Source organism: Panthera tigris, chromosome C1 (genome assembly GCF_018350195.1).
Source record: "Panthera tigris isolate Pti1 chromosome C1, P.tigris_Pti1_mat1.1, whole genome shotgun sequence".
Lineage (NCBI taxonomy): Eukaryota > Metazoa > Chordata > Mammalia > Carnivora > Felidae > Panthera > Panthera tigris.
Window position 1 is genome coordinate 95,801,496 of NC_056667.1, and position 1,087,679 is coordinate 96,889,174.

General features: G+C 42.3%; 10 protein-coding genes, 4 long non-coding RNA genes and 2 pseudogenes across 48 annotated transcripts; 5 read left to right on the forward strand and 11 right to left on the reverse strand.

Annotated features, from left to right (window-relative positions):
• Positions 1-189,492: 189,492 nt before the first annotated feature.
• LOC122241428 lies at positions 189,493-200,371 on the reverse strand. 2 transcript variants are annotated; one of them, XR_006221567.1, is made up of 4 exons: positions 200,079-200,371; positions 192,844-192,979; positions 191,830-192,085; positions 189,493-189,710 (listed from the first exon to the last, which is right to left on the reverse strand). It is a non-coding gene; the product is annotated as an uncharacterized LOC122241428 (long non-coding RNA). The 2 variants fall into 2 exon arrangements; XR_006221566.1 differs by having other exon boundaries at positions 192,844-193,019.
• Positions 200,372-218,944: 18,573 nt separating this feature from the next.
• MAGI3 (membrane associated guanylate kinase, WW and PDZ domain containing 3) lies at positions 218,945-464,289 on the forward strand. Of its 3 annotated transcripts, XM_042998224.1 has the most exons (22): positions 218,945-219,343; positions 364,933-365,049; positions 379,379-379,498; positions 386,319-386,528; positions 393,021-393,195; positions 396,566-396,645; positions 415,079-415,136; positions 419,264-419,358; positions 424,898-425,086; positions 427,352-427,957; positions 429,186-429,217; positions 431,282-431,438; positions 433,546-433,637; positions 435,547-435,739; positions 438,296-438,484; positions 443,485-443,670; positions 453,844-453,946; positions 454,705-454,831; positions 455,670-455,813; positions 461,324-461,462; positions 462,288-462,378; positions 462,997-463,082. In XM_042998224.1, the coding sequence occupies exons 1-21, from the start codon at positions 219,028-219,030 to the stop codon at positions 462,335-462,337; spliced, it is 3,378 nt and encodes a 1,125-aa protein (XP_042854158.1). In that variant the 5' UTR covers positions 218,945-219,027; the 3' UTR covers positions 462,338-462,378; positions 462,997-463,082. The 3 variants fall into 3 exon arrangements, with proteins under 3 accessions (XP_042854158.1, XP_042854156.1, XP_042854157.1); XM_042998222.1 differs by lacking the exon at positions 462,288-462,378 and having other exon boundaries at positions 462,997-464,289; XM_042998223.1 differs by lacking the exon at positions 462,997-463,082 and having other exon boundaries at positions 462,288-462,914.
• Positions 226,514-234,505, reverse strand: LOC122241562. Its single transcript, XR_006221827.1, has 3 exons — positions 234,463-234,505; positions 231,381-232,075; positions 226,514-227,239 (listed from the first exon to the last, which is right to left on the reverse strand). It is a non-coding gene; the product is annotated as an uncharacterized LOC122241562 (long non-coding RNA).
• Positions 281,125-318,999, reverse strand: LOC122241561 (annotated as a pseudogene).
• A 4-nt stretch (positions 464,290-464,293) lies between the features above and the next one.
• Positions 464,294-554,373, reverse strand: PHTF1 (putative homeodomain transcription factor 1). Of its 9 annotated transcripts, none has more exons than XR_006221825.1 (21): positions 553,989-554,373; positions 553,600-553,674; positions 552,884-552,940; positions 525,551-525,620; positions 524,661-524,819; positions 512,827-512,983; positions 511,456-511,590; positions 509,128-509,287; positions 508,088-508,261; positions 507,891-507,980; positions 506,666-506,887; positions 504,030-504,158; positions 503,353-503,625; positions 502,457-502,588; positions 501,857-501,943; positions 498,306-498,461; positions 496,983-497,078; positions 496,418-496,543; positions 495,748-495,878; positions 467,031-467,129; positions 464,294-464,663 (listed from the first exon to the last, which is right to left on the reverse strand). XR_006221825.1 is itself a non-coding variant. In XM_042998229.1 (19 exons), exons 2-19 carry the CDS (start codon positions 553,642-553,644, stop codon positions 495,858-495,860), a joined length of 2,289 nt encoding a protein of 762 aa, XP_042854163.1. In that variant the 5' UTR covers positions 553,645-553,674; positions 553,989-554,373; the 3' UTR covers positions 495,355-495,857. The 9 variants fall into 9 exon arrangements, 2 of the variants coding, with proteins under 2 accessions (XP_042854163.1, XP_042854165.1); XR_006221823.1 differs by having other exon boundaries at positions 464,294-464,666; XR_006221822.1 differs by having other exon boundaries at positions 467,019-467,129.
• On the reverse strand, positions 517,646-518,649 carry LOC102960772 (annotated as a pseudogene).
• A 926-nt stretch (positions 554,374-555,299) lies between the features above and the next one.
• Positions 555,300-603,514, reverse strand: RSBN1 (round spermatid basic protein 1). Its single transcript, XM_007076356.3, has 7 exons — positions 602,720-603,514; positions 591,383-592,056; positions 570,441-570,578; positions 569,982-570,124; positions 563,083-563,250; positions 561,739-561,847; positions 555,300-561,104 (listed from the first exon to the last, which is right to left on the reverse strand). Exons 1-7 carry the CDS (start codon positions 603,423-603,425, stop codon positions 560,634-560,636), a joined length of 2,409 nt encoding a protein of 802 aa, XP_007076418.2. The 5' UTR covers positions 603,426-603,514; the 3' UTR covers positions 555,300-560,633.
• A 1,392-nt stretch (positions 603,515-604,906) lies between these two features.
• On the reverse strand, positions 604,907-664,376 carry PTPN22 (protein tyrosine phosphatase non-receptor type 22). 4 transcript variants are annotated; one of them, XM_042998226.1, is made up of 21 exons: positions 663,821-664,376; positions 651,550-651,658; positions 651,208-651,284; positions 650,954-651,049; positions 650,484-650,522; positions 648,616-648,687; positions 648,440-648,499; positions 647,242-647,384; positions 646,666-646,732; positions 645,557-645,634; positions 642,892-642,978; positions 627,457-627,530; positions 626,513-627,318; positions 624,259-624,342; positions 623,978-624,108; positions 621,725-621,752; positions 618,030-618,113; positions 617,665-617,780; positions 616,416-616,446; positions 611,491-611,568; positions 604,907-605,756 (listed from the first exon to the last, which is right to left on the reverse strand). In XM_042998226.1, the coding sequence occupies exons 1-21, from the start codon at positions 663,905-663,907 to the stop codon at positions 605,692-605,694; spliced, it is 2,412 nt and encodes an 803-aa protein (XP_042854160.1). In that variant the 5' UTR covers positions 663,908-664,376; the 3' UTR covers positions 604,907-605,691. The 4 variants fall into 4 exon arrangements, with proteins under 4 accessions (XP_042854160.1, XP_007076417.2, XP_042854161.1 ...); XM_007076355.3 differs by having other exon boundaries at positions 624,062-624,108; positions 663,821-664,375; XM_042998227.1 differs by lacking the exon at positions 650,484-650,522.
• A 1,831-nt stretch (positions 664,377-666,207) lies between these two features.
• BCL2L15 (BCL2 like 15) lies at positions 666,208-677,949 on the reverse strand. 3 transcript variants are annotated; one of them, XR_006221828.1, is made up of 5 exons: positions 677,297-677,949; positions 676,854-676,975; positions 673,808-674,032; positions 673,130-673,203; positions 666,208-666,898 (listed from the first exon to the last, which is right to left on the reverse strand). XR_006221828.1 is itself a non-coding variant. In XM_007076352.3 (4 exons), the coding sequence occupies exons 1-4, from the start codon at positions 677,421-677,423 to the stop codon at positions 673,186-673,188; spliced, it is 492 nt and encodes a 163-aa protein (XP_007076414.1). In that variant the 5' UTR covers positions 677,424-677,949; the 3' UTR covers positions 671,353-673,185. The 3 variants fall into 3 exon arrangements, 2 of the variants coding, with proteins under 2 accessions (XP_007076414.1, XP_042854166.1); XM_007076352.3 differs by lacking the exon at positions 666,208-666,898 and having other exon boundaries at positions 671,353-673,203; XM_042998232.1 differs by lacking the exons at positions 666,208-666,898; positions 673,130-673,203 and having other exon boundaries at positions 673,231-674,032.
• Positions 677,950-681,629: 3,680 nt separating this feature from the next.
• On the reverse strand, positions 681,630-692,353 carry AP4B1 (adaptor related protein complex 4 subunit beta 1). Of its 5 annotated transcripts, none has more exons than XM_007076354.3 (11): positions 692,325-692,353; positions 691,756-691,942; positions 689,806-690,030; positions 689,210-689,340; positions 688,482-688,629; positions 687,463-687,959; positions 686,130-686,213; positions 685,267-685,370; positions 684,373-684,580; positions 683,869-684,150; positions 681,630-683,608 (listed from the first exon to the last, which is right to left on the reverse strand). In XM_007076354.3, the coding sequence occupies exons 2-11, from the start codon at positions 691,866-691,868 to the stop codon at positions 683,181-683,183; spliced, it is 2,220 nt and encodes a 739-aa protein (XP_007076416.1). In that variant the 5' UTR covers positions 691,869-691,942; positions 692,325-692,353; the 3' UTR covers positions 681,630-683,180. The 5 variants fall into 5 exon arrangements, with proteins under 5 accessions (XP_007076416.1, XP_042854168.1, XP_007076415.1 ...); XM_042998234.1 differs by lacking the exon at positions 692,325-692,353 and adding an exon at positions 692,149-692,297; XM_007076353.3 differs by lacking the exon at positions 692,325-692,353 and adding an exon at positions 692,050-692,297.
• A 180-nt stretch (positions 692,354-692,533) lies between these two features.
• On the forward strand, positions 692,534-697,373 carry DCLRE1B (DNA cross-link repair 1B). Its single transcript, XM_007076351.3, has 4 exons — positions 692,534-692,960; positions 693,651-693,816; positions 694,384-694,566; positions 696,159-697,373. The coding sequence occupies exons 1-4, from the start codon at positions 692,772-692,774 to the stop codon at positions 697,244-697,246; spliced, it is 1,626 nt and encodes a 541-aa protein (XP_007076413.1). The 5' UTR covers positions 692,534-692,771; the 3' UTR covers positions 697,247-697,373.
• Positions 697,374-697,789: 416 nt separating this feature from the next.
• Positions 697,790-711,919, forward strand: LOC122241564. The gene is made up of 4 exons (XR_006221833.1): positions 697,790-699,104; positions 702,980-703,048; positions 710,037-710,156; positions 711,881-711,919. It is a non-coding gene; the product is annotated as an uncharacterized LOC122241564 (long non-coding RNA).
• On the reverse strand, positions 709,235-709,977 carry LOC122241565. Its single transcript, XR_006221834.1, has 2 exons — positions 709,639-709,977; positions 709,235-709,511 (listed from the first exon to the last, which is right to left on the reverse strand). It is a non-coding gene; the product is annotated as an uncharacterized LOC122241565 (long non-coding RNA).
• Positions 711,920-714,621: 2,702 nt separating the features above from the next.
• HIPK1 (homeodomain interacting protein kinase 1) lies at positions 714,622-765,895 on the forward strand. Of its 11 annotated transcripts, XR_006221831.1 has the most exons (18): positions 715,011-715,138; positions 724,744-725,821; positions 734,260-734,383; positions 743,507-743,626; positions 744,432-744,518; positions 745,213-745,397; positions 745,715-745,877; positions 746,784-747,009; positions 751,114-751,235; positions 752,153-752,287; positions 754,920-755,062; positions 755,461-755,643; positions 756,129-756,335; positions 757,884-758,125; positions 759,744-759,874; positions 760,549-760,617; positions 760,758-760,879; positions 760,966-761,050. XR_006221831.1 is itself a non-coding variant. In XM_042998239.1 (17 exons), the coding sequence occupies exons 2-17, from the start codon at positions 724,746-724,748 to the stop codon at positions 761,772-761,774; spliced, it is 3,501 nt and encodes a 1,166-aa protein (XP_042854173.1). In that variant the 5' UTR covers positions 715,011-715,138; positions 724,744-724,745; the 3' UTR covers positions 761,775-765,895. The 11 variants fall into 11 exon arrangements, 9 of the variants coding, with proteins under 9 accessions (XP_015390430.2, XP_042854173.1, XP_042854175.1 ...); XM_042998239.1 differs by lacking the exons at positions 760,549-760,617; positions 760,758-760,879 and adding an exon at positions 761,693-765,895 and having other exon boundaries at positions 760,966-761,240; XM_042998241.1 differs by lacking the exon at positions 760,966-761,050 and having other exon boundaries at positions 760,753-760,797.
• Positions 765,896-767,081: 1,186 nt separating this feature from the next.
• OLFML3 (olfactomedin like 3) lies at positions 767,082-770,478 on the forward strand. Of its 2 annotated transcripts, none has more exons than XM_007076348.3 (3): positions 767,082-767,937; positions 768,676-768,961; positions 769,286-770,478. In XM_007076348.3, exons 1-3 carry the CDS (start codon positions 767,824-767,826, stop codon positions 770,104-770,106), a joined length of 1,221 nt encoding a protein of 406 aa, XP_007076410.2. In that variant the 5' UTR covers positions 767,082-767,823; the 3' UTR covers positions 770,107-770,478. The 2 variants fall into 2 exon arrangements, with proteins under 2 accessions (XP_007076410.2, XP_042854179.1); XM_042998245.1 differs by lacking the exon at positions 767,082-767,937 and adding an exon at positions 767,944-768,476.
• An 80,129-nt stretch (positions 770,479-850,607) lies between these two features.
• SYT6 (synaptotagmin 6) lies at positions 850,608-910,230 on the reverse strand. 4 transcript variants are annotated; one of them, XM_015534941.2, is made up of 7 exons: positions 910,068-910,230; positions 898,449-898,797; positions 896,364-896,922; positions 863,535-863,655; positions 858,738-858,909; positions 857,369-857,519; positions 850,608-851,357 (listed from the first exon to the last, which is right to left on the reverse strand). In XM_015534941.2, the coding sequence occupies exons 1-7, from the start codon at positions 910,228-910,230 to the stop codon at positions 851,286-851,288; spliced, it is 1,587 nt and encodes a 528-aa protein (XP_015390427.2). In that variant the 3' UTR covers positions 850,608-851,285. The 4 variants fall into 4 exon arrangements, with proteins under 4 accessions (XP_015390427.2, XP_015390428.2, XP_042849706.1 ...); XM_042993772.1 differs by lacking the exon at positions 850,608-851,357 and adding an exon at positions 853,009-853,026 and having other exon boundaries at positions 857,390-857,519; XM_015534943.2 differs by lacking the exon at positions 850,608-851,357 and adding an exon at positions 853,009-853,026.
• Positions 910,231-1,087,679: the final 177,449 nt, after the last annotated feature.

The window sequence follows — 1,087,679 nt, forward strand, 5'->3', positions numbered from 1 at the left end:
TAGGATACCTTTGCTTGAGAAAACAAACCTGTCTGTTTTCTTTCTGTCTCTACTAAAACCTCCAGTTCTGAATGCTTCCTCCCTTATTTCTGGTCTTACCCTTCCCCCACTCCCAGTGAGAGAGTCTGGGCAGAAGAAGCTAGAAACTGAAGTCTGGAAGCTGCCACTGTGGGGGAAATCCCCTCTTTTAGCTAGGCAGGGGCTGCAGTTTTCTGCTGGGACAGCTGGCCAGGGCATGAGGATTCCCTGTGGTCAGCCAAAATTTAGTTTGAGTTTCCCTGGGCGCTCCTGCATTTACCATATGGTTTTAGAAGTCAGTGGTTAGGAGCACTGGCTTTGATGTAGAACAGAGTTGGACTACAATCCTCCAATCCCTACCACTCTGACCACTTGTGGGAGCTTAAGTGAGTTCCTTAGGTTGTTTGTGAAACCAGTTTCTCCTTATCTGTAAAGTAGAAATAATCACGCCTACCTGATACCATTGTTGAGAGGATTAGATGAGTTAATACATATAAAGTACTAAGCACAGTGCCCAGCACTGCACTCAGTAAGTTTTGGCGGCTGTTAGCTATTGTTATGGGGACTTGGGATGGAGAGCTCCATTTTCCCTTCCTTCCTTTCCCTATCCAGAACAGCACAACAGTTTCCTCAAAGAGTCATGTCAGGGGTAGCCCTGGAGATGTGGATTGCTAGCTGGATTTTATTTAGAAACCAGACACAGTCTCCTCAAACGATGATCAAGTGAAAAGTGCCCTGAGCCAGGAGTCCATTGGACCGGGATTCTGACTGGCTCTGCCACTCGCTGATCACATGATCTTGGGAAGTCACTTGACTGCTGGGTCTTAATGTCATCCACCAAAACAGAATTTGGACTGTTACCAGGTGCTCTCAAGAGGCCCCGGCCTTTTGGCTAAGATCAAGTGAGGAGGCCCCTTCCAGCTCTTGAGTTTTACTGTAGTTTTTCCAGGTGCATAAACCCACCCTCACCACTGTCCCCATTGTGTATTTGTTTCTTCCAATTGTTAGTGGTTCTTCTTAACTCTTCCAAGAGGGAACTTACTTTATCTGAAGAATAATAATCACAAACACTTGCATGGGACTTTATAGGGGACAAAGTGCCTGTGTGGTTTAAATGAAGGAAGTGGGAAACAAATGAGAAATCTTTTTGTTTAATCGAGAAGTTTTGAGCCTCCCAGAAAGTATATTGTGTGAACTGATCTCCAATGAGTATTATTCCTCAATCAGGGTCTTCCTCGGGCCACAGATTCCACCCTGTAACGTAATTCTAATGATTATTTAAGAATTCTCTCCCAACAATCTGTGGCAAACTGAATTGCTTTTCAGAATATTCTCTTCGCTACTTAATATGTTGGCCTCATGCCAAGGTAGATGATGCCATTGGGAAAACTAGAAGCAGAACCCTTGGTTCAAATCTTGGCTACTTTGCTTACAGGAAAATCACTCAATTTCTTTAGGTCTCCGCTTCCTTCTCTGCAAGACAGCAGTGATAATAATACTCACCTCAAGATCTCACATCAAGACTGTTGTGAGCACCAAGTGGAATCGTTTCTACTGGGGAGAAGCAAACACTTCATTTTCAGTCAGTCTGACTTATTTTGGAGTATGGCTTCTTCTGAGCCCTTTGGCCAGTCAGTGGACTGCACTTGTTCCATGAGGGACAGATGTAGCTTTTTTAATAGATTCAAACACCATTCTAGTTTACCCAAGGCTCCTCAGGGTTGACTCTAAAGGGTGCCCCTTGTTTGAATGGTCTTTGGTCTGAAGAGGGCCCAGCAACAGCTTGTAGGCAAAGATTTGTTGTCCTCTGAGGGCCCTCCCTGGATACTGCACGCAGCTATTGCCCCCAGTAGCATGAACTGTGGCTTTGTCGACAATGAGAGCTTGAAAACTTTATGTATCTTGTTTTCCAGTGATACTCAAGAATTCAACAAACCCAGTTGGTAGGAAGCTAAGTTACTGGTCTGGCAAAGGATTGAGCAGAAAAACCTAAAGTAAGAGGATTTTAAAAAAAACAAAAAACTCCTTGCTCAGTTTGGGAGCTTGGCTTACTTTTCCTGATACTCTGCTACCATCTGGCTTGGATTTTCTTCAGGCAAAAATAACTCCATGCTGATTTTGAACTATTGGTTTATTATTGATGTCTTTATAGACTCATCCAGCTACTACTGAATAAGTATTTTTTTTAATGTTTATTTTTGAGAGAGAGAGAGCATTAGCCAAGGCGGGGGCGGGGGGGGGGGTTGGTGGCGCAGAGGGAGAGGAGGACAGAGGATCTGAAGTGGGCTCTGTGCTGATAGCAGAGATCCTGACATAGGGCTCAAACCCATGAACCATGAGATCATGGTTCATGACCTGAGCCAAAGTCAGAGGCTTAACTGGCTGAGTCACCCAGGCACCCCAGCTATGACTGAATAAATGGCTCACAATGAAATGTGTGTCCTTGCTTGGTGTAGGGCAGCTCATTTCAGAAATGTAAGGAGAATCAGCAAACTCTCCCCAGAAGGAGGCTTTATCCACCGAAAATCCCCTTTCCCAAGCTAGCCAGAGAGTCTGAGGTTTGGGATAGGAGAAGAGGATCAAATGGGTTGGGGGCTGGCTGCAGGGAAAACTGGAGGGGTTTCTTGCATGTTTGCTCTTGAGATCCAGATTTGAGAATATGTCAGGAACAGCGGCGTCACACGGGTCCCTGGCCACAGAGGAAATCCCCTCCTAGTGACAAGCCAAGACATCTCAGCCCTTGACTGTCTCATCAGTAAACCATGGGAGGCTGGTAAAGGGACTGATGGGGTCCTCTCCAGGGTCCGCTGCCATTTCTTGCCTTTTAATCCTTTGAGCATCTTTTTTTCCCTTTATCCTGCTGAGGCAGATTGTGAAACACCTACACATTCGTTTGAACCAGAACTGGCCTCCAGGGGGCGCTTCAGTACAGCGAACGGCAGTACGGCTGCTGGCAGCACCTCCGGCGATATCCTTATATAAGGGGGATTCACGGAAATCAGGCTTCTCTAGCTGCACGATACAGGGAAGATCTGGCCTTTGTCACTGTTCAAGCTAGGACCCTGAAGAGGTCAGGGGGCGCAGGGAGCTGCAAAAGCTCCTGGCTCCAAGCAAAGGAACATACATAGGTTTAGGCTCCGGCCGGGACGGATCCCGGAGCAGCTTGGCCAGGGCAGCAAGGTTTGGGCTTGGCCTGCTGGGACAACGAGCCCAGAGCTTCAGGCTGCGTCTTCTTACATCCGGGAGGCCTTGCCCAGGCTCACAGCCCCAGACGAGGCGCTTGGATTGGCCGGCAGCCTGCCCAAGATCTGCAGACATGGTAGATAGCACCTGGGTTTAAATCCTCTCCCTCTGCTCCCCCACACACCTCATTCTCGCCCTCTCCTATTTACAAAGCACTTTTTCTTGTGTGATCTCATTTGCTGCTCACAAATTCCCCCGGGAGGAGGGACAGGGTGGGGCCCTCCCTTGCTCTCAGGAGCCCTGAGAGGACACAGTGCATCATGAAGATCCCCTTCCTGGTCTGTCTCTCCCAGCAAATCTCAAGTTCCCTGGGGGCAACTACTGAATTCAATGTGGTGGTTTCAGGGCTTAGTGCTAGGTTCTTGGCACGCTGGAGGTGTTCAAAATTGTTTACTGAATGAATAAATATATATTTTTAATTTTTTTAATGTTTGTTTATTTCTGAGAGAGAGACAGAGTGTGAGCAGGGGAGGGGCAGAGAGAGAGGGAGACAGAATCTGAAGCAGGCTCCGGACTCCAAGCTGTCAGCACAGAGCCCGATGCGGGGCTTGAACCCACAAACTGTGAGATCGTGACCTGAGCCAAAGTCAGACGCTTAACCAACTGAGCCACTCAGGCGCCCCTGAATGAATAAATATTTGCGGATGAAAAAAACCTAATCCAGGGACAGTACGTGGTAGAGTCCAGTGTAGAAGTCAGAGCTTCAGGCTTCTGGGACCAGAGACACGGTTGTACTCGGTGCTAATGACATTGTGTGGTTTTTCAGTCAGCCGTAGAGTTTGCTAGTACATAAAGGGACCCATGCAGACCTGTCTTCATGTCCGGCACTCAAGAACATGAGAGCTGTACTCTGGGTCAGGCGCCAGGGCTCCAGTTTGCTGTCCGTCAGATGGACTTGGGATGTGAGCGGGTCTGGGGGCGGGGCCAGCCTTTAAGAAGCCTTCCTCAAAAGTATGGGGGAGGGATGTAGGTACCCCGTGCTCCCAGCTATCAAAACCTTGCTGTCTTTAACTGCTAGACAGTCTGGGGGGTAAAAAGCTCATCCAGATGTCCACTCTACCTGACTCCAACCCATGAATTAGCACTCTGTTATTTATTTAAATGTACATATTTCAGGTAGCTTAGGACTCTGCAAGGAGACTACATAGATTTAAATTCTAGCTCCCCCCACTTTTTAGCTGTTGGCCTGGGGCAAGACAGTAACCTCTTTGTCCCTCGATTTCTCATCTTTTAAGTGATGATAGTAAGAGTATTTTTTTTAACCTTTTAAAAGATGTTTATTTATTTTTGAGAGAGAGAGAGAGAGAGAGCAGGTAAGGGGCAGAGAAAGAGGGAGACACAGAATCTGAAGCAGGATCCAGGCTCTGAGCTATCAGCACAGAGCCCGATGCGGGGCTCAAACCCACGAACTACAAGATCATGACCTGAGCCTAAGTCGGGCATTAAACCGACTCAGCCACTCAGGCGCCCCTAAGAGTATTTGATTCATACAGCTACTTTAGGGATTTAGGGAATTGATATGTATTATAACAATTAAAACAGTACCTGGCAATAATTAAAGGCTCTAGGAAGTGTTCCACTGATCTCTCTATAGCATCCTGGATTTGAGAACTGGCTTGTGTTCACCCTCTGGGAGCTCTTCATGATTTTGTAGCATTCCTTGGAATTCCTGCTTTTTAGCTTCCAGGCTCTCAATTTTCCCCCACACAGTTACAGCTCTTTGGAGGTCTAAAGAAGAGAGGAAACAACTTGAAATGCATTTTTCTGCTGATCGGAGCAGTGGCATTATCTTTGTTTAATGTACAGCCTCTCCTGGTGGCTCCAGTCAGAGTTCAAGTGCTTTCTTTTCTACAGCAGTGCTCACCACATAGCACATAGTAGGTGTTTCATAAATGCTTATGGCAGGAAGGAAGGAAGGAAGAAAAGGAAGGAAGGAAGAAAAGGAAGGAAGGAAGGAAGGAAGGAAGGAAGGAAGGAAGGAAGATACAGAGAATAATACTCGCACAGAGTGCTTTATACAGACAAGGTCCCTATGGAATTCACACTTGTCCCCTAAGACCTACTGACTAAGCATGAAAATCACCAAAGAAATGTGATCAGCTTGGCAGAGAAGGAGGGCGGGGGACAAGAGAGGAGAAACTGGAGCGGCCTGTTATCTGACCGAAGATACCAGTATTTCCACTGTACATGGTTCCATTGCTGATGGTTGCATGAGCTGAGGCCAAGATGAAACCCTTTCTGCCGCTCTGGGACATGGAGGGCATCTCCAATTGCTGTCTGCCCCAGAGAGTTGTTTTTCTAGGGGTAGTTTGTCCTTTGTCTTGTAGCCTAGCCTCTCTGGTGCCCTTCTTTATGTCTAGAGACCAGCCAGCTCACCAGACACCTCTGTGGGGTTTGGCAAGAGAAAGAGATGGGAGGTGGACAATGCTTCAGGACAATTCTTCAGTGGAAGGCTTTCTGACCTTGGCAATCTTATTCCAATTCTTAGGCCAAATTAGACTCCTAATAGATCCTCACCCACAACACAGATCCTCTAGCCTGAAAGGCTTAGAGTAGGTGGAGTGTAACTAGAGACTACTCTAGTTTGAGGTTCCGTGAGGGACTTGAAATTGAAACTCAACAGAGCTTTTCTAGTAAACACCCTCACTATTTAATCAGCTAGGTCATTGATGTTAAGTAGGACTGTCTCAACTGGCATGCCAACTCTGATTGATGGATGATATCTGCCTGGGGAATTGCGTTGGAGAGGGATTCTGAATCTACACCATCACACCTGGGGCTTAGGACCAAGTGCTGTGATCAATCAACAATGTCTGTCAGAGATGCAGGAAAGGGAGTGGCCCCAGGAGAGGTAGATATTTACCTGCTTGGGTTGCTAATGAGAAGCGGAGGCTGTTTATTTGGAAGTTGGGAAAACAAAGATGGTTGAATGGTCAAATATGCTCATTTAAGTAAATCAAGACAGACGTCGAGCAATTCAACTTTTGGGGGAAAATGTGGTACCATCTCAGGAAGGAAGGCAAAGAAGGAATAAGGGTGGGGACAGACTAGTGTTCTGGTTTCCCTGCCTCTGTAGAACCCTGACAGTATTCAAAAACGGTCAGGTGGAGAGATAACTGGCATGACAACATTAGATGGTTGTTCTGAGTTGGAGTTCAAGACCTGAGCAGATTCTAGACTAGAGAGTCAAGTCATTGACAAGCAGATGGAAAAGCATAGAGAGTGTCTCTCAAATGGAGGACCATGAATCACTTACTGTCCATGAGCTGTTATGGGTCTTTTGCCTTGAAAAATAAGCAGGGGTACAGAGAGAGAGTTCCACAGTATACAAGTTTGGGAAACCCCTATCAAGAAAATTTTAAGGAGTTAACTGTAGCCCAAGGTGGCTCTTGGCCAGAGGAGGTTATAGAAGAGAAATGTAATAAGCTATGAAAGCAAAAATGTCTGTTGGTTTCGGCTCTGAAAGGCCTTGAGACAGTCTGAGGTGTTAGGTTGTGGTTGGAGATGTGGACGGTTGTGTGCTAGAGACATAATGCAATCAAAGTTGGGGTTAGGAAATAACTGCTGATACTGTGAAGAAAAGATTGAAGAAAGGAGAGCTAAGAAACTGTTACATGGTCCAAACAAGAGGTTTTAACACGCTGACCGAGGGCAGTAGCGATGGGAATGGAAAGGGAGGGCCAGAGTCAAGAGCCATCTCACCGGTGGTATTGGCAGGACCAGGCTGACTTCAAGTAGCCCTCAAGTTCATGAGGCGTTGTGCTCAAAGACACCGACCAGAACTTTCCTATAATCGTGAGAGTGAACCCCACAGAGTGGGAGGTAGAATGCTGACATGGAGTGTTTGATTAGGCAGAAAGTAAAACTTCTTGCTGCTAGAGCCGGTTAAACCCTGGAAGAGCCCCAAGGGCACTAGCTTGACTCTTGTGGAGCTCTCTCACCGGCCCCATCCTGCTCCAGGAGAGTCTGTAATTACTATTAGCACGTGAATGTCTGAGGGGCCTTAGAGCTCAGCTAGTCAGAGGCTTTCAAATCTGACTGAACCTCAAGATCCTCCAAAGAGGGGCGCCTCGGGGGCTCAGTGAGTTGAGCGTCTGACTCTTGGTTTCGGCTCAGGTCATGATCTGTTTGTGGGTTTGAGACTCATGTGGGGCTCTGAGCTGATGGTGCAGAGCCTGCTTGGGATTCTCTCTCCCTCTCTCTCTCTCTCAGAATAAGTAAATAAACTTGAAAAAAAATTTAAAAAAAGATCCTCCAAAGAACTTATTGAAATTCAGATTCTCATTCACCATTTCTAGAGACTTGGATTCAATTGGTAGAGCCCGGGAATCTGCATTTTACGATGTCCTGAAGTGGTTCTGATATCAAATTTAGGAAATATTTAGTCCCGTCCCTCCATTTGACAGGTGAGTGAACTGAGGCCCACATTGGAGCCAGGGTTTGCCCAAGGCCCTTGCACAAGGGCACCAGTTAGTGGCAGGGCTGGGACTAGTCCCCAGGCTCAGGCCTCCTCTGGCACATCATGGACCAGTACTTGGTCCCATTGCTTGGCTCTAGGCTGAGAGCTATACAGCGATTAAAAGGTTCACACGGTTCTCCTATCGCCCACACTGTGCGGTCCTCCAGGAGACATGTTGCTTAGGTCTAGGACATACACAGAAGCATGTTGAGGGTAATAACCATAATAATGATAATAGCAGCTAACATTTACTGTGTGCCAGGCATTGCTCCAAGCACTTTACATGTCGAACTCTTTTAATCCTCACATTAACCCATGAGGTGAATATTTTCCCTATTTTAGAGAAGAGGAAACCAAGGCACAGGGAGGCTAAGAGGGCAAGGAGCTACTTTGACCATGTCACGTTCAGGTGATTGTTTTCCTTCCTTGGGCCACTCTGAGCCTCTACTTCCTTTATTCCACACATTTAGAGCTGGTTCCTTCCCCTCCACACCGCCCTCATCGTCAGCCCAGGGAGCCACTCAGAACTGAGCCGGGGGAGGTGGGTGATTTGGCCACAGCGTCTCCCCCGGTGCCAAGCTCCACTATAGACCTCCCTTTACTGAGGCCAGTGAGCCTGGAGGGGCCTGCAGCTCAGCCAGGCAGGTAGGAGAGAGAGGCCGCTTCTGCCGGGCCCCCCCTTGCTGCCACATTCCCTTGTCAGGGAATCCATTCTTCGGTGGGGAGTGGCTGGGTAGGGGCACATTCTTGGCCAGAGCAGAGGGGAGTTGTGTGTGGCGCTTTAGATAAGCTTTATTACAGCTGAGGCACATGTTATATCACTGTTGAGACCTTGTCTAATTCTGTGAGTCATGTCCCTGTGTTAGAACTCACATGTTTCCTTTTGGGCCTAGTGAACACAATTTCTCTCTCCTGGAGGTGCCGGTGGTGAGTTCTCTTAGCTGTGTTCTTATTTTTGCAGTGGCTGCTAGGAAGTTCAGGATTCTCTTTGTTGCTTAAGTGAACGCTCCATCTGATTTTGAGTTGGTGACAAAATTAGCTTCCTCCCTATAGTTTTTCCTCCAGTTTTAATGGTTATTTAACCTCTGAACTAATTTTAATTTGCCATGTTTCTTTTTCTTTCAATTTTACTTATTTATTTTGATGGAGAGAAAGTGTGCACACATGCATGCAAGTGGGCTAAGGGCAGAAGGAGAGAGAGAGAATCCCAAGCAATCTCCATGATCAGCCCGACATGGGCCCAGTCCCACGACTGTGAGATCATGGCCTGAGCCAATATCAAGAGTCAGTCATTCAACCGAGTGAGCCACACAAGTCACCCAGATGCCCCTAATTTGCCATGTTTCTAACTGTAACATATGAGAGCGTCTGTTTCATTGCCCTCTTATCTGCTAATCTGACATTTTTAATAGGTTGTTTTTGGTGGCTATTTAAATTCTTACGTCTTTGTTGGGCATTTTTCCATGTTAAGCTATTTTCTCCTATAAACTTTTGTGTTTATCTCCTGTCTTTCTAATCTAGGTGAAATTAGTGGTTCACTAATGTGTATGAATTCTTCAAGTATTAAAATCATTTACCTTTGTGTTGTAAATTTTTTTTTAAAAATTTCCCATTAGTGTATGTGCTTATATTTTAAGTTGCCTCAAATAGTTTACCAGAAATAAGCAGGGCAGAAAACAACACAACAATCTTATGAGGTGATTATTATTATCATCCCCACTTTACAGATAGGAAAACTGAGGCACAGATTAAATAACTTGCTGTGCTCACATAGCTAACAAATGGTAGAGCCAGGATGCAAACTCAAAGACAGTACACCAGTGTTCCTTTTTTTTTTTAAGTTTATTTATATATTTTGAGAGAGAGAGTGAGAGTGGGAGGGGCAAAGAGAGAGGGAGAGAGAGAACCCCAAGCAGGCTCCACACTGCAAAGAGCCTGATGTAGAACTTGGACTCAAAACTGTGAGATCGTGACCTGAACCGAAATCAAGAGTTGGACACTTAACCGACTGAACCAGCCAGGTGCCCCACTACTCCAGTGGTTCTTAACAAGGGATAACTTTTACCTCCAGGGAACATAGGAAATGTCTGGAGACATTTAAAAACAATTTTTTTTAATGTTTATTTATTTTTGAGAGAGAGAGCATGAGAGGAGGAAGGGCAGAGAGAGAGGGAGACACAGAAGCTGAAGCAGGCTCCAGGCTCTGAGCTGTCAGCACAGAGCCCGACGCGGGGCTCGAACTCACAGATGGCGAGATCATGACCTGAGCCAAAGTGGGACGCTTAACCAACTGAGCCACTCAGGTGCCCCTGGAGACATTTTTGATTGTCACAACTGGAGAGTGGCTTATATTATGTAGTGAGTAGAGCCCGGGGACCCTGTGAAACATCCTCCAGTGCACAGGCCAGCCCCCACAACAAAGAATGGTCTGGTGCAAAAGTTAATAGTGCTGAGGCTGAGAAACCCTGTGTAGAGCAACCATTAGTGTATATCATCTCCTTGGGCTTCTGCAAAGCGCTTTAGCCTTGTTCTCTGTCCTTGATCTGGCTGTTTAACTGAAAATGCCTCAGGATAGGGTGGGCGAATGTAGCCAGAGCAACACATGCTGACAGGTCAGGGAGTGCAGGCATTCCAGGGGAGGCATGCTGGTGTTCACGTAGCCCAAAGAGCGCAGACCTCACAGGAAACGATTTCTGAAGGCAGGAAGCGAAACCCGGAAAGCCTTCATGTCCATTGTTATTGCGGGTCCAAAGAGGGGCAGGGGCTGCAGAAGGAGCTGCTGGGCTTGTTACATGGGGAGCAGCGCCCCATCCCATGACAAGGGCCGGCCAGAGAACCCCAGGTTACTGATGCCCCACACAGAGTGCTCTGTGTGCCCCTGCACACCTGGTCTTCGCCCCTGCGCTCTGCCTGTGGCTTCCTTTCTCCCAGCATTCCAGGTACTGAACCCCACATCTGCCTGGCAGGTCTCCGGGAGCAGATCCCTCTTACCCCCGCATCTCATCTAGATACTGAAGCTCCCTGAAGCAGGAGGAGTCCTGTTTCTTTTGTGCGCATACGGAAATCTCCCTTGCAGCCTCCTGCTAGGAGAGCACACTGCTAGAAGAAAGCTCCTAATTCTGGCAGCTAGGGCATCTCTTTTGGAAGGCGGTGCTCTTGTGGAAAGAACACTGCACAAGGAATTGGCAGGCCGAGGCTGCTGGTTTGTGTACTCAGAAGCCCTGCGTGGGGCTCACTGCAGGCCTGAGTTACATTTGTCTCCTCTGTGGTGCCTGGCACGGGGCTTTGCACGGGGCTGGTTGTCAATAGTTACTTGTTGGATGGAATAAATGCATCACTGCTCTCCGCTCTGCTCCCCTGTCTGGACAGATCGAAGCCATCTCCACAGATGGACTCAGGTGGTGGCAGCAGCCTGCTCCAGGCCAGAGGATGCGGGATACATGTTGATTGTATGGGGTACGTGGCTGACGGCTTACCAGTGTCTTCCTGCCTGCTGTGCGGGCAGCTGGACACAGTGCCGAGTCCTGCCCCTCAAGTCTGCGGGCTTGAGTCCGCCTACCCCATTCCACCTCCCTGGGCTAGAGGATCTTGGAGGCCAGGGGCTATTAGTGAATTACACTCAGAGTTATTAGGGACCTGCTCTGTGCCAAATACTGGGCTGAGTGTTGCAGACACAGCAATTAATGAGAAAGACATGGTCCCTGACTAGCGGGAGTAGAGATTTTGCACTAGCAACTACAAGGGGGATGCGTGTAATGAAAGAAGTACAGGGGAGATTGTCACTGTTTGCTGCTGATACATAGAAATACTAGAAATTCAATGGATACATTTTTTTTAAATGCTTATTTATTTTATTTTTGAGAAAGAGAGAGAGAGGCAGAGAGGGAAAGAGAAAGAGAATCCCAAGCAGGCTCCACACCATGATGTGGGGCTTGAACTCACACGCTGTGAGATCATGACCTGAGGTGAAATCAAGAGTCAGACGCTTAATCTACTGAGACCCAGTCGCCCCCAATGGATACAATTTTTATCTTAGAAGCCACACTTGTGTCCCATTCCTCAATGCTGAGGTCGCCCATAGGCAAAGGTGGGAGTTAATGTGCATGGCCTGATTTCATGGAGACTACAAATGCATCCACCCCAAAACTTCCAGGTCCAGGGCCTAGTAGGATACAGTTACAAAACTACGGGAATTTAGAAAAGATCTGGTTTTGAATTCTGCCTCTTCCTCTTCCGGTATGTTAATGTCTCTGAGAGAAACTTCCCCGTCTGTAAAATTTGAATAACAATAACCATCCCCAGCAAGGTCGACTCTGTTTAGTGACTCAGCTGGTACCTCTTGGGACTGGAAGTTGAGTTACTAAACAGAGTCAGCCTTGGGACAGCCCTCCTCTTCTATGAGACCAGAAAGCCCCACAGCCAGAGAAAGGTTAGGCCACAGACAAGGCTGTGTCCTAAGAAGCAATGATTAAATGTCCATGTTGGTTGAGGGACAAGCAAAGGCAGAAGCTTGTCCTCTCCCTGATGGGCTAGTTTGTAGACAAGCCTTAGCGACCCTAGGTCAGTGTTCCCATATGGTAGGGGTAACAATGGGGAGTGGATGAACATTTCTGATTTTGCAATCTATCAGTGATTTTGATGTGTTTTGGGAAAATACAAGTAGCATAGCAAACTCAAGATTGTATGAACATTTTTGTTTAGAATGATGTTAGGATTTTAAAAAGAATTTTGTTGTTTTTAATTTTTATTTTAAAAATTTTGCTACTGTTTATTTATTTTTGAGAGAGAGAGAGGGAGAGCATGAGCGGGGGAGAGGCGGGGAGAGAGGGAGACACAGAATCCAAAGCAGGCTCCAGGCTCTGAGCCATCAGCACAGAGCCCGACGCGGGGCTTGAGCCCACAAACCGTGACATCATGACCTGAACCAAAATCGGATGCTCAACCGACTGAGCCACCCAGGTGCCCCAAAAGGTGAGTTAATTTTAAAAAATAGGTAAATGCTTGTTCATCTGGCACAGTGATAGAAGAAAAATCATAAAGGGGGTTCACAAATGACTAAAATTTGAGGAACATTGATCTAATAAGCCTCTTTATATTAGTAGCGAAGAAACTGAGGTCAAGAAACAGACCTGGGACTTGAACCAGATCCTCGGAGCTCCAGGGGGTGCTCCTCTGAGCAGCCAGGGCTCTCTCCCTTCGTTGGGCAACCTACACTAGAAGGTACTTTGCTTAGGGTTCTTTTTTTTTTGTTATTATTAAAAGTTTTATTGAGATGGAACTCACATACCATAAAATGCAACCTTTTAAAAGTGGGTTTTAGGAAGTTCACAGGGTTGTGCAACCAACAGCGCAATCCAATTTTAGAACTTTCCATTGTCACCTTGAGAATCTGGGTAGCTGCTGAGTAGCCACCAGTCCAAGAAAAATGAGGAGGTTCATGGAGTCAACCCAAACCCAACCTGTACCTGAAGCCCAACCCGAAAGAGCCACAGATGATCCACAGAACTGTGAGGCAGAAACATCAGTGTATAAACGTGTAAGTGACTTTGGAGTCAAACATGCCTCGTTTGAATTCCAGCTTTTTAATTCTATCATCTTGTTACTTAATGTCTCGGGTCTGTTTCCACATCTTTAAGGTGGGATAGAGTTGCTTGAGGGTGAACATGGTTAGGCGCAGAGCCTCTCACACAGCAGGGCTTGGTAACATTGTTGGCTGCCCACAAAGCATCGATTCTCCCGTTTATTACACCAGTTTTTATTTAGGTTTCCCATATGTCCTCCTGTGCTCCCTGGGAAGCTGACCGCACCCTGAACTTCAGAGCCAGTCGTGACTGGCGTAAGGGAAATCCCAAGTCTCTTGCCACCCATTGGCTCAGGAACTCAGGTGTAAGCCGGTCAGCAGAGGGCACAGGGCTGGCCCCAGCCATGTGCTCAGGAACGGGTATGTGCATCAATCAGGTTCTTAGCTGCAATAACAGAAGCCCATCTGGGTGATTCAGCACTTGGAAAGTTTATAGAAAGGACAGTGGGTGGCTCACAAGATCATAGGGAGAGCTGGAAAGCCAGGCTGCTGGGAAAACTGGCCCAAACCATTCCACAGGTCACAGCTGACAGGTGCCACCAACACCAAGCTCTGTCTGGATGAAGGCGCTACAGACTATTCTAGATGCTTCTGTGCCAGGAGCTTGACTTTACTCTGCAGCCACAAATGCCTCTGCTGTGTGTGTGTGTGTGTGTGTGTGTGTGTGTGTGTGTGTGGCAGGCTGTAGCGGGAGAGCAGAATCATCTAGTTTCTACTTTGGGGAGGTGGGACTTATAATTTCAAACTTGTCCTAACAAAGGGAGAACAAAATCTGGCTTCTACCTTGGAGAGGTGGAACTTATAATTTTGAACTTGTCGTAACAAAGGATGAGTGTTCAAAAGAGCCAGGGTGACCGCAAGCATGACAGATGCCTACCACAAGATTTGTTCCAGTTTGAGAAAATGAGGCACAAGGGGGTTGTTTGTTGGGACTTCTTATAAAGGATCCTCTTTATTCATAAAAGGGACACAAGAGGAGACTCTTTTCTCCGGACATTGTGATGTGTTGATGTGGAGTCTGGAGAGCAATAAATCATTTTGGCATGAGGGAAGCCAGCCTGAAAATGAAGCCAATACACAGAGGACGGGGTGGGGGGGGGGGAAGCAAGAGGGGAGCAGAGAAAGAGTGCCAAGCCACTGTCCTAAGCTGATTCTGAAGCTATCCATGTGCCTGATTTCCAGGTACATGAGCGAGAGTTACTTGGATGGTCTGTTGCTGGCAGCCAAAGGCACCCTAACTGAGGCAGAAACAATTACATATGGAGACAGTGAAAGGTGAGGAAATCAGAGGGAAGACCTGGGTTCTAGCCCCGTTTCTGCCTTGTGCCTCCTACCGAAGCATTAACCTCTGAACCACAGTTTGGCTTTTTCTCACAAGAACTGTTGTGGAGTGAAACGAAGGGTGTACGAGTACCGCGTAGACGAAAGTGCAAAGGATTCTTCTTCCCCACAGGCCCTTGTAATCAAACAAGACAGGGCCAAAAACAGGGCAATAAATGAACAAACAAACAGCTGTTTTCTCAAAGGCTTTAACATTCCAGGTTCCCATTTGGCCTAAGTTTTCATGTGTTCTCTATACTTGGCAGCTGGGTGGGAGGTAGTGGGAGGTAGGAAGGAGACGGAAACGCTTTGAAGTAGAATTAGGTCAAAGCTGATCATTAAACAGTGTGTAGATTTGGGGAGTTTGCTTTTTCCTTGTCTCTGTGTTCTTAAAGAAGCCCAGGGAAATGGTAGGCTCTCCTTCAGGAGGAGAAGGAAGGAGGGCGCCAGAGGCGCCAGATGTTTTACTCTCTCCTCTTCGATTGTCCTCACAGCAGGTAGGTAGGGAGGTTTGCCTCCATTTCTCAGATGCAGAAATGGTTCCAAGAGGTGAAGTCACCTCTGGGTATGAACTTGAACTTAGTGCCATGAGATTCCAGACCCCATGCTCTTTTCAGTACACCCCCAACCCCTGCCAGCTCCCAGAAAAACATAAAAAGATATTTACTCCAGGGGCGCTGGGTGGCTCAGTTGGTTAAGCGTCCGACTTCAGCTCAGGTCACGATCTCACAGTCTGTGAGTTCGAGCCCCGCGTCGGGCTCTGTGCTGACAGCTCAGAGCCTGGAGCCTGCTTCGGACTGTGACTCCTTCTCTCTCTGCCCCTCCGCCTCTCACACTCTGTCTCTCTCTGTCTCTCTCAAAAATAAATAAACATTAAAAAAAGAGGATATTTACTCCTTCGGTATTTCAGCTCTAAAAGTTTAAACAGAAGCTTACCAGGAAGGCTGAGGGAAGGCACTGTCTCCTCAGGTTAACTTCAAATGTTCTTTTTCCCCGAGGGAGGCAACTGTGGTGCCAGAGGAACATGGTCATATTTGTAAATACCAAGTATATCTTTGAAGGACACTGGTCATAGACGGTGATCTGAGGGTGCCAGGGAAGGGAGGCTGGCCACTGAGGGAGAGGAAGAAACAGACACTTTTCACTGCTGGCTCTTTCCTTGCTAAACATCGTAGTATGTGTGTGTATTACCTACTCAGAAAGTAAATAAACTAAATGATTGTTGGCATTTAGGTCATGCGTCTGCTGCTTCCCAACAGTGACCTGGGCTAGCCACTCTTTAATGTTTCCTCATTTGTAAAATGAGGATAAAAATGTCTGCCTCTCAGCCTACTCAGAAGATTAGATCACATCATGCACATGAAAAGAGCTTGGCATTTATTAAATGCTCAGTAAACAGAAGGCAGTTTTCCAGACTGCAAAGCTCTAGCCATATGAAAACTACAATCAGTAAGTTATTATTGCTTTTTGGCCATGGCATTTATACAAATAATTTTTCAATCTGGACTACCTCCTAGGCCTGAAATAGTTTGGTAAGTCCACCATGAGAATAAGCCATATGTTAGAGGGAGGAACATAGGTGTGGAGTCAGACAGATCTGACTTCAGAACCTAAGGCTGTGTAACCCTGAGCAGGGCACTCGAAGTTTCTGAGCTTCAGCTCCTAATCAGCCTTGGGATGATTGGATCCTCGTGAGTGGTCTTTGTTTCTTATCTGATGCCCATCTCCCAAACCGGATCCAATTCCATAATGTATTAACCAGAAATCTTTTTGGGCAGATACAGGGGAGAAGATACAGATCATACCACACAATAAAAATTAAGTCAAATTCTCCATCAGATTTCCCAAATTCCTCTTCCCTACCAGTGGTTTTCTCTTTCCTTCCCTTCACCTCTATGACTTCTTTAAACTCCTTCTGTCATCCAGAGCAGTTCATCTCTACCCTCAGCTGGTGTGCCCCACTCAGCAAAACAAAGACTGAGCAGAAGTTCCTCTCCTTGACTATGTCTCTCCACAGGTGGGATGAGGTGATCTCTGTCCAACCTGCCACACGTAAATGGGGGATGATAATACTTACTGTGCAAATGGATTGTGAGGATGGGTAGAGCTGGAATTCAGGTCCAAGCTTTCTGACCTCAAGTGCAACATGCCTGCCCACGGGTATTTCAAGACAACAGAATATTGTAGAATCTTGATTCCTAGTTCTGTTGTTACATTCAATTTTTAGAAGAGACAAAGACAGTCTTCAGAGTATATGCTGGGGTCAGTACAAATTCACACCAAAGTCTTGCTCTCTGTGTATCTGTGATGCCAGCCAGGGAGACCTGAATTTAGAGTGATGACCCCTGAGGCAGAGTGACATCCTCCATCATCAAAGAGCCATCTTATTATGTACGCTGACTTCTGCTCAGGCAAGAACGTAGACTGAGATGTTTCAAAACTCATCTGCAAGATGTGGGACGTGATAAGGTTTTCTTCTTGGCCTGATGTCCCACTTCCTAAGCCTCCCAGCAAGTTGGGACTTCATTGTAGATAAAGGGAAGGGAAGGGAATCAGAATGAGCAAGCCTATCCATGGGGTTGGCAGAGAGGCAAGCCAGGGAAGATGGTCAACAGTAGGACCCGGAGGAGAGTGTATATTAGTTTCCTAGATCTGCTGCAGCAAAGTACCACGGATGTGGTGCCTTAAAGCAACACACGTTCCTCTTCGCGTTTCTAGAGGCTGGAAGTAAAAAAAAACCAAGGCACTGCCAGGGCCGTGCTCTCTCTGAAGGTGCTGGGGGAGGATCCTTCCTTGCCTCTTCCTAGTTTCCGGTGTTGCCAGGAATCCTTGGCATCCCTCGTCTGGTAGACACATCGCTTCAACCTCTGCCTCTAATGTCACATGGTGGTCTCCCTGTGTGTCTCTGTATCTCTGTTATCTCTTCTTATAAGGACACCGATCATTGGATCAGGCCCACCAAGCTAGGATGACCTCACCTTAAGTAATCACACCTGCAAAGATTCTATTTTCTTTCTTCTTCTTCTTCTTCTTCTTCTTCTTCTTCTTCTTTTCTTCTTCTTCTTCTTCTTCTTCTTCTTCTTCTTCTTCTTCTTAATGTTTATTCATTTTTGAGAGAGAAAGAAAGCGCGTGTGCACACGTGCATGTGAGCGGGAGAGGAGCAGAGAGAGAGGGAGGCAGAGGATCTGAAGCAGGCTCTACGCTGTCAGCTTAGAGTCTGACTCAGGGCTCGAACTCATGAAACTTGAGATCATGACCCGAGCCAAAGTCAGACTCTTGACTGACTGAGCCCCAAAGGTCACATTCACAGGTCTTGGGGATTAGGACTTCAACTTACTGTTTCGAGAGACACAATTGAACCCACAACAGAGTGCTCTTCCTTATTTAATTTTTTTTAATGCTTATTTATTTTTGAGAGAGAGAAAGACAGAGAGTGAGTGGGGGAAAGGTAGAGAGAGGGAGACACAGAATCTGAAGCAGGCTCCAGGCTCCGAGCTGTCGGCACAGAGCCCAATGCGGGGCTCGAACCCACGAACCGTGAGATCGTGACCCGAGCCGAAGTCAGACTCTTAACGTACTGAGCTACCCAGGTGCCCCAGCAGGGTGCTGTTCCAAGTTTCCTGGCAAAGGTGTTTGCTGAAGTGATTCAGTAGGTAGTACCTAGCTAACAGTGATGGAAGGAAGGGATGGGGGTGGGAAGGTGAACTTGTGGGGAGCAGCTTCTGCATTTTCAAAAATAGGGCAATGGAAGGTTGAGTGCCAGCTCAGTCTTTCCTATCCTCCCCTCTTCCTGGCAAAGGCAGATTTTCAAAACTAACATCTGAAGTGCTAGTCTTAACCTGACCTGTAACTTCAAAATTCATCTGGCAAATTGACCTGTTCATCATTTATAAGGCACAGTTTCGCAGGATGGCTAACATCCCCTTCAAAGGTGGATGTGCGTGTAATTCATTCCAGTTTTTAAGAGAGATCTCCCAGAATTCTGCTCAGATTTATTGTCGAATAACAGTTCTGAAAAATTGCATCTGATGCTGACTCAGGCCTGGCAGGGAGAGTTGTCACAGGCACTGGGTTTTGGCATCGATCTGTGCCTTCCCAGTGAGAGAACCTCAGGGGTGGAAGCCCACAGGCCCGATTGCCCTTTCAGATTAATATTTAATAGGATGACCGCCCCCCTCCCAGCTTGCCAGCCCAGATCGGTGCCACAAGCCAAGATTCAGCCTTGCTGTGCACAGGGGCTGCGAGGAAGACTTGGCAAAATTTTAATTAACTGAAGATAAACATACAGAGGGATCGTGAGTCCATTAGCCGGCACCACCACCCAGCAAGAAAAGGCCTTGCTAATCACACGCCACAGCAGGTGAAATGACCTGCAGACCAGCAGCGTCCATTTGCTTTCAAATTAAAAAAACGTATTTTCAAAATAAATACGTGTGGGGTCTCCGTTTGTCGTGTGGTTTCTCCCGAAAAGCGGGAAAGCTGGGATGTTAATGAACAACCATTTTCAATATTTTTCTTGCCCAGGAAAGCCGAACCCCCGAGTGCCAGTGCAGCAAAACAAGGCTGGAGTTGCCCTTCCCCTGGAGGAGAGGGACGCTTTTGGGAAGCCAAACAAAGGCAGTGAGGGACTGAGGACCGTCCCAGAGGAGAAGTACAAATAACACGGTTAGCCTGGGCCGGATCCGCTGAAACCAAAAGTGGGGGAAAAGGCAGGTGTGGCATATGCTGTTTGCTCACCACCACGGAGACAATTGACCGACCTTGGTTTGGATTACGAGATGGCCAAGTGACAGGGCTGGAGCTTAAGCTTTCGATATCCTAAAGAGAGGATTTTATATGGTTTTAGAACATGGTCCGAAAGGGGGTACTTTATTCACTCACTGTAGTATATATTCATCACTTATTATGGAATGAGTGCCGGCCAGGTGTATCTGGAGACACAGCAGTGAGGGAGGTTTCACAGTCTCTGTTCTCATGCATTCTAGTTGGGGGAGGTGGAGGACAAGATCAGGTGGCAACTAAACGCAGAGACCTGGGTGGTGAGAAAGAGCTGGTTGTGCAAAGACCTGGAGGACAGTCGGGGTTGGTGGGGTCGGGGGTGGGGGGCGGGAGGGGGACAGCAAGTGCAAAGTCCCGAGGGAGGGAGGAGCTTAATCTGTTGGAGGAATGGAGAACAGGTTAAGTGGTTGGAGCTCAGTGAAAAAGGAGATGAGTAGTAGAAGAAAAGAATGGAGAAAGGTAAGGTTAAGGAGATAGGATTTTATTCCAAGTGCAATTCTGCATGTGAAACCTGTCATTCCCAGTAGATTCCAAGCGTCCAGAGGGCAGAGTCTGTATCGATCTTGCTCACTCAATACCTAGGTTGCATTCCAGGACGTGTGCTGTCTGCCTTGTCATTATTACTCTTCTTTTCTTCTTCTTTTCTTTAATCCCTTTAGTATTATAGGTATAAGTATGTAAGTTTTCTCCCCGCAAATAAGTTGCAAACTACTTAATGGCCCAAACAGGGATCCCTCTTCTTCTGACCCTTCTGTCGTGTGGTGGGACAGCCTCCAAAGACCCTTGCCTTCTTGTGTCGTGTCCTTTCACATCGAGTCAGGGCTTGCCCTGTGTGACCAGTAAAATGAAGTAGAAGGCGTAATGTATGAGCCTCAAGATAGGCCCTAAAGTCATCACAGCACCTGGCTTGGCCTCTTGGCTTCCAAGAGAAGCCAGCTGCCATGCCACGGGGACTCTCAAGCAGCGATGTGGCGAGGCCCACGTGGACAGGATCTCAGGTCCCCCAACAAGAGCCAGTGACAATTTGCCAGTCCTGTCAGTGAGCCACCTTGGAAGTAGATCCTCCTGTCCCTGCTAACACATGACTGCAAACTGACCCTGGGCTGGAATTACCCAGCTGAGTCCTTCCCAGTTTCCTAACCAACAGGAACCATGTGAGATAATAGAGGCTGGTTTTTTTGAGCCATTGAGTGTTGGGTGATCTGTTAGGCGGTGACAGATAACCAGAACGCCTCGCAGAAGGTCAGGCACGCGGTAGCTACTGCGGGTGGGAGCACAGCCATGAGGAAGTGCTCAACTGTGTCCCTGCCATGTGGAACGGAGGGCGAGGGACACCTGAGGTAAGGGGAGGGCAAATGCTCTGCCCTGCGGGCATCTAGGAGCAGGTCGGTAAGAAGAGACAGTTAATGAGATTATTTAAGAATAAATGTGGAGGGCAGAATTTATCAGTTATTGTCTCCTGTGAAGGAGCCAGGAGCCAGGGGATTCAACCAAAATATATCTATCTGTAAGAATCTAGAACCTGTGTAACTTCTCCAAGTTGGCGGCTTTTGTTTTCTCCTGGTTCAGTTTTATGGGGTGAGATGCTGTTGAATATCTGTTTAGGATGACAAACAACAAAGATTCGGGGAGAGATTCTGTCCCACCCAATGGTGGGGCCCACCAGGAGGGGAACCGAGTAGGGGTGGGGGTGGGGAGACCCTGCTGAGGGAATTAAGTCAGGACTACCCAGAGGCAGGCCTGCAGGGCCTCACAGCTGAAAGCCCATTGCATCTGGGTGATGCCCAGAACGAGACCATTTCAGTAACTTCCTGGGGCCAGGGCACAGCCGTCCTCCGAATCTGCCCTCTTCCTGAGACTCCCCGCCTTTGTCGGAGCTGGCATCTCACTGGTGCAAATGTGCAATCATCTCAAGTAACAGTGCAAGGCTCATGCCCAGCAAATTCTCCTCAAACAGCCCCCACATTTATTTGGCTACTTATTTCTGTAATGAGTTGATACAGTTCAGTTGAGGTCTGTTGAATTCTTGCTTGAAAATAAATTTGATCTGGAGCTCCCAGGTATCAATCCAATACAAGTTGTGCTGGTGAGGTCAAGGCCAGGATGAGAGAGGGTGCTGGGCCCGGCCTTCCCTCTGCTTGCCCTCGCCCCCCCCCCCTTACTGTCCCTAAGGCCCTTCCCAGGAACCCTAACGTTCCGAAGATCATAGCTGGGGAACCACAGATTGAGGATGTTCCAGAGTCTGCCACACTGTTTTAATAATCTGTCATTTGTGAACGTTTGCACTGCCGTTTTCCTCCATGACTGCAAATAACTAGATGAATCTTTCTCAGACACCGTCTCGTCTACGGTTCCCATGCTTAATGTTCCTCACGGGAGGCTGCCTCTCTCTCAGAAGCTAAAGTCAAAGTGTCTTTCTCAGTGTCATCTCCGCTGCCTGAACACGGACCCCCCTCTCCAGTCACTTTCTCCTTACTGTCCCCATGGGTCCCCCTGCCTCCAGGCCCTGTGTTTGCATTTCTTCCACCTGGAACCCTATCTCCTCCCCCCATCCACCAGGCACACTTAGACCCCACTTCCTACGAGGCGACACCCTGTCCAAGGCGACTTCTCCTCCTCAGTGTTCCTTTAGCACACACTCCCTGGACCAGCCATTGACCCTCAAAATTCCGACGGATCAAAAGTCACAGAAACATGAGGGGTGCCAGGAACCTGAGAGATGGTCTAGTTCAAGCCCTGATTTCATAGATGAGGAGGTGGAAGCTTGAGGGCTGGTGTAACTTGCTCATGGTCCCACGGATAATTAATGCCCAAGTCACATCTACGGGCCAGATCTCCAGGCTGGGTTTAATACTCTGGTTGCTTATTGAAGGCAGAGACTGTGTTTTACAGCTCTTGGAATCCCCTCCACATAGTAGGTGTTCAATTAATAGCTGTGGAGTCATTGATTAGTTGGTGGTTGAAGCTGGCTCTTTGCTTGTGAAGTTAATCAGAAGCCATCGTTGAGAGGAAGGCTGAGGGGGAGCAGCCATGAACGAGACTGTCTGCTACCCAAAGTACAAATGCCAGATCCCACCTCTGGAGGGCACTTGTGAAAGAAGAAACATCCCTCCATCCTGAGGCTGTGTTTCTCTGAATGTCAACCTGCTGGTCTGCAAAATCAAGCCCATATGGGGATTGGGGAAATGTACCTACGGCACTTGGTACACCTAGGTACTCATAGATGTTTGTTTTCTTTTCTTATCTTTTATCGCAGCATCCTTATTTCTTCCATTTCGTTGTGAGAAATTTCAAACACGCAACCAAGTAGAAAGAACTGTACAACGAACAGCTGTCTACTAACCACGTAGATCCCACCATTAACATCTAAAACTGCTTCTTCACATATCAGTCCCTCTCTCTATCCCTCTATCCAGCCATGAATCTATTTTATTTTAGTGATGCATTTCACAGGAAATTGCAGACATCAGGACACTTCCCCCTAAATACTTCAGCATGCATATCATTAAGTAGGGTTCGAGATTTGTTTAGTTTTTCATTTGCTGTAGAATTTAATTGTAATGAAATGCATGAATCTTAGTTGTACACTTACTGAGTTTTTACAAATGCAAACACCTGTGTAATCCAGCCCGCTCCCCCCCACCCCCCACCCCCGTCGACATATACAGAACTTTTCCATCCCTACAAAAGTTCCCTCAAACCCTTTTCCAGTTCATCCCTCACCCACTGATAGAAGGAACCATTGTTTGGATTTTTTTTTTTTTTTCTCGGCCCTGATCACCCGTTACAGAAAGTCATACACATGGAATCATATAGTCTGTACTCTATGTAAGCTCATCCATGCTGTTGTGTGATTAGTGGTTTATCTTTTTTATTGCTGGATGGGATTCCATTGGATGAATACACCCCCATTTGTTTATCCATTATCCTCCTATTAATTTTTAATAAATGCTAGTTATCTCCCTTCTTTCCTTACGGTCAGCTCGTCATCAGCAACATTAACCACCACAAAACTCGACCTGAAGGGGTTTGGCACCTCTGGGACAGGAAGGCCCTGGGCAGGCAGGAGAAGGCACCCCTCACAACAGCCGGTTCTTTCCTGGCTGAAGTCAGTGCACAGATAGAGAGCATCATGTTGATGGAAGAATCGATTTTAGTTTCCTCCTGGGAGATCTCTCACCCTGTCTTATTCTTATTCAGTGCATTCTTCCTAGCTTCCTCCACCATGAAATGAGTTGAAGCCAATTAAGAGCCTTCTGCTTTCTCGTCAGCGATATTTATGACTATGGAAATATTTATGATGCATGGAGAGGACCTGGGTCAGAGAGGAGACTGGGCTTTTGCTGTCCTTGTAAATGGGATTTGTCTCCTGCTTGTTTTTGCCAAGGTCGTAAAAAGGCAGAGTGCATGTCATATAGTTTAGGGTTGCCTCGCACCACCCGCCCCCCCCCCCCCCCGCCGCCTGCTCCCCCAACAAACCTTTGCATTCAGGCTGTGGATTAATCTATGATAAGCGCTTTTTTATTACTGACCTCCGTGCTTGGAATGAAGGAAGCATTTTCGTTTTCTGGACACTTTGGTAATGTTACCTCCTTTTTCTGAGCTTGCCCTCACATGACCTATCCAAGCTAGAGCTATGATGTACTAAGAAAAAGCATTTTAAATCCAATGACAGAAATTCTGCATTCTGTAAGGCTTAGGGGCTGCTGCGATTCACCAAAAGGTCTCTGCATAAATAAGAAAGGGTCAGTTACTTCATGTTTTTGGTAAAATTACCAGGAAAACAACCCATTCACTTCAAAATACCCATTAAAAATGTTTATTTATTTTTGAGAAAGAGAGAGATGGGGAGAGAGAGATCGGGGGAGGGGCAGAGAGAGAGATGGGGGGGGACAGAGGATCTGAAACAGGCTCTAGGCTCTGAGCTGTCAGCACAGAGCCTGACACGGGGCTTGAACTCACAAACTGTGAGATCATGACCTGAGCTGAAGTCGGAAGCTCAACCGACTGAGCCACCCAGGCGCCCCTAAAGTACCCACTTTTAAAATAAACTTCCCTGTGTGTCGTCATCCCTGTTTCCCAGGAATGTCCTTTTCCTTCCCAAGGCTGAGGCCCCCATGCTGTCTGGACCCCATGCTCTCCCTCCCAGAGCTGGCTCAATCTGCATAGCCTCCACTGCAAATGGTTCTTCCAACTCCGCTCACAAACACTGTTTCTATCTTTCCTATAATATTCAGACCCAGTTATAAAAATAAACGCACAGATCGATTACACATTTATATAAATGGACACGTTTATGGAATGTGCCAAGTTGTCCTTTCGTGTGGTTGCCCTCCCTTCCCTTCATTTCCAGAAGCCTGCCATCTCTGCCTTAGTTTCCTCACTTGCTGGGCCCTTACAGCGTGGCCCACCCTCCCCACTGCACTGTGAGGGGCCAGAAGGCCACCGTGAACTTCGTAGCTTTCCTCCTGCCTCCTCTGGTACTGATGACCAGTCCCTTCTCTGGTGACTTTTGTGACTTTGCAACATTCCTGTCACCTCCCACAACGCTTTTCCTTTTATGGGCTTTATTTTTCCTCCCATACCTTGAAGGTGGTCATTCCTCCAAGCGGTGTCTTTGGGCCAATGACATGCCTTCTTCTACCACATTGTGTTATCCCTGTGGGCACCCTAAACTCCCTGTTGTCCTCAGCCTGCAGTCCTGCAGTCCAAGTAGCTTGCCAGATGCTTCCGCCTGGGTCACCTTCCACCTAAACCCTCCTCCCGCAAGGAAAGAGGCATGAAACGTGGGCTCTACCCTCTGGGAGCTTATAATTTGGTCAGAGAGATACATGCGCCGGTTCCGAAATATTCTTTTTTTTTTTTTAATTCTTTTTAAGTTTATTCATTTTTGAGGGAGAGAGAGACAGAGGGAAAGAGGGAGAATGTGAGCAGGGCAGGGGCAGAGAGAGAGAGGGAGACACAGAATCCGAAGGAGGCTCCAGGCTCCGAGCTGTCAGCACAGAGCCCGACGCAGGGCTCGAACTCACAAACCCGTGAGATCGTGACCTGAGCTGAAGTTGGATGCTTAACCAACTGAGCCACCCAGGCGCCCCTGAAACGTTCTGTAACAAACCCTGAGACTTAATTAAAATTAAAGGTGCTGATATAACAAGAGTCACACCACACGACAGAATGGTAAATGAGTGGTATTGCCAATACCATTGCTAATGGGGAGGGGACTGGGGGGAGAAGCGGGGGGTGGGGGGGGGCGAAGCTGGCACGCTCTTGCTCAGGAAGGTCCTGCAGAACGTGGGTCAGCAAGTTCAGTAGGGAGGGGCAGAAAAGGGTGTTCATTTCAGACAAGAATAGGGGAAGACAAGACCATTCAGAGAACATTCTTTCCACCTGTATTCAACCACATAGGTCACAGCACTTCTTCACGTTTTTTTACCTTGCTCCCCTAGGGAGATTGTGGAGGGTTTTTTTGGTGAGCTGTCACAATGACTGAGGAGTGCTATTAGCATTTAGTGCCTGGAAATCAGAAATGATAAATATCTTACAGTGACGAGGTTAGTCTCATGCAAAGAATCGTCCTGACAGTAGCACCAAGGTTGAAAAACACATGTGATAATTGACTCCTCCTTGCCACCTCCATCCTCCCAAGAAATTGAAAAACGGGATCCTCCTCCCCCCAACCCCACCTTGGCTTGACTTTGCCAAGTCACACTAGTAAAACCCACACAGAGTGAATGGAATCACCCTTGTATCATGGTAACCAGGGCCCAATGGACAGACTCAAACACATGGCATGGGGCCCCAGCCAGAAAGAAGGGTCAGTTCAGCTGCATTGAGCTTACTCACAATTTTGCAGGCATGATTTTGCAAATTCTAGAAAGTTGTTGTTTTTTAAATTTTAACACAAATTAATGTTTATTGTTAGATCAAAAAAATAAAATTTTATTTTGAATTTCATGTGACAGGAGTCCCTGTGAACTTATCAGGGATTAGGGCTGATAAAGCCATTAATTGGGCCCTGGGAGTGTCCCAGAAGAATCCTATACATGTATGACTGAGCAGTTGCTAGAAATAGTCGCCATTGCCAAAGAGGTTGGTCTTAGGGAGGCAAGACTGGAAAAAACTAGTTAGGAAACCTAAAGCCTAATTAATGGTGCTCTATCTTGTTTGGGGGAAGACTGTAACAGACGATGGGAAGCCAGTTGGTCAGTCTGTTAGTTGACAAATAGTTAATTACTATGTTCCAGGCACTGGGCTGGGCACTGGGATACAGCATGAGCAAAGCGGTGTCCCTGCTCTCAGGGGCGGGAGGAGGAAACAGGAAAAAATGCTACAGTCATAGGTCACACATGTGTGTATCCAGACAGGCATCAAGAAGATGGTTACAGGTCAGGGAGGGAGCCTAGAGAGACCGTGAGTCTGAGAACAGTTCGGCAGGTTTATCCAGCTCTCTGAGGAGGGACAGGCGGGATCTTGATCACTGGGCACTTGATGACTGGCTTCCTAGGTCTCACCAGGGCTGGAGGAAAGCCCCGAGGGGCTGACCAAGGGTGAAGCTAAACACTAGGGAAAACCCAAGTGTCAGAGCCAGAGAAGTGGAGCCAAACTCCAGTCTAGGGGTGGAGTGGGCGGGACCCGAGAGGAGGGGCACAGGAAAATCCTGGTTGGCTACTAGGAGAGGGCTGATGGGCGTGGTCTTTGCCTCATTGGCTGCCAGGCATGTGGGGGCGTGGCCTGGTTTAAAAGAACAAGGTGGTGTTATGGAGAAGGGCGGGGACATGCGTGACTGGGTTAGGGCCCCAACAGAAAACAGATGACATCTTCATTGGAATAACTGAAGAAGGGGAATTGTCACAGGCGTGGGTAAGGCGTGGGGGAACCTCAGGGATGTTGGGATGATCCCACTCCTGTGTCAGCCAGAGTGAAGGGTGGGGAGGTAGATAGGAAACCAGGAAGAAGAATCAGACAGAGAAAGGTAGAGGTGAGAAGGTTGTCTTGAGAGATACTGGGGCATCCTCACAGGGATGCAATGGAGAATACTGTGACCTTACTTCCTTGCTCTCCAGTCTTCTGTCAGCTCCCCCTTGGTCAAACCCAGTGAAAAGGGAGAGGACAGGTAACAAATAATCCAGAAATGAGCAAAAGACATGAATAGACACTTCTCCAAAGAAGACATCCAGATGGCCAACCAACACATGAAAAAATGCTCAACATCACTCATCATCAGGGAAATACAAATCAAAACCACAATGAGATACCACCTCACACTTGTCAGAATGGCTACCATTAACAACTCAGGCAACAGATGTTGGCGAGGATGTGGAGAAAGAGATCTCTTTTGCATTGTTGGTGGGAATGCAAGCTGGTGCAGCCACTCTGGAAAACAGTACAGAGGTTCCTCAAAAAACTAAAAATAGAACTACGCTACAACCCAAAAATTGCACTACTAGGTATTTACCCAAGGGATACAGGTGTGCTGTTTCGAACGGACACATGCACCTCCATGTTTATAGCAGTGCTATCAACAATAGCCAAAGTATGGAAAGAGCCCAGATGTCCATTGATGGATGAATAGATAAAAAAGATGTGTTGGGGCGCCTGGGTGGCACAGTCGGTTAAGCGTCCGACTTCAGCCAGGTCACAATCTCGCGGTCTGTGAGTTCGAGCCCCGCGTCAGGCTCTGGGCTGATGGCTCGGAGCCTGGAGCCTGTTTCCGATTCTGTGTCTCCCTCTCTCTCTGCCCCTCCCCCGTTCATGCTCTGTCTCTCTCTGTCCCAAAAATAAATAAAAAATGTTGAAAAAAAATTAAAAAAAAAAAAAAGATGTGGTATATAGATACAATGGAGTATTACTCGGCAATCAAAAAGAATGAAATCTTGCCATTTGCAACTACGTGGATGGAACTGGAGGGTATTATGCTAAGTGAAGTTAGAGAAAGAAAAAAATCATATGACTTCACTCCTATGAGGACTTTAAGAGACAAAACAGAGGAACATAAGGGAAGGGAAACAAAAACTATATAAAAACAGGGAGGGGGACAAAACAGAAGAGACTCATAAATATGGAGGACAAACAGGGTTACTGGAGGGGGGATGGGCTAAATGGGTAAGGGGCATTAAGGAATTTACTCCTGAAATCATCGTTGCACTATATGCTAACTTAGATGTAAATTAAAAAATAAAATAAAATTAAGAAGAGAACAACAAAAAAAAGGGTGCTAGGCAGCTAATCCTATCTGTGTCCATTATAGTGAAGTTTGGGACTCTGAGTTTGTTTCTAAGATGATATGCTATTACTAAAATTTATGTCTGCTGTGAATGTTCCTTTTATTGCAATATAAAATATGCAAGTTATAAATTCAAAAAAAAAAAGCAAGAAAAGGGAGAAGACAGAGCAGGGTCAAGGGGTCCAGAAGGTAAACAGCACACGGTGACCCATGGCCAAAGGCGCAGGCAGTCCTATTCCTGGAAAGAAACCGTCCGTTGTAAACAAGAACGCTGCCTCCCTTGAGACCAGCTGGGTTCATGACGGAAGAGGAACTACAAATCAGCCTGGTACCAGCCCCTGAGTGATTCTTTCATCTTGCCTGGCTAATGGTACCACAATTTTCTTCTCTGGATCTGTTTCTTCCCATCCCCACTGCCTCTACCCCTGGCCACCACCTTCTCACGACTGCATTTCTCTTAACAGCTTCCTGACTGGTCTTCCTGCCTTGACCCCTCATCCAGTCTGTTCTCTATCCTGCAACCAGATCCTTTCAACATGCTGATCTGAGCCTGTCATTTCCTTTCCTAAGACTATGTCACCATAGCAGCCAACATGAAGTCCAAGCATCTTACCATGGCTTATTCAGATTTTCATGGTCTGGCCTCATTTCTTGCCAATTCTACCCAGTTCTCCTCCCTTTCTATTTTCAACCTCCCCCCAGCCAAACCTTTCTCCCCAAATCCAGCCCACTGTGATACAGAGCTACTCTTTGATCTCTCTCTGACCCCCAGGCCGTTGCACCTGCTGTTTCGTCTCCTGAAAGTCAGGAAGTCAATTCTAACCTTTTTCTTCTTCCTCATTCCTTCATTCCTGGTTACCCTTGGCAAGGCTTCAGTGCCTCTCCTATATGTTCCCATAACACCCTGGCCCTGCCCAAACCATAATATTTACTTTTAAAATCCAACAGATATTTATTGAATACCTGTAATGCCTCACGCTCTTACCACCTCAGGGCCTTCACTTATGCTGTTCTTTCTGCTTGATGTATTTTTTAATTCTTCATCTGACTGACTCTTAGCCTTTGGGTCTCAGCTGAAATGTTATTTCCTACAAGGGGTTCTCCCCTCTTATTCTGCCAAACAGCATCCTGTCTGATTTGTTTTATCTGATATCTGTGTCCCCCTCTTCACGTGGGAAGGTGCCAGATCTGCTTCATCCACCACAGTGTGCCCATCTCTAGCTTACAGCCCGGCAGGCAGTGGGCACTGATCACATATGTGGTGAGGGGAGAGGAGCAATAAGGTTCTCCCATTAGACCATGACAAGGAATAAGGACTGGAAAGTAAATTTTACTAGTTAAGTAAAATACGAAAAAAAATTAGGCCTGAAAGTGGACCTTTATTGGATGGGGAAAAGAAAGGACAATTAAATCATAAGGCTTTCAAAGCTGACAATACTGAAAAGATCACAAAATACAGAAAAATAACACAATGCTTTTATTTTTCTTGTTATTTTTAAAGATTTTACGTTTTTAGGTATTCTCTGTACCCAGCATGGGGCTCGAACTCACAACCCCAAGATCAAGAGTTGCACCCTCCACCAACTGAGCCATCCGGGCACTCCAACAATGTTTTTATTAATTAACTGCCTAGCACACTGCTGTAAGACTTTCTTCCTCGCTGGCTACCCTTTTATCTGGGTTCTCTTCATATGACAACAATTTTGTAATGATTTGTATACAGAGATAGGAAAGAAAATGAAGTCTTTCCCTTGAAATAGCCAAAAATGGTATTTATTATTAATAGTTGGGATGCATAAAACATGTGATTTCACAACCAGACATACTTGCTGCTTGCAGGACTGCGATCGTTTGTACTCTACGAACGAGAAATCTTATTTGACATAATTCCCACGGAGAAAGAAAAAGGTATAGCATGGAGTTGTATCACTGTATTACTGAATATTCCTAGTATATATGACTAGGTAGCTGTGAGAACGAAATCTTGCACATCTGATGATTGGGAGAAATTCCCCTAGACTAGCGTTTGGTGCTATACAATGCAAACTGTGTTTCTCCCCACTACCCACATGCTTCCTGGTGGCCAGGTTCCATAGGACACTCTTCAGTCTGCTACGATCTTTGGCCCTGCTCCTTGTGCCACAGCGCCCAGTGAGGCAGCACCATGAGCAGTAGGAAGATTCCTGGCAGCCGTTACCACCCTGAGAGGGCCAGCATAAATGATTATACGCAAAAGTGACTGCCCACCACCTAAATACAGCCCGCGAAACACAAACCCACTTACATGCCCGACTTCACTTCCCCTGTGCCAAATCCCACAAGTGCCCCTGGTCACTTCAGGGCCACCCTACACCAGGGAAACGTGACAGAGGGAAAAGTGGAGTGGGAGGAGACAGCATTCTTAACCAAGTGGGCGACAATAGCTTGCTTTTTTTTTTAATTTTATTTTTTTAATATGAAATTTATTGTCAAATTGGTTTGCATACAACACCCAGTGCTCATCCCAACAGGTGCCCTCCTCAATGCCCATCACCCCCCCCCCCCATCAACCCTCAGTTTATTCTCAGTTTTTAAGAGTCTCTTATGGTTTGGCTCCCTCCCTCTCTAACCCTTTTTTTTTTTTCCTTCCCCTCCCCCATGGTCTTCTGGTAAGTTTCTCAGGATCCCCAAAGAGTGAAAACATATGGTATCTGTCTTTCTCTGTATGACTTATTTCACTTAGCATAACACTCTCCAGTTCCATCCACGTTGCTACAAAAGGCCCTATTTCATTCTTTCTCATTGCCAAGTAGTATTCCATTGTATATATAAACTGCAATTTCTTTATCCATTCATCAGTTGATGGACATTTAGGCTCTTTCCATAATTTGGCTATTGTTGAGAGTGCTGCTATAAACATTGGGGTACAAGGGCCCCTATGCATCAACACTCCTGTGTCCCTTGGGTAAATTCCTAGCAGCGCTATTGCTGGGTCATAGGGTACATCTATTTTTAATTTTTTGAGGAACCTCCACACTGTTTTCCAGAGCGGCTGCATCAGTTTGCATTCCCACCAACAGTGCAAGAGGGTTTCTGTTTCTCTACATCCTCTCCAGCATCTATAGTCTCCTGATTTGTTCATATTAGCCATTCTGACTGGCGGGAGGTGGTATCTCAGTGTGGTTTTGATTTGTATTTCCCTGATGAGGAGTGACGTTGAGCATCTTTTCATGTGCCTGTTGTCCATCTGGATGTCTTCTTTAAAGAAGTGTCTATTCATGTTTTCTGCCCATTTCTTCACTGAATTATTTGTTTTTCGGGTGTGGAGTTTGGTGAGTTCTTTGTAGATTTTGGATACTAGCCCTTTGTGTGATATGTCATTTGCAAATATCTTTTCCCATTCTGTTAGTTGCCTTTTAGTTTTGTTAATTGTTTCCTTTGCAGTGCAGAAGCTTTTTATCTTCATGAGGTTCCAATAGTTCATTTTTGCTTTTAATTCCCTTGCCTTTGGAGATGTGTCGAGTAAGAAATTGCTGCGGCTAAGGTCAGAGAGGTTTTTTCCTGCTTTCTCCTCTAGGGTTTTGATGGTTTCCTGTCTCACATTCAGGTCCTTCATCCATTTTGAGTTTATTTTTGTGAATGGTGTAAGAAAGTGGTCTAGTTTCATTCTTCTGCATGTTGCTGTCCAGTTCTCCCAGCACCATTTGTTAGACTGTCTTTTTTCCATTGGCTATTCTTTCCTGCTTTGTCAAAGATTAGTTGGCCATACTTTTGTGGGTCCAATTCTGGACTCTATTCTATTCCATTGGTCTATGTGTCTGTTTTTGTGTCAATGCCATGCTGTCTTGATGATTACAGCTTTGTAGTAGACGCTAAAGTCTGGGATTGTGCTGCCTCCTGCTTTGGTCTTCTTCTTCAATATTACTTTGGCTCTTTTGTGGTTCCATACAAATTTTAGGATTGCTTATTCTAGCTTCAAGAAGAATGCCAGTGCAATTTTGATTGGGATTGTATTGAAGGTGTAGATTGCTTTGGGTAGTATTGACATTTTAACAATATTTATTCTTCCAATCCAATAGCTTGCGTTTGCAAAGTTTACAAAAACATGTTGCCATGGGAACACACCGCTAGGGCCCCTCTCAGAACTTGTGCCAATGGGAGGCCCTAAAACCTGAGCATCTTTAACTTCGTGGTGAGTTTGTCTCTGTCTGTATCTTATTCGCTGTTATGTGCTCCCCCTCGCACCACCCCTGGCACATAGTAGTTGCTTTACTAAATACATGCTGAATGAGGGAAAAGTGTTGCTTGGCCTTATTATTCAGGGGATATTCTTCTCCCCCAGTAGATCTCATTGCCTTAATTTTTTTAATTTGTTTTTATATTTTATTTATTTTTGAGAGAGAGAGAGAGACAGAGTGCGAATGGGGGAGGAGCAGAGAGAGAGGGAGACACAGAATTCAAAGCAGGCTCCAGGCTCAGAGCCATCAGCACAGAGCCTGATGTGGGGATCGAACTCACGAACCGTGAGATCATGACCTGAGCCGAAGTCGGACGCTTAACCAACTGAGCCACCCAGATGCCCCTCATTGCTTTAATTTAAAGCTGGTGCTCATGGAGTAGTTGAGAATTATTGGATGCAGGGGGGTGGAGGGAGGGAGAAGAGGACCATTTGGTGGGGTAAGCTTTCCATCCCCTCGTTGCCGGGCAAATAAACCAACGCCAGCACCTCAGCTGCCCTCATTAGCCATCAGCTGCCCTGACTGCCCTCTCTAGGTAATTCTAATTGGCTCCAATCAGGGACAGCCAGGCCTGGGCTTTATTAACAGTGACAGCAGCCCCACCGTTAGAATTGCAGGTAGAAAGGTCACGTTGGAAACACTGTTTTCAAGCACGGGGTAATTACAGACAGAACTCATTCTGGCTTCTGCAGCTCTGCTGAAGGATCTTTATTTATCCAGCCCTGCCACTGGGGCCTTCCGGTTTCCCGCTTCCATTTTCTTCCGCGTTGTGAGGCTGCTGGCCTTAAGGATCCACATTCTTTTTTCTTCATGACCTTGGGTGCAGGAGCAGAAGCAGTCTGGATTCCCAAAGCGCTAGAGGGGTGTTCGGTGCTGAAGAACTCGTGGAAAATTCCAGGTAAGGAGGGTTGGGCTGCGTTTCTAGACCGAAGGTGGTCACCACAGGCCAGTGGTTTCAGCGATACTGGTGTATGAGAACCAAGCACGCTTCATACTTTCTTGCAGCCACTTGTCATGCCCAGCTCCTCTGCTGCGCTCTGCTGAAGCCTTCTTGACCCTCAGGCAGTGAGTTACACCTCTGTGTGCTCCACGGCTCTTGGCGCATGCCCCTATTACAGGACTCACTGCACTGTGTTTTATTTATTTGCCTAGCCATCTGTCTTTCGAGATGGACCGCCAACTCCTCGAGGGCACTGACCAAATCTTATCCTTATTTATATTATTGGCTTATTCACTAGCACAGAGCCTGGCACTTGGCAATTATCTATCGAGTGACTCTCCAGATGAAGGGGATGGAAGATGTTGGGAATAATAAGATGAACCAATGTGGGCATAAAGTATTACAGTAGAAATAGCATGCCAAGTGGTGAAGTGTGTGGCCTTTGGAGTCAAACTGGTTTAAATTCCAGCTCTACTACGATGTCAATTAAGATCAGGTTTCGCTGTAAAGGACAGAAAACCCAAAGCAGTGGTGGCTCAAACAGGTTAGGTGTTCATTTCTCTTATTTCTCTTTCATGTCAAAAGTCTTGGGGTGGTCACCTCAAGATGGCTGAGTTGACTCAGTTCTGCGGAGTCTCTGGGGACCCAGGCTCCTTCTACCTTGTGGCTCTGCTGTGTACCCTTTGTCATGTCATGGCTCAAGCTGGTACCCCTCCAGCTCTGGCTCTCATAACTACATTCCACCAGCAGGAAGGAGGAAAGGGGAGAAGGCTCACGAGGCCAGGAAGTCGCCTTTGTTTAGATCCTGTTACCCACGAGTTAGTCACATGGACACGCTTCGTTTCAACAGAGTCTGGAAAATGTCTTAATTCCAGAAGGCCGTGTGCTCAGCTTGTAATGGGAATCTATGATTCTGGAAGAAGGAGAAACTAGATTTTAGAGAAAAACAGTCTCTGCTATACTCACTTACTGTGTGACTTTGGGGAAGTGAATTAACCTCTCTGATTCTCAGTTTCCCCCTTCAAGAGTTAAGGGAATGCAAGCAAATACCTTAGCAAAGTGCCCGGCATTTACTAAGTGTTCAGCTATGACTGCTAGGACTTGGTATGGCGAGGCTGGCTGGAGGAGTTGTTCCCAGCAGGGAGCCTGTGCACTCAAGTCAGCCTGCCTGAACCTGAGTCGTAATCAGTACTGTTCACCTGCTCTGTGACCTGGGGTTACTTCACTTTTCTGAGCCTTGGTCTTCTCATCTATAGGATGGGGGTAATAATAACTCTTTCTTCATAGGGTCGTTGTGAGGATTGACATATTTTATGTAAGGTAGTTAGCATAGCACCTAGCAATAAATATTCTGTCAGTGTTGGGGTGCCTAGGTAGCTCAGTTGGTTGAGTGTCCGACTTCGGCTCAGGTCACGATCTCATGGTTCGTGAGTTCGAGCCCCGCGTCAGGCTCTGTGCCGACAGCTCGAAGCCTGGAGCCTACTTAGGATTCTGTGTTTCCCTCTCTCTCTCTGCCCTTCCCTGCTTTCTCTCTCTGCCCTTCCCTGCGCGCGCGCGCTCTCTCTCTCTCTCTCTCTCTCTCTCTCTCTCTCTCTCTCTGTCTCTCATAAATAAACATTAAAAAAATATTCTGTCAGTGTTGTCTCCTATTATTACTAGTCACAGCAAGCCCTGAGATTGGCCATGAGGAGGATAATGAAGAAGATTTTTAGGATTCTGCCCAAAATGCGACTCATCCCAAGGGGGCGGGACCAATTTTGTAACCAGGAGGCAATAATTAATTTGGCCTACAGTAACTGCATTAGTACGTTTGCATTTTGAATCCTCTCCAAATGGAGCTGACTTTAAATGCAACGGGAAGGTTCTCTGCCTTCCTGCTTATTTTCATCTTCCAGAGCGGTCAGTGATTCTCTCATCTACGGCGGGGGGGGGGGGGGGGGGGGGGGGTGGTTCCCAAAGGGGTCAGGCAAGAAGCTCCAGGATGAGGAATCCCAAGAAAAAATTGCTGGCTCCAGCAGGACTGGGGGGCTGTGCTCAGGCTGCATTTGGGCTGGGACTCCTATCCCCTCAGGCAGAAGTTGCAGGGGAGCAGAAAATATGCCAGGATCAGGTCAGACAGACTGCAGCTTGATAAAATGAGCAAAACATGCCATTTTTCTTCTGCTTGGGCTCCTAGGATTAACGGTTAGGTCCCTCAAGGCTCCTGTGTGTTTAGTCTCAGAAGACCCAGCACTCGGAGGAGTGGGAAGAATCAAAGGCACAGAGACTCCCAGGAAGCTTGTTGACGGCTCTGTTTCTTGCAAGAGCCGAATTGGGACCCTCTGTGTTCACAGGCTGCTTCCTACCTCAGTGCTAGCTGAAGTAGCTGCCAGGGGTCCCTGCGAGGCCAGAAAGCCTGGAGGTGGGGGTGAGGAAATGGATGATCATGGCCCTGCTCTCACCTGGCAGCTCCCAGGGTGCCCTTCGCACTCAGCCTTCGCTCCAGGGTGACCCCTCCAACGGTTACCGCGGCTGCGGGGCTCCTCCTGTGTCCCCACCTGTAAATGAAGCCACTGCTTGATACCAGAAAACTCCCAGCTAGGTGAAGATCTGCTGTTTTTCTGCAGTCTATAAGGGAGCATATCGCTTGAAACAAAAAATTGGAAACCACCTAAATGGCTAAGGGAAGAATGTGCAGATCATGGTTCTGTCCCTTCGAGTAGTGATAACAGGCAGCCTTTTTTTTTTTTTTTTTAACAGCGAGCCATTTAATATAATCATGAAAATTACGTGGCGACTTGGAAAATTCCTTACGTTGTAAGGTTAAATGAAAATATGAATTCTTGTCTTTGCCATGAGTGTAATGTAAAAATTATCTGTGCATCTGGGCAAGGGCAGGTGGGAACACCAAAAGAGAAAAAAAATGGGCTGATAAGATCGTGGGTACAATTTCCCCTTTTTAAAATGTATTCTGATAACGATTCCTGCTGTTTGTGCACTATCAAATACAAAAATAGTTTAAAAATCTCGCTTACTGCCCTAATCATATACTCTCATCCCACCCCAAAAAAGGAAAAAGAACCTGAAGCACTGGAATTTGTTAGTCTGGCTCCTTTGCTTATTTTGATATCAACTTTTCAATCAATATTCTCAGGAAAAGACATGACTATTTTAGGTTGAAAGCAAACCCCAGATGAACCGGGTTGCCTATTCAATTCTCCTCTCAGTGGGTGGTGACTGATGAAAGCAGCTCCTCAAGGGCCAAATCAATCCCACCCTTTGCAATGCAGCTGGAAACACAGGAACTTCTGAAGTCCAGGATCACCCACAGCACGCTCATCTGATGCAGGCATGAGAGGTGGGGCCCATTACTGTCCCGCACTGGAACAGAGCTGCTGGCTGGAAAGCTCTTGACACTTTGGATTTGATGAGTAAACAGGAGAGATAAGAAATCATCACTTAACAGTGACCCAGAATTTCAGGAGCCACTTTAATACCATTTCTGCCACCAACCCATTGTGTAAAGCAGAGGGAATCACTCAGCCACTCTTCAGATTAAGGGGAACCATTGTATCTGGCCTCTAAATACTGATGGGCAGAGAAATGAATGACAACAAGGGCACTGAGTGCTTTGCAAATAGGAAGCAAGTCTGTTGGAAAGAACATAGGACCTGGAGAAAGGAAGTTTGGGTTCAGGCCAAGGCTCTGCCACTCATTAACACTTCAAGCTAAAAGGATTTTTTAGTTTCCTCATCAATAAAATGAGAATACTCTCTGCTCAATCGGATTGTTGTGAAAATTAAGTGAGCTCAGGTATGAAAAATAGGTTTGTAAATTGTAAAGCATATGCATTACTTTACTAGGGCTGCCAAAACAAGATACAAGAGACTGGGTGGTTTAAACAACAGAAATTTATTTTCTCATAATTCTGGAAGCTGAAAATCTGAGGTTAAGGGGTCAGATTAAGCACTGATTTCTTCCGAGACCCCTTCTTGGTTTATAGACAGCCACCTTCTGTGTCTTCAAGTGGTTTTTCCATTGTCTGTGTCCTAATCTCCTCCTCTTGTAGGGACAGCAGTCCTATTTGGATTAGGACCCATCTTAATGACCTCATTTTAAACCCCATCTTCAAATAGTCGTATTCTGAAGTCCTGGGTTTAGGACTTCACCATATGAATTTTGGGTAGATTCAACCCATAGCAGCACATATATTTTTCTGGACTTACTCAGCATTTGGTGCCTTGCTGTTTTCCATTATAGCATCAAGATACAGACAAGATACCTGCCAGAAACTCTGAGCTTATTCCCTGCTGCTGAAGGGCTGGAATCTTCCGAGGCTATTCTGCCTCCAGTCTTGTTAGCAAATAAATGACCCGTCTTCCTTTTGGCTTGGAATGCTTTTGTACAGCAAAGGAACTGTCAACAGTTCCTTTAGTTAACTAGTAGTTAAGTTAGTAGTAGTTTAGTTAAGTTAGTAGTTAACAGCTACTAACTTGGGAAACAGGTGTGGATGTTTGTATCTGTTTACACGTGTGAGTGTCTTCTGGAACACCCCATCCACATCCTATAAGAAGCTCTCATCAGCTGAAGGATAAACTACCAATAGGGAGGCCCAGTCACCTTTCCTCCAAATTCTTCCCAAAGTATTTACTTTAACTGCTAGGAAAGGGCCTCAACAAACATCTATCAAGGACATCCTTGGTGCCTGGGCCTGTGCTGGGGAGTGGAATGAATCCAAGTCCTATTTAGTAAACACAGACATTGCCTGACCCACAGGTAGGGCACAGAGCCTGCAGCATCAGGAGCTGAGAATTCAGGCACTGCAAGCAAAATGGAGAAGGGCGGTTGTCAGTAAGTCAGGCTGTCTGGGCCTGCTACTCTGTTTTGGTTCTTTCGGGATGTGGATGTGCCCAGGCTACCTGCAAGCCAACTCCGGGCGGGGTGGGGTGGGGGGGAGCGAAACCCATCCCAACAGTGCAATCACAGCACTCCGGGTCCTAGTGCTTCCAAGGTGCGGGGGAAGTGGCGTGGGGGTGGAGAGAGGGTTCAGTACTCTTCCTGGAAACCTGGATTCCAAACGGAGCCCTCCTATTGACCTGAAGTGGAGAACTTTTGTTGTCTTTGCCTGCCCAGCTTACCTCTCGCTTCTCCCGGAAATATAACCACACTTTCTCTTCGAGGAACCTATTCCACGTGGTCAGGTGGCGCTCACCTCCCCTTCCTGTACCAGCCTTCAGCCTGGCCCATGAGAATAGCCCTCTTGTGTTTGACACGGTGATTGGTACAGAGTTAGGCTCGTGACTCAAGCACAGCCAATCAGAGTCTGCTTCAGGCATTGATACAGAAGCCAGGAGAGAGTTGCTCCGCCTTCCTTCTGGCTACCGAACGGCGTGGATAATTTTGGAGTTGGGTGTAGTCCTCTCCTCCAGGGTACAGAGTCACGGAGGAAGTCGTATCTCTGGAGTAAATGAAGCCAATGTGCAAGGAGAAACAGAGCTGAGAGATGGAATGCTAAAGCAGACCTTAAAGACAACTGTTTGTATCCAATGTTTGTATCTCCTATTCTGCTCACACTTTTTAGAGCTGGGTTTCTGTTACTTGTGAAGGGGAGACTCCTGACTGGTGGGGCAGGGTTTGTACCAAGCCTCCTCGGAGACATCAGCCTTTCTCATGCTCAGCCCACCGTGTTTCCCCTTGGCTGCAGCCCCGATTTTTATAAAACTTAACTAGGGGCCGAATATGGAGACCAGGTTCACTCCAGGATTATCTCCCCCAGTGACAGTAACAGTTTACATTTGGGTTTGGTTTGTGACTGGGGCTCGAGATCCACTGAGGGGAATGGCTTCTCCTCCAATTTTCACTTTCATTTAGGTTTGCAAAATGAGAGCCGGTTCTGACTCCAAGGCCTTAATGAAGCTTTTCTAACTCAATTTTCAGAGGTAATAAGCAGAGGCACCCTTGAACATTTGATCTGCAGGATCCTCTGTTTCCTTTTGCACAAGGTACTTGAATTGTTTCCCCTCTGCTATGTAAGCCCGACAGCTTGGGTTTCTCTCCCTGCTGTGAGATGCATCATGAGGGTTTGGACAAGAGCCTGACGGTTATTCTTCCCTTAATGTTTTTGTTTGTGTTATTGTCAGATTGCACTTCCTTAAAGGTTGCTTCTTGTCCTTTCTTTGGAGCAGATAAAAAAAAAAAAACAAAAAAAAAAACGTGGTTATGTATCTTTTGCCCTATCTGTATAAAAAGCCTTTTATTATTGATGAAGATATACTATTCCAGGAGACTCACCTGCTTCTGCAGGTCAAGAGCTGGCACCTTTCTCCAGGCTGTGTTCAGCCTCCAGTCCCACAATGCTGTGAATACAAAGGAATCTTCATTGCAAGTGTTCAGTACGCAGGCCTTTACCCACATGCAGCCTCTGGTATGCAGCAAGAAGAGGCCCCCTTTCTGCTTTAGCTTCTAGGATTCTAGCAAGCCCAGAGGAGGAATACCAATGAAAGTGTGTTACTAGATTTCGACTAGTAACCTGTACATCCCGCCCTTCTGTTTCTCTTAGATTATGATTTACTGAGGATCTGTTAATGTGCCAGTTACTTTAAGTGCTTGGTATATGTTATCTCAAAAAAAACTCAAAAGAATTGTACGGGGTGGGGAGTATTATTCTTATTTTATAAATTAATGGACTCAGATGCTGAGGGAATACCTAAAACAGAGTAAAAGGCTCTTGGGAAAGGGCACCTGGGTGGCTCAGTTGGTTAAATGTCTGACTCTTTGTTTCAGCTCAGGTCATGATATCACGGTTTGAGAGTTCGAGCCCTGTGTCGGGCTCTGTGCTGGCAGTGTGGAGCCTGCTTGGGATTCTCTCTCTCCCTCTCTCTCTCTCTCTGCCCCTCCTGGGCGCTCTGTCTCTCTCTCTCTCTCTCTCAAATAAATTTAAAAAAGAAAGGATCTGGTGAAGCCAGAGGTGGCTCTGGGCTTTTGAGAGTTGGCAGGTGGCCAGCAGGTAGGTGGGAGCTGCTGGGTGGCCTGCAGACCCATAGAAGGAAGAGATCCAGGAAGGTGGCCTGTGTGGGAACCTCCCTGATCCCCAGCTTTCCCTGGAGTGGCAGCTCACCCACAAAGCCAGATGCACTCCCCAGTGGGGTGGCAGTTGAGGGGCTATATCACCTTCCTGAAACACCTGCTTAGTTAATGTTAGATTTTGTAGTTTTTGTTGATTGCATTTGTTAATATAATTTTGTGCCCATGTGTCTTATGAGATGTGGGCCTGAGGTAAAAAGCTATCATCCAGTCTATTGTAGTAGTTATTCTCAGGCATGACATCACACGAACCAAGATACTTATAAAATTCTTAATCAGAGCTCCTTGGGCCAGTAAACAGAGGTTACCCTCCTTTCTCAGTCCCATCCATGAGTTAAATTCCTGAGTAGCTCTGAGTTATCAGCATAGCAGTAAAATGTCAGTCAGCCAGAGTGAGATATTATTGCAGTCCCGACTCTTAGATCCTCAAGCAAAAGCCCTTTTTAATTGTTTTGCCAAGTAGAGGGAAGCCAGTATGTAGGGCCCAGGCATGGGAGGGCTAGGGAGTGCCACTGATTCTAATTTTTCACCTTTGAGAGTCTTGTAGCCTTACAGAATCTATTGCCTGCTCTCTGCACCTACAGAATTCGTATCAGAGTTAGAAGCAGGAATGGGCAAAGGGAAATATCCAGGATAACACCGTAATCTTGAGCTCACCGGGGAGGTATGCTGGAGGGTGTGGCCAGGGCCCAGGCACAAGCATTTGCCAGTGTAAATATATGTGAGTCAACTCGCCATGATGACTTTTACACGTGGGAGGAAGAGGCACTGCCTTTGCATCCATAAGGATTTGCTTTACCTGATTTAGACTCTCCAGTTACACTGTGGCAGGAAGAGGGCCAAAGGCAGCCAGAATGCAAAGGACTGTGGCATGCGTTCTTGAAAATCCTGCTTGTCTTTTCCTATAGAGTGACAATGTTAGCCTTTCTTTTTGCTTAAGCCCATGGATGTGTCTTGGGAGTCACTTATGGCTCTCTTTTTCCTACATGACACACTTGGGCAGGGATTTGGACACATATCTACCCTGGGGCGTTTTCTCATCTTGAGCACCTGGCTGCTGTTTGTCCTCAGTCTTATTTCTTTCTTCTTTTGTTCTACTTTTAGTTCTCGCCCCGGGGGCCCATGGAAGATGGTGGGCAGGCTAGGAAAAGAAGCCCCCTCTGGGCCAGTGTCACCTGTGCTGGGCTGCATGATTTGGTGAACGGATGAGGCCTGTATCTGGGCCCCCATTTTCCCTCTCAGCGGGTGTTCTTGTGCAGTGAACACCCTGCACAGCTGAAAGTGGTGGCCTGTTAAGGCTTTCCATTTTCTTCCATCTCCTTAAGTTGCAGAAACCCTTTGCAGAGCAAGGAGAGGTGCAGAATGAATGCATGCGTGCAGGTAACATATCTGAATAGGCTGCTGAGTTGAGGTGAGCAGGTAGCCCTGGAGTGAGAGTGTCCTGTACACCTGGTGGGGGAGGGGAGCAGTCATGGAAGAGGCTGCTTGAGAAGTAAGGGTATGTTTGGCAGGGTGGGCTCCTGGAGCGAGGGTGAGCCCGGGCCTTGGCAGGAATTCAGCATGGGTTTTGAGAGGTCTGGGTGTGATGATTTGGGAATACGGAGGGTGAAGTGATCGGAGGCTACCAATCTGGTCATGAACTGACCAGAGCCAGCGCCTTCGGAGCGGCAGGAGGGAGAGGACAGAAGGGAGAGGAGGGGAGCAGGATCATAACCGGGCATTTCCCAAGGTCTGTGCCAACTTTATTACAAGTCCTTCCTTCCTGTATTGGGTAAGCCTTTACTGAGCTGCTTCTAAATGCCAGGTGCCACGATACAGGGATCATGGAGGAGAACACAACAGTTAGCATTTGACTCACAAATGGGGTTGTGGCAGCACAGAGTAGGCTAGGGAGTTCATAGGAGAAGTGAGGGATGGCTCCATGTTCGTGTTTTAAGCGCCCGCACGTAGAAGAAGATTCTTTGCTGAAACATGGAACGCAGGTGCCCCAAACCAAGATGGAAAATACCAAAGAAGCCAGTTTGGTGGCGGTAAGGATGGGAGTTGGATGTTGGACACATTGCATTTGAGGTGGGACCCCAAGGGGATGGCCAGTGGATAGAAATGCCACGAGAAGGGATGCTTTATTCTTCCCAAAGGACTTTCTGCCTACCATGTCCAGTTGTGCCTCCCTGGCACCTACAAGAGCGCCTAGCACACACGAACTGCTTGATGACTATTTGGGCAATGGGTGCATCACTCAGTTGTGGGGTGGCCCCATGGAAGACCTTGACTGTGGCCCCACCCCCACCTCCGACCAGAGCCAGCTCCACCGCACGTTAATAAACCGCACCTGTCACATGGTAGGTACTCAATAGATATTTATATATTTATTATATGTTAAATTATTTATATTTTTAACAATTATTATTTATATTTTAATAAATTAATGATTTATATTAAATATATAAATATATAATTTATCATATATTAATGATAAACAGTAAACATATTGTTACTAACATTAATATACACTAGATATTATATTAATAATAAGTATCCTATATAAATAGATGATATGCCAAAGATTTCCAGGGGAATCAGGGAATAATCATGACATTGCCAACCAGAGAGTGGAAACAAATGTCTCTTCACTCCTGCCTCCTCTTTCCTTTTCCCTGTGAGAACCCTGACCTCTCCCATGAGCTGGGCTTCTCATCATTGGCCCTTAGCCTGGGCGTCCCAGGGAGCAGGACAGAAGCCCAATGGCGCACCCAGCAGGGGGTCCTCCAGGTTTTTCTCCACGGCACTCAGTTCATCCAGAGACCAGAGGTGCACTCAAGCCCAGGCAGCGTCCGGGCCAGAAATAAAGGTCTGGAAACCAAGGGAGTGAGTGAGGAGGCCGAGTGAGATGAGGGGCAGAGGCGCACAGTCTGTGAAGCCGAAGGAGAAGGGGAAAGAGAGGAGGCTGTGAAGACGGAGAGCTTGTGTGGCCAGCCTCCCGGGCCATGTGCGTCTGCTCATCACTGCCATCTCAGCTAGTACCCTAGTATCAGGAACAAAATTGGCAATAAATAGTTTCCGAATGCAGAAAGTTCCTGCAGTCCCCCATCAAAATAGACCCCCTGCTCTAGTAAATTCAAAATAATTTCAGTTCCTAGAACATGCCACATTCTTTTTGTACCTGTTTTCATCCATCCATCCATGTGCGCATTTATTTCCTCACCGGACCCGGTTCCAAAGCCATTCTCACGTTTTTGTTGGGGCAGCGTACCACCTCCACGAACCCAAGGTATGTGGATGTGTTTTCAAGTCCCCGCGTGCCCCAGCCAGACTGAAAGCTCCTTGAGGTGGGGACTGAGTTTTGGCCTTGTCTTGCCCTGAAGTCGCCAGCCTGACTCGAAGCTGATCCTGCCGGAGACATAACGGTTATAGGCCTGCACCAGCTCCTCAGGCGTTCCCTTTCGTCCTAGGATCCTGATACGTTTGCAGACCACTTACCAGCCAGGTGGGCGGGTACAGAAGAGACGCCATGGCACAGAGGCAAAGATCAGGAACAAAGGGCAAAGTAATGGCTCCATGCAAACCCTACAGGGAATTTAAAAGGATACAAGAAAAGGGTTCAGGGAAGACTGGTCTAATGGTTATGCAACCGAGCCCAGGATTCCCATTTGGATGCTGCCTTTTAAAGGACTAACTTTACTATTGGCAACTTCCCAACAAATACAATTTCAGGGGCTTCACAAAGAAGTTCCTTCCCTCCCCTGTCCCTATCCCTTCTCTCAGGTTTTGTAACCCATTGCCTCCAAAGACTTCACAGTTATAAATTCATTTCTTATGCATAAGGCTTTTTGGCTCTTGGAAAATATGACTATCTCTAGGAGGGATACACTCTAGGCCTTATCTTCTGTTAGCTAGGGCAGCTTTACAAGAAGAAAAAAAGAGCAAGCCACTGGCAAGATGTTGAGAGAAGAGAAAAGATGGGGGCTGGAAGGGACAGAAGTCCCAAAGGGCAAAGATAGCCAGGAATTTGGGGATTTCAGAAAAGCCAATGTTCTGTCCATGATTCTGGGGGAGGCTGGCTGAGAGCTGCTGCCACGTGCTCTGGGGGCTTTTTGGCATTTACTTTGCCTGTTGGTCAGTCTACCATCCGTAAAGCCATGGATGTTTTACCCAGTCAGAAAGGACTGGGTCAGACAGCCCCAGGGGCCGTGGACAATTAGATGGACCCAGATGAAAGATGATCTTCTCAGAATGATATTTTCAAGTGTCTAAAATGAAATAAGATAACCAAGGGAACCAATTAGATCAAAACCAAACACCTGTCACTCCAGAGATGTAGGTCAAGCTCAGAGCTGTGCTCACCCTAGGCCATTGGGCAGATAGGAAAGTGCACAGGCTTTAGGATAAGGTGAAGTCAGACCTGGCCCTGCTCCTCACTCCTGTGTGGCCTCAGACGTTTATTGTACTCTCTGAACCATAGCTTGCCCACTTGTAAAGTGAGGATCATCATACTGAGCCCAGAGGGTGGCTAAGAGAATGTAACAAGCCTAATGCAGGCTCTGGGGTGCAATAAATGCTCAAAGACAGCTGTCCCCTCCGCCTTCCCTCTTGGCTCCAACTTCTTGTATTTCATTAGTCAGATTTTCCTAGAACATTTCTGAATCTGAACCATTCAGTACTGAAAATCCTCAAGGAGGGGTAAAATGTGTAATGAGGAATTTCTAGGGACATAAAAGTTATATCAGTTTTGTATGTTCATGTAACTATCAATCAGTTTTAGTGAAAAGCAGGCTTGCATGACGGAGCAGATACCCAGCTTTCTTCTGCTTCTCCAGATTGAATTTGATTAAGAGCAGAACAATGAGTCTGATTTTCCTCCTTGGACACTAAAGAAGACAAACTAGCCAAAAGGAAATTCTGCTGAAACTGAGCTCCTGAGACCTAAGATGGAGTCTTCTGTGTGACCTTGAGAAGCCACGTCCATGCTCACAGCTGGATCCCTGCCCGATGTGGTCATAGCTGGGTCAGCAGCGCGGGAGCCCCAAAGGCCAGTCTGGGGCCTGGTCACCAGAGCGGCCGAGCAGCACATGTAAAATTAGAGTGACCCCGGACTTTGATACCAGACACGTGCATGATGCTTGGGGACTCACTGGCACAACTGTTTGTTGTGTGCTGTCGCTGACATTGACCCGGTTCAAGTCAACAAATAGGCACTGAGAGCTCACTTTGTGCTGGGTAGTATTAGACACAGAAGGCAAAGAGGACTACCACATAGTCTCCACCCTACTGAGTCATTAAACACGATCTAGATCAGGGATTCTTTTTTTTTTTTTAAGTTTATTTATTTATTTTGAGAGAGAATGCATGCACGTGTGCTCACGCACAAATGCAGGGAAGGGGTGGGGAGAGAGGGAGAGAGAATCCCAAGCAGCCTCCACACTGTTAGCATGGAGCCTGACATGGCTCAATCTCACAAACTCATGAGATCGTGACCTGAGCCAAAATCAAGAGTTGGATGCTTAACTGACTGAGCCCCCCTAGGCACCCACCCCTAGATCAAGGATTTTTGACCTTTTTGGTGTCTTTGGAAATCAGAGAAAGTATGGACCTCTTCTCAGAATGATGTTTTCAAGTGTATAAAATGAAATAACCAAGGGAACCAATTAGATCAAAATATATGGGGTCTCATGCACACATCGAGGAATGTATTGCTAATGTAGGGGGGCAAGAAGGTCATAATGGTGGTGGGTGTCTGGAAACTTTGTGGAGATGTTGAGGGCTTCCAAGGACAGAGGTAGGAGGAGAGCATTCCATGCAGAGGGAACGGCATGAGCAAACACTTGGAAACAAAGGAATGCAGATAGGTTAAGGTAACAATCAAGTGAGGCTGGGAAACACTGAACAACTTACGACTGGCTCCTCTCTCTGCCTCTTAGAGTCTTGGCCCATAGTGGACCACATTCGCAGTGAATTACCTGTCCTTCTCTCAGTCAGTCCACTGGTAATGGGAAAGTGAGCCTTTAGCGACTATCACTCATCAGTTATCTGCTAAGGAAGTTCAGAAAAGTGAATGGCATTAAGGATGGCAAGAAAGACCTGGGAGGAGGGTATCTCACAGCAGCTCCGTTTTGCTCCGGGACAGCCATGCTGGGAGCTCTGATGTGCAGAGATAGAGGCAGCTCACCATCGGTAGCTGACTGCTCCCCCAGATGAAGCTCATTCACCAGCTAGCCATCATTAACTCTGGTTGAAACAAGTGTCAGGAGGAACTGTCAGAAGGGAACGGTTTAATTCATTGTTGATTCCATGATACATCAGCCCTGTGTTAGTTATCTTATGTTCTAGGGGAGACCAGAGTCTATCCCCAGATTAGGCTTGTGCCTGGATTGGGGCCATCCCAGAAGCCAGGTGAGCCTGGAATGGCCACAGCCTGGGTGAGAGGGCGGGCCTGCCTGGGCTTATGGAGCTCCCTGGCACAAGATATGTCCTCAAGGCAGAAGTCAAGTTTGGTTCAGGCACAATGGCCTGAACAGCAGGAAAGAATGATTTTTTTTTTAAGTTTTTTATGTGTGCTTATTTCTGAGAGAGAGAGCGATGGAGCATGAGCAGGGGAGGAGCCGAGAGAGAGAGGGAGACACAGAATCCGAAGCAGGCTCCAGGCTCTGAGCTGTCAGCATGGAGCCCAACTCGGGGCTCAGAGTCATGAACCAAGAGATCATGACCTGAGCCAAAGTCGGACGCTTAACCGACTGAGCCGCCCAGGTGCCCCAGGAAAGGGTGATTTTGAGGTCTGCCAACCGCCGGGCCTTAGACATCAGGCTGATGGGCTGCAACAGATCATGTTGATGAAGCATGTAGGTGGCACCAGGCACTGTGATAAATACTTTCCTTGTGTTCTGTCATTAAGGCCACAATAGCATCAGGCATGTACAGGTGATACCTCCCTTTTCCAGGTAAGGAAACAGCCTTAGAGAGCTCATGTCAGTGCTCAGGGGCACACAGCTAGTAACTGGTAGAGCCAGCCCGGTGACTGGGCCTCTCTGCCAGTCTTCTGTGGACATGAGACATAAGCACTGACAAATATGACATAAGGAACCAAAACACAAAATCTGAGTGTCATTGAAGTTAGCAGCTGCTGGTGGTCAGATTCTGTGGTGAGGGAAGCCAGGGCTCCAGTGGCCTCGGCTGAGACAAAAGATGCACCCTCCCCCCCCCCCCCACCTCCAAGCCTGGACACGCCCCACAGTGAGCTGAGCATAGGAAGGGGATATGGATCCTCAGAGCAGCTGGAAGAATGCGTCTGTAGTCTGCAGAACATTCGAGACACCTCCAGGACCACATAGGGAACTTAAATTGTATAAGTTCTCTTTTATAATAGAAGATATATATGCTGGAGAAAGTTCAGGGGCGTAGGGAAAAGGTCATGCGTGGGTGCTTGAGTCACATGGGTGTGATTTCCAGCAAATCTTTTAATTTCTCAGAGCCTGTTGTCTAACCTATATAATGAGGATGATAATGCTGATTTCACCTCTTGGCTCTAAGGATTAGATCAGGTGACATGAATAAAGCAGTCCAAGAGAGGGCTTGACAAACTGTAGGTGCTCAATAAATACACATTTTTCTCTCTTTTCTCCTTCCGAAGAATTTCTAGAGGCAGTGTAGATTTTTGCAGCTTTATGTAAATTTATGTGAAGTGATATTCAATGAAATCGCTCATCTGTATGATCGCTTTAATGCTACCTGCAGCTTCAGTAGAATTGAAATTTAAATCATACATTTCATTTAATGGTACAACTTAGATGGTCGGGAGGGAAAAAAGGGGGAAAAAAAACACCCTGCATTAAGAAGAGAAGATCTTAGCGCCAAAAATAACTATTCGAGGGGTAAAAGAGCTTTTGTTCAATGGACTCTTGTCCTTACAAAAAGAAAGGCCAAATTTTAATCCAAAGATTTAGATTCAAATCAGGTTTTGAAAGAACACCTAACTTCAATGTGGGGTCTGCCCTTTCATTTTAAAATTCTTTTGTCTTATGAGTTTTTCTTACTATTTCTCATGTATCTTATTTTTTTTAGTTGGTCTTATTATGTGAGAATATTGAAGGTTAAGTGTAATGACTAATATTATAAAGCAGAACCATTGGACAATTCTGGAAAAGTTATTTTGGTCTTTAGATTCAAGTATTTTTTAAAAAGATGCCAATTCGCATGTTTTTAAGTATTTTTTTTCAAACTGATAATGAATTTGATGTATTAAAAATACTAACTTAAAAAAAATCAAAAGTATAGCTATAGAACTATAAAGAAGAAAGTAAAAATTATCCCAAGTCCTACTACTGTGATGGAAGGATAGATGACTAAATTTTATTGATTTATAAAAACATTTTTCATATTGATATTAACCTTATGCGGGTCACATATATTTTCCTAGTTTGTCCTCTTATCATTCAACTTTTTAAGAGTACATTTCTTTTTGGTGAGGAGATTTAATTTTTATATTGCAAAATCTACCAGTACTTTCTAATCTTAATTTTTTAATGTCATAAAGTTCTTTCCACTCCCGAATTTCAAAGTGCTCACTTATTTTGTACTATTTTCACGGTTTCACTTTTTACGTGAACTTTTAAAATGATATTTCTGGATTTTATTTTGACATAAAAAATGAGGTTTGGAATTGGGTTTACTTTTTCCAAATGGCTAGCCAGTGTTTTTGATCACCATTTATTGAATAATCCATCTTTTCTCTATTGATTCAAAAAAGTGTGAATATTAGAAATGTACTTTATTTCCATATATACTTGCAACTATGTATGATTTTTATGCTCTTGATCTGTCCATGATCAGACCCATCTAATCTCATTGCTTTAATGACTGGGACCTTTTAAATATCTGGTTAAGTCAGTCTTGTGTACTATTTTTGAAAAAATATGTAAAACCAATGTCTTCTATGAACAAGGCACTTTATAAAACAATGTCTTTTAAAATGTTATATATAGAAAGGAAGAGCATGAAGGAAGGGATGGGAGACGGAGAATGGAAAGGGAGTTAAGAAAAAGGTAGGGAGAAGAGAGAAGAAAAAGAACAGAGAGGGGGAAAAAGATTTGTTTTTCTGTGATTAAAGCCATGAGTGTTGAAAGGGCTGCCTTTATTGATTATGTACCAGAATTACCAACTGAAACTGGCTTAATGTAAAATCAAAACAAGGGAAGAAAGACAAATATCCTTTGAGTTGCAACATTATTGTGGAAGAATTGGCACAGTTTCTCCCTGAAAAAAATTGTCCCCTCTGAAAATAAAGGAGGTAAGTTCTATGCAAGAGTGGCAGGGGGGTGGGAAAAAAAGGATTATACCACAAGAGAGAGTCATTTGGGAGGTCAGTCTCTTCCCAGGAGCCGCATGCCTGAGAATTTCTGGACCAATTCCAGTTTCAATTACTCCTTGGCCAGCCTTGAGGGTTTGGACAGAAAAATCATTCTGCAGTCAACTGGCATGTGGAGGCTCCCTGCACCGCAGGGCACACGTGTAGAGCCTCACCCGCAGCAGGACACCACGGAGACCCAAGCTTGCCTAAGTCCTGGAGCTAATTGTGTGTGGCCGGGAGCCCAGGGGTATGGGAACGTCAGCTAAGAGATGCCCATAGTTCTGTCAGCGTGGCCAAACGGAACCGAACCCCGTGTCAGGTCACTCCCTGAACACTGGTTTATCTTCCAGAGTGATGAAGGCTGATCTTTCCTTTCTAACTTATCTCCTTCTAGCTCAAAACTGTGAAAACTGGATGCATTTCCCCACCCTGTGAAATGGAGACTTTGGGGGATAGGTTGGACACAGTTCAGCCTCTGGCTGGGGACATGGTCACGATTTTCTGGCAGTTATTAAGGGGAAGCTGTACTTTGATGGGAAGAACTCTGTGATTTGGACTCAGAAGACCTGGGTTTGAGGCTCAGCTCCACCATTGGATAGCTGTGACGGTGGACAAGTCATGAAACATTTCTGTTTCTTTACCAGAGAAAAGGCATTATAGAACCTGTTCTGGGGCGCCTGGGTGGCTCAGTCGGTTAAGCATCTGACTCTTGATTTTGGCTCAGGTCATGATCTCACAGTAGTGAGATTGAGCCCCGCATCTGGCTCCATGCTGAGTGTGGAGCCTGCTGGAGATTCTCTCTCTCCCCTCTGCTCCTCTACCACTCGCACACGCATGTACACATGCTCTCTCTTTCTCTCAAAAAATTAAAAAAAAAATTAAAAAAGAACCTGTTCCACCTACTTCACATGCCAGAGAGAGAACCATTCATTCAACTAGTTTATACTGAGTGCTAATTGTGTGCCAAGCACAGTGGTAGACCCTGGGGGCGGGGGGAGGGGGTGCAACCACTAAATGAGATAGGCAGGGTCTCCATCCTGTTGGAGATTATAGTGAAACAGGAAAGATATGTTAAATGAGTGAGCAGAGGTGAATGGGAGAGTAATGACTATGGAAAGTACATTCCACAATGTACTAAGAAAGTGCTAGAAACTATATAGAGCTTTACATAAATGAAAAGTGTAATGAGCACTTGGGTGGCTCAGTCAGTTGAACATCCAACTTTAGCTCAGGTCATGATCTCGTGGTCTGTGAGTTCGAGGCCCATGTCCGGCTCTGTGCTGACAGCTCGGAGCCTGGAGCCTGCTTCGGATTCTGTGTCTCCCTCTCTTTTTGCCCCTCCCCCGCTTGCACTCTGTCTCTCAAAAATAAACATTAAAACAAATTTTTTTTAAAAGAAACGTGTGCGGGTGGCAAAAAAGTCTGGAAAAATACACAGCACACTGTTAATTAACAATGATCTATGAAGTGGGATAACAAAGGTCCTCCACTTTCTAAGTTACACGTTTATATATTATTTAACCATTTTACAACCAGCCTATATTTGTGCTCATAAAAAATAGAGGCATTAAAAGTTGGGGAAAAATGAATAGTGTTCAAATGTGCTCAAGAATGTGGAAATAATGATTTTGGACTTGAGCTTTCATGCTGCAATTTATTTTTTGTTGTGGTGAGTCAAGGAAGGTAGAGAAGGAAGTATGTTAGCAGCCACCAGGAGCGGACGGCCCCGTAGCTTCAGATCTGCTGGTCTGGAGCAGCACACGAGTGTTCCCCCGGGCAGCGAGGGTGGTCCCATGGATCAGATGACGTGTCCTCTGAGGACCTCATGGCATTTTCCTGTGGTAGTCCTGAACCAAGACCGGCCAGGTCTGACACCACAGGACTAACAGTGAGCTAATTACAACCAGTAGAGGGGCTGGAAAGGATTGTAGGGGCAAAACACAAATCCAATGGCCATTTCCCCTGGAGAACTGGCATGAACTCAGAGGGCTGGACACAGAGCCTTCTTCCTATTCATTAAGCGTCTTTTCTTCACGGGTAGCAAAGTTCTGCAAGGTCGCCGTGAACAATGCAGGACTCCTTACACCCTGTGTTCCCAGTCAGTGCACGCTGTCCCGTGGTCAGCCTCTGTCAAAGGCATGGAGTTCACAAGCCACAGCTCTTTGTTGCAAAACGAGCGAGCCTGGGCTTACCCCTCCTTCGTTTTCTTTTTCTGGCTCTGAATAGGTCTGTGCGTACATAGCAGATGGCTTTCTGACGAGGCTCGAATTCATCCCGTCTTTGGGGAAAAAACTACAGCAAGAAGGACTGTTATTCCAATCTGATAAGGCTTTCTATTTCCAGCTAGAAAATTGAGTGTCTGTAAGTAGAAGGGGGAAAAAAAATAATAGGAAAGTGTAAGGAACAAAAGCAGTCCATACTTTACTTGAGAGATGGTTTTGGGGAGTTTTCAATTATGTAAATCCTCTGCCTCCACACCCCTGATCTCCTCGTGGCTCAGAAGCCACTGGGAAGGCAGTTCCAAACAGTCAGATATACACCTAAAATATACAACTTCAGGACAGTGTTTACCTCTGAGGAAGGCTACAGTGGGTCAGAACTGGGAAGGCTTCAACAGTTTCTATAACTTTTTTCCCTTAAATTTTTTTTTCTTTAAAAAATTGCATATGGGGCGCCTGGGTGGCTCAGTGGGGTTAAGTGTTAGATTTCGGCTCAGGTCATGATCTCACCGTTCCCTAGTTCGAGCCCCGCGTCGGGCTCTGTATGACAGCTCAGAGCCTGGAGCCTGCTTCGGATTCTGTGTCTCCCTGTCTCTCTGCCCCTCCCTAGCTCACTCTCTGTCTCTCTGTCTCTGTCTCTCAAAAATAAATAAACATTAAAAAAAAAAAAGGGGTGCCTGGGTGGCTCAGTCAGTTAAGTGACCAACTTCAGCTCAGGTCATGATCTCCCAGTTCATGAGTTCGAGCCCCGTATCAGGCTCTGTGCTGACAGCTTAGAGCTCAGAACTTGGAGACTGCTTTGGATTCTGTGTCTCCCTCTCTCTTTTCCCCTCTTCCACTCATGCTCAGTCTCTCTTTGTCTCTCAAAAATAAGTGTTAAAAAAAGTTAAAAAAAATTTTTTTTAATAATTAAAAAAAAAAAAAAAAGGAGGACTATGGAACCAGTCTGCTGGGCTTAGGATACCAGCTCTTTCCCTTACAAGTTAGTAACCTTAGCAAGTTACTTAACTATTCTGTGCCTCGGTTTTCCCATCTTCAAAATGGGGATAATAATAGCAGATATCTTATGAGGTGGTAGTGAAGATTAAATGAGTTCATTCATTCATTCATTCATTCAACAAGTATTTATTGAGAGCCCATCATGTGCCAGGTACTGTTCTAGGTGCTGGAGTATCTATTAATGATCAGAGCACTTGAAAATCTATGTCCTCGGGGGCCATATATTCCAGAGAATAAGAAATAAGAAACAAATAATGAAAAATATAGTATGTGAGGAATGAACACTAAGGAGAAAAAAGCAAAATAGATAGTAATGGTCAGCATTGACATTTTTATTTATTTTATTTTATTTTATTTTTTTTAATGTTTATTTTTGAAACAGGGAGAGACAGAGCATGAACAGGGAAGGGTCAGAGAGAGAGGGAGACACAGAATCTGAAACAGGCTCCAGGCTCTGAGCTGTCATCACAGAGCCCGACGCAGGGCTTGAACTCACGGACCGTGAGATCATGACCTGAGCTGAAGTCAGACGCTTAACCGACTGAGCCACCCAGGCGCCCCAGCAGTGACATTTTTAGATACAGTAGCTGAAGAGGGTCTCACTGAGAAGGGAACATCTGAGTAAAGCTCAAAGTTGGAGATTACCACCAAGTCTCAGAAGAACACCTGATAAATGTTAGCTGTTGTTTTTATTATCTGTATTTGAAATATATCTCACTTGTTATGTTAATAATAAAACTCTCTAAATCACCAAGAGGAAGGATATATGGACATATAAAAATGACTGGAGTAAATACCAGAACCTTCACAGCATTTTGGAAATGCTTTGTCGTATTAAGAAACCTTACTACCAGGTGATACTGACCCACAAAGGGGGAAAAAAAAATCAGCCCCAAACCAAATGACTCAAAGATAATTTATATTTTAAAGAGAGACATAAAAAGAATTCAGTCATCTTCCTTCAAAATTGGGAACAGAAAACTATTGAATATTTAGGACTAGAAATGGACCGCCATTCAATATACAGAACAAAATTGTAAATGGGAGAAGAATTCCATATTATAACCTGGTAGAGAAGAGGGAAAGAACGGTAGAAAAGCTAATGAGGGGGAAAAATGAAAAGGACAATGAAATAGGTATAGAGAGTGAGCAGCAGATATGGACAAGCTGACACATATCCAAAAATAGGCAGAGAAAGAAGATACAAAATGACAGACTCACAAAAAGAGCAAGAAAAAGGCATAGAGCGAATTTCATGGAGTCTAACCTCTATCTTTTTCTTTCTGGTGATGTTATCATTAAAAATTAAAATTAGTGCTGTGTTTCTGTGACTTCACATATTAATGGGCACAGTATTGGTGGTGCCTTTTTTTAAGGGAAGGATACATGGAATTAAGGGCACAGGAGCCCCTGTCCCTGAGGAAGACTCTCAAGCTTGTTTACTGTTGGGCTTTAAATTATGCTAGAATGTCCTTGGGGACTCCGTGTGTGTCTGAAATTAGGAGACGGTGAGCCCAACAGGGACTGTGCTCCACCCATGGGCCTCCTCCGCCGAACCCAAAATATGCTCAGGTCAACAGACAATAAAAAGTGGAGAAGCTCGAGCAGATCACCCTGTGAAGTTTTAGCACGAGATGTTTTATCTATACACAGCACTCGCCCCATTTTTAAGCAAGCTCTCTCTTTTTCCTGCGAGGAGACCAACAAAATCACAGGCACATTTAGTCATGCGATTGCCTTAGAGATAGTAAAATACGGACTGTTACCACCAAGGCCCAGATATCCGTCCCACCAACAAGTAAAAGAGCAGCGAGAATGTCACGACAGAAACCGGAAAGCAAAAGATCTGCATTCTGATGAACCGTCTTATACAGAAGAGCCAAAATGGAAATTCAGGCTAGATGAAAAATGCAAAACATTATTGGAAGAGCGCCCTGTGGAGTGTCTCAGGAGGACATCCTGACCCTGGTTAGGTGAGCTCAGAGCAAGAAGCCGGTTCCCTGAGGCCCAGAGAAGCTGTGTGGAGGGATTAGCAGCCAAACAGGAGTAAAGTCAAACAGAATTGAGGCCCACTCTTCAAGGAGAGACGATGCAGGAGACAGCAGAGCACCAAGAGAGGTGGCAGGCTCTGGGGGGCAGAGAAGGGAACAGCTCCAGAAAGTTCTAGTGGAATAGAAAATGGACAACCGTCCCAGGCACCTGGGTGGCTCAGTCGGTTGAGCGTCTGACTTCGGCTCAGGTCATGGTCTTGCAGTTCGTGAGTTTGGGCCCCACATCGGGCTCCCTGCTCTCAGCCTGTCAGCGTGGAGCCCGCTTCGGATCCTCTTTCCCCCGTCTCTGCCCCTCCCCAGCTTGCACTCTCTCAAAAATAAATACTTTTTTTTTTTTTTTTTTTTTTTTAAAGGACAACCATCCACTATGAGGGATTCTTAGGGCCAACAGGTCCACATTTTGCATTTTATCTTAATAAATAACATAGGCCAAAAGGTACCTGTAAGATAAGGTTAAGCAAATTATAGCACATCCATATGCAAGAGTTATTATGTGATCATTAAAAATATAAAATATTTCAGGGGCGCCTGGGTGGCTCAGTCGGTTAAGCGACCGACTTTGGCTCAGGTCATGATCTCACAGTCCGTGAGTTCGAACCCCGCGTTGGGCTCTGTGCTGATAGCTCAGAGCCTGGAGCCTGCTTCAGATTCTGTGTCTCCCTCTCTCTCTGACCCTCCCTCGTTCATGCTCTCTCTCTGTCTCAAAAATAAATAAACATTAAAAAAAATATATATATATATATAATATTTCAAACAGTATATATGGGCACTCCTAGTTAAAGATACAAGTTGAATGTGTACATTTACATCTACTCCCTTGGGAAACTCTGTAAGATTACATTAAAGGATCAAAAAGGCAAAAGCCGAGAAAGGAGAGGAGATCACAGCACATAAGAGATGTCATGCAATTTTAGAAGCTTGAAGACGAACAGATGAGCATTCCTGACTGGACGTACCAAAAACATGACCACTAAGGGCCTGGGGGCAGGAGCCAGAGGGGAGCTAGAAGCAAGCCAATTGGGTCCTCAGAACCCCAGAAAGGCTCGGGAAGGTGGAGCTTGGTATGGGTGAAGCTGAAAAAAGTGGAGTGGTTGAGAGATTATAAAAATGATCTCAGGGCACCTGGGTGGCTCAGTAGGTTGAGTGTCCGACTCTTGATTTCAGCTCAGGTCATGATCCCAGGGTCATGGGTTTGAGCTCCGAGTCAGGCTCTGCATTGAGTGTGGAGCCTGCTTAAGATGTTTTCTCTCTCTCTCTCTCTCTCTCTGTCCTTCTCCCCTGCTCGTGTGTGTTCTCTCTCTAAAATAAATCTAAAAATTAAAAATTATCTAGATAACTTATCTAGATAATTTAACTATTAACTAATTAATTAAATATCTAGATAATCATCTAATTAATTTAATTATCTAGATAATTAAAAAATTATCAAGATAACCTTTTCCCAGCCATGGGTCTGTTCCTTTCCTCTCCTCCCGTCCCACGGAAGCCCAGAGGGTCCCTGATGGGAGGGGCTAAGTGGCATCCACTCTGCGGACAAGGCTCACCAGGCACAGCCCAAGGCAGGAATAGTTTTTGAGTTTTCCCTTTTTCACTATTCTACAAATTATCTACAATGAACTACTTGTAATCACTACACTACTTATAATCAGGAAAAAAATATTTTAAAATGGTAGAAGCAGCACAGTAAAACGAAATTTTAACAGGGCTGAAGGGACCAAAGTTAAAAGTCCCCTCTTGCCCACCCTACTTCCACAGGGACAACCCTGATTTATAGTTGTTTTGTATATCCTTACAGAAGAAAAAGTTTTAAAAAATAAAATGAAAGCAAAACAGAAAAAAACAAGGCGGGATGAAGATCGGGAGATTTCAGTTTTGTTAAAACTCAGGGAAAGGAGCAGAGATTAAGGCTTCCCTCCGAGATTCCAAGAGATTCTAGAGCATGAAGGAAAGGAAGTGGTGGGGGGAGGAGAGAGGAAATGAATCTGTCTTATCTTCAGAGTTGTTGGCCAAGGTATGGGGGCCTAAGGTCTCTTAATTTAACAGTGTTATTCCATCACTAAAAAAAAATTTTTTTAACATTTATTCATTTTTGAGAGAGAGCACGAGTGGGGAAGGGCAGAGAGAGAGAGACACAGAATCCAAAGCAGGCTCCAGGCTCTGAGTTGTCAGCACAGAGCCAGATGCAGGGCTCAAACTCATCACGAGATCACGACCTGAGCTGAAGTCTGACACTTAACTGAGCCACCCAGGCATCCCAGGGTTGTTCCATCATTAAAGAAACAACCTGTGGCACAAGAATAAATAAGGAATAAGCTCATCTCTTCCCTGTGATTCCTACATTTGCCCATAAGGCTCTGACTTCCTGGGATTTTTAATAAAAACTCTGAATGTTTCAGCAGAACCATCTTTTGTTGTTAGCAAATTGTCTGCACAAGTGGTGAAATACCATAGCAGAGAGGTAGACAGAGAATATCCTAATACAGAGATGTTTTGCAAATTTTAAATTTATGGTGGGAAAGATTTGCTCTGTGTCTCTCCTTCTAATGATTAGATTTGGGGGTTGTACCCTGCCCGTATTCTGCCTCCACAGTAAAATCACAGATCTTCCTGGGGCACCTGGGTGGCTCAGTCGGTTAAACATCTGACTCAAGTCAAAATCTCAGGGTCGTGAGTTCAAGCCCCGCACTGGGCTCCACACACACAAAAATCATGGCTCTTTTTGCCTTATGCAAATACACAGATTTGCTTTTCTGTGCCCCTGCTGGCTGTCTGCACAGGGGTACCTTGCCAAGGTGAAGAATCTTGATTACATTAAGGATTTCCAAGGTCTTCTATGCACTTAAGGAAATACACCACATATGAAGTGAAGGTTTGATAGGTCTTCTAAGTAGGTTAGCCAGGCTCTTTCTTAAATCAAATTAGCAAATTCAAAATGCCTTAATGTGCCAAGGGATTCCCTAGGCCTTCTGTACTTGAATCATGACATTTTGTTAAAAGGAACTATGGAACGGACGTAGAAAAAAAATCCTATTATATGGTGAGCTGCACTTTAGAAGATCGTTTTTCTTATAATGTTCCTGGGAAGTGTTTCTAATATACTCAAGAACCTTGAGAGATTATAGAAGAGAGAGAATTTGAGACTTACCCGAAATATTGTTAATGACTTTGCTCTTGAACGTAAAAACAAATGCAGCCGGGGGATGTGGGGGCCTGTTAAACATGTTTTTGTCTTACCAGAAGCCAGCAGATCCACTCACAGAAAATCTGTGGCAGACAATCACTGAGGTTGCTCCCTGGCATGTTTGGTGGGTTTTGCCTCAGAATTTCTGAGTTGATAAGGCTTATTTCCACCTGACACGCAGTATTTAAAGCTCTTTTCTTTACAATGTGTTGCACTTACACATGCTTCGGCAGTTCCACACGCCCCCACGTGAGCTTGTTAAGGAGTGAGCGAGAATCTTCGATATGAGAGCATGGTGGCAGTGAGCACAGCAATCCCCCCACCCCGCCCCCGGCTCCTCTGGGCCCCAGAAGGGCACCTGCAGAGCCACACTTCATTTTGAGAGAAAGTGTGCCCTGCTCAGCTCGCCCCTCCGCATACATGAGAGGCCTCCTTCCTTCCACTCCAAACATTTCTTTTTTTACTTCCTTTTCCCCCAGTTTAATGGAATGCCCACCCCACCTCTTTTTGTGGTCCTTAAGAGAAGGTCACTTTTTGTAAAATAATCCAAGTGTAGAAAGGAGAGAAGAAACTCTTTGGTCTAATAAAGTGTGAGAGAATCAGAACGAGGTTAAATTTAGCAGGAGAAAAGTCTGCTGGTCTCTTCAGTACTCCGTTCTGAGGCCAGACCTCTGCACGGGCTTCTATCCTGCCTTCCTCCAGCTTCAGGATCTGAAGCTCCTTTTCGTGCCTCTTCCCCATCCAGCTGCGGGAGTAAGATTTGCTGCAGTGACTAATCACTGGGGCTGGAGCCTGGGTCAGGGTGGGAGGCAGAGACTAAATATGTATAAGGGATTCAGTGGAGAGAAATGAGAGCAGGTAGGAATTGGGGGTGTTGTCAGGGGGATCGCTATGAGCGAGGGGTGACCTGTGGGACCTGCCCAGCATCTAGCTGATTAAATATTCCCCAGGATTCTCTGCCTATGCTCATGTGGCTAAAAGTTAGACCTTTTATTACTTTTGTCTGGACTGTATGCCCTCCTCCCTCTTTCCATGATAAGGGGTATAATGATGGTGTAACATAAGTAATACAAATTATAGCAAAATCAGAAAATGTAAGTAAGCAAATAATAATAATTACACATTTTGAAAACCCAGCACCCTGTAAAATCTAGAATTTAAGATTTTGGTGTGCAGACTACCAGACACGTTCCTAAGCAAATGGGTACAGAATCAGCCTAGAGCCCATCGAATCCATATTGGACCTGGGTGGGAGCTGGCAGAGAGTTCCAGGGGGCAGCTCACCAAGAAAAAAAATGGAACTAATGGTGTCCTGATATATGTGAACGCCTTGAGGGGGATTTCACAGCCCTGACAGAGTTTGGGAAGCATTGGTACCAAGTAAATAACAAATCAAATGAGATATGAGGCGATCTTTAAATCTAGAGGGAAAAAATGTCACACAAGAAAGGAAATGCAAACGGAAAAGGAAAGGACATGTACACTATGTGGCTCAGCTGTGAACTGTATTTAGACTTTATAATATAAACACTACATACTGTTTTCAAAAAATGTTTCTTTTACAACAATTACAGATGCACAAGAAGTTGCAAAGATCATGCAGAGAGGTCCCACCAGTAACCTTCACCCAGTTTTCTGCACCCAGTTTCACTCAATGGTTATGTTTATGCCACCATGCTACAGTATCAGTCAGGAAACTGACATTGATATAATGTGTGTGTGTTTCTTTGCCATTTAATCATGTGTGCAGACTCATGTGACCACCACTGCCGCCCAGGTACACAAAACCATCACCCCACAGAGCTAGAACAAACAATCCTAAAATTTGTAGGAACCACAAAAGACCCCAAATATCCAAAAAAATCCTGAAAAAGAAAAACAAAACTGGAGGCATTCTGATTCTGGATTTCAAGCTATATTACAAAGCTGTAATCATCAAGGCTATATGGTCCTGGCACAAAAACAGACACATGGTTCAATGGAACAGAATAGAAAACCCAGAAATGGACCCACAACTATATGGTTAACTAATCTTCAACAAAGCAAGAAAGAGTCTCCATGGAAAAAAGACACTCTCTTCAACAAATGGTGTTGGGAAAACTGGACAGTGATACACAAAAGAATGACTGGACCCCTTTCTTACACCACACGCAAAAATAAATTTAAAATGGGTGAGAGACGTAACTGTGAGACAGGAAACCAACAAAATCCTAAAGCAGAACACAGCAGCAACCTCTTTGACATCAGCCAGAGCAACTTCTTACTAGACACTTCACAAAGGCAAGGGAAACAAAAGCAAACATGAACTACTGGGACTTCATCAAAATAAAAAGCTTCTACCCAGTGAAGGAAACAATCAACAAAACTAAAAGGCAGCCTATAGAATGGGAGGATATATATGATGAAGGATTAGCATCCAAAATCTGTAAAGAGCTCCTAAAACTCAATACCCAAAAAACAATAACCCAATTAAGAAATGGACAGACGACGTGAATAGACACTTTTCCAAAGAAAGCGTCCAGAGGGCCAACAGACACATGAAAGGATGCTCAACATCACTCATTAGGGAAATACGAATCAAAACCACAATGAGGTACCACCTCACACCTGTCAGAATGGCTAAAATTAATAACACAAGAAACAACAGGTGTTGGTGAGGATGTAGAGAAAGGGGAACCCTCTTGAACTCTTGGTGGGAATGAAAACTGTGCAGCTACTCTGGAAAAGAGTATGGAGGTTCTTCAAGAAACTAAAAATAGAACTACCCTACCATCCAGCAACTGCACTATTAGGTATTTACCCAAAGGATACAAAAATACAGATCTGAAGGGGTGTATGCAACCCAGTGTTTATAGCAGCATTATCAACGGTAACAAAACTACGGAGAGACCCCAAATGTCCACTGACTGATGAATGGATAAAGAAGATGTGGTTATATACACAACAGACTATTACTCAGCCATCAAAAAGAATGGAATCTTGCCCTTTGCAACTGTGGATGGAGCTAGAATATATCGTACTAAGCAGAATTAGCCAGAGAAAGACAAATATCATATTATTTCACTCACTCACGTGGAATTTCATTCAGATGAACATATGAGAAAAGTGGGGGAGAGAAGAGAGGGAAACAAACCACAAGAGACTCTTAACAATAGAGAACAAATGGAGGGAGGTAGGTGGGAGATGTGCTAGACGGATGATGGGTATTAAGGAGGGCATTTGTTGTGATGAGCACTGGGTGTTGTATGTAAGTGATGAATCACTGCTTTCTGCTCCTGAAACCAATATTGCACTATGTTAACCAACTAAAATTAGAACATTTTTAAATGTTTTTATTTATTTTTGAGAGAGAGACAGAGAGACAAAGTGCAAACTGGGGAAGACAGAGAGAGAGAGGGAGACACAGAATCCGAAGCAGGCTCCAGGCTCTGAGGTGTCAGCACAGAGCCCAACGCAGGGCTTGAACTCATGAACTATAAAATCATGACCTGAGCCAAAGTTGGCCACTTAACCAACTGAGCCACCCAGATGCCCCCAACTAAAATTTAAATTAAAAAAAATAGGAAAAAAATGAAAACCGTCACCCTAAATTGTCCTTCATGTTGCTCCTTTATAGCTGTGCACCTGCCTACTGCCACTCTAATGTTACCCTGGCAATTCCGAATCTGTTCTCTCTATATAATTTTATGATTTCAAGAATATTACAGAAACAGAATCCCACAGTATGTGGCCCTTTCAGATGGGCTTTTTTTCCCACACTCAGCATAACGCCCCCAACTGAGATCCATTTAAGTTGTGTGTATCATTAGTTTTTTCCTTTTTATTGTCGACTAATATTTCAACTATTGTTGTAAACAAAAGTCATGATTGTAAACAAAATGCCTGGCCAGCCAGGACCAGAGTCTGGTAGTAACTATAATAATGATAAATAGCTGAGAATTATTATTTTCCAGACATGTCAGATAAAGTGTTATAGTATCCAAAATCTATAAAGAACTTACCAAACTCAACACCTGAAAAACAAATAATCCAGTGAAGAAACGGGCAGAAGACATGAATAGACACTTTTACAAAGAAGACATCCAGATGGCCAACAGGCACATGAAAAGATGCTCAACGTCACTCATCGTCAGGGAAATTCAAATCAAAACCACACTGAGATACCACCTCATACCAGTCAGAGTGGATAAAATTAACAACTCAGGAAACAACAGACGCTGGTGAGGATGTGGAGAAACAGGAACCTTCTTGCACTGTTGGTGGGAATGCAAACTGGTGCAGCTTCTCTGGAAAACAGTGTGGAGGTTCCTTAAAAAATAAAAACAGAACTACTCTATGACCCAACAATAGCACTACTAGGAATTTATCCAAAGGATACAGGAGTGCTGATTCACAGGGGGACATGTACCCTAATGTTTATAGTAGCACTTTCAACAATAGCCAAATTATGGAAAGAGCCTAAATGCCCATCAGCTGGCGAATGGATAAAGAAGATGTGGTTTATATATACAATGGAATACTACTTGGCGATGAGAAAGAATGAAATCCTGCCATTTGCAAAACGTGGATGGAACTGGAGGGTGTTATGCTAAGTGAAATAAGTCAATCAGAGAAAGACAGATATTACATGTTTTCATTCGTATGTGGAACTTGAGAAACTTAACAGAAGACCATGGGGGAAGGATGGGGGAAAAATAGTTTCAAGCAAAGAGGGAGGCGAACCATAAGAGACTCTTAAGTACAGAGGACAAACTGAGGGTTGATGGTGGGGGGACAGGGGAGAGGGGAAAATGGGAGATGGGCATTGAGGAGGGCACGTGTTGGGATGAGCGCTGGGTGTTGTCTGTAAGTGATGAACCACGGGAATCTATGCCCAAAACCAAGAGCACACTGTATACACTGTATGTTAGCTAACTTGACAATAAATTATATTAAAACAAAGTTATTATCTGCCAGATACCGCGCTCAGTGCTTCACCTGCATTATCTCATGTAGTCTGTCATGACAACAACACTTTGATTCTCTCGTTTTACAGACAAGGAAATGGAGGCTGAGGGAGGTTAAGCAGCTTTCTCAGGGCCAAGCAGCTAATCATTTGGCTTGGACCCCAAGTGCAAGCTCTTGACACAAGCATATACTGAGGAAACAGCATTTTATTCCTAGGCCTCAAAAGAAGCCAAGCCACGGGCTGTGCCCCTCGCGAATGCGATCACCCTTCAGGCCCCAGCAGCTACCCCAGCTCTTTCCTGAATGCACAGACGCTTTCTAAAAACCCAGAAATTCAACTTCTGGCTTAAGTCCCTAAAATTAGATTTACCTTTACAACAGAAGTAGATTGACTTACAAATGGCTTCTTAGTTTTATAACTTCGACCAAAGACTCCAGGATCCTCCACTAAGTGGAGACCATTAAGCGGATGTAAGTGGCAGCAGAAAGATTTAATATGCGCAGAAATACAGAAATCAAACCCAGAGCCAGTTTCGAGACCAATGCCTTTAGGTCCTAAATGTGCCTGAGTGGTTTTTACAAAGCCTATAAAATTCTTCTTGTTATAAATGAGCAGCCAACTGTTCTGACAATAGGGCTAAATTAATTCACGGACTTGCGAAAGCTAGAGGAAGAGTAAGTATGTTCCTAATAGGAGTTGCCGAAGAAAGGGCATCTAAGCCTGGGGATCTTGCTGAAAGGGTACTATTTAATCCTTTCCGCCTTCTAGGGCTTTTCCCTGGGAGAGGCGGGGCTGCCCAGGACTGAGGATGACCCCAGCACTTGCCTTGCTCTGATTCTGCCACGGGTTCTTGGGGTCTCTGGCCAGCCCTGTCTAAAGAGCAGATTGCTGGTGACTGTCGTAGCCTCAGGAAGAAGCGCCAGGCAGAGGGATGGCTGTCTTTCTTGTGAACAACTGACTCTATTAGTGGCTGCGATAAGCCTATGGCAATGACCTGGGATAAAAAGCCAAACCTGCTCAGCCTCCTTGTGCTGTGTTCTCTGGGTGCTGGTTGGGAAATCTGCATCCTAACAATGAAAATAAGGACAGCAGGTCACATCCGTGAAATGCTTGCCAATCAGGAACTTTATGTGTATTATTCCTTTCACCTTTACAACAATTCCATGAGTTGGTCAAGGTGATCATTCTCATTTTGTAAGTGGAAAACCAGTTCAGAGAGATGAGATGGCCCATGGTCACTCAGCTAGCCGCAGTGGTGCTGGGTGAACCAAGGGGGCTGAATTTCTTATATGAGCTGTGCCTAAGAGTCACCTCATAGCTGATGCGGGAAGTTGCAGCTGAGGGAAACTTCTGAGTGTTACAGCTAGTAAAGGAAGGAAGAATGAGAGAGAAATGGTACCACCACTGTGCAGCTCCTTACTGAATTAATGGAACCAACATTAGGCAATGAAAATCAGTGGTTTCTGACATCATAAAAAGAATCAGGTGTGGCTGGGTGGCTCAGGTGGTTAAGCATCTGACTTTTTTTTTTTTAATGTTTATTTATTTTTGAGACAGAGAGAGACAGAGCATGAACGGGGGAGGGTCAGAGAGAGAGAGGGAGACACAGAATCTGAAACAGGCTCCAGGTTCTGAGCTGTCAGCACAGAGCCCGACGCGGAGCTTGAACTCACGAACCACGAGATCGTGACCTGAGCTGAAGTCAGACGCTTAACCGACTGAGCCACCCAGGGGCCCCACCATCTGACTTTTGATATCGGCTCAGGTCATGATCTCATGGTTCGTGGGATCAAACCCCACATTGGGCTCTGCACTGACAGTGTGGAACCTGCTTGGGATTCTCGCTCTCTCCCTCTCTTTGCTCCTCCCCTGCTTGTTCATGTGCATGCTCATTCTCTCTCTCTCAAAATAAATAAACTTTAAAGAAAAATAAATTTAAAAAAAAAAATCAAAAAGACTCAGTCATATACTATGTACCTCCAACACCACCTATGAAATGTTGCCAACACGTAGAACTTGAATCTGATTAATCCTCTACATCTAATTGCCAATTTATAGGAAATACAAGGGGCAGCAATATGTTGAAGACTCTATGGGATGTAATCAGCCAAATCCAGATTGTGGAAAATTCTATTGGATAAACTAGCTTCTTTAACAGAAAATTTTTAAGAAAAGAAGGGAAAGACTTGGAGGGAGACTATAAATTAAAAGACACTTCAGACACAAGCAACACCAATGCTCGAACCTCATTTGGATGTCCATTCAAACAAACAGTAGGGGAAAAAAAACGACTAATGGACAATTGGGTAAATGTGAACACTAGGTATTTGGCGCTATTGAGGAGTGATTGTTGATTTTGGGAGAGTGCGTCTGATAGAATTGAGGTTATGATTTTCAAAAGATGCACTCAGAAACACTTGATGTGATGACTTGGGTTTACTTCAAAATAATCTGCAGGAAAGGAAAGTGGGTGGGGTCTAGGAAAAATGGGAAAGACCGCAAGCCGATCGTGGTTGGGAACATGATCATGAAGGCATGAGGCTTCACTGCACTCTTTTTTCTTTTATACATGTTTAAAGTTTTCTATAATAAGAGTTAAAAAAAAAATAGGTGAAGAGATACAAACTTCTAGTTAAAAAATAAATAAGTAGGGCACCTGTGCGTCTCAGCCGGTTGAGCATTGGTCTCAGATCAGGTCATGATCTCCTGGTTCACGAGTTCGAGCTCCAGGTCGGGCTCTGCGCTGACAGCTCAGAGCCTGGAGCCTGCTCCTGTCTCTCCCTCTCTCTCTCTGTCAAAAATAAATAAAACATTAAAAAAATAAGTTATGGAGATGAAAAGTCACCCGAGACTAATATAACATTGTATATTATAATAATAAATACAATAAAATAAATAATATTTATTATACTAACCACAGTCATAGTATCAATAATAAATAATTAATAAAATAAATAATAATACATTTTTTAAAAATTAAAAAAAATTGCCCAAAAAGGGTAACCATGAATGAAAGAAGATGAGATAGCATGAGGGGAAGGGTAACGTCCCAGGATTCAAGGAAAGATTTGCTTAGGAAGTGGTCAGGAAGAGGGAGTGGTCACGGGGGTCAGATGCCGCTGCTGGTCAGGTAGCTGAGTCCTGAGGATGATGCCAGGTGTCCCGGGGAAGGAGTCCACACACAGCCCTCACTTGGGGGTGAGTTTCCTCCCACCCAGGACAGTGTCCCGGGGTGTGGGTTGCCCTAGCCTCCTCATTTCCTGGCCTCATCCTTGTTTATCCCAGAATACTTAGCGCTGTTAAGGCCAGAGTCCCTGAAGTATGTGGGTTACACAGCCCCTCTCTCCAACTGATGCCCTGCCAGAGTTCAAATTTAAAAGATCTATTGACACGGCGTTCAAGGGGAAATTAGTGAAGCCACCATGAACAATGCAACTTTAGTTTCCAGAATCTAGCCCAAAGATTATGGACTTGTTTATTATGATCTTATGAAGCCCTCTTATCTGTTTCAGGAGGACTACCTCAATCATTTCTTAGGTTTGGGTCATGATTTTGTTTTGTTATCTGAAGGAAGGACATTTCCTGGAGAAAACGTTAACCGCTTGGGCTACATTTTTGCCAACTCGAGTTGTCTTTTCTTAAATAGTCTCCCACCACCCCCATTCTCTGCCCCTCTCTGCGTCATCTTTGTGTCCCTCACTCCGCACCCCCTTCTCTTTCTCCTTCCCCTTTTATCCCTCTCCCTCAATTTTCTGCAGTGGGCAGAGAATATGGTGTCTGGAAGTTTCTGGTTTTCAGATGCAGACCTGAGTAACTGGGCCCCAGATACCTAGGACTGTGGTGTGCTGTTGTTCTTACCTTTCCTGACTGTCCATCTGGTTGCCCCTTTTTGCTTGTCATATTCTCCAGCCCTTCTGATCCGATCCATTCTCTTGCATTCCCAGTGACAAGCCTGGCTTCCTGGCCTCTGACTCTCTGTTCCAGAAAGACATCCTTGAAACACTGGCCATCATGTGGGTGGATAGCGCCCCCCCCCCTCCCGCCTCCCCGGTCTAGTGTGTGAAGCCAGGACAACTGCAGAGAAATCCCTGGAGGTCAGTGTTTTTCAGTAATGTATGATGTGCAAGGAGGATGTGTGTCCACTGTTTTCTGATCTTAGATCAACTGCCTTATGGTGTAAGAACAGAGTTCAGAGAACCTCCAGTGGGCCTCACTAACCTCTGTGGTGGGGCCTCGCTAACCTCTGTGGAGGTAACAAGGCATCATTGAGCCACATGCTCCAGAGTCGCTAAGAATGGATTAGAGAATGAGCGGGGGCCTCTCTGGTTTGGCTATTTCTGTAACTGTCTGCCTCTGGTTTGCTTTTCTTCCCCAGGGGGCTCTCGTGGGAGCACCCATCTGGCTGTGCCTCCTGACATGGGCTGTTGTAGGGCCTCACGGGGATGCTCACCTCCCTCCCCAGCCCCTGTGTGGAACTCACGCATACTCACGTGCTACACGCGTGTAGCCAGGAGTCGTATGCAGGTTATAGTCACTTAATTAAAAAAGAACCTTCGCAGGACTCAAGGGCCTTGTGATTGTTCTACATTTCATCTTTGCTTCTGTGTTGATGGGTTGACTATTCAAGCTGCAATAGGGTGCTGGTCGTGTCTTTTAGCATAATTATTAGCTTTAGCAGCTATTATCTTTTTCTTCATACATATTTGTCTTTTGTGTTAATTCTGACCTTAAGTGTCTCCATTTCAAATTCTGTACTTTTTCCTCTATAGTTAAGTTGTTTGTGTTTTTCCACTAGCACAGAGTCCAGAGAATACAATAAGGTATACTAACAGCTCAGCTCTCAGAAATTGACTTTTTTAATGTTTATTTATTTATTTTTGAGAGAGAGAGAGAGAGAGAGAGAGAGAGAGAGAGAGAGATTGAGAGATTGAGAATCCCAAGCAAGCTCCTAGCTGTCAGCGCAGAGCTGGATGCGGGACTTGACCTCACAAACCGTGGGATCATGACTTGAGCCAAAATCAAGTTGGGACACTTAACCAACTGAGCCACCGAGGTACCCCAGAAAGTGATTTTTATACTTAGCTTCTTTTGGGTGGGAGACAAAGAGACTCAGTCAAGTTACCTCAAGAAAACTTGTGTTTGGAGCAAAGAGGCACATAGAACAAATCTCACCATTCTCTCTCTCTCTCTCTCTCTCTCTCTCTCTCTCTCTCTCTCTCTCTCTCTCTCCCTCTCTCTGCCTGCAGTGTATCTCTGTCTCTCTCCTTCCATTTGCTTCCTTCTCTTTCTCTTAACCAGCTTTCTTAGAGCTCTACATGTTATCACTTCAGATGGCTTATGATATAGTGTGGCCTCATGGGCCACAACTCTACTTCATGAACTTTCTGGTTCAAATGCCACCTCTAACCAATTTGCCTTAATGTCTTCCCCAATTAAAATGCCCCAGAGTTGGGATGGGCTAAGTGCAGCTTATCTTTTTCTCATGGTCATTGGCCAGTCTGTGGTCTGGTTGCCCTTGGGTCAGGCACTCCCATCCAATTCATGCAGTGTGTGTAATGGGGGTGGGGAAGTCATGATTAAAAAGGGCAAAGTATGGTCACCCAAGAAGCTGGGACTCTGGTAAATAGACAACTTCCCTTAAAGGGGGGTTGTGGACAGGCCAGTACCAGTGGATGTTGCTATATATTGGTTAACTGACAATCTCATCAATTACTGACCCAGAGAACCAGGAAGCTAAAATTGGTGTTATACGTTCCACTCACTAAAATTCACATTCCCTACTTACAAGAAATCCCCTCGGCCATTCAATAGGTAGTTACTTTTTTTTTTTTTAAGACAAAATATGCCCAAATATATTGGTTTCACATCCACCAGAGATTGTAAGTAGCAAATCTAAGAGGGCAAAGAAGGACTAATATAGGCAGATACTAATAGCATCGAGAGTCAATACCCAAGAGGCTGACAGCATGACAGAAAATCTATGAAAAGCAGACACAAGAACTCACGTAGCACAGTAGACTGGGACCACTTAAAATGTAGGTTAAAAACAGCCCTATGTACTTCAACAGTCCCGAGGGCATTGCTGTCTTGGAGCCTCGTTAACTGTAGCTAATGCTCACGTTGCTGCACCTCGAGTATATAAGGAAAGGCTAAGGGCTAAATTATGTTTAGAATATCCAACTTAAGAAGGCGAGAAATTACATAATATACTTAAGAAAAATTTCCATGCACATTTAAAAATTGGTGTTTAAATTAGTAAGCTCTTGGCTATCCAAAGCAAGTCATTTGCTAAGTGTCCCAGCATATAGCTGCAGCCATAGACGTGTGCTGTTTTTAATGTTGGCTGTGAGGAAGGAACCAGGATGGTAAAATGCCCTTGCTCATTCAAGCTGCCTGGAAAAGATTATCCCACTAAATCTCTCAAAGCCAAGATACATAACAGGAGGCAGTGAGGCATGGTGATCAAGAACAAGTGCTTCACAGTGCAGTCAGTCTGGGTTTGAATCCTGGGACCTTGGACAATCTCTTGATATGCCTAAGCCTCCATTTCCATATCAGAAAAATGGGCACAATGGTATCTATCTTAACGGAGTGTGAGTGTCTAATGTCCGTGGGCATTTTTGCCTTGTTTAGAATTTTAACTTTTTATGCGGTCTTCCAAGTAAACAAAACAATGAAATTCATTTTTTTAATTTAGATGGTTCTCTATATTTTTCCTATAGGGCAGTGACTCTTAATAGAAAAAAAGCCTACGGTAACACCTCAGTTTGAATCAGTCCATCAGATTAACCAAAGGGTCATACTGTTTTTTTCTCGAGGAGGAGGACAGAACTGGGAATCCCTCAAGGGGACGGGGGAGGACAGGAGTAACTCCAGTGTCCAAGTGGAAACATTGAAGGCACAGAGCTTGTTGGTGGTTTGAAAAAGGGTGGAGGGAGAGTGGGTGTGTTTGAAAGTGAGAAAGGGACCCAGGAGAGCTGACAGAGAGGCACAGAAAGGCAAGGCTTAAATATTCCTAGGATCATTGCCTTGGTTAAGTTATGATTTTTAAAACATATTCCAGGGGCACCTGGGTGGCTTAATTGGTTAAGTGTCCAACTTTGGCTCAGGCCATGATCCCATGGTTTGTGGGTTCGAACCCTGTGTCGGGCTCTGTGCTTACCGCTCGGAGCCTGAAGTCAGCTTCGGATTCTGTGTCTCCTTCTCTCTCTGCCCGGCCCCCATTCATGCTCTGTCTCTTTCCTTCTATCAAAAATAACAAATATTTCAAAAAGAAATTTAAGGTTAAAACATACTCCAAGGGACAATTAGAGAATTTCAGTCAGTATGACTTTTCCTTCCGGCCCTGATGCCTACCCCCTTTTACAAGTGACTTTATTTATAGCCCAACAAGCCACCATGTGAGAAGAGGACTGTGAGGTCTCCAGAATCCTTGAAATCTTGGGTTAAAATGTCCTTCTGACATGTGGTTTGTCTGCCTGCCCAGGAATTCAATCACCTGAGTCATTTTCTTCAGATAACCATTATTATATTCCTTTTAAAAATAAACAACTTTGGCTTCCCAGAATCCCTGATAGATGAGAGAGAGAAATTTCGTTGTCAGTCATAAGGTGAAGACATCAAATTCACAAACAGAAAATTGAAAAAGAGAGGGCCTAGTCACTTCATGCTCTCCCCTGAACCTGGTATAATAATGTGCATTGAACAAAGCTCAAAATAATACAGGTACCAATGTCCCCTTTCACCATGTGCTTATCTCTTCAAACTTAAATTTCTTCAAAATTAAAGGTTCTACGTCTGAACTATTGCATAAAGTTGACAACCTTCATTCACAGACTAGATATATGGGCCTATCTCATTATGTTAGGTTTTTTTTTTCTTTTTTCAGGGATTCTGCCACTTTTTTAAAAAGCGGTTTAAACATTTTTCTGGTGTACTAGGGATTTGAGTTTGTTTGTTTTTAATAAAAGCGGCTCTTGACATAAATAGGTTGCTATCGTTGTTTGATAGTCAAATTCTCAGAAAGTATGATAAAAAGACTCCCCTCATATTCATCTACCAAGCTAATATGACAGCATTTTTGCAAACAGGTGCTGCAAAGCCACACATCCTTTTCTGGGCACCTGACTAAACAACAGATAAATCCTTCTGTCTGGGAGTAAGCCAGGGGAAACCAGCCTCAACTCTTATAAAAAACATCGGGCATAGCAAAGAGGTTTCAAACCGTTATGTCAATTCCAATAACTTGGTTGCTGATGTGTTTTGCTGAGAGTTTTAAGGCTGGATCCCTGCTCATCAAGAAAGAGTTCTGCAATTAATTAGTGATGTCTGATTTAGGTGCAGGATAGGACAACTATAGTATGTTTGCCATTTACTCACCATTTTGGCAGAAGATCAATGTATAGCAATTTGGCAATTTTATTACAGGAAATAGTTTATATATATTTGGGGGAGAATTACTGTTCCATTTACATCTTACTATGTAACAATTACTCTGAAACTCTGTGGCTTCCATCAATACTTTTGTTATACTTATGGATTCTGTGGGTCAGAAACTTGGAAAGGACACAACGGGGACAGCTTGTCTCTGTTCTACAAAGTCTGAGGCCTTACTTGGGAACACTCAAAGGCTGAGGGTGGTTCAACGGCTGAGGGCAGAAAGCATCTAAAGGCTCACTCACTCTCACATCAGTGACGAATGCTGGCCGTCAACTGGGACCTCCACTCCTCGCCTGGGGCTGTTGGCCAGAACTTACATATGTGGCCACTTTGGTTTCCTCCGCATGGTGGCTGGGTTCCAACAGGATTAAGAGGAAGCTGTTTTCCTTTTATGACCTGGCCTCAGAAGTCACATCTTGGAACTTACACCCATCGACTTAAACCCTCCCAGATTCAGCTGCAGGGAACGTAGGCCCTACTGCGCCATGGGATGAATGCCAAGTTACATACTAAGGAGAGTGTATAAGAGAGTGTATGCGAGATACTTATGCGGCCATCTTCAGACAATGCAATCTGCCATAATCCCAGAGTTGGAGGATGTGCTAGCTACTGTGTCTCAATACATTTTGTAGTTTTTCTTCTGTTCTCTTGAAAATTACTTGCTCTGAGTAGTAACAACTTGATTGATTTGTGAAAAATGGTTAGCAGGGAGTGATGAAACTTTAGGGAAACTTAAAAAATTCTTTAATATATTAAAAAAAATTTTTTTTAGTGTTTATTTTTCATAGAGAGAGAGTGTGTGTGTGAGAGTGGGGGAGGAGCAGAGAGAGAGGGAGTCACAGAATCTGAAGCAGCTCCAGGCTCTGAGCTGTCAGCACAGAGCCCAACATGGGGCTCGAATTCACAAACCGTGAGATCATGAGCTGAGCCGCAGTCGGATGCTTAACTGACTGAGTCACCCAGGTTCCCCAAAACTTAAAAATTCTTAAATCACGGTTTAAAACCTGTCCAGTAAACCAATGATAAGGGAATAGAATTCAGAAGAATGTAATTTGTCTTTATATACATTTTAGTCTTTGCAAAGGTGAAGTTTGCTAATGGTCTCTGGATGTTTCCCTAGGTAATATCATAGTGTTGACAGACCACATATATCTGTCTGACTTAGAGTTTCTTAGTCTCGACACCATTGACATTTTTGGCCAGGTAACTCTTTGCTGGTCGGGGAAGAAGACTGTCCTTTGCATTGTGAAATTGATTTAGCAGCATCTCTGGCCTTAACCTCTCCCACCAATCATGAAAACCAAAAATGTCTCAAACATTGCCGCATGTCCCCTGGGGAGCAAAATTGTTCCCAGCTGAGAGCCACCGATCTAACTCAGATCTATGTGCTATAAAAATATTCTCCAGAACCCATTTCCCAGGCTACTCTAAAAAGCGTGCATAGGTTTATGGTAGAGGAACTGTTACAGTTCACATTCATTTAGTATGTTCCATTCATTCAAGGCATTAAGTCTCTCGTAAACCACATCTTTTCCTTATAAAGAACATTCATCCTGAAGAGCAGAAACCCCTCCTCTACTGTTAACACTGCCTGATTAAGTCAGGCAGGCTGATTTCAGTGAAAGGAAGCAAGAAGGTATTAATGTACTGGCTCACCCTACTTGGGAATGAGTGGGTGTGCATGGGGGGTGCTGTGAGTGCCGCTGTGCAAACTCTTCCCCATCACTCACCCTTCACAACCTACCCCTCCTGCTTTCCAGGGAGAAGGTGTGAATGGAAAATGAGTCTCTCCTAAGAAGCGGTATGGTGATTACTCTGTTTCTCGCATTCACAATTTACTGGGTGGCGAGAATGTACGGTGAGAAGGAGTGAAAGCAAGGAACATTTTCTGCCCTGGGGTGTTACGGCATCTATGCCACAAGGCGCAGGATGGAATGTAGAATCACCGTGTGCACCCCGAGTGGAGGAAGCCAATGGAATAGGTGAAGCTGAAAGCTTTCCTAGATACTCACCAGTATATAGACACGTTTGAATTTTGAGATTGGCTGGCATTGGGGGCGGGGGATATGGATAGGCAGCTCTCAACTTATAAGTAAATGGATTCTGAAAGTAAATTTGTTAGAATTTATACCTCATATCCCATAGAGAATGGGGTCATATATGCTAGTTACGTCCCCAGATCGGTTACCAAAAGCCTACGTAAGTCCATCAGTGTTGTGCCACGGTACTAAAATGTGTCATCACTGCTTCCAGGGAGAGCTGCATTCAGGTATCCAACATGAGATGTCAGCCACAAATCTCTGGCTGCAGTGGCCTGCAGTGGTCAGCATCCTCTCCCTCCAACTCCGCTTCCTTTCAGCAAACTTACCCTGAACACCTACAATGAGCCAGGCAGGATGTAGGTGCTGGAGGCTCAAAGAAAAATGAGTTCCTGCTTATAAGGTGCTTAACTGCCAACCCAGGCCACTCCTGGCTTCTGCACACACCGACACACGTCAGGAGACCAAAGTCTCCCTTCCCACATTGGAGGTGGTGACCTCTGTTATGGCAGAGATTGGGGCTCCCGGAGGAGGAGGAAGGGAAGGGTTGGATCTGGGGACTTCTGCTTGTGTTTTTCCATTTTTCATCAGAGCCTCTGACTTGTGTTCCCGTCCTTCTTAATAACCAACCACTGCGGACAGCAGGCAATTTTAGTTTCTCCCCAGCCCTATAGTCCCTGAAAAACACAGTCAAATAGTTATGGAAGGTTTGTAAGTAGAAGAATGGAACCCCTTAGGGACACCTGGGTGGCTCAGTCAGTTAAGCATCCAACTTCGGCTCAGGTCATGATCTCGTGGTTCGTGAGTTTGAGCCCCACATTGGGCTCTGAGCTGATGGCTCGGAGCCTGGATCCTGCTTCGAATTCTGTGTGTGTGTCTCTCTCTCTGCCCCTCCCCTGCTTATGCTCTGTCTCTCTCTCTCTCTCAAAAATAAACATTAAAAGAAAATTTAAGAATGGAACCCATGAAGCCAGTGATGGGGTGGAGAGTTCTGATCCTTATTACCCTCATTTCCATCCCCACTGTCCACAGACAATGAGAGTAGAGGTAGCCTAAGGTGCAGAAAGGTGTCATTGCAAAGCGGATATCAGGTCTTTGGGCATTGTAGTGAAAGAAATTACCTTATGAGATAGTACCCTCCAAGTCTACCACCAGGTAAGCTATTCCAGAGGACATGCAACAGAAAAGTTCACAGATAAAATTAAGATGTCCAACAACACGGTTTATTAGATGCATTTAAAACGTAAAACAAGAAGCAAAAGGAAAGATACAAGGCAGGGTAACACACTTAGGGTAGCATACAAGTTGGGTGGAAGGACCTCACTATCTGATTCGAGGGTTGTACAAGCTCATACTTCTTTCTTTTTTTCAGTGACATCAGCTTTGCCCAACAATGGGGAAGTTATGGGAACCAGAGCTGAGATTTGTAATACTTAATTGTATACGTCAACTTGGCAAGGCTATGATACCCAGAAATTTGGTCAAACACTATTGTAAGATATTTCTGTGAGGGTGTATTTTGGATGGGGTTAACATCTAAATCAGTAGAGTAAGTAAAGCAGATTGAACTCTATATTGGGGGTGGGCCTCACCCAATCAGTTGGAGGGCTTAAGAAAAAGACTGACTTCCCCAGAGACAAGAGAGGGAATTCTGCCTTTGGGCTCAAACTACAGCTTTTTTCCTGGGTCTCCAGCCTGCTGGTCTACTCTGCAGAGTTTGGACCTGGCAGCCTCCATAATCACATGCATCAATTTTCTATTCTACACACACACATATTTTGTTTGTTCTGTTTCTCTGGAGAACACTGCCTAGTACAAGGTTGAACGTGGGGCCTCAGCCCAAAACCAACACACATTTGCCCTATCAGACATAGTAGCAAGGACATTAGATGCATCTCGCTGATCAGTGAGCTCCATGGCCATGGGCTTGACCTTCATTTCTAGGGCAGAGCACATATGAGGCTGAAGGGGCACCAATATGCAGTATGGGGGGCTTCAAACTGGCCAATGTAGGGATGACTTAGCTATCATCCTGACATGCTTCATGCCTTATGACTTGGTCTCGCCATTCCTTTTTATCTACAAGGAACACTCTTCTTCATTCCATGCAGTCCATGTTTATAGGTTCCTTACTATCTACTTTAACCCATGAGTCTTGCTCATAGTTCACAAGCTATTTGCTTTCTCTCTCTACTTAAGACTTCTTTATCTTTTAAAGATTTTATTTTTTTTAAAGTCATCTCTACGCTCAACGTGGGGCTCACACTTACAACCCCAGGACCAAGAGTCGCGCACTCTATCGACTAAACCAGCCAGGTGCCCCTCTACTTAAGGCTTCTTATGAGTGGCATCCATCCCATTTGTTTTCCTTACCTTCTATGTAGCAGAACTGAAGGTTATTGCATAATATGGCAAAGTGTGTTTTGATTTCTGGAGGCCCAGAGGCATTGCCTAGAAGCCAGGGTGCAGGCAAGGGGGCAGCACAAGGGACAAACACAGCACAATAATTGCTGTATCCATTGTGAGCAGGGACCTGTGCAGCTGATGTTGTACTGAGAGCAAAGATGGCCTCCCTTCATGTGTACCATTTCTGGGAATTAAAGTTTGTCTTCAGGAGATGTATTTGTATGCGAATGATGGCTCCCCAACAGATGAACAGGAAGAATCCTCATTCTATAATGGCCACTGGACAGGAGTTCTCAGACCCAGCAGATGGGTGAGATCCAAACCCTCTCCCCCAGAGCTCCCCTCCCCCAGTTCTGGTAGTAGGAGTGGAGGGGCTAAGTACATCAGACTTGGGGGAAATTGTCACCAGAAATTACCATGTCCATCTAGGGAGAAGAGGATGATGTGTTGTGGGGTGAAGCCAGCCCTGTGGATAGGGAAGGGGACTCCCTAAAGGGGAGGGTGGATATTTGCACTGTAGGCCTAGAAGAGGGAAGAACAGAGGATAAGAGAACAAGATGAGATTCCAGAGGGGCTTCCTTGTGTAGAGTCGAACATCTCTGATGCCTAACTCCTGGAGTCAGGAGGAGAATCATATGAAATGGACAGTTATAATTTTTTTTCCCTCTGATATGACAGTGCCCCCTATTTTATCCCCAACTGTTCAGAGAAGTCTGACACATCGAGTACCGTTGGTGCGGTCATGGTGGGACAGGACAGAAAAGGGACGGGCGGCTTGTGTCACCACAACCCCCTGGGACTGCCTCCGGGGACGGAGGAGTATCCCATCAGAGGACCTCTGAGTCAAAGGGAGTCAAAGCCAGCTGTGGGGTAGGGAACAAAGGAAAGAATATCCCTGCTGGAGGCAGCTGAGAGCACAGAGCTGGACAGCTAGGCCCCTGTGAATGTAACAGGCATGTATATTACGTCGGAGGCTAGCTCTATTAGAAAATAAAAATTCTAGCTCTTATGTGGAGAGGCAGGCAGTCTTATTAAACAACCAAATGTCAGATCTCAAATATTTACACATTATCTTGCCATGGCACATGTTCTTCCACCAGGGAAACTAGTGAAACTGTTGTACCACGTACACCGTTGCCAGAGTGAGATTCCCGAAACCTGCTCAAAAGCCTCGAACACAGTGTTTATTTACTGTTTGTGGTCACAATATTTTTGTGAAGCTGATGAAAGCTATGGTCTTCTTCCTAAAAAAATATATCCAAATTCGCATGTAACCATAGGGGGTGGGGCTGTAGCCCCTCCCCCCTCCCTTCCACCACCACCTCCCCCACCCCCACCTTGATGGTCTCCTGGTGCCTTGGATAAAATCTATCCCCCAAGCTGGCCTTCCAGGCCACCCTCCACACCTGCCCCAGCCCCCTGCTCTTTCCCATGCCGCCACAAACCTACCTTGTACTTTCCCACCTTTGAACCTGGAGTCAGAGGTCCTGAAGTTCTTTTAAGGTGCCTCAGGGACAGGAGCTGGGCTCCCACGGCCCACGCAAAGCCAGAGCAATAAAAGGCAAAGGAACAGCCACAACCTGTTCTGGAGCACCATCCCGGTCCCACCCACCTGTCTACGCATCGCCAACTTCTGACTTAGTGTTGTTTTTTGGCCTCTCTGATTCACATCTGTCCTTGGGCTTGCATTTCCTGCTGCTCTCAGACCTCCTCATGGCTCAGATTCCTGGAAATTTGGGACATAGAGCCCGATAGAGCAAACAGGATTTGACCTCAGGAGAGGGCTCACCCTTTTCTTCTCTACCTACTCAATAAAAAACGAACCAGGCGTCACTCAGTGTCCACGGTGCTCAGGTAGGCAGTGGGCACACAGTGAACTAGACCCGGGTCCTGTCTGGGAGCTCAGTCTCAGAGGGGTGGCAGGCAGCCACTCAGAAATGTGCTTCCTGGGAGCCACAGAGAGACAGCAGGACCTGGTATCTGCAGGAGGCAGGTGCCTTCTAAGGTGAGGCCCGCAGATGTCCCAGGGAGAAGGTCTGTGTAAAACATTTGAGGGGCACCTGCGTGGCTCAGTCAGCTGAGTGTCCGACTTTGGCTCAGGTCATGATCTCGTGGCTCGTGGTTCTGCGCTGACAGCTCAGAGCCTGGAGCCTGCTTTGAATTCTGTGTCTCCCTCTCTCTCTGCCCCTCCCCCACTCGTTCTTTTTTTTCTCTTTCTCTCTCTCTCTCTCTCTCTCTCTCAAAAATAAGTCAACATTAAAAAAATTTTTTTAAACATTCTAGACCAGAAGAGGAAGAGGGCAGCGTGATGGTCTGGGCATATGGGTCCGAGTGCCTGGAGGGAGTGCCCAGAACAGGAGAGAGACTGAGGGAGAGATACTGAAGGTACCAGAGTTCTCGCTCTACCCTGAAGGCGGGAGAAGCGGTGAAGGTTAGGAGCAGGCCAGACCAGATGGCCTCCTCTGAGGCCACTGGTGTCCCGTTGTAGTTGTTTGCTCCTGTTAATGCTGCCACCTCCCACTCTGTCTCCTGAGGCTTTGGGCCACACAGCACGGGTTATAGGACACAGTCCTTCCAGCCCCTTACGGCTCCTGCACACAAACACACAAGTCCTTATTGTTTATGACGTTGGTGCTTATGGTTTGTTTTGTAGCTGCTAATCCCCAAGAGGAGCCAGGAAAGGATAATACAATATCCTGAGGTGTGCGTACGTCCCGTGGTGGAGTGGGAAGGTTCCCAAACGTTCCACTCAGTCCCTACCCCTAGAACTGACTCTTGGTCCTAAACGCTCTCTTTTCTCTTTCGTTCCTTGTGGTGGGCTTCATAAACACCCCCCAGACCTCACTCTTGCACGCACTTTAGAGTTGTGGCTCAGCAAGTTTGTTGACCATTGACCATAGAAAGACATTTTACAACACGACCCAGTAGACACACACAGGCACACATGCATGCACTCAAACAAAATCAATTTCCTGAAAAAAAAATTATACTGTCTACAAAGGATACCCTCTGACATTTTCTAGTGTAGTCTATTTTTCTTTCTTTCTTTCTTTCTTTCTTTCTTTCTTTCTTTCTTTCTTTCTTTCTTTTCTTTCTTTCTTTCTTTCTTTCTTTCTTTCTTTCTTTCTTTCTTTCTTTCTTTCTTTCGGTGGGGGGAAAGGGGGCTGGGCACAACCCACAGAATTGATTTTCAGACCCACCAATGGGCTGCAACTTGCAGTTTGGAAAACACTGCTTAGTGGGAGGACATGCTGAGACCTTCCCTGAGAGCATCTCTCCCAATCGAGACATTCCAGATGGAGGCCAAAGTCCCCATTGGCTGAAGGGGTTATTTTGAGTTTTGAGCTGCTTCCTGGGCCTCCCTTGGCCAGCTTAGAAATGTTCCCCTTTGGTCATTGCCACGAATAGCACAGTTCCTAGAGGAGCCTTAGATCCGGGTGTTGTTCCAGCCCTGGTGCACTGGTGAGAGAATGGCACAGGACACAAGGGGCACACGGTGTTGTCTGTGCCTGAGAACAACAACAGAAGCAGTGGCGGCAACAATGATGATAAGGCCAACATCTACTGAGTTTGACCAGATGCTCACTGTGCTGGGCTTTGTCTCACTCAGTCTTCACCACAACCTTTGAGTTTACAGAGTGTGAAAGGGAGCACAGAGGACCCACCTAGGGGACAGCCCTACAAAGGGGCCAAGCCAGGATTAGCCTAGGTCTGCCAGACACCAGAGCCTAGGTCTTGATAAACCTGAGTTTATTTGGGGTATGGCCACTCACCTAAAACCACTTGAGAGACCCATCACCAGTACCATAGGCTGGGTGGCTTATAAATAGTAGGAATTTATTTCTACAGCTCTGGAAGCTGGGAGTCCAAGATTAGGGCACCAGCATGGTTGGGTTCTGGTGAGGTCCCGGGGGTTTCTTCCAGGTTGTATCCTCACATGGTGGAAAGAGGGCTATGGAGCTCTGGGGTCTCTTATAAAAGGACACTAAGCCCATTCCTGAGGGCTTCACCCTCATGACCTAATCACCTCCAAGGCCCACTTCGTAAAACCATCACATGCAGGATTAGGATTTCTAGTGTGAATTGAGGGGGTGGGGAGATGGGCACAACATTCAGTTCCTAGTAAGTGTGTGTATTTCACAAGCCGCCCTGCCTCAGGGATGCCTCACTGGGGTCCATGTTTCATTAGCAGGGTCCATGAGCCCTTGAAATAAGCGATGGAATCAAACTTTAAACATATGCTTTTGCGGCTAACTTTTCACAGTGGTCCTTGATCCACTGACCCATCTGGCTGAGCCGAAGGATCTAAAGGATCATTTGCTCGGCAATGATAAATTCAAGTGTGTGCGTGTTGGGGGGCGGTTCTGAACAATCAGGGAGACTGTCTGTCGGTCCCCATGAGACAGGAAATGTACCTGGGAAGGAGATGCTCGCATCTGAAGTGAGTGGGTGATGGCAGCATGGGAGAGCTGCTTCCTGGTCCACAAATGAGGGATTGTTCTAGAATGGGTTTCTCAGAGCCCTGCCGAGTTTCACAGACATGCCCTGAGGCTCTCCTTCCACCACATAGGGCTTCAAGCCAGCAGCTGTTCCCTGCTTTTGTTTGGGGGGAAAGGAAACAAGTAAAAAAAGTAGGCGGGTGAGGGAAGACATTAGGCCAATCCCAAATGAGGTACATTCTACAAAATACCTGACCAGCGCTCCTCAAACTCTTTATGGTCTGAAAAACTATCACAGTCGGGAGAACACTAAGGAGACAGGATGATGTCTCCTAAATGTAACGAGATATCACTGATAAGATCCTGGAACAGAAAAAAGACAATAGGTAAAAACTAAGGAATAAACTGTGGACGTTAGTTAATAATCATCGTCAATACTGGTTCATCAATTGTGACGAATATACGAATGTAAGATGTTAATACTAGGGGAGGCTGGGTGTGGGGAAAATGGGAACTCTGTACTATCTTTGCAACTTTTCTGTAATCTAAATCTATTCTAGAATGTAAACCTTTATTAAAAAGAAGGAGGCTGCTGCTGCTGACCGATCTCAAAGCTAGCATTCCCAACCAACGCTAGCATTCCCTGAGCAGTGCATGAAGTTGGCCTGGGCAGGGGGCTGGGTGAGAGAGGCAGCTTCCAGAGTTTCCGAGCACAGAATCCAGGCGTGTGAGCAGTGCCTGAGTGCCAAGGATCTGCAGCAGAATATGATTTCAACTTGATCTTGGGTCCCCGTCCTTGGTGTCTAAGCAGAAAAGAGGCCACCCTCAAGAATCAAGTCTGAGCGTTCTAGAATCAGAGATGCGACGCACCCTTTCATCTCCTTCCTCTTTTCCTGCCATCGAACACCAACTAGCGCCTCAAAAACAACTTGTCAACCCTGCACTCAGGGTCCCACCCCCCAGCCCCCATACCCGCTCCTCATCCTGTGTCCTGGCAGTGACACTCCTTTCTCCACTGTCCTGTGCGATAGCCGGCATGTCACCCCGGACACTTTTCTCTTTCTCACCTCCCACGTGCGGTCATAATATCCTGAGCCACCTGTGCCTAGTGTGACTGGTGTGACCCACACACCCTCTTCACCCTCACTCCACTGTCTCAGCTCAGCCTTGCCGTGGCCCTCCTGTCACAACCACCAGCCAGTATCCAGGTGCCAACCTTTCCAAGCCAACCTTTCCAAAAAATGAAATCTCACAGGCAGACCAAAAGGTGCAGATAACAATGTAATGATCCCACCACCAAGCACAAGAAACAAAACCTTACCGACAAAGCTGAAGCTGTCTATGTACCACGTCTGACTCATTCCCCACCGTCCATTCCTGTTCTCATACATCTTATCTTTTTCCTTCTCTGTGTGGCCTCCTCTGACCACCCAGTTTAACACTCCAGTCCACACTTCGCCTCCCCACTGCCCTTGATCTCTTTTACGTATGCCTTTTAAAAATACTGGCTTGTCATTTTCTGATATACTATATAGTTATTTATGTAAACTAATATCTGTATTCGTCTGAGTGGGCTGCCATAACATGATGCCACAGACTGGTGGTTTAAACAACACAAGTTTATTTTCTCATGGTTCTGGCAGCTAGGGGTTCAAGATGAAGGTGTCAGTAGGCTTGGTTTCTCCTGAGGCCTCTGCCCTTGGCTTGCAGATAGTGCCTCTCTCTGTGTCATCACCTGGTCTGTCCTCTGTGCCCGCTCATCATGTGTCTCTTGGGTGTCCAGAATTCCTCTTCTGGTAAGGATAGCAATCAGACTGGATGAGGGCCCACCCTATCCCTTATTTTACCATAATCATCTGTCTAAAGTCCTTATTGCCAAATACAGCCCCATCCTAAGACACTGGAGTTTAGGATTTTCCCATGTGAATTTCGGGAGGAACACAGGTCAGCACATAACAATGTCTATTGTTTGTTCCTGCCTTTCTTCACTACGGTGTTTGCCCAATGTTGTTTTTGTCTGTTTTATTCACTGGTAAGTCTTTTTCTTTTTTATATTTATTTATTTGGAGAGAGAAAGAGCACGAGCAGGGTAGGGGCAGAGAGCGGGAGAGAGATTATCCCAAGCAGGCTCCGCACTGTCAGCTCAGAGCCCAATGTGGGGCTTGATCTCACGAAACAAGATCATGACTTGATCTGAAATCAAGAGTCAGACGCTTAACCGACTGAGCCACCCAGGCGCCCCTATTCATTGGTGAATCTTAAGGGCCTTGAACTGCCCCTAGCACATAGTAGGCATTTGATAAACATTTGTTGAATTGCATTTTCACCTTGTCTAGGACTTCCAGGACAATGCTTTCTCGAAGCAATGATGGCATTACCTTTCTTTTTGACTCCAGTGGAAAAGGTTTTAGAGTTTGACTGTTAAATATGATTATGTTTGCTTCAACATTTCAACAGGTACACCTTCTATCAGTTTAAGGAAGTTCTCTTCCACTTCCAGTTTGCCAAGAGTTTCTGTCATGAAAAAAATTGTGCGTTTCATCAAACACTTTCTGTGAGTCAGCGGAGTGGATCATGCAGCTGCCCTCCTTTAGTCTGTTAATATGGTGTTTTACACAACCAGATATCCTTGCATTCCCGGGATAACACTGCAGGGGTTTAACCAGACGATTAGCATGATCTGATTTACATTTTGAAAAGTTCTCTCTGGATGCTGAGTGGAGAGTGCCGTGTCAGGGAGCAAGAGGGAGAGCAGGATGATCAGCCAGGAGGCTATTAGAGTAATCTGGGTGAGAGATGATGGTCAAAGTAGAAATGGAAATAAGTGGGAGGATTTGGAATGTATTTTGGAGATAAAACCAACAGAACTCGCTGGTGGCTTTGATGTGGTGGGGGGAGGGGAGAATTGAGAGTGACTGCTAGGTGTTAGTGGGAGCTGCTAGGTGGTTCCATTTTACTTAATGGAGAACATAGGGAGGGCAGGAATCAAGGGTTCAGGTGCCTGTTGGACACCGAAGGTAAGATACCGAGCAGGCTGTTAGGTGTGTGGCTCAGGGGCAAGTCTGAGCTGAGGATATAGATGAGGGACACATCAGCAAAGAGGCACTATTTAAAGTTTATTTTTATTTATTTAGAGAGTGAGATAGAGAACAAGTGGGGGAGGGGCAGGGAAAGAGGGAGACAGAATCCCAAGCAGGCTGCACGCTGTCAGCATCAGAGTCTGATGAGGGGGCTCGGTCTCATGAACCACAAGATCAAGACCTGAGCCAAAACCAAGAGTGGGCTGCTTGACTGACTGAGCCACCCAGGCGCCCCAGAGAGGCACTGTTTAAAGCCATGGCCGTGGATGCAGTCACCAATAGGGAAGGGTGACATAGAGAAGACGAGGACCAGGACCAAGTTCAGGGCTTCCAGCCTTAGTCAGGCAGCCAGCCAAGGGCCAGCAAAGGGGACTGGGAAAAAGGCAGGCTGCGAGGTGAGAAAAGAAGCCCAGAGAGGAGATGGTTAAGGCAGCACTGGCTGATTGCAAATGCTTTTGAAAGGAGAGGGAACATGAAGACACAAGTATCCAGGGGTTACCAATAGATTTTATTAAATATTTCCAAATTTTGTGCTTAATTAGGTGAGGGGAAAACCAAGGACCATTCGCACATAGTACTGAATAACCCAAACACGTTTGGCCCTCTATAAGATTTTCTGGGGGCAGGAAGGGCGATTTTTCTAAATACCTCCTTCTCAAAAGAGCATCTCCAGATTCACCTCTAGGTCAATGGCTCCCAGTGTTTGTGTAGCCATGACCCGCCACATGTAGTTTGATTTTGCTTGACTCACAGAGCTATAAATGCAACAGTTTCTACACACACGGAACTCATCCTGTGAGTGAAGTACCCTAAAGGGCTATGGAGTTCACAGGGAGGAAAAAGCACTTCACCTTTGCCCTGAAGGTTCATCTTAAAAGTGAAACTGAGTTTCAATTACCTTCACTGAGACAGTTGCATGCCACACCCTTTGACATAACATTTTCAAATAACACTGGGGATCCTGGCCATAAGATGTCAAGACAATCGTTGGCACAAGCTTGAGGTATGCACGCAGGTTACCAGAGACCGGCAGACAGCCTTACCTCAAGTTGGCGGCATTCAAGTTTCTAGAGTCTCTGCCTTTGGGATTCGTGTTTGGCCAAGAAAAGAGCGAGGGCCTCCTCTCCTCCCAGCCATGCACACGTAATTGTTCCAATTTCCACCAGCCCTCCCTTTCTTAACCAAGATGATTCCCCACAAAGGTAATTTTCTGCTTCTTTGGCTCAATTCAATTTATCTTTTTAAAAGCAATTAGTATCCCTTTAGAGTTCTTTTATGCCTGACTAATTGTGCCTTAGTTCAAGAGTTAAAGCTTCTCTCTATCCATTTAGGCTACTACAGTAATATCTAATTAAAGTCCAGGCCAGACAAAAATGCATATTTTGGATTAGAGTCTCCTTAGCTTCCTAAGTATTTAAATTTCCACCAGTGGAGAGGACTGGGTGGGGGAGGAGGGGAGTCCATTTTTATTCTAAGGCGTTCTTGAGGAGGATGTATTTCCAATTAACTGAATATTGGAGGAATTGGGAATTAGCACAGCTACAGGACTTAAATATGCATTAAGAAAAATTCCACTACTCATTTGAAACTAGTTGATAGGCCCATAAGTATCAGAAACACCATGTAGCTTGTATTTTTCCTTTGTAAACCACACTACTTGTTTACTTAAGTCCGGTAAGGCAATCTGGACTCACCAACACACTGACCCGATTAGACAGATCTTTTTACGCTGTAGACGGCTTTAGAGACATTCCAGGTGTTATGGAAAAACAGCTGGCCCTGGGATGCTCTTGGTTTCCAGGACAGAGACCAGTTGAAAGAGAATCAGAGAATTTTAGAGTTCAAATAATCTTAGAAGAGAGTCGCCTATAATTTTATAGGTTGACACGTTCAGTGGCAAAGGGCAGGGTTTGAAAAGTGGCTCATTTTATTCCCAGCCCATTGGTCTTTCTGCTAGAGCCTTGGTTCTTTGTAGTATGCTGGAATCACCTGGGAGTTAAAGCAAAAACAAAACAAAACAAAAGCAAAAACAAAACCTTCCCCCAGAGATAGCGATTTAATTGGTCTGGGGAGCCATCTGGGCACTAGAAGTTGTAAACATGCCTTTTCCCCACTCTGAGTGGTAGAGGGAAGGAAACGGGCAACTGAGTTAGTTGCAAGGCCTGTACTACATATTTGTAAGATACTTACCCTAATCCACCGTATGTGCAAGATATCCACTCTAATCCATTGGACCTCACCTTTCACAGGGATGAATTCTTGAATTAAAGAGGCTCTTCTTGAAATTCAACCTCCCGTCCTTTTTGATTTACAGCATATAGTGTTCTTTCCTTCTTTAAGTAGAGAGGGCCTGGAACAGATTTCCACTTGGCTCCTGGACTGGTGTATTCATTTGGTAAACAGAGAATGCTTTACAGAAATCTAGAGGTTGTGAGAGCCAGAAGAATCATCTCATCTCCTGGGAACCACTTAGGGTTCCTGAACGGCAAAACTCCTGGGTTTTTTTGTTTTTGTTTTTGTTTTAATAAAAATCACAAAGCACTCTGAAGGGGCACACTCAGAATGACTCTGGAACTTTCCACTGAAGAGGCAAGAGAGGGAGGCTCTGGGCCAGTTTGGCAGAAGGTCGGGCAGCAGTTAGACTCTAAGCAATGAGGAGAGGAGATGGGGTGACCACCAAAAATCCAATACCATGATGTAACCCGTGGCAGGCACACACATACAAACATGATGTATTGATTTTGGCAGTGGCTCCCCATTATTTTTTATATCAGAAGCCAGCCAAGTTGAAAAGCTATTGGCAACCTAGGTCTAGAGCTGGGCTGAGAGCTGGTGGGTCCCACATCTTGCTCACTTCTATTGCCTTGTACCTATCTTGGGGGGCGTAGCACCTAGCAGAAAGGGATGACAGAGCCGTGAAACCCAAGCCCCAGCTTGCAAACCTTTCTCGACATTCCAAGTGAACCATTTACTTGAAGCTGAAAGTTTCCTCTGCTCAACTGAGTGGTGAGAAATTAAAAAAAAAAAAAAAAAAAAAGACACACACACACACACACACACACACACACACACAAAGCTCCCTCAACCTGCCCAACTGGTTCTGAGACTGGAAACTTGTCCAGCTCCTTTATGTAATATATAACCCGGATGTTAGTCCTGGCTCCACTCAGCTCTTGGTTCACAGCAACACCCCAAATCCCACAACACACACCATGTTCCCAGATAGAGTCCACCTCCCCCCACCTTTTTAACAAATCCTAAAGAATTTTAGCCTGGCACAGTCTTCGTCAGGGTCCACAGGAAAGCAAATACTTTTAAAAGCAGCATTCTGTAGCAACAAAGAATCGGGAAGAGTGCCAAAGTGAATGACAATCATAGAAACAGTCAATTAACTGGTAACTCCCTGTTGTCTGCAGGCTGAACTAGGAATGAGTGTGCGGAAGGAGGAAAAGCAGCTGCATCCCAATTAAACTCAGTAGCTCAGGTGCCCGAGAGGATTCTCGCTTCTGGTTTACCTAAACAGATCTGCTTTCTTGGAGATCTTAGGGGACCTCTGTACAGAAGCATGGGCTCTGCTGATTTTCTTCTTCATTGCTCTAGGTAACCGAGCTAAAATATACATATAAGCAAACTGAGAGGGTGGATGGGTCACGAGCCTCAGAAAACATGCTTTTCTTGGCTTCTGGGTAGAGGACAAGGAAGACTGCAGGACCCTGCAATAAGCCAGCCTGAAGACACTGAATGCATGCACAGCCCAACAGCTGGAGGAAAGACCGTTACAGCACCCACTGGAAAGTCTGTGGGCATCCAACTGATCCTTCAGTTAACGAATTTGGAGAATCCAGAATACCCTGTCAAGAAATGGGCTCTGAAGTAAAGATATTATGTAATCCTAATAGTTGGGCACTCTGGTCAGGGCCATGAAATACTTCTGTGTACGTGTTGTTCACTACCTAAAGCAGAGCCATACTAGAGTTGATTCTCTCAGTCTGGTCCTGGACAGCTGTGACAGAATCACCTAAGCTGCTTATTTAAAAGACACCCCAATCTAGAATCAAAATTTCCTTGGTTCCCCCAAACTGGCACCATTTTTAAAAATTAAAAGTTGTTTTCTATTTACCCCGAACATGTTTAAACATACACGACACTAGAGAGAATTGTCTGATGGACCTCATGGTACCCGTCATTCAGCTTCAACCATTTATCATCAGCCTGTTACTCTTGTTTCAGTTCTGTCTATACCAACTTTTTGGGAGGAGGTGAGGCTGAAATATTTAAAAGTGAATCCCAGACATCTTACTCTTTTGTCCATCGTTCTTTAGTATGTTTCTGTAACAGATAAGGACTTTTTTTTTTTTTTAAACATAATCAGATGCCATCATCACAGTCAACAACATCAACTTCTTGGTGTCGTATTCCCTAGTCCATGCTCCATTTTCCATAGTAGGCTCAAAAATATCTTTTTGCATTTGATGTGTTCAAATTAGGATCCAAAAAGATACACATGCTGTGTCTGGTTGGTATGTCTCTTTCAACTTATAATAGCCCCTTTCCATTATTTGCGGAGGAAACTGTTTCATTTGTTCTGTAGAATTTCCCACATTCTAGATTTGGCTCATGGTACTGCTTGTAACAGGTTCCTCTCTCTCTCTTATTTTCTATAAACTGATGGGTAGAGGCTTGATTAGATTCAGTATTTCAGGGAGAAGAACATTATATTCAGCTATTCCACTTTTAGTTAAGATTGATCAGCTGGTTCAAGTGTTGTTGTCCTGATCTATCCATTATAAAATTCTCCATCAGCATTTTATTTAAAGGCTTTAGCAGCCCATTTGAGCCTTGCCTGGTTCTACTATTTCATTAGGGGTTACAAAATGGTGATTTGGGTCTCAGTTCTATTTTTCTTCCTGCATTTATTAGCTGTAATTCTTCTATATAGAAGAAATTTCCTTCATAGGCTATTTGGTCATCAGGAAATACAGTCTGTAGAGAAAAAGCAAGATAAAACCTTTATTCTTTCCCTTTATCATATTTATATGTATCAGAATGATTGATATCCTAGTACTCTCAGAAAGTAACCATGAAGTTTTCTTTCTTGGCTGGGGAAGAAAGAGATACATACAATGGGTTCATAAACTTTTATATATTTGATGGGTTTTAATTCATTGCAGTTGTTACTCTTTTACTTTTTCTCTTATTTATTTGTTTCTCGTCAGTCTCTTCATGTTCAAACGTTCCATCTTTGGCCAATGGGGGCCATTTCAAGTTGGCTCCTGTGCTGTTTGTTTGTTTTTGTTTTTTTAATGTTATTATTTATTTCTGAGGGGGGAAGAGGAGCAGAGAGAGGGAGATAGAGAATCCAAAGTGGGCTCTGTGCTGACAGAGGACAGCTGGATGCGGAGCACAAACTCATGACCTAGGCCGAAGTCGGACGCTTAACCGACTGAGCCACCCAGGAGCCCCTCCTGTGTTTGTTTGTTTGTTTGTTTGCTTACTTGCTCTCATATGACCCTATAGTCTCTGTAATTTCCTTACTTTCAGGCACAAGATGCCCCAGGCTCATCTACCTCAGATCTATAATTAGTCATTTCTCCAAGGAGTCCTCATTCCTTTGCAGGGAAGGGTATTTAGAGATTACAGTCTGGGCTTTCAGGGTGTTCATTGCTCATCAATCCTGGCATTTTTTGTGGACAGAGCTAGGAAATATGCATTCTTTAGAAAAAAGTCAATTATGAGTTAATACTTATATTTCTAATTCAAATGAAGGTAAGTTTTTACATATTTCCTTTGGTTTTATATTATCTGTTATCTCTTTTATACTAAAAAGTTTGGCTTCTAATGATACTAAAATAATCATGTATTTGCTCTTTCTCTTTATATATATTAGTATCTAATATACATTATTAAAGTATATTATATATATTGGTATTTTATTCTGATATATTAATATATATTTCAATATATCATATCTCAAACACAGCACAGTAAGTTGCTTCCATAATTTGGCTATTGCAAATAGGCAATCTAAGATATCTTTGTGTGTAAGTTTGTCCTCAGGATACTGTGTTTTAAAATTACTTAAAACAGGGGCGCCTGGGTGGCTCGATCGGTTAAGCGTCTGACTTCGGCTCAGGTCATGATCTCACAGTTTGTGGGCCCGAGCCCCGTGTCCGGCTGTGTGCTGACAGCTCAGAGCCTGGAGCCTGCTTTGGATTCCGTGTCTCCCTCTCTCTCTGCTCTTCTCCCACTCACACTCTGTCTCTCTCAATAAATAAACATTTAAAAAAATTTTAAGTTACTTAAAATAATTCTTCTCTTTATGTTTCTAGAATCAACTTGATCTATAGCTAGGTTTATTTGCTTTGTATTTTTTAATAAGCTTTGAATTTGAAAACAGTCTTAGAGAAGGTAGTACAGAATTCCCAAATATCTCACACCCAGCTTCCTCTATTACTAACATCTTATATAAATGTGATGCATTTGTCACAATAAATGAACCCATAGTGATCCATTTCTAAAGTCCACAGTTTATTGAAACCTCTTTAGTTTTCCCCTAATGTCCTATTTCTCTTGCAGGATCCCATCCAGGATACCACATTACTTTTGGACATCACGTCTCCTTAGGTTTCTCTTGGCTGTGACAGTTTCTCAGACTTCCCTTTTATAATATTGTAATTGTTTTTTCTCTATGAAAAATACGGTGTTGGGCTTTAAAAAAAATTTGTTTTAATTTTAAGTGCAATGCAGTTAACCTACAGTTTTATATTCTTTTCAGGAGTATGATATAGTGATTTAACATTTCCATATATTACCCACTGCTCATCAAGATAAGCACTCTTAATTTCCATTACCTATTTCACCCATTTTCTCCACCCACCTCCCTTCTGGTAACCATCTGTTTGTTCTTTATAGTTAAGTGTCTGTTTTTTGGTTTGTCTCCTTTTTTTCCCCTTTGTTCATTTGTTTTATTTCTTAAATTCCACATAAGGGTGAAATAATATGGTATTTGTCTTTCTCTGACTGGCTTATTTTGCTTTGCATTATACTCTAGTTCTATCCATGTTGTAGCAAATGGAAAGTTTGCATTCTTTTTTATGGCTGAATAATATTTCCTTGTCTATATATGACACATTTTTTGTATCCATTCATCTATTGATGGACATTTAAGTTGCTTCCATAATTTGGCTATTGCAAATAATGCCTCTATAAACATAGGGGTGCATGTATCCCTTTGATTTAGTGTTTTGGTTTACTTTGGGTAAATACTTAGTAGTGCCAAGTCTGGATCATAGGGTAGTTCTGGGTTGTTTTGTTTTGTTTTGTTTTGTTTTTAATGTTTATTTTGAGAGAGAGAAAGAGTGTGAGTGGAAGAGGGACAAAGAGAGGGGGAGAGAGAATCCCAAAAAGGTTCTGCCTCTGCCAGCATGGAGCCCAATGCAGGGCTCGATCACACTAACTAAACCATTGATCATGACCTGAGCCAAAATCAGGAGTTAGATGCTTCAGATGCTTAACTGACTGAGCCACCCAGGCATTCCAGAGTAGTTCTATCTTTAATTTTTTGAGGAACTTTCATACTGTCTTCTACAGTGGCTACCCCAGTTTGTATTCCCACCAACAGTGCACAAGGGTTCCATTTCTCCACATCTTCACCAACACTTGTTGTTTCTTGTATCTTTGATTATAGCCATTCTGACAGGTCTGAGGTGATATCTCATTGTGGTTTTGATTTGCATTTCCCTGATGATGACTGCTGTTGAGCAACTTTTCATGTGTTGGTCATCTGTCTCCTTTGGAGAAACGTCTATTCATATCTTCTGTCCATTTTTCAATGGGATGTGTGTGTGTGTGTGTGTGTGTGTGTGTGTGTGTGTGTGTGTTGAGTTGTATAAGTCTTTATATATTTTTGGATGCTAACTGTTTATCAGATATGTCATTTGCAAACATCTTCTTCCACTTAGTAGATTATCTTTTGGTTTTGTTGATGATTTCCTTTGCTGTACAGAAGCTTTTTATTTTGATGTAATCCAAATCATTTCTTTTTGCTTTTGTTTCTCTTGCCTCAGGAGACTTACATAGAAAAATGTCGTTATGGATGATGTCAGAGAAGTTACTGCCTATGCTCTCTTCTAGTGCTTTTATGGTTTTGGGTCTCACATTTAGGTCCTTAATCCATTTTGGGTTTATTTTTGTGCATGGTGTAAGAAAGTGGTCCGGTTTCATTCTTTTGTATGTACTATCCAGTTTTCCCAACACAATTTGTTGAAGAGACTGTCTTTTCCCCATTGTATATTCTTGCCTCCTTTATTGAAGATTAATTGATCGTATAATTGTGGGTTTATTTCTAGGCTCTCTGTTCTGTTCCATTGATCTAGGTGTTTGTTTTTGTACCAGTATCATACTGTTTTGATTACTACAGCTTTGTAATATAACTTGAAATCTGAGATTGTGATACTTCCAGTTTTGTTTTTCTTTTTCAAGCTTGCTTTGGCTATTTGAAGTTTTATGGTTCCATACAAATTTTAGGATTATTTGTCCTAGCTCTGTGAAAATGCTGTTGGTATTTTGATAGGGATTGTATTAAATGTGTTGATTACTTTAGGTAATATAGACATTTTAACAATATTTGTTCCTTCAATCCATAAGCATAGAATGTCTTTGCATCATCTTCAGCTTCTTTTATCAGTGTTTTATACTTTTCAGAGTACAGCTCTTTTGGCTTTTTGGCTAAGTTTATTCTAGGTATTTTATTATTTTGGTGCAATTATAAATTGAATTGTTTTCTTGATTTCTCTTTCTGCTGCTTTGTTATTAGTGTATAGAAATTCAATGGATTTATGTATATTGATTTTGTATCCTGCAATGTTACTGAATTCATTCATCATTTCCAGTAGTTTTTTCTATATAGAGAATAGAGTTTTCTATATAGAGTATCATGTCATCTGCAAGTAGTGAAAGTTTTACTTCTTCCTTACCAAATTTGGATGCCTTTTATTCCTTTCTCTTGTCTGATTGCTGTGGCTTAGACTTCCAGTATTCTGTTGAATAAAAGTGGTGAGAGTGGACATCCTTGGATGACCTTAGAGGAAAAGCTTATAGTTTTTCACCACTGTATGTGATGTTAGTTGTGGGTTTTTCATAGATGGCCTTTATCATGTTGAGGTATGTTTCCTATAAACCTAGTTTGTTGAGGATTTTATCATGGATGTTGTACTTTGTCAAATGCCTTTTCTGCATCTATTGAAATGATCGTATGTTTTTTATCCTTTCTCTTATTGATGTGATGTATCATGTCGATTAATTTGTAAATGTTGAACCATACTTGCATACTGGGAATAAATTCCACCTTATCATGGTGAATGATTTTTCTCAATGTATTGTTGGATTCGGTTTGCTAATATTTTGTTGAGGATTTTTGCATCTATCAGAAATTTTGGCCTATAATTCTCTTTTCTGTTGTTGTTGTCTTTATCTGGTTTTGGTACCAGGGTAATGCTGGACTCATAGAATGAATTTGGAAGTTTTCCTTCCTCTTCTATTTTCTGGAAAACTTTGAGAAGAATAGGTATAACTCTTCTTTAAATGTTTGGTAGAATTCACCTGTGAAGCATCTGATCTTGGGCTTTTGTTTGCTGGCTGTTTTTTTTTTTTTTTTTAATGTTTATTATGTATTTTTAAGAGAGAGAGAGTAAGAGAGTTAAGAGAGAGTGCAAGCAGGGGAGGGGCAGAGAGAGAGGGAGACGCAGAATTTGAAGCAGGCTCTAGGCTCCAAGCTGTCAGCACAGAGCCTGATGCAGGGCTCAAACTCATGAACCATAAGATCATGACTTGAACCAAAGTTGGACACTTAACCAGCTGAGCTACCCAGGGGCTCATGCTGAGAGTTTTTTGATTACTGACTTAATTTCATTGCTGGTAATTGGTCTGTTCAAATTTTCTTTCTGATTCAATTTTTGTAGGTTATATGTTTCTAGGAATTTATCCATTTCTTCCAGGTTGCCCAATTTGTTGGCATGTAATTTTTCATAATATTATCTTTTAGTCCTTTGTAATTCTGTGTTGTCAGTTGTTATTTCTCCTTTCTCATTTCTGATTTTGTTTATTTGAGTTCTTTCTCTCTCAGTGAATCTGGCTAGAAGTTTATCAATTTTGTTGATCTTTTCAAAGAACAAGTTCCTGATTTCACTGACTGTTCTATTGTTTGTTATTTGTTTTGTTTTGTTTTTTAGTTTCTACGTCATTTATTCCTGCTCTAATCTTTATTATTTTCTTCCTTCTGTTGAATTGGAGTTTTGTTTGTTCTTCTTTTTCTAACTCCTTCAAGTGTAAGGTTAGGTTATTAATCTGAGATATTTCTTGCTTCTTGAGGTAGGCCTGTATTGTTATAAGCTTCCCTCTTAGAAGAGCGTTTGCTGCATTCCAAAGATTTTGGATCATTGTGTTTTCATTTTCATTTGTCTCCACGTATTTTTTTTTATTTCCTCTTTGATTTCTTGGTTGACCCATTTATTGTTTAGTAGCATGTTATTTAACATCCGTGTATTTGTGCTTTTTCCAGATTTTTCTTGTGATTGATTTCTAGTCTCATTGCATTGTGGTCAGAAAAGATACATGATTTTGATATTTTTGAAATTGTTGAGACTAGTTTTGTGAGATAATGTGTGATCTGTTCTGGAGAATGTTCTGTGTGTACTCGAAAAGAATGTGTTTTCTGCTGTTATAGGATGAAATGTTCTGAATATAGCTATTAAATCTATCTGGTCCAGTGTGTCATTCAAAGGCACTGTTTCCTTGTTGATTTTCTGTTTGGATGATCTGTCCATTGATATAAGTGGAGCATTAAAGTCCCCTCCTACTATTGTATTACTATCAGTTAGTTCCTTTATATTTGTTATGAACTGTCTTATGTAGTTAGGTGCTCCTATGTTGGATACATGATATTTACAATTTTAGTCTTCTCATTGGATTGTCTCCTTAATGATTATATAGTGTCCTTCTTTGTCTCTTGTTGAAATCTTTGTTTTAAAGTCAATTTTGTCTGATGTAAGTACTGCTACTGTCTTTTTTCGATATCCATTTGCATGGTTAATATTTCTCCATCCCCTCACTCTCAATCTGCATGTGTCTTTAGGTCTGAAGTAAGTCTTTTGTGTGCAGCATATGGGTCTTGTTTTTATCCACTTCATTACCCTGTGTGTTTTGATTGGAGCATTTATTCCATTTGCATTCAAAGTAATTATTGTTAGGTATGTATTTATTGCCATTTTGTTATTTGTTTAATGTTTGTTTTTGTGGATCTTCTCTGTTCCTTACTTCCCTTGCTCTCTACTCTCACCGTAAGTTAGCTTTCTTTAGTGATATACTTTCTATTTATTTATTTATTTATTTATTTATTTATTTTTTGCATATCTGTTGCTGGTTTTTGATTTGTGGTTACCATTAGGTTTGTACATAACATCTTTTGCATATAGCAGTTTATCTTTAGTTGATGGTTGCATGAGTTTGAATCCATTCTTTACTCCTCACCCCACATTTTAGCTATTTGGTATCATACTTTACTTTCTTTTGTTTTTTGAGTCCCTTGAATGACTTTTACTGCTTTTGTGCTTCCTACTTTCTTACTCTTACTTATGGTCTTTCCTTTCCATTCACAGAGCCCCCTTTAACACTTCTCGTAGGACTGATTTAGTGGTCATGAACTCCTTTTTTTCCTGAAAAACTCTTTCTCTCCTATTCTGAATGATAGCCTTGCTGCATAGAGATCCTTGGCTGCAGACTTTTTCCTTTTAGCACTGAATATATCCTGCCACTCCCTTCAGGCCTGCAAAGTTTCTGTTGAAAAGTTCACTGATATATTTATTGGGTTTCCCTTGTATGTAACTGTTTTCTTTTCTCTTGCTGCTTTTAAAATTCTTTCATTATTACCACTTTTTGCCATTTTAATTACTATGTGTCTTGGTATGTACCTCCTTGGGTTGATTTTGTTGCGGTATCTCTATGCCTCTTGGACCTGAATTTGTTTCCTTCCCCAAATTTGGGAAGTTTTCAGCTATTATTTCTTCAAATAAAACCTCTGTCCCCTTTTCTTTCTCATCTTTTTCTGAAGTCCCTATAATGTGAATGTTATTACTCTTGATAGAGTCACTGAGTTCTCTGAGTCTATTCTCATTTTGCATAATTTTTTCCCTCTTACCTGCTCAGCTTGATTACTTTCTATTTCTCTGTCAGGTTGCTGATTCATTCTTCTGCTTCTTCTAGCCTGCTATTTATTCCATCTAATGTATTTTTTATTTTAATTATTGTGTTCTTCATCTCTGATTGGTTCTGTTTTATCTCTGTGTTAGGGTCTTACTGATGTCCTCCACTCTTTTCTCAAGTCCAGGAAGGATATTCATGATCATTACTTTAAATTGTCTACTGCATATTACTTATCTCCATTTTGCTTAGGTCTCTTGCTGTGGTTTGGTCCTATTCTTTCATTTGGGACATATTCCTCCATCTCCTCATTTTGCCTAACTCTGTGTCTGTTTCTATGTGTTCGGAACATCAGCTACCTCTCTTGTTCTTGAAAGTAGTGTGAGGGGGTGCAATTTTAACAAGGTGGTGCTGATCCTCTTCAACAGGGAACATGCAGCCACTGCCAAGACCACGGCTGGGTTGGCTACTCCTCAAAGTGCAGTTTTAAAATGGTGTACATGTCCTCCCCAGGAGGTGAACAGTCACTGCAACTGAGACCAAGGTCCTGCAAAATGTAGGGGTTGAGAATTGTGTTGTTGGTGAGGTTTATGCCAGTCTTCTGGGGGAGGGGACGTGCAGCACCAGAACTGAGGCTTTAGCACTCAGTGTGACTGGAAAGGGCAGATCCACTGAAGTACAGGGGATGGGGGTGGGAAGGTTGGTGTAAGCAAGTTAGGCAGCAAGTGTGAGCTGCTCAGGCTCCTGCAGGTGGTTGTGCATTTATGCTGGGGGGCAGGGAAGGGAAATGGTGCCTGCCAGCTCCTTTGTTACTGAAGAAGTCCTTCAGTGAACTCAGATTAGTAAATAACTCTTTCTTGTATGCTTCTGGCATTTTTTTCAAACTGCTGCTTCTAGACTGTGGACGGTTTGTCTGCTGTCTCTTTAAGGGTGAGGACTCAGCTTCCTATCACCCTTTAGGCTCTCCTGGAACCAAGCCCCCTGATTTTTTAAAGTTTCAGGCTTTATGTCCTGCTGATTGTAAGAACTCATGATATTCAGCCCCTCTAATTTTCAAAGCCAAACTCTACAGGGATTCATCTTCCCTGTGCAGTGTCCCTGGTAGGGTTGTCTGTTTCTTGTTCTCTGCACCTGCAGCTTCTTCCCTCCAGCAGCCAGACCACAGGGTTTAGCTCCCCACAGCATCTTTGCCTTTCCTGCCCCTTTCGATGCAGCCTCTTCTCTACATTTAGTTGTGGAGTTTGTTCTGCCAGTGTTTGGGTCGTTTTCTGGGTTATTTACACTGATGTGAGTGTTATATAATTGTATTCTTAGGATGAGGTGAGTTTAAGGTCCTCCTACTCTGCCATCTTCCCAGACTTTACTTGTTTTTGATAACCTTTGATAGTTTTAAGGAGTACTGGCCAGATATTTTGTAGAATATCCCTCAACAGGGACTTGTCTGATATTTTTTCTAATGATGAGACTGGGATTATATGTTTTGGGGAAGAAGACAGCAGAAGTAAAGTGCTATTCTCATCAAATCATATCAAGGGCACCTACTATCAACATGACTTAATCACTATCAATGTTAACCTTGATCATCTGGCTGAGGTAATATGTGTCAGGTTTCTCCACTGTAAAATTATTCTTTTTTCCCCTCTTTTCATACTATACTGCTTGGAAGGAAATCAGTGCCAGTATGTGAAGTCTACACATAAGGAGTGGGAAGTTATCTTTCATGACTTGAGGGTGGATATTTACATAAATTACTTGGAATTCTTTTGCATGGGTGATTTGTCTCTTCTCTTCTGATTGATTGATTGATTCAATCATCTATTTATATCAATATGAATGCATAGATATTTATTTTATACTTTGAAATTTTATTTTCAGTTCTACTTTATTATTTTCTTTCCCTGAAATTGGTTCAGTTTTTATCATTGGGAGCTCTTGAGTTGGCTTTTGTGTCCTTTTGACATGACCCCACAATTTTTTAAAGCACTTCCTTACTTTCTGGTACTACAAGATGCCCCAAACTCATCTTATATATTTCCTGCCCCAATTCTAGTATTGGACATTTCTCCCAGGAGCCATGGTTCCTTCTGTTAAAGAGTGGTTTTAGAAACCAATATCTTGGTGTTCAGTGTGCTTGTTGCTGTTGGGGTGTCATTGCTTCCAGGCCCTCAGCTGACAGACCAGGAAATAATGCATGTATACTAACCTCTGTATGTACACATGTCTATAAATATTTCTATGTGTCACCCTTTATATCTGAATTGTTCAATACATTATAGCTAATAGTAAGTTAAACATTAGTTCATGCTAATGTCTCTAATTCTATTTCATTATCACATGGATCATTCTGGCTTCCTCCTCTTACTTGTCTGTAATATCCCACTCCAACAGAGAGAAATCTGGCTCCCATCCATTCACTTAATTGTTCAATTCTAGCATATATGTATAACTATTTCAGTTTTTTTCTAATATTTTCTTTTGGTTTAACTTTGTTTTTGAATTATATGGAAAAATACTTGGTTCCAAAGTCAAAACTATAAAGCTAAGTACATTCAGGGATATCTGTCTTCATCCCAGTTTCTTCCCCACTGGTTTCTCCCCTTCACAGATAATTTTAATTAGTTTTAAGTTTATTCATCCATTGTTTGCTTTTGAAAAAATAAGCACATATAGAAATTCATATTCCTATCTTTCTTACACAAACCATAGCATAAGGTACACATTTTTCTTCTCTTTGCTTTGTTCACTTAACAATAGATCCTGGAGATGATCCAAAGCAGTCTGTAGCAATCTTCCTTCTTCCTTCTCAGTACTCTTTTATATAAAGGTACCATAATTATTCAACTAGGCCTCTATTGATTGACACTATTCCCCTCCCCACCCCCCGTCTTTTGCTTTTACAAAGAGCACTACAAAGAATAGCTTTGAACATACAGCATTTCAGATTTTTGCCAGTGTATCTTTACAATAGATTCCCAAAAGTGGGATTATCGGGTCAAAAGGAATGCACGTGTAATCCTGCTAGATCTGCCAAATTCCTGTCTATGAGAGTTCTATCATTTCACATTCGCAGTAACAATGTATGAGAGATTCTATTTCCCTACAGCCTTGTCATCAGAATATGTTGTTCTCCTTTTGGATTTTTGTCTATCTGAGAGGTGATAAATAGTAACTCAGTGAGACTTTGCATGTCTCTTATTATAATGAGGTCCAGCATCTTTTCAGACATTTAAGCGTCATTTACATTTCTTATTCTGTGAACTGTCTGTTGATATCTTTCCGTACTAAAGTTGGAGATCCACTGCCCTGGTAAATGTACATACAGCATGGAACACAGACAGACCTCATCCTTGAAGGAACTTCTAGGGGCTTACCCAAATGGTATGCCCAAAATGACAATAGGGAAACAAACAATATGATTCAAATTTTAAAGTCTTTGGCATGGAATAAATGTTTGGGGAGTTCAGAGAATAGAGATAACTGTGAGGTAATTAGGGAAGGCTTCACAGAGGAAGAGGAGTTTGAACTGGTATTTGAAAGATATCTGGGGTGGCATAAGCAGCGGAGAGGAGGGTAGGAGGATATGCCAAAAGTAGATTGAGAACAAAGAACATATGTATACAGAGAGAGGACACAATATGCTTAGCTGTTTGGATTGTGGGCTCTGGAGTCAGACTACTTGGGTTCTAATCACAGCCTCATTTATTAGTGGTTTCAGATTATTCATCTGTAAAATGGACTAATAGTAATAATACTACTACTTTGAGAGGTTATGAGGCTTAAATGATATAATGTTTAGCACAAAAAATGTGCAATAAATATTAGTTGTTATTACAAAGCACAAAGGACCACCTGACTGAAGTCAAGTGTTCTGTTTGGAATTGTGAGACATTTAGTTGAAAAATATATATGAGATAGGTAATAGAGGACATCAAACTCTATGTTTAGGAGTTTGCATTTATCTAAAAGGCAAGAGAGAGGTATCGAAGGGACCTCTTAAAGCAAGAGAACAAGGCAAAAACTTTCATCTGCATATAACCATAGTGTTGAACAGGGGGGACTCTTGACGTGTTATCAGAAAGAGACTATTTTGAACTTCTGCTGTGTCTTAAAAATAGGGCAAGTTCTTCCCTTGCTCACCCTTAGAATCTCTTTCAATAATAATTACAGTTTTTTGATTGATGGGGGGGTGGGAGGGAGGGGAAAGTGGGTGATGGGCACTGAGGAGGGCACCTGTTAGGATGAGCACTGGGTGTTGTATGGAAACCAGTTTGCCAATAAATTTCATATTAAAATAATAATAATCACAGTTTTAATTCAATAATGAATAGTGTGAAAGACCATGTAATCAAAATTTCGAAGCTGATCCTACTCCTATTTTCCAGTTACATCCCTCTGTGGGAAGGATAAGGAGGGGGGTGGTCTCTTTCTCTCTCTCTCTCTCTCTCTCTCTCTCTCTCTCTCTCTCCTACTACTACTACTACTACTTCCACCTCTCTTCACCCTTTTCACTAAGTGTGATTTCTGGCCTCTCAACAGTTGAAAGGGGAACAGGACGTGACAGATAGACAAAGCAGGAAAGTTCTTACTCAATTAGAACTATCCTAACAGGGCTTCACTATTTGGGGACCCATTTTAAAGCTCTTTACTGGGCCTTTTTGTGGATCTGTGAAAGCCTTCATTGGAAAGATTCAATAGCATTTCCTGTGACACAGGTGGTGCATTTTCCTCTGAATGATACCTTCAGCCCCAGTTTCCTGGCAGCCCTCTCTCCACAGACCTCCAGGTGGTCCTCTTGGGCAGAATTCAAAATGGCTCCAAGCCAGCTCTCATCCCTACACGAGCCACGTGAGTTCCATGAGAAATATCCCCACGTTCATTACACCCCCACACTCTGCGTGAGCAGGCTGCCAGTGCAGCCACTGCTTCTCCACCTGGGCCATCAGAACAACTAGCCAGCCCATCTTTACCTTTTAGATTTTCCAGGCAGGGGTCAGACGCTGGTCTACAAAGCCCCCCTAACTCTGGTGTCACATATCAAGCTCACCAAATGATCTCCTGAAGCCCTTTTCCCCTGATCTGTGGACAAAGGGGAGCAGCCCTCCCCCAACCCTTTGGAGGAATGGGATTCACAGCCACGTCACACATTGTCCTTTGCACAAATCTCCTGATCTCCATTCTCAACTCATATATTAGAGGTGCGGACAAAAGGGCTTAAGGTTCGTCTTGGCTGCTAACTTTGAAATTTTTGCATGGTAGTGTTTCTAAGAGATAGCACCTATTATCTTTTTGCCCTAGCAAAACTGAGATAGAAGAATCTCATTTTAGCACCTATTACATATATTTTCCCAGGACAGCGACTACACCTTGGTGGTTGATAATAGTTGCATAGGAAGACGGCTCCAGCTGAAGTTTGCATGATAGGCTGGCATAAGGTAGAAGGAAGACTAGTTTGAGTCTGCGGTGATCCAGGAGTAAGGAAACAAATGTTAGTAAATTAGAGACATTTAGCTCAGAGAAGAGAAAACTTAGAAGGGTATGGTAATTCTCCTCAACATAAGGTAAAGAAAAGGGCTGTCATATAGGAAAGAGGAAAGACTCAATTCATTTTGTTCAAGGAGAAGAATTAGGATAAAAGTATCAATTTATAGGGACACAGATTTGGACTCTGTATATGATTTTTCAAATTATTAGTGGCTTTGCAGTGAGTGTCCCACATTAGGAGTATACAAGCGGATATGTGATTCTGTCCACCCACAAACTTACCCCACCCTACAGTTTCCCACCTCATGAAATGACATCACTGTCCCCTCATTGTTTGAGCCAAAACCTAGGAGTCATCCTGATTCTTCCCTTCCCTTTATCCCCACACCCCTCAACCCATTCTCCATACAGTAAGTAAAGTAGCTAGAGTGATGCTCTAGAGAAGCAAAACAGGTCACATCACTGCCTTGCTTAAAACCCTACTATGGTTTCACCTTGAACTTAGGATGAAACTCTAACTCCTCAGCCTAGCCTAAAAAGCCCCAAATGGGCTTACCATGATCGCTTCTCCACTCATATGGCTCTCCTCTTAGGTCACTGCACTAAGCCACACCAGCCTTTTCGTGGTTTCCCAAACAAGCCAGTCTTACTCCCAAGGGCCTTCACACTGGATATGCCCTGCCTGGTATCCTGGAATTCAAAATGATTGTCTCCTTCTGTTCATCAGGGTCTGAAATGAAACATCGCTATTTCAGAAAAGATTTCCTAATCACAGAAGAATTCTGGCCTACCTCCACTGTCGCTTTCTACTATGTTACAGCATGTTTTGTTTTCTCTCTACCAGTTATCACTGTCTGAAATCATTACTTGTTTTTCGTTTATCTGCCTGACTACAGTATGAACTTTACGAGAGCAGGGGCCTTGCCTTCTTTGTCCAGTGCTGTATTCCCAATATACATAATAGGTACCCAATAAATCCTTGTTGCCTGAATGAATTGTCTTGGCCAGGGACATTAGAAAAGCCTGCCATTACTAAGAGGAGGGGGAAGCTAAACCTCTGGGGTCACTTCAGTCTGTGTCTTAGGTGGTGGGTTGGATGGGAATGAAGAAGAAGGAATACATCCTTGAAAAACAAAACTGATGTGTGTGGAGGATGAAGGTAGGGAACAGTGCACATTAGCTGCGTAGTCGGGGGCATGGTGGACTCAAGAATACTCTGATAGAAGCTTGGAAACTGGAAAAAGCAATTAAAAACAATTACAATGGGGCGCTTGGGTGGCTCAGTCTGTTGAGTGTCTGACTTTGGCTCAGGTTGTGATATCGCAGTTCATGAGTTCAAGCCCCACACTGGGCTCTCTGCTGTCAGTGCAGAGCCCACTTTGAATCTTCTGTCCCCCTCTCTCTCTGCCCCCTCCCTCTTGTGCGCACGCAGGCTCACTCTCTCTCAAAAAATAAATAAATAAAAATTGGTTTCTTTTTTAAAAACTACCATAAGCTACACATGCCATTACATTTTTACGTTTGGACTCTTGTAAGGTGTGTAGTTCAGGGGATTAAATGTCTTCACATTGTTGTGTACCATCACCACCGTCCTTCCACAGAGCCCCCTTCACCTTGCAAAACTCTGTACCTATTAAACGCTAATTTTCAGTTGCCTCCTTCCCCCAGCCGCTGAGAAGCTGCATGCTACTTTCTGTCTCTATGATTTTGACTACTAGGTACCTCCTATCGGTGGAATCACAGTATTTGTCCTTTTAGGACAGGCTTATTTCACTCAGGTTAATATCCTCAAGGTTCATCCACGCTGTAGCATGTATCATAATTTCCTTCCATTTTAGGGCCAAATGATATTCCATTGTATGCATACATCACGGTTTATTTGTCTATTCATCCATCAAGTTGCTTCTATCTTTTGGCTATTGTGAACAACATTGCGATAAACATGGGTGTACAAGTATTCTTTTGAGGCCCTGCTTTCAATTCTTTGGGGTATGTACCCAGAAGTGGGATTGCTGGGTCATATGGTAATTCTACTTTCAATGTTTTTAAGGAACCTAAAAAAGAGTTTTCGCAGGAAGTTTTGAGCTTGTTTTGGACGTGTTGATTTTAGGTTGGAAATAACAACAGAGTCTGGGGGTAAGAGGTTTGGGCTAAAGGCGTGTTTGGGAATCATATACCAAGAGTTGATCATTAGGCTGGCTGGCCAGCCTATTTGGGGTAGCTGACGTTGGGAAAGCAGAGGAACTTCCTGAGGAGGAGACTGGGGCAAGCAGTGAGCCAGAACTGAGTGTCAGGCAGTGCCCGCGATGAGGGACCGAGAGATGGAAAAAGAGCCACAGGGAAGGTAAAGATTAGGGTGAATAGAGAGATAGGAGGAGAGTCATGGGAGATCAGTGTCCAGCAAATTAAGAACGAGAGTTTTAAGTGAGAGGTGGAGGCAGAAGACAGAAGCATTGTTTATATGTTAAGCACGCGCGCGCATACACACAATCTATGACAACAAGAATGCGATGAGAATCATAGGCGATGTTTAAGGGAAGTTGTGATAACCTGATGGCATAGCTTCCTATAGCAAGAGACTGAGGAATGAGCCGTGGTGAGTGTCGGCGAGCAGATGGAGAAAGTGCTGTGTGTTAAAGGATGCGGATAGAAGAGGCAGTACAGTGGACGGAACAGCTGTGGCACAAGGCATCTTGTAGTTCAGAAATCGGAAATCTGCATTTTAAGGGGAGCAAGGAAGGAGGGCAGGCTTCAGCGGGAGATCCTTTAGGAATGGTAAGGAATGGGGTCCAGCACTTAGGTGCGGAGGCTGCTTTCTAAGAGAAGGGTTTCCTGCCAGAGCTGGGCCATCTGTGCCGCCATAGTTCTTGTTCCTGTCCCAAGGCGGGGTTGTCCTGTCCTTCTCAGATGTTCCAAACCTTCTTTTCTCTCTTCAGATCCCCTTTCCCAGCCACGCCTCAGTCGTGGCACGTGACTGGCCTTCTCGCTTTGCCGAGGAGAATGAAAGCCCCAGACCCTTCCCCTCAACTCATTCTCTCTGCTTCCACACAGCCAGCTTCACCCACGGCCTCAGTGGATGGAGGCCCTGTCACCCATCTCTTCCCTTTTCACAGCACTGCTATTCTCATCTCTGTCATTGTCTTCTTCGTCCAAGGCCACCAACTCCTTCAATGACAAGGTGGAATAGGAATCAGTTGGTACATTAACTAAAGATAAATCTCACCATCTCCCTCAAACCCAGCCTTTAAAAACTTAAATCAGACCGTACAGTTTTCCTAAAACACCCCCACAACTTCCATCTAGACTGCGGGGCGGGGGGGGGCGGGAAGTACCCTCCTTATCATACCTGTAAAGCCCCCCATGCGCGGGCCCCTGGCTGCATCTCTGGCCTCACCACCCACCCCCACTTGCTGGGAGTACTCCGGCCACTCCAGCCTTCCTGCCCCTCCTCCAGTTCATCAGGCTTTTACCAGCCCAAGGCCTCGACACTTAAAAGTTTCCTCTGCGTGGGGTGCTGACACCCACATCTCTCCTCCTTTCATATCTCTGTTCAAATGTCCCCTCTGAGGGGACCATTTGAGGACCCCCTCTGAGGAGGCCCCTGAGGCCCCCTCTGAGGAGGGGCCATTACATAATGGGCCAGGTAGATCATTTACAGGGCCCAGTACACCGTGAAAATGCAGGGCAGGGCCCCTTATTCAAAAGGCAGGAAGAAAAGCATTTTCCTTTCTTTTCTGGTCTTTCTCAATCTGTCAAGGTGTGTTTTCTTTGCCGTATATCCTTTGGGTGCAAGGATACTCATGGGCTAAGTGCAGACCTTCATAGGTGCCCCCACCTTGTGCCTACCCTGACCCTCCCTGTGCCCGAGCCCAGGCTCTCACTAGGATAGAAGGTGGCTGTCATCACTCTGAGTCTTGGGGACAGGTGGCTGAGAACCCAATGGAGGTGGCAGGAGGTGGGAGTTAAGGCTTCCAGCTCCAGACGCATGCTCCGTTGCCCCATCAGATTTCATTTACTAATCAGAAACACAAAACTAACATTATTAAACAACTCAAGATGGCAACTGTGGAGGATTAGACCCCAAGCACAGAGTCCCCTCTGAGCGTGCTGGCCTGTGCAAGTGCACCAGTTACCTCGTGAAGCCGGCCGTGCAAAGGGGACTTTCTTGACCACCGTGTCCTGGTAGGCTCTCTTTGTTCCCCTTCCTGTCTTTCTCCATCACTTGAGTGCACTCCAGTTTTTTCTAGCTCTTCTATCTACCTACAGTTATATTTGTTTATCATCTCTCCTACTAGATGCAAAGCTCCAGGAGGTCAAGGACCTTGTCTGCCAGGCTGGAGTAGATGTTCATTAAATAGTTACTGCACGAACGAATGACAAGTTCACAGCATCGACGCGCGCACATGTGTGGCCCGCTTTCAGCCACAGGTGGCGTCACCTCAACCGTAATGCCTTTTTCATAACATTCTCCATGGCACCTTTCGCTGTACTTGAGCTGCAGGAGGACGAGTTTTAATTTTTCAGATCTCAAACGTGCCGCATCTTTGCCAAGTCTTCATTTTCATCTTTCAGAAGACTGAAGTACTTCTCTGGATGAGGAAATAATAACAAAGCTGACCATCTGATATTCCGTTTATCAAAGCCTCAGCAGTGCCTCCGTCTCTTGCTGTTGTCCCATGGCACCCACTGTTCATTTTGCTCTCTCTCACACTGAGTCAGGGGTTTGGGGGCAAGTTCAGGAAGCCTCAACCCACAGGAATCCATCCACGGCCTCACAGCACATTACGTCTATACAGTCCTGTACAGGACCAGAACTACTCATTCATGCTTCGGGCTCCCTGCTCTATCAGGAGCTTTTGGAGAAGAAGGCCTTCCTACCTCCCCCTTCCTGACATGCCTCCTTCCTCCCTTAACTGACTCCTTTGGTTCTTTTTTTTTATTTTTATTTTTAATGTTTATTTTATCTTTTGAGAGAGAGAGAGAGCCGGGAAGGGGCAGAGTGAGAGGGAAAGAGAGAATCCCAAGCAGGCCCCATGCTGTCAGTGCAGAGTCTGATGTGGGGCTCGATCTCACAAACTGTGAGATCATGACCTGAGCCGAAATCAAGAGTCGGATAGATGCTTAACTGACTGAACCACCCAGGTGCCCCTAACTCCTTTGGTTCTCACTGTAAACAGCACTTATTTAGGGAAAGCTTCCTCAAGCACTCAGGCCAGACCCTCCTCCTACTCGTTCACATTACCTGTACACTTCCATCAACTTCTACAATTTCAATGAATCCGCTAATTGTGTGATGATTTGTTTAATGACTGTTTCCCTTACCAGGCTATAAGCTCTATGTGAGAGAATGGTACAGACTGAATGCTGTGTGTCCTCAAAATCCATTTGTTGAAATTCTAACCCCTGATGTGATGGCGAAGGTGGTACAAGGCCTTTGAAAAGGATTAGGTCATGAGGGTGGAACCCTCATACCCTTACAAAAGAGACCCCATCCCTCATCCCGTTAGCCATGTGAGGATACAAAGAGAACACAGATATCTCTGAACCAGGAAGCTGGCTCTCACCAGGCACCAAATCCTCAACCTCCAGAACTGTGAGAAATAAATTTCTGTTGATTATAAGCCCCCCAATCTATGGTAGTTTTGTTAGAGCAGCCTGAATGGACTAAGACAGAAGAGATTATCCTACTCATCGCTGTGTCCCCAGCACCTACTGCCTGACAAAGAGCAAGCACTCAGTAAATATTTGATAAATGACCATGGATCCCCCAGTGCCTAGTGATGGTGTTTGACAGCAGCTGTATAGGTGTTCATAAATTATATTGGGAAAATATATTTTCTCACCAATTATGACTTGCTTAGAACTAGCCACTTTCCCTTATTAGGAAAATAAAATTCAGAGGGGATCATTGAGCCATCTCCCAAAGAATGGTCTTTCCTAACTGGAAGACCAGTGGGGAGAATACACATGCAACTCCTTGGAAACACACAAGCTCAAGGGTTGACTCAGGTGAGGGCATTTTTGCCTTCTCTTATTCTTCACGTCACGAACTCTCCCTTTTCTGCTTCTAGGCACAGCCGCCTGTGTCCTGTGTTTAAACCTATTATCTAAGGCCCAGCTTTGTGTCCCTCAAAATCATTATGTTCCAGCTTTGGGAACCATTTGATACTAAAAGTAATTATTGGCTGACTTCTGAGACAAAAACCTAATTCCTTCATGGTTTTTCCTATCAGAATAAAGACTCTAGAGGTAAGGATTCAAATGAGACCTAAGGTTGCAAATTGTTTTCTGACGGAGGATAAATCATTCCCTGTCAGGGCAGTGGCACACTTCCTCTCTCTCACAGGCAGAATCAATAGTGACAAATGGCGGGGCCAGAAACACATGCTTTGCGCCAGTGGCCAGGCTGCGTGGTAAGTCCCAGAAGAAGATTTACCTTTATTTGGCGATTGTTATTTCTACCGGTCTTTTACGTTCCAGTGTATTGATTCTCTATTTAGTAACAATGGAACACGGCACTGATAAATAATGTATGTCTACAGCAATATCCAGGACAGAGGTTAATGCTTTTCTGAAGTGTTGGGGACTTTTGTTTGTCTTTAAAGCATTCTTTAAAATGTTTATTTATTTTTGAGAGACAGTGCAAGCAGGGGTGGGGCAGAGAGAGAGGGAGACACAGGATCTGAAGCAGAATCTGTCAGAACAGAGCCCGACGCGGGGCTCGAACCCATGAACCGTGAGATCCTGAGTTGAAGTCAGATGTTTAACTGACTGGACCACCCAGGCGCCCCTGTTGTTTTTAGAAGCCAAGCAGGTGTCGTGTGCCAGTCACGATCTGAGGGTACTGGCCCCTCCAGTAAAGTGCTGAAGAGGCTCCCGTCACCATCGTCCCTGGGTCGCATTTGCTGCCACCCCTCCTTTCGTTGCCTTTACCTGCATCACACGTTCCCTAGTGTGACATTAATCACAGTGTGCCTTGCCAAAGTGGCTTTGTGGAGAAACCACACTCTATGAAATGTAATTTATGGCCTTAATACTGTTAACCACACGGCATCCTTTACGTTATTACGACTGATTAGGCTGCAGCCCTAATGTGATTACAGATGTATATTTATATTGTGTGTGTATGTGTGTATATGCGTGAATATAACAACTCATTCTCGAGTTCCCATTTGTATCAAGGTGAAACGAATCACTCCTCTTCAAATGCAATTATGTCCTGTTTTTTTTTTTTTTTCTCCCCTAAGACATATGACAAAGTTCCCTTCCCTCTAAAAGGCTCATTTAACACTTTTCCTCTGACTCAATGTCCTGATAATGGAGCCACAATGGAAAGGTTCAAGGACCTTGGAGGCGGTGGTTGGTGGTGAGAGGGATTGAACCTGAGCTCCGATCATCCTGTTCCAAGAACTGAAAGACTTCAGTAAACATCGTTAGCCCCATTTCAGCTCCTTCTGGAAGGTGACAGCAGAGTTAGTTGACAATAAGAATGTAATACGGTCTGGGTTGGAACAGGATCTGAGATGAAAAGCACCGATGTGAAAACAGGTGGTGTTAAATCCTATTTAGGAATCAAGAGTCCTCGTTTAAAGGACTCTCTACCCCAGTGTAGCCGACTCTGCCTGCAGCGTGTCCTTGAAGACTCGGCCGGAGACTTCACTGGTGCAAAGAACGGCCAGCTCCTGCACGGTTGTACAGCCCTTATTAGCACTTACCATCTAGAAGTGTACCTATTTGTTTTTACAATCTCTGTCTCTGTTCTACCAGCCTTGGAGCTCTGGGAGGGAACAGCCTCGTTATGGCCATATCTTTACAGCCTAACACAGTGGCTACGACACAAGGTATTCAGATAAAGCTGCCTGCTCTTCGGATGGGCAGATAAGTACCTTGGAAGGGTTTCCTTGGAGATTCGGTCTTTTTAAAATTTTTTCCTCATTAAAAAAAGTTTTATTATGGGGGATTGTGAAAATAGACAGACCATTAGACAAAAATAGATAGACCCTTATAATTACACCAGTTCACACCTTCACCTGTGGCTGAGTCCAGCCAATTGCCCCCTGACTCCCTTCCCTAGTCACACTGTTCTGAAGTACACCCAGATATAATATGACTTCATCTCTAAACATTTTGTCTGACTCTCTAAAAGGAAGGACTCATTTGTTGAAACATCACCGCAAATCCCATCCCTGCAAAACCCCTGTAGTTCTTAAGGGCATCAGCTATGTGGCCAATGTTCACGTTTGTAGTATTTCACGAATGTCACATGTTTTTATAGTTTGAATCAGGATCCAAATAAGAAGCACATGTTGCAATTGGATACTATGTCTCTTTCTTTTTAAAGATTTTATTATTGATTAAAAAAATTTTTTTTAATCTTTATTTTTGAGAGAGAGAGAGACAGAGTACAAGTAGGAGAGGAACAGAGAGAGAGGGAGACACAGAATCCAAAGCAGGATCCAGGCTCTGAGCTGTCACCACGGAGCCCGACACAGGGCTCGAACTCACAAACTATGAGATCATGACCTGAGCTGAAGTTGGATGCTTAACCAACTGAGCCACCCAGGCGCCCCAATTTAAAAAAAAATTAATGTTTATATTTGAAAAAAAGGGGGAGAGACAGAACGTAAGTGGAGGAAGGGCAGAGAGAGAGGGAGACAGAATCTGAAGCAGGCTCCAGGCTCCAAGCTGTCAGCACAGAGCCTGACACGGGGATCGAACTCACAAGCTGTGAGATCATGACCTGAGCTGGAGATGGACGCTTAACTGACTGAACCACGCCCCCTTAAGATTTTATTTTTAAGTGATCTCTATCTCACAACCCAGAGGTCAAGAGTCCCATGCTCTGAGATGCCTGGATGGCTCAATCATTTAAGCATCTGCCTCTTGATTTCAGCTCAGGTCAGGATCCCAGGGTCGTGGCATGGAGCCCGTGTCAGGCTTTGCACTGACAGTGCAGAACCTGCTTGGGATTCTCTTTCTCTCTCTCCCTCTCCCTCTCCCTCCCTCTCTCTCTCTCTCTCTCTCTCTCTCTCTCTCTCTGCCCCTCCCTTGTTCTCTCTCTCAAAATAAATAAATAAACATTAAAAAAAAGAAGTCACACACTACACTGACTGAGCCACCCAGGCACCCCAGATGATGTCTCTTAAATCTCATTTAATTTATAGGTTCCTGCCTATTTTATTTTTTTGACTCTTAATTTTGAGATAATTGGAGATTCACATGCGGTTGTGAAAAGTAATGCAGAGAGATTCCTATACCCTTCACCCCCTTTCTCTCAATGTCAATATCTAACAACAGTATCACAACCCGGAAGTTGACACTGATAATTGTCAGTCTACCAGCCTTACTCAGATTTCACCAGTTTTATACACACTCATTTGTGTGGTTGAGTATATCTGTGTATGTATTTGGTTCTATGCGTTTTTATCACGTGTAGATTTGTGTATCCACCACTATAGTCAAGATACAGGACAGTTCTATCACAAAGATTGCTTGTGCTACCCTTTCTGAGGCATGGCCAACCCCCTTTCCCCCTCTCCCTAACCTATGGCAACAATTCATCTCTTCCCCATCTTCGTAGTTTTGTCATTTCAAGAATGCCATGTAAATGGAATCATACAGTAGGTAACCTTTTGAGGTTGTCTGTTTTCCTGCTCAGCATAATTCCCTTGAAATACAGCCAGGTTGTTGTGTACATCCACAGTTTTTTCCTTTTGATTGCTGAGTAGTGGTCTATGGAATGGACGTACCACTGTTTACTTAACCATCCACTCACTGAAGGATTTCTGGGTTATCTCCAGTTTTTGTTGATTACAAGTAAAGGAATACTTGTATATAAGTTTTTGTGCGAAGCTATTACTTCTCTAGGATAAATGCCCACACGTGCAGTTGCCGGGGTTTTTGGTAAGCACGTGTTTTGTAAGCAACTCTTTTGCAGATGGGTGTACCATTTTACAATCCCCCCAGTAATGTATGAGTGATCCAGGTCCTCTGTATCCTCACCAGCATTTGGTGTTATCATTATTTCTAAAGGCCAGTTGCTATTTGTGTAGTGATGTTTCGTAGTTCTTCTTACATTTTTAATCTCGATAAGAAAGCTCATCTTGTCATTGTATAAAAGCTTATTATGAAAAAAGCAGAAAACAAGACAATTGTAAAACTATAAAAAGGGAAAAAGAGATCACCCATAATCTATCCATCCAGATAGAACTGCGGTTAACATTGGTATGTGTCCTTCTGGGTTTTTTTCTTCATAAATCTCTATAGACAGCTCTCTATATTTTACAAAAACAATTCAGTGCTCGTCATGATAAGTTTACTCTTAATCCCTTTCACCACCTCCCCTCTGGTAGCCATCTGTTTGTTCTCTATAGTTAAGACTCTGTTTTGTTTGTTTGTTTGTCTTTTTTATTCTTTGCTCATTTGTTTTGTTTCTTCACTTACTGGCTGAGTAATAATTCATTGTGTGTATATATATACATATACATACACACATATATATATATACATATATATATGTGTGTATGTATATGTATATATATACACATATATATCACCTCTTCTTTTTTAAAATAAGTTTTTATTTTAATTCCAGTATAGTGAACATACAGTGTTTTATTAGTTTCAGGTGTACAATATAGTGACTCAACAATTCCATACATTGCCCAGTGCTCATCATGACAAGTGTACTACTTAATCCCCATCACCTATTTCACCCATCCCCTCACCCACCTCCCTTTTTGTCACCATCAGATGAGTCTCTATAGTTGAGTGTCTGTTTCTTGATTTGTCTCTCCCTCTCTCTCTTTTTCCTTTGCTCATTTGCTTTATTTCTTAAATTCCACATATGTGTGAAACCGTATGGTGTTTGTCTTTCTCTGACTAACTTACTTCTCCTAACATTATACTCTCTAGCTCCATCCCTGTCATTGAAAATGATATAGTTCATTCTTTTTTATGGCTGAGTAATATTCCATTGTATACATATACCACTTCTTCTTTATCTATTCATCTATCGATGGACACTGATTGCCTCCATAATTTGGCTATTGTAAATAATGCTACAATAAACAGGGGTGCATATATCTTTTCAAATTAGTGTTCACATATTCTTTGGGTGAATACCTACTAGTGGAATTATGGGGTCATATCATAATTTTATTTTTAATTTTTTGAGGAACCTCCATACTGTTTTCCACAGTGGCTATACCAGGTTGCATTCCCACTAACAGTGCACAGGGGTTCCATTTCTCCACATCCTCAGCAACACTTGTTGTTTCTTGTGGTTTTGATTATAGCCGTTGTAACAGGCATCAAATGATATCTCATTGTTGTTTTGATTTGCATTTCTTTGATGATGAGTGCTGTTGAGCAACTTTTCATGTGTCTGTTGGCCATCTGTCTGTCTCCTTTGGAACAATGTCTATTCATGTCTTCTGCCCATTTTAAAATTGGGTTATTTGAGTTTTTTGGTGTTGAGTTGTATGAGTTTTTTATATATTTTGGATACTAACCCCTTATCAGTTATGTCATTTGCAAATATCTTCTCCCATTTAGTAGCTTGTCCTTTTGTTTTATTAATAGTTTCCTTTGCTGTGCAGACACTTTTGATTTTGATGTAGTCCTATAGTTTATTTTTGCTTTACCTCAGGAGACACACGTGGAAAAATGTTTCTACAGCCAATGTCAGAGAAATTATCCCTGTGCTCCCTTCTGGGATGTTTATGGTTTCGGGTCTCACATGTAGATCCTTAATCCATTTTGAGTTTATTTTTGGGTAGAGTGTAAGAAAGTGGTCCAGGTTCATTCTTTTGCATGTAGCTGTCCAGTTTGCTCAACACCATTTGTTGAAGAGATTGTCTTTTTTCCCATTGCATATTCTTGCTTCCTATGTCAAAGATTAATTGACCATAAAATCGTGGGTTTATTTCTGGGCTCTCTATTTTCTATTGGTCTATTTTTCTAATTTTGTGATAGTACCATGATATTTTGATGAATATGACTTTGTAGTACATTTTGACATCTGGGATTGTGATACCTCCAGCTTTGTTCTTCTTTCTCAAGATTGGCTAATCAGGTCTTTTGTGGTTCCATCCAAATTTTAGGATTATTTGTCCTAGTTCTGTGAAAAATGCTGTTGGTGTTTTGATAGGGATTGCATTAAATCTGTAGATTGCTTTGGGTAGTATGGACATTTTAACAATGTCTGTTCTCCCAATCCATGAGCCTGGAATATCTTTCCATTTGTTTGTGTCATCTTCAGTTTCTTTCATGTATATGGTTTTCAGAGTACACATATTTCACCTCCATGGTTATGTTTATTCCTAGGTATTTTATTATTTTTGGTGTAATTGTAAATGAGATGTTTCTTGATTTTTCTCTCTGCTACTTCATTATTAGTGTATAGAGGTACAATGGACTTCTGTATGTTGATTTTGAATCCTGAGACCTTACTGAACTCATTTATCAATTCTAGTAGGTTTTTGGTGGAGTCTTTAGGATTTTCTATATAGAGTATCATGTCAATTGCAAATAGTGAAAGTTTTACTTCTTCCTTATCAGTTTGGATGCCTTTTATTTCTTCTTCTTGTCTGATTGCTAAGGCTAGGACTTCCAGTACTATGGTGAATAGAAGTGATGAGAGGGGGCTTCCTTGGCTTGTTCTTGATCTTAGGGAAAAAAGCTCTCAGGTTTTTACCACTGAGTATGATGTTAGTTGAGGCTTTTCATATATGGCCTTTAGCATATTGAGGTATGTTCCCTCTAAACCTACTTTGAGAGTTTTTATCATGAATGAATGTTGTACTTTGTCAAATGCTTTTTCTGTATCTATTGAGATGATCATGCAGTTTTTATCCTTTCTCCTGTTGATGTGATGTGTCACATTATTTGACTTGCAAATATTGAACTACCCTGGCATCCAAGAATAAATCCCATTTGATCGTGGTGAATGATTTTCTTAGTGTATTATTGGATTCAGTTTGCTAATATTTTGTTGAGGATTTTTGCATCTATGTTCATCAGAGGTATTGGCCTGTGGTTCTCTTTTTAATAGTGTCTCTGTCTGGTTTTCGTATCAGGGTAATGCTGGCCCCATAGAATGAATTTGGAAGCTCTCCCTCCTCTTCTATTTTTTGGAATAGTTTGAGAAGAATAGGCATTCATTTATTCTTTAAATGAAGAATTTAAAGTTTGGCAGAATTCCCCTTGAAGTCATCTAGTCCTGGACTTTTGTTTGCTGGGAGAGTTTGGATTACTGATTCAATTTCATTGCTGGTAATTAATCTGTTCAAATTTTCTTCCTGATTCAGTTTTGGTAGGTTATATATTTCTAGGAATTTATCCATTTCTTCTAGGTTATCCAATTTGTTGGTATATTTTCATAACATTCTCTTATTGTCCTTTGTATTTCTGTGGTGTCAGTTGTCATATTTCCTCTTCATTTCTGATTTTGTTTATATGAGGTTTTGTGTATTTTGTATGTCTGTCTGTTTTTCATGAGTCTAACTAAAGGTTTATCAATTTTGTTGATCTTTTCAAAGAATCAGCTCCTGGTTTCATTGATCTCTTCTTTTGTTTGTTTGTTTCTATTTTGTCTATTTCTGCTCTAATCTTTAATTACTTCCTTCTTTCTACTGGTTTGGGGTTTTGTTCGTACTTTTTAATTTTTTTTAGCTTCTTTTAGGGGTAAGGTTAGGTTGTTTATTATGGTGACAATTTTTGAACTCTTATTTTTGGACATTTATGTAATTTTTGAATTTTTGATATTATAAACATCTCTTTGTCATCCTTATACATAGATTCTTATTAAATTTGTAGTTATTTATTTATAATAGATGCCTAAAACTGGGATTGCTGGGACAAACTATATAAAACATTTTTAAGACCTTTGGTTTACACATATGTATATCCAAAGTGCTTTCCAGAAAGATTGTATTTCATACTCACCAGAGTGCCTATCTCACTAGACCCTCAACTACACTGAAACTTTATGTTTTTATCTTTGCCAAGTTAATAGAGGAAAAAATTATCTCATTGTTTTGATTTGCATCTCCTTGATAATAATGAAGATGAAATATGTTCATAAGCTCTATTTGCTATCTGTATTTTATCTTCAATTAATTGTCATTGCTTGTCCTTTGACTATTTTTCCCTTATGCTCATATTTGTCTTATTATCTGAAAAAAAAATATATATATGTTATATATATTAATTAATATATATTATAATATATAATATATATTAATTAATATATATTATAATATATAATATATATTATGGATAATAATCATTTCTTTCTAGTACTTGTTGAAAATATTTTTCCCTGTTAGTTCCCTTTTACTTTTGGCTGTGGGTTTTTTTAGTCATTTCTTCATTCTGTAAACCTATATCGGACATATTTTATATGCCAAAGAGTGTGCTAGTAATGGGATGTTTTTTAGAAATTGAATATCAGATTCCATGTCCTCAAGGAGTTGAGTGTATAGTGAAAAAGATACACATATAAATAAGTGTTTGCCCTACACCAATTTGATAAGGATAGTGTTAAGGAAAATCCATGGAACTCTGGCTTCGTAGAGGAGGCAGTATTTGAGTTGCACCTGCAAGAATGAGTAAGAACTGGCTAGGTGCAGAGATGGGAGAGGTGATGCCAGGCAGAATGAGTGTGGGCACAAAGGCACACACAGTCATGAAGGTACACGGTGTTTGCAGAATGGCATGGTGGGACAGTGTCCCTGGAGCACAGATGAAAGTGAGATGATGAAAACTCATCCTGTTTCTGAAAACACAGAAACTAAAGAAAGTGGGCAACACAGTAAGTGATTCTACATCAAGGATATATTCAGAGTCTGTTTTTCATCTGCGGTGTAACAACTCTAAGGGAGACCACTACCCAAGACTAACACCACCCTGGTGCTCACCCCCTTCCCCTCCTTGGCCAAGGAGGACAAAGGCTGTGGAACCCCCAAGAGATCATGCTAAAATCACGGCTACAGGCTCTGCTGCAGACCTTCTGTTTCTCGCACATAGTTAAAGATTTGGGACAGACCGGAAGGAGGAGAATGAGAAGGTGAAATGGTCTGATTGTGGCTTGTTTCTCTCCTCTTGTCCTTACTCTTGACCTTGCGCCTCATTTAACTCAGGCTGAAGAACCCAAGAGGTTGCTGATCTTCATAGGTACAGTGAATGGCAGGCATACTCTCCCCATGGTGACAGCCAAGGACTTTAGGAGCTGAGCTGTCTCAATCCTCACTCTGTGCTGAAGTACCCTGGAGATGGGTAGGACATCCGAGGTGTGTGGCATCACATTGCATAGCCTCCCTCGCTTGCTTGTTCTCTCCTTCCTGCTTATATCCTGTAACTCAAACAGGTGGCGTGATACCAGAGAAGTCAGCACACTTCGTCTTCCCTCTAAAATTAATTCCTTTATAAATCAAGCTGCAGCAGGTTCACATTTGGCAAAATTGGTGCCTGGCCAAACACTGAGGGTATGTTAAAAGTATAAAATGTACATCTATCTTTGCGCTTCATTTCATCTCTCTGTCCTCTGTACCAAAAGATGCTGATGCTGATGGTGTCCATGATAGTGTTGAAGAGAATCGGGAGAGGAGAGGCGAGACTGGCGATTCCAGCTGCTTTCCCTTGAGTAATCCCTACAATTCAGGTGCTACAATCTACCGTCCCTCCTGACACGTGTCCCATTGTCCTTTACCACTTCCAGGACTCACCCAACTCATTATCTCCAACTTGAAGTGTCTGATTTTTTTAAGTTTAATTTTTTAAGCTGTAAGCTGTTCTTTTGTGCTTTTTAGACATCCAGGGAGCTGTAACTATAAACCCCGGTGACTATTTCCTGCAGCAGCGGTCAGGCGTTGATAGATCGGCCCATGAACGGGTGGAGAGCTGAGTGACATTTAGCTGCCTGGTGAATGATTCTGACCTATTTTGTGTGCGCCTCTCTTGGGAGCCGGGAACCCAGCGTCCCTGTCAGTGAAATAGGGGCATGGAGACAACTTCGCAATCTCCAAACTCCCCTGCCCTGCACCACCATTTCTGACCATTCTAGGTACCTGTAGATCTTAGTGAGGACTTTTGGTTGGGATTTGTTGGGAGGACAACTACCTCACAAAAGCCCTGCAGGAATGCCTACCTGGGCTTGGTCACTTGGAAGTGAAGTCAAGTGAAGAGGGCTTCAGTCATTTTTTTTTTCAACGTTTTTTATTTATTTTTGGGACAGAGAGAGACAGAGCATGAACGGGAGGGCTTCAGTCATTTTGATGAGAGACACAATCTAAAGAGCTCATACCTAGCAGTCCCAGGCCTTTCCCCTTCACTGTGGGTTATGTTTTCAGAGACCCTTCATTGTCAGGAATTTAATATCAGGATGTCAGTTGCAAGACAGTGGAATAGAAAGACAGCTGCATTGGGCACCTGGGTGGCTCAGTTGGCTGCACATCCGGCTTTGGCTCAGGCCATGATCTCACGGTTTGTGAGTTCAAGCCCCGTGTAGGGATCTGTGCTGACAGCTCGGAGCCTGGGGCCTGCTTCAGATTCTGTGTCTCCCTCTCTCTCTGCCCCTCCCCCCACTCACACTCTGTCTCTCTCTCTCTTTCAAAAATAAACATTAAAAAATTAAAAAAAAAAAAAAGAAAAGCTGCGTTGAGAAGTGGGATTTAAAAAACTAATCTAGGGCAGGCACGTGTGCGCATGTGTGTGTGTGTGTGTGTGTGTGTGTGTGTGTGTGTTTTACTTGAGTTTCCCCCTTGAAACAACCTTGGCTGAAACAGTCTCCTTCCTAGAATGCTGTTTCAGAGTAGGAATGAGCTCTTCGATTCTCCAGCGAAAACATGGAAAGCAGCCCCAACAGTTCTGAATTGAAAACAATAATCTGGCACCTGCTTATTTCAGAAGCTTCTGAGAAAGGCAGTCTGGGCTGAAGAAGAGAAATCAGGTGAAAAGAATTGTAAAAAGTCAGAGAGGAACTGTTGGCCAGCTATTTCATACAAATTATGAAATAATTTTCATAATTATTTCCCGGGAGGAAGGAACGATCCCCATGTCACAGAGGATGAAACCGAGGTTCCAAAGAAGTAAAGGAACTTGCTCAGCATCCCAGCCCTAGGCAGTTGAGGCAAACCGGAGACGAGGCCTACCCAACGTCACAGCCTCTTTCCACTCACTACTCTCCATTACCTGTTTAACGGCACCACACACAGGACTCTGATCTGAGGGAAGCTGGTTTGCATGTGTGTGGCTGTGAAGGCCGAGCTCCCGGCTCCAGGCTCACTTTGAATTCGGGGCCAGATTATCCTGCAGGGTGTGGGGTCAGCGAAGTGGAGACTCACTACGAACACTGGCATGCCTTTTTATTTTTCTTTAGCTTTCCTCATTTTCTTATCCTGATGGAGACCAATTATTTCCTCTCAGTTTCTCTCAACAAAATTCTGAAAACCTCAGGAACGGGGTGGCATCGTTTGTCTTTCTCCAGCCGCGATGGCTGAGGAACTTCAGGGAAAGTTACCTCTCAAAGCTAAACCACCTTCATTTGCCCCCAAGCTATTTTGGGACATATGATTTGTTACATCTTAACTTCAACCCCTATTTCTTGAAAGAGAACTTAACTGTGAGTATTTATAATCTTCTTTTTATCTTCAAAGCACTCTACAGTATTAACTAATTAAACCTCAGCAACACCCTTGATTAACTCCTTTTTATAGATGTGGGAAAAGAGGCATGGAAATAATAAAAAGCGCCCTTGGCCATGATGGAATCAGCATTCCAAGGTAGGATTAGAGTTTGAAATGTCCCATCTCTACCTCTCGTAATACCAACGGCCCCGTCTCCTACCTTGATGCCTCGGTGGGAGGATATGATCTAGCTATCTCGTTCCTTCTATTCCTTCAACACCAGAGCTTCTCAAGACGGTCTGTCCCTCCTCCAGCACTCTTTACTATTCATTGTGTGTGGTTCGTGCCATGACTTTCTTCTTAAAGCAGAGGAGTTATTGAAAAAAGTGAACAAAATGTCCAGTTCTTATGGTTCCACTCAGCTCTCCTGCATCTCCCCTTGGAATCTATTCTTAGACATACCATCCGTTCAGGAATCCAAGGTAAGCCAGCTTTATCTGGCAGTGTTCCCCAAAGATTTCTTCTTTCCATATGTCCAGACAGAAAGCTAAGCAGTAATTCAAAGACAGAAAGGGGTCAGCACTAACCACTTTCACAGCTACCAGGCAGAAACTCATTGTCAATTTCATCTTCAACACGCTTTCCCAATCTTTGTAATGTTGGAGGAATCACTTGAAATGTGAGATTTACGGGCAGCTGTTCCAGCCAGGTGAGATTCTTGCTGACAGGTATCAGACTGTTATTAGCATTCTGTGTTATAAATTAAAGGAGACCTGGCTCTGAATATGTACCAGAGCCGTGTAAGGTTGGCAGGGGAAGGTGGGCATTAGAATCCCTAAGCCAAACAAACTCTTGGCAGAGACTAAATCCCCTTTAAGGACCCCTTTTCCAAGATTGCATTATTCCTTGCTGGATTTGATAGCTTTGGTACAGTTCACACAGGATCGTCATTGAGACAATAAGGACCTTACATTAAAACCCAGTCCCGATATTTGGTGGTGCTTGGAGATTGTACGACTGGCCCCCTGTGGCTCTTGCCCACCGCTGTCCCCCAACCCATCCAAATCAGAGTCAGCAGGTTCAATAGAATAGCACAGGATTTGGCACGGAAAATCCAGGTTTGAGTTTTGGCTGTGCTACCTACTAGTTATGTGATCAATTAACCTTGCTGACTTATGGTTTTTTCACACTAAAATGGGATAATAGGGGCGCCTGGGTGGCTCAGTCAGTTAGCATCCAAGTTTTGATTTTGGCTCAGGTGATGAAATCATGGTTCATGAGATTGAGCCCCTGAGCTAATAAGCATGGACCCTACTTGGGGTTCTCTCCTTCTCTCTGCCCCTCCCCTGCTATCTCTCTGTCTCTGTCTCTCTCAAAATAAATAAACATTTTTTTAAATTCTGTAAAATAAAAAATGGGATAATATTTACCTCGCATAATTAATAAATAAAACAAATGTATTTTCTGCACTCTAAAGAATTTTTTAATCAATTTTAGTTATTAATGATAATGGCCAGTATTTATTGAGCCCTTACCATGTGCCAGACACAGTGTTTAGGGGACTTTTATGTATAATTATTTCATTTATCTTCCCAAGAACCCCATGAGGTAAGTGCTATAATTATATGCTTCTTACAGATGGGGAAACTGAGACCTCAAATCACCTGCCTAATAGATGACTCAAACCCGGTCCAGCTAGACCTGTGCTCTTGGCCACCACACAATAATTATTTTTAATCTCCACCTCCTTGCTGGACATTTCTTTTCAGATATTCTGCAGGTCTCTGGAATGTGACCAGTTGCAAACAAAATCCACTATCTCCTCTCAAATTACAGTCTTCACTCTCACATTCTCATTTGTCAAAGTTACTGTTTCTATCTCCCCAGCTTGAAATCTCAGGGTCATCCCTGCCTCTTCCTTTCCAGTGAGGAGTCACCCTAGCCATTCAATGCCCTTCTCAAGATGGCTCTTGCCTCTCTCCTCCTAATTCCTTTCGTCACTACCATGGGCGAGGCCTCATTCCCTTAGACCTGTGTTGTGTAACAGCCTCTGAACTTGTTTTTCTAACTCAAGTCCATGTGGCATGCCACCAGCTAATTGATCCTAACATATTTTCAACACTTACTCCCTTGGCTAAAAACTTTCGGTTGCCTGCTGGACAAAGTCCATGCCCTTGAGCCCCACATTCCTGGGCCTTCAGAGCCTGGTCCCACCCCTTCAAGCCACAGCCCCTTCCAGCCCTGTGCATGCCCCGTGCTTTCTTGCCTTTGTACATTAGCTCGTGTTTCTCTTTTCCTTTCTGTCTCTGCTCTTCTCACTCCCTACCTACTGAATGGCAACTCTCCAGGATCCAGATCAAGTCCTTCCTTGATTTCCATTCCCAAGCCATACTTCTCCTTTCCCAAGTCAGTAAGACCACGCCATTCAGCAGCCTGTTTATTATCACACGCTGCTAATTAACTTTTTACAAAGAACGTGTATATCATATCGCACCTTTCTGATGGGAGAGGGATGGATAGAGAACACGCTTTATACTTCTCTGCCTCTCACACGGCACCACATGAGCACCCACTGTGAGCCGAGCACTATGCTACATGCTGGGAATCCCGAGAGGAACAAGTTACATTAGAGAGTTCACAGGCTTACAGCGTAGATCAACATGTAAACAAACATCACCACTGGCTATGAAATGGGCGTGGTGAAGGTATGCCTCAAGGATTCTGGGAGCACGAAGAGTAGCACTGACTCCCTGAAGAAACCAGAGCAGGCCTCACCAAGTGACCCTTGAGTTGACTCTTGAAGGACGAGTAGAAAATAAAAGCCCTCCAAGCAGAGAAGGGCCTTTGAGGAACAGAGAACACCACGTTCAAAGACCCAGAGGCATATGGTGTATGTGTCAGGCCAGGTGAGGTGAGAGAGCGGACGTATGGGAAAGAACACCGGGGGAGGACGCTGGAAAACAGGAAGCATCCAGGTGAGAAGACCTGGTCATGCGAAGAAGATGGGAATTGATCCTACAAGGTAGGTAGGAAGCCAGGGAGGCTTGTAAGTGAGAAGTGACTTGATCAGATTTGTATTTTAGAAAATTAACTCTGGCAGCAGCACGCGAATAAATTCTAGTTGGAGACACCTGAGGGAGAGATGCCAAGAGATTTTGAGGGCCTCGGCAAAGGCCAGGAGAATCAGTTGATGTGAGGCATGTCAAGAAGGAGAACGAATAATGGGATGTGATAGACCATTGATTCTGGTGAGTGAGGAATTGAGAATAATGACTGAGGTGTTCACCTTGGGAAGCTAGAGGAAGGTAGGGAGACAGAGGTGAAAAAGCCAGTCGCTGTGGCTCTTGCTATTGCTGTTGTCATCCCTGGCTGTTGGGGTGCGGTAGGTAAAAGATAACTGGCAGATATTTTAAGTGAGAGGCACTTGGAGGGCATTGATAAGGAGAGGTTTGGTAGGAGTTAAATATTTCTAGTGCCTCTCTCAGTGCCTGGCACCTAGTGAGTACTTAATGGATGTTTGTGGAGAAGTGAAATGACCATGCAGAGTAGGCATGAAACAATACATGGATGAATAAATCCCCTTGGAAGACCATGCCCTTATTTTCAGCAACAAAGAATATAACACATACTGGTGTTTCTAGTGACACAGGACTGTACAAAGGACATGGCAAGGGTCCTTGAGTAGGTCAATGTGTGGCCTGGTTGACATCCACACTCTGCCTCCTCTGACAGACATCAACGAGGGACGGGATGGCGGTGGTGGGGAGGGGGCTCAGACTGCGGTTCTCGAATGTGACATTGATGTACGACCATGAGGACATTGCACGAGGCCTGTAAGGTTTCCCTCAAAGACAATGAAAACTATGGATTTCCAGGCCAATAAATGTAGACTTCACATGACTATTTTAAGCGAGACATGGATATTTAGTACAATTTGTTGTTTTTAACTTAAGAAATATGAAATATATCCTGACAAACCATAACCTGCCCCATATGTATAACCCTCTTCTGATCTCTTATGAACAACATTCTCAATTAATCCCAAGAAACTGGGGGTGAGGCAGGAGAAAGGGCGGAGAGAGGGAGAAAAGCAGAAGGGAGCAACAAAAGTCTAATGGAGAGAGACTTGAGAAACGGTCTGATCCACCCAGCAGATCCAGGCCTTACAGCTTAGGTCAGCAGATGTGAGTGATGTCCCGCAACGCGGAATTTTAAATATTAGCGGACATGTTTCAGTAGAACAGCACAAAGCCATTAATTTCTCTGGCACTTTCCGTACTTCATCGCTGCTAAGCATTCCCAGTATGTTCACGTTAATAGAAAATTGGCAAGACAACAATATTTTATGCCTGCATAACTCTAGTTAAAGACACAGCATCGGGAAATATTTTGCAAGGCACAGACTACATTCGCACAGGTCCAACACATGCTATTTAAGAGATGAGAAGGTGGTTTTCTACTTGAATTGCTTTCTCGGCTACTAGATTCTAATCACCGTGGCAATATCATGCTCAAGGGCACGCTTCAACCCATGACGTAAACGGCATTCAACGTGATTTATGCATTTACCTTCCATGGAGAGGCGGAAGGGAAGAAATAACACATACTTAAAGTATAGTGGGCACTCTATAAATGTTATTGAATTGATTACAAGCATGTGATGCAGTTTATCTGGAAATAGCTGTAGTGCTTCAGAATATTATAAGGTTCCTCCTCTCCCATTTTTCTCTTAAAATCAGAATTCTAGGCTGCAGATAGATATTATCTGCTAAGATAATTCCTCTATTTTGTGGATGAAAAATCTGATAAGGGATGCCTAGTTAGTACTTTCTTGGTTGCGAGTGACAGAAAATCTAATATAAAGTGACGTCAGCAAAAATGGGATTTCTCAGCTTCTATAAATGAAACATCCACAGGGTAAGCACAGTTTCCGATGTGTCTGGATTCAGATCTCAAGCGATGGTCTACCTTACCTGGCTGTCTGCCACCAGTGCATGCCGGGTAGAAAATGGTAGTGCATGCCCCAATCCCAAAAGTCTTATGGCATTTCCCCGGCTCTAGTGGGGTCATGTGACCAGCCTTGCAGCTAGAATGTACCTGTTGCTTAACCTAGCTCAGGTGCCTGACCTGGGGAGCCAGCGTGGGAGCCCCGTGTCTCACTCCAGGCACATGGGCAGTGTAGAGAGGAGAGGTAGCCGCCTCAATGCAGAAGCGAGGTACAATGTGCCTCAAAGGGAGAGTGAGTCCTGGGTGGCGGGTGTGCGAGGGGGGGAGGAACGATAAGTGTCCTCTCTACCATTTGTAGTATTTCAATTAACATTTTAAAACAGGGCCACGTGGGTGGCTCAGTCGGTTAAGCGTCCGACTCTTGATTTCAGCTCAGGTCAGGATCCCAGGGTCATGGGATCGAGCCCCGCTTTGGGCTCCATGCTGACAGCACAGAGCCTGCTTGGGATTCTCTCTCCCTCTCTCTCTCTGCCCTTCCCCTTCTCATGCTCACACATGCTCCCTCTCTCTCTCAAAATAAATGAGCGTTTAAAAATTTAAAACAACTTTTGCATACCCCCCACCAAGGTAAAATCTTCCTTCACTTCAAGGAGGAGCCCCCACTAGAATAAACGTAATTATAGTTTGCAATTGTATGAAGAAAGCTGAATGAAGCCACGTGTTTCCCCATCTGTGTCCCTCTTTCTGCCCTCCCATTCTCTTTCTTAACCACCAGCCTTAAATGCAGATCCTCACAGTGTCTCCTTCAGAACAAAGTATTTAGCAAATGTTTCTTTCTGGTTCCTGTGAGGATGTTAATGGAGTCTTGGCTTCCCCCACTGAATCCTGAAAAGTTTTATTGACTTCCCCACCTCCCCCACCTACGATGCTGACAGTTTCGGTGCTACCTTAATCTGAGAACACAGCTCCTTTCCCACATGGCTTGTGTTTTTTGTTTGGGAAACTTGCCAAGTATTGACAGTTCTTTATTTTCGATCTGGATGTTGGGCCAGAACCACATGTGAGTCGGAGGTTTTACAGTCTCTCTGTTCTGGATGCATTCATTTCATTTGTTTCTCCTCGTTATTTTGAGTCCTTCATACCCTTTTAGTGTTAATTCTCCATTCGCTTCTTTGTCATAGATACAGATAATGCAGCCATACCCCTCAGCGGGGTCTCCAGATTTTACTTGATCACTTGGTTACGTCCATTTGTCAGATCAAAAATCAATGTTCTTCAAAAACCGCTGAAAACACCTGTGTAATCATGCATATTAACTGTCAAGGGGAAGAACCGGTACTGTGACACAATGGGATGTCAGGGAGTTATTCCCAGGAGCGTGGCATGTCCTTGCTGCCAGAAAATCTCTCTGCTGCTGTTTGAGAATTCTCGCTTTGTTCAGGTGAAGGTTCTGTCGCCATACTTTTTGAAAATTATGTGGGCCCCACTTCTATTATTTGTCCAGAATCAATTCAAACGAATAAGTAGGCTCTCTGGATTTGCCATAAATGAATCACATTCTTTTATCACCTAGTAAGATGCTACATTCCATCTTGCCTTTGCTAGACGCACAGAAAAGAGGACAAAAATGTCTGCCACCGCGTTTCTAACTTTAATTTGTTAGCTCCGTTATCTCTTGTGTTAACAAAGCACCTCAGCTCTTGGTGGCTTAAACCAACAACCATTTTATTTGTTCATTGTTCTGTAGGTCAGCAATTAGGGCCGGACTCAGCTGGTCTCTGCTGGTCTCTTCTGGGACTTCTTGTGCCTGGGGCCATTCATGGGCTGCAATCATCTGGCCCCTGAGGTGCCCTACTCATATGTGTGGAGGTTGTGGCTAGCTGTTGGCCAAGTCACTGTCTCTAGCAGTCTAGCCTGGGTTTTTTCACATGGTGCAGGAAGAGTTCCCAGCAACAAGGGAGAGTCAAGCCTAATGTGAAAGCTTGTTTCAGTCATCTGCTTGTATCAAACTTGTTAATATTCCATTGGCCAAACAAGCCGGGGGACTGGATTTCCAGAGTCAGTGTGGGAGGGCACCACCCAAAGGCATGAGCTCAGGTAGGTAGGATCCATTGAGCGCCCTTACTGTAAAAATGTATCACATAAGGTAAACATCTATATCATATCTTTAACTGAAAAATGAGATTTACCTGGGAAAGTGTCAAGACAAACCCCTTACCAGGAACAAAATCTGTCAGAGATTTATAGACATAGAGCAGAGATGCAAACCTCTTAGAGACCCATTAGCACCAAAGGAGCATGGTCTGTGCATTGAAGCATTACCCCAGTTGTAAAACCAAGCACACTTCAAAAATGAGCATAGGCCTGTACATAAGATCTGCCCAGATATTTGATATGCAACTGCATTTCAGGCCCTTTCAGAGAACCTGGAGAATAGGCAGGGCAGCCAGGTGGCTCAGTCGATTGAGCATCTGGCTCTTGATTTTAGCTCAGGTCATGATCCCTGGGTGATGGGATTGAGCACCGTACTGGGCTCGGTGCTGAGCATGGAGCCTGCTTGGGATTCTCTTTCTCTGCCCCTCTCCTCAGCAAACGAACGAACGAACGAATGAACATCAAAGAACTTGCATGTAGTATAGGAGAAGGTTAGATAACTTACTGGTTAGATAAATCAGGTTGGTCATCCTGGTCCTGATAAGTAGGGAGAGAATAACTGACAGTTAAGAGTAACTAGGGGCTCCTGGGTGGCTCAGTTGGTTGGGCATCCAACTTCGACTTGGGTCATGATCTCCCAGTTCGTGAGTTTGAGCCCCGCGTCAGGCTCTGTGCTGACAGTTCAGAGCCTGGAGCCTGTTTCAGGTTCTGTGTCTCCCTCCCTCTCTGCCACTCCCCCACGCACCCTCTGTCTCTGTCTCTCTCAAAAATAAATAAACATTAAAAACAATTAAAAAAAATAAAAGCACTTCCCGAGCACTTCACTATGAGTTGTTGATTTTCCATAAACTTTGAACAATTCTGTGAGGTGGGTAGCAATCTTATCTCCATTTATCAAAAGAGAACCATGAGATTTAGAAAGCTTTCCTTACCCAAGCTCACTAGGCTAACATACAAGCGTTGGGTCTTGAACTGTCTGTCTATAGAGCCTCCGTTATTTACACTAAGTCCTGCTACTTATTCCATCACATGGCACAAATGGGTGGGGGTCCATGAAATGATGTCTCTCCCAGGCCCAGCCATCCAAACACGAAGACTTGTTGCAGACTACTCCTTCTTGGATCCGTTTTCTTTCCCTGGACGTCAAAGCCATGAATGGGGAATCCAGAAGGGCCTGTGGGATGGCAATGGCTTCCACAGTTCTTACAATGTAAGAATTGTAGATGATGGGGTGGATTGCTTCCTAATTGAGCTCCGGGACCCTTTCCCAGTTAAATTACTCCTGCAGAGAGCACTTTCAGATCGCTACAGCTATTGCTCGAGAAAAGTCAAGCCTATCTCTCACTTTACCCAGCTCTAAGGCGATATCCCTTCTGTTCCTCAGCAAAATGGCTGCTGAGCCCAGCATATCTGGTCTTAAGGGTATAAATAATCCTCTGTTTATACCAGTGCCTTCCCATCAAGCAGAATAATTGATGCTCAGAGATTTAGAATGACTGCCCTCTGATGCATTTTAATAATGGAGTTGTCCCAATAATACCGATAGGTAGTGATGATGATTATAGTGGGATGAAGAATGAGACGTGCTATTCTGGAATCGGGTTAACTTCTCCCACAAACGTTAAAAAAAAAAAAAAAAGTCATACATATAAGTGAATTCAGTCCCCATGTGTCGGCGTTCCCTTCTCTGCCTCCACCTCCAGGACACTTGGCCTCCAGTCCCTCATCTGTCCTCTGACACACCTTGAGCATTGTCTAGATGTTAAATTAGGTTTTGACAAAATGATGCCCCACAGATATTTTGCCATCATCCAGTCATATATGTTTTAGCAAAGAGGAGCAAAGAAGCAACAGGGACGTGACAGACAAGTACTCTTACATCTGTCTTTGCAGAGGGATTGAGTTAGTGGAAAAGAAGACAGCGTTTAGCCAATTTTGAAGAAGAATAAATGTGTTAGATGGTAGTCAGTGAAGCATGATCTGCATAGCATGTAAATTGCATAGAATTGTAATGCAGAAAATCCAGAACTTTCCTATGACGAATGGGTCTAATTTACAGTATTCCAGGAGACTAAAACATTCTGTAGCAATAACTGGAAGTTTTACGTTCCATTTGCTAATTTATAGAAAATACAAAACAGATTAGGATCTTTCTTTTAAAAAAAAGAAAAGTAAACCTCTTGACTAACAGATTGTGGTTTAAAAAACCATTATAATGTGTTCATATTTTTCTAATTCTGCACTGAAGATGTCCACATATCATCCAGCTCCGTTTCCAAGATCTCAGTACATATTTCTGTATTTATAAAATTTACTATTCTCCAAAGTGGAAGGCCTCCTAGAAAAATTAATTATTTAATGAGCTTTAATATTCAGATTTGTGGTAGTTCGCTTAGAAACAGCATATAAATTTGGAGGCACATTGAAAATTTTACCATAGCTTGGATGCAAATTAATATCCACATGGGCAATGTGCAGCCGGATAAAAAGGGGATGAAAAGAATGTAAGGACAGAGAGTCTGTTTCACCATGAAGCTTGTTGTTTTGATTCAATGGCATAATGAAGGTACATGGCAGGAAGAAGGCCTAGATTCTGATGCCAAATCCATCTTTTAAAGGTTGCTCAGGAGATGCCTGGGTGGCTTAGCTGGCTAAGCATCTGCCTTCAACTCGGGTCATGACCTCACCGTTCGTGGGTTCAAACCCCTGCGTTGTCAGCACAAAGCCCGCTTCAGATCCTCTGTCTCCTCCTCTCTCTGCCCCTCCCCCATGCTCGCTCTCTCGAAAATGAAAATAAACATTAAAAAATTGCTTTTAAAATAAATAAAGTGTTGCTCAGAAGCAGAAATGGGGAAGAGGGTACCTGGAATCCCATTCAAGTAAGATACGCAGGGCAGGGAATGTTTGCAACGTGTTCTCGGACTGTGTACATGATGCAGGCTCATACCGTGGCCTCCAGAAATGAAGTGTCCGGTGTGGCGGGTAAACATTTACCAAATACAAGGCAAGATACGCTATAAGGTTGGAACTTGATAGAGGTGGTCGTTGTGCAGCATTGAGAATGTACTAAATGCCACTGAATTGCACACTTTAAAGTGGTTAATTTTATGTGCATTTTGCCTCAATTTTTAAAAACTATGCTGGGAAGAGGCACTGGAGACCTTTGCCCACCATCTCTGGAGACAAGAAAGCTGATGCTGAGAAAGGAAGGGGCTTTGGGGGCCCAAGATACCTGTGTGAGCGTCTCAGCTGTCTTTTGTTTGACTGGTGAGTGTGTGGTATTTTGAAGGCTCCACCATTCTCTGGCCATTCCGGGTTAGGACACAAGTCCTGTGAGGATTGGAAAGGTGTTTGCCTACCTGGTGAGAGCTGGGAGCCAAAATACCCGCGTGCTGGGGAAGGACGGTGGATTTAAGTCAACTTGGCCCCCAAATAACCGCGTGGCCTTGGGCAAGTTAATTAACCTCTCTGAAATTCTGTTTCCTAACTAGCAAATTGGGGATCATAAAAACTACCTCACGTGGTTTTGGAAAGGATTACTACCACATGCATACTACCATATGCAAAGTGTCTGGCACAAAGAAGACACTAATAAATTATAATAGCCTCCCCATCCTGGCCCATCTCCCAGTCCCCTCACCTTGCCCCCGCTCCCCCCGACTTGGCTTGAACTCCTCATCAAAGAAGTCATTTCCTACGATGTAGCAACAGCATCGGGCTCATTAGGTCATGGTTACACTGGTATATAACCTTGGAGTGAGCGCCTCAAAAGGAACGGGGCCTGGGGCCAGAAATCAAGGAAGAAAGATCCTCCTTTTCTAGACCCCCCTCCTTAGCACAGTGAGAAACGTCCAGAGCATTATCATAGAACCAACAAATGTTAGAATTGGCTCTTGAAGATTATTTCACCTTCTCATTTTGTAGGTGAGGAGCTGAGGCCCTTGAGAGGAAGGGATAGTTCTATTAGCCGTACTTCCCTACCATCCCTTTAGTTGGTTCCTGTTTGGGAACATGCTGAACGTTCTCCATTTGCCCCTTCAGATCAACTCTCCACCCTTCTCCACCCTCCTCCCTGGCCTGGAGGCTCACCTCCAGGCGTATGGATTATATGAACCTGCTCCCTTGCCCTCTGGTTTCCAGTTAACATCTGGCTAATGGGAAGCATCAGAGGTGGATCAAAGTGCAGGAGTCTGAAGTCAGAACATTTGTAACCTGAGATCGCCGCAGGTTATACGTGACCCTCCACCAAATGGCCATGGCTTCTGCCCAGCAGCCCTCTCCAGTATAGCTCTTCTCTCTGGGTCTGCTGTGTACTGTCTCCTTTGCCAATACATGACTCAGGCTGGAAAAAAGTAGCAGTTCCCAACGTTGCCTCCCCTGGGGGGTCTCTTGTTAATTTCCCTAAACCCTGAGCACACCTTAGTAAATAATCTCTTTCTTAAATTCTCCTCAGGTACACAGTTTAAATATGTCACTTGCAGAGGCCCTGACTAATATAAGAAGGAACTCCTTTCTCCTGACATCATTCATATTTTCTTGCAGAAGGACCTCCTCTAGAGTAGGGGTTGACAAGCCAAATCCAGCCCACGAGCTAAGAATGGTTTTTAACGTTTTTTTTTAAATGGTTGAAAATAAATCAAAAGAAGAATATTTTGTGACACATGAAAATTCAAAATTCAGAGTCCATAAAAAAGTTTTATTGGAATGCAGCCATATTCATTTGTTTATGTATTGCCTATGGCTGCTTTCCTACTCTCTTGGCAGAATTGAGTAATTGCAACAGAGACCAAATGTCCCGCAAAGTGTAAAATATTTACCCTCCAGACCTTCACCGAAAAAATTTGTGACCCCTGTGCTAGATATTATTCCTGGCCTTTCCCTCCAACTCCTGGTTGACAGCTGAATCTCTTGGTTGGGTAGAGCCAATCTATGAAAGACTATAAGATTTCATCCCCTTTTCTTCTCTGTCCCAAGGTCTAAGGCCCAGGCTGGGAGAGGGAGAATAACAGAGTTCAGAGAGTTTGAGAAAGCTTTTTTGGTAGCAGATTTAAAACCACATTCTCTGATGGGCTCTCTTTTGTTTGACCCACATGTCCATCTCTCAATTGGTTCTGAGCTCAGGAGGGAAGATGGCTTGATTTCTTGACTCCCTAGAATTCCAGCAATACCTTTCTCCCCAACCTTATTGCCTTTGTTTGAATACCCATCATCTCTCATCGGGATCACTAAAACATCCTGCTATCTGTCCTCCGTGCATTAACTTCCTCTAATCGAGACAGCCAAAGTGATCTTCCTAAAACATAAACCTGACCTCATACCTTCTCTACTGTGCAGGCTGATTTCATGCCTCTCTGTACCCACACCCCAGACAGTGCCTTCCCACACTGACTCTAGGCTTCAGCATGTGACTTGCTCTGGCCAAGAGGATAATAACAAACCTGATGCAAACAGAGACTTGAAAAAGCACTTCAGTGTCTCCTTCTCTCTTGGACCCCTGCTAGTGCCACAAGAGCATTCCCACACTAGCCTGCTGAGGGACGTGGGAGACACGTGTAGAAAAGCCTAGTTGTCCTGAGCAAGGCCATCCTTAGATGAGACGGGCCCCAGCTAACCTACCGGCTGCCTACGAGTGCATAGTGAGCCCAGTACAGAGCAGCAGAACTGCCTTACCAGTGAATAGAGTTGTGAAAAATGATCAGGAGTTGTTTTAAGTCTCTAAGCTTTGGGGTGCTTTGTTAGTCGGAAGTAACTAACTGATACAACTATTTAAAACTCTCCATTGCCTTGAGGCAACTCTGCAACAAAGCCAGAATTCCTTAACTTAATAACATATAAGGCTTTTCACCATCTTTCTGAGCTCCATCTAGGCTACCCAGCCCACTTGCATGTTGTGCAGCCATCACCGTAAAAACTGGTTCCCAACACCCTTGTTGGCCTTACCACCTGTATCCTGAACTTTGTGCCTTGCTTTCTCTTTCCTGATTAAGTTCCTGGTTTTCTCTGTTCTGGTTGCTTCCCCAACTGAGCTGACCCTGGCTTCCCTCTTTGACTGTAAACTATACTTGCCCTTTAGGTCATACGTTTAGAGAGCCATGACTAGCATTTTTAGAGATGGAGTAGGAAACAAATCCGGACAGGATAAATTGTGCATAATGAGAGTACATTTTCAGTGTGCATGTATTGGTTTGCTATGTATTTTTTTTTTTTTTTGGTCTGTGAGACATAGTCAAAAAAAGTTTGAACGCACATTGCTTTAAAACATGTCTGCTGCTCTGAGTAAACACTGGTCCCCACTGGGGGGGGGGGTCCCCACCTGGTCCCCACACTTTATCCTAGGACTTGCATCTTTCCCCGAGGACCTGCCCACTCTCACTTGACCTCATCCACCTCTCCATGTACGTTGCCCTCCACTCTTCAGTACACCCCCCGTCGCCCTGAAGGTCAAGCTGGGCCTTTGCAATTTGGTTTTTCCTCCACCAATAGCAATCTTCCCTTCCTTAGTTTTCTGGAAAGTTCTTCTTTTTTTAGGGGGTGCTGTAAGTGCATCCTCCATTATTTAATGTTTAGTGTGTGCATGATTCAAGGTGCTCCAATAGCACATCCTCCAGGAGGCCTCTCCTTCCCCTCCTCCCCTCCTCCCAATTCCATTTCCACTTACACACCAGAATTTATGACATGTCAAAGCTTAAGAGCATTCTTTCTAAAACCTAACTTCTCTTCCCCGTGTTTTCACTGGAAAATCACCTGTGCTTCTACCTGTTCCCAGAGCCCCGGCGCATGTAGCTGTCATAGCCCTTAGCAATCACCAAATTATAATTGTTGAGTCTGTGTATATGTTCTCCACACAAGGTAGGAGCTCCTTAAGGTTAAGGCCTGAGCCCTGTTGATCTTTGGACCACCAGCGCCTAGAGCAGGGCCTGGCATCAGTACGAGTTGGCACTCAACTCGAATTGAAATTGTCCCCTAGTGTGGTTTGGAGTGCACAGGTGACCAGTGGGAATGAGATAGAGGGCCACTTGGTCTCTGGAGGAAGGTGGTGGCCCAAGGAAATAGTTTGGAGGGGCAAAGTCCAGTGCTGGGGCTCCAGCAGAGGAGATGGGCGAACCACTAACCACGTCCGCTTAGGAATTCAAGCGGCCATGTTCCCAGCACTTGGAAAACCAAGGGAAACCAAAAAGTCCAAACCCACACGACGTGAGAAAGCAGGAAAACACCACACAGTCTCTTCTGGAGGGTGTGGTGCCACACGGAAAATGAATAAAGGAGCGCACAAAATAATCAGAGGTAAGAAAAATCCCATGGAAGGCACAAAACCCTCAGGGCCAGGGGAGGACCGGGCCCTTCACAGACTGCGAAGGCGGATAAAGGACACAAGAGTGGAAGCTGGTACTGGCACAAAGATGGGAGGCCCAGGAGCCAGGACAATTCAGAAGCACATTCCTCATGGACTCTCTGAATGAACAGAAGTGAACGGAAGAGTCAAGCTTCAGAGAGGCCAGGGGGAGTCGTTTGATTACATAGAAAGCACACTCTGTAGGAAATGCCAATGCACTCTGCTCCATGCTGCGTTCACACAGGTACTATCATGGGATTTTCCCACCTACCTCTTGTCCCAGATACCAGGTTTCCAATAAAGGGCTCTGTTGTGGCCATCGTTAATTAACTACCGGCACAATGAATGGCTGCTGAGTACCAAGTGGAGAAAGTTAGCACAGGAGGCTTGGGAAATTTCACCTAAGTTATACAAGTCCTAACAGAGGGACTCGTTTATTCTGGTGGTGGTGGTGGGAGGGGGTTATGCACAAGGCCAGCAGCTAGCACAGGGCCTGGCACTTTCTGAGGAAGGAATAGCTGGGGAGGAGTCAATGAATCATGGTGCTCTCGCTCTCTCTCTCTCTCTCTCTCTCTCTCCCTTTCTAAAGCAACTAAATCATTTTGGTTTATAAGAATAGCACTTCCTGAAATAGCCAGGATGTCTTTAGAAGACTGTACTGACCTGGTGCTGGGAGGCAGAGAGTGGAAAGTGAGGAGGGGGCGGAGGGGAGGAGGGAGAGAAGGAGAAAAAACGCATCCCCCTTTCAGGCCACATTCAAGCCGATGTCAAGGAGAAAAATTTCTATGTGAATATAGAATGCAACCAACTCATTCAGTCAGATTCAAAGGAAAATAAACGAGGCAGGTGAAACCCAGAGCCAGGAAGAGTGGAAGCGATTTTTGGACTCAGAATTCACAATGAGGTAAGTCGAAAAGAACATGAAATTGCTGTCAGTTTCTTGTAGCAGAGCCAACTTCCTGCTTTTCTAATGGCTTGTATCATCAACTCGGGAAATGCGGGGATTTGAACCAGATGATGAATCAATTACCTCAATGAGATGAAATACCCAAACTCCACGAATGCATCGGGAAGCAGCAAGAATAAAAAGCCACCTCCGTCGGGTGTCTTCTGAAGAGCAGGTTAAGCAAAGGTGCTGACATTAGTCTCCTCAACAGAGCTCAGGGTTACAAGCTGTTCCCTCCCACTCCCAGCTCCCAGCAGGGCACCCCCGCCCCCCAAGGCTGTTGCATAACCCACGGGCAGGTACCCAACTGCCCTTGGGTGCATTAATAAAATTAAAAGAGATATTGGGGAGAAATGGAGAGAGGGAAAGGGGTCACTCAGGTAACCAAGGGCTAGACAGAACAACCTAGGGCAGAAAAGAGAGGAAGGAACAGAGACACAAAGTAAGAAGACATTTGAGTGCAGAGAATTGGGGCTTCCGCTAGATGGGCTGCTGAAAGAAAAATCTTCATCCTTGTTGACTACTGCCTTTAAAGGTGGTCCGTAATATCCCAGCCAGCCCCTAGGGGAAAAGCTCTCAAGCAATTCAGGGAGCTGAAAAAAGAACACCACTATTACAGGACAATAATTTCAGAAGAAGACAGCATCTACAGAAAGACAAGAGATCTTTAGATTCTGACTCATAATGTTTGCGCCTTTAACACAGTTGGGTATATAAAACCAAATATGAGTTATATTACTACATCTATGAGCTGTATTGCTATATTAAGCATGTATACACAGGTACTGGTGTATGCAAGGCCATCTGCACGCTGTGTTTGGTTCCTAACTCTCCTGTTGGCTCCTATCCAGAGAGTTAGCCATTTAGATCCCTACCTACAAGCTAAGCCCTTACTTTTGTTAATATGACCCATCATCGGGCGCCTGGGTGGCTCAGTCGGTTAAGCGTCCGACTTCGGCTCAGGTCATGATCTCGCGGTCCGTGCGTTCGAGCCCCACGTCGGGCTCTGTGCTGACAGCTCAGGGCCTGGAGCCTGCTTCGAATTCTGTGTTTCCCTCTCTCTGCCCCTCCCCTGTTCGCCCTCGCGCGCTCTCTCTCTATCGAAAATAAATAAACATTTTTAAAAAGTTAAAAAAATATATGATCAGTCCTAACTCCGACAGTAGGTATTTCTGGAGCTGCAATCTAGCTTTATGGAGTCAACCACCAAGTCATCTGACTATAAGACCACTTGGATAACTAGCATTTCGTATTATTTAAAACACCCATCATCTCCTTGTGCCCCAAGATTGCTAGTGGGTTGCTACCTCAGGAACTCCCTGCCAGAGCTATTCTTTAGATAACCTGCCTGCCACTCTAGCTTTTCTAGGACTTGAGTCCAAGAAGTCCCACTCACCGCATTCTGTCCCAGCCCCAAACAGGCAAGGCATGCAAGGCATCATGGTCCTCAGGAACCAGGAACAAAACCAGGAACCAAAACAAAAAGCGGGGAGGCAGCACCAAGCAACAGCTTCCAGGCACTCTGGGGAAAGAAGGCGCCGGACCGAGGAAGCAGGGGGTGAGTATTTAGAAGGAAGCTGGTGGCCCCGTCAGTGTCTTCAGGCCTTGAAGTCCCAGGGAATGCGGTGGGAATGGCATGTAGAAGAGGTAGAGAGGGAGGTGGTCGTTCTCACTCACATGCAACCCGTGCCCCAGACAGCAGGCTGGAATCTCCGAGACGAGACCTAGTGCTAGAGAGGGGGTCTGGCAAGAGCCATACAAAGTCTCGGTCACTGGGGTTCTTGTCCTGGGAAGAAAAGCTAAACAACAAGCAAACAAACAAGCCCTAAAAATAAGCTAAAGACAACCTAGGCTGTGCACTTGAACACCAAGACCTGTAGATCAAGACCCGTAAGGGTAAGTCCGGTGCAGTTGCCTTGCAGACTCTCCCCTGCCCCCCCGTCTTGCCCTTTTCTAGTTGGCCTCGTCTTCACATTCACACCCGATTTGCTAAGACACAGCTTTTGTCAGGTCAGTCTCTGTTCAGGCTCTTGGTCAAATGCTCGGTTATTATGAGGCATTTGTACCTTCAGCTGTCCAATCTAGCAGCTGTCACAGACTCCAGGACAGGGCAGTGTGGTGCCGCCAAAGCCAAGGTCAGGAGTATACCGCAGAGAGGTTTCTGAAGTGAAAATTGAAAATAAATACTTTTATTTTGTGCCTGGAAGTAGGAGACTTTTAAAAGTTGGAGACTTTGAAGTGAAGCATCTTTATTGTAGTTTTGAGAACGGGTGACAGATTGTGAGACACTGAGAGAAGATAGTAGGGGCAGGGTTTTGAATAGCTGAAGAGAAAAAAATCAATGCTTAGCGTTTGATGAAGTTACATGTGACCAATATTTCTTTTCACACCCTAATTTGTCTACTCAATATTTATTCACTTTCTCTACACATGTTCGTTGAGTACCTACTACGTGTCAGGCCCTGTAGGGGTCGAGAGGACATGGTGGTGAACAAGATAAACACAGTTCTGCCTTTAGTTCTTTACAAAGAACTGATAACTGGGGTGTCCGGGTGGCTCAGTCGGTTAAGAATCCGACTTTCGCTCAAGTCATGATCTCTCGGTTCGTGGGTTCGAGCCCTGCATTGGACTCTGCACCGACAGTGTAGAGCCTGCTTGGGATTCTCTCTCTCCCCCTCTCTCTTTCCCTCTGCCCCTCCCCTGCTTGTGTGAGCTCTCTCTCTCTCTCTCAAAAAAAAAAAAAAAAAAAAGGACTGATAAGTGTAACATACAGCTTGTTACAGGAGCACATGCAAAGGACATGTAACCTCGGCTCTGGGATCCCCTAGGTCTCAACTGCTATTGGTCTCCCTGGCCAGATTGGTTTCCTCCCATTTCCCTACATGTGTTCTACATATTCCTGACTTCAGGTCTGGGGTTATATTTGCACTGAGTCTCCACAGGTTCTGTGAATTCTTTAAGGTCTATCTTGTGTCTCAAATCCCATCAGAAGGGATTTCTAGTGAAGATGGCATGTAAGTCAACACTTGTAGGTCCACCTCCTGTCCCAGGGCTCCAAACACATCACAGCAGGAGACAAGCCTCCTTGAAAAGAAACCCAAACACAAATGGCCATGCTCAAAAACAAAATTTAAAAAAAAAAATTTTTTTTACAAAATAAAAAAAATTAAGTGTTGTTTTTATCATTTTGCATTTTTAAAAATTTATCTGAGAGAGAGAGAGAGAGAGCACGTGAGCCGGGGAGAGGGGCAGAGGGAAAGAGAGAGAGAATCGTAAGCAGGCTCCACGTTCAGTGTGGAGCCTGACTCAGGGCTCTATCCCACGACCCTGGGAACACGACTAGAGCGAAATCAAGAACCAGACGCTCAATGGACCGAGCCGCACAGGTGCCCCTCATTCTGATTTTTATTTCAATGATTGCATTTATCAGGTCCAGGATTTTCAACTAGTTATGCTTTTATGTCCAACTGTTCTTTTTCGTCTGGCTATCTTGTTTCAGCTTTTCTTGTTCTTTATGAGACCTAGTCTCCCCTTAATCTCTTTAAGGATCTTAAACATACCTTTAAAAAGACTTTTTCATACCAATCTCTTACTTCCATTCCATTTCATCTGGATGAAATTTTATCTTCTATTTATATTTTTGTCTGTTTTCTCCATGTGTTTTGGAATTTTGGTTTGAAGGCTCATGGTGGTTAGGAGGTTTTATTGTTTCTCTTTGTTCCCCCAGGCTCTGACAGTGTTGTGGTTACTTTATGCCAGCCTCCCAAGCCCCAGTGTAGATCTCTTTTTTCCCCTTCCTTCCTTCCTTCCTTCCCTCCTTCCTTCCTTCCTTCCTTCCACCTTCCCTCCCTCCCTCCCTTCTTTTCTTTCCTCCCTTCCTTCCTTCTTCCGTCCCTTCTTTTCTTTCCTCCCTTCCTTCCTTCCTCCTGCCCTTCCTTCCTTCCTTCCTAGCAGTTCAGAAGTGCCTATCCTATTGAAATTGAAAAAGATTCTGTTGCCAGGACAGGGGGCTACGTGACTCATGTCCTTGCCTCAAAATAGGATTCATTATTTCCTACCTTTCAAGACACTCAAGTTCAGAGCCTCCACTGCTCCAGGTGGGGGTTAAATGAATCCTTTCTATCATTTTCCTTTCATGGGTGGGGAAGGCCACAAAAGCACTGAATTCACTCAGTAAAACCAGCTCTGTCTCCGCCCCCCCGCTCCATTGCAGGGCACATCTGATCCCCTTTACCACAGCAGATATTGACATCTCATAGCCTGTGCCTACGTTCACACCTGGGAGAAATGGCTTCAGCTTTGCTTACAGTATTGTGTTTGGACAAAAACAAAAAAAACAAAAACAAACACAAAACCCTCTTGATTTCAGCTCAGGTGATGACCTCACGGTTCATGGGTTTGAGCCCCTGTGTCAGGATTCACACTGACAGTGTGGAGCCTGCTTGGGATTCTCTCTCTCCTTCTCTCTCTGCCCCTCCTCCCCAACTCTCTCTCTCTTTCTCTCAAAATAAAGAAATCAACTTTAAAAAAGAAATCAGAATGAATAGGTATGTCCCAACCTGGTCATATTTGAACAGATAATTGAAGAACTAGAAAATACCATTAGGACACTCATGTAGGACACAGCACAGAATGGTAGAGATTGAAACCATGAAATGCCAAGGTCAACCAAGAAAAGACTCAAATTCGGAGAACAAACTGGTGGTTGCCCGGGGAGGGGGGAGGGGATGGGTTACACAGGTGGTGGGGATTAAGGAGTGTGCTCACCATGATGAGCACCAAGTCTTGCGTGGAAGCATCGAATCACTATATTGTACACCAGAAACTAATATTACACTGTATGTTAACTAATTGGAATCTAAGTAAAAACTTAGAAAAAACTAGGAGATGCCAGTTAGAAAACCCAGAAAGTAGATGGAAAAACTCCGGCATGGCCCTAATAGAAATTCCCGCAAAAGAAACTATAGAGGGTGGCAGATAAGAGATATTGGTGGAGACTGGCTGGTAATTTTCTGGACTTGAAGACGGATAACAGTGTACAACTACTGCTAAACAAGATTGGTTTTCTTGAAATGCCTTACATGACCTGGCTCCTTACTGGCTCTACAGACTTTGCCTCTTCCTGCTTTCTTCCTCGCTCACTTTGCTTTCGCCATCCTGGCCTCCTTGCTAATCCTTGAACAAAAACAAGCCCATTCCTACCTTAGAGCCTCTGCACTTGCTCTTTCTCTGTTTGAAATGCTTTTCCCCAAGATAATCTGTATGGCTCATTCTCTCATTCTCTTTAGATTTCTCTTCAAATATTACTGTATCACAGAGAACTTCCCTGATGGAAGCAAGTAAATATTTGCTTAGGGAATGAATGACCAAATGGGTAGATGGATGAATACTATCCTTTCTCCATTAAGGAGAAAGGCCACATTAAGGTGTGGCCACCTTACCCGCCCACATGTACATGGTACTTGGTACAGTGCTTTAGGGGCACCTGGGTGGCTCAGTGGGTTAAACGTCTGACTCTTGATTTTGGCTCAGGTCATGATATCACAAAGCTGAAATTGAGCCTCGCATTAGGCTTGGGATTCTCTTGAGAATCTGCTTGAGAATCTCTCTCTCCCTCTCTCTCTGCCCCTCCCCAGCTCTCTCTCTCTCTCAAAATAAATAAACATTTTTTTAAAAATCCATGTAAAGCCCCATCTATGTCCTAAAAGCTGACATCACTGTGTGCACATGTGAATTAATATTTAGTGACAGATATGTTTACTCTATTTGCCCTAAAAGTTTCACTCTTTATGATAGAGCAATTAAATCATAGAATTATAAAGTTAGAGCTCCTTAGCTAAGACTTCCATGTTTTTACATGTGAAAAAATGGTGGCCAAGAGAGGTAAAATGGACACACCCCCAAGCAGTTTACCAGAACCAGAACTAGAAATCAGCCTCTTGACTCTAAGCCCCATGTCCTTTTTACCACACTTCATGTCTGCTTTATCCTCCTTGCATTCAGAGAAATTGGGTCACAAATAATCCCATTCCCCTAACGAACATCTTCTTAACCTCTGTGAACACATGCGCTGTTTCCAGGTAACAAGAGATTAGCCCTACTTGCTTTGGAGGAGTTGGGGCTTCCGGGTGCCAGTTCGTTAAAAATGTAATTTTAACGTGTTTTTATTTCTATGGCTCCTTGTCATTAAGAGTCTATAATTAAAATAATTAGAAGAAGAATCTTGCCTGTTAATCAGTCTACATTTCAATAAAACATTTTAAAATTCACAGTCCAAAGCTGTTACCTTATTATTTAAGCATGAGTTCTATTATATAAATTGTCACCACAGCACAGCCAACCAGTTATTTATAGAAAAAAATCTGTTAGCTTTTCCTTGGTAAACCAATGTCACTCTACGCTGAAGTTATTGAAGAAATTATAGGGAGACGGAAGATGGGTGGGTTGGCATCCCCCCAGTGTAACTGGGCTCTGGAAGATTTCCAAAGCCTCTTTTGGATGCAGTGTACGTCAAGAGGGTTGAGAAGAAACACAGTTTCGCAGCAGCAGTGAGAATTCATGGTGCTAAATTTTGGGTGTCATGCATACATATATATATATATACACACAGACATATGTATGTGGTGATAGTGATGAAGAGGTTTTTTTAAGCTGCTATAATTCAGGAAGGCTATATTCCAATGGTACAACCGGGTTTGAGACACTAAAAAGCAATGATGATTACAATCGCCATGACCGATTGCACATTGTATATATTCTGTTCTCTATTTACTGTAAGCCTGCACCCTTAGTCCTCCAGAAGCCTTGTGCTAGAGCGTGTCTGTAGGACTTCTCTGTTTGCATTGCCCACAGAGGCAACCTTTGCGTGACCTAGGAGGGTCTGGGCTGGAAGCCTGCCAGAGCTCACACACAGGGTTTAGAACTGATGCCGTATATTTATTTCCATGACCCTGCTGATCCCACTAAATGCACGCTTCCCTGGGGTCTCATCTTGCTTCTTAGAAGCAAGGTGATAATGCAACTAATTAGAATTAAGGTCCATGTCTTAAGAAATAAATAATAACATATTTAACAACCAGCGTGAAATGAACATCGCAGGTGGGATTTTAAAATATTTTTTAAAAATTATAAACCTTTCTGTGGTTCTGGATAAGGAGCTTTATGACAAGTTTGTGGAGTCAGTGGAGATAGAAAGGAAACCATGGGAGATCTGACACCTTTCTGTGGCTGATAGACTCTAAGATGTACCCCTCCTCCATACCTCCTATTCTCCACATCCCTGTGTAACCCCCTCCCCTTGAGTGTGGGCAGGACCTGTGACTTGCTTCTAAGCAACAGAATATGGCAAAGGTGCTAAAATGTCACCATTGTGATTATGTTATATAAGACTGTAACTTCCATCTTGCTAGCAGACTCTCTCTCTCAGTGGCTTTGATCAAGTATGCGGCCACAGGAGAGGCCCATGTAGTAAGAAACTAAGGGCAGCCTCTGGTTGATAGAGACCCTCAGGAGTTCAGACCTTCGGTCCAACAACCTGCAAGTAACTGAGTCCTGCCAACACCTATGTGAGCTTAGACGCAGACCCTTCCCCAGTTGAGCCCCAGCTGAGACCCCAACCCTGGCTGAGACCCTGGTTGCAATCTTGCTGGAAACTTTGAAGCGGAGGGTCCAGCTAAGTCATGCCCAGGTTCCTGACTCACAGATAATGTGCATGTTGTCTTCAGCCACTGCAATGCTTCTAGTAATTTGTTATGTAGCAAAACATAACTATTAATGCTTCTCAGTGATAAAAGGTGGGGGATGGTGTTTTACATTCCAAAAGAGTCGTAGAAAGGAGACGTCGAAAATTGAAGAGAGTCTAGGCATAGACAGAGGACCCTGGGTTTGAGTCCCTACCGTGCCATTTAGTGTCTGTGTGACCTGAAGTTATTTCTGTGCCTTCTTCAAACCTCAGTTTCTGTATCTCTAATATGAGGATGATATTTTCTACCTCATGGTCCTGTTTGCAGGAGTAAACCAGATATAGTGTTTAGATAGATATAGCAAAAGCAATATATGATATATATGACAGATACGAAATGTTTAATAAATGCTACTTGTCACCATACCCTTCCCCTCTTGGAACAATTATGAACTTGTACCCAGGGGCCCTTTAGCATGATATAGCAAAGCCAGGTTGGTTTTGCTAGCTTTTTTGGTTCCCTCCAGTTCCGGCTTCATGTTTCAGAGAGACTGAGTGGCCTTCCATTCGGTTCTGAAAAGGTTTTACTCTCATGGGTATTATAAATGTTCTCAGTGTGCGACATGATTATCTAATTCCTTTTGGTCTGAGGCAAAACTAGGGAGATATGGGAATGATGGGGTATTAAGAATCCTTTTTCAAATAAGGAAATAGATGACATTCCCTCAGTGCCACGAATATCTGACCTCAGCCTTGGTACACGAGATGGCTTTGCATGCAGGAGAGCCTTCATTAGCTCGCTAAGAGCTTTGAGCTGTCAGTCACACATTTCCAGCCGTCTTTTGCTTTCTTTGTTGGCATTAACATATTAGACATTGCGAAATTTTTATCCTCTGCTTAAATGGTGTGAGTAAATGTAATAGTATAATACCTCAGCCTGTAATGCAAAGATTTCTTAGACTCTGCTCAGGCTACACCTATCCGGTAAAAAGAAGCTGTAATTTTGTTTGAGCGCCCTGCCTTTGTGACTCACAATCAGTGGAGCTCTATACTTAAAAGAAGTTTGGGAAACCCAGGAAAAAAGAGATCTGCTCTGCAACCACGTGATGGATATTTGGACCACAGGAGGGCTGGGATGACCCTTTTTCGAGGAGAACCCATCCTTCACCTTCACTGAGAATTATACAAAGGTGCTCTTTTCTGGTCCTCCCCTCCCCCACCCCGGAACTTGTCTTCCCTTTTCTTACAACAAAACAAAACAAAACTGTATCCCTGCTGTCACTCTGTGTATAAATTGATTGAAAGACCTGGGTTCAAATCTTGGCTCTGTTGCCTAGTTAGTTTTGGGCTCTTGGGCAAATCATTTTGTCTTTCAAGGGTGTGGCTTCCTCATATTTATACTAAAATGGAGGGAATAGGGGCTCCTGGGTGACTCAGTTGGTTAAGCAACCAAGTTTGGCTCAGGTCATTATCTCACGGTTCATGGGTTCGAGTCCCGTGTCAGGCTCTGTGCTGACAGCTCAGAGCCTGGAGGCTGCTTTCGAATCTGTGTCTCCCTCTCTCCCTCTTCCCTTTCCCCGCTCACACTCTGTCTCTGTCTCTCAAAAATAAATGTTAAAAAAATTAAATAGAATAACTAGAACCTTGAATGATGGATATAAAGATGCAATGAGATATGTGAAAAGGTCAAACTCAATCATTTTCTTCTGCATACACATACTAGGGTACAGAATCAGTTTCAGGAAGAACATTTTAACACTCCTCTTTTTCTTTATATGTTACATTTTCCTCCTATCTGAGCAATAAGCTATCTAGTACAGCGTTCAGAGATGTCTTCTCTGTTCTTAGGTATTATTGTAATTCAAAAGGTTTGCTTCTGATTCCTATTGACGGAGATAATAAACCTGACATTTAACGGAGCACTTGCCATCAGTAAGTGCTTCGCATATATTTCTTCATTCAATCTTCACGGTAACTCCACGGAGAAACTGAAGCCCGGAGAGGAGAGGTCGTATAACTGGCTAAGGGCCATGAAGCTCTATGGACTCAGGAACCAGATCCGGTTATCTGAATTCAGAGTCCACACCACAGCTTCCCGCGAAGCATGGCTATGCACCTTCTGTAAATGCTTATTCTCGGATACTAACTGTCTAGAGCAGTAGAACTACGGAAACAGGGAGCAAAAAGTTCTGCAAGTGGGTCATTAGATGCAGCTGCTGCCGATGGCGTAGATTTCACACCTTGGTTCGCTGAGACACGTATCCCGACTTTGGGGGAAAGAGCCCCAGGAATCGGTCCCTGGCTGGCACACACTTGCAGTCAACATAACGCTGAGTCTTTGTTCTCGCGGTGTAACCAGAACCTTCAAAGGTGAGTGTGTTCTTGGTAGAAAGTGATAACTTTAACCCCCACTTATTATAAATATATTCTTATGAGACATAAATTATCAAGATAAAGGAAACCATTTAAATGGCATTGCTGCTGAATAGCTGTGCCTCCACCAGCTTCTGAAAAATTGCATAACCCATGTGAGCGGCATCGTCAATAAACAGCTTTAATATAGTTTTTATTTTCTTATTTTCCTTTAGAATCACTGTGATCCACGAGCCTTCCAAAGCCTAATCTATCCAAAGCATCAGTAATAAATCATAAATATTTATAGCGTTTAATCATGAGGCAGCCAAAGAACTAAAGAAGTGTTATATTATTCAGCAGTTCATTAAGCACCCAGCATGCTTATAATCCAATGGCGAGGTCTGTGAGTGGTGTCTTCCCTCTCTTCCATAGGAAAAGAAATCATTAATGTTCACATTCACTTTAAGTTGTAGCAGGTGTGGACCGAAGTCAATTAGACAACACCATCCCTGATGCCCTGGAAATGTATAATTTAACAGAACAACAAAACGTATTGTCTTACCCATCCCATTATAGAGGGAAGAAGGGAATGGTGGAGTGGGGTAGGGGTTGGGGGTGGGGAGACAATTACTGAGCCCTCCTGTGAGCTAGGCAATAATAGTTGGAACATCACATTTGCATTATTAATGACTCTATTTCACTTCCATTCCCATATTCCCTTTGTTTTATTCTTCCTGAAAAGAAAATATCAGATATGTTATTCAGTACATAAGCAGGGCTAATAATAAGATCCATTCAAATGTGGAGTGGGGACTCCCTTTGGAGATAAGAGTCATCACCAGCAGTGCCCAAGCAGAGGCGGGATGCCCCTCTGTTGGGGATTTTGAAAAGGGGATTTCCTATCAGAAAAGATGACCGGGACCACTTCCAAAGCAGACAGATGAAAACTTCCTTTTCCTTCTCTACAGTGGAGGCTGGAATGCCTGATTCCCCACACTCAGTTGAAGATAGGCAGAGCCACATGACCCAGTTCTGGTCAGTGAGACATTTGCAGAAAGGGGGTGTGAGGGAGGCTTTTGAGACAGGTTTTAAAAGAGAAAGACTCGAGAAACCTGAGTGGCTCAGTCAGTTAAGTGTCTCACTTTGGCTCAGGTCATGATCTTGCAGTTCGTGGGTTCGAGCCCCGCATCAGGCTCTGTGCTGACAGCTCAGAGCCTGGAGCCTGCTTCAGATTCTGTGTCTCCCTCTCTCTCTGCTCTTCCCCTGCTCACACTCTGTCTCTCCCTCTCAAAAATAAATAAAAAACGTTAAGAAAAATAAAAATAAAAGAGAAAGACTCATTGGAACCCTTGTACGCTGCTGCTGGGAATGTAAAATGGTGCAGCCACTTTGGAAAACAGTTCGGCAAGTCTTCAAAAAGCTAAAACGCAGAGTTACCATGAGTTGACATAAAAACTTGTACACAAAATATTCATAGCAGCATTATTCATAATAGCTCACAATGGAAACAACCCAAATGTCCACATATCACTCTGTTATATCCATACAGTAGAATATTATTCGATCATAAGTGAGAATGGAGTCCTGATACTTCCCTTCAGTGGATGAACCTTGAAAATATGATGCTAAGCATAATTCGCAAAAGGCCACATACCGTACGGTTCCATTTATATGAAATGTCCAGAAGAGGCAGAGAGAAAGAAAGGGGATAGTGGTTGCCAGGGGCGTGGGGAAGGGGTGGGGAGTGGGTACTGGCTGCTAATGGGTACAGGTTTCTTCTGGAAATGATGGAAACATTCTAGAATTAGATCATGGTAATGATTGCACAACCTTCTGAATATACTAAAAGCTACTGATTTATACACTTTAAAGGGATGAATTTTATGGAATGTGAATTAAAGCTCTACAAAAAAAGAAAAAAGAGTCAGCTGGCCTACCAGTAAGGCCTCTCACCTGTTGTCCTTCAATCATCCCTTCTTTCCCATCATGCAACGAAAATGGGAAGCCCGACGGGCAGCAATGATAACGAAAACAAAGGCCATTTGCTAAAGAGGATGGACAGAAGGTGTCAGGGCCCAGTAAATGCCCTCTTTGTTGAAGCCACCGTTGGTCAAATTTTCTGCGGCTGGTTTAGCTGAACGCAACCCTTCCAACTAACAGACTTCCCAACTTTTAAGGTTTTATGAAAAGCCAAATTACTGTTAAAATGAAAAAGAATTGAGTTATGCAAGGTGGTATGTAGAGAGACGTAGGAAAATAGTTCTTCGCAAAGTGTAATTTAAAGAAGACTTCCCATTTTATGGAGATATTTAGCGCTCGTGCTATATAATAAGTGTTTCCGTTTATGATGCTACGCTGTGACGTGGAGTAATGAAATGTGAAATATGTATTGAAAGCACTTTCAGGAAAATACAATAAATAAAAATAATTACCACTATAACCATTCCATGAAGACATTCTATGCGGTCAAAGATGAAGACTCTATTTTGGGCTTGTTTCCTAAATGCCTGCAAGGAAACTCATAATGGTAGATCCTAGTTATATCGCTAGATAAGACCGAAGACATTTCAAAACTACAAGTTGTTAAGCATTAAATAGCCATAATTTGAGTATAAGGGGAGCTATTATGAGTGAAGACAGTGTAAAATATGTTGACATTTAAGTCGTCTCTGAGATATTAGTGGGTTCCTGTGCCATTTTAAGCCAAACTTTCTGAAATCTGTGCTCATAAATTCTCTGTCTAGTTTCACACATTTTTATTGAATAGGCAGATAGCTTAACATCCTCCAGTTACTGATTTTCCACTCTGTCCCAACATTACAAAATTCTGGAGTTCTGAATTTTGAAATTGTTGCCCAAATGAACGCATTGTGTTTAGATGTACTTACATTGGCTCTGGCAAACCAAGTATGGTTCCGGTGCATGATTATTCTCCGAAATAATTCACGTGAAAAGAGAGGTGGTCCCCCAAATCTTTCACTCATTAGGCATTTTAAACTGCCAAAGATTTTGTTCAAAGCCTGAAAAATAAAATTAATCACATATTTGCTTGAGTGAATAACAGACAATAATACCATGAGTTCAAACAACGTGGATGAATTCCACAACATGAGCTCAAACAACACAGACAGGCCAAGACAGTTGTTTGCTTTGTTTTTTTCTTCTTCTTCTTAATTAAAATTTGGGGAAGAAATAGAAAGAGACAGAATCTGCCAATCTGGTTGATATGCCCCTGATCTCTTCTTTTTTTTTTTTTTTCTTCTTTTAATTTTATTTTAACATTTATTTATTTTTGAGAGACAGAGAGAGACAGAGCACGAGCAGGGGAGGCACAGAGAGAGAGGAAGACACAGAATCCGAAACAGGCTCCAGGCTCTGAGCTGTCAGCACAGAGACCGACACGGGGCTCAATCTCATGAACTGCGAGATCATGACCTGAGCCGAAGTTGGAAGCTCAACTGACTGAGCCACCCAGCAGCCCCCACACACCCCATCTTTTCTTTATTTTGCTCCCGAAGGCTCAATCTTCGTGTGTGTCTTTGTGGTAATGCAGATGGCTCACAATTTGGAAAACTACACCGTTCTTCAGGGGTCATGTCTTGAGTAGTATGTTTTCCAGCTATCCTCATTTGGTTTCAAATTCAATAGGTGCATCACCTCCAGGTAGACAAAGAGCAGACACGAGTATGTGTGGAGCCCCACTGAAAAGTCTAAGAAATTATAGGAATTTAAGCAATTATTTTGGTGATGGGGTAACGAGTGATATTTTATATCTAATGATTCTATGAGTCTCTCATTCTTCCTATCCCTACACCCTGGGGGTGTGTCAGCTCCCAAACCACTCTCTTCTGCAAGTTCTTTTGATAAATGCTCATTTGATGTAAGACTATGAAACTGCGGACAATAATTTCTCAGGGACTAAACATAATTTCGAAAAAACCCTCCTATTTCCACACTTACCACTTCTTTCTATTGAAATGATGTCAGCTCATTACACTAAATGCTAGCTGACTGGCCAAGGCCGTGTGCACAGTTATTTGACAGGAGTCCTCGAAGGGTGGGTGAGGATATTGTCAAGTCAAGTGCTGACTGTTTTCATTAAGCTCCAGTTGGCTTTTTAGAGCAGGTACAAAGAAGAGAGAAATACTTTGTCACAGACAGAAGAGTGGGGGGGAGGAAAGGTATCTCGCCATTTGTGGAGGCATCCAAGAGCATGCTTCCTAAGTATAGGTAGAATTCCTCCAAGGCTTGAAATACTTTTTAGGGATGAAAAGAGAAAATGAATATGTTTGGCTCTAAAGGAGCCTTGGCTGATGAAAATAATCACAATAATTAGTCATTGCATCAAAAATACATTGTGGAGAGTTGCTCAGCTGGAACAATTACTATTCTCCACCCCACTGACCTTTTAAGAAGCTTCATCTTGTAGTTGAAGTTCATGTTCATCCCCCACACCATAACCTCGACTCCTTTCCAGGGATCAGTAGTGACGCATGTTTCTGTGCTGAGATGGGCTTATAAATACACACAGATGTGCTAACACGAAAAGTCATTAGATTCGCAACCAAATGCCACAGCTACCTTAAAATAGCAGCGCATTTCTATTACATACTCTTTAATGAGTCTGATGCATTTTTACTTTATTTATTTATTTTTGCATGATTTGTTTTTAGCTTTTCTAAGAAGCACTGATGTGGTAAAGAAGGCTTCTCGAGGAACTCAGTATGGGTTCCACATTCATGCCTGTGGAAAGCTGGTGACTCCCATTTGGTGGTAGGAGTCAGGATCTGATCCCTGAGAGACTTGGGCACAGAACACTGTTCCTTCACCTTTGTGTCCTCCAGGCCTCACACAGTCCAGTCCTCAAGTCAACCTGGGTGATCTTGAGATGAAGCAGAAGACTAATTCTTCTTACTGAAGACTTCCTATCTCTCAGACAGAAAGGTCACCAAAGTGATATTAGCAAAATCCAGGATGATAACCGCTACTTTAATGACAAGTCAAATTTTAATATTTTACAGAATTACCCTAATATTAAGACTATTAAGATATAGAGCCACATTAAGGGAACAGAACTATTATGGACTTCTGAAAGGAATGAATCTTTAGAAGAAAAATAAAACAACTTTGGCCAATCCATGTGACTTCCATACTGTTTTTTTCATTAGTTATGGAAAGTTACTATTTTTGTGTTTGTCATGAAAAAAAAAAAAGATTTTTTTTCTCCTCCTTTTAAAATATTACTGAATTAGTCAACTTTATTTCCAGAGCTTTTAGGGAACATCTAAAGCTTACAGTGGTGTAATTTGGAAAGTGATTTCCTAATATGCTAACTTCAAAGGAACTTTGAAATCTCAGAATGTAAGAGCCAGCCCAACATCAGTCTACCAAAGCACCATTCAGTGGCCTGTTGGGGCTTTGTTTGGATAGGTCTTTAATAAGCAGTCAAGCACTGAAGGTAGCATTCTGAGAAGCACATTCCTCTATGCCATCACCCTAATCTTTCTCTCTGTGAAGGTGTCATGCTTTAATAACACCCAGAGCCCACTGAACCTACTACTTTCGTCTATAGCTGCCAGCATATCTCATGTTTAGTTCACTCTTCTGCTCCCTTACGATCACAGCATGGAGATCCAGACCTTTCCTTCAGGTCAAGGACTCCAGCCACAAACCATGCTGGGTAGAAGTAATGATACGAGCACCTTTCTTCCCGAGCTTTTATTTTTATTTATTTATTTGTTAACTTCCCAATAGAAGGAAGAGTGGCAGAACAGACAGCAGAACAAAACAGCTGCTACAAATCCCACTTCCGAGATGCAGGCTGCTGGCACAGCACGATCACCTCGCTGGAGAGCCATGAGTGATGATGCAGTTGTGATTTCTTTGCGGCCATGCCCATGTGGGCCACATACTCTTTGAAGGCATGTGTGCGTGGACGAGGCTGGAGGTGTCTGCTCATGGGGGGTTGGTGTGAGAGAGAGATAAAAGTTCTGTCTTTCCTATCCGGCACGAAAGAGCATTTCTCTAACAGCTCAACTCTCATACATATGTAAAATCTCCTAACTGGAAAATATCATCCATTAAATTGTTCAAGGTCCTTTATACAAAAACCTCTGTGACAAATTATTTTCAGAGCTCGGTGTCAGAAAAGGTTTGTCTCTCCTGAATAATTGGCCTGTTTGCTTCTACTAGAAAAAAAGAGGTTGCATAACTCATCATATTTTCCTCTTTGCCTTGGTTACTTGGAAACTAAATTTTGCATGCAAACACTGTAGCTTTTTCCTTCCATGTGTTTGCTAAAATATAATTTTCACCTCTTTCCCCTCCCCACCTTGACCCCTCCTAAATCCGATAGGCCCGAATGCTATTCGAAACCAAACTTTGCAAAGTTTATGACAAACTGAGGAAAGCAGTAATGCCACTCATTACATGTTCTAGAATATTCGGTAGATGTAGTTTGCCAACCAAGCTTCTTACTTTTTCAAATTCCTTCCCTGTGCCCTCTCCACCTCCCACCCCAGACCCCCTTGTTCCAGAAACTGCAGCGAATCAGAAAGGAAAGTGATGCCTTTGCTGGGTCACAGGATTCAGAAGGGTTACTTTGAAGGAAATTCTGAGAGAACCGTTTGATGGTAAAGGGAGTGTTTGTTTGCTTTACTGCCTTTTTTTTTTTTTTTTTTTTTTTTTTGCAATTTAATTTGCTAGCTAGAAAGCACATCTGTCTCATTGAAATTAGTATTAACCTAGATACAGCTGATTTTTCTGTATTTAAAATTGAACCCTAGAGCCTGGGTGTCTCAGTCGGTTAAGCGTCCGACTTCGGCTCAGGTCTGATCTCACCGTTCGTAGGTTCAAACCCCGCATTGTGCTCTGTGCTGACAGATGGGAGCCTGGAGCCTGCTTCAGATTCTGTGTCTCCCTCTCTCTCTGCCCCTCCCCTGCTCTGTGCTCTGTGTGTCTCTTTCTCAAATATAAATAAACATTAAAAAAATAAAAAATAAAAATAACGTTGAACCCTACCTCTCAAAATTGGGCATTTGTGGACTGTTTCTGAGTATCATGTCCATAAATCCTTGATTATCAGGGACTTTCTAGATTTAAAATATTCTGATTCTATCCCATGGAAGAAAAAAAAGTCCCAGAAATTCCAGTAAATTTGGTGCCCAAAATGTATCTCACACAATGTCTCTTACACTTGGTCACAGGACAAAAATCCTAGGTCAAATTATATATCCTGACTTGGAATTTAGAGAATGTGGCCACTAGAACCCCAAATTTTAAAAGAGGTATAATTAGAGGAGTTTGCTATTATAGTTTTCTATAAGAGAATGGTTCTGACCTGTTGCAGTCTCTTATATTAGTAATGAAATCTTGCCATTCATAATTACTGACGCTTAATATTTTCTTACCAAGATCATAACTGATAATGACCACATTCTTCCCCAGACATAGAATCATTCCAAGGAAGTCTGGGATCTGATCTCAGACATGGTATTTTATGATAATAATCTTCTCTGAGCCATCCATTCATAACTAGTCCATTCACAATTGTGATATTGAAATAATTTGTTCTAGTGATGTACCTGTGTATATTAGTATTTCCATTTTATAGATGGAAAAAACAGAAGCTCTGCGATGTCCAGAGGCTTGTCCCAAGCTGCCTGGTGAAGTTGTACAACTCCTTCACCAGCGCTCTGCCTCTCCTACGTACAAAGGCATAAGGTGGCATTGGTATTATCCCTTGCTATGCAGCCTGTAGAGGTTAGCGAGATTAATCTGCCTCAAGCGATACATGAGCACTGAGTAAACATGGGTGTGTATACATAAATGGTCACATGCAAATAGCTATGAGCCTAGATATGTTTGAAGAAGGGCGCTCTAGGAAGAATTTATAAGGCCAGTCTCCAGAAGTAAGTTTTTATGCAATAGTCCTATTAACACTCTACAAAACTGTTTAAAATCAAGGAGGTCACTATAATGTATCACTAAACATACAAGGCAAAGTGATAATTTTGCAGTGATTGCTACTGCCCAAATGAAGGGCCCAGGCAATTGCAGAGGCACACGATTGCTTTAGGGTTTTCGTATAATCATTAATATATCTACACAAAGAATGGAAAACAGCAGGTTTTGGAATTTTTGTTGTTTGAATTGTCTGAATAATTACCTCTAAGTTAATTTTTTGGTATGTCTATTAGATGGAGAACTGAAAATGATTTAAAGCACTTAAATTAAAAAAAAAATCTATTCCTGGGGTGCCTGGGTGGCTCAGTCAGTTAAGCATCTGACTTGATTTCAGCCCAGGTCATGATCATGGTTTGTGAATTCGAGCCCCGCGTCAGGCTCCGCGCCGACAGAGGAGAGCCTGCCTGGGATTCTCTCTGTCTCCCTCTCTCTCTGCCCCTCCCCAGCTTGTTCTCTCTGTTTCTGTCTCTCAAAATAAATAAAATAATTTTTTAAAAATGTATTCCTCAAATTGGTCCTAATGATGCATTAAAAAAAAATTTAGGGGCACCTGGGTGGCTCAATCGGTTAAGTGTTGGACTTTGGCTCAGGCCATGATCTCACGGTCTGTGAGTTTGAGCCCCGCGTCAGGTTCTGTGCTGACAGCTCAGAGCCTGGATCCTGCTTTGGATCCTGTGTCTCCCTCTCTCTCTGCACCTCCTCCACTTGCACTCTGTCTTTCTCTCTCCCTCTCTCAAAAATAAATAAACATTAAAAATTTGTTTTTTAAATTTTCCGTATAGTTGACACCCAACATTGCATTAGTTTCAGGTGTAGAACTTGGCGATTCAACTTCCCTGTATCTTCTGCTAAGTGTAGCTACCATCTGTCACCATACAACGCTATTACAATATCACTATGTTCCTTGTGCCACGCCTTTTATCTCCGTGACTTATTCGTTCCATAACTGGAAAGCTGTATCGCCCTCTCCCCTTCACCCATTTTGCCCGTTCCCCACCCTTCTTAATAGAAGTCCATCTGACGTTTCTGTTGGTGGAGGCAAAGAAGAGAGGCAAGCCTGCCTTCTGGAGAGCCAGCAGCATTGACTTTGTCCATAAGTACCAATAAGTATCAACACTGCTCATCCCTTTGTCCCCCTGTTCTCTCATCCTTTTCAAGATCTTGAACCTATTGTTAAGGTTCCTTTGAAGAATTTCTGCTTTTGTTCAGACCTGTTGTTCTTTCAAAGCCCTATTCCTTGTGTGAGAAAATAAAGATTGGTTTGCGTTTCAAATTCCAGAGGTTTGCGTGGTAGAGATGAAACTCATGCTGGGGTGTTTTTCTTTGTTTGTTTTTGTTTTTGTTTTCTTGATAATTAAGATTGTTCTTGGGGGCGTCTGGGTGGCCCAGTCTGTTGAGCGTTCGACTCTTGATTTCGGCTCAGGTCATGATCTCACGGTGCTGAGATCGAGCCCTGTGTCCGGCCCCCCCGCTGGGCATGGGGCCTGCTTGTGATCCTCTCTTTCTTTTTCCCTCTGCTCCTACCCTGCTCCCACGTTCGTTTTCTCTAAATAAATAAATAAATAAATACTTTTAAAAAAAGAAAGGTTGGTTTGTATCTTGTGCAAACATTCTTCTCATTCATTAAAAGAAATGTATTCGACTACTCAGGCATGGCATTCCTTCAGTTCTCCAAACGCAAGGCCTGTTTACATCTTCAGAAGCCCTAGAACTGGATCACCCTCTCTGGCTGGTGAGTTACTCGTTTCCATTACTCTTGACCTAGATGTATTATCAGGGGAAGGTTCAGACCTCGAACATTTGGTCCTTAATCCCAAGTATCATTTCTTAAAATTAACAAGATGACTTTATTAAGCAACTACTGAGCTACCTCATGGATATTGCCAATGGCATAGACTTTTTCTCTAGAGGGAAAACGTAGTTTTACCCTTCGGAGGTTGGAACATTTTTTTGTTCTTGCACAAAGGTAGGATGGTTTTATACTTGACCTCCCAAGCAAGACCATATTTTAAGGAAACTGTTGAGTGTTTATACTTAGGTAATAGAAAGAAATATTTGAGAAGTAGAAAATATTTTTCATACCCATGCAGAGTTTATTAACTAGATGAGACAAAGACAACATAAAAGTGTTAAGTGAATGGGGCTCCTGGGTGGCTCAGTTGGTTAAGCATCTGACCCACAGTTCATGAGTTCAAGCCCCACATTGAGCCCTGCATTGGGCTCCACACTGATGGTGCAGAACCTGCTTATGATTCTCTCTCTCATTCCCTCCCTCTCCGCGCCTTCAGCTCTTTCTCTCTCTCTCTCAAAGTAAATAAATAAACAAAAAAAAGTGTTAAGCAAACAATTACATATAGAATCATAGAAACTCTGGAAGGGATTAAGCACCTGAGGAGTTCCTGTAGACCAAGGAGCAGCAAACTTTTTCTGTAAAGGGTTAGACAGTAAATACTGTAGGTTTTGCAGGCCATGTGGTTTTTGTTGCAGCTATTCAGCTCTGCTATTATAGTGGCAAAGCAGCCATTGACAATAATGAGTGTGAATGTGTTCCAATAAAACTTTATTCATAAAAACAGGCCCTGGACCAGATTTGGCCAGATTTGCTGACCCCTGCTTTAGACCAAACTCCTCCTAATGCAGAAGCCTCTTTTGTAGCACCCAGAGCATTCTATATTTGGATAGTTATAATACCAGGAGGTTTTCTTTATACAGAGCTACGCTGTATCTCTCTGAAACTCCCACCCACTGTCACCACCACCGTCTCTGTCCTGGACCACAGCAGTAGCCTCCTGATTGGTCTCTGGGGTTCTATACTTGTCCTTCCTATAATCTATTCTCCACCCAGAAGCTGTTTGAATGATCCCTATCAAATGTAAGTCAAATCATGTCATTCTCCAGCCCAAAGAGTTCTGATGTTTTCCCATAACATTTGGAACAAGATGTTGGGGCTTCTGGGTGGCTCAGTCAGTTAAGCATCCGACTTCAGCTCAGGTCACAATCTCACAGTCTGTGAGTTCAAACCCCCCATCGAGCTCTGTGCCGACAACTCAGAGCCTGGAGCCTGCTTCGGATTCTGTGTCTCCCTCTCTCTCTGCCCCTCCCCCACTCAAACTTTCTCTCTCTCTCTCTCTCTCAAAATAACAAATAAACATTTAAAAAAATGTTTTTAAAACAAGATGCATTACCTTGGCCTATGAGGCTCTAAATACCTGGTTGACGATGGTGTCTCCAACCTCATTTCCTACTACTCATTGACTTCTGACTCCACTAGTCTCTCAGTATCTTTCATATATGCTCTATGCATTCCCAGCCTAGGGCCTTTGCATTTGTTTTTATTACTGCCTGGAATTTCTTCTCCCAGACATCTGTTGTCTTGCTCCCTCCCTTCATTCAAGTCTCTGCTCAAATGTCACCATCTCAGAGAGGCCTTCTCCCACTGTTTTATCCATTGTACTGTTTTTTTTCCTTCCTTTTTTTCCCCTTTTCTTTTTTTTTTAACTCTGTTATTTTATTTCAGAGCAACTAGCACTATCTGACATTATCTTATAAATACGTGTGTCTGGTTCTTTTTATCATTTCCTTCCCCAGTGCATGTCAGTTTTAAATTAGTAGGAATTTATGAACTTTGTTCACTATTCTATCCCCAGTGCTTAGACCAGTGACTGGTATATATAAGGCTCTCACTAAATATTTTTTGAATACATGATGAATGTAGCTTTGCCCCCTGCAGTTTCCAAAAATACATATGACCCACATACACTCACTCTTCCATATGACAACCCTTCTACACATGAAGGTCAGCTCTGCATTTCCCCTAAATTTCCTAATGTCCAGGGCTATGTAGCTTTCACATCTGTGACATTTTGCATTATTCCCTTAGGCCCAATGACAGACCATGCTCCTTAAGTTTTGACCTTGGCTTTTGCCTGCACCTGCCCATCCGATTACATAAATCTGCCTCTGGCCACTCTCGGTACCTACTTGCCCAGGTCCAGTTTGATTTGGGGGGACTTTATTCCCTGAGGTTTGCCCAGGTTACTTGTGAAGGGGAATCAAGCACCTAGCATGTGGACATATGTCCTTCCTTTAGGCTGCTCAGCTTCTGTGTTTGAGGAATCCCCCACCTTATGAGACAGAGCTCGCTATTCATCCCAGAATCTGCAATTTCCATATGCTCACTTTCCCAGACGTCCTTACAGCAAGATGCTGTCACGTGATCTAGGCTTTGCCAATCAGATACTTGAGTGCCAAGCTTACAGCCAAAACCAGGGAGCCTACAAAGCAGTGGCTGCCCAAAACCCATTCTGGTGACCCTGTGACAAAGGCAGCCATGACAACCCATTTCAAAGGCAGAGATGCTGGAGCACCCAACACCTTCTAACTCACTGGATCATTTGCTTGTGCATTCTGCTTATTATGTATGGTACTCCACAGGGTCAGGGATCTTCGTTTTGTTCATTTATACATCCCAAGCATCTAAAACAGGACCTGGCACATAGTAGGAACTCAATAAATATTTATGAGTGAATGCTCACTGAAATGACATTCGTTAATCTATCAAATCAACAGAAACTATGTCTGATAATTCAAGGTTTATCAGTGCAAGTATGGGAAATAGACATTTGCATATTGTTGGTGAGATCCTAAATGACCTTAAACATCTTTTAGATCTAAAATTTTCTACAGTTCCACATCTACAAATTTATTCTACGAAAGCTTATCAAGATCTTAATTCAAAGATGTTCATTGCAGCATTATTTGCAACAGCGGACTATTGAAAACACCTTAAATGTCAATCAATAGGGTACTGGTTAAATACATTATCATATATTCATGGAGTAGAGCTATGTGCATTGGCAAGGTTTTCAAGATCCAGAACAGTCTGGTATAAATAGTCCCTAGTACTAGTTTGCAGAGATGAATTTTTAAAAAATTCAGAAGGGGATAGACGATAAAGCTTTTACAGTGGTTGCTCTGGGGAAGCAGGGATGTTTGGGACTGGCAGAAAGAGGGAGATTTTTGCTTTCTTATTTTACGCTCTTCTGTACCATTTGGCTTCTTTGTATGCATGTATTATTCATGTTTTTAAGAACAAAGAAAAGTAAGATGTCATTTTTACTAATTGTATTAGCAAAGTGTTTGGGTTTTGTTTATTTTATTTTTGTAATGATAACACTCTATGCAGGAAAAGATGTGAAATGGATTCCCTACATGACCAGAGGCATTGTAAATTGCTACAGTGCTTTTGGAAAGTGTTTGATAACATGCAACAAAAGCCTTAATCATACCTTTTAATGCTGTACAATTTCTTAGAAATATAACTAAAGGGAATCTGTCCTACATGTGCAAGGTGCTTTATATATAAAGGTATCAATCAAACTGTTATTTTAAATATTTCCAAATTAGAAATGATTTAAATATCCAATAATATATTAATTAAAGAACATTGATAGAAAGTTAATATCTAATTATTTAAAGTGATATTTACAGACAAAATAAACATGTTTAAGGTATGTGAAAAGAAAAATATCTATCTATATCTATATCTATCTATCTATATATATATATCTAGTTTGATATATATTGATATATATCAACTGTTTGATACAATGTATAGAATTATTACAACCACATTAAAAAATAGAAAAAAATAGAAAAAAATACTAACAATAAAATGTTACTAGTTGGGGACAGAACTTTTTCCTACCCTGGTATTCTATATTTTCCAGGTCTTCTGTAACAAGCATTTCTTATAATAGAAAAAATAACTGTTCTATAAAGAAGGAGGTGATATACCTTCGATATGATTTATTCATAGTCGATCAGTTTGTTAAATTGATCTACTAGTTTAATTTCTAATTTAAATACCATTGGCCTTTTCTAAAATTTGACTATAGCATTTTTCCAAGAACCAATCATCAAACCTGTCAATTTTTGTTATCCAAGGATACTAATTACTTATTACCAAGTGCCACCAAAGTTTTGTCTTCTAAATGTTTACTGACATCACCCCTCCCTTTCTTACCTTCTCCCCTGCACTGCTGGCCCTGGCTGAAACCTTTATCCTGACCACTCTCTCAGATTTATTCTTGTTTTCTCCCATTTTATCCTGTACTCTGCCATGAAAGTAATCTTCTTACAACATTGCCCTACCACATGGTTCATTTGCTTAAGCCCCTCCAGGGCTCTTACAGCTCAAGAGCCATATGAGTTCAAGTTCCTTGGTAACCTTACAAGGTCCCCCTGACTTGACCCTTGTCTATATGTCCCCATGTCACTTCCAGCTCTAAGAATACATAAGTCCTCAAAATTCTCTAAGGTCACACTGCCCTTTCACACCTCTTTGACTTTGTTCATACCATTACTTCAGTCCGGAACCCTCTTCACCTGCTAATACTCCACTTTCCTCAAGTGTCAGTTCTGACATCATCTCCTCCAAGAAGACTTCTCTGACCCACCAGGCTGGGTAGCCTCCTTCCCGCTATGCGTGCGCGCACACACACACACACACACGTGAGTGCAATAGCTTCCTAAGAGTAAACAGGTTAATAACACTTGTATGTTTCTAAAGGGCTTTCATATGTAATAACACACGTAACCATCATAATAACCCTGTGAAATAGGCAAGAAATACCTAATCCCCATTTTATGGACAAAAAATGCAAGAATCAAAGAAAATATACTTGGCTGTGTTGACACAGTGCATAGGGTGGAACCAAGACTGGTACCTAGGTGTTCAGACCCCAAATGCCATATTCTCTTTTCTTTCAACCTTGCCTCCTGGGCTGCTAAGATTAGAGAGGTGTACATGGAGAGGCTGAGCAGTTAGCAGGAGGAAGGAGGATCTACTGATGGAGAATCTGGAAAACTGGTCTATGGAGGTATTTTGGCTAGTTAACCACCACTTATTGAGTACTTACTCCATTCCAGACTTGGTGCTAGGCATTTAATGCCAGTTGCCTTGCAGAGGGGTTAAGAGACAGACTCCAGAGTTCAATGCCTGGTTTGAAACCCAGCTCTGCTACATCATCCAATTCTCAAAACGCTCACATTTTGGGGCACCTGGGTGGCTCAGTCGGTTAAGCGGCCAACTTCGGCTCAGGTCACGATCTTACGGTCCGTGAGTTCGAGCCCCGCGTCGGGCTCTGTGCTGACAGCTCAGAGCCTGGAGCCTGTTTCAGATTCTGTGTCTCCCTCTCTCTGACCCTCCCCCATTCATGCTCTGTCTCCCTCTGTCTCAAAAATAAATAAACGTTAAAAAAAATTAAAAAAAAAAAACGCTCACATTTTATATGTGAAAAAAAAACTGAGGTCTACATAGGCTGAGTTGCCCAACGCCACCTAAGCTAGTAGATGGTAGAGATAGTGCAAGGTCAAGCCTGTCTGATGCCCCTTCTGCTACACAGAAGGCCCAAGTGGTAAAGAGAAAAGCTTAAACTTTGTGGTCAGAAAGTCACTGGTCCACACTTTCTGGTGATGAGATCTTGAGCCGGTTGCTTAACCCTCTCAGTAGCACTTCCTATATCTCAAAAAGGTCGAGCCAATCTGCTAGCCCCACGTGCTTGTACAGCAGCGCAGTACCAGGCATGTGCGTAGTGATCCCATATGTTGATTCTGTTTATTAGGCCACCGCCTTGCTGAGGCCTTGAAGAGCATAATGGAAAGGATGTTTGCAGAAACGCTTCTTGGCAGCTGTGCAGAAGGGCTGGGGTAAAGGAGGCAAGGGAGTGTCGCAGCAACCTAGGTGTGAAGTTGTGGGAACTTGGCCGAGGATGCTGGCTTTGGCAGGAGTACAGGGGAAGAAAGCGAACGCTGAGCTCACAGGTGCAAGAATAGGAATTGTAAGTGTGGCAGCTAGAAGCTTTGGAGTCCTACACATACTATGTCTTACATTCTATTTTAGTTGATTCTATTTGATTCTATAAATGATATGTGTTTTTAGAGAAATATATGTTCCATCAAGCATTTTAACACCATATTTTTAAATGCTATCAATAAATCTCGGTAACGACAATGATTTCTACTAACTTTATTTCATGATCCAGGTCTTGAACTTTTAATCTATGTTATTGATGAAGTTAATATGAATTATGGATATTTTTTAACCTGATCGAAGAAGGGGCGATCTCTACTAATTCAGCTAAGATTTAAAAACCCATCAAATACCATTATAACCACCTTCAACCAGAAATCCACATCTGTCAAGTGGAATCATGGTGTAACAAAAACTCTGTCAGACATATTCTTAGTCTACAAGGTCCAAACGGGGGAAGTAATGCCCAGTTACTGTTAAGGATTGGTAGCTAAAAGCATTATATCCCAAACATATGCTGGACTTGCCCCTTTTCCTCTTTTAAGGTTGGGAATCATTTCATGGAGGCTTAGATAAGGTGGCAGTTTAGAAAAAAATTAAGGGGTACATATTATTTTCACTTAAGCAGAACAAAAGAATCGTTAAATGAAGTTGGTTTCTTCTAACGTGTAAACTCTCCAAATGAATCAACTAATAAGGTCTGTTCAGTAAGACTACATAAACAATACTCTACCTGGCACATTTATTATGAAAAGTGATTGTTACCTAGACTAGCAGGGAAGAAAACATGTTATGAAGGGATCATCTGACATAGAGAATTGGTTGTAATCAGACGAATAAAGCCCTGTTATTAAGGGGTATCTTGTGACAGACTGAACATACGGAAGGACAAGGGCCAGACCATATACAAAGATAGAGCTCTGACCCACAGGATACCAGCTCCTTATCTACAATAAACCACCCAAGAATCCAGCCTGTTGTAAGTCATACCCACAGGACGCCAGATTGCTATCTCTAGTAACAATCCAGGATGCCAAATAATAACTTCTGTAACAACTGGCTCCAAATGGTCAGGACATGATTAATGACTGGCAGCTTCCCTACGTTTTGTTTCTACTTCTAATATAGGACTCTATCAAGAGAAAGCCAAATAAGTACCCCAAACCAATAGATGTCCCCTTTCTAGTTAGCCTGCCTACAGCTTCCCTAAGCCAACAGCCTCTGGTCAGAGCATACCGGAAGCCTTCTTTTTCTCCGCTCTAAAGCCTTCCCACCCCACCACCTGCCTTTGCGTTTCTGCCAACATGCAAGTGACAGTGGCTGACTCCCTGGCTCTAGAAAGCTCAGAATAAAAAGCTTTTGCTTTTTTTATTTAGTTAATCTTCATTTATTTTCACACTTGAGAACATAGAAATAATGGTAAAACTCTTGGTTTTAATAGTGCTAAAAACCAAAATTCAACAGAGTAAAGTTTAAAGACCTTCTTGGCTCTATTCAGCAATTTGTGACTTGAGCAGCGTTCCATCTAGCAGATAGAAAGGAGGTCCAAAGACCTGTACAAAATGGAAGAGTTTGCTAGGCAGAAGGAGGTGGGACAAGCAAGTCCCTGATTGTTTCAGGAAAGATGACTTTCCCTTGGGGAATGGCAGGGGTCTATCAGGTGGATTACTTCACTGGTGCTGACCAGGCCATTCCAGACTGAGCGGTGAAGATTACATTCCTGGGAGAGGCTGAAACTGCAATTAGATTAAGTATTAAGTCTCGGTTTTGTGACAAGGGCTTAGCACAAGTGACTGTATTTGGAGTCTCTTTTTTAACAATAGGATCAACATAAGATACTTTGCCTTTGACATCAGTAGCAACTGTGGATTGCACAAAGCTACAGACATGTCCAAATGACCGTTAGCACAGAGCAGGGTAGGTACAGAGAGGATATAAACAAGGAGTATAGAATTTGGATAAAAAGTAGCCACGTGGGAAGAGGTATCAAATACACATTTTCTCTTTCCAACCACATTTCTCTTTTTCCCTTCAGGACAAGCTGCGTGTGTATCCCTGTTAGTCATGAACAGGCACACTATCATTGTGGCTTTCGTTTGTTGGCTTCTCCCTCTACTTCTTTTGGTTCCTAGTGTTGCCTTTTTTCCCCGATAGCCGGCTTGATATTAAGCCTTCTGCTTTGAGCAAAATGAGCATCTTTTTCATCATCTACTTCACTAGGCTTCAGGACCAGCTACATAACTTGCAGGGCCTAATGCACAGTGAAAATGTGAGGCCAGGCCCCTAGTTCAAAAATTATTAGGGGGCGCTTGGGTGCCCCAGTCGGTTAAGCATACGACTTCGGCTCAGGTCATGATCTCGCAGTTCATGAGTTCAAGCCCCACGTGGGGCTCTGTGCTGACAGCTCAGATCCTGGAGCCTGCTTCAGATTCTGTGTCTCCCTTTCTCTCTGTGCCCCTCCGCTGCTGGTGCTCTGTCTCTCAAAAATGAATAAATGTGACAAAAAAAATGTTTTAATTATTAAGAATTTCTAAACAGTGACAGCAGAGCATTCAACCAACTTGAGGCCCTTCTGAATGCAGGACGTTGCATGACCACACAGGTCGCACACCTGGGAATCCAACCCTGCCGGGCCCAAAGGTAAACACATTTTTAGGAAACATTTTCCCCCCTTTCTCTTCTTCATTTTCTCTTTCCTTTGCCAAGAGAATAACTTCTGAAAAATGCCATCCTTTTCATAACAGTAAGACAGAAGTTGAGTAGAACTTTCCCCCTGACTCTCTATTCCAGTTAACCCCAGTTTGGATTTTGGAGGGACTATCTTCCTGGGGGGTGGGGGGAGACTGTCTCTACACTCTCCCTGGTCTGCATTAACTGCACTTTGCCAACTGTGAGACCTGCATCCTAAAACCCAGGCACCTGGGGCCAGCAAATGGGCTTTTCTAGGAGGCCGGAAGGCCACAGAAAGGCCAGGCTAATGTGTTCTTTTTCAGAAAAAGCAGAAATCTGCTGGTGAGAGATAAAAATTAGATACTTGGAGTTTGTAAACCGGGCTAAATTCATCATTAGACAGTGTGTTATTTGCTGAAAATAATAAAAACACACAATGAATGGCACGTGGCCACAAGTATTTAAGTGCCACATTCCTTATTTACGTGCAATGTGTTGCAGCTGTTCTAACGTACAATGACGGAGTAATGGGAAAGCGGTGCAGACAAAAAGGGGAGTTTTGTTTCCCTTGTTACGGTAGAGTCAGGTTTTGTTTTTAATTAGAAAAAAGTGAACTTGCGTCGTCCCCTGGTTTCAAAATACCAGTCTTCAGTAACTGAGATCAGGCGATACCTGTAATTATCAGACCAAAGCAATAAAAATCCATTATCCACCCTCTTCTGGAAAACTTACCGGCATAAAGTTTAGGGCGGACAGTTCCGTTGAAGACCTGAAAGTTTTTCAGATCAATATTTAACTAGGACTACATTCCAAAAAACTAAACTAAAATGTTACGTTAAGTTATGTAACATGTAAAACCCAGGCACCCTTGAACTCCAGCCTGACTTTTCTATTGTCATAAACTGGAAATTCATGACTTTTGTGACTTAAGGGAGTTAGGGCATGTTTGTACTTACTTTATCTATGTTTAGGATGTCAGGCCACTAGAGGCTAAGGCACTCACAGGAACACTCACCATGTCTGGTGACATCTTCCTTGTCACCTGCACATATTCACATAAAACCAAGTGCAAGTCCCCCTGTAAGAAATTTAAAGGAACTAGTATAGAGGAAGGAGTGCACAGACTTGGGTTTGAATCCTGGTGCTGTCACCAACTACTCTTATGACCTTGAAAAAAATCACATCATCCACCTGAGCCTGGTTTCTCCTCTATGAAGCCGGGAAGTAATAGAGTTTTGAAAAAAATCCAAGAAGATACATGCAGGGCCTGGCACATAAGAGGAAAGCAGTAAGAGTCAGTCCCCTTCCCTGTGCCTTCCCACCCCCCAAATCTGTTCCAGTCTAATTTTCCATGGCATGGCCCTCCACTTCAGCCAAGCTATTTCCACCCTTTGTACCTTGTTATGCAATCCTACCTTTTCTTAAGTGGTCTCCTCAGCCTAGAGGACCCTCCCAGGCAGTCTGCATCTAGCAAAATCCTAGACGATCCTACTCTAGCAAAAGACGTTCCCAACGCACTTGTGAAGCACTATCGTCTACGTGACAGGGTCAGCACTGTTACTAAGCTCGCCGGTGCTGCCTTATCTTCCCAAAGGTGAGGTAAGGTGCTTGAGGGCAAAAATAGGCCCTTAGTTTTCCTTTGTATCTCCCACAGAGATGATTCCAGTGTGACACCCACAACAAGTGGTCAATAATTACACGCCGAGCGTATGAATGAGTGCCGCGTCATGTTGAGTTTCGTTAAATTATGCGTATGTGCCTGAGGGTTGAAATGTGAGCAAATGACATGTCTATTCCTCTTCCTCCTGATGTAGATTGCTTTTTAAAATATTATCTGTCCAACTTTTTTTTTTACATATGGTATTTCTTCTCCAATTATTTCAATATACCACTTAAAATCCGACCTGGAAAAAAAAAAACATATTAAAGTGTGTGTTTTCAGTGGGAAAAAAACGCGCCAGCTGTGACTAATGTCTTCAATTTATAGTATGTCCAATTTGGAGAAGACCATGCTTTTTCATAAGGCTGCGTAACTGCTAACAGAACATTTTCAGTCACGGGATGTGTTTTGGAAGAATTTAGCCCTTTATTAGACCAGGAAAAATGTAAAAAACCAGGGGGCACAGCTTTCCTTGATACACATCTTACCCTATGTGGAGAAGACACTCAAATATTTGTCAGATTGAATGGTCCGTCCTCATAGAATTTTGGTGGCAGGCAGAAAGTAGATGGGAGCATTCTCAATAAAAATGATTCATCCTAAGTCTGGGTATTGCATCCTTGTTAACTACTTAGATTTGGCCGGCTACTGAGTATCACCACCCTGCTTAAAGGGAATGAGTGAGAAATGACATGTATTTCTACTTCCACTATCCTGGATTAAATAATCAAAACAAAGAGGCCTGTAAATCACCCACTTCCTAACACTTGTTATAGAGGTGGAATAATGGTGACGAGTCCTCTAAATGAATCCTGAGCACTAGAACTCCAGGTAATTTGATGACAGGCGAAGAAGAAAGACGCAAAGGTGGATAATAGGTTACCGCAGTGAATGTCTCAAATTTACAACTGTGGGCCAGCAGCCTTTTCTACTCTTGAATATGACAATGTAAAACCTGGCCCAGGTCAAGATGTTGTGTGAGTCTAAGTTAAAAATGAAATGAATACGTTATCTTTATACAAAAATTACACTTTAAAATTTAAGAACTGTAGGGGCACCTGAGTGGCTCAGTCGGTTGAGTATCTAACTGCGGCTCAAGTCATGATCTCACAGTTTGTGAGTTCAATCCCCACATCGGGCTCTCTGCTGTTAGTATAGAGTCCACTTTGGATCCTCTGTCCCCTTCTCACTCTGCCTCTCCCCCACTCATGTTCTCTCTCTCCCTCCCTCCTCCCCCCTCTCAAAAATAAATAAACATTTAAAAATAAAATAGGGGCACCTGGGTGGCTCAGTCAGTTAATCGTCTGACTTCAGCTCAGGTCATGATCCCATGGTTTGTGGGTTCGAGACCTGTGGTAGGCTCTGTGCTGACAGCTCAGAGCCTGGAGCCTGTTTCAGATTCTGTGTCTCCGTCTCTCTCTGCCCTTACCCTGCTCATGCTCTGTCTCTGTCAAAAATAAACATTAAAAAAATTTTATATAAAATAAAATAAAATTTAGAATCTATAACTTATCAAATAGTTCAATAGAAAAATTTAAACTCCAGGTTACACAACATTTCAAATTTTTATTTTTAAATGGGGTGGGGGGGGGGCGGGGAGAGGCTCCTGGGTGGCTCAGTCAGTTAAGCCACTCTGACTCTTGGTTTCAGTTCAAGTCATGATCTCGCAGTTAGTGAGCTTGGGATTCTCTCTCTCCTTCTCTTTCTGCCCCTCCCCTGCTCATTCTCTGTCTTTCTCAAAACAAATAAACATTAAAAAAATTTTTAAATAATAAAAAAGTAATAAATGGGGGGGGTTGAGAGAAGCTAAAAAGACAGCTTTGTTTTCTATGTCAACCTAACAAGAACAGATTTTAAATTCTAAACTATTATTTTGTACCTTACCTTGAACATTCATTTTGCAGCTAAATAGACGACGTGAGAATTAAGATCTATAAAACAAAGTTTTGAGTCAGTCATCAGAAGCAAACCATTGTTTTCAAGGACAGGAATGAATTCTGACATTTTAATTACAAGCTCAGGGGAAAGTTGGGAGGTAGAATGTGAGCTCCAAAAATTATTACTATGTTGTCATTAGGAATTAATAACTATGAAAGATGTCAGTTTTGAGTGGTAACGGTAAATTACAAGGAAAAACTCACGGAACTCCTTTTTATTTCCTGATGTACCAAGAGTACTCATCATAATTTACTTGACTAAAAATATCCAAACAGTGGAAAAATACAGAGACATAGATTTTTTTAAAGGATTATGTAAACATAAGGCAGCTTTTTCTTAGCAATTCAGAAGATGCTTATCATGACACCATTTGTAGTATCAAAAAACTGGAAGCAAACTAAACATTTAACAATATGAGAATGAGTAAGGAAATTACAGCACATTCGAGTAGTGGACTATGCAATTATTAAAAGTTATACATACATGAAGATTATCTCACAAATTTAAAAATACAAATGATGTAAGGTTTTTAGTTTTATGTATGCAAACATTGATGTATGCTAGGACTACAATCATGTAAGCATGCACAAGAGAAAATAATGGAAGGAAAGGTACAGGAATGATTATAGAGTTTATAGTCAGGTGGTGAAATTATGGATTTTTCTTTATTTTTCTAAATCTTGGGTAATGTTTTAAATTCTATTTATGATTTTTTAATTAATTTCTATTTAAAAAAATTTTTTTAATGTTTATTTTTGAGAGAGAGAGACAGAGTGTGAGCAGGGGAGGGACAGAGAGAGAGGGAGACACAGAATCCGAAACAGACCTCAGGTTCTGAGCTGTCAGCAGAGAGCCCGACGCAGGGTTCAAACTCACAGACCGTGAGATCATGACCTGAGCCGAAGTTGGACACTCAACTGACTGAGTCACTCAGGCGCCCCATTAAAATTAATTTCTATTTTTAAAGACCAATCATCTACTGTGATAAATTCTTTAAACTGTATGAAATTGCCAATTTTCAATCACTTTTTTACTTACAAAAATAGCAATATATAGTTCAACCTAATACTGTGTTGTCATTTTCCAACTAAGAAAACAAATCCTTTTTTGAAATAAAAGCTGCTAATTTCTATATTAAACTGCTCCTTAAGCTTCGAAACGGAGTCTAACTTTTTGAAAATTTTTTGTAAAATAAATGACTTGAAAATCATGTTTGAAACTGCAACTCCAAAATAACAAGTTTTTTATTTTTGAGAAAATGAACTCAGTTCAGGTTGTTCTGAGTTGATGCACAGCTATTGCCATTATTTCTATTTTTTCATCTCTGAAATAAGTGTCATGTTCATTTTTAAATTATTCAGTGGCCAGTATAAAGTAAAACATTCATAATTTAATAAGTAAATTTGCTTCTAACCTGTGCTGGGAATGACATTTAAATTGCTTAATACTCTGATTACTCAGAGATAATTAGTCCTCTAAATATTACTATAATGAAAACCATGGGTTTAATGAACCATACATATTCAAGCCAAACAAAATCTTTAATTCTTTACTGAATATATAAGTTCAGCATAAAAATTGTTTAACGATCGGTTAGAATTTTAAAAATAGGTTGGGGCAAGCCAGGCCGTAAAAATGTGAGGCAAAATTAAATGTATTCAGAGGAATTTGTAATAGCAGTCATCGAAAAAAGTTGCTTAGCCTAGATTTGAGGAGAAGACAGATTTCGCCTTTGTTATAACAGTTCCCATTGTAAATGTTTAATATTAGGGGTCACTGTTTCTGAACTTCAGAGAAGCATTTTATAGTCTTTTATGGTATATTTGTTAATAAAGTACAGAAATATGGACTCCTTGAATGAAGAAACAGTAGAGTCTGTGTGTGTGTGTGTGTGTGTGTGTGTGTGTGTGTGTGTGTGGTATTCATATGTATATCACCAGCACCAAGCACAATGCCTGACACATGGTAGTTAACCAATAATTGTTTGATGAATAAATACCTGGTTGGTTAAATAGGTATATTAAAATGAAAAAGCACAGATAAAGTGCTTGAAGAGAGGTGACTTGTGGACCTTCACCTTGGCTGTTAGGTCCTGTCTTCAGTGACTTGGACAGAGATATATGGGGCATATTAAACAAAAGCTTCAAGTAACACATGTTGGTGGGACTAGGCAATGATATCAAGATACTAAGTTATCTTACACTTGGAACGATGACTTAAAGCCTGTATGATGAAAGTCTGAAGCAATAATTGCAAAGTCCTCTGTGTAAGTGTTTTGGAAAAAAAAAAAAAATCAATTTCACAGGGATAGGATGACAGAGACTGAATGTAATGGTGACTAGTGTATTAAGAGCTGGGGAATCCACGTGACCATAAGCTTAACCTGAGCCAACAGTACTTTTTTTAAAATTGTAAACAACACATAAAATTATCATCTTATCCATTTTTAAGTGGACAATACAGTAGTGTTAGCTATACGTACATTGCTGTGAGACAGATCCCTAGAACTTTTTCATGTTTCAAAAACCAAAATTCTGTACCCATTGAACAACAACTCCTCACTTCCCCCTCTTTCTTCAGCACCTGGCAACCACCATTTTGCCTCCTGTTTCCAAGAGCGTGACTACTTTAGATACCTCACATAAGCGGAATCACATAGCCTTTGTCTTTTTTTGTGTGACTGGCTTACTGTCCTCAAGGTCCATCCATGTTGTAGCGTGTGACGGGATTTGCTTCTTTTTTAATGCTGAATAATATTCCACCGTAAGTATCTAGCACATTTTGTTGAGCTAGTTACCAAGCGATGGACACCTGGGTTGCTTCTGCCTCTTGGCTGTTGTGAATAATGCTGCAATAAACCTGGCTGTACAGATATCTCTTCAAGATTCTGTTTTCAGTTCTTTTGGATATATGCCCAGAACTAGCGTTGCTGTATCTTATGATAACTCTGCGTTTAGTTTTTTGAGGAATCACCATACTGTCTTTTTCCACCGTGGCTGTATCATTTTACGTTCTCCACAACAGTGCGTACAAATTCCAATTTCTCCACATCCTTGTCAGCAGTTGTTATTTTCCAGTTTTTTGGTGGTGGCCATCCTAACAAATGTGAAGTGGCATTGCATTGTGGTTTTGCTTTGCCTTTCCCTAATGATTAGTGACATTGAGCATCTTTTCATTTGTTTGTTGACCATCTGTGTATCTTCTTTGGAGAAATGTCTATTCAAGTCCTTTGACTATTTTTTAATCAAGTTACTTATTTTTTGTTGTTGTTAAGTTGTAGGAGTTCTTTATAAATTCTGGATATAGACCCCTGGTCAGATATATGATTTGTAAATATTTTCTCCTTTTTCGGAGAAATAATGGTTTTTGATTGTTTCCTTGGATGCACAGAAGTTTCTAAGTTTGATTTGGTTCCATTTGTCGATTTTTGCCTGAAGTTTGGTGTCATAGCTAAGAAATCCTTGCCAAATCCAATGTCACGAAACTTTCCCCCTGTTTTCCATTAAGACTATTATAGTTTTAGTTCTTACACTTAGGTCTTTAATCCATTTTGACTTAATTTTTGTATGTAGTGTAAGGCAAGAGTCCTAAGATTAATTTTTGTTGAGAATTTTTTAGTTTAGATGTCTTTTATAGCCTTAACAATATTACCACTAAAATAGAAATAGGCCGACTTAAATTAACTTGAACTTTAGAACAACACCCAAACTAACAAAAGAACATATAATTAATTTTTCTGTAGCAAAGATGTTAGGAGGTTTCAGTGCCTATTTGTTACAAACATCGCCTTCGGAGTCATACCAGCCTGGGTTTGAATCGGTAGCATTACGTACAGTGGGCGTTTTGAGAAGTTTCCTGACTACTCCAAACCTTACACTTTCCCTTTTGTAAGAGAAACTGGAGTTTCTACCTCGGAGGAACGTAGAGCGGCCTCACCAATTCTTTACACGTTTAAGTGAAATAATGTCATTCATAGTGTCTGGAGCACAACGGGTGCATCAGAAAGAGTAGTCGTCCAGCTGCTAATTATTATCATCAAATACTGATTTATTTAAGAATTTCTGTTCCTTCTGACTTACCCTGAGATTGAGAATTTATTTAAGAAGACAAAAGTTAAGCTTCAAGAAGCTGATCATTCCAATTTTGCTTTTGTTCAGATGTGATGGGAAGGATTTTACAGAACCTCCCCGCCCCCAGCGGAAGTCTCTGTTGAGATGTTACTTGCTCCAGAAACTTAAGTGAAACCCTCCATAAGTTGGTTAGGGCTAGGCTGTCATGATCCTGGCTTGGTGGGTCTTCTAGCACCTCTCATGGGGATGTCCGTAGTTTGCGCCTGCCCTTAGTCCAGAACCAAAACTTCATTTTCCTTCTGGGGAATTGTCCATCCTTGCTGCATGCAGTCTTGGTGGGACGGTCAGTGAAGCTGTCGGGCATTCCCTGGCCAAGGGATGGGCACGTGATCCACCTGGAGCAATCAGACTCTTCTGGAACCTGCATTGCATGAGAGTGACTGATACACTGTTGGGAAACGATGGAGCTGATTTGTTTCGACTATGGAGCCTTGAATAGGCTCTCAATTCTTTCCTGTCCTCTAGATCCTTGGTGCTATTCAAGCTTCTGTTGTTTGGAGGACCTGGTTCTTCATCTTTTTCTTAAGCTTTATGAGCTGTCTCAAATCCTCCCATAAGACTTTTTTTTTTTTTTTTTTTTTTTTGCCTGAGACCGCAGATTAGCCTAAATTACTTGCACCCTGAGGATCTGAATGGATTCAGCACTTGTCACTCTGTGCTATAAGCAACAGTTTCCTTGTCCATTCTCCCCTAACTTCATTGGGAACAGAAACTGTGACCTCTGCAACATTGCATTGCCAGTGCAGTGACCAACAAATTGTTTTGTTAGGAGCAGAAATCAATCAGAATCTTATATTTGTAATAGGAAGTTCTGTGTTCAGCTTTTTTTTTTTTTTTTTTTTTTTTTTTTTGGTCATTTTCACGATACTTATCATTGTTGGGACAACTGAAAAGCATTTAAAAGTATGTGACTTCTGCCCAACTGCAGATAGATTCTCCCCCACCCCCACATTCATGTTCCACTCCCTAGTACATATTCAGAAAGATATCAAAAGTAAGGAACCAAATAGTTGCAAAGCCTCCGAAGTTCTTACATTAGCTGTCCCGAGTCTATAGCTTTTTCAAGCTCCTGTTGTCTTAAAGGAGAGCATCACCAGAGTTCTCTCCTTCTTTCCCTACAGTTGGCCAAAGCCAAGTAGGTTTTTTTCCTCTGTAATGGCCCCTTTTTGCAATCTAAAGAAGCTATTCTTATTTTTAAATCCAATAAAGTATTCGGTTTCACCTTGCTACAAGTGGATAATGTGTCTTTGTCAAAGGAAGGTTCCTCTTGAGGCATTACTTCACAAAGATTATGGGGAATGTTTGGGCTTCAGGTCCTTCTGTTTATGTATCTGTTCATTAATTCAACAAATATTTATTGAGAGCCCCCATCACTTCTGCACGCTGTGCTAGGAACAAGGGATGAAATGGTGAGCAAAAGCAAAGGAGAATTGGCCTCTCATGGAGTTGTCTGCTTGTCAAAGGACAATGATAATCTGTACTAAAGACCATAAGGGAAACGTACACAGTGCTGTGGGATCATCTTAAAAGGTGACCCTCCTAGTCTGGGTGGTCAAGGAATGTATACCTAAGGAAAAAAACTTGATGAGTATGCTAACCTCCAGATGCCTGGGTTCTAGAGTCTACTAGGATAATAGCTGCCTTTAGGACCACAGGGATATCACTGACCCCATCTTGACCTCATTTAGGTCATCTATAACATGAGAAGGTTAGACGAGGTGATCTCTAAGATCCTTTCCATTTCTAACAGCTTTTTAAAATTATTATTTTGGGGAACAGATTTTTTTTTTTTTAGCTTTTTACATACTGTAAAATCCATCCATTTAAATGTATGATTAAATGACTTTTAGTATATCACCACAATCAGATTTTAGAATATTTCCATCACTATAAAAAGAATCTCATGGCCATTTAGTCACTTCTCATTCCTACCTCCAGCTGTGGGCAATCACTAATGTACTTTCTGTCTCTATTGATTTGCCTTTTGGGACATTCTATATAAATGGAATCTCATAATATGTGTTCTTTTGTGTCTGATGTCTTTTACTGAACAAGAGATTTTTGAGATTCGCTCATGTTATAAAGATTATTCATGTTCAAGTGTGTATCCGTACTTTGTTCCTTTTTATTGGTGAATTATATTCTATAATTCCATTTTTTAATTCATTCACCCTTGATGGAGATATGTGTTATTTCCACCTTTTGACTCTTGTGAATAATGCTGCTATGAACATTTGCACACAAGTCTTTGTGAGGACATTTGTTTTCAGTTTTCCTTGGTAGATAACCTAGCAATGGAATGGTTATATGGTAACATTATGTTTAACATTTTGAGAAACTGCCAAATTGTCTCCCAAAGTGCCTAAGCTATTTTATATTCACACCACAACATATTAGGGGCATAATTTCTCCAGTCCTCACCAACCCTTGTCATTGTCTGTCTTATTGATTATAGTATTTCTGCTGAATGTGAAGTATCTCACTGTGGTTTTGATTCGCATTTCCTCAATGAATAATGATATTGATCACCTTTTCATGTGCTTAGTAGTCACTTGTATATCTTCTTTAGAAAAGTGCCTATTCAAATCCTTTGCTCACTTCTAAATTTGGGTATTATTATTATTGAGTTGTAAGAGCTCTATATATATTATAGATGCATATTCTTTACTGGATATGATTTGCAAATACTTTGTCCAACTCCATAGGTTATCTTTTCACTTTCTTGATAGTGTGTTTTAAAGTTGTTTATTTTGATTAAATCTGATTTATCAATTTTTTCTTTTATTATTTGCCTAACCCAAGCTCACAAAGATTTTCTTGTTTTCTTCCTAAAGATTTTATATTTTTATCTCTTACATTTAGATTTTTTGTGCATTTTGAGCTAAATTTTGTGTATGGTATGAGGAAGAGGTTCACGTTTATATTTTTCCTTGTGCATACCCATTGTCCCAGTACATTTTGTTGAAAAGACCATTCTTTTCCTATTTTTTGACACAGTGGTCAAAACCCAATTGGCCATAAATGTAAGGGCTTATTTACGGGGTGTCAATTTTATGCCATTGATCTTTATATTTATCTTTATGGAAGTACCACACAATCTTGATTACTGTAGCTTTGTAATATGTTTTAAGTTGGGATGTGTAAATTCTCCAGCTTAGTTCTTCTTTGTCAAGATTATCTTGGCTATTCTGAGTCATTGCATTTCCATATAAATTTGGGGTCAGTTTGTCAATTTCTGCAAAAAAAAAAAAAAATCCAGAGATCTTTTTTTAATCCAAATATATTTTTGTCAACATTGTTTAGGCATGTTTTTGCATATTATAAAATTCACCCTTTTCAAATGTCCCATTTGATGATTTTTAAAGTTGTGCAACCATCACTATGAGTCAATTTTAGAACACTATCACCCCAATGAGATCTCGTATGCAAACTTACTGTTAATCTGGTTCCTCCTCACTCCTGCTCCAAGTAATCACTAATCTACTTTTTGTCTGTATAGCTTTGTCCTTTCTGAATATTTCATATAGATGGAATAATACAGTGTATAGTCTTTGTGCCTGGCTTTTTCTTTTTTTCTTTTTTCTTTTTTCTTTTTTTTTTTTTTTTTTTGGTGAGAATAGCATTTTCGAGGTGCATCCATGTGGAAGCATATGTCTGTAGTTCGTTCCTTTTTTTATTGCTGACTACTATTCTCTTTTGTGGATATACCACAATTTATACATCCATTCACCAATTGATGGGCATTTAGATTTTTTCCAATTTTTGACTCTTTTGAATAATGCTGCTGAGAACATAATCATAGACCAGTCTGTGTGTAGATATATGGTTTCATCTCTCTTGGGTAGATGCCTAAGAATGTAATTGTTAATCCATATAGTAAATTTATGTTTAGATTTTTAAGATATTGCCACACTACTTTGTAAAGTGGCTGTACCATTTTATATTCCTGTTAGCAGTGTATGAAGATTTCTGTCTTTCCAACATTAGTTGTTGTCTTTCTTATATATTATATATGTATATTTATTTATTATAAATATATATTCATCTACCTATATGTTTATCTCTCTCTCTCTCTCTATATATATATATATATGTGTGTGTGTGTGTGTGTGTGTGTGTGTGTATACAGTACATATCTTTTTTGTTATAGCCATTACAGTTGATATAAAATACTATCTCATTGTGATTTTAATTTGCTTTTCCCTAATGACAAATGATGTTAAACATCTTTTCATGTGCTTATTAACTATTCATATATCTTCTGTGCTGAATTTCTTTTAAAGAAAACACATTTTATTATAAGTCCTTATGAAGTTAAAAACAGGCAGATCCTTCTAAGGGATCATAAAACAACAAAAGGCCATTCCATTAAAAATCATGTCCTCTAAAACATTTAAAAATGTAAGATAACACACAAGATCCTCAGATAGTATTCCAGCTGCTACTATGCTATTCCCACATCACAGCTATAGGGATTTATATCCACTTCCCACTTCTCAGATGGGACAACTTGAATAGTTGCTCTTGACCAATTTTTGGTGGGTTGTTTGTCTTTTTATTATTGAGTTGTAAACATTCTTTGTATATCCTGGATACAAGTCCTTTATCGGATATGAGTTTTGCAAACATTTTGTCCAAATCTGTGGCTTGTCTTTCCTTGTCTTAATGGTGTCTTTTGAAACCTAGCAAGGGTTTTGATATGGGTTGTGTTGCATCTGTAGACCAATACATTGCTTAATTTTTAGGCTAAGCCAAGACAAAAGCATTAATGTGGCATTTTTAATTGCAGGATAAGATCCACTCATAAGCATTCATTCCAGACTTATAGATGAGTTAGTTTCCTTTCCTATTCCATAGGATTGTTGGTCTACCTCCATTGGAAGTAAGGATGGAGGAGACAGGCAAAATACCAGACATGAGCCAGAAGTCAGAATGCCGGGTACATAGTAGGAATTCACTGAATATTTTTTAAACGAATTAATGAATAAATGTTAAAATGAATAGTTAAAGATGGCTATAGTGGTTTCCTTTGCTTTCTCTTTTTTAGTTTAAATATTTCATATTACTTCAGGTGTTATTTATATGAAATAATTTCTGCCCTTTTCCTTTCTAGTTACTTTATAAAAAGAACACAACGTTTCTCATAGAATGTGGAGACAGAATTTAACACAGTGAGCTGTTGTAAATGTGGTATGATAAGCTCAGAAGAGAGTAGACTCTTATTTTCCAACATTTGGATGCCATACTGTCCTTAATATAGCCTAACATTGCACACTTTTAAAAGGCACTACTGTAGCTGAAACAATCTTGAGAAAGAAAAAGAGAGCTGAAGGACTCATACTTCCTGATTTCAAAACATATTACAAAATGACATTAATACAAACATTATGGTACTGGCATAAACCCAGACATATGGACCAAGGAAGCAGAATAGAGATCCCCAAAATAAACCATTATGTATATGGTCAGAGGATCTTGAGCAAAGTTGCCAAGGCTGCGCTGGGAAAAAGATAGTCTCTTCAACAAATGGAGTTGGGAAAGCTTGGATATCCACATGCAAAAGAATGAAGTTGGACCCTGACTTTACATCATATACAAAAATTAACTCAAAATAGATAAAAGACTTAAATATAAGGCCTGAAACTGTAAAACTACTAGAAGAAAACATACGAAGAAAGCTTCACACGATTGGATTTGGCAATGGTTTCTTGGATATGACACCAAAGACACAGGCAATAAAAAGACAAAAATATATAAATTGGACTTCAACAAGAAAACAAACAACCCAATTTAAAAATGGGCTAATGATTTGAGTAGACATTTCTCTGAAGAAGATATATAGGTGGCCAGTAAGCACACGAAAAGATGCTCAACATTACTGATGTGAAGGAAATGCACATCAAAACTACGATGAGATACTACCTCACACTCATTACGATGGTTAGTATCAAAACAAGAAAACAAATGTTGGTGAGGAGGTAGAGAAATTGGAACTCAGAATCACTGTTGGCGGGGGTGTAAAATGGTACAGACATTGTGGAAAACAGTTCCTCAAAAAATTAAAAACTGAACTACCATATGATCCAGCAATTCCACTTCTGGGTATATATCCAAAAGAATGGAAAACTGAATCTTGAAGGGGAGATGTGTCCACCCATGTTCACTGCAGCATTACTCACAACAGCCAAGAGGTAGAAGCAACCCAGGTGTCCATCAATGTCTGAATAGATAAACAAAATGTAATATATACACACAAAGGAATAGTATTCAGCCTTGTAAAGGAAAGAAATTTTGCAATATGCTACAACATGAATGAATCTTGACGTGTGTGTGTGTGTATAATTTATTATTGAAGTAGAATTGACAATGTTCTATCAGTTTCAGGTGTATAATATATTGATTCGACAATTCTGTGTATTACTCAGTGTTCACCATAAGTGTAGTTACTATCTGCCACCATACAAAGTTATTACAATATTATTGACTATATTCCCTGTGCTGTATTTGTCATCTCTGTGACTTACTGTTTTAGAACTGGAAGTTTATTCTTCTTAATCTCCTTCATCTGTTTTGCCCATTCCACCTCCCCTTCTCTGAACCATCAATTTGTTCTCTGGTTTAAAAGCCTGTGTGAATGTGTTTGTTCATTTCTTTTGGTTTTTTTAGATTCCATATATAAGTGAAATTATATGGTGTTTGACTTTCTTTGTCTGACATTTCACTTGGCATAATAGCTTCTAGGTCCATCCATGTTGTTGCAAATGGCAAGATTTCATTTTTTTTTATGGCAGAGTAATAATCCATTGTTTATACATATCTTATTTAACTTTTCGTCTATGATGGACACTTGGGTTGTTTCCACATGTTGGCTATCGTAAACAATGCTGCAATAGATATAAAGGAACATAGATCTTTTTGGATTAGTGTTTTTATTTTCTTTGGGTAAATATCCAGTAGTAGAGTTACTGGATCATATGGTATTTCTATTTTCAATTTTTTGAGAAACTCCATATTGCTTGTACCAATTTGCATTCCCACCAACAGTGTACAAAGGTTCCTTTTCTTTACATCCTCACCCATATGTGTTGTTTTTTGTCTTTACCAGCCGTTCTGACTGGTGTGAGGTGATATCTCAATGTGGTTTTGATTTGCATTTCCCTCATGATTAGTGATGTTGAGCATCTTTCCGTGTGCCTGCTGGCCATCTGTATATGTTCTTTGGAAAGATATCTATTCAAGTCCTCTATGTTTTAATTGGATTGTTCGTATTTTTGGAAATGAATTGTATGAGTTCTTTTTATATTTTGGGTATTAACCCTTTATCAAGTATTTCATTTGCAAATATCTTCTCCCATTCAGAAGGTTGCCTTTTTGTTTTGTTGATGGTTTCCTTCGCGGTGCAAAAGCTTTTTATTTTGATGTAGTCCCAATAGTTTACTTTTATTTTTGTTTCCCTTGCCTGAGGAGACATATCCATAAATATGTTGCTAAGGCCAGTGTCAAAGAGATTACTGCCTCTTTTCTTTTAGGAGCTTTATGGTTTCAGGTCTCACATTTATTTTTATTATAATTCCATTTTGAGTTTATTTTTGTGTACAGTGTAGGAACGTGGGCCAGTTTCATTCTTTTGCATGTAGCTGTTGAGGACATTATGTTAAGTGAACCAAGCCAGTCACAAAAAGACAAATCCTGTATGATTCCACTTCTGCGACATGCTTAAATAGTCAAAATCATAGAAACATAAAGTAGAATGGTGGTTGCCAGGGGCTGAGCAGAGGGGAGACTGGGGAGTTGTTCAGCAGGTACAGAGTTTCAGTTTTACCAAATGAAAAGAGTTCTGGCGATGGATGGTGGTGATGGAAAGCGTTTAATGAAAGCATTTATGAAAGCATTTAATACCATTGAACTGTACACTTAAACGTGATTAAGATGGTAAATTTGATGTTATGTGTATTTTGCTACAATTTTTTTTTTAATTTTTTCTTAAATTTTTTTTTTTAACGTTTATTTATTTTTCAGACAGAGAGAGACACAGCATGAACAGCATGAACACAGGGGGAGGGGCAGAGAGAGAGGGAAACAGAATCGGAAGCAGGCTCCAGGCTCTGAGCCATCAGCCCAGAGCCCGACGCGGGGCTCGAACCCGCGGACCGCGAGATCGTGACCTGAGCTGAAGTCGGACGCTTAACCGACTGAGCCACCCAGGCGCCCCTACGATTTTTTTTAACTGGGGGGAAAACCCAGAAACTAGAATGGTAGTTGCCAGGGCTGGGGAGTGGGGGAGGGGTGGACGTGGGGCACTGTTGTTCCATTAGGTACAGGGTTTCAGTTTGGCGAGAAGAAAAAGTTCTGGATATCTGTTGCACAACAATATGAATATGGTTAACACCCTTGAACTCTACACTTAACGATGGTTAAGATGGAAAAGATTAATTTTAGGCAATTTGATTTTCTAAGAAGCAAAGGTCTTCAAATGTTATTGGCCAAGAAACCAATGCATCATTTCAGATTACTCCCCTGGCATTGTCTCCAGGTGAAAAGAGAAACAGAAATAAAAGTCATGCGATGTGTGAAACTTACAGCTTTGGGGAGACCCATGTAGCAGCCTTAAGTGACCTAATCAGAAGTAGCTGTTACGCATGGTCGGCGCCATATTAGTGAAGAGAATAAGCAACTTCAGAATGGTCAGATACCATGATTTTATTTAAATGTACCTAACTACACACCAGCAATTTGCTTTCCTTTTTTAGGTTGCAGATACAATAAAAATGTCAAATACTCAGTCTCTTTAGTCTCAACCAAGAATCTGCAGATTTTTTTCCTGCAAGAATAGCTTTTTAGGTAGTTGAGTTTTTGTGTTTTTAAGAAGTTTAAAACTTCCCATACTTTCAACGAGGAACTCCTTCAATATTTGGTGACTAATTTCAGCATTGGAATCATCTGCAGCTTTCTTTGCCTCCTCAATTTAATTGCAGACACCTTCAACAGAGTGCTAGCAAACTAATTAGCAATTCCTTTTCCTTAAAAAATACTCCTAATCAAGGAAGATAATCATTTTTGATTAAACAACAACCAGAGTTATGAAATGTAAATTTGCAATTGATTACAGAAAAAAATATAGTGTGTGCTTTCCCTCTGAAGAACAGTGAGCATTATTTCTTTCCACTCAGTTATATTTAGTTTCTCAGATTAATTTTAAGCTGATCCATCTCTTTTGATGGTTTATTCACCAGGAATGTCTATATTATTTCCCAGAAGAATAATCCCTGTGCAAATAAAATATCCAGATGCAAAGTATGCATATGATAAAAGAAATCTGGCAGTTGCCCAAATATTTTAATAACGTGGATGCTACTAAACGACTATAATTCAGTCATTCAAATCCTTCAGGGAATAGTAAGGTCATGGGGAATAATATCCAGACTTAAAAGATACAGAGTTGACGGCCTCATTTTAGAAAAGAGTTCACTCTCCGGGTGCCTGGGTGGCTCAGTCGGTTAAGCGTCTGACTTTGGCTCAGGTCAAGATGCTAGAATGGTAAAGAAGGACCCTTTTATGCTTATTAAGCACCTTTTGGAGAAACTCGCATGCTATTTTGAAGGCAATGAAGACCTACTACAAGGTCCTTTTTAATAGACTTGCTATCATACATGCAGGTTAAATTTGACTTTTCCCTCCCATATGCACCATACTGGATTGCAAACTGGGTCCATCTCTGTTTCAGAGAATGCTGGGCAAAGACAGAACATGCAGGCAGTTAAATATTACTCTCTGTTCTCTAAGTTACACTTAACCTCAGTGTATATGAATAGAAGATACAAGAGCGTTACTCCCAAACTTGAAGTTGCCTTCTGAAATGTAATAGGAAAAAATGGCAAATAACAAAGTCAACTGTTGGGATGGAATCTAAAGCACGGTTAAAAGAGGTTCCTCTTGGACAAGGAGTAGGGCACTTCCTCTACATCCAAAACAAAACAAGAACGAAGAGCCCTCATCCTAAATTACCCATGGGCAGCTAAATTGTGTGGGGAGAAACACCAGCTCTAATCCCAATGGCCAGAGTGTATTGTCAAAAAGCATGACTGTACTTGTAAGCAACATAATGGCCAGGCAATTGCTTTGTGACAGTCTAGACTATTGATTAAGAACTACGGCATTTGCATCAAGTATATCTAGACTTCAATCCTGATTCTGCCACTGACTGTCACTTTCACCTCTCATCCCTCACTCCCAGCTTGTTCCCAGTGCTGTTGAATGAAAAACAAGCTGTCTTCACATCAGATTCCAGAAGAAGTAGAACTTAAAAAAAAAAAAAAAAGCTGATGACACGGACCCTGTCATTATACTCAGAGAGGTAAATAAACAGTTTATTAAAAGCATTCTGTCACACTCCTCCATAAAAATAGCCCAGAAATGGATACATGCGTACATGGATACGGACGTGTATACATACATACTGACTCAGTGCAAAAGCCCTGTAATAAAAGCCTGCTATGTTCAAAAGGAATATAAAAGGCAATAAGTAAGACACGCTATGCAAGCTCCAGTAGGGCCCCCAATATATCTCATCATCAATATGACTTTTAGGAAGGCTAAGCAAAACATGTATACAACTTTATGTTAAGACAAAATAGTTTGTGGCACAAAAGAGATTCAATTCAAGAACTGTGAGGGTGCACAGGAGGGATGAGCCCATTTGGTCAGAGGGATTAAAAAAATGGCTTTGTGAAGGAAAATGCATCTGAGATGGTTTTTGGAGAATGAGAAGGATTATTATAAGTAAAGAGCAGTATACTTCAAACAATGGAAAGAGCCTGGGTTGTGGAGACAGATGGACAGGGTTCAAATCTGTATCTGCCACTTTCTAGCTGTGTGATTTAGGAAATTTCTGTAACTCCCTCTAATGTTTTCATCTGGTAAAATGGGTTAATTGTTACACTGTTGTTGAGTTGATGGAGTACTTTAAAATGGAGTAAAGTGCTTTAATCCGAAGCCTCAGTGTAGTGCTCCATGAATTGAAACTATTACCACCATCATTAAAACCAGAAAATCCCACAAGATGGGAAAAGTATATAGTCCATATTGGTTAAAGGGGAGAACACTGAAAGGTAAGACTGCAGTTAAATGTTGGGACCATATTATAGGAAGCCTTGGATGCCGGACTGAGGAGTTTGAGCTTCCTCCAATAAGCAAAGAAACTCTTGATTATTCCTCCTTCTCCCCTTCCTCCTCTTTTTCTTCCTCCTCCTCCTTCTTCTTTGACTACATCAGAATTGACTTTTTAAATAAGCAGTATGTGGACACTGGTTAAAAGTGGGAGAAGGAGTGGCAACAAGTGACTAGTTGTAATGTCATAAAAATAGTTGAGAGGGGCACCTGGGTGCCTCAGTCGGTTAAGTGTCCAACTTCGGCTCAGGTCGCGATCTCCATAGTTCATGAGTTCGAGCCCTGTGTCGGGCTCTGTGGTGATAGCTCAGAGCCTGGAGCCTGCTTCGGATTCTGTGTCTCCCTCTCTCTCTGCCCCTTCCCTGCTCTCTCTCTCTCTCTCTCTCTCTCTCTCAAAAATAAATAAACACTAAAAAAAATAGTTGGGGCAAGGGTGCCTTGGTGGTTCAGCTGGTTAGGTGTCTGACTCCTGATTCCGGCTCAGGTCATGATCTCTTTGTTCACGAATTTGAGCCCTGCGCCAGGTTCTGCGCTAACAATGGGGAGCTTGCTTGGGATTCTCTCTCTCTCCCTCTTTCTACCCCGCCCCTGCTCATGTTCTCTGTCTCTGTCTCTCTCTGTCTCTGTCTCTCTCAATAAATAAATAAACTTTAAAAAATATTTGGGGCACAGAAAAGAGTTTCTGAGTGTTTGTGGTAGCAGTGGGAAAGAATATGACATATAGAAACATAACCCATAAGACTGATATAGAAAAGATGTTGCTTTTGAGTTTTTGAAATACCAAGCACGGTGGGGATCATTAATAGAAATTTGGAGGCACAGGTTGAAGGAACAACAGTCTAGGAAAGGAAATGGGGAGCATGGTGTGCTGACCTCCTTCTCCCAGCCCAGTGAGTCAACAGGAGAGAGAAAAAGGAGCAGTGTTCATATGTAGATTTTTTACAAAATAATGTCGGTTGCAAACAAAGCAAAACAAAAAACAGTAAAAGGTGTTGGGGGTGAGGGAAAGGGGGTGAGTGAAGGGAACCTGGGTGGAGACAGCGCTGAGTGGGAAATGATGATTCAGTAGGAGGAGGCAGAAATGGGGAGGTGGGTGTGCTCCACACTAAGGAAGCATAGGTAGACTTCAAAGCTAAGATTATTAAAAGGATGTGTTAGAACTGAGGAAGGGGTACTGTTAATGTAGCAGAACTTCGTTAACATAGGAGTTTACAACCAGCCAGTCTTAAGGCTCCAAATGGCTTCTTTGTGTCTACACAAGTGCCTCCTCTGGAGGCCGATGGTAGACAGGAGCTGATGGTTGACTCACAGTTTGGGCTCATTTGGGTCCTACCTTTGTTGAATCCCTTCCTCGGAGTTCTTATTTTTTATCTATCTGTCTACTCCTTTCAACTCGCTAAAAGCTGCTATAGGTTTTCTAACTTGCTCTACTTCTCCACAAATGAGGTTCAGAAATAGAAGCAACTAAACACCTCAACCACTTGAGAAGTTAGAAAAGAAGTGGCCTCCAGAGAAATAGGTCAGTGGATAACAGACACCAAGAGGTAATAGATATGTGCTGTAGAATCAGGTCATTTGTGAGAACCCATGTCAAGCCAACAGGAAAGAAATTTGGTAAGTCTGCTCACAGCTCCCCAGAACCTATTAACCATGCGGCAACACTTGACATCGCAGGGTCCTCCAAAGATTACAAACCCTGAGTTCTGATGCATGCTATAGCCACACACACCAGTAGAAAGAAAGGGATAAGAAAATGCTTTTCTGCATCTTTTGGATGCAGGAATGAAATATATTTTATGCATCAAGCACCGTGTTAGACTCTTGGAGATACAAATATTTGTAAGAAATTGTCCCCACTCTTGGTAGCTTCCATTTTGGTGGACTTCCTTAACACATGCATAGCCAGGGCAGAAAAAAGTAAGCACACATTTATGCAAAGTTACCCATAAAATCAAGCAAAAGGAGACTAGTCTCCGGAAAAACATGGAACCCATGAAGATCAAGGGATATGAGCTTCATAGTGAGGCAAACTCTTAGAAGCAGAAACGTTCTTGATGTCAGGAAAGCTATCTAGGTGGAAAGCCGCTCCTTCAGTGACACAAATGTATTTTAATGTAAGGAAAAGCATGCATATCTTGTTGGAGAGAGCAACTACTTGACATCTCGGTAGCTGAACTGTAAAATGCATGGAGTTCTTTCTTTATATGCCTCAACAATGTAAACACTGCCATTTCCTGTGCTAAGCACAGCAAGGTTCTAGAGCCCATCCCAAAGAACAGAGCCAGTCATGCCAAGGAATTCATGTCTTTGAGGTCAGCCTTTGAATGCAGCCTAGCTCTGAAGGAGTCATCGCTCCCTCCCACCAAGGCCCCATTATGCTTGAGGATCAGGAAGCATCAGACAGGAGGAAAACCTTGGGAAAACAACTGGCCAATCTTTCTGTACCATCTGCTCATCAGGGGTCAGACTCCATCAAATCCTGGCCATTCTGTACTTGTTTCTCATTGTCTTGGCTCTTCCTAGTCCACAGAGACCATGTTCCTTCATTCTACCTTTATACGGAAAATCATGTAATGTTTGTTACTGGAATCCACAGGAAAATTAGGCGGTACATGCAGCATTCTACCTAATGGCAAACTCTATGAGAACAAATTCCAGGAGATATCTGTAATCATCGCAGCACGGTGATGAATGAATCTTTCCATAATGGATCTGACACAAAGGCATTGATCTAGACACAAATGCAGAAAATGCAGTTCTTGGAATTTTCCCTGTGGAAGGAAAATACAGGTTAATCAGTGATATATCAGGGTTTGCAAATGTATGATACAACAAAGATTAAAATCTATGAAGAGTAGTCTTAAGGGGCACCTGGGTGGCTCAGTTGGTTGGGCATCTGACTCTTGATTTCAGCTCAGGTCTTGATCTCAGGGTTGTGAGTTCAGGACCCTCGTTAGGCTCCATGCTAAGTGTGGAGCCTACTTAAAAAAAAAAAAAAAAAAAAGAATAGAGGTAAAAGGTAAACTGGTAATAATGAGCAAAACTTGCTTATTGTATTAATAAGATTTATTGAGGAGAAATTTCACGGTCAGAACACGAACCAGCCTCCCAAAGGCACTAATACAATTATATTCTTGTAAATATTTAAGAACACTAGTCATAGCCATCATGAATATTCAGTAAGGACAATCTGCCACTGAGGAAACAAAGATGGGGTAGAGAACTCTGTAATCTGGTTTGCTGGTCTTCAGTTTTAGGATTAGATCAGTTTTTAAAATGGCATCTCCCTTTGTTCACATTTAAAAGAAGTCAGCAGCCAAATACTACTAAAAAAGAAAAACAAGAAAAAAAAAGGGAAAAAAAAGGAAAGAAAAACTTGGAATCCTCAGATATTCTCTCAGAGGGTGCATATAGGGTGCAACCTTGTTACACACAACCTGTCAAAACATAGCTCTCCCCAGAGGGTAATGGTAGCTTAGAACTCTGGAGATAAGAGGACAAAAGCTTTCCTGAGAAAAGCATAAACATAGAGATTACTTGTACTTGAATGGAATCACAATACAATGGAAGTGAGTTTTCTATTACCTTGGCCGTCTGTAAAAAGTACAATACCTTCTTTAAAAAAATTTTTTTTAAATTATATATTGTTTCTAAAGCTTTTGATTTTCTTCAAGCTTTCCTATGCTGTCTTTAAACTGCTTTCTCCTGTACATTTTCCTGTCCATTTCACTGAACAGCATTGTTAACCAAGCACTCCTGGAATGATAATACGAATTAATCTAGGCGTCAACAACATACAGTGTGGCTATGTGTCTGCTGTGTGTCAGAGGCAGAAACACTAAGGTTTTTTAAATAAAGTTTTCATTCTGCAAACATGTTAGATTTCCAGAAAATTGCAAAGGTACTACACAGAGTTCCCATACTCTTCACCCAGGTTCCCCTTTTGCTAACATTTCCCATCCCCATGATACATTTGTTTGATCTAAGAAACCAGCATGGGCACATTGCTACTAACTGAACTCCAGATTTTATGTGGATCTCACCAATTTTTCCATTAACATCCTCTGTCAGATTCAGGATCCAATCCAATTTCCCGCATCGCACTTAGTTGTTACTCGTCCTTAGTCTCCTCCAGTTGTCACAATTTCTCAGTCTTTGCTTGTTTTTCATGACCTTGACAGATTTTAGGACTGTTGGCCAGGTATTTTGTAGAAGGTCCTTCAGATTGGGTTTGTCTGATGGTTTTCTTATGATCAAACTGGGGTTATGGGGTTTTGGAATGAATCCAACAGAGGTGAAGTATTCTTCAGAACATCGGGATGAACATGACATTCACACATCACTGGAAATGTTAACTTTCATCACTTGGTTCATGTGGTATTTGCCAAGTTTCTCCATTATAAAGTTACCATTTTCCCTCTTCCCATACTCTCTAGTCTTTGTAAGCAAATCAGTAAGTTCAGCCCACACTCAAGGATGGTGGTGGTTTGCTTTTTTTTTTTTTTTTTTTTTTAACGTTTACTTATTTTTGAGACAGAGAGAGACAGAGCATGAACGGGGAGGGTCAGAGAGAGAGAGGGAGACACAGAATCTGAAACAGGCTCCAGGCTCTGAGCTGTCAGACAGAACCCGACACGGGGCTTGAACTCATGAACTGCGAGATCATGACCTGAGCCGAAGTCAGACGCTTAACCGACTGAGTCACCCAGGCGCCCTGGTGGTTTGCTTTTAAAATATTTTATATACAGGGTGCCTGGGTGGCTCAGTCAGTTGAGCATCTGACTTCAGCTCAGGTCACGATCTCATGGCTTGTGGGTTCGAGCCCTGCATCGGGCTCTGTGCTGACAGCTCAGAGCCTGGAGCCTGCTTCGGATTCTGTGTTTCCCTCTCTCTCTGTCCCTCCCCTGCTTGCGCTCTGTCTCTGTCTCTCAAAAATAAGTAAACATTAAAAAAATTTTTTTTAAATACCTTATATACAAAAATATGTATAATAAATCTCCTGCTTTCATTCGAATTCAATTCAATAAACTTTGGATACCACAAAGAGAAATCTTTTGGAGATTTACACAGCAATAATCATAACCCCTAGAAGCAGCTATGATATTACCATTGTATGGAAAGACACAAACCATAATCCTTGTAATGATGACAGATACTGAGAATGGTTATCTTTACCTCACCTGAGTTGTTGTTAAAATGACTGCTTATTTTTCTAAGCTCTTTTTAACGTCCACTGAAATCCTTGGATGAGTTTTCTTCTGAGACCGAACATACTACAATGCAAATTGTACACAAGCTAAAAATTCATCTTCATATAATTGTACTCTGGGGTCACACAATATTTAAATGCACGTTATCAAGAATGCTGTTTGTCTGCAGAATCATAAATGAGCAAATGAATTACTCTCTTTCAATGGGCATGTCTTTATAAATCTTCTCAAAGGCACCCAGCTCACAAAATAGCTTGCTTCCTTAGATGTAAGGGCATTCTGGTTTATCATTTTCATTAGAATCTCTGGTGTCATGCTACCTTTTTAAATGTTTTTTATTTACAATTCCTTTTTTTTTTTTTTAATTCTACTGGCTTTCCTTAACCTTTGAGTAATATTTTGGTTGGTATAATTTACATAGCAGGCAACAAGATGAAAATGTGTTCTTTTCGGTTTAAAGGGATTATGTGACCATCTTGCAAGTCTATAATTAAGGTCTTGAATTAGTTACATTTTCCTAATTTGATGATGTATATCTATCTTTTCCTGGTTAAATTGTGTCATCATAAAGATAGAGTTGCTGTAGTTAGAAATGCATATCGACAGGATAATATTTTCTCTTGAGGCTTTACTTATTTATTTTTTCCATATCAATACCTTAAGATAATATGCTAGATTCTGTGGGGGAAATAAGTCAAGGAACTTACTATCTAGCAGAAAAGCTCAAATGTATACAAAATTTATTATAATATAAGGTAGAAAATACTAAGTGACATAAGGGAGGTACAAATAAAATGTATCAAAAATAGAAAGCAATGAGGAGCCACAGACGTTTTTTTAGCAGGCAAGTGACAAGACCAGAAATGTCCTTTAGAAAAATTAATTCAGTAGCATTGTATCGGATGAATTTTAGTGGTAGAAGAGAAGGGAAGGAGGATACACAGGGGAGAGACTGGGGCAAAGAGATGAATAGGAAACCATTGATATTAAAGAGGTAATGTGAACTAAAGTATTGGGCATGGAAATAAAGAAAAGGTGTGAATCCAAGAAATACTACAAAGGCGAAACTAAGAGGTCATGGCTACTGGTTGAGTTGTGGGGAATGAGCGGTGAGAAAAATTCAAATAAAACTTTGATCCTTCAAGAAAGGATATGTGGTTCCAGTAGTCAGGAGCGTTTTCTATTTGTCTTTGTTTATATTTCTTTGCAACATTTTTTCACAACATATTTGGCATGCCCCGAGAGCTGGCCTACTACATTAGAGGATTTCCTCATCATTATGTCTCTCTTATGATTTACTCATTATAGCAACCTCTGTTCCTTTCTGGAATAAGTTGCGGTGTAAATAAATGAATATGCATTCATTATGCTTGATTATATAATTGTGCTTCCCTCTCAGCGAATGCCTCAAGGTAGTAATGTGACGGTTTCTGTTCATCACTAAAATCTGGGGCTTTTTTAAAAGGATCTTTTTGAGCTACGTTATGTTTGTTATATATTTTACAACATCTAACTTTCTTAGCAATAAGTAGGAGCCTTCTACAGAAAGGAGATTTCTCATTTTATGTGGGAATAAAGTAAACTTGATAACTAGCCTATTTTCCCTTAAAACATATTCCTTTAGAATCAAATGCTTCTCGTTTCGGTGTTAACACGATGTGAACTTTTCAATGATGGTTATAACCACACAAGCACCACTAATACTTACTGAATATGTATTACATTCAAGGTGTTGTTCCAAGTATCTTTTACCTATAATCCTCAGAATAACCCTTTGAAGTAGGTGCTATTAGAATCCTGTTTTACAGAGGAGACACAGAGAAGTGAAGTAACTTGCACCAGTTTACATGATGAGTAAATGTGGGAACCAGAATTTGAACTCCCAAGTCTGGTTCCAGAGCCCGTGTGCTTAGCAGCTCTGCCCTCAACCACTTCCTCCGAGTGTTCAAAGTCCAGTTCACTCAGCCTTACACTTAGTGGAGGTGTATCTCTCTGCCATAGACCTCAAATTTTTCTCAAGTTGGGTCTATTTTAATAGAGAAAAAAAAAAATCTGCAACACCCATTGGCATTCTCAGAAAGCTTCATCATCGAGAGTCTACAAAAACATAATTCCCTACACACCCAGACATTGGATTATAAATTTTAAAATATTCACTTCCTGTGGATAGCTGTAGGAAAGAAGAGTTCTTTATTTGTATTTAAGCTGAAAGTACTAAAAAGAGAAAGGGAGGATAAATGAAGTTGAGTTGACTTTCAGTCAATAAAGCATCTAAAGAGTTAGAAAGGTAAATCAGATGTGTGAGTGCCATGACCACAGTAGAGCAGGAATCTGGGGCATGAGTCCCTGGCGTCGGAACGAGGAACTGGAGAGCCAGGAGAGGAGGCATTGCGGACACATCGATCTTAGAAAAGATTTTTCAAGATGAAATGCTGACACCTCTCCTCATGGATGCCTATAAGAAAGATGAATCTTTTTTAATTCAAAAATATGAGAGGACTGAGTTATTTTTGAAGATACTAGAGTCTGGAAGTACATTTCGTCAGGAACTCATTCACCAAACACCTTCATGGAAAATATCTCCATAGATCACCTATACTGAAAAGATTACCTGGCATAGCTCAAAAATTCATCAGGCAAACGGGCGCTGAACCATGGGATCTTCATCCTATATGCTTTTTGCTTACTTTGTGCACTTTGCTGAGTTTGGACCAGGAAATCGAGGCTAAAACATATACACACACATATGCATTATCTACTGCCTCTTAGGCAATTTTAGGTAACCCAAGACAAGATGATTTTCCCAGAGGAACAGGATAAGATTAAAAATTTTAATCCCATTTTCCATTTTGATTTAAAATATCCTTTCAAGGGCACCTGGGTGGCTCAGTTGGTTAAGCATCTGACTCTTGATCTTGGCTCAGGTCATGATCTCACAGTTCCTGAGTTTGAGCCCCCAGCGTTGGGCTCTGTGCTGACAGCACGGGAGTCTTTTTCTCTCCCTCTTTCTCTGCCTCTCTCTCTCTCCCTCTCACTCTCTCTCTCAAATTAACATTTAAAAAATTAAAAAATAAAATATCCTTTCTTATTAAGTTGGGATGTCTGACACTTTATCCTTTTGGGTTCCTAAAAGCTAAACAAATTTAAACACAAATTATATTTTATTGAAAACAATCACACACACACACACACACACACACACACATAGTTGAGCAGAAATGAATCTCCCTTGTTTTATTTTAATTTTGTTTAAGTTGACTTTTTTTTTTTTTTTTTTTTGAGAAAGACCAAATGGGGGAGGAGCAGGGAGAAAGGGAGACAGAATCCCAAGCAGGCTCTGTGGATGCCCCTCCGTGCATTTCAAATCTTAAACAGGATAGGTTAAAAAAAAAAAAAAAACTCGAAGTACTGCTTTTGCTATTTCTTATCCAGAATCAGTCCTACCTAGAAACAACTAACATTTAGGAGTTTTGTGCAAAGGCCATATTATTTTGAAAGTAGGAGATTCTCCATGTAAAGCTGCTGAAGGATTTTACCCCAAGATAAATGTTCTCTAAGCCCTCAAATCTGCTATTTTCTGCAATTCTCAAAGGTGGATATGGAGGACTGGCAGGAAGGAGTCAGGTATGTTTTGGAAATTGCTTCAAAAGTGGTGGAATCAAAGAGAATTAAGTTAAATAACAAATGAAGTGCCTCTCAGAATCTTGCCTTACAACAGTTAGTGGATCTCAAAGACTGGTCCCTACATCGCTAAGAACTTGTTAAAAATTAAAATGCTCAGCTTGCCCCAGGTCTTCCGAATCAGAAAATCTAGGAGTGGAGCCAATGATTTTCCCTTGATCAGCCTGTTCACGTGACTCTGTTTAGTGCTAAAGTTCTGGAACCACCTGACTGGAATCACCTAGCCTGAAAACATCTGGGATGCTTGTTTAAAACTGCAGACTAAAGAGGCCGACCCATTCCAAACTCTAAGGGTGAAACTCAGGAATGCATGAGTTTCATAAGTGTTCCAGCTGATTCTTATCACACTAATATCTGTGGATCATTGAACCAGTAGATAAATCAACTGACCCATTCGTGATGGAAAGGAAGCTGTCTCAGCTGTGTTTGAAGGCCATGTTCCTCAGCGGGAGGAGCGTTGGCGGTAGAGTCCTACCGACTTGGGTTTGAATTCCAGGTATGTCATACTGTTTATGTGATATTCAACCAGCTATGCAAACTTTGTCAGCCTCAGTTTCCTAATCTACAAAATTGGCACAATAATACCTAGCTTATCCATCTGGAGAGGATTAGACAAAATGGGGTATATTTTCTGTATAGTGTCGTCTACATTTTGATAGACATTAATCTCTTTTCTATACTTTTGTCCTCTAAAGATGTCCTGGCCCATTCTTGTCATGGTGCCCAGCAATCACTCAGGAACACTTGCTGAATAAAGACAGGAAGCAATGCAAAAAGTTTGGATTAGGACCCTAGTTCCACTGCTTATTAGCTCTGAGGCCATGAGCGAGTTACTTGACCTCTATGTGCTTCAGTTTCAGTATCTTTAAAATGCAAATAAAAATGGTACTTACCTCCTAGGCTTAAAGTGAGGATTAGTTGAGTTCATACATATAAAGCACTTGAAGACAGTGTCTGGGACGCTATCATCCTCAAATGTTCTTGAAAGAAAAATTCCTCAGAAATACCCTTCGAAACATCAGAACGGTTTACCCCTCAAAGAAATAATGTGATGTATTTATTGACTTTTCCACAAACATTTGCATATCATGTCCAGGCTTCGTGTGAAGTCCTGAGGATGTAGAGCTCCTGTTCTCCTGGAGATACAGTCTAGAGGGAGAGGCAGACCATAATCACATCATCAGGCAGATGAGTATGTAAATGACCAAAATGAGAAACAGGTGTGCAGGAAAGGACAGCTTGTGTGGCTGGAGCTCAGAGCACCCAGGGGAGGAAGACGGAACAAGGTATGCGATGAGGTGGGAGAGAAGGGGAGGCCAGACCAAGCAGAGCCAGCACATGTTTGGGCGTACTTCCAGGAGCAGTGGAAAGCCTTTGAAGAGTTTAAGAAGAGTTTAAGCTCTTCACACAGGGCCTCTTCCAAGCTTGTCTCCGTGTTGCCACCAGGGCCTACACCCATGTCAGGGTGTAGGGAGGACCCATGAGGAGATTCTCACGATAGCTGAGAGATAATGGTAGCTGATAGAGGGTGGGTGGTGGAAATGGAGCTACTTAGAATTCAAGAGCTGTGAAGGAGAGGCAATGGCGGAGATTCAGGGCTGAACCGGAAACAGGGGCAGGGAGGTTGGAGGAGTCCGGGGACTGCTCTGATTCTGACTGGATTGGAGGGAGAAGGCAGAGTGTGGCACGGGGCATGTTTAGGCTGTCACGGAGAGATGTCCTGACAGAGGTACTGACTGAGCAGTTGAACATACTGCTCTGGGGCTCAGTGTAGACGTGTGGGCCGGAGAAACCAATCGGGGAGCCCTAGGCGCATGGGCAGAAGCTGTGGCCTTGGGAATGAATAGGCTTGCCTGGGAGAGAGTACGGGGCCTCGCTTCCAGATAAACAGGGAGAGAAAGACAAACCTGCAGAAGAGGCTCACATGGCAGGATTTTTAGTAGAAATATTAGTTTGTGTCTTCTCTCTTGTTTTTCCCTTTCTTCCCTTTTGAGGCTGATAGCTTGGTCTCATTAATCCTGGCTTCAGGGAAGTTGGCAGGGCCTAAAGTAAAAGGGTCTTGAAATTAAAGCCTCTTGCAGCTCTTGGCAAATGTCCAGAAGGCAAAGAGAAGGGAAGGGACAAAGAGAATGAGGCCTGAAGGGTCTTGAATTGTAGAGACCCCCCGCCCCCCCCCCCCCACCACACACACACAGCTTAAGCTCCCAACCTTAGCAAAGATCCTGGGGCCTCTCTGAGACCTCAGATCGAACAGAACCACTGGGCCTGAAGGCCCCAGGGGATGTGGGCCAGCATATTCTAGAGATATGCCTATCCATGGCCAAGGAGCAAAGGGTGCTTTTCAGTGTCTGGGGGCACAGTGGTTTCCAGACCTCCACCCAGCTCTAGGATGGGAAGCTCCAAAAATGACTGAGGTTAAAGTTCACACCAGGCTGGTGGGAGAGTAGGAAAAAGTCTGAACTTTTGTTTAAAAAAATAGAGTACAATGTGATATTTCTTGACAGTTCCATGATACATGATACTGAAATTTCAGACCCGGAAAAATGTGACTTCACCTTTAATGGAAGCGAATTCAATATTTTCAAAAACTACTTCTTGGATTACCTCATTTTTAAATTCAGATACCAGGATTTCCATGTTTTAAAATTTCCCTTGACCAATTGATCATCTTTAAAAATTTAAGTATTTTTTTGTTTACTTTTGAGAGGGAGGGAGTGAGAGAGAGCACGTGCCTGCGCAACTGAAAGAAAGCAAGTGGGGGAGGGGCAGAGAATGAGCCGGAGACCGAGGATCTGAAGAGGCTCTGTGCTGACAGTGGAGACCCTGATGCAGGGCTTGAACTCAGGAACTGTGAGATCACAACCTCAGCTAAAATCAAGAGTCAGACATTTAACCAACTGAGCCACCCAGGTGCCCCTGATCATCTTTAATAATTTTTTTAAATTTTAATTTATTTAGTTTTGAGACAGAGACAGCATGAGCAGGGGAGGGGCACAGAGAGTGGGGGAACACAGAATCTGAAGCAGGCTCCAGGCTCCGAGCTGTCAGCACAGAGCCTGACGTGGGGCTTGAACTCCTGGACTGTGAGATCATGATGTGAGCCGAAGTCGGATGCTTAACCGACTGAACCACCCAGGCGCCCCTAATAATTTTTAAATAGAAGTAAAACCATCAGGGGTGCCTGGGTGGCTCAGTGGGTTAAGTGTCCGACTTCGGCTCTGGTCATGATCTCGTGGTTCACGAGTTTGAGCCCCACGTCGGGCTCTGTGCTGACAGCTCGGAGCCTGGAGCCTGCTTCCGATTCTGTGTCTCCCTCTCTCTGACCCTCCCCCCATTCATGTTCTATCTCTCTCTGTCTCAAAAATAAATAAACGTTAAAAAAAAATTTAAAAAAGTAAAACCATCAATTCCTTTTTGGTATAAATATATTAAAACTTAATGTTTGATATATCTACTTTTCAATTCTTCAATATTTTTCCAGCTACTTTAATGTTCAGGGAACAAATTAGCTATTAGGAAACAAATAAAAACATGTATATAGAGACATACATTTTTTTTCTTTTGCCTCAGGCTCCAATCTGAATCAGCACAGCATTGGTCTTCATCTAAAATTTTGATACTTTGTTCAATGGGGATTTTTTGCATTGAATTTTTAGACCTATTCATTAAATATTTATCTTGTTTACTGAGTTATTTAGCACCCTCCTTAAATTTTGTGCCTCAGTGAGTGGGTCCAAATGCTTCCTTCTCCTCCCCCTACTTCAGGGGCTATTTCTTGAACACCTAACTATGAGTTAAGAGCCATTCCTGGTTCATGGAGAAGAAGCCAAACATAAGAGGAAATCCAAGAGAGGGTAGTGCCCTCAAAGGAAGTATTTCCAAAAGGGAGAGCATCACAAAGAGTGTCAAATGGTGCTGAGAAGTCAAATGAGACTAAGACTGAAATGGACATTTGCTGGAGCGCCTGCATGGCTCAGTTGGTTGAGTGACCGACTCTTGATTTTTGGCTCAGGTCGTGATCTCAGGGTCCTGAGATGGAGCCTTGCATCAGGCTGGGAAATGGGTGTGAAGCCTGCTTAAGATTCTCTTTCTCCCTCTCTCCTGCTCACATGCACTCCACTCTCTCTCTCTCTCTCTCTCTCTCTCTCTCTCTCTCTCTCTGTAAAATAAAGAAGTGGGCATTTGTTGAATGATATTTGTCATTCATCGGCTGCTTAGTGTGAAAATCCTCAGTGGGCTGATGGAGGTGGAATGAGGCTGAAATGGACAGAGGAGAGAGTAGCAAGCAGGGAAATTGAAACTCCCCTCCCAAGAAGTTGACTCTGAAGAAGGAGAGAGCAGTGGTTAGAGAATAGAGTCAAGGGGTGGGGTGGTTGTTGCATTTTTATATGATCCAGTTTCGAGAGAGAAGCCTAATGTACAAGAGGGGAAACTAGGGTCCGCGGCAGTGTGAGGTCCCAATGAAGTGTAACAGATAGGCTCCTCACCAGAGATGAGAGGGTTGGCATTAAACAGGAGGTAAAGTATGTCCTGCATTGCAGTCTGAAGGAAGAAGAGGGTGAGCCCAGATGTTTTTATATTTGACAACAGGGAATAGAAGGAGATCCTTCTGAAGTCTTCAGTTTTCTCCACTGAGCAGGAGACAAAGCCGGAAGAGAAGCAGGCAGCAGTGGGACGCTGGATGATTGCAGGAAGGTGAAAGTGTTTGAGAGCTGTAGTTAGGGACCTATGGTTGGTAGGTCGCACTCATTAAGGCTCCTTTACATCTGGGTGAATAAACAGGGGTACCTCCACTCTATGGGATTCTATGCAGTTCACAGGGAAAAACTCGAGAGAAAGTTGGTATATCTCTAGGATACACCATCAAGTGAAAAAAAAAACAAGATACAGAACATCGAGCATAATACATTTTGTGTAAGAAAGGAAAGTAAGAATGTATAGGTGTATTAGCTTTGTATTTACATAAAGGAACTTGGGAAGAATGTATAAACAACCAATGAAAAATTGTACTGGAGAAAGCAGGAGATAAGACACAAGGTGAATGGGGACAGAGGTGGGAAAGTGATTCTCAATGTGTATCTTTTATCTTTTTGATTTTGAGTCATGTGAATATATTGTCTATTAAAAACAAAAATTTGAAATTTGAAAGGTGAAGTTTCTACACAAATAGGTATGCACAAAGAACTCAATCTTGTTTCCAAACCAAGTCTAAGCTGTCAGGCACCCTGATGATATTTTTAAATGACTGCCTCATCAATAAGATTATTTTATTTCTACATCTTTCTGGAAGGATGTTATTAGGAACATCAGCATCCTAAGAATAGAGCATTGTTATTACTTTCAGTCTCGAAGCTAGTGTGTTCTTTGTCTCCATGCCAGGAGTAGAAGGTCTCCCAAAGGTTTGCCTTTGTTCTTTCTCTCCTGTCCCTCACAGACAGCAATCTCCTTCATTCCCCTAGCTTCTTAGACTGGTCTCTATAATCTACATCTCCCACCTAATCTCTCTTCCAAATTCTAGATCTGAAATCCCAATAGTCAGATCAACATGGTGTTATCACTCAGGATTTCAGCAGGAAACAGATGTTATGTCAAAATTGGGATAATTCCATGGGCTCCTGGCTTGCTCAGTTGGTTAAACATCCAACTTCGGCTCAGGTCATGATCTCAGTTTGTGGGTTCAAGCCCCATGCTGGAATCTGTGCTGACAGAGCCTGGAGCCTGCTTTGGATTCTATGTCTCCCTCTCTCTCTGCCCCTTCCTCACTCATTGTCTCTTGCTCGCTCACTCTCTCTCTCAGAAATAAACACTAAAAAAAATTTTTTTTAAGTTGGGACAATTCCAGAAGGGTTTATTTACAAAGAGACTATTTACAAAGGTTTGGGGATAGGGGAACCACAAGGGGCTAAAGGGACCTGGGCTTTCACCAGCCCTAAATCCAAAGGGATAAGGATGAGGAGAGGTTACCAGAACCTAGAAGCAGAGAGAATTGCAGAGAGCAGGCTCCCTTGAGAGAACAGTGCCATTCTACCAAGGGACTCTGGCAGCCTAAGGTGGCCTCGTTGGAAAGAAACCAGGGAAATAAATACCCAGACTTGACTGTCTTGCCTCCTTCTGCTTGGCTGTGCATTGGCCAAACTCAAACAGAAGCAAGAGGGCATAGGAGGCTATATATGTAATCTCTCAGATGAGTCCTCCTAGAGTCTAGGTCAGAGTGGGGGAGGATGGGAAGCAGGGTAAACCAAATACATGTGACAAGCACCACTCCATTGGTGTCCTACTGGGACTTCGATCTCAGCATTTCCCAAACCAACCACATCCTCTTTCCTTCATTAACCTGACCTTTCTCCTGGGTTCCTTAGTTACTTGGCTAATGATGCCTCTATGCTTTGTCCTCCCGGACTCCTCTCCTGCCCTGCATGTGCACACACAAGAGCCTGTCTCTTCTGCTGGATAGCACACCTCTGGAGGCAGGGGCTTTGAGCCTGGACTTGGCAAATGTCTCCTGAGTAATAACATATATTGGGCACTTGACATATCGGGCACAGCATGGACCACTTCATTTGGATTGTCTCTTTTAATCTCTCAACACTTCCATGAAGTAGGTCCTGCTGTTACCCTCATTTTATAGATTAATAAACTGAGGGTGAGAGAAGTCACCCAAGACCTTCTTTTTTAATCTAAGTAGAATTAACATACAATGTGATATTTCATGCATACAACACTGATTCAGTAATTCTCTACTCCGTGCTTACCACGGTAAGTGTAGTCACCAAGCACAATGTAATTAAGTGTAGTCACCGCACAATGTTATTACAATATTATCGGCTATATTCTCTGTACTGTACTTTTCATCTATGACTTATTTATTTTTATAACTTATTTATTTCATCGCCTATTTTGCCCATTGCCCCACCCACCTCCCCTCTGGCACCTGGCAGTTTGTTCTCTGCATTTAAGAGTCTCTTTTCTGGGTTCATTTGCTTTGTTTTTTAGATTCCACACAGAAGTGAGATCCTATGGTATTTGTTTTTCTGTCTGACTTATTTCACTTAGTGCAGTACCCTCTAGGTACATCTGTATTGTTGCAAATGGCAAGATCTTTTTTATGGCTAAGTAATATTCCATTGTATATACAGACCACTTCTTTGTCCATTCGTCTGTTCGACACAGGTTCTAGACCAACATCATGTTCCTAAAAGAGAACATCTGACATGGAAGCCTGCCTTCAAGCACTGTGACCCTCCCTCTGCCTCCCCCATTCCAGGCCGAAGGGACCACCCACAATGATAGCACAGTGCTCTGCTGTTGATTTAAAGAAAAAAAAAAAAAAAGTCAAATGTTGGTCAAACGGTATAATTCAGAGAAAGCAAGGGTTGGAGCTAGGGCTTGAACTTGCTGCTGCATTGTTACAGACAGAGGGGGGGAAAAAGGAGGGTATGTGGGGCAAGGAGGCCAGGGAACAGCTGGGAGCACCTAGAGTTTGTTTGTGGCCTTGTGTAGAAAAGACCTGGTCCAGATGACAGAATACAGATTTGGAACGGTTAGGATAAGATTGAGGTGGATGGAGGAAACCTAGATGATGGAGGGCTTTGGAATCCATGGGCCTGCTGGGCCTCCCTGTGGAAGCCAGGGAAAGGGGAATTTCAGGAAGAGTCGTGAGCCGCTTAGAGAGCAGGTAGGACAGACCGGAAGTGGGGGATGATGTGCTCCTGGGGGAACCAGCTGGAGAGCAGTTGTCATGGTCCGCCAATGAATCCGTGTACCAGAGTGAGGCAATGGAGATGAGAAATGAGTGATGGATATGAGAACTATCTAGAAGCAGAAATGGTCCACGGTACTTGCCTGCTAATTGCTGAGCAGATGGAAGGGGATTGGCCTTCAGTTATAATGACTTCAGTCTCTGGCCTTTGCCGGGGGGTGGGTCTTGCCATTGACAGAGCAGCTGGAGCCCGGTGGCAGAGAAGGGAGAAAATCTCCATTCCAGACATCCTGACTTTGATGTGAGGGCCTGCCTGACCTGTTAGTCACCCTCAGTTTGGCCAATGTAGAGATCCAGCCTTAGCCAGAATTGTGGGGCATCTATCAATCTTTTATTTTTATTGTGACGACTTTCCAGATCTTCCCCCTTATTAAGAAACTTTTGTTTCTCAACTTTGGGTTTTGCTCTCTATTAATTCTCAGTGCACATCTAGCCCCTGAACACATCCAGCCCTGCTGTGATGTGTGTGCTGGGGCGGGAAGCAGGGTATAGTTTCGGGTATCATAACACACCAGGGTACTGAAGCCCTGTGATTCAGGACCAGCATACTGTGGCTCTAATTGATAATATTTTCTGCTTCACAGTAGCTGAGCTGAATTGCACCGACTTAGAGGAGTAAATGAAACAAGTGTTTTATGGAACAACAGGCAGACCATTTAAATCTATAACTACTATGCTTATGTTTCCTGCTTCCTAGTCTACAATGGAATATAAGTGGTGTCTATGAGCCACACAGTCATTTCCTTTTATGTTTGCAAATAACACCACAGACGATATTATATCCTTGCTCTAGCTCCTAGGAGACTTAAAAGGCTGAGTTGGCAAAACAGGAAAGCTTAATCATTTATAAGGATGTAAACAACCAGATTTCTCCCACTACCACCAGTCCCAAAATGCTAGAATTCATAGACACCAGAAATACTGATTTTTTTTTTTTTTTTTTCTGGTCACAGAGACGGGGATTGAAAGATTACAGTTTTGTTTTGTTTTTTACTAGAAAGAATAGATACTTCTCTGAATTGCCTATAACATTGTGCCTCCCCTAAGATATGTAAATGAGCCCAAAATTTAATCCTTTAAAATTAGAATTAAGTACGGAAAGGGCTCCTAGAGTTTGACTGTGAGCACAATGCAAAGTATTTATTGTTTATTTTAACCTTAAACTAAGAACCAAGACTAAATGTAAGGCAGGTATCTGCAGACACGTTGTTGAGAACAGAACAGCATAAATAAAGGGCTTAAAAAAATGGCAAGAAAAGTTTTCACTAATGGGTCATAAAAACAGGGAAAGGGGAAAGAGCTGCGGATCTGCCTGACAAATTTATACTACAAATCGGCCTTTATTCTTCTAAAACATGGTCCACTAACACATTTATAAGTTACCTTGCCTTGAGACACTCTGGTGATTTGCTTCGTTGTGTTTTTATGCCGCAAAACTGCTCAGATGAGACGTGTTCGTTGTCCTGGTGTAACGGTACTAGTATCTTTCACTTTCGAAAGATTTCAGGTTTGGGCAAGATCCCTAACTGTTGTGGGGCAATGTGCGATACCCAGAGCTCTTTATCCATTTTAATTCATTAAAAAATTATTTGTTTAATATACTTTTTACCTCCTATGTGCCAGGATTCACTGTCTGAGCTATAAAAATGAAGATAGCGTCCCTGCGGGCAAGGAGCTTGCATAACACCATGTGAAAAGCGCCCCTGTAATGATAGTGAACGTTCTATACACACATTTTTTAGTTCTTTCCTGAGTAATAATGATACATCTGTCAACCGAACGTGTTGTTACTGGGTTAGCCAGAACAACATAATGGTGACCATGGGCACCTTGTGCTCTTGTGTTCAAAGTGAACGGTTCTGGTGTTTTTACTCCTATGCGGAGTAATTTCTCTCTAGCAGGGGTTTTGAGACGTGGGATTTTTCCGGTTGTTTGGGGGAAGGGAACTCCTGCCCTCCCCAGGCCGGTGAGTTGTCAGAGTGTCTGGATTCAAATTCTGGCTGCATAAAAGTCATGGCTGAGTGGTCTTGGGCTCTTCATTTATTCCCCTTTATTTCTCAGTGTCTTTATCTATAAAAATGAAGGTAATTAGTGCCTACTTCATAGGATTGTTGTCAAGATTAAAAGAGCTAATGCATGAAAGGACTGAGTAAACCTTCCTTATGTCTTAGCTATTATTTCAACATCCCTCCTAACCCCCATCACACTCCCCTCCCCCCCCCCCCCCCCCCCCCCCACCACACACAGAGATACAGCTTTGCATTCTTCACTTGCGGTGGGGAGGAAAATGTTAATGCTGCCTTAGGGCTGCCTGGGTGGCTCAGTCGGTTAAGCATCCCACTTAGGCTCAGGTCATGATCTCATGGCTTGTGGGTTCGAGCCCCGCATCGGGCTCTGTGCTGACAGCTCAGAGCCTGGAGCCTGCTTCAGATTCTGTGTCTTCCTCTCTCTCTGCCCCTCCCCTGCTCACACTCTGTCTGTCCCAAAAATAAACATAAAAAAAAAAAAAATTAAAGCAGTGATTCTTTTTTTTTTTTTTTTTTTTTTTTTAAAGGTTAAAAGCTTTCCTCCCATGGTGTGAACAGAGCAATGGTACTTTATCTGTTTAGGCTGGGGATGAAGACTCCCCTGAAGCAGAAAGGAGAAGGTGTTAGATGTTACTTAGCGTTTTGCTCAGATTTATGAAAACAAAATGAAGGGGCTAGTATCAAAGATGCTACATTCGATCCAGTAAGAGCTGGCTTGAAATTTTTACTTCAAAGATCACAAAGAAGCCGAGTTTTTCCTAAATCGAACAGTTACCTACTAGGGGCAAGTTTTTAATGCTGACACATGCGCTTTGCTTTTAAAAGCAGATTCACTTCAGAATGTTTGCATACTCTCCTCTACTTCTGCTACTTCCGATATTTTCTCCACAAGTCCCAGAATCGTAGCACCGACAACTATCCAGAAATCACTTCTGTATGAAGTTGGCTGTTTGCCTTCCACCTTTATTTCTTAAAACATTTTTTTTTTCCTAACCTGCTGAAATGAAACTGTGTACCTCGAAAGATAAGCTGATGCCAGGCCTGTGGCAGGAAATTAAGAGGAGTCGGGGACATCTTGCTGTGCTGGAAAGCAAGGAAGCTGTCAAGAACTAATGGGTCAGGTCAGAGAGACACAGGGGCCACCAAGGGCAAGATACTGGTAAAGGAATGAAAAAGAAAGCAAAAAGAGAGATGGAGAAAATATAGCAAAATCTCAGTAATTGTTTAATCTGGGTGACACATGTGTGGGGTTCACTTTATTTTTTGGTTTTGTTGGAATTTCTTCATTATAGAATAAATGCATAATTTAGACTTTTTTTTTTTTTTTTTTTTTTTTTTTTTTTTTTTTTTTAGTAGGCTTCACCCACAACTCAGAGCCCAACGTGGGGCTTGAACATAATACCCTGAGATCAAGACCTGAACTAAAGTCAAGAGTCAGAAACTGGGGGCACCTGGGGGGCTCAGTTGGTTGAGCGACCAACTCTTGATCTTGATTCAGGTCATAATTTCGGGGTTTGTGAGGTCGAGCCCTGCATTGAGCCCCAAGTTGGGCTCTGCACTGGCAGCACAGAGCCTGCTTGGAGTTTTTTCTCCTTCTCTCTCTGCCCCTACCCTATTTGTGCTCTCTTTTCTCCCTTTCAAAATAAGTAAATAAACCTAAAAAATTAAAGTCAGACACTTAACCAACTGAGCCACCCAGGTGCCCCCAGACCTTCTTTAATGCAAAGTGAGTGACCCCTATATATCCTCTATAAAATTAGACAATACAAATGAGTCAAATAAAAATTCTGATAATTTTATCAGATAAAATTATCACTGATAATTTTATCACTCAGGGATAATTACTGAACTACTATTAATAACATGTTGTAATGCTTTTTTTTGACATTCTGCACTGCATATGCAAATCTTTAATTTCTTCTCCTTCAACTTCTGTCTTCCATGGCCTAAAAGCACCACTTTGATTACATCATCATCCTATTTTCTGATCCACGAGGGCTTTCCACGCTTGTTGAGTATAACTTGGGCCACTTGACATTTAAGGTTTTCCAACATTCTTTCCAGAATTCCTTCTCCTACCTTGTCTCCTTAGAACCGATGCTCCAGCTACACTGGACAGCCTACATTTCAGTCAAGACTGGAGTCTGTAGAGATGTCATAATTTGTAATCTGAATGAACACTCGAGACCTTTACAATGATGTATTTTGGGATTTCACAGTTTAGGACTCTTGATACAACCAGCAACTTGTCCCAGCACAGAACCTAATTTTTGTGAAAAGGCCAAGCTGTTATATAAGCATTTTGCCGAAATCCAGGAAAAGTAATCGAGAGCATGCAGTTCAGCCTGTAAGGGATGATTGAAAACTGAAAAAAGTTGGGAGAATGTGCCTCCACAGGTCATAATCCTCTGCAATACTTGTTTCTGCTGTGTGGTGATGGAAGGAGTGACAGCATGCCTCTTTTTTAGCTGAGTACAGGGAGCATGAGTTTCCCCAAAGGTCCTAGCATCCCACTCCTGTAGAATTAGAAGTTCTGGTCCCTTGAATAAGCTTGTCCTTCATTCAGCTATCCTGAGTTCACCGCATTCTACCTCTACAGCCATGAAAGGTAATAATTTTGGTAATCAAAAGTATAACCCCATTGTTTTTAACCATCAGCAATTATGCCAGTCAGTTATTTTGTATATTTTGTTTATTTTTTTTTTAATCACTGAGAAGATTCTTATGACAGGTGAACACTGTTTATTTTTACCAAATCTTCTAAAAACTAGCCTCCCCTCCCCCCCCCCCCCCGCCCCATTCTGGCTCACACATTACGGGTGGTCAAGACTAGGATCCAAATGAAAATCAAACTTGAAATTTCTTCCATTTTGTACCCCACATGTTTCCTAATACTTTAAATTAAAATACATGAACTTCTACAAAGATAAGTTGAAAAGTAGAATATTTGTCCCTCCATGTGCATTGTCGGATCAAAAAAGAGGGGTGGGCTGATAAGCTAAGAAAGCCCATCATGGTAAAATTCCCTTGTATTGTAGAGCCTTAGTCCGTAGAGGGGATGGAAAACTTGTTATCATATGTTTAATTGTTCAGTTAGGTAGGGATTAATCCAAAATAAGTATTTCAATTTATATTGTTGAAAACAGCTCAAGTGTATTACCCTGCGTTGCCAGGCAGTGGGTGATTTTTTAACTCATCCACATCTAAAATGTTATGAGCCTATGAATCTCTCTGATAACTATGGCTTTTTGGTGTCTCAATCTCACTACTCAGAATTGTTCTTAATGTAATGCATCCTTGCTGTAGTGATTATTAAGGGAATGGGTAAACACTCTCCGACTCAGGATATCCCAAACAACGGGTTAGTTTTTAAGGTCCTCAGAACCTATTGTTTTGTGTTTTACTCCCTCTTCTAGACAATTGTGGCGAGCATTTAGAACTAGCTGACAAGGCCAATAGATTCTGAGCTTTCTTTCACTTGTTTCTTAGATATTAAAAAAACAAATCAAATAAGTATGTATGTATCCAGTTTTCTCTCGTGCTCCAGTAAATCTTACAGGAGTTTTACCCAAATGAGCTTAAGCAAAAAGTTACTTTAAAATCTCCAAGCCTTCAAGTTTTTTTTTCCAGTTAGAGATATGATTGACACATAACATCCTATCAGTTTAAGGTGTATGATATATTCATTTGATACGAGTATGTAGCATGAAATCATTACCACAGTGAGTTTGGTTAACATTAATTAACTCACATAGTTACAAACTGTTTTCTCTTGTGATGAGAACTTTTAAGACCCACTCTCTTAGCAACTTTCACATTTAGAGTACAGTATTGTTAATTACAGTTGCCATGTTCTACGTTACATCCCTACAACATTCTTATCTTCTAACTGGAAGTTTGTACCTTTTACCTTCAACCATTTACCCCCTCACTGCCCCTGGCAACCACCAACCTGTTGTTTCTATGAGCTTGTTTTTTGTTTTTTTTTTTTAGATTCCATATATATCTGAGATCATATAGTATTTGTCTTTCTGTCTGAAAACCAGCCAATTTGACATTGAGACATTCAAAACGAAATTCTTAAGAATTTCTCAAGTCTTCCTGCCTGTTTTCCTCGGCTATTGTTCTATCCATATTCTGTAAAACCACTTAAATTTGCTTCAAAATAACTTCCTTTTGGTACACATTAACCTCCTGGATCAAGATCAACATGGGCTAGAAAACTTTCTGTAGAAAACCCCAGTCTAGAGGTCAGCTGAACCCTAAGTCTCTCCAAGAATGAACAGTGATGAAATTTCTCTCAATAGGTCTTATTCTAGTAATGTAAAAAAATTTTTTTCGGCTTCTAATTAAACTGCAATTAAACAGAAAACAAAGCTATTTGTTTTTTATTCAAAATCATTAGAGGCACAAAACTGGCACCTATACAGAATTGTTGAACTGTCCTAGTGGCTTCTAACCTGTCCATCTTTAGCTTCAGATAAGTAACATGTTAGTGTTGTATATACACATACATTGCATTATAGTTTTATGTATACAAATACATATAAAAGGCATATATAAAGGGCACATACACACACACACACACACATAGGTGTGTGTAATTTTCACCAACATTGATTCATTTTCACCTCCTCTAAAGATAGTGAGCATTAGGTAAGGTTTTAACTTCTTAAACCACAGAATTCCCTAGGCCAAGTATCTCATGCCCTAAGTAGTCTGGTTTTAAAAGATTAATCTGAGCTGAAAATACCGAACCTGTGCTTGGATGAGATTCCAGACCAGTAGAGTAGATTTGGGAGTTTTATTTATTCAGCATGCTCTGTAAGACACTGGGCTAGACCATGTGGGACATGCAGAAGGGCAGGCCTTGATTATTTTTCAACTGCCACCTTCTCTTCCTCCTTCCCCTCCCTGTAATCCTGCTCCTTTTTGCTCCACTTCCTCCTTTTCTTTGAATATAGTGTTTTTATTTTTGTCTTTTTTTCCAGTTAATACATGTGGAGTAGATGCCTGAACAGCCTAAACCCCTGTGCAGTCAAAAATCTGTATATAGCTTTTGCCTCCCCCAAAACTTAACTACTGATAGCCTACTGTTGACTAGATGCCTTGACCAATACCAGTTGTCTAATACATCTTCTGTATATTACATGTATTATATACTGTATTCTTACAAAAAAGTAAGCTAGAGAAAAAAATGTTAAGAAAATCATGCCCAAAGAATACAAAAATACTAATTTGAAGGGACATATACACCCTGATATTTAAAATTTTTTTTCAATGTTTATATTCTTGAGAGAGAGAGAGCATGAGTGGGAGAAGGGCAGAGAGGGAGACACAGTATCTGAAGCAGGCTCCAGGTTCTGAGCTGTCAGCACAGAGCCCGATGTGAGGCTTGAACTCGCCAACTGCGAGATCATGACCTGAGCCGAAGTCAGACGCTCAACCGACTGAGCCACCCTGGGGCCCCATATAGACCCCGATATTTATAGCAGCATTACAACAATAGCCAAATTATTGAAATGGCCCAAATGTCCAACTGATGAATGGATGAAGCTGTGTGTGTATGTGTATATATATATATCTGTATATATATCTGTTGAATGAATACATCATACACACACACACACAATGGAATGTTACTCAGCCATGAAAAAGAATAAAATCTTGCCATTTGCAATGATGTGGATGGAGCTAGAGTGTATTATGCTAAGGGAAATAAGTCCGAGAAAGACAAATATCATATGATTTCACTTATATGTGGAACTGAAGACACAAAACAAATGCTCATAGGGGAAAGAAAAAGAGAAGCAAACCAAGAAACAGACTCTGAACTATAGAGAACAAACTGAGGGTTCCCAGAAGGGAGGGGGTGAGGGCTGGGTTAAATAGGTAATGGGGGTTTAGGAGTGCACTTGTGGTGAACACAGGATGATGTATGGAAGTGCTGAATCATTATATTGTACACCTGAACTAATATTGCACTGTATGGTAACTAACTGGAATTTAAATAGAAACTTAAATTTGTAAGAGAAAATACACTTATAGCAGTTTACTGTATTTATCAAAATAAATCTGCATACAAGTGAATCTGCACAGTTGAAACCTGTATTGTTTGAGGCTCAAATGTACTTGGTAAAAATAATAATTCATAGTGCAAAGGGGTATTTAGTAGGAAGCAATTTCCCCTTTCAGTCTTCTAGTCACAATGCCCAGAGACAACTACAGCCACTAATTTCTTGGAGATTCTCCAGAGAACATAGCCATATATATGTGTTTGCAAATATCCACCACATCCCCTTCTTAAATCCAAATAAAAGCAAACACATCTGTACTTAAAAAAATCTACCTTGGGGTGCTTGGGTGGCTCAGTCAGTTGAGTGTTTGACTGCAGCTCGGGTCATGATCTGCCAGTTCATGAGTTTGAGCCCCGTGTCAGGCTCTGTGCTGACAGCTCAGAGCCTGGAGCCTGCTTCACATTCTGTGTGTGTGTCTCCCTCTCTGCCTCTCTGCCTCTTCCCCTCTCATGCTCTGTCTCTCTCTTTTTCAAAAATAAATAAAACATTAAAAAAATTATTTTTAAATATCTATATTAAGGATCTTCCCACATCAGCATACAAAGCTCTACCTCCTCCTGCACAGTATTCTGTTGAATGTATACATCATAATTCATTTAACCAGCCTCTATTCTAGGTATCTTCTCCAACATGCATCTGCAATATACTTGCTAGTACAGGAAGTCTGAAATTTCCTAATAGAGTAACTGCATTGAAAATTAAAAATTTTTGATGCTGGCCTATTACTCACCATGAGGTATACCAATTTTTAAAAATTTTTGAAAAATGTTTGTTCATTTTTGAGAGACAGAGAGAGAGAGAGAGAGAGAGAGAGAGAGAGAACAAGCAGGGGACAGGCAGAGAGAGAGGGAGACACCGAATTTGAAGTAGGCTCCAGGCTCTGAACTGTCAGCACAGAGCCTGACGTGGGGCTCGAACTCACAAGCCATGAGATCATGACCTGAGCTAAAGTTGGCTGCTTAACCAACTGAAACACGCAGGCACCCAAAAAGTTTGTTTATTTTGAGAGTGAGTCCGTGCATGGGGTGGGGGAGGGGTAGAGAGAGAGGGAAAGAGAGAATCCCAAGCAGGCTCCCTGCTATCAGTACAGAACCTGACATGGGGCTCGATCCCACAAACCATGAGTTTATGACCTGAGCCCAAATCAAGAGTTTGATGTTTAACTAACTGAGCCACCCAGGCACCCTTATCCTATTGGTGTCTTGATAAGAAAAGCCTTCCTCCTCCAATATTATAGAACAATTTTACCATTTTTATTCTAGTACTATTTGGATATTTTTATGTTTAAATATTTGATCATCTGAAATTTGTTGTCAAGTAAGGAATATCACAGGCATCAAGAATCAAATATTTTCAGATGGCCAGTCATTTGTTCTCTAACCATTTATTGAATAATCTATCATTTCCTCATAGATAGAAAGTGTTCATTTTTAAAAACTTATTTATTGATATGTAACTTAGTAAAGTGTATAATATTTTTTTAATATGAAATTTATCATCAAGTTGGTTTTCATACAACGCCCAGTGCTCATCCCAACAGGTGCCCTCCTCAATGCCTATCACCCACCCTCCCTCCATCCAACCCCCCATCAACCTCAGTTTATTCTCAGTTTTTAAGAGTCTCTTATGCTTTGGCTCTCTCCCTCTCTAACTTTTTTTTTTTTCCTTCCCCTCCCCCATGGTCTTCTGTTAAGTTTCTCAGGATCCACATAAATGTGAAAACATATGGTATCTGTCTTTCTCTGTATGTTTTATTTCACTTAGCATAACACTCTCCAGTTCCATCCATGTTGCTACAAAAGGCCATGTTTCATTCTTTCTCATTGCCAAGTAGTATTCCATTGTGTATATAAACCACAATTTCTTTATCCATTCATCAGTTGATGGACATTTAGGCTCTTTCCATAATTTGGCTATTGTTGACAGTGCTGCATAAACATTGGGGTACAAGTGCTCCTATGCATCAGCACTCCTGTATCCCTTGGGTAAATTCCTAGCAGTGCTATTGCTGGGTCATAAAGTATATAATCTTAAGTATACAGCTAGATTGATTTCTACATATGTTGACACCCTTTAAAGCACTACCCATATTAAGATATAGAACATTGCCGGGACCTTAGAAGGTCTTCTGTGTTGTCTTCAGTCAATGCTCTCTCAAAGGTAATCATAATTCTGACTTTAATTACCATATATTAGTTTGACCTATTATTGAAATTTGTATCAGTGGAATCTGTTAATACACATTTTTTGTCTAGCTTCTTTTGCTTCAAATTATGGCTGTGACATTCATCCATTTTGCTGTGTGCAGGTTAGTTTTATTCTTACATTACTGTGTAGTATTCTAAGAATATCCAAGACTTATGTAGCCATTCTAATCTTAATGGACATTTGGGTTGTTTCCAGTTTGGGGCTATTCTGAATAATTCTTGTATAGACTTTTTGGAGGACATAGGTACTCATTTCTGTTGGGTATATACCCAGGAGTAGAATCGACGGATCCTAGTGTATGCATTTACTAACTTAGTAGAAACAGTCAGTTTACCAAAGTGGTTGAACCAATTTACATTCTCATTGGCAGTGTGTGAGAATGTCCACAAGTCTACATGTTTTTGCTAATACTTAAGAGGGTCAGTCTTATCATCTTAATCATTCTGATGCAGTTGTAATAGAGACCACAATTTCTTAATTGGAATGTTTTGACATTTTGTTTCACTGTGAAAATGTCTTAAGATGATCACCATGGCAAAGGAAAGCTGGCTAGATATGGAGTAAGAATATCTGAGTTCAAGTGTTGACTCCCACCTATTGTGGAGAAACGTGTGGGGACTAGAGTAACCTTTCTGACTCACTAGTATATTGGGCATATGACCATAGCTGCCTCATAGGATTATGACAAAAATTGAACTATTTTAAAATTATCATGAAGATTAAATTATCTAGTAAAGTTAATATATCTGAAAGAACTTTGAAGGGAAAGCACTTGAACAGACCAGTCTTTATCGAGATCCTACTATAAGCTGGGTGCTATTCTAGGCACCAGGGGTAAATTAGTGAACAAAGCAAAGATTTCTGTCCTCCTGGGACTTACATTCAAAGGCAGAGACGGACAAAAAAATAATATACTGTATAATTATTATGTCTATAAGCAAGGGATAAATGCTGTGGACAAAGGATAGCAAAGATAGAACAGAGTAAGGAGGTTTAGGAGTTGAGGGGATGTTGCATTTAAAAAAAAATTTTTTTTAACATTTTATTTATTTTTGAGACAGAGAGAGACATAGCATGAACGGGGGAGGGGCAGAGAGAGAGGGAGACACAGAATCGGAAGCAGGCTCCAGGCTCTGAGCCATCAGCCCAGAGCCCGACGCGGGGCTCGAACTCACGGACCGCGAGATCGTCACCTGAGCTGAAGTCCGCGAGATCGTCACCTGAACTGAAGTCGGACGCTTAACCGACTGAGCCACCCAGGCGCCCCTGCATTTTTAGATAAGAAGGTAAACTAGAGTGCACTGAGAAGTGACATTGGAGCCAATGTCAAATGGAGGTGAGAGCATGAGCCACACAGATATCTGGTGGAAGAGAGCATTCTAGGCAGGGGGAGAGCTGAGGCAAGAGCATGTCTGGCATGTTGAGAGAATTGCAAGAAGGCCAGTGCAGCTGGAGTGGAGTCAAGTGGGCAGGTAGGGGGCACCGGGAAGAGATCATAGAGGTAACTAGATGATGGTGGGCCAGCTGGTCATTGTAGGAACAATGGCTTTTACTCTGAGTAAAACAGGGATACAACTGGTACTGAGCAAGGAGTGACATGATCCAATTTATTTTTTAAAGGATCACTGTGCATGTGTCTTACCAGCTCTGCTGCTACAACAAAATACACGATAACGCTAGACCGGTGGCTTAAATAACAGACATTAATGTTCTCGTGGTTCTAGGAGCTAGAAGTCTGAGATCCGGGTGCCAGCATGGTCGGGTTTTGGTGAGGGTTCTCTTCTCTCTTCCTGGCTTGCAGGCTGTCTCCTTCTTGCTGTGGGGAAGCAAAGGGGAGATCTCTCTTCTCAAGAGGCCATCAATCATACTGAAGTAGGACGGGGCTCACACTTGTGACCTTACTTAACCTTAATTCCCTCCTTTATAGGTTCTATATCCATATACGGATGGGGGGGGTAGGGTATCAACATACAAATTCGGGGTGGGGGGGGATACAATTGAATCCACAGTAGTTTGCAATTTGAAAGTTTTAATCTCCACATTCTCAAACACCACCAAGTTGAAAAGATTTCCTTGAAAAATTAACCACATCATGATTTGTATTCATGGTTCTGAAGGTTTGTTGTTGATGTAACCATTTACTCTCTTTGTCCTATTTATGCCTATCAAACTGTGAATGGACAGGATTCATTTATGTTTATTTCCTTGCAATATAACTGTCACATAACATTAGTTGCAGGTGTACAACATGATTTGATATTTACATGTATTGCAAAATGATCACCACAATAAGTAAGTATAGTTAACATCCAGCACCACACACAGTTACAATCTTCTTTCCTTGTGATGAAAACTTTCAGGAGGTGTTATATGTTTAAATGTGCCAAGATTAACTTTAGGTTCTAAAGCACAGAAGCACCTCCTTGGAACCCTTTTTATCTAGAATGTTGCCCTGCTTCTGCAATAAAATCCAGCTCCTTCTCTCCTTCACTCGAAATCCAACAAGGTCACTCTCCATTTTTGAATGGAAAATACAGACTTTATTTAGATATCCCTGTTAAGGATAAGCAAAGTCCACAGCACCCAGACTTTGAATGGGGTGTGTTTATTTTAAGCTTATGTGGTGTGTTTCCAATCATTTTTACTGTGAAATTTGCGAGTGTGCGTTTGGAAACACTTCACCTAAGTTTAGCCAAGTAAATGAGCATTTTCCTTCTGTTGAAGAAAGGCAGTTTCACATCATGCTTTCTTTGTGTTGGAATCCATGAAAGGACTGTTTATTTGCTTCCAGTCTGCAATGAGAAGACCCAGGGGCTTGAAGTTTTCTAGCTGGTCAATGAAACTAACGATTTTATACGGTAGTAAAACTCTTTTAAAACAAAGTTTGTGAGTTCCTTTATTAGTCAAGAAACAAATTCTACTTCTTATAACAACACATCCTGTAGATTAAAAGAACAGTACATCGTTTCACAAACTTCAAGGTCAGCATATACTTTGAGTGGATGTTACTTTAAGAGTTCAAAGAAAAACCTTGAAATTAGCATTCCACCTCTCTGGGCATGCTATTCAATAAATACCAATAAATACGACAAAAGAAAGAACCTGTATACATCTAAACTTAATTAAGTATTTTCCCCACTTTTTATTTTGTAAGTTCCTCCCTCTTATCTTCCTGTGAAGGGACATTTCAACAACGCAATTACATTCCACACAGCTTCTTATTAAATACAATTGTAACATATTGCTTTAACTATGATCAGCCTAGGAAATTAAAACTATAACTTCTGATTTCCACAGTACATTCGATAAATTTTCATCTTCGTTGTTTCTACCCTGGTCCATGCCATCAGGTTTTCTCAGTGGGCTCCTGTACCAGATTTCTGTCTGGCTTCTCAAATTCTATCGTCACCCTCCTCCTTCTCTATGGAGCAATCCGAACTATCCATCTAAAATGTAAATCAGATTCTGCCACTCCTCTCCTAAAAACTTCACATCGCCTCAGGTCTCACTGTTGGCCTGGAATGTTCAGGTCTCCAGTTGTCACTTGGCTCCCTCTTCCTTGTCAGTCAAGTCTCAGCTAAACTGTCACCTTCTCAAGCAGACTTTCTCCACAACTTCTGATGTAGCCTGTGTCTTCTCCTAAATAGCCATTGTTTGATTCTGATTCACCTTCTATTTTAATTACAGTACCATTACTACTAGAAGTTATCTTGATCACTTACTTGCTTTGGGTTTACTGTTGACGGGGTTCAAGATGTGATACCCTAAAATATGGCAGCTTGGCATACTGAATAGCTTAAACTGAAGCAGTTTGAGAAAATAGGAGAAGCAGGCAGGTCTCTCTGACCTTCTCCCTGCCCTTCTTCTCTGAAGTGGGTCATAAGACCTTCATAGGAGAGGTGCCCTCTCCAGACCTGGAGGAAAAAAAGGAGCCTCTGTATATCCAAGATGGAGGGATAGAATCTGAGCAAACAGGCTTTGCTAAGTTTCCCGGGTTTACTACTCTCAGCTCATATTCTTTGCCCTATCACATCTTTCCCTGACTTTCTTTCTTTCTTTATTTTTTTTTAACGTTTATTTATTTTTGAGACAGAGACAGAGCATGAACAGGGGAGGGGCAGAGAGAGAGGGAGACACAGAATCTGAAACAGGCTCCAGGCTCTGAGCTGTCAGCACAGAGCCCGACGCGGGGCTCGAACTCACGGACCATGAGATCATGACCTGAGCCAAAAGTCGGACGCTTAACCGACCAAGCCACCCAGGCGCCCCTCTTTCCCTGACTTCAATTCTTCATGAATAGCCTCAAAACCACGGAGGTTTAATCATTTATTCTGATCTTTATTTCCTTACAGAGTCTCCTGTGTCACATCAAACTTGTATTAAATAAATTTGTATGCTTTTCTTCTGTTAATGTGTCTTTGTTAGATGGAGTTTCAGACCCAGCCAGAGACCCTAACAGGGTGGAAGAAAACCTCTTCCTCCCCTACACTGTCATCTTCCCCAGGAAACAAGCGACCTTGTAGGTTTCTTCATTGCTGTAAACCAACACCTAAAAAACAATGCCTGTTTATAATGGGTACTTTGTTTTTTTGAATGAATGTGTGCTAACTATACTAAAGAACAGAGTACGCAGACCAATGAGGAATACACAAATGAATCAGAGAGACCCTGCTCTCAAGAATCTTGGGGTCTACTGGGAAAGAAAACAGAAATAACATGCTATTAGTTCTGGAGAAGCAAGAGCTGACATCCAGCTGTAGGAAACCAAAGCTGGCCTTGAGTAGGAGATTGTATTTTAGCTGAAAGCTGAAAGATAGGTATTTTGGTATTTTCTATTTTATTCAATGTTCTCTTTGTCCTGCTTTGTTAGACGAACTTGACATCTGACTGCTTAACTAACCCCTCTTTCAAAGCATGTTGGCACTGCCCTTGGGTTTGAATGTTCCTATTGTTCTGTGAGTTTGCACTGGATTCATTTGGTCATTTGCAGGTAAGTGCACCCATGGGCAAAAATGCACATTAATTCATGAAATGTAGTAAGTAATACATATTTCAGACAATAAATTAGTTTGTTTAACTGAAATAAAATCTTCCATGTTACTGCTTTTGTAATTGAGCATATTTTAGCATTAGCATACAAATTAGCCCATAGACCTAGGCAAATAAAAATGCTAATAAAATGTAAAGATACAATAGAACATTAATACTGAATTTGGTTAGGCTGTTAATGTTAGACTACATTACATATATCCTTTCCATAATACAGTAAATATGGACATTTTCTAAGCCAGTGAAAGATTTTGTTGATCAGAATTTTTAAAATTCAAGATAATTTTTACTATCATCTGTGGGAAGAAAAACAGGATGAATGTTCTTATATTCTGCATAGAAGGCAAATATTTGTTTTATCCGCGTACTCCACTTCTCCCTCACCCTCTGCCACCAGGATACTTGAGAATGGCTTCATCTAAATAATGACTTGACTTACGATTACTAGAGATTCAAGTTTTCATGAAAGAAACAAGTGAGCGTACAAAAATAAATGAAACCGAACATTTCTCCCTATACTTGCCTTGCTTTGGCACAAAGCCAGGCACAAGTCCATGGACACTGTTCACATGGACGCCGATGTGAGTGATGGCCCTGAAACTGTAGGCACACGAACTGTGCCACCATACGAGACACCTCTGATTGTACAAGGGAGAAAGTAAGCGTGGGTCATTTCAGAAAAATTGGGAATTTATACCTGCCATCCTGAAATTTTCTAAGCAGAAGGGTCTATTTAATTCTCATTAAGAACACTCTGCACGATAGTATTCAACGAAACAAATTCCCCACCTTGTCCGAAAAAAACATATCTTTGAAGCAAATCAGTACAGTCTATTTGTGGAGGACACTGTGGATTGTTTACCTAAATGCCGATCTTCCCCCCTTCATATTTGTTAAGAGATGCTCCCCCCACCCCTGAGTTTTGTTAAGATACTGTGCAGGCATGCAGTTTCTAAGATGCTGGCTGTCTTCTTGGGTGTTCCATTATTCTTTGCACCGTTGGTTTAGGAAAGGGCATTTGGACAATGTCGCCCAATGAGCTGAAGGGAAAGTCTTCCTGGGAGCCTTTAGGGAGAGGTTTCCTTGGTCCCCAAAAAATAAAGAAATGGGGAAAGGAGAAACCCATGTCCCTCTTTTCAGTTTTTAGCATTGTGATACTTGTGTTACTTGGTGCCTCTCCAGCCATCTTGGGACCTAACGCATGGGGTATGCATCTTGAAATGTATCTGTGTTTATCTTATGGATGGTTAGAAGTAGCTCAAAGAAACCTTGGAGATTATCAAATTCAACTGTATCCTTTATTTTCTGTTAAGCCGGTTTCCATATTACTTGGCTTATTAATATTCCCCATGGAAATCATAACTATTAGGCCAACTGTTAGGTTTTGGAAACAGTAATGAACATAGGTACAATTTGATTATTTGGTTAGGTGCCATTTTACAGAGAGACGCTTGGAACGTGACTCTTTCAATTGTGTGGTAATTTCCAAAGTAGTATCCTACCAGAATGAATTCATTGGAGTGGGCAGCTTACTTCTAGAATATTTAAAAAGCAGAAGCTAGGCTTACTAAGATGGGTGAATTTAACACTTAAAAAATTCCAGAGGTGACGAACAATGCTCTTAGCCTTGTCACAAATATAACTATTTAGCTATGAATGTTGGCTTTTATGCTAGACCATATGTTAAGTGCTTCCTTGACTCAAACAGCTCCATTCAGTTCTCACAACCACTCAGGTGAGCACCGTTATCATACCCCTTTCCTGGATGAGGAAATGGAGTTTAGGTAAGGTTAAATAGTTGAATAGCTTACTTGAGATCACAGAGCCAGGAAGTAGAAACACTGGGATTTGCAGTCTGACTCTAGACCTCAAGCTCCTAACATTGCAGTTTTCTGCCCAAGAGTCAAGATAATTTATTATCGATTGAGGAATGTGGCAGGCACCATTGGGTGCCTACTTGATACCTATTCTTTCTCCTCTGTTTGGGGTGACTTATGATCAATTTAATGAACTGTGGCAATCCCATTTTCTTTTTGCCACTGATCTATGGTAGGCATGTGACCATTTTCTAGCCAATAAGAGAGATTCCAGTGGGTGGGGGTGGGGGCAGGTAGTCTGGGAAGGAGTTTTCTCCTTCATAAAAATGGGAACAGCACTGCTTTTCCTTCCCTTCCGGCTCATACAATGACCTCTGAGGGTGTGCCATCTGGAGCTGTGGCAGCCACATTGCAATCAAGAGGTGACAAGCCCGGAGATAGAAGCCAAAAAGCATATAGTGGTAGAGACCAGGCACAAAAAGAACTTGGGTCCTTAGTGACATGATTGTGCTGCTGAACTAATGCTATTTAACCTCTGAACTTTGTGTTGAAGATATAATAAATGACCTCACGTCAAGCTGTTAGATACTTTGTTTCTGGCCAATAGTATCCTAATGGACACAGTCTGGGCAGGAAAAGACGTTTTCTTGGAGGTGATGTGAAAGCAGATGATGTGGAGATTATCAAGATTTCATCCAGGGATCTGTTACTGTAGGTAATGATTCAGAAAAAAATACTCCAGCTTTGTCTCAGATCTGGATAAATCTGAGCAATCCACGTATCTGTGCTGGATATTTTCCCCCTTTTCTCTACAGATGCGTGGTTTCCTCTTTGTGTGAGATGGACTGCATCAAAGGACTTTTTTGCCCTCAGGCTTCTGGGCTTCTGGTTGGATTTGGCCACTGGGATGTACCAGCAGGAGACTGGGAGAGAGAGGTGAGTGAGCTATAAATCCCCCAGCTTCCTCTTTGGGTTTTTACTTAGGCTCACTGCATCCCTTGACTGAAGGTCACAGGCTCCTGTCTGGCTGCCCTTTTTGTGCTGAATTTTGGTTCCTTCCCCTTGCTTCTACAGATCTATCAGCTTGCAGTCCCAGGGTTCCACACTTCCCTGTGGCTCCCCACACCCTGCCTACCCTTTGTAAAGAACCATTTGTTTCCTGCTAGGCTCTGACCGATACAATGGTGTGAACAAAATCACTGCAGTTGTTGAAACTTCGTCTAGTCTATCTGACACGTGAGATTCTGTGGAGTTATTCATAGTGTAAATAAGGGCTTTCCTCAACCATTAAAGGGAGATAGGAGACTACATAGTGTGGAGCCACATTGAAAAAGTAAAAGTATCCTAGCTCAGAGAAAACTCTCTACTTTGATGAAAAAAAAATTAAAGAAGGCTACCTGGAAGAGATGTTATTTGGGCTGAGGATGAAAAGGATTTCTAAAAGACAAAACGAGTGGGGAGAGTGTAAGGCAAGTGAGGGAAGAGAGAAAGCTCAAGAGTTCTTGAAAAATTAGCGCTGGGGAGGACCTAAGATGTTCTTTATTTAATGTTAGTTCTCCTTCCACCTCCTTACAGATGAATAAACTTGACGCTGAGATTTGGCCAGGGTCAAACAGCAAGGAAATAGCATGCAGGATTCCAATGCAACGCTGTTAGTTCTAATCCCACTTTCTACCTCCACATCACCCTACTTCATCTCGGGCAATCTCTCTCATTAGCCTATGACCTCCTTGAGAGCAGGGCCTGTTTTCTTCATCCTTGCACCCCAGTACCTAGCATAATTTCTGACATAAAGTCAACATCACCAGCTACAAACAGTAAGCACCCACCTTCTGTGAGGCACTATGCAGATGTTTTACATGCGCCTCATGTAATCTTCACAATAATTTGGAGTGGTATAATTGTCTCCACTTTTCAGCCAAAGATGCAGCGGCTCAGAGAGGGTGTCTAATTTGCCCGATGCCACACAGCAGTGTCTAGGACTCTATTTTACTTTCCATCATGGGCGTCCAATAAGATTTGTTGAATGAGTGAGTGAACGAACAAGAAACATCCACTGAGCGCAAGTGATCGGTTGTGACCACCCTGGAGCCCCCGCCACTTCGGGCAGCGGACTCTGCTCTCTGTCTCTCCAGTAAAGTACACCCTCTCTTGGAAGTGCTCCCGAGCTCCACCCCCAACTCCGCCCCGCTCTCCAGCCACGCCTCCACCTCGGAGTTCTTTCCGCTCTTCCCAACCGAGTTTTCGCTTGGCACCAGCCGACGCACGGAGAGGGCCTCTCTCGGCCCTGCGATGTGTTGCGGGTTCCATTCCCCTGCCCCTCCCTTCGCCCTCCCTCACTCTCCAAACTTCTTTTTTCCACCCTCTTCAAACTTCACTCATCCGAGTGCCCGCCTCCTTCACTCCCACTAACCAATCGGTGGTCCTCACTCTCGCCGAGGGTCCGCCCCCTGCCCGCTGGGGGCCAATCCCCGGCGAGGGAGTCGAGGGCCGGGGCTCGTTCCCAAGCGCCCGGCCTGTGACGGCAGCGCGCCGGGCGCCGCGCGGCAGAGGGGGGCGGGGCTCTGGATGAGGGATGGGCGAGGGCGGGGGGAAGGGAAGAGGGAGGCGGAGGAGGTTGCGGCGGGTTTGAAAGCGGCAGTTTCCTGGCAGCTTGGGCAGGCGTTGGTCTCCGCGCTCCAGCTCCGCAGCGGCCACGATCGATCCTGCGACGGGTCTACGCGCGCTTCTGCGCGCCCCCGACGGATTTTTCCCGTTCCGGCTCTTCCCCCTTCACCTCCCCGCCCCCCTGCTCCTGCCTTTCCCGCCGCTCCGCCGCGGAGCCCGGGGGCCAGCCGGCGGCCGTGACCCCGCCCGAAACCCCTCTGGAGCCGCCTGGGGACAGTTCCCCTCTCCTTTCTTCAGCCTCGCCCGGGGTGGCCCTCGCGCAGCCCGACAGCTCCGGGGAGCGCAGCCGGGAGGGGCGTCCAAGGGGCGTCTCGGGGCTGGGAGCAGCCCGGCCCCAGCGGGCTGCGGTCGGGGGGGTGGGGGCGCCGGAGCGGCGAGGCCCCCTCGCCGGGCTGCACGGGCCGCCGGGCCCCCAGGCTGAGAGGGGGCCGGAGCGGCGCCCCCGCCGCCCGCGCGGGGTCTCCCCCATGGTGCAGCGGGGTTCGGGATGTCGAAGACGCTGAAGAAGAAGAAGCACTGGCTCAGCAAGGTGCAGGAGTGCGCGGTGTCCTGGGCCGGGCCCCCGGGCGACTTGGGCGCGGAGATCCGGGGCGGCGCGGAGCGCGGCGAGTTCCCCTACCTGGGGCGGCTCCGGGAGGAGCCCGGCGGGGGCACCTGCTGCGTCGTCTCGGGCAAGGCGCCCAGCCCCGGGGATGTGCTGCTGGAGGTGAACGGGACGCCTGTCAGCGGGCTCACCAACCGGGACACCCTGGCTGTCATCCGCCACTTCCGAGAGCCCATCCGTCTCAAGACTGTGAAGCCAGGTACGCCGGCCCTGCCTTTTCTGTTGCGGGGTCTAGGGGGGAAGTCGGGGTGGGCGTCCTGGGAGCGGCAGCCACTCCCCACCGCTTATCGCCCTGGGGAATCTTAGACTCCGTGGTTGCTCCGGACTCGCTGGCGAGGGGGAGGGGCGGCGATGGTGATTCCCGTTTTGCCGATGGGAAAACTGAGCTCTGGCTTGGCCAGGCTGCTCTGCAAGCTGTCATAGATTTGCAACCAGAAGCAGTTTGGGTTTTCTAAACCTGTAGCCCCGTCTCCTACCGAGAGTTTTTGACTAGAGGGGAAACCAGCCTTTTCCGTTCTCCTTTGTGAAGAAGGTCCTCCTGATTGTAGCATGTTCTTTGGAACAGTCTTACGCGTTTTCTAATAGGGAAAGAGGCTTTCTACTACTGAGGCACTTGGTGCCGGCGTTACTACCTAGTGTACCTAGGAGGGCTCAGCTGCTTCAGTGTTTCTTCTGCACTAGCAACACCTTGGAGCTGACAGCCTAACTCACTCGGTCCAGGTGGTTTCAGGTGTCTGGGTATCGATGCAGTACAGAATGTGGTATGTGGCCCAGCAGTGTGTTCTTGCGGGGAGCTGTTGAATAGTCTGGGTTTCTAAAGAAGACCTAGGTGCCTCTTTCGAGTCACATCTCTTGTAAATCTTTGATTTTACACCGATTTTGTTGACGTGGTGGGTGAGATGGACCCCTGTTGCCCTGGTGTGTTTCATGCGAGTAAAATCTGCTGCCAAGCACATTACGTTTAGGTTTCAAAGCATTGATCAGACTGCGTACAGTGAAACCCGATAGGATGCAATAGCCCTTCTGTATTTGTTATTCACGGCATTGTTCCTTTCGGCATTGGTTAGAACGTGGTTCTGTTTTCTGAGATGCTTGCGGGAGAGAGAGAATTATGATCACAACGTTGTTAGAAATCAAACTAGTTTTGCTGAGCGTGCCCCACTGAATATATAGTGCATCAGAATATAATGGGCTGTTTAATTGTGACTTGGGCTAGAGGAATCAGTCCATCCCTTGACTGCAAAATGCTAGAAAATTCGGGAGAAATTTTTAACATGTTCTCTCCCTCTCCCATTGTTTTTTCTTTCTCAGCAGCTCACTTTGGAAATCTCTCTTTCATAGTCCTGGGGCTTAATGGGAGCTGATGGTTTGTGGTGCAGTAGACATATGTGAGTATTGTGGGTGTATACACACATACACACACACACACTCACAAGTCCCTGTAATCTTAAATGAAGATTTTCTTCATGTGATCTACCTCATCATGTTCATTTAAAGCTTATGGTTTATGTAAGGTTTTCTTTTTTATTGTTAATTTGAATAATTTTGGCAGACTTGAAACATCTTCTGTATAGTTTTGCAAATTCAGAAATTCTTAACTCAAACTTTTAGTCATACGTCAAAAGGGGAGGGAAGGTTTTGGGGGCTGTAATGGCTGTAATCTAGGGAGTCGAGCACTGTCTGTAATATGCAAAATACTATATAACACATATTTACTAATCTAGATGTCATTTAGTTCAAATCCCATGAGTCAGGGAATAATGAGAACATCTGCATCATTGCCTTGTGTTTTGTTTTGATTAGTTGGGGCACGAATGAGAGTATAACTGTTATTTTCAAAAATAGTTTAAGATTTAATGGGAGGAAGTTGATGTATCCTCAAATTACTGTGATTCTTTTGTAGACTGGGAGTATTGGTTTGGTCTGCATGCTATATATTTTCTCAACGTTTATATCAAATTTGAGAAAACAAATCAGAATTTAGAGTGTATTCAGTAATACGGATTAGCTGTGTTGGATGAACATCATATGCCCCAGAGCGTAGTTGACAGTTTTACAGTAATAAAATTCTGCCCTCTTGACAACCTCAGGCACTGTCCTACTTCAAATGTTTGGCCAAAAAAGGGGAATAATTTATATTCATGGGTTGAGCATATTTTCTGATCATTAATTATAAAGGTTCTGAACACTACATTTATTTTTTTAAAGATCTGCTCTGCTTCAGTAATTTCTAAAGGATACCACTGTGTGTCATCTGAGTTATTCTTGTTTCTAAGCAAGTTGTAATTTAAAGATTTTAATTTCTCCAAGAATAGTATCCTTAGGTTTCCAATGGGCTCATGTTAAGCATTAGATTAAATGGTTTTCTTGAATGGCTATGCTAAAACAACATTTGTCATAAATAGCAAGATTTTTGCAGGTTAAGTACAAGATTTCAAAATTAAATTAAAGAAATTAAAGAGCCAAAAGAGGTAATTCTTAGAACCTGGGGTGTGATTAAAACCAGAATAAATACCATCTCCAATGGAGACAAAAATTTTATATTGTTAGGATTAAATTTGAAAAGTATGAAAATACGAAGTGAGGACATTTAAGAAGGACCTTGCTCTGCACGGTTTTTTTTTTTCCCATTTTATTTAAACTCTGAGAGAGAAATGGATTTTCCAATTTAATAAGGAATTGTAAAGTGTACTTAGCACTGTCTCTTGTCTTACAGAACTGTATTCATAACATACCATTTAGAAAGTAGCACAGTACAAGAATAAACTTAACCATTTTTGTGAGATGTAATATTGGTGGGGGATGATCTCACGTTCATTGTCTTCTGACAAAGTCCATGGCAAAAGGATGTGTATGGATCCTTCCGTGTGTGTGTGTGTGTGTGTGTGTGTGTGTGTGTGTGTGTGTGTGTCTACTACATGCTAAGGGGAGCCCAGCCAGAGCCAGCACCAACGCCCGGGTGACTTGAGGTTCTTTCTAGCAGTGACCGTCTTTAGCTTTGATTTGGGGCTTACTTTTTTTTTACTTGCAAATTCCATTAAAGATTATAATAAAATAAACTCTTTAAATATGCTTCCTAATCCTAGGCATTTCTTGAAAGAATTAGGGAATTTCTTATTGGAATCTTACTCGTATTTAGTATTCACATAGTTCTTAGTGGTGAGTACGTTTCTGCTTCTAAGATAGTCTTTAGTTTCACCCATTCCTTGGCCCAGCTGGTCACCTGTTTCTTAATTACAGCCCTGTCTTTTTTTTTTTTTTTTTCTTTTTTCCTCTGCAAAGAGAGAAGTTTTCACTTGAATTTGAACTTTGTAGTTTCACAGTAGTAAAGGAAGTTGAACTTTAGACCTATGATGAAATTGTTTCATGATCTAGTCCTGTAAGCAGGATTAGTTTCTTTGAATTTATTTCAGAGCATATTTTTAAGCAATTTCTATTCTGATTAACGATAGAAGTAGTTAATTTGGTTCTCAATTTCTCCAGACTGTGAATGTACAGATTTTGTGGAATATTCACTTCTTCATATACATTTAAACACCTATTTCAGTGGTTGCGGATTATGTGGCTTTTATTTCAGAGATTAAGGATTGATGTAATAAGTACATGAAATCCTTGTCTACTGCATTATTATGCACACTCTGCTTTCAACTACCTTATGTCTGTTACTGTATCTAGAGAAGAAAATCATGAGGATCAATGTTATTGTTTAAACAAACACTAATTTGAAACATCTTGTTTAATGCCAGTTAATCACAGGTAAAAGTCTTTGCCATTGACTCTTTGAGTGTCTGATTTATAGGGGAATTTTGTTAAAATGAGCACATTCCTAGAAATACATTCCCCATTGGTGGGGACACACTACTAGAAGCTTTTAAGTAAGGATGTGTGTGCTATGCCAGTCATCAATCACCCTACCTCCCTTTCTTTTCACTTTTGGATCTTTTTGGTTTTTTGGTTTAGAGGGGATTTTGGGCTTGTGAGTTTTGTTTGGGTGGTTGTCCTATTTGAAGAAGGGGAGAGTGAGAGAAGTTAGAGTTTAATTGCTAGCCTCCTAGGTTTCCAATACAAAAAAAAAATTTTTTTAACAACAGAAACTAGGGAACATAGCATTAAAATTTTGATAAACCTTAAATTGGAAACTTTCCTGTTTTCTCAAATTTTGGTAGCAATTTTTTTGGGTCTAAAATTGGTCACAAGTAATTGAAGTAACTTCAGGTTCTGGACTCTTCATTGACACCTTTGATTCATGTGAATAATGGGCTTTTGCCATAGGCGCAGAAGAAACACTTAATATTTGGCCCCTTTCAGTTTTCAGATCATTTTTATTTCATTCAGCTTAATGCTAAAACTGATTTTTGTAGAACGGAACTGTGTTCCTGGGGAATAGAAATTGTTTTTCCTCTGAGATCCTGGGATGTGTTTTATAAAACCTCTTAATATAAGAGACAAATTTCAGTGTGTGTGTGTGTGTGTGTGTGTGTGTGTGTGTGTGTGTCCTGGTCTCTAATTTATGTAAGTTGATGATAAATCTGCATTTGCTCTAGTATCTGACTTACAAAGTCAGTGCATACCCTTCTCAGGTGAATAGTTTCATATAATATCTTTACTATATAACCCCTAAGTGCTTTATAAATTTTGTGAGCGCTTAGGGGTTTGGGGAGTATGTTGTAGGAGAATTTCATTTTTATGAGCCACTTCAGTATTTGGTACCAATTTCAAACTCTGCCAGTTTCCACGTCAATTTTCAGTTGTTTGTAATTTGATAAAGGATACGTGTTTTGGTATGGAAGACTAGAATGGTGACTCCTTTAATTAATTAGTCAGTTTTGGTTCTCTTCTGAACTTTCAAGCAATAATTTCCTTGTAATACTGCATTTTGGCATAGAGGGGAAAAAATGCCCTTTATTTAAAACTGCTCCTGAGGGTAAAGTTTTCAGTGGCTCGGCGGCTAGTGTTGTGAGAGACGTGTTTGTGGGGAAGAGTTGCTCTTTTTTTCCTTGAACAAATACTATTCAGAATGTTTCCCTGGAAAGGTGCTTATTTTACTTTATAAAGAGAAAACAAAAGATCAATTACTGGCACACATTCATTCCCTCAACAGACATTACCCCACGTGAACCAGGGCTGGTGATATAAAAATATGAAATATAAAAGTGAATCAGAAATGGCCTCTGTCTTCCGAGAAGCTCACACTTTTATGGGAGCTTAAGATTTCACTGGTAAGGACTCTCTGTAGTAAGGGTTTTCCCTTTTCCACTTTTCCCCTAGTACCTAAATAAAACTCTTTAGGTAAGTTTGAGTATGAATTTTGGTGGAAGCTACACTAATGGGTTGCCAAGCACACTTCTAAAAAGTGGTGCAGGTTTATATGTTAGAATTTGGGCTCTCAAGTCATTCCAAAAAGAGGGAAATAAAATATAGACACAATTACCTTTCGAAAAGCCCTTAGTTAAATTGCTTCCAAAATATACTGTATCTATGTTTTATTTACAGCATATTTTATACATTGTATTGTGCCATTTGTAGGATAGGTACTATATGTCTTGTTTCCACTTACACTGAAACCAGTTGCTGTGTTTTGGTTGAGCACCAGATGAAATAGTTTGCTCGCATTCAAGAGTTGTTTTGTTGTGTTGTGTTTCTTTTTTTTTTTTTTTTAACGTTTATTTATTTTTGAGACAGAGAGAGACAGAGCATGAACAGGGGAGGGGCAGAGAGAGAGGGAGACACAGAATTGGAAGCAGGTTCCAGGCTCTGAGCCATCAGCCCAGAGCCTGACGCGGGGCTCGAACTCACAGACCGTGAGATCATGACCTGAGCTGAAGTCGGACGCTTAACTGACTGAGCCACCCAGGCGCCCCTGTTGTGTTGTGTTTCTTTAAATAAAACCTATTTCTGGCACGCCTGGGTGGCTCAGTTGGTTAAGCATCTGACTTCAGCTCAGGTCATGCATGATCTCACAGTTTGTGAGTTCTAGCCCGCATATGGTTCTGTGCTGACAGCTCAGAGCCTGGAGCCTGCTTCGGATTCTGTCTCCCTCTCTCTCTTCTCTTCCTCTGCTCATGCTCTGCCTCTGTCTCTCTCTCCTTCAAAAATAAATAAACAGTAAAAAAAAAATTAAAAATAACAACACCTATTTCTTAATTTTAAGAAATTATCCCCATCTGGGTGTGCATAGTGAATTTGTAGGAGTTAAATGTGTACATGTTAAATGTGAAAGAACATTTCCTTTTTGTGGCTTGTTAGGGTCTTTGCCACCTGCTCTTATTTTCTGCCTTTGCTACCTGGGGAGAGAATTGTAAAGAATTTTGAACTTGCCCTGGCTTTGAAAGATGGATATATTTTCGTTGAGTGCAATTAGTATCCTTTTAGTAGTATGTAAGAAGCAGAAGAGAAAAACATGGGGCAAGAATATTCAATACAGATAGGTCTACAGTATAGTCTATCTCAGTAGTGTGCGAGTATGTGTATAAAACCTTACTTTGTATAAATGCACAAAAACGGCATTATAGAATAATTGGAAAATGGAGAATCATACTAATTGTTTAAGTATGTAGGTAGTTCTAATATGAATCTTCTTATAAGGTGTTTTTTTTTTTTTTAATTGGAGCTTGAAATGTTTTTCTTGTAGAATAATGTTGGTAAAGTGCTTAATGCTATTTCTACCTTCAGCCTTATTCAACTCATAATGTAATGAGTATTTTTATTTAACCCATAATGTAGCTGAAATATTACCAGTAGTACTGTGCTTTATGGTAATAGGCTTTCTTGTGTTACCTTGGAAGCCTAGCCGATTTTATAGGAAAATGCAATTTCCTAGTCTAGTAAAAAGGGAACTGGAAATAGATTTCCACCTTAACTCCCCCTTTTCTTTTGTTACAGTCACAGTTGACTGACTTCCAGAGAAGAGGGTCATACCATTATATCTCCATTCCCCCCCCCCCCCCCCAATGTGTTCTGATGCATCTGCATTGCAGTGGTTCCCAGGAGCAATTCTGCCTCCCTCCCCGCTAATTTCAGTCATCCCATGGTGGGGATGCTTGGACTGCATTTTGCTGGGGAGCCACCTGAGTGCCCCAAACTTTTTTGTAATAATGTATTTGCGGTTCAGGGCTTTTAAAGTATTATGGAATGCAAATTGGAAGGAAATTTTGCTTCAGATTTATTGAAATGAGCATCTATTCTATTTGGAGGCTGTCCCTCTTGTTTTGGGCATGCATTATGAACAGTAACTGACTTACTTAATTAAAACTTTCTAGCATCTTTGGCTCTTTGCTTTTTCATTGTGGAGATAATTTTAAACACATAATTATTTTTCTTGCTTTCAGGAAGTTTGTGAGAGGGTACCCTGTTTGTCATTGTTGTTCTGATTAGGAATTACACGTGACTATGAAAAAGTGGGATTTTACTGCACATGATGGACATTTCACAGAAATAGTTTGATGGAATGAAAATACTCTGAAAGGGAGGCAAAAAAGAAGCATTTACTAGTAAATGCTTTATTTCTGACCTTAGTCAAATAGAATTAAGTGAAATTGGCATTTTTTTCCTCTAATAAAATAATTTTTAAAAATCCCCTTTAATGGAGTAGCCTTGGAGATCTGTTACTCTTTGGATATGGTTATCCAGTTTGCAACAGGTATCCGGTAATAGGTAGGTCAGATCTCATCAGGAAGGGAAAAAAAAATCCTAATTCACATGTCAATTTCTGTGTTTGTAAGGATTCTTTAGCAAGTGACAGAAACTACTGAGGTTAATTTAGGCTAAGAAATTTATTGGCTTACATACATGAAAATGCACGCCTACGGCTAGCTATAACAGCTAAATTCATGCTCTCAAGTGATGGTCGTTGGGACTATTACTTGGCTCTTTTCCTCTGCGTTGGCTTCTTTTTCAACTCAGATCTCCGTGTAGCAAGAGAGGTGGTTCTGAATCCCCAAGTCACACAGAGTCCTTAAAGCTTCTCATCTTTGTTCTGGAATCCAGTAACAAATCTCATGCAGGGACTTTGTGCCCATCCCTTGGACCAGTTGTGGAGAGAGGGCAGCATGGTACCCTGATTGGTCAGGCCTGTGTGAGATGTCTACTGCTGCAGCTGGGAATAGAAAGCACAGTGTGATTAATAGCTGTTCTAGAACCCCAGGAGATAAGGGATGGATAGTTCCTCAAAAGACGGGATGCTGGCCTCTTTTAAAAGATTTAATCTCTCCTACTTTGAAACCAACAGCAGTACCCAGTTGTCATCAAGCTATCGTTTTTTAAAAACCAGATAGACTCTAGACCCAAACTGAGGCACTCCTTTTACTCAAATAGTTTATTTAAATATTACAATTTTTGAAGTTTTTGATTTAAAAGTTGCTTTTATCTAAATGGTCTTTAAGAGTTCAACATCCTAATTTAAAAAAAATTTTTAAGTTTATTTTTGAGAGAGAGAGAGAGAGAGAGAGAGAATCTGAAACAGGCTCCAGGCTCTGTGCTGTCAGCACAGAGCCCAACACCAGGCTCGAACCCACGAACCATGGGATCATGACCTGAGCCGAAGTTGGAGGCTCAACAGACTGAACCACCCAAGTGCCTCAACGTCTCATTTTTTTTAAAAGTACTGGTTGTAGTTTTTCGTTTTTCTTTTTTCTTTTTCTTTTTTTTTTTCTGTGTAACATCAAGATTCTTTGAACAGTGCTGCTTGTTCTTAGGTGGATGGGATACTTTGGAGGATCATTTAATTATCTTTGGCAGTGAGAAAATGATTATTTTTTTTATAATCTTTTTAAAAAATTTTTTTTTAACGTTTATTTATTTTTGAGACAGAGAGAGACAGAGCATGAACAGAGGAAGGGCAGAGAGAGAGGGTGACACAGAATCAGAAGCAGGCTCCAGGCTCTGAGCCATCAGCCCAGAGCCCGACGCGGGGCTCGAACTCACAGACCGCGAGATCGTGACCTGAGCTGAAGTCGGCCACTTAACCGACTGAGCCATCCAGGCACCCCGAGAAAATGATTATTAATCTAGTTAATGGAATTTTTAAAACCTAAGATTATTGTACCATTTGAACATGAAATTCTAAAATAATTGCTTTCCAGGATATTTTGCTTTTAAGACAATGGTCTTCTTAAATATAAATTTAAGGATGCATTTTTATTGTATTTCTAAGCGTTTCCTAACAATACCTTTCAACCATGATTTCAAAGAAGTCAAACATAATGAGCCTACTACTTCACTGACTCTTTGAAACACTCTTACACTTAAGCGTGTACTGTGGTATCTGTTTAATCACCTAAAAAGTTACTTAGAGACATTGTAGGATAAAATCAAACTACCTTTGTTTTTTTCCAACCTCCACTGGGGGTATTTGGAGTGGAAGCTGAAAATTGGAAGAGGGGTGGATAATCCGAATATCTTTGCACGCTATTTTTACCTTCTTGATTACCATATAAATATCTTCAACTTGGTACCATAAAAATAATGTTAATATCAACCTTCAGTTGCCATGAACAGTAGGAGTTTTGCAGTTTGGCTCATTGTGGTCTGGTAGTTTGTATCTTTAGTGAATGTTGAACATTGCCAAATTAATGGTAAATATTCTGTACATCAAAACCAGCATTCACGGAATTGGGTGTGATTTATCAAGAATCATAGCATGATTTTGTATTTTCAGATTAGTTTATGTCCATCTTGGGACGTCTTTAGACCGTATTTGGAAAATCGCTGCTTCTACTGCAGAAGTCTATTACCAGAGTTCAGTATTAATCCCATATATTGATTGATTAAGCCATGGAATCTGTTAAAATAATACAATTTCCTTACTTCTGCTCACAGAACTGTATCTTAAACCATCTCTGTAGCTTTGGGCAAAAGAACATTTTGTTAAAATATTATTAATTTTAGCTACGGATACTTTTCACTAGTTTCAGTGTTTTAAGTTGGAATGTCCATACTCCTTAAAAATTTAGTTTCCTTTTAATAGAGTTAGAATTGCTAACTAGAGCTATCTCATAGTGAAATGCTGGTGAATGAAATGACCCATCAGCCTTCCTTTGGTGGCACCTCTAGGGTGACAACCTTGCCCTGGGTCTAATAGGAATATTCTGACTTGGGGACTTGTTGCAAGAATGCTAGCTGCCGAGTACTGAGTAACAGTCGTATATCCGTGCATTATACACCACCTCATCGGGTTTATAAGGTTGTGTGTGTTGGCATACGTATATTCCTGGAAAGAACTTTGTGTGTTGTCATTCTCTATGAGTCAGGTGTTATCCTCTCTCTTTTACATGTGAGAAAACTAAGGTGCAGAAAGATGAACACACTGAAGGTCTCAGACTCACGAGGAGGACTGTGAACTGAAGTAACTTTTTTTTTAAACTTTTTTTAATGTTCATTTATTTTTGAGAAAGACACAGTGAGTGGGGGAGGGGCAGAGAGAGAAGGAGACACAGAATCGGAAGCAGGCTCCAGGCTCCGAGCTGTCAGCGCAGAACCTGACACGGGGCTTGAACCCACGAACCGTGAGATCATGACCTGAGCTGAAGTCGGACGCTTAACCGACTGAGCCACCCAGGCGCCCCTGACCTGAAGCAGCTTTGAGTCTTCCCTCTTCACTTTCCAGATAGAAAATTATTTCATTGTGTCTGGAGAATCTGCCGTACTTCCTTTTTCTCTATTAAAAGGAAAAACCCCCACGATTTTGAATTGTTCGAGTGGGTGTTAAATTCAGTAAAACATTGGGCAAGTACTTAAAATAAAAGCTTCGTTGCTTCTGTTTCTAAACAAAGTTTGTGGCAGTGCAGTTTAATCCGTATAGCCAAACTGCGTGATGAAGTAGTTATTCCCAAGAGTTACCAATCAGACAGAAAGTTAGCATTAATTCTTGCTACTGTTGTAAGATACTGTTCTCAGCAGTTCTATGTAAAGGCCTGGATACTCTTAGCATAAATATACTTGTGAAAATTGTATACCTGATGCTGCAAATAATACCTTGTTCTCATGTTTCGTGTCCACTCACTCTGTAATTCACTCACCAGGAAGGTGTTTGTTAACACACGCATCTTGAGCCAGGTGGCCTAAAAAATGCTCTGATGAATGTACACCTGAATAAATTTTGGAACTCGGGATTTTTTTTATAAACATGCAGACTCTGTTCAAAGCATACTTTGCTTTTAAATAAAATTCAGCTAAGCTAGATAGAAGAATAACTCATTGTATTCAAGTAGATCTCTCTGCTTCCAGGCTTCAGGAACTACACGCTAAGGTGGTTCCATTGAAGAGGCAGTGAAAGCAGGTCGTGAAGTATTGGCACCTCTTATTCTTTAAGTGTTTGTGCTGTTATGTTTTCTATTTGGGCTTAAAGTCAGCCATTCAGCTGGAAGGAACCATAGCAATCCAACTAATACCCTTAGTCTACAGGTAAATAAATTGAGGCTTAGCAATGGCACATAACTCTGCTCAAGAGTCGTAGCGCAAAGCTGGCAGAGCAGGGACTAGAACTCGGGTTGCTTTTATTTTGGCTTCTGGCAGAAGCATTTCTGTAGGAAAGTTTAGCGAAGTTGGTGGGGGAGAAAAAAAGAAGTAACCTGTTAAACATCTTCTGTCTCTTTATGAGATCTGCCTGATTTTGGAATTAATCAGGCCAGACTCGGTCTGTCATGCCATCAGCATGCAACGAGTGTTGTTGTGGTACAGAAGGAGCTGGAGCACAAGAAAGAATTTTAATCGTTATATATAATGTCACAGTTTTCCAGGGCATTTGTAGCCTTACGTAACGCAGTAGTCTGTGGTTAAGATCTACATAGCCAGACAATTGTTGGCTGGTGTAACAGCTGTATGTGTGAGTATTGGTTCTTGTTAGTTGTTTTTAGCTTTGAAACATTATTTCTCCTCTCAGAAAGATCCTCCACAAGGCTTTCATTGGAGTCCTTCTGAATGGGCGCCCTGTATGGCAGACTCGGGTTTCTCTTCTTGCCCTTCTCGGTGGGGTGATAGTACAAGTCCGAGTTAGAGCCGGCTCCACTTCTGTTTTTTTCCCTTGGCCTGACAAGGGGATGCAGTGGAGGAAAATGAGTTCTTAGGCTCGGGACTGCTCAGGGATGTGGTAGAGGAACCGTCAGGGGCACTTCTGGCTCAGGATCCTTGAGCTTGCCTGGCTGGGATGATGGTTGACGTGACTGAGATGCTCCTGCTGAGTACAGGACAAGTAGATGTCTCGGCCCACAGAGACCTGGCCCAACAGAGAAAATACCCACCTGGGTGCGACAACACTGAAGAAGGGCGTCTGGGTGGCAGCGCTGGGGAGACTGTCTTTATTAGGTGTGACTTATGGGAATGGTGGCATCTTGCTTGGGCCCTTGGTGTGTCTGTGAAAGAATAGCATGGGTACCTGCTGTCAACCTACCATATATTCTTGCAGTATTGGCCGGGGTAAAGTGCAGGAAACAGAAAAGGATGCAATACAGGGAATTGGTTGCTTAGGGAATCTTTGAAAGGGCTAGAGAGCTGGGCTCAGGCCAGGAATCTGGGAGCGACTTCTAGGACACCTTGGAACAACCTGCCATGGGAGCTGTCCCGTCTGCCACTGTCAGGAAAGTGGCAATCAGGAGGCTGCCACTGCGACTAAGGCAAGAGAAACCACTGCCTTTGTGACGAAGGGGACCATAGCAGCCACTGCTGTTGCCATCATAGCTGCTTGAAGTCTGGAATGTGGTGTCTGGCCGGTGCCGTGGCAACTTCTTGATGCCTCTGAGCTGTTGACTAGAGGCTCCCCAATACCCTTGAAGCTGGAGCCTGGACGCTGATACGCCTGTGACCTTCTTTGCTAGCTGAAGACCGCTAAAAGCCACAGGCTGGTGGAGCTCTGCCTTGCTTCTGCCATCTGTGTTTTGTGTCCTACGTCTTCATGGTGGAACCAAATTTTCATTCCGAATACTAGTCATAAAGGAACCTGGAAAATAACAGTTTTTCGTTTTCCAGCCTCTGCATTTCAGGAAGGCATACTATAAGCACGTGAATGCTGCATGCCAGCTGATGATCCCCACACATCTTTTTAAAGATCGTATTTAAATACACTTTAACCCTTTCCTGATAACTCATTGTCATTTCTGCGAGCTCCTCTTTTTGAAACGGCCTTCGTTGGAATGATCACAGGGCCGATGGATTTTAACATCTCTGTCTTTGTACTAGCTCACGTCTGTCCCGCCTCCTGCCCCTGCTGCTTGAGATATCTGTGTTTTATATCACTTGATCTCCACCTCCCCTACAAGCCGTAGGCATCCAGGGCAGGGAGAGCACCTCAAATGAAGCAACAGATTCATAGGCTGGTCAGCAACCTGTGATTTCCGTGGCCTAGAAAGATGAATGGAGCCAGTGAGAATCTTTCCTGGGGATGTGAACTCAGACAGAAAGGAAAGAATTTCCAGTTAGGAGTAGGGATTTCAGCTGAGGGGTTTTGCAGTGGTGCAGTGGAGTTGACCGTACTCTTTTGCAAGACTGATGGTTAAATTTTCAGGAATTGTGTGAGTGAGTTGTCCAGGACAGCTATTTAACAACATTAAGTTGCATAAATTTACAGTTAAGCAAATTATGTTAAAAACAAAGGTATTTAATACTCAAAACTAACGATTTCCTTATTCTCAGCTTTATTGAAGTATAATTGACAAAATTGTAATATATTTAAAGCATACAATGTGAGGATTTGATATACATACACGTTGTGAAAGGACCCCCACAATTGAATGAACATTTCCGCCCTTCACATATTTACTGTCTTTATTTTGATGAAAACACTTAAGTTAGTAAATTTCAGTTATGCAGTATAGAATTATCCACTTAATCATCATGTTATACATTCGGTTGTAACATGACTAAGGTCTGAGAAGCTAAAGTTTGCACTGTTTGCCAACCTCTCCCCTTTTCCTGTATCCCAGCCCCTGGCAACCACCACTCCACTGTTTCTATGAGAAGATTGACTCCTTTTTCTTTTTTTCTTTTTCTTTTTTCTTTCTTCCTTCCTTTTCTTCTCCCCCGCTCTGCTCCCCCTCTTCTCCCTTGACTCCACGCCCTATTTTATTTTAATACATTTTACTACCATCTGTGCTCTTGGGTTTCTTCACATTTATTATCTCTGAGTGGTGGAAATGCTATATAATAGTATGGGGAGGGAGAGTCAAGGTTGGAAAGGCCATGCTAAACCATGTACCAACTAATGTTATGGGAGAAGAAAGTATGAGTGAGCAGAAGAAATGATGCATGCTGTGGGGCTGAGGGGTGTTCACAGTAGACCACAGGAGGGAAGGACCACAAACTCTACTTCCCAAGGTCCAGGATCACTCTGGAGTCATCCTACGGCTCTAACCTCCAGGAGGTGCAGCCCTACCTATTTTATTCCCTGTTCTTGGAATTGTGTGAAATTTTGAATTCCTCTGTGTTATCAACCTTAATAGAACACTTTGGAATTTTATGGTATTTTATTTATTTATGATTATGTGCCTTTTCTCATGAAGAGGAGACCGTGTGTTGAAAGTTTGGGTTCAGGTTTTGTGGGATGAAGATTGAGGTAAAGAAGGTCAAGAGGGGCAGGAGCAGTGTGATGTGTGGTTATTTCCGGAGAGGAGCATTTGTACCTTGTAATTTTTGGTCCACATCCCTGCCCCAGGTACATTTCGTATTAGAAGATTGAAATCTCCACTGAGGGATGGCTACTGTAAATGTATATATTTCACTCTGTGGCGTTTTTCATGTGTAAACCGTGCACAGACTGGTAGAGTTACTTGTACACGGAGTAGCATGTTACTGTGTAAATGCCCTAAGCCTCAAAGGCTAGAGAGAGTCTTGGGGCACAGGTGGTCTCTCTGGCTTCTCTTGTTGCTCGCTGCCTCAGCCTCCTCGGCTGCCTTTGATCAGCTGCTCCCTCTCTGCTCATCTCTCCAGTTTTGTTTTCTCTGTACTCTGATTGCTTCTCCCATGCGTCTCTGCTTTCCAAAGAAAAAACTGACCTTGGAGAGATCCTGCCCGCCAATCGCAGCGTGCCTTCACTTCCCCACGTGGGTTGTCCGATCTCAGGGGGTCAGGTGGAAACCTAGGGTGGCCTTCATCTATTTTCTTTTATGTTTGTCCTTGCCTAGATAGTCGGGAGCTGCCCTGTACCCCCAGAACATGTGCGTGTTATGTTTTTTCTATTTCTGGAGTTGGAAGTATTCCAGAAACCTGGTCTCTAGGTAATATTTTATTTGATGTCCTTGTTTTAGAGGTTCAAACTGGACTGCACATAGTAAACAAACCCTGTCTTTTAAAAAGTCATCTTAAAAAAACAGTGATTGGACGGGCACCTACCTGGGTGGCTCTGTTGCTTGAGTGTCTGACTTCAGCTCAGGTCATGATCTGACAGTTGGTGGTTCAGAGCCTGGGGCCTGCTTCAGATTCTGTATCTCCCTCTCTCTCTCTGCCCCTCCTCCACTCAATACTCTCTCTCTCTCTCTCTCTCTCTCTCAAAAGTAAACATTAAAAAAAGTAGTGATTGGAAATGGATCTTTGAAAGGCCAATAGATAATCTCTTAAGATGATTTCTTACTCATTGAAAGCATAAAAAGTTGCCTAACTATGGCAGTTAGTCTGCTGTTGAAATTCTTGTTAGCATTCTATCCCTTTATCGGTATTAAGGAACTTCTTACTATAAATAAACAATATAGAAATATTTTATCATCCCCCCAAAATAGTAAACGGGAATAGGTATAATTTGTCTTATTACCTGCAGTTTGCAAACTTTTCACCTCCTAAGATACTACTTTTTCTCTATCACTGGCACTGGTGGTGATTAGAGAACATCTATGCAAACAATATTAAAAGCTCACAGCTCAGGGGCCCTGGGTGGCTCAGTCGGTTAAGTGTCTGACTTCAGCTCAGGTCATGATCCCGTGGTCCTCCAGTCCGAGCCCTGCATCAGTCTCTGTGCTGACAGCTCAGAGCCTGGAGCCTGCTTCGGTTTCTGTGTCTCCCTCTCTCTCTGCCCCTTCTCCCCCGCTCGCACTGTGTCTCTCTCTGCCTCAAAAATAAATACACGTTAAAAGAAAAAAAAAAAGTTCACAGCTCTTCTGTGGCCATTTTCTAACCTTGGGGGCCTGAGTACTTGAGGTGATAAGGTCAGAATTTCTTCTTTGTGCTTTTATGGAGTCCCTCTCTTTAAACAATGGTGCGGCCTTGCTGAGCTGTTAATTGGCTTCCTGCTCATAACAATAATTTCTGAAAGAACAGTTGTGTTAGTGTGTGTGTGGTAAGTGGTCCTCACATACCACTTAGCCAAACCTTTCTTGTCCTGATTTTTCACCTCAAGCTGCTCTAGGAAGCTTTTCACTAGGGGGAACAAGAGTATCTCCATTTCTATTGTCCTTGTTGTCTATTGGTTTTTAAAAATAATGGAACTAAATAGAAACACAGGGCTTGGTGCATGTAACTTTACTTTACACACCACAGTTTAGGGCCAGTTGTCTTTTTTTTAGGTTCCTAGAGGTGAAATTACAACCTCCAGACCATCTTTTGGCCAAATCCAAACAGATTTTTAGTAAAGTTTGATGGAATTTTACATAAAACTGTGGCCAAAGCACAGTTGAGTTGTAGGACTTTAAAATGTGGGCTTGGAATCAATCTGTGGTGGGATCTCAGTTCTACCACTTATCATCTGTTACCTTGGACAGATTACTTAGAAGCCTCAGACTTCATCTGTAAAGTGAATATAATCCTGCATATCTCATAATGTTGAAAAATATTGTGTTAGATGCAATTGGGCAGGATGTTTTTCCCTACTGTTTTAAAATGCCCCAGAAAAATCATTATTATTATTTTATTCATGACCCTTGTTTGTAACAGGTTTAGAATGTTTACTGTTTTAAATCACTGACCTAATTACATTTCTCATAATTATAATGCTGTTAATTCAACCATAGAGATAACTAGGAGTTATCCTGGAGAACTGGGACCAGTAATGAATATGGCTTTTCTTATTAAGTATCAAAATTCAGAAATATACGTGGGTCTGCCTTAAAGATAAATAATACCTTCATGAGCTGAAAACTGCAACTTTAGGTAATAATGCAGTATATACCTAGGTTGGAATTGTGTGCCCCCAAAATGTATGTTGAAGTCCTACCTCCAGGACTGCAGTTTAGAAGTACGGTCATCGCAGACATAATTAGTTAAGATGAAGTCCTCCTGGGGCGCCTGGGTGTCTCAGTCGGTTAAGCATCCGATTTCGGCTCAGGTCATGATCTCACGGTTCGTGAGTTCAAGCCCCATGTTGGGCTCTGTGCTGACAGCTGAGAGCCTGGAGCCTGATTCAGATTCTGTGTCTCCCTCTCTTCGCCCCTCCCCCATCCAAGCATCCGTGCATGTGCACACTTTCTCTCTCTCTCTCTCTCTCAGATAAATAAAACACTAAAGAAAAAGTGAAGTCCTCTTGAGTAGGGTAGGGTGGGTTCTTCAGAGAAGAGACACCTGAGGGGGAGGATGCTGCCCGACCACGAGACTGTGGAGGCAGCGCTTTGAAGGGCTGCACCTGCCGGCCAGGGCCACTAAAGATTGAGAGCTACCCCCAGAAGCTAAAAGAGACAGAGACTCCACCCAGGATCTTGGAGAGACTGTGGCCCTGATGGGACCTTGTCTGTGGACTTCTAGCCTCCAGAGCTGTGAGAGAATAGATTTCCATTGTTTTGAGCCACCTAATTTGTGGTACTTCGTTACAGTAGCTTTAGGAAACTACTCTACCATTTTATAATGATAAATATATCCCTGCTATTTAAGAGACATTTCTGTATGGAAAAAAGAGAAACATCTCAGTGCAGTGGAATTATCACCTTCTTTAGAACCTCTTACATTGTGGATTAATATGCTAGGTGTAATCAAATATATTTTTTATTTCAGCAATTAATATGATCGATAACAAAAGCTAATTACTGTATAAATTCTCTCAGGCTGAAGGACTACAACATTGTAGAGTAGGCGATAAGTCACTTCCTTACATGGGTTTCCTTAGTCATGTTCCCCACCTTTGCCTTCGTGTGTACCATTCTGAGGGCAAGTGAACTAGTACCACAGTCAAATGTAAGAGCATAATAATATTATGTTTTCATTTGGCAGAAATTTACTGAACATCTGCTAAGTGCTTGACGGTATTCTAAGCATTGAGGATGTGGCCATGAAGCAAATAAGCTCTCTTACGGAGTTAGCGTTGCAGTTGGGGAGGTAGATAATAAATAAGAAAATATAAACTAATGCCACAATAATAGTTGTTGCAGTAGCAAAGACTTCAGTAGCTCTTACTGTATGCCAGACATTGCTTTTAAGTGTTCTCCTTCATATTTATTTAGTCTCGCAAGGACCCTATGAAACTGTTTTATCTCTGTGTTCAATCTGAGAAACCCTAGGCACAGAGAAGCTAAGTAACTTACCCTAGGTCACACAGTTAAGGGAAGTACAGAGCTGGACTCTGAATCTAGGCAGTGTGACTGCAGGGTCTGTGTTCATAAGCGATGTACTCTACCCTTCTGAAAAGCATAGATCAGGATGATGAGGTAGAGCGTGTATTGTTGAGACTGGGTGGCCAGGAAAGGCCTCCCCGAGGTGGGGACATGTAAGCCACAAGTTGAATGACTGGAAGGAAGGAGTCTGCCGAGTGAAATTTTTGAGAAGAAACCTTGCTGTCAGAGGGAATTATTAAGTACAAAGGTCTTAATGTAAGAACTGGGTGTGTCATAGGACTGGAAAGGCCAGTGTGACTGGTCCCTGGTAAAGGAGGGGAACAAGCAATAGGGCTGAGGTCGAAGAAGTCGGCAGAGGCCCGTGGGGGTCCGTAAGCCATGTTAAGGGTTTGGATTTCATTTATATTCATAGTGTCACCAGAATGTGTAGAGCCGGGGAATGATTGGCATACATTTCAAAAAGTCACTGTTCGTGATTTGGGAGGAGCAGGAGTAGAGGAAGGGAAGGAGGTGAAGGTCGGCTTGATCTAGCATACAAGTAGGGACGCTGAAGCTAAGGGGAAGGACTTGAGAGAGGTCTTGAAAGAGGAGCTAATGGGACTTGGCTGATTGTTTGCAGGTGAGGGAAGGAATGGCCTTCAGGGTAACTTGGAGTTTTTTGCTTTGAGCTTTGAGGTGAGGGTGTGTGGTGGTGCCATTTCCAGGAATAGGAAAGATGGGAGATTGGGGCTAGTGAAGAGGTTTTCTGTGGAGGAGGTATATCTGCCATCTAGATTACTTTCTTAACTCTTTACTCTCCTTCCTTTATTATATGTTAACCCATCCCCATATCCATCTGTCAGTCCTGTTTCTTACGCCTTTCAAAGTCAGTTGTAGTCATCAGTACGTTTTCCCAAGGCAGGTTTTTAGAATCTCCATTTTTCTCATTTTACAGACGAGAAAACTGAGGTGAGATGCTCGAGGTCGTGTAGCGAAATGTCGGCGGATCTAGGATTACCATGCAGGTTATCATCAGTCTCAGACTCTAATTTGATTTTATTTTAACATATATATAAGAACAAAAATGAATTTTGGGGACCGGACAGGTTTTGCTGCCAACTGGCATATGTGCTAAAAATCTCTTGGACCCAAATTTCAAAGACCAGATGCAAAGGATGTGGTACTACTGTTGCATTTGATTGGATTACAAAGTGAGCGTATCGCTTAGGACTTGTTGGAAAGTACAGTATAATGTAGAACGGAGAACATTTTCAGATAGTTGGTCCAGGAATGTAGCTTGGGATTCTTCCAAGCATTAATCCTCTTGTTGGCAAAACCTTTGCATTTAATTAGCAAATGTTCCGTGCATGCCTACTATGCTCTAAGCCTCACGCCAGGCCAAGATACAACAGGGAATGATTCATTTCCTTTCAAGGAATTTAGCCTTTCAGTTTTGTTTCAATTTCCTGAAATCTCCCTCTATCGTTTGCTGTATGTTTGTTTAAAAATGCAATAAAAGCTGTAGTTTAAAAGGTAAGAAGGTTTATTTAATCTAGGTAGAATTTCAGCCTCTGTGGCAAATTTATATGCATATTACATAGGCTGCAGGTTTTTCATTTGCTTTGTGTGAGCACCTTGTTTTCTAAGGAGTGAAAATAGGCCATTTTAGTCTCTAGCTGATGGAATTAACTAGCTAGGTTATCAGTGAAGTCAGTATCAAGCTTGGAAGTAAATAGTGATTTGAGTTGTTATAGGAGTATGAGACACGTTTATCTTCAAAAGTGACACTTAATTGTCTTAGATTGATGTTATTTTTGTGCTTCCTTGTAGAATAAACATTTTCACAATTTATTGACTTCTGATAGTTGAGTTTTAAGGAAATTAACCCAGTAGAGCGTTGTGTTCTTCCCGTACTGTGGTTGCTGTCTGTTCTAACATTTAATATCCTCCAGCAAGTCTCTCGCTCTTATCTTTCCAAACTCATTTCTCATTATTCCCCAGTACAGATACTCCGTTACAGCCAAACTAAAGTGTTTGCCCTACTTCTTCAAAATTCTGTCTTAAAGTTATTTCCTTCAGAGATTTTTTTAGGATTAATCTGTTACAAATTTTATTTGTATACTTTGCAGCTCCAGGATACTGAAATGGTTCTGTACTTTGCCATAATACATTATTAATTTTATAGCTCTTTAGCTCGGTAACTGAGACTCCATCCAGCGGACCGTGGTGTTAGAATTGGTCTATTACCAACGCTGAGGAAAGTGCTCAGATTTGCATTAATCAATAAAAACACTTTCTAGACTGGAAGGCAGTTCTGTACCTTTGACCAAGAAGAGCTTCACCTTGGTGGAAGGTTCGAGAGGAACAGTTTACTCTCCCTGATTTGTTTAGGAAAAAGAGAAGCAGATGGAATTTAGCTCCTTGTCAGTCATAATTAGAAAAGTATAGAGGGCGAGAATGCAAACTGGTGCAGCCACTCTGGAAAACGGTATGGAGGTTCCTCAAAAAACTAAAAAGAGAACCACCCTACGACCCAGCAATTGCACTACTAGGCATTTATCCACGGGATACAGGTGTGCTGTTTCGAAGGGACACATGCACCCCCATGTTTATAGCAGCATTATCAACAATATCCAAAGTATGGAAGGAGCCCAAATGTCCACTGACAGATGAATGGATAAAAGAAGCTATAGTATACATATATATACCTACAATGGAATATCACTCGACGCTCAAAAAGAATGAAATCTTGCCATTTGCAACAACACGTATGGAACTAGATTGTATTATGCTAAGTGAAAGAAGTCAGAGAAAGACAATACGATTTCACTCATGTGGAATCTGAGAAATTCAACACATGAACATAGTGGAAGAGAAGGAAAAATAAGATAAAAACAGAGGGAGACACACCATAAGAGACTCTTCAAGTACAGAGAACAAACTGAGGGTTGCTGGAAGGGTGTTGGGTGGGGGGAGGGGCTAAAAGACAGCCAGACCTAGTTGAATTAAAAAAGTTATGTCTTTTTTTTTTTTAAACTTAAGTTTTGGACACCGAGTCCAGTAAGGGAGGGAGATGTGATATTATTTATATAGTTCCCATAAACTGAATTGTGTACCTTGTTTTATAAAGAGTAAAACTCATGTTATGAATTTTTTCTTTGACTTCTGATTTGTCCCCATGAACTATTCCCGAGATTTTTACACTTAACACAGGAAAGGTTGGTCATCATTGGTACCAGTTTGGTCAAAATCAAGTAGGATGTCTGGGATAAGACTTCAACACCAGCATCCCTGGTATTAGGGAGAGACAGGGCTTAGGGCAAAGGTAAGATTATAAAGTGAAATTAGTGAAAATTAGTGAAATTAGTATTTGGTACCACCCTGACCCCACACACCATTTTCTCCGCTCTCATCTTCATTTTTACTTCCTGGTGGGGTTCCCCCCCCCCGTGTCTGTACACTCACTGTCTTTTGACTGTCTAGTCTCAGTACCGTCTTCCTGGCTGGCACTCCCTACCACTTGACATTTTCCCATCATATAGTAGAGAGGTGTCAGGAAAGTTCTCTGATTAACCTATACGAAGTAACACTAAACTGATGTGAGGAACTATCCCAGCCAGATGTGCTCAGGCACATTTTCCCCTTCATGTCCTGTATGACTCGAAATAATAGAATTTCAAGCAGTGCTGTTAAGAACTTTTCCTCAAATCTGCCTGATTTAACTGACTCTGGAAAGTATAAGGAAGGTACCTGTGGTTGCTAGCTCCTCTTTCAACATTGCATTTCTTCGGGCACTTGCGTTTCTGTTGCCTGAGGGCTACCTTCCCCCTTCTGTTGTCTTACCAGATTGCTTTCTGGAATGGTGGGTTGTTCCAAATAAATGGGGGGAGCGCCCTGTAGTTTGAGTTTATTTTGTAAGAACTGAAATGTAAGTCTGCTTTATCTTTTCCGGGTGACAGTCCTCTTTGTGGGGTTGACAAGCCTCTCTTTCTGTTACAAAGGAGTCTAGAGCGTGGATTTTGGTTATTGGTCCTAAATTTGAATTCCCGCCCTGCCACGGTTCTGCATTCAAAAGTTTCATAGAATATAAAGGATCAGGACAAAAAGAAATGACCCAGAAGCAATCATTAACATTACTTTTTCTTTTACTATTTTATTTTGTCTGTGACATTCCTAGACATGAGATTACCTGGTAAAAAAATATGAACATTTTTGGACATCTTGATAACTGTTACCTAATACTTTTTCATTGTACCATTCTGTCTTCATATCTTTGGAGTTTTATTTTCTTTTTTAGACAAATGTCAGATCTTTTAGCCCAAAAGAGATTCTTCTTTTGGTTCTAAAAGTCATCCATTGTTTTGGATTGTTTACTGAATTATTTAACAATGCAGGAAAACTTCAGCCCTCACCTCACAGCAGTAACTGTCATGTAGATAAATGATCACCATATACCTGGTGGTTAGCCTTGCCTTGGTAGCTAAATAGCCCAGTGAGGATGCCAAAAGTGTCTATTGGTGATTGGTTGTGTTCTGTCTTCTGCCTAAAATTTTGCCATGGGTAAAATTGCTTTGATCAACGGAAGATAGGGTCCTTTTACTCTGTATGTAAACATCTCTAGTTTGGATATCTGGCACTTACCTCCTCACTTCCCACTTTCTGCCCTCCTTTAGCCATAGTCAGATGGACCTTGTGTAAAAGCAGAAGTCATCTTGGCTATACAACCAAAGTTGTTGATATTTCCGTTTTAAACAACTGAATCAGTCTTAAGTTTTGAGGCAGTAAGTAAATTAAAATCCAAAACCAGTCCTGGGGTAAGCCACCAATAAATTGCCAAAATGTTTAAAAACACGACCTTGACAAATATAAAAGCTGTAATAGACAACCTATTCTTAGAAACTTAATCTCTGTTGAGTGGCAGTGTTTCAGTATTAAAGCTGAGCTGTTTGGGCACATTGACCTTAATCTAGTGGAAAGCAGTAGGCTTTGACATCGACACACAATCTCCATTTTAGTAACTACAAAATGCCTTGTTTTTAAATTATTGTTTCTGAACCTTGTATTTTCACTGATGACTTCTGATAGTATAATTATGCACCTCTATTATATCTTTTGTCAGAAGGCTAATTTGTAAATAAAGACTGACTTTCATATGTGTCCTGTAACCTGAAATAGTATCTGAAAGTGTCTTTTTAATTCACAATGATTCTTGAAAAACTGATGAATTAAATGAGCTATAAATTTTGTTGGAAACTGATTTCTAGCTTCTTTGAAGGGAATTGATTTGTTCTTTGGTTTCCTCTCTGAATCTTGAACAAAAATTAATTTTTAAAGGATGAAGTTGAATTTTCTCTTCTGTTTAGTGTCCATATAAAAATAAAAATAGATATTTGCAAATAAAAATATTTACATTTAGTAATAGTAATACAGTAGTTCTGTGAATTACCTTATTTCAATCCAGGTTAACATATATTGCAAAAGCAGGTTTAAATAAAGTAAATGATGTTTACGTGTAAGATACTGCTAGATGCTGTAATTAAGACTTAAGAGTTTCTTTCATATTTGTAACATTAATTCCAATTGTTAGGTGAAATTTGGTATATTTTCTTAATAAGATGAACTTATTGTAAGTTTCACATACTTATTGTAAGCATTTGGGTGAATGTATTACTAGACGAAATAATGAAAATCTGAAGCAATCCTTGCATTTTCAGAAACAGGCAATTGTTAATTGTACATCCTTTCCCCTAGTGTTTTTGGGTAGCTTTTTTGTAAATGCTTAGCTAGTAGTCTTTTCAGGAACACAGTACTACTAATAACAAAACTAAGCAATTATAACTCAAATGGTCTTTCTGCCCAAAATTCATTTAAATGTAAAGGAATTGGTTTTGTGTTTTTGTTTTTAATTACCCAGGCCCTTTACTTTATAGATTGAATAATTTATTTTACTTTTAATCAGATCCTACCGATCCACCCGCACACATGTGCCTGATGGAACCCCCATCACTGGTTATTTGCGGAGGTTTGTGTATACCAGCAATAGAGAAAGATCGTTTCTCCTTGTTTCCTGAATTCCTGACACTATTCAAATCCTTTGCATTTTATGCTCAGACTGTTTATATCCACTGTGATCTTCCTTAATCTTTTTTCGTTTCATCTTTGCCATTATGTCCTGTGCTCCAGCCCCAGATTAATTTCCTCAAGCATCACTTTTGTTACATCATTCCTGTGTTCAGAAACATCTGTGATCTCTTGTTGCCTACTGAAATCCTCTGGTTAGCACGGAAGCCTTACAGGTATGGACCAGCCTGCTTTTCCAGCCTCGCCTCCAATTATTCCCTCCTGTACCAATGAAATGGGTTTGTTCCTTACTCCAGAGTACTCCTTGTACTTCTTGTAAGTGTTAGGTATGTTATCTCTTTACCCTCTTTCCCAGTATCTTGTCTTTCTAATAATTTTTATGTCAGTTCGTGTTCTACTTTCTGGATAGAATTGTGTGTATAGGATAAGGTTAGATTATGGAGGATTTGAACGCTAGTGAGAGAGGTTTGTATTTTATCCTAAAGTCCGTGGGAATAGCCAGATGTTGTTGAGCTGAGGTTTATCTAATTAATAAAATAATATATGCTTAATCTGGCACAGGTGTGTAGGACAGATTAGAGAGGGTAGAGATTAGTGTGGAAATCTTGAAAGGAAGAATCCTATTTCCCAGGACAGGTAAAACTGATCCCATGGTAAGGAAGAGATACCAGGTATCAAAGGTGATGGATGTTGAGATACAGAAGAAAAGAGAATGTGAAGGACAGCTGGTTGAAGGAGGAATATGATTTACAATTTAAATTTGTTAGGATGATAGGATATGAGTGAGAACCTCAGGTTAGATCTTGAACGTGAGTTACATTAAGACTTGTTTCTCGGGGCGCCTGGGGGACTCAGTCAGTTAAGCATCCGACTCTTGATTTTGGCTCAGGTCATGATCTCATGGTTCATAAGTTCGAGCCCCACATTAGGCTGTGCACTGGCTGTGTGGGGCCTGCTTGGGACTCTCTCCTTTTCTCTCTCTCTGTTCCTCCCCTACTTGTGCATGCTCTCTCTCTCTCAAAATAAATAGATGAACTTAAAAAAAAAAAGACTTGTTTCCTAAATTCAGAATGGAATGCATGGAGTTTCATTCAAATAAAAATGATAAAATTACATATTAAGAAAATGTATGTGTTTATAGTATAGGTATATAGTACTATAAACAGTAAAGATATTGGCAGATACTTTGTTTCTAATATAACATGAAGTAACTATTGAATCACCTTTGAATTATTGCCATAGAACTTAGTAATAAAATCATTGGTGATTTTTTGGTCAGATTTATTAGGATATGATTTACCGAAAGTAAATATAATCATATAATATATGTCAGTTGTATAATCACGGTCACGATCAAAATTGAGAATATTTCCATCACACATAAGATTCTCTAGTGCCCCTTTATAGGTTGGTGATCTTTCAAGCATGTAATTTTTACCTTGTCATATACTTCATTAAAACAAAAATTTGGGGTTTCAACCAAACAAATTATAGGAGTAAATATTTGGGGTCTTAAATTGGGGGAATTTACTGATTTCTGGTAGCTTATATTTAACTGAGTAATTTAAGAAGGAGACTGATATATATGTGTCCTTCCAAGTTGCTGCTTCTTGCTCCGCCTCCTTCCCTGTTTGATTTCCTTCCTAAAATCGGTTTCCTCTCCTGCACTCAGTTTTGGGGCCATGTGCTTGTCATACATGCTTTACGTTAGTCATCCACAGTGTTGGTCACACTGCCAATACGATGGTTACTCGTGGTGCCTTGTTAGTGCCTCACTGACTTAATTCATTGTCACGATCATTATCTTATCCCTGCCACCTGGCTCAGTGACTGGCCTGGTAGGTACTCAGAAAACAAGGTCTGAATGCGTTTTTCCTTCTCATCCAGACTTAAATACTTCAGAATAATATTAGACTCTTTAAACCCCTCCTCTTGAAAAAAGGAAAAAGTGATTACCAAGTTGTGTCAGCTCATTCTCTGTAATACTTTTTTACAATCTCATCCACTTAGATTCATATCTCCTTTCTTGTCTGGGCTTTTCTCACTTCAAAAATGGGGCTCTTTGATTTCCGTGTTTTGCTTTTCCCTTTTATCTTGTAAACCACTGCTAATTCAGTTTTATGTAAGTCATTCTCTCACCCAGAGACCTCAGTGGTTCCCTGTTGACCAGAGAAGATAAAAGCTTGTCTGTCTAGCATTCAAGACCTTTACTTACAATCTATTGAACAAGTTTGAGTGTGGGGGCGCCAGGGTGGCTCAGTCAGTTGAGCGTCCGACTTCGGCTCAGGCCATGATCCCGTGGTCCTCGAGTTCAAGCCCCGCGTCGGGCTCTGTGCTGACAGCTCAGAGCCTGGAGCCTGCTTCAGATTCTGGGTCTCTCTCTCTACCCCTCCCCGACTCGCGCTCTCTCTCTCTCTCTCTCTCTCTCTCTCTCTCTCTCAAAAATAAACATTAAAAAAATTTTTAAAAAGTTTGAGTGTGGATGCATATAATGTACTCTGATGGGTGACTTATTTACTTATTTGGCTCTGTAATTTGTTTCCAACGCACTTTTCGTGCCATTCTGATTTGGTTGCTGGTTTGAATATGTCTTTTTGCCACCTTGCTATTATTTGTGCTGTTTCACTAGTCTGGTATGTTCTTTTCTGTTTCTGTCTGAGTTCCCCCCAGGTCACACCCCACTTTCAACATCTGACCCTTCTAGTCCGTTGAGCACTCTCCCTTCAACTCTTTTATGGCACTTGACTGTCTGTGCTACCCATTTGTTATATTGCCTTGTCTTTATTCCTCTTTTTCTTCCTCTTATTTATAAATATGCCATTTTCTTGTGTAAGACTGAAAGCAAGTTGAAGCTGGGGACCGTGTCTAACAGACATTTGAATTTCCCACTGTCTGTAGTGTAGGTCTTGGGCTCAGTGATTTAAGTAAGCATATGCTTGATTAGGGTAACTAGAAACCTGTTTGCCCTTCTGCATAGAAGCTCAGTGAGAAAGTATTATAGTGAATCATTTTACGATCTCCTACAGTTCTAGAGTAGAATGATTGGAGTGCACTAAGCTTCAGCCTCCGTGGATGGAGGGGAGTAAGAATGGCCTTCGAAAATACAAAAAGCATTCTGTTGGTACAGTGCTTATTACATTGCCACTTGCGCATTTGTTAGACATTTCACGTATTATTTTTTTTTGCTGCATCATTATTTTGCTGGAAGAAATGAATGTTGGCAGCTAAAGCTATTCTGTAACCATTTAAACATTTTGTAAAAACATTTGGCTTAACTAGTGCTATCCTTTGGTTTAAATGATTTTTTGTGATAAATTCTACAGTTTGCATGATAATTAAAAATAAATGTAGAGTTTAGGGGACTCGGTAGTAGGGAACGTTAGTCCTATGCATAATATTAGGGATCTTTTACTTTTATCTTCAGGTTCCACAGTAGTTTTATGAATCAAGGAGTCGTATGACTGAAAGTCTCAATTGAGAAGTCCTCAACCTAATGCCTTAAATACTTATAGATGGGAAAGAAATTGGGGATTCTGAAGGTTAAATTATATTATTATTACTCAGTTTGGGTTGAGAGAAGAGGAAGTATAAGGCCTTTTAATCTTTTAGGAGATCAAAACTGTTAGGATTTCTGAACAGTTCTTTCATTTCAACCTAATACTTGTTTATTGAGCAGTTACTCTGAGAATGTGTGTGGTGAGGACCAGTGGATCAAAGGGATAGGGCTTGTAGGCATCATTGCGGGAGGGAAAATTTAAAGCTATTTTGGGCCAGGAGAAGAGGTTGCAAGGAAAGGATGAAGGAAACACATGGGGTTTTAGACAAAAGAAAGATTGGGGAGTATCCCAAAGGGTGAGCCTTCAAACTGTGTGTCATTTAAAGAGAGGTTGAAGACATCTGTCAGTTTGGAAGGAGAATGAGTCTATTAGTTTCCTATTGATGCTGCAATGAATTCCATAGATTGAGTGGCATAAAGGAGCACAGGTGTATTACCATACAGTTTCAGAGGTCACAAGTCTACATGGGTATGCAGGGCTGCATTCCTTCTGTATGCTGTGGGGAGAAATCTAATTTCTTGCCTTTTTCAGCCTCCAGAGGCTGCCTGCATTCCTAGGCTTCTAGCCCCTTCATCTTCAGAGTGTATCACTCCAGCCTCTGCTGCCTTGTTCACGTCGCTCACTCTGACCCTCCTACTTCCCTCTTACAAGGACCTTGTTGATTACCTTGGGTCCACCAGGAGAATCCAGGCTAACCTCTCTATCTCAGGATCCTTAATATATCACATCTGCAAAGTCTTTTTTTGCCATATGAAATAATATTCTTGGAGGTTCTGGGGATTAGGATGTATCCAGCCTACCACAACGATCATAGGAAAGTTGATAACTCTCTTCAAATATTTGAAGGGCTGACATGTGGAAGATGGAAGAAGGATTAGGCTTTTTCTGTGTGGTCCCAAGGGATAGAATTAGAACTCGTGGGTGGAAGTTGCAGAGAGACAGATTTGTACCCACTGTAAGAGAACTTTCTAACAGCCAGAGCTGTGAGAATGGAGTGGGCAGTCTCAGAAAGGAGCAGCGTGTCCCAGACGCTGGCAGTGTCGAGCAGAGGAGGAAGGTCCTCTTACTGGAGTTGCTGCAAAGGAATCTCAGCTTTGGCTGGACTGTGGCAAGCCTTCGACCCTTGCTAGCCCTGAGACCGAGTGGTTCTGTGTGCACAGCCCAGCCTATTAGCATTCGGACATGAAACATGGCCCCTGCCTTAAGGAATTCTATTCTGGCTCGTTAGTTGCTTCACTGCTTTATTGTCACCCTTTCAACATTGCAGCAAACGAAAGGCCAAAAAAAGAGATTGAACACAAGGGCTATAGATTTAGAAACTCACTGCCAAGACAGTGACCCAATTCTATTTGGTAAACATTCTTGTGGATTAAATATATTTTCACTTATTTTCATAACTCCATTTCTTTCATCCAGGTGAAAGAAAAACAGACTTAAAAAAAAAAAACAGAATAGATGACATTTCTAAAAAGTTATATGGAAGGGAGTTTGAATAATCCTGCAGTTTTCCAGATAGAAGAGAAGTTTTTGGAATTCAGTAGGCCATCGTGAAGGCTTTGTGTGAGGAATTGAGTAAGGATAGAGTCAGTTGATCCATGTTGGGTATTTTACAGTTTCTCTGGAAGATCTAGTCTCTATTAGTAATTCACTTTCAGATCTACTCAAAAAGCTACACTGCAGCTCAAGGAATCCAAGTCAAAGGTCCGTACACTGGGGAGTGCCTTTTATGCTGATGGTCAATAAAGATTGCTTTGGGAGACCTGGAAAAGTTTATGAGCTCTTAGACATCTCTTGATGTATTATGTACCAAATTCATTTCCTCCATATATTTTTAATGAGTTTTCTAGATTAAAACTTTTTTTGTTTTTGGAGAAGGCTACAGCATTTGCTTTGAGATGTATTTTTGCTGTAACTGAACTGAATTGAACATATTTTCTAACCAGTCTGGCATAGTGCAGCATCGTGGTGTTGACCTTTTTCCCCCTGAGGCTAGTGTGCTTTATGTTTTCTACTTAATGATCTTGTGACTTTACTAACAATCCACAAAAGATTTCCATGGTTTCTGTAGCTTCCAACTTATATTTCAAAACCTGTCCCAGATGGTAGGTATGTTTAAAGATTCTGTTAAATAAATCAAATGTTCAGTTAAAAATCTGTGCCATTTATTTGACAGTGAAAGAGAGGTAATCCCATCAGGGGTTTGACCAGGGTATGAATCATTAAATAATAACGTTGGAGAGGACTTTGAGAAATTACCTTACCTGACCCTCTTCTTTAAAGAGGCAGTTGACCCCTCCCTCATTTGTAGTCCTGCGCATTCTCTCTCTCTCTCTCTCTCTCCTCTCTCTCTCTCTCTCTCTCTCTCTCTCAAATAAGTGAAGGAAGGAAAAAAGGAAGGAAGGGACGCCTGGGTGGCTGAGCTGGTTAAGCATTGACTCTTGATTTCGGCTCAGGTCTTGGTCTTATGGTTGTGACATCCCACTGTGGAGCCCACTTAAGATTTTCCCTCTCCCTCTGCCCCTCTCCTGTCACATGCACACACACACTCTCTCTCTCTGTCTCAAAAAAAAAAAAGGGGGGGGGGCAAATGACCTAAATTTCTGGAGTATGTTCCTCAAGATGGAGACTCTAAACCAAAGTTTCGCAAAATCTGGGTTCTAGGGCCTTCAGGAATCCTCTGAAGCTGCATGTAAAATTTCTGTGAGCGTATCTTTTTACGGGACAAAGGTCCACTGACTTTTGTTGATTCATTGGTAAATTATTCTATACTTCATTTCTATTTAGTAAATGTTATGTGTCAAGCTTGTACTGGGCACTTGGGCCATACTCTTAATATAGCATTTAAACAAACTTCGCTTTTTTAAATTTGTCCACAGCAGGTAGGAAGTAACCAATCTTTAAAGAATAGGGAACTGTACTGCCATTATAATAATGGGTGCCAATAATTATTTTAGTTGAGTAGATCTCAGAGTTCTGGTTATTTTAGGAAGGAAATCAGAAGTGGACAGTATCTGCATGCAATCAACCAGGTGTAAGGGGCTAGGACTCTGTCACTACTTAAGGTTCTTTGTTTTGTGTATTTCTGTTCTACTCTTGTTTTGTTTTCATTATACTCTATGGTCTATAACTACCTTGGCTGTTGTGTTTTTGTTTTTTGGTTTTCAGTCTGTGTGTGTTTGGGTTTGGTTTTGCCTACTGATTGTCTGATCTAGGATTTGGTGACCTGGGTGTGTACTGTGCACTCCCAAAGAAATCATGTTGTTTTTGGAATCTTCCTTCTTACCATTAGTATGAACTGACTTGACAGCGGTAGGTAAACCTTGCCCTGCCCAGCTCTGTCTTTACCCTTTTGACGGTAAGGGTGTGAACTTAGATAGCAATTACTGTTTTATGTGTCCTTGAAATTTTTATTGATGTAACTCTAAATCCACATATAGTTCTAAGAAATAATGGAGATCTCATGTATCTTTTCCCCAACTTTCCCCAGTGGTAGCATATTGTACAAATTACAGTAGAGTATCACAACCAGGATATTAACATTAATACAATCCATCCGTCTTACCCAGTTTTACTTGTACTTGTGTGTGTGTGTGTGTGTGTGTGTGTGTGTGTATGTGTTTACTTCTGTACAGTTTTATCATTTGTGTAGGTTTGTGTATTCACCCTCATAGACAAGCTGTAGGACTGTTCCTTCACCGGGATCCTTTCAGTTGCCCCTTACAAGCACACTTGCCTTACAACTTCCTTCTTGCCCTCCATCTTCCTAACTCCAACAACTGCTAATCTGTTTTCCATTTCTACAATTTTGTCATTTCATAAATGTTATGTAAATGCCATGTGTAACTTCTGGGGATTGGCTTTTCTTTCATTCAGCATAATCTCCTGGATGTTCATCTTGAGTTGATGCATGTAGTAATAGTTTGAACATTCATGCCCCGGTTTTAGTGTGAACAAAAATGAAAAGGTAGCAGTTGGCCTTATAAAATGAGTTGGGAAATGTTCCTTCCTCTTCTGTCTTATAGAAGAGATTGACAGGTCACATAGAACTGGTTTTAATTTTTCTTTAAATGTTTATAAAATTCTCCAGTGAAATCTTCTAAGCATGGAGATTTCTTTTTTTAGTTTTTAAACTACAATTTTAATTTCCTTAAGGTTTATAGGATTATTCAGATTATCTATTTCATCTTATTTGAGTGGTTTTTGGAGAATTTTCATTTTCTTCTAAATTATTGAATCTATAAGGTAGTAAATTTGTTAATATTTACTTATTCTTTTAATGGCTGCTGGATCTATAGTGATATCTCCTATTTCATTCCTGATATTGGTGATTTATGACTTCTGTCTATTAGTCTTTGTAGATAGAGGTTAACCAATTTCAATGATATGTTTTCAAAGAACCAGCTCTTTGTTTAATTTTCCCTTTTGGCCTCTCCCACTATCATTGATTTGCTTTTATCTTTATTTCCTTCTTTCTGCTTGCTTTGGGTTTATTATTTTTTTTTCTAGTTTCTTGAGGTAATAACTTAGATTATTTGAGACCTTTCCTTATTTTTAACGTAAGTATTTAGTGCCATACATTTCCCTGTCAGTACTGCTTTAGCTGCATCCCACATATTTTGGTGTGTTGTACTTTCATTTTCATTAAGTTTTGTGTATTTTTAAAAAAATGTTTATTTTTGAGAAAGAGAGCATGAATGGGGGAGGGGCAGAGAGAGGGGGACAGGGGATCTGAAGCAGGCTCCATGCTGACAGCAGCAAGCTCAATGTGGGGCTCGAACTCACGAATCGTGACATCATGACTTGAGCCAAAGTTGGATACTCAACTGACTGAGCCACCCAGGTGCCCCTCTTTTATTGGTTTCTAGTTGATTCCATTGTGATAAAAGAATATAATATATAGGATTTCAATTTTTAAAAATTTGTGAAGGTTTCTTTTATAGCCCAGGGCTGTTATCTCTCTCAGTGAATCTATAGGTACTTGAAAAAAAATTGGGTATTCTGCTGTTGGTTGGGGTGTTCTGTTTATATCAAAGAGATCCTGTTGATTACTTTTGTTTAGATCTTCTACATCTTTGCTGATTTTCTTTCTAGTAGTTCTGTTAGTTGCTGAGGGGGGTATTGAAATTTCCAACTATTAATTGTGGATTTGTTTATTTCCCCTTTCAGGTTTGTCAGGTTTTGCTTCCTATATTTTGAGGTTCTGTTTTTTGGTGCATATACTTTAGGGTTCACTATGTTTTCCTGGTAGATTGATCCTTTTATTTTATAATATCCCTATTTGTCCTTTGTAATTTTCTTTGTTTTCAAGTGTACTTAATCAGATACTGATATCACTCCTGCTTTCTTAAATTAACATTTGCATAGCATACTTTTTTTCTGTCCCTTTACTTGCTATCTATTCTGTTGTTGAAATTGGATTGAGTTTTTTGTAAACAGCTTGTATTTGGGCCACTTTTTTTTTTTTTTAATGTTTATTCATTTTTGAGACACACACACACACACACACACACACACACACACACACACACAGAGTGTGAGTGGGGGAGGGGCAGAGAGAGAGGGAGACACAGAATATGAAGCAGGCTCCAGGCTCCAAACTGTCAGTACATAGCCTGATACAGGGCTCAAACCCACGAACCATGAGATCATGACCTGAGCCGAAGTTGGGAGCTTAACCAACGGAGCCACCAGGTGTCTGTGTTTTTTGGTTTTTTTTTTCTTTAAAGCATGCTATCAGTCTCTGTCTTGATTAGTATTTACATCACTTGCTTTTTATTTTTTTTTTATTTTTGAGACAGAGAGAGAGAGAGCATGAACAGGGGAGGGTCAGAGAAGGAGGGAGACACAGAATCCGAAACAGGCTCCAGGCTCTGAGCTGTCAGCACAGAGCCCGATGCGGGGCTTGAACCCACGGACTGTGAGATCATGACCTGAGCTGAAGTTGGATGCTTAACCAACTGAGCCACCCAGGCGCCCCAACATCACTTGCTTTTAAGGTGATTGCCTTAGTCTGCTCAGCCTGCCATAACAAAATGCTACAGGCTAGTTGACTTAAGTAGTAGACATTTATTTTCTCACAATTCTGGAGACTGAGAAGTCCAAGATCAAGGTGTTGGCAAGGCACATTTCATTCTGAAGCCCCTTCTCCTGGCTTGCAGGTGGCTACCATCATTCTACATGCTCACATGATCTGTTCTTTGTGAGTGGAGAGAGAATAGAGCTCTTATCTCTTCTTATAAGGATACTAATCCTGTTGGATCAGCTTGACCTCATGTGACTTTAATTACCTCCTAAAGGCCATTTCTCCAAATGTAGTTACTTTAGAGGTTAGGGCTTCAGATCTGTATGAATTTGGGGGGAATGCAGTTTAGTCTATAGTAATTATTTATAGGTGAGTGCTTCAGTCTGCCATTTTATTATTTGTATTGTGATTAGTTTTTATAGTGAGAAAGAGAAAGTCTCTCTCTTTCTCAGACACACACATACACACACACACACACACACACACACACACACACACACACACACAGTAGTCCCCCCGCTTATCTACAGTTTCACTTTCCTTAGTTTCATTTACCTGCAGTCACCTGAAGTCCGGAAGCAGATGATCCTTCTCCTGACATAGTGTCAGAAGGTCAAATAGTTGACTAAAGCTTTATCACAATGCCTGTCATTCATTTCACTTCAAGCCATCAGGTAGGCATTTTATCACAAAAAGAATGCATACAGGACACTGTACTGTCATATGCTCTATTTTATTCTTAGTTATTGTTGTTAATCTGTTACGGTGCCTAATTTATAAATTAAAATTTATCATAGGTGTGTATATATAGAATAGGTCTATATGAGTTTGGAACTCTCCATAGTTTCAGGCATCCGCTTGGAACGTATCCTGCTCCCTTCCGCTCCCCTCCCCCTTCCCCCACCGTGATTAAAAGTAGACTAGTGTATATTCTCAGTCCCCTGGATCAACATTCTACCACTTTGAGTAAAGTATGAAAACCTTACTTCCATTTAGGTTTCTTTATTTTTCCCACTTTTAAATATTAGACACCAGATGGTATTATAATTTTTGTTTCCATCTTCAGGTATAATCTATAAAACTCATGAGAAGGAGAGTTTATTGTATGTACCCATATTTCTGCTCTGTTATTCTTTCTTCTTGGTGCTCCAGGATTCCTTTATTTCTTTTTTTATCATTTCCTTTCTGTTTTAACAACCTTCTTAAGCCATTCTTTAAGGGTATATCTACCAGTGACAAATTCTTCTAGAAATACTTCGTTTGATGTCTTTCTTTCCTCTTCATTCCTGAAGGATAGTTTCTCTAGATATAGAACTTGTGGTAAGCAATTTTTTTTCTTTAATTGCTTGAAAAATGATTGTTACTTCTTGCTTCCATAGTTTTGGATGAGGTGTTCCTCTAGATAATGCATTGTTTTTCTCTGGCTACTTTCCAGATTTTTTTCTTTCTTTAGTTTTCAGAAGTTTAATTTTGTGTTTTGCTGTGGATGTTCTTGGGTTTATCCTGTTCAGTGTCTGCCCAGTTTCTTACTTCTGTATGTTGTGTTTTGCCAGTTTGGGGGAGTTTCTAGCCATTATTTCTTTGAGTACCTTTTCAATTCTGTTCTCTTTTCTCACCTCTTTCTGGGACTCTGATGATGCAAATATTGTTGATTCTTTTATTAGAGTCCAACAGGTTTCTGAGGCTTTGTTCATTTGTGTTCAGTCTATTTTCTTTCTTACTCAGATGGGTTAAATTCTACCATACTTTGCTCAGCTTTACTGATTCTGTCCTCTGTCATCTCTACTATTGAGCCTCTTTAGAGAATCTTTTTTTGTTCCTGTTAATGTATTTTTCAATTCTGTAATTCCATTTGGTTTCTTTTTCTAGCTGCTTTTTTTCCCCCGAGGTTTTTATCTTTTCATTTACTTCAAGAGAGTACGAAATTGATTGTTGAAGCATTTTTATAACCACTGCTTCACAGTCACTGTTTGATAATTCCAGTATCTGATTCATCTTTGTGTTGATGGCCATTGATTGTCTTTTCTTATTCAGGTTGTGATAGTCTTATTTCTTGGTATGATAAGTGATTTTTTATTGCATTCTGGGCATTTTATGTTAGAGACTCTGAATCCTATTTAAATCTTGTGTTTTAACAGATAATCATTCTGTTGAGAGGAGGCAGGATGTCATGCTATACCTTATGGGACATGATTCCAACGAGGGCTTAATTTTCTGAATGTTTGTGGTGTCATTTTGATCTGCTTAGTTTATCTGGTGCCTCTGTGGCTCCTCCTGGTCCCCATTGGTGCTGCCTGAGGAAGTGAAAGGGCTTTTCTCAGGCTGGGCCACCTTATATCTCTGTATGGAAGAGGGAAGTTTCAGGCCTCTGAGACCAAAGAGGGCCCCCAGGCTGGTCACTTGTGGCAGAATCGATCTTTCTAGTGCTATCTGGTTTCCCTGTTATTTCTCAGTAGGGCAGGGAAATCTCAGATCTTGAGAGGAAGAAGATTGTTACCCCTGGCTGCTGCTTGTTAGTGGGACTTCCAGTCGTACCTCCTTGCCTTTGGTGGTGAGCTCAGCTGGTGTCATTGGAGAGGCCCTCCTGGACTGGCTTCTCTGCTAGATTGGGGATTGGGACATGCCAGGGTTAGGTCACCTTCTTCTGTTGAATGGAAGGGAAGGCACATAAGCCCTGCCTCTGTATTGCTCCTGTAGTCCTAGGATCCCAAACCAGTGTGTCTTCCTTTTGAGACCTTGCCAAGTTTTTTTTCTGGATGTCTCTTGCATTATTTGTAGGATTTATAATTGTGCTTTGAGGAAGGAGTAGGGAGAAAGCAGTCTAAGCCATCTTGTCTGGACTATAAGTCCTAATTATGTTTTTAAATATTAATTTTAATTTGAAGGTAACTTTTTTAGAGGATACCTTTTGTTTGAGGATGTCTTTTTATATACTGACTCCAACAGTGACCTTACGTGGTCTGTGTAAAGGTTGGTTTTCTGTGCATTATCTTTACTTTCACAACCAGGAAAAAAAAAATGTATATATATATATTTATAATAGCACATATAATATATATTTATAAAATGAATAAATAGGGGGCACCTGGGTGGCTCAGTTGGTTAGGCATCCTACTTCAGCTCAGGTCATGATCTCATGGTTTGTGGGTTTGGGCCCTGTGTCGGGCTCCGTGCTGACAGCTCAGAGCTCAGAGCCTGGAGCCTGCTTCAGATTCTGTGTCTCCCCTTCTCTCTGCCCCTTCCATGCTCATGCTCTGTCTCTCTGTCTCTCAATAATAAATAAACATTAAAAAAAAAAGAATAAATAGGAATATATATAACAAGAATATATATATGTAATATATATATCATATTATATATATATATATATATATATAATAAAATTTGGCTAAAATTTTTGTTTCTTGAATGGGTAACATTCAGTTGCTTGAAATTTTGCTTAAGTAGAACATATTGACAGGAGAACAATGGTCAGATATTAAGGTATTAGGGCGCCTGGCTGGCTCAGTTGGTGGAGCAGAAGACTCTTGGTCTTGGAGTTGTGAGTTCGAGCCCCACGTTTGGTGTAGAGATTACTTAAAAATAAGATCTTTTAAAAAGTATTAAGGTGTTCGTGTATATACAGTGGATATGCTGTGTGTGTGTGTGTGTGTGTGTGTGTGTGCGCGCGCACGTGTGCACGTATCTCGCACACTCTTTCATGTGCTTCCCCCTTCAAATGCCATTTTTCCTCACTCTGACTTGGCTTTTTATTCTCTTAGTGGTGTCTGTTGATGAGCAGAAGTTCTTAGTTTTAGTGTAGTTTAATTTAACAATTAAAAAAAATTATTAATACTTTAGAGCCTGTTTAGAAATCTTTGCCTAGGGGTGCCTGGATGGCTTTGAAGGCTGAGGCATTTGAAGCCTTACTTCCAAGACAGTCCTTGCAATCCGGCCTTTAGCTGTGAGGAACCCACAGCCCCAGCTGAGTTCCCAGCCCACACTACCTGCCAACAGGTCAAGGAAGTCATCTTGAACCTCTAGCCCAGTTGAGCCTTCAGATGACTCCTGCCCCAGCCATCACATGACTGCAACCTCATGGGGGAACCCTGAGCTAGAAACGCCTGGTGAACCCAGAAAACCCATGAGAGGAATTGTGTGTGAAGCCACTGTTTGGAGTAATTGACAATAGATGATCAAACACAATATGAGGTTGGATGAGACTTAAAGCAGGATAGCCTAGCCTTTGGGGAATCTGGGCTGTGGCACTTATGCAGGCTGTCTTGCGGGGCCATTGTCAGGGTAGGACAAGATTTTTCCTAAAGTGTCTGACTTTGGCTCAGGTCATGATCTTGTGGTTCATGGGTTTGAGCCCCACATCAGGGTCTGTGCTGAGCTCGGAGCCTGGACCCTGCTTCGGATTTCATCTCTCTCCCTCTCTCTCTCTGTGTCTCTCTCTGTCTCTCTGCCCCTACCCCACTCGTGTTTGCGTTCTCTATTTCTCTCTCAAAAATAAACATTAAAAAAAGAGAGAAATCTCCTAGAAATCTTTGCCTAACCCAAGGTAATGAAGACACTCTGTTTTCTTCCAACAGGTTTATTATTTTGGCTTTCTTGTTTAGATATACAATCCAACAGCAATTGATTTTTATTATGTGTAGGCTCAAGATTCCTTTTTCCCTTCAGTTTACTCAGCTCCATTTATTGAAAAGACCATCCTTTCCCTATTTCACTTGCAATGTAATCTTTTCTATAAATCAGGTATATATGAGTGAGTCTTTTTCTGGACACACATACCAGGGCTGTTCATTAGAAGTAGAATGCAAGTCACAAACGTGAGCCATGTATGTAACTATAAATTTTCTAGTGGCTCCATTAAAAAAAGGTAAAAAGAAACTGATGAAATTTATTTAAGTAATATATTAAACCAGTATAACAAAATAGTACCAATATGTAATCAACATGGAATTATTGAGATATTTTACATTTTTTGTACTGTCTTTGATATATTTTATATTTACAGCACATCTCAACTCACACGTAAAATTGTCATACATACTTGATCTGTGTTCAGATTTCATAAAATTTACACTTAAGTAGATTCGTGTACCTAAGTTGGTCCACACCGTACTTAAGTTTCTTAAGTCTGAATTTAAATTCGTTAAAATAAAAATATATATATATATTAATTCGGTTCCTGAATTGCACTAGCCACATTTCCAGAGCTCAGTGGTCACATGTATGTGGTGACTACTGTATGGGACAGTGCAGCTCTATTCTGTTCATTTGCTCTGTCGTCTGTCCTTGCTCTAGCAACATGCTGTCTCAATTACTATACTTTTAAAATGTCTCGATAACTGTTATAGAAGTACTCCAACTTTATTCTTGGCTATTAATCCTTTAAATTTGCATGTGAATTTTAGAATCCCCTTGTCAGTTTTCACTAGCATTTATTTCATAGTTATTACTGTTTACTATGTTAGCTGCATAAATGATAGCAAGAAAAACAAAGCCATATTGAGATACGGAGCTTGGGTAGTTAGTTGCCTTGGTTCTTTTCCTAGTTAAATGACTGGTCCTGAACCATCAGCCTCCTTGTTCCTACCATTCATTATATGCAACCCTGCAAAATTATAAAATAGACTATGAGGTGGCATAGGCTTTTCGGGATACTTGTGACTATCAACTGTTCAAGCCATAGATGTAAGCCACAGAATAGGCATGATTTTAAACATACGATACAGCATAAGAAATAAAGAATAAATACATCTTCTTATTTCCTCTTATTTTATCAGACTAGAGCCTAAGAAGGTGTTGGGACCAGAGAAGAGGTTCGAGTAGTTGCTGGTTGTGGAAATTACATACTTCTGTATACTATTTCTATTATGTAGTACAGGGCTTGACATATAGTAGCTGTGAAATATTTGAATAAAGAGATAAAGGTACTATGCTTAGCAGAACTCTGATCACATGTGGACTATTACGCTTACGGTTCATAGGTTAGCCCCTGTGATACTGTAATGGAGATTTTAACTTGTTTTTTTATTTCGTATTAAACAATAGAAATGTATTTTCTCACAAATCTGGAAGGCTGGATGTCCAAAATCAAGGTATGGGCAGGGTTGGTTCCTCTCTTTGGCATATAGATGGCCATCTTCTTCCTATATCTTCACGTGGTCTTTTTTTTTTTTTTTTTTTTTTTTTGGTACCTGTCTGTGTCCCAATCTCCTCTCCTTATGACACCAGTTATACTGGACTAGGGCTCACTCTAATGACTTCATTTTAACTTAATCACCCCTTTAAAGACCCTGTCTCCAAATACAGTTACATTTTGCGGTGGTGATGGTTAGGACTTCAGTGTAAAAGTTTTGGGGAACACAATTCAGCACATAACATTAGAAAATGAAGAAGGAAATTATAAAGATACCAGGATGTCACATGACAAGAATGCAGCTGAGCATGTGAGAAGTCTTTCTCCATCTCATTCTTCCATCTCTCTCTTTCTCTCTCTCTCTCTCTCTCTCTCTCTCTCTCTCTCGGCTTTTCTTTTATGTAATTGTATATATACAGTTTCAAGAATAATAATGACCATCTATGTACCAGCTCCTTGACTTTTTGGTTAAAATGGATAATATTATACAAAGTAATATAGGACATTTTGGCTTTGTAACGTTTCTTAAAAATATGAAAAAGAGGTAGGTGTGTGGAGACACAATTACAATAGAAGTGTTATAGAGTTTGGTGTAACTTGTGCTGCATAATCTATGATGAGAAAGTGAATTGCCCTGATTTGAATACAACGTTATTTAAGTAAATCATCTCATGTCTTTTAAATAGTTCCTAAATTACATTCACACAAGGACCATTATCTGGTTAATTGTTCTAATACAAATATTGTCACATTTAAATCTTTGATTTCATCACCACCTGAGTGAATGGATTTATTAAATTCTTGTTCCAAAGGAATTTTCCTGTTGGGATAGATTATCCTAAAGTAACTTCTACACAGTTCTTTTAAGCTAGAAAATGCTTAAAAACTTGGTATGGCTATGGCATTAAGTGGGGTAGTCAACAAAACAGTCATCAGATTTCAGGCTGAACAGTTAAAGGATTCATTGGATTTCTTTTTCTGACAGTATAACTGTCTGAACCTTTCAGTTGTATAAATGTTTTACGTTTAAAACAGGCGTGATTGAAAGAGAAAAGACCACCAACAAAGCCATTTTAAATGAAGGGATGAGTCTGTAAAAAGGAACAGGCAGTATATCAGGGAAGTGAGATGGCTTTGAAGCCCACTGGATAACCTGGGGACAATATTATATGGACCTAGGTGACCTGTAACTTGGGAGCACAGAGGTGCTAGGGACTAAAATCAGGGCTTCCACAGTTTGGGAAGTCAGATTGGAGACTACTTTAGGGAAAGGGTGAGCAAATCTAAAGTGGAAAAATGTCCTTACCCTCCAGAAGAAGGCAAAGAGGGGCACCTGGGTGGCTTAGTTGGTTGCGCATCCTTCTTCAGCTCAGGTCATGTATCACGGTTCATGAGTTTGAGCCCTGCATCAGGCTCTGTGCTGACAGCTCAGAGCCTGGAGCCTGCTTTGGATTCTGTGTCTCCCTCTCTCTCTCTGCCCTTCCCCTACTCGCACTCTGTCTCTCTCAAAATAAACACTAAAAAAAAACAAAAACAAAAACAAACAAAAACCATAAATAAAGGAGGTTTGAGATGTAAGTAGGAGCATAACGAAATAAGATGGCAGATATTAGGATAAATCTAAATATACATGAATGATGTAAAACAACATCTAATTTATGGAGTTTAAACACCTCAATAATATTAAGGTAGTCATAAAGTACTGTACTACAGTTTGATGTGAGTGGGAAGGAGACAACCAGATTAAAACATCTTAAGGCCCTTACATTATTTGGGAAGAAGCTAAATTTTATATTGTAAATACAGAAGTTAAAGCTTAATATCCAGAAGAATGAAAACAAGATATCTTCTAAATGAGGAAAGAAAAAATATGCAATGTGGAAAAAACTGGTCAATGTAACTAAAGGGAAGAAAGAGAAGAAATGTGGGCAAAACAGCATAAGATAAAATGGTAGAAATAAATCTAAATATTGGTAATCTAAGTATTAATAGACATTGTCTTTTAGCTGGAAAAAAGAAAAAAAAGGTCAAACTGAAAAGGGAAATAATCTAGTTAAGAGAAGACCTGAAGGATGAGGACAGAAGAAGATTGAAAACCGTGGGGGAAAACAGCAAATACTAACCAAAATATTTCTTGTGTAGTAATGGTATTATCAGACCAAATGTATTTTATGGGAAAATACTGTTAGCATCTGAGAGTGCTCTGTATCATAAGATGTTGGTTTTTGCTAGAAAGCTGTTTCTAGGTTTGTATGAACCATTAATAGCCTAACTCCCAACTATAAAGAAAAGAATAGACTGAACTGTAAGAAAATTTTGACAAATCCATCATCACAGCAGAAAATTTTCACATACCTCTTAGTAATTTTAGATTTAGCAGACAAAAAAAAAGTGAAATTGTAAATGATAGAACATTAACAAATTTGATTTGGTGAATATATGTAGAACCCTGTTCCCAACCCCGCCCTTTTTTTTCAAGCACATATTGAGCATTTGTGAAAATCGGCCAGGCTTTATTTTAGGCCGGGGGTTTGCAAACTTTTGGTAAACTCTCAAATCCTAAGCATTTTCTGCTTTGTGGGTCATATGGGGATTTTGGGGGGCAACTATTTGCAACTTATTGGCAACTGTTTAGCTCTGCCATTGTAGAGTGAAACAGCCACCAACAATATGTAAACATATGTGTGGGGCTGTATTCCAAAAAAATTTTATTTAAAAATATAGGTGACTGGCTGGATTTGGCCTACAAGTCTTAGTTTGCCAGCTCCTGCTTAAGATCAAAAAGTCTCAACAAATTTCCCTATGATCGTGCGATTTGTGAGTTTGAGCCCCACTTTGGATCCTCTGTCTCCTTCTCTCTGCCCCTCCCCTGCTTGTGTGCTCTCAAATATAAATAAATATATTAAAAAATATATAAGAGGTTAGAGTGGGAGAGAGCCAAAGCATAAGAGACTCTTAAAAACTGAGAACAAACTGAGGGTTGATGGGGGGAGAGAGGGAGGGGAGAGTGGGTGATGGGTATTGAGGAGGGCACCTTTTGGGATGAGCACTGGGTGTTGTATGGAAACCAATTTGACAATAAATTTCATATATTGAAAAAAAAATAAATTTAACAAAGTAGAAAGAAGGAAATAATAAAAACAAGAGCCGAAGTTAATGAGATAAAACCTAGCAAATCGAAAATTATTTTATTAATTTTACTAATTTTAATACAGATTAGATATTAAAGAGAATTCTGTGAACATCTTTATGCTGCAAAATTTGAAAATTTAAGTGAAATAGACAGGTTCCTAAAAGAATGTATATTATCAAAATTGGCTGAAGAAGAAATTGAAAAACAGAAGTTTGAGTGAAGAAATAAGTGATTAGTCTGAGATCTTAAAAGAAAATAGGCTCAGAGAGGGCTTCAGACGTTGAAGGCATGGTAATTCTAGTGGTATACAGAGAGTTGAAACAAAACAAAAACCTATTCTGTGAGGTTAGTATTTCTTGAACATTAAACCAAATAAGGACAGTATGAGAGAGGAAAATTACTCGTCTGTTTCACTTATGAATATAGGTTCAGAATTCCCAATATATTAGCAAAGTAAGCAATGATATATAAGAAAGATAAACCCAGCTTAGTTGTATTTTCATGACCAGACAGGAATGCAAAGGTATTGTAACATCTCAGTAGATACAAAAAATGTATTTGATAAAATTTACCAGTCTCCATTAATGGTAAAAATCCCTAGCAAACTTGGAATAGAAGCTTTCTTAACCTTTGAAATCCACTAAAAACCTAGAGCAAGAGACTCAATAATAAAGTAGTAGAAACATTTTTTTTTCTTTACATCATAGACATAACAAAGATGCCCACCATCACTTTCTACCTTATATTGGAAATTATAAATCATAAATATATAAATAAGTTGTAAGTTATTGAAGATTTTTTTTAGTTGGAAATTCTAGCCAACTTAATGAGACTAGACAAATAAATGGAGAGTTCTTTCATCTAAGGATTTAATCATTAGAAAGGAGGAAACAAAATGGTCACTATCTGTAGAAGATAGCATTGTCTACACAGAAAACTCCAAGGAGTTTGCAGAACAATTATTAGTTTTGTTGTTGGATGTAGAGTAATGACAAAATGAGTGGCACTTAAATCAGAAACCAGAAAGTATATTTTAAAAAGATAATATTTATACTCCAAAAGGATTTGTAGACACAAGTACGTATCTACATATGAAATGTATAAGACCTTTATAGGGACTATAGTAAGATTTTATTGAATGAAAATAGTCATGAATAAATGGAGAGAAAGATCATGTTTATGCATAGGGAGACTGAGTAACAATATTCAGTCAATATCTAACAAATTGGTTTATAAATTCATGCAGTTTCATTCAAAATTCCAATAGGTTTTAAAAACACAATGTGAAATCTTATTTTAAAGTTTGCAAAGGCCAGGTTATCCCAGAAACTTGAAGAAGAACAAGTTGGGGTGGGGGCTAGATCTATACTGTGTGGTGTAATAATTACTGTCAAGAACTTGTAATTTGGCATTATGGCAGCAGCACAGAGATAAATAGACCGGTGAAGCAGAATGGTGGCACAGAAGTAGACCTTCATGGAAACTTGAAATGTCAGAGTCACGCTGCGCATTAGTGGGAACGGGACAGACCATTCACTATATATTGCTGGAATAATTAGCTACTTATATATGGGAAAAAATGAAACGGGATCTCTACATCATACCCTATATAAAATCAAATTCAAGTAGAGTAAAACCTCAGTAAAAACAGCTAACATTTCTGTGGTGCTTATTATATGCTTGACCTTGTTCTGACACTTTACACACATTTACTCCTTTGACCACTGCATTTATCTTTAATTATAGGGGCTATTATTATCACCATTTTTTATGTGAAGAAACTGAGGCAAGAACAGAGAAACGAGGTCATTTGCCCAGGGTCACAGTCTGTCTCCAGTGTCTGTCCTCTTAACTTCTATGCTACACTGCTCCTTTTACTTAAATGAGCTGCACCCAGTTCTCAATTTTTCAATATAGAGGCATGTTTTTGTGACTTCACGATAGGGAAGGATTTTTTGTTTTTAAAGAAGGATTTTATGTTTATCATAAAGGAACAAAAATCAGTAAATTTGGCTACCTTAAAATTAGGAACTTCTGTTTGTTAGGAGATATACTGTAAAGTAAGTGAAAAGGCAAGTCAGAAATTAGAAGATATTTGTAATACTTGTAACAGGAAAGGATTGCAATGGTAAATAGAACAAATTCCTCCCACACTAATAATGTATATATGAGTTTTGTTGCTGCACATTTTCCTCCACGATTGGAATATCTTCGATCCCAGTGGCCATAAAATGGTATATTTATGGTTTTAATTTGCAATCTTTGATTTTCAGTGAGGATAAGCATGACTTCCTATTATTAGTGGCCATCTGTATTTTTCCTTCAATGAAGAGCCTGCAGGAGATAGGGCATGGGGCTGACCAGTTGGCACTTTTGGGAATAGATTGTGGGTCTACTTCCAGGTGGTCCTGGGTCTGTAAATTATCAGAGAAGCACCTGTGGTCAGATCCAGTTCTGGCTGGTTTTTGATTTCTAGGATATTTTTTGTTTTATCTTCATTTAGGACTGTACTCTTAAATCATTTAATAGAACACTGAATTTTCTGGTACAGTTCATAACATTTGAAAGGATTAACATTTGATTTATTTTCTCTAAATCCGCAGCTATTAGGAAATAACCTAAAACTTCAGGATTTACTTTGCCGAGTGATTTCCTTCTAATGTATGCTCTTTCAATGGAATTCAGAATCCTGTTACATAAGAGGCTATACAGCTTTAATTCCCATGCATTCCTGTTTAGTGACCATTATGCTTTAAAACGAAGTATGAAATTTCCCTAATTCTCAAAGTATAACATACTCATAAAAAATTTTGGAAAATCCAAACATGTAGGCGATAATAAACTATTTGAGAACTGTGGGTTCAAATGTTATGGTATATTCCTTTGTGGTCTTCTGTGGTTATATCTTTATGTAAATGGTTGAGGATAACAGTTGCACTTTAACAGAAGAGCTTTCACTTCTTATTATGCCAAAAACAGAAGTAATAACAATTATTTAGAAATCTAATCACATAGAAGTTGAGTCACCATCTGCAAAGAGGTTTGAATTTCAGCAGAAGGGCGGCGGGGGTGGGTGGTGATTGTCCTTCTCATTATAGTATATTCAGCATTATGTCTGGCCTCTCCCAACTGGATGCCACTAGCACAGCCTGCCTTCTCCAGTCAGACTATCAAAAACACTTCCACGTATTGCCAAATGTCCCTTGAAGGGAACAGAATCACCCCCGGTTGAGAACCCCAGGTATATATAGTAAAACACTCTTTCTTCCATGATCATGTTTTCTAATCTTGGTTTGGGAGATAGTGCTTCTCTTGGTTTTCTTCCTTTATATTTATTGTTCCTTATCACTCTGCTTTGCTGGTTCCTTCATTTCTGGCTTCTTAATGTCCATACCTCTCTCCTGAACTCCACACTCTCTTATTCAAGTGATCATCAGACATCTTCACTCCGATCTCTACGAGGCATTGCAAGAGGAATGTGTCTGTGAACAAACTCCTGACCTCTGCCTCCCCCACGTGTTTCCATGTGCAACTGTCCTCTTTTCATTTGATGCAGTTCCTGTTTTCTAAGCCAAAATCTTAGTCTTGTCTGACTGACTTGTTTCTCTCAAAGCTCACATGCAATGCATCAGGAAGTCCTGTTGGCTCTACCTTACAATTTATTGGGAATCTGACCCTTGCTCACTTTCTTCACTGCTGTCACCATCATCCCTTGCTTGGTTTACTGCAGGAGCCACCTAACTGGTCTCCCAGCCCTGCCCTAGTGACCTTTAAAAATTTTCAGTCAAATCATGTCATTCCTCCCTTCAGAGCTCTGCAGTGGCTCTTGCCTTTCACTCAGAATAAAAGCCAAAGTCACTGGCACGTAATAGGTGGTCAAATATATTATATATACATTACATGTACATATGTATACATACTTTTTTTAAAAATGTTTTTATTTATTTTTGAGAGAGAGAAAGCATGAGCAGGGAGGGGCAAAGAGAGACACACACAGAATCTGAAGCAGGGTCCAGGCTCTGAGCTGTCAGCACAGAGCCCGACGTGGGGCTTGAACTCAGGTACTGTGAGATCGTGACCCCTGAGCTGAAGTCAGATGCTTAGCCAACTGAGCCACCCAGGCGCCCCTGATACTTTATACTTTAACTACTACTTCCTCTTTCTTGAACTTGACTCTGTCAACCATAGGTATTTCCTCTTCTCTTTCTGGCTGGTTGTCTGTCATCTTCATGGCTCCACTTCCTGTATGTACCGTCATTAAATCTCTGTCCAGATCCTTGGCTTCCTTTCTCCTTTCTGTGCTCTTCACCCTTCCTTGAAGATTTCAGTCACACCAGTGTCTAAACTATCACTTTGTTGATTCTTCTTAGTTGCATATGAATATATCCAAGAAGGCTTCTCTTTAATTTTTATCCCCACTGAATATGAGCTCCATGAAAGCAGGGACTATGTCTTCCTGGTCAGCGACTGTATTTCCAGGGCCGAATGTAGTTCCTGGTACATTGTGGTGATTCAAAACACATTTGTTGACTCTTTTCTTTTTTTAGTTTTTTTTTTTTTTTTTTAATGTTTATTTATTTCGGAGACAGAGACAGAGCATGAGTGGAGGAGGGGCAGAGAGAGAGGGAGACACAGAATCGGAAGTAGGCTCCAGGCTCCGAGCTGTCAGCACAGAGCCCGATGCGGGGCTCGAAGTCACAGACCTCGAGATCATGACCTGAGCTGAAGTCGGACGCTCAACCGACTGAGCCACCCAGGCGCCCCCACGTTTGTTGACTCGTAAATCTGTTTCTCATACGGCTTTTTTGTCATCTTCAGTTGGATGCCTTTATGTCAGCCCATAATCTTCAGTATGCCCGAAACCAGATTCATTATTTTCCCCCAATAAACCTGTTCCTCTCCTTTCCACTCTGCCTTTTCAGCAAACAGCACTCCCATCCACACCCGTTGTTGAAGCTAAACATGTGGGGTTTTTGTTTTTAGATTTCTCCCACTTTTTCACCACTGCTAATCAGTCACTAAATCCTGCTGATTCTTTTTTTTAAAACCGCTTTATGGAGATTATGATTTACATATCATAAAATTCACCTGTTTAAAGGGTACAATTCAATAAATTTTAGTATATTTATAGAATGGTAGCACCATCACCACATCTAATTTTATAACCTTTCCATCACCTTGAAAAGAAACTTCACTCACACCCATTTACAGCTGCTCCTCATTTTCATCCTCACTCCCAGGCAACTAGAATCTCCTTATCTCTAGATTTGCCCCCTTTTTTTGAACATTTCATGTGAATAGAATCATACAATATGTGTTTCTTCTGTCTGACTTCCTTCGCTGAGCGTATTGTTTTTGAGTTCATTCATGGTGCATTTCGTATCAGTATGTTGTTCCTTTTTATTTTTTCTAAATATATATTTTTTTAATGTTTATTTTTGAGAGGCTGAGACAGAGTGCGAGCGGGGGGAGTGGCAGAGAGAGGGAGACAAAGAATCCAAAACAGGCTCCAGGTCCTGAGCGGTCAGCACAGAGCCCGATGTGGGACTCGAACTGACGGACCTGAGATTTGAGATCATGACCTGAGCCTCAGTTGGATGCTTAACCGACTGAGCCACTGCAGGTGCCCCGCGTTGTTCCTTTTTATTGCTGAGTAGCATTCCATTGTGTGGATATGTCACAGTTTTTTAATTCAGTCAGCAGTTGATGGGCATTTGGGATGTTTCTAGGTTTGGACTGTTGTGAGTAATACTTGGGTGAACACTTGTATGTATATGGCTCTTTGTGTGAAAACATATGTTTTCATTTCTCTGGATAGTTACCTAAGTGTAGAATTGCTGGGCCATACAGTAAATCTTTGTGTAACTTTTTAAAGAGGGGGCCAAACTGATTTCCAAAGTGGCTACACCATTTTGTATTCCCACCAGCAGTGTACAAAGGTTCTCCTTTCTCTACAGTCTCATTATTTGATATTGTCTTTTTGGTTACAGCTATTCTAGTGGGTAAGAAATGGTATTTCATTTGATTTTAATTTGTACATCCTTCATGATTAATGACGTTGAGCATCTTTTCATGACCTTATTAGCTATTGCCCGTGTAAAAATTGAGTTAGTTGTCTTTTTATTATTGAGCTGTATGAGTTCTCTGTATATTCTAGATACAAGTCTCTTATTAAATGTATGATTTAAAATTTTTTTCTCCTAGTCTATGGGTTATTTTTTAACTCTTAAAATAACTTGAGATGTAATTCACATACCATAATATGTGCACAATTTAAAGTGCACAATTCAGTGGGTTTTGGTATATTCATGAGGTTGTGCAACCATCGCTGCTAGGTAATTTCAGAATATTTTCATTACCCACAAGAAACCCAATATCTGCTAAGAGCTATTCCCCATTCCTCACTCCCTCTAACCCCTGGCAGCCACTTACCTTCTATCTATGGATTTGCCTAATCTGCCTTTTTACTCTCTTGAGTGGTGATTTTTTTTTTAATTTAAATTTTAGTCAGGTAATATGCACTGCAGTTTTGGTTTCAAAGGAGAATTCAGTGATCTGTTGCATTCAACACCCAGTGCTCATCGCAATGAGTTGCCCTCCTTGATACTCGTCACTCACCTCCCTCCATCAACTGTGTTCTCTATTGTTAGGAGTCTCTTGTGATTTGTTTCCCTTTTTTCTCTCCCCTCTCCCCTTCCCGTATGTTCATCTGCTTTGTTTCTGAGATTACACATGTGAGTGAAATCATACGGTATTTGTCTTTCTCTGATGGACTTATTTCACTTAGCATAATACATTCTAGCTCCATCCACGCCATTGCAAATGGCAAGATTTCATTCCTTTTGATGGCTGAGTAATATTCCGTTGTATATACATACACCACATTTTCTTTATCCATTCATCAGTCGATGGACATTTGGGCTCTCTCCATAATTCGGTTATTGTTGATAATGCTGCTGTAAACATGGGGTGCGTGTATCCCTTCGAATCTGTATTTTTGTATCCCTTGGGTAAATACCTAATAGTGCAATTTCTGGATCATAGGGTAGTTCTATTTTTAGCTTTTTTTTTTTTTTTTTTAATGTATGTTTATTTTTGGTAGAGCACAAGCAGGGGAGGGGTAGAGAGTGGGAGATGGAGGATCCAAAGTGGGCTCTGTGCTGGCAGTCTGACAGCAGCAAGCTCGATGTGACGCTCAAACTCATGAACCGTGAGCTCATAACCTGAGCCGAAGGCAGATGTTCAACCAACTGAGCCACCCAGATGCCCCTATTTTAGCTTTCTGAGGAACCTTCATACTGTTCTCCAGAGCGGCTATATCAGTTTGCATTCCCACCAATAGTGCAAGAGGGTTCTCCTTTCTCTGCATCCTTGTCAACACCTGTTGTTTCTTGTGTTGTTGATTCTAGCCATTGAATGGTGTCTTGAAGTACAAAAGACTTTAGTTTGCATTAAGTTCAGTTTATCCATTTTGTCTTTTATCCTGTGCTTTTGGTGTCATATTTAAGAAATCATTGGCTACTTCAAGATCTCAAAGATGTACTCCTATATTTTCCTGTAAGAGTTTTAGAATTTAGTTCTTACATTTAGGTCTGTGGCCTGAGTTAATTTTTGTGTATGGAGTAAGAAAGATTCAAATCCATCTTTTTGCAGGTGGGTATCCCATTGCCCCAGCACCATTTATGCAAAAGTATATTTCTTTGAATCTAAAGTATGTTACTTGCAGACAACATATACTTAGATCTTGAATTCTCATCCAGTTGGACAGTCTCTGCCGAAAATCTTTTGCTTCTACCTCAGGTAGTTTTGACTTTGTTCCTCATTTTTCTATCCCACTCCTACTGCCTTTGTCCTCACCTAGACTGTCTGTGGCCTCCCAGGTGTTTTCCTAGCCTCTTGGTGTGGTGTCCCTTCCACTTCTTTCAAATCTGTTCTCTGTACTGATAACTTACTTGTCTAGCTCCTGTGGACCTTTGAGTTTGCAAAACCTGGCATAAAATGTCATGTTCTGACTCCTGTAATTCTACCGATTCATTATTTTATTTCCTGGGTATTTAGTGAATGTCTCTACTAAGTGGCCGGTACTGTTGTAGGCATTACAGCTGGAGTAGTATATCTGTAAGCTTTTAATGATTAACTCGCCCCTCAGAACATAGTGGCAAGAAACAACCATTTATTTAGTTCGTGATTCTCGGTCGACAATTTGTACTGGGCTTGTTGTGAGTGAGGTCCTTTTGGTCTTGGCTGGGCTGTCATGCATTTATAGTGAGCTAGACAGTTGTGCTTCTGGGAGTTGGTTGGGCGTCATCTAAGGCAGGGGTTGGAAATCTTTGCATGGTCCCTAGGCTAAGAATGTTGTTTATATTTTTGAAGATATAAAGATTGTAAAATAAAAAAACAAAAGAGGAATATGTGACAGATTCTATATGGCCCTTAAAGCCTAAAGTTTTCACTGTCTGTACCTTACAGAAAGAGTTTGCCGATCCCTGGTCTAAGGCAAAGGGAATTGACTGGGCTGTGTATCTCCCATCATTCAATAGGCTAGACTAGGCTTTTCATGGCAGCAACAGTGTTCCAAGAGAGAGTGGAAGCATACAAGATTTTTGAAGCTTACATTTGGAATCAGCACATTGTTGCTTTTGCTATATTCTGTTAGCAAAAGCAAGTCACAAGGTTGGCTGAAATTCAACAGATGGAATAAAGGACTCCTTTTTTTTTTTTTTTTTTTTTTTTAACGGAAAGAGCTATAAAATCACATTTCAAGAGGTGTGAATAAAAGGAGGAGATAAGTTACAGCCTCCCACAAGTAGTAAAAAAAAAAAAAAAAAAAAAAAAGAGGTCTTTGCCTTTGTAGAGTATAATATATTCTATCAATGACAATAAATTCTCATGTTTCATTATACCTCCCCAATATGCCCCTAATTTAGCCATTCTGTCCTGCTTGCATGTCCCTGAATAGTCCCTCTGATTTTTCACCTACCTGTACTTTCAGTCATGTTTTATAAATGTTTATGGAATGAAAAAAATAGTATGACTTTCGTCCCTCATTTTCTTGGTGAATTCGGCTCTCTTTCAGGTTCGCTCACCTCTTGGAGGCATTTCCTGACAGTATGCTCTATACTCTATGTTTCTCTGACATCCTCTATTTTAGCACTGGTTAATGCTGAGTTGTGATTAGTAATTCAATATCTCCTTAGTAAGGTGTTTGAAGACCAGGGTCCTGCCTTATTGACATTTTTCCATTTTCATTCAACAAATATTTATTGTATACCTACTCTGTCAGGCACAGTGCTATGGTAGAAGTAAACAAAACAGACAAGGAAGGAAAGTTCTTGCATTCATACTACATACTACATACATACTACAAAAGTAGTATTTTTAATAATACTGTTTTTTTTAAGTAAGATTAGTATATTAGGTTTTGTTTTACCATTATGTCTCCAAACCATTTAAAATTTTTTTAATGCTTATTTATTTGTGAAAGAGAGAGAGAGAAAGCGAGTGAGCGTATGAGTGGAGTAGGGGCAGAGGGAGAGGGAGACACAGAATCTGAAACAGGCTCCAGGCTCTGAGCTCTTAGCACAGACCCCAACACAGGGCTCAAACTCATGAACTGTGAGATCATGACCTGAGCCAAAGTCAGACACTTAACCTTGGGAGCCACCCAGGCGCCCCTGTCTCCAAACCATTTTTCACCCATAAGTCTTCTGTGTTTTATTCTTGTGAAGTTTTATCTTTAAGGCATTTACTGCATCACTTTTGATTTTCATAGCTGCAGTAGTTGGTGTTATGTGACATGTATGTTTTGAAAACCAAGCCTACTGACATTGAAATTCACATACTATTTTGATAAGTAGTTCACTCTCTTCTTGGATATTCACTTGTAAAATTCTTGGTACTGAATTTCCAAGGACAGCATGTCTTACACATTTTAGAACACAGGTTTGAAGTTCTAAATTCTTCTCCCTCAAGGAAAATGAGCTTTTAGTGTTATGATAGTGCCTTATACATAATGGGCATTTAATAAGCATTTGTTCATGGTAATAGCCTCTTTGGTTTTCTGTTTCATTGAGTTTCACCCAAAATGATTATTCTTGACTGACTTTTAAATAGCTAAATAAATTCTGACCTTCAGTATAATAATTATAATAGCTTCTTTTCATTCTGAATTACAGTGATACTCACTTTCTCTCTTTCCTTCCACTTGACTCTCAAAAATATTAATGTGTAAATTTGGAAGTGTCTCTATTTTCACAGTTGCCAGCCTGCTTGAAGCATTTTGAGAATGTGCATATGAATTTTGTAAATGGAGGCCTTCAGAAATTAAGGACAATTTAGAGGAGTGATTTATTACCTGAAAAGAATTAATGATATGATTCTCTGTAACATGTTATTAGATAGTCATATCATTTAGTTATTTATTCTTTCATTCTTGGTTCAGTCACTCACCCATTTATTTAATAAACATTTTTTGAGTGCTTACCATTCGTCAGCCACTGTGCAAGGTGCTGGTGTTACAGAGAGGAATTAAACATAGTTGATGTGTGGAGGGAGGTCTTTATATTTAAATCTCTAAGGTTTGAAATATTACGGAAGGCTAGAATATAAATATTCACCGGGTGGAAAAAGGAGAGCAAAGAAAAACTCCATGGGATTTTAACTTTTTCTGGCATCCCACTTAACCATTCCGTGAGATGTAGCAAATGATGTTCTGATATTTTGGATTGATCTTTCATAAGTCATGGATTTTGGAAATGCAAATAGCACCTGGTTATCACTCTGCATCTTCCAGTGTCTTTTTAGTTCTTTGGAAAAGCAATTCAGAAAGAGCAGGGGAAGGGCAAAAAGAGAGGGAGAGAATCCCATATCAGCACGCCAGCCCCACACGGGGCTCAATCTCACAACTCCGGGATCATGACCTGAGCCAAAATCAAGAGCTGGATGCTTAACTGACTGAGCCACCCAAGAGCCCCATAAATCTTTAAGTGCCTCATATTTGTCACAGTGAGTGTGGGGATTGAATTAAGTGTTTGGAAATAACGCTTGTTGAAAAGCATGCATATAAACGTGTGCATTTTATGACAGCTGATGTCAGATGCATTATTTAATATCTGAGCAATTCAAAATGATGAATAATTAGAATTCTTATAGAATAATGTAAACTATTTTGTAGATGTACAGAAATTATAGTTTGATCAGAAAAAAGTCTAAAAAACAATAATTTTCTTCTCATTAAGCTCTTTATAATTCCAGCATGTTGGCAAAATATGTACTTTTCTTTAAGTGAAATCATGTAATTGCCTTCTGTATTAAATTTTGTTATGTGTAGAGAACCAAATTAGGACATGAAAACCTTAATGAGATAAAAGCAGATTTCTCTCATGGCCAGTTGGTTTGTAAGAAGGGTAAAGATTCTACACAGCAGCTCGTATATTTAAAGCCTAAGTGATTTTTATTCTGTGTTTTTATTTACAAGTGATTAATGAATTAATCCATAGGTCAGCAAGGAGGTTTAAAATATTCAAAATGAAAAGCTAGTCTATTTGGGAGTGGTGTTAACTTTTTCATTTACTTAAAATGGAAAGGACGTCACTTAACTTGATCTGGGTAATAATGTTACTACTTCAAAGGGAATGTGAAACAGCACTTTTCCCCCTTTGTGGTAATCCTTTAATAAACATCCTTTTGTTGTTGTTGTTGTTGTTGTTGTTGTTGTTGTTGTTGTTTTGTTGAAACACTTTGGGGGCGGAATTGTAGTTGTACAAGTTATATTAAAGCAAGGTCACTCTTAAAATTCTGAATCTTTTTTGAAAAAAATTTTATTTAAAAAGCAGTGGAAAGCCCATTTTGTTGTGCTGCAGTTCTGCACTCCAAACTGCTCCTTGGAAAGGTACTGATTATTATCAGTCTGGTAGTTACTTTGACTGGATGAATTACATACTATGTTTTATTCAGTCTCTACTCCTAGAGTGAAGTAACTTGTGTGGGTGTGTATGTAATACACAAAAAGAAAAGGTCTTCCTTTTCCCCCTAAGACATTCCAAGTTTTTGTGAGAATGCATCTGTAGTCATTTGAACATAGCATTGACAAAGAATTCAAATAAGAATAAAAACAATATTGTACCAAATATTTTAAGGCTGTTTTAAAATAAAGTAATTAAAGGGGGGGGGAGTGTTGCTCAGTCCATTAAGCATCTGACTTTGGCTCTGGTCATGATCTCACCGTTTAGAAGTTTGAGCTCAGAGCCTAGAGCCTGCTTCAGATTCTGTGTCTCCCTCTCTCTCTGCCCCTACCCCATTTGCACTCTGTCTGTCTCTGTCTCTCTCTCTCAAAAATAAATATTTTAAAAAGTAAAATAAAGAAATGAAAAGTAACAGTCTTAGAAATCTAATTCCTTTGATGTTTTTTCTCCCCACTCCCATGCTTGACCTACTTTTTACAATACTTTTTTTTTTTTTAATGTAACTTTACATAACTATTGCTTAATGTTAGTATTGCTTAAATTTTAATATTTCTTTTTTAATCTTTACAAGCTTGAAATTCACCTTGTCCTTATCTATTAATGTTTAATAAGAATAGTAGAGTTGGAATTAGAGCAAGCATCTGTTCCATTTTAAGTGGATTACTACTTCCTTCATTCATAACTAACTAAATAACTTGATTTTTCTAGACCCTTGCTTTCCTCCCTTCTTTCTCTTTCTCGCCCATCTCATTATCTTAAAATTAATTTGTGTTTTTCAGATTTTTTTCCCCCTCAGGTAGTAGACAGGAAAAGAAGGCAGAATTTAGAGATTACTTGATTTTTCATTCACTTACTTAACCAGGTCTGCCACTGGCAGGACTATCTGTTTACTACCTTTGTATAGATTGAATACATATGTATTACATATATTCACTTACTTTTTCAGTCCAAAAATGTATAGAATTAATTTTTTTTTTTTTTTTTTTTTTTGTAACTTGTATTTAGAGTGGCATGGTTAATAGTTCAGAAGCTCAGAGGCTTGTCTCCTTACTTTCTCTTTGTATATGACTTTTGCGGCGGGGGAGGGGGGATCTTTCTAGAGTATACCCCCTCGACCTTCACTGGCAATCATCCTTTTTTATATAAGGACTTTTATTTTTTTAATATTTTTAAAATATTTATTTATTTTTGAGGGAGTACGTACGTTTGTGAGAGTGGGGTGGGGTTGGGCAGAGAGACAGGGAGAGAAGGAATCCAAACCACGCTCTGTTCTGAGAGCAGAGAGCGTGAAGGAGGGGTGGGTGGTGGCTTGATCTCCTGAACTGGGAGATCATGACCTGAGTCAAAGTCAGACGCTCAACTGAGCCACCCAGATGCCCCTGTATAAGGATTTTTGTAGTCTGTTCTTTGCCTAACTCTCAAGCCCCTTCTCTGGTCACTCTTCGATGAGCCCCAGTTATATTGAATGACTTGTAGTTCCTGAAGTATATCTTGTTTTCTCTTCCCTCTGTGCCTTTGCACAGACTGTTCCCTCTGCCTAGAGCACTCTTGTGCTTGTTGCCCCGCCCTTTCTCATGGCTGGGCAAGCTCCTTTAAGCCTGTTCAGAGGTCATTTCCTCCAGTCACTTCATGATCTCTCCTCTTCTGTGTTTCCCAGCATCGTACGTAAGCCTCTAAGAGGACTGTATGGTATTATTTGTCACCTCCCTTGGCCATGAGCTTTGTGAGAACACAAATGGACTCTTTTCTCTCTTTCTCTCTCTCCATGCTTTGCGCAGAGCACTTAAATGATAGAATGGAGAGGGGGAAGGGAAACTGAAGTTTGAACATCTCATATGCCAGGGAACATGCTTAGTTGTTTTGGAAACACTCGAATGAATTCAATTGCCACAACAATTTTGGAAGGACATGTTATTCTCTCCATTTTATACTTCAGAAAATGGAAGTTGATTTCCCCAGTGATATATAGTTAGTAAGTAGTAGAGTCAGGATTTAAACCCAGGCCTGGTTTGACTCTAGTCTCTGGCGATTTCCTTTGACTTCGCTGCTTCCTCAGTCATAAGGATGGAGCGGTTGATGGTGGGCATCAAGGTAGCAGAAAGAACATGGACTTGGACCTCAGACAGATCTGGGTTTAAATTCTAATTTGCCATTTCACCAACTGTTGGCAGGTTTGATCATCTCCATAAATCTGTTTTCCCTTTTGAAAAATGTGGCTAATAACGCTGCCTACTTCAGGCGATTGCAGTGAGAATCAAAATAATGTAGAAAGAGGGTTTTATGGTGCTGCTTTATAGATGGCAGTCGTATCGGATCGCGCTATATTTAGCTATAGGCAAAAGAAAGACCGGCTAACAAAGGTCCAAGCAAAGAAAGATTTTGAATGGCTTCACGTAAGTCTGGCGAATCGTCTTCAGTGACTTAAGTTTCTTTTTCTCATAGTGGCAGGGTATCTCTGAAGTCTCCCGCATCATGTCAAGAGCTGGAGAAAGCGAGGAGGCGTGGACCGCAGTAATAGCTAACTGCTCTCCTAGCCACAGTCCCGCCATTACCCCAGCTATGAGGACGACTGTGACATGGGGGGGTGGGGTGGGCCTCAGACCAGTAATCATTCTTCATCTTTCACCTCCACAAGGGACGAGCACACCGGTCCCTCCCATAAAACTAGAGTTGTACCTTCCGCAGTAGTTGGGTTGCTGCTATGCGTGAGGACAGAGCACTGAAAACAGTCACCAGGTGTGCTTGTCACCTCATTAGGCTGAGGCAGTGAACAAGTGAGTGTGTTCACTTTTAATCCCTATCAAGGTAAGGCCAAGAGCAGATCTGCTATGTCCTTCTTGTCCTTCTAGAATTATCTAGGTGCTAACATTTCTCAAAACAGTTTTTCAGTCATTTTTCTGATCTCATTGGCTTATCCACTCTTACAAAAAACTGCTACAGCTTCTGACTGCGTCCCTTACCCCCACCCCCCACCTCCTCCAGCCAACACACCAAACAACAAAAGCCAGATGGATGACAATTACCCCTAGACAGACAGCAACACAACCTTATAGCGTCATTGGAGTCCTTTGGGTGGTTTGAGGTGTTGCTGTTTTTTGAGAGAGACCAAAAGCTTCAGCTTCCACAGCCCGAAGTTGGTGGTGTTCCCAAAGTCACTACTTCTCCCTTAGTATCTTATGTTTGGGACTTCTCCTGCCCCCCTCATAGGACTCAGAACAACAGGATCTTCTTTCGTTCTGCCTCCTACCACCCAGCTTCTTGGTGTTGGAATTTTTTACAATTATTAGACCTCCTTCCACCTGCTCATCCTGTTGGTTTTTGGCTGATGGGGGAGGAAGGGGAAACTGGACTGTGGAGCTCCTTCCGCTTTGCAGGTGAGGGGGGATGTGTCTGTCACGCTCATTCTGCTCATTTCTAGAGCAGAATTTGCTCTACAGACAGTGGTAGGAAGGGTGTTTGTATTATATACCGTCATTAGGTCTCTACTTCATTCACATTTTGGAGCCTGACCTGAGATCTAACTACCCTCATACGTTATTCCTATCCAGAGATATTCATTGACTTCCAACCCATTTGGAAACAAACACTTGGAATAGTGTGCAACGTGAGTTGAATGTCTATGTTTGAGCCTCACCTTTCTGTGTGTTGGTAGGATGCTGGAGTAACACTCATGTGAAGTGACTCAGGGACTGGTTAATTAGTCCCTCTATATTAAAAAGTAAAGTGTACAGACGATCTGAGCCTTGAATGCAGAATGCAGAATGTTCTTTCCTGTGTGTACATCATATCATTTTTTTCTTTTTAATATTCACATTTTGAAGCTTCAGTTGTTTTTCCATTAGAGCTTCACTCAGAGCTTAGAGATATATATGCAAAGAATAATGTCTGTTTATTGCATGACTTTAAAAAAAAAAATTTTTTTTTAACATTTATTTATTTTTTGAGAGACAGAGACAGAGCATGAGCTGGGAAGGGGGCAGAGAGAGAGGGGGAGTCACAGATTCCCAAGCAGGCTCCAGGCTCCAGGCTCCGAGCTGTCAGCACAGAGCCCGACGCAGGGCTCAAACCCATGAACCATGAGATCATGACCTGAGCGGAAGTCGGCCACCCAACCGACTGAGCCACCCAGGCACCTCTGTTTATTGCGTGACTCTTACTAAGCTTCATTCTTTGGCTCCACTATGTTTTACAAATTGATGTTAATGCCAGATTTTCCACAACTTAGGTTTACTGAATGGTTTTTCGTTATTCAGAAGCCACTGATAATTTTGTAAAATAATAATACACATAGCGATGATGATCGGGTTCAGCTTCCAAATATTGGGAGGCATATATGCTTTAATGTGACAACTTTCAGAAACCGTTTTGAGGTAGACGAAGCAAAGGCAGAAGATAGGTTGAGAAGCAGATGTTATATGACTAAAGTACCCAGCTGTGTACTAACAAAATGAATCTCATGCCGATTAGTTAACAATTCTTTGGCAGTCAGAGACATATGTAAAGCAGTAAGCACAGCATGGGGAAATAAAAAAAAAATTAAAAGCATTTTCCAAGCTTAAAACGTTGGCAGTGTCTGGTCTACCATCTGTGTTACTGAAAAGTTGATTTTGTTGTGGTAAGTCATACCAAGGTCACTCCCCAAAAATAATTGGTTAACCCATAGAGTCTGCATTCTCAAATTAGCATTACATGTCTTGGCATTTGGAATTAGTGAAAAATGTTATTTCAACAAAGTAAATTTCACTTGGGTGTATGTAAATACAATTTTCAGTTGGCACTTCGTGTCTGTTATGAAACGGGTTTTTTTTTGTTTTTGTTCAGTTCTTGTTTGAACTCTTTCAGGTAAAATCGATCAATTTTTAAAACTTTTTCTATCGGGATGCTTCTTGGCCCAGTTGAGTTGTAGGACCATTTAAATGCAAAGTAAAGTGCTGCTGACCCTTCCTGTGGTCTTCTGGTAAGAAAAGGCAGGCTTTCTTGTCCTAAAAGTCCTCCTCCTTTGCTTGAATAGATGGTGTCAGGAGGATGGCCTACTTAGGCTAAAAGTTCACTGTTGAGTACTTAAAATAATCTGTTCCATTTTCCCTTACAGGACCAAACATTGAAAATTTATACCCATAGATTATTTCTTTATACTGCCTCATCTCTTTGTAATTAGTTTCTTTTGGCTCAGCAATTTTCTTCCTCAGTAATGAGAGATGTTGCAAACCACAACATGGGGTTTTCTTAGAAGTAAAATGAAATATCTTAAAATTTTATGGACATCAAGTCCAATATAATTTGTCTGAAATGAAAACAAGAATAATCAAACATTTATTAACGTGTGGGTATGATTAAATTCGGTTGCAAAAGAGTTCATAAACTTTGGTATTCATATTCTTATGTTAATGGTGTGCAGTAAATTAAAAACATATTTTTACTCTGATTCAAGAACTAAATGAAGATAGTTCTTATGATACCACGGATCTGGAAGGAGATTCTTTCATTAAAGCATTCAAGCTTCTTTATAAAATATAACTTATTTTTAAACTAAAAGCTAGGATTCTGAGGGCCTTGACATCGCATATAATTTATTATATCGTTCTGGTTATGATGTCTACAAAAACTTTTGCTCATTGGCTGGTCTTATTTTTTGCCCATATAGCTTTGCTTCTGATCAGAGTTGAAATGTTTTATGTACAGAATATAGTAATGGTGCCTTGTTGAGTACTGAGAGAGAAGCTTTGTTCTGGGTAAGCACCATTCTGGCAGAAGCATATGAAGCTTAGTACGGAAGTGGACCCAGAAGGAAGGCTGCATGCACTGAAAGGAGTAAATTATAAAAAGAAAAAGGAAAGAGAGAAAAAGTAGTGGTCATTATTGGCATTTAGAGATTTACAACAGAGTCTTCTAGATACTCCATTAATTCATACAGTGTCTTTGTGTACTGGGGTCTTAGGACTACAGAAAGAAAGCTTCTTATAACTGTTACTGTCTCTGTAACGGTATTTCTCAAAATAAAACAAATGTTACAGTTCTGTAACATGTATTTTAGGAAATATATTTACTTGACTAAAACAATTTTAAAATTACCATTCAAGACACATTTTCATATTTAAAATTTGTCATGTCTTGGGGTACCTGGGTGGCTCAGTTGGTTAAGCATCCGACTCTTGGTTTCGGCTTAGATCCTGATCTTGCGGTTTGGCAGTTCGAGTCCCACATCAGCTCCGTGCTTAAAGTAGGAGTCTGCTTGGGATTCTCTCTCTCACTCTCTCTGCCCCTCCCCCACTCGCTTTCTCTGTCTCTCAAAAATAAATAAACTTAAAAAGAATAAAACATAAAATTTGTCAACTATACTAAAAATTCTTTTTATTTCAAAATAAGATAAATAAAAATTGATCATATCATCAGTGAAATAATTTTTCCTAAAATTCTGTACTTGCTTATTTTTTAAAGAAGAGATTTAATGATATTTGTTGAAAACCTATGTTATAAACATCATTACTTCATTACATTAAATCCTTTTAATTTTTATGCCAGTACTTTCAAATTTTCCATTACCATAACGATGGAGAGAGAAGGAAGTTTCATTTAAGGATTCAGTTTTGTTAAGCAAATGAAGAGTATGAATAGCATTTAATTTTTTTTTTTGGCTGTGGACAGTATACTTTATTGATGGTACTTGGCAAGGTAGGACTCCCCAAGCCCCTCCCCTTCTTCAAGGGGGTCTGAGCTAGAAACTGTGGAGGTCCGGAGAGTCTCACTGTGTTGGGGGATGAGTTGGTGCAAGGACTCCCCAGCAGCTGAGGGCCTCTCTTTACCTCTTGCTGTTGCTGGGGCTGGTGGTCCAGGGGGCTCTTATTCCTTGGAGGCCATGTGGACCATAAGGCCCACCACCTGGTAGCTGAGCCAAATTTATTTGTCATACCTGGAAAAGAACTTGACAAAGTGGTCATTGAGAGCAATGCAGCCTCAGCATCAGAGGTGGAAGAGTGTCACTTATTAAAGTTGCAGGAGACAACCTGGTCTTCAGTGTAGTCCAGGATGCCCTTAAAGGAGCCCTCTAGTGCCTGCTTCCCCTCTTTGCTGATGTCATGGTGTTTGGCAGCTTTTTTAGGCAGAAGTTCAGATCCATGACTGACACATTGGGGGTAGGGACACAGAAGGCCATGCCTGTGAGCTTCCTGTTAAGTTCACGGATGACCTTTCTTACACCATGGCAGTGCCAGCAGAAGCAGGTATGATGATCTGGGTGGCCCCTTGGCTGTCATGCCACGGCTTTCCAGAGCAGCCATCCATGGTCTTCTGGGTGGCAATGATGGCATGGAGTCATGAGTCATGAGTCCTTCCATGTTGCCAAAGTTATCAAGATTACCTTGGCCAGAGGAGCCACGCTGTTAGTGGTGCAAGAGGCATTGTTGACAATCTTGAGAGAGTTACCATACTTCTCGTGGTTCATGCCCATCACAAACATGGGAGCATCAGGAGAAGGGGCAGAGATGATGACCCTCTTGGGCCCACCCTTCAAGTGAGCCCCAGCCTTCTCCATGGTGGTGAAGACTCGACCGCATACTCAGCACCAGCATCACCCTATTTGATGTTGGTGTGATCTCACTCCTGGAAGAGGAGATGGGCTGTCCACTGGGGAAAAGTTTAGCCATTCTCAGCTTTGACTGTGCCATTGAATTTGCCATGGCTGGAATCATACTGGAATAGGTAGACCATATAGTTGAGGAGAATGAAGGGATAATTGGTGGTGACATACCTACTTTGCCAGGGTTAAAAGCAGCCCAGGTGAACAGGCGCCCTGGACGGCCAAATCTGTTTACTCCAACCTTCACCATCATGTCTTGGGGACTTGGCTGGTATTGCGTCAGAAGATGCGGCTGTCTGTTGAATGGGGAGGAGTAGAGAGCCAGCGTTTAATCTATTAACATGCTTATACTATGTATATCAATGAGTGGTGTGACTTTTGGGATGTCTCTTCATTTTGCGGGTCTTAGTTTTCTCACCTGGGAAATAAATAGCACGATATAGTAGATAAACTCCGAACTCTATATTTAGGAGACAGTAGGTTTTTTTATTAAGTCCAAATCCTGTAGCATGGCGTTCAAGGCCTTTCATAGCTGGAAATTTTTCGTTATATTTTAATTTACTTCCACAAATCCTGTTGTGGCATTCACCATTCTCTAGACTTACAGATTCTGTCTGTGGGGCCCAAGCAGAAATCTAGTATACTTAACTAATCTCCATGCTTATCCCCATTTACAGTTCTTCCTGTATTTCCTGTCATGGTCTGTGAGATTACGGTTGACCTTGTCATCCTATGTAGCAGGCTTTACATGTGTTCAATCCTTACAACAACCCTATGACATGTAGACACTATTATTATCTCCATTTTACAGAGGAAATGGAAACCCGTAGACATGAAGTCCTTGCCCGACATCAACAGCTGAAATGGGTCAGGGCCAAACCTCTAACCCAGGAATGTGTTTTCAAATCCTAGCAAGCCTTAACTTCTAAGTGACATTGCCTCCTCTCTATGCAGCCACCCAAATCCCGTTGGTTCTACCTTATAAATAAGATGCAGAAGACTTTCCTCATCTGTCCTTCCCCTGCCATTATTTAATTTAGATTCTCCATCCTTATCATCCGGACTGTTGTGTGAGTCTCCCGGCTGGTCTTCCTGTACCTGTACTCTGCTTGCCTAACATAGGAGTCGATGATTCACATCCCTTAATGGTTTCCTCATATAGGTTAAACTGTAAGATTCTCAACATTTATAGTCTGTCCCCAGTTTATATTACCTCCTCACTTTCCTCCTGTGTTATACTGTAGATTCCTTGAATCTGGAGGTTAATATCTTTGTATTCCTCACAATACTGTGGACATAACTGCTTGGAGAATAGTTGTTGACTTTAGACCAAGGCAGATTCTGGCTTGGCAATTCAGTATACTTTGCTAGGATTACAGTGAATTACTCTGTGTCGTAGGAATAGTAAGATTATTTTAGTATATTAATAATTCACACATTATTATTTTAATGTAGTAATAATTCATACAGTCCTCCAGTAATATTAATTTGAGTTAGTAAGATCTTAAGTTATTACATGCAGTTGTTCTGAGTTCCTGTAGGAATTTTTTTTTTTTTTCCAGAAGGGAATTGATAGAATCGAGACCTAGCAAAAGCTTCAGTATTAGGTTTTAGACATTTATTGTGGTACAGAATAAAAACAAACAGTCATTGACTTGTTGGTAGAAATCGGTGTCAAAAAGTTATAATATTTACCTTGTGTAAGTCAGTCTGGAATCGGGATCTTTTACGGTGCTCAGAATTTACCAGTGATTCGTGAACTACCCTAAGGGAATAGTGTGGGTAATTGGTTTAATCCCATACTTGGTTTTGTTTTCATTTGCCGCACTTCTTTTTAAGTCTTTTTTATTTAAAAAAAAAAAATTTTTTTTTTAACGCTTATTTATTTTTGAGACAGAGACAGAGCATGAACGGGGGAGGGTCAGAGAGAGAGGGAGACACAGAATCTGAAACAGGCTCCGGGCTCCAAGCTGTCAGCACAGAGCCCGATGTGGGGCTCGAACTCACGGACCGCGAGATCGTGACCTGAGCCGAAGTCGGCTGCCCAACCGACTGAGCCACCCAGGCACCCCATTAAGTCTTTTTTAATCTAAACTTTTGATGGGTACATTGAAACGTGGTGAAAGTTATGGGTTACTAGTTGTGACGTTACTTTTAATACAAATGTTTACGTCATAAACACATACTTAACCAGGCATATAGGTGAGCAAGTTTCATGATAGATAAAATATTTAAAAGAGGCTTCATTTAATATCTCTGTAAGTGTTACCACCTGTACTTTTTGTATGTTTGTTCAATACTTTAAAAAATTGAGCTATAATTATATATAGGAAAATTTACCTTTTAATAGTGTGCGATTCAGTGCTTTTAGTATATCCAGAAAGTTGTGTGGCTATCACCAATCTATAATTCCAGGAGACTTTTTACCACCCCACAAAGAGACTGATGTTCACTAGCAAGAACTTGCCTTTCTTATCTTTGCCGAGTCCCTGGCAACCAGTAATCTGTTTGTCCCTATCGGTTGACCTCTTCTGGGCATTTCGTGTGGATTTCTACAATATGTGGCCTTGTCTGTCTGGGCTTCTTTCACTTAGGGTGTTTCCAAGGTTCATGCATTGTCTTAGCAAAGTATTAGCTCTTCATTCCTTTTCAGAGTGGGATCACGTTCCGCTGTGTGGCTTTCACATTGTGTTCATCCATTCACCAGTTGATGGACATTTATGTCCACAGCATTGTGAGGAATACAAAGATATTAACCCCCAGACTCAAGGAATCTACAGTATAATACAGGAGGAAAGTGAGCAGTTCTCCTTCTTGACTATAATGCATAATGCTGTTACACAAGTTTGTATGTGAATATGTGTTTTCTGTTCTCTTGGATCTATACCTAGCGGCAGAATTGCTGAGTACTGTGGTATGTCTGTGTTGAGCCATTTGAGAACCTGCTAGACTGTTTTCCAAAGTGGCCGAAGCACCTTGTGTTCCCGCCAGCAGTGCAGTGTATGAGGAGGCCAGTTTCTCCATATCCTCACCAACACTTGGTATTGTGTGTCTTTTGTGGATAGCCATTCTGGGGGAGGCGGAGGGAGAAACGATTGCTAAGATAAGTGAGTTCACTTATGACGATAAATTAATGAAGTAATAATTATTTTCCAGTTTTCAGAAAATGGATTCAATTTACATTTTCTTCTAGAACTATTATTAAATAATTGAAACCTATTAATCACACCAGCTCCAGATACTTAAAATTAAATATTCTTTAAAAAATTACACATGTAAATGTTTCATAAGTGGTTCTCGTACTCCATCACCTAAATAAATGTGAGAACTACTATTTTTAAATATTTAAGGCAAAGTGCTTAAGCTCACAGAACACTTACTTTTTGTTTGTTTATGTTGATTGTGAAAGGACAATTCTCTTGTCAGTATATTTACACTGATTCTTTTTTTTTTTATTTTTATTTTTTAACGTTTATTTTTGAGACAGAGAGAGACACAGCATGAACGGGGGAGGGTCAGAGAGAGGGAGACACAGAATCTGAAACAGGCTCCAGGCTCTGAACTGTCAGCACAGAGCCCGACACGGGGCTCGAACTCACAGACCGCGAGATCATGACCTGAGCCGAAGTCGGCCGCTTAGCCGACTGAGCCACCCAGGCGCCCCTATTTACACTGATTCTAATAGGGTTAGAAGTGTAGTTGAAAATAGCCTTTTAAGTCTTTCCTTTTAAAATATGCAAATGTAGCATTTTGGTAGGTTCACATAAATGGGTATTGGAACTTTAAGTGACTAAAAATGAAAATAAGCTGTAATAGGAGATAAGCCTGGTGCTAGTTTTGGTAGTATTCACTATATTTTAAGTAGACAAATACTGGTAAAGAATGAGCAAATAATGCATTTAATCATTTTCTTCAGTTGGACTGAAATACAGCCAAGAAGCTTCTTTTGAGGCAGTAGTGTGGAGAAAAGGCAATTAGAGCACTGTGAATGATTCTCTGTACTGAAAATCATAGTTGGGCTTTTTGTTGATTTTCTATGTGAGCATATACAGCTAATTTGACTAATATTCTCAAATACTTCTTGAGGATGTATATAAGAATAAGGATTCAGGGTTTTGGTTGTTGTTGCTTATTTATTTTTGAGAGATAGCATGAGCCGGGGAAGGGCAGAGAGAAGAGAGGGGAGGGAGAGAACCCAAAGCAGGCTCCAGCCTGTCTGTGCAGAGCCCAGTGCAGGGCTTGATCTCACAAACCATGAGATCATGACCTGAGCCGAAATCAAGAGTCAGATGCCTAACTGACCGAGCCACCCAGGCACCCCAGGATTAGGTTTTAATGTTAGAATAGACCTTGTGCATGGTGTAGCGTGATCACTGTAGGAAAGATCCTTTCTTTACCCAAGCTGCTGCCTGGGAGTTGAAGTGACTGGCCAGTCTCCGCCCATTCTCCTTTAACAGTGTCCCTGAGGTTGAAAGAGTAGAATTGTCAGTGTTCTCTTATATAACGGGTGGGAAAAGTTGTTTTAACTGATTAATAATCTGTGGTAGTACATCTGTATTCTTTCCCTCATCTGTTGGTAGGGATGATGTCTTGAAAACTAATGTCCTAGCCCTTAGGTTACGATGACATGCCTGCTCAGATTACTATGATGTTTCTTCATATAGGTAGCCCTCATTTCTTTCAAAGTAATGATTTACAGTATCATGATCCAAATACATTTTGTTAATTATTATTTATTAGTAATCTCTATGCCCAATGTGGGGCTTGAACTCCCAACCCTGAGATTGAGAGTCGCACGCCCTACTGACTGAGCCAGCCAGGTGCCCCAATCCAAGTGCATTTTTTTTTCCTGTTTATTTATTTTTGAGACAGAGCATGAGTGGGGGAAGGGCAGAGAGAGAGGGAGACACAGAATCCCAAGCAGGCTCCAGGCTCTGAGCTGTCAGCACAGAGCCCGATGCGGGGCTCCAACCCACAAGCTGTGAGATCATGACCTGAGCTGAAGTTGGATCCCCAACCAACTGAGCCATCCAGGTGCCCCTAAATGCATTTGTAAAAAAATTTTTAATGTTTATTTTTAAAAGAGAGAGACAGAGTGCAAGTGGGGGAGGAGCAGAAAGAGAGGGAGACACAGAATCGGAAGCAGGCTCCAGGCCTTGAGCTGTCAGCACAGAACCTGATGCGGGACTTGAACTCACAAGCGGTGAGATCATGACCTGAGCTGAAGTCGGACACTTAACCGACTGAGCCACCCTGGTGCCCCCAAATGCATTTTTAAATGTTACGTTAGTTGCTTAAAAGAAGAAGAACATTTTGCAAGCAGCAGGTGGCAATAATGTGACATATTGGATGTTAATGGATTGGTGCTGACATAGGTGCCTGGGCCAAATAAAATGGGTAAGGAGGGAGTGATGGTGAGTGATGGATGCGAACGACATTACAGTAGCATGGCAGATAAGGTGTGAGTCATGAGTACCCTCGTTTAGTCCGTGTTGGGGCAGGAAATGAATACTTTGGAAGTATTGTATTACATTTAGTGTGTGTGTGTGTGTGTGTGTGTGTGTGTGTGTGTAGGCCTCAATCCTTAAGTCCCCTAATATTAAGAAAAGACCAGATAACCTATCTAGAAGATTATGGGGTTGGATTTCATTTTTCATCATTGTAACATTTTGGGGTTATACTTTCTAAACAATTGGAAGGATATCCATCCAGAATAACTTGGAAATTCTGGGTGAATTATTTACAAATATATTATTCCTTTCAATCAATTTAGTTAATATCTACATTCAATTTGCTGATTTTTTTTTTTTTAACTTTTAACGTTTATTTATTTTTTGAGAAGAGAGAGACAGAGCATTAGCAGGGGAGGAGAGAGAAAGAGGGAGACACAGAATCCGAAACAGGCTGCAGGCTCTGGGCTGTCAGCCAGAGCCCGATGCGGGGCTCGAACTCATGGACCGTGAGATCATGACCTGAGCCAAAGTCAGTGGCTTAACCCACTGAGCCACCCAGGCACCCCAGATTTTTTTTCTTTGTAAAGAAAAGTGTATCTGCATAAGTGAAATTGGTTTAGCTTTTGTATTTAGAGAGGCTATTTTTATTAAGTTTTGTTATCAGGATTAGGTCAGTCTATAGAATGAACTGATTGACTTTATATAAGGATTATTTTAGGCTTTCACCTCTAAAAATGAGCTCATCCTAAATGACTCTGAGGGTATATAGATAAGCGACTTACTTTTTCCAATCTCTGGCTTTGGGTCTCTTCAGATATTCTTTATCTTCTTGAAATATTTTTTGTAATGTATATTTTTCTAGAGAATAGCCAAAACTCTGTAGATTTTTAAGTCTTTAAAAGTTGTGTACAGTATTATATGCCTTCAAAAAATTTCCCTCTTTCATTTATGAGGTTCCATAAGGCTCACTTTTTGATACCAGTGTTCCTGAAAGTGTTATAATGAAGATCACTACAGGAACAATGTTTCACTTGAGATTTTTGCCCCTCGTAAAGAAATAGACATCATTTAAAGAGGTGTTTTTGAGGTGGAGGTGGGCAGTACAGTCAAGCAGCTGTATTCCCCTGGGGATTGGGGATATATAGCATGAGCAGGAGAAAATCATCCCAGATGATGTTTCCTTTGTATTGTGGGATTGTGGGTGCTTTTTATTCTCTAGCATTTTCTTCTCTATTTCTGTACATTTTCTATGAGAACATAAGCACATAGTAGAAATAAACCTGATCTTAACTGCCAGAGTAGTGTGTCTATACACAGTAGTTTTTTCTCCCTGACCATCCCCCATTCTCAGTCCCCCAACTGGTTAAACAGAAATGAGAATGGATAGATAATGAATATTTCTCCAGGATTACTTTCTTAGCTCACAATAGGGATTCTGAAGTATTCTTCCATTTCATAAGAATAGCCAATTACAGACATACTGAAATCATTTTTTGCTCTGGAGGGATAGTCTTTGCTTACAGAAAGGAGAGAGAGCTCACCGTGCCTTTTTTTCCTGAGCAGAATTAGAAACTGTTGATTTCTCATTTTCCTGCAAAGAGAGGACCTTGCTTGCTTCTCCCAACTTCCCCTTTGAGGGAAGGGATGAGAGCGGAAGGAATGAGAGAGACAGGAGGTAAACTGGGTATAGTTAGCACTAACTGAAGTAATGTTCCAATCCTGGAGATCTGGTGCAATTTTTAGGTGGTCAGAGTGTGTAGCTGTAAGGGATTCTGTTTGGGAATTAAAGTGCAGTGAAGTCACTTGGCATCACTTCATTTTGGCTTTTAGGGCAGTTGACTGCCTCATTGCAAAATGAAATCTGTTTGGAGGATTGATAACCTCTCCAGAAGATCTCTCTGTAACTGTTCCATTTGGACATTACCTTACCCAAGTATTGATGTGTTCATTCTGCTGGATTAGTTTCTGGGCATACACATTCACACACACTGAAATCTCACTGTCCTCTGAAAATGTTATTTTTTAATTGCTTGGCCTCTTAGATACTATTAAGAGACGTTATGATGTTGGGGCGCCTGGGTGGCTCAGTCGGTTGAGCGTCCGGCTTTGGCTCAGGTCATGATCTCACGGTTTATGAGTTCGAGCCCCGCGTTGGGCTCTGTGCTGACAGCTCAGAGCCTGGAGCCTGTTTCACGAATCTGTGTCTCCCACTCTCTCTGCTCCTCCCCTGCTCATGCTCTCTCTCTCAAAAATAAATAAACATTAAAAAAAAAAATTAAGAGATGGTATGATGCAGTTGCAGTACTGTGAGTTTTACCTTGACCATAAAGGTACTCTCTTTTTTCTTTAAAAAATTTTTTTAATGTTTGTTGATTTTTGAGAGAGACAGAATGTGAGCGGGTGAGGGACAGAGAGTGGGAGACACAAAATCCCAAGCAGGTTCCAGGCTCTTAGCTGTCAGCACAGAGCCCTCTGCAGGGCTCGAACCCAAGAGCTGTGAGATCATGACCTGATGCTTAACTGACTGAGCCACCTAGGTACCCCTCTTTTTTCTTTAATCTTTAAAGGTACACCAAAGCCTGTTGCAGTGACTTCTGATACAGGACAGTCTCTTAGAAGCACTGCTGTAATAGCTTAACAATGACAATAGGAGAGTCACAAAGGCAGTAGTTGTGTTGTGTATTTTTTTTTCTTCTGTTGATTTGAGTAGGATTATACAGGCTGGAGGGTGATCTGCCAATTCAGCAAAATGACACAGAACTAAAAATAAGGAGGTTAATGTAGATGAGGGAGAAACAAAGAGAACAGGACAAAAGAAAACCCAAGATGAGAAAGATTTAGTGAAGAACTTTTGCTCGAGGACACAAAGAGGTCGTTTTCCCCACTACCCCCAAAGAAGATGGCAGGAATTTTTACTTTGTTCCTTCCTTACTGAGCAAGTGAAAGTAGGGGCCAAGAATGGATTTCTTACAAAATCCCAATAAAATACAGGAGAACCTGTAGCAAATCCAAAAAAATAAAAAATAAAATAAAAAGGAAATGACTTTACAGACTAAAAAAGAATACTATAAATTGGGAAGAGATCTAAAAAATTATGAGACTGCTTTGCAAGTTTTATGGTACTATTCTTAGACATCTTGATGAAATCTAAAATTTCCTAGCAAATGTAAAGCATAAAAATCAACGAGCAAAGTAGAAGAATATGATTGTGCTCCTCTATTTGAAGTTCCCTTAACTAGCTTCCATTGTTCTTAAGGTAAAAATACCTTCTGCTTGCCTTCGAATCCTTTGACGTCTGCCTGCCTCTCCAGCCCTGTGGCCTTACTCCTTTGGTTCCTGCGCCCTGGGCTGACTGATGTTTCTGTTTGTCTCACACACAGTCTTCTTTCACTGTAGGACCTTTGTACCTCCTATTTATTTTGCCCGGAATGCGGTTTCCCTTGTTTTGAACAGTTAATTTCTATGTATCTTTAAGTTTCAACTCAAAAATTTCACCTCCGTGAGGAAACTATCTCTTAGTCTTCACAGACTTAGTTTGGGTATTTATGCCATATGTGTTCATAGTTCTCTATACCTTTTCTTCATATACTTAATACTGTTAACAATGATTCTGACTATTTGTGTCTCTTTTCCCCCAGCCTCTCTGAGGGTAGCATTGATGGCTGTTTTGCCCACTATTGAAACTCTAGGGCCTGCTGCCTAGATGGGTACTCAATAAATACTTGCTAGGTGAATAGATACTTGTACAGTCAAATAGCTTTTCCATTTCTTTAATTATGAGAACTACAAACCCATTTCCTCAAAACCAACAAAACAAAAACCTAAATAGTTTTTTTAACGTTCGTTTATTTTTGAGACAGAGAGAGACAGAGCATGAACCGGGGAGGGTCAGAGAGAGGGAGACACAGAATCTGAAACACGCTCCAGGCTCTGAGCTGTCAGCACAGAGCCCGACGCGGGGCTTGAACTCACGGACCGCGAGATCATGACCTGAGCCGAAGTCGGACGCTCAACCGACTGAGCCACCCAGGCGCCCCAGAAAAAAAACCTAAATAGTTTTATGGACACGTTCTTCCAGGCTCTCCAGGAAATCATTTTCTGTGTTAAACTGTTTCATAGTATACCTACATATAAATGGACAGCTACGCAGTTCATTCTGTGCCAATAACAAATTAGACAGAGCACCAAAATAGTAGTTGTTATAGACCGCGTTCAGTTATGGGAAGCTAATATGAAATTCTAGCAAATCACATTCAACAGGGTATTAAAAGAACAATGTCATAATCAGATAGAATTTCTCTGTTGAATAAAATGTATGGATAGGGGCTCAAATATTAAAAACTACATGATTATCTCAACTGATGCCAGAAGAGTCTGATAAAACTCGATATTTATCCCTTACGGTATGTCTTTAATAGGATGAAGATTACTTTAGTTAAAATAAAAAAAAAAAAAAAAAAAGAATTTCTACCCAAACCAATAGCCAATATCATGCTATTTAATGAAATGCCTGAGACATTTCTGCGAAAAGAGAATAAAATAAAGATTCTGTAATACCACCATTAGTTAACTTTTTGTTTTGTTTTTGTTATTGCCAAGTTCAAGACAACATAATAAAACGTAACAGAATTGGAAGCAAGATTGATGGAAAAAGAGATACAGTTCACATTATTTGTAGGCGGGATGCTTATACCTTGAAACAAAAGAGAAAATGAAACACTTAGATATGAATTCATATGAGAGTTGGATAAAAGGTAAAGTTAGTGACTTTTCTATAACATAATAAGGTAATATAGTGGAAAATGTTCCATTTACTATTGGATCAAAGAATACCTTAATTGAAAAAAAGAAGACTAATCAATACAGAAAATTATAAAATTTTACTGAAAGATAAAAAAGAAGATTTAAATGGAAAGTCTTACTATGATCCTGAATGTGATGACCAAATAAAAACGTGTGCTTCCAAAGTTGGTTAACCTTATTTGTGCCAGAATCCAGAATTTCTTTTGAAATTTGACCAGAAAATTTAAGTTTACAGGAAGAATAAATAAATGATAAAAATAAAGACAGATTTTAGTGAAAAGTAATTAGGAGGAAGTAACATTACCAAATACCATTTTTTATTAAAACAATTTAAATGGTATAATACTGAGGAATAATTAAACACATCTGAATAAGCCCAGAAAGACCTTTCACTGTATGTAAGAAATTAATACATGCTTTTAAAATGAAACTTAAAAGCTGGCAGTATGGCAGAAAAATAAAATAAGATAGAATGCAAAGAAACTTAAGTTCGGCAATTAACTTCTTAAAACAAAAGATATATGAATGGTTAATAAACACATGAAAAGGTGATTGATATCATTAATCATCAGACAAATACAAATTAAAACCACAGTGAGATACTACCTATATATACCCATTAGAATGGCTGTGTTAAAAGCCTGATAATGCGAAGTGTTGACAAAGACGTGGAATTCTTATCAACTGCTGGTAAAAATGTAAAATGTTACAACCATTTTAGAAAACTCCTCAGCCGTTTCTTTTAAAAAGTTAAACATACACCTAATCACACTATCCAGCTATTTCATTCCTAGATATTTACCCAAGAGAAATGAAAACCTATGTTCACTCAAAAACTGGTCTGCAAATGTGTCTATCAGCTTTATCCACGTTAACCCGTTACTACTAAGATCTGTTTTTTGCTCACAACACTTCTGATACCAAATGTGGATTTTCCACATCAAGCAGTTCTCTCATTTTCTGCAGATACCCGATGGGTGTCCTGCAATTTAATTCAGTTCTGATGCTGTCTACAAGTTAGCACAGACCCTCAGGTTAAAGGTTCAGTCCCATGAGCCTGTCCCCTACTAAAGATGCCAGTCACAAGTAGTGGGTCCCCAGGTTACCCACACTTCAGCTCAACTTGGCTACAAATTGAGAGTTTGAAAATTTTTTTTTAATGTTTATTTTTATTTTTGACAGAGATGGAGAGAGCAAGCACATAAGTGGGGGAGGGGCAGAGAGAGAGACACACACACAGAATCCAAAGCAAGCTCCAGGCTCTGAGCTGTCAGCACTGAGCCTGACGTGGGGCTTGAACCCATGAACTGGGAGATCATGACCTGAGCTGAAGTCAGCCGCTTAACCGACTGAGCCACCCCGGCGCCCCTCAAATTGAGAGTTTTTAACCCCCTCCTCAGATTCCAGAGGTTGCCATATAATGGCTTATAAAACTCAATGAAATGCTTTACTTACTGGTTTATTATAAAGTATATTATAAAGAATACACATGAGCAGTCAGATGAAGACGTGTGAGAGATCTGGGAATCCCATGTGCAGAAGCTTCATTTCTCCAGGAGTTTGGGGTATACCACCCTGCTGGCACGAGGATATGTTCACCAACCTGGAAATCCTTCCAAACCCCATAACCTAGGGTTTTTGTGAAGCCTCCATTATGTAGGCATGATTGATTAAATCATCGGCGGTTGGTGGTCCAACTCAGTCTCCATCCTCCAAGGTCAGGGGTAGGGCTGGTAGTTTCCACCCTTTAGTTACATAGTTGGTTCCTCCGGCAATGGCCCCCAATCTGTAGGTGTCAAGGAGCCCATGGCAGCCATTTAATTAATATGAAGTCAGGTGTGGTTGAAAGGGGGCTTATTATAAATAACAAAAGATGTTCCTGTCACCATGATTGCTCAAAAGATTCCAAGGGTTTTAGGAGCTTTGTGCCAGGAACCAGAGGAAGACCAACAAAATACGTATATTTTAATTGAGGTATAGTTGACATAATGTTAGTCTCAGGTGCGCAACATAACGGTTTGATATGTGTATACATTGTAAAATGATTGCTACAATAAGTCTAGCTAATATCGATTGCTGTACATAATTATAGAATTTGTGTGTGTGATAAGAACTTTAAGATTTACTTTTAGCAGCTTTCAAATATGCAATACAGGGGCACCTGGGTGGCTCAGTCGGTTGAGCATCCGACTTTGGCTCTGGTCATGATCTTGCAGTTTGTGGGTTCAGCACGGGGCCCCACGTCGGGCTCTGTGCTGACAGCTTGGAGCCCGGAGGTTGCTTCGGATTCTGTGTCTCCCTCTCGCTCTGCCCCTCCCCCACTCACACTCTGTCTCTCTCTCCTTCAAAAATAAGTAAACATTAAAAAAAATCAAATATGGAATATAGTATTGTTTTTTTTTTAATGCTTATTTTTGAAAGAGAGAGAGAGAGAGCACATGTGAGTGGGGGAGGGTCACAAAGAGAGGGGGACAGAGGATCTGAAGCAGGCTCTGTGCTGACAGCAGACAGTCTGATGCAGGGGAACCCGAGATCATGCCTGGGCCAAAGTCGGACACTTACCGACCAAGCCACCCAGATGGCCTGCAATACAGTATTATTTAAAAAAATTTAATGTTTCTTTTTGACAGAGACAGACAGACAGACAGGCAAAGCATGAATGGGGGAGGGGGAGAGAGAGAGGGAAACACAGGATCCAAAGCGGGCTTCATGCTGATGGCAGAGAGTCTGATACGGGACTTGAACTCACAAATCGTGAGATTGTGACCTGAGCTGAATGAAGTTGGGTGCTCAACTGACCAAGCCACCCAGGTGGCCCGCAATACAGTATTATTTAAAAAAAAATTTATTTTAGTGTTTCTTTTTGAAAGAGAGAGACAGAGACAGAGAGACAGAGACAGAGAGACAAAGCATGATGGGGGAAGGGCAGAGAAAGAGAGAAACACAGGATCCAAAGCAGGCTCCAGGCTCTGAGCCGCCAGCACAGAGCCCGCCACAGGGCCCCGCGTCGAACCCACAAACCGTGAGATCATGACCTGAACCGAAGTCGGATGCTCAACCGACTGAGCCACCCAGGTGGCCCGCAATACGGTATTATTAACTGTAGTCCTCATGCTGCACATTACATCCTCATGATTTATTTATTTTATAACTGGAAATTTGTACCTTTGGACCTCCTTCATCCATTTTTCCCATCTCTTTACCCTTGCCTCTGGCAACTACCAGTCTGCTCTCTCTGTCTGAGTTCGATTTGTTTCTTTGTTTAGATTTGACATATAAGTGAGATTATATGGTTTTTGTCTTTGTCTGGTTTAGTTTACTTAGCATAATGCCCTCAGGGTCCATCCATGTTGTCACAAGTGGCAAGATTTCCTTTTTAATGGCTGAATAATATTCCGTTGTATATATACATCACATTTCCTTCATCCATTTTATCCATTGATGGACCCTTAATGATGCTTTCATGGCTTGAAAATATGTATTTTTTTAAAATAAATTTTCTTAAAAAAATTTAATGTTTATTTTTGAGAGAGAGACAGCGCACGAGTCGGGGAGGGCGAGAGAAAGGGAGACACAGACTCTGAAGCAGGCTTTCAGCACAGAGCCTGACACAGAGCTTGACCTCACAAACTGCAAGATCATGACCGGAGCTGAAGTTGGACACGTAACCAACTTAGCCACCCATGCACCCCTGTATTTCTTTTTTTTTTTTTTAAGTTTATTTATTTATTTTTAGAGAGAGAATGGAGGGGAAGGGCAAGGGGGCAGAGAGAGAATCCCAAGCAGGCTCCACTCTGTCAGCGCAGAGCCCAACATGGGGCTTGATCCCACAAACCAGAAGATCGTGACCTGAGCTGAAATTTAAGAGTCTGATGCATAACCATCTGAGTCACCCAGGTGCCCCCAAATACGTATTTCTCATCCCACAATATCACAGACCCAAACTGCAAACAGCCCAAACGTTCATCAGTGGGCGAATGTATTACAAAATGTGGTATAACTATATAGGGGATATACCACTACTCAGGAATACAAGGGAATCATCAGTCATCCAGTGAGGCATGCAACAGTATAGATAAATCTCAAAATTATTGTGTTGAATGAAAGATGCCAGGCTCTAAAGACTTTTTTTTTTTTTAACATTTTATTTATTTTTGAGACAGAGACAGAGCATGAACGAGGGAGGGGCAGAGGGAGACACAGAATCGGAAGCAGGCTCCAGGCTCTGAGCCATCAGCCCAGAGCCCGACGCGGGGCTCGAACTCATGGACCGTGAAATCGTGACCTGAGCTGAAGTCGGACGCTTAACCGACTGAGCCACCCAGGTGCCCCTCTAAAGACTTTTATACTGTTAAGATTCCATTTACACACAGTTCTAAAAACTGCTAACTAATTTATAGTGCCAGAGAGCAGCACATCAGTGCTTGCTAGGGAGTGAAAAAGGAGTGTGAGAAATCTTTTGAGGGTGAAAGAAATGATCTGTTTCTTGATTGTGGCAGTAGTTTCATAGATAAATACATCTGTCAAAATTCTTTGAATTGTACACTTCAAATGAATGCAGTTTATTATATATACATGTCTGTTATTGTATGGATCATGATATATTGTATGTTTGTAGGTTTTTCTCATCTACCACATCCAGTTCGTCAGCGCATCCTATTGGCAAGACTTTCAGAAAGTATCCAGAATTTAATGACTTTTTGTTATTCCAGTGATATCCCACTAGTCTAAGCCCCTGTGGTCTTCTGTTTAGATAATTGTTCTAGACTTTCAGCTGGTCTTGAGATGCTACTCCTGTCTTCGGTACATCAGTAGCTGGAGTCATCATGTTAAAACCTAGGTCTGGTCACATCATTCTCCTGTTCAATACCTTTTATGACATTCATTTTATTTAGAGTAAGTCCATCTTACCCGAGTCCTTCCAGTGGCCTACAGGAACGTACAAGATCTGGCTTCCTGATATCTCTACAATAAGTCTAGCTAATATCGATCACTGTACATAATTATAGAATTTGTGTGTGTGATAAGAGCTTTAAGATTTAGAGAATTTTAAGTTTTAAGAACTCATCTCCAGCTGCTCTCTGCCTCATGCATTCCAACTGTATTACCTTACTTGCCTTTCCATGAGCGTCCCAGGCAGGCCCTTACTTCAGAGACTTTGACCTTGCCTTCCCTGTAATATTTTTCCTCTAGACATCTGTGTGGCTGTTCCCTTACCTCCTTCGTGTCTTTACTCACATGTTACCTTCTCAGTCAGGGAGCCTTCCCCGATTGCTGTCTTTAAGTTACTGCCAGCCCCCAACCCTACTCCCTATTTCTGTTCTCTGCTTTTTCTTCATAGCACTTATTACCAGCTTACATGCGATGTTTCACTTATTTAAAAAAAATTTTTTTTAATGTTTATTTGTTTTTGAGAGAGACAGAGACAGAATGCGAGTGGGTTGGGACAGAGAGAGAGGGAGACACAGAATCTGAAACAGGCTCCAGGCTCTGAGCTGTCAGCACAGAGCCCGACGCGGGGCTTGAACTCACAAGCTGTGAGATCATGACCTGAGCTGAAGTCGGATGCTCAACCGACTGAGCCACCCAGGCGCCCCTATGTTTCACTTATTGCCTATTTCTTTTGTTTATTGACTTTCTCCTTTCCTTCTCTAGTATGTAAGCTCACTGAGGGCTGGGGATTTTTGTACCTCCTCCCACCCCTGCTATTTTCACATAGTAGGCACTCAACATATGTTTATGGAAAGAATGAATGCTTTCACTTGCGCTACATAGAAATAAAATTCACAGTGAAGCCCCCTAGACAGATGAAGAGTGGGATATGTTTCTGAAACAAGTTATTGTAAAATTTCTGTTCTTTGCATTTTCCAGTAGCTACTTTGCATCTAGAATATGGAATTTTAAGGAATTGTTCAGTTAGGGAATTATTTTGATATGTAGTATTTTCTGTTTCCTTGTTTGTAAAAGGAGGTTTGGTAGACTGATCACTAAAAGTTCCTTTTTGTTTTGAAAGTCTGTGACCCTTTTAACCTGAACCCTTTGACTTGGGGCTGCTGGGAGACTTGCTTTTAGTTTCTCTCTATAAATAGAGATTAATGCCTTTATTTCCTTCAGTCTTTATTCCTTTTTCAAAATCCCTATAGCCCTGGAACCCAGAGTTTGGCAAGGAAGAGGTTAACACTAGGAGAAGGATGGCAAGCCTGGGGAGCTTATCTTAGCAGCTGGGGTGGGAGGGAAAAAAAAAGTTTCAAATGACTAAGAATGGATGTAATCTGAGTAGGAATCTGGACATACTTTTCTTTTGTCTAACTGATTGAGGAATTTAATGGGGGTTGTGACCCAGAATTCAGTTTCAAATGATAAATGTAAGTCAGGAGAGAAAGTAGAATTTGATACATTACATTTTATAGATGGCAGTGGGTTTGTCCTGTATATAGGTGGACTTAGAATTTTTTTTAAAAGGCATAAAAAAAAAAGATGCAGAAGACACAGCTCTCGTTCCTTTGGGCCCTATCTTAAAAAAGAAAGGTGTGCTTCCGAGAAAGTGTGTTTTTACTGAAAAGTGAGGAGTAAAACAAAAGATACAGTAAGTTTTCATGATCTAAGATGCAGTTTTGTTTTTGTTTTCACTTGTAGCAAGAACTACTGTCAAACTCAACTCATTGGGTCACAGGCCTTCATGGTGTTAGTGCAAGACTTGCCCCTCCCTCACTTAGCACCCTGCCTACCCTTGTGAGTTCACTGGCTGGAAGCTGCTAAAATGCAGTTTGTTTTATAGTTTTTAATTTCAAGGTAGTATTGGTAATCGGGTTACAGATTTATAAGTTTCGCCTACCCTTGCTGTTTGGATGTAACTAGTTTTATATGCTTATACTTCTGTCCGTTCTTGTTTCGCTAATTCTGGGAAGCATAAAATGCCGCCGTCGTTGGCGGGTTTTGATGAATGCATCACCTTTTATGAATATGCTTCATAGAATTATTGTTTTACATTGCTTTTCAATCAAAAGTTCAAAGGAGAGGTCTTGAATATTTTCGGTACACTAATATTATTATGTTTTTTGAAATACCTAGATATTTGTAACAACGAATATGTTGAGAATTAAAATAATGACCATGTCACTTAGTCACAGACAGTAGAGCATGTGCTGTGGGTTGTTCTTCTGATAACACAGATGTTTTTGAGCCGATTCATCCAAAAGCTTTCTAAGTCCCCGTGTGCTTACTGGATTGTGTTTGCTGTAGATTGACTTGGTAGTGTGCAGTCATGAGTTGGGGAAGAAAGAGCCTCACCAACTCGTACATTGTTCTGAGCCGTATTTTCTCTTTTCGGTGGAACTAAACCAACATGAATGTTGAAAGAGATCAAAATTCAGCAGTTGTTCCTCTGCTTGATATTTATAAATAGGCTTTTCTTCAGGGAGGTGAATTTGGAGGAGGGCAGAGATGTTACTCTCTTACATGTCTGCAGTTTCCTATTTGACCCACACAGTTTAGACATTTTGATACTGTTTGTCAGATTGTTTGAGTCTGAGACTGTATGACAATCCTGGATTGATACACAAACATTTCCGTACCTTATTCAGTAAGGAATGTGCTGGTAATGGGTGTGCTGACCCATAGATTTCTCATCTTGTCCTCAGCAAGGAGTATACGGTAACTTTCACGGATTCCCTTTGTCGATTAAGTGACCAGTATTTATTGAGTCCGTATTAAGTGGTCATTGGAATGGAGTGGTGAACGAGATGGTTTCTATCCGTAAGAAGATTGTGGGGGAGGGGAGGGTAGATAGATAATAAACACGTACATAAATAAGATCACTTTCATTATCAATAAGATAATACTGATAACATGGAGAAGATAAAATAGGTTTTGGTAGACTGTGAAGGTCATGGGGTATGGCATGAGCTGTTTAGCGAGAGTCAGAGAAAGCTGCACTGACGAGATGAATTGAATTGAGACCTGAAGGGTGAAGATGAGGAAACCATGAGAGGCCATCTACAAGAACATTCCTAGCAGAAAGAACTACTAGGTGACAATAAACTCTGTTCAAGGACAGTGAACCAAGGGGGAAGAGTAATAAGAGACAAGTTTGGAGAAGGAGCCAGGGGCCAGATCCCATGGAGACTGGTTAGCCATAGCAAGGAGTTTGGATTTTTAACAATGTGATGGAAAATGTGTAGAGGGTTTGTCAAAGGGAAACGTTTATAATCCATGTGGAACAGATTACAGACAAGAGGACAGCAGAAACAAGCAGGAAGACCAGGTAGGACGCTGGTGCTAGGGTCGGGGGAAGATGGCGGTGGCTTAGATCACTGTGGTAGCAGTGGAGATTCAAGCAATGAAGCCAGCGGAGATTGACAAGACTGGAGTTGTAAGAAGGAAGGAGGCAAGGATGACCCAGGTTTTTTGGTGCCAGTAATTAAAGTGCATGGCGGTGCTGTTGGCCGAATTGGGCAAGTCCTGAAGTTGGATGTGGAAGGGTGGGTTGAGAACACCCTCTCTGGGCATAGCAAGGAAAATAGTCATCGTCATTTACCATCTGAATCCATTGTACCCTTTTTACTTTCAATCTTTGTATTTTTAAGTTATTTTACAAATAATGCACAGAAGTACATATACAGGAATAATGAAAACAACTTTATTAGAAATTTTAATAAGAATTTAAACACAGCAGACTCAGGGTTTAAAAAAATACTTCTTTTACCCAGCAGTGTTAGGTTCATAGTAAAACTGAGAGGAAAGTGCAGAGCTAATTTACATACCCCCTGCCCCCACTCGTGCATAGCCTCCTCCATTGTCAACATCCCCCACAGACTGGTACCTTTGTTACAACTGATGAATACACACTGACATATTATTACTCAAAATCTGTAGTTTACCTTAGGGTTCACTCTTGGTGTTGTACATATTATAGGTTTGGACAAGTATATAATGGCATGTATCCACCATTCCAGCATATACAGAGTGTTTTCACTGCCCTAAAAATATTCTGTGCCGTGTCTGTTCATTTTTCCTACCCCCAGAACCCCTGGCAACCACTAATGTTTTTACTGTCTTCTGTAGTTTTGCCTTTTCCGGAATGTCATATAGTTGGAATCATACACTGTGTAGCCTTTTAGATTGGCTTCTTTCACTTAGCAATATGCATTTGAGGTTCCTCCATGTCTTTTTTTTTTTTTTTTAATTTTCCCCCCTTATTTTAGAGAGTGGGAGAAAGGTGGAGAGGGGGGAGAGGGAGAATCTCAAGCAGGCTCCATATACAGTGTGGAGCCTGACACAGGGCTCAATCCCATGACCCTGGGATCATGACCTGAGCCAAAAATCAAGAGTCAGATGCTCAACTGACAGAGCTATCCAGGCTCAGACTCCTCTGTATCTTTTTATGGCTTGATAGCTCATTTCTTTTAGTGCTGAATAATATTCCATTATCTAGATGTGCCACAGTTGATCGATTCACCTACTGAAGGTCATCTTGGTTGCTTCCAAGTTTTGGCAATTATGAATAAAACTGCTATAAACATTTATGTCCTGGGTTTTGTGTGGGCATAAGTCTTTAACTCCGTTAGGTAAATATCAAGGAGTATGGTGCTGGATTCTATGGTTTAAGAGGGTGTTTAATTTTGTAAGAAACCTTCAAACCGTCTTCTAAAGTGGCTGTGCCCTGTTACATTCCCACCATCACAATGAATAAGAATTCCTGTTGATCCACATCCTCACCAGCTTTTGGTGTTGGCAGTGTTCTGGATTTTGGCTTTTCTAATAGGTATATAGTGGTATCTCACTTTAAAAAAAAATTTTTTTTTTACATTTATTTATTTTTGAGAGACAGAGCAAGACAAAGTGAGAGTGGGCAGGGGGGAGCAGAGAGAGAGGGAGACATAGCATCTGAAGCAGCTCCAGACTCTGAGCTGTCAGCACAGAGCCCGACGCGGGGCTCGAACCCACAGACCGTGAGATCATGACCTGAGCCAAAATGGGACGCTCAACCGACTGAGCCACCCAGGCACCCCAGTGGTATCTCACTTTTAATTTGTGTCTCTCCAGTGACATAAGATGTTGGACATCTTTTCAGATGCTTATTTGCTGTCTGTGTATCTTCCTTGGTGAGATAGCTGTTAGGCCTTTTGCTCATTTTTTTGTTGTTGAGTTTTAAAAGTTCTTTGTATAGTTTGGTTAATGGTCTTTTGCAAATATTTTCTCCCACTCTGTGGCTTGTCTTCTCATCATCTTGACAGTGTGTTTCACAGAGCAGAAATCTGTAATTTAATGAAGTCAGTTCTTCAGTTTAATCAATCCTTTCATGGGTTGGGCCTTCGATGTCATATCTAAAAAGTCATCCCTAAACCCGAGATCCATCTAGATTTTTTTTTTCCTTATGTTATCTTCTCGAAGTTTTACAGTTTTGCATTTTGCATTTAGCTCTGTGATTCATTTTAAGTTAGTTTTTGTTAAGAGTGTAAGGTACGTGTCTAGTTTCATTTTTTTCAGGTCGATGTCCATTTATTCCAGCACCATTTATTGAAAAACACCATCTTCATTGTGTTGCCTTTGCTCTTTCACCAGGGATCAGTTGATTGTATTTATGTGGGTATATTTCTGGGCTCTCTGTTCCATTGATCTACTTGTGTGTTCTTTTATCAATAACACACTGATTTAATTACTGTAACTTTAAAAGTCTTGAAGTTGATCAGTTTGTTCTTGTCTTTCAATATTATGTTGGCTATTCTGAATCTTCTGCCTCTCCACATAAAGTTTACAATCTGTCGATAACCACAAAATAGCTTGCTGGGAATCAAACTTTTATTTTGTTTCTTGGTTGTGAGGGCATATACATATCCAACGAGAAAAGTCCTTGGATACAATTAACTGCTCATCAACTGCCGTTGATAAACCTGGAACATATACATTGAATTACATACTAATTTCAGATTTCAAATACATTTCTAATATGCTTTGGCTTATTGTTACTTCTGGTTCTTGTGTTTGTCAGAGGTAATAGTTTTGAAAGTTTCGATGGCTGATGATTTTGTTTTTAAAAAAAGATGACCATTATCAATTGAAAAGCATTTTTATTTTTTAAAGATTTATAAATTACCAATTAGAATGATCTATCCAATGATTTTTTTTTTCATTTCCACATCATTGGTTTCCTTCTCTTCTGTACAGCTATAAATACCTGCCTGTAGCATTTATGCACCTATGAGTTTTATCAAGTAAATTTTGCTGTAAAAGCATCATAAAAGATGAAAGAATACCACCACACATCCTTTTAGGTAAATGGGATAATCCACATTCTTGTAACATACCAAATGATAAAGTCATTATTGCATTGACTATGAATCCTATATTTTTTTTTGTCCTTAAAACATATATTGTAGACTCATTGCTTCTTAGATTTGAGAAAATTCATCTAGAATTATTGTTGTTTGCAGATTCATTATCTGAAATTTTACTATGACCTGCCTGTTCACAATCACCATGTAATAATTGTGAAGTATTTTCTACATTGATCTTCTCTTTGCCATTATGGGTGGGTAATGAAATATTCTGAATTCGCAACTATGTCCACTGAAACCCAAAATGAATACAAGGATAGTATCTCCAGACTTCTTTTTGAAAGATGAGGCAATACTTTTTGGGTAATGCAATAAGAAAACTGAAGGATGGTACAGTAGTGTATCCTCCTTCTAGGCGATTCCATTATTCTTCCATTCTCTTACTTAATTTTTTTAGTATAGTTGGAAATAATTGATAAGTAATGATGCAAAAATTGCCAGGATGATGAACTAGCAAAGATTTCAAGATACAGGAAATACACTGAGGTCCCATAATATGTCTTAGATTTATAAAAGGGTCCATTGTAGCTATATGGAAATTGTATGGAAAAAAATGACTTATTAATTTTTAAAGTAAATTTTCTTGTTGCTCTTTGGAAGACCTGAAGGAAAAATAAAGTCATGAAATTTCAATCCTTACAGATAGAACTGTTCAAAAAAGAAATTAAGAAACAAAACTTGGGTCCAGCAGACCCTGATGGTATTATCAAGGGTTAGTTTTGAACTTTTTAGACATCCTAGTGGTGATGTGGAGTAGTGAGTGGTTATCTCTGTGAGGCTGGAACTCTAGGGAGATCCAGGCTAGAGATTTCGTCTGAGAGTCATCAGCACATACATGGTATTTGAAGCCTTGAGCCTAGATGGGGTCACCTGGGAAAGGAGTATAAAATGAAAAGAGGAAAGAGCCAGAAATAGACCCCTGGCTTACTAGGCTTTTTAGAAGTTTGATGAAGGAAGAAAAGCTACTGAGAAGGTATAAACGGTGAGGTAGGACCCTGTGATCTTTAGAGAAGAGCGTTTTAAGGAGGAAGTAATCAATTGGATCAAAGGATGCTGAGAAATGATTTTGAAAAGTGGGGAAGTCAGAGAACTTTATTGACTTCAAAAAAAAAATGAGGGTTATTGATGACCTTGAGAAGAGCTGTTTCATTGAAGTGATGGGACCAAAAGCCCATTTGTAGTGAAGTGAGGAAGTGGACAAAGTAGAGGCCAATTTCCTCCACTTGCCATGAAGAGGAAGCAGAGAAATAGTAGGTAGTTGGTGAAGGTTTCTTTTAATCCACTTTAGGGGATTGAGAGGAATGGGGAGAGCAGCTAGAATTGGGGGTGTGAGCCAGGAACCCCCAATGTTTATGTTGTTACCTAAACTTATTGAGGTTCTATATTAATATTCTCTAGGAAGGAGCAGAGCAGCCTCTGTTCAGTTTTTCCCTCCCTCAGCCCCTCTTCCTTTTGTGATGTTAAAAAAAAAAGTAGAATTTTTACTTGCTTTTTGTGTATTACAGACTAAAACATTGAGCACTGGCCTGCTTGTCTGATTTTATGATGCAAATCAACAGGGAAAACGAAATCTTAAATCTGTTTTCTCGGATATACTTAATACCTTAAGTGAAATGTACCTGCTGACAAGATTTCCATATCATATGGGGCTTGTCTGAACTATAATAATTGCTGTCTAAATGATAAGATGAACTGAAATAGCATTTCATTTAGGATAGTCTCAAATTTGAGTTTAGCTATTGTTTTCTTATGTGAATGTTGCTTCGGATTATGAAGAACAAAGATTGTGAAATACATTTTACATTTTGTATTGTTGATAAATAATTAAAATTGAGGAAAAGTCTTGAGAACCTTTACTGTAGAAACTAATTTACTAAATATCCATTGAATGGGCCAGTTTGGAGCAGTCAGAACTTAAAATACTGTTTTGGATACTGTTTTGTTTCCTTAAAAAATAATATTTCTCCAGGGTATAAGGGTTATATCCAGTGAACTTGGCTCTGATCACGTCACAAGTTTTCTTATCTGCCTTAGATTTGGCATATGGTTATTAGAAAACGCTCAGTTGTTTGGGATATGTGCTTGTGCCGACTTGATTATTTTGTGATTTAAGGGGATCAAAACATTTTCTTTACAACTTTTCATCTTAATTCTTTATTTTACTTATTTTGTGTTAAAATCTTAATCTTTCGTGTTGTATGTGATAGCTCAATATTGTAAGCCTGCTTAGACAATATGACTTTCTGGAACAATTCTGAGTAATATTCCGGGAACTTAGTGGCAGTTAAACAATACAGATGTCTTTTGGCTCTTTAAACTTTCATGGTTGGCTTTCACTAAATGAGATTGTTGGATGCAGAAATTATGTAGCATTGTTGTCAAAAGTCCCTTCAGACTGACTTCCAAACCTAGTTCCTAAAAGTCTCCAAAGAAGCAGGATTTCAAAAATTTTTAAAGTTGACTGTATAAAAGTTCTTTGATGTTAAGATAAAATGGTTAGTTATACTTATTTGCGGTGTATTGTTTGCCAAGGTATCATTTTATATGTTTATGCTCATAAGTTTGTATTTTAACATTTATTTAGCTTCTTTGATTCTCTCTCTTTTCTTCTCATTTCAACACTCAGTTCTTTAATTTCACCACAAATTTAGGGAGAAAAGGCTCCCTCCAGCAAATCTTTAGTATCCTGCAGCATTATATCATGGGCTGTAAAACACTTTAGATTTGGTCCCTGCCCAAGACCTGGGCCAGTTTCATGTCTTCAGTAATCTTGATGTATTTAAAGTTTTGCCAATAAACCCTTTGAAATTCCTGGGCCTTTTCTCATGGTTTTGTACCTTTCACCTGTAGTATTGTCTCCTAATTTGCCTGTCTAGCAAGTTCCTGCTTGTCCTTTACATTTCTGCTGACAGTTCACTTCCTCTGCAACGTGTTTTTTCTTTTTTTTTAAACTTTATTTATTTTTGAGAGAGACAGAGTGAGTGGGGGAAGGGCAGAGAGAGAGGGAGAGGGACAGAGAGAATGTCAAGCAGGCTCCGCACTGTCAGCACAGAGTGCTGAGTCTGGGGCTCAGACTCCTAAACCGTGAGATCATGACCTGAGCCAAAACCAAGAATTGGACGCTTAACCGACTGAGCCACCCAGGTGCCCTGCCATGTGTTTCTTTTGGTGCTACTTCTTAAATATTCCTGCTATACTTTGCAGATACTTCTGCTGTAGAAATTTTTAAAATATAACTGCTGTACCCTAGACCTGTAGCATCCAAAAGAGTAGTTCCTAGCCATAAGTGGCTAGTGAGTACTTAAAATGTGGCTATTGCAACTGAAGAACTGAATTTTAACTTTATTTAATATAAATTAAATGTGAATAGCCACTTGTGGCTAGTAGCTACTCTGTTAAGACAGCATAGTTCATAGCCTTTGAAGTGTGCTAATAGAATGAATATGGGAAGACATGGGTAAAGATCAGTATTTCCAATAAAAGTTTAGGATCTGAATTGAAATGTGCTTGTAAGTGTAAAATACACTCTGAATTTTGAAGACAGTACAAAAAAAAAAAAAGAATGCCATTAATAATTTTAAATATTATCTACTGAAATGGTACAATTTTAACATATTGGATTAAATACATTATTTAAAATAATCTCATCTAAGCCAAAGCATAATAGACTCTTAAAAAGTGAGAACAAACTGAGGGTTGATGGGGGGTGGGAGGGAGGGGACGGTGGGTGATGGGTATTGAGGAGGGCACCTGTTGGGATGAGCACTGGGTGTTGTATGGAAACCAGTTTGACAATAAATTTCATATATTGAAAAAAAATAAAATAAAAAATAAAATAATCTCATCTATTTCATTTTCCCTTTTTTTTTTTTTTTTTTTTTTTTTAGGTAGCCACCAGAAAATTTAGAATTCTACATTTGGCACACATTTGGGGCTCACATTGTATTTCTTATTTATTTATTTTTTTATGTTTGTTTATTTTTGAGAGAGAGAGAGTGAGTGAGCAGGGGAGGGCAGAAAGAGGGAGACACAGAATCTGAAGCAGGCCCCAGGCTCTGAGTGTTAGCACAGAGCCTGACACAGGGCCCAAACTCAAGAACTGCAAGATCCTTACCTGAGCTGAAGTCGGACACTTAACTGACTGAGCCACCCAGGCGGCCCTTGGGGCTCACATTGTATTTCTCTTGGACAGTGCTGCTCTGACAGTGAGCTCCTTTGTAGGCAAGCATCTTCTCTTTTCATTTTATCACAGCCATTACCACACTTGCCATAAAGTAGGTGCCCAATAACTCAGTTGTTGAATGAATGAAATAAGTTGTCTCTAGAAATTTTAACCCTAAGCCTTTTGAAGGATTGAAACTTTAGATGAATTAAAGAAAGTGACTTTGCAGGTCTTCAGGTGTATGTCTATTTCATAGTATATTTTGATAAATAAACACACACACCTGCACATAGATGGAAGAAAGAAGAGATCTAAAAAGATCATAGCAATAGCACTTTTCCAGAGCACTTTCTATAATTAAATCATTAAGTCCTCAAAACAGCATCCATGGCTCATCAGTGAGGCAGGTTTTGTTAATAATCCCATTTACAGGAAACTGAGGCAGAGAAATTAGGTAACTTGCTCTAAATCACAAAAAACATTAACCAGCGTAGCCATGACTTGAAATCAGGCAGTCTGCCCTCATAGTTTGTACTTTTAACCCCTACGTTAAGGATGTGTAAAGTAGATAATTTGGTCACCCGTGATTATTTGATTACTTTCAAGGTATGAAAGGATTGGTGTGAATAAATCTTGGGAACACTAGACTTGGAAGACTTTATGATGTTTAGATTCCTTTGCTTTCCTGGAATGAAGGAAGTTTACATAGGACTTGTGATCTGCTTTTAATTACTTTAAGATTTATTCAAGTTCTGCAATCAAAGTCTGTTGCTGTCCATTCAGTATGAGCTCTTGTATTTGTGTTTTAGTGACATTTTTTTCAGCTCATGGAAAAGTATAAAGTGTTGTCACTGGTAGGTTGTTAAGTAAAAATTGTCACTTGGCTTCTGGGAAAACAGGAAAACGAAATCGTCGCTTATATACCAGTCCCAGGAATCAACTTCCTTCTTGTATGAATAAAGAAAATCTCTGCTCAGTCACAGACCTATGATACTTTACCTTTGAGGGAAAGTGAAAAAGCAAGGATGTCAGTTTATTTCTCCTCAGCTTTCTATTAACATTTCCCACCGAAAGTTTTATTTTATATCTAACTGAAAATCCACTATGCTATTATATTGAACAAATCTTATCAAATGAATAGTCATGAAGCAGCAGGGTATAATAATCAAGGGAAAAGATACATTCCTTTTCATTTTTAACGTACTGCCACAAATTCCCATATATGCTGTCCCCCCCCCCCCCCCGCCGTTCACATTATTCTTTTCAGTAGTGACATATCTTTTGAGGATTCATACATTTGTTAGGGTATTCTGGAAAATTCAGCCTGAAAAATATACTGTCGAAGGAGTCAGATGGATTCTAGGTAGTGAAAATGAATTTACTTGTAGGCATTATCATTTTGCATGCGGAAAATTGTTTTTTTTCTTTTGCTTGTAAGTGTCTGTGTTGGTGAGCATTTGGGTGAACGGTTCTGTTCCACACTGCCATCCAGGGATCTTGATCTTTTATCTTGTCCCAGTGTCCCTTAAGGAAGGTGTTGCTCTTGTCGGCAAAGAGGAATCTGAATCACCACCACATTCATATTCTAGTCTGTGTGACTAGGGCAAAAACAGTTGGGAGATGAGCAACTTTTAAAAAATATATGATCTGGGAGTTACATACAACATTTCATCCTCTTATCCCTTTGGCCAGAACTCAGTCACATGGACACATCTATCTGCCCTTGAAGCCTGGAAATGTAGGGTGTTCTACTTTTAAAAGAAAGAGAAGCATGAGTACTGAAAGATTACCAGCCTCTGCTATGTGAACAATTCTCATTTTTTCATCATCTATTGTATGTTAGACATTGTGCTTAAGTGCTTTATCTATGTTTTCTCCTTCAAACCTCGGGACTGGGATGCAGAGAGTTTTAATGGCTTAGGATAGGTCATTCAGAAGATAAGTAGAAGAGCTAGAATTTGAACCCAAGGTCTGTTGGACTCCCAAAGATCATGGCGTTCCTGCCACACATGCCTGAGAGTTTAATTAGACCCAAGCAACTGGAAAGATAGTTCTGTCATGAACAAAGATAAGAAAGTTGAATAATTTTGAGGGAGATGATCAGGAATTTACCTCAGAGTATTTTAAATTTAAGATACCTGTTTAGGGGAGCCCAGGTGGCTTAATCAGTTAAGCGTCTGACTCTTGATTTCAGCTCGGGTCATGATATGGTTCCTGAGTTTGAGCCCCGCATCAGGCTCTGTGCTGACGGTGCAGAGCCTTCTTGGGATTCTCTCTCGCCTCCTCTCTCTCTGTTCCTCTCCCGCTTGTGCTCTTTCCCTCTTTCAAAATAAATAAATAAACTTAAAAAAAAAAAAAAAGGTACCTGTTTAATCTGTGTGAGGGTGCGGAGTAGGAAGTTGTATGTGTGAACTTTGAGTTCAGGGTAAATGGTTGGGCTAAAGACACTAGTTTGGTAGCTTCTAGTTTATAAATGGCATTTTAAATAATTAAGAGAGTAGGGGCACCTGGGTGGCTCAGTGGGTTAAGCGTCGGACTTCGGCTCAGGTCATGACCTCACGGTTCGTGAGTTCTAGCCCCGCGTCGGACTCTGTGCTGACAGCTCAGAGCCTGGAGCCTGCTTCAGATTCTGTGTCTCTCTCTCTGACCCTCCCCCACTCACACTCTGTCTCTGTCTGTCTCTCTCGAGAATAAATACACATTAAAAAAAAATTTCTCTTTAAAATAATTAAGAGAGTAGGGTTGCCTGGGTGACTCAGTCGGTTAAGCTTCCGACTCTTGATATCAGCTGAGTTTGTGATCTCACAGATGTGATTTCATGGTCATGAGATTGAGCCCCGAGGAGAACTTCACACAGAGCCTGCTTGGGATTCTCACTGTCACTGTGTCCCTGCCACTCCCCAACTTGTTCTCTCCCTCTCTCTCTAAATAAATAAACATTTAAAAAAAACAAAAACCAAACAGTTTAAGAGAGTAAATGTAGATAAAGAGAATGGTTCAAAGACTTTTTGGAGCATTACATTCATAAAAGACCTGGGAGGTGAAGAGGAGTTGGAAAAGACTGATTTCATAGATGAGCCTCTATCCCTCTCATCCACTTTCTTTTAATGTTTATTTATTTTTTTTAAACAATTTTTTTTTAATCTTTATTTTTGAGAGAGAGACAAACAGAGTGTGAGCAAGAGAAGAACAGAGAGAGACACAGAATCGGAAGCAGGCTCCAGGCTCTGATCTGTCAGCACACAGCCCGACGTGGGGCTTGAACTCAGGAACTGCGAGATCATGACCTGAGCCGAAGTCGGACGCTTAACCAACGGAGCCACCCAGGCGCCCCTCATCCACTTTCTTAATGCATCTCTGGCTCTTGCATACAGACGCAGAAGGTCCCACTCTCTATGCTTTTGAATCCATCAGTAGCAAACCTTTTATCATCCTAAGAATCATAGATGATATCTTTGAAGTTGGAAGTATAGCCAGAAGTACTTGGCCCAAGGAAGCCAGGAGCAGGATACTCAACTTTTCAATAAAATCGGAATCTGAAAGCAAGTTCTTCATCTACTGACATCTGGTTTGGTATTATCACTCACCCCATATTACTTAAGTAATACTACGTGTCTCCTTTCCCTCCCTTTTCTGACAGTATTCTTCCTAATTGCTTGCTTGTTTTTGTTTTGTTTTCAATTTTCCTGGTTTCCTGCGGTAATTTCCTAGTTAGTAATGAATATTACTTTCTAGAATGTGCATCTTAGCAAAGAATACACAGGAATTTAGAGATACTTTTTAGAAGATCTCTACTTACTTTTCCCCCAAAACTTACAAGTCTCATTAGCTCTGCCTTCATAGTTCACCATCTAAGTCTATTCCCTTGTATTTTGGTTGGTCTGGTTGAGGTATCATTTTAGAATAATGAATACCACATATTGAAAGAAACAAATGGCTGAGTTCCACAACAGTTAAGTTCCATTAGGTTAACAGTTAAAATCGTTTTTATAAAACTTGCAGGTCTGAATTAATGAGGACTATATTTTATAGCTGTAGATTTGTCAAAAGGAGAAGTAAGCTTCTACCTTGATGTTTAACTCTTTTAACTTAAGGCAATTTCCTCGAGAGGAAGAGAGAGGGAGAGCGAGAGGGAGAGCGAGGGAGAGAGATAGAGGGGAGAGAGAGAGAGGAAGAAGAAAGTGCACAGGTATCCATTTTGTTACTGTGATTGGCAGATTCCTCAATTTTATATGTAACCCAAATCTCTCATTCCTGTTTTCTTTCCCAGATTAAGCCCAGTATTTTCCATAGAATCTCATTAACCATGTGTAAAATAAACTTAATTTTTTTTAAGTTTATTTATTTATTTTGAGAGAAAGAGAGAGCGAGAGCACGTGAGCAGGGGAGGGACAGAGAGGGAGAGAGGTAATCCCAAGTAGGCTTCCCCCTGTCAGCACAGAGCCCCATATGGGACTTGATCCCATGAACTGTGAGATGATGCCCTGAGCCAAAATCAGGAGTCTGATGCTTAACCGACTGAGCCACCCAGGCGCCCCAAACTTAATTCTTTATATACATTTAGTTTTCATCTGTTCCTGTAGCAAATTACCACAGATTTAGTGGCTTAAACAACAGGCATTTATTATCTTTCAGTTTGAAAGTTCAGAAGTCCATGGGGCTGTCCTTTCTGGAGACTCGAGGAGAAAATGTACTTCCTGCTTACTCAGGTGTTGGCAGAATTCAGTTGCTTGAGATTATGGGACTGAGATCCCATTGTCTTGCTAGGTGTCAACTGAGAGGGCCATTCCCAGCTTCTAGAGGCCACCCACATCCCGTAGCTTGTGCCCCCTTCATTTTCAAAGCCAGCGATAGCAGATTGAGTCCTCCTCAGGCTCTGAAATTCTCCTCCAGTCTCCTTTCTCACAGATTTAGCAAGTTAAATTCCTTTTATGGATTTGTGATTAGATTGGGCCCATTGGGATTTTCAGGGGTAATCTCAACATCTCAAAGTTCATACTCTTAATCACATCTGCAAAATCCCTTTTGTCTTGTAAAGAAGCATATTCCCAGGTTGAGGAGGGGGGCTTAGGGCAGGGACATCTTTGGGAGTTCATTCTGCCTATGACAGCATTTCTAATGTTTATATATTTCTAAATTGAACATAAAGTATAACTTGGCTTTGGCAATAATAAATAATTTAGAAACTCTCATTTCTTTTTTCTCCCTGCATCTCTTTAAATATGATTGCAATCCCATGGAATTTAGTTTAGAATTCGGGAAGAGATCAAATTAGTCTCTAAGACTAAAACTTCAGTGTAACTAATATTATCTAAATAACAATATTCCAATTCTCTATTTTAATTGTGATGCTCAGGAGACGAGAGAAAGGCTTTAATATTGACGGTGACAGTGATGGTGATTATGATTATGATGTTGGACCATCGAGGGTTTCAGTTTCCTTTTCATACACATGAAAGCTCTCTTGTTATCTTTTGAAAATTGTCTTCTAATTGTTAAGATGTTTGAGAGTTACGTGTTTAGTTCAAATTGTTCAACTCATTTTTTAACTGTACCTGGGGATCTTACTTTGACTTGAATCTTGTAATTTGTGTAGAAAAGAAAATGTATTTGTGAACTGACAGCATGGTTATAAACATGAAGCCTTTTTTGAATTGCTTTGTCAATATCAGAAATAGGAATATCTAGTATACTTTTCTTATACTTTCCCTGTCTTTTAAAAGATTATTGGAAAATTTAAATGTGCCTCATATTTTAACATGTACATGCCATTTTGGTACAAAAGCAAGCTGGTACTGATAGTTACATATGAGATCTATCCTTAGGTAACTGACTTCTGATGTTATTTCTTCTTAGGAATGTTTAGATAAATTCTACTCTGCTACTAAATAAAAGTACCAGTGCCTCAAAGCTTTGTTATTTGAAGTTATCTAAAAGATCTGAAGGCATGAAATGAATATTGTTGGGGGTGGGGTGGAATTTGAATGTGTATACTTTTCTTTTTATTTTGAAAAACATCAAATCTCAGCATAGTTGCAAGAATAGTACAACAAACACTTATGTATCCCTTCACCCACATTCACTGATAGTGATTGCACAAATGTAGCAAAATATTAACCAGCGTATGTAAGTGCATGTGTATATATCTATGTAGATAAAAGTACAGGGTTTTTTTTTCTCCCTGAATTATTTGACAGTTGGTTGCAGACATTTCACTTAGAAATATTTTAGCGTGTATCCCACTTGGGAAGTTTAACATTGATACAATACTATTATGTGTTAAATAGTTCATATTCAAATTTCCCCACTTTCAGCTTCTGAAATAGCAAATGATTTTGAAAGGGCATTTATTACTTTGAAAATAGGAAAATTACTTTGAAAAGAATTTTAAATATTTATCATGTGAAAACCATGGCAAATTCTAAATGAATGCCTTGGAGTACAGTTCAAAGCCAGAGAGAATTCAAGCTGTGAATTTTCAATATAGTTTTAGGCATCAGAACTATCAGTAAATGATGTGAGATCCTAGACTCTGTGTACCGTTGATGTTTTCTTATAATTTACATATTTTTGTGAAGATAAAAACATGGATTCTCCAAAAGTCTTGAGATGTGAATGTAGTGGGAGGTTTTTGTCAAGTTCTCTTCTAACTCTAAAATTCTATGGTTTCAATAATTTAACAGATATTAACTGTCTATTAAATATGCAACATTGTGCTGGGCGTTCTAGGAAATTGGAAAGTTCAAGGGGAGAAGGAAGTTGTAACAAAGCAATGAATGAAAGTAAAGCATTTGTGAATAGTAAGCTATATATATTAAAAAAATGTAATGGAAATTCAGAAATAGAAGAAATGGGCTGGATGGTAAAAAGAGAACAGATAGGCTTCATCAGGTTGTAAATATTTATTAACAGAAACCCAGGGTTTCTACTGTAGTATTCCTGTCTATATAACAATTTTAACTGGAATTAACTGTATCAATAAGCACAGGGCATGCATAACTCAGGTTAACTGAACAAAAATAGAGAGAAACTCATGTAAGTGATACAGTGCAAATACAAATAACCATTACAATTTTTAATGAAAAGAATATATTAAAATAAATTTAAGGGGGTGCCTGGGTGGCTCAGTCAGTTAAGCGTCCGACTTCAACTCAGGTCATGATCTCATGGTTCGGGGGTTCAAGTCCCGCATCGGGCTCTGTGCTGCCAGTTCAGAGCCTGGAGACTGTTTCGGATTCTGTCTCCCTCTCTCTCTGCCCCTCCCCCACTTGCACTCTGTCTCTGTCTCAAAAATAAACATTAAAAAAAATTAAAATTAATTTAAGTGTAGGGATGTAGAAATTAAAAAGAAAAATATCATCTATAGCCACCTCATTGAGCGGTAATACCTGCTTATATTTTATTCTACTTTCTTTCCATCATCTTTTCTGTATTGTCTGTATATTTGCCAAATATAAATTGTTTTCTGCTTCAAATTATAAAAGTTTTTTTTCATTTTATACTACATATTTGGTAAACTTCATTTTTAGTAGGAACATGACATTGAGTGCTTGTGGCATGATTTATTAAAATAGTCCCCAATTGTTGAACAAAAGAATTCGCTCTTTGTAAAGAGTAAAACAGTTACAGAAATGGTAAAATAATGATGAGAGAGTAGACTTGTTTCCTTGAAAAAAATCTTCCTTAATTTTTTATCCTGATAATTCACCACACCTAATGTTTTATTGCTGTTTTTCCTGCTCATTTGTGGCTAGCATTTTAACTGACCATTACTAAATTATTTAAACTTTTCATTAGATCTAATCTAGAAAAGTCAGTGCTTCATTTACTATTAGGAAGGATTGTTCTGTATATACTTTTGCTTTATAAAAGAACTCATTAAAATGGGGAAAGGCAGGGGCACCTGGGTGGCTCAGTTAGTTAAACGTCTGACTCTTGATTTCAGCTCAGGTCATGATCTCACAGTTTGTGAGATTGGGCTCTGCGGTGACAGCATGGAACCTGCTTGGGATATACTCTCTCTCTCTCTCTCTCTCTCTCTCTCTCTCTCTCTCTCTCCCTACCCTGCTAACACTCTCTCCCTACCCTGCTAACACTCTCTCCCTACCCTGCTAACACTCTCTCCCTCTCCCTGTCTCCCTCTCTCTCAAGATAAATAAACTTAAAAAAATTTTTTTTAAAGTTTTTGATGGGGAAAGGCATAAGAAACAAATGAAAAGAAAAGTGGTTGGCACACTGGGAAAATTAAAAGAACTTTATTACAACCAGTAAAAATCTAGAAAAATTAAAATTTTGTAGTACTTAATTGGCAATTCAGACATAAAATACTGAACAGAAAAAAGTTTCTCTTACCTCATCACTTCCCAGTTCCCTGTCTAGTGGGTAGTTACTGTTACCAGGTTCTTGTGTTTGTTGTATTGTAGAACAAACATATATTATATGTTTGGTGCATATAATCACGTGTTTACACACATTCACCTATGAACATGTTATTAAATCTAATACAGTAGCCACTTCACACCCATTCAGATGGCTATTATTAAAAAAACAAAAACAGAAAATAACAAGTGTTGGTGCGGATGTGGAGAAGTTGGAACCTTTCTGTACTATGCGTGGGAAAGTAAAGTGGTATGGCAGCTATGGGAGACAGTAATGACAGTTCCTTAAAAAATTAAATATTGAGGGGTGCCTGGGTGGCTCAGTTGGTTAAGCATCCGACTTCGGCTCAGCTCATGATCTCACAGTCTGTGGGTTCAAGCCCCGCGTCAGGCTCTGTGCTGACAGCTCAGAGCCTGGAGCCTGCTTCAGATTCTGTGTCTCCCTCTCTCTCTGCCCCTCCCATGCTCATGCTCTGTCTCTCTCTGTCTCTCAATAATGAATAAACATTAAAAAAAAAAAAAACACATTGAAATGCAATGTCCAGCAATCCTCTTTCAGGGTATATATCCAAAATAATTGAAAGCAAGTCTTTAAAAAGATATTTGCACACCCATACATACTCACAGCAGCATCCACAATGGCTAAGAAGCAGCACATATGTCCCTTAGCAGATGAATAGATTGATAAAATGTGGTGTATACTCTGATAGACTGCTGTTCAGCCTTGGAAAGGAAGGAAATGACAACACGTGCTATAATCTGATGAACCTTGAGGACGTGCGAAGTGCAATAAAAGCCAGTCACAGACAAAGGTGCTGTGATTCCACTTACGTGAGTTGTCTAAAGTAGCCAAATTCAGAGTGACAGAAAGGAGAACAGAGGTTGCAGCAGCGATGGGAAGGGGCAAATGGGGGCTTGTTTACTGGGTATAGAGTTTTACTCTTGCAAGATGAAACTGTTCTGGAGATCAGTTTCAAAACAGTGTGAATATATGTAACGTTACCGAACTATGCACTTGAAAATGGATAAGATGGTATTATGTGATGTAATAGGTAACAAAGATGCAGAGAATTTTTTAAAGATATATAAAAAAAAAATTGATACCTTGGAACTCCTTTCATGATTCTCGGATTTCTGTCTCCAGGCTCAACTTCGTGAAACTCCGTACTTGCCACCTCTGCCTTGTTTTATAGGCATCTCGCCAGCCTACGTCTAAAACAGGACTCCTGGCTACCGTCTTTCTACCCAACCTATTTCTTTCCAAGCATTTCCCTCTGTTATCAATGGCGGCTCCATTTGTTGAGTTGTTTAGGCCAAAACTCTTCAAGTTCTCTCCAACTTCTCTTTCTCTCACATTCCACATCTAATCTGCCAGGAAATTCGGTGGGTTACCAACTTCACAATATCTCACATCTGACAACTTTTCACTGCCTCTACGTACCGAAATTGACTTACCTTTCTCCTAGAGGTAGACTTCCGGTGGCCCCCTAATGGTTTCCCCCATGTCTACTCTTGCCTCTTTAAAGTCTCTTCCCCACAGAGATTTTAAAATCTTTCTTTTAAAAACATTAACCGATTGTCTCACTTCCCTGCTCGGAATTCTTCAATGCCCTCTCACAACCCTTTGGATAAAGTAACGTAGTTCCTACTGTGGCTTACAAATCCCTACAAGGTCTAGCCTGACTTCCTCTTTGACCATAGCTTCTATCACTTTCTCCCATGCTTTCTGAGTTCCAGCCTTAGTTTTCTTGAATATTACTAAGAACACTGTAGCCTTAAGGCCTCTCATTTTCTCTACCCTGAAACACTTGTAGATATCCACATAACCATCCCACAGAACTCCTCTCATTTCGTTCAGATATCAACTCAAATATCATCTCAAATCTTACTTGACTACCTTATCTACCTAGTACTCCATTCTCTCCTGTCATGCCTGTATCCTTAGCTCGCTCCGTTGTAATTCATAGCACTTATCTCTCTGACATCGTGATTTATATTAATTTATTTTAGTCTGTACCCCAGTAGGCTTTTGTCTGTTCACTACTTGGAGCAGTGCCTGGCATGTGAAAGTAGTATAGTAGAGTGTAATATTTAAAAATAAAAAAAATAAAAAATAAAAAATAGCTTCAGGTGGAAGATTGTTTGGGTTCAAATGCCATTTCCACTATGGTGACTTCGAGCAGGTTGCTGAACTTTGGCGTGCCTCAACATTCTTATCTGTAAACTGATAACAGTTTCTGCCTCTCTGGATTGTTCTACATAAAAAGAATTAATCAAAGTTGAAGTGGCAGGTCCTGTCACATAGTAAATGTATTAGTTACCTGTTGCAGCATAACATATTATCCCAAGACAAAGTGGCTTAAGACAATAATAAACATTTTTGTCTCACAGTCCTCCTGTACGTGAGGAATTTAGGAGTGGCTTGCTGGCTCAGAGTCTCTTGTGAGGTGGCGGTCAAGGTGTCAGCCAGGGCTGCAGTCATCTGAAGGCTTTATTAGCGTTGGGTGAGATGCATTCAAGATGGCTCACTTACTCTTACGGCTGGCAGATTGATGCCAGCTGTTCTTGGCAGGAGGCCTCAGTTCTTCACTATGTGGTTCTCCTCTTCATCGGGCTGTTGACTGTTCCTCTGGCTGTCCCCAGAGCAAGTGATGCCACAGAGAGCAGCAAGGCATAAGCCACGATGTGGTAGAAACCGCACCCTGTCATTTTTACAGTATTCCAGTGGTTATGCGGGTCAGCCCTACCTCGTGTAGGATGTGGGCACACTTCACAAGGTGCATACTAGGAGGCAGTGATCACTGGAGGCCATTTTGGGGCCTAGTGACCTCAATAAGTGATCTGTAAGTTTTATTATTATAGTAGATAAAATATTTGCACAGAAGCATATGTATCCAGTTCATTTGGATGATGTTGTTGCACAGTATGTTTTTCAGCCCTTAGCTCTTAGCTTCTCTGCATCCTTAGAATTAAGGTGCTCTTTTGTTGGTGGCATGTACTTTTGGTTTTGAGCCAGTAAAACAGACTTTCTTTTAATTGAGTATTTAGTCCGTTGGCATTTAATATAATAACATTTTGGTTTCAGTCTTTCTTTTGTTTTTTATTCTACCTGGTCTATGCCATTTTCTTTCTTGCCTTCATTTTTTATTATCTCATTTTATCCTATTAACTTGTTAGTTACATATTGATTTACTGTTCTTTTAGTGATTTCCTGCAAGTTAAAATACACATTTTTTTGCTTGATCTGATTATCACTTCCTGGACGATGTAATGATTTTGGAACACCTCAACTCCATTTATTACCCTTTTGCTTTTGGGCTATTCTTAGATTCTCTGTGTATTTTAAACTCAGGACACGATTTTTGTTGTTTTATGTGTTCATTGAGATTTACCCACAATTTTGCCCTTTCCATTGATCTGCATTGTTATTGTATGGGATGATTCTTTGCTTGCTGAAAGAACTCCTTTCAGTATTCCCTTCAGTGCAATTCTGATGATAAAGTCCCTCGGTTTGTATTTGTTGAGAAGTGTTCCAGTTGTTCAGAAATGTTCCACGTCCATTTTTTTAAAAAAATGTTTATTTTCTGAGAGAGGGGGAGTGTGCAAGTGAGGAAGAGGCAGAGAGAGAGGGGGACAAAGGGTCCAAAGCAGGCTGTACGTTGACAGCAGCGAGCCCATCGTGGGGCTCGAATCACCAACTGCAAGATCATGACCTGAGCTGAAGTCAGATACTGAACCTACTGAGCCACCCAGACACAACCCCCCCCTGCTCCCGCCACCTTCATTTTTGAAGGGTATATTTACTAGGCATAGAATTTTGGTAAGGCATTATTTTTTTCAGCTCTTAAAATGTTTTTGTCAATTGTCTTCCGACTTCTCTTTTCCACCGAGAAGTGAAAGTTGCTCTCCTGAAGAGCAACTCTGCTGCTTTTGAGTTTCTCCTCCTCCTTTGAGCAATTTTTACCATGCTGTGTCTAAGTGTGCCTTCCTTTGTATTGTTTATTCTTTTTGTGTCCATATTGCTTCGTGAATCTATGGCTTGCTGTCTAAGGTCAGTTTTGGGAAATTCTCAGCTGCTGTATCTTCATATGTTGCACCTGCTACAGCCTCTTTCTCTTCTCCGGGACCACAGTTACATCTGTTAGACCTTTTTACCATGTCTCATATGTTCATACATTCATTGCCATATTTTCTTACCTTTTTTCTGTGTTTTAGTCTGGATAATTTTTTTCTGATTCACCTTACAGTTCACTAGTTTTTCCCCCTCTGGTCTGTCAAACCTGCCCATGAACCCAATCTATTAAGTTCTTAATTTTAGTTATTTTCTTTTTCAGTTCTAGAATTTTCATTTGATTATTTTCCCTCCCAGATTTTTATTGTGAAAACTTTTCAACATTTGAGAATTTCACATTTTAAAGAAGAGAACAGTCAATACTCATGTGCTGAGTTTATCAGTTGAATACATTTTGCCACATTTACTTTATTTCTGTATATAAATCCTCCCCCCCCCCCCCCCCCCCCGCCAGACCATTTGAGAACACATTCAGACATCATGGCAGTTCTTCTCTAAATACTTCATTACGTTTTCCCCCTAAATACTTCAGCATGTATTACATTCCCAAGAACAAGGGCTTCTATGTACGCATGATATAATTATCACACTGGAGAATTTAATAGATATAACACTTTATGTAATATAGAGTCTATATTTAAATTTTCCCAGATGTCCCAATAAAATCCTTTATAGCTGACTCACCCCAATCAAAGGTCACATATTGCATTTAGTTATCCTCTTTGGTCTCCTTTAAATTAGAATCGTTCCCCAACCTTTTTTGGGTCTCCCTTGGCATAACATCTTTAGGTTCTAGGCCAGTTGTTTTGCAAAGGTTTCCCCAATTTGGATTCATCTAAGTGTTTCTTCACAATTAGTTTTGGATTAAACATTTTTGGCAAGAATACATCAGAAAATCAGTTTGTCTCATTATTGGTGTTAAGTTTGGTCATTTGATTAAGGTGAAAATGCTCATAAAAAAAAAAAAATCACAATCTCTAAATTAGTAATGCTCCATACATGTTAAATGATGTGTCAAAGTATCTTTCTCTAGAGTATTAAATTTGGCAGAAACTTAGATCATTTCCAGTATTAGAGTATTTCAAGTGGAAGGGTTCATGAGTACTATTCACTTACATTTTATGCCTGACTCATTGACAACTCAGTTACCATGTCCACAAACAACTCTATTTTCGTTAGGGGTCTTTTCCCTTTTGAATTTTGATTGCTCAGCTGAAGGCTCTTTAGTGAGAGCTGATGCGAGTACTTTTATATACTTAATAAAAATTAATGGGTTTTGTTAATAATGGTTTAAACTAGCTAGATTATTTACTTGTTTCTGTTATTTGTAAGAATGCCTGATTCCAGATCTGCTGTGCTAGCTTAAATATATCCTCCAAATAAGACCATACATTAAAACAAAACCAAACAAAAAAAATGATCAAAAAAAACCCGTGTATTTTGAAAACACTATAGCTTTTTGTTGTACTTGATCTTTTCTAGGTTTTCACAGTAATTAATTAAAAAAAATTTTTTTTTAATCTTTGTTTTTGAGTGAGAGAGAGAGAGAGACAGAGACAGAGTGTGAGCAGGGGAGGAACAGAGAGAGAGGGAGACACAGAATCTGAAGCAGGCTCCAGTCTCAGCTGTCAGCACAGAGCCCCACGTGGGGCTCGAACCCATGAACCACGAGATCATGACCTGAGCCGAAGTCGGATGTTAACCAACTGAGCCACCCAAGAGCCCTGGAATTAATTTTTATAAAATACCTCTCAGAGTATATTGTCTGCGGGCAGATGCTCCATTTACTTCAAGAGAGGCAAAAAAAGTTGGGAGCCAGTATAACTGTTAATTGATTAGACACAATACTAAATACAAGGACTAAGGAAATCATAGAGGATCTAATGATTTTTAAAACCCATTTACCAGGCTCTTCTATAAATGTAACACTTGATAGAGCAAGCTCCACGTGCTTTTTTGGAATTCAAGAAGACTTAGTTGGTAGAGTTCCAAAGGGCGTGGTGTTGTGTTTTAGTTTAGTTTTTGAGGATACGGTATGTTTCTTTTAATGCTGGTTTATAATGCATACTTGAGCTTGTAACTTTATAATTCTATGAAGGTAAGATACAGAGTATGAAATAACTGATTAAGATCCTATATTTGTGCAATGTCGTTAATACAACAAACTGAATGATCATTTAGGACTAAAGATTGTGTTTCTTATTAGGAATAATAAAGTCTTATCTCTAGGAGCTTGGAGAGTAACAGAGACAGAGATATAAACAATACTGATAATAAAGTATAATTAATCATCAGAGAAAATATGGAAACACAAGAGTTCAGCTAACTGTGCCATAATAAGACAGCTGTATTATGATTGTGAATCAAAATGACAGACCTCATTAGACCTGCTGTTATTCATGGAGGTCTTTGCCTTGGCAAATAGTTGTGCTGTCCTGTAAGATATTCCAGGATTTCTTTAATATACTAGATAGACCTGATTAATGGTTTTGAAGCTTTTAAATCTTCTAAAGTTTAAATTTAAATCTCTTAAAAATCTTTTAAAATCTTTTTTTCAGCTTTTTGTTTACCTTTTTTTTTAAAATAATTTTTTAACGTTTTATTTTTGAGAGAAGGGGTGGGAATGGGGGACGGGCAGACAGAGGATCCAAAGGAGGCTCTGCACGGACAGCAACGAGCTCGATGTGGGGCTCAAACTTAGGAACCGTGAGATCATGACCTGAGCCGAAGTCAGATGCTCAAGCAACTGAGCCACCCAGGCGCCCCAACTTTTTGTTTACCTTTACCTGAATATTATTTTAGCCTCATAGTCTGATAAAGTTTCAATTTGCTACTTTTTAAAAAAGTTTACTTATTTTTGAAAAAGAGAGCATGTGAGCAGCAGAGGGGCAGACAGTGGGGAGAGAAAATCCCATGTAGGCTTTACGCTGTCAGCTCAGAGCCCACTACAGGGCTTGAGCTCATGAACTGTGAGATCATGACCTGAGCCGAAACCAAGAGTCAGACGCTTAACCGACTGAGCCACCCAGGTGCCCCATCAGTTGCTACTTTTTTGACTGTTATTAATGCTGTTTATGATTTTCAAATATTTTGACTTTAATGTTGAAGAGTAAATGTGTTTTCAGGTAGATAATACTCCAGTTTGAAATTTGTTGAAATTTGTCTTTGCCAAGAATAAGATTTCTGGTCAATATAAATAGAATTACCTTGTGTTTTTGTTCTAGATGACGGTGCATGTTTCTGAGTTTGAGGTTAGAATTAGGAATTGGGTGTGCCAACTGATGGATGGATGGATGTATGGATGGATGGATGGATGGATAGATGGATGGATAAGTGCTTACAGTAGCTTACTGCCTGTGAAGTCCTACATGTTTGTGAAATGTGACTGTCAACATTGAGTAAATCAGTAAGCAAATTACTCTCCAAAACCAAGTAAGGATCTGCAAAGTTTCTTAGAATTTCACGGAAGGCGGGGCACCTGGGTGGCTTAGTCAGTTGAGCCTCTGACTTCGGCTCAGGTCATGATCTCACACTCTGAGTTCGAGCCCCGTGTCCAGCTCTTTGCTGACAGCTCCAAGCCTGGAGCCCACTTCAGATTCTGTGTCTCCCCCTCTCTCTGCCCCTCCCCTACTCATGCTCTGTCTCTCTCTTTCTCAAAAATAAATAAAAACATTAAAAAGAATTTCACAGAAGGAGCAAACCTCTGCCTTGACAGAATAAGCCATAATATTCAGCTTCTTGTGTATTTTGTTAGTACTTTATCTATTTGACTTACTAATTTCTTAATATTATTGACTTATTAATATCATGGTTTCCTTTTATTGGGAAGTTTTTCCCTATTTTTATCACATTGAAACAATTTTTAGTTGTTTAAATTTTTAAGATGTTTAAATGTTTGTGTTTGTAGTTTTCCAAAGTTTTGCTCAGTCTTGGGATAATACTGATTACCAAAGAAAACCTGGCCCTTAATGAGCAAGTAAATCTGCAGGCTGGAAACATTTTTTTAAATTAATTTTTATCTAAGCTAGATTACTCTTCAAGACGTGATTTATTGCCTGAGGCTTCTTAAATCTCTTATAAAATGCATTATTTTGCCTGACCCAAATATTATACTATCTAGGTAATACAATATAATTAGAGCTTAATTAATTGAACCAGATTCAAGAAAACAGTGCTAAATTTTAATTTTCTCAATACTGTAAATGTCTTTTTCAATCTTCAGCTTGTTTAACTTCTATAATTTACCGTTATTCCAGCTATTACCTAATACATGCACCGGAAATTCTTAAAATAGATCTCGAGTAGCATTTTCACTATACAGTATTTGACCTCTCTATACAATACATTTATATATTCACATATATGCATATGTACATTAAATACTATGTTTCCATGACTTTAAGGTCAGAAGTTGTGTTTTCCTTATCTTTGTATTTCTAATATTTGGCATAAAGTAGATATTCATTGGAAGGAAGGGAAGAAGGAACAGAGTAATCTTCAGGTACTAAGAACATCACAATTAAATTACTGAGTCCAATTTCCATCCTCTTCTGTATTTACTTAGTTTGGTTATTTTAATAGGAATGTGACAAATATAGAAGACTAAGAATGAAATTAATAGAAACTTCTGGAAAATGCAATGGTAAGGTCTAGCTCATCACTAGAAATGAGCAAGCAGAGGTTCGATTATTCTCTGACAGTGATGTTGAAGAGAGAGTCCCTGTAATGGATAGAAAGTTTAAGGTGACATCTAGTATCTTTTTTATCTTCAAATTTGTGTGAGAAGTCTATTTACTTTAATAATTAGAATGTCAAGATTTTACGGCACGGTAACTAGAGAGTCCAAAGAACTAGATCTAAAAGAGGCAAGGGAGGTGGCTTTTAACAAAGTAGTTTAAGGAAGATTTCTCATTTTTTATGTGGAGAGGAAGCAACTTTGATATTTAAGCAGAATTCATCCTCTAGAGAACCTTTTTGATTACACAGGAAATCTAGATGTTGGACAAGAAGAAAAAACAATTTTGGCAATATAGATGTTTAAACTTAAATCACAAATAGAACATAAATATTTATATTTGGAAAATATTTGCAATAGGGGTGTCAGATAAAAGAGTCTGTATGTATAATATGCAAAGAGCTCTTACACTTTGGTAAAAACACAAACAACCTAGGAAAACGGAGAAAGAATATGAATAGGCAATTTCAGAAAAGCAAATTCAGATGCTCAATAACATCTCAAAAGATGGTCAGTCTTAAGAGCAGTCAATGAAATGCACATTAAAATAATACCAAACTAATACTTTACACCCATAAGATTGGCAAAAATTAAAATGGTCAAAAACACCTGTTACTTGGGATTGGCACTGTGGGGAGTTATTTACATACATTGCTAATGGAAGTATGAGCCGTTACTGCGTTTTTAGGAAGGCAGTCAAGTAGTATCTATTAATTTTTTTTAAATGTTTATTTATTTTTGAGACAGAGAGAGACACAGCATGAGCAGGGAAGGGGCAGAGAGAGAGAGAGGGAGACACAGAATGTGAAGCAGGCTCCAGGCTCTGAGCTGTCAGCACAGAGCCCGATGCGGGGCTCGAACTCACGAACCGTGAGATCATGACCTGAGCCGAAGTCGGACGCTTAACCGTCTGAGCCACCCAGGCGCCCCAAGTAGTATCTATTAAAATGAAAACACACATATTCTATGTGTGCCCTAATAGTTGCACTTCAGGGAATCTGTCTCCAAGGACAAAAAACACTCGTCAGTATGAGAAATTTCACTTCAGCGCTGTTATGATATCAAAAATGGCAAACAATTCCTGTTAGTAGTGAAATGGATAAATAAATTATAGTATATCATAATATAAACTATTGTATTGCATTCAAAAACAGCATTATATGAACTTGGACTCTCTGTGAGGTATTGTTGAACGAGGAAAGAAATACGTACAGAAGAATGTATTCATACCTCCTATTCTTTTGTAGAACAATGACAAAAAAAGAAGCCCTGTGTAGGCTTATATATGTATGTCCGCCTGCACATTGATACATTCATGTGAATGTATTAGTGTGTAATGACATAGCAGAATGCATTACTAGAGGGGTAGCGTGTTTTGGGGACTGATCATAAGGCAGCAGGAGTAGGAAGAAGAAAGAGGAGGGCCCACATTACCAGGCAATTAGGCATGAGAATGGAGAATGGAGGGGTAAGTCAAGACTGAAAATCTAAATGTGAGAGTCCATTATAATGGTAATATTAGATGCCAGCAAAAACCATAGCTGACCTCTTAGCGTGTATCTGTATTTTCTGCCATATATTTTACCATAATCTGCTTTGCCTTTGCAAGAGCTCAGCAATAGGTTTTATAAAATCTTCTGTTTCTGCCAGCTTACATAAAAACAGTGTCTCTCAGATGACCTCTTACATCAAGGAATTACACAAAATCTTCCAACTGATAACGTGTTGATTTTTGATTCACAAAATATAGCCATCAGACTGCTTTGTTTTCATGTCCGCGCTGCCCAGCTGAACACTTAGTCAGAGCAGATGTTTAGTAAATGTTAAATGAATGAGTAAACGAAGAAACAAATTTCTCTTTGTAACACCGTATCATTTTTATCTTCTAAAGAAAGACAGGCTTATTAGGAGACAGGAAAACACGACTACTGACTGTTTTTACTTAGCCATCCCAAGGGAAAGAGAGAGGTCTGATCTCCCAGTATTTACCTGTCGGCCCTGTTGAGGATCCCTGGCTTTTCTGAACCCTCAGTACTGCCAAGAGAAAAGATACGACTGGCCAAACCTAGGATGTTTTGCTTCTTATTTCCATGGAGCCAGATTCCATTACTAGAAGGAAAGGTATGGGGAGCTTGAGCAAACCAAAATGGCAACTGTCACTGTCCACCACGAAGATTAATTAGAATTTAAATTTCCAAGCAAGTCTTTCTCTTAATCCCTGCTAATTTATGACGAAGTGGAAATTCAAAAAAAGATTTTAAGAGGAAAGAAACATGGTGTGTAAACATGGGAAATGTAACATCTAAGTATTTTATTAAAGGGAAAAAGAGAGGTAGATTCTGTAAAGTGATTGAAAGATGGAATATTAAGGGTGAGAACCTCTCTTTTCAGGTTTCCTTATTTGTTCCTAATCTCTGTGGTCAGGGGGCAGGAGTCCAGGCTGTGTTTGCAGGCCTGGTTCATTTTTCCACTGTGTTCCTCACAGGCTCAAAGGTCCGTTGAAGTGGTAAATAAATGCACTCTGAAGCGATCACAACTCACCTTGTTTAGCTGAACTTGCTTAGGGGCAATTTACACAGTTCCTAGTCAGCCAAGCTTGTTTGTGATAACTGTGGAGGAGGTGTGACAACGACAGAAAAGAACCAGACCGAGAACCGTTTGGGAGATGGGAGAGTGTGAGTGCTGATATGCTTCCCCCTCCCTGCCTCTCCTAAGAGTGTTTCTCCTTGTTGCACTAAATGTACCTATGTCACATTTTCCTGTGTGCAGGAAACACTCCCTAATGGAAGAGTGGAGTCAGAGCAGGGGGAAACATGGAAGCTGTATTGATCTGTGCTTATCCTACATCACTCCTCCCCACCGAACAAATGATTGATGTTTTCAGAAACCTTCAGGAGCCTTTCTTTGTTGGATGTTGCCATTGCTGTTTCAAAACAGGAAAACGATTATGCATCAATTATGCGGAGAAAATATTTTTCTTGATTTTTTTTTTTCTCCTAACAATGAGTGGGAGGAAATTACACAAAGTGAGTATTAGGGTATTATTTAGAAACCATTCCATTTTCACTTAGGCGACACTAGTGTTAAGCAAGAGGGTCCTTTCGAGGAGTTTGCTGTGATGTTTGCATTTTTACCAAAACACGTTGATATAGGGGTTTGTTTACTCTTAAATTACCGTTTTGAGGTCTAGAAATTTTTTTCCCCAACCTGAAACAACAACAAAACCAGCCCACCCCACCCCCAAAAAAAGAAAAGAAAAAAAAAGAAAAAGAAAGAAAAAAACCCCATTATTTAAGAAACCTATTTCTCAATCCTACAGTGAGTGGCTCCATGGTTATTTTTGCCCTATTATGGATTCTCTCAGCTGAAATTAGGAGAAATTTTCCATTTAAGTCATCACTAATGAAAGCTCTTCAATTATCTTTTCACGTAAATGATGTCATGGTTGTACACATTCTCTGTGGCCTGAGAATGCTTACTAAATCATAAAAATAAGTATTGGGGCGCCTGGGTGGCTCAGTCGGTTAGGCATCCGGCTTCGGCTCAGGTCATGATCTCACGGTCCATGAGTTCAAGCCCCGCGTCGGGCTCTGTGCTGACAGCTCAGAGCCTGGAGCCTGTTTCAGATTCTGTGTCTCCCTCTCTCTCTGCCCCTCCCCTGTTCATGCTCTGTCTCTCTCTGTCTCAAAAATAAATAAATGTTAAAAAAAAAAAAAAATAAGTATTGAGGGTTGCCTATGAATAGTATTTTCTGTATTATTGTTCATCAGGTTGTGGCCCCCATTTTTTTCTCAATAGATTAAAAAGAGGCAATTATTAAGTTTTTTTTTTTTTAATTTTTCTTTAATGTTTATTTTTGAGATCAATAGAGCGTGAGCAGGGGAGGGACAGAGACAGAGGGAATCACAGAATTCAAAGTGGGCTCCAGGCTCTGAGCTGTCAGCACAGAGCCCTATGTGGGGCTCGAACTCACGAACGGGGAGATCATGACCTGAGCCAAAGTCGGAGGTTCAACTGACTGAGCCACCCAGGTGCCCCAAGTTGTTGTTGTTGTTGTTGTTTTAAATACCTCCAAACCATAATCCCTTGCATATTACTGGTATTGTAACTGCTTACAACTGGTATTGTAACTTACTTAACAGGAACTTAGTATTTGATAAGATGCTTCTAAACGTTACACAGAAGAACAATAAGCTTCAAAGATACACAGAGGTGTCATCCAAAGTTAATCCTAGATCTTGACTAACCTTGTTTTCTTTTACATTTGAGAGACTATTATCTACCCACATGACCTCAAGTTTGTAAATGTTCACATGACACCAATCACCAAATATCTGTTGGGTCTTTTCATTATTATTCTTGAATCTCTCCCTTCTGCCAATCACTTTGTCTTTCACCAAGACAAAAAATAAGCTTTAATTGGAATCTCTTCCTGAAGTTTCTCCATACTTCAGCTGTTTTTCTTTCATGCTGTTGCCAGATTATTTTGCTGAACATGAAGTCTTGGTCCTGCCATACTCATGCTGGAGACCTTCAGTGTCTTGAATCGTGTTGAGGAAAAGTTCTAAGCTCTAGCGTGACATAGAAGTCCCTCAAATTTCTGGCCTCAGCCTAATTTGCTAGTTTCATAATCTGCCCTGTGATTTTCCCTCCTGACATCATACTGAAGCCGGATTGAACAGCTTGCTCTTTTCTGAACTTGCCTCTAGGATTCCACCTCCACATGCCCTATGTTTTCCCTGAGTGTCATTCTCTCATTTTGTCTATTCAAATGCCCTATGATTTCTTTAGGACTCTGCATCCTTATAACATGTGTCCAAATCTGTTATAACATTAATATAGTAAGTTATGATTGTTTACATCTTTCCCACTAGATTAGGGACTCTCTAAAGGTATAGACTAATCATCATTTTGTAAATTCTCCCTCCTGTGTTCATTGTGGTGCCTGACATATAGTAGGTGTTCCATATGCCTTTGGATGTTGGATTGAGTGCATATACATGGTTTAAACACTTTTTCACCCCCAAAGAATTTGTTTCAGCTGTAAAAATGTCTAAGGAGTATAGTGTCCCCTTTCTATCACATTCTTGCAGAGTAGCACCTGTTCTGAATATTCTGGTAATTCAGTTGTAGGTGAGGGAAGGCATTCTTAAAGTATGATCTATAAAACCTTGTTAAAATTTACTTGGTAATATTAAGGAGAGTGATCATATATGAGCACAAGTTGGGAAAGAATGATGGGATAGTCATTTTTAATCAGACAAACTCTTAAGTACCAAATGTTGATAACTTAGAAGCTTGGCAGTTGAAGCAGGTGGATTGATTTAGTGTGTCCATCCTTCAAGGGGGAAAAATACCAGTTTTGCTTTATATCATCTGATTTTGTTGTTTCCCTTCTTTTAGTCAGCAACAAATCAGTTTCAAATTTAAACATAAGTTTGACCGAACTTAAGTATTTGCTCTGCAAATGTTATAGGTGTGTACTTTTCATTTTTATGTCTCTAGGTGATTAGTTCAGAGGATTCTGGTTCATGAAATGGCAGGTGTCTTTTCTGCCTCCACAAGGTAATTACAGGTTGATTACATTTTTATGTCCTATCTGCATAAAAATTTGCTTATCACTGCATAAAAATTTGGCATATCACTACATTGAATAATTGCATTCATCAAACAAATACTTATACTATAGTCCCCTCCCACCCACAAAAAAAAAAAAAAAAGATCCAAACTACTTAAGTACAGTCAAGTTAAATTGAATGTCACAAATAGTACTGAAGGAAAAAAGGAAGCCATCTCGTAGCATACAGCTTGAAGGTCAACTGTTAAAGACCTCCGAGGGATAGCTTTTCCCTGTTGCCATGGACGTGAGAACCAGTTGTGTTCACCTATCACAGGGTTGGCACAGACTGGACACTCAGTATGTGTCTAAACAAATGGAAGGCTGGGAGTTTAGATTATTTTATTTATTTATTTTTTAATCTTTATTTCGAGAGAGAGACAGAGTGTGAGCAGGGGAGGAGCCGAGAGAGAGGGAGACAGAATCTGAAGCAGGTTCCAGGCTCTGAGCAGTCAGCACAGAGCCTGACACGGGGCTCGAACTCATGAACCGTGAGATCATGCCCTGAGCCGAAGTTGGACACTTAACTGACTGAGCCACTCAGGTGCCTGGAGTTTAGATTATTTTAATAGCAAAATTGGTAGTACCATCCCCACTTATGACCTCCTGAGTTTTTGCTAAATTGTAGGGATATTCTCTTATCTGAAGTCAAGTTAGGGTAGTTTTTTTTGTTTTGTTTTGTTGTTGTTGGTCTGTTCCAAATATTTTCTTTAGTTTTAGGCCCCTATAGCCCAGTATTAGAATTTATATTAGGTAGTCATCTATTACATAGTAATAGGAAGCGGAATGAAAATAATTTTGTAAGAAAGTCATGTATTCGCTTTCTAGGTGACCTTGCCCAAGTCCTTCATGTTCTCTGCACCTCAGGGTCTTTGTACAATACAATGGAAAGATTGAATCAGGAATCTGAAAGAATTGTTATTGGGGAATTATAAGTGGCTAGTTTTATGAAAATTAATGAAGCTGGTATTAGGCTGTAACTTAAATGGTTTACCTTTCAGGAGCATTGCTCTCAGAGGGCAGCACATTGGAACTGTAAAAGCAGTATGATTATATATTTTTATTTTTAATTATTTATTGTTTTTAATGTTTATTTTTGAGAGAGAGAGAGAGAGAGAGAGAGTGCATGCACACAGCTGGGGAGGGACAGAAAGAGAGGGATTTAGAATCCAAAGCAGGCTCCAGGCTCCGAGCTGTAAGCACAGAGCCCCACTCTGGGGTCTAACTCGCCAACCCTGAGGTCGTGACCTGAGCCGAAATTCAGAGTCAGATACTTAACCGACTGAGCCACCGAGGTGCCCCATGATTTTTAAAGTTATAGTAGCATTGAGTGGGCGCCTGGGTAGCTCAGTGGGTTAAGCGTCTGACTCTTGATTTTGGCTCGGGTCACGATCTCAGGGTTCATGAGACTGAGCCCCACCTAGGGCTCTGTGCTGGCGGCGCTGAGCCTGCTTGAGATTCTCTCTGCCTCTCTCTCCCCTTCCCCTGCTTGTGTGTGCACAGGCACGCTCTCAAGATAAATAAACATTAAAAAAATAAAGTTATAGTAGCGTTGCACATAATTATCTCCATTACACCCTTCCTGGAGCCACCTCACACAACTGTAGGAGAGTGACATTCCTGGCTTGAATTTTCTGGCCTTGTTTTATATGCATGATAAATGTAAAAAAAATTTAAAAACTTCCCCTTTAGTCTTCTCTATTTCTCTTTAAAGTTGGAAGCCATTTATACTTTAAGTACATTTAAAAGTTTAAGTTTTAAATTATAAACTTTAATTTGAAAATACTTAAATGGCAAAAGATGATCTCAAATTTAAGATCGATAAAATAATGATTCTTAGGGCAAGACAGAATGGGTAAAAATGATTTGTCTCTTTGTGGGATTAAGGGATTCATCATAAAGAAAAGTCTTCCTGTGTGTCAAGTGTTCGATTTTTAAATCAAAGTCCTCCTTTGCAGATGTTTAAACACATTAATCTTCTATTCTGACAACTCAAAGACGTAAAAATGAAATGTTAAGATCTGTCTTTATTTGGCTTTAATTGTAAATTGCAGGCGTTGGAGAGAGCATAATTAACTCTATTACTGCAACAAACATTTAAAGATGTAAATAATTTTGAGTGTTCCGTTTGAAAATTTGGGAGAGAATTACTCTCTACGAAGCCATCCCCAGTTCTCTTTGTTCTTTTTACTGTGTTTCCTCAGAAAATTCTGTTTGTTACATCTGTAAGGAAGGGGAATGAAAATATGCTTTGGGGGCATAATGTTGAAAATTTTTAAAGCTTGTTCTCTTCATTCTGTCCTCTTCCGAGCGGTCTGCTTAATGATGGTGCGCAAAGCATTTGTATTCCCGCTGTCGTTTTCTTAAACCACAGATCCAAATGCCAAACATAGAATTTACCTCCAGGATATGAAAGATGGCAAAGCATAATGCTAAAATGTAAAATCTGAGGAACAAGGAAGAGAGGAAGTCTCCTATAAATTCTGACATCTAGTAGTTCTAGGTCAGTGCCCTAATTGCCAACCTTTGCCTGTATTTGTGAGTGTCTATTATGCATCATTATAAGTAAATCTGGTCTGGTTACAATAGAGTTTTTCAGGTAGATGTTGATTTGGGGCTCTGAATACAAGTTTTTCTTCAGTAGACTGTCACAGTGGTAAAAAGAAACCATGCGAAGTTTTGAGAAAACCATTTCTTTTGGTAAAAATGGCAAGAAAAGTTGTGATCTCATTGTGACAGATTCCCACAGGCCGTGGATGTTTATCGTTTTGTTGTGGTATCTGAATGATACGAGTAATGTTTTGGGATGTTTGGGTTTTTTGACATGACATTTGTTGTTTAACCTGTAAAGTGGTAGTAGCAAGGCTTCATGGAGAGTTTTGAATAAAAAGAAAGAGCGAATGAAGGCCAGGATATAAATTTTATGGTCTCTTCTCAAACGTTTGTCTAAAGTCAGTCAAGAAGTTCGTTACATTAAAAAGCAATTAAATTTCACAGTTTAACTAAAGTTGTTTGTTTTTTTACCTGTATGTGACCTCCAGAAGTGATTTGACCTTTTTTGAATGCATACTCTGTGCCAGTATGCCAGACCATTTACATGATTATCTCATTATCTCATTTAATCCTTAAACAACCGTGTAGAATAGATATTATCTTCATTTACAGATAAGGAAAGTCGGGGCCCAGACCTAAGTAAATTGCTCAGGGCCACTTACCTAGCTAGTAAATAAATGACAGAGGTGGGACTCAAAATCACAGCTGTCTGATTCCTCCCAGTGTATTTTAGGTCCATGATGGATAGCTGCAACAGAAATTTGATCCTTCTAATTCCCTTTCTCTTAACCCTTTAATGGTTCTATGCAGTTTAATGGTGCACGGAAAATTTTCTTCTGCTTTCACATCCTTCAGTACTTCCAACATTTGACCACTTCCTCTTGTGTACTCCCAAGTCCATTTTACCAGCTCCTGAAATAACACCAAAGACATACACCTCTCACATTGCTCCCAGAGGGCAAAGATCACCCCAGTAATGGTTCATTCATGTTGTCTGAATAAGTGAATGAATGGAGTTTTAGATTTTTGGCTAGTTTCCATTCACTGTGTTCAACTTGACTGGTTCCCTATGCGTTGATATTTCTTAAGAGTATGGCTTTATACGTTCAACAGTAGTAACCAGATATTTTTTACTTATAAAAGCAACAGCTTCCCACTGAACATTATGATTGGCCTCATACTTGATTTTAGTTTGGTAGTTGGGGAAAGCAGAGTACTTAAAATCCTATCAAAAAGGAACCTTGCTGTGTTTTTTCTTACACATTTATATATTGTACAATAAAAGCATAATTATTTAGATCTTAAACTTAGCTTTTTGATTAGATATTGAAGCATTTCACCCACAATCAGAACTGCAAATCCCTATTCGTACATATCACATTCGTACATGTGATTTAGAGTTTTGACAAAGCACCTAATCTTTCTCATAGCTAGCAGAATTATTTCCAAGTAAAATTGCTGTGAAGCTTGTTAGGTCAAATACATTTTCCTGTGATAGATAAAAATGTGTATTGTATATTATCTCTAAAGGGGTCTTAAATCTAACCATTTTAATTTAAAAAGTAATTAAGTTTATTTAGAATTTTATTTATTATTTGGTACAAAGGGGGCTTGTTATCTTATTAAATGAATGTCGATGCTTATTTATAAATTGAAATATAGAATGCAGGAGGCAACTAAACAATTGTTGAATATATTCTGTCTCCAAATTTTATTTCTTCCAAGGAATCAGCAACAGTTTGTTTCTCCCATTACTGTGAGCCACACATCATTTTAGGAGGAAAAAAAAGGGGGGGGGGAGAGTGTTGATGATTTCCGACATCACCCTAATCCTGTCTATGCAAACAGAAACAAAAGCCTCAGGAATGTTTCTTTCAAAATGTAATCTCTGCACTCCAGAAACCCATTCTAGATGTATGCCCTTTGGGGTTTATATAAACTTCTTGAAGTTGGGTTGGGATCGAAAGGAGATTTCTTAAGAATAATTCCGTTACTTTGGAGGCTTGAGACTTGGTTCATAGCTTAAAGTTTGATTGAATTTCTCATAATTAATTATCTTTTTACTTCCTTATCCCGTGAGGGAAGCCTATGTTAACCACTGGGTAGAAGTAATTATTGTAAAACACAGTCTGAAGGCAAAATCTTAATGGCTTCTATTAAATTTCTTTTTGTTATGACTTTTTATGGAAATGTGTTAAATGTTTGATAATGTTCATTATCCCCAAATAATGGGACTACTCTCTGATAGAGCTTGCTTGTGTCAGGGGTCTCCAAAACCCCTCGCAGATTTGGTGATTTGCTAGGACTTAAAGACGCAGCATACAGTCCTACTCAAAGCTATGATTTATTCCTGCAGTAGGAAAAGGCCCATGGCACAAAGTCTGAGGAAACCAGGTTCATGATCCCACTGGAGTCACATGGGATGCCCTTAATTCTTCCAGCCTTGAGTTATGACAACATATGTGAGATATTGCCTACTGGGGAAGCCCATCAGAGGCAGTGCCCAGTTTTTATGGGGGCTGGTCACATAGGTATCGTCTGCCTAGCACGGACCAGAATTCTAGACTGCCAGAGCAAAAGCACATGTTCATCCTGAACCACATTGTTTTCACAAACAGGCACAATGAGACACTCTTACCAGGGAATGGTGGGCACCCTCCCTAAATCCACCTTCCCAGAGGCCAGCCAAGGACCAGTCTTGCCAGTAGGTCTTTCTAAGGATAGCAGTCTCAGGTCTGTTGTGTTAACTGGTTTCTGCACACATGCTATAGAACTTGAATGACTATGGGTAAAGTTTGTCATAATTGTTACAGCTTTGGAAGAGGATGATAAATTCGTGCCTGTTTTATGATAGCTAGTATCTGTGGTTTGAAATGAATATAAACATGGTCAGTTCGGACTTTAATACTTCAAGCATATTAACTTTGGGATTTGATGTTTATTTTTTTAGCAGAAATGTTAAAATGCATGTTACAAAATGATCACAATATGAATGAATAGACTGAGACTTTATTTTTCTCAGTTCTCCGAGTGTAAGCTCTATAAGCATATAAAATCAGCAGCGTTTGAGTGCATACCATATACCTATCTCGGCTTTAGATACTAGGGTTATAGAAATGAACCAGGCATGGTTCCCACCTTGAAGAAGCCCAAATTCTAGCAGACGTGATAGAAATGTAAACCATAAGTGTTTATAAATTAACATAGGGGATATCATTTTGTTTATTAAACTATTTTAGATGTTTTAAAATATATTTTTCTTATGCTATTATTTATAAGTGTCTGTGTATATTCTGTAGACACTACTATGTAGTCTTTTTAAAAAAAAATTTTTTTTAATGTTTATTTCTGAGACAGAGACAGAGCATGAGTGGGGGAGGGGCAGAGAGAGCGGGAGACACAGAATCAGAAGCAGGCTCCAGGCTCTGAGCTGTCAGTGCAGAGCCTGACGTGGGGCTTGAACTCACGAACCGTGAGATCATGACCTGAGCTGAAGTCGGTCGCCCAACCGACGGAGCCACCCAGGTGCCCCAACACTACTGTGTAGTCTTAAAGCTTTTTTTTTTTTTTTTTTTTTTAAAGAATTTCTTTAGTGTCCTGTTCGGGTTTCTGGATTTTTGTGTTAGATAAGGGGGTGGGGTGGGGTGTTTAATTATATAATTCTTGGCTGTGATAAATCACTGTGCTGGAGCCTATATATGCTCTGCCTGCTTATACCTCAAACATTTTAGTAGCCAGCTTTAAGAAAAATTTTGCATTTAATGCTAGTTTTTTTTTTTTTTTTTTTTAAGAGAAAGGTGGTGGGGGGGGGTGGGTAGGGGCAGAAGGAGAGAGAAGATCTCAGCCAGGCTCCCCACCCATTGTGGAGCCTGACTTGGGCCTCAGCTCAACTTCATGACCACAAGATCATGACCTGAACCAAAATCAAGGGTTGAGCACTTAACAGACTGAGCCACCCAGGTGCCCCCACCTAGTGTTAATCTTAACATCCAGTACTAATAGTAGTCACATTTTGATTTTGTGCAAAATCTTATATGAAAAGAAATCAGTCGTCATTGTTTCCTGTCACATCCATCCAGTGTGTCTTTTTACTCCCACCTCTGTTCCTGAATTACCAAGTTCTTAATCAATTTTGCTTTCTTTCATGTGTCTTCATTGCCCCTTTGGATTTGACCATTTTAACATAATAGGCTTGGAATTTTCATCTAGCCTCTACTCCACAAAGATGGCTGTTCCAGGCTGTCTTCTAACCTGGTATCAGATTCTTCTGTCCTGTCCACAGCTCCGCAAAAGAACACAGGATGGAAAACCAGGAGGCATGCGTGCTGTATCAGGGACTTTGCTAACTCTTCCTCCCCTCTGAGTTCCAGCCGAGCTGCGTTGTCTTTATAGTTACTTGTGTGTTTCTTTTCACCTTCTGTCCTCTTAGAGACTGTGCTTTTTTTTCCCCCCTCACCTCAGTGATACAACTAGTTGTGTGACTTTTTAAGCTACTTAACCTCTCAGTGCCTCAGGCTACTCAACTATCAAGTGTGGGTAATAATACTAATTCAAAGGTAAGACGCACAAGGGGTTTTGTGAGAATTAATTTCATACATGTAAATATCTTAGGCTGGTGTCCAGCCCACATTAGCCACTCAAAAAATGATAGCCCTTTTCCCCCAACTTTTTTTTTTTAAGTTCAGACCTACAAAATGGGAAAAGAAGAGCTATTGAGTGTCCATATACTTTTGGCTTAGACTAATCTTTAATCTATGCCAAATTTGCTTTATCTCTTTCATGTGTGTGTATGTGTATATGTGTATGTAATATTTTTTAAATTTTTTAAAGTTTATGTATCGAGAGAGAGTGAGAGAATGAGCAGGGGAACGGCAGAGAGAAAGAGGAACAGAGGATCCATGTGGGTGCTGACAGCATAGAGCCTAATGCGGGGCTTGAGCTCATGAACTGTGAGATCATGACCTGAGCCGAAGTCGGACGCTTAACCGACTGAGCCACCCAGATGCCCCTATGTAATATTTTAAAGTAAATTACTTGAGGGGCGCCTGGGTGGCTCAGTCGGTTAAGCGTCCAACTTCGGCTCAGGTCATGATCTCATAGTTCGTGAGTTCAAGACGCAATTCGGGCTCTGTGCTGACAGCTCAGAGCCTGGAGCCTGCTTCAGATTCTCTGTCTCCCCCTCTCTCTCTGCCCCTCCCCTGCTCTACTCAATCTCTCTCTTTCAAAAATAAAGTAAGCTAGATGCACACATTATGATACTCCTGATATATCAGCATGTATCTCCTAAGAAGGAGGACATTTCCCTACATAACCACAATATCATTTGCACACTCAAGAAGTGTAAGAATGAGACAATAAAACTGCTTAATATGCAGGCTATGTTCAGATTTCCCCTGTTATTTCAAAAATATCCTTCAGAGCTTTTTTCCTTTTTTTTTTTCTTTCTCCCTTTTTAAAAAACCTAGGACCCAAAGAAGAATCTCATTTGCTTTACTTGTCCTGACTCTTCAGTCTATTAATTTAGATCAGTCTTCCTGCTTTTTTTTTCTTTTTCTTTTTGTCCTTTCATGACATTGACGTTTTTGAAGAGTCTGGGGCAATTGCTTTGTAAAAGGGTTCTTTTGAAAGCTGCATATAGAGATTAAAAGATAGATGTTGTTCAACTGTGTTCTCCCTCTCTCTCCTCTTCGCTTAACTATTACAGTTTAAAGTTTGGAGAAGGTAAGTGACTAATCGAAATAATTTGAATGATGCAGAAGATCATTAAAAATAAGTAGCTAGATTAGAATATTCCCGAAGACGAGGTTTATGAGATTTATGAAGAAGAAAATGATTAGACCAAGATGGTTGTTTTATTTGACAAAGGCTTTAAGCTCTGTTGCATCTTGTTCTTCAGTATTTATTGAGCTTTTGTGACGATGTCCCTGTTCTTCTAATGGGTGCAGTTCAGGGAGTGAGACAGACAAGTAATTGGGCAGTTACAGTACAGTGTGATAAGGCACGCGTGCACGTATATTTGTTCCTTGGGAATCAAATACGAGAGGCAGTGAACTTACAATTGGAAGATTGAGGGACTTCTTTAAAGAAACGATGTCCATGTAAACACATGAATGTAGATCTAAAAGGTGTGCAAGAAATAGCCAGACCAGTGGTTGGAGGAAGAGTGTTCCGGAGAGACAGAGAGCATCACCCACAAAACCCTAGGAGAAGAACATTCTGAGGAATGTAAGAATTATAGTGGGTATGGAGTGTGGAGAGGGAACTACAGAGGAGCTGAGGCTAAAGAGGAAAGCTGGAGGCTGCATCAACCATAGCAAAGGATTTGACTGCTGGTCTCAGTTCACTTGGAAGCCCCTGGAAGGTTCTGCATGAAAGCAGAGATGTGATATAATGAGATTTGTATTTTAGGAAAATCACCCTGGCTACACTGGACCACAAAGCTGGTGGCCAGGAGTCCATTTAGGAAGCTGTTGGTTTAACTAGGCAAAAGAGGATAGCGACCTGGATCAGGGTAGTTGTCGTTAAAATGGAGAGGACTGAGTTTGAGAACTATTTAGATGAAGTCAGTAGTATTTGGTGATGGAGGGGGAAGGGCAATATTAACGGAAACAGACTCTATCTAGAGCCAAAGCATTGAAGTTCAAATGCTAACTCTCTACCACTTAATAGCTTTGTAAACTTTGGCAAATTCCTAAACCATTCAGTGCCTCGTTTCTTCATCTGTAATATGAAGAGAAACACAATATTTACCTCAGAAGAATGTCGTGAGGATTAATTAATATAAGTACAGCGCATAGGACAGTGCTAGGTACACAGTACTGTGTATTAGTTACTGTAATACTCACTGTTGCAATTTGTTACTATTGACTTGCAAAGAGCCAAGATTGATGACTGAGTTTCTAGTTTGGCCTCTATGGCAAGTTATGTACTTTTTGGTAGTGGAGGAGGGGTGATGAATTGAATTCACATTTGGACTTGCTGGTTTTGAGGAACTTTTGGGACACCCAGGTAAGAACATTCAGTAGGCTGAAGAGTTTGGAAGTAGGTATCATCTAGGGAATTATTAGCACATAAGTGATGGTTAGAGAAGTTCTACGGGGAGATGAGACATCCCCCCACCCCCAAAAGAAGAGCATGATAAATAGGGAGGAAGGGTTATAAAGGCTGTGTTACATTATATTATTTAAGTTAAAAGCCAGGGTATAAATCTTGGTGCCAAGCGGAGGGTTTAGAAAATGACTTTCAGCTTTCATTACAACTGTATTTACATGAATTTGGGCTTTAGAGGCTATTGAGCTGAGGTCAAGTGGCAGTCAGGTAGAAGAAAATTCCTTCGCTGAGCAAAGCTGCATCTCTAGGGCAGCCATTTGGCTAACCTGGGGAAGATGTTGCTGACTGCTCTTTTGCTTCTGACTGAGGGAAATCAAAGATGAAAGACTGATTTCTAATTGTCAGAATGGCAGGGAACTTAGAATGAGTTCTTAACTTCTTTTGTGAATTATGGGTTCTGGTGAAACACATATTGCTAGGATTAATTAATACTGTATTTACTAAAGAATTCTCTGTTTTTTCAACTGCTTCTTATGAAGATTTTCAAAGCTGCAATGAACTTGAGAATAACAGGACAATGAACACCCATATAACCATCACCTAGATTCCACACTCTTCACGTCTGAGTGTTTAGCCAAACCTTTCCAAGGCAAACTGCAAATTTCATGATGCTGCATTCCTAAAATATTCCCAACTATTTAGCATGCATTTCCTTTTGTAATACCATTACCACAGGAAAATTAATGATAATTTCTTTTTCTTTGATATTTCAGTGGTAGTCAATTTTATTATAGTCTGAGATTGCTAGCTATAAGAGATTAAACTATATTAAAATGTTTTCTCATAACAAGTTGCTCTTAAGTGACCATAAATATGAGACAAAAGCAAGAAATTACGATTTTTTAGAGAATTTTTGAGAAAACTTATGAACGATACTAGTTTGTCTAGTATTTTTTTCCTCTCTTTAGAAATTTTGACTATCAAAGATCTATTAAGTTCTGAGTCATGTTTTACTGATTTTTCAAATTCCAGTGAAGAAGAAAATATCACCAAATATTTTTGGTGTATATTTTTAAAATGTAACCTAGAGGTCAGCATTATAAAATTAACATATCCTATCCTCCATACTATTGTTTCTCCAACCATTTGGGGGAACTAGGAATATCTTCTGCTTCTTTGCTGCCACATAATAGCTAATCAAAATATCCATTTTTAGTTTTCAATATAATATAGGAGAAGAGATTTCTTAAAGTAGGAATAAACCTTTCTGGTAATTTAACCTTCTAAATCTTTCTAACAATTTAACTTTTTAAATAGTATGTTTCTTTTAGTATACAAATAACATTAGTAGAAATATATATATATGGAACACACACACACAAACACACACACATATGGTAGTTTTAACTCTGACTTTTAGATTTAGTAGCAATAATATTTTAAAATTTTATAACTATATATGTTTAATTTTTTTGATATCTGAACAAAATAATCACAAATAATTTATTGAGGGGCGCCTGGATGGCTCAGTCAGTTAAGCATCTGACTTCTGCTCAGGTCATGATCTCACGGTTTGTGAGTTCGAGCCCTGTGTCAGGCTCTGTGCTGACAGCTCAGAGCCTGGAGCCTGCTTCGGATTCTGCGTCTCCCTCTCTCTCTCTGTCTTTCTCCCTCACTCACACTGTCTCTGCCTCTCAAAAAATGAATAAATGTTAAAAAAAATTTTTTTTAAATAATTTATTGAATACCTTTACCATGCCTTACTTTTTAATACAGACCACGAAAAATAAAGAAATAAATTATTACTCTAGTGCTTTTAAGGAACTTAAATGCACTAATTGGAAATTATTATTATACTGATGTGAGATTATATTGTTATTATTTCAAATTTTGAGGCTAAGTCCTAGAATACCAGGCTTATAGGCATTATTTTCAACAGCAGTGCCCCTACAGAGTTTGACCAAGAATTGGTTCGCTGTTAAAGCTGCAGCTGAATGTTTCCTTACATGATATGACAGACTTTTGAATTGCACCCTTCTCTTTCCCTCATATTTCATAATTATTCACATTATTTAATCTTTTTCTACTTTCGTGATGTCTGCTTTCATCTTGCATTTCTCCATACCTCACCTTCACTTGATTCTTCTCTTGAGAAATTTTTGGGAGATAAAAACATTAAAAATAAAAAAATAAAACCTACCCTTTCTGTTTTGGCACCTGTGTTTTTCTAACAATAATTTCTGAGTATCCCTTACTATTCAAGCCGTATTCTGATTTCCTGATAATCTCAGTGTTTTATAAAGATTTTTTTTCCCCCTGGACAGAATTCATTCCAGGATCATATGTTGCCTTTGGATGTTATACCTCTTTTTTTTTTTCTAGAACATCTTCATACTTTTTCTCGTTTTGTTTTGTTTTGCAAGGGAGCACTGACTTTTTAAGAAACCAGAATATTCGGGGCGTCTGGGTGGCTCAGGTCATGATCTCAGAGCTCCTGAGTTTGAGCCCCGCTTCGGGCTCTGTGCTGACAGCTCTGAGCCTGGAGCCTGCGTTGGACTGTGTTCTCCCTCTCTCTCTGCCCCTCCCCAGCTCGCACTCTCTCTGTCTCTCAAAAATGAATAAACGTTGAAGAAAAAAAAAAAAAAAAGAAACCAGAATATTCTCATTTCTCTATTTGATTGTTTCTTTGTAGTATCATTTATCTTGTTCCTCTATCCTTTATAATTCCTGTAAACTGGAACATAAGTCTAACAGCTTGATTCTATTCAGATTAAAATTTTGGACTAGAATATGGATACATTACAGGTGGTACTGTAAACTTAATATTGTATTGTATTAGGAGGATGTCAGATTGTTAGACTATTAACAATACTCAATTTGATCTTTTCTGTGTCACAGTATACTTTTCCCATCTGAAATTAGCAAGTAATCTGTGAGGTAATAATTTCATACCAAATGGCTTATCATCTGTCGATGATTCTCGCCTGAACCAATTATTTCATAGCTAAATCTGTCATTTCTTCTACATGTTCACTAATGTAAAGAACTTTTCCTTTTCTGCTGGAAATGAACATCAGTTCTTTCCCCAAAAGGCAGAATAAATCCTTACTTCTTTTAATGTGAAGTTTTGAGGGTAGGGGATTGGTGTTATAGTCTCTACCACTGGTAACACATGTGCTCTTCCCCCCCCCCCCCCGCCTTTCTCTTTTTAGAGTATCATTATGTACTCATGGATTTTTATTTATTCAATTTGTTATAAACAGTTATAGCTGTTATTCTTTTTGGTGTTCAAATTCTCTCAAGAGGCTGGTGAGAGCCTCTCAAAGCTGGCTCATATGCTTTTTTGACAGCCTTTCATTAGTTTTTTTTCCTTACTTTTCAGAAAATCTTAATGACCTAGGCTCACTTATACTTTCCCTGCTGGAGCCTTGGTTCCTTTTAATAGAGAAGGGTATTTAGAAAGCAAGATCTGAGCATTAGATGGGGTGCCCAGGTGGCTCAGTTGGTTAAATGTCTAACTCTTGGTTTTGGCTCAGGTCATGATCTCATGGTTCATGAATTTGAGCCCCACTTGGGGCTCTGTGCTGAAAGTGTGGAGCCTGCTTAGGATTCTCTCATTCTCTCCCTCTCCCTCTCCCTCTCCCTCTCCCTGCCTCCCCCTCCCTTCATTCATTCATTCATTCATTCATTTTCTCTCTCTCTCTCTCTCTCTCTCTCCCTCCCTCCCTCCCTCCCTCCCTCCCTCCCTACCTCAAAATAAATAAACTTTAAAAAAAAAAAAAACAACCCAGATCTGATCATTAGAGATGTTCATTGCTACTGGGATGTCATTACCTGGAGTGGATATAATTAGGTCATGTATATATACTACCTTCCTGGTTATGTTTGTATATGCATGTATATTTTTAAAGCCATGGTTTCATGTTGATACCTGTGCAGATTTAATACCACAATCCACTGTGGTGTTTTCTGTCTTCCACCAAATACCTTGGGTTCCTAATATCATTTCCATAACTACCTATTTGTTTTATCTAACAGTACAAATAAAATAGGTTCAAAATTACATGAACTAATATTAATACTCCAGCTGTCATGTGAACTTGAAGACTTCTTTGTAATTTTGTTATCCTTAGACTATGTCCCAGTATTTATGCCAGAGTACTATATTCAAAAGTGACTTGAAATATTTTTTGTCTTCATGTGGTTGTGTTACCAACCTGATATGCAGTTCAATTGGTTTATTTCCACTTGTTTTCAGCGTTAAGGTTTGCTGATTTAGATTTTTTTGACTTAGTTTTATTCTCTTGAATGTATAAAAACATTTGAATGGTTCAGAAGTCAAACTATATTAAAAAGTATAGTTAGAATTTTACTTCCATTTTCTGTCTCTACCCCCTACCCTACCTCTTTCACCACTTCCATGGTAGGTAACCATTTTTATTAATTTCTGGCTTAGCCCCCCAGTGTTTCTGTTTGTTATTATGTAACTATAACTCTAACTGTCCCTGGTTTTGTTTTGTTTTTGTTTTTCTTACGACCTGGTTGTATCATTTTATACTCCGCAGGGGCAAACCTGGTATATTTGATGCCTGGAGCAGGTAATTTTGAATACATCCCTCTTCTATATGATAAAATTATTTTCAGTAATAACCATGAAATGAACTATAATAATGGTAGAAACAAAATGGAAACAAATTATTTTATTTTATTGAACATTTGACTATATAATCATGCTAGTAAAAGTAAATTAAAAATAAAATAAATGGAATATTATAGACAATGTTTATACTAAAGTATCTCTGCCAGAAAATTCATCTTAAATTTCTATTACATTTGATTAAAAAAAAAGGGGGGACACCTGGGTGTGGCTAAGTCGTCGGTTGAACATCCGACTTCAGCTCAGGTCATGATCTCACGGTTTGTGGGTTCCAGCCCCGCGTCGGGCTCTGTGCTGACAGCTCAGAGCCTGGAGCCTGCTTTGGATTCTGTGTCTGTCTCTCTCTCTGCCCCTGCCCTGCTCTCTCTGTCTGTCTGTCTGTCTCTCTCTCAAAAATAAAAAAATAAACATTAAAAAAAATTAAAAAAAAAAAAAAAACAACAACTCCTGAAGTTTTTCTTGTTCTGCAGCGTCAGAGAAAATGACTGAACGATTGCAAACTTGATCCGCTAGTGTGTAAACAGGCATTCAAATAAACATTGCCCCTTTTGATTTCTTCTAGTAATAGCAACATCTTTGTTGTCTCTCCTACCATTCTTCAAAATGTGATTCTTTTTTCTGTGAAATGTCCATTTCCTTACATTTTGTTATTGTGTAGTTAATGACCTTAACCACAGTTTCCGTGCACTGTTCTTTAAATAACTGTTTTTAAAGCTTTGTGTTTTATTGTTCATTGTGTGACGCTGATTCCAGCTGTCTGGAAGTATTTTTGGGCCTGATTAACTCATCTGAAAACTTCCTACCAGGAAAAAAAAAGATAACCTAGAAAGGAGAAATAGCATACAGCTGTCCTTGTTTATTTGGAATCTATTGTTTAAATACCGGAATATGTAGTATATCATAGGGCTCAAGACAAACTGTGCTAAAGTGGAACCATTTCAAAACGTTACAGACTTAATTTCTGAAATGAATGTGTAGAATTGAGCCCATGTATATCAGAGGCTAAACTGGGAGTTCTCCAAATCAACTTCCATATGTAATTCAGTGTTTAAGAAATAAGTAATACAAATATCTAATTTGAGCTTGCATAATGTTTTTAACACACAACAGCAACCACAGCAATTATTTAGAATTAGGAACAACAAAAGATTATTTTAGGGAATATTTCATTGCTTGTATTTTTAAAAAGATTGCTGGCACATGATGATAAGCAAGTCTACTTTAAGTTTTGGTTTGTAAAATCTCTATAGACAATGTTCTTTCTTATTGTGGGCACCTGGCATGGTCTCTTTCCACCATCCCACTCTTGGTATGCCACTGCACCCACCAATAACGTATAAAAATGCCCGTTTTTTCACAACCTCAGCAACGGTGTTGAGTGTTTCATCAGTCCGATGGGTAAAAAATGCTCAGTGTTTTAATTAGCATTTATCTTGGTATGAGGGAAGTTGAGTATCTTTTTAGAAGTTTAAAGGCCATTGCATTTCTTTTCCTGTGCTTGAATCATTTCTTTTGCCAGTTTTTTTTTTTTTTTTTCTAGTGGCTTCCCTCCCTTTTCAGTTTATAAAAAAAGAATTCTGTAGTTAAACAGAAGTTCTAGAGGGGGAAAAGAGCAGCTACCACCTTAGACTAAATTAACTGTGCTTATGGGAAGCTTTAATAGATAACATGTTATTAATAGAAATCTGTTTCCCCCTTCAAGAGAGCATAGTGAGGCCCTCTCAAGGAACTAAAACAATCACATATGTATTAGTCTGGTAAATCTATAATTGGGAAAGCAGTGCATTTCAAATTGGACTCTACAGTCTTATCTATTTTTATACAAGGAATTCCTCATAAATGTTTTTGAAGATAGAATTCTGTTTTACAAAAATATTTAAACCACTGATGTAGAGTTATTTAAAATTTTTGAATGCATATACCATTGACTGATGACAAATATGTAATTATGGCTAAAATAATTAGAAATCATTAACTTAACAAAATCAGTTCGATTGGTTTCTTCACCATTATTAATTGAATTGACTAGATAATTTAGTAAAAATAGTTATCACATATATATAGCCTTACTACTTAACTATTATTCACTCTTGTATAAGAAAAATGGTATATTTCATTTTTATAGGGCCAACTATGAATCTTTTTGTATGTCAGGTTTTCATTAAATTTTTATATTATAAACATACACAGCTTCCCAGAAACAGAACTGAACATGTTTTCATGTCTGCAAATTTCCTTTCAGTCATTATTAATGTATATGTTTTTGTCTTCATAGTTATAAACAGTATAGCTAAATATTTGTGTTTTGGCTTTTTCTAGTTTTATTGTTTTTAACTGTAAAAATAGTAACAACATTTATGACAAAAATTTAAGGTACGATCGCTTGATCTTATCAGTAACAAATATTTAATATTTTGCCAATTTGTCTTATAAGATCTCATCTAAATTAATCATATCTGACTCTTTAAAAGCCCTTGATAAATGAGAATAATTTTCTTTGGGCACCTGGGTGGCTCAGTCAGTATCTGACTCCGTTAAGTGTCCCACTTAGTGTCCCAACTCAGTGTCCCACTCAGTTAAGTGTCTGAGTTTGGCTTTGGTCATTATCTTGCAGTTTGTGGGTTTGAGCCCCATGTCTGGCTTTGTGCTGTGTGGAGCCTGCTTTGGATTCTGTGTCGCCCTCTCTGCCCCTCCCCTGCTCATGCTCTGTCTCTCTCTCTCTCTCAAAAATAAACAAACATTAAAAAAAATTTTTTTAAAAGAATAATTTTCTTTTCAGTGTTGGTTTTTGTCATCTGCTGATCCTTTTCTTAAATAGGATAGGTAATATTTTCAAGAGCATCAGAAATGAACTCGGTTTTAGTTTTAAAGTTTAACAAAGTGTATGTGAAATTTACTGAGGTTAAGGCACAAATGAATCATATTATTTCTTGGGAAGTAGTGAAACATTAATTCCTGCTGTGTGTATTATAAAAGTGCCTCAAATGTTGGTAACAAGGTGATATGTATACTCATAGGTTTTTGAGGAGCCACAAAGAATTGATGTTAGTATTGAACTTACCACAGACTTTTTCGAACCTGATTGTGATCAATTTATGTTTTTCTGTAAAGCAGTAATTTTTGACTTTCCACCGGGAAAAATAAGGTAGTTTGTGGATTGTGCCTGCTTCCGTTGTTTATTGGTCGAGTTACCTTGCTTTGGTCTCTTGTTTTCTTCTTCATGTGTCATGTTACCTGTTTGTCTTTTCATCACGGTAGCAGTATGATGTAGCTTTTGCCAGCAGCAGCTCTAAATTACAAGGTTTTCTTTTACTTTCAGACCTAGACTTCTGGGTTTCTCCTTTCATTGTTCTCTGAAGAAAAGATGGTTAGGTGAAAAAAATATTTTTTTAACTGCCACCCCACAGTTCTGGAAGAGTCTTTGTTGCCAAGCAAATCACATCCTGTCTTTCATCAGGGAGTTGTCACCTTAATCTTTCTTGATTTTGACTCTTTATTTTTATTTTATTAAAAAATTTTTTAATGTTTATTTTTGAGAGAGAGAGAGAGAGAGCGCGCGCGCTAGAGAGTGTGAGTGGGGGAGGGGCAGAGAGAGAAAGAGACACAGAATCCAAAACAGGCTCCGGGCTCTGAGCTGTCAGCACAGAGCCCAGTGCGGGGCTGGAACTCAGAAACCATGAGATCATGACCTGAGCCGAAGTCGATGCTTAACTGACTGAGCCACCCCAGTGCCCCTTGATTTTGACTCTTTAAATATCTATCCTTTCTTTTGGGAAACTTAGAGCTCTCCCCACCCCAACAAAAAACTAAAAGAATTTAAATTTGTGTCTTTTTGGTGCTGTTGCTGTTTTCCTTTTTCTTGAGACAATGGTGACCCTTTCTATTACCAGTCTCATTTCTTTTAAATTTTTCAGGTTTTCAACTACACTCCTTGTTTATTAATTATTCATTTTTTTTCTCCTTCAGGGACTCCTGTAATTTGAAGTTTGAATTCTAGCACTCTGCAAATGTACAAGCATTCACTTCATGTCTTGGTTCATTGCTTATGTTCAGTGCATGTTTCTTAAGTCGGCCTCCTAGTTCCCCAATCCAATTTTCTGCTGTGCTCATTCTTCTATAACCACTTCTGGTGCCAATATTAATTAGTTTGTGGCTAAATTTGTTCTTTGCTGGTCTCAGTGCCCTTCAGCTAGTCTCTCGTCTCTTGAGTCCACATTGTTGCCAGAATGATCCATCTAAAACACGTCCGGCTATGTTGTGCTCCCTTGGTAAAATATTTAGTGTCTTCTTCACTACAGAGTAATGTTCCAGCACTTTAGTGTCCTAAGCAAAGCCTTCCGTTACCCGAGTGTCCCACGTGTGTCACCAGTTTTATAATCTACTGCCTCTCTGCTTTTTACTCCCATGTCGCTGGCATGTTCTGCCCATGCCGGGAATGCCTACCGTGCTTCCTTTTCCATTCTCCCCATCCATCTGCCCAGCCTAGATTAACTGGCTTTCCCCATCAAAGACAATTATTTATTTCCTCTGGCTGCATATTCTTGTGTACCTTACACATGTTTCCTAGCTGAGTTTTGTAGTTATTTGTTTATCCCGGTCTGTGATACCATAACATCAGGGCAGGTACTACCTTGTGATTTTTATAGCCTCAACACTAACACAGTGCTTGGTATTTTCTTTTATCACCCTCTTGTCTTTTGGGTTTATTTGCTTTAATGGAGAGGCCGACCTCTCTCCTATCTTTCTATTTTTTTTTTTTATCTTTCTTATGGGAAATATTTTTATTGTAGTCAGGCTATCTAATTGTTTTTCTCCAGTCTGTTTTCTGTGTAATTTACTAATCTTTAAGATGTGGTCTTACAGTAACTGGTCCTAAATCACGATATCGTACTCAATCCCTGGGTCAGGGTTCAGAAACCAGTTCTGTGAGTGACCTGTTAAACACCCAGTCACCCTATTCATTTGAATAATCAAATTACAGGCATAAGTCTGTACAGACTAACTTCTCTAGCCTAATTGTTTGGTCTCAAGCCTGGGATGGTGCTCCAACCCTGACAATGTGTTTCTACTTATGCAGCCCTGAAATTTGAAAGCCAGCTGTACTCAGCCAGGGTGGTCTTCTCCTGTTTTTACTGTTTACCTCCAAGATTATATTGTGCTCTAATTCTTAAACACTTAAGAAAAAGGGGGAAAAAAACTTCATAGACTTCTAAAAAATGGTATGCTTTGTGGTTTTTTTAAAATCAACCTCTCAAACAACATAGAAAAGTACAAAGATGAGGGTAAAAATCATTTAACATCTCACCATTCAGATGTGAGCACATTTTAGAATATAGTTTTACAGACAGGCACATAAAAAATGTGTACCTAGTTCAAAAGTGATACCTTGCACAGAATGTTGTTCTATAGCTTCGTCTTTTTACTCATCAATGTGGTTGGATTCTGTTATACATCAGCGTTTGAAGAGGTGTTTCGTTTATGATTTACTCACCGATTACCTATAGTTGGACTTTTAAATTCCTTGTAGATAAGGCTGCAGTGAACACTCATCTCGTACTTTTGTTTACGTTTATGTGTGAATGGAGCTTTAGTAGAGCTCTTCCATCAGAAGATACGCAAATACATGGCACAGATATTGCCCCAGTGCCCTTGAGAAAGGTTGTAGCAACCTTCCACATCAGTAGTGCCTGGGTTTCTCATTGCCCCACACCAGATGGTGTCTGCCTTGCTATCATCTCAAATGACATGCCCCAAATCATAACCTAATTCCTTGCTTCAATTCCCAAAACCATTCCTTCCCCTTTCTACTTTTTTTTTTTTTTTTTTTTTAACAGAACTCAAACTCACCTGATGATTCAAGTTAGAGACCTGAAGTGATCTTTTTTGGTCTCTTTTTCCCTGACTCTTCTCATCAAGTAGATCGCCAAGGCTTAGGGGTTCTATTCACAATATCACATAAATCCAAATATTAGGAGACCCTGGAGTTAAGCTATCCCACGGCTTTCTTAAAGACACTTTGAAAAAAATATCCTTTGGTTAGGTAATATGAATCTAAACTTTTAGGGCTAGAATCAAATTTCTACTTTTAATATCTATGAATATAAAATATAATATCTACATATTAAATATGTATATATGTTTATTTTGTTAAAAAAATTTTTTTAACATTTATTTTTCAAAGACCGAGACAGAAAAAAAAAAAAAAAAAAAAGACAGAGACAGAGCACTAGTGGGAGAGGAGCAGAGAGAGAGAGAGGGAGACACAGAATCCGAAGCAAGCTCCAGGCTCTGAGCTGTCAGCACAGAGCCCGACGCAGGGCTCGAACTCACGGACCGTGAGATCATAACCTGAGCCGAAGTCAGACAATTAACCGACTGAGCCACCTAGGTGCCCCAATATATGTTTTATTTTTTACAGAGATTGAGAGGGGGAAGAGGCAGAGAGAGAGAGAGGGAGACACAGAATCTGAAGCAGGCTCTAGGCTCTGAGCTCTCAGCAGAGCCCGTTGCGGAGCTTGAACTCACGAACCATGAGATCGTGACCTGAGCCAAAGTCGGCCGCTCAACTGACTGAGTCACCCAGGCGCCCCTAGTTACATATATTTAAAATTTAGAAATATTTTTCCCACTATTTCATGTAAAAAATTTTGTTCCAGCTCTTCACCATGCATCTTGAGTATTTTGTCAGCACGGGGATGAGTCATCTAACATGGTTTTCCAGAACACCTCCTCCTCCCTTCCCTCCAACTTGCTTGAGATACTGTGTTTTTTAAATCTGTGTATAATGCTGTCCCAGCCACAAGTAGAATTAGGGTAGAATTTTTTCCCTCACTTTTTCTGTTGACATATATTTATGATCTCATAACCTAAGTATGGACTGAGTCACTTTTTTCAAGTGATCATTGAAAGATTGCTTGACAGTAACATCTACCACATGCAACTGTGAAGTAATCCCCCAAGGAATAATTACTAAATCTTCTCACTTTATCTCCCCCCCCCCCCTCATTTTTATCCTCCTCAGCCCCACCTCTCTTAGCAGTTGTATCAGATTATCTCTGCACACAGTTGTTGTTGGTTCTGGCTAACATGTCTTCTCCAGACAATACTTTGTATTTTTTTTTTTAATAAAATACTTTGTAGGTCATTCTGTAATCTGAGACTTTGCAAGGTTCAAATATAAGACACCTCCTTTGAAGGACAGTGTTTGGCATTGAAAAACTCTTCATATGGGTGGGTGTATACAGTGAATCTCAAATTCATCTGCTTTTCTTCTCCAACACTGATCTGAATCCCCTCTCACCTGGACAGTGACCCTCACCTTTTCACTTCATGCCCCGTAGCTATTTTTGGCTCCTTCCCCTGTATATTTCTCCAGTTACCTTTTAATATGACCGTCCGCTCTTGTTACTTCTCTGCTTAAAGCCCATCAGTGCTATTTCATCGGTACCTTTCTTATGTCCCTGGGTTCCTCTTGGCTCTTCCCATTAGCACAGGAACTCTCCAACTTGATGTAGAAGCATCTGTCCTCTGTAGCATCAGATGTCTGGTGAGGTGTAGGATATAGGGAGGGAGCCAGAGCAGAGGGCAGCCACATTTTGGGACCTTGGTCACTGTTTCTCTCAGAACTTTCTGTCTCCTGCTGTTAGGAATAGGGAGGAACAGCAGCTCATACATGCTGTGTTTTGGGGGTCAACATGGTATCATTCCACTCTCAAGGCCACTCAGGTCTGCAGCTCTGAAGTGGGTTTGCCTACTGCCATTATACTTGCCACTTAAGATCCTAGGAGAAAAGAAAAATGGCCGTGCTTGGTCAATGCATTCTTCCTTCAGCCCTGTTATGAGAGCCCCTGTGAGCTGTGGATGCTGTTGGGGGCCCTTCTGAATGTTTTCTACTCAGACTCTGCAGAATGTGTTGGGCTCACAAGCTAAGAGCATTGCATATCCGCTTTTGGTATTTTCTCCATTTAGTCCAGATTGTTTTGTATCCTTTAAAGTTTAATGTTGAATGGACAGAAAGTAGCTTTTTTCATTTTTTTTTTAAGATTAATTTTTTATAGAGTCTTTCTGATTTCTTCTTGATAGCTTCATGGCTTTCATTCTAATGGATATCTATAGCTTATTCAACTTAAAATTAATTCTAGTATAATCAATATACAGTGTTACATTAGTTTCAGGTTTACAATATAGTGTTTTTTCCTTCTATTTTAGATTAGTCCTCATTTTGTTCTATCTTAGAGAGAGAGGTCTTCTTTTTGTAAAAGTGACTTATATTGCCATGACCCAGAAAACTCTCTTTCAGTACTTAAACCGAAATTCAGAACTATCAAGCTAGATAATGACATTTAGTGCCCTTGATTGTGGTTCTTACAGTGCAGTTTCTTAGTTTTGACTAATTGATGTTGAAATTTATAGAAATTCCATGGCCTTTTGGAATAGATTTCTTGCCATTGGTTTAGTTTAAGGGTGCTGATTTCTTTCTTCTTTTTTTCCTTCTCATCCTTTAATGGGAAATGGGAGACTGGAGATCTTCTGACACTTCATTTATGTTGACCTTTTCTGGAAGGTCCTGATTCACTCAGCGTTATAGGTAGGGTGAGTGGGGGAGAGGATTTTTAGTGGAGAGATATGAATAGAGGGACACACATAGAAGTGACCATTTATCCCCCAAAATGTTTCTTTGGAATTTTGACATTTTTCATAACCGTATTTTGTAAGGGTCACTTTAAAAATCTTTTAAACTATATAACTGATTAAACATAGAGTTAGAGACGTAAATGGGAAACACTTAAATAATTTTGTTTAATGAATGTTGATTCTCGCTAGAGTCAGATCACTTTTGTTGTATATTAGAATTTGTAGGACCTTTAACCATCTACTTGAGAAAATTTCTAAGGATCAGTATAAATTCATATATTTAAAAGCTATCAGAGGAAAAGAGGCTATTACATTGCTTTATTTTTTATTTTTTATTTTTATTTTTATTTAAAAAAAATTTTTTTTAACGTTTATTTATTTTTGAGACAGAGAGAGACAGAGCATGAACAGGGGAGGGGCAGAGAGAGAGGGAGACACAGAATCCGAAACAGGCTCCAGGCTCTGAGCTGTCAGCACAGAGCCCGATGCAGGGCTCAAACTCACGGACCGTGAGATCATGATCTGAGCAGAAGTCGGACGCTTAACCGACCAAGCCACCCAGGCGCCCCTTAAATTGCTTTTTTAATAGTGATTGATTATTAACCTGCCCTCTGAACCCAAAGGTTGAGATTGTTTACATAATCATGTATCTTAAAAATACAGTGGGAATTCTCTAATGGTCACTGTTTTGGTTATACTTCTAATCAATCACGTCTGTATCCCCTTTCAGCTGTCTCGATCAGCTGTTGTAATGAAACTTTAGTTACAGAGCAGATTTTCCATCTCTAGTCGTGGACATTCTGTTGATGCACATAACTTTGATTTGCAGACTACTGAACCCACTTATTCTGTTTTCAGGGAAAAATGACAGGGCACAATAGATGGCTTTGTACCCTCTTGCCAAAAGGATGAAGCATTAATACTATGACACAGATACTGGTGTGCCAACCAGGCACTGGTTATCTGGCGTTATGACAGGTTTACTAATGATTCCTGACATGAGTGTCACAAAGAAAAAATTGTAAATAGCCACAGGACAGCACTTTACAAATACTGTTTTTCTTTAAGTACTAAATCTACATGATCCCATCAAATAAAAGGCTTCCAAAAGAAAAGGACCCACTTTTGATGATTTATTCTTTATTTTTTCCCACTGTTCTCCTAGGAAGGTTCATTTTACTTTGTTCTTCCTGATATATGGCTTCTTAAGGGAAAATTGTGAATTTGTTGTGTCTTTTCCAGAGTGTTGACTTCTATCTTACTTCCCTTACTTCCCCTTACTTATCTCACTTCCTTACTTAATGTAGGTTTTAGTTCTATAGCTTGTTTATCAATTGAGCTTCAGGTAAATGCAAAATGGTTGCAGTTTAACCCACTATGGTGAAAATAATACTGATTAAAAACAAATGATTAAGGGAAAACCTACACAAACAGTTTGAGCAGCCACATAGAACTTTGGCACATTTTTTCTCGTAATGGTCCACCGAGTCAGGCTTCCTTTTCTGCTCCTGACCTCTGAAAGGCACAGGTTTTGAAAATAGAGTCTCGACTTTCTAAAATTTTTTTCTCATTATAGAAATAGGTTTTCACTGTAGAATTTGAATGTACAAAAACCATGCGGAAAATAGTTTTTAAAGAAAACATTTAAAAAAATTACCCAATAGGGGCACCAGTTAAGCATCCAGCTTTGCCACAGGTCAAGACCTCGCAGTTTGTGAGTTCAAGCCCCGCGTCGGGCTCTGTGCTGACAGCTCAGAGCCTGGAACCTGCTTCAGATTCTGTGTCTCCCTCTCTCTCTGCCCCTCCCCAACTCACGCTGTCTTTCTCTCTTTCAAAAATAAACATTAAAAAAAAATTTAAAAATTAGCCAACAATTAGACCCTGCAGTAATACTCATAAGTATTATTAAGTATTTATGAGTTTGTCTTATATACGTCCCTTAGTTTTTTATTTTGCATATCCTGTGATTGTTTCAGTTTGAGGTCGCAATGAATATCTGTGTCATGATCTGCTTTTCCCATTTAAGCTATATCATGAGCTTTTGGCCACATTTTTTATACTGAAAACATTATTTTTTTTTTTTTAACATTTTTTAAAGCTTTATTTATTTTGAGAGAGACAGAGACAGCAAGACGGGGGCAGAGAGAGAGGGAGAGACAGAATTCTAAGCAGGCTGCACACCACCAGCAGACCCTGACCCGGGGCTTGAACTCACAAACCGTGAGATCATGACCTGAGCCGAAACAAAAAGTCGTTCGCTTAACTGACTGCGCCGCCCAGGCGCCTCTGAAAACATTATTTTTAATGATGCTGCTTACTGAAAGGATTTCTTTGAGAATTACAGGAAAAGTATTTTTCTGCGATGAATTCCATTTAAAAGTCTATCAGTGTAGCAGCCACATTATTTAAAGCGTCAGCGTGGTGTGTTTAAGAGAAGTATGTACTCAGCACTGTGCTAGGCATTGTGGAGAATGGAGAGGAACAACACATCGTCCCCCACTTCCCCCAGGCTTAAGACCCGGTGAGGGAGGCCAAGCGTGCCCCACTGTTCTGTAGCAAGAACCAGCAGGGAGGAGAGATGAAAACAGGAGCTTCTTACTGCGGACTTCAGAGTTCCCCTCGGGTCTGGGCTTCAAAGAGCAGGTGAACGAGTGGCCAGCGCGCACGCCTTTTGCTCTGACAGTTATTTATACGTACACAACCCCGGGGGGTGCCAGGTAGAGTAGACAAAACCGAAACTGGAGGTGGAGGTTGGAAGGGTAGGGCAGGGTGTCAACAGGACTGGTGTAGTTGCCTCAGGAGTAAGAACACACAAAGGTACAGCAGCATTTTCCTCTGGGGCACCAACCCTTTTAATTCAGATCCCTGGCCTTGCAGCAGAGTTTTCTTTTTTTTGGGGGGGGGGTGGGAAATGCTTATTATTGCAAATATATCCTACGTTGAAATACTTGCTTTATTTAAACAAATAAAAGCCATAAAAACTTTAAGAAAAGGCATGATAATGTGTTTTACTTATACATAATTTGAATATAATGAAGCAATTTCAATGCTGCATTAACATTGAATTCTACATGTAATGAGCAGTATTAGGCTTTTAGGAAAAATATATTTAGTTTGGTACAGTTCAGAGATTTTCAGACATAACAAGCTATGTAAACCAAAGAATTGTTTCTTTATGCTCTCGGTTCTTCTGATTGTAAATGCATTAAAAATAATAATACTGAAAGGAGGGAAGGTGGTGAGGAAGGAAGGAAGGAAGGAAAAAAAAGGGAGAAAAGGAAACTTGTTTAGGGTGTACAGGGCAAGAACCAGGTGCGTAACAGCAGACTTGACCTCAAACTGCCAGCGATGTAGGACCCAGGGCAGTGAGATGAAATCTGACCCATGTATTTTTGATGGCTGCTTCCAGGAACCAGTGGAGAATGAACACTCCCATTTTAACAATGTACTATTGCCATAATTTGTAATATAGGCAAAAAAGTGTGATTTCTGACAGAGAAAGACAAATACTCTATGTTCTCTTATTTGTGGAACCTAAGAAAGTCAGACTCCTAGAAATAGAGAATAGAATGGTGGTTGCCAGGGGCCGCGGGAAGGGGAAATGGAGAGATGTTGGTCAATGGGTACAAACGTCCAGCTGTAAGATGAGTAAGTTCTGGGCAACTCTAACTAACACGGTGACTGTAGCTATCGTGACTGCACCTAACAGGGTAACTATAACTATTGGTACTGTATTGTAAACTTGAAAGTTAAGAGAATAGATCTTAAAACTTATCACACACACAAAACAATGGTAAGTATTACTAGGGGCGGGGCTGGGGGGGAGATGCAGGTGCTAAGTAACCTTATTGTGGTAACGATTTCACAACATATATGTGTATCAACTCATCACATTGTTTGTATACCTTAAACTTACCTGTGTTATATGTCAATGATATCTCCATAAACCTGGGAAAAAATAAACACTGAACGTGGCCTCCGTGAGCAGGAGGCTTTCTCCTGGCTGGTGAGGTGGCAGGAATAGTCTGCAGAAAATGGCAGCGTTATTTGACTGCTTCAGTCTGTGTTTCTTCATTGTGTCTGGTGAGAGTATGGGACACTGACCAATTGTAAAAACTGAAATGGCTCAAGGGATTCCAGAGTATTTCATGCTTTTCAGAGTTGGGACTGAATAAGAATTTCATTATATAAATTATTTTTTTTTAATTCATTAAGGTCCTATTTGCCTGTAATGACAGAGGCATTTCCAGATTTACAGAGATCTCAGGGGCACCTGGGTGGCTCAGTAGCTTAAGTGTCCAACTCTTGGTCTCGGCTCAGGTCATGATCTCACGGTTCGTGAGTTCAAGCCCTGCATTGGGCTCTGCGCTGACAGTGCAGAGACTGCTTGGGATTCTCCCTCCCTCTCTCTTTCTGCCCCTCCCCCGCTTATACTCCCTCTATCTCAAAATAAATAAAATAAACTTAAAAAATATTTACAGATGGGTCTTCCAACTTCATAACAGTGAAGATGCTCTTACAAATAGAAGATGGAACAGAAAAATGAGATGGCATTTGAATAGAAAATAGAGGTGACCAGTAGGAACATATCTATAGTTGTTAGCTTATAGCAGTTATTAAGGGCCTTGGTGTTATATGTAAGTCAGTTGATGTTCTTATTGTTGTAAGGTGCTAGTCAACTCACTGGGCCCTGGAGCTCTTGTCTCAGCCTGTGTGAACTCTTCCTCACTTTCTAAGAACCAGCTATACTGGATTTCTCTTAGTTCCTCTGAGCACTGTGTTCCTTCCCACCTTGAGTAAAGTGTCTTTGCATGTCCCACTCCCTCAACTCCCCTGCCCCCCTCACACACACACCTTTTTTTTTGGCCTAGCTGGTTCCTGTTTATCTATCCTTCAGGTTTCAGCTCCAGTATAACTTACTTAGGGATGTCTTCCCAGACTTGGCATCTAGATTGGAGATTCGCACAGTGTTCTGTACTGATCTTTCATGATGCCCTTGTGTTTGAAATGCTGCCTTCTGGGATGCCTGGGTGGCTCAGTCGGTTAAGCGTCCAACTTCAGATCAGGTCATGATCTCGCCATTCGTGAGTTCGAGCCCCACATCAGTCTCCTGCTGTCAGCACAGCCCTCATCGAATCCCCTATCCCCCTTTCTCCTTGCCCCTCCAAATAAATAAACATTAAAAAATAAATAAAAATAAACAAACAAAAAAAAAACCAATGTCTTCTTTAATGTTCATCTTCCCTGCGAAACTTCAAGTTTCATTGGGTGCCCTCTCATTCACTGCTTTACCCCCAAGTGCCTGCCACTCTGGACTCAGTGCATACTCGTCTACACAATAGCTATGGCCCTTTCAAGGAAGTGTAGGCTCTTAAGAGGGAGCTCTCATTCGTTTGTACTCTCATAAGCCTCTACAAGGGGAGAGATTCATCAAAAGATACAGATAGATAGATGGATAGGTATGGGGGACAGGCATTGTAGCATGGGGCTCCAGTGTAGATTCTGAAGCCAGATTGACGGGGTTCAGATTCCAGGTTTGCTACATTTAGTGATGTGACCTTGGCCAAGTTGCTTAATCTCTTTATACCTCAGCTTCTCTGTAAAGTGGAAATAACAGGAACACCTACCTCAAAGGTTTGCATGAAGAGTGAAAACACACAGCATATAGTATGTATAATAACATTTCTAAAATAACAGTTCTAGTGGTCAGTGTTCTCTATTTCCCATTCTCTTCTCATTCTTACATCTTCCCCCCAGAAAGAGCAGAAGGGTTTTTAGCTTTCTTCCTGCTTGGACTTGTTATCCCCAGTGGTGCTAGAACACAATAGATTTGAATGGTTAATTTAGCCTTATTTTGCATTTCAGGATAGCCAGATAGCATTTTGTGAATCCATTTAAAAATATTGATAAATAAAGAACAGAATTTGAGGAATTAGGGTACAAACTATAATTAAACCTACTTTTAAACACAGAGCATGCTGCTTCAATGAAAATTTAGTATTTTGAGTGTTAAAATCAGTTTCATGGTTTAAGAAACACAGTTTAGGATAAAGTTGTATAGAGACTATTAAAGAGTGCTGTATCAGATGAGGATTCTCTTCCAAAATTTCATGTATTCAAGGATAGAGAGGGTCAAATGAAAAATCAAAAATACAAAAGTAAACTGATTCATTCATTCTGTATGCTAGATACGGGTATTAATCTGTAAAAACAAACCAAGGCTTGGCCCTCAGCTGACAAACTTCTATGTTTAACAACTGTGTGAGATAATTTTGAATGACTTCTGTGTCATAAAATATATTTTACTATGAAATATGTAGGTTGACTTTCTAGAAAAGTCTTGTTCAAATACCATTTGCAGTTTCACAAACAAAAAGACTACCGTTTGATTTATTTTGTTTTAGGGGCACCCTGCCTTAACCAAGGAGCCGATATGGAGTATATAGATTTGGAGCCCCTTTGGAGCTTATGTAGATCTTCTTACCACTTTCATGGAGCTTTCTCCTACTTCTATAGAGCTCACGAGGTGGAGGGAACAATAAAATACACTGCCAGGTCTAATGGGAAAGGACTAATGGTAACGTTAGTTGTATTGAGGTAGTTAGATTGAATGGTTGATTGGGGGAAGTCACTTGACTGTCATACAGTCACCTTAGTAAGGAAGAGAGCCAGGATGTGGTTATGCCCATACTTTTTGCCTTTGAGGAAAACAGATTTTTAAAAGTTGATAGCATCTCTAGGTGCGGTTCTAAGACTAGAGATTTCTAAAAGAAGAGTTATGTGAGGAATTCTTATGGGTACACAGAATGCACTGAACAGCTCACAGTTTTTAAAAGATGTATATGATTGGGACACCCGAGTGGCTCAGTCGGTTAAGCTGTGAACTTGATTTCAGCTCAGGTCATGGTCTCATGGTTCATGAGATCAAGCCCCACCTAGGGCTCCATGCTGACAGTGCACAGAGCCTGCTTCTGATTGTTTCTCTCCCTCTCTCTCTGCCTCTCCCCTGCTCATGCTTACTCTCTTTCAAGATAAATAAACTTATAAAAAATTCTTAAAAGATGTATATGCTGACAAATGGAAGAAGCACATGATCACATTAATACAGAGCTAAGTAGACTGTAAGAAATGAACATTTAAGAATTTTCTTCTCTACAGGCCAGAGCTCAAAAGTAGCTAAGATACTTCGGAGAGCACAAAATGCTTTTAAGGTGATGTCTGGAGCAAGAACAACAGGAAGGAAAAAGGAAGTAGGCTTGCTTCATCGGAAGATGTTGTTAATGTTAGCTGTTTGCAGGCAGAAATCAGACATTTACTGTTCTTACTTCGCTTCCATAATCTGGAACTAGCAGAATTACTCTTCCAACAGTTAAAGGAAAACAAACAGCCTGAAATGGGAGAAATTAAATTTAAAAAAATGAGGAGGTAGTAAAAGTTCCATTCCCTTTAAACGAATGTACATTTTCAAAACTCAACTGAATCGCCTCCCGGGAGTTGAAGGCACTGAAGATTTTATCTCCGGGTTATTGTCAGTATTCTTTATGAAATCATGGGGAATGTGGAAAGTACCAGGAGACTGAAGAGAGGCAAATGTTCCAGTTTCCAAAAAGGCATGAAATGGATTGTGAAAAGCCAAGTCCACTTCCTTAACCTGAAACTGGCTAAATTTGAAGAGATTGAAAAAATATAAAATATTTTAAGTGTTTAGAAAAGAATAGGATGGTGACCATGAATCAGCGTGAATTTATATGAACGAGATATGCCAAACCAATCTCATCCCCCCCCCCCCGATTCTGTAATTACCGCTGGATTAGAGAATAGTACAGTCATGTAATACCTTGACTTTAGCAAGTGGTTGACAAAGTCTCTTCGACTATCCTTATGGAAAAGGCAGTGAGATTTTGACGATTAGATTGATTTACAGCTGGTTCCATGGCCACAACCATGCTGGCATGCCCTAGGGTTTATCTAACTAATAACCTGTGTCTCTATACACGGATTCCTCAGAGAGAACTGCTATTGAATATTAATTTGAATATATTCAGAAAGTATGGATTTATACTTAGGAGTTCTTTTGACTAAAGATTTGTATTTTGAAACTTGAGTGCCTGGATTTATTCATATGATTGACATTTCGGTTACAGACTTTTCCACACCTGAGCTGTATTTGTAAGGTATATAGATCTATTTTTAAGTTTCGCGAATAAACTTATAAATCACTTAGAAGTCGGGGAATAATCTTAACACTTAAAGCAAAGGCTGCCTGGGTGGGCTGGGTGGCTGCCTAAATTATGAAGAATCTTTTCTCTTACTTGTTGAGTGACAACTGTATTAACCCCAAGTCAATGTTTTTTATACCCTTGAAATGTCAAGTTTCTGTGAAACTCTGCCTAAATAAAAGACAGAAGTTTCTTTACAGCCTGATAATCTAGATATACTCAGCAGTGTTTCTGTGAGTTAACGTTTCTGTTGGCCTTCTAGTAATTCCATAGTCATCTGCCTACTCAGGATATTTGTGTTTTATTTTTTTTAAAGCAAATTCCCTGGAATCCAATCAAAGAGGGAACTATAATATTCTGTCCCCTTACAGATGTTCCTTTGGTTTCTTGAGGCAAGGATGTCCATGATGACCACTACATCCAGTATATTTTACTATTAATTATTAATCTTAAAGAATGCCAACCCATATGAGTTGTTAATCTTTTATAATTGACATTTCAGTGATATTTGTAATATTTTGTCTCCAACTTTGAAGGTGCTGATAACTTTTTTGAATGACTCGCACATTTTAAATAAAAGATCACATTTGTGAAACTGTCCCTCACCCTTTTCTTTGCAACTCTTTATCTCCCTGTTGCATCCAGAATCTCCGCAGGGGTTGTGGGTGATAATTGAGAGTGCAGTTCCAGCCCTGATAATCCTGGGTACGATTCTTGGAATCTAGTTCTTTCTGCTTTACCTGGCCTCTCAGTCTTAAGATCTCGTAGGTCCTTGAAACAGAAAATGTGGTGTTTTAACTTCAATATCCACCTTAAGAAATCCCTGTATGCTGTAACTTGTGGTCTGTGATTTTTATTATGGCTCTGTCTTTCATCATATCTAATTTAATGGATTAAATCTGTTTTAACTGGATTAAAATCCAATCTGAGTTCTTAGCATTTTATAGTTACCTCTGTGAGCTATACCATATATTGCAGCAAAGTTTCAAATTAAAAAAAAAACAACAACAAAATCTGAGTTAAAGAAAAAGTTTTGACTCAGATTGTCTGTTTGAATTACAGAGGCATTATCCTTTATCCAAATAGAGTGTATTCATGAAAATATGTCGGATAGCAGGCTTTGAGATAATTGGAGCCTGTACTATAATATCTTAAATGGGAAAAAAACAATGATGCATTCTCTCTCAATTCATAAACTCTAAACGCCTGCAAATATCACTAAGACTTCTCAGCACCTATAAAACAATCCATCAAAGGTTTTGGGTAATATTTATTACAAAGCATTTGGAACACACCTTACCTATTTATAAAATACTTAATAAACTCATTATTGGGTATGTTTTTGTTCAATAAGAAATGAGACCGTATAGTACTGATTAGGAATTAGGTTTTTCTTTCACCCAGTAATGAGCAACTACCGTGATGAAAATGAGAAATGGCGTAATATGATTCCATCTGAATGGAACTCAGGTTGGTGGAGCTCCGGAATGCCCGGAAGAAGCAACTTCTGGGACCAGGGATTCTTCTGTGTTATCCCTGTAAATATCTGTCAGGCTTTCTTCTTTGATCACAGACCTGTGTCCCTTCCTCAGCATCTGTTTTTGGCAAGGCAAAACAGGGACTTTCTGGTTCGTGTTTATTAGTTTAGGATCCGAATGTTATCTCTACACTTTAGCAGCATCCTGGTTTTCTGCTTATATTAACACCGTCTCAGTTGGTTTTGCTTGTTTATACCTGTGAGAAAAGACCAAAAAGAGGGGGGGGGGATTAGAAATGTTACATTATGAAATAATAGTTGAAAGAATGAACTGATATGTGGTAACCTTTTCGCTTATCTAACCTTGTCATAATTAAGCTGTTCCAAATAAACAAAGAGTGTATTTTAATCACCCAGTCATTTCTTACTCAGTACAGTAATCCATTCTGTCGTAGCATTGCTCTTTGGTAATCATGTGAAGCCTTATCTAATGAACAGTGTTTGGATTGCTTTGATTTTCATTTCAAGTTCAACCTTTACTATAAATTCACTGCTATCAGATTTCTGCAGTCCTCCGTTTTTCTGCTTAATGTTTCTCTGAGAGCTCTAACAGTCCTCTGTTTAGCTCCCATTTTCCCCACAAATAAGAAAAAAAAAATCCATCATTCTCTTATTTATTCATATTGGATCTAAGAGTCAAGTGAATGGACAGAAAATGCCTGTTCAGATAGGCAGAAGGCTCTGAGGTAGAGCCCATTTGGCTGACCAGTGCAGGTGGAAGCATGGTTGGTGAGGGGTTGGCATGAATGGTTTTGGGTCAGAGATGGCTAAAGCTAGAACACGTGGAAGTTTGGATTTTATTCCAAGTGCGATAAGTAGTCATGGGGGTGGGGTGGTGGTGGGTAGGCTAAACAGACTGGTGATTATCTGGCTTATGTTTGTAATCTCACTCTGGCTTCTGTGCAAATGGTGGGAACAGGAAGGAGGCACGAATGGATGCAGGGAGTCTATTAGAAGGCTGTTACAGAATTCCAGATGGGAAATGATGCTGGCCCAGATTAGGGTGGAGGTGATGGGAATGGAGAGAAGTGGACAGTATGGGATATGTTTTGGAGGTAGAAATGACAAAAGTTGCTAATGGAGTGGATCTGGAGGATAGAAGTGAAAAGGAGAAATCGGAAACTTCTGATTTCTAGCTTTTGGGTTTGTTCTGCTGGGTTGACAGTGCTATTATTTGCTAAGACAAGGAAAACTAGCATGGAGGAAAACTTGGGGGAGGGTTGAATTAAGAGTCTGTTTTCAGGTGAAGATTTGAGATGCTTATTTGACTTTCAAACATATCTGCAATATACATGAATGAGTTTGGTGGCTTTGGAGCTGGGTGGACCTAGGTCAGGAATCGAGACATAAGAAGCTAGAAGTTACCTGTATGTAGATGGTATTTAAAGACAAAGATGGAACTTACCTTGGGCATTTGTCATATTCTCTAACCTATACCTTCTCCCTCCCCTACTACTGTAAAATTATGCCCACATTATATATTACAGGTATGTATATTTTGGTACTATAATAGTTTGTTTTTAGCAAAACTTTGTTTTTAGTAAAATACTCTGGTTTTTTTTTTTCCTGTTTATAGCTAAAAGCTTTAAGAGCATTCAGTCACTAGCATCAGTATCTAACTGGAGATCTAACAGTTCTGTGTTTTTTCTTCTGTGTGTGTGTGTGTGTGTGTTTTTTTTTTTGTAGGCAAAGTCATTAATAAAGATTTGCGACATTACCTGAGTCTTCAGTTTCAGAAAGGATCAATTGACCACAAATTGCAGCAAGTGATCAGAGATAATCTCTACTTGAGAACCATTCCATGTAAGTATGAGATGGAACAAAAAGGAAAGGAGGCCAATATATCCTTATTTAATTAATCAAACATGTAGAAATCAGTAGAGTATCTCATATGAAATTGGGAAGACTAAGTTGGAACACTAGATTGAAACAAATACTGGATAAGGAGAAACGTTTTCAGAAGTCATGCAGGGTTTGTGCTTTTAAAATAGAAAAGCTAGAAGATTCTATATTGTAACTTTTTAAAGAAGTCATTAGGCTTTAAGAGTTTAAGATTAACACAGGTACATTTTGCTAACCTGATTTTCTGTTATAAATCAGTTCCTAGAGTTTAGTCAGTAAGAAGACTTTTTTTTTTTTCTCTCAATGCCTTGTACACTGAGAACAAACATTTTTGTATTAATTATTGGCACATTACTAACTTTAAGATCTGCCCCTCCTTCAAAGAAAAAAAAAAGTAGCACACTGTGGCGTCTTTGTGGTAATCCATTTTGAAGTTTTATCTAGATGTTTGTATAACTATTCCAGTTGCCATAGTTTTCATAGGACCTGGTTCTTGTTATAATGATGCTTGTGTGTGTGTGTGTGTGTGTGTGTGTGTGTGTGTGTGTGTGTGTGTGTTTATCACATAACAAGAAATCACGTATGCTTATGCTTTGGTTTTAGAGCAAGTTGGGGAAGAACAAGCAGTAAACAATAAAAAGGCCTAAAAAGATGTTCTAGTTTGTTTTCTTTTTCAATGTATTTGTAACTCCTTGTAGATAGTAGCTCTCTGAATGGCTCTGAAATGTCTTTATTTCTTTTTCTTGTTATTTACACAGTGTCCAGTCCATCACCAAGCCTTTCTAATCACGTTCCTTCAGTATCGATCCTCTGTACTACCTTAGACCCTCACCCTTTCTTGCTTGGACTTTTTTTTCTTTTAAAACAAATAGAATTATGTAGCGGCAAAGAGCTAGGTAAAAAATCTAGATCCTTGGACAAGTTACTTGATTTTCCTGAGCCTCAGAATCTCCATATGTAAAATGTGAGTAACAAGAGATAACCTTATGTAGTTATTAGAATTAAAATGAGAACATGAATGCAAACCTCCTGTCCTGGAGTAGCCGTCAGTGCCTGTCCCCTTCCCCATTCGAGCTGCAGCCTCGCCTTCCACCCACAACCCCTCCACCTGGTCTGTCTTTAAAGTGTACGTTTGACTCGACTCCTGTCCATCTACAGCTGTCCATCTACAGTTTATCCTTCAACGTCTCGCAGTGAGTACAAGTCCAGACTCTTTAACGTGGTATAAACTGTTCTGGTTTTTGCTTTTAAATCCAACTCCTTATCTGCAATTTCCTCCTATAAATCTGCCTTGTCAGATTTCAGAATCGCAACTCCTGCCTCTTTTTCTTTGCATTTGCCTAGTATATCTTTATCTGTCTTTTTATTCTTCCATCTTTCTGAAGCTCTTCATTGTACAAATAGTGGTGGAGACTTTGTAGCCAGTGTGAAACTTCGTGTATATTTATTGATGGTATCGAGGTCTTTAGTCTCTGTTTTGTTACGGCTTTCTGTTTTGCCCATATACACATCTTTTATATAAAACCTTTCACCAAGTAGTCTATTTTATATCATCTCTCTCTTTTTAGAAAGGTTTGTATCCTTATTCTAATGGCTCCCTTAATATTTTTATGTAACACCCTATTCCTCCTTCCTTCTTTTTGTTTTTGTCCCAACTGTGAGCAATATTAAATGATCTAGTTATTGCTTCTTCCTCCCTCCCATCATGTGACTTGAAATAATATCTTCTTACTACAAACAAATTCAGCAAGCTTTTCATATGCTTTCCTCATTTTCACCATTTTTTGATACTTGATCTATGTCTATATTAACAAAGCAAACAGCCATTACCTACGGTACTCTCACCTTTATACTCATCATTTATTCTTTATCCTGTGGGCAAATACATACTGAATCTAACTGCCAATTCTTATGTTGTTGTTTCTTCATTAACTTTGGTTTTCTAAAGCTTCTTCTCCATGAGATTTCCGAGGAAGGAGTCAGAGGATCATCGTAGTTGGCCTGTGGCCTTTATACTTTTAAGTTTGTTTGGATGTATATGAAATGTTTGGCTCATATTTTCTTTCCTTGACTATCTTAGCTCTGTTAGTCAATTATTTGTCTTATGGCATAAAGCATTGCTCCTTGAAAGTCTGAAAACAACCTGATATTTATTCCCTTCTAAGTAACTTGGTATTTTGCCTGCATGGGGTGTCTCAGGGTAGCATTCATAGCTCTTGAGCTCCCTCTTCCCTTGTTAAAACAAGTTAATAAAAATACGTACTTGTACTTTGTGCTGTACTCTGCACTTTTACTTGGATCTTCTTTTAAGTGTACTTGTACTGTCCTAGTTTTGCAGTTTTCCCTCAGTGTGTGGTTTTGTCCTAGAAAGGAGCTATAGTTTATTCAGTTTTAATTCATTAGATCCAAACAGCTGCAGCCTTTTCAGATCCTAACAGGACCTATTAACCTACACATTGAAGTGCCCATAACTCCTCCAAGAATGCAGTGATATATCGGTAACAGTTAACACACCAAAAAGTCTGTAATTACCGTTCTTTACTAAAAGATACTAAATATTCTTGGGGACAATTCTGATTCCAGGTCTGGGACAAGGAAAGTAAGTATAAGATGAGCTTGGAACATCTAATTGAACCAGAAAGTATGTAAATGCCTGAAAAACTATGGTGACATATCAGAAGCACATTTTCAAAAAAAGTCATCTAGAAGGGGTGCCCACTGACAAAACCTGAAACAATTTGAGCAAAAAAATTAATAAGAGAAAGAAAGACTTCTCCATTGTCAGACACTGCACTGTAGAAAGGACAAGACTGTGATTCCTAAGAGAAAGGAGACTATACACGAAGGAGTCCTATGGTTCCTCGGTCTTCTGCCTAGAGGCACTTTCCGGGCCACAGCACAGGGAGGGAGAGCCCAAGCAGAGTACAGAGGATTCTGAGTTGAAGGGACAGAAATCTGAGTTCAAGAAGTCTGAAGTGCCTGAGATTTGCAGGACAGTGTCAGAGAAGAGAGAGCTATAAAGAAAAGGAGCTCAAATAATCTGCACAGGTGTCCCCTTGAGTCTGTTGCTGAAGACCAAGCTGAGAATGTATAGGATGAGACTCTACATGGCCAGGCAAAGACTCTCTGGGAACTGTAAGGCTAGCAGTTTCCAGAGCTTACATAAGGCTGGGAGAATCTGAGTTCTAGCCCACCTGAGTGAAGAGACCTCGTAAAGGTTATGGCTTACTAGTAGGACTAAAATTGGTGTAAGCTCCTTGGAACCCACTTTAACAAAGTTTAATTAAGCAAGTCCCAAAATATCAAGCAGATATGCATATGACTTAACTGTTAGCAGAAAGAAAAGAAGGGAGGGAGGGAGGGAGGAAAGGGGGATTATTAACACTCTTTAAAGGAAGACAACAAAATCTTGACACTGAATAGCATAATATTTAAATGCCCAGCGTCTAATAAAAATTATGAGATGAGAAGAAAATATGGCCCACAATCAAAAGAAAAGTCAGCTGATAGAAAAAACAAAACAGAAATATAAACACGTATAACCATACCACACATTTAGAGTCATAAATATGATCAAGGATTTAAAGAACCATGTGAATAAAATTAAGAGAAAATGGAATATTTTTTTAAAAGAACTAAATGGAACTTTAGAAATTCAGTGGATAGGCTCAATAGCAGGGTGGAAGCTACAGAAGAGAAAAATCAGTGAACTTGAAGACATAGCAATATAAATGAATCAAACTGAAACAGAGAGGAAAAAGACTAAAGACATAAACTATTTTTTTTAAGTAACCAGAGAGAGACATTTCTACTTCTACCATGAATGACTAACTGGTACTAGATTTACCTTCTTACTGTAAACAACTAGCAATTGGTCAAGATATATGTAACAGCTATTTTCAGAAATAGGATTATAGGCAGAACAGGACTGTGATCTGTTCATATTGAATGATGCATACTGTCAAAGCAGAGATGGGGAGGAAACAAACAAGATATATGATGAAATAGGCTGAAAAAATTTTAAATTTGACGAAAACTATAAATCTGCAGAACTATGGATCTCAACAAACCCCAAACAGAAGAAACGTAAAAAAACACATCCAAGTGTATTATAATCTAATTGCTGAAAACCAGTGATAGAGAAAATGTGAAAGACAGAAAAAAGATACACATGACTGCAGACTTGTCAACAGAAACCAATACAAGCCAGAAGTCAATCAAATGTCATTTTCAACATGCTGAAAGGAAAAACTGCCAACCTAGATTGCTACATACAACAAAAGATTTCTACATCCTTAAGAGAAATAAAGAATTTTTCAGACCAAAAATAAATAAATAAAAAATGGTGAGGGAATTTTTTACCAGCAGACTTGCACTATAAGAAACAGTAAAGGAAATGCTACAGATGGGATGAAAATGATACCACAGTGATAGAACTGGAAGGAAGTAGACTACTTCTTAATTAGAGTTCAAGATTTCAACACCCTCTTTAGGGAAAGTAAGCAAAAAATCACTAAGGTGATTCTGACCTGGATAACACTTTGAACCAACTTGACCTAATTGCTATTTACTAGAACATGCTTCCCAACGACAGAAGACTATACATTCTTTTCTAGTGCACATAGGACATTTACAAATAAAGGCCATACTCCAGGCCATAAAACAAGATTCAATAAATTTAAAAGGATTTAAATTATACAAAATATATCCTGTGATCATAAAGGGATTGCAAGAAATCACTTAACAGAAAATCATCTGGAAAATCTCTGAATATTTGGAAATTAGCACACTTCTAAATAACCTGTGAGTTAAAGCCACAAGGAAAATTACAAAATATTACATCAGCATCTCAAAACATAATCAAACCCAACATACCAATACTGCTGTTACAACAGTGTTTAGAGGGAAATTTATAGGGCTAAATACTTCGAAAATAATAAATATGTCAATCAATGATCTAAACTTCTACTTTAAGAATTTAGCAAAAGAAGAGCAAAGTAAACCCAAATTAAGTAGAAGGAAGGAAATAATAAAGATAAAAGCAGAAACTGATAAACCAGAAAATAAAGAAAAATCAATGAAACCTAAAGCTGGTTCTTTCTGATCAATAAAACTGGTATACTTCTAGCCATACTGTTCAGGTGACGAGAGAGAACACACTATAACAGCATCAGGAGTGAAAGAGATAGCATCATTAAAAATCCTACAGATGTTAAGTGAACAATCAGGAATAGTCTGAACAACTTTGTGACAGTAAACTCAACAACTCAGATGAAATGGAAAAATTCCTCAGAAGGCAAAAACTACAAGTGCTCACTCAAGAAGAAAGAGATAACTGAATAACTTCTAAGTTTATTAAAGGAATTGAATTTGTAGTTTGTAACTTTCCCTCTAAGAAAGCATCAGGTCCAGATGGTACAGGTGAATTGTTCCAGATATTTAAAGAAATAATACAAATTCTACACAGATTCTTTGAGAAAATACAGGAGGAGGGAATTTCTCAACTCATTCAATTCTAAAACCAGACAAAGACGTTAGAAGAAAATAACATTAGACACAGTTTTTCGTGAACATAGACTTAAAACTCCTTAAAATATTTTAGCAAATCAATATATAGCAATATGTAAAAAGGATAATACATTATGACCAAGTGGTATTTGTCCCAGGAATGCAAGGTTGGGATAACATATGAAACTAGGATAGTAATAGACTGGAAAAGAAAAGAAAACAAAACAAAAAAACATATGATCTTTTCAAATAGATGCAGATAAAACATTTGACAAAATTCAACTCCCATTCATGGTGCTTCATGAGTTCTACCAGCGCACCTGCTGATTTCCTTGCAGTTTCCTGATGAGTTTGATGGGCACCCCAGTGGCTCCCCACATTTCAACAATATCCCCTGTAAGTGGTTTTCTACTGGGTTTCTGGCAAGTCCAGCCAGGGTCCCAGATGGTTTTGTTAGGTTCAAAACACCCCCCACCACAGGCAGCTTGCTGGTTAATTTCATCAGTGCTCCACGAGGTTGTTCCCTGTCCATCAGCCTTGACCCACCAACTGTGAACCAGATCCATCACTGCTACCACACCTTCTCCACACAGGTCTGAATCCCAGAGTTTGGGAGCGTTCTTCCCTTCCAAGTTTGTTCCTCATTGGAGTATTCTCCCTCAGCGTTAGGGTGCTCTTTTATTTCCTCTTAGTTAATTCCTTGTAAATAGTTAATAATTGGTTATATTAAGCTGGCCTTGTTCAAGTTACCATGTTTCTCTCCTGTTTGGATCCTGACTAATACAGAATCAGTACTGGTAGTGGTCCCAGGACACAGACCTGCCAAGAAGGAATTTTAGATTTGGTTGTGTTCTTGGGCCATGAGCACAGTGCCATGCTCGTTCCAGTGGAAAGCTGGGTGCTCACAGTTCATGACAAGAAGTGGCATCACAGTTTGATCCCCGTATAAACTGCGGTTCGTTATGATGAAGAGTTAGCTGAACCAAGCACCGTGGGAACCCACATGACTGCTGCCCTTGACCATTATGGCGGGAATGATGGCCACAAACACCGTGGTATGGATCGATTCTCCTGAGTGTACCAACCACTTTAAAAATCAAGTGGTTTGTTATTATTATAAACTTATATAACAAGATTATGATAACACTTTTCAGCACTTCTCTCTACCTGATACAGACATTTGCTAATAGAAGACATTAAAAGATGGGAACATTAACACAAAATAAATGCCAAATAAAAATCAGTTAAAATTTGGAAGAGTACTGCACATATATAATATTTGAAATTTTCACTCCTAAAATGAAATTATAAAGCACACAAGTATCAATTGTATTAGCCGATAGTTCTGACTTTGCTTGGTTGCAAATATTCCGGTATAGAAAATTTTTCCATATTGCATCGATGCTCTTCAAATTGTTAGGTGCTAGTCAGTGGTCATTTGAATAAGCTTGTTTTCTTTTTTAATGGTGAAAATATGTTGTCTCCTTGCCCTGATGTTGGTTTTGCCATTGAAATCCATATTGCTTCTACCTTAGATTTTAGACCAGTTTCAGATTTCAGGTTTGGAGTGTTCCACAACGATGTTCACTTCTCTTCGCATTTCTTCTATTATTTACAAAGCACTGAAACTCATAACACATACTCAAGCAGTGGAAAAGGCCAAAGGACATTGTTGGATAGTATTCAAATAATATTCAGATCTTCCTTCAAGGTGAAATGATTACATAGAATCCCATGTCAGAACTGCCAACTTAAGGACTTGTTTTGCTTTCAAAACCTGTGATTTTTTGGGGGAATACCAGTCATAGGATTTATATAAAGTATAGACGCATTTAATCTCACTAATACTGTATTTGCAAGAAAGACTCACTGTTAGCAGACAGGGCCTTGACCTCACACTTGTAGCCCAGGGAACAGCTGCAAGTAAGACTGACGAGTGCACTGTGACTGCTGCTCTCCCACGTGCTGCTGTGGAAATGCCAACTTTACCGTTTGGTTTCACTTTTCAGTATTTTTTGCTCTTGATTTCAGTTGATATCCTTAGATTCCTTCAAATCAGTAACGTGTCTGTCCAATGATTAAGCTTTAATTCTCACAGGAGAATTGTAATACTTTGTTTTCGCATTTTCCCTACCAACTGATTTTTCTTGGGCTTTTGAAAAAGTCAATTTGCCAAGAAAACTTCAAGAAGGAATTCTTACATGAAAACCCTAATGTAAATCAACTGCAGCTCTCATATATGAGTTGGTGAGACTGCAACGTATACTAACTTTAGGGCATTTTCTTTTAAAGTTAAGCATAGACTTACCATACGACCCAGCATTTCCTAGATATTAACCCAACATAAATTTAAATATATGTCTGCCCAAAGACTTGTAACTTTATAGCTTCTTTATTTAGAATGTCCAAAATCTGGAACCAACCCAAATACCCGTCAATGGTAAATGCATAATCAAATTTTGGTGTATTCAATAGAATACCACTTAGGCAATAAAAGTACATTGAATCACAACAAGGATAGATCTCAAAAGCCTCCTGCTAAGTGAGAGAAGCCAGATACAACCCACTACTGGAATCAAATTAATGTATGATTCTGTTTCTATGAGATTCCATTAAAGACAAAACTACAGTGACACCAGATCAGTGGCTGCCACAGGGTGAGGACTGCAAAGAGGCACAAGAAAACTTTTAGGGGTGATGGGTCCCCACACTCACAGAATTGTACTGTTAGAATTAGTGAATTTTGATTGTAGGTCAATTATATCCAAATAAAGTGACCAAGTGGATTCCCACAATTGTATTCTTTCTGTATTCTCAATAATTAGAAAATGGAAGTTTACAAAAAATATTTATAATAGCATATAGGTATTTGAAATGCCTAGAAATTAATCTCAAAAGAAGCGTAAAGACTTCTATGAGGCAAAACTAAGGGACCAGGAAGAAGATGTAAATATACTGACAGATTTCTTGTTCCTGGATTAAAGATTCACTATTGGTGAAGATAACAGTTCTCCTCAAATTGATTAATAGATTCATTCTAATCCCATAAAAATTCCAGCATTTTTAACCTCTTTCTCTGATTCCAGATTTTATATGGAAGGGCTATAAATGGAAAAAACAGAATAGGTGAACTTGCTCTCCTAAATATCAAGATTTATCATGAAAACATAATAATTACAGCACTGTGATAATGGTGCAGGAATGGTCAGTGGGTAAATGGGACGTAATAGAAAATCCAGTCACACACCTAGTTTTATGTAGATGTTTCTGTATAAGATTTCTGTGATAGAAGTAATATGCCTGATCAAAGGGGAAAATAATTGACTTTTCAATAAATTGTGTTGAATAGCCTTCTGGAAGAAAACAGAAGCCCGACCACTATCTCCCATCAAGTCAAGAAAGATCTATTTTAGTGCATTAAACTATTAGGTGTAAAAGGCAGAGTTGTGATGCTTTTAACAAAGAATATAGAATATCTCCATGGCCTTTGGAAGGATTTCTTCAACGAGGCACGGAAGCATTAGCTATAAAGGAGAGGATTGATAAATTTAACTACAATAAAATGAAAAACTGTTATCATTAAAAGACCATTAAAAAAGATGAAAAAAATCACAGGGTAGGAGAAGATACTGTCTGTTCTGCTACAACATTGGTTTCTATAATAACCAAGTTCATAGATGATTGGTAAGTAGGTGGGATAATGATATCAATTTAATGGAAGTAATATTGGTTCTTTCCATTTCCTCCAGCAAGCTAATGTTTTGTGTCATCAAGTAGCGGCAAGTAGAAGGAATATGCAAACATAGTTGAATGTTGTATGCACCATACGCGATGCCCGTTCGCCTTGATTTGGCCTCTTCTCAATTTGAACATGTGCTTTATCTTAAAATCATTTATTGCACATTTTGCCTGATCTTATCTTCATTATTCAGTAGCCTCAACCCTCCTCATACCCCTTCCTGTCAAGCTATCTATTCATTTCTTTTTTTTAAAGTCATTTTCTGAAGACAAAGAATTTTACTTAGTCTGATGTTTTTCTTAGGAATTTAAAATCTTAAATTGTATTAATATTTTTAATTAGGGGGGGGTTATTGGTTTTGCTAGTGCTCTGGTAACAAAGTTGCTCTAGGTTTTGAGAAGTCAACTCTGACCCTATTTTCTCCATAACCTCTATCTACTATTTGGGGAACACAGTTTTGCATAGAGCACTGTTTCTAGGAAGCACATTTCACATATTTGCAGAAACTCCCCCTTTGCGATGCTGTATGTGACAGAGGATGGCAGTGCTTCCTCAGTGCTAAGATACAGCTATTTCACATTTTAACCTCTCTCCAGTTGGATTGTAGCTTTCAGTAGGTGGTGTCTTTCAATTTTAATTGTCATTTTGTTTTCTTTTTTAGTGATAAGATAGTGGTGCATTTTAGAAGCCGTTGATTACTGAGATTTGATGATGCACTGTCGTATCCAGAATGTAAAGAAATACAAACCAAATTTTAGAAGATAGGCAAGGCAATAGAGAAGTGGCAAAAACCTTGAACAGTCACTTCACAACTGAAGAAATATCTATGGCTAGTAAATATTTGAAAAAGAACGTATAATCTCAAAACCCAGTTGTACATTAAACACACAGTGAGATGCCTTTACATGTCGGCAGAAGTTTAAAAACTTAGCACGTGTTAATGTGGACCTAAAAGAATGCATATGGCATGATTCTATTCATATGAAGTTATAAAATAGGCAAAATTAAGCTATGTTGCTTAGGAATGCATTACATAGTTGGTAAACATTTGAAAGAAGAAAGGGAATCATCATCACAAATATCAAGATGGTGGGTACCTTTGGGGGTGAGGGGAAGGAGAGAAGTATGATTGGAGGCATTCAAGAGGGCTTTTGGTGCCCTGGTGATATTCTCCTTCTTCACTTGGATGGATTTGATATATTACTACTTGTTAAACTTTACATATATGTTTTATGAAACTTTCTGTAGGTTTCAGAATAAAGCAAAAGAGGGGAATGGTCAGTTTTATCAAATGTTGACACAAGGTCGGGTAATATGAGGACTGAGACTCGAGCATTGGGTGAAGCAAAGTGGAGACTCCTGATGAATACAGCGGATTGTCTCAGCGGAGTGTGTGGGGCAGTGATCTGATTGGAATGGGCTCAAGTGAGAGGAGAGGAGTTGGAGACTGTGTGCAAACACGATTCAGAGGAAGTTTTGCGTAAAAAGAATTATAGTGGTTACTGGAGGCAATACAGAAAGTTTTACATTAAATATATAGAGTATCAGGAGAATATAAAGATAAATTTTCTGGAATGCTGAAGACAATGAGGTAACGTAGAGAAAGGGAGAGAACTTTTTATGTGTGTGGGATTATACATTTTTGGGGATAAGATGTGAAAATTTGTAATCATATTTGTTAAGAGAATTAACGTTAAAGCTACTTTTTAAGTCTTGGAAACGTATATGTCACACATAACATTTCATACCTCTAATGGAAAGAATCATGAACATCATCTTGCTCAACACCACTTTGCAGAAAGAGAAGGAGGCCCAGAAGGATTCAGTGCTTGTTTAAAATTCTACTGTTAATAACAATTCTAGACTAAAATATAGAGTAACTCCTGCCCCTTGGATCAGTGCTCTTTTTATAGTGTTAACTGTAATATGGTTTTCTCTTAAGCCGAGTTTTATATAATCATTATGTGTTATAGAAGAATTTATTTGGATAATATTTTAATTAGCCTTTCCCAAATAACAAACCAGCCCAGCACTTAATGACTTGAAATAACCATCATGCATTATTTCTCATGATTCCATGAGTCGGATGACTCAACTGGGACAACTGTTGTGGCTGCGGTCATTGGCACCTCCACGCAGATTGTATGGGTTAAGATGGCCTCACTCACAAGTCTGGAACCCTGGTGCTGTTTGGGTGAGGCTCTCTCATCATAGTCTAGACTATACTTCCATGCTTGGTGGTGGAACCATTCTAATAAGGCAAAGATGAAAGCCTAGACTCCTGAAATTGTACAAAATCACATCCTCCACCTTAAATTACTGAAAGCAAACCATAGATCCAGTCTAGATTTTAGAGATGAGGCAGGAGGCTGCCCCATCTCTTGATGGGAGGAGGTACAAAATATTGTGGCCACGTTTTTCATCTATCACAGATCATTATAAATTTTAAATTTAATCATTAAATTTATTTTCCAATGTTAACTTTTACTTTATATGGAGCTAAGAGCTATTAGCTTTTTGGGGAACTAACGATGTAGTTTAGTCAATATATATGAAAAAACAAATTTGACAAAAAAATATTTAACAAGAAAGAAAGTTATGTTTTCCAGGTTTTGTATGCTCTGTGAGATAAAGCAGATAAAGAAATGCTCATTTTTATAAGAAGTTGGGTAAGGATGAGGGGGGAGATTTGTTGAATACAGTCTTTGTTGCTTACAGTGTTGGCTTAATTGTTATTTTCTGAGATTGTTACCATTAATGGTTTATTAACATCTTTATGGAGTTTTTCATGTTATAGAATGTAATGCAACTAAAAAGTAAGAGCAATTAATAATTTCCCGTGAATTATAGCATATTTCTAGACACTGCTAATTATATTTGTGTAAAATTTCATGTAATTTACTTGACAACTGTCTATATTGAGTACCTGCCATGATTCTTTCACTGTGCTAAGACTTGGGGCTATTACTTTGAACCACTTAGATGTGATTCCTTCATGTTCCATACCCCAGGAAGGTTTCTTGAAGAAACTTTTTTTTTTTAATGTTTATTTTTGAGAGAGAGGGAGAGAGAGAGAGAGAGCGTGCACACACACACATGGGGAATGGGAGGGTAGGGGCAGAGAGAGAGGGAGCAGAGGATCCAAAGCAGGCTCTGCACTGACAGTGATATGGGCCTTGAACCCACAAACCGTGAGGTCATGACCTGAGCTGAAGTCAGTGGTTTAACTGACTGAGCCACCCAGGTGCCCCACTAAAGAAACTTTCTAAGCCAGGAATTAGCTGAGGTAAGAGTGGGAAAGGGAAGAGGAAGTCTTCCAGAGAAAAGAATGGCTTGGACAAAGGCCTTATGGAGGTGAGCAAATCCAAGAAACATTAAAAGAACTGGGGGAAAAAAAACCCTCTTAGGTTTAAAGCCTGGAATATGAAAGGAGTGAGGCAATAAAGAACCTGGAAAGGTAGAGTGTGGACTTCAGTGCTAAAGATCATGGGAAACCTCTGATTGATTTAGAGGATTTTTGCCCAGATGATTGTTTTAAGAGAAGTCACTGGCTACAGTCTGGGTAAGGAGAGTAGCCAGGGAGAGCAACGGTTGAACCTAGGAGACCATAGATAGTGATATGAATTAGGTCAGTGTGAGAATGGATTAAAGTATATAAATCCTAGAGATATTCAGGAGATGGAATCAACTGGATTTGTTGACTAGATGTGGAATAGAGAGAAGAACCTAAGATGGCGGACTTGCCAGTTTCTGGCTTGGAGCGCCATTAATGAACAGGGAGCAGACGTGGAGGAAGAGGTTTGGGAAGGCATTCTTACACAGGATTTGCCACAATATCCTAACTCTGTGTCCTGGCTAAATATTTAGATCTCTTTTTTGTATTCTCTACTATTTGAAATAATTTTTCTAGTATCTAGAACTGATAATAAATTTTCAATTTAATTCATATTCCGTAAAATTCAGTCAAAGGTAGTAGTGCTTCCGTAACTTGAATTTATACTTTTGATCTGAAAGATTTTGCTTTAGCATGAATTCTTTAATAGACAGAAATTTAGTATTGTATTGCCATAGTATATTTCATTAAACAGTGTATTTCTGAAGTGTTTGAAATGACTTAATAATAGCTAAGGTGTAATATGTGAATACCTATCTTAAGCCTTAAGCCTTTTATTCATTAATCTAAAATAATTTCATAATTAATATTTGTCCAAGTTTTTAAACTAGAGTTTATTACAAGAACCTTTAAAAATTGTGTCTCTCTTTTTATTGTCCTTCATGACGCTAGGAAGTAGAAGGTTAGCTTACATTTATTCCAGGGAAGAAACAAATGTAGCTTGATGAAAATGAAGTCTGTATACACCTGAGACTAATACTGTATGTCAACTTTGCTTCAATTAAAAAAAAAAAAAGAATACCATGTCCCTCAAAATATGAAATATGAATCTGTCATTGGTAGATTTATCTTTCCTTCAGATGTTAAGTAGTGATAAGTGAAGTAAAAGAATTAACTGTTGGGGGCGCCTGTGTGGCTCAGTTGGTTAAGCATCCAACTCTTGGTTTAGGCTCAGTCATGATCTCACAGTTTGTGAGATCAAGCCCTCCTTTGGGCTCTGTGCTAAGAGCACGGAGCCTGCTTGGGATTCTCTTTCTCCCCCTCTCTCTCTGCCCTTCCCCTGCGCTCACTTGCGCGCACGCTCTCTCTCTCTCCGAAAATAAATAAACTTAAAAAAAAAAAAAAAAGAATTGTGTCTTAGAAAGTTAAGCTTCCTTTGACACTAAAACTTTTTTTAGTCTTTGTGGTTCAAATTTCATAGCTATCTGTAGATTTTATTAAAGTGTATTTAGTCATTCTACATTATCTTCCTACTCTCACCAAAAAATGTTAAATCTAAAATTTTCTGATCGTCATTCTAGAAGGTACCATATATTCAGTAGTGTGTTTCTCCCATGTGTTCTCTATAGACTGTATTTTCTATTCTCAATATTTTGTAAGTTTAAAAGCACTTTACAACCTATTTTTTTTTTCTTGTTTTTTTTCCTTAGGCACTACAAGGGCCCCCAGGGATGGGGAAGTACCAGGGGTGGACTATAATTTCATTTCTGTTGAACAATTCAAAGCACTGGAAGAGAGTGGCGCATTATTAGAAAGTGGAACGTATGATGGTATGTCCCTAAGTACTGACAATGGCAGCAACCTAGAAAACTATATGAATTATTAGAAAACTGACTAGAATTATTTCAAAGGAAATTTGATCAGTAAAATACCATTTTTGTAAAAAAAAAATTTCTGTTGGTCTTTGGGAAATTTTTCTTTTGGTTAGGCTCTTTGTCATTTGCTAACTAAAATGGGATTAAATAATAAGCAGAAGCATTCCATCATATTATGAAGCTGATTGTGAAGAATGTACTGAAATCATTCAAACTGGCCAGTTTGCATATTTCATAGAAATTCATATTCATCGTGTGAACTCAACATGTGTTTGTTGATTGCTCTCTGTTTGTGGTTGGGAATCCAAATACTGTGCACTTTAAAAAGTCTACACAGCTTGGCTCTCTTGGAGAAGAAAGAATACAGATTGGGGGGGGGGGGGAGAGAACAAAAATAGAATAATTGATTTTCTTTTCTTATCTCTTCTCTACCCACTTGGTTCTAGGAAGCAGAGACTTAAGTTTCAGTTTTTAAATGAGGCCACGTTCCGTCCTTTGTTCCCCCTTAACCTCCGCTCTCCCCTGGCAAGCTTGTCCGCTCCATGGTTTCCCGTACTCCCTCATCATTGCTTCATCACGCTGTCATGGTTGCCTTTTTCACAAGCTTGATGAAGGCAGCATCATGTCTTTCTTATTCAGAAGTATCCTTAGTGTCTAGAAATGGTGTTCAGTAAACACTGACCTTGAGTTCAGCGTATCCAAACATGCATTTGTGTGTATCCAAAAGAGTAATTCGTAATTTCTCTCTTTAGCTGCACCCTGGGCTCAAAACAGTGGAGTCGTCATTTGCTTCCTCCTCTCTCTCTCCTGTTCCCACGTGTCTGCTACCAAATCTAGCCATTTCTTTGTCTGTAGCAGCTTTTCCAGTGCCTTTCTTTTCACTCTCACACTTCCTTGTGGGCCTTGGACTGGCTTGCGTCTGGGCTACTATGGTTCATGTCATTTGTTCACCTTCTTCCCTCCGTGCTCCCCACCTGCCCATTGCTGTCGTGCTAGCCTTCCTCCGGCACAGCTCTGCTTGTGAATCCTCTTCAGAGTCTTCTGTGATTTGCTTTTGCCTGCTCAGTTTGCCGCAGCTACGGGTTCTGAGCTTAGCTCCCACAACTCATTCATTCATTCGTTCATTCATTCATTCAGCAACCCATTTTTTTTTTTTAATTTTAAGTTTATTTGATTATTTTGAGAAAGCACTAGCAGAGGAGGCAGAGAGAGACAGAATCCCAAGCAGGCTCCACGCTGGCAGCGCAGAACCCAGTGCAGGGCTCGATCCCATGAACCATGAGATCGTGACTTGAACTGAAATCAAGAGTCGGAGGCTTAACTGACTTGAGCCACCCAGGCACCCCTCAGCAACCCATTTATTAAGTCCCCACTATATGCCAAGCAGTGTAAGAGGGAATAGTGATACTGTAGTGAACAATAATGAAATGATACTACCTTAATAAATCCCATATCTAAATACGAAGTTAGTAAAACAAACAAAATCAAACATCAAAAGGAGATGTTATGAAGGAAACAAAAACGAGATTTTTTTTTTATTTTTTTTTTAACGTTTTATTTATTTTTGAGACAGGGAGAGACAGAGCATGAACAGGGGAGGGTCAGAGAGAGGGAGACACAGAATCTGAAACAGGCTCCAGGCTCTGAGCTGTCAGCACAGAGCCCGACGTGGGGCTCGAACTCATGGACTGCGAGATCATGACCTGAGCCGAAGTCGGCCGCTTCGGCCGCTTAACAAACTGAGCCACCCAGGTGCCCCAAAAAACAAGAGATTTAAAGAAAATAGTAAGAATATCAAAGGTAAGGTGGCCTGTGAAGGCTTCTAAGAGGAAGTGACCACTGCCGTTTTATATTTTTATGCAAATAGCCTATTCTCATTCACCTCCCTCTTAGTGGCAACCAGACTGATGTGTTTAATATGTATGCTTTTGTTTGTATGCATTCTTGCAAAATGTGTATTGTGCACCTCGTGTGCATGCATTTATTATTTGCATGCATTTACTCTTTATTATTCTAGATCTCATTCAGTTTTTAACGGTTTTCAGTTGTTTCTATGTTTTCTGGGTTCACCCATGTTGCTATACTGTATTTACATGTAATTCATTGCTGTCTTCAGCACCGCACAGTACTCCAGGTTGTGAATCCACGGCATTTTACTTAACCTCTCTCCCAGTGATTGACTTCCAGATTGCTTCCAATCTCCCCCGCCACCATGGATAAAGCTGTGACACCCTTCTCTCCTAGACCTGTGTGAGTGTGTCTGTGGCATACGTACCCAGGGGCAGAACTGTGGGGTTTTAAGGGCTGTCTGTACTCGCTCTGGTAAAGGGGTTGAGGTAGCTCTGCCCCTGCATCGCCCGTCGGTTCCTGCAGCAGCATCAGTAAGGACTCCACTTCCTCACTATCCGGCTTCAGAATTTTGCCAGTCTGATGGTTGTAGAAGTGCTATCTCCTTTAAATTCAAGTTTCTCTGGTAGTCAGAGAGTTTGAGCATGTCTTCATATGCCTATTAGTAATTGTCTTTTCGTGTGTTTTTTTCAAGTGGGATCTCCGTTTGCAGACATTTCTTAGATATTTAGATATTTATTTAGAAATTAATTCCTTATTGGTTATAGAGGTTTCCTCCCATTCTGGCACCTGATAAGCTTGTCCTGTGTTGCTTCATTGAACAGAAATCCTTAATTTTTTTTTTAATTTTTTTTAACGTTTATTTATTTTTGAGAGAGAGAGAGACAGAGCATGAACGGGGGAGGGTCAGAGGGAGAGGGAGACACAGAATCTGAAACAGGCTCCAGGCTCTGAGTGCTCAGCACAGAGCCTGACGTGGGGCTTGAACTCACGGACTGCGAGATCATGACCTGAGCCGAAGTCGGACGCTTAACCGACTGAGCCACCCAGGCGCCCCTAATTTTTTTTTTAATGTTTATTTAGTTTTAGAGAATGGAAGAGGGGCAGAAGGAGAGAGAATCCCAAGCAGGCTCCCTGCTGATAGCGCAGAGCCTATTGTGGGGCTCAGACCCAAGAACCGTGAGATTGTGAGCTGAACTGAAATCAAGAGTCGGATGCTTAACTCACTGTGCCACCCAGTCTTCCAGAAATCCTTAATTTTTATGTATGAGATTTATCACTGTTTCTCTTAGGATTTGTGCTTTAGAAGTTTTAAGAAGTCCTTCTCTGGGGACGCCTGGGTGACTCAGTCAGTTGAGCTTCCAACTCTTTTGATCTTGGCTCAGGTCATGACCATGAGATCGAGCTCTGTATCAGCTTCTGTGCAGACGGCACAGAGCCTGCTTGGGATTCTCCCTCTCTTTCCCTGTCTCTGCCCCTCCCCCGTGCTTGCTCACACGTGCACTCTCTCTCTCTCAAAATAAATAAACATGAAAAAAAAAAAAGTCCTTCTCCACCCTTACATCACAAAGACATTCTTCTTTATTTCCCTCTGTTAAGTATAACAACATGGGATCTGGCAGTGTGGCATATTACATATTATTAATTGCTGTGTGCTGAATTCAAAGGAAATGCAAATTGAAATGCTCCATTTCACACCCATCAGATTGACAAAAATCTTGAAGTCTGATAATTGTGGGAAGTGGAAACTCACATATACTGCTGGCAAGAGTATAAAATGATACAGTCCCCTTTTGGGGAGCATCTTGGTAATAGCTGGTAAATTTGAAGATGCACTTAACTCTGAACCCAGCAGTTCCCTCTTTGGATGCCTACACTAGAGAAATCCTTACCTCTGTGCGTAAGTAGTCACATGCCGGAATGGTCATTACAGCATTAATTTGAAACAGTGAGAGAATGGAAACAACTCTGTTTGAGTAGGGGAGTTAATGAGGTGCGCTTTAATTTTTCATGAAAATGGACTAATTATACAGCAGTTAAATAGACTTGAATCTACATGTATGAACACGAATAAGTCCTAGAAATATAATTGTATAAAAAGAAAGATGCAAAAGAATACATACAGTATACCATTTATTTTTAAAAAGATATGAAATGTGACAAAAACCTTTATGAAGCTTTCACAAAAACTGGTATCTATATATTATGTGTGCATGTACATGCATCCTGGTTGTACATAGTGTGCAGGGGAATGACACATACCAACTTCAGGACAGCTCAAGGAGAGCACGGGAAGGACCGAGACAGGAAGTTAGGGCTTTAATTGAATATGTGACCATATATGCAAGTCCTTAAAGAGGGATAAAAGGGAGACCTGAAAGGAATCTGACCTGAAAGGAAAGTTAAGTAAATAAGGATGCTTCTAATACACTTGTCTGTGTTTTTTGTGTGTATTTAAAATATTTAATAGTTGATAATTCCATTTGAAAAATTTTAAAAAACCTTCAGGAAAGAAAAAAGAGGGAGGGCGGAAGCCTTCCAAAACAGCTTCAAAAAGCTGAAAACCTTTTTCTGATAATAATATAGAAGGACTCACAAACTGTGTCATTTTTACGCCTTGCTGTATCTGAAATCTTGCTATTTACCAACCACTCAAGAAAAATAGATCTAATTTCCTTATGAGCAACCCTAGTTTTCTTTTTTAATCTAAGCCCAATAATCACGTTTAAATAAGGAAACTGCCAGAATTTATTATGAAGTCCTAAAATCTTCATGATCATGGGTAGCAATCTCAATATTGCAAATTTGTCTGATTTCACCCAGGAAGACAGTTAAACTTCCTCGAGTGGGGTAGTAATTACTAAGTCTGCACAGTAACATGTGTGTCTAGCATTTTTACTACAACTACCGTCCTTAGAGAAGTGGACATTTGATTTTTGCCACGGCATGTCCAAATTCCTGGGCAGCATGATTGGGGGACACAGTGCAGGAGAAATTGAAATCCTGGGGCATCCTCCTTCTCCTCCACCAGACCTCTCTTTGGGATGTTTCTGTGCCCCCTGCCCCAGAGAAGCGTGAGCTGGCCTCTTCGTTGAGTCTTTGCTTTATTACTCGTGGCCCAGCAAGTTCGCAGAGACCTCCCCTGAGCCTTTTAATATGAATCTTTGCATCCATCTACATGATAGGAATAACTCCATTTCAAACATGGATTGGGAAGCAAGGGACTTATTGAGTGGGAGAGATAAGAGGTAGTTGATAAGTGTTTTGGTTTGATTTCATTGTTTTGTCTTGAATATTTTAATGACAATTACCACTCTAAGATTTCCAAAGAATTTATCTTAATGCTTTCTCCTCAAGGCACACACTACTGAAGGTGAACTTATTTGTAGATTTGCCTCAGTTTTATGGTGAACAACCTATGCTTTTTTCATCTGGGACAAATAATTCATTATATACCCCATTCATTTACTCTATGTGATGAGTGTCATGATTGCCTGCCTAAAGAACGCCTGGCTGGCTCAGTTGGTTAAGTGTCCAACTTCAACTCAGGTCATGATCTCGTGGTTTGTGGGCTTGAGCCCTGCATCGAACTCTGTGCTGACAGCTCAGAGCCTGGAGCCTGCTTTGAATTCTGTGTCTCCCCCTCTCTCTGCCCCTCCCATGCTCATGCTTTGTCTCTCTCTGTCTCTCAATAATAAACATTTTTAAAAAACTAAAAAAAAAAAATAATTGCCTGCTTAAGAGCCCAGGAATTTGATTAGAAGATGTGATTTTTAAAATATATATAGTGAGTATTTTATTCCCTAACCATATTTATCTTCCTAGAGCATTGGCATGGTGGCTGATAAAAGGTCAAAACTGGCAGGAGCCACAAACTATTCATGTAGCTAGACCTTTTGAGTGGTTTTCCATTGTATTTGCCCGCCTACTGGGAATTGCATGACAAATTAAGATACTCAATTGTTTTCATTCTACTCTGGAACATTTATTTTTACTGCAAAAATTCCTGATCCTCAAGACTTAGAATATTAAAGTATTTCTTTCTTTCCTGAGAGTAAGCCAATATTGAATTATGCTAATAATGTCTCTGTTCAATAAATTTTCGAATAAAATAATATAATTAGAATGCTCAGAGAACCTAAAAATTACTTTTACATAAACAGCCTACATTTCAACACACACTGGTTAGTTCTCAGCTTTATCCTTTACCCACATATTTCCTCGTTTTACCAAAATAGTTCATTATGTTGCACATCAGAACAAAATTATTTGAGTTAGTTTTCTCTTCCTTTACTCCCACTTCTTATGCCAATTAGTCTTACACAAGAGCATTGATGCATTTAAATTCACAAACGAGGCTCTAATTTAGATCCCATGCAAAGCCAGCCCTGTAGGAATAAATAAACTATGTACATGAAGTCAACTTCCTATCCTTAGTACAAACAGTATTAAAAAGTTAGATAATGTTAGGGGTGCCTGGGTGGCTCAGTCGGTTAAGTGTCTGACTTGGGCTCAGGTCAAAATCTCGTGGTTCGTGAGTTCGGGTCTCATGTCAGGTTCTGTGCTGACAGCTCAGAGCCTGGCCCCTGTTTCAGATTCTATGTCTCCCTCTTCCTCTGCCCCTCCTTTGCTCGTGCTCTCTCTCCCTCTCTCTCACTGTCTCAAAAATAACATTAAACATTTTTTTTTCTTTAAGTTAGATAATGTTAGAAAATACATGGTAAAGGGCTCTTGAAAAATTAGTTCTTTCTGTTCTTTCTCCCTCCTTCACTCCTAAGAAGAAGTGTTTTGGCTTCCTTTTGGCCAATGGTGATCAATTAGAAGCCTCAGTATGAGATATGAGGGCAGAGACATATGCTGGGTCATATTGTTCTGACTCTCAATTCAACATCAGTTCTTTCAGCTGCTATTACTTTGTCCATTTCAGGAAACTTCTATGGAACTCCCAAACCTCCAGCAGAACCCAGCCCTTTCCAGCCAGATCCAGTTGATCAGGTCCTCTTTGATAATGAGTTTGACACAGAATCCCAAAGAAAGCGAACCACATCTGTCAGCAAGATGGAGAGAATGGACAGCTCTCTTCCTGAAGAGGAAGAAGATGAGGACAAGGAAGCTATTAATGGCAGCGGAAATGCGGGTTTGTAAATAGATGAGTCACTTCTAACTGATCTTCCGTATTGACTATAACGTGACACTGAATTAGAAGTAGTAAAATCTATCGCAAAGTCTGTGTAGTAAAATCTATCGCAAAGTCTGCGATTCTGATTTTTTTCTAAAAGGTTGTACATGGAACACAGTGTATCTCTGGCAGCCATCTCATAGGCTGAAATGAGTTGTACCAAGTGGAAGTTTGGATAAGTCAATAATAAGCTGTCATTACTAATAACGTGATATGCCATTACCCTGCGACTCGAAATATTTGAGGCTCCAAGATATGGGAATCGGGTTGGCGTGAGTCCTACTCGACAGGATATGAACAAAATGTAGTTTTAAGACCCAGCCTTCAACTAAAAATGCAGGGGGTCAGAAACATGCCAGTAAAAATTACCTGAAATATTTGTTAGCAATATGTTGAATTTAAATTCTTAATCACCCAAAGAAAATTTCCAAACCTGACTCTCTTATTTCTCATTAAATGCAAAACCAACAGAAATTTAGTGGTGGAGAATCTTTTGAGCACCCCTAACTAATGTGGTTGCTTAGGAGATTCTTACCCTGCTAATTGAGAGTAGAAGTGGGAAGCCACAGAATTACAGCAGAACTAATTTTAGTGCTATTTATTATAATATTTTTATTCACAACACTAGAATATGAACTTCATAAGGGCTGGAAGTTTTGCATGCATCATTGTTGTATCCCTTGCACCATAAACCGTGCCTGGCACAAAGTAGGAACTAAAAAAGTATTTTATTGATACCCAGTAAATGAATGAATTTGATCACATCCCCAAATTTGCAGAACCCATTACCATATTATTTTCCCAAAGCCTCTGATGTTTTTCCTCATCATCTACTAAAATTTGCTGCATACATTGTATTGACTGTCTTAATATATTCATTTGTGTCCTCCAGAGTGTGAGTTCTGTTTTATTGTCCTAACATCTCACATAGTTATGCCACATAATCTGTTTGACATTAATGACCCCAGTATATTTGGGTGTAGAGACTGAAAACAGGTCTAAAAAGATTTAGGTGAATTCATGTCTAATTCTTTAGCGGATGTTAAGGGAACTCCTCATACTCTAAGGGGAGCTTTGCTCTCCCACAAAATTAAGTCTGTTAACATTTTTAAATGTTTGAGACTGGGATTAGAGACCATGAACCTGTCCCAATATAGGAACTTCTGTGTTCTTAATTTGAGGGGGAGAAATGTTCTGTTTTTACTCCTTTACGTTTATTTATTTTTTGAGAGACACAGAGAGACAGAGCACAAGTTGGGGAGGGGCGGAGAGAGAAGGAGACACAGAGGGGCGGAGAGAGAAGGAGACAGAATCCGAAGCAGGCTCCAGGCTCCGAGCTGTCAGCACAGAGCCCGATGCAGGGCTCGAACTCACGAGATTGTGACCTGAGCCGAAGTGGAACACTTAACTGACTGAGCCACCCAGGCGCCCCCTGTTTTTACTTCTAATGAAGAGCCTTTTGGTGACCACTGCAGTTCCTCTAGAGAGAAGCCTGTCTGTAACCTCCATCGTTTTATGCTTGTCATGGAAGCCAGTTGTTAAACCAGATGTTACTGGGGCGCCTGGGTGGTTCAGTCGGTTAAGCGTCCGACTTCAGCTCAGGTCACGATCTCGCGGTCCGTGAGTTCGAGCCCTGCGTCGGGCTCTGGGCTGATGGCTCAGAGCCTGGAGCCTGCTTCCGATTCTGTGTCTCCCTCTCTCTGCCCCTCCCCCGTTCATGCTCTGTCTCTCTCTGTCTCAAAAATGAATAAACGTTAAAAAAAAAAAAATTAAAAAAAGAAAAAACAACCCAGATGTTCCTAACTTTTTGATGGTAATGTTTGGGACGCTTGGGTGGCTCGGTCAGTTAAGTGTCTGACTTCGGCTCAGGTTATGATCTCATGGTCTGTGGGTTCGAGCCCTGCAGCAGGCTCTGTGCTGACAGCTCAGTCTGGAGCCTGCTTCGGATTCTGTGTCTCCCTCTCTCCGACCCTCCCCGCTCATGCTCTTTCTCTCCTTCAAAAATAAATAGACATTAAAAAAAATTTTTTTTAATAGTAAATAAAGGGAGTATATCCAAGAGTGGGAGGCAGTTTGTATACTACCATTTGCATGTAGATACCATAGGACACTTCCCCTGGATTATACACTTCTTTGTAAGAGAAAATATTCAGAATATTTTAATGAAAAAACAATAAAAGTCATGACGAAAAAGCCTTGGTCTTTTCTGAATTAATACTAACCGTAGTTGTTCACTTAGTGAAAGTTGCGGAAATGTGCATTTGTGTGTTGCGATTGGGAACTAGAACTCCTGCCTTAAAAAATTGACACTTTGAGGGGAGGTAAGTAGGGAGAGAATAGGTAAAGACTTATTTGTGTATACCAATATGTACATTATTTTGTTTAACTTATTTTAAAGTTTATTTATTTACTTAGCACAAATGGGGAAGGGGCATAGAGAGAGGGAGAGGGAGAGAATCCCAAGCAGGCGCTGCAGTGTCAATGCAGAACGGGACATGGGGCTCGATCTTGTGAACCGCGTGAGATCCTGACCTGATCTGAAATCGAGTCAGACGTTCAACCGACTGAGCCACCTCGGCGCTCCCCCCGCAACGATGTTGTATATTATTTTATATATTGCTGAAGAATTAATGTAAGAATGCTGATATACCCATGTAGGATGACATATGTTATGTAATAATGCTAACATTTTTTTTCTAAGGTGTTTACTATATGAACAGTATTTTCAAGTCATTGGCTATTAAGCAAACTCCTTTACAGTCACTTTGAACCATAATCAGAAAAGTATTAGAGCTTTTCTGCAAAATACTTCTATCCCAGGAATGTAACTCTCTTTCAGATTGATTTCCACATTGAGTGAGTTTTAATTTCTGTCACTTTTTTTTTTTGCCTGGAGAATGAATCCTGTGTTTTATTAAAACTATGCATTCAACAAATATTTATTAAGCACCTGCTAGGCTAAGTGCTAGGCATTTTTCTAACAGCTAGAAATAAAATACCGAACAAAACAGACAAAAGCCCCTGTCTTTATGACCTTTGCCTTCTAGTGGGAAGAGACAGAATTATCCAACATAGATGAATAGCATATATTAGAGAGTGCTAAAGAGAAAAAGCAGAGGGGGAAAAGGATAAAAGATAGTGGTGACCAAAGTTTGTGGTTTTAAATAGAGCGGCAGAAAAGGTCTCACTGAGAAGAGGACTTTGAAAGAAGTGGGGGTGTAAGCTCAAAATACCTGGGAGAAAAACATCCCAGCCAGAGGGAATTCTTAATACAAATGCCCTGAGGTGGGAGTATACCTGGAATATTCCGACAAAGGCAAGAAGACCAATATAGTTGGATACAGTGTGGACAATGCATTATATGTGTTGGATGAGAGTAATGGAAGGGAATAAAATAATAAGCAGTGAAGTCAGTCAGATAATGATTGGGGGATGTGGAAACGGGTATTACATAGGATCTTATAGGTCGTTGGAAGAATTTGGCTTTTTTAAAAAAATAATTTGCTTTTTATTTTGAGATGAGAAACCACTTAGGGATTTGAGTAGAAGCAGAACTGGATAAAACAGATTTTAATAAACTCATTCTTGCTTCACATTGAAAATAGGCAGTAGGATGATGCGTCTGGGTGGCTCAGTTGCTTAAGTGTCTGACTTTTGATTTTGGCCCAGGTCATGATCTCACGGTTGTGAGAGCAAGCCCTGCGTCAGACTCCACACTGAGCAGGGAGCCTGCTTGGGATTCACTCTCTCCCACTCCCTCTGCCCCTCCCCTGCTCTCACCCTCTAAAGAAATGAAATAAAATAGAATTAAATTAAATTAAAGAAAACAGGCAGTAGGAGGGCATGGGCATGAACAGCGATGCTAGTTAAGAGGTTGTAATTTAAGTGAGAAATATTGGTTTGGACCTGATTAAAGCATGACAGGTAGGAAGTGGTCTGAGCCACTTACAAATGAGTAACATTTGCCGACAGACTGGATATGAGGCCCAAGAGAACAAAGATCATTTCATGGGTTTTAGATGGAATATTTGGAAGAATGGAGCTGCATTTATTGAGATGAGGTAGATTTAAAGAGGAGTCAGTTTGGGTTGGCAAAGGGTGTTAGGGGCTCACACTGGGGTATTTGAGCTTGAGATGCTCACTAGACAGCCAGATGGAAATGTCATGTTTGAAGTTGGATTTAAAGGTCTATGGCTGGTCTGAAGATGCATATGTGGACATCATCAGCATACGGCGTGTAGAGCTGTCATTGCAGAGTAATGACACTGAATGAGATCCACAAGAGAGTAAGTATATAGAAAGAGAAGAGAAAAGGTCCAAAGACTGAACCCTGAGAAGGCCTCTAATACATGGAGCTCGGGGAGACTGAGAAAAGCCAGTGAGCTAGAAAGCACACCAGGAGGGTAGAGTGTCCTGGAAGCCAGGGAAAGAGAATGATAAACTCTCAGATGCCACTAATAGCTCACGTAAGATGGTCACTGAGAATTGATCATTGGATTTAGCTGTGTGCAGGAAACAAAGTCATCCAAATGAGATTAGGGATAAGGGAGAAGTAATGGTAGATTTAAGGAGAAGGAAGGTATGAAATGGTTATCTGGGAGAGTGGCAGAGTGAATGGACTAAAATTTCCTGTGATTATCGTACATCGTTAAATGCCCTCTTGAGCTTAGTGGTCATAAATCAAAAGTGAACTAGTTAGTGTTGCCTGTATTCAGCTACATGTGCTGCTGTAGAGCAGGGGGAAAGATGTAAGCAGAGTTATTATTGTTCAGCTGGGCACGTATGATGAAGTAAGGTTGAGGCAAAGGAATCAGTAGTAGTGTTTGTTTGCAAGGGAGTGATTATCATGCTTGATCATGGAATTTCAGTTACATGAGTAGGGCAATGAAGATACGACGAGGGACAGTGAAAGGTAGTAGGTAGTATTAATGGATTGTAGAACTCGTTTGGATAAAGGACAGTTGGAGTAGAAGTACTATATGTAATGATACCTAAAGGCTCTTCTAAGATTCTTGATTCCAAGGCATTGCCTGCAGTTTGGAGTTGTTATCTCATAAGTCTAAAAATGAGGTTTAAGTGCATGAATTGTGAATTCCCTAGACAGTAACCAAATTTTATTCTTACTTACGTTATGGACTCCGGGACACTAAAAGGACTTTAATATTACCAACAGAATTACATTTGGCAATAGGAAGTCTGTTGAGTGTAATTAAAAAAAAAAAAAAAAAAACTAGTATCATTTTAAAGACCTGTGTTAAATGTGTACGAGACAGATTGGTATAGCAGTTAAGAGTGTGAACCACTTAGATTTGAAACCCAACTTTGTTTTTGTTTTTGTTTTTGTTTTTGCAGTTTGTCAAATACTCTTCTTTTTTTTTTTCAATATATGAAATTTATTGTCAAATTGGTTTCCATGCAACACCCAGTGCTCATCCCAACAGGTGCCCTCCTGAATACCCATCACCCACCCTCCCCTCCCTCCCACCCCCCATCAACCCTCAGTTTGTTCTCAGTTTTTAAGAGTCACTTATGCTTTGGCTCTCTCCCACTCTAACCTCTTTTTTTTTTTTTTCTTCCCCTCCCCCACGGTTTCTGTTAAGTTTCTCAGGATCCACCTAAGAGTGAAAACATATGGTATCTGTCTTTCTCTGTATGGCTTATTTCACTTAGCATAACACTCTCCAGTTCCATCCACATTGCTACAAGAGGCCATATTTCATTCTTTCTCATTACCACGTAGTACTCCATTGTGTATATAAACCACAATTTCTTTCTCCATTCATCAGTTGATGGACATTTAGGCTCTTTCCATAATTTGGCTATTGTTGAGAGTGCTGCTATAAACATTGGGGTACAAGTGCCCCTATGCATCAGCACTCCTGTATCCCTTGGGTAAATTCCTAGCAGTGCTATTGCTGTGAAACCCAGCTTTGCTATCATTAGCTGCTTGACCTTGACTAAAACCTCACTGTGCATTAGTGTCCTCATCTATAATATGTAAAACAGAATAGGAGGGATAAATAGTATAATAAATATAATTAATATTATATTGATAAATTATTAGAATTAGTAAATAATAAACAGGGTTGCTGTGAAGATTATGAGTTAAACTAGAGCCTGGAATTATAAAAGGACAGCGTAAGAGCCACTGCAGCTGCTGTCGCTGGTAGTACTGTGACAGATATGTATTCACTATGTACTGAATTGATTCCAGTGTTATTTTTTGCTTCTTTCCCAGACGACATCAGAGATGCTATCCTGGGTTAATGTCACTTAGCAAATGAAAAAAATTTAGTATGTTTGTCACTTCAAAAATTTTACAGCCAAACGTGGACATATTATACAAGGAAATTTGCAGTGAATGTCTGGCATTTTGTTAGAAGTGCAGAGAGCTGTCTGAAGAGAATGTAACTTTACCGACTTTGCACACTGTTCTGTTTTGAATGGCAGAAAACAGAGAGAGGCATTCTGAGTCCTCTGATTGGATGAAGACTGTCCCGAGTTATAACCAAACAAATAGCTCCATGGACTTCAGAAATTATATGATGAGAGATGAGAACCTGGAACCACTGCCCAAAAACTGGGAAATGGCCTACACCGACACGGGGATGATCTACTTCATTGAGTAAGCAAATGTCTGTATCTCTTCTAACACGCCCGTCACTGTGAGGCTTGTCTTAACATTTTTAAATTCTCATTTCACAAGGCTTCCATTTCTTTTATATTTCTTTAAAAAGATTGGGGCACCTGGGTGGTTCAGCCAGTTGAGCATCTGACTTCAGCTCAGATCATGATCTCCCGGTTTGTGAGTTCAGGCCCCCTACTGGGCTCTGTGCTGACAGCTTGGAGCCTGGAGCCCGCTTCAGACTCTGTGTCTCCTTCTCTGTCTGCCCCTCCCAACTTCTGCTCTGTCTCTCTCAAAAATAAATAAACATTAAAAATATATATATTTTTTCATACAAGTAACAGTTGATCCTAAATCTGATGATTTCCCTGGATGATATTTCATTTTTATTTGACTTGGATAAAGGAATAGTGTATTTGACTTCTGGTTTTTTAAAAACAAGAGGATTAAAAACAGGTTTGTCATGAATAATGAAAAATGTAGGAATGAAGAGTATTTTGCCTGGCTGTTTTTTTAAACTTTTGGTGGATTGGCTAACTTAACTTAATGAGCATTTCAAGAATTACCATCATCTGGAGGGAGGACATATTTATTATCTGAGCTTAATATTTTCAGTTCTAGATGTATTCAAGCAGTGTAGTTGAATAATATAGGAGGGAACCATCACTGATCCTCAGACTAATTGGTACAATATAAATTGATAAAACCTAATTTATGAGAAAGCACTATTAATATAAATATATTTATAGAGATATAGAACCACATGTATTTGATAAACCTAAAATTTTATATGGTTTAGACCAGAGAATAATATAATAAATGATTTTTATATCATCAGTATGAATAAATGATTTTTTGGAAGTTTCATTGTGAAGCATTTTTATGTTCTAACGCAGCTGTCATTCTCATCTTTAAAATAATTTGCCCAGAGGTAGAATATGAATGCAGTGAAGTTATAGAGTATAACAGTTAAATAACACTTAAAATATTGAGGGCTGGACACTGCAGTCAAGAAACATATACTTAAAAATGAATTAGGAGTGGGAGACTTGAATCTGTTTCTTCATTTGGTCCCAAATTCCACATCCTTCCCATAGAGTGAGCATCTTGCTTTACCAAGGGGATTTTAGTATTTAAAACATGTAGATTTTGTGTGTATTGTATTGTTTTACCATATATGGTACATTATTACTTACATTATACACTTACGTAAACGTTAATGACAAGGATTATGCAGAATAGAAAAAATCCGGTATATTCTTCTCTGTGGATAATTTAAGGGGTTTTTCAAGGGTAATTTAAACTTTGGACTTTCATTATGATTTTAGAAATAAATCCCCAAGTAAGTTGTAGAGTCATTAGAAGAGGCTAGAGTATCTTTAGAAGCAACGTATGAGACCTTGAATCTGACAGTCCTTTATCCTGCAAACGGGGATAAAGTAGTAGATTACAGAGAGGGGAGAGAATTTATAAAAGAAATGCCTTTATGGTTGAATATTATTAAAATACATTAAAGACCTAAATATAAGACCTGAAACCGTAAAACTCCTAGAAGACACAGGGGCAAGGTTTCATGGCATTGACTTTGGCAAGGACCTCTTGGATATGACACAAAAACTGCAGACAACAAAAGCAGAAGTAGACGAATGGGACTTCGTCAAACTTAAAAACTATGCAGCAAAGGGAAGCAATCAACGAGTGAAAAAGCAACCTGCAGGATACGAGAAAATATTTGCAAATCACATATCTGATAAAGGGTTCATAACTGCAAGATAGCCAAATATTTGCTGCTACCCAAAGCTCTTTTGTTTGCTATAGCTAATGTATTTGATCTTACTGCTGCTATTAAATCATGCATCTGTAAGAAAAGAATATTAATCTAGGTCTGTAGCTTTTAGCTGTCATGTTTTAGGGATAGCTCCTACAGGCATTTCTTCACCTTGGGAAATACTGGGTAAAGTCCTAGGAGATTGCCTACATTTGCTAACTTAGCAATAAACATTTGGGGTCCCTGGAACCAAAGTGTTAAGCTTTTCTCAAGTAACAGTTGTGAATTTGGTCTAGCAAGATACATGCATGATTTTTTTTTTCCTAACAGTCTACATGTTGCTAAGCCTCTTTGGAGTCCTGATCCTTTTCATGTTACTAAAATCTATTTAACTGACTTGAGTGTGGAGAAATTATCTCTTTGACAGAATGGGTAACACAATCTTTCTAGAAACAACCCCAGTTTCTCTGATTCGATTATCCATTATTCAGCACACCCAAGTGTTTCTACCACAGTCTACCAGCTGGTATCATACCTGGCAATGTGTAAGAAGGGGTTGCACACAGCCCTGGTTAGCTCAGGAGTTAGGAAAGGCATAGAAGATATGATTAATTCCCTGAAACCGTTGGCTTAATTTCCTAAGAGTAATTAACATACAGATTAGGGAGTTTGTCTCATTATAAAGACATCAAGGAATGATATTCTCATACTACTTTGATAATAACTTCAATTTACATTTTGTTGTCTTCCCGTATAATTTCCTCCAGTTATTTCTTTCTTTAATATCCACCTATTTCAGATGTTTAAACTATAACACTGTTTGTCTACACAGCAGTGCGATGGTTTGGGTTTAGAATTAGTATCTGCTGAATGGTGGCATTGCTCTTGGAAAGCGTCTGTGGCCTGCTTTCTAAAAAGGAATGTGTGTGAGGGATAGATGGGGGGAGTCTTTTGGTTCCTGCTTTCTTTTCTCTATTCAGTGTATGATCCATACCGATGAAAACTTTGTTTTGTAGAGTAGAGTTTAACTAACTATACCCATCATTTTTACTTGCATGTTGCAGAAAGACACTTAGAAACTTTTAATTTTGCTAAACTCTTATTTTAAAGAGCCCTTTTGAGGGCAGCGAATCTGTCTGTTCATCACTATCTTCCCAGCTCTCAGCACAATGCCCACACATCACAGGTACTCAAGAAATACAGTGTTTTTTTGAAGGGAGGGAGGGAGGAATTCAGCCAGCACCAAACAAGAGTTTTAGTGCAGCTTTTTCGACTGGATAATGCACAGTATGGGGCTATGTCCCCACCCTTTGAAACATTTCTGACTGCTTAAATAAGCATCTGTTAGCCTGTACTTGGAATTTCACCCCTTCCCTACAGTCGTCTTTCTCAAATTAGTACCACTGGCATTACCTTCCCTTTATGGCAATTTCAAAGTAGCAGACTGAGAAAGTAGGATTATCAAATCCGAGGTGTACAAACAGAGCCTGGCAGAGATAAATGTGCAAACATCATACCTTTTAGTCACTTTTGATCTTTGCTTTTGAAATACTTTTCTCCCTCTTTATTTTGCTGTTTCTAACTGAAATCTTTATTCTGCAGCCACAATACCAAGACAACCACCTGGTTGGATCCTCGTCTTTGTAAGAAAGCCAAAGCCCCTGAAGACTGTGAAGATGGAGGTAGAGATTCAGAAATCTTTTATACTGTACTTATCCTCTTAATCCCGCGTTGTTCTTCTTGCTTAGTGACTTTTCCAAAACCCTAAAAACCATAATGTACAGAAGCACATAACCAATGGGTGGATATCGTACTCAGCTGACCCTGATAATTATGTCATTGCATCTAATTTTATGAGAGACTTTATTTCTCTCTTTTTGAGGATTATACAGTGAAATCTTTTTTGAAAGTCTTAATAAAAATACATTGCCCTTTGTTTTACATTTGTTTTAAAGACAAATTTTAAAATTTCTAAACAAGTATTTTCATAAGTTAGGTACATTCTCCACCACAGGGTAGCTTCATCATGGCTGTTGAACCTTCAAAAATATATTTAATTTAGTATCACTAGGACAGATATGCTATTATTTATGGCTACTCTTTCATTCAGTTTTTAAAATTTTTTTTTTAATGTTTATTTTTTTGAGAGAGAGCATGAGTGGGGGAGGGGCAGAGAGAGGGAGACACAGAATCAGAAGCAGGCTCCAGTCTCCAAGCTGTCAGCACAGGGCCTGATGTGGGGCTCGAACTTAGGAAACCTGAGCTGAAGTCAGATGCTTAACCGACTGAGCCACCCACGTGCCTCGGCTAATCTTTCATTTAGACTGTCAGTAGCAACTCAATGAAAGTCTCTAACGTACCCCAACTTGCCACTCCTGCCCACACACAATTTTTACTGCTTAGTAGAAAAATTTCTCTAAGAATTCTTAGATAATAATGCTTGCCTGTCTTATGTGTATTACACAGTGTCTAATAGTCTAGTCTTATACATAAAGAATTTACCCCAACCAAAATTGTTTGCTGTCCCTTCTTGAATATAGAGTGAGGATGAATAAAATTTGCATTCATTTTGTATCACTGCATCAGAAATTATTTACCTTGGTTAAAAAAATAAAGGGCTCTGGGGTGCCTGGGCGGCTCAGTCAGTTAAGCATCTGACTTGGGCTCAGGTCATGATCTCATGGCTCATGGGTTCGAGCCCCGTGTTAGGCTCTGTGCTGACAGCTCAGAGCCTGGAACCTGTTTCAGATTCTGTGTCTCTCTCTTCTCTCTGCCCCTCCCCTGCTCATGCTCTATCTCTCTCTCCTTCATAAATAAATAAATATTAAAAAAAAGATGAATGGCTAAGAATGAGGTTCAGATAGTCTTCCTATAGATTGAACTCCAATCTATTAAAAAAAAAAGTTACACATTTCATTCAGCATGATTGCAATATTAAAAGTTTTTCTAGGAACAACCAATTGGAAAATGGAATTATTTTAAAATTGTTTGCAATGATATAAAGAAAAATTACCTTGGAGCAAATCTACTAAAGATGTACAGACCTACTGAAAGACGCACGAGATAAACTGAAAACTACAAAACATCCCTGCAAGAACTTAATGAAGACTTAAATAATTAAGGAGATACACTGTGTTCATAGATTGAATGACACAGTATTGTTAATGATGTTCGTTTTCCCTAAATTGGTATCTTGATTCCATACAATCCCAATAAAAATCCTGTAAGTCTGTCTTAAAGAAATTGACAGGCCAGTTCTAAAATACATATAAAAATACAAGGCCCCAGTTAGCCAAATAGTCTTAAAAAGGGCAGAGGTAAGGGACGTAGGCTACCAGATTTGAAGAGTTAGTGTAAAGCTCAATAATCAAGGCTGTGTGGTATTGACACAGGATAGACAAGCAGACCATTGGAACAGAGCAGAGCATCCAAAAATAGATGCACAATATGTGATCACTTAAACTGCATCCCAGGTGCCAATCAATTCAGTATAAGAGGAGGATCTTTATCAAGTGGTGCTGGGAGAACTGTATATTCATGAGGAAAAATGAACTTCAACTATACCTGACTCCATACACAAAAATTACTTTCAGATGAATCAAAGACCCAATCATAAAAGCTAGAACCATGAAGCTTTTAGAGGAAAATTTAGGAGAATATTTTCATAACTTTGGGATTAGCAAAGATTTCTTATGCAGACCACAAAAAACATGAGCCATAAAAGAAGAACTTGAGGGACACATGGGTGGCTCAGTCAGTTAAATGTCCAGCTCTTGATCTCAACTCTGGTTTTGATTGTAGTGTCATGAGTTCAGGCCCTGTGTTGGGCTTCAAGCTGGGTATGGTGCCTACTTAAAAAAAGAAAAAAAGTAAAACTTGATAAATAGGACTTAATAAAAATTTTAAATTTTTATTCATCAAAAGACACCATTAAGAAAATGAATAGTCAAAGCCCCAGGTTTGGCAATATGTATCTGACAAAGGAATTGTATCCTGAATCTATAAAGAACAGTTAAAACTCATTAATAAGACAAAAACCTAAAATTTAAAATGAGCAAAATACTAATTTTTTTTAATTATTTAAAAAAAATTTTTTTTGATAGAGCACAAATGGGGGAGGGGCAGAGAGAGAGGAGATACAGAATCCAAAGCAGGCTCCAGGGTCTGAGCTGTCAGAGCCCGACATGGGGCTCAAACCCACGAACCACGAAATCATGGACCTCAGCCGAAGTCCAAATGCTTAACCAACTGAGCCATCTAGGAACCCTTAAAATGAGCAAAATGTTTAAATAGGCATTTCACCAAAGAAGATACACAAATGTCCAATAACCACTAGGAAATATGCTTAACATCATTAGTCATTAGTCATTAGGGAGATGCAAATTAAAACCACAGTGATATACCACTTTATCCACTAGAATGACTATAATCAGAAAAAAACAGATAATAACAAACGGTGGTGAGGATGAGAAGAAATGGTAACCCTTATAAGGTGCTGGGCAGATGTAAAATGGTACAACTGCTTTGGAAAGCAGTTTGGCAGTTTCTTAAAATATTAAATATAAATTTACCATATCTCCTCACAATTCCACTTCTAGGTACCTACCCAAAAGGAATGAAAACATATGCCCACAAAGACTTGCCTGTAAATATTCAGAGAAGCATTATTCATAAAAGCCCAAAAGAGGAAACAATTCACATGTCCATCAGCCAATGAATGGATAGATAAAATCTGGTGTAATCATGTAATAGAATACTATTCGGCAATAAAAAGGAATGAAATCATATACATACTACAACATGAGCAAACCTCAAAATGTTATTCTGGGTGACAGAAACTAGATACAAAAGACCAACTACTGCATGATTCCATTTATATGAAATGTCTGGAATAAGCAAAGCTATAGAGGCAGAAAGATTACTGGTGGTTGCCCAGCAGTGAGGATGGGAATAGAGATTAAGGGATTAAGAGATTAAGAGTATGAGGGATCTTTTTTTTCCCTCTTTGTAAATGTTTATTTTGAGAGAGAGAGTGAGCGGGGGAGGGGCAGAGGAAGAGAGAAAGAATCCCAAGCAGCCTCCACACTGTCAACACAGAGCCTGACACGGGGCTCAATCTCATGAACCGTGAGATCGTGACCTGAGCCAAAATAAAGAGTCAGATACTTAACCTACTGAGCCACCCAAGCACCCCCAGCATGAGGGATCTTACTGGGGTGATGGAAATCTTCTTAAACTGAATTATGGTGATGGTTTCACAACTCAGTTAATTATTAAAACTCATTGAATTGAATATTCAAAACAGATTAATTTTATAATATGCAAACTGTACCTCAATAAGGTTTTTTTTAAAATGGCCAAAGAACTTGGACACTTGACCAAAGAAGACAAGAGAATAGACAATAAGGACATGAAAAGGTGCTTATCATCATTAGTCATCGCTACAGTGAGAGGCCATTCACACCCTGGAAGGGCTAGAGCCCAATACACTGAAGGGTACCAAAGATTGGTGAGATTGTAGAGCACCTGGAACTTTCACTAGTTGGTAGGGATGTAAAATTATGTGAACACTTTGGAGAACTTTTGGCAGTTGCCCATAGGGCATTGTCTCAAGAGAAATGAAAAACATATGTTCCCAGAAAGACTTCACCTGAATGATCACGACAGCCTTATTCATAATAACACAGACCTGGAAACATCCCAAATATCCATCAACAGAAGAATGGATAAAGAATTTTTGGTATATTCATGCAGTGAAATACTACTCATCAATAAAAAGAAAAAACTGTTGATAACACTCAACAACATGGATCAATCTCAGAAACGTTGAATAGAATAAGCCAGAACAAAAGAACGGGTACTCAATTATCCATTAATTAAAGTCTGAGAACAGGCAGACTCATCTTTGCTGCAAGAAGTTGGAAAATGAGGTGGGGAACCGGGAAGTGGGTGAATTGAAATAATTCTCTGGAGTAATGAATATATTCTCCACCTTGTTTGGGGCAGTAGTTAGGAAGGCATATGGCAGTTGCCAAAACTCTTCTATAATTGAGCATTTAAGATCTCTGTATTTTGTTGTATGTAAATTATTTGTTTTATTTATTTTTGTAATGTTTGAGAGAGAGAGCTCGAGACAGCGGGTGCAAGCGCATGAGCTGGGGAGGGACAGAGAGAGGGAGAGAGAGAGAATCCCAAGCAGGCTCTGTCAGCACAGAGCCTGGCATGGGGCTCAATCTCACAAACTGCGAGATCATGACCTGAGCTGAAGTCGGACGCTCAACCAACTGAGCCAACCCAGGCGCCCCTAAATCATTTCTTATGACGTACCTCCCTTGTCTAAAGGCTTTCATCAGTAAGTTCCATATGGTGAAATCATCTCCTGTAAAGGTAAACTAGAATATATAATCCCAGAGAATTTTACCTTTGAAAGCTCGTAAATGCGGTATTTAGTCTTCTTGGGCATGTCTCTATTGCTCGTCTCCGTTTCCTTTTCCTGCCCACTGATTGTTGCAGCGCAGTTGTATGCCTTTTTCTCTTTTCCCTTGTACAATGTATTTCTTTTCATAGACTTAACCATTAATTTACTATAGCTGGCTGGCCCCCTTATTGACTCTCTAGTATTGTCCTGTTTTGACTTCTGTTTCTGTATTTCCTACTGCATTTGAGACTTTTTTAAAAAATTGCTTAAGTAGCACTTCTAATAAACATATTTAAAAATTTTTTTTAATGTTTATTTTTGAGATGGAGACAGAGCGCAAGTGGGGGAGGGGCAGAGAGAGAGGGAGACACAGAATCTGAAACAGGCTCCAGGCTCTGAGCTGTCATCACAAGGCCCAATGCAGGGCTCAAACCCACGAACCGTGAGATCATGACCTGGGCCAAAGTCGGACGCTTAACCAACTGAGCCACCCAGGCACCCCTCTAATACACATATTTAAAACTTAACTGAACATCTTTCTCCTAGTCACCCCATCCCTCTTTCTGTCACAGGCACCGTGCTCATAATCATCTGGGCCAGAGGTCCAGAGTTCTGTTTGCTTCTTCCTCACCTCTTGCTGTATTCCCTATATTGTTTCCAATCCCTGCTCCTCTTTCTTTGTTCAATACTTTGCCAATACATTATTATGAAAATTTTCCACTGTATAGAAAAACGGAAAGAATTTTACAGTAATTTATCCACCACTGAGATATTACCATGAACATTTTGCTCTGTTGGTTTTTTTACATAGCTGTCTATCCGTATGCTTTTTCTATGTTTTCTTTTATTTTATACCTTCCTCCATCCTTCCAGTCACCACAAACTTGGATTACTCTTGGTCTTTTTCTCCAGTTATATCTCCCCCTCCAATATATCGTTAACGCGAGTGCTCTCCAAAATGGTGGTGCTCAGATTGTCTATTGGTCTACAAGAGGACAATGTTAGAGCTTTTTTTTCATTATGCGCCTACTGGGGGGAAAAATAAGTTTCTCTACTATTTTATACACAGACTGGCAATGCATTCTTTCTCATTCTGTCTGTAGATTATTACATACAGTACCCAGAGTGTCTTGAGGGAAAAATGGACATAGCAGAAGTTGTCAGGGCACTGTGAAGTTTTACACGTTACTTGTGCCCAGTTAAGTGGATACGTAAGCTAGGTTATATAGTTTTTAATTCATAAAAATTGAAATGTGACTTAAGGATTTCGCATAGATACTGCCTGTTGAAGATAATACCAATATGCAAGCCCAAGTGACCAGTAAGTAAACAGAGCTGATACTTCATATACTTCATATGTGAGCTTTTTTAAGCCACATTGAGATAAAATCACAATGATTATTTATTTAGTCTTCATCTCCTTTTTAAATTTGTTTTTCATATGCTTTATTATGTACATATCTTTTAAAGATTTTTTTAAATATTTATTTATTTTTGACAGAGAAAGAGACAGAGTGCAAGCAGGGGAGGGGCAGAGAGAGAAGGAGACACAGAATCTGAAGCAGGCTCCAGGTTCTGAGCTGTCAGCACAGAGCCCGATGCGGGGTTTCGAACCCATGAACTGTGAGATCATGACCTGTGCTGAAGTTGGACGCTTAACCAACTGAGCCACCCAGGTGCCCCTTTATTATGTACATATTAGAGCAGTACATATATATTTATGAATAAACACATCTTGGAAGTACATTCGACATGTTTGGCTGATAAGGCTACATGATCAAAAACCTTTGGCTGCATGGGCTACGAATTCTTCTAAAATACAACTGCCTTATACCTGTCCCTTCCTCAGAAACCTATAATGGCTCTTACAGTCACAGAATAACATCTAAACTCTTTGGGGAAAATATTGAAGATTTTTTTACAGTTGAACCATATTCTACATTTCTTTTTTCAAAGTATTTTCGTTTTTTCCAAAGTAATTTTATGTCATAAATATGACATAGTTGTTGTCTTTGCCTTTGCCACATGTCCATCTCTTTGGTCAGGAACAAGCCTTGCTCCCTGTGTTCACCTGGCTCATATCTACTGATCCTTCCAAGCTCAGTTCTAAAGTATAATTTCGTCGTAGCCTCCTCTTGTCATTCTCTGCGGGTCAGAACTAGGTGTTCTCTTCTCTGTGCTCAACAGTACCATATGCACCTTTCCATTGTAGCACGTATTCCATTGCAGTATAACTAGATACATACATTCTATAAGAGCAGTGATTTTGTCTTCTTCATTTGTATATCCCTTCAGTAGGGACTTACATGTTTGGAAGGAGGAGAGGAGGAAGGGAAGGAAAGAAGTTACTCTGTCTTCCAGATTATTTTGGTCTCCTCGAAAATATTTTTTAATCTCTATGAAGTTCTGGGTGCAAGACATAAATAGGAAGTCTGTCTTCATTCACCAGGTTGGAGTCAATGCTGAAATAAGACCCAGGAATCAGATGGGTTAAAATGCTAGCTGATGAGTGAACCTGACTTTAGCTCTGCATCTGTATGGGCTTACTGGTGTTTTACCCCTGCAGGAGGCAGCCCTCAGCCCTCAATCTCTGTCTTCTGTACAGCTGGGGCCTCTTCCCCTAGGGCAGGCATGGCAAATCGGACCAGACTGCACCCTCTGCAGGCAGGCTGACATGCGAAACAGCCAGGGAACTCAAGTCCTGAGCCAAGCATACTGAATCCATTCTCTGAAACTCACCAGTCAGATAAGACAGTCTTTCTTCCTTGGAGAAGAAAGTTAAGGGGCTCAGAGACACTGGAAACGTTTCTCCCTTTCTTTCCCCCTTCTATGGAAATTTGAAAAATTGAATGAGTCTCGCCCCCTGATGCTCTTTACGTTAAGACCGACAATATGTCTTGGTCAGCCCAGGAACTAATAACTCCACTTATTCCTTTTTAATTATTCCTTTTAATTATTCCAGAATGATTAATGATAATAATAGTGTCCCCTTTTACTCTCAAAAGTGCACAATACATTATATGGTCCTCCTAATTATATCTTTCTTAAGATCAACCACAGTTGCATTTAGTATAGTAGGAATGTTCGATACTTTTTTTTTTTTTAAGAGAGGGAGAGTGCACATGTGAGCAGGGAAGGGGCAGAGAGAGAGAATATCTCAAGCAGGTTTTATGCTCAGCACAGAGCCTGATGCGGGGCTTGATCTCACAACTGTGAGACCTTGATCTGGGCTGAAATCAAGAGTTGGATACTTAACCAACTGAGCTACCCAGGCGCCCCTCAAAACTTTTTGATGGAAGGTACTTTCCATCCCCACAACTAGATATGCCTTCCTAACATCACCTGTACTTACCTGCGGGAATCCCACGGTTTGGAACCCTGAGCCTGTTTGTTTGATGCTCAGCCAACCATTAGCACTTCCACTGTGCATCCCCCCGAATGGGGGAAACAGCCCCACAATACAGTATTTCCAGCTACACTATATCTGACTTACATTGGTATTCTCCATCGTGCCTTGCAGAGCAAATGCTCAATGAGGGGAAATAGTAATAATGATATCTTAAATGTAAATTTTTGCAGTTTAAGATGTTTATTGTTTGCATTTGGCTAAACGTTTAAGGTCTTCTAGAAAAACCTTAGTTTCAAAAAAAAAAAAAAAAAAGAAAAACCTTAGTTTCTAAAACTTGCCTTTTTCCTTCCTAGTTTTCTGACCTTCAGAATGCAACCATGTATTTAGGCTCTAACAGTTTAATTGCTGTACTTATCTATCTTCATTCAACTAAAATAATTAGTTGTTTAGGTTAAAAAGTTATCTTAAAAATACAACATCAGGAATCTGCTTTATACTCAATTCACCCCTTTCCTCTTAGGATGAAAGAGAGATTAAATTTTTACCAAAAGCTATAAAAAGTATTGAATGTTGATGTTATTTTGGAGCTTCAAGAAAGATAAAAGAGAATTATCAGCTCCACAATGAGAAAACAGTTGCAATTCGTGTATTTAAATAAGAAAAATCTTATTGCGGGAACAGGAGAGAAAGATAAATTCATGGGCCTTAGGACCAACCAGCTGCTTGATATGCCAGAAATGGTTTTTCCTTTTGAATCAGCTTTTGGGGAGAATGCTTTGGCTTCTAATCCAGAAAAATATGGTTAGGTCTTTCCTCTCTCAAAAGTAAATGAACTCATTTTCTCTTGACCCTCCCTCCTTCCGGTTCTCAACTATCCTTTTTACAACAACAGAAAGTTATCTCTTCTTAAGGACTCCACCTTCTGTCTTCCTCTTTACTACTACAATATGCTGACTTCTTTCCCCTGCCTTTTCAGTGGAAGTGCTTGTCTTAAGGTCACCAGTAACTTCTGACTGCCAAATTTGAACGTCTCTATTCAGCCTCTTTGAACGACAGCTTTCCAGAGCATTTATTAGTATTGACCATGCTCTGCTCCCCTGTCTTTTTTGATATCCTTCCCCCTGACAGTTGTTACTTTCTCCATCTGCTCCTTAAATGGCTAATACTCCTGATGTTCTGTTCTCTACCTTTTTCTTCTCACAATATATCCAGGTAATCTTGTCCACTGTCGTGGCTTTTAAATGCAATATCTCCCAAATCCTTCTCTTCTGTGTTTCTCTTTTGAGGACCAGGTCCCTGTTTCCCTGAGATGGTGAGATATTTCTGCCAGGATGTTCCACAGGCCCCTCAAATGTGTTCCCTCCCAAATTGAGCTGAATCTTCTGTGTACCTTCCCTTCCTGCCCTCAACAGTGACATCACGTCCATGACCCCAAACCAGTTACCATCCTTAACTTTTTCCTCACCATATCTTCTTCATTTTTGTTCTATCAATTCTGACTTTTAAACACCCGCCATCCTGAAAAAAAGCATAGAGGACGGCAGAGAATCTATTGCTACAGAGATCAAGGGACTAAGAAATAGTCATGAGGAGCTAAAAAATGCTGTAAGTGAGGTGCAAAATAAAATGGACGCGGCCATAGCACAGATTGAAGAAGCAGAGGAGAGAATAGGTGAATTAGAAGATAAAATTATGGAAAAAGAGGAAGCTGAGAAAAAGATAAAAAAATCCAGAAGTATGAGGGGAGAATTAGAGAATTAAGTGATTCAATCAAATGGAACAATATCCGTATCATAGGAATTCCAGAAGAAGAAGAGAGAAAAAGGGGCTGAAGTTATACTTGAACAAATCATAGCTGAGAACTTCCCTGATCTGGGGAAACAAAAAGGCATTGAAATCCAAGAGGCACAGAGAACTCCCTTCAGACATAACTTGAATCGATCTTCTGCACGACATATCATAGTGAAGCTGGCAAAATACAAGGATAAAGAGAAAATTTTGAAAGCAGCTAGGGATAAACAGTCCCTAACTTACAAAGGTAGACACATAAGAGTAGTAGCAGACCTATCTAATGAAACTTGGCAAGCCAGAAAGGAATGGCAGGAAACCTTCAATGTGATGAACAGAAAGAATATGCAGCCGAGAATCCTTCATCCAGCAAGTCTGTCATTCAGAATAGGAGAGATAAAAGTTTTCCCAAGCGAACAAAAACTGAAGGAATTCATCACCACTAAACCAGCCCTACAAGAGATCCTAAGGGAGATTCTGTGAGTGAAATGTTGCAAGGACCACAAAGTACCAGAGACATCACCACAAGCATGAAACCTACAGACATCACAATGATTCTAAACCCATATCTTTCAGTAATAACACTGGATGTAAATGGACTAAATGCTCCAATCAAAAGACATAGGGTATCAGAATGGATAAAAAACCAAGACCCATCTATTTGCTGTCTACAAGAGACTCATTTTACACCTGAGGACACCTTCAGATTGAAAGTGAGGGGATGGAGAACTATTTATCATGCTCCTGGAAGTCAAAAGAAAGCTGGAGTAGCCATACTTATATCAGACAAACTAGACTTTAAATTAAAGGCTGTAACAAGAGATGAAGAAGGGCATTATATAATAATTACAGGGTCTATCCATCAGGAAGAGCTAACAATTATACATGTCTATGTGCCGAATACGGGAGCCCCCAAATATATAAAACAATCACAAACATAGGCAACCTTATTCATAAGAATGTGGTAATTGCAGGGGGCTCTAATACCCCACTTACAGCAATGGATAGATCATCTAGACACAGGATCAATAAAGAAACAAAGGCCCTGAATGATACATTGGATCAGATGGACTTGACGGATATATTTAGAACTCTGCATCCCGAAGCAACAGAATCTACTTTCTTCTCGGGTGCACATGGAACATTCTCCAAGATAGATCACATACTGGGTCACAAAACAGCCCTTCATAAGTATACAAGAATTGAGATTGTACCATGCACACTTTCAGACCACAATGCTATGAAGCTTGAAATCAACCACAGGAAAAAGTCTGGAAAACCTCCAAAAGCATGGAGGTTAAAGAACACCCTACTAAAGAATGACTGGGTCAACCAGGCAATTAGAGAAGAAATTTAAAAATATATGGAAACAAATGAAAATGAAAATACAACAACCCAAACGCTTTGGGATGTAGCGAAGGCAGTCCTGAGAGGAAAATACATTGCAGTCCAGGCCTATCTCAAGAAACAAGAAAAATCCCAAATACGAAATCTAACAGCATACCTAAAGGAACTAGAAGCAGAACAGCAAAGACACCCTAAACCCAGCAGAAGAAGAGAAATCATAAAGATCAGAGCAGAAATGAACAATATAGAATCTAAAAAACTGTAGAGCAGATCAATGAAACCAAGAGTTGGTTTTTTGAAAAAATAAACAAACTTGATAAACCTCTAGCCAGGCTTCTCAAAAAGAAAAGGAAGATGACCCAAATAGATAAAATCATGAATGAAAATGGAATTATTACAACCAATCCCTCAGAGATACAAGCAGTTATCAGGGAATACTATGAAAAATTATATGCCAACACACTGGACAACCTGGAAGAAATGGACAAATTCGTAAGCACCCACCCACTACCAAAACTCAAACAGGAAGAAATAGAAAACTTGAACAGACCCATGACCAGCGAAAAAATTGAATCAGTTATCCAAACACTCCCAACAAATAAGAGTCCAGGACCAGATAGCTTCCCTGAGGAATTCTACCAGACATTTAAAGCAGAGATAATACCTATCCTTCTCAAGCTGTTCAAAAATAGAAAGGGAAGGAAAACTTCCAGACTCATTCTATGAAGCTAGCATTACTTTGATTCCCAAAGCAGACAGAGACCCAGCAAAAAAAAAAAAAAAAAAAAAAAAAAAAAAGAACTACAGGCCAGTATCCCTGATGAATATGGATGCAAAAAATCTCAACAAGATACTAGCAAATCGAATTCAACAGCATATAAAAAGAATTATTCACCATGATCAAGTGGGATTCATTCCTGGACTGCAGGGCTGGTTCAGCATTCGCAAATCAATCATTGTGATACATCACATTAATAAAAGAAAAGATAAGAACCATATGATCCTGTCAATCGATGCAGAAAAAGCATTTGACAAAATTCAGCATCCTTTCTTAATAAAAACCCTCGAGAAAGTCAGGATAGAAGGAACATACTTAAACATCGTAAAAGCCATTTACAAAAAGCCCACAGCTAATGTCATCCTCAATGGGGAAAAACTGAGAGCTTCCCCCTGAGATCAGATACATGACAGGGATGTTGCTTAACATAGTGTTGGAAGTTCTAGCATCAGCAATCAGACAACAAAAGGAAATCAAAGGCAAAGGAAATCTTGGCAAAGATGAAGTCAAGCTTTCACTTTTTGCAGATGACATGATATTATACATGGAAAACCCAATAGACTCCACCAAAAGTCTGCTAGAACTGATACATGAATTCAGCAAAGTCACAGGATACAAAATTAATGTACAGAAACCAGTTGCATTCTTCTACACTAATAATGAAGCAACACAAAGACAAAGAAAGTGATCCATTCACAATTGCACCAAGAACCATAAAATACCTAGGAATAAACCTAACCAAAGATGTAAAAGATCTGTATGCTGAAAACTATAGAAAGCTTATGAAGGAAGTTGAAGAATACAAAGAAATGGAAAAACATTCTGTGCTCATGGATTGGAATAATAAATATTGTTAAAATGTCAATACTACACAAAAGAATCTACACATTCAGTGCAATCCCAATCAAAATCGCACCAGCATTCTTCTCGAAGCTAGAACAAGCTATCCTAAAATTTGTATGGAACCACAAAAGACCCCGAATAGCCAAAGTAATTTTGAAGAAGACCAAAGCGGGAGCATCACAATCCCAGACTTTAGCCTTTACTACAAAGCTGTAATCATCAAGACAGCATGGTACTGGCACAAAAACAGACACATAGACCAATGGAATAGAATAGAGACTCCAGAAATGGACCCACAAAAGTGTGGCCAACTCATCTTTGACAAAGCAGGAAAGAATATCCAATGGAAAAAAGACAGTCTCTTTAACAAATGGTGCTGGGAGAACTGGACAGCAACATGCAGAAGGTTGAAACTAGACCACTTTCTCACACCATTCACAAAAATAAACTCAAAATGGTTAAAGGACCTGAATGTGAGACAGGAAACCATCAAAACCCTAAAGGAGAAAGCAGGAAAAAACCTCTCTGACCTCAGCCGCAGCAATTTCTTACTCGGCACATCTCCAAAGGCAAGGGAATTAAAAGCAAAAATGAACTATTGAGACCTCATGAAGATAAAAAGCTTCTGCACAGCAAAGGAAACAATCAACAAAACTAAAAGGCAACTAATGGAATAGGAAAAGATATTTGCAAATGACATATCAGACAAAGGGCTAGTATCCAAAATCTATAAAGAACTCACCAAACTCCACACCCAAAAACAATCCAGTGAAGAAATGGGCAAAAGACATGAATAGACACTTCTCTAAAGAAGACATCCAGATGGCCAACAGGCACATGAAAAGATGCTCAATGTCACTCCTCATCAGGGAAATACAAATCAAAACCACACTCAGATATCACCTCATGCCAGTCAGAGTGGCTAAAATGAACAAATCAGGAGACTATAGATGCTGGAGAGGATGTGGAGAAATTGGAGCCCTCTTGCACTGTTGGTGGGAATGGGAACTGTTGCTGCCACTCTGGAAAACAGTGTGGAGGTTCCTCAAAAACTTAAAAATAGACCTACCCTATGACCCAGCAATAGCAGTGCTAGGAATTTACCCAAGGGATACAGGAGTGCTGATGCATAGGGGCTCTTGAACCCCAATGTTTATAGCAGCACTTTCAACAATAGCCAAATTATGGCAAGAGCCTAAATGTCCATCAACTGATGAATGGATAAAGAAATTGCAGTTTATACATACAATGGAATACTACTTGACAATGAAAAAGAATGAAATATGGCCTTTTGTAGCAACGTGGATGGAACTAGAGAGTGTTATTCTAAGTGAAATATGTCATACAGAGAAAGACAGATACCATATGTTTTCACTCTTAGGTGGATCCTGAGAAACTTAAGAGATAGACATGGGGGAGGGGAAGAGGAAAAGAAAAGTTAGAGACGGAGGGAGGCAAACCATAAGAGACTCTTAAAAACGGAGAATAAACTGAGGGTTGCAGGGGGGGTGAGAGGTAGGGGAAAGTGGGTGATGGGCATTGAGGAAGGCACCTGTTGGGATGAGCACTGGGTGTTGTATGGAAACCAATTTGACAATAAATTCCATATTTAAAAAAAATAAATAAATAAACACCTGCCATCTCTTGAATGTCCATTGGTGCTGGGGAATGTACTAGGCAGTTTTTACATATGATTTCTCCCCTAAATGCCTCTAAATGGAAATTAATACCTCTCTCCTATTCCCACAGCTACTCTCATGGTAGGTATTCAATAAATATTTGTTAATGTATCGGTCTCATGCCAGAAGAGCCAATAACCTGGACATCAATCATCTTGGCCGCTTCCTGTCTTTTCCTCCTTCAATCTCATATTAGTCTCTGAATCCTGTTGCTTTGCCTTCTATTAAACATTCTCTCTCTCCATTCCTTCTACCACTGCCTTAGTTCCAGCCTTCATGACTCCTTATCTAGGCTATTAACCATTTTCTAATTTGTCTGTCTTTATTCTCCACTCCATCGATTCCATCCTCTGTTACTGCGGCCCCATAATGTTTCTCAAATATGAATTTAATTTTGTTCCATTGTTATCTAAATAAAGATCAGAATCCTTAACATGGCCCTCAAGAAATGTGGTTTGATGCTTGCTTATAGGATAAACACCTTGCACACAGCCTTCACTCCAGTCCTGTCAAATTATTTGTAATTACTGAAAATGCCACCCATTCTTAACCCCTCAGTGCTCTTTGATCTGTTGGAATGACCCCATTCTCCCCATTTCCAAATCATCCTTACAGACTGACCAAACATCACCCTCTTTTAGAAGACTTTCCTGGTAGCTACTCTTATGAGCCAATTGGTATCCTTCCACTGCACACCCCCAAAAAGCTAATGTTTATCTTGATTATGTAATTTAGCTTCTCTGCTTAGACTGTGAACTTTTTGAGGTCAAGAACTGGGTTGTGTTTCTAATTATTTTTGCATAAGGAAGAAGGAAAGAGGAAGAGAGGGAAAGGGAAAAGAGGAAGTCAGTGAATTAATCGAGCCAGTGGATAGTGTATAAAATCGCTAAGTGTTTTAATTTTGCTTTTATTAACTTTATTTTAAATGGGAAAGTAATAACTGCTCCTTTATCTGCATTAAACTGTTCTGCAGAAAACTAGCTAAAGGTATCAGTAGTAAAGGTTTAAAACCATAACTAAAAGTAGCCCCAGAAGTGTGCCTGGGTAGCTCAGTCGGTTGAGCATTCAACTCTTGATTTGGGCTCAGGTCATGATCCCAGGGTTGTGGGATTGAGTCCTGCGCTGGGCTTCATGCTGAGCACGGAGCCTACTTAAGATTCTCTCTCTCAGGGCATCTGGGTTGCTCAGTCAGTTAAGCATTTGACTTTGGGTCAGGTCACGATCTCGCAGTTTGTGAGTTCGAGCCCTGCGTCGGGCTCTGTGCTGACAGCTCGGAGCCTGGATCCTGCTTCAGATTCTGTGTCTCCCTCTCTGTCTGCCCCTCTCACACTTACGCTCCGTGTGTCTGTCTGTCTGTCTGTCTGTCTCTCTCTCTCTCTCAAAAATAAATAAACATCTAAAAAATGTTTCAAAAAAGATTCTGTCTCCCTCTGCCCCTCTCCCCTGCTCGCTCATGTTCTCTCTCTCTCTCTCTCTCTCTCTCTCTCTCTCAAAATAAAAACAAATAAATAATAAAAAAGTAAGTCGGGGCGCCTAGGTGGCTCAGTCAGTTAAACGTCCAACTCTTGGTCTTGGCTCAGGTCATGATCTCACAGTTCATGTGTTCAAGCCCTACATCGGACTGTGTGCTGACAGTGTGGAGCCTACTTGGGATTCTTTGTCTGCCTCTCACTCTTCCCCTCCCCTGCTGGCACACTCACTCTCTCTCTCTGTCTCTGTCTCTCTCTCTCAAAAATAAACATAAAAAAATTTTTAAGTAAGTAACCCAGGAGATAAAGTACCAGTTTGTTTACTCTCCTAAAGACAGGGCTGTGCTTTATCTGTTAGTTGCTAATTAAAATGCTGAATCAACTCCAGATTAACGCTGAAATCTATTTATGTCAATCTTGTATCCTTATTAAGTATTAATACATTTTTTTGGCAAGTTGTTTAGATACCAAGTGGAATGTTTCAGCTCTGTCTACAGTTCTTGCAATTCTGCAAACTTTTCTAAAGACAAAGCATAAATCCAGCCATGGTGCAGTAATAGCATCCATCCTTACTCAGCACCATTCAGCTCCCGTGCTATTTCAAGAAACTTCCTATTAAAGAAAAAAAATCTCTTTCATGGAAGATCCTTAATGGTAATGCTTTGGTAATATTATGAAAGACCTTTTTTTTTATTTTTTACAGACTAATCCAGCAAATACTCCTACCCATGTAACAGTTGCTTGGTATAAACTATCATACCTACTTAATTGACAGTTATTTGCTGCATAGCTGTGGAAGATCAAAGCAAACTGAAGTGTGTCTCAGTTCTTAGCTGTTTTATTCTGTTTTCATACAGCCGTTTTCAACGATTCTCATCTTTTCCACCTCAGTCATTTCAGCCAGGTCCTTCAAAGGAGAACCACAAAAACTCACCAAGCTTCAAAACCACCAATCGATATATATACACAGGCAGAAAAATAGGAGGGAGAAAGGGGATGAAGGTGATTCAGAGCTTTTCATCCAGAGGCTAGTCATCTATTCTCTCCTTTTATTCTGAATGTGAAATAATTTTATTAGCATAATAGTTTGGATAGCTTGTCAGGTTCATTACAATGAAATTTTTCCTTGCAAAGTCCATGCATCAAAACTGCAGCTAAGTGATAAAGAATTAATAAATCTTTGGATATATTCTAAGCCTATTTGCTGTGTAGCATACGTCGTGTGTGTGTGTGTGTGTGTGTGTGTGTGTGTGTGTGTGTACACGCACATGTGTATTTTGGCCTGGCAGAAGAACATTCTCAAAGAAATTGACAATAAAAGTATGGACCATCATAGTGTATAACTGGGTTTTTAAAAAACTCCCTCTTGCTGGGCTCCTACGTATAAACTGCTAGCATTAAAACCACCTGCTAGGAACATTCCTGCCAACTAAATCTGCGTCTCACTAATAAAATGATTCTTCAGAAGCTGTAACTAGGAAAACAGAGTGGAAAGGAAAAGAGGATTTTTTTCTTGACAGTTTCGGTCTCTATTGGAAAGACTGGAATTTTTTATTTATTTTTTTAACTATCAGAAATTCAGCTACCTTTGGTTTTTCTGGTTATATTTTATTAGTTACCTGGGCTAAATAATATATAATAATCCTGCATAAGATATTCCTTTGTTACCAGACACAAATACGGATTCTACACAAGGAGCTGTGGTAGTTATTTTACATTTTCATTCAGAAACTCAAATTAATGCAAGAGAAAGTAGGTATTTTTCTTAGATTTTAAGGAAATCTAGATTGCCCACCTGCAATGGCAAAAATCCAAGGCTGGACTTTTTTTAGGGGGAGAAGTGGGTCAGAATAGTAGAAATCATTGACAGGTCATATGTATAATAGTGAAAAATTGAACACGTAGCTGCTGCTTGTATTGAACTATAGGGTGTGACTTGCATCAGCATTATAAGTGTTTATTTTTTTTTAAGTTTATTTATTCAATTTGGGGGGGGGGATGGAGGGGAGAGAGAGAGAGTCTCCACACTGTCAGTCGAACCCACAAGCCATGAGATCATGACCTGAGCCAGTTTAAGAGTTGAGCACTCACCCCACTGAGCCACCCAGGTGCCCCATTATAAAGCTGTTTAAATGAAAGATCCATACCAGATGATTTTTTAAATAATTAACATTTTTATGGCTTAGGATTCATGTCAACGGTTTTGAGTTGAATGTCATCTTTTGTTCTGGGCTTCTAATTACCTGCTGAGACACTCACTAGCTATTGAAGAAGCCACTCGGACTCAAACTGTGTTTGTTCTTTGAAAGTGAGTCCTCAGCTTTCTGTCGGTCTCCCAAATGTTAGCGTCATGAAATAAAAGACACTTCAATTCACTCGTGGTGAATTCTTTTCTGCTGGTTTGGAATCTGGCATTTTACTCCATTTCTCTTTTTAATTTACAGAACTTCCTTATGGCTGGGAGAAAATAGAGGACCCTCAGTATGGGACGTACTATGTCGAGTAAGTTTGTTATCGCAGTTACTATTCTCCCAAATGTTTTTCCCTCGTTATACAGCTTTAGGGAATACAGAATACAACACTTCATGCTTCTGCAGTCCAGCTTTCAAGGCTTTCCACTAGGGGAATTAGAAGGAGGGGCAGCGAGCATTTATCTCCGTGGTTCTGGGCTCCCCAAAAGTTGGCTTTGAAGTAAATAGAGTAAGAGGGCAGTTGCCAGGCTGATGAGTAGCTGCAAGTGTTACCATTACCACTACAGCCTTTAAAGAGAAAAGTAGTATATAGGAAACGGTGACATGAGGGCAGGAACTAGATGAAACGTTAAGGTCACTTCCAACACTACAGCTATCTGGTCGCGAAGACAGGGAAAGGGCAGCGTGCCGTAACGATCCAGAGTTGGGGAGTACAGGATTAGGAGTGTACTGTCTCATAAGGAACTAATCCAGGAAAGCTTAGTATTCTTTTGAGGGGAAGAAAGTTGCCTCTTACACAGCTGCTATGGTTAAATTTAAACATAACTCCATGTAGGAGCTGAGCACAAACACCTGCCTGTGTTAGTCACAGAAATCAGGATAACATCAACATGCAATGTTTCTTTCCCTTTTCTTAATTTAGCCAATTGCTCCCCTGTTATGACCGTTGGGATGGCTTTCTTTCCAGATGCTATAGGTAGAATTTTGACCAACGGCAAATAATCGCGTCAGAAATGTTGCTGTGTACCTCCTTTAGCCGTAGGCATATATACCTCCCAGTAGGTAGGAGTCTCAGTCTACTGCCGAGGTGGTGAAGGCAGAATATCATTACCTGAAAAAATAGCAAACGGGAGAATCTTCTAGTTTTATAATTGCCGATTACTGTTTCATCACTTTGTGGCGTAAACAAATGCCATTTCCTAGTATTTATCCCTAAAGTCAGTATCTCTGACTCCTGTTGTATTTCTCCTCTTTTTTTAAAATCAAATATAGTTGACACACAAGATTACAGTGGTTTCAAGTGTACGTCTAGTCTTTATTCTAACGTGTAGATTGTTGTATGAGTCACTGTGGTTCGATATTTGGAATGATTTCTTAAACTCGAACCTGTACCCTAAGAAAACGACTCACTTTGACCTGTAGGTAGAGAACTTCACAATGTCGATACTTTGGTTCCTTCGGATGGCAATGCTAATTTTATTTTTGTTGTGCTATTTAATATCTTGCTGATATTATGGTGTGAAAAGTACACAGCGGCTCTTTTGTTTGTTTGGTTTTTTTCCCTAAAGCATATTTAGTTAAAGAAACCACCACTTCTCGAGTCAAAGGACTATGTGAAGGCCAACTGAAAGGTTTTGTGGGATGTTTCCCCCTAGCTGTTTGGTCCGTTTACATTTGGCTTCAATAAACTATTAATTGCCACGGACACCGCTGAACAAATTTCTGCAATAATGATTCTCATTCTTTTATTGTCCATTCCAAGGAAATCTGAATACATGGTCAAGAGGTGAAAGTCATTTGCCTGTTATAAAATCTTGGGCTAAATGATCTGGTTCTCATTAAGCAAAGATACAACATTGAAGCAACCTCAGGGTGGATCCCGAGGTGACCTGTTCCTAGTTGTCACAGAGCATGTGAAATAGCCTGAATTAGAAGCAAAAGCAGCAGCAGCATGATTTTGTATGATTGGTCCCAGAATGAGCTCGTTTTACAGGAGGGTAATTTATTAGATTAAGAAAGAGCAGGCTGTACTCAAGATGCACATTAGTATGGAGTCAGCTGAGCCATGGAGTGTGGCTTGCTTCCCAGATTAGTTAGGTTTTGAATCCCGACCATAGTCATCTGCAGTGAGTTTACTGATGGAGATAAAAAGCTGTTACTTGAACGGCTACTCTTTGGCTCTCTCAGTTTGTCAAACCAGATGGCACAATGATTGCTCTTGGCAGGAGCCTTGTAGTAGTAACACCAACTGCAATGGCACTTTTTCTCTGCAAGTATTTATTTTCGGGGATGCGATTCTGAAATGGATTAATTTATTTTTGCAAATAAAATTGTTCCAGAAATCTAATGGCAGGCCTTCTATGAGAATGCTTACGTACTTAGAAACGTTGTTTCATACTGTTGCGTTCAATGTCTTGATGCTCGTAGGTTTCCAAGTCAAAGTACTCATCTGCTTTAATATCTCAAATTCTTCATGAAAGAATACAGATTTTGTTTGTGGAGATGAGTTTTTTAAATCTACCTATTATACACAAAGTTTTAATACAGATGAGATTCCAAGGTATCTATATAATCATGCTTCTTTGTTCCCCTTCTTTAATTTTTCTGGTAATCTGTGATATTCTTCTCTCTTATTCCCCATAGCTAGTTATATGGAAAACAAAATCTGTTATATCTTAACAATATTGTGGCTGTAAGTAACCAAAAGAAAAGGAGGGCTTTTTTTTTTTTACTTTTTTGTTTTGTTTTGTTATTTGGGTAGCATTTTAATCTAAGTAGTTTAAGGTGACAGGTGCAATTACTCCCTTCGCTAGAATCTTACATCCTTTTGTCAAAGAATTTTCAGGAAAGGGATTGTTTAGTTGAGTACTCCTACCCTCCTTTCCCACACATTATGAAGAGTATAAATACAAATCGCTACTTCTTACGTTTTAATGCCTAGCTGGCAAAATGAGTCATTCCAGCTGATGATGTTAACGCAGGCCAGGGTTCATTCTAAACAGGTTCATCCTTTTCCGAGTGTCACTTTTGGCGGTTTTATTTTTTCAAGAATCTGTGACCTGTCCGTACCCAACAAATAATGTTGAAAACAGTACTTAACACCAAAGATCTTCATGTTCCCAGAGGGTTTAACAGTTAACTCACTGACCAGGGGTCCCCCTCGATAGGAAACAGAACCCTACTTTTAGTGAAGTTTACTTTTAGTGAAACCACAACCCAAAGAATTTCAGGTAGAACTTGCCATATTTAGACTCTGAAACGAAGTAACTGCATCTGTTGCAGAGTTAATAATGCCCTAGAAGCCTAAACGACATAAAGTCAGCATACCTGACGGGTCCCTGCTGTCCTCTTCCCTCAGCACCATTGATGCTCGCAGAGGGCAAAGTAATTATCCAAGTTGTATAACTGTTTCTGGGCAAATTTTGTAATACCCAGCCTATCTAAAAGCAGTCATAATCTGAGAGTCTCATGATTTGCCGTTTAATCGTTGGTAGTTGCTAATGCTACTTCTTGTTAAAATGGATTCTACTGGAAAATGTGTATCATTTGGCTGAAATATATTTGTACCATGGAAGTGCTAGAACGTAAATCCCACTGCTTCTGTATGAAACCTGTTGAAACAGCTTTTGTACAGTAGTTGTGTTCTCACCCAGCTTCCACTTGACTGACTTTGCCAGACAAAACGGTGCTCTGCTCCCCCCCCCCACCCGCCCCACCCGCCCCAGGGAAATGTACTTTTGCCCGCCATGCATTGACTGCTGTTGGCTAGCCGCTCTCCCTTGGTCTCCCCGTGGCTGTGTGCTTTCCACAGCAGTCGTGAATGTTCCTAAATCAGAAATACCAGTCAAATTTATATGTAATTACCTAATTATATTAATTATTACATAATCATGACAAAATTTAAGTGTGGCAAAGTTCTGTGATACAAATTGATACAAGCAAATCTCTCTCTTAGTTGCTCTGCTAAATTGATGTGGGTGAGTCAGTTGAAAAATAATAGTAAGATTCTAGAAAGCTGCTATACTCAGATTTTTCCAAAAGCGTCTTTATAGCTGCTTCATTTTAACAAAACTTGAATTAAAATCCTCCTACCATTAACTGCTTTTTAGAAAATGAACTGATCCATTGCCAACCATTCCGATTGCATTAAATGTGAGGGCTTCTCCTACGGTTTTGAAAACTGTCATTGGCTCTGTGGGGTTCCTTGATTCAGAAGCTGTAGTGAATCCTTCAGCAGCTTTCACCCTAGGTGTCTTCCATGGGCCCTTCTTTAGTTGCCGAAACCATCTACTGTCTTTTAGCTTCTCTAAGTTCCGTAGTCTACAGATACGTGTTCGCCCCTTAACCATATGGGGATGGAATGGAATAAGAGTCTATTTAAAAATAACATAATTCTTTCTTCTTAAACTTAAATGCTTATTTTTCCACATTTTACAGTCACCTTAACCAGAAAACCCAGTTTGAAAATCCAGTGGAGGAAGCCAAACGGAAAAAGCAGTTAGGACAGGCTGATACCGGGCCTTCAAAACCAGGTAGAACTTTTTCCTCAATCCTTTCTCCCAAGAATACCTTGTGAAATTTATTTATTGACTTAATGAAAGCGAGCTTGAACTTTTTATTGTCGGGGCTTTGAAGTTCAACAGAGAATGTCTCCTTGTTATCACTGTAAACATAGGAATCATCTTAATAAAACGTCTCAACATTTTGAGAGTCCTGCTACTTCTATGCTGCTTATATGGAAAGTGTGAAATTGTTGGTGGAAGATGTTGCATGGCTTTGTTACGGGTTTGAGGTTGCTGTGTGAAGATTGCATTGTTTCCCAGGGTTTCAGGCCAGGACAGTGTGAGATCTCTAATTCATGGTGAGCTTCTCCCAAGTTAACACTTAGGTCTGAGGTCTGTAACCACCCAGGATTCTTGGTGAACTGATATGAATAAATCCACCATATTATTTGCCTGTATCATTGATTTTCAGGTGGAATGGTAAGATATTAGTAATTCAAAATCATTTGGCGAACATTTAAAAAAAAAATTTTTTTAACGTTCATTTTTGAAAGAGAAAGAAAGACAGAATGCAAGTGGGGGATGGGCAGAGGGAGAGGGAGACCCAGAATCCGAAGCAGGCTCCAGGCTCAGAGCTGTCAGCACAGAGCGCAATGAGGGACTTGAACCCGCGAACTGCGAGATCATGACCTGAGCCAAAGTCAGACACTTAACTGTCTGAGCCCCTGGGGGACATTTTTAAAATGCACAGAACCTGATATTTTGATGAGCCTAGCCATGTGTATTTTGAAAAACCTGCCCAGGAATTTCTTACATTCTACTCGTCCCTCCCCATCCCTTCCCCCTGCTCCATCTGTAGTTAATAAGCAGGGTTCTGTCTACACAGTCATATTATAATAATCAAGTAGACTCCCCACTTCTGTTGCCAATGAGAGAAGCACTTTCTTTTTTGTTTTTTAAGTTTATTTATTTATTTTCAGAGAGAGAGAGAGTGTGTGCACAAACAGTGGAGGGCAGAGAGAAAGGGAGAGAGAGAATCCCAAGCCGACTCCCTGCTGTCAGTGCAGAGCCTGATGCAGGGCTGGAACTCAAGAACGGAGAGATCGGGGCGCCTGGGTGGCTCAGTCGGTTAAGCGGCCGACTTCGGCTCAGGTCATGATCTCGCAGTCCGTGAGTTCGAGCCCCGCGTCGGGCTCTGTGCTGACAGCTCAGAGCCTGGAGCCTGTTTCAGATTCTGTGTCTCCCTCTCTCTGACCCTCCCCCGTTCATGCTTTGTCTCTCTCTGTCTCAAAAATAAATAAACATTAAAAAAAAGAACGGAGAGATCATGACCCGAGCCAAAACCGAGAGCTGGCTGTTTAACTGACAGAGCCACCCAGGCGCCCCAAGAAGCACTTGTTTCTTACAGCTACTCTTCAAAAACATAGTCTCATCCCTTAAGTTTTCCATTTGATTTAGTAAGCGTTTTCAGTTTAACAAATATTTTTGAGCACCTGCTGTATGCCCAGTGCTTTGCCAGTCACATGTTACTCAAAAATGATTAGGTCTTGACCTCAAGAATTCACATTCTGGGGACACCTGGGTGGCTCAGTCAGTTGAGCGAGCATCAGATTTCGGCTCAGGTTATGATCTCACAGTTGGTGAGTTCAAGCCCTACGTCGGGCTCACTGTCAGCACAGAGCCTGCTTCAGATCCTCTGTCCCCCTTTCTCTCTGTCCCTCCATCGCTCATGCTCTCTCTCTCTCTCCCTCAAAAATGAATAAACATTACAAAAAAAGTTCACATTCTAATATAGGAAATTAATGGTTGCCATATATGGTGTTAGGTGCCATTCTCAGATAGCAGCTAAATGTGCAGACGACGGATCAGGTATGAATCCCAGCTGTGTAACCTTGGATAAGTTCCCTAAACATTTTGTGCCCCTGTGTCTTTATCCATAAAATAGAAATAAGAATAACACTTACCTCTGAAGGTGTTTCTAAGCGTGCAAATTAGTATGTATAAAGTGCTTACAATGGTATCCGGCAAATGGTGGCCAATACTTTCCTTGTTATTAATAGAGATATACATGTTGTATTAATAGAGATGTATTAATAGGCATAAAGGAGGGAGTGCTCACCTCTCCTTTGGTGGAGCAGGTCAAGGACACAGAGGAGCTTTCAAAACAGAGGACACTTTAGAAGTGGGTCTTAAAGTGTCAGGAAGAGTTAAAAGGAACGGAATGTATAAAACTATAGGTGCATGAAATGGTGGTCTAGGGGCCAAAGAACAGATAGGAATGGCTAGCACATGGGAGATTTGTGGGGTAGTAACAAGAGATGCGGCCATAGGTGGAGGCAGCCAGGAGAAGAAATGAGTTTCCAAAAGAAGTTGAGTGTGTCCCATGTTGCTGAAAAGTCAAGAAAGGTGGAAATTGAAAAGTGTATGCTGAGGTTGACGATATGGAGGTCATCTGTCACTCTAGCAAGAGCAAGTGGAAAAGAAGTAAAAATGCAGCAGAAGGAAGAGGGAATGGTGGGTGATGAAGCAGAGACGATGGGTATAGTCCACTGTTTTTATAGCTTTGACTGAAAGAGGGTAAACAGAGGATACTAACTGGAGGGAAACATGAATCCCCATTGCACAGGAGAGACATTAGTAGAGATAAGCCTTTTGCTTAGAAGCACAGTGAATGTCAAGCCCGAATTTGCACCTAGCTTTACGGAGTTTAAATTCAGAGTTCTTTGTATTATAATATACAGTTTGTGAGTGCCCATGTGTTCATAGCACATGTCAAGGGAGATTTTTTTCTCCCTCATTAAACTCTAAGCTCCTTGAGGGCAGGGACCATGCGCGTGCTATTAATTTAGATAACCAGGCTCTCTCCTATGAGCTGGGCATTAAAAGAAGAAGAATGACTCAGCCTTTGTCTTTCAGGAGTTCACAGTTTAGGCAGGGAACTAGACACCTAATTTTAGTACAGTATGATAACAGACATAAACAAAGGAGAGAGTTGGAACGAAGGAGAGAAAAATTAAATCTGACTATGAGAAGGGCAAGAAAAGCTTCCTAGAAGCGATAGAAGTTCTGGAAGAATGATGGCTACCGTTCATTGGAGATACTGGGTCAGGTACTCGATTGGATGCTTTGTGTACATCTTCTCATCTAAGACTCAATATCTCTGCAAGGTTATTAATATTACAGTCCCTCTTCAGATGCCTTGATAGCATCTTGCAGTTGTTTGATGCATCCATTCCAACGATATGCTTGCCACATGGAGAAGTATTCACGTTTGTAAGCCAGGAACCTCCTTCTTTAGACAGCATGTATGTGTTTGTGGTCATCTGCATTTATTGAGCGCTTACTGTTTGTCAGGCCTTGTTGCCCGTGCTTTTGATGCTTTACCTAGTTCAATCCCTATAACAATCCCATGAATTAGTTACCTCCCCCCTCCCCTCCCCTCCCCTCCCTTCCCCTCCCCCTTCCCCTTCCCCTCCCCTTCCCCCCTTCCTCTTCCCCTCCCCTTCCCCTTTTCTTTCTTTCTTTCTTTCTTTCTTTCTTTCTTTCTTTCTTTCTTTCTTTCTCTCTTTCTCTTTCTCTTTTCCTTTTCCCTTTCCTTTCCTTCTTTCATGTCAAGTGCTTTCACTTGTAAGAGATCAGTAAGAGATCTTCAGTAGGAAGAACATGTCAAATAAAGTAGACCTACTCCCACCCCAAGCTTGCCTTTGTCAGTATTTTCAGGGCAGCCCTGTCTCTTGAGGGAGCTGGTTGCACACTGCACAGTCTGTGCTACCTTATGGGGCAGCCACAAAGATTACTCTTTTGTAACTGACAACGAGCTTTAACGCATGTCTCTTCGAAGCCTTTTTAAGAGGGGCCGCAGCAGCCACTTACAAATGGGTCTGGGCTGGACGCTAGTGCTGAGGGCGAGCCGTGTATGAAGCTAGTCACCTTTGCTGATTTAAGTCACTAAGGAAATGAGCATCTACACCACGGTGAGATTCCACTCATGCCCACTGGAGTGGCTAGAATCAAAAAGCCCACAGTAACGAGTGTTAGCAACACAGCAGGGAAATTGGAGCCCTCCTGCGTGATGGTGGAAGTATAAAATGGTGCGGGATCTTTGGACAAGTTTGGCAGTTTTTCAAAATGTTAAACAAAGTTACTCTATGTTTATGGCAATGGCTGCACTTCAGTCCTAGCATATACGTAAGAGGACTGAAAATATGTACCCACACAAAACCTGGTACACGAGCGGTCATAACAACATTGTTCATAATGGCCAAAAAGGGGAAACAACCCAGATGTCCATCAACTGAAAAATGGGGAAGTAAAATATAATATATCCCTGCAATGGACCGTCATTTGGCAATAAAAAGGGAATAAAGTACTAGCACATGCTAAAACTTACCGATGAACCTCAAAAACGTTATGCCCAGTGAAAGAAATCATTCAAAAGACCACATATTATATGAGTCCATTTATATGAAACGTCCAGTTTGGGTAAAGCTGTAGACAGAAAGTAGATTAGTGATTGCCAAACACTAGGGTGTGAGCACAGGTTAGGGAGAAATGGGGAGTGGCCGCAACAGGCATGGGGTTTTCTTTGGGTGGGGGGATTTCCTAAAATCGGGTGGTGGTGACGGGGGTACAGCATTGACTTGTACACTTTAAATGGCCGAGTTCTACCATATGTGATTTTATCTCAATAAACTATTACATATTTGACAGAAAATGTTAGACTATCATTTCAAAAGTTCATTTAAACAACACTTCGTAAGCTCTTACTCTGCACCATTTGACCCTTTCACGGTTCTCAAAGTGCCCTAATGACAGCCGTGGTCAAGGAGAGGAGGGGAGAGAGAAGGGTGGTGCTATTTGCAAATATGGATCACTTCTAGTTTTAGTATCATCTGAGGAAACCTCTAAAAATAGGCTTTTTAATGGAGCTATGTTTGTTTTCTTCCTAAAGTATTTACTAAACATGAATAAAAGGGAAAGAAATGTGGAGCTACTTACTGGGAGGTCAGGGATTCATGCCTTCACATCAGATACGAATTGAAGGCTACAGAAAGCCTGAGTTGTGAATTATAAAAAGTTCCCAGTATATTCTTTTTCATAAGTTTGTGACAGTTGCCTTCATCTTCCTAGAACAGTGTTTTCTCAGTAGAGCTCAGTAGATGCTTTTTTAAATGAAATGTATGGCTGAATGATGTCCAAGACTTTAAGGAATTTAATAATAAAGGTGGTCCCTCAGGTGTCTCATTTGGACTTCATATGAAGGACTCTTTGGGATGAGAAAAAGGACAAACAAATTGGGCAATGAGGGGGTGATAAAGTAGGTGTTTTTACCTTTCATATAACGTAGAAGAGTCCTATAAAAGAGAAATGAAATTGGCTAAGGTTTTTTTTTTTTCAAGTGATTTATAGTTTACTAATTTAAATTCTGCTTCATAGTATTAGATTCTCTCTAATGTGCTTTCTTTCATGATTTCTTCTACTTATATAGACTGTCTTGAAAGCTTGACTTTGAGGGCCATCTTCATTGTAAGTATTTTCACTCTCAAACCCATTTCTCATTTTGGTACAGATATGGAAAAATCCCACTTTACTCGAGATCCATCACAGCTGAAAGGCATCCTTATTCGAGCATCATTGAAGAAAAGCACAATGGGATTTGGTTTTACCATTATTGGTGGAGATAGGCCTGATGAGTTCCTACAAGTGAAAAATGTGCTGAAAGATGGTCCTGCAGCTCAGGATGGGAAAATTGCACCAGGTAGCAAATTTTTCAGAATTATTTGAAGAGTAATGATACTGTCAACAAAAACTATAGTGAAAAGGTTTTGTTTATACATACATTTATAAAACTTACATATAATAAATATATTTTGCATATGTTCTAACTACATGTGTATACTACATATATATAGTTGAGAGAGAGAGAAAACTAAATTATACAACAGGGTAGGAAGATTCCTGTATGAAAATAGTTTATCCTTTAAGTGCGTAGTAATTTTGAGAGAGGGCCATTTTTTACAAGTAAGTGCAAACTTGGAAAAAACATATGAAATGTATTAATTTTTTGGAGTAATTTGTATCACCTTGAGACAGCTCTTTGTGCTAAGATAAAGATTTGTTAATCATCTCAGAAAACTGGTTGTTTTTCTTTGATGATGTAGGGTACTTTTGGAACTATTTAATATTTACCTGTAATCTTTGGGGAAAATGATCCATTGTGATGTTTATAGTGATTATCAAACAAATGATGTCCCACAAATTTTCCCAAGTTTTGTTTTGTTTTGTTTTGTTTTTGCTTCCTCAGTCTTATTGGTTGTTAGTAAAATTAAACTCCCATGTTAAGAATTACGGACATGAAATTACCGTTTTTACAGGGCTGTGTAAATTTGTCTTTTGTATAGTTTTCCCCAAGTCTTTACTTGGTAATTGTCAGATATTTTTATATGGCTGGCAGTTTTTATGGCTGAGGGGGTTAGAGGAAGTTCAAGACCAGTTACAATTGTGGGGGAGGTGTAAGCACCTTTTTCCAGAAAGATTTTACTGTGTCACTGAGGTTGTTTCTTGTGCCGTTTTGCTGGACTTTTCTGATATTTCATATACCATGCAAGTGAGTCCCCTGTTTGGACAGTTCAGTTGTCATAGGACTTTTGATGGCATATATCAACTTATTTTCAATTAGGATATGACATCTCTCATATTCTGCTTTCCCATTTAAGTGACAGAGACTTAAAACAAGAAAACTTAAAATAATCAAAAGTTATATTTATAAGGAAAATTATTTTCGCTCTTGATTTATGAGAGTAACAAACTCTAGAGATTAAAGTTAACAGTAAAAATTTTTAAGCTTTCAGTCTTGACTTCTGTAATATTTTGTCCACAAAACATTTTGTAGCACTTGTGTATGCTGTTTCATAATATAGATGCAGATATGTCTAAAACTGATGTCTAATTTGCATAGCAATACAATACTTCCTGTGAACATTCTGGAAACTTTTACCAGAGGAGGAACGTCAGAACTTTGTTTCTTATTAGTCTAATTATTTCTGTGTCTTCATAGATTATGAAACAAGTTTCTGCACACTCACATTTGTTTTTAAATACCATTCGTGTTGATGTTTCAAAGCCTACGTGCAATCAGGACAAATTAAAGCATCTTTACTTGGCAAATAACCTTTTAAATCATCACATTCAAATAAAAACAGCAAATGGATGAGACATTAGAGGACAGATTTTAAAAGTTAAGGCTACATTAAAAAAAACCTCCCTGCTGATGAATGTCAAGTAGCAATGATTCTGGAACAAAGTAGTCGGAGTAATGTATATCAGGAAAGCAAAACCGAATTTTACAAGAATTAGTTTAGCTGACTTTTCGGTGTCTTAAATAATACGTTCTTCACTTGTGTTGAGTATTCTTGTCGCATGTTTCTCCTTTTGAAGTCTGAGTACAATAAATTGAAAATCTCTATGAAAAGAAGGGATGCTAAAGGCAAAGTGATTCATAACTTTACATTATTCTCCTCTTCAGGCCTACATTATTCAAACTAGGAAGAATTTGTAAGCACCTTGTAATTAATGGCCTCTTAAAATGAAGAAATAAGGTGGTATTTAAAGATCGCCTGTTTGTACGAGTAGCTGATGGAATTATTTCCTCCTCTTACACGTGCTGAATATCTACTCCATGCCTAGCTTTGTGTGACTGCTTAGGTATGACTCAGAGGATATACTAACAGTGACAGTGTGAATCTACAGTTATTTTCCAAATGATTCCCTTGAGCTTGAGGTCATAACTCTGCTGCAGAGATAATTAAGGTTTTATACATTTGTATTCTTTTTAGAGAAGAACCACAGAAGGGAGAATGACGTACGTGTCTGTGTTCAAAATCTGTCTTTTCAGCAGTTAATGAATAGCAAGAGGGTTCCAGAATTCAGATTTAGATGATAAATTGATTATTGTTCCTCCTCCAACAGAAAATTAACTTACTTTGGTGGCTTTAATGTTTTGAACACGATTGTGTCTTCGCAGGTGATGTTATTGTAGACATCAATGGCAACTGTGTCCTTGGTCACACCCATGCAGATGTTGTCCAGATGTTTCAATTGGTACCTGTCAATCAGTATGTAAACCTCACTTTATGTCGTGGGTATCCACTCCCTGACGACAATGAAGATCCTGTTGTGGACATTGTTGCTGCTACGCCTGTCATCAACGGACAGTCATTAACCAAGGGAGAGACTTGTGTGAATACTCAGGATTTTAAGTCAGGAGCAGTGGTTCTGGACCAGAATGGAAAACCGGGACACGCCTTGATCAGTGACCGTCTCAATGGACCATCAGACCCGAGCGAGCAGAGAGCATCGATGGCATCATCAGGCAGCTCCCAGCCTGAACTAGTGACTATCCCTCTGATTAAGGGCCCTAAAGGCTTTGGGTTTGCAATTGCTGACAGCCCAACAGGACAGAAGGTCAAAATGATATTGGATAGTCAGTGGTGTCAAGGCCTACAGAAGGGGGATATAATTAAGGAAATTTACCATCAAAATGTGCAGAATTTAACACATCTCCAAGTGGTAGAGGTGCTAAAGCAGTTTCCAGTAGGTGCAGATGTACCATTGCTTATCTTGAGAGGAGGTGAGTAAAAGCACAAGGAAAACGCTTCATTGTTCATGCATTTATATCTGTTAATCGTCCTTCCTTCCAGGGCAGAATCCCTCTTTTCCCAGCCGACTTAACTGGTAATTAGTGTGCATTTTCCTTAAGGTTCCGTCTGCCTGCTTCCGTAAGCAGTATCTTCAGCAGTTTTTCCAGTTATTAGTGGTTTCATTCGTGTCCGTGATGGATTTTCTTCCCTCCGTATTCTCTTTAAAATCTGATTTACGGCTTTCGTGATGAGAGAGAGTCGCAGCATTATGCTGCTTCAAATGAAACGTGTCCTCTTCATTGCATCTTCTCTGTTGATGACAGTAATAGAAATAGACGCTTTCAACCAGTGGTACTTCATCTGGACCTCTGTAATGTACGGAAGATGTTTTCAAAGAGCTAGCGTCTCTGTGAATACGCAAAATGTTGGATGGTGTATTAATCTGTTCTGTAAAAGCAATCATGATAGCTGGTGTTCATAAGGCTTTTATCTTAAGCTTTAGTATCTGTCCGTAAATGTTAATTAAATCCCACAGTACTCATGTGAGAGAAATATAATTTTTATTTTCCAAGGTCATCAGCTGACTTGAACTGCTCGCAGACATAAATCCAGTTCCGAGGACTAATCATAAAGTTGGATTTTGATGGGCTTTCGTAAATCCATACCTATGAACGACTAGTATTTGAAAGAATAAAATTTAGCCCTTCGCACTTCTCTCTCTGGCTTTTAGTTTTCATTTTTGAGGCAAATGAGCAGTTGAACTTCATTGGGATGTTTTTCACTGTTCTCATTTCTTTGAACTATTTTTGTTTCTTCTCTGGGTGATACTGTAGAATGTGCTCAGAGCTGGGGGAAGATCCCCTGTGAGTGCTGGAGAGTTATCCAGGGTTCCAACAAATACAACAAAGAGACCAGGGTTTGGTGTCAGATAGGACTGATGTCAATTTCCTCCCTTGCTACGTGTTGGTTCTGTGCTATAAGGAAGTAATATAATTTATTTGAGTCTTTGTTTACCTGATCTATAGTAACATTTATGCCTAGGATTGTCAGAAAAATGAAATGAGATAATATATGTACAATGCCTGGCACATAGAGGGCGTTGGCCATAGAATTTACTAGCCCACTAAAAGTTGAAGCTAGTTTTATCATAGACATGAGCAGTACTTGTGATCTGGGAATGCTTCTTCTGTTTTTAAAATTTGGCTCATTTTTTTTAAGGTCCTCCTTCACCAACTAAAACTGCCAAGATGGTGAGTATACAGTGGTCCTCAAATCCTTCTTCCCAACACAGCAAAAGAGATGCCACGTTCCCCTCCGTTAAGAGCAGCCCTCTGTGGTGGTGATTATCGACTGGGAGAAGTGAGGAGGCATTCTGCCCTGGGCTTGTATCAGAAGCTCTGGGGAAGCGTGTGAGTTAGAGAGGAGGTGTGCTTTCCCGGGGAAGTATTTCTATTGAAGGAAAACTCGAGGCCCACACTCCCAACAGCCCTGTCCTCTAAATGGTGAAACGTGAACACAATGAAGTGCCTACTTAGGGGTCCTTCTGTTCTCTTTGCGTCTCAGAGGAGCAAGGGTAAGGAGGGGCTGAATGTTAGGGCAGAGAATAAAAACTGTTGCTTCTTCCCTGATGCCCAAAGAGAAGTGGGAGGTTCATGTCATTTCACGGGGACCATAAATACCCACGTTGAGAGAACCTTTTTACAATGGACTAAACAAGACTTTCTAGAGTAATTGGGGCCTCGGTGCCCAATCTGCCTGTTTTCAAAGTGAAAGGCTGTCAGACTTGAAACAGCATTTTCTTTGGCGTTCTTCTGAATAACTGAGTAGCCTATTTAAGGACCTGTATCGCAAATAAGACCTAAAAAAGGGCACGGCAAACAGTGCCAGGAAAGAAAATGTGCTAGGTGCAGACATGTAGCTGCCAGAATACGCACAATTATATGGGTGTGGATATAAAGACAATTACGTATTAAAACCTAATTTAGTTCTGGTTTGCTTGATTGGGAGCCTGTCATCTCCCAATGAAAGATGGTCTTCCATAACCAGAAAGCACAGGCTTAAAGGAAGGACCATCAGATAGAAAATGCATTAATGCTAGTCCACCGGATAGGACCCTCTACAAATTTGCTGTTTCATGGATCAAAAGGACAGAAACATTCTGCATTTTTATAGACTGTACCACTTAACAGCCAGTGTGAACAGAAATGCTTTCTGCCTATTTAGTTAAAATTGCACTGTGTTCTCCTAGGATTCTCTGGTTCCCCTAGTCATTGTTTTTAACTTCTGTGCTGCCAGTCTGTTTCATAATAGACGCCAAGAGCAGCCAGGGTGACCCCAAAGCTTTCTAACTGATGACCTTGTGCCTGCTCTGACAGAATCCTGGGACGTGTGGGGGAGGGGGGAGGAGGCCGCCCTCCTCTTCTTGCCGTCCGACCGGGTCTGGATCAGTGAAGGGTGCCCCCGGGAACAACACTCGTAGCGACTGTCCTCATATCACTCCCTCATAAGCTGCCCCCGGTGCTCCATCCTCCTCAGCATTATTTTTTCGCAAACATCTATAATCTCCCCCCTGCCCCTCTCTCCCCCCCGCCCCCCGCAAGCGATTATTCAGAATAACCAGCTGTTCTCAAACCCATATTTATTTTCTTCGGCTGTGTATTGGATCTCATCTTTAAAATTTTATTGAATCATTTTGCCTGGCTGTTATTCTGGGAAAGTTTTGTCAGATTGGAAAAAACAGGAAAACATGCTCCCGTTTTCCCTTGCTGGATTGCCCGGCGTGGTGCGTTTCTCCTTCACGTATTTGAATCGGCCACGCAGGGGATTCGTAGTGTCCTCTTTGTACCGAGTTAGAGTTAACACTTCCTATTCCATTTTCTCAGAAAGCATGGTATCTCAGACATCTTCACGGGGAATTAAATGGAGGGAGTGGGGGCGGTGGGGCCGATCCAGACCTTCACGAAGGTCCTCCCTCCCGCCCAGCAGTGCTGCGTTGTGTCCCTGTGTCCATTTTCTCAAAGTCAGCTTGTGTCTTGGTGGTGGAGAAAAGGGCAAGGTCATGTAAACGTAGGACTAATGCAGGCCCTTCCGTTGACATCATTATAAACTTTTTCTAAGTTAAGTAAAATATGTTTTAACCAAGCACACACGGCTATGCAGGTGAATTCTGACAAGACTGCAAATATGCTGTGGCTTTGACCCTGCCACCTGCTCACCTATAATCAGTTGACATACCCGGGTCACACAATAGTTTGATGAACTAATCAACCATCTGGTTTTAAACACATACTAAGTAAGGCCCTTTTCCATTTCAGAAAACAGATAAAAAGGAAAATTCAGGAAGTTTGGAGGCCATAAATGAGCCCATTCCCCAGCCTATGCCTTTTCCACCCAGCATTATCAGGTCAGGATCCCCGAAATTGGATCCTTCTGAGGTCTACCTGAAATCTAAGACTTTATATGAAGATAAACGTAAGTAGTTGTGGAATATTTCAGGAGAGCATGCGACAAAATAAATTTGAATTTTCTAAAAAACTGGGACCTTCCCAAACCATATTGAAAAGTTATTCCTTCATCCCCATGTTCATATGACTCTGGGTTTCTTCCATTTGTATTTAACACTCATTCACTCACTTTTTTCCAAAACCAGGGATTAAGTGCCTACGATCTACCTAACACACAGTCGGTGATGGGAATACAGAGATAAACAGGGTCCATAGGCTGTGCAACCAAAAATGATAATTAAACCTACATGGAAAATAAATAAGTACAAACCAGCCTCACACGGATCTGAAGAAGGAAACAATCAATTTTACCACTGTGGGTAGTAGGAAGTGTCAGATACTGCTTCAGATAGGAGGTTAAGCCTGAAACAAGTCTTCAAAGACGGAGAGGTGTTCATGAGGCAGATGAAAAGGGAAAGGAAGCAGGAGCAACCTTTGCACATTGACCTTGCATGGCCTGGGTCCTGCCAGTGGCCCGGTTTGGCTGGGTGCAGCTGGCACGGGAGAGCAGAGGGGAGCAGGAACAGGTTGGGGAGGACGGAGTCGACCATTCCAAGGGAGCTGGAGTCCATCACAGAAACGATAGAGAGCCACGGAATAGTTTCACTGCCGGGATGATCATCGTGGACTTGTGTTTCAAAGAGATGTTCCTGGCAGGAGTATGAGGGGTGGTGAATCAGAGCGTGTGCAGCCTATGGAGGAAACCAGGGTAGACGAGGTCAGAGGAATCCAGCTGAGAGGGGTGCGCAGAGAGAGTGCATAAGGCAGAAGTTCATTTTTGTGATTTACTTAAAATGATAAATCGTTTCCAAAGTAAAATTGCAGATTAAGTAGGTTTAATTTTTTTAATTTGTTTTTAAGAAGCAGATCTAAATCTACCTTAGAAATGATGTACACAGGTGGAAATATCGTATATAATTGACTTCATAATAATTTAACCAACTGTAAGTCTTTATCCTGAATAGGCCCAGGCCGTATTTAGAAAGATGAAAGCCAGATGTAAGCACAGCACAGCAAAGCAATAATTTAAGTTAGTATAACTATGGAGGATCCTTTTCTTCTGACTTCCCATTCATAGCCTTATACATTCTTAGTATTAATATGAACTCCTCAGTCCCTTTGGGCCTTCCATATAAAGTAACTGAGTTGGGCTCAAGAGTTTTATCTCTAAAGTTCTGTAATTCTGATAGAAATTATTTCTCAAAAGAGACTGCTTCTAAGGAACATTATCAAGATTTACCCCATTTAGTATCTCTGTTTTTATATAGTTCCCCGACATATTTCTTGAAAACACTTCTTACTTTGTGAATAACACGAATATTTTCTTGACAATCAAATTATTTTAGTCATGAAGTAGATTTCCCTGACTTAATATTCTGGTGAATGGGACCTACCCTTTGGGGGCAGAATAGTGTTAAGAGCCTGGACCCTAGAAATCAAGCTAAGTCGAGATCTCAGCTGTGCCATTTATTTGCTGACACTAGGCCACGTACCTAGGCCTCAGTTTTCCCAGCCAGAAAATGGGGCTGATAATAGGTATTAGCAGTCATTTTCTTTTAAAATAATATCATTTTGCACCATTAGGCTAAGTGAATATGGGATGCTTTTCTGAAACAACGGTATTAGTTCAGGAGTAGAATTAAGGCATTTTATGGGCTCTCTTTTCCTAGGATTTGCCCAGATGTTAATGTACATAATTTGCACCTCTCAAACATCAAACTTAAATTGGATGATGCTGAATTTAATATCATAACATTGATTTGGAAGGCATTAGGGCTTAATGGCAGAGTAAAGCTGAGTACATGGAAGGTAGGGGTAAATGTTCCCGAGCTATCTCGATGCACAGTTTTCTTTAGAGCTGGAAAAAAATACTTACGATTGATTTTTTTTTTTTTTTTTTGCAATAGTGGTATGCTCTTGTGTAAGTTTTCACATACCAGAAAGTTCTGAGGTTACAGTTTATTGAACTCTATCATAGTATCCTACTACATAAGTGCATTGTTTTATTTTAACCTTTTTAAAATAAATGCAAGTATTTCATTTTCTTTATTTTTATATTTTCTGGTTTTCCTTAGCACCAAACACCAAAGACTTGGATGTTTTTCTTCGGAAGCAGGAGTCGGGGTTTGGCTTCCGGGTACTGGGAGGCGAGGGGCCGGACCAGTCTGTAAGTTCAGATATTTTGAAATTTGGCCGTTCCTATGAATCTTTAAGTAGCTGTTTGGAAGAGTATAGTGTTTGCTTTATTTGACTTTTTTAGATAAGATTTTGGTTTTCTCTAACCGTGTCATTAACGTGAGGAGGAACTGCATTTTTCTTAGTGTCATGGTTTCTCAGGGACCTTGGTGTGGCTGAGGCAAGAACTGAATATGTCAGCTGGAAATTGGGCAGTAATTAATTTCTGTATTCCACTATGTGCTGCAGTTCATTATTTTCAATTTTTATTTCCCCCTGCCTCTGTTAAACAAAATTTAAGACCTTTGCCTTCTCTCAGAAACCTATAATCTAGCATCCTGTTTGCCACAATCAGTCTGTCCTTTGAATGAATGCTCTGTAAACAGTTGGCCTGAGGCTGCGTACATCATATCACCTGCCCTCATTAGTGGGTTGACATTTTCAAGCTCAGTACCTTGCATACCATTCCATCTGCTCTACGTATAAAACTAGGGAAGAATAAAATAAGTCGTGTTTCTGTCCAGAAAGCAGAAGGGTTATGTTTATAAAGCCTTTAAAACCTAGAACTTTATTTTTTTTTATTATTTTTTTTAACGTTTATTTATTTTTGAGACAGAGAGCGACAGAGCATGAATGGGGGAGGGTCAGAGAGAGGGAGACACAGAATCTGAAACAGGCTCTGGGCTCTGAGCTGTCAGCACAGGGGCCCGATGCGGGGCTCGAACTCACGGACCGCAAGATCATGACCTGAGCCGAAGTCGGCGCTCAACCGACTGAGCCACCCAGGCGCCCCAAAACCTAGAACTTTAGACACGATTCTCACCTAAAGTTTAGAGAACAAATGTAATGGGTTCTGTTTAAGTTTGGCCCTTAGTTTGAATGACAAAGAAGTAATGTGCTTTGTGGAGTTTGAGAACAGATTTATGTTTTTTCTGTATAATGTAAGAAAGACATTCTTACTGTGCTTGGAAGTTAGGTGAGGAACAATAATCTTTTAAAATGACATGCTTCTTTCCATTTCTGGATAGAACATTTGATTTATATATTATAAATGTGTCCTAATTAGTCATATTGGTTATAGTTAATCACCAGAGACAAAGCTTAAGGCAGGTCAACCTATATAGGGCAGATATACCTTGATTGTTCTTGGTGGAAGATGTGATTTGATTTTAATGGTTCCTATTTTGTTAATACCCATAGAGTTGATTAAGATATTTTAAGAATTTGTCTCAAACAACTTGGGACAAATCTTTTTCTTAAATGTCAGGTGTTAACAGCTCTGAAACTAGCCTAATAATTCAGGATTTTAATTGCCGGCAAGCAAAATGAGCCAAATCTGTTTACCTAGATGTAAGTAGACCTCAGACCACTCTGTTCCCTAAGATATTTACTGCTTTGAGACTTAGGAATAAGAAATGTTTCTCTGCTGTATATACTGAATTTGTATTGATCACCATATGTGATGGGGATATCTTAAGAATGATCCCAGTTGCTGTGAACAGCGTGTAGAACATCTTAGCTGATGGCATTCAATATCCTTTTTTACTTTTTAGGAGCTACTCTGCACGAGTGCATTTTCTGAGTTTAATGTATTTGTTTTGTTGTATTGATGGAACTGATAGTGGTACTTTTTAAGTTATTAAACAGCTTTGCATTTTCTATCTTGTTTTTATTCAACCCCAAAGATCGAGAAGAGATCATGTAGTGTGGTTATCTGAAGTGCCATTTTGTAGAATGGTCACTTTCTAAGATAACCCCCTTCTATAAATGTTCATAGTTGAACTGCAAAAATATGTTGGTTTGCATAGTACTGAGTCAGGAAGTCCTTAACATAGCTATTGAGGATCATAGTAGCTCTTAGTTGACTGTAGAGACCAACCTACACTTTGTTATCTTATCAGATATACATTGGGGCCATCATTCCTCTGGGCGCAGCTGAGAAAGATGGCCGGCTCCGTGCAGCTGATGAACTGATGTGCATCGATGGGATTCCTGTTAAAGGGAAGTCACACAAACAAGTCTTAGACCTCATGACGACGGCTGCTCGAAATGGCCACGTGCTATTAACCGTCAGAAGAAAGATCTTCTATGGTGGTATGTGAACCTGTTCCTGCTCTGATAGGTTCAAAAAGAAACAAAGAGACTTAGCCCATTTTCTATGATGTAGTTTTGCAGGTTCCTTTATTAGGTTTAATACTGTCTGAGATAATCCATTTAGTATGATCCAGGGCCTCATTGTGGAAGGCCATGTAAGGTCAAAAGAATCCAGAAAGACTATTATCAAAAAACAAATAAATTTTGGGCCTCCGATTTGAGATTATGTTAATGTGTTGGCAGATTTTGCCAACGTGGTATTGTAGATGGGAGCACCGGGTTAAATCTGTTCTCTTAGATACAGTGTTTTAGTCATACCAAGATATCCCATTAGCTGAACGTCAAAAGATTTTGGATCCTGATGAATTCCTAAATATTCAGAGGATAGAATGCTTCTACTTGAGAAGTTATAATATAATGTAATTTAACATTAAAAAACATTTATTGAGTTGCTTACTATATCTCAGACCTATGGATTCTTTTAATTAGTCTTTATAACACTGTGATGTAAATACTGTCATTATTCAGTTTTAGAATTACCCACAGAAAGGTTGGGAGACACATAGCTGGTGAACAGTAGGGCCAGGATTAAGACAGGAGTTTAATTATAGAGCCTGGGGTCTAAACCATGATACGAGGCTCTAAGTGCATTTTTCTCATCAATAGCTTTGTGAATATCACATCGGAATTTTGAGAAGTGAATTCTTGCCACTTTTTAAAATTTTAAAAAGACTACCCGGTAGCATAAGAATGTAAGCCTCGTAGAGGTAGGGATATTTATCCATTTAGTTAACTGCTGTATCCCCAGCACATAAAAGAGTGCCTTCCTGGCAGAGTAGACATCAGTGAATGATTGTTGACCTGATGAATATTTGCTTTACTCTTAAAAAATGAGGCTCTGTGTTTTTGATTGCAACATCCAAGGTAAAGGCCTGTTTTCATAAACATCGGACATTTAGAGAGGCACACAGGTTTTCATGCAGTGTTGCAGTGATGCTGGAGTCAGAACATAACCACGTGTAGTAAAAAATGTGATGTTGTACGAGAGGTTGGCTCTGTCCTGGGAAGTCTCATGAAGACGTTTTATAGTGGATTGATATTACTGGAGGCGTTTAGCTAATTCATTGTAACCATACATTATGCAACAAAAACAAAAACAAACCAAAAGCCCCTTTATGTTTCATTAATGATTGGACGTTCGTGGCACTTTGCTGAAATTCTAAAACGTCATCTCTGAATCATGTAGATTTTGAGGCAGAAGAGCCCTTATAAATGGATATTCCTTAATGGCAGTGTCTCGTGGTGATGGTTAATGATGGTTTGTATCAAATTATGGCACAAAATTTGCCCTTTCTTTATTTTTATTTTTTTTAATTTTTTTTTTAACGTTTATTTATTTTTGAGACAGAGAGAGACAGAGCATGAACGGGGGAGGGTCAGAGAGAGGGAGACACAGAATCCGAAACAGGCTCCAGGCTCTGATCTGTCAGCACAGAGCCCGATGCGGGGCTCGAACTCACGGACCGTGAGATCATGACCTGAGCCAAAGTCGGCCGCTTAACCGACTGAGCCACCCAGGCGCCCCTGCCCTTTTTTTAATCAGGACTAAGTTATGTCATTCTTTCTTGATTCTGATGACGTAATTGGGTAGGAGAGAAAGGTATACGTTAACTCTCCATTTGCTGGGGATTCGTATGACCTGTTCTCTGCCTAGGAGAATTGGCTGTTCATGTGGACAGCCTGTTATCTGCTGGATGGGGGAGGAGTAGGGCTGCTGATGGTTAGCGCATCTGATCTCATCCATCAGGAAACTGAAGTTGAAGACACATTGCATAAGACAAATCCTATGTTGACAGCTCACTTCTCAGCTGATAACGGGGGGCACCTCTGCCCTGATGCACTGGCCTCCCCAACATCACAAGTGGTAGTCACAGCACGAAGTCATATTTACAGTTGATTTTATTTAAAAAAAAAATTTTGTTTAACGTTTATTTCTTTTTGAGACACAGAATAAACGGGGGAGGGTCAGAGAGAGAGGGAGACACAGAATCTGAAACAGGCTCCAGGCTCTGAGCGGTCAGCACAGAGCCCGACACAGGGCTCCAACTCACAGACCGCGAGATCATGACCTGAGCTGAAGTCGGACACTTAACTGACTGAGCCACCCAGGCGCCCCTACAGTTGATTTTAAAAGGAAGTTTACTGTGTCAGTTTTCATTACCAACTTTTGTTAAAATTACTGGTCAAAATCTTGCTGGAATGAAAACAGTTTCAAGAAGAATTGGTTTACCAGGAACTTTGATGAAAGCTTTGAAAAGCTTCCTTTGCAATGAGAAAACATATAATTCTTCCGGGTACACACTTTAAAAGTGTTTAAGATGTCAGACAGACTCAATCTGAGTCTCATCTAAAATGGCCAGAGCTCACATGGGGAGGTTGCTTTTCTATCCTAGATGTTATTTGAAACCACATTTTCCTGTGAGAATCCTAGCACAAAAACACTTAAGTTAACAAAAATTATGATGTTCTAGAAATACTTGGTCATGTTTGTTATAGAGAAACAACCTGAGGATGACAGCTCTCAAGCCTTCCTTTCGACCCAGAATGGCTCTCCCCGCCTGAACCGAGCAGAGGTCCCAGCCAGGCCTGCTCCGCAGGAGGCCTACGATGTAGTCTTGCACCGAAAAGAAAATGAAGGATTTGGCTTCGTCATCCTCACCTCCAAAAACAAACCCCCTCCAGGAGGTAAGGGCTGCTATCTCCGATTGTGCCTCCCTGCAATTGCAGTGTTCTGAGTCTCCCTGTGGGCTTTGTGAAACTAATTAGGAATCATGTATGAATTGCCTGAGAGACTTACCTTTTTAAGAATGATGAATATTTTATTTTCAACACCGGCTAGTCCGAACCAAACTTCCAGGCTGCAGGTTAATCTGTCATCTCAGATTCCATAAAATAAGTCTTAGCAGCGCACTTTGCGCCAAGATTATATTGTGGCGGTATATTAGGGGCGTGCCCTAGTAGATTCAGTGAAAGGACAATACTAAGTCTTTTAAAATAAGGAGGCGTAGGGTTTTTTTAAATTGGGAGAAACTGTGTTTGCAGAAGTGAATTAAATGCTAGAAGCAGTTAAGAAGAAGCAAAATAGATTAATAGAAGAATCTTGACCCAAATATGTCTTAAACGGTCCTTTTGTATTATTTAATAACAATGGCCATATTCCAACTATAAAGGAACCTTCTGGAGTGACAAGAGGCATGCTTATCTTTTATATATGCTTCACTGAAAAGTAAAAATTTTGTCAGAACTTTAAAAATTAATCTAAATATCCTGAACCCAGTTTAACAGAATATTGTCATCTGGGAAGAGTGCATGTATATACTAATTCCTTCAACAAAGGAGGAATTACCTCTAATATGTTCAGGGTTGTTAAGATTCAGCATATTAAATGTTGTTTCTAAGAAATAATCATCTTTAAATACAATTAGAAGATCCAAATGAATATAAGATGAGAACCAGACACTTGAGATTTTTTTCTATCAGACTTGTCTGGGGGACTATTTTTCCAAGTCAAATGATAAAAAAATCTTTGAGCACAGGAAAATGTGCTCCTCTCTCTGCCAGTGGATTTGAGTATATCTTGAGTAGTGAGATCCTCTTAGACTAGACGGCCACTAAAATCGTTGAAAAAGAAGGAAACCCTTTCAGCAGTGTTGTGGGCCAAACCAATTTGCAAAAATCTTGCTAAAATTAATGCAAGTGTGTAAAGGAAGAAGATCTGTGGCATGGATGAGTTATTACTATAGTATCAGGTCACTGCTCACTGATACTAGTTTCCATTTTCCAAAAGCAGTTGCCATGGTAACACTCGGAACTGTCACTGATGCTCTGAGGATGATTATGTGGCCTGTGTTAGAAAAATGAAAGAAAGCAGGTTTGGGGGGATTTTATGTTGTATCACTGGAAACCAGTATTTCCCAAACCAAATAACCGTTTCAGAGAACCATATTCTTATTCTAATGCCATACAATAATCCCACGCATTCAGATGAACAAAAATAGTGCAAGATTACTGCTCGGTGTCATAGCTGCTAACTGCTTTTTCTACCGAACATACTCCTTTTCTAGGACTGCAGAAATTAGGGGAAGGGGAGGAGGCTAGTGTGCACCATGAAACAAAGCGATACAGAAGAAATCAGTAAAATAGGTCGCATTCCTTAAATATGTTTACCATTTTTATTTAGTTTGTATTTAAAATTTATATTGCATTTTAATGTACATTAAGTAATTCTTTTTATTTGTGTGTATCTGTTTACATTTAAATTTTTCAAACATTTTTACACCTGTTCATTGTAGTTGTCTCTTACTATCTTGATGGTTTTGTGTCTCACAGAGGGAGATATCTGTGTAAGATAGGGTCGGTAAGTGTAAGGGCTCTGTAATCAGGCAAACTTGGATTCAGATTCCGCTGTGTCTTTTAATAGCTGTCTGATCTTGGGCAAATTACTTACCCTCCAAGAGCTCCAATTTCCTCTGTTACGATGAGGATGACGGTAACACTTCTCGTCTCGTGGGGGTTTGAGGATCAAAGGAGGTAATGCATGCGAGGCCCTTAGCCCGGACCTTCAAGAAATGTTAGCTGCTGTTGCTTGTTGTAGCTTCTGCTGCTGTTGTCACTGTCGTGTTATTCATAAAGTTGTTAGTCTACTGTCTCTTGATTTTTTTTTTTTAAGAAATTTAAAAAAGTTTATCAATACTTGAGTCATGAGATGGGAAAGAAAGCCCAATTAAAATGTAAGATTGAGGCAGCAGCTCATGTAGGAAATGAGTGTTTGCAGCTCATTAATTATCAACCTGAATGGTGAATTAGGCTTCGGGTGTCCATGAACTTTATGTAAAGTACTTGAGATGTTCAGTCATTGGCACAAAACCCGAATTGGTAATTTCATTGAACTGCTAGTTAACAATCTCACAGAATGCTGAGCCCTGCAAGCATTCTTCCTGGACTCCCATTCATCTCTTATAGATGGAAGGGGAGCCTGGGGGGAGGCTTGGGTGAGGAGCTTTCACTCACAAAGACTGAGCAGTGGCTGCAGACTGCATCACAGAGAAAAAGGTGTGTTGAGACCAGAGTTAGCACAGGTGAAAAGGCAGGAAACCTGTCAGAACGGATCATTCTTTATGGACCTTGTCTTGGTATAGATTGGTATTCTGTTCAGGAAAGATTATTTCTTCCTTCTGATTAAATGTGTTTTCTGGTGACATTTATCACAAGTAGAGTTCCCGGTAGCATTTCTGACACCAGTTATGAAATTCTGAGATTCTCTGCCGATGACTTTTTCGAAGATCAGAGATCTGGGTCTGGCACCCTTGCTGCCCTGGACCCAGCTGGTGTAAATGCTAAATGAATGGAGCACCGAGAAAAGACATCTATTTAAGATGAAAAGGGACTTGGCTAGTTTCTGCTTCGCCAGTAGTTCACAGGTTTTAGTGTTTGTCTTTCTTATCGTATACTTTTCAGTTCCGGTCGCAAAGGATTCTTTGAGAGGGGACATTTCCAGCTACTGTCCTTTCTTTTCCTGAAAGGAGTGTTTTAAGAGCACCCAAGTGATCTCCACAGCTGGACAAGGCAGTTCAGGAGTCAGATTTAGGCCAAAGATGAATGAAGATGATTACATTGGTCTTATGGCAAATGCCTATGGACTTTGTATACCAACAAAAGCAGGGCAGGACTCAAGATGTGTACTCTGCGGGGTTACCTTGAAAATTTCCCAGTCCATTCAGAGAGTGTTCAGAAGTGACCTATCAGTCTCTTTGCTATTTTTAACTGTTTTGATAGTACTGCTGTAAATGCCAAGACTAGACCAATCCGACCAATCTTACCTTCCCTCATCCAGATAACTAACCCTTCAGGAAATTCTGTACCAAGATTTTTCAATTCCCTTTGAGCACACTGCTCACATGGTGAGAAAGGAGTCACTGAGACTTCAGAGATTCATTCCGTTGGATGTTTTGCCAAGGGCCGAATGATTTTCTTCTCGGGGCATCTAGAATGAACAGTGTGTACAAGTAGGTCTTTTCTAAGAAGGAGGATAACTAAGGTATTGAGTTAGAAGGTCACCACAGGGCCACTGTCTGGTTCACTGGGCATTTCTGAAGTGCCACCTGTGTTCTCAGTGAATCGCTCACACGGCCTGGCACAGGATGTGGGCACAGGACGTGGCCCACACTGCCCTGGCACTTTTCTAGTTACTTTGTTTTAAGGCAAATGGTGCAAGTGCTTGATAATAATTCAGAGCTGAAAGGCGGTTGCTTCCAACATTGCCTTCCTCTGTTTTGGGATAAAATCTCTCCCTGTGTATAATCCTAGAAGAGCTGAGGAGTGAACGGCACTGCCCGTGGGGACAGAAATCATGGCTAAGAATAACTTCTAGTTCAAATGAACGGCTCTTAAAATGTCCCTGACATACACCTACCCATGACTCAAATACTGGTGAGGAGCCCATTTTACTATGGAAATGAAACATACTCAGAGTGCCATTTTAAATATTAATTCTCCTTCTTCATAATAGTCCGTAGTCAGCAGGAGGCAAATGGCCAACAGATTTACTGACCCCAGTGAGGAAATTGTCAAGGAACATGGAAGGAACATCTGTTTCTTAATACAAATGCTTCTTATTAAGAGGGGCGAAAGATATTTTGACAAGATTTCCTGAACGTCTGAGAACTTGTTTTAAGCCCTAATAACAGCAAAGTGTCTTAATCATCTAGGAAAGCCTTCAGCATCATGAACTGATAGAACTGCACGGCATGTCTTTGCAAATGTCTTAGACTCTGCTTTGTACACTGAGGGTAGGATTTTATCCATGAACCAAATAATCTTAATGTTAAACATTTCATGTTATGATTCCCCTCAGCTTTTCTAATTAAAAAAAAAAATCTAAAGGTATAAACAAAAGAAACTAATTTTGCTATAGAACTAGGTAGGATTCGTTTTAACAGGCAGTCATTTCACTGTGCCTGGATTTCTGAGCAGTAACTTCGGAGTCCTAAACTTGAATTTGAACTGCATTTATTCCTACGGTTCCCTGTGGGAGTAAATGCCCCTTCCACAGAATCAAAGATGGTCTCACCGTGGCCGTTTCTGAGATGGCCTGAATGTGGCCAACACGAAGCAAGGAACGTCAGATTCACGAGATAGTATCAGTGAGGTCAGTAGCCTTTACACAGGATTATCAGGATGGCAATATGAAAATTGGAGAAAGGCTTATGGTAAGTGGAAAATAGCCCAGAGGTCTATACGCTCGGACCGCAGCTATGTAAGAGTATCTGTGCGTGTGCACCAGAGGTGGAAGCTGATATGGAAGTAATTGCGGGTGCATAGGATGATCATGTGATACCTTTTTGCTCTACTTTTAAAGAATGTTGTTGGTTTTTGAGTTTTTTTTAACGTTTCTTTATTTTTGAGAGAGAGAGAGAGAGAGCACGAGTGGAGGAGGGGCAGAGAGAGAGGGAGACACAGAATCTGAAACAGACTCCAGGCTCTGAGCCGTCAGCATAGAGCCAGATGTGGGGCTCGAACCCACAGACCGTGAGATCATGACCTGAGCCGAAGTCGGGTGCTTCACCGACCGAGCCACCCAGGCACCCCTTAAAGAATGTTTTTGATGTTACTATGTTGACTTTTTAAATGATGGTGATAAATCCAACACTAAACTAATTGAAAAACCTGGGCATTTTTTCCCATAGTAATTCCTCATAAAATTGGCCGAGTCATAGAAGGAAGTCCAGCCGATCGCTGTGGAAAACTGAAAATTGGAGATCACATCTCTGCGGTGAATGGGCAGTCCATTGTTGAACTGTCCCATGATAGCATCGTTCAGCTGATCAAAGATGCTGGTGTCACCGTCACACTAACGGTCATTGCTGAGGAGGGTAAGGAACCGGTAAATTTGCTTCCGGCAAACTCTCTGAGCAGCACAGAGCCTGCTGAAGGCAGTGGCTTCTTTGAGCATTGCCAGACTCACTGCAGTGATAGAACCATTTATATACCCCGGAGTCTCCTATTTTGCCTCTTCCATTTAATGAATTTAAAAGACAGTTTATTAAAAAGTTGTCAGTAGCTCAGGAAAAATAACCCAGCTAGCTAGTGAGCGGTGGCCGTCTATTTGTGTGCCGGAGAAGCAAGCACCCAGAAGTGAAAGAGATCGGGAATACTTTTCAGATCTCATTTTCTTAAAATGATGTCTTAAGTTTCTGCTTGCTTGAGCGAGAGGAAATCCTCTAAAGATTCAAAGAAAGTCGCTGTTGCTATCAAGCCTTTCATGTGAGGTCCGTGCCGCAGAGTGCCTGTCCTCGGGGCCGGGCTTTGTTCTGGGCAGCTGCCGTCTAAATGGGAAGCGGACTACGTCGGAACAGCCAGTAAATAGGGCAGAAAATGCATTCAGTGTCTTGCCTCCCTTTAAAGCTGCCTTCTGGTCATTAAGAGTTCCTAATTAGGAACCATTTTGAATAGCACCAGTTCATGGGCTCTGTTTATGAATTACAAGGTAACACAGTTACATAACGCACATCTCATTTTTCCTGAGTTTGCAAAACTAACGAGGAGAAGCCCAAAGTAGCAGAATTAGGAAGGGTTAGTCTTTTACGTTAAAATCCCTCGTAGTGTAATGTGTATTCATGCCTTGCTGTCCCCCATGATCCTCTAATGTAGTCAGTCTTGGGGTCTGTCTTGTCATTCTTGATTCTTCCGTTCTCTCTTCCTGCTGCCCCCTCTCTCCTACGTTCGTTCGTAGTGGAGGCAGTACTCGAATCTCCTCCTGCCCCAGATCCCAGAGGGGCCTTTCCACGTGGACGTGAGCTCTCCAAGCTGCTCTCAGAAGCCTTTTCTAGTCCTCGGACCCCGCGACATCCCCTCCCCTGCCCATTTCCCTTTTCTGTAGTGTTCCACGCTCTGCCCAGCCTCTGTCCCAGACTCTGCTGCTCCTTTCCCCTAAAAACCTCTTCTGCGGAAGCCCGAGTGCTTCCCTGGTCTCTGCACAGAAAGTGTTTTATGATTTTGCTCCCAGCTTGCCTTTTCAATTTACCCCCCCAGTGTTGTTTCCAGATCCGCTCTTGAGCGAGGCCTCTTTGGCCTCTGTGCATGTGGGCTTCCTTCCGTGAATCCCACGGCACTCCGTATCCCTGCAGTTCGTTGAGCGTCGTTCCCTGTGACTGTCTCCCTGTGGAAATGCTCTGCTCTTTGAAGACAAAACATCGTCAGTTGACTATGATACTTAGTAGGCGCTCAGTAAATGTTTTTTGAGTGAAGAAACGAGTTAAATGGATGAGTGAACGGATGATTCAGTGAATGAACAAATGAACAGAGTAAAAGTCAGGAGATTTTCCGTTCTTTGCCAGGATCTAGCAGAGGCAGTATAAACCCAATAGAAGAAGTAAGGCCTTTGACAGACAGACTGACACCTATTAGGCAGTTGTATGACCTTAAACAAGCCACTTAACATTTCTACCCTGCAGTTTTGTTTTTCTTTTTTTAATCTATAGAATGGGATGATAATATCTATTTCAGGATCATTGTGAAAATCTGAGGTGAAAATGTACCTAGTCTGCGTAAGTACCCTAAAGTGCTCATCTAATGGTAACTGTGCCATTTCACCCCATCTTTGCCTGACTGACCCCCACATCCAGGTCTCTGCTCAGACCTTCCCACCTAAGTAATAATTTAGTAAGCACTTAACGATGTGGTAGGTGTTACCCTAAATACTTTACGTCTGTTAACTCATTCAATACACTAATCCTAGGTAGGCACGATTATTTTCCAGTTCCATGGCTGAGGAAACTGAGCCCCTGAGCACTTGGATCATTTGCCCACGGTCACAACACCAGTGACAGAAGCAGTGTTTGAGTCAGTAGACCGGCCCCAGCTCTGTGCTGTCAGCCGCTGTGCCTTCCCTAACCACAGGATCCAAAATAACCCTGCCCTGCCCGCCCCAGGCCCCTCACCTCTCGCCCTGCTCCCTCTGCTTTGCCACACTTTTCTCTGAGATTATTTAACCCGTGGTCTATTTGTTCATTGTCCTCTCCCCCACCAGAATGTAAAGTCATAAATTCCCAAAGCTAGAGATTTTGTCATATTCAGTGCTGAGCCCCAAGGGCCTAAAACGATGTTAGGCACGTCATAAGTGCTCAATAAAAATTTTTTTGAAGGCCTTTTGTTACTTAATGTGATTTTGGTCAGATTTCTTTATCTCTGTGCATGTGGGCTTCGCTCTGGTATCTTTACTGCGATCTCGAGAGCCCGCTTTTTAGCCTTAAATGTGTTCTGTGACCCACAAAGAAAAGCAGGCCTCGGTGTCACAAGGAAATTACATTTTAGGCTTGTTTGGAGAACAACGTGTGTAGTACGCCTCTATCAGCACACATGGTATGCAGCAGTGAGAGAAGCACCTAGAAGTAATGGAGCTCGCGGTACTGCGGTCACTGTTTCTCTAACCGTCTGTAAAAAGGACCAGTGACTTTTCTCTAAGGCCAACACAGAAGGCATTGGTGTGAAATACATACAAATTAAATGAAAAATAAAAACAGAAACAGGGCGCCTGGGTGGCTCAGTCGGTTGAGTGTCCGACTTTGGCTCAGGTCAAGATCTTATAGTTTGTGGGTTCGAGCCCCGCGTTGGGCTCTGTGCTGACAGCTCAGAGCCTGGAGCCTGCTTCAGATTCTGTGTGTCTCTCTCTCTGCCTCTGCCCCGCTCCACGCTCTGTCTCTCTCAAAAATAAATAAACATTAAAAAAAAATTTTTAATAAAAAATAATTTTAAAAAAACAGACATAAAATTATTCCGTCCAGTCATTGTAACGTTTTCTAAATGCTGACTCTCAGTGTCTATCGGCATCTTATTGCGACTGACCCAGGAACCACACATTGACGAGCCTTGAAATAGATGACTTGGGAACAGACCGCTTCTTTCTCTTAGTTTAATTTTTTTTTGTTTTCCAAAATTACCCTTGACTGTTGATAGTGTTTCCTTAGAGAGGTTATCCACAATTGCTCATTTTTCTTAAAAATTAACTTTGACACTGGTCCAAATGCTTGGGGACGTACCCAAGATTTTCTATATAATGCTGATCAGTGTTTAGGAAAAATAGAAAGGAAAAAATAGAAAGGACACTCCTTAACAGCGTATACTTTAAAGTCTATTTCATATGTCAGCAAAGCCTGTTAAAGACAATCACGTTTGACAGGTAAAATCACATTTCAGTGGTTACACCTTATTTTATTGTATACTCAAGTTTTATTAAACTATGGAAGTATTCAAAATCTCTTATTTTTCTAAGGAAAAAAAATAGAAACTGTCTCTTCTGTCCATAAAAATCCCATCCATGGAGTTTGTTAGTCTTCCAAGTTTCTCGTTGTGTTCAGTATAAGATCTGTCAACTGCACCAAAGAGTCAAATGAGTATTTATAGCCTTAAAGCTGTTTTCAGAGATCACACGTTCGGATCAGCACCTACAGCTACATTACTTCCTCTCTGATACCACTCCCCTGCTGTCCCCTGCTGTCCCCTACTGTCCATAAGCCATTCACTGTTAATAGATAAGACAGTTACCAAAAAAGACAGTTCCTTCCATTCTTTTTGTCCCCTCTTACCAGATACCATTTGATGTTTAAGCTTATTTTGCCAGGGAAATGGTTACCTAAGTTCCCAAGCCATGTGTCATGTCTGGTATGACACACCCCAGCATATTCGTAGCTCAAGAGTCCTGCTCTAGCCCACAGTTCCACCACCTCGGCCCCTACCGTGCTGACTTGTGCTCAAGGACAGGACATAAACACCTTGTACCTGGCTGTCCTTGTTCATTTTAAAGAAATCTTTAAGTTGTGTTATTCCTCAACATTGATTTCTACTTCTGTGTCACGTCTTGTCTGTTCCATTTTTTTTTTTTTTTAATTTTTTTTTTTTTAACGTTTATTTATTTTTGAGACAGGGAGAGACAGAGCATGAACTGGGGAGGGTCAGAGAGAGGGAGACACAGAATCTGAAACAGGCTCCAGGCTCTGCACTGTCAGCACAGAGCCCGACGTGGGGCTCGAACCCACGGACCGCGAGATCATGACCTGAGCCGAAGTCGGCCCCTTAACCAACTGAGCCACCCGGGCTCCCCTGTCTGTTCCATTTTTAAGAGTGACCCAAGTTACCAAAGGCTACCGAGGACTCTGTTAGGATGGCCCTGGTAGTGTCGCCACAAATACTTGGTTTTGTTTTCCATTTAGTTATCTGTTTGGTCCCATGCGTCTCCATTTTCCATGTCATTTCTCTCCCTACTCCCACTGGCCAACCATTCCATTGTGTTGTATGTGCCTCATTTTATTTTTACAATACATATCTGTGTGTGTGTGTGTGTTGGCATTCATTCATTCATTCATTTTAAAGAGAGTGTGCAAGTGGGGGAGGGGCAGAGAGAGAGAGAATATCTTAAGCAGGCTCCATACTCAGCACAGAGCCCAACGCAGGGCTTGACCCTGGAATCATGACCTGATCCAAAATCAAGAGTCGAATGCTTAACCAACTGAGCCACCCAGGTGCCCCGGCATTTATTTTTCACTCACATAGATAGCATCATGTTACAGATTTTATGTTGGTTTTCTTCTCCAAATTCTCAAAAAATTCTCACTTTATTGTTCCAGGATCCAATCCAGATCCTGTGGCATTTAGTTGCCATATCTTTTTTCCTGAGTGACGTAGTATCTCATTATAGTTTTGATTTTTGTTTCCCTGATGCCTAACGATGTTGAGCATCTTCTCGTGTGCTCTTGGTCATTCATATATCTTTCTTGGAGAAGTGTCTCTTCAAATCTCTTCCTCAGTTTTGAATTGTCTTCTTTGTTGTTGAATTATAAGACTTCTTTATATATTCTGATATTAGATCCTTAACAGATAGATGCTTGCAAGTCTTTTCTCCCATTTTGCAGGTTGTCTTTCCACTTTCTTCATACCATCCTTTGATGCCCAGAAGTTCAATGTTGATGATGTCTAAATTATCTATGTTTGGTCTGGTTGCTTATGCTTCTGGTATCACAGCACCGTGTGATTTTAAGATTTATCCATGTTGCTGGATGAACATAAGCCATTGTTTTTAACTACCTGACCATTTTCCATAATGTATATTTACCACATATCACCTGTCCCCTCCCTCACAGACAACCACTTTGTCTCCAGTCCTCATTATCACAAACTCTCTGGATACACCCGCATATACGTACCTAATACATGCCTAATGTGACCAGGTACTGACCGACTGTCCTCCATAATTGTTGCACCTTCACCCCCACCAGCAGGCCATGGAAGCTTCCTACACCTTTATGTGTCCGCCAGTGCCTGGCGTGAGCCTGCTTTCAAACCAGCCACAGTGTGGGAAGTGTCCTCTCATTCGTGTTTAATTTGCATTTCTTTCATTACCCATTAATTTAAGCATCTCTTCAAATGCTTGTTTTGGGGCTTTTTTTTCTTGTTGTGAGTTGCCTCTTCATATCTGTTACTCATTTTTCTTTTTTTTTAATGTTTATTTTGAGAGAGAGAGAGAGAGTGCAAGCAGGGGAGGGGCAGAGAGAGAGAAAGAGAGAGAGAGAGAATCCCAAGCAGGCTCCATGCCGTCAGTGCAGAACCCAACGAAGGGCTCGTTCTCATGAACCATGAGATCATGACTGGAGCCGAAATCAAGGGTCGGATGCGTAACCGACTGAGCCACCCAGCTGCCCCTCCTTTACTCATTTTTCTTGTGAGATTTCAGTCTTTTTCTTATTGATATTTAGAGATTCCTTGGGATAGGTATTAGTCCAATTTAGTTTAAAAAAATTTTTTGAGAGGGTACATGCTCAAATGACGGAGGGACAGAGAAAGAGAGAGGGAGAGAATCCTAAGCAGTCTCCTTGCTTGGTGCAGAGCCCAACGTGGGGCTTGATCTCACAACCGTGAGGTCATGACCTGAACTGAAATCAAGAGTCCGACACTTAACCAGCTGAGCCACCCAGGCATCCCAGTGCAATTTAATTTTAGAAAGTACAAAGATCTTTTCCTGTCATCTGTATGTTAACTTTACCATCGTGCCCTCCACTGTACAGAGATTCTTAATTTAGATGTAATCACATTGGCCAATTTTTTCCTTATGACTTAGGCTTTTGAAGTTTCATTTAAGACATGTTCTCCTTACCCACCCCATGTCACAGAGATTTTCTCTTATATCATCGTCTGCTAGATTTATAATTTTACATTCAGTTCTTTAATGCATCTGGAGCCTCCCTTTTATTTGTAGTTTTAGGAGGGATCCAGCTTTATTTTTTTATTCTTACACTGAGTGGGCTTTTATAGCACCAGCTATCAGATAACACCTCTTTTCCTCATTGATCTATGCAGCCACCGTTCCTGTGTGTTTGCGTCCCCTTCCAACATGAGTCTCCTAGCTGTTCTGTGCTATTGATTTATCTGTTCTTGGGTCAATTTACATATGTATTTCCTGACAGTAATATACATAATACGTGTTTTAATGTGTGTGTGTGCACGTATGTATATCCACACACACTTTTTAACAAATCTGTAGCTTTGTGGTAGGTCCCAATATCTTGTCTGTTAAGGCAAGTTTTTATCCACCCGCCCCCTACACACACTCCAAATGGATGAGATATTCATGAAACTCTTCCATGTAAAATTTTAGAGCAAATTATTAAGAAACCCAACTGCGTTTTTTATTCGGATATACTGGATATATATTAACTTCGGGGGAATTTACACCTTTAACTATTAAGTTACCCCACCTAAGAGCCTAGGATGTCTCCATCATTTGTGCCCCTTACTGGAGTTTGGGGAGGTACTCTTACACAGTTCTCATTTATTCTTGCAGAGGATGAGTCACGATCCATTGTAATGTCTGTATCCATAATTTAACTACGGGATTTTGTGTTTTTTCGTCTGATAATACACTTTCTCTTAAATAATTACATACAGAGACTCCCGCAAAGATTTAATCCTCACTGAGGGAGTGATCTGCTTAACCCATTGCTTTACTATCTGAACAACTTTCAGATAAAATGGAGAGGGAACATAAGCCTGTTTGGCATCATGGAATAAATATTTAACTTTGTGAAGTAGAACGGGTCTTAACACGGAAGTAAATCGGAGAAGCCATGCAACCTGGGTCGAAGGACTAACACTGGAAAAAATACCATTGATGGGAAGTTTTATTTAACCAGGAAGAGGACAAGGAAAGAACACGTGACTGAAAGAGGAAGCACCAGTGTGTGGTTCCTTGTGCTGCAGTGACATCTCTCACCGAAGGGAAGGGTAGAGGAAAAGCTGAAATTGATCAGCTTGTTTGTACTGTCCTGAAGTTAAACACCTGTCATTCTGGCCAAGCTAGCGAAGCCAAAAAGTTATCTAAATTGGACTTCTGCTAAGGTACAAGCATCTCCCAGTCATCCTGTCCATAGAAGTAATTTCTCCCATCAGTTTCCGTTCCCTTTAAAATGGTGGCCACGAATGTACAATGACAGACAAGAATTCAGCTACAGAATGGGCACTCAAGGTTAGAGGCACGTAACTTGACATTGATGTACCCTGTAAGGCAAAGTGGAAGGACATCTGGGGATTTCTTGTGGGTGCAGGAATATAAACATACATGAGGTGTGATCCCTGCGCTCGAGGAGTGCATGCTCTAGCAAGAGAGGCCGGTATCGGGCTCGCTCTGAAAGGATGCGGTGAATGCTATGAAGACAGTGTGCTGAAGGGAACCACAGGTGAGATTTCACAGAGAAGGTGACACTTTGAAGAGGAGCTTCAGTGGGAAGGCAGATGTGCCCAGGTGATACGTTTGGACAGTATCTTATGAGCAATAAATAGTTACCACAGGTTTTTAAGTAAGGCAGAGGCGGGTTTCAGTTTATATGTTAGGGCTGGGATCCAGGATGTGGATTGCAGGTAGGATTGGTAGCAAGGAGACCAGCAAGGAGGGCCAGCGTAAGTAACTTGTTAAGCTAAAGAGGAAAATAAAATTCATGGTAGTAATTTCTATAAATTTTTTTTAAGTGTCTATTCATTTTTGAGAGACAGAGAGGGACAGACTGTGAGTGGGGGAGGGACAGGGAGAGAGGGAAACAGAATCCGAAGCAGGCTCCAGGCTCTGAGCTGTCAGCACAGAGCCTGACGTGGGGCTTGAACTCACGAACTGTGACATCATGATCTGAGCCAAAGTCGGATGCTTAACCGACTGAGCCACCCAGGCGCCCCCATGATAGCAATTTAAAAGAGCAACCAGTGGCGCCTGGGTGGCTCAGTTAGTTAAGCATCTGATTTTGGCTGAGATCATGATTTTACAGTTCATGAGTTCAAGTCCTGAATCAGGTGAGCTCAAGCCCTGCTTTGGGTGGGCACTGCTTTTCTTTTTTCTTTCTTTCTTTCTTTCTTTCTTTCTTCCTTTCTTCCTTCCTTTCTTCCTTCCTTTTTTCCTTTCTTCCTTCCTTTCTTCCTTCCTCCCTTCCTTCCCTTCCTTCCCTTCCTTCTTTCTCTCTCTCTCTCAAATAAAAATAAAGTAAGAGCAACAGATTTCCATTTCTCTCTCTCTGTCTCTCTCTTTCTCTCTCAAATAAAAATAAAAGAGCAACAGATTTCCATTTCCCCCCATCTTCCCCCAAAAAAGTTGACACTCCACTCTTCCTTTCTGGAGCACTTGACTTTAAAGTGTTAAACATTTTTAACAAGTAAGGTAAAATTTCAGAATGTGCACTTTAAGAAAAATATAACCTCAAATAAGATTTCATCATTTTGAGGATTATGATAATGTTAATCATAATAGAAACATGTACATAATGGGTAGATGCCAGGCACTGTCTGAAGCATGTACATTTATAAGCTTGTTGGATAACGATAACCCCATGAGGTAGCTATAATTCCTTTTATGGGTGAGGTGATTAGAAGCACAGGGAATGTGAGTAATTTCCTCAAGAACACACAGCTAGTAAATAATAAGAGGCTTAACCCCTGTCAGTCTTGCTGCAGAGTTCATGGCCTAATTCACTAAGCTATGCTCCCTCTCTCTGGTATTTTCAATATCCTATGTTTAGGGGAGCCTGGGGGGCTCAGTCGGTTAAGCATGCGACTTTGGCTCAGGTCATGATCTCACAGTCTGTGAGTTTGAGCCCCGCATCTGGCTCTGTGCTGACAGCTCAGAGCCTGGAGCCTGTTTCAGATTCTGTGTCTCCCTCTTTCTCTCTCCTCCCCCACTCATGCTCTCTCTCTTCTCAAAAATAAATAAACATTAAAATTTTTTTTTTTAATATCCTATGTTTAACATATGGACAAGATAAGCATTCGGAAGTTTCAGCTTGACGGATAGGAGTGTGACAGCCTTAAGAGTCTCCCCTACCTGTCATCTCCCGTGACCTGCCACCCAGAGGCAGGTGGTTCCCACGCTTGGTCATGAGACCTGCCTTCAAGGAACAGCAGCAGGTGTGGAGCCACTGGCGATGATACAGAAAGAAATGTTCAGTTTTGTCCCCTGTATTTGTGCTCTCAGAAAACAGAAGCAGTGAAGCCTTTATTGACATTTGTCGACACTCGGGATGATTCTGTAAGTGAGTCTTTGGTATTTGTGCCAGGCAGAGCAGTTGCTCCTCTGTGAACGATGTGGGTTAGAGGCGTGCGTGCAGTTCGCAGACTGGCTGCTGTGTCCAGCACTCCTGAGACCCGGCGTTTGCCGGGTGCGGGGCGTGAGCTCCAGAAGCCCATAGAATGGGCTGCCGGATGGCTCCTGGAGCTCCGTCTTCTCGATGCTGTTGTTGAGTATGTACACTTCTGATTTCCTTGTTGTGCGGATGACCAAGGCGGAAGAGGCAAGTGTGTGCGGTAAGAATAGGGCTCCTATTCTCTTCACACCTAAGCAGTGATCACAGCCACAGGGAGGAAATGGTAACATCCCAGTTCCAGACAGCCGGCCGCAGTGCTGCTCGTGACGAAGTCACTAGGGTTGGGAACCCTCTGTGACGGTCTCACTCCCATAGAGCACTTGGCCTCCACGTCTTTATGTACAAAGGGTCATGTTTCCTGTTTCCTCATTTGAACAGAGCATCATGGCCCGCCGTCAGGAACAAACTCTGCCCGGCAAAGCCCCGCCCTGCAGCACAGACCCATGGGACAGTCACAGGCCAACCACGTACCTGGGGACAGGTGAGGCTGCTCTCCCCAGGTGCGGGCTCTTCCCTCTCATTTCCCCCTTCTTCTGTATGCACCCCCACTCCCGCCCCACCGGTGAGGTCAGAATGAGAACTCTCGTGTTTTCCGCCCTCAGATACCTTCCCAGTTCCCCCCCCCGCCCCGCTCCCTCGGTACCTCATCCCTCCTCCAGCCTCATCCCAGGGCTCAACACAGTCATCCCATCATGCTCGACAAGCGGGGACTGGAAAGAAGCGACAGCAGCCTCTGGCTCCGCCACGCTCGGTCCCCCTGATTTTGGCAGGGAACCCCAGACCCACATGCATTGCTGTCTTCTCAGCCTGCCCGAGCGGTACCTGTACGCACTTCCTCACCTCTTTTGTTGAAAATATTAGCCACGAAACAAAAGCGAGGTTGTCACAAATTCAGCACCTCCGTGGGCATCGGCGCTGCGGAGACCTATTTCTCACCGGCAGGGTCAGCTCCTCTGCCCTGTGGTTCAGCTGCTTGAGTGCAGCTTTCCTTGATAAAAACTGCACCGAGACGCCCTCAAAATAAAAACCAGACCAAACCAAGGTGGGATGTGGACAGAGCTGACGCGGCTGTTGACCACCAGACGCACCTAGCGTCTCTGGCTCTCGACGCAGTCTGCCTTTCCGGCGGCCGGTCGGGAGAGCGGCAAGCTCAGCTTTGAAAAGAGACTAACCTGCCTTGGCTTTCAGACTGTTTTCATTCTCTCCGTCCCGGGAGTGACTGGATTTCTCTGTTCGTAGAGGTGCTGTAGAAGGTGAAATCGGGAAAGACGTCTCCTCCTCTTACCGACACTCATGGTCTGACCACAAGCACCTTGCCCAGCCTGACGCCGCCATGGTTTCCGTTGTAGGCAGCCGGCACAATCAGGTAAGCAGCTATCCCCCAGGTGCAAACTGGTCTTTTCAGTGGCTAAACCGCTGACACTGGTGAGTTTTTCTTTTTAAAGAACCTAGAGAAAGCCTTTTACTTTTTTAATTTATTTTGAGAGAGAGAGTGCGCATGTGAGCACATGCAGGGAAGGGGCAGAGAGAGAGAGAGAGAGAGAGAGAGAGAGAGAACCCCAAGCAGGCTCAGCGCTGTCAGCGCAGAGCCCGACATGAGGCCCGATCTCACGAACGTGAGATCACGACCTAGGGCAAAAATCAAGAGTTGGACGCTCAACCGATTGAGCCACCAGGCGGCCCAACACTGGTGAATTTGTCTTGCAAATCAGTTCGGATACATTCTCGTTCCCCAAATGTCTTGCTGTGTGTTTGGCATTCCGTTAGCTTCCCTGAGAGAGCGTAAAGGGTAAAAAAGCTTACCCTGACGTTGGAGAAATAAGCACCCCCAGTCAGGTACTTAGAAATAGCAGGGTTTGAGTTCATCAAAGTAGGGTTTGGGTTTGGGTTTTTTTTTTTCTTTTTTCAGGAAAATTAGTCATAATCTCCTTAAAGGAAGCATTTCTGCAAACTCTTTTCTCTGATAGTTCTGTTGCCCATTGACCAAATAGTGGGAAAAAAACCTATAATCTTCACATTAACTTGGGCTGCATTTGTAAAAAGTTAGGTAGCTCTTCAACCCAAACTCCCATTCCTTTCTTATGATCTAGAAATGCACACGGACTGTATAAATGCTGTCTTCCAGCTACAAAGGTAGTCTTTCTTCAAACTGTCAGTAAAGCAGCCCACGAAAACTTGTTTTCCTTACGCTCTTTCTCTCCCAGAGCCTTGGCTGTTACCCAGTGGAGCTAGAGCGAGGCCCCCGGGGATTTGGGTTCAGCCTCCGCGGGGGGAAGGAGTACAACATGGGGCTGTTCATCCTGCGTCTGGCTGAGGAGGGCCCCGCCATCAAAGACGGCAGGATCCACGTGAGTTCGCTTCCGTCCACAGCCTTTGCTTCTGGCTCCAGACTGGGAACTACTGAAAACAGTTGATCAAAGGGAGTGCGGAAACCCCCCAGAGCTAAGCAGCCAGGTTTTCCATCACAGAACCTGAGAGCAGCCGCTCCTGGTTTGACGTTCTGACCCCTGGCGATTCCGTGTCCTCCCTCGAGAGTGCTAGGCTGTAGCTCGGTGACGCTGTCCTCACCGTCTTGACTTTGGTCCTTAAGGAAATTTACTTTTTACTGACATCATCCACATTTGAGGGCAAATGGACTCATAAATAAAATATACTTTTCATCTTATTAAAAGTCTTGGAAAAGCCAGGATAAAACAGAATCTTCAACTTCTTTCCAGAAATAATAGGCCCAGGATTTTTTTTTTTTTCCTCCTAGCTACCCTACAGAGGTAGCCAGAGATCAAAAAGCATGACTCTCCCAACTTTTACTATGATCTGAAAGACTAGAATCCGCATGGGTCGTGATCCATCATAGTTGCCCTCAATTCTGAAACACTAGCTTTGGACAGGGCAACTGCAGGCCAGATTGTTTATGGGTCTGCACATAAGGTATTTTCCCTCTTTCTCTGAACATTACTTAAAGAGGAATCTTACAGAGGGGACGTGTGCTGGCTTCAATTTTTTAAAAAAATAGCCCACTGGCATCCCGTTAGTTTATACATTAGATTTTACATTTAATGTACATTAAATTTTAAATTCCAGACAGCCTCCCCCCTACTACTCAAGAGAACTTTGGACTTCCTCCCTCTGCCACCAGTTGGCATCTGGGAAGATAATTTTTTTTAATCAGATGGTATATTCTAATAATGATTGCAGTTCTGAATTTTCCACATCACTGCCCCGTTCCCATGACTCATTTTGTAAACATGTGTCAAGTGTCTGCTTTACCCAAAGCTTTATGAGTGAGAACTGAATGAACTGGGAGAAGGGGTAGTAGCCCTAAGCCAAATAAGACCCCACCCCTCTTCAAATGACCAGACCTGTGCACAAGATCAAAAGGCGGGGAGTATGAGTGGCTATGAGTGGAGATTTCATATGAGCGGAGAATGGGTGGCATTAGAAAGTGGGTTAGGATTTCAGTAGAGAGAGCTTGGTCTTTTTTCTTCCCTCTTTTTTTTTTTTTTTTTTTTTTAATCTGGGTATACTTTAAATCTGCCGGTTTTTAAAAAAAATCTCCTATTGTATTGTCACAAAAAAACCAATCAAACAAAAAACTAGGATATAGTTTTTAAAGTTTTTTAAAAAATTTTTTTAATGTTTATTTTTGAGACAGAAACAGAGCATGAGCAGGGAAGGGGTAGAGAGAGAGGGAGACACAGAATCTGAAGCAGGCTCCAGGCTCTGAGCTGTTGCGGGGCTCGAACTCACCAACTGCGAGATCATGACTGAGCCACCCAGGAGCCCCAAAAACTAAGATATAATTTTCAAAAGTTGGTTCCAAATATAACCCTCAGATGCACTAATCTCACAAAACAAATAAAAGGCAAACAGGCCTTACAGCAAAGTCTGTTTCTAAAACATGTCATTCTTTCCAAATGAATGGGAGCTTCAGACTTTCAGGGTTAAATCAACTCTCATTTCAAAAGTAAGATCTGATGTTTGAAAGGGAGCTATTACTACCATGCCCAGGTTTGTTGTAAACTCTAAGAAATCAGCTTTTCAGAGAATTCTTTCTCTGGCTACTAAATTATCAAAATCTTGACTTGCTAAGGATCATGGCTGCTTTGTACTAATGACAGCTTACTCTGGTGCCACCGCCCAAATGATGAGAGTTTATCTCCAGTAAACTCACACTGTGGGGCGACCTGGGCATCCCTTTCAGCCCCATCCTCCTGCCTCCCTTCTCTCCTCCCTCTCTTTGTTAGGCTGATATCTGTACTTTGTGTCCTGTGCCTAGTATTTATTTCAGTATTTTCAGTCCTTTTATTTTTAGAGAGAGTGCAAGCAGGAGAGCGGGGCAGAGACAGAGAGAGAAAGGGGGGTGGGGGGAGGGAGAATCTCAAGCAGGCTCCTTGCCCAGTAAAGAGCCCGATGCGGGGCTTGATCCCACGATCCTGGGATCATGACCTGAGCCGAAATCAAGAGTCAGACACTCAACCAACTGAGCCACCCAGGCACCCCTCCAGTATCTTCAGTCCTGATCTGGGGCCTGAATATTCATACTAGATGCTCTGTAGACATTTGTTGGAAGTGTAGAATGGATGACAAATACTAATGAGAATTGTTTTTTTTTTTTCAAAATCAGCTCCCAAAACTTATTACTGGGTAGACAGGACATGAGATAGATGAAGTAGTTAGCAGGCAATGTAATGGTGTCATTCAGGAAAAAAAGAAAATGGGAGCCTGTGATACAGATGGAAAAACGCTGAGAGTCAGGGGCATCTGTACATTTAGTGAGTCCTAAGCCATCCGTAAATCTGGTCGAGATCTGAGGAGGACAGAAAAAGGTGTTCTGGGCAAAGGCAATGAGATCAGCTGAGTGGGAAAGTCTCACATTCGGCAATAGTATCAGATTTAGTTAGATCTTTACTGCAGGACAGAATCAGATTTAGAGAATGTCGTCTGTCGTCTTCCAGGTAACATGTGTTTTCACTTAGTTTTAGCCCCACAAAAACCCTTTAAGGTAGGTGGCATTTTCCCCACTTATAGATGTAAAACTGAGGCTCTGGGAGACTAAGTCCCTTGCTGGCCTCACTCAGCCTGTGACGGCCGTGGTGTGGCCCAGATCTTTGGTCCTGTGAGCCCAGCCCGGGTGTTTTCACGTCAGGCCACGGCTCATGCCTTTCTGGATTAGATTGTTCCAGGGAAGTATAGAGGTTCTCAGCGCCTTCTAAGACTTAGAATGTAAGCAATGTGCTAGAAACATTGTGTAATTTTAATATAAACTGTAGTGGCTGTGGTTGACAGAGTAACTTTTTTGAGGAGCATAATTTTTCTCTGTCCCCTCTTCCTACTTCTTCCTTTGGTTCTCCTATTCTCCTTTGTTCCTTTCTTTGCTTTCTCTCTCCTCTCCTCTGTCCCCCATAATTTCATTTTTCAGTAACACAAACTTGAACTGTTATGTGTTCTATTTATCAAAAGATGTATTCTTCATTTTAAACAACAGAATTTTCAAAGAATGTTCACATTTCCCTCTCACAAGTGCCATTTTTTTGTCTGCGGCTTTGTATAGACCAGTCGAGGACTCTTCCCTGCTCTGAGGGCCTGTCACAAATTTGAAAGCCATGGGGTTCTAGTCTCCTTCCCGCAATGTAGTTTTAAAGTTAAACAAAAATGACACCTGGTGGCAAATCTGTTCAATTACAAGCTTTATTGCAATTTATTCGTTGTACCGAAAGAATCAGAAATATGCAGCTTAGGACACTGAAGTTAAGCCAAAGAATGTGACTGCAATTAAGGGAAACCTCAGTCATGTTTTACAAGATACGCCCAAAGCACGCTCCGAATACCGTCTACCTTAATTTCCATTTGTCTCATTAATCAGCAGGACTGATTTGTCACTTGTCATTTGTATTTATTTCCTCATACAAATTATTTTTCTTCAATCACTTATTAAGGGAAATCTGGGTATTAGCTTTTATCTCACTCATATATTCTGGATATAAGTATTTTTATTCTGTTTATTACTTTTTTCCATCCTATTATGTTTATTATCTTATTTTAGTTTTTTTTTTAAGTTTTTTCTATGTTAAGTCCACTTATCTTGTCATACCCTCCAATTATTCAAGAGATTCCTTTCTTTTTTTCCATAAATATGCAACAAAACCTTTTAATCTGTTTTCTTTTTCATAGTTGACATGTTTTGCGGTGTATACAGTGGGGGACGGGCTCGGGTAAATCTTCCTCCTGATGCACTTGAAGTCCTTTGGGGGAAAACCAGGAAGTAGATAACTTGAAAAGGAACATCTGCTTGTGTTTGGTGTGTCACCAGGTTTTATCTCATTAAATCCCCGCCCGGACCCCAGGAGGTGGGTACTAATATTGTCCCCATTTCACAGAGAGGAAAAGGAGACCCTCCGCCGGCTGGAGGTGGAGCCAGGGGTGAACCACAGACATTATGACTCCAAGGCCCTGCTTCCTGGCCACTGGACTTCGCTGTATCTGTGGCTACAGACTTTCCTACCAGCTTCTGTTAAATAATTATTGAGTCACCTTCTGTTGTTATTTCTGGATTGTTTTCGTAAGCTCTTACAAATTTTTGAGCTGTTTGGAATGTCAGTAGTTTTCCATTGTTCGCTGTTTTGATTTTTTTAATGTCTATTTTTGAGAGAGAGACAGGGTCGGGGTAGGGGAGGGGCAGAGAGAGAGGGAGACACAGAATGCGAAGCAGGCTCCAGGCTCTGAGCTGTCAATATGGAGCCTGATGTGGGGCTCGAACTCACAAACCACGAGATCATGACCTGAACTGAAATTGGACACTTAACCGACTGAGTCACCCAGGCACCCCTCGGTTTATCTCTTTTAAAGCCAAACAAGCCTCTGCTTGTCACCTTGAAACATTTTTTTATTTATTTTGAGAGAGAGCACGTGCACTTGAGTTGGGGAGGGGCAGAGTGAGAAAATCCCAAGCAGGCTCCATGCTGTCAGCACAGAGCCCAACTTGGGGCTCGATCTTACCAACTATGAGCTGAAATCAGGAGTCAAACACTTGACTAAGCCACCCGGGCGCTGCTGAAATGTATTTTAAAATCACTACCATCGTTATCTTTCATCAGGTCCTTTTGCAAAAGTGACACTTGACGTATCCATGTTTCCCCCTTTTCTTCTGAAATACCTAGACAGCATTTCTAGTAAATAGCAGAGGTAGTGAGGCATCTCATTCTGGTCCCTGGTTTTATGTCACCTAGGGAAATTATTTTACACTGAAGTCACGAGCATACGCCCGTTACCGGTTTTAAATCAGTATTCATATGGATATATTCTCCAAGCTGAAGTTTTTATCTCCGAATATTTCATTCATCTAGTGCCTCATACATCTACAAGCTGTGCTGGCAACGTGAAGGGGAGGGGGCAGTTCTCCGTGGAGGCCAGGAAAGGCTTCCACGATGAGGAGCCACCAGCCCGGGTTTTAGAAAATAAATTCCAGATTCAACGCGTCTTGGAAAGTACTCTTCCTAGTGGGTCATTCAGACCCAGCCCTGTGGCATCATGTGGATCATAGAGACCTCACCTCTTCTGGCACTTCTCTTTTGGTTGAAAACTCCAGATCTCATTTGTGATTTCAAGGTGCCCGGATCCTGTTTCCTCCTCACATGCGACTTTCTCCTGTAGGATTTCTACGGAGCAAATAAATCTGGACGCTGTCTCTTCCCACTGCAGTCATCCATCCGCCCATCAGCTTTAGCAATGACACAGCACCGTGTACAAGTTAGACGGTTTGCAAATGAGTCAGTAAGGTTGAGCGGCTGTCGAGTGGACAGAGCAGAATCGAAGGAGGATGCATAGTTTCATGTTGTTCCTGTGAATGTTCCCTCTCTAGGTTGGTGACCAGATCGTTGAAATCAATGGGGAACCTACACAAGGTATCACGCATACTCGAGCGATTGAACTCATTCAGGCTGGTGGGAATAAAGTTCTTCTACTTTTGAGGCCAGGGACTGGCCTGATACCTGACCACGGTAAGGAAAGGCTCTCACCTGGAGCTGAAAAGTTACGGAGGGGGCAATGACAGAAAAAGAATGTCTGTTTGAAGGGGCTAGATATTTTGCTGGCTAGTTCAAAGGTAAACACCAGAACCATCGAAAGCTACTTACACAGCAGGGTTATTAGACTATTACCAAGTAAGTGGCTTCAGGTGTGATTTGTGTTGGGATGGAATATGTTAAGCAATTTCAATAGAAAACTTGTAAGTTGCTTTTATAGAGAAACGTGCTTGTAAAAAAAACAAGGACGTCAGAGGCAAGTGATTTAAATGTCATGAAAAACATTTGAAATCTCTTCAAATGCCACTTATTTCCTCATTGTAAGATCTACTCCCTTAATGGAAGAGAAGTTTCTCTCAATGAAGAGTAGAAGGACTTTAGGCTTCTCTGGTCCCTTGTGGAGAACAAGTTGCTCTGACCCTACCTGGCGTCAGGGAGGTGGATGGGACTGTCTGTTCTCCTGCACTGGGCTTCAGGTTCCTTGGTTGCGTTGTATGTTTTTGAAATACCACAGGATTTGAACATCATGTTTTAACTGAGAGCACTGGCCTAGATAGAGTACCGCACCACCAGGACTTGTCCCTTCTAGTTTCTGCACCCCCGCCCGACCCCGTAGAGCTTCTGAGGGACAAGTAGAGACGTGACCTCCTGCGGTCCCCTTCCAGCCTATAATTCTCTGTTATTACCTTCCACCATCTGCTTGTAAACCATACGTTCCCAATGACATCTTTGCTAACTGCGCTGTGATTTTTTTTTTTTTTTTTTTTACATAGTCCTAGGCCTTTTCTCTTCCTTCTTCAGGTTTGGCTCCTTCCGGTCTGTGCTCCTACGTGAAACCTGAGCAACATTAAGGCTTTCAGGGCTTTTCTTGGTCTTTCCTTAAAAAGACTTGGTAAATTTGCATGTCTTGTAAATCACTTCCTTCTTTTTTTTTTCTTTTTAATTAAAAATGATGCTATTAAATACATCTCTTTCTATCTTCTGCACTTTTCAGTTTCCTTTTGACATTAAATTTGACAGCTTAATGCAAGAAAATTACTTGTAAATGCCCACGAACCTCATTCTGGTTACCTCAGTCGGGTGTCCTTGATTAGTGATTTTGGCATATCCATAAGCTCTATCCTTTGATGACAGCCAAATTAGTAAGCTTCTTGGACCAAGTAATTCGGTCCAATTTTATTATTTATTTCTTCTAAGTTTTTTATTGGGCTTTACTACTTAGGAAGACTTTATATATCATATATTATGTAATTAATTATAAACTGGAAAAATGACTACTGTTATTTTGGGTACATTTAAACAACCCACCCTTCGTGCACAAGTACAGCTGTCTATGTAATCTAATTTTATAGAGATGGTAATGTACATAAATTTTATTTATGAAATATTCGTACTCAGGCTATTTAAGCAGTCAGTACAATTCGAATGGCTGTCAAAGTTCAAAATTTACTGTCCCTATTTGTTGTAATTCTAAAATTTAATAATGTTCCCCTCAAATCACTTTTTGTAGGTGATTGGGATATTAATAATAATCCTTCGTCTTCAAATGTGATTTATGATGAGCAGTCACCATTTCCCCCAGCATCACATTCTGCTTCCGTATTTGAGGGGTCCCCCATGCCAGTAACTGAAGAATCTTTAATGAGAGCTCAGATATGTGAAAAGACAGAGGAATTAAAGGGCAGTGTGCCTGAAAAGAAAAGCACTTTAAATGAAAATCAGCCTGATAAAAAGCAGCACTCTTTTCTCCAGAAAAATGTGAATAAAAGGGATCCACCCGGCAGTCATGGGCATGGTGACAAGAAAAATCTCTTAAAAGTAGAAACTGGCGTTACACAAAGAGGTAGATCTGCTAGTCCCAGGAAGCCAGCCAGCCGACATGCAGAAGAACGTTCGGACAAGATTCCCAGTCCTCCCACCACTGACCCCAAGAGAAGACCCAGAGACCGGTCCCTCAGCCCCAGGAAAGGGGACAGTAAAAGTGGTCAGACCGGCAGCAGGGCAGGTTCTGGGCAGGATCACTGTGGAAAAAGCAGAGGACGATCTTCAAGCCCAAAGAAGCAGCAAAAGACTGAAGGCAGCAAAGGCCGACCAAATACTGAAGCCAGAGGACTAGAGTCTGAGAGTCAGAGAGGAGGGGGCCGCGCTAGGGACGGTGCTGAGCAGATCTCGGACGGCAGGGAAGGATCAGGTGCTGCCAGGAAAGACACAAAGCAGAGCCAGTCTGGGAAAAACAGAACAAGGTCCCCAGAGAAAAGAAGCAAGAGAACGGATGAAAAGTCTCTTCCGCCCAAAAAGACTAGTAACACTGCTAGTAGACCAGAGTCTGAGCAGGAAGAAGGAAAGAAGGCCACCGTGGGAGAGACAAGTTCTAGCAAGGAGAAAACAGGAGAAAATGTCAAAAAATCAGAAAAGCTGAAGCAGGACCCTGAAGAAAGGATGGTTTTAAACAAAATGGAAGACCCCCGAGGAAAAGAACAAGAGGCAGCCGACAAAAACAGAGAGGGTGGAGGGTTCCAACCTGAGAGCGCTTCTCCCGTTAGGAAAACACCAATCACTCCAGGGCCCTGGAAGGTGCCAAGTGCAAATAAAGCCACAGGCACTACTGGTGTGGCCGAGAAACGGCTGTGACCTTTGGTATAAAACAAAGAAAAACAAGTCGTAATTTTTCCTTTCTAAAAAGCGGCATTTTTCAAAAACAAAAGTCATTTTTTTTTTTCAGAAATTCTGAAACACACACATTTTACTCTGAACATCAAGTTACCCAGGCTGCATGAAGGGCCTTCAGGACTGCTAAGGACCAACCGTCCCCCGGCTGGCTGCCCTCCCGCGCGCTCATCCGACATGCCCGGCTCGGGTGCCCCGGCCCGTCGCCGTGAGTGTCCATGCTGATGTGCACACAGTGTGGTCACAACTCACTTTATATCTGTGCCAAGTTATCTACTGTATCACGTGTGTTGTATCCGTCTCACTCAGATAATTCCACAGTAATGAAAAAACTAGGTTTGGCTTGGAAGTTGATATCCTCAATAGCATGCTGCATGTTTACAGAGAGAAATGTTTGAGTCCTTGCAGAAGAAGGGATTGTTAGCTCGTCATTAAAGGTGGCGGTTGCCTCTTCTAACAGCTACTGGTGATGGCCCAGGCCCGGTTTAAAAATGCAACTCCAAAACATCACTACTGAAAAGAAAAACAAAATGTAGTCAAATATCGACACTTTCTTCCGGATTTTAATTCGGCTGCATAAGGTATTCTGAGTAACTTTCAAGATACCACTTAACAATTGAATGTTCAAAATGAGACCGTGTACTTTCAGCACTGGAGAGCTCACCTGCTGTGTGACCCAGCCCTGATGCAGTCTTAGCGTCTCAGGTCACCCCTTTCCTTCAGTTATTTCGTTATGAAACCAGAAAGCAGCCTGTGGAAATAGTGCTCACGGCTGTTCAGAGAAGAGCCACCACATTTCTGTTTCCGGATATTTGGGTTGGACCTACTACTAATTCATTAATTGTTAATACATAGTACATATCTGGAGAGTCCAAAAACCAGACAGATTGTGAGGGACTCCATCACGAAACAATCTGGTGGCAGCCATACAAGTTCAGGTGTTCAGAGGCAGAACCTGCGTGAGCCCTGCTCGGCAAGAGGATAGACATGGCGGTAGACAGAACATGCTAGATCGTATTTTAATTTCTAGCTATATTAACTTATTTAAAAAGCAAGAAAGGGAGACTAAACATTTGCTTAGCTTGTACACATTTTCGGAGTTCTTTCTAAAAGTCTAGTGAAAGATGTTTGTTGGGAGGTAGAGACCGTTCTTAACTCCGTAAGATAGACCCAGGTTTTTCAGTCCCCTGAAGCAGCATTCAGTAGCGACTATAAATAAAGGAACAATCTCAGAACAAAACCATTTTATGGGGTATTTGAACACCCCTGTTCTGTCACCTGGGTTCATCTTGTTATTGTGAAACACGTTATGTCCAGGTCGTTTCCTCTTAGAGTTCGACTGTGAAAGTCTTTAATGTAACAACAGAATCTGCCCCTGTAGCTGAGACATGCTTCCCAGAGTGAGAGTTTGAAATCCCCTTTCATCCAGAACTATATTTACCCATCTATTGTAACTACTTGAATAGAGAAAAATTAGGAGGCTTGATAAATGCTAAGAATTTAGTACCACAGAAATGATTTATTTTCCCAATAGTCCACAATTAGTGATAAAGATCCTATTTTTATTGTTAACTGTGACATAACTTTGATGTCCTCTGTTGTCAGTCTGACGTGGCTCTTTCCTTCCTAAGTAACCTGTCACTGTACTGATTATATACTGACTTAGCAATGTGGCCTTGGAATGCTAAGCAAAATATGGATGTACTGGTTGTAAATGTTTATATATTGTACAGTACCTTTATATATACACTTGAGGTTCTGATTAGAGAAAGAGATCTGTAAATCGCTCGTTATTTTTTATATAGATATTAAAAAAACAAAAACAAAAAACTGTTTATGACCTGCATTTCTTTTACTGTCGGGTTTATTTAATATTGCTTTCTTTGTGGAGTGGATTCCCATCACAGTCTGAGTCCTCAAATAGATTGTGTTCCCCCCCAAGTAATGAACATTCAAAATGCTACAAATCAGGGAGACTCATAATGATGATTTTACCTGTATGGCTGCCTTTCATCCGTATGTAAACCTTGAAATGGGCTTGAGGTAAATATCACTGTGCCTCGTCATTGTAAAGAAAATAGCTTTGCATAAATAATTTGCTGTCTATCCCCCAAAATCTTTTATACCGTCAGGGAGAGAAAAAGACTGGTCTTTTTCTGTGCATTTTAGTATGACCAGCATGCAGAGAATATGGTTTTATGAAAGCAAGGAATATTCAAATTGAACTGTGTAACAATTTGACTAATCACCTCCACAAAGATGTGTTTAAGCTGAAGTTTAATCCATAGTGTGCCCCCGGAACTACAGAACACTGGTAGAAATGGGGACTTTTGTCCCCAAAATGTGCTGTGACTTTTGTCCCCAAAACAAAATGTGATGTTTCAGTCTGGTGTGGATACATGAGAGCAACTTCTGACATCATCCTAGCATGCTCCGATTCCTAGGAACTCTCTAGGTGTTTTAAACAGTAACAGATTTATTTATTTAGACAGCTCTTCGCTGGTCATGTTATTAAGGTTTACCAGCAGTACAGTGAACTCTGCAATCTTTGCTGTAGTTAACTGAATTCGTTTAAGAGATCCAATGACTTGGATCTGTTTTCATTGTTGCTGCGCAAGCGAGCCAGCCTTCTGTGAAGAGTGGGATTCTGACCACTCGAGAACTCTGAATCTTTCTCTCAGATACATTAAAAATATGAAAACATAGCCAAGTGCTTTAGTTTAGCCTAAACCTATAATTTTGACAGAGAATCCTTTGGGAATTTGTCTATTTTACAGTGTTTGCATTGAAGTCAGGCAGCACTATTATTAGCAAATACACAAATCAAGAGGCTTATTTTGTCCTGAATAAACAGCCATTTGTTACCTTGAGTAATACCTTATCACAGTTTATAAGCTCAGGCATGCTGCAGGAAAGGTATAGAATTACTGCACATTTGTGAAATTCAAACTTCATTATTCAAAGGGGCACCAAGAACTGCAAGAAGCAAAGGATGACTTTAGATGAGTAAACTAGTCAGTACGTGTGCACATGAGATTCAGTTTAATGAATTTACTTCTCAATAATCCCAAATCACACACCATGTTGGGAATGAGACCCATTTGGCCCACTAGGAAGGTGTAGCTCTAAAACATTTCAAAAGTAAGTAATTTGGAAGGGTGTTATTTTTACCGTGCACAAGTCCACTTGCCTCTAAATACAATGAACCAAAAATACAAAGACATATACGCTTATACTTTGTGGGGCCCTGTGGTATTTAGAATTTTTGTATCTCTCTGACAGTAAAGAAAACCATACACCAATTAGGCAAGAATTTGGTTATTCAACTGTACAAAGAGTTTAGCTTATATTAAACATGAGCTATAACGTGCATTTAGGAAACTTCAGGTTATACCTCCATAGCAATTTTAAGAAGGATAGTTTTTCCCAATACAGATTACTAAGGGAACGGGTTTTTCTCAACCTTATTATGGTTACTGCTATTCCTATTAAATGTATAAATGGCCTAATCTAGTCCTGTTTTTACATCTCGGTTTCTCGGTAACAGCCAAATATTACCAAAGTATATTAGATCTCACTCCTTTTTTGGGATCAAAACAAAAGCCCAAGTTTCTAGAAATTCTACACAGATCAGTGAATCCCTGAGGGTAGGAGAGCCATGAAGTTACAACTCTTCCACCCTAATGGGAGAAAAGCTGCATGAAGGTGAAGTTACTTGAGGTCTACTCCTTCGGTCTAAACATTTATATGGAGCACCTAATTATGGCAGCAGGTACTGGTTTGCATTCTGGGGACCTAGGAGTGGACAAAAAATAAAGCCCCTGCCTTAAGAGGTTTACACTCTAGTGGGAAGGGACAAGTAGGCAAAAAATGAGAGCAGGAGAGAGGGAATGCCGTGAACTGGGAAGATCCTCCCTTCCTCCCATGGACACACCAAGGCTGCAACTACATATGGTGTGACTCACCCTGAAAATGACCTGACGACTCACAAAATCTCTCTTCCACAGCTAGAGAGAGAAAGAAAAAACCACATCGAGAAGGGTAGGAGGGGAAGAGATGCCCCATCAGGAACCAAACCCCGGCGGGGTGACCCACAGGTTGGGGAGGGAGAGCACGGGCACAGATGTCTTCATGAAAAGGGAGGGGTTCAAGCCCCACATCAGGCACCCCTGCCCCAGCCCTGGGAATCTGTCCTGGGAAGATGAGCCTCCCATAACTTCTGGCTTTGCAACTCTAGGAACTTTGAAAATCAGCAGGCCTTAACTAGGGGACAGCTAAAGGGCTACAGGAAACAAAGACTCTGCTCTTAAAGGGCCCTTACAATTTCATTTGCTCAGAACCAGCACAGAGGCAGCAGTTTGTAAAGTGTCTAGGTTATACTTAAAGATTTACTGCCCAATTTTAAAGCATGTGCTAGAGGAGCAGGGATCTGTAGGAAACTTCTCTGGAATGGAAGTACTGGCAGACACCATTTTTTTTTTGCCCTCCTCAGCCTAGCTGGCCCAGCACTGGCAGGCACCAGCCCTGACGCACTCCATCTGCCTGGTTGGCACCACCAGCCCCACCCGAGCATTCCACCTGCAGACCTGCCCCACCCAACGTGTGCATCCTGGCTGGCACCCCGCCAAAGCAAACACTGCCCTGCCACACCCAGCAGGGAGTCCCAGCCAGGACCGGCACTCATCCAAAGCAAATCTTGTCCTAGGGAGGAAGGAGGTGCCAGTCCCACCTACTAGCACACCCACAATCGTTGCCTGCAGCCAGCCTGGTAGGAGAGGGCAGCCCCACCCACCTGCATGCCTGCAGCCACTGCAACCTCATCACAGTAAGAGGGCACAGGCAGCCCACACTGGAAACACCCTTGGAGCACCTGGTTCTGGCAACCAGGGGGATTGAGCTACTAGGCCTCACAGGATACGTTCTATGTAAGGCCACTACCTTCAAGATCAGGATACAAAGCTGGACTACCTAATACATAGAAACAAATAGAGTCAGACAAAATGAGGAGATAGGAATACGTTCGAAATGAATGAACAAGACAAAACCTTAGGAAAAAGGCTAAATGAAAACCAGGTAAGCAATCTAACTGATAAAGAGTCCAAAGTAATGGTCATAAAGATGATCTCTGGATTTGAGTGAAGAGTGGATAAAATCAGAACTTCAACAAAGAGATAGAAAATATAAAAAGGAACCAATCAGAGCTGAAGAATGTAACAAATGAAAAATATAATAGAGGGAATCAACAGATTAGAGGGTGCAGAAGAACGTATCAGCAATCTGGACAACAGAGTAGTGGAAATCAAGTTGAACGGCATAAAAAATTTTTTAAAATGAGGATAGGTTAAGAGACTTCTAAGACAACATCAAGCACACTAACATTCACATTATAGGAATCCCAGAAGAAGAGAGAGAAAGGAGCAGAAACATTTAAAGAAATAATACATGAAAACTCCCTAACTTGGAGAAGGAAATGGATGTCCTGGTCCAGGAACCACAGAGAGGCCCCAAACTGATGAACACAAAGAAGTCCACGCCAAGGCCACGCCAAGGCAAATAATACTTAAAATATCAAAAATTAAAGAGGGAACCTTAAAAGCGACAAGAGAGGAAACGAAGATGGTGGTGGAGCAGGAGGACCCCACTCCCGACCCTGATGAGGCTCGGTTCACCTCATCCCACAAATACAACGAGATAACTATCATATTATCCTAAATACCCCAGAAATCAATCTGAAGACTGGCAGAACAAACCACAACTAAAGGTAGAGAAGAGACCACACTGAAGAAGTCAGGAAGAACAGAGAGGTGGCTTGGGAGAAAAACAGATTGTGGCTGCCATGGTCATGAAGAAGGACAAGAGACAAACTAGCACACAGGGGAGTGCATGGGGAAAACAAATCCCCATAGCTATTAGCTTGGAAAGTGAGAGGGCCCAAATTTCATGAATTCTTGCAACCAGCAGGGCTTAAAGCTTGGAGTATTAAAGGTTGTGTGCTTGGCTTGGGAAGAGTTCAGAGGACATTGGGACTGCTCTTGGAAAAAAGCCAGAGCAAACAGCCAGTGGACAGGCAGTGTGGAAACAGCGATCTGAAAAGCATCTGAGGCACACAATGGGGAAGTTACTCACTCATCTCAGAGAGGCAGCATTCATGGAGAGATCCCTCTGGGAACAAAGGAACTGGCAGGTGCCATTTCCCTCCTCCACACCTGCATAGGGCAGGAACCAAGAGAGCTATGACACTCACTACCTGACTTACTTAGTCCAAGCCCCTCGAGCTTTTGTGGAACCGCCCCTACTAGTCACATGTGCCTCAGTCACAGCACAGCAGCCCCCTCCCTCAGAACGCTGGCCCAAACCCCTGCCCACACCATGTCTCCCCAGCTGGGAGGTTTGTGGAGCCTTGGTTCTGGTGGTGGCGGCAACAGCTCTCATTTCACAAGCAGGCCAAAGTACACCGAGTTAAAACTCGCCACATTAAGGCCAGGGATCAAACACTGCCCACAAAAGCCTAAGACAGCCTTTGCAGACAATTGGCCTGAAGGATAAAGTGGCAAGAACACAATAACAGAGCACACACAGTACATGTTAGAGATACTCTCAGAAGCACCAGGTCTTGGGGTACAGGATACAATGCAATGCAAGGTACTATAGGACCTCTTCCTCATTAAGCCTTTACTCTCAAGAACATGAGATGTAGCTGGGGCACCTGGGTGGCTCAGTCGGTTAAGCATCCAACTTCGACTAAAGGTCATGATCTCATGGTTTATGAGTTTCAGCCCTGCATCAGGCTCTATGCTGATGGCTTGGAGCCTGGAGCCTGCTTCAGATTCTGTGTCCCCCTCTCTCTGCCCCTCCTCTACTCATGCTCTGTCTCTCAAAAATAAATAAAAACATTAAAAAAAAAAGAACATGAGATGTAGCTGACATTGCTAACGTGCAGAAATAGGCACAGAGACTCACATAAAATGAGAAGACACAGGAATCTGTCCCAAATGAAAGAAGAGCACAAGATCATGGCCTGAGATATAAGTGAAATATACATAAAACATGCCTGATAGAGAATTTAAAGCAGTGATCATAAAGATACTCTCTGGACTTGAGAAAAGAGTGGTGGGCATCAGTCAGACTATTAACAGAGATAAGGAATATAACAGAGATACAGAGCTCAAAAAACAAAGTGAGAAAAATGCATGATGGAATGAACAGGATGGAAGAAACAGAGGAACAAATTAATGACCTAGAAGAGAGAGTAATGGAAAGTAATCAAACTGAACAAAAATGAGGGAAAAAGAATTACACAAATATACAAAATGAGTCACTCAGTGACTTCATCAAACATAATAACATTCATATTATAAGAGTCTTAGAAGAAGAGAGAAAATAAAGGGGGCGGGGGGGTACAAAGAATTTATTTGAAGAAATAATTGCTGAAAACTCACCTAATCTAGAGAAGGAAACAGATATCCAGATCTAGGATGCACAGAGAACGCCCAACAAAATTTAAAAAAAGAAGATCCACACCAAGACATAATGTAATTAAAATGACAAAATAATAAAGAAAAAAATATTAAAAGCAACAAGACAAAAGAAGTTAATAACTTACAAGAGAAGTCCCAAAAGATTCAGTGGATTTTTTTTAGCAGAACTTTCCAAACCAGAAAGGAGTGGCATGATTACAGGCAAAGTGCTGAATTGAAAAAACTGGAAGCCAAGAATACTCTATCCAACAAGGCACCATTCAGAAGGAGACATAAAAAGTTTCCTGGATAGACAAAAATCTTAAGGAGTTCATGACTAGTAAACCAGTTCTGCAACAAATACTAAAGGTTACTCTTTGAGTGGAAGGACCAGAAATGACAGTATGAAGTCGAAAACACAAAATTAGTAAAAATGAGTATTTCAGTAAAAAAAAAACCCGTCAAGTAACTACAAAATAAAAGGATGTAAAATATGGCATAATATATCTAACGTGGGGAGAGAAGAATGCATTCAAACTTAAATGACCAGCAACTTAATATAGAAGATATTACATACAAACCTAATGGTAACCATATATGAAAACCCAGTAATAAACATGCAATGAATAAAGAGAAAGAAATCCAAATATATCTATCACTAAAGAAAACCAGCAAAACACAAAAGAAAGAAACATAAGAAAGGATCAGTGAAAACCTTCAGAAACAACCAAAAAACAAAATGACCACAAATACATACTTATCAACAATTACTTTGAATGTAAATGGACCAAATGCTGCAACCAAAGACACAGGGTGACAGAATGGAAAAAAAAACAAAACAAGACTGATCTATATGCTGCCCATAAGACACTCATTTTAGACCTACAGACACCTATAGATTGAAAGTGAGGTGACGGAGAAATCTTTATCATCCTAATGGATATCAGAAGAAAGCTGGAGTAGCAATATTTATATTGGACAAAATAGACTGTTTTAAATGTTTTATTTATTTTTGAGAGAAAACAGCGGGAGAGGGAGTGAATATGAGTGGGAGAGGGGCAGAGAGAGGAGGGAACAGAGGATCCAAAGTAGGCTCTGTGCTGATAGCAGTGAGCCCAATGCAGGGCTCAAACCCACAAACTGTAAGATCATGACATGAGCCAAAGTCAGATGCTTAACCTACCAAGCCACCCAGGCACCCCTTAAAATTTTTTTTAATGTTTATTTTTGAGAGAGAGAGTGTGAGCATGTGGGGAAGGAGCAGAGAGAGGGAGACAGAGGATCTCAAACAGGATCCACACAGACAGCAGACAGCCCAATGTGGGGCTTGAACTGACGACCCGTGAGTACATGACCTGAGCCAAAGTTGGATGCTTAACCAAATGAGCCACCCAGGTGACCTACGGACAAAATAGACTTTAAAACAAAGACTATAAGAGACAAAGACGGCACTATATAATAATAAAGGGGACAATCCAACAAGAAGATAAAACAATTGTAAATACTTATGCACCCAACATGAGAGCACCCAAATACATAAAATAGTTACTAAGAAACATAAAGGAACTAATCAGTAATAACACAATAATAGTAGGGAAGTTTAATACCCCACCTACAACAATGGACATGATGTAAACAGAAAACAATGGCTTTGAATGACACCTGGAACCAGATGGATTTAACAGATATATTCAGAACATTCCATCCTAAAACAGCAACATACACATCCTTCACAAGTACACATGGAACATTCTCCACAACAGGTCACGTATTAGGCCACAAAACCTCAAAAATTCAAAAAGATCAAAGTCATACCATGTTAGCTACACACACACACACACACACACACACACACACACACACACACACACACACACACACAGTGAAATATTACTCGGCAATAAAAAAGAATGAAATCCTGCCATTTGCAACAACATGGATGGAACTAGAGTGTATTATGCTAAGCAAAATCAGTCAGAAAAAGACAACTATCATATGATTTCCCTCTTATGTGAAATTTAAGATACAAAACTGAGCAAAAATAATATAAAAACAGAGAGAGAAAGACAAACCATAAGAGACTCTTAAATACAAGAGAACAAACTGAGGGTTGCTACAGGGCTGTTGTGGGGGGGGCAGGGGGATGGACTAAATGGGCAAGGGGCATTAAGGAGGATACTTGCTAGGATGAGCACTGGGTGTTATATGTAAGTGATAAATCACTAAATTCTATTCCTGAAATCATTATTACACTGTGTGTTAACTTGGATTTGAATGAATGAATGAATGAATGAAAGTCATACCATGCATCTTTTCTGACCACAGTGCTAAGAAACTAGAAGCCAACCACAAGAAAAATCTGGAAAGACCACATATACATGGAGATTAAATAACAGGCTACTAAACAAATGAATGGGTCAACTAGGAAAAGAAGAAATTAAAAAGTACATGGGATGGGAATACAAGCTAGTGCAGTCACTCTGGAAAACAGTATGGAGGTTTCTCAAAAAACTAAAAATAGAACTACCCTACAACCCAGCATTTGCACTATTAGGTATTTATCCAAAGGATACATGTGTGCTATTTCAAAGGGACACATACACCCCAATGTTTATAGCAGCACTATCAACAATAGCCAAAGTATGGAAAGAGCCCAAATGTTCACTGATGGATGAATGGATAAAGATGTGGTGTATATATACGATGGAATATTACTCGGCAATCAAAAAGAATGAAATCTTGCCATTTGCAACTATGTAGATGGAAATGGAGGGTATTATGCTAAGTGAAATTAGTCAGAGAAAGACAACAATCATATGACTTCACTCATATGAGGACTTTAAGAGACAAAACAGATGAACAGAAGGGAAGGGAAACAAAAATAATATAAAAACAGGGAGGGAGACAAAACAGAAGAGACTCATAAATATGGAGAACAAACTGAGGGCTACTGGAGGGATTGTGGGAGGGGGGATGGGCTAAATGGATAAGGGGCACTAAGGAATCTACTCCTGAAATCATTGTTGCACTATATGTTAACTAATTTGGATGTAAATTAAAACATAAATTAATTAATTTTTTTAAAAAGTACATGGGAAACAAATGAAAATGAAACACAATGGTTCAAAACCCTTGGGATGTAGCAAAAGCAAAAGTTTATAGAAATCCAGGCCTGCCACAAGAAGAGCAACAAACAAAGCCTAAAACAACAGTAAGGAAATAATAAAGGTCAGAACAGGAATAAATGATACAGAAACTACAGAAACAATAGAACAAATCAATGAAACCAGGAACTGATTCTTTGAAAAAAAAAAAAAATCAGTAAAATTGATAAACTTCTAGCCAGACTTACCAAGAAAAACAAAGAAAGGACCAAAATAAAATCATAACTGAGAGCAGAAATAACAAAACAAACACAGAAATATAAATAATTTTGAGAGAATATTATCAAAAACTATATGCCAACAAATTAGATAACCTAGAAGAAATTGATAAATTCCTAGAAACATATAGCCTACCAAAACTGAAACAGGAAAAAAAATAGGAAATTTGAGCAGACCAATTACTAGCAAAGAAATTGAATCAGTCATCAAAAACCTCCCACCTGAACAAAAGTCCAAGACTAGATGGCTTCACAGGCTAATTCTACCATACATTTAAAGAGGTAAGACCCATTCTTTTCAAACTATTCCAAAAAGTAGAAAAAGAAGGAAAACTTCCAAATTCATTCTGAGGCCAGCATGACTCTGATACCAAAGCCAAAGACACCACAAAAAAAGAACACTACAGGCCAATATCTCTGATGAACACAAATGTAAAAATCCTTAACAAAATACTAGCAAACCAAATCCAACAATACGTTAAAAAAATTATTCACCACGATCAAGGGAGATAGATTCTTGGGTTGCAAGAGTGGTCCAATATTTGCATATCAATCACTGTTATATGTCATATCAGTAAGAGAAAGGATAAGAACCATATGATCATTTCAATAAATGCAGAAGAAGCATTTGACAAAATATAACATTCATTAATGATAAAAACCCTCCACAAAATAGTTTCGAGGGAACATACCTCAACATGATAAAGGCCATCTATGAAAAACTCACAGCTAACATCACCCTCAATGAGGACAAACTGACAGCCTTTACCCTCAGGTCAGGAACAAGACAGGGATATCCACTTTCACCACTTTTATTTAATATAGTACTGAAAGTCCTAGCCATAGCAATTAGACAACAAAAAGAAATAAAAGGCATCCAAATCGGTAAGGAACAAGTAAAACTTCCACTATCTGCAGATGATACGATAATCTATGTAGAAAACCCAAAAGACTCCACAAAAAATGTTAGAAATGATCAGTGAATTCAGTAAAGTCACAGGATACAAAATCAATGTACAGAAATATGTTTTTTCTGTACACTACTAATGAAGCAGCAGGAAGAGAAATTAAGAAAACAATCACATTTACAACTGCACCAAGTAAGATAACTAGGAATAAACCTAAACAAAGAGGTGAAAGACTTATACTCTGAAAACTATAAAACACTGATGAAAGAAATTGAAGATACAAAAAAATGGAAAGACATTCCATGCTCATAAACTGGAAGAAGAAATACTGGTTTTTCTGTTGTTTTTTTTTTAATTTTTTTTTTAACGTTTATTTTTGAGACAGAGAGAGACAGAGCATGAACGGGAGAGGGGCAGAGAGAGAGGGAGACACAGAATCAGAAGCAGGCTCCAGGCTCTGAGCCATCAGCCCAGAGCCCGACGCGGGGCTCGAACCCACAGACTGTGAGATCGTGACCTGAGCTGAAGTTGGACACTTAACCGACTGAGCCACCCAGGCGCCCCAGAAGAAATATTGTTAAAATCTACACTACCCAGAGCAATCTACACATTTAATGCAACCCCTATCAAAACACCAACAGCATTTTTCACAGAACTAGAACAAACAATCCTAAAATTTGTATGGAACCACAAAAGACCCCAAATAGCCTAAGCAATCTTGAAAGAGAAAAGCAAAGCTGGAGGCATCACAATTCCAGGATTCAATTGTATTACAAAGCTACAGTGATCAAAACAGTATGGTACTGGCACAAAAACAAACACATAAATCAACAGAATAGAAAACCCAGAAATAAACCCAAAGTCATATGGTGAATTAATCTTTGACAAAGCAGGAAACAATATCCAATGAGAAAAAGAAAGTCTCTTCAACAAATGGTGTTGGGAAACTGGACAGTACATGCAAAAGAATGAAACTGGACCACTTTATTATACCATACACAAAAATTAATTCAAAATGGATTAAAGACTTAAACATGAGACCTGAAACCATAAAAATCCTAGAAGAAAACACAGGGAGTAAATTCTTTGACATCAGCTGTAGCAGCATCTTCTAGATATATCTCCTGAGGTAAGAGAAACAAAAGCAAAAAAAAAAAAAAAAAAAAAAAAGAAAGAAACCATTGGGACTATATCAAAATAAAAAGCTTCTGTACAGTGAAGGAAACAATCAAATCTAAAAGACAATCTACAGATGAGAGAAAATATTTGTAAATAAGATAGCCAATTAAAGGTTAGTATACAAAATAAAGAACTTATAAAACACAACACCCAAAAAACAAATAATCCAATTAAAAATGTGAAGACGTGAACAGACATTCTCCAAAGAAGACACACAGACAGCCAACACATACATGAAAAGATCATCATCACTTATCATCAGGGAAATGGAAATCAAAACCACAATAACACCTCACACCCGTCAGAATGGCAAAAATCAACAACGCAAGAAACAAGAGGTTTTGGTGAGGATGTGGAGAAAAAGGAACCCTTCTGCACTGTTGGGAGGAATGCAAACTGGTACAGGCATTGTGGTAAACAGTATGGACATTCCTCAAAACATTAAAAATAGAACTACCCTATGATCCAGCAATCACACTACTGGGGTTTTACCCAAAGAATATCAAAACACTAATTCAAAGGGATACACACTTTGTTTATTCCAAGGTTTATAGCACCTACTTGCAATAGCCAAGGTATGGAAGCAACCCAAGTGTCCAACGATCAATGAATGGATAAAAAAAAAATATGCTATACCCAGTGGAATATTATTCAACCATAAAAAAGAATGAAATCTTGCCATTTGTAATGACATGGATGAGCTAGAGAGTACATATAATGCCAGATGAAATAAATCAGCCAGGGAAAGATAAAGATCATATGATTTCATTCATATGGTGGAATTTAAGAAACAAAAAAAACAAGCAAAGGGAGGAAAAAGGGAGACAAACCAAGAAACAGTCTCTTAACTATAGAGAACAAACTGATGGCTACCAAAGGGGAAGGGGTGGAGGATGGGTACACTTGCTGTGATGAGCATTGGGTGACTAAAATAAAACCTTAAAAAAAAGCAGCAAAAGAAAAGAAGCCAGTTATCTACAAGGGAAAACCCACCAGGTTATCAGCTGATCTTTGCAGCAGAAACTTTGCAGGCCAAAAGGTGGTAGCATGATATATTCAAAGTGTTGAAAGGTAAAAAATGCCAACCATATTCTACCCAGAAAGGTCATCATTCAGAATTGAAGAGAGAGTTTCCCAGACAAACAAAAGTCAAGGGAGTTTATTGCCACCAACTGGCCTTACAAGAAATGTTAAAAGGACTTCTTTAAGCGGAAAAGGCCAAAACTTTAGTAAACATTTATGAAAAAAATATTAACCGGTAAAAGCAAACATATAGTAAAGGTAGTAGATCAATCACTTATAAAGCCAAAATGAGAATAAAAGACAAAAGCAGTGAAATCAATTATGTCAATAATTAGTTCAGGGATACACAAAATTAAAAGATGTAAAATGTAACACAAAATACGTAAAACATGGAGACGGGGAGTAAAAATGCAGTACTTTTATGTTTTTTTTTTTTTAATATTGCAGTTATTTTTTTTAAATTGTTTAGAGAGAGAGAGAGCAGGAGTGGGGAGAGCAGCAGAGAGAGAGAGAGACTCTTAAGCAGGCTCCACACTCAGCGTGGAGGCCAATGCAGGGCTCAATCTCACAACCCTGGGATCATGACTTGAGCTGAAATGGAGTCAGACGCTCAACCAATTGAGCCACCCAGGTGCTCCAAAATGTAGTACTTGTAGGATATATTTGAACTTAAGCAAACATCAACTTAAAATAGGCTGCTGTATATATAGGATGTTATATATGAACCCCATGGCAACCACAAACCAAAAACCTATAGTAAATACAAAAAAAAAAAAAAAAAAAAGAGAGAGAGAGAGAGAGAGAGAGAAAGAAATCCAAGCCTAAAACTAAAGAAAATCATCAAATCACAAGGAACGAGAGCAAAAAAAGAACAGAGATAAACTACAAAACAACCATGAAACAAGTAATAAAATGGCAGTAAGTACATAGCTATCAATAATTACTTTAAGTGTAAATGGACTAAATGTTCTAATCAAAAGACATTGGGTGACTGAATAGATTTTAAAAAGAAAAGACCCATCTATATGTTGCCTAGGAGATAGTCACTTCAGACCTAAGGACACACATGATCTAAGGACACACACAGACTAAAAGTGAACAGGTAAAAAAAGATACTCCATGCAAATGAAATGAAAAAAAGCTGGGTAGCAATACTTATATTAGACAAAATAAACTTTAAAACAAAGACTAATACAAGAGACAAAGAAGGATATTACATAATGTAAAAAGGTATCAATCCTACAAGAGGATGTAACAATTGTAAATATCTATGCACCCAATATAGCAGCACCTAAATATATAAAGCAAATGCTAACAGATATAAAGGGACAAACTAACAGTAATACAATAATAGTAGGGGACACCCCACTTACATTTAAGAAGGTAGTTTATAGCAATATAGGCCTATCTCAAGAAATAAGAAAAATCCCAATCTAATCTTTTACTTAAAGAGAAACAGAAGAACAAAGCTCAAAGTCAGGAGAAGGAAGGAAATGATAAAGATCGGAGCAGGGGAAAAGATGGAGGCGTAGGAAGACGCTGGGCTCACCGGGTCCTGCTGATCACTTAGATTCCACCCACACCTGCCTAAATAACCAAGAAAACCACCAGAAAACTAGCAGAACAGATTCTCGGAGCCAAGCATAGACGAGAGGCCCACAGAAGAGGGTAGGAAGGGTGGAGAGGTGGGGCGTGCTACACGGACAGGCAGGAGGGAGCCGGGGCAGAGGGGCAGCCCGCCGGCAAAGCAGAGCCCCCGAGTCTGGCTTGCAAAAGCGGAGGGGCCGGACGGAGTGTATTCCGACAGCAAGCGGGACTTAACATCTGGAAGGTTATAAGCTAACAGCTCTGCTTGGAGAGTGGGAGGGCTGGAGGACAACGGGAGGGAGTGTTGTTGAGCCCCGGACGACAGAGTTCAGCTTGGCTGGGAACAAAGGCGCTTGCCAGCACCATCTCCCTCGCCCATCCGCCAGCCAAAATCCCAAAGGGAACCGGTTCCTGTCAGGGAACTTGCTTGCACCGCACAAACACCCAACGCTGTGCTTCTGCAGATCCATCCCTCCGGCAGGTCTGACTCCCTCCCGGTGCCACAGGGCCCCTCCCGAAGCGGATCTCCGAAGGAAAGTGAGTGAGACTGCCCCTCCCGCCCCAGTGCACCTTGCCAATCCACCCCAGCTAATAGGCCAGAACCCTAGCGCCACAAGCCTGGCAGTGTGCAAGTACCCTAGACAGGGGCCACACTACCCCACAGTGAATCCCGCCCCTAGGAGAGGGGAAGAGAAGGTACACACCAGTCTGACTGGGGCCCCAGTGGTGGGCTGGGGGCAGACATCAGGTCGGACTGCGCCCCACCCACCAACGCAAGTTATTCAAGAGAGCACAGGGGAAGTGCCCTGCAGTTCTGCACCACTCCAGGGACTATCCAAAATGACGAAACGGAAGAATTCCCCTCAAAAGAAACTGCAGGAAGTAGTGACAGCTAAAAAACTGATCAAATACGATTTAAACAGTATAACAGAAAAGTGAATTTAAAATAATAGTCATAAAATTAATCACTGGGCTTGAAAACAGTATAGAGGACAGCAGAGAATCTAATGCTACAGAGATCAAGGGACTAAGAAACAGCCAGGAGGAGCTAAAAAATGCTATAAATGAGCTGCAAAATAAAATGGAGGCGACCACACCTCGGATTGAAGAGGCAGAGGAGAGAATAGGTGAATTAGAAGATAAAATTATGGAAAAAGAGGAAGCTGAGAAAAAGAGAGATAAAAAAATCCAGGACTATAAGGGGAAAATTAGAGAACTAAGTGATGCACTAAAGAGAAATAATCCACGCATAATTGATACTCCAGAGGAGGAAGAGAGAGGGAAAGGTGCTGAAGGTGTACTTGAAAAAATCATAGCTGAGAACTTCCCTGATCTGGGGAAGGAAAAAGGCATTGAAATCCAAGAGGCACAGAGAACTCCCTTCACACGTAACTTGAATCGATCTTCTGCACAACATATCATAGCGAAACTGGCAAAATACAAGGATAAAGAGAAAATTCTGAAAGCAGCTAAGGATAATAGTGCCCTAACATATAAAGGGAGACCGATAAGACTCGTGATGGATCTCTCTACTGAAACTTGGCAGGCCAGAAAGGAAAGGCAGGAAATCTTCAAGGTGATGAACATAAAAAATATGCAGCTGAGAATCCTTTGCCCAGCAAATCTGTCATTTAGAATAGAAAGAGAGATAAAGGTCTTCCAAACAAATAAAAACTGAAGGAAATCATCACCACTAAACCAGCCCTACAAGAGATCCTAAGGGGGATCCTGTGAGACAAAGTACCAGAGACATCACTACAAGCATGAAACCTACAGACATCACAATGATTCTAAACCCATATCTTTCTATAATAACACTAAATGTAAATGGACTAAATGCACCAACCAAAAGACATAGGGTATCAGAATGGATAAAAAAAACAAGACCCATCTATTTACTGTCTACAAGAGACTCATTTTAGACCTGAGGACATCTTCAGATTGAAAGTGAGGGGATGGAGAACTATTTATCATGCTACTGGAAGTCAAAAGAAAGCTGGAGTATCCACACTTAGATCAGACAACTAGACTTTAAATTAAAGGCTGTAACAAGAGATGAAGAAGGGCATTGTATAATAATTACAGGGTCCATCCATCAAGAAGAACTAACGATTATAAATGTCTATGCTCTGAATACGGGAGCCCCCAAATATATAAAACAATTACTCACAAACATAAGCAACCTTATTGATAAGAATGTGGTAATTGCAGGGGACTTTAATACTCCACTTACAGTAATGGATAGATCATCTAGACACAGGATCAATAAAGAAACAAGGGCCCTGAATGATACATTGGAACAGATGGTCTTGACAGATATATTTAGAACTCTGCATCCTAAAGCAACAGAATATACTTTCTTCTCGAGTGCACATGGAACATTCTCCAAGATAGATCACATACTGGGTCACAAAACAGCCCTTCATAAGTATACAAGAATTGAGATTGTACCATGCACACTTTCAGACCACAATGCTATGAAGCTTGAAATCAACCACAGGAAAAAGTCTGGAAAACCTCCAAAAGCATGGAGGTTAAAGAACACCCTACTAAAGAATGACTGGGTCAACCAGGCAATTAGAGAAGAAATTTAAAAATATATGGAAACAAATGAAAATGAAAACACAACAATCCAAATGCTTTGGGATGTAGCGAAGGCAGTCCTGAGAGGAAAATACACTGCAATCCAGGCCTATCTCAAGAAACAAGAAAAATCCCAAATACAAAATCTAACAGCACACCTAAAGGAAATAGAAGCAGAACAGGAAAGACACCCTAAACCCAGCAAAAGAAGAGAAATAATAAAGACCAGAGCAGAAATAAACAATATAGAATCTAAAAAAAACTGTAGAGCAGATCAATGAAACCAAGAGTTGGTTTTTTGAAAAAATAAACAAAATTGATAAACCTCTAGCCAGGCTTCTCAAAAAGAAAAGGGAGATAACCCAAATAGATAAAATCATGAGTGAAAATGGAATTATTACAACCAATCCCTCAGAAATACAAGCAGTTATCAGGGAATACTATGAAAAATTATATGCCAACAAACTGGACAACCTGGAAGAAATGGACAAATTCCTAAACACCCACCCACTTCCAAAACTCAAACAGGAAGAAAAAGAAAACTTGAACAGACCCATACCCGGCGAAAAAATTGAATCAGTTATCCAAACACTCCCAACAAATAAGAGTCCAGGACCAGATAGCTTCCCTGGGGAGTTCTACCAAACATTTAAAGCAGAGATAATACCTATCCTTCTCAAGCTATTTCAAGAAATAGAAAGGGAAGGAAAACTTCCAGACTCATTCTATGAGGCCAGTATTACTTTGATTCCTAAACCAGACAGAGACCCAGTAAAAAAACAGAACTACAGGCCAGTATCTCTGATGAATATGGATGCAAAAATTCTCAATAAGATACTAGCAAATTGAATTCAACAGCATATAAAAAGAATTATTCACCATGATCAAGTGGGATTCATTCCTGGGCTGCAGGGCTGGTTCAACATTTGCAAATCAATCATTGTGATACATCACATTAATAAAAGAAAAGATAAGAACCATATGATCCTGTCAATCGATGCAGAAAAAGCATTTGACAAAATTCAGCATGCTTTCTTAATAAAAACCCTCGAGAAAGTAGGGATAGAAGGAACATACTTAAACATCATAAAAGCCATTTATGAAAAGCCCACAGCTAACATCATCCTCAATGGGGAAAAACTGAGAGTTTTTTCCCTGAGATCAGGAACACGACAGGGATGTCCACTCTCACCGCTGTTGTTTCACATAGTGTTGGAAGTTCTAGCATCAGCAATCAGACAACAAAAGGAAATCAAAGGCATCAAAACTGGCAAAGATGAAGTTAAGCTTTTACTTTTCGCAGATGACATGATATTATACATGGAAAATCCGATAGACTCCACCAAAAGTCTGTTAGAACTGATACATGTATTTGTATTCAGCAAAGTTGCAGGATACAAAATCAATGTACAGAAATCAGTTGCATTCTTATATACTAATAATGAAGCAACAGAAAGACAAATAAAGAAACTGATCCCATTCACAATTGCACCAAGAATATAAAAAATCTAGGAATAAATCTAACCAAAGATGTAAAAGATCTGTATGCTGAAAACTATAGAAAGCTTATGAAGGAAATTGAAGAAGATATAAAGAAATGGAAAAACATTCTGTGCTCATGGATTGGAATAATAAATATTGTTAAAATGTCAATACTACCCAAAGCTATCTACACATTCAATGCAATTCCAATCAAAATTGCACCAGCATTCTTCTCGAAGCTAGAACAAGCAATCCTAAAATTCATATGGAACCACAAAAAGCCCCGAATAGCCAAAGTAATTTTGAAGAAGACTACCAAAGCAGGACGCATCACAATCCCAGACTTTATCATCTACTACAAAGCTGTAATCATCAAGACAGCATGGTATTGGCACAAAAACAGACACATAGACCAATGGAATAGAATAGAAACCCCAGAACTAGACCCACAAAAGTATGGCCAACTAATCTGACAAAGCAGGAAAGAATAGCCAATGGAAAAAAGACAGTCTCTTTAACAAATGGTGCTGGGAGAACTGGACAGCAACATGCAGAAGATTGAAACTAGACCACTTTCTCATACCATTCACAAAAATAAACTCAAAATGGATAAAGGACCTGAATGTGAGACAGGAAACCATCAAAACCCTAGAGGAGAAAGCAGGAAAAAACCTCTCTGACCTCAGCCGCAGCAATTTCTTACTTGACACATCCCCAAAGGCAAGGGAATTAAAAGCAAAAATGAACATTGGAACCTCATGAAGATAAAAAGCTTCTGCACAGCAAAGGAAACAATCAACAAAACTAAAAGGCAACCAACAGAATGGGAAAACATATTTGCAAATGACAAAGGGCTAGTATCCAAAATCTATAGAGCTCACCAAACTCCACACCTGAAAAACAAATAATCCAGTGAAGAAATGGGCAAAAGACATGAATAAACACTTCTCTAAAGAAGACATCCAGATGGCCAACAGGCACATGAAAAGATGCTCAATGTCACTCCTCATCAGGGAAATACAAATCAAAACCACACTCAGATATCACCTCACACCAGTCAGAGTGGCCAAAATGAACAAATCAGGAGACTATAGATGCTGGAGAGGATGTGGAGAAATGGTAATCCTCTTGGCACTGTTGGTGGGAATGCAAACTGGTGCAGCCGCTCTGAAAAACAGTGTGGAGGTTCCTCAAAAAATTAAAAATAGACCTACCCTATGACCCAGAAGTAGCACTGCTAGGAATTTACCCAAGGGATACAGGAGTGCTGATGCATAGGGGCACTTGTACCCCAATGTTTATAGCAGCACTCTCAACAATAGCCAAATTATGGAAAGAGCCTAAATGTCCATCAACTTATGAATGGATAAAGAAATTGTGGTTTATATACACAATGGAGTACTATGTGGCAATGAGAAAGAATGAGATATGGCCCTTTGTAGCAACGTGGATAGAACTGGAGAGTGTTATGCTAAGTGAAATAAGCCATCCAGAGAAAGACAGATACCATATGTTTTCACTCTTATGTGGATCCTGAGAAACTTAACAGAAACCCATGGGAGAGGGGAAGGGGAAAAAAAAAAAAAAAAAAAAAAAAAAGAAGTTAGAGTGGGAGAGAGCCAAAGCATAAGAGACTCTTAAAAACTGAGAACTGAGGTTGATGGGGGGTGGGAGGGAGGAGAGGGTGGGTGATGGGTATTGAAGAGGGCATCTTTTGGGATGAGCACTGGGTGTTGTATGGAAACCAATTTGACAATAAATTTCATATATTAAATAAATAAATATTAAAAAAAACTAAAAAAACAAAAAGATCAGAGCAGAAAAAATAGAAACTAAAAAAAAAGAATAGAAAATATCAATGAAGCTAAAAGCTAGTTCTTTGGAAAGATAAGCAAAATTGATAAAACGTTAGACACTCATAAAGAAAAAAAGAGGACTCAAAATCAGAAATGAAAAAGAAGTTACAACTGACACCACAGAAATACAAAGCATTATAAGAGACTACTACAAAAAAATTGTATCCCAACAAATTGAACAACCTAGAAGAAATAGGTAAATACCTAGAAACATACAACCCTACAGTTTTTTTTAACTTAAAAAAATGTTTATTTATGAGAAAAAGACAGAGCACAAGTGGGGGAGGAACAGAGACAGAGGGAGACACAGAATCTGAAGCAGGCTCCAGGTTCTGAGCTGTCAGCACAGAGCCCAACGTGGGGCTTGAACTCACGAACCACAAGATCATTACCTGAGGTGAAGTTGGACACTTAACCGACTGAGCCAGCACCCAGGAGCCCCAAAGCACACAATCTTCCAAAACTAAAAAGGAAAGAAAAAGATAATCTGAACAAACCAATTACTAGTAATGAATTTGAATCAGTTATCAAAAATATTCCTAACAAATATAAGTTTAGGACCAGCTGGCTTCACAAATGAATTCTACCAAACATATAAAGAAAAGTTAATACATATCTTCAAACTCTTCCAAAAAAATTGAAGAGGAAGGAATGCTACCAAATTCATTCTACAAGGCCAGCATTAACCTGATACCAAAACAAAGACACTATGAAAAAAGAAAATTACAGGCCAATATCCTTGATGAACAAGATGCAAAAAGTCATGAACAAAATAGAGTAAAACCTTGGATTGCGAATAACTTGTTCTGTGAGTATTCCACAAGATGAGTAAACAGTTCTAATAAATTTTAGCTTGATAAACGAGCGATATCTTGCAATATGAGTAGTACATAATACCAAACATCACATGATCACACCTGAGCCAATGGTTTCTCTCTATCAGATTGTGGGTGATCATCTCCCATACTCGAATGCTTGGTCTCAGGCCATGGTGTCTGGCAGAAATCAGTGATTTTTCAGAACATTGGAAAGTGCCCACAACTGGCACTAGTGTATTTTCTTGTCACTTCAGAGCACCTATGGACAGTCCTTTGCTTTCCCATACAAGAATAAGCTTACAAATGCTTTTCTTCATTCTAGGTTAGGCTGCCTGCAGACACAGACCCTAATGTAATTGCCAGTTACATTAAATGCAGTATATGACAAGAGTTTATACTGTACTGTAGTTAATATCTGTGTGAACATATACAATGGCCCCCATGCAGAAAAAGATTCCATTGAGCCAAAAGATAGCAATGATTCATTAGTGCTAGTGAAAGTCATCCTACACAATAACCCTCCTCTCTTGTCTACCTCATACCAGCCATGAAGGTTTTCAAAGGTAACTGCGGGTTAATTTGTTCATTTTTCTTTGTGTGTTGTATTTTCTTTATTATTTTGTATTTTATTACAGTATTGAAATCATTTTTATATGAATATTTTGGGGTTATAGAATGAATCATCTGAGTTTTCATTAATTATTATGGGGAAATTTGCTTTGATATATGAGTGTTTTGGATTGCAAGTATGTTTCCAGAATGAATTATGCGGGCAAACCAAGGTTTTACTGTAATAGAAAGTTGAATTCAACAACACCATTAAAAAGATCATTCACCATGATCAAGTGAGATTTATTCCAAGTATGCAAGGATGGTTCGATATCCACAAATCAGTCAACATGAAACACCAAATCAACAAAAAATGATAAAAATCATATAACCATCTCAACAGATCGTAGAAAAAGCATGACAAAATTCAGCATCCATTCACGATAAAAACTCTCAACAACATGGGGATAAAGGGAACATACCTCAACATAATAAATGCCATATATTGAAGAAAAAAAAAAAAACAACACAGCTAACATCACACTCAAAGGTAAAAAGCTAAAAGCTTTTCCTCTAATATCAGGAAAAAGACCAGGATGTCCACTCTTACCACTTTTATTTAACATAGTACTAGAAGTCCTATTCACAGCAATCTGACAAGAAAAAGAAATAAAAGTCATCCTAATTGGTAAGAAAAAAGTAAAACTGTCACTTGCAGATGACATGATACTAGATATAGAAAACCCTAAAGATTCCACTAAAAATTATTAGAACTAATAAATGAGTCAAGTTGTAAGATGCAAAGTTATACAGGGGCGCCTGGGTGGCTCAGTCGGTTGAGCGCCGACTTCGGCTCAGGTCACAATCTCGCGGTCCATGAGTTCGAGCCCCGCATCAGGCCCCTGTGCTGACAGCTCGGAGCCCGGAACCTGTTTCAGATTCTGTGTCTCCCTCTCTCTGACCCTCCCCCATTCATGCTCTGTCTCTCTCTGTCTCAAAAATGAATAAAAACGTTAAAAAAAAATTTTAAAAAAAAGATGCAAAGTTATACAGAAATCTGTTGCATTTCTATACACTATTAGTGAACCATCAGAAAAAGAAATTAAGAAAACAATGTCATTTACAATTGTATCAAAAAGAATAAAATACCTAGGAATAAATTTAACCAAGGAGGTGAAAGACCTGTACTCTGAAAACTGTAAGATATTAAAGAAATTGAAGACGACACAAATAAAAAAAAATACGCCATGCTCACGTACTGAAGAATATTGTTAAAATGTCCATCCATACTACCCAAAAAATCTGCAAATTTAATGCAATCCCTATCAAAATACCAATAGCAGTTTTCACAGAAGACCAAAGCCGGAGGTATCAGAATACCAGATTTCAAACTATACCTCAGAGGTATAGTCATGAAAACACTATGGAACTGGAACAAATATTGACACACAAATCAATGGAACAGAATAGAGAGCCCCAAAATAAACCAGCACTTATATGGTCAATTAATCTAAGACAAAGTAGGCAAAAACACACAATGGGGAAAAGACCATCTCTTCAACAAATGGTGTTGGGCTGGGGGGGCCTGGATGGCTCAGTCAGTTAAGTGTCTGTCTTCAACTCAGGTCATGATCTCGCAGTTCATGGGTTCAAGCCCCGTGCACTCAGAGCCTGGAGCCTGCTTCAGATTTTGTGTCTCCCTCTCTCTCTGCCCCTCCCCCACTCACACTCTGTGTCTGTCTCTCAAAAATGAATAAACATTTTAAAAAATGGTGTTGGGAAAACTGGACAGCCACATGCAAAAGAATGAAACTGGACCATTTTCTACACTATATACAAAAATAAACGTGAGACCCCAAATTGTAAAACGCCTAAAAAAAAAATACAGGCAGTAATACTCTTGGACATTGGTCTTAGCAGTATTTAATCTATCTCTTCAGACAAGGGCAAAAAAAGCAAAACTAAACAAGTAGGACTCTATCAAAATAAAAAGCTTTTTCACAGCTAAGAAAACCATCAACAACAAAAAAAGAGACATACAGAATGGGAGAAGATATTTGCAAAAATATATTTAGTAAGGATTAATATCCAAAATATATTTAAAAACTCATACAACCCAATGCCAAGAAAACAAACAATGCAATTTAAAAATGGGACAGAGGATCTGAACACACATTTTTCCAAAGACGACATACAGATGGCTAACAGACACATGAAAAGATGTTAATCATCAATAATCATCAGGGAAATTAAAAAAAAAGCACAGTGAGATATCACCTCACATCTGTCAGAATGGCCAGTATCAAAAACACAAGAAATAACAAGTGTTGGTGAGGATGCAGATAAAAGGGCACCCTCATGCACTATTGGTCTATTGTCAGAATTGTAAATTTGATACAGCCACTATGGAAAAGAGCATGGAGGTTCCTCAAAAAATTAGAAATACATAGCAGCACTTTCAACAATAGCCAAATTATGGAAAAAGCCTAAATGTCCATCAACTGATGAATGGATAAAGAAGATGTAGTTTATATATACAATGGAATACTACTTGGCAATGAGAAAGAATGAAATATGGCCTTTTGTAGCAACGTGGACGGAACTAGAGAGTGTTATGCTAAGTGAAATAAGTCATACAGAGAAAGACAGATACCATATGTTTTCACTCTTATGTGGATCCTGAGAAACTTAACAGAAGACCATCATGGGGGGAAGGATAAAAAAAAAAAAGAGAGAGGGAGGGAGCCAAACCATAAGAGACTCTTTAAAAACTGAGAATAAACTGAGGGTTGATGGGAGGTGGGAGGGAGGGGAAAGTGGGTGATGGGCATTGAGGAGGGCACCTGTTGGGATGAGCACTGGGTGTTGTATGGAAACCAATTTGACAACAAATTTCATGTTAAAAAAATGAATGAATGAATTAATTAATTAGAAATACAAATATCATACGATCCAGTAATTCTACTACTGGGTATTTACCCAAAGAAAACAAAAACACTAATTTGACAAGATACATGCTCCCATCTTTTTACTGAAGCATTATTTAGAATAGCTAATACATGGAAGCAACCTAAGTACCCAATGACAAATGAATGAATAAGGAAGATATTGTGTGCATGCGTGCGTGCGTGCGCACACACACACAAACTGGAATATTACTCAGCTATAAAAAAGGGGGAAAAAAGAATGAAATCTTGCCATTTGTGACATGGATAGACCTCAAGGGGGTTATGCTAAGTGAAATAAGATAAACACAAATATATGATTTCATTTAGGTGTGGAATCTAAAAGACAAAACAAACAAAACAGAAACAGACTCATAAATACAGAGAACAAAGTGGTGGTTGCCAGAAAGGAAGGTAATAAGATAAGTGAAACAGGCAAAGGGGATTAAGACATACAAATTCCCAGTTATAAAATAAATAAGTCACAGCAATATAAAGTACAGCATAGGGAATAGTCAATAATACTATAATGTACTATAATATATAGTATATATATAATAACACTATATATATATATATATAAAAATATAATAAGAGCACAAAGTCAGTAACTTTGTATGGTGACAGGTGGCAACTACACTTATGGTGAGCATCTGTAATATATGTAAATGTTGAATCACTATCTGGAACTAATATATCTGGAACTAATATACTGTATATCAACTATACTTCAATTAAAAGCAAATAATTTTTTAAAAAGAAATAAAGGACTTCTCTGCAGTTACAATAAACAAGATAATCAGATTGTAACAAGCACCCTGAAGTAAATGAATAGGGCCATATAACTGATAACAAGGAAAGACGGGGAGCTAATTAGGGTCATCAGAGGAACAGACAGCTGAGCAGCCATTCAGGGGAGAACATAAGAAAATGTATTCTGGGCACAAATGTGATAGAAGAAAGAACTTGGTATAATGGAGGAACAGAAGGAGGCCAGTGTGATTGTACAGTATTGAGGAGTGAAGTTAGAAAAGGAGGCAAGCCTGATAATGAAGGACCTTGGAGGCCACCATAGGGAAAGCCAGGAAGGGCTTACATAGGAATAACCTAAGTATATAGTTTCCATATTTTTAAACATATTCATGTGGCTACGGAGAACCAACTGTATGAGACAAGAGTGGAAAGGGTTAGCATGTCAACTCAAGTGAAAGTGAAGGAGGCTTAACCTACTAGCAGTGGAAAGGTAGAACTGACACAGTTTGGTGGTGGATTAGATATGGAGGCAAAGAGAGGAACCCCAAGAATAAACCCTGAGAAACTGAGTAAATTTTGTTCCATTTACTAAGATGGAAACAACTTAAAAAACTGGGGGGGGGGGGAAGGAAAAAATATATATATATTTTATATATATATTTCATATATATATATGTACGTATATATTTTTCATACACATATATATGAAATACGGGTTTTTGATGTTAGACAATAGATAAAACAGGATAGAGGAATTAAATGAGTTGAGCCCCATGAATGCCCCAGATTCCTCCTTAGAGTCAGTTTCTAGGTTGTGGGGCAGGAAGGGGGAACCTAAACCAAATCAAGCAGCCTCGTTATGTTCAGGAGACACAGTCAAGAATTTGCAAAGGCCAAGACGGCTGGAATTTGCAGGGCAGAGTACCAGAGGAAAGACAGCTGCATAGAGAGGAGAATACCAAAATAATGTGCAGAGAGTTCTTTTCAAGTCTTTAGGTAAGTATTGACCAGCACAATACTTGTTGGGAAATACTGAACAACAGGGAAAGAACTACCAAAAGAAGCAGGCAAATTTTGAGCTGGGAAGAGTTTGTATTCCCACAAACTGGAAAAATCTCACCTAATAAACAGAGAACTGGGTAGAATACTCAAGAGGATACTGCTTCCATAGGGGAAAAAGTAGCCTTGGATTAAAGGCTGCTCTGGCCCAACTCACAAAGCTTAAAAGCCTTGAAATGATCAAACGGTTTCCAAGTAACTTAACCATATTCCAAAACAAGCTCAAGAATATTTAAAAGAATGTAAAAACAACACATCCATATACACAAAAATCCAACACCCAACAGTATAAAATTCACATCCAATAAAAAATTAGCAGGCATGCAAAGAAGAAAATATGACCCAAAATAAAAAAAATCAATCATTGAAAACAAACCCCAAAATGACACAGATAACTCTTTTAATGTCCTTATTTACTATTTCTATTATAAATATATTATATTAAACAAGGTAGAGAAAAGAAATAGCATATTAAGGAGAGGCATGAAAGATAAAAAAAAAAAAAAATTCCATAGGCAAAAATACATTAGGTAAGATTAACAGCAAATTAGTGAAGAATAAGTTAGTGAACTTGAAGGCAAGGCAACAGAAACTATCCAAAATTAAAGATGGAGAAAAAAGACTGGGAAACGTATAAAACATTAGTAAGCTGTGGGTCAACTTCAAGCATAGTATTATGCTTATAAACTGGGAGTCCCAGAAGGAGGTAGGAGAGCATGGAGTATAGAAAATTTATTTTAAGAAATAATAGCGAAAATTAAACTATATAAATATACACACATCCAATAAGTGCAACAAACCCCAAGCACAAAAATCATGAAGAACACCACACCAATGCATATTGTAATGAAACTGCACAAATTTGATGATGAAAACCTTAAATTAAAAGCAGCAGAGGTTTTAAAAAATTACATACAGAGGAACAAAGATAAGAATGACAAGAGTTCTTTTCAGAAACAACACAATCCAGAGAGCAGTAGAGCAACAACACTTTTAAAACCAGAATTTTAGGGGCACTGGGTGGCTCAGTCAGTTAAGCATCTGAGTCTTGATTTCCTCTCAGTTCATGATCTCATGGTTTCATAGGTTTGAGCCCCATGTCGGGATCTGCACTGATGGCACAGAGCCTGCTTGAGATTCTTCCTCTCTCTCTGCCCCACCGCCCCCACCCCCTACTCACACTCTCTCCGTCTTTCTCAAAATACATAAATAAACTTTTAAAAAATCTAGAATTTTATACCCAGCCAAAGTATCTTTCGAACATAGAGTCAAAAATCTTTCTCAACAAGGTGGGGCTGTACACATTGCTGAAAGTATTTTGGATTTTTGTCTTCAAAGTAATAGTAAAGCCACTAATAGACTCTAAATGGTGAGACTTGCATCTTAGGAAAAACACATTAACTTCTGTTAAGAACAGATTGAGCTTAGGGGCCAGGGGGCCACACATATGTAAGAGCAAAGGAGCATAAAGTTGTTCAAAAAACAGGATAACATCGATTGGGCTGGTAGAAGTGGGTATGAAGAATGGTAGACTGATTAGAAAAATATCTAGAAGATAGTTATTTGAAGACTTGGTGCCTGGATGTGAGGTGTGAGGAAGAGGAAGGAATCAAGAATGATTCCTGTTCCTGACATGAGCGACTATACTTACATATAATTTTATCTACCTGAAAAATAATGTAAATCAATTATACACTATCAAAACTAACTGAAATCCACAAGAGTAAACTATTCTAAATACTGCATTTAAACTAAAGAATTCACTGTGTAAAAATGCAAATAAAAACCAAATAGCACTTTTTTGTAGGAGAGAAAGATACAGGCATAAGCATTCTTCATCTGAAATTCGCACTGAGCTCAATCTCGCATTGACACAGTTGCTATTGTTCCTTATAGAAAATAATAAAAGCAAGACTTCTACGAGCCATCTGATGAAACACTGAAGTGCCTTTACAAAACAGTTCCTTCTACAGGCAAATCACTATTATGGGGGGGTACCTTTAAAAGTAATTATAACTCTCATGAGGCATTTAAAATGGCTGCAAATTTTTGGTAATCCCTCCTAGTTCAGCAACCTTGCTTCCTATGTTTCTATCTTCACAGGAATCTATTGGTGAAAGATTTTAAAAGGTTTTAAATAGTAACAACAAAGGTTTGTCATGGATTTATAAAGTGCTGCGTACTATTATGTTATACTAAGTACCTTACATGATAATCTCATTCAACCTTAAAAACTCTATTAGGTGGTAGTTATCCCCATTCAACAGATAAATTGAGATGCAAAGAGGTTAAGGAATTTGTCTTACATTATGAAGCTAATAAGTGGCAGAGCTAAGGATATAAAACCAGAGAGGTCTGACCTCAATCCCTGGGGACTCTTGAGAAATTCATCTTTAAACTTCAAAAATCTTCCTGCATATTAGAATATGTGTAACTGGTATACTGATTTTGTGTGGGTACATTCTTTACATGTAATAAGTTTCTAAATTATTTCCTTTTAAAAATTCACAAAAGGGATTAAAAGTATACTTATCATGTGGTGAGCATTGAATAATGTCTAAAATTGTTGAAACATTATAATGCATGCCTGCAAATAGCACTGTATGTTAACTGTATTACAATTAAAAATAAGATAAAATTGGCGTGCTGGGTGGCTCAGTCAGGTAAGCGGCTGACTTCAGCTCAGGTCATGATCTCACAGTTTGTGAGTTCGAGCCCCACACTGGGCTCTGTGCTGACAGCTCAGAGCCTGGAGCCGGCTTCCAATTCTGTGTCTGCCTCTCTCTGCCCCTTCCCAGCTGGCACCCTGTCTCTGTCTCTCTCAAGAATAAATAAACGTTAAAAAAATAATTTAAAAAAAGAAAAGAAAAATTAATAAATTCTCATCCTTAAAATGTTCAGACTTTCAATTTGCCTCAAGAAATTCTTCAAAGCAGATAAACTTAAAAAGAATTATGTGTAGACTATGAGAATTTTCATGAACATATGTAGACACGTGTGTGTAACAGGGGACGCTGATAGAGAATCCAAATCATCAAAGGCATAGCTTGGCTGAGTACAGACACCACGGACCTGAAAGTGTGCTGAGGGTTGGCTATGTTAAGTTGTACAACAGGGGCGCCTGGATGGCTCAGTCAGTTGAGCGTCTGACTCTTGATTTTGGCTCAGGTCATGATCTCACAGTTGATGAGTTCAAGCCCCACACTGGGCTCTGCGCTGACACTGCAGAGCCTGCTTGGGATTCTGTCTCCCTCTTTCTCTGCCCCTCCCCTGCTGGCTCTCTGTCTCACAAAATAAATAAAAATAAACTTTAAAAAAGAAGAAAGCTGTACAACAAACCGTTAATGCTATCACGTAGTACTGTGATAGGAAACAGCTCAGACGATTTGTGTGGAAACCATGTTGTATGATGGACATGAAGGACTGCACACACTTAAACTTCCTCGTGCTCAATTACATGGCATGTTATATGCATGACTCTTTCATCAACAACTGCACAGTTACTAGGATTAACTTCAGAATTGTGAACTCATTAAAATTTCTCTGTAGCTGAGCAGAAACTCACAATTTAAAAGGTTTTTTTTTTCTCTGCCACAACAAAAAAAGCCTAGAAACTGAAATTCTCCAATAAAGTTATTTTATTTGGGTTCAACCTAAAATAGTTTAAATTTGATCTTTGTTAGAGAAAAGAAATCTCCAATTGTATAGACTTAATAAAAAGTACTGAATTTGCCACTTCCAATAGAGGATAGTTTCTTCATGCTTTGGGCATCTACCATTAGTAACCCAAAAGACTACTTGTAGTAAATATAACTGTCATAGCACTGAAATGCCCAAAATCAATTTCCTAGCTTAGAAAGTTGCCCTTATGTTACCATAACACACAATAGTCTCCTGACTATTCATATTGTTTGAAAACCATGAAAACACAGTTTTTGGCATGCATGCCCAGTTGGAAAAGGATTTGTTCCTCTGAAAACACCATTCATAAGACTAGGCAGAGCTGAGGGCACCTCTGTGTGTGAACAAGCAGGTAGGTATCTCAGGGTTTCTGCAGCCGTCTCCTTCCTTAACGGGTAAGTACCGGTGCCAACAAGGGGAGAGTCCAGGCACATGACTCAGCTTATGACTTAATTTTCCACAGCTAAGAAAAGAAAATCACCAAAATAAGTTAGTTTTAAGACAAACAGTTGGGGTTTACAGGTCCACTTACATGACTATGAACCAAGAACCCTTTACATAAGAACAGTAGCAACTCTAGAACACCATAGATGAAAAACCATCTAACAATTCCTAGGGTCAAAAATGACATACTGCAGTTCACGGGTTTTGGGTATGCACTCATTCTGCCTCTCAGAGGCAGACCCTTCCTCAGCCCATGCTGTTAGATTAACATGAGATTCAAACTTGATTTTTCGTTCAAGAGCAGTCTATTGTACTTGTGTCAAATGAGAAAACTTAAGCTAAGAACTTAGCCCGTGCACCGCCATCAAAACGTATATTTCTTTACTTGAAGAGTTACTTCCACACCAGTCCCCTAGTCTGTCTGTCTCTCTCCCAATCACAGATGTGCGTGCGCACACACACACACGCACACACACACACACACACACTCACAGGGCGAAGAGCAAGGATTATTTAGTAAGACTAAAGCAGATGCCACAGAGTACTAGTCACACTTACTCTTATATTAAATCCTAGAAGATCACTTATAACACCTGAGACAGCAGAAAGGATAACTACTCGTGTGATATTGTAGATTAAGGGATTCATTGTCAGTCCATAGAGTCTAAATGGTGTGTCCAGCTCCTACAAAAAACATGAAAGAATGGAGATGAAATACATGGCCTATCGATGGCCACCAGTGATTTCTGGGCTGGTTTTTAGGTCTTGGGTACGGATGAGTGTGTAAGGCCGTCCTTCATGTTCAACAGCTGCTTTCAAAAGACCTATAATGGACTCTCACCTACTTTCCACTAGCTAAGTGTTTAAAGGTGGGTTCAAGCAGTATGTTGTGAATTTTTTTTTTTAAATATAATTTGAAAAATGTGACAGACATCAGCAATCATCAGAACCTGGATAACAAGATGGGAAATTTTTTCTTACATAGTCAGGAACCCAAAACTATCAACTTGACATTGTGAATGTACACAGCCCAGCAGCCATCTGTTACGAGGGTCTTCTCCAATAAGTACAGCATTGATTTCATTTAAGTGCTAGTGAAAGTAGATCACAGGATATTACTTACTTTCAATAACTTGGTGGACAGCTTTAATACATTATTTACTAGAGTAAGCTGTTCTTTCTTATTAGGCTTTTTTTCCATCTTAAGATATAAATTAATCTAAGGAAAAAAAGAGAGATCAAGGCAAATGTCACAGAAAAAGATATACTGTACTAAGTTTGGCAGATTCGAAAGTAATATTTTCAAATAAAATAAATCTGAAAATTCCTGCATTTATTTCTACAAAACACATATGTCACATACCCTACTGTCCAGACCACGCAGTCACATCTGACAAAGAAAAGCCAGTTCGTGAATAAAAAAAAAGTAGGGGCGCGTGGGTGGCTCAGTCGGTTAAGCGTCCGACTTCGCTCAGGTCATGATCTCACAGTCCGTGAGTTCGAGCCCTGCGTTGGGCTCTGTGCTGACAGCTCAGAGCCTGGAGCCTGCTTCGGATTCTGTGTCTCCCTCTCTCTCTGACCCTCCCCCACTCACACTCTGTCTCTCTCTCTCTCCTTCAAAAATAAAATAAACGTTAAAAAAAATTTTTTTAAGTAAATATGAAGCAATTTAACTATCAAAACAATGAAAAGTGTAATGTTAATTATAACTTAACAGTTAACATGTGAACTTTTTAAGTTCAAAAGCTCTACCTACTCATTTTGGTGACACCCACATAATATAACATCCTCATTAAACATTAATGAAACATAAGAAGAAAGCTGCTTTTAACTTGTTAGTTCTTTATTTTTTCTCCTATGGAAATATTCTCCCACTATAATTCTCAGGCAAAAGAAGAAAATCTAATGATACCAAATGTATTTATGTAAAACTTATGGATAACCACGAAATCAAAACCAAAACCAAAAAAAAAAAAAAAAAAACCAAAACCCTTTATACTACTCTGTCTTTATAAGAAACATTTCCCAGTCTTAATATCTATTCCCATACTAAAGAGAAAGTATTTTCTAAACTTTGAATGTATGGCTGATACAGAAGAAATTCAAGAGCTTATTAAAAACATGCTTAAGTGACAAGTACTATAAAGATCTAATACTTGATGCAGAATATGAGACTTAAAGCATGCTCCATTATCACAAATAAAGATACCTTTATAATATACAAACTACTTTCAATCCATTAGATCTTAATTCTTACAATCCTGGGAGCTGGTGGGGAAGATTATAAACCCTCATTTTATAAGGAGGAAATAATTATATAGTAGCAAAGTCACCTGTAAGGTCATATAGCTAGAAAGTGCTAAATCTAGACTCAACCCTGAATCTTCTGCACAAATCTTATGCCATCTCTAACCACAGAACTAAATTAACAAGGACCAATCGTTACCTGTTCCGTAAGTAATATTGAAACATTGCTGTATTTCTTATTGGTTTCAGACCCCAATGAGGCCAGACGCAGTAAGAAAAGTAGTAAAGCTGTTTCCCAGATCAAAAACTCCCAATTATAAGCATCATTCAGGAAAGTTTTATGCCCTTGCAGAACCTATACAAAGAACCGACAAAAAGTTAGGTTTTTCATTTGTCTCAAAATCTATAATTACTCCTTTACTCTAGCAACTTAAAAAGATTTACAAGTTACCAATATTTTATACTCAAAGCAGAATTTTAATACTCATATAAAGCCTTATCTATTTAACTAATCTATTTAACTAATCTATTTAACTAATCCCTATCCCTATTTCTCTAGGTTTCCTAGACTTTTTCCAGACAGCAAAGGAGGAATTAGCAAAGGAGGAAAACATAGAAGTAAAATCAGACAAACACATTTCCAGCCTTTTAACCACTCATGTGCCCACTCACAATTATATGGTGACCGTTTTTCAAAGTGTTAAATTTGCATTATCACCAGTAGGCCTTCCTAAGACATGTGGCCCATCCTACTGGTATGACTCGAAAACCCTGAGGATCAATTCTTTACTCCATTTTAGGATCCAAGTAACAACAGCAGCAGCAGCTACCATTTATCAAATGCCTATTATTACGTGTCAAGTTTGCTAGTAAAAGTTGTGTTTTTTGTTTGCTTCAAAATTTACTCAAGCCAGCCTGAGGTAAAGTGGAACACACTGGAAAATATACAGAGAATCCTCACAGAAACCAAATGCTGGCCTTTTGAAACCAGGGAGTCACAGCGCAGCTCCCCTCGCTGTCTCTCTTCCTCAAGGGCCATTTGGGCTCCCATCTCCACTCCTCTTAGTTAATTCTGTTGCTTTGCATGACACTTGTTTACTGCTCCCTGCAAGTTTGGCTCGCTCCAGCTTTGGTTTCCCATAACACCCTACTGGCCCCACTGACCCCTACTGACCCTCTCTTCTCCAAAGGCCACCAGTGATATCTCAGGTTTTCAGTCCTAATTTCTAAAATTTCTAAATTCTAATTTCTAAATTTCTAAATACGTTTGGCTTAGTCTGGGTCAGGTGTTCACCCCTGCCAATCAGTTATAACTAGAGTAGGAAAGTAAGTTAGTAGCAACCTAGGCCCACCTCTTCAGCAGGGTGGTTTGTTGTGTGGCAATATATAACACACAAACCACAGCCAAGCGGCTATAAAATCAAACACAAAGAAAAACTCTTAAAACCAGCCAGAGAAGGGGTGCATGGGTGGCTCGGCTGGTTAATCGTCCAGCTCTTGGTTTCAGCTCAGCTCATGATCTCATGGTTCATGAGTTCGAGCCCCACATCGGGCTTTGCACTGATGGTGCGGGGCATGCTTGGGATTCTCTCACTCTGCCACTCCCACGCATGTTCTCTGTCTTTCAGAATAAGTAAATTTTAAAAATTGAAAGAAAAAAAAAATTAAAAAAAACACCAGAGAAAAAGGACATTACCTTTAAAAGAGCAGCAAATAAAACTAACAGCTGACTTCTCAAGACAAAACACGGAAATCAAAAGGTAACAGAATCCCAAAAGTATTGAAAGTAATTGGCAACCTAGAAATGCATACTCAGTGAAAACATCCTTTAAACAAGAAAGCGATAAAAGACATTTTCAAACATACTAGAACAGAATTCATAACCAGATTCTTCAAACAGGAAGAAAAAAATCCCAGAAAAAAACACAGAAATGCAAGAACTAATGAAAAGCAATGAAAAGGGTAAATGTGTAGGTAAATATAAATGAATAACTGAATACAAAAAATAATCATTATATCTTGTGGGTTTAAAACATATGTAAAATTTGGGGTGCCTGGCTAGCTCAGTCAGTAGAGCATGCAACTCTTGATTTCAGGGTTGTAATTTGAGCCTCACATTGGGTGTGGAGCCTACTTAAAGAAATAAGTCAAATAAATACAAGAAAATATATGTAAAATTTTAAGTAAGGATACTAATAATGGGTGAATGGATAAATGAGATAAAGTGTTCTAAGGTCCTAGCATTATCAAGGAAGCAGAAATTAATACTTTATTAGACTATAATAAGCTAAGGATGTATGTTGCAATCTCTGAGGTAAAAGCACATATAACAAGTAGTGAAAGAACATATAACACGTTAACAAAGAGGATTAAATGGAATATTACAGAATACTTGATTCATAAAAGATGCCAAGAAAGGAGAGAGAAAGAAAATTTAACAGGTAGACCAAATAAGAAATAAACAGTATTTGTATTTGTGGTAATTACATTAAATGTAAATGAGCCAGACAATCTAAAACACTAAGACTGTGAAGCTGGATTAAGGAACAAACAACCAAAAAAAGGATATGCTGATTACAGAAGCCATGACTCAAATATGAAGACAAAATAAATGAAAGGGTGGACAAAGATATAATATGCAAAAACGAATCAAAAGACAGCTGGTGTGGTTAAATTAATATCAAATAGAGCAGACTTTAGGTTAAGAAACATTAGAATCAGAGACATTTCAAAAGGTCATGAAAGATTAAGCCTGACACTTTTCCAGGTTAAAAAAGACTAAAGAGGGGTGCCTGGGTGGCTCAGTTGGGTAAGCATCTGACTCTTGATCTCAGCTCAGGTCTTGGATCCACCATCACAGTAGACGTGAACACACCTCTGTCAATGGTCGACAGAATAAGCAGACGAAAAAAACATGAGTAAGGATATAGAAGATGCCAGCAATGGAACAAATAAACTTGGACTAATTTACCTAGCGAGGACATTGCTCCCCAAGACAACAGAATACAAGTTCTTTCAAAGTGCTGATGGAGAGTTAATGAAACTGACCATATGCCAGATAATAAAGCAAGCCTCTACAAATTTCAAAGGAGTAAAGACATTCAGAATACGTTCTCTGAACACAGTAGAATTAAGTTAGAACTCAATAAATGGAACACTACAACCTACGGCTATAACTTCTTATAATGAAGAAAGCACAGAAGTACCCCCTTACCCAAAAAAAAAGGTACAGGGACCCATCAAAAGTATGCAGGAAGGGGCTTCAAGGGTCTCCCACTGGCCAAATCTGGGACAATTTAGACATCAGAATAAATAGAGTAAATAGATTATACCCAATAGATTTACCCAAATGGGTTATAATCTATTGGGTAAAAATCAGAATATATGAGTCCATAATGAAACCAAGAAGAAACAAAGGAAAGGTCAACCACAGAGTGACAACTGACAGATGTGGAAGTAAAGATGGTGTTAGAAAAATCACTATTTTGTAACCCTTGTGGTATGATAGCTTTATTATCAAAAACTGCCAATTAAAATTAGAGTCATCTTAGAATCTTAAAGGATTCAGAATTATTTTATTCTGATTTCAAAAGTAAGTAAAATTAAGTATTCAAAATAGCATGCTGGTGCCTTGATCCTGAGAAATAAATTTCTGTCATACACACACACACACACACACACACACCTAAAACAGATAGTGAACCTTATTAGAATTTCCATTTTTCATTACAACAGATATGAAATGTTTACCTGGGCACAACAAATGAAAGCAATGGAAAGTGTCAGTAAGAAGACTGAAGATACAACGACATCAACTGAGCGCTGTGGACCCCGTCTCTGTGGAGTGAGACATATAGGTTAATATTTAAGATTACACTTAGAGACAACAGTGGCCCTCAAATCATTCACATTCTGAGTTTTACAACATTAATGTGAAAATAAATGTTTATAAGGAGTTTCTAGCCCAGTATTTTAACATAGTTTGGACACGTTTAATTTTAAGCATTGAAATTCATGCTGTTCCAAGTTAAGGGTGTGAGTTATTCACAAATGTATTTTCAGCTAAAATATTTTCCAAAAAGTCAGAAAAAGATGCAATTTTCAACTTATCACTCTGCCCTAGGAATTTAGATTTTCTTTTCCCTTCCTAAGCTCTCATTTACTCCCCTCTAATACCTTAGCAGATAGATCATTTCCAACTTGCTGTCCAGCACGTCTGTCAGCCACTGATATGATCTGTCTGGTTCACAGAACTAACTACACTGCCCATTGAGTATCTGCTGCCAGAAATTTCAGGGAGCATGCTTTCTGCATATTCCTGCACATATTCCATCGTCAAATGAAACTCACCTTGAGAAAGGAGCGCAGTGATAACCATATCTTAATGTTCTCCACCTTTTTAAGTCTGAAATGAGGTATTTCATATTTCCTAGCCTTCCTGGCAGAAGTAATATGGCTGAAGAGTTTTGCAAATAAAAATCTCTAGAGGAGGTTTAAAAAAATCACAAAGTAAAATATACATGTTTGTCTCTGAGTATATGTTTATATAATTGTAAATAATATTCCCATATATTGGAAGCATATAAAAAATAATAAACGGATGAAATTCTAATCAGTGATCACTTAGACTAAGCTAATAGCTCATTATCCTGTTACTTCCAAATCATATTCTATAGTAATGTCTTTGTATATATGCCTTTGTAATATGGTACACTTGACATTCTCAAGGAGTATTCTTTGGAGACCTTTGTGAATCCCCGACCTCACAAACAAAATTGTTTACCTGAATTCTGGTTTAGTTCCAAATTAAATTTCCATTCAAAATCACATTTTTTTTGGACATGAAGACATATCAAGTCTCCAATTCTTCATTCTTACCGAAATTCAATACATTTATTTCTCACTTAACCATTGTCTACGGAAACATTTTCACTTTGAGAATTACTACATATGTTATGGGCAAACAAGTGCAGTATTGAGACACAGGTGCTATGCAGTCAGCTAGGCTCACTCTCTGCCTAAGCCACTTATTCCTACCCGTTAGCTCAGCGAAATCTCAGATTACAACATGTTATTTGTGATTAATCGATATCACAAGTGTTAAACCCACAAACACCAAAAGTTTGCTCATCAATCCTTCATTGTCCACATTAACTTCTGGAGAGAGAACAAATCAATAGAACAAAAACAACTCAGTGGAATATCATATACAAAAGCAGAGGCGAGAAACTTAATTTGCTACTGACCTGTTTATATGTTCTTTCCGCCACACACATCATGAAAAAAAAAATCCAAGTAAGACACAATCGTTCAAAAAAATTAATCATAGACAAAATAATAATAGGTGTAACAGGTGGTGCCCCACAAAAGAGAGTCATGATCTCCTCAGCTGAAATAGACTTTAGCTGGTCAAAACTCTTCTCACGGAAAAGTCGATGTAAAAAAGGGAAAAATGCTAATCCAATGGTGACGACATTTCCCAGCATCTGATAACCTACTCCTTGCTGATATGCATTAACCTGGGAATTAATTTAAAACGTCGCATCGTTATTACACAGTTAAATGGAGTTATGAAGCAGTTTTTATCAACTACTATTTAGATTATTAAAACCTAAATCTGTTTCGAATCTAAAAGAAGTCCAAAGAAAAATGACGTATAGATTTATGACTCTTAGATTTTATTAAAAATTAGGCTTAGATAAGGAACATTCATAGAGTATACCTGAATAACTGATCATGTTCAGAGAACTTTGTAATAAAAAAAATATATACTACCAAGTAAAGCCACTAACCACAAAAATTAAAAATATATATATATTCATGTTTCAAAAGCTGAGTCAGTGCTTTGATCACTGAATACAGCCAATGAACAGCTGATCATAAACAGGTTTTTCAAAAAAGCTGAAAACTTATGAAATCTTACCCTGCTCATGATGATGCCACTTATTTCCAACACAGACATATCCATCTTTTTGCACTCATTCCCTTCCCAGATTATTGCACTAACTCGATCAGAGGCAGGACTTGAGTTCTGAAGCCAGAATAAGTGGTTCTAAAAAGAAAAATATAAAACTATTTTCATCCACCCTTATTTCTTCCCTCAGTTGGATTTTCTCCCCATTGTCCAGCTCCCAGGCCACAGTTGCCAGTGTTAGACCTCATCATTCTATTCTCTCCTTCACAGAGCTCAATACCAATGACAAACCTCCATCATGCTGATCTCTGGTCCTTTTTTCTTCACTAAGATATTTTCTTACCTAGAGAGAGGCTAAATGTCTTCTGTAATGATGGAAACTAGGATTCCATGATCTCCAAGGTGGCCTAGCTTCCCTCTCTAAATGTGTGGAAGGGAGGATAAGCTTGGTGTATTCATGGCATGTTAAGAAGGAAAGTATTTCTAGAGCAGCATGACTATACTGGAGGTAGCAGGAAATTAGCTAGGAGAGCTGCTAATAGGCCTTACAAGTTGCATGAATAACTGAGGAGTTAAGCCTTTCTCTGGTCTAATCAGGACACAGAAAAGCATAAAAAGCTCAAGAGGACAGGGGTGCCTGGTGGCTCAGTAGGTTAAGTGTCCGACTCTTGGTTTTGGCTCGGGTCACGATCTCACGGTTCGTGGGTTTGAGCCCCAGGTCGGGCTCTGCGCTGACAGTGTGGAGCCCGCTCGAGATACTCTTTCTCTCCCTCTCTCTCTGCCCCTCCCCTGCTCATGCTCTCAATCTCAAAATAAATAAATAAACATAAGAAAGAAAGAAACAAACAAACAAGCAAATAATCCCAATGGAGGAGGGAAAGCAATTAAAGGATTTTAAGGGGAATGGCATCATTCCAGCTGCAGCATGGAAAAGCAAAGGGAGCAGGCCCACAGAAGCTGCTATAATGATCCAGATAGCAGCCAATGATGGTCCACCCCAAGCAGGGGAGACACAAGTAGACAGACACAGATATTCAGTGGAGTCAAGAGGACATATTAGTAACACACTAGAGAGGGTGGGGTCAAGAACCACTCCAAGGATGGGGCACCTGGGTGGTTGAGTCGGTTAGGCATCCAACTCTTGGTTTTGGCTCAGGTCATGATTTCATGAGTCCGTGAGTTTGAGCCCCACATTGGGTTCTGTGCTGGTGGCACAGAGCCCGCTTGGGATTCTTTCTCTCGCCCTCTCTCTCTGCTCCTCCCCGACTCACACTGTCTCTGTCTCTCTCAAAAGTAAATAAACTTAAAAAAAACAAAAAAAGTAAATAAACTTAAAAAAAAAAAAAAAAAGAACTACTCCAAGGTTTCTGCCTTAGGCGGTCAGTGGTGGCATTCAAAAATATGGGGATAAAGGAAGAACAGGATGGATAGGGTAATTGGGAAATGATGAATTCCTTTTGATATGGTTTCATGTTACCTAATTATGCTTATATATGCCTTAAAATTATACTGAAAATCCCAAAAGTGCAAAGGAGGTCAAGATTATCAGGATGTCATGTATAACTACTGAGGGCTAATGTAATTTAGATGAATCTTCAGACTAAATGTAAAGAATATTTAGATTCAAACTTTGACAGCAAAATTGAAAGAAGCTTAAAGCTTTAATAAGAAAATGTATGTTGTTTCTGGTTAGTTTTAAAAAATTGTATACATTTAATGAAGCAGGATTTTTTTCTGAAAATGTGTAACCTAAATCAATGGTATCCTAGAATCAAGAAAATTCAATGATTAAACAAATGAATATCCAGAATCCAGTATTTGTAGACCACTGTGGAAATATTTAGCCTAAAGGACAACAAAAAAAGGAAGAATCATGATCATTGTCACCAAACATCTGAAATGTTGATTTGAGAATCACTTCTTAACCATTCAATCTATCCAGCAGTGGAGAAAGCTCTCTCATGAAGTTAACAATCACTCTGGCTCCAGAAGTACTTACACAGAGGCCACTGATAATCTGATGGCAATACTAATAATAATGCTAACATTTATTAGGTGCTTACCCTTTGCCAGACATTGTGCTAAGCACTTTATATTATCTCATTAGATATATCACAATAGTCCCAGGAAGGAGTAACGATGATTACCATGTAAGAATTCCTACATTGGTTGGAAGGTTCAAATACCTTCTAAGGAATCTCCAATTCCAGATTCTCTGATTTTATGATATTAATATAAGACCTAAAATTAAAAGCACCACTGGGTTTATACATTACTAGAGAAGCAAGTAATGCCATTTCTTAGTAATTCACACATCACGCTGCGATGTCGCTGAAAATATGAGGTTGATATACCATTCAAACACCACTCTGCTCACATAAAATGAACATTAAGGATCATTCTAAGGAAAATAATGAGAAAAAGTGTTATGAAGAACAATTCATGTTAGGGCAATTCCAGAGTACCTGCCCCTGAGTTCTAATTCCAACGTCTTCACTTACAAATTATGCTCGATTTCCTCATCTCTACATTAGGGATAATAATAGTATCTACCTCATTCAATTATTGTAAAGCCAAACGAGATAATACGGCCCCTGGCATGTGTAGGTATACAGTAAATATTGGCTACCGTCACCTTTACAGACCTGCTGAAAAACATCTTCTTTGGGATCACGCTTGGTCCCTGAATGGAGGGTGTTCACACGGGCCCCCTCACTGTCACTGGTGACAGATGACCGGCACTCTGGGCCATGCAGCAGGTCGTCCCATAGCATATCCTCGGTCTCTGAGTCATGGCGGGTGCTTTCTGAGTCTCTTCTGGACATGGTCAGGCTTCGAGAGCCACCACTCATGCCAGACCTAGAGCCCTTTAAAGGGAAACAGAAAAACAAAACTATTTTTTTCATTCATTTTTAAAAGCAGTCATATATCTGAAACAAAATTAAAGCAAGATATCTGTGGTGATGGCTGGCAAGCTCCCGTAAACTTACCCCCAAATATTCACCTGTTCATAAGGCTTCACATAACAATAATACATTTTAAGATATAAATGTTGAACCCTGTGTGACTCTCTAATAAGCAGGGCTGTAAAAGGACTCCCTCTAAGAACTGACTGCCAAATCATAAGGCTGTTTGACTGGAATGCCCTGGATAACAGTGACCTCTGCAAGCCCCTCCGGAGGGCCTACCCTGGAAAGGTGTGGCAGAGCCTTCTGACATTCCCAAAGTGTCCCCTACTCTAAATACAGTGAGCGTGACTGCAGATCTAGTCGTGTCCCGGGGCCTGGCCAACCACGGAAAGGACAGTCAGGCTGAGCAGAGGCTGCGCGGTGCAGCTCGCCTGCAGCATAAACAGAAACACGAATGTTTTCCCACGCCCCCAACTGCCTTGTCAATCAAAACAAAAACCACCTACCACCATCTGCCCCGTCCCCCTCTGAATTATAATATTCCAAATATACAATATCCTATTAGCTGCATGATGAGATTTGCTGCTCGTCTCTCAGGGGTCCTTTCTCAAAAATTTATCTTCATCAGCATCAGTGCCACTTACAAAGGAATGATACTTAAGAATAAACTCTATATTCCAAGTAAATATGAGGGAGCCTTTTTGTCATCTGGGGATTGAGGAAGCTCTTGCCTGCCAAGCATCAGATCATCTATGATACTTTCAAGATCAGAGTCAAAGTGAAACAGAGCTCCTTCTCTTCGTGGGGGTGAGCAGCCAGAGAGGTAGACAGACAATTGACGGCAGGGGAGGCCAGGAAAATAGAACCACTACGTCAGGACAATCAATAAAAAAAGCAGTGGGTAAACTTATCACACTCAGGAATACACCCTGAACAATGACCTCTCAGAAGGATACATTACCTGACTGAAGGCTGCCGATTCAAACTCTGATTCAGCCAGACTATCTGAATCCCGTGCAATGTGACACCACTTGGTGGTGGTTTTCTTTACCTGCCAAAAATCAAGCCAATAAACAATAGGAAAACATGTCAAATATCTTGTGTTAGCATTCAGTGATTTAGGAGTTAATGCCTATACTTTTACAAACTAAAAATTACCTGAGTGTTTAGGTGCCTAGAAAGTATTGACTTTCTATTCTTAACTTCACAGCCGTTGTCACTTGAGGCCCCTTCCACACTCCTGCGCAACATCATCATCTGTGTCCGGGCTTCACCGTCCTCCTCACTTGACAGATCATCTGAAATCCCATTACCCAGATGCCTAAAAGCCTCCTACAAAGAGAACAGCAATTTCTCCCCAGGGGAGAGCCCAAAATACTCTAGTAAGCAGCATGTGTAAAAACAAAAAAACAGGTAAAAACTAAGAAATGGTAAAGGTAACCCAAAACTGAACAAACCTATATCTTACTTGGTGTCAATAAAGAAAACTCTCTTGGCACTAAGCAGACTAAACGGTGAGGCAGTATTATGTAGAGAGGTTGGAAACGCAGGCGTGAGTCTGAATCGGAGCCCTTCGACTTCCTGGCCACGTAACCTGAGGCAAGTAACTGAATCTCTGGGGCTCCTTTTCCTCAGAGGAAAAGGGATGATAATAAAAGCACCTATCTCACAGAGCTACTGAAACAATTGGATGACTTACTACACGTAAAGCACTTAGAATAGTGTCTGGTTGCAGGAATGACTCAAACAGATTAGCTGTTTTTGTAATTACTAAATGCCACAGTCTAACAAGTGAGAAGATATTTCAAGACTATAAAATGTAGTTTTAGAGATAAAACATCTGTGCTAAAGCTAGAAAATAGCTTCCCAAACCCTACTATATTATCATTGCATCTCTGGAATATGACACAGGAGCCTCTACACACAGATCCGTTGATGAAATCGACCAGCCTACTCCTAAGGCTGGGTCAGTAGCCTATCAAATAACAAGGTCTAGTCCCAGAAATTAAAAGAAAAAACTACAGTCTTCGCATGTTACTCTCCTTTTCATGTCCTGTGGTTTTACATTTCACTTATTTGTTAAGACAAATTACACAAACCTGTTAGTATCTATTTGATACCTCTAGCAGAGTCTAAGAATAGGAACATTTTATGCAGGAAAGAAAAGATTTTGCTATATATACTCATCTAAATCTTACCCTATGGCACTTTTCTCCATCTGAAAATTTTGCTTTCTCTTTTGTTTGCCACATTCTAATCTCTGGTCGACATTGTCTCTTCTTAATGATAGGATGCAGACAACTTGGGTCATTATCAGTTTCAGTTCCTTTGTTACATATTAATTTCACTCTTTTAATCCTAATTTTAGAAAAGGAAAACAAAGATTACTAGCATGAACTATCTTTCATGAAATCACTTTCTTCTGAAGAATGTAATACACCTGACCCTTGAATAACACAGGTTTGAACTACAGGTTCCACTTATTCATGGACTTTTCAAAAAATACAGTACAGTATTATAAATGTATTTCCTCTTCCTTATCATTTTCTTAATAACATTCCTTTTTCTTTACCTTACTTTATTGTAATACAGTATATAATACATACAACATACACAATATATGCTTATTAACTATGTTATTAGTAAGGCTTCTAGTCAACAGGTACCTTTAACCACAGGCCAACTGTGTATTATTCTGGAAATCAAGAAAATGCAGAAATCCTATTTTTCAGTCTTCTAGCTTGCCTAAGGGTATAGGAAGCCAGAATACAGGTATCGCTAGTCTCCAAAGACTCATCACTATTAATTTTGAGAGTAAGCCTCCTCTTTTCAGTTTTGCAAGCAGGTAGCTTCAGTCTTCTCCACTTTCCCTCTCAAACACAGTGCCAATGCCTACCTCACATCACCCGTTTATGCCACTTCCTAGAATGTCTTCCCCTCACCTGTCCCTCAAAGCCCAGCAATTCTTGGCTCCTTCATGACTCCTGCTGATTACTTCACCCCTGAATTACTCTGTCTGCTCAACTACATGGCCTCTCGTCAGCACATAATCACTTATAGTATTTTTACATTGCTGTGACTGTATCATACTCATATCTTCCTATTTAGACAATAAAATCACTGAGAAAGGAGATGCCCAGTGCCCAGCACAACGTTCAACACAAAGAACCCAACACTTCAACTGAAGAGTGTAACCTGTCTTTAGCAAAGTAGGGGAATATACAAGTGTCCCCCCCCACTTTTCTACAGTCCACATTGTGCCACTTAGCTTTTATGGAAGACTTACATTAACACCTGTCATGTTAACCAAAAGAAACCTGAGGAGGATTTTTGCTTTTGCGAACAAAGGTGTAAAGTGAAACTAGCACTCAGTATTTGTTTCACCGCGAGCCATTATGGGAGCAGCGCGCCTACAAGCTGCCAGCCAGCCGCAAGAGCGGCCCCTGAGGGCCCCGTCCCTGGGAACTACACTCAGCATCTCAGCATCAAGCTGCCAGAGCTTCGAACTGTGTCCGTGAGCATCTGTGCTTCATCTCATCTCAATCCACTAGTAAGATGTGTCCTAAGGTATCAGAAAAGCCTAAGAGAGGCTATTTGGGGGGGGGGGGGGGGGGGTCTGAGAAGGCTCAAAAGTTTCTCTGCAGAAATTAATGGTAATTGCTTCTTCACTTTATTCCATTTTGACCCATGAAAGGTTTCAAAGAACACTCTGCTTTCGGAAAGTGGGGGAAATGTGCACTTCATCTTCAAAAAAAGGAACCGCAAGGGGCACCTGGATGGCTCAGTCGGTTAAGTGTCCGACTTCGGCTCAGGTCATGATCTCATGGTCCATGAGTTCGAGCCCTGCATCGGGCTCTGTGCTGACAGCTCAGAGCCTGGAGCCTGCTTCGGATTCTGTGTCTCCCTCTCTGCCCTTCCCCTACCCACACTCTGTGTCTCTCTCTCTCTCAAAAATAAATAAACATTTAAAAAAAAAAAATAAAGGAACTGCAAAAGAACTTTGTTTTTGAGTCATAATCATTAACATATGACAAAATAAGTATTTCCTCGAGTCATACTAGTGTTGTCCCGACCTGCAAAATCATGAAGAAGATAGAATATGTTTTGGATCCACTTCTCTTTCTGTCCTATAGCCCATCAACACCAGCCTCCTGCATCCCATTTCTAAAGAGGTATCAGCTTCCACACTGAAAAACATCTGGTCTTTTTAAAATTATTTTTTCCCCTCAAGCTGTCAGCTGATACGGCTTAAAATATTTACCCTTTCCAAGTATTTATATTTCTATAATCTTGTGGTCTATAATTCTGTTAAAAATCAAACAGAATGAACTTTTATGGTAGAATACTTGACTTATGGGTAACATGACAGTGGAGACACCTGGAGTAAACAAATCCTTCTAGAATCCTTAAAAATCATACCACAATTATAATATGCTTACACTGTATACTCCCAATCAGATAATATACTATGTTAACACTAATGTGAATACAAAATCAAGTAAAAATTCCAACGTAAGCCTTCTCACCTGTTGCCAAAGAGACTGTCCCAAAATCCACCAATAAAGGGTATAGATTCCAAAGTTTCTACTCCTCTGACTTTATCAGAGGAGTTATTTCCATTTTCTCGGCTCCCATCACCATTTACAGTTTTTCGTAATTTTCTACAAAAAAAAAAAAAAGTATTTCAACAACTTCAGGTCATTCAAGAACTTGTATGTTTCTACCCAAAATATCCCTACAGAAAATGATAGCAATGGGTTACTACCTGAAATTAAGTATAGTGAACTTCTTGTAATAAGGATAAAATCATGCAAGAATGTTTCTGACTTAAGGGCAAAACCAGGTTCCAAACCAAAGTCCTATGCTATCATTTTGTTTAATATTTAAAGAAATTGAACTGATATCAAAAATATTACTAGAAAAAAATTTTTCACGTGTATGACCAAGAGTCTTTTCATGTACATTCAACACCACTAGCACAAAGAACAATGCCTTTAAATATGGATGTCAGAAATCTATCCATCTGACACATTTACTCAGAGAACACAAAATAACAGCAATTGATCATTTTGTATTGATACCCTAAGCAGTTAAAATATATATCTAAATCATCAAGATACACCACATGAGATTTCCTTAGAAATCATTAATTGCAAGGAATCCTCTCTTTGAAAAAAAAAAAAAATGGTTTGAAAATAACATTCAAAAAATAAGAATAAATATGTTGAAATTCATTGCACCAAATGAAAAAAAAAATCTTATTTGGTAATTGCTTAGGAAAACAAAAATTTACAGATATTCTGAGAAAAGATAATGTAACTTTTGGAAGGTAATATACCTAACATTTACCTTAAAAGCCTTTATAACAGTTCCAAAACTCACAGATGACATATAACCAATAAAAACAAAGTAAATTCAATGTATAGAAAAGAGAAATTAATCTCTGTTAAAAGCTTAGCGCACTTAGAAATCCATTCTTTACATACAACTGGAAAAAAGTAAAAATTTTACTAGCACTATCCCAATGTACTAACATTCTTGTTTACATAGTGAATTTTCACCAAATTTTGATTGAGACTGAATGTCGAAAATTTTTTTTTCAAAATCACTTAAGTAAATTTTAAGAGTGTAACTATTGCAGTATCAAATTTTTCCTTTTAAACAACTTTACTGAATGACAAAATCCCACCTGGGATTAAATAGGTCATGACAAGGTTTCTTAGCATCTGGAAGAAGAACGAAAAGAAAAGCATTCTTTTTTTTTTTTTTAAGCCAAAAAATAATTAAAAAAAAATTGTAAACCAGGAAGATTTTTTATTAATTTCATCAAAGATTTTCTAAGTCTGTTCAATGCCTCTCTCAGAAAACACAACTACAAGTGCAATTTCTTATCTTACCTTCTTCTCCGATTTCCATTGTTTCCCGATGGCCTTGTTATCTGAGTAGACACAATTTGACAGTGGACAGTTCCCATGAGTAACATAAGGCACAAGGGTCCAAGTACTTCGCTTACATTCACAATAGGCATCATAAAATATAACACGAGTGCTATAACTGAAAAGAAGAGGTTTCAAAATGTAAAACATCACGGCTCATTCTTTATGCCTAATCTTAGCAATTGTACAAACTATTGCTACAAAAATCTACCAATGTAATTTTTTTGTTTTTGTAAATTTACATCCCAGCTAGTTAACATATAGGGTAATAATGATTTCAGGAATAGAATTTAGTGATTCATCTCTTACATGTAAACACCCAGTGCTCATCCCAACAAGTGTCCTCCTTAATGCCCCTTGCCCATTTAGCCCATCCCCCTACCCGACACCCCACCAGCTATCCTCAGTTTGTTCTCTGTATTTACGAGTCTCTTATGGTTTGTCTCCCTCTCTGTTTTTATGTTTGCTTCTCTTCCTTTATGTTCATCTGTTTTGTATCTTAAATTCCACGTATGAGTGAAGTCATATGATATTTATCTTTCTCTGACTTACTTCACTTAGCGTAATACACTCTAGTTCCATCCATGTTATTGCAGATGGCAAGATTTCATTCTTTTTGATCACTGAGTAATATTCGATTGTGTGTATATACACATATATATACATACACACACACCACATCTTCTTTATCCATTTATCAGTTGATGGATATGTGGGCTCTTTCCATACTTTGGCTATTGTCAATAGTGCTGATATAAATATTGGGGTGCATGTGCCCCTTTGAATCAGCACTCCTATATCCCTTGGATAAATACCTAGTAGTGCAATTGCTGGGTCATAGGGTAGTTTTATTTTTAATTTTTTGAGGAACCTCCACACTCTTTTACAGAGTGGCTGCACCAGTTTGCATTCCCACCAGCAGTGCAAAAGGGTTCCTCTTTCTCCACATCCACGCCAACATCTGTTGTTGCCTAAGTTGTTAATTTTAGCCACTCTGACTGGTGTGAGGTGGTATCTCAGTGCGGTTTTGATTTGTATTTCCCCGATGGTGGGTGATGTTGAGCATTTTTTCATGTGTCTGTTAGCCATCTGGATGTCTTCTTTGGAAAAGCGTCTATTCATGTCTTCATTTCTTCACTGGATTATTTGGATTCTGGGTGTTGAGTCTGATTAGTTCTTAATAGATTTTGGATACTAACCCTTTATCTGATATTTCATTTGCAACTATCTTCTCCATTCCATTGGTTGGCTTTTGGTTTTGCTGATTGTTTCCTTTCCTGTCCAGAAGCTTTTTATCTTGATGAGGTCCCAATAATTCATTTTTGCTTTTGTTTCCCTTGGCTCTGGACACATGTCAAGTAAGAAGTTACTGTGGCTGAAGTCAAAGAGCCTGTTGTCTGTTTTCTCCTCTAGGATTTTGATGGCTTCCTGTCTTATGTTTAGGTCTTTCATTCATTTTGAATGTATTTATGTGTATGGTGTAAGAAAGTGGTCCAGTTTCATTCTTCTGCACAAAGAGCTTTCATGCTGTCCAGTTTTCCCAGTGCCATTTGCTGAAGAGACTGTCTTTTTTCCATTGTATATTCTTTCTACCTGTGTCATGGATTGGTTCACCATATAAATATGGGTCTGTTTCTGGGCTCTTTACCTGTTCCATTGATCTATGTGTCTGTTTTTGTGCCAGTACCATACTGTCTTGATGATTATTGCTTTGTAATACAGCTTGAAGTCCAGAATTGTGATGCCTCCAGCTTTGGTTTTCTTTTTTAGGATTGCTTTGGCTATTCGGGGTCTTTTCTGGTGCCATACAAATTTTAGGATTGTTTGTTTTAGCTCTGTGAAGAAAGAATGCTCATATTATTTTGATAGGAATTGAATTGAATATGTAGATTGCTTTGGGCAGTATTGACATTTTAGCAATATTTGTTCTTCCAATACATGAGCATGGAATGTTTTTCCATTGTGTGTGTGGGGGGGGGGCGGGGAGGTTCTTCAATTTCTTTCATAAGCTTTCTATAGTTTTCAGTGTAAAGATTTTTCACCTCTTTGATTAGGTTTATTCTTATATATTTTATGGTTTTTGGTGCAATTGTAAATGAGATCAATTCTTGCATTTCTCCTTCTGCCATTTCATTATTAGTGTATAGAAATGCAACCTATTTCTGTACATTGATTTTATATCCTGTGACTTTGCTGAATTCATGAATCAGTTCTAGCAGTTTTTTGGTGGAGTCTTTTGGGTTTTCCACATAGATGATCATGTCATCTCTGAAGAGTGACAGTTTGACTTCCTCCTTGCTGATTTAGATGCCTTTTATTTCTTTGTGTTGTCTAATTGCTGAGGCTAGGACTTCCAGCACTATGTTGAATAACAGTGGCGACAGTGGGCATCCGTGTCTCTTTCCTGACCTTAGGGGGAAAAGTCTCAGTTTTTCCCCATTAAAGATGATATTAGTGGTGGGTCTGTCATATATGGCTTTTATGATCTTGAGGTCTGATCCTTCTATCCCTACTTTCTTGAGGGTTTTTATCAAGAAAGGATGCTATATTTTGTCAAATGCTTTCTCTGCATCTATTGAGAGGATCATGTGGTTCTTATCCTTTCTGGTATTAATGTGATATATCACAATGATTGACTTGCAGATATTGAACCAGCCCTGCATCCCAGGAATAAATCCCACTTGAGCGTGGTGAATAATTCTTTTAATGTGTTGTTGGGTCTGGCTGGCTATCTTGTTCAGAATTTTTGCATCCATGTTCATTAGAGAAATTGGTCTGTAGTTCTCCTTTTTAGTGGGGTCTTTGTTTTCAGAATCAAGGTAATGCTGACCTCATAGAATGAGTTTGGAAGATTCCCTTCCATTTCTATTTTTTGGAACAGTTTCAGAAGAATAGGTGTTAACTCTTCTTTAAATGTTTGGTAGAATTCCCCTGGAAAGCCATCCAGCCTTGGACTCTTGTTTGTTGGGAGATTTTTGATTACTGAATCAATTTCTTTACTGGTTATGGCTCTGTTCAAATTTTCTATTTCTTCCTGTTTGTTTTGGTAGTTTATGTTTCTAGGAACTTGTCCATTTCTTCCAGATTCCCCAAATTATTGGCATATAATTGTTCATAATATTCTTATTATTGTTTGTATTTCTGCAGGGTTGGCTGTGAGCCCTCCTCTCTCATATTTATTATTTCCCATTTCTGCTGGTTTTGGGCTTTCTTTGCTGTTCTTTTTCCAGCTCTTTAAGGTGTAACGTTAGGCTGTTTATTTGAGACCTTTCTTCCTTCTTTAGGAAGGTCTGGATTGCTATATACTTCCCTCTTATGACTGCCTTTGCTGCATCCCAGAGGTTTTGGGCTGTCGTGTTTTCATTTTCATTGGCTTCCATGTATTTTTTCATCTTCTCTTTAATTTCTTAGTTAACCCGTTTATTCTTTAGTAGTATGTTCCTTAATCTCCAAGTATTCATGGTCTTTCCAAGGTTTTTCCTGTGATAGATTTCAAGTTTCATAGTGTTGTGGTAGGAAAATATGCAAGGTATGATCTTGATCTTTTTGTAGTTGCTGAGGGCTGATTTGTGTCCCCCTATGTGATCTATTCTGGAGAATTTTCCATGTGCACTAGAGAAGGGTGTGTATTCTGCTGCTTTAGGATGAAATGTTCTGAATATATCTGTTAAGTCCATCCAGTCCAGTGTATCATTCAAAGGCATTGATTCCTTGTTGATTTTCTGCTTAGACGGTCTGTCCATTGCTGTAAGTGGGGTGAAGTCCCCTACTATCATGGTGTTATTATTAATGAGCTTATGTTTGTGATTGATTTATATATTTGGGTGCTTTCTTGTTGAGGGCATAAATATTTACAATCGTTAGATCCTCTTAGTGGATAGACCCCTTAATTATGATATAATGCCCTTCTTCATCTCTTATTGCAGTCTTTATTTTAAAATCTAGTTCATCTGATGTAAGTACGGTTACTCTGGCTTTCTTTTGGCGACCATTAGCATGATAGATGGTTCTCTATCCCCTACTTTGAATCTGTAGATATTTTTAGGTCTAAAATGGGTCTCTTGTAAGCAGCATACAGATGGGGCTTGTTTTCTTACCCATCCTGATACCCTATGTCTTTTGACTGGAGCATTTAGTCCATTGACATTTAGAGTGAGTACTGAAAGATGAATTTAGTGCCATTGTGTTGCCTGTAGAATTGGAGTTTCTGGTAATGTTCTCTGGTCCTTTCTAATCTTTGTTGCTTTTGGTCTTTTTTGTTTTGTTTCATCTTTTCTCCACTCAGAGTCCAACTTACAATTTCTTGCAGGGATGGTTTAGTGCTCATAAACTCCTTTACTTTTTGTTTGTCTGAGAAACTCTTTATCTCTCCTTCCATTTTGAGTGACAGCCTTACTGGATAAAGAACTCTTGGCTGCATATTTTTCTGATTCAGCATGTTGAATACATCCTGCCACTCCTTTCTGGCCCGCAGTTTCTGTGGTCAGGTCTGCTGCAAACCTGATCTGTCTTCCCTTCTTCTTCTTTCCCTTGCTGCTTGTATTCAATATTTATGAGCACTATACATTTCTGGAACGAGGTGGATATTAAATCAAACAAACAAGAAGCAAACATTAAGCACTTACTATGTGCTAGGGAAGGAAGGGAGGGAGGGAGGGAGGGAGGGAGGGAGGATGAAAGGAAGAAAGGAAGGAAGGAAGGACAGTCCCTGCCCTTATGGAGTTCAGGGTCTAGTTGAAGCAAACAATCATAAATACAATGGCAAAGCACCAGGGAGGCATTATGGAAGAAGGGGCTGGTTCTGCCTGATGAATGCAGGAGCAGGCTTTACAGAGGTGGAGACAATGGAGCTGGGCGTTGGATGAGTAGGAGTCCACCAGATGGAGAGGAAGGGGGGAAGCACATTCCAAGCAGAGGAAATAGCACCTGAGCAAGCAGAATCTTGAAAGCACATGCCATGGTTAAGTATTAGGAGTAGTCCAGCACAGCTAGAGCATAAAGGCGACACAATATACAATTTATTTTGATTGAGAGAATCATTCCACAGTCTCTGTTCATTCTTCTGTAATTTACCAGGCATCATCTTTCCAGTTCTGAAGTCTAAACTGCAGAGGTCAACAGTATTTCCCAGGTACCTTGCCAACCGAGGTTTGCTTCTGAACTTCTTACCACTTGGACTGAACTAGTTGACATCAATCTTGCTGGCACTGAGTCCAGATTTTCGGATCACTTCCTCCTTCTTCCATGGGGTGGGGGGTGGGGAGTGGGGGGGGTAGGGCCGGGCAGTCCATCCTCTTCCTGCTCTCCGTGGCCCAGGGTCCCCTGGGCCCCAGCCCCATGCTCCCAACAGGAAAGGAACCGGCTTTTGCTGGGGGGCACTGCCAAGGCTGTCGCCGCCACTCAGGGGACACCGCAGCCCCGGCCACAGTCGCCACCCTGAGCGCCTTCCCTGCACACGCCGCTCACCGGGGACAGAGTGAGCGTGTTGCCCTGGCCCTCCTGCTCTGTGGCGGAGTCACCACCAGCACCACTGCTGCCCACGCCGCGCTCTCCCCCCGCTCCTGCTCCAGGTGGCAGCCAAAAACCTATCAATTTTAAAAGTACAAGGTAAAAGCACATAACTTCCGACAATACGATCCACCAACACATCAGCTGAGGCAAAACCTGAAGTCTCAGGTCACAGAGAAAGAGAATGATGTGTTTGAAGGATTTGCCTTTCTGACAATAATCTGGATATTTCAAAAGGCTTTCTACCAAGAAATAGCTAGATGCTGTATGACACATACCTTATGAAGTGATGTTCTGCTCTTGAGGATCAGTATTTTCTAATAATTTCCCACAATTATACAGGTAGCAATTAGCAAAGCTGGGATCTGAACCCAGCCAACTGGGCTCGAGTCCTTACTCTTAATTACTATGCTATGAACTGCTCTATGCAATATGAACTGTCCAAAGAAACAGATGGTGAAAGAAACAGAAAAATATCAAAAACTACATCCAAAATATTCCAGATACAATTTAATAGGTGAGTTCTTTCAGACTTTCATGTAAAATTAATTCTTAGATGCGCCTATGTGGCTTAGTCAGTTGAGCATCCCACTCTTGATTTTGACTCAGGTCACGAGATCAAGTCCCACATCGGCTCTGTGCTGAGCATGGAGCCTGCTTAAGATGTTCTCTCGTTCTCTCTCTCTCTCTCTCTCTCTCTCTCTCTCTCTCTCTCTCTCTCTCTCTCTCCCTCCCTCCCTCCCTCCCTCCCTCCCTCCCTCCCTCCCTCTGCCCCTCTCCCCCTTGTGCATGCTTGATCTCTCTCTCTCTCAAATAAAAAAATAATTAATTAAAATAGAGCACCAGGGTAGGTCAGTCAGTTAAGTGTCTGACTCTTGATTTTGGCTCAGGTCACAATCTCATGGTTTGTGAGTTTGAACCCCGCCATCAGGCTCTATGTGTACAGTGCAGAGTCTGCTTGGAATTCTCTGTCTCCCTCTCTGTGTCTGCCCCTCCTCTGCTCACGCTCTCACTCCCTTTCTCAAAAATAAATAAATAAACATTAAAAAAAAAAAAAAGATAATTCTTGTGCTATATAAACTATTCCTATGTGGAGAAAAAGCTACCAAATTCATTTCATGCTCTAACAGCCTATCACCCAAACATAAAAATGACAGCACCAAAACAATAAACTACAGATCTTGCTGGCTTATGAATATGGATATAAATTTACTACTAAAAAGCAGGCACCATGAATGAAGGGATTTTTTTGTCTCTTGGGTTCACTGCTATAGCTAGATCAGTATGCAGCACATAAGAGGCACTTATTATCTGTTGAATGAATAACTGAAATACTATCAAAGTAAATTTGACAATAAAACAAAGAATAATTCACCAAGACCATGCATGGTTTATGCTGGAGCGAAAAATGTATCTCAGAGCCCAGACAGAACACGACTTGTGCACACATTGTAGGCACTTACATGTTTGTTTACTGAACTGATTTAATCCAATAATTTAATAACATAATTTGGGTGATATATATACAAATCATCTCAATTGGCAATTATGTAAAAGGCCTTTGTCCCTGATTCCTGGGAGGTAACCTCTAAATCCTTGGAATTTTTCAAGTGATGGAAGTACCTTGGTTATTCACAGTGGGCCCCTTGGACCATACCTGATAGTTTACGCCAATGAGGTGGCTGCAGATGGGGTAGCCATGCCAGAAAGACCAACCATGTGATTAGAGGGTTGAGGCTCTGAGGCACATTGGATCAGCCTGACCTCTGGGAAGGGGTGGGGAGGGAACAAAGGCTGAAGACTGAGTTGGCCACTTGATCAATTACTCGATCAGTTATACCTACATAATAAATCCTCTATAAAAATTATGGATACCAAAGCTTGGGTGAGCATCCCTGATTGACACTAGTCTGTCAGCTTTGCTACCCATCATGGCAGAATGGGTACCATATCCCTGAGGATGATGAAAACTTCCTATTTTGAATCCTCTCACACTATGCATCTGTTCTAATTTGTATAATAATATACTTTTAATATTACAAAACTGTAATTGTAAGTATAACACTTTCCTGAGTTCTGGGAGTGAATTATCAAACATGCAGGAATGAGTGGGGGACCCTCAAAACTGTAGCCAGGGGGTCAGAAGTTAGGGTAGCACTGGGGAATCCCAAAGTGAGGCTGGTGTCTGAAGTGAGGACAGTCTTGTGAAGGACTGTACCTTTAACCACTGAGTTTGGCCAATTCCTATGGTGAAAAAGCATTCCACAAAAATTAACATTTGTTCCTGATTTGTAATTAATCTTAAATGCCAAGCTCTTCTAAAATTACAGGAATATAAAAATATGTCCCTTATATACTAAAGAGTAAGTGAACACACATCATACTAATGAAGACATTCTGAATCGAGACCAAAACAAGGATGACCATTCTTACTGTTATCATCTAAACGCTGCTCTGAAAATGTTGACTAATTCAATAATAGTAAATGAAATGCATGAAAAATGAGACCAGATTTTCATTATTTGCCAAAAACATGGTTGTATAATAAGAAAATCTGAGAGGAGCACTGAAAAACTATTCAAATTAATGAGAGGTTAATAAAGAGGCCGGTTATAACAATTTTAAACATAAACAGCCTTCAAATGTAACAGCACTAACCAGTTGAAATTTATAAAATAAAAAGTATCATATCTGCAGCAGCAACAACAAAAATAAACACATAAATATTTTACTTTAATGTAGAAGTACCCAGTGTCCATTGATGGATGAATATTTAAATGAAATATGGGATATACACATAATGGATTCTTATTTACCCTTCAAAAGGAAGGAAATACATGTGCTACATATGGATGAACCTTGAAAACATTATGCTAAGTGAAATAAGCCAGGCTCAAGAGGACAAATACTGCAATGTTCTACTTACATGAGGTACCCAGACTACTCTAGGTAGTCACAGAGGAACTGTGAAAGTAGAGTTCAGAGAGAAAGTAGAATGGTTGCCCGGAGCCCAAGAGGGGAGGAATTGGGGAATTATTGTTCTATGTCTCAGTTTGGAAAGATGAAAAAAGTTCTGGAGATGGACGGCAGTGATGGTTGCCTAACAATGTAAATGGACTTAATGCCACCGACTGTATATGTAAAAACGGTGAAGATGGTAAAGTATATGTTATATATATTTTACTGGATTAAAAAATCTTCCTAAAAAACTTTAGGAAGGGGCGCCTGGGTGGCTCAGTCAGTTAAACGGTCGACTTCGGCTCAGGTCATGATCTCGCGGTCCGTGAGTTCTAGCCCCGCGTCGGGCTCTGTGCTGACAGCTCGGAGCCCGGGGCCTGTTTCAGATTCTGTGTCTCCCTCTCTCTGACCCTCCCCCGTTCATGCTCTGTCTCTCTCTGTCTCAAAAATAAATAAACGTTAAAAAAAAAAAAAAATTAAAAAAAAAAAAAACTTTAGGAAGATCTAAGAACTAAAAATCCTACAAAGCTTTAATAAATAGAGATGTAACAGAAGACTTGATTAAAAGGTGAAATATATCAATTTTCTCCCCACTCCCCCTAAATATATCAAAATCTTCATGGGAAGGGGGAAGTTACAGTCTAATTCCAAATTAGTTTTTCGTTTTGATTAGGATAAAATAATTCTAAATTATTTTGAAAAAGTAAGCAAGTAAAAACATCTGAGAAATGCTGAAAAGGAATACTACTCAATGTTACTACATATTAAACAACAATAATAATTAAAGAAATGTGGTACAGATACGAGAATAACCAGAATAACTACAGATTCTGATGGGGCAGAATATGTAGTTTAGAAATAGACCATGGCATATATGAAAATTAATATATATAATTTAAATTCTTCAATAACATGTGGAAAAACATTTACAAGTTCATTTTTATAAGCAACCAAAAAATGCAAACTATATGAGTAACACACAATTTTTTTTGTACATTCAATTAGGTAACATTTTTTAAAATTATAATAATGATAGTCAGATTGTGCTAAGACAAGCACTGTCATCCACTACTTTCCAAAAAGAAGTGTGCCCCAGCAATTTCATTTTATGTACTAAAAGCCTTAAAATGTTTACATTCTTCAATCTCTTAATTCTATTTCAGAGAATAAATTCTAAGGAAATAATATAAAATATGGAAAATTTTGTTCATGATGGCATTATTAATAGGAATAAAAACCCAGGAATAATCTAAATGTTCATAATATGGAAAGTTATTTAAATTATGATACTTTTATATAATGGAATACTAAGTAGCTATAAAAAGTATTTATGGTAAATCCATATGAGAGACTCACATAGACATGAAAACGATCATTTTAAATGACAGTGTATTCATATGATGGAATATTATGCAGCCATTAAAATGACAGCTATTTATTTACAATTAAATAAAATTAAAATTCAGTTCCTTAGTCACACTAACCACATTGCGAGTACTCACAAAAACCACACATGACTAACAGCTACTGCACTGGGTAGTGAGACATAGAACACTTGTAGCATCATCAAAATTCTATTGGACAGCATTGTCACAACTTTAGAAAACTGAACTTACAGATCCATAAATTCATAGATTTATCTTTCCCACTATAAGTTAATTCAAAAAAACTGACACAGATAAAATAAAAGTCACCCCAAATCCTTCCACCCTAACCCAACCTTCACCTACTCTGTTCTAATTCATGTCTTTTTTGCTTAGGTATAACCATAGTATATACATGGTCCCCTTTCAGAAAGTATTCCTGGTAGGCAGTGGCCATATAGTGGTAAAGAGAATGTGCTGGGTCCCTGAATGTAGAAGAGAAACGTCAACATCAGGTAGTTGTGGAATACAGAAATTAAAATAGAGGGGCGCCTGGGTGACTCAGTCGGTTAAGCGTCCGACTTCAGCTCAGGTCATGATCTCACAGTCCATGAGTTCAAGCCCCGCGTCAGGCTCTGTACTGACAGTTCAGACCCTGGAGCCTGCTTCGGATTCTGTGTCTCCCTCTCTCTCTCTCTGCCCCTCCCCTGCTCATGCTCTGTTTCTGTCTCAAAAATAAATAAAAACATTAAAAAATTAAAAAAAAATTAAAAAAAAAAAAGAAATTAAAATAGATTCCTGGGGAATGGTAGGACTATTTAGAAGGTACATGGGGCACTTGCATGGCTCAGTTGGTTGAGCGTCCAAGAACATGGTCTCGAGGTTTGTGGGTTCTAGCCCCACTTCGGGCTTGGTGCTGACAGCTCGGAGCCTGGAGCCTGCTTCAGATTCTGTCTCCTTCTCTCTCTGCCCCTCCCCCCTTGCACTCGTCTCTCTCAAAAATGAATAAGCATTAAAAAAAAAAAAATTAGAAGGTACAGATAGGGCTGCCCTCTCTATGAAAGTTCCATCTGAGTTCAGATCCTAAAGATGAGAAAAAAGATAGCCTTCAAACAGAATGCAGAGTTCTGTATGAAGCACAGAAAAAGGGCCAGTATGCCTACAGCAAGCAAGGAGGAGAGCAGTAAGACACGACCTCTAAGAAGTCAGCAGGGAACAGACCACGTAGGGCACTGAAGCCGTGGTGAGGAGTCTGGATTTTTACTCCAAGGGCAATGAGAAATCTCTCAAGAGTTTTAACCAGGAAAATGACATGATATGAATTCTACTGTAAAAGATTTGTCTAGTTGCTGTAAAAATAATGGTTGGTAGAAAGAAGGCTCAGAGTAGACATTATTCCAGTGGTCTAGGCAAAGTGATGCTAGCGTCGTGGACTATGATGAAAAAAAAAAATCCAGAGGTCCATTTTGGATAGGATTAGGTTCAAGATACCTGTTAAATCTCTATACAGAAATGCCTAAAAGCAGGCAGTTGGATTTATAAGTCTGAAGTTCAGCAGAGAGATCTGGCCTGGAGATATAAATTTGAGAATCACCAGTTGATCAGCTATTTTAAAGCAATGGGGCTTGACGAGAGTACCTAGAAAAGAGAATCCAGGATCCAATCTTGAGGTAATCCAATATTCAAAGGTCACACAGAAGAAAAGATTGAAAAGGCCTGGCCAGCAAGACGGGTAGAAAGAAATTCAAGAGAAGAGAGTTAGACAATCATGTTTGCTCTCTGTGAGCTAATAAATCGAAGATGATCCCCAAATGGTGTACGTTCCTTCATTTCTTTGTACTTTAAACTCTTGAAGGAAGGGTAAAACTAAGAACAGTAAGGTCTGCATCATCTAATAGCAAAAGCAGCAAAAAACCAAAACAAAACAAAAAAACCTGTCATAATTTATTCCACCCCTCCAATTACCTTGCATGAGGTAAAGCAGTAGCAGCCAAACAAAGATTCTTAAAGAGGTAACCTGAATCCACCAATTGCTGAACAACGGGAAAAAGACAACTCGAACAAGCCCCTTTCGAGTCAGAGATGTCCACGGAATTTCAGGTTTGGCTTTGGCAAATGTTGAGCCTTTAAATATACAATAAAACAAAACATCAAACATTTACATATACTATAGTAATGCTTCCTTGTAACACTATATTAAAAACAGCTGAGAGTAAAAATCAACACATAACCAGTTCAGTTAGAAAGAATCCTCTCGGGGCGCCTGGGTGGCTCAGTCGGTTGAGCGTCCGACTTTGGCTCAGGTCATGATCTCACAGTCTGTGAGTTCGAGCCCCGCGTCGGGCTCTGTGCTGACAGCTCAGAGCCTGGAGCCTGCTTCAGATTCTGTGTCTCCCTCTCTCTCTTCCCCTCCCCTGCTCATGCTCTGTCTCTCTCTGTCTCAAAAATAAATAAAAACATTAAAAAGAATAACAAAAAAAATAAAAAGAATCCTCTCAGATGTTCATTAAATATAACTCCTTGCCTCAATCACTAGGACAGGAGCTCAAAATAAATCAGGCTTACATGAATGTTATACAGTATATTTTTCTCAATTACACAACAGCAATTTCCAAGTTCATCCCTTTTTTACCCTTATGGACACCATGTATATAATTTATGCTTATGGACACCATATATATAATTTATATAGCCACACAGTACCAAAGCAAAGGGGAAAAAATCCTAAGGCCTGAATGAGGGAAGAATATTCCTTTTGGAGATTAAAGTACCATCATAAAGGGAAGATAATATCTAGCACCACTATGAAATAATATAATAATATACATAAGAAATGAGCCAAAGTTGGAACTCACCTCTGATTAAGTCCACGTCAATCAAGTCTGGTTTTATGTGACCCATCTTTTTTGGTTTGTTTTTGAAGCCCTAGAATAAAACAAAACAAAACCAGAGATAAGGCTAAAAAGCTCTTTTAAATACAAAAGGTAAACTCACATTTTTTTTTTCTTTATGACTCCCTTTTAACGGGGACACTTTAATCCTAATGTTCCTTAAAAGAACTTATCATTAATGTTTTAGTTTTTAGTTTATCAAGTAATACAAAAAATATACTTTTACCACTTTTTAAAATGATCCAACAATAGGGCCACCTGGCTGGCTCAGGCATAGAGCATGTGACTCTTAATCTTGAGGTCACAAGTTCAAGCCCCACATTGGGTGTGGAGCCTAGTAATGTTCTGGTTGTTTTTTTTTTTTAAAAAAAAAAAAAAAAGAAATTTTAAATAAAAAAAATTAAAAAAAAATCCAACAATGCCAAAGGATCAGTAAGTACAAAATAGCAGCCCCCTCATTACCCTCCCCCCCCACCCCGCCCCTCCTCTCATCAAAAACAAATAACTTTCATCCTTTTTTTTTTTTTTTTTAACTATTTCTCTTGGTATTTACTTCCATACTTCTAAATAATATGTTTATACTGCCATTATTTCATTTATTGATTCAAAAAATAATTTACCAATTCCTAATACAGCATGTAAGAATTTAGTTCTCTTATACAGCTAATCCCCACATCCTAACTTCCACCCCTGAAACATATATCCTTACAATGTAGTTATATTCATTTTTGATAAATCAGTAATCAGTAGTTATGATCATCATGAAATATTCCCTGTAAGCCATATTTTATATTTTTATTCATGGTCGGTTAAAATATTTATCATTTTCAAATACTCAAATGCCAGAAAATTAATCAAAGTCTTTTATTTCTTAAAAAAAAAAATTTTTTTTTTTTTGGAAAGACCCTTCCCAGAACCTTCTATCTTCATGTTGTAATCAGATTAGTTGCTCTCCAGGCCTGCTGCACAGCTGACTGTAATGCAGGACTTCTCACTCTCACTCTGACAACCCCCTTCACCTCTGCGGTGAATCTCTAGCTCCTACACCTGTCTTCCTGAAGCACATCCTTCACATGCTTCCTGAGAAAGGGGTCACAGAAGATAACTTTTTTAATCCTTACATGTCTGAAAATGAATTCAGTCTACCCTTATGCCTAATTAAAGGTTACACTAGGTGTAAAATTCAAAGTTGTTAACAATTTTCCTTCAGGAATTAAGACATTGTTCTGTTTTCTAGCTTCCAATGTTGCTGTTGCAAACTCCAGTGCATTTCTGATTCCTGATCCTTTGAGCATGAATTGTTTCTTTCCTCTGAATCTCCACTTTATTCATGGTGTTCAGAAATTTCAGAATGATGTGCCTTGATAGGAGTCTTTTACATCTATTGTGCTGAAAAATCCCTTCTATACGGAAATCAATGTCTTTCAGCTTTAAGGAAGTTTTCCTATAATTTATTTTCATATTTCTTCCCTCTAAGACTTAACTTTCTCTTCTATTTTCTACCTCTTTTGTCTTTTTATTCTGCTTTCCAGAAATTTCCTCAAATTTCTCTATTAAATTTTTCATTTTGACTCTTTGGGTTCATTCCTTTCTATTCTCTTTTACTTTGGGGATTTAGTCAAATATCTAATAAGCATCGGCTGTTTCCTTATATACTAGAATGAGGTGCTGAAAACCTGATGGACTAAGTATTCTACTTCAAGGTTTATACCCAAGACAAATGTGTATGTATTTCACCAAATAATGTGTATAAAATGTTCATAGAAGAATTATTTGTAAGAGCCCCAAATTGGAAACTACCCATCAACACTCATATGTTGCCCATCAATAGCAGAATGGGTAATTGTAGTGTTGTGCTAAATAAACTATAATTATACAACGACATGAATGAATCTCACAAACATAACACTGAACAGAACACATTAGATTAAAAAATGTATGTACTGTATAATTTCACCTATATAAAGTTCAAAAAGGTAAAATTAATCTATAGCACTAGCAGTTGGGATACTGGTATACCTCTGCTGGTAACAGTGACTGGAACAGTATGTGAGGGAAGCTTCTATGGTACTGCTAATTATCCATCTCTTGATCTTAGTGCTTGTTACACGGTTATGTTCAGTTTGTGGAAATTCCTCAATCTGTACCTTGAAAATTCTGTTATATACATATAAGTATATCCATATTTCCTGAGCACGTTTTACTTCAACAGAAATTTTTTTTTAATATAATTTATTGTCAAGTTAGCTAATATACGGTGTATACAGTGTGCTCTTGGCTTTGGGAATAGATTCCCATGATTCATCGCTTACAAACAACACCCAGTGCTCATCCCAACAAGTGCCCTCCTCAATGCCCATCAACCGTTTTCCCCTCTCCCCAGCACCCCCAATCAACCCTCAGTTTGTTCTCTTATGTTCTCTTTGTTCTCTTATAAGAGTCTCTTGTGATTTGCCTCCCTCTCTGTTTGAAACTATTTTTTCCCCTTCCCTTCCCCCATGGTCTTCTGTTAAGTTTCTCCAGTTCCACATATGAGTGAAAATATATGATATCTTTCTCTGCCTGATTTATTTCACTTAGCATAATACCCTCCAGTTCCATCCACATTTCTGCAAATGGCAAGATTTCATTCTTTCTCATTGCCATGTAGTATTCCACTATATATATAAACCACATCTTCTTTATCCATTCATCAGTTGATGGACATTTAGGCTCTTTCCATAATTTGGCTATTGTTGACAGTGCTGCTGTAAACATTAGGGTACATGTGCCCCTATGAATCAGCACTCCTGTATCCTTTGGATAAATTCCTAGTACTGCTATTGTTGGGTCATAAGGTAGTTCTATTTTTAATTCTTTAAGGAACCTCCATTCTGTTTTCCAGAGCAGTTGCACCAGTTTGCATTCCCACCAACAGTGGGAGGGTTCCCGTTTCTCCACATCCTCGCCAACATCTGTTTCCTGGGTTGTTCATTTTAGCCACTCTGACCGGTGTGAAGTGGTATCTCAATGTGGTTTTGATTTGTATTTCCCTGATGATGAGCAAATGTTGAGCATCTTTTCATGTATCTGCTGGGCATCTGGATGTCTTCTTTGGAAAGTGTCTATTCATGTCGTCTGCCCATTTCTTCACCAGATTATTTGTTTTTCAGGTACTGAGTTTGGTAAACTCTTTATAGATTTTGGATACTAACTCTTTATCCAATATGTCTAGAAATTCTTTAAAACTTATTGGAAGCTCTGTGTATATGAGCATAGCTTATAGATTTGGGGTTTCACTTCAGTGTAATCAACCAGCTAGAGGGAATCACCCAATGTCCATATCTGGAGGGATAGGAAGGCTACAGATTTCTGTGGTGGAAGTTCTGAGATTAAACCAATGTGGGGGGGGGGGGGTCACAATTCTGGTTTTAGTATGATTCTTCCCTGCTCTTCGCTGTCCACAGACCCTCTCCAATGAATTTTCTCAGAATACCAGTGGTCTCCTTCATAAGGGGCACTGTTGCCTGTCTTTAAGGGATTGATGAGAAGACTGGAGGTCCAACCTCTGTATACAAAGGTCATTTAATCCCCTATTTTTAGCCCTGTGGCTCACCTCTGCCTCACATAGAACCTTGGTGCATTCAAGTCCTAAGCCTCTCTGGGGAGCTTTGCAGGCCACCTGGCATTCTCCTATGCTCTCCTGACACTCTCTTCCATTCATTTTTTATCTTCCAAATATATGTAGATTTCTCATTTGCTGAGACCTTCCTCCTCAATCTTTTTCCTTGACTTTGGGGAGGTACCCATTCTATACAACCCCTTTATGGATTCCTTTCATGTAACTTAGTGGTGATTCAGAAGGGAGAGATTATAAATGTGTATGGCTAATCTACCACATTTAACCAAAAATCTAGTCCTAACCTTTTTTTCAGGGCATGAAGAAAGAATCCTTTCAGGGCCTTTATCATCTACCACCTCAAATTAAAGCAGCTTAATTTGTGATGTTATTAGACATATATTCATTTCTCCTAAAAGATAAAAATGCATGGACTTTTATAGAGTACTTGCTACATCTCCAAGTTTCTAATGTTTCTTAAATTAATCATTATTGCTCCAAAGGGATGGCATTTACTCAATTTTATTAACATATAGACAACAGTTTTTTACAGGAAAAACTCAGGGCTTACAAACCCTAATAACCTTGCTGTATATTATGAATCAAGTTTGTGAATTATCTTTTGTGTTTTAAACTCCTGGTTTGCCTAAAAGTTTTATTTCACTACTTCAAAACTTTTAAAAGATGGATTTTAATTTCATAATCAACATATATAAATGCTAAACAAGTTTTAAAAATTAGGTATTTAACCTTTAAAATTAAAGTAAAAATTAAAGGTTACAGCCATTTGCTATTTCCCAATTTTAGACATTGAACCAGTATTGATCTTCAGCTCTGTTTAAATAAATGTAGTCATCTTTTTTGGGGGTGATGCAATGTTTCTAGCTTTTTTAAATTAATTAATTAATTTAGTTAGCATATAGTGCAATAATGATTTTGGGAGGAAAATCCAGTGATTCATCCCCTACATATAACACCCAGTGCTCATCCCAACAAGTGTCCTCCTTAATGCCCCTTGCCCGTTTAGCCCATCCCCCCTCCCACAACCCCTCTAGCAACCCTCAGTTTGTTCTCCATATTTAAGAGTCTCTCATGTTTTGTCCCCCTCCCTGTTTTTGTATTATTTTTGCTTCCCTTCCCTATGTTCATCTGTTTTGTACCTTAAATTCCACATGAGTGAAATCATATGGTATCTGTCTTTCTCTGACTTACTATGGTTAGCTTAATACCCTCTAGTTCCATCCACCCAAACAAGTGGATCCTATGTTTCTATATAGTTCAACTACAAACTATAGATTTTACAGAAGAATGTTCTAAAACCTTAAATGTAATGAAATTAAATCTTGGAAGAAATCAAATTTTGAAAGTTAGACATTTCAGAGAAACAATCCTTTAAAAAACACATGCACTAATTTTTGAAATCTACATAATATCCATGGGAATAATAATTATCTTGGCTATATTCAAAAGCAGAAATTAAAATTTCAAAAGTAAAAACATCACTGCATTGTATTCTAACGGACAAAGACCCTGTGGACATTTGCATCAGTACAATTCCAACTAAAGAAGCTTTAAGTGCCTTAACTTTAGAGGCAAATGAATTTTTCTGCTTCCTTTGCTTTTTAGACTTTTCACCTTTAACATTATAGAATTAGAGTTAGTATTAACTGGAGACAATTACCAAACTACGAAAACCTCCCTTAGCAACAGAAATACATTCATTCGTTCACTTAGTCAACAAATATTCAACATGTGCCTTTATGTGCTAGATACTCCACCTGAGCTAGGTATACAGCAATAAGTCAAAACATAGCTCTATCTTCAAAAAGTGTACACTATAGAATTAGACGATAAAGCCAACGTATGAGGGTTGCTCAGGAAAATGCCCCCTGAACCTCCCTTACCATTTTTTCTGTCCTAAAGGGAGAGAAGTCATTAATAAACTTATGACCCCTGTTCTTGAGAGACATGAGAAAGCCACCACAATCCTCTGTACTTGTTTATGCAGAGGAAGAATAAAAAAAACACGTGCCATGCTTTTAGGATTTTTCTGCTTTATCCTACACATTCCATAGTATAGGATTTTTCTGCTTTATCCTACACTTTCCATAGTATAATACAGTAAGAGGAAACATGCACCAAGCTCTATTCTAAGCACTTTACATATACTTACATTAACTTGTTTAACTCATTTAATCCTCAGAACTGTCCTGTGAGACAGGTACCTCTGATTACCCTTGCTTTACTGAGGAGGAGACCAGGCACAGAGATTCTACCCCAGTCATTTTCCTTCCAAACCACTACATATCCTGCCCCTCATTAACTGGTACAAAATGCATTCCAAATCAATGTAGGGAGAGGATCTTTTGAGATCAAGCGAGACTGCTTGCCTCTGGAAGGTTCAGTGGGATTAAGCTCTGGGAGATGTGAGTGAGTTTCCTTAGTGGACGCCACCTCTACCCTAAGAACCCGGGAGAAAGATCGCAGGAGAGAAGCAGGACAGCCCTGCCCTAGTTGCCAGAAAGGTGCCCTGGAAATTCTCTGCGCAGCCCCTGCTACAGCCTCTCCACCCGCTGCCCCCGACGTAACTGTGCAACCCCGCCAAGGATCAGAACCACCTGACCAGTGGAGCTCCTCCTTTTAGGCAGAGGGACAAAAGTACTGGAGGCATTGCTGCAATATTGTTGGACCATCAATGTATTCAACAGGAAAAAAAAGACAAGTGGAAACCCAATAACACATCTCCATCTTTTAGTGTGTTAAAATTTCCATCTCGTTGCCCATGAGAGAATCAAATTACTTTATAGTCAGGCACAGAAGGAAGTCAGTCACCCGATTTAAGGGGAGATGATGAACAACGAAACAACGACAAGGCAAGTAAAGCACTACTGGAACATGCACGAAGGGCCGCTCAGTCAGATTTATAAGTCAAAGAAAGATTTCCAAAAGAAAATAATATCTGACCTGAGACCTAAGGATGTGTGAGACTCTGGAAAGACAGACAAGGGGCATAGCACAAGGGAGAATAAAGGTAAGCATAAGAGAAGACCCAGAAATAAGAGATAGAATGACAAAAACTTAGGAAAGTTCAAGAAAGCCAAAGGAGAGTGGAAGTGAAAAGGGGTAAAGGTAAGGCGAGACAGAAGCAGGAAAGGTAAGAACCCAGGCTGTGAAGATTATAACTTGTTAAGAGTGTGTACGTATTTTATAAGGGTACCAGGAAGTCAGGAAACAGCTTTAAATAGGAGAAAAACAATACCATTTATGTTAAAACAGGAACAAAGTAACCAGACAGTTTCAGTGATGTGAGGGCTGAAGAGACACTGGGCAGAGAGAATGGAGTTTTTTTAAAAAAAAAAAAAAAAAAAAAAAAAAAGCTGTTCCAGTAATTTAGATGAAGAGTGGATAAACTATCTGTAAAAGGCCAGACGGCATTGTAGGCCTTGCAGACTCCACCATCTCTGTGGCGACTACTGACCTCAGCCACAATTGCACTACAGCTGACCAAGGCACAGACAATAAATATGTAAAACACAGAGGTCCGCAGTGCAGTGCTCCCGCGGATTTGGCCTGCAGGCAGCAGCGTGCAGACAGAGGAGTGCAAACAGATCAGTCCAGGGAATTAGAAACATAAATTGGGAAAAGTATTCATCGTCAAAAGTTTTACAAGACAGAATCCAGAGGTCTTGGTAATCGAAAATGTGGGGTCAGTGCGAAGATGAAGCCACAGAAGAATTCAAACCCCAGCTTTGGCACTCCAGCTTCTCACAGGATGGAAAAGGCATGAGAAAGGACAGGACTGGGTCAAAGGAAGGAAGGTCACATTCTGCTCACACCCCACTCGCCAAGCTGGAAATCTGTGGGGCAGGGAAGGATTCTCCTCCCACAGGAAGGCACTGCAAGTCCCATGACAATAGGTGGAGACATAACAATGTTCTTACAGGTAGGGAACTGAATAATCAGAAAAACAAAGATAAGATAATACACATTTAAGTCTAGTGAACTCCAAAGTTCATGCCTAAATGTTGATGAGATTTGAGGGGTTTTGCTACTGGTATAAATAAAAGACAATGGCATATTCATAACCATTCATATACCTCTATGTCTATCAAACTATCCATTTATCTCAAATGTATTACATATATACATCTATCTTATTACCCAAGGAAGTTCATTTTCTCTTTTTTGGACAGGAAATTCTTCTAAATTAAATCTTTACTGCAATACTTATATTATGAGGCTAATAACAAAAAAATACCCTTCCTTACCCCTAATTCCTAATTCCTCATTATTCTTTCTTATTTCTAAATAAGATGTGTACAACGCTTTCATCGACTTTACGTACTATCCATTCATTTCTTACCATTGTAGATGAGGAGACAGCTTTCTTAGCCTGTAAAGCGAGAATAATACATCTACTTCTATAGGATTGCTTAAGTAAGGAAAGATCAGGAGTGTGTAGGTGGTGGTTAGGATAATGCCAGGCACATACTACATGCTAGGTATTAATGATGATTATTGTACCGCCGAACACACATACCCATGCCCTCGCAAACTATAGTTTCCCCCCAGATACAGTTTTACCCCAGTTTTAATTAAATCAGTGATTGATGTTTAGAGTGATGTGATTACATAAATATTGTTACCAGCTAAGCCAAGTAATCAATGATGACATCTCTTTTCTTCGAAATTTTGTTTGTCCTATAATTGTAACTGCCTCATTTTTTTTCTTTTTCCCCCTCCCTTAACTGAGGTATAATTGACAAAAATTGTATATATTTAAGGAGTACAATGTGACATTTCCATATACATTGACATTGTGAATCAAGCTAATTAACATATCCAATCACCTCACATAGTTGCCATTTTTTTTTTTGTATGCTAGGAATGCTTGATTTCCAATTCAAGTATATAATACAGTATTATTAACTATAGTCATCATGCTGTACGTTAGCTCTCTGGAACTTATTTACCTTATGAGTAAAAGTTTGTACGTTCTGACCAATATCTCTCCATTTCCTCTATCTCTTAACACCTGGTGACTATTCTACTCTGTTTCTATGAGTCTAACTTGTTTACATTCCACATGTGAGATTGTGCAGTATTTGCTTTCTGTGTTTGGCCTGTTTCACTTTGCATAATGCTCTTCAGGTTCATCCATGTTACTGCAAATGGCAGGATTTCCTTTTTTTTTTTTTTTTTTTTTAAGATTGAGTAATATTCCATTATACACACACACACAAATACATAACACATTTTCCTTATCAATTCATCCATCAATGAACACTTAGGTTGTTTTCATAGCTTGGCTACTATGAATAATACCATGAACATGGGGGTGCAGAGATCTCTTCAAGATAATGATTTTATTTCCTTTGGACAAATACCCTGAAAAGGGATATATGGATCAAATGGTAGTTCTATTTTTAATTTTTTGAAAAGCCTCCATAACGTTTTCCATAATGGCTATACCAATTTACATTCCCACCAACAGTACATAAAAGTTACCTATTCTCTACATTCTCACTAACACTTAACTATTTTTTGACTTTATTTTTTTTTAAGGTTACTTATTTATTTAGAGAGATAGAGAGAGGGGGAGGGGCAGAGAGAGAGAGAGGGAGAGGGGGAGAGAATTCCAAGCAGGCTTTGTACTATCAGCGCAGAACCCGGTGCAGGGCTTGAACTCATGAACCATGCATGAGATCATGACCTGAGCGAAAACCAAGAGTCGGATGCTTAACCGACTGAGCTACCCAGGCATCCCTTTTTTGACTTTCTGATAAGAGTCATCCTGGCAGGTAGGAGGTGATATCTCATTGTGGGTTTGATTTACATTTCCCTGATGACTCGTGATGCTAAACACCTTTTCATAAAGCCATTGGTAAATATATCTTCTTTGGAAAAATATCTGTTCAGGTCCTTCGTCTGTTTTTAATTGCATTACTTGTTTCTAACTATTGAGTTGTAGGAGTTCCTCTTATATTTTGAATATTAATCCCTTATCAGATATATGGTTTACAAATATTTTCTCCCATTCCACAGGTTGTCTTTATGCTTTGTTGATTGCTTCCTTTGCTAGGCAAAAACATTTTAGTTTGATGTAGTCCTACTTGTTACTTTTGCTTTTGTTGCCTGTATTTTTGTTGTCAAATCCAAAAAACTCATTGCCAAGACCAAAGTCAAGGAAGTTTTCCCCTGCTTTCTTCTAGAATTATAAAGACTTACATTTAAGTCTTTAATTCATCTTGAGTTGATTTTTATGTATGGTATAAAATAAAGGTCCAATCTCATTCTTCTGCATGAGGGTACCTATCCAGCATATCCAGCTGTTTTCCCAGCATCATTTATTGAAGAGACTCCTTTTCCCATTGTATATTTTTAGCACCTTTACCAAAGATTAGTTGACTATGTACACATGGTTTTATTTCTGAGGTCTCTCTTTTGTCCCATTTATTCAGGTGTCTTTTATGCCAGTATCATAGTGTTTTGATTACTACAGCTTTGTAATAAAATTTGAAATCAGAAAGTGTGATGCCTCCAGCTTTGCTCTTAATTAATGCCTGTTTTAGATATTTGGAGTTCCATATGAATCTTAGCCTCGTTTTTTCTGCATCTGCAAAAAACGCCATGAGAATTTTGATAGATTGTTTTTAATCGGTAGATCCCTTTGGGTAATACGGACATTTTAACAATATTAATTCTTCCAATCCATGAACATGAGATATCTTTCCATTTATTTGTGTCTTCTTCAGTGTCTTACATCAATGTTTCATAGTTTTCAGTGTATAGATCTTTCACCTCTATGGTTAAATGTATTCCTAAATATTTTATTCTTTTGATGCTATTGTAAATGGAATGTTTTCTTAATTTCTTTTTGAATACTTCATTAATTTATAAAATTTTTCATTTTCATTGTTTCATTTCATTTGATTTCTTCTTTGACCTATCAGTTGATCAAGAGTACACTGTTTAGGGGCGCCTGGGTGGCGCAGTCGGTTAAGCGTCCGACTTCAGCCAGGTCACGATCTCGCGGTCCGTGAGTTCGAGCCCCGCGTCAGGCTCTGGGCTGATGGCTCGGAGCCTGGAGCCTGTTTCCGATTCCGTGTCTGCCTCTCTCTCTGCCCCTCCCCCGTTCATGCTCTGTCTCTCTCTGTCCCAAAAATAAATAAAAAACGTTGAAAAAAAAAAAAAAAAAAGAGTACACTGTTTAATTTCCACATATTTGTGAATCTTCTAGTTTTCCTCCTGTTATTGATTTCTAATTTAATACCACTGTGGTCAGAAAAGGTACCTGAAATATATTCAATCTTCTTAAATTTGTTAAGACTTGTTTTATGACCTAACGTATGATCTATCCTGGGGAAGTTTCCATGTGTGCTTGAAGAGAATGTGCACTGCTGCTGCTGTTGGACAGAATGTTCTTTCGATGTCTATTAGTTCTATACGGTCTACTCAAGTCCAATGTTTCCTTGCTGATTTTTCTCTCTGGATGATATATCCATTGCTGAAAGTAGGGTACTGAAGCTCCCAATGATTACTGTATCATTGTCTATTTCTCCCTTTCAGTCTATTTATATTTGCTTTATATATATGGGTGCTCCTACATTGGGTGCATCAATATTTACAAATGGTATATTCTCATTGTGTGTTTTTCTTGTTTTGATTGTTCTTAGTATAGAGAAATGCAACAGATTTCTATGTATTGATTTTGTATCCTGCAACTTTATTGAATTCATTTATTATCATTGTCTTTGGTGGAATCTTTAGGGTTTTCTACATATGATATAATATCATCAGCAAAAAGTAACAGTTTTACTTCTTCCTTTCTGATTTGGAGGCCTTGTATTTCTTTTTCTTGCCTAATTGTTCCGTCTGGGACTTCCAATACTATGTTGAGTAAAAGTGAAAAAAATGGGCATCTGGTCTTGTTCCTGATCTTAGAGGAAAAGCTTCCAGCGCTTCACCATTGAGAATAATGTTAGCTGTGGCCTGTGAGATCTTGCCTTTTGCAACAACACGGATGGACCTTAGGGCATTATGCTAAGTGAAATAAGTCAGAGAAAGACAAATAACATATGATCTATCTTAAATGTGGAATCTAAAAAAAACAAAACACGGGCGCCTGGGTGGCTCAGTTGGTTAAGCGTCCGACTTCAGCTCAGGTCATGATCTCACTGCTTGTGAGTTCAAGCCCCACGTCAGGCTCTGTGCTGACAGCTCAGAGCCTGGAGGCTGCTTTAGATTCTGTCTCCCTTTCTGCCCATCCCTGGCTTGCACTCTCTTAAAAATAATTAAACATTTTTTTAAAAGTAAATACAAATAAATAAATAAACAAAACAATACAAACAAACCAAGCTCATAGATACACAAAACAGACTGGTGGTTGCAAGAGCTGGGGGTAAGGGTGGGAGAAATGGGTTAACTGGATTTTTCTATTAGTTTAAATAAATGGAATAAAAATTAAAGGTAATGAGGAAACACTGGCCTCAAAAGACACATTAGATACGATGGACTTAACAGATATGTGCAGGACATTCCATCCACAGGCAACAGAATACACATTATCCAGTGTACATAAAAAATTCTCCAGGATAGATCATATTAGGCCACAAGACAAGCCTAATAAAATTTAAGAAGAATGAAATTATGTATGTGGAGTTAAACAACGTGCTAATAAATAACCAACGAGTCAAAGAAGAAGTCAAAAGAGATATTTAAAACTTTGAGAACAAATGAAAATAAAAATACAACATACCAAAACTTAGGGGATGAAACAAAAGCAATCCTAAGAGGGAAGTTCATAGTAATAAATGCCAACCTACATTAGTAAAGAACCCTGACAAATTAACAACACTTTAACTTTACATCTCAAGAAACTAGAAAAGAGGAACAAGCAAGCTCAAAGTTAGTAGAAGGAAACAGCAAAGATCAGAGCAGAAATAAATGCAATAGAGACTAAAAAGATAAAAGAGAAGATCAATAAAACCAGAGCTAGTTTCTTTTAAAAGATAAACAAAATAAACCTTCAGCTAAGCTAGACTTACCAAGGTGGGGGCAGGGGTGAGAGGACTCAAACAGAACCAGAAATGAAAGAGGAGATGTTACAACTGATACCATAAGAAAAAAGGATCAAAAAAAAAAAAAAAAAAAAAAAAAACCTAATATGAACAATTATATGCCAACAAATTGGGCAGCCTAAAAGAAAAGGATAAACTCCTAGAAACACAACCTCCCAAAATTGAATCAGGAAGAAATAGAAAATTTGAACAGACCGATTAATAGTAAGGAGACTGAATCAGTAATCAAAATCCTCCCAGTCAAAAAAAATTCCTGTAGGGGCACTGGGGTGGCTTGGTCAGTTGAGCATCCGACTCTTGTTTTCATCTCAAGTCATGATCTTACATTTCATGAGTTCCAGCCCCACATCAGGCTCTATGCTGATGGCATGGAGCCTGCTTGGGATTCTCTCTCTCTCCCTCTCTCTGCCCCTCCCCTACTCATGCTCTCTCTCTCTCTCAAAATAAATAAACTTAAAAAATACTATACATTAAAAAAAAAAATTCCTGTACCAGATGGCTTCACTAATCAATTCTACCTACCAAACATTCAAAGAATTAATACCAATCCTTCTCAAACTCTTTCAAAAATTAGAAGAGGTAGGAATGCTTCCAAACTCATTTTATGAGGCCGGCATTACCGTAATACTAACACCAGATAAGGACACTACAAGAAAATAATAGGCCAATATCCCTGATGAGCACAGATGCAAAAATTCTCAGAAAAAATATTAGCAAACTGAATTCAACAATAAATCAAAAGGATCATACACCACAACCAAGTGGGATTTATTCCAGGGATGCAAGGATGGTTCAACATCCACAAATCAATGTAATATAGGACACTGACAAAATTAAAGATCAAAATCATACTATCATCTCAACAGATGCAAAAAAAAAAAAAAGCATCTGACAAAATTCAACATCCATTTATGATAAAAACTCTCAACAAAGTGGGTATAGAGGGAATGTACCTTAACATAATAAAGGCCATATATGGCAAGCCTCATTTTCTCACTCAATTTTCTGCATATACATTACTAATTCATCTTGAAACTCCCTATAAGTGTTACAAATCTGCTCCAAATATGCTAAAACACAACAAATACCAGTTTCTTTCTTTCCCCCTGGAAGATGTCTGTATCACAATTTTCTGTCCTCTTGCTTCTTTCTGGTCTCATTGCTTTCTAGGCCTGATATGAACTGCCATCCTGGGACACCTCTTAATTATCCTGGAATTCCCTTTACCTCTCTCTGTGCTGGCTATCCTGTTTCCTGGTACTATGGATTCCCCTTTTATGGGTTACTCATTTCATTCTAATACACTACATGTCTCCCCATGCTTTCTGAAAGGGGACATGAAGTTTTGAAACTCTGAAGACCTGAATATATCTTCATGTGGTGCCTTATACTTGGTTAATAAACTCAGCATAAAAACCCCCATAGTATGGGGTTCAAAGCGCATCCAGGTTGTTGTACACATCCACACCAGGAAGGTGATCCACCCCAACTCCACAGGGACAGAAGCTCCTATGCTCTGGATCCTCCCAGACCTTGCCCTATGTATCTCTTTATCTGGCTGTTCATCTGCATCCATTATGATATCCTCTAGTAAACTTGTGAATCTAAGTAAGTGTTTCTATGACTTCTGTAAGCCACCCTAGCAAATTAATCAAACCTGAGGAGCAGATCATGGGAACCTGATTTGTAGCCAAGTAGGACAGAAAGTTGTGGGGAACCTGGGGACCTACTACTTACGACTGGTATCCAAAGTGGGACTGAGCCTTTAATGTGTGGGAGCTGACACTATCTCTAAGTAGACAGTGTCAGAGCTGAGTTAAATTATAGGACTCCTGGGTGGTTTCAGGGAGAAGTGCGTGGTGTTGCGGAAAACTTCCACATGGTTGGTGACACAGCAAAGTGTTTGGTGTGAGAATAGTAAAAGAGACTCACGGGAGAAACAACAAGGTAGACTTTAATTAAGTTCTGAAATATGATACTGCTCCTTAGTAAAGGTGTTAATCACTCAAAAGATCCTTTCAGCAACATAATAAAGGCCATCTATGACAAACCCACAGCTCATATCATATCAGCAGTAAAAAGCTGAAAGCTTTCCTTCTAAGATCAGGAACAAGACAAGGATGTCCCCTCTCACCACTTTTATTCAACACAGTACTGACTAGACCTCTTACCTGTGGCAATCAGACAAGAAAAAGAAATAAAAGGCATCCAAATTGGTAAGGAAGGAGTAAAACCGTCCTTATTTGAAGATTACATAGTATTATATCTAGAAAACCCTAGACTCTGCCCAAAACTATTAGAATAAATGAATTCAGTAAAGTTGTAGGGCATAAATATACAAAAATTTGTTGCATTTCTCTCTACCAATAACTACTTACAGAAAGAGAAATTTTAAAACAAACTCACTGTTGATTTCATCAAAAAGAATAAAATACCTAGGAACAAATTTAGCCAAGGAGGTGAAAGACCTGTATTCAAAAACTTTTAAGCCACTGATTAAAGAAACTGAGGATGACACAAATAAATGAACAGATATGCCATGGCTCATGAATTGGGATAGTATTGTTAAGATGCCCATACTATCCAAAGCAATCTATGGATTCAGGGCAATCCCAATCAAAATAGCAATAGCATTTTTCACAGAACCTGAAAAAAACTAATCCTAAAATTTGTATGGAGCCCCAAAAGACCTCAAGTAGCCTCAGCAATCTTGAGAAGAAAACCAAAGCTGGAGGTACCAGAATACCAGATTTCAAAGTATACTACAGAGCTATAGTCATGAAAACAGTATGGTTCTGGCACAAAAACAAACCATAGATCAATGGAACAGAATAGAGGGCCTAGAAATAAACCCACACTTGTATGGTCAATTCATCTACAACAAAGGAAGCAAGACTACACAATGAGAAAAAGAGTCTCTTCAATAAATGGTTAGGGAAAACTGGACAGCTACATGCAAAAGAATTTAACTGGACCACTTTCTTCCACCACATCCAAAAATAAACTCAAAATGCATTAAAGACCTAAATATACGACCTGAAATCATAAAACTCGTAAAAGAAAACATAAGCGGTAAACTCTTAGGCACTGGTCTTAGCAACATACTTATTAATATGTCTCCTTGGGCATGGACAACAAAAGCAAAAATAAACAGGGGGACTACACCAAAATAAAAAGCTTTTGCTCAGTGAAGGAAACCATCAACAAAATGAAAAAGCAACTTACTGAATGGGAGACAATATCTGCAAATAATATATTCAATAAGGGAATAATATCCAAAATATATAAATAACTCACAGAATTCAATACCAAAAAACTAAATAAAATCCAATTAAAAAATGGGCAGAGAAACTAAATAGGCACTTTTCCAAATACGCATACAGATGGCCAATAGACACATGAAAAGATGTTCAAAATCACTGATTACCGGGAAAGCAAATCAAAACCACAATGAGATGTCGTGTCACCCCGTCAGAATGGCTAGTATCAAAAAGACGAAATAATAGGTGTTGGCAAAGTTGTGGAGAATAGGGAACCCTTGTGCAATGTTTGTGGGAATGCAAACTGGTGCGGCCACTACTACTACAGAAAACAGTATAGAGGTTCCTCAGAAACTTAGGAGAAATTCCATCCAATCCAGCAATTCTATTTCTGGGTGTATACCTGAAGAAAACAAAAACACTAATTCAAAAAAAGATATACGCAACCCTATGTTTGCTACAGTGTTACTGAGAACAGCCTAGATATGGAAGCAACCTAAGTGTCCACTGATAGCTGAATGAATAAAGATATGGTAAATACATACAATGGAATATTAGTGAGCCATAAAAAAAAAAAAAAAGAATGAAATACTGCCATTTAGGGCAACATGGTTGGACCTAGAGCTAAGTGCAGTTAAGTCAGACAAAGAGAAATACATGACTTCACTTACGTGTAGAATCTAAAGAACAAATGGACAAATTACAGAAAGAGACTTACAAATACAGAGGATAAATGGGGGTTGCCAGAGGAAAGGAGGATTGGGGCTGGGCAAAACAGGTGAGGGGGATTAAAAGGTACAAACTTCCAGTTATAAAACGAGTAAGTCCCGGGGATGTCAAGTACAGCATAGTGAATACAGTCAAGAATATCATACTTCTATGGTGACAAATGCTAACTGCACTTATCATGGTGCATTTTATAATGTATACAAACGTCAGTGTGTAATACACCTATAACTAATATAGATATTTTTAAAAATCCTTCCAATTTGGAAATGTGTGTATTTAAGTTCTGGAAAAGGTATTATTTATTTGATAATTTCTTCCCTTCCATGTTCTTTCCTTTTTTCTGGAACATCTATTAGCTGTCAGGCTTTCATTATGAACTGTACTCACTTTCCTATTTTTTCTTTTTTTTTTAACATTTATTTTAGAGATAGAGAGAGAAAGAATATGAGTGGGAGAGGGGCAGAGAGAGGGAGACACAGAATCTGAAGCAGGTTCCAGGTTCCAAGTTGTCAGCAAAGAGCCCGATTGGGGCTCAAACTCACAAACTGCTAGATCATGATGTGAGATGAAGTCAGATGCTTAACTGACTAAGTCACCCAGGCTCCCCTCTATTGTCTTTTTCCTTGTTTTGCTTTTTTTTTTTTTTTTTTTTTGTATAATTTTTCAGAGAAATAGCTGCAACTTTACCTTCCAACTTTTCTACTAAACTTATTGGTTACTTTTGCTCTCTGGTTCTCTTACTTTTTCATCCTCAGTCCATTTTTTCTTTTTCTTTTTTTTTTTTTAAAGTATACAGTTCTTTATATATTAATTATATCTTTAAAAATAGCATTCTTATGATTCCTTTGTCATTTCTTTTATCTCTTTCCTTCTTTTTCTTTAGGTCTCAAATATTTGATGATCTTCAACTATCCATTTACATTTAAAAGTAACGGATGCCTGGGGGGCTCAGTCAGTTAAGCATCCAACTTCAGTTCAGGTCATGATCTTGAGGTTTGTGGGTTCAAGTCCCGCATCAGGCTGTCCACTCTCAGCACAGAGCCTGCTTTAGATCTTCTGTCTCCCTCTGTCTCTACCCCTCCTGTTCTCTTTCTCTTTTTCTCTCTCTCTCAAAAATAAATACACATTAAAAAAAAAAAAAAAAAAAAAAAAAGACTGAGGCACTAACATGCTGAATGTGAGCTCAGTGTGCAAAGGGTGAAGCTTGTTAAACAGCAGACCTCACCATAAACAGCCATTTCATTTCCAGTATGTTTAGGTCTTCTTAGCTGGCCAGTTTCTGCAAAAGGCAATCTCCAATCTTCTGTTGGAGATTATAAACCTGGCCACCAGACTTCTACTTAATCTCCATTATTAGTGCAGTATTTCACACTACTCTAACTTTGTGTCTGGTGTTCCAGAATCCAGAACTTCTCTGGCTCAGCCTCTCCAGAAAGCAAGCTTCAATCCAACCTTCTGTCAGGGGAAGATAAGGGTATCTACGTGACCATGTAGAATAAGGAAAATGATCTGGGGACAGATCGACTGACACTTATAAAGAAGCTCAAACAATCCAGTTCCACCTCATTAATTCCTAAGTCTTTTAGAAATTAAATAGAGGAGTTTTCAACAGAAAGCTCACTCGTTTCCTACTGGCATTCCCTATTACAGACACATTTTTACTTTCTTCACTTTCCAACTTTCAAAATTGTGTTAATAGCTCTGACTTATAGTCTTCTCTCCCATTCTTTTAAACCTTGAGGGCTGATATCTTTTTCTTATTCATTATAATTTAAAAAAAATTTTTAATGTTTGTTTATTTTTGAGAGAGAGACAGAATACAAGCAGGGGAGAGGCAGAGAACCTCTGAAGGAGGCTCCAGGCTCCGCACTGTCAGCACAGAGCCCGACGCAGAGCTCGAACCCATGAACCATGAGATCATGACCTGAGCTGAAGTTGGGCCCTTAACTGACTGAGCCACCCAGGTGCCCCTTATTCATTGTAATTTTAGAGGGATTTCAGAAGAAATCAGATGGGGATCAAGGCACATATTTAAATCATCATCTTCAATGAGGAATCTCATCTGTCATGTTGCTACCATCCAGCTTAAGAAATAAAACATTACACAGTTGAAGTCACTTTTGTGTTTATGATTATTAGCCTTTTAAAATTTTGTAGGCATAAAAATAAAAAATATTCTAGGTATAAAATCATATCATTTTCAAACACTGAGTTTCATTATTCTAATATTAATTAGGAAAAAAAACCAAAGAATAAAATAATAACGCAGGGGCACCTGGGTGGCTCAGTCGGTTAAAGCATCCAACTTCGGCTCAGGTCATGATCTCACAGTTCACGGGTTCGTGCCCCGTGTCAGGCTCTGTGCTGACAGCTCAGAGCCTGGAGCCTGCTTCAGATTCTGTGTCTCCCTCTCTCTCTACCCCTCTCCTGCTTGCACTCTGTCTCTCTCTGTCTCAAAAATAAACACTAAAAAAAATTTTTTTAAATAAAAGAAAATAATGCAAAGAGATACATGCACCCTGGTATTTATAGTAGCATTACGTACAATAGCCAAATCATGGAAACAGCCCAAGTGTCCATCAACTGATGAATGGATAAAGAAGATGTGGCATATGTATGTATATATATACAATGGAATATTACTCAGCCCTATAAAAGAATGAAATCTTGCTATTTGCAACAATATTGATGGAGCTAGAGAATATTATGCTAAGTGAAATATGTCAAAGAAAGACAAATACCATATGATTTCATGGTAGTCATGAAGTCATGTGGACTTTAAGAAAACAAAACAGATGAACAAAGGGGGAAAAAAAGAAAGAGATAAACCAAGAAATAGACTCTTAACTATACAGAACAAACTGATGGTTACCAGTGGGGAGGTGGGTGAGGGGATGGGTTAAATCAGGGATTAAGGAGGGTGCTTGTGATGAGCACTGGATGATGTATGAAAGTGTTGAGTCACTATATTGTACACCTGAAACTAATATTATATATGTTAACTAAATAGAATTTAAATTAAAACTTAAAAAAATTTTTAAATAAGTGCACCTGGGGTTGCCTGGGTGGCTCAGTCAGTTGAGTGTCTGACTTCGGCTCAGGTCATGATCTCGCGGTCTGTGAGTTCGAGCCCCGTGTCAGGCTCTGTGCTGACAGCTCAGAGGCTGGAGCCTGTTTCGGATTCTGTGTCTCCCTCTCTCTCTGCCCCTCCCCCACTCATGCTCTGTCTCTCTCTCTCCTCTCTCTCTTTCTCTGTCAAAAATAAATAAACATTAAAAAAAAAAAGTGCACCTGGGTGGCTCAGTCAGTTAAGCGTCCGACTTCAGCTCAAGTCATGACTTCACAGTTCATGGGTTCAAGCCCCTTGTGGGACTCTGTGCTGACAGCTCAGAGCCTGGAGCCTATTTCGAATTGCATCTCCCTTTCTCTCTGCCCCTCCCCCACTTGTATGCACATATGCACTATCTCTCTCTCTCTAAAAAATAAACATTAAATTTTTTTTTAATTTTTAAATAAAAAATAAATAAAAAGAAAAAACAATATTAATTAGAATGCTCATCTTAGCAAATATATCCCAAGGGATACGGGAGTGACTAAGGTGAGCTTCATCACTGAAAATAATGTTAGACCTTAAATTCAATATATTCTCCCAATTAAGAAATTTTAGAAGACAATTGTCATTGGGAATATGTATGAAATTCTTGTGTATAACATTATGATTTCTCCTATTTTTTTCTATTGGTGTGACTTAAGAAAATAGCTATATTGAGATATAATTCACATATTATAAAACTCACCCATTTTTAGGTGTGTAGTTTTAGTAATTAACGAACTTAGATTTCTAGTGTATTTATATAGTTGTGCAACTATCATCACATTCAAGCTTAAGAACATTTCCATCAACTCAAAAGCAAGAATGGCAATAAGTCTCTGTTCCTATCCCCCAGCCACAGGCAACCACTAATATGCTTTCTAATCTATAGATTTACCTTTTGTAGAAATTTCACATAAACTGAATTACACAATATATAGTCTTTTGTGTCTAGTTCCTTTCACATAGCATAACATTTTTGAGGTTCATCTATGTTGTAACATGTATTAATAGTTTTGGGGGTTTGTTTATTTTGAGAGAGAGACAGAGAGAGAGAAAGAACACATATGCACACGTGAGTGTGTGAGCAGGGGAGAGGCACTGAGAGGGAGGGAGAGAGAGAATCCTAAGGAGGCTCTGCACTGATAGCACAGAACCCTACGCTGGGCTCGATCTCACAAACCATGACACTTAACCAACTGAGCCACGCAGGCTTCCCTATGTTAATAGTTTTAACTGAGTTGTATCCCATTGCATAGATATAACACATTTGTTTATCCACCTACCAAATGATAGACATTTGGACTTTTTTCTAGTTTTTGGCGATTATGAACAGTACTGCTATGAACATTTGCATGTGCTCGTTTTTATTTTTCCTGGATAGATCCCCAGGAGTGGAAATGGAAATGCTAGGTCATATGTGAAGTATAGCTTTAATTTTTTAAGAAACCACCAAGCTACTTTCCACTTTCCATTTCCACCAGCATTGTACAAGCATTCTAATTCCTGCATGCCAGTCTAACAAGTTAATGGCAGTATCTCCCTATGGTTTTAATTTGTACTTCCCTAATGACCAATAATGTCGAGCATCTTTTCTTGTGCTCATTAACCATACATATGCTTTCTCTGGTGAAATATCTACTCAAGTATTTTGCCCATTTTTATATTGGGTTTTTTGTTGAGTTGTAGTTTTCTTACTGAGTTGTAAGAGTTCTTTATATATTATACAAACACTGTATTATATATACACACACACACACACACGTTATATATGTGTATAATATTTTCTCCCAGCATATGGCTCACTTTCATTTTTCAGTGGGATATTCTGAAGATAAATTTAAAATTTTTATGAAGCCCAACTTATCAATCTTTCCTTTATAGATATGTTTTTAAGAAATCTGTCCTATTCCAAGGTCACAAAGATCTTCTATCTTTTCTTCTAGAAAATCTATACTTTAGTTTTTACAGTTAAATGTATGGTCCATTTTAATTGGTTTTTGTGTGTGATGTGAGGTAAAAATCAAAGCTCATTTTTATACATGTGGATATCCAATTGTTCCAGTGCAATTTGTTGACAACACTATCATTTCTCCCTTGAAATGCTTTGGCATCTTTGTCAAAAACCAACTTATCAAAACCATAAGGATTTATTTCTAGATACTCTATCCTGTTGCATTGATCTATTACTCGTGCCAATACTATTATTTCCTGGATTACTATAGCTTTATAGTAAATTTTGAGATCCAGTAATGTAAGTACTCCAAGTCTTTCCTATTTTTAAACTTGTTTTGAATATTCTAAGACCTCTGCATTCTTTATCGATTTTAGACTTAGCTCATCAATTTCTACCAAAAAGGAAAAAAAGGCTATTGGAATTTTGAAAGGATTATATTGAATCTGTAGACGCATTTGCAGAGAATTGCCACCTTAACAATAAGCTTAACAATATTGAGTCTTTCAGATCATGAACGTGAAATGTTACTCTATTTATTTAGATCTTTAATTTCTCTTAGCAATGTTTTGTAGTTTTCAGTGGACAGGTCTTATACTTTCTACATTAAAGTTATTCCTAAGTACTGTACTCTTTTTTAGCTATTTGAATGAATCCTTTTCTTAATTTCACTTTTGAATTAGTCATTGCTGGTTTTTAAAAATACATAGGACTTCTGTTTATTGACCTGGATTCTGAAGACCTTGCTATACTCATTTGCTAATGTTAGTAATTTTTGGTAGGTGCCTTAGGATTTTCTAAATATGGGAACATATCAGGAATGAAGGCAATTCTCTTTTTCTTTTCTATCTCAATGCTTTTTATTTCTTTTCCTTCCCTTACAGCACTGGTTAGCAATGTTAAATAGCTGTGGTGAGAGCAGACTTCCTTGCTTTGTTCCTGATTTTAGGAGCAAATTACTTTTTTTTTTTTTTTTTTTTTTTTTTTTAGAGGAAATTACTTTTTATTTCTAGTTTATTGTTAATGGGCATTAAATTCTGTCCAATGCTTTTTCTGTCTCTAATGAGATCATGCAGTTTTGTCCTTTATTCAATTAATATGGTATATTAATTTATTTTCAAATGTTAAACCAATGTTCATTCCTAGGATAAACCCCACTTGGTCACAGTAGACCGTCCATTTTATATGTTGTTGACTTTGGTTTGCTAATCTTTTCTTAAATATTTCACACCTACGTTCACAATGAATTTTCTTGTGATGTCTTTGTCTGGCTTTAGAATCAGGATAATACCGGGCTCATAAAATGACTTGGGAAGTGTACTTCCTCCTGTTCTGAAAGAGTTTCTGTAGGTTTCTGTAGTATATCTGTTCTTGACTTAATTAATTGCTATTCATCCTTCAGATCTCATTTGAAGTATCAATTCCTTAGCGAAGGCTTCTCTGACCACCTTGACTAAGTCCATTTCCCATAAGTATAATAGTTTGTAAAGAACAGCTGTCCTTCTTAGCATTTATTACGAATTTTTATTCACTAAGAGGATTTTTATTGTTCCTCTCCCACTTTAAGCTCCATGCAAAGAAAAACACTGAGTGTTTTTGCTCATCATTATGTAGACATTAGTGCCTAGTCTACTACCTGACATATGGTAGGCAGGTGCTCAACAAATATTTAGCAATTGAAGAATACATAATGACTGCCTTAGTTTTATTTTTGGTATTTCTTTCCCTTCTTGGAATTACTGTTTTGTTTCTCTAGATTCTTCATATTTTAACTTGAATCTCTATAACTCTTCCTAGTCAATCTAGACATTTTTTTGTTCATATATACATTTTTAGAGTGATATAATTTTATCAAGTATTACTTCAGAAACATTCCATAGATTTTGTTGTAATGTCTATTCTTCAAAAACACAAACACGATGTGGCTCCTCTCTTTGAAAACCATGAAAAATTTTCCGTTTTCTACAGAATAGTATGAAAATTTCTTAGTAAAGCATTCAAGTCAGCTCCAAACTGATTTATGGCCTATCATCTCATCTATATACCTTATACTCCAATCAGATAGGGCTACTTGCTCTTCTCTTAAACAAATACTATACTTCTGTTCATAAGTACTTTTCCTCTTATGCTCAGCACCTAGCAAAATCCTTAAACACAGTAGCTCAGAAAACGTTTGCGGAAGAGTTCATACACTTTTCATAACCCAAGTTAAGATTTTTTTAAATTTACATCTTCTATAATTTTGAAGTTTTTTTTAACTGAAATAATCACTATTTTTATTGCCATGTTCCCACATTTGCAAATTTTTCTCTTTTCAGTGGTAATAACCTTTTAATCTGTTTTACTACTTTTATATTGAGGTATAATTAACATACAGTTTCAGGTTACAATGTAATGATTCAACAATTCTGTATGTTACTTATCACACTAAGCATCCTCTTAATCCCCTTGATCTATTTCACCCATCTGCCACCCACCTCCCCTCTGGCAACTACCAGTTTGTTCTCTGTATTTAAGTCTCTTTGGTCTCCTTTTTTCTTTGTTTCCTAAAATCCACATGAGTGAAATCATGCGGTATTTGTCTTTCTTTTTCTGACTCATTTCACTTAGCATTATACTCTCCAGGTCCATCCACCTTGGACCATCCACTATATATATATGTTATATATATATAATCCATTCATCTATTGATGGACATTTAGGTTGCTTCTAGATCTTGGCTATTGTCAGTGGTGCTTCAATAAACACAAGGGTGCATGCAATTTTTCAAATTAATGTTTTTGTTTTCTTTGGGTAAATACCCAGTAGTGAAATTACTGGATTATGTAGTGATTCTATTTTTAATTTTTTGAGCAACCTGCATACTGTTTTCCACAGTGGCCACACCAATTTACATTCCTATCAACAGTGAACGAGGTTCCTTTTTCTCCATATCTTCATCAGTACTTGCTGGGTCTTGTGTTTTTTATTTTAGCCATTCTGACTGGTGTGAGGTGGTATCTCACTGTGGTTTGGATTTGCATTTTCCTGGTGAAATGTTAAGCTTCTGTTCATGCTTCTGTTGGCCACTTTTATGTCCTCTTTGGAAAAGTGTCTTTTCAGATCCTCTGCCCATTTTTAATCAATTATTTGCTTCTTTGGTCTTGACTTGTAAGAGTTCTTTGGACGTTAACTCCTATTGGATAGATCATTTGCAAATATCTTCTCCCATTGAGCAGATTGCCTTTTTGTTTTGTTGATGATTTCCTTTGCTGTGTAAAAGTCTTTTATTTTGATGTTGATTCAATCGTTTAAATTTGTTTTTGTTTCCCTTGCCTGAGGAGACAGGTCTAGAATTTCTAAGGGCAATGCCAAAGAAATTACTGGCTATGTTTTCTTCTAGGAGTCTTACGTTTTCAGGTCTCACATTCAGGTCTTTAATGCATTTTGAGTTCATTTTTGTGTATAAGAAAATAGTCCAATTTCATTCTTTTGCATGTAGCTGTTCAGTTTTCCCAGACCATTTGTTGAAGAGACTGCCTTTTCCCTATTGTACATTCTTGCCTCTTGAATTATACTGGTATTGTGTAATTTCTAATTTTATTGTACTGTGATCTGATATTATTTAATTTTTTTTAATTTTTTTGTCAAAAATATTTATATTTGTGTAATCTATTTTTAAATTGCATTAAATACTTTGTGTCCTATATTTTGGTCCATTTTTGTCTGAGACTAAAACATATTTGAAAAGATACCTTGGCTCTTCTCCCACCACCACTAGACTGTGAAATTCATATATATCTTGTTGACTGTATTCTCAAAGCCTAGAACATGTTGGTACATTAGCTTAGTAAATTTTTAGAGTTGTCTTTAATTTGATCCTTTCCACTGCTGCTAAATTAAAAGTCTACATTAAGGAGTTGTTAGGTAGATTACCTTGTGACAGAACAATGAATAAAAACATATATAATAGATAGCGTTAATTAAACTGAGCAACAGATACTGAGGTCCTAGTAAGAATCAAGAGGTTCTAAAAATGGGATGCAAACACAATTCCTGCTTTGAGGCCTATGAAGACGCACAGGTTAACAAATACTTTTGATTTGGTATGCTAAAAGGAAGGTCTGCATAAAATGGCACGGAAATGAGAGTTGAGAAAATCTTTAGTTGGGTAGGGGAAGGCAGTCAATAAAGTCTTTTTAATGATACAGAAACCAAAACCCAGAGACACTACAGCGCTGTTCAAGATCACAAGGCTAGAGATCACTAAAAGAGGATCTCACTCCCAGTTCTGTGCTCTTTTCATTACATCTTACTATCAGTACTTTACAGCAACTCACAAGACTAACGGGCCAGGATTTTAGAGTTACAAAATATAATGTGGGAGTTTATTCATCCTTTCCCCATGTCCCTTTAATATAAAAAAAAATCAAGGACAGCACAAAACTGTAAAAGTTTGCCATGTACCATGTAGTTCTAACAGCTTTGTAGTTGACTGGCCTGTTATGCACCCTACAAGTGTTGGTTAAATGTATTTCACCAGAGATTTAAACATCCCAGGCCAATCAATGTGACTTATAGATAAACAAAACTATTAAATTGTATTACACCCACACATACATGTATTTTTTTAAGTGTTAATAAAAGATCTGCAACAAATGTTTAAAATAGCAAGGTCCAAAAAGAAGAATCTGCCAGCCATTATTCAGCACTTTCCAAGGAAGTAAGACCCTGAATCTGTAGATCTAAGTATTAAAGTCAATAGGGAGAGACATTCTTTTAGGGGCTGGGATGGTCTTTAGGCTTTTCCACATCTCTCAAGACTATTCAATAACATTTGGCTACCAAGCAACCCTCCCATGACTAATTTGCACCAAGCTCCCACCTGTCCCAGGACATACTGACACCACAACCCTGACTCTGGAGCATTAGATTATTTAACCCTCCCCTCCCCTATTATAAGTTAATAAACTGGCATTCTGAATCACACATCAGTTTTTGGTTGGTTAACATGAAATAACCCCATGAATCTGCTCAGTTCTAAGAGCAGGGTAGAAAAACGTTTAAGAACCTGAAAAACTTAAGACCACACTCTAAACCGGTAATTGAAAAAGTGATTCAGGCCACAAATGGATGTGATGTGGCTTGCACGGGAAGAGAAAAAGGAGAAAGAAAGGAAGAAGAAGAGGGAGAAGGCGGTGGAAGAGGAAGTGGAGGAGGCGGCGGAAAGGCAGGGGGGAGGGAAGATGCTCTGAAAAAAGTCTGGATATTTCGCATAAAAAAGCATCTTCCTGAGGCTCTGGCAGTTTGGCCTGCATTGCCACAGAATAAAACTGACCAGAGTTAAGCAGCCACAGCCCCCTTTGTAGGGGACATTTGCTTTCTAATTCATCACAGACCAACCACACTCCTCTCTATTTCGCTGATATTGAGGTCAAATGTCAACTGTCATTTATCATTCTGCTTGCAGTGTTTTGTCTTCCTTATAGACTTCAAAGAATAAAGAATGCCAGACCTGGTGGATAAGTGCAGATTTTATAAAAAGTGCAAACCACTCTCCACATTAATTCAGTAAAACAAAGCTAGAATCAAAGAAATCAATTTACCTTAATCTGAGTCTGTTCGATTGACTTTTCCCATATCTGCTGATCATATGCTCCAATCTGAAATAGGGAGCAGGCTATTTGAATGATGCAAAGGAAATCCTGTTATTTAGGTCAAATGTCACAAAAGTCACGAAACTACTAAGCATCAATAATACAGTATCTGGGGAATGTTTATGCTTCTCAGAGGTTAGAGTAAGTTATTTAAAGGACTGTTGCACTCAAAAGTCTAAAGTAGCTGGATCGAAAAGTAAGTTAAAAAGTACTGTCCAAAATATTTCAAATTAAGCATTACCTTACAAGATATTTCCACTTCTTAAGGAAAACATCAGTAGGAAAACTAGAGAGGAATAAAAAGGTAACGGACAGCTCAGTAAGACTGTTGCCAGTACCAATCTGAGCTGTGAAGATACAAGTTTCACGTCTAAAAAAAACACAGCAGTTTGATCAGAAGCAAACTTTCAGAGCGTTGCTGGGGCACGGTGTATGCGGCCTGGAGAAGGGAGGGGACTTGAGAGTCCTATTCGGGGACCGGGAACAGAGCCTAAAAGACCTAATGACCTTGCGCCTCGGTTTGTCCGTTGATGTTGAGAGAGAGACACCGTGCAGGAATTGCCGGCACTACCGAGCTTAGGGAAAGCTAACGGGGGATTCTTGGCGGGGGCATTTTTGCAGGAAGTCTGCTTTACAAATTAAAAAAGAAAAAAGGTTGATATTACCTTCTTTTGGTACCACGATATAGCATCTCTCTCATTTGAGGCCATCTGTGTCTCCAGCCAGAGAATGGGATTTCACTGAAAACGAAGGAAAAGCAGTCGGTGAGTCCGGTTGCTGAAAGGTACTCTCCCAGTTTGGGTAGAACTCAAAAATCGCTTCTCTCGGCGTCTCCATGAGCTGCTGACTGTCTCCTTCTCCGGCTGGTTGCCAGGAAAAAAAGACAAAAACAGAAGCAAACCAAAAACCTCTGGTGCAGTGGCGCCGGGAGAAGCGTCTCTGCGATATTTGGAGCGAGTGTGTTCAAGGCTGCAGGGGAGGGGAGGGGAGGGGAGGGCAGGTGGCTGGAGTTGGCCCGCACCCCCTCCTCCGCTCCCCGGCGTCCGGCTCTCACCTGGGGCCCGCTGCCCCGCAGTCCGGCGGCCGGGACCTTCCTCCTCAGTGGCCCCGGGCCCGCCATGAGGCCGGGGGAGAGGCGGCGGGCGCCGCAGGCCGCATCTTCCCCCCGGGGCGGAGACGCCGGCGCGGCCGTTACCATGGAGACCGCAGCGGCCGCGCGGGCCTCGGGGGCAGCCGGCCGCCCGCGCCGGGAGGAGGGCAGTCTGCTGCCGCAGCCCCGGCGCCCTCCAAGCGCGGCCTTCAGGGTCACCGGACCGACCCCCAAATAAGCCAGGAATCAACTGGGAAAGGACGGGGATGAGACGTGAAGCAGGGCTTCGCTGGCCGCCAGGGGCTGCGGCAACGGCCGGAGGCTCGGCGCCCGGCTCTTAGGGTGCGGGGCGGAGGGCCCCCCCCCCCCGACCCCGGCGCGGGAGGCAGCCGCTGCGGGGCGGGCGGGCGTCCTGCGAGGCCCGGCTGGCGGGCGGGCCGTGACTCAGCCGGCCGCGAGCTGGGCGAGGGCAGCGCCGCAGACCACGGTGCGGCCCCGCTGCGGCTTCCGCTTTCCGGGTTTTGCTCGAAAGTGGCTCCGCCCCCGCCCGGGCCTGGCCCCCGGGGCCTCCGCCGGGCTCCCGGACGCAGGGGCTGGGGAGCCACACGACCCTCAGATCACGCTTCAGGTCACTTCCTGAGAAACGACTTGCCCAGACGTCGACCTGAAGGAGGTCGGTCCAGATGTCCTAAGAGCTGCCCGTTCATTCCTTTGTAACACTTCTCTTTGTCTTACGGGTTTCTTTGTGCTCCATTATTTACTGTCGGTCTTCCCTAAAGGGCTGTGGGCTCAGTGCGGTTGGAGCCTGGCAGGAGCCTGGCACATAGGTTCTCAGTCTGGGCTGGATGAACGCAGTTTTCTTGCATTTACGCCGTCCCCGGACGAAGGGCGCGGTGGGCTGCTTGTCACCCTTAACTCTCAGCAGCTCTGAGATTTAAACTTTGCGGGTGCTCGAGACTGAGGGAAGAGGAGGGCCAAGGCTTGGCGCAGTTCCAGGGCACGTTTCCCAAATTAGGGTAGGGGAGGGTGGCGGCGGGAAGAACTGTGTCTAGGCTAAGAGTTCGAGCAGGCTGATAGGGGTCAGGAGAAAGGAATGGCTGCGCGCTAAAAGGAGTATTTAAGGATACCTTCCTAAGGTTTTGAGCTGCTTTCCTCCTCTATAGTGCAGGGCTTTTTGGCCATTAGTGGAACACTGACCCCTAACGGCCGTTCCCACCCCACGTGAAGCAGTGTCCTTGCTTGCCCCAGCAGAGTCAGGTAAAGCTAATGACAGATAATGGTCACATCGGCTACCACTTCAGAAAGCCTGAGAAGTGAGGTTCTAAATGTTTTACAAACATTTCTTACCTATTAAATCGGGGTAAGGTGAAGTCATCCCATTCTACTGCTAAGGAAAATCCACTAAAAAGTATAAGTAACTCCCACAGAACTAATTAAAAATTATTTCATCCAGGCTTGATTTTTATATGGCACGCATAAGCTGTGGTTCCCTTTCTGGTTTGTTTCCTGACAGCGTTCCCCCTTTCTTAAACATAATTCTGCTGGGTTTCAGAACAAATGGCCAACTTTAAAAAAAAAAAAAAAAAAAGTGACAAATGAGAAAGTCATCTTTATCTAAATATTTAAGTCCTAAATTACATTAATAACAAAAACATTTTACTTCGTTGCTCAGCGCACAGAGACTTTTTGGGGAATTCATGAAAGAACTGAAGTTGCATTAGGGAATAGTAGGAAGGGGCAAATCATCTTACAAACTTTTCAGTGCTAAGACTGCCACTGAACACTGCATAGGCTTTAAACCAAGAACTGCATTCAAATCCCTGTTCCAATTAAAGCACTGTGTGATCTTCGGCAATTTATTCAACCTAACAAGCCTGTTTTCTCACCTGTATTTGTTATCTACCTAGTAAACACTAAAGGCTGTGAATATTAAATGGCCCACAGCACTTACTGAAAAACCATTAGTTCCCTTCCCAACCAAGGTCTATCAGGGCTTAGGACAAGTATTTCAAAAAGAAGTTCACACAAAATCTGGAGGAAGAAGATCCACTGCATTGTATCACTTAATACATCAACGATGTCCAAAATGTCTGCTCACCATCTTCATTAACACTGCATGCATGTACTTTGAAAAATACGTGCATAGCCAGATGAACAATTTGCCCTCAAGTAGATAAAAACCCAATTTAAGCATCAGAAGGCACAACTACCACAAATGCCAAGTGTAGCTTTTCTTCCCCCAAACTAGCTGCACCTCAATGTGACGGCATTTTCTCATTATCTATGACCTTTTCTTTTAGGAAGGTCACAAGATTTTTTCTAAAATACTAGAAACTAATGGGGACATAACAAGGTGGGAAGATTAATACTTTAAAAACAGGTTTCAGGTAGCTAGAATTCACACGTACTATTCATTTTCTCATGAAACATAAGTAAAGGACAAATCAGACTTTTGTTTATTAAAAAAATACTTTACAGGGAAAAAAAAAACCTCTATGCATTCCATTGTCCTATTTTACAAAGAAATAGCTTAACAATTTAACACACTTAGACAGCTACAAAAAAGCACTGTGTTAAAAGGATTATTATTCACACAAATTTAGATTTAAGACTATTCATTAAAAACCTTTTTAAAACACTCGTTAATGTCAATAAACAAACTAAGGCCACACAACGCAAATAGTCCGCCAGGCAAATTATACATTTCATCTATATGCAAAGACCTCTTAGATAAATTAAAGCCACAGGAAAAAAAGTCTTAGCTGCCAATCAAAATGGAGTTTAGTCACAGAAAACACTATTACATGAAAATTTACAACATGTGATAGAAGTAGTACATAAGTATTTCTTTAGAGAATTGAAAAGTGCTATATTAAGAGACAGTGGTCTCAACTACATGCACAAGTGGATCATAAAAAATTTATGAAGAAAATGGAAGGCCATAATATTTATGGAGATACTTGCTTTTAAAGCAACAAACTTTCAGGATGAGCATAGGTCCCTTATGTGGTAAAGAAAAACATTTGTCTTGTACATTTCCTCTACTTACTGCATGACCAATAAATACAGCTACACTCGTTAAAAAAAAAAAAAAAAAACTTAGCAGAAATATGAACTTCTGCCATGTACTAGTGAAAGGCTCTTTTTTTTTAACCTGTAGCAATGATAAAATAGATGTATTAGAAAGACACAAACTCAATTATCCTAAAAGTATAACTGCAAATAAATTTTTAATGGCAAATACAGATGAAAATATAATGGGCTAATATTAATGATCAAGAATATATTCACTAAGGGTTTTCTTGAATCTTTGAGTCTTGTTTCTAAATTAGTTTTCATTCTAGACACTATTTATAGAGGGAAAGGCAATAAGCAAAAGTTTCTCCAGGCATTAAGTGTGAACTTTATGCCTATTAAGACTGATGCAAGATGTTGCAAGACATCTTTTCCTAAGGTTTGGTAAAGGATTTTATTTAACAAGCTCCATTTTCCCCCTACAAGAGCTTGTAATGTTAGTCAACTGATATTCCAACTGTCTCCAAGGGGAAAGGGCACCTTTCAAGATTTTAATTAAAAATAATAAAGTTAAGTGAAACAAATCCTAAGTACTGAATAAGCAAATTAAAAGTACAATTAAGCTTAGGGATTCATTTTTAAAGAGTTAAAAATTTGGAGGGGAAAACTAATATGTAGGTTTTTATTATTATTGCTTTATGAATTTGGGATACCTCTTTGCATCCTAATCCTACTCCTAACATATATTGGTAATTACAGAATGACTTCTGGGGCAGGGGGAAGACTTTTATCCTTATTTATGAATACCACAAAATCATTCTAGTTACTAAGTTAGGAATATTCATTTATCGGGTCCTTTCCATAAGCACATTTTTAAAATATCCCTCTGCTCCACAAAATACTCAAACTTACAGCCACGTTCTGCAAGTAACCTCAAAGAGTTGGCACAACAGATAATATACCAAAAAGGAAGATCAGCTTAAATTTCAGTTACAACTTCACTGCCATCACTACTTTACAAATCAGAAGACGCCAGATTGCTCCATGCCTCACTCCACCAAACCAAATAATTTCAAGATTTAGAAAAGTTGCAATCATTTGTATCACTAAACTAGGATACAACTTTGAAAGCAGTAATAAACTCAAAACTTGAGCTTTTATATTCATCAGTCTTTAAAGCATGCTATTAAATCTAATACTCACATAGGACATTCAGTTTCCAGATACATGACTAGCTAAATGTTTCTCTCTCCATTCTATTGCAATTCTAACATACAATGGATTTATTAGTACATGATTTTAAACATTTGTATACTCTTTTCACGTGTTTATATTGGAGGTGAGGGTAGAATGTTTTGGAAAAGGAAAATGGGGATTTGCTTTTGATTGTAGGTCTTTGCAGATCCGCTGGTTCCTGAGTGATTATACACAGTGCTGGCTGTCAGGAGACAGTCTCCTTGTTTATTAGTAATGACCAGCTTAGATGACAGATGGCATCTGCTGGATGGCAAGTGGGAGATGGGGAAATCGGATCTTGGAAGACAAGAAAAATTTAAAAAAAAAAAAAAAAAGTTTTTGCTTTAACAACCTTGTTCTTCATGATTATTTTAAAAAGCAAATGTTGCCTGAGAAGAATTCTACTTTGCACAGCCTAGTAAAGCTCTATGAAATTCTTCTGGACAGAAAAACAAAAACAGAGAAAACCTAAATCCACATACTTTTGTGATTAACCCCTCCCCCCTCCAAAATAACAAAAACACCCTCAAAGGCAGGTCCCTTTAAAAACTAGTCTTGATAAACTAGAATTCACCCTAGAATTTATACCCAAGATTTTAAAACACCCCTGCAATAATCACATTACTTTTCATACCATTCTAATTACCTTATTTACAAAGATAACTAAAACCAACATCACTTCCAATTCATAAATGGTTTACATTGAAATGTTTCTCTATTTGTCTTCATCCTTTGTAACAGAGAATACATACATATACATATATATAAGGAATAATACAGATTCTAACTAATCACTGCAGTATTTGCTGATGGTTACTTTTCTATCGGTTTACACAGTGACCTCTATACTTTGCTAATATGCATTTAAACTACACAACAATATTGCACAAAGTAATATTTATATAAGATTTAGCCTATTTCAGAATATTTTAGAGAAAATTCATATTTGATATTTCAAAAGATGCAGCTAAGTTTTCATGGTGACAGACATAATAAAGCAGCATCTTTTTTTTTTTTTTTTTTTTGCCTATGTTAATGTAAATATTCCAAATCTCACCCTCCAGGAAAAAAATCTCCAAATTGCACTATAACCAGGTAGATACAAGAATCTGGTCTTAGGTGTGGGGAATACTCTTCCTTTAATGAACAAAAGGCCTATTGTATTATTAACTAAGAGAAAGTGAAATGTGTATCATGTTAACATTCTAAAATAATAGAAAGTTAAGACTACACTAGCTATATGAACTGTGCCTGTTTGAAAAAAAATTTTTAAATACTCAGGCACTAAGCATTAGGTTACCTGAAACTCTAGGATGAAGTCTAGTGCCATAATCGTTATTAGACCGTAGCAACACCCAGTAATAGTAAATAAACCCAAGTATTCACCAGTTAAAACTGTGAATCAAAGTGTCTCAACAGATCTTTATCATGAAAAGATTGAAGCCAAGTGACAAAAAAAGTTTTTCCTAAGTTTCATGCACAAAATATGGCAGCCTCATCAGAAAGATTGATATCATTCTCTAGGTTTGATACTCATGATCAGTTTAAGAAGCAAAAGTATCCACACAAAGTGTGAGGATGCTAGGTAGCAGAACGACAGAGTATCATGTCAACATTATCTCTTTTACCCAATTATCTTCCATAGTTACCATGTTTCTAGAAGAGATTAATGAACCATGGATAATGAATGACCAAGGACTATTCATCTTTAGATATTTTTAATTGAAATATCCACTGGGCTTTAAATAACAGATACAAAAAAAAAGACAGTTTGGATCAGAAAGTGCTGTGCTTTCTCTTTTGTTAAGAAACCAGAGAGCCACTGGATTTTCCTTAGAAACTACCTGTTCTTTATGGTTGGAACTTACTTGCCCACGTACAAGATGCAGGAACACTCTCCTGCAACCTATGCCATTTTTACTGTAGAAAACTGAAGCTGTGCCATAAAGACACAAGTACTAAAGCATAAATCTGACCTTCTATCATAAAAACAGCAAATATGGCAAGAGACGAGGCAAGATGAAATTAAGGGAAGTGAATAATTTACCAAATAAGAATCTGTTATTCCAGAGAATTCTCAGTTTGATTTGAAGAAGAGATTGAATTGTTACCTCACACCTTAAAACAGAAAGTAGCAGCAGACCCACTATTACATACTGTACTAACGGGATAAGATACAACTCTTAACTTTGCATAATCTGTGTAAAAAAGATATGCTTGACATTTGTGGAATGTCATTTCTCTTTATAGAATTATAGGCAAGATTTCTCCAATAAAACTTAACTTAAGCCAGTTATAAAACTATAACTTCACATCAAAATTTAAAAAAGTTAAAAAATGTGTTTGAATATGTACATATCACACAGGAGTGCTCGAATGTTCCTGTAGATTGTGTTGCTGGTCAGAGTCCAGTCTACTTTCCACCTTTAAAACTGGAATAGGCGGAGTCATCTGATCTTGCTGTAGATTAAGTTCTGATGAAGGGAAGGACGATGAAGCAGTCGTCAAAAGCTGCATCTCTCTGCATGTCTCTTCAGATTCAGTTTTTACCCTCACACACTGGGAGTCAACTTCTAATTCTCGCTTTCCAGTTAAATCACAGTCCATGTTAGAACCGCTTTCTGTGTTTTGAGTGGCTTCCACAACAGGGTGGTACTGTTTAAGCCTTATATGCCAAGCTAAGCTGCACACTGCTGACACTGTTTTGAACTGATGAATGACATTTCTAGGGATGAAGTAAATATCATTGTCACACAGCTGAATTCTAGCATAACGAATGCCTTCCCGCCTCATTTGGTTTAGTTTAGCTTCATCCACCCACTGTACACACTGCAGAAAAAAGGAAAGTTGCATGAGACTTCAAAATATGTAGTGTAGTAATTCAGTCAAACAAAGTATTAGAATTAGCACAGGAAAATAGTAGTAGGGCCAAATTAAAGGCAGGCAATACTAAGTATCAGACAACTTTCTAAAATTGCCTGTAATGCTTGGGAAACATTTTTCCTCATATTTTACTACCTCTCTGATAACAAAGTACAGGTTCAAGTCAGGATAGCCTAAGGAATCATTTAAACAAGTATTTCAAAGTGCAGCTAAGTATCAATAACATATTCTTTGCCACAACTGAGGACAACATTTATATGTTGCCTTTTATAGATGAGGGCACACAGTACTCCAGGGGGTCCTCAGCTGAGACTCCTTGCAGCCAGAACTGAGCAGTCCGGACCCTCTGGCCATCTGGGCCAACCGGGTATCCCAAAGATTAAAGGGATCTCAAGCATTCTATTTGGGAAGCTCTGTGTTAATGATTTTTGACACTCTCCACACACAGCTTTTAATAGCACTTGAAATTAAATTTACCATCCCATGTATCCAACTATAAGATCAAATGCAAAATGAACTGCGTATAGATCCTTATTTCTGTTATCTCACTCAAAAGATAATAAAAAAGCAAAAGTTTCACCTGGGAAACTGGAGGTTCATGAAGGTCTAACTGAAGTCTCTGTACAACATCAGTAAAATCCTCAGCATGAAAACAAATCACATCTTTGGTTATGCGAGGCTGGTCACTCCTAAGATTAACAAAATTAAGTTTCAGAAACCTGCATCTCATAACGGAAAATGATGACAAATTTCAGTTCTCCTGTTCTTGGAAATGCTCCTACTAGCACAGAAATAGACACACAGGAATATACATTTGCTTCTTTAAGCAACATTTAAAAAATAAATAAAACACCAATAAAGCTGTTTAAAAAAATGAAAATTAGATTAGTTGTTACAAAAAACAGCAGTGACTAAAAACAGTTTCATTCTAAACTAGTTGCAACTGCATCCTTTCACCACCCTGTAATGTCATCAGGATGGAACACAGTGGAGAGAAAACATACCAGCCACATAACTATCACACCTTCCAGTTTTCAAACTGGGGGGGTGGGGGGTGGGGGGTGACAGAATGATCTTTAACTTGAAATACTTACTGTCAAGCTGTGATTGAACTATGCTTCCAAAAAAGGTCAAACTCTATAGTAATACTGAAGGCCCTGAAGTTATAAATATGAAAAACAAAACAGTTTTTAGACAAACTAAATTCCATGCTCTGAGCTTTGGGTTCCAACTGAATGTAAAAGGGTGCAGCCACTGTGGAAAATAGTATAGCAGTTCCTCCAAAAATTAAAAATAGAATTATCTAATGATCCAGCAATTCCACTTCCGGGGATATACCCAAAAGACTGAAAGCAGAGACATGAAGAGATGTTTTTTCAGAGCAGCCAAAAGGTGGAAGCAACCCAAGTGTCCGCTGATGAGTGAAACCAGATAAACAAAATGTGCCATATACATATAATGTAATACTACTCAGCGTTAAAAAGGAAGGAAATTATGACACATGATATAATATGGATGAACCTTGAAGATATTATGCTAACTAAAATAAGCCAGTCACAAAAGAACTACTGTGTGATTCCACTTATACGAGGTATTTAAAGTAGTCAAATTCATAGAAACAGTAAGTACAATGAAGGCTACCAGGAGCTGGGGAGAGAGGAGAAAAGGGGTTAAGGTTTACTGGTTTCAGAGTTACAGTTTTGCAAGACAAAAAAGCTCTCAAAATCTGCTTTGCAACAATGTAAATATACTTAACACCACTGAAATGTACACTTAAAATGGCAAAGATTTTTCATTTTAATTTCATGTTATGGGTATTTTACCACAATTTCTAAAAAAAAAATTAGTCCCCAAACTTTTAAATGGAGTCCACATTTTCTCAGACAACATTAACCAACCTTATAGTTGAGTTTCATTAACTTACCATTCACCAAATTGTACAGCTTTCAAAACCCCAACAGCAGCCGTACTCTGCCAGTCAAACCCCTGACCTACATGGTCAGCATGAGCTCTTGTCCTATCTTCAAAGAGGACTTCACGGGGTTCACTGGTCCGAGGTAGGTACTGGAGATTTTTAATTTCATTCATTGATCTGGAGTTGATTTGGTTGTGAAGTAAAGGGGGGAGGGGAGGAAAGTATTAATAGCAGTAAGGTGAAAAAGTCTGCTAAAATATCAAATTTTAAATAAGATCAGAACTGATAAGGGTTCCATGATTTTGATCATTAACATTTAACACACTATACCGTAATGCTCAATGTCATTACCTTCTTCTCTTGGGATGTCATGATAATGTAGAGGCTATATTTTTTATTTGGCTCAAATGTAGTGTTACAATTTACAAAATTTAGTTTTCAAGCAACAGGAAACACAATTCAAAGTTCAAGGCTGTATGTTTCTTCACCCTCAGTCATCTTAATTCTCAAAACAGACTTGATTCAAGATGGAAAACTGAGCATGTACATGATCTCCTTCCACATTAAAATGAAAGTAAAAGGCTTCAAACTAATATGGTAGGGGTGGGAGAGAGGAGATGGGCGAATGGATAAGAATACAGATGAAACATAACTGGCTGTGAGTTGATAACTGCTGACATTGACCACATGAGACTTTAGTATATTATCTTCTGCTTTTTCATGTGCTCAAGAATTTCTAAATATAATAATCTAAAGGTGATAGTAAAGGAATGAATAAGAACCAACAAAGGAAATGAATTAGTGCATGAACAATATCAACAAATTTCTGGAAGATGGAAAATGATTAAAAGTGTCTAGTAAAACTAAGCAGAGAAAGCCACAGGCCTGGAATACACTAGAAGGGAATAGCAACTAAAAAGGCAGCTGGCCTGCCCAAAAGACCTTGAAGACTAAGAGGTGCAAAAAAAAAAAAAAAAAAAAAAAAAAAAAAAGCCCATTATCATGATGTTAACAGACAGAAATGTAGTAAGGCTGAGAAAGGGGGAATTAAAGTGAAATTCTGCAAATAAACCAGTCACCCACCACCCCTGTGAGTAGAAATGAGGTCAGGCATCTACCCCCATGCTATGGTTGATCCACTCAGCATCCATCTATCCTATTTATTTCCCTGACAGAACTCTGATTCTCATTAGGTATCTGCTCCTGCCCCATAAGTGACCTCATTTACAAGTTTCAAAGGTAGATCCTGATGAATCCTGACAAACTGCGGCAAACACATTCCCCTTGCCAGTAACTGATTTAAAAATGGACACAAACACACATGCAAAGATGCTCAACGTCGCTCCTCATCAGGGAAATACAAATCAAAACCACACTCAGGTATCACCTCACGCCAGTCAGAGTGGCCAAAATGAACAAATCAGGAGACTATAGATGCTGGAGAGGATGTGGAGAAACGGGAACCCTCTTGCACTGTTGGTGGGAATGCAAACTGGTACAGCCACTCTGGAAAACAGTGTGGAGGTTCCTCAAAAAATTAAAAATAGACCTACCCTATGACCCAGCAATAGCACTGCTAGGAATTTACCCAAGGGATACAGGAGTACTGATGCATAGGGGCACTTGTACCCCAATGTTTATAGCAGCACTCTCAACAATAGCCAAATTATGGAAAGAGCCTAAATGTCCATCAACTGATGAATGGATAAAGAAATTGTGGTTTATATACACAATGGAGTACTACATGGCAATGAGAAAGAATGAAATATGGCCCTTTGTAGCAACGTGGATGGAACTGGAGAGTGTGATAAGTGAAATAAGCCACACAGAGAAAGACAGATACCATATGTTTTCACTCTTATGTGGATACTGAGAAACTTAACAGAAACCCATGGGGGAGGGGAAGGGAAAAAAAAAAGAGGTTAGAGTGGGAGAGAGCCAAAGCATAAGAGACTCTTAAAAACTGAGAACAAACTGAGGCTTGATGGGGGGTGGGAGGGAGGGCAGGGTGGGTGATGGGCATTGAGGAGGGCACCTGTTGGGATGAGCACTGGGTGTTGTATGGAAACCAATTTGACAATAAATTTCATATATTGAAAAAAAAAAATGGACACAAACTGACTCTGGCCAGCAGTAAGAGAGGAAATTTGCTAAGGAGACTTCTGGGAAGTTTCCTAGCTTGTATGACAGAAGAAAAGATGCTTTTTTTCTTCTATTGCATATAACTAGATCCATATGTGATACCTAGACCACAATAATCATCCAGCAACCATAAAGAAAGCCACTGTAAGTACAAAGCCCAGGCAAAGAACATGACAGCAGAGAAAAAGACCCAATTCCTTGATGAAAGTACTGAATCACTGACCATATATATATATATTTGGTGCCAAGAGCCAAGCTCTCTAGACTTAATACATAAGATAATATTTTATGAACCAGTTTGAATCAAATTTTTGCTGGTTGTAGCCAAAAGCATCCTGATAAACTTTCAGAAAAACAAAAACAAAAAAAACCTTCATGTTCTCTAAACACACTAAACTTACCATATTCATAGAACTAATGTAATCCTCTGGCATGTGGCCATACCCTTTCATGTCCAATTCTATGCCTATTAACTCTAAAGTGAAGCCTACCTAGTGATAAGCCTCACTGAAATATAAATAGAACGTCCGGTAAGCCCAATGCTTTATTTCTAAATATGAATGTGTCAACCACAAATCACCAAATATGTGAAGACAGCCTGTAGCAGCCTGACAAAGACCAAAATAAACCATGCTAAAATGTAAGAATTCCAAAGAAAAAAGTCGAGTGAATGTCCCCAAATCAAAAGCAAACAGATAATAAGAAATATGAGGATAATCAAACTGGGAGATCTGTTACTCCGTCAACAGTAGTTTCAGAAAGAAATAACAGAAAATGAAGAGATTGCCAAAGCAGTTAAGCAAGAAAAATTCCCAGAAATGAAAGGAGAATCTTTCTAGGACCTATCAAATCACAAGAAAGATTAAATATAATAATAAGAATGAAAGACCCAAATATGTATCATTGTGAAATTAAGCTTTCAGAGAGGAAAATAAGTTACCTATAAAAAAAAAAATTACATTGGCATTAAGACTTCTCATAAACAATATTAGATACCAGAAAACACTGTGGTAAGCTACAAGTTTTAAGGGAAAATACATCCTCTGGAATCCAGTTAAGCTATCAATCCTATTTCATGAGAAAAAAAGGAATTTTCAGACATATCATGACTCAGAATATTTCTGAGAATATTCCTTTTCTTCCTTTTCTTAGAATGTTACTTGAGAATGTGCTAAATCAAAAGAAGGAAATAAACCCAAGAAGACAACTGTAGGTTAATACAGAAATGCATTAAGTGGGAGGTCCTACGTTGATAACTGTGAAAAAAGCTTTTCACATTGAAGAGAACACAGAGCTCCAAAAGATTTCCAGGTAAAAAAGTTATGTGTTAGAGCATACAGTATGATTAAAGTTTTGGATTCTTGAGGATATGATAAAAGCACAGAAAGCAAGGTAACTATCAACATTCTCAAAAAAACAAAAAACAAAAACAAAAACAAAAACAAACAAAAAAAAAAACCATAGCCAAAGTCAAAGCCACAGAGAAAGGGTGATTCTAGAAGAAAGAAATGTATTTGGAGCAAAAAAGAGAATAGAAGATATTAGGGATATGGTCAAGAAAAGTGTATGTCCCCCTTCAAAAGAGGGGCAATCAGAAACTGCAGGGAAAACGGATTAAAACAAAACAAAAAAAAGCACAGTCCAAACATGAAACTATTTAAAATGTAGCATGATTTTCAGTATCTAGGTGAAATATAGGAAAGATTCTTTTGTATATTACCCCTTTGAGTAATAAGTAACATTGGAAATTTAGAATGTAACTTTTTAGCCTATTGGTTGGGTCTGCATAAACTTACCTTCCCATAATATAAATGGCATTTACTGGTTTTCAAATCCTAGAATACACCTATTGACAAAGCATATAAAACCTAATTATGGCTTTAAAGCACAATATGAATTAACCTCAACAATGCATAAGCGCAGCTGACACAAAGTAGAAAGGAGGAGGAAGAAAGTAGAGAGTCATTTAACTATTGGGAGACAAGGTGAAGGGAAGGAGTCCTAATCTATCATACCAAGAAATTGACAAATTTCCTGCCAAAGTCTTAAAACAAAAGACATTAAAAACAGAAATGGTTTTTGCCTCTGGTAAAAAGGGATCTGCATCTGGAGGGAAAGGTGGCCAGGATTTTTCATTACAAACCCTACCGTACTATTTGATTTTTTAAAACCCTGTGCATGTATTTCTTTAAAGTCCATTAATTCAAAGGCCATCTTCATTAGCAGTGCCCTTGATCACCCGACACTTCTCACAGTGATTTCACGATCTTCAGCAATAGAGCATTCTCATTAACACAAAAAGATGACGTTAGCGTTTTAAGTTCTGATTTATTCACTCTAATTCAAAGTGCCTTTGGATACTTTGCTTAAGAATATTTAACCCCAATAAAAATAAAATTTGATAGCCCCTCATATTAGTGGAGAAAAAATAAATTATTAAGCAAATGATGTTGGTACAGGTGCCTAACTACTTGGAAAAATTGATCAATCTCTCCCTCTGTCCTGAAATCAATACCATGTAAGTAAAACATGTAAATACTGAAATCACAAAAGTACTAGGAGAAAATATAGATGAATATTTTATAATAATGAGAAAAGGCATTTCTAAGCCTGCCAGTAGGATAGAAACCTCAGAGGAAAAGACAGATCTGACAACATATAAAAATCTCTGTAAGGAAAAATAAATGGGGGGTTGGGGGGGGGAGGGGTTGAGTAAAGATAAAACTGAAGCTAAAAAAGAATGAGGAAAATGTGCAACATTTAAAAAAAATAGTTAATAGTCCTATAGAGAATTTTAAATAAAAAACAGCCTAGTAGAAATATGGGTAAAATGAAAAAGGAATCACAAAAGAAGAAACACAAACCCTCAAAGAAAAACTAATTAAAATGAGACATTTCTGCCCAGTCAGATCAACAAAATTTAAAAAAATGTTAATGGGGCACCTGGGTGGCTCAGTCAGTTAAGTGTCCGACTTCAGTTCAGGTCATGATCTCACGGTCTGTGAGTTTGAGCCCCGCGTCAGGCTCTGTGCTGACAGCTCAGCCTGGCGCCTACTTTGGATTCTGTGTCTCCCTACCAACCAGCCATCCATGTAGTCAGCCAACAAGCCAGCCATAGGTACCCCACAATCAGTGATGTGTTATACATTTCCAAACAACCGGCGTTGGGGGAAGATGGCTGACTGCAGCTGATTTGCTTATTTCTGTGGTATAAATACTCCCAACATGTCCAATTTCAAGCAACTAATGTGACCTCATTCTATGTGGAACAGGGAGGCTAATAATGGCCCTGTGAGCTGGCTCCAGCATACCACTGTCAGGTTTGTCAAAAAATTTACACTAAAAAAGAACTGGTTAAATAAATTCTGATACAACCACTCAGTGAGAACAAAGTAGTCATTTAGAAATGATGATATAAGTGCATCTAATAGAACACATAAACTTAAGGGATTAAAAAAACCAAGTTTAAAAGTAAACATCACATGAAGAATAAGCTCATTTGTGTATAAAGTTTATGAGTATAACAAACTAAAATCTGAAAGGCTGATATGCCTCAATGGGTGGGATTATGGGTACATTTTGCCTTTGTTTTACTATTATCTGATTTTTCTAAAAGTTTGTAATAATCAAGAAACAAACAGTGGTCGCTTCCTTTTTGGAAAGATCACAGTACTGTATACATACAGTACTTAAGAATTTAGAATTTCAAGACTCATCATCATGATGTACAAAACCTGCTGTGGTCTAGCAATGTGCAGAAGTTTTAGTTTACTCCAAGTTCTACCCTTTCATCACCTTGCATTCACATATAGTTTTTACAAAATACTTTCGCACAGTATCTCAAGTACCTAAGGTTATTCCATACTTAGCCTTAGCATCATTCCCCTGGGAGCTTTAAGGTAAGGTCTACACTAGTCTATTAAAATGCACTTCTGGGTACTTATCTGGAGTTGCTATTTCCATAGTCGAAACAAATATGAATCATTTTCAGTCTCATTAGATTTTTCACAGTACCAGAATAAGTTAATCTACATTTGTTTTAAGTGTCTGAAACACAAAATATGTTAGCCCAGTATGAATTACTATAGGAGATATACATTACTGGTTTCATTCAGCAAAGACTGATCACCTGCTTATGTGCCATGGAGATTGAGAAGAATAAAACATAGTCACTGTCCTCAGAGCTCAAAATTTAGTAAAAACCAAAAACATGTAAACAGATCATTAATGAAGAATGATGTGTGAGCACAGAGAAGGGAACAATTAATTGTCTATGCTTCACAAAGGAAGTGACATCTAAGTTTAGTTTTGAAAACTTATTAAGCGCCTGTCAGGTAGAAAGGAAAATGGGGGAGAAGCCATTCCAAATAAAAAGAACAGTGCAAAAGCACAGAGTTGTCAAAGACCACGGTTTGAAAAGTGAACTCTGCATGGCTAGAGTAACTATAAACTGATCTAGCTAGAAGAACTTTTGGGGCCAGATTATGAAAGATCCTTGTAGACCACACAAAGAAGTTTGGACTTTCACCTTGTAGGCAGTTAGGACCCAGGTTTTAAGAAAACAGGCAAAAATTAAAGTTGTTTTTTAGAAGTATGCCTCACTCTGGTGACTAATGAGAAGGCTGGACTAAGAAACTGACCACTAAAGACTTATTTAAGATAGCTCTTAAAATGGTTTTCAAACTGTGTTCAGGTCTCAATCATTTTTATTAGCAACCAAATTTTTAAAAAGTGCTTTTGCTTATTTGGGAAAAATAAATGTTTACCGTCGTCTTTTGAAGGGTGACTTTGGCATATCTGCTGTAGGGATCATCTGCTCTCCTGGCCTAACCCACATGATAGGCCCATCATCACTCTGGGACCTACACTGGAGTCGGAGGCTGGAAAGTGTACCCCAGGGCAAAGTCATCTAGAAGTCAGATAAATGAGTCACGTTAAAAAAAATCTTTTTGACTATTTACAAGTTAATCCCACTACCACCCAAAATAAAGCTCTAGGAAGTTGATTTTGTGTATGTACATGAATAAATGCTATATTAGATAGTAATTTATATGTAAAAAAGAATCATTGAAGTTAATTATTCCGAACCAATTTTTTTAAACATTCCTATTCAAAACACTAGATAAAATGTAATTTTACTAGACAAAATTAACTTAACATTGTTTTCACAGAAACTGCACACTTAAATAATGATCAGAACTCTAATAATTGGAATTAACACTCACTTTCAGAAATGGTGATTCTTCTAACATATCAAGGAACTCTGGGAAATAATCACCAACTTCTTCATCTACTGCTCCAACAAGACTTATCTGCCGCATGGGACCTGCTCGGTAGGTGCCACAGCAGTATGTCCTGTTGACCTGAGATAAAACGAAAGAGGGAGGATAAAGGACTGAAGTACACTATAATATAATTAAAGAATTATAAAACAGTATTGTTTCCAATGTTGCTATTTCTTTTACATACTATGAACTCAACAGTCTGTACCTTGGATAAAGCCCATAGTTACAGAAAGATGCTCTCGCACACTGACAAACACATTAATATGGTAAGTGCCACAAACAGAAATTTCAAAGAGCAAGTTAGTCTACGATCCCAACATCTCAAAGAAACATTGAAGACATTAAGATACACTTAAACTTCTCTGAGAATGATTTTTTATACTTTGAAAACACTCTAAACTGATCTTTATTTTGGAAAGAAAAAAATCGGCAAATAAAAAGTAAAACTGGCAGGGCAGAGAAAATTAAAAAAAAAAAAAAAAAGAGAGAGAGAGAGACCACGGTCAGATTAATCTTCCATATCCATTTTGTATTCCCTAGTGAAAACCTTCATATCAGGCAAGATACCAGGCTGTTATCAAACCCAATCTCCCTCCCAGTTACTTGCATGTAAGATCCTCTACCCTAGGCAAACTGATCTTTTTGTCTACCCAACTTATGCCAAACTTACTTCTACCTACAATGATTTTTCTCTTAAATATGCCCTACTTGGAATGTCCTCTTTTCTGTCAACCCAAATCTTATCTTTCAAAGATCAGTTCTTTTTTTCTGGAAGCCTTCCTGATCACCCTTCATGATCTTTTCCTTTTCTGAAACACACTTTCTTTACATCAACTCTCTAGTGAATTTAGGGCATATTTTATACCAATTTGTAGCCCAGAGAATCCAAGCATTCAAATGGAATCTACTAATACACCTGAAACTAGTATTACACTGTATGATAACTAATTGGAATTTAAACTTTAAAAAAAATTTTAACGGAACCTACCAATTGATTTGATACAATCTGATATTATTCTTCTATGTCACTTCTTGTATTTTCTTAGGCAGAGAGAGAGGAAGACACAGAATCCAAAGCAGGCTCCAGGCTCTGACCTGTCAGCACAGAGCCCAATGTGGGGCTCGAACCCACTAACTATGAGATCATGACCTGAGGTGAAACCAAGTCAGACACTTAACCGACTAAGGCCACCCAGGTGCCCCTTCCCACCTCCAATTTAAAATGAATGTTTCTCAGGGCACCTAGGTGGCTCAGCTGGTTAAGTGTCCAACCTGGTTTCAGCTCAGGTCATGATCTCACAGTTCATGGATTCGAACCCACTAATAGTGCAGAGCCTGCTTGGGATTCTCTCTCTCTGCCCCTTCCCTGCACCCTCTCTCTCAAAATAAACAAATAAACTTAAAAATAAACAAAGAAATAAATAAGTAAAATGTTTCTCAAGGATAAAGACAGATCCATGCATACAAATGACTAAACTAAAAATGCTGAATTCTAAGCAGACTTTCCACCTTGGATCAGTAACCAAACATTCACTATCTTAGTTATGGTGCAGATTAGATTGAAAGGCCTAATATACAGTTGTACCTTTATAAGGCAGGTCACTATTGAACATTAAAAAAAAAACTAAGAATCAATTGGGATTGTTTTAAATATCCTTTTGCCTCAATACAAGGCATAAATGACCATCCAGTTTTTTTTTTTAACTTTTTTAATGTTTGTTTATTTTTGAGAGAGACAGTGTGAGTGGGGGAGGGGCAGAGAGAGAGGGAGACACAGATTTGAAGCAGGTTCCAGGCTCTGAACTGTCAGCACAGAATCCAACATGGGGCTCGAACCCTTGTACTGTGAGATCATGACCTGAGCTGAAGTCGGATGCTCAACCAACTGAGCCACCCAGGCGCCCCAGACCATCTAGCATTTTTTACACAATTCTTTACTATTAGTTCTTCAGCAACATTTTCAGAACCCACTATTTTTTTCTGTAGACAATTTAATAGCACCCCTATACATACACAATACAAACAACAACAACAAAAAAAGGGCTTAGATCCTATTCTCAAATATCGGGGATTTCTTAACTCCTTACAAATCTTTCCGAAAATCACCTTATATGATCATTAAGCAGCAACTGCCCAGGACAAAATTACTTTCTTTCCATATCTATTTGTATGAGTTACCTTCCCATCATTTGTATGATCGTCATGCTATGAAAAGTCAGAGGGGGCAGATTGGGAAAGAAGATGATCACGGGATGCAGATAAAGGAGAAGTAGGGAAGCTTTCTAAGCATTATTCTAACTTTTCTTAGCCAAGCACCCTAAAACAACTAACGGAGATTTACTAACCTTCAGTACCAGTTCTAGGAATCGCATGCTTTCAGGAGTAATAAATATCAGTCTCCCTACATCACCCCCACCAACTATTCCCAATTACCAGAAATTCCTTTACCAAGAAAGGCTTTCAAATATACAGAATAGGGGCATTTTATGTAAGAACTACGATAAAGACACATTACAATTTAAAGCTTACAGAACTCAAAACTAATCCTGAAAAAGCACACTGCTATGTGCCACTTTTGCTAGCTTGGAGATTATGCAACTCTTAATGCATTATTAATTGAAGGAATTCCCATTACACACAAAGTAAGACTGAATATTTTTATATCACAGTGTTTGAAGTTTACCTAATTTAATCCCATTAAATCAATAGCAATGAACTTGAAGACAACTTAAAATGCAAACACCTAGGATAATTAATATGTGACATGAGTAAATATAAGCATCCTTTCCTATTTGGAAAGAGAAAGGAAGTAAACCTAAAAATAGGGATTTGAATTATTTTTTATATAAAAAATGTAATATTATAAACTTATAATTTATCCTGTGGCTAGAAAGGATATAAAAACCAGCCATTAAACTGTGGCAAAAAAAAAAAAAAAAAAAAAGTAGTAAAGCTGATGAACGGTGTATCACTGATGTAAAAATGTTCATAAATGCTAATGTTTATAAAGCATTTAAATAATTAAGTGCACAAGTTAGAAGATGGACAGCATTTATGACCAGAAATTCAACATGTACCAACTGTGTGACACCTATGCCAAACAAACTACTAATTCTACCCTTCTTCTTTTTAGAAAAAGAACTTCCTGGGCATATAGCCAATGAGCTAGGCTCCTCGGCAGCCAAGTGTGGCCTGGAACCAAGTTCTGGCCAATGAGATCTTAGTACAAGTTACATATGTAATTTCCAGAGCATGCCTTTATAAGTAAGCAGCTCTCTATTTCCTCTTTCTGTCTTGAGAGCCAGGTTCAACTATGCAGACAACACAACCAAAGGGACTGGCAAAACTTAAAAGGAAAGGAGAATCCTGGGTGACATAATGTAATAGAACAGAGTTGCTTAACCTCTGGATTTATTACTCCAGAGAAACTTTTATTTTGTTCCAGCCACTGTATGTGACATCTCTTTGTTATGGTGGCCTTAGATCTTGTATACTAGCACACATCATTTTATTGCACTTCACTTTACTGCATTTCACAGATATTATGCTTCATAGATAATTGACTTTTTACAAATTGAAGGTCTGAGGCAACCCTGCCAAGAGTAAGCCTATCAGCACCACTTTTCTAACATTTGCTCACTTTGTAAGCAAATTTTTTGTAATTCTCACAGTATTTCAAACTTTTTCATTATTATTTTATTTGTTATGATGATCTATGATCAATGCTCTTCGATGTCATTACTATAATTGTTTTGAGGCACTACGAACCACACCACACAAGACAGTGAACAATCTATATTGTGTGTGTTCTGCTTTACTGATCAGCTATTGCCCCCATCCCTCTCTCTTCTCCTCAGGCTTAGGCCTTATTCCCTGAGACACAACAAAACTACAATTAGTTCATTTAATGACTCTACAATGGCCTTTAAGTGTTTAAGTGAAAGGAAGGGTCACAGGTCTCTCATTTTAAATCAAGAGCAAGAGATTATTATTATTTTAATGTTTTTTTTTTGAGAGAGAGAGAGACCGTGTGAGCAGGGAAGGGGCAGAGAGAGAGAGGGGACAGAATTCGAAGCAGGCTCCATGCTGTCAGCACAGAGCCTGACAGTTCAAACCCACAGAACTGTGAATTCATGACCTGAGCCAAAGTCAGACACTCAACCGACTGAGCCACCTAAGCACCCTCAAGAGCTAGACATTATTAAGCTCAGTTAGGAAGGCAGGTCAAAAACCAAGACAGGCCAAAAATTAGGCCTCTTATACCAAACAGCCAAGTTGTGAATAAAGGAAAATTTTTGGAAGGAAATTAAAAGTGCTGCTACAGTGCAACACACAAATGATAAGAAAGAGAGCTTTACTGCTGATACAGTGGAAGTTTTAGTGGTCTGGATAAAAGATCAAACCAGACAACATTCCTTTAAGCCACAGCCTAACTCAGAGCAAAGGCCAACTCTTATCAATTCTGTGAAGGATAAGAGACTTAAGGAAGCTGCAGGAGGAGGCTGGTTCATGAGATTTAAGGAAAAAGGTCATCTCCGTAATAGAAAAGCACATGGTGAAGCAGCAAGTGCTGATGTAGAAGATGCAGCAAGTTTATCCAGAAGATCCAGCAAAGACAATTAATGAAGGTGGCTACAGTAAATAACAGATTTTCAATGTAGACAAAATAGCCTTATATTGAAAGAAGATGCCATCCAGGACTCTCATAGCTATAGAAGTCAGTGACTGGCTTCTAAGCTTCAAGGAATAGGCTGACTCTCTTATGAGAGGGTAATGCAGAGGTGACTCTAAGTTGAAACCAAAGCTCATTTACCATTCCAAAAATCGTAGGGCCCTTGAAAACTACCCTAAATCTATTCTGCCTGTGCTCTATAAATGAAACACAAAGCCTGGATGACAGCACATCTGCTTATAATGGTTTACTGAATATTTTAAGCCCACTGTTGAGACCTACTGCTCAGAAAAAAAGATACCTTTCAAAATATTACTGCTCACTGACAATGTACCTGGCTACCCAAGAGTTCTCTAACGGAGATGTACAATGAGATAAATATTGTTTTCATGCCTTCTAACACAACATCTATTCCGCAGTCCATGGATCAAGGAGTCATTTCAATTTTCAAGTCTTATTATTAAAAAAACAAAACAAAACAAAACAAAACAAAAACATTTTGTAAGGCTATGTAGCCACCACAGATAGTGATTCCTCTGATGGACCTGGGCAAAGTAAATGGAAAGCCTGGAAAGGCCTCACCGTTGCTAGATGCCATTAAGAACATTCATGAGGTGTCTGGGCAGCTCAGTCAGTTAAGCATCTGACTCTTGATTTCGGCTCAGGTCATGATCTCAAGATTCATGAGATCAAGCCCCCCGTCGTGCTCTACACTGACAGCGTGGAGCCTGACTGGGCTTCTCTCTCTCTCCCTCTCTCTCTCTTTGCCCCTCCCCTGCTTGCTCATGTGCACATGCTCTCTCTCAAAATAAATTTTTAAAAAAAGGAAGATTAGTGATTCATACGAAAAGGTAAAAATACAATATTAACAGGAATTTGGAATAAGTTGAATCCAGTCCTCATGGATGATTTTAAGGGGTTCCAGATTTCGGTGGAGGAAGTAGCTGTGGATGTGGTGAAAACAGCAAGTGAACTAGAATTAGAAGCGGAGCCTGAAGATGGGACTGAATGGCTGCAATCTCATGATCAAACTTGAACGGATGAGGAGCTGCTTCTGATGGATGAGCAAAGACAGTGGTTTCTTAAGATGGAATCTGCTACTGGTGAAGATGCTGTGCAGACTGTCAAAATGACGACAAGGATTTAGAATGTTCCAGAAACTTAGCTGATAAAGCAGCAGCAGGGTTTGAGAAGTTAGACTCCAATTTTGACAGAAGTTCTACTGTGGGTAAAATGCTATCAAACAGCATCACATGGCACAAAGATATTGTTTGTGAAAGAGAGAGTCAATCAATGTGGCAAACTTCACTGCTGTCTCAAGAAATTGCCAGCCACCCAACCTTTAGCAACTACCACTCTGATCAATCAGCAGCCATCCACATCAAGACCCATTGCCAGCAAAAAGATTACGACTTGCCGAAAGCACAGATGTCGGCAGTTAGCATTTTTTGGCAATAGAGTATTTTTAAATTAAAGTATGTACATTGTTTCTTTAGACATATGGCTATTACATACTTAATAGACTACAGTACAGTGCAAACATAACTTTTGTATACACTGGGAAATCAAAACATTCATTTCCCTTGCTTTATTATGGTGGTCTGGAACCAAACCCACAACATACGCCCTTACTTTGCATACTAAGGGAGACAATACTCTGTACTAAACAGATGACATCCAGAGTATTAGCTCCTGCTCTGAGCTTTTAAAAATCTGTAACTAGGACGCCTGGGCGGCTCAGTCGGTTAAGTGACCGACTTGGGCTCAGGTCATGATCTCGCGGTTTATGGGTTCAAGCACTGTGACAAGCTCTGTGCAGACAGCTCAGAGGCTGGAACCTGCTTCAGATTCTGTGTCTCCCTCTCTCTCTGCCCCTCCCCGACTTGCACGCACATGCACACATTCTCTCTCTCTCTCAAATAAACATTAAAAAAAGAAAAAGTATTTAACTTAAGAAGATTGAAGTAGAAGAGTGGACTCATATAAATAAAAAACAGGAATCATAGGAAAATTGATATCACTCATTGAATAAAAGTTTACTGTTTATAACATGTCAGACACTGTCCTAAATATAGATATAGCAAACCAGACCCACTCTTGGCCCCTGGAAGTTTACAGTCTAATAGGGAGAGGCAAACAGTAATCTAAACAAATATCTAATTATAAACTGTGACAAGTCCTCAGAATGGAACGAATAAAAACACTGTGAAAGAGAACAAAGGATCCTGATCTAGAGAACAAAGTGTTCCTCAAAGTCACATTGAGCTAAAATCTGTAAAACAGGTTTAAAGGCAACAAAATCCCTTAAGAGTTGCCCTTTCCAATGAAGAAAGCTAATGATGCTAAACACAGAAAGGAAAAGAAAAAAATAAAGATGAGACTGGACAAATGAGCTATAGCTGGATTACGCAGAGCCTTGAAGCCTACACTAAAGGTTTTGGGAAATCACTGAAGGATCTAAAGTAGTAACAGGAAAGTTATCGATTTATCTTTTCAGGGCAGAGGGGGCTTGGTGTTTTTGTTTCTGTTTCATTTTCTCAGAGGGTTACTGAAAGAAACCAGTTACGCTTCTGTACTATTCCAAATAAACAATAAACTAAACTAGTAACAGTGGAGCTGATTAGAAAAAAGTAAAGAAAAAGGATCTGAAAAAATATTCAGGACATAAAATTGTCAGAACTTGGAGACACACTAGATATGACACAGCAAAGAAGTGACTGTCAAAGATGTCTCCCCAGCTCTGCCCTTTGCAACCCAATAGAGAAACCACTCTTTGGGTGGGAAGGTGAGGTCTTCAGTCTTGAACATGAAGAGCTTCAAATGTGTGGTGGGCTGAATAACGGGTTCCAAAGACATCCAGGTCCTAATCCCTGGAACCTGTGAACGTTACCTTATATGGCAAAAGAACTTTGCAGCTGTAAATAAATTAAGAATCCTGAAATGGGGAGAGTAGCCTAGTCTACCCAGGTGAGCCCTAAATATAACCACAGGCGTCCTTATTTCTTATAAGGAAGCACAGGGAGAATTGACTGCAGAGAAAAGAAGACAATGCGATGATGGAACCTGAGAGTGGAATGATGCACTTTGAAGATGGAGGAAGAGGCCACGAACGAGGTAATACAGAAGACTACTAGAAGCTAAAATAAGCAAAAAACAAACAAAACCCAGATTCTCCTTCAGAGCCTTCAGAACTGTAAAAAGCTATAAATTTGTATTGTTTTAAGGCATTATGTTTATGGTAATTTGTTACAGGAGCAATAGGAACTAATACCAAATACCTCTAAAATGCCCAAGTGCGTATGTCAAGAAGGAAGCTGGGTCTGAAATCAAGTGATTTAGACTGAGGATATAAATCTTATCACTGGCACAGAAAATATAAAGAATTCAAACAGTAGGGGTCTTGGAAAGATACAATTAAAAAAAAAAAAGCTGACAAAAAAAAGAACATAAAGGAGTTGTCAAATGGTCAGAGAAGAAGAAAACCAAGACAGCACAAAATAATGAAAGTCAAAATAAGAAAATATTTGAAGAGGTTTGGTCAAAATGTTGCTGAGACTTCAGTAAGATGAAGATGAAAAATGGAGGGGCGCATGGGTTAAGCGTCCAACTTCAGCTCAGGTCATGATCTCACAGTTCATGAGCTCAGCCCCACGTCGGGCTCTGTGCTGACAGCTCAGAGCCTGGAGCCTGCTTTGGATTCTGTGTCTCCTTCTCTCTCTGCCCCTCCCTTGCTTCCTCTCTGTCTCCCTCTAAAAAATAAATAAAACATTTAAAAAAAAAATTTGTTTTTAAATGCCCATTGGTGACCTTAACACGAGAGGTTTTTCAGATAAATTATGAGGGCAGAAACAAAACCCAGCAGTCTGAGGAGAGATGAGAAAATGAGGACAGCAAGTGTAAACAACTCAAGAAGTTAGGCTGTGAAAATAAAAAAGGCTGGTAGAGAGGAGGAAAGAAGATCAAGAGAGAATTTTTTAAACGGAAAGACCATGCAAACCTCGATAGGAGTGTATAAACTTTCATTCCCCCTAGCATTATAAGAAAGTATGTGTTGCCCTACGACCTCACTATTACGAATGTTATCAAGCTTTTGGATTTTTATTAATTTGGTAAGAACTACCATCTTAGTAGTGTTAATTTCACTCTCTTAGGAATGAAGCTATAGATCTTTTAAAACGAGAGATTAAAGGGCCCTTTGTATTTCTTTTTCTGTGAACTACCCATTGACAATGCTTGCTTATTTTTAAATTGGGTTGCTAGTATTTATTTCTCTTACCTATTTCTAAAACTCTTAATCGTTTAGGAAGGTTTAATCTTCTATCAGTGATATGAACTGTATACAACTTTTCGTAACTTGTCTTTTGACTGTGTCTACAGTGATTTTTGTTTTGTTTTGGTCATAGTTAGAAAGACCTTTTCAACTCCGAAGTTATGAAAGAATTCTTCCATGTTTTCTTCTATTACATTTAGGTCTACATTTTCTACATTTAAATCTTTGATCCCATTTGGAATTTATCTTGGTACCAGTGATATGGATACTAAGATGAATTCTAGATAAATACCCTGATGTCCCAACATGATCATCTTTCTGCCATCAATGATTTGAGATACTGTCACTTTTATATATCAGAAGCCTGTATATACCTGGGCCTATTTCTAGACTTACTTTTGTTTCACCAAATAATGTTCATAAACTAATACTTATTTAATCATTAAATCTTTACTTAAGTTTATTTTTTGAGAGAGAAAGAGAGAGAGAGAGCACACGTGCACGCACATGCACAGAGGAGGAGCAGAAAGAGAATCCCAAGCAGGCTCCACACTGGCAGCGCAGACCCTGATGCAGCTCGAACTCACAAACTGTGAGATCATGACCTGCGCCAAAATCAAGAGTCGAACGCTTAGACTGAGCACCCAAGCACCCCATAATCATTAAATCTCTAGAACGTATTGGTATCTGATAGAGCACTCCTCCATCACTGCTTTTCTTTTTCGTAATTTTGATGTTGGCTCTTCTTAATCTAAGAACATAATATATCTTTCTATTTAAGTTTTCTTTTGTGTGATGGTTTGATGTTAATGGGAAGAATCTGGTAAAGGTGAAAAGGTGAAGAGGACTGCTATTCAAACATGGCACACAAAACAAAAGATTTATGTCTATTCCTTATTAAAACCCACTGAAGTGAGAATAAAAGCGAAGGGCTATAAATCCCAGAAGCTCAAAGAGAACACAAGTAAAAACTGACAGATACATTAGCACATCATTTTTTATAAGGGGAAAAGTATACAGGGGAATTAGCAGACTGAGAACTTTCAATACCGAGTACCTACATAGAAGACAACCAAAAAGTCAGTTTATGCTAAAGAATCATGGAAAGCCTAAGTAGAAGGTGGGAAACAAAGCATGGAGCTAAGTGGGTTTAAAATTTGTGAAAGAATTAGTTAGATCCCTCCACTCCACCTATGTTCCCTGCTCCTCACCCCATCCCATATTCTTTTCTTATCTTATTTTGTGGAGAAAGTGAACCAAAGAGACTATGGAAACAAAGATACCAGGCACAAGCATGGAAGAGGGCCATTATACTGACAACAGACAATTAAGTTAAATTCCATATATTAAACAATGAACTCACCTACCCATTTCCATAGTTCAGCTCCAAAAATTCTGGCAAACAGGTATAAACTACTCTACTCCACTGGTAAGTAATCCCCTGGATTCTTAGCTGTACAAATTAAAAGCCCAGAGAAAAGATCTCTAAATACTGACATTTGGAGCTTTTCTTATAATGATTTGGCCAGATTCTCTACCCAGTCATCAGTGGCAAATCCCACCTATGTGTTCACAGTTTCTAACTAGTTTTGTACTGACTCATGTTTAAACATCAACAGATCACCAGACATTTAAAGAAAATATCTAACATAAACAGAAGATTAAAACAAACAAAAAAGAACTTGATGAAACAAACTACAAGAAAATTTCAAAACAAGCATGATTAATACCATTGAATAGATGAAAGACGATACTGGATCCATGAAACAAAAAGTTATTCAAATTAAAAAAAGGACAAGGTCTTAAATTCAAAACATCATAGCTGAAATAAATCAACAGAAAAGAAGATAGTTAAATCTCCCCAGAAAGTAGACAAAAATGATGAAGAAAAATAAAAGGAGTGATAGAAAAAATTTAGAGATTCAATCAAGAGGCCTAACGTTCAACTAATAAAAGTTTCAGGAAAAAAGAACAGCGAAGACTGAGGTAAGGAAAGTAACAAAAATAATACAAGAAAACTTACCCAAACAAAAGTATACATATTTCCATATTGAGAAGGCCTAAATACTCAACAGAGTGAATACAAAAAGGCTCACACACAATGAAATCTCAGAAAATCATGTGGGTTGGAAGTGGCCTTCGATTGTATTGGTAACATTTTATTTCTGGGCCAAGTGGTAAGAGCACAGGTGTTTATTATTCTTTATACCTCTATGTATGTCTGAAATAGTTCACAATAAATTAAAACACAAAACCCAATGTAAAAATAAAAACCATCTTATGGCACATTATCCTCCATATTCTGAAACTCTGCAGTAAAGAGGTTTTAAAATGTTTCCAAAGAGAAAAAAACAAGACACCTAAAAATATCAGGAATCATTACAATACTGGATTTCTCAATAGCAGCACCAGAAGCTTAAAGACATTGGAGTTATGCCTTTGTAAATCTCAAGAAAATGATCTCCAACCTAGAATTCCACACCTATCTGAACTACCAAAAAATGTAATGGTATAGTAAAGACTTCAGACATGTGAGATCTTATTGGAGTCACTAAATTCAGTCAACAGAATAGTCATGGAATCCCAGGACGGGAGAAAAAGGCAAACAAATTTCAGGGCATACATGTATAGAACACATCAGATATATACAGGACACCTACCTCTACATATATTCTTACTGCAACATGACAATATTACAAAACCGTAAACAACCTAAATGTACAAAACAGGAGAATAAATAGTGATATAATCACACAACAAAATAGCAAATATAGTGGTTAAAATGAATTAGAGTTAGATGTATCAACATAATTCTCTAAAGCAATATTGAACCAAAACAATGCAAAACACTAAGTGTTAAATCACAAAAAATAGTTATATGTAGTTTATATGTTCATACATGCATAGCAAAATATTAGAAGATGCATAGAAATAATAAGCCACAAATTCAGAAGGATTTATTTTTCAGGAGAAAGAAAGCTTAGTATTTTATTATAAATGAAGGAAACAAAGAATTCACCTAATATAATTCACACATTATATGAGAATGGAGGGGGAGAAGATTTAAGGGGGTGGAGGTGGGTAAACATCCTAAGCAAATGAGTAGTTTCTATTTGGGACGATGAATAAGTTCTAGAAATGAATAATGGCGATGGTTGTATACCACTGTGAAAGCACTTAATGCCAATGAATTACATACTTAAAAGTAGTTAAATATTAATTTTATTATATATATTTTGTGACAATCCTAAGCAAAGTGAGGAATCGAATCTAGAACACAGGTGAAAGATTAGCTTTTGATAAGGTGGGATATCTCTTCTATTTTAATAGGAGGGAAAGGGAAAGCAGAAAAGATGTATGCAGATAAGAAGTCTGAATAGTCTTCATGAACTAGTAAGCAAGTGGACCAAAGAAAATAAGCAAGCTTTCCAGACAACGATGATGGTCCACTGGCAGGCTTATGAAACCTTAAGAAGAGACAAGCTCATAAATATTTATCAACCCCAAAATGATTTTCTAAAATATCTGCACTATGTAGTGGTTAGACAAGATTATCTCTAACAGTCCTTGGTTTATGATTTCTCTGAAATTCTAAAAGGATGACATCTACATGTCAAATGAAGGAAAACAGAGTAATTAATGGTAGATGGTATATAGTTTAAACGTTTCTTAAACTTGCCTGTTCATAGGAATTGAATCACTTGAAGTATTTATCTCAGGCCTCACTCCAGACCTAATGAATCAGAATTTCCAGGAGAGGAACCTGACATTCTAAATATGTATCTGGAACTAGCAACTCCAGATTATTTCTAGGATCTGGCATGTTTGAAAAACTCTAGCCTGGAAATGGCACTCGAAAGCAAAGAACAAGTTGAGTAGAGGAGTAGTAGGAGGATTGGAGGGAGATAAATAGAGACCAAAGAACAGTAAAAAATGGGGCGCCTGGGTGGCGCAGTCGGTTAAGCGTCCGACTTCAGCCAGGTCACGATCTCGAGGTCTGTGAGTTCAAGCCCCGCGTCAGGCTCTGGGCTGATGGCTCGGAGCCTGGAGCCTGTTTCCGATTCTGTGTCTCCCTCTCTCTCTGCCCCTCCCCCGTTCATGCTCTGTCTCTCTCTGTCCCAAAAATAAATAAAAAACGTTGAAAAAAAAAATTTTAAAGAACAGTAAAAAGTAAGACTACTTTTGGAAGCAAGAGACATAATGCCAGAGAAAACTCAACCTTTAGTAAAAATCAGAAGGCAAAGTGGGGAGGGGAGAAGGATTGTGTAATCAAGGGAGAAAATGCCTGTAAGAAAAGTTAGCTTCTCATGCATTAAAAAAAAAATTATATAATACCTATAAAAGTTTAAGCAATTATATTTGAATATACATATTGTTCTGTCAATAGATTATATAGTCCTTTAGATTAAAAACTTAACTTCACAAAGTTATCCTCTATCAATTGCTGAGAGTGACATAAGCGCAACTGTGCTCCAAATACATATACTTTTTAAGACAGTCATAAGTCAGTTAAAAACTTGGAAGATAGCAGCTTTATTCATGATTTCCAAAAACTTGAAAGCAACCAACATGTCCTTTAATAGGTGAATGGATACACTATAGTATATTCAGACAGGAGAATATTATTCAAAAAAAAAAAAAAAAAGCTATCAATCCATGAAAAAGACATGGAGGAGCCTTAAATGCATATTATCAAGTGAAAAAAGCCAATCTGAAAAGGCTACACACCAGGATCCCAATTATATAACATTCTGGAAAAGGCAAAACTATGGAGACCGTAAATGATAAGTGCTTGCCAGAGGTTGGGAGAGGAAGGAAAAGGATGAAGAGGCAGAGCACAGAAGATTTTTAGGATGCAAAAATACTCTGTATGCTAACATAATGATGGATACATGTCATCATACATTTGTCCAAAGCCACAGAATGTACAACACCAAGAGTTAACTATAATGTAAACTATGGACTTTGAGTGATTATGATCAGTCAATGTAGGTTCAACACCTGCTAACTAATATACCACGGGGATGGGGAGGTGGATGTTGACAGTGGAGCAGGCTGTGCATATATGGGGGCAGAGAGTATACGGGACATCTCTGTACCTTGTCCTCAATTTTGCTGTGAACCTAAAACTGATCTAAAAATTAAATTCTTCAGGGGCGTCTGGGTGGCTCAGTCGGTTCTGCATCCAACTTCAGCTCACCATTCGTGGGTCGAGCCCCGCATCAGGCTCTGTGGTGACAGCTCTGAGCCTGGAGCCTGCTCTGGATTCTGTGTCTCCTTCTCTCCCTGCCCCTCCCCTACTTGTGCTCTGTCTCTTTCTCTCTCTCAAAAGTAAATAAACATTAAAAAATTTTAAAAAAAGAAATTCTTTTAAAACAAAAGAAAACAAAACAAAACTTGGGGTGCCTGGGTGGCTCAGTCTTTTAAGTGTCTGACTCCTGATTTCAGCTCAGGTCACAATCTCGCAGTTTGGGAGTTCCAGCCCTGTGTTGGGCTCTCTGCTGACGGTGAGGAGCCTGCTTGGGATTCTCTCTCTCCCGCTCTCTCTCTCAAAATAAATAAACTTTTAAAAAATTTAAAAAAACTTTTTTAAATTACCCAAACCTCAGAAGAACACCAAGCTAGAAATAACTATATGGACCTCCCCCATCATCCCACCACACACTGAGGGCAGGGGTTAATTACTCTACAAAACTCCTGTTTTAGGAAGAAGCCTGTTTAAGCTGATTGTTTAAAAAACAGAAAGGAAAAAGCTAGCCGGCAATCTTCCTAACCTTGTGACCTATGAATGGAAAGGCATTCCCACTTTAAAACATACAGTGAAAAAGCAGTGTGAGTCAAAATGAGTTTATTATAAGCTGTACTTAGAATGAGAGGGGAAAAAAAGAACCAAACCTACCATTCCTATGCTGGTTTATTTTATAAAGCCAGCTACTTAAAATATTTATTTCTCCTTTTATATAACACACTGATGTGTAGATCGTAAAGAGTTTCTCAGTTATTTACCAAGCTACAAAGCACTCTACTAGTTTGACTCTATTAATTAGTACTACCAATTCACCATAAATTGTTAACTATAGTAATCAAAGATGAGGAGCACCTAAAAAGCCCATTTTTAGGCCTTGCAACAACCCACAATGGAGAAATAACATTTGTTGATTTTCTCTGGGAAAGAGACATTACCATTTTATAGTAATAAAGGTAATATTTATAAGAACTTCTACCACCACCTAAATAAAGAGCTATGATCCTCAATAATAGACTTCAATATTGTATGTATACAGAAAAAAATTTTTAAGAACTGAACATATGCACATTTGCCAGATAAAACAAAATCTTACTATGGAAGATACGCTGCTTTTTAAATCAAGTGCCTCTCTCCTCCGCACATACATATACACATCCTCCTTCATATACACCCTTCGATTACTTAGTTGATCTAAGATGAAAATAGTCTCAGATGGCGATATTTAAAACAACTCCTGATTTAACTTCACTATATTTTTAGTGTTTTGTTGTTGTTGCTTTGGCTTGCAATTCATGTACAGAATTTACAATCTATAGCCTTGCTGGTCTGTGACCAGCAAAATCAGAAACATCTGGAACTCATCAGAACTGCAGACTATAAAGCCCCACCCAGACCTACAAAATCAAAATCTGCATTTTATATACACATAAAACTTGCTTACCCTCACCTGTAGGATTTAATTCCATTCAGTGACAGAAGAAAAAACAATTCTTCTTTGAAGATCTACCACTATTCATCCTTGGGAAAGGTCACAATCAAAATGTGACCTTCCTCATCTATAAAATGAACGCTTGGAAATGGCGCCCACCTACTCTACAATCCTGTTGGTCCATAAGATGACTAGAAGACTATTCTAATTTTCAATCAGTTTATCAACTGCCATAGGATTTTTATAAGGAGGAGAGCCAAGGATTATATACTTATTACAGAACCAAAACACTTCAAAGTTTAAAACCTTAAAAAAGTTTTTAAAGGGGCGCCTAGGTGGCTCAGTCGGTTGAGCGTCCAAACTTCGGTTCGGGTCATGATCTCACAGTTTGTGGGTTTGAGCCCTGCATCAGGACTCTGTGCTGACAGCTCGGAGCCTGGAACCTGCTTCGGATTCTGTGTCTCCCTCTCTCTCTGCCCCTCCCCTGCTTGCACTGTCTCTCAAAAATGAATAAACACTAAAAAAAATTTTTTTTAAGTTTTTTAAAAAGCCAATAATTATAAGATATAACACCAAAGCAAAAAAATCATAAATTATACTTATTCCTAAAACGTATATATTTTAGGGAGAAACATATTCTAAGTGGACACTAATTTTTCTCCATTCACTAAAAGATTCCACAAACTTTTTGATCAAATTGTTATTTAGCCAATGACGAAAACTTAATTAGATCTGGGGCACCTGGGTGGCTCAGTTTGTTAAGTGTCCAACTCTTGATTTTGGCTCAGGTCATCATCTCACGGTTCAGGAGTTCAAGTCCTGTGTCGGGTTCTGTGTCAGCACAGAGCCCACTTGGGATTCTCTCTCCCTCGCTCTTCTGTGCACACACACACACGCTCTCTCTCTCAAAATAAACTTAAAAAAAAAAAAAAACTTAATTAGATCTGAATAATCCTACAGAATTATAAAAATACCATGCTGTGTCAATACACATGTAGTTCTTCAAATTAGAAACAAATTTACAAAGTTATCCTGTATCAACTCCTGAGAGTTAAGTAATCAAATTTGAGGATCAGTTTGGTGTTGCACTAGGTACTGATCATGAACTTACCTCCTTTGGTGTTAGAATATGAGTTTTATAGAATATGAAAAGAAATAAAAAACACCTTTATGTGCATCCTCACTTTGCCACTACAATATTTTAAAAATATAAAAATAACAGGAGCTAGAATTATTCTTGCACAAAACAAACCTACATTTTACTTCCTCAAACTAGTGCAGATAAGTTCTAAAGTAGTGCTTCCCAAACCTTAATGGGTCTATAAATCACCTGCAAAAATGCAGATTCTGATTCAGAAGATGTGGGCAGGAATCTGAGAGTCTGCAGTTCTAAAAAGCTCCCTGGTCATGCCAAATTCATACACAGAGCAAAAAGCCCCATCATTTACAACATTAGGCCATGGTTTGCAAAGCATTGGTCTTGACAAGCACTGGTTTCCAAGAAGATTCCTAATTGAGCAACTTGACATTTTCCCATCCTTATCTCGCGATACTTAATTCTCCATCATTCTTGAAACCCAGAAAACTTGTATCCTAAATCTTCCTTCTACTGCTCCTTCTTTTTGACCTCTTTTCCACGTTCCTCATACTTACATGTGGGTGCATCACAGGATTTCATTCTCAGCTTCATCTCTTTTCCATTCTAAGGCTGTCCCTGGATCACCTATATGCTAATGGATCCAACCGCTCCATCCCCAGCCTACACACGTCTCCCAATCTTAGATCCATATATTCAACTACCTAATAGACATCTATAACCTTTAGTCTTCCCAGGTACCTCCAACACAAAATATCTCAACCTGAACTCATCAACTGCTTCCACCCCTAAAAACCAGCTTTTTCAAGTCTGTATTAACTTTGTGACCAGAACCACCATCTGCCCACTTATCCAAACCATATTTAAGACTCTATCCTCCCTCACCAAATGCAATTCATCTCATCTTCTAATTATTTCTCAAATTTCATTCCTTCCTCTCTAATGTCAATATCAGTTTAGACATCAATCATTTCTGATCTGGTTATCATAGTCATCTAACAAGTCTTCTAGCTTCCAATCTCATTCTCTTCCTCAATCCCATGTGAAGACATTACTGTGTAATCTTGGCAAACATAACTCGATAGCACTCCCCTATTAAAATTCACCAGTGATTCACCATTACCTTTAGAAAAAAGTGCTAACTGGGTGCTGTATGGAAACCAATTTGACAATAAACTTCATATATTGAAAAAAAAAAAAAAAGAAAAAGAAAAAAGTGCTAGCTTTCTTTAGGCATATCACATAAAACTCCTCACAATCCTGATCTTGTCTCTCTTGTCTTAACTCCCACCACCCCCCCTCAACGGTCAACACGTGTTCTTGCCATGTCAAGCTCCCTGAAAGTACCACATTCTCTAATGCCTCTGTGTGTTTGCCTAGGCTGTTTTTCTCTTTGCTTAAAATGCCCTTATTAAGCTAAGTACTAATCTTCTTTCAAGACTCTACTCAAGCATCACATGCTTTAAAATGCCTTTTCTAATCACCTTAAGTCTGTTAGGTAATACCACAAACTGTGCTCCCTGTATCACAAGGTTTCCCCTATGCATACCTCTATTCTAGTACTTAGCAAACTGTATTATAATTTTGGTCTATACGTCTCCTCCACTAGAATGAGCTCATCAATTAGTCCTTTTAAGAACAGAATGTCCAGTACATGGTATGCTCTCAATAAATGTTTGCTGAATAAACTATCTTGAAATAATAGTCATAAATAATTATTATGGCTACATATTTAAACTATATAACTTCCAAAAACTAAGATAACAAAAAAGTATCTTCAGTTTAAGAGGCTTCACAGAACTTCTCAAGACTTTATTAAACAAAGAAGTCCAAAATATTTAAGGTATTCACTTAATTCTCAACAACCTAAAGGTATTGATTAAAAATTAATAGCTTTTTGAATATTGTGTCAAACTGGGATATTTTAATTTCACTAACTACAGTGTTAGACAAATAAAAGCACTCGTCTCTTCTCCAACGGCTGAAATAAAGAATTATGGTAAAATGATAGGCATATTTTTCAAGTGGCCTAGGTTAGTACCCTGACGTCTACTTACTAGTTACATGGACTTGGGTAACAAAGCCTCAGTTTCTTCAGAGGAAAACAGAGATTAAACTGCTTACCTATACCATAGGTCATTTCAAATATTCACATGTGAATGTGAAAAGATTTCTATAAACCATGAACTGCTGGATTCATTTCAACTACTGGGTTAGCTGCCATCCTAACATCTGCCAAAGATTTGACAGGTGCAAATTTCAAGTTTCATGGACTACTTCAATCTCCCATACCCACCCCATATTTCTCCTCCAATGACTGAAAATTCACAAATAGAATTAAGTTCCAGGATTACCACTGCACAAGACTTATTCAGTAGTCCTCAATATTCTTATGTGGTTGAAGTGCTTAATGATACCTAATTTAATAATAATCTGGTATGTTCTTAAGAAGTTGTTATTTTATAAGTCTCAAAGTAAATCTCAAGGTAAGTTGTTGGTACAGTCATTTAAATTTCAGCTCCATTTTTAAAAAATTGGAGGACAAAAATCAGCAGGGAATATTTAGAGATACTTTTTTTCATTAACTATTTAGACTGGGTACTATTGACAAGCTTGATCCACTATAAACTAACATGAAAGTTAAAAAGTTACCATTACAAAGCCAAGACTTTTTCACCCAAATTTCTGGCCTCTTTCTCAAATATGCTTGTTGGTCTATCAGTAAGAGAAAATTTGCTGCATTTTCTAAACTAAAAAAGTGATGAAGCATGTTAATTCTGCTCTCAGCAGTATCTTTCTTTGTTAAATAGGGACTTATGGGGATTATGGCCTATATCAGGAAAACGGTTTTCAGTCCCTTCTCTACAATATTTATAAAAATAGGATTCTTAACCTTCAAAGGGCAAAACTCCTTTAAAAAAAAAAAAAAAGTAAAAGTAAAAAGAAAATCTACTACAAAAGTCAGCACTTCGGTACCTGATTGTGGTAACAAGGCCAAAATCCAAGACGAAGCCCTTTATTGCACATCGTGTTCCAACATCTTGGGCAGCCCCATCTTGCGACCTCTCCAGATTGGCTGCTCCTGCTCTCTCTACTGCAGAGAGAACTTCAATTAGAGAAATTCTGAAGCTCATGAATCTAAACTGGATACTCCCCTCACTGGAGGCAAGGATGGGAAGAATCATTAAAAAGATTCAAGTTAGAGGAGGTTTCAAATAAATCCAAGTGGCTTGAAACCACTCTAATGCAGGCAGGCAGCTGAGAGTCTTATTATGCAACAGTCTATTTACCTAAAAAAAAAGTCTTAAGGAAAAGAATGGCCGCAAATTATTAGATAACCTGAAAAAACAGGTTATATAATCATAAATCTCTAAAAAGCCAAATATTCTCCACTAAACTTGCATAGAATTTACATCTATGATACAAACTTATAGCTGACCATTCATATTCACAATTCGTATGAGAAAAGGAAGTAAGAAAATAACTAGGACATGTTATTTACTTCTTTCTATACCCTAAAATAACTTCATTCAAAAAAATGTTCAGTTAAAAACCACTGTTAGGAAGGAGAGATTTCCCTGCTGACTTAAGCCTAGCTGCCCAAGCAAGGCTTTAGAAAATGTCTTCACCTACAACAGTGCATAGGCAGAAGGAGCAGAGGCTATGGCGGTCTTCCTAGTGACACTTCCAAGTCATATAAATGGGATAGGTTTCTGGGATAGACTGCCAACAAGTTACTGAAAGAAGAGAAACAAAAACAGCAAAAACCTGGCAAATAAATAGGTCAATGCCCTCATGTGTTATATCGTGCCGTAAGCCAGTCTTAACTACAGTTACCTAGATGCTACCAGATCTAAATCACATCCTCCACGCTAACATTACCTGGTTTGTGAAAGACTGGATTCACAAATTCAAGCTGGTTTTCCATAAAGACTCGTAATGATGTACAACATATATAAAGCATTTCTTAGACCCAGTAACAAGCCACATCCCCAAGAACTTCAGCAATTAAGACTTTTCGATGAAAGCAATAAACTAACAATGTGAATCCCCTTTACCACCACGAATTTTTATCAAGTGTGCTGTTATGTGCAAACAAAACAGAATGAGGTTAATACTGTCAAGATACTGTATTTACTAAATAATTTAACAGTGATTTTATCTTACCTGAGTGTGAAAATTTGAAATGGTGGTTGTTTCGATATCTTTCTTGCCCAGAATCTCCATTTTCACAGGAGTGTTGGGGAAATTAAAAGCAAAGTAGTCCAGGAAGTCTGGGAGATAAGCAGCCGCTCCATGCACTATTGCTAAAGCATAGTAAGCAGCATTTTTCTCATTTTCACTGAATGTCAAAGCAAGAAACTCCTCAGAAAATCTCTCCATCTCCATTGGAGACAAAAATGAGAGTTCATCCATGTAAGCATGAAGGACAAGTGCACCACCATTGGACTGGTGTTCCTCATGAATAAAGTTGCTAAATTTAGTACCTGTTTTTAAGAAATTTCTACGAATAGAATGTTCCTGGTGAGTCATAAAAGGTGTTTGTACTCCCTGGGGTACCCGATATTCTTGCATGCCCAAATTTAATCGGCACAGCTGTTCATCTTTCAGATACCTGAAGGACTCCTTATTTACTCCTGAAGTGCTATTTATTTGTCCTTGGGTGAGGATTTCCTTACTGATGCGGGTCAGGCCAGCACAGACGGTTTGTACTTCCTTATTGTACATTTTAAGGCGTCTTCCTCGCATATCTTCTCGGTGTTTCTTTTTCTTTTTCTTCTTTATTTTCTTCAAGACAAAATCATCAGCTCTCTGGGTTTTACCATTTTCATCTGGTGTTTCTGGCCACAATAATTAAAAAGAAGTTAGTTGCTAGGCCTAGTGTTAACATACAAACTTGATCTCAAATTAAATGGCCTATTCTGTTTCTCTGAATTTGCCATGTTTGTAAAATGAATGAGACAAAGATCTTAAAATACAATTATATTCTGGGTTGAAAACTATGCTAAAAAGTAGATAATGGGAATGTAAGCATATAATTTGACTTGCGATCAAAAGTAAAGGAAATATCCAAGTAATTTCACATATGCCATACTATATGGAATATCCGTTCAGTAACCACTGTAAATCTAAACTGAAGCCTGTCATATTTTGCCATGACACATACAGGCAAATCAAACAAAGGCAAATTAAGCTGTAAGACACCATTCTGCCTACCAAACTGGCATAAACTTTTCTTTTTTCGGCATTTTCATATACTGTTGCTGGAAGGATAAACCAGGACAAATTTCACGAAGGGCAATTTGGCACCCACCAAAATGGGTATATACACCAAAAGCCTTGAAAATGTTTTAATTCTCAGACCCAGAAATTCCACTCCCAAGGAAAAATTACCTGAGAAAATAACTGAAGATACACAAAAATATCCATGACAGTTATTTAGGGACTCCCCTAAATGTCTATTCTAAGTACTAGGATATGGATTAAACTCTGGTAATTACATACTGACAAAATACTACCCACCCATTATAAGTTACATTATAGATGAAATAACTGATGGATTACAAGGTTATAAAATGCTTACACTGCCAATCTTCCAGGAAGCATTCTCTAACAAATTCATCTCTACCCAATCTGGACAGCTACTCCTACCAAGTGCTTCGTTAGCGCTGTATTTCCCTATCACAGCTCTTAACCACATTCTGTGTTATCACATATCTAATCTTCTACCTCTCCTCTAGACTATAAACAATCTAAGAAATATAGATCTTACCTTTCTTTCCAGAGCATCTAACGTGTATAATCTGACTCCATGTTTATAGTAAACATACACACATGTATTAAGTACCCACTAAGTGCCAGGGACATTTCTGGGCACTGGGGATATGGTGCTAAGACAGACACAATCTAATCTCCACTCTCTTCAACTTTACAATCTAGTTTGACAAGAAAAACAAAGTATCAGTAAGCTACTCTAGATGCAGAGGAAACTTCTCTTTGGGAGGTGACATTTAGGGTGAGTCCTAAGTAATAAAACAAGCCAGGCATGTTTTCTAGGGGAAAATATACCAGGGAGAGGCAAAGGACTCAAAGACAGGAAAAAAATCTGTATGTTTTGCACATATACAACACAGAAAAATATCTGAAGAAATACATACCAAAGTGTTAATGGTAGTTCTCTAGACTGGAAGAATTATAAATATCTGTCTTTTTTGCTTATCTGTATTTTCTAATTTCCTACCATAAACATATATTACTTTTATAACTAAAAATTCATCTTTAATTTTTAAGGGATCATCATGGATTGACAAAGCCAAAATAAAATAGCATCTCTCATTTACTAGACGCTAGCAAGAAATCTTTAGGATTAAATAGTCCTGACCAACCTTTCAAGCTCGATGTGGTATTTACTATAGAATTTGTCCACCCAACAACAGTATTTCTGACACAATTCAAGTAATTCAGTGTTAAGACAGATACTCCAATTAATCCTATCGCTACACCTGGGAAGAAAAAGTTCAACAAAATTTACAGTAAATAATTTATTTGGTATAATATGCAAATATGATAGTTGCAGTACTCTATACAAAATTATTCCAAATCGCCAACTATTACACGTTATAAAAACTTCTAAAGAAAATATAAGTCAAAAACTTTAGTGTATAGATACCAAATGACTTGCATTCTGTTTAATATCTGTTATTAAACAAAAAGAAAACCCTTCATTTGCAAACATCACTTGTAATGAAACTGAGATCATATACCAAAATTATACATGTAATCGGATTGCTTAAATTGCCAAGAGAAAAAGCAGTCCATCTTTTACTCTATAGACAACTAAATATTTGACAATTTGTTAAAACACTTAGTCATTTCTATTTCTTACAAATAAAATTAATCTAAACACTTTTCCCGCATTAAAAATTCGTAATTTAGGCAATTCTCCCAAGCAACTAAATGTTAATGCCATTAAATATAAAGGTTAGACCAATTTTCAAAGAGTCCTCTAATTACCCTCTGCTAAATGTTTTAGCAATTTCATGGGGAAAAAAAAGAAAAGAAAAGAAAAGAAAAGAAAGAAAAGAAAATATCTTTGAATAGATCCTGTTATTTTAAGCTTCAGAGGAGGTATTTGGTATGCAGGAAATGAATTGTGACCTAGATCTGCCACTGAAATTAACACCAAGAAGGTGCTGCCTTGATTGTAACACATTTTCTATATTACTATCAGCTTACCAATGGTATTTCTAACATGGCCAAGTCTCTGTGGGTTTTATTCCAAACACATTTCAACATAGCCCATCAAAAAAACCATTGTACAAGGAAATGAAAAGGACCTTAAATTGTAATCTCATATTTCAACATAATAAAAGTTTAAATATGAAATAAATTTCAATCCTTCTCCTCACTAATCCTGTTTTTCAAAGTTTTATTCTTAATCTAAGGCTGCATATAGAGAGCTCACCTTTGCTTATAGAGAAATGGGAGCCTACTTGTGTCATACTAGGTAATGAATTTCAATGAATAAACAAAATTTACTTTTGAATAATTGTGATGACAACTAATTGAAAATGACATACATATACAAAGTTGTTAAAGGTTATTAGAGTAAGACAGCCCTTGCTGCACTGTAAGAATGTCAAGGTTGTCCTGCCTTGATATAAAAACATTAAAATTCAATGTCTTTGCAATATAAATGTATCAAATCAATATGCTGTACACCTTACACAATGTTACATGTCAGTTATATCTCAATTTTAAAAAGTACCAATGTCTAAAGTTTTCACAATCTTTCCATTCCTGAGTTGATTGCTTTAGCTTTCCAACAGAGAACATATTCAGGAAATAACATTTTGAGTATTCCCCTCTAGTGCAAAAACTCAAATTTATCAACAGTTCTTTTATAGGAAAAGAGCCAAGCTACTCTATTATCTGTGATTAAGGAAAGCTTTCATATATCAGACTATGAGAGTAAATATAAAGAGAAGTATGTAAGTCTACAAAGGAAGATACATTTATCTGAGAGACAAACTGCTGCCTTAAAAAATGTCATTATAACTATAACTAGATTAATACATGACACTATCAATAAAATCCTCATAGGTGCTAAAATTATCAACTATCAAATAGCCTCATTTAACATCACTATTGAAAAAGTTCATTAATGCAAAAATATTTAGCTTTCCAAATATTACAAAACTTAAACTACTATCACCATTCTTATCCTTGAATTATACCTAGAACTGAAAAAAAATGTAATATCCTCAATTCTTAAAAATCATGGTGGATATACATTTTCAAAGCAAGTACAATTTTTTAGATTTTATTACTCATAATAAAGAAAAAGGCTAAAGTTTTCTGAAAATAAACTTTGTTGTCTTATTAGGGGTCCTTCCCATTTCATATAAAAACCTGACTAAAAAGATCATTGTATGTTTATAACACTGCCTTACTCTACCACCACCACCCCCATCCCTTTACATTATGCTGCTTAAGAGTGGCTGGCTGGATTTGAATCCCCGCCCCTAGACCTTCCGCTCAAAATATTACCTTTTGCAACTTAATTTCTTTGCACCTTGTTCCTCATTGGTAAAATGGGGGAAAGTAACAGTACCTCCTCATAAAATCAGTGTGCACAGTAAATGAAACAAAGGACGTAAAGTACTTAGAATAGTCCTAGAACATAACAAATACTCAATACATGTTAACTATTATTACCCCAAAATAGTTGAACGACAGAGGCAGTACACAGTGCTAAAAGAGCAGGTGCTTTACAGTTAGAGACCTAGCTTAATGTCCCAGCCCTAGTGCTTACTGCTTAAGGGCTCTGGACAAGCTCTTAAGTCTCTTTAAACTTCAATTTTCTCATCTTAAGATGTTAATTCTAGTATCTACCTCACAGAGCTATTGTAAGGATTAAAAAAGACAATAAATATAAAACCATCATCACACTACTGAAAACACAGTAAGTGTCACCATCATTATTATCATTTTCCCAATGATATTTGATAACATTCCTTGAAATAATTGGCAATTATCTCTGGGATATCAAAATTAGAGGTAGAAATTACAGACCTACAATACAATGTAGTGTATTCTAAGAGAACCCAATAAAAGGACAAAAACCTCTGAAAGAGGGAAGAAAATAATTATTCACCAAGGATCTATTAGGTATCATATATGCGATCTCATTTTAATCCTCACACAAAATCAGCGAAGTAGATATTAAGTCCATTTTATGGAGAAGAAAACAGCTTGATATAAGATGTTCTGTTATCGTAGGTCCCAGAACTAGTGGGTGACAACCAACATTCAAACGCTCATCTTGTCGGATTCCAAAACTCAAATTTTTCCCATACACTACTACACTACACTCTTCCTTTCTGCCTTCTCAATCAACCCCTCTCTACAACACCTCCTGTGAGATGATCAACTAAAATTACCTGGTTACAATTAATGGAACTTGAGAAGGACAAGGACTTAAAAGAATCTCCAATAAAGGGAGCATTATGTCATTCAACAAATATTTTACTGAGTGCCCATTACATGATAATTCTGCATGATCACAAAGATGGCATTATTTATGTTATGCAAAAATGTCATGCCTTATAGACTTTCCCCATCCCCTCTCTAGGTGGGTAAGGAAGATATCAGTCCCTGAAGTTGTTGCTGTGATAAATGAGACTATCTATTTTACTTCTCTGTATAATCAATCCCCAAATAATTCCTCACTCCTATCACCAAACAGAACTTGGATTTTAAATTCCTGCCAACAGCTTTCTGACATCACAGAAAATTTCAATTAGTTGTCTGACTTGGGGACACTCCCTGTGATAGAAATTGGGCAGTTGGTCAAAGATGAAAAAAACGTGAGAAAGGAAGGCTGACTCACAAGTGAATACAAAAGAGCAATACTGTCATTTAATGACACTAAAGAAAAGAGCCAGGGGGATGGACTCCCCCCTTGCCTTTTATTTTTTTAACAAAACATTGAAATATTAAAATCATAAATTTACTAAGCAAGAATTTAAAATAATCTTTGAGCAAGTTTGTTCTATGTTTTATGAGCGATAAAAGAAGAAAAAAAATTCAGGTTTCAAAATACCAAGATAACTATCAGTTGAACCGAAACTTGAACCTGTTGTTTACAAGAAATAAAAAAACATTTTAATATCTCTTTATTAACTTAACAATCCAAATGGGCTTAGTGAAAAGCGAAGTGGACCACAAATCAAAAAAAAAAAAAAAAAAGGGTCCTAGGGGCACCTGGGAGGCTCAGTTAAGGGTCCACTCTTAACTTCAGCTCAGGTCATGGTCCCAGAGTTGTGGGATCGAGCCCAACAGGGCTCCGAGCTCAGCATGATGCCTGCTTGAGAATCTCTCTCTCCCTCCGCCCCTCTCTTCTGCTTGCATGCCCTCTAAAATAAAAAACTTAAACAAAAACAAAACAAAAAAGGGGGTCCTAGATTCAGTTCTATCACTTACTAACTGGAAAATCTTAAGCATGTCACTTCACCTCTTCAAATCTCACTTTAGTTCCCATCTTAGAGATGAGAAATTGTTGTTTCAACTATATATAAGCAACTCCAAACATCTGGAATCTGAAATTTGTGATTAACTTATACATGAAGTTGGATTCAGTACAGTTGGGTTGGTGTGAAGGAACGTCTTTCAGCTGAATGATCTATCTCTGAGATTGGCAAACTGTAGTGCAAAAACTACCACAGATGATACATTTGAATGAGTGGAGTAATGTCACAAAAAAACTTTATTTCTGGACACTGAATTTAAATTTCTCATGATTTCCACATCAGGGATTTTCTTCAACCATTTTAAACGTAAAAACCAGGGGCATCTGGGTGACTCAGTCAGTTAAGCAAGCGACTCTTGATGTGGCTCAGATCACGATCTTCTGGTTCATGGGTTTGAGCCCCATGTCAGACTCCGTGCTGACAGCTCGGAGCCTGCTTAGGATTCTGTCTCCTTCTCTCTCTGCCCCTTTTGTGTGTGGGCTCGCTCTCGCACTCTCTCAAAATGAATAAACATTTAAAAAATAAATAAAAAATAAAATGTAAAAACCATCTTTATTTGACAAGTCATACAAAAACAGGTAGTAGAACTGATATTTTAAAAATGTGTAAAAGCCATCCAATAGAAGAATAGTCTTCAACAAAGGTGCTGGAAAAATTCGATATCCACAGGCAAAAAATATGAACCTGGACCTAAACACCTCACACCTTACACAAAACTAACTTAAATGAATCAGAGATGCACATTAAAAATTACAATTGGAAGAGGAAAAAAAAATAGAAGAAAATCTTTGAGACCTGAGTCCTGAGACCAAGACATGACACCAAAAGCATGATCCATAAAAGGGAAAAAAAAAAAAAATCAGTAAATTAGACCTCACAAAATTTACTTTAGCTCTAACTACTAACCTCCCTGTTAAAGGAGGGAAAGACAAGCAACGAAAGTGGGAGGAAATATTTGCAAACCATATATCTGACAAAGGACTCATACCTGTAATATACAAAGAATTCTCAAAAAAATTCTGTAAAAAACAATTCAATTAGAAAATGAGCAAAAGACAAAAGACATCTTACTAATGAAGATATATGGCCAGCAAATGATGACAAAAAAAGATGTTAAATATCACTAGCCACTAGGGAAATGCAGCTTAAGTCCATGATGAAGTATTACTACACATCTATTAGAATAAATAAAAGAAAAATAGTAACAATACCAGATACTGGCAAGGATGTGAACAAAGTGGAATTTTCATACGCTGCTGGTAGGAATGTAAAATTGTACAGATATTTTAGAAAATAGTTTGGTAATAGCTTAAAAAAAAAAAAAACTAAACTAAACATACATTTACTACATGACCTAGCAATTGCATTCCCCGAGAAATGAAAATTTACATTCACACAAAAACCTGAATGTGAACATTCACAGAAGCTTTATTCTAATACACAAACTGGAAACAATCAAAATGTCACCTTAGTAGGTGAATGGTTAAACTGTGGTATATCCATAACATAGAATACGACTGGGCAATGAAAAGGAGTGAGCTATTGATACATAAAGCTTGAATGGATCTGAAAAACACCATGCTAAGTGTGGGGGGGGGGGGGAGCTTCAAAAGATCACACACTGTATTATTCCCTTTATAACATTCTCAAAATGATGAAATTATTGAGAATAGACTGGTGGTTGCTAGGAGTTAGGGAAGGGAGAGAAACATAGAAGGTGTCTAAGACTTTCAAGAGATTACAAGGGGGGAATCTTTGTGGTGATGGAATAGTTGTGGATCTTGATTGCAGTAATGGTTAAACTAATCTACAGGTGATAAAATGGCACAATTATACACACACCATTGCACCACTGTCAATTTCCCGGTGTTGATATTATACAATAGTTATGTAACACATAACCATTTGGAAAAACTAATGAAGGGTAAAAACTTCTCTGTACTATTTTTGCAATTTCTGGTGAATATATAATTACCTCAAAATAAAAAGTTAGGAGAGTTTCTGAAAATCTGAGAATAAGGGAGGGAAGACCTAGCTCTGTGAATAGCCAGGGTCTAGCCACTCTTCTTATTAATCTTAGACTTGTTTCAAGAACCAAATATGATAAAAGGCAGTTTTAAAAGTGTCTAATATCAGCCAGATACTGTTTTAAGTACTTTCCACATATTGCCCCAGTTAATCTACATAACCTTGTAAAAAGAAGTACTACAACCCCTTTGTACAGACAGGAAGCTGAAAGAGGTTAAAGTAATTTGCCCAGGATCAAACAGTAAGTAATAGAGCCACAAGTTAAACTTAGATTGACTCCAGAGGCATGCCTCCTCCACACCACTGTAACAAATATAAAGATGTTCAGCCAAAAAAAAAAAAGGTATCGATCAAAGTGTGTGCAAAAGCCTGGATTAAACAAGGGTAAATCAGTTTGTTTTCTGTAAGGTTCTCAGAACTTTTAAAATGCCAGTGTATATCTTGTATCTAGAAGGCTACAAGATATACTTTTTCCTACATTCCAGTGTATATGGCCACGCAGCCCTTTCCCTGCAGAATATATAATCCAACAGTCCCTCATTCAAAAGTTAAAACGTTTAGGGGCGTCTGGGTGGCTCAGTTGGTTAAGCATCCCACTCTTGATTTCAGCTCAGGTCATGATCTTACCGTTCCTGAGTTCAAGCCCCAAGCCAGGCTCTGCCCAGACAGGGAGGAGCCTGCTTGGAATTCTCTCTCCCTCTCTCTATGCCCCTCCCTGTGCCCTTGCATGGCACTTTCTCTCAAAAATAAACAAACATTTTTTTTAGAAAGTTAAAATGTTTAAACTAGACTTATTATGGTGATCCTTCTGCAATATATACAAATAGGGAATCGTGTTGTACACCTGAAACTAATATGCCTACTGTTTCAATTAACAAAAAAAAGGTAAGATGTTTAAATTACCCGATCTTAACCTTAACCCACCTCTTCACATATTGGCAAACTACAAATGCTTCAAGCTGCATTGTCCAATAAGTTAATCAGAATTAAATAAAATTTAAAATGAGATTCCTCAATCATACCAGCCACATAAAAGCCTTCAAAATTTGTTTCAAGAGCCGCATATGCCCAGTGGCTACCATACTGTACAGCAAGCACAAATACAGAACATTTCCATCACTACAGAAAGTTCTGTCAGACAACACTGAGTTAAAGGTTTGTTTTTGTCTGTTTTTTAAAGAACACAGGGCCTGTGAGTCCTCAGAGAAGCGCCCTGTTGTTTATTATACATGTAATTACCACCATCCCTCCATAAAAAGGGGCTAGGTCAGAAACTTTTGATGGTGCTGGCTACTGTCACTCTGATTCCAAGGCAAAGGGAAGGAGTAAGCAAAGAAAGGGGAAAAGTAAATAGCATAAAAAAAGAAAGGAACAACATGCAGCGAGGGGAAGACGCTTCAACTGGGATTCAAGAGATCTGGGTTCTACTTCCTGTGGTGCCAATGATTCATTAAAAGAAAAAAATTTTTAATGTTTGTACTTGGTACTAATTAACTGTAACTTAATTAGACAAGTCGCCTCACTACTTTGGGCCACAGTTTCCTCTTCCACAATACAAATTTAAATCGGATGATCTCTAAGATTCCCTCCAAATCTGTGTGGTTAAAACACACACATAGAAGAAATGAGGTGAGAAATAAAAGAGAACAAGATCATCACATATTGGTGGTGGAAACTGGCACTCCTGTCAGCTTGGCACAAGTTTTATTCCTGATAATAACACCTGGATACCACCAAAGTTAGAAAGATTTAATTCAGTAAGTATTTTTTGAGCAATTATTTGCAAAACACTGCACTATTTGTACGTAGAACCACAAAAAACTTGAGTCAAGACCAAGTACGTGGAAGAAATCCAAGACTCAGAAAACTTTACATTGAAAGACTTGTTCATTAACATGTAATACCCCATCTGGCCCAATGCGACTATATAAGCATCTTAAAATCTTCTTGAGGAAATACAACTAACAAACTATATGAAATCATATACAAACACACGGTATACTCAAACTTCATACCCCCTCCTTTCTGCGGAGAATACAAATAAATGTTCCATGTACTTGGGAACACGAAGACACCAATATTAGTAAACCTAATTTCTCTAGATTCCACATTTAATTAGGTAGTCCTACATTTCCTGGGTTCGGTATTCTTGACTTTAGTGTGGGCTCTTGGAATTAAATAAATTGTCAATTTTTTTGTGTGCCAGAAAGAATAAATCGCAACGGGAATTCTTCCAACGATCCATTACAGCACGTTTCTCACTTTTCTCACTTTTCAGAGGCACGGTTGGTCCTATTTCCTAGGATCATAAGAGACAGAAAACCTTCCCCATCACTCTCTATCGAGAAGTATTAATATAAAATTAAAAATTATTTCACCTCCGGATAAAAAAGAACCACTATAAACTACGTTTGATATTTTACCTTGCAGAAACTAAAGCAACCTGAGTCGAGGAACCTGTGTAAGAATTCAAACTCATTAAAGCCCCACACCATACCCGTGAATATTTTGGAGCCGAGGAGAGTTTATATTAAAGATTTCCACGAAAGAAAACAAGAAGAAAGGATTTTAGCGACAAGCCTTTACTTTAGAAAAGCAGTTTTTAATACCCCAGCTACTAATCCCACGCCAAGGACGGCGCGGCGCGGAAACCCTGGCGAATTTGAAAACAAACGTTGGTAAAGGCTGGGGGTGAAGGGCGGGGGTGGGGAGGGGAGAGCCGGGTAAGGGGGTTAGTAACTGACAGCTCGGCCTCGAAACGAGAAGCCTCAAGTAGGTCACGCTGTGTCAACGGTTTGAAATCCAGGGTCCACCCCAGTGGGCTTAAGGGAGTAGAGCAGCAGGAGGTAAGCAGGGGTTTGGCGTCTTTCAGTGCTAAAGGGGCGGGATATCGGACCTAAGGGAGACCTAGAACCCGAGCTCGGGGTAGTTCGCCTGCTCTCACCTCTCTTGGGGGCCTTGATCAGAGGCACCCCTCCAGTTCTCTCCCCGTTTTCCTGCTTGTCCTTGTGCTTGAGATCGCCCGGAACGCAGGAGCTGGGGTCACCATCGGAGCCGCGGTGGTGATGGTGCTTGTGCCGCTCCTTGTGGCCCTTATGCTTGGGCCCGGCCGCGCTCACCGTCAAAGGAGAGAAGGTGAAGAGGGCCGATGTGCCTGGGGCCGGGAGCGGGGCAGCGACAGCGGGCCCGGCGGGTGCCAGCGAAGGTGGCGGCGGAGGCGGCAGGAGCAGAGGCTCAACAGGGCCTGGGACGGTTGGGGCTGCATTCGTTGGCGGCAGCGGCCCGGGATGTTGGCGGCTGCGACGCCGCCGGTGAGGGGGAGCGAGAGGGGGGTCCTGGCTCGGCCGCCCCCGCTTCTCCTGAGAACCCCCACTGCTCGCTCGGCGCTGCCGCTTCACTCCCCGCGGCGAGACCCCAGCATGGGGTTTCTCCTTCCCTTCTTTGTCCGGCTCCTCCTGCGCCGCCACCGCCCGTACTACGCGCACCGCTCCGACCTGCGCAGCCATTTCACCCACAAACACACATTTAAATGGCCCGACCGCCCCCCCGTCCGCGCATCGCGCAAGCGCCGCCCGCGCACGGCCCGCTGGGCATTGGAGTCTCTTCCCCGCCCTCCACTTCTCGGCCGTTCTTCCTCCGGAGCTGAACATGCCGGAAGCGGCAGTTCCCAGCGCTTCTCCGCAGGCCTCTCCGAGTGAGCTCTATTTTAAAGCACCCAGGGCCTCGCAGAGCCTCATGGGAGCGGTAGTTCCCCCGCGCTCCCGCCGCGTCCCTGGCTCTGGGAGTGGAGGAGCGGAAAGAGAGCGTGCGCCGAGTCACGCTTCGGGCTGCGACGCAACCGCCGCTGGGCGGAGAGTTGCCGCCAACCGCCTTAACGGCCGAAACAATGTTAGTGGCTTTCAAGTCTGTCTGCGCGTTCCCATTATCGTCTGTGTGTGCCCCCTTGGTCATTATACACGGAGTCGGTGGGCTCCATAGGTACTTATCAATTTCATATTCATTCCTCTCAAAACCTTTGTGAGGAATCCCCGGCCTCTTATCTTTGGACAAGCGACGAAATGAAGAGGAAAGGGGAACTTGGTCATACGTAAAACGAGGGCGATTTGGGTTTAGAATCTAATCGGGCTGCAGTGAAGACATGTTTTAACCTCTTCGTGGGCATTGCCATGGTTACAGGTACCCGCGTAACAAGGCAGGTGCGAGAACTGCCCGGGAGCCTGGTGAGCGCCGCCGCACCTCGCCTTAGAGCCACATCTCCTCTAATGCCTGGAAAGGTAGAGGCCGTCATTTATTTTGAATCCGTCCCTAGGTGGAAAACCCATGTTTTTAAACTTTTTGAAGATTTTTTTTTCATGTCCCACGTATAAGGTTGCATAAATTTGAGAAATGTGTCTACCACAGACCTATCCAAAAATCGTCACTGTGCACCAATGTTGCTGCCCAGAAATTCATCCACAACTTCATCGGCGCTTTAGATTTTCCCTAAGATTCTCTTCCTATATTTGGTCCTTGATAAAGATATTTGGAAATAATTGATTACAATGAAGTACTCAGAAATGCCAGTAGTGCCTGGAGGATTCAGCTAAATGAACACTGCAGTAAAGTTAGCTTAAAGACAAAACAGTTTATTGTGCACCTATTGCGTGCGATGTACTTCAATAGACAGTTAACATTTCATCCAATTTGCGCTATCATCTGGCTTTGTAATGAAAGACATTAAAGAACAAATGCTGTTTGAGTATTTTAGGTTCTGAAAGTTAAACTTTTCTAAGTTCCAAAAAAAAGTTCAATCATGAGGGGAACTCGGGAATCTTTTGTAAGAATAATTACCCACTAACTTACTTGTTACATAAAATTAGATTTGAAAAATCAGATTTTCTTAAAATATTTTGTAGAAGAATTTTTAGGGGCCCTGGATAGCTCAATTGGTTAAGCGTGGGACTCTTGATTTCCTCTCAGGTCCTGATCTCAGTGTTGTGAGACAGAGCCCGGTGACAGCAGGAGCCTACTTAAATATTCTCTCCCTCTCTCTCTCCCTCCCACCCTCTCCCTCTCCATCTTTCTCCCTGCCCCTCCCTCACCTCTCCCCCCCCCCCAAATAAAATTTTTTAAATTAGTAGTACCTCTGACTGGTTGGATGTAAGTTGCACATGTTTAATACAGGACCTTTGAAATGAAGAAAATGCTACCGAAAGATAACGATTTTGTTGATTATTCTTCTAGATTTGGTAATTGAAGAACTTTGGTTAAAATTTACCAGAAATGTAGTTGAACATCCTGTTAGTTGGTATATCCAAATACAAAAATTATTTTCATTATTCTTTTATTATTTTCATTATTGAAATATGATATGAAATTATTTTCATTATTATTTATTCTCTTAATTATAACGTTTCCTTTTCTTACTACTCTGGTTTTCCACCTTTGGGAAGATGTGCAAGGTATACTCCATTTAGGCAAAAATAACTCCCAGGGAATAGTCATTGTCACAAGCAGTCATTTTGTATCATTTTGTGCCACAACCACAAGTCAGATTTTGTGAAACACTTGCTATTGTAAAATCTGGCAATGCAGACATTCCGTTGAGATCCAGTTCTTACAAATATTTTGAAGTTTCTGCTTAAGTAGAATAAAAATAACTTCCAAAATGAAAAATAAGTCCATTCTAAAACTTTCTCATCCAGCATTCTCTACATAATCCCAAGTGACAAACTTATTTCCAGTTTCCAACCCAATGCAAATGAGATGAAACTGTAAAACTTCTGGCACTTCTTTGAATATGGCTTTTCTAATATTGCTATTAAACATTACAGGGTCTTCATTGTTGAAATTATAAATATGGAACACTTATTTTAGCTAGCAGTATTCCAGTAGTTTTATTTCCAGATGCACTTGCAGCTATATTCCAAAGTTGTGTTAAATATTCCAAGTCGCTGGTGGTTTCCTTGGTCCTTTGGGTTTTGAAAAACGATTTGCAAACCCTGGGAACAAAAATAAAATGGAAAAGTTTTTTAGTATATAGAAATGAATACTTAGATTTTAGAGCATGTTATAATGTATGCAAGTACATGGATTTTTTTTTTTCAAAACGTTAGGCAACATCTTTGATCAATTAATAATAGATTATAAAGGCACAGTAATTAAGTTAGTGCATAAATGATAACAATACTAATAACATTTTAAATGTGTAGAACACTTGTAAATTTACTAATGGTAATAATTAGATGAAGAACCCTGGTTATAACAATCTTTAGTAATTCAGCATATACAGTTGACCCTTGAACATTTTCTTTAGCTTACTGTAAGAAGACAGCATATGATATCTAGATAGATAGATAGATAGATAGATAGATAGATAGATAGATATAAGATAAGCATAAGATTTCAGGTCAACAGTAGGCTATTAGTTAAGTTTCGGGAAATTTTAACTTTTGCAGATTTTCAAATACATGGGGGTCAGGGGGGCATACCTATTCCCCAAATTGTTCAAGGATCGATTGTAATATCCTTTTCTTCCAAGTTTCTTTTTAATGTGTGTTTATTTTTGAGAGAGAGAGAGGGCGGAGGAGGGGCAGAGAGGGTAACAGATGATCCAAAGTGGGCTCCATGCTGACAGCAGAGAACCCCATGCGGGGCTTAAACCCACAAACCATGAGATCATGACCTGAGCCAAAGTCAGATACTTAACTGACTGAGCCACCAGGCTCCCCTTTTTTTTCCCCAGTTTTACTGACATATTATTGACATGTAACATGTTAAATTTAAGGTATACAACATGATAATTTGATACTTGTATGTATTGTGAAATGATTAGCACATTAAGGCTGGGTAAGACCTCCATCTCATATAAGTACCATTTTTTGTGGTGATTACATTTATGATTTACTCTAAACTTTCAAGTATAGAATACAGTACTGTTAAATATATAATTACCCTGCTGTATGTTAGACCCCCAGAACTTATTCACCTTACAGCTGGAAGTTTGTACCTTTTGGCCAACGTCTCTTCATTTCCCCCAGCCCCTGGCAACCACCATTCTACTGTATATTTCTGTGAGTTTAGCTTTTTTAGATTCCACATATAAATGATACATACAGTATTTGTCTTTCTCTTGCTTATCTCATTTCGTGTAATACCCCCAAGTTTCATTCATGTTGTCTCAAACAGCAGGATTTCCTTCTTTTTTATGGCTGAATAATACGCATATATATATATATATATATATATATATATATGAAATGTATATATAACACATGTTCCTTATCCATTCGTCTGTCAAGTGGAAACTTAGGTTCTTTCCATGTCTTGTGTATTGTAAATAATGGTGCAGTGAACATGAGGTGCAGATACCTCTTCTGAGGTAAGGATTTCACTTATTTTAGATAGATACCCAGAAGTAGGATTACCAGATCATGTAATAGATCTATTTTCAATGTTTTGAGGAACTTCCATGCTGTTTTCCGTAATGACTACGCCAGTTCACATTCATACCAACAATGTATGGGACTCTCCTTTCTCCACAGCCTAGCAAACATTTGTCTGTTGTCTCTTTGATAATGGCCATTCTGACACATGTGAAGTGATATCTCACTATGGTTTTGATCTGCATTTCCCTGATGATGAGTGATATCTAGCATCTTTGCACACACCTGTTGGCCATTCATATGTCTTTTTCCAGAAATATGTCTTTTCAAGTCCTTTGCCCATTTTTGAATTGTTTAGTTTTTTTAAGTAATATCCTATGTCTACATCTTTTCTCCTAGCACACATAAAAAAAAAAAAAAAGCCTGGGAAATTTCAATTTCAGAAAAATAAGCACTATTGCTTTACAAAATTATTGTATTAAACTCACTCATATTTCAGGTACCTTTGTGGCTCAGTCATTAAGCATCTGACTTCGGCTGAGGTCATGATCTCACAGTTCGTGAGTTCAAGTCCCACATCTGGTGAGCACGAACCCCCCTTCAGGTGAACACAAGCCCCACTTTTCTCTCTCTCTCTCTTTCTCTCTCTCTCTGCCCCTTGTGGGATTCTCTCTCTCTCTGTTCCTCGCTCACTTGTGCCCCCCCCCAAAAAAAAAACAAAAAACAAAAAAATTCAGGTATATTTCTACTTCGGCCCAGAAAGCCCTCAATTTACTAAGATATTGTTTCAAAAGCTTAGGAAAATAAACAATCGTGAAAAGCTAAAGTAATCACTTTTATTTATCTGTCTCCTTCAAACATTCCTCTCTGCCCCCTCTCTCTCCTCAAAAGAAGGAGGACAAGGAAATTGTGCAGAACCAATGAAAATTGTTTCTGGATCCTTTCAAAAAGATTTGCAGGTTGATAACATCAGCTCTTTATCACTTTAGCAACATAGGACTTTTCTGTGATGAAGGTATGTTTTCAAGGCACTCTGAAAATTAACAACTTTAGGCACTCAAATTGAACAATGAAAGCTTTGAAATGCAAGGGGAGAACAGAACATGGAAAACTAAAAATATTTCTAAACTTTAATTCCATCATCTTCCAAAATTGTGGGTATTGTACACCTTACAGAACTGATGAAAAGGTCAGATGAGATATTTCTTAAAGCATCCAGCACAATGCATGGCACATCATAAACACTCAAGTGTTGTTTCAATCAGAACCACAAAAAAACAAAACAACAACAACAACAAAAAAAAAAACCCATACCAGAACTAGAAGAAAAGGTGAGTATGGAAGAAAAGAAAAGAAGATAAAAACAAGAAAACTACTAATATTAAATTGAATAATGGTGATGATAAAAAAAATTGGGCGAGAGGCACACAGCCAAGTTCATATACATTTTACTCCTCTGAGTGATAAAAAAGAAAATAGAAGGAAGAATATTTCAGGTTAAATAGCTTCACACAAACAGTCACAAACTCATCCATTCAGTCCAGATAGCTTGACTGCAACCCAAGTAAACTGAGAATAGAAGTAAGAACATAATATGTAAGTACCAAGTATCTGAAACCTGAAAGAAATACCTGCATTCAGTCTTTTTCACTGATCAATTCTGAACAGTTTAGAACAATAGCAAGTTACCTTTTTTTTTTTTTTTTTTTTTTTTTTTACTGTTTATTTTATTTTTGAGAGACAGAGCATGAGCGGGGGAAGGGCAGAGAGAGAGAGACACACACACACACACACACAGAATCCCAAGCAGGCTCCAGGCTCTGAGCTGTCAGCACAGAGCCCAACATGGGGCTTGAACTCAGAAATGGTGAGATCATGACCTGAGCCAAAGTTGGACACTTAACCAACTGAGCCACCCAGGTGCCCCAGCAAGCTACCTTTTTTTGCATGTAGGCCAATTCAGAAAAAATAAAAATGTTTATAAACAGAATTTTTATTCAAAATTAAAAACTTTTGTATGTAAATTATTACTACAATTTATATGCTTCCTTCATTAAAAAGAAAAAAGGGGGCGCCTGGGTGACTTAAGTAAGCATCTTACTTCGGCTCAGGTCATGATCTCGCGGTTCGTGGGTTTGAGCCCCGCGTCGCGCTCTGTGCTGACAGCTCGGAGCCTGGAGCCTGCTTTGGATTCTGTGTCTCCTCTCTCTGCCCCTCCCCAACTTGTGCTCTGTCTCTCTATGTCTCTCAAAACAATAAATAAACGTTAAAAAACACACAAAAAAGAGCCAGTGAAAGAGTTGTGCTTTTTAAGTAAGTAAATATTCAAATCTAAGCATATTTGAGAAGAAATATATTATGGAGGCAGCTCTTCAATATTTTATCTTCATATTAGATCACAGATTGTTGTAAAGTTAGATGGGTCATGAGTTACTCAAGTGGTATCACTGATGGAGAGAAAGGAAGGAAGGAAGGGAACATTTGTGTTCCAGGCCAAGTTTTGTGTGTTTTTTTCATGGGGTATATGATAATCTGTATGAATTTTTTAACTAAATGATTTCATAAGAATAGTAACTTCTTTGGGGCGCCTGGGTGGCTTGGTCGGTTAAGCGTCCGACTTCGGCTCAGGTCATGATCTTGCACTCCGTGAGTTCGAGCCCCGCGTCGGGCTCTGTGCTGACAGCTCAGAGCCCGGAGCCTGTTTCAGATTCTGTGTCTCCCTCTCTCTCTTCCCCTCCCCTGTTCATGCTCTGTCTCTCTCTGTCTCAAAAATAAATAAACGTTAAAAAAAAAAAATTAAACAAAAAAAGAATAGTAACTTCTTTTTCTCTAACATTTTAAACCTTAGACAATATAATCTAAAGATTTTTAATGTTTATTTTTGAAAGAGAGAGAGGGCGCTAGTGGGGGAGGCGGTAGAGAGAGGGAGAGAGAGGATCCCAAGCAGGCTCCAAGCTGTCAGTACAGAACCCGATGTAGGGCTCAAACCCCAAACTATGAGATCATGACCTGAGCTGAAACCAAGAGTCAAACCAACTGAGCCACCCAGGTGCCCCCAAATAAAATTTTTCACCCCAAAAAAATGTATCCAGAGATTCTAGTTGATATTTTGCCAAGGTGAAATGGAGACCATAATCCAGGTGTGGCCAGGGATTGCTACCTGTCCACCAGAACCTTTCCTTGGTTCTTCAGGAATAGAATTGTATTTCAGCAACTGCCCACCCAGTGTTACTACTTTTCCCAGCTACTCTTGCAATTTAGATGTAGCATATGTCCAAATTCTCAAGCTAATGTGAGCTGACGCGATGTTGCCACTTCCAGGCCGATACCTCAAGACCGGAAGAGGTGATCTCACCTCTTACATATTTTTCTCTTATCTTCTTGCTACCTGCAATCTGGATGTGGCAGCAACCCAATTCTGACCATACAAATAAGGACAATACCACACAGCAACAGTTCTCAAGGTCTTGTCCCAGGGTACCATGGGGGCTCCCAGATCCTTTCCTGGGGGAGGGGGAGGGAGGTCTGCTTTTTGGGTAATAATTTTAAGTAATTATAGCCTACACTAATTACTACATTCCTTACAAATATTTATAGTATATGTGATACTATCTTACATAGTATCATGAATTTATGTCATATAGAATAATAGGATGCTTAAAATAATATAAAATTATCATTTTTTTCTTTTTTTTTAATGTTTATTTTTGAGAGACAGACGAGTGCAAGCTGGGGAGAGGCAGAGAGAGAGGGAGACACAGAATCCAAGCAGGCTCCAGGCTCTGAGCTGTCAGCGCAGAGCCTGACGTGGGGCTCAAACCCATGAACCGTGAGATCATGACCTGAGCCGAAGTCAGACACTTAACCGACTGAGTCACCCAAGCACCCCATAAAATTATCATTTTAGGTTTATAGTTTATAGTTAGGGACAGTGGGGCAAACAATTCCTTTAAACTGTCAGGATTGTGCTTCAGCCCCTACTATAGAACGAGTTCTATAAAATTAGATGGCAAGTGTTGTTCTTATGACCACACTCATGTATTTTTTATAACTTTGATTAGATATGAACTAGAGTCTCATAGCATCTCAGAATTTCTTCATTTGGCTAGTCACACATTCATTTACTACATGGCAACATAATCATGTGGTTACCTAGCTTTATTTTCTGCTATCCTAGGCAATTCCATCCTAGGTAAGATGTTAAGAGGTAGCTAAGGTCAAAAATAAAAAGATAAATTGCATGGAAAAAATATAGATATAAGGACCTATATATCAACCTTGAATCCTATTTAAAGTTCATACTACAAGATAAACATTTTTTTTAAACTGTGCTGGAAAATAACACACATACCAAAATTCAGAAGGGAGCTGGAGCGATTTGACTGAACAGAGTCTGCAGGCTTGTTTGCTGGAGAAGAATTAGAGACACCTAGAATCAAAAGAAAAAATGTAAGGGAAAAGATGAAGACAAACTCTGATTACTGTTTATCAGAACACATAACTTGAAATATTTCCTCCAAAGTAATTAAGACTCCCAAATTAACATATCACTATAAAATACCACAAAATACAGATGCTTACTTACAAATGGGTTAACTCTTTTGTGTGTGTGATGGGGGGGAGGGGGTATCTTTTCTTTGCAAATAGATTGTATAGTAAAGCCCAACACTAAAGAAAATCACCAGAGTATTCAGGAATAACATCCATTACATTGTGAAACAGCTTTGGGGGGGATTCAAATTGTGGCTTTTGATTTCATTTCACTTTGCACTCATCACTCTTAAGACACTTTTAAATCATTTGTTTTCCACATGACTTCATCTATGGTTTTTCTTATAGCATCCTTTATTCCTGGAATATCTTCACTCTCCAGCTTACCTTTTTCCCATTATAGAGGCCCAGAATCTCCCCAAAACATTAGTAGCTACGTTAGCTACTAATAGATAGGCTTAAAAATATGTTTCTCGGGGCACCTGGGTGGCTCAGTCAGTTAAGCGTCCGACTTTGTCTCAGGTCATGATTTCACGGTTCGTGAGTTCAGGCCCTGTGCTGACAGCTCAGAGCCTGGAGCCTGCTTTGGATTCTGTGTCTCTCTCTCTCTCTGCCCCTCCTCTGCTTGTGCTCTGTCTCTCTCTCTCTCAAGAATAAATAAAACACTAAAAAAATAAAATAAAATAAAAAATGTTTCTCTTCCCAGCACCCTAATATATTCATGTATCAATTTCTGCCCAATTTTAAAAACACTCCAGTTTTCACATCGTCCACATTTTGCACGTGCACTATCTAGCAGTGAAAAAAATAATAATTTCAGGTTTGTATAAACTTTCTATAAAACTTTGTGTAAAAACAGCATATGATTGGGGAGAAATTATTAAAAAGTCACCCTTTTTTGGTTTTCAACATTTTCAGTATGCAGCGTGAGGACTGCATCTATGTTTGTAAACACATGGCTAATGTTACAATTTGAGAAAAACCTCCCTCTCCGTGGAGGTACTTGAGTATGAAGCCCTGCGGGACGTAATGAATTTTAATCAGATTCTATTAAAATATATATTTATTGAATATCTTTTATGTGCCAAGCATTGGGCTAGGCGCTGAGGAGAGAGACACGCATAAGATGTGCATGAAGGTAAGAAAGTTGAGGACATATCAATCATCACCATAATGCATATGAGCTGAGAGCTGTATACATCCTTCAGAAAGAAAACAATTATGCCAAAAGGAGGGAGTATTGTCTTTTTTTATAACAGGAGACGAAAGATTCTGCAAATAAATATATCAAAGGGAATTGCTGCTTTGCATACTGGCTTGCCACAATTTGTTTTTTTGTTTGTTTGTTTGCTTTTTGTTTTTGGAAAATGGCATGCCATGTGGTTGAACTTGATATACTTGTAAGTACTTAGTTTTGTTATTAGGCTATTATATAAAAAAGACTGATTATCCTATAATTTACTTTTTTCTTTTCTTTTAAAATTTTTTTCATGTTTCTTTATTTTTGAGAGAGAGAGAGAGAGAGAGAGAGCGTGTGCAGGGGAGGGGCAGAGAGAGAGGGAGACACAGAATGCGAAGCAGGCTCCAGGCTCTGAGCTGTCAGCACAGAGCCCAACGCGGGGCTGGAACTCACGAACCGTGAGATCATGACCTTAGCTGAAGTCAGACGCTCAGCGGACTGAGCCACCCAGGTGCCCCAATTTACTTTTTTCATTTAATGAAATATCTTGGTTTTTTCCTATGGCAGCTTCAGTAGAATTGTATCATGTCACAGATATATTTATGCTGGCCTGCCCAGCGTTAATTCTTCCTTCTTCTGATAACAGAACTTGAGTTTTTCTTTAGGAAACCACCCCAGCCCAATTGTCAGCTTCCATACTTCTGGTGAAGTTGATTCTACCATTAGATCAAGGAACTGACCTATGACTAGGGCTAATTTTCAGTTGGTACATTGCCATGATCATAGCAGTTAGGTCTGACCTCATTCCTTACTGGTCAGTGTCCATTCTGATTCTGCTTAATCAGAATATACTGGCAATAATTGGTTCAAGGTTGGACAAATGAACCAAACCAACACAGGCAGGCCCAATCAGCAGCACTAGTCATCGGACTATTGCTTGAGCAACCAGGAAACAGCTCATTTTTTCCATCATAAGCCTGAAACCACATGGTAAAAGCCTGCCTATGAATGAGCTAACACAGAGTAAAACAAAGGTGGAGATATGGCATGAGATTGGGTCCTGATTATATCATTTGAGCTCTTGGTTACAGGCCAACGAATTCCCCTCTTCTGCTTCAGCTGGCTTAAGTTGGGTTTTCTATCCCTTGCAACTGAAGGGTATCTGAGTAATTAAAAGTTTCCCACCAAAAGTAGGCATCAGGCATCAGGCATCATGGTTGATAGCTTTAATTCTTGTCACCCTATGATTCACTCTCCACACAGCAGCCAGGAAGATCTTTTTAAAAAACAGATCATGTGGGGCACCCGGGTGGCTCAGTCGGTTGGGGGTGGGAGTCTTGATCTCGGCTCAGGTCATGATCTCACAGTTGGTGGGTTTGACCTCCGCAATGGTGGCACCAAGCCTGCTTGGGATTCTGTTTCTCCCCCGATCTCTCTGTCCTTCCCCTACTTGTGCTTGCCCGTGCACACACACGCCTATGCACTCTCTCTCTCTCTCTCTCTCTCAAAATAAATAAACTTTATAAAAAAGAGAAAAAAACCAGCTCATGTAACGTCTCCGCTTAAAGCTCTTCAACCATTGCACTTACAATAAACTCTAAACTACTTAACATGACGCATAAGGGTTTAACTACCTTCTCCCCCACCACCACCATCTTGCCAGTCACCACACTTTATTGCTCTCTCCTCATAATACCCTGCAGCTACGATGGCTTCCTCTCAGTTCCTACAACACACCAAACCCACGCTCGAGAGCTTCTACGTTTGCTACTCCCTTTATCTGGAGGGGTCCTCTCCCCACTTTTCTCCTGGCTGGCTGCTCCTTCATGTCTCAGGTTTAATCATTACTTAGAAAGGGCCTCCTGGACCACTCGTTCTAAAATAGATCCCCTTTGTTTTATTCTCTCTCATAATGACCCTCTTGGTTTCCTGCACAGCATCTATCATCATGCATTATTATGCATGTATCTGTGAATTTACTTGTTTAATGTCTGAATCCCTAACTGGACTTAAGTTCCACAGAGGGATAGCCCAATACCTACATACCATCATACACCCAGTGCCTTACAGAATGCCTAGCACTTAATAGGCACTCAATGAATATTCAGCGAATGCATGGATACTATGTTTAAATGCTGGCTTAAAACAACAGGTGAAGAATCCTTACTTTATCAAAATTAGGACCAGCTTTAACTACAGACCAGTTGGAGATCCAGGCTAAAGGGAGAACATCTGGAATTCAAGAGTCATAAACCATCTGGAAGGGGAAGAGGACATTTTTCCCAAGTACAGGCAGATAAATCTCAAGCTTCAGGATCAGTTTTAAGGGTCAGATATTTTAAGGGCCAGTTCTTCATTTAAGGACAAAAGACCAGAGGATAAAGGCAGCTGACAAATTGAAATTAGCCTAGACCTAGAGAATGATCTGGGAGGTCTTACTCAGAAATAATACTCAGAGTCTCTGAGTATCTCACCACATATTGAATCTATGCCAACCTAAATTTACCTGAAGTGTCTGTGTCTTTGTTTGATATCCCCAAGATAGGGTTGGAGCTATATAAAGAGTTTCTTTTCTTTTCTTTTTTTTTAAGAAAGAAAATTGGGTGTTTCATAAGCTAAGCTCTTCAAACCAAACTGGCTAGCTATTCAAGTCCGTCACTTCTTTGCTTTGGGCTATTTTATTTCCCCTGTTTTATACTACAATTTCCTCCGAAATGTTTAAATTCTCTTTTGACTCACATTAGAGGAAAGAGTATATTTCCCAATCATATTTTAGCCATCGTAGGTGAGAAATCTGTTCACTTCCAAGATCAGGTGTGGTGTCAATGAAAGCAGGTGAGCACAAGTCTATTGACAGGGAAGTAGAGTAAAAACTCAGAAGAAATGGGTTAGATTCAGCTATAAGCCTTCTTGTATAGGCGATACCATAAATCATGTTTTCTCAGTGCTCTTTGTCCCTCCCTCTAACACCAGTATAATACCAAATAGCTGTTGGGTCCTTGATGATTGACCAAGTGGATCGAATTTATAAAAAGTGTATCACAATGCTTTATATACTTTTAGTTGTAAATAAGGATTTCTAAGATAATCAGTTTGCCACAGTTTCAGGAGTTTTTCAGTTTTGTTTTCATTACAATATAGCAAAAAAAAATAAGCAACAGACTTTTATTGCTAATAATACTTGGCAAAAATGGTAATGTGTCAATACTCTGCTTGTTTCGTTAAATCAACACATTTGTTTCACAATATGCTTTGCTGTGACTATTTTCAAAGAAAATACATCTGAGGTTAGACTGCTAGGAATTTTAAATAACACAGTTGCATGACAGCATCTTAGGATGGGTAGAAAGTGCCAAATATCGTATTATTATTCCTGTCTGTTAAACAGAAACCCCTCCCCCCTCCTTACTCCCTTCCAATATTACCATTGTAGAGCCTAGCACAGTACAAGGCCTAGAGGTGATTGGTCTGATACGCAGGGCCCCAGCAAGGCCCTGTATAGGAACAATAATGTTAATTTTTTCCCAGAGTGGTTATATGAGGGGAAACGACACAATTGTGGAAGCGGTGTACGTATTCTAAAAAACAAGTATAAAGAAACTTACTCTTTTTCATGTTTCTCAAAATTTTCAAGCTCTACAAAAATGAAAAGGGACACGTTAGTCTTCTCTTGTTTTCCTGTGAAATCCAAAATACTTTAATCAAGTAGAAATACAGACGGCAGTCAAAAGGATTAATTTCCTTAAAAATAGCCTTCAAAACACACAAAATTATTTTTCCACCTTGTTATTTGAATTCAGTGCAAAGCCTCCACTTGATTTTGTCTTGCCATTTTTCCCACCTCCATAAGAATCCCCCTATGTATTTTGAAAGAATGTTCTCAAAATATCAGAGGAAAAAGATGGGAGTTTCCACTTCTCTTCTTTATTAGGACCGTTCCAGAATCCTCAATGGCTTCTGAAGACAGCTGTGATACACAGCCATTCCCATTGTAGCCGAGAACTTTTGCTAAACGTATCCCCAACTAAATTTACTAAGGTCCACTCCATACTGTTACCATACCACTTCCTTCTCCCTCCACTCAGAAAACCCACTCAGCCTCCTTGAGGGTGAAGTCTCTAACTTATCTATTCCAGGAACCTACCCAGATTTCTTCTTTTCTTCACATTGCCTCAGCGTGTTTATTTTAATCTGTTCCATGGTATTTCGTTCTTTTTATATTTTCATGTTGTTTCTCAGATAGGCATTCTATTCCAATAGATTACCTGTAGTCTTTTCAATGGCAGGTAGATATCCTTTATGATATTTCTGTTTTCCCAATACATAATGAAACTGTATTCTTCTATATAATACATATTTAATACATTATTTTTTGGACAATGTCTGTTTAAATTTTTGAAAATAAGTCATTTATTTATGATTCAAAATACGGTAGTAAAAAATGCTCCCATCTTTGTTCTCCATCCACCCAGTTTCTAACACTCCCCCCACAGATAAACATTATTGTTAGTTCCTTATGTACCTTTCCAGAGTCTCTTATGAACACATATTACAAATAGAGACCATATTTTCTACCTTTTAAAGAAAAGTTAATAAATTATATATAAATACACTGACAGAGTCCTCATTCTTTTTTTTAGCTATATAGTATTTCATTATATGCATATACTTTGATTTATAATTTATTTAATCAGTTCCCCTAATGATTATCAGTCTTGTCTTTCCAAATCAGCTGCTCTTATAAATAATCTCGTTTCCCTCTTGATTCTGGCAGCAGGGGAAAGGTGGAGGGTATGAACACCGTCAGAAATGGAAAGCCTCTGGCATGTTTCTTAAAACTCCCATCTTCTTTACCTTAGTCCTTGTGAAACTTTTTCCAGGAGTCTTCAATGTCTGCTTTGAAGATGTTGAATTTTCCATGGTGTTAGGACAGCTAGTAGAATAGGTCCGTATAGACTGAGCCTGCATACCTTAAAAAAAATGTTTTGTTACATAGCTTTTTAAGCCTTTGGGATATGTATAGGTATATATTCGGTAATTCTTAGCTTTGCTTTTTTATGCATTATTTTTACAATACATTTTGGGGTTTTTTTTTAATGTATTATTTTTCTCTTGTTTAACCATTCTTTATGCCTTTTCAGTTTAGGTCCTATTTTATTGTTAATCTGTTAGAAGTCTCATTTTTACAGCTTTTTTGAGAGGAATGTACTTCCACTTACAATCTTCGTCAGCAAGAAGGAAGGACTCCAGGGTTCTTTCAGGGAGTGGAGGTGGGGGAGGAGAAGACCGATCTTGATGTAGATCTGTGATAAGAGAATACAAACAAAACAAAACAAATCCATCAATCAAAAGTTGTAAGTCAAAATCCCTTTTTGGTGTCGTATAACTTTTCCAACTTTTCAATATTAACACACAACAAGCAAATAAAAAATGACCAAACAATAACTGGAACCTCAAGAATTTTGTTCTTCTAGTTTTTTAGCCAAGGAGACTATGATTCATGAAAAACTTTTAGCTCACGTAGAAAAGTATTTTTCCAGGGGCACCTGGGTGGTTCAACTGGTTAAGCATCCAACTTAGGCTTAGGTCATGATCTCATGGTTCATGAGTTTGAGCCATGCATCAGGTTCTCTGCTGTCAGCACAGAGCCCTCTTCAGATACTCTGTCCCCCCCCCCACCGCCTTCCCCTCCCTCCACCTTCTGCCCTCCCCCTTCCCCTTTCCCTACCCCCTCTTTCTTCCCCTCCCCCATGCTGTCTCTCTCTCTCTCTCAAAAATAATAAACATTTTTTAAAAAGGCGGGGGGGAGAGAACAGTATTCTTCCAAAGAAATTGAACTTAAAATTAATCAAGCTTCTAGTTCTAACTACCATTTTACATAGAATCCTGGGGATAGAGTAGCATGCTATATAAAACCATGAGAATACAAACAGGGAAATCTGGAATATCCGCAGTCTCTTGACAAATGACCCATGCTCTTCTACAAATAAATGGCATGAGAAAATATAAAAAGGAAGGAAAACTGTTACAGATTTTAAAAGACTTAACAAATCTATAAACCAAATGCAGTGTGTAGTCTTTGAATCCATATTCAAATAAACCAACTGTAAAAAAACATTTTTGAGACAATTTGAGAAAATTGAATAAAATCTGGATACTAGATTAATATTAAGGAATTATTGTTCATTTCATTGGTGTGATAATGCTATTATGGGATGTTTAAAATGTGTTTGAGATTTTCCATGATGTAAAGAATTTTATTTTATTTTATTTTTTTAACGTTTATTTATTTTTGAGACAGAGACAGAGCATGAACGGGGGAGGGTCAGAGAGAGGGAGACACAGAATCTGAAACAGGCTCCAGGCTCTGAGCTGTCAGCACAGAGCCCGACGCGGGGCTCGAACCCACGGACCGCGAGATCATGACCTGAGCCGAAGTCGGCCGCTCAACCGACTGAGCCACCCAGGCGCCCCAGAATTTTAAATAATAGAGCTATTTTCCCACACAGTGAGGCTTAAAGATACAAATGGTGTATAATATCATACAGTACTGAGTATAATTATAGTAATGTCTTTTGAAAATGAAAATGTGGTTCAGTGCTAGAGTTTTACCTGTCTCTAGTCTTTGGGTTCTTTAGCCTTAGGATTTGTCTCTAAATCAAGTTCTCTTGTTTATTTCTTATACGCTGGATGATATGCAAAATAAAGTACACTGCTTATTTCCAGCTCCTAGTGCAATCACTGGCATATAGTAGGCACTTAATAAATATTTGATAACTACCCTGAAGTCGCTTATCATCTTCCAGCTTGCCATTAGGGAATACACTGAGAACTAAAACTAACTTTCAGTGAATGATATCCTGCCAAATATCTTCCTAAAATACCATTTCATCTTATTCCTACCCTGATGAAGAACCTACAATGCTTATTACTTGTCGCATTAAACTGAAATTCTTTTGCCTAGCTCTATGTGTGTATGATAGAATACACATAACAAAATTTGCCATTAATGACAGTGCATTTACAGTGCTATGCAATCATTACCACTACCTATTTCCAGACCACTTTCATCACCCTAAAAAGAAACTCTGTACCCATTTAGCAGTCACTCCCCATTCTTCCTGGATTAGATTGGCTACCATGAAACGGCTTTCTCTCTGTATAGGTTTCCTTGACTTGGATATTTCATCTGTCTAACTTTAAAATCCTTCAAAACTGGAGGATGCCTGGGTGGCTCAGTCGGTTAAACATCCGACTTCGGCTCAGGTCATGATCTCACAGTTTGTGGGTTCGAGCCCTACATCAGGCTCTGTGCCGACAGCTCAGAGCCTGGAGCCTATTTCAGATTCTGTGTCTCCCTCTCTCTCTGACCCTCCCCTGTTCATGCTCTATCTCTCTCTGTCTTAAAAATAAATAAACATTTAAAAAAATCCTTCAGAACTGGAGCGCCTGGGTGGCTCAGTCGGTTGAGCAGCTGACTATGGCTCAGGTCATGATCTCAAGGCTGGTGAGCCCACATCAGGCTCTGTGCAGACAGCTCAGAGCCTGGAGCCTGCTTCGGATTCTGTGTGTTCCTCTCTCTCTGCCCCTCCCCTGCTCGCACTCTGTCTCTCTCTCTCTCTCTCTCAAAAATAAATAAACATTAAAAAAAATTAATTAAAAAATTCCTTCAGAATTAAATAAATAAAATCCTTTACAATCTTTCCACATTTTATCCATCCAAATTTATTTCCATATTTCCCAAATAGATCCTCTAGTGCAATTAAATTAACCTACTCACCATTTCTCTATGCTCATAATGCTTATTGCCACCTTTGAAATCAATGTTATCCCAATCCCTGCTCCTGGAATGTTACCCTGATCCCCTCCTTTTTCCTCTAACCATATTCTTAAGTTTCTTTTTTCTACTCAGTGACGCCTTTCCTAACCATTCCAGTGATATCTCCCCTTTTTCCAGACTCCTGGTGATTATAATCAGTGCCACACAGATTATCAGTTAATGGTTCCAAGTTATCAATTTTGTCTACCCAATTTGCATATAAACATTAAACAGTACCCTTTCTTATATATCCTGCCCATTCTAACACTGTATAAAGCATACTGAACTTACTTAGGAATTGCTTATTTAGTAATTATCTAATAAAAATGATAATAGGTAACATTTAATGAGAGCTTACTATTTGACAACCACTGTGTTAAAAGCTCTTTCTGCATTATCTCACTTAACTGTTACAAAAATCCTCTAAGAAATGAGTCCTTTTATCCTCATTTTATAAATGAGAAAAATCAATAAAGAAGTATATAATTTAACCAAGGTTATGCATCTTGATAACTACTGGTAGGCTAAGGATTTGAACTAAAGCCTCTCCGACTCCAAAGCCCGTGCTCATTAATCTCAATGTTAAACAACCTATGCATATTTAAATAATATGTTCATATGAATAAATATGTTAAGGGCAACTACCACCTCTTATAATGTATATAAACTACCTATCGATGCCCAATAAATGTTAGCTGTGGATGTTGTTATTCTATGTATGAAACAAGTGAAGCTCAAGAAAGTACTGGAAAAGCACAGCAAGTTAAAGATCTAAAGAATCACATTTCTAACAATGGTAAAACCTATAAAACAGAAATGCTGCAAAGCTTTAAGAGATTCTATCTGAAAGAGGTTTTGTTTTTTTTCTGAGGAATATATATGAAAGAACAGAATTCTAAAACCCTGTGTTTACCTTGCCCTTGACAAAACAAAACTCCTAGCCTGGGAAAATCAGAAACAAATCAATAAATAGTGGTAGCTATCATGGGAACTATGGCATCTCCTGAGGTGAATTACTCTAAACTTAATGAGTCATTCCTATAGTATAAATGCTTAGAGCTAAATGTCATCTAAAGCCAAGGGAAATTTTTTTACCTGACTGGGAACTCCGCAGTTTTACACTCTAAAAAAAAGAAAGAAAGGAAAAGTGAAAGAAGGATAGGTACACAAATTTACAAACTCAAAGCCATAAAAGACATTTTTGAAATCATATTTCATATACCTCCAGAGACAGTTACGAAATGTTGATCCTATTTTACAAATTTATAAATGCACTCACTGAATTATGAAAAGGCATCCTTAACTCTTACAGTGCTCTATTTTCTTTTTGTAAATTTCTTTGTTCTTTTTTCTTTTTTTCAAAGCAAGCTTACGAATTTTTTAAAAATGTTTTATTATTTTTCAAACCTCAGGTATAATTAACATACAGAGTTACATTAGTCTCAGGTGCACAATATAATGATTCAACAGTTTATACATTACTCAGTGCTCATCAAGATAAGTATACTCTTAATTCCCTTCATTGATTTCACCCATCTCCCCACTTTCCTCCCCTCTGGCAGCCACCAGTTTGTTCTCCATAGTTATGAGTCTGTTTTTCTGTTTGTCTCTTTTTTCCTTGTTTGTTTTGCTTCTTAAAGTCCGTATATAAGTGAAATCATATGTCTTTCTCTGTCTTATTTCACTGAGCACAATACCCTCTTTTTTGTCACAAATGGCAAGATCTCATTCTTTTTTATAGCTAAATAATATTCCTGTGTGTGTGTGTGTGTGTGTATCATAGCTTCTTTATCCATTCATCTATGGGTGGACACTTGGGTTGTTTCCGTATCTTGGCTATTGTAAATAATGCTGCAGTAAACATATGGGTGCATCTATCTTTTTGAATTAGCATTTTCATATTCTTTGGGTAAATACCCAGTAGTGGAATTACTAGATCATATGGAAATTCTATTTTTAACTTTTTGAGGAGCCTCCATATTGTCTTCCACAGTGGCTGCACCAGTTTGCATTTCCACCAGCAGTGCACGAGGGTTCCTTTTTTTCTATACCCTCACTAATACTTGTTTCTTGTGTTTTTTATTTTAGCCAGTCTGACTAGTGTGAGGTGATAGCTCATTGTGATTTTGATTTGCATTTCCCTGCTGGTTAGTGATGTTGGGCATCTTTTCATGTGTCTGTTGGCCATCTCTATGTTTCTTTGGGAAAATGTCTATTCATGTCTTCTGCCCATTTTTAAATTAGATTATTTGAGGTTTTTTTGGTGTTGAGTTGTGTAAGTTTTTTATATATTTTGGATATTAACTCCTGATCGAATATATCGTTTGCAAGTATCCCCTTCCAAACCTTACAGTGATTTTTATATGTCACAGTAATTGGTCTTAAATTGATCCTTTTTTAAAATTTATTTCCTTCCTATTCAGCACATTTCCCAGGAAATTTAACGGGAGGTAAATTGTTGAAATTGAAACTACTTCATGACATTAGAAAAGGAGTGATTGTTTTGGCTCTAGGAGTTGTTAAGATAAAGACTATTACATGTGGACAGATTATTAACAATAATAATTACTAATAAATTCAAAGTGTAATTAAAAAGATAGAGAATATTTGCCTGCCAGCATTGCAGTTGTAGGCACTTTGAAATGTTTGTTTAGTTAATTACTTCTCTGATTTCTGAAATTTTAAGGTAGTTGGTTCATAGAATATATAAATGCACAACAGATTACTGAAGTGTAGGTTTTTCTTCCAGAAGTGGGGAGCATTATTCCAAAAACTTTATCTTAAGTAATATGGACTTGTCATTCAAAAAATTATTCTCTACACTATGATATCACAGCTAACATAATACAGCCTACCAAATGACTACTAGGAACAAGCTACCTACTTATGAAACATTTATTTTTGCTTTAACTGTCCTTCGGGAACCAGCTCAAATATTTCCTCTTTCACTAAGTCATCCTTAGTCACTTCCAACCTGTAAGTTTCCTAAGGGCAATAATTGTGTCTTTTTTTTTAATGCTAACTTGTTTATTTGTGGGGGTGGGCAGAGACAGAGGGAGAGAGAATCCCAAATAGGCTCCGTGCTGTCAGCATGGATCCCAACACGGGGCTCGAACTAACCCGTGAGATCATGGCTTGAGCCAAAATCAAGAGTTGGACACTTAACTGAGCCACCCAGGTGCCCCAATAATTGTGTCTCATACATCTTTTTATTCCCACATCCTCTAGCACGTTGCTTTACAAGTAGTACTGCTTAGTGCTTACTGAGTGGATAGGTGCTAAAAATACAGGAAGTAGGACTACAGTCTGTTGAATCCAAATGAGTAGGAAAAAAAAAAAGTTATCGACCTTAGTTGGTCTAAGTCTCACAGTGTCACCAGATTTCTTTGACTCAGATGTTCCACTGCATTCTAATGATGTTCCAATTATTACCTTCACAGCTGAAGATAAGGATTTGGGAACAGTCCGTGGAAATTCTCCTGAAAGAAAGTAAATATGGTCCAATTCTTAGGAGTGTTGTCATTCTTTTAGAAAGCAAATGTTACTTAGCAATAGCACACAGACCATCAACAGGACCTGAGAAGTAATCTAGTTAATCCACACTTTATTTTACACTTAACCGTACTCACCGGCTTCCTCCACCACAATAAAAGATTCAGGTGTCCGTTCTGGAAGTGGAGGGGGAATGTCATCATCTATCCTTGGAGAAGTTGCTATCCAAAATGTCAGAAATATAATCATAATTTTTAATTAGAAAAATCCAAAGGAAATTCTTATGTTCTAATCGCAATGTAAATTCCATCACACATCGCTACAACAGTTGAGCTGGTATGTGTTTACTCAAGGAGATAGCAAGATAAATTCTTCCATTTTATTTAAGTTGCAAACCCAGGAGGTTTTGCTGTTGCTTAAAAATTTACAATTTTTTTAAAAGCCCAAAAATATTTTGATTGAGTCACTGAGTACCAGTCAAGAAAATATAAAACGTTATATTGATTCATGAAGTTTTGAATTGTTTTCTATACAACCCTTTTGTTTTACATAGAATATACAATAAAGGATGATACAGCACTTTGAAACATGCCAAGGATTCAGTGACAGAGTAGGCAGAGTTATAAATGTGTTAGTATCCGTTCTTTATTCTACAATAAAGAATAATGATGTTTTTTTCCTTTTTACAAAACGATGGTGTAACAGCGTTTTCTATTTTTCTGTAGAAAAATTCAGAATTTGTATAGAAAAATTCAAATGCTATTACAAGAAACTGCCGCCAGGTGGCACACATGTCAACGCCACTACAATCCCTAAAGCTAAGATTTGTTTTTACTGATGGTACTCAGAGAAGTCTAAGATACTGTGGGTATCTAAAAAAAAAAAAAAAATCCTTTAAATTATAAAACAAGATCAAAGTATATAAAATAATCAGAGAAGGAACTAAATCCAGATAAAACATTTTTGTTACAAAGCTACATATACCATATACACACATCTATTAAGAAACTATATAATAAATAATGTTATAGGAAAAAAAGCTTTCTCTACTTCCTATTCACGTAAAATGTTATTTATAAATTTCTGATAATATACCTGTAGAGTCACACTTGCTCTTTTCTTCACATTCTTTCATATCAAGCTATTCTAGTCATCTCTAACAGGATATTTACTTCTACTTTCAAACCACTCAATAAAACAAAAATAATATGAATTTGCAAAAATCTAGAATTAAAAAAGTGAGAAAGTATGAACGTAAAGGTGTATATAAGATTAAAGGCCTACACAGGATACTAACTACACATTCTCATCTACTAAGTTATTACACAAGAACAGCAAGAAATCAGGTCCTCCTCTTCCAACTCCTACGTAAGAGAATTCAGTTCTTAGCTATCTGTTTAACTCAGTGTAGCCACATGATTGTGCAATAAATATCCCAAGTGGGGGCACCTGGCTGGCTCAGTCAGTGGAACATGCGACTCTTAATCTCGGGGTTGTGCTTTCAAGCCCCATGTTGGGTGTAGAGATTACTTAAAAAAAATAAAATCTTTTTTAAAAAAATGAAAACGTTTGGGGTGCCTGGGTGTCCGATTCTTGGTTTCAGCTCAGGTCATGACCATACAGTTTGTGAGTTTGAGCCCCGTAATAGAGTCCACGCTGTCAGTGCCGAACCTGCTTGGGATTCTCTGTCTCTGTCTCTGTCTCTCTCTCTCTCTTTGCCCCACCCAACTTGCACTCTCTCTCAAAACAAATAAATATACTTAAAAAAAAAAAAAAAAAAGAGGGGCGCCTGGGTGGCTCAGTCGGTTAAGCGACCGACTTCGGCTCAGGTCATGATCTTGCAGTTTGTGAGTTCGAGCCCCGCGTCGGGCTCTGTGCTGACAGCTCAGAACCTGGAGCCTGCTTCAGATTCTATGTCTCCCCCTCTCTCTGCCCCTCACCTGCTCACTCTCTGTGTCTGTCTCTCAAAATTTTTTTTTAAAAAGAAAGACAGAAAAAGAAAAAGTGTAATAAGAATCCCCAGTGACCATGTGGTGCTGTTGATCAAATCCTTTCTGCTGTTCCTTTGCAAGTTGTTTCTGCATATTAAGGGTAAATTGTGGACCTCTCACACACATTTCAAGAAATAAGGATTGCCTTCTTTACAGGCACTCTGACTGGCATAGATCCGACTGCCTCCTCTGCTGCCTGTTTCATCAACCATTACTTGTTTGTTATTGCCTTTTTTTAACTTACCGCATCATTAAAACACTTCTGGAACTTACTTCTTTGAGGAGGAGAAGAAGCAGAGAAAGATGAGGGGAGGGGTGTGCAGGGATGAGAAGAAACCAAATCTTCTATAGAAACAAAGTGAAATCTAAAATGTTATACACACTTTTAGAAATACTTTACCGACTACTGCTGTCTCTTGGTCCAGGGGTGGAGGGTGACCAGTTGGAGAACTCAGTGCTAAAGAATCTTGTGAATTGTAGCAAGAGAAGAGGGTTGTGGAGGACGCGGGCAGTGGAGAACGAGGTAAAGCGGTTCCATCTGGCCTCTCAGGTAAATCAAGAGACATCTTAGAACCAGTGCTACTTGGCGACAACGATGAAAAAAAAGGATCTTCCAAGGACATGTAAGAATGCACCTTAACAGCACTAGAGTCCTGCTGCTTTGCATTAGAGGCATTGCCCGTTTGGCGCCGAGAGTCAGATGGCAGTGAATAATTCAGTTCTGCTGAAGAAACGTGCAACGCTTTTTGAGCCAGCCCAAGAGGAGAGTTGTGCGGTTGAGGTTCCAAACACAAAACATTCTCCTTGATATCCAGCTCCTTGGTGTCTCTTTGCTGCATCAGTTCAAAGGAAGTTGATTTGGTCCGCGTTATCGGCCCCTTTGAGTTGAAATATCCCCCTGCTACATTTGCAGGTTTGGAATTAAACAAAACGGGGCTCCAGTCTAGACTCTGATGTTTCTGAAGAGGCTCCCCAACTATTGGAAATGCCTTTGGCTCCCATTTCACGGTTGTGTCAGCATTTTTGTTACAACCACAATTTAGCTCCAAAATGTCAAAAGAACTGCTCTGTTCAGCAGGGTGTAAAACTAACCCTTCCTTTTCACTTATTTCAGGAGTCCTGAGGCCAAAGGAAGAAGCGTCTGCACTTTTCAGCCTTATCCTTTGTTTATTCTGTTGCTTCACCATTTTTGCTTCTTCTATGCCACTGAAACAAAAAGAAAGCAATGATGGTACCGCAGCACCCCAAAGAGGCCTCTTCCCAGCATCACAATGAGTCCTAAGCATGAGATTTGCACTCCCCCAAACAATTAGATAACGCTGAGGTGTGTAAAATTGTACTCACCTTTTTGGTAAATTAGAATAAGACTCTGCTTCTAGGGTGGGATTTTGCTCAAGAACTGAATACTTGGCTTGAATCTTCAAGAAAAATAAGACATTGGTTGTTGGTGAAGAAATGGCAATGAGATATTTTATTTTTTTAAGTTTTATTTATTTTTGAGAGAGTGAGCATGTGAGTGGGGGAGGGGCAGACAGAGAGGGGGACCGAGGATCCGAAGAGGGCTCTGCACGGACAGCAGCGAGCCCTATATGGGGTTCAAACTCACCAACCCATCAGGCTCAAATTCATGAACCGCAAGATCATGACCTGAGCTGAAGACAGACGTTTAACCGACAGAGCCACCCAGGCACCTCAGCAATGAGGTTTTTTTTTTTTTTAATTTTTTTTTAACGTTTATTTATTTTTGAGACAGAGAGAGACAGAGCATGAATGGGGGAGGGTCAGAGAGAGAGGGAGACACAGAATCTGAAACAGGCTCCAGGCTCTGAGTTGTCAGCACAGAGCCCAACGCGGGGCTCTAACTCACGGACTGCGAGATCATGACCTGAGCCGAAGTCGGACACCCAACCGACTGAGCCACCCAGGCGCCCCGCAATGAGGTATTTTAAATTCATAAAGTTGAGAAGTTAGTTTTCAGAAAGCATAAAGTATTTAAATAATTCACATAAGAGATTTCCAAAATATTGAGTTTCTAAAATATTGAACCTAACAAGAACTTGTTCATATACTGAGGTCAAAGGGATCCAAAAAAAAGGGAATAATAGTGTTATAGAAACTAGAAAGGGTTTCTTATAGCATCAAATATGGGAGTTTTAAAATGTCTTTGGGAGTAATTTCACTCTCAAGAACACCCTATCTTCAGAAATTACATCATCTTAACTCTTAATGTTAATAAGTGCTCATTAGGCCCTCAGACTTATTTTTACCTCTTTCTTCCTTACTATTCTCCAGCTATACTGGTTTTCTTGCCATTCTTTAAGTGTACCAAACTTGTTTCCAATTCAAGGCTTTTCCACTTACTATTCCCTCTAATTGAAATACTCTTGGCTCCAGATTTTGCATGTCTGGCTCTTTCTAAGTAATGATTCTCTACTTAAATGTCACCTGCATAAGAAAGTCTTCTCTGACCACTCAACCCCAAATCATACTCCCACACACTCGTCATCCTCTTTCGATCTTTTTTTCTTCATAGCCATTATCACATTATGAAATGTGTCACACAGAATCTTAGATACCATCAATTTGTGAAATATATCCTGATTTTAGAGATGTTTAAATAGAGTTTTAAATGTCATTGGCAATCGTCAGATTCCACCTGTTATGGGCTTAATTATGACTCTCAAAAAGAGATGTCGAAGTCCAACACCTGATATCTGTGAATGTGATCTTATTTGGAAATAGAGTCTTTGCAGATATTATTAGTCAAGATGGATTAGGGTGAGCCCTATCATAATGACTTGTGCCCTTATAAAAACATATAACAGAGACTCAGAGACGTACAGGGAGAATGTCATGTGATGATGGAGACAGAGACTGGAGCAATGTACCCACAAGCCAATGGATGCCACAGACTGCTGGCAAACTCCAGAAACTAAAAAGAAACAAGGAAGGCTCTCTAGAGCTATGAGAGAAAGCAAGGCCTTGCTGACACCTTGATTTTGGACTTCCTGCCTCCAGAACCATGAGAAAAGAAATTTGTTTTAAGCCCTCCTCAGTTTGTGATACTTGTTACAGCAAGCCTAGTAAACTGATAAGAGACATTAATACCCCACTTTCAATAATGGATACATCAGACAGAGGATCAATAAGGAAATAGAGGGCAGACGTGAATAACACCATAAGTCAATTAGATCTAACAGCACATATATAATAGTCCACCTAACAACATTCATATTCTTCCCAAATTTATATGGAACACTGTCCAGAATATACCATATGGTAGGCCACAAAACAAGTCTTAATATGTTTTAAAAGATTGCCATCATACAAAGTACCTTTTCCAATTATAATGGATTGAAACTAGAAATTAATAGCAGAAGGAAAACTGGAAAATTCACAAATGTCTATAAATTAAACAACTAATGGGTCAAAGAAGAAATTACAACAGAAATTAGAGAATGCTTAGAAATGAATGAAAACACAGCATACCAACATGTATGAGATACAGTGAAAGTGATATTCAGAGGGAATTTACAGCTATAGACACCCATTCTTAAAAAGAAGAAAGATCTTGAGGTACTTGGGTGGCTCAGTCAGTTAAGTGTCTGACTCTTGATTTCTGCTCAGGTCATGTAGGATCTCACAGTTGTGAAATCGAGCCCCACATTGGGCTCTGTGCTGGGTGTGGATCCTACTTAAGATTCTCTCTCTCCCTCTGCCCTTCCCTCTTTCAAAAAAGGAGAAGAAGGAGGAAGAGGAGGAGGGGAAGGAGAAAGACCTCAAGTCAATAACTTCATACCTAAGGAACTAGAAAAAAAACAAACTAAACCCAAAGATAGCAGAAGGAAAGAAATATTAAAGATTAGAGCAGAGATAAATGAAATAGAGACTAAGAGAAAAAGAAATAGAGACTAAGAAAACAGTGGATAAAATCAACAAAACCAAAAATTGATCCTTTGACAAGATCAATAAGAGGGACAAACCTTAGTTAGACTAAGGAAAAAAGAGGGAAGACTCAAATTACTAAAATCTCAAATTACAGAAATATAACTAGATACATTCTACCAATTTTACACAAATAAAAAATATCACAAGACAATAGTATGAACAATTGTACACTGACAAATTGTATAACCTAGATGAAATGGACAAAGTCCTTGAAACACATGATCAACCAAAACTGACTCCAGAAGAAATAGAAACATCTAAATAGACCTACAACTGGTAAGTAGATTGAATCAGTAATCAATCAAAAGACCTTCTGACAAAGAAAAGTCCAAGACCAGATGGTTTCATTATTGAATGCCGCCAAACATTTAATGAAGAATTAATGCAAACTCCTCCAGAAAACTGAATAGGTGAGAACACTTGCTAAGTCATTCTATGAGGCTAGCATTTACCTAGCCTTTGGCTCATACCAAAGCCACACAAAGATACTACAAGAAAAAGAAAACTACAGATCAATATCTTTTATGATTATTGATGCAAAGTCCTCAACCAAATACTAGCAAACTGAATTCAGCATCATATTAAAAGGATTATATAGCATGACCAAGTGGGATTTAGTCCCAGAATGCAAGGATTGTTCAACATACAAAAATCAACCCAGATAATACACCAAATTAATAAAATAAAGGGGAAAACCCCCATCTGATCACGTCAGTTGGTGCAGAAGAAAAGCATTTGACAAAATTCATTATAAAAACACTCAACAATCTAAGAATAATAGAGAGTGTCCTCAACATGATAAAGACCATATATGAAAAACCCACAGCTAACATTATATTCAATGGTGAAAAACTAAAAGCTTTTCCCTAAGATGAGGAATAAGACAAGGATGCCAATTTTTACCACTTCTATTCACCTTAGTACTTAAAATTCTAGCCAGAACAATTAGGCAAGAGAAAAACAAAAGGTGCCAAAACTAGAAAGGAGGAAGTAACATTATTTTCATTTGCAGATGATATGATCTCATATGTTGAAAGATTCCACACATGCACACAGAAACGTAGAAATAATAAATTCAGTAAGGTTGAATCATCACACCCAAACCAGTTGCCTTTCTATACACTAGTAATAAACAATCTGAAAAGAAAATTCAGAACACAGTTCTGATTATATTAGCATCATAAAAGGCTTAGGAATAAATTTAATCAAGGAGATGAAAGACTTGTATACTAAAAACTACAAAACATTGCTGACAGAAACTAAATAAGACATAAATAAATGAAAGACATCCCTTGTTCATAGGAAGACATAATATTGCTATAATAATAATATTACCCAAGGTGAGCTACAGATTCCATTAGATTCCTATAAAAATCCCAATGGTGTTTTGCAAAAAATAGAAAAATCCAGGCGAAAATTCATATGGAATCTCAAGGGACCCTGAATCGCCAAACCAATCTTGAAAAGGAAGAGCAAATTCGGAGGACACCTATTTCCTGATTTCAGAATATACCACAGGAGCACCTGGCTGGCTCAGTCAGTAGAGTATGTAACTCTTCATCTTGGGGTCATGAGTTCAAGCCCCACGTTGAGCATTGAGCTTACTTTTTTTAAATGTACTATAAAGACGGGCGCCTGGGTGGCTCAGTATGTTGAGCACCCAACTTCAGCTCAGGTCATGATCTCATGGTTTGTGGGTTCGAGCTCCCCATCGAGCTCAGTGTTGATAGCTCAGAGCCTGGAGCCTGCTTCGGATTCTGTGTCTCCCTCTCTATCTGCCCCTCCCCGCTTGCACTGTCTCTCTCTGTCTCAAAAATAAATAAAAATGTTTAAAAAAATTTTTTAATATACTACAAAGGTACAGTAATAAAGCAGCATGGTACTGGCATAGAACAGTCATAAAGACCAATGGAATAAAATAGAAAGCATAGCAATAAATTCACATATGTGGGAAACTGGTTTTTGGTGAGGGTGCCAAGACCATTCAATGGAGAAAAGACTCTATTCAACAAATGGCTCTGGGACAACTGGATATCCACATGCAAAAGAATGAAGTTTTTAAACATTTTTTAATTAATTTTTTCATGTTTATTTTTGAGAGAGAGAGAAAGAGAGACAGAGCGTGAGTGGGGGAGGGGCGGAGAGAGATGGAAACAGAATTTGAAGCAGGCTCCAGGCTCAGAGCTGTCAACACAGAGCCCAACGCAGGGCTCGAATCCACAAACCATGAGATCATGACCTGAGCTGAAGTCGATGCTTAACTGATTGAGCCACCCAGGCACCCCTAAACATTTTTTTAACATTTATTTATTTTTGAGAGACAGATTGTGAGTGGGGGAGGGACAGAGAGAGAGGGAGACACAGAATCCAAAGCAGGCTCCAGGCTCTGAGCTGTCAGCGCAGATCCCAATGTGGGGCTCAAACCCATGAACCGTGAGATCATGATCTGAGCCCAAGTCGGACACTTAACTGACTGAGCCACCCAAGTGCCCCCAAAAGAATGAAGTTTGACTCTTACCTTACAACATATATAAAAATTAACTCAGAATGGATCAAATACTTGAACATAAGAACTAAAACTATAAAACTCTTAGAAGAAAACACAGAAAGCTTCGTGACATTGGATTTGGTAACGATTTCTGGACATGACACCAAAGGTACTAGCAGTAATAATAAATAGAAAGATTGAACTTTATGAAAAGATTAAGAACATTTATGCATCAAAGTACATAATCAACGATGTAAAAGGGCAGCACACAGAATGAGAGACAATATTTGCAAGTCACATATCTGGCATGGGATTAATATCCAGAATATATAGAGAACTCCTAAAACTCAACAGCAACAAAAACCCAATTCAAAAGTTGGCAAAGGACTTGACAGACATTTTTCCAAAGACAGTATACAAATGGCCAGTGAGCACATGAAGCAATATTCAGCATCGCTAATCAGGAAAATTCAAACCAGAACAACAATGAGATATTACTTTATACCCATTAGAATGGCTACCATAAACAAAATAACAAGTATTGGTGAGGATGTGGAGAAATTGGAACCCTTGGACATTGCTGGTGGGAATGTAAAATGGGGCACTGCTGTAAAAATTAGTATGGCAGTACCTCAAAAAATTAAACTAGAATTATATGAAAAAACTAAATTAGAATTATATGATCCAGCATTTCCATTTCTGCATATATACCCCAAAGAACTGAAAACAGGGCACAAAACGATCTGTATACACTCATACTTTTAGCAGTGTTATTTACAATAGCCAAAAGGTGGAAGTAAACCACCTGTTCACCAATGGATGAATGGAGAAACAAAACGTGGCATACAATGGAATATTATTCAGCCTTAAAAAGGAAGGAAATTCTGACATGTTATGATAGTGATGAACCTCGAGGACATTATGCTAAGTGAAATAAGCCAAACCCAAAGAGCAAATATCATGTGATCTCACTGATAAGCGGTACCTAGGGGTAAAATTCACAGATATGGTAGAATTGTGGTTACTAAGGGCAGTGGAGAGGGTAGGGGGGAGGAAGGAATGGAGAGCTATTATTTAATAGGTATAAAGTTTCAGTTTTTCAAGATAAAAAGAGTTCGGGGAAGAGATGATGGTCATAACTGCACAACAAAATGAATGTTCATAGTATCACTCAATTATACACCTAGAATGAGTTCAGGTGGTGAATTTATGTGTATTTTACCACAATTTGAAAAATTTGAAAAAAAAAAAGTAGGCAAAGGATTTGGATATACATTTGTACAAAAAAGATATACCAATGACCAATAAGAACACAAGATGATGCTCAACATCACTAGTCATTAGGGAAATGCAAATCAAACCATAAGATACTATTTCACATCCATTAGGATGGCTATTATCTAAACAAAACAAAACAGAAAATACCAAGTGTTGGCAAAGATGTAGAGAAATTGGGACTCTCGTGCATTGCTAGTGGGGATATAAAATTTGCAACCACTGTAAAAAATTAGTTTGGTAGTACCTTTTTAATTTTTTTTTTAACGTTTATTTATTTTTGAGACAGAGAGAGACAGAGCATGAACGAGGGAGGGTCAGAGAGAGAGGGAGACACAGGATCTGAAACAGGCTCCAGGCTCTGAGCTGTCAGCACAGAGCCCGACGCGGGGCTCGAACTCACGGAGTGCAAGATCATGACCTGAGCCGAAGTCGGCTGCTCAACCGACTGAGCCACCCAGGCGCCCCTTAGTAGTACCTTTAAAAACAAAACCTAAAATTATTGTAGAATCCAGCAATTCCTGGATTCTTCTGGGTATATACCCCAAATAATTTAAATCAGGGACTTCAACACATATTGGCACATCAATTTTTATAGCAGCATTATTCACAGTAGCCAAAAGGGGGAAACAATCCAAATGTCAATTGGTGGATGAATGAATAAGCAAAATGTGGAATGTACACACAATTGAATATTGTAAACCCATAAAAAGGAATGAAAGTCTGATGCATGCTAAAAAAAATATAGATGAACCTTAAGAACATGCCACATGAAATAAGCCAGATATAAAAGAATACACAATTCCACTTATCTGATGTACCTAGAATAAGCAAGTTTATAGAAACAAAAAGTAGAATAGAAGTTGCTAGCGGTTGGGGTAGGGACCGTGGAGAGTTTCTGTTTAGGATGATGAAAAACTTCTGGCAATAAATAGGAGTGATGGTCACACACATAGGGAGGATACTTAAAGCCACTGCATTGTACGCTTGAAAATGGTTAAAATGGTAATTTTTTCCATAGTGATAAAATGATATATCTTACCACAATAGAAAATATGAATGGGGAAAGTGTTTCCTTCTCTTCTATTTTCTGGTACAGATTGTGTAAAATTGGTGGTAATTCTTCCCTAAACATTTGGTAGAATACTCAAGTGAAATTATGTGGGCCTGGAGATTTCTTTTTTGGGAGTTTTAAAATTATGACTTCAGGTTCCTTAACTGTGATGGGGCTATTCAAATGATCTATTTCATGTTGAGTAGGCTGTGATAGTTTGGTTTTTCTTTTTGAGGAAGTAATCCATTTTGTCTAAGTGGTCAGGTTCATTTGTATTTATTATCCTTTATTATCCTTCTGATGTCTGCAGAGCCTGTAGGCCTATCCCATTTCACTCCTGATATTGGTCATTTTTATTTTCTTCTTAAAAAAAAAAATCAGCCATCATAGAGGTTTGTCAATTTTATTGATCATTTCAGCTCTTTTCTCCACTATTTTTCTGTTTTCACTTCATCAATTTCCACTCATTATTTCTTTCCTTCTGTTTTCTTTGGGGTTTTTTTTTTTTTACTCTTCCCGCCCCACCCCCCTTTAGATTCTTAAAGTGGGAAGTCAGATTATTGATTTGAGACTTTTACTGTCTTCAAATGTTTGTATTCGGAGTGCTATAAACTTCCCTCTTAATACTGCTGTAGCTCTGTCCCACAAATTTCAATATGTTGTATTTTCATTTTTATTCAGTTCAATGTGTTTTTTTTTTAATTTCCCCTGAAACTTCCTCTTTCACTCAATGGATAATTTAGGAAAATGTAGTTTAGTTTATAAGTGTTTGAATCGTCTCCTTTTATCTTTCTGTCAATTGACTTCTAGTTTGATTCCACTATGGACAGAGAATACATTCTGTATGATTTCAATTCTTTTAAATGTTTGAGCTTGTTTTATGGCCCAGAATATGATTGATCTTGGTATATGTTCCATCAGCACTTGAAAAAAGTGTGTATTCTTGTGTTGTTGATTCGAGTGCTCTATCAATTATCAATTTGATCCTGTTGATTGATGGTGTTGTTAAGTTATCCTGTATTCTTGCTGATTTTCTATTGAGTTTTTCTATCAATTCTTAAGAGAAGGGTACTGTAGTCTTCTACTATTGTCAGACTTGTCTATTTCTCCTTTCAGTTCTGTCAATTTTTGCTTCACAAATTTTGTAGCTCTGTTTGGTCCATACACACTCAGGATTGCTATGTATGTATGACTTATTGGTGGATTGATTTTTTTACCATTATATATTGTCCCTTCCTGCCTGTGATAATTTTCTTGCTCTGAAGTCTACTTTATCTGGTATTAATATAGTTACTCTACTGATTTCCTTCATTCCTGTTTATATGAATACATGATGTATCTTTTTTTCCAGTCTTTAAACCAACCTGTATATTTGCAGCATGTTTCTTATAGACACATATAGTCGTTATGTTTTCAATACACTCTGCCAATCTGTCTCTCTCTCCTTTTTTTTTTTTTTAAAGAGAGAGAGAGAGTGCACAAGCAGGGAAGAGGGGCACAGGGGGAGGGGGGAGAGAGAGAGAGAGAGAGAGAGAGAGAGAGAGAGAGAGAGAGAAAGGAAGAGAGAGAATCCTAAGCAGGCTCCATGCTCAGCACGGAGTCCGACACCAGGCTTGATCCCATGACCCTGGGATCATGACCTGAGCTGAAATCAAGAGTCGGATGCTTAATCAACTGAGCCACCCAGGCACCCCCCAATCTTTCTCTTAATTGGTATACTTATACCATTTACATTTAGCATAATTATTGACATGTTAGGGCTTAAGTCCGCCATTTTATTTCTTGTTTTCTGTTCTGTTTTTCATTTCTCTTTTCTTTTTCCTGCATTTTTTAGAATTTCGTTTTGATTTACCTATAGTGTTTTTTAAGGTATGTCTTTGTATAGCTTCTGTAGTGGTGGCTCTAGGTTTTAAATTATATACACATAACCTATCACAGACTACAGGTGTTATCATTTCACTAGTTCAAGTACAGAAACCTCACCTCCCTTTACGTCTGTAACCTTTCCCTGTTTATATTGGCTTAAATACTTCCTCTAATACATTTGGAACCACATAAGACTGTATAATTTTTGCATCAATCATCCAACAATTTAGAAAGCTCAAGAAGAGAAATAAAACCTATTACATCTACTCATGATTTTGCATATCATGTCCTTCCTTCTTTCATCATTTCCTTTCTGTTTACAAAACTTCCTTTGCCATTTTTTTTTTTTTATATGCAAGGTCTCCCAGACAAATTCTCTTAGTTTTTTGGTGGTTGTTGTTTGTTTGTTTATTTTTCCATCTGAGAATGTCTTGATTTCTTCTTAATTCCTGAGGGGTATTTTCACTGGGTGTGAGTTTCTGAGTTGCCAATTATTTTCTTTCTGCACTGGAGAAATATATGTCGCTTCCATCTGGCCTCCATGGTTTCTGATGACAAATTTGCTATCATTATAATTGTTTTCCCCCTATAGTGAAGATCATTTTTCTCTGGCTGCTTCATAGAAGTTTCCTTTTTAGCTTTCAGCAGCTTCGTTATGATGCATCTTTTGTTGTTGTTGTTGCTTTGATAGGGAGAGAGAGTATGAGCAGGGGAGAGGGGCAGAGGGAGAGAAAGAGAGAATCCCAAGCAGGCTCTGTACTCAGTGCAGAGCCCAGCACGGGACTTGATCCCATGACACTTGAGATCATGACCTGAGCCGAAATCAAGAGTCAGACGCTCAACCAACTGAGCCACCCAGGCAGCCCAAATGTGATGAGTCTTTAAGTTCTTTTTTTGCCTTGACTTTTTTCCCCTCTCCTTCTTGAACTCTGCTGACACAAGTGCTAGTTTTTTTGTTATAGGTCTTAATTCCCTAAGGCTCTGTTTGTTCTCTTTTCCAGTCTATTTTATTTCTGATGTTGAGACTGGGAAATTCCTATTGTTCTATTTTCTAGTTCATTAGTTCTTTTTTTCTGTAGGTACCCTGAATTCTGCTTTTGAGCCTATCTACTAAGCTATTTTGTTTCAGTTACTACCTTTTTCAGTTCTAAAATTCCCATTTGGTTCCTCTTTATATCTTATGTTTCTTTGCTGAACCCTTTTATTAATTCTTTGCTGAAACTTTCCTTTTTTTTTTCAAAAATTTTTAATGTTTATTATTTTTTTTAATGTTTGTTTTTGAGAGAGAGAGAGAGAGCAAACAGGGGAGGGACAGAGAGAGGGAGACACAGAATCTGAAGCAGGCTCCAGCCTCCTTGCTGTCAGCACAGAGCCCAATGTGGGGCTTGACCACACAGTGAGATCATGACCTGAGCCAAAGTCAGACGCTTAACCAAAAGGTCACCGAGGCGCCCCAAGATTTTCCATTTTTAAAATCTTTTCAAGCATGTTTGTAATTGCTCATTGAAGCATTTTTACAGTGGCTGCTCTAAAATCTTTGCCAGATAATTCTAACATCTCTATCATCTCAGTATTGTCATCTATTGATTGTCTTTCATTCATTTGGTTTGAGGTCTTCCTAGATTCTTGGTATGACATGTAATTTTCAATCGAACCCTAGACATTTTTGTATCGTTATGAGGCTCTGGATCTTAGTTAAGCATCTTTTAACTGGGTTCTTCTATTTTTAACTCCATTCTGACAGGGGAAAGGAAAGGTGCTGCCTCATTACTGCCTTGTTATTGCCACATAGAATCGACCTCCCCTAGTTTGCTCGCTGAGCCTCTGTTGACACCCAAGCAGAGACACATCAGGAGAGGCTCCCCATGTGGTCTCCACTGACACTGCAGGAAGCTCTCATGGAGGCCAATGGGGATGAAAGTCTTCGCTCTTTACCTGATCTTCTGTGACACCACTTCAGCACTTTACTACGGTTTTAGAAAGGTGAGAATCTAGGGGGCGCCTGGGTGGCTTAGTCGGTTAAGCATCTGACTCTTGATCTCAGCTCGGGTCACGATCTCATAGTTCCTGAGTTCAAGCCCCGCATTGGGCTCTGCACTGACAGTGTGGAGCCTCCTTGGGATTCTGTCTCTCCTTCTCTCTGCCCCTCACCTGCTTGTGCTCGCTCTCTTTCTCAAAATAATAAACAAACCTGAAAGAAAGAAAGAAAGAAAGAAAGAAAGAAAGAAAGAAAGAAAGAAGAAAGAAAGAAAGAAAGATGGGAATCTAGTACCCCACTCAGCCTTTGCTGACATGGGTGGGGTTAGGAGCCATTATTTTCTGTGGTGTTGACTAAAGGAGAGTGATGAATTATCTAAAAGTTTTCTATCTTGCTGGACTGCCCCCTTACTGATCCTTTGCCTAGACAGAGCAGGCTTTTGTTGTTGTTTTGTTTTGTTTTGTTTGTCTGTACCATTGGCATTTCCAGGTTGTTGACTTTCAGTTCCAAGTCTGCAAAAATGAGGCAAAAGAAAACCCAAGGAACTTATCATCATGTCTTTCCTCAGGTCCCAAAGTCCCTAGCTAGTCTGACTTCTTTCTATCTTTCAGAGCCTTCTTAGAGTTGTTTTACTTATAATGTCAGTTGTTTCCAGTTGCACTTAGTGGGAGGAATAGGGGGGAAAAAGTATGTCCACTTGATCTTCCCAGAAACAGAAATCCTCTTTAGTTAACTTTAACCAATTCCCTCTATGGGAGTTTGAGCTGTGTTCCTATGTTCCCATCTACTGACTAAAGGCCCACTTCAGGCAACTCACCTGGAGCCATGACACTGCTACTGGGCTAAATTTGAGTATTGTCATTTTCTGGAACCTAAATAAAATATTAGTCCACATACTCTAGCAACACATTAAAAGAATATCTTTTGTTCAAGAAGGGTCAATTCTAAGAGTACAGGGATGGTTTGATACCACCAAATCCAATGATATGACTGTACTAATAGGTTAAAGGAGAAAATCCATGTGATCATTCCATGAGTGCAAAAATATGCAATTGACAGACTTCAACATTCTTTCTCTAAAAATTTCCTAGTAAAATAGAAATTAATAAATACTCTCTTTAAACAATTAAAAAACAACAGTCAAATTTATAATTGCACCAAAAAAGGATAAAATGCCTAGGAATAAATTTAACCAAGGAGGTAAAAGACCTATACCTATAAGACATTAGTTAAAGAAATTGAAGATGTCAACAACAAATGGAAAGATATACCATGCTCATGAATTGGAAGAGTTTATACTGTTAAAACTTGGGTTCATACAACCCAAAACAATCTACAGATTCAATGCAGCCCCTGTCAAAATACCAATAGCAATTGGTAGAACTAGAACAAATAATCCTAAAATTTGTATGGAACTACAAAAGACCTCAAATAGTCAAAGCCAATCTGGAGAAAGAAGAAAAAAGCTAGAGGTGTCACAATCCCAGATTTTAAGATATATTACAAACTATATTCATCAAAACAGTATGGTACTGACACAAAAATAGACGCATAGATCAATGGAACAGACAGAGATCCCAAAAACAGACCCACACTTATATAGTCAACTAATCCATGAAAAAGGTGAAAAGAATATACAATGGGAAATGACAGTCTTTGCAGTAAATGGTGTTGGGAAAACTGGACAGCTACATGCAAAAGAATTAAACTGGACCACTCTCTTATACCATATAAGAAAATAAAGTAAAAATGGATTAAAGACCTAAGTGCGAGTCTTGAAATCATAAAACTCCTAAAAGAAAACATAGGTAATCTCTTACAGTAATCTCTTGGACATCGGCCTTAGCAAATATTTATGGATCTGTCTCCTCAGGCAAGGGAAACAAAAGTAAAAATAAAACTACTGGGACTACACTACAATGAAAAGCTTTTGCACAGCAAAGGAAATCATCGACAAAATAAAAAGTCAACCTACTGAATGGGAAAAGATATTTGTAAATGATATATCCATAAGGGGTTAATATCCAAAATATATAAAGAATTTATACACTCAATACCAAAAAAAAAATCAGATTAGAAAATGGGCCGAGGACGTGAATACACATTTTCCCAAAGAAGACATGCAGATGGTCAACAGGCACGTGAAAGATGCTCAACATCACTAATCATCAGGGAGATGCAAATCAAAACCACAATGAGATGTCACCTCACACCTGTCAGAATGGCTACTATCAAAAACACAAGAAACAACATGTGTTGGAGAGGTTGTGGCAAAAAGGGAACCCTTGTGCATTGTTGGTGGGAATATAAATTGGTGTGGCCACTATGGAAAACAGTATGAAGGTTCCTTAAAAAATTAAAAATAGAACTACCATTTGATCGCGTAATCACACTACTGGGTATTTACCCAAAGAATATAAAAACGCTAATTCGAAGGGATATATGCATGCCTATGTTTATGGCAGCTTTATTTACAATAGCCAAATTATGGAAGCAGCCCAAGTGTCCATCCATAGCTGAATAAAGAAGTGAGATATATATGTGTGTGTGTGTGTGTGTGTGTGTAAACTGGACAGCTACATGCAATAATACATATATTAATATATATATATATATAATGGAATATTAGCCACAAAAAAGAATGAAATCTTGCCATTTGCAACAACATGGACAGATCTAGAGAGTATTATGCTAAGTGAAATAAGTCATACAGAGAAAGACAAATACCTTATGCTTTCACTGATATGGGGAATCTAAAAAGCAAAATAAACAAGCAAAAAACAGACTCTTAACTATAGAGAAGAAACTGGGTGGTTGCCAGAAGGGAGGCTTGTGGCAGAAAGGGTGAAATAGATTAAGAGGTATAAACAAACAAACAAATGTCTCCAAGTCAGCATCACACTTTATAGTGAAACATGAGAATCTTTTCCATTAAAATTCGGTTGTCCATAATCGCCTCTATCATTTAACCTGGGAATACTAGCCAATGAAGTAGACATAAACAGGATACAAGCAGCAATTTCTAACAAAACTATATTCTTATTTCCATGTCCTTCTACCACATTGTTTTTCCTTGAAGTTGACACTAACAATAGGATTACTTAGTCCATTTCAAGCCTCAACAGTTTTTCTGGCTTTCTTTCCTTTCCCCATCATGATTCAGCGTTCAACTGACAGGAGTTACCATCAGAATCATGTCTTACATACTTTGTATTCTTAATACTGTGATAACAGTAGGTCCTCAGTGAATATTTTCAGATTAAGAATCCAGGGGTGTCTGGGTGGTTCAATTGGTTAAGCTTCCAACTTTGGCTCAAGTCATGATCTCACGGTTCGTGGGTTTGAGCCCCACATCAGGCTGTATGCAAACAGCTCAGAGCCTGGAGCTGGCTTCAGATTCTGTGTCTCCTTCTCTCTGTGCCCCTCCCCCACTTGTGTGTACACGTGCTCTCTCACTCTCTCTCAAAAATAAATAAATGTTGAAAAAAAATTTTTAATATTAAAAATTAAGTTAATATGTATATGTAACTAAATATACCCTTGCAAGGTAAAACAGTAATTTTGTCTTCCTAAAGTTTGTTCAGAACCTAATACTTTGTGACTATATAGAACAAGTACTTGACTTCTCAATTTTCATGATGAGATCAAAATAGCATATCCTAGAATGCTCAATATTTCTTAACTGGAATTTGGTTAAATCATAATTGTTTTTATACCTAAGACCTTCAGTTGAAAATCCTCTACATGCTCTAAAATATTGACAAAATTTGATGAGGCATACGCAATCAAAACGCAGCTAGAAGAACCTGAAAATTCACATCAGTACTCAACTCTGAATTCATTTTAGGGTTGTCACTCTCACTTTTAACTGGCCACACAGCTATTTACGTGGAAAGAGAATATACACTTGCCCTGTCACTCACTCCTATGGTTTCTAAATTTCGCTGAAAATCGTATACCATAGGTGAACCAAGAGATTCATTTTCTACATTGGAGTACTTCAATTAATTTGTCCTCCACAGGAGATTGGCAGCGTAGCCCCACGCACCCTATGTCCCATTTACTTGTGACAGTGGATCATTAGGTAAGTTTGACAACTGATCTGAGATCCCTTGACCAAAATCAAAGATGAAAAAAAAAGAGAGACAAAATATCAAGTTTAATGTTTACCTCTGTTCCTGACTTTTTACCCCTGATGACATCCATCTGTCTCTTAAATAGTTCTAATACAGCCTTGTAGACCAGTTCATACTGTTCCTGCAGAGCATCACAAACCGGAACAAGGGAAAACAAACAAAAAACTTGGTGAAATACAGAACCAGAGTCTGGGAGTATGCACATCAGTCAAATCTTAATGTAGCAGATCTGAAGATCATCAACAGTAGTTTAATTGTAGTGCCCTTATGTTTGTGTGGCCCATTTCAGATTGCAAAGCGCTTTTAGGCTGCTAAACACAGCTAAATATTTGATCGTCTACCTCTAAATATACAAGGAAGGGCCTTCCAGCATGTTTTATGTTCTACTCCACCTTCTCACTTATCTTTCTCTCCACCATCATCCCTCCAGTTCTATTTTCCTTGCTTACATTTTAAAAGTTGTATTGGATCCTGGATGCATTTTTGTTGTTGTTGTCAGTTACCTTCATCTTTTCCAGAAAAAGTTAGATAGAATTGTGGTTGATGGGTAGATAGATGGCTTCAATATGTATTCTCAAACTTGACCCTCACAATTGATCTGTAAAGTAGGTAGCCTGTTATTCCTGTTCACACTGTGCAAGGTCATTCAGAAGTAAGGTCCAGACTTGAATTAGAACTTGAATCTTCTGACTCTTAGTTTAGTGCACTCAGATCAAGCTGCTGAAACGGTCTCCTAGCAGAGATACTGAAGCGACGTAGAGCACTGAAGGGTTTGGAAATTTGTGCTTGTAAAAGGATTTCACCATAGAAAATGAGACCACCACAATTACAAGGTTTGTGGGGAGTTTTCTGCTGCCATACTTGATCAAGCACTTGATTTTGTATCTACTTTTCATCTGAAAGAGCCTAAACAGGGTTTCCCCTGGCACTTTACACAACTCTGTACAAATAAAGCACAACCTTTGCCAATTACAATTTTAGCAGGAGAGCAATAGAGTCTATCACCCAACACATCCATTGGTACACTCTTCTATTTTTTTAAGAAGAGAGAAAAATCAGACAGGAAGCACCCAGCTGGTTACAGTGGTTATTTCCTGGTTAGCGTGGTGTCAGAAAAAGCAGCTACAACTGGTGAGGTATGTGTTCAGCTAGTTGCTGATAGTGCCAGCATGGGAAGGCTAACTTAAAATCGTTTCGGCTGTCTTCCGACTCTTACAAGTAGGCCTGAAATGAACTTTCTCTGAAATGGGGTATGGTTGTATTTCTTGATGCAGTTTCACAGTGTGATATTAGACAACTAGGATGCAACCTCCTGGAATCTTTATACATTTACAGGGATCAGCCTTCTTTGAAGTCTGGTAGCACTAAACCAGCCAATGCTTACATTTCACAGAAACTTTTTCCCTTACAAGCTGAATATAGAAACACCTACAGTCAACACATGAAAAAAAAAAGTTTTTTTCCACTAGCTATTAGTGGAAAACCTGTGTGGGCCAAACAGAAGGCTTATATTATAATAGTTCTTCATTTTTTCCCTCCCATTCACAAATGCTAGATGAAAATATCTAAACTGTCACTGTCAATTATTTTACCTCCAAATCTACGTGCAAGTTCACTTTGTAAGTGCTTTAAACACTTGAAGGTCTTGCTATTTAAGCAGCAAAAATTAGTTGTAACAAATTGTGTGAAAGTGTCTGTTGCTTGATAAATATCAGTAAACGCTTGGTGAATAAGGAATGAGGAATGCCAAACTCCATCTTAAAGATGGAGACCATTTATTTAGAAATGTGGGTAAAACGATTGGCGTGGAAATCTGGGTGAAATTAACATTGTAGAGAGTGAGAGATCTGTGCTGGGAATGTTTCATCGAGGAGGCGGAGCTTGAGTGGGAGAGGAGAGGACAAAACCGAGGAAGAGCATCTAAATGGAATGAAGGGGCATGAGTAATTTGGGGTGGATTAAAATATCGTGATACATATATACATATGTACATACATACATATATACATATAATGTATTGTGATGCATATAATATTGTGATCATATATATGTGATCCATATATATGTGATCCGTATATATAATACATGTATATTGTGATACATATATATAATCATATGTATAGTATGATTGTAATTATGTTTTTTAAGTTTGCACACAATAAGGATCAGGAGAGACTATAGAACAATAATAATCGTGGCTACCTATAGGTGATAGGATTATGGTTGATTTTATTTTTATTTTTAATTAAATCAAAAAATGAGTATATAAAATGCATTCCCCAGATTCTGTTACCACTTCCTGAAGTAGAAATTACAAGTCTCTATTTTCTCTGGTTTCAGAAATGAATCACTACTACAAACCAGCAAGTTAACCTGACCCAGGTATTATATCTTGAGTACGTCCAAGAGCTTGTTGAATTTTTTCAATATCCCTTGTAAGAAACATAAAGTACTGAGTTTCTTCACATTTTTTGCACAGACAGTAGAATACAAGGAATGAGAGGAATTTGACCCAAGCCAGGGATGTAGGAAAAATATTGATATATTCAGAGTTTGAGGAAATGCAAATGGACTCATGCACTTAGTAGTAAATTGGTGTTATAGCTAAAAATCAGCTATTTGGGGATGCCTTACTATGAAACCGAGAGAGGTAGCAAGAACCAGACACATGTTACCATCCATTCACAATAGTTGCATACCTGAGTTTGAACAAATGAAGGCCTTTGTGTTCGCATTTCCTGGATCAAACTAAAAACACTGAAGTTCTCAGGAATGATCTATCAAATAAAGAGAAACAATATCTTATTCCTTTGTTCCTAGCTTTGTTAAATTATTTCTCACGGTCTTGTTACCCCCATGGCATCTGTTGTCCTAACATAAGATCATATCAGAAAAAGAATGCGTCTTTAAAATGAATGAGATTTCTCTTCACTTGTGTCATGATTTAGAGCCTGGTGTTTTCCCCAGAAAAGACTGAAGAAACTCTTGAGAATGATTTCACATGGGGTGACCAGATGTCTGAAGTTAAACATATAATGAAGGCGGAGCCTGGGTAGGTGAGCAAATATGAGAATTTTATGAGATAAAAGAAGTTGGCAGATAGGTTTAAAGGTTCACACTTCTCACTTCCTATTATTAGACTTTAAGAAAATGATTTCTAGGGGCACCTAGGTGGCTCAGTCCATTAGGCACTGACTTCAGCTCAGGTCATGATCTCACAATTTGTGAGTTCGAGCCCCGCGTCAGGCTCTGTGCTGACAGGGCCTGGAGCCTGCTTAGGATTCTGTGTCTCCCTCTCTCTGCCCCTCCTCCACGTGTTCTCTCTCTCTCTCTCTCTCTCTCTCAAAAATAAACAAAACATTTAAAAAAAATTTTTTAAATGATTTATAGATTGGAACACAAGGCTTGATTGGGGTAGATTGAGTTCATCCATTATAGCCATTTGGATAAAGGAAGGGTAACTGTGTAATTTGGGGCTGTGATTCTCAAACGCTTCAGAAGCATCAGAAGCACCTGGAGAGCTTGCTGGGCCCCCACCTCCAGTTTCTGCTTCCATTCACCCAAGGTAGGGCCCAAGATTTTGCATTTCTAACAAGTTCTCAGGTGATGCTGATGCTGCTTCTCTGGGAACCACACTTCGAGGACCACCAACTTAGGGACTGATTTAATCATCTGACAAAGTGAGTCTACAAGTGAATATTCTAGAAAATAGGAGTCATGGAAATAGGTGTTTGGAAGAACCAAACAATTCCTAAGTCTGCATGTAACAGGGTAGGCAAACGGGAAGCGCCTTTGGAGAGAAACTCACCCCGTCTTTTAGCAACATCCAGGTATAATCGATAGCGCAGATAACACCAGTCCTCCCACAACCGGCACTGAAAGGAAAGATCACAGTGGCACATACAGTTGCAGAGACTGGATTGTTGACAGTAGCTGGGAAATTTCACCAGCAGATTGAGGAAGAAGTAACCGAGAGGCAACAAAACATGCTAAACCCCCCATTTCCCAGAGCACGTCTCTTGGTTGCCACATGCACACACTGAGCCTCGGGACAGATCCTCGGCCACTTCTCACCTGCAAGGGTGTCTGGAGAGGCACTGTTCTCGAGTAACTTGTCAGAAAATACTACTTTAATGCTCAGGTTGACTGTATTATGGTCTGTTTCTGCTACCGACCTTTCTCTTCCTATCACTTTCATGTCTCAGCTTCATTCCTTTCTAATCAACTGGAGAAAGTGAGACTAGTATCAAGAGCCTATATCCTACATGCCTGTACCAGCTTAAATTCCAACAAAGTCAGTCTTCCTTCAGTTTCAGCAGGAGTCCTGGCCAGGCTATGACATTTGGTTGGTTTTGGGTAGAAAGTTCAAAGAACAGCATCATACCTGCAATGAATGCACACGGGAACATGGTCATCCTCTTGGTAAGAACGCATATCCCAGATGAGCTCAAGAATAGGGTCTATGGATGAAGGCACATCATGGTCTGGCCAATTCCTGTAATGAAACTGGTAGAGAGTTCGAGTTTCCTATAAAAAAAAAAATAGCCAGAATAAAAGGAGGGTTCAGCGTTAGGACCCCACCTCATTCTAGCACAAGATTACTCTGACCTCCTAAGTAGCATCTCTGTCCTGTTGGCAATTTATGCTGCTTCCTTTCCTATAGGCCTCTGGTGCCCACATGCCTTCTGAGAACAATTAAAAGTGATTTCAGGTCACTGACTATTGGTCTGTCCCTATCTGCCCCACTCACACACAAGAGGAGATAGATATTACGACTGGTGTATTTCAGGTGGGTCACAGGCATGCTGATATATTAAACCCCTTTGCCTTAGAGAGACTAGGCAGCGTGAGCTCTCAATTCCCAGTCTCTACTCAGTGCACAGCCTCTATTCATCCTACAGATACTATCATTTTATATGTGTGCCATCGTGTGTAATAGATTGGGGAGCAGAGATTACACCAAAGGTCTCTTTTGCATATACATCAAAGGCCCAACTACTCCCCATTGTCTTATGCCCAGCCTGAGACACATACGTACGTATGTATGTATGTATGTATGTATGTATTTATTTAAATATTTATTTTATTTTTGAGAGAGACAGACAGAACATGAGCAGGAGAGGGGCAGAAAGAGAGGGAGACACAGAATCCAAAGCAGGCTCCAGGCTCCGAACTGTCAGCACAGAGCCCGATGTGGGGCTTGAACCCATGAACCATGAGATCATGACCCTGGCCGAAGTCGGATGCTCAACCGACTAAGCCACCCGGGCACCCCTCATATGTTTTTTTAAATTTATTTATTATTTTTTTTTAGTGATTATTTATTTTTGAGAGATAGAGAGAGACAGAGCATGAGCAGGGGAAGGGCAGAGAGAGAGGGACACACAGAATCCAAAGCAGGCTCCAGGCTCTGAGCTGTCAGCACAGAGACCCATTTGGGGCTTGAATACACCAGCTGTGAGATCATGACCTGAGGCAAAGTCAGATGCTTAACCCACTGAGCCACCCCAAGTGCCCCACATACATGTTTTTACCTCTGTCTCTGTAGGCTCTTGAGTTTACCAGTCCTGTTCTATACTTACACTATTGAACTTGGCTTTTAGAGTCCTGATTATGTAATCAGATTTTCTATTTTCAGCTTCCTAAGAAGTAAATTAAAATAGTAGTTACTTCAAAGACTAATATTCAAAAACTAGTCTCTATAAAGTAGATCCTGGAGCATTTGCTCAACCACAATGGAAGCAGCCATCATACTTACACAGGATATGGAGAAAGGACCAACTTGCAGTTGTAGCTCTCCTGGCTCAGTCCAGTAGCGCTCACACTTTTTCTGTTACACAAAACAGAATGTAATGATTTCCCTCCATATATTCTAGTCTCTCCTAGGTAACAAAACCCACTCTCAATGAGAGAGACACAGGTTCTGTGTCCTTCACCTTACGTTAGCAATGTCCTACCCCCTTGGGCTTCGCCCCCAACATCATGGTGGTCTGGAATCTCCAAGGACGGGGAAAACACTAAAGGATATATAAATTACAGACTTCCTAGAAGTCTGAAAAAGTAGAAATAGGGATCTGGCATTTTCAGTACAGTAGTTCCCCCCCCCCCCCCCGCCCCGTTCACAGCTTTGCTTTCCATGGTTACAGTTACCAGTTTCAGCCTTTCGGGTACCTACCGTCTGGGACGTATTGTTGGCAATACTAAGTATTGTAGTAGCCTAACCCTACATCACAAACACCTACGTCATTTCCTTTGTGTCAGCATCTGATCGTCTCACATCATCATCAGAAGAAGGGTGAGTACAGTACAATAAGATATTTTGAGAAAGAAAGAGACCACATTCACACAACTTATAGTACATTGCTTCAATTGTCCTATTTTATTATTGTTGTTGTTAATCTCCTAACATGCCTAGTTTACAAGTTAAACTTCATAGGTATGTACGTATAGGAAAAAATATGGTGCATGTACAGTTCGTTACTGTTGTTGGTGTCAGGCATTCACTGGGGGTCTTGGAGCATATCCCACGCGAATAAGGAGGGGACTGCTCTATTTCGAAAGGATTAACAGAAATCACCTCTACTAAAACAAAGCTGCACGAGCGAAGTGAAACCCCAAATTCCTTGGTTTTCACTGAACTGTGAATGTCAACAGTAGGTAAGATAGGTGCTCTCCAATGGAAACAAGATGTGAGCTACACACTCAATTTTAAGTTTTCTAATAGCCACGTTCAAAAATCAAAAATGAAATTGATTTTAATAATATATCTTAGTCCGATCAAAACACATGTAATCCGGATAAAACAGATATTAGATATTTGACATTTCTTATCTCAGTCTTCAGACCCCGGTGTGCATTTTATATTTACAGTACATCTCAATTAATCCACTAAATTTTCATCGGAACATTTAATTTCCATTTAGAGTTCATAAAATTTATAGGTGAAAAAGATTCACGTACCTAAGTTGTTCAAATCATGCTTAAAGTTCTCCAATCACTGAATTGGAACACTGAGTTTTTAAATTTAAACTCATTAAAATAATAAAATAAAGTTAAATTAAATTAAATAGTTCCTTGGGTACGTTAGCTATGTTTCAACTGCTTGATAGCCACATGCAGCTAGTGGATGTCATGTTGTTGGACAGCACAGGGTTAGAAGTGCTGACTGCCATTTAAGATGCTTGATTAATAAAAATGGGAAGATGAATTGTTACTTTAAAAGCATACCTTCTTTTTACTTAAAAAATATAGAGCCTGGGCAAATGGACAAAAGGAGTTCTTAGAGGTAAATAAAAAATACTTGAGAGTCATTTGGCATTCCCAAACTGAAAGCTAGCAAGATGAGAATAATTTTTTTTAATGTTTATTTCTTTTTGAGAGAGAATGCAAGCGGGGGAGGGGCGGAGAGAGAGGGAGACACAGAATCTGAAGCAGGTTCCAGGCTCTGAGCTGTCAGCACAGAGCCTGACTCAGGGCTCAAACTCACAGACCGTGAGATCATGACCTGAGCCGAAGTCGGACACTTAACTGACTGAGCCACGCAGGCATCCCAGAATAATTTTTACGTAGGCACACTTAAGGCAAGTTCTGCAACCAAGTTTCCCCCTTCTCTTTCCTTTAACTCACCTTCCCCATCTCAAACTCCATGCACGCCATAACAATGATCTGAGGGGATGAAATAAATAGAAACCTGAGCGTTGATACAGTTAGAAAAAGCAGTTAACACACGGGTCCCAGAGTCATTGTTTTTTCTGGTTTTTTTTTCTTGTTATTGAACAAAAAAAGAAAACAGAAATCTTGATAAATTTTAAAATATTGCTCCTACCCTTCTTTCTGTCCTTACTTCCCTTTTCTCTATTCAAATCGGTAAATTCTTGTTAACAAATGAGCCTGTCAAGATGAGAACTTTCATTTCCTTGAGTAAAGGTGACTTTGTGATTTTGACAAAAATGTGCCTGAACACTGAAATTTTAGCGACTGACCCAAAAAGGCACTGATTTTAATACAAAGGAAACCTCAGTCACATACCCTGATACCCTCCTCCCTCCATCTCTAAAAACTAGAGAATATAGTAACAAAAGCATTTCTGCCCTTACCAGGACACTGTATTCCCAAATCATCCTCCAGAAGTCCAGGAGAGTTGTAGACAAAGGTCCCTGGGTGGCTATATAAGCTTTGGGTCCATAAACTCCCTAAAGGGGAACAGAAATTATATGGGATGACTACAGATAATATCCTTTTCTTCTTGTTTAGAATCCCCTCCACCTCTTTCTTAGGTACCTAAAGAAATATGGTCTAGTATCCCGACCCCTTTTAAGGTACCTAGAAGACTATAGAATATGGGGTGTACCTTAATGAAGTTGGCATTGATGTAGTTGGAATCTTCATCCGAGGTTATCAGAGACAGCTCTACTAAGCTATGATCATCTATAATACGAAAGATGGACATATTAGAACTAAAAGGACTTAGAGGACTTACCGTAAGTCAGAAACTAGCATGTGAATAGTGGCTGTGCAAAAGTGTTTGATGAGTGAGTGAGTGAGTGAGTGAATGTTCTTTTGTGGTTGTATAGAGTACAAACTCATTTGTCAAAGCATTGTCCCAGGATTGGGAACAGCAGGCAATGGGTAAAACCAGGAATGACTGAATTTGGGAGAAGGTACAAATTTATAGGGAGAAACAAAAACTTACAGGGCAAGATATCCTTGTATCTGTTTTTCTTGATATTCTTGGGTCTCTCAGCCACAGTTGTAGGATAGGTTTTGTCTGCCTTGTACTTAGTGGATTGTCTTTTCAGCCACTGTAATAAAATTCCAAAAATTAAATCTTCCTAGAGAAAAGAGGTAAGAATCTCTCTCTGTAGAGACCTTTCCTTCTCTTTTGCCCAAACAGTCCGCTTTTGCCCTTGTAGCATCTTCTAGAACTACGTCCAATTCAGGACAGAGCCCCTGAGCATAAGGTCAGCAGACTTCAGTTTGGAGAAGTGAAAAGATCACACTTAACTGCAGCTGAGCCACAAATAGCTAAAACCTAGAGGTGAAACTAGTGAATATTTTAAAAGCCAATGCCTTTTTGAAAACAAACTATATGCTCCACACAAACGTCAAATATTAAAAGTTTACCTTCTCTACGGCTACTACAGGGCTACTTTAAGTAGAAATGGAGCTTAAGCCAAATAAAATCTCTCTATATATATAGCAAAATTTCAAAAGCAGTCTTTTTTTTTTAATATATATATATATATGACCCAAACTGCAAGCTGACCCCTCAAACAAACAACAATCTTAACGACGACTGTGAGATCATGAGCTGAGCTGAAATCAAGAGTCGGACGCTTAACTGACTGAGCCACCCAGGCACCCCGAGTGGAAATCTTTTATAGCCTCCCATGTGCCTGTGGCATGTCCTTAGTTAAATTCACAGTCATGAGATCAAGCCCTGCAGAGCCCTCCACACCCAGCGGGGAGCCTGCTTAAGATTCTCTCCCTCTCCTTCTGCCCCTCCACCCCACACGTGCAAGCTCTCAAAAAAAAAAAAAAAAAAAAAAAAATTTTTTTTTTAATTTCCACTCAAGTTACACCAACTTTTTCAGCTGTCTCTGCTCTTATCCACTAAAGAATGCTCACTTTCAGGCTGCCACTGATTCCAGAGCTGCTGAAAAGATGTCAAGTCCCAGAACTGCTCCTTTTCAAAATCTCCAGAACTGAGCCCGTGCATCGACAGTGCCTGTTACACTGTTTCTCCTTGTTTGTTTTGTTTTGCCTGCTTGTGGAATGTTTTCTCGGGAGAATGCTAGAAGCAAAAATCCCTTTTCTTGGTAAGATGCACCTCTGTTAATTTGGTGAAATGTCACAGATAAAGATTGTGTGTGTGAGACATTGTGTATTTGCGTGCACACATGCGCACGTGCGTTCATCAGCCTGTGCTAGTTTCGCTCCTTTGATTGCCGCCTTCAACAATGGAACAGGATGACTTTTTCTTCCCACTCATTCCTCCTCCGGCAGTCATCCTGCTGGATGACTTAAGGCGACCATGCTCTTTTAGCAAAACATCACATAGGAAATGCCTATGGAATGGCTAATTTGGTAAGTGTGAAAGTCGGGTTTTGTCGTTTTTTGTTTGTTTTTTGTTTTGTTTTGTTTTTAGATATCTTACCTTGAGCTCAGACCGCTGTGAAGGCCTTTTTTAATTCCCCCACTCTCCCTACCAGACCCAGGGGCTCGAAACCCCCAACAGAGAACAAAACAGAGCGGAAGTAGGATGGAAGAACTGATCCACCTCACCAGAAAAGGAGGAGCCTTGAGAGTAGACAGCAAAAGGGTATAAAAGAGAAAGTATGGCCATGGGGGTGGGTTGGAGTTGAGGGAGAAAGGGTTGGTCAAAAGCAGAAGGCATTTCTCTGCCAACCGCAACGCTGGGATATGCATTCACAGTACCAACAAGAGAAATCGGGGGAAAGTTGCTGAGAGAACAAGAAATGGGGCCAGCATCCCTCCTGGGCCCTGATTGGTTGAAACGCATGACCAACGAGATTCTGTGTAAGCTTGATAAGCTTATAGTAAGTGCATTTGGTTTATGGTCTATACTATCCTTTTCCTTTCAAGACAGGAAAACTGAGGTCCTGGCCGTAAAAGTAGAAATCAGGACAGAGCCATTTTCAGGTACTTCTCATTGACTAGTAAGTTAATTACTAATAAATGGATTAGGGTCACTCCCAAAAGAGAACAGAAAGAAAAAGAAAAAGAAAGCACAAGACCAGAATATCTTTGCCTTGGAGGACTTCCTCATGGTATAGAAGACATAGCATAAGTTACATTTCAGAGCCGGATAAATCAAATCTGCCCCCACCACCCCCCGCTGTGCTAGATGAGAGAGGGGGAATCAGGTTGGGCTGTCTCTCAAGGTAGTTCCCCAATGCCTACAACTACAAGTCAGTATGATCTATTCCAAGCCTCCAATCCGCTCCAGTTCGCCAGCCAAACATGTGGGGATTTGGCTGCTGTCCAATAGTCAGGTAAGTGAGCAGGCAGATAAGCAATAGCCAAAGTGGGGTGAGTAAACCAAGGAGATCAACTTTAGATACTTAAAATGTGAGGCTATGACAAAAAGTGTGATTAAAAAAGAAAAATCCTGGGAATAACCGAAAATGTGGAGTGAGAGGCTGGGTATAGAGTTGAGAGAAATTAGAAGTGATGCGATATATTTATTCTGGTGGTAGTGATGTGGGAAACAAAGACAGAAGGAAGTGGTGAATAAAATTAAATTTCCTTATTACCAGCAGCCCATGGACAAATACTTGAGGCGGGCACAGTGGAACATTTCTCTAGAAGCCTCCTACCGTCTTAATGTGCATGCTTTGCTAGAGGGAGAAACAATCTTAACCTGACAATAGCAAGGCCTCCGGGATCCTAGCAGATGAAAATACCTTTGGAAACTTCCCCTTGACTTTACCTCCCCCAACTCCCAAGTATATAATCAGTCACTCCTCACAATCCCAGGGTAGCTCTTTCTGTCCATGGGCCCTGTCCCCATGCTTTAATAAAATCACTTTTTTGCACCAAAGACATCTCAAGAATTCTTTCTTGGTCATCGGCTCTGGACCCCTACCACCACTCCAAAACCACATCAGTAGTAGCAAAAAAAAAAAAAAAAAAAAAAAAAAAATTCAACTTAATGTGCACAAAAGTGAAAAAATGCTGATAAGTGTGTTCAAGGGATAGGCTGTTTCACATAAATGAATCATTTTGATGAGGGAGCAGGGGGCGGGCTGAGGACAAAGTGCAAGCTAGTGCACCCCCCCCCCCAAGTGGAACGTGTGTGATATTTCTCAGGCACTCCTGGCTGCCCAAGGACAAAGGAAAGGAAAGACAAATGGCCAACTGATAGAGGTCCCAGTCATACAGGACATGGGTCTCCACCAGTTTACAAATATCTTAGCAAATTACAAGAAAAAGGCAATCTTGTCAATAGCTTAATCTCCAGAAGACTGTAGACTGTTTCCCGGAGCCCCAACATCACCCTCCCCTCCATAGTGATGTGGGGAACGAAGGCAAGGAGGAAACGGCAGGTAAAATTCAGTGTCCTTATAACCTGCAGCCCATTGGCAAATACTTGAGGCAAATACAGAGCAGAACTTTTCTGCAGGAACCCCCTACCGTCCTAATGTTAATGCCTTAGTGGAGGGAAAACAACCTGAGCTTGACAATAGCAAGGCCTCAGGTGTCTTAGGAAAGTCCTTCTTTAGCTTATGAAAGTCCTTCTGGAGGCTTCCCTTGTGACTTCACCTCCCCCAGCTCCATAGTGTAAAACCAGTCATTCTTCACAGCCCCAGCACAGCTCTTTCTGCCCACGGATCCTGTCCCCATGCTTTAATAAAATCACCTTTTTGCCCCAAAGACATCTCAAGAATTCTTTCTTGACTTCGGCTCCAGACCCCAAGAACCCCCCATCACCCCAAATCCTCATCAATTTCAATTCAACACATGTTTGTGCACTGGCTCCTACAGGAGGGACTATGTTCATGAGTGTATTTATTTATATACAAGTAAATATAGAAGTAGATATATTCAGTTCTAATGTATCCATGCCTTCTCTGGTCTATGATCAGTCTCCAGAAGTTGCTACTATATCAGTCTGACTTCTAGTGTATTCCAAACCAACATTGCCGTGGCCTTTAGAACTGGGTATGTTCTCTCTGTTAGGACTCATTGAATCCTTCATAGTTAATAAATATGTCTTTGTATTTGATGAATATAGTATTTACCTTTTTTGCAAATATACCTTATCCCTAAGAGACATAAAATTCACCCCCCCCTTTTTTTTCTTTTTATGTTTCAAATGGAATCAAACACTAAAGCAAAATTTTAAATACAGATTTCTTAAATAAAAAAGTAATGGCATATTCATTGAAGAAATTTTAGAATACAGAGAAGTAAAAAAAAATTCTAAAAATCACCTAATATCCCGCTCTACCCAGACTTAATCATTCTTAAGATTTTATATTACATTCCAATGTTTTATCTACCTGTGTAATAAAGATGGGATCACACTGTATATGGGGGTTTTCAACTTGCTCTTTTTACTTATGAATTTGTGTTATACGTTTTAAATGATGGCAGAGTATTCCATACTATGGAGTGTAATATAAATTACTTAACCTGTTCCTTTATATTATTGCACCTTTAAGTTGCTTCTGATCTTCCTAAACCATCGTTCTAAACAATATTTTTATAGGTAGCCAAAACCTATAAAAATATCTTTCCTTATTTCCTTCAGATGAATTCTCAGGAGTGGTCAAAGAATTTTCCCACTTAAAATTTTTTTTAATGTTTAATTATTTTTGAGAGACAGAGAGAGAGACAGAGTGCGAGTGGGAGGGGGGGCAGAGCAAGAAGGAGACACAGAATCCGAAGCAGGCTCCAGGCTCCAAGCTGTCAGCACAGAGCCTGATGTGGGGCTTGAACCCACGAACTTCAAGATCATGACCTGAGCTGAAGCCGGATGCTTAGCCGACTGAGCTACCCAGGTGCACCCAGAATTTGCCCACTTTAAAGGCTTTTGATCCATATTATCAAATACATACGAGATATGGTATACAAATTTTGCCTCCAGAAAGGTTACAACACCAATGCATATTTCTGAACTCTGACCAACATTAGGACTATAATGTTTTAAGTATAGATCCATCTGATAGGTTAAATGTTATTGGTTGTATTTTTTTAATGTTTATTTGTTTATTTTTGAGAGAGAGAAAGAGGGGTGAGGAGAGACAGAGAGGGAGACAGAATCCCAAGCAGGCTCCACGCTATCGGCACAGAGCCCAATGTGGGGCTCAAACTCACCAACTGTGAGATCATGACCTGAACCAAAATCAAGAGTCAGACATCAACTGACTGAGCCACCCAGATGCCCCTTTACACATGCTTTCTAAATGAAGATGCTTCAACTACCTCCAATGTAGTAAAGGAAAGGTACATCAAAGGAGTTTTAAACAAAGACATGCAGCAAATTGACCAGCATGTGATACATATAACCAAGCCTTGACCCATATTTAATACAATGGCTGGAGTGTACATATCATAAAACCACAATCAGTTGCAGTAACTGGCCAAAGGAAATGCCTATTAACTGTAATCTATCTGATAAAGAATGGGCTAATGGAAGTGGATGGTCCTCATTAAGCCTAAAAGACCAGTAAGATGCCCAACACTGTCACTGTTGTCCCTAGAATTGTCCAGGAAAGAGTGGTGGCCACTCCTGAGGGTTCAGACAAGGAGGTGGAGACCACACCATCACAGCTGAGGCCACCAAAATCATTCTGCTCAGCAGGCAACTTTCTGATTATGGTTGGCTTCTCACATAAGTTTTTCTCCAAACTATAGGATATGCTGTCAGTCAATGCAAACTTCTATTCTCACAGTGATTTGTCTCCTTGAAAAATTAATACATTGGCAATCTTGTTTCTGGTGGATTTCTTATGTATGCCTAATCCTGATGATCAACTCTGGGCATAGTAACAAAATTGAATTTTTAGACTTGCAAAACTAAAGCCAAGACACTGGATGGTGGTGATCCAAGGCAGTTCTTATGTGAGTACGTGACCTCGCTCAATGCAATGCACTCTGTGATCCCAACAGTTTGGTAATTGCATTTATTCGACCTTGATGGAATTCATGAAAAGTACTAGAAAAAAAAAATCAAGACCTGGCTACATCCAACAAAATGGATGGATTTTATAAATATAATGTAGAGTGAAAGAAAAAAAGGCCTTTAAAAAAGCCAAATACATATAACATGATTTCATTACATAGAGTTCCAAAACAGGTAAAATTAATCCCTACTGTTCAGTTTATATATCTATATCTATATCTATATCTATATCTATCTATCTATCTATATATCTTAAAGCTACTCAGAAAAACAAAGAAAATAATTCCACAGAGTAAGGCAAATATGATTTCACTTAGATGTGGAATCTTAAAAGACAAAACAACAAACAGCAACGAAAAGAGAAACAGACTCGTAAATATAAAGAGAAACTCGTGGTTGCCAGAGGAGAGGGGAGGAGGGGGATAGGCGAAATAGGTGAAGGGGATAAAAAATAAATACAAATCATCACCATTTCAGGGCAACACCTACCTCCACTCTGGCAGGGGTTGGCAGTGGGGGGTGAGGGAGATGTGGTCCAGGACACCCAAGGGATTTCTGAGGTGTAGGCAATGTTCTGTTTCTCTATTTGAGCGGAGCTCGTATGGATGCCTGCTTTATCACTAGTTGTTAAATTGCATATGTGTGTTTAAAGTACTTTTCTGTGTATATGTTATAGTCTATCATTTTTTTAAGTTTAAAAGGTTAAGACTAATGCACAAATTGGGGGCAATAGAGTCAGGGATCGGAGGAAGGGCTACTAGCACAGGCTCAACAGTTAGATAGCTTTATTTCAAATCCAAGTTCCACCACTTAATGCAGGGCATGACCTGAGGCAAGTTGTTTAACCTCTCTGTTCCTCAGGGTCTACTACTTGCCAAACGTGTGCCGGTGCCGGTCATTGAGGACACCAAGACAAGCAGAACCAAATGTGAGCCTCGCCTTTGTAGAGCTTCAGTCTAATGGGAGAGCAGACATTAATCGAATAAACACACTAATAGATGTCAAATTGAACTATGAAAAATGCTATGAGGCTGGGGGCAAAAAAAGGAACTTAAAAAAAATGACGGTGCTAATGAGAATGTGTTATGTATTTGATCTATTGGGAAGGTCAAGAGAGGCTTCTCTGAGGCAATGGTCGCCAAATTGAGATCTGAAAAATTATGAAGTGTTAATTAACTAGGTAAAGAGGAATATGGGGGAATATTTAAGGAGAGGCAACAGCATGTGTGCAAAGGCCCTGTGGCAGAAGCAGCATGACAAGGACAAGAAACTCAATATGCTGTAAGAACTGGAGAAGCACTTGAGGGCTGGTCCACGCAGGACTTTGTTAGCCATTGTAAAGGATTCTTCGGGAAGTAAATGAGGTTTTGTTTGTGAAACACATCAGCACAGAAGCTGGAACACAGTTCCGTGTGTTAGCTATTGTTGAAAGTGGATGAACAGAAAAGTTGTATGAGAAAATGCAGGTTGAAAATAACTGTGGAGTATGGAGCTGTGGAATCAGTACATTGTTCACCTAAAACTAATGTAACACCGTGTGTTCGCAATACTTCAATTAAAAAGAAAGAAAGAAAATGAAAAGAATGCTGAATATTTTTGAGGCTCTGAAAATTAACATAACAAAGTCTTATTTTACACTAATTAAATCAGAAGAAAAAAAAGCATGCTATGATGCAGTGTACAGGTTAAGAGGTTTTGGAATCACACAGGTTTCAATCCTGGCCTTGCCATTTTATGGGTTAAATGAAGATAATATTTTCCTCTTGGGGTTGTTGTAGTGATTAAGATCATATATGGTAAACCACTTATTGCCTAACATACAGTAGGCAGTCAAAAAGATTTATTTATCTTCTTTTATAGTTACTAAGACTAGGAAGGTGGTAGAGAAGATGATAAATTCAGACTTTGCAAATTAGAAGCGCTCTTCGAAAAATACATTTGGCTTTACTTAGCCAATTAGATGCTAATACTCTTTGACCCAGTAATGACACCTTTGTGGATCTAGCCCAGGATATAAACCAAAAGAAGGGGAAAATCACATGGACAAACATACTTGTGCATGTTATGTCAATAATTATGACAAATTAGGGGCGCCGGGGTGGCTCAGTCGGTTAAGCGTCCGACTTCGGCTCAGGTCACGATCTCGCGGTCCGTGAGTTCGAGCCCCGCATCGGGCTCTGTGCTGACAGCTCAGAGCCTGGAGCCTGTTTCAGATTCTGTGTCTCCCTCTCTCTCTCTGACCCTCCCCCGTTCATGCTCTGTCTCTCTCTGTCTCAAAAGTAAATAAACATTAAATAATAATAATAATAATTATGACAAATTAGAAATAATCTAAATGTCCAGTGTATGAAAAAATTAAATTACTTGGGTGCCTACTACATGTCAGGCATTTCATATATTTTCTCCATTTTCTTCACAGCAATTCTGCAATGTGACTATTTGTTCCCACTTTTTAACGACTTTGTTCAAGGTCACACAGCTAATGATAGAACCTGAATTCAAACTAAGGTGTATATGATTCCACAGTTGTTACAAATAGAGATGGTGGAGCAGGCCACTTGAACTTTAATCTCTGTTCCACCACTTACTAGCTACCTGGCCCTCAGCAAGTCAGTTGACCTCTCTGTCTCAGTTTCCTCCTCTATGAAATGGAAATAATAACAGTACCTTCCTCAATGGTTTAAATGAAGTGATACATAAAAGTGTTTACAACAATTTCTTTAAGAGCTATAGAAGTATTAGCTATTATTCAGAGTATTATGCTTCCATTACACCATGCTGCATCAGAAGCTGTAAATATAGATTTTAATTAACATGATAGTTTTTGTGTAACGTTATGTGAAAATATGAGAATACAAAATTGTATCTATGCTATAATGACAACAATGTAAAAGGCAGTATATAAGTGTATATAAGTATATAAGAACTAAGATTTCTACACCAAAAAGACTGTATTTGTTGGGATATTGGTACTATGGTGAATTTATTTTCTTTTAACTTGCAATAATATTGTTTCATAAGAGTAACAACAAGGTGTTTTTTTTTTAATTATGCTTAAGAAATTTTTTACGGGCGCACACGTGGGTCAGTCGGTTAAGTGTCTGACTCTTGATTTTGGTTCAGGTCATGATCTCACGGTTCATGGAATTGAGCCTTGAGTCCAGCTCTCCGCTAACAGTGCCAGAGCTGGCTTGGGATTCTCTCTGTCCCTCGCTCTCTCCCCCTCCCCCACTCACACACAGCTGGCCCCCTCTCTCTTTCTCTCTCTCTCTCATCCTCTCCTCTCGAAATAAATAAACATTTACAAATATAGAGGAATTATTAAGAATTTAAAAAAAAAGAAATTTTCAGTAGTGTGGTTGCATGCTTCTGTCTCTGCTGTGTGGAAACTATACTAACTGGGGACTTACCCTCAGGCTAGATCCTTTGAGGGGTTCGGTGTTACTGGCTGAAGCAAGACACTTATTGCACAAGGATTAATTTCCCAGTCTCTGAAATGATAGATCTGGATTCAGTTTCATGTCTATGGCTGAACAGCTGAGTGAGCTTAGGCCAATCACTTAACCTCTCAGAGCCTCAGTTTCCTCCTCTGAGAGGACATTCCTCATCATAGAGAACATAACTATGTCATGGGTTATGTTTTCTTTTTAATGAGTAGTAAATATGATAATGAATATGATGCTTCCTTGACACCCCACCAAGATTATCACAATTAAATATTTCCTAGAGTTATCAGCTGTTTAATGTTTGCCTCTCTAAGACATCCTCTGATGTCTTAGGAGATAAACCCCACCAAAGCATGGAGCACTGCATTGCATAGTGCAGCATCTAGCATAATGCTTTGCACATAGTAAGCTCTCAGTAAACACGTGGATGAATGCATGAAAACCTTATAGGAATGGTCTTGGCAGTTTCCACTACAGAAATGTGATCGGATTTAGTGTTGGCTCAGGAAAAGACTCACACAGCATGGTGTTGTCTTCAGCTGTCATAGCAAGGCTATGTGCTCTGCCCAGAGATACACAGCCAAGGGGGAAGTGTGGACCGAAATCCGAGCCACTGACCTGGCAGGGGGCAGGGGGCACAGATTGTCTACCTGGAACCAGAGATGACTTTCGGTAATTCCCACAAAGGAACCACCATTTAGGCTAGCAGTGGCCTTGGGTCACAGAATCAGGGATCCAACCTCAAAAACATCCAATCCTGGGAAAATACATTAAGGGGCTTAAGGTAGGAAGGGGGAAATGACCAGATGAAAAGTCCTTCAATTTAAAGACAGTATTTACCTTGTCCAAGCAAGCAAATAACCCATTCACCACTACCCAGCTCCCCCAAAAATGAATGTCTCTGGTATCTCAGCTGAACCTTTAGGTGGGGCTGAGGGCAAGACTCTGTTTTTCCACTGGAGGACATGAGTCAGTGAACAGTGAGGTTCTACTTAATCACCACCCAAAAACAAGGTCCTTAAAACCAAGAGCTAGAAAAGCAAGGAAGTGATTAATATAAAAGTCAGGATAGTGATTATTCCTTCGTCAGGGCAGGGTGGGGTGGGGGTGGGGATGGGGGTGGGGGTGGGGGTGGGGGGTAAGGAACCTGATGGAGAAGCCATATATAGAGGTTTTCCGGGGTCCGAAAATGTTCCATTCCTTGACCTCTGCGGTGGTTGCTTCATAATTATACCGACACATGCTCTATGTAATTTTCTAAATGTGTCTTATATTTTACAATTTCAAACAGCTGGAAAAAAATACAAACTATACAGTGTTTTTAAGCAGGGAAAAATGACCAGATTTGTATTATTAGAAGATCACTTGGCTGTTGAATGGAAAATTGATTGAAGGTGGGCCAAGGCTAGAGGCAGAGAAAACAGGAGGTGAGGTGGCTGCTATAACTTGGTGGGAGATTATAAAGACAGGCCAGGACCTCCCCCTTAACCTCCCTCCCTGGTGGCTCCGCTTAGAGGGACTCACACTGCCTGGCCAGTGGCACCGAGAGCACATTTTTCACAATGCCACAATATTATCCAAGTTGAGTTGACACAGGGGCTTCTGTCATAACATAGAATCACTGTCATGATATCTAATCACTCCCAACTTTACAGAGTGTTTTCACATCTGCCCTCCAGAACCAGAATGTTAGCTCCATGAGCACAGAGGCTTTGTCTTGTTCACGGCTATACCCTCAGTGCCTAGAACTGAATTTGATACACGGTGGGTGCTCACTACATATTACGGAATGAAGGAGCGCATTTAATTATCATTGATATTTAATCACCACGACAACCTGTGAGGACAGGTAGGCCACGAATGATCATCCCCATTTTGGAAGTTAGGAAACAAAGACTTGGGGAAACGAAGGAACAGATCAAAGAGCTGATAATTTGGTGGACAAGAGAATCGTGATTTGATTTCAGGTTTTCTGCTTCAACTCCCTTGTTCTTCCCACTCCTTCACAGCTGAAGAGCCGAGCCAAGCCTTCAAGTTCTTAAAGCCCTGAAACACCAGCTGGAAGGAAGTATTCCAAAATACATAATGCTATCAGATATCCTATGTCATCGGACATGCTGGGTACAGGATGAGCGAGGCCTGCCCAGGGCTCAACACCCATCACCACAGTCCCCTCAGAGGAGATGCAGGGTTCCCCTGGCAGATCAGATCCAGTCGGCCCTAGGCCAGCTGGCACCTGTATTTCCCCACATCCCTCACTTGTCTCTGCTCCTTATCCCATTCTACCCCTCCACGCAAGAGAAGCTTCCAAAGACCCTGTTATTTAACAGCAAAAACACGCATTCTCGTTTTTCTCCTTAGAAGAAAAGGAAAAGAAACAATAAAGAAATATGGCAGCAGGCAGTTTCGGTGCTCCTCAAGAGCCTTTGTCATCCGAGTGGGATTCCGTGGGGAGGCTAAAAACATAATGCTCCATGAGAAGTTAATCTTGGTTTCTTTCCTCTTAATGTTAATTAAAAGTAGTCATTTGAAGCAAAAACCACAACTCGGATACCTAGGGACTCCAGATGTTCAATTAATAGGAATGTTTATACACCTGGAATTATGTATGTCTTCCGTGGGAATCTTGGTCAAACTCCAAGAACCAGCAAACACAGTATTTAAAACAGGGTTTTGGACAGAATACTTAAAACACACAAACTGCTCAAGAAAGTCGAACTTTTAGGTCACCTTCCTCCCTTCTTCCCCTGCTGCAAGGCCTGATACTCACTTTATCCCAAGAGCAGTGTGGTCTACGAGAGTTGGACCATCCTAGTCAGTTAAACAGTCTGTGTAACCACCCTGAGAGTGTCACACGTAGGACTCACCAGAAATTCATTGGCAAACTCCTCTTTGTTAGATTTCCTGTTTTGGGCTTCATCCAGGAACTTCTGCAGAATTTCTCTTTGGTCCATGCTGCAGGGCAAGAGAAACTGTCTACCAGTGGGTTAAGAGAGGGCATGTCAAGTGGATGTCATGGCCGAGATACCACCAAGAAGCCACTGCTGCCTCCAGAGCAGAGCATGTTGAAGGCTGTGGTTAACTGACTTCATCACAAGCCCTAGAGGAAATTAGTACGCAACCAGCCTCTGTGGTCACACAACAAAGCCATCATCACTCCAGGGCCCTAGCGCCTTCCTTCTCGAGGAAGGAACCTGGTTACAATTCAAGTGCTAACAAACAAGAGGCTAACCAGAGCATAACACATGGCCTGCTTAGCTCTGACACTGTTCCACTCCAACATCTTTAAGTCAAATTCACCCTTTTTCTTGCTTCCTAGAGAAAAGGCAGAATTACAGGTCTTAGGAATGGGGTCTGCCTCTCCCCATTTCCTCAATGAACACAAAGGCCCTGTCGATCCTTTCTGTTTCCTCCTGTCCCAAATGAACTCAGCGAAGTTCAGTTAGGGTCCGAAAGGGAGACAGACACCGTTTGGAATTAAGACACCTTCTGCCTGCACTATTCTCCCCCAAAGTTTCTTGTCCATGCGATCTGTGGAAAATTACTGTTCATCAGAGAAGGCTTTTTTATTCAGCAATCTTATGTCTGCCATATACACCTCAAACTCTCTTTTGGATGAAGCAAAGTCAGCTGCTTCTGACAGTCTGTGTCTCTCCGTGGGCTGGGGAAGTGCTGACCTCCACTAAGGGAAGTGCTGTTGATTTCAGGACTGAGTATTGGTCTGTATAAGATCCAGGAGCACAGTGGCCCTCATGAGGAGCACCTGACCAGGAAGTTGGCACAATATCCCCTGTAGGCAATGCTAGTAAACTATAAGGAACAGAAAAAGAGTAAAATCAGCCACCTTGCTGGCAGCAGTATAACTTTCAGGGCCGAAAGGCTGAAGAACCATTTCTAGAGAAGGCATTCTACTATCCAACTAGTGCCTTGGAAAAGGCCATTGCTTCAGGAAGCCACGCTGTGAGTGTGGCATTTTGTCCCTGACAGACAAGCTGTTCGAGAGAAAGCTTCCACATCTCAGCTTGCGTAAATCCTCTCCTCAGTGGGTACAAACCTACCTAAGACTGTCTCATGCGGAGTGAGAGCAACTCAAAATCAGTATATCATCTCTGTTTGAAGACAGAAGTTCCATAAAAAAAATTGTTAACAAAATTAGTCTGAAATAATCCTGAAGAAAACCGGGAAATGTGCCATTAGAACTTCCTCTATTAGCAATCTTTTCTGTTTTGGATTATTTAAACTCCCTTTAGGAAATTCGAGGCACTATTAAGCTACCTCCACTTTATTGAGCCTCGCAACAGGAAAAGAAAGGTCTTTGAGGGATTCTGCATGTGAAACAGTAGTTGTTGAGAACAGGATAGTATTCCTCAGTCCCCATCCAGCATTAAAGGAGACTTTTTTGTTGTACTAAATAATGCAATGTTTTATTTGGCTATCTTAAGACTTACAGGGGAAAAACTTTAAAAATACAAAATTGAAAATTCACAATAACTAAAACCATGTGAAAGTATGTACATGATTAAATGAAGACTAAATGGCACCGAAAAGAATGAACCGTGTGAGTGCTAGAATTAAGGATTTTTTTTTTTTTTAAGTAGGCTTCATGGCCAATGGAGTCCAATGCAGGGCTCGAACTCACAACCCTGATCAAGACCTGAGCTCAGATCAAGAGTCAGACACTTAACCGACTGAGCCACCCAGGTGCCCCTAAGGATGCTTTGTAAAATTCTTTAAACATTATTTTACCATTTTTTAAATTAGAAAAAAGCAAAAATCCATTAATTTGTTCAACAAATTTATTGAGTACCCACTAAATGCTAAGTATTATGGTAGGGCTGGATATACGAGAGCAAACAAGCCAGAATAGAGTGAAAAAACACCCTTAAACTGGTTAATAAAGCATCTCAGGACTAAGACATGGCTGTAATTACTCATTAAAATAAAAACGTTCCAAACTAACCGGTTAATTTGCAGAGTAGCAAAGCATAACCCTAAAAGAAGAATGATTTTCTGTATTTTAACAAGTAAAAGAGATAGTTTCACAATCCCTCTGTCCCCTTAGAATGTAATTACTTCCAACAAAACTAGAACTTTACTAATTAATAAACAAAAAGATACCTAATAAAATAAGTTTTAAATCTATATTTCTCAAACTCATATTTCAGAACGATCTCTAACTTTATTCTCTTCTTAGGGAGAGCTAACATAGTGATGGCTACGAGATAAAGAAAAACTCGCTGAGTTGCCCCTCCTTTTACCCCAAATATAAAAATCTAAAAATAGCGTCTGAGCCGAACTGCAGATTTCTTTTCAAAAGCAAGCAGCAATTCTTAGGAGTCTGTTCCACACTAAAACCAAAAGATACAGAAACATCGTGAAATAACCAAACCTCAAAAACCCACTTCGCTGAAAGACCATTTCCTGAGTAGACCACTCAAGCAAACGACAAACACAACCGAAGGAGAAAACAAAAAAACTTTTATTAACAGTTTTATTTTAACAAATCTAAGCTGCTACTTAATTTTTCACACTTCCTTCTGTAGATACGGGAAGGCGACAGGAGCATCATGCTTTTTGATATAGATTCTGATGACTCATTTATATCTTGTGGGAAGATCAACAACTGGGGAGGGGAACATGTTCTATAGCAAAGACTGGCAAATACGTAAAAGAATTGACGAATTTATGGTGAAACATTTGAACCGGTCCGGCCTAAGCCCTAAGTGAACACAACAATTCCATGAAGTGAAAGACCCATGAGCACTTTGTCAGGACCCACCGGGGTGAGTTCTAGTGGAAAGTAAAAGTGAATGAGCACCTGAAGAAGAGCCAGGAAGGAACACCTCACTGCTGCCTCCTGTGGTTCTGCTGTTTATTCAGAAGGTGGATGACAGCACAGAGGAGTGCCCCTCGTAGTCACCTGCACTGGCAAGAGGGGAGCGTGCCTGTATAATGTCTGACATCAGCGTCACGGAGGTTGGAATTCGATGACAAAAAAGAAAAAAATAAACTAACCAAAGAGAATATCAGGGGAGATCATTAGGACAAGTATTATCAGTTAATAGGAAATACACTCAGGTTTCTCACAACATCCTTCTCTCTCTGTGGGGAGGCCTGTTTTACCCTGGGGAAGCCACTTAACAATCTTTGCTTCGGTTTCACTAGGGTCATTGATTTGATACGGGCTCCGTGTAGTATCCGTGAGACACGCAGTTCTTTGTGAGCATCCTGGTGGTCACCAAGGCCTGCTTGTCATTTCTCCTCAATGTCTTGAAGATTCAACCAGTCTCTTCCATTCCCATGCTGACCCCCGCCCCCCTTTTTGCACATGTGGGTTCCATCAGCAACAGGCTCTTAGTTGTACTCCATGCTCGCGTCTCCTAGGAACCAAGCGTGGGTGAAAGCTCTTAAAACTCCACTTAAATGCTAAAGAACCCAAGTAGTTACTGATGGTCTACTGAACGCACGTCCAGATTCCTCAGCTTGGGTGGGTCCCCCCCACCCAAACTATCTAGCCACATCAACCACAGGCCTTACTCATTTTACTGCCACCTCTTTTGCTACTTCTCACCTTTCCCCTAATGTTCGCCAAGATGAAAATAAAGCTGTAAAGCCTACTCTTTTCTTCACAATGCCCGCCCCTAACTCCATCTCAGCACGACTTTCTTAGTCTGCCTCCTTTCGGTCGAAGTCTTTATTTTCAGCTGTGGAAGTTTGCTTTGTTTCTTCACAGGTTTCTTGCCTCCCACAAGTTTATTGAAAAGAGTTTATTCGAAAGAAGACACATAAGCCACCCCCTGTAGTTTTAAATGTATCAAAGGCCACGGTGGTGCCTTCCATATACATTTGCGGGACCCACAGTGCTTAACGTGCTCTTAAGCACACCTAAATTACACCTGTTGTGATCAAGCACACTACATAATGTGGTTAGGTGTTGGTGAGGGGTCCACCCTGACTTGGTTACTCTCTCTGTCAAGTACTCCAGGTCTCCTGCCTGGCACAGACCATGCCTGTCTCTGGCCAGGCACTTTTCGCTGTGCCAGGAGCAGATGGGCCTTCCCTACAGGGAGGTCCCGGAACCTGGAAAAGAGCATGTACCTGAGAGCTGCTGCCTGAGCAGCCGGGCCACTGTTATGGAAGGAATGATGCTGCCACCACTGAGGCAGAGCCCAGCTCTGTGCTGCTACAATGGCCAGGAAAAAAACGACCCCTTTATCTCCCAGAATAGACCCATTTCCCCTTCTATAAATGGACATAGTAGAGGCTGATAAAACGCCTCTGACGAGGCTTGTTGCACACATCACCCACAGCAGGAAAGTCCCCCATGCATCTCCTGGTCATGATGGCTTCTCATCGCTACAGCTTTCTGAGACCTCATCAGTCTCTTCGGTTCACCCGCTGTGAACTTCATAGTCAGCTTCCAGCCATCCCCCCGGAATCACGCTCTGCCTTTGGTTTCGGAAGTACAACCCTCAGGAGGCTAAAGACAACTGATAATTTGCAATTGACCCAATTTTCCTTCTATTAAAACAGAGTTGGGACTCTTGGTGAGCCCTGGCATCGTGTTCAAAATGTAATCAAACTTGAAATCTTATCTTTCATTTGTTGACTCAGTATTGAGTCTATTCATTCTTTTTTTTAATTCATTTATTCTTTTAATGAATATTTATGAGATCCATAGGTACGCAAGAGAATGGGGAGGAGGGGTGCTACAGATGTGTACAACAAGTTGTCTTCATTCAAGGATCTTTTTCTAGTAGGGGAGGGAAGTACACAACTATAACTTAAGGCCATTTGTGGGAATATGCAAACAGAATGTTGAGAAGGCAAAGGTCACTTTGTATTTGGGTTTTCTGTGTAGCCTTCATCGAGGAAGCGACCTTTGAGCTGGGTCTTGAATATGTCGAAGAGCCTGAGGAGAAGCAATATAAAACAGAGAACAGCAGGAGGAGGATAGCTTAGTGAGTGGCTCTCAGTCCGACTGGATGATTGGTCATGTAGAGAAGAGTCTTGATCCACAAGGCTAGAAAGGGCAGTTGGAGACAGACCCTGAGGGAATTTGAATGCCAGGCTAAAAAGTCAGGCTTTATTTGATGGGCGATGGAAAACTGGGGAAGGTTTTATATATTTTTTAATAACAACTTTATTGAGGGGGCGCCTGAGTGGCTCAGTCAGTTAAGCATCTGACTTCGGCTCAAGTCATGATCTCATGGTCTGTGGGTTTGAGCCCTGTGTAGGGCTTTGTGCTGACAGCTCAGAGCCTGGAGCCTGCTTCGGATTCTGTGTCTCCCTCCGTCTCTGCCCCTCCTCCACTCGTGCTCTGTCTCCCTCTCTCTCAAAAATAATTAATAAACATTAAAAAAAATTAAAAATATAACGACTTTACTGAGGTAGTACTGACATACAACAAACTACACACTTCAGAGTGTGTGGCTTGAGAAGTTTGAAATGTATATACACCCAAGAAGCCATCAGTACAATCAAAACAATGAACATATCCAATCACCTTCAAAAGTTCCGCTGGAAGATCTTAAGAAAATGGCAATCAAAGCAATGTTTCTTTCCTTTCTTTCTTTCTTTTTTTTTTTTTTTTTTGAAGAAATGGCCCCTCTGATAAATTTTTTTAAAAGTCTCATAATCTACTTCAGTAGTATGTAAAATTTCAAAATGATTATATCTGAAAATGACTCAGAAGACTAGACAAGGAAACCACAGCTTTGGTCAATCTGGTGGCCGTATTAGGACAGATGGGAATGGGCAAGCCTGGAACAGGACAATCAGTTAATAGTCTAAGAGACTTTACCAAAAGTCCAGGCATGGGGTAACAAACTCTCATAGAAAGAATCCGGACAAAAAGCAAGGAATTAAGTGAGAAAGACTAGGTGAGTAGGGCTGGAGGCAGGGAAAAGGGGAAACATGACTGAGGTTTTGAGCTAGCTGGACAGCAATCTGAGGCAGTATAGGGATAAAAAAGGTATATAGATACAAAGAATTGGAGCTCATGGATATGGATTTAGGAAGAAGGGAAATAAGTCCGTCAGACTTAGGAATCTTAGGAATCACACTGAGGCAAGAGGTAAAGCCAGAAGATTGGCTTAACCCAAAACTTTATGAACTGTGACAGCAGCCCCAAACTGTTCATGGTGCAGTGTTTAAAATAGTCCAGGGGTGCCTGGGTGGCTCAGTTGGTTAAGCGTCCGACTTCGGCTCAGGTCATGATCTTACAGTCCATGAGTTCGAGCCCCGCGTCGGGCTTGGTGCTGACAGCTCAGAGCCTGCAGCCTGCTCCGCATTCTGTGTCTCCCTCTCTCTCTGCCCCTCCCCTGCTCATGCTCTGTCTCTCTATCTCTCAAAAATAAATAAATGTTTTAAAAAAATTTATAAAAAAAAAAAAAAAAGGTGTGGAAACAAAGGCTCAGGGGAATTTGGATTACTTGCCCAATGTCACATGATTAATCTTGGTGAAACTACATCGTGAACATCAGAGAACCTGAATGTATTCTTCATCTCTGGGCTACAGTGCCTTCTTCCTGCCACCCAAACACTTCAGCTCTCCCAGGAGAGGGTGCCTAGGAACGAACACAACACCTAAGCCAGAGCTGCTTCATCCATTTACTTGGTATAATCCCCAGGAGCACTGTATCCTCAGTCTCCAGATACTGCTGTATACTTGGCAACAGATTCCTATTCGGAAGTCTTGCTGACAGTATAGGATAAAATGGGGAGCTAGCGAAGCTAAGAGGGAAGAGAAAAGACAAAGAGGAGGCTGCTGGCCTCTGACCTTTATCGTGTATTTTTCAGCTTTACTGAGAGAGAATTGACGTTGTAACATTGTATACATTTAAGGTGTATAGGGCAATGATTTGATACATGTATGTATTTCAAAATGATTACCACAGTAAGGTTAGTTAACACATCTGTCATCTCACCTAGTTAAACAATGTGTGTTTTGGGGCACCTGGCTGGCTCAGTTAGTGGAACATACAACTCTCAGTCTCAGGGTTGTGAGTTCAAGCCCCATGCTGGGTATAGAAAAAAAAAAAATTTTTTTTAATAAATACATAAACATAGGACAGATAAATAAATAAAGTGTTTTGTGTGTATGGGTGTGGTAAGAACTTTAAAAATCTACTCTTTAGCAACTTCTAAATACAGGAATATGGTATTGTTAACTATAGTCACCATGATGTACATTATTCTCCCAGACCTTTCTCATCTTATAACTGGAAATTTATACCCTTTGACCACCTTCACCCATTTCCCCCACCTCCCACCCCCTGCCCGGGGCAACCCCCAATCTGTTCTGTTTCTGTATCAATCAATTAAATTGGATTTGCTGAGAATTAGTTCAAATACATACACACAATTTTATTTCATGAACAAAACAGCATTGGTCAGTGTGAAAATAGTGATTTCACCTAAGAAGTAAAATACCACAAAACCCACCCTGTTGAATTTACAGTAATGTAAGGGACAAAGAAGTACATCAAGTGTCTTCAACTGGTAGCAAAAAAAAAGCTAATTGCTACTTAAAAGAAACATGAAATCTCATTTGGGATTACAAACCTACTGTGATTTCTCCAAGAATTGAGGAAATCACACAACTTGAAAAAGTCAAGATATAGTCCCAGCGCTACATCTTTAATTCTATGCATTGAGGGGAAACAGACAGCTGGCTGGCTGAAAGGAGGGGATGTGGTTACACTTTAGCCAAACTGTAACCAAACCATTAATGCCTCTCTTCAAAATAGATATAGCAACCCCCCCCCCCCAAAAAAAACCAAAATAGATATAGCAATGCTTTTCTTCTTGACAGTCAGGTAAGTAGTCTGGTTTTGGGACTTAAGGAGTCTTGATGATTGCCTATGAATCTATGAGATTATTAAGGACTATTTCAAGATATTCATAATATGGATACTGTATGCCTCATTTCTAATCACTTCCAATCACTTATGGTAGGGCCAGGGAAAATATATACCCTCTACTGACTGACTACTCAGGAGTCACAGAGCTTTCTGATTTGCTAAAGTTCTCAAGAAAGTGTGGACTATGCCAGAACCAACAGAACACTCGAAAATCTAAAAAACAGAGTAATCCTATGTACAATTGTGTTTGGCAGGAATTATCAGGATTGCCACAGAATTTAAATTATTCAAGGAGAGATGTTCATTTAGCTTTAAAGCAAGGGTCTACACACTTTTCTGTCAAGAGCCAGATAGTAAATATATTTTACAGGCCATATGGTATCTGCTGTAACTTCTCAACTCTGACGTTGTGGTACTAAAACAGTCATAGACAATATGTAAACAAGTGAGTGTAGCTGCAATCCAATAAAAGAATTTACAGAAAAAGGAGCAGGCAGGATATGGCCAATCCTTGCTCTAAAATGATGGGTCTCAAGTTCTGTATGTACATAAGAATCCCCTGTGGAACTGGTAGTATCCTAGGTCCCAGCCCACCCCTACAGAATCAGAATCTCTAGGGATGGGGCCTGGAAATCAGCAATTTATAAGGTCCACAAGTGGTATGTAGGCCCCTTTTTGGTTTGAAAAACACTGTGGTATGCAGCTAGTTTCATCTAAGCTGGGATGGCCCCTCTGTCCTAGATGTGGGCCAGCACTTCCTGCATCCTGTGGCAGTAAAAATGCACTCACTGTTTCATCTTTTGTCGGCCTTTCTGGTAGGAGGGCAGATGCAGAAACTGCTATTTTTTGCTTTCAACCTAAAAATGCATAAAATAATTCTGCTTTGGTGAAATTAACACAAGACTCAGGTTATGAATTCAAAAGAAATTCTCAACTTAAAGAATTGAAATCTCCCTGAAGTCCTTTAGATTGCAAAATGAGCAGACAAGATCCTTCCCAAAGGACAAGAGGAAATCTGAAGGAAGTTTACTGTGTGCTCCCTTTCCCAAAAGATCTCCAGCCAAGCCGGGCTCTGATGCTTCCAATTCCGCTCCTAACAAGTCGTTACTTTGTGTCTAGAGGTCTTTGCTTAAATGGTACCTCATTAAAACTCACATAAAAACACAAAGCACAAAACCTCTGTAGACCTCCAAGGGCTTCTCCCAACTGTAGCAATCAGTAGAAAAGAAATTATTCAGCTAAATTAGGTTCTGTTCAAAAGAAAGAAGTTTTGGATTTGGTTGTCTGCTTTAACTGCCAGAAATCAATCACCTGAGCAGTCACAGGGGCAGTGATGTTCCAGCTGGCAAACAGCTCCCACCTCTTCTTCAGCTCTCCAGATTCTCCTAGGAAGAACAATGGATGGCCTACAGTCAAAGGGATGGTTTTCAGGAGCTTCCCAAAGAAACCACGAATAATCTGCAGATACCTTCAGGAAATGCGGCTCTCACTAAGGCTTCTGCTGATGCTGGAAATGAAGAGGAGTGCTCTACGAGAGCAGATGGTCTAATGATTCCTAAGACATGACCTTAGAATGCCTCCTCTAGACCTCGTTTTTGTTAGACAATAGGGGGATGGTTCTGAATTTCTTCAACATACATCCAAAGATGTTAGGGAGAGGAGACCCAGAAATTTACCAGGGAGCAGAGTGAAGCCAGGCTGAGATTAGCATTCTATCACCAGTATACTTGCTAGGCAGTTATATATAGAAAGTGGGATTTAGCTTTGCAGAGTTAGTAGTCAACATTTTAGGCAAAGTGTCTCTGGAGTCCAACACCCATAGTCCTGAGCTTCTGACTGTTCCCCTTTTTACTGCTCTTTTCAGCAAAGTAGGGAGATCTGTTTTTCTACCTGGTTTCCAACTTACAAAGAATCAGGAATTGGGAGTCCCAGGTATGAGTACAAAAACAATGCAAATGCCTATCAGAGCCAGGGCCCCAACATACTTACCCAACCTCCCTGGCCCTGGACAAACTCCCGGACGGCACTGTTCCCGTTGATCAGGTTTACTATGGGGATAGCCACCTGTCTTGCTATTCCAGGAGCCATGCGGGCCACACATTCAAGAAGCTTCACGGACACTGCCAGAAAGGCTCTCTCATAAACTAAGCTGGAATCCTGAGCACACCAGGCCTGGCTGAGAGATTTTACTGTGTCCTGCAGTATAGTTCCTGCCTGGGGAGAGACATGGGATAGCAGTGAAGTATCGAAAAAAAAGTCTACAAGAAGCTGTAGGTGCAGGAATCCAGTAAGGCAAGTGTTTCCTATAGGAGAGAATAGCAAATGCACCACTGGTTGTATCTAAGATCATCTAAGGAGTAGAAGGCCAAACTTTTCCTATTTTATGATTTTGTTATTTATTATAATGGGTATAGAGAAAACTAAGTAGCCCATCAAACCCATGATTTCAGGTGTCATTATTTAGGATGAGCAAAATGATTGAAAGAACAACAAAATGATTTGAAAGGACGATATTAAGTACGTGATAGTACTTAATAGTCAAATTGTGAAGGTACTGCTTGAATGACTGAAGTCTGGAAAATTCTGAAGTAAAAAAAAAAAAAAAAATTTGTTTTTTCTCTCCCACTTTCCTTCCCCCCCCCCCCAAAATTGATCCAAAAGTCATTAGATGGGATGGGGCGCGTGGGTGGCTTAGTCGGTTAAGCGTCGGACTCAGCTCAGGTCATGATCTTGTAGTTTGTGAGTTCGAGCCCCACGTCCGGCTCTGTGCTGACAGCTCAGAGCCTGAAGCCTGCTTTGGATTCTGTATCTCCCTCTCTCTCTGCCCCTCTCCAGCTCATGCTCTGTCTCTCAAAAATAAATAAACGTTAAAAAAAAATTAAAAAACAAAAAAACAAAAGTCATTAGATGGGGCCAAGCAAGATGTACTGTGGTGTAGTGTAGGGGGGCCCATGGGAGTCAGAGCAGGGTGTCAGAGTCCAAACAAGTTGGGAGGGCCATCCACATGAGTACCTAGATCTTGGTTTCCAAATACCATTCTCCATTAAAACCAACCAGAGCTCCCTGGACAATGGCTGATTTCAGGCTGGGGCCTGGAAAGACAAGAGATATGTCAGAAATTAAGGAAGTACTCACAGAGCTACAGGACATGCCAAAAAGACGCAGTCCAGATTGAAAGGACTCCCACTGGCCAAAACTAGGACAATTTGAACATGCAAATAAATAATGATGGTAACAGATTACTAGGAACAGATAGGAATTCATGAGTCCATGTTGATATAAAAAATAAATACATGAAAGAGTTAAAAAAAAGAAAAAGAAAAAAAATACATGAATAGATTGAAATGTTGATGAGATACTAGATATTTACACGGCTTCAAAATACCTCCCTATGCAAATTTAACTATATTAACTGCAGTAGATATAACTGCTGTAGAGAAGCCTTGCAGACACCATCTTAAGTGATTAAGTTAACATCAGTAATGGGACAAATGAAATTTGTGCCACTTAATGGGTACGACGAGAAGAACACTGCAATACTTTTGTGATCTTACTGCAAAGGTACATATCCTGAATCTACGCAAGAGGAAGCATTGAAAAACCCCAAATTTAGGGACCTTCTACAAAATTACTGACTCATAATCTTCAAGTGTCATGGTCATGAAAAATCACGGAAAGATTGAGGAACTATTTCAGATTAAAGGATACTAAAGAGACATCACAACTAAATGTAATATCTGATTCTGGCCTAGATCTTTTTGTTGTAAGTGACATCATTGGGACAACTGGAACAATTTGAATAGAATCTGAGGATAAGATGAAAATGTGTCAGTACTAGTTTCCTGGTTTTGATGGTTTAGATCATGGTTATATATAAAAGCACAGCCTTGTTTGAAGGAAACAGAAGTATTAGCAGATGATGGAACATCCTATCAGCCACCTACTCGCAAATGATTCAAGAGGGAAATTCTTTGTACAATATGCACAACTTTCCTATGAGTTTGGGACTGTTACAAAAAACTTTTTTTTAATTAAAAAAAAAAACTAAATTCATCTCTTAGCTACCTTAGGAAAGCTTTAGTGCAAGCAATTAGGAGTAACAAGTCTGGCTCTGCCTGAATAGGCGTACCATCCAAGCTATATTCAGTAAGAAGAATAAAGCACAATGGTGAAGAGTGTGGTTCAAATCCTAACTTCAACACTCACGGAGTAACCTAATTTCTTGTTTCCCTATCTCTCAGTTCCCGTATCTGCTTAAATGGATATCAAGTCAGAAAATACTTATCGGGGATCTCCTGCATACAAGGTGCTATTCTAGGTTGTGTGAATACTGCAGTGAACAAAGAGGTGAGATGTTTGCTCTCACAGCATTACATGCACATGAGGAGAGGTTGCACTTATGGATAATAGTTTCTACACGACCTCATAGAGTGGTATCAGGCTTAAATGAGATAAGTGCAAAGCATTTAGAATACTGTGTGGCACATGTTAAGTGATGAGTTAATATTACCTGCCATTATTGATATTAATCAGCAACATCTTCCAGAACATTGCCGATGGTCTTTACATCCGATACAGAATCCAAGTGCTATTGCCAATAATCATCATTCTGATGAAAAGCCAGATATGCCCTAGTGGGTTGCTGTAAGTACTTACCCCTCAGTGCAGCATACTTGTCGACTATCATTCCTGTACATAGTTTTGTTGCTGGGCCTTCTGGGGGTGGGGGAGGGGAAGACACCCACTCTCAGCAAAATAAATATTAAAACAAGTATATTAGAGACTAAAGTGCTTTACCAGGGACAAAATGCTACAGATGTGCTCTATGCCACTTAAGCACAGCTCTGATGAAAACAAATGGAAACAATGTCACTACCACTTGGGCTTTGATGAACTCCTAAAGAACTAGCAGCTGGAGAATTCCTGCTGTTATCTCCTTGGATGAAGATAAGCCCCCAAATCTCTCACTAGGATATTTCTAGTCACAGTCATGTAAGAAAAGAGCATCTGAAATAGAAAAAAGCAGCAACTTCACCTGTCCCTGAATGGTTTCTGAAATGATGTTTTTGACAGAATCTTCCATTTCTCCATTGAACTGGTCACCCAACATTCGAAGGCGACCAGCAATGATGGCCACGTCAAAAGAGCTTGACTCTCCTAAGACAGAGGGAACACATTCACATTTGTTACAGAGCTTGAAGGAATGGCAACTCCCAGGAATCTGGGCAGTGGAGAAAGTTCTTGACTTTTAAGCAACATTGGGCACTGTTCTCTCCCAAGAACACCTTCAATATTCTGTCAACACCGAGAATCAGAAAATCTCCCTTCACTGAGAATATCTTTCTCTTCCATGGAGACTACTGATTTTCAGGTATTGCTGAAAGCTTAGTTTGCCTTTTGAAACTTCAGAGGAAATAAGGAAGTCTACCCAGATTCTCTCATTGATCTACAATCACCACCTCAGGCCAGGAGCCTTACCTGAATCTGTTTCATCTGCACAACGTAGGTCCCGGTTAGCAACCTGCACTGTGGGGCTCAAGAAGTCTGTGAGTAAAGAGTCCACAATGCATTGCGTTTGCTCCTCAAAAGTTCGGGGGCTCTTCATTTTAGATGGTTGCTGCAGAGTTTTGCTTCTCCACAAAACAAGCAGTTTTCAGCTCAGTAGTAAGTCAGAAATACTGGTAAGCCAGGTGTGTCTACCTCTTGTAAAGTTTCCTAAGGGGACATGTAATCCGAGAGCCTGCCCTACCAATTTCCTTCAAAACTCGCTGCTCAGAAATGTGGGACTCCTCTGGACAGCTTATACAGAACTCAGGAGACTTTTCAAAGGCTTTCAGTTCCTTTTCTCAGAACCACACCCTAGCCAGTATCTAAGATTAATTAATAACTTGTATTGTTAGCCAATTTAGGACTGAAATAGAGTTGAGGAAGAGCTTTCTTGGGCAATTTCATTTAGAAATACTTCCTGTTAGGTTCTGTGTATGGCATAAGTTAAAGAAAGAAGGTTCTGAAGTTATAATAGATAAGAATTCAACGCCTGACATATGGCATTTGTTTGCCATAATCATACATTTAACTTACTGAGTATCTTTTTTTACATGTTTATTTATTTTAAGAGAGAGAGAGAGAGAGCACACTCACACGCGCACGATCAGGGGTGGGGCAGAGAGAGAGGGAGACAGAGGATCTGAAGCAGGCTCAGAAAGGGCTCTGCACTGACAGCAAAGAGCCCAGTGAGGGTCTCGAACTCACAAACCGTGAGAGCACAGCCTGAGCCAAAGTCAGTCGCTTAAACAACTGAGCCACCCAGGCACCCCAAATTGCTGAGTATCTAAGGGTAAGGAACCATACCTAGCACTAGAAATAACAGAAAAATGACAGACACAGTTCCTGTCCTCAAGGAGCTTACACTTTAGCATGTATGACAGATATTATGTGACTGATCACATAATTTCTTGTGCTTATTGAGATACGGTGTGTGATTACAATGTGCAATAGGGAATCAAACCTAGGGGGTTAGAAAGGCTTCCTTGAAGTAGTAACATCTGAGATGAGCTCTGAGGGACAAGTAGGGATTATGAGGCAAAGAAGAAAAATAAGACCATTCCAGGAGGAAATAGGATACATAAAAACTGAGAAGGTGGAAAAGAAACTTGGGCATTTGAGAAATTATGAATGGAGACAATACAAAGTATTTCACAGAGAAACTATGAGGATTAAATAAGATAATATTACATGGGATGAACCAGCAGTTTCTGAAATGTAGTAAATGTTAAAGCTCTTCCTGTTAGCCCAAGGCCTAAGGACTAGGGTAAAAGGGATCTGAGATTCACTCTCTAACAGAATTAAATAGGATTTTCCTAACAGGGTTAGATTCCATCACCGTTTTAGGAGATCTCATGATTAGACACTTACCCACAGTGACCTGCCTTCTTAATGTAGCCACACCTAGTTTTGGGCTGTGGGTGTCAGCACTCAAACCTATCAGCCCTTCAAGGGTATTCTGATTGGTAGACTGATAGGAGATTCAAGCATAAACAGTGAGTCAGTAGTTCAGAATGAAAGTTCTCCTTGCAAAATACTAAGAGCCAGTCATCTGTTTTCTTTTCTTTTTTTTATTTAATGTTTATTTATTTATTTTGAGAGGGGGTGGAGCAGAGGGAGGAGAGAGAGAGAATCCCAAGCAGGCTCTCGGCTGTCAGCACTGAGCCCTACTTGGGGCTCAAACCCATGAGCCCACGAGATCATGACCTGAGTTGAAATCAAGAGTTGGACACTCAGCCGACAGAGTCACCCAGGAGGCCCTGCACTAGAAACACAAATTATGTTTTTGTCCTCTATCGCTAGGGCTGAAACTTCAGTTTCTACTAAGTAAGATTGAGACTTCTAAGAAGGTCCTTCAGAGAGAATCCTGAGCCAACCTCTTTTCACACTAGAGCCAGCCACTGAAAATTTAAGGATTCCAACAAATTAATTTGGCATACTTCCAAAATAACATAAAGAAAACAAAAAAAGGGTTTATAAGATACCATCCAGCTGGTGTTAAATAGCTTACCCAAGGTAAGTGGCATCAGTAGGTGGCAGAATAGAAATTTAAAGCCAAGTCCTGTCTTACCTCAAATAATAAACCTTTCCCACAGTAATTCATTTCACAACTGATATGCTTATGGGCAAATACCATCTCTGGAATCTAATCTTTGCATGATCTTATCTATCCTTTGCATTATCTTGCATAATCAATGTCATAAGGCTACAGAAATGGAGAATATCCTCTCCTGGACAAGGGTGTGGTGAAGTTTCCTGCTCTGTGCATTTCTCCTTGAGCCTTTATTGTAGCACCTTCCCAAAGAATCATCCCATCCCTTCTCCCACTGCCCACCTACCCTTGACTGTTGCACTTCAAATACTGTACTCCCAGTTAGTACTGAAAAATGAGGCCAGAAATTTTTCACATCACTTGCTTCTTTTGTGCTCTGGCCACAACATTTTATATCCCTCTCTCAAAAGCCTCATCATCTTTTATCATGGGCTCAAGTCCAGGATCTTGTCATCTGTACCAGGTCTGCGTGTGAATGAGGATCCTTGAGTGCAGCTCCTCTCAACGTGTAAATCTATTAACTAAGAAAATCTGTCATTTGCCTCCCCTCCCCCAAACACCCAATATATGAGAAAGGGATAGAATTATTGTACCAGAACTCCCATTCGAAAAGGGGGTTGGGGGAAATGGGGGCATTTAAGAGCCACTAATCCATGGCAATAAAATTATGGTCAGGAACTACACAAATGATTGCCTCTGCAATGTTCTAAAGCACCATGGTCATCAGAGGGCACCCATTCCATGCGTTACATATACTACTTCCCAACCAAGGCAGACATCAGACGACCATTTTTCTAAAAGCACAATATCAACTACCCTCAAGGATTTAAAAAATATGCATCTACTTATGTATCACATCATCACATGTGTCACATATGTCTGCCAAGGCTAGAGAGAGCTCCTAGAGAGAAGAAATATAATTAACTCCATGGTATATTTAAGCTTTAGTCATTTTGCTTGTAAATTAGCAAACCTAGGCTACAGTTAGACATCGTTTCTTCACTGAGATTTTAAAATTACACTTTCTCAGAAACAAGTTTCATCTTCTATTCTGCCCCACACATTACAGAAAAGCAACCAAGTAGGACTTAACCTTTTATTTATTTTCTAAATTAAATATTTATTTATTTATTTGGGGGTGGGGGGAGAGAGAGAGAGAGAATGCATGTGTGCACAGTGGAGGGGCAGAGAGAGGGAAAGAGAGAATTCCAAGCAGGCTCTGCACTGAAAGCACAGAGCTCAATGCAGGGCTCAAACTCACGATCCCATGAGATCATGACCTGAGTCCAAGTCAGACACTTAACCAACTGAGCCACCCAGGCACCCCAGGACTTAATTTTTTAAAAGTTCCAATATCTGGGATCGTTTTCGTAACATTTACTCAATTGCTGAGCCATACCTACTTTTTTTTAGATCAATATTTCAATTATAGTCTGTAATTTTTTAAAAAGTCAATTTATCCAATCTCTACATCCTGTTCCCTTGCACTTTAAATGGACAGCACTTTACACTTTGATTTTATTTCTTTTAGTACCCAAAGAACATTCACATTTTATGCATTTTTTTAAATTTTAGTGTTTTATTGGTTAAAAAAAATTTTTTTAATGTTTATTTTTGAGACAGAGGGAGACAGAGTGAGAGTGGGGGAGGGGCAGAGAGAGAGGGAGAAACAGAATCCAGAGCAGGCTCCAGACTCTGAGCTGTCAGCACAGAGCCCAGTGCAGGGCTCAAACTCACAAACTGTGAGATCATGACCTGAGCTGAAGTCAGACACCTAACGGACTGAGCCACCCAGGGGCCCCAAACATTCATGTTTTAACCAAACAAGTCAAACTATGGAAAATGCAATTCTGAAGCTGTTCTGATCACGCTACATCTAATCCCTGGGGACCCATGATCTAGATCAGTCATTCTCAATGGGGGGTGATTTTGTCCCCCCAAGGCACCTTTGGCAATGTCTGCAGATATTTTTGTTACAACTAGGGGTTCTATTGGCATCTAGTGGGTATAGACCAAAGATGCCGCTAACAATCATCCTACAGGACACGGGAAAACCCTCCACAATAAAGAATTATCTGGCCCCAAATGTCAATTTTGAGAAATCCCAGTCTAGATAGACTTCCATTATGATTGTGTTTGATTGATACAATATAACAAAACACACTTCAAACACCAATCCCAAAATATCATCAGAATCTAATTACTTACAGCCACTCATTCAATAAACATTTATTGAGTAATCACCATGTGGCCAACTATGGAGGTAGAAGGAAAGAAAATCACTGTCCTGGGAAATTGTCCAGGGGGAAACAATGCACAAACCCCAGGCCCTTGCCAGAAAATTCAACACTGTCTGTTATATACTCTTCTTATTAAGAGCCTAGTTGAGAGAAGTGAGGGGTGAAAAAAAATTTTTTAAGGTATGCAGTCCATTTATGTATCTAGGTTGAAGAAGTCATTGAATTAAGCTAGATGATATTTGGATCATGTTATCTTACGTCCTTGAAGAAATGCCCTAAGTTCCATGTTAAAGTTACATTCTCTTTCACTGAAGAACACTGTTAAGTCATGACAAACCCATTGCTAACTTCCCATAACAATTTTGTACCTACCACTCAGTGCTACCCATGTGAAACTATGTGTAAATTTCTCTTAGAAATTAATATTGGAGGGTTTCTTCTTCTCTGATGACAACTATATAACTACTTCTCTTCAGCCTGACTACTAAATCACTTACAGAGCTACATTGGAGACTCCTCTCTACCAAGTATGTAGGCCCTTAAGCCTGAACATTTGTGTACCTCCCCATCTCTAACCAAGCCGGGCTTAAGAGGTATTTCTACTTTCCCTGTTGTAGATCCTCTGGTTGTCTATAATTTACTGGTTATTTGTACTTTAAATCATTTTATTACATCTGCTCTTGCCATAAGTTGCCTCGATTAATGTATAAAATGTGGGTAGGTATGAATAAAATTAAAAGCAAGGAAGAGTGACAGAAAACAGTTACAACAGTAGCAGGGGGACACATGCACTGGAAGCCTTGGCAGCTTGAACAGGATCCATAATGAAGGCAGTGAGGGTCACAGAACACTTCCTGAAAGAGCTCATGACTGAGCAGAACACTGACAGACAGACTAGATTTCACTTAAAGAAAGAAGATAGGAGGGTAAGGAAATGTTCTAGCTAAGAAATAAAAGCAAGTACCAAAGCACAGAGGTGAGAGAGCGCCTTGTGCATTCAAGGAATGCAAGTGGTTTGCTTTGGCAAGAACAGCGTCTGGGCAAGCAGTGAGATATGACGCGGCAGAGGTACTCTGGATACTGCACTAAGGACTTTGAACTCTGGCCTTAAAAAGCACGATTAGGAATATGAGGCCAGTGAGGAATTTATTGCAGTAACACAGGGAAGAAAAGATGACCTCCACAAACGATGACTTCACCAGTTTCCATAGACTTCAGGCATCTTTAATGAGTACGACAATCCCTAAAACGGATTAGAAAAGAATCCAAATCCTATCCTTAGCCTGTTCCCATCCCCTTACCAACATTAACCTTTTCAACATCACCTGGAAAAATGGGGTCATCCACCAATAGGTATGAGAGGAATAAGCCAACAGTCTTTGGACAAAACCATAAGAATCCTGATTCTAAGATTACCCATTCTCCATTGCATTGGATATCATCTGGACTTACAGGCAACTCTAATAAGAAAAACTAGGAACTCTAATAGCTGTTCATCTCACTTAGGACAGGCAGCAAGAATCTGTTATGATTTTATGTCTCCAATTGTTCCAAACACAGTTTCTAATACAGAAATAAAACTATTCAGCGTCTCGGTCCTCGGCTCATTTTGTTTCACAGAGATCTGCATTTCCGAGTTCTCGGACTCCAACAGCAGTTCTGTTAGGAACAGACACCCAGTGTCATCCTGAGCACTGAGATAGGCTTTCCACGGATGAGCCCCGGCCCTGCTCATTGCGATGGTCTGGATGTTCACTACTTGTAGGGCCATCTGGAGAGTGTCAGGATGGACTGCTCCCCGCCAAGGGAACACCTGCTGATGAGCAACTTTCAGGCTAAACCAAGTTTTCTCAAAATACTCAGCAGTAAGCTGGCAATTGGGGACTAGCACGAGGGCTCCAGAATCAGGGAGTTCTTGTACCCTCTCCTTGTTCTCTTCAGGAATCAGGGGACCTAAAAGAGTCAGAAAGCTTCTGTAAGAGATCTTCTTAATCTATAGGAACTATGTTTTCTATCTAGATTTCCAAAAATACACAATGTGACTTTTATCTTTGGATACATCATTAAAATCACCAACGAGGAACTTCTTTCTTGCTCACAAAGACTTCAATTCAGGCAACAGTCTGAGATATAGCTAGTACCCTACTTTCTACCAGTCATTACAAAAGATAAAGAGTTTTCATGATAAGATCTAAAGTAAGGACTATTTTTACCTGAGGTGGCAAAGGACGCAGTGTCAGGAAGCTCTGGGCCCCGACGCTCTGCCCCCTGGTATTTAGAGATGGTTGCCCAGCGGGCTTTGCCATAGACTGGCACCAGCGTGTTGAAGTCTGAGGCCCAGCTATTCACAGGTCTTTCTGCCTGATCTTCCAAAAGTCCAAGAGAAGGGTCAGATTTAGGGCTACAGAGGATCCGCTTCACTTCATCAATGCCGGCTAAGAGAAGGCGGTAATAGAAGAGACCTCGGTCTCGTACTGCCATATTCTTTTCTTCCTCTGAGGTGAGACAAGAGACCGAGTTAGTTACAAACAAAAACCAAAACACTCTTTCTACCCTGTGCCAACCACAACGGGGAAAACAAAAGGAAGGAGGGAGGAAGCCCCAGAAAATCATTAACATTGTCTTCTTGGGCACCAGACATGACTCACCCAACAGTGTAAGCTGTGAGGGTATTTACCATCTGACACGGCAAGTGCGACTCCCTCGGAAGAGCCTACCTATGCAGTAATGTAACAGGCGCCCCAGCGCGTCCTGGCACTCGGCGGGCCGGGAGAGGAAAAGGCGCAGCAGCGCAGTGAGCAGCTCCATCGTCACGGCTGGAAACGTCTCTGACTTCACATTCTCCACGAAGTCTTCCAACACATAGGGAGCATTGGGAATTCTCTCCCCATGGACACCAAGGAGCCAAATAAGGGCCTGTTTCCCCTAGGGAATGAAGGGGTAAGAGCAGGTGCTCAACATTCGGCTGTCTGAAACACGGTGGCAGGTTCGACTTCCCACCCCCGCCCAATGGCAGCGGAAAAAGCATAATCCTACATTTACTTCAACTCGCACTGCATCGATCCTCCACCCAACACCACTCTTTACAACAAATACGAACAAAATGCTACCACACGAAAGGAGACTCAAGACTCTCATAGCCCGTGTTGGTTAGGTAATAAGGCTTTTTCAGTTAGGGGGCCTCCGCCCCAGTCTAGGGTTTAATGTATCGGTGGAAGCTACTGAAACACTCCTCTAACCACTTCATGAAAGTGGTAATTGACCTAGAGTGCAAATCAAAGTAGGTAGGCCTGTGGTGAGGCCCAAATATCTGTTAATTCCACAAATGATTCTGATTCTCATTCCAGCTGAAAACTCCATTGTCTAAGCCTCTGACTCAAAACTGTTCAAGAGAACGATGATATTAAAGCATCTGTAATAAAAACCATAGATCAATCTCCAGTTTTTATCTCTTCTATCCTATCTATACCCAAAAGAGAATCTGAGGTGGCAGTCAATTCTAAGGATAGCCACATTCAGACTGGGTAGAAAGAAGAATTAGATTCCATTTCACAGAGCAGGGTCCCAAGCATTCCCCTTCTGCCTGTTAGTAAAGGAGAATTACCATCTACCTCGCTATCTTGAATGTTCTCCTCACAGCCGGGCAGGGCCTGACACACAGCTTCCGTACACTGAGGACACAACCAAACCAGGTCTCGGAAAGTTTGCACCACCACTACAACACAGCTCAGGATACAAGAGCACAGGATTAGAGGCTCCACGCAGGAAGGAATCTTAAGAGAAGTCACATATTCAGACTAGTTTGCTAGATGAAGTTCGGTAAAATGGGTGTTGGAGGGGTGGTCAACGATTATCTGAGAAATGTCTGACACGGGCAATAATTTCTTACATGAATGCTGCTCCTTTTGGATCGCTAGGAGGCTAAATGAGCTAACATGTGCAAAAGCGCTTGGTAAAATGTAAAGCAAATGTGGGGTCATGTTCAATGATATTCTGAAGACGGTGTAAATGGAGCCACCAGTGTTGGAACTAGGGTGAGGCAAACAAGGTGCTGGGGGTGTAAAATTTAAGAAAACATGCAGGGTTAGCACTTGCACGAACCTGAGAGTGAGTGCCTCTTTAAATGTTTGCATCCTGGGTACCTTGCTTCCCTCACCCCAGTCCCAGCCCTGGAAGCCACTGCTGCCATAAAGCAGTAAGAGGGTAAAGCTGGGGAATTAACAAGCACAGCATCCTAGAACCCTTCATTATGTACAGAACAGCCTTGTAGAGTCATGGCAACCTGAAAACCCCCTACCTGTTAGATCTATGGACCCTATGCTTCTCTGATGGCAACAGACGATATAACGCAAAGAAAAGTTTAAACCTCTATGTTACTGAACAACAAGCATTTTTGGGGGGCAACTACTACAGGGCAAGCAATTGACAAAAAAAAGCAAAACAAAAAAATGCTCAAAGGGTAGCCAGCCATTACCTGTGGTAATGTGCTCTTGTCGAAGCCCCAGCAACTCTGTTAGAATCTGCACACACTGATCTGTGTAGGTCCTGGCGATACCACCTACAGAGGAACAGAAAGCACAGAAAAGTGGTAAGTCACATACTAGCACCTCGTTCTAAAATAATTTCCCACCAGCCAAACATAAGAGAACCAAAGATACTTACTTACTTTATTTATTTATTTATTTATTTTTTCAACATTTTTTATTTATTTTTGGGACAGAGAGAGACAGAGCATGAACAGGGGAGGGGCAGAGAGAGAGGGAGACACAGAATTGGAAACAGGCTCCAGGCCCCGAGCCATTAGCCCAGAGCCTGACGCGGGGCTCGAACTCACGGACCGCGAGATCGTGACCTGGCTGAAGTCGGACGCTTAACCGACTGCGCCACCCAGGCGCCCCCAAAGATACTTTAAAAAAAAAAAAAAAAAATCACACCTTGCTTGATCTTCCCAAGTTTGGTAAAAATGATTTTTCCATCGAACAACGTTGAAAACTTTCAGTAACAGAGGTATTCACGTGGCAGCCAGACACGAGGCCACGGCTTGGTACAGCACAGCTGCACAGGAGTGTCCCTGCTGGGAACCCTCGACAGTAGTCTCCTGACTGCAGGAGTTCTACGATCTCCTCTTTGTTCCCTCCTCCTGCCCCTAAAAATAACCAATCTTTATTCTCATAGGACGGTTCCTTCTCCTCTTCCGCTTGAAGCCCTCCAACAAAACGTAGTTCCCCAGCTGCTTTCATTCTGTGAGTCATTCTGGCTTTTTGAATTCCACACAGAGTAGTATGAAAAAGCCTGTGATATTTAGGACTCATTCTGCGCCGCTCTGCACTGAGCACGATACACAGCCCATAGTAGAAGCTCAATAGACAAATGGTCAATTGACACAGGACGTTGAGTCTGGAGAGCTGGGTTCCAGTCGCACTTCAGGAACTACGTGACCTTCTGGCAATAACCTTCTTGTGCCTGAGTTTCTTCATTTCTAAAATGAAGCGATAACCCTTGTCCACTTTTCCTGACTGCCTCCCAAGACCGTGCTAAGATGATATATGGGAAAGCATTCTGGACAGCAATGTAAATTTTAAGTACTATAGTCTGAGTTACCTGTAGCCTCTATCCTGGCAGATACGGCAACACCGGTGTTGACGAAAACACCTCCCCCCCCCACTCCTTCTGTGGTCACTGACTCCCAGTTCTTTGGTGCATGGTACTTTGTCTCTGCCGCAAGATTCGTTCCTGTTTATTCCCTACGGTTCCACAGCTTTCTGGCTGGCCCGAGCGCTCAAAAAGGAAAAGCGGCAGACACCTACCTATGGCAAAGATGGCAGCCTGGGCAAAGTCGGCTGACACATCGGTACAGTAGCCCCGGAGCTCCTCTAGCACCTGCTGCACGTTCTCATCGTTCACCAGCTCACACAGCACCTCCACCTTCTGCAGCTTGATGTAGTGCGGCTCCGAGTAAGAGCAAAAAAACTTTTTGTAGTGGCTGCTAAAGTGACCCGGCAGACTATGCAAGATCTGACGCACGTGACAGAGGGCAGCAAAGCAGAGCTCGCGGCTCTCTGAAGAACAGGCGGCCAGCAAAGGTCCCTTGACTTGCACAAGCACGTCGGTTTGTACGTGGGGGAATTTTTTTGCCAAGATCAGAAAGAGTTTCGTGGCTCCCATCACCACACCTGGGCTACTGCTCTTGAGAAAGCTATCCAACAGATTGAGAATGTCAAACAGCTCCTCCTCACTGCGGGGTTCGTAGCGTAGCAGAAAGTTCAATACTTCAGCCTGGCCCCATTGGTCCAGTTTTGGCATTCTGTCCAAGAAAGGAAAGCACTATTTTAGCAACCAAATGAGGACCATCTCCGTGCAACTGTCACCTGTTCATCAAAACAAGGAGAGAATTCTTGAAAACAGATTGTGCCATAACAGAATTATTCTTTTTAGGTACTATTTAAAGTGGACACAAAACAGGCTTTAAATTCCAAGAGGAGTTCACAGTACACATTCTCACTCATCTAAGGCCAAAGACCATGATTGCTATACCTAGATCCAGATTCTTTAAGACAACACAAATGGCTTAGTTTGGGGGACATAATGATCATAGAGGAGGACAGAACCTATTTCCACAGGATATTTCTGCCATCTCTCTATATGACCAAAAGAAACTAAGACAAATAAAAGAATATTCTCTCAATAAAATATGAGGAAACTAATAGCTACTGTTAATTTTACTACTCTATAGAAGTTGTTCAAGACGTCCCCTTAATCCAACGTATCAAGACCCCACTAGGATGCAGATCTCATCATAACAAAAAGAGGACTGAGGCATCCAAACCGATTTAAGAGATGGTGGGCGATGGGCTTGTTGATGACAACACCTCCTTCCTGTCTCAGAATTTCCTCTAGAGACCTCAGGCAGTTCACAACCACAATTGGATCCTGGTCACGCAGCAAACTGTATAATTCATTTACCAGAGCACCGTCTATAAAAGAGCATAAAGATCTCAGATAAAGAACAGTTTCAGAGTCACAGGAATAGAACCAGGACAATAGCTCCAGGCAGATAAAGCTGAACTTCTCTGCTACAAAAATAACAAAGGCAATAATAAAATGCAAAGCACAAAAAAAAGCCATCCCCAGACTGTTCTAAGTAGCTAATGCAAAGGATCTCACCTGGGCTCCAAAGAAAAGACTTCTCCAATCTCAGAAAATACCAAGCCAGCCTTTCTACTTAGAGACACATACAGGGGTGCCTGCGTGGCTCAGTCGGTTAGGCATCTGACTGACTCTTGATCTCGGCTTAGGCCGTGATCCCATGGTTTATGGGATTGAGCCCTGAGTTGGTGCAGAGCCTGCTTAGGATTCTTTCTCCCTCGCTCTCTGCCCCTCCCCCACTCATTCTCACTCTCTCACAATAAATAAATAAACCTTAAAGAAAAAAAGAGAAACAAGTACACAGCCACATTACGATTTCCTACCAAAGCCACGTGACCTTTTCCAAAGTCAAACATATAATGGAGACACAAAAAAATATGAATCATGATGGATTACACTGAAACTTACCCACTTCCGAGTCTCCGTGAAGATTATGCATCTTGGCACAACCAAGGACTGCCACCCTCCTGACATATGAAGCCTTATCTCGCAGACCATTGAGAATAGGCTGTTGGATGTATTCCTGCACACCAGGCATCCTAAGCAACACATCCTGGAGTCAGCCAGATCCTAAAACACTAGTTTTGACATAATTCAGGCCCTATGCCCTTAACACAGAAGGTTTGGTAAATGTTTGAATGTACATCTATCATGTCATAAAAAATTAGAGAAAGCCACTGGCCAAACTTAAAAAGTCATACTTGACTTTTCATTTGGAATAACATTGCATGGGCAACAAAACTATATGTCTACATAACTGTTTAGAGATCTTTAACCAAAAGCACGAACTATCTCAGCAAGAGTGAGGATGGAAAACTCCCTTTAAGGAAACCATAGGACATAGTTTTTCAAGCCTAAGCAATGGCTGAAAACCTGAGTTCAGGTTACAACTGCATGTTCCCCATGATTAAGAAGCTCAGATAAATTATCATCGTTAAAAACCTGCCCCATGATCTCCCGAATACATCAACCACTGATAAACAGTCCTGGAAGAGGGTACTCACCTGAGACTACACATGCTCCGTAATGCCAGCCCCCGCACCATTGGATTGGGATCCGAACAGTCTTTGCACAGCGTATTAATGGCCAAGAGAGCCAGATCTGGTTTCAGGGGGGCATATGTACACATGTACAGATAAACCAACTTCTTCTGAACAATATCTACGGTGGCACTGGCCTTCACCATTTCCATGAAAACACCAGACATGTCCAAGCCCTGAGTCATGTGCCTAAAACCAACACACATAGCAGGAAGAAGTAAAATACATAATCCCCAGCCTATAACAAAAGGTGTTTTACCTATACACATCCCGGTTATCCAACTAGATTATGAGGAAAGCAACCAGGTCTACGTTGTCTATCACATTGCACAATACTTCACACGATAGGCCTACAATACATTTTCTTCTATTCATTCAAGAAATAGTTATTGAATCCCTGGAACATTCCAGTGAAATTCAGCTTCTACATTCCAGGGATATGCTCTGGGGTCATAATTTTGAAAAAAGCATGGTCTCAGATCTCTAGCAACTCAAACCGTATTAAGGAGCAAGACAAAAACACCACTAATTACAATATGGTCGGTAAGTATTAACACAGAAGTAACAGACAAGGTGCAGTGGGGGATCAGAGGTCTAATACTGCCAAGAAACCATAAAATGTTTCCACAGAAGTAACACTTTAGTTGAACGAGCTGGAATTTGTCAGGCAGGTGTAGTAGACAGGTAATGATAGATGCTATAAGGCACACAGGCATCAGCAAGAATGCTACATTCTTTTGAGAGTCTGCGAGTAGTTGTGTTAGGGTGTTCTTTGGGTACTGTAAGAAATGTGGACTTTATTCTGTAGATCAGTTTCTCAAACTATGGTTTCCTACAGGAGTCAGATGGGGTGTCTGTTTAAAACACATATTCCTGGGTTCCATCCCACCCTACTGAAAGCAGCATTACTGGACTGGATGAAAACTTTGATTTTTCTTTTTCTTTCTTTCTTTTTTTTTTTTTTTTTTTTTTTTAAAGCACCGCAAGGGACTGTTGTGCATACTAAGTTTGTGAACCACAATTGCAGGCCAAGAGTTATATACATTCAAATTCATGTTAGAAAAATTCTACTTGAAATGAGGCAAGGTAACCTATTAGCAAGCTACTGCAATTGCTTTGGTAATAAAACCAGAAGAACAGGACCAATAAAAAATAAATACACAAAAATTCGTTAAAAAGAGGATGGATGGGGAGCTTGGGGGGCTCAGTCGATTCAGTTTCGACTTCATCTCAGGTCATGATTTCACGGTTTGAGTTCCAGCTCCAGCTCCGCGTGGGGCTCTGTGCTGAGGGCTCAGAGCCAGGAGCCTGCTTCGGATTCTGTGTTTCCCCCTCTCTCTACCCCTCCCCCGCTCACGCTCTCTTTCTCCCTCTCCCAAAAATAAACACTAAAATTAAAAAAAAAAAAAAAGAATAAAAGAGGATGGATATTTAGAACTGTGTATCCATACCATCTGACTTGAGAAGTGAAAATCGGGCCTCATCAAGACTGAGTCCCTCCCTTGGTCAGCTGGATGGTGACATTCATCAACCCAAACATAAGTGGAAGAGCAGGTTTGGGGAGAGGGGAAGGATGTAAGGTGCTATTTTGCAGGTCTTTGAAGAAATGTCCAAGTGGGAATGCCAAGCAGCAGGATATGTGGGTCTGAAGATACAAAGGGGTTTATGTACTAGATTCTATTGATCTGGAGGCGGGGGGGGGGGGGCAGCAGTGTAAGTTCAAAACATGGGCGTAACCACCCCGCAGAGTAAACGAAGTCAAGGAAGTCCCACAAAGGGAGGCTGCGACGGCCATGCAGAGAAGCAGGAAGCCCAAATCCTAGCCTGCCCTGAGTTCATTCACTCTTTGGGAGCGGCCGGGGGTGGAGGGCCGGGATGGGGGCTGCCACGGGGAGTTCGGGCGGTAGGGGATACCTAATCACTCGCTGGATGACATTCCGGTAGCGCAGCCTATCCGCCTGAATGTGAGGGTTACACAGAGCTTTCTTCAGCTCCTTCACCACGTCCTCGGAGCCAAGGTACGGCATCGTCCACAGTCGCGGGGCAGTCCCCGCACACCCCTAGGTAACTCGCCGGCTCCTCCCAGCCCTGACGTGGGAACCTGGGTAAAGCAAAGGTCAGTCAGCGGCGACGCGAAAGGCGTGATCTCGCCCCAGCCTCGGCTTCCCCGGGGCCGGGGCCGGAGTCCAGGCCCCAGCACACTCTCACCAAGCCTCTCCGCGCCCCGGCGAGCCCCGAACAAGGCTCTGTGGTTCCTGCCCGGGACCTGCAGGCCGGATCGCGGCGCCCCAACACCTCTCCCGCTACCTCGAGGCCCTCCGCCCCATTTCCAGCCGGGCCGCCGACAGTCTGCAGACCCCTCCCTCTCCAGTTCCAGCCCTTCTTGCGCCTCCGCGCGGTTGCCGCCAAGGATAGGCCCAGTCAAGCTTTCTGCGGAAGTCCCGCCTCCTTGAGGCCGACCGCGCACAGCAGCTGCCACTCACCTTCTCGCGGCCAGCGCCTAGCGTCGCCCGGACGCCGACCTTAGGGCGCCCTTCCCCCACCTCTCACCTCCAGGCGCAGCCGCGCGGCTCCCTCTGGTGGAGGCGCTGCGGGCCGTCGGAAATCGGCTGCTTCGGCCTGTCTCCGCCCAGCAGCGCGCGCTTTGAGCGCCCGGCCTTGGCCCCGGCTCCCGCGCGCGGGTAGGAGTGGCGCTCGGCCGAGAGTCTTTGGCGGTTTGCGATTCCACCCAGGACTCGCAAGAGCACGGCCACTTCCTTTTTCTCCCCACGCTAGGGACTTATTCCTCCTCTACTGGGCTGGCTTCCCGTTAGGGGTTCTGTCCGCGTTCTTGCCCCAGCGTGACTTTCTTCAGGGCGTGGTTGCAGGAGCCTCACGCGGCAGCTCTGTGCCCATGAAGATCTCGCTGGTGACCCTCCAGCCCCGCCACCATGAACGGGACCCTGATCCCCCATACGCCCATCGCGGTGGACTTTTGGAGCCTGCGCCGGGCTGGTTCCGCACGGCTCTTCTTTTTGTCCCACATGCACTCGGACCACACCGTGGGTTTGTCTAGCACCTGGGCCCGGCCCCTCTACTGCTCCCCAATCACTGCTTACCTCGTGCATCGTCACCTACAGGTACGGGGGTGGGGGGGTGCTGGAGTCCTCTGAGAGGTGGGCCGAGCATCTGGGTGGGGATTTCCTATCTGTCACAGCCTCAGACTCGTAGGTTAGGGACCAGGAGGACCGATTTTTACCAGTGCGGGAGTTGTTTGAACCCAGAAATACGTTCTTAGCCCAGAATGGGAGTGTGGTTTCTTGACTGGCTGACCTGCGATGTTTCAGCTATAAGTTGGGGAGATCTTTTGGTCCAGCTAAGGAAACTGTACCTGTATTTTCATATCAGCTAGGCCAGTGTTTCCTAAACTTGTCTCAGAAGAATCCACCTAATATGCTGGGTGACTATACACATTCTGCAGTACCCCCTCCCCCATTATCTCCCCCCCCCCCCCCCGTCTGATCCAGTAGATATAGGTGGTGCAGGTCCTGGAAATCTGGTTAGAATTTTAACAGGTTCCCCCAAGAGATTATTATGATCAGATAGTTTGAGAGACGCTGCCTAGAGTGTTTTCTGGACTCTTTCATTTAAACTGTAGAAAGGGCGGGAGGGAAGAGTGGGGGATTTGGGAGAATCTCTATTACAGCTTCTGCTACAGGGTGGTTTAGGATGTGGTCAGCTTTCCCTCACTTGGGTAAAGGGGTGATTCCTAACCCAAGACAGTATCGAGGAGAGTTTGTGTTCAGTAGAATGACCAACTTTCCCCCCAGGTATCCAAGAAGTGGATCCGAGCCCTGGAGGTTGGTGAGAGCCATGTCCTGCCTCTAGATGAAATTGGGCGAGAGACCATGACTGTAACCCTCCTGGATGCCAATCACTGCCCTGGCTCTGTCATGTTTCTCTTTGAAGGATACTTTGGAACCATCCTCTACACAGGTGGGCCTCCCAAGGGGTCTCTCCCACCTTCCCAGACTAGATACTACTTTTCTTGAGCAGCCTTAACTCAGAAGTCTGGAGGCCTCCTAGCTTCATCCCATGTGAGCACAGTGACCTTTCTCAACTGATTTCCCACGCTTTATGGGTCCAGACCTTGTAAAGAATAATAAAAACAGAAGCAGAATGGAGACATTTCTAAAAAGAAGCTATACTGTATTAGTGCCAGACTCCCTGACAGTTTTTCCACAGGCTGGTAAGCAAATGTCCATCAGCTGTTGAAAGTGAGAGAGGCTTGGGGCACTTGGGTGGCTCAGTTGGTTAAGTGTCCGACTCTTGGTTTTGGCTCAGGTCATGATCTCATGGTCCGTGGGTTTGAACCCTGTGTTGGGCTTGGTGTTGACAGTGTGGAGCCTGCTTGGGCTTCTCTGTCTTCCTCTCTTTCTGTCCCTCCTCTGCTGCTCTCTCTCCCTCTCTTTCTTTCAAAATAAATAAACATTTTTTTAAGTGGGAGGGGCTCGTCTTCTATACTTTTGTCTCTGACTCTCTGCCCCCCATATATTCTTCCAGGTGACTTTCGGTATACACCATCCATGCTAAAGGAGCCAGCCCTGAAACTAGGGAAACAGATCCATACCTTATACCTAGATAACACCAATTGCAACCCAGCCCGGGTTCTTCCCTCCCGACAAGAAGCTGCCCGCCAGATTATCGAGCTCATTCGAAAGCATCCACAGCATAACATAAAGATTGGTGAGTGGTTTCCTTTCCTTTTTCTCTCACTGAAAGCTAGCGAATCTTGGGTTTTGGGAGGGTTTCACGTGTCTTTTAGGTCTTCGTAGATGTCCCCTTCTCCATGAAACCTACCCTGACCACCTTATTTAAATTGCAATCTTCCAACCATCTCTACTCTCATACTCTCACATGCCCAACTCCTGATCTTCTGTAACCAACTGTTTTATTTTTTCATAGCATTCATCACCTTACTCTTATCCATGCTTCGATCCAAGCTATTACTTATTGTTTGTTCTCTACTTCTCTTGACACACACACACACACACACACACACACACACACACACTCACACTCCTTGAGAGCATGGATGGAGGTAGGAAGAAGTCTTGTTTGTGGAACAGAGAGGCAGCAGCCGGTATGGTGGACACGTAGTGGGTGAGGAGGCTGGAAAGGCAGGAGGGGCTGAAGTGCTTGCTTGTAAGCTTCAACTTGATCCTAAATGTAATCCCAAATGTAACTTCATCCAAATGGTTACATTTGGACAAAAAGCTGTGGAAGGTTTTTAAATAGGAGAGGGCCAATATTGCACTCATCACCTTATAATGTATTCCACAATTTACATGCTATCGTATTTGCTTTTTGTCTCCCCCTGCTAGAATTCCACAATGGCAGGGCTCTTTGCTTTCCTTATAGATATATCTCAGATGCTTAGATTAATGCCTGAGGAGGCAATCAGTAAACCTTTGTTATCTGAGCAAGTGAAATTTATCAGAACGTAGATATTCAAGTGAATGCTGAGCTTCAAATCAGACACATCAAGAAACCAACTGTGTGTTTGTTCTAGCGATTCCACAACAGCGTAAAACATTTTGGGGCCTTCTAACCAGTACTTATGCTTTCAGCATTTCCTCATGCAGGCGATCCAGTAACACTGCTGTCACATTTTTTTTCCCTAAAGCCCTCCTCAGATCATAATATTCCTGTGATTAAAATTAGCCATTTTCCTGGTGCAAACTCTTTAATAGCTCTCTTTCACTTACAGAATTAAGTTCAAGCTCCTTAGCAATATATACAGGCTCTCTATCATACAAGCCTTGCTTACCTCTCCTGTGTCATTTCCTGCCAGTTCCTTGTCTGCACTTTAGTGACACCGAACCACCCCCTTCCCCTGCCAGGTGAACTTACACCTGTCGTTTAGGACCGCTCGGTGGCCATTTTCAGGAAACCTTCCCTGTAATCAACTGGTAGATACTTTCCTATGCTCTCATAATAGTGTGTGCATGCTTTTAACATTGCTCTTGACCACTGTGTCTGGGTCCCCATGTAGATTACACTCCTTGAGGACTGAGGCTTGTGCTTGTTTTCATAGTGCCTAACACCAGGTAGATGCTGTCCTTTGTTGACCTGAATGAGTGAGTGGATCCTGTGTGAAGCCCTCCCCCATCCTCTATGTATCTCCGCTCAAATGCCACCTCCTCCCTGATACACTCCCTGATTGCCCTGTTAGTTTTGTGTGTTTTTGTTAAACATTTGGTTGATTTATTAGGATTCTCCAGTATCTTCTTTCTCTTTCATCCCTTGCTTTTCCCATTCCCTTTGACATCGTTCAGGACTCTATAGCCTGGGAAAAGAGTCGCTGCTGGAGCAGCTGGCCCTGGAGTTTCAGACCTGGGTGGTATTGAGTCCTCGGCGCCTGGAGTTGGTGCAGCTTCTGGGCCTGGCAGACGTGTTCACGGTGGAGGAGAAGGCCGGCCGCATCCATGCCGTGGACCACATGGAGGTCTGCCGTTCTGCCATGCTACATTGGAACCAGACCCACCCTACCATTGCCATCCTTCCCACAAGCCGGAAAACCCACAGCTCCCACCCCGACATCCACATCATCCCTTACTCGGACCACTCCTCCTACTCGGAGCTCCGGGCCTTTGTGGCAGCACTGAAGCCTTGCCAGGTGGTGCCCATCGTCGGTCGGCAGCCCTGCAGGGACTACTTTCAGGACAGCCTGAGCCCCAGGCTCTCTGTGCCCCTGGTCCCGCACTCTGTGCAGCAGTATATGAATTCCTCCTCAAGAAAACCAAGCTTGCTCTGGCTGTTGTTAGAAAGGAGACTAAAGAGGCCGAGAACCCAGGGTGTCGTGTTTGACTCCTTTCCAGAAACTGCTGATCAATCTCAAGGTGACATGGACTCGCAGGAGGCCAAGAATAACAACCTTTCTGGGCACCTCGAGAAGCAGGCTTCCCACCGTCCTTTGCAGATCAAAAAACCGTCGCTTCCGGACCTCTGCAGCAAAGAGCGGGATGGGGCCGTCCCTTTCTCAGAGTCCCAGAAGATGGTGACTGTACTGACTGCCCCCTTGAATGTGTCAGTGCACTTACGGTCTACAGATGAGGAATTTATGTCTCTAGAAACTGGGGAGGAAATTGGTGTGTGGCCCCACTCGGTCCCCAGGGGAAACCATGATGGCGCAGTAGCCACAGGGAACCAGAGCACTTGGATGGGCCAGGATTGTCCCCTGACTCACAGCAGCGAGGCAACCCCTCTCCTGGCTCCTGAGTTCAGGGGCCTGGCACTGAAATACCTTCTGACTCCAGTGAACTTTTTCCAGGCCCAGTTCTCTTCCAGGGGCTTTGACCAGCAAGTGGAAAAATATCATAAACACTTGCTGAGGTACAGGGAGGAGAATGACACCTTCGTTTGATCCAACACCGTGGTTGTAAAGATAGTGACCCATGGCTGCTGGAGAGACTTTGTTTTGGGCCTTACTTTTCTAAAAAAATTTTTTTTTACATTTATTCATTTTTGAGAGACAGATGGAGCACGAGCGGGGGAGGGACAGAGAGAGCCGGGGAGACAGAATCCGAAACAGGCTCCAGGCTCCGAGCTGTCAGCACAGAGCCCAACGCGGGGCTCGAACTCACAGATTGCGAGGTCGTGACCTGAGCGGAAGTCAGACGCTTAACCAACTGAGCCACCCAGGCACCCCTAGGCCTTACTTTTCCATCTTCACAGGATCCCCGTGGGCTCACCCTGGAGCAGTAGCTCACAAAGTGTGTTCATTGGAATCCTAGTGCCCGTGAAGCCATTAGTTTCATGGTTGGCTACGTTTAAGAAACACTTTTCAGGGGCGCCTAGGTGGCTAAGTCGATTGAGCATCTAACTCTATTTCAGCTCAGGTCATAGTCTCACGGTTTCGTGGGCTCCAGCCCCACACGGGGCTCTGTGCTAATGGCATGGAGCCTGCTTGAAAATGTCTCTCCCTTCTCTCTGCCCCTCCCCTGTTCACATTCTCTGTCTCTGAAAATAAAACAACACTTTTCAATATACCCTCTGCACAGCATACATGAGCACACTAAAGGTTCTGAGAAGTCTTACGGTAACTTAATCTGTTGAACTCAGTATTTCTGCAACTTTTTTGAACATGCAGTCCTCTGACATGGGTGCAGCAAGAGATGCAGTCTGAATCAGAAAGGACCGGGTCACTCCCATTGTTATTTTGTGCGCCATGTGCCATTCCCAAGTCTTCTTACCCTTCTTCCCAGATAAAAGTCCCAGATAAAAATTCCATTTTTTAAGTTAGGAACTGTTGGAGGGTAAAGTGGTGATCCAGGCGGCATGATACAATCTCGAATGTCACTAACTTGCTGTGACCCTGTCCAAGTGACTTCCTGTCTTTGCCTCTGGGAGGGAACAGGAAGCAGTGAAGAACCCTGGAATGGTAGAGAAAAACTCGCCCCTGCCTCTATGAGAGTCTGCAGTTAGTGTCACTAGAGACTTCTCTGGAAGAGAGCCAGCTGGCATAGTGGGTACCCTTCACCAAGGCCATACCTGGAACCCAGCTGAACGGTGCACGTAGGGTATGATGGCCTCCCAGCCGCCTGGAGGCCCTGACTATTTAGCCAAAATAAAGTTACAAAAGATCAAATGTGCTGCCAGATATTCCTGATTGTTCACATAGCTGGGATATTTGCCGCTCTCCCCGCCCCCCGTCCCCTTGGGTTGAGTAGGGAGCCAGAGCACACAGCCTGTTTGTTTTAGTATCCAGGGCAGAGACCAAGGAGCCAGCTGGTGGAAGGGCTGGGGGTGTGCAGCTCTGCCCTGTCCTTCTGCTCCCAGCCTGACAACGTGCCAAACCAATAAGCAGGACAGCAGACACCATAGGCTCTGAGACTTGGTACAGGCATGTAGAGCTGGGCACACGAATAAAAACTACTTCAGAAGGAAGCCTCGCAATAAAGGTTGTTTCTTGCCCAGGAATAAAAAGGTTTTCTACTTTGGGAAGAAGATATGAAGTGTTTATAAAGTAAAATAAGGCCTTGCTCTTCGGCAAGCTGTACACAGCCCTGTTTTGTCACTATAAGCCTCTGGTGCGCCCACTAGGAGCTGCAGCAGGTGAGGCTTGTGGGGCAGCAGGAAACAAGGCATTGTCCTTGGCTTGAATCCAGGGCACCCCGGGGTAAAAAGAAACCAGGCCTGAATAGTGGAGCCTCAGTTCCTCATCTGTAAAACAAGGACTGAGATGCCTCCCTCTCCTGATGGCTCTGGAGGTTAGATAATTGGTAAAATTCTTTTTTTTTTTTAATGTTTATTCATTTTTGAGAGACAGAGCATGGGGGGTGGGGGTGGGGGGTGGCGAGGGCAGAGAGAGAGAGAGACACAGAATCCGAAGCAAGCAGGCTCTAGGTTCTGAGCTGTCAGCACAGAGCCTGATGCAGGGCTCGAACCCAAAAATATAAGTGGTAAAATTCTTAGCTCAGTGTCTACCACATATGGGTATTTCAGATGTTGGTTCTCTTAGCCTCTGGTTCTCTAAAGAAATTGTTCCGTGTATAAAATGAAATTTTGGAAGTCACTGAAAAACATAAAAAGTCAATTGTAATTCCTCCATGTACATCAATTGTTCTAGTCCTTTTTTGTATGTATAAACATATTAAATATATACTATTTTTCAAAATTGGGGTAACAGTGGATATAGTTTTAATCCCACATTTTACTTTCTTAATCTTAAACGTTTCTTTGTATCAAGTACTATTCAAAATGTAGTTATGAGTAGTTGTATAATGCCTTACATAGGTAAGTAAACCATTTCCATATTATTCAACATGCTGTGTGCCCTTTTTTCACAATTAGACACAGTGAACATCTTTGCTGTGCATGTATCATGGCATATTTTGTTTATTTCCTTAAATTACTGGGAGTGGGGTTACAATTTTTAAGTTCTTAATATGAATTGTGCCCAGTTGCCCACCAGAAAGGTTTCCTTACTATCCTTTCTGCAGAGGAGGAGGGTATTAGAATACCTTGAAGATTCCTTAAGTTCAAATGAATGTAAACATGTACATTCAGGTACATGTAAACACATGGCAAATCATCTTGTGTGTTAAGTTCATAAATATTTACTACAGCTGTGTGGATAAGGCTTAGCTTGAGTTCCTCCAGGAGCCTCTAGCTGCCTCACTTCTCTGCTCCCCAAAGGTGACTGGGAGAGATAAGGTAGTCTTCAGTATCAGGGCCCCCAGATTGGCACTATCTTCTAGCAACAAGGGAGCCAGTCCATTCTTGGCGTGTGATGTATCACACACATTCCTTGAAATGGAATCTATATGAATTCAGATGGGGGAGTAGAAGCAAATGGCTTCGAGGGATTTAGATGTTGATGGCATGTTTGTGTTTTAATAACGAGGAAATTCCATACTATTCTCAAGTAAATTTGTCCGGCTTATAGTAGAGATTGGCAGTTGCCTTATTCATTATCTCCATAGTCTCATATAAAAGTGCTGCATTGCATATACCTAGAAGTAGCCAATTTATTTTTAGAATCTAAGGATGACCCCACAGATCTGAGATCTTACAGTTGGGCTTGAAGATACCGGGAGAAAGGAAGTTCCCTAGAGATCAATTAGCTGTTTCATGATCTGTGGGAAAACACGTACTTTTCCACAAGGAAACCGACGCTAGCTTAAGTCCCTTTGGAGAAAAAAAAATCTGCCTGGCTGGCTTTGAGGGACCATCTCTCACTCCTGATACAGACTCCCCTTTGTGGTTGGAAATGGGAGATAAGTGAGTCTGCTTATTCAAGTAAAGGGATCTGGACTTGGGTTCTCCATGTCAAGACAATTCCCAGGGAGACTGGTTCTCTGTATTCTTGGAGTGCTCCTTAAGCAGGAGAAATTCCATCTGGGGGGTCCATGCTACCACTAGTGAATTGCTGTCAGTCTGTTACCTGCCTTCCACCCTTTACCCTCCCCAATCACTACCACAACAGGCTGTTTTGTCTTTGAGTTCATGGTGCTTCCCACTTCCTCCTCCATGGAACACCCCACTACATTGATACAGAATAATTCTGCTTGCCATTATAATCTTCTAAATTTACAACTCCCTGTGGAAATTCTCAGAATGGTTAAGCTTATCTTTATTTTTTTAACATTTGATTTTTAAAGTTTGTTTTGAGAAAGAGAGAGAGAGAGAATGAGAATGACGAGCAGAGGAAGGGTAGACAGAGAGGGAGAGAGGATCCCAAGTAGGGATACCCCTGACTCAGGAATCGAGCCACCAACGCATCCCAAGCTTGTCTTTATTTTGATCACAGTGCTTTCATTTAACTATGGCCTTCCACCTTGACCATCTCATTCCTGGGTGATTTGTCTACTTTGAACACATCCTTAATCCACTGGATCACAGAAAGCTCCCAGAATCTTGGGCTTGGTTCTTTTCCCGGCCAGATGGCTCGCTGAATCATCTTTCAATCACACAAAACTTCTGGCTAGGCTTGGGTTAGTCTTTCCCTTATAATATTCACTTATTTGATTTATATTGATCTTATTTGACTTATATTGATTTAATATTCACATATTTATGACACAATTGTATTATGGCTATTTTACCAATTCTGAATCTTCCCATCAATTTTCAATAATTTGGGGGAATGGAGAATGAAAAGTTTGTTCCCAGTGCTATAGTCCCATTCTTAATGTGCTTACTATAAAGTGTGCTTTTGGGCAACAAAGAACATTGGGGGAAGCTCACTCACCCTACTAACCAAGCTCCATAGAAACAAAGCATCAGGGAGGGACTAGACTCCTGTACATAGGGAGTCAGGGATAGAAGGTTTGGAGAAAACCTGCTAAAAGGTTCTGAGCACCCAATTCCTAAACTGGGGAGGAGGGGTGCGCCGTCCTCCACCAACCAACAATTCTCCAATACCTGCTGGGTGTCCTGTAATTCAACTCAATTCTGACACTCTCCACGTGAAAATAGCCTCCAATCCCACAGGTTAAGGGTTCAAGACTACAAGACTGCTCTCCTCCCTCTCAGACACCAATTGCAAGCCCAGGTTGTCACCTGTGCTTCTGACCACTGGCTATCAATCGGAGGTTCCAACGACTCCTTGGATTTAGATAATTTGCTGGAGCAGCTTGCAGAACTCAGAAAAAAATTTTACTTACCAGATCACTGGTTTGTTATAAAAGACTATAACTTAGATGGGAGAGATGTTTAGGGCAAGGTATGAGGGAAAGGCAGGGAGTGCCCATGCTCTCTGAGCACACCAGTCTCCCCAAATTGCCACGTGTTCACTTTCTCCTTCACAAGTATGTCTTCACTCTGGATGACTTCAACATTCCAGCCTCTCAAGCTCTTTGACCTCCTCATCTCCAAAGACCTTACTTCCTTCTTCCTCACCACCCTGTCATTAACCAGAAATTGTACTACATCTGAAATCTCGATTTTAAACCTGCTTTTCGCCCACGTTATTTGCTCAAGTACCTCCATTGTCAATGCCAGCCCTCTCTTGGCTTCACACCCCACCTTGACCTGACTGTATCCCATGGTCCATCGATACAACTCCCTTTATCTCTCTCCCACTCAGGCAGACTTGCCTTGAAAAACTCCAATTCTGAATAAATTATACTATCTGCTCTTTATCTGCATTAGAGCAGCTAGATTTTGTTGAAGAAAGCCCTCAACCAGGCTGGCTGGTTTCATTTTAAATTCATGACATCATACATCAAAATGGACTTCCATTCTACTGAGCAATCCTATTGTTTCTTTAGTGGGCTTGGTTTCCTATTTTCCCTTTCTCTTTGCTTTCCCTCCCACCCACACTACCGTTGGTAAATCCTGTTGACTCTGCCTTGAAACATATCCCGAATCTTCCTTTTCCTCATCTTCACCTCTACCATCTTTGTCCAAGCAGACTTTGTTTCATGTCTGAGTTATTGCAAGAGCCTCTTCAACGTTCTCCTTGCTTCCAACATCTGCCTCTTCCCCTGCAGATACACGGTCTCGTACCCACAGCAGGCCTGATATAAGTCATCCCGTGTCACTTCTCTGTTCAAATCCTCAAATGTCTTTCCAGTTCACTCAGAATAGAAATGGAAGTTCTTACAGTGGTCTCCCTGGTCCACACGATCTGCCACCTTCTCTCCTCTCCTAGGACTCTCTCACCCTTCGCTTACCCTGCTCCAAGCCTGCTGACCTCCTTGCAGTCCCTCCAGTGTACCAGGTAAGTGCTCACCTCACTCGTTTCCTCTCCTTACAGTGTTTTACATCCAGATACCATCCAGATGGTTCCCTTACCTCATTCACGGTCTTGCTCAGCGAGACTATTCTTGGTCATTCTGTTTAAAATTGCAACCACCTGGTCAGCCACTCCCTCTCTCCCTTCCTCGTTTTTTCTCCATAGAGCCCTTACCACTTTCTAACACTCTAACAAATGTTGAGATCTTATTGAGGTCAGTGTGTACTGTACTAGAATGTAAACTCCAGGAGTGGTTTTTTTGTTTGTTTCTTTTGTTCACTGTTGCATCCATAATGTCTAGAACACATAGCAGATTCTTTTTTTTTTTTTTAATTTTATTTTGAGAGAGAGAGAGAGAGAGAGAGAGAGCATGCACTGTAGGCAGGGAAGAGCAGGGAAGGTGCAGGGAGAAAGAGGGAGAGAATTCCAGGCAGGCTCTATGCTGTGGCTCCATCCCATGAACTGTGAGATCATGACCTGAGCGGAAATCAAGAGTTGGACGCTTAATCAACTGAGCCACCCAGGTGCCCCAGCCTGTTCTTAATAACCAACATCAGTTGAATGAATAAATTAATGAATCCAGTCAGGTTAATGGGGTTTTAGGGTGATGGTGGGGTTCAGAGCCGATGGCCAAGAAAGAATTCTTGAAGATGTCTTTGGTGCAAAAAGGTGATTTTATTAAGGCATGGGAACAGGACCTGTGGGCAGAAAAGAGCTGCATTGGGGTTGTGACTGATAGCTGATTATATACCCTGAGGTTGGGAGACGGTTACGGACAGCCTAAGTCTCTAAGGAATTCTGGAAGCAAGGTTTCCAGGACCTTGAGGGGCTAGGTGTTGTTAGGAAAATGCCATTTATTACCGTTCAGTAAAACCTGTTATGAGACCCTTCAGATGTATATCAGGGGACCATAAGCTTGGAGTATGACTGCAGCATATCTTGGGGGAGTTGAGATAAAGGAAGTTTACAAAAGAATTTTTATATGTTAAAGTAGACTTACAGGATCTTGAGGGGTCAGGGTAATGTTAAGCCAAGATTCCCTTTTGCCCCCAGCAAAGTGTCATCATCGAGGCAGCTGAGCTCCTAGAGGAAGGTCACTCTGCCTGTTTCAAGGAGTTGTCAATGGGCTGTAGGCAGTAAAGGAATTTAATTTTTCATTTGCCTTTGTTTCCCACATCACCACGGCAAGCACTTAAGCCCCCTTTACATCATGATGAGGGTGATATTAGGGCTCCAGGAAACAGAGTCTATAGGTTTCTGGAGATTAGGCTATGGAGAAGATTGCCTTTTTCTTGCAGTTTACTGAGTTATCCATAACTTGAAGGAGACTCCTGTCCTGCATGACTGTGATCTCTATCAGTCAACCTTCTGCTTTCTTTCCTTTCCCCTGTTCTGGGCAGCCAGCTGGGAGTGTCCAAGGAATATCACACATATCCCAGCTGGGGGGGGGGGGGGTTGGGTGCTGTTAGCCTGTACTTTGCCCTCATCTTGCCCCCACCCTCCCTCATCAAGGTGAAGACCTGGAGGGTAGCATCAGTGCAAAGACCATGTGATGGGAATGAGTTTTGTGTCTAAGGAACATTAAGAAGAGCGTGGGTCGGGGTGCCTGGGTGGCTGAGTCAGTTAAGCATCTGACTTCGGCTCAGGTCATGATCTCATGGTTCATGAGTTTGAGCCCTAAGTGGGGGCTCTGCGTGCAGAGCCTGCCTGGGATTCTCTCTCTCTCCCTCTCTCTCTCTGCCCCTCCCTTGCATGCGCACATGCTCTCTCTCTCTCAAAATAAGTACATAAATTAAAAAAAAAAAAGAAAAGAAAAGAGCATGTGTCAGAGGGGGAGAAGAGGAGTTCAGAGAGGAAGGCAGAAGTGGGGTCAGAAGTGACTTACGGGTTAAAGTAAGAAGTTTAGGCTTTAGTCTAAGTATAAGCTACTGGAGTGCTTTAAAGTAGGGGGGAGATATTATCTGATATATATTTTTAGAAGCAACAGATGGAAAATGGGGCAAGAACGAAAGCAGGCATGCCAGTTACGAAGGGCTTGCAGCTGTAAGAGATACTGGTGAGCTGAACTGGGGTTTCTGGAAGAAAGGGGATTTGCATTGGGTCTGAACATAAATTTATTAGGGAAACCACTTTAGCACAAGCAGCTACAGAAAGAAAGACGTACCTTTGCCTCCACCAAAGCTTTCACAAAGGAGAAGTATATATATATAACTATATATGTACCCAAAAATATATACAGATATTTGGGGGGAATAAAGAAAGGGAGAAAAAAAAATGAGTTTATTTTACAAGTAACTGGAGTATTTTTTGAATTGACACCATTTCCTATAATAGACTGTTTTGTAACTATGTACTTAAGAGAAAGAAACATGTTTTACTTGCTTTGGAGTCAACACAAGCCTTGGGATTAAAGGTTATATTTTCTGAGAGACTAGGGCTCTTCAGTTGAAAAAAAAATCATTTTGTAGAGAATAGTCACTTTCTAAATTGTTTAAATTATTATAAAGCTTAATAAAATTTTATTGGGAATAACATTAGTCCTGATCTTTGAATATCTGCATCTATGAGATCAAGAAGATATAATGGAGGATAGACTATAGTCAAATTTAGTCTGAATTGAACCTTTTTGATTAATTCACCAAGTTGTAATATTCTACATCCTTACAGAGGAGCACCAGAATGAACAGGTAATTTTTGGTTCTCTGTAAGGCTCCTAGTCAATATATTCATAACTAAAACGTGCACTCCCTTTTGATCAAGATAGGACTGAAAAATCTGTATTTATTATATTCTATATAGTATTTATATTATATAGTCTATATTTCACTTCTGTCTGTGAGATCAGAAAGTCTGTATCCATGGAGATGAATAGTAGTGGGTTCGGGATATTTTTTGAAAGTAACATTGAGGAAACTTTCTGATGGAGGGAATGAAGGAGGTAAGGAGAAGGTGTTTATCATCTCCATTTAAGAATGAGGAGCACCTGTGTGGTTCAGTCGGTTAAGCGTCCGACTTCGGCCCAGGTCATGATCTCGTGGTCCATAAGTTCGAGCCCCGCGTCGGGCTCTGTGCTGACAGCTCAGAGCCTGGATCCTGGTTTAGATTCTGTGTCTCCCTCTCTCTCTGCCCCTCCCCTGCTCACGCTCTGTCTCTCTTGCTCTTAAAAATTAATAAACATTAGAACAGAATGAGGAAGGTGACCTTTATAAACATGCCTACTATCACACCCTAGTTACTGGGAGACTCTGGATTCCTACTGACATCAAGGCTCCAAAGCCCATGATTTTCTTCTGTACTGGCCATTCTGGGAGCACTGAGGTTGGTCAGGCAGAAGGCTATTTCATATCAGAGAATTTACCCTTTCGGGTTTTGACAGGGCCCCTCCTCCTGTCCCACCTCCAATGGACAGAACCACTTACTAATCCCTTGATGACAGCTTATAGATTTTATAAAAGTGAGTTTCCCAAAGTAATAATAAAAAAATAAAGTTAAATTCACAGCCAAAGATGAAGATTGTTATTTTGAGATTTCTAAAACTCCATTGTATAGTTAACTGAATTCTGATGCTTTGACACTGTGAATAAACACTCAGTAATTTACTCAGCCAAATAGTTACTGGTACTGACCACATATCAGGAACTGTGTTAGGCAAGGGATACTTCATTGGGGTGTTTTTGATTTCTGAGTCTGTAGGAAGTGCAAAATGACTTAGCACAAATTATATTCAGTGATTGAATTTCAAGTTCCTGTCCTGATTCATAGCCTTCTCCCTTGTGGGTCTCTGTGGGTCCCTTTCCAGAGCATTTGTTTTGGCTTTGGCTTTGACTTAGAATCGAGAATACAGAAAGACATATGGAGTGCAGGTGCTAAAAGCTTGTGTAACAGTTGGTCGAAGGTGAGAAGCTACAGAATTTTGGGGGCAGGATAATGAGAAATGACAATGACTCAGGGAAAGCGACAGAAAAGCACTATCCCTTGGTCTTGCCGAATAAAGTGTTGGTATATGGAGAAAGTGAGGGAGTAAGATGGTCATGTGTAGATAAAGGGGGAAATAGAAATCATTAGAGGGGAAGGAAGGTCTGAGGAAGAGTAGACACAGTTGTATGAGTATTTAAGGCACGGCTCTTCTCCCAGAAGTCTCTGGGAGACTTGAAAATTAGGAAAACGAGGGATCAAGTCTCTTGCTCATTATCTCTGAATCCTGCAAATCCTTTTTTTTTTGAAGTGAAGGTCATATAACACACAATTAACCATTAAAAAAAATTTTTTTTTTTAATTTTAGAGAGAGAGAGTGAGGGCAGGGGGGAAGGGCAGGGGGATAGAGAGCCCTAAGCAGGCTCCATGCTCAGCATGGATCCCGATGCAGGGCTCAATCCCAGGACTCTTGGATCATGACCTAAGCTGAAATCAAGAGTTGGACACTCAACTGACTGAGCCACCCAGGCGCCCCACAATTAACCATTTGAGAGTGTACAACTCAGTGGCATTTCAGGCATTCACAATGTGGTATAAGCACTACCTCTCTCTAGTTTCACCTTCCCTTTCTTTCCATTGGTTGTATTGGACTCTTTCTCTTTAATCCCACAGCTATGGCCTTCTTCCAAACTCCCCTTCCACCGAAGCCATCATTTCTGCTGGGACCCAGTCCCCAAAATGTCCTCTTTTGATACAAAAAGAAAATAAGATTAGCAAGACTTACACCTGAGAGCAGGGAAGCCAGGTCCTACCTGCCATTGTATTATTCAGCCCAGCAACCAACCCAGCTTTAGTGGGGGAGACGCTGGGGAAGTTGAGAAGTGTGGGGGGCTGTGAGGGCACCAGGCCTTCTAACAATATAGAGGAGAGATTTTCTCTATAAAAGGAGGGTACTCACCTGATCATCCTAGGTGGATTGCTAACACAGGTGGGTACTTGACTTCTCAGCTTTGTATATGACACTCATCTTCTCTGGTTTTAGTTTCTAACCCCATGGCTCTCAGGCAGCCTAGTAAATACCAATAACTTCTTTCCAAGGAGTACCTGTCATACTTAAGAGCTCATGCCTCCTGTATATGATAATATAATGGCATATTTATTCTTCTGTTCACATTTTGCATGAAAAAGGTAGAGAGTTACTAAAAACAAAAAACATCTGGGGCACCTGGGTGGCTCAGTCAGTTGAGCATCTGACTTCATCTCAGGTCATGATCTCATGGTTCATGAGTTGGAGACCCACACCAGGCTCGTAGCTGTCAGTATGGAGCCTGCTTGGGATCTCTCTCTGCTCCTCCCCCACTCACACTCTCTCTCTCAAAAATAAATGTTAAAATAATAAATTAAAAAAAAAAAACAAGTAACATCTCACTGATGGCCTAACCAAAATAGTGCTGCTATCTTCTTTTAAGTCCCTGCTCAGTCAATAGTGATACGTCTAGAAGCTTCTGCAGTGATCTCCAGAGAGTTAACTGCTATATTCCTCAGCACTTGTAATGCCACTTTGAGGACCAATCTTGAACTTGTTATAATTGTTCCTAATTTATCTCTTTAATTACGTTGAGGACCCAGAGGTCATGGGATGTGCTTTATGCACCTTTTTATTCTGTTTAGCTCAATGCCTGGTACTTATATGCAGTCAATAAATCCTGGAAGGAAATGTTTTAAAAAGGTCCTATTTAGTCCCCATCATACATGCTGGATTTGCCCTCTATGAAACCAGTTAAGGGGCCAGAACAACCTTTCCTGGCTCCTTCCTGTGGGGAGTAGCAAAGAGAGCAATGAAAATGATTCAGTTCATGATTTCTCAGATGTAGCCAAAGTAGACGGCATGGACCCAAGCAGCTTCCTTGGATATTAAGAGCTGAATATGGGAAGTGACTACAGTAGATTTTATCACCCAGTTGGACCAAACCATCCTTCCTCATTTGTCAGTCACCACTCATATTAGGAAAAATCCCTTGTAGAAATCACATCATTTCTGTCCCCACCATGCCACTAAAATTGCTCTTACCAAGATCAGCAGTGAGTTTCTAATTGCAAATCCACTGGCCACTCTTACATCCTTATTCTCCTTTACTTCTCAGATTGGACACCACCAATTAGCTCCTTCTTCTAGAAAATCTCTCCTAGTTCTCTCCTATATTGCTTAAGACTAATTTTTTTGACTGCAAAGAATAGAAAACTTGTCTAATAGTGTTGTTGATACACAAGAACATTTATTTACTTAAAAAAAGAAGTCCAGAAGTAGTGGGCAGTTCCAGGTTCATTCAGAAGCTTACCTATGTCATCAAGGACCCGTTCTTTCTATCTGTCTCCTTTGCTGTCCTCAGCATGCTGACTGTGTCCATCTTTGTTTGCTATCACATTTATGGTCACAAGATGGCCATGGCAGCTCCAGGCCTGGTGTCTTTGTTCCTTTGTCTCAGCAAAAAGAGAGGCAGGAGCAAAAGAATTTCTTCTGTGAAGTTCCTGTCTTTTTTATACAAAAAGAAAAACTTTCCTAGGAGCCTCCCAGTAGGCTTCCCTTCCTATTTTGTTGACCAGAACTGAGTCCTATACCCACCCCTAGATTAGTCATTGGTAAAGAGAAATGGAATTACCAGGACTGGTTTGGTCCACTGTGATTTATCTCCTGATTTGGTGAGAGGAAGTCACCTTTCTTGAAATCAAAGGATCTTCCTTCTATCTGTATAAAACTGGAATTCTATTAATATGGAAAATGTAACATAGGGAATGGCTTTTGGACAAGTGTGACAGAGACTGGCCTAATTTTTCTGAGTCATGCCTCTTTTCCTCTTGGCCATACAGAGAGATTTTTGTCATCTCCTAATCTCTCTAGCAGCATCCACATTCCTGAGTTCCCACCAATGTAACGTATGCAGAGTAGATCTATGTGTTTGCTACCTGCAGGCCTGGCCTATAAAAACTTCCCACACAAATAATACATATTTTCTCCCCGCCCCCTCCCCCCGCCCCTTTTTTTCCCCCCCCCGGCCAGATACAAGGCATCCAGTGGAGAAATCCAAGCCTCCCAGGAATGGTGAATCTGCAAGGATCAAGACTAATCCAGAACATCTCACATTCAGACATGCTAAAAAAAACCCCACAGTTTGAAAAGGTACCCATTGACTAGATCTGGAAAATTTTAGCACCCAAATAAAGTACATAAGGAATTATAAATTATTGAAAACCATAGTAATCCATGAACCTATGTAGCATTAATAGACAACTAAATTAATTAATTAATGAGAGATAAGGGAGGATTGCTACGAACAAGAATCATCAATAGACGTTAAATCTAGGGGAATCTGTTTAACAAGAAGCAGGATATTTGCATGGTCTAAGATTCTCCCCACAGATTGCTTATTACTAGAAACAAAATAGTAAGTATCCTGTGGGGGAATCAGACACCTCAACTACCAAAATTATTACCGCCCAGTGAGGGACAGTGACATCAGCTGACTTTGGGTTTCATATCCTGGGAAGGACACAATATCAATTATGTAGTATTCTGGCCAGGAATGGATAACCGGGATCTAATAGTGAATAAATGTGAGACAAACTATAAAAATAACCATTGTAAAATGAGGAACATTCTATTGTCCAAACAAAGGGGACAGGCTGTACTCTTCAAAAATATCAAAGACAGAGAAAAGCTAGGGAATGGGTGCAGATTGAAGGAGATTACAGAGACAGGCGATGTATGATCTTAAACTAGATCCTATATGGGAAGGGGGAAAAGGGTAAGAATGATGTTATTGGATTAAGTGACAAAACTGGGAATATGAACGGTAGATTAAAGTATTATATCAATGTTAAGTCTCCTGGAATTGACAACTGTATATATGGTGTATGTAAAAGAATGTACTTATTCTTAGGACATTCAAGTATTAAGGGATAAAGGAGCATGGTGTATGCAATTTACTTTCCTTTTTTTTAAATAATTTTTTTAAGGTTTATTTATTTTTGAGAGATACAGAGAGACAGAGTGCGAGTGGGGGAGGGGCAGAGAGAGGGGGAACCACAGAACTCAAAGCAGGCTCCAGGCTCTAAGCTGTCAGCACAGAGCCCGATGTGGGGCTCAAACTCACAAACTGTGAGATCATGAACTGAGCTGAAGTCGGAGGCTCAACCGACTGAGCCACCCAGGCGCCCCTGCAATGTACTTTCCAATGGTCAGAAAAAAAAAATGTGTATGTATATTGTCTGAGACTGCAATTGTTAAAGCGAAAGGGGCAAAATATTAATAAACAAATCCAAGTAAAGGATAAAGGATATAGGAGTACTCTTTTTACTATTCTTTAACTTTTCTGTGTGTTTGGAATTATTCCCAAATAAAAAGCTTTCTGGAGACTAGATTTTAAAAGTCATTGAGGATTCCCTCTCGTTTCAAAGGATTTTTGCATGTTTTGCCCCCCATCCTTTCCTTTGGGCCTTTACTCTCATATGGTTTTTCCCTGTTTTAGAACTGTTGGCTTCTGCTTGAATTCTCTTTTCTTCCTGGCCCCTTGGATTCACTACTTGTTCTGATAGTTTGACTAGCTTTTTGATTAAACTTTTCTCATGACACAGCCTTTTGGTCAGCTTCTCCTAGTTGGCCTTAAGCTCTGCAGCTCCTGAGCAAGTGACTTCTTGCCTGCAACACTGAATCTAGGCTCTAGGCCCAAGGGGAATGTTATACCCTAGGTGAGATTTAATGCTTCCAACTGGCATTGGCTCCGTCTACCTCTGTGGCTGCACTGATTCTGTCTGGGAGGAAATAGTTCTCAATCTGCCCCTTTCTCTCCATGTTCTCTGCTTGACCAAACCCTCATCATAGCTTATTTTTATTTTTTATTTTAGAGAGAGCAAGAGAGTGAGCAGGGGAGGCCGGCAAAGGGAGAGAGAGAATCCCAAGCAGGAGTCCAACACAGGGCTCCATCCCACGACCCTGGGATCATGACCTGAGCCAAAGTCAAAAGTAAGTAGGACGGACATTCAACCAACTGAGCCACCCAGGCCCCATCATCGTAGCTTTCTAATTAGGATTTCTCTAGTGTTACACATTCTACAAGACCAGTGCTCTAACCCCTGAGCTATGGAGCCTTATCCTTAGTGTTACACATTCTAGTCAGCCATCCTCCAGCCACTAGCTCTCTTTAAAGCACAGATTCCTTCATATTACCTGTCTGATTAAACCTTCATTGCCTTTAAAACCTGATTCAGGGGGCGCCTGGGTGGCTCAGTAGACTCTTGAGTTCAGCTCAGGTCATGATCTCACGATTTGTGGTTTCAAGCCCTGTACTGGGCTCTGTGCTGGCAGTGTGGAGCCTGATTGGGCTTCTCTCTCTCTCTCTCTCTCTCTCTCTCTGCCCTTCCCCCTCTCTAAATAAATAAATAAATAAATAAATAAATAAATAAATAAATAAACTTAAAAATCTGATTCAGTAGAGGCACCTGGGTGGCTCAGTCGGATTAAGAGTCTTGATTTTGCCTCAGGTCATGATCTCACAATTCGTTAGATTGAAACTGCTTTCCTCCCCCAACCCTGGGAGGTGCGGGGAGGCTCTGCTCTTATGGGGAGGAGCCTGCTTGGGATTCTCTCCCTCTGTCTCTCTCTCTCTCTCTCAAAATAAATAAATATTAAAACAATAAAATCCAATTCAATCTACCTTACTAATTCCACATCCTGCCACTTCTCTGCCAAACTGTAAGCCCTTTCAGAGCATGGACCATGTCTTTCTTTTTTGTATCTTTAATTTCTAATACAGTCCCTGGCACACAGAAGATACTCTATTAATAGATATTTGCTGAATGGACAAATGAACCCTAACTACATTAAACTTTGACATTTCTTTGACCATTTTATGTTTAAATATCTCCTTCTCCAAAGTCTTCCCTGGCTCTGTCATTCAAGTCTTATATATGTCTCCATGCATTTTTCTCCCCCCTCACTAGACTGTAAGCTAAAGGAAAAGTTCATGTCATATCCATTTGGCATCTGACCCAGTATCTAGGAGAGTTCCTGGAATAAAGCAGGCATACAATTTGTTGGATGGATAAATGAATGATATTAGAGAGGGGAAAAAAAGCAGATTTTGAGAAGGTCTCCATGCAGTGAGGCAGGCTGAGGAAATGGCCTGAGAACCATGAAAATAGACAAGATTAAACAAATAAGGCACAAGGAAATCAATTAAGTAGACAGATGATGATGCAGAATTAAATGATTAGAGTAAAATGGGGGTCAATCAGGAAAGGCTCCTTAAGGCTGAATTTTGAGATGTGTTTGAAAAGAGGGAAGGGACATAACTTGAGCGAACAGGGGCCTAGAAGCAGGTCATGGAGTTTGGTTGAGCCAAGTCATGGTGAGCAATTAGTGTGTGTGTGAAGTCTGACTTTTGAGCACGATCAGTTTCCACACCAGAGCTCAAGTTCTGCCTTTTTCATGGCTCCCCAAGCGGGCATACTTGCCCACTCTCTCTATTTTGATGTTTCCCAGGTCAGCCCAATGTAGAACTTTATGTTCTCTAAATTCCCTGTGAAAATAAGCAAACAAAACTGCCCTGTGAGATTGAACACTTGCTAACCTTGGTCCCCTAGGGAAATAAATTTCCGGTTCCCAATATAATAGTATTGCTCCCTGTGTTGTTAAGCCAGAAAAGAAAGCCTAACGTAGGAACTTAGCATTATCACTTCTTCACAAAAGTATGAACACATTTTCACAAAAATTCCTTTTTTTTTTGTTTTGTTTTTGGTGAGGAGATGGGGATCCAAAGAGGTCAAGAACGTACAAGTGAGATCTGAGAAGTACAGTGTAATAGGAAAATCTTAACGTAGCCACATCTGTCCACCTCTTCAAAGAGTATATGCAGACAACCCTTGTGCTGACCAGTCACTTTGTAGGGCTCAGATCATTGCTGCCTCCAGCACTTGCAGGATAGAAAAAAGTAGATTATATTACTGTCTCTCTAAAAATGGTCCCTACTTTAGGAATAAGAACATTTTACACAGTGGGAGGTACATCTGAAGTCCTACAGTCTCTTGACTCTGGAAGACGGCAACTGTCTTTCTGTAAGGATAACCTAGTTTTCAGTGTCCATTTTTTCAGAATGCTCTGTGCCCAACGCACCTCGTTTCCTGAATACCCAGCCTTACCACCTCCTGGTAGAGGCAAGAACATTACCATAGCATTTGCTCACAGCTCGTTTTGAGGTGCTGGGTCCAGAGCACAGCTGCTCTTTCTCACCTCCTAATGCACACCCAGGTTCCTAAGGCGGCAGTGGAAGAGCCTTAGTGAGGGGCTCCTGATGTACGTGGAGGCTTCCAGATCCCGTACATGGAGGCCACTCTGCTAGAACGTCTCCAGACTGCAACGAAACGTTAAAGCCTAAACTGAGGTAATTCCTCACCAGCAGGGTGGCTTCCCGGGTAGGCAGTGCCTCCCTGCGCGCTGCCCAATCTCTGGGGGTGTCACACTAGACTGTGGTGATGTCACACTGGCTGGGATGACATTTTACAGCTGGACCCCCCCACCGCCACCAAGCACCTTTAAATCACCGCGGAGTCTGCTGCGGGGAGGGAGGGGGCGGGGAATCCGGCCCCCGCACTCGATCCACGCTGGCTCCCCACGGAGGTCCTCCCGGTCCCACTCCCATCTGTACTATGTTGTCGTCCTAATCGTCCCGCTCCTCGGCACTTCCGCCTCAGTAGGTGTCATGGCGCGGGGCCGGTGAATGGTTCCCGCGGGGCGGGGCCGCCGGGGGTGGGGGGTGGGGGGGCGGTCGCTCGGCGCTCGACTCGTCGGGTCTGGCGACAACGGCGGCTGCGGAGCCAGGGGCCCGGCGGTGGCCCCGGACGGCAGCAGGAGGCCGAGGCGGGAGCGCGCGGGGCTGAGGCGGCGGCGGCGGCGGCGGCCAGGGGCCGGGCGGCGGAGCGGGCGGGAGGCTGAGGGGGCGCCCCCCGCGGGACAGGCGCGGGGACGGCTCCGGGGGGCGGGGGCCGGGGCCCGGGCCGGCTCGCGCGGGGGGTATGATGACCCGGCGGCGGGGCCCCGGATCTCGTCTCCTCCGCCGCCTCCTCACGGCAGCCCCAGCTCGCGGCTGAGAACCAGACCCACCGGCGGTGAGTCGGGCCGGGCGGGAAGGGGCTTCGGCGGGAAGCGAGCTCCCATCCGCTCCCCGAGGCGGGGCCGGCCGGGCCGCGGGGCTCTTCGGGGCGCCCGGCCTGCGGGGGGCGCCTCCCTGGGCGCGCCCCCACCCGGGACCCGGCGCCCAGTCCTGCGGCCCGGTCGTTCGCGGCCGCGGAGGGGCTTGCGTCCTCGGGAAAGCGCGAAGGCTCCGGGTTTGTTTTCGGGGCAACTCCCCCAGCCTGCTGCCACTTCTCTTCGGGGCGTGTTGTTGTCCTTAGATGACAGGGGGCCGCCTTGCGCCTCCTCACCCGGCCGGTTCCCCCCCACCCCCCTACCCCACGGCCGTCGTGGCAGGTTCCCAGCGTGTGACTTGTGCGTGTGCATTTCACAGCTCTGCTTATCACCATGGTTTTGGGTTATTTGTGCTCTTTGCGACCAGAAAGCGGTGCCTGGAAAGGACGGCAGTGGTGGGGTGGGTGTGGAAGCTTTTTCTGTCCTCTCCGCTTCTGTTCTTTAATCGTTAGGTTTGTAATTTGTAATGATGGTGGAGACTACGTGGGACCAGCCCACCTAATGTGTGTCTGTGCAAGGCGGATCTAGAGGTCTGGCTCAGAGGGAAACTTTTGCTGTCGCCGCTTTCCCAAAGCTTTCGTTAAAAAAAAAGAGAGAGAGAGAGAGAGAGAGAGAGAAGGTGAGGAAACAACCAAAAACTCTTGGGTAAGGCCCGCACTTTCATAGGTCTGTGGGAAAGAGGCCCTTTTTGTGTTTAGCAACCAAGACTTGGGGCTCGGTCTCCAGGAGCGCTGGTCCAACCTCCAGTTTGTTGTGGTGACAAGTCGTGAGCCTTGGCCTGTGTTTATGCTGGGCGCGTTTTCTTTCCTGTTTAGGTGGGGGAAGGGGGGAGGGGCTCGAGAAGGGGAAAAAACAATCCCAAGCTCCAATTGTCTTTCCTCCGCTTAAGCCTCGACCTCAGTTGTAGATGGACTCGTTTTGAGGCCGCCCGAGGTGCTTTTCCTTAGTGACACTTTGGGAATTCTCAGTGATTGCATCAAAGTATTCATTTCAACTGTAAAAATTCTTCTGCCCGCTCTATCCTTTATCTTATTTGTTCCTTAGTAACTGATGAAAACAGCAGCCTGGCTTCCTGCTCTTGATGAAGTGGGGTTAAATTAAGTGGCTGATGCCCTCAGCGAAACCTACAATTTTGTTCTTGTTTGTGTAAAGCTATTTTAGATTCCTGATCTGGTGTGTGTGTGTGTGTGTGTGTGTGTGTGTGTGTGTGTGTGAGAGAGAGATTTAGAGATTGTAGAGAATTCAGATCATTACCAGTTTTTATTTATGTAGGTCTAACGCTTTCTGTAAAACATTAAAAAATCTAACAAGTCCTATTACTTAATAATTGTTATTTAGCTGGTGATTTTGGACCTCCACACGTAATGGGTTCTGGGTTCTGGGTTACAATACTGGTATCCTTCACTTTAAGATACTGCTCCTTGCTTGAAAGATATTCTGGTAAAGTCACTTGTGGTTGGGACTGAAGGCAGCCAAGCCAGTAAAGCATCTGATGAGTAAAGTGGTGATTGAGATCTTGTAAATGTGTCTACTGGTTCTAGTTGGTAAGTAGGACTTTTGCTGTGATTCTCATAAATAGTTTATACTATTTTTGGATATTATAGGTTTATGGACTGTAGAGTAAGTTGATTGGTAACTCGAGATTGAAAACCAAACCAGAACTCCCTCCTAAAAGAAAAAGAAGACAATCTCAAAATTCACAGTTCTCTGGAAAATCGAATTTCTTCATTCTGTGGTTTTGTTTTCATAAGCACAGCTTAGTCACTGGTTGTGTTGGGAGAAATCAGGGAGCCAGACCTGCCCTGTAAACTTCTTACACTTGGAACTTGTGCAACTTGTTGTTGGTTATATATTGTAACCGGTCCTTTTGTAATTTGAACTAATTTTGCAAACATGAACTTCCTGATCTGTCCTTTTATTTTCATTTTCAAGACTGCATAAAGCAATCCATATTTTTTTAGTTTTTTTTTAAAGTTACAGTTATTAATTTCTCCCCAGTCTCTTCCCTTACATTTCATGCCATTCTGAACACAAGTGATCAAAATCATTTTTCCTTCAAGTACTATCTCAACAGTCACTGATTTGCTTTTTGGTTCCTTTTTTGTTCCTAATTTCCCAGCTCCCTACATGACTTAAGTATTTTTGTAGAGCATAATTTGTCTCTTTAAAAAAACTTACATCCTGTTTTTATATTTCTCTCTCTCTTTTTGGTTATATCATCTGAGCAATATTCTAAGCTCTTTGAAGATAGGGAAACGTGTGTATTTCTTTTGGAATCTTTAAGGGCACCTGGTACAGTGCTTTCCCAGTGTTTAGTGGAAAAGAATCAGAAGACCTGAATTCTTTGCCAGCGTTGCTACTCATTAGCTCTGTGTAAAACTTGTCTGCCTTTCTTGGGTCTCCTTTTTCTCATCTTGGAATTAGGGGGTTTTGGAAAGAATCTCGTAAGGTCCATTTTAGCTGTCAGACTCTGTACTTTTTGCTAGTGTCTTCTGCTTCTCAAATACATCTCCTTCCTAGAAACAGTTTTTCATTTTTCCACATTCCCTGGCATACTGGTAAAAGTTATCTCATCTGAAAGAACTTGTTCTACCTTCCATCTGCCAACCTGTTGTTACCTTATTTAAGTCCTGTTTTCCTTAGGCCTTTGCTGACGGATCTAAACAGGGTCATCCCAGCGTTTATGTTCCATATTCATCTACGCTGTTAATTTGACATTTTCCTTGTGCTTGAAACTCCTCGAGGTATAGCTTTCTTCATTCTGAACTTTATGGGACTTGTCCTGCTTAGAAGGAAAGTACCCATCAGCCAGTTTACCAAGATATTACAAAATATTGATTATATGGCTGTAAATTACATAGAATTGTAGAGTTAGTCTTTCATCAGCTAACACCACTTATTCCACACCCTCTCTTTGCATACTGGTTGGGGAGCTGGCTTGTTGGTTCCTTCTGAAGGAAAGTGCTACAGGAAAGGGGTGGGGAACTTTCATTCAAATGGTGTCCTTAGGGTTTCAAGCTTATTTTTTCCTTTTGTATCACTACACTTAGAAAACTAATCTATATATTCTCTTGTAGGCAAGGGACTATAATTTCTGTCTCACTTGAATATTGCTCTAATTTAGAATGACACCTGAGATCCCCTTATGTTTACATATGGAGAAGTATGTGATCTCTTTCTAGTCATTCATCCTAGCAAACATTTGACACATACTATATGCTAACCATTGTGATAGATTCTGGTGATAGAAAGAAAGAAAGAAAGAAAGAAAGAAAGAAAGAAAGAAAGAAAGAAAGAAACCTTCTGTGATACTGAGAATTGTCCTCATGAAACTTGAAGTTTGGATGTCAACTTTGAAATAAATAGTCATACTTAGAATGAAATTTAGGGTGACCTCATGAGTTAATATGTGATCTGGCCCTTGTCTGCCTCTTTGGGCCCTGCTTCTATTATTTTCTTCCCTGTTCTATTCCATCCATACTGGATCTCTTCTTCAAATAGGCCAAGAATGTGCCTTGGCACCAACTGTTCTCTTTCACTGGAGTGGCTCCTTCTTGTCAATTAGGTCTTAGTGTAAGTACTACCACCTTGCAAGGCCTTCCCTGACCACCAGATCTAGAGTATGTCTCCCCTTCCCACTGTCTCTATCATATTACTGTGTTTTCATCATAGCATTATCACTAGCTACTATTTTCTTGGATGTGTGTGTGTGTATTTGTCTTCCCAGCAGAAAGTAAATTCCAAGAGATGAGGGAACTTGTCCATCTGGAACACCACTTGTTATCCCTAGTTTCTAGAAAAGTGCCAGGCAGACATATTAGGTACTCAATACATGTTTGTTAAGTGAATAAATGAAATAAGTAAGTACAAGTGTGGTGAGTGGTAAGAAGTGGTAGAGAATGCTATGAGAGCCTTTACCAGGAAACGTAAGCTAGTATGAAGTGGTCTGGGCAAGGCTTTCCTGAGTGTATTTGTCAGCGTAAGGCTGACTAAAATGTACATAACCTAGGAAAATAGTTTTTCTCTCATGCAACAGCCTGAAGTAAATGTTCCGGGTTGAACTGAGCATTCGTGGTGGGCAGGCGGCTCTGCTCTGATCATCCAGAGACAGTTCTTTACATCTTACTGCTCTGCCTCCCTTGGATGTGGTCTCATGGTGGAACCTGGGTCTCCATAGGTTCTTGCTGCTGGAAATGGAAAGGAACACAAAGAGCTCACCCACACATCACTTTCTGTTGGTGAGAGGGACTGGTAAACACAGCCATGTGCCTGGGGTGAATGAGAGAGTAAAGCAGAGACACTAAAAGGATAAGCAGAAGTTATAGAAAAAGAGAAGGCTAACAGGCAAAAACAAAGTTCAGAGAGGGAACGTTACGTGTGAAGGAACTAGGATAGGAGAAATTTAGCACTGCTGGAAATTTAGAGATTTTGGACTTTATCGTAAGGTTTTAGGCAGGGGACGGATTGGCGCTTTTTAAAACTTCAGTTGTAAAGAATGAATTGGGAGAAAGCTTAAAAAGGAGGCTTGAGAGTACCATTTGGGGGAGGTAAGTTAGGCTTAGTCCAGGATTGTCAGCAGGGGTGGAGAGAAATGGGTAGAGTGGAGAGAGAGATGATATTGCAGTGAAGGAGTTTTCTTCCCAAACCTGCTTGCTTTACTTTTACAGCTTGTGTTTTCTCACTTACCTACTTGAATGATATGAATATTCTTTACATATCAGCGTGCTCGAGAATATGTACATCTGTGTACATGTCAGCCGAGGACAAGTGCCTCAGAGGCGGGCAGTCAACATACAGTATTGATTTTAGGTTATTTTAGGTCACCAATTGTTAAATTGTATCAAAGAGGCAAAGATGATACTAAGTGAAAGCAGTAGGAATTTATTATTGGTGTGGAAGATGGAAGTTATCTGAAGGGTAAAGACAGAACTCTGACAAATGATTATCTTGGTTGTCATAACCAACTGTTCCATTCATAGTTATAATATTTGAATTCTTTACAGTAAGGGTACCTACCTGTGCTGCCCATAATAAATGTTGTTAAATAGATGGGACCATTTCAGGGAGTGAATGGGGAGGCTGTTAATTTTTTTGCTTTTGAAAGCCTTGGGTTCTAGCAAGACTCAATTCTGTTTAGCAATTAATACAAGCATCAATAGCTTTCTGCCTATTAGTTCTAGTTCCCAGATTAATGCAGTGGCCTAATTTGTCATTATGTTCAGATGGTTAAATACTTGAAAAGTCAGGTATGAAATGAAAAGACTAGTTTATTATTAGAGTCAAGAGGTAGGACATTTTCAAGAAGTCAGAAATAACTTTTATTGGCAGCTGTTCTCATGTGAGTTGAGAATATTTGTAACTTAGCAGAGTCTGATACATAGTAAGTTTTCCACAGATGTTAATCCTGTTCCATATCTTCCTTTGGGAGGTCTCACCCTAGGAAGAAAATTGCTTCCCCACTTTGCAAAGGCAAATTTTATGGAACATAGTATCTTTATCTTATGTCTAAAAATGGCTGCTTGTAGCTGAATTATATAAATAAGAGTGTTGATTTTTCTAGGCAATTTTGATTTTGTATCTTCTCCTCACCTAGTCCTTGTTGAGGTCAGGATGAGTCTCAGCCACACTGGCATGATATTAATTACCATACACACATGCTGTGGGGAAGGCCAGTGAAATTCTGGATTGTTCTTTCCCTGTGGGCAGACATAGAAATTTGTCTTACTGAATAAGACTTATATTCATTTATTTATATACTTAAACTTTCAGAAAAATTTCCTAGAACTTGTGCTTTTTGCAGTGCTCAATGTGAAGATTTGAAACCACCAGTATCTATTATTTTGTGTATTGGGTGAAAGTTGTCTATAACATTACTCTGGTAAATGTAATATTTTAAAAAATATTTCGTTATTAATGTATTTTCAAAAATTTGGCATTAAACTTCATGAATTCTATTCAGTATTATTACTTTAGGCTTCTATATTCTTAGACATAGCTACAAACTACAAATTTTGTATTCAAATGCTTTCATTAAATATTTTTAGGTATATAAAATTTGTGCTCCTGTTTTTTTTTTTTTTAATTTTTTTAACATTTATTTTTGAGAGACAGAGACAGCATGAGTGGGGGAGGAGCAGAGAGAGAGGGAGACCCAGAATTTGAGCAGGCTCCAGGCTCTGAGCTCTCAGCACAGAGCCCCGACGCAGGGCTCGAACTCAAAAACTGTGAGATCATGACCTGAGCTGCAGGTGGACGCTTAACTGACTGAGCCACCCAGGCACTCCTGTGCTCCTGTTTCTTCATAGATTATTAAAATTAGTAGCTCAACAGATACACAATGGAAAACAAATTTCAAAAATTTGCTTCCTTTCATTGTTCAAAAATTGGCTCAGTTTTATGATAAATATTCTTGCATAAATTTTAATAGGTAAATTTTGTAAAGGTATTACTTTGTTTAACATTTTTCTTCTATTATAATTTGGTATTATGTCAGTGATATAGGCAGAACAAGATGACTTATGAATTCCTAGCTGTGGAGTTAAATTGCACTGACTTTAACTTTTAATTTACACTTTTTTGTCTTCAAGGTTCACGTAAATTATGGAAACTCTTGTTTAAGGTAAATCCAGATCACATTTTAGAAATTGAAGGCTGAGGATTTGTTCTTCATTCCAGCTGTCTAGTCCAGTACAGATGGTTTTTAGTTACATTCAGTCACAAAGAAATGTACACATTGCTTTTTTATGTCTGTAACATCCTTTGTCACGCTTCCTTCCTTTCTTGTGTGTGTTTATTCTCTTATGACTGGTAAAATTATACTATGTGTTTCGGAGTGGAAACTTCCCCTGTATCTCAGAGACTGCACAGATAAAAGAGAGGGATATTTGAAAAATAAAACCAAGCATTTGAAAATCTTGCAGTTTAATGAGTGGTAGGGAGTAGATAGGAGGTTGGTATGTAAGGGTCAGAATCATCCAATGAATACTGCCTGTCTGTATATTGCCAGAGTCTGGTAGTTTCTGGTGATGTAAGCAAACATCAAGACAGATATGGCACCTATCATGCAACTATCCTGTAGCTGGGAATGTAAGTAACATTAAATAAATAATTTCAAGTTGTAAGGGAGGAGCAGGATGCTATGGGTGTGCATGGTGGGAAGGATGGTGGTGTATGTGTGTGTGAGAGAGAATGAATGGTTTTCCCAGAAGAAAATCTTCAACATATCAGAGGGCCTTCCAAGAACTGGAAGGAGGGCAGCATGGCTGGAATGGGAGATTTTGGAAGACAGGAACCAGATTTTTGTAGAGCTTGTTAAGGCAGATTGAGGATTTTGGATTTTATCCACAAAGCAATGGAAAACTTTGGAGGCAGGAGGAGGAAGGTGGTTAAGAAAGAGAGAGCAGTCATCTGATTTGCATAATTTAAAAACAAAGATCCCCAGAGTGCATTCAAGATTAGTTTGGAGGCTCCTGGCTGTTTGAACTAGAAAGGTCCCAATAGGGGTAGAAAAAAATGGCTGATCTGAAATATACTTAGGTGGTAGAATTGGTAGGATTTGGTTATAGATTAAAGATGAAGTAATAAAGGGAGAAGAATGAATTCCAGACACTAAGAACTTCATATGTATTAAATAATTTAATTCTCAGAGTAACCCCATGAAGTAGGTATTGCTATCACCAATTTACAGATGAGGAAACTGAGACTCATTTCCTCTCTGATTTTTGGCTTGAGATGTTGTATATATGGTGGTGTCTCATAACTGAGACAGAATACTGGCGGTGGGGTCGAGGCTCATAAATTTAATTTTGTACATGTTAAATTTGAGGTATATTCAAGATATCCAAATTGCAGTGTGGGATTGTTATTTGGAAATAAGAATTTGAAGTTCAGGAGAGAGAAGTCTGAGTTAGAAATAAAGATTGGAGAATCTTTTGCAGATGACTAACCCTGGGAAGTAGTTACTGAAAACGGGGGAAGTGTGGACAAGAGAGGGAGGACTAATGTAGAGCCTGAGGCATCTGAGTGTTACATGGTCGAGAAGAGAGAAGATAAATACGAAATGGCTTATATGCTATGTCAGTGGTTTGGACTTTATTCTAAAAGTTTTAGCTTTGGGAGTCTTGGGGTTTATTGAGCTTGAGATATTTACGGATGTTCAGGGACAAAAAGCTGGGCTTTTCTCACCCCCTTTCTCCATAATTTTTGTAAGAATTACTTCCTGTGGTTCTTCAGGAGATCCTCTCTATAGGTTTCACATCATTTGATTACTTTTTTCTGATCATTTTATCAGTGGTCCTCTTATATTGTAGTGGGCAGAGCTAAACACTATTAAAATATTGTATGACCTGAGCAGAGTAGATAGCATTCACTTTGTCCAGCATGTTCTGGACACTATTTCTATGAATGTAATTGAAGATTGAAATAGCTTTTGAGGGGAGGGGAACATTATCACATAATGTTTCTCTTACCAACTGAAAGTGTTTTTCGTATACGTATGCTCCCGCTAAGCCTTGTATTTCTTATCCTTGTGCTTTGTGGTAGTCATATTTTTTGGACCTAAGTAGGATTCTGTATTTGTATTAAATTACATCTGCTAGATTTGTGTTGTGGTTTCTACCCTATTGTTATCTTTTTGGACCTGTTCCTTAGCAATATATTGAGTATCCTGCCCAAATTTGGTTCATCTGTAAATTTTATAAGCATGCCATCTATGTCTAAATTTAAATAATTGATCAAAAAGCTAATCAGGGAGTGCCTGGGTGGCTCAGTTGGTTAAGTGTCCGACTTCAGCTCAGGTCATGATCTCATGGGTTTGTGGGTTTGAGTCCTGTGTTGGGCTCTGTGCTCAGTGCCCGGAGCCTGGAGCCTGCTTCAGATTCTGTGTCTCCTTCTTTCTCTCTGCCCCTCCTCTGCTTATGCACGCACGTTCTCTCTCTCTCTCTCAAGAATAAATAAGTAAACATTAAAAAAAAAAAATAGAAAGCTAATCAGGGCAGGAGTGAAGACAGCTGTGGAGTGAGCTCTGTGGCCATAGAGTCTGGGTTTGAATACCTGTGCTGCCACTTAATGGTTGTGCTATTTGGGGCAAGTTACTTTAAACACTCTGTGTCTTAGTTTCCTCATCTGTAAAGTGGAAATAATGTTAGTATATTCTCCATAGGGTGAGAATTAAATAAGTAATACATGTGAAGTGTTTAGACTACTACTTGACACATAGTAAGGGATCAGTCATCTAAGCTGTTGTTATTATCATGCTCATTATTTTATAAACCATCATAGATGTTCATGCTCTTTTAGCAATATGACCTACTATTGCTGAGTCTCAAAGAGTGCTTACGGTTGTGTATTTAGACCAAAAAGTTGAACTTTCTGTGCTCGGAAACATGTTTTAGAAAATGTGTGAGATAAAATCTTAGCCAGATAGTTATATTTTACTTGTGGTTTTTCTAAACTAAAAGTTTTCTTATCTATTAATTGAGGAGTTGTATAAAATTGAGGATCTAATTCTTCCTGTCTCTCGATGTAGGTATGGCATCACAGCTGCAGGTGTTTTCCCCCCCATCAGTGTCGTCGAGTGCCTTCTGCAGTGCGAAGAAACTGAAAATAGAGCCCTCTGGCTGGGATGTTTCTGGACAGAGCAGCAACGACAAATATTATACCCACAGCAAAACCCTCCCAGCCACACAAGGGCAAGCCAGCTCCTCTCACCAGGTAGCAAATTTCAACATCCCTGCTTACGACCAGGGCCTTCTCCTCCCGGCTCCTGCAGCGGAGCGTATCGTCGTAACCGCTGCTGATAGCTCGGCCGGTGCTGCTACGGCAACCTTCCAAAGCAGCCAGACCCTGACTCACAGAAACAACGTTTCTTTGCTTGAGCCATATCAAAAATGTGGATTGAAAAGAAAAAGTGAGGAAGTTGACAGCAACGGTAGCGTGCAAATCATAGAAGAACATCCCCCTCTCATGCTGCAAAACAGGACTGTGGTGGGTGCTGCTGCCACGACCACCACTGTGACCACAAAGAGTAGCAGTTCCAGCGGAGAAGGGGATTACCAGCTGGTCCAGCATGAGATCCTTTGCTCTATGACCAATAGCTATGAAGTGTTGGAGTTCCTAGGCCGGGGAACATTTGGACAGGTGGCTAAGTGCTGGAAGCGGAGCACTAAGGAAATTGTGGCTATTAAAATCTTGAAGAACCACCCCTCCTATGCCAGACAAGGACAGATTGAAGTGAGCATCCTTTCCCGCCTAAGCAGTGAAAATGCCGATGAGTATAATTTTGTTCGTTCTTACGAGTGCTTTCAGCATAAGAATCACACCTGCCTTGTGTTTGAGATGCTGGAGCAGAACTTGTATGATTTTCTAAAGCAGAACAAGTTTAGCCCACTGCCACTCAAGTACATCAGACCAATCTTGCAGCAGGTGGCCACAGCCCTGATGAAGCTCAAGAGCCTTGGTCTGATTCACGCTGACCTTAAGCCTGAAAACATAATGCTGGTCGATCCAGTGCGCCAACCCTACCGAGTGAAGGTCATTGACTTTGGTTCTGCTAGTCACGTTTCCAAAGCTGTGTGCTCAACCTACTTACAGTCACGTTACTACAGGCAAGTGGCAAATGCTAAAAAGCGTATCTTAGACTAGAGATCTGTCTTTATACTTAAAGGTGTTACATAGGGCTACATATAACAATGAATTTATTTACAGAGTCCAAGATAGAATACTGTGTTTTACTTCATACCCCTGTGTGGCATTCCTATATGTAACATTATTTTATTTAACACTGGAAAAATTCAGTTTGATTCTGAAGGTTGTTTCTAGTTGAATGAATACTAGCATCTGGTTCTTTTTTAGTAAGTGCCATTATACCCAATTTTCCCATTCTAAAGAGTCTTTAAAAATATAAAGATGTTCACTTATTTGTAATGAATTTGGGCATATGCTGCTACTTTTTCCACATTCCTATCTTGGCAGGTAGGATGCCTTGGGAATAATTCCAGGTTTTTTCATTCTTATACATTTCCTATCTTGTGTAATTTAGAGAATTGAGTTTGTTGATTACCAAGGGCTCTTCCTGTTTTAACATTCTCTGTAATAGTTTGAACTTTTTTGGTTATGAGCTTATTTGGTTATCCTAGAATGTCCTTGACCCAAGTGCCTTATACTTCAGTGATTTATATTTCCAGATTGGTACTTCTAACAAAGCTACCTTTTTAATATATAGTAATTATTGGGACAGTACTTAAAGGGTGGTATATACAATGTTGTTTGTGCTGTTAACCAAGGAGAATTACTGAAAGGAAAGGGGGAAGTCTTTTGAAGTGAGCTTTTATTTCTCAGTACCTCATTTATTTGACTAGCTATTAATTTTAAGTAATCTGATAATTTTAGTGATCATTCATTAAATACAAATTTTCTACTCACCCAGTCAAGAAGTGAAACAATAAACAAAAAATAGGTAATCCACAAAACATGTTTATCAGGAGATAGTCCAACATGTCAAATGCCTATATGAAATTTTGAGTAAATAGAAAGTCTGAACTTAGAAGTTTATATTATGCATGAAAGTAATAGGAGGGTGTTTTAACCATTTAGGAGCTCAGAAAATATGCCATCTGCATATTTTTTTTTCTAATGGTGTAAAATCTGCCTAACATAAGTCTGCCATTTTAACCATTTTTAAGTGTACCGTTCAGTGTCATTAAGTACATTCACAATGTTGTGTAACCATCACCATTTCTAAATTTTTTTCATCACCCAAAACAGAAATTCTGTAACCATTAAGCAATAACTCCACCTTCCCCCTTCCCTCTGGTAAGCTCTATCTGACTTTCTGTCTCTGTGAATTTGCCTCTTCTAGGTACTGCATGTAAGTGGAATCATGCAATATTTGTCCCTTTGTTTCTGGCTTATTTCACTTAGCATAATGCTTTCAAAGTTAATCCAGACTGTAGCATGTATCAGAATTCCATTCCTTTTCATGACTGAATAATATTCCAGTGCATGAATGTACTACATTTTGTTTATCCATTCCCTTGGGTTTCCACATTTTTGGCTATTGTGAATAATGCTGCAGTGAACATTAGCTCTCAAGTGTTTAAGACTCTGTTTTCAATTCTTTTGGGTATATAGCTAGAAGTAGAACTGCTGGATCATATGATCATTCTGTTTAATTTTTTGAGGAATCACCAAACTGTTCTACAGCTACACTATTTTACATTCCCAGTAGCAATGCATGAGGATTCCAATTTCTCCACCTCCTCATCAACACTTGTTTTTGTTTTCTGGGGATGGGAGGGATAATAGCCATCCTTATGTGTGTGAAATGGTATTTGATTTGCATTTCCCTAAAGATTAGTGATCTTGAGCATCTTTTCATTTACTTATTGGACATCTGTCTATCTTCTCTGGAGAGATGTCTGTTCAAGTCCTTTGTCCATTTTTGAATTGGGTTGTTTTTTTGTTGAGTTGTAAGAGTTCTTTATATATTCTGGGTATTAATCCCTCTGCAGATAGATGATGTGTATATATATTCTCTCATTCTGTGGGGTTGCCTTTTCACTTTGTTGATGGTGTTTGCACAAAAGTTTTAAACTTTGATGAAGTCCAGTTTGTGTATTTTTTTTGTTTGTTTCTCATGCTTTTGGTATTATAGCTAAGAAATCATTGTCAAACCAGTGTCCTAAATTTTTTTCCCTTTTGCTTTCTTCTGAGCATTCTATAGTTTTTAGCTCTTATAAGAATATAATATAGACATAGACAGCTCTTATATTTTGTTCTTTGATCTATTTTAAGTTAATTTTTGTATACGGTGTAGGGTAAGGGTCCAGTTTCATTCTTTTGCATGTGGATATTCAGTTTTCCTAGCACCATTTGCTCAAAAGACTATTCTTTCTTCAGTGAAAGATCTTGACACTTGTCAAAATTCATTGACCACAAACACAAGGGTTTATTTCTGGGCTCTTTTGTCCATTGGTCTGTATGTCTGTCTTTATGCCAGTAGCACATCATTTTGATTACTTGTAGCTTTGTAGTAACTTTTAAAATCAGGAGTGTAAGATCTCCAGCTTTATTCTCTTTTAATATTGTTTTGGCTATTTGGAGTCCCTTGAGATTTCCATATAAATTTTAGGATGAATTTTTCTATTTCTACAAAAAACCTCATTGGTTTTTGAAGGGTTGCACCGAATCTGTAAATCACTTTGGGTAGTAATGACATTTTCACATTACGTCTTCGAATCCACTCTTCTCTATTTTTATCTTTTCCTTTTATAACTTTGTAAAACTATGATATTTCTTACTTGAGAGAGATGGAGTAAAGAAATTCCTAGAGCATTGGTTTCTGGTTTCATCTTGCTCTAGGCAGTTGGGCTAATTTTGAGAATCTCTCCTCCATTTACTGATTCACTACTTGGAAGATTTAGGTTCTGATTACTTTTTCTTTTAGTTTGCTCCTTTGAGTAATCCCACCACTACCCACTCGTGTGTATTTGCAGAAACACTCTACAGGTCCACTTACAAGTTCAGTTCTGCATCTTGTTGGGAGCCTTGGGGAATTAGGAGGGAGGGCACCGCTGTGGGGTGGGGGCTGGTGGGCTCTTGCTTCTTGATCTCTTCTCTAATCAGGCCTGCAGGTGTTCTTTAACTACTTGCCTTGGCTTGTAACGAAAGCAATTTTAAGATAGAAGAAGAGTGATAGAAATAAGAATTATTTTGTGAAATAATTTTGATGGCATTTTCTCTTGAGGGGCAAAGATTTGAGGGGTACATAGTTCTGGCTGCTTAGCTTTCTCCAATAAGTAATTCGTTTGAATAATTTTCAGTGTTAGGTTGCTGTCTTTGCCCCTTTCCCTGTCCTTTTAAATTCAAGCTGCGATTTGAGTAATTTGGTTGTTTTGTTTTTGGAAACAAATAGGATTTTCAAATTTTTAAGTCCACTGGTGATTACTCTTCAACAAATCATCCTGCAAATCCATTGCATTGAATTGCTGAGTATAGGAGTAATTTTAAATGGAGCTAAGTTTACCCCTTAAAAACAGGAGTTCTTTCTGTGTATTACTGAGTAATTAGTGTGCATACTGAAGTCCAATATCCAGGGCTTGACTGCATTTAGGATTTAGCAGTGGGACTCTTCTGTTTTATCGCAGCAATACTTGATAATGAACCCAAAGCCAATGGAATAGCAGCTCAGGCATTCCTTCTTTATCATTAGTTTTATCCACAGTGGTATTCTTCATGTTGCTTTTAGAGGCTATTACGTCCTCACCCTGTTATCTTTCAGAAAACCTCTGTAAAATCCCTTTGGCCGTTGAAGCATCCTGGCTCCAAAGCCAGCCTTCCCCTTCCCCTCCTTTTTAGTTTACATTGTTTCATCTTGCTGATAACATGCCAAAATATTATCAGTTGACAAACTTTTGCCACCATCCTGTCTCTGTTAGCAGTGGGCATGGCTAAATGCCTTAGGCAGTGGAAATAATATGCTTTATTTCCTGGGCACTTTAAACGTAAATGTAGACTAATTTAAAGAAAAGTTGCTGTCTTTGGGGCTTGAGTTTCAGGCACAAAGGTTTGCCATGCCTACAAGCTCAGTGCTTTTCCATTCTGAAAAATGGAAAACTGTCCTTTATTGAAAGTTGAGATCGCTGTATTTGTTATATATGGAAGGACAAAGTCAAGAGAAGGAAAGCATATTTTCAGTTTATCCTAGACAAATAAACATACTACAGTTTCACCTAAGCCACAGATGCAGGAAGTTAAGACTTTATGTAACATATCTGATCTGGTAAGTAAGTTTGATGCCTCTGAGATGGGCAGGAAGAAACAAAGAATGTTCATGAAAATGAGCAGAGAATAGTTTCTGCTGTTAAGTGATCCTACCCACAGCTTGCTCTGGGTTCTAATAAAATAACGCTTTATAACTTTGGAGGAATTTTTTAGTTTAAAGAAGTTTGAAGTTGAGAAATCAAAAGACAGGGATTGCTATTTCTACAATCTGGTTACAGTAATCAGAGCCTGTTTAGTATTTGTTTTTTAAGGATGGGATGTATTTTCAAAGAAAAGACACTCACCATGTCTAAAGTACAATTAATGCCATTTTCCTACAAAAGTGAATATTGTCAGTTTGGATTTTTCCCTCTCTTCCCTGTGCTTCTATAGATAATCTTAAAAATTAAAAAAAAATTTTTTTAACATTTATTCAATTTTGAGAGACAGAGATAGTACAGTGGGGGAAAGACAGAGAGGGAGACACAGAATCCAAAGCAGGCTCCAGGCTCTGAGCTGTCAGCATAGAGCCCAACACAGGGTTTGGACTCACGAACAGAGAGATCATGACCTGAGCCGAAGTCGGACGTTTAACCGACTGAGCCAGGCACCCCTAAAAAAATTTTTTTAAAGTTTATTTATTTAATTTGAGAGTGAGAGAGACAGCGTGAAAGGGGGAGGGGTAGAGAGAGAGGGAGAGAGAGAGAAAGAATCCCAAGCAGGCTTCACAGCACTGTCACTGCAGAGCCTGACTCGGGCTCGAACTCGTGAAACGGTGAGATCATGACCTGAGACGAAACCAAGAGTTCGACGCTTAACCGACTGAGCCACCCAGGCGCCCCTCTATAGGTAATGTTTTTTACTGATCAGTTGTTAGAATGTCAGAGCTAGAAAGGGACCTAGAGAAATAATTATCTCAGTATCATTATACAGGTAAAGTAGAACCAGAATTTTACTGCCTGGAGTTCTTATTGAGGGATTGAAAAATAATGGAGGCCAAGGGGAAAGATGATACAGTAATGAAGATAGTACCAAGAATTATAATCTGAATTCAGAATTTAAAACATTCAGTCTTTAGAGAAGTACTTGCTTTAAATGATGCTGTTCTGCGCAGTAAAAGAAAATAATTTCAATCTTTTTGCTTCTTAGAGTTTAGGTCAGCCAGCATTTCTAGTTTCTAATGGTAGTGAAAAGCTCTCAGTAGACTGAGCAGCCTTATTTTATTTTTTTGCTTTTTTTTTCTTTTGGTACTCATCTTTTTGTGTGGTAGATGGGGTAGAATTACTCTTTTAGTGAGTTTTTGGTAAAAATCCTTAGCTGCTTTTGTTACTCCAGAAGCAGAGTGAGACCAAATGGAAAAACTGATTCCAGCCAGTCTTTAGGGTTTTTTTTTGTTTGTTTGTTTTTGTTTTTTTTTTTTTGTCTAATGGAGCTTGGGGGCTGGAATTAGTATTTTTCTTAATTTCTCTGAAACTTTAAGCTTTGGAAGCCTAACGATTACCACATATTATTGCTACTTTTTTAATGAAGTAAGTTATTGGGTAGCCTGCCCCTCCCTGTGACCTACCTTTGGATTTTAAAATGTCTTCCTGGTATAGTGAGAATGGCAGAATCAATCTGCTGCTCTTCAGTTGATGCTTAGGAATGTTCTAAGCCCAGTTTTTATTTTGGCACAAAGCCATTTGCACTTTCCCTGCCAGCTATTTTTGGCACTGTCATGAACTTGGAAATTAACGATTCTGCTCACTGAAAGTAAAAATTTTGTCCCTTTTCAATTTTAGAAAAGCTTTTATGTTTCTGGATAGTCTTACTCTCTAGTTTATTAATGCTATTAAATTTGTGCCATCTTAAAAACATGCTGTACTGGTTGGGGTTTAATTAAACTCTGAAACTCTCTCAGTAATATGTGGCTCTAGCCACCTGCAAAGAGTATCCCCTTTGAAGGTTGTTTCTTTGGTTCGCAGAACCACAGTTCACCTCAAATAGCATAAAAACAGGTGATAGTAGTCGTTCTATCCATAGCTGTCAAATAGTGGAAGTCTCAGCAGGCTCGGATCATCCTTCTGCTGTTTCTGTACAAGGGTCAGGAAAGCCTCTAGACCCTATGGAGTCCTCTACTTTACCTTATTTTCTAAGGGCTACTTACTTAGAAAAGTACTTGGGGAGGATATTCTTATTTTAGGAAATATCTTTATACTCTGCCTGCTCAATCCTCCCTGCTCCAGAGCAACAATAAGCACATATTACTTAAAAGTGAAGTTGGGGAAACCTATACATCCCATGAGCCTGTTAGATGGAGAGATCTGCTGAGGGGTCTGGAGCTGGTATTCCCTTACACATTCCAATTCTGTGACTTGTAAGAAGGAAAGGAAATTATTTGGAGATGATGATAAAATGTTTAAGAGCTCAAACCTTACATCCAGACTGCCTGGCCTCCATCATTTTGTAATTATGTGGCCTTCGGTGAGTTACTTACCTTCTCAATGCCTAGTTTCTTCATCTGTAAAATGGAAATGATACTTTATTACATAGAATCTGATACACCATTGATTGGAAAAAGAAACATTATTTAGGTCCCAATAAGAAAGTAAAAGCACTGCCAGTGAACTAAAATACATCATCATTTGCAAGAATCTTCTTGATTTCAGGAATGTTAAAATATGAAAAAAACAGGGATGCCTGGGTGGCTCAGTTGGTGAAGCGTCCGACTCTTGATTTCGGCTCAGGTCATAATGATCTTATGGTTTGTGAGTTCAAGCCCTGCATCGGGCTCCCGGGCTCCACGCGGACAATGCGGATGCTGCTTGGGATTCTCTCTCTCTTCTCTTTCTGCCCCTCCCCCACTCATGGTTGCTTGTGTGCTCATTGTCTCTCTCTCAAATAAATTTTTAAAAAAAGTGAAACAAGCATTCATCTTAGAATTGATGACTTAACATTAGTAATACCTACTTCCATAGGATTGTTGTAAAGGAATAAGTGACCACATTTATGAAGAGCTTATTAGAACATTTCATGGCACAGAGTAAGCACTATATAAGTGTCATCTATAATTATTATTGATATTAGTGATACATATTATCACCCTCCCCTTAAAAACCCATTTATCTCATAATTTTAGTCGTGGTTGGAAAATGCCATGTACACCATCAAGCCAAATTGATTTATATAGGTGGGTATGTGCTTAACTCTTACTTATTTAGAGACAGTACAATATACTCAGTTCTGGGGCCAGATAGCCACGGTTCAAATTCTAGCTCTGCCACTTATTAACTGTGATTTTGGGCAAATTTTTTTGCCTCAGTTTCCTCTATAAATGGGGATAATAATTTTACCTTGAATGTATTCATACATATAAAGCTCTAGGCTTATGGTATTATCTTCATTTTCTCTTTAAGATTCCCTAGCGTTAGGTTTTTCACTTGGAGCATTCATGGAAATGAATATTCTATAGTGCTGCCAACCACTATATTTCTGTAGAAGGCATTTCTGTTACCAAGGGGTATTTATTGATCAGGTCACTTAATTGATTTTTCCGTAATTAAAAAGGTGCTAAGAGTAAAAAGAATAAATCTGGGATCCTTTATCTGGGATCCCTTATCTGAAATCTGTGATTTCAAAATCCAGAAAGCTCTCAAAATTAAAAAACTTTTTCTAAGTTTGGTGTATTGGCAAAGTCTGACTTGAAACAATGTAAGGCCGGGGCGCCTGGGTGGCTCAGTCGGTTAAGCATCCGATTTTGGCTCAGGTCATGATCCTCGCGGTTTGTGAGTTTGAGTCCCGCGTCAGACTCTGTGCTGACAGCTCAGAGCCTGGAGCCTGCTTCAGATTCTGTGTCTTGCTCTCTCTGCCCCTCCCCTGCTCATGCTCTGCCTCTCTCTGTCTCAAAAATAAATAAAACGTTAAAAAAAATTTAAGAAAAAGAAACAATATAAGGCTACTTAAAGTCTTTATTCACCAACATGGTATGACTATTCATTGACTTCGGTACAGAAGTATTAATGTGTTTGATTTGAGGGTGCTTCCCTAAACTCCATTGGGAATATTATGCAATATGTAGTTTATGCATGGTAGTACCTTTCTGAAATTAAAAAAAAAAAAAAAAAAAAAAAGAATTCCAAAACACAGCTGGCCCCAGAGGTTTCAAATGATGGATTTTATATCAAAGATAGTTTTCAGTTTCTTTAAATCAATGTACCTTTAGCTGATACTAAAACGGGACTTAGTCAACATAATTTCCCCAGATAATGTTTATTTTTTAATTTGCTATTTTTTTTTTTGCTAGAGCCCCTGAAATTATTCTTGGATTACCGTTTTGTGAAGCTATTGATATGTGGTCATTGGGCTGTGTGATAGCTGAGCTGTTCCTGGGATGGCCTCTTTATCCTGGTGCTTCAGAATATGATCAGGTAAGAGTGTATACTTGAATAGAAAGCAAGTATTTACTAATGAAATAGATTTTAGAGGAAGAGAAGTACTTACTAGTGAAGTTTTTAGATATGGAAAGAATAGTCTAATTAGAAAGGATTTTTTTAAAGAATACAATTTTCTCTACCTGTTTTTTAATCTGATGTTACATTCGCAATTCAACAGTTAAGAAAGGTTCTTATTTCATATTACTTTAGATTGGTACCTTTCCAGATCTGTGATGATTTATTAGAGAGACTGACTTTGGTTAATAAATGTGTCTTGTGAGTTTTAAGATATGAAAGTAAAGAAGGATGAGGAATAGGAATTTTAAGAGTGACCTTTGGCTCACTCAGAGCTGTTACTTCCTTTTATACATGCCATATGCTGAAGTACTCTCTACAAATTGAAACACATTGGGCCCCGGAAGCTGTGATATATACTGGGTCTCTGTAAAATACGATTTAGGAGGGAAATCATAGGAGTTGAAAAGTATTGTAATAAATGGTCTATATCTCAAAACAAAGGAGCTTTAGAAAATATGCTGCAATTTCCCAAGGAGCTGGTCCTAAGGGGAAATGAAGGGAAATAAATTGTAAATTCTTATTTCTTATTCTTTTAATAAAAATGGTTCTAACCACTATGCTGTAAGCTCTTTGAGGGGATAGACTGTTTCATCCCACCAGTATATCCTCAGCTTCTGGTACTGTGTCTGGCACATAGTAAGTACATGAGGTTTTTTAAATTTTTTGTTTTTAAATTTTTTTTAATGTTTATTTATTTTTGAGAAAAGGAGAGAGAAACCGAGTGCGAGCAGGGGAGGGGCAGAGAGAGAGGGAGACACAGAATCTGAAGCAGACTCCGGGCTCTGAGCTGTCAGCACAGAGCCTGACGCAGGGCCTGAACCCATGAACCACGAGATCACGACCTGAGCCGAAGTCTGGTGCTTAACTGACTGAGCCATCCAGGCGCCCTTGTTTATTGTTTTTAAAGAAGTAAATGGTTATCTGGAATTATTAAAAGGAAAAAAGAACAAAACAGTGTTTTTCCCTATTCAACGTAGAATTTTGATTCCTTGATCCATTTTAGATTCACCTTCCAAAAATATGACTCTTTGGGCAGGTGTTTGATTGAAACATAAAAAATGAATTACTCATGTGAGATGTAACTAGTTATATTGAACTTTGAAATTTAATCTCTCTTGTACCTTGTGAGAAAGAAGCCAGCTTTCTTATTTTATAATAAAAAAGTGTGAAGGAGATTAAGTGAGGCAAAAACACAGGTGGTTGAACTAAACTATTGATTCTCCTTTTTGAGAATCCGATGAAGTTAGGGATGTGAGTCTTCTCAGAAAAATTTGCATATGGTATTTTGAGTACAAATTTAGGAGATTCATGGATCCCTAGTTAAGAAACCTTACTCTGAGCAATCACAGTCATGAAAGTGCCATCCCTAGGCCAGCCTTCAACTTTAGTAAACAGATTGGTACTATAAATTTTCCTGGGAAGTAGAACCAACTAAAATTAGATTTAAAAGCTAAGGTATGCCTGAGGCTTTTTAAAATAAAGAGATGAACTGGTAGTTTTGAGGATTTTTGCCCAGTGTGCATAGATGTGAAACTGTGGGTGGTAGGAGGAAGTCATTTTTCCCATGTTGAATAAATGGGATACTGCTGTTTTAGAGCAGGATTGGGGATAGGTTATCCTGATGCATCTCTGGTTATACAAAAAGATTTCTGTGGCAGGATCTCTGTTCTTCCAGCCAAGTTTCTTTAAAACAACTTTATTGAGATATACTTTGTATATCATGTAAGTCAGTCATTTAAAGTGTACAACTCAGCGATTTTTAGTATGTTCACAGGGTTGTGAACCATCCCCATAACCAGTTTTAGAACATATTCATCCCTCTGTAATGAAACCCTGCACCTAATTAGCAGTCAATGCCCATTCTCCCCTAACCTGTACCCTCTCCTGCCCCTGGCCACCACTAATCTACTTTCTGTCTCTATAGACTTGCCTATTGTAATTTATCATATTTATTACACACGACGTGTAGTTTTTTTGTGATGGGCTTCTTTATTAACATGTTTTCATCCGTGCTGTACTGTGTATCAGAATGTCGTTACTTTTTATGGCTGAATAATGTTCCATTGTATATATGTTCATCACATTTTGTTTATCCATTTATGTTTTGATGGATATTGAGTTATCATCTTTTGGCTATTGTGAATAATGGTGCTATGAACACTGGCATACAGATGTTTAAGTTCCTATTTTCAGTTTTTTGGGGGTATATATGGCGAGAAGTGAATTACTGGGTTATCTGGAAATTTTATGATTAAACAAACTGTTTTCCACAGCAGTCATATCATTTTGCATTCCTACCAGCAATACACAGGGGTTTCAATTTCTCTACATCCTTGCCAACACTGGTTTTTTTCCTTTTTTCTTTTCTTTTCTTTTCTTTTTTTTTTTAAAGGTAGCAGCCATCCTTATGGATATGAAGTGACAGCACAGAGCCCACTGGGGATTGGTTCTCTCTTCTCTCTTTGCCCTTCCCTCACTCAAGTGCGCCCCAGGGGATACCTGGTTTATCTCCTCTAGAGAAGTTTACTTAAGTCCTTTGCCCATTTTTGAATTGGGCTGTTTATTGTTGTTGAGTTGTAGGAGTTTTTATATATTCTGGGTATTGATCCCTAATTAGATATATAATTTGCAAAACTTTTCTCTCATTCCTTGGAGTTGCCTTTTCACTAAGTTGATAGCATTGTTTGCACAAAAGTTTTTAATTTTGATGAAGACCAGTTCTTCCTTTTGTTACTTGTACTTGTGGTATCATATCTAAGAAATTATTACTAAATCCAAAGTCATGAAGATTTCTCCTGTGTTTTCTTCTGAGAGGTATAGTTTTGTCTCTTGCATTTAGATGTTTGAGCCATTTTAAGTTGATTTTTCAACATAGAATAAAGTAAGGGTTTACTTTCAGTATTTTGCACGTGGATATTCAGTTTTTCCAGCACCATTTGCTACAAGACTATTCTTTCTCTGCTAGATCTTAGCAGAGAAAGCTAAGATCTTAGCTAGGTCTTAGCATCCTTATCAAAACTCAGTTGACCGTAAATACAATGATTTATTTCTGGACTGTCAATTCTGTTCCATCTGTATCTTATATCTGTCTTTATGCTGGTACCACGTTGTTTTGGTTACTATAGCTTTGTAGTCGGTTTTGAAACCAGGGAGTGTGAAGCCTCTAACTTTGTTCTTTTTTAAGATTGTTTTGGCTATTTGGGGTCCCTTGTGATTCCATATGAATTTTAGAATTTTTTTTCCTGCAAAAAAAGTCATTGGGGTTTTTTCTTGTTTTTTATTTTTTCTTTTTTTTGTTGTTGTTGTTGTTGTTTTTGTTTTAGTAGTGAGTGCATTGAATTTCTGGAAAGTATCAGCATCTTAACAATACTGTCTTCTGATCCATAAATGTGACCAGATTTTTTTTAGGTTTTCTTTGGCAGCTTTTTGTAATTTTCAGAATCTAGGTTTTACATTTCTTTTTTTTATGTTGATTTATTTTGAGAGAGAGAAAGTGTGCACGCATCTGAGTGAGCAGGGGAGGGACAGAGAAAGAGAGAGGGAGAGAGAGAATCCCAGGCAGGCTCTTTGTTGTCAGCGCACAGAGCCTGACTCAGGGCTTGATCCCACAAACTGTGAGATCATTTCCTGAGCCAAAATCAAGAGTTGGACACTTAACCAGCTAAGCCACCCAGGTACCCCTACATTTCTTTTATTTCTAAGTATTCTGTTTTTTGTTGCTGTTGTTTTGTTGGCTGTGGTGAATGGAATTATTTTCTTAATTTTATTTTCAGATTGTTTCTAACGTGTAGAAATACAATGAGTTTTGTAATTGATCTTGTATTCTGCGACCTTGTTGAACTCTATTACCAGTAACTTTCTTCCTTTTTTTCTTTTTAAAGGTTATTTATTATTATTTTTATTAAGTAATCTCTATACCCAACATGTGGCTTGAACTCACGACCCCAAGATCAAGAACTGTATGCTCTACTGACTGAGTCAACCAGGCACCCCTCTAGTAGTTTTCTGATAGAACTCTAGTTCTAATAGTTTTGATGGATTCCTTACAATTTTCTAACTATAGATCATGCCAACTACAAATAAAAATAGTTTTACATCTTCCTTTCCAATCTGGATTCCTTTTTTCTTTTCTTGCCTAATTCCTTTGCAATGAACCACTAATACAGTGTTGAACAGAAGTATAAGAGCTGACATCCTTGCCTTGTTCTAAGTTTTAGGGGGAAAGTAGTCTTTCACTATAAGTATGATATCCACTGTGGATTTTTCATAAATACTAGAGCTGAGATTATATAGCAAATGTTTGTGAGTCTTTAAATATTAGTTAATAGCTTCAAATTTGTTGGAAACATTTTAATTGTTTAAGATAACAAATGACATGGGAATGCAAGCTGGTGCAGCCACTCTAGTATGGAGGTTCCTCAAAAAACTAAAAATAGAACTATCCTACAACCCAGCAATTGCACTACTGGGTATTTGTCCAAGGGATACAGGTGTGCTGTTTTGAAGGGACATATGCACCCCATTGTTTATAGCAGCACTATTGACAATAGCCAAAGTATGAAAAGAGCCCAAATGTCCATCGATGGATAAAGAAGATGTGGTATATATATATATATATATATATATATATATATATATATACATACACACACAATGGAGTATTACTTGGCAATCAAAAAGAATGAAATCTTGCCATTTGCAACTATGTGGATGGAACTGGAGGGTATTGTGCTAAGTGAAATTAGCCAGTCAGAGAAAGACAAAAATCATATGACTTCACTCATGTGAGGACTTTAAGAGTCAAAACAGATGAACATAAGGGAAGGGAAACAAAAACAATATAAAAACAGGGAGGGGGACAAAGCATAAGAGACTCATAAATATGGAGAACAAACTGAGGGTTACTGGAGGGGGTGTGGGAGGGGGGATGGGCTAAATGGGTAAGGGGCACTAAGGAATCTACCCCTGAAATCATTGTTGCACTATGTGCTAACTAATTTGGATGTAAATTAAAAAAAATAATAAAATTAAAAATAAATAAATAAAAATAAATTAAAATAACAAATGACAGTAATACTTTTTGTTTGTATAAATGTAAGACTTGTTTTTGCTGTATTATAAGCTATATGAAAAGTAATGTCTGGATGATAGCTTCCCATTCTACTTTCACTTAATTTAATTCTGTAATACATTAAAAAAATTTTTTTAATGTTTATTTATTTTTGAGAGAGAGAGAGAGAGAGAGACAGAGTGTGAGCAGGGGAGGGGCAGAGAGAGAGGGAGACACAGAATCCGAAACAGACCTCAGGTTCTGAGCTGTGAGTACAAAGCCTGATGCCAGGCTTGAACCCACAGACCATGAGATTATGACCTGAGCCGAGGTCAGATGCTTAACCGACTGAGCCACCCAGGCTCCTCTGTAATATTAATATTTTAAAATATTTTTATTGTTTAAGTGCATTACTATAGAAAAATTAGAAAAGATGCGGTAGGCCAGGAGATAAAACTTTCAGTCTCTAGTAGTTCCACCCTTTAGAGGTAACACTATTAGGATTTGGCATATTTTGTGTTTAAATGTATAATTTGTTGATTTTCATCATGTATTTATGGATTACCTACTTTGGACACTGGGGATACAATGCTGCATAAAACATTGTCCTTGTCCTCATGGAAGCTATAATTTGATGATGAGAGATATTAAGTAAACAATTATATAATACTTTCAGGGGCACCTGGGTGACTCAGTCACTTAAGCGTCCAACTTTGGCTCAGGTCATGATCTTGCAATCCATGAGTTCGAGGCCAGCGTTGGGCTCTGCTAACAGCTCAGAGCCTGGGGTCTGCTTCGGATTCTGTGTGTGCCTCTCTCTCTGCTCCTTACTCTCTCATGCTCAGTCTCTCTCTCAAAAGTAAATAAACATTAAAAAGATTTTTAATGTTTTTATATATATAATAAATACATAAATGTATAATATATAAATAAATATATAATTATATAATATGATTGAGATCCCTCCTCCCATTGCTACTACCCTACTCTAGGCTGTCTTGTTAACTTGCCTGGGTTACTAGACAATCTCCCTTTATTCTGACCTCTCTCCAGTTTTTTTACAAAATGATTTTTACAAAACACATTTGATCATGCTACCTCCCTGCTCTTCAGTGGGTTTTTATACTTTTAGAATAAAGGGCTGAATCCTTCATATGGCCTCTGAACCCCTACATGGGTTGTCTTTCCCCTTTCTCTCTCCTTCTCTAGATTGATCTTACACCATTTCTACTTGCTTTTCGTGCTCTAGCACCAGTGGCACCATTTCAGTACTGGTTAAGAATATGCTTTTTTCTAGCACAGGCCCATGTACATACTGTTCTCATAGTCTGGAATTTCTGTGCCACCCATTCATTTCATCTAGTCAGTGTCTACTCATTTATTAGCTCAAGTGTTACTTTCTCAAGGAGCTTTTCCTCACCAGTCCTCCATCTAACTCAGGTTCCTTTGTGATGTATTTTTATACAAGTCTATTTCTTTTTTTCAGAATGCCAATTCAACTGAAAGTTTGAATATTCAGTGTCTGTCTCCCTCACTTGACTGCAAGGTCTATGAGAGCAGGAACCGTGTCTGTTTTTAAAATCACCAATGCCTGGCTCAATAAGTACTTACTAAAAGAATGAATGAATATATGTGCTATATATAATTCTATTCTACATAATAAACTTATGGATATAGAGGAGCATATCTGGTCATATCTAAGACACTGTTGATTGATATATACACATTTTTCTGTACCTCTACGAAAGAATGCTGCCAATTAAACCATGATAATTATCAGTTGTAAGATATATCTTGATTTCAGAGATGTTAGTGTAAAAAAATATGCCTCTTAGAATCAGTGAAATGTAATAATTTTGTTAAAAAGTGAGATTATTTCATTTGTAATCTGCTTTTTCTACTTACATTGTGAAATATCTTTACAGGTCAATAACTATACTTCTTTGTTCGTTTTAAATGTCTGTGTAGTATTTTATTGCATAGATTTTATCCTGGATTTAAAAAATTTTTTCATCCTTTTTGTATGCAAAAGAAGTTCACATTTAAAATGTCTTTGGGGCACCTGAGTGGCTCAGTCAGTTAAGCGTCTGACTTCAGCTCAGGTCACGATCTCACGGTCCATGAGTTCAAGCCCAGTGTCAGGCTCTGTGCTGATGGCTTAGAGCCTGGAGCCTGCTTCAGATTCTGTGTCTCCCTCTCTCTTTGCCCCTCCCCTGCTCGCACTCTGTCTCTCAAGAATAAATAAACATTAGAAAAATTTTTTAAATGTTCTTATCTACATTAAAAAGTTTTTTTTTTTCCTGTTTTGCTAATGCTGTATTAGCTTCCCATTACATAGTTCCCACGGATTTAAGAGTAGGGGCGCCTGGGTGGCTCAGTCGGTTGGGCGTCCGACTTCGGCTCAGGTCATGATCTCACGGTCCGTGGGTTCGAGCCTCGCGTCGGGCTCTGGGCTGATGGCTCAGAGCCTGGAGCCTGCTTCCGATTCTGTGTCTCCCTCTCTCTCTGCCCCTCCCCCGTTCATGCTCTGTCTCTCTCTGTCCCAAAAATAAATAAACGTTAAAAAAAAAATTAAAAAAAAAAAAAAGAGTAGTATCCTGCTGTTTTCTGATAGGTAGGCCAGATTTGGCATATAGGCCATAGTTTGCTGACCTGTGCTTTACACTGTTAAAAAATTGGCGAGGATCTCCAAGAGCTCTGTGTAGTTTATATCTACTAGTATATAGTACAGTAGAAATTAAAACTGAAGATTTTTAGAAGGAGTGGTGGGAAGTAAGATTTATTTCCTTGCTTACACGTTTCTAATTTAATCTTAAGTATAGCCATTCAAATATGGAAGAGTTGGTAAAAAAAAAAAAATTGCCTGTTGTAACACTCTCAGTAGTGAAGAGAAAAGCAAATCATCTCTTCTGTTGCTTTCTTGAGTCATGACAATCGTGCAAGCAAACAAATATGAACAATAAAACTGGGAAATTTTAAAAACATAAGTACATACAAGCACGTTTCATTAACCATTGGAGCAATGACACATCCTTCTAGAAATCTCTATACCCGTAAGAAGGGAATGAAAGACAGATAACTTCTTAGTATTATTTTAAAAATAGTTTTTGCTTCATGGACTCCCTGAAAGGATCTTAGGGACCCTCAGGGGTCTCCAGACAAGACTTTGAGAACTGCCAGCCTTGTTCATAGTAGGTGTTCAGTAAATGTTGATTGAGTGACCACAGTGCCTGCCCTCTAGTGATGTAGGGATAGAGAAGCTAAATGAAGTATCTAAGTTTATGGTGTGAGAGAGAAGTTCTATGGCAGTTTAGAATAGGGACAATTGACAGGAGCTAGAGTAGCCAAGAAAGACATTTATAACAATGTTTTCCAAATCTTTTAAATTTGATAATGTATCAACAAAGAAAACAAAAAAAAACTCCTGGTGGGTGATCCATTGAATAGTTTGTTGAAAATTATTCTCTTCTGTCCTAGAAATCTCCTGATGTTTTCTGAACTTTGTATCAGAAGTCAACAAGAAAGCAAAAATGGTTGGGGCACCTGGGTGGCTCAGTTAAGCATCTGACTCTTGGTTTTGACTCAGGTCATGATCTCACAGTTTCGTGGGTTCGAGCCCCACGTCGGGCTCTGCGCTGGCAGCACAGAGCCTGCTTGGGATTCTCTCTCCCTCACTCTCTGCCCCTCCCCCACTCGTGCTGTCTCTGTCTCTCTCAAAATAAATAAGTAAACTTAAAAAAAAAAAAAGCAAAAATGGTTACAAACAAAATTTTCAAAATGGAATTTTCCTGGTAAATGACATATAGTAACATGGCAATAACTGAATAAATATTTGGGAATTAACCTGTGAGTGGGTTAGCATATTTATGTATTTACAGGTGAATTTCATTTGTATTGACTTGGCTAGAGCAGTAATGTCTTTGTGTAAAAGTTTTTAATATTTCCCCTTTCCACTCCAAATCAGTGTTTTAATGATTTCGATGTTTCAGATTCGTTACATTTCACAAACACAAGGCCTGCCCGCTGAATATCTTCTCAGTGCTGGGACAAAAACAACCAGGTTTTTCAACAGAGATCCAAATTTGGGGTATCCGCTGTGGAGGCTGAAGGTCTGTCTCCTCTACTATAGTACTCATTCCTGTACTCCTTACTCCCAACTTTTTAGTTATTAAATTCTTGAGGTGGAGGAGGGAAACGGGGTGGTGGTGGTCGTGATGGGAATGTATGTTTACAGGAGGAAGTACTTGGAAAAAATTATTTCACTGTACACATTTGATCCGATCCTTAGTTAAAAAATAAACTGGACGCCTGTTCACTTGTCTAAGGTTATTTTGCAAATGTGAACCAGCAGCTGAGAAGGGAGTATTAGAGAATAGTGCTTCCTATTGAGTCACAGGAAGAACTAGAGTAACTTAGCAATGACTGTTTTTTAGAGAATTCTCAATGGATGTGAGAAAACATAATTTTCTAACTCCCTACATTAAGGCCTTACATATTTTCTTGATCCAAATACCTGTTTTTTACTTCTGAACCTATTCCTTTAACTTGAGAGATCTCTTGAGTAATTTGCGTAACCCTGTGAGTCTCCCTCTGAGCCTGTTAAATAGTTAGCATTTGAAATAATTTCATTTGAACGTAGCTTTAAGGGAAAAATGATAATGTGCCTTCTTCTATGACACCCCTCAGGAGCAGTGCTGCGTCATTGTTTCCACATTTAATTTAGCACTGTTGAAGGGGTAAGATCCAGGTGCCATCTGTCCACAAGAAGATTTTCTGGTTGTAAATTACTTCCATGTTTGCCATCTCTGGTTGGCAGGGTGACGATAGATACTTGTCTCTTTGTATTCTGGTTTTAATTTAGAACAAAATGTGAGAGTAGTATATGGATGGAATTGAAAAAAATCTGTTTTATAGACACCGGAAGAACATGAATTGGAGACTGGAATCAAATCAAAAGAAGCTCGAAAGTACATTTTTAATTGTTTAGATGACATGGCTCAGGTGAGTATAGAAAATTTCAGGAAGCCAGACATTTATGTATGTCTTTAATCAGAGACACACTTCTGTTGATTAATTATATTAAAGATAGATTCAATCTGTTATCTTCTAGTATATTTTCATTTTTTAGAGAAAAAAGTTCATTAATATTCTGCCATGTATTAAAAGAACATTGAATTTTAACCAAGGACACTTTTAAAATTATTTCTCCTTTGCTTTTGCTTTAACTGGTCTTGTTGCCTGTCAGTATTTTGAAATACCATTTCTGAAGGTTTCTTTCCTATTTTCTCTGTTAAATACATACTTACATAAGAGCTAACATTTGTTGAGTGCTTATTATGTTCCAAATTCTGTTTAAACACTTTATACTTTTTGTGTTATTTAATTTTTTCAACAATAGAAACTTATATATTTAAGTAATAATAATCGCTTTTGTTAACTTGTCCAAATTTTGAATGAAAAGACTTCATTCAGCTTTATTCTACCAACAAACTCAAACGCTACCAAATTGAAGATTTTAATTAGACAGCATAAGAAGAGCTTCCACTTGTGAAAATGATTATACTATAATAAAAAGGATTTCCTCAGGTTTTTCTCCTAGATCTGTATCTGTCTATCTAATCTGTCATGCAGATGTTTAGTGTCGGCATTCAAGATTAAGTGATGAAGTATAATGTTTCTAAATTTTCCTTCGAAGGTGAATATGTCCACAGACCTAGAGGGAACAGACATGTTGGCAGAGAAGGCGGATCGAAGAGAATACATTGATCTGCTAAAAAAAATGCTAACAATTGATGCAGATAAGAGGATTACTCCTCTGAAAACTCTTAACCATCAGTTTGTGACAATGACTCACCTTCTGGATTTTCCACATAGCAATCAGTGAGTATGGTCTGGGGTACTTGCCCTGATGTGGTTCTGTGTTGAGTTACCATCTTACAGCTTAAATGGAGTGGTCACATGTGAGTGGCACTCCTGGTGCTTGCATGTTTGGCTCACTGATGCTTTCCTTTCTCACTGAAAAATCATGAGATTAAAAATAAGATGTATGGTTTTTTCTCTTTATGGTTATAAAAAGTCTTGATTCATTTTATTTAAATATACTTGGGTAAAAATGTTGATCCACATTCATCTTGAGTTGTTTGTTATCTGTTTAAATCTCAGCATTCATTTTACTGAATCTTTAATCTCTTTTTCAGTGTTAAGTCTTGTTTTCAGAACATGGAGATCTGCAAGCGGAGGGTTCACATGTATGATACAGTGAGTCAGATCAAGAGTCCCTTCACTACACACGTTGCCCCAAATACAAGCACAAATCTAACCATGAGCTTCAGCAACCAGCTTAACACAGTGCACAATCAGGTACTTAATAAATGATTTTGGAAACTCAAACCTAAGAAGGGTAGAAACTAGTAAGAGTACAGGTTGAGATAAACCAATCTTTGCTTTGGTGATCTTGTTGCTTCTTACGAATTTCTACTTGGCAAAAGTGATGGAAGACAGGGTAGACTGATAATACCTACCAGTCATGCGTTGCCAAAAATTAGATACACAGGCCTAATCCAGGCCCTCATAGTCTCAGGTTGTCCCATAAATGGACCCTAGTTAGTTGTACTGACTTTAGCCAGGTGACACTCTTTCTCTCTGTTGGAAAGGTTTTATATGTCTCGTTACATGTATTGAAGGGTGTTTCCAATAATTTTTTTTGATGCTGTACATTAGATCCTCAGAACGTATTCATCTTGTAATTGCATGTTTTGTACCCTTTGACCTTTCACCCATTTTCTCTCCACCTGCCACCCTGTTCCTAGCAATCACCAATCTACTCACTGTTTGTAGGAGTTCAGTTTGGTGTTTCCAATAATTAACTTTAAGAGTGGTTTTCCATTCGTTTGCCAAACGGTGATATTTACATTTGTTTGTTATTGAAGGCGTAAGTTTCCTAATTTCTTAGCTAGATCTACTTTTAAAATGAGATTTGGTGGTATCTCACATCCAGCAACTTTTTGCACAGAAAGAAGAGATAAGGGTTTATACAACCTCAGTTGGTACAGGACCATTTTTTAAATCTTTGTTTTCTTCTTCAACCTTACAATATGCCTTAAATTTAGAGATTGGGAAATTTTCTTGAGCAGAGGGTTATTTCAAAGACAGTTAATATTACATTTAAAACTTTGTTTTAAGTTTTTCTGAGCAGATTCTGCACGTGTAAAAATATTGTTATTTCCATTTTATACCAGCATACAACTGCAATCCTTTTGTTTTCAGGCCAGTGTTTTAGCTTCCAGTTCTACTGCAGCAGCTGCTACTCTTTCTCTGGCTAATTCGGATGTCTCACTGCTAAACTACCAGTCGGCTTTGTACCCATCATCTGCAGCGCCAGTTCCTGGAGTTGCCCAGCAGGGTGTTTCCTTGCAGCCTGGAACCACCCAAATTTGCACTCAGACAGATCCGTTCCAACAAACATTTATAGTATGTCCACCTGCTTTTCAAAGTAAGTGGGGGAAACGGTTATATCAAACCCACAGATCTTGCTGTAGACAGTTCCTTACTGGGTATCTAGTTGTTTAGTTTTGATTTCTGACAGGTTTAAACTCTGACTGTGAAGATAACTGAAATTAACAAAGTGTATTTACCCTTTTTACATTGATTATTTATCTGACTTTGGTACTGTCTGACACATTACGGGAGTTCAGTTAACATTTTCTTATTTGAACTGCCCTGATATCAATTTCTTGCCCATTGAGACCTTCTACCAATGTCCTGTATCTTGTATAAGCATGTATCTCTCAATATGCAGGAAATATTAAGCGTGAAGAAATTTGTTGTAAACAGAAGTTCTGTTGAATCTTGTTTCCTATATTATTCCATTATTAAATAAAATTAGCCTTCCAAATAAAATATAATTTTATTCTAAAATGTAAAAATTATGCTTAAGAATGCGGAAACCTTGTGAGTTACATTCAGAAATAAAGAGCATTATTTACTGAACTGAAAAATTCTACAAGTTGAAGTACTTGTGTGGGGAATGCATTAAGATTATCTGCTTCAGCTTATGAATCATACTGTTCCTGCAAACTCCTACCAACAGAGGAACAGAATAGCTGAAGAGGGAGGCTCTGACCCCATGTGTTGCAATAAGATTTAAATTTTCACATTCCTATCCTTCCTCATTTTTTTCATTGTTCTGTAATTCAGTCTGTCCAGTTCCTTTTTTCCTGAAATATGGGAAATGTGTTTATTGATCTGCTGAACCATTTGAAAGGGCACATTATTTTAGGGATATTTTCTGACGACACACTTGATTTTCCCAACAGAAAGTCAGAAAGTCAGGTTTATACCCTGTGGAAATAAACCAGGATTCAGGCTTCTTATAGCACTTTACATAAAAGCATTTTTATCTTTTTACTTCAGTTCCTTATTGACTGTGACTCTCTTGTTTGTTTGGTTTCTGACAGAGTCGGAGCAAGCAGAAGGAAAAGAGGGGATAGGGGAGACTGAGAGATTACCGGGAGGACAGGAGAGCGATAGCGATGTAAACCAGGGAGAAACCACAGGGAGAGCGGAGGAGCAGATTCAAAACCCGTAAATGCAAATTTAGCCTAACTTACCAAATTATTTTCTGTGTATGCTGCATAGTAGTAAATTCTATACTTTGGGTTGTCATATGTTGAGTGATTCTTCTACTGAATTTAGCAAACTAGCCACATTCCTCCCCCTCACCTTTTCCAAAGTGAATCTCATGGGAACAGTTTTCAGATATGGGACTTTGAAGTCTTCTGCTGCTTCTCAGATGATATTTATGACATGAGGCAGAACTTCTTAGTTCCTTTAACAAAATGAAATATAAACTGGGTATGGAGGGGAGAAGTGGTATAACTACTTTTGATGTAATTAGGTAAGTATAAGCTTTGGAAATTTTTTTCTCCTTAGGAAGTCTAAATAATCTGAGGAGCTAGGTAGAGCAAATTGTAAAATTTCCAAATCAAAGGGTTTTTAAATTAAGGTAATGAGGATGATGATAGTTGGTACATACTACTACATGCCACATAATGTTCTGACTGCTTCTACATGTATTTAATTCATCCTCACAAACAACCCTAGGAAGTGACCCAGTGTCATCATGTCCGATTATACACGAGCAAATTGAACATGATTCTCTCATCTGCCTAAAGACTTAATAACTAGTTAGTGGTGGAATTGCAATTTGAACCCAGGCGGTGGGGTTATGCACCTGGGGTTTGAACCCAGGTGGTGGGGTAGCTTATGCATTTTGAAGTATTCTGTACCACCTCTCAGTATTTAAACTCTGCTGTTAAGAGTTGTCAGTTGATTTGCACCCACAGCCGTATGCTGGATTCTGCCCAGCAGTCCTATATTCCAGGTCGCCTCCTTTTCTTTTACCATCTGCTCTGTTACAAGATGCTATACTTAGAGAAAAATAGACCCTCATCAATTAGACAGTTTTATTCTTCCTCCCATACTTTCCATGGATTTTTATTTAACAAGTTGTATTCATCAAAAACAAAACAAAACAAATCAAAACTTTAATCATTTCTTAGTTCAGGGTTCAGGGAGAACCTTCCAAAAGTGTTACTTTTAGTAATTGGTTGTTTCCACTTGTAGTTTCCTGAAGAAGCTAGTTTTAAACTAGCTTAACTGCTGTGGTTTAGCCTAAATTACAATAGCAATCTGTTACTTACTTAGTTACATTTGTAGGTCAGTACTATAAATATTACTTTCTGTACTATTCTGATTGCCCAAAATAGATCTACGTTTTGCTCAGTGGTAACTATTATTCTGTAATTTTGTCCCCTTTTACTTCATTATTCTGGGACTCCTAGGTGAACTTCTATCATGAACATTTCTTCCTAAATTTTACCTCCTTTGTTCCTGCCCAGTTGTAGGAGGTCTATGACAATAATGTTGTCTTGTAGTGTTGTGGGAATTTAGACAAGAATTTTGATGTTGCTTAGCTTTCCTATTAGATAGCATAGCCTTATGAAGAATGGCTGGCAGATTTTTTTATGTGGATATCTGGATTTGTTACCTTTTATTTTTATGTAAGAAGCACTTTTAAAAAAAAGTTATTGTTAAGAGTGTTTTAATTCTGATTTGACTTGTCTCTCTTACTTTGTGTATTCCTGGATTGTGTTTTCCAGAATGAGATCTTCTAAAATACTTGTATGTCACTGAAATAGAAAATTAGAAGACTTGCTGAAAACCTACAGTGTTAGAGTTTAGGAGTTATGCTTATTTGGCATCTCCATAACAATGTTGAGAGAAATTAGCGATGGGTTAGAAAATGTCACTGAAGAAGATCTCTAATTAAAAGAAAATGTTTGTGTCCCCACTTAACAAAAATGCAGGAATTAGTGAATTAGAGAAACTTCCATTAGTGGGTAATAGAAACTTAAATTCTCCACATTGAGGGTTTTGGTAGGGCAGGTTTAAAAAGCTTTTTTTTTAATTTGTATTTATTTTTGAAGGAGAGAGAGACAGAGCATGAGCTGGGAAGAACAGAGAGAGAGGGAGACAGGGATTCTGAAGCAGGCTCCAGGCTCTGAGCTGTCAGCACAGAGCCTGACACCGCATGGGGCTGGAACTCACAAACTGTGAGATCATAACCAGAGCTAGAGTCAGACACTTAACCGACTGAGCCACCCAGGCAGATAGGGCAGGTTTAAAAGGAAGTTGAAGTGTCTCTTCTCAACGCTTGACAAGAAGGAGAAATATCTTTGCTTCTGAATGAGAAATTCTGATTTGTAGGAAGGATTTATTCAGCATTTGTGCTCAGAGCATAATGAATAAAAAGATAGATACGGTCACTGTTTTAAAGGCAGCAAAAAGTTCTTAATTTTCTTACCTCTCCATAGTTAGTTGCAGAAGAGCCTTACTAAAAAGCTGTCAATAGCAAAAGTAGATTTCTAAAATAAGTAGAAAAAAGTGTTTCTGTAAACCAAAATGACTCCTTTTTAATATTTTTTATCCTGGGTTATAATTTCTTCAGTCCACATACCAGTTAAAGATAATATGTATAAGTAACTTGTTAACTGGGTTATATTTTCTGAGGAGTAAGGTCAAACATCTTCAAAGGGTAACTCAGGTGATAAATTTTTGAGCTTTTCATATTTTTTCTTAACTAAGAGTCATAATTAAGCAAAAGTTAAAATTATATTCAAGTTGTTGCTTTTAATAAATTACATTTTAAAAACCCAAGTTTTTTCCCTCCCCCAATGAATTAAAAGGTGAATGCAACTTAAGTATAGGTTTTTTGTTTGCTTTTGCCTATGCTATTAATGGGAATAGGATGAGTATTATAAGTGTTGTAGGGTAAAAAAAAATTTTAGAGTTCCCTTAAACCATCCGTTCTTGTATCAAACATTTTCCCATTAATTTAACCTGAAGGGAGCCAAACCAGTCTCCCTTTTCTTAACTCCCTAGACTTCTATGAAACTCCTTTGTCTTAAGTGTGTACAGCTAACCTGGGTGATGGATTATTTGAACAGAAAAGCTAAAAACAAACAAACAAAAGCCCCTAAACAAACAACACCGCAGACCCAGCAAAGCAGTTTAACTGTGGTGGTGTTTTCTACAGCTGGACTACAAGCAACAACAAAGCATTCTGGGTTCCCTGTGAGGATGGATAACGCGGTGCCGATTGTACCCCAGGCGCCAGCTGCTCAGCCACTGCAGATACAGTCGGGAGTTCTTACGCAGGTAAAAGCCGTAGCAGCTTGGATACTCAATGTTGCTGAAGCACTACTGAGAATCAGATATTTTGTCCTGGAAGATGGTATTTGCTTTGACTGTAAGATCTTTCTTGGTCATGATTCAGTGGACTTCAGGTGAAACCTCTATAATAGAATGATGACTCATACCTAACACTATTGTAGCTCTGCTGGTGTCTTCCTTAGATTTATGTGGATAAATACCCAGACCTTGAGAAATCATGTTCTGAGTGAATTGCCTCAGATTTTGTGGGATGAAGTTAATTTTTTGTACATACATAGCAACATCTCGATTCTAAATATGAAGCGTTCCCCTTTGGTTCCCTTTAGTGTCCCCTTCGCTCACTCTTTCAGAATTACATCATGGCGGAGAGGCTGGATCATATCAGGATGCCTCTTCGAGTATTACAATTCCTTCATTCTGTGTGTTTAACTAGGCTGTAGAAAGCCTTATTAACACTTTCTACGTGCCATGGAACATGCAACTAAGACGGGCAAGAGAATCACAAAATATTCATATAAGCAACAGATACCACATTTTCAGTTTTCTATGTGTAAATGTTTGTGGCCCATGACACACAGGAAATCTGGAGGTCCAAAACCCTTATTTTGTGAGGAGGAAGAAGGGGAATTCTTAATACGTGCCTTTGTTGACGGAGTTTTAACTGATCCTCTGAATCTGGCCCAAGAAGGATTCCCGTACTTTATTGCTTTAGGCCACTGACATTTGACCCAGTGGGCTGACGCTGTGCAGAGCTGAAGGGGAAAGCTGTGTTTGTACGTGCATTTTAGGTGATACGAAATTCCTACTTGTTGGTAATATCTTGGGGGGAGTGAGAAACCCTTCTGAATCCAGATGACCTGCCTCCGTGTTTGTTTCACTCACCTGCCTAATCTACGTTTCAGGGAAGCTGCACACCACTAATGGTAGCAACTCTTCACCCTCAAGTAGCCACCATCACACCGCAGTACGCGGTGCCCTTTACTCTGAGCTGCGCAGCCGGCCGGCCGGCGCTGGTTGAACAGACTGCCGCTGTACTGGTAATTCCCCTCACTTGATTGTGTTACTAACGGAGTTTCTTTGGTTTCTTTCTTTCTTTCTTTTCTTTTCTTTTCTTTTTTCCTGTTTGTTTTTGTTCTGTTTTCCTCTGGTTTTTCTCATTTTTCAAACAAAAATTTTTTTAACTTAGTCTTTGCAGAGGGCATGGAAGCATGTGCCATCTTGTGGCTGTGTTCTTGCTACATCTTTAATGTCTCATTGTTTTCCTCCCCAACATTTCCTGAAGCACTGTTTGACTCTGAAAATCAGTGTGGCTCTGTAAGGAGCCAGGTCCCTTTATTCTTCTTTGCCAGCCTAGTGTGATAAAAGCTCTTGGTGTAGCCTCTGAAGAGCTTCAAGACTTATCTGTTTTCTGCCCTTTTACCCTCTGATCCCTGAGAATGAAGGAAATGGCTTTTAGTTTGGCTCGGCTACAGGTATCCGGATGGCCAAAATTTGAACTCCTTGGCAAGTTAGCCTCCTTCTTTATTTGCTATTTTAAGCTTCTAAAACTTTTGTGCACGTAGAAATGTTTAAGATGCTCTTAATGTATTGCTTTACCAGTTGATGTTAACTTTCCTAATACGAACATATGAAGATAACTCTTTTTGCCACTTGTGATCCGTGTGGCAGCTTATATTTTCCATGTAAAGATATCCCCTTTAGAATCTTTTTAGATATTTCATTTGTTGGTTGAGATTAAAGGGTGAGCTCATTTTTAGGAGTTTATGGAGAAATTAATTACCTTACAAATAGGTCTTTATACAAAGGCAAAAATATGGCTGAAAAACTTTATGCAAATACAAGACCTTTGTTAATAAAAGTCCTGGGGAAAAGTTATTAAATACAGCAGCAAATGTAGTAGTATGGGGCTTAGAGACAGGAAAAACAAGTAGGACTTGGAGGTGTATTTCAGGATTTGTAACTTTAGAGTGATCTTTGGATGTGTTTTGGTTTATTTGGGGGAGTTAGAATTGTTTATTGGACATCCGGCATTTCATTATTTGAAATTGAAAAGTAGGAAAGCTTTTGAAAACCTTATCAATACTATTGAATACTGATATCTACATCTTTCAAAGTGGCTTTACATTTCTTTTGTTGTTTCTCAAGGATTCGTGTGAGTGTAAACACTTCCAGAGACACACTTTGGTTGTTGGAGTTTGTTTGGTTTTTAGTTTAAAAGTCTTTGTCCACTTCCACATGAATTATAGCATAAGCATAAAACCTGAGTGCAGGGAAGTTAGATATATTTCCAGCTTGATTGATCCAAGCCACTGGTTTTAACTTGCTCACCTATAGTTTTGAGAATGTCAGTTGATACTTCTCCTTTGCTGCTTCTCTTAAGTTTGCACTAGTCATTTGCTAAGCTTTGCATATTTTTGTTCTTCCTCTGTCAAAACAGTTCGTCGCTTGGAACGCCAGATTTCTGCCTCACGTTGGAATGTTATTTCTTGCTCTGTATTAAACTACATGCTTTGTCTTGTGCAGGTGTTGGCTTATGGAAAGACGCATGGTGTGACTTAACATACTTCTCTTATTTTTTGTTATGTTTTATTTTGTTTTAAATTCTGCTTATGATAGCAGACGTGTTTGCAGTTTCTCTGCTTTGAAGGCTTCTTGTTTGGAACCGGTATTTGTAACAAGTGGATCTGTTACTTGCAGAAATATTTTTAAAACAGTGTGTTGATGGCCTTGCAGTTTGAAATTCAAGAAAAGAACCATATGTACCCAAGCATTGTAGGTGATTGTACTGTAGAATTTGAGTTTAAAAAGGAAACTTTCAAATCTGTTCCCCTTTTTTTCAGAAAATGCCAGAATTTCTGTAAGAAGTTCAGAAAACATATTTGTTGCTGTCTATGGCAAGTGCTTGTTAAAAACTAGAAATGATGTATTTTCTTATAGTGATTAGTTTTTATATTGAAGTATGTTTCTGCAGATGATACCTTAAACAGTATATTTTAGGTAACTATTAAGAACAAAATATGGTGCTCTCTGCATCTATTTCATAAATATTTTAATTGCTGCCTTATTTAATTTATCACGTGGCCGTATATGATGAAGTTAGCCTTCTTTTGCTGGCATAAGCTTGTTGGCCAAAGGATTTTGGCCTTTGGTCATCCACATCTGGCTCCATTTTCCAAGTTCTACCCTTTTAAAAAGGCACAATTCTCCCCTCTGTTTTATGGGTTGAATTGACCTCATGTCTTAACTGATTGGCACTTAAAATTTTAAATTCTTATTTTTAATCTCAAGGGAGCTGTCTTAACTCTTTCTAGGGATATTGTTAGAATCGTTGCAAAAATGATACTCCATCGTTTAACCAGAGCTTACCTCTGAACTTTCGGACTCCTTTGCTCTACAGTATAATAGGAACTCTTAACCACAGGGATCCTCTTTTCTTTAATACCCTGGTGGTCATGTTACAGAGGTGGCTGAGAGAAAGCAACATGTTCTCTTTCCCTTTTCACAAGACTTGTAACCTTGAGCCCCTCTGACTTTTCTTTTTTGATCTCTGCAAGTTAACAATCTACAAGCAACTTCTTTAAAGATATGAATTTTTCTTTCATCTAAAAAACAAAAGAAAAAGCCAAGAATGAGTCAAGTCTGGATCTTTTTGTGTGTGTTTCCTTGCAGCAGGCTTGGCCTGGAGGAACCCAACAAATTCTCCTGCCTTCAACTTGGCAACAGTTGCCTGGGGTAGCTCTGCACAACTCTGTCCAGCCCACAGCAGTGATTCCAGAGGCCATGGGCAGTGGCCAGCAGCTCACAGACTGGAGGCAAGTATCCTGTGTTCCTCTCTGGGATATTTGCAAGTGTAGTTCCCTTAGGGTAGGAGTGCTTGATGATGACTGGGACGAAGATAAAAGAGAGATGTATCTCTGTTTCAGATTCTTTAAGAAAAGAACCTTATCCGTCTCGGAGATGGGGTAATGGGAAAACTTTGAATACAGGAAGACAGTAGGTTCCGAGATCAGGAATCATTTACTTCAGATGTAAAGACTTATGCAATAAGAAACCATATGGTGAAAACTTAGAGCCTTGTAGTCCAGGTGCCCAATTTTAAAAATAAAATGCAGCTCTGTTTGGTTGTTTTAATTGCTTTTAATGCCTGTTTGGTCCTCATGTCCCAGTGTTTTAGGCATTCAGTCTTCTGTGTGTGTTTCTGTTGATACAGGAATGCCCACTCTCATGGCAGTCAGTACAGCACTATCATGCAGCAGCCGTCCTTGCTGACGAACCATGTGACGCTGGCCACTGCTCAGCCCCTGAATGTTGGTGTTGCCCATGTTGTCAGACAGCAGCAATCCGGTTCCCTCCCTTCAAAGAAGAATAAGCAGTCTGCTCCAGTCTCTTCTAAGTAAGTCTATGTGAGAGCTGGTGGTCAAAATCGCCAGTACGGGAGAGATGCCGCCAGCATTTAAAGTGCTGTGGTACGGATGCTTGTGGTGTGAAGCAGCAGGTAGCTGCCATGTGTGCCGGAGCTAACCTTTCTGCTTGGACACGCGTATCAGGCGTGTCCTGAATACGCAGAGCCTCTCTCTGCTGCCCCTCTGAACCCAGGCCTTCTTTAGGCCAATGTGTCTGTTTCTCTGGCCACTCCACAGGGTGAGATTTAACCATGGGCATACCCAAAATGTGTGTTGTATTTTAGGGTTGTTGTCCCCGGAAATCCTGACTAGAGCGGTTAGTTTATTTGTTATTGGAACTTCTGTAGTTAAGTGTATTGGCTTAATGATCAGGTAAAAAAGGAATCAAAAAGCAAGCTGGAAAGAGTTCTAGGGAAAGATGGATAGTTTTGGGGGTCAAGAACTGAGCGGTCTTTCTTGTGACCTTTTTCCACAGGTCCTCTCTGGATGTTCTGCCTTCTCAAGTCTATTCTCTGGTTGGGAGCAGTCCCCTCCGTACCACATCTTCTTATAACTCTCTAGTCCCGGTCTCAGATCAACATCAGCCAATCATCATTCCAGATACTCCCAGCCCTCCTGTGAGTGTCATCACCATTCGCAGTGACACTGATGAGGAAGAGGACAACAAGTATAAGCCCAATAGGTAAGTAAGATAGGTAAATGGTTCCCTGGCTCAGTGGCTCCTACCCTTAAGTCTTAGACTCGTGGCTCCCGGCAGGTGTTTGGGCTATTGAAAGGAAGGACTGAAAAAAGGTATTTGGAAGCATGGCCTTGGACGCATGAGTCAGAACACTCAAGTTTCCATAACTGAGCATCATGTTGACTGACATGTCGCTGACATGTTCCAAGACTGAGCGTCAGTCTTTCAGTTATGTTGGCTAGAAAGTGGATATTAAGTTGCTTCATATTCAGCTACTCTGGTTTGGAATGCACATTATACCATAGACATGATCCCCTGCTTTTAAGGACCTTTAGAGTCTGAAAATAGATGCCATAGCAGAAGCATATAAACAACAGTGAAACAAATCAGTAGATAGGAAGTTATTTGTAATTTCTTAATCTGCAAAGGCCTCTTTGGAAGAGGTGGAACTTTGAGTAGGGCTACCTTCTTTTTCTCCTTCTGCCGTATGGTCTGAAAATTGAAGAATATAAGTACCAGATAATTTCCTCTTATCTCAGCACCTTAATCCAAGTTCTTAACTGGGCAGTTAACCAAGAGAGAGTGGATACGTTCAAGAACTGTTACATGCACCTCTCTCTTAGTGCTCGCATAGTTAACTGCTTTGATTGTTCTATGTTGCTTTCTTCATTGGTCCTTTAGTGTTAGAGGAGAGAAGAGAGAATAACCCCGTGTTTCCCTGAGGAGGTAGGATTCACACATGACAGTAACTTATGAGACTTTACAAAGTTATATATAAATGAAGCTTAAATGAAATGAGAGAGCAAATTTAGAATGAAGTACTTCAAGAGAGCTGTTTACACATGGTATTTACAAATGGCAAGTGGACTTGAAGTTTTGAAAGCGGTTTCTGAACTGATCTGGGGAAGAAAAGTAAACTTTCCAGTGAGGAAAAGTGGCCTTATAGTGGCAAAAATTATATAACCCAGCAGGATGACTTTGACTGGAGCCAAGCTATTGAAAAAAAATCAGGAAAATTAGGAAGGTGGGGTTCAGTTTGTGAAAGTACTTAAAAAAAAAAAAAGTGTGGTGAGAAGTTTGACTAGACATACTAAGGTACCATTTACAGCCTAGCAGGATGCTGTGGGGAAGAGTGGTGCCTGAAGAATACTGTGGAGACAATCAGGAGCGGAAATGGCTAAGGGGCCGTGGAAGAGGTGTAGGAGACGTGTGCTGGCATCATTGTGTCCCAGCTCTGAATCCTGGCTCTACCGCTCATCACTGAGTGACCTTGGCCAAGTGTCTTAATCTCTCTGTGCTTCAGGTTCCTCATCTGCAAAACGGGGGTGATAGTACCAACTTCATAGAAGTGTTGTGAGGATTTGGTGAGACAGTATGTAGAGTGTAAGCATAGTGCCTGATGCATGATAAGCACTCAGAAGTTTGCTGCTGCTAGAATTATTCTACTGTCATAGTCGTCATCATCATCATTGTCATCATGGGAGGACCGGAGATTATCAAAGAAACACTGCCAGAAACGGGTTGAATTTTCACGTATTTTCTTCTCCTCAGCTCTGGCCTGAAGGCAAGGTCTAATGTCATCAGTTATGTCACTGTCAATGATTCTCCAGACTCTGACTCTTCCTTGAGCAGCCCGTATTCCACTGATACCCTGAGTGCTCTCCGGGGCAATAGTGGACCCCTTGTGGAGGGGCCCAGCAGAGTTGTGGGGGATGGCGCTGGCACCCGCACCATCATTGTGCCTCCTCTGAAAACTCAGCTTGGTGACTGCACAGTAGCAACCCAGGCCTCAGGTGAGCATCTTCACAGCTACGGTTGAATTCTCCTTTGACGTGTGTACCCTTAATATGTTGCTATGACCTACTTATGCCAATAGTAGAGACCAGTTACTTAATTCAGAAATCAGTTGCTTGTCGTGTGAAATTGTTTTCGGCAATCAGTTTATCATACTATGTTTATTTTGTTTGGATTAACATAAAAGTGAATTTTGTAGTCCCAGTAATATACTCACTGTTGGTGGGAGAAGGCAGACCAGAGCCATTGTATGGCCAGAAGAATTAGCAGGCAATTTTTTTTTTTTTTCTTTTGCCACAGGTAATTTGAATTTGACAATCCAGTGTGACTAGGAACTGATAATATTAAAAATGACTGCAAAAGATCTTTTAAGAAAATGATATGTACTTAGATCTTTTCTTACCCATGTCATAGCAGTGATACTTTTGTGGTTTTTATTATCAACCTAATTTCCACCATCCTTTCTGCAGTTAGGTGCTGGCTTAGGCTCTCTGGTCCAGTTATCAGGTAAAGCTAGTTGTAACAGCAAGCCCCACATTTCCCTTGGGGACATAATAGAAGTTCGCTTCTTCCTCACATGACTTCCCAGAGCTAGTGCTCCTTCTGGATGGGCCTGTGGTGAGTTAAGGATCAGAGCCCAGAAATCCTCAGCCTCCAATGAGAAGGAGAAAGAGTTTGGAGGAGGGACCCACATTTCTTTACCTCTTTAGCACTGGAAAGAGTGGAAACTAATCACATGGCCCCACCTAGAGGCCAGGGGACCCGGGAAGTGTAGTTCTTGTCTAGGCAGCTCTAGACAGGGGCAGCTCTCACACCAAAGGAGGGGAGCTTCAGTTTTTGGTGCCAGTATAGCCATCTGTGCTGTACTTACATGAGTTGGTGACTTACTGTGAATTATGCTACTGCCGGAGACATAAACAGGGTTCAGAAATAGGCAGCTGTCCCATTGCAGACAAGGCAGAACTTCCTGATGCCAGGCTACTGAACAACATTGTTAGGAGCTCTTTACACTGTTGGGTCCAAAGAATATAGGCTACTCCACAAATCCTTGAGGAAATGCTCCAGTGTTCCTGGTGGGACCGCAGAAGGAAGCAACAGGTTGACCTTGATCTTGCTTAAAGCTAACTGCCCTGCAGTTTCTTAGAATTTGAAGATAGTGAGTGCCCAAAAAGATCTAGCCTTGTTTCAAAGCCCCTTTGACACCTAAATGTCCTAAGTATTACCAGCATCTTACTCAGCTTCCGATTGTCATGTCTATACTTGTTTAACCCCTTCCTCCATAAGACTTTAGGCCCCTTGTGGGTAGGGACCATGTCCTACTGGTTTTTGTATTTCCAGTAGTGCCTTGCACATTACAAGAGATTAGATAATATTTACGAAAGTGAGCCTTTCGAAGATCCTTTATGGAGCTTTGTAGCAAGACAGAAAAGAAATGGGTTGTATAGTTTTTGTTTCTCTGGTGTAGATGTAATTGAGGAAATAAGATATACACCAAACCTTAACTCTTGCAGACTTTGTACAAACCTGAACTGATTAACGTGATGCCATCTGAGGTTTAACTCAACTCTGCCGAGCAGATGTCTACTCATAACTAAGTCAGGTCTGACCCGTTTTTAGGTCTCCTGAGCAGTAAGTCCAAGCCAGTGGCCTCAGTGAGCGGGCAGTCATCTGGATGCTGTATCACTCCCACAGCGTATCGAGCTCAACGCGGGGGGACCAGTGCGGCGCAGCCACTCAACCTTAGCCAGGTAAGCGCTAGGGGCTGCTGCCTTCTGTTTGGGGCCCTCCCTGTTGTTACTCTCTGGAGAACCCTGCTTCTGGCTGGACTGCTGAATAAAGCCAGATGAAGCCCCTCTTGTGTCAGTCAGTTTGGTGTTCTGTGGCCTGCGTCATACCTGCGTGTGCTGTGTCTCTATTCCCTCTATAAGTGTGTTGATGTACATTCCAGGTTTTCTGTTGGATTTTGCCAGTCTATCCCGGAAGCTTAGAGAAATGTCTAGCATTCAGAAAGCTTCGGATACTTTAGTCCGTGCCTAGTTCTGTACTACCACATGCTTTGAGACCAAATTCTCTTCCTTTATCTCCCAGGTCATAAATAACCTGAGCCTCACACTGATTACTTGAGGCAAGAGACAGTGAAAAACTGGTTCTAGTCCTGTGTGTTGGCTTGAGTCTGGGATTTGCTTCCTCCCCCCCCCCCCCCGCCGCCCCCCCTGCCCCCTACTATCCGATTCTCCTATGCAGCGGGGAAGGGTACTATTCACTCTTTCCTCAGCTAAAATTCCGGTGCTTGTATGATGTCTACCAGTGGTGAGAAAGTGTGTATATGAGGGGGTAACTGTGAGTGAGTATGTGTTGTGTGTGTGAGAGAGAAAGCACATGCAAGTGCAAATGTAAGTTCGAGTTAGTGCATGTGTTTTAGGCTCCACAAGCCAAGAGGGATATGAAGAACTTAGAGGAGAACAAAAGAAAACAATGGCAAGAAAGAAAGGTTAGGAAAAATTCAAATTCACTGGCGCCAGAATAGGGTGAGTTGAGTCAACAGGTACTGACTTGCAGGAGTGGGTAACCCTGTGACCTCTCGATCCCCCCCCCCCCCCAACCCCTTGCCTCTGTCACACTTAAGAGCAGACTGCTGCTATCTGGGCTGGGTTAGGATCTGTTCTGCTGAGAGGTGGAGGGATGAAGGCTGACTTCTGACGGCATTGCCAGGCTGGGAGATTCTGTGCTGTGGCAGCCCAGGAGCAGTACAGGTTAGACCCTCAGCTCTCAACTTGGCCTTTGGTGCTCTGAATCAGAATGACCTCAAGGTTCCTCACTCCCTTCTTCCTCCTTCCAGAACCAGCAGTCATCGTCAGCTCCAACCTCGCAGGAGAGAAGCAGCAACCCTGCGCCCCGCAGGCAGCAGGCGTTTGTGGCCCCGCTCTCCCAAGCCCCCTACGCCTTCCAGCACGGCAGCCCGCTACACTCGACGGGGCACCCACACCTGGCCCCCGCCCCTGCTCACCTGCCGAGCCAGCCTCACCTGTATACGTATGCTGCCCCCACCTCTGCTGCTGCATTAGGCTCCACCAGCTCCATTGCTCATCTCTTCTCCCCCCAGGGCTCCTCAAGGCATGCCGCAGCCTATACCGCCCACCCGAGCACTCTGGTGCATCAGGTCCCCGTCAGTGTTGGGCCCAGCCTTCTCACTTCTGCCAGTGTGGCCCCTGCTCAGTACCAACACCAGTTTGCCACCCAGTCCTACATTGGGTCTTCCCGAGGCTCAACCATTTACACTGGATACCCACTGAGTCCTACCAAGATCAGCCAGTATTCCTATTTGTAGTTGGTGAGCAGAGGGAGGGAGGTGTCATGGCTGCCTGTTCCTGACCCAGAATCTTTAGTAACAGGCTATGATGAGCTCCTCCCTTACCCCCTCTTGAAACTCCTTAGCCAGCAACTTGTTCTGCAGGGGCCCACTGAAGCAGAAGGGTTTTCTCTGGGGAAACCTGTCTTCGTGTTGACTGCATTGTTGTAGTCTCCCAAAGTCTGCCCTATTTTTAAATTCTTTATTTTTGTGACAGCATTTTTGGTATTTGGAAGAGTTCAGATGCCCATCTTCTGCAGTTACCAAGGAAGAGAGATCATTCTGAAGTTACCCTTTGAAAAATATTTTCTCTCTGACTTGATTTCTATAAATGTTTTTAAAATGAGTGAAGCCCCTCTTTATTTTACTTTGTTTTATTGTAATTGCTGGTCAGAGGAAAAATGCTGATAGAAGGACTTGAAATCTGGTAACAAGTGAGAAAAGAGAAATCGATACTTTGTACTCGTTTGAAAACCAAGACTCACTTGCCTGTTTTAAGAGCAGCGCACCCAAGTCTGCATTTGACTATCAGGCATTTCTCCTCAAAATTTTACCTTTCTTTATGGGACATTAGACTTAACAGCGTTTCAGTTTTGTTTTCATGTCACATTAAACGTACTGGGCAATTGTTATTTTTGCAAAACTGGTTATATACGACTCTCTGTGTTACTGTTGGGATTCTCTCAGTTGCTCCTGTGTTTATTTTAAAGTGTGTTAAAAAGGCAGCTCACCATTTGCTGGTAACTTAGTGTGAGAGAATCCATACCTACCGTGAAAGCACTAGGTGTTCTTTTTAAATGAAGTACCATGCATTCTTCTTAAGTTATTTTTTAAAAGTCCTTCTCTCTCTGATTCAGCTTACATGTTATTATTGGAAAAGCCATTACGGTGGTTATTATTGTATGGTGGTGATTGTCTTATTATATGCAAAATCTCTTTGTATTATGCGAGACTGGTATTGATGAGCTTTGCCTAAAGGTTGTTGGCATCGGTGAGCTTTGCCTAAAGATTAACATGAATTTTCAATAATACACCTCTCTCTCTTTGCCTCATCTCTCCCTTCTGTTCTATGTGATTTATTTGGGGAGAAAGCTAAAGAATATGAAACCAGATAAGAACGTTGTGTATAGCTTTTATACTTTAAAGTAGCTTCCTTTGTATGCCAGCAGCAAATTGAATGCTCTCTTATTAAGACTTATACAATAAGTGCATGTAGGAATTGCAAAAAATATTTTAAAAATTTATTACTGAATTTAAAAATATTTTAGAAGTTTTGTAATGGTGGTGTTTTAATATTTTGCATAATTAAATATGTACATATTGATTAGAAAAATATAACAAGCAATTTTTCCTGCTAACCCAAAATGTCATTTGTAATCAAATGTGTAGTGATTACACTTGAATTGTGTATTTAGTGTGTATCTGATCCTCCAGTGTTACCCCGGAGATGGAATTGATGTCTCCATTGTATTTAAACCAAAATGAACTGATACTTGTTGGAATGTATGTGAACTAATTGCAATTATATTAGAGCATATTACTGTAGTGTTGAATGAGCAGGGGCATTGCCTGCAAGGAGAGGAGACCCTTGGAATTGTTTTGCACAGGTGTGTCTGGTGAGGAGTTGTTCAGTGTGTGTCTCTTCTTCCCTTTCTCCTCCTTCCCTTATTGTAGTGCCTTATATGATAATGTAGTGGTTCATAGAGTTTACAGTGAGCTTGCCTTAGGATGGACCAGCAAGCCCTTGTGGACCCTAAGCTGTTCACTGGGATTTATCAGAACAGGATTAGTAGCTGTGTCGTGTAAATGCATTGTTGTCCGTTTTCCTGCCGACATTGAAAAATAAAAACAGCAGCTTTTCTCCTTTACCACCACCTCTGCCCCTTTCCAATTTGGAATCTCAGCTGGGTTCTCACAGAAGCATTTTCCCCATGTGGTTCTCTCTCTCACGGTGCGTTGCCACCTTGCTTCTGGGGGAATTTGGGAAGCAGGTGAGAGGAGTCAAGCCAATATAAAAATATGTGGTTTTTTTCTTCTTTTCTTTTCTTTTCTTTTCTTTTCTTTTTTCTTTTCTTTTCTTTCAGAGTATGTGCAATCACTTTTAGAATGAGATTTTTTTTTTCCTTTTCCCATGTGGCAGTCCTTCTTGCAAATAGTTGACATTCCTAGTAAAATATTTGCTTGTTGAAAAAAACCTATAACAGATCTGTTTATACCAAAGAGCCTGTTGTATTGCTTACCATGTCCCCATACTACGAGGAGGAGTTTTGTGATGCCGCTGGTGACCGGGAACTCACAGAAAGGTTTCTGAGCCGGTGAAGAATATTAAGAAGGAACCAAAGCCTGTTCAGTCATCAGGCTGTTGAGGTTTCTTTTTAACAACTTGTACATTCTTGGGGCTGTGAAATTGTCCTTGTACTCTCAGCTCCTGCATGGATCTGGATCAAGTGGAGGGTCCTGGGGATGGGGATGTTTCCTGCCCATAAAAGATTTGGGGGAAGAAGGTTAACTCTGAGATGTAGAAGTGTTCCATCTGAATTGAAAATTTCGTACTGGAGGGCTAAGTCTAGGACTGGTTCCTTGTAGAGATGGTGTCAGGAGGTGCAGGATGGAGATGGGAGATTTCATGGAGCCTGGTCAGCAAGCTCTGTACCAGGCTGAGCACCGAGGAGCTGTCAAGGTATTTGGAGTTTCTTCATTGCGAAGAGTAAGGGCTTCCACGATGGGGCATAGTCAGTACAGCCTACCAGGAACATGTTGGTGTTTTCTACTTTCTCTTTTTTCTTTTTTCCTTTTGGTCATTCTGTTGAGCTGTGTTTGCGCCACTGTATTGGTGAAGATACCCAAGCAGTTTGTATAGTTTCCGTCACTCAGCGTTATACGGTTTTATGGTCAACGTGTGTGATCTCTGTTTCCTTTTTTGCCAAGCACACATTGATTTTCTTGCTCAAAGGCAGATCTGGTTTCTAGTAGAAACATGTTTTGTTCCTTAGCTTTCCTCTACAAGGGATAAGATTTGTTGTTTTTGTAACAAATGAGATGCAGGAAAAAAAAAAAAAACCACAAAACACTCCACTCCTGCCCCCCTGTCCAGTAAGTAGATACCAGTTAAGATACGAGTCTCATTAACTTCATGGGGAAAAGACAATAAATATCAAGAACTTGTATGGTTATCTTAATCACCTTACTAGCTGTGTGTGTGGCTTTAAGAATTTTAGAAATTTTCAGCCTTAGTCTGCAAATTGGCATTTCAGATTTACCAAGATAAATGTCCATCTGTGTCTGCTGAATGTATATGTGCTCGATGTGGCTTTAGATTCTGTCCCTGGGGCTTATTAACATTGCCAGCCCTGACAGGGCGGGGGGGGGGGGGGGAAGCCCTGTGAATTCGGTGAGCAGCCCGCCTGGGTTATAGCAGCCTAACTTCAGACCAGCATAAGGCTCTAAGTCCTTTCTGAACTTTGTATTTCCAGCTTCTCCCCTTCAGGGTGAGAGGGAAAGCGGGGACGGTCTAAGTACAGCCATTCTGGGCTCATCGGGACACTTGATCACTCCAGAGCTTTAATAGCTTCCAGGAGGGGATACTGCTGTCAGTGCTCAGCTCAGATACCAGCCCCAGGAATAAAAACTCCATTTCAAACAGTTCTGGCCATCCATCGTCCTCCACTAGAGGGGCTCAGCTCGACTGCCCTTAGCCAGGCAAGCACAGTAATGTGTGTTTTATTCAGCATTATTATGCAAAAACCCACTGGTTAGGTTGGTTTGTTTTAGGATAGGAAATGAAATTGCCTCTCGGTGACAGGAATGGCCCAAGCCTGCTTCCTTATTTTGGTTTTTGGTTTTTGGGTTTTTTTTGTTTTTTGTTTTTTGTTTTAACTGATGGATGGTGCAGCATGTCTACATGGTCGTTTGTTGCTAAACTTTATATAATGTGTGGTTTTGATTCAGCTTGAAAAATAATCTCACTACATGTAGCAGTACATTATATGTACATTATATGTAATGTTAGTATTTCTGCTTTGAATCCTTGATATTGCAATGGAATTCCAACTTTATTAAATGTATTTGATATGCTAGTTATTGTGTGCGATTTAAACTTTTTTTGCTTTCTCCCTTTTCTGGTTGTGCGCTTCCTTTTACAACAAGCCTCTAGAAACAGTTTCTGAGAATTATCGAGCTATGTTTGTAATGCAGATGTACTTAGGGAGTATGTAAAATAATCATTTTAACAAAAGAAATAGATATTTAAAATTTAATACTAACTACGGGAAAAGGGTCCATTGTGTAAAACATAGTTTATCTTTGGATTCAATGTTTGTCTTTGGTTTTACAAAGTAGCTTGTATTTTCAGTATTTTCTACATAATATGGTAAAACGTAGAGCAATTGCAATGCATCAATAAAATGGGTAAATTTTCTGATTCATGTGGCTGTTTTTGACTTCTGTTTAGAGGGGTGCAAAGGGGATGAACAGATGGCATCTTTGGAGTGGCTAAATGCGTTGCATCCGAACATGAGTGGCATGTTAGAGGCAAATCCATCTTTCGTACAAACCTCCACGATGGAGGCGAATCAGGGCTTGGCAGGAAACACTTTTCACAAATGGAGTGTCCAGGGCCCTAACTTAAGCTCGTCTGGTTCTGGCCCTTTGAAAGAGGCAGAAACTTCTGACACGGGATAATTAAACTTTGTTTCCTAGCGCGTTCCACCAAACATCTGAAGTATCATTGCTGGAGGTCAGAACACCACAAGAAGATGCTATTTTTCCCTCCTTTCAAGCTGCACTATTCGAAGCATAGTCCTTTTGGAGGAGGAGCCCTTCTGATGAGATCTGTCTTGATGCCAAAGTGAATAAAATTTGTCTAGATTTGTCTAGATTGATCACTGCAGGTCTCTGAATATATGCTGTACTCGTTTGATTTGTTTTGACACATGCGTTTCAGGCCACATCGACCCTAGGGTGGCCATTAATTAATTGTGGGGTCCTGTAGTCACGGTTGGGAGATAGAAATGAGACACATTTAGGGTTTTGGACCATAACCAAGAGAAATGATCAATAGGCTGTTCTCTCCCATTAGCAGGGAAGTCAGAATACATTTATTTTGATTTAGACTGCAACATCTAGATTTTTCAAAAAAAATTTTTTTCCTAAATAAATGAGCATAAAATGAGTGTGAACTCACTGAACATTCCCCAGTTTTGGTAAGAGAATATACCTGGAAACATTCAGGTAGAAAAGAAAGGCCCTGCTGTTGATCTCACTTCCAGATAATCAAGAATTAATTTGCTGACTTCTCAATGATCTGGGTTTTTTTTGTTGTTAGTTGTTTAAATCTCAGTGATATTCTCTTACTTAAGCTAAATGAGAGAGTTGGGATAACCCCTTGAGTAAGTGGGTAGTCTGTGGGTTAATCTGTGTTTAAAAAAATTTTTTTTTAATGTTTATTTATTTTTGAAAGAGCGAGAGCAGGAGAAGGGCAGTGAGAGAGGGAGAGAGGAGCAGAGGATTTGGGGAGAATCTGAAGCAGACTCCAGGCTCTCAGCTGTCAGCGGGGCTCGAACTCATGAACTGTGAGATCATGACCTGAGCCAAAGTCAGATGTTTAACTGACTGCGCCACCCAGGCACCCCTTAATCTGTGTTTTAATTATGAACACCCCTGTAAATTCAATCCGCTTGGCTTGCTTTGTGGAAAAATTTCCACAGGAGGTGAGGTCTAAGCCATGGTTTCCCTAGAATCCCGTGATGACACCAGGTGCTTATCACAAGATGGCGCCAATGAGCTATAGAAGAAGGTGGACAAGACTTGACCACTGTGATCTTTTTCCCCCCACCTCTTCCCCTCCAACCTCATCTCCCCTGCTCCCAGCTTCCACTGAAAAGGCAGAAAACAATCCATGCTATTATCGCTGGGCAAGGAAAAGATTAATGAAGGATGTTTCTTAAGAAGCCAGCACTGGAAGGAAGCAGGCATTCTGGAGCAGAAACAGAGTTTGCCGAGTGTACTCTGGGACCCCTGCCTCCTGCTGCTAGCTCCTTTTACTGGGTGACTGCTCACAAGGCCTCTGCCCTGGGGTTTCATCTCCTTCCCCTCTCCTGGGGAGCCTACAGCCTAGGCGGGAGGTGGTTAAGGCTTCTGGCTGCTCTACCATAGGGCCATCTGTGTTTGATCAATCCAGGCAGAGAGGAGGGGGTGGGGGAGGTAAAGAGACTGTGAAAGCATTCCAGAGTAGTGAGAGAGATCCGAGATCCAGAAAGGGAGAAGGGACCGCCCCCACCCCGCCTCCGAAGCTGACCGGCGGGCTTGAGTGGAACAGGCACAGGACTGCACGCTCCTTCTCCTGCTGCCATGGGGCCCTGCACGCCTCTCCTCATCTTGTTCCTTTTGTCACGGCTGCGACCCCTTCAAGGACAGCAGCACCACCTTGTGGAGTACATGGAACGCCGACTAGCCGCCTTAGAGGTGAGTGACTCCTTTCTCTCCTGGGCCGGGCAGGAAGGACGCCACATCTGTTGAGTCACCCTGTGTGTTGCGGATCTGGGGATGACAAGATGGGGCTCTGGAAGAAGCTACAGAAAACTCTTACCTTTTAATAAGAATATCCTTGCAATTGCAAGCCCTCCTCCTTCCCCATGTCCACAGAGCAATTCCAAAGCAAATAGGCCTTTGTGTCTTACCCTGGGATTAGATGGAATACAAGGGGGGTGGGGGGCGGGTGGAGAATATAAGGAAATGGGAGCTAGCATTGTGGGAAAGCGTCTCAGGACAAGCTGATGGTTCTGTGAAAGTTGGAAGTTCCCAGAGAATCTGCAGCTCCCTGTCTTTTAAACAGTTTGAAGTCTCTGGTGTTCCCAAGTTGAAGTCTGTTGATTCCCGAGGGGAGAACTGCACAGTGGAGCAGAGACCCCTTCCCGCCCTCACGCACTTAGGCCGCCCCAGAGGCTCAGATGACTCAGTGGCGCTGCTCACAGAGAACATGGGCTGGAGGACACGAAGCGGGGGTAGGGGCCTAGGTGATCTGAGCCGGGCGTTTTGCACATTTAGCATCTCTGAACATCTGGTTTCCTTTCTGTGGGGGTTGCAAGGGAGTTGATGCCTGGCTGAGTTTGTGCCTTTTCCCGTTCCTCTCTCCCTGGTCGGGCCTCTCCCTGCCTGGGAGTTGTAATCCCTCAGCCTCTCGTCTGGCCTCCATCCCTGCAGGAACGGCTGGCCCAGTGCCAGGACCAAAGTAGCCGGCATGCTGCTGAGCTGAGGGACTTCAAGAACAAAATGCTGCCGCTGCTGGAGGTGGCCGAGAAGGAGCGAGAGGCGCTCAGAACTGAGGCTGACACCATCTCGGGGAGAGTGGACCGGCTAGAGCGGGAGGTTGACTACCTGGAGACCCAGAACCCAGCACTACCCTGTGTGGAGGTTGATGAGAAAGTGACCGGAGGCCCTGGGATCAAAGGCAAGGGCAGAAGAAACGAGAAGTACGATATGCTGACAGGTAAGCGGTCCAAAAGCAGGCCCCTAACACTCTCAGAACCTGTATGTTTCCTTGTTGCTTCCCCTTTTCTCTCCTTGTCCCCCAGTCCGCTTTGGCGCTATCTTCTGGAATCTGCTTTAGGGAAGTCTCTACAATGACAGGTCCATTGCAAGAGTTTCTGGGGACCCAGGCCTCGGTGGCTCCCTTTTTCCTGTCCTCCGTAAGAGTGGAGGCATCCACTGGCAAATGCCCACTGTCCTCCAGATGGCCCCACCCCGGGGTGTTCCTACAATGGGCCTCTAACTCTTGCCTGTATTTCCTTGCCCTGTGCTTTTCTCCTTCCAGACTGTGGCTACACAATCTCTCAGGTGAGATCAATGAAGATCCTGAAGCGGTTCGGTGGCCCTGCTGGTCTGTGGACCAAGGATCCAATGGGGCCAACAGAGAGGATCTACGTGTTAGATGGGACACAGAACGACACGGCCTTCGTCTTCCCGAGGCTGCGGGACTTCACCCTTGCCATGGCCGCCCGGAAAGCTTCCCGGGTCCGGGTGCCCTTCCCCTGGGTAGGCACGGGGCAGCTGGTCTATGGTGGCTTTCTTTATTATGCCCGGAGGCCTCCCGGAGGACCCGGAGGGGGAGGGGAGTTGGAGAACACTTTGCAGCTCATCAAATTCCATCTGGCAAACCGAACGGTGGTGGACAGCTCAGTATTCCCGGCGGAGGGTTTGATCCCCCCGTACGGGCTGACAGCGGACACGTACATTGACCTGGCAGCCGACGAGGAGGGCCTCTGGGCTGTCTATGCCACTCGGGAAGATGACAGGCACTTGTGTCTGGCCAAGTTGGACCCACAGACGCTGGACACAGAGCAGCAGTGGGACACCCCGTGCCCCAGGGAGAATGCCGAGGCCGCCTTCGTCATCTGTGGGACCCTATACGTTGTCTATAACACCCGCCCTGCCAGCCGGGCCCGCATCCAGTGCTCCTTTGATGCCAGTGGCACGCTGACCCCTGAAAGGGCAGCACTCCCTTATTTCCCCCGCCGATACGGTGCCCACGCCAGTCTCCGCTATAACCCCCGGGAGCGCCAGCTCTACGCCTGGGACGACGGCTACCAGATTGTCTATAAGCTGGAAATGAGAAAGAAAGAGGAAGAAGTCTGAGGACCTAGCTTTGGGGTTTGAATCTCTCTCACCTCCACACATTTATATCCCCACACCATTTCCTGCTTCTCATTCTCCAGATGTGGGCAAGTTGTGGTTCCGAGCCCATATTGGCAGCCAATGGAAGCCAGATTCTCACAGCCCCTTCGTTTCCTGTGGGACTTTAGATCTTGAGAAATCCTTTCAGAGCTAAAAGAGAGAAGACCCTAAGCGTTCGCTCCTCTCCTGCCTTACGTCAATGAATTTCGGACCAGAGACCACAAAGACCCAGAGCTCTGACCCTTGTATGGGGGCCACCCCAGCAAATGAGCCAAAAAGTATTTCTTGCCTCAGTGTGAGTCCGGGCACGTGGGGTGGGGTGGGGTGGGGGGAAGGTGGTGGGGGGTTGGGCAGAGTTCTGGGAGGAGATTTTTCAACTCTGCCCTGCCTCCCTTCTCCCCTTAGCGCCCTGGAGAACACGACTTTCTCCACGTCGTTTTGTATTGCAACATTTTGCATTAAAAGGCACATCCACTGCTCCCTGCCTGCGTGTGTTTGGGGGTAGCCCTCAGATCAAGTTTCTCCCCATGACCCTCCATTTTCCTCCTCCACCCCATTGCCACTCCTTAAGCCACAGTAGGGACTTGGCTGGGCTTCCTTGCTGAGGGAGAGGGGACTTCTCCAGTTACAGATTTTACTGTGAGGCGCCTGGGGAAGCACAGAATCCCGCCACTTGAGGAGGCTGGGCGAGAGGCTTCTCTCCACACCCACCTCTGATCCACGGCGGCCCCTCCCAGAGCCCAGAGCCACTCTTGGTGCCACACCCCTGGCCGAGAGACTGAGGCCCGGCAGACAGAGCTTCTAATTCTTCTAGTTCTTTCAGAGGTTTGGGACCAGAAAATGGATTCTAGTCGCCTTGGAGTGTAGGGTGAAGACCAGAGCCCTGAAATGTGTTTCCAGAAGGAACTTCGAGTCTCACTTTGGAGGTGGACTCTGTCCTGGCCCCAGACCCCACTCCCCTCTACAGCTTGGGGCCGTCCCCAGGGCTCGGTTACACAACCCAGCTTGCTCCCAACCGCTCTGATTTCCCTGCTGCCACAGCGTCTGCGGTTTGGGCAAGGAGGAGGGGCGATGACCATGCCCCAGATGTTAGTTTTCCCAGTTTCCCAACACAGCCCTCTGGTCACCCCCACCTACCCGCTGCAGTCCTGGAACGTGGCTGGAGTCTGTCCAGGAAGTCCTGGACACCTAACCCTTTCCTGCCCTGGCCACTGGCTTGGAATTATAGAAGGCCATCTGGGGAAGGGAGAGGGAGCAGAGGAGGAGAACCCTGGGTTTTGGACTCCTGCCTCCAGGAATGTGCTGAGCTCCAGGCCAGGCCCCACCCAGCCTCATGCCCCCATTCAGCGCTCAAGGCCATGTACGTGTGATGGACAAGACCTTGTTGCCTTTACGGGGGGGAGCAGGCCTCAGGAAGCTCTGGGAGTCCTCACTGTGGGGAGGAGAAAGGAGCACATCTTTTCCCTGAAGTGCACCCGCTCCCCCACCCCACGCCCAGGATAGGGTGGATCAGCCAGGGCCCTGTGATCCTCCTTTTGTCTTCTTTTCTTCTCTCCCCAGGGCAGAGCTGCCCCCTGACGTAGGTTGGTGAGGAAGGAAAAGAAAGGCAGTGAAGCACCTCACAAAGGCGCTATTGTGGGGAGCCCGGGGCGGGAGGGGGGCTCTCTCCCATTCAATTCTCTCCTAATGTGGGGCTGGCAACGGTAATCACCGCCTGTCACACACGGAGGGGGCTGCCCACGGAACATCTGGCTCCTGCATGCGGTGCACAGGGGGGCTGTGGAGGAGACGGGGAGTTCTCACTGGAGGCCTGGGGAGAGGGGGTCCCCGCCCAGCGGAGGGGCAGCGTGGCACTGTCGCTGTGTGTGTGCGCGTGCGGGTGCACCTGGGGAGGGTGGCCTCCTTGCCCGCGTGACACCGTGCGTCAGTGTGATCGGAAGCTGCCAGGGGCTGGGGCCGAGTCTGTGGAGTTACCTTGCTGGGGTAGCAGACATCAGGAATGGCTTTTGGAGGACCCTGAGGAGAGAACAGCTCTGAGACGGCGTGTAAATGACATCAGCCTGAGGAGCAGAGTTTAAAATCCCGGTCCTTCTGCCTCCCCCGTGTGGGCACCTGTCTTTGGGGGCATCTTTCTTGGCCTGAATCCTCAATGAGAAAGACAAAAACAGCCTTTTCTTTCTTTCTTTTTTTTTTTTTTTTCTTTTGGCTTAAATTTTCTTTAGAAAAGTTCACTCAGACTTTTCTGAAAGGGCAGAAATCTCCGGGGCCTTGTCATTTATTACTTTTTGCTTTTTTTTTTTTTTTTTTTGGCTCTTGTACAACAGCTAGTGCTATTTTGGAAGCGTTTTGGAAGGTGAGTGGAACTGTGTGGGCAGATCCAGTGAACTGTCCAGATTCATTAAACTAAATTATCTGCTGCTCAAGGAGAGAGGCTCGGTAGCTGAATCCTATCATCAGACACCAGCCTCACCGCCCCTTGTCGGACCCTCCATAACCCGTCACGTGGCAGAGACAGGTGTGACCTCTGGTTTGGGTTGAACCAAAGAGAGTGGAAAGCAGAGGTCCTAATGGGGGAGAAGGGACTAAAAGCTCAAAGAGTAGCTCCACATTTGCCTCCAACACCTGGCCCTACGACGGTTAGCGGCCCAGGCCTCCAGGTACAGCTGTCAGCCCAGATGGGTGTTCTAGACGTTGCCCCCATCACAAGGCCAGGTGGAGAGGGCTCCCCTTCCCCTACTCTGGCCCCCAGTCTCCTGCCCTAACTCCCAAGCTCTCCGCTCTGTGCTCAGTATCTTCTCCTCCCTGGTGCTGGTCTTCATGTCTGCCTGCCAGAGAAACCAAAGTGATCGTCTTGCCATTTTCATCAAGGATGAGCCAACGTTGCGTGAGCCCTGGATGGCGGGGAGGGAAGCACAGAGATGTGAGGATGAAGCAGTTGATTCAGCTGTTGGGGCTTCCTCTGGGACAGGGCTGTGGGCTAAGCAGGAAGCAGAGCCCTTTGGCTCGTCCTCCCCAGGCTCAGTCCCGCTCCTTGTGCATACGCCCCTTCCTTCCCTCAGGCTCCTGGGATCCTCCCCCAACAGTGCTCCCATTCTTTACCTGTTCAGGTCAAAACCCGCTCATTTTGAGAGCTGCTGACACTCCTGATAGTTCTCCCAGCTTTCAGGATGGCTCTCTTGAGGACCCGCTGTCCGGCCTGTCTCTGGCTGCCTCTGCAGGCAGTGGTCTCCAGTGCAAGAGCTTTTCTGTCGGAGGGCAGGCCAGGGGGTCCCTCCACCCTTAGCCCCTATCAGCAGCTGCCGCCTCTCCTCCCTCCTCCTCCGCCCCAGCAGCCTGGACGCTCTTCCCTTGCTACCCCCCTAACCCCACCAAACCAACGCTGATGAGCTCTCCTCTGCCTGCCCTTTAACTTCTGCCCTCACAATGCAGAGCTTAAAAGATTAAATCTTTATTTATGGATTTAATAACGCCACAGAAGACTTATAAATGCGAAGCCAATGTATTACTTTAAAGGGCAGACCTCTCAGCACCGTCTCTCCAGAACATGGGTGCTGACAATATCTAGAGCTGGACACCTCTCCAGAGCACTCCAGCATGACTTTTGGGGGTCTGCCCAGCCACCCAAACTCTGCCTTCTCTGAGAATGGACACCCACACTCCCTGGCCTTAGCCTTGTGGCCCCAGGGGAACAAATCACATTGTCTCCTGGGGATTTAGAATGGCAGCTCAGAGATGTTAGATCTGAGCAGGTGTTTGGAAGCATCTTCGGCCCTGCTACCTACCAGAGGCAGCGAAAGCCAGACTACAGAGAGGAAAGATGAACAGGGTGGAGACTGGGCGAGACGGCCGCTGAGTGATGTCCCCCCCACTCCATCCCCCTGTGCTCACAATGCACTTCTAGCCTGGGTTCTGCAAAATGCCTGACTTCTGCGAAATGCCTGACTTCTTTAAAGAAACACCCCCTTTCTTGTTTGTTTTTCTTTTTTTAAAAAAAATTTTTAATGTTTATTTATTTTTGAGACAGAGAGACAGACCGAGCACGAGCAGGGGAGGGGCAGAGAGAGCCAGAGACACAGAATCCAAAGCAGGCTCCAGGCTCTGAGCTGTCAGCACAGAGCCTGACGCGTGGCTCGAACCCACAAACCATGAGATCATGACCTGAGCCGAAGTCGGACGCTTAATCTACTGAGCCGCCCAGGCGCCCCACGTGTTTGTTTTTCTTTTCTTTCTTTTTCTCAAGTTAGTATGAGTGGGTTTCAATTTCTTACAACCCAAAGATGATGCCTCATCCTCACCTTACCTCACCACCGAAAACACTCACCTGGTCTAGACTGCTGGGCAGGTGGCCTTGACCCTCCAGGGTGTTCTTCCCCGTCCATGACCCAGAGGACGCACCAGAACAATGAAAGAACATGTGTAGGCCTGTGACGCCTTCTCCACATCACCTTCCAGATGGCGGGGCAGTGCCCCTTCCCTGCTGTGTTCATCCATGGTGGGCTGTTTCTGTCTCCAGCGGAGCGCTGCTCTCCCAGTGTTCTCTGCGGCAACCCTGCATGTTAGAAAGAGCACAAACTTTAGAGTCTGGTGAGCTTGGAGTCCGAGCTCCTGGGATCAGCATCAGGCTCTGCCACTTACTGCTGTGATACCTCCAGCAAGTTACTTAATACCTCATCTATAAACTAAAAATATCTGCCCAATAGGATCGTTGCTACGAGGATGAGAGGTTATATACATGGAAACTCTTTAGCAGTGTGGACAGTCAGTACAGAGCTCTGAAACCCCACTTCCTTGGGGAGGCTCTTGGAACCTGTTCCACTCCCACCTGAAAGGGTCAGGTGCCTCTCCTTTGGGCCCCGATTCACCTGGGCACATCCTCATTGCGGCCCGCATCACAATGTATTGTATTTTGCTCATCTTTGTGTCCCCGGGACGTAACACAGAGCCCGGCTCATAGATGGGGCTCAGAAAAATACTAGTACAGGTTCCCCCACCCGACTGTGAACCCTCGGAGCTCTGGGCCTATTTGTCTCCCAACTCGGGACCTCATGCAGGAGGGGCACATCCCCAGCAAGCGGTAAATGTCCTCGGCAGCATCTTTCAATTCAGTTGGACAAAGACAAGCTACAGATAAAAACTGAAGGCAGTCTCCTTCAACTTCAGATCACACAGGACTTCCCACAGTGACAATTTCTCACTCCAGCATCTAAGGGGAAAGTCTCAAACTAGGCCAGTGCATCTAAGCCCTGTGGCCACAGGGGAGGAAGGCAATAAAACCACAGAAGGTAGTGGGAAGACCTTTCTTGTTCAGCATCTGGTTCCTGGTGACGGCTCTGGAGTAGGTTCTGCTGCCCCCCCTCCACCGCCCAGCCTGGCCCCTGCTGCTTGCCCCTTACTTCACCCCTGCGAGCCTCCGTTTCTTCACTCCTAGAAATGTGCGTCATAGTACCACTTCACAGATTATTGTGAGAAGTAAATGAAACGAGTCTTGCAAAGCAGTGCGCCCCATGCCTGGCACATAGTAGGTGCTTGGTAAGTGTCGTTATTGTTAGCAATGTCGTCATGATTGCAGGAGAGTCTTTGCAGAGAGCAATGTGCTCGTGCATTTTGTCTCCTTTGATTTTTACAACAATTCTGAGATAAGCTGGTCTCGGGAGCCAAGGGGTTTGTCTAAGTCCACAGAGCTAATAAGTACTGGGGCAGAACCTACGGTTTGGAGGCTGTGGGAGGAGTGGAACCAGCTGGGGCTCTGAACTCAGGCTGAGTTCGAATCCTTGCTGTGCAACTCCATAGCCAGGTAAGCGTGAGCGAATCCATTCTCTGGGCTTCAGGGAATATTACCCACCCCGGAGGCATGGATGAGCCCATGTTTTAAAACAGCTAAGAGAGGGGCGCCTGGGTGGCTCAGTCGGTTAAGCGGCCGACTTCGGCTCAGGTCATGATCTCGCGGTCCGTGAGTTCGAGCCCCGCATCGGGCTCTGTGCTACCAGCTCAGGGCCTGGAGCCTGTTTCAGATTCTGTGTCTCCCTCTCTCTGACCCTCCCCTGTTCATGCTCTGTCTCTCCCTGTCTCAAAAATAAATAAAGTGTTAAAAAATAAAAAAACAATAAAAAAACAGCTAAGAGAGCATCCAGGATAATAAAGATGCTTAACCCAAGCTCATTCCCCGGGGCCGATTCTTGCTGTCTTATCATGGGGAGTGTGCTGGTGGCCATCTCTGGTGTTACAAACCATTTGTCTGGATCCAGTGGCTCTCTGACTGCCTTCTCTCTCCATTTGTACATTGTCTGTAGAAAGACATGCCACCTGTTGCCCAACCATAGATCTCTGCATTACCAGTAACAGCGGGGTTGACAGATATCCTGCACCTGCCGTCAGGGAAAAAAGCAGGGTGTATGGAAAAAGCACCCCTTTTTCTCTGTGCTGAAACAACTCTGCCAGCGGCAATGTGTGTGTTTGGTGTTTAGTTGTCTTTTTTTTCTTTTCTTTTCTTTTCTTTCTTTTTTTTTTTTAAACACAGTACTCCCAAGCTGCCTTTTTCCTTCGACCACATTTTCTCTCAAAGATACCTTTGAGCTGTTTCATAGCTGTTCAGCATGTGTCCCTGGTAGACATCACTATTGACTTTTTTGACTTACCTTGCTGTTGATCTTGACAGATCCTTCAATGCCATTTTGGTTGTATCGGGTCTTCTGGATATTTATTGCTGTCCAGTTGCACATGGTTTTTGTTCTGTAGCTGCTGAATGTTGTATTCCAGATGGGTAAATCCATGCACTTGTCAGATGCATGGACTGTTCTGGACTGTTCTCCACCTATTTGGTCTGCCCTTTTGGAGGAAGGAAGATAGTGCAGAGAGAGCCCAGGGGTGAGGAGAAGACCCTTCTAGTGGGTGTGATTGGTCCATGGGGCTGACTGTCCTGCCTCTCTGCTCCTCATCAACTGTGTGACCTTGAGCCAGACACTAACCCCTCTGAGCCATGGTTTGTTCGTTTGCAAAACAGGATTATGGGACCCGGATTACCACCTCTTAGGATTGTTGAGGTTCAAGCCCTAATACATAAAGCTTATGTGTTGGGACCTCTAGGAAGGAATCTTAGGAATCACTGAGTTTGGCTCCGTCATTTCACAGCTGAAGAAACTGAAGTCGAGAGAGACTTTTGAAGGCAGGGAATGTACCTCATCCATCTTTCTATCCCTGGATCCAGAGTCAGATACTTACTAGGTGTTTAATAAGTAGCTTGTAAATGAGTTGAGTGACCAGCTCGTAGTGACATATCTATGATTTAATCTCTCTTGGTGACTCTGTTGTTATCAACATCAATTCCTACTGTGCTGCTCTGCCATGATGCCTTCAGAACCAATTAGGCTGTAATAGAATGTGGCTACTATGCTTTTCTGCTTAATGTTTCTTCTCTTACCTCTCTTACTGTTACCTGTCGGTTCTTCCTGGAGAACTGGATTGGATCCCTTAGAGGAATCGGCATCGCTTTCTAATTGGCTGTTCTCTCTAGGCTGGAGCAAGAGTGAAGGGCTTTGAAGGATTTTAAAGTTGGTACCTTTATGGGAGTCACAAGGAGCGTTGCAAAATATTCCACAGACCAGAAGCACAGCCTCTTTTAAGCTGGAAGTTGTCTAAAGTCATCTGGTCTCACCCGCTAAAGTCATGCAAGTATTTTCTAACTCACTGCACCCTTTCTAGTGCCTTCTATGCATGGCATGACTAGTTTACTCAGTGAAGCAGGTGATGGTAGTGGCTGGTAATGGCCGAGGAATGCACTGGCTTCTATCCCCTGGAATCTCTATCCAGTGACCTGGATTCTTAAGTACTTTTCTCTCCCAGCGTAGGGGAGGTAAACACACATAGATGTGGATTTCTCCTCTCGTTCCTGATTATGACCTAGTGAATTCCCTTCTCTTGTTCTCTCTGTCCTTGCCAGCCCTCCTGAGTCCTGATCAAGGTGAAATATTCTTTACTGTTATAAACTAGTAAAGGTATCCACACTAGTTTAATAATAATTCAGTAGGTAAGGGGAGAAATAGGGGAAATGTTAGTTGTATCATTGGATTTTAAATTGAGATAGGAGTAATCTCATTTAGACAAATTTCAATAATCAGTTGAAAGCCTGTAAGTTGCAGATAGATTACCAGCCGTAAATTGGGATTTATGTTCTCTGGGTTTTTAATGAGGGCAACTCAGGCAGCTCAGCACTCGAACTGATTCACGTCTGGAAAGCACCAGCTGGCTCAGCCTCGCCGCGGGCAGTGCAGCAGAAGGGCACGGAGCAGACATCAAGTTCAAGTTGTGGGCAATATCAATACCTCCCTCCCGGGGATGGTGTGATGACTAAATGAGATCATGTATGTGAAAGGGTTTTGTAAATCATAAAGCATACAAATGCCAGCCGCTCACAATACCTGTTTCAAAATTAGCATCAGTGTCTCGTGTCTGTGCCGGGTTTTGGGCAGACAAGGAACAGGACAGACCGAGGAGCCTATCTGGCAAGGAGCAAAGGGATGCTGTGCGGATGAACAGTCGTAATTAGGGGAGTCGATTATTACAAACAAAGGGAACGTGTAGGTATCCCAGACTCAAAAAGGGGATATGAAGTCTATCTTACCTGGACCCTGTATGGGATTGAACTGCTGTAAGTGGTCATCAGCAGGCAGGAAATACAAAGCCAAAGAAGGCATTCAGAGTGCATGGTTCGGAACACCACGAGAGAGCAGAGTGAAGCCCAAAGCCTAGTTCCCGGAGCAGGAAGAAAATCAGGGTGAGATGCAGGTTGGAGTCAGGAAGGCCATTGAGAGACGCTGAAGTCTGAATGCTGCCCATGTGAGAGGCAGCATCTGTGGGAACGCTTCAATGTCAGAGCCAACTGGGACAGACGATTGATTAATTAAAAATGTTATGAATATTGATGCAGTATTTACTATGTCCTACATGCTTATTTACAATATTGAATAAGACAGATATGGATATGTCTTCACAGCCTGGGGACCGGTGGGATAAAGGGATGAATAAATAAACAGGCAACTATGTTACACTGTGGTGGGATTATGGGATAGGAGCACCTTCTGTCCTAGCCTTGCCTGGGGGAGGGGTGAGGCAGTTTCCGGAGGCTCCTCAGCCTGAGCCGGAGGGACACCCAGGCAGGCTCCTCCCCACACCATTGCCACTGCTGTTGCCATCACTCAACTGGACCATTGCAAGAGGCTCCCGATTGACCACCTTCTCCAAGAGTCTCTCCCGGCTCCCACACACGGAGTCAGTCACTGTATGTCACTATTTGTTAATGGACCCATCCCCCCCGGATTAGCTGTGAAACTGCCCCGTCTGTGGGGAAACAGCCCCTCGAGAGCCAGGACAGGAACTTCCCCCTTATGGCGTCAGTACCTAGTGCTCAGGGAGTGCTTGTGGAAAACAGGCATAAAGGCCCACAGAGAGAAAGGAGGGTCTTTACCGTCCAGGGGGCTGTCCTCTCCCCGAAGGGATGTTCTCCACGAGCTGGAGAGGCAAGTGTCCCAGACACGGGGTTTTTTCACAGGTGTAAGCTCTCCAGAAACAGCCGCTCCTCTCCGGAATGTGGAAATGTGCCAGAGGCCAGCTGCCTGAGGGCCAGAACCCAGAGGCGATCTTTTGTTTTGCACGCCATTTTCTTTGCAGCTCTTCCGGGGACCTTGCTGCCAGCCCTGCATGCCCTGGGGCCCAGATTCTCTGGACGCCCCCCACAGTTCACATGTGCCCTGGGCTGTGGCTTCTGCGGGGCACCCACCTCTGGGCCGGGCCACCACAGAGAAATAATAAACAGCAGCACTGCTTCCAGAGCCCTCTGCACCCGCAGGGCACGGTCTCACTTAACCCTCGAAACTACTGGTCCCACCAACAAGTATTTAACGAGAGCCCATTTGGGCTGGGGGTCGAGAAGGACACGGTGATGCATTTTGTGCTTCAGGAGCTGACAATTCAGGTGAGGTGGGGGCACGGGACGGGGTTACATGTAGGATGGTGATAATAAGGCACATGTTTCCCTCGGCTCCCTAAGACTGCACGGGTGGTTGACATTTAGTACCTTGAAGGGAGGGTGCTTCATAAGAACTCCAAGGAGGAAGCGGTCATACTTCCATGAGGGAGATTTGAAGAGGCTCCATAAAAGGGGTGACGTGTGAGGTAGGCCTTGGAGGGAGGGAAGAGTGGACATCAAGAACGTTCCGGGAGGAAGGACTAGCGCGAGCAGAGGTGTGGACTATGAGAACATAAATTGCCTCCAATTGTGCAACAGGTTTAAATCAAAAAGGCTTCAGGGATTTTGGTTGATATCAGGTTTATGCAAGCAGGTACTATGAAGTGTGGCTGCTCCAAAAGATGGTACTTCTTAGGCCGAATTAGTGGAAGCCCAGCATTAGCGTGCTGGGGGGAAACAGTCCTGTGTCACTCCGCTGTGGTTAGGCCGCAGAAGCAGTGTTCCCTTCTGCCCTAGGGGAAGACGATATTTAGAGTTCCTATGACTTATTAGGCACCTGCCATGTGCTAGGCTCTTGTGAGATGTCTGCATGCATTCTTTTTTGTTTTCTTTCAAATTTTTATTTAAATTCTAGTTAGTTAACATAGAGTGCGCTGTTGGTTTCAGAAGTAGAATTCAGTGATTCATCACTTACATACAACACCCAGTGCTCATCGCAAGTGCCCTCCTTAATATCCACCGCCTATTAAACCCACCCTCACCCTCCTCCCTCCATCTTCCCTCAGTTTGTTCTCTGTCTTAGAGAGTCTCTCATAGTTTGTTTCCTCTCTTCCCCCACCCAGTGTGTTCATCTATTTAGTTTCTTAAAATCCACGTATGAGTGAAATCATGTGGTATTTGTCTTCCTCTGATTGATTTATTTTGCTTAGCATAATACACTCTAGCTCTATCCATGTAATTGTAAACGGCAAAATTTCCTTCTTTTTGATGGCTGTGTAATATTCCATTGTACGTGTATACACACACACACACACACACACACACACACACATATATCTTCTTTGTCTAATAATCTGTCAATGGACATTTGGGCTGTCTCCATAGCTTGGCTATTGTTGATAGTACTGCTATAAACATTGGGGTACAGTCATTCTTTTTTTTAAAGCCTAAACCCTTATTTATTTATTTTAGATATAGTGAGCGGGGGAGAGGGGCAGAGGGAGAGAGAGAGAATCTCAAACAGGCTGCACACTCAGCATGGAGCCTGACATGGGGCTCAATTCCATGACCCTGGGACCATGACCTGAGCTGAAATCAAGAGTGGGATGCTCAACTGACTGAGTCACCCAGGTACCCTGCATGCATTCTTTTTATCCCCAACAGCAATCCTGAAAAGTAGATGTTATTATCTTCCACTTTACAAGTAAGACAACTGAGGCTCCAACAGGTTGTCATGGGCCAAGTTCATTGGGCAATGGAGTAGCTCACACCCACCGAGAAGGCCTATGGGAAATAAAAGCCCTGCCTTCAAACGTTAGAAAGGTCACCATAAGGAAAAGGGATAATACTTGGCCCCAAAGTGTAAAAGGTTCTCTCAGTACAAGTTAGTTACACAAAAGGAGAGAGTTCCAAAAAGAGAGAGGAAATTATAGTCAGCCCTGTGCCAGAATGTTTTGTGTTATCTTTGGTGGTAGTGAGCTCCCTGTTCCTGGAGGTGTTAAAGGCTGAATGAATGTTGGATGGGGCTTTACAGAGGATGCAAATGTGAGAGGAGTGGAACCAGATGCCCCTTACAGTGTTTTCCAATATTCAATCTTTGTTCCACTTTTCAGCAAGATAAAAAAGAGGAAAAGTCAAGAGAGAAGAGATTCAAAGAACCTGGGATGGCTGGCCATAGGGCAAACTTTCACATCCTGCATGTTAAGAAATGAGTGGGGTGGGGGTGGGGGGCACCTGGGTGGCTAAGTTGGTCAAGCCTCTGACTTCAGCTCAGGTCATGATCTTGTGGTTCGTAGGTTTGAGTCCCATATTGGACTCTGTGCTGACATATCAGAGCCTGGAGCCTGCTTCACATTCTGAAGAGAGGCAGATTCCCTCTCTCTCTCTGCCCCTCCCCTGCTCATGTTCTATCTCTCTCTCTCAAAAATAAATAAACATAAAAAAGAATTTTTTTAAAAAATGAAAAACAACTATTTAAAAAAAGAAAAAGAAAAAAAGAAATGAAAGAGGTCCTTCTGGTCATTGGGTGAGGAGTAGAACTGGATCCCTACCCGACCCCTGACTTGGCTCAGGTGAAGTCTCGTCGAGAAGCTAGAGGAAGAAGAAATTAAGCGTGTGCATTTCTGCCCAAGCAACTCTGCATCCATTTTTCACAAACTCTGGCTCAGGCAGGTGTCTGGCTTGGTTTGAATCTGATTTGTTTGCATTTCTGCAGCAGGAGGCTGCTGGGACTGGTTGCAAGGGGAGAGATTTGCTTTGCACATAATTTAATACAAGGGTTAGTTAATGAGTTTGCTCCCCCTCAGAAAAGGGAAATCAACATACTTCCTCCAACCTTGCCCTCGCTTGGTCATTAGCAGGGATGCTGCTCTGTGAGCCTTGTTAGATTCATGTGATCACAATTCACGGGTGATTTACTGGAACTCCTGATATTAAAAAACCTCGGAGTGAGACATGTGGAATGAATAATGCTCTGTAGTGAATTTGTTAATGAATTTCCTTTCTGCTCCCAAAAAGAAGGGACTGGAAAAAAAGGGGAAGGGGGGATCTTGGACCAGGGAAAGACCATAATACTCCGCAAATCAAGGTTCTTGATGATTCTGAAAAGAAAATAATCAAAAATCGCTTTTTAAAGAAAATACTTCTGTTCTCAGTAGGGACTGTCATTAATTTCAGGGTAGAAAATGGGTTGGCATCTTTCTGGTGTCCTTAAAATAGAATAAATAAGCAGTCACCTTAAAGGAAGAAAAAGAAGGTTTTGATCCAGGGTTTAAGTAATCTTGGTTGGCTTCTGATTTGCATATATATATGATAAAGTATGCCACTGTCCCAGAGGTTGATTGCTGGGAAATTGGACTCATGAAGAATGAAAATCTGTTCAGCAACAGGTGAGGAAGCAGTGGGAGCTCCTGCCAGTTCCTCTGGACACGGTGCAGGTCTGCAGACCCTCACCTGTCATGTCAGGTCACTGACTTAGGCTGGCTTCCCGGACATGTGACCCCTGCACTGGCACAGGGCTCCCCACTCAGAAGGTCCCTGCACTTGGTTTAATGCTCGGCTGTTGCTCTCTCAAAAATCTTAATGTTTGAGAAAGGAGCTCCTTGCTTTCATTTTGCACTGGATCCTGCAAATTATTTAGCTGGCCCTGCCAATGATTCTGTCCTCGATCAATGACCTGCCCTATGTTCACCTGCCTTTTCCAACTCTGGCTTTTCTCAGGAGGCAAAGTAATAAGAACTCTGCTCTGTAAGTATGTGTATTGGATACAGTATGTGGCGGTCTTTTAGAAAGGTGGACAATTTACTGTTTTTGTACGCTGATTTAAAATAATGCGTGTTGCGGTGCCCGAGTGGCTCAGTGTCCGACTCTTGATTTTGGCGTGGGTCATGATCTCGAGGTTTGTGAGTTCGAGCCCAGCATAGGGCTCTGCGCTGACAGTTCAGAGCCTGCTTGGGATTCTCTCTCTCTCTCTCTCTCTCTCTCTGCTCCTCCCCAACTTGCACTCTCTCTCTCTCTCTCAAAATAAAAAAATAAACTTAAAAAAAATAATGCATGTTACTTGTGGACAATTTAAAAACTACAAAGAAGAAAAAAAATCATCCATATACCCCCCACACACAAAATATCTTTCCAGTCTTTTTTTTTTTTTTTTTTGGATACAGTTTTTTAAAATTTGTTTTGCTTCTTTATGTCATTCGAGATAGTGTTTTGGAAAATGCTTTTAAAAAATTCTCAATATGGCATGCATATGAACTTTTCCCCATATTTTTTTCTCTAAGATTTTATGGTATTCCAGTGTCCAAAAATACTATAATTTACTCAATCCCTTCTGTTGGGTCATTTATATTTATTACGGAATAACACTTCAAAGAGAACACTTACAGATTTAAGACGAAACAGATTGTTTTCCTGGGGTAGATTCTTAGAAGTCAGACTTAATAAGAACTTTGGCACACATCGCCAAACTCTCTCTGGGAAATGGTTCCAATTTACAGTGGGGAAGGGAGGAAGGAGGCCCGGGGAGGGGGTAAAAGAAATAACAGAGGACAAGGAAACCCCGCCTGCATTCTTGGGCTCTGCGGGTCAATAGTTGAGTTTCTTTCTTTCTTTTGTGTTTAATTTTATTATTTTTTTTCTCCAAATGTTTATTTAAATTCTAGTTAGTTAACATGCCATTGAGTTTCTCTTTAGGTTCTGATTGCAGACACTGCAGTGACTTTGAGCTGGTTTCTCCACTAGACCAAAACTCCTCCCTGGAAGAGGCTGGTCCCAGGTTTTCTGCCCCCACCAGCGCTGCCCCAGGGGATCTGCCGGCCCCAGGGAGGGGAGCTCCCCGGAGCTGCTTCTGCTCATTACTCAGGCACTGTGTGCCTGAACATTTTAGGGTGCTAGGCTTGGCTTAATGTCCGTACTCTTTCCAAAGCCCATTGGGAAGAGCAAATGACATTCCAAGCTTGATAGCCTCCACTAAGGGTCTCCAATGAGAAAACAGAGCTTCAGAGAGGCCGCTGCCCATGGCCCTTTGCAGCCCCATCCTGCAGGTAAAGGATCTCCATTTGTATTCGCAGAACGAGCCTGCCCATATCTGTCATGATCATTTAGACTTCTGTTTAGGATTTGGGGAGGGGAAATGGTGAGCGGTTGGTGTGTTTACTACGGAGGCCTCAGCCTGTCTAAGTGGGGGGAGCTGCCATATGCTGCTGATGGGGAGGAAGCTCTTGAGATCTCTTTGAAATGCAAGTTGGGAAATCTCCAGATGTTTCCACTCTGAGTCTGTGGCCAGGGTGACTCCCAGAAACAGGATCCTGCCAGGGGAGAGGGGAGGCGAAGAATGTGTTCTGGGCAGCGTGGGGTTGAAAAGGCATTTAGAGAGCGGCTGTTCAGTGCACCCCAAGGGATCCTCAGCCCCTGTAGGGTCTCAGGCTGGGAGGGGGGCCCAGAGGGTCCTTCTCTATGTTTAATTGCGTGGGTCTCTGCTTGGAAGACCCCCTCTTGCCTTGGCGATTTTTCCATTTGCTGGAGATAGAAAATTGCTCAGTTACATTGTTTTCCCTGAACTTCTTTCTGCCTCTGCCCACAGTCAATTTCCCCCTCTGTCTTGTGCAAGGCCCTGCTGGCTCCAGGGTCTAGTGGGAGGTTGCTCACACCCGTGGGCTGGACCCACACCAGGCTGGAATTGCCAGGGGGCAAACCACTGGCCTTTGGGCTGCTCCTCCCTAGCCCCTCCCAAGTGGGAAGAACAGAAGGCTCTGTCTCTTCAGACCACCACAAAGAATGTCCCCTGGAAGGAAACCACACTGCTGGCCATGGAAGTGGCCTCTGCCTCCCCCTGACTTTGGCTCCACCCTGAGTCCACTTGGTAAACAAAGGCTCCTCAGACTGGGGTCTGTGGACAGTCTTAGCTTCGGCACGTTCTTCAAGAACTGCTTTAATATTGACTTCTCGACACGATAAGCTTTACAACATTTTTACTCCATTTATAAAAACAAAGCTTATTTTGAGCCAGTATTTTTGTATATGCGTTTTCAGGGATCCTATGAGAGGTTCCCCCTCCTTTAAGCGAGACTCAACTTTCAACAGTTTGAGAAATACTACACCGTGCCTCGCATGATTACAGCTGCCTTTGTTAAGCCCTTCATCAATGACAAACCCCGCCTGGCCGCTCATTTAACTCCCTCAACAGTGCTCTGAAATAGGCATCACCCTTACCACCACCCCCATTTTCCAAAAAAAGGAGAAAAAGCCTTAGCAGTAAAAGAACTGGCCAAGGCCACACAGGCCAGGAAGTCAAGATGCAGAAGTCCTATCCCAAAGCCTACACACTCTTGATTTGGTTAGAATCCCTCCATGAGAGGCATCATTCTAGGTGGTGTTGATTCCAATGTTCCTGGTCAGTTTATAACCCGGGAGGGGTTATAACACGGGTATACACATAACTAAGGAAGGTCGCACTGTGATAACTGCTCAAAATCGAATGCAAGGAGGTGCTTAGGAGCAGAGGAAAGATGAATTCTAGCTTTAATGGGTTGGGTTTGAAGAAGATAGGGAAGAGATCATTTGTTTTTAAGCTAAAATTTAAATGAGCTGCTACTGCGTGCAAAGAATTGTGCCAATTGCTGGAGATACAGAGATGAAAAGGGCACATCCAGCCTTCATAGAACTCTCTAGGGCAGCGGGACGAATGGGTGGGCAATGAGAAGACGTTTGGAAAAGCGCTGGAGTGGAGATAAGCGCAAGATGGTACTTTCTGGGGAACGTGGATGCTCTCGTCCCCCTCCAAGTTCCTTGGGGAAGCACGGGAGCAGTCAGCAGAGAGGAAGCGAAGGGGGATAAACTCAGCATGCAGAGATAGCAGCTGGAGCAGACGGTCAGAGGCAGGGGCCCATACAGGCAATTAGAATCTGTTCCATATTATTGAGGGCAGGGGCTGCTCCTTGGATATTGACTGCAGAAAGATTAGAGAGGTGGGTCTAACTAAGCTCAAATCACAAAGTTTTAAAACCTCACCAAGGAAACTGACATTTTCCGGCAACAATGGGGACCTACCTGATAAACGTGTTAAGAATGGGAATGATGTGTGGCCTGCAGAAAGCTGCCTTGGGCAGCACTGCCAGGTGGGACAGGCAGGGTGGAAGGGGAGTCTGGGAAGACAGATAGGAGGCTATGACAGTAAGCCAGGTGAAAATGGGTAAGTCTCAGTTAAGGCTTCCCACTGCACTCAGAGTAAAGACCAAAAGCATTACAATGACCTACCAGGCCCTCACAGGCTGATCCCTTATTTCTGTGACTGCATCTTCCACTCATCCTTTCCTGGTCCAGCCCCACATTGACTTGCTTAGCTGCTCCTTCAACATGCCTAGCACACTGACCTCAGGGCCTTTGCAACTTCTCTTTCTTTTCTCTGCAATGGGTTTCCTCCAGGTTCACGTGGTTCACTCCCTTATCTCCTTCAAGCCTTTGAAATTTTCTTTTCAATGAAGCCTTTCAAATAGTCCCTCCACCTTCTACTCCTATGATTTTTCTTCCATCCCCCACACTTTATCTTTTACTTATCTATTTTCTGTCTCCTTCCAGTAGAATGGAATTTCTTTGAGGGCAGGGAAGTTCCTTAAGAGAAATATTGCTCACTGCTGTCTCTGAGGTGTCTCCTCAGTGCCTGGCACATAGTAGGTATCAATAAATATTGGCTAAATGAGTGAATTACTGAATTTATGGGTGAAAGTAAAAACTTATGAAGGTGGATGCAATAGCAGTGGGGCTGGGAAAAGAGGAGAGATGGAGAGAAATCTAGGAGACTGTTCACGGGACCTGTGATTACTGAGTATGGTGGGAGGGACGGGAGAGGGATCAAGAATGACTCTCAGATGTCTGGCTCCAGCACGGGGTCAGTGGAGGGCTACCGCAGTGGTTTTAAACTATGTCCGGTGGACCTCGGGGGGTTTCCTGGAGCCACTTCAGAGGCCAGAGAAGGGAGGAAGGGGGGGGCACTCCAACCAGAGACAATCTGTGTTTCTCTATTTGTTTTTGGCTTCCTTGTTTTGGTTTGTGTGAGATAATAGAAAATCTGTACGTTGGTCTTTGCCCCCAGTTCCTGACACAGGGGTGCCTGAACCCTTGCAAATTCCTCAGCGATAAGAACACCAGCAGCATCTTTTGTTGTAATGAGGTCATTCTGCATGGCCTCCTGGACGGCTCCTGGATGGGGGCTGGTCACCAGAAAGACTAAGTCGTGATTAGAAGGTTGGAATTTTTCAGCATCACCCCCCATTTTCCAGAGAGGGGAGAGGGGTTATAAATGGAGTTAATAATTGATCATGTCTATGGAAGGAAGCCTTCATGAAATACCAGTAGTGTGGGCTTCTGTCAGAGAGCTTCCAGGTTGGTGAACACATCCATATACCAAGAGGGTGATGCACTCCGACTCCATGGGGCAGAAGCCCCTGTGCTATCCTCCTAGACCTCACCTATGCTTCTTTCCCATTTGGATGTCCCTCTCTTCCATTTGGATAACCCATAAAAGGGTTATCATACCCTTTTATGATAAACCACATAAACGCAAACTGTTTTCCTGAGTTCTGTGAGCACTCTAGCAAATTAAACCTGAAGAAGGGGCTGTGGAAGTCTCTGATTTGTAGCTGATTTGTCAGAAGCACAGGTGACAACCTGGCATCTGAAGTGGGGTGAGGGCAATCTCGGGGGACTGAGCCCTTAACCTGTGGGATCTGATGCTATCTCTAGGTAGATCACGTCCGAACTGAGTTAAACTGTAGGCCACCCAGCTGGTGTTGCAGAGAACTGCTTGGTGGGGGAAATGCCTGCCCCCCCCCCCATCTGTTGTCAGAAGTGTTCTGAGCATGGTAGTCCTGTGAGAACGAGGAGATACATAAGAGGGAAGACTAGGAGGATTTTTCCAACTCAGTTTGGTTTTACTTCTAAAACACTGAGGTTGGAAATCATAATAGGTTACGGTTATTGAGTCCTTACTGTGTTCTGGATATTAGGCAAGGTAAGCATTAAAAACTGGATTATTGGGGCGCCTGGGTGGCGCAGTCGGTTAAGCGTCCGACTTCAGCCAGGTCACGATCTCGCGGTCCGTGAGTTCGAGCCCCGCGTCAGGCTCTGGGCTGATGGCTCGGAGCCTGGAGCCTGTTTCCGATTCTGTGTCTCCCTCTCTCTCTGCCCCTCCCCCGTTCATGCTCTGTCTCTCTCTGTCCCAAAAATAAATTTAAAAAAATGTTGAAAAAAAAATTAAAAAAAAAAAAACTGGATTATCACATTTCTTCTTCATGACAACTTGATGAAGGAGACACCAGTCCTTTAAAAAAAAATGTTTTTAATGTTTATTTTTGAGACAGAGAGAGAGAGATGGAGTGCGAGTGATAGAGGGGCAGAGAGAGAGGGCGACACAGAATCCCAAACAGGCTCTAGGCTCTGAGCTGCCAGCACAGAGCCCAACGTGGGGCTCGAACCTACGATCTGTGAGATCATGACCTGAGCCAAAGTTGGTCGCTCAACCCAGGCATCCCAAGGTGACACCAGTCTTATCATCCCCTTCCTACACATAGGAAACTGAGGCAGAAAAGAGATGAATTGACTTGCCTAAGGTAACCCTGCTGGTAAGTGAAAGGCAGTGTGATTCGGGATTAAAGAGAGACAACGGGCAATGTGTAGACTGATGGAGAACAAAGTTTTACCTTAATTACCTGCTAAAGCTCTCACATGTGGAGCAAAATGGGGTCCTTCGCCAGGAGCACCTGCCTCACAGAGCCTGAGACTTAGCCAAACGCGTGTCCTGTGGGCACAGGGCTCAGAGCAGGAAGGATGGGCCGAAAGCAGAGGAGGGGTGGAGCCTGCCTGGTTCCCTCCCTCCCCCGAACCCATCCGCCAATCAGGAATGGGGGCGGGGCCAGGAGGGGAGGGAATGGACTAAACGAGGACAGCAGTTGTCCTTCAGATGGCGCATGGGCTTCCCAGAGTCCCCAACAGACCAATTTCTTTTTGACTAGGCTGCCTTCTTGACCCTAGGTCCTGTGTTTTAGGTCTTCAAAAACGGGTGATGTTGTGCTCCCAGCAGTTGGTTTTCACGGGCTTCAGGCCAGGCTCTCTCCAAGTTTACTTAACGGTCTCCACTTGGCACCTCGCTCTCATACAGGAGCGCACCCTCCCTCACACTGGCTGCCTCCAAACGTAGATGTTTCCTTACCTGCAGAGGGACCTACCTGAGCGACCGCCCCGCCCCGCCCCTCCTGGTCCCGCCCCCATTCCTGATTGGCGGATGGGTTCGGGGGAGGGAGGGAACCAGGCAGGCTCCACCCCTCCTCTGCTTTCGGCCCATCCTTCCTGCTCTGAGCCCTGTGCCCACAGGACACGCGTTTGGCTAAGTCTCAGGCTCTGTGAGGCAGGTGCTCCTGGCGAAGGACCCCATTTTGCTCCACATGTGAGAGCGTTAGCAGGTAATTAAGGTAAAACTTTGTTCTCCATCAGTCTACACATTGCCCGTTGTCTCTCTTTAATCCCGAATCACACTGCCTTTCACTTACCAGCAGGGTTTGTGTAAAATTCTCTGACATTTAAATGTTGCCACCCCCCCCCCCCCCCCAAAACACTGTGCCATCCAAACCAACAACATCAGGGGGCCACATCTGGCTTGCAGGCCCTGATTTTTGTCCTCTGACAAGGATACTTAACCTCTTTGGGTCTTGAGAATATGATGAAAACTATGGTCTTTTTTTCAGGGGGAAAAATATGCCTGAACAAACACCAAAAATTGTGGATATTCTTTGTTGGGGTCTTTGAACTCCCAGAATCATTCTTTTCTTTCTTTTTTCTTTAATTTTTTTTAAAATGTTTATTTATTTTTGAGAGAGAGAGAGAGAGAGAAAGTGGGAGAGGGGCAGAGAGAGAGGGGGAGACATAGAATCCGAAGCAGGCTCCAGGCTGCAAGCCGTTAGCACAGACAGAGCCCGACGCATGGCTTGAACTCACAAACTGCGAGATCATGACCTAAGCTGAAGTCAGGCACTTAACCCACTGAGCCACCCAGGCGCCCCCAGAATCATTCTTTTCTAAAGGCACACTTTGTAGAGTCAGAAGTGACAAGGGTTGCTTGTGAATGGATCTGAGGTCTGAGAAGGTACAAGCTGACCCAGTGGTATTTGAATGAGGGGTGTCCTATATCTGAATACGATGGCAGAGTTTGGTGGGGTCAATACTTACCTGCACACCTTGTTCATTACACTCTGTACCCACCTTTCCTCCTTAGTCTTGGTTAATTTCCTCTCTGTCGTTAAGTATGGGTCAGGAAGATTGGCTAAGGGGGAAGAGAAGGGGCTGGGAGTCTGAGACACTGGCTTGGAGGAGGTGAGGGAGGCTTGTTGTACAGGGAGCTTTTGAGCTGGACTTCAGAAGGTTCATAGAACTTTATTTTTTATTTTATTTTTTAAATTTTTTTAATGTTTATTTATTTTTGAGACAGAGAGAGACACAGCATGAGTGGGGGAGGGTCAGAGAGAGAGGGAGACACAGAATCTGAGTCAGGCTCCAGGCTCTGAGCTGTCAGCATAGAGCCCAACATGGGGCTCAAACTCACGGACTGTGAGAACATGACCTGAGCTGAAGTCGGACGCTTAACTGACTGAGCCACCCAGGTGCCCCATGGTTGATAGAACTTTAAAAGAGAGAATGAAAGGGCACCTGGGTGGCTCAGTTGGTTAAGCGTCTTACCTCAGCTCAGGTTATGATCTCACGGTTCGTGGGTTCTAGTCCTCCATTGGGCTCTGCGCTGACAGCTCGGAGCCTGGACCCTGCTTCGGATTCTGTGTCTGCATTTCCCCCACTCACACTCTGTCTCTCTCTGTCCCTCAAAAACAAATAAATGTTAAAATTTTAAAAATAAAATAAAAGAGAGAATGAGCAGTTTTCTGCTCCTGGGCAAGGAGGGAGGGTGTGAGATTTAAAGTTGGAATGCCCTAAATGCCAAAGCTGTCTGCGTGTAGGCCAGGTATTACATTCAAGACGCTCTCCTTCCAGCCACGCATGTGTCCCAGTAGGGCTCCTGAACTTTCCCACGTGGATGACAGCCCATCTTCAGCTCAGCCTATTAAATAAAGAATGTGGATCTGCCCTTAATTGGTAACAGGGCGGAGCTGAACTACATGTACTTGTCAGCTAGCATAACATTGAGCTCCCAGCAGCTCAACATTTATCAAATGCTCGGTTGCAAAAATTGCATTAATGGAGGCAAAAGACACGCATTCCCACCATTCATCTAGATTCCCTAGGTCTAATCCATGGGTAAATCAGACCTTCAGAGATCTTCAGAGAGCTGAATACCCAGACACATTGATCTTGGTCTCTGGTTGGCTAGCTTTTTGGCTAGCAGGGCTTTACTGCTATGCCACTGTCCTAACAATGATGTACTTATAAGCATGTTAGGGATGAGGTTCGCTTCATTAGCAAGTTTCTACTTTTTGAATAGTTGTGTGGCAGGCCCCAGGGATCCTGGCCTCCTGGTGACTCATATCCTTGTGTGGTCACCTTTCACAGTGAATAGGGCTGACCTGTGTAGCCAGTAAGATATACCTGGAAGAATGGAGTGTGACTTCTGAAGCCAGGTCATGAAAGGTACTGTGGCTCCCACCAGGATATTTCCTATACTGCCCACTCTGGGGGAAGTTGGCCACCATGTTGTAAGGCCACTCAAGCACCCCTGTGGAGAGGTCCATGTGGTGAGGCAGGGAGGCCTCCTGCCTACAGCCAGCAACAACAGGCCAGCTGTGTGAGTGCCATCTTGGAAGTGGATCCTCTGGCCTCAACTTCCATAGCTCTTTTTTTTTTTTTTTTTTTTTTTTTTTTTTTGGTACTCACTTTCATACCTCTAAATAACAAGCTTCTACAGTGACTTCCTGATTTTTCTGTTCTAGGCCTTATCTAATGACTTCCCACCTTCTCATTTTTACAGTGAGAAGTACAAATAACCTCAAAAGTTAGAGACTAAATAAAAAAAAAAAAAACACTGTCTCATAGTCATTTTCTTCTCCTCCTCTTAATCTATTATAGCACAAATTTGATCAACATTTATGTTGATCTCTGATGATTACATTATTAAGAGTGCAAAAATCCTATGCATGGCAGTTACTAGTTTTACTTTTCTTGTACTTTAAAAAAATACTGGGTATTTTTAATAATTATTGTCCTGTCATTATGCTTAATTTCCATGAATTTTTCATTACTTCATGCTGAATTTCTCCTTCGTTGTCTAAACTTTGCAATACTTTCAAACATATCAGGTATTCCATCCAGTTTCCTCCCATGGAGATGGCTGTTTGGAGACAGCTCCTGGAATGTTCCTGTGCTCTCCAGGCCTGCTGCATGGCTAATACCCTGGGATTTTCCTTTATTCTCATGCTGGAAGTTCCCTTTGCCTCTCTTTCATCCTGAATTCTTTTGGATTTTTAATACATTTGTTTTTATTTAAAAGCACACTGAATTGCATACCTCATGTTTCCTCTTTACATTAGTTGCCAGGAAGCTCAGAACTCACTCCATGACCATTTAAAATAAAGTGTGCAGAAATGGATGGAATGTACTTTTGGCATTTGCACCTTACTCTTGGATTTCTCCTATTTCTTCTAACTTTGCTTTTTCTTCTCATTTATGATCTCATTAAAGAAAAATCTTGTTATAGTCAATATATCTTTGTTAACCACCTCAAATCCCTTTACCTGAGAGAGACAAAAACTAGAGTGTCAAAGTATGGAATACCAGAAAACACTCTTGAGGAAGAGCCAAGAATCAGGGGCAGAAATGGAAGAACGCCAAAGCCAAAGGAGCAGGAGTAAGCAAAAAATTGAGAGGTAGTTCCGGAGTTGGGAGGCAGAGTAAGTGAGAATGGGTTTAAACCATAAAGAAGTCAGGACAGTGTCCCCACAACTTAGCGAGGATTCTCAGCTTGCCTTTTGGTCCATGGAAGCATTCCATTGAGGATAATGAGATGCGGATGTCTACATTCACTACAGCCTGGAGTCCTTTGTCTGGTCCCCATTTCTCCTGGCTCCCGGCCCCTGGCCCTCCCTCTCGCCTCTCAGGCACCTCTGAGTTCTTGCCCTTATTGGAGGAAGTTGGGGGAAGAGGAAATGAAGAAATGGAACAAACCTCACAGTGATCTCAGTAACAGATGCCAGCCTTATTTTACAGGGAGCAGGGAGCTATGTTTGCAGTATCATTTTAGGAGAGCTGGGAAAGTCACTGCATCTCGGGGAAGGGGTAGCCCTTCTCTAATCCATGGGAACCCTTTCAGCTGTGCCCTGCACCCCATGCCTTCCCCAGGGGCCCCTTCCATCAATTTTCTCTTCTCTCCTACATCTGCAGCCTCTTCCTCTCTTCCACATCCCTTTCCCCCTGTAGATACTCAAGTTGTTCTCATCCTTGGAAAGTCCCATCCTTAATTCCCTTCTCTCTCTCCTTCCTTCCCTTTCGAGCCAGATTTCTGGACTTTTCCACACCTGCTGCGTCTACTTTCTGTCTTTGTTTCTCAATCTGCTGGTGTGTGGATCCACTCGTTGTTACCAGTGACCTTTTGGTTGCTTTACTGATTTCAGTCTTCATGTTATTTGGCCCATTTGCACTACTTGCCAACCCTCGCTTCCTCCTGCTTGAACCACCCCCACCCCCGCCCTTGATTTCTAGGACTCGCTTACTCTCTTCTCCAGTATCTTCTGTTCCTCCCGCACGGATTCCAGTTCCTCCCTCCCCTTAAATGAACAGTCCATTCTTGGCTGCCTTCTCTTTCCACCCCTAACCCCTTCCCGATGTGTCCATTCCTCCAGTGGCTTTACATTCCAGTGCTGCCAAATGCACCTATTTCCATCCCAGAGCCCTCTCCCTCCTTGCATGTGTGTGTGTGTGTGTGTGTGTGTGTGTGTGTATACCAGCTGCACCCTATACCTCACCCTCCCCAAACAGAATCCTGCCCAAGCCTGTCCATCTTCCTGGATATCCTATCCTGAAAATGGAATGTCAGCTACCTTGGTTCCTGACCAGAGGCTGCGACATCATCCCTGACCCTCTCTCAGCTTCCTCTACCCCTATACCCAGCCAGACACCAGTCAGCATACTCCCGGGTTCTTCCTCTTACTGTCTCACAACCTCAGTCTCTTCTCTCCATCCCCATGGCCGCTGCCTCAGTTCAGGCTCCCAGTCCCCCAGGGGGACTCCCCTGGGCTCACTTGTCTTCACCTCTGTCAGGCACTGGCACTCCCAGTGTAATCTTCCATTTCCTGGTCTGTAAACCAGGGCGCAGGAGGGTAGGATCTATTTTTTTAAAGCTCTCTAATCCTAGTAACTGGCACAGTTTGGCCAGCTGTAGATGCCTAACAAACGTTAATAGAACAAGCGAATAGAACGAGCGACAAGGCTGCCTTGTCGGAAAAAGTGTTGTCAATACTCTTCACAAAGCTGATGCTTAGTAAACAAACTTCCCCCGCAGGAAATCCCGCTGGGTTTCAGTGTCCTGAAGTTACTTGATATGAGGATCAGATGCCACACACTGTCGCTACTCGTCCATGAAGAATTCTTGCCATTCGTTCATTCATCCATTCATTTTATCCCTGTTCCTTAGTACTATTACCATTCTAATTTGTTTAATGTTGAATCTTTGAAAAACATGCATGGTTGTTTTGTGAGCATGTGTATTTTTAATGTATGTGAATTGTTTTGTGTTATACAGCTCATTATGTTTTTTGCATTTTTTTGTTCAGGGATATGTTTTGAAGATCCAGCCACGTTGCTATGTGCACAGCTAGCCTATTATTGCTTTTAACAGCTTTATTGTTCTCCTAAAAATGAATATTTTAACAGACTTTTTTTATTCCCATGATTTGTTTTGTTTTGTTTTTGTTTTTTAATTTGATCCTCATATCAGCAAAGTAAGGAAGTCAGGACAGGTATTGATATCTCCATTTTACTGGAAGGAAGTTGAGGCTCAGAAAGATTAAGCAACCTGCCAGAGTCACACAGCATTTTTGCGTCAGGACCTGAACAGAGTTCCCTGTCCGTTCAGCGTATGCTCGAGGATAGCACTCCTTTCTCAGCATGAAAGTGGCCATTTCTGTACCTAAGGATGTTGGAGATCTGAACTTGCCCTGATAGTCAGGGGCAAGAGGGTCCCCGGGGCAAACCTCCCTGGGTGTCTCAGCATTCCTGCTTCCTCAAAGTCAGATTGAAAGGAGTGTCTGGGCAGCCGGGAGTGGAGGCAGGGAGGAGGACACTATATAAGGGCAACAGCCTTTTGGTTTTTTTTAACGTTTATTTATTTTTGAGACAGAGAGAGACAGAGCATGAATGGGAGAGGGTCAGAGAGAGAGGGAGACACAGAATCCGAAACAGGCTCAAGGCTCTGAGCGGTCAGAGCAGAGCCCGACGTGGGGCTCGAACTCACGGACAGCGAGATCATGACCTGAGCTGAAGTCGGCCGCTTAACCGACTGAGCCACCCAGGCGCCCGGGGCAACAGCCTTTTGAATCTGTGTGGGCCAGGATTGCGTTGTGATTGCTAATTATGTATAACGGACACTTGCCTCTTCCTTCTTCCATTGTTTCCCTGAGCCACTGTTGAGTTACCTACAGGGAAACGGCCCCCCTCTCCACAGCACAGTCACTGGAATTTACCCCATCTGCCCCCAGCCTCACTGCCTCTGTCTCAGGTGCAGGTGTTTGGGCTGCAAGTTCTGATAAGTGATATCTGTGCTTGTTTCTCTAATTAACAAAAATGATGAAAGACTATAAGTGAACCTCCCAGAAGAAGCCAGGTGAGCCCTCTGTAGATACTACCTATGAGGAAGAGTTTCTAGGGGCTCAGGCTGCTGCCTTTCACCCTGTCCTCTCCCCATTGCTGAAAAAATACATGATTATAATCCAAATTAATAAGCACTGTTTACAAAGTTTCTATTACTTCATCTAATACATCTCTAACACATGTTAGGGATGAGAAAATCAAGGTTCAGAGAGGGTAAATAACTTTCCCAAGGTCACACAGCAAACACGTAGCCCAATTGGGGCTCAGATCTAGATCCTCTGATCACAGATGCTATGTCTTATCCACTACACCCTCTCAAGGGCAGAAGTCCAGTTTTTCTGTAGGAGCATTCCAGGTTGGTGCCTGAGAATGACAATGATCCCCTAAAAGGAAATTGCTCACATCTATCCAGTGAGTACCCTAAAAGGAACAACAGTACCATCCATCATGTAGCAACTATGCCCTGAGCCCCCGCTAGGTGTGCAGCCAGCTCTGTGTAGGTGACAAACTTTCAGGTCTCCTTCTGTCTGCAGAGTAACAAAGCCATCTCGCAGTGAATCATAGATGACTAATTAAAACACATGCTGTCCTGAGCATCCTGGTTCATTCTTTCCTAAGCCAGGCAAGGGTGGGGGTGAGGGCAGAAGATGGAAAGAAAGCAGAGAAAGAGCAAAAGAGATGAACAAAAGGAATGGAAGAAAGGAAGGTAGAAAAAGTGAGAAGGGAAGGAAGGAAGGGAGGAAGAGAGGCAGGTTAGGAAAGTTTACCTAATTTTTAAAATAAAAACAGGTAGACCCAAGTCTCTAACAAATTAACACTTACTAGCATTTTACAAAGAGCTCTCAGGTGTGTGGTCCTCCTGGGCCTCCTACAAGACCTTGTGTTTTAAGCAAAATTTATTATCCGACTTTACAAATGAGGAAGTTGAGATTCTTGGAGACTAGGGATGACTTAACCTTGAAGATAGCTTAGCACTGGAAAGACCTTGAGTGTTGATGCCCAACAGACCTGGATTCAAATCCAGATTACTTATGAATGATCAACCTGGCCTTTATCAAGTTACTTAGCATCTCTGAGCTTTGGTTTCCTCTTCTGGAAAAATGATGATAATAGCACCCGTGCCTTAGGGTTATTCCAAGGATTAAATATGATATTGAAAGAGCTCTTTAGAGGATATCTTGTTTCTGTATTACTATCATTACTATTCCTACAGTATCTGGAAGAACTATTACTTATTCACATCCAACAAATGTTAGTTCCCCCTACATACCCCCACGCCCCTACTTCCCTATGGTATCGTAGCTAGTGGTTGTTGGAGGCAGGCTGGCCATGGCTTTGGACTTTAGTGCTGGTATTCTTCCACAGTATCTTGCTGTCCATCTTTCTATTTAGAACCTTAAAAATGCAATTAGACCATACTATATATCTCCGTGACATTAATATTCTTTCCTTTTCGAAAAGGATGCCCAGATACCTTAAGATCAGTTCTTCGGAATATCCATTTATCCTCTGCTGCTTGGGGAGGGACCTGTGTGCCATCTGTATGATAGCCTAGTATGCCAGGGTGTGATGTTCTCTCTAATTATTTTTAAGTTTAAGTAGACAATCAATTCTGTAGAAACCATAAACCAGGAAGTCTGAAAATAATGGGAAGCTTAACGTCGAAATTAATCTTAAGGCAGAGTTAATCAACACACAATCATCTCTGTGCTACATGGTGATTAGGTATAAATGAAAGCTATTTGTGTAAATGAAAATAGTCAGTAATATTTTGTGCAATCAAACAAAGTACTTGCAGGGGCATGTAGGAGTGAGCAGCAGCCCTGAATGTGGGTGGATAATAAAGTTACACCTCCCAGTGTCTCTAACTTGCTTGAGGCAAGTGTTAGCCACCGAGTCCCTAAAGGTGCTTACTACAATGCCTGGCACTCATAAGTGTGCAATATATGTTCACTCCTCCTCTTCCATGTCTATTTCTTCTTCTTTACCTACCCTCTTCCTATAATAATAATAATAATAATAATTATTATTATTCCTTAGCCTTAACTAACATGGTCCCAGGACGGCTGCTTTAGTTCCTAGTGTTGGAGAGCAAGTAACTATGATCGAGGGGCTTGGAGACCCCTGTTCAGACATTTGCAAAGAGGAAAAAACTACTCTGGAAAAAATGATTTTAGAATTCATTAGAAAGTTCTTGGGGCGCCTGGGTGGCGCAGTCGGTTAAGCGTCCGACTTCAGCCAGGTCACGATCTCGCGGTCCGTGAGTTCGAGCCCCGCGTCAGGCTCTGGGCTGATGGCTCGGAGCCTGGAGCCTGTTTCCGATTCTGTGTCTCCCTCTCTCTCTGCCCCTCCCCAGTTCATGCTCTGTCTCTCTCTGTCCCCAAAAAAAAAAAAAAAAACATTGAGAAAGTTCTAGTAACAAGTGATACTTTCTCAGATAAAGAGAGCAATAAATAAAGAGCAAGATTATAGTAATTTTTAAAAACTCAGTGGATGGAGTTATGGGAATAGAATAGCAACAATGGCAAAGTGAAAAAGTGGCTCAGTCCATGCAGGGTGATAATATGGTGTAGATAGTGTGGGGGATTGCTTCCTGTTCCTTGGTGACCCTTTGTCTGAGAATCCTCTGAGCCTCACCCTGTCTACTCATTGGGATGTGTTGGTATATGTTCACTTGTCCGGGTTTGGAGTGGCTGAGGACTCTGGTACTTGACTCGGGCTGAGCCAACCGGACTCTTGGGGCTGTCATTCAGGGACAGTGAGCTCCTGTGTGTAGCTTGAATTGGTAACATATACACTTGAGAGTCAAATGATGCCTGTCAGGTAGAAAGAGAGAGAAGAATGGAATAGAGAGGTACAGAGAGAAGCAGAGATGATGGTCTATGAGATCCTACAGTAAAAGAGAAACGGAAAATGGCTGACTGGGTCTCTCTCTGTGGGTTTTCCAGCATCTGCTTTGGATTCTCCAGACACCTAAGTCCACTTCCCAATCTTGGGTTCTGTGAGAACTCGTATATCCATTTGATCCGTTTTCCTGTTTTCGTGAAGCTAGCTCAAATGGGTTTTTGTTATCTGCAACCAAAAGAATATTACCCAAAACACCTTGCTTAGTCGGATTGCTTTCCCAACAGCTTTCACTGAAGGGAAGAGGAATTTGGATAGTTTTGTTGAGAGATGATAAAATAGACACTGCCCCTTCCTTCTTCGAGGCTAATGCCAAGCTTAACTTTCTTTAAGTCATTTTGCTCCTAGGTGTCTGGGTGGCTCAGTCGGTTAAGTGTTCAACTCTTGATTACGGCTCAGGTCATGATCTCATGGTTCATGGGTGTGAGCCCCATGTCCGGCTCTGTGCTGACAGTGTGGAGCTTGCTTGGGATTCTCTCTCCCTCTCTTTCTCTGCCCCTCCCCAACTTGTACTCACATACATGTGCTCTCTCTCTCTCAAAATAAATTAAAAAACATGAAAATAATAAAAAAATAAAAAAAACATGAAAATAAACACATTTTTAAAATCATTTTCCTCCTTCTCTCTCCTGGCCTGAAGAATTAGGTCAGAATGGGAATAGGTGAATATTGTGGCAGTGGGGCAGGGACAGGATAAAAACAGCTGTATTGGAGACTTTATGTCCTGGGTAGTGTTGAATACTCACATCTCCAACACATGTTGTTACCACTATCCCTGTTTTTCAAGATGAGAAAATTGAGGCTCAGACAGGGTAAATACCTTTCCCAAGGTCACACAGCAGAAAAGTAGGACGATTGGGAATCAGATTTAGATCCTCTGATCGGTGACTGTACAGGACTCATCATCTAAATCTCAGACTCTCATCTGAGTCTCATCTGACTCTGCTTCCTGCAGACTGTTCAAGGGTCTCCAGGAACCTGCTGCCACAGTTCTAGCCACTGGACCTGGGTAACCACTGTTCCCCACCAGTGGATCTGCAGCTAAGAACAGCTTTTGGAGGGGCTTAAGAGTTAGTGGGCCAGCAAAAACAAAGTACTAAGGGGAGTGAATAAATCAGTTTGCAAGAAATACAAGTCTACTTTTGCTTATTACAAATAGATGCAATGATTTTTAGAAAACACCAAATATGGACTTTGTTAAAGAAAAGTCTTGGGATGCCTGGGTGGCTCAGTTGGTTAAGTGTCCATCTTTAGCTCAGGTCATGATCTCATTATTCGTGGGTTTGAGTCCCGTGTGGGGCTTGGTGCTAAAAGCTTGGAGCCTGGAGCGTGCTTCAGATTCTGCGTCTCCCTCCGACTGCCCCTCCCTCACTAGCAACTCTCTCTGTCTCTCTCTCTCAAAAACAAATAAACATTAAAAAAAATTTTTTTTAAGTCATTAGTTTTCTTCTATGTCCCCTGTTGCAGGAAAACTCATTTCTCCAAGTAGTTTGCAGTGGTAAGAGACACAGAATGAGTGACAAGGGGATCCAAATGTGTTCTCTGTGTTGGACGTAATTAAGAATCCAGAAAATATTTCCATATGGGAGCTTAGTTAGGACAGAAAGTTACCAAATTTGAAGCAGGTCAAGCCTCCATGTGTGTGGAGGATGAATCTGTCCCACTGAACAGAGATTTCCTCTAGAGAAAAAATTGAGGACCAGTTTTCTGAGTCCCATCCATGCACACGGTGTGGAAGATTTCTGCATTCAGCAAAATCCTGGGACCGCCCAGAAAAGTCTATATTCAAGACGATCAGAAATGATAGAAGAAAAGTTTCTCTGGTCATCCAACCAGCAAACATTTGGTGAACACCTGCTTGGGCCAGAGCACTGAACTGGGAGCAGAAGAAGACATGAGAAGGTCATCAAAAGCTGTGAGCCCACTTTGAGAACTTAACGTGTCACTTATGTATCCAGGCAGCTTATGAAGCACCTGCTATGTGCCAGACACTGGTCTAGGTGTTGGAAGAACGCTATGTGCCAGACACTGGTCTAGGTGTTGGAAGAACACGGTGAACCGGCCTAGATGAGGTCCCACTGCCATGGAGCTTAAATTCTAATGGAAAGAGACAAAAAACAAGCAAGGACAGAACTGAATAGAAAATAAACATATATGCTAATTTTCAGAGAATAAAGAAAATAAAACAGGGTAATGGGATGAAGCAAGGATGGAGAAAGGGACTATTTTAAATACGGTGGCCTCTGAGGCCTGAGTAATGAGGAGGCAGTCAACTGAAGCTCCGGGGGGAGCATTTTAGGTGAAGAAGACAGTGCAAAGCTGAGGGATATTTGAGGACCCCAAAAGCTAGCAGCACAGCTAGAGAGTGACAGGCAGGGCCTGAGCCTCGCAGACCACGGAAAGAGTCAGGTGTTATTCTAGGTGTAATCAGAAGACTTTGAAGGGGGTTGGGCAGGAGAGTAATAGGATCTACTTTGTTTCAAGATGTGGAAGGCCATTCTGGACGCCTTGTAAGAGAATGGACTCCGGAGAGCAGGAGAGGAAGTTACTGGTAGGGACACTAGTTAGGCTACAGAGGAGGGGTAATGGTGGCTGGAACAGAGGAATCATCATCTAAAGCTCAGACTCTCATCTGAGTCTCATCTGACCCTGCTTCATGCAGACTGTTCAAGCATCTCCAGGAATCTGCTGCCACAGTTCTGGCCACTGGACCTTGGTAACCACTGTCCCCCACCAGTGGATCTACAGTTCAGAACAGCTTTTAGAGGGCTTACGAGTCAATGGGCCAGCAAAAACAAAGTCCTAAGGGGAGTGGAGAAATCAGTTTCCAAGAAATAGAAGTCTACTTTTGCTGGGCAGTGGGGCCAATGAGACGTGAGTGGATTTAACATGCAGCCTGAGGGGACAGGACTTGCCAGATGTTCCTGGGTGGGGGGGAGGGGGGGGTGGAGGGGGGGTGGGGGGGGTGGGTGCAGGAATGGAGGAGGACTCGGGATTTGGGCCTGAGCAAATGCACAGAGCCACCAACTAAGGCTGGGGAGAAGTGGGTAGGAGATGTTGTAGTGGGAAATTGAAGAAGAAGTTTGGAAGGAAAATGATGAGCGCCATTTTGGACATGTTACATTTGATGTGCTTTTTGATATAGCTTGGTTGGACAAACACATCATAAACAGGCAAGACAACTCATGTAGTAGAGAAAGCGTGGTATCCACCAGAGGCCTTGAATATATAAAATCCCCTTAATACTTCAGACCCTTCCAACAAAGGGTCCCGTACCTCAGAGCTCCAACAATTTACCAGTTGATTGTGGGCATGTGCTTAGTTCCTAACTTTATATTCTTCACCTATAAAACATAGATAAAAACAGCATCAACTCCATAGAGTTGAGGTGAAGATTAAAAGGGATTCTGCACATAGAGTAACTTACTACAGCTCTTGGTGCATGGTAAACATTCAATAAATATTAGCCCTTAGTAACTGTATTGTTTTCTTAGGGCTGCTGCTAACAAAGTCCCACCCACTGGATGGCTTAAAACAACAGAAACCTATTGTCTCACAGTTCTGGAGGCCAGGAGATCTGAAATCAAGCTATCAGCATGGCTCTTCTCCCTTTTGAAACCCATGGGGGAGAATCCTTCGCTGGCACCTCCAGTTTCTGATGTTTTGGGGCAGTCCTTGGCTTGTAGATGCATCTGCCTCTGTTGTCACAGGCTGTCTCTTTCCTGTCGGTTTCCTTACAAGAACACTGGTCATTGGACTAAGTAAGGGCTCACCCTTCTCCAGGATGATCCCACCTTAACTAATCACATCTGCGGGGACCTGATTTCTCAACTAAGGGACAGAGGCTGGGAAGAGGGACAGCATTCAGTCCATGACAGTAGTATTAATAATATCACTGAGAAGTTACTTCCATATCTTGGTAGAGGGCCATGCCAAACAGAGTCGCTTCCGATCAGTTCTTCCAATTCACGTAATGGTCTTTGTCTCTCAGAAAGAACTCGATTGTGTGTGGTTGGCATTTGGACAGAAAGCGAGTTGAAATATTCTATTCATACTTAGAATCATAGAACGACTTCGTCTCACTGCTTCACCTTGTGAGTGAGCCAACCAAAGCCTAGGTGACATGATCCTGGCAGGGGGTGCATATCTTCACAGCAGCCATGCCGAGTCTGGGAAGCTTGGCTTCTCTCTTCCAAGCTGATGTTTCCCTCTCTGTACTCATTCGGTCCTGTACCCAAATGGCAAAGGAACCTCATTACCCTCACCCCTTCCTAATCCCATCTCCCCATCCAACCACCACACCAACCTAGAATCCAAACCTATCTCCTTCTCCAGCTGGATTCAGGGCACTTGTTTTTCACTTCCTGTTTGAGTCTGAGGATGTCAAGCAGCAACTGAAGGTTGTAAAAGATAAAACTCTAAACAGATGTGGTGGGTTATTATGACTTTATTCAAGCAACTCGCTCTTTAAAAAGCAATTCTCCAGGGCGTCTGGGTGGCTCAGTCAGTTAAGTGTCTGACTTCTGCTCAGGTCATGATCTCGTGGTTCATGGGTTCAAACCCTGCATCGAGCTCTGTGCTGACAGCTCAGAGCCTGGAGCCTGCTTTGGATTCTGTGTCTCCCTCTCTCTCTCTGCCCCTCCCCTGCTCATGCTCTCTCTCTCAAAAATAAATAAACATTTAAAAAAAATAAAGAAAAATAAAAAGCAATTCTAGTGTAACAAGACAAGCTGGCATAAGAAGTTTCCCTTAAAGTGATGACTTAAATGTCATACTGATTAGGAAGCTTTCAGCTGCAAGTAACGTGACAGCTGAATACAAGTGGCAGGAGCAGTAAGGGGTCTGTCTCACATAATGAGACCATCAGAACGAGGCAATTCAGAGGGTGCTTAACTGGGTATTTTAACCAGTTTAGGAGGCCTGAAGCGGCTTCTCCAGAATCCTGCTGGCTTTTTCCTGTGGTCCCAAGATGGCTGCAGCAGCTCCAAGGGCACTTGCATTAATCGTGCCTTTCTATTTTCTGTATTTCTGATGCTTTGACCTCTCAGAGCCTTGCTGACCGTGGGGAAGATGCCCCTCTCAGGGCTAGCTACTTCCTAGAGATGGTAACCACCTCCACGTACCTGTGAGGATGCCTTTCGCATGCAAACCAAACAATCCAGACCCCACACCCCAACTGCCTCCTCTATCAGACTCTCACAGTCTGGGCCACCATCCACCTGCCCTAATCACCTCAGCACCAGGTTCCAGGCGACTAAGGACTTCCCTTAGCCCTCAGAGCCTTGCCGAAATTATTCTAACTGACCAATCCCAAGGCCGCGTACTCTACCCCACCTGTTCTGTCCCACAGAAAACCACAGTCAAGGCTCTTGTCCATATTTCCCCTGCTCCCTCTCCCCCCTCCCCCAGACTGACCCTGGTGCTTCCCCATGTGTCACGGTGTGCTCTGTCCTCTCCCCTAAGAACTTTGAGAAACGCACTGTCTTTTCAATGACAATTGTCCCTGATCTGTTGGCCTCACCATACCTGCAAAATAATAAACTTGGATTTTATTTATTTATTTTTAAAATGTTTATTTATTTTGAGAGAGAGCACTTGCATGGAGGGGGGAGGCAGAGAGAATGAGAGCAAGAGAGAGAGAGCGAATGTGTGTGTGTGGGGGGGGGGGGGACACAGAGAGAGGGAGAGAGAGAATCCCAAGCAGACTCTGGGCTGTCAGTGAGGAGCCCAACGTGGGGCTCGAACTCAAGAACTGAACTGTGAGATTATGAACTGAGCCGAAATCAAGAGTTGGATGCTTAACCAACTGAGCTACCCAGGTGCCCCATAAACCTACGTTTTAAAAACAGTTATATCCTCACATGATAAGTCCAAAAGCATAAATGAGCTGGAGAATGAGCACCTTCCTAGAGCACAGGGGAGGGTGAATATTAGAGCTAGAGCAGAGTTCTGATGACAAAGGCAGTGGAGGGATCATGGCTGTTGGGTAGGCAATCCACACTGTCACAGCCCTGAGGGAATACAAGTAAGAGAAAGGTCAAGATTGGGTCAGTCTGATGAGGAAGACTTTCTGGAGGGCATGGGCTTCAGTGAGATCTAGGAGTCCTAGATGGACTTGATACGTGTGGCATATGGAAGTGAGAAGTCAGTAGAAGGAAAGGAGAAACAGAAAACAAACGAGCCGCACCTTGATGATGGTGATAGACACACGTACTTGATGTGCAGAGTGGGGTAGCCTCGGCCAAGGATATTGTTTGAAGATCCCAGCTGGCCTGCAGTCCTTCCTTCCTTCCTTCCTTCCTTCCTTCCTTCCTTCCTTCCTTCTTTCCTTCCTTCCTTTTCTCTTTCTTTCTTTCTTTCTTTCTTCCTTCCTTCCTTCCTTCCTTCCTTCCTTCCTTCCTTCCTTCCTCCCTTCCAAGTATAGTTGACATACAATAGATCCTGGTCCTTTCTGACTTTAAGTCACTTGCCTATGGAATGGAGAAGGATGGCTATGCCATCAAATAAACCAACCTGGCTGCAAGGAGCACCAGCACCCATCCCCGCTGAGAAGTCCTGGTTTAAAGATGCTACAAGACGTCTGTGACAAGGAACAGTGGGTCATAAGATCTATTTCTGCCTGCTGCCTATGACTCAGGGGATGACTCAAGGTGAATCTCTACCCGTCTCTGAGTCTCTGGCCCCCATCTGTGCAGAACAGAAGACCACATCAGTATTTCCCTCCGGCAAGGCTGCCTGTCCCTGCTGCTGACTCTCTTCAACCTTTTGGGCTCTTTCTCCCCCTTTCACTTCCCCCCCTTTATTTTTCTTTTTCTCCTTTTCCAAATAACACTGCTCTGAAGCAAGCCAGGCACGTGTCCTGGGGATGGCTCTGCAGGCTGGCCCCAAGCTGCGGGGGCAGGCTCACGAGGGCTCCCTCCATTTGCTGGATAAATAATGTGAACTTGAGTGCTGGCTCCTGCGGGCGGGGGCAGATTTCCATTTTGCTGGGGTCAGCTCCCATTCCACTAGGGAGGTTTTGAATGTTAATAGGTATTTCTTTCCTGGTGCCCATCTCCTGCTCTGTTCTTTACAGAGCACCAGTCCGAGAGAGGGGCCTTCTGCTGGAACCCTACTGAGAGACTATTACTCTTCTCATTGTTTTTCTTACAAATTAGTTTCTGGCTTTAATGGCTCTGGTTGCTGAGCAGACTTCGAAAACTGGGGCGGAGCGTGGGGTGGGGTGAACTGGAGGCCTGCAGGAGTGTGTGGCTTGAGATTTAGGTGGAATTAACTCTCACTGGTTTCTTGGAGACTTGGGGGATAGCAGTGGGCTTTGTCTTCCCTTAGAAGGAACTGTGTTTCTGTTATTGTATGTTTAAGGAATTTTAGCATTGGTAGCCCTAGAATACAACAGACTGAGAACAAAGATCTCAATGGGATGTGGGGAGTGTTGCTCAGCTGTGGGAGGGTTTGGAGTTAGAGTCAGAGCTGGGGTTTGAACATTACTTCAGGACTGTCTTGTTTAATCCTCCCCCCTCCCCACCCCCCGCCGCCGGAGCATCAAAGGAAATAATCCAGGGACGCACTGGGGCTAGGAATGTGGGAACAGGTGCATGCAGGGTGGACGGACAGGGACAAAGTTGAGAATCAACTGGAGGACAGTGGGGGCCCAAGGAGGTCACAGGTCTGTGAGAAAATTGGTTGGAACTGGTAACCTGAATGATTCATTTTGTGTTGAGGATGTGTTAGTCATGTCTGCAGCGAGCTGGGACGAGAGGTGACCTGAGGCTAGAAATTGCAGATGAGTGGAAGATCCCACCAGGGCCTGGAGCTTCTGTACAGCAAGATGGGAGTGGATGGTGGGGTGAGCAGAAAGAATAACAGCTATTATTAAAAGAGAAATTTGGGGATGGGAGAAATTATACTGAGGAGCTGCTGTGAGTCTCCTTTTCAGTTAAATGGGGATGTTTTGGAATAAAAACAGGCCCAGAGTGGGAAAATGGTCCTTTAGCATCACAAGGCTGGTGTAATTACTCCCAAAGAGTAGGGTCAAAGTTGTGTTTGTGGGAAAAAAACGTGCCCTCCTTATGTATCTCAGGCCTCGGGCTTTGGAAGAAAATTAATTGGTGCTGTAGCAAGGGGTGTTTGCCTTTAGGTCATTCGGGGAAAAGCAGCCTGCAGCATTTGCTGGGGGACAGAAGCTGGAGTTGAGACACCTATCATCTCCTCGCCATCCCTCCCAACCCACCCAGCCGTGCACACAGTTCTCAGAGGACGAGCAGAGCGCCAGGGAGAGGAACGCTCACTGACAGACTGACAGACGGCAGTCAAGAAGAGAATGGGCTGAGTCTGGCATCACCCCACGGGAGGGGAAGGCTATCCCTATAAAGGAAAGGCTTAATGGGAGCACATTGTGGGAGGCTGAAGTGGAACAAGGGAAAGAGAGAACTAGGAACGTTCTGCAAGGGATGTTCGACTATGCCTCCTCTTATGTGCAAGTGATAGGAGCTATCATTTCTTAGACCAAGTCTGTTCTAAGCTCCTTTTTTAAAAATTCTTTTTTAAAATGTTTATTTATTTATTCTGAGAGACAGAGAGGGAGAGAGCACACACGCGAGCATGAGCAGGGGAGGGGCAGAGAGAGAATCCCAAGCAGACCCCACGCTATCAGTGCAGAGCCCGATGCAGGGCTCGATCTCACGAACCATGAGATCATGACCTGAGCTGAAATCAAGAGCTGAACACTTAACCGACTGAGCCACCCAGGTGCCCCTGTTCTAAGCTCTTTTAAATTGATGGTCTCATGTAACCCTCACACCAGTCCTAAGAGAAGGTACTATCTCTGTTTTATAGATGAGAAATGAAAGGATTAAAAAAGTCCATACGACTTGCCCAAGGTCATTCCACTAGCCAGTGGTGACACCAGGATCTACCTCAGGCAGTGTGAGCCTAGAACTCAACTCTCAAACCCTGCACTGTGCTGGTACAAGGAGCCAGAAACAAAATGGTTGCACCTGCAGTGTGTGGGGTCTTTCCAGCTTTGCACACCTTTGACAAATAATGAATTCAACTGCCATCAGAAATGTAGCTATAGGGACACCTGGCTGGCTCAGTTAGTTGAGTGTCCAACTCTTGATCTCAGCTTAGGTCTTGATCTTAGGATCTTGAGTTTGAGTCCCGTGTTGGGTTCCATGCTGGGCATGTGGGGAAAAAAAAAAAAAAAGAAGAAGAAGCAGAGACTGGAGAAGACTGGTCAGGCCGTACTAGGAAAAGGAGAATCCTTTTAGCAGTCGTCTGACAGCCTGGTCTTCCACCTTGCTTGCCTAGACAGAGAGGATGAACAGATGACAAGTCTTGGAGATTTGGAGGGACATGTCACATGGGTTACCTCGCTGGCGATGGTGGTGGCAGTCTCCCACATCACATGACAGCTACTGAGACTCTGCTCTGATGGTGGCCCAGGACAGCAGAAGAGCTGAGCCCACCTCGGCACCCATGTGTCCATTAAATCAGCGTTCTTCAGGCAGCTGTATGTGACAGAAATAGGCCAGGGCCAAGGCAGACCTTCCAGAGAACAGAGTGATGGACACCTGGAGGAGAATGGTGGAGGGCCTCTGTTCATTCATTCATTTGTTCAATCAGAAATGCTCATTGAGCAAGTACTCTGAGCCAGGTACTGTGTTACATGGTAAAAATACATGACCTGGTTTATGCCTTCAAGGTTTTAATAGTATAGATAGACAAATAAGCCAAATTCAACTGTATGAAAAGTGGGGAGCAAGTACAGTGGGCCATCTTGGGCTGGGGTGAGGTCAAGGATAAGTTCCTGGAAAAGGTGATATTCAAGCTGACACCTGAAAGTGGACAGGAGTGAGACAGGCCTGGGGTTGGGAGTGGTGGCAGGAAAGATGAGCTTTCCAGGTAGACCCAATAGCATGTGTAAAGGTCCACAGGTAAGGCAGAATGTGGACAATCTAGTTCTTTCTGGTTGGAAGCTGATGTCAGGGGAGCTGAGCCAAAGCAATACCATGAATGGCTTTGTAGACTTTGTCAAGGAATGTGGACTTTCTCCTGGGGCAATGGGGAACCCCTGAAGAGTCTCAAGAATGAGAGCAATGAGATCAGATATACTTAGTAAGATTACTCTGACTAAGGTGTGGAGGGTAGTTTGGAGGGAGTCCAGTTAGGGGGTTATTGAAGTTTTCCAAGCAAAAGATAATGGTCTGTGACCCTCAGGTCTGTGTAAAACACCTCAAAACCAGGGGAGAAATCTTTTGGTGTGTGATTTGAGGACAGGCCTTCCTTTCCCAGTGTCCAGGGATCAGCGCACAATCCCTAAGTGCCAGCACGGACAGCTGCAGTTTACAAACAGAACAGCTCAAGGCTAAAGGTGCCCACAGTGAGTGAGGAGATTTGAAAGAAGCTTCCCCGGAAGAGACCAAAATTTCCATTAGATGTAGAAGAGGTGTCAAAACAGATTTTCTGGGGCTCAAGCCAAGTGTCATGGTCTGCCATTCAACCAGACAGGAAGTGCAGGTGAATTTCTAGGCTGGAAACTGATTCTCCTGTGGGACCATCTGAGCGGGAAGCGGGGACCCGAGAGCCACGGAGCTGAGGCCACAGCGGTTTCAGGGACTTTATAATGTCCCTAGATTTGCCATTTAAAAATTCGGTTGGATTGTTTTTCTGTAGGAACTAGCAATAAAACCCTGAAAATACAAAGGGTTATTACTTATTTCGCGTGCAGGCTGGTAGGTGTGACTGGTAGGCTACACCCTGCTGGGTGTGTGTGGGGGGCGGTTTGTGGTGAATGGCAGTTTGATAGTAGGTGGTAACTGCTGGAAAGAAGAAAAATCAGATTGGGGGCCTGAGGAAGAGGAATTGTGGTTGTTTGAAAATATGTCCTCAAATTCTTTGACATTCTGTGCTTTAAAAGTGGAGTGCTTCCTGTCCCCTTGCATGTGGGCCAAACTGAGTAACCTGATCCTAATGCCTAGAATGTGTCAAAAGTGACAGTGTGTGACTTCCCAGGCGAGGCCATGGAAGGTGTCATGGCTCTCTTGGCATTATTCCCTCAGGGGAGAGCCAGCTACTGTGTCTAGAGAACCTTCCAGCAGCCCTGAGGAGAAGCCCCCGTGCAGAGGAACAACTTACCACCACCATGTGGGTGAGCTGCCTCAGAGGTGGCTCTTCCACCCTCGCCCTCAGTCACACCTGCAGATGACTCCAGGTTCCAGCTTGCCAGTCATCCAGGCGAGACCCCAGACCCCAGAGGGAGATAAGTCACTCCTGATGTGTCTTCTCTAAATCATGACACACAAAAACTGTGAGATAATAAGTGAAGGTTGTTGTGTTACACCACTCAGTCGTGGGCCAGTTTGTTGCGCAGTAACAGATCCTGATACAGGGACGAAGATGGCCTGGCCTGGGACTTAGAGGTGTGGCTCAAGGTTTAATTGAAGAGAGGATCTTTTGTTCCTTTACAGTGGGCTTCCCCACCTCAAAGCTTCATCTCTGTATTCATTCACACACACATCCATCCATCCATCCATCCACCCATCCATCTCTTCAACCATCTCTTCATCCATCCATCCATCCATCCATCCATCCTTCCATCCATCTCTCAGCCCATCCATCTCTCCATCAATCCATCCATCCATCCATCTCTCTATCCATCCATCCATCCATCATCCATCCATCCATCTGTCCATCCATCCATCCATCCATCATCCATCCGTCCATCCATCCATCCATCCATCCATCCATCCATCTCTCTGTCCATCCATTCATCCATCTTCCCACCCACACACCCAACCCTCAAACCACCCATCCATTCACAAAACATTTAGAGTATAAGCTCCAGACCAGAAAGAACTCTGTCTGCTTTATTTGTTTTCATGTCCCCAGTGTTTAGAGCCATGCCTCGCACATCGTTGGCACTCAACAGGTATTTGTTAAATACAGAGAATTCATTGTTCCCCTCCTCAGAGAGTTCTCAGTGTAATGGTAGCAGACAAGATGTCAATAATTGGAACTCAACAATGTTATAGTAGAGATAAGCACGGGGTAGGGTGGAGGACAGAGGAAAGGCCGGTACCTTGGAGTGACAGGTGCACAGTGGAGTCAGGAAAGGCTCCAAGGCCTGAGCTGAGTTTTAAAGGATGAACAGAGTAGCCCAGGAAGTTGAGGCAGGACTGGCGTGAGAGACAGTGGACCATCCAGAGAGCAGCAGAGTTCTGGGTGTCTGGAACTCCTTGGGCCCTTTGCCTGAAAGAGTGAGGAGTAGTCAGAAGGCACAGGCATGGGCAGCCAGCCACCTGACCTTGCTGGGGCACTGGGTACACCCTCTTCAGGGTAGTGCTGGACAGTTAAGGAAATTCAGCCTCGCTATGGGTATCTCCACCCCACCCACACCACCGGCTTATTCTCGTCCTCACCTTACCTTCTATTTTCTCGTCATTTTGGTCTGCTCACAATTTCAGTTCATTTTTTTCTGTGTGCTTAACACACAGTCACCCTTCAAGATCCAGTTCAAGAATCATCTCTTTTATGATACATAAAAGATCAATCTGCCCCTCTGGTAAAACTGACCTATGCTTACAGCCTCAGTTGTGCCTTTCATCCTGTCGATTTCAACACACAACACAGATGGACCCATTCTGTTGGCTTTCCCGGTTCAAATTCCTCGGAGAGAGAAATCGATTGGTCAGTCTTATTTAGTTACAAGTTACTAGCCACCCTAAAGTTTAGCTGCTTTTGGGATATGTTGTGGCCTGGATGTTTAATGTCACCTCAAAATTATTTTTTAATGTTTATTTATTTTTGAGAGAGAGAGAAAGAGAGATAGTGAGCGGCAGGGCGGGGGGGGGGGGGGGCGGTGCAGAGAGAGAGAGAGAGAGAGAGACAGAGAATCCCAAGCAAGCTTTGCACTGTCAGCAAGGAGCCCAATGCGGGGCTCAAACTCACAGACTGTGAGATCATGACCTGAGCCAAAACCAAGAGTCGGATGCTTAACCGACTGAGCCACCCAGGCCCCCATCACCTCAAAATTCTTATGTGGAATCCCTAACTCCCAATGTGATGGTATTTGGAGGTGGGGCCTTTCAGAGGTAATTAGGCTTCAATGAGTTCACGGGAGTGGGGACCCCATGACGAGATTAGTGTCCTTATCAGAAGAGGCCAGAGCTCACTGGCTCTCTCTTTCCCCACCATGTGAGGATAGAGTGAAAAGATGGCCATCTGCAAGCCAGAAAGAGAGGCTCATCCGGAACCCTGATCTTGGACTTCCCAGACTCCAGAACTATGAGAAGTAAATTTCTGTTGTTTAAGCCGCCCTGTCTGTGGCATTTTGTCACAGCAGTCCGAGCTGACTAGGACTGGACAGTTGTCTGTCCTTGGCCTGATCAGCTGTGGCACAGGGAGGCGGGCAGGGCTGCAAAGTAAGAGAAGAGCCCCCTAGGGCAGCCTCTTCAGCAGAGTCCAAGGGCAGGGAAAATTCCTTTCGGAGGGGTTCTGAGCTATGAGAGTACAAATGGCAGGCAAGAGGTTTTGGATCTTGTAGCAGACAGCTTTTGGTGCCTCGTGTTCACCTCCCCTTGGTCCACCCCTGATTTCAGTTGCTGCAGTGGTGGATGTTCTGTGCAAGCTCAAGATCACTGCTCTACAACAGGTCCCGCCTCCAGCACGCTCTACCTTCTCTCTCTGAGCGGCTCCGAGGCCACAGGAACTCTCTGCTGGGGGAGGAACGAGTGGGTAGTGCACCGCAGGATCCCTTCATCAGGGGAGGGGCTGGAACTGGGGGATAAACGCTGGAGCCTCCTGTCGTACAGGTGGACAGTTCTGGGAGTGACTCAGTAAGGGGTCTTTGCAGAACTGAGCCCCGTTGCCTTCAGCAGCGGTGGCCCACGGCAACCACACGTGGGCTCGTTCTCTTTGTCTCTCTCTTCCTGCTCCCCCATGCCTGCTTTCTGGACAATTGTATAAACCATCTGCACCCAAGTCTTAATCTTATGCTCTGCTCTCAGGGAACCCAACTAAGATTTACTCCGAAGGCAATAGGGAGAGCCCTTGAAATGTTTTTTTCCCCCCCTTTCTAATAATAATCCTCTAATGAACTCGAGGCACTCTACCGAGCAGAGAAGTTACAAGTACAATACACTGTGGTCCTTGAACCTCAGGAGCTTATCACCTCCTCCTCCTATAACCTTTTCAGTGTTTTTATTTCCATGATCTCATTTGGCCCTCTCAGCAACCTTTCCAGAAATGTAGTGCAAACATCATTATTTCCACCTTATAGAAAAAGCAAAAGGAGGCAGAAAGGTTAAAGCAGTTTGCAAGGTCACGTAGCTAGCACATGGCCTTTTAAGCAATTAAAATCTGTGGCTGGGTTTATAAATTATCATAGGTACACAGAGAAAATATAATGTTAAAAGAAACACATTTGCCATAATTTAATTATTCACTTGCCTTCATTATATTTTCTTTGCTTTTACTGTTTCTTCTCAACTTTCCAAATATTGTACTGGCTGTTAATCAGTGCTATATAATTTCTTCTGTGAAATTAGGTCAATGTACAACGTGTTAACATAACTTTCCTTTTATAGTTTAAACAACATTTTAGTAAAACTGAATCTTAACAGGAGAAGAAAAAAGAACCCTTTGATTACGACTGCATAATTTTAAACAGAAGGAAACGATGGAATTTGTATTTTAGAACACCCTGGTCTGAGGGCAGCAAGGAGAGATTGGAGGGGCAAGATTCTACGTTCCCTCTCTAGGCAGTTCCATTCTTTTCTGTGGCTTTAAATAACATCTGTGTGCTGATGACTCACGCATTTACATCTCTAGCCCCAACTTCTCTTCAGAGCTCCAGATTGGCAGATCCAGCCCTTAACTGTCAGCTCTATTTGGATGTCTCACAGGAGCTCAAACTTAGTGTGTCCACAGTAAACTCTTGATTTCCACTCTTCCCCCAAAATGTCCCTTTGAGACCTCCAAGTAGAGATGTCAGTCAGAGCGCGTGGTGAGTGGTATCACCGTAGCCCCAGGGGCTCAAGCCAGAAACCTGGAAGTCATTCCGGATCCCCTCTCTCTCACCTTCTGTATCCAGTCACTTAGCAACTCTGGCAAGTTATGTATTTCCTGAATGTGTCTCAGATCTGTTTACTTCTCCCCATCCTGGCCTCCATCACCTCTTGCCTGGAGCAGGGTCGGCGCCCCCTAACAGTCGTCTCTCCTTTCTGTTGAAATAAGGGTGAGGGGAAAGCGGAAGTTTTCCCTCTGATTGGCTTCATGCTTCCATGTGGAGCCACCTCCACGAGATGAACAGTACTGGCCTCTCTCCACCATCTGAGTGGTGAGTTTAGGGACTGGAATAGCCAGCATGGCTTAGCTTTCTCTCAGAATGATCTGCCTGGCTCAGGAAGGCTGTATTCGTCTTCTCATGCTGTGTAACAAATTACTACAAACTTAGCAGCTTCACACAGCACACACATATCTCACAGCTTCTGTGGGTCAAGACTCTGGGCGTCGTTTAGTTGGGACCTTCGTGTAGCTTTGGCAAAGTCGCAATCAAGGTGCCAGCAAGGACGTCTTCATCTGGAGGCTCAACTGGGGAAGAATCGGCTTCCTTTGGGTTGTTAGCAGAATTCATGTACTTGAAGTTGTATGACTGAGAGCCTAGCTTTTTGCTGGCTGTCAGCTGGAGACCATCCTCAGATCCTAGGGGCTACCCATATGTGGGCTCCCTCAGCAAGGCTGCTTATTTCATCAAGCCAGCAAGGAGAATCTCTCGATCCAGCCTGCTATGATAAAGTCTTATATAAGGTTATGTAACCATGGACATGCTATCACCTTGGCCATAATGCAACCTAACTGAAACTGCATCACCTTTGCCGCATTCTATTGGTTAGAAGCAAGGCAGGTTCAGTTTGCACACAAGGGAAGGAATTACAGAAAAGCCTGGTTAGGAGGAGACAGAAAAGCACTGGGGGTCGCCTTAGGGTTTAACTGCTACAGAAGCATGTGCCGCGTTCTGCTTCTCCACCAGGAGGTTTATAGAATGGCCCCTTATAAGGGAGCCGCTGTCATACAGAACTGCCTGGTCCTGAGGGGTTAGGGGTTGGTAACTCTGTATAATTCTAGGACAAAGTATGAGAAGGTTCATTGTTGCCACACCTAAGCCACCTTCTCCAAACAAATAAACAAAAATTTTATCAGTTATGCAGATGCTATTTTGATTTCCTATTGTATAGGTGACTCTAGAGTCTCTCACATAATTCAGAACCCAGTTGGAGGATAGACAAATGTTATGTTTCTACTCCCTCAAGCCCAACATCCTCACCATTCTATTTTCCACAGAGAAGACAGATTGATCTCTTAAAAACATCAATTATGGATATTAGGAAGATAACAAGAAAATACTATGAACAACCTCATGTCAATAAATTCAACAAGTCAGATGAAATGGACAAATCCCTTGGAAGACACAAACTATTGAAGCTCTTTCGAGAAGAAATAGTCTTATATCTATGAAATATATTGAATTCATAGTTACAATTTTTTCTACAAAGAAAAATCCAGGCCCAAATTGTTTCGCTGGTGAATTCTACTAAAAATTTAAGGAAGAAAGAATCTCAGTTCTGTACAAACTCTTGCATAAAAATGAAGAGGAGGAGCTATGTCCCAACTCATTATTCGAGGCCAATATTACTCTGAAGCCAAAGCCAAAGAGATTGTGAGAAACTATAGACCATATCCCTCATGAAGAAATAGGCAAAAAGTCTTAAAATTGTGGCAAATCAAATCTAACAGCATACAAAAATGATAGTAAAACATGGGGCATCTGTGTGGCTAAGTCAGTTAAGCATCCAACTCTTGATTTTGGCTCAGGTCATATCCCAGGGTTGGGGGATCGAGCTCCAGTGTGTAGACCGCTTGGGCTTCTCTCTCTCTCTCTCTCTCTCTCTCTCTCTCTCTCTGCCCCTCCCCTGCTTGTGTTCTTTCTCTCTCTCTCTCTCTCAAAAATAAATAAGTATACTTAAAGAAATGATAGTAAAACATGACCAAACATGTTTTGTCTCAGGAATGCAGGGTTGGTTTGCCATGAAAAAACCAGTCAATGTAATTCACTATATTTACCACCTGAAAAGAAAAGCCATACGGTCATCTAAATAGACGTAGGAAAACTCTCAAAAGCCAGGAATAGTATAATACTTTCCCAACTTGGGGCGCCTGGGTGGCTCAGTCGGTTAAGTGGCCGACTTCGGCTCAGGTCATGATCTCGCGGTCTGTGAGTTTGAGCCCCGCGTCAGGCTCTGTGCTGACAGCTCAGAACATGGAGCCTGTTTCAGATTCTGTGTCTCCCTCTCTCTGACCCTCCCCCGTTCATGCTCTGTCTCTCTCTCTCTCAAAAATAAATAAACGTTAAAAAATTTTTTTTTAATTAAAAAAAAAAAAAAAGAAAAAGAAAAAAAAAACTTTCCCAACTTGATAATGGGCATCTATGAAAAACCCAGAGCTAACATCATACCTAATGATGAAAAACCAAATGCTTTCCCACTAAAATTAGGAGATAGTAGACCAGACAACACTGTTAATCGGCTTGATCTACTTACATTTATAGACTGTTACATCCCAGTCCTCTCTCACCACTTCTAGTCAACATTGTAGAAGTTCCGGCCAGTGTAATCAGAGAAGAAAAGAAAAGAAATAAAAGGTGTACAGATATTAGAAAGAAATAAGTAAAACCACCTTTATTGTCAGATGACATGATTGCCTATGTAGAAAAGAGCTACTAGAACTAAGTGAGTTTAGCAAATTTGGAGGATGCAAATACACAAAATCAAATGTATTTGTATACACATTAGCAGTTAACAATCAGAAAGTGAAATTTATAGAAAACAACACCACTTACAACAGTATAAGACATGAAATACTTAGGGACAAATCTGAGAAAAGATGTGAAGGATCTGTAAGCTGAAACCTATAAAGCGTTGTTGAGAAAAATTAAAGAAGACCTAAATAAATGCTTTGCTCATGGATTAGAAAACTCAATATGGTTATGATGTCAGTTTTCCCCAAATTGGCTCACAGACTCAATGTGATCCCAATCAAGATAAATTCCGGAAGGCTCTTTCTTTTCTTTTCTTTCTTTCTTTCTTTCTTTCTTTCTTTCTTTCTTTCTTTCTTTCCTTCCTTCCTTCCTTCCCTTCCCTTCCCTTCCCTTCCCTTCCCTTCCCTTCCCTTCCCTTCCCTTCCCTTCCCTTCCCTTCCCTCCCCTTCCTTTACCTTCCCTTCCCTTTCCAGAAAATGAGTGGATTCTAAAATTCATATGGAGATTCAAAGGATCTAGAATAGTTAAACCAGATTTGAAAAAGAAGAACAACACTAGAGGTCTAACAACACTGAGCTCTGATACCAAGGGCTGAGCTACCACACTGCCCTGTTTTTGATGACTTCTTCAGCCTGCTTGGGCTCCAAAACTGCACATTGGCCCACCCCTAAGATCAAAACCCGCCTCATCCCTCCCAAACTCTGATACTCATTCTGTGATGTCCCCATCCCCATGTGACTATCCTTCTCATTCCTCTCAGGCTCTAAACTCTGCCACAGGTCAACTTTTTATCCAAAAGCTCCCTTTATCAGTTTGGACACCCACTGCCCCAGTCAAAGGAGGGACCTGGAGACTGGGAACACAGGCTTTAATCAACATTCTTGCAAGAGTGGGTGTCTGATGGGCAGGCACACTCAGGGCAGTTACAGCAGACAATTCATCTCCTAGCGTGAGTTCCCTCCCCTGATTCCTCATTGGCTGAGTACTACATTGGTTACAGACTTACCCAGAAGTCGCCTATGCTTACGTACGGCAAAAAATAGTCTGATTGGAACAAATGTACCTTCCCTGAGGTGACACAGACTCTGGTTCTTTGGCGCATGCTCATCGCAAAGCCTGTGAAAAATAAGCCCGTGAAATGGAGAGGGGGAAGAAGAACCAGGAAGTGAAGTGTCTAAGGGTTTGGGACTCCATTGTGGGGATGGGGGAGGTGTTCTAGACAGCACAGCTTTTATCTGGTATTTCTGAAAATGAATCATCTCATTTACTTCTCACACTGCATGGCTGTGATCTCAATCATTTAACCATTTGTTTTTCCCTTTCCTTTGTTCCTGGGCAGACAGGAGCGTCTGAGGAATGTCAGACGTATTCCACCTTGGGGGGCAGTGGTGTTTGTTAGCTTGTGCTTTGCCCTCAGCTTGCCTTATGATCCCTCCTTCATCAATTAGGCTCTAATTATTGTATCCATTTTATGAAAAATCTACCCACACTGAAAAGGATTGTTCAGGTTCAAACCTGAGTACCACTGGCCACTTTGGTGTGGTCTCTGCACAAAGTAAAATGGAGTAGAGAGAAATGAGTAGGGGGAAATAATGAGCCATAATGAGTAACCCATAATGAGAAACCCATATTTCTCCCTACTCATTATGGCTCATTATTTCCCCCTACTCATTTCTCTCTACTCCATTCTTTGTAAAGTTTTTTACTCTCACTCCAGAATCTTCCAACCCATCTGGCTTCTTCTGCACTCCTCCCTATTCCACCCCTTCCTGTCTGTTTGTTAAGGTTCTTTAGATATCATCCAAGCCAACTCAAGCTAGTTTAAGTCAAAATGAGAACTTATTCCAGTCATGGAATCCAAAAAGGAGTTGAGCATTGAGGTGCCTGGGAATAAGGACAGCTCTAGGGGCTTACCATCAGATATTTGTGGGTCTGTCTTCTGGAGCAGAAGTCTTAAAATTTTTCACTGTGACTCACTGAAGAGGAGCGAAAACCTTGAAAGCTTTCAATTATTCCCAATTTCCAGAAGACAAAAGTCAGTGCAGCATGAATGATCACTGTACTAATACAATTGCCAGGGAGAATATACATGCATATGCATATACAGAAGCATGATGATGCCATGTGAATTATAATGCAGAGTTTTAAAGTCTAATTATTGAAAAATGATAGGCCCAAAAGATCACCACACAACCACCACAATAAACTAAACTGGTAATTATAAGCTAAATAATCAAGAAGCCAAATTTACATTTATTTATAATTAATGTAATTTATAATTAATGACCAATGTAATTAAGCCATTAAAACCCACAGTCAGTTCTACACAACATCGATGAGGCACTGATGATGAAGTGTCATTACCCCAAATTGCAGGAATCCCAGTGCCCTGTGTGTCTGTGCCGTGAGAGCATCCCATCATTGCCAACTTGGCCCGGCAGACTGCTTCCTCAGCACAACATCAAATTAGAGTTCTCAGAACATTCTTCTAACAGTCACTTGAGTTTATGAATCCTAAATTGTAGCAACCCATAATGACCCATCTGCTAGATTATTAGAAAATAGCCCCTCATTATACATAAAAATTAATGGCATTACACAGTAAAGTCATCGCAAAGTGCAAGCCAAAGGGCTTGCACTTTGGGTCTGTTAGAGGCTCACCAGGGGCTCCCGTCGTCCCTTGGGAGTCACTGCGCTGGGAATCGGCCATGATTTCCAGCCATGAACAGCTCATCTTCCTCCGATCAAAATCTCTAAATCCTGAGAGATTCGAATTGGCCCAGCTTGAGCTAGCTTGAACCAGGTGTCCACCCTAGAAACCAATCACCCCTGGGGTTGGAGAGCAGGGAGCAGGGCCTCTCAACAGGAAGTTGTTTTTTTGTTGCCACTGCCCTGTGCACGTGGAGGTCAATTCCCACAGAAGAGAACTCCACCGATGATAGCATCCACTAAAATAGCAACAACAATCAAAACCGAATCAGGGTCCGGGTGTCTGGGTGGCTCAGCTGGTCGGCTCAGATCACGTTCTTCTGGTTTTGTGGGTTTGAGCCCTGCATCGGGCCCTGTGCAGACAGCTCAGAGAGCCTGGAGTCTGCTTCAGATTCTGTGTCTCCCTCTCTCTCAGCCCCTCCCCCGCTTGTGCTCTGTCTCTCTTTCTCTCTCAAAAATAAATAAACACTGGGGCGCCTGGGTGGCGCAGTCGGTCAAGCGTCCGACTTCAGCCAGGTCACGATCTCGCGGTCCGTGAGTTCGAGCCCCGCGTCAGGCTCTGGGCTGATGGCTCGGAGCCTGGAGCCTGTTTCCGATTCTGTGTCTCCCTCTCTCTCTGCCCCTCCCCCGTTCATGCTCTGTCTCTCTCTGTCCCAAAAATAAATAAAAAACGTTGAAAAAATAAATAAATAAATAAATAAACATTAAAAGACCCCAAAAAACCCTGAATCAGGGTCATAGACTTATGCTGCCTTGGACGTCCAGAAAGAATTAGAATCTTTATTTAATCTCCAGCCTCTAGGTAGCTGGGAGAAAAATCTAGATTCAGTTCCACAGAGGGCAGTAATGTAAACAATACTTCTAGGCAATACACACTCTCTGTGTAAAAATGCTCAGTCTCCCAGATTCTGGAGTCTTTTTCCTACTCAGCCCTACTTCTACCGCCCCCTTGGAATCAAGTGGCAGTGTCCCTGGTTTCTGGAGTCTTCAGGACTTTATCTCTGGCCCCTGATTCTGGTTGCTGCCTACACTGCTAAAGCTGGCAACTAGAAGAATTTGTGATCTTGTCTCTCAGCCTGGGCAGGGCCCTACATTACTCCTTGGCTAACTCGGCCTCCCTTTAGAGTTACTGGCTGGGTGGAGATCCTTCTGAGTTTCTATCATGTTCCCCACCTGGCTCCCCAACGCTGGGGGTCCCTCCCAATCTTCTCTAGACCCTCGCTCTGCCTGACACAGCTACTTGGTTCTCATTAGCTATGCTTTGCCACCTGCGGTCTCTATGTCCTTAGAGCTTTTCACTTTCTGGATGTTTCAGAAGGTCAGCCTCAACAGTTGGCTGTGTGTGTGTGTGTTGTGGGGGGTGTGTGGTGTGTGTGTGTGGAGTGTGTGATGGGCGTGTATGTGTGTAAGGTGTGCATGGGGGGGGTAGTTTTCTCCTTTCTCTCTTTCTTACCTCCTCTTCCCATAAACCCTTAGGACTGAAAAGAAAGGCTTTTATCACTTTCTGTCTGACATATCCCTCATCTATCACAGAGAGAGCTTTATGGCTCCACTGAGACTCTAAGAGCTGGTTTTTGATAGGCTTAAAGAAGAAGATAAAGGAATTTTGAAAATGATTATTGAATACCGTACTTGTTATGTCCCAGGCACTTTCTAACTACCTCTAAGTGTTAACAATGCTTGGTATCTAGAAGCAATCCAATTTGTTGAATGCATGCTTTATGTGTATTAGTGGATTAAATTCTCAAAACAATCCTCTGAGGTAGGTACTATTATTACTCCCATTTTACAGATAAGGAGAATAAGTCATAAAGAAATCCAGTAACTTGCTCAAGGTCACATAACTGGTAAATGGCAGGATCTGGATTTGAGCCCAGATATTGTACCCTGGAGTCTGTCATTTTAGCCAATTGGCAATTATAACTCTCTCAAGACGGTAGCTTGGATCTAAAGATAAATGTCTTGCTGAGAAATCTCATTTTAAGTGTCAATAGCAGAATATTAATTCTTTATTTCTTTTTGCCTTCTTTTGTGACAATTTAATCTTTCTGCAGGCTGATGGGTGCTTAGGGCTAGCAACAGGAAGGACAGATCCTCTGCAACGAAAGAGGAAAGCACATTAATAACTTTTCCAAAGATTGCCTTCTCGCTAGTAATAAGAATAATGGTAATAAGGGCATAGAAGCATTGAAAATAGTAATGTAATGGGGAAATATGGACGGTACCCGTCTAAGCACTGGTTTGGGAAATGAGCTCTTGACCAAGCAGGCATACTGCTAAGATCTTCTTGACAAGAGCTACTTCTGGAGCCTTGAGAGGTCCTCCAGCTACCTGGCTGACAGATCTGTCCCAAGATGATGAGATCCCCTAGAACTGTTAGGGGATTCACCGCTCACCGAGGACTTTCTGACTACGTGGCCTCTCAAGGCGAGAGGATGCACTCAAGTCTCTGGCCTGACTGACAGTTACATTTTGCGTGGTGAATAAATAAATGGGTTTCCTGCCCTGATGAGCCTGGGTAACACAAACTGCCCCTGGGAGATAGCCCCTATTTTGTTCTAAAAAAAAAAAAAAAAAATCAAATCACTGAACCAACAAGGTCGAGGGCCAGACATGGAGAGTGGTGAACTGACCGAGACCAACATCCTACAGGGGACCCGTCTGGGCAGTCAGGAATTCCTAGGGCTCACCCTCTCTGTCTCTGCCAGAATCTGACACCCCCTAAAAGACAAGGCAGAGACAAAGGCTTAACTGGGAGATTTTACCGGACAGACAGCCTCAGTGAGAGTCAGAGGGAGTGGAGCAGGGATGGAGAGAGCGAATTCAGAGCTGATTCGCACTGCCAGGCGGGCGGCCTCCTGGTGGCCTGACTGTGTGGGGCTGCCGGTAAAGCCACTGACAGAGGGGTCACAGCTGTCTATCAGGAGGAGAGAAAGAGAAAGAACTTACCCATCAGCTTCCATCCTCTCTGGTCCGTCCCTCCACCAGCTGGCCAAGGTTAACCCCCCAGCACATACAGGTTCCCCGTCACGTGGGTAGGGAAGTGCCAGCTGGGAAGCCAGCAGTGCTGCGGTGACAGCTATCAGGTTGAGCCTGAAGACGGTCTTAGGCCACAGAGGACTGATGTGAGGGTAAGGCTAAGAGTTCCAGAGAGGTGTGCCTGCGGTACCCGTCTTCCTTGAGCTGCCGCCACCAGTGGTGTGAGCTCAGAAGGGTCACTGGAGGCCTCAGAGCTTAGAGTCCTCATCCATGAAGGCAGGGGAGCAGGGGTGGGGTGGGGAGATGAGGCAGTAGACTCCATCATTAAAGCCCCTTGGACCCACGCTCCACAGAGAACAGAACTTCCAAACGGGACCTGAGGGAAAGGATGGGCCAGATAGCAGACTGGCAGGGAGGAGCAGGCCTCCTGGGGAAGGTGCATCCGGGGAGGGAAGGGCAGGGACAGTTGAGACAGAAGAGGTGCAAAGGCTCCCAGGATGTGGGGACAAGGAAAATTCAGTTTGTGCACAACAGCAGGTGACTTGGGGACTGAGTGGGGATGGCGGCCTTTAAAGGTAGAGGGTTTGAAGACATGTGGTGTGATAGAGCGGGCGGGTATCCGTGCCCTGATGCCAGCTCTGCTGTTGATGACCTATGTGACCTTGGGCAAGTCAAATGCCAGGTCCCAAGTCTTTATCTCTAAAGTGAAGGAGGTATCTTAGGGCTCTCAGGATCCTTTGCTCACAGCAGGATGTGTCAGAGCTGAGGGGCCTCACTAGCTTTGCAGCTGACCCAGCTCTGGGGGCTGGGTCCTTTAAAAAAATTTTGTTTTAATTTATTTTAGAGGGAGAGAGTGTGCAAGTGGGGGAGAGGAGCAGAGGGAGAGAGGTAGAGAGAGAGAGAGAGAGATGTAGAGAGAGAATCCCAGGCAGGCTCCACGCTCAGTACGGAGCCTGACATGGGGCTCGATCCCACTACCCTGGGATCAGGACCTGAGCTGAAATCAAGAGCCAGACAGTCAACCGACTGAGCCACCCAGACACCACTGGGGGTGGCCTTTTTACCCCGCAAGGACAAGGAGTGGTCATCTTACTGATGTGGCAGGCAGATATTCAGGTGTGGGGCCCCTGATGAAACAGCAGGGTTTCTACAAAGAGCAGGGACCCCTGAGGGGAAGCTGGACTAAGTAACAGCTGGTACTGGGGACGTGAGGCTGGGGCTATTTGGGCCCAGAGAGCTGGCTGGGCTCATCCTCTGGAGGAAGACTTACTTTTGCAAGCAAGACAGGAGGTAGCCAGTCCTTCCAGTGGCTGCTGTAACTGACCACCCAAGGTTCAAGCTCTCCTTCCACGATGTAGAGGCACTTCTGGCATGCGGCTATCTAGCCAAACACCATAGTTCTAACCCACTTGTCTCTGGCTGGGCCCAGAGGACTAGCTGTGGCCAAAAGAACCTAAGGAGAAATGATGGGTCTCATTTCCCAGCTGAGGGGACTGATGATCACTGTGTCTCCTCCAATTTCCTTCCCTTCCGCAGCCTCTGAAGGTTGCGTGTTAAAGATGGCACCATTACAGTAGGGCCGGGGCCTGGATCCCTGAGGAACATTGTTTCCCCAGGAACATTGTCATTGGACTTGTCAGGAGCAAGAAATAAACTTGCATTGCGTTAGCGCAATCATATTTTGGGGTCATTGTCATGGCACTTAGTCTATCTGCTATAGCTATACTAGAAACTTCCAATAAGCCCCAAGGCAAAGCTCAGCTATTTGGTGACCCACCACTTGGGGAACCTAAGATTGAGCCTGCTCATCAGTCCTGGGTGATATTTATTTTATTTATTTATGGAGAGCGTACCACAGGTCAGACCCTTTGTCCCTTCTGGGGATGCAGTGTTAGGATGACAAAATCCACAGTCCTGTGAGGCTTACGTGCCGGTGGAGGGAGACAGATAACAGGCTGGGGTGGGAGGAGTCCATCCTCTTGGAATGACTTAGAGGATCAAAACATAACTGCCTTTGCCTTCCCCTGCCCATAAAGTAAACTCAGCGGTGGTGATTTTCCTACAATAGAAACGTGCGCAGATCTCACGATTATTCTGCCCACGCCTGGGTTATAGACAATTCTCCTGCCTCTTTAAGTTGTAAAACAGCCTCAGTTTAAGAACTGGAATTTCAGGTGCAAGATAAAAATGGAACGTTTCAATTTCACCCAACGGTTGAACTAAAACCTCTGAGTTTTGACCTGTTGATGGCTTCCTGACTGCAAGGAAAGGGGTGTGGCCAATTCCTGCTTTCTCCTCCTTCATCTTCTACACAGTCTCAACTTCTCATCCCTTCCTAGCTAGTGTTCTGCTCCTTTCAGGGCAGGGGTTGTGTGTGTGAGGGGCAGGGGTGTGTGTGGTAAGGGAATGGGGCAGTTCTTTCTAGACTGGGAGGTTTGTGTTCTTTGAGTCTGGCAGATGTTTAAAGCTTACTCTTTCTTTGGAGAGTCCAATCAATGCCATTCTTTTGGCCCAGGAAGATGCATCTTAACTGTGAGGGGTTATTTTCTACTCTTTCATAGCCTCTAGGAACCTGGTCTTCTTCCTCAGCTTCTTGTTGCTGGAATGGATCACTGAACCTTCTAGAAACCCCCACTGGGCAGAACCCAAGACAACCCCTCTCTGATTTTTCTCTTGTGGTTTACATGGGTCCCCAGGAAACACTCGAGCATCTCTCATGTGTTTCCAAAACCAGCAGGTTTTGGAAGTGCAGACTGAACCCAGAAGAACACCCTCTATCCTGTTTTCCCAGACTAAGCACTTTAGTTTTCTCAGGTGAGAGTCAGGCACGAGTCCAATATCTGACACCTCTCCTCCCCTCTTGCCAACCTGAGAGGACGCATAGGAAGCTCTCTGAGTGGTCCTCTAAAACCTCTCTCTGGGCTTGGGGGTGGGGGGTGGCTCTCCCCATCTTCCCCCTTCCCAAGGGTGGGAGGAGTCCACTCTCTTAGTGACTCCTCAAAACTCCTCCAACAACTCCTTCCAAAGAAATCCTCTACAAATCCTTCCTTTTTCATTACCTTACCTCTTTTTTCATATACTTCATGTGGCCGAGGGAACCTACAATCATGGAAATGTTCTTGACCATTTCCTTTGTAGATTTTGTAGACGATTATCGAGCTTTGAAATTTCACATCTATCGTCTCTTGGTGTTTCAGTAGAAACTTCTACTTTAAAGTCGTGTTAACAGGTAAACAAACAAATGAAAGAGAAGGAAATTGCAGATAGTAATCAGCTGCATGAAGAAATGAGGTCGGGTTGATGGGACAGAGAGGCCCAGGGAAAGAAGAGCTAATTTAGAATGTGTGATCTGAGAAGGCATCTAGCTCTGAGATGAGCTTCGGCCTGAAGGACACCAGTTTCGCCAAGATCTGGGTATGTGTGTGGTGGGGGGGGGGGGGTGGGGGGGGGGGGAGACAGCATGTCAGGTGGTGGGTACAGCAAGTGCAGAATCCCAGGTGGGAATGAGTTTGGTGTGTTCAAGGAAGGATCTGGGGCTGGACTGAATCAGCAAGTGACACAGAACATCGGAGAGGTGGGCAAGACCCAGATCCCACAGGGCCTTGGATGTGGTAAGGGTTTTGGGTTTTAGTCTAACTCCAGGGGAAGCTATTGGAGGTTTTTGAGCAGGGAATGACCCCCAGGGAATGACCTAATCTGATTTATATTTAAAGAGAGCAATCAAAGGCATTGGAAGAAAGCAGGAGAAACTATTATAGAATAAAAGAGCCTTAAAGGACATAATGAGGGGCGCCTGGATGGCTCAGTTGGTTAAGTGTCTGACTTCGGGGTCAGGTCACTATCTTATGGTTTATGGGTTCAAGCCCCATGTCAGCACCAAGCCCGCGCGTTGAATGCTCTGTCCTCCTCTGCCCCTCCCCCACTTGCTATCTCCCTCAAAAATAAACATCAAAAGAAAGGACCAAATGAAACACAATGTATAGACCCGAAACCCTGCTCCATAGGGTTAATGAGGTAAAACTCACCAGCAAGACCCCCCACCTGACGCTTCCTTCTTCTTCATAGAAATGTTAACCTTATCTGTTGGAGAAAAAAACAATAGAAAGAGCCTAGATTAGTTTGAGCTCAACCACATAAACCTGCACGATGGACCATGACTCTCGGAACAGTTACCTGTACCTCATTATAATGTCAAAATCTCTGCCCAAGGAGGAGCACAATTTCATTAACATAACATAGGTTGCATGCATAGGCGTGTTTTCTGTCTGCCTTGACTTGCGGTGAGAAAACTCCCCTTTCTGTCGGAATATCCATCCTAACCCTAAATAAAAGGAACCGGTTCACCTTTTCTCCCAAGAGTCACGCTTTGCATCTTTTTATTTGCTGCAAACAAAGTTTCCTTTGTGGGGATAAGCCCACCTGGTGTAGTCTCTGTCTATAACTCACAAAAGAGCAAACTCACATTTGTTGGGTTACAGACTGGGGCGCCTGGGTGGCTCAGTAGGTTAAAGCAACTGACTTCAGCTCAGGTCATGATCTCATGGTTCTTGAGTCTGAGCCCCACTTAGGGCTCTGTGCTGACAGTTCGGAGTCTGGAGCCTGCTTCGGATTCTGTGTCTCCCTCTGTCTCTGCCTGCTCTTGCTCTGTCTCTTTGTCTAAAAAACAAACATTAAAAAAAAAAAAAGTTGGGTTACAGACCTAGTTTGGATCCTTATCCAAACAAACTACTTGTGAAAAGAGATCTTTGAGACAACTTAGCAAATTTGAATACGTACATGGTATCAATTGATATTAGATAATTATTGTTAATTTTGTTAAGTGTGATAGTTGCATGACTCTTAGGTTAAAAGAAAGTCTGTATTAGTTGGAGATGTATAATGCACAGGGGTTTAAGGGTGAGATGCCATGATATCTAAGATTTGATTTGACGAATCTTACACGCACAGAAGTCACGGAGGCTTTATTATACGTTGCTCTCTACTTAGGTATGTTTTCAAAAGTGTATATTAAAAGTTGCAAAGAAAATAATTTGGCTGTGGTGTGGAGAATGGGTTGCAGAGGCAAGAGGGGAAGCAAAGAGACCAGTTAGGAAGCAGTAAATCCAAAGAGGGGAGAGTGGGGGTGGTGGATTAGAGCAGGGTGGGAGGGTGCGGGTGCAGGTGGAAATAAAGACCCAGAGATTTTAGAGACAGAGCCAACAGAACTTGCAGAGCAGGAGTGAGGAAAATGGGAATAGCATGGGTAAGAATAATGAGAAAGTGACTTTGGGGACAATGAGGGTGCCCGTCTTTCCACACCACGGCTTGCATTCTCAAATTCATCCCCACGAGATTGGGAGTGGCGAAATGGGGAACTAAGTCTCTTCGGATTATTTCTGTCTCATGTCAAATTTATGTTCTCGGGTTTGGGGCTGGGCTGAGCCCAAGTTAGCAATGCCAGTGTGGGGAGCTAGCAAAGAGGCAGGCAGAACAGGAGGACTGGCTAATGCGTCTGGAATAGTTGGGAATTCTGTGATTCTACACGGTGGGCAATGGGAAGAAATCACTTCCCACTAGGAGTTGTAGTCCTAAACCGTCAGGTAAATCCCTTGGTTTACCCACCCCTGGAATGAATGTTTTTTTCCACACTAGGGCCATACTGCATTTCAGCAGTAGAGCCCAGAAACACAGATCTCAAATTGACTCTTGGTTGGATCAATTATGCAAACACCCGTTTAGCTGCTAGAACACTAGGGAGCTTTGACTCAGCCACAAGGGCTGGTCCCAGCAAATGAACTCCTGACTGCCTGCGATCTGCCTCAAGGCAAAGCTGTTTGTGGGTAGGCATTTGTTTCTGGTGTCCCTCTTTCCTTTTCCTTTCTCTACAACCAGTAAGACAAATGGAGATGTGCACCTGTCCCTATGGATCTATCAACGGCTTGGGTTTTCTGGATATGATCTTGTCTAATGGGGCCAGCCCTTTTTCGCCTGTGTGTTTCCGCCTATGTGTGAAGCAGTTTTTGTTGTTGTTGCTAAAGCAGTCTGATGTCCTGGCACTGAAATACACACGCACACACAAAGTGCAAGGTGCTCTCATTGATCGTTAAGAGCAGAGGCTCTGAATGGTGCTTGGAATAGAGTTGGGACAGTGTTGGGTGGGAAGGCCAGACCCCAAGGGCAGCAGCTGCTTGGCCTATTCTATCATCCTACTCGATCCTTGATGGCCTCCCTCCACTTGGCCGTCCTTGTCATGTTGATCTCTAGAAAATCAAGTCACCCTGTACCTAACTTGCCCTTGGCCAATAATTTTTAGCTGCTTATTGAGCTGCTGGTGGTGTGTCTAATCCTTGCTCAGCTTATCCATGTGTGCTGCCATTAGAGGATGCCATAAATCATCACTTAAGGACCATAATATCCACTCTAATGGTTAGAACACAGAGTGGCCCTCTCCCTTGTGACCCAGTGGCAGCGGCAAGCTCCTATAATAGATCCCCTATTGTTTTCTTAACAACGTCAGTCTTCAGAGTTAGTCTCACATCTCACTACTCATAGCGCATTTTTCTTTAGAACCTGCTCACTCCTGTGCTTTCTCTGCCACCAGAGACTGGCACCTGCTTTTCAGCTGTCACTTAAGGATACCCCATTAAGAAGCAGCCCTAGCAACCTGCCCTCAGACGAATCATTTAATGCGTCTGAATCATATTTCCTTCTCAGGTAACTAAGAGTAACATTCTTCCCTTCCTCCTTTCTCGGCATTGTGCTAGGGCCGGAGGAGGCGGGGATGGGCGGAGGTTGCTGGAATGACCCAATGAGACGTGACTTGCGAATATCCTTTACAAGATACAAGACCCTGCACCAAGCTAGCAATCGTAATAATGAAGAATTGTCGGCAGGAGTTGGGACGTATACATACAGCAACAGATAAGCATGTCTTTTTTACTCAACAAACCTGTATCGAGAATGTGCCAAGCACTGTGCTGCATACACCTAAGAAGATAGGTGCTTACAATCCATAGTGATAAGATCTATGGTAATGCCGAGTCCCTGATGAGAGTGCACAGAAAATACATCTAACCTGGACTAAGAGAGTTCAGAGGAGACCCCCCCCCCCCCCCCGGAAAAGGTGTTGGGCGTGTGCAAACCTGAGCCAAAAGAGAGACTGGAAAATCGTGGCTTCCGGGAACTGGGAACTGTCTGGCTCTTAGAGTGCAGTCAAGCAGGAGGGTTGGAGAAGTAGGTAGAGTCTCAGTTATGGAGGGTTTGGGACATCGGGGCATAATTGAAAGGTCTCGCTAGAGGCATGATCAGCTTTGTCAGCAAACCATATGGGGAACATTTCAGAAGGAGGAAAGACTGCCTGAGGGAGATCAGTGAGAAGGCTACTGGGATAAGCTGGTTAAAAGATTTTAATAGCATGATCTAAGATAATGCCGGAGGGTTGAAGAGAAGTGGATGGGTTTCAGGGATATTCGGGAGGTAAAATCAATGGCGTTTGTTGTTGAATTTGATATGGGGATGGGAGTAGAAGGGATGGTGAAGGGTGACACCCCGATTTCTAGCTTGGATGGTGGTGCCATTCATTCAGATCAGGATTAAGGAAGAAGGATTGCCATATACAGTGATCATTTTGATGTGGGCAACGATCCGTTTTCAGGGCCTATGGATTCCATGTAGAGATATACACAGTATTTGGATATTCTGCCATTTGTTCCGTGATGCTCGCCTGCCCGTAACTCCAGGAAGGGACAGAATTACAGACCACATGGGTCTCACATGACTGCCAATGCTGACTAGACATGTAATACAGGTCAGACACAAAGGCAGTGAATACAAGGGCTGACCGGTAAGTTTTTGTGTGTGGTCTGACTCAAATGAGTGAATTATGCCAATCAGATTTTGTCTCTGTTTGCCAATCAGATTTTGCCAATCAGCTTCAACCAAGCCACCGAGTCTTGCCAGTCATTAATGGACATTGGCGTTGGAAAGTTTTAGAGTCAGGGGTCGTGGTAGCAGCCACTGGGGCCACATGTCAGTTGTTGAGAGGGTAGTAAATATTTAAATGTTAAATAAGCTTGCATTTAACCTTTTTACTTTAGTTCTTTTAAGTGTGTAACCAGAGAAGTCACAATTAGAATAGAAATTGGTACCAGGAGTGGGGTTCAAACCGATAGAGCGTCAACACAGGAGACTAGCTATGGTATTATCGGGATGATATACGATAAAAAATTGTTTTCATTATAGGATAGGAAATTTGCAGTCTGTGATTTTTGGTGGAAAAACAACTAATTAGGTCGGCATCTGCTATCCCTCTAGACTCAGGCCGTATGCATACCAAAGGTGAAGCTTTGGGAGGCTTGATGCCTGAATGTAAGGATAATGAAGCAGATTATTTATTGCTTACAACCTTAGATAATGGCCAGCAGCAAAGAGGCAGTTTCTGTCAAGAATGCCTGTCTGTGAGCAACTAAGAAAAACAGGGGGATTATGTAACTCTGGTGCAGAAAGCCCATTTTGCCTGTAGCTGGAGCTCTCTGATTGCTTACAGCCAAGTCCAGAAACCAAACCGTGGTCTTGCCAAACTGTGGTCTGGTCCTAATTTTCCGTCTCATTGAATTTCTAGTGCCAAAGTTAAAGCTCTGATTGACAAAGATGGATGTCCAGGCCATTGGAAAAGAATTCTTTGGGAGGAGGAGTTGCTGGGGAACATGACGCCCCTCAATGTCCCTCCCAGGCATTTCTCACCCCATCTTCCCCACAAAACAAGGAGAATCTTCCCACTGAGAGGCAAGTCTCACAGTGAGGGTGGGAGTACGGATAAGGAAGACAGAGGAGGAAAGACATTCCACTCGCAGTTACAGCCTTTCTGTGCCATGAGGCATCAGCTATTAAGAAAAGGACAGTCAGGTGGAAGAAGCTAATCCTGGGTTCTAAACAGCAAAACATTTGGGCTGTTTAGAATAGGCGGTCTTCTAAGGACATTGGCTTTACTGTGTCAGCCAGGGGTCCTCTGTTGCTATAGGATTTGACATACGCTTGGACCAGGAGCCACTGTGTGGTTCTTGCCCCAGAGATCTCTTCTTGCCTCTATTTTTTTTTTCTTTCCTCTACTTTTCTGAGTGATTCTCTCCCGCCTCCCCACCCCCCACCCAGCAACACCCTGTGCTGTCATTCTGTTTTTGTCTGTTGCAGGATATTGGGGGAATGGCAGAGGTTAAATTTACCATTTCATTCATAGATTATAAGAAAGTGAGGGGTCATGTTTGGACAGGACCCCTCAGAACTGGAAGAGGAATGGACAGAACCTGAATATTGTGGATTCTGAGGCCAGCAAGCAACCTCTACAGCAGCCTCGGGACACTCACTGACTCTGAATGAGGAGCAGAATGTGACTTTCCATTCTGTCAGGGAGACGCATGATTTATAGTTGTAAATGACTGTAAAGTTGACTTATAGTTGTAGATGTGATCAAGTTAGATAAGAACATCCTTGAAAATATCTGAATGGGGGCGCCTGGGTGGCTCAGTCGGTTAAGCGTCCAACTTCAGCTCAGGTCAAGATCTCGCGGTTTGTGAGTTCGAGCCCCGCGTCGGGCTCTGTGCTGACAGCTCGAGCCTGGAGACTGTTTCAGATTCTGTGTCTCCCTCTCTCTCTGCCCCTCCTCACTCACGCTCTGTCTCTCTCTGTCTCTTAAAAATGAATAAACCTTAAAAAAAAAAAAAGAAAATATCTGAATAGGGAGAAAGTTATGTGTGCCAGGCAGGGCAAACAGAAGAATACAATTGACAGGCTTTTATTATTTGTCCTGTCCAGTGAGGCCACAAGGGACAGCTCTATATGCAACATGAGCCCCTCCCTCTCGTAGAGCCAATAGTTGGCTCTCTATTGGATCTGCAATGGACACCTAACCCTGGGCAGCCATCCTCTGACTCCTTGTCTGGATCAAATGGACAGACTCATCCAAGAAGACTTTTTCTCCCAACACTTGAACCAGGAGACACGGAGTCTATTGCCACTTGCAGTGGGCTCTGGGCTTGGGTCTTAAACCCTTGGGGGCTGATAAGTAGGCAGAGGTAGGTGGTGGGGGGCAAGAGAACAGAGCAGACCCTAAAGCCAGGGAAACAGAGTTGCTGCTTCCATTCTTAATGGGTTGGCCCGGATCTCAAGTGTAGATCCTCTCAGATCTGACAAGGTTTTACTTTCTGTCCTTGAAGTTCATTGGATTTCTGCCTTCTTACAATGAGTCTCAAACTGTAGTGGAAAGCTAGAGTTCAGGAGAGAGATCTGGATAGGAATATGGTTTCCAGACCCATCTACATTTCCATGGAATGAAGACTTTGGGAGTGGATGAAGTCGCCCCAGGGAATGTATAGAGGGAAGCAGAAAATGTTGCCATTCTGTTCGTTGTAAATACATTTCATGCTTGAAAAGACACTAAATGCGTGTATGTATTATTTTACTTACCCTTCTAAACAACTCTGTGAGGTAGCTGGTATTACTATCCTAATTTTACAAATAAGGGCAGGTGATAAAAAGGATGAAGTCCTGTTGCTCAGGTCACACAGCCTTAGCAACAGCAGCGATGGGTCCTGTCTTCTGGCTGGTCCATTCTCTCCTTGGGTGGGCAACACATGGTAACTCAAGGAACCGGCATTGCCAGATATTTGCAGAGAAGTTGGTGAGAGAATAAATGAAATGAGGGACATTTATGCCCAGAGCCCCCTTGTTTCCCTTTGTGGGGTTCTTCCTCCCTGGCCCCAGTGACCAGCCTACTGCTCTATAGCACCTCTTGGGGAGACCACTGATGCCCCATTATCGGAGCAGGGAGGGGTCTGTGCTCCAGTTATCCCTCCCAAGGTCAATTCCCAGTCCCCCAGGGCCACATTTAATGCTCCCAAATTCTACTGGTTGGGGATGGGTAGTGGGGGAGAGATTTGGTAAGTAGTATTTTGTGGAAAAAGGGTTACATGATCAGATCGTTTGGGAAATCCCAAGTTAAATAAACACAAAAATTCCTTTATTCTTCTCAGAGCATTAAATGTATTAATGTGCATCTCCCCAAGGGGCATATCATTGGAAGAATTTCCCAAACTTACTTGACCACAGAATGACTTCCGAAAGTGGTGGTGTTCAAAGCCATCGTGGGGAAGGGGAGAAGGACAATACGGAGGTAGGAGGCTGGAGGCCTACAAGAACATCTCATGCCTACCTTCAGGGTTAGCAATCACCTACTCCCTACATGCTGGGGCTGGCCTTGACTGGAAATCTCCACTGATGTGTGTGTGTGTGTGTGTGTGTGTGTGTGCATGTGCGTGTGTGTGCGTGTGTGTGCATGTGTGTATGTGTGTGTTGAGCAAGTGTGTGTGTGTATCCATGCATCCATGCACATAGGCATAATTCCTGGCTCTCAGCTCAGAGGCAGGAACCAGACTGATTTTTAACAGTTCTTAAGGTCTCTTATCCCCTAATATTTGTTCAGGTCTCTTTGAGGCCTCTTTGTTCAACAAGGCATACATAAGGCCTCTCTTGGGCTGTTTGGTTGGAATGTGGCGGGGGCCAGGTGGGGGGCTTATTCTTCCAAGGCCAGAAAGGAGAACAGGCCAAGTGAGGAGGGCACTTGCCCTACTGCCAGCCCTGACCCCTTGGGGCCTCTCTCTTGGGACCGCCCTGCCTACTGAGGATGGGTTGGGAGAAGCCTTTGCAGAGGACTTCTCTCAAATTGACACTCTCTGTTTATTTTTGCACCCCTAATTACCCTTTCAACTTGCCATGGCTTATTTTTAGAGGTTTCCCATCCACCTCATTAACAGCTCGTAAGAGTTCCTGTCTCATATTTCTACCGTTTATACCCTTAATTAAACACAGCGGCCTTTGTTATCTCTGAGTAGTGGCCTTGTTAGAATTTAAATAGGATGCCTTGCATATCGGTTAACTGCTTTTTAAGCATTCCGGCCCTTTCCTCCAACCCTTTTGTGTGCCACTGGGATATCTAGAGCCCTGTCTCCCGGGGGCTTTCTCTGTTCCCTTTGGTTATTCTTTTCCTAATCAAGGGCTGGTGTACAAGAAGCTTTGGGTTCTGGCTGCTCTGTTTTGTGGTTTGGCTTTGTTTTCTTTATTTTTTTTGGTGGGGGGGGCACCTTTGGCCTCCTTCCTCTCCCCCTCCTGGAGTTACAAGGGAAGAGGTTGGTAGGGACTTTTTCAAGCTTTGCCATCCCATGTGTGAACAGAACAGCGATAGTTAATTAAATGCACACCAGGACTCAGATCCCTGACCTTAACACCTGCTGATCCTCCCACCTCATCAGGAAAGTGCTGCCTAATTACCTTTTCCTGCTGGCCCAGTTTATTTTCAAACCTTCTTAGTGGGACTGGCCAGAATATTGAAGGCATCCATCATCAGAGGCACCCGATCCCAGGTACCGCCTCGCAGAGAGAGGGAGGCCGGCATGGCACAGCGACAGCTCTCTGGGGACACAGTGGCATGGGCCCAGATTGTTGGGATAGGAAGGAAGATGTTTCCCCAGCAGTGTCTGGGGGACCTTGGAGGAACCTATGCTTTAGGTAAGGAAGTGCAGTGGTCTGGCCCTCATGGCCTGGGCTCAGTCTGCCTGTGGAGCTCACAGCCTCTCTGGCAAGAGATAAACATGTTGTTGCACTGATGGCTCAGGGACAGCCGGTGGGATGCAGGTGGAGGGGGTGCCTGAGCCCTGCGGAGTCAGGACAGAGCAGTTAGGGTCGGAGTCACCTAGGCTGGAATCTCAGCTCTCCTCCTTGGCTTTGGGTGATCGACTTGACTTCTCTTACTTGTTTCCTTATGTGTATTATGAAACAGTACTTATGCTACCTACCTCATAGGACTGATGTCAGAACTAGTCAGGTCGTGCATGAAAAGAACCTAGCATGGAGACTGACACATCACAGTCACTTAACGGATGACAGCTGCTATGATTAATGTTGGTGTTATTGGAAAATAGTGGTCACTGCAGTCCTAAGTGGCTACTCTAGACCATAGGTGCAGTGTAAGGATTTCAAGAACCTTCCAAATATGCATTCTCTTTAGCCCATTTCTCCCGGAAACAACCCTGGGTTCTGTGGATGGTGTAGGATGATTCTGGGACATTGTGATGATGTTGATTTTAGCCTGTAGGAGAGAGAGGTCATCTACTTATTCATTCATATTCCCAATTTATCCAAAAAACATTTATCAAGCACCTACTAAGTGCCAGACACTGTGCAAAGTACAGTAGGGGCATCAGCTCTCAAGTGGCCTCTGCCCTTTTGGGGAAGACCCTCCCTATAATGGACATCAGAGTGAAATGTCTTCTAAAAGAAGAAATGAACACTGTACTTACAGGACAGAGAAGAAGGAGCTGACCTGGGACAGGCCGAACTCAGGGAAGATGGGGGAAGGACATTTGAGCAGGAACGTGAAAGACAAGAAAGTTTTCCAGGGGCAAAGTAGGGGTAGAAGAATACTCCAGAGCAAGGGAACAGCGTGAGCACAGGTGTTTGGAAATGCTGCCTGTGTGAAGAGAGAAGGTGAATGGGTAGGGTCAGGTGGCACTGAACCAGAATGCCATAGAAAGGAATCTGAAGGAATGGGGCCAAAGAGAAGGGACAGTGGACAAAGGCTCCAGAGAGCTGGCTAACTAGGACTGTGTGAACATAGACTGGGTCCCCACCTTTCATGACCAGGGGACCCCTCCTGTTAATTTACCCCCATAGATCTCGTTGGATTTCAGCCATGTGACAAATCATATTTATTAATATCCGTGAGGCTGTATTGAGGTAAATGTACAGTTTCTAGTAGTTCTTTTAAATTTTTAAAAATATTTATTTGAGGGGCGCCTGGGTGGCTCAGTCGGTTAAGCGGCCGACTTCAGCTCAGGTCATGATCTCACAATCTGTGAGTTCGAGCCCCGCGTTGGGCTCTGTGCTGACAGCTCAGAGCGTGGAGCCTGTTTCAGATTCTGTGTCTCCCTCTCTCTGACCCTCCCCCGTTCATGCTCTGTCTCTCTCTGTCTCAAAAATAAATAAACGTTAAAAAAATTTTTTAAAAAATATTTATTTGAGAGAGAAAGGGAGTGTGTGAGTAGTGAGGGAGTAGAGAGGGAGAGAGAGAATCCCAAGCAGTCTCTGTGCTGTCAGTGCAGAGCTGGATGCAGGGCTCGATCTCACAAACCAGGAGATCATGACCGGAGCCGACATCATGAGTTGGACGCTTAACCAACTGAGCCATCCAGGCGGCCTAGTAGTTCTTTTAAGTTCTTTTATCCAGGATCCCTGGATAATCTGTAAATGTCACTTTGGGAACCCAGGTGGGTAGAGGAGTCAAGGAGCAGAGCTATACAGCCTCCTTAGTAAATGCCTGCAGTCATCCGGGGCCAGAGGTGAAGGGGCAGAGGTGTGGTTGCTGAAAGTCAGGACGGGTATGAGACCGACTGGGTGGGATGGACAGGAATTGGTGAGTGACTGGGGCTGAGGAGAGGGAGGAATAGAAAACGATTCGGACGCCCTGGGCCTGGTGGTAAGAATATGAGCGGTGCCATCACCAAGAGAGGGGGCCCAGGAGGGCTGGCAGCCAGAGGGAGGACAGTTGAGAGTAGGCCGTGCTGAGTTTGAGGTCCCTAAAGTCACCCACCTGGAGTTCTCCCACAGGATCTTGGGAGCTTGCGAGGCATCACAAGACATTTTCTCATGGCAGGAAAACAGACTCAGCTGACCTCCCGTCCTCAGACCCAATGCATAGGTGGGACCCCATGCGTAGGTGGGACTAGCACCCCTCTCACCCTCTGCTCCAGTCAGTCCCTGATTGCAGAGACTTCCCTAAAATTCTCTAGGATCTGTCCGTTGGAAAAGACTGGGTTAGGGAGAGGGGTGGGGGTGGGGGCTCTGGAAGAGGTGCCAGGCCGGGGCAGCACTCCCACTCTGCCACTGCCTCCTGTCCCTGCCTGTGCCCAGTCTGCAGTCAGCTAGTTTAGAACAGATGCTCACAGTCATGATCAACCTGTTTGCCTCGGCTTTTCCTCCGTGGTAACGCAGAACAAGGGTGCAGGGAGGGAAGCAGATGGCTTGCCCTGCTGCAGTAGGGACTGAATTGCAGTGTCATGGGTTGGGGGGGGGTGACTGTTAGGGCACCGGGCAGGGCTCCCACCTTGGGTGCCTTTGCCGCTAACACCCCCTCCTGTTCAGACTGATGGCGTGTGGTCCATAGGGCTGCCGGACAGATATCCAGGGTGGGAATACACCCATGCCGAGACTGCCCAGGAACACAGCCCTCGGTGACTACCCACCGTGTGGAATTCAGAATATGGTCACCCTGTGAGCCGGGTCTGGATCAAGGTCTTCATGATTAGGAACAACCGTCCCACTCCAGGTAGGGCCAAATCTCAAATCCTGGGACCAACTGTTCCTCAGAGCCTGGGTCTGGAATTTACTGGCATCGGAATCATCCGCCAGCTTGTTGATGCACCCATGCCTAGGCTCTACCCTTGGTGCAGTACACCAGGATCTCTGTGGTCTGCAATTGACATTTGGAGCAATGGCTCCAGGCGGTTCAAGTACGCAGTAAGGTTTGAGAGCCGCTGCTGGAAACCATTGCCATTAGCGTTATGCTTGGGCTTCTAGAGATTATTTTCTCAACCACACACTTGCCGTTCTGAATCTGGATACCTGACTGTGGTCTTGGCTCACGTGTCCCCTCCCTGGTGGCAGGTGCTTCCTCTCTGACAGGCCCACTGCAATGGGGCACCTGAATGTGTAGGGTGGTGGGAGGGAGCCAAACAAGGAAAGCCCTTCGATCCTCGCTACGGGTGGAGGACAAGAGCACGTGTGGGGACAAGGCAGGGCATACTGGGGTACATAGTATGGGCCAGCAGCTGCTTCAGGACTGTGGTGGGGGTCTCCCCTGCCCCAGGCTGGGGAGGCTTTTCCAGGAGGTGGCCTTAAAGAGTGAATGTTTATGTTTATATTTCCCAGGGGAGAGGAGGGCATCCTGATGAAAGAATCTACATAAGTAAAGCCTGAGGAGAGGCGGGGTTGCCTTTGGAAATGGCAGTGGGGACCCATGAGGCATCCTGAACGCCAGATTAATCCATTACCAGTTTCATGTAAAGCAAAGTCCTTGATAATATTTAACATTTTATGCAAGCAGTAATCATTCCTTCCCCCCCAATGGGCAAAAGGGGAGTCAGTAACAGTTTCTGAGTAATGGTGGAATGTATTCTAAAGGTGTGACGATAATGAAATTACCAGGGAGGTGAAGACTGGCGTTTTAGGGGCTGAGAAGTAGTTGTCTAGGGGCCAAACCTGATCAGTATGCCAGGTGGGTTTTGTTGTTTTTTTTTAATTTCAATTTGAATGTCTTTAGATACAGCTTGCCCCCTCTGGTGCCCACAACCTGCCACTCTACCTTTGATTTACAGCCTTACACATTTCTGCCACCTGCTTAGCCCCTGACGTCTTCGTGTTTCCAATCGCTAGATGGGCACAGAGGCGGGAGAGAAGTGGGAATCCCAAGCAGTGGAGACTATGGCAGTAATCTACGAGGGAAGCGATGGTCTAGAGTGGGGTCAGTGAGACAACACAGAGAAAGAAAGAAATGTGGCATTGCGGCGCACGCAGGGAGAGAAGGGAGTCCGGGATTAAACACGTGGGGGAAGGCTACTGAAGTCCAAAGACAGCAAGAGAGCCAGCTGGGCTGCAGCAGGACGTCCAAGAGCCTTGTGTATGGCAGGTGGCAGTTTGGTGCTCTGGAGATGAATGGCAGCTGGGGACGGATAGGCAGCAGCTGGAAGTCGTATGGGGCTGGGGGTGGATGAAATTGTGTAGACAGCTGGGGGGAGGCCAAGGACTGGGCCTGGGGGCCTTTCCTCTCTATGGGTATATGCCTAAGAGTTGGGGTGGTTGCAAAACTGGCTCCGTGACAGATGCCGGAGTCAGGAGAGAACCTCCAGGAGGGAGGGCGAGCACACAGGAGACGCTCTGCGAGATGGACTGTGAACACCTGCTTGCTGTACTGAGCTGTGGCTTTGTGTACTGGTGGGAGGGCCAGGGGGGACGGTGTCCCTGTGGTTTGGCTCTGCTCTAAGCGAGAGCACCCTCAGGTGGTGGGGCTCCCGTGTTTGACTTCGCCCCGGGGGCTGCACGGACCCCCTGCGCAACCTGGCTTTGAACCGGACCGTGGAAGGGTGGCTCTCCTCTGACACGTCCGTGCGTTCTCCGTGCAACTGGGGTTGGACAAAGCTGAGCTGTCGCCGCTCTGGGCTGGCTCACCCTGTCCTGCTCCCAGGCAGCTTAGAACGCCGTGGCCCTCCTCTGCTCCTCAAGCTCTGCGAGGTAAGCGGGGCTTGCAGGAACTTTCAAGTCTGCCTCGGTCACTCAGACTTCCACCGGCTGGTTTTCCATGCGGGTTTTAACCGCTCCGTCTCCTTGCACCTCGGTGCCCATAAGGTTGTGGACACCGGCTGCTGAGCTGTGGATGACGGTGGGAAAACTCACTTTGGGGGTTAGAGATGGAGTCTGGGATGAAAACTACTCCGTGCTGCTTGGCTTTACATTCTTCCCCAAAGCGCAAATCCAGCTGGTTTGTTCCCCAGGTTTGTCTCTGAGCAGTAGATCTGGTATTTATAGAGGACCGAACCGAGGGCCAATCAGCTCAGAATGGAAATTCCTGAGCCTGGAGTTCTCTGGAGGAACTGGCTCTTGGCTTTCCCTCTCCCTGGAGTTCAGCTAAGGTTTTCTCTTGCAAACTTGTAAGCTCTGAGGAGTTTGAAGAGGCCTAAATGGAGGATCTCCATGAAAACACGGACTGTCCTTCTCTTGGCATGGACACCTGGTGTGCTTTTCATAGTCAGTGGCAAGAACATGGGCAAAAGGCAAGGAGAAAGGAACCCGGGGCTGGGGGCCAAGGGGCAGCTGCAGCGGCCGGCTCTCTGAGGGTGACGGGCATTGTCTCCCGTTCCTTCAGCCTCTGGGACCTCCCGCTTCTGAAATTATGTGCCCGTGCTAACCCACCGGGCAGCAACCAGAATTGGTTGTTTGCACAGACCTTCCAGCTGCAAGGAAAAGGGATCGTGAGTTCTCTGACATTTCAAAAGACAGCTGGAATGAGTGAGATATCAACGGACACATTCGTTAAATGTCACCACTTTTGTTTCTCTTCAACGCTCAGTGCTTACGTTGTTCTAAATTAATTACCCAGCCACTTGATTTATTCTGTACATCCCCCTCCCCGCTCCCTCCCACCCTCTCCAGGCTTGGGAGCGGCAGGCAATGCAGTGTCACTCCGTTTGTTCTCAAGTTACTCAGCTGTGAAAGGTGAGCAGGCCTTCAAGGAGGGGGGACGGGGTCCGGGCGACGCTGGCGGCTGCGGTTTGCTCCCGGGCTGCAGACCCGAAGCTGAGCCTGACCACCACAATCGATGCAACTCCACCTCTGGCTTACGGATGGGGGAAAGAGGCTCAGAGAGGTTGAAAGACCTGCCCGGGTTAGACCGGGCTGAACCCAGATCTTCTGGCCCTGGAGTTTACCAAATGTGATGGTGGTGAAGAGATGACTCCGTCCTCACGTGGCGCATCTGGTAGGAGGCAGCACGGCATGTCGGGGAGCCACTGGGATGGAAGAGAATGGAGAAGACAGTTCTACCCTTAGTTTCCTGGCCAGGGAGAGAGCAAGCCGGAAGCATCAGGGAAGCCACGGGTTCAAGACCAGGAGGCACAGGAAGAGCCTCTCTGCGTAAGAGGTCAGGCATATTTGGACCATCTGGAAGAGAGAGTTGGCGGTCATTTAAGGAAGACAGTTGGGAAGCTCTCTGGTTCTTTGATTTCACAATCCATTTTAACTGTGCAGTGTCATTGTCAGTAATGTCTCCAGGGAGATGAAGGACTGTGGTCCCAAGGGGCAGGAGGCCTTCCCACCGTGATTAGCAAATCCTCTGTCATCTCAGAGACTCGCGTTTCCAAACACACTGAGAATTTCTAGCCATGGGTTTCCATTCCTCATTGTCGCAGCCCGAAGGGTCCCCACACACCTGGCTCAGACACAGACCGCAAGGTAAAGCGGCAGAGGAAAGAAGAAATGCTACATGTCTCAGGATGCCTGAGGCACCTGCCCACATAGGTGCTCTGCGTCTCTCGGGATAGTCCTTGATGTGTCACCAAACTCCCCCAGTCTGTGCAGGAAAGAGAGTCCCCTCGGGTAAAGGAGTCACACATCTCCCCAGTCTGCCCCCCCCCTCCCCCCGGTGCTAATTTACTGCCAGTGAGCTGTCCTCAGCTGGGGCCTCTGCAGGAGCCTCACCCCTCTGGTACTGAACGGGAAAAGACGTAAGAAGGGAAGAGAGCTGAGCTAGCCCGGATGCGTTCCTGTTTGTAGAGTTCCTCTGAACCCTCTGAGTTCTTCTATCTGTTCTCTCCCGTGGCAGCTCACCGTCGATTTCCCTTTTCATCAAGTCCGATGGCACAGGCTTTGTTTGGAGCTGCGTATCATTGAGCGATGAGCCCTCTTGCCGTTTCTGAGCTTCCCAGTGGAGCTGCTAAGTTACAGCAAGCTTTCACTCTTCCTGGCATTGTCCGACACAGGACACGTTTATGAGGTGACTGACTGGGGTTGGGTGTGATGAGCGGACTCCACAATTCTTTAGCTATTCCTGGAGGAGGAACTGATGTGAGGGATCAATGCATGTGCACGAGTGCTGGTTCACAAAGAGGCCACTGAAGGGCTCTCTCCAGGAAGGAATGAAGTTGAGGTCTCAGAGGTTACATTGAGGATTGCATCATGAAGGGCATATGAATAGACAGATGGGTTAGGCAAATCTTCTCCAGGCTTACCACATTTAAGAGTAATTTTCTATTTATGTGTGTGTCTCCCCTGAATTGTGAGCCCCTTGAAGAGCTGTGTTTTATTAGAGGGCAGTTCAGCATCATGCTTAAGCATGTGAACCATGGGGTTTAGTTATCTGGGTTCGGTTGTATGACCTTGGCCAAGTTTCTTGACCTCATAGGGTTAAAGAGAAAATTAAATGAGACAATGGATGGAAGGTGCTTAGGACAGTGCCCGGCATATGAGAAGTGCTTAGTGTTTGTTAGTTGTTATTACTAATGTGTGTGTCCTCAGCCCTAGCATGTTATCTGATGTATACTAGGTGCTCAACATGTTAATTGAGTGAATACCTACGTGCATGCAGGAAAAGAGATTAACCTGCATTCATCGGAGCGAGTGCAGCTGAATTTCTTGAGCGTTCTGGGGCTGAGTAGGGCAAGAGAGAGAAGTCGGGCTGTGGGGTTGAGTTTGGTTAGCAGGTTGGGAGTTGGTCCAAGACATCTGCAGTTGTGGGAGATGAATTCCACAGGAAATTGGCAAGAATTGGGTAAAAGGTCTGGTTAGCCAGTTAAGCCTCCATCACCATGCTTGGTCCTGCACCAAGTAACCAAACATTTGTTTATCAGCAAAACCCTGGAGGTAAGAATAGGTTTGTGGACAGAATGTCAGCAAATGGCACCTTACAGGTGATTCCTATAGGACACTTTACAGTGCCCTCAAAAGTTGGATCCCTGTGAATACTACCTAAAGGTATGTATTGAGTCAGTGCAAGCCCTATCAAAATTCCATTTTGGGGGGCATTTGGGTGGCTCAGTCAGTTAAGTGTCTGACTCTTGATTTGGACTCAGGTCATGATCTCTCGGCTCGTGGGTTCGAGCTCTGCACTGTCAGCATGGAGCCTGCTTGGGAGTCTCTTTCTCCCTCTCTCTCTACCCCTCCCCTGTTCATGCACTCTCTCTCACACACACACACAAAACAAGCTTTTTTTTAAAATCCCATTTTTTTGTAGAAATAGATTCATGCTAAAATTCATATGGAATCTCAAGGGACCTTGAGTAGCCAAAACAATTTTGGAAAAGAACAAAGTTGGAAGATTCACACTTCCTACTTCAAGACTTCCCACAAAGCTCTAAGTAGTCAAATTAATGTGGTATTAGCATAAAGGCACATATATAGACCAATGAAACAGAATAGAGAGTCCAGAAATAAACCCTCACATATATGGTCAAATGATTTTCAACAAGGGTGCCAAGGTCATTCAATGTCGAAAAGACAGTCTTTGCAACAAATGATGTGAAAAAACTGGATATCCATGTGCAAAAGAATGAAGTTGGACTCTAATCTTACAACCTCTACAAAAATTAACTCAAAATGGATTGAAGACCCAAGTATAAGAGCTAAACCCTACAAAACTCTTAGAAGAAAATATAGGGGGAAAGCATCATGGGATTGGATCTGGCAATGATTTCTTGGATATGACACCAAAAGTACAGGCAACAAAAGAAAAAATAGACAAATTGGACAACTTCAAATTTTAAAACTTTTGTGCATCATAGGACATCATCAACAGCAACCCACAGAATGGGAGACAATACTGTATTGGTAAATCGTAAATCTGACAAGAGATCAATACCTTGAATATAGAAGAATCCAAAGAACAACAACAAAACAAATTCAGAAATGCGCATTGAATCACTATATTGTGCGCCTGGAATGAATATAGCACTGTATGTTAATTATACTGGAATTAAAATTTAAAGCTTAATAAAATAAAATAAAAAAACAAGCAAAGGACTTGAATAGACATTGTGCAAAGAATATGTACAAATGGCAAAAAAACACATGAAAAGATACTTAACATCGCTAATCATTATGAAAATACAAATCGGAATCACAATTAGATACAACTTCACACCCATTAGGATGCCTACCATCAAAAATACATAAAAAAAATATAACAAGTGTTGGTGAGAATGGAGAGAAATTGGAACCTTTGTGCACTGCCTATGGGAATGTAACATGGTGCAGCCACTATGAAAAAGGGTAAGGCAGTTCCCCAACATATTAAAAACAGAATTACTACATGGTCCAACAATTCCACTCCAGATATATACCCCAGAGAATTGGAAGCAGAGACAGGAAGAGATGTTTGTACACCCATGTTCACGGCAGCATTATTCACAAAAGCCAAAAGGTGGAAGCAACCCGAATGTTCACTGACAGATCAATGGAAAAACCAAATGGGGTATATCCATATAATAGAATATTATTCAGCTTTAAAAAGGAAGGAAATTCTTGACACATATTACAACATGGATGAACCTTGAGGATACTCTGCTAAGTGAAATAAGCCGGGCACCAAAGGACAAATATGACACGATTCCACTTATATGAGCTACCTAGAGTGGTGAAGTTCATGGAGACACGAAGTAGAATGGGCATGGCCAGGGGCTGGGGGAGGTTGGGATGGGGAGCTCTGTTTAATGGGCACAGAGCTTCAGCTTTGCAGGATGGACAAAGTTCTGTGGATGGCTGGTGGTGATGCTTGCACAACAGCGTGAACATAATTAAAGCCACTGAATCGTACGCTTAAAAAGGGCTAAAAGGGTAAACTGAAGGTAAATGTATTTTACCATGCACGCACACACACAAAAGGCAAGCACAGGCAAGGGGGAAAAAAGAGGCGGGTCCCTGCGAATGTGGGTGAAAATAGACTTGCGAATCAAGTTAGGTTCAAGCGCTTTGGATTAACTTGTGAAGAATCGTTTTATGAGGCCTTGATTGATCTGTTTTTGTTCACCCGCAGCCTCATCGATCAGCTTTGCTTGGGCACACCTCCATTATTATTCACATCGCTTTCTTTTTCCTTGACCTCTAAATCTTGATGGTTCCCGAAGAAGCCCTCTCTGAGACTCTCCTTGTCTGCTTGTACCCACGTGGCCGTGTCAGCCTCCTGTCCACATCTCATTTGGGTGTGTAAGCTTTCTATAAATTAACATCTCACGCCCGACCTCTCTGCCAAGCCGCATCTCCAACTACGGCTGTCGGCTGCACATCCCTCCCGCATCTCAAATTCAGCTGGCCAAACCAGACTTATCGTTTTCCCTTGTTCTGCAGAGTTTCCGGTTTCTATGGAAGCCTCCATCATTTTTCTGGTGCCTCAAGTGTGAAAGCCTTCAACACTCTTGAATGCCCTTTTTGTCTCCCTGCCTTCCAGATCTGCTCAGCTGTCCGCCCTGCCATGCTGTCCATCCTGTTCCCCATGTCCCATACAGGTGCCCCTGTCTCCCTGTGTGTGGCCTAGGCCTAGCTTGGCCCTTCGCCCCCTCTTGGGTGGATGGCTGCAACTGCCTGGAAGCCCCTTTGCCTCCAGGCTCTGCTTGTGGGCTTGCCACAGCCTTGCCGGTGGCGCTGCTGTGAACCAGCCAGAGGAAAGTTGGAGGAGGCCAGTCCCGTTCCCTGCACCAGGGCATCAGACATCTGGATGGGGCTCACTGCAAAGAGGGGTGGGACACGGGACAAATCCTGAAGTCCCGAGTGGCCTGTAGCTGCAAAACAGCCTGAGGCGATGAGGCTGGGCGAGGGGATGAGGTGTGGCAGCTAGACAGATTCTTGAAATCAGGCAAATCTTGCAGTTCTGGGTGATCAGCCCATCTGAGAGTGGAGGCCAAGCCGGCAGTGGAGGAAGGAGGGCAGTGAGCCCACTTTGTGGAGGCAGCAGGCAGGAACGAGGCAGGAGCCAGGTCTAGAGCCTGGTGGTGCAGGGCTCAGAGTAGGGGAAGGGAAGCCTCCCCGGGCAGGCATCTAGCGTCTGGCTGGGGCTGACCAGCACCAGCAAGGTGGCGGCTGTGCTCAGGGGTTCCTTGTCTCCCCCAGATTCAGGGTGCTTGGTGGCCCTGGGGATTCCTCAGCTCCGGGCTTTCACCAGTATGGACCCCTCAGCCTGGAATGTGCTCCCCCCTCACAACCTCCACATCCCCAAATCCTACCCATCCTTTAAAGCTCTAGATCAGATGCGCCTTCCTTCTCGAAGCCGTCATTCTGCCGAGCTATGACATTCTTCTGTGGCCACAGAAGTCCACACCTCTCGGGGCGCCTGGGTGGCTCAGTCAGTTAAGTGTCCGACTTCGGCTCGGGGCATGATCTCACAGTCCGTGGGTTCAAGCCCTGCATCGGGCTCTGTGCTGACAGCTCAGAGCCTGGAGCTGCCTTGGAGTCTGTGCTCCCTCTCTCTCTGCCCCTCCCCTGCTGTCTCTCTCTGTCTCTCTGACTCAAAAGTGAATGGACATAAAAAACAAAAACAAAAACAAAACGGAGTCCACACCTCCTGTTCTGCACACACCTTGGACTATAGTTACTTACATTGCCAGTTTACTAGACTGGAGCTGTTTGTGGGCAAGATTCAAGTCTGAGGCTAGCACAGTTATGTGGCTCAATATAGTCCTTGATGTCATTTGACAACGAATAGACTATATCTTCTCTTTATGAGTTTCTCTGAATCAGATATTCAGTAGCTGTCACCCCCCATGGGTCTGCTAACCTCACTGTGGTCATCCTGAGTGCAAACCGATTATTTCCAGTTCTTCATCCCCTCGGCACTTGAACACCTACAATTTGGGTGGCCACATGAATAGTTCTGGGCAATGAACCGTGAAGGAAAGGGACATGTGTCACCTCTGGGCCAGAGTGTTGAGGCCAACAGGAGAGCCTTCAGAGAGCTCTTTTCCCTCAGGCAATGTTTGAGATGTTGGCTGCTCTGGTGTCCCAAGTTCCCCTGAATACCTCTGATGAGCAGAACATGCCCCCCAACCCCTTGCTGACCTGTGACGGGCATGGAACACGAATGAGAAGTAAGCCTTTGTTGTTTCCAGCCACTGAGGTCTGAAGGATGCTCTGGCTGCATAACCCAGCCCAGCCAGCCAGACACATTTACCCCATCGCTTGATCTGCTCTAGATACGAGCCAAGCTACACATCACCGAACCCCGCGGCTGACAGGTGACCTGACGGGAGGCAGAAGCCAGGGGAGGCTGTGCGTTTAGGAAGCAGAGTGCTTCTCTCAGCAGTTCGGCTCCCTTGGTGGCATCTCACTGCGGAGCGCCAGTAATTCAGATGCGGATGCGCAGGAAAGGACAGTACCTTCCACTCTCCTCTCTGTGGGCTGCTTCCTAAATTAATTAAAAGCTGGGGGTGAGTGGAGAGGATATTCTATTAATTCAGACTGTTCTTTTTAAAATTTCCAGCCTGCAGTAGGATTTTTCTCCTCATTCAGCCAAGTGGTGTTTTGTGAGAGTTAGCAGGATTCCTCTCTGGGTGGGCAAAAGCATGGCACTTTCCAGGTTCGAGCGTGCAACCCGCTTCCCTGGGCATCTGGAGGGGCTGTTCGCTTGTGGAGTTGAACAGCTCAGGAGACAGCACAGCCCTGTGCAGCAAATGCTCTGGGAGCCATCAGCCTGACAAAACGCAGGTGTATTCCAGGCTCTTGGGGTATGCAGGGATTCCTTGGGCGGAACAAAAACCAAACAAGCCCTACCGCTGTACCTCGGATGGAAGGGAAGTGGTTATCTCTGTGAAACAAAGCTTAAAGGTAAAAAAGCTCTGCAGTGTCCTGTGTGCATGCAGACGGCTAAACCTCAGGAACATACAATGACAAGAGAAATGGGGGAGAGACGGATATTTAATTGAATAAAAACTCCAGGCTGTGACAGGGGTGGGGAGACACAAAGCAGTAATGAACAACATAATTTTTTAAATGACGATGCAATTAGTTAACATCCTGAATATGTGAAGGAAGGGGGAGAGGCATCTTTTAGCCCAGAAACACTGCTAAACAAAGAAGGGAACTTTGCTTTAAAACAAAAACAAAAACAAAAACAAAAACAAAAACAAAACACTTCTATATGCAAAAGGCCCTGATTATCATGACTTGAGCAAAGCTCAAGACGCCAAGACAGGAAAGAGGTTTCTCCTGGCAGAGAAGCTAACAAATGAATCAACTTTGTATTTCATTTTGTTCTGAAACTTGTAATTCATTTTATTCTCATCCGCGAGGAAGAGGTATTGGGCTAGATAATGACATTGGCAGACATTCAGGTTCATTCATGCTGTGGGTTGAGGACTAATCTCCCCAGAAGACGCTTGGGGGGTGAGGCTCCTGCTGCTGAGAGCCTCCCTAGCCTGGGCTTCCCAGGCTGTAGAAACTTACCAAGACTGCGATAGTGGAAGTGGCAACTGGGTCGGTGGTGGGGGGCAGACCACAATCTGCTCAGGAAACCATCTCCCAAAACCACGGGGAGGTTCGCTTGTGTGGGTCAGCTGCTTGGACATAAAAGGAATGTCTGAGAGCAGTCACTATCCCACCCTTCACTCCGATCACACTCCCTCCTCCGAAAGGGTCCAGTGGTCATTCTCATGTGTCTAAGGGTTATGAGGATGGCAGCTGGACATGTGTTTTGAGCTCACTTCTGGAAGGATCCTCTCACACTAATTTCTGGGCTGTGACCCAGGAAACTCAGCTGTCCCCTTCCTAGTTGCAGGACCCACAGCATCTGCCCAGTGATTGAGATGGCCCTCTTGATGGAATCAGTCTAGAGTCAAGAGGCAGAAGAAAGTTCATGGCCTGTTGGAAGTCTTGTCATGACAAGAGGTTTTTTGTCCTTTTTTGTCATGACATGAGGTTTTTTTCTCCCTCTGGAAAGAACATCTAGCCACAGTACTGCCCGACCAGGACGGCCTATCAATCACAAGACATTTGGGGAGAAAGCTTATCTTTATACAATGACTCACATTAGCTCCTAGCCTAAGGCTCAGTACAGAGTAGAGTTTGGGTTTATCTGCCTTTACTTTTATGAGCTGAAAACTTCTCTGGCCACAATATCCTGGTCATCCTCATGTCTAGTCTGAACTCTGGGTAGAAGACACTGCCCAAAGTCATATCAGCAGAGAAACCTGAAAACTTGGCTTAAAGTGAGGGTTACTTTATTGAGTTTCTGCTCCTAAAGCACGTGACATATACAAAGAATAAGACACAAGGTGTGTGAGTAGCTTTTCCATTCTTGACCTTCCCATGGCAGAAGAAGGGGCTCTTCAGCAGACTTGCCTCTTGAAAGTCACACACACACGACTCTGGAAGTTGGCGTTGTGTATTCACAAGATACAGTGGCAACTCACCTCCAGGAATTTACCAGGGCTATACAGACTGAGATTAAGCAAACCAACTTGAGTTATAGGGGGTTGGTGGGAAGGCCACTAGTAACTCAACAAAAACGTACTATGACAATGCAGAACACTTGAAACATTTTTTTTTTCCTAAACTGAACTTGGCCTAAGGTAGAGGTCTAAAGGAGAAAAAAACCGAAACCTTCACTACCACTGAAACAAACACTGAAGTACTTAGTAATTTATAGAACTAAAGTTGAAGATGAACATTGTCCCAGAGTCAAGAGGGGGTGGAGGGCGCTGATATACTCTTAAGTTGACTTTGTTTCAATCAAGAAGATTCTCTTCAGAGAAAAATGGATTCCAGCTCTGACTTGGATTAAAACTCCCCATTTTCCAGAGAACATTTTATCCAGGTTCTTCTCTGATCTACTGAGGCATTTGAAACAGTTGCTTGATACTTCATGGCATTTTAAAGCTATGCATAACACAGAAGTCATTCTGGAACCTGGGTGCCTTCTTTTCTTTACCATAAAGGTTATTTCTGAGAACAAAGATCTGTTTTCAAACAACTGTGGTCATTAACTGTGGTGTGCCAGAAAACATAGGGCATGTTTAGTGTCGGCAGAATCCTTCCTAAAGAAAGTGGCTAAGTTCCCATGAGGAATCAAGACATTCGTTCAATGCATGAGGAAAGTCAACAAGGAAGTGGGGGAAGGAGCCCTCACAACCAGCGGAAGGTGCACAGACACCTCGGAGCCCCAGTGATTTCAGCGCAGGACCAGGAGTCTTCATCTCGGTCTGTGCCACATCAGCGAAGAGCTTCCAAGGGTCACAGCTCGCCGCGTAAAGGCTCGTGGCCCGATCTGCACCCTTCGGCGGGCCGCTGCAGAAGCAGCCATTCTTCCAGTCCGCTTCCTTCGTCTCCAGGGTTGTGGAGCTTGGTGGAGACACAAAACTTCAGGAACTCAAACCACCTCCCCCGAAAAGGCGACTATTTTACATTGTATTTTATATGAACCAACCTCTGGGCTCTCCACTCTTCTTTCTTTCCTACTATTTCCCCCTTCTTTTCTTGGCAGCAGATCCATAAAAAGTGAAAACCACAGAAAACATCACCTTGGGAGACAAAAACGACTAAGACAGGTCCGGCCGCTCGACAAATGTCTTGGCCTTGACCTACACAGGAGCGGTTAAGACTCGTGCTACCGCTGCCGCTGCTCCTGCGTAACACTGTGTTTGGACAGTTGAACAAGTGCAAAAAAGAACGTCGCGGAGTCCCCTCGGTGTCGCCCGGCCGCGCAGCTCATGGTGTGGGAGGTGGTTTCGGGGACGGGCACGAGCTCTCACTGTCAAAGCTGGCAGCCCGGCCCTGCCACTGCGGAGAGGGGAGAAGGCTGGTTATTGATCGCCAGGGGGGTTTGCATTTCAACTTTCAAAACTTCTCTGGCCCATGCACTGAATTCACCTTTCCCGGCTTTTCATAAGCTTTCTGGAATTTTGCTGTCAGCCATGCAAAAACAGAAGGAAAAGAGCTGTAGGGCTTCTAGTTTGGAATACCTGATTTTTAGAAAAGACCTACTGCAGAGATAACTAAAGCTTTCTCCACTGTGCAGTGTGTGCGTGTGTGTTTGTGCGTGTGTGTTAATGAGGTGCTATGACTGGGCCATTTCTGAGTGCTTCAAGCCATTTCCCACACTGAAAATCAGATTATGTTAGCAGCAAAAGAGGCAGTCTACAGAGTATGCCCTTATTGCCAAGAACCCACGATCATGAATTATTAGCAATTTGTCTGGGGGCTGTTAGCACAGCTACAAACCTGATATTGCTTTAGCTCTGTGCTCTCTTTCTTAGGCTTGATGCTTCCTATGGGCATTCGCACCCACCTTGTGAGGAGGTGGCAGTGTGAGGGGGGCAGCCAGTTCCCCTTTCCGGGGCATCCCCTTCCTTCTCCCATCTCACAGGTTGCCCCCTCTCAGCCCCACCCTGCCCCTGCTGTCAAAGTCGGTGATGTAATGAGGCGTAATGGAGTGAAGGAGAGGGCTGAGGATGAATGGACCCGTGCCTGAGCCATTCGACCCTTCCTTCAATTGAAAAGCCAGTCATGCTGGAGCAGTGCATTCTGGGCAAAGATCTGACCCCGGGCATATTGTTGACCTGTCTTGCGGCTGTGTAACTTCAAAGTGAGGCAGTGTCCACTGCTCATTCCATCTTTCTTGTGAGCTGGGAAGACCCAGCCCTCTCCCAGGTGCCCGTGGGACAGTGCTCCAGAGAGTCAGGGAGGGAGGGGGTCGAGATGGCCCTTCGGCACTGAAGTACAGCCCTTCCACTTCCCCCGAACTTTGGGGGTCTCCACCGTGGAATGATGGGCTGAGTAGAAGCTATGCTGTGCATTTATGCATGAAGCAGGGGCGGGCTGGGGAAGGATGCAGTTCTCCCCACAGCGCAGCCATTTCTAGATAGAGCTGAGCCGCCTGAGGAGCAGACCATTTGCCAGCCAGCATTTCCTACTGGAAACCCACCGTGCTGAGGAGAGACCCAGACCAGTGGAGAACCTCCATGCTCCCAATTCTACAGAAAGCCCCTGCCACCTTCCCTGGACTTGGTCACTTAGTGCTCCCTGTGCTGGTTAACCAGCAGATCTTCACGACTAGCCAAACACCGGACAATCCGGTACTGATGACCACTGCCACGTGTCCTAGATCTGAGTGAGCTTAGCATGCCGGACCTGGAGGCGGGCCCAGGGGGTCATCCAGCCCGGAATCTCGTCCTTGCGGATAACAGAATCAAGACACAGAGAAGTCAAGACACAGCTAGTCAAGGGCAGAGCCAGGATGTGAAACCAGGTCTCCTCATTCCCAGCTCGGCGTTCTTTCTGCTCCGTTCCGCCACCGCCTCAGCATCTGGCCACGCCAGGGGAAGGAGATGCGACTTGTGAGAAGAAACCTAACCTCTTTGGGTCCACACCGGGTACTTACTCCTAACTCCAGGTGGTAGTCTCTCTGCTTGCAGCATCCACGTGAATGAAATCACAACCGAGGGTTTCCCTGGTGAAATATTTTAAATACATGAATGCCTGGTTGTTGAGCCCGCTGTGACCTCTGACTCAAGTGTTTCCTAACCAGAAGGTGACACGAGATGATTACTAATGCTTGCATTCGACACACCTTTACTTTAGGAATTGTACTCTTTTCTGCCAGGACCTTTGATGTCGGTGCAAGGTACATTGTAATTGCCGGCTTCTCCCCTGGGGAAGCATGCCACCTAAACAATCTGATTGGTAGGCCAGTTCAGAGGAGAAAAACGAAATGGCTACAAGGAGTACCTTTTTTTCTCTATGTAATACCCCAAAGAGAAGTCACACGGAGCGTAACTGTTAATCCGGGACAAATGAAGAAGGCACGCTCGCTCCCCTGCCAGCCCCTGATTTTTTCTATGAAGATAAACAGAGGAGGGAGATGGGGTCCGTGGACGATGGGAAAGTGAATGGTTCTAGCAGGCTTATCATGGCGGCTCTGAAATAGCAAAGAACTGACCCTGGCACACAGGGCGGCTGTGTTCCAGTAAGCCCTCTTATTGTTCTGAAATGGGTCACGTTCCAACAGATTGAAAAATCTCCGGAAGCTGATCTAAACTTGGTGCTCCATGATAAAAACCGCCTTGGAGAAGGCTGCTGGTCAACCCGGGCTCTGTGTGTGGTGAAATCAATGATACGCAGCACCGGGCAGGAGTGCTCAGAGAGAAGAGGGCCACAGCCCCCGCCAGAGAAGGATGCTCGCTGTGGCTTAATCAATTTCTACTCAGGAAAACATCCCAGCAGGGAAAAATACCTTTTCAGTTAGTTTGTTCCCCTCAACCTTATTTTAAAACCCCAAACAAGCGAGCAAGTATGGTGCCCTCTTATTCTCATTAATAAATAAGGAACGATCACAGCACTTGAAACTCTTCTAAGAAAGGTACAATATAAATAGAGAGCGCTTTACAGAGACGATGCCATTTATCTGCCCGGGAGCTGGAGAATAAGATTTCTTTATGTACTATACAAATGGGAGAAACAGGTTCCAGGGGCAAGGTTCTTGCTCAGTGTCTAGCACAGAACCGAGGAGGCGAGCTGGGAGCTCTAAGGATGACTGACGGGGATAAACGTTCAAGTACGATGCATCACGTGAGCCCAAAGAGGGTTTACTTCATATCTACCCGGTAGGCTTTTAGATGCATTTTTGTTAAAGATTCTCAAACTGTGGGTGCTAAAAGTGTAGGTGAAATCCTAAGTTGCCAAGATCAATGTCATTTTCAGCTTCTTCATACAGAGAACTGATCAGCTGAGCGGAAAATGGTAGGATAATGAGTGGGGGAGGGGCAGTCTCGGGAGCTTGGTGTGTGAGGTCAAGAAAAAAGTAAGCCCAAAGGATAGGAATCAATGTATTCTCTTTTCGTTTTCCATATACTGTTACTTTCCTTTCCTTCACTGTCTCATCAAATATTCATTTTCAAGGTCTTGATTCCACTTTATCTTTCTTTCTTTTGTAGTCTGGACTAGTGAGTCAGGGTTTTCAAAGAAACGGGACTTGGAATCAATTATTTGGCTTAATTAGGTTGTATTCATCATGGAGTGATTCTGGAACCGAGTCCCGGCACCCCCGTGCCACTCTGCACCCACCCCCAACTCCAGCCGCCTCTGGCCGGTTGCTTCCGGTTTGCGTGGACAGACCAGCCCAGTTATAATGCCGGTTATCTTTCTGAGGTGGTGCGACGTGAGGGCTCACTGGCTCCACTAGTCATCATTTAAGGGTCCGAGTTTCCAGAAGAGCAGAGATGACAGGAGCCTACCGCCTCATTTACCAACCAGGAAACGGGAAACCAGAAGAGGCAGTGAGTTGCCTGAAGCCCTGCAGCCTATCAGGGACCTCTCAGCTTACGTGTCCCTCCCTCTAATGCATTCTGAACACTTCAGTGTATTTATTCTACTCTTAACGTATCTCCAATGGATTTAAAAATGGGGGAGGGGGCAAGGCACCCTCCCTTGGTTGATTCAACCCTGCATTCAAGTGAGGTACCAGGTGTGGTCTCTGGGCACCTACTGTTCTGTCTAGGAGCTGCCTCCTGAGTAGGCAGAGGCTGGTCGTGGGTACCACACCTACACCCTGCAGACAGAGCCTTCTGGATAAGAGGAGGCAGAAGATCTCCTGGGGGAAGGGAGCCGGGGAGGTGAGGGATGGGACTGGCCTCAGTCATTTAAGCTTCACAGAAGCTGTGGTAGAATCAAGGAAACCACAAGACAGAAACATGAGGCCTCAGATAACCAAGAACTTTGTGTCTATGACTTACTTCTCCACACTGGCCTTGAAGACATGCCTACCTGAGTAGGTAAATCAATTAGCTTGGCTCCTAGAACCTTCTATCCCCCACATGATTCCACATGTCCAAATACCCTCAGCTCCCAGTCTCTCTTAAGACACCTCACACTGCAGGGGCGCCTGGGTGGCTCAGTCGGTTAAGCATCCACTTTGGCTCAGGTCACGATCGCACGGTTTGTGAATTCGAGCCCTGAGTCAGGCTCTGTGCTGTCAGCTTGGAGCCTGGAGCCTGCTTCGGATTCTGTGTCTCCCTCTCTCTCTGCCCTTCTCCCACTGCACTGTCTCTCTCTCTGTCTCTCAAAATAAATAAAACATTTAAAAAAATTAAAAAAAAAAAAAGACACTTCACACTGCTCTGGGGTGGAAATAGGTGGAAACAGACCTGTCCACCCCAAAAAGAAAAGGGAGCTGGGAGGTCCTCTGGGCTTGGCTCCCACACCTTTCCTGTGTCACAGAGCCTAAAGAAAGGATTACAGTTGACCCTTGAACAACATCAGGATTAGGGGCACTGACCCTCCACACAGTCAAGAATCTGAGTATCGCTTTTTCCTCCCCCAAATCTTAACTACTCACGTTCTGTTGACTGGAAGCCTTACCAATAACATAAACAGTCAATTAACACATATTTTGTATGTTATAGGAATTCTATACTGTATTCTTACAATAAAGTAAGCTAGAGAGAAAAATGTTATTAGGAAAATCATCTGGGTGGAGCTCCGGGGTGGCTCAGTCGGTTGAGCATCCGACTTCGGCTCAGGTCATGATCCCGAAGTTCATGAGTTCGAGCCCCACGTCAGGCTCTGTGCTGACAGCTCAGAGCCTGGAGCCTGCTTCCGATTCTGTGTCTCCCTCTCTCTCGGCCCCTCCCCTGCTTGCTGTCTCTCCATCTCTCTTGAAGATAAATAAACGTTAAAAAAAAATTTTTTTTAAATAAAGTCATCAGGGAGAGAAAATGCATTTACAGTACTGTACTGTATTTGTATATATAAAAAAAAGTCCACACCTAAGTGGACCCACACAGTTCAAACCGTGTTGTTCAAAGGTCAACTGTACTGTTTTTAAGGTGACTGCTTTTCAGCTGAGGGGCCACATGGTGTAAGGGTTAAAGCTTTATTTTTTTCATTAGATTTTCCAACTTTATGCTCTAGACTTTCTAGGCTTGAAGGCTAGGATGAACAAGCAATCACCTGCTGTTTAGGATACAGAATGGGTATGAGATACTCAAAATAAGGTTTAAAGCTCACCTGGCGACCCCCACATCTCAACCCATTTGAGAAAAAGCAGGCCTGGGAGCCATCAGGGTGATACATAGCAGGATCTTACATTGGCAGAGTTTGGCGGAGGGGAAGCCAACTGTCAATGTCACTGGAAGGGACATTTTCTTTGCAGTTAAGAGAAATGATTGGCTCCAGATTATTATATAGCAAGGCCAAAGGGGCCAAGATTGGAGCCCAGGGCTCAGGACTCCTGGGCAGTGCTCCATCCATCATATCTCTGTTAGGATGCGGTCACACAGTGTGCCGCCTTGAAGCCACACTCCATCCAACAACGGGAGAACCAGCATTCGTGGTGGCAGGATCTGATCTCTGGCCATCTGCATCCAGGCAATGAAGACTGCCTTGGGACCACCTGGCTAGAGCCTCAGGGAACCTAGTGCTTCCATGGCCACGTTCTGATCTCAGCCTCTTGGGGCTTTCTCCCAAAGGACTGACTTGGCCCCGGGGGCTTCGTGAAAGCATTCTGGGCCTGGCACAGTGGAGCTGCTGGTAAGGCTTCCTCCAAGTTCTAATTTTCCGTTTAGAACTCAGTGTCGCTTTCAATATGCTCGACATCAGAGGCTTTTTGTCAGGCAGCTTCCCACTGTCCTCCTCCATTTCCTTCCTGCCTGTTCCGCACTGGGTGAGAAGCACGTAGCCCCCGCACACCCCGGGAAGGACCCACGAAGGCGAGGTCGTACAGCCGCCGACTGCCATTCTCCAGCCCACGCTGCCATGCGGCAAACTTGCCAAGGGCCAAGCGTGACCTCACCCACCTCTTTGAAGGATTTCTTTACCTCCACCAAGGAGTGCCAGTGTGCAATGGGCTTCCGTGGGTACGCCAGCATCTCGTTCCAGTGGTCCCTGCCCAGGCCTTCGGCATTGATCCCCACACGACACACTCCTATGATCTCATTGTGGCCCACTCTGAGGGAGAAAGAAAGGGCCTGGCGCTGGTGACCAGACACGCTGTCAGAAAGGGGGGTCCTGGGGGCTGGGATTCTGCCCAGAGATCTAACTCAGAATGCTGAGCTCTGAAAACAGATGCTTGGCAGGGCCTCGGGGTGCCGGCGGCAGTGAAACTTTGCCCACCCTCCTTGGGTGGACACTGACACAGAGAGATGAGAAAAAGGTGACAAACTGCTTTGGAATCACAGGAAATAGTGGGCAGATGGCCGGACTTTAGGGAATGGGAGAGTTTAAGTCTCGTCCCTTATTGGACTCTGCTAGGACATCACAGCCTTGCTTGAGATCTCAGCATTTGGAAATAAATCACCCCGCTCTGAGTACTCTTTCTCCATACCCCCAAAGGCTAGAATGTGATTGATTCACTCAGCAAGAACATTAATCACCACTCAACTATGTTCAGCGAGCACCTACTATGCCTGAGAACTTGTGCTAAAAATCCTGGATGAAGGGTTTACTGCATGTTTTTTTTTTTTCTTCCTTCAGCTGGAGTGACACCTGGAGAGAAGGTGTCACGGTGGCTGGGGTGGTTGGAAAATATTTTTGAGCCGGCCCTGATGGAAGACAGGATTTGGATAAGTGGAAGAGAAGAAATATATCCAAGAAAGGGGAAATTAAGTTGGATAAATATGTTGGGTCCAGATTCTGGAAGGCCTTGAGAAGCTAGGGGAAGAGCCTATATAACAGGAGCCATTGGTGGTTCTTGAGAAGGGTAGGTGCCAAAGAAAGTAGTCTTTTAGGAAGGCGTGCTTCTAGTGTGTTGGCAGGATTGAGCCAGGGCGTGATGGAGGCAGGGGGCAGCTGGGACGCTGCACAGCCATCCCTGAGTGGGAGTGGTAGCAGCACCAGAAATGGAGAGGAGGGAGGCATTTTAGAGGACAGATGACAGGACTTGGTGGCAGGGGGAGCAACAGGAGTAGTCAGGGGCAAATTCAGGGAAACTAACGGGTAGATTGGCCCTTGATGGAAATGGGCCCTGCTGGGAAGCAAAACTTGAGCTTCTGCTCAGGGGAATCCACACTCTTCCTCAAACTTCTGCACCCTTCTTGGGTGGAGCCATATTTGAGGCCAATGGGATCCCGAGCCCTGAACCACAGGGTCCAAGGTCAGGACACCCTGTGCTGCACTGGTGTGGGTGTGAGGGGCAGGGAATCGTGGCCCTCTGGGACCAGCACCTACCGATCGTAATCCATAACCGAGATGAGCAGGTTGACTTGATCCATGTTCTCTGGGGGGATGTCAAAGATGATGGCTTCATTGTAGACAGGGTTGAGAGTGTTCTTCTTTATGGTCGTTTTCTTCTTCTTCAGTCTCCTCCCATCACAAAGCAGGGACACTTTGACATATGGATCTGTGCCAGTGGAGGGGTGATGGGAAGGGAAAGGGGCATGTTAGGGAGCATGTTAACCAGATGTCCTCGAACATCATTTGCAGCAGAGAGACGGAAGCCACAGACCTACTGTTGCTCATCAGATGGTATCAGTGGGTTGTTAAGATAATTAAACCACCTTGTATTTATGTAGCACACCTGTCTCTGAGGACACTTCGTGCTTAATAAACACAGAGTCTTTAGCGACCTCAGGATTATTGGGAGAGTGCCTAATGGACTTTCACTAATGGTGAAGCTGGCCTCAAATCAGACAGGACACCTGCCCATGGGTATGCAGATCACGGCCCTAAATCTCAGCTCCGTGATGGCCGGCTTGCTCCAAAGGGTGGTGAAGCTGAACGAGGCACTCGGTTCTTTTCCCTGACTTGGAGTCCTTTTCTCTGGGGGTTTGTCAGCATTATTAGCCAAAGGATAAGGGAGTAAAAATAGATGTCGATGACACCCAAGGAGTAGCAGCGTGTCAGAGTAAATGAACAGCGACAATCACAACGCTGGTCCTGTCCTCCCCACCTGACAACAGGATTATGGGTCTCATTGTCCCAACAAGCTCATTTCCAGCTGGCATCAAGAAAGGCCCTGCTGTCTGCTTCCCCGGAAGACCTTTCCTGCCCACTTCTGGGCAGAGGAGGAGGATGGGGCTGTGGCGGGGGCCGTGAGTAAGGCGGCTTCCTGAGATTCAGGGCAACCAGTTGACATTTCATTTCTCAGGGGGATCTTGGATTCTCTCCATCCCCAGAGGAGATGTCTTTTTACTGAACCTCCATGTGTCTCCCATCCCTGTCTCTTCTTTTGTTTTCTGAATAGGTATTTTGTGGTCATCCTTCTACCCTGAAATTTTCAACTCATCCAAGTGAAGCGACACCTATTGTATCTCATAGCACAGGTGTCTTAGACACCATCATAATTGTTATTTATGCCGCACAGCTCAAGAAATGGGAGGGCAACTCACAGGTAATAACAGCTTTTGAGACGCTGATGTGCCGAGACACCTTCTTGCCCAGAAGCCAGGGTTCATGTGAATCTGTCAGCAGCTGTGGGCCAACCAGCCACTGCCTGGCGCCTTGATGCACAGGCATGCAGTTCTATCTCATGGGCACCTGAGCACCCACCAGGCCCTCACGCTCCCCGGGCATCGCTCAGGGGGCAGCTGGGGCACCTCACCATGCAGAAGCTTGAGAGAGCCGACTAACCAATGTGACAGCGGCAGCTATGCCTTAACCTTGGGGGCACTTAGGTTTATGGGGGCTCTGGGGGGACCATGATTAAACAGTAGGTGTTTAATCAACCCGCCGTCTCCAGTGACCCGTTTGGAAGGGCCCTCTCTTGGGGATGTTTTCAGTAAAAAGGAAGGCAGAGTTCCTAGAACCTCTGTGAGACAGCTTTCTGGTTTCTATAGGCTCTGTTGTCTAGGGATGTGCCCAGGACAGTGTTCAGGTCCAGGCAGTCAGGTAGGAAAGCTTGCCCCAAGACCTGTTGTTAACGTGGCAACTTCTAGACTCCATAAGGTATATGCTGCCCTGGAAAGTGTCTTCAGGCTTGAGGCTGTTCAAGTGCTGGCTTGTTGCCCGCCACGCCCATTTCCATGTACCTCCTAGACAACAGATTCCCATGTCACCAGGCTTGGAAAAATATGGCAGAGCCACCTGTCCCAATGGCCACTAGGCAAATGCTTATTACCAACTGGGAGATTCTCAGCTTCTTTCCCCAACTCTGTTTACCCCTCTGAGGTATGTCCATTTACAAATTTCAGTGGGTGTATTTCCCTTGAAGAAATCATCAATCTTATGACCGTCCAAGAGGCTAAGCAGAGAGATGACTGTTCCTTTGGATTCTCTGGGGCAAAAATTTGTGGCTTCTAGTGGAGTGCTGGCTCCACAAGACCTTGGAAGTTGTTTCCTCTCTAGCAGCCTCTGATGTTCTGTGCAGCTGAGGGAGAGAGCACGAAGGCTGGCAGTGTATTTCAGCCTCATTGTCGTGAGGGCCATCATAGTCCAGCATTTACCAGACACTGTGCTGAGATTTATGTACATCATGTGTTTTAAACTTCCCCCCACCCCCATAAAATATTTATCATCTTCACCCCCTTTTATAGGTAGGGGAATTGAGGCGAGAGAGATTAAGGAACTTGCCTCAGGTTTGAACCTAGGTCTGTCTGTCTGCAAAGTTTACATTTTAAACCACTAGACTCCAATCAGTACAGACCGGATGTGGTGGAGATGGGTGGGTTTTGTGGCATCCGGACCCTTATTATTATTGTGTTATTTTCATTGTCATCATTGCAGTGTATGGGCTTAGAGAATTGGTTCATGACTGGTTAAATCAAGGAGAATAGGAAGACCCATGGGTTCAGGGGTCGATGGCATAGAAATCAAGAACAGGCAAAAAGCTCTATTCGCCCCCTGGTTTAGTCCAGTATCAAAGCAGTCTGAGCTGACGGCAACCTCAAACTCATCCTCAAAAACAGGAGATCTAGTCTGAGAGGCCCCTGCCACATATGCCCCCACGGTATCACCCGCTGACAAGGCTCCTCATGCTACATATTCATTCAGTCACTCATTCAAAACATATTTATGCAATGCCTATTGTGTTGCCATGCACCGTTCCAGACATTGGCTTACATCTGTGAACCAAATAGACAGAAATCTCTGACAAAAGGAGGACCCCTGAATGTTCCGCGTCAAGTTGAGATTTAATGCCAGATTCTGAACCCAGGTGGAAAAGAGGGTCAGTTGCGAGAGGGGGATTAGGATTTGGTGTGAGAAAAAAATCTCTCCCCCACAACCTTCTGATGTGGAACGGCCGTTATGATTACCTCAGTGGCTTCAGCATAAGCTCTCTCTCTAGCACATCAATTTAATTACACCAGAGAAGATAGTGTGGGGACTTAGGCAGCAAAATCCTATTTCCCTCAGCAGGCTGGAGAGTCCTCGGTGAATTCCTGTCCCTGGCACGCACTTATTTTGATATTAAAATGAAATCTACATCGGCTGTATTTTTGGAGGAAGCTGGCTTGCTGGGACCTAAGAGCTTTTCACATGTCGGGAGAGGCTCTTTAAGCTTCTCACCACAACTCCCCCCCACCGCCCCCCGCCCTGCAAAGTGCAGTGGTAGTTTCAGTGGAAGGAGAGGCATTAGGGTGGGTGCCATCTTGGGGAGCTTTTGGTCTGGAAGACATGAGTGCCGCCCAGAGACAGTGGAGGCTGGGAGCAGAGGCTCCGAAGGATTCAGAGCGGCAAGAAGTACACATTACTTCAGTGTTTTCCAACCGTCTTTCCTCAAAGCCTCATTTTTTGGGGTCTAATACCTCATCTTCTTCCACCTACACCAGGTTGCACCTGGGCACAGATGTTCGCGGCTGGACTGTCCCCTCTTTATGGCCCCTGTGACAATACTAAGTTTTTCCAGGAAACAAATAATTAATGGATAAAAGCAAAAATCTCCCGTATACTCCCAACCCAGGTTCAGAGGCACCTCTGGAGTGGTTTTCCACTGGAAACCAGATTCATCACAAGCGCCTCTTGGGTGATGGGTCTTGGAAAACAAGCCTTTTCCTCCATATGTAACTCTGAGCGCAGCTCAGACTGTTCTGTAAGTCTGCTCTTTGGGACACTTCACCCCATTTCGCTTCTCGGGCTAATTTGAGCAGATGGGGGAAGGAGGCTCCTGGGACCCACGCTACTCCTCTGCTTTATCAAAACTCAAATACCGTCTCTGGCAACAACGTTGTCATGGGAAAGGACCTGTCTCTACAGCTGCCCCAAGCAAGCATTTCCTCGGTTTCTGGAAGAGGACTCATGCTTCCTGCGCTTCTTAGCAGCTCTCCTGGCACTGAGGCTGGGGCCAGGAGCCCTGCAGGAAAAACTCAAATACAAATGCACTTTGCTTTTCAGTGGCCTCGCTCCTTTGACTAGGTCTTCGGGGCCGCCACAGGGCTGTGCGGACCTCCAAACATTTACACACTCAAACTTGACATAACCCTTCAAAGTCCTGGGGCCTCCTATAACTAGAAAAATTTTCCTTATTTATTTTTTTTCTCCTACTGTGTTTATTCCTTATTCTCCGCCTCCTCTGAGGAAAAGAGCGATGGGAGTAGCTAATATCTACTGAGTGCTTATTGCGTGTCTGGCACAACTGTAAGGACTTAACATGAATCAACACGTTTATCCTGAAAGCAAACTGTGTAAGTTCTTTTTTCAGATTAGAAAATCAAAGCATTACACAGCAAAGGAGTGGCAGAACTGGAATTCAAGTCCAGAGTTGGGGCTTCTCTTCTAAGAACACTGACGGTTCTGGGCACCCGCGTGGCTCAGTAGGTTGAGCGTCTGACTTTAGCTCAGGTCACGATCTCAGGGTTCATGTCGGGCTCTGTGCTGACAGCTCAGAGCCTGGAGCCTGCTTCGGATTCTGTGTCTCCCTCTCTGTCTGCCCCTTCCCACTCGTGCTCTCTGTCTCTGTCTCTCTCTCAAAAAGAAACATTTAAGAAAAAGAACACTGATAGTTCTCCCTTCTCTCTAAACACCTTTCCAAGTCCTAATGTCTGGGTGGCTGGAAGGCCACATGGCAGACGACTTGGGTAGGAGAGGTACCTGAATAGCCTGTAATGTCCATCGCCTTGAGGTTCCGACATTTGATCACTGTGAGGGTGAGCCTGCCTGCAGTGGGCAGGTAGCACAGCGAGAACATGATCTCTCCCAGGTCCACGCTTTCCTGCAAAGAAGCAGACGAGAGGGCAGATGAGGGGTGCACAGGCCCCTGGGGAAGTTGCTGCAGGCCACTCTGGGGCCCAGGAGAATGTTCTTCGAGGCAGACTGCCATGTCTGTCGGACCCAAGGGTCTGGCCTCCATGCTGGGAGTAGCTGGGACTAAACGATCACGATATCGCCTCTTCAGTAGAATTTGCCGCCTTCATTGTCCCTTCTGAATTCTGCTCGGATTCTGGAAGGACCTCAGGGTCCTGCTTTGTCCTGACTGGCCCTGCATGTGCCCCTCAGCTGCAGCCTCGGGACTAGCAGCCCCTCTGTGGCCCGGCCCTGTTCCCTTCCAGCTCGCCCTTCTGAGTCACTGGTCCCCTTGACTCCACACCCCAGCCCCTTGCCTGGCTCGTGGTCGTGACCGTGTCCTGCACAAGACCCACCTCGGCCATCCGGTGCTCTCTCCCAGCATGTCTGCTTCCAGCCCTCAGCTGAGCTGTTCCTCACCAGTCCCTCCGCTTCCTCGCCTCTCTGGAGACCCACTCAGCTCTCTCGCCTCCAGGCCTCAGTGTGGAAACACAAGGGATCGCGACCTCACTCTGGCCATTCTGGCCTTCTGGGAATTCTGGAATTCGAGCCCAGAGCTGGCCATGCTGCAGACCGAGGGGTGTACACTCCCCGTCCCAGGTTTGTGCCAGGTCTTGGATCCACCTTGTCCTTTTTCCTTAAATGTGGTCATCCTTCAAAAACGACCCCAGCAGAGTACACGCTCTCCTGTCTCTCCTATGGGTCCTAATCCTAGGAAGTTTCTGAGCAACAGGGAAGAGGAAAACTTCAAACAGGGTAAAGACGTTTGCCTGTCAGTTACACAGTTCTTTTCTGGACTGCTTCCTCTTCTTGCCCCCCACTTGATGAAGGAGAATGCTGTTGCTCTGAAACCTGCCCTGAGGCCCGGGGGCTGGCCTGGTGCCCCCCCCCCTGCCCCAGGTGGAGGAGGAAGGCAGGGTTTGGGGGGGTGGCTCTGATCTCAGATGGGGCCATCCACTCCTTCAGTCATTCGTTCAGTCAACAAATGTTCGCTGAGCACCTGCTGTGTGCGGGGTGTTGTTCTGGGAAAGAACAAAATGCACAAAAACCCCTGCCCTCACGGAGCTTACATTTTTACTTGGGTAAAGGACAAGAAACAAAGGTAAATAAGTCAGTAAAAAGTACCAAGGAGAAGGGCGCCCGGGTGGCTCAGGGGGTTGAGCATCCAACTCTTGATTTCGGCTCAGGTCATGATCTCACAGTTCGTGGGTGTGAGCCCTTTGTCCAGCTCTGCGCTGACAGCTTGGGATTCTCTGTCTCCCACTCTCTCCGCTCCCCCTGCCCTCCCCCCTGCCCCCCAGTCATGCATGTGTTCTCTCTCTTAAAATAAATAAATAAAAACTTAAAAAAAAAAGTATCAAGGAGGAAAAAGTAAGGCAGGTAAAGGAGATAGCTAATGTTCATGGGGGAAGCCATAGCTCTTGACGTTTTAGACAGGCTGGCCAGGGAGGGCCTCCTTGAGGAGGGCACTTGTGAGAAGGAGAGCAGTCAAGGATGACAGCAAGGCTTTTGTCCCTTCTGACAAAGAACTCTCCTAGAGACACCTGATACCTGGGCCCAACTGGAGAATAATGTAAGACACTCCCGACCCCTTCCCGAGCTTGTGGGCCCCATGCCCTCTTCTAGATGGAACCTTGCCCTAGCCCAAGATTTGTCTTGGTAATTTTATTTGCCCCACAATTAAATCCCAGAGTAGCAGAAGGAGGGGGTCTGGCTGGGGCAGAGCTGGACACCCTGGAGAGGCGGGACCCCCTCCAGCACACAGAACCCTGTGGCACCAAGGACCCAGCAACCCCAGACCAACACCCACCAGCTCCTGTGTTTGCAGGAACTGTGCAAGGCAGGGAGTGCTGTCACCATCCCCTCCACTTCGCAGACGGAGAGCTCAGGGTTCAAACTCCCATCTCAGAGCTCTGCCCAGGCTTACACAGCTGGTGGGAGACACAGCGGGACTCCTGACTCTTAGGAGAGTGCTCCTTACACTCGCTCCATCCTGGAGCACCTTCCAGCTCACTGAGGAAGCACCTCAGGGTGACCCTGGCTCCTCTAGACCTTACACCACAGCTTCCTGCAGCTGTCCATTTGTTTGTCAGTTCACGTTGACCAAGAACCTGCCGGAGGCACTGTGCTTTGTGGAGAGTAGAAAGTCCCCCCCCTCAACATGCACACGGTCTAGTAGGGTGTCACCAGTTAAAATAAGGTGCCAGGATCCCCACCTCCCTCAGGGGCGTCTCTTGTCTCCCTAGCCCTCTAGTCCAGGGAGGGAGGGAGACACAGGAAACGGCCCTGTGACATGGTGTTGAGGGAGCGTGATGGTCCCCTCCTGCAGCAGGTCCCCAGTGCACCTGGCTGAAAGTCCTATCTCTGACCAAGGCGCTGAGGTACGAGGGGGCCCCCAGTTCTCTTCATGTCCCATATAACCCTCCTCAGTTCATTCTTGCCCAAAGCTAGAGAAGCCTTTCCGACTCAGCAACAGCAATGAGAACTAACATTCCTGCGTGGCTACCATGCGCCAAGTCCTTCAAAGCCAAATGATCTCAGGAAGCCTTGCCACAGCCCTACGAGGTGCGTGCTCTTATTATCCCCACTGCAAACAGGAGAAAAGGACTGTTTGGTGAAGTTAAGTAGCTTGCCCGAGGTCACATGCCTAGTGAGTGCTCTGGTGCCAGATTTACACAGATGTGCTGCTGCTCAAACACCCCCAGTGGCTCCCCTTGTTCCATTTCTGGAATCAAAGCCCATCTTCTTAGCTTGCATTAAGGACCCTCAACAACGGGGTCTTGTCTTACTTCCTCACCTGATTATTTCTCCCTATTCTTCTAGGCCACTCCCCCTGCTCTACAAGACTGGTGGGCCTCTTCTTGTCTCTGTGTGGACAAACCTATGCATCTTGCAGGGGTCCTCGTCCAAGGTCCAGCCCACAGAGAGCATCTCTCCCCTCTGCCCCCCCAACACACCCCTGCAGCACCTTCTGCCCCTGAGCCCCTCAGACGCATTACCAAGTCCCCCTCTGCTGCCACCGTGCCCTCCCACTAGCATCTAGTGACTGGAGGCCCTTTGGGGCCAGGCTTTGCTTTACACCTACTCGAGCTTCAGAGGTGGCCAAGCATGAGAGGAGCTGCATGAATGCATGTAGAAACAGATGGTTGTATCTCAGCCAGGAGAGCCCCAGACAGAGTGGTCCTCAGTGCCAATGTTACAATAAAGGCAGGGCCTGAGAAAGAATCCTGTGGCCCCTCTGAAGGGAGCGGCTCCCCTACGATGTAAAGTGGCACTTTTGAGGGCTGTGTTGTTTGGGAGAGTCCAAGTGGATTTGTTTATGGCCTGGGGTGTGGGGCATCTCTCATGGTAAATGGAATCACTTGGGGCTCTATGCACTGGTCCCAAGGATGGTTCCTTCCTGGGGATCACCAACCTAGCAGGGTGCCCCTCTTCGGCAGGGGTGCCCTTTCTTGACAGGACTGTGGCAGCTGGGGAGCGTGCGGGGGGCTGAGTCTGCGGCATGCTGTGGGGGCCCCTAACCCCAACCCTGGTCCCTGCTCCCAACTGTGAACTTCCTTCTCCATCACTGGTAAAGGGAACGGGCTAAGATTCCCCCCCCCCCCCCCATGACTTGCAGGAAGAGAGAAAAGAGAAGCCAAGAAGCTAGTTCCAGGACCTTCTGCTGTGGGTGACTGAGCCTCATTGGGCCTGACCGCACATTGGCTGCTCTTGGCTCAACGGATCAAGGGAGATACTGTTCCCCTGCACACACACACACACACACACACACACACACACACACACTGCAGAGGACTGGCTTATCTGAGATATGAAAATAAATAGGTTACTTTTGAGTAAATAGAGGGATGGGGGCCAAGCAAACAGAGTCAGCACCTCCTGGCAGCCACCTCCCTCTCTGGAAAGCTGGGGCCCCAGCTTGGACCCTCGGGCCACCTTGCCAGATCCTGGCTCTGCCCCACCCCCTTTCTCTGGAGGCTTCAGCCCCATATCCTATGCTCCCCGCCAGCCTTTTATCCTCATTAGTGATGCTTGAGACTTTGGCTTTAATAAAACCAGGGTGACCAGGGGCTATGGAACAGCTCACACTTTATTGTTTTCATCTTCACTTGCTGTCAGGGGAGGCTGCCTTAGGGCCCCTGATTGGTAATGCGCTCCCCAGTGATGGAGAGGTCACTGCTGTCCAGAAATTGGCAGAGACCGACTTGGCTCTCTCGACTACTAACCTATGGGCCGATAGGGCAGATCCGGACCCAGTAGCAGCTGGCTTTAAGTCCTGGCTGGTGTTTGGAGGGAGCAGACCTGCTGTCAGCATAGGGAGAGCCAGGGTGTGGGCTCCTGGAGAAGTCTGTCCTTAGGTGCAAACTGTCTGGGCAGTAAGATTCTCAAAGTCCCGTCCACTGCACACCATTGCTCTTGTCTGCAACAGCTCACTGAAGATTCCCTTCCCTTTGATGCACTCACATAGCCCCAGGCATAGAAGAGAATTCCTATCTGTGGGCTGCCCTGGGGAAAAGCACAAGTCAGGAGACTCCGGCTTTAATTCTTCAGCCACTAACAAGCCACAAGAGCTTGGGCACCTCATTTCACATCTCTAGGCTTCAATCTGTAAGATGAGATGATTGTTCTAAATGTTCTAGCCTTCAGATCTGTCCCTGCCAGCCAGAAAAGACCAAGGATTCACACTGAAAGACCTAACATCAGTATCGCCAGTTGGGAGGGTCCAAAGGTGCCTGACTGTGTCCACTGCCAGCCTCAAGGAATCCAGCAACTTCGTTTTGAGATCCAAATGCTCTCATTCCTTCAGTCCCTGCTGCCCCCATGTGTTTTTGTTCTTTTCCAGGGCTACCCTCCTTCTCTTCCTCCCAAAGAGGCAATGAGTGGTGTCAATGCCTCCACGTCTGTCTTGGGAATCCAGGCTGGGCAGAGTAAGAACCATGCTCCCCCATCTCTTAGAGAACACTTCTAGTCTCTTAATCATTAAGTGCCTTGTCTGAATCTCTCATCATCAGCAGAGAAGCATCCGCTACCCTTTCAGGAAAGCCACAGGAGACCTAAAAGGATCTCTGAAGCATGGGGCAGGAAGTGCTGTTAAGCTACCCTTGGGCAGGGGGGCCTGGAAGAGAGACAGGGTGGAAGCCAATCTGGCTCTGATGGGTAGAGAATAACATCTAGTGAGCAATCCCTCCTCGAAGGTCTGAGGCTTGGAATTGGTGGGGGAATCAGGGACGGAGGAGGGGGAGAGCTGAGTCAGGTGTGGAGGCGGGCACTTGGGGCTGGGCCATCTCCTCTGGGATCTGCCCCCAAAGTACCACAGACCTCCTCTTCCATAGCCCATGTCACTGCCATAACTTTCCTGTTGCTTGTGGGGATTATGTGACGAATCCTGTGTTCTCTTTAGATTGTGGGCTCTTTGGAGGCAGAAATGGTCTAGTCTTCCTCATCATCATACCTGCCATGTCTTACCCAGTGCCTGATACACAGTATGTGCTCAATAAATACTGGCTGATGAGCACAAGGTTGAGAATATGGATTTGGAGTCAGGCAGCTCTGGGTCCAAACTCTGGCTCTGATGTTTATGAGCAGTGCGGTTTATTTAAGTCTTTCATTAAATTGAAAGTCTTCCAAAGTCTCAATTTCCTGATCTGTACAATGGGGCTAAATAACAGTACCTTCCTCTTAGGGTTGTTGTTAATATTAAATGAACTAATTTGTGTAAAGTGCTTAGCATGGTGCCTGGCACAGAGTAGGCTCTCAGAAAATATTAGCTGCTATTATAATTATTACTTCTATAATTACAAATATGATAAAGACCTCACTGTCTTGCGGTAGGGACAGGGGAGAGAAATGTTGCTTTGATCAGTGTTTTAAGAGAGGTGTGGGCAAGATGTGGGGGAGCGGAGGAAGGAATAAACTGCCCAGGGTTATAGGTAGGCTTCCCAGAGGGGGTGATATTCCACAGGGTCTGGCAAGTGAGCAAAAGGAGTTTGCTGCAGAGAAAAACAAGCGAGGACATTCCAGGCAGAGGGAGGCGGTGCGAGAGTGTCTGTGTGTTAGAGGGTGAGATGCAGGGTGGGGGTTGGAATAGCCCAGGGCAGGCTGGGAACAGGGCAGGGCCCTGCCCATCCGCCTCACGGCCCCCACTTAGGAGTCCGCCCTGGCTCCTGCCCCACTTAGTCTGCAGTGTCACCTTCCATCCAGACACCCACACCGGAGACCAATTTCATGGGTGTCATTCGTTGGTTACCCACCTACTAAACATTCACAGATACGCGATATGAACATACAGGGTCCCAGCCCTCCAGGAGTCTGTATTCTAGGAGAGGGAGACACAAAGAAACTAAGCAAGAGAGGCTCCGAGGGCGGTGAATGAAACTGTGACATGATGGGGGCTGGGGGGCACTTTAGACAGAGTGGCTGGAAAGGCCATCAGACCTGAAAGAGGGAGGGGGTGGCCAGCCACGAGGAAGAGGAGACCGCAAGGCATGCCGTGGGTCTGGACACACTGGTTCGGGGCAGCTGAGCTGGAGAGCAGCGGTGACCAGGACAGGGCAGGGGAAGAGTTGGGGGGGAGCCAAGGGAGGCAGGGAGAGATCTCAGAGGCCTTGAAAGATGTTTGCATTTTATTCCCTGAGAAAAGCAGAGACCTCAGGAGGCTTTGGAGAAAGGAGCACAGGGGAAGAGAGCAAGCCAGAGAGCAAGCTTCCACGCCCTCCTGCAGGATCCGTATCCAGTTGTACACGCTGTTCTGCCTTCCAAGTGTCCCCAGACTCTGGGGCCTCTCTGCACAACCTTCGCTCTGACCCATGCCACCTCTTGCCTGGACCTCCAAGCTTTCTGACCCCCACCTCTGCTTGCCTATCCTCTGATAGCCTCCTTGCTGTAAATGGGGGGCCATTCGCCTGCTCTGAATCCTCCAATGGCTCCCCATTTCAATCCATTCTGGAACTGGAAAACCTCTTCTTTATCCAGAAGCACAAATATATACAACAGATAAACAGTGGCTTGGAGCCTGGGCACACAGGGCTCCTACCTTCGACCCCTCAGCCTACCTCCTTGAGCTTCTGGGAATCAGCCTGAAAATCTCACAGAATCGAGTAGCATTCAAGTTTCTTCATGATTTGGCCCTTGCCTTTTTTTTTGTGCCAGCCATTCTGGTTCAGGTGCCGTAATATGGGCCATTCTGTCCCAAGCGCTTAAACATATTAAGCCATATAATCCTCATGTAAGCCTACAAGATAGGCACCATTATTGTCCCCATTATCTACACAGGGAGACTGAAGCACAGAAAGGCTATGCAACTGGCCCAAGGACACACAGCCAGTAAATGGCAGACTGAGGTCTGAACCCAGGCAGCCGGGCTCTAGAGTCCACAGTTTTAGCCACCCCACCATCCTGCCTCCCCATGACTCCCTACTGCCCCAAACCCTCCAGATGCTTTTGCACCTCCATGCTTTGGCCGGGTTCTTTCCACTGCCTGAAACAATCTGTCCCTACCTCTGATGGTCCTGGATGACACTTGTCTTTCCTGGCCAGCTGTTCTGTTCCCTCCTCTTGCATTGCTTCCCCCTCACTCCCCTGGTCTGGCTTGGGGGTCCCCATCGCCCCTGGGTCTAAAGGCCTGGGATCAAGTGTTACAAATGCCTTGAAGCAGAGGCAAGGCGTTTCTGAGACATAGTCAGCAGGTTCTAGTGACCGGCTGCAGGGGAGGAGAGCGGAGACTGACACCGTGCCGCCCAGCACCCCAGGGCTGACTCCACTCTCTGCTGGAAGCCAAGGGGGTGGGGCGCTTCTTCCTGGTGCTGCCAGGATTCCCGCTGTGAGCGCTGGGCCTGGCCCTCCTCAGGCCTGGGCTCCAGGGCTTTGGGGAGAATGCTGGGGGTGGCCAAGGTGGAAGGGCAGATGTGAGGGCTGGGATGCACCAGCTCCCTGTGGGGCAGGGTCCATTTGTTCTGGGTTCCATCCCTGCCTTCTTTTTCTCTCAAGTGCTTTCTGCTCCAAGGCCTTTGCAGCGATATGAATAAATGATCTGGCAGGATAGAGGTGCCTTAAATGAACTCCACAGACTCCAGCTACAGCCTGTGGCATAGACCCTGAGAGCCAGGGATGGCCCCCGGGAGGAGGGAGACTCTCCAGCTTGCGTGGGGCACGTGGGAGGAAGTAGGTGAGATCCGTGGGCTGGGCTGGGTCTTTGGGACCTTTGAGAGATTAAAGTACATCAGCAGGAGGCAAATGTTACTGTATCTGCGTATCTTCAGGGAAACAGATGGTTTTATTTAGCAAACTTTTTCTCAGCCTCTCCTTCGTGAACCTGCCCTTGAAAAGAGGTTTAGTGTTTCACATGCACCATTACTTTTGGGCAAATATCCGTGAGTCAGAATCACACTGGGAGGTACAGATCTCTTCCTAATGACTTTTTAAAAGGTGGGCGGAGAGGGAGAGGGGCTGCGAGGGGGCGGAAGGAGCTTGAGGAGAGCAGAATTTGGGGAAGTTCTAGAAGAGAGGGAGGCAATGCCTGGTCAAGCTGTAAAGTCTGCTCCATGGGTGCTTGTCTATGGGAGGCCAGGGCCCCCGCTCTGGTCCTTCCACTGGCACTTCATTAATGAGACGAGGAATAAATGGCACATTAATGAAGTTAACGATGAGAATCTGTCTTCATTTCTTGCCTCCAGTTGTCCTGCTGTGTGGCTGTCAAACAGCTGTCAGTTTCCCCCGGGAAGGGTGGGCATCTCAGCAGTGAGTGATCTGATCTCTGCCCCGGGCAGGGCAGTGGCAACAGGGGCTCTCAGCAGGAAGGGAGATGCCCTGGTCCCAGGGGGTTAGTCTCCTGGAGCAGCTGAGGGGCATGTCTGTAAATAGGTCCTCCGGGGGATGCCAAACCGGCAGGGCTTTGGTAGCAGCCAAGGTCACATACTTGAAGAGCCAGTGACAGGGGCTTTATCTTCATTGACCGGAGGGTTGAGGGCTTCACCCACCTCCTGCTCCAACACGCAGGAATCTGTTGGTCTTACCAGGGTGTGGCTGTTCTGTTTGCAGCCTTCCCTGCGGTTGGCCATCCCGCTCTGGACCACCCACTTCCTTCCATTCTCCCATTCCTCTGGCTTCTCCCTCCCAGTAGCAGCAGGATCCTCCCATCCCTGCCTCTAAACAGTGCACTTCTAAACACACACACTCTCTCTCTCTGATCAACCATAATGTTAATGCCCATTTCTATTCTCAGGACTCCCAAATGTATGGCCCCTCATGGACCTCTCTTCTAGACTCCAGACTCATACATCCCACCTGACATCTCCATGTGGATGTCTCACAGAAATCTAAAATCTCTCAGATGCTCAAAGGTGGACTTTGATCTGCCATTTACATCCTCTTCTGTTTCTGCCTAACTTGGCAAATGGCGCCTCCATCCACCCAGCTGCTCAAACCAGAAACGAGGCAATATTGTTGATGCTTGCCTTCCTCTCTCCTGTACCAAGTAGCTCACCACCGAGCCCTGCCAATGCCACCTCCAAATTCAGTCTCAAGCCTGCCCCTTCTCTCCGTCTCCAAGGGCAAAACCAGCTCTCATCTGCCTAATCACAGCGACCTCCTAACAGACCTCTCTGCTTCCCTGTGTTCACCTGCCCCACTTTCCACATGGCGGCGAGTGCTCTTTCAAAATTATAAGGTGAAGCACGTCACTCCTTTGTTTAAAACCCTCCAATGGCTCCCCCTTGCACTAGGAAAAAGAATCCAGAACACTTGCCAAGACCCATAGGGCCCTACCTGATTAGAGTTCAAGCCTTCCTCCTCACCATCCCAGAAGAGCTGAAATATTCCAGGATCTCCCTGCTCCCAGGACTGTGTATTCTGCTCTCTCCATTTGACCATTCTTTCCCCCAATTCTTCACATGGCATCCCTCAGGCCTCTTCCTCCAAAGCCACACCGGCTCTGGACTGTGTGTTCCCGAAGGACAGGGAGGGGATCTGTTTTACCAAGAGTGGGACCGGAGTGAGGCAAACCAGGTGCCCAGGGTAGAAAAGTGAAGGAGGTTCATGCATGCCTCCAAGAATGCGGGCCTCCTTAAATTTTGCCCTCTAGGTACCTCGTTTCCCGTACCCTAGTCTTGGCTCTATATTTTACTCACTGCTATATTCCCAGGACTGAGCACAGCGCCTGGTATGTAACACACACTCACCAAATATTTGTTGAATGAATGAACAACCTAGCTGTGTGGGATGCACCTGGTTAGGAAGGTGGTGAAAAAGGGCTGGTGTGAGGAGTGGACCCTTTTTTAACTTCAGCCTCTGGTCTGTCCAGGAGTATCCCTGTGGGTGACGAGATGGCTCCAGGGTTGAGCCTCAGCGTGTGGTCTGAGGAACCACAGGAATCTCCTGTATTGGACCTCCCTTGGGGGAAGTGGAGGCTTGATTCTTGAGCTGTGCCCAAGACCTACTGAGAGAACCTCCAAAGTTGGGGCATGGATGTGTGAGTGGCCGAGAAGCTTCCCAGGTGATTATTACGTATCCTCAGTTTGCAACATAAGGCAATTGAGGGGATTCTGAAGCTGCCCTGGATCAAACCCTAGTAGAATCGCGGTAGCGTGGAATATAGCCAGCGTCATTCAATATCAATGCCGCCAAACTAAAGTTAGGATGACGAAAGGGCTCTCTTTTGTTGGGTGCAAACAAGGGTTCTGATGGAGCAAAGCCATGCCAGATCCTCCTGGGGTGGCGTGCTCGCTCTCCCTCTTTACCTTTTCTTGACGCACCTTAGGTACACTGGATAGCTAAATTTTAACAAGAAGATGCTTCCCCCCAAACTTAGAGAGTTTAGGAAACCTGGGTAGGGTTTTAAAAATGTCTGACACTATTCTGTAAATACTCCAATTGTAGTAGTTTTCCAAGTGTGTTTCCCTGGCCAACAGCATCAACACCATTAGGAACTTGCCAGAGATGGAAAATTATCGGGCCCCACCCTCACCAGGGTGAGAACCATTGCCTTTTCCATTTACAAGAACCAGTTGAGAATGCACACTCTGGCCAGGATTTTGAAGTTGCTTCGACTTCCTTTAACCTACTTATTTTGGTGATCAAAACCAAAGTCAAGAGAGAAGGAGACTAACAGATATGGAGCCCCTGGATACTTAACATACATCTACTTCATCTCATTCATACCACATTCCTCGGAGAAGCCCATAATCATTGCCATCTTGAGGTTCAGAGAGGTTAAGTAACTTGCCTAAGCTCTCGGAGTGATTGACCAAGTCTGGATTTTAGACTTCTGTCTGTCGACTCTAACGACCTTGCTCTTCTCCACCATGTCACTGAGCCTCCTCTGGAACTGTGCGTGCACCACTAACTCCCTTCCACCCTACCTTCTGCCCCGGGCTGTTAAGGACCAGGTGGGCTAAGGACCTATCTGGGCCTTGAACGTGAAATTTCCAGTTGTTCTGGTACCTCCCTCTGCTGCTTCCTCTAGAAAGGAGACAAGTGGGTGGTGTCAGCCAACATTACAGATTGTGAGGGGCTCCATCTCATGAGCACTTAAACCAGCCAGTGCTGCCCCCCTGCCCTCAGCCTGCCATTCCTCACAAAATGTACCTGTACGTCAACGTCTCATGAGGTACTCAGTTGCCCCTGCGGACACTGTCTCGTGTCCAGGAGAAGGTTAGGAGAGGAGGGAGCTGGGCCAGTGTAGGCAGAACCCCTGGGCCGGAAGTTCTGGTCTCCATGCAAGGACCCTACACTCTCTCTGCACAGATTTTCCCACCTGAGCTTCTCCAGGGTGCAGACACCAAGACTGGTGGAAGGGGTGGGGGTGGGGGGAAACCTTTATATGATGAAGTTTGTCTCCTGCAGAATGGGAGGTATTTTCTTCACTTTCATTTTCTGGCTTCCTTAGGTTTTGGGGCAGGGGTTGGGTGTGGTTTGCAGTCCCTGTGGGCTTCTTGGGAGAGTTGCAGGTGTCCTATGTGGGGATTCATCCCCTTGATGAGGAATCTTTGCAGATGTAAGGAAGACAACCCCAATCACATGTCTCTAGGCAGCAAGAGAAACCACAAGTGATTGGTCAACTCATCCAGTCCTAGCTTCTAAACAGGACTACACTAAACTGAACAATGGAGCCCTCTTTTGAAAATATCACTCATACTTTTCCCAGTGGTCCACCATCCTGGAACTCAGGAAATTCTCCTGATGTCCAATCCATGTATGCCCTTCCTTCCCAGTTCCCACCTACTATTTCACCATGATGCAGACATTACACCTTCAAAGTCTGGAAGATTATCTCAATTTTCACTGAATTCTCTTCTCCAAAGCCAAGAAATTCAGTTTCCTCAGTCTTCTAAAGCTTCCAGGCATTTTAATGCTCCTCATGGAGACCCACAATAATCAACAAAGAACTCTCAACTGGGGGTCTGGTGGGAAGCTGGGGTCTTGGCTCTTCATCCAATGAGAGGGGAGGGAATCACTAGTCTGTTTCAAGAGAATTCGTATAAACAGCCCTGGTGGGGGTGGAGGAGTGGGGGAATACATGGGGTTTGGGGTAGAACCTTGGGTTCAAGTCCCCGCTCTTCTGTTTTCCAGCTGCATGACTGTGAAAGTCATCGAACTTCTCTGACCTTGTCTGACCATGAGCATCAGCCATCCTCAGGGTGAGTTCCTACAGGGCAGCTGCTCTGAGTCCCTGAGTTGGAGGCGTATGAGGAGACCACACAGTAGAACTACCAGCTGCTAGTAGAAACACCACGACGCACATGAGGTAAGCATGCAGTCTGTAAACCTCACTTCCCAGCCCTGCAGCCTCTGGGCAGGCTGACCAAAACCCACCTGGTGGCCGGAAGGGCCAGGTGTGCCCCCTGAATGTCTGGGTCAGCAAGAGGAGAAGGAGGGCCGCCACGTCCCAGGGTGGAGGGCGACAACGAGGGCTTCTTTTAGCCTGGCTTTTAGAGACCAGCTCCTGGCTCCAGGGCCCACAGAAAGCTGTGCTGGTTTGTAGGTGGCCTTTATCCTGTATCCCAGCCTGGTCTTCCCCACCCATAAGCACCTTCAACAAGCAGGGTTGGGGAAGACATCTCGTAGGTCTTCTCAGGCTGCAGGTTCCAGCTTGGGTATCCCCAGCACTAGGATGAACTTAGAGCCAGGAAGCTTGGGTTCAAATCCCAACCCTGATGCTAACCAGCAGAATGATCGAGGGTGAGTCACTGTGGCTCCCTGAGCTTCGGTTTCCTCAGCTGTAAAATGAAAGCATTGTACCGGGTGACTTTGCCTTCTCATCATAAAACAGGATTAACTGTGCGGCTGAATACCTGTGTGCACTTTACCCGCTGCAGGCCGACTCTTCAAGCATTTCCGCACACTTTCAAACCCCTTTCTGCTTTGTCCTGCCGTGGAGCTGTCTCTGGCAGCTGACTGGGGTTGGCTTCTGACATCTTCAAGCTGCATTCTGATAATGCATCACTGGAAGGAGAATCAGGTAGCAGGGAGGAGGCCGAGGGACCAGGGAGCACGTCTCTGAGGCCCCTAAAGATGCCCATGGAGCTCTGCGCCGGTGGTTGTTCTGAACCAGGCCCCAGGCCTCTCTTCCCCTTCTGCTCACCCAGGAGTACAATGATGAAACACCAAATTAGCTCCATTATTGTAACTCCACAAATTATAGGCCGCTTGTTCCACCAGAGCCAGCTAATGTCTCCCACCCATGAGCAGGTGACACTAATGGGTGTTTCCTCCCTTTTAGGCACCAAGTGCGGAGTGGGCAAAAACAGGATGAGGCTTGGGCTGGGAGGCAACTTGGAGAGAGGGGATCCAGGGAGCCCAGGCTCCCATCTGCTCATGTAACAGAGCCACGGCTAGTGGGGGCCTCGGCTCCACTGCAGAAGGAACCAGGAGCCAATGCTTCCTTCTTACCCTTCCTCCCTACCCGATTCCCATCTGCCTTTCCTCTTACACCACACAGAGCATCTCCTGTCCTGTCGGAGGAAGCCACTCTTCCTCAAGGGGAGAGGCCCCAAACGAGAGTGGAAACAGTATGTTCCCAGGCAGACCCAGGCCCCTGACCTCCAGGCCAGGCAACGGGAACTGACAGAACCCATGTTCACTGACGTCCACATGGCCCCTGGCTCTGCAGAGCGCCCAGCCACTCCCCTAGCCCCATGCCTTCTTCAAGACTAGGGTGGAGCTGGGTCTCTTTAAAGGATTCCTGACCAAGCACCTTCTGCAGTGAGTAGTTTCAGAGTAAAGCCCTCTCTGTGGTAATCAGTGTAAGAGTTCGGGAGGCCTTAGATATTACAAAGATCTCTTCTCATTTTACAGATCAGGGAAACAAGGCTTTGAAAGGCTGTGTGGCCCAGGTGACACTAGAGGGAGTTCCCCAATTCCTAGACCGCTTTGGAACCCCTTTCTCTCACTTTCCAATTTCACCCCACGTGTATAAATTGAGTACCTACTAGATGCTGGTTAAGGGCTAAGGGTTACGAGCTACAAGGGACATACAAACAAACGAGACCAATGGGTGGCAGGAAGAAAGTCAAAATCCCCAGATGCCAGGGACTGCCTACCTCTACCGCAGTTAAGGATGATTACAAGGAAAAACAGTCAACCCACTACCCATAGCCAGCATTCACTGAGAGCTTGCCATGCGCTGGGCACTGGCTAAACCTTCTGTGTGTTTATGAAATAGGAATTATTCTTACCCACATTTTACAGGTGAGGAAGCAAGCACAGAGAGAGTCACAGAGATATAAACCAGAGATATCAACTAAAGAGCAGGGGCATGTGGCTTGAACCCACACACCCTCTTAATCACCAAGTCAAACCAGCTTGATCTTCCGAAAGGTCGCCATAGGGATCAAATTCGTCACACTCATTACCCAATGTTTGGGATTCCCCCAAATGCTTCTGGATTCCTGATTAAGTAGTGAGTGACAGAGCTTTACATATATTATCTCAGTTACTCTTTTCTTTTTTTTCTTAATGTGTATTTATTTTTGAGAGAGAGAGAGAGAGAGCGCAAGCAGGGGACGGGCAGAGAGAGAGGGAGACAGAGAATCCCAAGCAGACTCTGAGCTGTCAGTGCAGAGCCCTATGCAGGGCTCAAACCCATGAACCAAACCATGAGATCATGACCTGAGCCAAAATCAAGAGGCGGATGCTCGACTGAGCCACCCAGGCGCCCCCAGTTAATCATTTTCATCAATCTTTTAAAGAGCATCTCATTTGTCAAAACAAATTTAGTCAAAACTAGGTCTTATGATTACCCCCACTTTGCAGATGAAGAAACTGAGGCCTACAGGGCTACAGTTTTGGAATTCGAAGGCCACGCTTTGAACAGCCCCCATGATGTTCATTATTCTTTCCTGTGCTAGGGCCAGGAATAGCTTTGCTTTCCCCCAAGCACCTGGTCTGTTTTCATGGACACAGAATTCTGGGACTATGTTTCCCTCTTTGCATTAGCTGCTAGAACACTCCAGGTCAAATGTGTGCCTACTCTGGAGAGTGGACAGCAGGACCTGCTGTGCTGTGTAGCGGCTTCTCTGAACTTCATTTGACTGTCTTTCATGGATCCTTTTGCTATATTTGTATGATGTTTTAAACTTAGTTTTAATCACGGTACAGGTCTTATGAGCTAGCTAAATCCGTTTGGGAGCAACACAAAGTAACAGACAAAAATAAATGAAAGTTTCTGCTACTCGGGGTGCAAACTTCAGACAGTTCACTTTGTCTCTCTTAGCTTAATTTGCTTTATCTGCAGACTTAGGATAATGCCCCTACCAAGACTTGCTGAGGATTAAATGAGACAATGTGTGCAAAAAGCTCTTTAAATCCAGTAGTGCCATATAAAGGCAAGCAAGACCTGTCAGTAACATTATTATTAATGACAAGATGGGCCCGTGCCCCGGGGCACCTGCACCATGTATGGTCTGGACCCAGGGACTGGTGAAGAGGGTCTAGCTGGATGGCACCCAGTCCAACATGGTGGAAGACTCCCACAGCCATCCTGTGTTCTCAGAGCAGCCTGATGCTTCCTGGGTAGGGGAATGGACCTATACCAGACCTCACACCTGTCACATCTGGAGGCAGGCCTCAGTAGAAGCTGTCCCTGCTGCACTGCCCATGGAGGAGCTGCCTGGGGTCCCCCATGGGAAGGTCAGCAGTTCACTGTGAGGTTCTAAGTCTCCCCAGAACCCTCTAGGGATGTGTCAGCCTCGTGACCAGCAGCCCCTCCTCCTGCTCACACCTCAGGGTGCTCAGGGGTTCGCTAATAATAGATAAGGAGTGGTGAGAAGGCAGCCCTGGGGCCCACCAGACCAGTGAGTCTGGCTTGACTACTCCACCTCTGAGCCTCGGACCTACACGTCCAACCATCCCCTTCCTTTTCTTCTCCACACACATCCTTCCCTTCCTTCCAGCATTCTTCCAGAATCACTTAACCCCAGAACTTCCAGGCCTCGTCTAGTCAATGCATCAGCACTGTCTGAGTCTCTGCCGCATCCATGTGATTTTTTCTCAGCAACAGGAGGACTTTGGAGATCATCAAAATAGTAACGGCGGTTATCTCAGGACAATGGGCTTATGGTGAATAGTATTTCTGTTTTGCGCGGCTTTCTGTATTTTCCAAAATATCTAAAACACAACTGTAATAATTTGCCTTGAGGCAAGGAAGGATGAAATATATTACAGCCATACGCCTTTTAAAGAAAAGGATCTGTTTTGGTTTTCTGTTCTAAAACCATGTGTGGGTGGCTCAGTCGGTTGAGCATCCGACTCTGGATTTTGGCTCAGGTCATGATCTCACAGCTCATGGGATCGAGCCCCATGTTGGGCTCTGCGCTGACAGCTCAGATCCTGCTTGGGATGCTCTGTCTTCCTGTCTCTCTGCCCCTCCCCTGCTCATGTTCTATCTCTCTCTCAAAATAAATAAACGTTGTTCTAGAAATTAAAAAAAAAAAAAGAGTTTAAAAAATGTGATTCCAGAAATTTCCTCAGTTTGCCTCATCTAGAAAATAGAAATACTAATTTCTTACTGGGTCATGAACTTGGAATGCGGTCATAAACTTGGAAAGTACTTTATAATGATGTTAGGTATCATTGCTGTTGGCATGAGGAGCAATCACCTATGGCAAGAAGCTGTGAAGGTCCTTTCTCACTGATACTTAATACAGCCTCACCGCAACCTTGTGAAATACAGGTTGTTTTGCAATTTTACTAATGAGGAAACAGAGAGGGGACATGATCCATCTGAGGCCACACAGCAGAGGCAGGAGGATTCGAGCCTTGATCTCCTGACTCCAAGTCCTGCTTACCTGCAAGTCTTCGAGGGCTGACACCATATCTGCTAAATGCCTCGTGGGGCCTGCCCGACAGCCCCGAGCTGACTGTGTGGCCTTAAAACAGCTGTACCCCTTATCCTCAGCTTCCCCACGAGTGAAACCAAGAAATAATCTTTATCCTCCTTTCTCGACGTGTGTGAGACACAACCTGGAGCAGTTGTGGGCTTATTATAAGCACTCGTATGGGCATTGATTAGTAAGCTGCATAATCTTTAGGACCCAAGGTCTTCCCCAGAATATTCTTTTCCAAATGAAGTTTCTTAGGGCAACAGGAAGTGTCCTGTTCTGGGCAGCTGGAGCCCTCTGAGGAGGGGAAATGACAAAAAGCTAATCAAACAAGCTCGTGTCGGGGACCCACACTGTGTGTGTGTGTGTGTGTGTGTGTGTGTGTGTGTGTGTGCAGGGCTGCCTGCTGTGGTGGGGCCCAGGGAGGCCCCTGCTGATACCAGCTGGCCACAATGGAGGCGGCAGGACACTGCTGAGAATCTCTTTCCCATCTCACGCAAGAAGAAACAACTGTTCTGCCAGAGTTTCTCTGGTAAACAGCGCCCAAATAGTGTTGGGTGATTATTTTTCCTTAGGGAACACTCACTCCCTAAAGAGAGCTGCGTGTCTGCCCAGACTTGGATAGGATTTACTAATATATATTTAAAAAAAAAAAAAGGTCCTGTCAGCAGGAATTGGAAATACAAAGGCACTCGCTGCCTGCCTTTTCCCCTGGCCTCTTTTTCTCCTCAGACCTACCAAAAAGGCCCAGAAGCAAGACGGAAGTTTAGTGCCTCTGTTTCTCCCCCTTAAGAGCCACCCTGGAGCCCTAACCCCTACCTTCAAACTGTTGGTCCAGGGTCTGCCCTCCCAGGACAACGTACCGAATCACACCCCCTTTCCCTGCTGCCCTCGAGGCTCTCAAAACTCAGCTGTTCTACGGCCTTCCTTCCTGCTCTTCCACTTTCTGCTAACTTGCAGCTAATCTGATGCATCTGATGATACATTTGAGGATGTGGTGAGGGGGCTCCTCCGAGTGTCACTTCAGCGGGGACCTTGGGGCAGGTGGTGACTCAGCCAGAGATGGTTTCTGCGAGGCGGGGGGGAAGCGTTTTCCAGCAGGTGCCTCAAATCACAAAGCCAGCCTGTCCCCAGCTTCTCAAGAAGGGCAATGCTCATCATGTTCGCAAGATACACTACCAGAGCTGTTGTCTCTCTCTGGATGTTGGACTGTTCCTAGCACACGGTCCAATGTGTCACTACCAAGACGTGAGTCAGCCAAAGGCTCTTGGGAGGAATGGACTCACTCAGCCCCCTAGGGAAGGAGCCCCACGCAGTGCTCTTCTAGGGGGTGGGAGGAACAATCTCTCCCCATCCTGCCCCACAAAGACAGGACTCCCTTATTCAAAGAAAGGGGCTCTGGAGAGGACTTGCCAAGCGAGGAGGGAATGAAGCTCCCTTCGTTCCCTCTGAGTTCCCCCTTCTTCCGGGTTTTTTCTCTGGGTCTAGCTGCCCCCTCGAGTTCTGCCTGTGCACTCTCATTAAAGCTCAGTTGGTTGGGCGTCCGACTCTTGATTTTGGCTAAGGTCATGATCTCACAGTTCGTGAGTTCGAGCCCCACATTGGGCTCTGTGCTGATGATGCGGACCCTGCTTAGGATTCTCTCTCTCCTTTCTCTTGCTCTGCCCCTACCTTGCTTGCTCTCTCTCTCAAATAAATAAATAAACTTAATTAAAAATTTTAAAAATAAAGCTCTAATTCAAGTGCAGACCCAAATCTTGTCTACTCCTGGTTCCCACAGCATCCCTGAAATGGCCTATAGGAACTTCTCTAAATACTAAGAGTTAAATGGAAATAACCACAGACAATGCAAAAGGCTTGCAGGTAGAATGCTTTTGGAGTCTTTAATCGTTGGGCTCTAGCCCTGAAGGGCTGGGACAGCTTCGCAGGCCCATCCCTGGGGTTTCCCCTGGCAACTCTCTGCCCATTTCTGGGGAGTGGCATCCTTTCTTTTCTCAACACTCATCTATGGTCTCCTAACAGCCCGTATCCTTCCTGGCTGAGACCCCGTCCAAGCCATCTGCCAGTCTGGGGCCTCCCTTGGTGGGAAGAGCTCAACCCACTGGCAGAACTGGGAGGGCTGAGATGGAGCGTGTCTTCCCCTTTCCTATCTTGGTGGTCCCTCTGCCTAGCCCGCTAAGGAGGGAATTCTTTCCGCATACACAGGGAGGGCCCCACATGCCATTTTATGGGCTCACAGAATGCCAGTGGCCACAGCAGTTGTTAGGTAACAAGAGAAAGCAAACGTTACTGAAAACCACAATTGCCTTCTCTGGAGGGTGGAGCCTAGGAAAGGCAATAAACCAGTCTCAGGCTTCCACTGCTCTTGGAGAAGATGGTCCATCATTACTCAACTGAATACTCTGACGGTTTTGAATGTTTGAAGATGGAGCTGGAATCCGGCCCAGGCATAGGAGCTGGAGAGAACTAATTGCCCAGGGCAATTTAAAGAGGGCCTTTGTTTATTTGTTTGTGCTTTGAGTCTTGGAAGCTGAGGAAGATGGAGGGGAGCCCAGAGAAGGATGGGAGCCGGCAGTCTATGGAGGCTTGGTGGGAGAGGCCCTCGGAGCGGGTGCTCACCAGCAGTCCACAGGGTTTTGCCGGGTTCTCCACTGGGTGGTGGGGGGAGAGATACAGTTCCCATGACAGCAAACCTCCAACCAAAGTGTGGCTACTCACTTTGTTTCGCCTGGGGTTGGGTGGACCGGGCTTATGTCCCATGACTGGGTCAGTGAAGGAAGAGCTACCAGAGGCAGAGAGGAGGACATTTCAGAAGAGGCAGGAAATTAGAGTGAAAGGGAGGACATCTGCTTCCCCATCCCCGAAGAGGCAGGACCTTGGGGACAGCCCTCCCTAGCCAGCTCCTGAGAGGCAGCAGAGGGAAGGACTGGGGCACATACAGTATGGCCAAGTCACCTGGGTTTGGCTCCTGGCTCTGTGTCTCCCTGGCTTTTTGCTCTTGAGCAGGTTGCCTGAGTTTCCCCTCCTGAAAACTGGGGACAACAGCAGTATCCACCCTGCAGGGGCGTGGTGAGGATGAAAGGTAAGCTTTGTCACCCGGAGCCTGGCACATAAGAGCCAGAGAAGCCCTAGCTGATGCCCGCTTACACCTGTAATCGGACTCCCCACAGACAGTAATCTGAGCCCTGTTCTTCTGTCCCTTCTCCTGGCGCCTCGACCCCACTGCACAGACTCAAACACATGTTTTCTGATCACAATATAAATTACCTCCCAGAGAAACCAGTGTCATAGTCAGGGATGCTGGTGCACTCCCTGAACGCCAGGCTGTGCCCGGGGTGCTCTCCCTGCTTTGAGTTCTTGTCTCTAGGCCAAGTGGACTGTGCCGGAAACTCTCAATCCCAAGTTTCGCTACAGCCCTAGAGAGACCCTCAAGGTCTCAGAGACTTTGTCCAGAGAGGAAGGCATTGAATATTCATGGAGAATGAGTAGGTGTCAACTCAGACATAAGAGGAAAATGTGCCTACAGGGACAACCGATGAGGATGAATGGGGGCCAGATGGGCACGGGCTTTGCGGGGGAGGGAGGGTGAGGAATGCTGTCTGCTGGGAGGCCACATATTTCTACATAGTTGCTGATGCTAAAATACCCTAGAAACACGCTAGCAACTGGACAAGGTTGACCTAGACCCCCTACGGCTAGCCCTGCCTCCTTCCTCCTCCAAAGGATAAATATTTATGTGCAATGGGGAGGCTTTGAAGTCGGGCTTAGTTGACTTTGGGTCTCAGGCACTGTGATAAATGGCCTCTCTTTCCTCCTTGGTTTTTGTACTGACATTGTTTGTTGGTGTGCCCTATTTCTAGTCTCAGTGGAGACTAGAAGTCTCTTCCAAGCAAGAGGCTAACTGTGGGCAGTGAGAATGTGGTCTTTGCCATGTGCCCTTTGACACTTCGTGCCTTGGACTCCTGGTCATCTCTTGACCCTCTTCCTTGCAGGATTCAGAGACTCACAGGCATAGAATGAAGACAGCCAGTAGGCAATGACTTTGGAAGGGAAGGGGAGAGATGACGAGTGAGTAACAGAAACCAGGGCAAGAGAATTCCCCATAAAGGGCAGTAGCCAGAGCACAGGATGAGATCTTGGGTTTGGGGTCCAGATTTGCATGGACTCGCCAAGCCACCCCAGACAAGCATGACCTCTCTGGTCATGACTTGGTCATCTGGAGGAAGAGGACATGAGGCCAGATAGGTCATCTCTGAGGCCCTTTCCAACTCTGACCTTCCCCAAGTCCATGAGAACATGAAGTGCTAGCACTGTGGTCCACAGAAACCCCTCAGAGACTGCCCCAGTTCTCCCAAGATGGTTGCTATTCTGCTCATGGTTACATCCAGTGACCCCAGTCTCTGCACTTATGCCGATCTAGAGGATCCAGCACAGTCCCTTCCTCCTGAACAAATTCTGGAGTCTGAATGTCCTTGACAGTGTCCAGAGGGAAGGTTTGGCTGTTGCTTCCTTTGTGACCAAATAATCTCTCTCCAGGAGAAAATGTCACTGTGGGTTATCAGGTGATAGAAGCGACAAGACCAGTGCATATGCTCTGTGCGGCAAGGTGGGGGAAGCGCAGAAAGTGCTCCAGTGTTAGCGGAATAGATTTTGGTTGATGCATGAGCTCGCTGCCTAATGATTTCCCATTCATTCTCGTGTAAGGCAAAGATTAGATATTTATACTATTGAGATGCGCAGCATACTAATGAAGTGCACAAGGGGCTGTGGCAGGGCAGGGGTGAAGCCGCGAGCAGAGGAGGGAGGCAGAGCAAGGCTCCAGTCCAGTTGCCAGTGGGAGCTGGGCTCTGCAGGAAGTGGAGTGGGCAGTGGGGCTGTCTGGATGCTAGGAATTTATCAAGGGTGAGCTCCACCGTTCTGAGCCTCTGGCAGCCTCTTAAGGCCGTATCCTCTGAAGCCTCGGGGAAGGCTCTCTTACCAAGAGAGAACACCCAAGGCCAGTGAAGCGGTTATTGAGCAACTCTGCTTACAGCCAGGTCAGGGCCCTGTCTGGACCAATTAGCTTTGTTTCGCAGCACCACAGGGGAAACCTTCAACCCCATGTACCCGAGAACGTCTCCTGGTCCCAGCTGGCTCAAGTGAGGGGGTGTGGAAGGGGCAGTGCACGCCCAGCACCTCTGCTGGAAGAACTCACAGACCTGGAGCACTGACGGGCATGCAGGGGCCCTGCTGCTGCTCTGGGAGTGTGTGCCGTCTCCCCAGCATGCTGCCTGTGCAGTGGAGCTCGGACCCCACACCCCACCTCTTCCCCTGGCTGGGCTCCTGATGGATTTTCAGCAGTCCTTGTCTAGGAAAGCCTCGGCCCTATTGGCCTCAGAACCTGGGACCTAGAAGGGTGAGCCACGTTCTCAGGATCTGAGCTCTGAGCATGGAGGACCCCTGGGTGCACGCCCTTCCAGTGTCCTCCCAACATGAGCTGGGAGGGTAGGGCTGCGGTCCTGGCTCTGAGCTGGAAATGTGCTCCTGGCTCTGATGCCCTCATCTGATCAAGACATCCTTCCAGGGAGGAGGCCAGGCCCTGCCTCTCCTCCCTTCTTCATGGAGGAGAGCAAAGGAAAGACCCCACCCAGCTGTCCTCTGCACTGGCACGCAGGAGCGAGGTCTGGACATTTCTGCGCACCTGCCCGAGGGAGGGAGTGCGGGTCAAGAGCTCGGGGCTCAGCATTCCAGAGAAGAGTAAGGATAATGGGGCCAGGCCCAAGGGAGTGTGGGGGTAAATGAACATTAGCAGTCCCAGGGAGCAGCATTCAAACAAGGGAGCCTTGCAGCCCCTCTCCACCCGGGTGACCTCTGACCCAGGCGCAGGTCAGGCAGCCTGGAGGGCTCACTTGGGGCCCTGGCCGCTGAAACAGCAAGCAGGGATGACGGGCTTCATACATTATTCAGAGCATCTCCGGCAGAACGGCTTGGGGAGCAGTCTTTGCGGTTTGGGCAGGCAGCCCAGGCCGAGGCTTGCTCCCTCATACTTCCCGTGCCTTCTCTGTGACCCCAAATTGCCCCATGGGCCTCTTTTCGAAAGCTCTCCCTCTCTGCTTCTAGCCTGGCTTCGTCCTGCCTGCAAGAGTCCAGACACCTGGGAATTTAAGGCAGAATTCTAGGGATACTGAGCCTTTGTCGCAAACTCCTGATGGAGTGTTTTATCTTGGCCCGAGTTGCCCTGAATGGGCTGACGCCTCTCACCCCACCCGCCATCCCAGCCTGGCCTTCCCCAAGGCATGACCCATGCCTGGAGCCTGCCTGACGACACACTGCCAAACCTTCTTAGTCCTTTAAATCACATTGGGAGGGCCAGTCGCTCTGGAAAATTCCCCTAAGATGGTACATCCCATGTCCCAATCTTCCACACGTGACCTCTTCCCCAGGTGGGCCCTTGTCATGTGATGTTGGGAAAAACGGGCAGGCCTCAGCGTGTCTCTTACTGGGCCCACCTGATACCGTTGGTCTTTCCCTCTCATCCTGAAAACACTTTCTCTGTTTCCCAGGGTACCACTCTTCCCCGCTTTTCCTCCTACCTCACTGGCCCTTAGGGGTCTGTCATCTTTGCTGATTTTTCCTCCCAGTCCCCACAACGAGAGAGGACAGTCCCAAGGCTCAGTCTAAATGTGGGTCTCTAAACGTGGGATCGCAACTAGTCTCATGGCTTTTAATGCCATTTATATGCATTACATTTATTTTTTTTAATTAATTAATTAATTTTGAGAGAGAGACAGCAGGAGAGGGGTAGAGAGAGAGGGAGGGAAAGAATCTCAAGCAGGCTCCGTGCTGTCAGTGCAGAGCCTGACATGGGGCTTGATCCATGAACTGTGGGATCATGACCTGAGCCCGAAATTAAGAGTCCGAAACTCAACCGACTGAGCCACTCAGGTGCCCCTACATTTATTTCTTTAGCCAAGACCTCTCTCTGGACCCTAGGCTCTATACCCAAGTTCCTATCCAACAACTCCGTTTGGATGTCCCAGAAGTATCTGGGACATATATCTGGGAATATAATGTGTGCAAATCTGAGCCTCTGATCTTCTCTCCAAATGGATCCTTCCTCCAGGATTCCCCGACTCTGTGAATGGTGAGTCCCTCCCGAGCTGCTCAAGCTGAAAACCTTGATTCTTCTCTTTCCCCATACCCCAAACCCTATGCCCAATCTGCCAGCAAATACTGCCTGCCAGTTCCGCTTTTACAATATATGCAGAGTCAAGCCAGGTCTTAGGTCTCCACCATTCTTGCGCAAGCCACCGCTGTCTCTTTTTTACGGCAATGGCCTCCCCAATGATTTCTCTGTCTTTGCCCTGGTTGTATAGTCTGCGCCTGACCTGCCAGCCACAGGGATAGTTAAAAATGTGTGACTGTGGAGCCCCACTAAGCTTTCCCACCCCTTTACTCCTCTCCTTTCGTCTTTTGCTCCACGCCCTCCCCGCCCACTTCTGCTTCAGCCACACTGGCCCCCTGACTGCTCTCTGACCAAACCAGGTGCCCTCCCATCTCAGGTTCCTTGCATTTGCCTTGCTCTCTGCCTGGACCTCTCTTCTTCCAGATATCTGCATGGCTCTCTCCTGGTCATCGTTCGGATCTACTCAGAGGGCACCTCTCGGGGAGGTCTCTCCTGACCAGCCTGTCCCCCCTTCTTCCCCCGCCCACAATCCTTTCTTCAGACCACCCTCCCCACCATACTTCCCTGCTTTGCTTTCTCCACACTATCCTTCTGACGTACTGTTTGCCTCACCAACCCATTTGTGTCCCCCAACCCGAGTGTAATCACCTTGAGAGCAAGGACTTTGTTTAGCAGTGCAGCCCCAGGGCCCTGGACCACGCTCGGTGCCTCATGCACAGTGGGGACAGATCCCTGCCCGACTGTCCTTCCCCTTGCTTCCTCAGTCCTCTTCTCTCTTGGGTCTCCTCCTGATTCCTGCCCTTTGCTGGCCTCCTCCTCTGTGACTGTGGGTGTCCCCAAAGCTCAGCTTTTGCTCCCAACTTCTGCCGACTGTACCCTCATCCCAATCACCCGCCCTCCATAATCACTTCAAACTATTGTGTTCTTTTGATTACATCGACTTGCTCTGACACCTTCCTTCACTCAGCAAGCGATAAGTTCCTTGAAAGCAAGGCCTCTATTTGCCCTTTCAGTTGTTCTTCGACCCACATAAGTTCTGTGAGGGATCCCTGAAGGTACATTGAGCAGATGAAGATTCATCATGCTTCCCTCTTGTCCCGCCCACCTTCCAGCCGGGATGGCCCCGTGGGCCTGAGATCCAAGGTGCGAGCTGCATCGAACGGCTGGTCAATGAGCCTTGGGGAGGCTTCATCCCACGGCGATTTAATGAGTCACTGTGGATCAATTTCGCTGATTCTTTAGCTCTACTTGAAAAGGCCTTTTGTGGCTACCCTTGGATCTCATTTGACTTGAGTACGTGGGCGTGAGAAGGGGATACAACTGAACTCTTTTCTGGCCAGAGGCAACTGCATTCCAGGAGGTGAGCCTTCCTCAACATGCTGGGTTAGTGAGGACCTGCACGTCCCTTGGGATGGCAGAGCTGCCTCCCCCGTCAGACTATGAGGCTTTGAGGACAGGACTGGAGTTTAAGTCATCGAATTCCCAATGCTAAGCTGGTGCCCGGTATATAGTTAATTACACAAGTAGTCTGGCACGAAGGGAAAAAAAAAAAAAACAACAACAACAACAATCTGATGTGAGAGAAGTTCTTTCTGGATCCTTCCCCCAATCTGGAGAAAATAAAGAAACACACTCCCCTACCTCTGTTACCCCCACTTTTTAGCACGCCCTACCCTCACTGCCATCAAGGCCTAGCCTAAAACTCTCCTTTTCTGACTCTGATTTCTCTTCTCCACTTCTCCGCAACATTTTTGCACAGGGCTTGTAGTAGAGCATAGTTTTATTGCAAGTGTCCTGAACTTGTCTGTCCCCAAGCATGTGCCGTGTGTGCAAGGGGGCTGAAGGGCCACTGGGTTTGCTCTAAGGTGCCCATTAGCCTGGGCACTCCGAGGCGAAGGGCTCTTTCTCTGCCACCCTTTCCACAGCCAGGTCAAGCTTCTACACCCAACAACTGCTCGGTGATGTAACTGACCACACACATTTGAAGCTCCATAAATGTTGGTTGAACAAAAGAGCCGTGAATGTCAGGCCACTTCCCACAGGAAGAATCCTGGGGAGATGGTAAAGGAGTCCCAGTGTCAGCACAAAAGTCACCCCCTGGAATGAGAGGAAGGAGAGAACTTAACCAGGGCAAGGAGAAAACAAAGCTCTCTTCCAGATCCCTTGATGAGCTACACAATCTCAAGATCTGTCTTCTGCCCCAGGGAGCAATGTAATCCTGCTCCGCTCCAGCTGTGCAAGGAACACAGGCTTGGTTGAAGATCCCGATCTGAATCTTGGCTGGTTACCACCTTCTCTCCGGGTGACGGGTGACGCTGGTAAGTCACTTAACCTGATCCTTCATTTCTTTGTTTACAAAAAGGGGATAATAAGTCTTGTGGTGAGGATAAAATGTGATAAAGTTGTTTGTGCTCTAGGCCCCTGGTAGGAGCTCAAGTCAAGGGCCACCCCCCACCCCCCACCCCGGTAAACCGGGACGTGAAAGGAGGTGGATGAGGAGGGAGCTAAGTCCCCTCCACGGGACTGTGCCTCGTGGGAAAAGGAGGAAGACAGCTTGTTGGTGGGGAGTGGGGCTTCCTTGTGGCAGGAGCCCCCTGGAGGCAAGACGTCTCCCAGGGGCTTGAAGAGAGGACTGACTCTTACTGACACTTCAGGGAGGAGAATTTGTCTGGAAATTCTGCCCAGTGGCCTGTTAACCTGAGCTTGAGGCCTCTCCTACGGGCACACTCCCAGGGACTGGGTAACTCTGCTCTGAAAGCAAGAGAGCCCCACACTTCTCAGTAAGACCAGCCAAGAATCTCAGAATCTCGGAAATTTGAAGCTGGTTTAACACTGAGTTAACTGCAGCTCAGAGGGGACAAGTCACTTTTCCAAGATCACACAGAACACATATGGCACGGCTAAGACAAGAAATAAGAATGAGAATAACCAACAACCTGTCAGAATAGGCGGTCTGGACCCAAGTAGGGGGTCAGGTTTGAGAGTGGTACAGAGACCCACAGGCTGAGCTAGAAGGGAAGTCACTGTGACAATGGGGCTTAGGGGCTCTGTGACAGTGTTGACCTAGGCATCTCAGGTATGTTTACTTTTTTTGAAATGTTAATTTATTTATTTTGAGAGAGAGAGAGAGAGCATGTACATGCACGCTCAAGTGGGGGAGGGGCAGAGAGAGAAGGGGAGAGAGAATCCCAAGCAGGCTCTGCGCTGTCAGCACAGAGCCCAACGCAGGGCTCAAACTCACCAAACGGTGAGATGGTGACCTGAGCTTAAATCAAGAAACTGACTGAGCCACCCAGGCGCCCCGACTTTTCTACATAAATATCGCTACAGGCGATCTACCTACCAGTATTATCCCGGTGTTGCTGATGTGGAAACCAAGGCACAATTTAGGTAAAGTCCCTGAGGTCTCAAAGCCAGAAAGAGCAGAAGCAAGAATACAACCCAGGTCTGTTTGGCACCAAAGCCCGAGCTCACTCTGTACAGCCCTGCTCATTCCCAGGCTGGAGACTGTTCTGCCACATATGGCCTCTCTTCCTCCCCGCAGACTCTGAGCCCAGGGTCCCTGAGAGCACACCATCACCCCAAACAACCGTCACCCATGCGCACACACACCCAGACCTGCTCTCTCCGGCCTGTCAGGGACCTGGTAAGGCAGGAAGATGGCTGAGTCCGTTAATGCCACCAAGCACAACACATATTTATGGCCCCAATTACAGGCTTCACCTTCCCCCGCCACCAAGGAGCAGAAATAGCGACAGAACAGTTGTGTGCAGTGGGGTCTGAGGCCTCTGTAGCAATAACTACAAGATTACAGGGATGTTAGCAAACCCGGGTGACGGCGGCTCTATTATAATGATAAATCTACAGCTTTATATAGAAATAATGAGACTGGGGTAGAAGGTGGGGGAGGGAAGGGCAGAGGGATTTCAGCCAATCAAAGTTCTAGGTGGAGGGAAACCGGCAAGCCGCTGGGAACGCCCAGGAGACCACCAGGGGCGCTTAGTCAAGCCAGGCAGGAGTGGGGGGCAGCAAGAGCGTGGGGGGGGGGGGGTGGGCGGAGAGACCCCTGCCTGGGGCTGGAGTGGATTTAATGAACTTCCACGATTTCCTTCCCCCTCTGAGCTCCTCGATTCAGTGGAACAGAAGAGGCCTCCAATGACTCTGGCACGTCCGGGTTGCTGGCTTCTCACTCTCCAGCCTGGCGAGGTGTGTGCAACCTCCATTGCTCCCAAGCTTCCCTCCAGAACAACGTGGGGGCGGTGATGCAAATGTCCCTCGTGGCTTAAGATGTGCAATGAACATCTAGATTCCCCAGAAGTACACCTCCCTTTCACTAGCCTGGAAACTTCTTATTTCAGCGGTTGTGAGAAAACAGTAGGAATATTCCAGGCTTTGCTACTTCACACCAACTTGGGCTGGAGCCAAAACGAGGGACACACCTGCCAGGGCTGAATGTGATACCCCAATGCAAGTGTAAGGACCAGCAAGGAGACAGCATTCACAGACTCACGCGACCTCAGAGCAGCCTCCTAAACCCCGATTCTCACAGTGCCTGTCCTCCCTAACCCGCGGGTCACTGACCCCCCCACTTCAGTCCAGACCCTCTGATTCAACAGGTTAATCAACTTGCCGCTCCAGACACAAACCGTCTCCCTGAACCATACCTCTGAAGGGCTGGACAGGCTGCCTCTGTCCCCACCAAGCCCGGCTCTAACCCAGTTTTCAAAATACTATTTGCCCTTCTCCAGGAAGCCTTCCCAGATTAACCATACCCGATTCCCATTGCTTCTTCAAGAATCCTTTCTTGGTGGGTGTACCAGTATATAGCTTTGATGGAATTAACTAAACCACTGGTCATTCAACAAGAAAGTGCTGATTCTCACGTTTGCAGAAAATGACACACTCAGCCCTGAGGAAAAATACAAGAGAAAGTCAAATGGGGGGCAAAAGGTATTCCTGAGCCATGCGGAGGACTTTGCAAGACTGAATATGATTCGGGACATATCTAGAGGAGCAATTTTGGTAGGAGCGGAAGGACTCAGAGAACTTTGGAAGGGGGATTGGTCTGGGCCAGGCAGAGCAGTGGGGAAAGGCCTGCCTGACAGTGGGAACCTTGTGAGCAAATGCAGGACGCAGGAATGTTAGCACGCGCAGGGGAGCAACCTGCAGGGCAGAGGTGCTGCCAGAGTTCTGAGCAGAGCAGGGCCTGAACGCCGCTCTAGGAATGGAATCCAGCACGCAGGGGACATGGGAGTCCCTGTGCTCATCTGTACCGCCCCCACCACGCTGGCTGCAGGATTTCACATGCACTCAGCGCTCATTCACAGTGACTATGACTTGTGCCTCTCTGGCCCCCAAATAATTACAATTTCAGAGTCAGCTCCAAAAAACAGGTAAAAGCACCAACCTTCTTACTTCTTACTTCCCTTTCCTCACCCTCCAGGAGGATGAGCCTACTCTCGAACGCCGGCCCACGGGAGGGGCTGTGGATTGGAGGGCCCCAAGGGCCTCCTGTTGGCAGAACATCAGCTCAGACTGCAAGCAGGACAGGGTGTGTGAGTCCAGGCACCTTCAGAAACTCCCGCGCCCGGCCTCCCTGTGCTCCTGGTGACGATGCAAGCCCTTCTTCAATCAAACTAGACATACTTCCCCTCCCCATCTATCTTCATTCCTCCTTATCCGGGAAATATTCCTGGGCTGTCCCTACCCACAGTTCCAACTTCACACAGAATACACTCTTCGTTACTTAGCGTTACTAACTGCTGCAGGGACGTCTCTTGTCTCCCTAATTCGATTGTACATTTCCGTGTGGGTCGAAGGGGCTGCCTTCGATCCCAGCCCCACTCACTCCCTAGTGCCTGGCACAGTGTTCTGCTTAGGAAGAGGACTGGACCAGTACTAACTGAGGATGATGACGATGGTGACTATCTACCCAACACCTTTTGGAGGATCTGCCATTTTCTTTCTTTCTTACTTTTTTTAAAAAATTTTTTCAACGTTTATTTATTTTTGAGAGACAGAGATAGAGCACAAGCAGGGGAGGGGCAGAGAGAGAGAAGGAGACACAGAATCCGAAGCAGGCTCCAGGCTCCGAGCTGTCAGCACACAGCCCAATGTGGGGCTCGAACTCACAAATGGTGAGATCATGACCTGAGCTGAAGTCGGATGCTTAACCGACTGAGCCACCCAGGCACCCAATGATCTGCCATTTTCTAAAGCTGGGCCAGGAGAGGAGGGGAGGGGATGAGGGCAAGGATAGCCAGAGAGTTCTAGTGTCTAGGAAGTTAGCTTCCCTATGAGGAGTGGGCTTAAGGCAACAACTGTCTATTCCAGGCCCAGGTCTTGCATCATACCTGGAGCTAAAGCCCAGGAGAGGGAGGGGAGGACCCTGGTAAGAGGCTGAGTCAAGCTCTTGCTTCCCCAGCCACTGGCCCTCACTCCTCCCTCTCTCGGAACCTCTGGGCCTCCACCTCAGCGTGGGAAGGACCACGCTGCTTTTCTCTACCTGTGCAGTCACCATAATGAAGCTGCTGCCTGATGAGACCACAAGGGAAGAGCTGCACCAGATGTAAACTTCATAGTGATTTATAGAGCAGAGCTCTTGGGCTCGCCGGCGTGCAGCTGCTGTTCCAGCCCACCCCGTCTGCCCGCCCCGTCTGCCAGGCCCCGCTGCTGGTGCTGCTCTTGGGGATTTCATGAAAGCAAAGGTGGGGGATGCACTGGGTGGTCGGACTGATCTGGTCAGAGTCAGCACCAGCTGGGAGAACGGGGTGTCTCAGAGTCCTTCCCTAGGGCAGAAACGGAACCCACCAAGCTTCGAACAAATCAACTTTCTTATACTTTTCCCATCAGAGCAGGGCAGATTTTCCTGGCCTCTCTCCTCATAAATTCAACACATAGAGATACTGAGAACTGGCTGTTCAAAGGGAGAGTCTGCAGACCGAGTAGGGTCATCCCTGCCCCAGAGAAACAGTGCAAGAAGTATCCTGGGAGACACTCAACCAGCTAGCACTCAAGACCCAGACGTAAGGCCATTGGTATCTGATGGGTACACTCAACCTGGCTCTTAGCTGCCTGGATGGGCTTAGAGAGAGGCACATCACCCACACTTGTGGGATCTACACTGGGTGGACCAAAGGGCTCTGGATATGCCCTCCTCATTCTCTGTGCCAAACTTGTCCTCCCTCTGAAAAGCCAGCTTGAGCCTCAGCTCCTTGGTTAACTGCAGTTGATTGTGAATAGCTTGGCACCCCCGTCCTACGTGTGGACTTGGGTTCCCTTCCAGGCTGGCCTCCGCCATCGCTCACACTGGGCTGGGCAGGCAATGCCTGAGAACAGGGGCTGTGTGGCAGTCACTAGTGTTGGTCACTAAGTTCTCCTCCTGGGCACACAGTAGGACTTCTTTGCCCTGCCCTCCCGAGTTGCCGTGTGTCTTGCTTTGACTAATGAAATGTGAGTAGAAGTCACATGGATCGCTTCGCCACGGAAGCTTTAAGAAATAGTGCGTGGTTCGCCACCTCCTTTGCTCTGATATGGTTCCTACGGGAGCACACCTCCAAACAGAACCTCTGTCAGCCTGGACCCCTCAGTCACAAGGTAAAGCAGAAGCCCAGCCGAGCCACAGAGTGTGTGTAACCTGACCAAGAGCTAAATCTCGGTTGCTTTAAGCTACCAAATCCTAGGATTATTTGTTGCTGCAACATAACGTCGTGCACCCTGATTAATATGCCCTGTTCCTGATTGCCTGTTCCAGGCTTCTCGTACACATGGATGCCCTTGGCAGATGCCGCTGTCTGATTCAGTCTAGAGACATGGCCCAGTCCTTACCCATGATCAGAGAGGTAGATAACCCTACGGGTGGTAGACCTAAGGCCTAGCAGGTAGAGGGAACCGCCCCAGAACGTGTAATCAGAAGCAATGGACAAAAATTGTCTTCCTTGCTAACCCACATGGGAGCTCAGCTGCCCCCACCCCACCTGGGACGGAGTGCAAGGACTTCCCCAGAGTGGGCTGAGTCACTGCTTAGTTTCCGGAGTCCCCGCTTCACATCCCGAAGGGCAAAGGCCCGCCTACCTCCAGGGGTGAGGGGGACGGGCACACACCCCACTCAACCCAGCACTAGGAATCCTCCAGAAGCCCAGGAGGCAAGGCTGTACTCACACTGGTGGCATACTGGATGTCCTTCCAGATGGAGGTTTCCCGGGACAGGTCGGAGGCCTCAAAGAGGTTGTCCAGGATGACCTCTCCGATCATGTCATGGCGGGAGAAACGGTCGAAGTCGAAGACGCTGAGATGCAGCTTGCGGTCTGCCAGCTCCTCGTAGGGCACGGGGAAGTGGAAGTTCTCGTCGAAGGTGGGGTTCAGGGTCTTGCGGTGCACCCGCGTCTGCAGCTTGCGTTTGCGATCAGGCAGGAGGTAGATCTTGACGTAGGGGTCAGAGCTGCCGCAAAAGTCCTTGGCGGGGAGGTCGAAGGCCCTGAGGATGCGCACGATCAGGGTCTCGCTCTCGTAGTCATAGCGCAGGCTGAAGTTGAGTTTCCCGCAGCTCTTGGCAGCCTCGGACTTGGCATCGTCCCCGTCCACCGATTTCTGCTTGTAGAGTTCGGGCTTGATGCGGCCAATGCTGGTGGGCTGCTCCGCCGCGGGGGGCAGCTCGTTGCCGTAGTCCACGCTGGACACGTGCATCTGCCGTGGCAGGTGGCGCTTGAAGGACGTGTGCCTGGCGGAGGGGGCAGAGATGGCGTGGTCAGGGATCGGGGGCGGGGGGAAGGGCATGCAAGCCGACACCTCCGGCGGCCCTGGCTCATCCTACCCTTTGCAGGGGGCCGGGAGGGGCGGACCTTTTCCTCCTGCTCATCGACCCTTTCTCTCTCTGCACACACTTTGTGCCGGTGGCGGTGAGCGTCCCAAGTCTTAGCATGTGTGAGGTACTTGGAATGGGGCCTCGTATATCGTAAGCTCGATACACGCTGCCTTTTGCTGTTATTTTCTTTTCTCTTTTTTCTGCTTGCTGTTTTCTACGTTTCTTTCCTAGCAGATGTGACCCTGGTTCCCCCCTGACACCACGAGATCCCTTAGGAGAAGGACCATCCTTGCTTGCCCTGGTCCTTCGTCATCATCGCCACCTCTACCACTGCCACTGTAGTTAACATTTATTGGGCTTTGGAGCCGGACTGCACAGATTGGCTCTGTGAGTGTCTAGCCATGTGACCTTGGTCAGGTCGTTTAACTTCTCTTTGCCACAAAATGAGGATAATAAAAGTAGCAATTGCATAAGATTGCTGTGAGCACGAACTGGATTGATACATACAACAAGTACTTAGAACACAACCAGGTGTAGAATAAGCCGTCTATCGTCAGCTCTCATGATCACACGGATTCTTTCATCGGCCCCGCACTGCAACCTTATGCGTCCTTAGCCCTACCGTATAGTCGGGAAAAGTGAGGCTTAAGAAAGGTGGGCAAACTGCCCAAGGTCAGATGATAAACTCTGAAACTGTGACCCCCAGCACTTTCATTCCTGGACTCCCATCTGAAGACCAGGTCTCCTTCCCTTCGGCTGGTCGCCTGGGAGCCTGGGGAGACACTGCAGGGACCCGGGAGCCCACCAGAGCCCTAGATAAGTACAATGCCTCATACTACATGCACCACTTCTTTTAAAACTGTTTCTGAATGTTGAAGAGGTGTTTGTCATTGTGTGGTGGTGGTGGCTTTTTTTTTGTTATTGTTCCGCTTTATTCTGTTTTCAGTTAAAGAATGCCGCGTATACAGCTGCCGTCTTGCAGGGGACTCTGTCGAAGGTCACAGAGGAATCCTCATTCTCAAAGTGTTAGGAACCTCTTGTCTCCTCTCCCATGCGCCGCAGACTCTGTGAGGCTTTGCTGGCATATCCCTAGACACACCACGAACTTTTATGCCTCTGGGCCTTTGCATTTTCTCTTCCCTCTGCCTGGCAATCTCGCCTTCGCTCCCAACACCCAGCACCCCCCACCCACACACACGTCCCAGTGCACACCGCAGAGCACAGCTCCCTGCCTCAAAGGTTCCCCTTGCCTGCAGCCTTTCCCGGTGCCCACCCCCTAGTCGGTTACCCATCACAGAGCACATCCTCTGCTATAGTCTCCAGTCCAACCATAGGTGTTCTCATTTCCGGTCTCTGCACCCCACAGGCTGGAATCACATCAATGTATTGGGTAAGGGAATGTGGAGGCGTGGAGGTTAGGGAAGGGAGACGTCCGCCCTCACCTGGTAGACGATGCTGGCTCTGTGGTCTGTCGCTGCAGCCGCGTGTGACGCATGATGTGCTCCTTGACCGACATCTGCACCTCGGCCGGGATATCTGGGGACGTGTGGCTGATCTTCACGGCCGCCTCTAGGAAGCCCAGGCTGTTGGCGTCCTTCAGCTTGTCCGCCATGTTGCCTCCGGAGCTGGGGCTCTGGGGGGCCTCCGGGGGAGGGCTAGCAGAAGCGGGACTGGAGGCCTCCTTGTTCCTCCAGGGCATCCAGCACAGCTTCCAAAAGAGAAAGAGAAAAACTGCCACCAGGGCCACGCCACACACAATAACTACCACTGCGAGGAGGCTGACAGAGGTGCCTGGGCGCGGCATGAGCCAGGGCAGGGAGGGACAGAGACAGACAGAGGCGGCGGAGAAGCAGGAAGGGGCGGTTGGAGAAGGGGGCACACAGAAGGGACAAAGACGGAAGAAGAGAAAAGAATGGTCATGAGAAAGCTGCCAGCCGGGAGAGGCGGTTTTAGGGCTGACGCTCCACAGTCCACTTTGTGTAGTATCTGCAGCCTGGCGCCCACCTCGGTCTGACGCCCCCCAGCATTGCCCCCTCCCCCACCGCCAGCTTGGGGAGCACCTGCACTGCCTCCCCTACTGCCTATTGGCATGTGCACGGGGAAGGGAAAGTAATTTAAATAGCAGCCTAAGCAAATGTGCAAATTCGTGAAGCGTTCACATTTGGATGCTGTTTGAATTTCTATTAGAGCTGTTACTATGGCCAGACTTATAGCGGAGTCGTTTTTCGTATACAGCTCTCTCCCTCAACAGGCTGTGCGGCCTTGGGGACCAGAGGCTCGGCCAACTCAATCTCTTCCCTTCCCCCACCCCCATCGAGCCCAGAGCAGGAGCTCAACAGTCGGGAGCTTGAAGCGAACAGACGGAGCATAACCTCCTTGAGGCCGGGAGTGGGTCTCCTGTTCCTTCTGTACGCTCAACTGTGCACACAGTAGGCTCAATAAATACTTGGGTTAAGTTGGAATTTGACCCACACGGTGTATTTCAAAGCTACATACAAGTGATTCCTGTAACTGTCTTTTCCCATCCCGCAGCTATTTGAGAGCTCTGCTGTAAAACTGGTAATTTGTTTAAGGTGATTTATTTATTTTGAGAGAGAGACAGAGAGAGCACGGCAAGCAAGAGAAGGGCAGAGAGAGAGAGAGAGAAGAAGAGAGAGAATCCCAAGCAGGGATTCAGCCCGATGCAGGGCTCGAACTCACGAACTGTGAGATCATGACCTGAGCCGAAATCAAGAGTCCGACACTCAACCGACGGAGCCACCCAGGAGCCCCTGTACAACTGGTAATTTTCAATGTCATGGTTGGTTCTGAGGCAAGCGCTCACTGCGTCGGCCCCAGCCAACCCTGCCTCCAGAAGGATGCCCATCATCCCAGGAGAGCTGTGGGCCATGCCTCCCTCTGGAAGAAATGAAGAAGCAGATCTCTTACTCCTCCTTAAGGAATGACCCTTAGAGCCCAAGGTCTCTTCTCACTCTGACTAGAGAGCTCAGAAGGCTCTGAACCAGTGGCACACTTGGCAGGGTGTGCACAAAGGTCATTTGTGAACTTGTGAACAAGCCAGCCGAGGAGTCTTGCATGGCTTGCGTGGCAACTGAATAGTTGAGCAATTCCACCGCCATCATCATCACATCAAATTTCTGGAAACTCTGGGGGAGGCCAGCTGGCTTGGTCACTAGACCTGTGCTCCTGGCTGGTGGCAACAAGCATTGCCTTTGGAGGGGCATGACCTTACCTGCACGGCCCCTGCAGGCTGGTGGGTTTGCAGGCTCTGGATTATCCTGGCCCAGTGGCCGAGCAATCTTAGGATCGAAGGTGAGAAATGACCCTAGAAATACTGGGGCCAGGCTGGGCTCTTGCAGACAAGAGCAGTGGTCCAGAGAAGGGACTTGCCTGGGTTCACAGTTCAGACACACAGCCTGGACCAGGGTGCAGATGCCCACCGCCCAGCCTGGGGCTCTTCACACTGTCCCAGCCTGTCTGTCCCTGATTAAACTGTAGGCCATTGTAACTCTGCGTTCTTATATTTGTCTGACTCATGGCCTAGCACAGAAACGCACGCGAGAATGAATGAGTGAGTGCAAGAATGAATGGCGCATAAAAGGGCTATAATGATCTCTCAACCAGCATTTACTGAGCAACCTGCATGTGTCAGGTGCTAAGCTAAGATTAGAGTACCGAGATGCCGAGTCCCTCCTGGGGTGGGGGTGGGGGGCATCCAGAGTACTCTCATGCACACAGGCACCAGGAAAAGCTGTCGCCCATCCAGAGGGACCTGGGAAGGAAGTGAGAACATCAGCTACCCTCTCTGGGAAGCCGGCACTGCCTCCTGACTCCCCAGATGCAGGGTACTGGCCTGAACCAACTACTACAGCCACCTACCCCAGGCCCCTGCACAGAGACATCAGGGCCTCTCCCTGGCCAAAGGAGCCGGGGTTAGTCCTCCACAGAGAGACTGCCAGGGATCCAGAAAGCTGATTCTAAGTTAGCTTCTAAAGTAAAGGTTTCTAGTGCGCGTGTGTGGGTGCGTCATGAGGGCACAAGAGAAAAAATACCAGATTGTTCTAATATTTATTTATTTATTATCTTAAAAACAATAAATCACAACTGCAATATACAGGTTGATAGTAATAGAAATGATAGCATTTTATTATTGGATTTAGTTTTGAACATTACTATGTCCAAGGTACAAAGTGCTTTTTATGCATTTGCTCATTGAACAGTCTCCAGTGAAATAGATGTGATTATTACTTTCATTTTGCAGATGAAGAAAGTGAGGCACAGAGGATTAGACTGCCCAGGGTCACACAGCTAGGAAGCCGTAGAATAGAGCTACAGCCCAGATGTGTAGGCAACATGGGAACAAATATACATTGGAGGCATTAAATGAAATAATTTGTGCTGTTATGAGTTCATTACCTAAATGGTTTGGAGACTGTTTCTTTAGGCCTTTATGGCCCTGGGGTTCACCAGGAAAGCTACGGCAGATCCTACGGGTCCTTATTCTGAGTATCCAGCCATCTCTAGACCCCTTCACACCTGTTCTCGGTTACAGCTGTTCTGGAGGCATTCTCTACACTATGAGTCACCTTAAAACAAAAAAAGGTATTTCTAGGGCTTTGCTTCCCTTTGATCATACATCTTACTTGCTCTGGTAATAATTAGAATTTTAATGAGAAAGGGGGAGAAATGGGGGAATCCAGAGAGCATAGAGTGCATTTAAATGTTCAGCCTGACAAAAAACTGAATTCATAAATGAGAAGAGAGGTGGGGGAAGGGGGTGGGCTGAGGGAATCAGTTTTTCCTCGGTGTGGTTGCTATTTTGAATACTTGTGCACGTGACCCCCGCTGTAGTTCCCTCGGAGCTGTGATTAGGGCAGGCAGAGGTATGGATTATTGGGAATCAGCACCCAGTGCTCAATACCGGTTATGTAAGACCAAGAAGCCCTCCCTCTTCGTGGAGAAGCTCCTTCCAGGATGCCTCGCTGGCAGGACTGACTGCAGGAGAACCAGGTCCTGTTGCTGAGTGGATTCACCCTCACTGGCGATACGAGGTGGTTAGCAAGGCTGGTAAGAGCAGAATTAGGCCAGGGCAGGGAGTGACTGAACAGGATTTAGCCCCTGTAAAATCGCTATACGTGGCCTTGAGCTCAGCCAGCCGACAGACCCTGGCTGAAGGTCCACTGGGGCTGGGAGGCATAGTCTCCCGTATGGTCTAAGGACTGTGCCAAGGCCCAGATCAGCTATGATGTGTGCCTTCCTACTCCAGGCCTGCTGGGGTCAGGCCACCAGGACCTGTTGCTCTGTAGCAAATCGCAGGTGCACAAGCAGCCTTCAAAGCCTTTTTCCTACTCATCTTGTTTGAACCTTGACACTGTGAGGCAGTTTTGATGGCAACACAGCCATCTTTTGAGTCCCGATCCGGTGTTCTTCATATTTCATAGCACTATCAGGCACTAGCTTCACGACCAGAGAGAGGCAACCCTCCAGTAAGGGAGGAAGCCCTTACTATAGCACTGAAAATTAGAAAGTACTTCCTAAATCTTTGTATTCTTCCTCTCTCCCTCCTTCCTTCTTTATTTCCTCTTTAGCCTGGAGGGAAAGAATCACGGTCCTGGGGTCAGACTGGGCTCATTCGATGTCCATCTCCACCGGCTTTAAACCAAGCCACTTAATCTCTCAATGAAGCCTCAATTTCCTCTTCTGTCATATGGGTATAATAATAGCATCTACCTCATAGGGTCATTGTGAAGTTTAAAAGAGATCAGGGGTGGGGCGCCTGGGTGGCTTGGTCAGTTAAGCATCCGACTTCGGCTCAGGTCATGATCTCACAGTCCGTGGGTTCGAGCCGTGCGTCGGGCTCTGTGCTGACAGCTCAGAGCCTGGAGCCTGTTTCGGATTCTGTGTCTCCCTCTCTCTCTGCCCCTCCCCTGTTCATGCTCTGTCTCTCTGTCTCAAAAATAAATAAACGTTAAAAAAAAATTAAAAAAAAAAAAAAAAGAGAGAGATCAGGGGTGCCTGGGTGGCTCAGTCAGTTAAGTATCCTAACTTCGGCTCAGGTCATGATCTCACGGTAAGTGGGTTCCAGCCCCTCGTTGGGCTCTGTACTGATAGCTCAGAGCCTGGAGCCTGGAGCCTGCTTCAGACTCTGTGTCTCCTGCTCTCTCTGCCCCTCCCCCACTCACACTCTGTCTCTCTCTCTAAAAATAAACATTAAAAAAAAAGAGAAAGAGATCAAAAGTGCTGAGGACAGTGTCTGGAAAGTAGTAAAAAATATAATAAATATTAGCTGTTCTATTAGAATCACCTAATTCTGCCAAGTCTAGCTTTGAATATACCCTAGTTTGGAAAAGTTTCGTTGGCAGAACTGCATGAGGCATATTCTGCAAGTCACAAACGGTAATAGAGATAGCTTTAACTTTATCCTTACAAACTAGGGACGATCTTACTAGCAGAAAGAATATAAATATTTCATATATAGCTAGATCTCAAGACATAACATGTACTATATTAAAGATCTCACATCTCCAAGTTTTTCTGTCAATACCCATTTGCTTGCTATGTGTCCAGTTTCGTTGTTACTGTCCACAGGTGGGAGCTCCAAAGGAGTAAAAAGAAAATCATGGAAGAAAAATCAGCAATTGCAAAAACATGCCATGCTTCTGCAAAGTTTTCTTGGAAATTTGGAAAAGGAAGTCTGGTCCATTACTCAACATTAGGTGTGAAACATCTTTATTCAGGTGTCAGAAGAATCCAGTATTCCATGGGCACCTGGTTTGGGAAATCTGACTGGCCAATTACCCAGCAGCCTCTGGGAGACCAAGGAGCCGTGGAACTAGGCTTTGGAAACACACTTGGACCTGGCGTGGCACAGGTGCGTGTGGCTTCTAACCATGGCAGGGAAGCTGACTTCACTGAGGGCTCAGACACTGGGCAGATAGCTTAGGTGAGTGCCAGCACCAGAATGACCACAGAGAGCATTCATCCACATTTCTAACTGTGTGACCCTGAGCAAGTTACTTCACTTTCTCCAAACTTTGGTTTCCTCTTTTATTTGATGGGGATTCTAATTATTCCTACTTTACAGAGTCATTAGGAAGATGAAATAAACTAAGACTTTGAGCATAGTTCCTGGTATATGGTAAATGCTCCCCAAATGTCAACTATTTTATTTCATGTTTTGCTTTTTGTTTTTCCATGCAGAATGAACCCAAAGCTGGGCCTGCGGAGACAGGGAAGGGGGACACGAGACCACAGGGCAAAGCATCTAAGACACCTCAGGCCCCTCTTCTCTCCAGAGAAGTTAAGATCTCCCTGAAGCCTATGAGGGCAGGAACTGCTTGTCACCGTAAGTGAGACTGTCCAGCAGCGGTAATGGCTCATGGCCTCCCTCTCTCCCTGGAAAATGCTGGGTTATTAATTAGCAACCCAGGGCTTGCTTATCTCTCCTCACTGACGCTTCTTTCTCCAAAGACAGAGCCCTGGCGCCCCCTCCCCTTCTCTCCACCCATAGTGTTAAGATTCATCAGCAGTTCTTATAACTTGCTATTGTTCCCATTTTTCTAATGTGTTTCCATGTCAGGAAAACCCATTTTGTAACAGTAACAGGCAGTTTTGCTAACAGACTGTAATTGAAAAGATAAACTGGGGAGAGGAAGCGAAAAGAAAGGACCCTTTTCTCTGCTTCCTCCAGAGCTGGAGAAAGCTGGCTTCCGAGCTTGGGGTTGCTGAAACCGTTTGGTGTAAGGGCTGGCCTGTGCAGAGCAGAGGCTGCCTGGGCTGAGGGGGTCTCATTTAGACACAGAAAGAGACATAGACAAATACAACCCAGAGATCAAACAGCAAGAAATGCAGAGACCCAAGAGACTGGAAAGAATAGTGTCACGTCTGGGAATGGAAAAGACTCTCGGCAGAACCATTAATATTAATTAATATTAGTAACCATTAGTATTATTAATACATTAATATTAATAATTATTTGTTATTTATTTCTACATGGTTAGCACTGTGCCCCTTACATTCTCTCATTTAATCTTTACAGCCTCCCTAAGATATGAGCATGCACCTCACAAAGATAAAGTAACTCAGTTTAGAGGTATTAACTAAGTAACTTATTCAAGGATACATCACATTAAGCAGAAGAACTGGGATTTAAACCTGGGATTTTCTGATGCCAAAGTCCAAGCTTCTGAGCCAGGCCCCTGAAGGGATTGGGGGCTGAGTGGAAAGCTGGGCAGGGAAGCTGTGGGGGAGGGGGGACAGGCACTTCTTTGTTATAACCAGGAGACTGTGGGAGGCATTCTCAACTATTTGGCCTGATCCTCTGTACCTGGGTAAAAACCCGGAGATGAGGATTATGAACAACCTCCTCACCCCCCATCTCTTCCTTCTTCCCTGGAAAGTATAGACACTACAGGTTACCCACCAGGCACCAGGCAAATAACCAGTGGCGCCTGGAAACACCTCATCCAGAGATGTAGCAAAGAAATACCTGACAGTGTGTGTGTGTGTGTGTGTGTGTGTGTGTGTGTTGCAGGAACAGGAGCTATTCTGTTCTAAGGCTTACAGACGTGGTCCATTAATAATAAACTCTTCCGTGGCTTGTAAATTTATTAGGAGAACCTGCTGTAATTAAAATTCAGGGTTAGGGGAGGGGGGGAGCAGAGAACCTGTGCTTCCATTCCTTCTTTCAGAGATCCAGGCTGAACTACCGATGGGGATAATTAGCAGAGTCCAAACAGAGAAGGAATTAACGCTCCTGAAAAAGCTGTGATGAGGAGAGACAATGCCGGGCTAATTATGGCCGCACAAGCTTTATGACTGGGCACCGGCTTCCACCATCATTAGGGGATTCAGAGATAAATCGGAGGCTAATGCGGAGTGCTATAGCTAACAGAGCGTTGGCATTAATTTAGCAATTATTAGTATTATTATTTTGGCAGATGGTAACTGTACCTTTTTGCTTGATTGGTCAGGGCTTGTGGCCCCTCTGAGATGTGTGGAGATCAAGGCTGGGGTGATTGGGGTGGGGACAGACAGAAAGCCAGAAAGAGTCTTTCCCTCTACCCACCCCCCCTCCTGTTTATACCTGCAAGTACTGAGAGGCGAGGTCTGCCTGGGTCCACATGGAGCAAGAAAAACAGATCAACAAAGAGAGAAGGGAAGGATGACACTGTCATATACCTAGAGCGTCCACAGCTGGAAGTCCTGTTCACCTCTGCTTTCAAAGCCCTCTCAGATTAAAGTTCCTAAGTGTGACTCAGTCCTTCAGGGCTCAGAGACCTCTTTTCCTAAGCAGGACCAGCAGGGGTGCTGGCTAGCTCGGGCAGGACTTTCTCGTACCCTGCTTTTTGCACACTCCAGACAGCCTTCCACAGACCCTAAAGAAACCTGGCTAGATACAGATGGCTCAGTCTTAGCCCTAATTTTTTGCAGCCACATTATACCCCCAACTCTGTGGACATGGAGGACAGAGAACATAGTCAGAGGTAGAAGAAAACTTCTAGAACTGTAAATCCAAGCACTCTGCACCTCCTAGATACTTTCCCCTGGTTCTAGAATCTTAAAGCTCAAGACACTCCATAAAATCAGAACATTATCTCAAGGATGTACATTCTAAAGGATTGTACATTGCACCTTTCCTCAAAAAAGGCGAAATCCTCAGAATTTCTTCCTTCCAGCAAGGAGTGAGGGAGTAACTGATTATTTAGTTATAGAAACAGGACTTTCCTATTTTGATTAAGTGCTATGCATTTAACCTCCCATCACAAGCAGGAGAAATAATAGTATCTGTGCTGCAAAAGACCAACTTAAAATCCAGGTAGCTGAGTCACATAACATCTCCAGTCATTAGAGAAATGAACAAACATTACATACATCTCATGGCCACACATAACCTAGAGAATAACCATTCCTGGCTGCCAGCCTGGAAGGGGCAGGGCAGCTCAGGATCTCCCATCAGGCCCCTGAATTTTTTGGAATACCTCTGAACCTCTGCTTATTACCTCAAATCCAGAACTCTCCCTACCCACATCCAACACTCTGCAATTTGGCCTGTGGAGCAAACTCATTCATCTCCACAAGGCAAGTGGCATGAAGAAGGTAGGGAACTGCCTGTCAGTGTCCACTTGAGGCAGGGGTGGGGGTGTGTATTAAGGAAGAAAGCAGACACTTTGCCTTTAGAATTTTTAAAGAAAAATGGAACTTGCTTTTATCTGGGACAGTTTGTGTAGAGGTATTTCCAAGTCATGAAAGCTAAGGAGATCTGATTGAGATTTCCTGTGCAACTCCTAGCACGGACCATATACAGAGGGGGTCCCAGTAAATGACAGCAGAGCCTGAATCTCAATTGTTGAATCTCGGGGTGTTACTAGAGATCCCGTGAGCTAGAGACTTTGAGTGGGAGGATAGCAGGGGAAAACGTACAGAGGTAAAGAGAACTAGGCGTGCTCTAGTCACTTGCATTTTTCATGAAAATACAAATGAAAAGATCCAGCATTTCTCTGACTGTAGAATCTGGACCCAGGCAGTGGCTTTGGGATGCAGGGACTAAGCTAGGAAGTAGGATACCTGGGGGCCTGGTCCTGAGCTGAACAGCATCTCCCCAGACCTTGTGCTCACTTAAACCCCAAGAACTCAAAGCCACTCTCAACCATTTTCTTTTGCTATGACCAAGGGTCTCCTTCTGCCTCCTCCTTTCAGCCCCCTAACTTGGCCCCCCAGGGGCTTCCTGAGGCTTGTGACTCAGCAGCCAAAGTTAAAGTACCCCAGGGCTGACAAGTCAAGCTCGCTTTCTCAAGCAGCCTGCAGGGAAGGCACACTGATTCATCTGGGCCTGCTTGCTCACCTTCCTCAACCTTCTCTCACCCTCAGCCTGGCCACAGGTACCTGTCATTCCAGACTGTGGGGTTTCCCTCTGGAGTCAGAACACCAGAACACCTGCATCAGAATGTTTCACACACATACACCCTCCCCACAATGCACACTGCCCCCTGCCCTCTGTGGCATTTCTGCTCTGGACCGACAGGAGAGGGGGGCAGCCTCCACCCCAGGTGGAACTCCACAGGTGTGTTCTCACCTTGAATGATCCCCTTTAGAGTTTGAGGGGTCAGAACCAACATAGAGGGCCCCGCTGGAAATGAATTATTGCAGGAAAGGAGGAAGGGACCTGGATAGGCAAGCAGGAAGAGACTCCTTAACTTGGGGAAAATTGTGTATCTGGGGGTTATGGGGAGTTGGGTGGTGTAGATGATGGCACCAGAGAACCAAAATCTAATACTTGCTGGGCCTAATCTATTCGGAGATTCTTAAAGAGGGAGAATTACCTCTCCAACATCCATCCCTGTACCACCCTCTGAAAGTTCTTCTTTATGTCTAACCTCAGTCCCTTCTGCTGCAGTAATCAACCCATTGATCAAACACTGCCAAGGCCAGAGAGAGCGCTTGTGCGAGAGCAGCGCCCCCTACAACCCCCACAGGGCTGAGATGCGCCCAAGGCTGGGCACAACCCCCTCACACACACAATCCTCCCCTGGGCCACTACCCTCCATCTACTCCTTCTCTCCCTCAGCGGCCCTGTTTCTAACCTAGGACCTACCAAGAGCTCTGACCTTTAACCTCAACTGAAAACAGGGCCCTGAAAGCTGTAGCCTCGGGGAGCTTACCCCACCTGTACCTGCTCCAGGAACCGCCGTTCCAGTCCCCGGCTTCTGGTCCCTTGAGACGCGCCTGGAGACGAAATTCCCGCCTCCCGCGGCCCCTTCCTCCCTTTCCCGCGCTGTTGGTGCGGAACCGCAGGGGCGACCCTCGCTTACCCCTAGGCCCAGCGCCACCGGGGTCAGAGTCCGGCGGACAAGGAGGGGTGGTGTCTGCGGAGCCAAAGGAATCCCGGCGCCACGGTCCCTGCAGGATCTCCCCACCCCCACTCTGCATCCTCTCGAGGCTTCGCACTGCCCCACAGCCCCTCCCCTCCGGAGGGAGGACGACCGGGTGCTCCCTGCCGCCCAGGACCCTCCAGGCGTCGACATCCGGACAAAGAAGCCCGGCTGCGGCGGGCGAGCGCGGCCGCACGGCGCTGGTGCGGCAAGTAAATACCCGGGCTGGCCGGCCGCCTATCCTCCCGCGGCTCCCGCCGCCAGGGCGCGACACGCCATTCCCGCTGTCGCGACTCCCGAGAGACCCCGCAGCCGCGCGCGCCGGGCCCGGGCCCCGTGGGGCTCGAGCTCCCGACTCACCGGCTCCGGCGAGCTCGCCTCGGCTCGGGCTCCCGCCTGGGCTCGGCGGCCGCCGGGGGCTGCGTCCAGCGCAGGGTCCGCGCCGTTCGGGCAGGAGGCGCCCGTTTGGCAAAGTCGGCGGGAGGCACCGGCTCGGTCGCGCACCGGCCCCGAGTCCGAGTGAGTCAGAGAGAGACCGAGGGAGCGAGTTATAGGGGCGAGGGTGGGGGAGGATGCCGAGACACCCTCCCCCACCCCGCCCCCCGTTCCCCCCCCCCCCCCCCCCCCCCCCCCCAGCGGAGACGCAGAAAGCCACTCGCAGCCGGAGAGACGTCCGGACACAAAGACCTCGTGCGGCTCGCAGACCTAAGTTTCTCCCTGAGACCAGGGGGCTCGGACGGGTTCCCCGAGAGAACAGACAAACGGACGCGCAGACCGACAGACGGACCTTGGGACCCTGACAACCCAAGAGACGAGTTGCTACTTCCTGGTCTCCTACTCGCTCCACAGACCCCTTCCCTGGCAGATAGCCCGCAGGGTGAGCGGAGAGACACCAGGGAAACTGAGGCCCCCGAGGGGCACGGCACCCGAGGAGCGCGGCTTTGCGCTGGAGTCCTGTAGAGTCACACGGGAGGGAGCTCAGGGATCCTCTGCCTCCCGGGTCCCCTTCACGTCTCTCCGCTTGCCCTGTGGGCGGTGGAACGGGGCACAGGCTGAGGCTCATTCCGAATCCAGGATCCTGAGCTGGAGTTCTCTGTCTAGATTAAGGGGCTCCCAGTGCCGGGGCTCTGGGGACAGAGGATGGTCGGGGCGAGAACCCAGGAAGAGAGGGGGGCTCGGGGTTCCCGTTACCTGTGTCGGCCGCGCTCGGACTCCTCTCTGGGGGCTGTAGCTCGAAGCTCCGACAAGTCTCCACGTCCAGCCCGAGAGGGGGCGGCCGGGCCCGGCACAGAGAGGCCAGGACCGCGAGCGCCGCCTGGCACCGAGGCCCCCCGGTCCCCCACACCCCGCTCATGCCCGGGACACCCCGGCTCTCCAAGCAGCCGCCTGAACCCTTGCTGCTGCTGGACTGGGGCGGGGCAAGGCGGCCCCAAGAAGACCCTCCCCGCAGCGGCCCCCTGCGGCTCCGTTCAGCTTTTAATCATTTCCCCGCAGGGTCTCCGCCCCTCACGTGGTATCCCGCGGCAGCTGGCAAGTCTGGCGCCTCGCGGCCGCCCCCTCCACACCCGGGGACAGGTCTGAGTCCCCACGGGTTCGAGGCAGGGGAGCCCGGTTGTCCAGCACGCTGGAGAGTGGAGCCTGGGATCTGACCCCACACTCACTGCCTGGTGTGACCTTGGGCCTCTCTGAGTCTCAATTTCCCACTCTGTAAAAGGGGTATAACGATAACGAGTGCAGCACAGGCTGCCTGGGAATATAAAGATAGGGTTTGCGAAAGATAGGGTTTGCCTGGGTAAATCGCCACATGCCACACAAGTGGCAACGAAATAGATAAACCCATTAACAGAAAGATGGGTGACCTGGCTGGGGGTGGGAGAACCTCGGTCAAGGTTCCTAACGGGAGAAGTTAGTCAGATTGGTCCCAGGTCCTCAGCTTTGGAGGCAGAAGACCCCAAGACTGCGGGGCTATTCGAACTGCAGAAAGACTTTCTGAGCCCCGCAATCCTGCGGTCCAGGATACCCGCACGTTGCTATGGCAACGGGAGGCAGCGGCCGTCTCTCTCCATGGCAACGGGAGGGGAAAGTTTCTGGCAAATAGGAATGGGGGGCATTTCAAGAGAGCGCTCTGTTCCCGCCAGACCCACCTCCCCGCAGCTGTGGAACACCACCGGAGATAATGTATCTTACTATGAAGCATAACAAGGGCCAGAAAGACGGAAAACAAAACGGGAGGGTTGAGGCTAGACTTAAGGCAGACTTCCCTTCCAGGAACTATAGCGTGAGGTCCAGGAGCAGGTTGGCTGAGGGGTTCCGAGGCACCGCACTCAGCCGTGGAGATCTATGGGCCGCCACCGGGTGCGGCCCTGCGGGGGCCCTGTTACGAAAATCTTGCGTCCTTGGCGTGTCGGCGGATGGGCCCCTTCCTGTGTGCGGCTCACCCGAAGCTCCAGCTTCCCCGGAGCTGGGAAGGAAACTTTAGCTGGAACCTCCGGAAGCCGCGGGCCTGGTGTGTACCGGGTGGCGGACGGGGGAGGAGGGTCTTTCCTCCTAATTAGCACGCTAATTGGAAGTGGCTAGGGCGGTGACTCACGTTCCAGAGGGAGGAGATTCGGAGCCCCAGCTCCTGGCGGTCTCCACATGCGCCATCTGCGCCAGCCGTGCTAGCGGGCCCGTGGACTTGAGAGTCCCCGGCAGCTACAGAGCGCCAAGCAGAGGCCTGCGAGGACGTAGGCTGGACCAGGCGGTTTTTGCTTTGGAAAAGCGCTCCTTGGCTCTGTCCACGGTGCTGAAGACCCAGTTGCTGCAATCGTAGCGTGGGCACAGCGTTAAGGAGGTGGGGAGGGATGGACAATTGTGGTTCAGACCTTTCACCCTGATCTCAGGAGCCTACGATAGGAGAGGGCTAGAAACTCAGGCCAGGGGGACTGAGCAGGCTTGATCCCGGAGACACTATGCAATCCAGGCCGCCTTCCTGAAGGAGGTACTCGGTTGCTGTTCCAAGAACAGGTGAGGCTGTGGAGTCCCCATTTGCTTCCCAGTGGTTCTGGAACCCACCTGAGGAGCCCAGAAGCCCTGTCATCTTCCTCTCCACCTCCCAATGCAGAGCTTAGTTCCTGGGAGGCCCCTTGTTACATGATCACTAGCAGTTTCCGAGGCAGCAGTTTTGTGTTTGTGTAAAATACAAATGGAGAAGAACTGCTCTCTACCCATGTTTATGGCAACTCTGCCACTCCGCGGGCGATTTCTCCCTCCCCCTCCTGAGTTCTTGGGAAAATTCACAGAACAAAGCGCCTTGTTTTGCCTTTGCAGAGAATGAAAAAGCACAGGACCTTCCAAGGGCCCAGGCCTGTGATGCAGGGAAATCAATATTTTGCTTTACAACGAGTGGGGGAATTTACATCTAAACTGAAGGCAAAGGAGCCTGTTTGGAGCAGAGCAGGTGGCAGGAGCCGAGAATTAGCAGATAATTTCTCATTGTTCCCGGATTCAGCCTCCACACTAGGCAAATGGTTCTGCATCCTCTCTGGCACCCCAGCAACAGCTCTGGACCTGGCATTTCTCAACAGAACAGGGAGGAGTTTCTGCTCTGACAGGGCTGGGGGAAGGGGCTGGGGCTCCCAGGTCAGTCAATAACTATTGAATTTGCAGTGCGTGAATCTGTGTGTACAAAAGAGACAGAAATGAGACAGACAGAGAGAAACAGAGACACAGAGACAAGAGAAAGAGAGGCAGAGGTTGAGACATATAGAAACAAATATAGGAGATACAGGGAGAGATACAGAGAACAGAGAAAGAGGGATGGAGGGACAGATATGCTTATGAGGGCATACTCATTCAGAAAGAGAGATAAAAAAGAAACATAATTTTTTCTTATATTAAGAAAAACCCCTGCCTTAGTTGTCTTCTTCATGCTCTCTCTCTTTGCCCCTAACAAGTTAATGCTGATACCTGTGGTCACATAACCAGCCACAAACCAACCAACCAACCAAACAAACAAAAAACATGTAAAGATGGGAACTTTTCCTCTCTAAAACCTCTTTCCCTGACAAGCCCACTCCCACAGGCAAAGACCAAATTCAGACTCCCAGGGTGCCACTCAGACATAAAGAGGGAAGGAGGTAGAAAGAAGTAGAATTGTTGCCCCTCAATTCTGTCTTTCAGAGAAAGACCATCTGAGTTTCGATTTAGGGGTGGGTGGAGAGAAGGAGGGGCAGAGACGGCACGGCATAGTGGCAAACAAGGGCACTGGGTTGGGCACTGGGAGGCCGGTTCCAGAACTGGTGCACTAAACCAGCCACAGGGCAGTCACGTCCCTTCTCAGGGTGTCAGTTTCATTATTTCTCAGATGATGAAGCTAGATGAGGATCTCTCAGAGGCTCCTTCCAGCAACAACATTCTAGGATTTCACATGAAGGGAAAGGAGGAGGCTGAATGGGGAAAGGAAAGAGGGGCAGAAGAGCAGTTTTTCTGGCTCTAAAGAAGACGGTGTCCAGACTCACTTTGGGCTTCCCCTCCCCCAGTGCTCTCATCTCATCTGCAACTGTGGCCGGAGCATTCTGAGTCTGCCGCACACACCTCCCCGACTGCTCAGAAGCAGGAAGGGGGACTGGAGGAGGGATGGAAAGTGGAATGGGAGGAGGTTTGAGGCAGAAACTAGCAGCCTTCCACTCCTATGCCCTCCTCTCCTCAGAAATAGCCAAAGAGCACATGCCCTGCCCCCACCCCAAGTCTCTCAGGCAGTGGTGTGACTGCCTTTGGACAGGTCCCCACGCTGCTCTGAGCAGTAAAAGCCTGCTGAGTTGTGCTACAAATAAAATATATTAAAACAAAATAACAATTTCTAAAAAAAAAAGAAAAATTAAACCTCGGTAGGAAATTGCTAATGCCGTAGGCGAGAAGAATGGGCTCCTTTGACATGAGCCGATGTGTCACATTGTCTTTCCATCTCAATGCAATTTCTAAATAGGGAGCCCTTTCCCCATCCCCTCCTCCTCTCCAAGCCCCCAGCAGAGATGTGAAGGGAGCAGCCTGACGTTCATAGCCCATTGTCTGACGTCCAGGGAGAGACTGAGAGAGATAGATACAAATGTACTCACTGCTTTGTCAAGTGGATTGGAGCCAAGAGGGCTCTGACCCAGCCATGAGGGGCCCGTCTCCTCTCCCCACCTCCCCCATCTCCTGCCTAGCCAGGCATGTGGACACTCTGAGCAAGGGTTCTAAATTTACTCTAAGAAAACAGATTATCACTTGAACCCGTTCTACTGCTGGTGGAGAATTAAGTTGATGCCCTATATTGGGGACTGGGAACACTTTACACTACAATTTAAAACAAACAGTGCTATGGAATCCCTATGGGGTTTCTGTCAGGACAGCTTTATCAGTATTTCCAGCAGATGTCACCCCCTGCCCTCATCCTTCACACCAACATAGCCAATTCTAGCTGAAGCGGGGTGCCTTCTGCAAACCATGCCATTCCAAGCCATCAGAAGAATTTTCAGGAATTTCTGAAAAAGACGCAGAAGACATTGCAAAGCCCTGCACATGTGTCCAGGTATTTTTGAGAGTCCAGTCTTGCTTTTCTAAGAAAGGTCTGTGACAATTCAAACCTCCTGAGCCAAGCAGGGGTACATTTGCCTCTTTCTTATTCCTTCCCCATCTCAGAGGTCTCATCTCTGTTCCATGCTCTCTGTTCAAGCATAGTGTTCCTGATCAGACTTGGGAAGACTGGACAGGACTAGTTGCATCCAGCAGGCTGGGCCTGGGGGAAGCAGAGATAAGTTCAAGGTCAGAAGGCAACATTATCCCTTAAAGTTTTAGAGCTGTACCTAAGTAACCATGGTGTGCCTAAGGCTTTCCCTGTACTACTTGAGACATGAGAACAACTGGAAGAGAAGAGCCAGAAGGGAATCCAGGTATGCTCCTCTTCAGACTGACCTTGTGTAGAAGAAAGAGCACAGGTTTTGGAGTCAGAGACCTGTGTTCAAATCCTGGCTCTATCACTGACCAAGTGTCACACCTTAGGTGCTGTACTGTAGCAATCCAAACCTCAACTTCCTCATCTGTAAAATGGGACATATAAGGCCTGCTTTATACTGCACAAGGGTTATATGAGTTAAGTTGAACACCTAATATACTGCGACTGATTCATGGCAGGTGTCAAAACAAATGACAGTTCTTGTCCTCTCTCTCTCTCTGTCTCTCAGGTCACAGAAGGACATCCATGAGACACACTGTCCAGAGGTTAACCCATATTCTTCCCTTGAACAAGTCCCTGAACACTGCCAAAAAGGAATTGATTCATTTAGTCTTATAACAATCCCGAGAGGCAGAATGGGTGGATGCTCAAAGTCCATTTGGCATGTGGGGAAATTCAGTGACTGGTCCCTGGTCACACACGCAAGGAGGCAGCAGAGAGATAGAATCCAGGCCTCCTGATTCCTGGTTAGTACCACTGCTTTGTACTGAGGAGGGTGGGCATAATTTTTTCTTCTTCTACAAAAAAAAAAAACAAACAAAAAAAAAGGTTATAATACTTTTAAATTGACTTTATAATAAATAAAAAGTATTTGGAAATAAATTACAAAGCAGTGGAAAATTTACTCTTGTGTCTCTCGGCAAAGCTCTTGGCCCTCTGACCTGAGCCACCCCAGCTGCACGTGGGGCCCCATGGCTGCTCTGGAGGGCAGATCACATCACTGATAAAACACAGGGCTGGGGCCAGGCAGCTTCATGGCTTGGGACATGTTTGGCTGCTTCCCTCTTGACAGAGAGCTGCTCAGAAGGCAGCTCAGGGAGCCTCTGCTGTGTCTGGATTGTGTTCCATGGTCAGAGTCCAGCTTCCAGGAAACAGCCAAGCCAAGATTCTTGTAAGACCAGGACCCCAAAGACTAGAATTCTCCTCAAGGAGCCTAGAGAGGGTTTGCTGTCTCAGGGCTCTGGCTGCTGCACTAATGAAAAGAAACCAGATAAAATGCCCAAACGAATTAAAACAACAATTCCAATAGGGCACTGTCAGGACTAGGAAGTCTTAATCCTTGATTTCGGTAGTAGGCAAGCAGGAAGAATCAACAGAACATATATTCGGGTCAGTGGCCTGCAGCCCTCAGTGGAATTGAGGGGCTGAAGCCTCTAGAGAGAATAAATTTGTTCCCCCAATTTTAGCCTCTGTCTGTCCTATACAACAAAAATCCTTTTCCATCCTGGCCACCAAGACATAATTATCTCCATCTCTGCTGTTTATGAGAGGTACAGTAAGTGGTTTGAATGAGTCAGCCTCCCAACCTTTATTAATACTCCCATACGTTTGTAAGACGTGTTATGCTTTACACAGCACTCTCATATTTGCTACCTCACTTCATACAATAACCCTGAGAACTGGATATTCTTCTCCTAACTTGGGTGGCGAGGCCTCAGAGAGGCTACAAATAACTCTTTTGAGGTTATAGCTAGCAAGCGGCAGAGCCAGAATTTGAGCCTGTCATTTTCACATCATTCATTCATGGAGCATTTACTGGTCCTGTGCAGACCCGGGTCCACACCAGGCACCTGAGACACAGCCCTGTGTGATTTCCCTCCCGCACTGGCCTTCAAGTCATGCACTGTGCAGAGCCCTCAATACGCAGGCCTGTCCTGGGGGAGTGCACATAACCGGCCGTGGAGAGAGGCCACGCGTGGAATTGGTCTCAAATGAGTTCTTTGACCTCTTTGCTGCAGTTGCCCACACCTCCATCGACTGTGAAATTCTCTTCTGTGACATGAGTCTCCATGGATTTCCCTCCCTTCCTGATTCTTTCACTCTCTCCCCTGCCCCCTCCCCACCTTTCCATTTTCTCTCAAGTTCAGCTCTCATCCCTTCTTTCTTCCGTCTCTTCATATACTCCCTGAGTGATCTTAGCCACTCCGAGGGCTTCAAACACTAAATAATGCCAATACTAAGAGTAGCACCGCTAAACATTTACTGAGCACACACTCTGTTCCAGGACCTCCCTGCTTGCTTCATAGGGACTATATCATTTACTTCTCGCAACGACTCTGATTACTATCTGCAGTCTACAGGTACCAAGTGACAGAGCTGAATGTGAACCCAGGCGGTCCAGAGCCCAGACCGTCAGCACTCCAGATTCTGTCTCTCTGTGGTTCTACACATGCATTTCTAAATTCTCATTCAATCACCTTTACCCCAGACCTCCTAAATCCCCTGTGTCCAAGACAGAATTCATATTTTCCCTCACGAACCTGCTCTACCTCCTTAAAGGAAGACAAAACTAAACCAAACTAAACTAAAAAAATCTCAGATCCCTCCTTGACTCTTCCCTCTCCCTTATCCCCCTTATCAGTGTGGCACTGAATCCTCCTGTTTTTATCTCTAAAATGTTTGAACCCCTGACCTCCCCACCCCTGTCACTGCCCTAGTCAACCACTTGACATTCTTCTTCTGGATCATGATGGTTGCCTTACACGATAATATGATTATGTCATCCTCTCATTTAAAATCCTTCGTAGACTTCTGGGGCCTTCGGGGTGAGGTTGACTTTCTCGAGCATGGCATTCAAGGCCCTTCCAGACCTGGCCTCTGTCCACCTATCTGGCCTCCTCTTCCACACACTCCTGGTGTCCTCTGGCTGCCTGTGCTGTGCTCACAGAGTGATAACTCTCATCTCTTACCCTCACATCCCACCCAAACTTTCATGTTCCTGCAATTCCTCTTGTCCTCCACCCGTGCTCTCTCTAGATTCTGGAACTTTGCAATTGCTGTGCCCTGAACACCTTTCCTCTTTTCCTCACTCCACTGGTTCTTATAGGGCACTATAAAGCCTAGAGGTTAAGAGTGTGGGCTTTGGAGTCGGGTTGTCTGGGTTCAAATCTGAGATCTGTCATGTAGTAGCTGAGTGATAGTGGACAAGTTACTAAACCTCTCTGTGCCTTAGTTTTCTTGTCCATAAATGAGATGATAATAGAAATACCACTCTCATCAGCTTCCTGAGAGGTTTAAATGAGTTGATTACACAAAGTACTCAGAAAACTCCTGCCCTAACCTTCAAGGCTGTCTTAGATGTCCCTCTTCTTATTAGCTCATTGCATGCAATGCTTACCTTTGTCATAGAGTTTTGCAACAGCACACTGTTGACTGTTACTAGACTGGGCTCTGTATTTAATTCATCTTTATGTCCTCAGTGCTTCATATCTAACGCACCTTCAGTGAGCGTCCACCGCTTTGAAGAGAGGTGAATGTGTGAACATAACATAGTACAAAGTATCGGAATCCGAACACTAGAGGAATCCGAGTTGAGTTAAATGGGTCAAGTCAGAGAAGGCTTCCTGGGGGAGTAGAGTTTTGAGATTTTAGGCAGGTGAGACTGGAAGGAATTGAAGAACACAGGAACAGCCCGTGATAAGACTTGGGGACAAAAAAAATCTGCAGTTTTCAAAAAGGGGAGTGAGCAGATTTTCTTGGAGCACAGACGAGGGCCAGGGTGAGAGAGAGGAGCCTTGCCCTCAGGCATCCCCACATTCACCGCTTCAGTCTCAGCGGATTTCTATGGTGAGCTCAGTTGTTCAAGGCAGTTGGAAGGCAGGCAGAGGAAGATGCCGCCCCTGCCCTCCAAGAGATTCTGATGACACCAGCAGCAGCTGCGAGGGAACAGCTCCAGTGCCCCTGTGAACACACCAGAGTTTGGGCCACGAAAAGTTTCTTTATGAGAAGAAACTGCTCGTTTTTCTCAAGTGTTAAGTCATTGCTGTGGAGGAAGTGTGTGTGTCTGCTGGGGCAGCTGACTGTTTTCCAGGATAAATTTCTGATAATAACACGAAGTCATTACTGTGCAATTAGCACTGCTAATGGGGAATGCGGAGTTCCCTTCCCACTCTCTCCCTCCCTTCTTGCCTCTCTCTGCTCAGCCTCACCCTTGCACGCACATTCTTCTCTGACCTCTCCCTCCCAGCGTCCCACTGGCTGTGGGAGAAGAGGGCCCAGGGTGGCTCTGTCAGAGACTGGGTTTTGACTCCCAGGCCTCCCAAACTATCAGGGTGCCTAGGGAGCTGGGGGAGGGGAAGAGAACAAAGGCACAAGGATGCAGGGGAGGGAGAGCTTGGCCTGGGAGAACATCAATAAGGGTAAAGAGGGAGGCACCCAGTAGCCCTTGGGGCAACTGGCCCTTTGGGATAAGGAACTGTGATCTGCCGTCACAGGGACCCTATCTAATGCCCTGGTGATAGGGGGATTTGATTTGCCCCAGCTATGGAGAGATAGCCCACTGCCGAGGCCAGGTAATGGGATTGTGGGTGGGTGATGCTGTATTTGTTTAGGCTGCTGGTAGGAACTGCAGCTAAGCTTAATGGAAACATATTTTGTTTCATTCTGAATAATTATCCCCCCCCCACACACACACCCATACACACACACACACATGCGCACACACAGTGTGCACATGCACAAATTCAGGCAGTTAGAGATACATGTATAGACCACATCCAGACTCACACCCCCAGGGGGATTTTTTAGGCATACTCCTAGAAGCACTTGACAGATTCTCTGACACCCTCTCCCTCTGGGAGGCCACTGAGATTTTAGAAACTCACAGCAACCTCTGCCGGGTGGAGAGAGCAAGTCTTGAAACTACTGAAAAAATCATAGAGGGAACACCCAGAGTCCATTGAGGGGAGGCCAACCGCACCACCCAGGGAAAGAAGGTGGGCAGAACAGGGAAGAAGGAGGAAAACAGTGAAGCCTATGGCTTCAGGAGGAGGAGGGACAGGAGGTTGCTGGAGTGAAGGGGCCTGGATGCAGAGGAGACTTCCAGATAGAATGGACACGGGAGTGACAGCCAGGCCACAGCTCCACAGCTCTGGAGAAGCCCCAGAGAGAGCAAAGAGTTCCTCCAGCCCTAGCAGGAGGTGGATTGGATGGCCTGGTTCATCTCATAGCCAATTCTTTATGATTCTTGTGCATACAAATTGGGGGGGGGGGGGAGGCAGTTGTTTTTAACTTGACCAATTCCCCCTTGCCAGGGAGGGAAGGAATAACTATGAAATGTCTAAAGGCAAACGGAAGCGGACCACAGAGAGGGAGAGGGGCCTGTCCGCAAACTGGAATACCTAAAAACGGCCACGCGGTCGGAACATCTGTTTTTAAGGTCTCCCAGCACTGACATCTTCCCAGAGGGCTCGGTCACCTGGACCAGGGCCACAGGGCGACCCTCCAGGGAAGCCTCAGTGTCCCTTCTCTGATCATCCTGGCACTGACGCTAAGCGCCTCTAGAGGAGAAGTTCGGGACAGGTGGGGCCTGATTGGCCCCATGCCCCTGGGAATCCTCTCTCTTGAACCAAGGGCCTCATTTCTTGGTCTCAGTTTCACCCGAGAGCAGCTGCTGCCATCTCCACGGTCTACTTCCAGGGGAGTCGGCACACCCCTTAATGCTCCCACCCAAGCGAAGACAAAACCCCCTCTTCTTTGGTTCTCCTCAGTGTGCAATGGCAGATCAGCAGTTTTACAAAGAACCTCAGGCACTACCCAGGAAGAAATTACAGATCCTATGAATAAGTTGGGGATAGTCAGATTCCCAAAGCACAGCCTCTGGTTGGAGAGTCACCAGGTGCCCGGGAAGGCTGAGCCAGAAGGGCAGGGCCGTCGCTGGGTTGCCAGAGGTCACCAGCTAAATAGCGGGGATGAGGAAGTCCGGGCATTCACCATAAGCTCTGCGGAGGCAGCCAAGTGGCCACCTGTGCAAAACCAGAGAGACCAAAGCCAGAGGCCATCGGGCCCACAGGCCAGCGCTGAGGTCCCAGCTGCAGACCCAGAATTTCCGAGGCCAGCAGGGATGGCGTCAACACAAGGCAGGCCAGGCCCCAGGCAACCAAAATTTATACACGTCTCAAACTGGCCCTCAGGGTTGTTGGCTTGCTGTGCGGTTGAGTGGCTTGAGCGAGAGTAAAGAATTTAGGGTAGAGCGGAAAGCTTCCTTTCTTTTCCAGTTCTGCCAGTCTTCAGATGAGTAGTCGAGCCACACCAACTTCTGTGATAAAAGCGTGAAATAAGACCATAGTGAACTGTCGCCCAGGGAGTTGGATGACCCGCCGTTTCAGCCCAAGACAACGGACGGTGGGTGAGGCCCAGGGGAAGTGAAGGGTATGGGCCTTAGAGTTCTGTCAGAGATAGATATTCATCCTGGGAGGCTGATTAATTCAATATATATAACACCACCATCTCCTAGCTTCCTTTTTTTTTTCTTTTTTTTAAAATCTGTAAAAGGGGATAATTTGACCCACTGTTAGAGGTGTCAGGAGGTTACAAAGTGGTAATACCTGAAAAAGACCTAGCACACAGTGACAAATAAATGGTGGCTGTATGATCATTATTTAGACATGGTAAGTGATTACTGAGTGGCCTCAAATACAAGGGGATGGCCTTGCTAAAGACCCCTATTACAGGCCTCCAAGTGAACACCTTAACTACATAGGAGCACTCATGTCCCCACATCCAAAATTGTCCTCAGCTCCAGCAGGAGGGATCTGCCCCAGGTAAGATAGGCAGATGTCTTTGCTGGCCTGGAAAACTTCAGATGGCCCCTTTTCTGTCTGCGCCAAGGTGGGCACCTAGTGGAGGAGGGGGCCGCTGGTTAAATAGAGCCATTTACACATAAATAATGCATCAGTGACCTTTCCTAGCTTAATTAGTCCTACTGCTGGGTGGTGTGGCTCTGGCACTAGGCCCTGGGGGGCAAATTCTGCTCACAGTCAGCAAATCCCAGGGCCTGGAGCTTCTGCTTTTATCCACCCGGGTTTGTGTGGCCATTTCCACAGCAGGAAAATTCTCTCAGTGTGATGAAGGTCATGCCCTAGACCAGGGGCTGGACCCCTTTGGGCTCTCTTAATCCCTTTGACCTTTGCAGAATCACCTTATCCTTCTTCTAAGCTTGATATCCTTGCCATTTCATTTGAGGAGTTTCAAACCCAAGGATTATTAATAAAGCTGTCATACTAACAGATCTGCGGGCTCTTAAACGGGTAGCTAGAAAGAAATACATTCAGACAAAAAGTGCACAGGACGTTCTATGAAGGGGTGACCCTCTGGAGCCTCCAAGGGATTCTGTTAGTTTGCAGCCTTGAGAGAGGAGAAGCAAGAGGTTGACCCTTTTTTTTTAATAGAAAATTTCATGCATGTACGAGAGTAGAGACAGTAAAATGAAATGCCACGTATCCATCACCTGGCTTCAAATATTATTAACATTCTCCCAACCTTGTTTCGTCTCTTCCTCTTCCTTTTACTTTCCTAAAGTGTTTTGAGGCAAATTCCATTTTACTTGTCAATACTGCTGCGTGCACCTCTGATAAAAAACTTTAAATATGTATATAAAGATTTATCACCCCAAGAAAACTCACAAAACAATAATCCCCTAGTCTTACCCAGTCTGTATTCAAATTACTCAGTTGTCTGAAAGGCATCTCTTTACATTTGGCTTGTCTTGGTTAGGATCCAGAGTGGTTTTGGTTTTTAATAGTAGCTTCTGGCTTTCTCCATTCAAAGTTGGTGACCCAATGGAACGACCTAGCAAGCAGCCAGACATGGGCAGTATCAGTGTAAGGTGGGGATGGGGACATGGAGAAAAACCTACTTTCCAAAGACAAAGCCTGAACCCCAGAAAATCGTTTTAAGCTTAGGCTTTTGGGGGAATGTGCCATGGAGCCTTGAGAATAGAGGGAAGTCTTTGGCACAGTATTATATCGATCCCCCGGGATAGGCCTCCTGTGACCACTCCAAAACTGGGTTTGGGTCTTGGCCAGAGCCTTTGTGCTGCCCCCGTCTCAGGAGTTAGGGCTGTCTCTTCCATTCATGGATTTAAGGAGAGGTAATTGGGCATCTGCTCTGAGCTGATTGCTGACAGAACACGCAAGGAACAGACACGGGCTGGATGCCACAAGACAACGTCCTAAGCCCCTTGTCAAGTGTGTGCAAATTGTTACAGAAGCCAGAGGAGCCTCTGAGTCTTCTGGGAAGCAGGCAAGGCTTCCAGAAGAGGCCACATTTTCAACTGATTCTGGAGGTGTTGGGGCTTCTGAGGAGGCCAGTGCATCAAATCTCCAGATTTTAAGCCAGAAACAGACACGGAAATCAGAACCTGCTTCATTACAAGTAAAGCCAAATTGGGGTAAACAGCTTAGATCCAAGGCCCAAAGGGGCTTCCTGCTCCTCATCCTGAGTGATTTCAAATTGAATACAACGGGTGCGCCTGGGTGGCTCAGTCGGTTAAGTGTCTGACTTTGGCTCAGGTCATGATCTCTTGGGTTTGTGAGTTTGAGCCCCATGTCGGGCTCTGTGCCAGCAGCTCGGAGCCTGCTTCAGATTCTGTGTCTCGCTCTCTCTCCGCCCGTCCCCTGCTCATACTCTCTGTCTCTCTCTCTCTCTCAAAAATGAATAAACATTAAAAGAAATTTTTTTTAAATATACTAAATGCAATGAAGAAGCACAGAGGATGCAGACCACTGAATGCAACACTGAAAAAATAGACACCTTGTACAATGTTATCGTGAACAGGTCAGAGCTCCATTAGAGGGGACCCTGGACAGTGAGGTTGAGAAGTTTGCTTTAGACAGTGTGGGCCAGCAGAAGCTGTGGATGGGCTCAGGGTGCCTCACACAAGAGAAAGGAAGGCTTCCTGTTGGTCTGTGGCCTTCATGTCCTTGCTCAAGGTGTTACCCTGGCCCGGGAGCCCTGCCCAGATCCTTTCAACCCTACTGTATACCACACACACTCTTCTTCAACAATCTCTTCAGTCGCTTCTGTTCTCCATGTCAATTTCTGCAGACGCGCCCACCCACACCACACACAAAGAGCCCCCAGGACTCCACATAGGCCCTTTCACCTTACCCAAAGCCTGTTACCAATGCTCATGTGGACTTCTGGATGGGGTCCCTGCCTCGGGTTTCCTTTGTATCCTTACTATGCTTAACACAGGTGCCTACTCTTTGTTTGGAAGGAGGCTGTTTCATTCATTCATTCATTCATTCAACTAATGATCAAACCACCAACTAAGCCCAGGAGACACAATAGGGAGCAAAACCAACTCTCCACCTTATGAAGCTTATAACCCACAGGAGGAGATGGATTATGAGCAAATAAACAAAGCTATAATATCATGTCAGGTGGTAAGAAGTGCCAAGAAGGAAAATTAAGGGAGGGAGAGAAGACGGAGAATAATAGGTGATGCTTTTATTGGTATAGGGCATTCGGAAAAACTTTCCTGAAGAGATGATATTTGACCAGAGTAAAGTGAGGCCGTAAGACATTTGAACACTCAGGGGAAGTAAACTCCAGACAGAGAGAAGAGCAAGTGCAAAGGCCGTGAGGCGAGGATGTGCTTAAAATGCTCAAGGGAGCCTCAGGAAGGTCAATGTGGCTGGAAACAAGTGAAAGAAGGGAGGGGGATGGCAGGCAAAACCGGGGATACTGTAGGCTGTACAATATACAATATGGTAGGCACTAACCACATGTGGCAACTTGGATTCAAATGGAATAAAATTTAAAATTCAATCCCTCAGTTGCATTGGCTGCATGTCAAGGGCTCAATAGCCATGTGTGGCTTGTGGCTACCATATTGAATAATATACATGCAGAATATCTCCACTGTGGCAGAAAGCACTGTTGGGCAGAGGGGACGTGAAGCCTCTCATAGACACCCTTAAGGGCTTGGGATTTTACTCTAAGAGTGTTGAGAAGCCTTGGAATTTGGGGGCAAGTGTTCATGATTTGATTTATATTTTAATGGCTCATCCTGGCTATGTGGAGAATGCATTGGAAGGGCCAATGGTGGAAGTAGAGAGACCTGTTAGAAAAGTGCCATAATAATCCAATGGACCAGGATGGTATTGGTGGATGTGGTGACATTTAGTTGGATTTTGGACTTATTTTAAAGATAGAATCAAAAGAATTTGCTGATCAATTAGATGTAGGGTGTGTGAGAGAGAGGAGTCAAAGATGACTCTTAGGTGGTTGATCTGAGGAACTGGATAAATTGTGGTATCATTTATGGAGCTGGAGATTCCTGGGAAAGAGAGATTTAGGTGGGGGAGAGGGTGGTACAGAAATCGTGTAATCAGTTTGCACGTGCCCAGTGTGAGATGCCCACTAGACAGTCATGTGGAGATAAAAGGAAGCCGTTGAATATTCAAGTTTGGAGTACAGCAGAGAGCTTAGGGCTGGAGATAAACATCTGAGAGATCAGCTCTAAAGCTGTGAGGCTGGATGAGGTCATCCAAGGAGAGAGTGCAGTAGAGAGAAGAGGTCCAAACACCGAGAGTGGTGACCTGCACCATTAAGATGCTGGGCAGGGGATCCCCACAAAGATAACTGGGAAGGAGGAGCCAGTGAAGTGGGAGAACAAGAGAGGGTGGTGCCCTGGGAGCCAAGTGGAAAAATTGTTTTAAGAAGGATCAGCTGTGCCAAATGCAGCTAAGAGATCTAATAAATGAGAACTGAGCCTGTGTCACTGGATTTGGCAACATGGAGGTCACTGGTGTTAGGGATGGAATGTTTGTGTCCCCCCCAAAATTCATAGGTTGATATGCTAACCCCCATTTTGATGGTTGGGCCTTTGAGAAGTGATTAGGTTAAGATGAGGTCATGGCAGTAAGGCCTCTATGATAAGATTAGTGCCCGTGTAAGAACAGCCAATGAGAGTACTCTGCCTGCCATGCGAGGACGCAGAGAGTGTCTGTCTACAAGCCAGGGCAATTGGCCAGCACCTTTGGACTTTGCAGTCTCTAGAACTATGAGAAATTAATGTCTGTAGTGTAAGCCACCCAGTCCATGACATTTTGTTATAGCAGCCTGAGCTAAGACATCTGGGGACCTTGACCATGGCTCTGCGGGAAGGCTGGGAGAAAAACATGATTGGAGAGCTTGCAAGAGAGAGCAGTAGGTGAGCGTGTGGAGCTAACAAGTGTGGTGAAGTTTTCAAGGAGTTTTGCTAGAAAGGGGCACAGAGAAGTGAGACAGTTGCTGGAGGAAGTTGTGGTGTCAAGGGATCCCTTTATTTTTAAGATGACAGATTTTACGGCAGTCTGTGCTGATGAGGGTGATCCAGGAGGGGAAAGTGAGGATGCAGGAGAAAAAGGTACAGTGTCCTTGAGGACGGAATGGGGAGGAGATCCAGTGCTAAGGTGGAAGGTTTGGCCTTCAACGGAGGCATGGACACATCCTTGTGTGGGTTTCATGTGCAGGCAGGCAGGCGGACATGCCAGTGGGAGTTCCTATTTTCTCAGTGAAAGGGCACGTGAGGTTAGCAGCCAAGAGTGAGGGGATCATGGGTATGGAGGTGTTTGAGGAGAGAGGAGAATGTACGAAATAATCCTCTTGGAGAGTAAGAGTGAATTAACTAGGGGAATGTGGAGCACTCGTTGCCCGCCAGCACCGAGGGCTCACTGGAGGTTTGTGGTCATGAATTTAAAATGAGACAAATCAATCTGGGTATGTATTTTTTCCAGCCATGATTGCAGGTGAGGAGCCGGCAAAGAGTTGGATCTAATCAGGATTGGAATTTTTCCAGGCAACTACCAAGAGTGAGACAGGGGCGAGATAGCTTATTATAATGAGGCAAAGCAGCAAGTCTGCAGGTGGATGTGGGAGTCTGAACTGGGTAAGGAGGGAGGCAGGCACAAGCCGGGGAAAGAGGGTGAGGGGTGAGTGGGTCAGTGGTTTAGAGGTCCTGATTCTGTACACAATGACATAGGTAAAGATGAACGGATGGGCATGGATGGCTAAGGAGGAGGCGGGTAAGCTTAGGAGCAATGAGCAAGTCAAGGAACTGAAACATCAGAGATGTTTTCTATGGCTGTGGAAGTCACCAAGAATTCTGACAGGTAGAAAGAGGAACAGTAAATCAGGTGACAAAGTAGCCTGTGAATGGAGAAGTCTTTAGGAGAACATCAGATAATTGCAAAAAAAGGGAGGAGGCTGGGTAGGTACAGTTTGACAGCCTATGCTTCAAAGCAGCCGAGAAACTCTATACGGAGGAAGGCGATTATGTCTCAGTTGAGGAAGACAGATAATATGCAAGCAAATAAGTAAGCATGCGAGATCACGAGATGTGTCATGACAACAATGGAAAGGGTGACAGCATGGATAGTATCTGGCTGTGGGAGTGGGGGTGGGGCTGTTTTAGTTCCAGCGGTCCAAGCGAGCTGGCCACAGGATTGGACATCCCAGGCAGAGGGAGAGGAAGGCCAAAGACAAGTTCAAAAGCATGGTATGCTTAAAGCAAGATCAGTAAAGATCAGATTCCTCCAGACAGGGGATTGCGCGCTGAGTCTGAAAGAGGAACTTAGCTGAGCAAAGCCCTGAAGAAACAAGGATCTAAACAGGAATCGTTTGTCCACAATGCCCAAGGATGTATTAGAACGGAAAATAACATTCTAGATGAAACTCTGTGTGGCTCAGAAAAGTTACGGTATTCCCAATGCTGCTTTTTGTAAAGTTGCACGATTTTTTTTTTTTTTTGGCCCTTAACGAAATTCTTCTCCTTTTGTCTAAAATCGAAGAACATTTTTATTCTGTTTGCATTGTTGGCTGAACATTGCGTCGTTGGTTTTCTCTCTCACTTGTTCTCATTTTTTATTTTATTGTTATTCAGTGCAAAACAAAAAGCTGTGATCAGGAAAAGACAATAGAGGGATGGCTGGAAGAAGCTTGTCGAAATAACCTCTTGGTTAGTAGCTTCGCTTCTGCTCATCCCTAAGACTTTCATGTGCATAAAGAGGCCAGAAATTCATCACAAATGGCAGAAAATTGCATTCCATTAATTTCAGAGCCTTTGGCTCCGACAGTTCAATCTTCAAGAGCGGTTGCTTCTAGGATGTTCAAGAAAACAGAGTACATCAGAAAAAAAGCGATTTTGCTTATCTGTTTCACATTTTAGAAGCGTATATTTCAGTATATTATTCAGAGAGATTTTTCTCAGAATCTCACCCATTTATTTAGAATCAGCTTGCCTGCACACCCCTCTGACTTCAGCTTGAAGACGAAAAGCTTACACACCGTGGGTGAAGCTGGTGAAAGAGAGTCTCTTACAGGAACCAAATGAAGAAAAGTGAAATTTTGCCTTTCAAGATGAATGGACTTACTGGGAAGGAGACACTGAAAAGAGAAAACTCAGAGCCTTAGGATATTGCTCCACTGTAGCCCCACTATTTTTTCATTCAGCCTTTGCTTGAATTTCTCTGGTGACGAGGAACTCCCTACCTTAGGAGAAAAGACCATTCCATTTCCAAGCAGTTTTAACTGGGAGAAAGATCTTCCTCCGTAAGAGCAGAAATGGCCTCCCTGTCACATTCGCCTTGTTATCCCAGTTCTGGTCTCCAGAGTCTCTTGCACACCCCAATTCTCGTATCACGAGGCAACTTCCCTATCTCCTTGATTTCAACATCTCTGAGTGCTTCTCTTTGGGATTGCTGCTGTTCAAGGTCTCTTCCACTGCTCATTGCCTTCTAAAATCCAAAATGGCAAAACTCCAAGACTCAAATTCAGGCATGGATTTGCATGCACTAGGCAGGGCCTAGCAATGACTGTCTGCCTCTCCGTATCTCCAGCAGACGGCAGGGGCTACCCTGCAAAACCAGAACTCACTCCCATCCCTCCTCCTCCGCTAGGGCCAAGGCCAAACATTACACAAGCCTATGAATTTCTTCTGCTTTTTTGAGGCCATGAGTCATTTTGAAAAGCTGATAAAAAGCTGTGGTGGGCACTCTCTCCAGAAAAATGAACATGCACATAAAATATTGCCTTCAGTTTCATCAAACATACCCAACCCACACTGAATCCCGTGCTTGAACTGAACCCCCTACCACGGGGTGCATGGAGTAGACTCCAGGCTAAGGAGCCCTGCTGTAAACAAAACCTACATGACGATAGGCCCTCCAAGGGATTTCAATACCGTTTTCAGTTGAGGGCTTGAAATGAGTCATCCCATCTACACATTCTTTCAATCAAATATGCCAAGCACATGTTATGTGTCACACATCAGGGGGATGATACAGTCTCCATTCTCTCGGATCTCACAGTCCAGTGGGCAGAGAGCAACAATTACATGTACACAATTATTCTAGCGTGGTGATAGCGTGCTAGACCATGGCATGCACAGAGGTGAGGCACCTAACCTGGCCTTCGAGTTTCTGGTAAGACTTCTCTGAAGAAACTGCAAAGCCCTTTGAAACTTTCATATTTAGAGGGGCGCCTGGGTGGCTCAGTCGGTTAATCGTCTGACTTCAGCTCAAGTCATGATCTCGTGATTTGTGGGTTCGAGCCCTGCATGGGGCTCTGTGCTGACAGCTCAGAGCCTGGAGCCTGCATCGGATTCCGTGTCTCGCTCTCTCTCTGCCCCTCCCCTGCTCACGCTTGGTCTCTCTCTCTCTCAAAAATAAATAAACATTTAAAAAAAACTTTCATGTTCAGCTAATTTATTAAAATCCCAGCTTTGATATGAATTCAATAGGCCAAACTAGCCACAGCTTCAGGACAGCACAACTTTCCAGAGCAGACTCCCTTGTTTATCTGCTCCCGGGGCTGCAGCCCCCCACCCCCAGCCTCACAGCAAATACTCCAAGAATGACTTCTTGCCTAGCATGCTGTCTCCTCCCTGGGGCACGCGGTGGTGACTTCCCCCAGCTACTGCTCCTTCCAAACATCACCTGCTCCCAGGAAGGGAAACTTGGGACAGGACTCCAGTTGCTGATGAAGACAGGATGCAGGCTGGGAGCCCACTACAGATGAGTAATTACATCCTAGTTCAACATCATCTTTTGTTTCCCACTCATTTGCTCAGTATTGCATGTGAATGAAGTTTGCCTCATGCAAGACTCAGCTCTGACATATTCCTCCAGAGTCGCCCCAAAGTGTCTCTCCTCGGGGGCTTATTATACCACTGGGAGCTCTTTTTAAAAATCAGGACGTATATATAACCTTTGTAGGTGGAAAACATTCCTTATAACTCTGGATTCTCTTCAGGGCAGATGATCTGCCCTGGGTGTTGTTTGTTTGTTTGGTTTTTGGTTTTGGGTTTTTCTGAATGACCCTTGCTTCCAGATCTTCCTGGGCATGATCCTCCCCACTGACTAAATCCATTCTTCAAGGTGATAAAGTCCAAATTTGTTTTGTCTTTGCGCCCACTGCAGCCAGGAGGAGAGATCTCCTTAACTCTGTTCTTGGCACAAGGCTGAGAGGGAATCTTGTCACTTTCCACAACAGAAGAGGGTTAGACAAGTTTTCAAGGTGATTTCTTCATGATTTGGCTTTATCATCTGTTCATAAACTGGACAATTCCTCCAAATATTAGACATCTTCATAGTCAAATGCCGTGCAAAGCCCAGACAGGATTTTTCTGGGCTAAACAGGCTTATGTGGGCAGCTTCTTCTAACATAGGGCATCACGCGCTGTCTGTATTTGGCAATGATCATGACCCCAGATGAGCAGGAGACACACAACTCGTGAAGAAAAAATACTCAGGGCTGTCATTGGTCCTGTTTGCCAGGTGGCACTTCTGGGTCTCCTTGTATTTGGGCCCATATGGTTGGCTTAGGCCAATGAATTGTAAACAAACAGAAAAAACCCCATGTGCCACTTTCAGAGCAGAGCATTTAATTGCTGGTGTGAGCACCCCCAGGGCATTCAAGCTGGTGGAACCTCCATCAGCAAGGGTCCCTGGGTACCTGCAGTAAGCAGACCGCTCTCCCTAAGTGTGTGTGTGAATTATATACAAGTCCCACCATAATAACTAATACTCATGGTCCCAAGGGGGACATGCATCCATAATAAAAATGGAGGTAAAGCCACATTTCAAAAAGTGTTTCTGATCATTTCTCTTTTATTCCCCCAATGTCTTGTCAGGTCTGATTAGACCATCATTGTTTTTATTGCATAATCTGGCAGATGCAGAACTCGCACGAAGAGGAGAAATGTCAGTTCTGCCTTTTTTATTGCTTACTGAGGCTTATATTATTGGTGTTAACTTCAAACCACGGGAATCCTATTAAACCACTCATCTATTTTATGAAGGCTATTTTAGTTAAAACGAGGTAACATAATCTCTGACTCAATAAAAACTAAAAATAATGGGTAAACAACAAAAGTGCATTGACAAGCGAGGGTACCACTCCCTTTGGGTGTGGGACCCCTACTTTTGCTTCTGGGTCTCTCTGGACTATACACGTTCAGAACCGTACATGTGGGCCAGGAGGAGTTCTGACATCAGTCCATGTAGTGAATATTGCTAAGTGTAATTTCTTATTTAAAAAAATTTTAAGTACAGATACTGCATTTTATCGATTTAAACACATGCATTTTGTCACATTGTAATATCTCTGGAGTTAGGATGCATCTTACAATTAATAGCATGTCATAGTTTAATTGGTAGCGTTTACAAGTTTTCCCTAACGCACATAAAATAACGATCAGTGGCATCATCAGTAGGTAAGGTGTGTGAATAGAAATTCTAGAATCATCTTCTGTCTACCAGTGGATTGCTTTGTGATCACTTTCAGACACCACTGCTCTAGAATCTGGCTACGCATATGCTTTTTGGACGAGCATTCCAGCCATCACCCAGGAATTTGTTAGAAAAGCAGACTTTTCTTTTCTGGCCTCACCTAGAACTCCTAAATCAGATCTGCATTTTAACAGGATCCTCAGGTGATCTGTGTGCATTTCAAGGTCTAAGAAGCCTTGCTCTAGAGGCACTAAAATTTGGGTATTGTCCAGTGGGAATTTATATTGTGTTTGATAAGAGCAGACATACTTCAAAGGTTAAGTGTCTTACCTATCTGTTCATGTCTACTCTTTTAGAGTCAACTCTGGGACACCTCGTCAGTGGTATGCTGGTAAATGTTTAACAACAGATTCTCTGGGGAAGGGAAAAACATGGCTAATTGGTAGCATTCGTTGTTTTCCATGATGTAAATATTCCTCCCATGGCTAATTTCAAGCTGATAGTTGTTTTGGGTGGTATTCCTGGCCATTTGACAATCAGCTCTCTAGAGCCAGTACAGATCTTTGCAGTGCTTTCCCCCAGAAAATCCTTCCAGACCATGTCTCCTCTCCCTTTTCCAAGCCTGGGTAAGAACCGCCCCACCTGTTCATTATCCCCTTCAAGGCAGAACGACATTGTACGACTTAATCTTATTCCGTGTCTGTTTGGTGGGCAGAATAATGGTCCCCTCAAAGATGTCCATGTTCTAATCCCAAGGATTCATAAATATGTTATGCTACTTTACTAATCAGCTGACCTTGAGCTGGGAAGATTATCCTGGATTATCTGGGTGAGCTGAATATAATCACAAGGGTCCTTACAAATCAAAGAGAGGGGCAGCAAGCCAGAGTGATGCAATGTGAGAAAGATCAGAGTCATGGAAGGGGCCACAAACCATGAAATGTGGCAGCTTCTAGAAAGTGGAAAAGGCAAGAAAAAAGTTTTTACTTGAAGTCTCCAGAAAGGAACGCAGCTCCACCTATACCCTGATTTTCGTGAGATTGATATAGTGAGACTTATTTTGAATTTCTGACCTCCAGAACTGTGAGATACTCAATTTGGGTTGTTTTAGATACTTAAATTTATGTCAATTTGTTATGGCAGCCATAAAAAACTAATACAGTCTGCCTCTCTCTATAGATCAATTGTTCTCAACCTTGGCTATACACTGGATTCACTGAGACTATTTAAAAATTATAGATACTAGGGGCACCTGGGTGGCTCAGTCGGTTAAGCGTCCGACTTCGGCTCAGGTCATGATCTCACTGTTTGTGAGTTCGAGCCTCACGTCAGGCTCTGTGCTGACAGCTCAAAGCCTGGAACCTGCTTCAGATTCTGTGTCTCCCTCTCTCTCTCTCTCTGCCCCTCCCCTACTCATGCTCTGTCTCTATCTTTCTCTCTCAAAAATAAATACACATCAAAAATTTAAAAAACTATAGATGCTTGATCTCATCATGGCTCATGCATTAAGATTTTTAGAAGCGTCCAGAAGGCATGAAGGAGCACTGTGTTCCTGATTCCATCATCTGAGAACTTGTTAGAAATGCAAACCTTCAGGCCTTAGCTCAGATTTACTGAATCAGATCTATTTTAATAAGCTCCCTGAGTGCCCTGTGAGAATACTGCATTTGAGGGACACTACTCTAGCTCATGAACCCTTGGAGGACGGAAGCCGAGTCTCCTCACCTGGCATCCCAACCACCCAGCACAGTGCCTCGCGCAGAGCAGGCCTACGTAAATAGTAAGTGAATGAATAACTGAGTTCTGAACAAAGAGAAAGCTTCAACGTTAGAGCAATAGAAAGATCTAAGATGATGACTTTTTTTTTTTTTTCAGGAGATGACCTTTTTTTCTCTTAACTGAAGGCTCATGTGGAACTTGAGTATATAAAACAGACAAAGTGGCACCAATAGCTTTCCCTGGCTCAGCCTCTCCCCTGGCCTCTAGGGTCTCTCTCTCCAAGGGTAGCACCCTGGAGCTCAGAGAAAACAGGAAACTTGCTAGAAGAGAGGATGGGGAGGGTGTAGGTAGGTGCTGGGTATGGAAGGCCCAGGGCAAGAGCAGGCAAGGAGGTAGTGTCACCCACAACAAGTGTCACTTCTCAGGGGCAGTTGTACATATAAAAGGCAGTGCGAGTTCATTGGAGTCTAAAGTGTTAAGCTTAATGGACAGACATGGAGTCCAAACATCCAGACAGGACACAGACCAGGCAAGAGGGAACAGGCAGGCATGTTTCCATTCATGCGCCAGACTATTCCAGATTCAAAGCCCAGGAAAAGAGTTTGATTGGCCTAACTTGGGGTCCATACCCTCCCTGGCTGGGGGAAAACAGATCACCTCCATTCACAATCCTGTCAAAATTTTACCCAGCAAGAAATAAAGAATTTCGCAAAGGAAATCCAAATGCTGATAGAAATGAGCGGTCAAAACCAGCATATGTCAATTATGGACAGGTAGCACTATCTCCGTTTTCGGATAAGAAAGATTCAGGTTGGTTAGAAAACTTGCCCCTTGACTGCAGAGATAATAAGCGCCGGCCGTGGGGTTTGAACCCAGGGTGGTACCAGGCAGAAGCTGGTACTGTCTCTGTGGGACAGCATGTGGTCCAGTAAGAGTCTAGTGCCTGGGACTGAGGTGCGTGGGAAGGGTAAGACCAGCATCGGGGCCAAGGTTGGGGGTGACTAAGGGGTCGCTTGGTCCTGTGCCAGGACATGGTCCTGGCTAAGCCTACATACATCAGGTGCCCGAGTGAGGGCAGCAGAGAGGAGCCAGACAAGGCAGCATAAGGTGGGCAGACGATCCTTAGCACCAGGTAACGCTGCTGATCCTAGGGGCTGCTGTCTTTGACCCTCATTTAAGTGCCTGTATTAGATTCCCAGGGCTCCCATAACAAAGTATCACAGACTGGGCCACTTGAAACCCAGAAATTTATTGTCTTACAGTTCTGGAGGCTGAAGTCCAAAATTAAGGTGTCTGTACAGTTGGTTCCTTCTATGGGCTGTGAGGAAAGGACTTGTCCCAGGGCTATCCTCTTGGCTTCCACACGGCCATCTTCTCCCTGAATCTCCACATTGTCTCCCCCTATCAGTGTTTCCATGTCCAAACTTCCCCTCTTTATAAGGACATTTTGGATTAGGGCTTACCCTAATCACTTCATTTTAACTTGGTTACCTCTACAAAGACCTTATTTTCAAATGAAGTCACATTCCAAGGTACTGGGGGGTAGGATCTCAACATAAGAATTGGTGGAAGGACAGGGGACACAATTCAACTTATAACAGCTCCTTTCTTGGATCCAGGAGACAATTCCTGGTTGTTGGGTGCTCCACCTCGATTTGAGGTGGGACTCTACACAGGGCATGGTATCCTAGAAGGGTCTAGAACATCAGCTATGCCCAGCAGTGAATTCTAGCCCCTCAGAACTCACAGGCTGGTGAGGGGCAAAGATCTATAAATGGACCATTCAACAAGGCATTTGCAGATGTGTAAATGCAGTTTAGCAAAGTGCTTAGTGATGTGGAGAACAAAGGCAAAAGAAATATAGAAAAAATTAAATTCCCTTTGCAGCCCATTGACAAGTACTTAAGACAGGCAGGGTGACCTTCCTCCAGGAACTCAACTGCCTTGATGTTAACACTTTGTTAGAGACAAAAGGCAACTTTAGCTTGACATTAGCCTGACCTCCAGGATCCCATAAGTCTTCTTTAATATATAAAAATCCCTTTGGAAACTTCCTTTATCACCCCCACCCCCCACCCCCACCCCCAAGGATATATGTTAGCAATCATCCTCCAAGCATATGATCCCCTGATATACATCTGAAGGGTCTCATGACTAAGGGTTTACTAGGCAGTAATAAATGACCTTATCCTAACAACAGCTAGCCCTTAAGGTCCTGGAAACCTTGCCCCCAAATTCCTTAGAGACTTTCACTATCCCTGACCCCCTCCCTACTTGAAAGTATATGTAATCAGTCACTCCTCACAATGCCAGGTCCTGTCCCCGTGTTTTAATAAAACCACCTTTTTTGCACTGAAGATGGCTCAAGAATTCTTTCTTGACCATTCGCTCCTGGACCCCAACACCTTATATCAGTTAGGAGCCCAGAATCTGCAACCACACTGCATCTGAGTTCTGGCCTTGCCACTTACACGCTGTGTGACCTTGAGCAAGTTGCCCAGTCTCTCGATGCCTTTGTTTTCTCATCTATAATATAGGCACAATAACAGTAACTACCTTATTGGTTATTATGAGGATTCAATGAGTAGGTATTCCTAAAGTGCTAGCGAGCACTGCATAAGTGTTTGTTAAATAAAATTATCAAAAGTGATCCCAGAGTGCCAAGGACACACAGAGGAGAGACACCCGCTCAGAAGCTGAAGGGACAGTCAGGAAGGCTTCCTAGAGTCTTGTGGTTGTAATTGAATGGAAGCTGCTGAGGAGGACAAAACGCCAGGGTTCTCCAGGGGCATACGTGGTATGTTGTTAGAGGGGGTGTGGGGATGATGGGGCAGGGGCTTTGATTCCTCTGGATCATGTCTTCTACTCTTCCTTCGGCCACGGAGAGAAGGCTAGCCTGGCTGAGCCACAGTCATCCCTGCAAGGGAAAATGTCACCAGAAAAGGGGAAGCCCAATCCGAGCCAGGTGTAAAGCCTTCTAAATGCCCCCAAGTAGGATGGACCTCTCTCCTGTGCACGCACAGGTCGGTTGCAAGGTTTTACTGTAAGTCCAGTTACCTATGGATAGCAAGGGCCTATCTGAGTTGCCTCTGCCTCTGAGCTTGTCTGCATCCAAGGGATTTTTAAGAACAAACAAGCTAAAACAGATTAGAAATCCACCCCTTCTTTAACCCTATCCCAACCTCACCTCCCACCACCAATCTTATCTTTAATCATCTCAGACTGTCTGCAGTCACGTGGTCCTTTCTGGGTAAAGTGCAGTTAAAAAAAATGATCCTGTCCCCAAGGCCCCCACCCTGAGGGTATGGATAATTAAAGGTAACCAGATTCCTACAAATTGTATCTTCAGCCACCTTTGATGTGAGCCTGGCCAGCACTAATGAGCGCCTTTGCCTTTGCCGGACTAGTGGGGAGAAGGTCTCCAGCAGGGGAGTCAGTCACCGTCTGCAAAATAGGGGGAGAAGGGGCAAAGGCTCTTTCAAAGCCTTTCTCTGGAGTCTGCAACCAGAAACCGAAGCTGGTGCTCACCCAGGACCCGGTCACACCTGAATCCTGGGCACCTCGGCGGCTGTCATAGCCTCTGTTCACAAGCGTGCTCTGAGGGGTATCGATCTGGCATCGACATCTCTCATTATTTCCATTTTGAAGCTTGTTTAGAATTTGTTTGTGGTGCAGGAAGTGGGCCGACCAGACTCCTGGCCCCTACTGGGGCGACACCCTGAGGAGGTGACACTCTGAGAAAGCTCTGCCGCCCTGGAGCTTGTCCTCCTGAGATGTTTCATGTACTCCAGGCCTTAATGAGGCTGGTGTGCAGTGAATAAGAAAATTAGTTCCTTGCCTGGTGTCATTATCGGTGAAAGGTTGCCTATTGATACATTGAAACTGCACCCAAGCAGCCCACTGAGTGCTCAGATCTGGAGGTAACCACAGTCTAGAGTAAGATCAAGGGGGTTGTGTGGGAATAAGACAGCCCGCTGGGATCCCCAACATGCTGCTTCTGTGTTCTGTCCTTCCCGTCCATCCTAGAAGGGGGCAGGCAGTGTATAAGAGCAGGGTGGAATTGGGTACAAAGAATCAAAAAAAAAAAAAAAAAAAAATCCCCTGGGCTTAGCATTCCATCTCTCCTTTGCTGGAAGCTTCTCAAGAGCCAGGGACGTGACTTTTATTTATTACAAAGCTAGCCCCCTGCTGGACGCCCAGCCCTGCGTCTGTCTGTTCTCTCTCAAGTGGATTCAGTGCTGGGGCAGAAGCTTCTGCAATGGAGGAGCGGGGAGAGAGGAAGGGGATCCCAGCTCTGGCCACAGTCCCCAAAGGCCAAAGAGGCAAGGTGGGAAGCAGTAAAGATAACAGTGACAGGGACTAACGCTGTCACTTCCATTTAGTGAGCCCTTTTTCAGGGGTAGGCACTGTGTTAAGCATCGCCCCCTCGGGAATGCAGTTCTCTTTCTTCTTCTTTTTTAATTTTTTTAATGTTTATTTTTGAGAGAGAGAGAAAGAGAGACAGAGCGTAAGTGGGAGAGGGGCAGAGAGAGGAGACACAGACTCCAAATCATGCTCCAGGCTCTGAGCTGTCAGCACAGAGCCCGGTGTGGGGCTCAAACCCATAGACCTGAGCCTGATCATGACCTGATCAGAAGTCGGACACTTAACTGACTGAGCCACTCAGGTGCCTCCGGGAATGCAGTTCTTTTGGAATCCCAACCCTGAGGGTCCTTTGTCCTGAGAGTGGGGAAGAGGAACAAGCCAGGGGCCACACCCAGGTGCCTGGCTGCAGGCTGGGGGGAGCTGTGGACCCCTGCACATTCATTTTGCTCCAACTCACAGACATTGGGATGTTTTCATTTAATCTTCACAACACCCCTCAGGGGTAGGAACTATTCCCAATTTACACATGAAGAAACTGAAACCCAGCGAAGTCAAGGGGGTTGATGAACACCTAGTGAGCCGTGCAGCTTGGAATCAAACCTCATTCTGCCTGTCTTGTCTCCAAAGCTGTGTGCTCATCTCTCCCTCAGATATCCATTTAGGGGAGGCCAGAACACAGAGGTCTGGTTCCTGGGGTGCAGAAAAATGCAGACTCCAGGGCCTGCCTCTTCCCTGAGGGTTGGCTGCAGCTCAGTAACTTTCTCTGCTGGTCAAGGAAGCTAATCATTATGCAAGTACGTGAGAGCACTGCTATTGTATCCGTTCTATTCAAAGCTTCAAGTATTATTAGTAGCAAATTACTTGCAACACCCTTCACAACCGATTGTAACATATGCCTCAGTGGCTCTCAAAGGATGTGGCGTTTCAGAAGCAGATTCCTGGCCCCCTGCCCAAGGGTTCTGATCTCCTCATCTTCCCCGTCTGGATGGCTCTCAGAAACCTGCCTTGTAGGCAGATTTCCCGGGTGAGTCTGATGCCATTTTGTCCACAGGCCCCACTCTGAGGAACCCCGCCTAGGCTATGCGGGTCTTCTCTCTCAAGTGGTGGGCTCAGGAGGGAAGGGTACTAAGACCAGGTCCAGAGTCCTGGGTTCTAACCTCAGCCAGCTGCTCCCTAGCTGTGTGGCCTTAGGCTGGTGTTTCTAGCCTCAGTTTCCTCCCAGGGCACTGGACAAGATGATCACTGGGGCTCTTTCCAGCTTCAAGAGTGGGGGCTTCTGAGGTAGGCCCCAGCCCAGCCCCCCAAGAGTGGAGCTATGGCTTTCTTAAAGGAAGAGAAGGAAGAAGAGGCTGGAGAAGCAGATGAAGGGGAGGAGGGTCAGAGGGCAGATGTGGGCCTGCCATCCAGTGAGCAAGGCCCCGTGTATGAACAGGGATGCACCAAACGTGTCAGAGCAGTGATTCACCAGAACTGGATTCCTGGAGGCTCAGTGCAGCCCAGCCCAAGGGAGATCTGACTCACGGGGGACAGCCCTTCTGCAGAGTTCAGGTAAGAGGATTCCAGACCACACAGGCCCTGGGAAGAGATTCTATGCAGGGGAAGCACTTAGGTGGGAGTCAGAAGCCCTGGGTTTTGCTTGTCCTTACTCTGGCATGAACTCCGTCCTTTCCTGAGTTCCTTTACATCTTTGGGTTTCGGGTGCAGTGACATCATAAAATAAGGCTCTGGTATTAGACGGATACTCAAAGCCCGTCTACGATTTGATGATTGTGAGGCCACGATTCCCACCCTGCAGAACCCTGTGTCTTGTAGATCCTGTCAAGGGGAACCAAGCTGTTGAAGACAGCCCGGCGCTGCTCCACAAACCAAAGGTGAGTGAAGACTGACAGAGGGAGGAAGCTGTCATAGCCTCCATTCTACACAAACAAAATGTCTAAGCCCAGAACTGCCACTTGTACCTCTGCACAGGCTCAAAATTAATGTGCCATTACTATTCGACAGCCTGTTCCTAATACTGCCGCCGAAATCACTTCGTTCCCGAAGCGATGTTAGGAGGGGCCAAACACAACACCAGCTGTGCCTGTGGAAATGGCTTCATGTTGGAAGCAAGCTTCCTTTCGTATGCTGTTAATCTGGGCTGCAAGGAAGCTAAGGGGTCAGAGGCAGCGCAAGGAGAGAGGGGAGGGGGGGAAGGGGGCGGGGACAGCCCTGTCGCCTTGCTTCAGGGTCTCCACCCCCCTTCTCAGGCTCCTTAGCCAGCGGTGGATGGGGTGGAGGGGACGGTGGGAGCTGTGTTGTGTCAGGCGCCCACATCCCTGCCTGTCAGCCCTGCAGCCCTGGGGACAGAGGCCATGAGGAAGCAGGGGATGCTTCTGTTCATTTAGCACCCCTTCCTGAGGGGCCGTGGAAGACTGACTCAAGCCCTGTGCTGAGCGTAAGGGATGCAGAAATGAATGAGGTTCCCCATCCCTCTGAACACCAGCTTTGAACCACTTCTCGGCCCAATCCCTGCCTCCAGGAACTACCTGTCAGGCGCAGCTGGAGGATGGGAGACTGATGGACACCCCTGCGCCCCATGAAGAAAAGCAGCGCAGGCAGCAGGCAGGGCAAGCTGGTGGAGAGGCTCTCGTTCCACATTATCGGGGATAGCTCTCCTCGCTCTCCCGTCTCTCCTGACACTGCCCTAATTCAGGTCACGACAAGTCCTCTGGTCACAAGGGCCCCCTCACAGCAGGGGCGCCATGTTCTAATGCAGGAGAAAAGATGGGGATTGGGGCCGGTGCTCTAAGTTGACAGGTCAGTGTCTCTGATCTCTGTTTTTGCTTCTGTTAGTTTGTTTGTTATCACAGTCTTGGAAGCAGCCTTGTTAATACACTTCTTCGGGCTGAGGAAAAGGCGCCATGCTGACGAGCTAGGAAAAGGCACCATGCTAACAAACTATGCTGGGGAGGAATGACACTCCCCCGAGCCCTGTTCCTCCAGCTGGGAACGGCAGGGTCTGGTTCCAGTGAACCTCTCCAAAGCCCACTTGGATGGTCACTTCGCTACCCACAGACGCTTCGGATTCAGGCTGACTTACAACAGTGCTTACAAGGACAATGTCCCTCCCAATGTTGACTGTCTGCTGTATTCTAGGAGCTGCTCTAGACGCTTCTGGGCCTTACCTCGCATAACCTTCACCCCATCCTACTAGGTAGGCATTATCACTGACCCTGCTTTACAGATGAGAAAACTGAGCCTCAGAGAAGCTAAGTTCCCCTAGGGGATGGTGTGAAAGTAGCAGAGCCAGGACTTGAACCCTCAGCCCACGCCTTGCCACCACACTTCAATGTCTCTCTCTTTCCACGTGTCCCCCAGGCAGTGTCACAAACTGGTCCATGCTGAGAGCAAGGCCAGAGTTAGGAAGCCTTAGCGAACTGCTAATGCAGAATTTCCCAAGGTGTGTTCTGGGGAGCGAGCCTTTGAGATGCTGACAGAGAAATTCCCAGGTCAAACACAATAGGAGAGGTCTTCTCTCGGCCTCCTGGAGGTTCACAATGTGCAGCGGCCTTGCAAAGTTCTCCGAGAAGGGACTTGTCTCTCTTCGAGGATAGAGCAAGTTCCCGAGATAACATTTTTGCATTTTGTTCTTACCCTAGTTTTCCTCCCCCAACCCCTTCTCCCTGAGAAAGTAACCAGCCTTCCATTCCCTCTTAACTGAGGGGAAAGTTATTTTGTGGAATGAATCTCCGGAGCTAGGTGTTGACACAGCCTTTCCTGACTTTGGGAGAAATTCTGCCTGATCCTCTCAGAAGCAGAGGGAAAAGGTAAGTGTTTTTGCCTGGTGGAAATGGAGGAGGCCAAAACAGGGAACAGCTTGAAATTCTCCCGAGTGAAAGGGGAGCAAGGGTAGAGACTTCTTGGAGAAGCTGACACCAGGGCCCAATAGAAACTGTCAGGACCTGAGGGGTGCTCTAGATACTGAGACTCTGGCCCCAGCTAAGCTTTCCATGCCCAAGCCGGGCACAGGCACACAAAACTACTTTCCATCATGTGCCCATGGGTGCCTACACTAAGGGTCCTGCTCTAGGCCATACCTCAGGACATTGTCATAACCCTGGAGGGGGAGGGCAGGATCAGGAAGAACTCTCAGTGACAACAAGGAGAATTTCCCATTAGCCTGTCGGGTTGGAGGCTAAGGTTCAGAGTCAAACTGACTTTAAGTAAGGTAATATGACAGTTCTTACACACCCAAGTTTGAATTTAAGTTCTTACGCATGAAACTTGATAACAAATCTTTTTTAAACACATAATGTCTCTGTTAACAGCTGTTGGAATTGTTGGTCATTGGATCACATTTTGGGAAATTCTGGCTTCAGAACATGAGCCCCCACATCTAGAACTTAAGCTCCCAGGAGCAGTGGGCCAACCAGACCAGGTAAGGAGGAGAAGAGGGGCCAAGAGAAGGAGGTGGGAGTCCAAACGGAGAAAAAAAGAAGTGAGGGAGAAGGCAAGGAGATGAAGGGGGGTAGAGAGGGATGGAGTTACAGAACAATGGGGAGAAAGGGATAGGTAGAGAACAGAGAGCGAGGAGAGGAATGGGAGGGGGGAGTGCGGGGGGTCCACTGCTAGAGCAGGTAAGGGCTCGGCCATGCTACTCAGAACACCTGGCTGGGGTCAGCTCCCCACCTAATATGTGAGTAAGGCAGGCCCCTTGGGGGCTGCACCCCAGATGGGTGCTCGGCAAGAGGGAGGAGGGGCCTGGATATCCAGCTGAGAAGAGGCCCAGATCAATTTTGAGGGTGGAACCCCCAGAGAACTGGGAATCAGGACAGACCCGCTTCAGCCGGTTGGCCGTGGGGCCTGGGGCTGGTGGCCAAACCAGCCATGGGTGGTCGCCAGGGGGCAGTCCTGAGGGTCCATCCAGACATCTCCTCTTGTTGGGTGCCTCCCGGCTCTAATATTCTATGTTTCCATAAATGGAATTTAATGAAAAAAATCATGTAAAACCTACAACCTTATCAACCCTGTACAGACATGCGATGCTCATAGCAGTTCCTGAAAACTGTATAAACAGTCAGCAGTTCATTCAAAGAGCTGCACCTGGCGGTACTTTTCACTCCAGAACAAGAGTCATGTTCACATTTTTTTTTATTTAAAAAAAAATTTTTTTTAACGTTTATTTTTGAGACAGAGAGAGACAAAGCATGAACAGGGGAGGGTCAGAGAGAGGGAGACACAGAATCTGAAACAGGCTCCAGGCTCTGAGCTGTCAGCACAGAGCCTGACGCGGGGCTCGAACTCACGACCGCGAGATCATGACCTGAGCCGAAGTCGGCCGCCCAACCAACTGAGCCACCCAGGTGCCCCAGTCATGTTCACATTGATGGAGCAAGGAGAGAGGAGAAAGGAAAGTCGTATAGGCTCTTATTTGCTGCCCTGCCCCCCGCCCACACACACACACAAAAAGAGGGGCTCTCTGGCTTCTACGGGCCTTAGGACTCGTGATGACCAAGACCCAGATGAAGAGGTGACACCATGACCCAGCCTCAGGTCCCTTTGCAGGCACTAGTCCCACAACAGCCTGAGGTAGCCTACTAGTCAAGACTTCCGATTACGAATGTCAGAAAGCCAACTCAGACTAGTTTTAAACAAACAGGGGAGTTTATGGACTCAGGCAACTGAGGAACCAGACATGGCTGGAACCAGGAATCAAACAATTTCATTGGGGCATTCTCCTTTTTAACCTCTGCTTATTTCTACTAGGCTCTATGCTTTGGACAGCTTATTCCCACATGGCAGGATAATGGCTACCACCCCCCTCCCCCATACTCCTATCTACACAGTAGCTAAAGCAGACAAGAAAAATCTGTCTTCCTCAGTAGCCCCATCAGAAAGATCTGATTGGCCAGTTGGAGTCACTTGCTTCTCCCTGAATCAGACTCCATCCTGTTGGGGATGAAATTCTTTGAGTGGATACACCCAGCTGGGAGGAGGTGAACCCCACTCAAACCCCATAGCATGGGTTGCCCCCAGGAAAGAAGGGACTAAAGAAGGAATTCTACACAGATGAGAACATCAGATTTCTTCAAGTCGATTGTTTTGAAGCCCATTTTACAGATGAGAAAATTGAAGATCAGACCGGTTAACTAACTTACCTAAGTTCACAAACTTCAGAAGTAGCAGAGCTTGGACTTGAAGCCACATTTGTCTGCCTCCAAAGTGCATGTTTTAACCCCTAGACTCTTCTATCTAAACTGTTCCAGAATCTCCAGGAGTTCCATTATTCCTGCTCCAGATACTTGGGGCTTGTCATTCAGGGCTCCCCAAATAACTGAACTTGTAGGGAGCCTGACAGTAAATTCAAGACCCCTGATGTCTCAAGGAACTTGTTGCTCTTCTCCGTTGCTCTTTCTCTGCCTTTCCCCAGTTGGAAAGTAGGAATTGGGGAACCACAAACTCACCTCTCATTACCCCTTCCAAGGCTGAACACGCAATACCCAGAACAGCAGTATCACCATTGAAGGCAAAAGTTCTCAACCACAGTGTGTTCATACTGGTGGAGTGAATCATTTGTAAGGTGGTTTGTGGGTGATTTGTTTTAGTAATAGTTAAAATACTGGAGTTTGCAAACGATTTACCTTTTTGAAAAAAATAGAGCGGAGAAAATTCAAGGTTATCCCTATAACAAAGCCCATTGTATCCACTCGTATTGTATGTGTTCTTGAGTGGGAGAGAGACGTGAAAGCAAGCAGACATTTGTCATTAACTGGGATTGGCATGGCGATTTTCTTACTTGTCTGCCCTACTGGAAAAGGGGCTGGGAATTACTGATTTAAGGAAGGACCTCTGCCCACAGATTTCCTTTTAATACCTACTTTCAATCCCACCAAGTAGAGATGTATTGGCTTTAAAAGCAAAGGCTGGGTAGGGACAGTGTTCAACAGTCGCTTGCATATTAGTGTGAATTATAGGATACCCTTGCTCAAGAAGAAAGTATTCTAGAGATCCCAGATGAATGGAGACATTTCTGAGTACTTTGAGATAATAAAAACTTCTGAAGGACTAAAAAAAAAAAAAAAATCAAACTTTAAAGTGGAGCTTTAAATAGAAGTTGAAAGCTTTGAGTTAATAGATAATTTTATGCAAAATAACTTTCACACTAGCAAGCAGCTTCCAGAGTGAGCGACAGAGTAGGCAGCAGATTTTTTGCCATTGTGGCAAGGTGGAGCTTTATGCTTTCGGCTCTTTTTGCTTTCTGGATAATAATTCTAACGTACTCCTGGGGCGCCTGGGTGGTTCAGTCGGCTGAGTGTCCGACTTCAGCTCAGGTCATGATCTCGTGGTTCGTGAGTTCGAGCCCCGCGTCGGGCTCTGTGCTGACAGCTCAGAACCTGGAGCTGCTTCGGATTCTGTGTCTCGCTCTCTCTGTGTCCCTCCCCTGCTCACGCTCTGTCTCTCTCTGTCTCAAAAATGAATAAAACATTAAAAAAATTTTTTTAAATAATTTTAATGTACTTGTAGTAGAAGAGACAGCCGGATGCCCATCCATGTTCATTGCGGCATTAGTCACAATAGCTAAGAGGGGAAGCAACCCCAATGTCCATCAATGGATAAAAAGGTGGTGTGTGTTTACAATGGAATATTATTCAGCCTTAAAAGGGAAGAAAATTCTGACACAGGCTACAACATGGATGAAACTTGCAGACATTGTACTAAGTGAAATAAGCCAGTCACTGAAAGACAGATACCATAGGATTTCACTTCTTTTTTTTTTTTAATGTTTACTTACTTTTGAGAAAGAGAGAGACAGAGCATGAGTGGGGGAGGGGCAGAGAGGCAGAGAGAGGGAGGGAGGGAGGGAGGGAGGGAGGGAGGGAGGGAGACACAGAATCCAAAGCAGGCTCCAGGTTCTAAGCTGTCAGCACAGAGCCCAACGTGGGGCTCGAACTCACAAACCACGAGATCATGACCTGAGCTGAAGTCAGATGCTTGACTGACCAAGCCACCCAGGCGTCCCTATAGGATTCCACTTCTATGAGGTATTTAAAGCAGTAGACTATGGTCACCACAGGCTAGAGGGAGGGGGAGGATGGGGAGTTGCCATTTAACAGGTATGGATTTTCAAAGTTCTGGGGATCTGTTGCACAACTTTGTGAATGCAGTTGCTATGACTGAGCTGTACATTTAAAGATAATTACAATGATAAATTTTATGGTATGTGCTTTCTACACATTTTTTTAATATTAAAAGGAAAAAAAAAAGGTACAACCAGAAAACTAGGGCCGAGCTATTCCATTCTTTGAAACAACACAAACAAAAAAGTAGGGGGAGGCAGGAATTCTAGGAACCTCTGGAAGTCAAAAGTGATAGTGACCCCCTCTCTGGCAGAATAAATGTCACAAGAAAAAAAACCATATGGAGTAATTTATTTCAAAAAAGAAACACTCAGAAGGGAGAAGAGAGGAGAGGAAGGGAGGAAGGGACAGTGAGAAGCACGACTCTGAGAAGCTATAGTCTAAAAAAGGAATTATTTGCAATAATATGTAAAATAACAAAAATAATTCAGCCATACCATACCCAGCATTGTACAAGGTATAAAAATGTTTCATGCTGCTGGCCACAAGAGTGCTTATGGCTAACTGAAATAAAATCTCACCCATCACCATGGTGAGAGTTTTGGAATTTAATCAGATTGCTTTCCCCACACTTAAGCATAAGAAAATGGAATGGAGATAAAGAACAATTTGAGGGGCACCTGGGTGGCTCAGTCAGTTAAGCGTCTGACTTCAGCTCAGGTCATGATCTCGTGGTTCATGAGTTCAAGCCCTGCATCGGGCTCTGTGCTAACAGCTCAGAGCCTGGAGCCTGCTTGGGATTCTGTGTCTCCCTCCCTTTCTGCCCCTCCCTGACTTGTGCTCTGTCTCTCCCTTTCCCTCTCTCAAAAATAAATAAACATTGAAAAAATTTTTAATTAAAAAAGAACAATATGAAGGCATATAACCCTCTGAAGATAAACAGGCCAAAGCCAGGGGTTTGGGTGGTCAAGGATGGTTTGTAGGACAGGAGTGAAGGGGGCATTATTGACAGACTGGGGGAGGTAGCAGCAAGGCACTGGAAGGAAGTTTTATCAGTAGGAAGAGAAGTTGCTGGAAGTTGGTTCTGCCTTCTCCTTTTTAGAAACACATGGTTTTTACTTAAATTTTCATAGTCCCTGCCTTCTTCCCCGCCTAATCCCTACAGACACTAGAGGGTTGAGACAAGGCAAAGACAGACTTGCCACGGGAAGTTGGTTCCACACCCGAGGCTAGCCACAAGGCACACTCAGGAAGGTGCGGGGTTACTGATGCCATGATGTGGTATGCACCACGACAGCTTAGTGGAAGCCCCGTCACACACATGGCTGCATGAAAGGCAGCGTGGCCAGCAGCCACACGCCGTGTCATTTTGATGTGGAGTCCTTCCGGACTGGGAGAAGCCTAGTGAAGGCAGCCTTCCCCGAGCGAGGCTGTATCACTTGATCTGCCCACTCCGGACACCGGGATCCCGTCAGCAGTGGTTAGGTAAGGCTCTTCTCCCAGTCGGATTCCATTTGTGCAAGTCCTTGGAAGTGTTCTTTAATTTAGATTTCAATAAAGATAAGACCAAGGTTAATTGAGAATGGCTGAGTCTCACATTATGTAATGAGAGCCATCTACAATTCACTGTAGAGTTAGCAGGGGAAACTGTAGCCGGGCTCCGATGCTGACCTCCCCCTCGATCCGAAGTGAGGAACTGAGGAGTCCACGGATTTTATGTTCTCCAGGTCCGGGGAGCTGATTTGCTTCTTCCGTTCCACCGAATTCTTGGCTCCTATTGGATCAGGTTCAGGTGATCGTTTCTCCTATCAAGCCTCTTGTTACTAATTGCAGGGAATTCTCAATCTCTGTATCTGTCATCGCTCAAAGTTCAGATTTTTTTTTCCTCATTTATAATTGTAATCGACGCCTTGCTAGTCGTGTTTCAAAGTTCCGCTTTTAAATAACAAAGGTTATATCAATCGATGTCTAGGGAGCCTGCCTTTTCCAATGTGTTCTGCAAAATGCCTACTGTTGGTTATTTATAACCCACAAATGGCTCCTTTCGCTACTTGCTACATGCTCTTCTCTTCCATTGTCAGCATCTGTCTGCCTCTGCTCGGCTGACTCTATGGCGGGCTGGGGTGGGAAGTGGAATTCTTGGTATCAAGAATTACTTCCAGACTGAATGTGCTCTCTCTCTTTGGAAAGACATGCAAATTCTAGGGCACGTCGTGAACAACCCCATTCAACATCCTCCTTTGCCTTCAGATGGTTTAGGGTTTTACCCTCTATACACTTCACCCGTGTAGATGAGGGCAAGGAAGGACTTGAAGACAGCCAGTGTGTATGGACACGAGTTTATACACTGTGTAAAGACGCCCAGCCAAGGAAGCAGGTAGGGCTGAATTCCAGTCCTGCAGGAAGGGATGCCTTTTCTTTGCACAAAAACAACAGCTTTCCACTAAGCCATCTGCTAGTGGAGTGTGTCCACACAGAAGGAGTATCCTTCTAGAATTTACACACTTTATAGGCTGGCAGCAGCCTTCCCTGAAACAGATGCTGTGGGATGGGGAAACTGGGTTTTTAAGGAGCGTACAGAGAAGTTTACCACGGTTGTGAATGGAAGAAAAGTCAGCACGCTCATTCCCTAACGGAAGCTAACAGCGTGCAGTCAAAAGGCCAAAGATTAAGAGTCTAAAGCTCTGGTCCCTGGTGGGCTCTCCATGGGGACATGCCTCACTTGCCCAACCTGACTTCTTTCTTTTCCTCTCCCCCTACATTGTTTCAAAAAAAAAAAAAAAGGAAGAGCCAATTTTTCTTATGTGAAATTGGGAGAAAGAGGGCTTAGATAAGGCAACAAATACCACAGAACACAGTAGCTCGTCCAAAGATGCTCTAGATACCACAGCCCCACGTAACACCTACTTAGCCAGTGGAGTGACTCTTAGGATTGACTACACTCACAGCCGCAGGGAAGGCGGCCAGGGCCCCGAAGTGCCAGGCCGGCGCACAGCAGAAGAGGGCTTTGTTCAGCGCAGCGATGTCTGCCCTCCGGTCCTGCTTTCCTTTCATCCCCTCGTCTTTTGCACATCCTCTCTTGCTGCTCGTGTTCTGTGTTCTGGAATTCTCACTGCCTCCCAGACACTGCGGTTGGCTTTGATTGATGCTCTTTGTTCTGTGTGTCAGTGGAGTGCTGCTGACAGAATAATACAGTCTCTAGCCAACTTAGTCCTGGGTTCCTGCCTTCACTGCTCGAGCACAGCAGTACATGTGGGAGCAGGTCCTTCTGGGCACAAACTACATTCCCGGCGCGATACAGGATCCTAGGCACTGAGAATACAGTGGTCATCAAAACAGCCCAAACGCCCTGCCCTTGTGCCCCCTACATTCTAGAGGTCAGCGGGGAGGAGGGCGGTGGGGAGACAGGCATAAACAAAGTAACTGTACACAGCGTGTCCGATGGTGACAGGACAGTGGGGGGGAGGGGGGCTGCCATCTCCTACAGAGTGGCCAAGAAGGCCCTCAAGGAGACGATGACATTGATTAAAGATCGGAAGGGGGTCAGTGAGTCATGACAGATCCGAGGGAAGAACTCACAGGGATTCTTTGTCATTCTCACACTCCAGGTTGGCTACACGTATTAGTTATAGGTTGCTGTGTAACAACTCACTCCAAGACGCAGCGACTTGAAACAACATCTTTTTATTGCCTCATAGTTACTGTAGGGCGGGCACCCGCATATGGCTGGCTCGGGGTCCCTACAAGGCGGCACTGAAGATGCTGGGCAGGGCTGCAGTCACCCCCTGGCTCAGCTGGAAGAGGACCCACTTCCAAGATCACTCAGGTTGTGTTGGCAGCTCTCACATCCTCCCTGGCTGTCATCTGGGGATTTCAGCTCCCTGCCACTTGGAGCTCACCGCATAGCAAGCCAACAAGAGCGTGAACAAGACAGAAGTCACAGTCTTCTTATACCCTAATCTTATAAGTAGTATGTTGTCATTTTTGCCATATTCTATTCGATGGAAGGGAATCATTAGGCCCAGCTACATTCAAGGGAAGGGGATGACACAAGGGTGTGAATACCAGGAGGCGGGGATCATTGGGGGCATCTCAGAGGTTGCCTGCCACCCCAAGAATAGAACAAAGCCACGCAAGAACACCCTTTGGTAGTCACCTGGACCACACCTCCCAGTCAATTTTCCCCATAGCCACCGGAATGATCCTTATAAAATGTAGGCGAGAGTATCTTACTAGCCTCTGCTAGGAAACCCCCCATCATGTCTTAGACTAACATCCGCATTTCAAGTCCTGGTCTCTGCCTGGTTCTCCCGCCCTTATTCCTCCATGCACCTGACCCATGCTGTGCTGGCCACAGGAGCCTTCTTGCTCTCTCTTGAACATACCGAACACATTCCTGCCCTTTGCATTGGTTGTTCCTCCTGCCTCGAGCGCTTCCCACAATGGTCCTCTTCCTTCTCATCCCTTGGGTCTCTGCTCAGCTGTCACCTTCTCAGTGGGGCTTTTTCTGACCACCCCCGTCTAAAACATCCTCCTAGGGGCGCCTGGGTGGCTCAGTCAGTTAAGCATCCAACTCTTGGTTTCGGCTCACATCATGATCTCACGGTTCATGAGTTCCAGCCCCACATCGGGCTCTGCACTGACAGCACAGAGCCTGCTTGGGATTCTCTCTCTCCCCTCTCTCTCTGTCCCTCCCCCATTCGCTTGCATGAGCATGTGCTCCTTCTCTCTCAAAGTAAACAAATAAACTTTAAAAATAGATAAATAAAATAAAACATTCTCCTATACCTCCTCCTCTCCCCTTTATTTTACTTGATTTTCCTGTCCATCTTCCTGACTAGAAAGTAAGATCCATGAGGGCAGGGATTTTTGTCTGTTTTGTCCACAGCTATATTCCCAGTGCCTGGGATTTAGGAGATTGTCAGTAAATATTGCCAGAATGAATGAATGAATGAATGGCATTTGAATGTATGTAAAGATGAAATCATCTCTAACACAGTGAGAATAATATTTTCCTTTTGGGGGTTTATGATATCCTAGGCAATTTAGAAATATAATTTCGTTTAATTCTTACGAATATCCCATGAGGTAGGTACTATCATCCTCAATTTACAGAGGAGGGCTTGGCAAAGTCAGGAAACTTACTGGAGATCACACGGTAAAAGGAAGAGCTGAGATCTAAACCCAAGGCTGTCTGCCTCCACAGCCCACTCTGTCACCACTGAGGTATTTACCCACAGGGGTAGGGCCCTGCCACCACAGGCTGATACCATGGGACTGTTGCTAACACTGCTCCCTGGGTAATCCTGACATGCAGGCTGGGATCAAAGCCTTTTCTCCAAAGAATCCTCTTTCGCACCTCAAGATCCAATGAAAAATATTAGTGCAGCGCCTCCCTCAGTCTGTAATAGAATGTTTATTTCATCTCAAGGCAACTTTAGACAAAACTGTGACACTTAGCATGGAGCCACCCAGAGACTGAGTTAAGGCTTGGACAACCATGGGCCTCCGCCCTCCTCCCCCCACACTTACCCACGCTGTGGCCTCCTCCCTCGGGGTTCTGGGCTGTCCCTCGGGGACAGTGAGAGGACAAGCCAGGCCTGCCCCCCAGTGCAGAGAATGCCCAGCCTCCAGTGCCTCTGCTGGTTGCAGCCTTATGGAGCTCCCAGCCCTCAGTTTAGCCTTGCCTCCTTTCTGGGGTACATTGGACAGCAACAGCACCCGGCAAGCACCCTGCCTCCCGGTACCCCTCACTCCCTCCCCCACACTGAGCCCAGTCCCTGAACTTGCGGTGCTCTCTCACCCACTGGCTTAGGTCATGCTTGTGGCCTCTACCTACAGCAGTCTTTCCCTCTTACCACCTAGTTAAAGCCTATTTGCACTGGGGGGTCTTTGTAAATGCTGCTTCCTCCAGGAAGACTTCCCTAACCACCTCATTTCTTGTCCGGGGTAGGTGATTGCTCTCCTGGAGCCCAGGATCTCCTCTGTAATGGGAGAATACCACCTTGGATTCACATGTCACCTGAGATTAAGGACCATGGCTGCGGAGCATCTGTTGTTTGCAGCCCAGCATTTATAGCCCCTCCTCTGAGCAAGAGTTTATCAGATTTCCTGGGGGAAACCTCCCTCCCTGTTTCAGCCAGGTGATTTGTGTGGGACTGACCAGTGCCCAGCTTCAGCTGTGGAGCCTAAACTAACCGGCACCCCCTCCTTCCATTCTCCCAGTCACAGTGTTTGGCTCAGGGCTGACATGTGACTTAGGCCGACTCAACCAGACTGAACCTTAGGGCTCTGGCTGGAAATGATGCATCCTGGCCTTTCTCCCCTAGTGGACCTGTAGCCTCCTGGGATACTGGAAGCCACCCAGGACCGGTGGGGTGAGGTTTGTGGAGGGAGAGCCTGGCCAGCAATGGAGCCATTGAAGAAGAAATGGGGAGAAAGTAACAGTCTCCTGGTCCCAATTATTTGAGCCTCTAGATCAGCATTGCCTGAAACCAGAGCTACCTGGAGACCTGTCAGTTATGTGGACAATAAAAATCCACTTTATATTGAAGCCAGTTTGAAAGTTTGGTGTTGGTGGTGGTGTTATTACTTGCAACTAAGAAACACCCTAATTTCAAATTCGGCCTATCACCACTGTACCTTCAGCCCTCAGCACAGTGCCTTGAACTTAGTTGTGGTTGAATGAAGAAGTTTCTTTGCTCTGGGTAAGAAATCTAGGGACGGGGAGGTGGGGAGGAGGGGGGAAGCCTGGATGGCTCGGTTGGTTAAGCGTCCAACTTCGGCTCAGGTCATGATCTCGCAGATTGTGGGTTTGAGCCCCACATGAGGCTCTACGCTGCCTGCTTCAGATTCTGTGTCTCCCTCTCTCTCTGCCCCACTGCTGCTCACGCTTTGTCTCTCTCTGTCTCTCAGAAGTGAATAGACATTACAATAATTAAAAAGAAATCTAGGGACCAGTAAGTATGGAGGTGGGCATAGATCAGGGACTAGAAAGCACTCAGCTCTCTCTAATCTAGTACATGAAGAGGCTGGGTCTACTTCTTTCTCCCTTATTCTACTCAAGGGCTGGTCAGACATCCTCCCTGCAACTCCTCTGAGCCCTACAGACATAGGAGCTCTTCTGTCTGGCTAAGGCACAATCCCCAACTCCTGGTCCTACTAAGAGTATCGTTCCTGACCAGCTTCATCCCAGCCCCTAGTCTGCCTTAGCAGGTCTATCAACTCAGAGCTGGTTAGGACCATGGGGCCACTCAAAACACAGATTAAGGCACTAATTGCCTTAAAAAAAAAAAATCGTGCCATGATGGGTTCTTTACTCACACCCTGAATAAATCTTATGTCCTGTCTCTCTGTCCGCAATCTGTTTCTATTCCTGTTTTTGGGAGCACAGAATCTGAGAAGGAAGCATAGAGGTCATCTAACTTGATCCCACTCCCAGGGCACGTGCTACCACTATGTCTCTGACTTGGCTTGAACGTGACCAGGGACCGGCTGCTCCATCCTCTGTGAAGCAGGCATATTGTCAGACAGCTCAGATTGTTAGAAAGTTCTTCCTGAAATTGAGCTGGAATCTGTTTCCTTGTCATTCCACCTAGTCCTGGATCTACCATCTGGAGTCCCTGGCATCAGCCTGATCCCTCCCCCACATGGCAGCCACTGGGACATATGAGGACAGCATACATGTCCCTAAATTCTGCTTGACTCCAGGCAAAGCCTGCCTTGGGATGGTCCCCACCCAATCCTCATAATTTAGTCTTCCGATATTGTCCTAGCACATTATCTTCTGGATGTGCTCCAGTTTGTGGTGGTCCCTCTGCAAGCAGGGCTCCTCAGAGACATCTCAAACAGTCTAAATGCGGCCTGTCCAGCACCAAGTACCATAGAACCATCTGCACCTTGTTCCGGACTCAGCACCCCTACTAGTGAAGACCTCTAAGTCTCCAGCGCCATTGGTACAGCCCCGTCACACTCCTGGCTCAATGGAACATAATTTCAAAGACCCATTGCATTTTTGATATTTGAACGTTGGATGTGTGGAGCTCTACACTGATTTCTTTAAACCTTACCTTGTCAGTTTCAGACCGAGCAGAATCACTAAGGTGACCCTATAATTTACCATCCAAATCCGAGCACTTTTGGGAGTAAAAGTGAGCTGCCATTGTTATTAATAATCACACTGAGACAGCAGGCATACCCGGGGCTGTCCCCGACAAGCCTGGACACCAGGCTGCCTCAGCATAGTGGTCAGGGCTACAGAGTCCAGTTTCAAATCCCAGCGGTCCCATTTACCAGCTCTGTACTTAATCTCTCAAAGTTTGTTTTCCCATCTTGGAAAGGGAGATAATGTTCCTACATTGTAGGATTATCATAGGCATTAAATAAGATCATGTGTGGAGAGCATTAAACCCAGAGCTTGGCTTACATTAAGTGTTCAGAAAATATCACCTGTTATTTTTAGCTTTCTTGAGATCTTTTTTTAATTTGACCAGCTATCCCTCTTCGTATTGTGTCATCTTTAAATATGGTAAGTGTGGCTTCCACAGCTTTATCTGAATTGTTACCTAAAATAACCCGCGTCAGCATCCGGGACAGAGCCCTGTGGCACATCACCGGTGTTCTCCTTCCAAGCTGATGTTGATGCATTGGCTACTATTCTTTGGATATGGCTGTTCAACCAGCTATCCCGGGGCACTGGAAGAAAGTGCATTCAGTATTCAGAGACCACACAACAACTCAGCGGCTTCGCAGATACACAGTTTATTTCTCTCTCATGTAATGGTATGGAGAGGCTCCACTTTGGCAGGAGGCCATCCTCCTGCCATTAGTCAGGGACCTAGGCTGGGGAAGCTCTCCTGTCTTCAGCATGTGACTCTGTTGCTGTGCTGGTCACCATTCCAGCCAGCGGGGAGGGGACGAGCTTGGATGAGCACGTGGGAGAGGTTTATGGGCCGGGCCTGGAAGGGGCAGGCGTCACGTCTGCTCACATGCCAGTGGAGAAAATGTAGATGCACGGTACACCATACGGTAAGGAAGGTGGGAAATGCAGGGCAGCTGGGCACCCATGACCCACTCTGCTCCTGTTCCCATGGCGAAGATGGGAATTTGGTGGACAGCTAGCAAGCTCCGCCTCCACCATGCACCAAATGCATTGTCATTCAGTCCACATTTTGTATCTTGTCCCCAAGGAAATAAAATGAGATGCTACCCAATGCCTTATGAAAGTGAAGGCCTCCAGCGTTCTGCTCTCCTGCTGGCCTAGGAACCCTATCACACACATAAACTTATTTCCAGGGCCTTGTAAGAAGATGACACACATTATCCCTGAAAAATGGTTCCACGTTTGGGGCAGGGAAATTCATTCCATTCTTCCTTTAATCTGTGTGGGGAAGAAATAAAGAGAATGCAAGAACACATTGGAGTTGAAAGAATGAAATCACATTAAATTCCAAGACAAGGAGCTTTGTGGGAGAGTCAAGAGAAAAGGAAATTCAACATGAAAATCAAAGTCATCTTGGGGAGCCTGGGTGGCTCAGTCGGTTAAGCGTCTGACTTCAGCTCAAGTCATGATCTCACGGTTCATGGGCTCGAGCCCCAGGTCGGGCTCTGTGCTGACAGCTCAGAGCCTGGAGCCTGCTTCAGATTCTGTGTCTCCCTCTCTCTCTGTCCCTCCCCTGTTTGCTCTCTGTCTCTCAAAAATAAATAAACATTTAAAAAAAGATAAAAGAAAAAGAAAGTCAATGTCATCTTAACATTCCACTTTGAGAAGTTCTGAGCTCCTTGAAAAAGGTTACAGAACCCAGGTATTTGAGGCCAGTAACATAAGCTCTCAGCTCTGAAACTCCAGCCTGTAGCTATTAAAGTCATGCACTGTGGAAAAGCAACCTCCTCCCAGGGAAAGCAAGTGTTTGTTCAAGAAACACGTACACGAAAGCTACTCGGTGCTGGGTGCTGCGGGGGAGGAATGAAGAAATAAACAAACAGTGGACCCTGCTTTTGAAGGTTTTTCAGACTAAAAGGTCAAATTTTCTAGTTGCGAAAATCAGAAGCCAAGTCTGGCTACTTTAAGCAGAAAATAGACTTATTAAAGAATATTCGTGAAATCACAAAATTTCTGGGAAGCTACACAGCTAGAAATCACACCCCAAAATGCTTTGCAGAACTGGTTCTCCTGTCTACACAGACATGCAGCTTTAACTGACGACCTCAGAGGCTCCCATCAGGATCTTTGGCTGCCACTCCCTCTGAGACTCTGGAAGATACAAGCCACCTTTGCCAGAATGGATTCCCCCAGTGCTCACGGCTTTGCAGCACTAGCTTCTGAATGCTCATGTGTGGTTGGTGGTCCGGGTCATGTGCTGTGCCCTAGCTGCAAGGGAGCCGGGGACAGTGAGGCCATCCCTCCCGCGATAGGATGTGGGGGTTTGTAAAACAGAGAATTTTCCGGACACAGGAAGGATGTGAAAGGTCCTGGGTGGCCACAAAACTCATAAGTGTTCATGACGAGGTGAAAAACATGCATTTGAGTTCATACACTAAAGGAGTAAGTGCTTTATGAACTATATGAACAAAGAGTTGTGGAGATACAGCGGACAGAGAAGTAAAACTTAATGGGGCTGGTCAGCAAAGGCCGATCTTCACCAAGATTCACTGAGAATCACCAGGGAATCCCTGCCTCTCCCATCCATCTACCGCAATCATTCTGCCCACATTTTCCATCTTGTCCTCTGAGTCATAAAGGACGAGTAAGAACTTTCTGGGGAAAGATCCTGAGGAGGCGCACTGCACAGAGAAGCAGGCAGGTGCAAAGTCCCAGGAGTGGAAAGCCCTGGCATGTCTGCTGAGAGGGTCCACGTGGTGAAGGTGAAGGCTGTGTGTCAGCAGTGAGCAGGAGAGGGGCCGAGAGGGACAAGTGAAGAGCAGGTCACAAAAGGCTTTGTATGCAAGGTAGGAAGTGGGGGCTTTGCATAAAAAACAGTCATTGCCTGTCACGTAAGGATGGGGGTGGTAAGATCCTCTTGCTTTTAAGAAGTAAACAGTACAACATGCAGCGTAGATTGGATAGGAAAGAACACGATAGAGAAAGAGATCAGAGGTGGTGCAAATGACACATGAGCACGATGCTAACCTGAATCCAGGCAACGGCAGCAGGAATGAAGGGGAAGTTGGAGCTGGGAAATACGTCTACAGTGGATACGTCCAATGGAAACCCAAACTATGGGTCTAGAGACACAGAGTCGAGAATCATTAGCATTTAGATGGTAGTCAGTACAATAAGAGAGGGCACAGGGGGAGAGCAGAGGATGACGGGAAACTCGCACATTTAAGCATTAGAATGCCCAAGTCTGGTTCCCAATCCTAGCACCAGGCCAAAGGCAGGATGTACCCAGGGCATAAGGCGCCGCACAGGGTATCAATGGAAAGAGGGAGATATAGATCCAAGCTTCCTAGTGCTGTTTGTCTGGTTGAAGTGCAGAGAAGGCATGTGGGTTTTTGGCTACTTGACATCAGTTTCCTCTTCTCACTGGAAAGGTGCCTGATTTCTTTTGGGGGAATTATCTCTCACCCATTGTATGCAGTCTTGGGAGTGAACAATCAAGGTGTCCCGTCCAGCCTGAGCTAAGGGTGGGGCATGGGGCCCCAGGGCAATATCACTCTCTTTAAGGAGTTTGTATCTTGAACAAAGTAAAGCTAGGTTGGAAAGAAGAGTTTGGAGTTGATTCAATCCAGCAACATCTCCCTCAGGAGACGGTCCATCAGTCCCTGATGCGTGGAGTCCTCAGCTGCCCTTGCTGAGTCCTTCTGCAAGCCTGCTTTCCAGTTCTGTGAACTCAATGAGACTCTTCAATCGAATTTCTCTTCTGCTTAGGACAGCTAGAATCTGCGGCTTGTAATCGAAGAACCCCAACCAACTCACAGAGTGATAAACACTCATGGGAACTCTATGTAAGAATCCTTACAAACCACTCTCCCCACAGAGGCAAAGTCATTACGAAAAAGGAATAGGGGGGCACTTGGGTGGCTCGGTCGGTTAAGCGGCTGACTTTGGCTCAGGTCATGATCTCGCGGTCCGTGAGTTCGAGCCCCGCGTCGGGCTCTGTGCTGACAGCTCAGAGCCTGGAGCCTGTTTCAGATGCTGTGTCTCCCTCTCTCTGACCCTCCCCCGTTCATGCTCTGTCTCTCTCTGTCTCAAAAATGAATAAATGTTAAAAAATTAAAAAAAAAAAAAAGGAATAGGGCTCTCATGCAAACCAGAACAGGGGACAGGACACTCCGATTCTAGCTGTGATTCCACCTTATTTACTGCAAAGACCTTGGATGGGTCCCTTTCCTCTCTGCTCCTTAGTGCCCTTATGTGCAAATCACAGTGCTGGGTTGACACTTGGTGTCCAAGGGTGTGCTGGTGACCTGATTCTCCAAACACACACACAAACACACACACAAGTGCTTGGTGATTTCTGTGATGTAAATACTTGCCCCATGGTCAATTTCAACCTATGGTTTAACAATCAGCTTGCAAATTTCCTGAAAATGTTGTTTTTGACATCACGTACAGGCTGGCTTTGGCATATGGCTGTTGGTGTCCCTTCCACAGCTGGCTTCTGGTATGTGCCCCTCTAAACTAGGAAGCTGATAGGCTAAGTATCTGGCTTTTGCTGAAAGGAGAAAGTGTAAGGCAGCATTCTCAAACTCAGAATCACCGAAGGAGCTTGTTACAATGCAAATGCCCATAGGCCACCATCAGACAGTCTGAATTAATTGGAAGGGGCAGAGGGGCTCCCAGAAACCTGCACTGTTAACACACTCCCCAGACGATTCTTATGCAGGAGGTCCATATTCTGACATCGGCTGTAAAAGTGGAAGGGAATATGAAGGAGGGATGCTAACTTGAATCCAGGCAGTGGCAGAGTGAGTGACGGGGAATGGGGAGGGAGGATTGTGGAGGAAATGATAACCCAGACCACAGACACACTGGGATGTGGAGGCAGAGGGAGGGGTTGGAGGGAGGGAAGGCAGGAAATATTCTCAACTAAACATCCAGACTCAGAGGGCTCTGTAGAGTGCCATGTACCACAGGGCTTTTAATCGGATTTGGTGAAGCCGGTGATGATGATGATGATGGCGATAATGGAGGGCAGTAGGCTTTGTTAACCAGCCTTACAGGGCTGGTAGGAAGCAGAGCCATCTGGTGCATAGTCGGTACATTACAGAATCTATTTTGCTTTCACTAGTGGTACTCAGCCAAATTTATATCTGTTTCTGGCTGCAAAACTTGCCTGGTATTAGACTAAGCCCTGAGCTCTGAGCAGGAAGAATCCCATGCCAAGGACGTGATCGGTTTGTCCCGAGCCCAGAGCAAGTCTGTATTTCTGCACCTTCTTCGAATGTGAGCCCTTGCTTTAGAGGGTAGGAGCCCAGGAACATCTCCAGATGAGTGACTGTGTTCGTGTGGCCAAGCCTCTGTCTCCTCCCGAAAGAGAGGCAGCTTTGGTCCCAATCTCACTGCTTTTTCACATCTCGGTCCTGATAGTCCATGGTTTCTGGGGGGCAGGGACGAGGTCTTGTTCAGCTCTTCACCCCAGCATCCGTTCCTGGGAGCACTCAATGAGTATCTATCTGCTTAGTCAGACAGAAGGACGACACAGGCAGGTGATGGTAACCCACACAGACTGGGAGATGCCACTGGGGCTGCCCTGACAGACAGATGCAGACAGAAGAAAAGTAACGGACAGATGGCTGAAGATTAGGGGTCCAAATACCCAGAAATCTACCCTTCTTGAGGAGGAAATTGAATCTCCTTAAAGGCTACACAGTGAATTAAGAACAATACATTTTGTTAAAGGGTGACTAATCCTCCTGCCTGCAGTGATCACTCCCCAAAACAGAAGAAAACAAGACAACTTGCTGGAAAGTTGGGGTGGGGAGGTACAGGCTGGTATAAAACATTGTTGGGACCGACAAGGTCTTTGTCTCTTCTGAGTCTTTCAGTTATTCCTCCCACCCACAAACTGTTCCGAGGCACACGAACAGAATTTCTCTTCGTGGTGTTGCAACACAGGTCATGACAAAACCTCTCCTGGACCCCAGAGTGACGCTTCAAGTATCACACGCCTGATGTCCCGCATTTAAAATTCCTCATCAGAAGTCCTTCCCTCCACCCTGACATCCCAGACACAGCTCTCAGCCCTTCAGCCCTGCTTGCCTTGCGTCCCCACAGCTCAGCTCAGACAGATGAAGTGCTGGATAAAACCTCTCAGTGCACAGGGCAGGACCTTGTCTTTGTGTCTCATAAAATGCTGTGTACACCTGCAGTGCTTTGTAAATAATAAATGGCCATAATAAAGACGCTGCCTCTTCGAGGTCAGGAACACATGTTTGCAGAAAAACAGCCACCCACCAGGTCCGGCCCTGCCTGATGCAGCTATTGCCACGGCCCGAAGATGCACTGCCTGGAGATTTCCAAAGGGACGTGTGGCCCTGAAACTTGGGGTTCTGAACAGTATAAAAGGCAAACGCCAGGATTCCTTGGCCAAGGGAGGTCAGGGAGCAGCCTGCTGACACACTATGTACTAGAAAAATAAACACACCATGGAAATAAATGCAAGATGTCGTTATTCAAGTTTTATTGTCCTGCTTAGTCTGGGCTTTACAAATTACAATAGCACAGACCTTTTTGGCCAAGTACATAATAATAATTTAGTATCGAAAGAGAGATTGACTGGTAATAACAGGTATTATTACTATAATAATGACTTGCCAACTTAGTACAAAGGAGAAGGGAGACCTCTTTCCAAAGGGGTGAGCAAACTCAAGGAGGCTCTCATTAGGGGCTATGGCAAGGGCAGGGACACGGTTAACACCTGGCCACTCACTATGGTGACCCCACACCACTGACACCGGGAACAGGTAGGATAAAACACCAGCTACACCCCCCTGGTCTCTCACTGCAGCTAAGACATGACAGTCCATCTTTTGGAAAATGTGCAGCTAAACTCTCCCTTCCTTATCTCCTGTTGCAGGGCATTATGAGGGCAAGTAAAGCTCTGTTGTGATGTGCCTTCTATTAGATATTTTAGCTGCAGAAACTCAGAGCACGTTCATAATAATAGCGTGTACTTGGGAAAGAAAGACACCAGGATAAGTGTCAGGCACGGTGCAACCAACAGCTCACGCAATCCTCCCCACCCACCCCACGAAGTAAATCCTGCATTATCCTTGAGACTTGTGAACTGAGGCTCGGGGTCTAGGCCCAGTGTAGTTGGGATTCAAACAGTCTTGTACTTGAACCCGGAGCCCAAGGTCTCAACAACTATGATCTACTACTTCTACTGCAAGTTGGGAAATTTTCAGTGGAAATGTTCACCTCTAGTCAGAAGGGAATAACTTGCAATCATCCAAACTGATGGAAAGGACAGGGGTGGTAACCCTGACTATGCAGGAAGTCATTGAGATTTGGCTCCGGACCACCTAACTGGGATAGTTTATAGCAGATTTGCTTCTGAATGATGTTTTTCCATGGCAAGTATTAAAAATAGCCCCTGGTCTCTGAGAATACTCTGAGTGGAAGAGGCAATGACTCTGAAGGGGGTGGGGTGGGGGACAGAAATGAGGAACTGCTGTGGCATGAAAATTTTATCCCACATAATCCGCAAAGCTGATCATCAAAGTTGATTAGATTTGCTCTTTCTAATTAGGAGAGCTGTATGGTTGTAGCTCCTCCATACCACTGAGACTTTGTTTAAAAAAAAAATTCTTAATCTTTAAATGAGGAAAGTGGAGGGAAATTAGAAGGATAGATGCTTCAAGGTTCTTTTGTCTTGGCCTGACCATCTGCCTTAGACTCAATTTATTCCAGATTGCAAGTTCCATGAGCCATAGTAATGAGCAGGCAGGGAGAAGTTCTCAGTCCAAGGCTTGCTCTGGACTAAAGCTACTGCCTCACCAACAACTCACTCACTAATTTTTTTTTTTTTTTTAAGAGACAGAGCACGAGTGGGGAAGAGGGGCAAAAGGAGAAAGAGAGAGAATCTTTTTTTCTTTTTTAATGTTTATTGATTTATTTTGAGAGAGGGACAGCACGAGCAGAGGTAGGGGCAGAGAGACAGGGGGACAGAGAATCCCAAGCAGGCTTTATATTCACAGCGAATAACCCCATGTGGGGCTTGAACCCACAAACCATGAGATCATGACCTGAGCCGAAATCAAGAGTCGGATGCTCAACTGACTGAGCCACCCAGGCGCCCCGGGAGAGAGACTTTTAAGCAGACTCCATGCTCAGCACAGAGTCTGATATGGGGCTCGATCCCACAGCTCTGGGATCATGACCCGAGCCAAAATTTAGAGTTGGACGCTCAACCAACTGAGCCACCTAGGCAGCCCGGGAGAACTTTTTAAAAACCAATGCTAACAATGCGGCGGTTTCAGTTTCCTTTGGTTTGTTTTAAAATTAAATATTTTACAGTCGGTTGAGCGTCCGACTTCGGCTCAGGTCATGATCTCACGGTTCGTGGGTTCGAGCCCCGCATCAGGCTCTGGGCTGATGGCTCGGAGCCTGGAGCCTGCTTCCGATTCTGTGTCTCCCTCTCTCTCTGCCCCTCCCCCGTTCATGCTCTGTCTCTCTCTGTTTCAAAAATAAATAAACATTAAAAAAAAATTTTAAATTAAATATTTTAAAATTAAATGTTTTAAAATATTTAATTTTAAAACAAGTCAAGTCTCAGGCACTGCACCAACACAGAGATGAAACAAGTGCCTGCCGCCCTCCGTCGATGTGTCTTCACTCCTGTGATGGCTCCTGTTTGCCAGGTCACGGATGGGAGGAAATTCGCTCTTTGTGGAGGTGCCATCTCGGGGCAGGAAGGGGCTGGAGGGGCCTTCCCCGAGAACCGGGACAGAGCAATGATAGCTGGCTGGGTCACGGCTGCACACTAGCTTCCTGGAGCTGAGGGTCCCTGTCGTCCAGGGAAGCGTCATGGAAAGGGATCAGCCCAGATAACTCTCGGCAGCTTCAACAGTATTTCCACTGAGAAGCTTTTCCTCAAGCCAAACTCCCCTGTACAGAGGCATTCCAAAGAAATGCAAATGAAGTAAATAAATGAAAAGAAGTTGGACTTCGCAAGTCATCAAGAAAGTACAAATTAAACCAATAAATCAATACTGACCTGCAAAGGTTTTTAAAAGGATCATGTCGGGGCATTCTCCTATGCTGCTGGAAGAAATGAAAATTAGTGTAACCTTTCTGGAAGGCTGCTTGGCAATATCTATCAAGAGTTTTTAAACTGTTCCTACCCTTTGACTTACTAATTCCATTTCTAAGAGGTTAGTGTAAAGAATTCACCAGAGCATAAAGATTTATCTGCGAGGATGTCCATTACAGCGTTAATTACACATGTGAAACACTGGTATTAACTTTAATGTCCAAAATAGGGAAATTTCAAGGTAAATGGTAGAACAGCCACCTGATGGAATGCTTACGGCCATTTATGGAATTCATAGCCATTAAAAATCATATTTGGGGGCACCTGGGTGGCTCAATCGGTTAAGCATCCGACTTCGGCTCAGGTCATGACCTCACGGTCCGTGAGTTCGAGCCCCGTGTCGGGCTCTGTGCTGACAGCTCAGAGCCTGGAGTCTGCTTCAGATTCTGTGTCTCCCTCTCTCCCTGCCCCTCCCCCACTCATGTCTGTCTCTATCAAAAAATGAATAAACATTAAAAAATTTTTAAAAAAATCATACTTGGGGGCATTACCAAAGGACATGAGAAAACAGTGAAATACAATGTGAAGCAAAGAAAGCAACATACAAAACAGGATATCCATAATGTATATTCATAGAAGAAGGGGCTGGAAGGATACACGTCCAACTGTTAATAGCTATTTTCTTTGGAGAATAATTATCATGACTTTTTTCTTTATACTTTTCTGCCTTTTCCAATATTTTCTATATTGAACATGAAATATTACTATAATAATAAAAACAATATATGTAATGTTCAAAAAAATTGCTCTGAACAACAATCACAAAGACACAGGAATTCCTTTCAGTTTATGAGCCTCTCCTATGGGCCAGGTAATCCCCACGACAGACTTGGGAGGAAGATCTCTTCAAATACCTCCAGCACCACTCCTCTCCCCTGCACTTCAGCCCATGACCTGGCTTCCTGGTGGGGGGGGGGCACCTGGGTGGCTCAGTAGGTTAAGCATCCAACTGTTGATTTCAGCTCAAGTCATGATCTTAGGGTTCATAAGTTGGAGTCCTACATTCGGCTCTGCACTGAATCTCTGCTTGGGATTCTCTCTCTCTCTCTCTCTCTTTTTTCTCTCTCTCTCTCTCACCCTCCCCCACCCCAATAAATACAACAAAACCAGAAAAATTAACAAAAAACAAAAAGAAACCTCTCTTGACTGACGGCCCCCTCAAGCCACACACTCTCCTTTCTCACCCTCTTTGGCATCCAGCTCCTAAAAAGAGTTGTCTATATTCACCGGTTACATTTCCTCCTGTTTTCTCTTAACCCTCAATAGTCAAGCTGTCATTTGCCTCACAGAAACTGTTCTTGTCCAGTTCAGTGTTGACTTCCATGTTACTAAGTTTAATGGGCAATTAATTCTCAATGCTCATCTTGCCTAATGTCTCCCAGCCTTTGCCCCAGGTGAGATAGCAACGCTTCTTGAAACAGTTTCTTCGCTTGATTCCTGGTGGTCTACACTTCCCTGGTTTCCTCCTACTTCACTGGCCACCCACTCCCAGGCTTTGGTTGATTACAACCTGCTCAAATCTCCAGGCTTCAGTTCTCTGACCCCTTTTCCTCTCCAATACTCTCTTGGTAAATGTTCTCAGTACTCTTTTCGTGATATGGCTTCCAAATTCATATTTCAAATATGAACCTCTCCTTTGAGAGATACACACACACACACACACACACACACACAAATATATCTCAAACTCAACAATCAAAACCAAACTTCTGATTTTCTCCTCCAAACCCATGTTCCCTCCACTGCTTTCCTCGCGTTAGTTAAATGGCAACTGTATTCTTGTCATTGTTCAGGTTCAAAACCCTGGCATCACCCTTGATAAATCTTTCCCTCCCACTTTGCATCTAATTTATTAGTAAACCTTGCCTTTCCCACCTTCATAAAACATCCAGAGTCCAGTCACTTGTCACCACCTCCACTGCTACCACCTTGGTCCAGACGACCATCATCTCTCTTCTTGACTTTTTCCAGAACCTTCTAACTGATGTCCTTAATCCCACCCTTGATTCCCTACTTTTATTCTCAGCACAGTAGCCAGAGAAACCTGCTAAAATGCAGGTCAGATCACATCACCTCTTCCCATGTTACTCAGGGTAAGAGCTCCTAACCCTTCAATAGCCTGTACGGTCCTGTGTAACCCAGACTCCAGTCTCGTCCTGCTTCTCTATCTCACTCTGTTCCCCTGCAATGGCTTCCTTGTTGCTCCTGAACACCAGGCATGTTCCTCCCTCAGATATCTGCTTGATTTGCTCCCTCATATCCTCAGGCTTTGGTTCCAGCATCACTTTCTCAATGAGGCTGTCCCTGATCATCGTGTTTAAAATTGCCAATTTCTAGGTCTCTCCCCTGCCATCATCTCTATAGCCCTTGTCACCACCTGATATACTATGGTAGTTTACGTTTTCATTTCTTCATTGTCTAGAATGTGAGCTCCATGAGGGTAATCTCTTGTCTGTTTTGTTTACTGTTATATCCCCAACACCAGATCAGTGCCTGGCATATTAATAGCCACGCAGTGAACATTTGTTGAATGAATGGATGAACTCATAGTGATTGAAAAGGACTTAACACCCTACTAGATACTTTAAAAATGTACTACTGATTACAGGAACAGAAAGGAAATTAGCGGCGAGTATTTCTTTTCTGTTCCCATTAGAACCTCTAATGAGACTGCACGGTTATGTCATTATTCCAAAAGCTTTCCAGTTTTTAACAATCTGCTAACTGCTTTTGCTGTTTGTTTCCATTCCTTTTCCCTCATGGGTGAGGGGATTCCCTTGCTGATTTCCCCACCCTACTTGCCACACGGAGCCTGCTTTTCCCTTTGGCATTTGACGTCTCCTCGTCTCCAATTTAGTCACTTGGTCAGTTGATAAAATTTTTGAGCACCTCCCACGTCCTCTGGGCAGTGTTCTCTATCTGAATCACGAGTCCATTGCATACCACAAAACATAAAGCCAAGATTTGTGTCTCAATCCTAGCTCTGTCCACTTGTAGGAATTTTTGTGCCCAGTGTCTCTAGTGATAAAGAATGTCACCTCTCTGCCAGGAGACTTGATACAGCAGGGGGTAATGTGTTGGCTGCCAGACTCTTCCATAAGAGCTCTGTATCAGTGTCAATAGAGTCTAGACCCTCTTCACATGACGGTGGTTATAAGTCTATCAGCTGAGGCTACAGGTGGAAACTACTATACATTTGGATTCACAAACCCCTTATAAAAATGGAAACCTCTAGGGTCCACAGATTGAAACACTGATGTCACTGGAAAGAGCACTATTTTAGAGCCAAAAGACCAAGTCTTACTCTTGGTTCTGCTGCCTCCTGGATGTGCCTTCCTGAGTGAGTGACTCTATCTTTCAAAGTCAGTATCCTGTAAAATGAAAAGAAACCTGCCTGGCTACTTGTCCTGAGGTCACAGTGAGGACCAAGTGATAGCCATTTGGAAAGAGACTTGTAAATGGGTGCAGGGATGAGTCTCAGTAAAGCCATGGGTCCCCTCTGTCTTCTCAATACTCACTTGCACAGGTGGCTGTCATTTGTTCCCCGTTGGGCCTGTCTCTTTAGAAGTATTAGCTGAGTTATATATGGAGGTAGCTTTTTCTGTCTACTTCTGTTTGTTTCCTGGTTTCACGAAACATAAGCTGAGAATAAGTTCAGTATGAGGCTGAGAATTTCTTTGAGCAATGACAAGGGTCTCCTCAGTCCCACTGCCCCAGAAAGGACCAGCAGTAAGCACTGGTCTCAGAACATACCTCTTCAAAGGAGCCCCCGGGGCCCTGGGGTCTGAGGGAGCCCCAAGCTGACTGAGCAGAGGCTTCCAAAAGAGGTCCTGAGGCCCGGGGGTCTTTCTGGGGTCACAGTCGAGGAGAATTTTCCTTTGGCCTCTCCGAGCAGGCTCACTTCCTCCATGAACATTTTTGCCAGCTGCTTTCAGTCCTAATATTTTGGCAGCTAAACAGCATGCTGTTCTGCAAAAGAGTTGGAAAACTGCAGATGATCTGATGTTAACAGCCTCTCAGCTCCTCCCTGCTCCTGCTCCGAGCCCGAGGTTGATAATGGGACATGGCAGCTCCTAGCCCCTGCCCTGGGCCTCAGGCTTCAGAGCTCCCCTCCTCACCCCCATCACCATGTCACAAACACACAGAAACTACATTTATGAAGGAAAACATGGGCACCTCTGTCACTCGGGATCTGCTGCCTGACTCTGGTACAGCATGATCCGTAACCTTAAACACCCACTCTTGGAATGACACCATTCAGACCCCAGGACAGCCCTTCTCCACATCTCTTGTCTTACGACCTTGATACAAAAGGTGACTGCGTCCGAACGTCAAGATCTGTGGGCTGTGTTGTTTCTGACGTTGGAGATGGACATTATTTCAGAATGTGCATTAGCTAAGGGTGGGGGGGGGTGGCGGGGGGGGAGGGTAACTGATAGGCAGAAGCGCTTAGGTAAAAGAAAAGACAATTAATCAAAACGTCAAATTCTTCCTCTCACATAGCAAGAGGGCCACGGATTCTTGCAGAATGCAGTCTGTGTCGCCTGTCCATTTTCTTGCTTCTCTTCATGTTCCAATTCGTGATTCTGGAGTTACCCATAATTAGCGTAGTATCCACAACAACTGCACATAGCAGTGAAAGAACATTTGGCAGGATCCAACAGTTCATGAGTCTCTTCTGTGTGTGTGTGTGTGTGTGTGTGTGTATGTGTGTGTACGTGCGCGTGCACATGCGCATGTGTGTGTGTGCGTTACCAGGGTTTCTCAACCTCAGCACTACTGACACCTTAGAGTGGTGAAGTCTTTTTTGTGTGCCTTGTAGAATATTTAGCAGCATCCCAGGCCCCTCCTGGCTAGATACCATAGCAAGCTGTATCAACCACAGATGTCTCCAGACATCTCCAAACGCTTCTGGGGGACAAAACCACCCCTGGTGAGAACCAGTGGTCTAGACACAATGTGCATAAGGGATGATGCTGGTTTTTTACACTGGTAATGTGTGGCTATTACACACTACAATTGTAGGAATAGTTTTATTTAGCTTGATTGAAATAACTTTGATGAACCATTTTTATATTCATTAAATTTGTATTTTACCCTTAATTTTATCATGGTAAAAGAAATATTACTTTTCTGAAATGTGCATGAAAATTTTATGTTCAAATAGTTTCCATTTAGTTTGAGCTACACTTTATGATAAAATATGCTAAGACTTTGAATCCTTTGAATATGATCCCTTTTTTAAAGATATTATTGCTAATTATTTTGTTTTTTTAATCCAGATCATTACCATCAATAGAACACATGATGTGAATATCTTGGTTGTATAATAACACAACTAGTGATTTTCCTGAAACAAAAACATAAACACTAAAATTATGGTGTAAATGCATAGTCATTCATGAATTAGATGTGCTTTTGTTTTATAATTCGCCCTGTTATCACTGGTTCATCAACAGAATGCCTAGATTTTAATTATAATTTAAGTCTGTCATCTTTGATATTTGGCTAAATTTCCATCATACAAAAGCTATAGCTTCATACACCTTTTTTGTTGTTGTTTTGAAGATATATTTGTCAAAATGGGAGGCTAGAATATATTTTATTGAACAGGTGCTTCACTTTGTTTATAACTTGATTATGTTTGGACATATGGCCCCTGGGCCTCCACTTACCCTTTTTCCAGGGGGTCTGGCATACATGAGGGACAGGTTTGGTCTCAAAGGCCTCAGTTTAGAGTCTGAAATGTGACCTTGCAGGTGCTGGAGCTGAGGGTAGGGAGTAGGGGTTGGGGGAGGCTGAAGACAGAGAAGCTAGTTGATCAACCACAGGTCTTGGCAACAGAGGCCAAACTGACTATCCCTCATAAGGGCTGCCCTATCCCATCTTAGATTCCAAGGTCCTCGTGCCCTACCTCAATCAGTGCTCAGAATCCAGCCCCAAAGCACAACCTGACCCATATCCCATGTATTTACTCAACAAGTATTTATGGATCATTTCCCATATTCTAGGCACTGAGAAGGGCCACAGGATATAGAATAGTTCTTGCTCTTAAGAAGCTCATTTAGAGAGGGAGGGGCGTCTGCGTGGCTCAGTCGGTTAAGTGTCAAGTCTTGATGTGGGGTCAGGTCATGATCTTGCAGTTCATGTGATGGAACGCCACATCGGGCTCCATGCTGACAGCAGAAAGCCTGCTTGGGATTTTCTCCTTCTCTTTCTGCCCCTTCACCATGCACATACACTTTCTCTCAAAATAAATAGATAAACATTTTTTAAAAAATAAAAGAAGCTCATCTAGAGAGGGAGAGCCCTGGTCAATCTTCACTTCTTCTATTTCCTTCCCTTTTTCTCCTTTCTCTTTCCATGCACCATAATAAAGGGGAGAAATACATATGTAAGAGTCTCTGTATTTAAGTTCTGCGTTCATTCACTCCTTCTGAATCTTGATTTCTATTGCCCTCAGCAACAATTAATTTAATTTAATTCCACAAGAATTTATTTATTATTACCTGGCAGGCATGGATCTGTCCTTAGAGGACCCAAAGATCTAGAAAAATTATGATTCCTGGCCTTCAGGAGCTCATCCCCCAGTAGAGAGGCAAGCAGGTGGGCAATGCACTCTCTTATGGGCTGAGCTGAGGCCAAGCAAAAGGGTTTGCAACAAAGTATAACAACAACAGAAAAAAAAGAGAAGAAACTTTTCCTGGGGACTTTACCACCGGATGCTATTTGAGCTTAGCAGAGTATGTGGAACCCCTCCAGACAGACGGACGCAGAGACAGACTGGCAGAGAAGCAGCGCTGGCTGAAAGAGGAACAGGTACAGAGCACATCGCAGGTGCTCCACGGGTTCCGGTTTCCCGCGATCACCCCCTAGCAGTGGCTCAGGCAGCTTGTTCACCATAGAGCTTCAGTTATTCCCCGAGACTAACACTGTAGCCCAAAAAAGCAAATTGGTCCTAGGGTTTTCTGGCCCTAGCTGCTGGAGCTGCGCATTTTGCAACCTTCCATACATACAGAGGCAGCTGCCATCTCTGCAAACAGAGGGGCGAGGGCAAGGGCGAGACGCCAGGCTGAGGGCACGCTGGCTGCTTAGTTAGCGGCACTGATTGGCTGCCTCCCTTCCCAGTGTGGCTTTCAAGTAGGAAGAGGGCGTGTGTGAGCGTGTGTGTGTGTGCATGCATGAGGTTCATTGTTTCTGGTGTTGCCAAAGAATTAGAAGACATCATTCTTATCAAGGAACAAAAAACATGCCTGTGAAATGCATGAGAAATGACTTTGGAACTGAGAAGGTTTTCAAGCAAAGCATCAGCAGGTAAATCCATGGAGAGGATCCCCAAGTCTAGAGGGTTGTGGGAGGATAGCGACACGGGTGGGCAGGGTTAATCTGGCTGAGCCCCCTCCATGAGAAGCGTGCACTGACCAGGAAGAAGGCACAGGGTTGTGGGTAGGCGGCACATAGGGTCCAGCGAGCTAACAAGGCGTGTGGGAAGCACAGCAGGTGGATGTGGCCAGGTGGGGCCACAAAAGAGGGGCACTGTGCCAAAGAGCAAAGGGCCAGGCCAAGGACATTGGCAGTGGGGGAGGGGCTGGTGAAGAAAGAACTGGCGGTGTGAGGAGGCTAAAATGCCAGCTGGAGGAGGCTTCCCTAGAAAGGTGAGGCTGGATACCTTTTAGAGCCACTTCAATCCTGAGACCTTCCTTGCAGACAGAGTCCACTCTTTTGGGTGCCCTCCTCTCCCCAGCATGATCCACTCAATCCCCAGCTCCAGGGGTATATCCGGATGGGTTTTAATGCTGTTCTTCTTGACTCAGGGAAGGTCTGCGATCGGGCCTGGCCAGGAGCCATGCAGGGGATGTGCGGGGGTGCCCGGGAAGGCAGACACAGGAAGAAGCCATCCATGTTTCCTTGTGCACGATGTTGATGTGTCTGGATGTGAGCCCTGGAACCACCCCAGCCATCTTGCCACCAGCCTGAGGCTGAAGCCAATGCAAAGAGGGGCAGAGCGGAGAGAGGGACAGAGACCTGACACTCTGCACCAGCGGCCTCCCCTCCCGCAGGATCTCTTACCACGTGAGATGCTAAGTCCTCTCGTTGCTTATACCATTTAGGGGTGGGTTTTGTGCTGTCTGTAGTCAAGAGCATCTTAGTTATAATTATAATTATATTTATAATTTATAATATATTTATATTTACCCAGCCCAGTAGAGATGGCAAAGTATTATTCCAGAAAGAGAAACCCATCAAAGGGGGATGACATAGGCACACAACTATGGGTATTTCGGTATGATTAATGCAGGACACCATGTGGCTGGAGATGGAACCAGAGGTGAAGCCAGGGGCCAGCTCTCAGGAGGACTTGTCCATTTGGCTAGGAAACCTGATCTTTGGGATATTTGGGATCCATTCATTGACAAGAGGGCTAAGTCATCCTGAATAACTTAGGGTATTCACAAGGTATTCGTAGGAGTCCTAGCAACCTGTAGGATTGCTGATGGGGAACACTAGGGTGGAGTCGATGGGGTGAGTGCTGCATAGAGATTCAGGGCAAGGGCTTTCCTAACACAGAGTGTGAATCACAGTCCCACCACTTATAAGCCATATGCTCTGAATGATCTTCTCTAAGCCTCAGTTTTCTGGGAGATCCTAAGTCCCACTCCTCAGGGAGGTTGCAGAATGGAAGCAAGCTCTCCCTCTGAAGATCTGCACACTGCTCTACAAATGCTCACCGAGCACCTGCAAGGTGTCAGATGCGGTGCTGGAGATGACTACGATGTTATAAAGGGACAGGGCTGCCATCATGGCCATGGCCAACAGGGAGGCCAAGGCGTGAGAAGGTAAACATCAATGGCATGTGCAAAGTGCTAAGTGGAGACAGACACCGTTTATGAAGAGTGTTGCTGTTGTTGTTTTTAATGCAGCGAACAAAAAGTCCAATGACTGCAAAAGCTCAGCAAGTTGGTGACCCGGTTGAGAGGCAAGGGAGCCTCTCTGCCTGTTCCCCATCACTCACCACACATTCATTCTTATAGCTGCCCCTATTCCCTCAACTCCATGGGACCATCAGGGGGGCGTCTCAGCACCCTTAGGCTTCCTCTGGGAACCCTTTCTTGGCCCACCCGTTAGGGTCACCTCTCAGGAATAGTTTTACAGCCTGCCTCTGAGGAAGACCTCGCATCCCTCCCAGGCCCTGTGGTTTTCTATCCCGTTGGAGCCCTGATCACTTCAGGAAAGCTTTCCTATGGAGAAACCTCACGGCCCTGCTAAGAGCAACACCAAGCCGGTGCCTAATCAACCTTCATCCGAAACAAATCCTTTTTTGGATGGGAACTGGGCCAGGACTAATTCTCCCTGCTCTCCTCTCCCAAACCATAACCTTTTGTAAAGGATTCTAGAGGCTTCTTTGAATCATCCTCATCTCAGAACACTGCAGTTCCATAGCACCATTCATCAGACAGTCTACAAATCTGTCACACCAGCAGCCACTGAAATTAGCTCATTATTTAGATATTCCAGCTTCAAAGCTGCCACAAGATTCAGTGACCACCCCTTCCCTGCAGCAATCCCCATAGCCCCCTTCCCTGGTATTCAAAGCCATTCTTCACCCCCACCTTGGAAAGCACAGGAGGGTGATATTAAATACTGAACCAGTTTTTTAAAAAAATTTATGGTAGTATAACATGTGTAAAGAAAAGTGCACACATTGTCATGGCAGAGATCAATAAATTATCACAATAGGACTATCGTGTAACGACCACACAAGGTAAGAAATCAAGCATGGCCAACCCTCCAGAAATCTGCCTTGTCCACCACCAATCCCACTTTCTTCCTCAAAGGTAACGTGTATCCTGACAGATTCTAACACTGAAGAAATTTTTGAACCAGAGAAGCACTAAAGGTTTAAAGCTGGGAGGAAATATGATCACATTTGTCCTTTGGAAAGCACTCCCTGGCTTGGACAAGGGCAAGGCTGCAAGCCGGGAGATGAGCTGGGAGTCTGCTGCAGAGAGAGTGATGGTTGGGACACTGTCCCAACAAGGGACAGCGAGGAAGGAAAGAGGAAGGGAAGAAAAGAAGGAGAGGAAGAAGGATGAAGGTGGGAAGGGGGAAGAAAGTGGGAGGGAGGAGGGAAAGAGGAGACAGAGGGAGGGAGGGGCAGGGAAGGGTGGGCACAGGGGTGACGGGGCCAACTTCCTGCCAACCTGTCCACTCTGTTGTGTTTTCCAGGGTCTGCAAATTGATCAAATGGCCTTAAAAGTCTTCTACCCCCAACCCTGGAAGTCTTTTACTCAAACCAGTCACCCGGAAAGCAAGCCTCCTACTGGTGCTTAATTCACTCAAGGAAAGATCAGAAGAACCTGGTTAGCAAGCTTTGAAAGTTGCTCATAAAATTCAGCAGGAGCCCGCAATCCTCAGAGACTTCTATTTTTACCAAAAACACACACAGAGAAGTGGGGAATTTTCAAATGAATTAGACATGAGATTGATCTTTTTATACAAAAGAAGAGAGAAAAGCAACAGTGAGGCTGAGTCTGAACTACTCCCCGCATCCTCCCGCCTCCAGTTTCCCTAAACTGCCTCATCTCCTAGCCTCCCTCGGGCCTGATCTCTGGCCCTGACCCAGGAGCAGCCTGTGGCAGGAGCCAGCGGCCACAAAAGCCCCGTGATTTCGCCATGACAATGAACATAGTACACAAACAGAGAGGAGCTGGCCAAAATGGCTCCCCCAGTCTCATCTGAATAATCAGAACCACTTACACTGTGAATGACGGCTGGTGTTGAGGAGGCTCAAAATATGACATGCTCAGCTAGGGATGGGGTGATCTACCCTGGACACCCAGCTGGTAAGTCAGCGATTATTTCCAACCCATGTCCTACACTCATCAAGCTATGGTCTCCCTCAACAGCACATTGTCAACTAGCTAACACCCTCATGTTTGGCTGGACTCAGTCAAGAACTTCCCGTGTTTCCTCTTATGAGCTTTGCATAAGTTAGATCTGCAGCTGTTCAACAGTGCTCCGTAGGACCCCAGGGATTGTGTGAAGGGGTCCCAAGAGCCCTTTAGTAGGCAATACTCCAAGTCCTCTACAAACTTCAGTTGGAGAAACTTCACCTTGTTATTTGGGTTTCAAAGATTTTATTCCCATTTGGTTTGCGATATTGAAGTGTCAACACTATGCACGACTTGGAAAGTTCTGTCCCTGGTTATCAATATGTTTCTTTTTTTTTAAATTTAAGTTTATTTATTTATTTTGAGAGGGATCGAGAGAGAAAGAATGCACATGGGCAGGGGAGAGGCAGAGAGAGAGAGACAGAAAATCCCAAGCAGGCTCTGTGCTATCGGAGCAGAGCCCAACACGGGGTTCAGTCTCATGAACGGTGAGATCTTGACCTGAGCCCAAATTAAGAGTCGGACGCTTAACCGACTGAGCCACCCAGGTGCCCCCCCCCCCCGCCCCCGCCACCAGCCCTCCGTCAATATATTTCTTCAGAAGGAACCAGGAAATGAAAAATCCAACCTGCATGCCCTGTACGCTCCCGTCCCCTTCCCCTGTCACCTGACGGCTCACCAGCCTGAAACACCTAAACATGCACTGTTTTAAAAGTCAGCATCAAAGTTCCCACGGGTCCCTCTTATTCAGTCTTCTCTCTCCCAGGGTCATTGCAAGAGGTCGGTAGGATGAAATGAAGGTGAGAGAAGCTGCTGGCTGACGCTGGTTTAGGCCTTGTTGGACTTCAGTTTCCTTGTGCAAATGCTTCTGCCCAGCAGCCCCTGTGACATGGGTTGATGCCACCCTCATTTCATCTACTTCATTCAGGGGAGGTGGAAATGGTGGCTGCGGAGGTCCAGGTGCCTTCTTGGTCTGCATGGGGTCCAGGAGCAAGTGGCGTCTACACCGACACATGCCCGTGGGGAACACCGGCAGCATGGCTGGGGAGAAGCCCCACTTATTTTTTTTTAAGTTTATTTATTTTGAGAGAGACAGAGACAGCGCGAGTGGGGGAGGAGCAGAGAGAAAGGGCGTGAAAGAATCCCAAGCAGGGTCCTCGCTGTCAGCGCAGAGCCCAGTGCAGGGCTCGAGCTCACCAACCGTGAGATCATGACCTGAGCAGAAACCAAGAGTCAGACACTCAACGGACTGAGCCATCCAGGCGCCCTGAGAAGCCCCCAGTTTTAAACCGGGCTTAAGACAACATAGCGATCCTTTTGTAAAAAGTTGTCGGCTGGCTTATCTCTGTCTTCTTGGCCATAACAGGGCGATTAAAAAACTAATTTGTGGGGCGCCTGGGTGGCTCGGTCGGTTAAGTGTCCGACTTCGGCTCAGGTCATGATCTCGCGGTCTGTGAGTTCGAGCCCCTTATTGGGCTGTGTGCTGACGGCTCAGAGCCTGGAGCCTGTTTCAGATTCTGTGTCTCCCTCTCTCTCTGCCCCTCCCCTGTTCACGCTCTGTCTCTCTCTGTCTCAAAAATAAATAAACGTTAAAAAAAAAAACTAATTTGTGTGTGGTTTGCCAGGTGGGAGAAGATAAACCTCGAAAAAGCCTGTGTTCTTCAAAGGGCTGGACAAAGATGACAAGCTCAAGGCTTCAATGACGTCAGGCGAGTAAGTGAATGAGCAGAGAAGGCTGCTGTGAAGTGACAGGGAACGGTAGGTCTCGGGCAACACAGAGGACACATTTTTCTCGCCTTTAGCCACTGCCACCACGTAACAATGCAGGCCTAAGGTTTCCAGACCCTCTAATGCTTCTAGAGAAGACAGATATCACAGTTGTCTGTGAAGATCTCGATTTTTAAATATGGGCAATTAATCCAAATTAAAAAACAAAAACAAAAAACCATTTGCAGTCAAACTCATGCAGAGTCTGGGGGCCATGGACCTTTGGCTTATTAGGTCTATTCGGTGAATTATACCAGAATGCTACAGAAGAGAATTTTGAAGGCTTGGGACTTCAGGGATTGACAAGGGGGAGGCCTGATCCAGCGGAGAAATGTAGGATCTTCCCAAAGAGAAGGAGGGTTGCAGGCTGCAGGGTGAAGGGACCTGAGCCAATGCACCTTGGGGAGGCAGAATCTCGGCACGAGGGTCTGTGAGGACAGGCAGGCCACCACGTTCCAGAGCCCGGAGGCTCTGTGGAGGATCCCACCGCAGAGCAGGGTTCTGGGTGGCGGAGCAGCCTTCGGAGACACCGGCATCTGCAGGGACCCGGAAGGCCTGGGCAAGGAGCTGGTCAGCATCAGCCCCAAGGAACCAAGGCCCTCTCCTTTTGTCTGTGCCTGACCCGAGAGAGGAGGAAGGAATCCCAGAAGAAAGCACAGCAGACTTCCTCAAGCCAGGGTTAGTTTCATTTAGAAAATAAAGAAATGCAGGGTACCTGGCTGGCTCAGTCGGTTCATCATCCGACATTGGCTCAGGTCACGATCTCAGGTCCGTGGGTTTGAGCCCCGTGTCGGGCTCTGTGCTGACAGCTCAGAGACTGGGGCCTGCTTCTGATTCTGTGTCTCCCTCTCTCTCTCTGTCCCTCCCTGACCTGCGCTCTTTCTCTATCAAAAATAAACATTTTTTTAAAAAAAGAATGTTCTCGATGAGGTGGTAAACATTATTAATTTTATTATTAATTGTATTACTCTTAACCCTTGAGTGTATGTGCTTTAATGTTCTGTGTGACAGGTCGGAAAGTACACATTAAGCAGTTTGGATGCTGAGGCACAGTGGCTGACGAAAGGCACTATGTGATAGGTCTGCGCTGGGAGCTGCACTAGCCTTTTTAAGAAAACGGAACACCGTTTTTGCTTAAAAGAATCACTGACAGACAAAATGTGGTTCTTCAGACCAGGGATCTGGCAGAAATTTTCTAAAATGAACAAAGTGAGCCTGTCACGTCAAAGAAACCGACTGACAGTATTTGTTGCCAGCGATAGAATTTGAGCTTTTAAACAAAAATTTTCAATTTTTGGAACACTCTGCATCTACCACTGTAAGCTTGACAGCTTCCCAATATCCTAAGACTTTTCTGATGAGACTGGTGGTAAAATTAATGAATGGAATTTTTTAATGCCATGTAAGGAAATATGTCAACATTTAGAAGCTCTGCAGAACTCACTGAAACGGTATTTTCCACATGACCGATGCACGCTTTTGCAAAATCCTGCACTGGTAAAAGATGTACTCAGAGTGCGAGAGAGGCCAATGGGTGGCAACAGAACAAAGAATGAAAAATTCGTTGATATGATTTCAGATTCCACATTGCAACTTCAACTACTGCTTATTGAGGGAGTATGATATCAAAGAACATCCATAATGATCTGAAAAGGCTATTAAGATAATTCCCTGATTTCCAACTATACATGCACGGACAGATTTTCTTCATATACCTCAGTCAAAACCACATATCCCAACAGATTGTGGCAGGCCAGATATTAAAGATATTGCAAAAATGGGGTGCCTGGGTGGCTCAGTCCGTTAAGCGTTCAACTTCAGCTCAGGTCGTGATCTTGCGGTTCATGAGTTCAAGCCCCACGTTGGGCTCTGTGCTGACAGCTCAGAACCTGGAACCTGCTTCGGATTCTGTGTCTCCCTCTTTCTCTGCCCCTCCCCTACTCTCTTTCTCTCTCTCCCCAAAATAAATAAACACTAAAAAAATTTTAAAGACATTGCAAAAATGTGAAACAATGCCAATCTTCTCACTTGATTTTTTTTGTTTTGAAAAATATCACTATTTTAAAATAACAATATGAATTTATGTTAACGTTTAGTGTTTTCTCACAATGGATTGTCAAGTGCTTTTTTTCAATCCTTAGCTTTAACTTTGAACATAGTGCTTTGGACCCCCACACAAATAACTCTTTGGGGTCTTCAATGATTTTTAAAAGAGTAAAAGGGTCATGTGATTGTGAATTTTGAGTTCTCCTTTGCTCTAGAACCAGTCAGACCTGTCTTACTCTGCTTTTCCAGAGAGCCCAGAAAGATCACAGCCACTAAGAGCCATTAACTTCTACTGTAAAGGTTATGATTTGCAATTTGAAAATCACTTTCATGTATACAGTATAATTTTCTTCTCAGGCACGGCAGCAGGATCTGGGATGAAGAGCTGGAATGCAAGATGTAGAGTCCCTGGTCCCAGGCAGACCTCGCTCCCAGGCAGACCAGCCAGGATTTGAACCCAGGTCCTCTGACTCCAAGTCCAAAGCTCTTTCGGCTCCCGTGTACCTTCCCTCTGTGCCCAGACAAGCCTTGTCCCTAGTCTCTTCCTTTCTGACCTTTCCTCTGGTTTGGTCTCATGGATATTGTGAGCCTGTCTTAAAAGAGAAAAACTGGGGGTGCCTGGGTGGCTCAGTTGGTTGAGCGTTTGGCTCTGGATTTGGCTCAGGTCATGATCTCATGGTTCATGGGATGGAGCCCCACGCTGGGCTCTGTGCTGACAGGGCGGAGCCTGCTTGGGATTCTCTCTCTCCCTCTCTGTCTGTCTCTGCCCCTCCCTTCTCATGTTCTCCTCATGTTCTGTCTCTCTCTCTCAAAATAAATAAACATTTTTAAAAAAGAGAGAGAGAAAAACTGAACTTCTTTTCACACTTCAAACATTCAGTAGTTGACCACAGCACTCTGCCCACAACCTGCGGCCCTCTATGCTATGCCTGGTGACTCAATGTCCTCTTAATGACTGCCTGTGACTGAGGGAATAGGGGTGGTCACTTGACCTAGAGACTGAGACCACCTGTAGATGTGCTGGGCCAAGACATCTCTCTTCCGGAATCTGATTTGAGAGACATGGAGAGTATTGTCAGGTTGATGGAGAGTCCCAGAGCTAAAAGCTCACACTGACTTAGGGGCCAAGATGGTTGCTTTGTGGCCACATGACAGGTGATTAACCAGAGATGGGTGGAAGGAAACAGAGAGGGAGAGCAAAGAAAATGAAGTGGCCACTGGGAGACAGAGAAGAAGGCCTAGGGTCTTGACTCTGCACTCCCCTTGAGATCCAACTACCTCCTTTCCATCCTCCAACATCCCTGAGGAGGCCCAGGCTGTGCCTACAGTTACCTCTGCCACCTTCTAGTGGGGCCACCTCTCAGCTCCTTGCAACTCTAAGAGTCTCAGGACCTCTCTAAGACTCACTCTGCTTGTGCTCCCATCAACTCTGGAGGGACAGTTGTTCTCTTTCTGGTTTGCATTTCCACCCATGAACTAGAGCCAGGAAAAGGAGCTGCATAACTGACATTTCATTGACCCACACTCTATTTGCTTTGGAGCAAATCAGACCCTGCCCACAGCATGCCTCAAGAGGCCTGAGAGTGTCTTCTCCACATTGGAGTATGAGGTTTTTGGGTTTTTTTTTCAACGTTTATTTATTTTTGAGACAGAGGGAGACACAGCGCGAGTGGGGGAGGGGCAGAGAGAGAGGGAGACACAGAATCTGAAACAGACTCTAGGCTCTGAGCTGTCAGCACAGAGCCCGACGCAGGGCTCGAACCCAAGAACGGTGAGATCATGACCTGAGTCGAAGTCAGATGCTTACCCGACTGAGCCACCCAGGCGCCCCTTGAGTACGAGGTTTTTTCCTTCTTCCTGGGAAACGCTTTTTCCTTCATTCAAAGTAAGATGCAGTGATCAAACACACCCTCAAGTCTATTAAAACCCCTTTAAGTGGGATTGAGGATCAGATGGATGGATTTCATTTCACAGGATTTATTGGTTAAAAGAGCTTTCCTCTAGCTCTGTACACAAATCTCTGTTTCCTATGTTTATCCAAAGCTTTAAAACCCCCCTCATGAAACACCACGAGGTAAGGAACCCTGGCTTTGGGAACTTGTTGAGCAGCAAGTCTAACTTGTCATTGAATGCCCAAAGGAAAAGGCAATGTGTCTGGGGTCCTCATTGCATCACCGCAATGACAATGCAAGTCCCTACCCTGAGCTGAGTTATGTCACAGAGGCTTCAGTGTGGCAACGCTTCAGTAAAGAGAACACCGTCACACCCAGCTGGCAGGAGAGCAAATTGGCATAACCTTCCTGAAGGACGGTTTGGCAAAAAGTATCAAGAGCTTTATGGGTTCCCAGGTGGCTCAGTCAGTTAAGCGTCCAAGTTCAGCTCAGGTCATGATCTCTTGGTTTGTGAGTTCAAGCCCCACATTGGGTTCTGTGCTGTTAGTGTGGAGCCTGCTTCAGATCCTCTGTCCCCCTCTCTCTCTGCCCCTGCCCCACTCATACTTTTTTTCTCTCTCTCAAAAATAAATAAACATTTAAAAAAAATTTTAAAAAGCTTTAATAGGGGTCATACTTCTTGACACAGTAATTTTTTAAGACATTTATCCAAAGGTAATGGTAAGATTCCTTAAACGATATTTGCATGAGCAGAAAACATCAGAAGCAATTTAAAAATCTCTAAGAGCAAGAAATTAATTATCAGTACATGCGGCCATTAAAAATCTTCTAAAACTATCTAAAAACATGTAAAATTGCTTATGATAAACTGTAAAGTAAAAAAAAAGCAGGATACAAAATCCTAATACATGAAAATATATATGTAATACATATAGAATGTACAATATCTACACATATTATATGTAATTATAAAGTTTATATCTGTGGTATAAATAGTATTGTGTGTGTGTTTGTGACTGAAAGTCAACACAATAAAATAGTAACAGTTGAATGTGGATCTATGGGTGAATTTTATTTTCTCTATAGTTTTATATAGTTTCCCAATTTTTCTCATGAATGCATACTACTTTCATAATTAGGAAATCTTAATATTAAAACAATCTTTAATTTTTTCCTAAATTTTTGACTGGGGTCATGTGACCCTTGGGAAAATGATGCCACCTCTTTGAGCCTCGCTTTCCACTACGAAATGGAAAATAATGCCTAACTTGCTTCTCTAGGGAGTGTTGTGAGGCTCAAATGCAATTAGACAAAATGCAATCAACAAATATATTATTACTTCTGATATGTTTTTCAAAGCAATCTATTTAAAGCGGCAATCAGAGCAGCTGAAGGCCTTCCCATGCCTCCCCATTGGAAGCAGGATGGAGCCCCAGCTGTGTGGCTCCAGCCCCAGCCTCCGCCTGACTCTCTCCCTCATCTCCAATTCTTTGACTTGGACCCTCAGCTCCCGCAGCCCCAGCTTAGACGTGTGGCTCCCCAAACACCACGCCATGTCTCCCCTTACCTTCAGTCCTGCTGCCCCTCTGTCACACTGCCTTTCTCAGCCCCGGTCACTTGGCTGCCTCCTGGTCTTCCTTCCGTATGGTCTCAGGCATCCAGGAAGACGTCCCTGCCCTTCCCGCAGGTTAACTTCCCTGTAGGAAAGCCATCCCTCACCACTGCACTTCCCACACTGCATTGGATGTTCTCTTTAGCGCCCCTTCCCAGCCCAACTGTGAACAACTTGAAGGCACCGACCTCCTGTCAGGGGCTCTTGGGTCCCCTGAACCAGCATGGGGCCCAGCCTTAGCAAGTGCTTTAAAATAGGACCCTAAACATTGCGGAGGGCACCTGTTGGGATGAGCACTGGGTGTTGTATGGAAACCAATTTGGCAGTAAGTTTCATATAAAAAAATAGGACGCTAAAGCTTTGTCTTTTCTGGACAAAGGCATCTGCAACCTCAGCTAAATCTACTCCCCACTCAGGGCCACTGTGTAAGGTTTTATATGTTGTGCACTGTGCAGACGTGTCTGGCAGAGGAGGCTAGTGGGGGCTGAGGTCCACCGGCCCAGGTTTGCATCAGCCCAGAGCACTGAGAGACTTCTGCTTTGCACAAAGACTCCACTGCCCCACTGAGGGGTGGTCACGAGAGCATACCTATCTAGAGGTGTATCAGGCTGCCGTATTTGACTCTACTCCCCTAATTCCTGTAGAGGCTCCGTATGGCCCAACCAAAAGGCAGGAAAGACGTGACCCACAGAGACAGCCATGGACCTCACAGATCAATGCCAACCAATGCAGAGCTCACTCTTTAGGAGCAAATGCTTTTGTAGAAAAATTGATTAAATTTCACCTATCAGTACAAAAATATTTGTAATCTTCTACATCACATTTACAAGGTTCCTTACAGCCAGCTCTGTCCAATAGAATTCTCCATGATGGTGGAAATGCTCTGCACTGTCCAATACAGTAGCCACTAGCCACATGAGACCATTGGGCGCTTGAAATATGGCTAGCATAATTGAGAAAGTGAATTTTTACATTTTATTTCATTTTAATTAATATAAATAGTCACAAGCGGTTAGTGGCTACTGTATTGAACAGCATAGATATAGACAGAGTTTTCTTTAAAAAAAATTTTGGGGGCGCCTGGGTGGCTCAGTCGGTTGAGCGACCGACTTCGGCTCAGGTCATGATCTCACGGTTCGTGGGTTCGAGTTCCGTGTCGGGCTCTGTGCTGACAGCTCGGAGCCTGGAGCCTGCTTTGGATTCTGTGTCTCCCTCTCTCTCTGCCCCTCCCCCACTCATGCTTTGTCTCTCTCTGTCTCAGAAATAAATAAACATTTAAAAATTTTTTTTTTAATTTTTTTAAATGTTTATTTTTATTTTTGAGAGACAGAAAAAAAAGAGTGTGAGCGGCAGAGGGGAAGAGAGAAAGGGAGACACAGAATCCAAAGCAGGTTTCAGGCTCCAAGCTGTCAGCGCAGAGCCCGACATGGGGCTGGAACCCACGAGTCATTAGATCATGACCTGAGCCGAAGTCAGATGCTCAACCGACTGAGCCACCAAGCACCCCGAGGTATAGACAAGGTTTTGTTAAATTTTAGTGTGCATAGAAATTTTCTGGGTTCTTGTCATAAAAGTAGATTACCAGGCCCTCCCCAAGGGAGGTGGGGCTTGGGTGGGACCAAGGAATTTCATTGTTAATCAGTACCCCAAGAACTTCTCATCATACAGGTTGGCATCTGGACCACATACAGGGAATTACTATTAAAGGGGCCTCAGGGTATCTTGGTCTTGGGTTTGGTCTTATTCATCTTAGGTCTTGTGTTTTGTTTTGTTTTTTTCTTCTTCTTAGAATGTTTTGGTCCCTAAGCTAGACCTGTTGTATTGACTCCCACAGGATTGAAATTCTGGAATAAAAGAAACACTTCCTAGAGGTAGAATTTCTGGCTCTGCTGAGTTCTCCTTGGAAGCTCACACATTTGTCCTTGTCAATTAGCCCCGCTGTAAAGCAAATAGGATTCTGTCAGGGCCAACAGTGTGGTTCAACGTAACCACCTGAGACCATGTATACTTTCCTCCTCTTTTCCATCTGCTCCAGACTGACACCACTCCCAGCACCAGCCTCTCTGCTGCTCACCCCACATCCTCAGACCTCAGGGGTTCTGGGTCCTCTCCTTGGCTAAGAATCCCTCCTCTGAGTGGCTGGGGGAAATACCATCTGCTCTTCCAGAGGAGGTCCTGGACAGTCAGGGCTGAGTTCAGTTGGAGCCAGAGAAGTGGCCAGAAAGAGTAACGTTGATGTTCTGCCTTCACAAATGCTCCCCAGTGACCCACAGTCTCCAGGTTTAGGACTATAACACAGGGTCATTATTATGTCTATACCCCAAATGCAGTGATCCTGAGCAATCCCTTTCTTGCCCATGCACAATCTAGCCCCTTTCCGGAGGCCCCCGGTAAATTCTAGGAACCCCTTCGGGAGAGCCTCAAGGAGATGACAGGCCAGGCTTCCAACTGCAGCAATCACTCAGGACTGCCCTATGTGATCTCCTCTGCCAGCTGTCACTCACCCACTGGAAGAAGCCTTCCAAGGCCACCACTCCTCAGCATGGCAATGTGATCTAGGCAGAGGAGGGAGCCTCTTCCCTCTCCCAGACCACACTTTGTCACCTGGGTCCTGCGCATCCCAGCTTGTGCCCAGAATCGAGCAGAATCTTCCATGAAAATAATTCCGTCAGTTTCAGATTCTTATCCCTCTAGAGATCAAACCCAGGCCAAGAGGGGCAGGTGGAAGACAGATTCATGAAACCCCTGCTCTCTTCCTCCTCCAATTACAAAATACGAGCCCCATGAATATGAATGGACACAAATAGATGGAGAGGGATGACAACCCAATAGCTGGGTTCTGCTTCAGCCAAAATTGCCCCTTGATGCACATAATGACAAATGGTCTGGTTGGATAAATGGAGGACGCCTGCCTTTCTCCATGTTGTTCTAAATCGAAGGCTTGTGCTATGCCAAGAATAGAATCTGCAGTGATGCAGCCTGGATGGTGTGGCGGGGAGAGTGGTAAGGAAGAAGTCAGGAAGGCTTTTTTCTTATAAATACAAACATTTTGCCTCTCCTGGAGAGCACCACCTGTCTGTTCTTTTCTTTCCTTTTACTCACTTGAAAGCACAGTTCATTGATTCAAGCTTTCCTTTGAGTCAGCTCACTTTCAATAGACTCCCGGGAAGAGTAGTTAACTCCTGCTTTGAGGTCCTGGGGGCAACTGGGCAAGGTGGGAGGTGGGGGGGGGTCATCTCTCTGGGGCTCCTCCAGCACTGGGGAAGAGTCTGTTTGGTTCACATTTCCTTTCAAAGCAGGACTAAGTTGAAAAGGAAGAACCAGCGGAGTCAGGGCTTGGCTGTCAGTACAGCACGACCACATTCCATCAGATGGAAAGTTCATTCCGATAACGAACTATCTGGGAAGGCTTAGGCAGCTAGCTCTCCTGTCCTTGGATAATCTGGTCCTGCTGAACCCGGGGGTAGCCTGTCAGCCGGCTGCCATCACCAAAGCCACAGCACACGCACCCTGGCACCTTGGCTCAGGTTCCTTTCCAACTGAGCTGCCGAGCTCCCATACACGACTTGGTGAGCGGTCTCTGGCTGCCAGTCAGGGGAAGACAGATGGCCGAGAAATGATTTTCTGGAGTTTCCTGACCAGATTTCTCTCCTATGTATCATGAAGCAAACCATGGCTTTAAGATCCGTCCTGAGTGGCACAAGTCTCAGTCTCTGACTCAAATCCTGCTTGGCTGGGAACAGTCTGAACACTGTAAGATGTAGGTCGGGGCTTGCGTATTAAGCGGCCCATTTTCTTTTTCTGGGACATAGATGGGGGGGAGGGGAGAGCAGGCTTGGGTTTTCATAGCTCGTATTAAATCAAAGAGAGAGGCAGTTAAGAAGGATGAGAGCAGGTAAGAGTGTGAAAACGGCACTGATGTGGGACAAGTCTGCCCCACAGCACCGCAGGGAGATGAAGAGAGGGGCCTGCCATCAACGGCCACCGTACCTTGTCCCAGGCACCCTCCTAGACACGCTACATGTGATATCTTGCTTATTTCTTGCATCTCAGACCTTAGCCATCTCACCGATGAGGACACTTTTTTTTTAATGTTTATTTTTGAGAGAGGGAGAGACAGAGCACAAGTAGGGGAGGGGCAGAGAGAGACAGAGACACAGAATCCAAAGCAGGCTCCATCAGGCTCTGATCTGAGCTGTCAGCACAGAGCCCGACATGGGGCTCGAACTCACAAACTGCGAGATCATGACCTGAACCCGAAGTCGGATGCTCAACCGACTGAGCCACCAGGTGCCCCTGATGAAGGCACTTTTTCTCTTCACTGAGTAAAGTGCTCTTCCTGGAGATCACCTCTGCTCATGTGCTTTCAACAGTCCTCCATGTGTCAGCCCTGTCACCCTTCCAAGTCCCCAGCACATTCACACAATTGCCCACGGAAAGTCTTCAGCCTGAAACTCAACACAAATTCCCCATCTTCCCCTGTGCCACCCCCTTGTGACAGTGCCTATCTCTGGTGAATGGGAATCACCCCGGGGTCCCTCCTCCCTTTACCTACCATATCTGATAATCACCAAGTCCAGTCATTCAGCTGTGAAAGAGCTCTCAGCACCACCCATGACTCACCAACCCCGGCCATCGCACGGCTCCAAAGCACATGACAACCACTTCCTGACCCATCACCCCCTCAAATCCCTTCTGTACCACAGTCAGGGGGCTTTCTCAGCCATCTGATCCTGATGCCTAGCTTGAAGTTCTACAGTTCCTGGCTTGTCTTGAATCTGCCTTGGATGTCCCTTCAAGATCTGCCTCCTGCTACTTCCTCATTATCACCCTGTCACTCCTGTCCTGGCACACAGCTACATTTGACGAGTTTTTTTGTTTTTTAATTTTTTTATTTTTCTAAATGTTTGTTTATTTTTAAGAGACAGAGAGAGTGCAATCGGGGAAGGGGCAGAGAGAGAGAGGGAGGCACAGAATCGGAAGCAGGCTCCAGGCTCTGAGCTGTCAGCACAGAGCCCCATGCGGGGCTGAAACTCATGAACGGTGAGATCATGACCTGAGCCAAAGTTGGATGCTTAACCGATTGAGCCACCCAGGCGCCCCTACACTTGACAGTTTTAATTCCAGGAGTATGCTTGTTATTTCCTGCTCCAAACCTTTGGAAGCTGTTCCCTCTGTCTGGAAGCCTCTTCCCCACAAATGTGGGTCCCCTATTTACCCCACCCTCACATCATTGGCTGACACCCACTGGTTCTCTGATTCTCTGACCTCTTTCCTACAAGCTCCCGCTCACTCTGCTTTTAACCTTAGCACAACATAGCACTGTCCCCCACTAGACTATAAACTCCTGAAAGACAAAAACAATGTCTTGCTCACCATGGATTCTTAGTGCCAGGCACAACATCTGGGACCCGGCAGGTGCTCGAGACATTTCTGCTGAGTGAGGGAATGAACAAATGAACAACAAACTTGCCCAAGTTGCTCAGCAATTAGATGGGGGAGTTTGATTCAAACCCAGTCCAGTTTGCCTCAAAGCCCATGTGACCTTTCCTTTGCACTCTGATGACACAGAGTCATCATATGGCTTATTTAAAGCAAGGCTAGATGACCTCTGGAACTGAGACAGTATCTTAGGAATGACGGCCGTGAACACTTGAGGGTGCTTTGAATCTGACCTTTTGAAATCAGCTTTGAGTATTCCTCTTCTTTCCACTTACTATTCTGGTCCCGGAGATGGGTCTCGTCCTGCTCTTTATCTGCAAATTGGCTGATTCTTCAAGTTCCCTCTCTCCTTCCCCTCAGAGCAACGCCTCAGTGATAGTGCAGCTTGCCTCCTGGTGCCATCTCGGTAATGTGCACCGAGAGCTGGGAAGAAACTGGGCCATTGCTGTACTTTCTTATTAAAGGAAATCGCTTGTATTTCTGTCCCGAGATTGTCCTGACTTGTTGATGCAATGTGACCAGCTAGTATTACAAAATTCAATCAGCCTGGAAATTTTCAGCAGAGGCCAAGCAAGGGCCTCTTACTCAGCTGCAATCACTGTAAACACAAATCACAATATTTGCTCTTACGTGAGCCACCGACGGATTACTTTATCTCCCTCTGTTTTTTCCAAATGAAGAATAACGTGACTGGGAACTAGAGACTCCAGAAACCCTGGGAATCCTCAGGAGTGAGCTGGGTTAGTCTTTTCCTGTGGGACCAGGGTCCATGGGGACAGAGAATAAGCACAATACATCGGAGAAGATCCCGGTGCACCTCAGCAAGACCCTTCCCCGATCCGGGGCTTTGGGCTGTGATCACACAAGAATCCCACCAGGACCCCCTCTGAAAAGACACCCTTTCCTGTATCTTCTGAATCCTCAAGGGCTCAAATACAGGTACATGGAAAATGGCTCTTGGATCTGATCCAAAATAATTAGCCAAACTGGGGAGTAGCAGATGAAACAGATTGGCCATAAATCGATCATTCCTGAGTCTGAGTGATAGCTATACGTGGGGAGCCACTGTAGTATTCTCTAATCTTTTGTATATTTTGGAAATTTTCTGTAATGAAGTTTTTGTTTTGTTTTGTTTTGTTTTTTTGTAAACGCTGCATTTGAGTAATCTGGTGTAATTTTTCTGAGGAATAATTTGGTATTATACATTCAAAACTCTTTAAAATGTGTAAATCCTGTGACTCAGAAATCTACTTCGAGGAATTTATCCTTAGGGAATAATCATGAATGTGTGAAAAGATTTATCTACTGGAATATTCACCACAGTCTTGTTTATAACAGTGGGGGGAGAAGGAAACAATCTAACGTTCAACAATGGAGACTGGTTAAATACATTATAGCACATATTATGAGACACTATTATGCAGTCATTAAAATAATACTGGGGCTGGTGATGGTGAGGAGAGATAGTGATTTCATACACTGTCAGTGGAAACAAATTGAGTAACTTCTTTGGAAGGCAAATCCTTACTATCCCTCATCATTTAAAATGTGCATATACGGTTGACCCTTGAACAATATAGGTCTGAATTGCACGAGTCCCCTTATAAGAGGATTTTTATTTTCTGGTATAAACAGTGCCACACTGTAAACGTATTTTCTCTTCCTTACGATTCTCTTAATAACATTTTCTTTTCTCTAGGTTGCTTTATTGTAAGAACACAGTCTATAATACATATAACATACAAAGGGTGTGTTAATTGACTGGTTGTGTTATCGGGAAGGCTCCCAGTCAACGGTAGGCTGTTAGTAGTTAAGTTCTCATAGAGTCAAAGCTACACATAGACATTTGATTGCATGGGGGTCAGTGCCCCTGATCCCCATGTTGCTCGAGGGTCAACTGTACTTTGATCCAGGAATTAAAATTTTAAGAATTCTTTCCATTAATAGACAAAATGGATATACGAGATTGATTTCGGTATATCTAGCAGGAAAAAAAAAGTGGAAATAATATAAATGTTGACAAATGAAGACTAACTAAATAAATAAAGGTGTTCCGTTCCATACAAAAGAATACTTCACAGGCATTATCATTTATAGTGATAATTATAGCTGACATTTTTTAGAGCTTACTCTGAGCCAGGCACTGTGCTTTGCACATGTTAGTTTATTTAATGCACCGATAGGAAGGCATCTCTGTAATGCTAGCTATTGCTTATAAGAAACTGCTCCAAAACGCAGTGGCCTAAAGCAGTGAGCATTTGTTTTTGTTAGGCTGACTTCCGGTTGACCCTGTAGTCAGACGTGGGTTGGGTAGGCAGTTCTGCTGATCTTGGGGGCGTTCGCTCACATGTTTGGTGGTCAGCCAGTGTAGGCTGGGTTAGGATTGACATGGCTGGGACAATAACCCCCCGTGTGGACTTTCAACAGGCTAGCCTGAGCTTGCTTACATGGCAGTGGCAGAATTTCACAAGACAGGAGAGGCCAGCAAGGCTTCTCAAGGCTTGGAGTGAGAACTAACACACCAAAACTTCCATCACATTCTAACGGCCAAAGAAAACCCTAATTCAAGGGGTAGGGAAATAGCCCCCCTCCCTTGATGGGAATAGCTTCAAAGTCTAGTTTTAAGAGGAAATATGAGAAGGAAGAGAATAATTGGGACCATCTTTGTAAGCATTCTACCACATTGCTGAGGTGCACACAGTGTGTGTGTTGTGCTCCTGTCTGTCCAACAAAAGATAAGACGTGAAATGCATTGTCTCACACACATACGCAAACAGACCTGTGTGTAAGTGGAGGATTGCTGTCACGCGCACAAAATTACCGTTCATTACGGTTACCTTGGCGAAAAGAGCTGGGATATGGGATGAGAGACTTTTTTTTTTTTTAAGTTTATTTATTTATTTGGAGGGGGGAGGGGCAGAGAATAAGGGAGAGAGAGAATCCCAAGCAGGCTCCACACTGCCAGCGCAGAGACAGGCTGACGGCTCCGTCTCAGGAACCATGAGATCATGACCTGAGCTGGAATCGAGAGTCCGACTCTCAACCGACTGAGCCACCCAGGCGCCCCGAAAGATTTTTTATTGAACAGTCGTATGCTGTCTGAATGGTCTTACCACGTGAATAAATTCATGTTGTAATTAAAAAGACTAGTTAGCAAAATTAAAAGATCTCAAAAAAGGAAGTAAGAAATATATAGAACCGAATGAAAATTAAAATACAGCATACCAGAATTTGTGGGATGCGGCAAAAGCAGTGCTAAGAGGGAATTTATAGCCCTAAACGCTTACATTAGGAAAGAAAAGGTCTCAAATCAAAATTAAAAGAGAACATATGGCAAAAAATCATCTTATATAACAACACTTAAAATATGAAAATGTTCATAAAATATTTATAGTGAAAATATGCAGGTTGCAAGCAGCATAAATTATAATATATAAATTTGAATATTAAAAAGTCTGGCATAATGCATGCCAAGATATTAGTAATATTAATACTTGGATCATGAGATCGCGGTGTTTTTTTTCCATTTTCTTCTTTGCGATTACCGTATTTCCTACTTTTTCTGCAATTTACATTTATTATTATTTCCTTCAGAATACAGAATGAAAGCACCATTTTTTTTAAAAAAAGGGAGCTCAGTTTAAGGATCTCAGGAAGAGCTTCAGACCTCACATTCATGGCTGTTCTTTCCAGAAGCTTCAAAATACCAAGGCAAGGATTACAAGTTCTACAGCAATTTGGCCAGGGGAGACCTGTGCTCAAGTTTAGGTCCAAATTTTAGTCATTCTCTCCTTTCCCCTTCACACAGTATGGGAGAATGGAATTAATAGGCCCACTTAACAAACAGATAAGGAGACAGAGACCCAGGTGGGGCTGAACTCAGGTGATCTCACTCCGAAGTCTCCATTTGCCCTGTGACACGAGAATGACGCAGAGAGAGCTGGCTTGGGATGGTGGATCCAGGCTGACTTCTCCGGGGCAGTGATATTCAGCCTGAGATAAGGTCAGTATCACCACCTGTGCTGGACCCAGAAAGCCTTGAATCCTCAGCAATTTTGAAGGAACACACCTTCAGATATCATGGTGCAGGAGAGGAAGGAGAAGTACTTGTTTGGGTCTCAGTTTTAGCATTGGCTGGCATCTGTGACCATGGATAAGGTATTTGCATCTCTGAATCCCTGTTTTCTCATCAGGAAAAAGAAGTTCGATTAGCCGATGACTTGTGATTTTTTTTTTTTTTTAACATAAACCGGGAACACAGAGCTGGGCAGTTATAAAATCTTGCCGTTTGCTCTGCCCCTCTCCTACATCCTTCTTTGATCACGGTGCTGGTAACATCCCACCAGGAACCCCAAGGATCTGCAAACCAGAGTTTGAAAACTTCTGTTCTAGGTGATTTCTGAGATCCCTTCCAGATACGAAGTTGTAGGATATTAACTGAGAGTAAGGACCTCCCACCCATTTTGTGTATGAAGGCAGTAGGTCTGAGAACATGCTGTTATCAATAACAATACCATTCAGCAGCAACTCCAACCTCCTTGTTTGTTTTTTTAAGTTTATTTATTTTTGAGAGAGACAGAGCATGAGTGGGGGGAGGGCAGAGAGAGGGAGACCGAATCTGAAGCAGACTCTAGGCTCCGAGCTGTCAGCACAGAGTCTGACGCAGGGCTCGAACCCACAAACTGCAAGATCATGACCTTGAGCTGAAGTCCTTTAACTGACCCAGCCACCCAGGTGCCCCCACTCCAACCTTCTTGTAAGGTGCCTTCCTGAACCAAAGAGACCAAAAACCTAAAGACTACATTTTGCAGATTCTTTGCAGCTAGCATTCCATATGCACCCCAGGTCCTCCAAGCCAGGACACCTACAGGAGACTCGGAAGGCAAAGGGGACAACGGGGGTCAGTAGCCACATTCTAGGAGATCGGATCTCCCAGTGAGGGTGGTGGCAGAGGGATTGGGCTTGGCTTTTCTGGAGCAGCAGGGACGATGGTTCCTGTGGCTAGCATCAGAGGTGCTGGGTGGCCAGCAAGGGCAGCAATAGGTTTCCCAGAACAGTCCAGAGTTCTGTTTGGTTATTTCCCGTGGCAGCATAATTCGTGGATTTGTAGCCTCCAAGCATGACTTGAGCCCCTTCTGGGAATCTACAAGCTAATTAATACCCTGTAGTGAAGCCCTTTCTGCTTAATCTGCCCTCGATTGTGTTGCCTGAATACGGTGGCCAAGAAACACCAGAGCAGACTCTAAGATGGCCCTTATCAACATGCCTGGCCCTTATCCTTCTTGGCTGCCTCCCTACCTCCTCCCTCTGCATTCCTCCTCCAGTCCCTCCAGATGGGACTCGCAGAGTCTCACTACACCCACCACACTAGTTACACCTTTGCAGGCACAGACTCCAGACTCCGATACTCCTGACTGTTCTGAGTTTGAATTCCAGTTCTGCTGCTTCAGACAGTACAAACGTATGCAAATTCCTTAATCTTTTCATTTCAGATTCCATATTTGCAAAGTGAAGGTCATAACACTACGAACCACGGGCAGTTGTAGCGATAGCCAGGAGAGACAATGCAAGAGAAGCTCATGGCAGAGTACTTGCACGTGAGAAGGGCTCAGTCACCGTCGTTGGTGTTATTATTACCTTTGGCTTCAGCACCCCCGCCCCTGGCTCACTCATTCAATTGCAGTTGGAGGCATCTGCCTGTAATTTTATACATGACACAGAACAGAAATAAGAGTTATCTTGGTGCCAAGTGTCCAGGCTAAAAGGCAGACATGCCTCAACTCTGTACCAGTCGGAGTTCTTGGTTACAAAAGTCACAGAGACCGACTTTCAATCTTCAGTTTGGAAGGACGTTTGCTGGAAAGATACAGGGAGCTTTTAGAACCCACTGGTGATGGGAGAACCAGGCTTTAAAAATGAGAAGACATTAAGCACATCCAGACAGCCAGGACAAGCATCCTCTATCAGCTACTCTCTGATGCTACTGGAAGTGAGCTTTAGCTGTCCCTTCCTCTTAACTCACCTTCTCCAGATCCAAAGTGGCAGGCAGGAGCACCTGACTGGCCCAGCACTGTCCTGTGCCTGAACTTGCAGCCAAGGTGCGGGGAGAGACAGCACCCAGTTATGGGTTTTCTGCAGCAGAAAATGGGGCATTGCTCCCACCAAGATGATACTCGCTGGGCGTGATGGTTAATTTTATGTGTCAACTTGACTGGATCACGAGATGCCCAGATATTTGGCTAAACGTTATTTCTGGGTGTGTCTCTGAGGATGTTTCTAGATGAAATTAGTATTAAAATCGGTGGAACTCAGTAAAGCGATTTGCCCTCCCTACATGGGTGGGCATCACCAAGGGCCTGAATAGGACAACAGGGTGAGGAAGGAAGAACTCAGCCCATCCTGCCTGGTTGCTTGAGCGGGGACATCAGTCTTCTGTTCTCAGTCCTCCTGGGTCTCTCTCAGGCCTTCACACTTAGAGTGGAATCTATACCTTCAGCAACCCTGGCTCAGCCTTCAGAGTCGGATTGAATTACACCATCAGCTCTCCTGGGCCTCCAGCTTGCAGACAGCACATCATGGGACTTCTCAACCCCAGCGATTATGTGAGCCAATTCCATTCCTCATAATAAATCTCTTCCTGTATATATATGTGTTATTGGTTCTGTTTCTCCAAAAGACTCTGACTAATGTACTGGGAACCTCCCAAAACCAGAGAGGAGAATTGGATGGCAGACACTTTATTCGTCGGAGTCCTTCTGAGAAACAGAACCAATAGGATGTGCACGTACACGTATGTAGAGAAAGCAATTCATTACAAGGAATTGGATCGTGCAGTCATGGAGGCCGACAAGTTCCAAGACCTATGGAGTGAGCCAGCAAGTCGGAAATCGAGGAGAGCCAATCGTGTAAGTTCCAATCTGGAGGCCACAGCCTCAAGACTCAGGAAGAGTGGATGTTTCAGTTCAAGTCCAAAGGCCAAAAAAAGAAGTTGATATCCCAATTTGAAGCCAGGCAGGCAGGAAGAATTCTTTCTTGCTCAATAGAGGGTCAATCTTTTAGTTCTATGTGATCCTTCAACTGATTAGATGAAGCCCACTGACTTTAGGGAGGGCAATCTGCTTTATTCATTCTAACAATTCAAATGTTAATCTTACCCGAAGACACCCTCACAGAGACACCTAGAATAATATCTGACCAAGTATCTGGGCACTCCATGACACAGTCAAGTTAACATGTACGATTAATTATAACAGTCAGTAATCCCAATGTCTGTTAAGATTCTTCAAGAGGGCAGAAGTGGCTCATCAGAGCTACTGACAGGTCTGGGACACCAACCGGGCCTTCCAGGCGACACAGAGCCCTTGAAGTCTGCAGTGACATCATGGCTAAGGACAGGCTGAGTCATGGGAGAAGCTGTTGGTCCAAAGAGTAGACCCCAGAATGACAAAGTTTTGAAAATTTTGGTAGATGAGAAAAATGTACAAATTATTTTCCACAGCAAATCCCTCCTGGGCCAGCTTCCCTCCCTGGGTGTGGTGTGGAAGGATTAGAAACATTTTCTGTCCTCACCGGTCTGGCATCCTGATCAGGCTTTGTAATAGCCCAATTTATTGTGAAGCACCTGTTCCAGACTATTTATTAACACCCATTTGTCCCCATCAGGATGCATTTCTACTCGAGAGTCTTGCCATCGGAAGACCCATGTCTTTAAAAATTTTTTTTTTAACGTTTATTTTTGAGACAGAGAGAGACAGAGCACGAACGGGGGAGGGTCAGAGAGAGAGGGAGACACAGAATCTGAAACAGGCTCCAGGCTCTGAGCAGTCAGCACAGAGCCCGACGCGGGGCTTGAACTCATGGACTGCGAGATCATGACCTGAGCCGAAGTCGGCCGCTTAACCAACTGAGCCACCCAGGCGCCCCATGACCCATGTCTTTATATGACGTGCTGAGCCTTGTCATTCTCTAGACAATTGGTGTTGATGTCACCTGAAAATACCAATGTGTTAACATACTTTCTTCCTCTCATAATAAACCTTGGACACAGTGCATCAAAAAGGCCTTCAAAATGCTACATTTCCCACGTCACCAAGCTTTTCAAAGATGGACCAGCCTCCATTCTGAGCAATTTCTGGAAGAACATATCGTCTGAGCCTCCTCAAATTAACCAATTTCTGCAAACAATGCGTTCTCACTGGTGGATATTGTCATTTATACTTCCTTGTTTTCAGATCACAAAAATTAAAAATGACAACCTCCAGAGGAAAATTTGCCAAATTCCATGAAACCTGTTCTATCATTTGGTCAAATTAAGTAGAAAATTGTATCCTCCAACCGGGACTGTAACAGCCAGTTTCACGGATTAAACCGTTCTCGGAAAAAGAGCTTTCCCCACCCCAGAGAATGAATAAACTCAATCGGGTGTGAGGTTTTTAAAGCTCCCCTTGAAATTTTAAAGAGGGTTATTTTCTTTTTCTTTGCTACGTATATGCAATTTTAATTCTCTAAAATGAAACTGACAATTTTTGAAAATTCAAACTACCAAACCATGCCTTCTTTCTACCAGTGAAGCTTAGTTCTTCTGGATCACGGTCATATCTATATTTTTCTGTTATGACGTCAATGTCATTTGCCGGCAAATGTCCCCCTCACTGGCACCTGAAGGCAAGGAAATGGGTAATAATAAATGAGACTAAATGGTGACAAAATAATCTCCTGACTCCCCCACAGCCAAATCCCAGGAGCTCTTCCTCCCTCTTCTCCACACAGGGTCCCAGGCCACATTTTGCCTGTCTCGGGGCTTGCCCCCCTGTGTTGGTGGCAACTGTTGTCACCCTAGTGGAGGCAGCCTGGTCACCCCTGGCAGATGTCAATGTCCACATTCATCCTCCGTGCCCTGGCCACAGCTCCAGGCTCAGTCACTACACTGAGGTGGGAGGAGGCTTCTCTCTCTAAACCAGTGGCACGATTCTAATTGTTTTAGACGCCATCTTGGGAGATTTCACACTCTAATTAATTTTCCTACGACACCCCACTATTTTCAACCTTTTGTGTGATTTGCACTTCCAAAGTAATAATGTTGAAAATATTGATAATCATCGTCGCCATGTAATAAGCCCCTTTTACGAGGCCCAGACACAGTATTGAGCACTTCACATGGATTATCCCTGTTGAGGTTTCTGATGGCTTGCTACGTTCTTGCTTGCTAGGGTTGTGGCTAGGAACAGGCACTTTTTGAATCAAGCCGTGCAGTCAGGTCTCTGCTGGGGGTATCTCCACCTGTGTGACCCACAGATTCCCCAGACTCAGCAGTCTCCTGGTCTGCAGATCACGGTGGCCTGCAGTCTTCCCCAACCCCACCCACCCCACCCCCACCAACCTTCCTCCTGTTCCCAGAACTGAGCTGTAGCACTTTGAGTTTCTCTGACTTCAGAATGACTCTCCTTCCCACCTCTAGAGACAGAAAGGCAGAACTTGCCCCTCCGCTCTGCTTTCATCTCCATTCACTCGCTGATGAAGCTCCTGGTGATGATCCTGCCAAGACCAAAGCCCTGGGCCAGGCTTCCATAATAAGACCCTCTTCGTCTGTGGTCTGAAAGTACCCAAGGTCTGTTGAAAATTCTTTTCAGAATAAGGTAATTGGTTTCACTTAATACCTTCTTTATTCTTAAGAGGATAGGATTATTTCATTCTGTTCTTGGCTTGGGAAGAGCCACCTCACCCTGGTGCAGGGTCCTGATCCCAACCCAGAAGCTGCCATCTCTGGGAGGCCTCAGGTTATGGACCATTTGAACACCAAGCTGCCTGGAGAGAAAACTCTAGATACGCTACGCGTTTTCAAATGGATGTGGATGTTGTTGTGACTAATACAATGCAGTGTACTTTATAAGTTTCATTGAATTACGGTAGCCTTTTATCACTACTGGATATACGTTTTGTAATCAGTAGATACTGAAAGTACAGCTTTGACCATATGAGAATGTTTTACGTATCCGACGTTAAGAGTGGAGTCTTTTTACTTTAAAAACCTGGAAACTCCTGATGTCACGGGGAAAATGCTGGAGGAGAGGTCGGATATGGTGTCTGGGAGTGCCATCCTGCACAAATCACGTTCTTTCCCTGGACCCCAGGATCCTCATCTGTGATCTGATGGGGGTTGGAAGAGATGGCCTCTAAGCCTCAGCACTAAAATTTTATGAGTTTAAAATCACTCTCCTCTAGCTACGTGAAGATGAATATTTATAGGAGTGCCTGCTACTTTGAAAGGAAGGAAACTATATAGACGTGCTCCATACATAAAACCAACGGCAAGTTCGGACCTGTTAGTTTTTCTATCATACTTTATTTTTGCCACTTGCACCCCGCCTCGAACATCTTCACTTTTCCTATCATCACTGGCTGTTCGGAGACAGCCCTCTCCTTCATTTTCAGCATCCTGTATCTGTCTTGCACGATTTATTAATGTGGGTATTTTCTCAGCCCCTATAAGGTGGTTGTTATTACCTCTCTCCATCATTTATCCACTTCGCTTGCTTGGTTTTATTTTTGTTTTCCATGCCTTCCAAGCCCTCGCCTGGAACAGATCTCTCTCTCTCTATTACTAGAGTCTTCACATTCTGTTCTGAGCCAATGTCCTCTGTCACCCTCTTACCATCTTAAATTCATCAGTGGGAGTTGTAATTGCAAACACTCCAACTGTTGCTTCAATATTTGCCCCTTTCCTACAACAACTAATTTCAAAAGAATGAGATTCGCACCGTTGGGTAATGTGTTCGTGTGCCCCCCACCGGTCGTGCCTTTGTGTGGCGCTGGGAGAAGAGGGAGCTTTCCAGGCCCTCCATCACCTTTGTGTGTCCACTCTCCCACTCCACTCCTCACCCACGCCATCCTCCTCGGCACCGACCAATCAGAATGCCTCTTTATGTCTGGACAACCAATCAGAAGACGTCCTCATTCCAAGCATTTACTGAGTTTCTGTTCCAGGTGGGGCGGGGGGGGGGGGGGGGGGAAGCCCCTCTCATAAAAGAAAAGGCAGAAGCTTCAGGGTTTCAGCTCAGGAACGAATCTGTAGGTGAGGAGGACGGCACACCGTAAATTTTATCTTCTCTTTGGTGAAAGAAGAGAGGGAAGTCTTAAGCCCTCCCAAGTGACGGAGCACTTAAAATTCTTCTCTGTTTGGAAAAGATTATTGCTGCCGTCCCCAGGAGGGACAGGGCTACCCATTTAATACTACAGCTCAATCATGAACCCACACTGTTTCTCGTGGATTACTTCAGCACGGCTAAGGCAGGCTGGAATTTTCCATTAGGCTTTGTTAAATACTAAGGGATAATAGAAAGGAAATGCACAAAGAAAATATCAGAAACATTTTTTTTTTTTTCAAGTCCAGAGGGAGGGGAAAAGGAGTACGTATCTTATTGTTGCTGTTTTAAGAGCCTAGCCCGGTCCCTCTTCTCTCTGAAGTGGTTACTCTGCAGCCCCAAGAGAAGACCGGCGCTAAAGGCCCCTTGCGTGAATGTCTTGCATCCCAACTTCCACACTGCCTCACCTCTTCCAGACGAGGAAGCCTCGGGAAGGTAGCAGAGTCTTAACCTGCTAGCTCACAACCATCACTGGCTCAGCAGACACTTCCGCCCCCTCATATCTGTGCTGGCACAGAAATGGAAGTGCAGTGTGGCCCCACTCCTACCCCCCAGGTTTGTACTCACCGGTGCGGGAGGCCCACCGGCACATCACCGGTTCCACTGCAGGATCATAGTCATGTAGCGCAGAGAAGTGCTACTGCGTCAGACTCAGAGATCCGGGAAGAATTTCTGGAGTCCCGCGGGCTTGAGATGAGATGCGAAAGGTGAGTGAGATTTGCTGGATTTTAAAAAGAAAAAGGAAGGGGGCACCTGGGTGGCTCAGTCGGTTGAGCGTCCGACTTTGCCTCAGGTCGTGATCTCACGGTTGGTGGGTTCGAGCCCTGCATCGAGCTCTGTGCTGACGGCTCAGAGCTTGGAGCCTGCTTCGGATTCTGTATCTCCCTCTCTCCCTGCCCTCCCCCCGCCCTCGCTTGCACTCTGTCTCTCTCTCAAAAATAAAGAAAACATTTAAAAAAAATTTTTTTTTTAAGAAAGAGAAAGGAAAGAGGTCACGGCAGCAGCAGGGACCACATATACAGAAACAAGGAGATGTGTTACCCTTTGGGGGGGCCAAGTGGCTCTGCTTGGTTGGACCAAAGTGTGTGAGGAAGAATCTCAGGAAAAGAGGCCAGAAAGGGGGGGGGAAGTCAGAAGGCCGGATCAGGAAAGGATTTGTGTACTAAGTGAAACAGTATAAACTACATCCCGTCAGGTCTGGGGAGCCACTGAAGAATTTTAAACAGGAAGCTGACATGGTCAGATTTGTGATTTCAAAATTCTAGCAGCAATGTTTAGAAAAAGAAAAAAAAAAAAGAAGGAAGAAAAAGACAGGATTCAGAGTGGAGGCTGTAGCAATCATCCAGGTGAAGAATGACGAGGGGTTAAGCTAAGATGGATCCTATAGAGTTTTGTGACTATTTAAATATAGGAGTAGGAGGAAAACAAGGAAGGAAGGAAGGAAGAATACCTCCTAATTTTGTGGTTGAAAGGACCGGCTACATAATAACAGCTAACTTAATTGAGCACCTACTATACACCGTGTTAAGCGCTTGCATACTTGTATTCTTTCATTCTACAATTTATATCAGGCGCCTACAATGGGCTAGGCACAATTTTTGAACACTGGGGATACAGCAGTAGAAGGGGGGAGACAAAAATCCCTCCCCATACAGAGTATGTAGGAGAATGATAAGTAACAGGGAAGAAACATGAAGCAGGGGACGTGAAAGGAACATGAAGAGTGGAGAGAGTTTGGAGTTTTACATGTTTCAGGTGGGGTGGCGGGGGAATGTCTCACCGCCAAAGTGCCTGAGAAGCACTGGGAAGCGAGGCAGGAGGCCCTCTGGGGGACGAGCACTCTGAGCAGAGGCCGTGAGGTGGAGTAAACCCAGCACGTCCATCACACCTGCAACCGTGTGGCTGAGTGCAGTGATGAGGGGGTGCACAAAGAAGGATGAGGTCAGAGAGGTGGAGGGGGGTGCAGATCAGCTGGGGTCGTGCAGGCCCTTGCACTGACCCTAGTTTTTACCCTAAAGGAAACAGGAAGCCATTGCAAGGTTTGAGCAAAGTAATACGGTGATCTGACTTGCATTTTGACAGGATCCCTGTGGCTCCGTATTGGAGACAGACTGAAGAGAAGCAAAGCTAGAAGCACAAGACCAGTTAGGAGGCGACTCCAACACAGGTGACAGATAATAAGATCTTAGACCAGGATGATGGCAGTGGAGGCCGGGAGAAGTCATAAATTCTGGATATACTTTTGAAGGGTCGGCTAATGTTTTAGATGTGGGTGTAAGGGGAAGAGAGGGGATAAGGATGACAGCAGGAATTTTAGGCATGGAGGATTAAGTTGGGGGAGGGAAACTAGAAGGGCTCATTTGTGACAAGTTAATTTTGAGATGCCTGCTAGGCATCCAAGTAGACGTTTGAAAGCAGCAATTGACTCTATGCGTCTGGAGTTCAGAAGGGAGGCCTGAACTGAAGCTATAAATTTGTGTCATCAGCATGGAGATGACACTTAAAGCTATGAGCTTGGATGAAGTCATCAATGACTGTAGATGGAACTGAGAAAGGGTACATGGTAGGGGTGGGTCCTAAGGGAAATCAACAGTCCCTTGAAGGTCACCCACATTGGGAGAGACCAGGGGAAACTAACCTCCTCAGATGGGGGAAGAAAGGAGTGCTTCTGCTGACAAAGGAGACTTTGCAGAATTTAGAGTTGGAAGTCCTCATCAGAAACTGCCCATATGCTGGGGCGCCTGGGTGGCCCAGTCGGTTAAGTGTCCGCCTTCGGCTCAGGTCATGATCTCACCATTCTGGAGTTCGAGCCCTGCATCGGGCTCTGTGCTGACAGCTCAGAGCCTGGAGCCTGCTTCCGATTCTGTGTCTCCCTTTCTCTCTGCCCCTCCCCCACTTGTTCTCTCTCTCTCTCTCTCTCTCTCTCTCTCTCTCTCTCTCTTTCTCTCTCTCAAAAACAAATAATCATTAAAAAAAAATTTAAAGAAACTGTCCATATGTCTCCATTCCAATTTTCAGGATCCCTTTCTTTCCAGTCATGCCCTAACCAGCAAAAAACGCTGTGGAGTTGTGATTGGTGGGCGGCAGGGGGGTGTAACCCACATACTGTACAATTTATCCATTTAAAGTATACAATTCAATGGTTTTCAGTACATTCACAGATGTAAACTCTGGTTGCATGGCAATTTAGCCATCTGCAAGATTACATTTTGGGTTTGGACTTCAGAAATCTTGGCTCTGCACCTCTAGAAAAGTAAGGGTTTTTTTTTCAGGGAGGTCATAGAAGTCTCTGGTTTGTCACTTGGCCCTTGATCTGGGCATATAGAGCATCGAGCTCACCATCGTCTTTACACACTCTCCGGAGCACTTAGAAGCAGTCAAACCCTTTGTAATTTTGTTAAAGATGTTTTTTAAATGTTTATTTATTTTTAAGAGAGAACGAGTCGGGGGAGGGGCAGAGAGAGAGAGGGAGACAGAGACTCCCAAGCAGGCTCCACACTGTCAGCGCAGAGGCTGACGTGACTCCATCTCACGAACCATGAGATCATGACCTGAGCTGAAATCAAGAATCGGGTGCTTAACTGACTGAGCCGCCCAGGCGCCCCAAATCCTTCGTAATTTTTACTTGTACTAAAATCTTATGTGGCTGCAGCCACTTGGTACTCTATGCCTTGCTTTCTCTAAGAGCATGATTGCGGGTGACCGACTACAGGCGGTCATTTAAGTAAGTTTGCCACTTTACTCAAATGCCATAGACTGCCAGGGTCCAATGTACCATTAGCAGAGTCTTTAATACCTTTAAATCTAGTTGGATCAGTGAACCAATTCCATATTCTCATCGTCAAGGCTCTGCTCTCCTGGAACCACTTTTGTTGGCAATAACTGTATCAGTTAGAGTTCTGCCGGGGGAGCAATTACTATGGGTGTTATGAGATGAGGGGCTTATTATAGGAATAAGACCTTTCACAGTTGTGGGAGGAGCTAGGAAAGAAAAGGGTAGAAGTGGTATTGGAGGATCAGGGGAGGAGTCCCTCAATCTGTCTGCGAAGCCAGACACATCCATCCACCTACGAAGGGAGAGACTAGTGGTAGGTCGATGGGAAGCTTTGGCTTTGGTGTAGCTAGTGCACCTATGGTCCAGTCAAGTATCTGATGATGGGCCTGGGGCCACTATTGTCTATGGGAATCTTTGGCTTTGGGGTAGCTAGTGCGTCTGTGGTCCAGTCAAGTATCTGATGATGGGCCTGGGGCCACTATTGGTCAGTAGGGTTAGCAGCTGGGAAGAAGAGTTGGACACAGAGAGGAGGAGGGCCAGGGCATGTAGGAAGCTGCTGGGCACCTATTAAACAATGGAATTGTTTCATGTTTTTAGCTGTTATGAATAATGCTGCTGTGAATAATCACATACATATCGTTGGGTAGGTATATATGTTTTTGTTTCTCTTGGGCAGAATCCCAGGAGCATAATTTCTGGGTTGTATGGTAAGTTTGTATTTAACTTTTTAAAGAAACTGCCAAACTGGGGTGCCCGGGTGGCTCCGTTGGTTAGGCATCTGACTCTTGATCTTAGTTCAAGTGTTGATCTCAGGGTCTTGAGTTCAAGCCCTGTGTTGGCGTCTGCACAGGCGTGAAGCCTACTGAAAGAAAGAAAGAAAGAAAGAAAGAAAGAAAGAAAGAAAGAAAGAAAAAGAAGAAAGAAAGAAAGAAAGAAAGAAAGAAAGAAAGAAAGAAAGAAAGAAAGAAAGAAAGAGAAAGAGAGAGAGGAAGGGAGGAAGGGAGGAAGGGAGGAAGGAAGGAAGGAAGGAAGGAAGGAAGGAAGGAAAGAAATTTGCCAAACTATATTCCAAGATGGCTGAACCATTTTATATCCCACCAGCACCAAACCTGGTATCATCATTGTTTTGATTGTAGCCACTCTAGAGGGTAGTTAGTGGTATCTCATTGTAGCTTAATTTGCATTTTTCCTGATGACTAATGATGTTGAGCATGTCTCCATGCACTTATTAGCCATTCATGTATCTCCTTTAATGAAATTCATATTCAAATCTTTTGCCTATTTAAAACTGGATTGTTTACCTTTTTCTTATTGACTTTTGAGTTTTATATATTCTGGATACATGTCCTTTATCAGATATCTTATTTGCAAATATTTTCTCCCAATCTGTGCCTTCTCTTTTCATTTCTTAATCATGTTTTTGAAGTGTAAAAGTTATTAATAATGATGACACCCAGTTTTTTTTTCTTTTATGGATCATAATGCTTGTTTGTTATATGTAAGAACCCTTTGCCCATAGCAAGGTCTTAAGATTTTTCTCCTATATTTTCTTCTAGAAGTGTTATAGTCCTAGGTTTTCATAGTTATATCTATAATCCATTTTTAGTTAATTTTTATATGCTTCTCAAACCTTAATGTACAAATCACCTAGAGATCTTGTTAAATCCATATTCTAAAAAAAAAAAAAAAAAAGAAGTGCATATTCTGGTTCAGTAAGTCTACTGTGATACCTGAGAGTGTAAATTTTTAAAACCTCCATTCCACCCCCCCTCCCCGCCCAACAACTACCCCTGAGGTACTTATGGAAATCCCATTCAGGCAAGCTCTCTTCCTTCTCATCTTCGGTACTGCTCTTTATCATGCAGATCCACTGAGCTATTCTTTCTGTTTTCCTCTTGCCTCATTGTCCAGATTCTGCACAACATGGAAGATAAGAAAAATCCTTCCCCTATGAAAGGGGAGAAGAAAAGCTAAGATGGCAACGATGGGATTCTCATTAAAGGGTGGATTAAGGGAAGAGTCTGTGGATATTCAATTGTTAGTGTTTCTGCTCCTTTCCCGTAACATAGTAATTGGGGATAGGGATAGGTAATGTGGTGACAGGAATTTTTTGAGGATAAAAATTTGAGCATATTTATACACTGAAGGAACAGGGCCAGTGGAGTAGAACCATGTGAAATGTAATAAAGAAATCTGGGATGATTGATGGAATGAGGTCATTGAGCTGATGGGTGGTCGGGGGAGGGTGATGTCTCTGGCAGAGGTGTGGGGCAGTTCCATCTCATAGGTAGGGGAAATTTAAGAAGAACCAAAAGCTCCATCTTCTCCTGAGGTGGGTAAAGAAGAGGAAAAAGGATGGTACAGGCTGAAATCTCTGGGCAGCCAAGGGACCCAAGGAAGCCATTGAATGAAGCCTCTATAGGTTCCCCCTATAAAACCAGGAGGCAAGGTCATTGAAGGAACAGAGAAAGGAGGAAGGCTAGATTTAAGGAGAGAGATGGAAATATGAACTAGTTGCTCAGGGGATAAAAGAAAGACTGGGACACATGGAAGGACTTCTAGCAGCACCAACCCTGGGAGGCTGGAAAGCATGAATTTGCATGGTGATGAGATTTTCTATGGTTCCCTTTGGCACTCAAGGGGTAAGAAGGCAAAGGGAAATGGTAAGAGAGCAACAGAAGTGACCATGGTAGACAAAGAAGTCAAGCCAAAGAGGGCAAAAAGTTGGCAGCCAAATGAGCAGTTCTGGAACCAGAGGTCACGCTGGGGTTGAAAGCATGTGTTAAGGGAGTGAATGATCAAGGGTGGGATGTTGCTATCAGAAAGAAATTTGGATATGAAGCTTCAGAATTGGAGCAGTTGTAGATGTTAGATCCAGGCATGGAAATGAAGTAAAGCAAAGGTGAGAGTCCTAAAATAATGGGGGGAGCATTGGAGGGGTTTCTTCTGTTACGCATCTGTCTACCCTCTGTGCTTTATACTACACACTGGGTTAGAAAGCTGCAGTCAGTGTCCTAGAGGAATAATCACAAAGCCAAGGGGAAGACAAAGGAAAGGTAGATCTCTGGGTAGGTAAATTCTTAGGCAGATGCACCCAAGGGGTGTGGAGTATAGCTGGATGGAGAGTTAAGTAAAGGACAGTCATGGTACTTTCACCTTTGCATGGGTTTGGTCCAGGAGGAATGAATTTTCTGCCTACTGGTGGTTACGCATCATGAAAAAGTTGGGATTGCAAAAGGTGAAGGATGGGAACCAACATTTCCTGAGGGCTCGGTATGTGCCCTGCCTTGTGCCAAATGTTCAAAATACAAATGCATTTCCTCATTTCTCTTCAAATGATTCAACTTGTGGATGAGGAACTTGAGTATTTGACAGGATAAGAACTTGCCTAAGGACACACAACCCTGAAGCGAATGAGTCAGAATCCCAGTGTCCACGACACTTGCATTTTTCCATTTTGACAAAGAGCAGAAGCAGCAGGTCTGAGTTGCTGGGAGAAGATCCAGATCCAGATCCAGACGCGGCCTTTCCAAAGTGCTTTGTCCTACATTAAGTCACTGGCCCCTGTCTCAGAGGGAGCTTGGAGTCTAAGAAACACAGTCTGGCGGCTAAGAAGAAATTCCTGAAATTACTCAAGGTCTTGACTTGAACTTCTCAAGCGCCACAAAGGGAATGTCTGACTCCAGACAGCACTTCCTAAAAATCCTTCATTCCTCTGTCATCCATTTCCCTCACCCACCACAGTCCACCCTCGCCTCTCTGTCCTCCCAACTTCTTGAGAAAAATTTTCTCCTCAACTCCTCCCCCAGGTCGGACTCTTGCTGATCTCCACGTACAGAGGGAGACGTTTGGGCAACATAACCTCCTGAATGGGCAGGAGATGAGGAGAGTTTGAACATATGCATGCATTAGTAGTTGATGTCTTGTCACCAGAACTATCCTCCCTGCTTTCTAGAAGAAGAAACTGAGGCATGCCGCGGGCGACCCGCCCATGGTCAGGCATCTGATTTGAGGGAAATCATCACTGGATCCCACCTTAAACTTCTAGAGCACTGCCTTGAATTTCTGAAAATGACACCATATAATTTAGTCTTTCACTTTGGTCTGCCCTGTGTTATTCTTGTTTTGTTCTTGACTTTTGTGTTCAATTGGAGTAGCTTTCTTTGGCCTTGGGTTTCTAGTGTAATTATTCCACCACTGCCTCCTTAATTACGTGGCTGTTTTCTTTCCATTTTTATTTTCATTTGAAAATGAATACAAATGAATCTGTATCATTTATTCTGAGCTTCTTCCAATCATTTTGGAGAAAGAAATGAAATATAAATGTATAAGTAAAAAAAATATCAGTTCCTTTTTTTAAATGTTTATTTATTTATATTGAGAGAGAGAGTGTGTGTGTGTGTGTATGTGTGTGCGCCAGCAGGGTGAGGGGCATAGACAGAGAGGGAGAGAGAATCTTTTTTTTTTTTTTTTAACATTTATTTATTTTTGAGACAGAGAGAGAGCATGAACAGGGGAGGGTCAGAGAAAGGGGGAGACACAGAATCCGAAACAGGCTCCAGGCTCTGAGCTGTCAGCACAGAGCCCGACGCGGGGCTCGAATTCACGGACCGTGAGATCATGACCTGAGCTGAAGTCGGATGCTTAACCGACTGAGCCACCCAGGCGCACCGGGAGAGAGAATCTTGAGCAGGCTCCATTCTCAGCATGGAGCCCGATATGGGGCTCGATCCCATGACTGTGACATCATGACCTGAGCCAAAATCATGAGTCAGACATTTAACCAACCGAACCATCCAGGCGCCCCTAAAATGTCAGTTTCATGTGTGTTAACATTACATCTGCAACTGGATGCACCTTGAGATCAGGAATTGTGTTTTGACTTCCCTTCATCACAGCCCCCAACACCTAGAGGGGTACCTGACAGATGTTCCACAAACTTTTATTTCATGAATACTTTTAATTGATTAAGGAGGGTGAGAGTTAGCATTGATTGAATATGTACTCCCTGTCAGATACTCTACAAACAATATTTCGTTTCATCCACACAAGAAAGGAGGTGTTATTCCTGTTTTAGTCAGGTGACCCACTCATCCTGGTTTGCTTGGGACATCCTTGGTTTTAACACTAAAAGTCCTACACTCCAGGCAAACCCGCGATGGTTACCCTATGCTTTAAGGATGAGGCTGCTGAGTCTCAGAGAGATGTTCCCTTCTCCAGCTTGTCTTCCAAATTCAAATTCAGGTGTGTCTAGGGTAGGGAACTAGCGTATGAAGAGGGCAGACTGGAGCATTGGAGAGAAAGAAAGTGGGTTTGTCCAGGGCACTCTGGGAAAGGCTCTGGGGAACCCCAGCAAGTGGTCGCTGGTATAATTAGGATGGTGAGAAATAACTATAAAGCCCTACACAGGCTTGGAACTGGTTTGAGTGGTAGCTACGAGGGCGGTGGGGGGCGGGGCGGGGGCAGGCGGTGGGGGACAGTGCTGAAGGGCAAGAGGGCAACCTTAGCTAGATTCTTCTCACCCCAAACGGGCTGCCTTGAACCTTTTGTGGCTGTCGCTGAGGGTTTCTCCCCTGCTGATCGTATCAGACTTGATTCTAGCTAACTGCATCAGCTGACACTACATTTGCCATTTACAGAGTAACAAATGAGTAATTCGGACCCGATTATTATTCCCTGCTTACCACTCACGTGCCAAATATTTATAGAAGGGAATGCAGCACTTAGTTTACAGCTGATAGTAGGGAGCCCATTAGCTCCCCCTAGTCGTTCTTCTTGCCTCTGGCGGGCAGAAGATCACTCAGCCTTGAAGGAGACCCGCTGAAGGCTTGCAGCTCGGCGTGAGCAAGATCACCTTTCTTTTCTGCAGCGAAGTGGCTCTCTAGGAATCTTTCCTGGGTTCTACAGTGTGGCCAATTCAGGTTCCCTGCTTCCAGATCTCTACCTCTTCAAGTCCCCCCAAAATGAGGCCCTTGTAAAGATGCCAAACCCACAAATTCCCCAACTATCCTTAGTACGACTTCTGGTATTTCCTAGCTAATGGAATGGCCCAGTCAATTGCATCCCTCAGGCTCAGGGAGGGGCAACGGCTGAATGTGTTGGGTCCCCTAATTTGTGTGAACTCGTACTTACAGAGCCCCTCCTCCACTCCAGCATGGAGCCGGGAGCTGGGTTCGCAAGGTGGCATGGTCCTGTCCCCAAGCTACTCACAGGTTATTAAGGTATGCACAGTCTTAGAGCATTTGTGAAGAACAAAAACTATGTCATTATGGTTTATGTCACCGATGTGATTAAAAAGCAATTTTATGTCCTTTGAAAGGTTCAGAATGATAGTAAAATGCAGCAGCACAAGGACACGATAACCAGCCATCAATTCGGAAAAATGGACTCCAACAAAATGGTAGAGAAAAATTTATTACGGACTTGTGTGGATGACACCAGTGAATTCAGCTTCTTATTCTCACCTGAATTTCTCCAGATTCCTTTTTTAATTTACATATAACTTTATCCAAACACAACAAATTTAAAATTATATGGTTTATACACTCTAAAGCTTATTAGCTAGATAATCCTACGATTTTCCATCTCGAGTTATATCTGCTACTGATTTTTAGAGCCTATGATTTCTTTGACAGATTTTCATAAATCAGAGTTATATATAGCATATGATTCAGATTACATTTATATTCTTATTGTTAGTAAAATTAATATCGAGTGAAAGCTTTTAATTTTTAAAGCACTGGGCTCACCTGCTTCAGGAAAAATGAACTCTCATCTCAAACTGGTTTTATCTGCAACTCTTTCAGCAATCAGAACTCTAACAGTCAATTTTTGGTTCTGCATTTGAGAGTTTGTTACTTTTAATTAGGCATATAAATCCCTCTACTTGATTTTCTGTTACAGCTATGTGTGTGTCCAACCAGGCTCGACTGAAGAACAGAGTTTATCATGTATTTGACTAGTAGTAAACCAGCCCTGGGAGACTTATCAGATGGCCAGGATCTATCAAGACTGGTCAAGATCAATGTTTCATATACTCTTTAATGTGGATAAAAAAAACTTGGCTAATAATTTCTTCACTTTAGGTTAGATTTACATTTGGAAACACGGCACGATAATGGTTTGAAAATGTCTGAAAATGTTTTTGGTTTTGTTTTATTTTAAATGCCCTGGAGAGAGAGAAAAGATCATCTAAGAAAAGATACTAAGGATAGTATAGGAGGTAACAAGAGGAAGATAGCATTATTCCTTGACCTACAAACCAGCTCGGAGTTCTTCCCAGCATCTCTAAACATATGTCTTTGATTTGTTTCATTAAGGCCAGAAAATGATTTTTTTTTATTTGAGAGAGGAAGAGAAAGAAAGGGAGTTATTGGGGGAGAGGGGCATAAGGAGAGAGAGAGAGAACGAGAGAGAGAGAGAGAGAGAGAGAGAGAGAGAGAGAATTCCACACAGTCTCCACGTTCAGCATGGAATCCAACACGGAGCTCAGTCCTACAACCCCTGGGATCATGACCTGAGCTGAAATCAAGAGTCAGATGCTCAACTGACTGAGCCACCCAGGTGCCCCCAGAAAGTGATTTTTAAAATTCTAATCTCTGAGGACAATGTCTTTAAGAGCTTTTAAGAACTTTAAGAACAAAATAAGCCACTGACCTGCTACGTGAACTTCTACAAGGATGTCAGGCTATCCAGCTGGATTTGCAGCAACCCCATACTGAAATACAACGTACACCAAAGACAAGCTTCCTTCAGAGAAAATTGATGGGTTTTGTGCTTACAGAAAAGAAAAAAATTCACAAGAACTTTACTCTTCCAAATAATCTTATGTTTGTTCCTTGGGGTTCAGTAGGGAGTGGGGGGAGCAAAAGACAGTTGTATCCTTCCACGTTCCCATCCTATCAGCCACCTTTACATTTTCCCCTGGATGACCAAATCTCTTTCAAGGTTATAAGAAGTCCCCAAAGCATGATCTCGCGGTTTGGGAGTTCGAGGCCCACATCAGGCTCTGAGCTGACATCAAGGAGTCTGCTTGGGACTCTCTCTGTCCCTTCCCCGCTTGAGCTCTCTCTCTCAACAATAAATAAGCAAGAAGCCATTCTTAAGAACTGAGCCTTAGCAACTCTGAGGTTTAGAGGGACAATTAATAGTCATGTAAGATGCAAAAGTAACATTGAATGACCCCCAAAATGTCCATCAAAATTTCGAAGGAAACATTTCACATAAGGCCTATCATCCAGGTTCACAGGGTAGTATTGAACCCCGAAGTCTCACATTATTGACGTTTCAAATCAAGTCATACTGATTTTAGCTTAGAGAGAGTCTGATGTGCATGGTGCCAAGATTCTGTGTTCATAGAGGGGAACTCTGGCCAGCGGATCTCACGCATGCTGTCCCTGAGGGTGACTTGTGTGGCGGAGCACAACCATGAGCACGATGAAAACTTCACCTTCAGGAGGTGAGGTGAAGGGCATTTTCTCTTATTGAAGGACCTACTGTATTTCAGGCACTGTGCTGGACAGTGAACATACGTAACCCCTCTTAATCTCAGCAAAAATATGATTTGCTCCAGACAAGCGTGACAAAGGAAAAAATGATCTGTATGGGCCATTTGAGGCTTTAGAAGTGTTACATCCAAACCTTAGTATGTGACTCTCAACCTGTCTGTCTTGCTCATGGCTGGACCCCCAGAGCCTAGCACGGGCCTCACGTGGAGTAGGCGCTTGATAATGTTTGAATGCATGCACATTTTAAACCCATTCCCCCTTCAGAAAAACAAAACTCAACACTTTGTTATATGATTTTCAAATAGTTAAATATCTTAATAAAACAATTAACCCAATAGAAATTTTGAGCGAGGCACCTGGGTGGCTCAGTTGGTTCAGCATCTGACTTCAGCTCAGGTCACGATCTCACTGTTCGTGGGTTCCAGCCCTACATCGGGCTCTGTGCTGACATCTCGGAGACTGAAGCCTTCTTCAGATTCTGTGTCTCCCTCTCTCTGCCCCTCCCCACTTGCATTCTGTCTCTGTATCTCTCTCTCTCAAAAATAAATAAACATTTAAAAAATAAGACATTTTGAGCAAGATTTTTCAGATACATATTCTGCTGTTTGTTGTCCCCCTACGGGCACACGCCTCACTGGCAGAAAATTTCTGCTTTGGAAGTAGCCAACACTGAAGTTTAAAAATGAGAGCAAGATCATAAAATAACCATAGATGTATACAATAGCTATGTACAGATCTAGCCATTGTGGGGTATTTATGTAGTCAAAAAGTAGAAACAATGACTGGAGATGACTGTAATAAATTGTAGACATTCATACAAGAGGATATTCTACAACCACTGAACTGAAGATTTTAAGAATATCTAATGACTTGGGGAAATACTACATAATTTTAAGTGGAAAAAGCAAGATGCAAAACTGTGTGTGTGTTTTCACTATTATAATGTATATACATTAGCACAGGAAAATGCTAGAAGGAAATACACCAAAATGTTAGCTGTGATTGTTTCTGAGTAGTAGAATTATTAGTGACGTTTCTTCATACTTGTCTTTTCTATTGTTTTTGTAATACATGTGCATTATTTACATAATTAAAAAAATTTTTTTAATGTTTATTTATTTTTGAGACACAGAGCACAAGCAGGGGAGGAACAGAGAGAGAGAGGGAGACACAGAATCCAAAGCAGGCTCCAGGCTCCAGGGTGCCAGCAAAGAGCCTGACATGGGGCTCGAACTCACCAACTGCAAGATCATGACCTGAGCCTAAGTTGGATGCTTAACCAACTGAGCCACCCAGGCACCCCTTATTTACATAATTTTTAAGGGTTTTTTTTTAAAGAAAGGGATTTGATAATAGAACTGGAGAGATAAAAATATGGAGTCTTTCCCCTGGTGCCACAATCTGTTCAAAGGAAATGGCAGAAATGTTTATGCCAAAGAGAACTCTTTTTGCTAAAAAAAGCTTTTTAGGGATTCTCCCCTCAGTTAGGCCTATGGTCGGCATAGTCAGCCACTGTGTCCATTTGACTCCATAATTTTTTTTAACGTTTATTTATTTTTGAGACAGAGAGAGACAGAGCATGAACGGGGGAGGGTCAGAGAGAGAGGGAGACACAGAATCTGAAACAGGCTCCAGGCTCTGAGCCATCAGCACAGAGCCCAACACGGGGCTCGAACTCACAGACCGTGAGATCATGACCTGAGCCGAAGTTGGACGCTCAACCGACCGAGTCACCCAGGAGCCCCCATAATTTTTGTCTTATAGTTTCCCGTGTTAGCCTTGGCAGTTGTGGCTCTGAATCTTCTCTTTGCCCACTATAGGAAAGGCTTCAACAGTCAACACTTCTGGAAAACACTGCTGTTAGGAGAGGTCTTCACATCAGTCTATAGCAGGGGGCCTGAATGGATAGCTGTTTATTTCTTCCCAGGTGCCCCCACAGTTTGGGAGTGTGCCGGCAGAACTGCAATCCAGAAGGAAGCCTCAACAACAGAAGAGATCCTGCCACGTGTGACAACATGGATGGACCTCAAGGGCGTTACGCTAAGTGAAATCAGCCAGACAGAGAAAGACAAATACTGTATGATCCTACTTATGTGTGGAATCTAAAAAAGCCAAACTCACAGAAAATGAGAGTAGATTGGTGGTTGTTGCCAAGGCAGGAGGGTAGAAGAAGTGGGGAGAGGCTGGCAAAAGGGTACAAACTTCTAGTTATAAGATGAATAAGTTCTTGGGATCTAACGCATAGTGATTCTAGTCAACAACACCATATTACATACTTGAATGTTGCTAAGACCCTAAATGGTCTCACCACACACACACACACACACACACACACACGGGGATGGAAACACTAATCTCACTGCAGTAATCATTGCGCAGTATATATGTGTATCAAATCATCACACTGTATGCCTTAAGCTTACACAGTGTTATGTGTCAATTATATCTCAATAAAGTTGGGAAAATTTTTTGTTAAAAAAAAGAGGGATCCTGGGTGGCTCAGTCGTTTAAGCATCTGTCTCTTGATTTTGGCTCAGGTCATAATCTCACGGTTCCTGAGTTCAAGCCCTGAATGGGGCTCTGCACTGATAGCGAGGAGCCTGCTTGGGATTCTCTCTCTCTCTCCCCCTCTCACTCTGTCCCTCCCCCATGTTCGCGTGCATGCGTGCACATGTGTGCGCTCTCTCTCTCTCTCTCAAAAATAAATAAACTTTAAAAAATTAAAAGGAGGGCTCAGCTTAGGTAAGAATTAATTGGGTGAAGAGTGCTGCTTGGTCCTGTGGGCAGGTGGGGGTCTGCCTGGTGGGATCACTCCCTGTGCCGGGTCCCACTTAGCTCAAAGTGTCCTGGGCCAGAAAACACACACACACACACACACACACACACACACACAAAGCCTACAGGTCCTCACCAATGCCTTCCAAGCCTGATGGGCAGAGTCTTTGTTGACAGGAGCTACAGAGGGGAGGAGGGAAAGAACTGAACGTTAAACTTGAAGGAAAATAATTGAAAATTATACAACATGTTGCAGGATGACATCAACTAGGACAATCATAGGGTGGCACTGACAATAAGTAAGCAGACAATAAAGGCAGCTACAGAGAGCACTTCCACCACAACCTCGTCAGCCTCAGAGACCTTGTCTGAAAGTGGGGATAATACTACTCCTCCTGCAAGGTTGCTTCAAAAATCAGAAATAATACGTGTAGCACGCAGGACACAGTTCCTGACAAATACTAGGGCTTCGATCGTGACAGATGTAAAGGTAGTCTTATCCTGCACCACTTTGTACTTTGAAAGTTACCTACGTTTGTAGAGCAAAGATTTTTTTTTTTTTTTTAAATGGGCCACAAAACAGCCAGTTGGTATCCAGGAAGGTGGGAAAGAGGGCACAACCGTGGTCTGTTGGGAAGGGCTTGAGAAGTGCGCAGAACTAGCCTTGAACTTCAAATGAGTGCTCGGGCTCCCCCTTCAGGCAGAGTTTGGTGAGGGTCAGCCCCAAGTGGGGCAGCCTAACAGACTCACAGAGCCAGTAAAAACCCTGGGTGCTTCTACACTTGGTTTTGTTTTTCTATTAAAAAAAAAAAAAAAGTAGTATTACTTATTCAACCAGCTTTGCACAACATTGGCTACAATTACTATATTTAATGTTTATATATTACTATATTTAATTAGAGGATACATGATTTAGAACGAGGTGTTTTGTTTTTTTTTTAATGCCAACATCCTTATCTAAATAAGTAGCTTTCTCCTTAAGCTGGGATGTTCCTCAGTGCTTTTTTTCACCCAAAGCTTACATAGAACTAACCCCGAATCTTTCTTAGCTAATAAGAACTCAACTTGCCATCTCTCCAAACCACAGCATCCTTTCTATGTCACAAGTACACACAAGCATTTATTAATCATTAACTCTGTGTTAAAACGTGATGCCAGGAAAGCTCAGGAGAACGTGAGAGAATTATAATGCATGGGTCTCTGCCCTTGCAGATTTTCTGATCTATTGTGAAGACAAACACATACATGAAATGGTTCCGTTAAAGCAAGAAAATAATTAAGTGTGAGCTTATCTACACCACGACTCATACTTCATTCAGCTCACAACCCCATTCCCACTCCTCAGTGTGTGCAGTTTTTTGCATGATGTAAGAGCTCAGCAGATGTTTAGGGAATTAAACTGAATAGCATGATGATAGAATAAATGTTGAATGACTATAACTAAAACCCCCTTTGCTGCTTTATTTTTCTCTTTAATACTTGCCACCTTCTACCATATTATCATTCATTTTGTTTATCGCTTATGTGCCCCCTCTAAATGGGAGCTTTCTGAAAGCAGAGATTTTGTATTTCATTCGCTGCATACCCACAGGGCGCAGGCTTGTGTCTGGAACATTATGGCCACCCAATAGGTATTCATTGGATGAATGAAGGAATAAATGAATGTTTAACCATAATTTATCAAGGGGATGTATATAGGTGAAATTGAGGTTCCTGGAGTCTTGAGGAATTTCGAACTCAGGGTTAAGGACCACAGGATAAAATACTTACCAAAAGTGTACCAGGGAGTTTGCTGCAGCTTTGTTTATAATCATGGCAAATTGGAAGCTGTTTAAAAGAGGAAAATGACCAAACAAATTATGGTAAGCATCTATAATGCAACATCATAAATCCATTAAAACAGCAACATAGATCTACATTCTTTGGGGAAGATATGGTATATTTTGGAAGTGATAAAATAAAATCATAAAATATAGTCCCATATTTTTTTTAAGATTTTTTTTTTTTATCCTGAGAGAGACAGAGACAGTAGAGTGGGGGAGGGTCAGAGAGAGAGGGAGACAGAGAATCCCAAGCAGGCTCCACACTGCCAGCACAGAGCCTGATGTGGGGCTCAGACTCACAAAAGCATGAGATCATGTCCTGAGCCAAAACCAAGAGTCAGATGCTTAACCTACTGAGCCACCCAAGCACCCCAACGTAGTCCCATTTTTCAAACAATTAATGGTCGGGGTGAGGGGCGGAGCTAGAGGTACATGAACAGAAAAATGTCTGGAAGGATTCACATAGAACATTATTACCAGGTGGCAGGATTAAAGGTGGAATTTTAATTTCCTTCTTTCAACCTTTTCATAGTGTCTGATTTTAAAACAATAATAATAATATGCATGCATTTTTTAAATAAAAAAAAAGCATTTTCCTTCTTTGAAAGAAGCTGCCTGGGGATTCAATCTGGGACTATAGAGATAATCTGCCCAGGTCCTGACTGTACTTCTGTGCTCATCACCTTCCCCCTCCCTGCTTCTCTGGACTCCCCAGTGACTCTTGTGTGACATAAATTACAGTTGACTATAACTGATCCAGCCAGCCTGGGATTAACTTGAGGGGGTATTGATTTCAGATGGTGGTCAAATTTAATAGCCAGTGGTCATTACAGAGATTTCTCTCTCCATCTTTCTTCTTGACAAAGTCTGCCTTGAATTGCCAATGGAACGTTCATCAGTGAAATCCCTAAGAACAAGATGTCTCAGGTCCTGACAGCAAGATTCTGGGCCCTAGTAGAGAACTGGCCCCAAATTCCACCCCCTAAAAGATCAAACAGTCAGGGCCATCGCTGGTGTGGTACTAAGAGAGCTAGATTGAAGCCTTAGCTGGGTGAGGGTGCCATGGAAGTATGCCTTGGGGAAACTGAGGCATACTCCCCTGAACCAACGTGCCCAGGGCTGTGCTGGTGACACTGAAGGTCCTCCAGGCTTAATATAAGGTTCCAAGCAACCACTTCATCATACTGGGTATGGTTTAACTACCAATGCTTGTAACTAGTGGGAAAATCAAGTGTTTCCTTTAGAAATACAGTTTCTGCTAGTCCAGAGATCTGGGGTGGCGCCTGATAGCAGGAAGTAGAAAGAACGTGGACTTCACAATCAGGTTGACGAGGGGCAAGGTCTTAAACTCTCCAAACGTCAGTCCTCTCATCCATAAAGTTGTGTTATCAGTACATAGTTCACACAATTTCAAAGAATTGCCTGAGATATCGAAATGCCTAACCAGTGCATGGCTCAGAGTAGGGATGCAAAAAAAATATTGATTCATCCATGCCTATGGATGTCTCCAACTGACCGGGCCTTCCCACAGAGGAAAATGAAAACTGTTTCTCTACTCACCAAACTGCTAAGGGTTTTCCACACCAAGCCGTCCTCCAGTTGTCTGCAAACACCTGCAATTTCATTTAATTCTGACACTAACCACCCAGAGTTAGAGCAGGTTAAAGACACGGTCCCACAAGACTGTCCCCTATACCAGACACGAGTCACAAGTAGGGGGTCCCCAGGCCACCCACACTTCTGTCCAACTTGGCTACAAATCGAGGGTCCTGACAGCTCCCTTATTAGGTCCAGTGATTTGCTACAGTGGCTTGCCAGACTCCGTGAAACACTTTACCAGAGACAAAAATCAAATATATATTTCTTATTATATCACAAAATCACAATGGGCCTCAAGATCCTGAAAAATTAAGTTATCCTAGTTTCTCATAGCCTAAATATTTATTACTTGATTTATTTAGTGGCTATGAAGAAAGTGGAAGCCGGGGGGGGGGGGAGCAATATATTGAGATCCCACTAAGTGCCAGACACTCTTCTGGAAGCTATGCTTATGCCATGTTCTCACAACTCAGTATTACTGTGTGAAAAGCCCATTGTACAGATGAGGCTCACAGAGGCTAAGAGACTTGCCCAAGATCGCGTTAGTGGCAGAGCTGATGTTTGAATACAAGTCTACCTTCTGCCCAACCCCATTTCTGCAAACTGTATTTATTTAGGTTGTTTTAGGTGGGAGATATAATATGCGATTCTGCGGGGTGGGTGGGGGTAGGGGACAGTCATCCCTCTAATAGGTGTGATCAAAGTCCAGTTTTATGTCAGGTGCAAAGTTGCCCAATTTTTCAGCTGGGGACTGAGCCCGGCTGTACAATACATGACAATAATAACAGTGGCTCATGGGTTCTGACAACTTGCCATATACTGGGCTAAGTGCATTATAGAGATTCTCATTTCATTTTCACAAGTCCATGAAATAAGCATTATCATGCCCATTTAACAGGTAAGAAAACTGACATGCCGTGAGCCTTAAGTAATGCGCCCAGATCAGCAGAGCCTGATCCGAGTGACTCACCGCAGAACTACCCACCTCTCAGGAAAAGATGCATCTTGAGCAGACTGGTAGCAAAACACTGAGCCCTGGACGAGAGCCCACGGGCCAGGATTCCACAGCCCAAAGCACAGACACTGACCAGCCCGCAGAACAGCTCTCCCTCCCAACTCCGACAGTTAAGCACACCAGCTTGCTTCACAAGATCCAGGAATGGTTCAGAGGACGACCTTTTGCCCCATCCCCAGAGGTCTGTTCTCTGTTCTCACCCTGTAGGGCCCGGAGGCCTCTGGGAAAGCCCCAGTCACAGGAGGAGGAGTCCAGCCCTTTGGCCTGGCCTTCGAGAAAGAGCAGGGCCAGCCCAGGGGGAGCCCCTGAGCTTAGGGTATCAAACGGGGTTACAAAAAAAAAAAAGAAAGAAAAAAAAAATTGGCTGAGACGGAGATTTATTCACATGCTCTAAAGGAACTTTCGTGACCATGAGTCACCGAGCAACACTGTTTTACATGTGGAACGGTTATGCAAATTTTCTTCCCCAAAAAGAAAAATCATTGTCAGACTAAGAAAAGACACAAACAAAAATAATACATAGAGGAGACAGGAGACTTTAAAAATATAAATTAAATTTCATGAGATGAAGAAAAAATTACATAAGACTACACTTCAGTATTTCTTATTACTGTGCAGTGTAAAATGGTTATCTGTTATAAAATATGGAATTATTTTCCCAAAGGCTCACAGGAAGGCCCTTCCGGGAACACCAGCATGCACATGGCATTATTCAAGAAATTCAGCTTGTAAATGAATAAACAACAAGGCTTTGATCTCAGGTCTACACAGACTAGCCATCTGGTTCTGCCCAAATGGTAGAGGGTGTTATCTCAAAGGGCCAGGACTTACTAAAGGAGGTCCAGTTCCCTAATACAGTGGCCTTCCATTTTTTTCAATCACACAACCCTACAGTAATAATTTTTGGACATGTACCCAATATGAGTATAGTTATTTATCTATGAATTATAGATAAATATATCTCTCCCATTAGCTAATATCTCAAGGCTTAATATACACTTAGGGTGAGCTTTATCATAATGCCCGTGGAGATAAAAAGGCACCATCCCCTTGATAATTTCCAAACTTGTTTTTGCCAATTTCTTTCTGATCTGATTAGATGGCCATTGTTTCTAACCTCATAATATGTCTGACAATGAGCATGTATCAGATTAAGGGCAGGGCCATTTTCTTGTTTACTTGCATATGCAGTATTGGTGTTATCTTCAACACAGTTATTCTTTCTTTGCAGGGTTCTTCTTTTTTTTTTTTTTAATTTTTTTTAACGTTTATTTATTTTTGAGACAGAGAGAGACAGAGCATGAACGGGGGAGGGGCAGAGAGAGAGGGAGACACAGAATCTGAAGCAGGCTCCAGGCTCTGAGCCATCAGCCCAGAGCCCGACGCGGGGCTCGAACTCATGGACCGCGAGATCATGACCTGAGCTGAAGTCGGACGCTTAACCGACTGAGCCACCCAGGCGCCCCTGCAGGGTTCTTCTTAAGCCACTCCCCCATTTTGTGAGAACTCCGTTAAAATGAAATAATATAATCTGTACATCCTATCAAGTAGCACAAATGAGCTATAATATTCTGAAAGCAGGTGAGTGAAGGAAGGTACGATGGCCACACTGTGTGTGTGTGTGTGTGTGTGTGTGTGTGTGTGTGTGTGAAACATTCTGTGCCTCAGTACACCCCTTAAGGTCTGATTGTCACATGGGACCAACAGACATACAAACCAAACAAGCATGTATGGATCAATCCATATGTTAAATTTAAGTAAAACTCAACTCCTTTCTCATTTTTAGATATTGGCAGACATTCCAATATTCTTCTTGTATCCCCAACAAATCATGCTGCAGTCCCTACGCTTTCCTCTCTCCACTCTGGGGTATCAGAGGCTACGACCTCATAGACTCAGGTACTCTTGGGGATCACGTCTATGGATAGATTAGCAGGGTTTTGATCCCACTCTGAGTGAGGCCACCTGCAAATAGACCTCAAACCTCACAGCAACAAAGCCTCCTTTGGAAAGGTTCTAGAAGGGAAAAGAGGTGATGCACAAAACTTTCCATCACCCCTTCCTTTAGGCAGCCCCGTGACAGCCTCTGACCCAATTCCTGGTCACTGTGAATGGAGATAGTGGTTGTAGATGAAATTACTTCCCTGGAAAAGTCCATTCATTTGGGCAAAGGAGGAAATTAACAAAGAGCCCTATTTCATTGAGGAAGGGATAATGGGATTTTTTTAAGCTGCGTTTATTTTTCTCTCGGGTCTTGTGATAATAGTTATGCCTCGTCCTGCTGCATGACACATATCACCAGGGGCTGCAATTGTTGATGTTTTTGTGTTTGTCGCCTTCATTACAATATGAGCCCCCTGAGGCAGGTGTCAATACAGTCTAGCAACCTGATGCTTAGCAGGGTATCTGGCATAGTAGGTGCTCAGTAAATGTTTTTAAATGAATACACTCCTGGGGATAATAATAATAACCTGCGAGGAACAGAGAAGATACTATAAGTAAAGCACTTAGCACAGGCTAATTGCTCAGTAAATATACATACCATTGCATAAGATAATTGCTCAACCAGTGAGCAATTTTATGATGATAATTCTCAACAATACTTTGTAACTGCAAGACAGTACATTAATTCATGGTTTTGAACTCCCAGTTTCTATCGTAGAAACTAGTCTCCTGAGAAATATCAAGAATCCCGAGCATGCACAGGCCCTGTTGCCACCCTATGGGATGAGGAAGTCACTGAGCCCGGGGCCCTGGCTCTGTACTTAGAAAGTCACTTTTAAGTAGAATGCATATTATTCAGGTGAGGTGTAAGATGTATAGTTTTATTCCCTCTACCCTTGCCCTCCCGATCTGGCATCAACTTTATTTACAGCATCCTTCCGGACCATTTGGTGCTGCTACATCTGCTGCTGTTCTATAGAAATAGTCTAACCAGTGGCCCCCTCATTCATTGATATTCCTTCTGGAGGGCTCTACACCCCTTCCAAGTTCCCTTCTAGAGCATCCGCTAAGCACTCTTCTTTCAGAACGCCTATCCCTCACACAGCAGAGACACAAATCCCTTTCCATCCATTCATCCATCCACCCATCCATCCAATAAATAATGTGTTTCTCTTATTCCTACTGTACACTTGGCATTATTATAGGTACCAGGAATATGGCAGTGAACAAAATAGACAAAACCTCCTGACCTCATGGAGCTTACATTCTAAATAAAATAAATAAGTAAAATATATAGTGTCAGACAGAGATAAGTACTGGAAAAAAAAAAAAAGCCAAGCAGACAAGGGGAACAGGGAGTTTGTGGGTGGGAGGACAGGTTACACATATTAAAAGGGTGGTCGGCTGTGCTCTGAAATCTATAAAACAGGGATGAAAGAAATCGAAGATGGGGCTCCCAGGTGGCTCAGTCGATTAAGCATCTGGCTCTTTTTTCTTTTAATTTAAAAAAAAAATTTTTTTTTAAATTTTTGAGAGAGAGAACAGAGTGTGAGTGGGGGAGGGGCCAAGAGAGAAGGAAACACAGAATCCAAAGCAGGCTGTAGGCTCTGAGCTATCAGCACAGAGCCCGATGCAGGGCTTGAACCCACAAACCATGAGATCATGCCCTGAGCCGAAGTTAGCGCTTAACCGACTGAGTCACCCAAGCACCCCTAAGCATCTGACTCCTGATTTTGGCTCAGGTCATGAGCTCACAGTTCCTGCGTTGGAGTGCTGGCAGTGCAGTTTCTGCTTGAGATTCTCTGTCTCCCTCTCTCACTGCCCCTCCTCCGCTCAAGCTCCTGCTCTCTCTCTCAAAATAAGTAAATAAACTTTAAAAAAAAAAAGAAGAAATAGAAGATGACGCAAAGAAATGGCAAGATATTCCATGCTTGTGGATTGGAAGAACAAGTATTAAAATGTTTATACTACCCAAAGCAATCTACAGATTGAACGCAATCCTTATCAAAATAGCAACAGCATTTTTCACAGAACTAGAACAATTTTTAAAAAAAATTTTTTTAATGTTTATTTATTTTTGAGACAGAGAGAGACAGAGCATGAACAGGGGAGGGGCAGAGAGAGAGGGAGACACAGAATCTGAAGCAGGCTCCAGGCTCTGAGCTGTCAGCACAGAGCCCCACACGGGGCTCGAACTCACAGACTATGAGATCACGACCTAAGCTGAAGTCAGACGCTCAACCGACTGAGCCACCCAGGTGCCCCAGAACTAGAACAATCTTAAAAATTGCATGGAACCACAAAAGACTATGAAAAACCAAAGCGATCTTGGAAAAGAACAAAACTGGAGGTATCACAGTCTCAGATTTCAGGAAAAATTACAAAACTGTAGTAATCAAAACACTACAGTCTTGGCACAAAAATATACACCTAGATCAACAGAACAGAGAGCCCAGAAATAAATCCATGAGTGTATGGTCAACTAACCTTTGACAAAGCAAAAGAATGCAATGGGAAAAAAACAGTTTCTTCAACAAATAACGTTAGAAAAACGGGACAACAACATACAAAAGAATGAAACGGGACCATTTTCTCACACCATACACAAAAATAAACTCAAAATGGATTAAAGACCTAAATGTAAGACTTGAAACCAAAAAAATCCTAGAAAAGAGCACGGGGAGTCATTTCTCTAACATTGGCTATAGCAACATTTTTCTAGATGTGTCTCCTGAGGCAAAGAAAACAAAAGCAAAAAATAAACTATTGGGACTACATCAAAATAAAAAGCTTCTGCACAGCAAAGGAAACAATCAACAAAACTAAAAAGTAGCCTACTGAATGGCAGAAGATATTTGCAAGTGATATATCTGATAAAGGATTAGTACCCAAAATATTTAAAGAACTTATACAACTCAACACCAAAAAAAAAAAAAAAAATCCAATTAAAAAATGGGTACAAGATGAGGTGCCTGGGTGGCTCAGTCAGTTAAGTGTCTGACTTTGCCTCAGGTCATGATCTCAGCTTTGCTTGTTGGAGCTGCGCATTAGACTCTCTACTGTCAGAACAGAGCCTGCTTCAGATCCCCTGTCCCCTACTCTCTCTCAGCCTCTCCCCCCACCTCAAAAAGAAATAAATAAACAAACATTTAAAAAAAAAAAGTCACAAGACATGAATAGACATTCCTCAAAGAAGACATACAGGCCAACACCATGGCCAACAGACACATGAAAAGATGCCCAACATCAGTCCTCGTCAGGGAAACACAAATCAAAACCATGATGAAATATCACCTCACACCTGTCAGAATGGCTAAAATCAAAAACACAAGAAACAACAAGTGTGGGCGAAGATGTGGAGAAACAGGAACCCTCTTGCACTGTTGGTGGGAATGCAAAGTCTTGCAGCCACTGTGGAAACAGTGTGGAGTTTCTCAAAAAGTTAAAAATAGAACTACCATATGATCCTGTAATTCCACTACTGGATATATACCCAAAGAATGTAGAAACTTGAATTCAAAGAGATACATGCATTCCTATGTTAACTGCAGCATTATTTACAATAGCCAAGATATGGAAACAGCCCAAGTGTCCGTCAGTAAATGAATGGATAAAGAAGATGTGGATTATATAGAGACAGTGGAATATTATTTGATCATTAAAAAGAATGAAATCTTGCCATTTGCAATGACATGGTTGGGGCTAGAGAGTTTTATGCTAAGTGAATTAAGTCATATAGAGAAAGACAAATACCATATGATTTCACTCGCATGGGGAATTTAGGGAACAAAACAAACGAAGAAAAAAGAAACAAACAAAAAACCCCAGATTCTTAACTATAGAGAACAAACTGGTGATTGCCAGTGGGTGGAGGGATGGGGTAAAATAGGTGAGGGAAGTTAGGAGTCCACTCATCACAATGAACACTGAGTAATTTTTGAATTGCTGAATCATTATCTTATACGCCTGAAACTCATACAACATTGTATGTTAACTGTATTGGAATTAAAAATGTTTTAATAAGTAAAATTTTAAAAATAAAAGAACAGAGTGGTCAGGTGAGGTTCCACTGAGAAGGAACATGTGCATGAAGACCCGCAGGAGAGGATTCAGCCAGGAGCCTCCTGGAGGAAGAGCTTGGGGGTCAGAGGGAAGAATACACACAGAGATCTGAGATGGGAGGGTGTCTGTGCTCCAGAGCAGTGAGCTGGGGGGAGCAGACCAGAAGATGCCATCAGAGCTGGACGGGGCGGGGGCTGTAGGCTCTGAAGTTATCTGGCTTCGAGTCTGAGTGAGAAGAGAAGCAAATGGGGGCATGAACTCGCTTATATCCTAACCTGGATCATGCTGGCGGCCATGTCAGTCATAGACTAGGGGGTGGGGGGGATGATGGGAAGGAGGGAGAGGAGGTGGGGCATGTCAGGGTAAGCCAGGTGAGAGATGATGGGGCGTGGACCATGTGGTAATGGAGGAGGTGGTGAAAAGTAGCTACATTCTGGATATATTTTTAAGGTAGAAAATGGAGGATTTGCTGACAGATTAAATGTGGGGGAGAGAGGAAGTAGCACCCGAAAATGGAGGCCTCGCATGAGGCACTACCCCTTAGCCTCTGGTAGACAATTATGAAATATGTGTTCCTTGAAGCTTGTGCCCCAAACCAAAGCCAATTTTCTAAATTTGGCCTTTCTTTTTTAACCATTGCTCAAGGCGTGCATTTCTTGAAAAGTAAGTGTATTTGAAGTTTCCAAATAGTCTAACGGTACATAAAATATATGATGTGTGCTGAATCTCTGTAATGAATATCAATCTCTAAAATTCGTTGCTTCCCACAGAAATTCTATCAGCAAAATTAGAATTGCAATTTTACTCTTCCTCAGTTGTCTGATTAAGGTTTCATTTAAGCCTTGGGCTTATTTTCAAAAGCCCCATAAACATTTTACACACCTACTCATATATTACCAAAGTCATTCTGAATTCAGCCTACAGTAAAATTAATTACCATGTCATGAGTCTGTCACATTTCAAGAGAAATCATAAATATTTACTCAGACCTGATTCAATGTCACTTTGAAATGAAAAAATATTGGCAGCAAATTTCTTTGTATGACTGTACATTCTTCAGTTGGAAGATTTCCGTGTAAGTATATCCATAAAATTTTTAGAAGACCACTTTCAACATGCAGAGAAGATAATAAATCAACACTCGAGTCTCTTCAAAAATCCATAGGCCCGTAAAGTCTGCATGCTTTTCCACTTCCTCCTGGGAGTGTACCATGAGGCTGGCCAAGGTGGAAACAGAAGCTGAGCCTGGGCTTGACAGAAACTGCTAAGCTTTCTGGGTTCATGGAGGAGAGCCGCCATGGTAGCCGGAAATGAAGTCCGCGAGGTGAAGCAGCACAGGCCTGACAGGCTGGAGCCACAGTGGCCAGGGTTTGAGCGCAGCCTGTGCCCCGAAATCCAAAGTCACCCACGTGGCGGGCCTGCAGGCAGGCAGCGCGGTGTCATGAGAAGCACACTAGAAGGAGTAGGTTCAAATCCCAGCTCTGCCACTGCCACACCGTGTGACCAAGACAAGGGAGTCTCTCTGTGCCTCAGTTTCCTCTTCTGTTAAAAAGTATTGGCTTGAGGGAGTTGTAGTGAGGACTCAAGGTAAGGAGTTTAAAATAAGGTCAAATGCACAATTGGTACTTGGTAGTATATATGTATCTATAGAGATATGTATCTAGAGTTAGAGATACATAGATCCGCCTATACAAATATACACACATACATATGTATACACACCCATATACACATATAAGTATATACCTATATAGTATACACACTACATATATATATATATATATATACACTTATGTAGAACATATGCTATAAAAACAATATGTAGATATATGGTATAGTATATATAATTTAAGTCAAAAAGACTGCCTTTGAGTCCCTGCCTCTGTCACTGATTATCTTACCTCTTTCCCTCAGTTTCCTGGGAATATTAGTGCCTGGAGCTTGTGAGGGTAAAGTAGGATAATGTGAAAGAATTCTGCAAAAGGCCAAAAAAGTATGGACAGATGTGGACTATTATCATGAGGATATTTGCTTATTCTGTCCTTCCTTGATCACTAATTGCCTCTGCTTCCTGGTGGGTCTGACTTTTTCTTGGTGGCCTGGATTGCACGGACCTGGGTCCTTGACCCAGCCACTTACCTCTGAGACTGGTCAGCAGAGCGCTTGCCTCAGGGCCGCTGGCCCTGTCCCTCATGTCCTCCTTTACAGCTGCCCCTTCAAGACCATCCCACCAGGAAGTACAGGGTCTTTAAGACACCGAAGCTGAAGTGTGTAGGTTGAACTTGCTCACACTGATAATTTAGGTCTTCGTGCTCTGTGCTTAGATGACTAAAATAACAGCGAAAAGAGAAGAAGAGGTTATGTGTGGGGGAGGCAGCTCAGGGCCAAACGTGTTCCTCTCGCGTCACTGTTCCACTTCCACTGTCATTAGCACAAGGAGGATTCTGGGCCATTTCCTTCTCTCCAAGGACAAGAAGACAGAGTAGTTAAGTGAAAAGGAGAAAGATCTTCAGCCAGAGGCACACTTAAAATCTAGATCAACAGAGAGCTGTAGAACCCCTCTATTCTTTTCCATCCATTTCCCAAGTTGGAAAAAGAGTTCTTCCATAATTATTCTTTGGTCTGGCTTCTTTTTTGTCACACTTAGCAGCTTCATTGAGATATAATTTAGGTATTATACAATCCTCCATTATGAGTATATGGTTTCATGATTCTAGTTACTTTAGACAGTTGCCCAGCCTTCACTGTAATCCAGTTTTAGAATGGTTTTGTTACTCCAGATAGAAATGCTGTGCCCATGTTAGGCCAGTGCTCACTCTCATCCAGCCCCAGGCAACCGCTCATCTGCTCGCTGTCTCCATCGACTGGCCTTTTGTAGAAATTTCATAAAAATGGAATCATACACTATGCAGTCTTTTGTTTCCGGCTCCTTTCACTCAGGTAATGTTTGAGGTTCATCCATGGTGTTGTGTGTGTCGGCAGTTATTCCTTCTTATCGCTAAGTAGTGTCTGATTATATGGATAAACCTCATTTTGTTTATCCATCCACCAGCTGAGGGACATTTAGATTGTTTTTAAAATGTTCCAAGTAAAGGAGGCTGATCCCATTCCTCTGAAGACATCCTTTGTTAATCCTTACCAGAAATTCTCCTTTGCAATAAGAGCACAGAACCCCCTGCAACACATTCTGCGGGGTGCCCGTGAAAATACGGCCTCTTCCAACATAACCTCTAAGAGTCCATTATGATCCTGTACATGGGCATACCTCGTTAGAGGTAAATCCAAATGCTAAAGTAGGAAAGTCACCTCTTTTCATACCTAATGCCTTGAAATAAAGGAATGATCCAAGTGGAGTAGACACATAGGGCTGGAGTACCTACATGTGGGCATAGGATGTTTGTAGGTCACAGTCTATTTATTACTGCTGATCATAGGAAGGAACAGAACATGAACTGAGGGACCTGGGACCTTCTCATCACACCAGCTGCAAAGGAGCAGGCCACATTCCAAAGGAATCCAAAAAGAGAGCCAAGGGTGTGGACCCATCTCCAATCCTTCCTCCATAAGTGTACCCCCAATGCAGAGGCTACTTGTGTCTTGGTATTCTATTTTGTTCTTGACTCATACCCAATTCCCTTCTCCTGGCAGGGGATTGAGAGAGGAGATGCTTCCAAGTTGAGTATAAATGTTACAATGTGGAACAAGATGGGAGGTGCACCCATCACCATCACCGGCAAAAGGACACACAGGCTGTGCTGATAAAGGACCCTTCGCTCAGTCAGTCAACAAGTACGCACTGAGGGCCACCTTGTGGAAGTCAGGCACTGGGGTTGAGGGAAGGCAAGAGTGTCTGGCCTCAATACGCTTACTGTCCAACAAGAGACAGTAACTGACAGACAAGTGAATGCAATCCTGTAGACAAGGGTATCCCAGAGCCCCATAAAAAGCACCCTGAGAACACGGAAATGAGGACTAGAGGAAGTGCTACAGAGTCGTTGGCATTTCATCTGAGCCTTAAAAAATGGGAAGCTTGCCAAACAACAAGGGAAAAGGAAAGAGTGGTATTTAAACAGCCATCCAAGATGCCTTTACATTATCAGGGATAGAACTGTGCTTGGCCAATCTAAAACCTGTATTTCCCCTGTAACTAAAACAACACATTAGTTCTGAGACCTGCCAAGAAGTTCTAGATCTCTGACTGCCATTCATAGCAGACCAGTCACTTCACCTGTTTACCCACATACTTGGTAAGCAAAGCCATCTGGCAACAGAATAATGGGGAAAGGGATTTACTTCACAACCAACTTGACCAAGTGACTCCTATTCCATGAAGGATGCCCTACCTGGTGCTTAAAATCTGGCTTCTTGAACCCTCCAGGGAGAGAGCCACAAAGAGCATTGCTAAAATATTGGTAAATAAAACAAATCTCATGTGTACTGTGAAACAAAGCCATGCTGTCTAGTCTGGGGATAAGACGGGCTCAGGTTCTACAACCAAGAGACGTTCTCCACACCAGCCTCTTCCAAACCCAGAGGTTAAGAGTAGCTGCTTTGGGGAACTTCTGGTTAAACATGGCTGGGCCTACACATGCTTTCACCTCTGTTTCCCACCAAAAAGCCACTAAGATGATAATATTTAGAAAGTTTTTTTTTTAACCTACAAAAAACAAAGAGAATAGGGAGGAAATTCAGCAGATAATAAATGTATATAAAATTTCAGAAGCTGAGAAGCAGATGAACCAGAGGTAACTGGGAACAAAGCCAGTGAGAGGGCGGAAGTGAGGAAGAAGCAAGCTTATCTGTACTGCAAATCCTAGAAAAGCTCAGGAATGGGAGACACCAGGTGTCAGGGCTGGGAAAAGGACAGTGATGAAAAAATGGAAAGAAGCAATGAGATCCACCCATCCTGTCTCCTACTTTGCCAGCTCCCAGCCCCTTTCCCCTGTTCTGCTCCAGGATGCCCAAAGCAGGGTTATAGTTTTCAGGTAAGACTTCCTCTCCAGGGAAATTGACTTCCTCTCCAAGAAAAATGCCTGCAGATACTGACTTTGGGAAATCTCCAATAAACCCACCTGGTCCTCATCTATTACCACTACATAGTAACACCCACTGGACAAGAGCCACTGGACAGGGTTTCCTATCAGCATGTTAGGGCCTTAAAACACTGGTAATGCCTTAGCATCTTAAAAATGGACAATCAAGGAGACCTGACATATGGAGAATTCCTACAATGTGAAAGAGATAAAAATAAACCACTAGATAAAAGAAACTTAGAGGAAGAAGAGACAGTACCGAGAACAGAAGAAAACATTCTAAAACCTGTAAATATTATCTTCAAGGTAAGGTAAGATAATTGCATCCATTAACTGGAGAGTAAGAGACTCTAAAAAATCAATACATGAAAAATAATAAAGAGCTCTTGGAAGTTAAAAATATGATTTTTAAAATACTTAAAGTCAATGAGAAGATTGGAAGGTAAAGTTGAAAAAATATCCTAGAAAGCAGAATCAAAAGAAAAATAAATGGAAAGGGAAAGGTGAGAAAATGAGAGAATCCATCAGAGGCACAACATTTGAATATTAGACATCCCAGAGAAGGAAAGCAAAGGCAGTAAAAGGGAAGAAGTTACTAAAGAAACAATACAAGAAAATTTCACAAAACAGAAGAATATAGGCTTCCAGTCCGAAAGGGCTCCTCAAGCGTCTAATGAATGAAAACAAAGCCCACAGCAAGGTTCAGAATTTTGAAATTTCGGCACACTAAGGAAAAAGAAAAGATTTTAAGGCTTCCAGAGACGGGAGATTCAGGAAGAGATCCCATACACATTTCTGAAGCTGATAAAGAATCTTAATGACAGTAATCCCCTCAGAAGGAGCTAGAAGACAATGGAAATGGATCATGGATTTCAAAATTCTGAAGGAAAATGATTTTCAAGAGGGATTCTATGCCTATCCAAGTTATCCATGAAGTGTGAGGTGGAAGGCATTTTCAGACATGCGAGGTCTCAAAAAATGTACTTCCTTGCACCCTCTCAAGAAGCTGTTGGAAAACGTGCTCCGCCAAAATAAAGAAAGAAATCAAGAAACAAGAAGACACGAGATCCAGGAAGGAGGGGATGAACACATAGAAAGCGAGCAAAGGGGACTCCCAGGATGGGATGCTGGGTATTTTCAGGGCCACAGCTGTGCAGACCTAGGAAAAAAAAGCCAATCCAGAGATAAAAAGCCTGCCTGCAGGACTCAGGAGGAAGGAAGAGAGAAAAAAAGGAGGGAGGGAAGAATGGCTAGAATAATCCTCAACATTGGTCAGGATACTGAGAGATTCCTCAGTTTTGACAGAGTGTGGGAATTAATCAGTGGTAGGTACTAAGCAGTAAACTAAGTCAACTAAACATGAGGTGATTTTTAACTCCAGAAAAGAACAATTTTAACCCAGAGGAAGGACATTTAATTGGATTATACCATGTGATTCGGCTGTGACTAACAGTCACTAACAGTGACTAACAAACTCTGAATATTGATTTAAAGGGTAGTTTAGGGGCTCCTGGGTGGCTCAGTCAGTTGAACGTCTGACTCTTGGTTTCAGCTCAGGTCATGATTTCACAGTTTCATGAGTTTGAGCCCCTCATAGGGCTCTGTGCTGGCCACCCAGGGCCTGCTCAGGATTCTCCCTCTCTCTCTGCCCCTCCGCTGCTCATGCTCTCCCTCAAAATACATAAATAAACTTAAAAAAAAAACCCCACTTTTTTAAATGGGTATTTTAAGAGTGTTGAGAAGAGTGTTGACAAAAAGACCGGCCTTGTGGGGAAGACCATGAGAGCGCTGTCTATAGGTGCCATAGTAAAAAGCCAGTAGAGGATCTTTAAAGCAGAAAAACAAGGCATGTTTTAAGACATACGGCTATGAATACTGGATTAAACCCCTAATAGAATTGAAAGTGGGTGTGACAGTTAATTTAAAATTTCAACTTGATGAGCCATGGTGCCCAGATATTTAGTCAAAGATTAGTTCTGTGAGAGTGTAGGGAATAAGATTAACATTTAAATCGGTGGACTTTGAATAAAGCAGATTGCCCTCTATAACGTGGGTGGGCCCCATCCAATCAGTTGAAGGTCCTCTGACCTCCCCCAAGCAAAGAACTCTGCCAGTAGGCAATCTTCAAACTTGAACTGCATTGTCTGCTCATCCCTGGGTCTCTAGCCAGCCAGCCCACGCTGCGAATTTTTGACATAGCAACCTTCCTAATTGCATGAGCAGATTCCATGAAATAAATCTCTATATAGACACATCCTATTTGTCCTGCTTGTCTGGAGAACCCTGAGTAATACAGTGGAAGTCACCTGGAGTGGGGACAGAGGTGAAGCACTAGGCAGAAGACGGCTGGTTTTCTTTTCTGTATCTGGTAGACATTTTTGATCTTGTAGGCTGTATCTATTGTTACCTGGGGGGAAAGGATTAACTTTGAAAATAGTTAAGAAGAAAAAGATGGTATGCTTTCTAATCAGGTGGCCCTGGTCTCATTCCTCCTGTGCCACTTACTGGCTGTGTGACCTGGGACAAATCTCTCTGAGCTGCAGTCTCCCCATCTATAAGACAGGTGCTGGCAGGGTCATCAGAGGTTAGATAAACCATCGAATGTAGAACACACACGGTGAGAGTCGGTGCTGAATAGGGGTATTTGCTGTTATGACAGAGCCGCCTCTCCTGTCATCAACTTCCCTGGCAGGGGCTCTGGTGTTACTTTGATTTCATCAGGATTATTGTTCCAATAAAACACACTGGTAGAAAACCTCTTGGAAAAGGGTACTTGCCCTTTTAATATTTTATCGCTGACGTGCTTTCTAAGACAAATACACTTCGGTGTTATAATTGAAACTCCTGCCAGTACAGTGCCGCGGTCCATGAAGGGAGGTCAGTTCTGCCCAGCGCTTCTAGATCGATCCGCGCAGGGCTGCTGTGGCCGGCTCAGCGAATTCCTGCCCGTTGCTTGCCACGCACAAACGAAATCACTGCAAATGACCTAATGTGTGCTTCTGCCACTCAGGAAACTGAGTAAGGAGGTGAAGAAGTGGCAGCAGGGAGACCCAGGAGAACGAGTCCAGGAAAATATGAGATTGGAAGGGCACCCAGGAAGGTGGTGAGCCGTCAAACAAACACACCTGCCTTCCCAGGGGGGGATGGTTCTTTGCTTCCTTGTGAGGTTACCAGAGAGCTGGTCTTAATCTGGGTTTGGGTCTCAGAGGGGTCTGCAAACTCCCTGAAATTCTCTGCAAGCTTTGGCGTGAGTGTACAGTTGTCTGGGGAGGGGTACGTGGCTTCCCCAGATTTTCAGAAAACCCTGTGCCCCTCAAAACGTGGCATTGCCTGAATATCACCCAAACAAACAGGAATTTGGTACACTGAGATGTCAGTGCTGGGAGTGGCCGTAGGTCTTGGTGGAAGCCCAACGTGGAAGGTGTCAGTCCAGCCTCCTTTCTGCTTCCCTGGACTCCCCACTGCAGACCCTGCCTTGGACCCAGCCTGACCATGGGGGGACAGCTGCCATGAACCTGGCCCTTCAGTGGGGGCAGCCGAGACCCCACACCACCAGGGCAGGCCGCCTGCCTACCAGGGAAGAGAAATGGGAGGAGGGAAGGCACACTTTGGGGTTCGGCATACTGCCAACCACTTTGCAGCAACCACTTACTTCCTACGATGTCTGTGATGTAGATGTTATTGTCCCCATTTTCTAAAGGATGAAACTGAGGTTCAGAGAAATCCACTTGCCTAGAGGACTCAGCTGTTGGGTCAGGTGGGAAGTCAGGCTGTCCCCAGAACCCTGACACACAAGATCGTTGGGGATCCACACTATATGCTGGCTGTTCAGAACCACTTCCTTATGGTCTGCTGTCTTCCCCCCGAAGTGCGTTTCCATGGGCATTTAACCATTCACTCGGTCTGTTTCCACTGCCTGGAGTCCTCCCTCAGATACTGTTGACTTGAGAAAAATCTACTCACCTTCAATATTCAGTTCAAGCTTCCTCTATGCCCTGGAACCTGCCCCACCCTCCTCCCAGCCTCCCATTCCCCGGGTACGCCCCACCCCTGATTTCACTCACTCCCTTCCTTCTTCTCAGTTCCTGTTCCATCTCGCACATACTTTCATTAAAGAGCACAGCACGGGGCGCCTGGGTGGCTCAGTCGGTTAAGTGACCGACTTCGGCTCAGGTCACGATCTCGCAGTCCGTGAGTTCGGGCCCCGCATCAGGCTCTGTGCTGACAGCTCAGAGCCTGGAGCCTGTTTCAGATTCTGTGTCTCCCTCTCTCTGCCCCTCCCCCGTTCATGCTCTGTCTCTCTCTGTCTCAAAAATAAACAAACATTAAAAAAAAAAAAAAAAAGAGCACAGCACACTGGGTGTTTTCTTCTCTGTCCTTCTCCTTAAAATGGAAATTCCATAAGGAAAAATGTTTTTGTTTCTCTTATCTTTGAAAACAAGGTAAAATCATATGCAACCACCTCACACCTGTCAGAATGGCTAACATTAACAACTCAGGCAACAGCAGATGTCGGCGAGGATGCGGAGAAAGAAGAACCCTTTTGCCCTGCTGGTGGGAATGCAAACTGGTGCAGCCACTCTGGAAAACAGTATGCAGTTTTCTTAAAAAATTAAAACTAGAACTACCCTATGACCCAGCAATTGCACTACTAGGTATTTATCCAGGGGATACAGGTATGCTGTTTGGAAGGGACACATGCACCCCAATGTTTATATCGACAATATAAACTATCGACAATAGCCAAAGTATGGAAAGACCCAAATGTACATCGACAGAGAATGGATAAAGAAGATGTGGTGTATACACACACACACACACACACACACACACACACAATGGAGTATTACTCGGCAATCAAAAAGACTGAAATCTTGCCATTTGCGACTATGTGGATGGAACTAGAAGGTATTATATTAAGCGAAATTAGTGAGAGAAAGACAAATATCACATGACTTCACTCATATGTGGAATTTAAGATACAAAACATGAAAACAAGAGAAGGGAAGCAAAAAGGGAGGGGGACAAAACGTAAGAGACTTAAATACAGAGAACAAAATGAAGGTTGCTGGAAGGGTTTGGGGTGGGGGGATGGGCTAAATGGGCAAGGGGCATTAAGGAGGATACTTGTTGGAATGAACACTGGGTGTTATATGTAGAGGATGAATCACTGAATTCTACTCCTGAAAGCGTTATTGCAGTATATGCTAACTAACTTGGATGTAAATTAAAACAAAACAAAACAAAACAAAACAAAACAAAACCATAAGCAGCCTTTGCTCTCGCTATTCAGAACTACTTATAATTCCCCAAATGCAAAAAGCTCCCCACACCTCCTTGTTCTCTTCCGTGGTGTGGTCCTGTGCCAAACACAATACCTGGTACATAGAATGTGCTCAATTACAGTGTCTGGGATGTTGGTTGTTGGAAGGATGGGTTTTTTCCTGAACTACACAATCCCCTTCTCCCCTGCACCCCCCCACCCCCCCCACCCCGCCGCTACTTGTGTTTCCTTGTCATGCTTCTCAAAAATGTTCTGAATGAGGCACAGCTTTTCAAAAGACTGCACATTAGCTCCTGGAGCAATCTCTGTCATTCATTGAAGGAGCAGAGGAAAGGTGGAAAGATTACACAGTGAACCTCTCCAGCCCTCTTGCGGCGGTAGAAAGAAGCACGAATGAAAACAGGAGAGTAAGTAAGCCTCTCCAGGGAAATGTCCTCTAAAAGAAATGGCAACCAAATCAGACAAGATAGATTCCTGATCACATTTTTCTTGCCTGATGCAAGCGGACAAAGCAGCAGGTTTCCATCCTCCCCACACTCACTGCTCGGGGCCTTTATTTATTGCCTGTTCCATGGTCATGTTCCTCTCCCTCAAAAAGAGATTTGCTGGAGGCTGGCTCCTCTCCCATTGAGGTCACCAGAGGGCTGCTGAATGTGGGGAAATAGTAACTTCAGCAAAACGTCAGGGAAGATTTAGTGAAAATGGACTCTGAGTTGTGCCCCTTGGTAAGGAGTCGAGCTGGCCAAGACCACACACGTGGAGCCTGGGGCTGCCTCACAAAGGCAAGGACCGGCCGGACCAGGCCTGGGAGACCAGGTCCTGTCGGGCACAGTATTAGACTCCCCAGGAGCTCCAGCAGGTGAAAGAGGACTTCGAGAAAGAGAGTCCATCATAATCATCCCTACAGCCAGCAACCCAGCTATAGCTGGAGCCCAGACATTCCTGTTTGGCATTGATTTGCAGAAAGTACCCGTAAGACCCAGTGATTCGTTCAGTGACAGACGACAGAAGAGGAACGGTAGCAGTCTGCAACATGGAGCCTGATCTAAAATACACTCTGTTTTTCTTAAGCAATGTCCCTGAAATATACCGTGCCCTGGTCTGGAATGGACAGTAGGGCCTCGCCAGACTTCCCACCCCCATGCTTTCCATTTGCAAAGGGACTTTTAAGCTCTCCCATGTGTCACAGAGGTCTTCAGGCCACAGGTGGACCACCGCTGTGGACAGTTCATCCAGGAGAGGAACTTAAATTGAAAGGATCCAGGGACGCCTGGGTGGCTCAGTCTGTCGAGTGTCTGACTCTTGATTTCAGCTCAGGTCATGATCTCATGGCTGTGGGATCAAGTTCCACATCAGGCTCCATGCCCAATGCCTAGCATGGAGCCTACTTGGTGTCCTTTCTCTCTCCTTCTGTTGTCCTCCTCCGCTCACATTCCCTCTCTAAAATAAAAATAATAATAAAATAAAGGTGAGATTGAAAGGATCCAGGGAAACCTTCTCAAGACTTTGCTAAGGTGCCCAGAAATCAAGCTGGAAACTGAATCCTTCCTCTGTCCTTGTCTCAAATACATGTTTATGGCTTCACATGTTACATCCAAATGCATAGATTCATAGCAGATAAAATCCAACCCAATTCACTCCTTCCCATTTTGGGAAAGGATGTGACACATAGCTGTGTAACAGTCAGCCTACCACAAACACCCTGAACGTCAGATGTGCGAGCCTGAACAAGTCACTTTTTGGACCTCATCGTACAATAAAGAAGTGGCACTTTATGGTCCACAGGGACACTTTGAACTCACTGACGCTGTACGTGTTGCATATCTGACTAGAAGCAAGTTTAATTTTCCAACACCTTTCTTCCTTCTGGGCTTCATTAAGATAATGACTTTATTGGGTTTATAAAAAATCTTGGCCTTCCTCTCAATGTTGCCGTGAAGCTACCCAAAATTGTTCTAAAAAATAAAGTCTTAAAAACACAGAAATACAAAAAGATACGTATGAGAAATTCAAACAAATAAAACAGTACACAGAAGAAAGTTTTTTTATTTTTATTTATTTTATTTTTTTTAACGCTTATTTATTTTTGAGACAGAGAGAGACAGAGCATGAACAGGGGAGGGGCAGAGAGAGAGGGAGACACAGAATCTGAAACAGGCTCCAGGCTCTGAGCTGTCAGCACAGAGCCCGACGCGGGGCTCGAACTCACGGACTATGAGATCATGACCTGAGCCGAAGTCGGACGCTTAACCGACCGAGCCACCCAGGCTCGGCGCCCCCAGAAGAAAGTTTTTTTAAAAAATCATCCTAAATACAATTATCTATATACAAGCATCACTAACATTGTTAAACATTCTAGACAGCTCTTTGTGCATGCAATCAGAGAGAAGCATGCATAGATGGATGGAAATAATTTTTCAAAAATGGGATTATAGGTTACATGATCGTTTTGGTAAAATTATCACATTTAACCTTATTTTGTAATTTAACATGAAAAAGATTCAAAATAAAATTGAAAATGCTCTATCACAAGAAATATATAGTGACAAATGGCCACAAAATTTTTGTCACTCTTCCCTCCCCTGAGAGATGGAATCTCTTTCTCCATGGCTTTGAATCTGCCCAAGCAGCTCCACAGAAAGGCCAACAAGAAGGGAAATTGAGGCCCCTGGCCAATAGCCATAACTGAGCACCCAGCCAACAGCCAGCATCAACGATGCCAGGCCTCTGAGTGCGCCATCTTGGAAGTGACTCCTCCAGCCCCAGGTGACACAAGATATCAGAGAGATGAATTGCCTCTACTCTGAACTCTGCCCAAATTGCCAAATTGTGATCAAATACATGACTGTTGTTGTTTCAAGCCACGAAATTCTGAGATAGCTTGTTATACCATACTATATAACTGAAACAAAATCCTTGCGTAGTTAAGACAAAAAGACAAAAAATTGAAGAGTTGGAGTTTCTCAGTTATGTATTTCACTATAGGAAGTCTCAGCTGAGGGGTACTTGGGTGGCTCAGTCAGTTGAGCATCCGACTTCAGCTCAGATCATAATCTTGTGGTTTGTGAGTTTGAGACCCACCTCGGGCTCTGTGCTGACAGCTCAGGGCCTGGAGCCTGCTTTGGATTCTGTGTCTCCCTCTCTCTCTGCCCCTTCCTCACTCATGCTCTGTCTCTCTCTCTCTCTGTCTCAAAAATAAGTAAACATTTAAAAAAAATTTTTTAAAGAAAGTCTGAATTGAGTCTAGCTATTAAAAAACTATTTCATATCTAGTTCCATATCATATGTTAGTCTTAGTTCCATATTTAAATAGTGAAGTGTCTACCATGAGATTTCTCATCACAGCCTCTCAATTCCTAATTTCTATTATTTGGTTCAATCACTTGGTTGATGGATTTTAACCTCAAATGCCCCCACCTCCAAGAAAGAGTTTATAAGTACTATCAAATATTGTTTCCCTAACTGTTCTGTTCGCCCTGTCCTTTTGCTTTGTATTTACTGTTATCTGAAGCCTTTCCTTTCTGCCAACTTTTCCCAATTGCTACATAGAGTTAGAATTAAATATTGAATCACAAGGTGGGAAAGTTATTGCCTTTTCACTCTCCTTCAGTTCCCTTTAAATCAAGGAGTCTTGAGGGATACCTGGCTGACTCAGTTGGTAGAGGCTACAACTCTTGATCTTGGGGTTGTAAGTTCAAGTCCCATGTTGGGTATAGAGATTAGTTAAAAAATAAAAACCTTAGGGGCGCCTGGGTGGCTCAGTCGGTTAAGCATCCGACTTCAGCTCCGGTCACGATCTCGCGGTCCGTGAGTTCGAGCCCCTCGTCGGGCTCTGGGCTGATGGCTCAGAGCCTGGAGCCTGCTTCCGATTCTGTGTCTCCCTCTCTCTCTGTCCCTCCCCCATTCATTCTCTGTCTCTCTCTGTCTCAAAAATAAATAAACGTTAAAAAAAATTTAAAAAAATAAAAATAAAAAATAAAAACCTTAAAAAAAATAAAAGAGTCTCAATTTGGCACTAGGGTATGTTCAACATCTTTCCAAGTGTATGTAACTTTCCTTTTTAACAAAGAACAAGGTCAAGGTTCAACACCTTTAACAAGTAACAATGTAGAGCTAGAATTTAATTGTATTATAATGTATTTTTATTATATCTATTTTATTCTATTTTTCATGAGTTTTATTGGGTTTCCACCTACTGTGGTGATATAAGGCTTCCTTTTAAAATAAATTTCTTAGGTTAAAAAGTGATTTAAAGAAAATATTAACTATACCATATAGAACAGATGGCATTTGAATGTGGCACAATTAAGTCTGTGATACATGAAACTTGGCCCTCAGAGAAAACTTTTGTTTATCCTTTTAAAGAATTGAGACTCTTAACTCTTTTTTTAAAGAATTTGTTAAAAATCTGTTCCATGGCTTTGCTCCACCCAGTGGGGGTATCCTCTCCCCTGTGATGGGGAGTCCTAGAGCCTGTGCTTCAATGCCAGCCCTAAAGTGTTCAGTCCCCACTTTACCCACATATCTATGCAACATCCCTTTGCACCCCAGCAAGTGAGAAGCTGGATGAAGAAAAGGGAAGTTCTCCAGGAAGCCGCCCTGTGTCAACACCAGGTGAGGAACTTTGCCTGGAGCGTCCCTTTGCTCTTCTGACTGGCTTCCTCATTCCTCCCACCTACCCACCCAGCGTCTTGCCTTTTATTTACGTCCTTTTTTGTCTTCAAGAATGTCAGGTTCCTCTCTGTTGCTGTGAAAACTAGCTTTGTGTGATTGTGATTATTCCACCTCCCCTCTTCATTGGTCTCTCAGGCTGGAGACTCTCCTCCATCCACCCTTTCTGGATGCTTCCCTGCTTCTCCTCTTCACTTCCTCAGACCACATCTGTCCACAACGAGGGGCGGGTAGACAACTCTCAGAGTTGCTTTGACTCCCATTCTTTCCCCAGTGACAATTCTGGCCCGTTGGGACTGAGCTTCACGGAGCTGCATCAGAATGTTCCATTTCTTTGACCATCTAATTTGGGTGTTGGTGGCGCGAATTTGTAAACTTTCATTGTTTAGTTGGTGTCGGTGAGTTGTTTTGTTATTACACTTTCCAATGATTTTTACGTCTAATTTTTGCAGAGGAAGTTTGCGATCTTGCTTTTTTTTTTTTTCTCTCCTTCCTTTTTTGGGAAGATCTTTGTGACCATCTGAGCTACATTTGGTCTAATCAAAGTGTTGGCCAAGATTTGGGGGCACAAAGTAAAAAGCCCTTGAGTCTCCCACAAGGTTTTGCAAAGCAGTGTGGTTAGTGGAAAGGATTTGAAGCCTAGTCCTTTCTCTTCTGGCTGTGTGACTTAGGGCAGGGCACTGAACTCATTCAACCTTCACTTCTCTCCCTATAAAGGGGCTGACATGGTGTCTGTCCAATAATAAAGACTCAGGAGATGTTAGTCCCTTTCCCGCTTCCTTTTTTTCTTCTAGCTTTTCTCAGTGCCAGGACTGGCCAGACACAGGGGTGGTGAAAGCCAGCTCTGCTGTTTGTTTGTTTTGGGGACAAGGGACATAGGGGTGAGTGTAAGGACTGATGTGAATCCAGATTAATCCATGGGCAAAGGACCAGCCTCTGGTTTCCTGCCCCTTAAAGAGCCCTGAGAGTCACACATCCCTCAGAGCCCTCCTAGACTGAGCACACTCCATTCTCCTGCCAAGAAAATGCAGCAATTGAGTCAAAGGCATATGAAAGATAAGGAAAAGCCTTCACCGGGGTAATTCCAAACAGAGCATTGATGGATCCAGCTGTGGCAAGTCGGCTCTCTGGTGTTTAAGTTCTCCAACCACCTTCTCTCTTTCTCTCGCTCAGTCATACACACATCCACACGCACGTATGTTTACACATATGCGCATGTTCACACCCAAATGCACACACACATACAAGCTCTCACACATACAGAGACGTACATGTCCACGCTTTCACATATATGCAGACACACTCATCTACACACACATGCACACCCCTGCTCACTCATACACACATTTTGTTAAACTCTTTGCCCTTTTAAGAGAAAAAAAAAAATCTCTCCTGCTCTTAGACATCAGGAAACAATATGTTCTCAGTCACAGAAGGACTGTGCAATGTTATCCGATTTGTTATCACAGCGGCCTGGAAAGCAGCCAACTCGATTAAAATGCAGGGACAGCCAACTCCAGGGGTCAAAACAAAACAAAACAAACGAAAAAACCCAGCATGGGTGAGAACAGAAGAATAACTGCATTTATCGTTTCTTACCAATGACTAAATTTACAGTCCACTAAAAATACTTGAATCCTAACAAAACCAAACCCTGAATTTTCTAGCTGAGTTTTGTAAAGCTCAAATATGATCATACTTATCCCAGGTGGTAGAAGCTGAGTTCACTGAAATTACTTGTTAACTTAATCAGGTGACTGAGCTCGGAACCCATTCTAGGTTGTTGGACGGCTGAGTGAGCAGGCCAGGGGGGTAGGTGGCTTCATTTCCCTGAGACCAGCTGCCAGAGGTGATTTATTTTAGAAACTTGCATGTTCAATTAGTGTGAATAGCAGCTGATTTATCACATGTGCCTAATATGCTATAACCAAAGTATCGTTACGCCCGGAGAGCCTTTAAATTCCCAGGAACCAAATCAGCAGTAAGTCTGCGTCACTGGGCAGACACAATAGACGTTGCCTTCTTACCCCTGTAATGTCTTCCACTTCATTTAGATACTTTTTATGGCAGTGTCATCTGTTCGGAGTGTGCCCCGGGAATCTCAGGAAGAAGGCTGCTCCATCGAGTATGTGTGGTAGTCCTGGCTGAGCCGACCAGGTTGCTATTGCAGGACTGGTGGGTAGCACCCCTGTGGTGTCTATTTGCCCAAGCTGGCGTGGGAGGCATTTGGGGGCCAGAGGTGCTAGTAGCCGCAGAGGTGCAGAGAACAGGAAAGGAAAGAGTGGTTTCTGTCCCTGCCCAGTCTCCTCACCCCGGCTGGCTCCTGCCAACTGTGTTGGCTAACAGACTAGATTTGATCTCCTGTGGAGAGAGGGGTTAGGACAGAAAGCCAAGGGAACTGCTTTAATGAAAGTTCTGGCAAACTCTGGGCACGGCAGAGGGGGAGGCACCGAAGCACACCAAGTGGGGGGGAGAGGGGGTCACGGCCCCCGTTCTACCACAACATGGCAACGGGGCCCAGCAGGGGATATAAAGCTGCGGGAACACTGTGGTGGCAACTCCTGTCACGGGGGCAGAAGACTTGGTCTCTCGAGGGTCACCAGCAATGATAGAGGTCGGTAGCCTCCCTTGAGGCCTTGTATACCAGAGGCTTCCATGAGAAGATCGAGCAAAAGAGTTTGAGGAGACTCTTCTTGAGTCCTTATGAGCTATCCCTGGAGACTCACAGAAACACTGGGGGGAGACTGAATGTCTGGTGGAATGAAATTCTTCCTTCCTCCAGAGAAGTTCCAATGTCAACGTCAACGTCGCCTCTTTTGTTCCATCCGCCAAGTGAAACCGGAGGCATTTAGATACGCTTCACTCTGCAATCAGTACGTAAATTGTCCAAACCTGTTTGCAGAGACTGGCTGACTCCTGGGAACACAGCTAGACTGCAGGTCCCAGCCTCCCTTGAGGTCAGGAGTCTCTAAATGACCACAATCTGCCAAATGGAGTGTAAGCAGGCAAAATATTGCCGCTTCCAGGCCTGGCCCATAATAATCCCCCACCTGTTGTGACCTGTCTCTTTTTCCATCTCTCAGCTGAATGGACAGGACTCCAAAAACTTGGATAGAGGAGGGCACACAATGTGACTCACAAGAGCCCAGTGCCTGAATTTTTCCACAAAGCAAGGCACCAGACCACAAATACACATGTTGGTGGAATACAAGCAAAAAATAAACCTTGTGCTAAGCCACAGAGATTTCGCGATTGTTTATTATACAAGGCAGGGCTGCTTACCTTTCCTATTATACCATAAAAGTATTATTATCCCCAAACTACAAATGAGGACATTGAAATTCACAGGAGTTAAGTCTGCAGTTCTTAACCAGCAGTGCTTTTGACCCCCAGGAGACATTTAGGAATGCCTAGAGACATGTTAGTTGTCACATCTGGGGAAGGAGGCCACTGGGTGCCACTGGCACTCAGCGTGAGGAGGCCGGGGCCGGGCGGGGCGGCCACATATCCTACAGTGCACTGGACAGCCCCACAACAAAGAATTAGCTGTCCCCGAATGGTGATGGTGTTGAGGTTGAAAAACCCTAGGTTAAGTGATTTGTTCAGGATCACTGAACTAGAAGTAGGTGGCTCAGAGTCTCAGTTCCTTCTCAGTATCAGGTTGTCTCTACCTGGAAACTTGTGGATGAGTTGCCCTGTTATGGGGCCAGGTACCCCCATGTCACTTCTTCACACAAGTTTGAGAGGGAGGTTCACTCCTGTGGCCAAAAAGAATCAAGTTGAGAAATTATACACACACACACACACACACACACACACATACACACACACACACACAGGTATGTGTGTGTGTGTGTATGTGTGTATAAAATATAATAATATATATCTTAATAACTTTTAAGGAAGACTAACACTGGTATTTCCTACTGAGTCAACAGTGACCACAAAATAAGTGTTCGAAAATAAATGAACATGTTTGCAGTCGTAACCAGATGCTAATCCTTAAGAAACTGCAGATACAAAGTTTTTCCATTTCACTGCTGGATCCTTGCAGCTTTCTACGTTATCAAAAAAGCAACCAATTTTTTCTCCTTCCAAAGTACATATCTTTTTTAAAGACATCACTAAAAAGTAAAAAGTTTCTTATAGTCCATCAGCTTGAGGAAGGCATGGTAGCTAATTCCATTCATATTTTTCCATATTTATATGTGAGTCTATTTCCAGATGAGATTAGCATTTGAATCCATGGGCTCAATAAATTGTCCTTCTAAATGTGGATGGGCACATCCTATCCACTGAGGGCCTGAGTAGCACAAAAACTAGAGGAAGGATGGATTTGCCTCCTTTTCCTCTCTGCCTCACTGTTGAGCTGAGATGTCTCATTTCACCTTCTCCTGCCCCCAGACTAGCATTTACACCATCTCTAGCTCCACTGGTTCTCTGGCCTTAAGACTCAGACAGAATTACACCACAGGCTCCTAGGTCTCCAGCTTGTAGATGACAGATCATAGGACTCCTCACCCTTCATAACTGCATGAGCCAATTCCTCACAAGAAATTATATATAATATATATGTATAATATAATTATATATTTTTTATAAAAAATGTGCAATATATTTTATATAAATAATATATAAATATATAAATAATATATTTTATATATTTTATAATATATTTTATATAAATATATAAATAATATATTTTATATACCTTATAACTATATAATATAATACGTTATATATTACATATATTATATATATGTTATTATATATTATATTATATTATGTTATGTTATTATATATATGTTATATGTTATATTATATATTTATAAGATATATAATTATATAATATATTATATATTACATATAATAGAATAATATGTAATATATAATATATAAATAAAATATACTCCATCCTATTGGTTCTGTTTCTCTGGAGAACCTTGACTAATATAGCTAGTATTTCTATGTTTTTTAATAAGACATACACGCACATACACACATGCATGCATACATACACATATTAAAGACTGCCAGAGTAAAATTCGTGTTCTCCTCTTCCTCTTGAGAACACATATAGAATACATTTCCCAGCATGCTTTACAGTTAGATGTGGTCATATGCCTAAGGTTAGCCAATGGAACATGAGCAGAAGGGATGTGTACTTACTCAAGCCTGGCCGTGAGACCCTCCCATTTGAGCTGCTCCAAGGTCTTTTCTCCTTCTAGCTGGTTGGCATGGAGACAACCACATGTTAAAGATGATGGGGCTTTTTTCAGTCTGAACGCTGTATGACTGCTTGGAGGAGAGTCACCCCAAGAACCTATTCACCTGCTCAGGATTGTCGTGTGAACAAGAAATATACTTCCGCTGTGTACATTCAGGGCCTGTTGATTATCTTAGCTAACATACTGCCCTGCAGCTTGCTTCTTTCACTTAAAAATATATCTCAGACATTTTTCCATGTCAGCACATATACTGCACTTTTTAGAACACATACTATTCCCCCCACAATTTAACTTTTCTGAAATTGGGAGATATCTCATATTTGAGAAGTACAGTTCCCCAGGAAGTTTCCATTAAATGATTAAGGGTGTCTTAGAATCAAGGACAAATCTTACTTTCTAGGGCTTTAAAAAACAATGCCAATGTATTGCTGCTGTTAAAAATCAAAATAGTACCACAAGATTTTAAAGAAAAGGAAAAGTCTCCATGCAGCAGAAATGTTCAGACAAGACAGCTCTTCACTTGAAGTTCCAGTTGAAATAGTTTTGCTAATGAAGAGGCATAATACTGACAATCAGAGGTGCCTGGGTGGCTCAGTCGATTAAGTGTCCAACTCTTGATTTCAGTTCAGGTCTTGATGAGATTGAGCCCAGCATTGGGCATAGAGTCTGCTTAAGATTCTTTGACTTTTCCCTACTCTCTCTCTCAAAAAAAAAAAAAAAAAAAAAAAAAAAAAAAAAGAACAACTGACAATCAGATCCCCAATGCAAACAAGTAGGGTAAGTCTTGATTTTAAGTACTTGAGTCCTATCCAGATTTAATCTTGGGAACTACTCAGGATACAGCCAACAATTGCAATAAAGTTTTTTTTTAGTGACCCATCAAGGGGGACCATCCAAACTAAACTTGGAAAAAATGAAGGCTTTCAGTGGCAAGACAGGAGACAAATTCACCCAATCAATCAACTGGGTGTACCATCTCCAAAAAGATTGAGAATCCCTATTTTTTAAAAAAATGTTTATTTATTTTTGAGAGAGAGGGAGGGAGCTAGCGGGGGAGGGGCAGAGAGAAAAGGAAAGATAATCTCAAGCAGGCTCTGTGCTGTCAGCACAGAGCCTGACGTGGAGCTTGAACTCATGAACCGTGAGATCATGACCCCAGCCGAAGTCAGACACTTAACCGACTGAGCCAACCAGGCGCCCTGAGAATCCCTGTTTTTAAGACTATATTTCCTTTGTGTTTAAGAAGAGCTATCAAATTCTTTACCTTTTTATCTCTTGTCAACTTTTCCAGGTTCTAGAAACTTCTTTAAATTACAAAGCACATTAGGTATTATATGAGAAATGGAATGTTAGTCCTAGATTTGTGGGCCAGAAGACATGTCTTTCCTTACAGTCTTTTGAAATCTGCACATAAGAAAAGCTTTTTTTATAGGACTAGCTCCATAAAACATTAAACATGAAAAAATAAGCAAGATGCACAGAGGTAAAACTTGACACATTAAAATTAATTTTCCTTATAAAATGCATTTGCTGTTTTCTCTCTGAGGCAATGAGGGGCTTTGTGGTCACTGTACAACTCTGTTTTCCTTCTTTTCATGGTTTCTGAGGTCCATGGAATCCCTAAATTATTCTCTCTGAAATAAGTTTCCTTTGGTGGAGCAGAATTTTTTCTCGCTGAAAGAATTGGTGGTTCAAAAATGCCCTTTTTTTGGGTACAGAATAAAATATTCATCAAACACTGCCTCCCAATCTCCCAACATCTATTTATTAAAACTTGTCATCAAAAGTCATGGTGACAAAAAACTTCCCCAGGTGAAGGGAAAAATAACTGAAATAACTGATTTACATTATGATTTTTATATTCCCAGTCCAGTTTTTCAATATTCCATAAATCTCTATGTTTGTACAGAACATGACCTCTGGTGTGTTTTCTTCCCTTTCAATCACTAGTTATGCCATAAACATACAATCATCAAGAACTGTTGAGTCTTGGGCTATAATTCACTGGAGAAGATATTCAGGACATAGCTTACAAGAGTTTATAAGGTAAATTCCAGAAACTCCCCACCCAATGTCAATTCAGACAAATGAAAAAAAAATGTAGATTCTTTGGAAGATGTGGTTTGTAAAGCTGGGTAAGCCAACATCTTCAAAATAAGACAGAACGCACTATTAATAGGCAATATTTATACCCTTGAATCATGTGGTTTCTCTTGCGGTGAGTAACGAAAACCATTTGATTTTTCTATCCAAGTAATAACCAGTTTGGTTTTAAAAAAACTAGTTTTATTTAAAGCTTTGAGATTGTTGGGAGTTTTTTCCATAGCTGAAAAAAAAGTAAAACTCAGCACTGAATGATTCTTACTTCTTTTTTTTACTATAAAAAGGAAAAAGCTGCCTATTCTCTCAGCATCCTCTGTGAAATTTGTATTCACTGGAGACTAGATAACCTGACTTGTTTTTTAAATTTTTTTATTTCATCCATGTAGCAAACATTTTTTACACGTTTTATTATTTGTGTATTTATTTTTATTTTAGAGAGAGAGAGAGAGGGTGTGTGTGTGAGTCGGGGAGAGGGACAGAGTTAGAGAGAGAGAGAATCTTAAGCAGGTTCCAGGCTCAGTGTGGAGCCCGACATGGGGCTCTATCCCACGACCCTGGAATCATAACCTGAACTGAAATCACGAGTTGAACGCTCAACCAACTGAGCCACCCAGGGGTCCCACAAACATTTTAATATAGCGTTCACTTTGTGCTAAGTACTGTTCCAAGCACCTTACATGTATTAATTCCACTAATCTTGATACTCTCATAGGATTTTCCTGATATGTCTTCTTTCTCCCCAAACTTAAGAAAACAGTGAGTTATTGCTGTGGATAGGACTAATATTTCAGTTTAAGTATCTTTGTCCTTTAGGATTATCCCAAGCAGATAGAAATGAAGAAAAATAGAAAAATAGAAAATTAACCTCCAAAATATGGTTTGGGGATCATTATCAGTGGAGAAATGACAAATAGGAAAGTGTCCAAAGACGAAAATATTTAACTCTGATCGAGCTTATAGTTTGGGAAATTTACATAAAAACAGGCCAACTTCCAACCACATGAGCTAACTAGTTTGTATTTATTGTATCAAAAAATCAGAAGTTTTGTCACATACCATAAAATGCAATGCTACAGATCATATACTTACTTAAACGCTTAGGAAAAATATGATAGAATGCTATTGTGTAATAGGATGCTATCCTGCGTGATAAAAGACCAAGGTCCTAGTTTGGGCTTTCCAGTTTTGTATGTATCTTTAGTTGTGTCAAGGTGTGTGTTACAACAATCCCCTTAAGGAAGGTTGAGGACTGCCAGATGAACTCCTGAGGACCCTGCAGTGTGAGTTCATTTCATGCATCAGTATACCCTCCTCTAGTGTTGCAGGATTTTTTACCTCAATACCCAGGGTTTGTTGTCTCCCCATTCCTAAGAATGAAGAGGTGGACACAAAATGAGCGTCAGTCAAAACTTTATTAGAGTATAAGAACAGAAAGGAAGAATAGTATGAAAGCTCTCTTTACGGAGAGGGGGCATTGCCCCGGACAATAGACAAGGGTCTTTGTTTCATAAGGTTCCTGTCAGCCCCACCCCCTTTCCCTCCCCCTCATTCTTTCTCAGGTTCTACTCTTATTGGTTGGATAACTGTAGGTGCTGGGTTGTCCATTCCTGATTGGCTCGATTCATTGCTTGAGGAGTCAGACAATGGTCATACTGTCCCTTAGATAAGGTAAGCTTTATGGGTTTTTTTTTTTTTTCATTTTTTTTAATATTTATTTATTTTTGAGAGAGAGAGAGACAGACAGACAGACCATGAGTGGGGTAAGGGCAGAAAGACGGAGACACAGAATCCAAAGCAGGCTCCAGGCTCTGAGCTGTCAGCCAAGAGCCTAATGCGGTCCTCAAACTCAGGAACCTCAGGATCATAACCTGAGCCGAAGTCCGGCATTTAACTGACTGAGCCACCCAGGCGTCCCATATGGTTTACTTTTTACTTAGGTATTTTGATTGTCAGATTCCTGAGGGGAACCTGAAGGGGAGAAGGTGATGTCTGTTACATTCTTTTTTTTAATGTTTATTTATTTTTAAGAGACCGAGAGAAACAGAGCACGAGTGGGGGAAGGACAGAGAGAGAAGGAGACAAAGTCTGAAGCAGGCTCCAGGCTCTGAGCTGTCAGCACAGAGCCTGACATGGGTCTCGAACTCATGAAGAGCAAGGTCATGACCTGAGCTGAAGTCGGAGGCTCAACCAACTGAGCCACCCAGGGGCCCCGGTGTCTGTTACATTCTTAAGAGGAAACTGACACCCCAACGGGTTTGCTGTGGTGAGATGCTCCCAGCATTGTTCCAAACTATGTGTTTTTCCCCACCCAAGGACCTCAGGTCCTAACCTTTCCTTCTCTGCCCATTTTATCCTATCTTTTCCCTATCATATTAGCACACTAGTCTTCAAACTGGGATTCACAGAATGCTAGACTTACACAAAAATAAAGCCTTCCATAAAGGTATGTTTCAGAAATGCTTTATATTATGTGGCCTTCCTGGAGATGCCCACTATACCAAAGACCCTGAGGAGCCCTGCAGGAAAGGAACTTAACCTAACCTTAGTGTTCTGGGAATGCAGCTAGAACCACTGGTTTACCTAGTGAGCTCTGGAATATGCATCAATGCTTGAGGACAAGCACTTTGCAGAGAATGGAGTTAAGACCTGCGTTTGGGGGTTTCTTTGGTGGTGTTCTCTTTCAGTTCTTACATGCAGATGTTTGATTTAATCATACATCTCAGTTCATGGCCTGTGATACTGTGATTTATAATAAGAAATATATATTTGGTCTTTGTCCCCTCCCCTGGCACAGAACTCCTAAAACCCTTGGAATTTCCTAAGTGATAAGGTGTCTTTTGCTATTCATAATAAGCCCCTTTCAACTGATGAGGGACCATAAAGCAAGCTGAGGTCCAAGCACAAGCTAGCATTACCCCTCCCACCCCTGGTAGGATATGTGTGACATTCCTCAGGCACTCTTGGCTGCCTAAGAACAAAGGAAAGGGGAAAACAAATGGTTAACTGATAGAGATCACAGTCATACAGGACAAGAGTCTCCATCAGTTTACAAATGTGTTAGTAAGTTACAAGGAAAAAGCAATCTTATCAATAGCCTGATCTCCAGAAACCTATAGACTCAGTTTCCTGGAGCCCCTAACATCACCCTCCCCTCCATAGTGATGTGAGGAACAAAGGCAAGAAGGAAATGGCAGGTATAACTAAATTTCCTTATACACTGAAGCCCATTGACAAATACTTGAGGCAAACACAGAGTAGAACATTTCTCCAGGAACCCCCTACCATCCTAAAGTTAATGCCTGACTAGAGGAAAAACAACCTCAGCTTGACAATAGCAAGGCCTCAGGTATCTTAGGAGTCCCCTTTAGCTTATGAAAGTCCTTCTGGAGACCTCCCCCATGCCTTCACCTCCCCCAACTCCATAGTTTATAACCATTCTCCACAACCCCAGGGCAGCTCTTTCTCCCCACTGGTCCTGTCCCCGTGCTTTAATAAAACTACCTTTTTCCCCCAAAGACATCTCAAGAATTCTTTCTTGGCCATCAGCTCCGGACCCCCACCACCACTCCAAAACCACACCAGAAAAATTTTGAGAAATACATATTATAAAAATGGCACAAGAAAAATAGAACACATGAAAATATCTGTACCAAAGAAAAGTAATGTATAACTGAAATCCTTCTCTTAATGAAAACTCCAGGTCAAACGGTGAATTCTTTCAAACATTTAAGAAAGAAAGAATGCCAATCCTACACACTCTTTCAGGGGGAAAAAAGTGGGGGGGATCAATTCCCATCTTATTTTATGAGGCCAATATCACCTTGATATCAAAAACAGAAAAAGAGAAAATTGAACTAGGGAGAGACCAATATCCCTCATGAACATAAAAGTAAAAATTCTTTTTTTAAAAAAGTAATCTCTACACTTAACATGGAGCTCGAACTCACAACCCTGAGATCAAGAGCCACATGCTCTACCAACTGAGCCAGGCAGGCCCCCAAGGTAAAAATTCTTAGTAAAATATTAGCAAATTTAATCCAATAACAATTTTAAAAAGATAATACCCTATGACCAATGGAGTTTATCCCAGAAATGCAAAATTGGTTTAGCATTCAAAAATCAAACATAATTTACCATGTTGACAGAATTAAAGAGAAAACTATATGATCATCTCAATAGATACAGAAAAAGCATTTGGCAAAATTCAATACCCATACATGATTTAAAAAAATAACAAACTAGGAATAGAGGAAAACTTCCTCAACCTGATAAAGTGCATCTATGAAAAATTTACAGCCAGCTCATACTCAAGGGTGAAGGACTGAAGGCTTTCTCTCAAATATCAGAAACAAAACAAAATGTCCACTCTTCTATTCATCATTGTGCTAGAATTCCAAACTAATGAAATAAAGAAAGAAAAATAACGAAGAAGCATATAGATTAGAATGGAAGAAATAAATTACCTTTATTCACAGATGACATGTTCATTATATAGAAAATCCTAAGAAATCTACCTTCAAAGTTTCCACAGCTAATAAGTGACTTTAGCAATGTTGCAGGATATGAGATAAATATTCAAAAATCAATTATGTTTCTAAAAATAAAAATGAATAACTGAGAATTGGAATTTTAAAATACAACTTATAATGGTATCAAGAGTATAAGATACCAATGGATAAATTTAACAAAATTTGTGTAAGGCCTGTACACTGAAAACTATATAACATTGCTGAAAAAAAGTGAAAGGTCTAAATAAATCAAAAGAAATACCATGTCCATGGATCAGAAGACTGACCATTGTTAAGATGCCATGTCTTCTCAAATTGATCCTAGATTCAATGCAATCTGAAATTTTTTTTTAATTTTTTAGATGTTTTTATTTATTTTTGAGAGAGAGAGAGACAGAGCATGAACAGGGGAGGAGCAGAGAGAGAGGGAGACACAGAATCCGAAGCAGGCTCCAGGCTCTGAGCTGTCAGCACAGAGCCCGACACGGGGCTTGAACTACAAGCCGTGGTATCATAACCTGAGCCAAAGCTGGACACTTACCCGACTGAGCCACCCAGGCGCCCCTGAATTTTTTTAAAAAGAGAACTTTTTTGGTAGAAGTTGACAAGGTGATTCTAAAGTTTACATAGAAATGTAAAAGGGGATGGGGCGCCTGGGTGGCTCAGTCGGTAAGCATCCGACTTCAGCTCAGGTGATGATTTCACAGTCCATGAGTTCAAGCCCTGTGTCAGGCTCTGTGCTGACAGCTCAGAGCCTGGAGCCTGTTTCGGATTCTGTGTCTCCCTCTCTCTCTGCCCCTCCCCTGCTCATGCTCTATCTCTCTCTGTCTCAAAAATAAAAACATTTAAAAAAAAGAAACGTAAAAAGGGGCATCTGGGTGGATCAGTCAAATGAGCATCTAATTCTTGATTTTGGCTGAAAGGGCGGACCTATGCCGGCCGACTCCATCTTGTTCTGTGTTCTCCACCTTGAGTGACTATGTCCCCGACATGACCCCTTTTCCAGGAAAATCACAGAAACCTCAGACCTCGCCTCCTCCCCTTGAGTAACCTCCCGCTCACCCGTTCAAACTTCCTGATCAAAACACGCCCAGCGACCTGCGTAACAGGACTCCGACCCTTCCCCAGCCAATCGGCCGAGGCCACGACCCTTCCCCAGCCAATCAGCTGAGGCCACAGCCATTACCTCACCAACTGCCCCTAGACCCCTATAAAACCTTTGTGCTTTTGAAACTCGCTCTCTCTCCCTGGTATCTCACCGCTGCGTCGGTGCAGGTAGGGGATTGAGCTCGAGCTAGCTCGAATAAAGGTTCTTTTGCTTTTGCATCAGACTCGGCTCCCTAGTGGTCTTTGGGGATCACGAATTCTGGGCATAACATTGGCTCTGGTCATGAACCCTGCGTTGGGCTCCACACTGAGCATGGACCTACTTAAGATTCTCTTTCTCTCTCCCTCTGCCTGTCTCCCTCCCTCTCTCTCTCTCTCTAAAAAAAGGAATGCAAAGGCCTATAAGAGCCAAAGAAATTTTGAAGAAAAGGCACAAAGTTGGGGGACATGCACTATGTAATTTCTAGACTCACAGTGATCAAGAAACCATGCTATTGGCATTAGGGTAAATACATAGAATGATGGAATATAATAGACTCTAGAAATAGAATTGCAACAAAGTTGGCAGGGTAATTCAATGGGAGGAAAGACAAGTGTTTACAACAAATGGTGTTGGAACTAATGGATATCCATATGGGGAAAAAAATAATAGACCCAATTCTTATGTCATACCATACAGAAAAAATTAACTTGAAATGGATCATAGTCCTAAATGTAAAAATTTAAACAGTGAAATGTCTAAAGATAAACATGGAGAAAAATCTTGACCTTAGGGAAGCAAAGATTTCCTAGGACACACACAAAAAGCACTAATTATAAAGAAAAAATAATGGACAAACTGAACTTGATCAAATTTAGAACTTCTACTCCTCAAAATATTTCATTAAGAAAATAAAAGACAGGGGCATGTGGGGGTGGATCAGTCGGTTAAGCATCTGACTCTTGATTCCAGCTCAGGTCATGATCTCACAGTTCATGGGATCAAGCCCAATGTCAGGCTCCTTGCTGACAGAGGGGAGCCTGCTTGGGATTCTGTCTCTCCTCTCTCTCTGCCCCTTACCCCACTCACTCTCTCTCTCTCTCTCTCTCAAAATAAACGCCAACATTTTAAAAAGAAAGAAAAGAAAAAGGAGGAGAAGAGAGGACAAGAGACGAGAGGAAAAGAAAGGGGGAAGGGAAAGGGGAAAGGGAAGAAAGGGAAAGGGAAGGGAAAGGGAAAGGGGAGAAAAGAAAAAGAAAAGAAAGGAAAAGAAAAGAAAAGAAAGGAAAAAAGACAAGACAAGCACTGTCTTCAGAGGGAAGATTCCAAAGCTAAGGTTAGTAAGGCCAAGGAGTCAGGAAGCTTTCCCATCCAAGGGAAGAAGATTCTAGATGGCAGCTTCCTGGTTTCTTTGTCCCTGACTTTGTTCAATTTGGATTTTACTGAAGACTGGCCGCCATCTCTCTACAAAAGTATAACGGCATTCAGCCAGTTATTTGGTTCCTGCCCACTCCCCAGACTGGAATTTACACAGCTGGGTAATGAAGCCAAGTGGGGATGATCCCTAAACTCACTTTGCTCATCACAGAAATCATAGAAATGGAGTCCTTGACCAAAGCATGGGTCTGTGGATATGTGTATGCTCATTTTTGTGGGTTTTTTCTTATTTTATAAAGTCAATGTATGTTCATGATTTAATATAATCAAAAATGCAAATTAGTTATCCAGAGCTGATTGCTTCCAAGTGACAGAAACTCAGTTCAAATAGCTTAATCAGAAGATTGTTGGGCCACCTAACCAGCTTCTTCTGAAACTTTAAGAACAGCTGGATCCAGGGGCGCCTGGGAGGCTCAGTCAGTTGAGTGTCCAACTCTTGATTTCAGCTCAGGTCATGATCCCAGTGTCATGAGACTGAGCCCCTGCGTCAGTCTCTGTGCTGAGCCTGGAAGCTGCTTAAGATTCTCTCTCTCTCTCTCTCTCTCTCTCTCTCTCTCTGAAAGAAAGAAAGAAAGAAAGAAAGAAAGAAAGAAAGAAAGAAAGACTGGATCCAAAGTTCAACTGTCATCTCTGTCCACTATCAGCTCTCCATCCTTCATCGTGTGGGTGAGCTACATTTTTACCTACTACCCACTGTTTTCTCCAGGCAACCAGGCAGAACAGCCACCCAGAGGTCACATCTTTTCATTTAGCAACTCGAGAGTAAAAAGGCAAGCACCTTTCCCAAAATTTGCATCTCAGGGCAAGAAAAATTTATGATTGGTCCTGCCACAGTCAAGTGCCTTGACCCCCGTCTGCTACCAGGAATGTGAAAACATACCGATCACCAGTGTAATCTCCTCATGTTAGTTAAAGAGAATTTGTACGCTTATTGCATCTCCCTCCTTAGAGAAGGTGGCATGGCGCCGTCACAGCTTAAACCAGTCTTCTTATAGTCATTTGTTCTTTCATTCATTTGTTCAACAAGCGGCCTGCACTGCGCCTTTTCTGTACTAGGAACTGAGGATTCAAGATTAGATACAGCACGTGCCATCAGCTGCTGAACTAGAGAATCCTGATCCAGTTAAAGGAACGTCTACCATTAGTGGCTCTTCCAGCAGGAGTCCCAGTGTGGAGATGAGTCTCGGAGAAAAAATATTTGTACAGATGCCTCCAAGAACTTCAAAATGCAGTCGCTGTTGTCCTGACTCACAATTATAGGGGAACATCCAGATTCTCTAAAGCCCAGATTAAATGGTGTCTACCTCCACCCCATTGTGTGAACTTGGATGTTTAGTTACTTATTCTAAGGTAGTATTACCACCCAAAGTTACACACAGTGTCATTTGAGAAACTAGTTCCAGCAAAAGTTGCTTACCTAATATGGAAATATGAGGAGGAATGGTCATTTCAGTCCAACAGAGCAGGAATTGGGGTCACTCCAATCATCCTGGGTAATTTCTATTGTATAATCATAAATTTGTCTTTGCTATAATTAGACTCTGTTCAGGAGGAGAAACAAAGTCCCCTAGTTCTTCAGTTAGTAAATGTTTTTAGGGGTTCCTGGATAGCTCAGTCAGTTAAGCTTCTGATTCTTGATTTTGGCTCAGGTCATGATCTTATGGTCATGAGATTGAACTCTGGATCAGGCTCCACACTGTCCATGGAGCCTGCTTGAGATTCTCTCTCCCTCTCTCTCTGCCCCTCCCCTGCTCTCTCTCTCTCTCTCTCTCTCTCTCTCTCAAAATAAATAAATAAACAAATTTTTTTTAATTATTAAAATTTTTTTAAGTTTAAGTTTTATTTTCTTAAGTAATCTGTACACCCAGTGTGGGGCTTGAACTCAGAACCCTGAGATCAAGAGTCAGACACTCTTCCAACTGAGGCAGCCAGGTTCCCCAATAAATATTTTTAACCTCCATGGGTATTAAGATATCAAAAAACTAAAAAAAAAAAAAAAGATATAAAAAAACTGTATTTAAAATGCAGCTTCATCCCATCATGCTATACAATTTTGCTTTTCGTCTTTTGTTGTTGTGTTCATGGATAACAATGAAAATAAAATCTTAGTGCCAGCTACTTTGTGTATACAACTCAACCTTTTCCCCTATCTTTTAAATAAGGCATGGAAACCTTAAAGTTAGTTGGAGCCAACATTTTCTGCATTTTCAAAAAGAGATCTGGGGCGCCTGGGTGGCTCAATCAGTTAAGCATCTGACTTCAGCTCAGGTCATGATCTCACAGTCCGTGAGTCTGAGCCCTGCGTCAGGCTCTGTGCTGACGGCTTGGAGCCTGGAGCCTGCTTCGGATTCTGTGTCTCCCTTTCTCTAACCCTTCCCCATTCATGCTCTGTCTCTCTCTGTCTCAAAAATAAATAAACATTAAAAAGAAGAGATCTGGTTTTCAACAGAAGATACAAACACACAAATATAAGTATATGCACATTTGTATACAATGTATATAAAAGACACATTGAGGGTCATATTTTTACTTGGACCAAAGGAATAGTCATGGCAGAATTCCTTAAAATAATGTTAAATATTCCATTAATTTTGTACTAAATATTAAATTGAAAATAACAAAGTTCAATTTACATTCAATGTCTGGGGAATACATCCATGTGTAAAGACAGACACACTAGCAAAGATTTGACGTGTGTGTGTGTGTGTGTGTGTGTGCGTGTGCACGCGTGTGTGTGTGTGCATGTGTGTGTGTGTGTGTGTGGGTGTTTCTTCCAGGAATGGTCCATTCAGAGGGCCACCTGAGCCCCACTCTCCTTTCCAATTCTATGATGAGCCCATACATACATTTGCTGATTACCCTTCAGATCTTGAATCCAAATTAACATTTGGTTGGTGGCAGTTGTAGGGGAAAACGTAGCACAGCAGATTGGAAATTTATGAACCTCCTGGAAAAGCTATTTGCTAAGCTGTGTCAGATCTGCCTGAGTAGGCTGTGGCAGCTGCAAAATTGAAGCACCCGGGGTACAGATGGTGCTCCTGTCACATGGCCAAGGGTTGGCTGTATCCCTCACATCAGCCAATGGAGGCCCGGCTCGTAGGGCACCTGCAATCCACTCCAGCCACCACCACTGCCACACAGGGCTGCAGCCTCGAGACAGACATGGTGGCAGAGAAGGGCAGAGGCTTGTTCTGCTCCTACATTTACCACAATACGTGATGGCATGGGCTTGGAAGAAGCACCTGGAATACTTAGGAAACCAGTTACTACCCAGAATAGATACCTCCCTCCAGCAGCGCAAATCCTTCCACATCCCACTGAAAGGTATCAACTGTCCAATCTGGCATCCCAGGCCCTGGAGCCTTCTGCCTTCATAAGCTTGCACAGACCTTCACCTTCCAACAGGCATTTCTGGCCCTTCCACACAGCCCAGGTTATTCCTCTAGGCTGTGGCTTGTCAGTACTTAAGGTTCTTGATGTTTAAGACTCCGTTTGTCAGGAAGATCAGTAAACTGGTACATAAGTAACAAGATAAAGAAGTCGAGATGTCATAGGGACACACAGGACGATTCCTAGGAAGACTTTTGAGTCAGTTTTCAGTTCGGTGTGTGAACTGAAACCTGAAAGGTTTGCATTAGGCAGGTGCAGGGCAGTGGAGCGGGGGTGCTGTGGCAGGAAGTGTCCCATGCAGAGAGGCCCTAGGGGCTCCAGACTGAACTGAAACAAGCACCAGGGAGGAGGTGGGACTATAATAATCTGTGCCTCTTTTTATTTTTCTTTGTATGCACTTTTAAGTTTATGTCTGTGTTCTCTCATATTATTATTGTTTTATCCTCTGTGAAACACCCAATTCTTAACAGAGTTTGGTAAGCACAAGCATTGCAATGCTCCGTAAAATGTTGCTGACCCTTAAATACACATTTTTTTTTAAATTCTATATGTCAAAATTGGAAGTACCCAGAAAATACTTCTGCTGCATCCCAAGGTATGATGATTGTCTACAAGCAAAGCACTTGTGTGGTTATTTGAGTTGCAAGCTGAACTAGCCACTTTTTTTCATGTAATATCATTTCTACTTCAAAGAATGTTTAACAAGCCATAGTTATTCAGAATTGGGTATCTGGAAGTCAACCTGTTGAAAATGAACAAGTGAACCTGTCCTTTAGTTGAAAACAATATTTGTAGCCAATGACAAAATTTGAGCTCTTAACCAAAAAATTAGAATTTTAGAAAACATTTTCCTCCCCCTTGAGTTTGATAGCTTCCTGGTACTTAAGACTTTTCTAATGAAATTAGTGGTAATATTAACAAATATGATTTTTTATAATAAAATGAAATGTGCCAACACTTAGAAATTCTGCATCATTCAATATGTATAAACCAGTATCTTCCCAATGACCAATGCATGTTATAAAATCATACATGAGTAGAAGATCTATTCAAAGTGTAAGATAGATCAATATATTTTAGTGTGAGTACGAAAAGTTCATTGATATAGATTCAGATTTCATATTGCAGCTAAATATTAACAAACCAACCCCTTAGAGAATCTTAATACATATATTTTATATATAGTATATATATCATATATTTTATATATATTATATTTAATATATAATCCACAATTATCTCCTTCTTTTTCCTGAGCAAAGGAGATTTTCTTCACATACTTCAATCAAAACGACACATCACAACAGATTGAATGCAAAAGCAAACATCCAAGTCTTCTGCCAAGCTAGATATGAAAAAGATTTGCAAAAATATAAAATAATGCTGCCCTTTTCAATAACTTTTTGTTCAGGAAATATAGGGGTTTTTTTAAATAAAAATGTTATTTATGTTAACCTGTAATGGATTTACTATTGTCACTTTTAATTAACACATAAATATATTTTTAAATTTCTGTTTTTAATTTCTTCTTTATAGAAAACCTGTTTGCCAGATTATTTTTTAAAATCTTTTAAGTATTTACTCATTTTTGAGAGACAGAGAGACAGAGTGCAAGCAGGGATGGGGCAGAGAGAGAGGGAGACACAGAATCCAAAGCAGGCTCCAGGCTCTGAGTTGTCAGCACAGAGCTGAACACGGGGCTTGAACTCACCAACCATGAGATCATGACCTGAGCCAAAGTAGGGTGCTTAACCAACTGAGCCAGGCGCCCCTCAGTTTTAATTTCTAATTCAGTAAATATCTATAGATCTGGGTTGCCAGGTTTAGTAAATAAAAATACTAATATTGCATGAGAATACATGGCAATACTAAAAGTATTTCTCTGAAATTCAAATTTAACTAGGCATTCTATATTTTATCTGGCAACCCCACTATGGATATAATTAATACACAAAAGCTCTTTGGGATTCTCAGTACTTTTTAAGAGTGTAAAGACGTCTGAAGACCAAAAAGTGTGAAGGCTGCTCTCTTACATTCTGTCCAAGGCCCCCACCTTCTGTTCACAGAGTTAGCAAGTATCTACTACAGTGGATCATGGGTGGTCCCCTGGATACGTCAAGAGCCCACACTCTAGACAGCTTCGTATTTTCACTCCCCAGGCCTTGCAAGATAAGACAAGAGCTTTCTCCCTCTAACAAAGGTCCCTCCACTCCGTCTTCTCCCATCCAAATTGACTTTTTATCCTCTGCTCACCCTTCCTCCAGCCCCGTCCTTAACTAGTCTCTGAAGCCAACAACTTCCCACTGCAAGCACTCATCAGACATTTTCATCTGGCCCTTAGCCCTGCTGCATAGCTGAGTCTTCGTTTGTACTTGGGGTGGGCTAGAGGAAGAGACAACGCCCTCCAGGGTACCCAAGGCAGGAGGATACAGAAATGCACAGAACATAGATTGCTATTTGCACATAATTCTTAGCTACTCTTGCAGGTCAGAATCCTGACTGTCCATAAGACCAAGATGGCTTATGGTCTCTCCTCTGAGCCCCTGACCCATATAACCAGCTGCCTATTCCACACACAGCCCCTTCTACCTGGAACATTCCCCCTTTTCAAAGCTCCACTGTCTCCTCTTTTGAACTCAAGTCCCACTGAGTGCAAATGTTGCTTTCTCAGAGAGGCTCTCTTTTATGTTTTGATCTGAATTAGAGTCCCTCCTCCCATAGTACCCTGTTCTTTTCCCTTCATAGCATTTATCATCATTTTAATTTTATATTTGTCTGTGCTTGCTTATTTATCATCTGTCTCTCTCAGTACAATGTGGCCAGCAGGAGGCAGGAACCATGTCTGCTCTGCTCAGTACTGTTCACCCAACAATTAAGTGCCCGATAGAAATTTACTAAATAAATTAATGAAGATAGAACTATACCTATTACTTGTTTGGATCTCTCTTTTTTAATGTAATCATGGGAAGCTATAAATATCCCTTTAAGTACTGCTTTAGCTGCAACCCCCAAATCTGGATATGTTGCATTTGCAGTATCATTTCAGTTTAAATATCTTCTAACTTCATTTCTTGATTTCTTCCATGACACATAGATTATTTAGAAGTATGTGGTTTAAGGGTACCTGGGTGGTTCAGTCAGTTGCGCTTCCAACTTTTGAATTCAGCTCAGGTCATGATCTCAGGGTCATGGGATCAAACCCCACATTGGGCTCTGCACTGAATGTGGAGCCTCCTTAAGATTCTCTCTCTCTCCCTCTGCCCCTCTGCCACACACACACTCTCTAAAAAAAATCTTTTTAACTATGTGGTTTAATTTCAAATTTCTCGAGTTTTCCTAAATATCATATTGTTATTGATTTCTAATACAATTTGATCACATGGTGGTCAGACAACATATGATTTCAATCCTTTGACATTTACTGAGACCTGTTTTATGGCCTGTATACAGTCTGTCTTGGTGAATGTAGCATACACGTTTGAAATGAATTATAAGGTATAGTGTTCTGTAATATCAATTAGTCCAAGGTGGGTGATGGTGCCATTCATTTGTATCATGTGTATCTTTACTGATTTTTTTTTGTTGGTCTAGTAGTTCCATCAATTGTTGAAAGGGGGGTTTATACTTCAGGTATTTTGAAGCTCTGTTATTAGGCACATAAACACAATTGTTACATTTTCCTGGCAAGTTGATCTCCTTGTCATTATGAATGCCCCTCCTTTATCCCTGGTAATACTTTTTATCTTGAAGTCTGTTTTATCTGGTAAGGGCCTCCCTCTTAAACTGAAGTACCATTTAAACTCCAACTTTTTTACGTTTTCGCCTCTCTCTTATTCTCCAATCTCAGCGCTGAGCTGAACCAAATTAGAAAAGTGGCATGGACCAAAAAGCTAATTTCCTCTAATGCAGAAAGAGAGCTGTAGCCAAGGCCAGCCCATCCCTAACTTTCCTCCCTGGTGTAACAGTTCAGCCTCTCTCTGCTCCCACGGTTTGCTCTGAAAGTTTCCTTGTGAATCATGCAAAGCAGCTCTACCCATTTCTAACATTTTTATGCCGTTGACTTTATTAAACCTGGGGTTTTCAATAATGCATGAAAATAAAAATCATTTCATGGCTAATAAAGCAGGGTTAGCAGACAAACTTTTTGACTAGAGCATCTAACTATGAACACAATCGATGCAACTTTAACAAGCGTTTCGGTCTAGTATAGATTCAGAGGAGAATTGTCTGGCACTCTGAGGAAATCAAGTACAAGGTTAACTGTGATTTTTCTTCATTTGAACTTTTCAGAATGTCTTCTATTCCCATTATGGGAAATAGCTAGCAATACAGATCTGTAGACACTAGCACTAAGGGTTCACAGGGTTTCCCCTAAACATTCATGTTAATAAAAAGTTTTAGCGTTTTATGTTTTCAGTGAATTGTTATGATCCGGTTACTGAAGGAATCTATTGCTTGTCTTAGATTGTTTTCAGTCTCCTTAGAAGCCTCCGATGCCCATACTGGATCTCTAAGCTTATTAAAAATAAATCAAAGCTCCTCTCCATATCCATGGGCTTCAGAAATCATATCCTACTATTGTAGGAACCCCCACGAATGCTTATGGCTGGCAGCTACCTAGGTGATGGGATTTGAGAGGGCCCCAAAAACCCTATCACAGGAACAGATTATCCACCATCAGTGGATACCTCACTCACTCCTTTGAGTGAGATATTTTCTTCATAAGGTTCATGTTACAGCTCACCTGCTACCTCTGCATAGGTAACATTAAGATTTACCAACACAGCGGAACATATTTATTCAGCTGTTCAGTTGGTGATTTACTTCACTTCGATCGCCATCACACTGCAGAGAATTCTCGCCTGCAAAGCCCTCTCTTCAGAGCTTTGTTCCTCTCTCTAGCTAACCCTAAGGGCTTCTTCTATTATCACCCCCAAAGAGATGATGCTAAATATACATGCCCAGCCCTGACCTATTTCCCACTCTGGCTACACTTCTCACCTCTGGTTCCTAGAGGGCCATTTCCACTAGTCTTTGACTAGCTGAAACACACCTTTCCAAATCAAAATTCATTATCACACTTCCATCCGACCAGCCCTGATTTGTCCAATGAGCTATTCTCCAGCCACTCTAGGTCTCCTCCCATTCTTCCTCACTGAAGAAGTCACAGATCTTCATTCCTTCCTGTCTAGGTCTGGTGGCCCCAAATAATAATAACAACACAGGCAGTCTGGCCGATAAGAAGTGAATAGGGGTGAGGCAGTTCAACTCAGATCAACAGTTACTGAACACCTTCCATGAGCCAAACACCATCCTGAGCCGGAAGACAAAAGAGCTTATGGCACTGTGGGAGAAAATGGCAAGTAAACCAACAATATGTCTGGGGTGACATTGTGGGGGGTCTTAGTCATTCCAGTCTGCTATAACAAATTACCCTAGGCCAGGTGGCTTCAACAAGAAACATTTATTTCTTTCCGCTCTGGGGGGCTGGAAGTCCAAGATCAGGGTGCCAGCATTGTTGGGTTCTGGTGAGGGCCCTCTTCTAGCCTGCAGACTGCCAACTTCTTGATGTGTCTTCCCACGGTAGGAAGAGAGCTCTGGTCCCCTCATCACCTTATAGGAGCTCTAGTTGTATTCATGAGGGCTCCACCATCATAACATAATTACCAATGCCACACCTCCAAATACCATCACATTGGGGGTTAGATTTCAACACATGAATTTTAGGGTAAGATAAATATTCAGTCCATGACAGGGGCTCAGGGGCTAGCTCACAGATGCTAGGGGAGAGGGCAGCTGGGCTGCAGAGAAAGCAACCTGGAAGAAGTAATGCCTCCCTAAGGGCAGAAGGCAAGGTAAGCATTAGAGCAAAGGTATGAGCAAAGACATGAAGGCAAAACCATGGCAGATTTGTATTTCTGAACATGAAAGATCAAGTCATGGAATGGACAGTGATGCGGAAGTGGAAAGAGGTGAAACTAATGAGGCAGCCAAACTATGAGGGACCTATTAATACATCCTGGCACTTTTCTTATAAAAACCAAAGTTTTAAGCAGGAAAATTACAAAGTCAGATTGCCATTCTGGGTAGATTCCTCCGGAAGCAGTTTGAAAGATGAATCTGTGGGGGACAATCTGCGATAGGCTGCATTCACTTGGGTAGCATTATGCACCCGTGCCTTTCATGGTAGGTGCAGAGCACTTTTTGACCTTGGACTTGATTTGGCCAATGGGATGTTAGTAGACATGGCAGGAGTAGAGACTGGAAATGTGCTGGAGTGATTGAGCTACCTCATTTGTGCTCCTGCCTTCCACCATGCAAAGAGCTTGCCCCTGCATTCTTCTGGTAGCCACCAGTTGCTAGAAGGATGACAGACAAGTGAAATAGACCTAAACCCAACCTGCAGCTAAGGCAAACCCAGTCGAACCCATTCTATATCACTGAACCACAGCCAACTTACAGGCATGTAACTGAGAAATGAATGTTTATTGCTGCAAGCCATTGAGTTTTTGGGTGGTTTGCTACAAGAATTATTGCTTCAAAGCTAATTGATGTATGAGTTAAGAAGCTATTAAAATAATTCAATGAGGAGAAAATAAGTCTTGAAATAGGGTAATGGCAGTAAAGACAAGAAAGAGATGAATTCATGAAATCCCTAGGAGGCAAAATCTAAATGATGGCGTAATTGAGAACCAAGGAAGCCTCATGGGATTCTAGTTTAGATAACTCAGCAGATGGAGAAAATGTTACCAACTGAGCTGGAGAATGCAGGAGAAGGAGTATGTGTAGCAGAGAGAATGGAAACTTCAGTTTAGATGTGGAGATGCTGAGCAGCCTGTGGTGTGTCCAAGTGGAGACAGAGAAGAGGGAGAAGGGGTTCATGTAATGAGCTGGGTTTTGTAGTTTGTTTTGAGTTTTGCTGCCCAACATCTGAACCCACTTTCTATGTTGGAAAATCTGCCCTTGTATGAGCTTGGTGGGAGGCAACATCCCACTCATCCTTCTAAAGTCCAGGACCAGATACTTACTGGGGTCATGGTCACATGACCCAAGGGCAACCAATCAACTAATTTTACTCAACACTTTGTTTCATTAGTGAAACAAAGGGCAGGGAGATAGTTGAAAATTTATTTGGATGGCTCCAGGAGTGACATGCAAGGTCCTGTTGGTGGCCATTATGCTCTCCACTCCGCCTGACCCTGACTCCTGCTTATTCTCTAAACTGGGTTCTCCAGCACTCTTGCAGACTCCGTGAACTACCCACTAGGCTCCCTAAATTAATTCTATTTCTGATTAAGCCAACAAGGGTTGATTTATGTTGTTTACAGTCAAGAATCCAACTAGTAAAGGAATCAACAACAAGATAAGGGTGCAAGGGAGAGTTGTTTCTCTGGCTGGTCAGGGGTGAGAGCAGTAAACTCCAGTTAATGTTGAGGGAAGGGAAGATGGCAGCCACTGGCCCCCAGTGATAAACTGCTAAAATTAAATGATCACTTACCATCACCTGGAATGGCAAACTCATTAAAGCAAAACTTTGAAGACCATATTGCTAGTTACATAGAACAAAAGGAAAAGCATGAGTCATAAGGACCATTGGAGGTATGGCTTTTCCTAAGAGCCCTAGACCATTTTAAAAAAGAAAATGACAAGCCTAAATCTCTAAACTTTCAGCCAAAGGCTTTCTTATTTTTTTTTTAATGTTTATTTTTATTTTTGAGAGAGAGAGCATGAGCAGGGGAGGGGCAGAGAGAGAAGGGAACAGAGGATCCGAGGCAGGCTCTGCACTGACAGCAGAGAGCCTAATGCAGGGCTCTAACTCACGAACCATGAGATCGCGACCCGAGCCAAAGTCAGACATTTAACAGACTGAGCCACCCGGGCGTCCCTCAACCCAAAGACTTTCTAACAATGTGTTAAAACAACGTCTTATCATTTACAGGCTAAAATAGCTGAAAACCAAGCACAGAGTTGCATTGCCAAATTTCAACATCTAATGAATTGACAAACTTCCCAGGTGTGCTACGTAAAGGTTAAGGCATTTTTCAGGAAAGACTGTGACCCCCCAAATTGTAATAAAGATACTTGGGAAGATCTGGAGGACTTATAATAACACTGAATGTTGAACCCCCACCAGATCTTCCTTGCCAGCTGAAACACATTCCCCACCCTTGTCTGATGCCTAGTCTGCAGATGCTGGAACTCTCTTCACACATTTCCTTGCAGAAGGAAGCCGGTCCTACTCCTGCCTCCTTCCCCCACTCCACTGCTCACTGTTGATAGATCTATAACTAGAGTCAGACCCCAGATTGACCGGGAAAGCAGGGAGCAGAGGAATGGGGCATAACCACTGACCAAATTAAATCCTCATCACAAGAATTTCGAGAAGCAGCCTCAGAGATGGAGATTAGCATGCCAAATCTTTATTGGGAAGTGATCTTGGGAGCATGCCTGAAGAATAGAAGGGACAGAGGCAACACTGAGCAGAAGGAAACTGGGTACAGTTAGCTGTGTGCCCCAGCAGCCAAGGCTTCAGCTGACCCTACTGTGAGCTTGGGAGCTGGGACGGCCCTTCAGAGTTGACCAAGTTGGGGCCAAGGGTCCAGGCCTTTATAACCCAACTTTGACCAGCCACTGGATGTGGCTGCTCCAGGAAAGGGCACGACCTTGGGCAATGCGGTTTTTTTCACCTGAAGCCCCACTGCCAGCAACACCCCCAGTAGCAGTGACGGGGAGGTGGGGTAGGGGTTGGGTGGCACGTTACAGGGTTTGCCAAGAGTACATAATTTTACATCACTATTCAATCAGGAGCACTCTCCCCAGAAATCAAGAGTCAGTGTGCTAGCTCCAGCCGCTGCAAGTGGCCCTAATTGTCGTGTCAGTTGTTGATTTGAAACTGGGACTCAACGGTGACTCATGCGAAATGAAATTCCAGGGAATCATGGGAGGAAGGAATCCAAAATGTAGAGATGGAAAACGCTGTAGAGGATTTATCATGTGTGGCCTGCCCATACATCAATTAATTCTTTCCTCAAGAGGGCCCAGAAGACTAAATGCACCTGCATCCCTGCAAAAGCAATTTCGGGACTGATTTCCATAAACCAATGATGAAATGGGATCCTTGATTTTCATGGAAAAGGAAAGACACCAGAATGAAAGAAGCTGATTTCAGGCATCTGACTGCCAAAAGCAGGATAATCATGGTGGTTATAATAGACGGCAGGGCTAGAGTCACAATCAAAATGGTGTGACCTGATTTGGTGGGGGCTAAGTGATTATGGAGTCTGGGTAGAGATAAGAATTGTCCGCCAACATGGAACCTCTTTGTGCTTTCTAGTAAAGATGGCGTCTCCAGCCTCCTCTCGGCTGTCTGTGGTTTTATGACTAGCTTCTGGCCGGTGAGATGTGGGAGGAAGGGAGGTAGACCATTTCTGGGTCATGACTTTAAAGGGGGCAGGGACGATGTCGCGCTTACTCCCTCCATCCTGCTGCACGGAATAGGGGCAGGGGGACATCATCTTCAGGGAGGGGACGTCATCACCTCAGGCATGGCAGAGCCACCAGACAGAAAGGGTCTAGGACCCTGGACAGCCTCTTAAAAGCAGAGCTGCCATACCAGGCCTAGACTACCTACCTTCAGAGATGGGTCATTTCTATCAAAGTCATTGTTATTTGGGGTGTCTCTTGTACTCCAAAAACTCTGAATCATTGCATGTTATGCCATGGCAAAACATTTGGGGACATTGTCACTCACAACACACCGGGAGGTAGGAACCAAGCCTGCGTCTCTGGAGAAGATAGTTGAGGAGAAAAAATCAGAATATGGGCATATTCGGGGTACTCTTGGCCCCTTTAGAAAAACCCCCGGGAAACCTAACCAGTCTGCAATGGTGGGGGTGGGGGAGGGGAGCACAACTCTGTTGAAGACGTTGCTTTCTCTGCCGGCAGCATGCGACCCAAGCTGCCTCACGGCTCAAGAATCTGGGCGCTTGGGGGGCTCAGTCAGCTGGGTGTCCAACTTTGGCTCAGGTCATGATCTCACGGGTTTGTGGGTTCAAGCCCCACTTCGGGCTTTGTGCTGACAACACAGAGTCTGCTTTTTGGATTCTCTGTCTCCCTGTCTCTCTGCCCCTCTCCAGCTTGTGCTCTCTCTCTCTCTCTCTCTCTCTCAAAAGTAAATAAAGCATGAAACAAAATAAAAAAATTTTTTGTGCGTCAAAAAAGCTAAGTTAACTGATTGTAGTCACTGAACTGAAGCATTTATAAATTAGGAGATAACCTTGTAGCAGGAAGTAAGTCTGCAGTGTGGACCTAATCTTTCTCAAGCATGTTGCATTAAGATCTCCCTCCGAGACAAGAGAACCACTCCAGGGGCCCAGGATGGTTTAAAGGCATTGATTCCCCCTACAAGGCCGTAGTTTCAGATGGCCTCAGATAAGTGCCATTAAGTCGGCGTGGGATAAGGAATGAATTCAGTACAAGGGTCAGTAAGCAAATGGCCAGAGGCTTCAGGTTGAAAATCTGTATCTAGACAAGACAGTTGGCCATTGGTACTTGTACCTGGAACCCCAGAAGCAAATAGAACACCAAAGATAACATAAGCCTGGCCTGAAAAATGTAGTCGACCTTCAAGTCTGTGACCGTTCAACCTCTAAATCAGGGACTGGCGCTCCTTTGACATAAAAGGCCATCTGGTAAATATTTTAGGCTCTGTGGGTTCAGTGGCCCTGAACACACTTCCTGTGTTTACAGACTCTGCCACTGTGTAAACCGTAGTGGGAAGGGGCCCGCCTCCCACCAGGACCAGATACTTGTCCTCCCCTCACCCTGGCAGCCGGGGTGAGGGCGGATGGCCTCAGGGAAGCCCAAGACCTGGGCGAGGACACACAGAAACTGGGCACTTACAATTCCCTCGGGCACCTCAGTGGTGTTTGTGCGTGTGGCCCCTGCCGTGACCTTAGCTGGGGCTCTGCCCTCTCTGCCCTTGATCACCTCCTCAGCCTAGTCTCTTCAGCTTTCTGGTCAGTTCTTGAGAAACAGATTAGCTTTCCAATAAATTCCTTTTCCTGCTTGAGGTAATCAGTCTTCTTGTTATTATTTGAAGCATGACTCCTACAGTTAAGGACATCAATTTTGTAGCCATCAGCTCAAAACACCCGAGATGGTTGGAAATCGCCCAGGGAGGGCATGCAGAAAGAGAAGGAAGCGGGACACGGAACCCATAGGAACAGAAACATTGAAGGCAGGAAAAGAACATGATCCAGAAAAGGGAATTGGTAGAGAACGGAGACAAGCGGAAGATTAAGAGATTGTGTACAGAGAAATGGAGTTCTAAGTTCAATATTTGGAACCGGAGTTGTACGTGTAGATAAGGTACAAGCGGGTCAGTGACATGCGCAGAAGCTGCTCAGGGCTGTAAGGCAGTAAGTGTCATTGACGTGGACACGAGGGTCGCAGAAGACGGAAACCTTGATGAATTTTCACATTTTTCAGTGCACGCTCCCTTCGTCCAATTTAACTCCCTAATGCATTCTCTCTATTGGACAGTTAAACAGTTTCCAATTTTTTCCATTTTTCATTTTTATATTCTTGAAATTATTTTTCTTGGAAGCAGTTCTTTTCCACTTAAATTTCACATCATGAAGTTGATTCATCATCAGCCTCTGATCCATATATTCTTCCAATTCCTGCATCTGCAGCAGTGAATTTTCTTTCGCAGCCGTTTTTTCCTAACCAAATCTTGTGAATTGGTCAAGCCGACTTATTCTGTTAGCTCTCAGTCAGTGATCAATGGTATCAACTGTACTTCCAGCCATGGTCAGTTCCCCTTGTAATATTTAGAATGAATTGAAAACATGAGAACATGTACTTATTTCTTCGTTAATCCATGAGGATACTATGAGCAGTTTTTATTTTTGTTTTTGTCTTCTGGGGTTTTTTGGTGGGAGGGGGGCATAAGTGAGTGAGGGGGCAGAGAGAGAGGATCCCAGGAGGAGCAGAGGTAGAGAGAGACAGACGGAGAGAGAGAAGCAGGGCTCACCCAAAGTGGGGCTCGTGTTTTTTACCCGAAGCAGAGTTCGTGTTCACCGGAAGCGGGGCTCGAGCTCACTAACCGTGAGATCATGACCTGAGCTGAAGTCAGATGCTTAATGACTGAGCCCCCCAGGCACCCTGCGAGCAGTTTTATGATGCAGAAGAAGCAGAGACACTGAGGAAGGAAGGAGGGGAGAGAGAAAAGGGGGAAAGCAGATGAGACCCAGAAACTAGGAGGGAGACACCCACACACCAGACGCCCTGTCTTTAGTGCGGATCCCCAGCATCTCCTGCCTCTGACTTCTGAACGGCTGCACAGGTGCACCTCCGGGCCCCTTGCGGTTGGCCCGCTGAGTCACTTGTTGGGGCAGGAAGCCCTGAGCTACCCTCACCCCATCCAGAGCTTGCAGAGCTCTCTGACTCTGACCCAGCACCCGGCAGTGTCCCAAGGCTGGTGGCCTATCAGTCTAGTTCCCAGATCCACGACAATGTAGGGGAGACTGGTGAACTTGGCATGTTTGTAGGAATTAAACTGTTACTGGCTTTGCAAATGCCTCTGGAATGTGGGGGTTACTTATTACCACAACATAACCTGCCTATTTCAACTGATACCCAGAGCGGTGTGGTTTTTGGCAAGTCGCTTCCCCTCTCCGATTCTCCATGGTCTCATGAAAATAAAACAACTTGCTGAGCGGTTGTAAGGATTAGAAATATTGAATTTAAAGTGCCTGGCATATAGTAGACAATAAATAAAAGCCTTTTTTGATTCGTAGTGTAGCTTAATATGAATTTCAGTCTGGTTTAATTTGCAAATCAACTGCCTTCTTTTCACTTCTTTTCCAGAATGCCTTAGGATTCAGCCTAGTCTAGCAGCTGGAAGGAATGACTCCGCCCTCCCCTTGCCCAAGGAAGAGGGGACCAATTTTTGGATACCATAGATTTAAGCTCTGGTTTTCTGGGCCAAGGCCTGTTGTGGAAGAAAAACCAAGCTCTCTGTGGGAGGTCCAGGTGCAGGGATGAGGGAGGGAACTAAGGAAGGGCTGGAGGCACAGGGCAGCTGACTGGGTGAGGCCCTTGCACAGGATCAGACTCCTGGATGGGGACCCCCTTGAAAAGTTGTCTAAGAAAGTGCCCCCCTTTCTTGCAGGGCCAAATGAGCAGATCAAGAGAAAGATCTCTCTGTGAGTGCCAGGAGCCTTGGTGGGCCAGACAGAAATGGGCCAGGCTTGTCCCCAAAGAGACCCATCTTTGCCCACACTCCCCATGCACACTGTGGGTCCAGCCTGCAGAGCTACCTCCATTCGACCTACCCCTCAGAAATCACCTGTCCTGCAGGAAGGACACACAGACAGATCTCCCTGTGAGGCCCATCTCTCTACGGTGTCCAGAGCCAACCCTGGACATTGGTTGGGCCGCGTGAGCCTTGTGAGGACATGGGACTTCTTTACCTTCCGTGACCTTCCTTCCCACTCCACCTGCGGCTTCCAAATTCCTCTGACGGCATTCAGGGACTTTAAGAACTGATAGGGACTTGAGTGTGAAGGGACAATAGACTTAATTTGTTTAGCAAATGTTTTTGCTACCCATGGAACAGAGACGCTTCTGCCTTGATAATTAGGGATTATTGCATGTTTTAAATTATTAGGACTAAACCAATAAGAGTTTCCTGTTTGTATAAAACCTCTGGGTCCCATTCTAAACATGTAACAGGTGGAAAGAAACCTAACTGCCTGTCTTTCATCTGTGCAAATGTCTGGGAGCCCATCTCTTAGTTCCACCAGTCTGGCCCGTGTGTAGCGCCCCCTGCGGCCTCTCCCAGGCATCGCGCCTCTGCGGCGCCGCGGCGTCCTGCTCAGCAGTGCCCACCAGAGAGCGCCAGCGCTCCTCAGAAGAGGGACGCCGAGGCGTTCTCAGTTGCAGCTGGGAGTTGTAATGCAGACGCAGAAGGCCGTGTCGTCCACAGTGGACGCCTTATTTCAAGATCATGCGTTTGTCTGAATATTCGGCCCAAGAATTTTTTTAGACTGAAAGCATTTTACATCCCCTGTGGCAGCTCCTCCCAGGAAAAAAAAATATATATATATAATAATAATAGTAATGCTGTATTTGCAATGGCCCCTTTCCCCAGAAGATTTTCTAGCACAGAATAGTCTAATCTGGGCTTCTCCTGATAAGGGATTACCTTCGGGGGGGGGGGTGCTACACTATTACCTCTCAAATATGTGAAAAATTTAATCAATAATAGCTTGTATTTGCTTCCTCTTCTAAGCTTTTAAAGTGATCTCCAAAAACCTTTCATTTAGACTTCCCCAAAACCTTTTGTTTCCTTCTTTAAAGATGAACCAACAAAAAAAAAGGAGGGGGAGGGAAGCGCCTGGGTTCGGTTGAGCATCCAACTCTGGATTTTGGCTTTGCTCACGATCCCAGGGTCGTGGCATCGAGCCCCAAGTCAGTTTCCATGTTGAGTGTGGAGCCTGCTTGGGATTCTCTCTCCCTTCCTCTTTCTCTACCCCTCCCCCACTTGCGCTATCTCTTTCTCTCTCCAATAAAAAAATAATAAAGCTAAAAAAAAATAAAGATGAACCAACAGGTCTGCAGAAGTCTCACTGCTGTCGCTGGAAAGGTGTGCTCAGCCAGCAACCACACCTACACGGGGGTTCTCCACATCCATCCCCAAATTCTTCGCTTACCCCCTTGCTGATGCTTAACAGCCCAATATTAGCACTTCTGTTTTGGGGCATCTCTGTCACATGTACATTTACACGTGGATGGACGTGGCTGGGAGCACCAGACCCTCTCCCCACAGCAGGGGGCCAGAGCAGGTGTAGAAAGGAGGCCAGCAAGCTCTTCAGAAGAGTGCAGACGTAGGTTCTGGTTGCCATCTTGCCTGCACCTGTGTCGCCCTGGGCACCGCAGCCACCCTATACTGAGGAGGTGATCTGGCTGTGCAGTCTCTGAGGAGGTCCCACACAGCTCTAACTTCTCTGGACGGTGATGGTTGGGAAAGCAAAAGCCCACCAGTGAGGAGAAAGTACGGTGTGTTGTGTTGGGGTAAACCGAGTGTGTTTCCACCGATTAGTCAACGCTGAGCACCGCGCTTCTCACCAAAGCCAGCCCTGAGCTCCGTCTCATCCCTCGCCCCCTCGCCTCCAGCAACCCCCTTCTCAAGAGCCAGATTCTCCAGGCAGGAAACTGAGTGGTTTAGTCTGACGACGACTCTTAAGAGCTAAACACCTTATGGTCCAGACCCAAGTCAGGGTATCCCCATGCTGCAGAAGCCTCAGGCAACCACGTTCCAGATCCTTCCCCACATCTCTGCCTCTGCATTCCATGACATCAACCCCACACCTCACAGAGCTGGGAGGACTCGATTCTCATTTGCTGTGGGGCAGCTCCCAGCTTCCTTTGTTTTATTTCTCCCCAGACGCCACCCCTGAGAACTTTGAGATACAATAAATGAGTGCATTGTATTGAATGCTTAATTACAAAAGTTGTCTTTTTACTAAAGGAAGAGAGAAGACTCTGGGGTTTCCGGGGAAGCCTTACCTAACAAGAGACTCACAGGTAAAGGAAAGCTCACGTATTCCAAGAACCAAAGCGATTGGCCTTTTGCTGGAACATGTGAAGGTGGTTCAAAGCCTGAAATCAAGTGGCTTTCAAAAAACTTTGCTCCTTTATTTTTTTTTTCTGACGAGTACAATTGCTCTAATGGGCTGTACTTCCATAGCGCCTTTCATGGCGCCCCCCCCCAGGTCTTCCTTCCCAGCTTCCTAAGGGCTCTGTGTCAAAGTTGATTTGGTTCTTTGTATCCTCAAGCAAGGGCTCATCTTTGCATCACCCGTACCTAGCATGTGTCTCTCTTGGAAGCTCAGGAGGAAGGTGGACGTTGAGGAGGAGGACTGGAGCCTGAGGGGCCAGTGACTGGGCTGGTGACAGCCCCACGGCCAGTTCTCAGGCCATGAAGTCCTAGGCAAGGTTCCCAGGGGCTCCTGAGGGAAAGGTTCTGGTGCCCCCGGGCCACACCCGATCACCCTGAGGGGGTGGCCCATTTGGTGGGCTGGGCACCGAATGTCCCCGCCAGGGTATGCCAGGACACTGACCACAGACAGGGACCCTGGCCAAATGGGGATTTGTGTGGCTGTCATTTTTCCAGAAGGGGCTGCAGAGCAAAGGAGCAGGCCGTCCCTGCCCTCAGCTCAGCACTGGGGCCCAACTGGCCCGAGGCAGCAGGTGCTGACGCTGCCAACAACATCCAGCCTCACACCCCTGTCCTGCCCTGGCCGAGAGTGTCTTCCTTTGTGGTGCCTCAGCCCCCAGGCTTGCTCCACATTCTCCAGGAAGCCCGTCATAGGCAAGGCCAAAACCTTCCCCACTCCCCAGTCAGTGGTCAACAGCCTCATGACTCACAGCCTGAACCTCGGCAGCCCGGGAAGCTAGTAAGCTTGAAAGGCCGCCGCTGAGATTACACCATGCCAAGCTTTTAATTTCTGGTTTCTCAAATAATTTTAAATAGTTTTCTCTCTCTTTGTCCTCAGGCCCTTCCTCCTATGAACCAAGTAAGACTCTGAGACGGTGCCCACTGTGTGCCTCACATGTGAGGATTCTCTGACTTGTGAGGTTACACAGGTCTGAGGCTACACAGCCAGGAACCTTCAGACTTGCTCCTCACTCCAAGTCCAGGAAGCCAGAGGAAGCTGCCCGTCTCCTCCTCTCCCAGGTCCGCCCCGAGAGGGACCCCGAGTGCCACCTTTGTCCAAGAGGCTGAGCCAGGTTCAGTCTAAAGGGCACACACAAGTCTGCAGAACTGCCCTCCGCACACAAAACCAGACGGCATTTCCCTTTAGCCCTCAGTATTATAATATGTGCTTTATCTGAAAAGAAATCGCTTTCGGGATGCTCAACATCCTTAATCATCAGGGAAATGCAAATCAAAACCACAACGAGGTATCATCTCACCCCTGTTAGAATGGCTTTTATCCAAAAGACCAAAGGTAACAAGTGTTGGCGAGGACGAGGAGAAAAGGAAACCCTTGTGCGCTGTTGGTGGGAATGCAAGTTGGTGCAGCCACTGTGGAAAATGTCATGGAGTTTCCTCAAAAACTTAAACCTAGAATTACCATACGATCTAGCAACCCCACTTCTTGGTATTTACCCAAAGAAAACAAAAACACTAACCCAAAAAGATATCTGCACCCCCATGTTCACTGCAGCATCATTTATGATAGCCAAGATATGGAAACAACCTAAGAGTTCATTGATGGGTGGATGGATAAAGAAGATGGATAAAGAAGAAGTGGAATATTATTCATCAATAAATAAGATGGAAAGCTTGCCATTTGTGACAACATGGATGGACCTTGAGGGTATTAGGCTAAGTGAGGTAAGACCGACAGAGAAAGACAAATACTGCATGATATCACTTGTATGTGGAATTGGAAGGAAGGAAGGAAGGAAGGAAGGGGGACAAATTGGTGGTTGTCAGAGATGGGGAGGGGGAAGTGGGCAAAACAAGTGAAAGGGATCAAAAGGTACAAATTTCCACTTATAAAATAAATAAGTCCTGGGGATATAACGTACAGCATGGTGACTATAGTTAATAATATTGTTAATTGTATATTTGAAAGTTGCTAAGAAAAAAGAGCTTAAAAGTTCTCATCAAAGGGAAATAAAGTCTGTAACTATGTATAGTGACAAATGCCATCTAGACTTATTGTGGTGATCACTTCGAAATACATAAAAATGCCGAATCATTATGTTGTACACCTAGAGCTAACATAATGTTGTGGGTCAACTATACCTCAATAATAAAAAGAAATTGCGTTTTTAGGGACCTCTCTACAAAGAAGATACAAAATGAGTACACTTTATGTAAGAATGGGACTAAACATTCCCCATGTGCCATCCACTGTTTTTAACTCATGAAATCCTCACAAGGACCCTGTGAGGCAGGTATTATAACTATTATTCCCACTTTACAGATGAGGAGATCAAGGCAGAGAAAAACTAAGGCAGACTTGCCCAAGGCCACAGAGCTAGGATTCAGCCCCAGCAATCTGGCTCTGAGCCCATGCTAACTACCAGGCTATACTTCTGAAGACCTGTCAAAAAAAGGAAAACATCTGAGAGTCACAATATGAGTTAAGAACTAAATAATGCCCAGAGAAACTTGCTAAGCAGGTCAATTGCAGGGGGGGAGGGGAGGAAGTCAAGAGGGGCGAGTCCACACACAAGGGCGGTCTTAGGTACACAGGGGCTTCCCCAGCGAACATCCAGACAAAATCCAAGAGGGGCCTTGTTGCTGTCTGCTTATGCTCCACTCCGGAGAACAGCCCGGACATCTGCACAGTGGCGGAGGGCTCCTTCTCTCCCCTCCTCCGTCTGTCTCTCCTCCACTCCCTAGAGGGTGTGGTTCTTTCTCTTTGCAGGGCCACAGGCCTCACAGGCATGTGCTCACCTTTGGTCTGCTCCCGACTAGATGCAGGGAAAAACACACCTAGAAACCCAAGAGTAACTATCACCTGCAAGCTGCCTGGCACAGTTTCAGGTGGCAGGACTAGTGCCCTTCCTGAGCCGAGGGTGTCGAGGGTGTCTTTGGGGCATCCCCCTTTGGCTGTCATTGGGTTCTACTTTCCTGGCCATCTCACCTTACCACGCCTTTCCTCCCTTTCTCTTGAGTTCCTTCATGTAATTCTGGGTCTGGTCTTCAGTAGAACCAGTGCTGGCAGTGAAGGTGTTGGCTTATGAAGGTTATTCTCCCCATGTGCCAGTATGTTGAAATGACAGTGCTAAGAAGGCTTATACCTGGGAGACTGCCATATATATATATATATATATATATATATATATATATATCTCGAATGGATGCACGGATGGATGGATGGATGCATGGGTGGATGGATGGATAGATGGATGGATGGGTGGGTTGGTGGGGCCTTCCAGCAAAAGCCTTGGCTCTGTTCTGGATCTGTCATCCAGAAACTGAATTTCCTGCTCACTACCTACAGGATATTGTATCTCTCTGAAATCACTCAGGAGCTAGGGTTCCCTTTATAAATCCAGGAGAAGAGATGACAGCAGTTCCTTAAGCACCACAGTGAATTCTCCTGCCAGGTAGGAAAAATTCAGCATTGGTGAATCCATCCACCAATCAACCAGATTCTACTGTAACCTTCAATGGCATCATAAGCATGGCCAGACTCCTACAAGAATGAGGCAGCTCTCATAAAGTATATCACAGACTGGTCGTGGAGAACCCTCTCCTTTTGCACCCTCCAACGCCCTGGCTGTTACTTCCACCCCACTAAATCTACTCTCTCACTTACAGGCTCTTATCTTTTGCTTTTTAACCCTCACACACATCTCTCTGACAGTTTTCTGGACTCCTGATGGGATGAAACATTCCTCCAGGAAATGGCTGGCTTAAGCCCTTCATGAAGTCCTCCTGATAGGAGCCAGTTGAACAGGAGTATAGTGGACAAACTAAAGAGATTAAGGATCACCCAAGCGATAGAGACCACTGATGCCCAGGAGAAAGGAAGATGCCAAGAGACAGAAATTCATCTTCAGAGACCAGATGCTGCTGTTTATTTAAATGTTGGTAGCAGTTTATTGGGTGGAACAAAAGGGATTCAGTCTTTCAGGCATAATAGGTAAGTCTGGAATTTCACTCTGTCCATCCTCACCCAAAATGGGTATCATGTAGGACTGGGTTTCAGCAATCAGCTGACATCTTGTACAGATTCGCACGTGAATAGTCATGACTAGAAAGAAAACGTCTGTTGAAAGAAACATGTTAATAGAAAATCCAGAAATAAACACACAATTATATGGTCAATTTATCTTTGACAAAGCAGGAAAGAATATCCAGTGGGAAAAAGACAGTCTCTTCAACAAATGGTGTTGGGAAAACTGGATAGCTACATGCAAAAGAATGAAACTGGACTACTTTCTTATACCATACACAAAAATAAATTCAAAACGGAGATTAAAAACATAACTGTGAGACCAGCCATAGCAACATTTTTCTAGATATATCTCCTGAGGCAAGGGAAATAAAATAAAAAATAAACTATTGGGACTACATCAGAATAAAAAGCTTCTGCGCATCCAAGAAAATAATCAACAAACTAAAATGCAACCTATGGAATCAGAGGATATATTTGTAAATGACATATCTGATAAAGGCCTAGTATCCAAAAGGTATAAAGCACTTACAAAACTCAACACCTAAAAAACAAATAACCCAATTAAAACATGGGCAGAAGACATGAACAAGTCTTTCTCCAAAGAAGACATCCAGATGGCCAATAGACACATGAAAAGATGCTCATCATCACTTACCATCAGGGAAATACAAATCAAAACTACAAAGAGATATCACCTCACACCTGTCAGAACGACTAAAATCAAAAACACAGGAAACAAGGGTGTTGATGAGGATGTGGAGAAAAAGGAAACGTTGTGCACTGTTGGAGAGAATGCAAACCGTTGTAGCCACCTTGGAAAACAGTGCAGAGTTTCCTCAAAAAGTTAAAAATAAAACTACCGTATGATCCAGCAATTGCACTACTGGGTATTTACCCAAAGAAACAAAAACACTAATTAAAAGGGATACATGCATCCCTGTGTTTATAGCAGCATTATTTACAATAGCCAAGATGCGGAAGCAGCCCAAGTGTCCATCGATTGATGGATAAAGAAGATGTGGTATATATAGACAATGGAATATTATTCAGCAATAAAAAAGAATGAAATTTTGTCATTTGCAGTGGCATGGATGGGCCTAGAGGGTATAATGCTAAGTGAAATAAGTCAGAAAAGACAAGTACCATATGATTTCACTCATATGCGGAACTAAGAAAACAAAGGAAAATAGGAGACAAACCAAGAAACACTCTTAACTATAAGAGAACAATCTGATGGTTACCAGATGGGAGGGGATGGAGAGATGGGTTAAATATGTGATGGGGATCGAGGAGTGCACTTGTGATGGGCACAGGGTGATGTATGACATAGTTGAATCACTATTCTGTACACCTGAAACGAATATAACACAGTTGTTAACTATAATGGAATTAAAATAAGAACTTTAGAAGAAAGAAAAACTGTAATATATTCCCTTCAGTTGGGTTTTCCTGTCTTGGAATAAAAAGTGAACAGAAAATGAGTTGGCGGGGCACCCAGGGGCCTCAGTTGGTTAAGTGTCTGACTCTTGATTTTGGCTCAGGTCATGATCTCATGGTTTGTGAGATTGAGTCCCACATTGGACTCTGTGCTCTCAAGCACACGGCCTGCTTGGGATTCCCTCACTCTCCCTCTCTCTCTCTGCCCCTCCCATGCTGTCTCTTTCTCTCTCAAAATAAATAAACATTTTTTAAAAATGAAAATGAGTTGGTGAGTGATCCCTATTTCTTAGAAGAAATTGACTAAATTAAGTATAATTTCTTCCTCATATGATTAAAATTAGTTTATAAAACCATTTGTCCTTGGAGTTTCCTTTAATGTTTTTTATGATAGACCCAACTTCTTTAAAAGTTGCAAGAATTTGCATCAGCTTTTATTTTTCTAGAAATTTGTTAATTTCATCTAAATTTTCTACCTTATTGGCACAAAGTTGTCCATAATATCCATTTTTAAAACTCCCTTTAATTTTTTAATTGTCAAATAAAATGCAGATACAGAAAAATCACACAAGTGGATAGTGTAGTGAATAGTGGACTCTGATAAGGTTAACACCCTTGTAATTAACCAATCAGAACAATAAGTAGAACTCTGGCAGCCACCACAGAATACCCTCCCCAAGCCTGGGCCTTGTTCCTATCACAGCCCACTTCCACCCTCCAAAGGCAACTCTTATCCCAAGCTATGAGATTCATTTCTTCAAGTTTCTTTAAGTTTTTATAACCCAAGAGTATATCCTGAAACAATATGATTTAGCTTTGCCCACTTTTTTGAGAGAGAGAGAGAGAGAGAGAGAGAGCACTCGAGCACGGGGGAGGGGCAGGGAGCGAAGACAAAGAGAATCTCAATCAGGCTCCACACCCAGTGCAGAGCCCTAGGTGGGGCTCGATCTCATGTCTGCGAGATCATGCCCAGAGCTGAAATCAAGAGTTGGATGCTTAAACTGAGCCACCCAGGCACCCAAAACCTTGCCCCCCTCTTTTTTTTAACTGGCATGTCTTTTAAGCTCTTTTTAATGCACAGGTCTCTGCTTCCATCCCTCTTTCCCTCACAATACACCTGCTGATTGAACACAGGGCATTAAACCTATAGTGTTTCACACAATCTGGATTTTGTTGACAGCATACTCATGGTATAGTTCAACATGTTCTTCTCAGGTTAGCTTCCCTTACTCACTTGTGTGACAAGATCCCCCAGGATCCTCTTACACATTTCCCACGCCAAAATTGGAATCATTCATTTCCCTGAAAGTCTGATTAATTTTGATGGGAACAGTATTTCAAGACCACCTCATGAGCTAGGAATTAGTAGCAGCTTGTATATAATGACATCTCTAGAGGAATAGTTAATTAAGGGAGCAAAAAAACCTAAAACAATATTCTTTTAAAATAAACTGGAGATGTGATTTATTTTTAATGGATCCATTTAAAATACATAGATAAGTTTTGGCAAATTTATACATTTTTGTAACCACCGCCCCAATCAAAATAGAAAACACTTTCATGACCCGAAAATGCTCTTACAACCTTTTTCAGTATATCTACCTTCACCACCAGAAACAACCACTAATCTAATTTCCATTACCTTACATTAGTTTAGCCTACACACAAGAAACATATACTTTCCTATTACGAGGTACTATATTCTATAAATCCTCACTGAACTTGATAATATTTTGTCTGTTTGACCTATCAGTTACCAACCACTAAAATGGTGGAATTTTCCATTTCTTCTTGTGGTTCTGCCAATCCTTCCTATATGTTTTGAATTTATCAGGTGCTCACAAGTTTACTACTTGTATTTATTGTTTGTCATTATGTGGTGAATGTTAGCTTTCACCTGGTGTATTTCTTTCACACTTTTCTTTCAACCTATCTGAGAGCCTTGTTTTAGGGATATTTCTCGTAAAGGATTTAAGTATGGATTTTTAAAGGGACTTGACAAAGTTTCTTTTTACTAGGGATTTTGGTTTGTTGATGTGTACTGATTATTAATATTTGGATTTATTTCCACCACATTGTTTTGTGTTTTCTATTCATTCTGTTATTTCCCCTCTTCCTTCCCTGCCTTTGTTTAGATTTTCCCTCTCTCCCTTTTCCTTGCATGTATATTACAGACTCTGTTCTTACTCTTTTTAAAAGTTTGCCTTTGAAGTTTCAGCGTGCATGTTTAATTCAAGGTCCAACAGTGACCAATCTTGACTCTACTTACTGTCAAACAACTCAAGGTCCTTAAAATGTTCTGAGTGCCCCTTTTCTATGTATGATTTGTTTACAAATCAGATAACCATACACATATGGGCTTATTTCTGGACTTTCAATTCTATTCCACTGATCTGTTTTTGTCCTTGTGCTAGTACCAGTGTGTCTTGATTATTGCTTTGTACATAGGTTAGAAATGGGGGAATTTGAGACCTCTTGCTTTATTCTTTTTTAATATTGCTTTAGCTATTCTGGGTCCCCTGAAATTCTGAATTAAGTTTAGAATAAGCTTGTCATTTTCTACAAATAAATCAACTGGGATTTTGATAGGGATTATAATGAATCCATGTATCAGTTTGAAGAGTGCAATTTTAAATTCTCTGATCCATGAACATGAGATGTTTTTCCAAGTAGTTATGTGTTCTTTAATTTCTGTCAATGTTTCACAGTTTTCAGAGTATGAATTTTGCACTTATTTTAACTCCTAAGTTTTTCATGCTGTAATAAGTGGAATTATTTTCCTAATTTCATTTTCAGATTATTCATCGCGTGTGTGTAGAAACACAACAGATTTTTTTTTTGTATATCATCTTTTATCCTGCAATCTTGCTTAACATGATTATCAGTCTAATAGATTTTTAGTGTGTTCCTTTGATTTTTTCTAAGTTCAAGTCATCTGTAAATAAAGATCATTTTGCTTCTTTCTGATTTGGATGGCTTTCATTTCTTTTCTTGCCTTATTGTCCTAGCTAGTACAATGTCCTTCAGTACAATGTTGAAGTAAGAACAGATGTTCTTGCCTTTTTCCTAACGTTTGAGAGAAAGTACTCTATCTTTTAACCATTAAGTATGATGTTAGCTGTGTATTTTTGATAGAGGACTTTAATCATGTGGAGGAAGCTCCCTTTTATTCCTAGTTTGTTGAGTGTTTTTATCAAAAGGGCATTGGATTCTGCCAAATGCTTTTCTTGAATCTACTGAGATGATCATGTAATTTGTTTTTATTGTACTGATAGGACATATTATATTGATTTTCAGAAGTTTAACTGTGTACATCCCTGGAGTAAATCCCACTCAGTCATCATGTATAATTCTTTTTTTATGTTGCTTTATTCAGTTTGCTAGTGTTTTGTTGATGATCTGAGCCTCCCTATTCATGAGAGATACTGGTCTGTAGTCTTTTCCTGTGATATCTTGTCTGGTTTTGGTATCAGGGTAATAAAGGCCATATAAAATGAGTTGGGAAATGGTTCTTTTTTTGTTAAGTTTTATTTATCTTTGAGAGAGAGAGAAAGTGCAAAGGGGAAGAGGGAGGGAGGGGGAGAGAGGGAGAGAGAGAGAGAGAGAGAGAGAGAGAGAGAGAGAATCTCAAGCAGACTCCACACCATCAGTGCAGAGCCTGATGTGGGGCTGGAAGCCATGAGCCGTGATATCATGACCTGAGCTGAAGTTGGATGCTTAATCAACAGAGCTACCCAGGCACCCCTCTCTTTTCTCTTTTTAGGAAGAGTTTGTGGATAATTGGTATTAATTCTTCTTTAAATGTTTAGTAGAATTAACCTGTAAAGCCAGCTGTGCCTGTGCTTTTCTTTGTGGGTAGTTTTTTTTGTTTTTTGTTTTTTTTTACTACTTCAAACTCTTCACTTGTTACAGGTCTATTGAGATTGTCTGTTTTTCCTTTAGTCTGTTTTAGCTTGTGTCCTTCTAGGAATTTATCTGTTTCATCTAGGTTATCTCATTTGTTGTCATACAATTGTTCATTGTATTCTAATTCTTTTATTTCTAATGAATTAATTTCTAAGGTTAGGTGACATTTACAACTATAAAATTCCCTCTATGCACTGCTTTACCTGAATTTAATAACTTCTGTTAACATTGTGCCATTTTCATTCTTCTCAAAATGTCTTCTGATTTCTCTTGATTTATTGATCCATTGGTTATTTAGCAGGAGTATTGTGTTTAATAATTCCACCTATTTGTGATTTTCTCAACCTTTTCCCTGCTTTTGTTTCTTAATTTCATTCCACTGTTGGAGAACATACTTTGTACTATTTCTATTCTCTTAAATTTGTTTGTTTTATGGCTTAGCAAATGACCTATCCTGGAGAATGTTCCATGTACACTTGAGAAGAATGTATATCTGTTGTCTGTTGAGAGGAGTGTTCTACAGATGTCTATTATTAGATCAGTTGGTTTGTAGTGTTGTTTATCTTGTTTTGTTGTTCTAGTTTTCTATCCCTTATTGAAAAGTAGGATATTCAAGTCTCCAACCATTATGGTTGTAGTTCACTCTCCCTTCATCTCTGTTTTTGTTTTCATGTATTCTGGTCCTTTGTTATTAGGCGTATGTATGTTTAGAACTATAAAATCTCCCTGATGTCAATTAACACTTACATCATTATAAAATGCCCATAAGATTTTGTTGTGATTGCTGTTTGCAGGATATGACTTATTTCCTGCTATTACTTTCAATCTATTTGTATCTTTTATTTTTTTAATGTGCAAATTTTTATTGTATATAAAATTTTTTTGTTTTTTAAATTCACACCCAAGTTAGTTAGCATATAGTGCAATAAAGATTTCAGGAGAGGATTCCAGTGATTCATCCCCTACATATAACACCCAGTGCTCATTCCATCAAGTGTCTTCCTTAGTGCCCCTTACCCATTTAGCTCATCCCCCTTCCCATAACCCCTCCAGTAACCCTCCATTTGTTCTCTGTATTTAAGAGTCTCTTATGTTTTGTCCCTCTCCACTTTTATATTTGTGCTTCCATTCCCTTATGTTCATCTGTTTTGTATCTTAAATTCCATGAGTGAAACCATATTTGTCTTTCTCTAATTTGACTCAGCATAATACACTCTATCTACTTCCATCCATGTTGTTGCAAATGGCAAGATTTCATTCTTTTTGATTGCCAAGTAATACTCCATTGTGTGTGTGTGTGTGTGTGTGTGTGTGTGTGTGTACACATCTTCTTTATCCATTCATTTGTCGATGGACATTTGGGCTCTTTCCATACTTTGGTTTTGTCGATAGCACTGCTATAAACATTGGGGTGCATGTGCCCTTTTGAAATAGCACAACTGTATCCTTTGGATAAATACCTAGTAGTGCAGTTGCTGGGTCATAGGGTAGTTCTATTTTTAACTTTTTGAGGAACATCCATACTGTTTTCCAGAGTGGTTGCACCAGCTTGCATTACCATCAATAGTGCAAAAGGGTTCCTCTTTGTCCACATCCTCGCCAACATCTGTTATTGCCTGAGTTAATTTTAACCATTCTGACAGATACAAGGTGGTAGCTCATTATGGTTTTGATTTTTTTTCCCTGATGAGAACTGATGTTGAGCATCTTTTCATGTGTCTGTTAGCCATCTAGATGTCTTCTTTGGCAAATCGTCTATTCATGTCTTTTGCCCATTTCTTCACTGGATTGTTTTTTGGATGTTGAGCTTGGTAAGTTCTTTATAGATTCTGGATACTGACCCTTTATCTGATATGTCATTTGTAAATATCTTCTCCCATTCTGTCGGTTGCCTTTTAGTTTTGCTGTTTCCTTCACTTTGCAGGTTTTTATCTTGATGAGGTCCCAATAGTTCATTTTTGCTTTTGTTTCCCTTGCCACCGAAGACACGTTAAGAAGCTGCTGCAGCCGAGGTCAGAGCATTTGCCTGTTTTCGCCTCTAGGATTTTAACAGCTTCCTGTCTTATATTTAGGTCTTCCATCCATTTTGAGTTTATTTTTGTGTATGGTGTAAGACAGTGGTCCAGGTTCATTCTTCTGCATGTCACTGTCCAGTTTTCCCAACACCGTATGCTAAAGGGACTCCCTTTTTTCCACTGGATATTCTTTCCTGCTTTGTCAAAGATTAGTTGGCCATACATTTGTGGGTCTATTTCTGGGTTCTCTATTCTGTTCCATTGATCCGTGTGACTGTTTTTGTGCCAGGACCATACTGTCTTGATGATTATTACAGCTTTGTAATACATCTTAAAGTCTGAAATTGTGATGCCTCCAGCCTTGGTTTCAAGATTGCTTTGGCTATTTGGGGTCTTTCCTGGTTCCATACAAATTTTAGGATTGCTTGTTGTAGCTCTGTGAAGAATGCTGGTGTTATTTTGATAGGGATTGCTCTATTGTATCTTTTAATCTAAAGTGTGTCTCCTGAAAACAGTATATATAGTTGAATCAAGTCTTTTTACCCAGTCTGATAATCTCCATAATTTGATTGAGTTGTTTACTCCATTCATATGTAATAATTATACTGTTGGATTGATGTCTATGTTTTTACTTTTTGCTTTCTATGCCTTTTTTTTTGTTCTGTTCCTCCTTTAATGCTTTTACTTCACGTATTTTCCAAATTATTTTCTCTAATGAATTTTCACTGTTTAATTTTTAAAAATCGTTCTGTTTACCACATACATCTTATCAGAATGATACAGATTTATACTAGGCTAACTCCACATAGGAGCACTACTCTTAGGTAGCTCTATTTGTTACCTCCTTTTTGCAATATTGTTATGCAACTTCGCTCCTACCCACCTCCTTTATGCTATTACACTTTTTAAAATAACGTTTACTTATTTTTGAGAGAGAGAGAGAGAGAGAGAGAGAGAGACAGAGAGAGAGAGAGGCAGGCAGACAGAAACACAGAATCTGAAGCAGGCTCCAGGCTCTGAGCTGTCGTCCCCACAGAGCCTGAAGCAGGGCTCGAACCCACAAACCGTGAGATGATGACCTGAGCAGAAGTTGGATGCTTAACTGCTTCACCCAGGTGGCCCTCCCTTATGCTATTATTAGCAAATACAAATCACTTTAAATTCTTGCGTTTTTCTGACATAGGCAGTATAAGTCTGGTTCCAAACCTATTTTAGATGTCAGCTTGTAGACGCCAAATCTCAAGGGAGATTTTTTTTCTTTCCTCCACCCAGTTTTCTTTCTCTCCTGAGATAGGGTATCCTGGCTCATTCTTTCACTAAGTGTGTCATATTTTGAAGTACCAGGTTTGGGAAGAGTATCTGACTCAGTTCAAACTTATGTTAGCCCTATGCTTTGTCTCCTTTAAAGCTTACTTAGCCCATTCCAAAGTCTTTAGGACACAAGGACTGGTAGAGCCTGTGGGGCAACTGTCCTCTTCAACACTTCTTGAGAGTCATGCTTTTGGTTCCACACCCACTGAACCTTATTTGGACAACTTCCAAGTCTCCCCACATTTGAAATAACAATACAATAAACACCCCATCTACTTTTCACGAAGATTCATCAGTTGTTATTCTACCACATCAACACTATCTTCCATATATATTTTATACACACACATTTTGCCTAACCATTTGAAAGTAGTATAATGACACTTCCTTCCTCGATATTTCAGCATGCATTTTCTAAGAAAAAGGACTTTCTCCTGTATAAGCACAAAATCATTGTCACCTAAGAAAATTAAACATTCCATATCATTAAGAATTCGTCTACAAATTTCCACAGATGTCTCTAAAATGGCTTTAATTATAAGGTTTATTTAATTCAAGATCAAACCTAAGTTATTGTATTACACACTATTTTTTGATCTATTAACAGTCTCCCTGCCTGTTTTATACAACAGTTACTTTAAAAATTCACACCAGGCATCTTTGTAAATGTGCTACATTGCACTTTTGTCTAATTATTTTACATGATTAGACTGTCAAATATTTTTGGTAAAAATGCTACAGATGATAAAATGAAGCTTTGTTTTGTACTGGTCTCAACCTACCAATAACTAATGTTGTGGCTGGACTGGCCCTTGTGGTTCTTATTACGGTTGCAAGACACTTCAGCAACAACCATCAGGACACTGAAGAAATAAATGTTTATTTACTTACAAGAGCTGGAAATTACACAGTATACCTTGGCCCACATATCAAGGTTGCAAAAAGCTAGGGACAGAGAGAGATGGGGGTACAAACAAGACCAGGGGTTCTGCATTTACTGGGGTTGGGGGTGGGGGGGGTCTAGGGTTTTGTGGGGTTACTCTTTACGGGTGAATTTAAAACATGAGCGCAGGAACTTAGTGTGTGGAGAAAAGACAAATGGGTCAAATGGTCCCTTACAGAAATCAACCAAGATTTCTAAATCAAAGGAGCCGCAGTGGGGAAAGGTAGCCTGGCTCTTTATCTAGTTGTGTGGCTGGCAATGTGTTTAGTCAGAGTTGTCTTTGAAGTGGATGCCTTGGCAATCAAAGCTTAAGACTGGCACTTGCTTTTTGAAAGAAGGAAAGGAAAAGGAAAAGGAAAAGGAAAAGGAAAAGGAAAAGGAAAAGGAAAAGGAAAAGGAAAAGGAAAAGGAAAAGGGGGAAGGAAGGAAAGAAAGAAAGAAAGAAAGAAAGAAAGAAAGAAAGAAAGAAAGAAAAGAAAAAAAGAAAGAAAGAAAGAAAGAAAGAAGGAAAGAAAGAAAAAGAAAAGAGAAAAATTGGGCTTAAGCTACAGCTTTGAGTATCTTCCTTCTTTGCTAGCTTAGCAATACATTTAAAGTTTTTGTTTTGTTTTGAATGAATCTTATCCAACATTTCAGATGTTTTATACCATTAGAAGGGTTCCTCAGGGGATGTAGTCTGCCATACTGTCAGAAACAGATGTCCCTATATACTGCCTTTATAGATCATCAACAGTAACAGTTTTATAAATGAAAGAATAGTGACATATTTACCACCACCTGGGCCACAAAAGGGGGAAACCTGAGACAAAGCCTTGGATTAGATGTGTATCCTACCAATTCATTTTTGCATTTATTAGAAATCTAGAGCCCAACTTGAGTGTCTGTTGGAGGCTACAAGTCTAAGCCTCATTTAAATTAGTGACAACCTAAATATTTAAGAGTTGAGGACAGATCTAAAAATTTGGGGGTCCTGCATCTACATTTTTTTCTCATCCCATTAGTAAAAAAGGAGAAATTGTATTTCTAACTTGCCCCTTTTCATGGCAAAAGCAGGAAGAAGAAATAGGAAAAAGGAACTAAGGGTTGATAACTTACCAGTGCCAACCTTGTGCTATAAATGACCTCTTGTCTGTATTAATTCCATGAGCTACATAAAACTATCCTCATTTCACAAATAAATAAAGTGAAACTCAGAGTTCATACAGGTAAACTTTAGTTTGCCAGTTCAGACCAAAGGGTTCAAGTGACCCATTGGCCAAAACTCATCATTTTTCCAGTACACAAATTGCATTCAGAAAGGTAACAATTTGGAAGTTCAACTCTGATATTCCACTTGGTTATTCATGGCCGTAGTTCTGCATAACCTAAAGAAAAGCCAAAGTCAAATTTCTTGAAAAACAATCTACACTCAATCATTCATCTAACCCACTATATTCTTACTGCTGCTCAAACTGGAATAGCTCAAGGTCATCAATGGCTTCTATATTGCTCAATTCAGTGGCCACCTTATCTTTACCTCATCTCTTGCTCTAAAACTTGGTATCAATGATACTCCTTTTGAAACCCCTTATGAAACCTCTCTCTCATTTTCCATCATGGCTCCTCTGCCTTTCTTCCATGACTATTCCAGTTTTCTTGTGAAATCTTTTTTTATATAGCTCCCCTTCAATGTTTCCTCTGCTATCATAAGTATTCTAGTATTCTACTCTTTTCATTCTATAAATTTCCTAGGCAATATCATATTCTTACATTTATTTATTCTTACATATTTACATTTATTTATTCTTACATTTATATAACAATTATTATGCTAATGGCTCAACTTTTGACAGTTGTTTGCTGAATGCCTATCATGTGCTAGCCATACTCAGTGATAAATAAAACAGGATTCCTGATGGATGATCTTACAGGCTTGGTCTGCAGCCTAGTTATTTCTCATGAACACCAGAACGATGGACATCTGCACCTTAATGTTCCATAGGTACCTTAAACTCAACATATCCCCATATCCTTTCTTCCATTCCTTATTATTTTAATAGGTGTTATATAAAATATGCCTAAGGTAACCACCTGGCCTCCATTATTGGTCTGTTTTACTTTCTAAATCTAAAATTTGACGATTTTCCATCACCACTGCCAAATAGCTGGTTTAATAGCTGGTTTAGGGCTCACCTGGATTATTCACAGCCTACCACTCTCCACTTCCAACATTCTCCATAATCCATTCTTTATAGTTGAAAACAAACTTACTTTCAAGAAGGCAAGTCTGATTATATCAACTCCACAAGCCCTATCCTGCTTAAAATTCTTCAGGGGCTCCTAGTTGCCCTCAGTGAAAGCACTTAAACCCTTTAACAAGACTTCCCAGGCACTGCTTAAATAGGACCCTGGCTCAGGGCACCTGGGTGGCTCAGTCTGTTATGTGTCCGACTCTTGATCTCGGCTCAGGTCATGATCTCATGGTTCGTGAGTGTAAGCCCCATGTTGGGCTCTGTGCTGACAACGTGGAACCTGTTGGGATTCCCTCTCTCTCCCATTCTCTCTACCCCTCCCCTGCTTGCACATGCACACACG

Bases quoted from the DNA above. Each gene is read 5' to 3' on its own strand.
- BCL2L15 (XM_042998232.1), bottom strand. From the start codon at position 677,423: ATGAAGAGCCCCCGAACTTTTGAGGAGCAAACGCAATGCATTGTGGAC. The intron at 676,976-677,296 runs GTAAGGCTCCTG...CCTCTGTCTTAG, and splicing joins TGCAGATGAAACAGATTCAG to GAGAGTCAAGCTCTTTTGAC. The intron at 674,033-676,853 runs GTGAAGTTGCTG...GTCTCTCCCCAG, and splicing joins CAGAAACCATTCAGGGACAG to GCAGGAACTATACTGCAGGA.
- OLFML3 (XM_007076348.3), top strand. From the start codon at position 767,824: ATGGGGCCCTGCACGCCTCTCCTCATCTTGTTCCTTTTGTCACGGCTG. The intron at 767,938-768,675 runs GTGAGTGACTCC...CCATCCCTGCAG, and splicing joins GCCGACTAGCCGCCTTAGAG to GAACGGCTGGCCCAGTGCCA. The intron at 768,962-769,285 runs GTAAGCGGTCCA...TTCTCCTTCCAG, and splicing joins GAAGTACGATATGCTGACAG to ACTGTGGCTACACAATCTCT.
- PTPN22 (XM_042998226.1), bottom strand. From the start codon at position 663,907: ATGGACCAAAGAGAAATTCTGCAGAAGTTCCTGGATGAAGCCCAAAAC. The intron at 648,688-650,483 runs GTGAGTTAAAGG...TTTGTGTAACAG, and splicing joins TGGAGTTTGAGATGGGGAAG to AAAAAGTGTGAGCGCTACTG. The intron at 624,343-626,512 runs GTAAAGTATTTC...CATTTTGGATAG, and splicing joins CCAAGAGACAGCAGTAGTCG to CAACTTCTCCAAGGATAGAT.
- MAGI3 (XM_042998222.1), top strand. From the start codon at position 219,028: ATGTCGAAGACGCTGAAGAAGAAGAAGCACTGGCTCAGCAAGGTGCAG. The intron at 386,529-393,020 runs GTTTGTAAATAG...TTTGAATGGCAG, and splicing joins TAATGGCAGCGGAAATGCGG to AAAACAGAGAGAGGCATTCT. The intron at 443,671-453,843 runs GTAAGGAACCGG...TCATTTGAACAG, and splicing joins AACGGTCATTGCTGAGGAGG to AGCATCATGGCCCGCCGTCA.
- DCLRE1B (XM_007076351.3), top strand. From the start codon at position 692,772: ATGAACGGGACCCTGATCCCCCATACGCCCATCGCGGTGGACTTTTGG. The intron at 692,961-693,650 runs GTACGGGGGTGG...CTTTCCCCCCAG, and splicing joins TCGTGCATCGTCACCTACAG to GTATCCAAGAAGTGGATCCG. The intron at 694,567-696,158 runs GTGAGTGGTTTC...GACATCGTTCAG, and splicing joins ACAGCATAACATAAAGATTG to GACTCTATAGCCTGGGAAAA.
- RSBN1 (XM_007076356.3), bottom strand. From the start codon at position 603,425: ATGTTCAGCTCCGGAGGAAGAACGGCCGAGAAGTGGAGGGCGGGGAAG. The intron at 570,125-570,440 runs GTGAGTGTTAAT...TCTGACTTCTAG, and splicing joins AAGAATCACCATTTCTGAAA to ATGACTTTGCCCTGGGGTAC. The intron at 561,848-563,082 runs GTAAGTTAATGA...TGTTAATCTTAG, and splicing joins GCTGTACAATTTGGTGAATG to GAGTGACCAGCCTCGCATAA.
- SYT6 (XM_015534941.2), bottom strand. From the start codon at position 910,230: ATGAGCGGGGTGTGGGGGACCGGGGGGCCTCGGTGCCAGGCGGCGCTC. The intron at 863,656-896,363 runs GTGAGTACAGCC...GCTTCTTTGCAG, and splicing joins ACATCCAGTATGCCACCAGT to GAAAGCGTGGACCTGGGAGA. The intron at 851,358-857,368 runs GTGGGTGAGGTC...CCCTCTCCGCAG, and splicing joins TAAAGAAATCCTTCAAAGAG to TGGCAGGGCCGGGCTGCCAG.
- PHTF1 (XM_042998229.1), bottom strand. From the start codon at position 553,644: ATGGCCTCAAATGAGAGAGATGCTATATCGTGGTACCAAAAGAAG. The intron at 503,626-504,029 runs GTAAGATTTCAT...ATTAATTCCCAG, and splicing joins GTGGCATCATCATGAGCAGG to GTTAATGCATATCAGCAAGG. The intron at 501,944-502,456 runs GTGAGTTTCATT...CTCACTCCACAG, and splicing joins CACTGCGCTCCTTTCTCAAG to AGACGGGGTCCACAGCGCTC.
- HIPK1 (XM_015534944.2), top strand. From the start codon at position 724,746: ATGGCATCACAGCTGCAGGTGTTTTCCCCCCCATCAGTGTCGTCGAGT. The intron at 747,010-751,113 runs GTAAGTGGGGGA...TGTTTTCTACAG, and splicing joins ATGTCCACCTGCTTTTCAAA to CTGGACTACAAGCAACAACA. The intron at 755,644-756,128 runs GTAAGTCTATGT...CTTTTTCCACAG, and splicing joins TCTGCTCCAGTCTCTTCTAA to GTCCTCTCTGGATGTTCTGC.
- AP4B1 (XM_007076354.3), bottom strand. From the start codon at position 691,868: ATGCCGTACCTTGGCTCCGAGGACGTGGTGAAGGAGCTGAAGAAAGCT. The intron at 688,630-689,209 runs GTAAGTTTCAGT...GCTCTTTTATAG, and splicing joins TCACGGAGACTCGGAAGTGG to ACGGTGCTCTGGTAAATGAA. The intron at 685,371-686,129 runs GTAATGGCTGGC...GCTGTGTTGTAG, and splicing joins ACAAGAGCACATTACCACAG to TGGTGGTGCAAACTTTCCGA.